General features: G+C 42.2%; 4 protein-coding genes, 1 long non-coding RNA gene and 3 pseudogenes across 5 annotated transcripts in view; 2 read left to right on the top strand and 6 right to left on the bottom strand.

The window, feature by feature from the left end:
- Positions 1–110,658: 110,658 nt before the first annotated feature.
- LOC132885950 (cell adhesion molecule DSCAM-like) lies at positions 110,659–283,352 on the bottom strand. The gene is made up of 12 exons (XM_060920484.1): positions 283,322–283,352; positions 280,389–280,424; positions 277,691–277,969; positions 264,126–264,461; positions 254,167–254,424; positions 253,222–253,470; positions 196,480–196,515; positions 184,454–184,732; positions 157,266–157,523; positions 156,774–156,890; positions 111,476–111,676; positions 110,659–110,843 (listed from the first exon to the last, which is right to left on the bottom strand). The coding sequence occupies exons 1-12, from the start codon at positions 283,350–283,352 to the stop codon at positions 110,659–110,661; spliced, it is 2,265 nt and encodes a 754-aa protein (XP_060776467.1).
- Positions 160,149–160,262, bottom strand: LOC132897892 (U2 spliceosomal RNA; annotated as a pseudogene).
- On the bottom strand, positions 259,954–260,088 carry LOC132898051 (U2 spliceosomal RNA; annotated as a pseudogene).
- Positions 283,353–283,359: 7 nt separating the features above from the next.
- On the bottom strand, positions 283,360–733,593 carry LOC132885941 (uncharacterized). The gene is made up of 31 exons (XM_060920476.1): positions 733,298–733,593; positions 731,878–731,963; positions 730,575–730,874; positions 721,639–721,911; positions 721,178–721,513; positions 717,799–718,056; positions 716,531–716,779; positions 716,312–716,425; positions 715,842–715,934; positions 715,603–715,653; positions 713,834–713,908; positions 713,379–713,468; positions 712,085–712,140; positions 708,144–708,178; positions 677,005–677,069; positions 582,813–583,100; positions 563,900–564,172; positions 563,455–563,790; positions 555,732–555,989; positions 553,217–553,465; positions 512,461–512,496; positions 507,912–508,157; positions 451,807–452,064; positions 450,860–451,118; positions 331,292–331,413; positions 330,836–330,928; positions 330,585–330,657; positions 327,235–327,287; positions 326,753–326,842; positions 322,737–322,792; positions 283,360–283,437 (listed from the first exon to the last, which is right to left on the bottom strand). Exons 1-31 carry the CDS (start codon positions 733,591–733,593, stop codon positions 283,402–283,404), a joined length of 5,103 nt encoding a protein of 1,700 aa, XP_060776459.1. The 3' UTR covers positions 283,360–283,401.
- On the bottom strand, positions 463,415–463,571 carry LOC132898100 (U2 spliceosomal RNA; annotated as a pseudogene).
- On the top strand, positions 688,451–705,896 carry LOC132882328 (uncharacterized). The gene is made up of 3 exons (XR_009654200.1): positions 688,451–688,518; positions 696,775–696,915; positions 697,161–705,896. It is a non-coding gene; the product is annotated as an uncharacterized LOC132882328 (long non-coding RNA).
- A 147,428-nt stretch (positions 733,594–881,021) lies between the features above and the next one.
- LOC132882074 (carcinoembryonic antigen-related cell adhesion molecule 5-like) lies at positions 881,022–918,531 on the top strand. The gene is made up of 11 exons (XM_060915307.1): positions 881,022–881,103; positions 882,229–882,498; positions 883,550–883,831; positions 885,538–885,819; positions 907,695–907,985; positions 909,623–909,730; positions 910,112–910,204; positions 910,357–910,407; positions 911,003–911,092; positions 914,840–914,895; positions 916,992–918,531. Exons 1-11 carry the CDS (start codon positions 881,097–881,099, stop codon positions 916,992–916,994), a joined length of 1,533 nt encoding a protein of 510 aa, XP_060771290.1. The 5' UTR covers positions 881,022–881,096; the 3' UTR covers positions 916,995–918,531.
- A 107,394-nt stretch (positions 918,532–1,025,925) lies between these two features.
- LOC132885935 (titin-like) overlaps positions 1,025,926–1,048,352 on the bottom strand; it is a 605,367-nt gene continuing 582,940 nt past the window's right edge. The window contains exons 18-22 of the mRNA XM_060920468.1: positions 1,046,369–1,046,650; positions 1,031,067–1,031,324; positions 1,027,612–1,027,860; positions 1,026,876–1,026,992; positions 1,025,926–1,026,443 (exon numbers count right to left, since the gene is read on the bottom strand). Of these exons, the coding sequence (XP_060776451.1) occupies positions 1,026,397–1,026,443; positions 1,026,876–1,026,992; positions 1,027,612–1,027,860; positions 1,031,067–1,031,324; positions 1,046,369–1,046,650 (953 nt within the window). The 3' untranslated portion in view covers positions 1,025,926–1,026,396. The remainder of the gene's footprint in view (positions 1,026,444–1,026,875; positions 1,026,993–1,027,611; positions 1,027,861–1,031,066; positions 1,031,325–1,046,368; positions 1,046,651–1,048,352) is intronic.

Genomic DNA, 1,048,352 nt, shown 5'->3' with positions numbered 1-1,048,352 from the left:
TTGTGACTCTGCATCGACTTCGGAGAGTTTTGAGTCACAGGGATGTAATTTGTGGTTGACCTTCACGAAAAGATCCATGAAAAAAGGACAAATATATATTTTCTCTGTTACTGCTTTTGTGTTATTGTTTCTTTCTCTGTAAGATCAAAACATTAGGTGTATAGCTCCATACACGCTACCGTGGAGTCGAGCTCATGGGTTCTAAGGCTAAGATAGCTAAACACTAGCTAGAATGATTTAGTTATCTGTCCAGAAAAATGACATCATCTAACCTTGCTCTATCTTGCAGTTACACTCACTAGGCAGGCTTTCCTTTTCATTTCCGCTGGATTTTAGCTGGCAGGAGAGCCGAGTCCGCCATGTTTGCCCACACTGACTTGTTTTGGTTCAAAGTAGGTCCAACACGCCCCACAGTGGTCATGTGATATTGTTGCTCACTTGCTTCAGCGACCTCCGGAATCGTAAAATGTGGGACGCATTTTATCTCAGCAAAACAAACATTTACACATCGGAGACACAGTGTGTGCAGCAACAAAGCATCTCAAAATTCCAACAGCAATAGAAATAAAACATTTTACCCAGAATTCAACTTTGCAGTCAGAAACTTTAACCCAAACCCATTGTTAATGTTCCTCACCAGTGATCCATAGAGGCTGTGGATTGCTGTACTGTGTGTGAGAGGCTGGTTCTCCTCTCTCTCCTCTGCACATATAAACTCCTGTGTGTTTCAGAGCAGCAGGACTGAGAGTGTATTTGCCTCCAGATCCTCTGCTGCTGTCTGAGAGGAGCTCCACAGACATGCTATAGCCATGACTATTTGTTATTTGAGTTAATCCGGATCTGTAGGGAACAGTTGTGTACCAGCTGAATGTCCAGTCTGTAGAGGAGCCTGTAACCTCACAGCTTAGAGTCACTGAGTCTCCTTCAGTCAGCCAGCTCTGTGGAGATACACTCAGTACTGCCCGTGGTGTCTCTGTTACACAGGAAACACAAAACTAGGGTTTACTTTCTGAGATTTATTTAATACACAGTGAGAAGTTTTTCATGTATGTCTAACTGTACATTTTCAAAAAAAAAAATCTAAGTTTTTCAATGTATTTATGAACAGGTATCATCTGTTTCCAAACTGAACTGGATAATGTCGGCTGTCGTATTTATGAACCATATACATTATGATTCATTCTTAAACACTCGTGTTTCTGTCACTGGTAAAAGGAAGCAGAACAGGGCTGTGAAAAACAGCTATATCAGCAATAAGTGGTGATCGTGACGTGAGCAGTTCCAGTTTGTGTGAATGTGATGAAAGTGATTTGTCAGCAGTTATGGTTTCTTACAGAAACACCATTTTACAAAGCCCTGGTTACAGAGTCACAGAGTAACTACAAAAGACCAAATACACAGTCAGGAAAGGTTATAAATAATTCATAATTACACCAAGATGTTAGATGAGTGAAACTACACATCCAAGTTTAAGTGATATTTACAACTAAATAACAATAATTTGGAAGAATTTGCAAAAGTGGAAATGAAATATTCTGATTCAGATGACATCTTCAACCAGGTACAGGTGTACTATTTTTATTTAAAAACACATTAAACCCATGTTTTCATTTCAGTGAATTTGTGTTTAACTCTCATTATCTTTTCTATCATCTCATCTCCCATCTCATTATCTCTAGCCGCTTTATCCTGTTCTACAGGGTTGCAGGCAAGCTGGAGCCTATCCCAGCTGACTACGGGCGAAAGGCGGGGTACACCCTGGACAAGTTGCCAGGTCATCACAGGGCTGACACATAGACACAGACAACCATTCACACTCACATTCACACCTACTGTACGGTCAATTTAGAGTCACCAGGTAACCTAACCTGCATGTCTTTGGACTGTGGGGGAAACTGGAGCACCCGGAGGAAACCCACGCAGACACGGGGAGAACATGCAAACTCCACACAGAAAGGCCCTCGCCGGCCACGGGGCTCGAACCCGGACCTTCTTGCTGTGAGGCAACAGCGCTAACCACTACACCACCGTGCTGCCCATCAACTTCATTAAATTTGTTAATATACATCCATTCCTGTGTTTCAGGCCTGCAACACATTCCCAAAAAAGTTGGAATGAGGCAATTTAGGGCGAGTAATGAGGTAAAACATTTCAATAATGATGTGATTTGAAACAGGTGATGTCAACAGGTGACTGTAATCATGATTTGGGACAAACCTAGATTAGGCAGAGTATTTGAGGAGCAAAGATGGGCTGAGGTAGCCTGGGCCCGCCCATCCTAAGTGTGACGCAACACGAGGGCCTGTTGCGAGCTTAGTCTGGCAAGGCAAGCTATCTACAGCTCTTCCAAGCTCCCGAAAAATCGGGAGCCAATCAACTTTGAGCATCTCCAACAGCCCTGGATAGAGGCGTGTTCAAGGCAGTGGCGTAGTAGAACTGCAACCGGAAGCCATAGATTGTTTACAGAATCTATGCTGGAAGCGCTTCATTCACTAGAAACATTACGAACATGGAGCAGCGGCAAGCCTTTGACACAGCGGTAGATGCTGTATTGAAAGCATTCAACGGGAAGTTCTCATTGAAAACGGAGCAAAGAGCAGCCCTGGAGGTATTTATGTTCTTCCTGTTACTCAAGCAGTTTCCATCGCATCACATACATCAGAGGAAAGAGTGATGGGATTGGTTTAAGCTTCGTCACAGCCTTTTCTGGCTTCGACCAGTAGCAAACTGAGGCATTTCAGGGAGGCGGGTCAACCACGCCTTTGGGAAACGGTTGGGCTTAATATCTTTGCCAGACCAAATGCTCGCAGAGCTTTGAAGTCGCGTTAGCCAGACTAGGGCTGAGGATCTCCAGTTTGTCAAGAAATGCGTGAGAAAATGACTGAAATGTTTCAAAACAATGTTCTTCAAAGAAAGACAGAAATGGATTTTGATATTTCACCCTCTATGGTGCATATCATCATTAAATGAGTCACTGAATCTGGAGGAATTTTGGTGCGTAAAGGGTAAGGGCTCAAGCCTAATCTGAACACCCGCGATCTCCGATCCCTCAGACAGCATTGCATCAAGAACTGCCATTCATCTGTCGCTGATAGAACCACATGGGCTCAGGATTACTTTGGCAAACCTTTGTAAAGCTACAATACAGAGTTACATTCACAAATACCAGTTAAAATTTCACTGTGCAAAAAGGAAGCCTTATGTTAACTGTGTCCAGAAGAGCCGTTGACTTCTCTGGGCTCGGAGGTGTCTGGGATGTTTCATCACACAGTGGAAACATGTATTGTGGTCAGATGAATCAGTGTTCCAGGTCTTTTTTGGAAGAAATGGAGACTGTGTGCTCTGGACCATCCAGATTGTTACCAGGAACAAGTCCAAAAGCCAGGGTGTGTCATGGTATGGGGTTGTGTCCGTGCCCTTGGCAAAGGTAACTTACACTTCTGTGATGGAGCATTAATGCTGAAAAGTACACTGAGATTTTGGAGCAACATCTGCTGCTTTCAAGAAAAAATCTTTTCCAGGGAGATTTCAACAAGACAATGCAAAACCACATTCTGCTCACATTACAAAGGCGTGACTGTGGAAGAAGAGGGCGTGTCCCCTCTGTCCCCAGTAGAGAATGTGTGGAGAATTTAGAAATGGAAAATATGCCAGTGATGACCCCGTACTGTTAAGACCTGTTTGCAGGAAGAACGGGACAAAATAACACCTGAAACGCTTCATCACTTGGAGTCTTCAGTCCTTAAACATCTTTTAAGTGTTGAGAGAAAGAATGGCAACATTACAAAGTGGTAAATGCTTTACTGTCCCAAATTTTTGGACATGTGTTGCAAGAATCAAAATTGAAATAAGTGTTTACTTTGAAAAATAAATAAATAAATAAATAAATAAATAAATGAAAAAATAATATTAATGAGTGAAAAACTCAAATGTGCTGTTGTTTGGTTTTGAGTGTAATGCAGGTCAAAATTATTTACAAATCATTGTTTTCAGTTTTAATTTCAATTTCAACACGCCGTCCCAACATTTTCTGACTTGGGTTTGTGTTAATTACTGTGTATTTACATCTAGAGTATTTATAAGTTATTTATTGTCCAATCTATGTTGTATTTACACTGTAATTAAGTGAAGATGATTTCTTACATTTCTCATATTTGAGACTTCTAGTTTCAGAGACACTGTATTATACTGTACATGTACACTTAAGGAATAAATCACACCATGTTGTGTTGTTCCAGAAAAATAAATCAGTGACAAGATGGAGTTTCTGTTACTACAGATGATTATTTCCTGATAACATCATGTACCGAAGTGTTTCATTCCTCCGATACTAAAGCAATTTGTCAATGATTACCATTTTTTTATTTTTTATTGAACATCGCACTTTTTATCCATTTGTAGTTACCATTTAATGTTGTGGAGCATCAACAAAACAAGTGTGTCCCTGTTATCACATGCATTATATTGTAGCTATAAACAGGCATTTCCTCACCAGCCTTGATTTGTTTCTCTCTCATTTAGTTAATAAGGCAAAAAAGCAGCTTGTCCTATTACAGATAAACTGCAAAGCATGAACTCCTCTGTCCTTTTCAGAAAACTTAAAGCATATACGCAGAGCCATGTCCTCACTTTTGTGTAGAAATGCCTTGAGACCTCAAGAATGGCACAGGAATAGTTTTAAGCGTTAACAATAAATCTAATAGTCATTTTTATGATTAAAGTGATTTATATAGGTAGTGGTCTAAGTGAATGACCTTGACGTCCATAACGTCACAGCAGGAAGTCTATCGGTCTCATCACCATTTCCGCTATACTAAAACACAGAGCTGGCTGCAACTCCGATCCTCCATTTTGAGCTAATTTATCGCCATGCCACGTGGATGTGTTGCTGCACCTGCCAGCAACATGACAGAAGGTGGATTTACGTTGCATTCATGGTCCAAGAATGTTCAAACTGCTAAAACCCGGGACGGAACAGGACGTCACTGGTTTTAGCAAGAACTGCGGGGAGGTCACTGCCCGAGCGATAGGTCACGTCCCATTCCATCCCGGGTTTTAGCAACAAACTTCGGCTCACCCCGGGAGGACTGGTGCAACTGAACTTTGCTTTTTTTTTAAAATAAATAAACAAAATAAATACTTTCCTTTTCTTGTAGTTTTCTTTTTCTTTAATTGTTGATACTGCACCCTCTTTCAATACGGGCTTATAGCCAATGCTCCTCAACACCCGTGAATGTCCCCAACTCCACAATGTGCCCGTGAATGTCTAGCAAAACGTGTCCAAATCTTTGCAATTGCCTGAGCCGAGCAGTAATGGTGGAATACTCCATATGGACAAAATAGAGAATGAGTGGAGCAGCCATCTTATTTCTGCGCTGGATATTGCTGCCATCTCGCCCTTATGTGGAAGAAGTGAATGAACGGAGAACTGAACGAACAACTGAAAGTCAGATTGTTTCAAAACAATCGGCCACAAGATCAGCCTTCAAGAAGCGAGAACACAGACGGGTAAGCTCCGACTCTCATTTGGATACAAAACAACACGTTGTTTACCTGCATTTAGATTAAATACATGTAACTTGTATTGTGTGTTTCAGTTACCGGTATAAGATTATTTAATTTGCTTCAGAATGTGATAGTCTCAGTTCATCTGATTATTTAATTAGCCTTTTACATTTTATCAGTGAAAATGCATGCATGTACATGTATGTTGCACAAGTTATAACACCCATCCTGTTTTAATGAGAGTCAACCCACAATCAATGAAGTCAAACCAGTCTTAGTTGAGCAAGTCGGTAACAGTTTCTTACTTTCACCATAAATTTTTATTTATATGACTTTGGTCTATAGCTGTAAAAGGCCTTAAAACCGGTTACTGCAGTGATGTCACGCACTCAGGGCTGGCTGGCTCAGCTCGAATGCCAACTTTGTGGTCGATTTTAACTCTCAAAAATATATATATTTTTTTATTCCCATTTATACAGCATACAAGAGTCAAGGATGGAGATACTATCCACTCAGAAATGCATTTAAAAATAAAGGCTCTGCGTCTCTCCTTTAAAGCTACATCTTTAGCTCTGACTGTTTCAAAGTGCTGACACTGGAGACTCCTTCCATAAATTAAATTAATTTAAATAAACATCTTCAAACAGAAAACTTCACCATAACAATTATACACTTTTTTTTGTAGTTTTGTTAAATTAGATGTTTTTAATCTCTTTATCTTTGGGCTTAGATTATGTGAAGCATCTACCATACAAGTTCCTCTGAATGAGCTGTTACTATAGAAACAGTACCATATTAGGATGAGTGTGTGGCACACCTAAAATAGGGTGACCACATTTAGGTGGTAAGACTCCTTTAATTAGTATTATAATTATTTTTGTTCATGTATACATTTATGTTTTGAATTAGAAGTCGTATATTGCCTTGAGGTGCTTCGCTTATGTTGGAAATGGGAGGGGCGGAACGCTTGTGTTGTCACTAGTTGCTCTGGGGAACAGTAAGGGAGCGGAACTGACGCCGTTTCCTCAGAAGCAATCTGGGAAGGAAACAAGGTGCACTGTGTCCTCATTCCACTGCTTTACCTGCTTTATACAGGTCATGTATTTGTTACCGCAGTCTCCCATCCCTGGGACCCGTAACAAGTGCACTGTCAGAGCTGCTGTTATAGAAAATTAATCAACACCTTTTGACCAATCAGAATCCAGAATTCAACAGTTACATGGAATAATGTTATAGTGAGTATTTCTGCACATCTCTGTTTCCATACAGGTATAAACACCTTTATAAGAGATTAGGAATGTGTTCATTCTTCTCATAATCACTGAATGGCTTAATAATAATAATAATAATAATAATAATAATAATAAATTATTATTATATTTTGTGAAATAAAAGTTGTATCACCTGTGTCCACCAGTCTGTATCTCACATACGAGAGTGAATCTCTCCCTGATAAACACATACTCAAGGGTCATATCTGTGAAGATACTCAGTCGTCCAGGTACATAGTAATCTGTGGTTGGTAGAAGAGAGCAACTGGACTTGCTTGAAAAGTCTTGAAGACGTTTCGCCTCTCGTCCGAAAGGCATCATCAGTTCTGTCTGTCTAATAGGGAGTATCAAGTATTTATCCTCTCATGGATCATAATAGAATCCAAATCAGAATGCTGATGGCTGCATTGAAGGTGGCTGATAGATGTCATAGACCCCCACCTCTGTTCAGTGATGGTCGTATGACCATGCAGGATCATCCAGACCCAAAATGACAGTTTTGCTACATACTATTCCTATTTATGCACCAGCATGCAAAATTTGAGCCTCCTACATGGTTTAGTTCTTGAGCTATGGGCTTGTGAACTTTGACAAAAAAAAAAAAAAAAAAAGAGTCTGAACAAAATTGACACCCCCCTCCCCCAGTAAAACTGGCTGTAACATGGAAAGTATACATCTTACATTCAAATAAATTTACAGTGTTTCTCCCAGGTAACATGGGCACATCTGGTGATTTTTTTCAGAATTTTTTGAGACCCAAGTGCGCGGCCCCGGTTGAATTGACGTGGAATGACCCTCAACTGTTTTACTGACTTTACTGAGCCTTGTTCGACCTCACTGACCACAAATAACACCTACCTTTTAAAACTTATTTCAAGATTTAAAACATTATAGAATAACATGGAATTGCTATAATTATGCAGTATTTTTATTCACACCCCTCCTAACTTCAAACCTGCTGAAAAAAGTGAAAATGTTATGCTGTACCTCTTACTGTAATCCTGACTTCATCACTGTAGTCTGTGTAGTAGTCTGTGTTTGCCCGTGTGTTCCGCCTGTATGCTCTACACCGATACCCGGTTTCTCCTGCAGTATCAACTGTCACATTGAGTGTGTTGGTGTCTGTAGCTCCAATGTTCACAAACTGCCAATACTGATTCTTTTCCTCCCAGAGAAACCTCCATCCAGCCCCCTGCTGCAGCTCACAGCTCAGAGTGATGGTGTCTCCAGTGTAGACGGAGCTCTGAGGATTCACTCTCACAGTCGCTTTGGGTTTTTCTGTTGGTATGAAATGATGGTGTCAGAGCTGCTTTTCACTTCACAACAGAAGCAATAGATTCACTGTGCTCATTAAATGCTTTCAGAAATATTTCTAAAATAAACATTTATATTTTTTTCACGGTGCAAATCCTGCGCTCTGATTGGCTGGCGAGCGGGTCTGTATCCTAAATGTTTGGCAGCATTTCTCAGGAGAATAGCATTAATTTTACAGCATGGATAGCGATAACGACAGTGTTCACAGCGAGAGCGAGTTTCACTACCCTGAGGAAGAAGAAATACAATAAAACATTTCGGCAGAAAGCTAAAAACCTCTAACTTGCTCACAGTTTGATCTCATTAGTTAATGAGGCCCATTTTGGACCATGTTATCCTCATACATAATATTACGTTCGGTAAAAACTTTAAACCAGGACAATCTCTTCTTCAAAGTTTCACCAAATGGCTTTATTTATGCAATATAAAGGTCATAATACTGGATAACTTTGGTCGAGCAAAAACATGGCTGAATCCTGAATGACTCCTATTTGTATAAATAGGGCACTACATAGGCGGCAGAATGTAGTGTTTTTCCTGCCATGGAAGTGCACTTGTATACCGAGGAGGAAGCCATTTGCATTACAGCCGTGAATGAGGATTCAAAATGGCGGCTCGGCTCGGTTTCCCCTTTCGGGCGCTCTCGCTTTCTGTTGGTGCCGACGAGACAAACTAAACAAACAGGGACTCAGTTACTGACAGCTCAAAATCTGAACCCTAAAAAATAATGGAAACATATTAAATTAAAACAAAACCCCCACAGACTGACCTGATACAGTCAGTGTAACAGCATCACTGATCTCTGAATCCTGTCTTCTGCAGGTGTAGGAACCACCGCCAGAGTCACCAACATACCAGCTATTTAACTCCTTTGAGGTTATAGATCCTCCAGCTGTGTAGAATCTATTATTGTTCTTATACCAGCTGTATAGCCGCTGAGTGTCTCCTCCTCCCTGTGCGTCGCATCTGAGAGTAACAATCTCTCCAATGAACACATGTGTATCAGGCTGAATGGACACCACAGCTTTAACTCTCCCTGCAACAATAATAATAAATTAATAAATAAATAGGTAAAAAAAATGCACATGTAGTAATTCCCAAGTGTACAGAGGTGGAAAGAGACATTTTAAACAACCCTATGAATAATTTTATTTGACATAAACTGGAAATGCATCAATGGCATTTTTTCAGACTGAGTATGAGTAAATAGTTTTGGTACTTCTTGATACAGACACGAAAATGTGTTACCTTGTTAGTATTGAACCAAATGTTCACAATTTTTTTAGGCAAATGGAGGTTATGATTTTTCTGCACCTGCAAGCTTTAACCACCCAATATTTCAAAAATAGCTAATATAATGTTGGCAAAGCAATTCTTTGTCAGTTTAAGTTGAAATTGAACCACAGTAAAACATTCTTGCCAAAAGCATCTTTTTTTCTGTCATTCATCCAGATATCTGTAATGTTTATACCTTGTATTTTGAGTTATAAATTACTGCTGACACGGAGCTTCACATGAACGCTGCTTTATTATTAATGCAAATCACTGGACCAACCTCTAGGGGCAACATTCAGTAAACGTCTACATAAACGTACTGACGTCAGCAGTACGTGCCAGCATTTCTATCAGAACAGCAGTCTGAATATTACATCACTTCTTTTTTTTTTTTTAACCATGTTTGCCACTTCTGGTTACTTCAATATACAATACATTGAACATTAATTGCATAAATGATTAGACTCATTTGGTGCAATAAACAGGTAAGTATGTAGGCAATCATACATTCACTTAGTTTGTAATTAACTGTGTAACGCCATGAGGTAAGTATTTGGCTTGTTTCAGCATAGATGGGTAAGTGCAGATTTGAATAGAAAGAACCACATTTTTCTTAACTACTTCAGTGCGGCAATAACAACATACACATTTTCAAGTGCAGCAATGAAAACCATGAGAAGTAAAGAAGAGGTTACGTAAATACTTAAGTATAGTATTTCAAGCATAGGGTATGAAACTACAACAATACCCAAACTTAGGTAAATACTGGGATTTGAAAACTTTATCCCGAGTAGATTCAAAGCGTAGTGCATAGAGATCAGACAGTTAACGAAATCGGGTGCACTTAGACTTGGCAGACATGCCAAAGTGATTTCAAGTAGGGAGCATAGAAATATATAACCGATTACAATAGTATAAATCACAGTTTCTTTTTTCTTTTTACACATTTCATTTCACAGTATCTTCTCTCTCTCTCTCTTTTTTTTTTTAAGTTGCCTGTCTTTCCTCAGGCTGTGTCAAAGTCACTGAGGTACAGTGGAGGCTGTCGGCGCCTGGCCGGATACCTTGCTAACACAGGGGCAGTGCCAGTAGTGACATCAGGGGTGACATCGTCCTCTTCTTCAGCTGCTGTGTCGTGCAGTGTAGGACTGAGCTTTTTAAAGAAGGAGGAGTTTCTCGTTACCGAGTGTCCACTCCGCTCAGCTGTGACCATGGTGCCTTTGACAGTGGTTACTTTGTAAGGCTTGGGGTTGTATGTTGGAGTAAGTTTGTTGTGCCTGGGTTGGGAACACAACACCATGTCGCCAGGTTGGAAAGGGTGAGGCCTGGCGTGTCGGCGAGTGTCTGAGTAGGTTTTCATCTTGGCTTTGGCCTCGCGGTCTCTTGTGCGAAGGGCCTTGTCGGGTGTAGTGTGTGGTCACAGAGGGCATTTTGGTGTGGATCCTGCGTTTGAGCAGCAGCTCGGCAGGTGATGATGATGTGGTGCTGTGTGGTGTGGCACGATATTCCCGTAGGAATGTGTATAGGTGCTGTTTCTATGGGATGTTTTGCATGTGTGCAACTCGGAGGCATTTAGCGAGTGTCCTCATGAATCTCTCTGCTGTGGCGTTGGCTTGAGGCCACAGTGGTGTGATTTTTCGATGGTGGAAGCCCATGTAGGCCGCAAATTTGCTGAACTGTTCACCGTTGAAGGGAGGGCCGTTGTCTGTTTTCACTGTTCTGGGGATGCCGAGCATCGAGAAGACCTTGTCCATCACAGGAATGACCATGTTTGCAGATGTGGAGCGTATGGTCTCGACTACTGGGTATCTGGAGTACTCATCCACGATGACTACGAGGTGTTCACCTGTTGGCAATGGGCCACAGAAGTCTGCACTGACGTCCTGCCAGACCGTGTCGGGGAGGTCTGACATCTGCAGAGGCTCGGTGTGTGTCTCTGGTGTGGTGGCTTGACATGCTAGACAGTCTCTCACCATCGCTTCAGCTTGCCGGTCGATGTTTGGAAACTATACCTTCTCTCTCAGCAGGGCTTTTGTCTTGGTGGTTCCCTGGTGAAACTCGTGTGCGATCTGGAGGGCTCTGAGCTGGAGTGAAGAGGGAATGACGATCCTGGAACCCTTCAGAATGATGTCGCTCTCATGTGACACTGTAAGTTCACCCTTTACATGTTCGTATTGCTTCAGAACAGTGTCTGTTGTGACTGTGTGCCAAGTGTTGTTACGGATGAGGGTACTGACCTTTTGCAAGGTTTCGTCCTTGAGTGTCTCACGCTTGATTTCATCCAGTGTCATTGCTCTTGGTGTGTTGTTCTGTGTGATGAAGTTGACATACTCTTCAGCTACCTTTGTTGCACGTGTGTTTTTGTTGTGTGGGTGTGTTTGGATTGGGTGACGAGACATGTAGTCTGCTGGGTTTTCCGAGCCTTTTCGGTACTCCACCTTGAGTCTGTAAGGCTGGAGTCGGAGTCCCCATCGCTCGATGCGGGCTGGTGGCTTGGACCTTGGATTGTTCCAGATGAGCTCTAGTGGCTTGTGATCCGTCACCATGGTGAATTCTTTGCCATAGATGTAAAGATGGAAGTGTTCGCAGCTCCATACGATGGCAAGTGCTTCACGCTCTGTCTGGGAGTAATGCCGTTCTACGTCACTGAGTGCTCTCCTTGCATAAGCGATGATGTGCTTCCTATTGCTTTTGTCTTTCTGCAGCAGTATTGCCCCTAGTCCCACTGGGCTGGCGTCGACGATGAGCTCAGTGTCCATGTTGGGGTTGAAGTATGCCATCGTGGTGTCACTGGTGAGGCTGTCTTTAAGCTTGCTCAGCGCTGCGTCCTGTTCAACACCCCACTGCCAGGGAGTGTCCTTTCTGATGAGTTTCCTCAGTGGCTCTGTGACGGTGGCAAAGTCAGGGATGAAGCGTGAGCAGTAGTTTGCCATGCCTAGAAAACTCCTCACCTCTGCTGCATCCTTGGGCTTGTCTGCTTGTTGTATGCTTTCGACTTTTCTTGGGTCTGCTGAGACGCCACCATCCGAGAACACGAACCCGAAGAACTCTAGCCGATTCTTGTTGAATTCACACTTCTTCCTGTTTAGTGTGAGGCCCCATTCTTTCAGCCGCTGGAACACTGCCGTCAGGCTCTTGTCGTGGTCAGCCTGTGTCGCCCCGTAGATGATGATGTCATCGCTGAGGTTCTTCACTCTGGCGATGCCCTGAAGTGTCTGACGAATGGTGTTTTGGAAGACTTCTGCCGCTGAGGAGATCCCAAAATTGAGGCGCTTGTACCTCCTCAGGCCTAGGTGTGTGGTGAACGTGGTGATGTACCTGCTGTCGGGGTGTAGTTCCAGCTGATGGTACCCCGCCGTAAGGTCCAGCTTTGAGAACACCGTCGCTCCATTCAGTTCATGAATGACGTCATCGATGGTTGGGGTCAGGTGACGCTCCCTCAGAATGGCTGTGTTTGCCTGCCGCATGTCAACGCATATGCGCACCTTGTCTGGGTCTTTGGGCTTCGGCGGTGTGACGATGGGTGATACCCACGGTGTTGGGCCGGTCACTTTCTCAATGATGTCCTCTGCTTCAAGTCTCCGCAGCTCAGCTTCAACTTTTTCACGCACGTGGAACGGGACTCTGCGGTGTCGCTGGCATGTTGGTTGAATGTCTGGGTTGATGTGCAGTGTGACATGGAAATCTTTGAGCTTACCAATGCTGTCGAACAGTTCAGGGTGGCTGCTTACGCGCTGATCCACAACTGTGAGGCTTGTTGGTGGGGGCGTGATGGAGTGTATGATTTTGATGAGCCCCAGTTCATCCGCTGTCTGGTAACTGAGCAGGGAGCAGCCATCACCTCTGACCACGTAGAATGTGCCGTCTGTCTTCCTCTTGTTCCGTGCCTCTACACAGCCGGTGAACTTCCCGATGATGGGCAGAGCGTCTTTGGATCCATAGGCCAGTATTCTAAGGTCTGTGCAGAGGAGGCGAGGCTGGATGCTCAGGTTGTTGTATGTCTTTTCACTGATGATGTTTACTGCAGCACCGGAGTCGATTAGAGCTTGCACTTTGTCTTCATTCAGTGTGATCTTCGTCAGTAGCTGCTTGCTGTCTTTGCTGCTTTTAACAGTGTATGCATAGCACTCATCATCACTGCTTGAAGATGACTCACGTCAGGCTGGTTCTTGTTGAGCTGGTTCTTGTTGGGTCTCTATCTGGTTGACTCTTCTTCTGCTGTTTTTCCTGTGTGTCCATGTGTCTGTCGTCTGCTCTGTGTGTTGTTTTGACCTGCACTGCCTTGCGAAGTGGTTCTGTTTCCTGCACGCTTTGCACTGTTTGCCTCTCGCTGGACAGTCGTTGGAGTGTGGCCACTCACCCCCGCAGTTTCTGCACCGAGTGTTGCTGCCGCCGCCGCCGGTACGTCTCGCTGCGTGCTGTTGGTAGGCTTTTCTCTCTGGCTGATGTTTCTGCACTCGGTTTACTGACGCGGTGAGGCTGGAGCCCTCTTCGATTCCCTTCAACTGCAACTCCGACATTTCAAGAGTCCTTCCATACTCGAGCAGGTCTTTTAGTTTTTTGTCTGCTTCTCTCAAGCCGTATTTACGCACCCTGGATGACGTGCAGCTTTGAATGATCTGTGATTTGATTTCATTGTCCACATCGCTAAACTCACAATGTTTCGCTAACATGCGAAGTCGGGTGGTATAAACATCCAAACTCTCACCAGGCAGTTGTGCAGCTTTCTTGAAGACATAGACTTCATACTGGACGTTCCTTTTCGGCGCGAAGTGCTCTGTTAGTTTAGCTGTGACGTCTGCATACTTGTCTGCGTCTCTCGCCATCATGTCATAGATGTCGTGCACCCTCTCACCAGCCAGATGAAGCAGAAGAGCTTTTAATCTCGCATCTCCAGTGATGTTTATTGCCGTGGTGTAGTTTTCGTACCGTTGGAGCCACTTGGTCTATCGGGGTCCAACAGAGCTAGGCTCGCTCTCCGGATCAAACTGTGGTACAGCCGGGCCGTGGGCTAGCATGTTGACCGTTGCTACCTGACTAGCTGAACTGACTGAGGTAAACTAACTTAATAAAAACAGAAATACCGAGTGCTCTGTTGTTGATGTTGTCGTTTGGTCTTCACCGTTATCCTCATCGCCAACGTAATGTTTATACCTTGTATTTTGATTTATAAATTACTGCTGACACGGAGCTTCACATGAACGCTGCTTTATTATTAATGCAAATCACTGGACTAACCTCTAGGGGCAACATTCAATAAACGTCTACATAAACGTACTGAAGTCAGCAGTACGTGCCAGCATTTCTATCAGAACAGCAGTCTGAATATTACACAGGCATGAAAACGGGTCAGGGGTGAAAAAGGTGAGAAGGGTGCGCGAGTGGTGATGTGGCCTCTGGTGTTGTTTTATTTTGTTTGGGGGGTCCTCCCCCAGAATAAATATTATAGCCTCCTTACTAAGTATACTGTACTGACATTTGCACAAGGACATATAGTACAAATACATGTAGTTATAGTGAAATTATGCCCTGGAAAAAATGCGAATAATAGAACGAAGAAAGTGGAGAACACACAAGGAATAGTGATCATTTTTTCCTTTTATTTGCCTGGACCACCAGTGTCTCCATGGCCCACTTTCGCCGAGTTGCCACATGTTTCAGCCTTGCCCGCTTCTCTCCTTCAGCAGTCGGTTTCTTGGCCTGCTGAGCACTGCAAGTTGCTTGAGAGCCATACTTGCTCTGCTGCTGCTGCTTTTCCTCCTTGTTCACCCTCTGCTGGTGTTTGTATGTGGCTGCTGCAGAGTTAATGTTCTTGCACAATGTTCTGTCCACTTCCCCAAACTTCACGTCCTCCCTTCTAAAGAGCTGCATAGCTGTCTTCCCCCTGGACATCAGCGTGTACTTGACCGTCTGTATTGCATTAAATGTTTCCACATTCATGTTGCCACTCCTTTGATCAATTACATCATTCATCACACTAAATGAGGACTCGACTCTAGGTCCATGAAAGATGGAGAGGCAACACTTAACCAGTGCACCCAGGGAGGGGTACTTGTCTGGTTTGTCGAAGACATGACCCTACCACTCCACGATGCTCCCTCCCTCCTTAAAGCTGGGGATGGTCAGGTCAACACTGAACTGCACAAGTTCCCTCTGGATATCCTGGTCTGCTGGCAAGAGGTGCCCCAGCATACCACTCAGCCTGCCAAGATATGGAAGTACCTGCAGCTTTCAGTTCTTTTTAAATCAAGGCTGAATACTTTCTTCTTTGCTGCTGTCTTTTATTAAATCAAATTTGAGACTTTTAATTTGATTTCTTTCAGCACAGACAGCACTACAAAATGGCGTCTCCACTATACAGTGCCCTATATAGTGAGTAGCAAGCAATTATGGACACAGGGATTGTCAAAAGACGGGCGCGCCCTCTTTCGAATGCTGACGTAATCAAGCCTGAAGTTTTGTTTGTTTTGATGGCAAATCAGGAAAGTTTGAAAAAAGTAGGAAATTCAGTCCGATGACTCAATCCAGCTTCCAGTGGTCTGGTCTGCACTCTGACTGATGTGTGCACACTCTGGCCAGCAGGAGAAGAGGCGCGAAATGATGCTGCTTGCCCTTCGCAGCGAGATGTACTCGTCGCTATGGCGTCAATATCAAAGCAGGAGGAGGAGGCGCAAACCGGCACGAACTGTCTATGGGTGCGAAGCGACCTCCTTGCCCTTTGGGTCAATATCAACCCCCCCCCCCCAATTTTTTTTTCTCATCGGATCTACACGATTCACGTAGGTCACCCATTTTGGTTTCAAAATGGCGAATTTCGCCGAAAGGTGAGGGATTTTCATGTATGATTACAATATCCTCCTCTTAATCATCTGAACTTCTGTAAGGATTTAATTACAGTGTATGTTTCATTTGTAGAAATGAAAGTCACAGAGATTTACAGATTAGATAGCTTAGCAATACATTCCAAACAAGTTGGGACAGCAGCAACAAAAGAGAGGGACAGATGTGGAATGCTCAAAAAAAAAAAAATCCTCCTGCCTGGAACGTTCTACTGGTAAAGAGGTGAACTCATAATTGGAAAGGCTCTGTCATTCACAAGCAAGGATGGGGCGAGGTTCATCACTTTGTGAAAAACTGCATGGACAAACAGTCCAACAGTTTAAGAACATTTCCCAACATACAACCCCGATTCCAAAAAAGTTGGGACAAAGTACAAATTGTAAATAAAAACGGAATGCAATAATTTACAAACCTCAAAAACTGATATTGTATTCACAATAGAACATAGACAACATATCAAATGTCGAAAGTGAGGCATTTTGAAATTTCATGCCAAATATTGGCTCCTTTGAAATTTCATGACAGCAACATATCTCAAAAAAGTTGGGACAGGGGCAATAAGAGGCTGGAAAAGTTAAAGGTACAAAAAAGGAACAGCTGGAGGACCAAATTGCAACTCATTTCGTCAATTGGCAATAGGTCATTAACATGAATGGGTATAAAAAGAGCATCTTGGAGTGGCAGCGGCTCTCAAAAGTAAAGATGGGAAGAGGATCACCAATCCCCCTAATTCTGCGCTGACAAATAGTGAAGCAGTATCAGAAAGGAGTTCGACAGTGTAAAATTGCAGAGTTTGAACATATCATCATCTACAGTGCATAATATCATCAAAAGATTCAGAGAATCTGGAAGAATCTCTGTGTGTAAGGGTCAAGGCCGGAAAACCATACTGGGTGCCCGTGATCTTCGGGCCCTTAGACGGCACTGCATCACATACAGGCATGCTTCTGTATTGGAAATCACAAAATGGGCTCAGGAATATTTCCAGAGAACATTATCTGTGAACACAATTCACCGTGCCATCCACCGTTGCCAGCTAAAACTCTATAGTTCAAAGAAGAAGCCGTATCTAAACATGATCCAGAAGCGCAGACGTCTTCTCTGGGCCAAGGCTCATTTTAAATGGACTGTGGCAAAGTGGAAAACTGTTCTGTGGTGAGACGAATCAAAATTTGAAGTTCTTTATGGAAATCAGGGACGCCGTGGCATTCAGACTAAAGAGGAGAAGGACGACCCGAGTTGTTATCAACGCTCAGTTCAGAAGCCTGCATCTCTGATGGTATGGGGTTGCATTAGTGCATGTGGCATGGGCAGCTTACACATCTGGAAAGATACCATCAATGCTGAAAGGTATATCCAGGTTCTAGAGCAACATATGCTCCCATCCAGACGACGTCTCTTTCAGGGAAGACCTTGCATTTTCCAACATGACAATGACAAACCACATACTGCATCAGTTACAGCATCATGGCTGCGTAGAAGAAGGGTCCGGGTACTGAACTGGCCAGCCTGCAGTCCAGATCTTTCACCCATAGAAAACATTTGGCGCATCATTAAATGGAAGATACGACAAAAAAGACCTAAGGCAGTTGAGCAACTAGAATCTTACATTAGACAAGAATGGGTTAACATTCCTATCCCTAAACTTGAGCAAATTGTCTCCTCAGTCCCCAGACGTTTACAGACTGTTGTAAAGAGAAAAGGGGATGTCTCACAAGGCAAGTTTATTTATATAGCACATTTCATACACAATGGCAGTTCAGTGTGCTTTACAGAAGTAATAACAAAAACAGTAAACAATAGAGAAATAAAATTACATAAAATAATTTTATTTTTATTCTAAAACAATTAATTAAAAGAAATTAAAAGAAAATAAGAAGAATTAAACAATAGTAATAATAAAATGAAGTAGTAGTTCAAATAGGATGAGAAAGAAAAGAAAAAAAACAAAATAAAATAGGATAAAGTTAAAGTAAATTTAAAACATGCAGAGAAGTAAAGATTATAAAGAATGTAAAAAAGACAATATTAATTATTTAACAGAAAGCATCTGAAAACAGCTTGGTCTTTAGTCTAGATTTGAAGCTGCCAACAGCAGGAGCATTTTTAATGTCCTCTGGCAGTTGGTTCCATAGCTGCACTGCATAGTAGCTAAAAGCTGCTTCACCACACTTTGTTTTAACAACTGGTTTTAATAGTAAATTTTTCTGTTTTGATCTGGTAGATCTGATTGGGTTAGGCCGCTGCAACATATCAGAGAGGTAATTGGGCCCTGTACCATTTAGAGATTTGTACACCAGCAGCAATGCTTTAAAGTCAATTCTGTAGCTTACTGGAAGCCAGTGAAGGGACCTTAGAATTGGAGTAATGTGCTCTGTTCTTTTTGTTTGTGTGAGAACCCTAGCCGCTGCATTTTGAACTAGCTGAAGTCGTTTGATGGTCTTTTTTGGCAGGCCTGTGAAAAGGCCATTGCAGTAATCAACCCTACTAGAGATGAAGGCATGTATTAGTTTTTCCAGATCATTTTTTGACATAAGTCCTCTTAGTTTGGAAATGTTTTTTAGGTGATAAAATGCCGTTTTAGTGATTGCTTTCATGTGACTGTCAAAGTTTAGCTCTCTGTCAATGAAAACACCAAGATTTTTAACCATTTCTTTAGTTTTAATCCCTTTTGTGTCAAGAATAGTGGTAATCCTGAGTCTTTCATCTTTTTTTCCAAATAGAATTACTTCTGTTTTATCTGTGTTCAGCTGAAGAAAATTTTGTGACATCCAGCTATTGATTTGATCGATACACTGGTAGAGACATTCATAGAGACATTCATGTTTACCACTCACAAACATGGTAAACATGGCCTTGTCCCAACTTTTTTGAGATGTGCTGTTGTCATGAAATTTAAAATCACCTAATTTTTCTCTTTAAATGATACATTTTCTCAGTTTAAATATTTGATATGTCATCTATGTTCTATTCTGAATAAAATATGGAATTTTGAAACTTCCACATCATTGCATGCTGTTTTTATTTACAATTTGTACTTTGTCCCAACTTTTTTGGAATCGGGGTTGTACAATCGCAAGAAATTTTGGGATTTCACCATCAACAATCCATAATATCATCAAAAGGTTCAGAGACTCCAGAGAAATCTCTGTAAGTAAGGGCCAAGGCCGAAAACCAATACTGAACCCTGTGACTTTTGATCCCTCAGGCGGCACGACATTAAAAACCAGCATGATTGAATAAAGGATATGACTACACAGCAAATTCCCCAGTGTTGAATTAACACCTTCAGAGTTCATTTGGACATGTATAATATATTGCACATATATTGTGTCCAATTGGACACACACACACACACACACACACCATGCTTGTTGTGTCCTGCAGGCTGAAGAGGATTAGGACCATCCAGACTGTTACTAGCACAATGTTCAAAAGCCAACATCTGTGATAATATGGGGATGTTAGTGCTTGACTAAAGTTTGTAGGTGAATGAATGAACAAAGACTACCAGTGGAACTGGTTCACTGCACAAAGTGGATGGAATAATTAAGGAGGACTACCTCAGAATTCTTCAGCATAACCTCAGATCATCAGAAGCTTGAACAGAGTTGGGTGTTCCAACAGGACAATGACCCCCAACACACATCAGATCTGGTTGTGGAATGGATAAAGCAGGCTAACATTAAGCTTTAAGCAAGTCCTGACCTCAACACTATCAAAAATATATTTAAAAGTTGGGTTTTTGCTGGAAACATACAAAGCTAACTGAACTCAACCAATTCTGCCAGGAAGAGTCAATCAATCAATCAATCAAGTTTATTTGTACAGCGCTTTTAACAATAAACATTGTCGCAAAGCAGCTTTACAGAATTTGAACGACTTAAAACATGAGCTAATTTTATCCCTAATCTATCCCCAATGAGCAAGCCTGTGGCGACGGTGGCAAGGAAAAACTCCCTCAGACGACATGAGGAAGAAACCTCGAGAGGAACCAGACTCGAAAGGGAACCCATCCTCATTTGGGCAACAACAGACAGCCTGACTATAATATTAACAGTTTTAACAGGTATAACCCTCAACTGTCCTCATGGGGCCGTCCTTCACAGGAGTGGGGCGATAAAACTCCGACCAGACACAGGGCACCAGGATGGATCAAGCAGGTCCGAGGGGCAGAAGAGGCCAGCATCTCAATCCCAGGATCAACATGTAACTCAGAGGGACAGATTGGGGGGGGGGGGGGAAGAGAGAGAGAGAAAGAAAACATGTTAGGTATGCCCTAAAAATGACAAGTATTAAATCTGTGTGGTAGGCTCGCAGAGACAAGAGTCTTTACATCAGGCATGACACACAATGGCATGTTAATATGGTAAAAGAATATATCATGACCTGCTCTGGCTGGATGCTAGATTGGGTGATGGGAGCACACTCCTCAGCAATGATGAGATGCAGATGGGACCCTTAGGCCTGGCCAAGACAATTCAGTTACATTTCACCGGGTCTGGGACATGCGACAGAATGTCTGACGGCCGATTCCCTGCAGGCTACAATAGCCAGTCGAGGTCCCCACCGTCTCCACCAAAAGATTTCCTGTTGACTCCATGTAACTCAGAGGGACAGATTTGGAGTGTGTGTGTGGGGGGGGGGGGGGGGGGAGAGAAAGAAAACACAGGTGGTTAGGTATGCCCAATGTCACCTGAATAAGTAGGAACAGTATACATATTGCACCGAGTACAAGCAGGGACTCCGGCAACTAACTATGACAGCATAACTAAAAGGAGAGAGCCAGAAGGTAACACAGGCATGAGGGAGCCCCGGGACATAAAGCAGCCAGCCACTGCACCGTCAACAAACTCGAGTGAGCAAGCGAGTGGGGACTGACAGCATCCATACATCCCAGTTTACCAAAACACTCTATGTCTGAGGACCCTCCAGACCTACTCCTTTACCTCATAAACACCATTAACAAAAGGCTTGACTAAACAGATATGTTTTCAGCCTAGACTTAAATGCTGAGACTGTGTCTGATTCCCGAACATTACTTGGAAGGCTGTTCCATAACAGTGGGGCTTTGTAAGAAAAGGCTCTGCCCCCTGATGTAGCCTTCACTATACGAGGTACCAGCAGATAGCCTGCACCTTTTGATCTAAGTAGGCGTGGCGGGTCATAGAGGAGCAGAAGTTCACTCAGGTACTGTGGTGCGAGACCATTTAGTGCTTTAAAGGTCAATAGTAGTATTTTATAATCAATACGAAATTTGATTGGGAGCCAATGCAGTGTGGATAAGACAGGCGTGATGTGGTCATATTTTCTAGTTCTAGTAAGGACTCTTGCTGCGGCATTTTGAACTAACTGGAGCTTGTTTATGCACTTATTGGAACATCCAGACAGTAAGGCATTACAATAATCCAACCTGGAGGTAACGAAAGCATGGACTAGTTTTTCTGCATCATGCAATGACATTAAATTTCTTATCTTTGCAATATTTCTGAGATGAAAGAAAGCTATCCGGGTGATGTTATCAATGTGAGTTTCGAATGAAAGACTGGGGTCAATAATCACTCCGAGGTCTTTTACTGCTGCACGTGAAGAAACAGAAAGGCCATCCAGAGTTACTGTGTAATCAGAAAACTTACTTCTAGCTGTATGTGGTCCTAGCACAAGTACTTCAGTCTTGTCAGAGTTAAGCAGAAGGAAATTTATAAGCATCCAGTGTCTAATGTCCTTAACACATTCCTCAATTTTATTAAGCTGGTGTGTCTCATCAGGTTTTGCAGAGACATACAACTGTGTGTCATCAGCATAACAGTGGAAACTAATACAATGTTTACGAATAATATCGCCCAGAGGTAACATATATAGAGAAAAAAGCAGTGGACCCAAGACAGAACCTTGTGGAACACCAAACTTTACCTCGGTACGTCTAGAAATATCACCATTTATATCAACATACTGATAACGATCAGTTAGATAAGACCTGAGCCAGGAGAGGGCCATTCCCTTAACTCCCACAACATTTTCTAGTCTATCCAGAAGAATGGAATGATCAATGGTATCAAATGCTGCACTAAGGTCAAGCAACACAAGTAGCGAGACACAGCCCTGATCAGATGCCAACAGTAGGTCGTTTACTACTTTAACCAGCGCTGTCTCTGTGCTATGATGAGGTCTAAATCCTGACTGATACATTTCATGGATGTTATTCCTATGTAAATATGAGCATAACTGCTGTGCCACAGCTTTTTCAAGGATCTTGGAGATAAAGGGGAGGTTTGATATTGGCCGATAATTGGACAGCTGACAGGGATCAAGGTCAGGTTTTTTAATCAGGGGTTTGATAACTGCTAGTTTAAAGGATTTGGGTACATAGCCAATCATAAGAGAAGAATTTATTATTTTTAGAAGCGGTTCAATTACTCCAGGCATTATCTGTTTGAATAGATGTGTCGGTAAGGGATCTAGTACGCAAGTTGAGGCTTTTGATGTAGAGATTAATGAAAGTAATTCAGTTTCTTTTAGGGGAGTAAAACATTCTAACTGATGATCTGATACAGTTATATTGTTAACTACAAGGTCACTTTCATTGTCTAACCTTAAATTAGTAGTTTGAATTTTTTGTCGGATATTCTCAATTTTGTCATTAAAAAAATTCATGAAGTCGTTGCTACTACATACTGCAGGTGTGCATGTGTTGATAGTGGACTTATTCCTGGTTAATTTTGCTACAGTATTAAATAGGAATATAGGATTATTTTTGTTATCTTCTATTAGGGAGGAGAGATATGTTGATCTCGCAGCACTAAGAGCTTTTCTATACTTCAGGAAGCTCTCGAGACTTCCACGCCAATTTGAACACTACCAATTTTGTTTGACGCCATTTACGTTCCAATTTTCGAGTGGTCTGTTTTAATGTGCGAGTGTCATCATTATACCAGGGTGCTAATTTTTTGTCTCTGACCATTTTCCTTTTTAGAGGAGCTACATTATCTAAAGTATGGCGGAATGTTGACTCTAAGCATTCAGTTCCCTGATCGAGTTCTGCAGGGGCTGACAGTGACCCAATCAAAGTTGACAGCTCTGGGAGATCATTTATAAAGCTCTGTGCAGTAGTTGACGTGAAAGTACGTTTAATACAGTAGCGTGGTGAGGTGCATATATTATTACTCAGACATATTTTGAATGAGATGAGACAATGATCTGAGATAACTTCAGACTGTGGAAGTATGACTATATTGTCTACGTTTAATCTGAATGTTAGTATTAGATCAAGGGTGTGACCACCATTATGGGTCGGTCCTATGACATTCTGCTTAATCCCGACTGAATCTAAGATGGACACAAACGCTGTTTTTAAAGGGTCTTCTGGGTTATCAAAGTGAATATTAAAATCTCCGACAACTAAAGCTTTGTCTAAGGAAATAACCAAATCTGAGATAAAATCTGCAAATTCAGAAAGAAACTCAGAATATGGCCCCGGGGGCCTGTAAATAATAAGCAATGGAATTAACTGGGCAGACTTATTTTTCGAGGCTACATACATTATATGAGTATGAAGAACTTCAAATGTATTAAATTTATAACCAGGTTTGTGTGTTACACCTAGATAATCGTTATAAATAACCGCGACGCCTCCTCCTCTGCCAGTTAAAGAGTGGGCAAATATCCAACCAGAATTCTGCCAGAAGCTTGTTGATGGCGACCAAAAGTGTCTGATCAAGGTGAAACTTGCTAAGGGACATTTAACCAAATATGAGGGTGTTATATATATATATATTTTTTTTTTGACTTTGTGTTGATTTCAGAAATCCCCAAATAAATTAAAAAGTAATGCACCAAATAATTTTTCTATTAAAGTTATACAATCATTCTGCCACAGAAAAAGAAAAGGTCTTTTGTAAAATTCTGACCACAACTATTTCTAATAAAGTGGCTGGGAATTGTATAGGTTTTACAGTGCGAGTCTCTACATTTGTTTGTGTGTGTGTGTGTGTGTGTGTGCGCGCGCGCCAGAGGTATGCACTCCGCCGAGTGCCTTTCTAGTTTATTTTTAATGACTTGGGTGAAATTATTCATACTCAGGAAATAATCAGCAGGGTTTTTTCCTGCATGTTTCCAAAATTAATACTGAACATTAAGTGGTTTTCACACAGTGCCTATTGTATTACTTAGTGTATGCATTAGAAATTATTTAATCTTAACATTACTAACATTATGGCGGCACGGTGGTGTAGTGGTTAGCGCTGTCGCCTCACAGCAAGAAGGTCCGGGTTCGAGCCCCGTGGCTGGCGAGGGCCTTTCTGTGTGGAGTTTGCATGTTCTCCCCGTGTCCGCGTGGGTTTCCTCCGGGTGCTCCGGTTTCCCCCACAGTCCAAAGACATGCAGGTTAGGTTAACTGGTGACTCTAAATTGACCGTAGGTGTGAATGTGAGTGTGAATGGTTGTCTGTGTCTATGTGTCAGCCCTGTGATGACCTGGTGACTTGTCCAGGGTGTACCCTGCCTTTCGCCCGTAGTCAGCTGGGATAGGCTCCAGCTCGCCTGCGACCCTGTAGAACTCGATAAAGCGGCTAGAGATAATGAGATGAGATTACTAACATTTGAAAGATAAAAAACACACACGCTACTTGTCTTAGCTACATGTTACAATTTGTTTTATTTGTACTCTTAGAAAATGTTTACAGAAAAAAAAAAAGACATTTCAAAAATTTCCATTATTTGAACCAATAAAATCCAATGCATTCCTGGGATTTTCATACAAAACCAAACTAATGGACTTGGCAGCGTGATGCCACTCAGAGCCTGCTGTGGAAATTAGTGAAACTAAAGTGTTGATGGTGCTTACACTATAGCCAGTGTTCATAAATGTACCAGGTCACTACTGCCAGGCTGAAACTGAGCTTGGTTTAAAGAATGGAAATTTGTCAGACTTTGCAGTGCAAAACTGAACAGAAACAGGCCAGAGAAGAAAGAGAGAGACAAGGAAGAATAATCTTTCTACACTGGATAATGAAAATAACCAGCGAGAACACAGATATGAGCTGAGGTCTGGTGTTCAACTTTCCTCCTGACCCTGATAAATGTTGAAGTCATTCAGTTCAATGATGATTTTCTATACTTTCAAGCAACACTTTAATTGTATACTGCTTTTGATATGAATAACAGTGTCATGAAAATTCCAATATAGAAATACAAAATCACCATCCTTTTCCTTAACCTAGCTCAATCTGGCAACCCAACCACTGGGGGGGGGGGTGAGAGAGAGAGCGAGAGAGAGAGAGAGAGAGAGAGAGAGCGAGAGAGAAATCTGTGCCCCAGTGCTTGTTGCAGTTCCTATTTTTAACCAGTAGGTGCAATAATAACTGTAATCCAGCCACTGGGGGTGCATAAGCGTACTCTTGGTGCTGGTCCCAAGCCCAGATAAATGGAGATTGTTTAATAAGATCCTAGAGAATGAGAAAATGCTGAATGAATGGAGAAAGGAGTGTGCTCGTCCCAATATACAAGAATAAGGGAGATGTGCAGAGCTGCAGTAATTACAGAGGGATAAAATTGATGAACCACACCATGAAGTTATGGGAAAGGGTATTGGAGGCGAGATTGAGAAGAACTGTGCTCACTCTAGGATCCAAATTGTTTTAGCGAAAAGTGCTAAAGACTAAAATTTTTCTTTAGCAATTTGCAATTTCGCTTAGCAAGAAACGCTAAAAGAACAATTTTCTTTTTAGCAAAGTAATTTGTTTTAGCAAGATATGTTATACTTCTAAATGTTTCTTGCACTGACATAATATTGAAAAATGAATTGTTATTGTAGTTTGTTGGAGTTTCAATAGTGTTTGCAAGCTTGTTTCCTGCCTTTGTCTTTCCATGTTCTTGATTTATGTTCATAGCATGCTTATTTATTCTTGAATCCTCTTATACGGCTTTATATTAGCTGATCACACAAACTTGAACTCTGCCTGCCATGGTTTAGGGAGTATACAATATTCAAGGTTGAGCAACCTTACAGAGTCATATAAACTATGTTCAATGGAAAGGTGATATATCACTTTATATTAGTGGCCTATACAAATTTGAGCTCTATCTGCCATGGTTTGGGAGTTATAGGCAATTCAAGTTGAGCGACCTCGAGTCTGACCTTTCAAGGTCCCCCGAGGTCATGTATGCTATGTTCAGGAAAATGCTGATTTCATATTAACTGCTCATACAAACTTGAGCTTCATCTGCCATGGTTTGGGAGTTAGAGGCCATTTATGGCCCTTTTCCACTACCCTTTTTCAGCTCACTTCAGCCCGACACGGCTCGCGTTTCGACTACCTCAGAGCAGCACGACTCAGCTCGCTTCAGCCCTGCTTAGCACCCAAAACTCGCACGGTTTTGAAGTAGGGCTGAAGCGAGCCAAACCAAGCCGAGTGGGGCTAGGGGCGTGAGCAGACACTCCCCTGTGCACTGATTGGTGAGGAGGAGTGTCCTTACATGCCCACACACGCCCCACGAGCACGCTGGGATCTGTAAACACCGTAAACCCGGAAGAATTACGCATTACGAGAATTTCTGAAGCCTTATGCGCCTCGCCTCATCTATACGCTCTTGCCAGTATCTGTTGGCGTTGTCGGTGACAATAAGCCACAGCACCAAGACCAGCAACACTAACGACTCCATGTTTATTGTTTACTATCCGGGTCATGAGACTACCACTTAAAAGGTCACTGATGTCACTGTTTGCGCCGCCTAACTACATCACGTGACGTCCACCCACTTTCGCTAACTCCACCCAATGTGTCCTCCCACTTCCAGCCAGCACGGTTCAGCGCGGTTGTAGTCGAAATGCAACCCCAACAGCCCCACTCAGCCCAACTCAGCACGGCACGGCTCAGCCCAACTCAGCCGCGTTGGTAGTGGAAAAGCAGCATTAGAGGTCCATGGTAACCCAAGGTCATGTATAAATTTGAACTGGCTAAGTTGGCCTGGCCAACATCAGTGTCGGACTTGACCAATATCAGTGTCTGGCCTTGCTAATATATTAATTTTATTTTTTTTCAAAATTCTATTTTAACATAACCACTGGTATTGCCTCGTGTGCGTGTGTGTTTTCATTATTGAGACGTGTGTATGTGTGTGGTTGGGATTGTGTGCATGTATATGTGTGTGTATCATTGGGATTGTGTGTGTGTGTTCATGATTGAGATGTGTGTATGTGTGTGATTGGGATTGTGATATGTGTGTAATTGGGATCCGTGTGTGTGTGTGTGGGTGTTTGTTTGGGGGGGGGGTCTTTATGGGTAGGATGAAGGGAGCTCAGGGAGTTAAAATCAATGGTTGTTTCTTATAAATTAATCTCATAACCCAAATATAATGATATTCACCATTAATTTCTCAAATGAAACACTTGCAGTCAAAACTTTGAACCATCTGCGTCAAAACGCTCTGAAAACAAGGTACACTTGGTCGATATGGACCCTTTTCACGTGACGTCACGACAAACGCGGCCGCCATTTTGGACATGTACTACCAGTAGTTTATCACAGCCAGCAAAGAAAGTTTTTACTTTCAGCAAGACTCCCATCATGCCACTATATTGTTGTGCACCTGGATGTAGTAACCATCAACAAACAAGGCAAGGGTTATCATTTTATCGGATCCCGGTAGATGCTGACCGACGGAGAAGATGGATAGCGGCATACCAGCGCTTGTGTAGTGACCACTTTGTTGGAGGTAAGACGAATAAAATTAGCCAGAAAAGGCATTACATTGCTGTTAACATTCTGTGGCGGCGAGTGTGTAACCAAATAGGCTAAAATAACCCATTGTAACCTCTTTGTTCTTCTGTAGTAGCTATTGTTGACTAGCTAATGTCAACAAGTAGCTGGTATGTGACTGTAGCAATGTTTACGTTCAGTCATTTGGATGACTGTTAAAACCTTTCAGTCTCAAGTTTTTCCTTTACTGTATTTACTAGTTTACTGTAATTATGATCCGGCAGCTATTTACACCGGATCCAGTATAAATAGCTGCCGGAGCCAACGTCCGAGGTTCCGGAGCGCGCTCCGGCTTGCTCCCGGAGTGCTCCGGCCGAGGTTCCCCTCAAATTAAGCAGCGCGCGCCGGCTTGCTCCCGGAGTGCTCCGGCCGAGGTTCCGGAGCACACTCCGGCCGAAGTTCCCCTCAAATTAAGCAGTGCGCGCCGGCTTGCTCCCGGAGTGCTCCGGCCGAGGTTCCGGAGCACACTCCGGCCGAAGTTCCCCTCAAATTAAGCACTGCACTCTGGAGCAAGCCGGAGCGCGCTCCGTAACCTTGGCCGGAGCACTCCTGTAGCAAGCCGGCGCGCGCTGCTTAATTTGAGGGGAACCTCGGCCGGAGCACTCCGGGAGCAAGCCGGCGCGCACTGCTTAATTTGAGGGGAACCTCGGCCGGAGCACTCCTGGAGCAAGCCGGAGCGCGCTCTGGAACCTCGGACGTTGGCGTGTATGTGTATGGCGATGGGTTTTTAACGACATGGGTATACAGATCATGTGGGCCGAAGTCAGGTAAAGACGAGGGCTTCGTGTACTTCCGTACGTCAGTGAACAATCCTGGTGGAAGCAGGTAAACGTCGTTCTCTAAGCCTGCTAACCTCAATTTTTGCAAATACCTCTCCCTCTGCTCGCCCTGTAAATGCCCTACGTCGCTGGATAGTGAAGGTGTTTTCTGCATCTCGCTCCCTTTTCTTTTATGTTCTCCGTTTGTCGCCTTCCTCGCATTCAAACTGATTCGAGCCGAAGTCCACTACATGTCCAAAATGGTGGTCGCATTTACGAAGGTCACGTGACTGAAAAGGGTCTATATCCTGGTTCATCTGTGAGTTCTTCCCAAGTTCTGTCAGGGTTGATATTATGTAGAAAATACGTGTTTAGAATGGTTATATCGTGTTTTTATCCCTGTTACGACCCTGGTGCCAGGGGTCGTGTGTGTGGTTATGCGTGGGAGAATACGTGTTTTTCTCTCTCTCTGTCTCAGGTGGACGCCCCTTCCTCTTATACGCAGCTGTTCCCACTCACCTCGTTGAGGGGCCATGTTAAAAGTGAGAGGGAGAGGCCTTTGGAGAGAGTGTGTGAGCCGGTGGGCTGTGGCGGTGACAGTTAAGAGAGAGAGTGAGTGAGTTGTGAGCCGCATCTAGCGAGTGTGTGCTGCTCCTTTAAGGGGAAAGGAGCATGCGTAATCCCGGATCTGTTTGGTTGTGGTTTTTTGTAGTGTTGGTGAGAGAACTTGACTCTTGTTTGTTTTTCCCTTGTTTGGAGACCAGTGACTATTTTTTTTTCTATTTTGTGAATAAAAACGGTTTCCGTTTCGGACCCGAGTCCACCTCCTTGTCCTCTTTTTCCTCCCGGGTCGTTTTGGTTGATCTCTGTTGCTTCCCCCATCCCCTATTTTGCCGCGGGGAACATAACAATCCCTAACTGAGAAAGCTAACAGAATATTCTAATGTTATCTCACTTTTTAGATAAGTTTTTGTCATACGTAAAGTCGGATAATTTATTTTAAACAAACCTCGCTATAATCTTGTTCACTAAGGCCCCGGTCACACCGCCCGAACTTTGCTGGAGCGTTCCTTGAACGGTAGGGAGGGGGGGCCGAATTTCGACAACGCTCGTCACCGCGCACAAAATGGGAAAAAAAATCGAAAACACGGGCGTTGGCTTAGGCAGCTGGGCCATAGAAGGTTCACGCTGCACGCTGCACACTACACGCGTGTAAAGAAAAGTGGACAAACGTAGCATGACTTGCTCTGGGCCATAGAACGGCGTTCACGTTGCACGCTGCACACTACACGCGTGAAGCGTGAAATGAACATGCACACTTTTTTCTAGGCGTGAAGACGGAAATTCCAGTCAATGCATGCGGTCACCGCCGCGCCAGCCAATCAGAACGGGTCTAGGGAGATAACTCTATGCTTTCAGGGGAAAACTTCAGAAAAAATATAATTGAATGGTATAATTGAAAAATAGTTCTTCATCGGGATTGTCAAGCAGATTATAGAATGTTCGGTGAAATTCACCACGGGTTTCTCTCAGAAGGAAGTGTTCTCGGCTCCAAATTCTGTTCCTTTTTCTCTTCCTCTGTCTCAGTAAAAGCAGAATGAGGCAATCGTCGTCATCCGAAGAGTCCATATTGTTGGTTACTCGGTCAAAGTAGAACAGACGCAACACGTGAACATCCAAGCATGAAGTTTAATGGCCCAGGGTCCGGTTCTTCACGTGAACGTGTAGCATGCAGCGTGAACCTTCTATGGCCCAGCTGCCTTAGCGTTGGTATAGCGGCGCTCTGCGCATGCGGGCTTTGGCTCGGCGGGGGTATAAAGTTGGTTTAGCGGCATACCGCTTGTGACTACGGAGCTGAACGGATCGTTTTGATACAAGTTCTGATAGATTTTTGATAGAAGCTCCACCATCAGCTCCACTGTTGTCTGTATAGCTTTTTCCCTTTTTTCACTGTTGTTTAGTTGATCATGTTTCTATCTATAAAAACGTTTATTAATATTATCATTCATATTACTTTATTTTTTGTTTATTGTCTGCTGTCAGTCAGTTTATTTCCATTTTTTTTTTTTTGCTGTCTTTTTCTTAATGTTATTATTTGCCATTATATTATCTTTATCATTATCTAATTATCATTTAATATTTACTATCAATATATACAACATTTTACTTTATAATTGTTATCCATAGGTACGAGTCATACTTTTTGAAATCAAATTTTATAATCAAATTCCAGTCTAGTCTATATAATACATTTTCATTGTCTACTAGTCTAGTTAATTTAAGTCAATTTATTATTATTATTATTATTATTAGCCGCCATTGCTGTTTTACGTGTTTTAATGGGACCACAATGGAAATAAGTGCCTGCGCTTTCTTGTGTAATCCTGATTTTAATGTATTTTGTATTTCATTTTACATTATGATCGAATCAAATCAAAATCAGCTTGTCATACAGTCCATGTTCAGGCCTTCTCAGTATCCACTGTCTGACCCACACAACTCTGTCTCTCCTTCTTCTCTCTCTTCTCCTTCTGTCAACAGCTTGTTGCAATCTGAGGAGGTTCTGATTCTGCTGCTGGACTAGTGCACCAATCATAGCAAGTCTCTCAGCATCCATGGTGATACAGTTTTACTGTAACTTTGAGCAAATTCGATATAGATGAGGTCTGAACTCAACAGCAGCTCGAGTCCAAATGAGCTCCTGGTCCATTTCTCCCCGTATTTATAGCCAAATTCTGGTCCCGCTCCGACACCTCTATACCAACACCAACCCAAAGTTCATCGCCGCCATGGATAGCTGCTTCAACGCCCGACACCGTTCCAGCAACCCCGTGTCCGCTCGTAAAACGCTTACAACTGCTCCACCGAAGTTTGTGCAACGTTTAATCGCCGCCCGGGCAACGCTGGCAAAGCAGCGGTGGTCCAGCGTTCAAGATTTCTGCGTTGGCCTAGCGGACCCAAGCGTCCACGAACTTGCATCTAGCGGTGCCAAACTTTGACTGGGCATTGGTGGAGCGGGGGTGAACTTTGCCGGGGCGGAAAATTGCCCCCTCCTCACCGCTCGCAATATTTTGTGCAGCTCAAAACTTTCGGAGTGGTAGGAGAGCCCCTCGAGAAACATCAGCGGTGGCCGAGCGTATACGGCGTTGCTTTAACGGGGGCCAACTTTTGTTAAACGGTGGTGAACGGTTACGAGCGGTGATGAATTTTTCTCACCGCTCCAGGAACGCTCCAGCAAAGTTCGGGCGGTGTGACCGGGGCCTAATGAGCGAGAATTGCCGACATTATCAGCGCAACTCAGAAATTGATCATTTTATATGTAAGGTCCGATGCTATTGGAAGACGTAATTTGCGGTCAACCAATAAGAAGCTTCGAAACTCAGGGGCGTTGGTTATAAATCAAAACATCGAAGATGGACACGAAAGGTACTGTTTATCTTGAGAAATCGCAATTGTTTGATGGATTTTGCTTAAACTTTTAAGTGACTTTCACATAAAATGCGAATACAGATGATTTTCTTTTCGCAAATTGGAATAAAACTTCGCAATTTGCGGACGTGCGAGTGGCTAGCGTGAGCCCAGAAGAAGCAATCTGTGAACAGCAGCACAGGTTTATGCCAAGGAAGAGCACGTCGGATGCAATTTTTGCTTAAAGAATGTTAATGGAGAAGTACAGGGAAGGCCAGAGAAAGCTACGTTGTGTGTTTGTAGACCTGGAGAAGGCATACGATAGAGTACCAAGAGAGGAGTTATGGCAGAGTTTCCCACAGAAGTTTTGGAGACTATGGGGGCAGCCCATGGCGTGCGTGTCCAGTAGAATTGCAGGGGTGCGCGGGGGGTTGTTTAGCCTACTAATACTACTAAACTAAGACTAACAAAGAACAAATTCGTTGGTATTGGTTATGCACCTTGTATTTTTAGTATGTTGCTACAGAGCCCTATTTACAAAGACCACACCCTGCACTTGTGCATTAGATTTTTCTTAGCTTTGAAAAAAAAAAGTTCGAGCGCCCTTTCATAATTTATATCTACTGGTTGTGGCCCGTTAATGGAAATCCTCAAGCAGGCGGCCAGGTGCTCTCCTTGCAGTCTGCTACGAAGGTCTGTTTTGACCTAAAATGGCAAACAACTTGTTACTACAATGAGGCATGTGATTGTAGAGCTCACTCTGAAATATTTAATTAAGTGAAAGTGAGATTGAACTTGGGTGGGATTTGAGCATAAAAACAATGGGTAAATGTAAATTGAAATTCACATCACTGGTGAATCAAAAACGATCACCAATTGAGATTCACATCACATCAATCAAAAACGATCAAATTCGAGTCAAGAAGTTAATTAAATTAAGTAGGTAATGAACATTACATTCCCTTAGTTATGTGGCCTAATAGCTTCAACTTTAGAAGGTAGCCTATTAGAAAAGGCTAAAAATAATTTAACGTCTTCTGTCTCACCAGTAACAAATCGCGTTAAGGCTACTAGCACTAATTCTCAAAAGTGGCATCGAAGTTCGCTCTCTGTTAGAATAGACTACTTTTGACTTCCGGCGGTGACATGCTCGAGTAAGACGTAAAATCTAGAGCTCCGCTAGCCTACCTGCTTATCAAGCAACGATTTAATTAAAACTCGGCAAAATAATGCCCAACGACACCATAAAGCCTAACGCTGCTGATAGACTCACTAGATATCAGTTTAAGAAAACAGAAAAGGAGGAAAAGACAACGAAAATGGCTGAAGCTAGCAAGCCGGCGGCTAAACCTGGCGCAGCTAACAGTAGCACAGGTGCGGCAGATGCTAGCGCTAATAACAACATGGAGCGGATTTTGCAGTCTATCATGCAGTCGAACCAAGAAATTCGGGGGGAAATTCTACAGATGAGGAAGGATGTACAAGAATTTAACGGACAAACGAAAGATTCATTTACAAGACTCGAAACTTCAGTTGGAGGTCTGAGTGCTCAATTGACAAAGTTGGAGAAGAGGGTCGTTGACACAGAGGAGCGTGTTAGAGTCACGGAAGAGACAACCACAGTACATGGAAGAGCCATCGGATTTCTACTGCAACGTGAGGAACAACTTATGGAACAATACGAGGACCTCCAGAACCGAGCGAGACGACAAAATCTAAGGCTGTATCAGGTTCCAGAAGGATGTGAGAAAGGTGACATGGTGGGCTTTGTCAGAAAGTTATTTCCGATGGTGCTGACGGATTTGCCTCTGACTGAAGAGGACATCAAAATTGACAGGGCTCACAGGGCACTTATGCAGAAACCAAAAGAAAATGACCCTCCGCGCTCCATAGTAGTTAGATTCGCCGACTACACAGTGAAGGAGCAGATCCTACGGGCAGCCTGGGCACAACGCACAGTAATGTTAAAGATGGAAGATATCAACAGGCAAATCTACCTTGATAACGACTACTCCCCAGAGCTGCAGAGAAAACGTGCTCAGGTCAGATATGTTATTAAACAGCTGAAGCAGAAGAATGTTAAAGCGAGGTGTCTGTACCCGGCGCGGCTGAGGATGGCAGTGGGCTCCGAGGAGAAGACCTTCCAGACGCTGATGTACGCAGCACCGACACTTCGGGACATGAATATCCATATCAGGATTGATGAGCGGGATAAAATGGAAAGAGCACTGACCAGGCATAGATGGGAGAGACAGGACAGCCGAGGCCGGCGGAGAAATACGAACATCCTGCTCACAGAAGATGAGTGCAGGTTCTTTTTCCCCTGAAGTGACTGAATTGGCGTAAGTAAGTCGACCTTACTGAAGTGAGGCTGACTTAACATTTAAACAGTTACAGATTTGCCATGAATACGTTTTCTATATGGTTAATTGTTTTCATTATACCCCTATTGGTGTTGTTGTTGGGTTTTAGATATATACATGTTTATAATGTCATTAATATTTCAAACTTGTCGAGACCAGAATGATAGAGTTGCATAATAGCTGGTTGTTTTGGTTTGCGGTGACAGCGGTTGCAAATGACTTAACATGAGTGAATTACACTCAGCCTTTGGGTCACAGCAGTGCACCCCATGGAGGGGGACTGCTGTTACTACACGCAATGACTGTATCCCGGAGGGATTTCGCCACTCTCCGCCCAGCTACAAACGGGAACTGGCCACTAATGGAGAAGGGCTGGTTGAGGACTTGGAAGTCATAACTATATGTTTATTTTCTGTTCAGTTCTGTGTTCATTCCTTGACATTTATTATTTGTGATCCTGCACTTAACATTTATATCTTGATCAGAAGGCATTGTAATGACAGTAAGGACTAAAGGTTCTGTTATATGGATAATTTGAATGTAGTGAGTTATAACATCAAGGGTCTGGGAAATCCAATTAAGAGGAAAAAAATACTTAACCAGCTCAAGACATTACAATGTTCAGTTGCAATGCTACAGGAGACTCACCTGTCTGAGGCAGAACACCTTAAATTAAAGAGGGAATGGGTGGAACAAATATACAGTGCATCATATGAGAAAGGGAGGAAGAGGGGGGTAGCTATTCTATTTAGTAGATCAGTTTTCTTTAGTAGTGAAAAAGTAATTAAGGACAAAGAAGGCAGATATATTATGGTAAGAGGTACAATTGGGGGAAATAGATTTACCTTTTTGAATTTGTATGCACCAAACGAGGACTGTCCATATTTTTTTAAGAAAATAGCTTCCATATTGGCAGATGAAGGTCAGGGAATGGTTGTAGCTGGTGGGGATTATAACTGTGTACTAAATTCAAATGTTGACCGACTACCAGTGGAGAAGGGGCCCCAATCTAGAAAAGCAACTTCGGTCCTGGGAATGATGGATGGACTGGGGCTGATAGATGTATGGCGATATCACCATCCCAGAGATAGAGACTACACATATATGTCCCTAGCTCATGGTAGTTACTCTAGACTAGATATGTTCTGTGTGTCAAAGGTTGATATACATAGGGTGATGGAATGTGAGATAAAACCCATTACTTTGTCAGACCATGCCCCTGTCATAATGAAAATAAAACTAGGTCAAGAAAGACAATTCAGATATTGGAGACTTAATGTCTCAATACTGAACAAGCCCCTAATCCAACAGGAACTACGTGATAAACTGAAAGAATATATTGAAATAAATGATACTGGAGATGTTACTCCTTCTGTTTTATGGGATGGTGCTAAAGCTGTTATGAGGGGACATATTATTCAAATTACTTCCAGGATTAAAAAACAAAGGGAAGCCAGGAGATTAGAACTGGAGACTGAAATTATAAGGTTGGAAAAAATACACAAAATATCAAGGAATAGAATCATATTAGAATCATTAAAACAGGAAAGACAAAAACTAGATGAGTTATTAACATATAAAGCAGAGGGAATGCTAAGATTTACAAAAGGTAAATACTATGAACAGGGTAATAGAGCAAGTAGGCTCCTGGCATTTCAGTTAAGGAAAGCTCAAGCTAGCCGTGTTGTGCCAAAAATTAAACACCCTGATACTAATAGACCCACATCTATGCCAAACGAAATAGCAGATTCATTTGCTTCATATTATAAAAAGCTATACCAAGGACAGGAATTAGCAGGAAGAAATGAGAAGATATCAAATCTTTTTCATTTAATCAATTTGAACAAACTATCACATGAGGAGGCCCAGATGCTGTGTTCACCCATAGCTGCAGAGGAAATAATAGCAAATATTAAAAGGTTAAAGAATAATAGATCTCCAGGGGTAGACGGCTTCCCAGGGGAATACTATAAAATTTTTGTTAATGAGTTAGCTCCAATCCTATGTCAGGTATATAATTATGCACTGGACAAAGGAGATCCCCCAAAATCCTGGTCAGAGGCAATTATTACTGTTATACATAAAGAGGGGAAAGACCCCACTCAATGTATGAGCTATCGGCCTATAAGTTTGCTCTGTCAGGATCTAAAAATCTTGACCTCTATCCTGGCTAACAGAATACAAAGATATATTAAGAAACTAATTAAGCCAGATCAAACAGGGTTCATTACCGGACGCCAGGGCACCAATAATGTAAGAAGAGCTCTAAATCTACAAAGTATTGCTGCTGACAGAGAAATTCCATCAATGCTTCTCAGCTTAGATGCTGAGAAAGCTTTTGATAGGTTGGATTGGACATTTTTAGAACAGACACTGACACACATGGGTTTTAATCAAACATTTCTTAGCTGGATTAAAGTGTTCTATACGAACCCGAGATCGAGAGTTAGAGTTAATGGCCAATGTTCTGAATTTTTTGAGCTGGGAAGGGGGACTAGGCAAGGGGACTCACTCTCACCAGTACTATTCGCTCTTAGTATCGAACCCTTAGCTGAATTAATTAGAAGTAATCCCCATATACAAGGAATAAGAGATGAGGGTGGTAATCAACATAAGATAGCTTTATATGCTGATGATATATTATTATTTATTGAAAACCCTATCACCTCAATTCCGTCTCTTTTACAAAATCTCAATGAATATAGTCAAGTGTCTGGTTATAAAATAAACTGCTCCAAGTCGGAAGCAATGATGATCTCTGGGACTTGGCCTAGCCAGCTGGATGATACAGTGTCCTTTCGTCAATCTAAACAGGGCTTTACATATCTAGGGGTCACACTCACTCCCCAAATAACACGATTGTATCAGGCAAATTATAAAAAAATATTTGACACAATGAGAGATGATCTGGTGAGGTGGGATGTGCTGCCCCTGTCTCTACTGGGTAGGGTGGAGGCTGTTAAAATGAGTCTCCTGCCAAGACTTTTATTCTTGTTTCAGTCTCTTCCAATCAGGATTCCGACATCAGCTTTTAATATGTTAGACAGGCTTATATCTAAATTTATATGGCAGAATAGGAGACCAAGAGTGAGACTTAAAACACTTACTCTCGGGAAGGATAGGGGTGGCCTTGGCCTCCCTAATATAAAACACTACTACTGGGCAGCGCAATTAAATGCGATAGTAGCCTGGATTAGTATGGACACAGAGACAGGATGGATTGATATAGAACAAAATTCACTACCAGGCATACCTTTATCTGTTTTGGCTTTCCTTAGTAAGCAGTCTCAAAAGAAGGTAACAATTAAGAATATATGGGTGAAACACACTTTAAATGTGTGGTTGACAGTTCAAAAGAGAATTAGGGGGACAGATGCCCTTTCGAGGGCCATGCAAATAGTTGGAAACCCAGAATTTCCACCTTCAATTACTGATATCACTTTTAAGAGATGGGCACAAATAGACTTAAAGATTATTGATCAATTATTTTGTGATAATATTTTACAGCCATTTTCATATTTCCAGGATAAATTCTTATTAGCCCAAACTGATATGTTTAGGTATTTTCAGATTAGGCATTACATTATGAACCATAAAGATTGGAATACAATTAAAAATACTCCAACAAACATGGAAAAATACTTCATTAATATAATCAAACATAAGTCACCTACCAAAAATCATGTCTCTCATATTTATCGAAACTTGATGTTGGACATACCAGGTAATACTTTTTACATTAAAAGGAAATGGGAGCTAGAACTAAACATCGTGATTGAGGACGATGAATGGGAAAAAATATGTATGAGATGTCACAAGGGCATTAATAGTAACATGTGGAAGGAGTTTGATTGGAAGATGAAGACAAGATTCTTTAAGACACCCCTGGTGGTTTCAACATTTATAAATGATCCTGATGTAATGAACTGCTGGAGGGAGTGTGGAAAGGTCGGAGACCATTCACATATATTCTGGGATTGCCCAGAGATCATTTTTTTCTGGCAGGGCATAAAGAATGAGATAGATAAAATTTTGGACATTGACTTATCATTTAACCCAAGTCAATTCTTACTCGATCGGACTCCTGAAAACATGTACACTAAAGACCAACAGTATTTGTTGCATATACTATTGATGACAGCAAGAAAAATAGTGACATTAAATTGGAGGAAACCACAGCCACCTACAGTGACTCAGTGGAAACAGAAGCTGAGGGAGGTGTATGAAATGGAGGCTTTGTCTGCTCAACTACAATTGAGGTCTGATGTCTTTTTGAGGAGATGGTCACCTGTAGTAGATTACCTCTTTACTTGAGAGAAAACCCAAATTATGTGCCTTGATGTTTTTTTTTTTTTTTGCTCTCTGAGTGCTGCAGGGTCAAATATGTTTGTTATTTACACTGCTAGGCTTATTATATAGTCTTGTCAAGGAATTTCATGTTCTGTACTGTGTTGTTTAATAAAAAATTAAAGTTCAAAAAAAAAAAAAAGAATAGACTACTTTTCCCTTTTAACATGTACATGCAGACCTAGATTAGTTTATCACTGCTGTCACTTCACGTCTCCATCACTTGGATAGACTGCGCACATACAATGTCAAGCGGGAAGCACTTCGCCGGTGAATTTGGAAACGACCTGATCCTGGTAGGATGATAAAGTTAATTTGACGAATTAGATAACTACATAGGGCTAACTAATATTACCTCAAAATAGCCTACTGTTGCCTTACAGAAAAGGTAGGTTTGCCAGTACAAAAATGGACAAAGTAATTTTACTGAAACAATACACTTAATGTCATCCATCAATGCGCTCTCCATACGCCTATAAAGCACAATAGTGTAGCCTAAATGTCACCTTCTCAATCGTGTCAAAGGCTACATGAAGTTGTATAAACTTACCTTAACATGTAGATGCAGACAGGATGTAGTTTATCAGAGTTGTTTCCTCACACTGTCTCAGATAGGCAACGCACGCAATGTCAGGCCGGGTGCGTCAGTATCGCCGTGCGTGCGTGCGTGTGCAGACTTGGACTATGGCGGCCCAAATTAGACTATGGCGGGGCACCATAGTCTCGTCAACGTGTGGGAAACACCGAGTTATGGTATTGTATGAGAAAGTGTGGAGTGAATGAGAAGTATATTAGAGTGGTGCAAGACATGTATGAGAACAGTGAAACAGCAGTGAGGTGTGCAGTTGGAATGACTGAATGGTTCAAGGTGAAGATGGGACTTCATCAAGGATCTGCTTTTAGTCCTTTCTTGTTTGCCATAGTGATGGATAGCTTGATGGACGAAGTGAAGCAAGAGTCACCATGGAACATAATGTTTGCGGATGATATTGTGATATGTGGTGAAAGTAGAAAGGAGGTTGAGCTGGGTTTGGAGAGATGGAGGTATGCATTGGAACGAAGAGGAATGAAGGCGAGCAGGAGCAAAACAGAATACATGTGCATCAGTGAGCATGGGGATGAGAGTGTAGTGAAGAGGCAAGAAGTAGACGTAAAGAGAGTTGGTGAATTCAAGTGCCTGGGGTCAACTGTGCAGGAAAATGGGGGCTGCAATAGTGAGGTGAGAGAGAGTGCAGGCAGGGTGGAGCAGTTGGAGAAGGATTTCGGGAGTCATTTGTGATGGAAAGTCCCAGCAAAAGTGAAAGGTAAGATGTATAAGACAGTAGTGACACCAGCTGTGATGTATGGATTGGACACCGTACCCTTAACGAAGAGACAGGAGGCAAAATTGGAGGTGATTGAGTTGAGGATGTTAAGGTTTGTGATGGGAGTGACAAGGTTGGACAGGATAAGGAACGAACACATCAGGGGGACAACACATGTGGAGAGCTTGGTAATTAAGCCAAGAGGAGACTGAGATGGTATGGGCACATCCTGAGAAGAGGTGCAGAGCACGTTGGAAGGAGAATGTTGAGGACGGAGCTACCAGGCACACGAAAACAAAGAAGGCCAAAGAGGAGATACATGGATGTGGTGAGAGAGGACATGAAAGTGGCAGGTGTGGTAGAGAAGGATGCGGAAGACAGGGAGCAATGGAGACAAAAGATCCGCTGTGGCGACCCCTAACTGGGAGCAGCCAAAAGAAGAAAAAGAAGAAGGTGCAATAATAACTGTATTTAATCAAACTAATGAAATATTGGCCAAATGAATCTTATCCCAGTCAGTAGATACCACTCCGGAAGTCCAGAAAGACCATGAGTTATTTATTTATTTATTCTTTTCTCAATTCTGTTATCTTGATATAATGACTTTCTTGATTTTGAAATAACAAAAGGTATTTTCTTCAGAACTTATTTTTTCTCATGATATCAAAATGTACAGTTAAGCCTCACTCACAACCCGCCGTAAGTGTTTTGGACACGCACGGGTCACAGGGTTACGATGAACCTGGGGGAAAGTTTGGGGGAGGAGTACGGGCAAAGTACTTGTCAAGTACAGGTTGCACACCTGACTTCCTCGAGGCGTGGGAAAAATTGTGCCGTTAGCCAAGTCAAGTCTATTCGTATAGCGCTTTTAACAATAAACATTGTCGCAAAGCAGCTTTATAGAATTTGAACAACTTAAAACATGAGCTAATTTTGTCCCTAATCTATCCCCAATGAGCAAGCCTGTGACGACGGTGGCAAGGAAAAACTCCCTCAGACGACATGAGGAAGAAACCTTGAGAGGAACCAGACTCAAAAGGGAACCCATCCTCATTTGGGCAACAACAGACAGCATGACTATAACATTAACAGTTTTAACATGAAGACAGTTTCGTTGATGTTATAACTCATTGATGGAAACTTGAGTGCAAAACTGTTCATGACAACTGTAGTCCTAAAGTTAGCAAGTCAACTGTAGTCCTCAGCCATAAAAGCATTACTGTAAGAGTCCAGAGCATCCTCCAGGTATAACCCTCAACTGTCCTCATGGGGCCGTCCTTCACAGGAGCGATGCGATAAAACTCTGACTAGACACAGGGCACCAGGATGGATCAAGCAGATCCGAGGGGCAGAAGAGGCCAGCATCTCAATCCCAGGACCAACATGTAACTCAGAGGGACAGATGGGGGGGGGAGAAAACACAGGTTGTTAGATATGCCCTAAAAATGACAAGTATTAAATCTGTGTGGTAGGCTCATAGAGACGAGAGTCTTGACATCAGGCATAATACACAACAATGGCATGTTAATATGGTTAAAAAAATATCATGACCTGCTCTGGCTGGATGCTTGATTGGGTGATGGGAGCACACTCCTCAGCAATGATGAGATGCAGATGGGACCCTTAGGGCTGGCCAAGACAATTCAGTTACATATCACCGGGTCTGGGACATGCGACAGAATGTCTGACGGCCGATTCCCTGCAGGCTACGATAGCCAGTTGAGGTCTCCACCCTCTCCACCAAAAGATTTCCTGTTGACTCCATGTAACTCAGAGGGACAGATTTGGGGGGGAGAAAACACAAGTTGTTAGGTATGCCCAATGTCACCTGAATAAGTAGGAACAGTATACATATTGCACGGAGTACAAGCAGGGACTCCGGCAACTAACTATGACAGCATAACTAAAAGGGGAGAGCCAGAAGGTAACACAGGCATGAGGGAGCCCCGGGACATAAAGCAGCCAGCCACTACACCGTCAACAAACTCGAGTGAGCAAGCAAGTGGGGACTGACAGCATCCATACATCCCAGTTTACCAAAACACTATGTCTGAGGACCCTCTAGATCTACACCTTTACCTCATAAACACCATTAACAAAAGGCTTGACTAAACAGATATGTTTTCAGCCTAGACTTAAATGCTGAGACTGTGTCTGATTCCCGAACATTACTTGGAAGGCTGTTCCATAACTGTGGAGCTTTGTAAGAAAAGGCTCTGCCCCCTGATGTAGCCTTCACTATACGAGGTACCAGCAGATAGCCTGCACCTTTTGATCTAAGTAGGCGTGGCGGGTCATAGAGGAGCAGAAGTTCACTCAGGTACTGTGGTGCGAGACCATTTAGTGCTTTAAAGGTCAATAGTAGTATTTTATAATCAATACGAAATTTGATTGGGAGCCAGTGCAGTGTGGATAAGACAGGGGTGATGTGGTCATATTTTCTAGTTCTAGTAAGGACTCTTGCTGCTGCATTTTGAACTAACTGGAGCTTGTTTATGCACTTACTGGAACATCCAGACAGTAAGGCATTACAATAATCCAACCTGGAGGTAACGAAAGCATGGGCTAGTTTTTCCACGTCATGTAATGACATTAAATTTCTTATCTTTGCAATATTTCTGAGACAAAAGAAAGCTATCCGGGTGATGTTATCAATATGAGTTTCGAATGAAAGACTGGGGTCAAAAATCACTCTGAGGTCTTTTACTGCTGCACGTGAAGAAACAGAAAGGCCATCCAGAGTCACTGTGTAATCAGAAAACTTACTTCTAGCTGTATGTGGTCCTAGTACAAGTACTTCATTCGTCAGAGTTAAGCAGAAGGAAATTAATAAGCATCCAATGTCTAATGTCCTTAACACATTCCTCAATTCTATAAAGCTGGTGTCTCTCATCAGGTTTTGCAGAGACCTACAACTGTGTGTCATCAGCATAACAGTGGAAACTAATACAATGTTTACGAATAATATCACCCAGAGGTAACATATATAGAGAAAAAAAGCAGTGGACCCAAGACAGAACCTTGTGGAACACCAAACTTTACCTCGGTACGTCTAGAAATATCACCATTTATATCAACATACTGATAACGATCAGTTAAATAAGACCTGAGCCAGGAGAGGGCCGTTCCCTTAACTCCCACAACATTTTCTAGTCTATCCAGAAGAATGGAATGATCAATGGTATCAAATGCTGCACTAAGGTCAAGCAACACAAGTAGCGAGATACAGCCCTGATCAGATGCCAACAGTAGGTCGTTTACTACTTTAACCAGTGCGGTCTCTGTGCTATGATAAGGTCTAAATCCTGACTGATACATTTCATGGATGTTATTCCTATGTAAATATGAGCATAACTGTTGTGCCACAGCTTTTTCAAGGATCTTGGAGATAAAGGGGAGGTTTGATATTGGCTGATAATTGGACAGCTGACAGGGATCAAGGTCAGGTTTTTTTAATCAGGGGTTTGATAACTGCTAGTTTAAAGGATTTGGGTACATAGCCAATCATAAGAGAAGAATTTATTATTTTTAGAAGCGGTTCAATTACTTCAGGTACTATCAGTTTGAATAGACGTGTAGGTAAGGGATCTACTACGCAAGTTGAGGCTTTTGATGCAGAGATTAATGAAAGTAATTCAGTTTCTTTAAGGGGAGTAAAACATTCTAACTGATGATCTGATACAGTTATATAGTTAACTACAAGGTCACTTTCATTGTCTGACCTTAAATTAGTAGTTTGAATTTTTTGTCGGATATTCTCAATTTTGTCATTAAAAAATTCATGAAGTCGTTGCTACTACATACTGCAGGTGTGCATGTGTCTATAGTAGACTTATTCCTGGTTAATTTTGCTACAGTATTAAATAGGAATATAGGATTATTTTTGTTATCTTCTATTAGGGAGGAGAGATATGTTGATCTCGCAGCACTAAGAGCTTTTCTATACTTCAGGAAGCTCTCCTTCCATGCTAATTTGAACACTACCAATTTTGTTTGACGCCATTTATGTTCCAATTTTCGAGTGGTCTGTTTTAATGTGCGAGTGTCATCATTATACCAGGGTGCTAATTTTTTGTCTCTGACCATTTTCCTTTTTAGAGGAGCTACATTATCTAAGGTATGGCGGAATGTTGACTTTAAGCATTCAGTTGCCTGATCAAGTTCTGCAGGGGCTGACAGTGACCCAATCAAAGTTGATAACTCTGGGAGATCATTTATAAAGCTCTGTGCAGTAGTTGACGTGAATGTACGTTTAATACAGTAGCGTGGTGAGGTGCATATATTATTACTCAGACATAGTTTGAGATGAGACAATGATCTGAGATAACTTCAGACTGTGGAAGTATGACTATATTGTCTACGTTTAATCTGAATGTTAGTATTAGATCAAGGGTGTGACCACCATTATGGGTCAGTCCTATGACATTCTGATTAATCCCTACTGAATCTAAGATGGACACAAACGCTGTTTTTAAAGGGTCTTCTGGGTTATCGAAGTGAATATTAAAATCTCCGACAACTAAAGCTTTGTCTAAGGAAATAACCAGATCTGAGATAAAATCTGCAAATTCAGAAAGAAACTCAGAATATGGCCCCGGGGGCCTGTAAATAATAAGCAATGGAATTAACTGGGTAGACTTATTTTTTTGAGGCTACATACATTATATGAGTATGAAGAACTTCAAATGTATTAAATTTATAACCAGGTTTTTTTGTGTTACACCTCGATAATCATTATAAATAACCACAACGCCTCCTCCTCTGCCAATTAGACGAGGCTGGTGTATATAACTATATCCAGGAGGACTCGCTTCATTTAATGCTATATATTCATTTGGCTTAATCCATGTTTCAGTTAAACAAAGTACATTAAACTCCTGATCAGTAATGAGTTCATTAACCATTAGCGCTTTAGATGTAAGAGATCTAATATTTAATAGCCCCACCTTTAGATCAAAGGTGCTGGCAGCAGCTGTACAGTCAGTATGATCTAATTTTATATTGATTAGGTTACTGGAACAAACTCTCTGAAAATTTCTACCTTTTTGTTGAGCTTGGGGAACAGACACAGTCTCGATGTAGTGGACCCTGAGTGACGACTCTGTGCAGCTAGCAGACAGTCAGTTTAGCCTGTTCATCTGCTCCCTGGCCTTGGCTCTGGATTGTCAGAAATTAACTAGGCCTGTTCTGAGACTATGACCTATGCTGCAGGAAATGAGAGCAGCACCTTCCCGAGTGGGATGGATACTGTCCCGCCCTAACAGGCCAGCAGTGCACTCAAAATTAGCCCAATTATCTATAAAGCCCACACTGTTTTCAGAGCACCACCTGGACAGCCAGCAGTTCAGCGACCATAACCTGCTGTAAGCTACATCGCCACGCCGCATTGGGATGGGGCCAGAGCATACTACAGCATCGGACATCGCCTTCGCTAATTTAAACACCTCTACAAAGTTACTCTTAGTAACCTCAGACTGACAAAGGCATATATCATTGGCTCCTGCATGGATAACTATCTTTGAGAACTTGTGCTTGCCTAGGACCCTAAGATTACCTGCTATGTCTAGCACCCTGGCTCCCGGTATACACCTGACTAAAGCTGCTGGTGCCCCTAAAGGCTGAGCTAATTTCACATGCCGTATGATAGAGTCCCCTATAACCAGAGCTTTTTCAGGCTTCTCAGTGGGTGCATCACTAAGGACAGCAAACCTGTTCGGCACGTGACGCGAAGAGGAGTGGTGCTCCTGTGGGCGAGCCTCAGCGGTAGCTTTGGCTCTACGCTTATGCCGCCGAGCCGTCACCCATTCGCCCCGCTGTAAGAGCTCTAATGCCGGAGTTGGGGGATTACTAACTCCACCTCGGGCATCCAGACTTTCCCCCTACAGAAACTACACTGTTCTCACGCTCACTAAACTTAGAGAGCTAACTAATCTGCACTGATCACAAATAAAGCTAATAAAGCTATCACTAGTGACAGAGGAAGAATGACTAAACATCCTGCACTCAGCACACTGAACAGGCTGAAGGTGTGTCATGATGAAAAGATTCACATACCTTAATCGAAGATCTGTTTATATTAAAGCAGATCCGATGTGGATGGCCTCCGCTTGTGGTCTTTACACAGGAGGAGAGAAAAAGAAAGCTTCCGGTCTCGGCGTTCTTCCGAAAAAAGAAAGAGAGAAAGAAAAAAAACGGAAAAAGGAAAGCGAAAGTGAAAAGTACAAAAAGGAAAGCGACAGTACAATAAAAATGAAGAGGATACTGGAAAATTATTTATAGAAAAAAGTTAAAAAAGGATTAGTAATTAACACCAGCACTCGCAGGAAAAAAGGACTCCATAGCCCGTGGAAAGCGTATATCTGACGCGTGTGATCAGTGTGTGTTCAGTGTTGGGTGGAGTGTGTGAGACTTGCATTTTACCAGTTTCCTGCGCGCCGAGTTCGGGCCGCATTTGTGAAGCGCGTGTGATGCATGTGATTAGCACGTTACAATCACTCATAACTTGCGTGTGACTCAAGCCAGGAGTGGGTATAAAACCAGCATCTGCAGCATTCTACATCTGTCTTTCGACTGAAGAACATTGGATATTTTGCGGGAAAAATTTAAACATTTCCAGTTTAAAGTTTAGAAAATGGACCCCAAGAAGAAGCGAGCAAAAGTGAAATAACCCAGCCTGAAACAGCAGAGGAGGAAGAAGAGTTTGATGATGGTAGCAGCACTGGCGAGCCCTGCACGGACAGGTGTAGTTATCATCAACAGACTTGACAATGGCTTTTAGACTTCTAGCGTTCAGGTATAGAACACGAAGCGAGTTACTCCAGGAAGCGGGCCCGGGGTTTGGATGAATCCCGACCAGTCGAACTTTGGAAGGATTGAAAGTTGCCACTCAGTTGGGGCCCATACGAGATGGTGCAGCTAAAAAAAAAAAAAGTTTGCCTTCAAGCTGGCAGAAGGCACAGCACCCCGCCAGAGGGATTTTCACAGGTAAATACACATGCTTTAAACATTCATTTCAGTATCTATATGCTTATGTAATTAATACTATATATGCTGATTTTCATGTATGTTTCGGCTAACGATGCCCAGAAGTGAGGACATTGCAATCCCATCATCGCCGTCAGGCCATTGTGCTATGCTCAGTGAGGAAGACAAGGACATCCTGACACCCCGTCCCACCACTCAGCAGGATTAGGAGCAGGACAGCAGCTCGGAGTCAAAGTCTGTTTCAATGCCCAAACTGTTGGGCTATTTAGTTGGGATTTTTTACAATGTAATAAAATGCGTTATTCCCTTATGTTTTATTATTTGACGTTTGCATGGTAAATTAATACATACTCAAATAAAAACAGCAAATGAGGTGGTCTTCCCTTCTACAATGCTACTTGCTACATGACTGGTTCCTTGGTTCCTCCCCAAGATACAGTTAGGGCCATAAATATTTGGACAGAGACAATTTTTCTAATTTTGGTTCTGTACATTACCACAATGAATTTTGAAAACAATTCAGATGCAGTTGAAGTTCAGACTTTCAGCTTTAATTTAGTGGGTTGAACAAAATGATTGCATAAAAATGTGAGGAACTAAAGCATTTTTTAAACACAATCCCTTCATTTCAGGGTTCAAAAGTAATTGGACAAATTAAATAATTGTAAATAAAGTGTTCATTTCTAATACTTGGTTGAAAACCCTTTGTTGGCAATGAATGCCTGAAGTCTTGAACTCATGGCATACCTGCCAACCTTGGAAAAAAATTTTGAGTAGCAACTTATCGCGGTGGTGTGGCGCAGCATGGCACGAGGTCAGGCACATTTGCTGATCAGTACTGATTGTTCACATGCTCACTCATTACAATGTATTACTAAGCACAGAGTTCCCACTCACCACCATATCTAGTTATTCAACATACAAGTAGACTATGAAGAAAACAAGAACTCTTTTAATGAAAAGGCATGAATATATTTCCAATGCTTTCACCAAGACATTTGGCACATGGCAACTGCGCCCAAAAAATATGTCCCTTATACAGACCTTAAACTTAAAGATAAGGGATAAATGTACTGCCTTTGGCATATTGTGTCTTAAATACATTGGGAATTATAAACAACAAAGAATCCCAAATAGCATGCTATGTCCCTTTTGACATTTAGCATTATATTGTATAGATAACAGAAAAACCAAAGGGCTATAGCCTATGACTTTTAAAACAGACGCCGGCAGTCTGCAAAATACACACACACACACACACACACACACACACACACACACACACACAAAATCCTTTTTTCATAAATTTAGTTTTGACCGTAAAAGAGATTCTGTTGCTCCTTGCTAAACTTTGAACTAGGCTACACTAAACATCGAAAGTGAACATTCCAGAGTACCTATATAAATATATATTTTTCAATATTAATATTTAGTAAATGCACACTGATAACCACACTTGCAGAAAAATTTACTGAAAATAAGATATAGGCTACTCTGGCCTATCCAATAACATAGCCTTTATAACATTCATATTCACTGACCTGGCCTCATCTCATCTCATTATCTCTAGCCGCTTTATCCTTCTACAGGGTCGCAGGCAAGCTGGAGCCTATCCCAGCTGACTACGGGCGAAAGGCGGGGTACACCCTGGACAAGTCGCCAGGTCATCACAGGGCTGACACATAGACACAGACAACCATTCACACTCACATTCACACCTACGGTCAATCTAGAGTCGCCAGTTAACCTAACCTGCATGTCTTTGGACTGTGGGGGAAACTGGAGCACCCGGAGGAAACCCACGCGGACACGGGGAGAACATGCAAACTCCACACAGAAAGGCCCTCGCCGGCCACGGGGCTCGAACCCGGACCTTCTTGCTGTGAGGCGACAGCGCTAACCACTACACCACCGTGCCGTCCCTGACCTGGCCTAATTTGGAAAAAATAATGGCCTATGTATATAAATGCAAGCATTTCTATGTTAGCAATATTATTACCTGTATTTCCTTGATGGCTAATGTCAAAATCATAATTGCACACTGTGCAAAACGCATGATTAGGCAGTTTAGAGGGGCGGAGGCATGGCCACTGATACTTCGTTAGGAACTTCTGAGGGGCATAGACTCGCTTCTTTTAAGATTTGCTTCCCTCTCTCTGTCAGTATCCTCATCTGACGTTGTGTATTATTAACTGCAAGGCACACACACACACACAATCATCCTCCACCACACACACTTGTGTGAAAACACTTCATGCACTGCTCACTGAATCTCACATGCACGAGTGGCCAAGTTCAGAAGATTTTAACGCGTCTATCGGTTGACTGGATGGAAACATCAGTAGGCTACTACACTTTCACTTTAGGCTATGCAATATTTTTTGGATTGAGAAGCCTGGGTCAAATATCAAAACAAGCTGGAACAAATATTTCCTTCAGATAAGGCGGAACACTGTGCTTTGAACTATGACGTTAGGACAGTTGTCCTTGCTTTATTCACAATACCCTTGCCCTGCCCATTTAACTTCGAAACGGTGTTTAGCACCATCCTCCCTTGTAAAAACAGTCACCAAGGGCACGGGAAGTGGGGTGCTGAGGGCGCTGTAGCGCCTTCTACTGGAGTACTGAGGGTGCTGCGCACTCCTACTGAGCAGGGATGAAACGTTTTAAATCATTACTAATTTTGCCATCTGAGCAATTTTAAAATATCACACAATGAAATTCATATCAGAATATAAACATAATGGATAAAACTGACTGATGTGTATTTAAAATTCGTTTTTATGTACACTGAAAAAAGTAACCTATAGAATTTACCCAATAAATCTGAGGTAACAATTTGCATTGACTTGTCTGGGGTAGATTTAATTCCATATATTGAGTATAAAATAACAAACAAAAAGCTATGAAATACTTAAATAAATTGGGTAAAATTTACCTCACATTTATGTATCTATTCAACAGCTACTTTCTCATTGAAATTGGGTAAAATTATCTCTTGTTTGCTAGTAGGTAATACCTGATAATTACTAATCAAAAGGTAATTAATATCACTTAGTAACCATTACTTATTCGGAGAAGGTAAGATGTACTCCCCAAAAAAAGACTTTCAGATGGTTCATCATCTCAATGTTTTTAATCCATAAAATCATTAAAAAAAAAAAAAAAAACAGAATAAAGTGCAGTACAACAGCTTCACACAACACTTCAAATAATGAACCTGTTTTATAACTCACTATCTAACAGCTTCAAATGTTGTTTCTGGATAATTGGCTAATGCAAACAACACTTTCAGCCGGAGAGAGGAAGATGGCAGTCCGAGAGTTCCCTGTCCCGCTCACTCAAACTCTGACGCATGGCTTTGGGGTATATTTTACCAGATTTTTCCATGTAACGGCTGTTACTGTTAACGAATAGGTAGCATATGTATAATTTACCGATTACTTTATAATTCCTTGGCTGACTGCAATAATCGAGTAAATTTTATCTGGTTTGCATAGATTATATTTACCACTCTCGAAAATCACTTCTTACAGTGTAGGCTACATTGTAAGGTCAAAGGTAAAAACTCATTACTATGGAGATAGCCATACAGTGAGGAATTTTGGCCCAAAATCACAAGTTGGTTCTGCTTACATGCAGATTATGGAACGTCGGGTACCGCGCTGCAGTGATGTCAAGGTATCGATCTTAAAGTGCATTATAACGGCATATGTATAAACCCATGACCCCCATTAACCAGGCTACTTAATATGCAGCAGCCCTGACCTAAAATGTGTTCCCGCGCGCCTGCCAGTCACAGTATGAAGATCGACCGAGAGGGATGAAAATCAATTTCGTTACTTTTGTTTTGACGGCTCCTCGGCTCTCCGCTTACCCTCATAGCCTAGGCCTAGTTGAGTTTAAAACCAGCGCTGTGATTGGTTGAAGGCTTCTTTTCTCTACAGGTTGCTGGTCAATGCGGTCACACCCATAGACGAGTTGCCTCGTACGCGAATGCAGACAGTTGAACCGGAATATTAAAGATCTTTGAACTCAAAGCCATCAGTGGCTTTTTGCATATTTTGAACTGTTAAATCGTAGCAGCATAGTTTGATGTCTAAATGCGTATGTGCTACACAAAATGCGTAAAGGTTGGCAGGTCTGTCATGGACATCACCAGACGCTGTGTTTCCTCCTTTTTAATGCTCTGCCAGGCCTTTACTGCAGTGGTTTTCAGTTGCTGTTTGTTTGTGGGCCTTTCTGTCTGAAGTTTAGTCTTTAACAAGTGAAATGCATGCTCAATTGGGTTGAGATCAGGTGACTGACTTGGCCATTCAAGAATATTCCACTTCTTTGCTTTTATAAACTCCTGGGTTGCTTTGGCTTTATGTTTTGGGTCATTGTCCATTTGTATTATGAAATGCCGACCAATCAGTTTGGCTGCATTTGAGCACACAGTATGTCTCTGTTCTTTCCATCATTCTGGTAGAGGTTGATCTTGGTTTCATCTTTCCAAAGAATGTTCTTCCAGAACTGTGCTGGCTTTTTTAGATGTTTTTTTAGCAAAGTCCAATCTAGCCTTTTTATTCTTGAGGCTTATGAGTGGCTTGCACCGTGCAGTGAAGCCTCTGTATTTACTTCATACAGTCTTCTCTTTATGGTAGATTTGGATATTGATACGCCTACCTCCTGGAGAGTGTTGTTCACTTGGTTGGCTGTTGTGAAGGGATTTCTCTTCACAATGGAAATTATTCTGCGATCATGCACTACTGTTGTCTTCTGTGAGTGTCCAGGTCTTTTTGCATTGATGAGTTCACCAGTGCTTTCTTTCTTTCTCAGGATGTACCAAACTATAGATTTTGCCATTCCTAATATTGTAGCAATTTCTTGGATGGGTTTTTTTCTGTTTTCGCAGCTTAAGGATAGCTTGTTTCACCTGCATGGAGAGCTCCTTTGACAGCATGTTTTCTTCACAGCAAAATCTTCCAAATGCAAGCACCACACCTCAAATCAACTCCAGGCCTTTTATCTGCCTAATTGAGAATGACATAACGAAGGAATTGCCCACACCTGCCCATGAAATAGCCTTTGAGTCAATTGTCCAATTACTTTTGGTCCCTTTAAAAATAGGGTGGCACATGTTAAGGAGCTGAAACTCCTAAACCCTTCATCCAATTTTAATGTGGATACCCTCAAATGAAAGCTGAAAGTCTGGACTTTGTCCATTACATAACTATAACCTGAATATGTTTCAGTAAACAGGTAAAAAAACAAAATTTGTGTCAGTGTCCAAAGTTACATGGACCTAACTCTATATACCCAGAGTCTTGCCCCTCATAGGGGTAGAAAATGAGATGTACTTCTGTCTTGCGGGCTGCACAAATAGCAAGTGTGGAATACTTATGTAGTACTTCTGAGGCACATCACTCATACAATGACTGTGCGTCACTCATGCGTCTGACTTGTATCCACTAAAAGAGAAGCTGAAGACATAAACACACCTCTCTCTTTGAAGATTTCAGCTCTGACAGCACTCACTGACTCACCATTGGAAGCGGTTCTCTTCTACACCTCCTCTGTCTTTGTCAAACTTAAAGCTACAGTTTTACCTCTGACTGTTACAGTGAGCTGACAATCCTTCTTTAAGGCCATCCTTAAAAAAAAAAAAAAAAAAATCCATTTCCTGTCCACCGGGTGAGCAAAAAAATTCAGTCGGGAGGGAGGGATTTTTATTATATATATATATATATATATATATATATATATATATATATATATATATATACACACACACACACACACACACACACATATACACACAGTGGTGCTTGAAAGTTTGTGAACCCTTTAGAATTTTCTATATTTCTGCATAAATATGACCTAAAACATCATCAGATTTTAACACAAGTCCTAAAAATAGGTAAAGAGAACCCAGTTAAACAAATAAGACAAAAATATTATACTTGGTCATTTATTTATTGAGGAAAATTATCCAATATTACATATCTGTGAGTGGCAAAAGTATGTGAACCTCTAGGATTAATAGTTAATTTGAAGGTGAAATTAGAGTCAGCTGATTTCAATCGATGGGATGACAATCAGGTGTGAGTGGGCACCCTGTTTTATTTAAAGAACAGGGATCTATCAAAGTCTGATCTTCACAACACGTTTGTGGAAGTGTATCATGGCATGAACAAAGGAGATTTCTGAGGACCTCAGAAACAGCATTGTTGATGCTCATCAGGCTGGAAAAGGTTACAAAACAATCTCTAAAGAGTTTGGACTCCACCCATCCACAGTCAGACAGATTGTGTACAAATGCAGGAAATTTAAGACCATTGTTACCCTCCCCAGGAGTGGTCAACCAACAAAGATCACTCCAAGAGCAAGGCGTGTAATAGTCGGCGAGGTCACAAAGGACCCCAGGGTAACTTCTAAGCAACTGAAGGCCTCTCTCACGTGGGTTAATATTAATGTTCATGAGTCCACCATCAGGAGAACACTGAACAACAAATGGTGTGCATGGCAGGCTTGCAAGGAGAAAGCCACTGCTCTCCAAAAAGAACATTGCTGCTCATCTACAGTTTGCGAAATATCACGTGGACAAGCCAGACAGCTATTGGAAAAATGTTTTGTGAAGGATGAGACCAAAATAGAACATTTTGGTTGAAATGAGAAGCCTCATGTTTGGAGAAAGGAAAACACTGCATTCCAGCATAAGAACCTTATCCCATCTGTGAAACATGGTGGTGGTAGTATCATGGTTTGGGCCTGTTTTGTTGCATCTGGGCCAGGACAGCTTGCCATCATTGATGGAACAATGAATTCTGAATTATACCAGTAAATTCTAAAGGAAAATGTCAGGACATCTGTCCATGAACTGAATCTCAAGAGAAGGTGGGTCATGCAGCAAGACAACGACCTTAAGCACACAAGTCGTTCTACCAAAGAATGATTAAACAAGAATACAGTTAATGTTTTGGAATGGCCAAGTCAAAGTCCTGACCTTAATCCAATCGAAATGTTGTGGAAGGACCTGAAGCGAGCAGTTCATGTGAGGAAACCCACCAGCATCCCAGAGTTGAAGCTGTTCTGTATTGAGGAATGGGCTAAAATTCCTCCAAGCCAGTGTGCAGGACTGATCAACAGTTACCGGAAACGTTTAGTTGCAGTTATTGCTGCACAAGGGGGTCACACCAGATACTGAAAGCAAAGGTTCACATACTTTTGCCACTCACAGATATGTAATATTGGATCAATTTTCCTCAATAAATAAATGACCAAGTATAATATTTTTGTCTCATTTGTTTAACTGGGTTCTCTTTCTCTACTTTTAGGACTTGTGTGAAAATCTGATGATGTTTTAGGTCATTTTTATGCAGAAATATAGAAAATTCTAAAGGGTTCACAAACTTTCAAGCACCACTGTAATGTAATTAATATATATATATAAAAAAATAAATATATATTTATAAATATAAAATATATCTCGTCTCGTCTCGTCTTCTTCCGCTTATCCAGGACCGGGTCGCGGAGGCAGCAGTCTAAGCATGGAAGCCCAAACTTCCCTTTCCCCAGACACCTCGGCCAGCTCCTCGGGAAGAACACCGAGGCGTTCCCAGGCCAGCCGAGAGACATAGTCCCTCCAGCGTGTCCTGGGTCTTCCCCGGGGCCTCCTCCCGGGGGGACATGCCTGGAACACCTCCCCAGGGAGGCGTCCAGGAGGCATCCGAAAAAGATGCCCGAGCCACCTCAGCTGGTTCCTCTCGATGTGGAGGAACAGCGGCTCTACTCCGAGCTCCTCCCGAGTGACTGTGCTTCTCACCCTAAGGGAGCGCCCAGCCACCCTGCGAAGGAAACTCATTTCAGCCGCTTGTATCCGCGATCTTGTTCTTTCTGTCATTACCCAAAGCTCATGACCATAGGTGAGAGTCGGAACGTAGATCGACCGGTAAATTGAGAGCTTCGCCTTTTGGCTCAGCTCCTTCTTCACCACGACGGACCGGTAAAGCGACCGCATCACTGCGGAGGCTGCACCGATCCGCCTGTCGATCTCACGCTCCATCCTTCCCTCACTCGTGAACAAGATCCCGAGATACTTAAACTCCTCCACTTGAGGCAGGACTTCTCCACCAACCTGGAGAGGGCAAGCCACCCTTTTCCGGTCGAGAACCATGGCCTCGGACTTGGAGGTGCTGATTCTCATCCCAGCCGCTTCACACTCGACTGCAAACCGCCCCAGTGCATGCTGAAGGTCCTGGTTTGAAGAAGCCAACAGGACAACATCATCCGCAAAAAGCAGAGATGAAATCCTGTGGTTCCCAAACAGGATTCCTTCCGGCCCCTGGCTGCGCCTAGAAATTCTGTCCATAAAAATTATGAACAGAACCGGTGACAAAGGGCAGCCCTGCCGGAGTCCAACATGCACTGGGAACAGGTCTGACTTACTGCCGGCAATGCGAACCAGACTCCTGCTCCGTTCGTACAGGGACCGGACAGCCCTTAGCAAAGAGCCCCGAACCCCATACTCCCGAAGCACCCCCCACAGAATACCACGGGGGACACGGTCGAATGCCTTCTCCAGATCCACAAAGCACATGTGGACTGGTTGGGCAAACTCCCATGAACCCTCGAGCACCCTATGAAGGGTATAGAGCTGGTCCAGTGTTCCGCGACCAGGACGAAAACCGCATTGTTCCTCCTGGATCCGAGGTTCGACTATCGGTCGAATTCTCCTCTCCAGTACCCTGGAGTAAACTTTCCCTGGGAGGCTGAGAAGTGTGATTCCCCTATAATTGGAGCACACTCTCCGGTCCCCTTTCTTAAAAAGAGGGACCACCACCCCAGTCTGCCACTCCAGAGGCACTGTCCCCGACCGCCACGCGATGCTGCAGAGGCGTGTCAACCAAGACAGCCCCACAACATCCAGAGACTTGAGATACTCAGGGCGGATCTCATCCACCCCCGGTGCCTTGCCACCGAGGAGCTTGCAAACCACCTCAGTGACTTCGGCTTGGGTAATGGACGAGTCCACCTCTGAGTCATCAGCCTCAGTCTCCTCAGTGGAAGACATGACGGTGGGATTGAGGAGATCCTCAAAGCATTCCTTCCACCGCCCGACAATGTCCCCAGTCGAGGTCAACAGCTCCCCACCCGCACTGTAAACAGTGTTGGCAGAGTACTGCTTCCCCCTCCTGAGGCGCCAGACGGTTTGCCAGAATTTCTTCGAGGCCGACCGATAGTCCTTCTCCATGGCCTCCCCGAACTCCTCCCAGTTCCGAGTTTTTGCCTCCGCAACTGCCCGAGCTGCAGCACGCCTGGCCTGCCGATACCCGTCGGCTGCCTCAGGAGTCCTGGAGGTCAACATGGCCCGATAGGACTCCTTCTTCAGCTTGACGGCATCCCTTACTTCCGGTGTCCACCACCGGGTTCGGGGATTGCCGCCACGACAGGCACCGGAGACCTTGCGGCCACAGCTCCGAACAGCTGCGTCCACAATGGAGGTAGAGAACATGGTCCACTCAGACTCAATGTCCCCCGTCTCCCTCGGAAGCTGGGAAAAGCTCTCCCGGAGGTGGGAGTTAAAGACCTCCCCAACAGAGTGCTCGGCCAGACGTTCCCAGCAGACCCTCACCATACGTTTGGGCCTGCCAGGTCTGTCCAGCTTCCTCCTCCGCCAGCGGATCCAACTCACCACCAGGTGGTGATCAGTTGACAGCTCAGCCCCTCTCTTCACCCGAGTGTCCAAGACATAGGGCCGGAGATCAGATGAAACGACTACAAAGTCGATCATCGACCTCCGACCTAAGGTGTCCTGGTGCCACGTGCACTTATGGACACCCCTATGCTCGAACATGGTGTTCGTTATGGACAAACCGTGACTAGCACAGAAGTCCAATAACAAAACACCACTCGGGTTCAGATCGGGGAGGCCGTTCCTCCCAACCACGCCCCTCCAGGTGTCACTGTCGTCGCCCACGTGAGCATTGAAGTCCCCCAGTAGCACAATGGAGTCCCCAGTCTGAGCACCCCTCAGTACCTCTCCCAGGGACTCCAAGAAGGCCGGATACTCTATACTGCTATTTGGCCCGTAGGCACAAACAACAGCAAGAGCCCTCTCCCCAATCCGAAGGCGCAGAGAGGCGACCCTCTCGTTCACTGGGGTAAACTCCAACACATGGCGGCTGAGCTGGGGAGCTATAAGCAAGCCCACACCAGCCCGCCGCCGCTCACCACGGGCGACTCCAGAGAAGTGGAAAGTCCAGCCCTTCTCGAGGAGCTGGGTTCCAGAGCCCAAGCTATGCGTGGAGGTGAGCCCGACTATCTCTAGCCGGTACCTCTCAACCTCCCGCACAAGCTCAGGCTCCTTCCCCCCCAGCGAAGTGACATTCCATGTCCCAACAGCCAGCCGCTGTGTCCGGGGATCAGGTCGTCGAGGCCCCTGCCTTCGACTGCCACCCAATCCAAATATATATATATATATATATATATATATATATATATATATATATATATATATATAGAGAGAGAGAGAGAGAGAGAGAGAGAGAGAGATGGATAAGAAATCGCAATGCTGTGTTTGCTTTTTCTTTCAGTACTTTATTACAAAAGCAGACACATTTAATAAAATATGACAGTTAAATCAACTGAAACTTGTACAAAAACTAAGTTAGCATTTTAAATGCTGACTGCAACATTTGCAAAACTTTTACAAAGGTACTTAAAATGTCCAACATACAGACTTTTTGTAGTTCTAAATCGACCGTTAGGCCTAGTTCGGATGAAATTACACTATTAAAATGATCAGTGAATGATTTGTTTTTCTGAATCTTTACTATTTTGTTGTTCGCTAGAATACCATTTTGCGATTTCACACTTAAGCAAATGTTTGAAAACTCCGGATCTCCTTCCTTCATGGCGGCTGCCATTTTTTTGTGCCGCACGGCACATGCGCAGAGCTGATTCAGTTCTATATTCTGCGCGGAATGCAGGGCTTTCCACAAGCGCCGGCTGCCGGCCATACGGTCGACTACACAATTAAGTCCAGCCAGCTACTTTAAATGACTATTTTTGTAGCCCACAGGCTCTAAGTATTAATTTTTGATTTTAATAAAATTAAATGTTTATCTAACAGACTGACAATAATGTCAAACTAAACCGCACTCATTTAAGTTGTGATTCGCGCTGTTTGTATCGATAATAACCACAAATTCCCCGCCGACTTCGTTGATCAGGGGAGAGTAACTCATCCGTGGCCCTGACATGCAGTGTGTACGCGTGCACTCGGCGGAGGCAGTAGTGTGTCGGGGCCGTCGGAGGCGACATCGGAGGGAACAGAAGCAGAGATAACGCTTATTTGGTCTCCGGTAAACCAGTCTTCTCTCGTTCAATTACGTGCTGGCATCAAAAGACACCGTTGGTTGTAAATGAAACCAAACTGAGTCGTTGGAGTGTATTTTCATACACAAATGGAGAAATGTTCGCCGAGTGTGTAATTGTGTAGCCCCACTGCAGACCGTTGTCGTTGTTAATTCATAGCATGCTCAGCTGTGTGAATGTGTCATGCGCCGAAAATAAGAGATTTACAAGCCAGGAACGCCTCATGATGCAATACGCAAGAAATGAAAGAAGATTTACTGCCATTTTACTTTGTATTTGAGTAAAGTGAATAAATAAATGGTCTGTGGAAAATACATTTAACCCTGGGAGCTGTGTGCACAGGAGTTTATTTTGTGTTTCCTCCCGATCAATTCTGGAGAAATTCAGACTTTATAATGGGTGTCTATGGCGTTACACTTCAGTGGAGCTCGTTAAGTTACAGTGTAGAGAGCTTGAAAAAGTAGCTCAAACTTTCTCATTTAAACTGTGTTTTCAGCCACAAATTTCACTCTACACACATAATTTTCTCAAAAGTTATAGTCACACTTGTCTTGATTCACACAATGTGTCTACCTTAACGATAGGATTTACAGTTTTTGAATGAGAAGCCTGAAAGTAAGGAGAGGACAGGCGCTGCCCCATTCACTCCCATTATACACCTGGCAGTGCTTTTACTACAAAATCACTTGTTTTTAACTCGCTCTATTGTCCACATTTTTTTACACTAGAGACAAAAAATTACATCAATGTGTTCATGGGAGCCTTGTAGCGCTCAATGTGAAAGAATTTTGTGAATAGCTCCTTTCGTTTCCGTGTAAATCAGCGTTGTTCGAGGACAGGGAACTCTGAGAAAAAGCGCTCTTTGCTTGTCATGTTGTGTCTCTTCCCTGCACCTGAGCACCGTTACCAAGGCGACGAGCTCCACTCAGGGAGCAGAGAGGGGAGGGGCTCCACTCAGGGAGCAGAGAGGGGAGGGGCTCCACTCAGGGAGCAGAGAGGGGCGGGGCTGCTCTCTCTCTCTCTCACACATACACAGGCTCAGAGCATCGGAGCCTCATAGCCTGCGATACGCAACCTACAGCACTCTCACTATTTCACACAGGGGAACTGTCGTCTCCTTATTTGTCATGGCTGGCTAGTATGAGCCTTAGTGGAAAGCCCTGGGAATGCGTAAATGTCAAGTTCGATTTTAGATTTACGAACCCGAAAAAAAATGTCGAAAAACCGGCGTTAAAAAAAATATACATATTCAACCGCACAAACGGCACTCACCCGGCAGGTAGACCGGAAACAGAAAATTTTTTAATAATGGCCTAAGGTAAATAAATAAACATCTTCTGACAGAAAACTTCACCATACCAATTATACCCTTTTTTGTTGTTTTGTTAAATTACATGTTTTTAATCTCTTTATCATCGGGCTTAGATTATGTGACTCATCCACTGTACAAGTGCCTCTGAAAGAGCTGTTACTATAGAAACAGTACCATATTAGAATGAGTGCACCGTCAGAGCTGCTGTTATAGAAAATTAATCAACACCTTTTGACCAATCAGAATCCAGAATTCAACAGTTACATGGAATAATGTTATAGTGAGTATTTCTGCACTTCTGTTTCCATACAGGTATAAACACCTTTATAAGAGATTAGGAATGTGTTCATCCTTATCATCACTGAATGGTTTATTATAATAATATTTTGTGAAATAAAAGTTGTATCACCTGTATCCACCAGTCTGTATCTCATATGAGAGTGAATCTCTCCCTGATAAACACACACTCAACTGTTTTACTGACTTTACTGAGCCTTGTTCGACCTCACTGACCACAAATAACACCTACCTTTTAAAACTTATTTCAAGATTATTTAAAACATCATAGAATAACATGGAATTGCTATGATTATGCAGTATTTTTATTCACACTCCTCCTAACTTCAAACCTGTTGAAAAAAGTGAAAATTTTATGCTGTACCTCTTACTGTAATTCTGACTTCATCACTGTAGTCTGTGTAGTAGTCTGTGTTTGCCCGTGTGTTCCGCCTGCGTGCTCTACACCGATACCCGGTTTCTCCTGCAGTATCAACTGTCACTCTGAGTGTGTTGGTGTCTGTAGCTCCAGTGTTCACAAACTGCCAATACTGATTCTTTTCCTCCCAGTGAAACCTCCATCCAGCCCCCTGCTGCAGCTCACAGCTCAGAGTGATGGTGTCTCCAGTGTAGACGGAACTCTGAGGATTCACTCTCACAGTCGCTTTGGGTTTTTCTGTTGGTATGAAATGATGAAGGTGTCAGAGCTGCTCTTCACTTCACAACAGAAGCAATAGATTCACTGTGCTCATTAAATGCTTTCAGAAATATTCCTAACATAAACATTTATATTCTTTTCGCGGTCCAAATCCTGCGCTCTGATTGGCTGGCGAGCGGGTCTGTATCCTAAATGTTTGGCAGCATTTCTCAGGAGAATAGCATTAATTTTACAGCATGGATAGCGATAACGACAGTGTTCACAGCGAGAGCGAGTTTCACTACCCTGAGGAAGAAGAAATAAAATAAAACATTTCAGCAGAAAGCTAAAAACCTCTAACTTGCTCACAGTTTGATCTCATTAGTTAATGAGGCCCATTTTGGACCATGTTATCCTCATACATAATATTACGTTCGGTAAAAACTTTAAACCAGTACAATCTCTTCTTCAAAGTTTCACCAAATGGCTTTATGTATGCAATATAAAGGTCATAATACTGGATAACTTTGGTCGAGCAAAAGCATGGCTGAATCCTGAATGACTCCTATTTGTATAAATAGGGCACTACATAGGCGGCAGAATGTAGTGTTTTTCCTGCCATGGAAGTGCACTTGTATACCGAGGAGGAAGCCATTTGCATTACAGCCGTGAATGAGGATTCAAAATGGCGGCTCGGCTCGGTTTCCCCTTTCGGGCGCTCTCGCTTTCTGTTAGAATTTGGGAAAGAAAAATTAATAAATTAATTAATTAAGAAATTGGTGCCGACGAGACAAATTAACAAACAGGGACTCAGTTACTGACAGCTCAAAATCTGAACCCTAAAAAATAATGGAAACATATTAAATTAAAACAAAACCCCCACAGACTGACCTGATACAGTCAGTGTAACAGCATCACTGATCTCTGAATCCTGTCTTCTGCAGGTGTAGGAACCACCGTCAGAGTCACCAACAGACCAGATATTTAACTCCTTTGTTGAGGCTGGATATCCTCTGTCTGTGTCGAGGCTATTATTGTTCTTATACCAGCTGTATGTCCACTGAGTGTCTCGTCCTCCCTGTGCGCCACATCTGAGAGTAACACGCTCTCCAATGAACACATGTGCATCAGGCTGAATGGACACCACAGCTTTAACTCTCCCTGCAATAATAATAATAATAAATTAATAAATAAATAGGTAAAAACAATGCACATGTAGTAATTCCCAAGTGTACAGAGGTGGAAAGAGACATTTTAAACAACCCTATGAATAATTTTATTTGACATAAACTGGAAATGCATCAATGGCATTTTTTCAGACTGAGTATGAGTAAATAGTTTTGGTACTTCTTGATACAGACACGAAAATGTGTTACCTTGTTAGTATTGAACCAAATGTTCACAATTTTTTTAGGCAAATGGAGGTTATGATTTTTCTGCACCTGCAAGCTTTAACCACCCAATATTTCAAAAATAGCTAATATAATGTTGGCAAAGCAATTCTTTGTCAGTTTAAGTTGAAATTGAACCACAGTAAAACATTCTTGCCAAAAGCATCTTTTTTTCTGTCATTCATCCAGATATCTGTAATGTTTATACCTTGTATTTTGAGTTATAAATTACTGCTGACACGGAGCTTCACATGAACGCTGCTTTATTATTAATGCAAATCACTGGACCGACCTCTAGGGGCAACATTCAATAAACGTCTACATAAACGTACTGACGTCAGCAGTACGTGCCAGCATTTCTATCAGAACAGCAGTCTGAATATTACATCACTTCTTTTTTTTTTTTTAACCATGTTTACCACTTCTGGTTACTTCAATACACAATACATTGAACATTAATTGCATAAATGATTAGACTCCTTTGGTGCAATAAACAGGTAAGTATGTAGGCAATCATACATTCACTTAGTTTGTAATTAACTGTGTAACGCCATGAGGTAAGTATTTGGCTTGTTTCAGCATAGATGGGTAAGTGCAGATTTGAATAGAAAGAACCACATTTTTCTTAACTACTTCAGTGCGGCAATAACAACATACACATTTTCAAGTGCAGCAATGAAAACCATGAGAAGTAAAGAAGAGGTTACGTAAACACTTAAGTATAGTATTTCAAGCATAGGGTATGAAACTACAACAATACCCAAACTTAGGTAAATACTGGGATTTGAAAACTTTATCCCGAGTAGATTCAAAGCGTAGTGCATAGAGATCAGACAGTTAACGAAATCGGGTGCACTTAGACTTGGCAGACATGCCAAAGTGATTTCAAGTAGGGAGCATAGAAATATATAACCGATTACAATAGTATAAATCACAGTTTCTTTTTTCTTTTTACACATTTCATTTCACAGTATCTTCTCTCTCTCTTTTTTTAAGTTGCCTGTCTTTCCTCAGGCTGTGTCAAAGTCACTGAGGTACAGTGGAGGCTGTCAGCGCCTGGCCGGATACCTTGCTAACACAGGGGCAGTGCCAGTAGTGACATCAGGGGTGACATCGTCCTCTTCTTCAGCTGCTGTGTCGTGCAGTGTAGGACTGAGCTTTTTAAAGAAGGAGGAGTTTCTCGTTACCGAGTGTCCACTCCGCTCAGCTGTGACCATGGTGCCTTTGACAGTGGTTACTTTGTAAGGCTTGGGGTTGTATGCTGGGGTAAGTTTGTTGTGCCTGGGTTGGGAACACAACACCATGTCGCCAGGTTGGAAAGGGTGAGGCCTGGCGTGTCGGCAAGTGTCTGAGTAGGTTTTCATCTTGGCTTTGGCCTCGCGGTCTCTTGTGCGAAGGGCCTTGTCGGGTGTAGTGTGTGGTCACAGAGGGCATTTTGGTGTGGATCCTGCGTTTGAGCAGCAGCTCGGCAGGTGATGATGATGTGGTGCTGTGTGGTGTGGCACGATATTCCCGTAGGAATGTGTATAGGTGCTGTTTCTATGGGATGTTTTGCATGTGTGCAACTCGGAGGCACTTACCGAGTGTCCTCATGAATCTCTCTGCTGTGGCGTTGGCTTGAGGCCACAGTGGTGTGATTTTTCGATGGTGGAAGCCCATGTAGGCCGCAAATTTGCTGAACTGTTCACCGTTGAAGGGAGGGCCGTTGTCTGTTTTCACTGTTCTGGGGATGCCGAGCATCGAGAAGACCTTGTCCATCACAGGAATGACCGTGTTTGCAGATGTGGAGCGTATGGTCTCGACTACTGGGTATCTGGAGTACTCATCCACGATGACTAGGAGGTGTTCACCTGTTGGCAATGGGCCATAGAAGTCTGCACTGACGTCCTGCCAGACCGTGTCGGGGAGGTCTGACATCTGCAGAGGCTCGGTGTGTGTCTCTGGTGTGGTGGCTTGACACGCTAGACAGTCTCTCACCATCGCTTCAGCTTGCTGGTCGATGTTTGGAAACTATACCTTCTCTCTCAGCAGGGCTTTTGTCTTGGTGGTTCCCTGGTGAGACTCGTGTGCGATCTGGAGGGCTCTGAGCTGGAGTGAAGAGGGAATGACGATCCTGGAACCCTTCAGAATGATGTCGCTCTCATGTGACACTGTAAGTTCACCCTTTACATGTTCGTATTGCTTCAGAACAGTGTCTGTTGTGACTGTGTGCCAAGTGTTCTTACGGATGAGGGTACTGACCTTTTGCAAGGTTTCGTCCTTGAGTGTCTCACGCTTGATTTCATCCAGTGTCATTGCTCTTGGTGTGTTGTTCTGTGTGATGAAGTTGACATACTCTTCAGCTACCTTTGTTGCACGTGTGTTTTTGTTGTGTGGGTGTGTTTGGATTGGGTGACGAGACATGTAGACTGCTGGGTTTTCCGAGCCTTTTCGGTACTCCACCTTGAGTCTGTAAGGCTGGAGTTGGAGTCCCCATCGCTCGATGCGGGCTGGTGGCTTGGACCTCGGATTGTTCCAGATGAGCTCTAGTGGCTTGTGATCCGTCACCATGGTGAATTCTTTGCCATAGATGTAAAGATGGAAGTGTTCGCAGCTCCATACGATGGCAAGTGCTTCACGCTCTGTCTGGGAGTAACGCCGTTCTATGTCACTGAGTGCTCTGCTTGCATAAGCGATGATGTGCTTCCTGTTGCTTTTGTCTTTCTGCAGCAGTATTGCCCCTAGTCCCACTGGGCTGGCGTCGACGATGAGCTCAGTGTCCATGTTGGGGTTGAAGTATGCCATCGTGGTGTCACTGGTGAGGCTGTCTTTAAGCTTGCTCAGCGCTGCGTCCTGTTCAACACCCCACTGCCAGGGAGTGTCCTTTCTGATGAGTTTCCTCAGTGGCTCTGTGACGGTGGCAAAGTCAGGGATGAAGCGTGAGCAGTAGTTTGCCATGCCTAGAAAACTCCTCACCTCTGCTGGATCCTTGGGCTTGTCTGCTTGTTGTATGCTTTCGACTTTTCTTGGGTCTGCTGAGACGCCACCATCCGAGAACATGAACCCGAAGAACTCTAGCCGATTCTTGTTGAATTCACACTTCTTCCTGTTTAGTGTGAGGCCCCATTCTTTCAGCCGCTGGAACACTGCCGTCAGGCTCTTGTCGTGGTCAGCCTGTGTCGCCCCGTAGATGATGATGTCATCGCTGAGGTTCTTCACTCCGGCGATGCCCTGAAGTGTCTGACGAATGGTGTTTTGGAAGACTTCTGCCGCTGAGGAGATCCCAAAATTGAGGCGCTTGTACCTCCTCAGGCCTAGGTGTGTGGTGAACGTGGTGATGTACCTGCTGTCGGGGTGTAGTTCCAGCTGATGGTACCCCGCCGTAAGGTCCAGCTTTGAGAACACCGTCGCTCCATTCAGTTCATGAATGACATCATCAATGGTTGGGGTCAGGTGACGCTCCCTCAGAATGGCTGTGTTTGCCTGCCGCATGTCAACGCATATGCGCACCTTGTCTGGGTCTTTGGACTTCGGCGGTGTGACGATGGGTGATACCCACGGTGTTGGGCCGGTCACTTTCTCAATGATGTCCTCTGCTTCAAGTCTCCGCAGCTCAGCTTCAACTTTTTCACGCACGTGGAATGGGACTCTGCAGTGTGGCTGGCATGTTGGTTGAATGTCTGGGTTGATGTGCAGTGTGACATGGAAATCTTTGAGCTTACCAATGCCGTCGGACAGTTCAGGGTGGCTGCTCACGCGCTGATCCGCAACTGTGAGGCTTGTTGGTGGGGGCATGATGGAGTGTATGATTTTGATGAGCCCCAGTTCATCCGCTGTCTGGTAACTGAGCAGGGAGCAGCCATCACCTCTGACCACGTAGAATGTGCCGTCTGTCTTCCTCTTGTTCCGTGCCTCTACACAGCCGGTGAACTTCCCGATGATGGGCAGAGCATCTTTGGATCCATAGGCCAGTATTCTAAGGTCTGTGCAGAGGAGGCGAGGGTGGATGCTCAGGTTGTTGTATGTCTTTTCACTGATGATGTTTACTGCAGCACCGGAGTCGATTAGAGCTTGCACTTTGTCTTCATTCAGTGTGATCTTCGTCAGTAGCTGCTTGCTGTCTTTGCTGCTTTTAACAGTGTACGCATAGCACTCATCATCACTGCTTGAAGATGACTCACGTCAGGCTGGTTCATGTTGAGCTGGTTCTTGTTGGGTCTCTATCTGGTTGACTCTTCTTCTGCTGTTTTTCCTGTGTGTCCATGTGTCTGTCGTCTGCTCTGTGTGTTGTTTTGACCTGCACTGCCTTGCGAAGTGGTTCCGTTTCCTGCACGCTTTGCACTGTTTGCCTCTCGCTGGACAGTCGTTGGAGTGTGGCCACTCACCCCCGCAGTTTCTGCACCGAGTGTTGCCGCCGCCGCCGGTACGTCTCGCTGCATGCTGTTGGTAGGCTTTTCTCTCTGGCTGATGTTTCTGCACTCGGTTTACTGATGCGGTGAGGCTGGAGCCCTCTTCGATTCCCTTCGACTGCAACTCCGACATTTCAAGAGTCCTTCCATACTCGAGCAGGTCTTTTAGCTTTTTGTCTGCTTCTCTCAAGCCGTATTTACGCACCCTGGATGACGTGCAGCTTTGAATGATCTGTGATTTGATTTCATTGTCCACATCGCTAAACTCACAATGTTTCGCTAACATGAGAAGTCGGGTGGTATAAACATCCAAACTCTCACCAGGCAGTTGTGCAGCTTTCCTGAAGACATAGACTTCATACTGGACGTTCCTTTTCGGCGCGAAGTGCTCTGTTAGTTTAGCTGTGACGTCTGCATACTTGTCTGCGTCTCTCGCCATCATGTCATAGATGTCGTGCACCCTCTCACCAGCCAGATGAAGCAGAAGAGCTTTTAATCTCGCATCTCCGGTGATGTTCATTGCCGTGGTGTAGTTTTCGTACCGTTGGAGCCACTTGGTCCATCGGGGTCCAACAGAGCTAGGCTCGCTCTCCGGATCAAACTGTGGTACAGCCGGGCCGTGGGCTAGCATGTTGACCGTTGCTACCTGACTAGCTGAACTGACTGAGGTAAACTAACTTAATAAAAACAGAAATACCGAGTGCTGTGTTGTTGATGTTGTCGTTTGGTCTTCACCGTTATCCTCATCGCCAATGTAATGTTTATACCTTGTATTTTGATTTATAAATTACTGCTGACACAGAGCTTCACATGAACGCTGCTTTATTATTAATGCAAATCACTGGACCAACCTCTAGGGGCAACATTCAATAAACGTCTACATAAACGTACTGAAGTCAGCAGTACGTGCCAGCATTTCTATCAGAACAGCAGTCTGAATATTATACAGGCATGAAAACAGGTCAGGGGTGAAAAAGGTGAGAAGGGTGCACGAGTGGTGATGTGGCCTCTGGTGTTGTTTTATTTTGTTTGGGGGGTCCTCCCCCAGAATAAATATTATAGCCTCCTTACTAAGTATACTGTACTGACATTTGCACAAGGACATATAGTACAAATACATGTAGTTATAGTGAAATTATGCCCTGGAAAAAAATGCGAATAATAGAACGAAGAAAGTGGAGAACACACAAGGAATAGTGATCATTTTTTCCTTTTATTTGCCTGGACCACCAGTGTCTCCATGGCCCACTTTCACCGAGTTGCCACGTTTCAGCCTTGCCCGCTTCTCTCCTTCAGCAGTCGGTTTCTTGGCCTGCTGAGCACTGCAAGTTGCTTGAGAGCCATACTTGCTCTGCTGCTTTTCCTCCTTGTTCACCCTCTGCTGGTGTTTGTATGTGGCTGCTGCAGAGTTAATGTTCTTGCACAATGTTCTGTCCACTTCCCCAAACTTCACGTCCTCCCTTCTAAAGAGTTGCATAGCTGTCTTCCCCCTGGACATCAGCGTGTACTTGACTGTCTGTATTGCATTAAATGTTTCCACATTCATGTTGCCACTCCTTTGATCAATTACATCATTCATCAGACTAAATGAGGACTCGACTCTAGGTCCATGAAAGATGGAGAGGCAACACTTAACCAGTGCTCCCAGGGAGGGGTGCTTGTCTGGTTTGTCGAAGACATGACCCCACCACTCCACGATGCTCTCTCCCTCCTTAAAGCTGGGGATGGTCAGGTCAACACTGAACTGCACAAGTTCCCTCTGGATATCCTGGTCTGCTGGCAAGAGGTGCCCCAGCATACCACTCAGCCTGCCAAGATATGGAAGTACCTGCAGCTTTCAGTACTTTTTAAATCAAGGCTGAATACTTTCTTCTTTGCTGCTGTCTTTTATTAAATCAAATTTGAGACTTTTAATTTGATTTCTTTCAGCAAGGACAGCACGACAAAATGGCATCTCCACTATACAGTGCTCTATATAGTGAGTAGCGAGCAATTACGGACACAGGGATTGTCAAAAGACGTGCGCGCCCTCTTTCGAATGCTGACGTAATCAAGCCCGAAGTTTTGTTTGTTTTGATGACAAATCAGGAAAGTTTGAAAAAAGTAGGAAATTCAGTCCGATGACTCAATCCAGCTTCCAGCGGTCTGGTCTGTACTCTGACTGATGTGTGCACGCTCTGGCCAGCAGGAGAAGAGGCGCGAAATGATGCTGCTTGCCCTTCGCAGCGAGATGTACTCGTCGCTATGGCGTCAATATCAAAGCAGGAGGAGGAGGCGCAAACCGGCACGAACTGTCTATGGGTGCGAAGCGACCTCCTTGCCCTTTGGGTCAATATCAAACCCCCCCCCCCCCCAATTTTTTTTTCTCATCGGATCTACACAATTCATGTTGGTCACCCATTTTGGTTTCAAAATGGCGAATTTCGCCGAAAGGTGAGGGATTTTCATGCATGATTACAATATCCTCCTCTTAATCCTCTGAACTTCTGTAAGGATTTAATTACAGTGTATGTTTCATTTGTAGAAATGAAAGTCACATAGATTTACAGATTAGATAGATTAGCAATACATTCCAAACAAGTTGGGACAGCGGCAACAAAAGAGAGGGACAGATGTGGAATGCTCAAAAAAAAATCCTCCTGCCTGGAACATTCTACTGGCAAAGAGGTGAACTCGTAATTGGAAAGGCTCTGTCATTCACAAGCAAGGATGGGGCGAGGTTCATCACTTTGTGAAAAACTGCATGGACAAACAGTCCAACAGTTTAAGAACATTTCCCAACATACAACCCCGATTCCAAAAAAGTTGGGACAAAGTACAAATTGTAAATAAAAACGGAATGCAATAATTTACAAACCTCAAAAACTGATATTGTATTCACAATAAAACATAGACAACATATCAAATGTCGAAAGTGAGACATTTTGAAATTTCATGCCAAATATTGGCTCATTTGAAATTACATGACAGCAACACATCTCAAAAAAGTTGGGACAGGGGCAATAAGAGGCTGGAAAAGTTAAAGGTACAAAAAAGGAACAGCTGGAGGACCAAATTGCAACTCATTTGGTCAATTGGCAATAGGTCATTAACATGACTGGGTATAAAAAGAGCATCTTGGAGTGGCAGCGGCTCTCAGAAGTAAAGATGGGAAGAGGATCACCAATCCCCCTAATTCTGCGCTGACAAATAGTGGAGCAATATCAGAAAGGAGTTCGACAGTGTAAAATTGCAGAGTTTGAACATATCATCATCTACAGTGCATAATATCATCAAAAGATTCAGAGAATCTGGAAGAATCTCTGTGTGTAAGGGTCAAGGCCGGAAAACCATACTGGGTGCCCGTGATCTTCGGGCCCTTAGACGGCACTGCATCACATACAGGCATGCTTCTGTATTGGAAATCACAAAATGGGCTCAGGAATATTTCCAGAGAACATTATCTGTGAACACAATTCACCGTGCCATCCACCGTTGCCAGGTAAAACTCTATAGTTCAAAGAAGAAGCCGTATCTAAACATGATCCAGAAGCGCAGACGTCTTCTCTGGGCCAAGGCTCATTTAAAATGGACTGTGGCAAAGTGGAAAACTGTTCTGTGGTCAGACGAATCAAAATTTGAAGTTCTTTATGGAAATCAGGGACGCCGTGTCATTCGGACCAAAGAGGAGAAGGACGACCCAAGTTGTTCTCAGCGCTCAGTTCAGAAGCCTGCATCTCTGATGGTATGGGGTTGCATTAGTGCATGTGGCATGGGCAGCTTACACATCTGGAAAGATACCATCAATGCTGAAAGGTATATCCAGGTTCTAGAGCAACATATGCTCCCATCCAGACGACGTCTCTTTCAGGGAAGACCTTGCATTTTCCAACATGACAATGACAAACCACATACTGCATCAATTACAGCATCATGGCTGCGTAGAAGAAGGGTCCGGGCACTGAACTGGCTAGCCTGCAGTCCAGATCTTTCACCCATAGAAAACATTTGGCGCATCATAAAAAGGAAGATAGGACAAAAAAGACCTAAGACAGTTGAGCAACTAGAATCCTACATTAGACAAGAATGGGTTAACATTCCTATCCCTAAACTTAAACAACTTGTCTCCTCAGTCCCCAGACATTTACAGACTGTTGTAAAGAGAAAAGGGGATGTCTCACAGTGGTAAACATGGCCTTGTCCCAACTTTTTTGAGATGTGTTGTTGTCATGAAATTTAAAATCACCTAATTTTTCTCTTTAAATGATACATTTTCTCAGTTTAAATATTTGATATGTCATCTATGTTCTATTCTGAATAAAATATGGAATTTTGAAACTTCCACATCATTGCATGCCGTTTTTATTTACAATTTGTACTTTGTCCCAACTTTTTTGGAATCGGGGTTGTACAATCGCAAGAAATTTTGGGATTTCACCATCGACAATCCATAATATCATCAAAAGGTTCAGAGACTCCAGAGAAATCTCTGTAAGTAAGGGCCAAGGCCGAAAACCAATACTGAACCCTGTGACTTTTGATCCCTCAGGCGGCACGACATTAAAAACCAGCATGATTGAATAAAGGATATGACTACACAGCAAATTCCCCAGTGTTGAATTAACACCTTCAGAGTTCATTTGGACATGTATAATATATTGCACATATATTGTGTCCAGGCGGCACGGTGGTGTAGTGGTTAGCGCTGTCGCCTCACAGCAAGAAGGTCCTGGGTTCGAGCCCCGGGGTCGGCGAGGGCCTTTCTGTGTGGAGTTTGCATGTTCTCCCCGTGTCCGCGTGGGTTTCCTCCGGGTGCTCCGGTTTCCCCCACAGTCCAAAGACATGCAGGTTAGGTTAACTGGTGACTCTAAATTGACCATAGGTGTGAATGAGAGTGTGAATGGTTGTCTGTGTCTATGTGTCAGCCCTGTGATGACCTGGCGACTTGTCCAGGGTGTACCCCGCCTTTCGCCCGTAGTCAGCTGGGATAGGCTCCAGCTTGCCTGCGACCCTGTAGAAGGATAAAGCGGCTAGAGATAATGAGATGAGATGAGATATTGTGTCCAATTGGACACACACACACACACACACACACACACATCATGCTTGTTGTGTCCTGCAGGCTGAAGAGGATTAGGACCATCCAGACTGTTACTAGCACAATGTTCAAAAGCCAACATCTGTGATGATATGGGGATGTTAGCGCTTGACTAAAGTTTGTAGGTGAACGAATGAACAAAGATTACCAGTGGAACTGGTTCACTGCACAAAGTGGATGGAATAATTAAGGAGAACTACCTCAGAATTCTTCAGCATAACCTCAGATCATCAGAAGCTTGAACAGAGTTGGGTGTTCCAACAGAACAATGACCCCCAACACACATCAGATCTGGTTGTGGAATGGATAAAGCAGGCTAACATTAAGCTTTAAGCAAGTCCTGACCGCAACTCTATCAAAAATATATTTAAAAGTTGGGTTTTTGCTGGAAACATACAAAGCTAACTGAACTCAACCAATTCTGTCAGGAAGAGTGGGCAAATATCCAACCAGAATTCTGCCAGAAGCTTGTTGATGGCGACCAAAAGTGTCTGATCAAGGTGAAACTTGCTAAGGGACATTTAACCAAATATGAGGGTGTTATATATGTGTTATATATATATATATATATATATATATATATATATATATTTTTTTTTTTTTTACTTTGTGTTGATTTCAGATATCCCCAAATAAATTAAAAAGTAATGCACTAAATAATTTTTCTATTAAAGTAATACAATCATTCTGCCACAGAAAAAGAAAAGGTCTTTTGTAAAATTCTGACCACAACTTTATTTCTAATAAAGTGGCTGGGAATTGTATAGGTTTTACAGTGCGAGTCTCTACATTTGTTTGTGTGCGCGCGCGCGCCAGAGGTATGCACTCCGCCGAGTGCCTTTCTAGTTTATTTTTAATGACTTGGGTGAAATTATTCATACTCAGGAAATAATCAGCAGGGTTTTTTCCTGCATGTTTCCAAAATTAATACTGAACATTAAGTAGTTTTCACACAGTGCCTATTGTATTACTTAGTGTATGCATTAGAAATTATTTAATCTTAACATTACTAACATTATGGTGGCACGGTGGTGTAGTGGTTAGCGCCGTCGCCTCACAGCAAGAAGGTCCGGGTTCGAGCCCCGTGGCTGGCGAGGGCCTTTCTGTGTGGAGTTTGCATGTTCTCCCCGTGTCCGTGTGGGTTTCCTCCGGGTGCTCCGGTGTCCCCCACAGTCCAAAGACATGCAGGTTAGGTTAACTGGTGACTCTAAATTGACCGTAGGTGTGAATGCGAGTGTGAATGGTTGTCTGTGTCCATGTGTCAGCCCTGTGATGACCTGGTGACTTGTCCAGGGTGTACCCTGCCTTTCGCCCGTAGTCAGCTGGGATAGGCTCCAGCTCGCCTGCGACCCTGTAGAACTAGATAAAGCGGCTAGAGATAATGAGATGAGATTACTAACATTTGAAAGATAAAAAACACACACGCTACTTGTCTTAGCTACGTGTTACAATTTGTTTTATTTGTACTCTTAGAAAATATTTACAGAAAAAAAAAAAGACATTTCAAAAATTTCCATTATTTGAACCAATAAAATCCAATGCATTCCTGGGATTTTCCTACAAAACCAAACTAATGGACTTGGCAGTGTGATGCCACTCAGAGCCTGCTGTGGAAATTAGTGAAACTAAAGTGTTGATGGTGCTTACACTATAGCCAGTGTTCATAAATGTACCAGGTCACTACTGCCAGGCTGAAACTGAGCTTGGTTTAAAGAATGGAAATTTGTCAGACTTTGCAGTGCAAAACTGAACAGAAACAGGCCAGAGAAGAAAGAGAGAGACAAGGAAGAATAATCTTACTACACTGGATAATGAAAATAACCAGCGAGAACACAGATATGAGCTGAGGTCTGGTGTTCAACTTTCCTCCTGACCCTGATAAATGTTGAAGTCATTCAGTTCAATGATGATTTTCTGTACTTTCAAGCAACACTTTAATTGTAAACTGCTTTTGATATGAATAACAGTGTCATGAAAATTCCAATATAGAAATACAAAAATCACCATCCTTTTCCTTAACCTAGCTCAATCTGGCAACCCAACCATTGGGGGGTGAAAGAGAGAGAGAGAGAAAGAAATCTGTGCCCCAGTGCTTGTTGCAGTTCCTATTTTTAACCAGTAGGTGCAATAATAACTGTAATCCAGCCACTGGGGGTGCATAAGCATACTCTTGGTGCTGGTCCCAAGCCCAGATAAATGGAGATTGTTTAATAAGATCCTAGAGAATGAGAAAATGCTGAATGAATGGAGTGTGTGCTCGTCCCAATATACAAGAATAAGGGAGATGTGCAGAGCTGCAGTAATTACAGAGAGATAAAATTGATGAACCACACCATGAAGTTATGGGAAAGGGTATTGGAGGTGAGCTTGAGAAGAACTGTGCTCACTCTAGGATCCAAATTGTTTTAGCGAAAAGTGCTAAAGACTCAAATTTTTCTTTAGCAATTTGCAATTTCGCTTAGCAAGAAATGCTAAAAGAACAATTTTCTTTTTAGCAAAGTAATTTTTTTTAAGCAAGATATGTTATACTTCTAAATGTTTCTTGCACTGACATCTCATCTCATCTCATTATCTCTAGCCGCTTTATCCTTCTACAGGGTCGCAGGCAAGCTGGAGCCTATCCCAGCTGACTATGGGCGAAAGGCGGGGTACACCCTGGACAAGTCGCCAAGTCATCACAGGGCTGACACATAGACACAGACAACCATTCACACTCACATTCACACCTACGGTCAATTTAGAGTCACCAGTTAACCTAACCTGCATGTCTTTGGACTGTGGGGGAAACCGGAGCACCCGGAGGAAACCCACGCGGACACGGGGAGAACATGCAAACTCCACACAGAAAGGCCCTCACCGGCCCCGGGGCTCGAACCCAGGACCTTCTTGCTGTGAGGCGACAGCGCTAACCACTACACCACCGTGCCGCCCGTTTCTTGCACTGACATAATATTGAAAAATGAATTGTTATTGTAGTTTGTTGGAGTTTCAATAGTGTTTGCAAGCTTGTTTCCTGCCTTTGTCTTTCCATGTTCTTGATTTATGTTCATAGCATGCTTATTTATTCTTGAATCCTCTTATACGGCTTTATATTAGCTGATCACACAAACTTGAACTCTGCCTGCCATGGTTTAGGGAGTATACAATATTCAAGGTTGAGCAACCTTACAGAGTCATATAAACTATGTTCAATGGAAAGGTGATATATCACTTTATATTAGTGGCCTATACAAATTTGAGCTCTATCTGCCATGGTTTGGGAGTTATAGGCAATTCAAGTTGAGCGACCTCGAGTCTGACCTTTCAAGGTCCCCCGAGGTCATGTATGCTACGTTCAGGAAAATGCTGATTTCATATTAACTGCTCATACAAACTTGAGCTTCATCTGCCATGGTTTGGGAGTTAGAGGCCATTTATGGCCCTTTTCCACTACCCTTTTTCAGCTCACTTCAGCCCGACACGGCTCGCGTTTCGACTACCTCAGAGCAGCACGACTCGGCTCGCTTCAGCCCTGCTTAGCACCCAAAACTCGCACGGTTTTGGAGTAGGGCTGAAGCGAGCCAAACCGAGCCGAGTGGGGCTAGGGGCATGAGGAGACACTCCCCTGTGCACTGATTGGTGAGGAGGAGTGTCCTTACATGCCCACACACGCCCCACGAGCACACTGGGATCTGTAAACACCGTAAACCCGGAAGAAGAAGAATTACGCATTACGAGAATTTCTGAAGCCTTATGCGCCTCGCCTCATCTATACGCTCTTGCCAGTATCTGTTGGCGTTGTCGGTGACAACAAGCCACAGCACCAAGACCAGCAACACTAATGACTCCATGTTTATTGTTTACTATCCGGGTCGTGAGACTACCGCTTAAAAGGTCACTGATGTCACTGTTTGCGCCGCCTAATGACATCACGTGACGTCCACCCACTTTCGATAACTCCACCCAATGTGTCCACCCACTTCCAGCCAGCACGGTTCAGCGCGGTTGTAGTCGAAATGCAACCCCAACAGCCCCACTCAGCTCGACTCAGCCCAACTCAGCACGGCACGGCTCAGCCCAACTCAGCCGCGTTGGTAGTGGAAAAGCGGCATTAGAGGTCCATGGTAACCCAAGGTCGTGTATAAATTTGAACTGGCCAAGTTGGCCTGGCCAACATCAGTGTCGGACTTGACCAATATCAGTGTCTGGCCTTGCTAATATATTAATTTTATTTTTTTCAAAATTATATTTTAACATCTCAACCACTGGTATTGCCTCGTGTGCGTGTGTGTTTTCATTATTGAGACGCGTGTATGTGTGTGGTTGGGTTTGTGTGTATGTATATGTGTGTGTATAATTGGGATTGTGTGTGTGTGTGTGTGTGTGTGTGTGTGTGTTCATGATTGAGATGTGTGTATGTGTGTGATTGGGATTGTGATATGTGTGTAATTGGGATCCGTATGTGTGTGTGTGTGTGTGTGTGTTTCGGGGGGGGGGGGGGGGTGTCTTTATGGGTAGGATGAAGGGAGCTCAGGGAGTTAAAATCAATGGTTGTTTCTTATAAATTAATCTCATAACCCAAATATAATGATATTCACCATTAATTTCTCAAATGAAACACTTGCAGTCAAAACTTTGAACCATGTGCGTCAAAACGCTCTGACAACAAGGTACACTTGGTCGATATATCCTGGTTCATCTGTGAGTTCTTCCCAAGTTCTGTCAGGGTTGATATTATGTAGAAAATACGTCTTTAGAATGGTTATATCGTGTTTTTATCGCTGTTACGACCCTGGTGCCAGGGGTCGTGTGTGTGGTTATGCATGGGTGCATATCAAATCAAATCAAGTTTATTTGTATAGCGCTTTTAACAATAAACATGGTCACAAAGCAGCTTTACAGAATTTGAACGACTTAAAACATGAGCTAATTTTATCCCTAATATATCCCCAATGAGCAAGCCTGTGGCGACGGTGGCAAGGAAAAACTCCCTCAGACGACATGAGGAAGAAACCTCGAGAGGAACCAGACTCAAAAGGGAACCCATCCTCATTTGGGCAACAACAGACAGCCTGACTATAATATTAACAGTTTCAACAGGCATAACCCTCAACTGTCCTCATGGGGCCGTCCTTCACAGGAGCGGTGCGATAAAACTCCGACCAGACACAGGGCACCAGGATGGATCAAGCAGGTCCGAGGGGCAGAAGAGGCCAGCATCTCAATCCCAGGATCAACGTGTAACTCAGAGGGACAGATTTGGGGGGGGGGGGGAAAGAAAACAGGTTGTTAGGTATGCCCTAAAAATGACAAGTATTAAATCTGTGTGGTAGGCTCGCAGAGACGAGAGTCTTTACAGTTAAGAGAGAGAGAGAGAGAGAACTGTGAGCCGCATCTAGCGAGAGTGTGCTGCTCCTTTAAGGGGAAAGGAGCATGCGTAATCCCGGATCTGTTTGGTTGTGTTTTTTTGTAGTGTTGGTGAGAGAACTTGACTCTTGTTTGTTTTTCCCTTGTTTGGAGACCAGTGACTTTAGTTTTTTTTTTTTTCTATTTTGTGAATAAAACCGGTTTCCGTTTCGGCCCCAAGTCCGCCTCCTTGTCCTCTTTTTCCTCCCGGGTCGTTTTGGTTTATCTCTGTTGCTTCCCCCATCCCCTATTTTGCCGCGGGGAACGTAATAATCCCTAACTGAGAAAGCTAACAGAATATTCTAATATGTTCTCACTTTTTAGATAAGTTTTTGTCATACGTAAAGTCGGATAACTTATTTTAAACAAACCTCGCTATAAATCTTGTTCACTAATGAGCGAGAATTGCCGACATTATCAGCGCAACTTGGAAATTGATCATTTTATATGTAAGGTCCGATGCTACTGGAAGACGTAATTTGCGGTCAACCAATAAGAAGCTTCGAAACTCGGGGGCGTTGGTTATAAATCAAAACATCGAAGATGGACACGAAAGGTACTGTTTATCTTGAGAAATCGCAATTGTTTGATGGATTTTGCTTAAACTTTAAGTGACTTTCGCATAAAATGCGAATACAGATGATTTTCTTTTCGCAAATTGGAATAAAACTTCGCAATTTGCGGACGTGCGAGTGGCTAGCGTGAGCCCAGAAGAAGCAATCTGTGAACAGCAGCACAGGTTTATGCCAAGGAAGAGCACGTCGGATGCAATTTTTGCTTAAAGAATGTTAATGGAGAAGTACAGGGAAGGCCAGAGAAAGCTACGTTGTGTGTTTGTAGACCTGGAGAAGGCATACGATAGAGTACCGAGAGAGGAGTTATGGCAGAGTTTCCCACAGAAATTTTGGAGACTATGGGGGCAGCCCATGGGGGGGGGCATGGCGCGCGTGTCCGGTTGAATTGCAGGGGTGCGCGGGGGTTGTTTAGCCTACTAATACTACTAAACTAAGACTAACAAAGAACAAATTCGTTGGTATGGGTTATGCACCTTGTATTTTATTTTAGTATGTTGCTACAGAGCCCTATTTACAAAGACCATACCCTGCACTTGTGCATTTGATTTTTCTTAGCTTTAAAAAAAAAAAGTTCGAGTGCCCTTTCATAATTTATATCTACTGGTTGTGGCCCGTTAATGGAAATCCTCAAGCAGGCGGCCAGGTGCTCTCCTTGCAGTCTGCTACGAAGGTCTGTTTTGACCTAAAATGGCAAACAACTTGTTACTACAATGAGTCATGTGATTGTAGAGCTCACTCTGAAATATTTAATTAAGTGAAAGTGAGACTGAACTTGGGTGGGATTTGAGCATAAAAACAATGGGTAAATGTAAATTGAAATTCACATCACTGGTGAATCAAAAACGATCACCAATTGAGATTCACATCACATCAAAAACGATCAAATTCGAGTCAAGAAGTTAATTAAATTAAGTAGGTAACGAACATTACATTCCCTTAGTTATGTGGCCTAATAGCTTCACCTTTAGAAGGTAGCCTATTAGAAAAGGCTAAAAATAATTTAACGTCTTCCGTCTCACCAGTAACAAATCGCGTTAAGGCTACTAGCAGCAATTCTCAAAAGTGGCATCGAAGTTCGCTCTCTGTTAGAATAGACTACTTTTCCCTTTTAACATGTACATGCAGACCTAGATTAGTTTATCACTGCTGTCACTTCACGTCTCCATCACTTGGATAGACTGCGCACATACAATGTCAAGCGGGAAGCACTTCGCTGGTGAATTTGGAAACGACCTGATCCTGGTAGGATGATAAAGTTAATTTGACGAATTAGATAACTACATAGGGCTAACTAATATTGCCTCAAAATAGCCTACTGTTGCCTTACAGAAAAGGTAGGTTTGCCAGTACGAAAATGGACAAAGTAATTTTACTGAAACAATACACTTAATGTCATCCATCAGTGTGCTCTCCATACGCCTATAAAGCACAATAGCGTAGCCTAAATGTCACCTTCTCAATCGTGTCAAAGGCTACATGAAGTTGTATAAACTTACCTTAACATGTAGATGCAGACAGGATGTAGTTTATCAGAGTTGTCTCCTCACACTGTCTCAGATAGGTAATGCAAGCAATGTCAGGCCGGGTGCGTCAGTATCGCCGTGCGTGCGTGCGCGGACTTAGACTATGACGGCCCAAATTAGACTATGGCGGGGCGCCATAGTCTCGTCAATGTGTGGGAAACACCGAGTTATGGTATTGTATGAGAAAGTGTGGAGTGAATGAGAAGTATATTAGAGTGGTGCAAGACATGTATGAGAACAGTGAAACAGCAGTGAGGTGTGCAGTTGGAATGACTGAATGGTTCAAGGTGAAGATGGGATTTCATCAAGGATCTGCTTTTAGTCCTTTCTTGTTTGCCATAGTGATGGATAGCTTGATGGACGAAGTGAAGCAAGAGTCACCATGGAACATAATGTTTGCGGATGATATTGTGATATGTGGTGAAAGAAAGGAGGTTGAGCTGGGTTTGGAGAGATGGAGGTATGCATTGGAACGAAGAGGAATGAAGGCGAGCAGGAGCAAAACAGAATACATGTGCATCAGTGAGCATGGGGATGAGAGTGTAGTGAAGATGCAAGTAGACGACGTAAAGAGAGTTGGTGAATTCAAGTACCTGGGGTCAACTGTGCAGGAAAATGGGGGCTGCAATAGTGAGGTGAGAAAGAGAGTGCAGGCAGGGTGGAGCAGTTGGAGAAGGATTTCGGGAGTCATTTGTGATGGAAAGTCCCAGCAAAAGTGAAAGGTAAGATGTATAAGACAGTAGTGACACCAGCTGTGATGTATGGATTGGACACCGTACCCTTAACGAAGAGACAGGAGGCAAAGTTGGAGGTGATTGAGTTGAGGATGTTAAGGTTTGTGATGGGAGTGACAAGGTTGGACAGGATAAGGAACGAACACATCAGGGGGACAACACATGTGGAGAGCTTGGTAATTAAGCCAAGAGGAGACTGAGATGGTATGGGCACATCCTGAGAAGAGGTGCAGAGCACGTTGGAAGGAGAATGTTGAGGACGGAGCTACCAGGCACACGAAAACAAAGAAGGCCAAAGAGGAGATACATGGATGTGGTGAGAGAGGACATGAAAGTGGCAGGTGTGGTAGAGAAGGATGCGGAAGACAGGGAGCAATGGAGACAAAAGATCCGCTGTGGCGACCCCTAACTGGGAGCAGCCAAAAGAAGAAAAAGAAGAAGGTGCAATAATAACTGTATTTAATCAAACTAATGAAATATTGGCCAAATGAATCTTATCCCAGTCAGTAGATACCACTCCGGAAGTCCAGAAAGGCCATGAGTTATTTATTTATTTATTTATTTATTTATTTATTCTTTTCTCAATTCTGTTATCTTGATATAATGACTTTCTTGATTTTGAAATAACAAAAGGTATTTTCTTCAGAACTTATTTTTTCTCATGATATCAAAATGTACAGTTAAGCCTCACTCACAACCCGCCGTAAGTGTTTTGGACACGCACGGGTCACAGGGTTACGATGAACCTGGGGGAAAGTTTGGGGGAGGAGTACGGGCAAAGTACTGGTCAAGTACAGGTTGCACACCTGACTTCCTCGAGGCGTGGGAAAAATTGTGCCGTTAGCCAAGTCAAGTCTATTTGTATAGCGCTTTTAACAATAAACATTGTCGCAAAGCAGCTTTACAGAATTTGAACGACTTAAAACATGAGCTAATTTTGTCCCTAACCTATCCCCAATGAGCAAGCCTGTGACGACGGTGGCAAGGAAAAACTCCCTCAGACGACATGAGGAAGAAACCTTGAGAGGAACCAGACTCAAAAGGGAACCCATCCTCATTTGGGCAACAACAGACAGCATAACTATAACATTAACAGTTTTAACATGAAGACAGTTTCGTTGATGTTATAACTCATTGATGGAACCTTGAGTGCAAAACTGTTCATGACAACTGCAGTCCTAAAGTTAGCAAGTCAACTGTAGTCCTCAGCCATAAAAGCATTACTGTAAGAGTCCAGAGCATCCTCCAGGTATAACCCTCAACTGTCCTCATGGGGCCGTCCTTCACAGGAGCGATGCGATAAAACTCCGACTAGACACAGGGCACCAGGATGGATCAAGCAGATCCAAGGGGCAGAAGAGGCCAGCATCTCAATCCCAGGACCAACATGTAACTCAGAGGGACAGATGGGGGGGGGGGGGAGAAAACACAGGTTGTTAGATATGCCCTAAAAATGACAAGTATTAAATCTGTGTGGTAGGCTCGTAGAGACGAGTGTCTTGACATCAGGCATAATACACAACAATGGCATGTTAATATGGTTAAAAAAATATCATGACCTGCTCTGGCTGGATGCTTGATTGGGTGATGGGAGCACACTCCTCAGCAATGATGAGATGCAGATGGGACCCTTAGGGCTGGCCAAGACAATTCAGTTACATTTCACCGGGTCTGGGACATGCGACAGAATGTCTGACGGCCAATTCCCTGCAGGCTACGATAGCCAGTCAAGGTCTCCACCCTCTCCACCAAAAGATTTCCTGTTGACTCCATGTAACTCAGAGGGACAGATTTTGGGGGGGGGGGGGAGAAAACGCAGGTTGTTAGGTATGCCCAATGTCACCTGAATAAGTAGGAACAGTATACATATTGCACGGAGTACAAGCAGGGACTCCGGCAACTAACTATGACAGCATAACTAAAAGGGGAGAGCCAGAAGGTAACACAGGCATGAGGGAGCCCCAGGACATAAAGCAGCCAGCCACTACACCGTCAACAAACTCGAGTGAGCAAGCAAGTGGGGACTGACAGCATCCATACATCCCAGTTTACCAAAACACTATGTCTGAGGACCCTCTAGATCTACACCTTTACCTCATAAACACCATTAACAAAAGGCTTGACTAAACAGATATGTTTTCAGCCTAGACTTAAATGCTGAGACTGTGTCTGATTCCCGAACATTACTTGGAAGGCAGTTCCATAACTGTGGAGCTTTGTAAGAAAAGGCTCTGCCCCCTGATGTAGCCTTCACTATATGAGGTACCAGCAGATAGCCTGCACCTTTTGATCCAAGTAGGCGTGGCGGGTCATAGAGGAGCAGAAGTTCACTCAGGTACTGTGGTGCGAGACCATTTAGTGCTTTAAAGGTCAATAGTAGTATTTTATAATCAATACGAAATTTGATTGGGAGCCAGTGCAGTGTGGATAAGACAGGGGTGATGTGGTCATATTTTCTAGTTCTAGTAAGGACTCTTGCTGCTGCATTTTGAACTAACTGGAGCTTGTTTATGCACTTATTGGAACATCCAGACAGTAAGGCATTACAATAATCCAACGTGGAGGTAACGAAAGCATGGACTAGTTTTTCCGCGTCATGTAATGACATTAAATTTCTTATCTTTGCAATATTTCTGAGATGAAAGAAAGCTATCCGGGTGATGTTATCAATATGAGTTTCGAATGAAAGACTGGGGTCAAAAATCACTCCGAGGTCTTTTACTGCTGCACGTGAAGAAACAGAAAGGCCATCCGGACATCACCTTCGCTAATTTAAACACCTCTACAAAGTTACTCTTAGTAACCTCAGACTGACAAAGGCGTATATCATTAGCTCCTGCATGGATAACTATCTTTGAGAACTTGTGCTTGCCTAGGACCCTAAGATTACCTGCTATGTCTAGCACCCTGGCTCCCGGTATGCACCTGACTAAAGCTGCTGGTGCCCCTAAAGGCTGAGCTAATTTCACATGCCGTATGATAGAGTCCCCTATAACCAGAGCTTTTTCAGGCTTCTCAGTGGGTGCATCACTAAGGAGAGCAAACCTGTTCGGCACATGACGCGGAGAGGAGTGGTGCTCCTGTGGGCGAGCCTCAGCGGTAGCTTTGGCTCTACGCTTATGCCGCCGAGCCATCACCCATTCGCCCCGCTGAAAGAGCTCTAATGCCGGAGTTGGGGGATTACTAACTCCACCTAGGGCATCCAGACTTTCCCCCTACAGAAACTACACTGTTCTCACGCCCACTAACCTTCTCTAAAGCCTGGACACGCGCTTCTAGCACTGTAATCTTCTCCGTCAGAGAGCTAACTAATCTGCACTTATCACAAATAAAGCTAATAAAGCTATCACTAGTGACAGAGGAAGAATGACTAAACATCCTGCACTCAGCACACTGAACAGGCTGAAGGTGTGTCATGATGAAAAGATTCACATACCTTAATCGAAGATCTGTTTATATTAAAGCAGATCCGATGTGGATGGCCTCCGCTTGTGGTCTTTACACAGGAGGAGAGAAAAAGAAAGCTTCCGGTCTCGGCGTTCTTCCGAAAAAAGAAAGAGAGAAAGAAAAAAAACGGAAAAAGGAAAGCGAAAGTGAAAAGTACAAAAAGGAAAGCGACAGTACAATAAAAATGAAGAGAATACTGGAAAATTATTTGTAGAAAAAAGTTAAAAAAGGATTAGTAATTAACACCAGCACTCGCAGGAAAAAAGGACTCCATAGCCCGTGGAAAGCGTATATCTGACGCGTGTGATCAGTGTGTGTTCAGTGTTGGGTGAAGTGTGTGAGACTTGCATTTTACCAGTTTCCTGCGCGCCGAGTTCGGGCCGCATTTCTGAAGCGTGTGTGATGCATGTGATTAGCACTCATAACTTGCGTGTGACTCAAGCCAGGAGTGGGTATAAAACCAGCATGTCTGCAGCATTCTGCATCTGTCTTTCGACTGAAGAACACTGGATATTTTGCAGGAAAAATTTAAACATTTCCAGTTTAAAGTTTAGAAAATGGACCCCAAGAAGAAGCGAGCAAAAGTGAAATAACCCAGCCTGAAACAGCAGAGGAGGAAGAAGAGTTTGATGATGGTAGCAGCACTGGCGAGCCCTGCACGGACAGGTGTAGTTATCATCAACAGACTTGACAATGGCTTTTAGACTTCTAGCATTCAGGTATAGAACACGAAGCGAGTTACTCCAGGAAGCGGGCCCGGGGTTTGGATGAATCCCGACCAGTCGAACTTTGCAAGGATTGAAAGTTGCCACTCAGTTGGGGCCCATACGAGATGGTGCAGCTAAAAAAAAAAAAAAAGTTTGCCTTCAAGCTGGCAGAAGGCACAGCACCCCGCTAGAGGGATTTTCACAGGTAAATACACATGCTTTAAACATTCATTTCAGTATCTATATGCTTATGTAATTAATACTATATATGCTGATTTTCATGTACGTTTCGGCTAACGATGCCCAGAAGTGAGGACATTGCAATCCCATCATCGCCGTCAGGCCATTGTGCTATGCTCAGTGAGGAGGACAAGGACATCCTGACACCCCGTCCCACCACTCAGCAGGAGTAGGAGCAGGACAGCAGCTTGGAGTCAAAGTCTGTTTCAATGCCCAAACTGTTGGGCTATTTAGTTGGGATTTTTTACAATGTAATAAAATGCGTTATTCCCTTATGTTTTATTATTTGACGTTTGCATGGTAAATTAATACATACTCAAATAAAAACAGCAAATGAGGTGGTCTTCCCTTCTACAATGCTACTTGCTACATGATTGGTTCCTTGGTTCCTCCCCAAGATACAGTTAGGGCCATAAATATTTGGACAGAGACAATTTTTCTAATTTTGGTTCTGTACATTACCACAATGAATTTTGAAAACAATTCAGATGCAGTTGAAGTTCAGACTTTCAGCTTTAATTTAGTGGGTTGAACAAAATGATTGCATAAAAATGTGAGGAACTAAAGCATTTTTTAAACACAATCCCTTCATTTCAGGGTTCAAAAGTAATTGGACAAATTAAATAATTGTAAATAAAGTGTTCATTTCTAATACTTGGTTGAAAACCCTTTGTTGGCAATGAATGCCTGAAGTCTTGAACTCATGGCATACCTGCCAACCTTGGAAAAAAATTTTGAGTAGCAACTTATCGCGGTGGTGTGGCGCAGCATGGCACGAGGTCAGGCACATTTGCTGATCAGTACTGATTGTTCACATGCTCACTCATTACAATGTATTACTAAGCACAGAGTTCCCACTCACCACCATATCTAGTTATTCAACATACAAGTAGACTATGAAGAAAACAAGAACTCTTTTAATGAAAAGGCATGAATATATTTCCAATGCTTTCACCAAGACATTTGGCACATGGCAACTGCGCCCAAAAAATATGTCCCTTATACAGACCTTAAACTTAAAGATAAGGGATAAATGTACTGCCTTTGGCATATTGTGTCTTAAATACATTGGGAATTATAAACAACAAAGAATCCCAAATAGCATGCTATGTCCCTTTTGACATTTAGCATTATATTGTATATATAACAGAAAAACCAAAGGGCTATAGCCTATGTCTTTTAAAACAGACGCCGGCAGTCTGCAAAATACACACACACACACACTCCTTTTTTCATAAATTTAGTTTTGACCGTAAAAGAGATTCTGTTGCTCCTTGCTACACTTTGAACTAGGCTACACTAAACATTGAAAGTGAATATTCCAGAGTACCTATATAAATATATATTTTTCAATATTAATATTTAGTAAATGCACACTGATAACCACACTTGCAGAAAAATTTACTGAAAATATATGTTATAGGCTACTCTGGCCTATCCAATAACATAGCCTTTATAACATTCATATTCACTGACCTGGCCTCATCTCATCTCATTACCTCTAGCCACTTTATCCTTCTACAGGGTCGCAGGCAAGCTGGAGCCTATCCCAGCTGACTACGGGCGAAAGGCGGGGTACACCCTGGACAAGTCGCCAGGTCATCACAGGGCTGACACATAGACACAGACAACCATTCACACTCACATTCACACCCACGGTCAATTTAGAGTCACCAGTTAACCTAACCTGCATGTCTTTGGACGGTGGGGGAAACCGGAGCACCCGGAGGAAACCCACGCGGACATGGGGAGAACATGCAAACTCCACACAGAAAGGCCCTCGCCGGCCACGGGGCTCGAACCCGGACCTTCTTGCTGTGAGGCGACAGCGCTAACCACTACACCACCGTGCCGTCCCCGACCTGGCCTAATTTGGAAAAAATAATGGCCTATGTATATAAATGCAAGCATTTCTATGTTAGCAATATTATTACCTGTATTTCCTTGATGGCTAATGTCAAAATCATAATTGCACACTGTGCAAAACGCATGATTAGGCAGTTTAGAGGGGCGGAGGCATGGCCACTGATACTTCGTTAGGAACTTCTGAGGGGCATAGACTCGCTTCTTTTAAGATTTGCTTCCCTCTCTCTGTCAGTATCCTCATCTGACGTTGTGTATTATTAACTGCAAGGCACACACACACACACACCATCCTCCACCACACACACTTGTGTGAAAACACTTCATGCGCTGCTCACTGAATCTCACATGCACGAGTGGCCAAGTTCAGAAGATTTTAACGCGTCTATCGGTTGACTGGATGGAAACATCAGTAGGCTACTACACTTTCACTTTAGGCTATGCAATATTTTTTGGATTGAGAAGCCTGGGTCAAATATCAAAACAAGCTGGAACAAATATTTCCTTCAGATAAGGCGGAACACTGTGCTTTGAACTATGACGTTAGGACAGTTGTCCTTGCTTTATTCACAATACCCTTGCCCTGCCCATTTAACTTCGAAACGGTGTTTAGCACCATCCTCCCTTGTAAAACCAGTCACCAAGGGCACGGGAAGTGGGGTGCTGAGGGCGCTGTAGCGCCTTCTACTGGAGTACTGAGGGTGCTGCGCACTCCTACTGAGCAGGGATGAAACGTTTTAAATCATTACTAATTTTGCCATCTGAGCAATTTTAAAATATCACACAATGAAATTCAAATCAGAATATAAACATAATGGATAAAACTGACTGATGTGTATTTAAAATTCGTTTTTATGTACACTGAAAAAAGTAACCTATAGAATTTACCCAATAAATCTGAGGTAACAATTTGCATTGACTTGTCTGGGGTAGATTTAATTCCATATATTGAGTATAAAATAAACAAAAAGCTATGAAATACTTAAATAAATTGGGTAAAATTTACCTCACATTTATGTATCTATTCAACAGCTACTTTCTCATTGAAATTGGGTAAAATTATCTCTTGTTTGCTAGTAGGTAATACCTGATAATTACTAATCAAAAGGTAATTAATATCACTTAGTAACCATTACTTATTCGGAGAAGGTAAGATGTACTCCCCAAAAAAAGACTTTCAGATGGTTCATCATCTCAATGTTTTTAATCCATAAAATCATTCAAAAAAAAAAAAAAAAAAAAACACAGAATAAAGTGCAGTACAACAGCTTCACACAACACTTCAAGTAATGAACCTGTTTTATAACTCACTATCTAACAGCTTCAAATGTTGTTTCTGGATAATTGGCTAATGCAAACAACACTTTCAGCCGGAGAGAGGAAGATGGCAGTCCGAGAGTTCCCTGTCCCGCTCACTCAAACTCTGACACACGGCTTTGGGGTATATTTTACCAGATTTTTCCATGTAACGGCTGTTACTGTTAACGAATAGGTAGCATATGTATAATTTACCGATTACTTTATAATTCCTTGGCTGATTGCAATAATCGAGTAAATTTTATCTGGTTTGCATAGATTATATTTACCACTCTCGAAAATCACTTCTTACAGTGTAGGCTACATTGTAAGGTCAAAGGTAAAAACTCATTACTATGGAGATAGCCATACAGTGAGGAATTTTGGCCCAAAATCACAGGTTGGTTCTGCTTACATGCAGATTATGGAACGTCGGGTACCGCGCTGCAGTGATGTCAAGGTATCGATCTTAAAGTGCATTATAACGGCATATATATAAACCCATGACCCCCATTAACCAGGCTACTTAATATGCAGCAGCCCTGACCTAAAATGTGTTCCCGCGCGCCTGCCAGTCACAGTATGAAGATCGACCGAGAGGGATGAAAATCAATTTCGTTACTTTTGTTTTGACGGCTCCTCGGCTCTCCGCTTAACCTCATAGCCTAGGCCTAGTTGAGTTTAAAACCAGCGCTGTGATTGGTTGAAGGCTTCTTTTCTCTACAGGTTGCTGGTCAATGCGGTCACACCCATAGACGAGTTGCCTCGTACACGAATGCAGACAGTTGAACCGGAATATTAAAGATCTTTGAACTCAAAGCCATCAGTGGCTTTTTGCATATTTTGAACTGTTAAATCGTAGCAGCATAGTTTGATGTCTAAATGCGTATGTGCTACACAAAATGCGTAAAGGTTGGCAGGTCTGTCATGGACATCACCAGACGCTGTTTCTCCTCCTTTTTAATGCTCTGCCAGGCCTTTACTGCAGTGGTTTTCAGTTGCTGTTTGTTTGTGGGCCTTTCTGTCTGAAGTTTAGTCTTTAACAAGTGAAATGCATGCTCAATTGGGTTGAGATCAGGTGACTGACTTGGCCATTCAAGAATATTCCACTTCTTTGCTTTTATAAACTCCTGGGTTGCTTTGGCTTTATGTTTTGGGTCATTGTCCATTTGTATTATGAAATGCCGACCAATCAGTTTGGCTGCATTTGAGCACACAGTATGTCTCTGTTCTTTCCATCATTCTGGTAGAGGTTGATCTTGGTTTCATCTTTCCAAAGAATGTTCTTCCAGAACTGTGCTGGCTTTTTTAGATGTTTTTTTAGCAAAGTCCAATCTAGCCTTTTTATTCTTGAGGCTTATGAGTGGCTTGCACCGTACAGTGGAGCCTCTGTATTTACTTCATACAGTCTTCTCTTTATGGTAGATTTGGATATTGATATGCCTACCTCCTGGAGAGTGTTGTTCACTTGGTTGGCTGTTATGAAGGGATTTCTCTTCACAATGGAAATTATTCTGCGATCATGCACTACTGTTGTCTTCTGTGAGTGTCCAGGTCTTTTTGCATTGATGAGTTCACCAGTGCTTTCTTTCTTTCTCAGGATGTACCAAACTATAGATTTTGCCATTCCTAATATTGTAGCAATTTCTTGGATGGGTTTTTTTCTGTTTTCGCAGCTTAAGGATGGCTTGTTTCACCTGCATGGAGAGCTCCTTTGACAGCATGTTTTCTTCACAGCAAAATCTTCCAAATGCAAGCACCACACCTCAAATCAACTCCAGGCCTTTTATCTGCCTAATTGAGAATGACATAATGAAGGAATTGCCCACATCTGCCCATGAAATAGCCTTTGAGTCAATTGTCCAATTACTTTTGGTCCCTTTAAAAATAGGGTGGCACATGTTAAGGAGCTGAAACTCCTAAACCCTTCATCCAATTTTAATGTGGATACCCTCAAATGAAAGCTGAAAGTCTGGACTTTGTCCATTACATAACTATAACCTGAATATATGTTTCAGTAAACAGGTAAAAAAACAAAATTTGTGTCAGTGTCCAAAGTTACATGGACCTAACTGTATATACCCAGAGTCTTGCCCCTCATAGGGGTAGAAAATGAGATGTACTTCTGTCTTGCGGGCTGCACAAATAGCAAGTGTGGAATACTTATGTAGTACTTCTGAGGCACATCACTCATACAATGACTGTGCGTCACTCATGCGTCTGACTTGTATCCACTAAAAGAGAAGCTGAAGACATAAACACACCTCTCTCTTTGAAGATTTCAGCTCTGACAGCACTCACTGACTCACCGTTGGAAGCGGTTCTCTTCTACACCTCCTCTGTCTTTGTCAGAAAACTTAAAGCTACAGTTTTACCTCTGACTGTTACAGTGAGCTGACAATCCTTCTTTAAGGCCATCCTTAAAAAAAAAAAAAAAAATGCGTTTCCTGTCCACTGGGTGAGCAAAAAAATTCAGTCAGGAGGGAGGGATTTTTATATATATATATATATATATATATATATATATATATATATATATATATATATATATACACACACACACACACACACACACACACACACACACACACACATATACATACACACACACACACACAGTGGTGCTTGAAAGTTTGTGAACCCTTTAGAATTTTCTATATTTCTGCATAAATATGACCTAAAACATCATCAGATTTTAACACAAGTCCTAAAAATAGGTAAAGAGAACCCAGTTAAACAAATAAGACAAAAATATTATACTTGGTCATTTATTTATTGAGGAAAATTATCCAATATTACATATCTGTGAGTGGCAAAAGTATGTGAACCTCTAGGATTAATAGTTAATTTGAAGGTGAAATTAGAGTCAGGTGTTTTCAATCAATGGGATGACAATCAGGTGTGAGTGGGCACCCTGTTTTATTTAAAGAACAGGGATCTATCAAAGTCTGATCTTCACAACACATGTTTGTGGAAGTGTATCATGGCATGAACAAAGGAGATTTCTGAGGACCTCAGAAACAGCATTGTTGATGCTCATCAGGCTGGAAAAGGTTACAAAACAATCTCTAAAGAGTTTGGACTCCACCCATCCACAGTCAGACAGATTGTGTACAAATGCAGGAAATTTAAGACCATTGTTACCCTCCCCAGGAGTGGTCAACCAACAAAGATCACTCCAAGAGCAAGGCGTGTAATAGTTGGCGAGGTCACAAAGGACCCCAGGGTAACTTCTAAGCAACTGAAGGCCTCTCTCACGTTGGTTAATATTAATGTTCATGAGTCCACCATCAGGAGAACACTGAACAACAATGGTGTGCATGGCAGGCTTGCAAGGAGAAAGCCACTGCTCTCCAAAAAGAACATTGCTGCTCATCTACAGTTTGCTAAATATCACGTGGACAAGCCAGACAGCTATTGGAAAAATGTTTTGTGAAGGATGAGACCAAAATAGAACATTTTGGTTGAAATGAGAAGCCTCATGTTTGGAGAAAGGAAAACACTGCATTCCAGCATAAGAACCTTATCCCATCTGTGAAACATGGTGGTGGTAGTATCATGGTTTGGGCCTGTTTTGTTGCATCTGGGCCAGGACAGCTTGCCATCATTGATGGAACAATGAATTCTGAATTATACCAGTGAATTCTAAAGGAAAATGTCAGGACATCTGTCCATGAACTGAATCTCAAGAGAAGGTGGGTCATGCAGCAAGACAACGACCTTAAGCACACAAGTCGTTCTACCAAAGAATGATTAAACAAGAATACAGTTAATGTTTTGGAATGGCCAAGTCAAAGTCCTGACCTTAATCCAATCGAAACGTTGTGGAAGGACCTGAAGCGAGCAGTTCATGTGAGGAAACCCACCAGCATCCCAGAGTTGAAGCTGTTCTGTACAGAGGAATGGGCTAAAATTCCTCCAAGCCGGTGTGCAGGACTGATCAACAGTTACCGGAAACGTTTAGTTGCAGTTATTGCTGCACAAGGGGGTCACACCAGATACTGAAAGCAAAGGTTCACATACTTTTGCCACTCACAGATATGTAATATTGGATCATTTTCCTCAATAAATAAATGACCAAGTATAATATTTTTGTCTCATTTGTTTAACTGGGTTCTCTTTCTCTACTTTTCGGACTTGTGTGAAAATCTGATGATGTCTTAGGTCATTTTTATACAGAAATATAGAAAATTCTAAAGGGTTCACAAACTTTCAAGCACCACTGTAATGTAATTAATATATATATATAAAAATATAAATATATATTTATAAATATAAAATATATATATAAATATAAAAAGAGAGAGAGAGAGAGAGAGAGAGAGAGAGAGAGAGAGAGAGAGATGGATAAGAAATCGCAATGCTGTGTTTGCTTTTTCTTTCAGTACTTTATTACAAAAGCAGACACATTTAATAAAATATGACAGTTAAATCAACTGAAACTTGTACAAAAACTATGTTAGCATTTTAAATGCTGACTGCAACATTTGCAAAACTTTTACAAAGGTACTTAAAATGTCCGACACACAGACTTTTTGTAGTTCTAAATCGACCGTTAGGCCTAGTTCAGATGAAATTACACTATTAAAATGATCAGTGAATGATTTGTTTTTCTGAATCTTTACTATTTTGTTGTTCGCTAGAATACCATTTTGCGATTTCACACTTAAGCAAATGTTTGAAAACTCCGGATCTCCTTCCTTCATGGCGGCTGCCATTTTTTTGTGCCGCACGGTGCATGCGCAGAGCTGATTCAGTTCTATATTCTGCGCGGAATGCAGGACTTTCCACAAGCGCCGGCTGCCGGCCATACGGTCGACTACACAATTAAGTCCAGCCAGCTACTTTAAATGACTATTTTTGTAGCCCACAGGCTCTAAGTATTAATTTTTGATTTTAATAAAATTAAATGTTTATCTAACAGACTGACAATGTCAAACTAAACCGCACTCATTTAAGTTGTGATTCGCGCTGTTTGTATCGATAATAACCACAAATTCCCCGCTGACTTCGTTGATCAGGGGAGAGTAACTCATCTGCGGCCCTGACATGCATTGTGTACGCGCGCACTCGGCGGAGGCAGTAGTGTGTCAGGGCCGTCGGAGGCGACATCGGAGGGAACAGAAGCAGAGATAATGCTTATTTTGTCTCTGGTAAACCAGTCTTCTCTCGTTCAATTACGTGCTGGCATCAAAAGACACCGTTGGTTGTAAATGAAACCAAACTGAGTCGTTGGAGTGTATTTTCATACACAAATGGAGAAATGTTCGCTGAGTGTGTAATTGTGTAGCCCCACTGCAGACCGTTGTCGTTGTTAATTCATAGCATGCTCAGCTGTGTGAATGTGTCATGCGCCGAAAATAAGAGATTTACAAGCCAGGAACGCCTCATGATGCAATACGCAAGAAAAGAAAGAAGATTTACTGCCATTTTACTTTGTATTTGAGTAAAGTGAATAAATAAATGGTCTGTGGAAAATACATTTAACCCTGGGAGCTGCGTGCACAGGAGTTTATTTTGTGTTTCCTCCCGATCAATTCTGGAGAAATTCAGACTTTATAATGGGTGTCTATGGCGTTACACTTCAGTGGAGCTCGTTAAGTTACAGTGTAGAGAGCTTGAAAAAGTAGCTTAAACTTTCTCATTTAAACTGTGTTTTCAGCCACAAATTTCACTCTACACACATAATTTTCTCAAAAGTTGTAGTCACACTTGTCTTGATTCACACAATGTGTCTACCTTAACGATAGGATTTACAGTTTTTGAATGAGAAGCCTGAAAGTAAGGAGAGGACAGGCGCTGCCCCATTCACTCCCATTATAAACCTGGCAGCGCTTTTACTACAAAATCACTTGTTTTTAACTCGCTCTATTGTCCACATTTTTTTACACTAGAGACAAAAAATTACATCAATGTGTTCATGGGAGCCTTGTAGCGCTCAATGTGAAAGAATTTTGTGAATAGCTCCTTTCGTTTCTGTGTAAATCAGCGTTGTTCGAGGACAGGGAACTCTGAGAAAAAGCGCTCTTTGCTTGTCATGTTGTGTCTCTTCCCTGCACCTGAGCACCGTTACCAAGGCGACGAGCTCCACTCAGGGAGCAGAGAGGGGAGGGGCTCCACTCAGGGAGCAGAGAGGGGCGGGGCTGCTCTCTCTCTCTCTCACACACACACACACACAGGCTCAGAGCATCGGAGCCTCGTAGCCTGCGATACGCGACCTGCAGCACTCTCACTATTTCACACAGGGGAACTGTTGTCTCCTTATTTGTCATGGCTGGCTAGTATGAGCCTTAGTGGAAAGCCCTAGGAATGCGTAAATGTCAAGTTCGATTTTAGATTTACGAACCCGAAAAAAAATGTCGAAAAACCGGCGTTAAAAAATATATATATATATTCAACCGCACAAACGGCACTCACCCGGCGGGTAGACCGGAAACAGAAAATTTTTTAATAATGGCCTAAGTTAAATAAATAAACATCTTCCGACAGAAAACTTCACCATACCAATTATACCCTTTTTTGTTGTTTTGTTAAATTACAGGTTTTTAATCTCTTTATCATCGGGCTTAGATTATGTGACTCATCCACCGTACAAGTCCCTCTGAAAGAGCTGTTACTATAGAAACAGTACCATATTAGAATGAGTGCACTGTCAGAGCTGCTGTTATAGAAAATTAATCAACACCTTTTGACCAATCAGAATCCAGAATTCAACAGTTACATGGAATAATGTTATAGTGAGTATTTCTGCACTTCTCTGTTTCCATACAGGTATAAACACCTTTATAAGAGATTAGGAATGTGTTCATCCTTCTCATCATCACTGAATGGTTTATTATAATAATATTTTGTGAAATAAAAGTTGTATCACCTGTATCCACCAGTCTGTATCTCACATATGAGAGTGAATCTCTCCCTGATAAACACACACTCAACTGTTTTACTGACTTTACTGAGCCTTGTTCGACCTCACTGACCACAAATAACACCTACCTTTTAAAACTTATTTCAAGATTTAAAACATTACAGAATAACATGGAATTGCCATAATTATGCAGTATTTTTATTCACACCCCTCCTAACTTCAAACCTGCTGAAAAAAGTGAAAATTTTATGCTGTACCTCTTACTGTAATCTTGACTTCATCACTGTAGTCTGTGTAGTAGTCTGTGTTTGCCCATGCGTTCCGCCTGCGTGCGATACACTGATACACGGTTTCTCCTGCAGTATCAACTGTCACATTGAGTGAGTTGGTGTCTGTAGCTCCAGTGTGCACATACTGCCAAAACTGATTCTTTTTCTCCCAGAGAAACCTCCATCCAGCCCCCTGCTGCAGCTCACAGCTCAGAGTGATGGTGTCTCCAGTGTAGACGGAGCTCTGAGGATTCACTCTCACAGTCGCTTTGGGTTTTTCTGTTGGTATGAAATGATGAAGGTGTCAGAGCTGCTTTTCACTTCACAACAGAAGCAATAGATTCACTGTGCTCATTAAATGCTTTCAGAAATATTTCTAACATAAACATTTATATATTTTTCGCGGTCCAAATCCTGCGCTCTGATTGGCTGGCGAGCGGGTCTGTATCCTAAATGTTTGGCAGCATTTCTCAGGAGAATAGCATTAATTTTACAGCATGGATAGCGATAACGACAGTGTTCACAGCGAGAGCGAGTTTCACTACCCTGAGGAAGAAGAAATAAAATAAAACATTTCAGCAGAAAGCTAAACCTCTAACTTGCTCACAGTTTTATCTCATTAGTTAATGAGGCCCATTTTGGACCATGTTATCCTCATACATAATATTACGTTCGGTAAAAACTTTAAACCAGGACAATCTCTTCTTCAAAGTTTCACCAAATGGCTTTATTTATGCAATATAAAGGTCATAATACTGGATAACTTTGGTCGAGCAAAAACATGGCTGAATCCTGAATGACTCCTATTTGTATAAATAGGGCACTACATAGGCGGCAGAATGTAGTGTTTTTCCTGCCATGGAAGTGCACTTGTATACCGAGGAGGAAGCCATTTGCATTACAGCCGTGAATGAGGATTCAAAATGGCGGCTCGGCTCGGTTTCCCCTTTCGGGCGCTCTCGCTTTCTGTTAGAATTTGGGAAAGAAAAATAAATAAATATATTAAAAAATGAATTGGTGCCGACGAGACAAACTAAACAAACAGGGACTCAGTTACTGACAGCTCAAAATCTGAACCCTAAAAAATAATGGAAACATATTAAATTAAAACAAAACCCCCACAGACTGACCTGATACAGTCAGTGTAACAGCATCACTGATCTCTGAATCCTGTCCTCTGCAGGTGTAGGAACCACCGTCAGAGACACCAACAGACCTGATATCTAACTCCTTTGAGGTTATATATCCTCTGTCTGTGTAGAGGCTATTATTGTTCTTATACCAGCTGTATGGCCACTGAGTGTCTCCTCCTCCCTGTGTGTCGCATCTGAGAGTAACATCCTCTCCAATGAACACTTGTGTATCAGGCTGAATGGACACCACAGCTTTAACTCTCCCTGCAATAATAATAATAAAAACAGAGTATATTACATTATCTTCATTTTGTTTGTATTTTGTTTTGTACAGCAGTGTCACATAACATTTTGTTAAGGGCCTTGAGGAAATTGGTTCCGGGGGGAAAGTGACCATGGGGGAGGAGAAAAGAGGAACACGGGGAGAGAGGAGAAAAAGATGTGAGAGGAGTGAAGAAGTTGTATGCAAGTGTTCGGTCTGCAATAAACTGAATTTCTGTAAACCGCCTGTAGCCCGTTTATTCCACGCCCCGGTAAGGAGGACGGGAGTTTCCACGCACTTGCGCCAACTTTTAGGGTTACAGACTGGTGTCAGCGGTGTTTTCGTTGTTATTGGAAGATTCGTGGGTTTTTTCGACCGAGCAGTGGGCTAAGTTACTGGGGCTAGCTGAGTTTGACAGTGAGTGGATTTTGGATGAACATTGCTAATCACTGAGTGCTTATGCAAGTCACAACGTTTATCAGCTGCTAGTCTTCCGATCTCAGGCGACGAAACATGAGCTCCGATGAGGAAGTTGTGCTGTTTGCCCCACAAAATGCATCTACAGCTGAAGCAAATAGGATCAAGGATGCTGCTAATGTTAGGCTGGGTGAGTCTACTGCTGGGGACCAATGTAATTCAATAAAAAAAAACTTTTTGTCACATGCACACTTCATGCACAGTGAAATTCATCCTCTGCATTTAACCCATCTGAAGCAGTGAACACATGCACACACACCCAGAGCAGTGGGCAGCCACACACAACGCCCAGGGTGCAGTCAGGGGTTCGGTACCTTGCTCAAGGGCACTTCAGCCCAAGGCCACCCCACGTTAACCTAACTGCATGTCTTTGGACTGTGGGGGAAACCGGAGCACCCGGAGGAAACCCACGCAGACATGGGGAGAACATGCAAACTCCACACAGAAAGGCCCTCACTGGCCGCTGGGTTTGAACCCGGAACCTTCTTGCTATGAGGCGACTGTGCTAACCACTACACCACCGTGCTGCCCACGGTGACAGTAAGGACAAAGAAAGTTTTTCTTTGTGTAAAGCCAGATTAAAGCTCGCTGTACGAGCGTGTCCTGCGTCTCAGCAACAGGATTTAACTACCATTTTGCCAGCTAGGCTAAGCGGCGATGCCTTAGCATACTGGTTATCACTGCCACCCGCCACACTGAAGGACTATGATGCGTGTGTTTCCCGACTGACTGATGTTTTTGGCAGCAAGCAGTTTTGCAACATTTTCAGACTTTTGTGAATGCCCGGCAGCGCATGCCGAAGGAGCTGCTTGAAGTTTTTGCTGCAGAGATAACTAGGCTAGTTTTTGAAGTGTTTCCAAATTATGAAAAGACGGCTATAACTATGGAGTGGTTCTGACGATTTGTTGCTGGACTAGACCCAGTTTTGCAAGTGAAGTGCCACGAACAATGGGGCTACCACGTTGGAGGAGGCCCTAGCAGTGGCATGTAAGTGGGAGCGAGCACAAGAAGCACTTCGGCTTGCACAACCACAGAATGCAGCCACCACTATTTCCAGTTCTAACACCGGCTCACAACCAGTTGCACACCTCACAGCAATGGTGTCCACCAAAGCAGCAGCATCCTCAGACCAAACCCCTGATGTATTATCAGCCATCAAACAACTGTCAGTGGAAGTTGAGGTTTGAGGTTGGCGGTGACCAACTTAAAACGACACAAGTCTTCACCATCCAGGCATGAGGACTTCAGGCAGCGCCAGCGCTCACCAGAATGGTCCCCTCATCAGCGGGGAAGAGCAGCTTCACGCTTCTTTCCGCATGCATCACCGCAGAGATATCAACATTATGCTGGGTCACCAAGCGTGGCTTCTCGCCGGAGCAGGGGTATTCTCACCACCATCAATCCCCAGACCAAAGGGGACAACGCTACCCCAGCTCACCCCCATCTTCGCCACGTCAAGGACCCCAGCATTTCTCCAGTAGGCGGGACGGCTACAACAGCCATCAAAGCCCGGAACCAATTTCCTCAAGGCCCTTAACAAAATGTTATGTGAGACTGCTGTATAAAACAAAATACAAACAAAATAAAGATAATGTAATATACTTTGTTCAAATAATAATAATAATAATAATAATAATAATAATGATGATTTGTTAAAATATACTAAAGTAATTACCAAGTGTGCAGAAGTGGAAATAGTCATTTTAAACAACACTGTGAATTATTTAATTAGACATAAACTAAAGATGCATCAATGCCATTTTTACAGACTGAGTATGAGTAAATAGTTTTGGCACCTCTTGATACACACAATAAAATTTGTTACCTTGTTAGTATTGAACCAAATGTTGACAATTTTTTTTTTTTTTTTTTGGGGGGGCAAATGGACATGATGAATTTTCTGCACCTGCAAGCTTTAACCACGCAATACTTTAAAAAATATCCAGGTTTAGAATTTAGACCGACTGTAACATTGAAACATTTTATTACATCAGTAACATGTTCATGTGTAACATATCTGAGTAAAAACTACAGAAATATTTCCTGTCCTGACTTACCAGGCAAGTCAGAAGTGCTGTTATGGAAAAAATAAAAAACTCTGGTGTGGTGTGGTTTGGCCTGATGTGAAGCAGAGGGCTCTGGTTTATACTTTGTACCTTCAGAAGTGGCGGCACGGTGGTGTAGTGGTTAGCGCTGTCGCCTCACAGCAAGAAGGTCCGGGTTCGAGCCCCGTGGCCGGCGAGGGCCTTTCTGTGCGGAGTTTGCATGTTCTCCCCGTGTCCGCGTGGGTTTCCTCCGGGTGCTCCGGTTTCCCCCACAGTCCAAAGGCATGCAGGTTAGGTTAAGTGGTGACTCTAAATTGAGCGTAGGTGTGAATGTGAGTGTGAATGGTTGTCTGTGTCTATGTGTCAGCCCTGTGATGACCTGGCGACTTGTCCAGGGTGTACCCCGCCTTTCGCCCGTAGTCAGCTGGGATAGGCTCCAGCTTGCCTGCGACCCTGTAGAACTGGATAAAGCAGCTAGAGATAATGAGATGAGACCTTCAGAAGCAGCAGCACACTCACTGTGTATCTTACGTACATCCAGAACATCTAAAAACAACTTACACAAGATACAAGAGCCAAAAAATCTCTGTCAAGTTTCCAAGTCAAACTGTAAAATGTTTAATGTCACTGTGCATAAAAATCCCTAAACACACTGATGCACTCTGTCTCTAAGGGAACTTTCCTCTGCTGTCGTGATTATTGTCATGAGCTGCGTCTCAAATCTAAAATTCAGACCTTATATTCAAAAGTATTTATTAATCTAGAAAATCCTGATGGCTGGTACACAAATCAGAACTTTTGACCTTCCCAAGCTACTTTGAGTGTTTGCTAAGATCATACAGTCAATTAAAAAAAAAATTGCTTTGAAATTTTGCGCGTGTTATCTGCCTTGGTTTATCCCATCGCTTCATTCACTCATGTTTGCTAGTTATAATGTCAGTACAATAAGCTCGCTTAGACATCAGAATGAGCAACATACTGAAAAACTGCAGAGAATTTCCTGCTGAGGGTCTGTTAGAAGAGTTTACAGCAGAACAGGACATGACTTTGCTGCAGAACTGTAAAGAGATTCAGGTGTGTGTTGGAAAGTGAATGTGTGTTCATGAGGCTCGATTGTCATGTCCAAAACTGTCAATCAGCTCATCAACCACACCCTGTTTTATCACCAAATAACACCAATAAAATTCATTGATCATGAGAATATTTTGAGGTCGATCTCAGGGTCCATGTATAAAAATGACAGCACTGTTGCTGAATATAATTGGGGTGAGATGTAACTTAAAATGGAAGTTTGACACTTTTCCCATAGAGTAACATAGAAATGGGCGGGGTTACAACTGTACTGCAGCCAGCCACGAGAAGGCCTCAGAGACAATTTTGGCTTTACTTTTGAATCCCTGTTACTATGACAACCCATATATACAGTCACTGGTTTTGCTGGGATCATAGTTTGTGAAGTACGTCCACATCATTGTTGTTTTGTGTCATCTGTTCATTAATGCAACAGCATACACTAAGCTCATGTCACATGGGATCACCTGGCTTTGTCTGTTCATACTGGAGCATTTTTAGTACCAGTATTGATGCATCTCTAAAGGGATTTTTATGTCAAATTAAAGAACCACAGTGAAACTCATGTAAAACTATGTATTCCCATCAGAATTTTTGTTGGTCATTGTTTTCTTATTTTATTACCATTATTTATCTGAAATGAACATAATTCTTCTGAATGATTATTAAACAACGAGTAACAAATTCTACACAACCTTTATAGCCCCATTAGAAAGAAGAAATTTACACAATTTAAAGGATCAAGTGTATACAGTATAAATCACCTTGAACATGGGCCACTGGTATCAGTGAAACCAGCACTAAAAAGGAAACAGAAAACATGACGTATATCTGAAAATTATTCAGTATGTTCATGGAAACAGCATATTGTAGACACAAAAGATTCAATCTTATTCAGAAAATCTAAACTACCAGCTGTAAGAAATACAAAAGTCAATATTCTGCTGATTAATGCCTTTATTTAATGAAAATTGCTTTATTTAAAGCAAATATTATGATTAAGAGTGTGATAATCTCAGCACTGGGACATAAACCCATGTCCTAATGACACAAACTCATCACTCAGGACATTCAGACTGCAGATGGAGAACTTTATACCCCACCACTCACTCTAATGAAGACACAAAGAGAACATTTACTCACAGAGCATCACCGGGAGTGGACTGAGCTCCATCCTGTAACTCTAATGACTGACTGAATGAGGTGTGGTGTGTGTTCAAGTCTCAACACTTCCTGTGGTTTCTCGCTTTCAATCACACTACAAGGAAAGAAAGAGAGGATGAGTGTATCCCAGATCTTTAATTTCTCTTTTAGTGTGTACAGGCACTGTATCTGCTCTTCCTTCCTCTTTCCAGAAAAATCTTCAATACTTTTTTTCTCAAACTCTCACATACAAAAAAGAGCACACAGTAGAGACTCCACTGCATTAAATCAAGAGAAGCTTAAAGCTTTACAAGTTACAATTTCGAGGTTGCTCATCTTTCATCCAACTTCAAGCTCCTTTGAGTTTAGTGTTTAATTTTCAAAGCATTGCTGGGATATTTATGAATGTTAGTTTCAAAATTATGTGGCCATCTAAGTCAATCCATCCATCCATTATCTGTAGCTGCTTATCCTGTGCAGGGTCGCGGGCAAGCTGGAGCCTATCCCAGCTGACTATGGGTGAGAGGTGGGGTACACATTCAAACATAACATTCATAAATTATTCAAAACCTGGATGTTTTTGGACTGTAGGGGAAACCGGAGCACCCGGAGGAAACCCACACAGACAGAACATGCAAACTCCACACAGAAAAGCCCCCATCAGCCATTGGGCTCGAACCCAGAACCTTCTTGCTGTGAGGCGATAGTGCTAACCACTACACCACCATGCCAGGCTATCCAAGTGTGAAAGATATTTATTTCTGTACATAGTTTCTCAGAAGCCCAATTCATGTGTGTATTATTATTGTTCTTCTGTGTTGGTTTATAAATAGAGTAGTAAATATCAAAACAGTTCAACTGAAAGAAAAAGTGGAAATAAAGTAAGAGTGTCTGTTTAAGCATAAACGTTTAAGACAGCTCACTTGTGAGAGGGAGGTAATACATAAACTCACAGAACACTTTACAGACATCCCAACCTGCCAAAATTCATTTCAGGGACACCCCCCGCCCAGAAAATTTTGGATTTGGTTGATGTGATTTCCTGCATTCTGGTGGATTTTGGGGTGGCCTTTTGGAGATGAACAATACCCGAATTCACTCAATTCACTCAGATTCATAGCTGACACCCTGGCTTGGGGGACTTAGCTGCCCCCAACCCATAAACTATGATAATTACAATGTGCCGTATATTAAGCTCCTTACTGATGCCCCTTTTCCACCAAATCAGTTCTAGGGCTGGTTTGGGGCCAGTGCTGCTGCGGGTTCACAACTCGTTCAACTTGCGAGCCAGCTGAGAACCATTTGCTTTTCCATAGCTCGGGGTGCTAAGGGGAGCCACGTCATTACGTCACTGTATATGTCAGTTACGTCACTGCGTTTGCATAAACCTTGGCGCGAACATCGAAGCAACAACACCACGGAGAAGAAGCAGCAGCAACAACAACAACAATGGATGACTTCACGTTTGTACAGCTGCTGCTTCTGGCTTTACGGTGCTTCATTGGGATCAGAAAATGGCAGATCCAATGTGTTTGTGTTGATCGACAGGTTTTGATTGGATGGTGATTATGTTCTAGGAGACAGGTAATAACCTAATAACGTTTTGACTCTTACTTACACTGAATGTGAGATGGTTATGTCAGCCTTTGTTATGAGCTAACGTTAGCCGGTGTTATGTCCCTGCTGGAATCATCACAAATTCACAAACATATTACTGGTGATTTTTAAGTCGCCGCTCATATCTACCACAGCGGTAGATATGAGGATGCTTAGCTCTGTAATGAACTTAACTGACTGAAGTGAATGTAAACAAACTGCATGGAAATACAAGTGAATGATTTATGTTTAACCTCGTTTCTTTAACCCTTATGCCTCACTAAGGACATTTTTGGCTTGTCAGTTGTTAATTTTCTTTATTATTTTGACTGTGTTCATACATATAGAAATATAATAAGGTCAATAGAATATAAAGTATGGCAAATGTGCTGTACATTAACTCCACAAGTAAATGTAACACTTATGTTTCCAACACTCATACATGCACATTTATTTCTCAATACACATCCCACTCTAATCTAAGGGGAAAAAGAGGCACAAGGGTTAAGTACCATGATGAATATTTGTTTGAGTATTGATGACTCTCCACACAACATGTTTATTTACCTATACATTTTTCTCTTTACAGGTAATCTTGCGACTGATGGCAAGGCGGAGATCACATGTTGTCTGGGCACACCCAAGATCTCGCTACTGGTGTGTTATGTCCCCAGTTCAATCTAGGGGTACCAAAATGAGGACACAACAAAGAGAGGAACAAATAGTCGACAGACTTCGGCAAAAACATTTACTGGGAAATTTATTTACAAATAAGGATACATAAAAAGTAAGAAAAGAAATAAAGAAATAACAAAAACACAGGACACGAATGCAAACAAAATGAGTAGCTCTCTCCCCCCCGTGGGTGACGTCACAGCGTTGGCTTTTTTAAAAGGACAGGACACCAAATACCAACCAATCCTGCGCTGCTCTCACCAGACTCCAATTGGTGGTAATTTGGGCCCATCCGCCACCCACGGGATCTGCAAGAGGAGGGAACACAAAACAAAAGCAAAATCAGAAACAAGAAAACTATGGGGTCGTAACACCCCCACCACCAAAAATCAACATCTATGTTGATAACAGGGGTAGACGTAGACCTTATTCTGAATATACTCGTGAAAGAGTATCGGCCAAAATGTTGTCACTACCCCTCTTGTACTTAATCTCCAGGTTGAATCCTTGCAAATACAATGACCAGCGCATAATGCGCTGGTTGGCGTTCTTCATCCTGGAGAGAAAGACAAGAGGGTTGTGGTCAGTAAATACAACCACCGGTGCTACAGTAGAACCTATATACACCTCGAAGTGCTGCAGAGCCAGCAACAGGGCGAGGGCCTCCTTCTCAATGGTACTGTAGTTCAGCTGGTGTTTTAAGAACTTTTTAAAGAAATAGCAGATGGGGTGATCAAGTCCATCCGCCCCCTCCTGAAGGAGCACCGCACCAGCACCTGTTGCGCTCGCATCCACTTTGAGCTTAAAAGGTAGATCGAAATTAGGAGCACTGAGCACCGGTGAGCTGCACAACAAAGCCTTAGCATTCTGGAAGGCAAATACACATTCATCTGACCACACAAAATCAACTTTATTGCGGAGGAGGTTGGTTAATGGTAGAACGACATCGGAGAAATTACGACAAAAGTTGCGGTAATAGCCGGCCATTCCCAAAAACCTACGAACAGCTCGTTTGGCTTTGGGAGTGGGAAACTCAGCAATTGCCTGGATCTTGGCCTGAATGGATCTAACCTGACCTTGACCTACCTGTTTACCTAGGTAGGTAACAGTAGCCTTGCCAAATTCGCATTTGGCAAGGTTCAAGGTCAGAGAGGCTTTGCGCAACCGATCGAATACAGCGCGAATTAAGTCAAGATGTCCAGACCAATTTGACGAATATACCACGATGTCGTCAAGATATACCTCGCAATTTGGAATGCCTGCTAAAACTTGACACATTAAACGTTGGAATGTCGCGGGAGCATTCCTCAGCCCAAATGGCATAACGCAATATTGCATAAAGGCATCTGGCATAACGAAAGCAGATATCTCTGCAGCACGTGACGTAAGTGGAACCTGCCAATAACCTTTGAGCAGGTCCAACTTAGTGACAAACTTAGCAGAGCCGACTCGATCCACACAATCCTCCATACGGGGGAGTGGAAAAGAGTCGGACTTTGTGATGGCGTTGACTTTCCTGAAATCAGTACAAAAACGAAAGGTTCCGTCAGGTTTTGGAACCAAAATACATGGGGAGCTCCACGGACTGGCACTTGGCTCAGCTAACCCATGATCCACCAAGTACTCGACTTCGGAAATCATCGCCGCTCTCTTAACAGGGTTAACACGATAAGCATGTTGTTTAATTGGGGAATGGTAGTTAACGTCAATGTCATGAGTAAGGATGTTGGTCTGCAATGGAATGTCTGAAAACAAATCAGAATAACATTCAATAATGTTCTGAACATCCTTAGCTCCTTCATCTGGCAGGTCTAAAAGAAAAGTGGAGAGGTTAGTCAACAACTCCGAATTTTTGAGACGTGGAGAGAACACTGGGACATCTCGAAAACTCAGGCCGTCCTCCTCTGGGGAATAAGAGGAGAGCACAGGAGCAGCACAAACAGCAACAGACACGGGCACCTCACTCCCCACCACCTCAGCATCACGAGAAACATATGATTTCAACATGTTTACATGACAGATACGAGATTTCCGTCTCCTTTCAGGTGTATGGATTGCATAGTCTGTCTCGCTGAGTTTAGACAGCACTTCATACGGCCCAGAGAATTTGGCTCGTAATGCTGCCCCCACCACTGGCAGCAACACGAGAACCTTATCCCCCACCTGAAAGGAACGAGAAACAGATTTACGATCAAAATGAGCCTTCATTTTCGTTTGTGCTGAGGACAAAGCTTTCTGAGCACATGCACAAGCATTGTGCAAGCGCTCACGAAAGGAACTGACATACTCCAAAATGTTCCGCTGCTTAGGAGCAGTGGTCTCACCCCCCAACTGCTCTCTAAGCAGCTTCAACGGACCTCGAACAGTATGGCCGAACACAAGGTCAGCAGGACTGAAACCTAGTGACTCTTGGGTGGTTTCTCGTACAGCAAACAAAAGCAGTGGGAGACCTTCATCCCACTCCTTTGCAGAATCATGACAATAGGTACGAAACATGGATTTAAGAGTCTGATGGAACCTTTCCAGAGCTCCCTGTGACTCTGGATGATAGGCACTTGATGTAACGTGTATGACTGACAATTGCTGTAACACCTGTGTAAATAAACGTGACAGAAAGTTTGACCCCTGGTCTGTTTGTACCACTTTGGGCAACCCAAATGTTGAGAAGAAACGAGTAAGAGCTCTAATAACAGACTTCGCTTTAAGCGAACGCAGAGGAAAAGCCTCAGGATACCGTGTGGTTGCGCACATAATTGTCAGGATGAACCTGTTGCCAGATTTAGTTTTAGGCAAAGGGCCAACACAATCCAAAATGATGCGCTCAAATGGTTCACCAATTACTGGGATTGGGTGAAGAGGGGCAGGCGGGACAATTTGATTGGGTTTTCCTGTTACCTGACAGCGATGGCAAGAGCGACAATATCTCACAATATCAGATTTTAACCCTGGCCAGAAAAAGTAGCGAAGAACACGATGGTAAGTCTTCTTAATGCCTAGATGGCCAGCAAAATCATGATCATGGCCCAAGGTCAAAACATGAAGCCGAAATTTAGCAGGAACAACCACTTGATAAACAGTCTTCCACTGCAAATCATGATTTAATGGTGTCCACTTCCTCATCAACACCCCACCTTCCCAATAATAAGACACAGTCTTACTCGCCGTTTTCCCCTTCCCATCAGCTATAGCGCGACATCTAGCCAATGACGGGTCTTTTGTTTGCTCAATTTTAAGCAATTCGCGGTCAACGGGTACAGACAGAGTATGAACATTCTCAACAGACGTAGTCACCGACTTCGGAACTTCAACACCATCGGGCATGGACAGCAACCGATGTGGTGAATTCCCTGAAGAGTCGGGGCTCAGCGCAATTGGATTCTCCAACGACATAAATGTATCGCACAAATCTTCACTGTTGGACTGGCGAGCTTGAGCTCTCGTCACCACACTCACCGGAAAAACATCAGAGAGGCCTGGTCCGACCTCAATGGTCTCTAACGGAGTCGAACACACTTCAGGAAGAGAAAATACTTTTTTCCCACATAGATCATTCCCCACAAGAAACTGAATACCACTCATCGGTAACTGAGAACAGACAGCTACTTTTACATCCCCAGAGATCAAATTACTTTGAATATGAACGGTGTGCAAAGGCACAGTTAAATGTCCCATTTCAATGCCTTGCACCAATACATCCGTTCCACAATAGCTGTCGTCAGAAAATGGCAAAACTGAAGACAGAACAAAACTCTGGGCAGAGCCTGTATCTCGTAACATTCGAACCGGTACGCTGTCTTTGCCCCCTGGGAATGATAACTTCCCTTCAAACACAAACGGATTATAAGTTGAATCCACTTGTTCACCACAATTATTGTGTTGAACCAAACCAGAACTTTTGGTAAACTTACGTTTTAAAGAGTCTGACTTGGGGGAACCTGGCTTCGAGTCTTGTTTGGAAGAATTTGGTTGGGGGAACCTCCCATACTTACGTTTATACACAGGACACACAGCAATGAAATGGCCAGCCTGGTGACAATAGAAACAATCTTGTGAATTATTTGACAGGAAAGACTTTTGATTACGCCCCTTTGAATACGAGTTGGAAGACTGACTGGAATCATAACGAGAGGAGGATGACTGAAAAGAGCGCTTATGCGTGAGCACATAACGGTCAGCGCACACAGCAGCCTGTGCAAGAATGGTAACTTTTTGATCATTTAAATACATAGCTACGTCAATAGACACGCAGTTTTTAAATTCTTCGAGCAAAATCAACTCTCTCAATTGGGCTAGATTGTTAGCATGCTCTGACGTGCACCACCTATCAAACGCACTCTCTTTCTCTCTCGCAAATTCAACAAACGTGATTCCATCACTTTTACGGAGGCTACGGAATTTCTGTCTGTATGCCTCCGGGACCAATTCATAGGCAGTTAAGATGGCATTTTTCACCGTCTGGTAGTCAGTACCCTGCTCTATAGTCAATGCAGAATATACAGATTGCGCCTTGCCGCGCAGTACAGTCTGTAGAAGCAAGGTCCAAATTTCCACAGGCCATTTCAATGTTAACGCTACCCTCTCAAAATGGGCAAAATATTTATCCACTTCGTCCTCATTGAAAGGGGGCACCATACGAACTAAACGACTTATTTCAACCGGTGGGTCAATCAGTGGCGGTGCCACCGGAGCAGTAGAGCGGTTGGGAATAGGCAAGGGAGTCATTGCCGGAATATACAAACCAGCAGAGTCTGTACTGATCAGAGGAACAGTGCGTACAGGCGCACTAGGCGCGTCCATAAAAGGAGCAGATTCAGAATGTTGAACAGAAGTAGGATGGGCGTCACCGAAATTAACAGCAGAAAGCCGAACTGGAGAAACAGGTTGTGAACTAAAACCAGGAAGTACAGCAGGCACCGAATGAGATATATGGAGTTTCTTTACTTCTAACTCAATCGCAAACCTTTTAAGTTCAAAGTCATGTTGCGCTTGTTCGCGCTGATATTCACGGTCTTTTTCACGAGATTGAAACTCGCGCTGTTCTCGCTCACATTGATATTCTAATTTTCGCATCTCCAGTTCATGCTGCAATTCCAATTTCTTAATTTCATACGCGCCATCTGACGCATTCGTTTTCAAAGTGCGACTTTGACTCGCCGCTGTTACAGACGTTTCCTCATCTTTAAACTCTGAATCACTGCTTTCACCAAACGTTGGTGATACTACTAAGCCTTCGCTTAGAGAAATAATCTCTTTATCAAGCAAACCTTCCCGCACCAGTTTAAACAACGAAGATTTAAGTCGTTTATCATCATTTGAAACTGCAATAGAATAATAGGTTGCAATCTCAACCAATTGGTCTTTTGTACAGCGAGCCAAACTAATTTCGGACGGGCTCTTTATAAATTCTTCCACGACAAACATGACTAGGCCATTAACGGGAACTCCAAAAGATATACAGAAAAAAAAAAAGTCACTCGACACTACTCATTTCTTTCCCACCCAAATGTAAAAAGACGGGGGAAACAGATCCCAACAAACACAGCTGCACAAAGGATAATGCGCAACAAGAGAGGGGAAAAACTAAACCAAATTGAAATGAGAAAAAAACACTCCGAAGTCTGCCAACTCAGAAAAAGAGAACCAACCTACAATGTGCCAATTCCACAGCGCGGACGCAGCACTGCGACCTCGCGACTCTGGTACCTACTTAAACAGAAAAAAGTAACTAAACCTACATATCTTTGAAGCGTACCGATTGAAGGCCACTTTAAACGCTCAACGCGAAGAAGTTGAATTGCCACTTGTCAAAACTTCTCGCAGCGTACCTCCCCCCGGATTTGCTCCAAAAAAAACCCACTTCCCAAATCATAAACAAATCAAAACACTAACTCACCAGAGCCGCTGTCCACAGCCGCGCCCCAACGAAAATGTGGATCTAAAAAAAAGACATAACGTAAGGCACAATAAAGCAAAAAGGCTATGAAAAAATTTCAGGACAAAAAAAAAAAATGCCGAGAACAGAAAAAACGGACGAGCCCCCAATTTGTTATGTCCCCAGTTCAATCTAGGGGTACCAAAATGAGGACACAACAAAGAGAGGAACAAATAGTCGACAGACTTTGGCAAAAACATTTACTGGGAAATTTATTTACAAATAAGGATACATAAAAAGTAAGAAAAGAAATAAAGAAATAACAAAAACACAGGACACGAATGCAAACAAAATGAGTAGCTCTCTCCCCCCCGTGGGTGACGTCACAGCGTTGGCTTTTTTAAAAGGACAGGACACCAAATACCAACCAATCCTGCGCTGCTCTCACCAGACTCCAACTGGTGGTAATTTGGGCCCATCCGCCACCCACGGGATCTGCAAGAGGAGGGAACACAAAACAAAAGCAAAATTAGAAACAAGAAAACTATGGGGTCGTAACATGGTGGGACACAATTGTTCCTGATTTCACCTCTCACCAGTTCGTGCAGAATTTCCGTGTGTCCCGAGAGTCATTTGAATATATCTGCAGTCGGGTGAGGCATGTCTTGGGGAGAAGGAACACAAATTACCGTTTGTGTCCCCCAAACCAGAAGCGGGTGGCTATTGCCATCTGGAAGCTGGCCACTGGCGGTGAATACAGGACCATCAGCCATCTTTTTGGAGTAGGCATGAGCACCATCTTTAATTGCATTCAGAATTTCTGTCACACAGTCATCAAGGTGCTGCTCCCTGCCCACATTACATGCCCTGATGCTGAGAGGTTAGTGGAAATGGCTGCTCTCTTTCAGAGTCGTTGGAGAGTGCCACAGTGTGTTGGTGCAATAGATGGAAGCCACATTCCCATTATAGCACTAGAACAGTATCCCTGAGACTACTACAACTGGAAGGGATGGCATTCAGTTGTTCTGCAAGCAGTTGTAGATGGCAGAGGATTTTTTCTGGGATGTGTGTGTTGGCTTTCCAGGGAGTGTGCATGATGCAAGAGTCCTAAAATAGTCACATTTGTGGGAAGTCCTAAGTGACGGGGAATTTCTAGGTCAAAGCAAAGTGACCATCTCTGGCTGTGAGGTTGGACATTACCTGATAGGTGATCCAGCCTACCCCATGCAGAACTGGCTGATGAAATCCTTTTCTGACACTGGCAGATTGACCCCTGAACAACACACCTACGATTACAGATTCAGCAGTGCACGATCGGTTGTGGAAATGGCATTTGGGAGACTGAAAGGACGGTGGAGGTGCCTACTAAAAAGAAATGACTGCAAGCTGGAACTGTGCAAGAAAATGGCGCTGACCTACTGTGTCCTTCGTAACATTTGTGAGGAACATGGCGACAATTTCACTGAGGAGCACCAAGACAGACATGCCAACATCCAGCCTCCTCTTCAGGCATTACCTGAACATGGCAGTCAAGAAGGGGCTGACATTAGAGCCGCTTTAATGGCCTACTTTAACAGAGGGAACAAGTAATTTGTTTGGTTATTTTGCTATTTACTTCATGTCAATGTTGTTTAATTGTTCAGTTCGATAAGTTCATAGAAATTAGTCATTTATTTGTAAATAAAGTGACTGAAAAAGGTAGCTTGTTGAGTTCTTTCATTACTTGTTTTCATAAGCTCTAACCAGCTTTACTTGTACTTATTACACAGTTAAAATAATTTTACATCACTAGTGAAAACATATACAAGCAGACATGTCTCTTTAGAAAAAAAACCTTTATTTACATAGTGCATAGAAACACAACATAAAGTGACATGAACAGTGCAAAGGTGCAAAACAAGAAAAGTGGTGTGATTATTTTCTGGCTTGCACCTCCATTACAGACACTATGCGCCCCATTATACTGAGGAACGCACTGTTGTCTGCCTCCAGCTTGTGCAGCAAGGTATCGTTCATTTCCTTGCTGTGCTGCAGGAACTTCTCGTCCGCCCGCTCAAGGTATTCCAGGAGCTCAGTGTTGCTGTCTCGCTTCCTCTTAGCTGTGTACAAGAACAGAATAATGAGTTTAAAAGTTTTTATTAAGTCATAAGTAGATTAACACAGGTTCAGCAATACAATATAAGAAACATGTCAGCTCAGCAATAAGAGCATTAGTTAACTGTTTACGGTTGGTAGGGGATTTTATATGAATGACTGATCACTTATACAGCATGTATTTATATTATAAAGTCACACTATTAGGTATATATCCATGTTTGCATAGTATCCAGTGAGACAGACGACTGGATACTCAGCACAACAACTTACCAGGTCTGGTCTGCTACGATTGTCCTGAGCTGCTGGATGATGCAGGAGAGCTGCAGTGGCGTGGAGACATCAGGTCCTCGTCCCCGATGGTGGACAACTCTATAAACCACATAAAAACAGCCAGTGTTGGGAAAGTTCACTTTCTACATAAACTATTTCAAAGTTCAGTTCACAAATTTTAAAATGAGCTAGTTCAGTTCATACCGTAGTTCATAATGAAAAATTTGGAACCAAGTTCACAGTTACAAAAATGAACTAGTGAATGAAACTATGCGTCAGATTTCATTATAACATTATACAAACAAACATTAACTGAAGTAACTAAAACTTTATGCAAGGCGAAAATGTTTGAAAAGAAACTTACCAGGCTCTGATTGCGGCACCATCGCCTCCAGCATCGCCGTCGCTGAATTTAAGGCTCCGGTGGCGTTATTTGCCGGTCTATCGCTGAGGACCGAGTCCAGAATATCGAAGGTGTTCTTCCTCGGCCGCCCGTTGCCGCTTCGACTGAGGTCCTTTTTTGGTCCCTGTAGTCTTTCTTCAGCTTCTTTAATTTGTTGCCGATCTGCTCAAGAGTACGTTCGTACCCCGCTGCAGCCATCTCTTTTTGTATTTGGTGTAATACGGGCTTGGTCTGCGTAGCACCCTCCAGTTTCGCCTGGACTTCATCTGTGGACCATATCGCTAGGAGACAGATTGTCTCCTCCACAGACCACTGCTGCTTTACTGCATCCATGATATCTCGTTGCTTAAAAATGGCGACCTTTCACAGTCTTGTTATTGTTGTTGGTCTTCACAACTCCGCCCCACCGCTGATGTAAGCGGTTCTTTCCTCTGGCCCAGCAAAGTGTTGGTGCTAGCCTGGAACCGGTTTTTCTGGCCCCAGAGCCAGTTCTTTGTCAGTGGAAACAGAAAACCCGGGTCCAAACTAAGCACTGGCCCCGAACCAGCCCTGGAACTGATTTGGTGGAAAAGGGTGAATCTGGACACCCCGCCCTCCATAAATAAGGAAGGATGACCAGGATGGATGGATGGATGGATGGATAGATAGATATTTCACCACAGAACATTCCTTTACTTATATACCAAAACACAGATGAATATAACAGAACAATGAATGAATTGCATGAATGACAATGAATCTAATTGTACATGTAGGCCTAGGCCTAAAGGGCTCTTTCCTTTCCTCTGTTCTATGCCTGTCCTTTTGCAAGCTTTCATTGTATTTAGAGGCTGCTTGCTTTGCAGATTTGAGCAATTTTCCAGACACCTCCACCTCGTAGCACTCTTTGTCAATAAACTTGTGAATCTGATGTCTCATCTCATCATCTCTAGCTGCTTTATCCTGTTCTACAGGTCGCAGGCAAGCTGGAGCCTATCCCAGCTGACTACGGGCAAAAGGCGGGGTACACCCTGGACAAGTCGCCAGGTCATCACAGGGCTGACACATAGACACAGACAACCATTCACACTCACGGTCAATTTAGAGTCACCACTTAACCTAACCTGCATGTCTTTGGACTGTGGGGGAAACTGGAGCACCTGGAGGAAACCCACGCGGACAACATGCAAACTCCGCACAGAAAGGCCCTCGCCGGCCACGGGGCACGAACCTGGACCTTCTTGCTGTGAGGCGACAGCGCTAACCACTACACCACCGTGCTGCCCTGAATCTGATGTCTTGCAAGATTAACAAGTATTTGGTAAGACATCTGACCCCTAAATTCTGTCTTGATGTGACGCACCATGTCGAATGCCCTTTCCCCGTCACAGTTAGAATTTGGCAGCACCAATAGCAGCTTCATCAGCTGATAGAGCTCCCTGAATCTCAACAGCCCTGAGCTCACAGATGTGACTTTGGACAGCTTCCCCTAGCACTCATCAACTGGTAAATTCTTATAATTTGGCACCAGCGCTTCCAGGTTAGATGACACATAATCCAGGACTTCTAAATGGAGCTGTTCTCTGGCATCTGCCTTCATTACATTTGGAAATCTTTCTGCCAAAATCAAAATCTGCTCTGGTTTCACATCATCATGGTTCTCAGGATTGAGCACCGACAGATTCATCAAGATTTGATCTCTCACTGGGAATTTTTCCTTTATTTTTTGAAAGATTCTGACAAAGAATGCTCTCGCATCTCTGTAGAATTGCTTTGTCTTGTGACTGGAGAGTGCTGATTTTCACATCGGAAAATCACATATTTGATGCAAGATGGATATGATGTGTTAATAGTACCTGAAGATACAGTATTAATTGAACAGCGGACATTTTGCTCATGTTGTGAAAGAATCTCTTTCAGAGCCTATAAACACAGAAAAACCCGATGAGTTAGTTGAGAGAGATAACAAGATGGTGTGTCCATTCATTTTGACTGTAGATGGCTCTGGCAAAACCAGAGGTGGAGGTTTGTGCATTTATATAACTAGAGCTTGGTGTACAAACTCTGTTGTTGTCGAGAGACACTGCTCACCTAACGCAGAGTTTCTCATGGTTAAATGTAGACTTTTTTATCTCCCAAGGGAACTCACATCAGTTATAGTTACTGCTGTATATACACACCACCAGACGCTAATGCTAAGCTTGCAATGGGAGAATTGCATGCAGCCATTAGCAAACAGCAGGAAATGCACCCAGAGGCTGCCTTTATTTTTGCGGGTGACTTTAATCACTCCAACTTGAAGACAGTACTTCCCAGACTGCATCAACATGCTACCTGCCACACAAGAGGAAATAAGACACTGGACCATGTTTTTTCAGTGGACAAAAAGGCAACGACAAGATTCAGAAATATACAGGGAAGTTGATCACAGAGTGATAAATTATAAATTAATCTTGTAATGGCTTATTCCTTCGTGCTCATCCCGTGATTATTGTAGGGACTTGACCTTAAAATTTCAAACAGGTTCAATTCACCTGAAAATCAGCCCTCTGTAAAGGGACACCGCAAGAAGATCATAGGCTTTGGAATTTTGAAAAAAATATATTTTATGGTTGCAGAGATATGATTTTAGTAAAAAAATAAATAAATAAAAAAATGGTAATTTCGAACTGACCCCCAACACACACACACACACACACACACACACACACCTCTACTTAACGTCGTAGCACAAAATAGAAAGGGTGTATATGGTCCTAATTGGCTCTGTTGGAACCAGAAAAGTTTGTAGTTTTATGAGCGACTTAGTTTTGGAGGTGAATCCGAACAAATTCCTGCCTGTTGCGCGACACCTGCTCCTGCCGCTCCAGCACTGTAAAATGAAAGTAATTTATTGCCATTATTTAGCCTTGTGCCTAGCAAGTGAGCTTACAAAGATGACAATTACAAAGAGACACTGCTTTATCATAACTGTGAAAGTTGAACACAAAAAAAACCAACAACAATGATTTGTACCATGTATTAATTTCCTGGGGTGGCACGGTGGTGTAGTGGTTAGCACTGTCGCCTCACAGGAAGAAGGTCCGGGTTCGAGCCCTGTGGCTGGTGAGAGCCTTTCTGTGCAGAGTTTGCATGTTCTCCCCATGTCCACATGGGTTTCCTCCGGGTGCTCCGGTTTCCCCCACAGTCCAAAGACATGCAGGTTCGGTTAACTGGTGACTCTAAATTGACCGTAGGTGTGAATGTGAGTGTGAATGATTGTCTGTGTATATGTGTCAGCCCTGTGATGACCTGGTGACTTGTCCAGGGTGTACTCTGCCTTTCGTCTGTAGTCAGCTGGGATAGGCTCCAGCTTGCCTGTGACCCTGTAGAACAAGATAAAGCAGCTAGAGATAATGAGATGAGATGAGATTAATTTCCTGGGTTCCAGAAAATGGCTGGAGCAGCTGTTACTCTTCTTCATGCTCTATGCACTGACTGACTGGTCGAAAGGTTTGGGATGAAGCTTGCTCGCTTGCTCTAGATTCCGTGATATTGTATGTAATGTGCGGGCATCAGGGAGCCGCTATCAATAGGCGGGAGACTCCTGGAACTTCCGGGAGACTTGGGATGTCTGAGTTTATGAGGAAAACCTGCTCATTCATGCAATTATCCATCATCCAATCAAGTGACAGTAGCACAGTGCATTAAATCATGCAGATACAGGTGGGGCCACAGCTAGGAATTCTGGGCTCCTCTGGAAGAATAGTGCAGTTGGACTAATGAACAAATATACAGAGAAGTTCAATAGGGGAAAATGTGTTCTTAGAAATTTTAGTCATTTCCTCATTAACACTGTGTGCTCTCAGTTCACAGTTCATACTTGAAACTACTAATAGTACCTACTATTATTTGCATGATCATGCCCAGTACATAAGACGAGCCAGCTAACCTCATTGACTTGCTATTTAAAGCTAGGGTAGGTAATTTTTGAGAAACCAGATTTTGAAAGTATTCAACTGAAAAATCCCACCCCCTCCCTTTAGCCCTCCTTCCAAAAACACATGAAAGTGCACTGTAATCAGATCAGAGTCCAGCTCAGAATGAAACATGGACTGTGGAACACATTTTGAATTGTTCAGGCCCATCAGTTCCCCAACCAATAAAATTAAATATTTTTAGTGAATTTGATTGGCTTATAGAGCAGTCACATGAATACAAATGTTTCTTTGTTTGTTTCTTTATTTCTAATCACATTTTCCTTTGCAACTGATTCAAAGACACGTTGGCGAAATGGTGGATTTCTCAGGTATGTTTATAACTTATAATTTCTCCTTTTCTACCTTTATCATTTGCTTAATGTGTGATGTTTCTTGAAAATAAATACAGATATATAAATACAGATATATCCACCATTTCGCACGTGAATTTCTTTCGGCGGCGACCAACTTGAGTTGAAAAAAATCTCTTTTATGGCCAATGATTCACTGTAACTTACGACAGAAGTTAAAACCACCAACTTTTTCCAAGTACACACAAAAATGTGGGTCAAAAAATACAGTAGAAAAGGTAAAAACAGCTATTATAGAAATGGATTGCTTCGCATCACCAGTCAAACTCTTATGGTTGTCAAGGAAAGTCAAGTTAGCTTGCCCACCACAGGCTTGTTGCCATAGAGAAAATTGACAATTCCTGCAAATGGCCTATTGGATCAGACTCCAGCTCAGAATGAAACATGGACTGTGGAACACATTTTGAATTGGTCAGGCCCAATAGTTCCCCAACCAATAAAATTATTTTTTTCGTGGTCTGGTTTCCATCAAATCATGTGCTCTGATTGGCTCGCGAGCGGTCCAGAATCCTCTGATATGGACCCTGGTTATAGACCTTTGGAGATTCGCTCGTTCACAACAACAAACATAGTAGCAATTTTTGGCAATGTTTATTTTTGCATTTCTCAGTATAATAGCATTAATTTTACAGCATGGATAGCGATAATGACAGTGTTCACAGCGAAAGCGAGTTTTACTACCCTGATGAAGACAAAATAAAAAAACATTTCAGGAGAAAGCTGAACACCTGTAACTGTTGCTAACGCCGAGCAAAAACATGGCTGTCTCCTGAATGACTCAATTTTGCATAAATAGAGGACTACATAGGCGGCAAAATGTTTTTGGCTTTTTTTCCTGCCGTGGAAGTGCACTTGTATACCCAGGAGGAAGCCATTTGCATTACAGCCGTGAATGAGGATTCAAAATGCCGGCTCGCCTTGGCTTTGTTTTCCCTTTCGGTCACTCTCATTTTCTGTGAGAATTTGGGAAAGAAAAAAATAAATATATTATTTACCAGCTTAAGGTCGGTCTGTATGGTGAAATACCATGACCTCGGCCTTGAAAATACTGACCTCGGCCCAGAGGGATTCGGTCAGTATTTTCAAGCCCTCAGTCACGGTATTTCACGATATGGACCTCCCAGCTGGTAAATAATATATACATGGGTCCGTCTCAGAAACTGGTCTCTCATTTGGGACATTATGATCAAAAAATAAATTTTCTAATTTTACTTTTTTTTTTGCATTTACCTAACACTCAATGTTTCTTTTGTCATGTTGAATAAGGACAAAGATATCATATGCTTTATCTGGCCTCCACTGTGGAAATTTTTTTTGATTACAATTCAAATGCTTTTGTAAAATTTATTTCCATATAAAATAACTACATCATGAAGAATTAAAGCCCCTCCTTCACAGATGAGTGAAAATATTGAATAAATTTTCTCTTTGATTGCTTGGGTTAAAAATAATTAAAAATTATGATGACGGAATTGATTATTCACTTAAATATGAATAATATGATACATTTTGGGTATTTGATATGGCGAAATAGGACAATTGGACACAATGGAAAAATCAAGAAGACACCGGAAAGATGAGAATAATGGCGGTGGTAAAAGAACAGCGACTGGACCGGCTGAAGGTCGCGCGGGTCTCTGCTGCGGTGCGCGAGAAATGGGACATCACTAACGCACCGGATTGAGCCCGAGGCGGGGGCGGGGCAAAATGGCTGGCCGTAGATTCTATCAAAAGTTTGATCCAAATTGATCATCGCTGCAAAATATTGGCCAAAAATATGCAAACACTACGAAATATGAAAGTAAGAAGAAAAAGAAACATTCTATTGCCTTATACTGCAAGACTAAAACAAAATAAAACTGTCAAAACTCACCTTTTCAGTGATAACGTCTGAACAGATCACCCGTGTAACAGAAAGACCGCAACTGGAAGCATGATCAACTTCTAACTGTTGGAGTGGAAAATTCCATTCTACACATGCAAATTATTAATGTGTGTCCTTCCCCACACACAAATAACACGCTAAGGTAAAAAATAGACCACAACTCATTTTATAGCTCAGAAATTCGTACAAGACCAGCTACTATCGTAACATATTCTAGAAGAAACATATTCTATAACTAACTTTCAGCTTTCATTTTAAAAAACAAAATCGCAGATTTATAACTAAATTTTTATATGGCGTAGTGATTTTAAGTTACTATTTTCGGTGAGGTAGTGACCTTGACCCTGAGGCTTTCCTATCATGAATTGTATTTTAAGTTGTAACTTTATACACCTAAAGATTGGTGCGCTCACAGAATAATCATAACCATAATAAAACATCATGCAAAATATTTGATCACCATTGTAACTCCATTTTCCGCATACGCAATATGATCGTGCGTTTTGATCTAAACGGTAGACTTTTCAGTGGACTACAACCTTTTTAAGGGAATGCGATGTAGTCAACCATTTATCATGTCCCAGATCAAGCTGCCATTTTTCCACAAATTTGCAGAATTTTTGCCAAATTCTGAATATTCACATCAAAGATTTAGTTTTATCTGTATTATTTCTTTCATCATTTTATTTCAAATTAAAACCAACATCACCATTCAAAACTGTATAGTTTATTGACTGAGTATATTTAATGGGGTATCCCACAGTACCCAGTTTCTGAGACAGACCCATATATAGATATAAGTGAACTTTGATTGGCTTATAGAGCAATCACATGAATTCAAATGTATGTTTGTTTCTTTATTTCTTTGTTTCAAATCAAATTTTCCTTCGCAACTGATTCGAAGACACATTGCCCATGAGAGGAAAGGACAGTGAGAAGGGAGAGCAGTCGCTATAAAAAATATTCATTCCCCTAAGTCGAGCCCTACCGTTTCCATGGTCCATGATATGAAGTCATCTACCACATTATCTATTCAGTAAAAGAACTAACACACACTTGGTTCACTGCTTAGATGTTTGTTTGAGAACCAAAACTGTTGTGAAAAGTCCTAAATAAGCAGTAAACTGTTTCTGAGAACATTTAGCTGTGAGAGCACAGGTGCACACAAATATCAGGACAAACACCAAACCGATACGACTGCCTGGGCACTTCACAAAGATATTTTCAGCAATTTTCAAATAAAATAACACTAACCAGTCACCTTAGCCAGAGATGTTCCTCTCAGAATATCTCTGCCTTAACATCAGGAACAAGATAAAAGTAGCCCAACTTTAGCAGGTTTGGAAATTGTAATTTGTTTCATCAAAGCTGATGGTCTTGCTTAAATTCTGTTTCAATCAGCGTGATTTACTGAATCATGCACACAACAATTCAGTGATAACAAGGAGCCTGTAAACTACTGGAATGCTGTGGGTCCTTATCATTGTCACCACCATTCACTTCACCAGCAGCAGCCCAGGATACAGGTCAAGATCTTCAGTTAATGTTCACATCAATCATCATAATGAGAAAAACTGTGATCTCAGTCACTGTGACATGGTTGCAGGCAGTGTCTAGACTTTACACAGAAATGGGGGGAGGGGGGACCCATACAACCCAACAGGTAGAAATGCCTTGTTGATGAGAGAGGTCAGAGAAGAATGGCCTGACAGTAAAGTTACAGGAATTCTACATTCGACTGACCTCAGAAAAGTTAAATTAGAGATCGGAATGACATCATTTTAACCTTCACTGATTCAAAGTACAAAGGGGGAAAACATGGGTGCCTCCATCTTCATCTTTTGTTAGCCTTCCTTCTCAATACAACAAACTGTATGATCAGTGTTATAGACTTCACTAAAGCAAATCCTTTTTATATACAGCATAACTCACTGAAAAGTAAAGGTGATGATACACGGGGCAACTTTTTGGGCAATGTTGCTGGGCAACTGCATTTCAACACTTTCCCACTGAGATTGGGCAACATAATTTCTATCTGAACAATTTTGATCATTTAGGGCAACTTTTTAAGATCATCCAATCAGAGTGCTAGAAGCGAATCACATGACCACCTGAGAGCTTCTGAAATTTTCAACAAAGATGGCAGCGTCTCAACGGCAGTGGAGCAAAGAAAAAGAGAGACAAGAGCTAAGTGTAAACTCCGGTTACCTAACAACCGCTCCATAGAAACTGAATGGGTTTTGGCTAACTAGCAGTGTTTTTTGCGAATATACTTAGCTGAAAGTTATCGCTAGCTATGTAGGAATAATGTTAGCTCTCTTGCATCAAGGTAAAAATGGTGGGCAGCTCATTTTTAAAAAAAAATTTGTGATAGAGATTGTCTAACTTATTGTTTGATGTAATTCACATACAGAGCACGACTGCTTCTGGAACCTGAGGGTGAAACTTTGGGATGTAAAAAAGAAAGAAAGCCTTTCAGGAGCTCTGTCACCCCTTTTCCTCCTCAGCAGCATCTCCTGGTCCAAGTCCTTTTTTTTTTGCCAAGATGAGAATTAAATGATATTGTTTTTGCCGTTATGTTTTTGTGATGTATGTGTCAGTTATTCATTATAGCATATGCGATTGAGACTAGTAGCATTTTTAAAGAGATTTAAGAAATGTTTGCGATTAACAGAATATTTTGACTTATAAATGTAAAAATAATGACATTCTCTTTTGACCAGAGTATCTATTCACTTTTGTTCCAGAAGTAATACGGACTTGAGCGAAATAAAGGCTGAAGCCGAGACAAAAGTGACAGCTGCAAATGTTTCAGTGTCCATCTTTGCATGTCTGTCTCACTGACAACAGATTTGCTCTTATCTGATTGGTTGTTACCAATTGTCTGTTGCCCTAATTAGTTGCCCAGTGTCTCACCTGTTTGCCTGTTGCTGGGAACACTGCCCAGCAATATTGCCTAAAAATCATCACCTTTAGAGATGTTCCTTTGTGTAAGTCTGATTGCCATGTTGAACTTGGAGGAACTCGTAGTTGAGAGTTCACAAGTAGGAATTTTGAGTTGAGGAGGCATTTTATGACCTGTAAGCAAATGCAGCAGATCTGAAATAGCCACTCTGAACAGAAATATATCTCACAACACACACACACACAAAAAAAAAAAAAAACACCGTGAAATCTTTTGGCAGATGGGCCACAACAGCAGAAGATCAGTCCTGTTAGCCAAGAAAAAGAATCTGACCCGAGAGTGGGCACAGGCCCACCCAAACTGGGTGTTTGGAAATTGGACACCTGGTCTAATACACCTTGATTTTTGCTACATGATGCAGGTGGGAGGTTCAGAATTTGGCCTCAACAACATGAATCCATGCAACATGCAAATATTTTCAGTTTGGACAACCTTTGGCTTTAAAACAACAATAAGTGCCAGTGGGGTTACAATTGAAAAGTTATAAGTCAGTTATTGCTTTAGCACAACCGTCTTCACACCTCCCCCCCTTCTTCACTGCTGAACTGACATCACTGAATTAAAAAAAGAAGCTAAACCACAACTGCCAACTTGTGTCTGTTCTCTGAAATGGCCACTGCCTTGTGTGTGTGTGTGTGTGTGTGTGTGTGTGTGAGTGAACAAGGCTAATGAGACGTTTATTTCTGCATGACTGCTTTTGTTGTTGTTTTACACAAATAAGTAAAGAATGATTATTATTCCAACACACACACACACACACACACACACACACACACACACACACACATACAACTTGCTGTAGTAGGGTATTTCCCTGCTCAGGAACACAAATGGAAATTAGGTATTGAGTTATAAGGCATTTTCTCAGTAAGTCCAGTTAATGCAAACATGGTTTTGTTAAAACTTCTCTGTTCACAGTAAAGTCCACCACTTACAAAGTTAAAAGTTAGTTCTTGCTTTCACACGTCCTCTTTCACACCTCCCTCTTTCACAGAAAATAAACCACATCCTTGAACTGGTCTCTGCTCTCAGGCCTCTCACACGGTCACTGCCCTGTGTGTGTACAGGACTAATGAGAAATGTTTGTTTCTGCTCTTATTTTCTATTATTTTTAACAGAAAGGTAAGTAATGATTCATGATTATTGGAAAAAAAAGTTCTGTGCATTAGTGTGTATTATAGTGAACTTCCTGTGGTAAGATGTTTCCCTGCACAGACCATAATAGTAAAAAAAAACTAGAGTCGACAATTCCCCTGCGGGAAATCGTGAGAGGATGCAGTGCGCGAAGCAATTTGGTCACGCATGTTTGCTGGCCGTGAATGTGTGACCTGCTACGATGCTACAATGCTGTGATTATGTGTGTGCTTGAGACAGCAGCCCCTCCCCTCTCTGCCAGGGGCGCTTTATCAACACCCGTGGCCCAGGGGCTACTGGGTTTTTTGAGGCCCCTCATAGGCTACCTGTCAACCTTACCCTTACCGTTGGCCAGGAAAACACCCTTATTTTATTTGCAATACGTGTCAAGCATTTACAGTGTAAGCACGTAATTAGCCTAGAAGCCTACGATAGGTTACGTTTGGCTCAGCGTAGCTGCGCAAGGCCCACGCTCACATCGCTCAACACATCTGACCACAGAGGGAGAGAAGAACGCACGCGTTATCATTACAGAGCCGGTTCTGATTATTACCACGGACAGGACAGTGATACTGCGTAACTTTCACGCAGGGGCATGGCCAGAGATAACCACACAAGCATGCGTGCGCTATAATGTAGACCTATGTAAACATAAAACACACACACCTATAGACAAGTCCTTTTAAAAAATAAAATACATAAAAATAGCTCAGCGGCATGAAAACAAACATTCACTGCAAGTCAAGGTACTTGGCTCGGCGGCCACATGAAACGTAAACACCATGGACAGCGGCCAAACTCATAACTCTACAGACCGAAATACACGAAACCAAGTCCTACTAGGGTCTATTTTACCGATCTGTGTTCAAGCATCATGCAAGTCTTCCTTCTCCTTTGACATGACTGCATCAAAATACCACTTGCAACAATATTTCACGCACTCCATCAAGAAAAAAGTTAAACATGATGAACACGGGCATACTGTTTTGAGCATACGATTTTAAAAAAAGAAACTAGCTACATCAAAGTCCTTCAATAAACCCATCCTTTAGCGCAAATGAGCTTAACCTAGTTCAAAGCATGACGCTAGCAGTAGCTGCATAAGGCAAAATCATGTGGGCCTTTCGTCAACAACAAGCCACGGCGGGGAAACATTAATAATCAAGTGTCTCATCTCATTCATCTCATTATCTCTAGCCGCTTTATCCTTCTACAGGGTCGCAGGCAAGCTGGAGCCTATCCCAGCTGACTACGGGCGAAAGGCGGGGTACACCCTGGACAAGTCGCCAGGTCATCACAGGGCTGACACATAGACACAGACAACCATTCACACTCACATTCACACCTACGGTCAATTTTAGAGTCACCAGTTAACCTAACCTGCATGTCTTTGGACTGTGGGGGAAACCGGAGCACCCGGAGGAAACCCACGCGGACACGGGGAGAACATGCAAACTCCGCACAGAAAGGCCCTCGCCGGCCACGGGGCTCGAACCCAGACCTTCTTGCTGTGAGGCGACAGCGCCAACCACTACACCACCGTGCCGCTAATCAAGTGTCCTTACCTTAAAATGTCTTGACCACAGAACTTCAAGTATTTCACTTAAATCCACACGGGTTAACAACACACCCAACACAGCTAGCGAGAAATGTGGATATGCGCTAGCTTTGTATTGCTATTCCCCTCAGTATTGCTTACTCTGTCTGCTGCCCGAACTGTGAAAATTATAGGCTACAATCTTTTCATCAATTTCTTCAGTAGATGCCGTTTTAGACATTTTATTATCCCCATCATCCCTCCTCCTCACTGTTTCATTTGAGCAGTTGACACCCTCCTCTTCCTCAGCACAGTTCCAGTTTGTCTCATCTGCCTCGCTGACTTGGTTCTCCTCCACCTTCACAAACGTAAAAAACAGTAGCTATCTTAACGTAATAATATGCTATCCGTTACCTCATAGCATATCTAGCCTAGCTACACATAGCCTAGCTGCTGGTACGGCTGATAACTGATAAGTAGCTGATATTCTGAACAGATTGGTGATCCTTACCTTTAAAAAGTCTGTGACTTTAAGCAACGATTCTATCATTACCTGCATCTCTCTCTTTTTTTCCTTTTATGCGCCCCGCTAACATGTGAACGCTTCATCTTTCAAAGCCTCTAAATTTGTGTCTCAGTAGTCTGTAGTCTGCAGTCTTTGGCGCGCTTTCATGTGTGACGTTACATTTTGTTACATTTTATTCTGGTACAGTTGTGGGTGTTCGTTTCGCGAACCACATCCACCATGTCTCTTACAGCAGGCTACCGTGTGCTCATTTATTTCTAACCTTATTTCTATCCGTACATTAATGGAGGCCCATGATTCCGACAGTTTATTATTTTATTAATATTACAAGGCCCCTTTACGAGGCCCCTGATTGGCTGTGGCCCAGGGGCTTGAGCCCCCCGAAGCACCCCCCTTAAAGTGCAGGTGCTCTCTGCTCCCTCACTGGCCCCAGTCGGCATGGCGACGGGCCTGAGCAGGAGCGCTGAGTCACACAAGATCTTGTCAGTTTTCTGCTGTTTTTGCTCAGGAGCAGGCCTCGAACAACGACGAATAACTCGAAACCGAAAGCAGCTATTCACAAAATTCTTTCACAGTGAGCGCTACAAGGGTCTCCTGAACACATAGATGTAATTTTTTTGTCACTAGTGTAAAAAATTAGGACACTAGAGCGAGTTAAAAACGAATGACTTTTTTGCCAGGTTTATAATGGGAGTCAGTGAGGCAGACTTGCTGTCCTCTCGTTACTTTGAGGCATCTCATTCAAAAACTGTAAATCCTATTGGTTAGGTAGACACATTGTGTGAATCAGGACAAGTGTGACTACTACTTTTGAGAAAATCATGTCTGTAGAGTGAAATTTGTGGCTGAAAACACAGTTTAAGCGAGAAAGTTTGAGCTATTTTTTCAAGCTCTCTACACTCCTAACTAAACGAGCTCCACTGGTGTGTAACGCAGTAGACACCCATTATAAAGCCGGATTTTCTCCCGGAACCCACATGGCGTTTGAGCCGGGACTGATCCAAAAGTGTAGAACCTAGCAGAAAAGTCGAATGCCAGATCCACAGAGGAGAAGTTTTCCTATGTTTTAGAGTTTGAATCATGTCTCTAGGCGAAAGCATGCCAGAGCAGTGGAGGTTTGAAAAAGTGCATTGTTTTTCAATTAATTCCAGAGAAATGAATGGGAAATTTTGGACGATTTTTTCGCGACCACGTCGTGAAAAAATCATAGAATAACGAACAAAGTAATAGCACACCGAGTCCGATCGAGCCGCACGTTTTGATATGTTGCTTGTCTGTGTGCGACGTACGGTTATTGAGTTATTAATCAAAATTTGTACGGAAGATGGGTTTTTTTGGACCTGCGACTTTGAGCTGTTGGTGGCGCTAGACAGTTTAAGGTGGTGACTCAAAACTTGCTGAGAAGAACCTTGAGTTTGTCAAGAAGCAGTGTGCAAAATTGCAGAACTTTTCCAGAATATGATGTCAAGATATGAGATAAAGGACACTTTTCCCAGCTGTAGCGCCCCCTAGCGGCCAACTTGTTCCACTTTTTTTGTGGGCCTTCGTGGAGGGGTGGCGCATAAGGCCACCAAGTTCTGTTAAGATACGCCAAAGCGCGGCCGAGATATGAGCACACTTCCTGTTTCGCGTCTGCGCAGCCAATTTTGATTGTCTGCCACGGTCAAACGCTTATGAAATTCTAAAATCCGGGAATGTCTTTTGTGCAGCTTAGTCCAAAGTTGGCATGTACCAAGTTTGGGAGAAATTGGTCAAAAATTGAGGGAGGAGAAGCATTTTAATTGATTTTCACAAAATTCAAAATGGCGGGAAAACTTTCCCGGGTTGAAAATTACGTCATAGGATGCACTGGATTCGGCTTGGCCCAAGGATTCCAGGGATACCAAGTTTTTGAAAATTGGACCAACGGTTCAAAAGTTACAAACAGAAATGTGACTTTGAGCTGTTGGTGGCGCTAGAGAGTTTAAGATGGTGACTTGAAACTTGCTGAGAAGAACCCTGAGGTTGTCAAGAATCAGTGTGCAAAATTTCACAACTTTGCGCCAGACCGTTCTAGGGGTAGCTATAAATATGTGTAGCTTTTCAAATAATTCCATAGAAATGAATGGGAAATTTTGGGTGATTTTTTCGAGACTATGTCGCGAAAAAGCATTTTTGGAGGCCCATATTTTTTGTTCTAAGGGGAATATAGACCTGTAAATTGCTATATCTATGTATTCTGGCCCTGTCTATCAGATTCTGCACCTAAAAATAGCACAGGTTTACTAACTTTATAGATATTAACCCTTTAAAAGTGGATTTTTTAATGACAAAATTTTTTTGACATTTTGGGGGTCCATATCTTGGAAAGGTTTTATGTAGATGGGGTTTCAACTGATTTATCATCATATTTGGGAACTCTACTGTGTACTTAGAGAGTTTCAGGGCACTCAGAGGTTTGGTAGGGGTACAGGAGGGCCCCAAATATGGCTTCGGGACAAAATTACCATTTGGTATGCCCTACTTCAGGCCATTAGTTGGCCATGTGGGCACATGATGACTGGAATGAACCTTTAACCCTATCAACAGACACCTTTTATCAAACTTTTAAGCCAATAAAAACTTTGATTATCCAACTCCTTCAATATAAACTAAGCATTTGTATATGGTACTCATGTGGGGAAAATTAGCATATCAATTAGTAAAAAAGGAGATATATATATATATATATATATATATATATATATATATATATATATATATATACATATATATACATACACACACACACTGATGAGTCTAGGTTTAACTTCCAGATCGGATGTCAGAACAAATGTAGTAAAGCAACCAGGATGTTTTTCTTGGGATCATCCCCTTGTTTGCATCTTTCCCTTTCTTGTTTGAAAGATGCATTTAACTATTAAGTGTATAGTGGTCAGAGTTTGGTTGGATACAGGGAAAGGTGTCAAATGTAAAAAAACCAGCATCGTGAAACAGCCGGGAAAGGGTTTATCCCTTGTAATTGTCAATATAACTAATGGGGTATTGGGTATAAATAATCTTCCCATAGATTAAAATCACTATATGGGTGTGCTTTTACTACCTTAAACATGAATAGGCAGTCAAAACAACAGTTGACCTACTTTCCGGACTTAGGATTTTTCAGAAAATATGCAAAAATAGTACCATATACAAATACTTAGTTTATATTGAAGGAGTTGGATAATCAAAGTTTTTATTGGCTTAAAAGTTTGATAAAAGGTGTCTGTTGATAGGGTTAAACGTTCATTCCAGTCATCATGTGCCCACATGGCCAACTAATGGCCTGAAGTAGGGCGTACCTAATGGTAATTTTGTCCCGAAGCCATATTTGGGGCCCTCCTGTACCCCCACCAAACCTCTGAGTGCCCTGAAACACTCTAAGTACACAGTAGAGTTCCCAAATATGATGATAAATCAGTTGAAACCCTATCAACACAAAAACTTTCCAAGATATGGACCCCTGAAATGTCAAAAAAAAAATTGTCATTAAAAAATCCACTTTTAAGGGGTTAATATCTCTAAAGTTAGTAAACTTGTGATATTTTTAGGTGCAGAATCAGATAGACAGGGCCAGAATACATAGATATAGCAATTTACAGGTCTATATTCTCCTTAGAACAAAAGATATGGGCCTCCAAAAATGCTTGCAAATTAAGTGTACAATTCCCAGACCCCAAAAGTGGGCGCGGCACCCAAACTTTGAAGGGCCAAAATTCAAAAACCGTTCCAGCGAGGAAGCTAAAATTTTGGATTCTTTCTTTTGACATTAAGGCACTAATAAAATAAATATCAGGCAAATTGAAGAGGTGTCACTGGGGAGGGTGTGTGAATTGACATGGAATGACCCATTTGCATGATCATGCCCAGTACAAAACACGAGCCAGCTAACCTCATTGACTTGCTATTTAAAGCTAGGGTAGGTCATTTTTGAGAAACCAGACTTTGAAAGTATCCAACTGAAAAATCCCACCCCCTCCCTTTAGCCCTCCCCCCAAAAACACATGAAAGTGCACTGTAATTGGATCAGACTCCAGCTCAGAATGAAACATGGACTGTGGAACACATTTTGGATTGATCAGGCCCATCAGTTCCCCAACCAATAAAATTACATATTTTTAGTGAATTTGATTGGCTTATAGAGCGGTCACATGAATTAAAATGTTTCTTTGTTTGTTTCTTTATTTCTAATCACATTTTCCTTTGCAACTGATTTGAAGACGCATTGGCGAAATGGTGGATTTCTCAGGTATGTTCATCTCATCTCATCTCATTATCTCTAGCCGCTTTATCCTGTTCTACAGGGTCGCAGGCAAGCTGGAGCCTATCCCAGCTGACTACGGGCGAAAGGCGGGGTACACCCTGGACAAGTCGCCAGGTCATCACAGGGCTGACACATATGGCCCTTTTCCACTACCCTTTTTCAGCTCACTTCAGCTCGCTTCAGCTCACTTCAGCCCGACACGGCTCGCGTTTCGACTACCAAAGAACAGCACGACTCGGCTCGCTTCAGCCCTGCTTAGCCCCTAAAACTCGCACCGTTGTGGAGTGGGGCTGAAGCGAGCCAAAGCGAGCCGAGTGAGGCTGGGGGGCGTGAGCAGACACTCCCCTGTGCACTGATTGGTGAGGAGGAGTGTCCTCACATGCCCACACACGCCCCGCGAGCACGCTGGGATCTGTAAACACCGCAAACTCGGAAGAAGAATTACAAATTACGAGAATTTCTGAAGCCTTATGCGCCTCGCCTCATCTATATGCTCTTGCCAGTATCTGTTGGCATTGTCGGTGACAACAAGCCACAGCACCAAGACCAGCAACACTAACGACTCCATGTCCTCCATGTTTATTGTTTACTATTCGGGTCGTGAGACTACCGCTTAAAAGCTCACTGATGTCACTGTTTGCGCCGCCTAATGACATCACGTGACGTCCACCCACTTTCGCTAACTCCACCCAATGTGTCCACCCACTTCCAGCCAGCACGGTTCAGCGCGGTTGTAGTCGAAATGCAATGCCAACAGCCCCGCTCAGCTCGACTCAGCACGGCACGGCTCAGCCCAACTCAGCCGCGTTGGTCGTGGAAAAGCGGCAATAGACACAGACAACCATTCACACTCACATTCACACCTACGGTCAATTTAGAGTCACCAGTTAACCTAACCTGCATGTCTTTGGACTGTGGGGGAAACCAGAGCACCCGGAGGAAACCCACGCGGACACGGGGAGAACATGCAAACTCCGCACAGAAAGGCCCTCGCCGGCCACGGGGCTCGAACCAGGACCTTCTTGCTGTGAGGCGACAGCGCTAACCACTACACCACCGTGCCGCCCTCAGGTATGTTTATAACTTATAATTTCTCATTTTCTACCTTTATCATTCCCTTAATGTGTGAAGATTCTTGAAAATAAATACAGATATATAAATGCAGATACATCCGCCATGTCGCATGTGAATTTCTTTCGGCGGCGAGCAACTTGAGTTGAAAAAACTCTTTTATGGCCAATGATTCACTTTAACTTACGACAGAAGTTAAAACCACCAACTTTTTCCAAGTACACACAAAAATGCGGGTCAAAAAATACAGTAGAAAAGGTAAAAACAGCTATTATAGAAATGGATTGCTTCGCATCGCCAGTCAAACTCTTATGGTTGTCAAGGAATGTCAAGTTAGCTTGCCCACCACAGGCTTGTTGCCATGGAGAAAATTGACACGTGACCAATTCCTGCAAATGGCCTATTGGATCAGACTCCAGCTCAGAATGAAACATGGACTGTGGAACACATTTTGAATTGGTCAGGCCCAACAGTCCCCAACCAATAAAATTAATTATTTTTTTCGTGGTCTGGTTTCCATCAAATCATGCGCTCTGATTGGCTCGCGAGCGGTCCAGAATCCTGTGATATGGACCCTGGTTACGGACCTTTGGAGACTCGCTCGTTCACAACAAACATAGTAGCAATTTTTGGCAATGTTTATTTTCGCATTTCTCAGTATAATAGCATTAATTTTACAGCATGGATAGCGATAATGACAGTGTTCACAGCGAAAGCGAATTTTACTACCCTGATGAAGACAAAATAAAAACCATTTCAGGAGAAAGCTGAAAACCTGTAACTGTTGCTAACGCCGAGCAAAAACATGGCTGAATCCTGAATGACTCAATTTTGTATAAATAGGGGACTACATAGGCGGCAAAATGTTTTGTTTTTTTTTCCTGCCATGGAAGTGCACTTGTATACCCAGGAGGAAGCCATTTGCATTACAGCCGTGAATGAGGATTCAAAATGCCGGCTCGCCTTGGCTTTGTTTTCTCTTTCAGGCGCTCTCATTTTCTGTGAGAATTTGGGAAAGAAAAAAATAAATATATTATTTACCAGCTTAAGGTCGGTCTGTATGGTGAAATACCATTACCTCGGCCTTGAAAATACTGACCTCAGCCCAGAGGGACTCGGTCAGTATTTTCAAGACCTCGGTCACCTCCCAGCTGGTAAATTATATATTTGGGTCCGTCTCAGAAACTGCTCTCTCATTTGGGACATTCTGGTCAAAAATAAATTTTCTAATTTTATTATTTTTTTTTGCATGTTTCTTTTGTCATGTTTAATAAGAATAAAGATAGCATCTTGCTTCATCTGGCCTACACTGTGGAAATTTTTTTTTATTACAATCCAAATGCTTTTGTAAAATTGATTTACATATAAAATAACTTCATCATGAAGAATTAAAGCCCCTCCTTCACAGATGAGTGAAAATATTGAATAAATTTTCTCTTTTTGATTGCTTGGATTAAAAATGCCAAGTTATGATGACGGAATTGATTATTCATTTAAATATGAATAATATGATACATTTTGGGTATTTGATATGGCGAAATAGGACAATAGGACACAATGGAAAAATCAAGAACACACCGGAAAGATGAGAATAACGGCGGTGGTAAAAGAACAGCGACTGGACCGGCTGAAGGTCGCGCGGGTCTCTGGTGCGGCGCGTGAGCAACGGGACATCAATACCGCACTGGATGGAGTGCGAGGTGGGGGCGGGGCAAAATGACTGGCCGTAGATTCTATCAAAAGTTCGATCTAAATTGACCATGGTTGCAAAATATTGGCCAAAAATACGCAAACACTACGAAATATGAAAGTAAGATGACAAAGAAACATTCGATTGCCTTATACTGCAAGACTAAAACAAAATAAAACTGTCAAAACTCACATTTTCAGTGATAATGTCCAAACAGATCACCCGCGTCACAGAAAGACCGCAAATGGAAGCACGATCAATTTCTAACTGCTGGAGTGGAAAATTCTATTCTACACATGCAAATTATTAATGTGTGTCCTTCCCCGCACACAAATAACACACTACGGTAAAAAATAGACCACAACTCATTTTATAGCTCAGAAATTCGTACAAGACCAGCTACCATTGTAACATACGAAGAGCTCTTTTCCAAAACGCGATAAACGCCAAATTAAAAAAAAAAACGAGTTCGTCGTGCTATTCTGCTGTGTACTGAGCCTATTCACTGCTCCATTAATGTTTCATGCCGAATCGCTATATTTCCTTGTTTATATGTGCTGCAAATTGTAGTTTCTCTCCAAAACGCGATAGGCGCTACACCTGTTTTTTTGGCTGAGTGCGACATTTCCTTGAGACCAATCAGAGTTCGGTCAGTGTTCTACACTATCCCACATGGCAGTGCCCTGAAGCGAGGAGTTTTGTTTGCTTGTGCAGCTTCTTGAGCACAAATAACTTTTGCAAATGATGGTTGTGAATACTTTTTGATGGTTCTGAAGAACATCTGAGACCTACACCAGGTGGTAGAAGACGCCGTTTAAACAAAGATCACCATGAACGAGAGCAAATGAAGAAAATTCGCTATGCTGGTGGCGGGCTGATTATTGTTATTTAATTAGTGGTTTTGTCATGCTATTTAAGGTGACACTTTGAATGGATTGCAGTTGTTTTCTGTGGTGGACAGTCTTAAAATGTAAGGTTAAACATAAATGAATGTTATTTAATTGTTTATATAATTTATTTGATTTTATTATAAATTGTATGATGAAAGTTCTTGATATTATATATCTACAGCATGTTCTCTTGTTTTAAAAACAAAGACAGAAAAAAATGAGTGGATTTATAGTGTTTTGAAAAAAAATATAATAAACTTTGGAGTTATAATCAATAATTGTTGTTAGATTTGTCAATTATTATTGAAAATGTTCAGACTGAACCAACTATCTATTATAACAGGATAAACTAAATATTTGCAAAATTTATGGGTCTGGGTAAATGTCATTTTTCTGAAAACAATCAAAATGGATTTATAGCATTTTGGAAAGAGCTCTACATATTCTGTCAGAAACATTCTATACCTAACTTTCAGCTTTCGTTTTAAAAAACAAAATTGCAGATTTATAACTAGATTTTTATATGGCGTAGTGATTTTTAGTTACTACTTTTGGTGAGGTAGTGAGCTTGACCTTGAGGCTTTCCATTTAGATCAAAACACACGATCGTATTGGGTATGCGGAAAATGGAGTTACAACGGTGATCAAATATTTTGCATGATGTTTTATTATGGTTATGATTATTCTGTGAGTGCACCAATCTTTAGGTGTATAAAGTTACAACTTAAAATATAATCAGTGATAACTGTAGACTTTTCAGTGCACTACAACCTTTTTAAGGGAATGCGATACAGTCAACCTTTTATCATGTCCCAGATCAAGTTGCCATTTTTCCACAAATTTGCAGAATTTTTGGCAAATTCTGAATATTCACATCAAAGATTTAGTTTTATCTGTATTATTTATTATGTAGTGAAAGTTCATTATGTCTAATTATTGTAACTATTCTTTAAGTTCGTTTCTTAAGACAAATTTTTTAGGATGTTACCTCGTTTGTTGACAGTTTCGGCGAACACTTCCGCCTTCTTCAAAACAGTCACCAGATGTCGAGTGGTGACGTGCCTTATCAGCTGATGTACTCTATGGAGGCGTGAATGTCCCGCCCAATTTGACAGGTAGTCCACGCCTCCTCCTGTCAGGTCCACGGGCGCAGATAGAGGGGGGGACGGGGGGGAATTCGTCCCACCCAGATTTAAATTCACCTCGTTCGGTCCCCCCACTTATAGGGAGGAAAAAACGTCTATGCTGTCTTTCTTTGCATAAGGCAAACCTCACGGAAAAATCAAAAGACTAATTACCATTCGGTTTATTGAGGTGCACAGCAGCACATACATAGTTGCAACTGTGCAGACTGCACAGGTTACGAGCTCGAGCTTGGTTGCTATGGTTACCCATAACAAGTTTGACAGGCATATCAGGGACAGCTACTAGTTCAGGACCCCAACACGGCATGATGAAGGGTGCCAAAAGGCAGAAAACGATTGCATCGTTTTTTAAAAAAAAAGAAACGACTGTAAGTAAACTGTGCCTTACTTTATCATATCACCTTGCAATTTTTTGATAGTCTGTTCAAAGTAACGTCGAAGTGAAAGTAAAATCGTACGGAGTAGACATGCCTTTCTGGTAGCCTCCTTCTTTCGGTGGCAGCCTGTAGATACAGTGCTCAGAAGGCAGTTTTAATGTTTAATCTGGCGTTCCCTGCCATAATTTCAGCGAGCATATTGTTTCATAAGGAAACTTTGCGAAGAGTTGTTGACTGAATGCTGCTCTCGCAACACACAGGCATAGTTAGAAAGTCAGGATGCACTGGTTTACACTTTACACACACACACACGTAGCCCAGCCTCTCGCTATGTTTAACAGTTGGAACTTAGCGGTTTTAAAACTCGTTTTGCAGTTTCTGTGCGTGATGATAATGTGTAAACTTTGGATTTCCATAGGCTATGTTAAAATGTTATCATTGTCCTGGCCTGCAGGTAGTTCCTGGTGATGGCAGTGAGGGAGGTGAAATAACATGTATACACACTACCATTCAAAAGTTTGGGGTCACCCAGACAATTTTGTGTTTTCCATGAAAAGTCACACTTTTATTTACCACCATAAGTTGTAAAATGAATAGAAAATATGGTCAAGACATTTTTCTGGCCATTTTGAGCATTTAATCGACCCCACAAATGTGATGCTCCAGAAACTCAATCTGCTCAAAGGAAGGTCGTTTTATTGAGGTATTTCACTCACGTGACCAAGTCATGTGACGCTGCCATTTTGGACGGCACGGCTCGAATCAGTTTGAATGCGAGGAAGGCGACAAACGAAAAACATAAAAGAAAAAGGAGCGAGATGCAGAAAACACCTTCACTATCCAGCGACGTAGGGCATTTACAGGGCGAGCAGAGGGAGAGGTATTTGCAAAAATTGAGGTTAGCACGCTTAGAGAACGACGTTTACCTGCTTCCACCAGGATTGCTCACTGACGTACGGAAGTACACGAAGCCCTCGTCTTTACCTGACTTCAGCCCACATGATCTGTATACCTATGTCGTTAAAAACCCATCGCCATACACAGGTATTGATCTGAAAGCGTATAAGAGTTTGGATGCCTACAAATATTTTGTGTCAGGCTGGGTAACATGCCTACATCAGCGGGTCGTCCCTGGAGCCGGTGGTCGCCATCTGATTACAGCTAAGGTTTGTTCACATTTTCATTTACTTTCGGTCCTCAGGATAAACAAAATGTTATTAAATGTCATTGAAATAACTTCTTAGTCTGTTGAGACATGGCCCGTTATAAATTTGCTGTTACCAGGCAATGACCAAGAACTGTATTATTAGGGTCGGTGTAGTTGTAGCAGTGTATTAGCAGCTAGCTGTTAGCACTAGCTAATGTCAACAACATCGTAGCTAGTATGTTACTGTAGCAATATTTACGTTCAGTCATTTGGATGACTGTTAAAAACCTTTCAGTCTCAAGTTTTTCCTTTACTGGATTTACTAGTTTACTGAGCCATCGCGCGCTCTCCGGCCGAGCCCGGAGCCATCGCGCGCTCTCCGGCCGAGCCCGGAGCCATCGCGCGCTCTCCGGCCGAGCCCGGAGCCATCGCGCGCTCTCCGGCCGAGCCCGGAGCCATCGCGCGCTCTCCGGCCGAGCCCGGAGCCATCGCGCGCTCTCCGGCCGAGCCCGGAGCCATCGCGCGCTCTCCGGCCGAGCCCGGAGCCATCGCGCGCTCTCCGGCCGAGCCCGGAGCCATCGCGCGCTCTCCGGCCGAGCCCGGAGCCATCGCGCGCTCTCCGGCCGAGCCCGGAGCCATCGCGCGCTCTCCGGCCGAGCCCGGAGCCATCGCGCGCTCTCCGGCCGAGCCCGGAGCCATCGCGCGCTCTCCGGCCGAGCCCGGAGCCATCGCGCGCTCTCCGGCCGAGCCCGGAGCCATCGCGCGCTCTCCGGCCGAGCCCGGAGCCATCGCGCGCTCTCCGGCCGAGCCCGGAGCCATCGCGCGCTAGCTCAGTAAACTAGTAAATCCAGTAAAGGAAAAACTTGAGACTGAAAGGTTTTAACAGTCATCCAAATGACTGAACGTAAATATTGCTACAGTAACATACCAGCTACTATGTTGTTGACATTAGCTAGCTTGCCGTCCAAAATGGTGGACACCGGGGCGTCACGTGACCCTGTGACGTCAGGTGAAATACCTCAATAGCTTCTCTAAAGAGCTAAACTGTTTTCAGCTGTGCTAACATGATTGTACAAGGGTTTTCTAATCATCCATTAGCCTTCTGAGGCAATGAGCAAACACATTGTACCATTAGAACACTGGAGTGATAGTTGCTGGAAATGGGCCTCTATACACCTATGGAGATATTGCACCAAAAACCAGACATTTGCAGCTAGAATAGTCATTTACCACATTAGCAATGTATAGAGTGGATTTCTGATTAGTTTAAAGTGAACTTCATTGAAAAGAACAGTGCTTTTCTTTCAAAAATAAGGACATTTCAAAGTGACCCCAAACTTTTGAACGGTAGTGTGTGTGTGTGTGTATATATATATATATATATATATATATATATATATATATATATATATATATATATATATATATATATATATATATATATATATATATATATACACACACATATATACATATATACATACACACACACACACACACACACACATACAGGGGCGCAGATACGTTTTTTGAACTGGGGGGGACAAAGCTGCCAGCAAACCAACCCCAATATGCCTGTCAAACTTCTTGTGGGTTACCATAGCAACCAAGCTCGAGCTCGCAACCTGTGCAGTCTGCGCAGCTCAACCAACCGAATATCAGTCTTTGTTTTGTTTGATGCGAGTTGTTGCAACTATGTATACACTGCTGTGCACCTCAATAAACCGAATGGTAATTAGTCTTTTGATTTTTCCGTGAGGTTTGCCTTATGCAAAGAAAGACAGCATAGACTTTTTTCCTCCCTATAAGTGGGGGGGACCGAACGAAGTGAATTGAAATCTGGGTGGGACGAATCCCACCCGTCCCCCCCTCTATCTGCGCCCGTATATAATATATATATATATATATATATATATATATATATATATATATATATATATATATATATATATATATATATATATATATATATATATATATATATATATATACACACACACACACACACAAAATGGAATCATTTGCTGACAGCTCAGTCCCCCCCAGTTCAAAAATCCTATCTGCGCCCCTGGTCAGGTCGCTGCCCCAGGGCTGCGCTCCAGGTATGTGACAGCGCGTACGCTCCCTTATCCCGGTTCATAGTCCTCTGTGCCCACTTACGTATCTCCACTGCCTCCAAAATCCAACGCTGGTATCTATTCTCTTCAGCGCGAATGACTCTGGCCTCTTCCCAATTCATAATATGATTTTGCCGTTTGCAGTGGTCTGAAATGGCTGATTTTAAGTTTTCTTGGTTTGCTTTTTCTTTTTCGGATCTTGTGAGTCTTTTTGTTGTTTCTTTTTCACGTTCTAATTGGTGTTCTTTCCTGCGAGTGTGGAAGCATCTGCCCGTTTCACCAATATAGACTTTATTGCATGAACGGCAAGGGATTTCATAGATGACGTTGCATTTATCGTCCAGTTGTATTTTGTCTTTGGGGTGAACTAGCAGCTGTCGGAGGTTCTTGTATGGTTTGACCGGGGTGTTGATGTGGTATTTCCTCATGGATCGTTGGATGCGTTCTGTAACTCCTTTTATGTATGGTAGTGACAGCAGGAGGCGTGGACTACCTGTCAAATTGGGCGGGACGTTCACGCCTCCATAGAGTACATCAGCTGATAAGGCACGTCACCACTCAACATCTGGTGACTGTTTTGAAGAAGGCGGAAGTGTTCGCCGAAACTGTCAACAAGCGAGGTAACATCCTAAAAAAATACGTGTCTTAAGAAACGAACTTAAAGAATAGTTATAATAATTAGACATAATGAACTTTCACTACATATTAAAAATAAGTTATGGAGAAGATTGTGCCAAAGAGGTACGCTACCTGGAAAAGCTAAAGAAAAAACTGGCGCGACAAAGAAACCATCTCCACTTTAATCTCTGCTGCCGGGACGAAGGCATCATTCCAGCAAGCCTCTACATAAAAAATCCAATTCCAACAAGAAACGCGGAAAGGACCATCGAAAGAGCGCGAATGACTCTGGTAAGAGAAAGAATTAGATGCACGACAAACAAAATCAACAATTTAAATACAGAAATAACACAAAGAACACAAGATTTCAAATGCCGGTTCAAACTCAGCAGTGACATGGAAAAAAGTATGGAAGAACATCTAAATGCAATACAAGAACAAGAATTCTCAAAAACAAAAACACGCCATATTAAAAAACTAAATAGGCTTATCAAAAAGAAACAAAATAAATGCAAGGACAAGCAAATAAATGAAAAATGGATTTGCAACCTGTCTAAACACACACTAACAACAGCAGAACGCACTACGCTCACGGGGACTAAACTATGCCATCACACCAAATAAAATCCCGAATGAAGAATTCATACTGGCTACGGAACTAGCATGCAACATGTTACAGGACCAAGGACAGAAGGCTGCATTAAGGAACGAAATAGCAGGCATCCTCACCTCAGCAAACCACCACCCAGAAACACAACTAAACAGGAAATGGAAGCCATCAGAACACTCACAAAGAACAAGAAAATAACAATACTACTGGCTGATAAAGGGAGGACCACAGTTATCATGGATACTAATCAATATGAAAAACAAATGAATGAAATGCTCACGGACCCATACACATACGAAATACTCAAAAAAGACCTGACAGAGGAAAAGAAAAAAAGACTAAAACTATTACTCAAACCGTTAATGGACGACAACAAAATTGATAAACAAACATACAACCACTTCATCCCCACAGCAGACATCACCCCCCGGATATACGGCACACCGAAAATTCATAAACCCGGAGCACCACTAAGACCCATAGTAGACAGTATAGGATCAGGTACTTACAACCTTTCCAAGACACTGGCAGACATCATTAAACCACTCCTCGGACTCACGGAATACCACTGCAAAAACTCAAAACAACTGTCGAAAGAACTAAAGGAAATCAAGATAAAAAAGGATGAAATCTTTGTATCACATGTCATATCCCTCTTTACAAAAACACCGGTCACAAACACTCTCAACATAGTAGAAAACCGGTTAAAAGCAGACAGAACCTTGAAAAAACGTACAAAACTCACAGCACAGGACATAAAACTATTACATTTCATTTCCACGTCCACATATTTCCAATTCAGAGGTACAATCTACAGACAAAAAGAGGGATTTGCAATGGGGGACCCACTATCTGCCACTCTATGCAACTTTTTTATGGAGGATCTGGAAACCCGAGCCATAGAAACAGCACCGGACGAATGCAAACCTATCTTCTGGAAAAGATACGTTGATGACATTCTTGAAATAACCAAAACAGGCCACACACAACAACTCACGGATCATTTAAACTCCATAGACAAGACAGGCAACATCAAATTCACACACGAAGAGGAAACGGACAAGACAATAGCGTTTCTGGACCTAAAAATACACCACACAGAAGGTAATATCAGAATTACAACATACAGAAAACCTACACATACCGACCAATATCTTCTCTGGACATCTGAACATCCCATCGCACACAAAATGTCAGTAATCAGAACATTATACAACCGAACACAGAACATCACGGAGGAGAAAGACAGACAGGAGGAGGAACAACACATCCAACAGGCATTAAAAAACTGCCAATATCCACCGTGGGCAATTCGAAAAGGAAAATTAGACACAAAAAAGGAAAAAAAACAAACAAGAAAAAACACAAAAAACAAACCGGGGGTTTGTCACACTACAATACATAAAAGGAGTTACAGAACGCATCCAACGATCCATGAGGAAATACCACATCAACCCCCGGTCAAACCATACAGTACAAGAACCTCCGACAGCTGCTAGTTCACCCCAAAGACAAAATACAACTGGACAATAAATGCAACGTCATATATGAAATCCCTTGCCATTCATGCAATAAAGTCTATATTGGTGAAACGGGCAGATGCTTCCACACTCGCAGGAAAGAACACCAATTAGAATGTGAAAAAGAAACAACAAAAAGACTCACAAGATCCGAAAAAGAAAAAGCAAACCAAGAAAACTTAAAATCAGCCATTTCAGACCACTGCAAACGGCAAAATCATATTATGAATTGGGAAGAGGCCAGAGTCATTCGCGCTGAAGAGAATAGATACCAGCGTTGGATTTTGGAGGCAGTGGAGATACGCAAGCGGGCGCAGAGGACTATGAACCGGGATGAGGGAGCGTACGCGCTGTCACACACCTGGAGCGCAGTACTGGGGCAACGACCTGACAGCAGGAGGCGTGGACTACCTGTCAAATTGGGTGGGACGCTCATGCCTCCACAGAGTACATCAGCTGATAAGGCACGTCACCATTCGACATCTGGTGACTGTTTTTAAAGAAGGCGGAAGTGTTCGCCAAAACTGTCAACAAAGGAGGTAACATCCTAAAAAATACGTGTCTTAAGAAACAAACTTAAAGAATAGTTATATTATTTATTTCATCATTTTATTTCAAATTAAAACCAACATCACCATTCAAAACTGTATAGTTTATTGACTGAGTATATTTAGTGGGGTACCCCCACAGTACCCAGTTTCTGAGACAGACCCATCTCATTATCTCTAGCCGCTTTATCCTGTTCTACAGAGTCGCAGGCAAGCTGGAGCCTATCCCAGCTGACTACAGGCAAAAGGCGGGGTACACCCTGGACAAGTCGCCAGGTCATCACAGGGCTGACACATAGACAACCATTCACACTCAATTTAGAGTCACCAGTTAACCTAACCTGCATGTCTTTGGGGGAAACCGGAGCACCCGGAGGAAACCCACATGGACAACATGCAAACTCTGCACAGAAAGGCCTTCGCCAGCCATGGGGCTCGAACCGGGACCTTCTTGCTGTGAGGCAACAGCCCTAACCACTACACCACCATGCCGCCCACGAGACAGACTCATATATATATATATATATATATATATATATATATATATAAAATAAGTGAACTTTGATTGGCTTATAGAGCACTCACATGAATTCAAATGTATGTTTGTTTCTTTATTTCTTTGTTTCAAATCACATTTTCCTTCGCAACTGATTCGAAGACACATTGCCCATGAGAGGAAAGGACAGTGAGAAGGGAGAGCAGTCGCTATAAAAAAATATTCATTCCCGTAAGTCAAGCCCTACCGTTTTCATGGTCCATGATATGAAAAGTCATCTACCACACTATCTATTCAGTAAAAAAACTAACACACACTTATTTCACTGCTTAGATATTTGTTTGAGAACCGAAACTCTTGTGAAAAGTCCTAAATAAGCAGTAACCTGTTTCTGAGAACATTTAGCTGTGAGAGCACAGGCGCACACAAATATCAGGACAAACACCAAACCGATACGACTGCCTGGGCACTTCACAAAGATATTTTCAGCAATGTTCAAATAAAATAATGCGAACCAGTCACCTTAGCCAGAGATGTTCCTCTCAGAATATCTCTGCCTTAACATCAGGAACAAGATAAAAGTAGCCCGACTTTAGCAGGTTTGGAAATTGTAATTTGTTTCATCAAAGCTGATGGTCTTGCTTAAATTCTGTTTCAATCAGTGTGATTTACTGAATCATGCACACAACAATTCAGTGATAACAAGGAGCCTGTGAACTACTGGAATACTGTGGGTCCTTATAATTGTCACCACCATTCACTTCGCCAGCAGCAGCCCAGGATACAGGTCAAGATCTTCAGTTAATGTTCACATCAAACATCATAATGAGGAAAAACTGTGATCTCAGTCACTGTGACATGGTTGCAGGCAGTGTCTAGACTTTACACAGAAATGGGGGGAGGGGGGGGACCCACACAACCCAACAGGTAGAAATGCCTTGTTGATGAGAGAGGTCAGAGAAGAATGGCCTGACAGTAAAGTTACAGGAATTCTGCATTCAACTGACCTCAGAAAAGTTAAATTAGAGATCGGAATGACATCATTTTAACCTCCATTGATTCAAAGTACAGAGGGGGAAAACATGGGTGCCTCCATCTTCATCTTTTGTTAGCCTTCCTTCTCAACACAATAAACTGTATGATCAGTGTTATAGACTTCACTAAAGCAAATCCTTTTTATATACAGCATAACTCACTGAAAAGTAAAGGTGATGATACACAGGGCAACTTTTTGGGCAATGTTGCTTGGCAACTGTACTTCAACACTTTCCCACTGAGATTGGGCAACAATTTCTATCTGAACAATTTTGATCATTTCGGGCAACTTTTTAAGATCATCCAATCAGAGTGCTAGCAGCGAATCACACGACCACCTGAGAGCTTCTGAAATTTTCAACAAAGATGGCAGTGTCTCAACGGCAGTGGAGCAAAGAAAAAGAGAGACAAGAGCCAAGTGTAAACTGCGGTTACCTACCCACCGCTCCATAAAAACTGAATGGGTTTTGGCTAACTAGCGGTGGTTTTTGCGAATATACTTAGCTGAAAGTTATTGCTAGCTATGTAGGAATACTGTTAGCTCTCTTGCATCAAGGTAAAAGTGGTGAGCAGTTCATTTTTTAAAAAAAAATTGCGATAGAGATTGTCTAACTTATCGTTTGATCTAATTCACATACAGAGCACGACTGCTTCTGGAACCCGAGGGTGAAACTTTGGGATCTAAAAAAGAAATTAAGCCTTTCAGGGGCTCTGTCACTCCTTTTCCTCCTCAGCAGCATCTCCTGGTCCCGGTCCTTTTTTTTTTTTTGCCGACATGAGAATTAAATTATTTTGTTTTTGCCGTTATGTTTTTGTGATGTATGTGTCAGTTATTCGTTATAGCATATGTGATTGAGGCTAGTAGCATTTTTAAAGAGATTTAAGAAATGTTCGCTTTTAACAGAATATTTTGACTTATAAAAATAATGACAAATTCTCTTTTGACCAGAGTATCTATTCACTTTTGTTCCAGAAATGATACTGACTTGAGCAAAATAAAGGCTGAAGAAGAGACAAAAGTGACAGCTGCAAACGTTTCAGTGTCAATCTTTGCATGTCTGTCTCCCTGGCAACAGATTTGCTCTTATCTGATTGGTTGTTACCAATTGTCTGTTGCCCTAATTAGTTGCCCGGTGTCTCACCTGGTTGCCTGTTGCTGGGAACACTGCCCAGCAACATTGCCCAAAAAGTTGCACCTGAAGAGATGCTCCTTTGTGTAAGTCTGACTGCCATGTTGAACTTGGAGGAACTCGTAGTTGAGAGTTCACAAGTCGGAATTTCAAGTTGAGGGGGTGTATTATGACCTGTAGGCAAATGCAGCAGATCTGAAATAGACACTCTGAACAGAAACATCTCACAACACACACACACACAAACAAAAAAAACATGAAATCTTTTGGCAGATGGGCCACAACAGCAGAAGATCAGTCCTGTCAGCCAAGAAAAGGAATCTGACCCTCGAGTGGGCACAGGCCCACCCAAACTGGGTGTTTGGAAATTGGACAACTAATGCAGAAGTCTAATGCACCTTGATTTTTGCTGCATGACACAGGTGGTAGGTTCAGAATTTGGCCTCAACAACATGAATCCATGCAACATGCAAATATTTTCAGTTTGGACAACTTTTGGCTTTAAAACAAAACAGTAAGTGTCAGTGGGGTTCCAGCTGAAAAATTACAAGTCAGTTATTGCTTTAACACAACCATCTTCACACCTCCCCCTTCTTCACTGCTGAACTGACATCGCTGAATTAAAAAAAAAAAAAAGAAGAAGCTAAACCACAACTGCCAACTAGTGTCTGTCTCTGAAATGGTCACTGCCTTGTGTGTGTGTGTGTGTGTGTGTGGGGGGGGGGGGGGGGGGGGGGGGGGGACAAGGCTAATGAGACATGTTTATTTCTGCATAACTGCTTTTGTTGTTGTTTTACACAAATAAGAATGATTATTATTCAAACACACACACACACACACACACACACACACACACACACAAGACATTAGTGTGTATTATAGTGAACTTGCTGTAGTAAGGTATTTCCCTGCTCAGGAACACAAATGGAAATTCGGTATTGAGTTATAAGGCATTTTCTCAGTAAGTCCAGTTAATGCAAACATGGTTTTGTTAAAACTTCTCTGTTCACAGTAAAGTCCACCAGTTACAAAGTTAAAAGTTAGTTCTTGCTTTCACACGTCCACGTTCACACTTCCCTCCTTCTTCACAGCTGAATTTGCACCATGATATTACAATAGAAAATAAACCACATCCTTGAAATGGTCTCTGCTCTCAGGCCTCTCACACGGTCACTGACCTGTGTGTGTACAGGACTCATGAGAAACATTTGTTTCTGCTCTTATTTTCTATTATTTTAAACAGAAAGGTAAATAATGACTGATGATTATTGGAACAAAAAGTTCTGTGCATTAGTGTGTATTATAGTGAACTTCCTGTGGTAAGATGTTTCCCTGCACAGACCATTATAGTAAAAAAGAAAAAGGAAACTAGGCATTTAGTTCTACGGCAATTTCTCAGGAAGTCTAGTTAATGCTAACATGGTTTTGTTAAAACCTTTCTGTGCACAAGAAAGACCACCAGTCTCACCACAGCAGCTAAAGACATTTCAGTTCATCACAACCATGACTTCCACTGATGAAAGTACAAACACCATCCAGTCATTTTCAGATCAAATGATCATGAGAGGTTGTCACTGAGCAGCAGATGACAGCAGGACACAGAAGATCAGGAACAGATTCCAATAATACAGACTCATTTACACTCATGAGATTATTTAAACCCTGTGTATTAAACTTGCTCTACTTGTACTCTTACCTGTTGATCTATCATTGTTGATCTGAGAGTCGTTACACATCAAACTAAACCCTTCTCATAACAGATATGGATACACTGATCCATCTGAGCAGTCATGCTGAAGTATACACAATGTCCTAATGACACAATAAACTCATCACTCAGGACATTCACACTGCAGAATAACAACTTTATACCCCACCACTCACTCTAATGAAGACACAGAGAACATTTACTCACAGAGCATCACAGGGAGTGGACTGAGCTCCTTCCTGTAAGTCTAATGACTTACTGACTGACTGACAGAGCAGCGGTGTGTGTTAAAGCCTTACCACTTCCTGTGACAGAGAGAGGGAGGGTCTATGTATGTCAGTTTTATATTTTAGTTGACACAGACATGGTCGCTCCTGTCTCTATTTTTGACATTAAGCCTGTTTTAAGACTCACACTGTAAAATCTATAATGTTTCACTTTACTGGAATTAAAATAATTTGTGCTCAAGAATAACACTCTGAATAGCAATGCTGTAAATAGGCAAAATATTAAGTGGTCATCATATTCACACTGTCCACTTTATTAGGAACACCTATGCACCTGCTGATTCATGCAGTTATCCAATCAGCCAATCATGTGGCAGCAACACAATGCATTAACTCATGCAGTAACTTGTACTTCAGAATGTCCTTTGATTTTCACACAGTGTGTATAGATTACACAAAGAAAAAGACAAAAAGAAACACCTTGTTGATGAGAGAGGTCAGAGGTGAATGACCAGACTGGATCACACTGACAGGAAGGCTACAGTAACTCAGTATGTGGTGGCCAGTGATTGAAAAGTGAAAATAAATTGCCTTTGACTCCCTCTAGTGGTAACTGTAGTATAATTTTAATCCTGACCTCCTTCAGACTGGAATGGGTTTAACCAGAGGCCAGTAAATGGGATTTCTGCCTGTTTTGGGGGTGCCTGGGTTCAGTATTGAATATATTTGTCATGTCACACTCCACAGTAGTGGTTCTGAGTGGACACGCTGAGCTTTAAGGATCTACAGTGCATCAGAAGATTAAAAAAAAAAAAATTATTTATTGTTTTAGTAAATGGTGGTCGTCAAATTTCAGCTCTTTGGGATGCCCAAAGTACTTGTCCATCTGAATCTCAAATTTGATGGAGTTATCTTCAACTCCTTAAATTCTGTGTAAGTTTCTCCAAACAGGCAAAAACATCTCCAAATGGCACCAAATCTCTTCACCTGAAGGCAGGACCATGAAGGAGAGAGGTGAGTTTCCTCAAATTTCCTGAAAAGGAAATCCCTGTAAATAATTTATAAAATCTGAACCCATCAGGCAATATGTTGTATAAAAGATCTAAATATTTAGAGTACTGCAGTTTTAACTTATAGCATCATTTGCTTGCTTGCTTATTTTGTGGCTCACATGCCACACCTCTAGGGGCACTGTAAGACGGTCCCTTCGGAGACACCAGAATAGAAGTAGTAAGGACGCATGCACAAACTATTATGCGCGAGACTTCATATTAGCCACAAAGTCAGAAAAATCTGTTCGTAAAATTACATTATAATGACCCAATACAATGAAGTGTTTTTCCAGTCTCACCTGTGAAAGGTAATCCCATGTGATCTTGTTTGGATGGCAAACCTGTTCTCGTCTCGTCTCGTCTTCTTCCGCTTATCCAGGACCGGGTCGCGGAGGCAGCAGTCTAAGCATGGAAGCCCAAACTTCCCTTTCCCCAGACACCTCGGCCAGCTCCTCGGGAAGAACACCGAGGCGTTCCCAGGCCAGCCGAGAGACATAGTCCCTCCAGCGTGTCCTGGGTCTTCCCCGGGGCCTCCTCCCGGGGGGACATGCCTGGAACACCTCCCCAGGGAGGCGTCCAGGAGGCATCCGAAAAAGATGCCCGAGCCACCTCAGCTGGTTCCTCTCGATGTGGAGGAGCAGCGGCTCTACTCCGAGCTCCTCCCGAGTGACTGTGCTTCTCACCCCATCTCTAAGGGAGCGCCCAGCCACCCTGCGAAGGAAACTCATTTCAGCCGCTTGTATCCGTGATCTTGTTCTTTCTGTCATTACCCAAAGCTCATGACCATAGGTGAGAGTCGGAACATAGATCGACCGGTAAATTGAGAGCTTCGCCTTTTGGCTCAGCTCCTTCTTCACCACGACGGACCGGTAAAGTGACCGCATCACTGCGGAGGCTGCACCGATCCGCCTGTCGATCTCACGCTCCATCCTTCCCTCACTCATGAACAAGATCCCGAGATACTTAAACTCCTCCACTTGAGGCAGGACTTCTCCACCAACCTGGAGAGGGCAAGCCACCCTTTTCCGGTCGAGAACCATGGCCTCGGACTTGGAGGTGCTGATTCTCATCCCAGCCGCTTCACACTCGACTGCAAACCGCCCCAGTGCATGCTGAAGGTCCTGGTTTGAAGAAGCCAACAGGACAACATCATCCGCAAAAAGCAGAGATGAAATCCTGTGGTTCCCAAACAGGATTCCTTCCGGCCCCTGGCTGCGCCTAGAAATTCTGTCCATAAAAATTATGAACAGAACCGGTGACAAAGGGCAGCCCTGACGGAGTCCAACATGCACCGGGAACAGGTCTGACTTACTGCCGGCAATGCGAACCAGACTCCTGCTCCGTTCGTACAGGGACCGGACAGCCCTTAGCAAAGAGCCCCGAACCCCATACTCCCGAAGCACCCCCCACAGAATACCACGGGGGACACGGTCGAATGCCTTCTCCAGATCCACAAAGCACATGTGGACTGGTTGGGCAAACTCCCATGAACCCTCGAGCACCCTATGAAGGGTATAGAGCTGGTCCAGTGTTCCGCGACCAGGACGAAAACCGCATTGTTCCTCCTGGATCCGAGGTTCGACTATTGGTCGAATTCTCCTCTCCAGTACCCTGGAGTAAACTTTCCCTGGGAGGCTGAGAAGTGTGATTCCCCTATAATTGGAGCACACTCTCCGGTCCCCTTTCTTAAAAAGAGGGACCACCACCCCAGTCTGCCACTCCAGAGGCACTGTCCCCGACCGCCACGCGATGTTGCAGAGGCGTGTCAACCAAGACAGCCCCACAACATCCAGAGACTTGAGATACTCAGGGCGGATCTCATCCACCCCTGGTGCCTTGCCACCGAGGAGCTTGCAAACCACCTCAGTGACTTCGGCTTGGGTAATGGACGAGTCCACCTCTGAGTCATCAGCCTCAGTCTCCTCAGTGGAAGACATGACGGTGGGATTGAGGAGATCCTCAAAGTATTCCTTCCACCGCCCGACAATGTCCCCAATCGAGGTCAACAGCTCCCCACCCGCACTGTAAACAGTGTTGGCAGAGTACTGCTTCCCCCTCCTGAGGCGCCGGACGGTTTGCCAGAATTTCTTCGAGGCCGACCGATAGTCCTTCTCCATGGCCTCCCCGAACTCCTCCCAGTTCCGAGTTTTTGCCTCCACAACTGCCCGAGCTGCAGCACGCCTGGCCTGCCGATACCCGTCGGCTGCCTCAGGAGTCCTGGAGGTCAACATGGCCCGATAGGACTCCTTCTTCAGCTTGACGGCATCCCTTACTTCCGGTGTCCACCACCGGGTTCGGGGATTGCCGCCACGACAGGCACCGGAGACCTTGCGGCCACAGCTCCGAACAGCTGCGTCCACAATGGAGGTAGAGAACATGGTCCACTCAGACTCAATGTCCCCCGCCTCCCTCGGAAGCTGGGAAAAGCTCTCCCGGAGGTGGGAGTTAAAGACCTCCCCAACAGAGTGCTCGGCCAGACGTTCCCAGCAGACCCTCACCATACGTTTGGGCCTGCCAGGTCTGTCCAGCTTCCTCCTCCGCCAGCGGATCCAACTCACCACCAGGTGGTGATCAGTTGACAACTCAGCCCCTCTCTTCACCCGAGTGTCCAAGACATAGGGTCGGAGATCAGATGACACGACTACAAAGTCGATCATCGACCTCCGACCTAAGGTGTCCTGGTGCCACGTGCACTTATGGACCCCCCTATGCTCGAACATGGTGTTCGTTATGGACAAACTGTGACTAGCACAGAAGTCCAATAACAAAACACCACTCGGGTTCAGATCGGGGAGGCCGTTCCTCCCAACCACGCCCCTCCAGGTGTCACTGTCATCGCCCACGTGAGCATTGAAGTCCCCCAGTAACACAATGGAGTCCCCAGTCTGAGCACCCCTCAGTACCTCTCCCAGGGACTCCAAGAAGGCTGGATACTCTATACTGCTATTTGGCCCGTAGGCACAAACAACAGCAAGAGCCCTCTCCCCAATCCGAAGGCGCAGAGAGGCGACCCTCTCGTTCACTGGGGTAAACTCCAACACATGGCGGCTGAGCTGGGGAGCTATAAGGAAGCCCACACCAGCCCGCCGCCGCTCACCACGGGCGACTCCAGAGAAGTGGAAAGTCCAGCCCCTCTCGAGGAGCTGGGTTCCAGAGCCCAAGCTGTGCGTGGAGGTGAGCCCGACTATCTCTAGCCGGTACCTCTCAACCTCCCGCACAAGCTCAGGCTCCTTCCCCCCCAGTGAAGTGACATTCCATGTCCCAACAGCCAGCCGCTGTGTCCGGGGATCAGGTCGTCGAGGCCCCTGCCTTCGACTGCCACCCAATCCACACTGCACACACACACTGGCAAACCTGTTGGTACAGTTAAACGCAGCACATGAATGAGGCATCTTTATTCTCCACTTTGACCCATCCAATATGGCGGCGAGGATGACGTATGATTCTAGGCGGAAGGCGGCGTCTTTAATGGTCCGGAATAAATTGAATGCTACACGTTGACGGATTAATTTGTTCTTCTACGCCCTTTTTGAGGAATGTATTGAAGGACTTAAACCAACATCTGAAGAGGTGAGATCGCTCCTTTTTTTTCCCTATTTTTGCTGGCGGGATTGACTCTGCCTTAAGGGCTATTCTCTCTCTCTCTCTCTCTCTCTCTGCACCATTACACAATAAATATTCACAGTGAAAATATTTTGTAAGCATGTTTCATGAACCAAGTTATAGGATTTGTTGACAACTCGCATCGAGTTCGTTACACTTCTACTCTGCATGAAGCACTCAGTCATGTGGTTGTGATGTCATCATAAACAAACCTGTTCTACTCATCCAGACGACTTCGCAACAGCAACGTTGCCAGATCTTTCCACTCTGGAACCCGTTCTCAAAAGATTGCGTGTTGGGGCACCCAAAACGCCGGTGCCGTGTGGACGCCAGGCTGAAATGATAAACAGTTGTTTCGGATTCACCTGAACCCGTTGCCGTGTGGACAGGGCCTTAGACTATAATAGTCAGACTGACTAAACTAATTGCTGGTAAATGAGTTTCACACTCGGGTGTTGCTGCGTTGTCGGTACTCCAACAGAGAGAGGCTGTTACAAAGAAAACAAAGGGATGTCTCTTCCTTTTGTAAAGGGGCGGCAGAAATTAAACGGGGGCGGCCTGCCCCTCTAAAACCCCTCGTGGAGAACCGTGAAACATTCATATTGGGCAAATTATTTTAAATACCAGTATTGATCAAGCATTTCACAATTGATGTATCCCTAATAACATTTTCCACAGTAAAATGTTACTGAGATTTGACATTTTTCAAACATTTACATTCTCAAGATTATAACAATAGACAACATAGCAATTTAATAGCTCCCTCACATTTTGTACTATTAACTGTAACTATATCAGTAGCATTATTACTGCTTCAAACCACCTCAGAAATCAGTAACATGCAGGTCGCACAGGGCCACACACACAATTAGCAAAATATTACTAGTTTACTGAAATGGATGGAGAGGAAAAAACAGGACTTTCCAAACTCCAGGTCACCTCGACATGTCAGTGATCTGCTGTTTTGACTAGTCCGCTTGGAAATACTTTAAGCACTTTTTTTTACTTTTAACTCCATCACAAGCACATCATCTCTCTGTCTCGCACAGATCTGATCATGCAGATGCGTCATGACCTGTCAATCATGTTCAATTAAGGCAGGACCTGACCAACTATGCGCTCTGAGTGGCTGATCAGCTCTGTTGGGTCAGATGAGAAAACAGTAAAACTATATGGCTGATCATCTCTTTGTTCGACAGAAAACAGGAGCATTATATTAATACATTAACATTTTTAACCCTTTGTCACTGGGTTACATGAGCTCCATATTTCACTGTAGGAATAATAAACAGAAAATAACTGTTTTGAAACAAATTTCCTGATATTTTACTTCAGCATATTACTCAACGATAAACCAAGTGAATTCTCACCAAGAGTATTCCTGAAGTGCTTTAACACATCTGTATTCAGCACTATGAGCAGCTTGAAATGAAAGTCCCACTGCACACTCAGGAACGAGGTACGAAAACACCACGGTCTTTAAATCCACAGGTTTAGATGCAGGATTAAACTGGCCATTATAATGAGCTACAATCATTATAGAGCCTCACACTTTATAAATTTATTTTCATGCAATAATAAGTTTCTGATTTTTGCAGAAAAGAATGAGTCGTCAGAAATGTGATGCTACGAAGCAGACTAACCAATCACAGTTCAGTGTTTCCCCTAGAAAGTGTTTGAAGGTGCGGTGGCAAGACCTGCACTCAGACGTCCCACCCCAGTACGAGGATACGGGAGCATTCTGAGAAATTTGACAACACTGAAATGGTGACCCTTTGTAAGGGAATAAATGAATAAACCTAGTCTTGAAACAACAAGCATAACCTGCAGAACAAGGCAGTTTAGAAAACATTCAGGGAGACTAAATTCCCCCCACACCTAACCCCAGAGCGACCCCTTACCCCCTGAACAAAATCTCACAACACATGATTACTACAAGTACACATTTATTGGAAATCACACAAACATGTCAGTGGCAAAGTTTGCAGGCTGGCTCAGAGCACTTAATTTTCCTGTTATTTTTTTTTTAAAATAGCTCTAAGGCTTGCTCATAGGGGAACTCGCTGACTGGAGGTCCATTGATGCGGAGGCGCATGCATGCAGCCAGATGGTCCCCCTGCAGTCTGTTTCTGATGTCTGTTTTCACCTGTTAGGCATCAAACAGAACAGACTGTATGAGCGAAATGAGGAATATTTGTGTGCCCATATTGTTTTTATATAGCAGTGTTGTACTTGCCCTGTTCATTGTGGAGAAATCTCCCTCACAATTCAAATCAACATGAAGCAGCACAGCGAAGTGTGGTGTGGGACCATTTTTAAATGTCCAAGTTTACTGTCATCACTATAATGGAGCGTATAAATACAATTCATCCACCACAACAAAAATGTAGCCTACCATTTGAACAGCGTGCACCGGAGCCTTGTAAAAGGACGGTGGCGGTTCATCTCAATTCCAACTATCGACTCGGTGTTAGACTACGGACAAGAAGGAGCTGGAACATCTCATAGTAAATCTAAGATAGTTAAATACAAGCGTTATGGCTTTGGTTCTAAAAACACACCGAAGAGGGTCTGAAGTTTCGATATTTAGTGTATAGGCTATCAGATAGAACCTGTGGTTTGTATCCAAGGACGGCTCGCAAACCGCAAGATCTATAGTAAAACTAAAATATCTAAAAATAATTGATTACAAAGACATGTTTTTATTATAAAATAAATTGAAGAGGGTCTGAAATATTGATCTTAAGAGTATTTAGGCTTATCTGTATATGGGATGATGGCGTCGTCCGTTCACCTATATAGCCTATTAAAACACCAACGCCAGCCGCTATGGGATACAATACAGCCGACGCCGGCCGCCATAGACTCTAATGGGATAAATTATAGCAATAATTGATTAATATAAAGACTTTATTATTCGATTATTCATCGTTAATTCTCCCGACAATCGGTGAAGAAAACGTAATCAAATGCCCATCCCTAGCTTGAATGACTTATTTTGCACGAATGAATCTTACCTGCCCAGTTTCTTCATCGGTCACCTCTTTTTTTGGCGAAATACTTCGACAAGCTCATCTGCAATTGAAAGATATCGCGTTGACGTTATCAGTCAACTTAATTTAGCTCAAATAAAAACTAGCGCTCTGGCAATAGGCTGTAATGAAATCGAAAAAACTGCCCTTACATTTCTCACGAACTATATCTGGAAAATGCCAAATGATAATCTATCTAGAAGATCTATGTAGTTGTTTACATGTGGATACTCATCCCCTCAGTTTGTGAACGGACTAATCTACCACAGAAGACCAGGAGGCCAAACGAGACGTCTCAGCAGTAGTCAGTACTCAGTATGTAACATAACGTGGCCTAACAGTTTTACATAACGTAATTATGTGACATAACGAAACAATTTCAACTAACACTGGAATTATAAGGTAACATAACATCTGCTGTCTACTTTTCAAGACTTGTTGCCAACACTTACCTTTCCCAATTTGACAGCTGAAGTGACAGCCGCGTAGCAGTTAGTTTACCTCAGGTTGGCTTGGCTACGCTGCTCCAGGTGGAACGTTGTTCAATCAGAGCCCACGGCGACCCGTGGAAACCAATCAAGTAACTGCTAGCTCTGCCAGTGGAACTGCGCTTCGCCCCAAATGCAAAAGACTGGGCAAGCAACGGATAATGTAGTCAAATGCATATAGCTCTAGGGGTGTTACGGAATTCCTGAAGGTGCAGCGGCCCGCCGCAGCCAATTGTACTTAACGGAAACACTGCAGTTGCGGCCTACGTTAACGCACCATGTTGCTAGATTTCTGGAGAGGTGCGCATCAAGCTAGGATTTACAGTATAAATTTATTTTTTTCTTTCTTGGCCAAGCATTAATTATTTCTAGTCCCTTCTTTCCTCTGCTTTTGTCCTGTCTTTCCTTTCAGTTCTTTTTCAAATGTTTTAATTTTTATTTCCATTTTTTGTTTTCCCATTATAACCTTTCCTTGGTCAAAGACCTGACATACCAGTCACCTCTCTACAAAAGCATGACAGATGGCTGTGTGAAAGGCTGACTTTAAGTATCCTGCCTGGCAGGTGCAGGCAATCCAGAATAATCAACCTGGAGAATTCTGGGTAACGGAGTTCTCCTGAATGGTCTCTTTCACTGTGTGCCACTTGCCCTCTGCTGGCTGCTGGTGGTGTAGCATGACCTCTCATCTCATTCTCATTATCTCTAGCCGCTTTATCCTTCTACAGGGTCGCAGGCAAGCTGGAGCCTATCCCAGCTGACTACGGGCGAAAGGCGGGGTACACCCTGGACAAGTCGCCAGGTCATCACAGGGCTGACACATAGACACAGACAACCATTCACACTCACATTCACACCTACGGTCAATTTAGAGTCACCAGTTAACCTAACCTGCATGTCTTTGGACTGTGGGGGAAACCGGAGCAGCATGACCTCTTCCAGTAACAAAAGGGAATAAATGTTTATTCAGACAGTAAAATATGCATGAAACCATTTGTTACAATTTTCCCTTGGAAGAAGTGTGTGATGGTCTTCCCTGCGGACACCTTTCAAAAATTGTCCCCAGTTTTGTAGACTGTTTGTGCTCATATACAGCATTGATTTTGATACAAGCTTGATTCACAAACCTCTAATCCTGACTATTTAATTCCTCTGCCAGGACTGGGAAGTTATCTAGCAGGGTTTAACAGTGAAACTGTATAATTCACTTCATGAGGAGATTTGATTGTCTGAATCACTGCTGCTGCTGCAATGTTAATTTCCTTTGTTGTGTTGTGGACATTTTCAGTGTGATGTTAGTCCTGTACATCAGTGTAGCAGTGTGTAGACATGCAGTAAGAGTAATTACACTTCTCTTTGATTTCTCATTTAGTCCTGAACTTTACTGCACTGAAATCCTCTACTTACACTGAATAATACTGCAGGATCCAGTTCCTGTATCTGCTTTTAAGAGAACACTTTATTAATCCCATGTGGGAAATTCCAGTGTTACAGCAGGAGACAACTGACAATATAAGACCATGAAAAGACAATGATACAGCAGCAGAAGGGGGTTTAAAACATGAAATAAAAGCAATAGAAATAAAGTAAACATTGTCTTGGTGAATTTTTTTTTTAATTATTATTTTAGCTCAGTAAATGTTTTAATGCCAGTACATCACTGTATAAAAATACAAAATATTAAAAATGCTGATATTGGCAAAGGCACAAGAGTTTTCTCAGTGTATTGCTTCATATGATACATGATTGCGAGCAGGTTAATAATTCAGTGCATTGATAATGATGCATTTATTTAATTGATCAAATCATTTCATCCACAAATCTCCTCACACAACTACAATTAAACTTCACACAGCTGAAAAGTCAAACAAAATATAACAGTATTGAACAGAGATTGTAAGTCTACTCCTCATAATTCATCTAGAGCTAATCTCACACAGAAATAGAAGAACACAGCCGGACAAATACAGTGGAAGAACTAATACCGAGAAAACACAATGTTGGTTCCCCACCATGTTTCAGATAACAGTCAATTAACTTGTTTTTATTTTGCAGACACACAAAGCTTCACTTATTTTAACTCCAGTATCACTGGGCTTTTCACCAACCGCTCTGAAATTAACATGAAAATGACAAATCAGGATTCTTTTAAAATCCTCAGAAAACCCTAAAGATGATGTGATGAAATTATTTTACAGTAAATGCATCCTCTTATTGATGAACTTTGCTCACTCCTCTATGACTGCATTCTCAATTCTCTCTTCAACAGTGTGAGCTGTGAAAGACATTAAAAAATTCATTTAATTCATTTCAGGTGTTTATGGCAGAAAGTTAACCAAACTGTATTTGATCTCCCCTTAAACACGGTTTAAAGGGTGTTTGTTTGTTTTAAGGTTTATTAATGACAGTGAAGTGAAGTGCCATCTGCGTATGAAACACACTTCTGCACGATTTTTTAAATAATTTGTACTTGATATACTTTATTTATGAAGTGAAAATGTAACTCCACTTGAAGCATCTGTCCCATGTAAATTCACTAAAAGAAAATAAAGGTTCGCAACACTGTTATATGCTCCATTTTTTTTATTTTTTAATAGCACAAAGTTTCGGACGCTCAGTCCTTCATTAAGTGCAACAAAGAACAGGTGTAGAGGGTGTGGTATAAATACCTGGAAAGGGAGGGGGGTGTGGTGTGTCATACAAAAAAAAAAAAAGGGGGGGATATATACAGAGTGGGCACCAAAGGGCAAAGGGTAAGTCTCACGTTGCAGTAAAAGACGTTTATGGTTACCTCATCTAGGGGGCTTGTTTACTTTCTCAATACCTATGTATTGAAAAAAGCACAAATTGTGGCCGGCCTTTTTAAAGTGCACCGCCACAGGGTTGCGCTCATCACCGCACCTGATGTTACTTCTGTGCTCACACATTCTGACACGCAGCGGTCTAGAAGTACACCCTACATAAGCAAGGCCACAAGGGCATCTTATGAGATAGACGACAAAAGAGGTGTTACATGTTATGACTCCACGTGTTTTTAGTGTTTTACCATTGTGTGGGTGTTTATATTTTGTGCACTTGGCTGTATAGCCACATTGGACACAATTAGCGCATTTGTAGTTCCCTTCTGGAATATCCAAGAAGGTGCGCAGTCTTTCTGGTGCAGTAGTATATGATTTAACCAACTGATTGCGTAGAATCGGAGCTCGTTTGTAAACTAACTTTGGAGACTCCTTATAAATTAACTGAAGTGCAGGGTCTGAGCTAATAACATGCCAGTGTTTTTTCAAAATATTTTGTAACTCAAAACCTATGGATGAATACGTGGTAAAACAGAGAGGAGGAGAACTTGGAGGGGGTTTGGTTTTGGGCCGTAGTGCCTCAATCTGGGTAATCGTATTGAAACGCTCCCTCGCCGCCGTTATCCACTCCTCTCTGTATCTACGTTCCAAAAACCTGTTCGTTAAATCAAAAACCTGTTCATCGTATCTGTCATTAGAACTGCATATCCGTCTAGCCCTATGGAACTGACTTATTGGGAGGCTCCTAATGAGATGTGTGGGGTGATAACTGTCACCACGGAGCAGAGTGTTTCTGTCAGTGGGCTTACGGTATAGATCAGTGTGTACAGTCTCACCATCAACGTAACCAAGACGTCTAAAAAACTAATGCTACGACTATTAAATTCTAAAGTAAATTAGAAATTTACTTTACTTTCCAGGTATTTATACCACACCCTCTACACCTGTTCTTTGTTGCACTTGATGAAGGACTGAGCGTCCGAAACTTCGTGCTATTAAAAAATAAAAAATGGAGCATATAACAGTGTTGCGAACCTTTATTTTCTTTTAGTTATCTTCTGTTTGGTCCAGCACCTGTGTTACTGATGTGCGCGCATTCTCTGCTTTTCCGTGTAAATTCACTCTCAGAAACAGATGTGCTGTTTAATATCAAACTTACATTTAAATCTTATTGTAAGTGCATTTTAGAACAAGTGTGGATTTTTGCTTTTAAAATGAAAACAGTGAGTCAAATGTCTTCTGCTTTTGTGAAAGTGAAAATGTTTTTCTCGACTACTCAAAGTTAGTCTGATCATGATGTGAAACATACTGAGAGTTCTTACCTCGAGCTCTGTAACATTTGACCAGCAGAATGATTGTCGCCAGCAGATACGGAGAGGCCGTCACTACACTACAGATCAGTATGAGCACTGAGAATGGAGCTTCTACACGTGATGGACCTGACAATGAATAAAATAATAATAATGTTTTATTTTTGAAATGTTTGTTTTAGTTCAATCTGCAGTAAAAAAAAAATAATTTACACCTGTGTGAACAAGTGTAACAGCACATTGTACACAGACTTAGATAAACTAAGCCCTGTAGATTACATTATATAAAGATACTGTGTTCAACACACAAAGTCACAGTTGTATTAAAGTGAATATTTAAAAGGTTTATGAATACATTTTTATATATATTTAAAAGGGAAAAAATTCCAGGTGTTTTTGTCTTCATGAACAGTTTTTCCCAGTTGGAAACTCGGAGTTCTGAATATTCTGTAATTAAACATTTACCTTTTCCTTTACTAATAAACACACTACATGAAGACTCACCCTGCACTGTGATGTTAACAGGATTCCTGTTTTCTCCAGATTCAGAGTGACACCAGTAAACTCCAGTGTAGGATGTGGAGAGGGAGCTGATTTTACATGGAGAACAATCTAACACTCCCTCACTGTGTGTGTATCGTCTCACTGTCCATCCAGGAGAACGACTCTGGTCAGTAGAGTTACAGCTCAGTGAGAGAGAGTCAGAAGTAAAGTGTTGAGTTCTGTTGGGATTGATGATCAGAGAGACTGGAGGAGATTCACCTTAAACAGAGAAGAGAGTCATGTAAATAAGAATCAGTGCAATATGCAATAAGAATATACAGTAAGTGCATGTGTGTTCAGAATTCTGTTTATTAATCCAGTAATTAAAACCACAGTCCATAGCATGGGTCATAACACAGAAAAGTTTAACCCCAGATAATCCATAATCATAAACACTGCAAAAAGGTAAAGGTCAAAACCAAGAGACAAAATTAAAACTGGGACGAGGAGCACAGGAAAGTCTTACAATTGCTGCGAAGGAACAAAAAAATGATCAAAGACACAGGACAGCAGGGCAATGCCTCCTCACCACCAGAGGGCACCATCATCTCAGTATGAGCTGAGCTCGAACACACCACCTCCAGATCACTTCCTCATTGTAGATTACATTCGACCAGCACATACATTTACACAGTGTAAAGTTCAGAGCCATGTTTAGTTTGTGATTGCCATTGCTGTGTTTAGACCCTTTGCTTTTGATGACTCTTTTGGATTTTCCCTCTGGTCTTATATTGTACTTAACTGTGTCGGACTCTTACCTGTTTTACAGCTCTGCTATTTGTATTGTGTTTAATAACAGTCTAACATCATGGCATCATCTGTAACTGTGTGGTCCTCTGAATATCCATATCTGTGTTTGTATTAGTGTTTAAACTTGAAGTATTTATGGGCCTGTCTTTCTGAAAAGTTTTCTGAAAGCAAACAAACAAAACAACCCCAGAATCTTGCGCCTCCTGTTAACATCTTTGTATCTGTTAAGAACACATGATCAGGGGTGGGTTTTCCAGTAATGTTGCCCTTTAGAGCTAAAGAGTGAGTTGAGAGACTCTTCAGCAACAAACATTGTCTCTGTACATGGTTTTCCCGAACTCACTCGTAAGAAGGAATCTGAAGAGCATCTTTGTAATGCACGTCCCTGATATAGGTATTAGTAGTTGCTAAAGGCAATTGTACTGTCGTTGCTGAAGGCATTAGTAGTTGCTAAATCCAGTCTATAAGGTCACATGGCATTCGTTTTTAACCAAAATCTAATGAAATATAAAGTGTTTAAAATAAGAGAATATATAGTATCATCTGGAAGCATTACAAATATCATGTGGTAATTAATTAATGAAACCATTTTATGTTTTTGGGCAGTATTTTTATTCCAAGTGTGTTTTTAATTAAATGAACAAATGTTCACATGAAAGAATGAGCAAATAATAAGCTAAATATTTAAGTAAATGTGTTCCTCATGCTCACTCATTTCACTATTACACCCCGATCATGCAGTCAGGATTATTTCAACTGTTATCCACAGTGCAGAGTGGGCAATGATCTCTCTTCTAAGTGCACACACAGAGAGAGAGAGGTTTTGACCTGTGCGTAGTGTGTACCTAAGGAAGTTGTATTGACCTCCCTATCTATCTATCTATCTATCTATCTATCTATCTATCTATCTATCTATCTATCTATCTATCTATCTATCTATCTATCTCAGGAGGTCAATTCAACCTCCTTTGGTACACACTACACACAGGTCAAACCCCCTCTCTCTCTCATACACACACACAGAGACAATGTTAGAGGTGCAGAAATGTGTCTCATTTATGACACTAAATTAGTGAATCACTCGCCTAATGGACTTAAATTTGATTAAAATGTGGTGATATCGATGTGACATGACAATATGCATAAGTAATTCCATAGCATATTGAAATATATTCATAAAGTTTTGCTTATTTATTTAATAATTAACTGGATGTACTTGCACCAGAAAGTGAAGAAAAATAAAAGAAAAATAATTTAACATGGGCAGCAGATTCAACACCAGTTTCCCCCGTTGACTGTGAGCATCCCTCTACAGCACATACGCAGTCTGTGTATTTGGCTGTGAGAGAGTCGCTCTTTGTTTTGAACGAGTGGTCTGGGTCTCTCGTAAATTTCGAGCAACTAAAGGACTACTTAGGCAACAATGTTGTTCAGGAAAGCCACGTTAACTTGACGATGGCTCTTACAAGGTAATTTAAGACTCTCTTGGCCTTAAGAGGCTTTCGGGAAACCCACCCCTGTTCATTCTTAATAATATATTCATATTCAGTTACATCTCCAGTGTTGTTGACCTGCTCTGGCTTTCTGGATTTTATAATAAAACCCTCCAGCCCATAGATCCTCAGTCATCTCCTTCATCCTCTTTATATCAGGGAAAATAAACCAATGACAAAATGAGGAGCAGAGACGGAACAAAAAGACAGCACATGGCTTTTGTCACCAAACTCAACCAGCATTCAGAAGAAGAAGCAGCCTTTATTTGCCACATGCACGTTCAAGCACAGTGAAATTCATCCTCTGCATTTAACCCATCTGAAGCAGTGAACACATGCACACACACCCAGAGCAGTGGGCAGCCATACTACAGCACCTGGGGAGCAGCTAGGGGTTGGGTTAGGTACCTTGCTCAAGGGCACTTCAGCCCAAGGCTGCCCCATGTTAACCTTAATTCATGTCTTTGAACTGTGGGGCAACTGGAGCACCCGGAGGAAACCCATGCAGACACAGGGAGAACATGCAAACTCCACACAGAAAGGCCCCCCATCGGCCACGGGGCTTGAACCCAGAACCTTCTTGCTGTGAGGCAGCAGTGCTAAACACTACACCACCGTGCTGCCCAAAAACTTGCTCATTTAGAGAACATATCAGATATTAAACTGATAAGAACAAATACTACACTTGATCTTAGCCAAAAGGCCGAGAAGTGAAGGGTTCTTTAACTGCCTTATACATATTAATAAATACTGAATGAATCTCAGCTGACATTCACACCACCATATCATACTCTGTTTAACGGTGCTGACTACAAAGTGATCTGAAATTTTCAAAAAAATTTTCCATGCATGACATTTTCCTACATCTCGCAAGAACAATATCAGGCTGACGAGATGTGATCATTTTGATGTCCTGAGGGTCACTTTTCTCTGTTATGGGACCATTTTCCTCCCTCTTAAGGTATACGGTACGGCCTTACAGAAACAGGAAACAGCCGAATGCAGGGAGCTTTAACCAGTTAGCATAACTATGGAACTGCGTCACACCAGGATGGTGACACGCGGAAAACATTGTGACTCTGCATCGAGCTTGGAGAGTTTTGAGTCACAGGGATGTAATTTGTGGTTGACCTTCATGAATAGATCTGTGAAAAAAGGACAAATATATATTTTCTCTGTTACTGCTTTTTTGTTATTGTTTCTTTATCTGTAAGATCAAAACATTAGGTGTATAACTCCATACACGCTACCGTGGAGACGAGCTCATGGGTTCTAAGGCTAAGATAGCTAAACACTAGCTAGAATGATTTAGTTATCTGTCCAGAAAAATGACACGTCACCTAACCTTGCTCTATCTTGCAGTTACACTCACTAGGCAGGCTTTCCTTTTCATTTCCGCTGGCTTTTAGCTGGCAGGAGAGCCGAGTCCACCATGTTTGCCCACACCGACTTGTTTTGGTTCAAAGTAGGTCCAACACGCCCCACAGTGGTCATGTGATATTGTTGCTCACTTGCTTCAGCAACCTCCGGAATCGTAAAATGCGGGACATATTTTATCTCGGTAAAATATTTACACATAGGAGACACAGTGTGTGCAGCAACAAAGCATCTCAAAATTCCAGCAGCAATAGAAATAGAACATTTTACCCAGAATTCAACTTTGCAGTCAGAAACTTTAACCCAAACCCATTGTTCATGTTCCTCACCAGTGATCCATAGAGGCTGTGGATTGCTGTACTGTGTGTGAGAGGCTGGTTCTCCTCTCTCTCCTCTGCACATATAAACTCCTGTGTGTTTCAGAGCAGCAGGACTGAGAGTGTATTTGCCTCCAGATCCTCTGCTGCTGTCTGAGAGGAGCTCCACAGACATGTTATAGCCACGACTATTTGTTATTTGAGTTAATCCGGATCTGTAGGGAACAGTTGTGTACCAGCTGAATGTCCAGTCTGTAGAGGAGCCTGTAACCTCACAGTTTAGAGTCACGGAGTCTCCTTCAGTCAGCCAGCTCTGTGGAGATGCACTCAGTACTGGCGGTGGTCTCTCTGTTGCACAGGAAACACAAAATGGTTAATTTGTAGGTTTATTTAATAATGAGAACCTAAGAATATCTAATTTCACATTTTAATGTCTCACTCAAGCAAACTCACACACCCACATCTTCCAGTGTAACAGCATCACTGAAGTGTGATGAGCGTGAGCCTCCTCTCTCTGCTCCTCTACAGGTGTAGTTACCTGTGTGGGTCACTTTAACACCACTGATTGTGTACACCTGTTCACTACTGACATGACTGTGTGAAGGATCTTTATACCAGCTGTACTGCCAGCTAGAGACACTTTCATCCTGTATGTCACATCTCAGAGTGATGGCGTCTCCACTGAACACCTGTTTATCAGGATTCACGGATGCTATAGGTTTCGAGCTCACTGTAGAACAATAATACAAGAGCTAAACTATCATGATGAATTTGTCATCATTCATATATCATGATGATTTCAGAACAGTGGAACATTTATCATCTAATCTCCAAAAAATGTTTTTATCAACAACAAAATAAATTTTTTAAAAATGTATATTTATGAACAGGTATCATCTGTTTCCAAACTGAACTGGATAACGGCGGTTGTAGTCTTTATGAACCATATACAGTGGGGCAAAAAAGTATTTAGTCAGCCACCAATTGTGCAAGTTCTCCCACTTAAAAAGATGAGAGAGGCCTGTAATTTTCATCATAGGTACACTTCAACTATGAGAGACAGAATGGGGGGGGGGGGGGAAGAATCCAGGAAATCACATTGTAGGATTTTTAATGAATTAATTGGTAAATTCCTCGGTAAAATAAGTATTTGGTCACCTACAAATGAGCAAGATTTCTGGCTCTCACAGACCTGTAACTTCTTTAAGAGGCTCCTCTGTCCTCCACTCGTTACCTGTATTAATGGCACCTGTGTGAACTTGTTATCAATATAAAAGACACCTGTCCACAACCTCAAACAGTCACACTCCAAACTCCACTATGGCCAAGACCAAAGAGCTATCAAAGAACACCAGAAACAAAATTGTAGACCTGCACCAGGCTGGGAAGACAATCTGCAATAGGTAAGCAGCTTGGTGTGAAGAAATCAACTGTGGGAGCAATTATTAGAAAATGGAAGACATACAAGACCACTGATAATCTCCCTCGATCTGGGGCTCCACACAAGATCTCACCCCGTGGGGTCAAAATGATCACAAGAATGGTGAGCAAAAATCCCAGAACCACACGGGGGGACCTAGTGAATGACCTGCAGAGAGCTGGGACCAAAGTAACAAAGGCTACCATCAGTAACACACTATGCCACCAGGGACTCCAATCCTGCAGTGCCAGATGTGTCCCCCTGCTTAAGCCAGTACATGTCCAGGCCTGTCTGAAGTTTGCTAGAGAGCATTTGGATGATCCACAAGAGGATTTGGAGAATGTCATATGGTCAGATGAAACCAAGATAGAACTTTTTGGTAAAAACTCAACTTGTCGTGTTTGGAGGAGAAAGAATGCTGAGTTGCATCCAAAGAACACCATACCTACTGTGAAGCGTGGGGGTGGAAACATCATGCTTTGGGGCTGTTTTTCTGCAAAGGGACCAGGACGACTGATCCGTGTAAAGGAAAGAATGAATGGGGCCATGTATCGTGAGATTTTGAGTGAAAACCTCCTTCCATCAGCAAGGGCATTGAAGATGAAACGTGGCTGGGTCTTTCAGCATGACAATGATCCCAAACACACCGCCTGGGCATCGAAGGAGTGGCTTCGTAAGAAGCATTTCAACAGTCTCCAGATCTCAACCCCATAGAAAATCTTTGGAGGGAGTTGAAAGTCCGTGTTGCCCAGCGACAGCCCCAAAACATCACTGCTCTAGAGGAGATCTGCATGGAGGAATGGGCCAAAATACCAGCAACAGTGTGTGAAAACCTTGTGAAGAGTTACAGAAAACGTTTGACCTCTGTCATTGCCAAAAAAGGTATATAACAAAGTATTGAGATTAACTTTTGTTATTGGCCAAATACTTATTTTCCACCATAATTTGAAAATAAATTATTTAAAAATCAGACAATGTGATTTTCTGGATTTTTTTTCTCATTTTGTCTCTCATAGTTGAGGTATACCTATGTTGAAAATTACAGGCCTCTCTCATCTTTTTAAGTGGGAGAACTTGCACAATTGGTGACTGACTAAATACTTTTTTGCCCCACTGTACATTATGATTCATTCTTACACACTCATGTTTCTGTCACTGGTAAAAGGAAGCAGAACAGGGCTGTGAAAAACAGCTGTATCAGTAATAAGTGGTGATTGTGATGTGAGCAGTTCCATTTTGTGTGAATGTGATGAAAGTGATTTGTCAGCAGTTATGGTTTCTTACAGAAACACTTTATTTTACAAAGCCCTGGTCACCGAGTCACAGAGTAACTACAAAAGACCAAATACACAGCCAGGAAATGTTATAAATAATTACGAATTACATCAAGATGCTAGATGAGTGGAACTACACATCTGAGTTTCTGTGATATATGCAACAGCATCAGAATAATATTGAAGAATTTACAAACGTTGAAACAAAATGAAATATTCTGATTCAGATGATATCTTGGACCAGGTACAGAGATATGATTTTTATTTAAAACACATTAAACCCATGTTTTCATTTCAGTGAATTTGTGTTTAACTCTCATTATCTTTTCTATCATAGTTTATGAAAATTGCTTTATTCAACAAAATCAATATGACTTTACAACACTTGATGGAGTTCAGATGTTTGTTTATAAACATATATACTGCATATTATAATGTGACATATCCAACCCCAAATCTGAAAAAAGTTGGAAAATGGAAAATGCAAATAAAAAAACAAATCAGTGATTTCTAAATTTACTTTGTCTTGTATTTCATTGCAGACAGAATGAACCCAAGATATTTCATGTTTGCTTGGCCAACTTCATTTAATTTGTTAATATACATCCATTCCTGTGTTTCAGGCCTGCAACACATTCCAAAAAAGTTGGGCTGAGGCTATTTAGGGCTAGTAACGAGATAAAACAATTCAATAATGATGTGATTTGAAACAGGTGATGACAACAGGTGATTGTAATCATGATTTGGGACAAAACCAGTATCCAGGAAAGGCTGAGTATTTGAGGAGCAAAGATGGGCCGAGGATCTCCAGTTTGTCAAGAAATGTGTGAGAAAATGACTGAAATGTTTCAAAACAATGTTCCTCAAAGAAAGACAGGAAGGGATTTTGATATTTCACTCTCTATGGTGCATAATATCATTAAATGAGTCAATGAATCTGGAAGAATTTTGGTGCATAAAGGGTAAGGGCCCAAGCCTAATCTAAACACCCGCGATCTCCGATCCCTCAGACAGCACTGCATCAAGAACTGCCATTCATCTATAGCTGATAGAACCACATGGGCTCAGGATTACTTTGGCAAACCTTTGTCAAGCTACAATATAGAGTTACATTCACAAATACCAGTTAAAATTTCACTGCCCAAAAAGGAAGCCTTATGTTAACTGTGTCCAGAAGAGCCGTCGACTTCTCTGGGCTCGGAGGTGTCTGGGATGGACCATCACACAGTGGAAACATGTATGTGGTCAGATGAATCAGTGTCCCAGGTCTATTTTTGGAAGAAATGGAGACTGTGTGCTCTGGACCATCCAGATTGTTACTAGGAACAAGTCCAAAAGCCAGGGTGTGTCATGGTATGGGGTTGTGTCAGTGCCCTTGGCAAAGGTAACTTACACTTCTGTGATGGAGCATTAATGCTGAAAAGTACACTGAGATTTTGGAGCAAAATCTGCTGCCTTCAAGATGACATTTTTTCCAGGGAGATTTCAACAAGACAATGCAAAACCACATTCTGCTCACATTACAAAGGCCTGGCTGTGGAAGAAGAGGGTGTGTCCCCTCTGTCCCCAATAGAGAATGTGTGGAGAATTTAGAAGTGGAAAGTAGAGCCCTGCACTCCCGCGGGACCCGACGCAAAGCAGTGCAGCGCAGGACAAATTTTGAAAGCTCATTGCGGGCGCGGGCGGGAGGGGGAATGCACAATGCGGGAGCGGGCGGGAGAGGTGATAAGCTGCAGTCCCGCTAACTAAAAACGTGTTTAAAATAAAATTTATAAATTATTAATTTATGTCTATCATATATAATTTGTGCTGGATATTTTATTTGGCATTAATAAAAACATTTTAAGATGCCTAAATTTGTGGATGTGGTCTAATCTCGCGTACGTTTCCGATTCCTTTCCGCAGGTTTTTTCAGAGGGGACCCACACACACACACACACACACGCAACATGCGGACAGATAGAGAAAGATTGAGAGAGAGAGAGAGAGAGAGAGAGAGAGAGAGACATAGATAGACACAGACAGACAGACAGACAGACAGACAGACAGACAGAGATAGATAGATAGATAGATAGATAGATAGATAGATAGATAGATAGATAGATAGATAGATAGATAGATAGATGTACATGTAAAGCCTCAGCTGCACATGCCGCCTGGCAACGCGCACCCTCGCTACGTGCGCTAGGTGAAGGATCGGTCAGTGGAGAGCTCAGCTAAGCTCAGCATGTTTAATTCCCCAAGCCAATGACAAGAACTTTCGTGAGAAATAACGCGAAAGTCTGCATCATGCGGGATTTGCGGGCGGCAGCGGGACAAAATATGGCAGGCACGGGCGGGAGCGGGACTGAAAATCATAATTCTTTGCAGGACCGGGACTGCACAATGCGGGAGCGGGACTGAAAATTCTGTCCTGCGCAGACCTCTAGTGGAAAGTATGACAGTGACGACCCTGTACTGTTGCACACTTTAAAACCTGTTTGCAGGAAGAACGGAACAAAATAACACCTGAAACCCTTCATTACTTGGTGTCTTCCATCCATAAACATCTTGTAAGTGTTGAGAATGGCAACATTACAAAGTGGTAAATGGTTTACTGTCCCAAATTTTTGGACATATGTTCCATGAATCAAAATTGAAATAAGTGTTTATTTTGAGGAAAAACAAACAATAATAATAAATGTGCTTTTGTTCGTTTCAAGTGCAATGCAGGTCAAAATTATTTACAAATTATTGTTTTCAGTTTTAATTTCAATTTCAACATACCGTCCCAACATTTTCTGACTTGGGTTTGTATTAAGTGATGAGAAGGGCTGAAGAAAATCGACATGCAAGTTCACTGCAGTTATCTAAAGAAGTAGAAAGCTTCAAGGAAACCCACGCAGACATGTCACTTCCTCTGGCGGGAAATTTCGGAAAGGCGCTGAGGTGAGGAAAGGACTCTCCAAACATTTTACTGAATTGGATGGCTTTATTGGTGAATTATGCCACCAAAAAAGAACTTTACAGCCGAGGAAGGCGAGGACATTAAAAAGTCACTCGACTTTCTGGCAGAAGAGGTTTCTGTTATTAAACAGCAACAGAAAACCATCATGGAGCTGGTGACGGAAGTAAAGTCACTCAGGCTGCAGAACGCTGAGAAGGACCGGCATCTCGCCCACCTGGAGAGCAGAGTTGCTGATTTAGAACAGTACACCAGGATGAACGACGTCATCGTCACTGGGATCCAGATTAAACCCCAGTCATATGCAAAAGCAGTGACAAGGGAGGGGGAATCTGATGAACTGGGCAGCAACTCCGTGGAGCAACAAGTGTCGGCATTCCTACAATCAAAGGGAATCAATATTGATTGCAACAACATCGAGGCCTGCCACATTCTACCCAGGAGAGACAAGGAGAACACCACCGTCATCATGAGATTCATCAGCCGGAAACATAAAGCTACACTACTGAAACAAGGAAGGAAACTGAAAGGGACAAACATCTACATCAATGAGCACCTGACAAAACGCAATGCTGACATCGCCAGAAAAGCACAACAAATGAAGAAAGAAAACAAAATTCAATCTACATGGACCACCAACTGCAAAGTTTTCATCAAACTGAATGGGACACTGGAGGAGGCGAGAGTTCTGGTCATACGGAACATCGAGGACTTGGACAAATACCAGTGATGACTATCAGGACTGTATGGTAATCAATACCAACGTGACACTACACCAAACCCAACCATGACACACACCGAAATAACTCCTTCATCCATTACTCGGAGCACGACTTGGCTCACGCAAATGCTTGTTGATTATGAAAACCTGGAACTGAAACCACATGAATTCACTGACCATAAACTACTGGATACAGAAAATGACAGACCCGGACAATAACTTTTTTTCAACCATTAAGGACAATTGCCACTATTACACAGAGGAACAGTACAATCAGTCCACTAAGGCCGTGGGAAAATTATCAATAATACACTTCAACAGCAGAAGCATGTACACTAACTTCAAACACATCAAGAAATACTTAAGTCAGTTTACTCATCCATTCAACATAATTGCCATCTCAGAGACCTGGATTGACATGAAGAAAGGAGTGGATTTCAAACTGGCTGGATATGAATTTAAATATATAAACAGGAAAAATAAAGGTGGAGGAGGAGTGGCGGTGTATGTGGACTGTAATTTGAATTATAAGTTAATAGATGGCATGACAACTGTGATTGATAACTTATTAGAATGTTTAACAATCGAAATTAATATTGAAAAAAGTAGAAATGTATTAATTAGCTGTATATATCGAGCACCAGAAACTAGTATAGAGGCGTTTAAGGACTGGGTAGAAAAGACACAGTAGATAATAAAAAAGTTTTCATTTGTGGGGATACTAATATTGATCTGTTGAACCCTAATAAGTACAGTATGACTGAGGAATTTATTAATACCATGTACAGTATGAGTCTCCACCCAAAAATTACCAGACCCACCAGAATTACTGACCATAGTGCTACCTTAATAGATAATATATTTACCAATGATATAGATAATAACAAGTGGAATATTAATCAGTGATATTAGTGATCATCTACCTGTTTTTACAATTTATGACTGTAATCATAAGATAAATGTGACAGACCATAAACTTAAGTATAGAAGAGTTAGGACTGAGGAGGCCATGTTTGCATTAAATAATGATTTATTAATACAAGACTGGGAATCAGTTTATATAGAGAATAGCATTGATAGAGCATATGATAACTTTTTAAGTATATTCAAATTATTATATGATAAAAATTGCCCACTGAAGCAATATAGTACAAAACAAAACTATAATGACCAACCTTGGATTACTAAGGGATTACAAAATTCCTGTAAGAAGAAAAACACTCTATATAGAGAATTTATTAAATTAAGAACCAAAGAGGCAGAAAATAAATATAAAAAATATAAGAACAAGTTAACAAGTATCATAAGGAGATGTAGGAAGGCTTATTATGGTAAATTAATATATAATAACAAAATAATATTAAAGGAATATGGAATATATTAAATAGTATTATTAAAGATGGTTCTGGACAAATACATTACCCTAAATACTTTAATGACAAAGGTATCGAAAATTATAACATGGATGTAGTTGCTAATAGTTTTAATAATTGTTTTGTGAATGTTGGACCAAGATTAGCTCAAAATATCTCTGATCCGGTAACAAATGATGATTATATAGATAATATTATAAAGAGGAATTCTTGTTCTATGTTTCTTACACCAGTAGATGAGAAGGAAATTATTGATATAGTCAATAAATGTAGTAATAAAATATCCATAGACTGTAATGATATTGATATGAAACTAGTGAAAACTATTATTGGGGGGGATTTCTAAACCATTAACATACATCTGTAACTTGTCATTTCAAACCAGTACATTTCCAAGCAATATGAAAATGGCAAAAGTAATTCCATTGTATAAATTTGGGGACAAACACAACTTCACAAATTACAGACCTGTTTCTTTACTTCCTCAATTCTCCAAAATTCTTGAAAAACTATTCAATAACAGATTAGATAAATTCATTGAAAAATACAAACTACTCAGTGATAATCAATATGGATTTAGAGCAAATAGATCAACAGAGATGGCACTAATGGAATCAATTGAAGAAATCAGTAACTCTATAGATGATAAGAAATATGTCGCTGGGATATTTACTGATCTTCAAAAAGCTTTTGATACTATTAATCATGATATATTAATTAATAAGATGTAACAGACCACGACGAAGATGATAGCACATGCTACCACAGTGTCATAGAACGTTCTCAACAGTGTCTTGCACACACCGAAGGACCTCAGTCTCCTCAGCAGGTGGAAACGACTTTGGCCCGTCTTGCACAAGTAGGGTAAAACTCCTAAAAGATCCAAGATGGCGGCACAGGTGTTTTCACGTTTGTCTCTGCGTTTGTTTGTGTAGCTAAATTGTGTTTATATATGTTTGAATGGGCTATCAGATCTAATAAACTTATATTCTGGGACTTCAGAACCTAAACTGCAGCAGCATTTGCAAACAGCAACATAATTAAGCCTAATTAACAAACGCACAACTTGGATAACATCAACATCATGAAAGCGGTTGGCCTGCTACTCCTGCTTGCTTATATGCTGAGCTTACCTGAGGAGTGTGTTCTGCGATGTGGTGAGCAACTGAACGTATTCCGGATTGTTTTTCCGAGTTCTGGCACTATGGTGCTTCTTTCAAGAAGTACTGCTTTCCACCTGACTTCATCCACTACCTCCACTGAGGCCCCATTGGGACTGCTGCCCCGATGGACAGAGATACGGCCCATGCCCACCTCTAAGCGTGAGCAGGGATCCTGGGCTACCCGGTCAACAAAACCAGCAACCCTATGGATTATTCTACTCCTGTTCCTCTCAGGTAACATTCACCCCAATCCAGGCGGCCCAGAGCAGATTGAATTCATGAAACCCAATGAACTAAAAAACAGTAGTGGCTTGCGGTTTTTTCATGTTAATGTACGTAGCCTGCAGCCAGTTTCACTAAGTTAGACTCTGACTTTAACTTAGACAGCGAGTATAGTCGGGCTTAGCATAGACGTCTAACAAATACTGTTGCACAAAACAGTTAAGACTCCGACTATCTTAAGTCGTACTATGCTGCAAAGGATTGTGGGTATTTTAAGACTCTTTTCAAAACAAAAAAAAATGGCGGACAGTGGTCGTTCAGTGCCGTTTAGTCACTCGGAAAATCTGGCTATATTAGAGGAATTTAATTCCTACAAAGACGTTTTATTAGGGAAATTCAGCGAAGAATGCAGCAATAAGAAAAAACATGAAGTGTGGGAAAAAATAACATCGTCTGTGAATAGCATTAATCCATCTGCGAGAAGAGATGTTGCTGCCATGCAGAAATGGTTTAAAAATATGGTCCAAGAAGCAAAAAAAGAAATTTTCAAACGTAAAAACACCCCCACTGGAGGAGGGGGTTTGAAGAAACTAAAAGTAACCACCGAAATGGTCATCAACATTTATGGCGACGAGTCTCCCTTATTCTGGGGAGTGAAAGGAGGAAAGGAGAGCGGAGTTACCAGCTTCGCCAGACCCAGCAGCAACTCCCTTAGCACCGAAGCTGAGGCTCCTTCACCCTCGGAGTTGTCATCACCCAGTACCTGCGCAGATGTGACACTACACGAAGAGCCTACCGATCAGGAGGAAATTACAGGTAGAGTCTTGTTTAAGTTATAAACATTGTCAAGTGGGGTTTTATTGTTATTTTAGCATAAACAGTAGGGGAGATTATGTTCCAACAGCACTGAGCTAAGCTACAGTTACCTTGCGATGGCGAAATAGCTATTCCACTCGGTTGATACCAAGGTCTGTTACTAAACGATGGAACATAGGTTTGACCCATAGACTATACAGTCGTTGGTTTGACCAACATAGATTTAAATTCTGCTACAGTAGGTAGTACACATAAAGAAAGACGTTTGGAACAAGCTGACCTAAATACTATGTTGTGGTGTGACTACAGTTTCTAATAATGAAAACCTTGGTCTGATTTTTTTTTTTTTTAAGTTTTCTTGATCCCTGAACCGGTTGTGGAGGACTCCCAGACATCTGCCACCACCACCAGAACCACCACCATGGCCATGGTGCTTGACAAGCAATACAACAACCTTCATCTGGAGGAGAAAAAAATCCTTCTGGAGATTGAGGTCTTGCATCTCCAACAGGAAAGACTGCAACTTAAATTGAAGAGACTCGCGCAGATGGAGGAGTGATGTAGTAATGTGTGTTTGTGTGTGTGTGTGTGTGTGTGTATGAGAGAGAGAGAGAGAGAGAGAGAGCGAGAGAGAGAGAGATAAGTTATGAGTGATGATGTAATTATATGCATAAATGTGAGTGTGTAATTTTATTTCTCTATTGTTTACTGTTTTTGTTTTTGCTTCTGTAAAGCACATTGAACTGCCATTGTGTATGAAATGTGCTATATAAATAAACTTGCCTTGCCTTGTGTGTGTGTGAGAGAGAGAGATAAGTGATGAGTGGTGATGTAATTATATGCATAAATGAATATATAAATAATATATTTATATTATTTATATATATTTATATTATTTATAAGTAATAAAATGAATAAGCTGGCATTTCACTGTTTGTTCTTTATTGAATACTTTATAGTTAGATTATAATAGCCTAAATTTGTGTATTACATACTTGCAATGTACTTCACTGCCTTAACATTTCAAGCTTTCTTGTAGTTATTGACACTGATGACACTTATGGCTTGACTGTGTTTTTTTAAATTAAATTTTATTCATTTAAGAAAGTATGTCCAGTAATAATAGTAATAATAATAACAATAGTAATAATAATAACAATAATAATAACAATAGTAATAATAACAAGAACAAGCCCTTAGACCCATATTAGACTGGGGGGAGGGTGTCTTACTTTTTAAGCCTAAAATTAGACTTAAAAAATTAGTCTTAACTTTTGTGAAACTGTCTTACTTGCATTAGACTGGTCTATAAAGAAACTTAAGACCAATCTTAACCCATAGACCAGTCTAAACTACTTTAATGAAACCGGACCCTGGTGAATAAAATCGATGAAATTCGCCTGTGGGCGAAGTTGACAGAAAGTGACATAATTGTTCTCTCTGAGACATGGCTTAAACCTCCAACTACTGACAGTATGCTCCATATCGATGGATATAATCTCTTTCGGGCGGATCGTACGCATAAAGGAGGAGGAGTAGCTATTTATGCCAAAGCATCATTGGAGTGTTGTTGCGTTGAAACAATATCCAAACCAAAATGTTTCGAATTGTGTGCCATCAAACTGAACCTTTCCAACAACGCAAATCTGACAGTGGTGTGTTGTTACCGCCCACCTTCGGCTGTGGTTGGAGCGACTGCTCTACTGACAGACTTTCTACAGAAACTTCCAAACGAGTACGTTGTTCTAGGAGACCTAAATTGGGACTGGCTATCGACCTCTACGTTAAGGGATTTATGCAACGCACTACACCTAACACAGCTGGTACAATCACCAACACACCTTAACTCGAAGAGAATGGACAAATCTACATTAATTGACGTTATTCTTACTAATGCACCATATAAGTACCCTGCTGTGGGCGTTTTCTCCAATGATGTTAGTGATCACTGTGCAGTTGTCTGTGTAAGAAACTGTAAATCAATTAAAGTGAAGCCATGGTTTATTTTTAAAAGGAATTATAAATGTTTTAATGAGCAGGCTTTTTTGCATGACATCCATCTAAGTGACTTAAATAGAGTGTGTTATATGGATGATGTAGAACTGGCATGGGATTATTTCAAAAATACGTTTTTATCTATAATAGACAAACATGCGCCTCTTCGAAAATATAGAGTGAAGGGTAGGGATAACCCTTAGTTTAACGACACTCTTGCAGTAGCCATTAGAGAAAGAAATGAAGCTTGGGCTAAAGCTAAATGGTTTAATGACGAGAAACACTGGTTATCTTATAGAGTTTTAAGAAATAAATGTACTAGATTAATAAAAAATACAAAAAGTGAGCACTACCTAAATTTATTTCAGGAAAACCTAAATGACCCCAAAACATTCTGGAAACTAGTTAAATCTACCTCGGGGGATGTGCCACTCCCCACCATTCCTGAAGCTATTATAACAGAACAAGGAGAAGTGAGGGGTAAACTAAATTTAGCAGAGGATTTTAATAAATATTTTATCAATGCAGGAATGGTGATGCAGTCGGTCCTCCCAACCTCCAATGCGGACAGTGAACCCCCTTCAGTCTCTTCTAGCTTTTTGAATGTGTTTAACTTTTCTTATATATCTGCATATGATGTACAAAAGGCACTTATAAATTTGAATTGTAAAAAGTCTGCTGGTTCAGATCAGATTGAACCATACTTTCTTAAGCTGGCTGCAAGATTGATAGCTGATCCTGTTTCTGCTATTTTTAATCTAAGTTTAAACAGCGGCGTTATTCCAAATTCTTGGAAATCTGCACTTGTCCTCCCACTGTTAAAGGGTGGTGACCCTACTAATTTGGACAATTATCGTCCTATTTCCAGACTATCCGTCATGGCTAAATTATTTGAATCACTTATAAATGAACAAATAAAACATTTCTTGGCTGATCACAGTGTTTTAAGCCCCATCCCCCCCATGCAGTCTGGTTTTAGACAAGGGCACAGTACTATTACTGCCATAACGTCAGTCACGAATGATATTATTACTGCTTTAGACAACAAAAAATCATGTGCTGCTTTATTCATCGATTTGTCTAAAGCGTTTGATATGGTTTGTCATGATCTTCTTTTGAACAGATTGAAAAGTATAGGTTTCAGCCCTTCTGCTATTAAGTGGTTCTCTAACTATTTGAGTGGTAGAACTCAGTGTGTAACTGTTGATAACTGCATCTCATCCTCTCTAGAGGTAAAAATGGGTGTGCCCCAAGGATCAATTCTAGGCCCCATTTTGTTTTCTATCTATATAAATAACTTGGGTGCGGGACTAAATCCCACAAAAGTACATCTTTATGCAGACGACACAATATACTTTTGCTTCATCAGTGCAGGAGGCTGTGAACTACTTACAGTCTGCTTTTAACAAGGTACAAAATTCCCTTGTAGGACTTAAGTTGGTGCTAAATGCTAAAAAAATCTAAATTCATGGTCTTCACACGTTCACACACACCTTGTAATGACACTATTTGTACTACGAATGGAACACAGTTAGAAAAAGTATCCTATAAATACCTAGGAATATGGTTGGATGATAAACTGTCATTTAGTACACATATTGAGTGTCTCTTAAAAAAACTCAGACCCAAATTAGGATTTTATTTTAGACAAAGAAAGTGTTTTCCATACACAGCAAGAAAAAGGTTGGTAGAGAGCACCTTCTTATCGGTATTAGACTATGGTGATATGATTTATATGCATTCCTCACAATTGCTATTGAAAAAATTGGATGTTTTATATCATTCTGCCTTGCGTTTTATCACAGGAACAGCAAATAGGACTCACCACTGCTTGCTATATGAAATGGTTCAATGGTCCTCTCTCTCTCTCAGGAGAAAGTTTCACTTGTTGATTTTTACTTTGAAAGCATTAATGGGTAAATTACCACAGTACATCTCAAATCTGCTTTCTTATCACACTAGTATTTATAGTACACGGTCTACAAATAAGATACTATTAATCACATCCTCAATAAGAACTGAACTGGGCAAGACCTCTTTTTCCTACTATGCACCATACGTTTGGAACGAACTTCAAAACACACTACACCTAGAGACACTTCCTTCTGTTAATATTTTTAAAAATCTTTTAAAATCAGCTCTTACAGAGCAGTGCCATTGCTTTTAAATATGGTGCCCATGTGTCTACATTTTTTTAATCCTTTTATTGTTGTTTAGTTTGTGTTTTATCTTAGAATTTATGTGAGTCTTGTCTTCTTGCAGTCTCTTGTCTTTAGTGTTCTTGGCTGTACTGTCAATTGTTTTTGCTATGTTTATGAGATTTGTCTTGTTTTAGTTGTGTTCCTTTGACTTGGTGTATTTAGTGTATGTTATGGCCCGGTCACACCGCCTGAACTTTGCTGGAGCGTTCCTGGAGCGGTGAAAAAAATTCATCACCGCTCGTAACCGTTCACCACCGTTTAACAAAAGTTGGCCCCCGTTAAAGCAACGCCGTATACGCTCGGCCACCGCTGATGTTTCTCGAGGGGCCCTCCTACCGCTCCGAAAGTTTTGAGCTGCACAAAATATTGCGAGCGGTGAGGAGGGGGCAATTTACCGCCCCGGCAAAGTTCACCCCCGCTCCACCAACGCCCAGTCAAAGTTTGGCACCGCTAGACGCAAGTTCGTGGACGCTTGGGTCCGCTAGGCCAACGCAGAATCTTGAACGCTGGACCACCGCTGCTTCGCCAGCGTTGCCCGGGTGGCGATTAAACGTTGCACAAACTTCGGTGGAGCGGTTGTAAGCGTTTTGCGAGTGGACACGGGGTTGCTGGAACGGTGTCGGGCGTTGAAGCAGCTATCCATGGCGGCGATGAACTTTGGTTTGGCGTTGGTATAGAGGTGTCGGAGCGGGACCAGAATTTGGCTATAAATATGGGGAGAAATGGACCAGGAGCTCATTTGGAATCGAGCTGACGTTGAGTTCAGACCTCATCTATATCGAATTTGCTCAAAGTTACAGTAAAACTGTATTACCATGGATGCTGAGAGACTTGCTATGATTGGTGCACTAGTCCAGCAGCAGAATCAGAACCTCCTCAGATTGCAACAAGCTGTTGACAGAAGGAGAAGAGAGAGAAGAAGGAGAGACAGAGTTGTGTGGGTCAGACAGTGGATACTGAGAAGGCCTGAACATGGACTGTATGACAAGCTGATGGTGGAGCTTCTATCAAAAATCTATCAGAACTTGTATCGAAACGATCCGTTCAGCTCCGTAGTCACAAGCGGTATGCTGCTAAACCAACTTTATACCCCCGCCGAGCCAAAGCCCGCATGCGCAGAACGCCGCTATACCAACGCTCGCGTCACCGCTAAACCAACGCTCGCTACCGCTAAACCAACGCTAAAGCAACGCCGGCTTCAGCGGTGCACCGCTAAGCCAACGCCCGTGTTTTCGATTTTTTTCCCATTTTGTGCGCGGTGACGAGCGTTGTCGAAATTCGGCCCCCCCTCCCTACCGTTCAAGGAACGCTCCAGCAAAGTTCGGGCGGTGTGACTGGGCTATTACATGTTTAGTTACAGCACATTTTTATACAGCACTGTTTTGTGTGCTTTGTAGTTTGATTTAGTCTTTAGTGTTTTGGTAGTGTTGTCCTCTGTCTTTGTGTTTTTTAACTTTTAACTTGCTGCCACTTGGCCAGGACTACCTGGAAGAAGAGTCACTGTGACTCAATGGGATGTTTCCTGGTTAAACAAGGGTTAAATAAAATAAAAAAATAAACAATATGGGATGAGGGGAGTTGTATTAAATTGGATAAAAAGTTATTTGAGCAACAGGACACAATTTGTGAAGTTGGGTGACTCTATCTCAACTCATTTGAATATTGATTGTGGTGTCCCTCAGGGGTCAGTATTGGGTCCTAAACTGTTTATTCTTGATATAAATGATATGTGCAATGTATCAAAGATATTTAAGATGGTATTATTTGCAGATGGCACAAATATGTTTTGTTCTGGAACAAATTTACATGAGTTAGAAAACATAATCTCTTCAGAATTGTGCAGGTTAAAAAGTTGGTTTGATTGAAATAAATTATCATTAAATCTGTCTAAAACAAAAATCATGTTATTTAATAATTATAAAATAAATAGGGCAATAAATGTACAGGTAGATGGTGTTGATATTGAAAGAGTTTCTAATAATACATTTCTTGGGGTAATAATAGATGATAGAATTAATTGGAAATCACATATAAAATACATACTAATGAAACTATCAAGAAGCATATCTGTGTTGAGTAAAGCTAAGCATGTCCTGGACTATAATTCACTCTGCATTCTTTACTGTTCCCTGGTTTTACGGTACTTAAATTACTGCTCAGTGGTGTGGGGAAATGCGGATAAATGTTCACTTCATGCAATAACTATACTTCAAAAAAGAGCTATAAGAATAATTCATAGTGCTGGTTACCGAGATCATACTAATTCACTATTCTTAAATTCAAAATGTTTAAAATTAAGGGATATTATAGAATTTAAATCTGCCTTAGTAATGTACAAAGTATGGAATTATAATGTACCAAGGAATATCCAAATAATGTTCTCAGACGGGGGGGCTATGATTGCATTTTTATGTATTTATTTTTTTGTTTGTTTTTATATCTTCTTTACTGTTTGCAATCAATCAAACAATCAATAAAAAGCCAAACTGGGGTGACTATTTCCCGTGACACAATACGGCGTACACTGCAGAGGAATGGCATGCATGGATGCCATCCACAAAAGAAGCCTCTCCTAAAGCCCAGGCACAAAAAAGCCTGCCTAGAGTGTGCCAGGGCCCATGCTGACAAAGATGAAGACTACTGGGACTCTATACTCTGGAGTGATGAGACCAAGATAAATGTTTTTGGAACTGATGGCTTCAAAACTGTATGGTGTCGCAAAGGTGAGGAATACAAAGAAAAATGCATGGTGCCTACAGTGAAACATGGTGGTGGCAGTGTCCTTATGTGGGGCTGCATGAGTGCTGCTGGTGTCAGGGAGCTGCATTTCATTGATGGCATCATGAACTCACAGACGTATTGCTCTATACTGAAAGAGAAGATGCTACCATCACTCTGTGCCCTTGGTCATCATGCACTTTTCCAACAGGACAATGATCCTAAACACACATCTAAGGCCACTGTTGGATTTCTGAAGAAGAACAGGGTGAAAGTGATTCAGTGGCCAAGTATATCTCCTGATCTGAACCCAATCGAACAACTATGGGGAATTCTGAAGAGACAAGTTGAGCATCACTCCCCATCCAGCATCCAGTCACTAAAAGAGGTCATTGTTGAAGGATGGAAAAAGATTGATGTTGCAAAATGTCGCCAATTTGTTCATTCCGTGCCTAGAAGATTGGTGCTGTCATTAAAAATCATGGAGGCCATACAAAGTACTAGATGTAGTGTTTTTTGTTGTGGGGTGTACTCATCTTTGCACCACCCTAATTTGAGTAAAACTGAAAAATGTGTAATTTAAGTTATATTATTAACCTTACTTTTTCCCGTTATAAGTTAAACACGTTATATTAAACTTTGTCTTGTCAACATTTTGGAAATTGTTTGTGTTCATTGAGATATTGTTTAAAATGTTACTTTTCAAAGGGGGTGTACTCATTTATGCTGAGCACTGTACATGGATGTAGTGAGAGAGGACATGAAAGTGGCAGGTGTGGTAGAGAAGGATGCGGAAGACAGGGAGCAATGGAGACGAAAGGTCCGCTGTGGTGACTCCTAATCGGGAGCAGCCAAAAGAAGAAAAAGAAGAAGGTGCAATAATAACTGTATTTAATCAAACTAATGAAATTGGCCAAATGAATCTTATCCCAGTCAGTAGATACCACTCCGGAAGTCCAGAAAGACCATGAGTTATTTATTTACTCTTTTCTCAATTCTGTTATCTTGATATAATGACTTTCTTGATTTTGAAATAAAGAAAGGTATTTTCTTCAGAACTTATTTTTTCTCATGATATCAAAATGTACAGTTAAGCCTCACTCACAACCCCCCATAAGCATTTTGGACACGCATGGGTCGCAGGGTTTGGTAGCTCACAGCTGTGCTGCAGGGTCGCGGTGAACCCGGGGGAACATTTGGGGGAGGAGTACGGGCAAAGTACTTGTCAAGTACAGGTTGTACACCTGACTTCCTCGAGGCGTGGGAAAAATTGTGCCGTTAGCCCGTGGAAAGCGTCTATCTAACGCATGTGATCAGTGCGTGTTCAGTGAGGGTGGAGTGTGTGAGACTTACATTTTACCAGTTTCCTGCGCTCTGAGTTCAGGCCGCATTTGTGAAGCGCATGTGATGCATGTGATTAGCACATTACAATCACTCATAACTTGCGTGTGACTCAAGCCAGGAGTGGGTATAAAACCAGCGTGTCTGCAGCATTCTGCATCTGTCTTTCGACTGAAGAACATTGGATATTTTGTGGGAAAAATTTAATTTTCAGTTTAAAGTTTAGAAAATGGGACCCAAGAAGAAGCGAACAAAAGTGAAGTAACCCAGCCTGAAACAGCAGAGGAGGAGGAAAAGTTCGATGATGGTAGCAGCACCGGCGAGCCCTGCACAGACAGGGAGAAGTTTGCCTTCAAGCCGGCAGAAGGCACAGCACCCTGCCAGAGGGATTTTCACAGGTAAATACATACGCTTTAAACATTCATTTCAGTATCTATATGCTTATGTAATTAATATTATATATGCTGATTTTCATGTATGTTTCAGCTAATGATGCCCAGAAGTGAGGACATTGCAATCCCATCATCGCTGTCAGGCCATTGTGCCATGCTCAGTGATGAGGACAAGGACATCCCGACACCCCGTCCCACCACTCAGCAGGAGTAGGAGCAGGACAGCAGCTCGGAGTCAAAGTGTGTTTCAATGCCCAAACTGTTGGGCTATTTATTTGGGATTTTTTACAATGTAATAAAATGCGTTATTCCCTTATGTTTTATTATTCGACGTTTGCATGGTAAATTAATACATACTCAAATAAAAACAGCAAATGAGGTGGTCTTCTTCCCTTCTACAATGCTACTTGTTACATGATTGGTTCCTTGGTTCCTCCCCAATATACAGTTAGGTCCATAAATATTTGGACAGAGACAACATTTTTCTAATTTTGGTTCTGTACATTACCACAATGAATTTTGAACAAAACAATTCAGATGCAGTTGAAGTTCAGACTTTCAGCTTTAATTCAGTGGGTTGAACAAAATGATTGCATAAAAATGTGAGGAACTAAAGCATTTTTTAAACACAATCCCTTCATTTCAGGGGCTCAAACATAACTGGACAAATTAAATAATCGTAAATAAAATGTTCATTTCTAATACTTGGTTGACAACCCTTTGTTGGCAATGAATGCCTGAAGTCTTGAACTCATGGACATCACCAGATGCTGTGTTTCCTCCTTTTTAATGCTCTGCCAGGCCTTTACTGCAGCAGTTTTCAGTTGCTGTTTGTTTGTGGGCCTTTCTGTCTGAAGTTTAGTCTTTAACAAGTGAAATGCATGCTCAATTGGGTTGAGATCAGGTGACTGACTTGGCCATTCAAGAATATTCCACTTCTTTGCTTTAATAAACTCCTGGGTTGCTTTGGCTTTATGTTTTGGGTCATTGTCCATCTGTATTATGAAATGCCGACCAATCAGTTTGGCTGGATTTGAGCACACAGTATGTCTCTGAATACCTCAGAATTCATCCGACTGCTTCTGTCCTGTGTCACATCATCAATAACACTAGTGACCCAGTGCCACTGGCAGCCATGCATGCCCAAGCCATCACACTGTCTCCGCCGTGTTTTACAGATGATGTGGTATGCTTTGGATCATGAGCTGTACCACACCTTCGCCATACTTTTTTCTTTCCATCATTCTGGTAGAAGTTGATCTTGATTTCATCTGTCCAAAGAATGTTCTTCCAGAACTGTGCTGGCTTTTTTAGATGTTTTTTAGCAAAGTCCAATCTAGACTTTTTATTCTTGAGGCTTATGAGTGGCTTGCACCGTGCAGTGAACCCTCTCTATTTACTTTCATACAGTCTTCTCTTTATGGTAGATTTGGATATTGATGCGCCTGCCTCCTGGAGAGTGTTGTTCACTTGGTTGGCTGTTGTGAAGGGGTTTCTCTTCACCATGGAAATTATTCTGCGATCATCCACCACTGTTGTCTTCTGTGGGCGTCCAGGTCTTTTTGCATTGATGAGTTCACCAGTGCTTTCTTTCTTTCTCAGGATGTATCAAACTGTAGATTTTGCCACTCATAATATTGTAGCAATTTCTCAGATGGGTTTTTTTCTGTTTTCGCAGTTTAAGGATGGCTTGTTTCACCTGCATGGAGAGCTCCTTTAACTGCATGTTTTCTTCACAGCAAAATCTTCCAAATGCAAGCACCACACCTCAAAATCAACTCCAAGCCTTTTATCTGCTTAATTGAGAATGACATAATGAAGGAATTGCCCACACCTGCCCATGAAATAGCCTTTGAGTCAATTGTCCAATTACTTTTGGTCCCTTTAAAAACAGGGTGGCACATGTTAAGGAGCTGAAACTCCTAAACCCTTCATCCAATTTTAATGTGGATACCCTCAAATGAAATCTGAAAGTCTGGACTTCATGTCCATGTCCATTACTTAAATATAGCTTGAATATGTTTCAGTAAATGGGTAAAAAAACAAAATTTGTGTCAGTGTCCAAATATACATGGACCGAACTGTATATACCCAGAGTCTTGCCCCTCATGTCGCATGCGCTGCGTGCACACCACACATAGGGGTAGAAAGTGAGATGTACTTCTGTCTTGTGGGCCGCACAAATAGCAAGTGTGGAATACTTATGTAGTACTTCTGAGGCACGTCACTCGTACAATAACCGTGCGTCACTCATGCGACTGATTTGTATCCAATAAAAGAGAAGCTGAAGACATAAACACACATCTCTCTCTCTCTCTCTGAAGATTTCAGCTCTGACAGCGCTCACTGACTCACCATTGGAAGAGGTTCTCCTCCTCTGTCTTTGTCAGAAGACTTAAAGCTACAGTTTTACCTCTGACTGTTACAGTGAGCCGACACTGGAGACTCCTTCCTTAAGTTAAATAAACAAACATCTTCCAACAAAAAACTTCACCATACCAATTATACCCTTTTTTTCTTCTCATCTCATCATCTCTAGCCGCTTTATCCTGATCTACAGGGTCACAGGCAAGCTGGAGCCTATCCCAGCTGACTACGGGCGAAAGGCGGGGGTACATCCTGGACAAGTTGCCAGGTCATCACAGGGGTGACACATAGACACAGACAACCATTCACACTCCCATTCACACCTACAGTCAATTTAGAGTCACCACTTAACCTAACCTGCATGTCTTTGGACTGTGGGGGAAACCGGAGCACCCGGAGGAAACCCACGTGGACACGGGGAGAACATGCAAACTCCACACAGAAAGGCCCTCGCTGGCCATGGGGCTCGAACCTGGACCTTCTTGCTGTGAGGCGACAGCGCTAACCACTACACCACCGTGCCACCCCTTTTTTTCTTGTTTTGTGAAATTACATGTTTTTAATCTCTATCATCGGGCTTAGATTATGTGACTCATCCACTATACAAGTCCCTCTGAAAGAGCTGTTACTATAGAAACAGTACCATATTCGAATGAGTGCACTGTCAGAGCTGCTGTTATAGAAAATTAATCAACACCTTTTGACCAATCAGAATCCAGAATTCAATAGTTACATGGAATAATGTTATAGTGAGTATTTCTGCACTTCTCTGTTTCCATACAGGTATTAACACCTTTATAAGAGATTAGGAATGTGTTCATCCTTCTCATCATCACTGAATGGTTTATTATAATGATAATATTTTGTGAAATAAGAGTTGTATCACCTGTATCCACCAGTCTGTATCTCACATATGAGAGTGAATCTCTCCCTGATAAACACACACTCAACTGTTTTACTGACTTTACTGAGCCTTGTTCGACCTCACTGACCACAAATAACACCTACCTTTTAAAACTTATTTCAAGATTATTTAAAACATCATAGAATAACATGGAATTGCTATAATTATGCAGTATTTTTATTCACACCCCTCCTAACTTCAAACCTGCTGAAAAAAGTGGAAATTTAAGCTGTACCTCTTGCTGTAATCCTGACTTCATCACTGGAGTCTGTGTAGTAGTTGTAGTTTGCGTTCCGCCTGCGTGCTACACACCAGTACATGGTTTCTCCTGCAGTATCAACTGTCACTCTGAGTGTGTTGGTGTCTCTAACTTCAGTGCTCACATACTGCAAATCCTGTGATTATATTTGGACCAGAGAAACTCCCATCCAGTCCCCTGCTGCAGCTCACAGCTCAGAGTGATGGTGTCTCCAGTGTAGACGGAGCTCTGAGGATTCACTCTCACAGTCGCTTTGGGTTTTTCTGTTGGTATGAAATGATGAAGGTGTCAGAGCTGCTCTTCACTTCACAACAGAAGCAATAGATTCACTGTGCTCATTAAATGCTTTCATAAATATTTCTAACATAAACATTAATATATTTTTTGCGGTCCAAATCCTGCGCTCTGATTGGCTAGCGAGCAGGTCTGTATCCTAAATGTTTGCCAGCATTTCTCAGGAGAATAGCATTAATTTTACAGCATGGATAGCGATAACGACAGTGTTCACAGCGAGAGCGAGTTTCACTACCCTGAGGAAGAAGAAATAAAATAAAACATTTCAGCAGAAAGCTAAAAACCTCTAACTTGCTCACAGTTTGATCTCATTAGTTAATGAGGCCCATTTTGGACCATGTTATCCTCATACATAATATTACGTTCGGTAAAAACTTTAAACCAGTACAATCTCTTCTTCAAAGTTTCACCAAATGGCTTTATTTATGCAATATAAAGGTCATAATACTGGATAACTTTGGTCGAGCAAAAACATGGCTGAATCCTGAATGATTATTTGTATAAATAGGGCACTACATAGGTGGCAAAATGTAATGTTTTTCCTGCCATGGAAGTGCACTTGTATACCGAGGAGGAAGCCATTTGCATTTACAGCCGTGAATGAGGATTCAAAATGGCGGCTCGGCTCGGTTTCCCCTTTCGGGCGCTCTCATTTTCTGTTAGAACTTGAGAAAGGAAAAGAAAGAAAGAAACTGGTGCCGATGAGACAAACTAAACAAACAGGGACTCAGTTACTGTCAGCTCAAAATCTGAACCCTAAAAAATAATGGAAACATATTAAATTAAAACAAAACCCCCACAGACTGACCTGATACAGTCAGTGTAACAGCATCACTGATCTCTGAATCCTGTCCTCTGCAGGTGTAGGAACCACCTTCAGAGTCACCAACAGGCCAGACAAACAACTCCGGGTTTGTGGTGTCTCTGAAGACTATATGTCTTCCCTCTGATAATGTGGAATTGTTCTTATACCAGCTGTATGGCCGCTGAGTGTCTCCTCCTCCCTGTGTGCCACATCTGAGAGTAACACCCTCTCCAATGAACACATGTGTATCAGGCTGAATGGACACCACAGCTTTGACTCTCCCTGTAATAATAATAATAATAATAATAATAATAATAATAATAAAACAGAGTATATTACATTATCTTTATTTTGTTTGTATTTTGTTTTGTACAGCAGTCTCACATAACATTTTGTTAAGGGCCTTGAGGACATTGGTTCCAGGGGAAAAGTGACCAAGGGGGAGGAGAAAAGAGGAACACGGGGAGAGAGGAGAAAAACTGAAGCAAATAGGAGCGAGGACGCTGCTAATGTAAGGCTGGGTGAGTCTACTGCTGGGGACCAGCGTATGTCCAGTGTAATTCAATTAAAAAAACTTTTTATTTGTCACATGCACACTTCATGCACAGTGAAATTCATCCTCTGCATTTAACCCATCTGAAGCAGTGAACACGCACACACACCCAGAGCAGTGGGCAGCCACACACAGCGCCCGGGGTGCAGTCAGGGGTTCGGTACCTTGCTCAAGGGCACTTCAGCCCAAGGCCGCCCCACATTAACCTAACTGCATGTCTTTGGACTGTGGGGGAAACTGGAGCACCTGGAGGAAACCCACACCAACATGGGGAGAACATGCAAACTCCACACAGAAAGGCCCTCACCGGCTGCTGGGTTTGAACCCGGAACCTTCTTGCTGTGAGGCAACTGTGCTAACCACTACACCACCATGCTGCCCACGGTGACAGTAAGGACAAAGAAAGTTTTTCTCTGTGGAAATCCAGATTAGAGCTTGCTGTATGAGCGTGTCCTGCGTCTCAGCAACAGGATTTAGCTACCATTTTGCCAACTAGGCAAAGCGGCGATGCCTTAGCATACTGGTTATCACTGCCACCTGCCACACAGAAGGACTATGATGCGCGTGTTTCCCGACTGACTGATGTTTTTGGCGGCAAGCAGTTTTTGCAACATTTTCAGACTTTTTTGAATGCCCGGCAGCGCATGCCGAAGGAGCCGCTTGAAGTTTTTGCTGCAGAGATAACTAGGCTAGTTTTTTAAGCGTTTCCAAATTATGGAAAGATGGCTATAACTATGGAGTGGTTCTGACGATTTGTTGCTGCACTAGACCCAGTTTTGCAAGTGAAGTGCCACGAACATGGGGCTACCACATTGGAGGAGGCCCTAGCAGTGGCGTGTAAGTGGGAGCGAGCACAAGAAGCACTTCGGCTTGCACAACCACAGAATGCAGCCACCACTATTTCAAGTTCTAACACCGGCTCACAACCAGTTGCACACCTCACAGCAATGGTGTCCACCAAAGCAGCAGCATCCTCAGACCAAACCCCTGATGTATTATCAGCAATCAAACAACTGTCAGTGGAAGTCCAGACCTTGAGGTTGGCAGTGACCGACTTAAAAGGACACAAGTCTTCACCATCCAGGCATGAGGACTTCAGGCAGCGCCAGCGCTCACCAGAATGGTCCCCTCATCAGCGAGGAAGAGCAGCTTCACACTTCTTTCCGCATGCATCACCGCAGAGACATCAACATTGTGCTGGCAAGGCAAGGCAAGTTTATTTATATAGCACATTTCATACACAGTGGCAGTTCAATGTGCTTTACAGAAGTAAAAGCAAAACAGTAAACAATAGAAAATAAAATTACATAAAATAAATGGGGAAGAAAAATAATAAGAATTAAACAATAGTAGAAATAAAATAATAAAATGAAGTAAAAGTTCAGTAAAAAACAGCAGAATAAAATAGATTAAAAGTTAAATAAAGTTTAAAACATGCAGAGACTGTAAAAGTTAAGAAAGTTTAAAACATGTAAAGATGACAATATTAATCAGTTAACAGAAAGCATCTGAAAACAGCTTGGTCTTTAGTCTAGATTTGAAGCTGCCAACAGCAGGAGCATTTTTAATGTCCTCTGGGAGTTGGTTCCATCGCTGTACTGCATAGTAGCTAAAAGCTGCTTCACCACACTTTGTTTTAACATCAGGTTTTACCAGTAAATTTTGCTGCTGCGATCTGGTAGATCTGATTGGGTTAGGCTGCTGCAACATGTCAGAGAGGTAATTGTTGCCCTGTACCATTTAGAGATTTGTACACCAGCAGCAATACTTTAAAGGAGTACGCCACCCCCAGGTGAAATTGAGTCAGTCCCTGCAGTCCCTAGAGTTGGATGAGTGAGCCAAAGCATTTTGTAGCTGACCCAGCCATTGTCCTGATCTAGAAACACCCCGGTTAGCTTTAGCTTAGCGTAGTTGCTGTAATCCGGCATGTCCAGATAGCATTGTCATTGCAAAAGTGAATCAAATAACTCAAGATTTTTTATAATTATTTCTCATGACCTGTACATTCACATCGAGTACACATATCAATGCAAATTAACACGAAGGGATTTACTAGACCAATATATATCTGGAACTATTTTCGGCCACGGCACAGGCAAAGCACCGCTGCAGGCGCAAAGACACCACGCAGCACCACAACTTCCGTCAATGGAGCACTTGCATGTGACGTCACAGCCGATCCAGATTGTGATAGACGCCATCTTGTCGGTCAAATGCCATATTCCGCCTTCTACTTCTACTTCTGGGTCTACTTCTGCTTTTACTTCTACCTTTTCTTCTGGAAAACCCTACTATATACAATTCTACTACAACGGCTGCGGCAACAAGCTCTCCCTACCTGTGCATGTTTTTTATGTTTTTTTGTGTGTATTTTTGCGTGTTGTTCGTCTGTACCGGACTTCAATATCCACTACAACCGTATGGACTTACTGGACATTGGTTTCCAGCAGAAAATGACGGTTTGTAGTGATTTCCATCGCATGCACAACATTCCGGATGAGAAAAAAAAAAAAAAACAGTCCGGACGAGATAGCGAGACCAGCGGGGTCTCCGTGGATTGTTATTGGAAGCAAAGCGAAGGAGGCGGTGCCGGGAGCGGAAGCAAAAGCGAGGCTGCAGGCAGAGCCGGCCTGTTGACTAAGCTCAGAAAACAGCCACTCAAACCTCCACTGCCAAGCCTCTACCTCTCCAACGCCAGATCCATGTAAACAAGACGGACGATTTGGAATTACCTTATTCTATTCTATAATCGGCTGGTCAGTGCTATACTCAATACTTAAGTGACTTACCCATCCAATGAGGATTCTTGTTTACAAGATGCCACATCTGAGTCGCTGACAAATCCTGAATTTCTGTAAAGATAACTGTCCAGAGATTTATAGGCACACAGCGCTTCACCACTGAACAGCGAGGGAAAGTTAATGAGGTAATTATACACGACCGGGTGTTCCGCTGACAGTTCAAAATCCGGTCGTGAAAACTCTGTCCGGTAAGCCATAAGGGTCACAAAACTGTAGATCGTTTATTTTAGACATATATCTAGTTATCTGTTCATTAGAAAAATGAGCCGTGTAGTCCGTCGGTTGAAATTGATCCATTCTGCACACGAGTGCAGCATTATTCAGCGGTGTTTTTGACCGACAAGATGGCGGTTGTGTACTTTCCGGTCACGTGACTGCAAGATCTCTATACACCAGTGTTACCAGCATGTAGTTGCGGTAAGAGGAGAAGAGAAGAAGTTGTAGTAAGGTTGTTACGTAAGTAGTTTGAAGTTAGTTTCACATCTACTGAGGAAAAATGGTTATTTGCTGTGTGAAGGGCTGCAATAACAAGCAGAGGACGTACACGAACATAATGTTTCACAGAATTCCAAAACCAGTGGAACAAAGAAATCTTTGGCTTGCAGCCCTCGGCATTCCTGCAACAACACCAGTGGATAAAATCAATCAATATCATGTTTGCGATGAGCATTTCAAACCGGAGGACTACAAAGAAAAAATGCAGTATGCTATGAGAAAGGTGTTGCTACATCTGAAGGATACGGCCGTTCCATCCATTTTCAGTACAGAGGCAGAACAGAGTTCATCATCCATGCCTGTAAGTATAATTTCTATCCCTCCTTCCTTGGGTTATACATTGCTAACGTTATCACTGAAACTTCCCGTTAGTCCGACTCACATTGTTGCTTCCAGTTTTATTGTATAACTTCATCACCGTTTCACTCTATTGACAATACGACGAGTTTACCTTTTACTGTTACCTGTGGCATGAAATAATTGTGGGGCTTGGTTACAGCATAGAATTGATCTGTTGACTCGCGTGTACTGCAAAGTTTGATAAGAAGGTTGCAAAGAAGTCACTGTTCATGTAAAGTTTATGTAATAGACCATCCAACCAAAGATTTTTACCCAACTGACATAACGTTAGTACATGGGCATTCATACCAACTCTCAAGACTGTAGGCAAAATCCTCAAATCAGTCCCCAACCAACCTAGCTAATACAGTGGCTAATTTGTAGCATCCATTCTTTCCATGTCAAAATGAGTGTTTGATCTTTGTTTAGGCTAACGTCACATAAACAATACTAATTAGCCTAACCTGTGATACTTCTTTACACTTGCTGTAATGAATGGCAGCTATCCAACAGTACACTGCCTTCCTGTACTTTTCCTGTACTTTATTCAAAAGGTTGTGTCTTCATGGAGTAATCATTTTAGTTGCATTATATCAACCATTTATCAGGGTGAGCTCAGTGATGTACAGGAAGATGTACAAGACACACCAGAAGTGGAGGATTCCTTCACTCTTTTTGCGGGTGTACCTCAGTCTACTCCTCAGAAATCCAGAACTCTGGACTTCAAGGCTCCATTACCTTTTCTACAAACAACTTGTGCACAGGCAACATGCACCAAGTCACTGTCTGACCTTGCACCCACATGGACACAACCGGTAGGCTAAAGAACCTTTTCTCATGCTGTTTTTACAGGTACTGTGCCATGTCACCAGAAAGTCGTTATTACATGCATCTATTCCTTTTGTAGGGCACAGCATCTTTGTCCACGCTGACTACTGTGTGCAGTCCAAGAAGAGGTCTAACATTTGATGTGAGTGGCAAACTTGGATGTCCAGTATCTTGGATCCATTATGTCTAGATTACAATTACAGTAAAGCACAAATGTAGTTATAGAGCTGTTAGAAGATTGTGTAAGTTACAGTTTTTTGTGAGGTGACTAACGTGTGTGGGGGAAGCCGTGGCTTACTGGTTCAAACTTAGACCCAAAGGGTTGCTGGTCCCTAACCAGTGGACCACAGCTGAAGTGACCTTGAGCAAGGCACCCAACCCCTCACTGCTCCCCGGGCACTGCTGTAGCAGGCTACAGGGTTATTGTGTTCTTCACCCTCACTGTGTGTTTCACTAATTCACGATTGGGTCAAATGCAGTGACAAAATTGCTTGCCCATCAAGATTGATTATAAAATACAAATTCTAATGTTATACTGTACTGAAAATTTGATGGAATATGTTGATTTGTCAACAACAGGAGCCACACGACACAGCACAGGCGGAGATGGATATCAGCGCAACATCTGCCTTCGACATCAGCATGACCTCAGAGCCAGCTGCTGATCCAGCAGACACAAGTTTTGTCTCCTACTCGACCCCCTCCTCCTCTACCACAGGAAGCTCAACAAGCCTTTCTGGACAGCCAGGAGGTTGGCATGAGAGAAAGTGCACCTAATCTCTCACTGCTCCCTGGGCACCGCTGAAGCAGGCAGCCCACTGCCCTGGGTTGGTGTGTTCTTCACCCTCACTGTGTATTTAACTAATTCATGAATGGGTCAAATGCAGAGACCAAATTCCTTGTGTGTGTGTGTGTGTGTGTGTGTGTGTGTGTGTGTGTGTGTGTGTGTGTGTAAATACACTTGGCCAACAAGACCGATTCTAAATGCTAAAGTAATTGTATCTGTCCAAATTGATGTTTTACCCAGAAAAAGAAGTGCTGGATCTGTTATAAAAGGCCAATAATAATGGCTATCCACCTGATGAAATCACCAGAAATCATTCACTAATGTTCTAATTACAGGCCGCAAAAGACAACATTGTCTATCAAAAACAATCAAAACAATGGATTGCCAAGCCTGTTTACGTGGACACCACCCAAAAGTTCAGAAATGAGCTTATGGAAGGAGTCATCCGAAGAAGGCTGGACCCCTCCATAAAATACAGAGACCCATCATCACACGTTCAAGTTCCTCACCTGGCAGCAAACATCGGTCTGCCAAGACCCAGCAAGGAGGACATCATGAAAGGCCACACTTCACGCTTCAAAGTCTCATCCTAGTCTTCAACAATTTTTTTCTTTTCCTACATGTGAAACTCACTTACATGCTTTGTTAGCATTATTGATAAGCATGTGTGTAGTCATTGGTTTAGCAGTTCTGCAGTAAAAGCAGTTTTATCACATGTTGTAGAGGCAATATTGGATTACACCAAAAGTAACCTTACATATTCAAAGAATAGAGGATGTATCAAGAAAAGATACACATATTTACAAAGACTTTCCATGAAGGCAAATGTTTATTTTGTATCTCAATGTTATATACATGTTCCCTTTTCTACATGTTTGTAAGAAAATAAATAATTGTCTGTGTTCTCTTCATGTTTTGTTTTATTGGTATGTGTAGAGACTCAGGTATAGTTTTGCAGTAAAAGCAGTTTTATCTACTTACAGATACAGATAGGGCCTACATTACTTGGTTACAACAAAACAGTATAGACAGTATAGTTATTATTTGTACAGATTTGTACAGTAAGATTTTACACAGCCATAAAAGGCTAATAATTAGGGTATATCCATTGCCTCCTGCACCTCTTGAAATCCAACGTAAATACCAGACTCTGATGGAAAGTTCTGTCGGATTGATGCAATCACACATGATGGCAATGGCGTTCGATTCCCTTTGCCCAGTGTCTCTCCCTTTAGGGCCCACTCCAACACAACACGATAGGACACCAATCTGTATTGCCTGTGAAAACAGCAACTCTATAAGTAGCTATCGGTCTAATGCATGTTGAACTTCACCGTAAAATAATAATGCATTTTTTTTACTTACTCTGTGGACAGTTGTCCATTGGGTCCACTCGGTGTGTTGTTTCTTTTCCAGTTCACTTTATCGCGCCGGAAGAAAAAAACTGAGGAATGCACAGGATGGATCATTGCTGAGAAGTCGTCGGTAGCAGTGACACAAGTGCGGTCACGCTCCTCTTCGGGAGCGTTGCTCACCATCGATGGCAGTATTTTATCCCATTCTGCACAGCACAAACACTCCATTTCAGTCGGCATGGGTTGGCACACTCCACACTCACACCACCAGCTCGTGTTTGCTCTCGTTCTCTCATCCGACTCGCCTTGACTAGTCGCAACGTCCTCTCTTCCCCGATCCAAAGCACGCAACTCCTCTTCAGTGAGCTCAGGTTCGAAAAGGTAGGGTCTTGGATCTTGGTAGTCGAAGTCATCATCTTCGTCTGTCGTGTAATCTTCCGTATTCATCGCCATTACAACTCGAGAAAGCACACCTGTCAGTGTCAGCCTAGTAGCAGAGAACTTAGTAGTCACGCTGGTGTATTAACGGAAGTTGAGGGTTTTCAAGTGCTGCGTGGTGTCTTTGCGCCTGCAGCGGTGCATTGCCTGTGCTGTGGCCGAAAATAGTTCCATATATAAATTGGTCTAGTAAATCTCTTCGTGTTAATTTGCATTGATATGTGTACTCAATGTGAATGTACAGGTCATGAGAAATAATTATAAAAAATCTTGAGTTATTTGATTCACTTTTGCAACGACATGCTAGCTGGACACGCCGGATTACAGCGACTACGTTAAGCTAAAGCTAACTGGGGCGTTTCTAGATCAGGGCAATGGCTGGGTCGGCTACAAAACGCTTTGGCTCACTCATCCAACTCTAGGGACTGCAGGGACTGACTCAATTTCACCTGGGGGTGGCGTACTCCTTTAAAGTCAATTCTGTAGCTTACTGGAAGCCAGTAAGCTACTGGAAGTTTACTGGAAGCCACCAAGGCGTGGCTTCTCGCCGGAGCAGGGGTATTCTCACCACCATCAATCCCCAGACCAAAGGGGACGATGCTACCCCAGCTCACCCCCATCTTCGCCACGTCAAGGACCCCAGCATTTCTCCAGTAGCCGGGATGGCTACTACAGCCATCAAAGCCCGGAACCAATTTCCTCAAGGCCCTTAACAAAATGTTATGTGAGACTGCTGTATAAAACAAAATACAAACAAAATAAAGATAATGTAATATACTCTGTTACAATAATAATAATAATGATTTGTTAAAATATACTAAAGTAATTCCCAAGTGTGCAGAGGTGGAAATAGTCATTTTAAACAACACTATGAATTATTTAATTAGACATAAACTAGGCATGCATCAATGCCATTTTTACAGACTGAATATGAGTAAATAGTTTTGACACCTCTTGATACAGACAATAAAATTTGTTACCTTGTTAGTATTGAACCAAATGTTGACAAATTTTGGGGGTGGGGGGCAAATGGACATTATGAATTTTCTGCATCTGCAAGCTTTAACCACCCAATACTTTAAAAAATATCCAGGTTTAGAATTTAGACTGACTGTAACATTTTATTACATCAGTAACATGTTCATGTGGAACATATCTGAGTAAAACCCACAGAAATATTCCCTGTCCTGACTTACCAGGCAAGTGAGAAGTGCTGTTATAGAAAAAATAAATAAAAATAAAAACTCTGGTGTGGTGTGATTTGGCCTGATGTGAAGCAGAGGGATCTGGTTTATACTTTGTACCTTCAGAAGCAGCAGCACACTCACTGTGTATCTTATGGACATCCAGAACATTTAAAAACAACATACACGAGATACAAGAGCCAAAAAATCTCTGTCAAGTTTCCAAGTCAAACTGTAAAATGTTTAATGTCACTGTGCATAAAAATCCCTGAACACACTGACGGACTCTGTCTCTAAGGGAACTTTCCTCTGCTGTCGTGATTATTGTCATGAGGTGCATCTCAAATCTAAAATTCAGACCTTATATTCAAAAGTATTTAATAATCTAGAAAATCCTGATGGCTGGTACACAAATCAGACCTTTTGACCTTCCCAAGCTACTTTGAGTGTTTGCTAAGATCATACAGTCAATTAAAAAAAATTGCTTTGAAATTTTGCTCGTGTTATCTGCCTTGGTTTATCCCATCACTTCATTCACTCATGTTTGCTAGTTATAATGTCAGTACAATAAGCTTGCTTAGAGATCAGAATGAGCAACATACTGAAAAACTGCAGAGAATTTCCTGCTGAGGGTCTGTTAGAAGAGTTTACAGCAGAACAGGACATGACTTTGCTGCAGAACTGTAAAGAGATTCAGGTGTGTGTTGGAAAGTGAATGTGTGTTCATGAGGCTCGACTGTCATGTCCAAAACTGTCAATCAGCTCCAGTGGCGGCTGGTAGTCTTTCAAGCAGGGGAGGCTGGTCGGTTACGATATTTCCAGATTTTAAAAGAAAAAAGAAAAAATACATCAATTTTGCCCATACTCTTGCCTCTGATCTGGCTGATTGTTGGCAGGGTCACAAAGTGAAATAACAGGCTCTTTTGGTCCATTAGCCTACTGTCCAATATACATGATGGTGGTGTTGGGGGGGTATATTTTAACATTTTATATTTTAAAATTGTGGCATGTTGTTTAAAAATTGATCATTATTGAAAGCAGATCTTTGTCAGGAACCTCAGCAGTAACAACAGAGTGTTCTGGAATAGGCACAAGCACTGACCTTGGGGAGCCAAACATAGAGCTGGGTGCCACACATTTCATTCAATGACACTTTCCCTATATTTTACTTATTTTGACTGAGAAATGTTTTATTGACAATTTTGATAACCCTTCACTTTTAATCCAGGTCTGTAGTGTGAAATGTTCTCGGCTGTGTTTTTGTTTAAAAATGTTTTCCAAATTGTAGCTGTGTTTAATTCATATCCAGAAAAATATATATTCCAATATAATATACTCAGCATAAACATTTTAAATAGATTCTATATTTTTGGTCCATCCATGACATATTACTAAAGTAGCCTATTTACTGTTGTTGATGTGGGTCACTTGCTGTTAGCCAATTCACTTTCTCGTACCAGGAGAGCTGAAAGGAACGAGTATTATTCCCTACCTTTTTGACCAAGTCAATTTGAGGCATTGGTCTACCCTGCTCTTTAACTTTAATTTTTTCCTCGAAAGGAAGACTGGCAAATGGTTTCGCCAAAATTAAATCAGCAATGCTTGGCATCCGTGCGCAGCTTTCTTGCTAGCTGACTAGCCCCCTCAAGTTCAAGTTCAGTCACTCAAATAAACGAAATTTCTGGAACTAAGATAGCAAACTTGACAACACTATACACTTTATTTACAATGAAAATATATACAAACTAAAAAAGCTGGTAGAAACCGTATGTAATGAATGAAATCGAAATGTAAGCTGATCTCTTACAATACACCACACCACTTGCGAATCCGCATGGGACTGAACTGAAATTCACCGCTGCCTGTCTATATTTGAAACGAGCTGTCAATTAAAGAAAATATCCGGCCGCTTTCACCAATCACCAGTCTCCTCGCGGAAACTGCCATGTCCCTCCCAGTGTGAGGCTGGGAGTCCGTGGGGCGGACGTTTTCGCAGTATTTGTCCAATAACCGTCTTCCATTTTGAGATTGAAAAGCGCATAGCTCCCAAATGCCATTGAAGTCCACTGTGAGGCTGGGAGTCCATGGGGCGGGTGTTTTCGCAGTATTTGTCCAATAATCGTCTTGCATTTTGAGATTGAAAAGCGCATAGCTCCCAAATGCCATTGAAGTCCACTGTGAGGCTGGGAGTCCATGGGGCGGACCGTGTTTTCGCAGTATTTGTCCAATAATCGTCTTGCATTTTGAGATTGAAAAGCGCATAGCTCCCAAATGCCATTGAAGTCCACTGAGGCTGGGCTGCATCGCGCTGTCACGAGGGGGAAAAACTCACGCACACAGTAGGCGAACTGGGGAAAGTTATAACGGAATGATTTCGCACTGTAGATGGGTTGAGCACATATATTTCTATGATTCTGGATCTGAAATAGCAATGTTATAAGGTCGGCTATAACATAAGCCTAGCGCAATTCATCCTACATGATGTTCATCATTTTTAGAGGAGGCTGAGCCTCCCTCGTTGTCTTAGAGCAATCGCCTGTGATCAGCTCATCAACCACACCCTGTTTTATCACCAAATAACACCAATAAAATTCATTGATCATGAGATAAGATTTTGAGGTAGATCTCAGGGTCCATTTATAAAAATGACAGCACTGTTGCTGAAAATAATTGGGGTGAGATTTAACTTAAAATGGAAGTTTGACACTTTTCCCATAGAGTAACATAGAAATGGGCGGGGTAACAACTGTACTGCAGCCAGCCACTAGAAGGCCTCAGAGACAATTTTGGCTTTACTTTTAAATCTCTGTTACTATGACAACCCATATATACAGTCACTGGTTTTGCTGGGATCATAGTTTGTGAAGTACGTCCACATCATTGTTGTTTTGTGTCATCTGTTCATTAGTGCAACAACATACACTAAGCTCATGTCACATGGGATCACCTGGCTTTGTCTGTTCATACTGGAGCATTTTTAGTTCCAGTATTGATGCATCTCTAAAGTAAAGGGATTTTTATGTCAAATTAAAGAACCACAGTGAAACTCATGTAAAACTATGTATTCACGTCAGAATTTTTGTTGGTCATTGTTTTCTTATTTTATTACCATTATTTATCTGAAATGAACATAATTCTTGTGAATGATTATTAATCAGATAGTAACAAATTCTACACAACCTTTATAGCCCCATTAGAAAGAAGAAATTTACACAATATAAAGGATCAAGTGTATACAGTATAAATCACCTTGAACATGGGCCACTGGTATCAGTGAAACCAGCACTAAAAAGGGAACAGAAAAAGAAAACATGACGTAAATCTGAAAATTATTCAGTATGTTCATGGAAACAGTACACTGTAGACACAAAAGATTCAATCTTATTCAGAAAATCTAAACTACCAGCTGTAAGAAATACAAAAGTCACTATTCTGCTCATTAATGCCTTTATTGAATGAAAATTGCTTTATTTAAAGCAAATATTATGATTAAAAGTGTGATAATCTCAGCACTGGGACATAAACCCATGTCCTAATGACACAAACTCATCACTCAGGACATTCAGACTGCAGATGGAGAACTTTATACCCCACCACTCACTCTAATGAAGACACAAAGACAACATTTACTTACAGAGCATCACCGGGAGTGGACTGAGCTCCATCCTGTAACTCTAATGACTGACTGAATGAGGTGTGGTGCGTGTTCAAGTCTCAACACTTCCTGTGGTTTCTCGCTTTCAATCACACTACAAGGAAAGAAAGAGAGGATGAGTGTATCCCAGATCTTTAACTTCTCTTTTAGTGTGTACAGGCACTGTATCTGCTCTTCCTTCCTCTTTCCAGAAAAAATCTTCAATACTTTTTGTTTTTCTCAAACTCTCACATACAAAAAAGAGCGCACAGTAGAGACTGCACTGCATTAAATCAAGAGAAGCTTAAAGCTTGACAAGCTACAATTTCTAGGTCGCTCATCTTTCATCCAACTTCAAGCTCCTTTGAGTTTAGTGTTTAATTTTCAAAGCATTGCTGGGATATTTATGAATGTTAGTTTCAAAATTATGTGGCCATCTAAGTCAATCCATCCATCCATTATCTGTAGCTGCTTATCCTGTGCAGGGTCGTGGGCAAGCTGGAGCTTATCCCAGCTGACTATGGGTGAGAGGTGGGGTACACATTCAAACATAATAACATTCATCTCATCTCATCTCATTATCTCTAGCCGCTTTATCCTTCTACAGGGTCACAGGCAAGCTGGAGCCTATCCCAGCTGACTACGGGCGAAAGGCAGGGTACACCCTGGACAAGTAGCCAGGTTATCACAGGGCTGACACATAGACACAGACAACCATTCACACTCACATTCACACCTACAGTCAATTTAGAGTCACAAGTTAACCTAACCTGCATGTCTTTGGACTGTGGGGGAAACCGGAGCACCCGGAGGAAACTCACACAGACATAGGGAGAACATGCAAACTCCACACAGAAAGGCCCCCATCAGCCATTGGGCTCAAACCCAGAACCTTCTTGCTGTGAGGCGATAGTGCTAACCACTACACCACCATGCCAGACTATCCAAGTGTGAAAGATATTTATTTCTGTACGTAGTTTCTCAGAAGCCCAATTCATGTGTGTATTATTATTGTTCTTCTGTGTTGGTTTATAAATAGAGTAGTAAATATCAAAACAGTTCAACTGAAAGAAAAAGTGGAAATAAAGTAAGAGTGTCTGTTTAAGCATAAACGTTTAAGACAGATCACTTGTGAGAGGGAGGTAATACATAAACTCACAAGAACACTTTACAGACATCCCAACCTGCCAAAATTCATTTCAGGGATACCGCCCACCCAGAAAATGTTGGATTTGGTTGATGTGATTTCCTGCATTCTGGTGGATTTTGGGGTGGCCTTTTGGAGATGAACAAGACCCGAATTCACTCAATTCACTCAGATTCATAGCTGACACCCTGACTTGGGGACTTAGCTGCCCCCAGCCTATAAACTATGATAATTACAATGTGCCATATATTAAGCTCCTTACAGATGCCCCTTTTCCACCAAATCAGTTCTAGGGCTGGTTCGGGGCTGGTGCTGGTTCACAACTCGTTCAACTTGCGAGCCAGCTGAGAACCAGTTTGCTTTTCCATAGCTCGGGGTGCTAAGGGGAGCCACGTCATTACGTCACTGTATACGTCAGTTACGTCACTGCGTTTGCATAAACCTTGGCACGAACATCGAAGCAACAACACCACGGAGAAGAAGAAGCAGCAACAACAACAACAACAACAATGGATGACTTTGCGTTTGTACAGCTACTGCTTCTGGCTTTATGGTGCTTTATTGGGATCAGAAAACGGCAGATCCAATATGTTTGCGTTGATCGACAGGTTTTGATTGGACGGTGATTATGTTCTAGGAGACAGGTAATAACCTAATAACGTTTTGACTCTTATCCTTACACTGAATGTGAGATGGTTATGTTAGCCTTTGTTATGAGCTAACGTTAGCCGGTGTTATGTCTCTGCTGGAATCGTCACAAATTCACAAACATATTACTGGTGATTTTTAAGTCGCCACTCATATCTACCACAGCGGTAGATATGAGGATGCTTAGCTCTGTAATGAACTTAACTGACTGAAGTGAATGTAAACAAACTGCATGGAAATACAAGTGAATGATTTACGTTTAACCTCGTTTCTTTAACCCTTATGCCTCACTAAGGACATTTTTGGCTTGTCATTTGTTAATTTTCTTTATTATTTTGACTGTGTTCATACATATAGAAATATAATAAGGTCAGTAGAATATAAAGTATGGCAAATGTGTTGTACATTAACTCCACAAGTAAATGTAACACTTACGTTTCCAACACTCACACATGCACATTTATTTCTCAATACACATCCCACTCTAATCTAAGGGGAAAAAGAGGCACAAGAGTTAAGTACCATGATGAATATTTGTTTGAGTATTGATGACTCTCCACACAACATGTTTATTTACCTATACATTTTTCTCTTTACAGGTAATCTTGCGACTGATGGCAAGGCGGAGATCACATGTTGTCTGGGCACACCCAAGATCTCGCTACTGGTGGGACACAATTGTTCCTGATTTCACCTTTCACCAGTTCGTGCAGAATTTCCATGTGTCCCGAGAGTCGTTTGAGTATATCTGCAGTCAGGTGAGGCATGTCTTGGGGAGAAGGAACACAAATTACCGTTTGTGTGTCCCAAACCAGAAGCGGGTGGCTATTGCCATCTGGAAGCTGTGGCACTCTCCAACGACTCTGAAAGAGAGCAGCCATTTCCACTAACCTCTCAGCATCAGGGCATGTAATGTGGGCAGGGAGCAGCACCTTGATGACTGTGTTACAGAAATTCTGAACGCAATTAAAGACGGTGCTCACGCCTACTCCAAAAAGATGGCTGATGGTCCTGTATTCACCGCCGGTGGCCAGTGTGTTGGTGCAATAGATGGAAGCCACATTCCCATTATAGCACCAGAACAGTATCCCCGAGACTACTACAACCGGAAGGGATGGCATTCAGTTGTTCTGCAAGCGGTTGTAGATGGCAGAGGTTTTTTTTGGGATGTGTGTGTTGGCTTTCCAGGGAGTGTGCATGACGCAAGAGTCCTAAAACAGTCACATTTGTGGGAAGTCCCAAGTAACAGGGAATTTCTAGGTCAAAGCAAAGTGACCATCTCTGGCTGTGAGGTTGGACATTACCTGATAGGTGATCCAGCCTACCCCATGCAGAACTGGCTGATGAAACCCTTTTCTGACACTGGCAGATTGACCCCTGAACAACACACCTACAATTACAGACTCAGCAGTGCACGATCGGTTGTGGAAATGGCATTTGGGAGACTGAAAGAACGGTGGAGGTGCCTACTAAAAAGAAATGACTGCAAGCTGGAACTGTGCAAGAAAATGGCGCTGACCTGCTGTGTCCTTCATAACATCTGTGAGGAACATGGCGACAATTTTACTGAGGAGCACCAAGACAGACATGCCAACATCCAGCCTCCTCTTCAGGCATTACCTGAACATGGCAGTCAAGAAGGGGCTGACATTAGAGCCGCTTTAATGGCCTACTTTAACAGAGGGAACGAGCAATTTGTTTGGTTATTTTGCTATTTACTTCATGTCAATGTTGTTTAATTGTTCAGTTCGATAAGTTCATAGAAATGAGTCATTTATTTGTAAATAAAGTGACTGAAAAAGGAAGCTTGTTGAGTTCTTTCATTACTTGTTTTCACAAGCTCTAACCAGCTTTACTTGTACTTATTACACAGTTAAAATAATTTTACATCACTAGTGAAAACATACAAGCAGACACGTCTCTTTAGAAAAAAAAACCCTTTATTTACATAGTGCATAGAAACACAACATAAAGTGACGTGAACAGTGCAAAGGTGCAAAACAAGAAAAGTGGTGAGATTATTTTCTGGCTTGCGCCTCCATTACAGACACCATGCACCCCATTATACTGAGGAATGCACTGCTGTCTGCCTCCAGCTTGTGCAGCAAGGCATCGTTCATTTCTTTGCTGTGCTGCAGGAACCTCTCATCCACCCGCTCAAGGTATTCCAGGAGCTCAGTGTTGCTGTCTTGCTTCCTCTTAGCTGTGTACAAGAACAGAATAATGAGTTTAAAAGTTTTTATTAAGTCATAAGTAGATTAACACAGGTTCAGCAATACAATATAAGAAACATGTCAGCTCAGCAATAAGAGCATTAGTTCACTGTTTACGGTTGGTAGGGGATTTTATATGAATGACTGGTCACTTATTACAGCATGTATTTAGATTATAAAGTCACACTATTAGGGATATATCCATGTTTGCATAGTATCCGGTGAGACAGACGACTGGATACTCAGCACAACAACTTACCAGGTCTGGTCTGCTGCGATTGTCCTGAGCTGCTGGATGATGCAGGAGAGCTGCAGTGGCGTGGAGACATCAGGTCCTCGTCCCCGATGGTGGACAACTCTATAAACCACATAAAAACAGCCAGTGTTGGGAAAGTTCACTTTCTACATAAACTATTTCAAAGTTCAGTTCACAAATTTTAAAATGAGCTAGTTCAGTTCATAATGAAAAATTTTGAACTAAGTTCACAGTTACAAAAATGAACTAGTGAATGAAACTGTGTCAGATTTCATTATAACATTATACAAACAAACATTAACTGAAGTAACTAAAACTTTATGCAAGGCAAAAATGTTTGAAAAGAAACTTACCAGGCTCTGATTGCGGCACCATCGCCTCCAGCATCGCCGTCGTTGCCGGTCTATCGCGGAGGACTGAGTCCAGAATATCGATGGGGTTCTTCCTCGGCCGCCCGTTGCCGCTTTGACCGAGGTCCTTTTTTTGGTCTCTGTAGTCTTTCTTCAGCTTCTTTAATTTGTTGCTGATCTGCTCAAGAGTACGTTCATACCCCGCTGCAGCCATCTCTTTTTGTATTTGGTGTAATATGGGCTTGGTCCGCGTAGCACCCTCCAGTTTCGCCTGGACTTCATCTGTGGACCATATCGCTAGGAGACAGGTTGTCTCCTCCACAGACCACTGCTGCTTTACTGCATCCATGATATCTCGTTGCTTAAAAATGGCGACCTTTCACGGTCTTGTTATTGCTGCTGGTCTTAACAACTCCGCCCCCCCACTGACGTAAGCGATTCTTTCCTCTGGCCCAGCAAAGAGTTGGTGCTAGCCTGGAACCAGTTTTTCTGGCCCCAGAGCCAGTTCTTTGTCAGTGGAAACCGAAAACTCTGTTGCAAACTAAGCAATGGCCCCGAACCAGCCCTGGAACTGATTTGGTGGAAAAGGGTGAATCTGGACACCCCACCCTCCATAAATAAGGAAGGATGACCAGGATAGATAGATATTTCACCACAGAACATTCCTTTACTGAGATACCAAAACACAGATGAATATAACAGAACCATGAATGAATTGCATGAATGACAATAGGCCTAAAGGGCTCTTTCCTTTCCTCTGTTCTATGCCTGTTCCTTTTGCAAGCTTTCATTGTATTGTATTTAGAGGCTGCTTGCTTTGCAGATTTGAGCAATTTTCCAGACACCTCCACCTCGTAGCACTCTGTGTCAATAAACTTGTGAATCTGATGTCTTGCAAGATTAACAAGTGTTTGGTGAGACATCTGACCCCTAAATTCTGTCTTGATGTGACGCACCATGCTGAATGCCCTTTCCCCGTCACAGTTAGAATTTGGCAGCACCAATAGCAGCTTCATCAGCTGATAGAGCTCCCTGAATCTCAACTGCCCTGAGCTCACAGGTGTGACTTTGGACAGCTTCCCCCAGCACTCATCAACTGGTAAATTCTTATAATTTGGCACCAGTGCTTCCAGGTTAGATGACACATAATCCAGGACTTCTACGGAGCTGTTCTCTGGCATCTGCCTTCATTACATTTGGAAATCTTTCTGCCAAAGTCAAAATCTGCTCTGGTTTCACATCATGGTTCTCAGGATTGACCACTGACAGATTCATCAAGATTTGATCTCTCACTGGGAATTTTTCCTTTATTTTTTGAAAGATTCTGACAAAGAATGCTCTCGCATCTCTGTAGAATTGCTTTGTCTTGTGACTGGAGAGTGCTGATTTTCACATCGGAATATCACATATTTGATGGAAGATGGATCTGATGTTTTCATAGTACCTGAAGATACAGTATTAATTGAACAGGGGACATTTTGCTCATGTTGTGAGAGAATCTCTTTCAGAGCCTATAAGCACAGAAAAACCCAATGAGTTAGTTGAGAGAGATAACAAGATGGCGTGTCCATTCATTTGGACTGTAGATGGCTCTGGCAAAACCAGAGGTGGAGGTTTGTGCATTTATATAAATAGAGCTTGGTGTACAAACTCTGTTGTCGCCGAGAGACACTGCTCACCTAATGCGGAGTTTCTCATGGTTAAATGTAGACCTTTTTATCTCTCAAGAGAACTCACATCAGTTATAGTTACTGCTGTATGGAGCACTTGCATGTGACGTCACAGCCGATCTAGATTGTGACAGACGCCATCTTGTCGGTCAAACGCCATATTCCGCCTTCTACTTCTGGTTCTACTTCTGCTTTTACTTCTACCTTTTCTTCTGGAAAACCCTACTATATACAATTCTACTACAACGGCTGCGGCTACAAGCTCTCCCTACCTGTGCACGTTTTTTCTGTTTTTTGTGTGTATTTTTGCGTGTTGTTCATCTGTACCGGACTTTAATATCCACTACAACCGTATGGACTTACTGGACATTGGATTCCAGCAGAAAATGATTGTTTGTAGCGATTTCCATCGCATGCACAACATTCCGGACGAAAAAAAAAACCATTCTGGACGAGATAGCGAGACCAGCGGGGTCTCCATGGATTGTTATCGGAAGCAAAGTGAAGGAGGCGGTGCCGGGAGCAAAAGCGAGGCTGCAGGCAGAGTCGGCCTGTTGACTAAGCTCAGAAAACAGCCACTCAAATCTCCACTGCCAAGCCTCTACCTCTCCAACGCCAGATCCATGTAAACAAGACGGATGATTTGGAATTACCTTATTCTATTCTATAATCGGCTGGTCAGTGCTATACTCAATACTTAAGTGACTTACCCATCCAATGAGGATTCTTGTTTACAAGATGCCACATCTGAGTCGCTGACAAATCCTGAATTTCTGTAGAGATAACTGTCCAGAGATTTATACGCACACAGTGCTTCACCACTGAACGTTAATGAGGAAAAGTTAATGAGGTAATTATACACGTCCAGGTATTCCGCTGGCAGTTCAAAATCCGGTCGTGAAAACTCCGTCTGGTAAGCCATAAGGGTCACAAATCTGTAGATCGTTTATTTTAGACGTATATCTAGTTATCTGTTTCATTAGAAAAATGAGTCGTGTAGTCCGTTGGTTGAAATTGATCCATTCTGTACACGAGTGCAGCAGTATTCAGCGGTGTTTTTGACCGACAAGATGGCGGTTGTGTACTTTCCGGTCACGTGACTGCAAGATCTCTATATACACACCACCAGACGCTAATGCTAAGCTTGCAATGGGAGAATTGCATGCAGCCATTAGCAAACAGCAGGAAATGCACTCAGAGGCTGCCTTTATTTTTGCGGGTGACTTTAGTCACTCCAACTTGAAGACAGTACTTCGCAGACTGCATCAACATGTTACCTGCCACACAAGAGGAAATAAGACACTGGACCATGTTTTTTCAATGGACAAAAAGGCAACGACAAGATTCAGAAATATACAGGGAAGTTGATCACAGAGTGATAAATTATAAATTAATCTTGTAATGGCTTTTTCCTTCGCACTAATTCCGTGATTATTGTAGGGACTTTACCTTAAAATTTCAAACAGGTTCAATTCACCTGAAAATCAGCCCTCTGTAAAGGGACACCGCAAGATCATAGGCTTTGGAATTTTGAAAAAAAAAAAATACATTTTATGGTTTCAGAGATATGATTTTAGTAAAAAATAAATAAATAAAAATAATGGTAATTTTGCACTGACCCCCAACACACACACACACACACACACACCTCTACTTAACGTCGTAGCACAAAATAGAAAGTGTATATGGTCCTAATTGGCTCTGTTAGAACCAGAAAAGTTTGTAGTTTTATGAGCGACTTAGTTTTGGAGGTGAATCCGAACAAATTCCTGCCTGTTGTGCGACACCTGCTCCTGCCACTCCAGCACTGTAAAATGAAAGTAATTTATTGCCATTATTTAGCCTTGTGCCTAGCAAGTGAGCTTACAAAGATGACAATTACAAAGAGACACTGCTTTATCATAACTGTGAAAGTTGAACACACAAAAAAAAAAAAAACACCACCAGCAACAACGATGATTTGTACCATGTATTAATTTCCTGGGGTGGCACAGTGGTGTAGTGCAGTGTTTCCCAACCTTTTTTGGCTTGAGTACCCCCTGAGCCTTCTTGTCACACCACGAGTACCCCCTCACACATACGGGTTGATGATTCTCCAAAAGTAGAGCATAACAGTGGTTATTACATGAAAGTCATTTTATTTAATCTCCTTAACTTGAACATAATTCTCAGGCTTTCTCTCTCTCTTTTTGTTTTTAACCTCAACTTAATTCAACATAAGAATAAAGAATGTTTTCTTGGAATATAAATAATTTACCAAAATAGTATAAATACTAAATCAAAATAACCTTCCTTTTGTTATATCTAACTTTAACAAGTAACATTTCTCTCTCTTTTTTTAAAGAGTACATTAACATAACTCATCTAACATTCATCACAAAACTGGAGTGTCCTCCATAAACAGTCCTCCATAAACAGGCATTTTTATTGTTAATATCTGAAACAAAACCTTTCTCAAAATACTCACTACTGTAGTATAATCTGGTCTTTAGTGAGACACTTGAGCTTGCTTGTCTTTCATCAGCTTTGCTAGATCTGGGGACAGTGTGGAAACAGCTGCTAGCAGGCTGTTCTCCACATCCAGCGTGTTCCTCTTATTTGTTTTTATGTGTGTCAGAGCTGAGAATGTCACCTCACACATATATGTTGATCCAAAAGGTAAAAGTTCAATCAGTGCATGTTTTCCCAATTCAGGATATTCCTTCTCCACATTACACCAAAACTCTGTCAATGTCTTTTCTCTATGTGCCACTTTCAGGCCCCGGTCAGGAGACACATCCAGCAGCTGCTCCTGCAGCCTTGCAGGAAGCTTGTTGCTGCTCTCAGTTGCAGTGAATAGGTCCCTCACCCAATCCAGGCTTTCTGACTTTGTCAATATCCTGAAAGTACTGGTTAAAGTCTGAGTTGAGTTTGGATAGATGTTCTTCCACCAGTTTCACAACTGGAGCCCTGGTGACATCAGTAGTGGCAAGATGTGCATGAAGTAATGGGAAATGGCTCACATCACCCTCCTCACATTTCCTTTACCACAGATTGAGCTTTTTTGTGAACCCTTTCACTTTCTCGTACATCCTCAGGATGTGTGACTCCTTGCCCTGGAGTGAGAGGTTGAGCTCGTTGAGTTTGGTAAACACATCAGCGATATATGCCAGGCGTGCCACCCAATTGGCATCCTCAAACACCACAGCAAGAGGGTGCAGCTGCTCCTTCAAAAATGCAAAAACTTCACTGCGAAGTTCATAAAGCCCCAGTAGCATTTTTCCACGAGACAGCCAGCGGACATCTGTGTGAAGCAGTAGCTGGTCGTGTTGCGCGCCGCTCTCATGGCAAAGAGTTTCGAACAGTCTGTGATTCAGTGGCCGGGACTGGATGAAGTTTATCATCTTCACAGCGTCATCCATAACAGCATTTAGATCAGGGCTCATTCTCTTACTAGCCAGAGCTTCCCGATGAATAATACAATGCATCCATTTAATGTCAGGGTTTACCTTTTTTCACTTGTCCGAACAGTCCCTTCATGCTCCCAGTCATTGCAGCCGCGCCATCATTACAGATGTGGCTGCATTGTTTCCACTGTATATCGTGTTCTTTGAAAAAACTGTCAATAACCTGGATTATTTTTTCCCCGGTTGTCTTTCCTGGCAGTCTTTTGCAAAACAAAATATGCTCATTTATGTCCGACACATCTTTGTAACAAACGAACGCCAGGAGCTGCGCTTCTCCACTCACATCGGTCATTTCATCCAGCTGCAAAGTGAACTGACCAGCTTGTTTTATTTTGCCCACAACTTATCCCACAATATCAAGAGCCATAACATCAATCCGACAGGCCACGGTGTTGTTTGACAGGGGAACTTTCTTGAATGTCTCGGCTGCTTTTTTGTCGATCATAACTCCAGCCATACGAGTCGCTGCAGGGAGAATTAGTTCTTCAACAATTGAGTGAGGATTTTTTGTTTGTGCCACAAGCAGCGATACGGCGTAAGATGCCTCCAGGGCTTTCCTCGACACATTTGTGGTTTTCATCATTGTATTCTCAATCTGACCTGACTTAAATTCTGACAGCTTTCGTTTGTAGTACTCTTCAGTTTTCCCTACTTTTGCAGGGTGCTTGGTGCTCTGGTGTCGCTGCAAATGGGCTGGCTTCATTGTGCTGTTAGCCAGAATTTCAGCACAGAAGAAACACTGAGGCTGCGGTAGTTCCGAAGACGTAGACGTGGTGAAGCCATACAAAATGTAGTTTTCATTGTACTGCCTAGGTTTAGCTTTGGCCTCTTTCTTGCATTTCTCTGCTGTCTCCTCCGAACCCCCTCCTGGATCCAGAGAAACTGGACATTTTAACCATTTATCCATCTGCAGGTAGCAGCCAGACTTTTTGTAGACGTTATCGGTTGCTATGTTTTTGTATTTTGTGTCACAGGTCATTGTCTTCCCGGGGAAACAAGTTGTAGCGCAAACGTACCGTTTTATTGATGAGCTCGACATGACACATTGCTGAGAATATTTATCATCTTGGAAATTTTATTAAATAAATAGCCTATTACGAAATTCCACAGCAGACATTCTGTTGTCCACATATTACGAGTTAGCTGAGTTATTGGGACTACACTTTTGTGTGACGCCTTAAAAAAAAAAAAAAAAAAAAAATCTCCCCGTGCGCCGCATACCCCCTGCAGTACGTTCACGTACCCCTAGGGGTACGCGTACCCCCGGTTGGGAAACACAGGTGTAGTGGTTAGCGCTGTTGCCTCACAGCAAGAAGGTCTGGGTTCGAGCCCCGTGGCCGGCGAGGGCCTTTCTGTGCGGAGTTTGCATGTTCTCCCCGTGTCTGCGTGGGTTTCCTCCGGGTGCTCCGGTTTCCCCCACAGTCCAAAGACATGCAGGTTAGGTTAACTGGTGACTCTAAATTGACCGTGAATGTGAGTGTGAATGGTTGTCTGTGTCTATGTGTCAGCCCTGTGATGACCTGGCGACTTGTCCAGGGTGTACTCCACCTTTCGCCCGTAGTCAGCTGGGATAGGCTCCGGCTTGCCTGCGACCCTGTAGAACAAGATAAAGCAGCTAGAGATAATGAGATGAGATGAATTTCCTGGGTTCCAGAAAATGGCTGGAGCAGCTGTTACTCTTTCATGCTCTATGCACTGACTGACTGGTCGAAAGGTTTGGGATGAAGCTTGCTCGCTTGCTCTAGATTCCGTGAGATTGTTTGTAATGTGCAGCATCAGGGAGCCGCTATCAATATGCAGGAGACTCCTGGAACTTCCGGGAGACTTAGGATGTCTGAGTTTATGAGGAAAACCTAGCCTGGCAAGCCAGACTAAATGTGAATATTTAGTCTGGCCTCGATCCGTAGACATTTCTGAAGGGTGGGGGTGGAACAAACTGCTGTCTTTCAATCTGTCTCTGTGCGTATAGGCCAATGCTCTGACCAATCAGCGCAACAGTGACTGTGACATAGTCAGAGCGTGCAGTGGGGGAGACTTTGAAAAATTATTTATTTCAAGATGTGTATTAATTAATAAACAGGTTGTAGATATTAAGAAGTTTGGAGATAACGACCACAAGTTTGGAGTCTGTACCACATACTTAACATACACTCTTTGTAGGATATAATGAGGAAAAGTACTGGTCGTACACCCGCTGGCCTAATTCTTCGGTCAGAAACAATGCAGCTGTTCTAGAGGTTGTATCTTGCCATTTATTAATTGTCTCTGTGCATATATACATCTGTGTCAAAGGTTCTGAAGTTGTGTTGTGACAAAAGTTGTGAGAACAGTTGTGTTGTGGTTTCTAAGACAAAGAAATAAAGGGAAAGTACTTAACATGAGAATGCTAAAGTTATTCCCATAACAAACATGTCCTATTTAAACACTATTTGAAGGTAATAATTGCAAGAAATGTACTGAACACACAGTAATAAAGATATGGTGATTAACAGTACTAAAATGTCATAAAACATAGGAAATTCGTACTGCCTTATCTCCATTATTTGCAAACATAAAACACGGTGTAGGATTGCTAACACAATATTGCTGAGTCCCAGAACATGCTAGACATTTCAAATGGCAAAGAAAGATTGTCTGGCTGAAATACAAACTTATAGATGGCTATACCAACAAAACAAAGTCTAACAAAGGAAAATAAGGGCACTTACATTTACATTCACGCACAACAGCACCGAGAGACCTTCAAACGAGACACGAGACTCCGAGAATGCGACGGCATGAAAGAGAAACGTCCGTGCCTGTTTATATAACCCAGTTCCTTAAAGGGGCCGTGCCGCATTTTCTTAAAAGGCAAAAGTATTTTACATAGAACAACAGGAATTTACACAGAAGAAGGCAGGGAATTTTGTACAGCCGCCCCCAAATTTATTTAGTAAATTTGTAAACAACAAATTAACTGCCCATCAGTTATTACATTAATCAGCTACAATCACTGGGCATTTCAGGTAACTCAATTAGCTTGGCTACAGGTCGTAGGTAGGTGCTACCTTTAATGTCCACTGCAGCAGTCCGGACTTTATCGTCATCACTAGTAATGACCTTACTGACCCGACCTACTGGCCACATAGCTCTTGGCAGCTGACTGTCCATTACCAGGACAACCTGTCCAACCTTTAGGTCTTCTGATGAACCCTTCCGCTTCTGTCACAGTTGAAAGGTTGGGAAGGTATCTCCGGATGAACTGGTTCCAGAAGTGGTCAGCGATGACCTGGCTGTGTCGGTAGAGTCGTCGTCCCAGCAGAGCTTCAGGCCCGTACAAGGCCTGTGGCAGGGAGGCATCCCGCCGCCCCATAAGGAGTAGGTTTGGCGTGATCGGGTCCAGGTCCACCACGTCTGATGACACATAGCCCAGAGGTTTTGAATTAAGAATCCCTTCCACCTCCACCAACACGGTGGCAAGGACCTCCTCTGGAACAATTTGGTCGCGTAGCACAACCTGGAGAGAAGCCTTGACAGACTTGATCTCTCTTTCCCACGCTCCTCCGAAATGAGGTGCATGAGGTGGATTGTATCTGAAGGAGATGCTTTGTCTGGCGAGCTGCTCCCTCAGGGAAGGTTCAAGTTGAGCAAAGGCTTCCTTGAGTTCTCTGTCTCCCCCTCTGAAGTTAGTGCCCTGATCACAAAGAATCTCAAATGGCTTTCCCCGTCTTGCTACAAACCTCCGTAGGGCAAGGAGGAAAGAGTCACTGTCCATATGGCAACGGAGGTCTAAGTGGACACACCTTGTAGTCAGGCACTTAAATATGATGCCCCACCTTTTCTCCTGTCTTCTGCCTATTTTGACTGCATAGGGGCCAAAACAAATCAACCCCCGTGGACCAGAAAGGAGGCTTATTCAAACGAAGTCATGCAGAGGGTAAACTGGCCATTTGGGGAATCCCCGGTTTCTTGCGCCACTTGCAACACTCTGTACACTGCCTCTGATGCTTACGGATGGCTTGACGTCCACGCAGTATCCAATACGATCTTTGGACCTCTGCGTAGACTCTTTCTGGTCCAGGATGAAGGAGACGATTGTCATAGTCTCTAATCAGTAGGCGTGTGACCATGTGATCAGGTGATAGTACAATAGGATGAAGAGTGTCGTCCTCTAGATCCTCAGCCTTGCGAAGCCTCCCACCAACTCTTATCAGTCCAAGTTGGTCGAGCATTGGTGAGAGTGAGCTCAGTCGGCTATTGGTTGGTATGGCCTTTCCAGCTTTGAGAGCTGTCACCTCCTCTGGGAAGCTCTCTGTGTTCTCTGTAGGAGAGCCAGTTCAGCTGCAATGCCTTCAGAGGCGCTTGGGGGTGTGGAAGCCGCCCCATGAAGAGCCTGATGCGTGGTAAGTAGGAGGTCCTCCCAGGTCTCACAGGCAACCAAGTCAGGTAATGGCATGTCTGTAGTGGAGACGGTGCCACAGAAACTGCCATGTCGGAGCTTGGCATCCAGGACAGTGGAGGGACAGACAGGCCAGTGCTCTGGTGAGAACTGTAGGAATGGAGGACCACAATGCCAGTGACCAGGCTGTGAGAGCTGAAACAAAAGTTAGACCTCGGGTTATGTCATCAGCCGGGTTATTCTTTGAATCAACATACCTCCAGTTACTAGTCCCGACTAGGTCTTGGATTTCTGCAACACGTGTTCCTATCAACACTTTGTATTGCTGGGACTCTGACTGAATCCATTTCAGAACAGTGGTGGAATCAGACCACTTGGAGCGTGTAATGGGTACTGTAAGCTCAGTATTCAGTAATTTGGCAAGTTGTGCTCCAGTTAGGGCTGCACATAATTCCAAGCATGGGATTGAAAGCTGGCGCTTGGGTGCAACACGGGACCGAGCCAGGATGAAGGAGACATGGGTCTGACCAGCTGGATCTAACACCCGGAGGTAAGCTACAGCTCCATAAGCTTTCTCGGATGCATCACAGAACACATGTAACTCCACGTCCTCAGTTGTGATGTTGAATGGGGTGTAACATCGAGGAATGGTAACATCCTGGAGGTAAGTCAGCTCAGATTCCCATGCCTTCCAGAGAGGGAGCAAGTCGTCCTGAATGGGGTCATCCCATTGTCGCTCGGTCTGCCACAATGCCTGCACTAGTACTTTAGCCCTGGTGGTGTATGGGATAATGAACCCCAAAGGGTCGTACTGGCTAGCGAGTACATGGTACACCGTTCTCATGGTCACTTCGGTGGTAGAGACTGATCTCTTCTTGTAACTGAGGACATCAAATAGGCAGTTCCACTTCAGGCCGAGAGTGGATTCTTGGGGCTCCGTTTTGTCTGCAGAGAGCCAAAGCTCACAGGCCTCAGATCTGGCCTCAGAAGGAAAATGAGCTACCACCTCTGGTACATTACAGGCCCACTGTCTGATGTCAAAGCCACCTTTGACAAGTTGAGAGCAGTTCTCGCCAATGAGTGCTGGGGCCTGCTTAGGACATGATAAAGACTGGAGACAGTTGTCCACATAAAAGGCTGTCATGACTGATTCCATCACATCTTCATTGCCTTTCACATGGTCCTTGACATGCCTCTGGACTGCATAAGTGGCGCAACAGGGGCTGCACATAGTCCCGAACGGTAGTACACACCACTCATAAATGTCCGGCGGACGGTCTTGCTCCATGTCTCTCCACAGGAAACGCAAGAAAGGCTGGTCTGAGGACAAAAGCCTAACTTGGTGAAACATTGCATGAATGTCACCACTGATAGCGATAGCATGCTCTCTGAATCTGAGCAGCATTCCTAGTAAAGGAGGGCCTAAGGTAGGGCCAGGCAACAGGTTGGCATTGAGGTTATGCTCCTGATATGTGAAAGAGCAATTAAACACTACTCTTGCCTTCCCATTATGGAACACCATGTGATGGGGAATATACCATGAGCCAGCGGTACTGTTAGCCTCCTCACTGGTGATCTTCATGGCATATCCCTCCTTCTCCAGCTTGTGTATTTCTCTGTTGTAGATGGTGGCCTGCTCAGGGCTGTGCGACAGCCGTCTCTCAGCCCTTCGTAGGAGAGGCATCACAGCAGAGGGTGAAGCTTGGAGTAAGGTATGGTCCTCTTTCCACAGGAGAGGTGTCGCGTATCTCTCCACGCCATCCACATTGATCCGTACCGTGTCACTTTCCAACAGAGCAAGTGCAGAGCTGTCCTGCTTTGAGCGTGTGATCTCTCTCTCATTGCGATGAGGCAGAGTGTCGAGTTGCCATAATTTCTCCACATTGTGTCGTAGCTCTTGAGCAGGTGACAGGAAGGTGGTGTGTAGGCATGAACTCTGATGACAGGGCTGTTGCAGGAACGTCACAGGCCCTTGGATGGCCCATCCCAGCTTTGTGCATACAGCAACAGGAGAGCCAGGTGAGCCCATGCAGACTGGACATATGGCAGTGATCAAATGTGCATTGTCCGACCCAATGAGGATCATCGGCTTAGCTTTGTGGAAAGGCTCGACTGGAACATCCCTCAGGTAGTGGTATTTCCTCTTCAGGACATCAGCTGGGCAGGACTGTTCAGCAAGGTTCAGCTCTGAAGCAGTGAATACATTCTTGAGCTTGTGTCTGATGCCCAAGTTCGACCTGGTTGATACCTCAAGTGTCACCGAGGCTCCTTTTAGGTGCACTATGTCCTGCCGGACAGTTCTCAAAGTTAGGAACTCACACTACCTCTTCAGGCCAAGCTTGTCAACTGCAGTAGAAAGTATGATCGTCCTTTCAGACCCATCACCAAGCAGGGCATGGGTATCCAGGATCTTGTTCCCATTGCGCAAGCGAACAGGGACAACTTTGAGCATCACTCGGCGTGAGTGACTTGTTTGATCCATGTAAACAACTGTGGATACAGTGCTGATGGTAAGGACACCGGGCTGTTGCATAGCTGCGACCTCATGCAAAGTCAATAGGTGCTGCTCTCCACAGGAAACACAAGGCTTCTTCAGAGTGCACTTGTCGGGTTTATGCCCTCTACCACACCTCCAGCAGCGGTTCTGTTCCTTTATCCAATCTGACTTCTGAGATGTATTTATGCTGGTGAATTCTGAACATCCACTCAGGTAGTGCTCGTTGGACTTGCAATATGGGCAAAAGGGCTTGAATCGCTCACGCTTGTGTTTTGGCGATGTGGAAGGTGCAGTTGCCTTCAGTGTAGCAGCAGTGTTTAGCAACACAGTGAATGACTTCACTTTTGTCTGTTTGGAGGACTTGGTATCTCGACGTGCAGGCTCTCCCTGAATGCCTTCAGTGGTTTGTCAAGAGATTTGTAGGGTTTGAGACTTAATTTCCAGCCAGGATGCCAGGTCAATCAAAGTGTAAGTCACAGCAGACCCACTAGCTATGATGCCTCGCTTCAAACAGTGTTCTACAAAGGAATCCCTGTAGCTCATAGGAAGTTTGCTAAGCAGGATGTCAACATGCGAACCACACTGCAGCTCGTACCTGGCTGGCCCACTTGTCGACTGTAGCATTCCCACTAGTGAGCTAACTGCTGTGCTGAAATCTTCAAGTGCTTGGGCATCACCCATCCGGACAGCTGGAGCTTGCTGGATGGCCTTCAGCTCACTCTGTATGAGGGATCGTGGCTGGCCATACCGTTGCTCCAGAGCCTGCATCGCAGCGCTGTAGGGCTGTGGACTGTTGAGATGCCTCTTAGCTATCTGATAAGCTGCAGGAAGTTTCACAAGGTCAAGGAGAACTTGAAACTTATAATCCTCTGTCAGATGTCGGTGAGGCCCTAAGACTGTGTCCAGACCTTTTTTCAGGAGAATAAAGTCACTCTCTTTGCCTGATGAGAATGCAACCAATTTAGGCTTCGGTATCCCATAGGATGAAGCGATGGCCATCTCCATCAAGTTAGGTGCTCCTGTATCGGCTGCAGGGTAGGCCGCAGGTTGAGGCACATGGTACAGGTACCAAGGATAATGCCCAGGTTGTGGTAGTGGTATCCCATAAGGTGGATACCAAGGCCCAGCAGGTAGCTGCACTGGCGGATAAGGTTGAATGGGCAGAGGCTGCATTGGCACTGGCTGGCGTGGCAGAGGTGGCATGGGCGCTGGCTGGCGTGGCAGAGGTGGCGCGGGCACAGGCTGGAGCGCCAGAGATGCCGTGGGGTAGTGCCCTATGGATGCCCTCTCTGGTGAACCATAAGATGCTAGTGTAGAAGTGCCATCTGATGGAACACTCGCTGCATGCTTGGTCAGGCCTACCATTGTCGCCAGAGGCCTATGATGTTCGGTCATATCTAACCAGGATCCTACTCTGGAAGCTGCTCCTTGAAGCACTGATGAAGTGGATTGAATGAGTGGCTGAGACAAGAATGGATTCAACTCTTGCACATAAGTGTGACTAGGGGATTTGGTCCATAATGGTTGGGGAACTAACATGTAATCTGAGGGAGGCCTGTCTCCAGTGTGGGTAGTAGTGACAGGTGCATGGCCAAATGAATGTGGCAAACTGCTACTATACTGCTGATAAGGAGAGGTTGATCTTGGATGCTCATGAGAAAAGCCCATTGTACTTAATGGATAAGAGGCACGCTTTGCATTCTCCATTTCCACAGTAAGCTGTTCCATTTCAGTGCTTAAACTTCTCCATCTCTCCTCTAGTCGATCTAATACAGAGGCTCTAGCATCGGTAGCTCCCTCAGATGGGAAAGAAATGTTGCTCTGACTTGCATGTGTTGCATGCCCTGTTGATCGCATGTGTGGTCTGAAGGGGGATGACTGGCGAGGGTGGCTGAGCACATAGTCCTCTAGGTAAGCTGGAGGTTGTCTTCTCCGACTGGGGCGAGGATCAGGCTGATGTGCTTCACCCTGGACATCTCTAGAAGCAGCCATGATGCAGCTGGTGTACAATCTGGCTCGAAGGACCAACTTTGTAGGATATAATGAGGAAAGTACTGGTCGTACACCCGCTGGCCTAATTCTTCGGTCAGAAAGAACGCAGCTGTTCTAGAGGTTGTATCTTGCCATTTATTAATTGTCTCTGTGCATATATACATCTGTGTCAAAGGTTCTGAAGTTGTGTTGTGTTGTGACAAAAGTTGTGAGAACAGTTGTGTTGTGGTTTCCAAGACAAAGAAATAAATAAAGGGAAAATACTTAACATGAGAATGCTAAAAGTTATTCCCATAACAAACATGTCCTATTTAACACTCTATTTGAAGGTAATAATTGCAAGAAATGTACTGAACACACAGTAATAAAGATATGGTGATTAACAGTACTAAAATGTCATAAAACAACATAGGAAATTCGTACTGCCTTATCTCCATTATGTGCAAACATAAAACACGGTGTAGGATTGCTAACACAATATTGCTGAGTCCCAGAACATGCTAGACATTTCAAATGGCAAAGAAAGATTGCCTGGCTGAAATACAAACTTATAAATGGCTACACAAACAAAATAAAGTCTAACAAAGGAAAATAAGGGCACTTACATTTACATTCACGCACAACAGCAACAAGAGACCTTCAAACGAGCCACGAGACTCCAAGAATGCGACGGCATGAAAGAGAAACGTCCCTGCCTGTTTATATAATTCAGCTCCTTAAAGGGGCGGTGCCGCATTTTCTTAAAGGCAAAGTATTTTACATAGAACAACAGGAATTTACATAGAATATCAAATAGAGAATGGAACGCCGCAGGGGAGTGTGTGTAGCCCTGTATTATTTAATATAATGATTAATGATATATTTTGTGGTACTGAGGATGCTGCAGTTCATAGAGCGTTGTATGCAGACGATGGGGCTTTGTGGATGAGGGGCTGCAATGTAGACCATGTGAAAAAGAAGATGCAGGGGGCTATTAATATAGTGGAAAGGTGGGCTGGAGAGTGGGGATTCAGGCTGTCGGTGGAAAAGACACAAGTTATTTGTTTTTCAAAGAAGAGAGTGAATCCTACAGTAGACCTTCGATTGTACGGTCAGAGTCTTTTTCAAACATGCACTATTAGGTATCTGGGTATATGGTTCGATGTCAAGCTAACATTTAGGGAACATATACAGAAAGTCATGGAGAAATGTAAAAAGGCTGTGAATGTTCTCAAATGTGTATCAGGGTTTGACTGGGGAGCGACAGGGTTTGCGTTGAGAAGAATTTATATTGCCTTGGTTAGGTCGGTGCTAGACTATGGCTGTGTAGCTTTCATGGGGGCTTCTAAGACCTTGCTCAGCGGCCTAGATAAAGTTCATTCTACAAGGGGAGCGACAGGGTTTGCGTTGAGAAGAATTTATATTGCCTTGGTTAGGTCGGTGCTAGACTATGGCTGTGTAGCTTTCATGGGGGCTTCTAAGACCTTGCTCAGCGGCCTAGATAAAGTTCATTCTACAAGGGGAGCGACAGGGTTTGCGTTGAGAAGAATTTATATTGCCTTGGTTAGGTCGGTGCTAGACTATGGCTGTGTAGCTTTCATGGGGGCTTCTAAGACCTTGCTCAGCGGCCTAGATAAAGTTCATTCTACAAGCTTGAGAATTTGTAGTGGTGCATTTCAAACATCCTCTATACCAGCATTACAAATTGAAACAGGGGAAATGCCCCTACACCTTAGGCGACTTAAGCTCAGTCTGGCGTACTGGACAACTTTACGGGGGCATGAAGAGTCACACCCTACAAAACAGGTGCTACTGGATTGTTGGGAATATGGTAAATCGCAGAACAACAGTTTTGGTTGGGGAGGGAACAAGTGGGCGAATGAGTTGGAAATTGGTGCCGTTTCTTGCTGTGACACAGTTCCTTTAAGCAGAACCCCTCCATGGCTATTTGGTATACCCTCTGTAATATTTGAAGCAAAAAATAAAATTGCAAATAATGGAATATATTGGGATGTTGACCAATATCTGCAGCATGCGTTCTATGGCCATACAATCATTTATACAGATGCATCCAAAGATCTTGATGGCAGAACGGGGGCAGCAGTGCACATACCAGACCTTAATATCTCAATTAAAAAGAGAACCTCTGACCATTTGTCTATCCTTGCAGTGGAAATGTCAGCCATCATACTTGCCCTCCAATGGATAGAGGATTTTAAGACTCTTCAGCCTGTGATCTGTTCAGACTCAATGTCGTCCTTATTGTCTATAGAAAATGGTTCCTCACCATGCTGTCAGGACTTACTAAATGAGATCAATCAAATATTGTTTGTACTAACCCAACAAGGCCTGCATGTCCAGTTTGTGTGGGTCCCTGCTCATAGGGGAGTGGAGGGCAACGAGGCAGCAGATAGGCTAGCAAAGGAGGCTACTACAAACACTGAAGTCCAACTTGTAATTCCCCTCAGCCGGCCAGAAGTTAAGGTTTTAATCTACACTAACGTGATTAAACTTTGGCAAGCCGAATGGAAGGAAGAGAAGAGAGGAAGACATCTATATAAGGTACATAGACATGTCACATTCAGTAAATCAGGTTATGCTGGGAGACAGGAAGAGGTATGGTTTTCCAGATTAAGGATAGGCCACACAGGGCTGAATAGCAGCCTATTTAAGATTCAGAAACATCTTACTGGTTTGTGTGAGCACTGTGGAGGGACAGAAGATGTAGAGCATGTTTTACTTAAATGTATGCATTATTCAAGGCAAAGAGAAGGACTGAAAAAGGCTGTGGAAAAATCTAAACTGACACTGTCTTTAGAAAATCTACTAGTTGAGCCTAGATCCAAATACATCACCGATGCAGTATTAGCATTTCTCAGGGAAAGTCAACTATCTAAGCGCATCTAGGGGATTTCAGCTTTCACGTTTTGCAGTTGGTCATTTGTTTCTTTGATCTACTTTTGTTTAATTATGCAATTATTTATCTGGTATTCAGTTGGAATATTTTTTTTTCTTTCTCCCTCTCTCTCTGGCTCTCGCACCCTCTCCTCATTTACATCTCTCTTTCATAGCACATTATGAGTAGTGCAAGTAATTAATTCAAGTGTACACACCCCAGTCCTGTAGATGGCGGTAATGCACTGCGTTTGCCAACCGCCACATAAACCTGACTGAAGAAGAAGAAGATTTACAGTTGAACGTTGTGGAAAAGTGGGCAGGAAAATGGGGTTTTAAAATTTCTGTCTCTAAATCCAAATATGTGTTTTTTAGCTGCACTAGGAAGAAATGGGACATGTCTTTAACTCTCTATGACTCTCCCATTGAGAGGGTAGAAAGTTTTAAATACTTAGGAGTATGGTTCGACAGCAAGCTAAATTGGAACATTCACATCTCTAAAGTAATTGCTAAAACTGTCAAGGTCATTAATGTGATGAGGTGCTTGACTGGCTACTCTTGGGGGGCAGAAAAGGGTACCCTCCTCACCATCTACCAAGCTATGATCAGGTCAATTTTTGATTATGGTTGTCAAGTGTATGGAGCTGCTTCCAACTCTGCTCTGAAAAGACTTGATGTTATTCAGTCAAAGGCTCTTAGAGTCTGTTGTGGTGCGTTTGCCTCCACATCAACCTCTGCACTGCTTGTTGAGACAGGAGAGAAGCCTTTAAGGCTAAGACGGATCCAGCTCACACTTCATTACTGGAACAGACTCAGAGAAAGAACCAGCCTCTGCCCTGCCAGTCCCATTTTGACTGACTGCTATGAATTTACCTCTGGTCAGGTGAAGGGTCAGCCCTTTTTGAAGCAATGTATGCCATGGGCCAAGGATTTTAACTTGTTTGATATGGTCCCAGTTAAAAGTACATTCTGGGGACCTATCCCAGCCTGGCTCCTCCCCCCTGTCCAAGTGGACCTTAGGCTACACGAGGATAAACACAACGAGGATGTTGAATTCTCTAGTGACTCTGCTTCAGAGTATATTCAGAATAAGTGGGGCTCCGCTCTTCAAATTTATACTGATGGATCTAAAGATCCTGAGTCAGGAAGGGTAAGCTGTGCTTTCTGTATACCCCAGCTCAGTGTCAAATATGGATATAGGCTCAGTGATAATATGGCTGTTTTCACAGCAGAGTCTATGGGCATTCTAAAAGCTCTGCAATGGGTAGTGGAGGCACAGGCTAAAAATGTGGTTCTATGCTCTGACTCTTTTTCACTCCTCCAGTGTCTTAAAACATATTATTCCAACGCTCGGCCTGATTTGATTTCTGACATTCTCTTATTGATGAACAGCCTACATTTGAGTGGTTGTGATGTGTCCCTCTTGTGGGTTCCAGCCCACATAGGAATTAGTGGGAATGAGGTGGCTGATAAGCTGGCAAGGGAATATTTAAGTATTAACGATATTACGTTGGCAGTTGGTCCAGGAAGGACTGAACTGAGGAGCCAGCTTATGGGAAATATTTTCCAGACATGGCAAGCTGAATGGGACAAAGATTTAAAGGGGAGACACCTGTACTCTATTCAGCCTTCAGTAAACACACTCTATACACTATCAGGGGGTAGGTCTCAGCAAGTGGTCCTGACTCGTCTCAGACTAGGGCATTGTGCCTTAAACTCTATGTTACATCTGATCCATAAACACAGTGACGGTCTATGTGAAGTATGCAGAGTCCCTGAGACAGTTCCCCATGTTTTATTAGAGTGTGTGCTATACTGTGAATTTAGGCGTATATTGGTCATTGAATTATCTCAGCTTGGTGTTACTACTGTATCCCTTAACTCTCTGCTTCAGCTAAAGGATTCGAAAGTCACTTCAAGTCTAGTTAGATTTCTAAAAGCATCTGGAGTATACACTAGAATCTAAGAGACTGAATGAACTTGCAACGACGTGTAATATCCTGTAGGCGGCGGTAATACACCGGATGGTGTCTAACCCGCCAGTATTTCCTGAAGAAGAAGAAGAAGAAGATTTACACAGAAGAAGGCAGGGAATTTTGTACACTCTTATTTTTTACAAGTGTTTTTCAAGGGTTTGCTTAAACTGTTTTTGAGAGTTTTTATTTAGTGGTGTTTGGTGAAATAATTTCCCTTAAATTTAAAATAACGGGAAAATAAGAAAAAATCAAAAAGTAATGTTTCAAAGCTGTTTATTAATTCTTCGTACTGCACAAACTAGCCCATCCTTTTGGCTATGAGCGGAGCCAGCTGGTAGATCAGACTTTTGCCATAGCCGGTCAGCAAAACAGCGAAAACGTCCTTCTTGAAAAGGAATGAGCGGAGAGCCTCTTCCTGCTCATGTTTCAATGAAAACTCCAAGTCTAATTCTTCTAAAACTGATTCCAAAGCAGAGTCAAACGCGTGCTGTTCACTAGCGGTAGCCATCTTTCCTGTTGTGCTTTCTCCAGCATCACGCAGCTTGCAAATTGTTAATGTGTGTGCTTCCCCGTGTAACGGGTTTATTTTTTTTTCCACTTGCCATTGTGTGTAGTGGTGGGGGAATTCTGCGCTGGTCCTTTAAGAGCGCGGATGGTTATGGGAACGAGGCGCTGGCCTCTCAGTTCGTTTTGGAAATGTAAGTGGTAGGTCATGACTTTGGCGCTCTGAAGACATAATTATGTCTTTTGTTGTTTTGTTTGCATATTCATTCCTTATTTCAAGCTATATGTACCTAGATTTAGACATGAACTTGCGTGATCATAACATTGTGTGTTCGGGTGCATTTGTTCAGTGATTATATGGCTCTGGCTTATGAAGATTGTGTAAATGAATGCTAACACTCATGTCTTTATACTGCTATTTTTAGCCAATGCCACTGGACGTTTGCAGCCCGTCCTCAGCAGTGTATTTGTCTCATTTCTTTAGGTACATGTTACTGTTTTTATTGTTATTGTTCTTATTATCATTGTTACTGTATATGTGTTCAGTTCGTTTTGGAAATGTAAGCGCCAATGCCACTGGACGTTTGCAGCCTGTCCTCAGCAGTGTATTTGTCTCATTTCTTTAGAATAAAAAGACTGGTGAACAACACAACGCAACATCTGTTACACTGGTGCCGTGACGGTCTTCTTGTGCATGCTGTTCATCGAGGTGGAACTTGGAGAATACCGACGCTGTTGCAGCTGACAAGAATCGCCGGGGTTGCTTCCATGTGGTACAGATAGCTAGGCTAGTCATATATTCTGAGGTAGATTTTTCGTTGGTTGGACTTCTTTGTCACTTAATGTGTGTTCATGAGTCTAAACTCAGATCGTGTAGAATTTTGCCATCACTGGTAGAGATCGGTTGTTTATGTTAAAGAACATTCCATATTACCCTACTATACATTGCATCGCAGTCTCGAGTTGGTCACACGGTGGCAGTATTGTACTGTGTATAAGGGATTTTGTAATTTTCTGTCTCTTTGTGCACTGAAGTGAGACTTGTGTTTTTTTTTTTTTTTTTTTGACCCTGGCAAATAACAGTTATGGAATGGGTCAATTTTATTGAGCTGGATATCACTAATTTTTTTTCTTTTCGTTGTTTCATATAAGGTGCATTTTTAGTTGAATATTGCCTGATTTGGGGGCGGCACGGTGGTGTAGTGGTTAGCGCTGTCGCCTCACAGCAAGAAGGTCCTGGGTTCGAGCCCCGTGGCCGGCGAGGGCCTTTCTGTGTGGAGTTTGCATGTTCTCCCCGTGTCCGCGTGGGTTTCCTCCGGGTGCTCCGGTTTCCCCCACAGTCCAAAGACATGCAGGTTAGGTTAACTGGTGACTCTAAATTGACCGTAGGTGTGAATGTGAGTGTGAATGGTTGTCTGTGTCTATGTGTCAGCCCTGTGATGACCTGGCGACTTGTCCAGGGTGTACCCCGTATAAAAATGGGTGTCCGGTGATGGACAGGGTAAAGGACTGTATAAGAGGGACACTGGATCAGGTATACAGCGAGCTACCCAGGCTGTCCGGTTAGAACAGGAATTAATGGATGTCCACTCATGAGCAACAGTGCAAACCGTGGTTTTACTAGAAAACAGAATAAAATACAAATACAACAAGACATGAGCAATAATATACACACAAGCAATAATGTAAATAATGACAATGATATAAATACAAATACACATCGCATTAAATATATATTAACGCAAATGAATAATAATTATATACAATGTAATACAATGTAAAACACACAAATGAATACTATATAAGTAAAACAATGTAAAGCCCAATGAATGCTATTTACACCCCATAATAAATAACACAACACACTAGATACTGACTATATACACGATATGTACACAATATGTACAATGTGTACAACGTACACGGAGGATGAGGATAGCTGCCTACAGCAGCTATCATTACCAAGGTGCGTGGTGCAACTGCTTACAGCGAGTCACACCCGCATGAAGACACAGAGTGTGTTGGCTGAATGAAGGGGAGCGTAGCTCCTTTAAGCGCTGCGCCGCGCTGTATTGCGCATAGAAGGTTAGAATATGTGGCGCGATTATGAACTGTACATACCACCACTACACTCCCAACACTGCAATAGCTAATAATGAAATGTGCTCCCATAACAAACCGTGGTCGAGAAAACAAGCGCTATCATTACATGGCTACTGAACAGAACAGAACAAACACGTAAGAAAATAGACAGACACAGGATGAGAGAAAAAGAGAAGAAATACTCGCTAGCCTTACCGCCACATGTAACAGTTACAGATAACGAGTACACACATAACACAGTAGCTACGCAACAATAAACAACTTACATTCAAGGACGCACAGAATGCTCACACGGCACAAATGATGGACGTTGGATCCTGACACGTCCGCAATAGAAAGACAGAAAGCAAGAAAGAAATGAAACCGAGAAAGAAAGAGAGAAACGGATCCAAATATTCACTGATGAGAAGCAGGTGTTGCATGGAGTCCCCGTCTGATGTGTGCTGTGTTTTCTTCGATGTTTGTGCGCATCTTATATAGTCCACGCAGCACAGTGTGATGGACAGTGGCGCCAGGGTGTCTGAAGTTGGCGTGTGATGGACAGTGGCGCCAGGGTGTCTGAAGTTGGCGTGTGATGGACAGTGGCGCCAGGGTGTCTGAAGTTGGCATGTTGTAACATGCCCTGACAACTAACGAGTTGGGAGCCACTATGTCTGACAAGGGTGCCTGTTTACTACTTTTAAAGGTCAAAATAATTAAGACCTGGCACCGCAATTCTGAACAGCCGCCCCCAACTTTGTGGAACAAAGTTGTGTCCATGATGTCAGGCAGAGGGGCCCTGAGGGAGTGAAGGGAGTCTCACCAGGCGTGAGACTGGGCGTGTGTAGGTCCGGTCCTTGACCTGCACCTGTGCAGTACGTACCCTGCCATCTGCTCCAGGGATGACAGCAGTGACCTTGCCCACAGGCCACAGGGCACGTGGGAGTTGAGGGTCGACAATCATCACGATGCTGTCAACGATGAGGTCCTCCCGGTCTCGTTGCCACTTGGAGCGGGTTTGAAGAGAGGGCAGGTAGTTCCTGATGAACTTAGCCCAGAATTGGTCCGCAAGGGCCTGGCACTGTCTCCACCTGCGCCTGCTCAGGATGTCGGAGTCGGTGTAGACCACTTGTGGTATGGAGGGGTCGTGCCGCCCCATCAGCAGCATGTTTGGAGTGATGGGATCTGGATCTGCGATGTCTGACGAGGTGTAACCCAAGGGCTTGGAGTTGATGATGCTTTCCACCTCGATCAGCACTGTCCTCAACACCTCCTCAGTGACTGTCTGTGCATCGAGTGTAGTGTGTAGGGCAGCTTTGATGGAACGGCTCTCCCGTTCCCAGGAACCACCGAAGTGCGGAGCATGTGGAGGATTGAACTTGAAGTCAATCTGTTGACTGGCTAAGTGGGACTGTAGCTCTGGGCTGAGGGCTTTGAACGTCTCCTGCAGTTCAGACTGACCCCCTCTGAAATTGGTGCCTTGGTCGGAGAGCAGCTCATGTGGCTTCCCTCGGCGTGCGATGAAGCGCCGCAGGGCCATCAAGAAAGCATCAGTGTCCATGCTGGTGAGGAGGTCTAGATGCACTGCATGGGTTGTCAGGCACTTGAAAACGATGCCCCACCGTTTCTCAGTGCGTCGGCCGATCTTGATGAGGTACGGCCCGAAACAATCCATTCCAGTGGAATAGAAGGCTGGCTTGTGCAAGCGCGAACTTGATGGTGGCAAGTCAGCCATTCTGGGGATCACTGGTGCGCCTCGCCACTTCTGACACTCTGGACAGCTGTGCTGATGTTTCTTGACAGCCGCTCTTCCACGCACGATCCAGTACCGCTGGCGCAGCTCAGCAAACACTCGCTCTGGTCCTGGGTGCGCCAGGTGGCTGTCGAAGTCTCGGATGATGAGCTGTGTGATGGGGTGCTGAGGGTCAAGCAGGATGGGGTGTAGAGTCTCCTCCTCAACCGTGTCACACCTGCGCAGACGACCTCCGACCCGGATCAGCTGTGTCTCAGCGTCGTACTCCGGGGACAATGTGAGGATCCTGCTGTCAGTGGAGACTGGCTTCCCCGCTGAGAGCAGGGTGAGGTCTTCGGGGAAGGAGTCACTCTGTGCCTTCCTGAGGAGTGCCATCTCCGCTTGCCTGTAGTCCTCAGCTGTGATGGCGGGTGTGGCCGCCCCGTGACGCGCTCTGACTGTGGCCTCCAGCAGCTCTGGATATTGACTGAAGTTTCCTGCATCAGGCAACGCAGGGTCAGAGGTCACGGTGATGTGGCCGCAGAACTGGGACTTCTGCAGCTCGGTGGCATCCTGCAGCAGCTCCACTGATGGTGACGGTGCACTGATGAACAGGCACGCTGGGGTGGAAGACCGACGCTTGACAGCCTTGGCGGGGCCTTGAAGTGTCCACCCAAGGCATGTCTTCAGGGCAATGGGTCCACCTGGTGGGCCTATGTGCACAGGCTCGATGGGGATGAGGAGGTCTGGGTAGTCAGACCCAATGAGGAGCAGCGGACGGGCCTGAGTAAAGGAGTGAAGAGGCAGCCCTCTGAGGTGGCGGTAGGTCTTTCGGAGAGCCTCAACTGGGTGTGAATGAGGGGACAGTCCCAGTTCGGGTGATGTGAAAGCCCGCTGTATTTTGTACCGCTGCTGCGGTTGACTGAGGGATGACACAGAGAAGGACACTGACCTCCCCGGCACCGTTCTGATGTCATGACGGATGGTGCGGAGGGCCAGGTTCTCACTCTGTCCTTTGAGGCCAAGCTGCTGCGCTGCTTGGGGGAGGAGCATGGTGCGCTCTGACCCGTCATCGAGGATGGCGTAGGTCTCCATCTTCTTGCCCCCGTGGTGAAGGAGCACCTTCACCATCTTCAGCAGCACACAACTACCTCTCTGTGCTGGGTCGAGGTAGTAGGTGGATGGCTGGCTGGGTGAAGACAGTGTCGCAGTCTCCGGCCTGCTTTGTGCATTCACCTCATGCAGTACCTCGAGGTGCAGGCGATTGCACTTCGGGCACCGTGCCTTGAGGTAGCACTGAGCTGCTTGATGGTCGCGTCCACACCTCCAGCACTTCTTCCCGGTCTTGATCCACTGGAGCCTTGGTTCCAGTGACATACTCTTGAACGCAGTGCACTGGTTGAAGTAGTGCTCCGTGCTGTTGCAGAAGGGGCAGTACTTCTTTGGAGGCTCCACCTTGGCGGGTGTGCGTGGAGCTGACTTTGATGGCTGCTGAGCTGACTTTGATGGCTGCTGAGCTGACTTGGTTGGGGGGTCTACCAGCAGGACCGTGGTGGAGCGTGTGGCTGCCGGCTGCTTGCCTCTGGTGCTCCGCTGCCGCTCTGCCTGGCTCGCTGTTGCCTTTGGCGGGTCGTTGGTCTCGTCCAGCTGCACACCAACCTCGTGCTGTAACCATGCGGCGAAGTCCAAGAGTGTGGGGACAGGCACACGGTCTGGGTCGATGTACCGCCTGAAGGCAGTACGCAGCTCGTGAGGCAGCTTGGGCAGCAACCGAGACACATGCGAACCACACCGTAGCTCAAGCTGTTCCTGGGTCCCCATCTTATCCAGCATCCCCACCAAGGACTGCACCTTCAGGGCGAAGTTCCTGAAGCCTCTCTGGTCACCGCTCCTGACAGGGGGCTCAGCCAGGACCTGGTTGATCTGCCTGAGTGCCAGTTTGCGGGGCTGCCCAAAGAGCTTCGTGAGGGCTGCCATCGTATCACTGTAGGGATAGCTGCTGTGGCAGTAAGCATCCGCTACCAGGACAGCATCCTCTAGCTTCAGGTGGTCCAGCAGGATCTGATATTTGAAGCGCTCTGTCGCGTCGGGTGGTAGGACGTTGTCGAGTGCCAGCTGCATCCTGTTGAACTGCCGTGGGTCGTCCTCGGTGAACGCTGGGATTCTCATCTTGGGCCCGCGGTAGGTCAGCTCCTGAGGGGGAAGAGATGTCAGTCGCTGTGGGACAGGTGACAGCCTGTGATGATCTGGTGCCACTGCCCTCTGACCGGCCGACACCGGTGATGACGTCCGCTGTCTCTGAGCAGACGAAGGGCGCCGTGGGCTGAATGGCGCTGAGTACTGTGGGGTGGCAGGAAAGGGTGAGGATGACGTGAATGAGTGACCCCGTGGCAGATTCATGCTCCTCAGGTGCTCTGTCAGCTCTGCCGTCAGTAGTGTTGGCAGATGGGGAGCTCCTCCGTGTGGCGGTGTGGACGTCGCTGCCTCAGCTCCTGCGATGTGTGGCCGAGGTAGAGGTGACGACTGCTCTGCCACCGGGGCGCAGCGATGTCCACTGGTTGAGTCAGCAGGGCTGTATGTTCTGTCATGCTGCAGTGGTGATGATAGGACTGCTGGGTGGGTTCCAGGCGTGACGGCTGGAACCTGGATGTCCCTCGCTGGAGTGCGTGGAGGTGATGCATAGTGCTGTTGCAACAGGTACTGCACATCCCGCTGCAGCTGCCGATTGTCCTCCTGCATCTGCCGATTATCCCGCTGCAGTTGCTGATTGTCCTCCCGTATCTGCTGAAGGGCGAGGAGGATAGCTGCTGACGTGTCCAGGGGAGTCTGCCCAGCAGGGGGAGTGTGTGATGGCTCCCGGGGCCTGCTGTCTCCCACGTGGGAAGAATCATCCTGGGTGTGTACGCCGTCCTGTGGCAGCCGTCGCTGAGCCTGGGTCACCACGTAGTCATCCAGGTGCCTGGGGTGGTGGTGCTCACGGCGAGGACGGGCACTGCCATCATGAGTGGACATCCTGACTGTGTAGAATGCTGTATCCGGCTCGAAGGACCATATAAAAATGGGTGTCCGGTGATGGACAGGGTAAAGGACTGTATAAGAGGGACACTGGATCAGGTATACAGCGAGCTACCCAGGCTGTCCGGTTAGAACAGGAATTAATGGATGTCCACTCATGAGCAACAGTGCAAACCGTGGTTTTACTAGAAAACAGAATAAAATACAAATACAACAAGACATGAGCAATAATATACACACAAGCAATAATGTAAATAATGACAATGATATAAATACAAATACACATCGCATTAAATATATATTAACGCAAATGAATAATAATTATATACAATGTAATACAATGTAAAACACACAAATGAATACTATATAAGTAAAACAATGTAAAGCCCAATGAATGCTATTTACACCCCATAATAAATAACACAACACACTAGATACTGACTATATACACGATATGTACACAATATGTACAATGTGTACAACGTACACGGAGGATGAGGATAGCTGCCTACAGCAGCTATCATTACCAAGGTGCGTGGTGCAACTGCTTACAGCGAGTCACACCCGCATGAAGACACAGAGTGTGTTGGCTGAATGAAGGGGAGCGTAGCTCCTTTAAGCGCTGCGCCGCGCTGTATTGCGCATAGAAGGTTAGAATATGTGGCGCGATTATGAACTGTACATACCACCACTACACTCCCAACACTGCAATAGCTAATAATGAAATGTGCTCCCATAACAAACCGTGGTCGAGAAAACAAGCGCTATCATTACATGGCTACTGAACAGAACAGAACAAACACGTAAGAAAATAGACAGACACAGGATGAGAGAAAAAGAGAAGAAATACTCGCTAGCCTTACCGCCACATGTAACAGTTACAGATAACGAGTACACACATAACACAGTAGCTACGCAACAATAAACAACTTACATTCAAGGACACACAGAATGCTCACACGGCACAAATGATGGACGTTGGATCCTGACACGTCCGCAATAGAAAGACAGAAAGCAAGAAAGAAATGAAACCGAGAAAGAAAGAGAGAAACGGATCCAAATATTCACTGATGAGAAGCAGGTGTTGCATGGAGTCCCCGTCTGATGTGTGCTGTGTTTTCTTCGATGTTTGTGCGCATCTTATATAGTCCACGCAGCACAGTGTGATGGACAGTGGCGCCAGGGTGTCTGAAGTTGGCGTGTGATGGACAGTGGCGCCAGGGTGTCTGAAGTTGGCATGTTGTAACATGCCCTGACAACTAACGAGTTGGGAGCCACTATGTCTGACAAGGGTGCCTGTTTACTACTTTTAAAGGTCAAAATAATTAAGACCTGGCACCGCAATTCTGAACACCCCGCCTTTCGCCCATAGTCAGCTGGGATAGGCTCCAGCTTGCCTGCGACCCTGTAGAAGGATAAAGCGGCTAGAGATAATGAGATGAGATGAGATTGCCTGATTTGCTTATTCTTTTTGCATTATATTTTTATTGCATTCATTACTTTCACTCAGTACCCTGGTTTATAATGGATACTCCTAATGGTTCGGGTGATATTAGTAGGGGTAGGGGGTTGGGCCTACTGCCTAGATTTTCTGAGTTAACACATCATGCTGGAGCAATGCAGCCTCTTACCTCTACACCGATTCAGAACTCTGACCCTCAACAGCTACGCAGTGCTGATAAAGGTGCCCCCCGCCATGTTAGCTTTGAGCCGACCTCACCTTTGGGTAACAGGGGGGTGTCAGCTGACATGTTAGCGGATATTGTTGAGCGGGTGGGACAGTCTATTGGCGAGAGTATTGTGGCCTGTCTAGGGGCAACCAAAGTGGTAAATGAAACGCCAGGCCCTCAACATAACAATAAGGCTGGGGAAGTTTCAAGTATGAGTTTTGTGGTGAAATCTGATGTGAAGGCGCCAACATTTTTCAGGGGGGACGGCTCAGAGAAATGTACTGTGCAAGAGTGGGAGGAACTTATGATGGTTTACTTACGAAAGAAGGGGTTTAGTGCCCAGGAGCAGTCTGATGAAGTGATAAGTAGGATCATGGGACGGGCGAGGGATGTTGTCAGGGTTGGGTTACGTAGTGACTCTACCATAGACTTGAGCCAAGGCCCGGGCCCGATTTTTGACATTCTGAAGCAACATTTCAGCGACGTAGTTTACTCAGACATGCCATTAGCTGACTTTTACTCAACGCTCCCCCTGACTGGTGAGAAACTGTTTGACTATTGGATTAGGCTGAACAGAGCAATTGACGTGGCAGAGGACTGTGTCAGGAGACAGGGCTAGAAGCTAGAAGATCCTGCGCGTGAAGTGACTGCTATGTTCATCCGACACTGCCCTCATCCTGGACTGTGCCTGATTTTCAAATGCAAACCCCTGCATCAATGGACTGCTGGTGAGGTGCATGAAAGACTGGAGGAGCATCAGAGGGAAAGCAGAGCCAAACATCTGTCATGTCCAACGACAAATGTCTCTGCTCTGAGGCAGGAGGTGTCACTTCCTGTAGTTTCACCGAGAAACAACCCTGTGACAGTGGACCAAACAGAGCCAGCCACTGAACAGTTGCCTGCCCCAGTGGTGGCTGCTTCCCTCACTACATCTGAGCCCCTTGCACAAGTCATTGCATTGCTAGAGCGTGTCCTTGATCAGAGACCACAGCAGATGATGAACAGCCCAGGCCCTCGCCCACAACAACGGTTTAGGCGGCGACTGAACCCGTCTTCACCTTGCTCAGTGTGCGGGGAGCCTAGCCACAGCACAGCACAGCACTGTCGGGATGAACAGCTGTGCTTCCTATGTCACGGCCCCGGGCATACTCGAGCACTGTGCCCTCAGGCCCCGGCCCAAGACCGTGTTACCCCTACAGTAGGGCTCCCCCCACGAGGTCCGACCAATATGCAGGGAAAATAGACGGCCCACGTGGGGAGGGGACGAGTGATGGGCCTGATGATGTCCCCATGACTAACTTTGATGATGTAATGTCTGTGTATTCAGGTGCATGTGCTTCTGAAATGCCTAATGTGAAAGTGATCTATCAGAATATACACAAGGTGGCTCTAAATGATGATCTATTTTATACTTCTGTTTGCGTGAATGATGTGATGGAGTTGCGGGCAATGATCGACAGTGGCTCGATGGCTTGTACACTGACTTCTGAAGCTGTGCCACGTCTGTGTGAAGCTGGTGTTCTGTCAAGTGACTCAATCCACCCGGTTGATGTAGTGCTCGTTGGATGTGGTGGAATGAAGACCAGAGCAGCAGGAGCATGTGACTTGCTTTTGACGGTGTTTGGTCATAGAGCCTCTGTTCCTGTTTTGATAGTGGATGGCCAAATTGATGATCTGATCATTGGAAGCAACTTCATTAAACACCTCATACGTGTCAAGAGGAATGAGGTATTTGAAACGCACCCATCAGTGTGTACTGTCGAAGAGCAACGGCTTTTATCGCTCTTGGCCAACGTGGAGAGATGGCAGGGGGAAAACGTGCCAGACAAGGTGGGAACACTGAGACCGAAGCAAGCAATAACTTTGGAGCCTTTGCAAGAATATTTAGTTTGGGCACGTCTCAGAGATTGTCAGAACATTTCAGCTGGCAGTGCTGTGGTCATTGAACCAACCCGCGCCCGCCCAAGACCAAGAAACATTCTCATAGGGCGAACTGTGGCAATCTTGAGAAAGGATGGCTGGCTGCCAGTAAAAATTGTCAACCCGCTAGCCCGACCAACAACGCTGAGGCGCAATGCTAAGGTAGCGGATGTCTTCCCGTGTGCGGCATTAGAAGATTTTGATTGTGCTGAACAAGTGCGGTCCGTGGCAGCAAACCCCATGCTACAGCTTCAGGCGTTAAATGTGGATGGCAATTTGGAAAATGACATGGACAGCGCAGACAGCTTAACTATAAACAGTGAGCCAGGACACAATGGAGCAGGCAGCGACATTTTGTGTGAACTGGGGCTGACAGACATTGACATTGACTCCCCTCAATTGACATCTGAAGGTCATGCAAAACTGGTACGGCTTATAGCTCGCTATGAAGCCATCTTTTCAAGGCACAAACTTGATTGTGGAAAAGCTACGGGATTTGTGCACAGGATCAGGCTGAGTGATGACAAGCCCTTTCGGCTGCCGTACCGGCGATTGTCACCTAACCAGTATGACAAGCTTAAGCAGGCTCTAGATGAGATGGAGGAGTGTGAACTTATACGTAAGAGCAGCAGTGAATATGCCTCCCCACTCGTTCTTGTCTGGAAAAAGTCAGGTGATTTACGGTTGTGCACTGATTTCAGGTGGCTCAATGCCCACACAATAAAGGATGCTCATCCTTTGCCACATCAAGCTGACACTCTTGCCACTTTGGGCGGTAATGCCTATTTCTCTACAATGGATCTGACTTCTGGATATTACAATGTGGAGGTCCATGAGGATGATTGGAAGTTTACAGCTTTTACCTCGCCGTTTGTACTCTATGAGTACAATAGGCTACCTCAGGGCCTGTGTAATAGTCCAGCCACATTTATGCGAATGATGCTAAGTATTTTTGGAGACCAAAACTTTTCAAGTCTGCTTTGCTACCTTGACGATTTACTTGTCTTTGCACCCACTGAAGAGGTGGGTCTGCAACGGTTAGAGATGGTTTTTAGTCGCTTGCAGCAACACAATCTTAAGCTGGCGCAGAAGAAATGTCATTTCATGGAAAAGTCTGTCAGATTTTTGGGTCATGTTGTTAGTGAAGCTGGCATTGCCACAGACCCAGACAAGATTGAGGTTATCACTGGGATGACCGAAAGAGATCTCATGGAAGATAATTCAAATATTCCTTCACAGTCCAAGATCAGGTCATTTCTTGGCATGGTCATATATTACCAACAGTTTATAGAGGGGTGCTCAGCTATTGCAAAACCCTTGTTTGGGTTGACTACTGGGCCTAGAATGGCACGTCACGGAAAAGGGAGAACTAAGAAGCAAGTCATGAGGAAGCTAACAGCAGCTGATTGGACTGATGAATGCAGACAGGCCTTCATGCAACTAAAACAAGCCCTTCTTGATCAGGTTCTCCTGGCCCACCCTGACTTTAATAGGCCATTTCTGTTGTCTGTGGACACGTCTAGTAATGGCTTGGGTGCCGTTCTCTCACAGGTCGCTGAGAATGCAGACAAAGCCAGGCCTGTGGCTTTTGTGAGCAAATCACTCACCTATGCACAATCGAAGTATCCTGTCCACAGACTTGAGTTTTTCGCTTTACATTGGGCAGTTTGCAATAAATTTAGCCACTGGCTAAAGGGGCGGCCATTTACGGTTTGGACCGACAATAATCCACTCACTTACATCTTGTCCAAACCTAAGCTGGATGCATGTGAGCAAAGGTGGGTCGCTAAGTTGGCACCATATGAATTTGACATCAGATATATCCCAGGGCCAAAGAATACTGTGGCTGACGCATTAAGTAGGCAGCCTTTTGCAAAGCCCAGTGCTCTACACAGACTCACTCGAGTGCCTTACAAAGAGCTATTGGATGAGGCGGCTGGAGTTCAAGCTCGGAGGGTGCAAGATGTCTTCCGATGGTCCAACCATCCGTACGAGGAAGATCAGGAGAGTCACACATCACCTCTGGTGACCAGACTGCAGACTGGAGTGACAAGCCTAGCTGTGAATGGTCAGTCCACCATCCCTTCTTCTGCCCTACCCCTGTCCTGTGATGAGGTGTCTGCTGTCTTGACCTCTCACACCAGGGAAGACTCAGAGTTGTGTTACCAAGCACTCCTCTGGCTGCAGTTCCTGCAAACTTTAGTACCAGCTGAAGTCACTGCTGTTGGGGCACTGTCAAGGGATGACATCATGTTGAAGCAGCGTGAGGATAGTGTGCTAGCTAGAGTGGTCTTTTATGTGGAACGGGGTCGAAGACCATCAAGAAGAGAGCGTTGCCATGAACCACGGGAGGCCATTAAGCTGCTTAAGGGATGGGAGAAGCTGTCGCTGCGAATGGGGGTGCTGTATCGTGTGTCGAAGGACCCAGTGTCGAAAAGAAAGTCCTATCGCCTTATTGTACCTACCTCGCTGAAGTATACAGTCCTCAAAGGTGTCCATGATGAGGCTGGGCATCAAGGGCAGCAGAGAACACTATGGTTGACCAGGCAGAGGTTCTTCTGGCAAGACTTGGAGGCTGATGTTAAAGAGTATGTGAAGTGTTGTCGCAGGTGTGTCTTCAGCAAGTCCCCAGAACCAGAGGCTAGAGCTCCTCTGGGTAACATTGTTAGTACAGAACCACTTGATCTGGTCTGTGTGGATTTTTGGTGTGCTGAGGATGCTTCTAACAAGTCACTTGATGTCCTTGTTGTCACGGACCATTTTACCAAGCTAGCCCATGCCTTTCTATGCCCGAACCAGTCTGCAAAAGTTGTTGCCTGGCAGCTGTGGGACAACATCTTCTGTGTTTATGGCTTCCCGCGCCATATTCATTCAGATCAAGGCGCCAACTTTGAGAGTAATCTCATTGCAGAGCTTCTGACCGTGGCAGGGGTGGAGAAGTCCCATACTACACCTTACCATCCCATGGGCAATGGTGGAGTTGAAAGGTTTAATAGGACATTAGGCAATATGATTCGAGCGTTGCTGGCTAGGGTGAAACACAGGTGGCCTCAAATGCTCAAATCCCTGACCTTTGCCTATAACTGCACTGTCCATGAGACCACAGGATATGCCCCATTCCATCTCATGTTCGGGAGAACACCCCGCTTACCGGTGGATATGCTGTTTGGCGAAGTCTTGCAGGACTCGAATGTGGTGGACTATGATGAGTACGTCCAGTGCCTCAGACGGGACCTGCAGGAAGCCATTAAAGCTGCTCAGTCCTCTGCCAGTAAACAGCTAAAAAGGCATGCAGACTTGTATAACAGAAAAGTCAGGGGGGCCCCTGTTGAGGTTGGCGACCACGTACTGCTTGCGAATAAGGGTGAACGTGGGAAAAGGAAACTGGCTGACAGGTGGGAACATTCACTTTATATTGTCGCTGACAAGAACCCTGACATTCATGTGTACAAGCTTCGCAACCCTGCCAATGGACAAGAGAAAACTGTGCATCGCAATCTTATTATGCCTGTCAACTTCCTGCCGTTGTGTGACATACCAGAAGAGATGGATGGGAGGGTCAGTTGCTTGGCATCAAGTGATTCGCCTACGGATGACATGACTGTCGAAGAGAGAACTAGTGCCTGGGTGTCAGAGCTATCTAGTGACGTGTCCGAAGATGAGAGTCCAGAGTCTGCAGGGGGAGACGGCACACCTAGTGGAGAGGAGGGGCTGGTCCCTGTACTTGAACTATTTGAGGGGGATGTTGTGAACGGTGGCCTAAGTACTCCTACCTTGGATTCCAAGCATACAAACTTTGACCCCTCTATGCCAAACGCTTCTGACTGTATGACCCTTGATTGTGACCGTACACACTACCCACACTCTAACCATAACTCTGACCTGACTGCTGTCCAGGCCCCTGTTTCTGACTGTCAGACAGTAGGTTCACGCATGATGTCTAGGGCTGGGCGATACATTAAGCCTGTTAAAAGACTGATTGAGACAATGCAGACACAGAGAGTGTGGGGTGATGGGTTTAACAGGATAGCTGTGTGGGTTTAGAATTGCTTGAGTTAATGCACTGAGAGAGGTCAGTCCTGTTATGACCATTTTTTTTTTCTTAATGCTGCGTTTTGGTAATTTTGCTTATTTGTTTTCTCATTGAGGCCTTTTCCTACTTTGTTATCAAGTGTACTTAACATGTAATGGGCATGTTTACCTGGGGATGTATATACCCCTTCATTCTAGTGTGTAATGTTTTCGAAAACAGGAATATTTGGTAACATATGATTGCAAGGCTTTGCATGCCTCATTTTTTTTCTTTGGGCAAGTGGAATTCAGAGGGGGAGAGTGTAACGGGTTTATTTTTTTTTCCACTTGCCATTGTGTGTGGTGGTGGGGGAATTCTGCGCTGGTCCTTTAAGAGCGCGGATGGTTATGGGAACGAGGCGCTGGCCTCTCAGTTCGTTTTGGAAATGTAAGCGGTAGGTCATGACTTTGGCGCTCTGAAGACATAATTATGTCTTTTGTTGTTTTGTTTGCATATTCATTCCTTATTTCAAGCTATATGTACCTAGATTTAGACATGAACTTGCGTGATCATAACATTGTGTGTTCGGGTGCATTTGTTCAGTGATTATATGGCTCTGGCTTATGAAGATTGTGTAAATGAATGCTAACACTCGTGTCTTTATACTGCTATTTTTAGCCAATGCCACTGGACGTTTGCAGCCCGTCCTCAGCAGTGTATTTGTCTCATTTCTTTAGGTACATGTTACTGTTTTAATTGTTATTGTTCTTATTATCATTGTTACTGTATATGTGTTCAGTTCGTTTTGGAAATGTAAGCGCCAATGCCACTGGACGTTTGCAGCCCGTCCTCAGCAGTGTATTTGTCTCATTTCTTTAGAATAAAAAGACTGGTGAACAGCACAACGCAACATCTGTTACACCCACACACAAATAACATGCTACGGTAAAAAATAGACCACAACTCATTTTATAGCTCAGAAATTCATACAAGACCAGCTACCATCGTAATATATTCTGTAAGAAACATATTCTATACCTAACTTTCAGCTTTCATTTTAAAAAACAAAATCGCAGATTTCTAACTAAATATTTATATGGCGTAGTGATTTTAAGTTACTACTTTCGGTGAGGTAGTGACCTTGACCCTGAGGCTTTCCTATCACAAATTGTATTTTAAGTTGTAACTTTATACACCTAAAGATTGGTGCACTCCCAGAATAATCATAACCATAATAAAACATCATGCAAAATATTTGATCACCGTTGTAACTCCATTTTCTGCACACATATGATTGTGTGTGTTGATCTAAACGGTAGACTTCTCAGTGGACTACAACCTTTTTAAGGGAATGCGATGTAGTCAACTATTTATCATGTCCCAGATCAAGCTGCCATTTTTCCACAATTTTGCAGAATTTTTGCCAAATTCTGAATAGAGTATTCACATCAAAGATTTAGTTTTATCTATATTATTTCTTTCATCATTTTATTTCAAATTAAAACCAACATCACCATTCAAAACTGTATAGTTTACTGACTGAGTATATTTAATGGGGGTACCCCCACAGTACCCAGTTTCTGAGACAGACCCATATAGATAGATAGATAGATAGATAGATAGATAGATAGATAGATAGATAGATAGATAGATAGATAGATAGGTGAACTTTGATTGGCTTATAGAGCAGTCACATGAATTCAAATGTATGTTTGTTTCTTTATTTCTTTGTTTCAAATCACATTTTCCTTCGCAACTGATTCGAAGATGCATTGCCCATGAGAGGAAAGGACAGTGAGAAGGGAGAGCAGTCGCTATAAAAAATATTCATTCCCCTAAGTCGAGCCCTACCGTTTCCATGATCCATGATATGAAAAGTCATCTACCACACTATCTATTCAGTAAAAGAACTAATACACACTTATTTTACTGCTTAGATGTTTGTTTGAGAACAGAAACTCTTGTGAAAAGTCCTAAATAAGCAGTAAACTGTTTCTGAGAACATTTAGCTGTGAGAGCACAGGCGCACACAAATATCAGGACAAACACCAAACCGATATGACTGCCTGGGCACTTCACAAAGATATTTTCAGCAATTTTCAAATAAAATAATGCTAACCAATCACCTTAGCCAGAGATGTTCCTCTCAGAAAATCTCTGCCCTAACATCAGAAACAAGATAAAAGTAGCCCGACTTTAGCAGGTTTGGAAATTGTAATTTGTTTCATCAAAGCTACATGGTCTTGCTTAAATTCTGTTTCAATCAGTGTGATTTACTGAATCATGCACACAACAATTCAGTGATAACAAGGAGCCTGTGAACTACTGGAATGCTGTGGGTCCTTATAATTGTCACCACCATTCACTTTGCCAGCAGCAGCCCAGGATACAGGTCAAGATCTTCAGTTAATGTTCACATCAAACATCATAATGAGAAAAACTGTGATCTCAGTCACTTTGACTGTGATATGGTTGCAGGCAGTGTCTAGACTTTACACAGAAATGGAGGGAGGGGGGACCCACACAACCCAACAGGTAGAAATGCCTTGTTGATGAGAGAGGTCAGAGAAGAATGGCCTGACAGTAAAGTTACAGGAATTCTACATTCGACTGACCTCAGAAAAGTTAAATTAGAGATCGGAATGACATCATTTTAACCTCCATTGATTCAAAGTACAAAGGGGGAAAACATGGGTGCCTCCATCTTCATCTTTTGTTAGCCTTCCTTCTAAATACAACAAACTGTATGATCAGTGTTATAGACTTCACTAAAGCAAATCCTTTTTATATACAACATAACTCACTGAAATGTAAAGGTGATTATACACGGGGCAACTTTTCAGATGTTGCTGGGCAACTGCACTTCAACACTTTCCCACTGAGATTGGGCAACATAATTTCTATCTGAACAGTTTTGATCATTTCGGGCAACATTTTAAGATCATCCAATCAGAGTGCTAGCAGCAAATCACACGACCACCTGAGAGCTTCTGAAATTTTCAACAAACATGGCAGCATCTCAATGGCAGTGGAGCAAAGAAAAAGAGAGACAAGAGCTAAGTGTAAACTGCGGTTACCTAACCACCGCTCCATAGAAACTGAATGGGATTTAGCTAACTAGCGGTGGTTTTTGCAAACATACTTAGCTGAAAGTTATCGCTAGCTATCTACAGTAGGAATAATGTTAGCTCTCCTACATCAAGGTAAAAGTGGTGAGCAGCTCATATTTAAAAAAAAAAATTGCTATAGAGATTGTCTAACTTATTGTTTGATCTAATTCACATACAGAGCACGACTGCTTCTGGAACCTGAGGGTGAAACTTTGGGATCTAAAAAAGAAAGAAAGCCTTTCAGGAGCTCTGTCACCCCTTTTCTTCCTCAGCAGAATCTCCTGGTCTAGGTCCTTTTTTTTTGCCAACATGAGGATTAAATGATTTTGTTTTTGCCGTTATGTTTTTGTGATGTATGAGTCAGTTATTTGTTATAGCATGTGTGATTGAGGCTCATAGCATTTTTAAAGAGATTTTAGAAATGTTTGCTATTAACAGAATATTTTGACTTATAAATGTAAAAATAATGACAAATTATCTTTTGACAAGAGTATCTATTCAGTTTTGTTCCAGAAGTCATACTGGCTTGAGCGAAATAAAGGCTGAAGCCGAGACAAAAGCGACAGCTGCAAATGTTTCAATGTCCATCTTTGCGTGTCTGTCTTACTGGCAACATATTTGCTTTTATCTGATTGGTTGTTCCCAATTGTCTGTTGCCCTAATTAGTTACTCAGTGTCTCGCCTGGTTGCCTGTTGCTGGGAACACTGCCCAGCAACATTGCCCAAGAAGTTGCCCCATGTATCATCACCTGAAGAGATGCTCCTTTGTGTAAGTCTGATGGCCATGTTGAACTTGGAGGAACTTGTAGTTGAGAGTTCACAAGTAGGAATTTCGAGTTGAGGGGGCGTTTTATGACCTGTAGGCAAATGCAGCAGATCTGAAATAGCCACTCTGAACAGAGACACATCTCACAACACACACAGGCACACACACAAAAAACAACCATGAAATATTTTGGCAGATGGGCCACAACAGCAGAAGATAAGTCCTGTCAGCCAAGAAATGGAATCTGACCCTAGAGTGGGCACAGGCCCAACCATACTGGGTGTTTGGAAATTGGACACCTGGTCTAATACACCTTGATTTTTGCTGCATGATGCAGGTGGTAGGTTCAGAATTTGGCCTCAACAACATGAATCCATGCAACATGCAAATATTTTCAGTTTGGACAACTTTTGGCTTTAAAACAAAACAATAAGAGTCAGTGGGGTTCCAGCTGAAAAATTGCAAGTCAGTTATTGCTTTAACACATTCATCTTCATGCCTCCATCTTCACACCTCCCCCCCTTCTTCACTGCTGAACTGACATCACTGAATTAAAAAAAAGAAGAAGAAGAAGAAGAGGCTAAACCACAACTGCCAACTTGTGTCTGTTCTCTGAAATGGTCACTCCCTTGTGTGTGTGTGTGTGTGTGTGTGTGTGTGTGTGAGTGAACAAGGCTAATGAGATGTTTATTTCTGCAAAACTGCTTTTGTTGTTGTTTTACACAAGTAAAGAATGATTATTATTCAAACACACACACACATACAAGACATTAGTGTGTATGATAGTGAACTTGCTGTAGTAAGGTATTTCCCTGCTCAGGAACACAAATGGAAATTAGGTATTGAGTTATAAGGCATTTTCTCAGTAAGTCCAGTTAATGCAAGCATGGTTTTGTTAAAACTTCTCTGTTCACAGGAAAGTCCACCAGTTACAAAGTTAAAAGTTAGTTCTTGCTTTCACATGTCCACTTTCACACCTCCCTCCTTCTTCACTACTGAATTTGCACCCTGATATTAAAATAGAAAATAAACCACATCCTTGAACTGGTCTCTGCTCTCAGGCCTCTCACATGGTCACTGCCCTGTGTGTGTACAGGACTAATGAGAAATGTTTATTTCTGCTCTTATTTTCTATTATTTTAAACAGAAAGGTAAATAATGATTGATGATTATTGGAACAAAAAGTTCTGTGCATTAGTGTGTATTATAGTGAACTTCCTGTGGTAAGATGTTTCCCTGCACAGACCATTAGAGTAAAAAAAAAAGGAAACTAGGCATTTACCGTAGTTCTACGGCATTTTCTCAGTAAGTCTAGTTAATGCTAACATGGTTTTGTTAAAACCTTTCTGTGCACAAGAAAGACCACCAGAGTCTCACCACAGCAGCTAAAGACATTTCAGTTCATCACAACCATGACTTCCACTGATGAAAGTACAAACACCATCCAGTCATTTTCTTTTCGCAGATCAAATGATCATGAGAGGTTGTCACTGAGCAGCAGATGACAGCAGGACACAGAAGTTCAGGAACAGATTCCAACAATACAGACTCATTTACACTCATTAGATTATTTAAACCCTGTGTTTTAAATGTGCTATACTTGTACTCTTACCTGTTGATCTATCATCGTTACTGAGAGTAGTTACACATCAAACTAAACCCTTCTCATAACAGATATGGATACACTGATCCACCTGAGCAGTCATGCTGAAGTACACACAATGTCCTAATGACACAATAAACTCATCACTCAGGACATTCAGACTGCAGATGAAGAACTTTATACCCCACCACTCACTCTAATGAAGACACAAAGAGAACATTTACTCACAGAGCATCACAGGGAGTGGACTGAGCTCCATCCTGTAACTCTAATGACTGACTGACTGACTGACAGAGCAGCGGTGTGTGTTAAAGCCTTACCACTTCCTGTGACAGACACAGACAGAGAGAGAGAGAGGGAGGGTGTATGTACATCAGTTTGATATATTAGAGTTGACACAGACATGGTCGCTCCTGTCCCTTTAGTTTTGACATTAAGCCTGTTTTAAGGCTCACACTGTAAAATCCATTGTTTCATTTTGCCAGAATTAAAATAATTTGTTCTCAAGAATAACACACTGAATAGCAGTGCTGTAAATAGGTAAAATATTAAATATTTATCATATTCAAACTGTCAAACTGTCCACTTTATTAGGAACACCTATGCACCTGCTGATTCATGCAGTTATCCAATCAGCCAATCATGTGGCAGCAACACAATGCATTAACTCATGCAGTAACTTGTACTTCAGAATGTCCTTGGATTTTCACACACAACAGTGTGTATAGATTACACAAAGAAAAAAGACAAAAAGAAACACCTTGTTGATGAGAGAGGTCAGAGGAGAATGACCAGACTGGATCACAATGACAGGAAGGCTACAGTAACTCAGTATGTGGTGGCCAGTGATTGAAAAGTGAAAATAAATTGTCTTTGACTCCCTCTAGTAGTAACTGTAGTATAATTTTAAACCTGACCTCCTTCAGACTGTAATGGGTTTAACCAGAGGCCAGTAAATGGGATTTCTGCCTGTTTTGGGGTGCCTGGGTTCAGTATTGAATATATTTGTCATGTCACACTCCACAGTAGTGGTTCTGAGTGGACACTCTGAGCTTTAAGGATATACAGTGTATCATAAGATTTTTTTTTTAAATAAATGGTGATTGTCACATTTCAGCTCCTTGGGATGCCTAAAGTACTTGTCCATCTGAATCTCAAATTTGATGGAGTTCTGTTCAACTCCTAAATTCTGTATAAGTTTCTCCAAACACAGGCAAAAACATCTCCAAATGGCACCAAATCTCTTCAGCTGAAGGCAGGACCATGAAGGAGAAAGGTGAGTTTCCTCAGAAATTTCCTGAAAAGGAAATCCCTGTAAATATTTTATAAAATCTGAAACCTATGAGGCAATATGTTGTATCATCGATCTAAATATTTATAACACTGCAGTTTTAACTTATAGCATCATTTGTTTGTGTATTAATTCATTCATTCATTTATAACAAATGCCATGTTGGGTAATGTCATTATCTTCCACCAGCACTGTGTTGTAAAATGTAGGGGAGCTGCTTTAACAACAATGCATTGTGGGTAATGAAATTAGGGAAAAGGGAAAAAAGTGCTGGATAGCAGACATTTGTTTTCAACTGCATTTGTTTAATGGCAATAAAGCCACTCAAAACAAAGTATTAGCTTTGGCTACCTGCACACAGATGCTCCCATGTATCTCTTGACCACAGTTGGGGGAAGAACATGGGAAAGGTATCAACTGTAGTGTTAATGGTTCAATATTAGCTTGTGTTTGTGACTTTAGCAGTGTTGCTAATGCAGTGATCCATGAGGATATAATAGTCACTGATTATCCCATTCAAGTTTAATTTTTTTTAAATGACATCAAACTTCATAACAAAAGGCCTTTCCCGTGATAGAGTCAAAAATGCAGTGTACTATGTTGATGATATTTAAGAGTTTTGTTCAACATCACTGGATTTAACACAACTAAAATGACCTTGTGTGATGAGAGATGAAAAATAATGTATTCTTTCTATTAAATGCTAATGCTCATTTTATTTACATTATTATTTCCAGTGTAACCTGTTGGAAAAAAGGGAAGAGAAACCTAACTGTTAAATTAGTTCTGTAGCCTGTTGAGAAGGGAAAAAAAGAGTGTTACAACACTTAGAAATATTTTTTCTTTCATCAGACCGTCCAGGATGTTGCGATTTGCTAATTCAACCAATCCCCGTGACTTCAGGGCGGTGTTGCAATTATATCCAATCACCGCAACTTTCCTGCAAATTTGACCAATCGTTGGCGTCATCTTGAGGTGACGTCGACAAACTACCTTCCGCCTTACTTCCGTGTATACGGTCAAGAGAACGCAGTGTTGCCAGATTGGGCAGTTTTAAGTGTCTTTTGGCGGCTTTTGAACATATTTTGGGCTGGAGAACGTCAGCAGTATCTGGCAACATTGCCTGATGTGCGAGTCAGTGTTTATATAGGCTTAAATTCTGTTACTGAAAGTGTGTTATGTTTACAGTGAAGCACTGTGTGCACTTTATTTTTTTACTTAATACAAGAAATTAATGGATGCCAACATTTTTGCCAAAATGGTATTTTATTTTCCATTGTTTAGGCAGCTTCAGCATCATACTGTGAGATTCTGTTCAAATTGTTTTTTTTTTCTTCTGTGAAGCCTGAGCCATTTATTTTATTAGTTTATAATTATTGTTTAATTTAGTCTTCAGGAGAGACTGCCTGCACACCGTGCTAGTATTAATAGGGTTTTTTTTTAATTATTATTATTTTCTTACATGAAAGCTGAGGCATTTACTGGGGCATGTCATTTCCAGATACAAATTTGTCTGTGACAGGGCCTGACATTTTAGCAGTGAACTATGCTTTAAAATGTGTTTTATAAGAGTATAAAAACTTGCTGAGATGGCACGATAGGCATTTCTCACAGTTTAACATGTCCTTAATGTGACTACATGTTCAGATCAACAAATAAAATATATATTTTCTACAGATTTTTGAAAGTGAAAATGTACGTTTCTGGGAGAATGTCCCCGCTATGTTGATGATATTTAAGAGTTTTGTTAAACATCACTGGATTTAACACAATTAAAATGACCTTGTGTGATGAGAGATGAAAAATAATATATTCTTTCTATTAAATGCTAATGCTCATTTTATTTACATTATTATTTCCAGTGTAACCTGTTGGAAAAAAGGGAAGAGAAACCTAACTGTTAAATTAGTTCTGTAGCCTGTTGAGAAGGGGAAAAAAGAGAGTTACAACATTTAGAAATATTTTTTTTTTCATTGAGCATTATTTTCCTTTAATTCCTAATCACAGTCTTTGTTTAATGTATGAATTCATTTTATCCCAGAGGTCTGTTCCCACTTCAGCAGCGGCTCTGTGAGGAAAAAGTGATTTCATTCGTTCATCGTGGTGTAGCTGAATTGCTATTGGTGAACACAACTCATGTCCCGCCTCCTTGGCGCAGGTTAGTGAGGCGCGTTGTGAGAGCTGCACAGAGCGGCAGCAGGAGGAGCAGAAACAGGGAGCTGCAGTGCAAAACTCGCTCAAACACTCGATATTGTGCAAACTGTTAAAAACAAGAGGAAGGAACTGTTCGAGCTCATCCGTGAGTGTCCGGTGAAGCGACCCTGGGAACCTGAGCTGTGTTTATCTTTTCTTTTCTCGGTGAGGACTGTGAAGCATAAGGAGTTAGCCCCGCGAGTTAGCATCACCTCGGGGTGTGTTAGCCTCCGAGCTGCAGCATAAACTCACAGTGTTGTGTTAATTTGCTTGTGATAGGAGAGAAAAACGTGTGTGAGTAGAGAGAGACATCATTAAGATGAGGGTCATGGACTGTGAGACTGCTTCATTCTTCTGTGGAGCACTGTGCTGTTATCAGGGTTGTGAAACAAACTTACAGCAAATTCATATTACACTATTTTACTGACCTTAATCCAGTGTGAGCAATTACTGCTGAACTGTGAGTGGGTTTATAATCATTTACATATGGGTTTCTTGTTTATCAGTCAGTTAATGCTTTTATTTTCATTATAAAAATCTGTGAGGCTGATATTTCATATGCTGTCACTAATGCAGCAGTTATCTTTTCTAAGTTAACAGTTAAATGTTGTTGTATTATACATTGATGTAGATCATAGTTAGAAACTGTACAGTGAAAAAAAGAAGTGAGTGGATTTATTTAAGCCTGTTATATGGTACAGCCTGGGTTTTTTGGATACCCTGGATTTTGGATGGAACTGGATTCTCTCCCTGACGAGGGGGATGGCGAGCCAACCGTGTGAACATCTGGACTGAAGATGACCCTGTCCTCTTTCATCTGTCGTCCTGTCGGTGTGGTAGCAGGGTTCCCGCGGGTCCTTAAAAAGTCTTAAATACAACTTTCGGTTTTCAAGGCCTAAAAATGTCTTAAATTGTTTGGAATGACTGGAATTTTCGAAAGGGAGGTATTAAATTTAATATTGGACCAAACGAGTGAAATGTCTCCATCCGGTTTGGGGTATTTTTTTAACCGTAATTTTAAGTGACCAGCGTACCTTTTGGGGGCAGCATTGGTTCTGTGTGTTCTGTGCATTCCGTAGATCAAGAACTAACGTTAGGAGGCTACTGGAGGCAGTGTGGTGTGGTGCGGTGGTTGTGAAGAGTGAGAGATGCGCAGGTAGCTTACGTGGGTGCTAGAAAGCGTTGATAATTATGGGAAGATGTCTGTTTAACGACAAGTGGTTGGGGGATGACAAATACCCCCAAAATAAGAAGAATCGTTTGCGATAAAAAGCGCTGGATCGCACAAATGTGTTTAAAGACGGTACCGCAGCGCTGGGGACATGGCGGACTGGGAAACTGGTTTTTTCACGGACATGAGGCGCGCACGTGTGTGTTGGAGGTCAAGCGCTCTGGAGTGAAATGCAGGGGGGTTCGCGCATGCGCACAAGAGTCAGGTGGAAAATGGGACTTATAGGAAATACTACTACTAATAATAATAATAATGATTAGCATCATTTTTTTACATAATTAACATTGTTTATTGTACTAAGTTTAATATAAATATATAAGCAACCTTTATTTCAAAACTCAATTAAAAAGAACTACAGAAAATACAGTAATTCTAAATATAGTACAATATAAATAATTTGCACAAAAAGTTTTTTGTTTTATTACTTATCGTCTACAACAGTGTTTTTAATATAATAATAAGAATAATATTAACAACCACTAATAATAATTAGTAGTAATAGTAATTATTGATTATTAATCATTACTACTTATGAATTAGTGATTAATAAGTACTAGGGCTTGGGTGGCCAACCCGCGGCTCGCGAGCCGCATGCGGCTCTCTGCCCGGTGTCATGCGGCTCTTACGTTCATATCGAAGTTTGTGTTTGTGTTTTTTTTTTTTTATGTGCGTGTGCGCTTTGCTTGAGTTCAGTATGGTATTTTCGTCAAATGCATCTTCGCTTTGCTTGGGTATATTACGGTATTTTCAGGTCATGTCAAATGCGCATGTGCGTGAGATAATCGCTAAGTTTTTGGGCAAGGTGTATCTTGTGTCAAGTAGCCTCTCAAAATGGCAATGAAAAAATGCACAGCAAAACGAAAATATGAAGACGAACATAGGACATTTTTAACAGAGTGGGAGAGTTTATACTTTTTTGTTGAACGTAATGGCACGCCATTCTGCCTTATATGTCAGTCGTCATTAGCTCATTTCAAAGCTTCCCGCCTCCCTGAATAAGCAAGGAGCCAGATATGCAACACTAATTGAAAACCTGCACGAAAGCTTTGTAACCCGGTTCTGTGATGTACAACTGAAAAGGCCACAGGTTACGTTCCTCGTCGACCCATTCAATGCGGAGATGGACTGTTTGAAAGCCCGGCTTGTCACAGATGAGGCTGCGGCTGAGTTGGAGATGATCGATCTTCGTGAGGAAGACCAACTGAAACCTGTTTTGAGGGAAGGCACCATTGAGTTTTAGAAAAGTGTGCCATTTGAAAAATACCCGAATGTGAAACGGGCTGCGCTTAAGATACTGTCAATGTTTGGGTCAACATACGTCTGCGAGTCTGTGTTCTCTACCATGAAACATGTGAAGTCAAAGCATCGTTCTGTTCTGACTGAAACCCATGTGAAAGAACTGCTTCGAGTGGCAACGACGGAATACGAGCTAGATTTGAAGAGGATTGTTCAAGGCAAGGAATGTCAGAAGTCCCACTAAGCAACATGCATAGTAAGTGCACACAATATTGATTGCTGTAAATGACTGGCCTGTGGTATTAGTACTGACTGAAGGAGTAAATTTCTCTCATGTTGGCGTGTGACAGTTACTATTAATCTGGCTGAGCAGAGGTGCGTGAGCGTGTGTGTCTGTGAGAGAGAGAGAGAGCGAGGAGGGGGGGGGGCGATGTTCATGTGCGGTCATGTGTATGGTGTGGCTTTTTTTTTTGTAATGCCATGAGTCCCACTAAGCTGCATGCATAGTAAGTGCACACAATGTTCATTGTTAAAAATGACTGGCCTCAGCCTGTGGTCTTAGTACTGTAGGAGAAAATATGTTGGTGTGTGACATTTACTATTAATCTGGCTGAGCAGAGGTGTGTGTGTGTGTGTGTGTGTGTGTGTGTGTGTGTGTGTGTGTGTGTGTCAGAGAGAGAGAGGAAGGGATGGGTGATGTTCGTGTGCCCATGTGTATGATGTGGCTCTTTGCGGTAATACAGTAAAAAATGTGGCTCTTGGTCTCCAACTGGTTGGCCACCCCTGTACTAGGGATTATTAAATGTTATAAAATTGAGTTATTAAAAATTATTAAAAATAATTATTAAAAAGTAGTAATTGGTAGAATACAAACAAATACTCATGGATTATAGATAATTTTTTTTTTAATAGTGAACATTGATATAAAATAACTACTACTAATAATAATAATAACAATAAACAATAATACTACTAGTAATACTTGTTAATGTTATTATTATCAGTTCAGTTATCAATGTTCACTATTAAAAACAAATTATCTATAATCCATGAATAATTGTTTGTATCACTACTAATAATAATAACTACTTTTTTTAATAATAATTTTAACTAATCTTATAACTCAATTTTATAGCATTTTAATAATCACTACTTATTTATTAGTATAATTTAGTAGTTGATAATTACTAATTATTAAATTACATTTTGATAATCACTGCTTATTAATTAAGTAGTAATAATACTGAATTATAATAATTGCTATGCTATTCATTATTAATTAATATAGCTAATAAGTAGTGATTATTAAAATGTTATAAAATTTAGTTATTTTTTTAATTATTATTAAAAAATAGTTTATTATTATTATTAGTAGTAGTAGTAATACACACATTCATGGATTATAGATAATAATTAATGATTATTTTTGAATAATGAACATTGATATAACAATTGCACTGATGATAATTAGTTTAGTTATTACAACACATTGATTAATATTGATAATGGTTATGAAAGGTGACAGTTGTTTTTCTGTGTTTAATGTAACGCTCTGATGATTGTATGACTGCATAAACAGGTTTACGCTGTTACCTGCTATAATGCAGAAGATACTCGAGAACTTCCTCAGCCAGCTGTATACTGTACGACACTCAGACTGATTTTGCTGTCAGACACAAAATCACACATCATCAAAGATAATCTTTGGGGATTGAAATAATGCCATTTATTGTTTTCGTTTTTGAAATGATTCATGGTGTTTTCTCCAGTAAACACCCGTCTTCTCCTTGCTGCTACAGTAGTTCTGCAGGCCCAAAACACACGACTTTGCTTCAGCTGTTTGCATGTCTAACAGTTGCCATTGATGCACCCTGTTGTTCACCAATTGTGTGCATTCTTCTTAAGGTTCGTAAAAAAACTATTGCAGAAAAGTTTTAAGTTGTCATATTTATCATTTTCTTTGTCATGGTACAGTCTTAATTTTTCCATTTAGAGGTCTTGAAAAGGTTTTAAAAGTCTTTAAATTTGTACTTGAAAAATGTGCAGATACCCTGGGTAGGACCGAGAAAGACTTACAGAAATTGAGAGGAACTATTCTTTTTTTATCATTTTCGGAAAAGAAGAGACAATTTATTGCACCTAATTTAAAAGACACTTTAAAAGAAAACAAACTGAAAGCTGGCTGTATTTGTAAAAGTGCTTTATTTTGTAATGTGCTAATACATTGATCTTGTTCAAACTTACCTCTGTGTCTTTCCTGTTACTCAATTGGTGTCAAATCCTATCCTCCATCACTTCTCCCTGCGAATCCAGAGAATTCTGGTCCAGTGGTCACTTACCTGCCAGGTGGGTCACACCAGGTTGGTACAATAACTTTTCGCATGTGTTGTCATTTCCAGTAATAAACAGTATTTTTCCTGATGTCACATTGAACATTGTTTAGGTGCTGAAATGTATGAGTGACAGTGAATCTGAACTGGCTTTTAATGGTATATTCCAGATTAAGGTAAGCAGTTAATAGCTCACTACATTTTCCACCTTATGCTAACTAGTGTGTTTAACTTGCATTTGCTAATCAACACAATACTGATAAACTAGTTAGCTAGTGATGGTGACAATCAGGGCTCCATGAACATGGTCATTTTATAATATTTTAAAGTATATCTAAATTATCCCACTTATTTCAAGGAGAAACAGCTATGTAGGTCAGATCTGTAACAGGAGCAGATTCCATTCTCGGGTAACAGAACCCCTGTTTCTTGTTGCACATGAGTACATTCACAGTGATTAGTGATGATTAGCACTGCTCTTACACTACTGTCCTGTGTACAAATTTATACCCAACCACCCACTCTGATGAAGAGACACAGAGAAATTTTACTCACAGAGCTAATAACAATGACGCGGTCAATGTCCAAATATTGATGTACTTGGCCTTGTTTTAAACTGCATCTAAATAAATAATGCATGGCAAATTGTCTTTTTTGCTGGTGTTAATTTATAGTGTGCATTCTATTGAACAAGGAAGGAAAAAGGGCCTAGATTACACAAAAAGATGTGAAATATATCATATATATTTGTTGTTGTTTCCAGTTATAATCCATATGTGTAACGTGCACAGTAGAGCAAAAAGCACATTGTCTTTTATGCCTGCTGTAGCACACAGGGTCTAAATAAGGGGTCCAAAAGGGACTCGTGATTGCTAATAACTGTCAGTGTGAAGCCTGAATTAAGGTGACTGAATTATTATATATTTTTTTGTCACTGCTGACATTATATGTAAACTCAGAGGAGCCAGAGCTGAGTTGGAGGATGAAGCATGTTGAGCTTTAGTTGAACCCAGAGCAAGTTTTCCTCACTGAATATCACTTCAGTTGCCTTTATAACACAAGCTAATGACATTCAACAGCCAGCTGTTCTTTTGAGCAGACCTGAGTTTTAAAATCTTATACATAAGTGTTATGGTAATTTTTAATGGGATGTTTCAGTGAGGATCCAACTGCAGACTGAAATCTTCTGCTTGATTATAAATAAATGTGAAAGTAGGGTTTATATATGGCTGAAATAAAAGGTAAGGGGCAGGGTTTGGTGCCACCTTGGTGTTAAAAGTTCATCACTTTTGATGATGATGGCAGGAAGTCAGACAAGGACTGAGATTTTGTCTTTGCTCAAGTGAACGACTTGTTCAGGGTGTCCAGAAGTGTGATGAAGAATACAGTCATTTGCATACAGAGATCAGAGAAGTGGTACTTGATGGAAAAATCAGGGGAGTGCTCCATCATGCTGTTCAGCCAGTAGTCAACTGCAACATTGAAGAGGTTCATTGTGGCGAGACAGCACTTTTGGACTCCAGAGGTGGTCAGGAAGGGGTCTGACATTTTGCCCTCTGCAAGTACCCTGCAGGTATTGTTGGTGTCAGAGGCCCGAAGAATGATGATTTATTCGGGGAAGACTCGGACACCTTGGAGAAGGAGCTGGAGAGCATTCCTGTCCAACTATGTAGGCCATGGACAATGACTGGCAGTACTCCCTCCATTGTTGTACCAGGACTCTTGGAGCAAGGATGCAATCTGTGCTGGAGCACCTCATTGTGAAGCTGGCTTGTTGGGGTCAGCACTTGGCTAGAAGTAGAAGCTGAATTTGCCTGAGAACAATGGCCATAGCAATCTTGGAGAGCTCAGAGAGAAGCAAGATGGGATGATAAATGGAGGTACTCTGTTGACCACACTTGTTCTTGTAAAATAAAAGGATGATGCCTGATATATCAAGACTGATATAGTCTGGGCCAACTGTGGCATTCATGTCCCCATGCATGATGGAGAGATCATCCTGGGAGACCCGCTGGAGCTCACCCTTCAGAGCTGCCTGTATGCTACCTTGTGAACAAAGACCGCTTCTGTGCCAGTGTGGGCCAGGTCTTTTGTCATCTAATGTTCGCAACAGTAGGTTAATAAGGGGGTTGGTTTGCTAGCCTCATGAAGCATTGCACCCGTGCCCAAATGCAGATGCTGGGAGTCACCTTTTGGGATCAAAGTGGGGGTCCATGTTCCACCTTTTCCATCAGAGGCTGCCCCAGCCAATGACCCCAGTTGGGAAAAAGGTGGGAAAACCAAACAGATGGCATACTCAAAAGAATCTTTTTACTAAACCAGCACAAATAAAATATCAAAATGAGAAGAGGTTCCAGCAATGTAGAATTCTTCAGGGAGTAGTTTGTGTATATGTATGTAGCCAAGGATAATTTTAAAGTTTTAGCTTTCTCCTCTTCTCAGTTGTGTCTTTGATTGATTGGTGACTTAAACAGAAAATAACATGGACAATATGTTGTCTTGAAATAACTTTCCTGATATTTTTATTCCTTTTAGTCCTTATATTTTAATAAAATGTTGTTTTAATTAGAAATCAAATGATTTCTCACTGAAGACAATGAAAAGACAATGATACAGCAGCAGAAGGGGGTTTAAAACATGAAATAAAAGAAATTGAAATAAAAGTAGACATTGTCTTGGTGAAATTTTTTTAAATTATTATTTTGGTTCAGTAAATGTTTTAATGCCAGTACATCACTGTATAAAAATACAAAAATAGTAAAAAATGCTGATATTGGCAAAGGCACAAGAGTTTTCTCAGTGTATTGCTTCATATGATACATGATTGCGAGCAGGTTAATAATTCAGTGCATTGATGATGCATTTATTTAATTGATCAAATCATTTCATCCACAAATCTCACACAACTACGATTAAACTTCACACAGCTGAAAAGTCAAACAAAATATAACAGTATCTAACAGATTGTAAGTCTACTCCTTGTAATTCATCTAGAGCTAATCTCACACAGAAATAGAAAAACACGGCAGTACAAATACAGTAGTGGAAGAACTAATACTGAGAAAACACAAAACACAATGTTAGTTCCCCACCATGTTTCAGGTAACACTCAATTCACTTGTTTTTATTTTGCAGACACACAAAGCTTCACTTATTTTAACTCCAGTATCACTGGGCTTTTCACCAACCGCTCTGACTTTAGTCAGCTATTAAAATTAACAGGAAAATGACAAATCAGGATTCTTTTAAAATCCTCAGAAAACCCTGAAGAAGAAGACATGATGAAATTATTTTACAGTAAATGCATCCTCTTTTTATTGATGAACTTTGCTCACTCCTCTATGACTGCATTCTCAATTCTCTCTTCAACAGTGTGAGCTATGAAAGACATTAAAACATTCATTTGAATCATTTCATAGTTTATTTCAGATGTTTATGGCAGAAAATTAACCAAACTGTATTTGATCTCATCTTAAACATAGGTTAAAGGGTGTTTGTTTGTTTTAATGTTTATTAATGACAGTGATGTGCAAAGTGACATCTGTGTATGAAACACTCTTCTGCACTATTTTTTTTATTTGTTCATAATATACTTTATTAATGAAGTGAAACTGTAACTCCACTTGAAGCATCTGTCATGTGTAAATTCACCCTCAGAAACAGATGTGCTGTGTTTTATATCAAACTTACGTTTAAATCTTATTGTAAGAGCATTTTTGGACAAGTGCTTTAACACTCAAGTCTGGATTTTTGCTTTGAAAATGAAAACAGTGAGTCAAACAATTTCTACTTTTGTGAAAGTGAAAATGTTCTCGACTACTCAAAGTTAGTATGATCATGATGTGAAACATATTGAAAGAGTTCTTACCTCGAGCTCTGTAACATTTGACCAGCAGAATGATGGTCGCCAGCAGATACGGAGAGGCCGTCACTACACTACAGATCAGCATGAGCACTGAGAATGGAGCTTCTCCACATGATGGACCTGACAATGAATAAAATAATAATAACAATAATGTTTTATTCTTGAAATGTTTGTATGTTTTAGTTCAATCTGCAGTAAAAAATATTAATTTACACCTGTGTGAACAAGTGTAACAGCATATTGTACACAGACTTAGAAAAACTAAGCCCTATCAATCACACCATATAAAGATACTGTGTTTAACACAGTGTCACAGTTGTATTAAAGTGAATATTTAAAAGGTTTCTCACATCTGACTGAGACCCAGCTTTTCAGTGACTCTCCTCTCTCTGGGTGTTTACAGTGGTAGAAACCTTCATCTGACTTTGAGACCTTATGGATGATCATCTCTCCTGTAGTCTGTGTCTGGAGGACTGATCCATCTTTATAGAAATCACCTTGGAGGTTTGAGGGCTTCGGGTTTCGATATAAACAGCGTAGAGTCTGAGGATGTCCCTCACTCACAGGATGGACAGGACTCTCCAGGATCACATCACCATCTACAACACAGAAAACCACATTTACAAAATAAATAAATATTTTCTCTCATTGATCGATTTTGAATGTATAAATAATCTGTATACAAACAGAAGATGCAATTATTTATGGCAGCACAAAGTTATCTGTGAGAGTGAAGAGTGTGTAGAGAAACTGTCACACATGACAGCACTGAGCCATGTACACTTCCTTTCCCCTCGCTCCACACCGTCTACACTTTACTTGTGAGTGAAGGTGAAATTCACAGCACATTTCTAAATCACCAAACTCACTGATATGAATCAGGTTGCCACCTTGCACTCTCTATTACAAACACTGTTTTAATACCAGAACATATTAATCATAAACCAAGCACAATGAGTTCACTGCACACAGCAGCAGTCAACATAAACAGAGAGAAATAAAATGCTTTGTGACATCCCTGATTGATTAATACTCAATAAAATACTCATTTCATTATCATTATCAGTGTGGGTATCTGTAAGCATGGACTCGTACTCAGTCTGGAAAGTAACAGCATAAACATATCCATACTCAGAATTACAGAAATTACAGGGAATACTGAGAGAAAAATTTCATATGTTTGTTTTTTGTCTTCTTGAACAGTTTTTCCCAGTTGGAAACTCAGAGTTCTGAATATTCTGTAATGAAACATTTCCCTTTTCCTTTAATAATAAACACACTGCATGAAGACTCACCTTGCACTGTGATGTTAACAGGATTCCTATTTTCTCCAGATTCAGAGTGACACCAGTAAACTCCAGTGTAGGATGTGGAGAGGGAGCTGATTTTACATGGAGAACAATCTAACACTCCCTCACTGTGTGTGTATCGTCTCACTGTCCATCCAGTAGAACGACTCTGGTCAGTAGAGTTACAGCTCAGTGAGAGAGAGTCATTAGTAAAGTGTTGAGTTCTGTTGGGATTGATGATCAGAGAGACTGGAGGAGATTCACCTTAAATAGAGAAGAGAGTCATGTAAATAAGAATCAGTGCAGCATGCAATAAGGATATACAGTAAGTGCATGTGTGTTCAGAATTCTGTTTATTAATCCAGTAATTAAAGCCACAGTCCATAGCATGGGTCATAACACAGAAAAATTTAACCCCAGATAATCCATAATCATAAACATTGCAAAAAGGTAAAGGTCAAAACCAAGAGACAAAATCAAAACTGGGATGAGGAGCACAGGAAAGTCTTACAATTGCTGCAAAGGAATAAAATAAATGATCAAAGACACAGGACAGCAGGGCAATGCCTCCTCACCACCATCTCAGTATGAGCTGAGCTCTAACGCAACAGCTCCAGATCACTTCCTCATTGTAGATTACATTCAACCCGCACATACATTTACATGGTGCAAAGTTCAGAGCCATGTTTAGTTTGTGATTGCCATTGTTGTGTTCAGACCCTTTGCTTTTGATTACTCTTTTGGATTTTCCCTCTGGTCTTATATTGTACTTTACTGTGTTGGACTCTTACCTGTTTTTCAGCTCTGATATTTGTATTGTGTTTAATAACAGTCTAACATCATGACATCATCTGTATCTGTGTGGTCCTCTGAATATCCATATCTGTGTTTCTATTAGTGTTTAAACCTGAAGTATTTATGTTATTGTGAAATGTCTCAATGCTTCCAGTGAACCCTTTTGTAAAAGTAAATGTAAGGTACCTAACATCAGACCTGGGTGGAATGAGTTTGTGGCTGAGCAGTATGCTGAGGCAAGGAGGGCTGTTAGACTCTGGTCAGAGGCAGGTAGGCCTAGACAAGGGGTATTGCTAGATATGAAAAAATGCACCAATGCTAGATTTAAGTATGCACTCCGTTTTATTAAGAGAAATGAAAACACAATGAGAGGAGACTCACTTGCCTGAAAGCTACAGAATAACAACCTTACTGAATTCTGGAAAGAGGTCAAAGCCATGAATAACAATAAAACTCCCCTACTGTCTGACATTGAAGGTGTTAGTAGTCCAGAAAAAATAGCTGAGCTTTGGCGCGAGCACTACTGTAACCTTTTTAATTGTATTAAAAGTAATTCTGTTACAATCAATTATGAACATACTGGTCTCTCTGCAGATATGATAGTTAGGGCAGCAGATGTCTGTGATGCCACTCACATGTTGGATAACAACAAAGCCTATGGTATGGACTGCATCACTCCAGAACATCTAAAATATGCCAGCTATAAGCTTTGCCCTTTGCTTTCCATGTGCTTTACTGGGTGTCTGGTTCATGGGGTCCTGCCCAACTTCATTATGTCTGTAATACTAGTGCCTGTGCTTAAAGACAAGGTGGGTAAGCTGAATAGCATTGACAATTATCGACCTATTGCATTAGCCAGCATCTTGTCTAAAGTACTGGAGAGAATACTGTTAACAAAGCTAGAAATGTATGTTCTTACTTCTGACAACCAGTTTGGCTTTAAAAGAAAACATGGAACTGACCTGTGTATCTATGCTCTTAAAGAGATTGTATTTAAGTACACAAGCCTGAACTCATCTGTATTTTTATGTTTCATTGATGCATCAAAGGCATTTGATAGAATTAATCATGAAAAATCTCATCTCATTATCTCTAGCCGCTTTATCCATTTATAAAATTGCGAGATAGAGGTGTCCCTAAATTCTTAGTGAGAATTTTAGTGTTTTGGTATGCCCATCAAACATTTCAGGTTAAATGGGACAATGTGGTATCTGCACCATTCTGTGTCAGTAATGGTGTGCGGCAAGGAGGAATTTTGTCTCCTATTTTATTTAATGTCTGTATGGATGAATTATCAGATCAGTTAAATAGGTTAAAAACTGGTTGCCTTGTGGGCAACATTACTGTTAGTCATCTTATGCAGATGACTTGGTCCTGCTTTGTCCATATAGTGCTGGGCTGCAGCAGATGTTGAAGGTGTGCTCTCAGTATGGACTTGATCATGACAAAGTATAACACTAAGAAAAGCCACATAATGATAGTTAGAAGTGCTGGGGATAGGAAATCAACTTTTCCCACCTTTTATTTGGCAGACAGTCCCCTTGCTGTGTGTGAGGAAATTAAATACCTAGGTCATGTCATATCTGATGACTGGACAGATGACAAAGACCTATATCGACAGCGTTGTAAAATTTATTCTCAAGCTAACATGCTTATTAGGAAGTTTTCTATGTGTTCTCACTCTGTGAAGTGTTCCCTGTTCAGAACTTATATCACACCATTATATACTGCCCAATTGTGGTCTAACTATAAGAAAAAGACAATGCAGAGGCATACATGTCAACCTATACGGAATGTCCGTATTTAATATGGATTTGATTCAATAAACGTAGTATACGGGCGTATAAATAAAGTTATACGGATTTTTAAAAAAAAACTTCAATATTTATTTAGAGCTATAATCAATTCCCATGATGATAAAAGAGCACATAACATTTACAAACGTACTGTACAGCACAGACAGCCAGTAAAGAGTCTTATGAAATTGCGCGTTATCTTGTGGTAGCAAGACTTCGTTCCACTTTTGATCATGCGCACACCGCATTGCGAGAATCCTGCCAACCGTGAAGTCATAGACATATAAACATAGACCCCGCCTTCTGCGTAGAATCATACGGCATCCTCGCCGCCATATTGGATGTGGCAAAGTGGAGATTCTTCAACCGTCTCTGGTATAGCGTCTAGACAGTAACCAAGAATAAAGATGCCTCATTCATGTGCTGCGTTTAACTGTACCAACAGGTTTACCGTCCAAACGAGATCACATGGGATTACCTTTCACAGGTGAGACTGGAAAAATACTTTTCATTGTATTTGGTCATTATAACGTAATTTTACGAACAGATTTTCCTGACTTTGTGGCTAATATGAAGTCTCGCGCATAATAGCCGCTCGGTGAAACCTGTCTCCAAACAACGAAGTATTTCCTTCGTAACTACGCTGATAACAGTTTGTGTTTTTGTCAAACATTGGAGCTTTGTATTCATTCTGAAGGTTTATTGTTATTAATATTGAATAAAAAGTAACTGGGATATATCATTGTTAATTATCATTCAAATTTAAGGTAAATTATTTTAATTTGCATCTTATATGGATTTTATAAGGGAAATACGGATTTTGGAGGTTGGTTATACAGGTTTGATTGACCAAAGGTTGACATGTATGCAGAGGCTCAAGGTAGCATACAATGATACAGTGAGGTTGCTGCTTTGTCCCTAGGTGGCATAGTGCCAGTCAATTGTTTGTGTTCAGTAGAGTGCCTACCTGTGAGGCACTCTTAAGACAGCTGATGTTTAGTTTTATGTGTTGCCTGGACAAGTCAGAGAACCACATAATTGAAGCCCTAGTCAGCCCGTTGAAAAGCTGCTATAGATTCACTTCTAGGCTAAGGTGGCATTGATGCAATAGCCTGTATATCTTGTAATTTGCACATTTTTTGTATTTTTGTACTTCCTTATTATACTATTTATACTGTATGATGTGTTATATGGACCTGTGTCTGCAAAAAAGCTTTAACTATGGGCCTGTCTTTCTGAAAAGTTTTCTGAAAGCAAACAAACAAAATAACCCCAGAATCTTGTGTCTCCATCTTTGTATCTGTTAAAAACACATGATCAGGGGTGGGTTTTCCAGTAATGTTGCCCTTTAGAGCTAAAGAGCGAGTTAAGAGACTCTTAAGCAATGAACATTGTCTCTGTACATGGTTTTCCCGAACTCACTCATAAGAAGGAATCTGAAGAGCATCTTTGTAATGCGCGTCCCTGATATAGGCATTAGTAGTTGCTAAAGGCAATTGTACTGTCATTGCTGAAGGCATTAGTAGTTGCTAAATCCAGTCGATAAGGTCACATAGCATTCGTTTTTAACCAAAATCTAATGAAATATAAAGTGTTTAAAATAAGAGAATATATAGTATCATCTGGAAGCATTGCATATATAATGTGGTAATTAATTAATGAAACTATTTTATGTTTTTGGGCAGTATTTTTATTCCAAGCATGTTTTTAATTAAATGAACAAATATTCACACAAAAGAATGAGCAAATAATAAGCTAAATAATTAAGTAAATGTGTTCTCCGTGCTCGCTCATTTTACTGTTACCCCCCGATCATGCAGTCAGGATTATTTCAACTGTTATTGACAGTGCATAGTGGGCAATGATCTCCTTTATAAGTGCACAGAGAGAGAGAGAGGTTTTGACCTGTGTGTAGTGTGTACCTAAGGAAGTTGTATTGACCCCTTATATATAAATTGACCTCCTTATCTATCTATCTATCTATCTATCTATCTATCTATCTATCTATCTATCTATCTATCTATCTATCTATCTATCTATCTATCAAAAGGTCAATTCAACCTCCTTTGGTATACACTACACACAGGTCAAAACCTCTTTCCCTCACACACACACACACACACACACACACACACACACACACACACACACACACACAATGCTAGAGGTGCAGAAATGTGTCTCATTTATGACACTAAATTAGTGAATCACTCGCCTAATGGAGTTAAATTTGATTAAAATGTGGCGACATCAATGTGACATGACAATATGCATATGTAATTCCATAACATATTGAAATATATTCATAAAGTTTTACTTATTTATTTAATAATTAACTGGATGTACTTGCACCAGAAAGTGAAGAAAAATGATTACAAGAAAAATAATTTACCACGGGCAGCAGATTCAACACCAGTTTCCCCCGTTGACTGTGAGCGTCCCTCTCCAGCGCATGTGCAGTCTGTATATTCGGCTGTGAGAGAGTTGCTGTTTGTTTTGAACGAGTGGTCTGGGTCTCTCGTAAATTTCGAACAACTAAAGGACTACTTAAACAATGATGTTGTTCGGGAAAACCATGTTAGCTTGACGATGGCTCTTATGAGGTAATTTAAGACTCTCTTGGCCTTAAGAGGCTTTCAGGAAACCCACCCCTGTTCATTCTAAATAATATATTCATATTCAGTTACATCTCTAGTGTTGACCTGCTCTGGCTTTCTGGATTTTATAATAAAACCCTCCAGCCCATAGATCCTCAATCATCTCCTTCGTCCTCTTTATATCAGGGAAAATAAACCAATGACAAAATGAGGAGCAGAGATGGAACAAAAAGACAGCACATGGCTTTTGTCACCAAACTCGACCAGCATTCAGAAGAAGAAGAAGAAGAAGCCTTTATTTGCCACATGCACACTCAAGCACACTGAAATTCATCCTCTGCATTTAACCCATCTGAAGCAATGAATACATGCACACACACACAGAGCAGTGGGCAGCCATACTTCAGCACCCGGGGAGCAGCTAGGGGTTGGGTTAGGTACCTTGCTCAAGGGCACTTCAGCCCAAGGCTGCCCCATGTTTACCTTACCGCATGCCTTTGAACTGTGGGGGAAACCAGAGCACCTGGAGGAAACCCACACAGACACATGCAAACTCCACACAGAAAGGCCCTCCATCGGCCACTGGGCTCGAACCCAGAAACTTCTTGGTGTGAGGCGACAGTGCTAAACACAACACCACCATGCCGCTCAAAAACTTGCTCATTTAGAGAGCATATCAGATATTAAACTGATAAGAACAAATACTACACTTGATCTTAGCCAAAAGGACGAGAAGTGAAGGGTTCTTTAACTGCCTTATACTTATGTATAAATGTTGAATGAATCTCAACTGACATTCACACCACCATAACATACTCTATTTAACAGTGCTGACTGCAAAGTGATCTGAAATTTTCAGTTTTTTTCCATGCATGGCATTGTTCTACATCTCACAAGAACAATATCATGCTGACGGGATGTGACCATTTTGATGTCCTGAGGGTCGCTTTTCTCTCTTATGGGACCATTTTCCTCCCTCTTGAGGTAAATAGTACGGCCCTACAGAAACAGGAAACAGCCGAATGTGGGGAGCTTTAGCTAATTATCATAACTATGGAACTGTGTCACACCAGGATGGTGACGCGCAGAAAACATTGTGACTCTGCATCGACCTCGGAGACTTTTGAGTCACAGGGATGTAATTTGTGGTTGACCTTCATGAATAGATCCGTGAAACAAAATACAAATACAACCCCGATTCCAAAAAAGTTGGGACAAAGTACAAATTGTAAATAAAAACGGAATGCAATAATTTACAAATCTCAAAAACTGATATTGTATTCACAATAGAACATAGACAACATATCAAATGTCGAAAGTGAGACATTTTGAAATTTCATGCCAAATATTGGCTCATTTGAAATTTCATGACAGCAACACATCTCAAAAAAGTTGGGACAGGGGCAATAAGAGGCTGGAAAAGTTAACGGTACAAAAAAAGGAACAGCTGGAGGACCAAATTGCAACTCATTAGGTCAATTGGCAATAGGTCATTAACATGACTGGGTATAAAAAGAGCATGTTGGAGTGGCAGCAGCTCTCAGAAGTAAAGATGGAAAGAGGATCACCAATCCCCCTAATTCTGTGCTGACAAATAGTGGAGCAATATCAGAAAGGAGTTCGACAGTGTAAAATTGCAAAGAGTTTGAACATATCATCTACAGTGCATAATATCATCAAAAGATTCAGATAATCTGGAAGAATCTCTGTGCGTAAGGGTCAAGGCCGGAAAACCATACTGGGTGCCCATGATCTTCGGGCCCTTAGACGGTACTGCATCACATACAGGCATGCTTCTGTATTGGAAATCACAAAATGGGCTCAGGAATATTTCCAGAGAACATTATCTGTGAACACATGCGTGTGGCATGGGCAGCTTACACATCTGGAAAGACACCATCAATGCTGAAAGGTATATCCAGGTTCCAGAGCAACATATGCTCCCATCCAGACAACATCTCTTTCAGGGAAGACCTTGCATTTTCCAACATAACAATGCCAAACCACATACTGCATCAATTACAGCATCATGGCTGCATAGAAGAAGGGTCTGGGTACTGAACTGGCCAGCCTGCAGTCCAGATCTTTCACCCATAGAAAACATTTGGCGCATCATAAAATGGAAGATACAACAAAAAAGAAGACAGTTGAGCAACTAGAATCCTACATTAGACAAGAATGGGTTAACATTCCCATCCCTAAACTTGAGCAACTTGTCTCTTCAGTCCCCAGACGTTTACAGACTGTTGTAAAGAGAAAAGGGGATGTCTCACAGTGGTAAACATGGCCTTGTCCCAACTTTTTTGAGATGTGTTGTTGTCATGAAATTTAAAATCACCTAATTTCTCTTTAACCTTCATCCTACCAAGTGGGGTCCATCTGGACCCCGCACCTATATGTTTGTTTGCCATTTTAAAAATATGTGACATACTGCCTCACCGTTTTATGAATTTGTCGGAATTTGTGTCTTAATTAAAACACTAAAGCACCGGAAGATCAGCTTTTTGCATTGTGAAGGTATAATTAATTTGTTACTGGGGTCCAACCGGACCCCAGAGTAAAGTTTATCTGTCTTTCATTTTATAATTGAATAGCACACTGAAAGTTAACTTCTTTTATTTCTTTTATGTTCCATAATGAAACTACCAAGGCATTCCTTCTTGGGGTCCGTGTGGACCCCAGTGCTGCAATAAGCACAGGCTGCAAAACAAAAGCCCTAAATTATTTTACAATTACTTTTTTGTTTTAAATTCTGTAAGAAAAGACCTAAGTTGTAATCCAGAATGTTTTACAGCTGCATGAGCTGCAAAAATCATGTATATAATGCCAATTTTTTTTGTGGCGCTATAATTTGCTACATGTATGCTAGTTATTGCAATATTATTGCAATGTTATTGCATTTATAATACATCATTGATATTCAGCCATAGCAGATTTTGTTCTTCAATAAAGTTATGTCTGTTTGCTGCATTGAATTGGTTCTTACTGCATTGATTTCAAGGTATTCCCTCCTGGGGTCCATACGGACCCCGCCTGGTAGTTTGTGTATGTAAAATTGGCTGGTAGGATGAAGGTTAAGTGTGTTCTTTATGCCTTGGGCCCTTTAGTGTATTGCTGTTATTAATACAAGATGTTCTGAACAAAACTTATCTGGTGATTTTGTCTTTATAAGCTTTAATTTTAAAGAAAAGTATTGGGGTCCAAACGGACCCCACATGGTAAGATTAAGGTGTAAAATAGCATGGTAGGATGAGGGTTAAATGATACATTTTCTCAGTTTAAACATTTGATATGTCATTTATGTTATATTCTGAATAAAATATGGAATTTTGAAACTTCCACATCATTCCATTCCGTTTTTATTTACAATTTGTACTTTGTCCCAACTTTTTTGGAATCGGGGTTGTATATACACTGGCAGTCAATGAAAAAGTCCAGGTCAATAATTCAACATATTATGCAATACGGAGTTGGGGAAATGTTTGTTTTGAGATGTTTCTATTGAATAGCGTGCACAGAAGTCATTAATGAGTTCTCCTCAATCCAAACATTTTTCAATAGTCTTCAGGGAGTGGTCTTTAGGAATCAGCTCAAAGTGCTGTTTTGGAGAAAAACAAAAATTTGTACACGGTTGAAAGGATGGGTTGGATAGCCTTTATTAAGGCCATGAAAAAGCCGACTTTTGTATTCCTTATGTCCAAGATGCCACGGTTAAATCCAGATGACAGATGGCGGGCCCTCGGCATGGTGCAAGCCGGCCTAAGTTTTTCAGAAGTTGGGCGTCGATTGAATGTCCAAACCCTGCCATGGCCTGCGTATTCACCTGATCTCAATCCCATTGAGCATTTATGGGATCACCTTGGTGTTCAGATCCAGAACCGTGTTCCTCGTCCCATGAACAGAGGTCAACTGATCCAGGCTCTTCAAGAGGAGTGGCAGGCCATTCCACAAGACAGGATTCGCCGTTTGATATGCAGTATGCGTCGCAGACTGACGGCTTGTATTGCTGTTGGTGGGGACAATACTCGGTACTGAAGCTGCAACTTTCCAATTACAGGGTATCCATTTTGTTCGGACTGTACATTATCAAAGCTCACAACAATTGTGATTTTTTGTTTATTCATCTCGAGTTAAATGTCAGTATATTGATCTGTAAGCTTCTAGTACATGATTTCATAGCTTATGAATAAAATTATTTTCATAAATGTCACCTGGACATTTTCATTGACTGTCAGTGTATTTTCTCTGTTACTGCTTTTGTGTTATTGTTTCTTTCTCTGTAAGATCAAAACATTAGGTGTATAACTCCATACACGCTACCGTGGAGTCAAGCTCATGGGTTCTAAGGCTAAGATAGCTAAATGCTAGCTAGAATGATTTAGTTGTCTGTCCAGAAAAATGACACTTCATCTAACCTTGCTCTATCTTGCAGGTACACTCACTAGGCAGGCTTTCCTTTTCATTTCCACTGGCTTTTAGCTGGCAGGAGAGCCGAGTCCGCCATGTTTGCCCACACTGACTTGTTTTGGTTAAAAGTTGGTCCAACATGCCCTACGGTGGTCATGTGATATTGTTGCTCACTTGCTTCAGTGATCTCCGGAATAGTAAAATGCGGGATGTATTTTATCTCGGCAAAAACATTTACACATAGGAGACACAATGTGTGCAGCAACAAAGCATCTCAAAATTCCAACAGCAATAGAAATCGAACATTTTACCCAGAATTCAACTTTGCAGTTAGAAACTTTAACCCAAACCCATTGTTAATTTTCCTCACCAGTGATCCATAGAGGCTGTGGATTGCTGTACTGTGTGTGAAAGGCTGGTTCTCCTCTCTCTCCTCTGCACATATAAACTCCTGTGTGATTCAGAGCAGCAGGACTGAGAGTGTATTTGCCTCCAGATCCTCTGCTGCTGTCTGAGAGGAGCTCCACAGACATGTTATAGCCATGAATATTTGTTATTTGAGTTAATCCGGATCTGTAGGGAACAGTTGTGTACCAGCTGAATGTCCAGTCTGTAGAGGAGCCTGTAACCTCACAGCTTAGAGTCACTGAGTCTCCTTCAGTCAGCCAGCTCTGTGGAGATACACGCAGTACTGGCGGTGGTCTCTCTGTTACACAGGAAACACAAAATGGTTAAATCGTAAATTTATCGAATAAACAATTGGAATCTAAGAATGACCAATTGCACATTTTTAATGTCTCACGAAAGCAAGCTTACACACACACACACACACACACACACACACACACACACACACACACACACACACACACACACCCCTTCCAGTGTAACAGCATCACTGAAGTGTGATGAGTGTGAGCCTCCTCTCTCTGATGCGGACCCATCGCACCCTGGTCACAAACTGTTTAAACTTCTCCCCTCAGGGAGGCGATATAGATCACTATATGCAAAAACAACCAGACACAAGAATAGTTTCTTCTCTCAGGCTGTCTCTGTGATGAACAGCTAAAATCCGGATTCATATATCAGTAATATCACTTGCAAAAAATATCTGCACACTCATACTATCATTCTGTGCTCACTGTTACTTATATTATATTTATACTTATTTATATTTACTATTTCATCTTTGCACTATGCACCATATTGCACCAAAAGGGAAAATCCTTTCTGTGATGAACAGCTAAAATCCAGATTCTTATATCAGTAATATCACTTGTAAAATATCTGCACACTCATACGGTCATTCTGTGCACACTGTATACTTTATATTTATTTATCTATTTCATACTTGACCTACCTGGATTACTTTGGACTATGCACCTATTGCACCAATTTTTTTTTTTTTTTGTGTGTATACGCTTTTTATCTGTTTTGTACTATGAGAGCTAAGTGAAACCGGAGTCAAATTCCTCGTGTGTGTCCACATACCTGGCAATAAAAGTTTTTCTGATTCTGATTCTGCTCCTCTACAGGTGTCGTTACCTGTGTGGGTCACTTACACTACGTTCAGACTGCAACCTGAAACGACCCATATCCGATTTGTTGTGAAATCCGATTTTTTTGTTAAGCCTTTCACATTACCAATTATATGAGACTTGTATGCGATCTCCAATATGAACGGAAAACGACCCAAAAGTGTCCCGCATGCGCAAATTGACACGTAATAAGCACATCTAAGTAATACGTAAACAAAAAAAAGCGCACTCTTCAAGTTTGCAAGTAAAGCATGGAGATGAGGCGAGACCTGGCGATGTGGTTTTTGTGGTGGCGGCGGAACTCACACAATAATCTGATTAATGTGGGCAGCAGACTAATGAGACCGAAGGTGTCAAATTACTGGAAATTTCCAGAACAATCTTATAATCTTGTAATACAGGATGGTTTAAGTTATAAATCAGTTATAGAAACTGTTTTATTTAATCAGGCTAACAGATCAACATCCAGGTCCCTACCAAATCCACCATTAGCTTGATCAATTCTATAAAAGTCTATTTAAATTCTGAAAACTGTACAAATGTTGTTGTTTTCCACCAAAGAGGCGGGATTAGCCAACGCAGAATAGTGACGTTTGTCTCTTGTTGATGACGTGTAGGTCGCATGAATGCGATCTGTCCGGTCAGACTGCAGTCGCATGTGAAAATAACGGATATGCATCGGAATTAGGACCACATATCCAAGCGGCCTGGGTCGCATGTGAAAAAAATCAGATCTGTGTCGTTCAGATTGTCAATAACAAATCAGATACAGGTCGCATATGGGCAAAAAAATCGGATATGGGTCGTTTCAGGATGCAGTCTGAACGTAGTCTTTAACACCACTGATTGTGTACACCTGTTCACTACTGACATGACTGTGTGAAGGATCTTTATACCAGCTGTACTGCCAGCTAGAGACACTTTCATCCTGTATGTCACATCTCAGAGTGACGGCGTCTCCACTGAACACCTGTTTATCAGGATTCATGGAAGCTGTCGGGTTTGAGTTCACTGGAGAAATAGAATAAATTGTCGAAACTATCACGATAAATTAGTCAACAATGGAAACAATGGAAAACAATGGAAAATCTGTCATCTAAATTCTTTACACAGATTTTTTTTTTTAATAAACTACAAAATTGACAATATTTTCAATGTATTTATGAACAGGTATCATCTGTTTCCAAACTGAACTGGATAATGTCGGCTGTAGTCTTTATGAACCATATACAGTACATTATGATTCATTCTTACACACTCATGTTTCTGTCACTGGTAAAAGGAAGCAGAACAGGGCTGTCAAAAACAGCTATATCAGCAATAAGTGGTGATCGTGATGTGAGCAGTTCCATCCATCCATTATCTGTAGCCACTTATCCTGTTCTACAGGGTCACAGGCAAGCTGGAGCCTATCCCAGCTGACTATGGGCAAGAGGCGGGGTACACAGAGGTGGGGTTTACATTAGACCGTATCAGCGGATCATCAGATTAAATGTTTTTAAAACGATTAGTGTGCACACAGCAACACCAATACACGATTTGCGTGCACACAGCAACACCAATACACGGATACGCTCGGCTCCGCAGGCATCCTGCGCTCCAAATCACTCCGCCCTGAACAGCGAGTGCCCTCTGGAGGGTGCGCACTCCGGCCCTGCGCAGCTCACAGAGCGCGCGAGTGAAGTGCACAAGCAGTGATTCGGGACTGAGCTGCTGTGTGTGTGATCCCAGCGCATATCACTTACCACTTGCAAGTGGAAGGATGGCAAGCCTAAAGACAATAATAACTACACAATGGGCAGTATTTGCATCAGTATTTGCAGTATTTTCATACTTTTATACTCTTTAATGAAAGGTGATACAAGGTGGAAGTCCGCGCCGTTTTTCAGCAGTTGCGTCACATGACCAACGCCAGTGAATCAGGAAGGTGGATGTCACAGTGACGTTGTCCAATGACGACGCCAGCTAGAGCTCAGCACAGCGTATCCGCGTATTCTCAATGTTTACACAGCACCGGACCAGACACGATCTGGATTGAATATGTGGACCCTGGCGGATTCCCGTTTCCCGGCGTTTCCAGGCGTTTTAATGTAAACGGACAGTGCATCCGCGAAGAAAACGAGACAGATACGGTCTAATGTAAACTTGGCCAGAGACAAACAACCATTCACATTCACACCTATGGTCAATTTAGAGCCACCAATTAGCCTAACCTGCATGTCTTTGAACTGTGGGGGAAACCGGAGCACCCGGAGGAAACCCACACAGACAGCATGCAAACTCCACACAGAAAGACCCTCATCGGCCGCTGGGCTCGAACCCAGGACCTTCTTGCTGTGAAGCGACAGTGCTAACCACGATACCACCGTGCCGCCCGTGAGCAGTTCCATTTTGTGTGAAAAAATAAGATATCATCTGAATCAGGATATTTTATTTCATGTCAACTTTTGCAAATTCTTGGAAATTATTTTGATTTAGTTGCATATATCACTTAAACTCAGATGTGTAGTTCCACTCATCTAACATTTTGGTGTAATTAGTAATTATTTGTAATTTTTCCTGACTGGGTATTTGGTCTTTTGTAGTTACTCTGTGACTCTGTAACCAGGGCTTTGTAAAATCAGATGTTTCTGTAAGAAACCATAACTGCTGACAAGTCACTTTAATCACAGTTAGGAAAAGTGACTTTTTTTTAATTACTAATTCATTTTTATCACCATCGGTACCATTCACCACTCATTGTATATACATATTGTTGTTGAAATTATTATCATAATGTTATTTATCCATTGTACACTTTTGTCATTTTTTTCACGAAGGACATCAATGGAAATAAGTCCCGTAATGGACTTTTGAGTTATCCTTGGTATTAATTTTGCAGTACTACTTTTAACTCATTATTTACTATTGTATTACCAATGGTGCTTTATGTGTTATACTCCGATTTTTATACCAAATAAAATAAATCAAATCAACCATTTAATGCTGTGGAGCACTGACAAAACAAGTGTGTCCCTGTTCTCACATGCGTTAAATTGCTGCTAAAAATAGGCATTTTCTCATCAGCCTTGATTTCTCTCTTTCTCTCTCTCTCTCTCTCTCTCTCTCTCTCTCTTAGTTAATAAGGCAAAAACAGCAGCTTGTCCTATTACAGATAAACTGCAAAGCATGAACTCCTCTGTCCTTTTCAGAAAACTTAAAGCTACAGCTTTAGCTCTGACTGTTACGAAGTGCTGACACTGGAGACTCCTTCCATCAATTAAAGTTAATCAAACATCTTTGAACAGAAAACTTCACCATATCAACAATTATACACACTTTTTGTAGTTTTGTTAAATTACATGTTTTTAATCTCTTTGCGACCCTGTAGAAGGATAAAGCGGCTAGAGATAATGAGATGAGATGAGATGAGATCTTTGGGCTTAGATTATGTGAAGCATCCACCATACAAGTTCCTCTGAATGAGCGGTTACTATAGAAACAGTACCATATTAGGATGACTGTGTGGCACACCTAAAATAGGGTGACCACATTTAGGTGGTAAGACTCTTTAATTAGTATTATAATTATTTTTGTTCATGTATACATTTATGTTTTGAATTAGAAGTCGTATATTGCCTTGAGGCGGCACGGTGGTGTAGTGGTTAGCGCTGTCGCCTCACAGCAAGAAGGTCCTGGGTTCGAGCCCCGGGGCCGGCGAGGGCCTTTCTGTGCGGAGTTTGCATGTTGTCCGCGTGGGTTTCCTCCGGGTGCTCCGGTTTCCCCCACAGTCCAAAGACATGCAGGTTAGGTTAACTGGTGACTCTAAATTGACCGTAGGTGTGAGTGTGAATGGTTGTCTGTGTCTATGTGTCAGCCCTGTGATGACCTGGCAACTTGTCCAGGGTGTACCCCGCCTTTCGCCCATAGTCAGCTGGGATAGGCTCCAGCTTGCCTGCGACCCTGTAGAAGGATAGAGCGGCTAGAGATAATGAGATGAGATATTGCCTTGACGCGCTTCGCTTATGTTGGAAATGGGAGGGGCGGAACGTTTGTGTTGTCACTAGTTGCTCCGGGGAACAGTAAGGGAGCGGAACTGACGCTGTTTCCTCAGAAGCAATCTGGGAAGGAAACAAGGCACACTGTGTCCTCATTCCTCTGCTTTATACAGGCACTATGCACTATGAAATGTTATGTTATTCTAACAGACCATATTAGCGTGAGTGTGCATGTAGAGTTTGTGACATGCTTTAATGAGTTATTTCTGTTTAAACGACATTAATAAGTGGGAAAGTTTGCACGCGCGGACGCCATTTTGTGCTGAGCGCGACTGCAGTTGCACTAGTTAAAGTGGGAATAAGTGATATTAGAGCTCCTGTACATGATGCATTTCCAGCTAGTTATGATTTGTGTGTGTTTACTGTGAATGTCTTATTGTTAAAATGTAAATATTTCAGTTTACAAATGTTTCCCCGCTTGTTTCCTGGTAAATATAAGTTTAAACTGTAACACAAGCACTTTGCTAGTCACACATTTCAGTGCTGTTTTACAGAAGCAAGGTTTGGAGTCTGCTGTATTTAAAGGGGTCTGATATACTACTGTAAAATTACACTACATGGAAATAGTGTTTTGAACCAGTTTATACTGGGAAAGGGAAATGTAATGTATTTGCAGAAACTGTTTATTGATCTAAATTATAAATAAGTGTTGATTAGAAAACAGAAGGTGAGAGAAAATGTGTTATTGAGATCAAAGTATTGATTTAAGTGAGATAAAGGACTGAATTGGGAAAATGTGAAATTGAACACCATAAAACTGAAATGAGGGAAACAGATGTGTTGTACTTATGTGACTTATAATCTATGATAAATTCAGACTGTGCTCACTCTAGGACCCAAATTGTTTTAGCGAAAAGTGCTAAAGACTCAAATTTTTCTTTAGCAATTTGCAATTTCGCTTAGCAAGAAATGCTAAAAGAACAATTTTCTTTTTAGCAAAGTAATTTTTTTAGCAAGATTTGTTATACTTCTAAATGTTTCTTGCACTGACATAATATTGAAAAATGAATTGTTATTGTAGTTTGTTGGTGTTTCAATAGTGTTTGCAAGCTTGTTTCCTGCCTTTGTCTTTCCATGTTCTTGATTTATGTTCATAGCATGCTTATTTATTTCTGAATCCCCTTATTTTGATCATTTCATCAACTGTATATATGTAATGAAATTGTGTGTTTAATTTAACCCGCTTAATCTGGTTTACGGAGTCCATATTTTTCATTATAATTATATCTAACATCTGGTGTGATGTGCTTTGCATTCTTTGCTATCTATGCACCTTTTAGCCCTTAAGGCCAATTTATGCTGACAACCCAGTCCTCGTAGATGGTGTCTGTGTAGCCCCCCCACCTTCGCAGACGCTCTGCATGCACCTCCCAAAAATTGTGACCACCGCAGAAGCCTCGCAGACAAGAGGGCTCTGATTGGTCCACTCTACATCTGCTGTACACGCACTTCTGCTTCCCTACTTTCCCGGTTTGTTTTGTTTTCACGACTGCCATTTTTAAAAACACGAGCGAAGATGGAGCAGCACGAAGAGCGGTTGATCGAGGAAGTGAGGAAGTACGTACATCTATACGACTCCAGTTCTAGTCATTATAAGTAACCGGAGGATAAACACTCCACTAACCACACCCACCAACTACTCCTAGCGACTTCGCGCCCCCTTGCGTTGTGGTGGTGAATAACATCGTGCACGCCTATTACTCCCCGTTCAACGATAAATTACAGCTGTCTGCGAAAGCCTTGTCGCAAGAGCATGCAGAGGCCCTTAGTCACCCTCTGTAGTATGCTGACTGGCCTGTGTGGGTATGTGTGTGTGTATTGAGGTTTTTCACCCATGTGACCAAGTCATGTGAGGCTGCCATTTTGGACATCACGGCTCGAATCAGTTTGAATGCGAGGAAGGCGACAAACGAAAAACATGTTATTAAATGTCATTGAAATAACTTCTTAGTCTGTTGAGACATGGCCCGTTATAAATTTGCTGTTACCAGGCAATGACCAAGAACTGTATTATTAGGGTCGGTGTCTGTGTTGTAGCAGTGCACTAGCAGCTAGCTGTTAGCACTAGCTAATGTCAACAACATCATAGCTGGTATGTTACTGTAGCAATGTTTATGTTCAGTCATTTGGATGACTGTTAAAACCTTTCAGTCTCAAGTTTTTCCTTTACTGTATTTACTAGTTTACTGTAATTATGATCCGGCAGCTATTTACACCGGATCCAGTGTAAATAGCTGCTGGAGCGCGCTCCGGCTTGCACCCCCTCAAATTAAGCAGCGCGCTCCGGGAGCAAGCCGGAGCGCGCTGCTTAATTTGAGGGGGAGCAAGCCGGAGCGTGCTCCGGAACCTTGGCCGGAGCACTCCGGGAGCAAGCCGGAGCGCGCTCCGGAACCTCGGCCGGAGCACTCCGGGAGCAAGCCGGAGCGTGCTCAGGAACCTCGGCCAGAGCACTCCGGGAGCAAGCCGGAGCGCGCTCCGGAACCTCGGCCGGAGCACTCCGGGAGCAAGCCGGAGCGCGCTCCGGAACCTCGGCCAGAGCACTCCGGGAGCAAGCCGGAGTGCGCTGCTTAATTTGAGGGGGAGCAAGCCGGAGCGCGCTCCGGCAGCTATTTACACTGGATCCGGTGTAAATAGCTGCCGGATCATAATTACAGTAAACTAGTAAATACAGTAAAGGAAAAACTTGAGACTGAAAGGTTTTAACAGTCATCCAAATGACTGAACGTAAACATTGCTACAGTAACATACCAGCTATGATGTTGTTGACATTAGCTAGCTTGACCTTCAAAATGGCGGACACCGGGGCGTCACGTGACCCTGTGACGTCAGGTGAAAAACCTCAATAATTGGGATCCGTGTGTGTGTTTTGGGAGAGGGGGGTGTCTTTATGGGTAGGATGAAGGGAGCTCAGTGAGTTAAAATCAATGGTTGTTTCTTGTAAATTAATCTCATAACCCAAATATAACGATATTCACCATTAATTTCTCAAGTGAAACTTGCAGTCAAAACTTTGAACCATGTGCGTCAAAACGCTCTGAAAACAAGGTACACTTGGTCGATATATCCTGGTTCATCTGTGAGTTCTTCCAAAGTTCTGTCAGGGTTGATATAGAAAATACGTCTTTAGAATGGTTATATCGTGTTTTTATCCCTAACTGAGAAAGCTAACAGAATATTCTAATGTTATCTCACTTTTTAGATAAGTTTTTGTCATACGTAAAGTCGGATAATTTATTTTAAACAAACCTCGCTATAATCTTGTTCACTAATGAGCGAGAATTGGCGACATTATCAGCGCAACTCGGAAATTGATCATTTTATATGTAAGGTCCGATGCTATTGGAAGACGTCATTTGCGGTCAACCAATAAGAAGCTTCGAAACTCGGGGGGCGTTGGTTATAAATCAAAACATCGAAGATGGACACGAAAGGCAGGGCCTGAATTTCATTTTTCAGAATGGGGGGTAATTCCCCCCCTCAGTGACTCAAATGGGGGGGATTTACAGTTTGGGGGGGATTTATACAGTTTGTGGGGAACGCTACTTGTGGGCTTAAATAGCTTAGGTCTTACCTTCTGCCACTACTCAGATTGAAGATCTCTACAGGTATGTAACCTTTTGTCACCATTTGAGGTATCCTTTTTAGTAGACTTCATTTTGATATCTCCAAATTTGGATAGCATTGTCAGACAAAAGGTGGATAAATGCAAGTATTATTCCCACCAGCCGTCTAAGATATGGACTGTTCAGTTTCGGGTGGAGGGTAGAAAACCACCACAAAATGAAAGGGATCCTTTACAGCATGACATTGCTGACTGACTGTTATGCCATCAAACACCAATAGCCTTTTTCTAGCAGTGCGAGTAAGGCTCTAGGAAGAGTTTGGAAGGTTGTGTGCCTTTTAGTTAAGCTAATTTTACAACCTCCTTAGTGTTGCTTTACACAGCTGCTTCTTCCTCATCTTCATGCACTATTCTTTAAGTGTCACTGCTTCGTTTAATTATAAAAAAAGAAAAAATCAGTCTGTTCTTAATAGCACTCAATGAATTTATTGACACAACAAGTCTAACTTAAAATCTAACTTAAACCAGTCTGCTGACTTTTCAGGATTCTCTTAATAGTGGAGCAGATAACTAAAAAAATCCTTCAAATGGTGACACAAGCATGAAATTTTGCACAGATACCCTCCTGGATATACTCTTTCAGATTAGGATCCTGGCCATGTGAAAATTCAAGATGGCGACCTTTTTTCAAGATGGCCGCCATCAGTATCTGGCAATCTCACACCGAGACCATATATCTGTTGAAATAAACATGCTTTTTCCATTTAAATGAACTTTAAATCATGGGATTGTGATCATGAACTGTTTCCCACAATCTACCATGTCATTCAAGATTTAAACAAAGAAGACCTCCAAGTCCAACCTAAACTATCGGAGCTAGGAGAGCCCAGCTCTGCCTGCTCCGTATCCAGCCACAGACCAGCAGTGGCACTGGGCACAGCCCAGTTATCATGGGGCCACCAAACCAGGCGAACCTGGCTCCAGCCCCAGAGAAAATAAAGAAGAGAAGAAAATGTTGTTCTATTATGCGCAATCAGCGAAGATATCCAACAAAAAAAAAATTAATTGCATTGAACTGCATTGAAAAGAAAGCAACAGGATTCGATTTGTTTTACTTACAGTGACATCTATAACTTCTATGTTATCTTATCTCGTATCTGTTACTGCCCTCTAGTGTTATCTTAATATCTACATTAGTAATACTGTTACACAATCTTATACATATCTTATAACTATAAAACACTTATGACTAACTTAACTCTAACACTTAACTCTAAAACACACTTAACTCTAACACACACTCAACTCTAACACACACTCAACTCTACAACACACTCAACTCTAACACACACTCAACTCTAAAACACACTCAACTCTAACACACACTCAACTCTAACACACACTCAACTCTAAACACTTATGACTAACTTAACTCTAACTTATTTGCAACTATATAAAAAACCTTTAGGCTGTAGGAAGTCACAATAATCCCAAAAGTGATGGTCTGACAACGCATGCCATCCACCAAAAGACAAACAAAATCAATGGGCAAAATTTATCTACAGTTCACATTTGCAGGAGCAGAGTGCTGTGCACACAAGGCCCAGCCTGAAGCACTTGCATCTACCACGGCAGCTGGTTTTGCAACCACATTTGGTCAGTTGCTCACAGCTCTTGGCTATGGGAGCATTGGCCGTCCAGAAAACGTGCCACTGTTCACCAGACTTCTGCCATCCCCAGTCAGCAGGACTCTCAGGTTCAGGCTGACACAGGGTTGCCTGGCCCCACACACAACCGGCCTGGTAGGCAGCACGCTTGGTATGTTGGAGAAGAGCGGCTTTTGTTGGCAGGATGGCCTCATAAGGTCGTTGTTTCCTGGCAAATAATTTGAGCCTCGCCTCATCTACAGTGGCAGCCGTGCTGGATCTGTCATACATAAATATGACAAACTTCTCCAGGATGTCAAGGTCGCTCTGTTGCACTGTGAGAGGGTACTGACTCAGTTTGGAGAACACAGGGGAGACTTCTGGGAAGATATCCCAGGTCTGCCAGGCAGTCTTCTTTCCCTTGTTTCTGAAAGCTGACTACATTGAAGGCTAACCTTCTTAAATTTATATCAGAGACAACAAAATCTGTAAAATTAGCATATAAGAGCATAAACATGGTTCACTTGGAAAATTAAATTAAGAAAAGAGGGAAAATAACAAAAAATTGTCACATTCGGGCAGCCATCTTGGAAAATGGCGGCCATCTTGAATTTTTGGCGTGGCCAGGACCCTTTTCTAAAAGAGAGGACATTAAAGCATATTTGTGGAGAATTTCATGCTTGTGTCACCATTTGAAGGATTCTTGTGAAATATGCAATTAACCGCTGCACTATAACTATGTTTGTGTTATTTGTCTCTTCTTTTAGTGGCCATCTCTTTAATCAGTGACCTTTGCTTTTTCCTTTTATAACATTTTATATCATCTTTTTTTATCAACTTTTATATCATTTTTCTATTCTCATGTCTGATCTGATCATCCCTGTCCTCTGTTTAATGTCTACAATTAAAATAAGAAAACACTATCAAACTGTTCTTAACACTGAATGAATTTACAAACTTTGTTTCAGTCCACATATAGAACGTTAACATGACAACAGTCTTTGTTGACTTTTCAGGATTCTCTTATACCATATAGCCCTGTCTCCTGTGTCATATGCCATCTTTAATTTAAAAAAAATCAAATTCTCAACACTGAACAATTCATCTTTGCTGAGTGCAGGATTCTTGTACATATGTAGTCTTTCCTACCTTTTCTCCTAGTGGTCATCCCTTTTGTCAGCATCAGTGTCCTTTGCTTTTCCTTGTAAATACTTTTTTCTTATAGCCATGCTCTGATCTAATCCCCTTTGCAACGTCGACGTTAATGTTAGCTGTCTCGTCCTGTGTGTTCTCAGCAGTATTCTCAACGATATCACTCACATTGCTATTACCATCATCGGATTCAGGAGTTTTTCTCTTAGCAGGGGAAACTTCTGCCACTGCACTTGTGTGTTTTAGCCAGCGGTCCAGGTTTGTTTTACAGCGAAAGTCCGAGAGAGGAAGAGTGCACGCGCTGTATCTGTGTGTGTGTGAACTGTCTGTGTCTGCTGTTTTTTTTTTTTTCTGAGTAGGCTACGAGGGGAGAGGTGGGTCAGTCAGTAAAAGGAGGGTTAAATTCAAGTAACCTTGAGAACAGAAGGTGGTCGCACATTCACACTGATCCATTATTAGATTGACGTTGTCAGGCAATGCAGTAATGTGTGCGGGAATCTCTCGCATTAGAATCGTTAAAGGTGTGGGAATTAAAAAAAATATATGCGCGATACCCGCAATCCCGCGCCCAAATTCAGGCCCCGAAAGGTACTGTTTATCTTGAGAAATCGCAATTGTTTGATGGATTTTGCTTAAACTTTAAATGACTTTCGCATAAAATGCGAATACAGATGATTTTCTTTTCGCGAATTGGAATAAAACTTTGCAATTTGCGGACATGCGAGCGGCTAGCGTGAGCCCAGACAGAGAAGCGATCTGGAAAAGAAACAAGGTGCACTGGGTCCTCATTCCTCTGCTTTACCTGCTTTATACAGGTCATGTATTTGTTACCGCGGTTTCCCATCCCTGGGACCCGGTAACAAGTGCACTGTCAGAGCTGCTGTTATAGAAAATTAATCAACACCTTTTGACCAATCAGAATCCAGAATTCAACAGTTACATGGAATAATGTTATAGTGAGTATTTCTGCACTTCTCTGTTTCCATACAGGTATAAACACCTTTATAAGAGATTAGGAATGTGTTCATTCTTCTCATCACTGAATGGATTATTATTATTATTATTATTATTATTATTATTATTATTATTATTATTATTATTAATTATATTTTGCTCAATAAAAGTTTTCATCTGTATCTACCAGTCTGTATCTCACATATGAGAGTGAATCTCTCCCTGATAAACACACACTCAACTGTTTTACTGACTTTACTGAGCCTTGTTCGACCTCACTGACCACAAATAACACCTACCTTTTAAAACTTATTTCAAGATTATTTAAAACATGAAAGAAAAACAAGGAAATGCAATAATTGTGCAATATTTTTATTCACACCCTTCCGAACATCAAACCTGTTAAAATGTTAAAAATTTATGACGTACCTCTTGCTGTAATCCTGACTTTATTACTGTAGTCTGTGTCGTAGTCTGTGTTTGTCCGTGCGTTCCGCCTGCGTGCTCGACACCGATACACGGTTTCTCCTGCAGTATCAACTGTCACTCTGAGTGTGTTGGTGTCTCTAACTTCAGTGCTCACATACTGCGAATCCTGATTATATTTGTACCAGAGAAACTGCCATCCAGCCCCCTGCTGCAGCTCACAGCTCAGAGTGATGGTGTCTCCAGTGTAGACGGAGCTCTGAGGATTCACTCTCACAGTCGCTTTGGGTTTTTCTGTTGGTATGAAATGATGAAGGTGTCAGAGCTGCTTTTCACTTCACAACAGAAGCAATAGATTCACTGTGTTCATTAAATGCTTTAATAAATGTTTCTAATGTAAACATGTCTAAAATAAACATTTATATTTAACATTTGATCATTATACTGCAAACACATTACAAAAGCCAGAGGCTTCTGCAAAAGACATGATTCTTGTGAATGAAGTTGGTGCCAACGAGTCAAACTAAACAAACAGGGACTCAGTTACTGACAGCTCAAAATCTGAACCCTAAAAAATAATGGAAACACATTAAATTAAAACAAAACCCCCACAGACTGACCTGATACAGTCAGTGTAACAGCATCACTGATCTCTGAATCCTGTCCACTGCAGGTGTAGGAACCACCGTCAGAGGCACCAACAGACAAGAGAAACAACTCCTGGTTTGTCTGGACTCCGAAGGCTACATGTTCTCCCTGTGATAATCTGGAATTATTCTTATACCAGCTGTATGGCTGCTGAGTGTCTTGTCCTCCCTGTGTGTCACATATGAGAGTAACATGCTCTCCATTGAACACATGTGTATCAGGCTGAATGGACACCACAGCTTTAACTCTCCCTGTAATAATAATGATGATAAGTTAAAAATGTACGTAAAGTAATTCCCAAGTATACAGAGGTGGAAAGAGTCATTTTAAATAACACTGAATAATTTAATTAGACATAAACTATTTTTACAGACTGAGTATGAGTAAATAGTTTTGGCATCTCTTGATACAGATACGAAAATGTTACCTTGTTAGCATTGAACCAAATGTTGACATTTTTTGGGTGGCAAATGGACATTATGAATTTTCTGCACCTGCAAGCTTTAAAGTGCATATCATGGGTAAATTCAGGAGCAGGATCAATGTAATTCTCCAATTTTATATTCAACTTTGGTCAAATATCTGTCATTTTGCATTTTGTGCAATTTTTTTACCTTGTGCAATACCAGAAAAATTCAGTTGAAATCAAGCCATTTGAGGCGAATTGGTCCGCCTCTTAAAAAAACTTGGCATTTGGATTTCCCGGGAAACACTGATTTTCATGACGTTGCATGCGGGATGCCTCCCTCTGAATCCTACGTCAGCGCTGGTTTGTTTATGAGAAAACGACCTGGTGATTTTCTGCAAATTTCTTCAACGTTATCACGTAATTATTAAAATGGTTAACAGATGTATCGTAGGAGGGTGTAGCAACACCAATCATGATGGGATTAGTACTCATCGTTTTCCAAAAGACCGGACAACGAGAGAGAAATGGTCTACACAGGCTGTGCGCTTAAACCATGCAAGCTTGCGCAGCCTGCTGGCGCTTCCGTAGGTAACGTCACGAATCAGGCTCGAGACTCCCTTGGGATTTTTCCAGACGTGTTTTATTTTAATTTTTTCTGCTGTAGACAGATGGTCGTCTGCAAAATTACCCTTCTGGATGAGTGTCAAGGGACATACTTTCATATATATATAAAAAAAATGAAACTGGTCCAGGATATGCCCTTAAACTACCCAATTCTTTAAAAATATCCAGATTTAGAATTCAGACTGACTGTAACATTTAAAAATTTTATTCCATCAGTAACATGTTCATGTGTAACATATCTGAGTAAAAACCACAGAAATATTCCTTGTATACCAGTCAAGTGAGAAGTGCTGTTATAGGAAGAAAAAATAATCTCCTCTGGTGTGGTGTGATTTGGCCTGATGTGAAGCAGAGGGATCTGGTTTATACTTTGTACCTTCAGAAGCAGCAGCAACAGCACACTCACTGTGTATCCTATGTACATCCAGAACATTTAAAAACAACATACACGAGATATAAGAGCCAAAAATCTGTCCAAGTTTCCAAGTCATACTGTAAAATGTTTAATGTCACTGGGCATAAAAATCCCTAAACACACTGATGTACTCTGTCTCTAAGGGAACTTTCCTCTGCTGTCGTGATTATTGTCATGAGCTGAGTCTCAAATCTAAAATTCAGACCTTATATTCAAAAGTATTTATTAATCTAGAAAATCCTGATGGCTGGTACACAAATCAGACCTTTTGACCTTCCCAAGCTACTGTGAGTGTGTTATCTGCCTTGGTTTATCCCATCACTTCATTCACTCATGTTTGCTAGTTATAATGTCAGTAAAATAAGCTCGCTTAGACATCAGAATGAGCAACATACTGAAAAACTGCAGAGAATTTCCTGCTGAGGGTCTGTTAAAAGAGTTTACAGCAGAACAGGACATGACTTTGCTGCAGAACTGTAAAGAGATTCAGGTGTGTGTTGGAAAGTGAATGTGTGTTCATGAGGCTCGACTGTCATGTCCAAAACTGTCAATCAGCTCATCAACCACACCTTGTTTTATCACCAATAAAATTCATTATTCACGAGACAAGATTGAGGTCGCTATCAGGGTCCATTTATAAAAATGACAGCACTGTTGCTGAAAATAATTGGGGTGAGATGTAACTTAAAATGGAAGTTCGACACTTTTCCCATTGAGTAACATAAAAATGGACGGGATTACAACTGTACTGCAGCCAGCCACTAGAAGGCCTCAGAGACAAGTTTGGCTTTACTTTTGAATCCCTGTTACTATGACAACCCATATATACAGTCACTGGTTTTGCTGGGATCATAATTTGTCCACATTGTTGTTTTGTGTCGTCTGTTCATTAGTGCAACAACATACACTAAGCTCATGTCACATGGGATCACCTGGCTTTGTCTGTTCATACTGGAGCATTTTTAGTACCAGTATTGATGCATCTCTAAAGTAAAGGGATTTTTATGTCGAATTAAAGAACCACAGTGAAACTCATATAAAACTATGTACAGTATTCAAGTCAGAAGTTTTGTTGGTCATTGTTATTACCATCTGAAATGAACATAATGCTTGTGAATGATTAATAATAAGCTAGTAACAAATTCTACACAACCTTTATAACCCCATTAGAAAGAAGAAATTTACACAGTATAAAGGATGAAGTGCATACAGTATAAATCACCTTGAATATGGGCCACTGGTATCAGTGAAACCAGCACTAAAAAGGGAACAGAAACAGAAAACATGACGTAAATCTGAAAATTATTCAGTATGTTCATGGAAACAGCACACTGTAGACACAAAAGATTCAATCTTATTCAGAAAATCAAAACTACCAGCTGTAAGAAATACAAAAGTCACTATTCTGCTCATTAATGCCTTTATTTCATGAAAATTGCTTTATTTAAAGCAAATTATGAGTAGCACACTGTGTGAGCACAATTGCTATCAAGCGCGTTAAAATGTAAATAACTTTTCTAGAATTTCACCAAAACTCATTGATTTTTCAGCATTGTAAGAGAACTCCCTAAAGTATTATTCAGCAAAACCCCAGAATGATAGCACAAATCTAGAATTTTTAACAGAATTTTAGTTCTTAAAATTTAACGTGATTATGGACGTCACACGTAACATTTACACCCGTGAAAAATCACTTTGAATGCTGTTTTGAAAGTTTTGATCAAATATTCTCTATAATAAAAAATTGCTTAAATATTATAAACACAGTCTTTTAATGTATCAAAAATTTATTTTGATGAAGCAAGGAAATTCGGAAGAAAATCTTTTGCTTGTTGTGTGCGTCATGCTACCAAAATCTAACTAACCCCTTCACGAACAATTCCAACTTTCATGGACTTGTAGCGCGAATAAACCTTTCAAAAAATATATATATAATACTTCTCACCCAGTAAATTAGAATCCTAGTTATTTATATCCTCATAGCTTCAGTAGATCTAGAGATTTAGTCGATTTAGTAAATCCCAAATGCTGTGAAACACGCCAGCCATCTATGGTGAGAAGTGCTGCTGTAGTTGAGAAACTCTCATTTCTCCTGCTTCCAACTAACTCCATGACCCATACCAAAATAACAATGTCATGCTCATCACTTAAAGGAACAGTCCACCGTACTTCCATAATGAAATATGCTCTTATCTGAATTGAGACGAGCTGCTCCGTACCTCTCCGAGCTTTGCGCGACCTCCCAGTCAGTCAGACGCAGTCAGACGCGCTGTCACTCCTGTTAGCAATGTATCTAGGCTCAGTATGGCCAATGGTATTTTTTGGGGCTGTAGTTAGATGCGACCAAACTCTTCCGCGTTTTTCCTGTTTACATAGGTTTATATGACCAGTGATATGAAACAAGTTCAGTTACACAAATTGAAACGTAGCGATTTTCTATGCTATGGAAAGTCCGCACTATAATGACAGGCTTACTAACACCTTCTGCGCGCTTCGGCAGCGCATTGATATCTGAGCTCCGTATCAATGCGCTGTCAAAGCGCGCAGAAGGTGTTAGTACGCCTGTCATTATAGTGCGGACTTTCCATAGCATAGAAAATCGCTACGTTTCAATTTGTGTAACTGAACTTGTTTCATATCACTGGTCATATAAACCTATGTAAACAGGAAAAACGCGGAAGAGTTTGGTCGCATCTAACTACAGCCCCAAAAAATACCATTGGCCATACTGAGCCTAGCTACATTGCTAACAGGAGTGACAGCGCGTCTGACTGCGTCTGACTGACTGGGAGGTCGCGCAAAGCTCGGAGAGGTACGGAGCAGCTCGTCTCAATTCAGATAAGAGCATATTTCATTATGGAAGTACGGTGGACTGTTCCTTTTAAGGATGATTTATGGCAAGTTTCACGGAAAAATACAGCGAAATAAACTTGCTAGAAGCATTTTTCAAAATCCCAAACATTATGAAACATTTCTTGTAGGGTTTCAGGTTACAAATTTCGAGAATAGAGAAATTGTGGCGCAAAAGTTTGCCACTAAACTTGCGAAAATACTCCATCCTAGTGAGTTTCACAATCGAACTAGGCTACGTGACAGTCCGTGACCACCCAGGAATGTTCTAGAAGGTACGCTTCTAGGCACATGCGATCGAGAAAGACGCCATGTGAAGGTAGTAAAGGTAGTATTTCCACTGTCTTATGACGTTTTTGCTTGTTTTAGCGCGAGAAACAATGCATTATGGGTAATCATTAAAATGCTGATTTCAAGGTTAAAATGGGTAAAAACAACTAACTCATATTGATATTGTAAAAATTGTGCCTAATAGTTATTTCAGTACTGTTATATTTAAAGCCATGATTTAAGTTAGTTTTATAGCTACACGTGATTTTAGGATTGTTAAGACTTTGATTTAATATTTTAGAGCTTTTTAAGATCCTTTATTATAACAGTGATTTTAAACTATCCCTGTGTAACCTGACCTTCCTCCAGTGGAGAAGACAAACACTTCTTTGCTAAGACTAAACATAGTAGAATTGTCGTAAAAACATTTCGCGCTTTGACGTGCATAAATTCTGAAATTGCTGAAACATCCGTTGATATGAAATATAATTTTGCTTATGATTGAAGGTTTCATTTACACACACACACACACACACACACACACACACACACACACACATATTAATGGAATTAAGGAACTCCATGATTGCTGAATTAGCACAAGATATCCTTTTCAAACACACACACACATCCTACACCCACCCCTCTACACGCATGTACATAGCCAAGGCCACACACACACATTTTACACACACCCTTGCATTATGGGTAATCATTAAAATGCTGATTTCAAGGGTAAAATGGGTAAAAACAACCAACTTTTATATAGATGTTGTAAAATTGTGCCTAATAGTTATTTCAGTACATTAAATCAAAACCTAAATTTTTAACTTTTTTCCCTATGTTACACCATTGTGCATCTATAGCATGCTACTCATCAAATATTATGATTAAAAGTGTGATAATCTCAGCACTGGGGCATAAACCCATGTCCTAATGGCACAAACTCATCACTCAGGACATTCAGACTGCAGATGGAGAACTTTATACCTCACCACTCACTCTAATGAAGACACAAAGAGAACATTTACTCACAGAGCATCACCGGGAGTGGACTGAGCTCCATCCTGTAACTCTAATGACTGACTGAATGAGGTGTGGTGTGTGTTCAAGTCTCAGCACTTCCTGTGGTTTCTCGTGGTCAGATTACACTACGAGAAAAGAAAGAGAGGATAAATGTACCCAGATCTTTAACTTCTCTTTTAGTGTGTACAGGCACTGTATCTGCTCTTCCTTCCTCTTTCCAGAAAAATCTTCAATACTTCTTGGTTTTCTCAAACTCTCACATGCAAAAGAGCACACAGTAGAGACTTCACCGCATTAAATCAAGAGAAGCTTAAAGCGTGACAAGCTACAATTTCAAGGTCACTCATCTTTCATTCAACTTCAAGCTCCTTTCAGTTTAGTGTTTAATTTTCAAAGTATTGCTGGGATATTTATGAATGTTAGTTTCAAAATTATGTGGCCATCTAAGTCAACCCATCCATCCATTATCTGTAGCCGCTTATCCTGTGTAGGGTCACGGGCAAGCTGGAGCCTATCCCAGCTGACTATGGGTGAGAGGTGGGGTACACCCTGGACACCCTGGTTTATTATAAACAAACGGGCGGTGCAGCAATGGCGGCTTTTCGTTTGACTTTAATGGTCCTCGTCATATTTACGAGTTTGTACAGTCTTTCTTCACTCAGTAAGAAAAGGATTTGCTCTGAAGGTGATAGAAGCTTCATAGATCACAGAAGGATACGATTGATGAGTGATTGTGACCGTGATGATGTGATATCGTGGCTGAAGAAATCGCTGCTAGGGACGCTAATCTTTGGTGGCAATATTGACTTCCGCCATGACAGAAGAAAACGTAAACAAACCATATTGACGCGAAGTGTCGATTCTTGCTGGTACTGTTTTGTTTTATTGCTGTTGTTGCCTGGCGATGTTGAAATTCATCCAGGCCCAGCAAATGCTGTGTACCCATGTGGGATATGTGAAAGGAATGTACGTGACAATCAAGTGGCAATTTGCTGTGACTCTTGTGATACCTGGACACATAGAAAGTGTATCGATATGCCACTCTCTGTCTACCGCCGGCTTGGGGAAACGGACCAGGAATGGCTTTGTGACAGGTGTGTACTCCCCCCATTTTCCCGTTCATTCTTTGATGACAGCTCTAATTTTATATCAGGTGGGAAATGCAGATCACCACTTGATGATCCGGACTCATCACTTGGTGTCAATCTAACCTACCAGCATCTACGATCCAAGGGAGTTATCTTTGTTCATCTTAATGTACGGAGTCTGCTTCCAAAGATTGAGGAAATACGCACACTTGCTGGCAATACCAAGATCGCTGCGATAGGCATCACCGAAACATGGCTCGACTCTTCAGTGAGTGACTCAGAGGTAGAAGTGCCAGGTTTTGTCATCGTTCGACAGGATCGCAACCGCGAAGGAGGTGGTGTATGCCTTTATATTCGCAATGACTTTGCTTTTAATCCTAGAAAGGACATTGGTTGTGGTCTTGAATCTGTATGGGTTGATTTGTTCCTACCAAAATGTAAACCAGTCTTACTGGGTGTGTGTTATCGTCCTCCCAAGCAATTAGATTTTTACAGTGTTCTGGAACAACAATGTTTAGAATGTTCTAACTTTAACGACTCTGAGTGTGTCATAATGGGTGATTTTAACACAGATTACAAAGTGTTCGATACCAGTGGCTCGCAACTGCACGAGTCTTTCAGTCATTTTATTCGGATGTTAGATTTGACCCAACTGATCTCCGAGCCTACAAGGATAACTAGTACAACGGCGACAGTTCTTGACCTTATGCTTGTGTCCGATCCTAGCAAATATAGTAGACATGGTGTTTTAGATTTTTGTGTCAGTGATCACTTATTGACCTACTGTGTACGTAAATCAGTAAAACTGCCTGTTAATGAACATCGTGGTATAAAAACTAGATCACTCAAAAGATACAGTAAGGAGAGTTTTATAACCAAACTCCAAGTCAAGTCAAGTCAAGTTTATTTGTACAGCGCTTTTAACAATAAACATTGTCGCAAAGCAGCTTTACAGAATTTGAACGACTTAAAAGATGAGCTAATTTTATCCCTAATCTATCCCCAATGAGCAAGCCTGTGGCGACGGTGGCAAGGAAAAACTCCCTCAGACGACATGAGGAAGAAACCTCGAGAGGAACCAGACTCAAAAGGGAACCCATCCTCATTTGGGCAACAACAGACAGCCTGACTATAATATTAACAGTTTTAACAGGTATAACCCTCAACTGTCCTCATGGGGCCGTCCTTCACAGGAGTGGGGCGATAAAACTCCGACCAGACACAGGGCACCAGGATGGATCAAGCAGGTCCGAGGGGCAGAAGAGGCCAGCATCTCAATCCCAGGATCAACATGTAACTCAGAGGGACAGATGGGGGGGGGGGGGGGGGGGGGGGGGAACTCCAAGAGGTTGACTGGCAAAATGTGTTGTCATGTGAATGTGTACATGAATCCTGGCACCGATTCAAAACTAATTTCTTGAGTGTTGTTGATAGCCTTGCTCCTTTGAAATACATTCGAATCAAATATAGAAGTGAGCCATGGATGACTGGAGAAATTCTGGATTTAATAAATGAGAGAGATTATACTTTTCGCAAATTCAAGAAATGTAAATCTCAAGAAAGACAAGAAGTGTACAAAGAATATATAAAATTTCGAAACCTGGTAACTTACAGAAAAAAGAGACTAAATCTGAGTATATAGGTAATAAAGTATCAGAACTTAATAATCAACCAAAAAAGCTATGGAATGTACTCAAAAGTTTAGGAACATCATCGAAAACATCAAACAATACATGTAATGTTGGTTTAGATATTGATGGTGACATATGCTTTGACAAATTAAAGGTGTCAAATTGTTTTAATAATTTCTTTACTACTGTCGCCTCAAAACTGGTAGATTGTTTTCCAGAATGTAGTGGAAAATATGGCAAACCACATGTAAATTCTTATTATAATTCACTAGGTGTGCCTGAAAACGGTTTCTCTTTCCAATGTGTCACTGAAGAAACGGTCCTCAATCTGTTGTCAAAACTTGAAGTCGGTAAGGCAACGGGTCTCGACCAGTTGTCTCCTAGGTTTCTCAAAGATGGTGCTACGGTCATTGTTGCCCCCCTGACTCATATTCTAAATTTGTCTTTATCAACAGGAGATATACCAGCAGACCTCAAATCTGCCAGGGTTACTCCTCTTTATAAGAAAGGTAACAAGCTCGAAGCTAGTAACTACAGACCTGTTTCAATCCTGAGCACAATATCTAAATTACTAGAGAGGGTTGTCTACAATCAGCTAGACGCGTACCTCCGAGCTAATAAGCTCCTTTATCAATTTCAGTCTGACTTCAGATCTACCTATTCCACTAATACTTGTCTTGTTCACCTGACTGACTATATTAAACAGGAGCAAGACAAAGGCCATTACATAGGCATGGTCCTTCTTGATCTTCAGAAGGCATTTGACATGGTAGATCACAGAATAATGATAGATAAGTTAGAAGCCATTGGATTACAGCGTCCAGCCCTTAACTGGTTCCAGTCGTATCTTCATGATCGCAAACAGATGGTGGAAGTGGGTGGAACACTGTCTTCGTTTGCAGACATTACTTGTGGTGTTCCCCAAGGGTCCATACTAGGCCCTCTTTTGTTTTTGATATATGTTAATGACATTCCATCATCAGTCACCTGCAAATTGCTTCTGTACACAGACGACTCTGCCCTGATTGTCTCGGGCAAATCATGTATTGACATTCAAGAATCCCTGTCTACAGAGCTGGAATCAGTTAGAGAATGGCTGGTAGACAACAAGCTGTCCCTACATTTGGGAAAAACTGAGTCAATACTTTTTGGCTCAAAACAGAAGTTGCACCAGTGCAACTCAATAGAGGTGCAATGTGCTGGAAAAACATTGACATGCTCTGCCCATGTCAAGTACCTAGGAGTTGACCTGGACCAATCCTTATCTGGAGACAGGACTGTAAAGAATATTATTGGCCGGTCAAATGCTAAGCTCAAGTTTCTGTATAGGCAAGCCAAAAATATTAACCTTGAAACTAAAAAGCTCCTAGTGTCTGCTCTCATCCAGAGCCATTTTGATTATGCCAGCGCATCTTGGTACACTGGCCTCACTCAGAAGCACAAGAACAGGCTGCAGTGTACCCAGAACAAAATCATTCGGTATCTTTTGAATGCACCAGCCAGAACCCATATTGGGGCACAGGAATTTGAACAGGTCTGTATGCTGCCAGTTGAGCTAAGAGTCCATCAACTAAAGTTAAATATGGTCCATAGCATCATCCATCATCAGGCACCAGACTATCTCAATGATAATTTTATCAATATTAACCAGGTTTACAATATCAATACCAGATCCAGTAACAATGCTCTGCACGTTCCACATGTAAAATCATTTGGAAAAACATCATTTTATTACTCAGCAATCAAAATTTGGAATCAACTCCCCAACTATATTAAAAGTATTCAGAACAAGTCCAGTTTTAAACTGTTAGTGAAGAATCACCTTTTTAATGGTCTTAGACAGCAAGAAAATAACACTTTTTTTATTTTACTAATTTTTTTTTTAGTCAAAATTCTTATTACTGTTCTGTTATCTGTATAGCTTTTCCCCTTTTTTCACTGTTGTTTAGTTGATCTTATCATATTTCTATCTATAAAAACGTTTGTTATTATCATTATTCATATTACTTTATACTTTTTTTATCATTCATATTACTTTATTTTTTGTGTATTGTCTGCTGTCAGTCAGATTATTTTTATTTTCATTAATTATTTTCACCATTTACATAGTACAGTGAGTCAATATTAAGTCAAATCATAACGTTGCTATTGCTGTTTTACGTGTTTTAATGGGACCACAATGGAAATAAGTGCTTGCGCTTTCTTGTGTAATCCTGATTTTAATGTATTTTGTACTTCATTTTACATTATGATCGAATAAAATCAAATCAAGTCGCCAAATCATTGCAGGGCTGCTATTGCATTGAGACAAACAAAAATTCACTCACCTTCGCACCTACAGTCAATTTAGAGCCACCTATTATTCAAAACCTGGATGTTTTTGGACTGTGGGGGAAACCGGAGCACCCGGAGGAAACCCACACGGGCACAGGGAGAACATGCAAACTCCACACAGAAAGGCCCCCATCAGCCATTGGCCACTGGGCTCCAACCCAGAACCTTCTTGCTGTGAGGCGATAGTGCTAACCACTACACCAACATGCCAGGCTATCCAAGTGTGAAAGATATTTATTTCTGTACGTAGTTTCTCAGAAGCCCAATTCATGTGTGCATTATTCTTGGTCTTCTGTGTTGGTTTATAAATAGAGAAGAAAATATATCAAAACAGTTCAGCTGAAAGAAAAAGTGGAAATAAAGTAAGAGTGTCTGTTTAAGCATAAACGTTTAAGACCGCTCACTTGTGATCTCATTTCATTATCTCTAGCCGCTTTAACCTGTTCTATAATTACTCCAGAGGGAGGTAATACATAAACTCACAGAACACTTTACAGACATCCTAATCTGAAAAAATTCATTTCAGGGCCCTCCTGCCCAGAAAATTTTGAATTTGGTTGATGTGATTTCCTGCATTCTGGTGGATTTCAGGGTGGCCTTTTGGAGATGAACAATCATTGAGATAGTCTCAATTCGCTCAGATTCATAGCTGACACCCTGACTTGGGGACTTAGCTGCCCCAACCCATAAACTATGATAACTATAATGTGCCATATATTAAGCTCCTTAGTGATTGAATCTGGACACCCTGCCTTCCATAAATAAGGAAGGATAACCAGGATAGATATTTCACCACAGAATATTCCTTTAATTAGATACAAAAACACAGATGAATATAACAGAACAATGAATGAATTTCATGAATGCAATTGTACACGTAGGCCGAGACCTAAAGGGCACTTTCCTTTCCTCTGTTCTATGCCTGTTCCTTTTGCAAGCTTTCATTGTATTCAGAGGCTGCTCGCTTTGCAGATTTGAGCAATTTTCCAGACACCTCCACCTCGTAGCACTCTGTGTCAATAAACTTGTTAATCTTGCAAGACATTAGATTCACAAGTGTTTGATGAGACTTCTGACCCCTAAATTCTGTCTTGATGTGACGCACCATGTTGAATGCCCTTTTTCCATCACAGTTAGAATTTGGCAGCACCAATAGCAGCTTCATCAGCTGACAGAGCTCCCTGAACTCACAGGTGTGACTTTGGACAGCTTCCCCCAGAACTTATCAACTGGTAAATTCTTATAATTTGGCACCAGTGCTTCCAGGTTAGATGACACATAATCCAGGACTTCTAAATGGAGCTGTTCTCTGGTATTTGCCTTCATTGCATTTGGAAATCTTTCTGCCAAAATCAAAATCTGCTCTGGTTTCACATCATCCTGGTTCTTAGGATTGACCACTGACAGATTCGTCAAGATTTGATCTCTCACTGGGAATTTTTCCTTTATTTTTTGAAAGCTTCTGACACAGAATGCTCTCGCATCTCTATAGAATTGCTTTGTCTTGTGAATGGAGAGTGCTGATTTTCACATCGGAAAATCACATATTTGATGGAAGATGGGTATGATGTGTTAATAGTACCTGAAGATACAGTATTAATTGAACAGCGGACATTTTGCTCATGTTGTGAGAGAATCTCTTTCAGAGCCTATAAACACAGAAAAGCCCGATGAGTTAGTTGAGAGAGATAACAGGATGGCGTGTCCATTCATTTGGATTGTAGATGGCTCTGGCAAAACCAGAGGTGGAAGTTTGTGCATTTATATAAATAGACAGGGCTCTATATTAACTTTTGAAACCACTTGTCCTGTCGGGCAGGTTGAAAGGAAATTTACTTGTCTGAATGTGAAGTTGACTTGTCCGAAGAAAAATTTGAGAAAAAAAAACGCAAAAACTATTTGTAATAAACTAATTTCACCAGAATTACTTTAACACAATCTATTCACTGCAGAAAAAAATTGGACTCCATCAATCAACTTATTTATGAGAAATTGAAAACCAGAAAATTAAAATTATACAGTATATTTTCATTTTTAAATTATTAACTTTGAATATATATCCTCCACTGATTAATTGTTGTTGTCTAATTATTCACTGTGGCTCCTGTATGGTATTTAATGGTTGCGATGAAAGTTGCAGTGTTTTTTAGGTTTTTGTTGCGATTACATTGCGGGAGGAAGTGAAAGTTGCGAGAAATTGTTGCGATTTTCTCTTTTTGTGATTAAAATTGACTATGTTAAATATTAAGTTATTACTGGAAAACTATTGATTAAAAAACAAAGACACTGAGAAATGGTCCTATAAACAACTTTACCAATATAAAAGATGACCAGGACAACAAAAATGCAGAAAAATAGGCTTTACTTATCCAAATGCACCTGTTAGTTCAAAAGTTAAAGTGCATAGAACCTCACAGCACAACATGAAGTTACCTTAAAATATAATATAAATGCCGCAGCTTTCATGTAAGAAAAAAAAAACTATTAATACTAGTACTGTGTGCAGGCAGTCTCTCCTGAAGACTAAATTAAACAATAATTATAAACTAATAAAATAAATGGCTCAGGCTTCATAGAAGAAGAAAAAAACAATTTGAACAGAATCTCACAGCATGATGCTGAAGCTGCCTAAACAATGGAAAATAAAATACCATTTTGGCAAAAATGTTGACATCCATTAATTTCTTGTATTAAGTAAAAAATAATGTAAAGTACACACACAGTCCTTCACTGTAAACATAACACACTTTCAGTAACAGAATTTAAGCCTACATAAACACTGACTCGCACATGCTGCTTCTCTTGAACGGAAACATTGAAGTAAGGCGGAAGGTAGTTTGTCAACGTCACCTCAAGATGATGCCAACGACTGGTCAAATTTGCGGGAAAGTTGCGGTGATTGGATATAATTGCAACACCGCGCTGAATTCACGGGGATTGGTTGAATTTGCGTTGAAGTTGCAAATCGCAACATCACAAAATCCTGGAGGGTCTGGTAAATGACCGTTTACTTTTCAGCTCAAATACACGAAGCAGTATTGGCCGGTTTCGCAAGTGGAATATTGCGCATTCACACATCGCGCATTCGCACATCGCTCTTTCTGAAGAGAAACATCCGGTGATTCATCAAAATATGTCGAGTGAGATGCTTCGGAAATCATGTGAATAAACTGATAAACCCAAATATCGGCGTATTTTGGCACTTGTCCGAGCGGACAAGTAACTGAGACGATGAACTTGTCCGACATAAAGGATCACTTGTCCTGGACAAGCGGACAACTGTTAATGTCGAGCCCAGATAGAGCTTGATGTACAAACTCTGTCGCCGAGAGACACTGCTCACCTAACGTGGAGTTTCTCATGATTAAATGTACTAGTGCATCTCAAAAAATTAGAATATTGTGAAAAAGTTCAATATTTTTCATCAGTTATTTAAGAAAATGAAAATGTTATATATTATAGGCTCGTTACACAAACTAAAATGTTTCAAGCATTTTTCTATTTTAATTTTAATCAGTATGGCATACAGTACAAAAACATAAAAAAACCCATCTCAAAATATTAGAATATTTCATTTCGAGTTTGACTAAAACAGTATGAACACAGTGTATCTCTCGGTCTAGTTCAGTACACACAACCACAATCATGGGGAAGACTGCTGACTTGACTGTTGTCCAGAAGATGATCACTGATGCCCTCCACAAGGAGGGTAAGCCACAAAAGGTCATTGCTGAAAAGGGTGGCTGGAAAAGGTGCACAAGCAACAGGGATGGCCGCAGTCTTGAGAGGATTGTCAAGAAAAGTTGATTCAAGAACTTGGGAGAGCTTCACAAGGAGTGGACTGAGGCTGGTGTCAGTGTATCAAGACCCATCACGAACAGACATCTTCAAGAAAGGGGATACAACTTTTGCATTCCTAATATCAAGCTACTCCTGAGCCAGAGACAATGTCAGAAGTGTCTTATCTGGGCTAAGGAGAGAAAGAAATGGACTGTTGCTCAGTGATCCAAAGTCCTCTTTTCAGATGAAAGTACATTTTGCATTTAATTTGGAAATCACGGTTCTAGAGTCTGGAGGAAGAGTGGAGAGGCACAGAATCCAAGGTGTTTGAAGCCCAGTGTGAAGTTTCCAGTCTGTGATGATTTGGGGTGCCATGCCATCTGCTGGTGTTGGTCCACTGTATTTTATCAAGTCCAAAGTCAACACAGCCATCTACCAGGAGATTTTGGAGCACTTCATGCTTCCATCTGCTGACGAGCTTTTTGGAGATGCTAATTTCCTTTTCCAGCAGGACTTAGCACCTACCCACAGTGCCAAAACTTCTACCAAATGGTTTGCTGACCATGGCCAGCCAATTTGCCTGACCTGAACCCCATAGAGAATCTATGGGGTATTGTCAAGAGGAAGATGAGAAACACCTGACCCAAAAATACAGATACGCTGAAGGCCACTATCAAAGGAACCTGGGCTTCAATAACACCTCAGCAGTGCCACAGATTGATCACCTCCATGCCACACCACATTGATACAGTAATTCATGGTAAAGGAGCCCCAACCAAGTATTGAGTGTATAAATGAATATGCTTTTCAGAAGTTGGACATTTCTGTATTGTAAATCCTTTTTTTGATTGATCTTAGGGAATATTCTCATAATTTAAGATACTGGATTTCTGATTTTCATGAGCTATAAGCCATAATCATCAAAATTAAAACAAAAAATGCTTTAAATATTTCACTTTACATGTAATGAATATAGAATACATGAAAGTTTACCTTTTTGAATTAAATTATGAAAAAAAGGTAATTTTTCATGGTATTCTAATTTTTTGAGATGCACTAGTATACCTTTTTATCTCCCAAGAGAACTCACATCAGTTATAGTTACTGCTGTATATACACCACCAAACGCTAAGCTTGCAATGGGAGAATTGCATGCAGCTATTTGCAAACAGCAGGGAATGCAATCAGAGGCTGCCTTTATTTTTGCAGGTGACTTTAATCACTCCGGCGGCATGGTGGTGTAGTGGTTAGCGCTGTCGCCTCACAGCAAGAAGGTCCGGGTTCGAGCCCCGTGGCCGGCGAGGGCCTTTCTGTGCGGAGTTTGCATGTTGTCCCCGTGGGTTTCCTCCAGGTGCTCCGGTTTCCCCCACAGTCCAAAGACATGCAGGTTAGGTTAACTGGTTACTCTAAATTGACCATAGGTGTGAGTGTGAATGGTTGTCTGTGTCTATGTGTCAGCCCTGTGATGACCTGGCGACTTGTCCAGGGTGTACCCCGCCTTTCGCCCGTAGTCAGCTGGGATAGGCTCCAGCTTGCCTGCAACCCTGTAGAACAGGATAAAGCGACTAGAGATAATGAGATGAGACTTTAATCACTCCAACTTGAAGACAATACTTCCCAGACTGCATCAACATGTTACCTGCCACACAAGAGGAAATAAGACACTGGACCATGTTTACTCCAACATAGCTGGAGCTTACAAAAGTTCCACCTCTCCCCCATATAGGACAGTCAGATCACCTTTTTCTGTTTCTCACCCCTAAGTACTCACCACTTATCCAACATGTGAAACCCATAGTGAAGACAATAAAAGTGTGGCCACAGGGGACAGACTCTGTGCCGCAGGACCAGTTCAAACACACAGACTGGAATATGTTTGCCATTCAAGCAACTGGTCACTCCCATACAGACATTGAGAGCTATGCTTCCTCTGTACTGGACTACATCTCCACCACCATAGACAGAGTCACCACCCAGAAATTGATCACCTTGTACCCAAATTAGAAACCCTGGATGAACAGAGATGTCCGTCTACTGCTGAAAGCCCACTGCCTTCAGATCAGGAGATGTACAGCCAGAGCTGACCTGGAGCATGGCATATAGTCCAGTACAGAAGGCCAAGCACTGCTACAAACAGAAGGTTGAGGAGCATTTCTCCAACTCCAACCCCCGACGTATGTGACAAGGCATTTAGGTCACCAGTGACAAGTCCAACAACCCTTCCCTCCCATCCTCTGATATCTCCTTTCTCAACAAGCTCAACAATTTCTATGCTCGGTTTGAGAAGGACAACCAGGAGTCTGCATCCAGGGCAAGGCTGACTATAGACCATCAACCCCGAACACTCTCCCCCACTGAGGTCAAAGCAGTGCCAAGCAGGATCAATCCACACAAAGCAGCAGGCACTGATGGCATCCCCGGGCATGTGCTGGGGAGCTGGCAGGGGTCCTGACAGACTTATTCAACATGTCTTTGGCCCATGCTGTTGTTCCAACCTGCTTCAAGACCACCTCCATCGTGCCAGTACCAAAACACTCCACTCCAGCATGTCTCAATGACTACTGTCCAATAGCACTCACCCCCATCATTACAAAGTGTTTAGAGCAGCTGGTCCTAGCACATCTCAAATCCTGTCTTCCCCCCACCCTGGACCCCCACCAGTTTGCTGATCGCAAGAACAGGAGCACAGAAGATGCAGTCTCCATAGCACTGCACTCTGTCCTCTCGCACCTGGACAATGGCAACACATATGCCAGAATGCTGTTCATAGACTTCAGTTCAGCATTTAACCCTGTCATCCCCTCTAAGCTCATCACCAAACTCACAGATCTGGGCATCAGTGCTCCCAACTGCAACTGGCTGTTGGATTTTCTTACCAACAGGCCCCAACATGTTCATTTAGACCAGGAGTGTCAAACATACAGCCCATGGGCTGGATCCGGCCCGCCAGATGGTTTAATCCAGCCCCAGACTTGTAGAGAGAGAATTTCTAAGGATGTCAAAAAAAAAAAGTAAATCTCTAGCCCATTCCTGTGACGACTTCATCTCCTCTCATCTCATTATCTCTAGCTGCTTTATCCTGTCCTACAGGGTCGCAGGCAAGCTGGAGCCTATCCCAGCTGACTATGGGCGAAAGGCGGGGTACACCCTGGACAAGTCGCCAGGTCATCACAGGGCTGACACATAGACACAGACAACCATTCACACTCACATTCACACCTACGGTCAATTTAGAGTCACCAGTTAACCTAACCTGCATGTCTTTGGACTGTGGGGGAAACCGGAGCACCCAGAGGAAACCAACGTGGACACGGGGAGAACATGCAAACTCCGCACAGAAAGGCCCTCGCCGGCCACGGGGCTTGAACCCGGACCTTCTTGCTGTGAGGTGACAGCGCTAACCACTACACCACCGTGCCGCCCCCTGTGATGACTTATGGATTTTTAAAGAAATAACCGAAATGCTCAATTCTGCCGCTAGGGGAAGCCAAAAAAAGCAGCACTGACATAAGAGATCAGGAAATAAACAGCACATTTTAGCAACGTGCCCAGATATGCTGTCCGAGTCCATGCATGGCAGTCTTGCCTCACCACTATTAAGTTGCTATCAAAATTATCAAGAGTGTGTTAGGACTTGGACTGTTTTGGCCTCTAGAGGCCGCTGTTATTTCCTTTTCGTGTCATATTTATTTTGGCCTCTAGAGGCCACCACTGTTCCTGTGTTTTGTGTTTTTTTTTGTTAATTGCCTGTTAGTCCTAATTATCTTCACCTGTGTCCTTAATTAGTTTGTGTATTTATACCCCTGAGTTCAGTCCTCTTGTCACGGAGTCTTTGTGCTGTTATGTTTATCTCCAGTTTCCTTTGTACTGTGTTTTGTGGATCTTCTGAGCTTTTACATTTTTGCCTTTTTCTTTTTGAATTATACTCTTTGTTTTTGTTTTTTTTTTGTTTTGCCTTGGATTGTATATAGTGTACATAGTATAAATAAACCTTTTGTTACTTTTCCTACTTCCGCCTCACGCCTCTGCATTTGAGTCATTCCCCTGGTGGCCTAGTGGGGGTTTGCTGGATCATCACACCAACGAACCAGGTTCGAATCCCAGCAAAACCCTAACAGAAAGACTCCGTCATGACCGACTCAGCAGAGGCTGCTTCAACTGTCTACCCGGCCAACCTTCAGGGAATTATGGCAGCTTTGACATGCTTCGGAGCAACCATGGACGCTCATGGACGTACGCTCACCAGCCAACGTGAGGCCCTTGCTCGCCACGAGGAACTGCTTCAGCAAATTGGGAAAACCCTGGCACAGCTGACATCTCTGCCTGCATCTCCTGATCCAGTTCCTGCTCCTGATCCAGCTCCCACTCCTGCTCCAGTGCCTCCTGCCATGCTGCCTTCTTCACCTCGTGAACCCAGCCTTCCTGCACCACAGAGGTATGACGGCAAGCACAGTGAGTGCCGAGAGTTCCTTACCCAGTGTCAACTCACCTTTGAGCTTCAGCCTACCACCTACACTACGGATCGCCGCAAGATTGCCTTTGTGATCACCTTATTAGCTGGTAAGGCGCGAGCCTGGGCTACTGCTATCTGGCAAAGACAGGGACCTGAGTGCTTTGATTTCCAGCTGTTTTCTGAAGAGATGCTTCGGGTCTTCGATCAGGCAGACATCAGTACCGACGCAGCCCGAAAGCTCATGTCCATCCGGCAAGGAGGAAGCGTCGCAGATTACGCCATCTCGTTCCGAACACTCGCAGCAGTAAGTGGATGGAACGAGACTGCCCTGGTGTCAGCCTTCCACCATGGTCTGTCTGACCCCATCAAGGACGGTCTGGCCTCTATTGGATGCCCAAGTGACCTCGAAACCCTCATCTCACATGCTATTCGTCTGGACAACAGGATGAGAGAACGCCACCAAGCCTTGAGCCCCCCCAGCCTCCCTACCTCTACCTGGAGACCATCTACCTCCTTCAGTGACTGTCCAGAACCCATGCAAGTGGGTCGTACTCGCCTCTCCGCATCTGAGAGGGAGCGCAGAAGGAGGGACAAGTGCTGCATCTACTGTGGCAAGCCTGGTCACTTCCGAGCATCATGTCCCGAACTCTTGGGAAAAGGACCGCCCCGTCCAGCCGAGGGAGGGTTGTGACGGGGCCTACCCTCTCTCCCGGACTCCCTGGTCAAGGAATCTACATCCCGGTCTCCATCTCCTGGGGTGAGTCTGTCCACTCTTGTCAAGCTTTGATAGACTCAGGGGCGGCTGGGAACTTTATGGATATTCACTTCGCCCAAAGCATCAATATACCTACTGCACCTCTTGAAGTCCCTCTGTCTGTGTCTGCCCTCGATGGCCAAGCGTTAGGTGATGGAAGAGTCACCCAAGTTACTTCTCCAGTCTTCCTCCAGTCTCAAGGTCACAAGGAAGAAATATCCCTGCACCTGATTCCTTCACCTGAGTTCCCAGTTATTCTAGGCCTTCCTTGGCTTACTCGCCACAACCCTCGCATAGACTGGGTAACAAGCCAGGTTGTGGAATGGGGCCCTGCATGCCATGCCTCTTGTCTGCTCTCTAGCTCTCCTGTGTCTCCTGCCGAGCCCCCTGATCTCACCGAGTTATCTCAAGTTCCCACAGAGTACTGGGATCTCAAGGAGGTATTCAGCAAGAGCAGGGCCGCCGTGCTTCCTCCGCACCGGGCCTACGACTGTGCCATCGACTTGCTCCCTGGGACTACCCCTCCTCGTGGCAGACTGTTTTCCCTCTCTCAGCCAGAACGCAAGGCCATGGAGGAATACCTCAAAGACGCCCTGGTCTCTGGGTTCATTCGACCCTCCACCTCCCCTGCTGGTGCCGGCTTCTTCTTTGTCGGCAAGAAGGATGGGGGGCTCCGACCATGTATTGACTACAGGGGCCTGAACAAGATCACTGTGCGCAACCGATATCCCCTCCCGCTGATGTCCACTGCTTTCGACCTGCTCCAAGGCGCCACCGTCTTCACCAAGTTGGACCTACGGAACGCATACCACCTCATCCGTATCCGACAGGGAGACGAGTGGAAGACTGCCTTTAACACCCCGTCTGGGCACTACGAATACCAGGTGATGCCCTTCGGACTCACCAACGCACCAGCTGTTTTTCAGGCCCTAATCAACGACGTCTTAAGGGACATGATTAACCTGTACGTTTTTGTCTACCTCGACGACATCCTTATCTTCTCCAAGACCATGCAGGAGCACCGCCACCATGTCCGCCAGGTTCTCCAGAGGCTGCTACAGAACAATCTGTTCGCCAAGGCCCAGAAATGCGAATTTCATGTTCCCGAGGTCTCCTTTCTGGGATTTATTGTACGGACAGGCCAACTCCAAATGGACCCTGCCAAGACCCTGGCCGTCCGGGATTGGCCTACTCCCAAGTCCGTTAAGGAGGTTCAGCGGTTCTTAGGATTCGCTAACTTCTACCGCAAGTTCATCAGGAACTTCAGTTCTGTGGCAGCACCCATGTCAGACCTCACCAAAGGGACAGGTGGATCTTATGTCTGGTCTCCTCAGGCGGAAAAGGCGTTCAGAGACCTCAAGGACCGCTTCTGCACGGCACCCATTCTGGTCCTCCCGGACACCTCCCAACCATTCATCGTGGAGGTGGACGCCTCGGACAGTGGTGTCGGCGCGGTGCTCTCTCAACATTCAGAAGGAAAGCTGCACCCCTGCGCTTACTTCTCCCACCGCCTGAGTCCTGCGGAGTCCCGGTACGATGTGGGGGATCGAGAACTGCTAGCGGTCAAACTGGCCCTTGAGGAGTGGAGGCACTGGCTGGAGGGAGCGCAACATCCATTCCTGGTTTGGACTGACCACAAGAACCTGGAGTACCTCCAGCAAGCCAAGAGACTGAACCCTCGACAGGCTAGGTGGGCCCTGTTTTTCAGTCGGTTTGACTTCACCCTCTCGTACCGCCCCGGCTCCAAGAACACCAAACCTGACGCACTGTCCAGGCTGTTCTCTGCCACTAACAGGGAGAATGAAGTCGGGCCTATTATCCCTGTGTCCCGGATTGTGGCCCCTGTCCGCTGGGGTATTGAGGAGGCTGTTCGACGAGCCCAACGCCAGGACCTCGGTCCTGGGACGGGGCCACCGGGCCTCTTGTACGTCCCACATCAAGCCCGGGCCAAGGTTCTCCAGTGGGGTCACTCTTCCCCTCTCACCGCCCACCCGGGAGCTCGGAGGACCCTGGACTTCCTGAAAAGACGCTTCTGGTGGCCTAACATGGAGCAGGAAGTAAGGTCATTTGTCCTGTCCTGTGAGGTTTGCACCAGAACCAAGAACCCACGACAGCGTCCCCAGGGTCTCCTGCATCCTCTGACCATTCCCCGGCGTCCCTGGTCCCACGTGGCAGTCGACTTCATCACGGGTCTCCCTGAGTCACAAGGTAACATGGTCATTTTGGTCATTGTTGACAGATTCTCCAAGGCCTGCCGCTTCATACCTCTGTGCAAACTCCCCTCTGCTCTTGAAACAGCGAAACTTATATTTAATCATGTCTTCCGAGTCTTTGGTCTTCCACAGGACATCGTCTCAGACCGAGGGCCCCAGTTCTCCTCCCGAGTGTGGCACGGGTTCTGCAAGGTCATCGGAGCCACTGCCAGCCTCTCCTCTGGGTTTCACCCACAGTCCAATGGTCAGACGGAGAGGCTCAACCAGGACCTAGAAACCACCCTGCGAGGCCTGGCTATGGATAACCCGACATCGTGGAGCACCTGGCTGCCATGGGCAGAGTACGCCCACAACACCCTGCAGTCATCGGCCACCAAGCTGTCGCCATTCCAGTGCCAATTCGGGTTCCAGCCACCTCTGTTCCCGGACCAGGAGGAGGACGCGGGGGTGCCCTCGGTCAACCAATATGTGAGACGGTGTCGCAAGACCTGGAGCAAGGTCAGGAAGACCCTCATACAGACCTCCAGAACCAACCAGACTCAGGCCAACCGCCATAGAAGACCTGCACACACTTTCCGCCCTGGGCAGCGGGTTTGGCTGTCCACTAAGGACCTTCCGCTGCGGGTGGAGAACCGCAAGCTTGCTCCTCGCTACATTGGCCCCTTCAAGGTGGTGCGCAGGGTGAACCCTGTCTCCTACCGGCTCCAGTTGCCCCGGACTCTGAGGATCAACCCCACTTTCCATGTTTCCCTGTTGCGGCCTGTACTGACGTCTACGTATGCCCCTGCCCCTAGGAACCCCCCACCCCCCGCATCTTCCAGGGGCAGACTGTGTTCACTGTGCATCGCCTGCTTGACTCCCGCCGGGTCCGCGGCGGGTTGCAATATCTGGTGGACTGGGAGGGCTATGGTCCTGAGGAGCGCTGCTGGGTTCCTGCTCGGGATGTCCTGGATAAAGAACTGTGTCGGGACTTCCATTCGGCCAATCCGGATCACCCTGGGAACGTCAGGAGACGCTCCTAGAGGGGGGGGTCCTGTTAGGACTTGGACTGTTTTGGCCTCTAGAGGCCACTGTTATTTCCTTTTCGTGTCATATTTATTTTGGCCTCTAGAGGCCACCACTGTTCCTGTGTTTTGTGTTTTTTTTTGTTAATTGCCTGTTAGTCCTAATTATCTTCACCTGTGTCCTTAATTAGTTTGTGTATTTATACCCCTGAGTTCAGTCCTCTTGTCACGGAGTCTTTGTGCTGTTATGTTTATCTCCAGTTTCCTTTGTACTGTGTTTTGTGGATCTTCTGAGCTTTTACATTTTTGCCTTTTTCTTTTTGAATTATACTCTTTGTTTTTGTTTTTTTTTTGTTTTGCCTTGGATTGTATATAGTGTACATAGTATAAATAAACCTTTTGTTACTTTTCCTACTTCCGCCTCACGCCTCTGCATTTGAGTCATTCCCCTGGTGGCCTAGTGGGGGTTTGCTGGATCATCACACCAACGAACCAGGTTCGAATCCCAGCAAAACCCTAACAGAGTGATACCCCCATTACCAAAATGTCTTTGTCAAAAAGAAGAAAAGTTGACTTAGAGTGCAGAGTTTTCCAGGAAAAATGGAATGAGTATTATTTATTCACAGAGGTGAATACAAAACCAGTGTGCTTGTAATCAACAGGTTGCAGTGCTCAAAGAATATAATATTCGGCACCACTATGAGACTCCTCATAAAGAAAAAAATCACAATTTGTCTGGACAGTTAAGAAAAGAGAAGATAAACAAATTGTTAGCTGGTCTGAAGAAACAGCAGTCTGTATTTACTCGCAGCCGTGAGGTCAGTGATGGAGCAGTGAAAGCTAGCTTCCTTATTGCAAATGAGTTGGTGCAAGCATCCAAGCCATTTTCTGATGGTGAACTCGTGAAAAAATGCATGCTGAAGGCTGCAGAAGTTGTGTGCCCTGAAAAGCAATCTGCCTTTGCCAGCATTAGTCTATCGAGGAACACTATTGCAGATAGGGTTGAAGATCTCTCATGAGACTTGGGCAGCCAAATGAATGACAAAATCAAGTACTTTATTGCATTTTTGGTTGCAATTGATCAGAGCACCGATGTCACAGATGTTGCACAACTGTGCATATTTATTCGTGGTGTTGATGAGACTTTGACCGTCACTGAGGAGTTCCTTGAGTTGGTGCCTATGAAGGACACTACAACAGCGAATGACATATTCAGCTCTCTCGTTAGAGCGCTGGACAAGGTTGGAGTGGACTGGTCCCGTGCTGTCAGTTTGGCTACAGATGGCGCCTCATCAGTGGTCGGGAGAAAGGCAGGCACTGCAACAAAATTCAGAGAGAAAGTGCAGGCTTGTAAATTTCATCAGAGCGCGAGGTCTGATCACCGTCAGTTTGACTGTTTTCTCAGTGATGATTCCATTCCGGCTGGCACCACACTGAAGTACGGTGGTTAAGCCGAGGTGCCGTACTCAAGCGTTTCTTTGAACTACGAGAGGAAATTGGACAGTTCATGGAGAAAAAGGGCAGACCAATAGAGGAATTTAAATGCCCGGAATGGGTGCGGGATCTGGCCTTTATGGTGGATATTACACAGCACCTGAATAATCTTAACAAAATCTTAACGATAGACTAACGCAAGGCCGCAGAAAAGTTGCCACTCGGTTTTACAATAACGTATGCGCATTCAAGTTGAAACTGTCACTCTGGGAGACACAGCTATCTAACGGTGACACCTCTCATTTCCCATTGCTCACAGCTATGCGTGCGACCAAACATAATGCTGATTTGGATCAATACAAAGACAAGATAACAGAATTGCTGCAGGAGTTCGAGTGGAGATTTCAGGTTTTCAGTGAACTTGAGGACAAATTTGCCTTTTTTCGCTCGCCATTTACAGTCAATGCTTTTGATATGCCTGCTGACATCCAACTTGAGATAATTGACTTGCAATGTGATTCCGATATGAAGCAGAAATTTGCGTCGGTGGGCTTAGACACGTTTTATCAATATCTCTTGCCAGGGTACCCCAAATTAACATCCCTGGCTGCAAAGGTTTTATCCATGTTTGGGACTACCTATCTTTGTGAACAGGCGTTCTCTGTTATGAACCTCAATAAAACAAAGCACCGCTCAAGGTTATCAAACGCACACTTGAATGACATTGTGAAATGTGCTGCTACTCAGGATTTGAAACCTGATATTGATGCCCTCGTGAAGGCTAAAAGATGCCAAGTGTCAGGAGCCAGCAGCAGCCAATAGACTTGGTGAGAGAAAGCGGGGAGGGAGGTTAATCAGCAATAAGGCCTGGGCCTAATTCTTGTAATGTTCACAAATGTTTGCAGTCTGAAGAATGCAGTTCTTTGAAAATAAGATTACTCTGATTTCACTTTAAAAGACAATGAATATTGTGCAGTATATCATTCTCAGCTTCAGTAGGCCTAGCCTACAAAATAGTTTGATCTGATGTAGCCTAATCATATTGCTTATGCACTGCTATACCTTTTATGTTTGTTAATTTAATTTTATTTTTCATAAATTTGCACATTTACATTTTTAGGCAGGATGTTTAGGCTACTTTCTTTATAGCTCCCACTTGAGTTTAGTGTGGGCAGTTGGTTCAGGTTGTCAGATGTAAAAATGTATTCACTCAACTGAATAAAAATAAACCAGTTGTTTGAGAGTGAAATGCATTTTATTTCAAATCCATTGACCTCTCTGTGAATAAATGTGTAATAATCTAGATCCCTTGTGATCAGTGATTATGTAGGCTACAAATGTAGGCTGAAGCATAAAGCATAGCCTACTGAAAAAACAATGCTAAAGATTTGGAGTTGACAAAGGTTATTTTGCAATTATTTTACTGGTCCGGCCTACTTGAGATCAGATGGGCTGTATGTGGCCCCTGAACCAAAATGAGTTTGAGACCCCTGATTTAGACCATCACTACTCCTCATCCTAAACACTGGTGTATCACAAGGCTGTGTGATGAGCCCGTTCCTCTCCTCCCTTTTTACTCATGACTGCAGACCTGTACATTACACTAACACTATCATCAAGTTTGCGGATGACACCACAGTGATAGGCCTCATCAAGGACAATGATGAGTCAGCCTACAGGGAGGAGGTGGACTGCCTGGCTGCGTGGTGCAGCGAGAACAACCTGCTGCTCAACACCAGTAAGACCAAGAAGCTCATCATGGACTTCAGGAGGAATGCTGACACACACACACACACACACACCCATCCACATCAACGGTGCAGCAGTGGAGCGTGTGACCAGCTTCAAATTCCTGGGGATCCACATTTTGTAGGACCTCTCCTGGACAACCAACTGCTCCAACCTGGTCAAGAAGGCTCACCAGCGTCTCTTTTTCTTGAGGACTCTGAAGAAAAAACACCTCTTTTCAGACATCCTGGTGAACTTCTACCACTGTACCATCGAGAGCATCCTAACCAACTGTATTACAGTCTGATATGGGAACTACTCTGTCTCGGACCGGAAGGCACTGCAGAGGGTGGTGAAAATTGCCCAGTGTGTCGTGGGAGCCTCACTTCCTGCTATTGAGGACATCTACAGGAAGCAATGTTTCAGGAGAGCCATAAACATCAACAAAGACTCCTGCCACCCAGCACACAAACTGTTCACTCTCCTGCCCTCTGGAAGGTGCTACAGGAGCCTTCTGACCAAAACCACCAGGTTCAGGAACAGTTTATTTTCCTTCAGCTGTCTCACTGCTGAACCCCCCCCCCACCCACACACACACACTTTCAACAACCCCCAGAACAAACTGAATTGACTTGAACTGACTTCACTGCACCATCACCATTTGCACTACTGTTTATTCATACACTGTTTTGTATATACTGCAAATATCTATATCATACCATTGCACTATAGTTCATTCACATTGCACATACTATAAATATCATATCATTATTCCATTCCATACCCTGTAATTCCTGTACATTTATATTTGTATATTACACTTGTTATTTACTGCTATGCACTTCTGGTTAGATGCAATCTGCATTTCAAGGTCGTCAAGGTTTTTTTGTTTGCCATTTGTGCATAAACCAACAGTTCAGACACATTGGAATTTTTGTGCTGGGCTCTCTCAGTCAGCAGATTAGAAAATAAAACACTATAGTAAAAATATAAACTTTCGAAACACTATACAATACGTGGGGGGAGAAAAAAAAAGGTTATGCACAAAATTTTAAATACAAGTATTGGAGAGGGCAAATGTTAAATAACATATTAATAAAATAAAAGGTTAGTCCTGAGTGCTGTTCCTGGATTATTAAAAGAGGGGAAAGTTAAATGGAAATATTGCACATTTTGGGAGGGGAATGAAAGTTATATGGGGATATTGCACAGTTAAAAATATTGCACATTTATCAAGGGGAATATGACACATAATCCTGTTTCACAGACAGTGATATATCACATATTGCATATGACAAGTGAAGTGAGGTAATGGTTATTCTTACGCTTATTCAATAATTTTGTTTTGCCATCAGTCTGACTGTGGCAGGGAAGAAGCTGTTGAAGAACCGTGTTCTATGAGTGATGATGCTGTCCAGTCTGCTGTGTCTCAGGTTGGACGTGCAGTGTTTGTGTATTGTGTCTTTCGTTGCCTTGTACCTGTGACAGTTGAATCTAATCTAATTTGATATTGAAATCATATTTTTAGATGCAATATAACATCACACGTGTTTCAGTGGACAAAAAGGCAACGACAAGATTCAGAAATATACAGGGAAGTTTATCACAGAGTGATAAATTATAAATTAATCTTGTCATGGCTTTTTCCTTCGCACCAATTCTGTGATTATTGTAGGGACTTTACCTTAAAATTTAAAACAGGTTCAATTCATCTTAAAATCAGCTCTCTGTAAAGGGACACCGCAAGATCATAGGTTTTGGAATTTAAAAAAATATATATTTTATGGTTGCAGACATACGATGATTTTAGTAAAATAAATAAACCAACGTAATTGCGCGCTGACCCCCAACACACACACCTCCTACTTAACGTTGTAGCACAAAATAGAAAGGGTGTATATGGTCCTAATTGGTTCTGTTAGAACCAGAAAAGGTTGTAGTTTTATGAGCGACTTAGTTTTGGAGGTGAATCCGAACAAATTCCTGCCTGTTGCGCGACACCTGCTCCTGCTGCTCCAGCACTGTAAAATGAAAGTAATTTATTGCCATTATTTAACGGCGGTGGTAAAAGAACAGCGACTGGACCGGCTGAAGGTCGTGCGGGTCTCTGCTGCGGCGCGCGAGCAACGGGACATCACTACCGCACCAGATGGAATGCAAGGCGGAGGCGGAGCAAAATGACTGGCCATAGATTCTATCAAAAGTTTGATCTAAATTGACCATGGTTGCAAAATATTGGCCAAAAATACGCAAACACTGTGAAATATGAAAGTAAGAAGAAAAAGAAACATTCTATTGCCTTATACTGCAAGACTAAAACAAAATAAAACTGTCAAAACTCACCTTTTCAGTGATAACGTCCGAACAGATCACCCGCGTAACAGAAAGACCACAAATGGAAGCACGATCAACTTCTAACTGTTGGAGTGGAAAGTTCCATTCTACACATGCAAATTGTTAATGTGTGTCCTTCCCCGCACACAAATAACACGCTACGGTAAAAAAAAATAGACCACGACTCATTTCATAGCTCAGAAATTCATACAAGACCAGCTTCCATTGTAACATATTCTGTAAGAAACATATTCTATACCTAACTTTCAAAGTTTTCGTTTTAAAAAACAAAATCGCCGATTTATAACTAAATTTTTATATGGCGTAGTGATTTTAAGTTACTACTTTTGGTGAGGCAGTGACCTTGACCCTGAGGCTTTCTGTTTAGATCAAAACACTTGATCGTATTGGTTTTGGGTATGCGGAAAATGGAGTTACAATGGTGATCAAATATTTTGCATGATGTTTTATTATAGTTTTGATTATTCTGTGAGTGCACCAATCTTTAGGTGTATAAAGTTACAACTTAAAATACAATTAGTGATAACTGTAGACTTTTCAGTGGACTACAACCTTTTTAAGGGAATGTGATGTCAACCATTTATCATGTTCCAGATCAAGCCGCCATTTTTCCACAAATTTGCAGAATTTTTGCCAAATTCTGAATATTCACATCAAAGATTTAGTTTTATCTGTATTATTTCTTTCATCATTTTATTTCAAATTAAAACCAACATCACCTTTCAAAACCGTATAGTTTATTGACTGTGAGTATATTTAGTGGGGTACCCAGTACCCCAGTACTGTACCTATATAAGTGAACTTTGATTGGCTGATAGAGCAGTCACATGAATTCAAATGCATGTTTGTTTCTTTATTTCTTTGTTTCAAATCACATTTTCTTACGCAACTGATTCAAAGACACATTGCCCATGAGAGGAAAGGACAGTGAGAAGGGAGAGCAGTCGCTATAAAAATATTCATTCCCCTCAGTTGACCCCTACCGTTTCCATGGTTCATGATATGAAAAGTCATCTACCACACTATCTATTCAGTAAAAGAACTAACACACACTTATTTCACTGTTCAGATGTTTGTTTGAGAACAGAAACTGTTGTGAAAAGTCCTAAATAAGCAGTACACTGTTTCTGAGAACATTTAGCTGAGAGAGCACAGGCACACACACATCAGGACAAACACCAAACTGATACGACTGCCTGGGCACTTCACAAAGATATTTTCAGCAATGTTCAAATAAAATAACGTTAACCAATCACCTTAACCAGAGATGTTCCTCTCAGAATATTTCTGCCTTAACATCAGAAATGAGATAAAAGTAGCCCAACTTTAGCAGGTTTGGAAATTGTAATTTGTTTCATCAAAGCTGCATGGTCTTGCTTAAATTCTGTTTCAACGAGTGTGATTTACTGAATCATGCACAGAACAATTCAGTGATAATAAGGAGCCTGTGAACTACTGCAATGCTGTGGGTCCTTATAATTGTCACCACCATTCACTTCACCAGCAGCACCCCAGGATACAGGTCAAGATCTTCAGTTAATGTTCACATCAAACATCATAATGAGGAAAACTGTGATCTCAGTCACTTTGACTGTGATATGGTTGCAGGCAGTGTCTAGACTTTACACAGAAATGGGGGGGACCCACACAACCCAACAGGTGGAAATGCCTTGTTGATGAGAGAGGTCAGAGAAGAATGGCCTGACAGTAAAGTTACAGTAATTCTACATTTGACTGACTTCAGAAAAGTTAGAGATCGGAATGACATCATTTTAACCTCCACTGATTCAAAGTACAAAGGGGGAAAAACATGGGTGCCTCCATCTTCATCTTTTGTTACCAATAATCTCGTCAGCTAACTGTGATGAGTGATGTATAGATCTACTAAAGCAAATCCTGTTAATATACAACATAACTCACTGAAAAGTAAAGGTGATGATACACGGGGCAACTTTTTGGGGAATGTTGCTGGGCAACTGTACTTCAACACTTTCCCACTGAGATTGGGCAACATAATTTCTATCTGAACAATTTTGATCATTTCGGGCAACTTTTTAAGATCATCCAATCAGAGTGCTAGCAGTGAATCACACGACCACCTGAGAGCTTCTGAAATTTTCAACAAAGATGGCAGCGTCTCAACAGCAGTGGAGCAAAGAAAAAGAGAGACAAGAGCTAAGTGTAAACTGCAGTTACCTAACCACCGCTCCATAGAAACTGAAGGGGATTTAGCTAACTAGCAGTGGTTTTTGCGAACATACTTAGCTGAAAGTTATCGCTAGCTATGTAGGAATAATGTTAGCTCTCCTGCATCAAGGTAAAAGTGGTGGACAGCTCTTTTTTTAATTTGCTCTAGAGATTGTCTAACTTATCGTTTGATCTAATTCACATACAGAGCACGACTGCTTCTGGAACCTGAGGGTGAAACTTTGGGATCTAAAAAAGAAAGAAAGCCTTTCAGGAGCTCTGTCACCCCTTTTCCTCCTCAGCAGCATCTCCTGGTCCAAGTCCTTTTTTTTGCTGACATGAGAATTAAATGATATGTTGTTTTTGCCATTATGTTTTTGTGATGTATGTGTCAGTTATTTGTTATAGCATATGTGATTGAGGCTAGTAACATTTTTAAAGAGATTTAAGAAATGTTTGCTTTTAACAGAATATTTTGACTTATAAATGTAAAAATAATGACAAATTATCTTTTGACCAGAGTATCTACTCAGTTTTGTTCCAGAAGTCATACTGACTTGAGTGAAATAAAGGCTGAAGCCGAGACAAAAGTGACAGCTGCAAATGTTTGTGTCCATCTTTGCAGTGTCTGTCTCCTGGGCAACAGATTTGCTCTTATCTGATTGGTTGTTACCAATTGTCTGTTGCCCTAATTAGTTGCTCGGTGTCTCACCTGGTTGCCTGTTGCTGGGAACACTGCCCAAAAAGTTGCCCCATGTATCATCACCTTAAGAGATGCTCCTTTGTGTAAGTCTGATGGCCATGTTGAACTTGGAGGAACTCGTAGTTGAGAGTTCACAACCAGGAATTTCAAGTTGAGGGGATGTTTTATGACCTGTAGGCAAATGCAGCAGATCTGAAATAGCCACTCTGAACAGAAACACATCTCACAACACACACACACACACAAAAAAAAAACTATGAAAACTTTTGGCAGATGGGCCACAACAGCAGAACATCAGTCCTGTCAGCCAAGAAAAGGAATCTGACCCTAGAGTGGGCACAGGCCCACCCAAACTGGGTGTTTGGAAATTGGACTCCTGATTTTTGCTACATGATGCAGGTAGTAGGTTGAGAATTTGGCCTCAACAACATGAATCCATGCAACATGCAAATATTTTCAGTTTGGACAACTTTTGGCTTTAAAACAAAACAATTAGTGTCAGTGGGGTTCCAGCTGAAAAATTACAAGTCAGTTATTGCTTTAACAAAACCATCTTCACACCTCCCCCCTGCTGAACTCAGGTCACTGAATTAAAAAAAGAAGAAGAAGAAGAAGAAGAAGAAGAAGAAGAAGAAGAAGAAGCAAAACCACAACTGTCAACTTGTCTGTTCTCTGAAATGGTCACTGCCTTGTGTGTGTGTGTGTGTGTGTGTGTGTGAACAAAGCTAATGAGACATGTTTATTTCTGCATAACTGCTTTTGTAGTTTTACACAAATAAGTAAAGAATGATTGATTATTATTCAAACACACACACACACACACAAGACATTAGTGTGTATTATAGTGAACTTGCTGTAGTAAGGTATTTCCCTGCTCAGTAACACAAACGGAACTTAGGTATTGAGTTATAAGGCATTTTCTCAGTAAGTCCAGTAAATGCAAACATGGTTTTGTTAAAACTTCTCTGTTCACAGGAAAGTCCACCAGTTACAAAGTTAAAAGTTAGTTCTTGCTTTCACACGTCCACTTTCACACCTCCCTCCTTCTTCACTACTGAATTTGCACCATGATATTAAAATAGAAAATAAACCACATCCTTGAACTGGTCTCTGCTCTCAGGCCTCTCACACGCTCACTGCCCTGTGTGTGTACAGGCCTAATGAGAAATGTTTGTTTCTGCTCTATTTTCTATTAATTTTAACAGAAAGGTAAATAATGATTAGTGATTATTGGGGGGGGGGGGGGGGGGGGAAACGTTCTGTGCATTAGTGTGTATTATAATGAAATTCCTGTGGTAAGATGTTTCCCTGCACAGACCATAATAGGAACAAAAATGGAAACTAGGCATTTAGCTCTACGGCATTTTCTCAGTAAGTCTAGTTAATGCTAACATGATTTTGTTAAAACCTTTCTGTGCACAAGAAAGACCACCAGAGTCTCACCACAGCAGCTAAAGACATTTCAGTTCATCATAACCATGACTTCCACTGATGAAAGTACAAACACCATCCAGTCATTTTCTTTTCACAGATCAAATGACCATGAGAGGTTGTCACTGAGCAGCAGATGACAGCAGGACACAGAAGATCAGGAACAGATTCCAACAATACAGACTTGTTTACACTCATTAGATTATTTAAACCCTGTGTTTTAAACTTGGTCTACTTGTACTCTTACCTGTTGATCTATCATCGTTACTGAGAGTAGTTACACATCAAACTAAACCCTTCTCATAACAGATATGGATACACTGATCCACCTGAGCAGTCATGCTGAAGTACACACAATGTCCTAATGACACAATAAACTCATCACTCAGGACATTCAGACTGCAGATGAAGAACTTTATACCCCACCACTCACTCTAATGAAGACACAAAGAGAACATTTACTCACAGAGCATCACAGGGAGTGGACTGAGCTCCATCCTGTAACTCTAATGACTGACTGACTGACTGACTGACAGAGCAGTGGTGTGTGTTAAAGCCTTACCACTTCCTGTGACAGACAGAGAGCGAGAGAGAGCGAGAGAGAGGGTGTATGTATGTCAGTTTGATATAGAGTTGACACAGACATGGTTGCTCCTGTCCCTTTATTTTTGACATTAAGCCTGTTTTAAGGCTCACACTGTAAAATCCATTGGTTCATTTTGCCGGAATTAAAATAATTTGTACTCAAGAATAACACACTGAATAGCAGTGCTGTAAATAGGCAAAATTTTAAATATTTATCATATTCACACTGTCCACTTTATTAGGAACACCTATGCACCTGCTGATTCATGCAGTTATCCAATCAGCCAATTATGTGGCAGCAACACAATGCATTAACTCATGCAGTAACTTGTACTTCAGAATGTCCTTGGATTTTCACACACAACAGTGTGTATAGATTACACAAAGAAAAAAGACAAAAAGAAACACCTTGTTGGTGAGAGAGGTCAGAGGTCAATGACCAGACTGGATCACACTGACAGAAAGGCTACAGTAACTCAGTGTGTGGTGGCCAGTGATTGAAAAGTGAAAATAAATTGTCTTTGACTCCCTCTAGTGGTAACTGTAGTATAATTTTAATCCTGACCTCCTTCAGACTGTAATGGGTTTAACCAGAGGCCAGTAAATGGGATTTCTGCCTGTTTTGGGGTGCCTGGGTTCAGTATTGAATATATTTGTCATGACACACTCCACAGTAGTGGTTCTCAGTGGACACTACGAGCTTTAAGGATCTACAGTGTATCAGAAGATATATATATATATTTTTTTTTTTTTTTTTAAGTAAATGGTGATCGTCAAATTTCAGCTCTTTGGGATGCCCAAAGTACTTGTGCATCTGAATCTCAAATTTGATGGAGTTATGTTCAACTCCTAAAATTCTGCGCAAGTTTCTCCAAACACAGGCAAAAACATCTCCAAATGGCACCAAATCTCTTCACCTGAAGGCAGGACTATGAAGGAGAAAGGTGAGTTTCCTCAGAAATTTCCTGAAAAGGAAATCCCTGTAAATATTTTATAAAAGCTGAACCTATCAGGTAATATGTTGTACAAAAGATCTAAATATTTAGAGCACTGCAGTTTTAACTTATAGCATCATTTGCTTTCTTGCTTATTTATTTATTGTTGATTGATTGATTGTAATGAATGCCATGTTGGGTAATGTCATTATCTTCCACCAGCACTGTGTTGTAAAGTGTCGGGGAGCTGCTTTAACAACAATGCATTGTGGGTAATGTAGTCCTGGAGAAATAAGGGGAAAAAGTGCTATAAAGCAGACATTTGTTTTCAACTGTATTTTTTAAATGGCAATAAAGCCACTCAAAACAAAGTATTAGCTTTGGCTACCTGCACACAGATGCTCCAATGCAGAGATTAAATTGGGCGGAGCCCTCCGGAGCTCAGCTCCGCCTCCTCAGTCCAGCCAGCAGGAGCTGAGCTCCCTCTGCTTCAGTGCTTATAATAATATAAAATACTTTTATTCATTTTCATCTATTCTAAAAACACTATCAATATGAGAGTTCGTCAATAATGATTTAGACAACAAAAAACAAGCTAAAGTGAATTACACCCATCAATTTAAAAGAAAACATTTTCATTCGAATTATCATTGATTGCGCATGCGCTGCGAGAATGCGTGACGTCACACAGCATCATCATACGTTTAATGTTGACGTTAATGGAGTTCAGCTGGAGAAACTGGCGCCGCTGGTTTCTATCAGTCCGTCATACTTTATATTTTATGAGGATTTATGTCGTACGAAGTTGTAACTATGTGCTCAACACGATGCCTTAGCAAAGTAGCCCGAGGTAAGTGATGGTTGTTTTGTGTTGAGTTGAGCAGCTTTCTCAGGTAAAGTCTCCGAGTGCAGCAGCAGCAGCGTTAGCTAACACTGACAGACAGGATGCTAGCCGAAACATTCGCGCCTCCGTTTGCTGAAGTTCAGATCTTTTTGTCTGTAGTTCTGTCACTGTATCTTCATTTCCTAAGCTGTAGCTGTGTTGTGTTTTTAGCTTTGAGGTAAATATCAGAAAGTTGAGTTGCTAATGTAATGGAAGCCGCTAAGCTGTGCGCGCGCGCGGAACGCTAGCAAACCGCCTCTGATAGTGAGAACTGCAGCCTGGACTTTTCCACTGGCGCGCGCGCTCCGCTCCCAATCCAGTGCTGCTGCTCGGCCAGAGTGATGCGGCTGCTGTGGGCGCTGAGACTGGACTACACAGCACAGTGACCCGGTTCCGACAGCCCGAGTCTCCCGGATTCAGACAGTGACCCTCGCACGCCCGCCAGTGATAAAACATTTCCCGGAAGTCGCTTTTTTTCATTTGCATTAAAGAAGCTATCGCTTTAAAGACGAAATGATTTGATGAGAGAGATGGAGGTCATCTGCTAAGGTATACGTCTGCAAAAATACTACACGGGACTGATCACTCTTTCTCTCTCTCTCTCACTTGCCGCTTTTCCACTACCAACGCGGCTGAGTGGGGCTGTTGGCGTTGCATTTCGACTACAACCGTGCTGACTGGAAGTGGGTGGACACATTGGGTGGAGTTAGTGAAAGTGGGTGGACGTCACATGATGTCGTTAGGCGGCGCAAACAGTGACATCAGTGATCTTTTAAGCGGTAGTCTCACGACCTGGATAGTAAACAATAAACATGGAGGACATGGAGTCGTTAGTGTTGCTGGTCTTGGTGCTGTGGCTTGTTGTCACCGACAATGCCAACAGATACTGGCAAGAGCATATAGATGAGGCAAGGTGCATAAGGCTTCAGAAATTCTCGTAATTCTTCTTCTTCCGGGTTTACGGTGTTTACAGATCCCAGCGTGCTTGCGGGGCCTGTGTGGGCATGTGAGGACACTCCTCCTCACCAATCAGTGCACAGGGGAGTGTCTCCTCATGCCCCTAGCCCCACTCGGCTCGGTTTGGCTTGCTTCAGCCCCACTCCAAAACCGTGCGAGTTTTGGGTGCTGAGTAGGGCTGAAGCGAGCTGAGTCATGCTGCTCTGAGGTAGTCGAAACGCGAGCCGTGTCAGGCTGAAGTGAGCTGAAAAAGGGTAGTGGAAAAGGGCCAACTGTTTCCCACTCGCACATTTCACTTGCGAGTGGGAGGAGCTGCCAGAAGCAGCGGCAGCGCGAGTGAGTGAGTGACTGTAGCTCATTATAATGGCCAGTTTAATCCTGCATCTAAACCTGTGGATTTAAAGACCGTGGCGTTATTTTCATACCTTGTTCCTGAGTGTGCAGTGGGACTTTCATTTCAAGCTGCTCATAGTGCTGAATACAGATGTGTTAAAGCACTTCAGGAATACTTTTAATGAGCATTCACTTGGTTTATCGTTGAATAATATATGCTTAAGTAAAATATAAGGAAATTTGTTTCAAAACAAGTGTCTGTTATTTTCTGTTTATTATTCCTACAGTGAAATATGGAGCTCATGTAACCCAGTGACAAAGGGTTAAAAATGTTAATGTATTAATATAATGTTCCTGTTTTCTGTGTCGAACAATAAGAGAGATGATCAGCCATATAGTTTTACTGTGTTTTTTTTTTTTCCCATCTGACCCAACAGGGAGCTGATCAGCCACTCAGAGCACATAGTTGGTCAGGTCCTGCCTTAATTGAACATGATTGACAGGTCATGATGCATCTGTGTGTGAGACAGAGATGATGTGCTTGTGATGAGAAAGTAAAGTAAAGGTTAAAAAAAGTATTTACAAGCTGCCTAGTCAAAACAGCAGATCACTGACGTGTTGAGGTGACCAGGGCCCTGTACTACGAACGGAGGTCAACCTACCCAGAAGTAACCCAGAGTTCCCCCGCTAAACCGGGGTTGACAAAACCTGGCTATCTTGTTTGGGGTTAAACGGTACTACGACGCCAGTTATGAAGTTGATTTGTTGAACCTGTGTTAACCTAATCAGGGTTAATGCGCATTCACGTTAAAGGGGAGGTTATCGGCGCAAATCACCACTGTTCACAATGGCACGGTCGCCGTACTTCAGGGAGGAAGAATGCACTGTCATAATGCAAAGCTACGAGGAGTTCAAAACAACATTAAGAGCAAAATCTAACACAGCGGCTGCCAATAAGGAGCGGCAAGCATGTTGGCAACGAATTGCCGATCGGGTAAATGCGTAAGTACATTCTCCCTTCTACATGTTCCAGAACAGAAGTATAGGATGAGAGGAAGCTTTATGATCAATCACAAGTCACAGAAAATAGTCCTTCGACGTGGCCCCAGTCATATATAGCTTGTTTAATGTCCGAAAAGTCCTGAATAAAATTTGGTATGGTAAATTCATGGAGTAGCCTACTTAAGCTGATATGTGCACAGAGTCACATGAATTAGGATGACTGACTGTTCAGTCCCTTTGACTAAGTTGGTGTATGTCCTGTGAACATTTCAGAGGCAACAGCAGTGCCAAACGCACCTGGCAACAGGTGAAAATGAAATATAAAAACATCATTCATAATGGTGTGTGTGCGCGCGTGCAAGCAAGCATTCATTTGCCTTTTATTTATTCAAGTTTTATCTGTTTGCCTAATAGTTCAAATTGTTTTGTATATAGTTTATAATGTTGTGTGGTATTAATGATAATATTGTGGGAAAACTACTTTGCACGGACGTTCATTTAATTTATTCTATCGTCATTTTGTTTATTCTATTTTTGTGTATTTTATTTGTTTGTCTAGTTGTATCTATTTTTCTAATTTTTTTGCATTAATAGTTTTTTTCCTATTAAAATCTTGTGTTCTTGTTAACTTTATCTATTTATCTGACTGTTTAGTTGTATCTATTTTTGTTACAATTTCAATATTTTTAATATAGAAAGTTTGTTTTTTTTTTCTATTAAAATGTTCGTGTGATAACTAGTTCTTGTTATATTTATTGTAGTTGTATCTATTTTGTATCTCAGACTTAAATATTTTTGTAAAGCAAGTGTGTTTCTATAAAATATTCTTGCGTTCTTGATAACTATGTTCTTGAGTGGATTTTTTTTTTTTTTTTTACAGAAAAGCCGCTCTGCATGGACATTCATTGAAGCCCTCATTGTTTTTTAATGGTTATTTATGAGCGCTTAGGGGTTACAATAATGTAAGTCTAGGTTGCTTTATATAAAAGGTATGTCCAGAAATATTGATGTCACTGTCTAAGCAGAGGGATCTGGCTTCTTTAGACGCTGTCTTCTTAAAACTGAATAATTATTTAAAAAGAGCCAAATGAGCCAGTCTTTTGAACGGCTCTTTTCAAAGAACGGATCACAAAGATGCGGATCCCACCAAAGAGCCATAAATCCCATCTCTAATCTGCGCTCCGATATCGCGCGGGTCATCCAGGTACGCTGGGATTGTCTTGAGAGGAAATGTCGGTGGAGAGGTGGTGTTTAAAAAGGGTGTGGTTAATCAGAAACCTTGGGTTAACCAAGAACATAACCTGAGACGAGCAGGTTTGAGATGCAGCGTAAATTGCCATGGCAGCATACCTCGGTTTGAACATAGCCAACTTTCGTAGTATGGGTTAATCGGGAAGTTACGCTGCACGTGATCAAGTTACTCTCGAAGTTACCCTGGTAAGCCAGAAAACCCGCTTCGTAGTACAGGGCCCTGGAGTTTGGAAAGTCCTGTTTTTCCCCCTCCATCTATTTCAGTAAACTAGTAATATTTTGCTAATTGTGTGTGTGTGGCCCTGTACGACCTGCATGTAACTGAGTTTGGTGGAAGGAGGGCCCAGAGCCAAAGTTACTGATTTCTGAGGTGGTTTGAAGCAGTAATATTAATGCTACTGATATAGTTACAGTTCATAGTACAAAATGTGAGGGAGATATTAAATTGCTATGTTGTCTATTATTGTTATCTTGAGACTGTCAAATCTCAGTAACATTTTACTGTGGAAAATGTTATTAGGGATACATCAATTGTGAAATGCTTGATCAATACTGGTATTTAAAGTAATAATTTGACCGATATGAATGTTCTTATTTGTTCCACATAAAGCAATGTTATTTTAACTTTTTTTTTTTTTTATGTGAACTTGGAACCAAAGAATGCTTGTTGCAATTGTAAAAAAAAAAAACTGCAATGACTTAACTATAAATGTATACTACTAGTAATAATGGGGAAGCCTAAAGGCTAGAGAACAGGGCTCTACATTAACTTTTGAAACTACTTGTCCTGTCGGGCAAGTTGAAAGGAAATTTACTTGCCTGAATATGAAGTTGACTTGTCCAAATAAATATTTGTGGGAAAAAAAACAAACTATTTGTAACCCAACAATCTTTCTGGCATTTGTTTCCAAGTTCACAACATATGCATAATATCTATGAATCAAAAGTAATCAATACTTGATATACTGAGGCAAAAGTTCGAAAATATAGTAAAACAGACTGATACCATAATTCACCACTTATTATGCTGAAGTTCAGAAGCAATATATTCCAATAGAGTAGAAATTATGAACATAAAATTTTAAGAACAAAATAACTATACTATGAGATCCAGAAACACTAACCATTTTTTATATATATATATATATATATATATATAGATAGATAGATAGATAGATAGATAGATAGATAGATAGATAGATAGATCAGTACTCTGCAGTTCAGTAACAAACAACACAAAAAGTAACATCAAAATTTATGACTTGAGATCACTAGTTTGGACAAGAGAAACAAACAATGCTACAAATAAAAACAACTGATAACAAAATTGACTAATACTGTAAGTCACTTATACACTGATCTAGTTATCAAATGACAAGATAATATATCTTGTTATGAAAACCTCCACACCTCTATTGACTCACAGATGAATGGATACAAAGTTTCTATTCAGCTTCATCTATCAACCCTTGAGTTCTGCTCCATCAATTGGACTCCATCAATCATTAATTTATTTGAGAAATTGAAAACCAGAAAATTAAATTTATATATATATATATATATATATATATATATATATATATATATATATATTTTCATTTTTAAATTAATTTTGAATATATATCCTCCACTGATTAATTGTTGCCTAATTATTCAATGTGGCTCCTGTATGGCATTTAATGGTTAAAAAAAAAAAAGAGAATTTCAAATAATCCATAATTATATCTAAATTATAGAGCCCTATGTTTCAAATCCCTAAACTCCCATTACTAATTAGTTAATACAGCCAGTAACCTAATTAGCAGCCATTTGACAGCTTGGTATTTCATAGATACCAAGTACAATCAGACAAGTGCCAAAATATGCTGATATTCGGGTTACATATCAAATATTTCTTAGGACAAGTCAACTTCACATTTCCCCACTCCTACCTCACGCCCTGTCAATCCACATGCATGCAGGCGCACATTCCCCGCCAGCACATGCTCAGCTATATAATGAACACCATCAACAATTCAAAGATTTGGAAATTACCACATACTCAATGTAAATATACAGTTGAATAATGATCCCGCCAACAGAAATGTCAACGAATCCACGGGTATGACACGATTAAAACCAATCATAAACGACCGTTTACTTTTCAGCTCAAATACATGAAGCGGTATTGGCCGGTTTCGCAAGTGGAATATTGTGCATGCACACATCGCTCTTTCCGAATAGAAACATCCGGCAGTTCATCAAAACAATATGTCGAGTGAGATGCTTCGGAAATCATGTGAATAAACTGATAAATTTGATATGTAACCCAAATATCGGCATATTTTGGCACTTGTCCGATCGGACAAGTAACTGAGACGATGAACTTGTCTGACATTAAGTATCACTTGTCCCAGACAACTGTTAATGTCGAGCCCTGGAGAAGCAGCTTTGGGACCAAAAGTTTGTCAATTCGATTCTTTGGACCAGCAGGAATGGCTGACATGCCCTTGAGCAAGACACCAAACCCCCAACTGCTCCTCAGGCTGCTCTGGGTATGTTGTAAGTCACTATGGATAAGAGCATCTGCAAAATTATTGAAATGTAATTATAAAGTATATTTAACAAGATAAGCATGGACCTTCATCAACAATCTTGATTTAAATACACACAGAGAGATTGCAAAGATTGAAACACTATTCTAGAGTTTGGGAGCAATGCAACACAAACATTTCCACCAACTAAGCAGCCCTTGAGATTAACCTGCTGGGATGGAGTATACTGCTTTTCAAAGAAGCAGAGACTCAGATTGTTTTGCAGGTCAAGGGGCCCACAGGGGCCCATTTCTACAATGGGGGGCCCAGTGATTATCCTTCAGTTGAAGCGAACCTAGTGAGTGAAGCGAGCTCAATGAACAGCTGGGGCAGCCCAGGGGCTGTTTTTTTTTCTTCTCAATTCTGTTTTTTTTTTTTTTTTTTTTTGGTATTACAAGCGCTGTCGCCTCACAGCAAGAAGGTCCTGGGTTTGAGCCCCAGGGCCGGCGAGGGCCTTTCTGTGTGGAGTTTGCATGTTCTCCCCGTGTCCGCGTGGGTTTCCTCCGGGTGCTCCGGTTTCCCCCACAGTCCAAAGACATGCAGGTTAGGTTAACTGGTGACTCTAAATTGACCGTAGGTGTGAATGTGAGTGTGAATGGTTGTCTGTGTCTTTGTGTCAGCCCTGTGATGACCTGGCGACTTGTCCAGGGTGTACCCCGCCTTTCGCCCATAGTCAGCTGGGATAGGCTCCAGCTTGCCTGCGACCCTGTAGAAGGATAAAGCGGCTAGAGATAATGAGATGAGTATTATCTCCTCCTTGTAAATTATAGCACAAGAATGGGTTTGTTTTTTGCATGCTGTGACGGTCTAATTCTGCTTGTCTCTAATCATCTCTACTTCTAATTTCAGAGAATCAGATGGGATGCTGAATCTTCAATCCTGGGTTCAAATTCAGGCTATGAAGTTTGAAAATTAATTATGTCTGATACTAATGATACAACAGTTGTAAATCTAGTATGACTAATTACCTTGGGTATCAGGGGTATCAGTTTTTTCAGGTGAATGTACTCTCTGCCGAAGAATGACAAAATAGATGTATTTTTCTTTTTTTATCCATGCTTTCTTGTCTCTTTCAAATATTTGTACATACACCGTAAGACGCCAACTAGCGAAAGACTTGGATCAGGTTTTACTCGCTTGGGACGCTACAAACGGGGTGGCGTAAATACACGAACGGGTCCGACGTATATTCAATATGGCGGCGGTCAAAACAAATTCATCCGATGCTGAAATCTGTTGAATATCCAGATAATTATGTTGGAAGTTGCATATTTGTGCAAGATTTTCGATATTGAGACCATGAAGTCAAGTAATACCAGTGTAGGAAATTCATGGAAAATATCAGCCAGACCACAGGGCAGGCAACTCTGAAAAGTTGTCTGCCCTGCTCAAAAGTTGCCTGTCCCAATTTCAACTATAATCTGCCGTAATATTGCATAATTTTCGAAAAATTGTAAAAGAGGCAATGCATGTAATGTTGTATCATGCATGTAATGTCATATATTCAATTTAGTTTTATGATTTATTACTGGTGTTTATGTATATTAAATGTATATGTGACCTATGTTGCTTGAGATCAGCCAAACCATCATGCTTCAGATTGATAGAACCAGTGACAAAAGCTCCATTGGCATATTTCCGAAGTCTATCTGGGGTTTTTCGTTTAGACAAGGGCCCATATGCAGCTCTACACACCTTACAGTAGATAGTTTGTTTGTCATCAGATACCAGCCAGTCAAACTCCTTGCTTCCAACTGCCCACAACAGTTCTCCTTCTCTTATCTTTATCATATTTTTGTTGTGCTTTCTTTCTCTCTTCAGTTTGTTTTCGTTTTTGAGAAGTCTTTGGTTCAGGTGGTTTTATCCCAAGATAGTCATACAACATTTTCAGATATTTGGAACAATTAACAATCAATTTTCTGTGATATTTTGACAAAACTCATGGTAGGATGCTGGTTTTCAAAGTCACAGACATAGATGTGACTTAGGGTGGATTTCACTGAGCTGTGTGTATCGAGCTCTCTGATTGGCTGAACCTCCGAAGCAACAGCCAATCAGAGCGCTCGTTTCATTTCTAAGCGAAAACAATATGGCCGCACCCATGTCAGTAAACAAACCAACAGAATCTAGTGAAAAATGTCTTGAAAAGTCCTTCAATATGATGAAATATCGAGAGAACAATGAACCCCCTCAAAGAGGGACCGCCCGTGGGGCTGGCAACTTTATAAATTCATTCCGCCCTTGCTGCAAACTGACCGCGATGGGCGGTGGGGCGGGCACCCATTTCCTACACTGGTAATACGCCACGAAACGTTCCAAATAGGGTATAAAATGCTCGCGTCCATATTGGCCCCTGCCCCTCTCGACAGTGCGTTCATTATTCTAAATAGTGCGTCTTGGACACGGGCGCGCCAACAATCTGAATCTCTGAAGAAGGTATGCCAAAGTGAAACAACTTTGTAGTCATTGTAGAATTTAAAATCTTGCCAAACTAGATTAAGAATGGAATAATATGCTCACTTTGTTCTTTTCTCATAAGGACTAGCTGAGGCTTTCTAAAAGAGACACCACCACAGCCAGTTATTTATACTGTATGCAATAGTTAAGTCTAGAAGTTACGAGAGTCTTTATACATCAAGGTGACATTAGTAGTTCAAGAAAAGGTTCTGTTCATTGAAGCTTTGACATATTTAGTTTAGCCTTTCATTTTGCATAGCTGTGCAGTTAAATCCAGTCAAACATTCCTTTTTAGTGCTGCTGTACTGAACAGTCATCCCATTACACCATGTTGGGCAAAATGGTCCCCAGTTGTAGGCAGGCTGCCCTTTTCCATGGCCCAACTGGAAGTCCAGATACTGCACAAGCACCTATACAATGACAAACTTAGCATAAAAGATGGGTAATGAATTGCTCAAATAATATCTGTTCAGCCACCTTCTGTGGTTTCCTGGGGTTGGGCCTCAGAAAACAAATCGCAACTGAATGAAGAACCTCTTTGGTCAGTAAAGCTTCTTAGGCAAGTCACACTCTCCTGGGATTTCACCCTAATAAGAGCAAGGAAGCCCATTGATGGGATGCTAGCGCATTAAACTCTTCAGACTGCCTTGATCCATGGCCTGAACCTCTGTTATTTACACATGTCTCCAGTAAGAGCCTGATGTTTTGGCTTCTGCAGGTTCATCAGAGCGTGGTTGATATGAGCAAGTTCTCAAAATTGCCGGCAAGTTTGGCATCATCCAAGCTTAGACCATAACAAACAGCAGTTTAAAGCTAACAGCTGAGCATTTTAGGAAGAAACAGAAGACAGACACAATTAAGTTTTCCAATGATCTGTTTGATGACTGTCACTTCATCAGCGTGCACAGACTCAGCTCACTGCAGAGAGAGAAAGGGCTTGCATAAGTATTTTTAGAAATATATTTCTCCTGATATTGCCATTGATGGTGGTACAAACTACTAAACAGTTTGAAGCAATGACCACAGCAACAATGTAGTAAGTTATGAGGCTTGTTCGTAAGGTCATAGTGAACTATGATATGACTGACCAAGCAGAATGAGATGATGGAAAGTTGCCTAGATAGCAACCAAACTAACATGGATGAACTCTTCCAGTCACCATAGATTCTGAGAGGCAGGTTTTTGTGGACATGGATAGGAGGGTCAAGGAGAAACATGAACATTTTAATATTTTTGTTGTCACCTCATAACTGCTTGTCAAATTCTGCCCAATGAGCACCCACCTTTAAACATATTTTTTACCTCATGGTGTTTGGATTGTCTTTTAGGCATTATAAATGTCATGAGTTTTACCTTCATGTTCTGTTGAAGCTCTGAGTATACAGTATCATCACCCAGACTGGCTTTCTCTAGTTGGGAACAAGAAACAAATCCTTGATTAATTTCCTGAATAAAACTCCAGCTCATCTAAACTGCTTAAGTGGGGGAAAAAAAAAGACAAGAAACACCCGACCCAAAAATAGAGATGACCTGAAGGCTGCTGTCAAAAGCAACCATGGCTTTGGTAACACCTTAGCAGTGATCGCCTCCATGCCATGCCACATTGATGCAGTAATTCATGGTAAAGGAGCCCCCACCAAGTATTGAGTGTAGAAATGAACATACTTTTCAGAAGTTGGACATTTCTTTATTGTAAATCATTTTTGATTGATCTTAGGAAATATTCTAATAATTTGAGATACTGGATTTCTGATTTTCATGAGCTGCAAGCCATAATGGCTTTGGATTTAATGTATGTGAACACCAAGGGTGCGTATAGCTCATCACCCCTCCCCCCACTGGGCCGTTCTGACCACGATCTGGTTCACTTGTCCCCTACATACATACCTATGGTGAATAAACAACCACCCACCAAGAGGTATGTAAGGAGCTGGTCTGAGGAGACCAGTATGGCACTGAGGGACTGCTTTGACACCACACACTGGGATGTGTTGTGTGAACCTCACGGGGATGACATTGATCGCCTGACAACCTGCATCACGGATTACATTAATTTGTGTTGAAAACACTGTGCCAGTCAGGAAGGTACGGTGTTTTCCCAACAATAAACCCTGGGTGACCTCTGAACTAAAAGCCCTAATAACGAGAAGAGGGTTTTTAAATCTGGCAACAAGGAGGAGAGTACAGAGGGAGCTGAAGAGGGGGATAAGGAGAGGCAAGGACAGCTACAGGAGGAAGCTGGAGGAGCACCTCAAGGGGAGCAACACTGGAGAGGTATGGAGAGGCCTGAAAACCATTTCTGGCCACACAAAGGACAGTGGGAGGGGCCCTGTATCTGGGGACCAGGACTGGGCAAATGAGTTGAATCTCTTTTTCAACAGATTTAACTGCCACCCCCCCCTCCCCCAACTCACCATAGTCCTGACCTGTCTGTGATATCACTCCACCCCCCCCATAACACTGACACCAACAGCTCCACTCTAAATTGACCGTAGGTGTGAATGTGAGTGTGAATGGTTGTCTGTGTCTATGTGTCAGCCCTGTGATGACCTGGCGACTTGTCCAGGGTGTACCCCGCCTTTCGCCCGTAGTCAGCTGGGATAGGCTCCAGCTTGCCTGCGACCCTGTAGAAGGATAAAGCGGCTAGAGATGATGAGATGAGATGAGACCAACAGCTCCCTCCTCACACCACATCACCCCCCTCTGCTCCCTGCCAGACCAATCCACACACTCCACCCCCGACCTCACTCTACAGGAGTCACACCTCGGCTACACCCCTCGTCTCTCCATGACAGCTGATCAGGTGTTGAAAGAGCTGAGGAGGATCAAGACGAGGAAAGCTGCTGGCCCTGATGGTATCAACTCCAGACTGCTTAAGGACTGTGCAGATCAGTTCTGTGGGATTCTTCTGTACATTTTCAACCTGAGCCTCAGTCTGGAGAAAGTTCCACTAATGTGGAAAACATGTGTGGTTCCAGTTCCCAAGACTGCGCACCCCAGGGAGCTCAACCACTTTCGGCCAGTAGCTTTAATGTCTCACCTAATGAAGATCATGGAGAGGATTGTTCTCTCCCACCTCCGACACCTGGTGAACAGCGAGATGGACCCCCTGCAGTTCGCATATCGACCGGGCATTGGTGTGGATGATGCTGTCATTTACCTGTTGCACCTGGAGGGCACTGGGAGCACTGCAAGAATCATGTTCTTTGACCTCTCCAGTGCTTTCAACACAATCCAGCCATCACTGCTTAGGGGGAAGCTGGAGGGAGCTGGTGTCAACTGCCACCTGGCTGCATGGATCATTGACTACCTCATTAACAGACCGCAGTATGTGAGGCTTCGCGACTGTGTATCTGATGTGGTAGTCTGCAGTACAGGGGTTCCACAGGGTACAGTGCTCTCTCCTTTCCTCTTTACACATATGATTTCAGCTACAACACAGACAGTTGCCACCTCCAGAAGTTCTCAGATGATACAGCCATCGTTGGGCGTGTGTCAGAGGGGGACAATCTGGAGTACAGAGAGGTCATCACCAACTTTGTCGCCTGGTGCGAACTGAACCACCTGTGCATCAACGCCAGCAAGACAAAGGAGGTGGTGATCGATTTCAGAAGGACTGCTCCTCAAATTGCACCAGTGAACATCCAGAGTTTGGACATTGAGATCGTGGAGGAGTACAAATACCTGGATGTTCACCTCAACAACAAACTGGACTGGACTAACAACACAGATGTCCTGTACAAGAAGGGCCAAAGTCATCTCCACCTGTTGAGAAGACTGAGGTCTTTTGGTGTGTGCAGGACACTGCTTAGGACTTTTTATGACTCTGTGGTGGCATCAGCGATTTTTCTATGCTGTGGTCTGCTGGGGCTGTGGAAGTTCAGAGAGGGACAGGAAGAGACTTAATAAACTTGTCAGAAGGGCAGGCTCAGTCTTGGACTGTCCTCTGGACTCCATTGAGGAGGTGGGTGAGAGGAGGATGTTAGCCAAGCTGACATCAATCATGGGTAACCCCTCTCACCCCCTACATGAGGCTGTGGGGGCTTTAAGCAGCTCTTTTAGTAGTAGACTGCTACACCCACAGTGTAAGAAGGAGAGATATCGCAGGCCATTCATACCTGCTGCTGTCAGACTGTATAACACCCACAACTTGTAATGTAGCACCAATAACCTGTTTGTCGTTATTTTTGCACTACTTCACCACTACTACCTCTGCCATCTCTCATCGATGCAATAATGTAGGCCTTAAACAATTTTTATGCATACTTGTATATATTATACACAGAGTCTACCTGTAATGTGCAATTTTTCCGAGCCTCTCAATAAGGCAATTTTTCTATACTTTTTCATGGTAGATAATGCAAATAGCCCTCTATATTTTAATCTTTCATTTGTCTAATTTTTCAGTTTTATTTGTTATCTGTATGACATTTTCTTGCTACTGTAACACATGAATTTCCCCGATGTGGGATGAATAAAGTGAAATCTAATCATCAAAATTAAAACAAAAAAAGGCTTGAAATATTTCACTTTGTGTAATGAATATAGATATGAAAGTTTACCTTTTTGAATTCAATTATAAAAAATTAACTTTTTCACGATATTCTAATTGTTTGAGCTGCATTAGTATTATGTCAATAGTAATCATAAAATAATTCAATATTATGTTAACGGGCTGCCTAGCCAAGCCTTTTGGGTTAATCAATTCTCACTGTCTCTGTCAAAGTTGGTGTCATGTTCATGCACATGTGCACTGTAACGGATGTCAGATTAAATTTAGGTTCCAATCCTCTCCTCAGCATCGACTGAAAATGCAGCCAAAAGTGCACTGTCCTGCTGGTTTATTCTGTTACTTTTCAGTCCACCACATTCAGTCTGCCACTTAGTACTGTGTCACTTTCAATATTAAAGTGCACATGAACACCAGACCACTCTTGTGAGATTGGTACCTTTTGAAAATTCAACCCAGAGGTGGGTAAAACCGTGCCAGGTTGACACTGGTATGATTAAAAAAAAATACGCAGCTACCTGTACAACTAATTAAATTGAAAATGGGTGTGTTAGATTTATGGTAGATATGTGAACGATCAATCAACAATAGTCAATAGTATCAGCGGTGCCGAGGTGGTGGGGGCCCCAAATCAAAATCTGCTTAGGGCCCCATAAAATCTTGGCCTGGCCCTGGGGGAATAAAACCCTCAGGGATGTGCTATTATAGGAAATGAAAATCCACTACTTCACACTATCCTGTTCTTCACGTTTCCCTGTAACAGCACATCACTGACTGTTTTGTTCGTGACATCATGGCATGAAACAAGAGTAGTGTGCAGATGATCCATGATACAAAATACATTATCATTTCACTCTACCTTTTACTTTCTTCAGTTTTTTTGTTTGTTTTAGTTCAATCTCAGCATAAGTCACATCACCAACACCTGCACCTTGTTCAGCATCAGCACCTGGAGTAGCAGAGAACAAAACCATCCCAGTGATCTTTAGCTGTGTAATAAATCACTCATAACTCATAAACAGAAACATAAGTCATGATCCATCTCTGGCTAAATCTACACTGAACATGAGCTGCTTTTTTAGAGAGTAACTCTTAGTTTCCTTTATCATTCAGTTTGTGGCATCTTTTTAATGTGCGATATCTTTGATTTGTGCTCGGTAGATCACATCACTGCTTTTTAATGGAGCCTGTGATGGAATGGATTCTTCTGATCTGGAGGAAAAATACAGACCCCAGATCCTGATACGTTTATGTATTACATTATTGAATGTGCTGAAAATTTCAGGTGTTATTTGCTGACTTTGTTTCTCAACAAATGCATGAAATGTCTCAGCACTCTACCATTGTTCCTGTTTGCCTTCTTTTTCTTTGTGACCTTTGTGTAAGTGGCTTCGCTGCTCTCAGTTGCAGCTTCACCAGAACACAGTGCAGTGTTAATCACAAGCCCCTTCTGTACTTTACTGTATCGAGTTAATCTACAGTTAAGTCACCTAATGTTAGAGGAAATGTCTGATATGAAATAAAGCTGCATTGGTGCTTGAAAGTTTGTGAACCCTTTAGAATTTTCTATATTTCTGCATAAATATAACCTCAAACATAATCAGATTTTCACACAAGTCCTAAAAGTAGATAGAGAACCCAGTTAAACAAATGAGATTAAAATATTATACTTGGTCATTTATTTATTGAGGAAAATGATCCAATATTACATATCTGTGAGTAGCAAAAGTATGTGAACCTCTAGGATTAGCAGTTAATTTGAAGGTGAAATTAGAGTCAGGTGTTTTCAATCAATGGTATGACAATCAGGTGTGAGTGGGCACCCTGTTTTATTTAAAGAACAGGGATCTATCAAAGTCTGATCTTCACAACACATTTGTGGAAGTGTATCATGGCACAAACAAAGGAGATTTCTGATGACCTCAGAAAAAGCGTTGTTGATGCTCATCAGGCTGGAAAAGGTTACAAAACCATCTCTAAAGAGTTTGGACTCCACCAATCCACAGTCAGACAGATTGTGTACAAATGGAGGAAATTCAAGACCATGGTTACCCTCCCCAGGAGTGGTCGCCCAACAAAGATCACTCCAAGACCAAGGTGTGTAATAGTCGGCGAGGTCACAAAGGACCCCAGAGTAACTTCTAAGCAACTTAAGTCTCTTACATTGGCTAATGTTCATGAGTCCACCATCAGGGGAACACTGAACAACAATGGTGTACATGGCAGGGTTGCAAGGAGAAAGCCACTGCTCTCCAAAAAGAACATTGCTGCTCATCTGCAGTTTGCCAAAGATCATGTGGACAAGCCAGAAGGTTATTGGAAAAATGTTTTGTGGACGGATGAGACCAAAATAGAACTTTTTGGTTTAAATGAGAAGCGTTATGTTTGGAGAAAGGAAAACACTGCAATCCAGCATAACAACCTTATCCCATCTGTGAAACATGGTGGTGGTAATATTATGGTTTCGGCCTGTTTTGCTGCATCTGGGCCAGGACAGCTTGCCATCATTGATGGAACAATGAATTCTGAATTTTACCAGCGAATTCTAAAGGAAAATGTCAGGACCTCTGTCCATGAACTGAATCTCAAGAGAAGATGGGTCATGCAGCAAGACAATGACCCTAAGCACACAAGTCTTCTACCAAAGAATGGTTAAAGAAGAATAAAGTTAATGTTTTGGAATGGCCAGGTCAAAGTCTTGACCTTAATCCAATCGAAATGTTGTGGAAGGACCTGAAGCGAGCAGTTCATGTGAGGAACCCCACCAACATCCCAGAGCTGAAGCTGTTCTGTACAGAGGAATTGGCTAAAATTCCTCCAAGCCGGTGTGCAGGACTGATCAACAGTTACCGGAAACGTTTAGTTGCAGTTATTGCTGCACAAGAGGGTCACACCAAATACTGAAAGCAAAGGTTCACATACAACCCCGATTCCAAAAAAGTTGGGACAAAGTACAAATTGTAAATAAAAATGGAATGAAATGATGTGGAAGTTTCAAAATTCCATATTTCATTTAGAGTAGAACATAGATGACATATACCAAATGTTTAAACTGAGAAAATGTATCATTTAAAGAGAAATTAGGTGATTTTTTTATTTTTTTTTTTATTTCATGACAACACATCTCAAAAAAGTTGGGACAAGGCCATGTTTACCACTGTGAGACATCCCCTTTTCTCTTTACAACAGTGTGTAAACATCTGGGGACTGAGGAGACAAGTTGCTCAAGTTTAGGGATAGGAATGTTAACCCATTCTTGTCTAATGTAGGATTCTAGTTGCTCAACTGTCTTAGGTCTTTTTTGTCGTATCTTCCATTTTATGATGCGCCAAATGTTTTCTATGGGTGAAAAATCTGGACTGCAGGCTGGCCAGTTCAGTACCCGGACCCTTCTACGCAGCAGTGATGCTGTAATTGATGCAGTATGTGGTTTGGCATTGTCGTTGGAAAATGCAAGGTCTTCCCTGAAAGAGACGTCATCTGGATGGGAGCATATGTTGCTCTAGAACCTGGATATACCTTTCAGCATTGATGGTGTCTTTCCAGATGTGTAAGCTGCCCATGCCACACGCACTAATGCAACCCCATACCATCAGAGATGCAGGCTTCTGAACTGAACGCTGATAACAACTTTGGTCGTCCTTCTCCTCTTTAGTCCCAACGATACGGCGTCCCTGATTGCCATAAAGAACTTCAAATTTTGATTCGTTTGACCACAGAACACTTTTCCACAGTCCATTTTAAATGAGCCTTGGCCCAGAGAAGACGTCTGCGCTTCTGGATCATGTTTAGATACGGCTTCTTTGAACTATAGAGTTTTAGCTGGCAATGGTGGATGGCATGGTGAATTGTGTTCACAGATAATGTTCTCTGGAAATATTCCTGAGCCCATTTTGTGATTTCCAATACAGAAGCATGTCTGTATGTGATGCAGTGCCGTCTAAGGGCCCGAAGATCACGGGCACCCAGTGTGGTTTTCCGGCCTTGACCCTTACGCACAGAGATTCTTCCAGATTCTCTGAATCTTTTGATATTATGCACTGTAGATGATATGTTCAAACTCTTTGCAATTTTACACTGTTGAACTCCTTTCTGATATTGCTCCACTATTTGTTGGCCCAGAATTAGGGGGATTGGTGATCCTCTTCCCATCTTTACTTCTGAGAGCCTCTGCCACTCCAAGATGCTCTTTTTATACCCAGTCATGTTAATGACCTATTGCCAATTGACCTAATGAGTTGCAATTTGGTCCTCCAGCTGTTCCTTTTTTGTACCTTTAACTTTTCCAGCCTCTTATTGCCCCTGTCCCAACTTTTTTGAGATGTGTTGCTGTCATGAAATTTCAAATGAGCCAATATTTGGCATGAAATTTCAAAATGTCTCACTTTCGACATTTGATAGGCTGTCTCTGTTCTGTTGTAAATACAATATGTTTTTGAGATTTGTAAATTATTACATTCCATTTTTATTTACAATTTGTACTTTGTCCCAACTTTTTTTTTTTGGAATTGGGGTTGTACTTTTGCCATTCAGATATGTAATACTGGATCATTTTCCTCAATAAAGAAATGACCAAGTGAAATTTGTCTCATTTGTTTAACTGGGTTCTCTCTGTCTACTTTTAGGACTTGTGTGAAAATCTGATGATTTAGCTCATATTTATGCAGCAATATAAATTCTAAAGGGTTCACAAACTTTCAAGCACCACTGTACCTGTTCCACTCGTATCTGCCTGAGTCACAGTGTCATAAATGTGTTCATTTCCTACAGAAAAAAGAACAATTAAGTGAATGTTATAAATGTGACTGTAGATTACCAAACAAGATTTCAAACAAATAAAATGTTTTATTATGAGATTATAATTTTACAATGGATTTCGAAGAAAGATGTGAGTTTCTGTGAATAAATGTAGAAATAAACAGTCACTGAGACAGTGTCTGACCAGCCTGAAGTGGTGTGTATCCTGCCTGAGAGTCTTCAGCTCTTGACCGCCTCTGATTCTGATCTGATGTCTGATTGGTTTTCTGCTGCTTTTCTATAGAGAGAGACAGATTCTACATCTGAACAGGGTGTAAATAGGAACAGAAACACTTTATTTTACACAGCCCTGATTTACAGTGTAATGAACAGGGAGAGTATGATATAATTCTAATAACAATAGGGAGTTAGGAGTGAAACTACATGTATGAACTGCACAACCTGTAGTAAAGTCATATTTACAACTAAACTTAATGATTTAACAAAAACCTAGATTCTGTTATTAAACCAGGTTCAGTATGACAGATCTCACACCCACATTAAGTACTGAGAATTTGCAAAAAAACAATCAAACTATTATGTGACACATTTTCTTTATTCTTGAGAAATTATGATATCATCACTAAATTAGCTATCAGACCTTTCTTTCTTTTGTAGGACCACAGCAGGATCATTAAGATCAGTAACGCGATGAACAAAAATCCCAAACCCACAGCCACTCCTACTGTTCCACCACTGGATCTAAATCCTGGGACTGAGGAGAGAAATAGAGCAGAATTTAAGCTTTAAAACACTCTACAACTAAACCGTGTTATTAAAACTAGACTCAAATTCACCCAAGGTTTCTCACGTCTAACTGAGACCCAGCTTTTCAGTGACTCTCCTCTCTCTGGGTGTTTACAGTGGTAGAAACTTTCATCTGACTTTGAGACCTTATGGATGATCATCTCTCCTGTAGTCTGTGTCTGGAGGACTGATTCATCTCTATACAACTCAGCTTGGAGGTTTGAGGGCTTTGGGTTCTGCTATAAACAGCGTAGAGTCAGAGGATATCCCTCAGTCACAGGACTTCTCTTCCCTCCATTCAGGACATTGCACCAAGGCGTTGCATGTCTCGAGCCAGAAACATCATCAGTGACCCCTCACACCCTCATGATGGACTGTTTTCCCCTCTGGCCTCTGGAAAGGGGTTCTGCAACAGTAGGTGCAGGACCACCAGGTTCTGTAACAGCTTTTTCCCCCAGGTCACTAGACTGCTGAACTCCAAACCCAAACTCTAAACTTCTATTTATAACTTGAGCATTCCAAATTCCACAGGTCACTTTATACTGTTGCACTTTAATATTTTTGCTGCTGCATAATTTAATTTAATTCACTTCATATTTATTTTTGTGCTGAGCCAAACTGCAACGAAATCTCGTTTGGTGTACACTTGTTGCATACTGAATGACGACAAAGGTTGTCTAAGTCTTGTCTCAGTCTTTTTATTGCCATCAGTGCCATTCACCACTCATTTTATCTAACTATTGTTGTTGTTAATATTATAATCATTTTATTTACCCATTGTACACTAGGGATGGCGAAAACTAAAAAAAAATCTTGACCGACTGTCCTGTCTTCTTATAAGACAGTTCTTTGACGCCGTAGGTGTTTTTAAATAAAGCTGACGATTTATTCCAATAACATAAAGGCGATTCTTCATTAAACGTTGTCACAAATCAACATAAAGTCAAATAAGTCCTTGAATAACCAAAACAAACATTAACCATCAAGTTGTTATTTTTGCTCTTTCTGGTTTAAAAACCTTTGTGCCTGCTGGCGTCTCTACGTTCCACAGTCCACCATTTCCAGCAAGTGCCTTGTCTAAACCTGTGCTCCTAATTAAGCACAGGTGCGTTAATTACACCCTTCCTGCACCGGGCTCCACTCAAGGTCAAGCCATGGTTCCAACATGTATTCTACCTTTTGGCCAGCAGGTGTAAAACAGAAAGTAAAGAAATGGCTCCTACATACCGGCCCTCTTATTGGTACCGGGCAAAGGTACAATAACAACAAACAAAACATGTAGTCCGGGAGCCATGGGGTCGGACCCGGAATTTTTGGTTAAAGTTTTTTTTTTTTGCTTTATCTTATAGATTTGAGGTAGCTCTTCAAGATTTAAGAGGGTGCCCGGTGATATCCCTTGGGCAATTTAATATATTAACCCTTTAATGCCCTATATGCCCAAATAATGGAAGAAAATACAAAAAAAAATAATATCAGTGTAAATACTGATATTAAATGCACCAAGTTGGCTGTATCTGATAGGTATTCACATTTTTCTCTATATTTGTCATTCAAATACATCAAATGTGGATTAATTAACCCTTTCATAACTTTTCCAAATTAGCGATTTTTATACAAGTATTACATAAACTCTACAGTTAATACAAAATAATGATCAATATCTATGTAAGAACTATACAGCATGCAAAAGAACTATATACAGCATGCACACACACACACACTAATGACCAATAACTATGTAAAAGAACTATATACAGCATGCATAAGGGGCGGCACGGTGGTGTAGTGGTTAGCGCTGTCGCCTCACAGCAAGAAGGTCCTGGGTTCGAGCCCCGTGGCCGGCGAGGGCCTTTCTGTGTGGAGTTTGCATGTTCTCCCCGTGTCCGCGTGGGTTTCCTCCGGGTGCTCCGGTTTCCCCCACAGTCCAAAGACATGCAGGTTAGGTTAACTGGTGACTCTAAATTGACCGTAGGTGTGAGTGTGAATGGTTGTCTGTGTCTATGTGTCAGCCCTGTGATGACCTGGCGACTTGTCCAGGGTGTACCCCGCCTTTCGCCCGTAGTCAGCTGGGATAGGCTCCAGCTTGCCTGCGACCCTGTAGAAGGATAAAGCGGCTAGAGATAATGAGATGAGATGAGACAGCATGCATACACTCACACCAATGATCCACTATGTAAACGAACTATATACAGCATGTATACACTCACACCAGTGATCCACTATGTTAAAGAACTACAGCATGCAATAGAACTATATACAGCATGCATACACTCACACCAGTGATCCACTATGTAAAAGAACTACTGTATATACAGCATGAAATAGAAATATATACAGCATGCATATACATTCACACCAGTGATCCACTATGTAAAAGAACTATATACAGCATGCAATAGAACTATATACAGCATGCATATACACTCACACCAGTGATCCACTATGTAAAACTACAGTATGCAATATATCAAGCATGCAAAATGGCATATACAGCATGCGCACACACACACACAAGAATAGCAAAAGATACTGATTTTCAATTAACCAAATTGGCTGTACAGTATTCACGCTTTACTGTCATTCAAATTAGTCAAACATGTAATTGACCCTTTCATAAATTTACAAAATTAACAAGTTTGATACAAGAACTACAGTACATAAAGCATGTACGTGCATGCATGCATGCACACGCGCACACATACACATGCACACACACTAATGAGCAATAATTATGTAAAATAATTACATACAGTATGCAAACACACACACAAAACACAAACTATTTAAGGAAAGAACTAAGAGTTCAGATGAAAAAAAAAACCCTCTAAACCCTTTGCCATTGCTTAGTGTCTGTAAAAATATGCTTATGTACTGGATGCCAGCTAGTACAGAGGAGAATGTTAAGTAAACCTTACTCCCCAACATTTTAAAAGTCGTGCTAGTCAGTGGAAGAGCAGTGTGGTTTGGAGTGGGGGTGAATCGGGGACAATGCCCTGAATTTTACTAGGGAACCAGGAACATTACTATTTCAACAGTCAATATCGTAAAAATAAGCAATCTATTAGCTTAATGTATTAGCTTAAGGAAACCTTACTGCCCAACGTTTTAAAAGTCGTGCTAGTCAGTGGACTGGCTAGTGCACATGACTCTCAGGCTACATCCACACGACAACGGCAACGAGATGTTATTTAAAAATATATCGCGTCCAAATGGGCAACAATCAGTAAAATATCAGGTCCATATGGCAACGCAACGCTTGCTGAAAACGATGCAATACACATGCCACACCTCTAGGGGCGCTGTAAGACAGTCCCTTCGGAGACACCAGAACAATAGAAGAAGTAAGGATGCATATTAGCCACAAAGTCAGGAAAATCTGTTTGTAAAATTACATTATAATGACCAAATACAATGAAAAGTATTTTTCCAGTCTTACCTGTGAAAGGTAATCCCATGTGATCTCGTTTGGACGGCAAACCTGTTGGTACAGTTAAACGCAGCTAATCTTTATTCTCCGCTTTGACCTCTCCAAAATGGCGGCGAGGATGACCTATGATTCTACGCGGAAGGCGGTGTCTTTAATGGTCCGGAATAAATTGAATGCTAATTAAATAATGATTAATTTGCTCCTCTACGCCCTTTTTGAGGAATGTATTTTAGGACTTAAACCCACATCTGAAGAGGTGAGATCGCTCTTTTTTTCTCTATTTTTGCTGGCGGGATTGACTCTCTCTCTCTCCCACTTTGCACCATTACACAATAAATATTCACAGTGAAAATATTTTGTAAGCGCGTTTCATGAACCAAGTTATAGGATTTGTTGACAACTCGCATCGCAATGAGAAGCTCATTGGCACTACTGGTGTTAAGAATCAGACCATTTCATAAATGAATATTTTGCTGTAGAGCTGCAGTGTTTGTACAATTGCATGTTTTTGCTTCACTATTACTGTCACTATTCTGCTTCTTGCATTACTACTGTGAACTAACACTGAACATAATAATAATAATAATAATATCCAAGCTCGTGTTTCACTCTCACTAGTGCTCTGTAAGGCTTTTTCCTGGTGATATTCGTTACACTTCTACCCGGCGTGAAGCACTCGCAGTCATGTGGTTGTGACGTCATCGTAAACAAATCCGTTCTACTCATCCAGACGACTTCACAACGGCAACGTTGCCAGATCTTTCCACTCTGGAACCCGTTCTCAAAAAGATTGCGTTTTGGGCACCCAAAACGCCGGTGCCGTGTGGACGCCAGGCCTAAACGATAAGCAATTGTATCGGAGTCACCTGAATCCGTTGCCGTGTGGACAGGGCCTCAGTCTACAAGCAGTGTGGTTTGGAGTGGGGGTGAGGGTAAGGTTAACAGACTTTTGAGATGATAATCGGGGACAATGCCCTGAATTTTCCTAGGGAACCAGGGACATTACTATTTCAACAATCAATATCGTTAAAATAAGCAATCTATTAGCTTAATATATTAGCTTAAAAAAAATCAGTGACTAGCATTTACTAGGTGAGAGTTGGGTGTGCTAGCCAGTGTTGTGAAACTATGGGTCTAGTTCACTGGTGAGCAGTGAGTACATGTCACTGCTCTTTCATGATTACAGTCAAATAGCTTCTCTGCTTAGCTTATGCGTGCTGTGATCTTTTGGGGGCAGTGTGATTGACAGAGTTAGCAAGATAGCTCCACAAGTTGGCTTGAATTAGCTAATTGTGTCCCTCATATGCCCCTGCAGAAGTAAACACAAGGATGACAATGGAGTGTATGCCTAATAATTTAAGGCTCGCATTAACAACCAAAGTAATAGAGTAATAAAGGGCTTTTTGGTATAAGCCCCGCCCCCAATTGCATGGCCACACCCCCAACCATGGCTGGAACCCCACCCCCAGGCCTTAAACTCATCCTATTATGTTAACAAACACAAAAATAAGTATGATATATAGACTTTGGTGAACATAAAGTGAAGAATGTCAAAATGTCAGAATTTAGGCTATGACTGCAGCACATCCAACAATAAAGGGCCAATATCCGGAATTGCCCAAGGGATATCACCGGGCACCCTCTCTTATCTTAATGAGTAGACCTTGGACAACAACAAACAGCAAAAAAAAAAACTTTAACCGACGAAGCCAGGTTCAGCCAAATTTGGGCCTTTGGTTCCCGGACTAATGGAGCCATACCACAGAAGAATTCATCAACTCAAATCATCATATTGCACAACAAACATCAGTTTCTCTCCAACAACACTTTTTTTTTGTGCCCCCTTTTTTTTTTTTTTTACAAAAATTCGTTTCAAATGTCCATGACTGCAATGTCCTTTCAAGAGCTCATATACATGAGTACTTCTTGTAAAGCATTTGAACACAGTTCATGTGCCATAAGAGGCATGGTAGCGAGTCCATTGTGTATGTTCTGCATGTGTATGTATACGACACTCGTGTGCACGAATAGATCCATAGATCAGTCCATGTGCGCTTGTGAAGACTGAAGCCATCAATATAGGCCGTAAGGTGAACCCCGAAAAGTCTTTCAGAAACAAGATTCCGCTCCGACGTCTCCGAACTACATAATATCCAATTCTTAAAAATGGATGTATTATGAAATGATGTCATCAAAAAGTTCTCACCTTGTAATGCTGTCAATTTTTCGCACGAAGGCTTGAAAAAGCGAACTAATGTCATCGGCGCGGAATGATATTTTGGCACCGCGGAATAAGATTTCGCTACAGAACAGGTTTCACGGTTGCTGACGTAGCCCCATTTCGTAAACAAGAGACCAACATGGCAGCCGCCACAGCCTCGTCTAGCAGCAGTGGAGGAGAGGAAAGTTTGGAAATAACGGCAAAAAGGAGAAAACTTCTTGCACGTAAGCAGTGCTATATGCATATAGCTTCTGTGAAGCACGGAGTGACCCAGGAATTTACCTTCAAACGGTGGAATACATACCGGGAATACATACCCCCCCTCCGAAGCTGGCCCCTCAACATCGGGCAGCACTAAGAGTCTTAGATCCAGGTCAGCACTGCCTATGTCCAGCTCAGGTCCCGTCCTTCCTGCCCTGTGCATTATATGTAAAAAAAAAAAAAAACCCTCAAATTCGTCTTAAAGGGAGGCAAACGACAAAAGGAAGCTCTTTCAAAAGCTGAGACCTTAACAGCAGGTAAGCAAACCCACCCACACACACACACACACACACACAAAGGGTCACAATCACTGATCAACCCACCAACCCCCCTGCCCCCACACACACAAAGGGTCACTATCACTGATGACTATCTACAGTGCTATCTCCCTCTGCAAGTGTGTTTGCATGCATGGATGTTATGTTTCAATGTTTGTATGCATGTAACATATGTGTGCCTTTATGTGAATATGCTACTGGCAAACTTAAATTCCTATGTGGTAATAAGCATGTCTTTCTGTCTGGCAAGGCAAGTTGCAGACTGCTGCTGAGACTAAAGATGACCACAGTATTCTGGTACACATTAAGGACAAAGACTGTGGCTCTGGAGGTGCAGTACCACAAGAGCTGCTACCAGCAGTACACCAGATTTCTGAATGAGCCTGCTAGACAAGAGAAGGACAAGTAAGCCATGTACTAACTTCTCATACATGACCATAGAATGCTACTTGCTACTGTTCAATGTGAAGACAATTAGTCACAGCACTGTGTGTGTGTGTGTGTGTCTTCCCCCCCTCTCTCTTTCTCTGTCACTGACACCTAGGTCATTGCCTGGATGCTGACCCCTGCCTTTTTGCACCGTGCCACAGGACTTTATATATATATATATATATATATATATATATATATATATATATACACACACACACTATATATATATATATATATATATATATATATATATATATATATATATAGTGTATATATATATATATAGTGTATATATATATATATATATATATATATATATAGTGTATATATAAATTTGCATTTGTAATGTGTATATATCACTGTTTTGTTGTTTACATTTTCTATTAAAGTTTGCAATTTGCCACATAGTTCTGTTGTGTGATGTATGATGACTAAGTCTTGCATCTTCTTTGTTGCCGCTGCTGCAGGTGCATAGTGCTGCCTAGTGCGTTTACCTACCTCTACTGTGCCGCTGCATAGGTAGTGAATACTTGAATCCCTGCCATTGTGCCTCTGAACTGAGTAATAGAACTGCAATATTATATATAGGTTGTATTATTATTATTGTGTATTATTATTCCTATGGACTCTTCTCCTTCCTGCACAATTTCTTAAATCTTGATCTGAAATCACACGCATTGCCTATATATTATATATGCCATATGGCTAATCCATGGTGTGTATAGCCCACAATGACGAGTCAATACTCTATTCCATTACTGCCTGTGTAACATTGTAGGTCTGTTTTTCAAGCAAATTGTTTTATGGTTGATCAGTACTTTATAGTTAATAACCTAAGAGAATGAATACATGAATGGTCCTAGTCATAGACCATTACACCATATTTTGTACTATAATAATGGTGATAATAAAAATTATTTTTATTCTAATAATAATATAAACACTTCAATATACCACATATATGCAATATTGTCTTAGTGATGTATTTAAAGCACTATTTAGGACTTAAAAGACATTTCACCCACTTTGGAGGGTGTTTGAGACTTTCTACTAATGTGACTGTAATTACTCAAGTTGTCAGCTGATCTGTGGTCAAAAATCGGCAACGCGATTGGTCCAGACCGGTCACGTGATGTCCCGACACGTCATTTTTAGAGGAAAATAGTCCGCCACGCGATCGCTCGGTGCGAGGAATTGACAGGATTATAAGGTGAGAACTTTTTTCGCCACACTTTCTAGTACTCATTCTTAATTTTAAAATAAATATTTCGTAGTTCGGAGACGTCAGAGCGAGATGAAACGAAAACGGGGTTCACCTTACGGCCTAATATACATGTCAGTCCATACAATGATTCCAAGTACTTGGTCAATCATTTTTGCATTCATTCATGTTATTCACATGTCACATTATTCATGTTTACATGTCATTCTCAAACAACAAACAAATCTTTGTGATAGGTCTTTCAATGACATTTGTTTTTGTTTTCAGGGTCACGCTATGTACCACCCCCTTTGAATCTTTCTTTGTGTCAATAACCCTCCCCAACATCCAAGATGCCCTAGGGGCAATAGGGTCAGCAACTAACACATCACCACACATGTAATTGTGTTTCTTTTTCAACCATTTCTGCCTTTCTTGTAAGGTAGGAAGATATTCCCTAACCCATCGTTTCCAGAATATATCTGACAAGTATTGTACTTGTTTCCATCTGCGTTTACTGTAGGTATCTGATTTCTGAAACACACCAGGAGATAGTGTGGGTTGACCTTTTGAGAAGTAAGAGGTGGTTTGGTGTTAAAGGTTCAAGGCCATTATGACTGTCTGAGACGGTGGTAAGTGGACGACTTTTAAGGATGGCTTCTACTTCACAAAGGAATGTGTGAAGGGATTCATCATCTAGTGTTTGATCTTTGGTCAAGGCTAGAAGTGTTTGTTTCACCTGTTTTATTAACCTTTCCCAGACCCCTCCATAGTGTGAGGCGGCAGGTGGGTTATAAATCCATTCTATGCCCTTCTGCTGTAGAGCGACGTGAAGTTGGTGACTTTTGTTCCATTCTTTTATGGCGGTCTTAAGTTCACGGTCAGCTGAAATCAGGTTGCTTCCATTGTCTGACCTTATCTGTTGCACCTGACCTCTTCTGCTCACAAACCTACGGACTGCATTGATACATGAGTCAGTGTCAAGTGACTTGGCTATTTCTAAATGAACTGCTCTGGTTGTGAGGCATGTGAAAATAACACCGTATCTTTTTACTTTACTGCGTCCCCGTTTCACTATGAGGCAACAGTTTATTTCTATTGGTGTTCATAAATCATCCACTGCTACTGTTGCTCAAGGTGTGCCTCAGGGTTCTGTCCTTGGTCCCCTTCTTTTTATATTATGTGTTTCTCCTATAGGCCAGATTATTCGTAATCATGGCCTTAACTTTCATTGTTATGCTGATGATATTCAAATCTACATCACTATCACCCCTTCCATAGCCTCTGTTCAGCTACTAAGGTCTTGCATCACTGACCTTAAGCAATGGCTGTATAAGAACTGCCTTAAACTTAATGCTGGCAAAACGGAGGTTCTATTAGTAGGTACCGAAAGACAGGTTCAGAATTTCTCCAGTTTTACTATTGATGTAGATGGTGTGTCTATTCATCCTTCCCAAGTTATAAAAAACCTTGGAGTTATCTTTGACTCCACCCTTACGTTTGAACCCCATCTTAAACTAATTACTAAGAATGCTTTCTTTCACCTCCGCAATATTGCTCGTCTCCGCCCTTTTCTTTTGGAAACTGATGCCAATATGTTGGTCAATGCATTTTTTTTTCTCGTCTTGACTATTGCAATTCTCTCTCTTATGGTCTCCCTGCCACATTGCTCAATCGCCTGCAGTACATTCAAAACTCAGCAGCAAGAATCCTCACACTCACCAAGCGCACTGCTCACATCAGTCCTGTTTTACAGCAACTGCATTGGTTGCCAGTTATCTCCCGGATCAAATACAAAATCTTGCTGTTAACCTATAAAGTTCTTCATGGTTTCGCTCCTTGCTATCTCTGTGAGCTAATTCATTTGTACTGTCCCTCCCGCTCCCTTAGATCTTCTGTCTGTGGACTTCTGACTGTTCCTTGTTTTAAATTGGCATCTATGGGTGGCAGATCATTTAGTGTTGCTGCTCCTAAACTTTGGAATTCGTTACCACAATCGCTTTGTGACTGTTCCAGACTCTCTTCCTTCAAAGCCAACTTGAAAACTTTTCTCTTTACCTCACACTATTCTTCCTAATTTTTTTTTTTGGTGGTAACTCTTTTGTAAAGCGTCCTTGGGTTTGTGAAAGGCGCTATATAAATTTAACTTTATTATTATTATTATTATTATTATTATTATTGGGCCGAAGTAATCTACTCCAGCATAGGTAAAGGGCGGTGAATCTGGAGTTACCCTTTCCTTTGGCAGGTCTGCCATCTTTTGCTCTCCTAGGTGTGAATGTTGTCGTCTGCAGAACACATATTCTGATCTGATCCTTCTGGCCAGAGAGTTTGCTGATGGTATCCAGTATTGCTGTCTTAGTTTGGCTAACATGTGGTTCGTTCCACAGTGCCCTAAATGTTCATGAATGTGTTTTAACAACATCTTGGACACATGGTGGTTCTTTGGGAGGATCACAGGGTGTTTCTGACACTCTGGCATGGCCATTCTGTGTAACCTTCCCCCTGTAAGAAGCAGCCCATCTTGCAGCATTGGATCTAGCTTACGAATGTGGCTTTGACGACTCACATGAGCATTTTCCATTTGTAGGGTTTCCATTTCATCAGGAAACGCTTCCAGTTGGGTATAATGTATGATTGCCTTTTCTGCTCTTTTGAGGTCATTCAATGTTATAGGTTGTACGGTCATGTATTTCCTCGCCGTTTTCATTTTCCTTTCCAACAGGTATTCCCTTTCAGGTGTGGGGCTCTTCATGGTGAGGTTGGTAAGTATTTATTTTCTCTTTTGACTTAGGTTTAGGAGCAAGTCTTTCAGCTTAAGAAGCCATGCCACTGCTCTGGTAAGTTTGTTCCAATTTGAATGATGGTAAATGAATTCACGAGTAGGATTGGTTTGCTCCTTCACCAGTGTGTTCATGACCAGGATATCCCTTTTCACTTCCACATCATCCTCTTCAACTTATTTCTGTAAGACAAGTTCGGACTTAGGCCAGTTAGTTTTCTGGCCTTTGAGGAATTCTGGGCCATTTAGCCAAGTGTTTGAATTCAGGAGTGCGCTTGCCTTAAGACCATGAGATGCACAATCTGCTGGATTCTGCTTTGTGTTTATATATCTCCATTGTTTGATGCTAGTCATCTCTCTGATTGTGTTCACTCGGTTGGCGACGAATGTTTTGAACCTTTTGTTCTCATTCTGAATGTACTTCAATGTTGATATACTATCAGTCCAAAATGTGCAACTTTCCAGTTGAATTTGCAGTTCTGCTTTGAGCAGTCTGTCCATGCGTACTGCGAGGACTGCTGCAGTGAGTTCCATTCTCGGCATTGTGGTTTGTTTTAAAGGTGCAACTCTCGACTTTGCCATCATGAATGAGGTGTGTACTTCATGTTTTGCATTAGTGAGACGGAGGTATGTGACACATCCATAGCCACTTTCTGAAGCATCGCTAAAATGATGAAGCTGCGCAGATGTTAGTGCACCAAAGTTCTGGGGCTTGAGGCACCTGTCAACAATGAGCTCTCCAATGGAGCTTAATCCGGTCATCCATTCTTGCCATGATTGGATGTAGTAGTCTGGCAATTCTTTGTCCCAGGCATAGTTATGCTTGCAAAGATCCTGAAGGATGTTTTTGGCAGTGAGAATGAAGGGACAGATGAATCCAAGAGGGTCATACACTGAAGAGATGATGGAGAGTATTCCCCTGCGAGTATATGGCTGATTTTTCAGGCTAACTGAGAAGGTAAGTTTGTCACTCTGAATTTGCCACTGTATGCCAAGAGTTCTTTCTGTTGGCAGCTCGCTGGAATCCAAGTCCAGATCTTTGACCTCTTTAGCCCTATCTGCTTGTGGAATGGACATCAGGACTGCTCTATTGTTACTAATCCATTTATGCAATCGAAAGCCTCCCATTGAGCAAGCTACTTCAAGCTCTTTGCACAATTTCACGGCACCAGTTTCTGTAGGCACCGATTTTAAGCAGTCATCTATGTAGTAGTTAGACTTGATTGTGTTGATGGTTTCAGGCATAAAGAGTTCTTTGAAATCTTCAGCACATTGTCTGAGAGCAAAGGATGCACAACTGGGTGAAGATGATGCTCCAAACAGATGCACAGTCAGCCTGTGTTCCTTTAATGGTTGGCTCAGGTCACCGTTCGGCCACCATAGGAACCTCAGAAAGTTCACATGATTCTCCATTACTTTCATCTGGTGAAACATGCTTTCTATGTCTGCCATAAAGGCAATTTGCTCTTGTCGAAAGCGCAACAGGACGCCTACCAGGTTACTGGTGAGGTTTGGGCCTTGAATCAGCTTGTTGTTCAAGGATGTTCCCTGGAAGGATGCTGAACAGTCAAATACTACCCTCAGGGAGCCTTTCTTTGGGTGATGTACTCCATGGTGTGGAATATACCACACCTTTCCACTTTCGGTAACCAGTTCGTTGGTTGGGACCACCTCTGCATGGTTCTTTTCCAACATCCCCTCCAAGAAGGCTGTGTATTCTGTGGTACTGTTCATTCTTTTCAAATTTTCTTTTCAGAGACATAACGTGCTGATGGGCCTGTTCATAGTTGTTTGGCATTGTTACATTTTCTTTGAATGGCAAGGGAAAGTAATAATGTCCATTTCTAAGTTCCTTTGACTTTTCCATTGTTGCCATAAACTGTTTGTCTTCAACTGACATTTCTGATCTCTCCTCAGCTGACAGTTCTGGGAAATCAAGGTGATATTGTTTTATTAAGTCATTCACATCCCTTATGGATATGCGGTTCGCTGATATACATGAGTGAGTTCCTTGCCTTTGACAAGTTGCTTCTTGCATAAGGCCATTCACGACCCACCCTAGGGGTGTTCTAACAGCATATGGCCCATTGCCTCTACTGTTTATAATCTCCCAGGGCTCCATTAGCTGTGCAGCATTTGTGCCTATTAGCAACTCTATATCAGCATCCAAATGTGGAATCTTCACGTCATGTATGTATGTCCATTTGTCCAGAAATTCTTGTGTTGGTATGTGGTGTTTTGCGACAGGTAGGTATGTTTGTGTATAGACCGGTGGAAGTTGGTGGTATTGCACTCCTTCCATGTTGCTTACTTCCAGGCCAGAGACTACACTGCTGTGCACTCTTTTCTCCTGTCCCATTGTACAGAGCATGATCGTGGTGTTTTTGCCAGGGATGTTCAACTTTCTTTTCAGCGAGTCTGTACAAAATGTAGCTGAGCTACCGGGGTCTAAGAATGCATGAGTTGATATCACTTGGTCACTAGTTGACATCTTCACCTTCACAGGTACGATAGTGAGAGTACATTGGCCTGATTCACCTGCCCCCATTGGGTCACTCTCGTTCACAGACACCATGGCATTACTCAAACTGGTGTCAGTCGTAATATCATCTTTGCCCTTTGCAGTATGGATGTGAAGGACTGTTGGATGAGGCAAAGAACAGGTCTCGCATTTCAATCTGTTTTTGCAGGTTTTGCCCATATGGCCCCTCGTAAGGCAACCAAAGCACATACCCTGGGCTTTCAGGTATTGTATCTTCTCTGCATTGGCCTTAGCCTTAAACATTTCACAATTTTCCAGTTTGTGATTGCCTTTGCAGAATATGCAGGAGTTGTCATTAGCAGATGGTTTCTGTTTATGTGCAGGCTGCAGACCATTCCCTTGAGCAACAGGTACTGTAACTGTGGTGGCAAAGCTGGAGCTACCACTAGGCTTGGCTTTCCTTGGTAGCTTAGATTTGTATGCTACTTTGGTGTCAGTAGGGTTCTGTATGTCACCGAAAACTGGATCGAGCAGAGCCCTAGCTTGCCTTTCAATAAACTCTACCAAATCCTTGAAAGTTGCCCTGTGGTTCTTGGTTTCTTCCATGTTGCACACATTTGCACGCCATTTATCGCGGAGCTTAAATGGAAGTTTTGACACGATTAGCCTTAAATTGCTAGAGTTTTTTAGCTCTTTTAGTGCAGCAATGTCTGACATGGTGTTATAACAGCTGCGCAAAAATAGCGCATATGACCGCAGGTCATTGCCATTTTCTGGCTTGATAGCTGACCAGCTCAAAGCCTTATTCATATAGGCTGCAGCTATTTTGTATCCATTCCCAAAATTGTACTCCAACTGTTCTTTGGCTTGTTTGTATACGACAGTGGGGTCCATGTGCATAAAGCTGGTGACAAGACTTCTGGGCTCATTTTTAGTGTACTGTTGTAAGTAGTACAGTCGGTCATCCATGCTGTCAGTCTTTCTCTCCACGAACTGCTCGAATGCTTTAATGAATGTTCTGTACTGAAGAGGGTCACCATCGAATACAGGAATTTGTCTATCGGGCAGCAGAGCAAGTGCTTGTTGCTTTGCTAGCAAGGTGGTGATCTCTGTATGTCTCTTCAATACTTCTGTGACACTTCCGTCATTATCATTTGCAACTGCATTATCTACTCTGGCTATTTGAGTGCTATGAGCAGTATTTTGTGGCACAGTTTGACTTTGCGGAGTGGCTTGTGGCCTCTTTGGTTTTTGTACTGTAGCGGGAGCATTATATTCGGTTGGCTTGCCGAATTTATATAAGCCAGACAATGAGCGCTGCTCTTCAGCATTTTTATAAACTTGCAGCTTTGCTTCAGCAACAGTGAGCTCGGAATCCAAAGCGAGTTTTTCTCTGCGCGCTTTAAATTTTGCCATAACAGTGGCTTCCTCTACGTCAAGTTCGAGTTTTTGGCTCATCGCTTGCATCTTTGCTTTCGCAGCAGCACACTGAGCTTTGGCTTCCAATTGCACGCTAGAGGTCCGAGACGCGTGACTGACAGCGCTTCCTGCTTTAATGCTTTTGGCTGTTTGTGACACGCTATCTTGTGGTTTAACATTGGGGGATTCACTCCGTTTCTCATCCTCGTCGTCATCCTCCTCACACTGCTCGCTCCTAATCCATTTTAAAATGCCATCAGTAAAGTCCTTATATAACTGATATTTCAGTTCATACCAGTCTCTCTGATCTGCTTCCTTTTTGTATTCATCTGTCATCAAACTCTGCGCTGATGCATGTATATTACAGAATTCAACTAAACACTTATCGAATAACTGAAGTTGATTATCAACAATGCGTTTGTCCTGGCCAGATTCAATAAGGCTGTTGATTTCATTTCGTTTGCGCGTTAGGACGCCAAGCTTTCCTCTGCGAGATGCAATCAACTTAAATAGTTCTCGCTCGTTTGAGAAATCATCTTCAGTCCCTTCATCGGCCATTTTGCACGCTTAATTTCAAAAATATTCAACACAAAGTTCGTCTCTTAACATAAAAGTTCAACACAACGCAGTATCAGCAGTAGGAAAGGCCAAACTAGCACAGTTCAGTTCAGTTTCTAACGTGAGCACGGCGGCTCGTATGACAAAAGTCTCATACTCACGAACCAGAAGTAGGTTACTCAGTCTCACGAACCAAGAAGTCAGTAAATCCACACGAGGGTAAATCCACAAGCGAGTCCAGTAAATCCACAAACTCCCAACAGGTAGCTTGATCCACAACAGGTAGGCTGTCCGCGAACAAGCGACGACAGAGCTTCAAACTTTCCAGGCTCCCATGCGCAGTGGCTCTTGCATCGCTTCCCAACTTCGAGGTGTCCCAATCTTCCACAGCTTCGAGGTGTCCCAATCTTCCATGACTTTGAAGTGTTCCAATCTTCCAACTTGCAGGTGTTTTCTGGACTTCAGGCTTGCTTCTGGCTCGGGCGGATTTTCTTTCCAGGCGATTTTAACTTGCAGAAAGGGTTTTACCTTTTTTGCCAGATTTTCAGTAATAAATTTTCAACACCTCAAATGTTGAAAACAAACAAAAAGACATTGTTCTTTGTAAAATCTTTCTTCATGTTTGGTATTAACATATTAATTCCTGAAATAGGAAATTCACACAAACTTTTTCTTTTCCCATCCAATATCTGGCACAAAAACAACTTCCCCCTCATATATTATTTGCCTACTGCTATGGAACACACTTTTATAAGCCTATTTAGATCTGAAAACATATGCCTTATAGAACAACCCATTTCTTCATTCAGTATCAGAATACAAAAATAATTTCCAGTTATACTTGTACCATAGCCATTCTATCATCTTTGTCAAATGTGTATTTGTAGAGTAATTTCCAATGGAATCAAGTGCAACCAAGGCTGTAAAACAAACAAAGACATTTTTTTTTTCTTTCTCTCTTTGTACAAATCTAACTAGATGTTTGGTAATTGGCTAACGTATTAATTCCTGTAATGGGAAATTCACACAACCACAAATGTTTTCTTCTTTTCACATCCAATATCTGGCACAAAAAAAAATTCACTATCGTGATTTTTTATTTTTTTTGTTAACGGCGCGCGCGCCGGAGCTCGTTAGGCACGCAGGACTGACACTGTTCTGCGCAAGCGCAACACAATCGCACTAGAAAGCATGTTCAAGCTGCCAGTGTAGCTGCAGTCTTTTTAGTTGCGAATTATGAGTATTTCCACTTTCATCTCTGTGATACACAAGTTTTGATTGGCAGAAAATAGGCATATTTTAATTTTGACCGGCCGGTTGCCGGTCATGGCCGATCACGTGAAAATCGTCCGATTCTGATCGGCAGCCAGTCAATCGGTGCATCTCTGGTTTTTACCTTAGTTTTTTGCCTTTTTGGTGGCAATCTTTCAATCATTCTTTAGTTGACATTCAAGGAATAAATTGCAAAAAACAAGCTGGAGGTTATTTTAAATATTGAACTCAACACTTATCTCAACCAAAACTAAAATGAAATAAATAGTATAGTGTAACAACAAAATAATAAAATATGATAATTAGATGTAAGAAACCACTTAAAGGGATAGTTCGGGATTTTTGACATGAATCTGTATGGCATCCCCATCAATAGTGTCGTGCAAACACACTGACTTACCCCTGACAGCATCCTGTGAGTCCAGTTCTTGTCCAGTTTTGGTCCAGACGAAAGTAGTCCGGCAAGTTTGTTGGGGTCACGAAAGTAAAACGTTTTTCGTCTCAAAACAGTATGTGTTCAAAAGAGTGATATATTTGCATCACAAAACCGTTGCCAAATAAAAAGTCAGACCTCGAAATCGCTTGGCACTATTTTCTCTCCCTTCTCTCACTCTCTGTGTGTGTGTGCGCGCGCAAGCGAACGAGAAGAAAGAGCACTATGAATGAGCGGAACGATACGCAATGGAATTTTTTTTTTTTTTTCAAAATCGCGAGTCTGATTGTGTGACGATAGGAATCCATTGTGTGGCGCAGCACCACACAATGGTCTATGTATGGGAAACCCTGAACATAAAGGCGGTTCTTCATGAAACATTGTTACAAATCAACATAAAGTCAAATAATAAGTCCTTGAATAACCAAAACAAACATTAACCATCAAGTTGTTATTTTTGCTCTTTCCAGTTTAAAAACCTTTGTGCCTGCTGGCGTCTTTATGTTCCACAGTCCACCATTTCCAGCAAGTGCCTTGTCTAAACCTGTGCTCCTAATTAAGCACAGGTGCGTTAATTACACCCTTCCTGCACCAGGCTCCACTCAAGGCCAAGCCATGGTTCCAACATGTATTCTACCTTTTGGCCAGCAGGTGTAAAACAGAAAGTAAAGAAATGGCTCCTACACCGACCACCGAGCCTCATTAGCCAGTTAAAGTCGGTTAACCTATGAGTTTAAACAGGGATGCAAACAGCGCGCCTTTTGGCGGATGCCGCCTTTTTCACGGCTGAATCGTGCAGATCCGATTTTATTTATTTATTTTTTTTTTTAGGGGTGGCGTTGGAGTGTCTGAATAATTTCATCAGAGTAAATTCTGTATTAAAATTACTAAATAAGCAAATGCCATTACAGTCCATGAAACATAGGAAGTATGAGAAGAAAACAGTAAATCAGAAAGCTGCGCACGTTTGCACAGCTTCATAGGAAGTATGAGAAGAAAACAGTAAATCAGAAAGCTGCGCATGTTTGTGCAGCTTCATAGGAAGTATGAGAAGAAAACAGTAAATCAGAAAGCTGCGCACGTTTGCGCGGAAGCTGCGCACATTTGCGCAGCTTTCTGATTTACTGTTTTCTTCTCATACATGACTGAATGGGTGTTTCTGATTTGTCAGCTGTCATCCTTACACCGCATGGCATGCCCCAAGCGTTTACAACACAGAATTCCAGGTTCTCCGCTCCAAAATCGGCAGCTTCAAAACGATTTTTTTTTTTTCACCGACAACCAAAAAAAAATTAACCGGTTGACGTTGATTCGGTCAACCACTGGTCAAATGGTCATCGGTTAACATCCCTATTGTACACCTTTTGTATTTATTTATTTATTTTTTCATGAAGGATCTCAATGGGAATAAGTCCCCTATTGGACTTTCACACTGATAACATTATTCGGATAGCTTTCTTTCATCTCAGAAATATTGCTAAGATAAGAAGTTTAATGCTACTACATGACATGGAAAAACTAGTTCATGCTTTTGTTACCTCCAGGTTGGATTATTGTAATGCCTTACTGTCTGGATGTTTTAACAAGTGCATAAACAAGCTCCAGTTAGTTCAAAATGCAGCAGCAAGAGTCCTTACTATAACTAGAAAATATGACCACATCACCCCTGTCTTATCCACACTGCATTGGGAGTCAATCAAATTTTGTACTGATTATAAAATACTACTATTGACCTTTAAAGCACTGAATGGTCTCGTGCCACAGTACCTGAATGAACTTCTGGTCCTCTATGACCTGCCACACCTACTTAGATCAAAAGGTGCAGGCTATCTGCTGGTACCTCACATTGTGACTGCTAAATCGGGGGCAGAGCCTTTTCTTACAAAACCCCAGTTATGGAACAGCCTTCCAAATAATGTTCGAGAATCAGACGCAGTCTCAGCATTTAAGTCTAGGCTGAAAACATATCTGTTGAGTCAAGCCTTTTGTTAATGGTGTTTATGAGGTAAAGGAGTAGATCTGGAGGGTCCTCAGACATCGTTGTGGCAGTGGGGGCGTGGTCAAGTGTCAGTCTGTGACCGGAGGGCAGAGTCAGGGAAGGTAAGTGGCAGAATCACTGCACCTGATGTTGGTTAATCTGTGTTTGTGTGTCTTCCCCAGTGATGATGCCCTATATGAGGAGAGAGAGAGCAGAGAAAGGAAGCTCTCTCCCTGACCTGACGACTCATGTGTGTGTGGGTGTCTGAGAAAGTGAATATAGTTATAGAAAAGTACTAAATAAAAAGAGTTTTTCTTGTGGAACTTAATTCTGGCCTGCCGTCTTTTCTGTGCTCCACCCCTACAAACTGCTACAGTGGTGCCGAAACCCGGGAATCAAGCACAGGAAAAAGAACAGCCCTATAGAGTCCTCCCCCTTCGCAGACCTGGTCCACGCCCTCGCCATGGCCCAGCAGAGCCAGCACCAGGCGCTAGTCACCCTCCGAAAGGAGCAGGAGCACCGGTTCGAGGCCCTGGTGCTGGTGCAGCAATAAGACCGACAGGCGTTCCGGCACCTCCTCGCATCGGCGGGGTCCACCACCTCCACCGCCGCGGGCCCTTCTCCCCTCGCCCTCACTAATATGGGCCCGCATGACTACCCCGAGGCCTTCATCACGCTCTTCGAGCAGGCAGCAGAAGCCTCAGGCTGGCCGGTGGAACAGCGCGCGGCGCGCCTCCTCCCCCTGCTAACAGGCGAGGCGCAGCTGGCCGCGCTACAGCTGACCGCCGGCTGGCCTACGCGGACCTTCGCCGGGCCATCCTCCAGCAGGTGGGGCACACCCCTGAACAACAAAGTCAGCGCTTCCACGCTCTGCATCTGGAGGAAGTCGGCCGCCCGTTCGCGTTAGGCCAGCAGCTCCGGGACGCTTGCTGGCGGTGGTTGAGAATTGGTATTCCAGGTGGCTCACTTTAATCCCATGGCTGGACACTTAGGGCAGGATAAGACACTAGCCCGACTAATGGCCCGGTTCTATTGGCTAGGGATTTGCGGCGATGTCTGTAGGTGGTGTACAGCGTGCCGCGAATGCCGGTTAGTAAATCCGGTGGCCATTCCAAAAGCGCCTTTGCGCCCCCTCCCATTAATCGCGACCCCGTTCAAAAGAATTGGGATGGATCTCGTCGGGCCATTAAATCGGTCAACACGAGGGTACCGCTTTATTTTAGTTCTGGTGGACTATACAATGCGATACCCGGAAGCAGTGCCTCTCTGCAATATCTCAGCACGCAGTATTGCGGAAGTGCTCTTCCGCGTCATCTCCCGAGTTGGAATCCTGAAAGAGATTCTGACTGACCAAGGCACCTCATTTATGTCACGTACACTGAACGAACTATATGGGTTATTAGGTATTAAGCCGATCTGCACCAGCGTTTATCACCCACAAACGGACGGTTTAGTTGAATGGTTTAATCGCACCCTCAAAAATATAATTAAATTCGTAAGTGAGGATGCACGTAATTGGGATAAATGGCTTGAACCCTTGTTGTTTGCAGTGCGAGAGGTCCCCCAAGCCTTTCACGGGGTTCTCCCCATTCGAATTGTTATATGGGCGTAAGCCGCGCGGCATTCTAGATGTGCTGCGAGAAAATTGGTAGGAGGAACCTTCGCCCAGTAAAAATCAAATTCAATACGTTATTGACCTGTGCACAAAACTCCACACACACACACACACACACACACACCTAACCCAGGAGAATTTACAGCAGGCCCAAGAACGGCAAACCCGCCTGTACAGGTATGACAGGGGTATGCGCCTTAGGGAGTTTGCACCAGGAGATAAAGTTCTCATTCTATTGCCCACAGCGAGCTCCAAATTAATTACCAAGTGGCAAGGACCCTTTGAGGTCACATGGCGAGTCGGGGACGTCGACTACGAGGTGAGGCGAATGGACAGGGGTGGGGCGCTACAGGTTTACCACCTCAATCTGCTCAAACTCTGGAACGAGGAGGTCCCTGTGGCGTTGGTGTCAGTGGTTCTGGAGAAGGCGGAGCTGGGGCTGGAGGTTCAAAAGGGAACATTGGCATCGCGTACCTCTCCGGTCCCCTGTGGAGACCACCTCTCCCCGACCCAACTCGCGGAGGTCGCCCAGTTGCAGACCGAGTTTTCGGACGTGTTCTCGCCCCTGCCCAGCCGCACCGACCTCATAGGGCACCACATTGAGACGCCCCCGGGGGTGGTAGTGCGTAGCCGCCCTTACAGGCTACCCGAACACAAGAAAAAAAGTGGTTCGGGAAGAACTCGAGGCCATGCTCGAAATGGGCATCGTTGAGGAGTCCCACAGTGACTGGAGCAGCCTGGTGGTCTTGGTACCCAAGACCGACGGGTCGGTCCGGTTCTGTGTGGACTATAGAAAAGTCAACGCGGTGTCTAAATTCGACGCGTACCCAGTGCCTCGTATTGATGAGTTGCTCAATCGACTAGGCACGGCTCGCTTTTGCTCGACACTGGATTTGACAAAGGGTTATTGGCAGATCCCCTTGACTCCATTATCCCAAGAAAAAACGGCCTTTTCCACACCGTTCGGCTTACACCAGTTTGTCACACTTCCTTTTGGGCTGTTTGGGGCGCCCACTACGTTCCAGCGACTGATGGATAGGGTCCTCCGCCCCCACGCCACCTATGCGCTCGCGTACCTAGACGATATCATTATTTATAGTAATGACTGGCTGCGGCACCTACAACACCTGAGGGCCGTCCTTAGGTCGCTGAGGTGAGCGGGTCTCACAGCCAACCTGAAGAAGTGTGCGATTGGGTGGGTGGAAGTACGGTATCTGGGCTTCCACTTGGGCAACAGGCAGGTGCGTCCCCAAATTAACAAGGCAGCAGCGATTGCGGCCTGCCCAAGGCCCAAGACCAAAAAGGGGGTGAGAGAGTTCCTGGGGCTGGCTGGCTACTATTGTAGGTTTATACCTAATTATTCGGACGTCACCAGCCCGCTGACTGATCTGACTAAAAAGGGGGCACCAGATCCGGTCCAGTGGATGGAGCAATGCCAGCGGGCTTTCTCTGAGGTGAAGGCTGCACTGTGCGGGGGGCCACTGTTACACTCCCCTGACTTTTCTCTCCCCTTTACGTTGCAGACGGACGCGTTGGACAGAGGGCTGGAGGCCGTTCTGTCCCAGGAGGTGGAGGGGGAGGACCGTCCAGTCCTGTACATAAGCAGGAAGCGGTCGGTGCATGAGGGGCGCTACAGCACCATCGAAAAGGAGTGCCTGGCGATCAAGTGGGTGGTCCTCACCCTCCGCTACTACCTCCTGGGGTGCTCTTTCACCCTCTGTTCAGACCACACGCCCCTCCAGTGGCTCCACTGCATGAAGGATGCCAACGCGTGGATCACCCATTGGTATCTGGCACTCCAGCCCTTTAATTTCAAGGTGGTCCACAGGCCGGGGGTGCAGATGGGTGTGGCGGACTTCCTCTCTCGTCAGGGGTGGGGGAGTCTGCTGCAGGCTGGACGGCTGCCCGGCTTGAGTCGGGCGATGGGGGTATGTGGCAGTGGGGGCGTGGTCAAGCGTCGGTCTGTGACCGGAGGGCGGAGTCAGGGAAGGTAAGTGGCAGAATCACTGCACCTGATGTTGGTTAATCTGTGTTTGTGTGTCTTCCCCAGTGACGATGCCCTATATAAGGAGAGAGAGAGCAGAGGAAGGAAGCTCTCTCCCTGACCTGACGACTCATGTGTGTGTGGGTGTCTGAGAGAGTGAATATAGTTACTGAAAAGTACTAAATAAAAAGAGTTTTTCTTGTGGAACTTAATTCTGGCCTGCCGTCTTTTCTGTGCTCCACCCCTACGAACTGCTACAATCGTGTTTTGGTAAACTGGGATGTATGGATGCTGTCAGTTCCCCACTCGCTTGCTCACTCAAGTTTGTTGACGGTGTAGTGGCTGGCTGCTTTATGTCCCAGGGCTCCCTCATGCCTGTATTACCTTCTGGCTCTCCCCTTTTAGTTATGCTGTCATAGTTAGTTTTGCCGGAGTCCCTGCTTGTACTCCATGCAATATGTATACTGTTCCTACTCATTCAGATGACATTGGGCATACCTAACAACCTGTGTTTTCTCCCCCCCCCCAATCTGTCCCTCTGAGTTACATGTCGGTCCTGGGATCGAGATGCTGACCTCTTCTGCTCCCGGACTTGCCTGATCCATCCTGGTGCCCTGTGTCTGGTTGGAGTCTCATCGCATCACTCCTGTGGAGGACGACCCCATGTAGACAGTTGAAAGTCACACTTGGAAGATGCTCTGGACACTTACAGTAATGTTTTTATGGCTGAGGACTACAGCTGATTTGTTAACATTAGGACTGCAGTTGTCATGAACAGTTTTGCACTCAAGTTTCCATCAATGAAGAGTTTATAACATCAACGAAACAGACTTCATGTTAAAACTGTTAATGTTCTAGTCATGTTGTCTGTTGTTGCCCAAATGAGGATGGGTTCCCTTTTAGTCTGGTTCCTCTCGAGGTTTCTTCCTCATGTCGTCTGAGGGAGTTTTTCCTTGCCACTGTCGCCACAGGCTTGCTCATTGGAGATAGATTCGGGATAAAATCAGCTCATGTTTTAAGTCGTTCAAATTCTGTAAAACTGCTTTGTGACAATCTTTATTGTTAAAAGCGCTACACAAACTTGACTTGATTTTGAGTTATCCTTGGTATTAATTTTGTAGTACTACTTTTAACTCATTATTTACTATTGTATGACCAATGGTGCTTAAAGTGTTTATATTCCAATTTTTATACCAAATAAAAATCAATCAACCTTTAATGTTGTGGAGCATCGACAAAACAAGTGTTTCAATGTTATCACATGCATTATATTGCAGCTATAAAAAGGGATTTCCTCACCAGCCTTGATTTGTTTCTCTGTCTCTTATTTTGTTAATAAGCAAAAAAAAAAAAAAGCAGCTTGTCCTATTACAGATAAACTGCAAAGCATGAACTCCTCTGTCCTTTTCAGAAAACTTAAAGCTACAGCTTTAGCTCTGACTGTTACAAAGCAGTGGTGGCAGTGGGGGGGGGCAGCAACCGCCCCCCCCCCCCCAAAAAAAAAAGTTATGATGGCGACTTGTCCAGGGTTGACTACTTACAAGGAATAAAAGGAGAGAGTAGTGTGAATAAACAGCCCACTGCGCACCTTTGTTTTCCCTTATTAAATCCCGCTGCATACCTTCATCCCGGCGCCATCCCTTTGTACTGTAGGTTGGTAGCACCCATTTGCACCAAAACCGATGCAAATTAGCCTGGCCCTGATGTCACCGATTGCCTCCGCTTTCTGGGATTTTCCTTATATGGCTTACGCAGAACTGCAAAACCCATCACTTTTAGTAGACAAGCTGATTTATGAATATTCTGTGGACTAATTAACCTGTTGCTGTGGCAACTGTCTAGACATGTCTGGTCTTCTTGGGTACTTGTGCCAAAGCAGGGACCCTGTGACAGCAAGGCTATGACAGTGTCGCTACATTTGTATCTGACTGATAACTCATGTCCTGTCCGAATGGGGAGATAGCGTTCATGAGGTGTACAAGCAGTTTTGGGCGCCCAAAACTTGATGCTGCTCTAGATCTACATGAATTCGCTTGCTGCCCTGGCCACTCACTGAAAATCAGTATGAAGAGGAGTTTCAGACAGGTATCCATTGCAAACTTTTTGGGCTCGACAAAGGCACCCAAGTTGCTTGATGAGAACGAGGTAAGTTTTTAGTATAATTTTTTTTTTTTTTTAAACATCCCAAGTCAAATTTTGCAAACCAAGAAATGAATGACCGTTTACTCGCACTGAAGACTAAAGGAGAGACAGTTATTTGTGCTCTTGCTTTATACCACATAGCTGAGCAGGTATATACATCTATTAGCTCTTTAATTCAACAAGGACATTGAGGACAAATTTTCTCGTGTTTTGTGTGTGTGTGTGTGTGTGTTGGGGGGGGGGGGATCCATGAGAAAACTAAGGGAATGTAGTTTTTACAATTTACTGATACAGCCCCATATGTCAGTCATTCATACATGCTTCAATACACCAATATCACACAGTTTTGATTTGAAAAATATTCATTCGCACCCGATCTGGGATCACAACCGGTCATTACCAGTCAGTTAGAGTTCCTGGGAGCTGACAGCGGTCATTGAAGGATTGGGAATATTACTTTCACGGGCTTATTCCTCGGTCAAAACAGGATTGCCGAGAGATGTGATCGGTTTTTAGGTATTATGTGTTTATTCAAAATTTCTAAGGCTATTTGACCTAATCATTGAAATATCTGACTAGTACTGTGTGAAGTTTCATCATGGTACGTGTTCACAGCAACCCATGGTAAGAGGATGTTATCCTCTCGATACTAAGAAGACATAATTACATTATAGTATCATTGGTTCTGCTTCATATAGAAAAAAAAATACATGGACAAAATGTACTCTGAGACATTAAACTTAGCTTTACTCCACCAAAATTTGCTTCTCAAAATGTGGGAAGTAGCATTTTAGAGGGTTAAAAATTCCAAAATTTCCTGGGGAGGCATGCACCTGGACCCCCCTAGATTTGGCGCACCTTCGGCATACGACATCGCCCCCCATCCAAAACTTCCTGCCTCTGCCTCTGCAAAGTGCTGACACTAGAGACTCCTTCCATAAATTAAAGTTAAATAAACATCATCTTACAGAAAACGTCACCATATAAACAGTTACACACATTTTTTGTAGTTTTGTTAAATTACACGTTTTTAATCTCTATCTTTGGGCTTAGATTATGTGAAGCATCCACCATACAAGTCCCTCTGAATGAGCTGTTACTATAGAAACAGTACCATATATTTTCAAGATGGCGGCGCGCAAGGATGCAGCAGCTCTGAGCTCTCGGATTCGGTGTATGGTTTTCGTAATGGCATAGATGTTTTTGTGTGTACAAGTGTGTGTGAGTGAGATAAAACAAATCTACACCCCAGCTATGTTGAGGAAGGTGGGATTCTCGTGTCGTGTGGACATTACGACGGATTACCAGCAGCTCCACAATATTCCGCTGGACATAGCGAGATCGCCGGGCACACCCTGGATTGTTGTCGGGCCAAAGAGATGCCGGAGGCGGCGCAGAGAGCAGAGGCAGAAGCGGGGCTGCAGGGGCAGCCTACTAGCACGGCTAAGAAAACAGCCCTACAAATCCCCGCTACCAAGCATCTTCCTCACAAATGCTAGGTCCATCATCCACAAAATTGATGAACTGGAGTTACTGATGGCACACAACCGGAACATTCGTGACTGCAGTGTGATGATTATCACAGAAACCTGGCTACATCCGCTCATCCCGGACTCGGCCGTTCAGCTAACCGGCCACTCCATGCACCGCTTCGATAGGAATAAAGGCTCCGGTAAGAGCAGAGGAGGGGGGCTCTGTATTCATGTTCATATGGACTGGTGTACAAACAGTAGGGTCATACACACACACACTGCTCTCCTGACCTGGAAGTAATGACTGTGCAGTGTAGACCCTTTTACATGCCCAGAGAGCTGACAACAGTGATCATTGCTGCTGTGTATATCCCACCAGATGCTAATGTTAGCACAGCGCGCTCTCAGCTGTACACCACTGTTAATAAACAAATGCAGGCCCATCCAAAGGGAGCTTTTATTGTTGCTGGGGACTTCAACCAAGCTTGCCTTAAGACTGTGCTCCCTAATTTCGTACAGTACGTACAGTGCTCCACCAGAGGGAAGAACACATTAGACCATGTTTATTCCAACCTTAGGCAAGCCTACAGAGCAGTACCCCTCCCTCACCTGGGCATGTCAGACCATCTTTCACTGCTCTTGGTCCCTGCATACTGGTACACCTCCCTCAGGAAGAAATCCAAACCTGTCACAAAGAACATTAAAACCTGGCCTGAAGGAGCACTCTTCCAGCTTCAAGATTGCTTTGAGTGCACTGAGTGGAGCATATTTGAACATCTTGACCTACAGGAGCACACAGAGACTGTTCTGTTCTACATAAAGAACTGCACTGACAGTGTTACTGTGGTGAAGCGCATCCGGATCTACCCCAACCAAAAACCATGGATGACCTCGGATGTCCGGACACTCCTGAGAAACCAAAACTCTGCCTTCAAGTCAGGTGACAGAGAACAGTACAGCGTGGTGAGGGTAGAGCTGCGGAGAGGCATCAAAGCTGCTAAGGCTGCTCATAAGAGGAAAGTGGAGGACCATCTCGCTAACAATAACCCGTGGCTGGTGTGGCAGGGGCTACAGAGCTTCACCAGCTACAAAGGCTCCACACCCATCACTACCATCACTGATGTATTGCTGTCTGAGGAATTAAACAGTTTCTTCTCCCACTTCAAAGCAGAGGCTCCACACACAGCTGCACGACCACCATAGGCGCCAACTTCATGTCAACATTGGGGGGTCAGAATTATGTTCTTGCACCGTGACGTCATGACATCGGCAGTGTATGTAGTTGAATATCAAAGACTCAGTTGTAAGTCATTTTCATTCATTACTATTCACCATTGCAAGTGGGAAGCGCCCATTTTAACGATAACTTATTATGATGCATTAAAAAAATCTCATGACTTTAAACATTGTATGAAACACAATTTATTCAATAAACAAATTTAGTTTCATGCAATTTTCTTTGAGATGAATTCGGCAGACAACTGTACATGAATGTAGTTTCTGTTAAGAGTTAATGGATATGACAAAGTTAATTTTAATCTTACTTACAAACTTTAACAACACATCTCTTTCATGGCCACGGAAATTAACAAGTAGGCAGTGAGAAAATCATATTCATGAACATGAGAAAATCATATTCACCCTAATAGCCCATCAGCCCTAAAACTTCGCAAAAACATCACTCCTTCTGTCACAAGCGCTGAACTCATTGGTAATTTTTTTCAAATCAATGTGGTCTGTATGTTCCTTGTGTGTGTAAAGAACAGCCAAGTAATTCAGTTTCGGAGCAGTCATGGTGCTCCGCAGGTAGGTCTTAAGTCTGCGCAAAGCACTAAAGGACGTGTAAATTTTGTGTAGTGCAACCTGTCAATCACTCACTGCCAACCATTGGAATATTGCAAGCGGAAAAGGGGGCGGGTCATGTCCGATCATAACATTTTAGGTGACGTTTCTATAGATTATTTATTTTGCATTCAAAGCTAGGCTATTATTTGTTTAGGTGGTTTCAATCGTCAGTTAACATGAGTTCATCTGTACTGTTTACTACTTTTTTCATTATTGGGGTGTTTTTGCCCCCCCAACTTTATCTTTGGGGGGTCAAAAAGGTCCATGCCCCCCGCAGATGGCGCCAGTGACGACCACCACAGACCTTCAGTCACAGCACACTCACACTCTAGGAACACCAGGTGAGGTAGGTGCTGAAGACTGTGAATATCAGGAAAGCAGCCAGACCAGATGGTGTACTCAGAAAAGTACTCTGCGCCTGTGCTGACCAGCTGGGGGGAGTCCTGACCAGGTTGTTCAACCTCTCACTGTCACAGGCTACTATCCCCCAGTGCCTGAAATCAGCTATCACCATCCCTGTCCCAAAGACTCCTGCCCCAAAGTGTCCCAATGACTACAGACCTATTGCCTTAACATCAGTAGTCATGATGAGGTTTGAGAGGCTCAGTAGTCATGATGAGCTTTGAGAGGCTCAGTAGTCATGATGAGCTTTGAGAGGCTGATCCTTCACCACATCAAGGACTGTCTCCCCTCAAACCTGGACCCACATCAGTTCACCTACAGAGCTAACAGATTGACGGAGGACGCCATCGCTATAGCTCTGCACACAGCACTCAGCCACCTCGAGCAGCCAGGGAACTACGTCAGGATGCTATTCATATGCCGCTTTTCCACTACAAACGCGGCTGTGCCGTGCTGAGTCGAGCTGAGTCGAGCTGAGCGGGGCTGTTGGAGTTGCATTTCGACTACAACCGCGCTGAACCGTGCTGGCTGGAAGTGGGTGGACACATTGGGTGGAGTTAGCAAAAGTGGGTGGACGTCACGTGATGTCGTTAAGCAGCGCAAACAGTGACATCAGTGACAGTGGCGGAACAAGTCAGAGCCGGGCCGGGGGCGGGGCAAATGACCGGGCCCTTTATTAAAGCTTATCATAACATCATTTTAGGTTACAAAATGTCCGCAACTGCGGTGTTTACCAATTTCAACACTACCGGGTGCAACTATGTTATTTAGTACATCAAGTCCTTCAAACGAACATGTAACTCAGAAACAAAAAACATTAGGATACTGTACATGGCTCATAATAAAACATCAATAGCCTATACTGCGCACATTATTTGAAGGGCATACGAATGAGCGCTCAGAGGTTGCAACGGTGACAGGAAGAGTCAGAAATAAAAGGAGGGCGGTGCAAACCTCACTGAATGCACTGTGTTTACCAATTTCAACACTACGGGGTGCAACTATGTTATTTTGTACACTAAGTCCTTCAAACGAACATGTAACTCAGAAACAAAAAAACATTAGGCGACATACTGTACATGGCTCATAATAAAACATCAATAGCCTACTGCGCGCATTATTTGAAGGGCATACGACGAGCCTTGCGCTCTGCGAACTCGTCCACGATGCTCTGTATGTCACTGATTCAGTGAGCTTTTAAGCGGTAGTCTCACGACCCGAATAGTAAACAATAAACATGGAGGACATGGTGTCGTTAGTGTTGCTGGTCTTGGTGCTGTGGCTTGTTGTCACCGACAACGCCAACAGATACTGGCAAGAGCATATAGATGAGGCGAGGTGCATAAGGCTTCAGAAATTCTTGCAATTCGTAATTATTCTTCTTCCGGGTTTGCGGTGTTTACAGATCCCAGCGCGCCCGCGGGGCGTGTGTGGGCATGTGAGGACACTCCTCCTCACCAATCAGTGCACAGGGGAGTGTCTGCTCACGCCCCCAACCTCACTCGGCATGGTTTGGCTCGCTTCAGCCCCACTCCAAAACGGTGCGAGTTTTAGGGGCTAAGCAGGGCTGAAACGAGCTGAGTCGTGCTGGTTTTTGGTAGTCGAAACGCGAGCCGTGTCGGGCTGAAGTGAGCTGAAGCGAGCTGAAGTGAGCTGAAAAAGGGTAGTGGAAAAGGGCCAATAGACTTCAGCTCAGCATTTAACACCATTATTCCTGACATCTTGGTGGAAAAGCTGACTAACATCGCTCTCTCCCCTTCCATCTGTGCCTGGATCAAAAACTTCCTGACTGACCGCCCTCAAATGGTTAAGGTAGGCACCACCTGCTCCTCCACCCTGACCCTCAGCACAGGCTCTCCTCAGGGCTGTGTGCTGAGCCCTCTCCTGTATTCCCTGTATACGCTTGACTGCACACCCATCCACCCCTCCAATACCATCATTAAATTTGCGGATGACACTACGGTCATCGGCCTTATCAGCGGAGGGGATGAGACTGCGTACAGGGATGAGGTCAACATGCTGGCAGGTTGGTGTTCTGCACACAACCTGCTGCTCAACACCAGCAAAAGTAAGGAGATGGTGATTGACTTCAGGAAACAGGGGGGATCCAGCCCCACTGAGCATCAACGGGGACTGTGTCCAGCGGGTGTCCTCCTTCAGGTTCCTTGGGACACACATAGCCAAGGACCTCTCCTGGACTGCCAACACATCCATGGTGGTAAAAAAGGCCCGACAGCGACTCCACTTCCTAAGGATACTCAGAAGGAACCATCTGGAGGAGAAACTCTTAGTGGCCTTTTACCGCAGCACCATCGAGAGTGTCCTGACGTACTGCATTACAGCTTGGTACGCCAACTGCTCTGTGGCAGAAAGAAAGAACCTGCAGAGGGTCATTAAAACTGCACAACACATCACTGGCAGTCCCCTACCCTTGCTAGAAGACATCGTTAGCACACGGTGTCTCAGGAGAGCGAGGGCAATCACTGCTGACCCCTCACACCCGGGACAGCACCTGTTTACCCTCATGCCCTCTGGCAGGAGATACAAGTGCCTCAAAAGCAGGACAAACGGACTTAAAAACAGTTTCTTTCCCTGGGCCATCAGGTCCCTGAACTCATAAGAGAGTGTATGCTAGTATAATGTGTAAATGATGTAAATATGCATTCCTTTCTTATTTCTGTTTTACTCCTTTCTTATTTTACTGTTTTAATATTTTACTGTTTTTTTTTTAAATATTTATTATGCACCGGCCAGAGAAGCACTGCAGTTACATTGTATACCTGATGTGCAATGACACAGATTCTATTCTATTCTATTCTATTCTATTCTATTCTATTCTATTCTATTCTAGGTTGAGTGTGTGGCACACCTCAAACAGGGTGACCACATTTAGGTGGTAAGGCTCCTTTAATTAGTATTATAATTATTTTTGTTAATGTCTACATTTATTTTGCCCATAGTCAGCTGGGATAGGCTCCAGCTTGCCTGCGACCCTGTAGAACAGGATAAAGCGGCTAGAGATAATGAGATGAGATGTATATATTTATATTTGTTACCGCGGTCTCCCATCCCTAGAACCTAAAACAAGTGTACTGTCAGAGCCGCTGTTATAGAAAATTAATCAACACCTTTTGAGCAATCAGAATCCAGAATTCAACAGTCACATGGAATAATGTTATAGTGAGTATTTCTGCACTTCTCTGTTTCCATACATGTATAAACACCTTTATAAGAGATTAGGAATGTGTTCGTTCTTCTCATCACTGAATGGTTTATTATTATTATTGTTATTTATTTATTTATTTATTTATTTATTTTTGTGAAATAAGAGTTTTAATCACCTGTATCCACCAGTCTGTACCTCACGAGAGTGAATCTCTCCCTGATAAACACACACTCAACTGTTTTACTGACTTTACTGAGCCTTGTTCGACCTCACCGACCACAAATAACACCTACCTTTTAAAACTTATTTCAAGATTATTTAAAACATTATAGAATAACAAGGAATTGCTATAATTATGCAATATTTTTATTCACACCCCTCCTAACTTCAAACCTGTTGAAAAAGTGAACAACTTATGACGTACCTCTTACTGTAATGCTGACTTCATCACTGTAGGCTGTGTAGTAGTCTGTGTTTGTCCGTGCGTTACGCCTGTGTGCTCCACACAGATACACGGTTTCTCCTGCAGTATCAACTGTCACTCTGAGTGTGTTGGTGTCTGTAGCTCCAATGTTCACAAACTGCGAATTCGGATTCTTTTTGTACCAGAGAAACTTCCGTCTAGTCTCCTGCTACAGCTCAGAGTGATGGTGTCTCCAGTGTAGACAGAGCTCTGAGGATTCACGCTCAGAGTCAGTTTGGGTTTTTCTGTTGGTATGAAATGATGGTGTCAGAGCTGCTTTTCACTTCACAACAGAAGCAATAGATTCACTGTGTTCATTAAATGCTTTAATAAATATTTCGAACATAAATGTGTCTAAACTAAACATCTATATTTAACATTTGATCATTAGACTGCAAACACATTATAAAACCCAGAGGCTTCTGCAAAAGACATGATGATTCTTGTGAAAGAAATTGGTACTGATGAGACAAACGAAACAAATGGACTCAGTTACTGACAGCTCAAAATCTGAACCCTAAAAAATAATGGAAACATATATTAAATAATAAAACCACAGACTGACCTGATACAGTCAGTGTAACAGCATCACTGTTACACTGACTCCTTCCTCCCTACTGCTGTACAACTGTACTCACCTGTACAACTGGCACCTCACCAAGCACAGCACCAGACACTCCTCATAGTAATCAACAATACTGTCCAACAGATCACTTCGACATCCACAGAAACCCCTCTGAATGTATACTATGTGCACTGACTATCAGCATCAGTACTTTACAGCTAACTGCGAGCTACACATGGTTAAAATGGCTCTTGTGCAATATATCCTTTTTTATATACTTGGTACGGTACTTTTGCACTACTCCTTCACTGCCTTATATTTTTCTCTTTATATATTTTGCTGCTGTAACAATGTAAATTTCCCCTTGTGGGATAATAAAAGGCTATCTTATCACTGATATCTGAATCCTGTCCTCTGCAGGTGTAGGAGCCACGGTCAGAGTTACCAACAGACCAGAGAAACAACTCCTGGTTTGTGTGGACTCTGTAGACTACATGTCCTCCCTCTGTGGAGAGTGGATCTTTGTTTTTATACCAAAGTTAGGACCTCTGAGAATCTCCTCCTTCCTGTGTGTTACATCGGAGAGTAACACACTCTCCAGTGAACACATGTATCAGGTTTTACGGACACCACAGCTTTAGGTCTCTCTGTAATAATAATAATATACACACACAGTGCTCAGTGTAAATGAGAACACCCCCTTTGAAAAGTAACATTTTAAACAATATCTCAATGAACACAATTTCTAAAATGTTAACAAGACCAAGTTTAATATAACATCTGTTTAATTTATAATGGGAAAGTAAGGTTAATAATATAACTTAGATTACACATTTTTTCAGTTTTACTCAAATTAGGGTGGTGCAAAAATGAGTACACCCCACAACAAAAACTACTATATCTAGTACTTTGTATAGCCTTCATGATTTGTAATGACAGCACTAAGTCTTCTAGGTATGGAATGAACAAGTTGGTGACATTTTGCAACATCAATCTTTTTCCATTCTTCAACAATGACCTCTTTTAGTGACTGGATGCTGGATGGAGAGTGACGCTCAACTTGTCTCTTCAGAATTCCTCAAAGAAAATAATTTATTTACACCACAAAGGTGAAGGCTACAAGTAGATCAGCAAAGTTTTACTTATCAGTCAGAATACTGTCGCAAAAGTGGTACAAAAATTTAAGAAAGATGGAACTGCAACCATCTCACAGAGACGTCCAGGTCATTCACGGAAGTTAACACCTCGACAGGAGCGTCTTCTGATGAGAAGGGTTGAAGAAAATCAGCATGCAAGTTCACTGCAGTTATCTAAAGAAGTAGAAACTCAAACTGGGGTGACTATTTTCCATGACACAATACGGCGTACACTGCAGAGGAATGGCATGCATGGATGCTGTCCACGAAAGAAGCCTCTCCTAAAGCCCAGGCACAAAAAAGCCTGCCTGGAGTTTGTCAGGGCCCATGCTGACAAAGATGAAGACGACTGGGACTCTATAGTCTAGAGCAGGGGTTTTCAAAGTGTGGGAGAGTCAGCCCCCCCTCGGAGAGCAAATAAACAACAGCGCCCCCCCTTACAATTTTTGTTGTTGCTATACTTAATGTTCCATTCGTATTTTTAAAAAATGGTTGTTGTACACATTATTTTTTTCTTTTTCACATTTTAAACATCTGTGCTTTTTAAAACATCTTGTTTTACACATTTTAAACATCCCATAGCATCGTTAGCTAGCATCTCTTGGCAGACAACACACTGTGGCAGTGGAGCATCTTCAGATCCAGTCCATGAAAATCCAAACTTTAAATAATCGTGGTCATACTTCCTTCTTTTTTCAGTCCCCCAGGATTCTGCGGGCCTTTTTTGTGATTGTTGTGGGCTAAAATGTCAGATGTTGCGGGGGGTTTTCCAAAAAAATTGCGATGAAAGTTGCGGTGTTTTTTAGGTTTTTGTTGCGATTACATTGCGTGAGGAAGTGAAAGTTGCGAGAAATTGTTGCGATTTTCTCTTTTTGTGATTAAAATTGAGTGATATGTTAAATATTAAGTTATTACTGAAAAACTATTGATTAAAAAAACAAAGAGAAATGGTCCTATAAACAACTTTACCAATATAAAAGATTACCAGGACTACAAAAATGCAGAAAAATAGGCTTTATTTATCCAAATGCACCTGTTGGTTCAAAAGTTAAAGTGCATAGAACCTCAGAGCACAACATGAAGTTACCTTAAAATATAATATAAATGCCTCAGCTTTTATGTAAGAAAAAAAAAACTATTAATACTAGTACTGTGTGCAGGCAATCTCTCCTGAAGACTAAATTAAACAATAATTATAAACTAATAAAATAAATGGCTCAGGCTTCATAGAAGAAAAAAACAATTTGAACAGAATCTCACAGTATGATGCTGAAGCTGCCTAAACAATGGAAAATAAAATACCCTTTTGGCAAAAATGTTGGCATTCATTAACTTCTTGTATTAAGTAAAAAAAAAATAAAGTGCACAGTCCTTCACTGTAAACATAACACACTTTCAGTGTTGCCAGATACTGCTGACGTTTTCCAGTCCAAAATATGTTCAAAACCCGCCAAAATGCACTTGAAATCGCCCAATCTGGCAACACGATGCGCATGCTGCTTCTCTTGAACACACGGAAGTAAGGCGGAAGGTAGTTTGTCGACGTCACCTCAAGACGACGCCAACGATTGGTCAAACTTGCGGGAAAGTTGCGGTGATTGGATATAATTGCAACACCGCCCTGAATTCGCGGGGATTGGTTGAATTTGCAAATCGCAACATCCTGGAGGCTCTGTTTTTTTGCTTGGCCCAGACTTTGTCTCCTCACTCACTGTAGCTTTAGGTACTAAAAACCGATCCATTTTGTCTCTCACGTTGCGCCCCCCCTGAAGAACTCTGGCGCCCCCCAGGGGGGGCGCGCCCCACACTTTGAAAAGCCCTGGTCTAGAGTGATGAGACCAAGGTAAATGTTTTTGGAACTGATGGCTTCAAAACTGTATGGCGTCGCAAAGGTGAGGAATACAAAGAAAAATGCATGGTGCCTACAGTGAAACATGGTGGTGGCAGTGTCCTTATGTGGGGCTGCATGAGTGCTGCTGGTGTCGGGGAGCTGCATTTCATTGATGGCATCATGAATTCACAGATGTTTTGCTCTATACTGAAAGAGAAGATGCTACCATCACTCCATGCCCTTGGTCGTCGTGCACTTTTCCAACATGACTAAACACACATCTAAGGCCACTGTTGGATTTCTGAAGAAGAACAGGGTGAAAGTGATTCAGTGGCCAAGTATGTCTCCTGATCTGAACCCAATTGAACACCTATGGGGAATTCTGAAGAGACAAATCTGCCCGACATGATTGAAGTGGTGGGCAGAGCTGTCGGCACTTAGACTGTGGCTATTCAGAACTTTTAGCCGCTCTGTGGATTCATCTAGGAGAAGTTGATGGCTTTGCAGAGAGAAATGGTTTTTAGGGACCAGAATGGATGAGCGGGGTAGTCTGCCACGTCTATCCGTTTCAAGCCTAAACAAATTCCCATCTTATCTTCAGCTCTCTCAGCCAGCACTGCCTTGGTCAAGGTCGTTGCTGGAGCAACAATCTTCCCCTGAAGATCACTGGAGTTAGACACACTCTCTGTATTCCCTATTATTCCCGACTATTACCATTTCTTTGTTTTTGTTTGTTTGTTTGTTTTGTGTATATGCTTTTATCTGTGTTGTACTATGAAAGCTAAGTGGTACCGGAGTCAAACTCCTCGTGTGTTCGCATACTTGGCAATAAAAGTGATTCTGATTCTGAAGTTGAGCATCACTCTCCATCCAGCATCCAGTCACTAAAAGAGGTCATTGTTGAAGAATGGAAAAAGATTGATGATTCAAAATGTCGCCAACCTGTTCATTCCATGCCTAGAAGACTTGGTGCTGTCATTAAAAATTATGGAGGCCATACAAAAGTACTAGATGTAGTAGTTTTTGTTGTGGGGTGTACTCATTTTTGCACCACCCTAATTTGAGTAAAACTGAAAAAAATGTGTAATCTAAGTTATATTATTAACCTTACTTTTACGTTATAAGTTAAACAGATGTTATATTAAACTTTGTCTTGTCAACATTTTGAAAATTGTGTTCATTGAGATGTTGTTTAAAATGTTACTTTTCAAAGGGGGTGTACTCATTTACGCTGTAGGTAGGTGTTAAAAAAAAATAAAAAGGACATGTAGTAATTCCCAAGTGTACAGAGGTGGAAAGAGACACACTATAATTTTTTTTTGACAAACTGGAGATGCCTCAATGCCATTTTTTTCAGACTGCGTATGAGTAAATAGTTTTGGTACTTCTTGGTACAGACATGAAAATGTGTTACTTCATTAGTATTGAACCAAATATTCACAAAATTTTTTAGGCAAATGGATATTATGATTTTTCTGCACCTGCAAGCTTTAACCACCCAATATTTCAAAAACAGCTAATATAATGTTGGCAAAGCAATTCTTTGTCAGTTTAAGTTGAAGTTAAACCACAGTAAAACATTCTTGCCAAAAGCATCTTTTTTTCTGTCATTCATCCATATATCCTCCTCTTAATCATCTGGACTTCTGTAAGGATTTAATTCTAGTGTAATGTTTAATTTGTAAAAATAAAATCAGAGATTTACAGATTGGATAGATTAGCAGTACATTCCAAAAAAGTTGGGACAGCGGCAACAAAAGAGAGGGACAGATGTGGAGTGTTCAAAAAAAAAAAAACCTCCTGCCTGGAACGTGGCAGAGAAAAAATGGCAGAGAAAGAGGTTAACTTGTAATTGGAAAGGCTCCATCATTCACAAGCAAGGATGGGGCAAGGTTCACCACTGTAAAAAACTGCATGGACAAACAGTCCAACAGTTTAAGAATGTTTGTTTGTTTGTTTGTTTGTTTGTTTGTTTGTTTGTTTGTTTGTTTGTTTGTTTGTTTGTTTGTTTTTCTCCACATACAATCGCAAGGAATTTAGGGATTTCACCATCGACAATCCATATCATCATCAAAAGGTTCAGAGACTCCAGAGAAATCTCTTTAAGTAAGGGGCAAGGCCAAAAACCAGTATTGAACCCCGTGACCTTTGATCCCTCAGGTGGCACGACATTAAAAATCAGCATGATTGAATAAAGGTTTTCACCCAAACCCTTATGGATAATAATAGATCAAGGACCGTGATGTCGCCCGGTATGGCGCAGCCGGGGCCCTACCCTGGAGCCAGGCCCGGGGTTGGGGCTCGTATGCGATTGCTTGGTGGCTGGGCCTTTGCCCACAGGGCACGGCCGGGCTCAGCCCGAAGCGGTGACGTGGGCCTGACCTCCTGTGGGCTCACCACCCACAGAGGTAGTCGTAGGGGGTCGGTGCAGTGTGGATTAGGCGGCAGTCGAAGGCAGGGGCCTCGACGACCTGATCCCCGAACACAGCGCCTAGCTGTTGGGACATGGAATGTCACTTCGATGGGGGGGGGGGCCTAAGCTTGTGTGGGAGGTTGAGAGGTACTGGCTAGAGATAGTTGGGCTCACCTCCACGCACAGCTTGGGCTCCAGGACCCAGCTCCTCGAGAGGGCCTGGACTCTCCACTTCTCTGGAGTCGCCCATGGTGAGCGGCGGCGGGCTGGTGTGGGCTTGCTTATAGCTCCCCAGCTCAGCTGCCATGTGTTGGAGTTTAACCCAGTGAATGAGAGGGTCACCTCTCTGTGCCTTCAGATCGGGGAGAGGGCTCTTGCTGTTGTTTGTGCCTACCAGCCGAATAGCAGTATAGAGTATCCGGCCTTCTTGGAGTCCCTGGGAGAGGTACTGAGAGGTGCTCAGACTGGGGACTCCATTGTTCTACTAGGGGACTTCAATGCTCACGTGGGCGATGACAGTGACACCTGGAGGGGCGTGATTGGGAGGAACGGCCTCCCCGATCTGAACCCGAGTGGTGTTTTGTTATTGGACTTCTGTGCTAGTCACGGTTTGTCCATAACGAACACCATGTTCGAGCATGGGGTGTCCGTAAGTGCACGTGGCACCAGGACACCCTAGGTCGGAGGTCGATGATCGACTTTGTTGTTGTTTCATCTGATCTCCGGCCCCATGTCTTGGACACTCAGGTGAAGAGAGGGGCTGAGCCATCAACTGATCACTACCTGGTGGTGAGTTGGATCCGCTGGCGGAGGAGGAAGCCGGACAGACCTGGCAGGCACAAACGTATGGTGAGGGTCTGCTGGGAACATTTGGCCAAGCACTCTGTCAGGGAGGTCTTTAACTCTCACCTCTGGGAGAGCTTCTCCCAGCTTCCGAGGGAGGCGGGGGACATTGAGTCTGAGTGGACCATGTTCTCTACCTCCATTGTAGATGCGGCTGTTTGGAGCTGTGGCCGCAAGGTCTCCGGTGCCTGTCATGACGGCAATCCCCGAACCCGGTGGTGGACACCGGAAGTAAGGGATGCCATCAAGCTGAAGGAGTCCTATCAGGCCATGTTGGCCTCCGGGACTCCTGAGGCAGCTGATGGGTATCGGCAGGCCAGGCGTGCTGCAGCTCGGGCAGTTGCGGAGGCAAAAACTCAGAACTGGGAGGAGTTCGGTGATGCCATGGAGAAGGACTATCGGTCGGCCTCGAAGAAATTCTGGCAAACCATCCGGTGCCTCAGGAGGGGGAAGCAGTACTCTGCCAACACTGTTTACAGTGTGGATGGGGAGCTGTTGACCTCAACTGGGGACATTGTCGGGTGGTGGAAGGAATACTTTGAGGATCTCCTCAATCCCACAGTCACGTCTTCCATTGAGGAAGCGGAGGCTGATGACTCGGAGGTGGACTCGTCCATTACCCAAGTCGAAGTCACTGAGGTGGTTCGCAAGCTCTTCGGTGGCAAGGCTGAGTATCTCAAGTCTCTGGATGTTGTGGGGCTGTCTTGGCTGACACGCCTCTGCAACATCGCGTGGCGATCAGGGACAGTGCCTCTGGAGTGGCAGACTGAGGTGGTGGTCCCTCTTTTTAAGAAAGGGGACCGGAGAGTGTGCTCCAATTATAGGGGAATCACACTTCTCAGCCTCCCCGGGAAGGTTTACTCCAGGGTACCAGAGAGGAGAATTCGGTCAATAGTTGAACCTCGGATCCAGGAGGAACAATGCAGTTTTTGTCCTGGTTGCGGAACACTGGACCAGCTCTATACCCTTCATAGGGTGCTGGAGGGTTCATGGGAGTTTGCCCAACCAGTCCACATGTGCTTTGTGGATCTGGAGAAGGCATTCGACCGTCTCCCTCGTGGTATTCTGTGGGGGGTGCTTCGGGAGTATGGGGTTCGGGGCTCTTTGCTAAGGGCTGTCCGGTCCCTATACGAACGGAGCAGGAGTCTGGTTCACATTGCCGGCAGTAAGTCAGACCTGTTCCCAGTGCATGTTGGACTCCGGCAGGGCTGCCCTTTGTCACCGGTTCTGTTCGTAATTTTTATGGACAGAATTTCTAGGCACAGCCAGGGGCCAGAAGGAATCCTGTTTGGGAACCACAAGATTTCATCTCTGCTTTTTGCAGATGATGATGTCCTGTTGGCTTCTTCAAACCAGGGCCTTCAGCATGCACTGGGGCAGTCTGCAGTCGAGTGTGAAGCGGCTGGGATGAGAATCGGCACCTCCAAGTCCGAGGCCATGGTTCTTGACCGGAAAAGGGTGGCTTGCCCTCTCCAGGTTGGTGGAGAAGTCCTGCCTCAAGTGGAAGAGTTTAACTATCTTGGGATCTTGTTCACGAGTGAGGGAAGGATAAAGCGTGAGGTCAACAGGTGGATCGGTGCAGCCTCCGCAGTGATGTGTTCGCTTTAAAAAAAAAAAAGTCAAAGTAAACTTTATTATCCCAGAAGGGAAATTCAAGTGGTCAAGGTGCTTACATGTACAGACAAGACGTAAGACGAAGTCGACAAAACTTAAGAACAGATAAATAAATGAAAAATAAAAAGATAGATAAATACCCCCCTCTAATTCTATTCCCCTACATACCACACATACACACACGCGCGCGCACACACACACACACACCAAATCACAGTATCAAGTCCTCTGCAAGGAACTGTGGCTTTCATTAACAATTCTAATTGCAGAGGGGACAAATGACCTGCTGAACCTAGTTGTTCTTATTTTTCTTTGTAGTAATCTCCCCTTACCACATTTACTTAACTGAAATCTATCATGTAAAGGGTGGGTAGTATCTCCAATAATACTTTCAGCCTTATGTCGTATTATATCTTGAAACAGCTGAGCAGCTGATGTTAGATTGCATCCAATTATCCTACTAGCTGTTTTAATAATACGTTGCAATTTATCCTGATCTTGTTTCCGCATACTACCAAAGACACAGACCAGGCCAAAGGACAAGACACTCTGAAGTACAGACTTATAAAATAACTCTAAAATGCAGGTGTCAACATTAAAACTACATAGTTTCCTTAAAAAAACCATTTGCTGAAGTTTCTTTACTTTGACAGCGGCACATTTGTCAAACCTCAACTGATCATCAATCTCAACCCCCAAATATTTGTAGGTGTTAACTCTGTCTATCACTGTATTATTGACGACTGTATTTGGTACTACTTCTGTAATACGTCTGAAATCGATAACCATTTCTTTTGTTTTGCTTGCATTAACATTAAGAAAATTGTCAGAACACCATTTTATAAAGCTCTCTACTTCCTCTTCAAAGCTGGCCATTGATGCCTCCCCTGTTTTTAAGAACCCCACCAGGGCAGTGTCGTCTGCATACTTAAAGTAGGAGTGTGTAGTCTCAAGAGCACGACACTCGTTGGTGTAAAGTGTATAGAGTATGGGGGACAACACACATCCCTGGGGAGCCCCAGTATTAATGACCTTAGCTGTTGAGATAGCCTGATTAAATCTAGCCTGCTGAGTCCGGTTTAACAGAAAGTTGTTAATCCATGTGATAAGCCTTGGGTTAACACCTAACTTGATCAGTTTGTCTACTAGTAGGTGGGGTTGGATGCACTGCTGAAGTCAATGAAATGAATCAGGATTCCAACATACGCATTTTAGCCAGAGAGGATCGTTGGTATGAGCGAGGAGTTAAAGAAGCCATTTTTGTCAACCTGGAATGGCCATCACTGAACAGAGGTGGGGGTCTAAGACATAATTTATCAGCCACCTACAATGCAGTCCTTGGCACACTTCCCAGACAACTGAATGCACACCAAAACCCAGCTGTTTTCAGTGGCTCACAGGAGGACAGAGAGAATCAGCATTCCATTGATCACCTTAACAGGCAATCCATTGATCACCCTAACGACTCTCGAGGCCATTCACATTCAGCCCCCAGTGACCCACACCAACAGGATGACTCAACGACACCTTAGATGAGCTTTTCATCCATGAGAGGATAAATACCTGATACTCCCTACCAGTCAGACAGAACTGAAGAAGCCTTTCGGATGAGAGGTGAAACGTCTTCAAGAATCTTCAAGCAAGTCCAGTTGCTCTCTTTTACCACCCATAGTTACTATGACCTGGATGACTGAGAATATTCACAGACATGTTTCAATATAATTTTCTCCAAGCATTTCATGGGCACTGAGGTTAATGCAACAGGTCTCAGATCATTCATCTCTTTGGGCCTGTTATTCTTAGGTACCGGTACAATCAGAGACTGTTTCCACTGCACAGGGATTAATCCTGTTTCTACTGACTTCTGAAACAGTATTTGAAAAGGAAAAGCAAGAGAATGGGCACATGTACGCAGCAACTTACAGCTAATACCATCTGGACCTTGGGACTTATTAATATTAACGCGTAAAAACAGTTCTTTAACCTCCTCAGTGCTGATTTGTATGTCACGAAATTGCATAGTTCTGACAGCATCCATTGCCAGTTCCTGCTGAGTTGAGTAGTCGACATTGTCAAACCTACAATAAAAAGTGTTTAAATCATCTGAAAAAGCATTGTCATCTAAAACAGTCAAGTTCTGCATTTTAGGTTTATATCCAGTCATAATTTGTAATCCTTGCCAAGCCTTTCTAGCATCATGGTTGAAAAATGACTGAATCTTGTTCTTATAAGCAGTCTTGCAGTCCAGTATTTTCTTTTTAATATTTTTCTGTACCGATCTAATGTCCTCCTTTGAGCCTCCAGATTTGAACAGCCTCTTTTTATGGTTTAATAGTTCTTTAAGTTCAGGAGTAATCCATGGTTTATTATTTGGATAAAATTTCACGATCTTTTTTGGCACAATAATGTCCTCGCAAAAGTGAATGTATCCTGAAACTGCCAGCGCGGCATCATTAATGTCCGACGAAGCGTCAATCAGAAGTTCCCAATCAGTGCAGTCTAGACAGTCTCTTAAAATATTACATGCATCAGTGGTCCAACACTTTACCTCTTTTTTCTTTATTTTCTCTCTGCGCAACAGAGGTTGATACGTTGGTGTTAGACGGATCATGTTGTGGTCCGACTTTCCGAGTCCCGGCAGGGCCGTCGCATAGTAGGCTTTCTCCAGGTTGCCATAACATAGGTCTAGGCACGCCCCCTCCCGTGTGGGGCATGACACGTATTGATGGTAAGCGGGTAGAATCTCCGCCAGACAACAAAGATTAAAATCCCCAAGTATCAGTTTTGCAGCGTCGGGCGCTTTTGCTTCGGTCAATGTCACTAGTTCATGTATAATGTTGCCAGCTTCCTTAATGTCCGCCGAAGGTGCAATGTAAACAATAAAAAGGCAAATCTGATGTATTTCACGGGGCATATAATAAGGTCTTAGATTTACCGATAGCAGTTCAATATCTTTAGTACAAAGTTTATGTTTCACGGTGATGTGCGCTGGGTTGCAGTACCTGTTATTAATGAACACGCACACTCCTCCACCTTTTGTCTTCCCGGAGTTTGAGTCACGGTCTGCCCTCAACAGCGTGAAGCCTTCAAGTTCAACAGATGAATCGGGATCCGACTCAGTCAGCCAGGTTTCTGATAAACAAATCAGGCATGATTGCCGGTAGTCAGCCAGGTGTTGCGCACAGGCACGAAGTTCGTCGGTTTTATTACGAATGCTTTGTACAGTCCCAAACATAATGGTCGGCAAAGGTGGCCTGAATGGCCTCCTTTTAAGTCGAGCTCGCACTCCCCCTTTCCGCCCATGTTTTCGCCTTGGTTTGTTGCCTGGAGAAGATGGTGTCGGTAATCCAATAAGTTCATCTCGGGGAAGAGAGGGAACCACTTCTCTGATGTTTAGCAAGGCCTCTCGACTGTAGGTGATTTTAAGTTGAACACTCTCTGAAAGCCCAGTCGCCAGCACCGTCGCCAGCACCGTGTAGTCCAGGAAGCACAATATTAAAACTAAAAGAAGAAACACTTCAATGTTTCGCCTCATCTTGAAATAATGTGAATGTTTATACTCAATTCACACGGTTTAAAACACTTCAATGTTTCGCCTCATCTTAAAATAATGTGAATGTTATACTCAATTCACACGGTTTAAAACACAAACTAAGTCAAACAAAACGAGCAGACATACTACAAACAAGATGTACACCTGACCGTGTCGCTGCAACGAGCATGCGCCAATGAGCCTCCAGTCAGCTGGGATAGGCTCCGGTCCATTGTGGTGAAGGAGCTGAGCCAAAAGGCAAAGCTCTTGATTTACTGGTCGATCTACATTCTGACTCTCACCTATGGTCATGAGCTTTGGGTATTGACCGAAAGAACAGGATCGCGGATACAAGCGGCCGAAATGAGTTTCCTTCACAGGGTGGCTGGGCGCTCCCTTAGAGATAGGGTGAGAAGCACAGTCACTCGGGAGGAGCTCGGAGTAGAGCCACTGCTCCTCCACATCGAGAGGAATCAGCTGAGGTGGCTCGGGCATCTCTTTCGGATGCCTCCTGGACGCCTCCCTGGGGAGGTGTTCCAGGCATGTCCCCCTGGGAGGAGGCCCCGGGGAAGACCCAGGACATGCTGGAGGGACTATGTCTCTTGGCTGGCCTGGGAACGCCTCGGTGTTCTTCCCGAGGAGCTGGCCGAGGTGTCAGGGGAAAGGGAAGTTTGGGTTTCCATGCTCAGACTGCTGCCTCCGCGACCCGGCCCCGGATAAGCAGACGAAGACAAGACGATGATTGAATAAAGGATATGACTACACAGCAAATTCTCCAGTGTTGAATTAACACCTTCAGAGTTCATTTGTGTCTAATTGGACATATATTTGCTGTGGTCTGACAAGAACTGTTTTTAGAAATCATGGATGTTATGTCCTGCAGGCTGAAGAGGATTAGGACCATCCAAACTGTTACTAGCACAATGTTCAAAAGCCAACATCTGTGATGATATGGGGATGTTAGTGCTTGACTAAGGTTTGTGGGTGAACCCACAACGAATGAACAAAGACTACCAGTGGAACTGGTTCACTGCACAAAGTGGATGGAATAATTAAGGAGGACTACCTCAGAGTTCTTCAGCATAACCTCAAACCATCAGAAGCTTGAACGGAGTTGGGTGTTCCAACAGGACAATGACCCCAAACACACATCAGATCTGGTTGTGGAATGGATAAAGCAGGCTAACATTAAGCTTTAGCAAGTCCTGACCTCAACCCTATCAAAAATATATTTAAAAGTTGGCTTTTTGCTGGAAACATACAAAGCTAATTGTACTCAACCAATTCTGCCAGGAAGAGTGGTCAAATATCCAAACAGAATTCTGCCACAAGCTTTTTGATGGCAACCAAAAGTGTCTGATCAAAGTGAAACTTGCTAAGGGACATTTAACCAAATACGAGGGTGTTGTGTATTTTTATTTTTGACTGTGTGTTGAGTTCAGAAATCCCCAAATAAAAAAGTAGTGCACCAATTAATTTTTTTTTCTATGAAAGTTATACAATCTTTCTGCCACAGAAAAAGAAAAAGTATTTTGTAAAATTCTGACCACAACTTAATTTCTAATAAAGTGGCTGGGAATTGTATCGGTTTTACAGTGCAAGTCTATACTTGTGTGTGTGTGTGTGTGTGTGTGTGTGTGTGTGTGTGTGTGTGTGTGTGTGTGTGAGCGCGCCAGAGGTATGCACTCCACCGAGTGCCTTTCTACTTTATTTTTAATGACTTGGGTGAAATGATTCATATTCAGGAATTAATCAGCAGGAGTTTTTTCTGCATGTTTCCAAAATTAATGCTGAACATTAAGTGGTTTTCACACAGTGCCTATTGTGTTACTTAGTGTATGCATTAGAAATTATTTAATCTTAACATTACTAACATTTGAAAGATAAAGAACACACACTACTTTTCTTCGCTACAGGTTACAAATTGTTTTAGAAAATGTTTACAGAAAAAAAGAGGACATTTCAAAAAGTTCCATTATTTGAACCAATAAAATCCAATGCATTCCTGGGATTTTCATACAAAACCAAACTAATGGACTTGGCAGTGTGGTGCCACTCAGAGCCTGCTGTGAAAATTAGTGAAACTAAAGTGTTGATGGTGCTTACACTATAGCCAGTGTTCATAAATGTACCAGCTCATGGACCAGGTCACTGCTGCAGGCTGAAACTCATCTCATCTCATTATCTCTAGCCGCTTTATCCTTCTACAGGGTCGCAGGCAAGCTGGAGCCTATCCCAGCTGACTACGGGCGAAAGGCGGGGTACACCCTGGACAAGTCGCCAGGTCATCACAGGGCTGACACATAGACACAGACAACCATTCACACTCACACCTACGGTCAATTTAGAGTCACCAGTTAACCTAACCTGCATGTCTTTGGACTGTGGGGGAAACCGGAGCACCCGGAGGAAACCCACGCGGACACGGGGAGAACATGCAAACTCCACACAGAAAGGCCCTCGCCGGCCCCGGGGCTTGAACCCAAGACCTTCTTGCTGTGAGGCGACAGCGCTAGCCACTACACCACCGTGCCACCTTACTTTCAATCTACCCTTTGTAATTATATACTGCTTTTGATATGAATAACAGTGACATAAAAATTCCAATATAGAAATACAAATCACCATCCTTTTCCTTAACCTAGCTCAATCTTGCAATCCAACTGGCATGGTGGTGTAGTGGTTAGCACAGTCGCCTCACAGCAAGAAGGTTCTGGGTTTGAACCCAGCGGCTGGCGAGGGCCTTTCTGTGTGGAGTTTGCATGTTCTCCTCGTGTCTGCGTGGGGGTGCTCCGGTTTCCCCCACAGTTTAAAGACATGCAGTTAGGTTAATATGGGACAGCCTTGGACTGAGGTGCCCTTGAGCAAGGCTCCCAACTGCTCCCCGGGCGCTGTTAGCATGGCTGCCCACTGCTCTGGGTATGTTTGTGCTCATTGCCCACATGTGCATGTGTGTGTTCACTGCTTCAGATGGGTTAAATGCAGAGAGGAAATTTCACAAGTGTATGATAAATAAAGTTGTGCTTTCTTTCTTTCTTTCTTTCTTTCTTTCTTTTTTCAACCATTGGGGGGTTAGAGAGAGAAATCTCTGCCCCAGTGCTTGTTGCAGTTCCTATTTTTAACCACTAGGTGCAATAATAACTGTAATCCAGCCACTGGGGGTGCATAAGCGTTAGCCTGGGCCCACCCATCCTAAGTGTGATGCAACATGAGGGCCTGTTGCGAGCTTAGTCTGGCAAGGCAAGCTATCTACAGCTCTTCCAAGCTCCCAAAAAATCGGGAGCCAATCAACTTTGAGCATCTCCAACGGCCCTGGGTAGAGGCGTGTTCAAGGCACTGACGTAGTAGAACTGCAACCGGAAGCCATAGATTGTTTACAGAATCTATGCTGGAAGCGCTTCATTCACTAGAAACATTACGAACATGGAGCAAGTTCTCATTGAAAATGGAGCAAAGAGCAGCCCTGGAGGTATTTATTGAAAGGAAGGACATTTTCGCCTTGCTCCCAACCGGCTTCGGTAAGAGTTTAATCTACCAGTTAGCCCTGTCGCATCACATACATCAGAGGAAAGAGTGATGTGATTGGTTTAAGCTTCGTCACAGCCTTTTCTGGCTTCAACCAGTAGCAAACTGAGGCATTTCAGGGAGGCGGGTCAGCCACGCACTTTGGGAAACGGTTGGGCTTAATATCTTTGCCAGACCAAATGCTCGCAGAGCTTTGAAGTCGCGTTAGCCAGACTACATAGCGTACTCTTTATACAATCTTTATACACTCTGTGTGCAATATAATGTGCAATACCTCTCCTGCTGGACCTCTTTTCCCCCATATCTTATTTATATATGTAAATCCTTAATTTAATTTATCTAGAAGTTTTCTCTATTTTCTATTCTCTGTTTATCCTGTAATGATGCTGCTGGAATTTTAATTTCCCTGAGGGAACCCTCCCAAAGGGATCAATAAAGTTCTATCGAATCGAATCGAATCTAATCTAATCTTGGCGCCGGTCCCAAGCCTGGATAAATGGAGACTGTTTAATAAGATCTTAGAGAATGAGAGTTCTAGTCCCAGTGTACAAGAATAAAGGAGATGTACAGAGCTGCAGTAATTACAGAGGGATGAGCCACACCATGAAGTTATGGGAAAGGGTATTGGAGGCGAGACTGAGAAGAGAGGTAGCAATCTGTGAACAGCAGTATGGGTTTATGCCAAGGAAGAGCACGTCGGATGCAATTTTGCTTTAAGAATGTTAATGGAGAAGTACAGGGAAGGCCAGAGAAAGCTACGTTGTGTGTTTTGTAGACCTGGAGAAGGCATATGATAGAGTGCCGAGAGAGGAGTTATGGTATTGTATGAGAAAGTGTGGAGTGAATGAGAAGTATATTAGAGTGGTGCAAGACATGTATGAGACCAGTGAAACAGCAGTGAGGTGTGCGGTTGGAACAACTGCATGGTTCAAGGTGAAGATGGACTTCATCAAGGATCTGCTTTGAGTCCTTTCTTGTTTGCCATAGTGATGGATAGCTTGATGGATGAAGTGAGGCAAGAGTCACCATGGAACATGATGTTTGCAGATGATATTGTGATATGTGGTGAAAGTAGAAAGGAGGTTGAGCTGGGTTTGGAGAGATGGAGGTATGCACTGGAACGAAGAGGAATGAAGGTGAGCAGTAGCAAAACAGAATACATGTGCATCAGTGAGAATGGGGATGAGAGTGTAGTGAAGATGCAAGGAGTAGACGTAAAGAAAGTTGGTGAATTCAAGTACCTGGGGTCAACTGTGCAAGAAAATGGGGGCTGCGAGAGTGAGGTGAGAAAGAGAGTGCAGGCAGGGTGAAGCAGTTGGAGAGAGATTTTGGGAGTCATTTGTGAGAGGAAAGTCCCAGCAAAAGTGAAAGGTAAGATGTATAAGACAGTAGTGAGACCAGCTGTGATGTATGGATTAGAGACCGTACCCTTAACGAAGAGACAGGAGGCAAAGTTGGAGGTGGCAAAGTTGAGGATGTTAAGGTTTGTGATGGGAGTGACAAGGTTGGACAAGATAAGGAACGAACACATCAGGGGGACAGCACACGTGGAGAGCTTGGGAATTAAGCTAAGAGAGAGGAGACCGAGATGGTATGGGCACATCCTGAGAAGAGATGCAGAGCATGTTGGAAGGAGAATGTTGAGGATGGAGCTGCCAGGCACACGAAAACAATGAAGGCCAAAGAAGAGATATAGGGTCATTCCATGCCAAATCAACAAGAGGTTATGCTTGACCATCTCAGATTTCAATGAAATTTGGAGGGCTCAGAGATACTATTAAATTAAGTTAATCCCCAAAACTTGAGCTTCCTATCACCAATAGTTTCAGAGATGCAGGCATTTGAACTTTTTGATTTTTTTGTTTTTTGCTCAAAACATACATATTTCAAAGTGCAATATAATCTTTATTATGCAAGATAGAAACCTAAAATTTTGCACAGAGAGACTCAATGTCTTGTACTACAAGCTTCAACTTAGAATTTCAATAGTCATTGTATATTAGATGGTGATTTTAACAAGGAAATTAAAAAGACAAATTTGCATTTTTTTTGCATTTTTAACTCATTCTGGAAGCTTGTCTGTGGCAGTAATGCTTAAACTAAGAATGTTATTCAAATCTACACAGAAATATCTACCAATTTCAGTTTTACCAAGTCTCCACTATTCCTAGTTTGTCTGTAATAGGGTTTTGAAATTTGCCGATTTCTAAAACATGCCATTTTCAGTAGCAAGAAATCCAATGTGGGATAGCAGTTAGGAACTTGTAAATTTTTTTCAGTAATCCCCAAGACCCATATTTTATATTTCCAAATTTTTGTTCTGTGTCTCTCAAGTATTTTTAAACTACAGGGGTTTAAAAAATCCATTTTCACCAAATTCGAATTTTTGATATATTTTCATATAACTGATATTTGAGGGTTGATAAATGCTTCAATAAGGCTCAAGTAGGTTAGGAGACATGTTTCTTCAATTTTAAATAAAATTTCAATTAATGCTCAGTATTAATTATTTGTAAATTGATTTTAATCTAAGACTGTGTAACATTAGCAATCAATGACCAGCTATTGTGTACCAGTCAACAGCCAGCCTTATCAATATCAACACAGCACAATAGGTGACCTTTGATACCAGAACAGGTGGCTCATATCTTATAGTTTTAGAGTCTGTAAACTGCATACTTGTTCAGATAACATTATATTGCTTGGATTATATTAAATACATTGTAATACAGAGCACTGAGAAAATTTACCAATGTTATTAACTGAATGTGTTTCTTTGCAAGGATTGGATATTTTCAATAGTTGACTAGGGAATTTAATTGTAGTTGCTTTCAATTTGAGATCAGTATAAATGAGTTTGTTCTTAGACATCTAGAAATGGCTGAACTTCCTCCCTGTTCTATAGGAATTGGACTAAAGAAAGATTCTGACTGCCATAAACTAACATACAACAGAAATTGTAAGTTAAATACACTCTCTCAGTATAGTTTGGAGCAAATTTCATTAATTAAACAGAGAACTGAACTTGAGAACATTTCAAGCACAGACACAGTATGTCTGCATCATGAGAAACTGTTTCTGATGAAATATGAAGAGCTACAGAAAAGTTGTTGTGATCCATATGAAAGGCACAAGAAAAAAGTTAAAACAGAATTACGTTCAATTCTTCCTGAAACAGCAGATTCACTTTCAAAACTGATAAATAAAAATATTAAACCTGGACAAAAATTGTGTTCTAAATGTTCAGAGAGTGAAAGAACATTTAAGCCAAGCAGATTCAGCAGGTTCTACAGAATCAGAACAAGAGAGCATGTGTATAGATGTGGATCCAACATACACTGGTGAGGTAGCTGAATCACTTGACAAAAGCCTTGTCAATTGGTTGCTCTCCACTGAAAATTGCCAAGTATAGCCACAAACAGAAAGCTGCATATGGCAAAGCAAAGCTGCAACGAGTAGAAGAAACTTTACGTTCTAAAATGAAATTTTATTAATTAATGAAATTTGCTCCAAACTATACTGAGAGAGTGTATTTAACTTACAATTTCTGTTGTATGTTAGTTTATGGCAGTCAGAATCTTTCTTTAGTCCAATTCCTATAGAACAGGGAGGAAGTTCAGCCATTTCTAGATGTCTAAGAACAAACTCATTTATACTGATCTCAAATTGAAAGCAACTACAATTAAATTCCCTAGTCAACTATTCAAAATATCCAATCCTTGCAAAGAAACACATTCAGTTAATAACATTGGTAAATTTTCTCAGTGCTCTGTATTACAATGTATTTAATATAATCCAAGCAATATAATGTTATCTGAACAAGTATGCAGTTTACAGACTCTAAAACTATAAGATATGGGTCACCTGTTCTGGTATCAAAGGTCACCTATAGAGATCTTGCATGTGACGTCACAGCCGAGCCAGGTTGTGACAGACACCATCGTGTCGGTCAAACGCCATATTCCGCCTTCTACTTCTACTTCTGGTTCTACTTCTGCTTTTACTTCTACCTTTTCTTCTGGAAAACCCTACTATATACAATTCTACTACAACGGCTGTGGCTACAAGCTCTCCCTACCTGTGCACGTTTTTTATGTTTTTTGTGTGTATTTTTGCATGTTGTTCGTCTGTACCGGACTTCAATATCCACTACAACCGTATGGACTTACTGGACATTGGTTTCCAGCAGAAAATGACGGTTTGTAGCGATTTCCATCACATGCACAACATTCCGGACGAGAAAAAAAAAAAACATTCCGGACGAGATAGCGGGGTCTCCGTGGATTGTTATTGGAAGCAAAGCGAAGGAGGCGGCGCCGGGAGCAAAAGCGAGGCTGCAGGCAGAGCCGGCCTGTTGACTAAACTCAGAAAACAGCCACTCAAATCTCCACTGCTAAGCCTCTACCTCTCCAACGCCAGATCCATGTAAACAAGACGGACGATTTGGAATTACCTTATTCTATTCTATAATCGGCTGGTCAGTGCTATACTCAATACTTAAGTAACTTACCCATCCAATGAGGATTCTTGTTACAAGATGCCACATCTGAGTCGCTGACAAATCCTGAATTTCTGTAAAGATAACTGTCCAGAGATTTATAAGCATGCAGTGCTTCACCACTGAACAGCGAGGGAAAGTTGATGAGGTAATCATACACGTCCGGGTATTCCGCTGGTAGTTCAAAATCCGGTCGTGAAAACTCCGTCCGGTAAGCCATAAGGGTCACAAATCTGTAGATCGTTTATTTTAGACATATCTCTAGTTATCTGTTCAGTAGAAAAATGAGCCGTGTAGTCCGTCGGTTGAAATTGATCCATTCTGTACACGAGTGCAGCAGTATTCAGCTGTGTTTTTGACCGACACGATGGCGGTTGTGTCCTTTCCGGTCACGTGACTGCAAGATCTCTATTGTGCTGTGTTGATATTGATAAGGCTGGCTGTTGACTGGTACACAATAGCTGGTCATTGATTGCTAATGTTACACAGTCTTAGATTAAAATCAATTTACAAATAATTAATACTGAGCATTAATTGAAATTTTGTTTAAAATTGAGAAAGAAACATGTCTCCTAACCTACTTGAAGCATTTATTAACCCTCAAATATCAGTTATATGAAAATATATCAAAAATTCGAATTTGGTGAAAATGGATTTTTTAAACCCCTGTAGTTTAAAAATACTTGAGAGACACAGAACAAAAATTTGGAAATATTAAATATGGGTCTTGGGGATTACTGAAAAAAATTTACAAGTTCCTAACTGCTATCCCACATTGGATTTCTTGCTACTGAAAATGGCATGTTTTAGAAATCAGCGAATTTCAAAACCCTATTACAGACAAATTAGGAATAGTGGAGACTTGGTAAAACTGAAATTGGTAGATATTTCTGTGTAGATTTGAATAACATTCTTAGTTTAAGCATTACTGCCACAGGCGAGCTTCCAGAATGAGTTAAAAATGCAAATTTGTCTTTTTCATTTCCTTGTTAAAATCACCATCTAATATACAATGACCATTGAAATTCTAAGTTGAAGCTGGTAGTACAAGACATTGAGTCTCTCTGTGCAAAATTTTAGGTTTCTATCTTGCAAAATAAAGATTATATTACACTTTGAAATATGTATGTTTTGAGCAAAATGCAAAAAAATCGAAAAATTCAAATGCCTGTATCTCTGAAACCGTTGGAGACAGGAAGCTCAAATTTTGGGGATTAACTTCTTTTAATAGTATCTCTGAGCCCTCCAAATTTTATTGAAATCTGAGATGGTCGAGCATAAATTTGTCAGATATTTGTTGATTTGGCATGGAATGACCCTATAGTGCTCATCGTAAATGAGTACACCGCCTTTGAAAAGCAACATTTTAAACAATATCTCAATGAACACAAACAATTTCCAAAATTTTGACAAGACAAAGTTTAATATCACATCTGTTTAACTTATAATGTGAAAGTAAGGTTAATAGTATAACTTCGATTACACATTTTTTAGTTTTACTCAAATTAGGGTGGTGCAAAAATGAGTACATCCCACAACAAAAACTACTACATCTAGTACTTTGTATGGCCTCCATGACTTGTAATGACAGCACCAAGTATTCTAGGCATGGAATGAACAAGTTGGCGACATTTTGCAACATCAATCTTTTTCCATTCTTCAACAATGACCTCTTTTAGTGACTGGATGCTGGATGAAGAGTGATGCTCAACTTGTCTCTTCAGAATTCCCCAAAGAAAATAATTTCTTTCCACCACAAAGGTGAAGGCTACAAGAAGATCAGCAAAGCTTTACTTATCAGTCAGAATACTGTAGCAAAAGTGGTACAAAAATTTAAGAAAGATGGATCTGCAGCCGGGTGGCACGGTGGTGTAGTGGTTAGCGCTGTCGCCTCACAGCAAGAAGGTCCTGGGTTCGAGCCCCGGGGCCGGCGAGGGCCTTTCTGTGTGGAGTTTGCATGTTCTCCCCGTGTCCGCGTGGGTTTCCTCCGGGTGCTCCGGTTTCCCCCACAGTCCAAAGACATGCAGGTTAGGTTAACTGGTGACTCTAAATTGACCGTAGGTGTGAATGTGAGTGTGAATGTGAATGGTTGTCTGTGTCTATGTGTCAGCCCTGTGATGACCTGGCGACTTGTCCAGGGTGTACCCCGCCTTTCGCCCGTAGTCAGCTGGGATAGGCTCCAGCTTGCCTGCGGCCCTGTAGAAGGATAAAGCGGCTAGAGATAATGAGATGAGATGAGGGATCTGCAGCCATCTCACAGAGACATCCAGGTTGTCCACGGAAGTTAACACCTCGACAGGAACGTCTTCTGATGAGAAGGGTTGAAGAAAATCGGCATGCAAGTTCACTGCAGTTATCTAAAGAAGTAGAAAGCCAAACTGGGGTGACTATTTCCCGTGAGACAATACAGCGTACACTGCAGAGGAATGGCATGCATGGATACCGTCCACGAAAGAAGCCTCTCCTAAAGCCCAGGCACAAAAAAGCCCGCCTAGAGTTTGCCAGGGCCCATGCTGACAAAGATGAAGACTACTGGGACTCTATACTCTGGAGTGATGAGGCCAAGATAAATGTTTTTGGAACTGGTGACTTCAAAACTGTATGGCGTCGCAAAGGTGAGGAATACAAAGAAAAATGCATGGTGCCTACAGTGAAACATGGTGGTGGCAGTGTCCTTATGTGGGGCTGCATGAGTGCTGCTGGTGTCGGGGAGCTGCATTTCATTGATGGCATCATGAATTCACAGACGTATTGCTCTCGACTGAAAGAGAAGATGCTACCATCACTCCGTGCCCTTGGTCGTTGTGCACTTTTCCAACATGACAATAATCCTAAACCAAGGGCGGGTGGTGCATAAGGGCGATTGGGTGACGCACTGCCAAAACGAAAAAAAAAAAAGTTTTTTTCTTTTTTTTTTTTTTTTAAACTTTCACCAGTGTTGCTCTAGGCCGTTTTAATCTGTCTCTGGCTATCATTGTCCAATCCGGGTGGTCTTGCTTCTAGAGTATCGCCCCTTTTGGGGCGATTTCAGTCACGTTGAAAATCGCCCAAGAGTTCACTGATAGAGTCCCATGTTAATATATTTTTTTTCTCCTAACTGACACTTCAGTGCAATCTCTATGGGTTCCGGGGGGGCTTGCACTAACGTGCTTATGTCACTGCGAAGCGCGGCAAAGTTGCGTTCGATCCGCTCAGTTTCTGAGGTGAGATGGATGCGGAAAGCAATTCAGTGCGGTCCTTAAAGGAAGTTCCATTTAGTCAGCAATCAAATCGAGCTAAATTGGCAACAAAACAAGCTGGACCCCCTCGACCAAATCTAAACATAAAACAAATTTTGACAAAGGGGGGGAAATCATATACTCGAGGTTTTACTTCAACATGGTACCAGCGCAAATCCTGGCAAGCTGGCTGCAAGGACGCCTCAGTGGTTTTCTGCTCCCCCTGCTTACTTTCCCACCCTGGAGGTGGCTCCACGGACAACACTGCTTGGACGGTCACTGGAGTTTCGGACATGCATCATTTGTTGGAGAAAAAAAAACCATGAGTCATCAAAGTTTCACATGGGCAGCTGCCTGAAATTTTCGGCTTTTGGGAGAGTGAACATCGCTACAGAACTGGATGAGGGCTACAGGCTAGCAGTTCGCCGCCACAACGATGAGGTGAGCAAGAACAGGCACATATTAAACCGGATCATCCAACGCGTGAAATTTTGTTTAGTGTTCGAGTTAGCTCTATGAGGCAAAGACAAAACTGAGGGCTCCAGTCACCGTGGTGGTTTTCTGGGTTTGGTTGACTTCGTGACACACACACAGCGCGCGCACACAGAGTCACAGAATCCATTCACTTTTGATGTTTTCAATGTGCATTTTTATATTTGCCACACTTTGCTCTGAGAGTTAGCACTTTGGTAATATCCTTGGTAAATACCAGTAATTGCAAGATCTAAAGATCCACTCATCTATTTATTCAACTGCTATTGTTATGTTAGCCAACAATTTACACTGTTTTGTTACAGTAAGTGCACTTTCCTGTTGTCCTTAAGTTGCACAATCTGTAAAATTCTTGCTGGTCATGGAGTTTGAAGTACAAAATCTATTTACAGAACATTCTGTAGAACAGTACTTTCAAGATTGGCAAATAAATATGTATTATTTTTTAAAAATATGGTTTCCTTTCTTATTTAGTTGTTGGACATATCTTTATAAAAAGATATCATTCTTGGCTATTTCACATCATACAATATTGAAATAATGTGAATAGTAAATAGGACGTAATTGGAATTGGTCATTATGGAGCCAAACTATTCTTCGATTGTGAATGTTATTTGCAACTTTACACCACAGCCTATAGCTGAGGTAGCAACAGGGAAAAGATTTCTGTACTGTGCTCCCATCTAGTGGACAGAAGTGGCATGAAACTGTGATATGCAGAGAGAAAACAAAAAAAATTCAATAATGTCTGGCTACCGATAATGTACCTGTTGAATGAGTCACCTTATGACATTATTGGATAATTTGCCCCTCCTGAGAAAATTTTTAGGACCCGCCACTGTCCTAAACACACATTTAAGGCCACTGTTGGATTTCTGAAGAACAGGGTGAAAGTGATTCAGTGGCCAAGTATGTCTCCGGACCTGAACCCAATCGAACACCTATGGGGAATTCTGAAGAGACAAGTTGAGCATCACTCTCCATCCAGCATCCAGTCACTAAAAGAGGTCATTGTTGAAGAATGGAAAAAGATTGATGTTGCAAAATGTCGCAAACTTGTTCATTCCATGCCTAGAAGACTTGGTGCTGTCATTAAAAATCATGGAGGCCATACAAAGTACTAGATGATGTTGTAGTTTTTGTTGTGGGGTGTACTCATTTTTGCACCACTCTAATTTGAGTAAAACTGGAAAATGTGTAATCTAAGTTATATTATTAACCTTACTTTTTCCCATCATAATTTAAACAGATGTTATATTAAACTTTGTCTTGTCAACATTTTGGAAATTGTGTTGATTGAGATATTGTTTAAAATGTTACTTTTCAAAGGGGATGTACTAATTTATGCTGAGCACTGTACATGGATGTGGTGAGAGAGGACATGAAAGTGGCAGGTGTGGTAGAGAAGGATGCGGAAGACGGAGCAATGGAGACGAAAGATCTGCTCCTAATCGGGAGCAGCCAAAAGAAGAAGGTGCAATAATAACAACTGTATTTAATCAAACTAATGAAATTGGCCAAATGAATCTTATCCCAGTTAGCAGATACCACTCCGGAAGTCCAGAAAGACCATGAGTTATTTATTTATTCTTTGCTCAATTCTGTCATCTTGATATAATGACTTTCTTGATTTTGAAATAACAAAAGGTATTTTCTTCAGAATTTTTTTTCTCATGATATCAAAATGTACAGTTAAGCCTCACTCACAACCCCCCATAAGTGTTTTGGACACGCACGGGTCGCAGGGTTTGGTAGCTCTCAGCCGTGCCGCAGGGTCGCAGTGAACCCAGGGCAAGGTTTGAGGAAAGGGTACAGGCAAAGTACTTGTCAAGTACAGGTTGCACACCTGACTTCCTTGAGGCGTGGGAAAAATTGTGCCGTTAGCCCGTGGAAAGCGTATATCTGACCCATGTGATCAGTGCATGCTCAGTGAGGGTGGAGTGTGTGAGACTTGCATTTTACCAGTTTCCTGCGCTCCAAGTTCGGGCCGCATTTGTGAAGCGTGTGTGATGCATGTGATTAGCACATTACAATCACTCATAGCTTGTGTGTGATGCAAGCCAGGAGTGAGTATAAAACCAGCATGTCTGCAGCATTCTGCATCTGTCTTTCGACTGAAGAACATTGGATATTTTGTGGGAAAAATTTAATTTTCAGTTTAAAGTTTAGAAAATGGGACCCAAGAAGAAGCGAGCAAAAGTGAAGTAACCCAGCCTGAAACAGCAGAGGGGGAGGAAGAGTTTGATGATGATGGTAGCAGCACCGGTGAGCCCTGCACGGACAGGGAGAAGTTTGCCTTCAAGCCGGCAGAAGGCACAGAACCCCGCCAGTGGGATTTTCACAGGTAAATACACATGCTTTAAACAGTCATTTCAGTATCTATATGCTTATGTAATTAATATTATATGCTGATTTTCATGTATGTTTCAGCTAACGATGCCCAGAAGTGAGGACATTGCAATCCCATCATCGCTGTCAGGCCATTGTACCATGCTCAGTGATGAGGACAAGGACATTCCGACACCCCGTCCCACCACTCAGTAGGAGCAGGACAGCAGCCCGGAGTCAAAGTGTGTTTCAATGCCCAAACTGTTGGGCTATTTAGTTGGGATTTCTTGCAATGTAATAAAATGCATTATTCCCTTATGTTTTGTTATTTGACCATTGCATGGTAAATTAATACATACTCAAAAACAGCAAATGAGGTGGTCTTCTTCCCTTCTACAATGCTACTTGCTACATGATTGGTTCCTTGGTTCCTCCCCAATATACTGTAAATACCCAGAGCCTTGCCCCTCATGTCGCGTGCTCTGCGTGCACACCACACATAGGGTTAGAAAGTGAGATGTACTTCTGTCTTGCGGGCCGCACAAATAGCAAGTGTGGAATACTTATATAGTACTTCTGAGGCACGTCACTCATACAATGACCGTGCGTCACTCATGCGTCTGACTTGTATCCACTAAAAGAGAAGCTGAAGACATAAACACACATATCTCTCTCTCTCTCTGAAGATTTCAGCTCTGACAGCGCTCACTGACTCACCGTTGGAAGCGGTTCTCTTCTACACCTCCTCTGTCTTTATCAGAAAACTTAAAGCTACAGTTTTACCTCTGACTGTTACAGTGAGCTGACACTGGAGACTCCTTCCTTAACTTAAATAAACATCTTCCAACAGAAAACTTCACCATACCAATTATACACTTTTTGTTTTGTTAAATTACGTTTTTAATCTCTCTATCATCGGGCTTAGATTATGTGACTCATCCACCGTACAAGTCCCTCTGAAAGAGCTGTTACTATAGAAACAGTACCATATTAGAATGAGTGCACTGTCAGAGCTGCTGTTATAGAAAATTAATCAACACATTTTGACCAATCAGAATCCAGAATTCAACAGTTACATGGAATAATGTTATAGTGAGTATTTCTGCACTTCTCTGTTTCCATACAGGTATAAACACCTTTATAAGAGATTAGGAATGTGTTCATCCTTCTCATCATCACTGAATGGATTATTATAATAATATTTCGTGAAATAAAAGTTGTATCACCTGCATCCACCAGTCTGTATCTCACATATGAGAGTGAATCTCTCCCTGATAAACACACATTCAACTGTTTTACTGACTTTACTGAGCCTTGTTCGACCTCACTGACCACAAATAACACCTACCTTTTAAAACTTATTTCAAGATTATTTAAAACATTACAGAATAACAAGGAATTGCTATAATTATGCAGTATTTTTATTCACACCCCTCCTAACTTCAAACCTGTTGAAAAAAGTGCAAATTTTATGCTGTACCTCTTGCTGTAATCCTGACTTCATTACTGTAGTCTGTATCGTAGTTTGTGTTTGCCCATGCGTTACGCCTGCGTGCGATACACCGATACATGGTTTCAGTATCAACTGTCACATTGAGTATGTTGGTGTTTGTCGCTCCAGTGTTCAGATACTGATAATTTTTTACCCAGAGAAACTGCCATCCAGCCCCCTGCTGCAGCTCACAGCTCAGAGTGATGGTGTCTCCAGTGTAGCCGGAGCTCTGAGGATTCACTCTCACAGTCGCTTTGGGTTTTTCTGTTGGTATGAAATGATGAAGGTGTCAGAGCTGCTTTTCATTTCACAGCAGAAGCAATAGATTCACTGTGCTCATTAAATGCTTTCAGAAATATTTCTAAAATAAACATATCTTTTTCGCGGTCCAAATCCTGCACTCTGATTGGCTGGCGAGCGGGTCTGTATCCTAAATGTTTGGCAGCATTTCTCAGGAGAATAGCATTAATTTTACAGCATGGATAGCGATAACGACAGTGTTCACAGCGAGAGCGAGTTTCACTACCCTGAGGAAGAAGAAATAAAATAAAACATTTCAGGAGAAAGCTAAAAACCTCTAACTTCCCCGATAGCAGAGGGTCGTTGAAACGACGTAGAGTTTTGGTCAGAATGGTCGGTTTCCGTCGTACGTCAGAAAATCAACGTTGAAACGGCGCCGTGAAACGTCGATTTCTCCGCCGTCTGAGAGGGTCGATTTATCACCGTTGAATCAACGTGGGTAAAGGTTGATCTGTCGACCGTCAGAGAAGGTTGAATATACGACGTTGAACCATCGTCACTTTTGCCGGCCAGTTTTCAACATTGGTAGGATGAGCAACTGGCCCGTAGCCAGGGGGGATTGGAGGGTTCGTTCGATCCCCCCCCCGCGACACCGCGCCCCGGACACACACGCCTCAAGATTACTCAAGATTTATTCATTTGTTCATGTCCGATGAATATACATTGATTCACATTTGAATTTACAATATCAAATCCAGACTAATCAAAAAAGAAAAGTAGACTAAGTGAGGACGAGTTAGAAAAACGGGTTCATTTCTCCTATGTTTATGTTTACACGTTTTGTTCAGACTGCTTTACACCCCAATCCAGTGGGTGGCGGTAATGCCCCCATTAGACCCCTTTCACTGACGTCACCCGAAACCGGAAGTAAACAAACCCTGCGCCACATTGGAAGACCAACAAACTCGTGATTAGGGGGAAATAACGGCAGCGCGCGGTATGTGAACCCACGAGGCACTTGGTTCATCAAAAACCTACAATGGTAAACTTTTGTGCTGTGTTAGGGTTCCAACAAAGCTGATGGGAAAGGTGAAAAGAAGTCTTTCTACAGAATACCAGCTGTGATTGAGACACAAGCAAACCAAGGAACTTTCTGCCAGGAGACAGAGAGAGGATTTAGCTGCTTTATGCAGAGCGGATCTGAATACTTCAAGTCTATTTTGTTACTGGTAAGTCACTAGGCTAGAGTGTTGTAGAACATTTTTTAAATGTTTACTGAATAAAAACATCCTTAATTTTATCAAATATTCTCTACTCTATATTTCATTTCTTTCTTTTGTTTTAATTTTCGTCCCTCCATCCCTCTTTGGATTTTAAATATAGTTTTTCCCCATGTCCAAATAATGAGGTAGGGTGGCATTTAGAAACCCATAGCCTACTGCTGACTTTCTTTATCAATGCTGCATCAAATTAATTTTGGTTATGTTTTTCTGTTTCCATGTACAGGTGTCTGCGCCGCAGGAGGAATAGGCCACAATTATAAATAAATCATAAAATGTTTCTAAGAACTTGTTCAAGTGTGTTCTGTTCCTTATAAATGTTAAAAGTTATGCCTCATTAGATAGCTTGACAAACATTAGGAGAGGTGCATTGTTGCATGCATTTTTATATCCTGTTGTACATTAAACAGGATGTAGCCTACGCACATTGATATAAATTAAGTTTCACTTTCATGGTTGAAGTATGCATGTGTGTGTTCATCCTAGGCAAGAGCCCCGATGCTTTATTGTTAGCTAGTTTAATTTAGCCTGTTTTGCTTAATTTGTAGCCTTCCTGTTGTACATAAAACAGGAAGTAAAGTTGGATGAATCATTGCCGAAAATTCAACTATAAATCGACCGAAATACGTAGTTGAATAAAGGGTGAAAGGGGGTCTATTCTCTGTCGACCACCAGCCACTTTTCAACGTCGTTTCAACGGAAACTCATATGAGCAAAGCGGTGTTGAATCAACGTCGGTGATCGACGGTGATTCGACGGCGTATAGGTCGAAGAACATGCCGATGATTTCACGTCGAATCAACGACCCTCTGCTATCTGGGTTGCTCACAGTTTGATCTCATTAGTTAATGAGGCCCATTTTGGACCATGTTATCCTCATACATAATATTACGTTCAGTAAAAACTTTAAACCAGTACAATGTCTTCTTCAAAGTTTCACCAAATGGCTTTATTTATGCAATATAAAGGTCATAATACTGGATAACTTTGGTCGAGCAAAAACATGGCTGAATCCTGAATGACTCCTATTTGTATAAATAGGGCACTACATACGCGGCAGAATGTAGTGTTTTTCCTGCCATGGAAGTGCACTTGTATACCGAGGAGGAAGCCATTTGCATTACAGCCGTGAATGAGGATTCAAAATGGCGGCTCGGCTCGGTTTCCCCTTTCGGGCGCTCTCGCTTTCTGTTAGAATTTGGGAAAGAAAAATAAATAAATATATTAAAAAAGAAATTGGTGCCGACGAGACAAACTAAACAAACAGGGACTCAGTTACTGACAGCTCAAAATCTGAACCCTAAAAAATAATGGAAAAATATTAAATTAAAACAAAACCCCCACAGACTGACCTGATACAGTCAGTGTAACAGCATCACTGATCTCTGAATCCTGTCCTCTGCAGGTGTAGGAACCACCGTCAGAGTCACCAACAGACCAGATATTGAACTCCTTTGTTCCCCCGGCTGTGTAGAGTCTATTATTGTTCTTATACCAGCTGTATGGCCGCTGAGTGTCTCCTCCTCCCTGTGTGCCACATCTGAGAGTAACATGCTCTCTAATGAACACGTGTATCAGGCTGAATGGACACCACAGCTTTAGGTCTCTCTGTAATAATAATAATAAAAACAGAGTATATTACATTATTTTGTTTGTATTTTGTTTTGTAAAGCAGTCTCACATAACATTTTGTTAAGGGCCTTGAGGACATTGGTTCCGGGGGAAAAGTAACCATGGGGGAGGAGAAAAGAGGAACACGGGGAGAGAGGAGAAAAAGACGTGAGAGGAGTGAAGAAGTTGTATGCAAGTGTTCGGTCTGCAATAAACTGAATTTCTGTAAACCGCCTGTAGCCCGTTTATTCCACGCCCCGGTAAGGAGGACGGGAGTTTCCACGCACTTGCGCCAACTTTTAGGGTTACAGGCTGGTGTCAGCAGTGTTTTCGTTGTTATTGGAAGATTCGTGGGTTTTTTTCGACCGAGCAGTGGGCTAAGTTACTGGGGCTAGCTGAGTTTGACAGTGAGTGGATTTTGGATGAACACTGCTAATCACTGAGTGCTTATGCAAGTCACAACGTTTATCAGCTGCTAGTCTTCCGATCTCAGGCGACGAAACATGAGCTCCGATGAGGAAGTTGTGCTGTTTGCCCCACAAAATGCATCTACAACTGAAACCAATAGGAGCGAGGACGCTGCTAATGTTAGGCTGGGTGAGTCTACTGCTGGGGACCAATGTCTCATCTCATCTCCTTATCTCTAGCCGCTTTATCCTTCTACAGGGTCGCAGGCAAGCTGGAGCCTATCCCAGCTGACTATGGACAAAAGGCAGGGTACACTCTGGACAAGTCGCCAGGTCATCACAGGGCTGACACATAGACACAGACAACCATTCACACTCACATTCACACCTACGCTCAATTTAGAGTCACCAGTTAACCTAACCTGCATGTCTTTGGACTGTGGGGGAAACTGGAGCACCCGGAGGAAACCCACGCGGACACGGGGAGAACATGCAAACTCCACACAGAAAGGCCCTCGCCGGCCCCGGGGCTCGAACCCAGGACCTTCTTGCTGTGAGGCGACAGCGCTAACCACTACACCACCGTGCCGCCCGGGGACCAATGTAATTCAATAAAAAAAACCTTTTTATTTGTCACATGCACACTTCATGCACAGTGAAATTCATCCTCTGCATTTAACCCATCTGAAGCAGTGAACACATGCACACACACCCAGAGCAGTGGGCAGCCACACACAGCACCCGGGGTGCAGTCAGGGGTTCGGTACCTTGCTCAAGGGCACTTCAGCCCAAGGCCGCCCCACGTTAACCTAACTGCATGTCTTTGGACTGTGGGGGAAACCAGAGCACCCGGAGGAAACCCACACAGACACGGGGAGAACATGCAAACTCCACACAGAAAGGCCCTCACTGGCCACTGGGTTTGAACCCGGAACCTTCTTGCTATGAGGCGACTGTGCTAACCACTACACCACTGTGCTGCCCACGGTGACAGTAAGGACAAAGAAAGTTTTTCTCTGTGTAAAGCCAGATTAGAGCTCGCTGTACGAGCGTGTCCTGCATCTCAGCAACAGAATTTAGCTACCATTTTGCCAACTAGGCTAAGCGGCGATGCCTTAGCATACTGGTTATCACTGCCACCCGCCACACTGAAGGACTATGATGCGTGTGTTTCCCGACTGACTGATGTTTTTGGCAGCAAGCAGTTTTTGCAACATTTTCAGACTTTTGTGAATGCCCGTCAGCGCATGCTGAAGGACCCACTTGAAGTTTTTGCTGCAGAGATAACTAGGCTAGTTTTTGAAACGTTTCCAAATTATAGAAAAATGGCTATAACTATGGAGCGGTTCTGACGATTTGTTGCTGGACTAGACCCAGTTTTGCAAGTGAAGTGCCACAAACATGGGGCTACCACGTTGGAGGAGGCCCTAGCAGTGGCATGTAAGTGGGAGTGAGCACAGGAAGCACTTCGGCTTGCACAACCACAGAATGCAGGCACCACTATTTCAAGTTCTAACACCGGCTCACAACCAGTTGCAAACCTCATAGCAATGGTGTCCACCAAAGCAGCAGCATCCTCAGACCAAACCCCTGATGTATTATCAGCCATCAAACAACTGTCAGCGGAAGTCCAGACCTTGAGGTTGGTGGTGACCGACTTAAAATGACACAAGTCTTCACCATCCAGGCATGAGGACTTCAGGCAGCACCAGCGCTCACCAGAATGGTCCCCTCATCAGCGGGGAAGAGCAGCTTCACGCTTCTTTCCGCATGCATCACCGCAGAGATATCAACATTATGCTGGGTCACCAAGGCGTGGCTTCTCGCCAGAGCAGGGGTAGTCTCACCGCCATCAATCCCCAAACCAAAGGGGATGACGCTACCCCAGCTCACCCCCATCTTCGCCACGTCAAGGACCCCAGCATTTCTCCAGTAGCCGGGACAGCTACAACAGCCATCAGAGCCCGGAACCAATTTCCTCAAGGCCCTTAACAAAATGTTATGTGAGACTGCTGTATAAAACAAAATACAAACAAAATAAAGACAATGTAATATACTCTGTTACAGTAATAATAATAATAATAATAATAATTTGTTAAAATATACTAAAGTAATTCCCAAGTGTGCAGAGGTGGAAATAGTTATTTTAAACAACACTATGAATTATTTAATTAGACATAAACTAGAGATGCATCAATGCCATTTTTACAGACTGAGTATGAGTAAATAGTTTTGGCACCTCTTGATGCACACAATAAAATTTGTTACCTTGTTAGTATTGAAACAAATGTTGACAATTTTTTTTTTTTTTTGGGGGGGGGGGGTAAATGGACATTATGACTTTTCTGCACCTGCAAGCTTTAACCACCCAATACTTTAAAAAAATATCCAGGTTTAGAATTTAGACTGACTGTAACATTGAAACATTTTATTACATCAGTAACATGTTCATGTGTAACATATCTGAGTAAAAACCACAGAAATATTCCCTGTCCTGACTTACCAGGCAAGTGAGAAGTGCTGTTATAGAAAAAATAAAAATAAAAAACTCTGGTGTGGTGTGATTTGGCCTGATGTGAAACAGAGGGCTCTGATTTATACTTTGTATCTTCAGAAGCAGCAGCACACTCACTGTGTATCTTATGTACATCCAGAACATTTAAAAACAACATACACGAGATACAAGTGCCAAAAAATCTCTGTCAAGTTTCCAAGTCAAACTCTAAAATGTTTAATGTCACTGTGCATAAAAATCACTAAACACACTGATGCACTCTGTCTCTAAGGGAACTTTCCTCTGCTGTCGTGATTATTGTCATGAGCTGCGTCTCAAATCTAAAATTCAGACCTTATATTCAAAAGTATTTACTAATCTAGAAAATCCTGATGGCTGGTACACAAATCAGAACTTTTGACCTTCCCAAGCTACTTTGAGTGCTTGCTAAGATCATACAGTCAATTAAAAAAAATTGCTTTGAGATTTCGCTCGTGTTATCTGCCTTGGTTTATCCCATCACTTCATTCACTCATGTTTGCTAGTTATAATATCAGTACAATAAGCTTGCTTAGACATCAGAATGAGCAACATACTGAAAAACTGCAGAGAATTTCCTGCTGAGGGTCTGTTAGAAGAGTTTACAGCAGAACAGGACATGACTTTGCTGCAGAACTGTAAAGAGATTCAGGTGTGTGTTGGAAAGTGAATGTGTGTTCATGAGGCTCGACTGTCATGTCCAAAACTGTCAATCAGCTCATCAACCACACCCTGTTTTATCACCAAATAACACCAATAAAATTCATTGATCATGAGAAGATTTTGAGGTAGATCTCAGGGTCCATTTATAAAAATGACAGCACTGTTGCTGAAAATAATTGGGGTGAGATGTAACTTAAAATGGAAGTTTGACACTTTTCCCATTGAGTAACATAGAAATGGGCGGGGTTACAACCAGTGTTGGGCACGTTACTTTCAAAAAGTAATTAGTTATAGTTACTAGTTACTTTTCCCAAAAAGTAACTGAGTTAGTAACGGAGTTACTTTGTCATAAAAGTAACTAATTACCAGGGAATGTTAGGGTTTTGCTGGGATTCGAACCTGGTTCGTTGGTGTGATGATCCAGCAAACCCCCACTAGGCCACCAGGGGAATGACTCAAATGCAGAGGCGTGAGGCGGAAGTAGAAAAAGTAACAAAAGGTTTATTTATACTATGTACACTATATACAATCCAAGGCAAAACAAAAAAAACAAAAAAAAAACAAAGAGTATAATTCAAAAAGAAAAAGGCAAAAATGCAGAAGCTCAGAAGATCCACAAAACACAGTACAAAGGAAACTGGAGATAAACATAACAGCACAAAGACTCCGTGACAAGAGGACTGAACTCAGGGGTATAAATACACAAACTAATTAAGGACACAGGTGAAGATAATTAGGACTAACAGGCAATTAACAAAAAAAAAAAAACACAAAACACAGGAACAGTGGCGGCCTCTAGAGGCCAAAATAAACATGACACGAAAAGGAAATAACAGCGGCCTCTAGAGGCCAAAACAGTCCAAGTCCTAACAGGACCCCCCCCTCTAGGAGCGTCTCCTGACGTTCCCAGGGCGATCCGGATGGGCCGAATGGAAGTCCCGACACAGTTCTTTATCCAGGACATCCCGAGCAGGAACCCAGCAGCGCTCCTCAGGACCATAGCCCTCCCAGTCCACCAGATATTGCAACCCGCCGCGGACCCGGCGGGAGTCAAGCAGGCGATGCACAGTGAACACAGTCTGCCCCTGGAAGATGCGGGGGGGTGGGGGGTTCCTAGGGGCAGGGGCATACATAGACGTCAGTACAGGCCGCAACAGGGAAACATGGAAAGTGGGGTTGATCCTCAGAGTCCGGGGCAACTGGAGCCGGTAGGAGACAGGGTTCACCCTGCGCACCACCTTGAAGGGGCCAATGTAGCGAGGAGCAAGCTTGCGGTTCTCCACCCGCAGCGGAAGGTCCTTAGTGGACAGCCAAACCCGCTGCCCAGGGCGGAAAGTGTGTGCAGGTCTTCTATGGCGGTTGGCCTGAGTCTGGTTGGTTCTGGAGGTCTGTATGAGGGTCTTCCTGACCTTGCTCCAGGTCTTGCGACACCGTCTCACATATTGGTTGACCGAGGGCACCCCCGCGTCCTCCTCCTGGTCCGGGAACAGAGGTGGCTGGAACCCGAATTGGCACTGGAATGGCGACAGCTTGGTGGCCGATGACTGCAGGGTGTTGTGGGCATACTCTGCCCATGGCAGCCAGGTGCTCCACGATGTCGGGTTATCCATAGCCAGGCCTCGCAGGGTGGTTTCCAGCTCCTGGTTGAGCCTCTCCGTCTGACCATTGGACTGTGGGTGAAACCCAGAGGAGAGGCTGGCAGTGGCTCTGATGACCTTGCAGAACCCGTGCCACACTCGGGAGGAGAACTGGGGCCCTCGGTCTGAGACGATGTCCTGTGGAAGACCAAAGACTCGGAAGACATGATTAAATATAAGTTTCGCTGTTTCAAGAGCAGAGGGGAGTTTGCACAGAGGTATGAAGCAGCAGGCCTTGGAGAATCTGTCAACAATGACCAAAATGACCATGTTACCTTGTGACTCAGGGAGACCCGTGATGAAGTCGACTGCCACGTGGGACCAGGGACGCCGGGGAATGGTCAGAGGATGCAGGAGACCCTGGGGACGCTGTCGTGGGTTCTTGGTTCTGGTGCAAACCTCACAGGACAGGACAAATGACCTTACTTCCTGCTCCATGTTAGGCCACCAGAAGCGTCTTTTCAGGAAGTCCAGGGTCCTCCGAGCTCCCGGGTGGGCGGTGAGAGGGGAAGAGTGACCCCACTGGAGAACCTTGGCCCGGGCTTGATGTGGGACGTACAAGAGGCCCGGTGGCCCCGTCCCAGGACCGGGGTCCTGGCGTTGGGCTCGTCGAACAGCCTCCTCAATACCCCAGCGGACAGGGGCCACAATCCGGGACACCGGGATAATAGGCCCGACTTCATTCTCCCTGTTAGTGGCAGAGAACAGCCTGGACAGTGCGTCAGGTTTGGTGTTCTTGGAGCCGGGACGGTACGAGAGGGTGAAGTCAAACCGACTGAAAAACAGGGCCCACCTAGCCTGTCGAGGGTTCAGTCTCTTGGCTTGCTGGAGGTACTCCAGGTTCTTGTGGTCAGTCCAAACCAGGAATGGATGTTGCGCTCCCTCCAGCCAGTGCCTCCACTCCTCAAGGGCCAGTTTGACCGCTAGCAGTTCTCGATCCCCCACATCGTACCGGGACACCGCAGGACTCAGGCGGTGGGAGAAGTAAGCGCAGGGGTGCAGCTTTCCTTCCGAACGTTGAGAGAGCACCGCGCCGACACCACTGTCCGAGGCGTCCACCTCCACGATGAATGGTTGGGAGGTGTCCGGGAGGACCAGAATGGGTGCCGTGCAGAAGCGGGCCTTGAGGTCTTTGAACGCCTTTTCTGCCTGAGGAGACCAGCCATAAGATCCACCTGTCCCTTTGGTGAGGTCTGACATGGGTGCTGCCACAGAACTGAAGTTCCTGATGAACTTGCGGTAGAAGTTAGCGAATCCTAAGAACCGCTGAACCTCCTTAACGGACTTGGGAGTAGGCCAGTCCCGGACGGCCAGGGTCTTGGCAGGGTCCATTTGGAGTTGGCCTGTCCGTACAATAAATCCCAGAAAGGAGACCTCGGGAACATGAAATTCGCATTTCTGGGCCTTGGCGAACAGATTGTTCTGTAGCAGCCTCTGGAGAACCTGGCGGACATGGTGGCAGTGCTCCTGCACGGTCTTGGAAAAGATAAGGATGTCATCGAGGTAGACAAAGACGTACAGGTTAATCATGTCCCTTAAGACGTCGTTGATTAGGGCCTGAAAAACAGCTGGTGCGTTGGTGAGTCCGAAGGGCATCACCTGGTATTCGTAGTGCCCAGACGGGGTGTTAAAGGCAGTCTTCCACTCGTCTCCCTGTCGGATACGGATGAGGTGGTATGCGTTCCGTAGGTCCAACTTGGTGAAGACGGTGGCGCCTTGGAGCAGGTCGAAAGCAGTGGACATCAGCGGAAGGGGATATCGGTTGCGCACAGTGATCTTGTTCAGGCCCCTGTAGTCAATACATGGTCGGAGCCCCCCATCCTTCTTGCCGACAAAGAAGAAGCCGGCTCCAGCAGGTGAGGTGGAGGGTCGAATGAACCCAGAGACCAGGGCATCTTTGAGGTATTCCTCCATGGCCTTGCGTTCTGGCTGAGAGAGGGAAAACAGTCTGCCACGAGGAGGGGTAGTCCCAGGGAGCAAGTCGATGGCACAGTCGTAGGCCCGGTGCGGAGGAAGAACGGCGGCCCTGCTCTTGCTGAATACCTCCTTGAGATCCCAGTACTCTGTGGGAACTTGAGATAACTCGGTGAGATCAGGGGGCTCGGCAGGAGACACAGGAGAGCTAGAGAGCAGACAAGAGGCATGGCATGCAGGGCCCCATTCCACAACCTGGCTTGTTACCCAGTCTATGCGAGGGTTGTGGCGAGTAAGCCAAGGAAGGCCTAGAATAACTGGGAACTCAGGTGAAGGAATTAGGTGCAGGGATATTTCTTCCTTGTGACCTTGAGACTGGAGGAAGACTGGAGAAGTAACTTGAGTGACTCTTCCATCACCTAACGCTTGGCCATCGAGGGCAGACACAGACAGAGGGACTTCAAGAGGTGCAGTAGGTATATTGATGCTTTGGGCGAAGTGAATATCCATAAAGTTCCCAGCCGCCCCGGAGTCTATCAAAGCTTGACAAGAGTGGACAGACTCACCCCAGGAGATGGAGACCGGGATGTAGATTCCTTGGCCAGGGAGTCCGGGAGAGAGGGTAGGCCCCGTCACAACCCTCCCTCGGCTGGACGGGGCGGTCCTTTTCCCAAGAGTTCGGGACATGATGCTCGGAAGTGACCAGGCTTGCCACAGTAGATGCAGCACTTGTCCCTCCTTCTGCGCTCCCTCTCAGATGCGGAGAGGCGAGTACGACCCACTTGCATGGGTTCTGGACAGTCACTGAAGGAGGTAGACGGTCTCCAGGTAGAGGTAGGGAGGCTGGGGGGGCTCAAGGCTTGGTGGCGTTCTCTCATCCTGTTGTCCAGACGAATAGCATGTGAGATGAGGGTTTCGAGGTCACTTGGGCATCCAATAGAGGCCAGACCGTCCTTGATGGGGTCAGACAGACCATGGTGGAAGGCTGACACCAGGGCAGTCTCGTTCCATCCACTTACTGCTGCGAGTGTTCGGAACGAGATGGCGTAATCTGCGACGCTTCCTCCTTGCCGGATGGACATGAGCTTTCGGGCTGCGTCGGTACTGATGTCTGCCTGATCGAAGACCCGAAGCATCTCTTCAGAAAACAGCTGGAAATCAAAGCACTCAGGTCCCTGTCTTTGCCAGATAGCAGTAGCCCAGGCTCGCGCCTTACCAGCTAATAAGGTGATCACAAAGGCAATCTGTAGTGTAGGTGGTAGGCTGAAGCTCAAAGGTGAGTTGACACTGGGTAAGGAACTCTCGGCACTCACTGTGCTTGCCGTCATACCTCTGTGGTGCAGGAAGGCTGGGTTCGCGAGGTGAAGAAGGCAGCATGGCAGGAGGCACTGGAGCAGGAGTTGGAGCTGGATCAGGAGCAGGAACTGGATCAGGAGATGCAGGCAGAGATGTCAGCTGTGCCAGGGTTTTCCCAATTTGCTGAAGCAGTTCCTCGTGGCGAGCAAGGGCCTCACGTTGGCTGGTGAGCGTACGTCCATGAGCGTCCATGGTCGCTCCGAAGCGTGTCAAAGCTGCCATAATTCCCTGAAGGTTGGCCGGGTAGACAGTTGAAGCAGCCTCTGCTGAGTCGGTCATGACGGAGTCTTTCTGTTAGGGTTTTGCTGGGATTTGAACCTGGTTCGTTGGTGTGATGATCCAGCAAACCCCCACTAGGCCACCAGGGGAATGACTCAAATGCAGAGGCGTGAGGCGGAAGTAGAAAAAGTAACAAAAGGTTTATTTATACTATGTACACTATATACAATCCAAGGCAAAACAAAAAAAAAAAAAAAAAAAACCAAAGAGTATAATTCAAAAAGAAAAAGGCAAAAATGCAAAAGCTCAGAAGATCCACAAAACACAGTACAAAGGAAACTGGAGATAAACATAACAGCACAAAGACTCCGTGACAAGAGGACTGAACTCAGGGGTATAAATACACAAACTAATTAAGGACACAGGTGAAGATAATTAGGACTAACAGGCAATTAACAAAAAAAAAAAACACAAAACACAGGAACAGTGGCGGCCTCTAGAGGCCAAAATAAACATGACACGAAAAGGAAATAACAGCGGCCTCTAGAGGCCAAAACAGTCCAAGTCCTAACAGGGAAAGTAATTATTCCGTTACATTTTGTTCCCCCTGAAAAAAAATCAAATTCAATTAGTGTAATCATAATAAAAGTGAATGTTAAATGTGTTTAATGACTGAAATGGACACTTAACAGAACCAATTAGTAACGTTATCTACACTATATTAATATTTTTGTGGGACAATGTGAGATAAGACATCTATCAAATGTAATATATTTTTGTAGTTATTAAAATTATGTTACTAATTACTGGCCACTGACGAGGACAAACGCTTTGTTCCTCGACACAATGTGCATTGCACGTAAACACTTTTGCCTTTTATTTCAAGTAATGAAAAGTCCTGGCTGTATTTCCAATGTGAAAGTGCAGTGCTGGGCTGACCGCTCGCCATCGCTGTGTCTTCCGATGGAAAGAGCGCGCAGTAGTGCAGTAGGCGTGGCCTACCTACGTATGTTGTCCAAATCTACTCTGATTGGCTTACTGTGCCGTTGTCTCGTGTCTCCCCGCCCCACACTAAAGCAGAGGAAAGAAAGGCTGAACGAGCAGCGTGCCAGATGAGAACAGCTTTAATAAAGTAACGCATAGTATTTTATTGTAAGTAACGGGAACGGCGTTATAACGATGTAAAAAGTAATTAGTTAGATTACTCGTTACTAAAAAAAAGTAACGCCGTTAGTAATGCCGTTTATTTCTAACGCCGTTATTCCCATCACTGGTTACAACTGTACTGCAGCCAGCCACGAGAAGGCCTCAGAGACAATTTTGGCTTTACTTTTGAATCCCTGTTACTATGACAACCCATATATACAGTCACTGGTTTTGCTGGGATCATAGTTTGTGAAGTACGTCCACATCATTGTTGTTTTGTGTCGTCTGTTCATTAATGCAACAGCATACACTAAGCTCATGTCACATGGGATCACCTGGCTTTGTCTGTTCATACTGGAGCATTTTTAGTACCAGTATTGATGCATCTCTAAAGTAAAGGGATTTTTATGTCGAATTAAAGAACCAGTGAAACTCATGTAAAACTATGTATTCACGTCAGAATTCTTGCTGGTCATTGTTTTCTTATGTTATTACCATTATTTATCTGAACTGAACATAATTCTTGTGAATGATTATTAATCAGCTAGTAACAAATTCTACACAACCTTTATAGCCCCATTAGAAAGAAAAAAAATTACACACTATAAAGGATGAAGTGTATACAGTATAAATCACCTTGAATATGGGCCACTGGTATCAGTGAAACCAGCACTAAAAAGGGAACAGAAACAGAAAGCATGATGCAAATCTGAAAATTATTCAGTCTGTTCATGGAAACAGCACATTGTAGACACAAAAGATTCAATCTTATTCAGAAAATCTAAACTACCAGCTGTAAGAAATACAAAAGTCACTATTCTGCTCATTAATGCCTTTATTTAATGAAAATTGCTTTATTTAACCCATATATATAAACCCATGTCCTAATGACACAAACTCATCACTCAGGACATTCAGACTGCAGATGGAGAACTTTATACCCGACCACTCACTCTAATGAAGACACAAAGAGAACATTTACTCACAGAGCATCACCGGGAGTGGACTGAGCTCCATCCTGTAACTATAATGACTGACTGAATGAGGTGTGGTGTGTGTTCAAGTCTCTACACTTCCTGTGGTTTCTCGCTTTCAATCACACTACAAGGAAAGAAAGAGAGGATGAGTGTATCCCAGATCTTTAACTTCTCTTTTAGTGTGTACAGGCACTGTATCTGCTCTTCTTTCCTCTTTCCAGAAAAATCTTCAATACTTTTTGTTTTTCTCAAACTCTCACATACAAAAAAGAGCGCACAGTAGAGACTCCACTGCATTAAATCAAGAGAAGCTTAAAGCTTGACAAGCTACAATTTCTAGGTTGCTCATCTTTCATCCAACTTCAAACTCCATTGAGTTTAGTGTTTAATTTTCAAAGTATTGCTGGGATATTTATGAATGTTAGTTTCAAAATTATGTGGCCATCTAAGTCAATCCATCCATCCATTATCTGTAGTTGCTTATACAGTGCAGGGTCGCGGGCAAGCTGGAGCCTATCCCAGCTGACTATGGGTGAGAGGTGGGGTACACATTCAAACATAATAAAATTCATAAATTATTCAAAACCTAGATGTTTTTGGACTGTAGGGGAAACCGGAGCACCCGAAGGAAACCCACACAGACACAGGGAGAACATGCAAACTCCACACAGAAAGGCCCCCATCAGCCATTGGGCTCGAACCCAGAACCTTTTTGCTGTGAGGTGATAGTGCTAACCACTATCTATATATCTATCCAAGTGTGAAAGATATTTATTTCTGTACGTAGTTTCTCAGAAGCCCAATTCATGTGTGTATTATTATTGTTCTTCTGTGTTGGTTTATAAATAGAGTAGTAAATATCAAAACAGTTCAGCTGAAAGAAAAAGTGGAAATAAAGTAAGAGTGTCTGTTTAAGCATAAACGTTTAAGACAGATCACTTGTGAGAGGGAAGTAATACATAAACTCACAGAACACTTTACAGACATCCCAACCTGCCAAAATTCATTTCAGGGACACCCCCCACCCAGAAAATTTTGGATTTGGTTGATGTGATTTCCTGCATTCTGGTGGATTTTGGGGTGGCCTTTTGGAGATGAACAATACCTGAATTCACTCAATTCACTCAGATTCATAGCTGACACGCTGACTTGGGGACTTAGCTGCCCCCAACCCATAAACTATGATAATTACAATGTGCCATATATTAAGCTCCTTACTGATGCCCCTTTTCCACCAAATCAGTTCTAGGGCTGGTTCGGGGCCAGTGCTGGTGCTGGTTCACAACTCGTTCAACTTGCGAGCCAGCTGAGAACCAGTTTGCTCTTCCATAGCTTGGGGTGCTAAGGGGAGCCACGTCATTATGTCACTGTATACGTCAGTTACATCGCTGCATTTGCATAAACCTTGGCGCGAACATTGAAGCAACAACACCATGGAGAAGAAGAAGCAGCAACAACAACAATAGATGACTTCGCGGTTGTACAGCTGCTGCTTCTGGCTTTATGGTGCTTCATTGGGATCAGAAAACGGCAGATCCAATATGTTTGTGTTGATCGACAGGTTTTGATTGGACGGTGATTACCTTCTAGGAGACAGGTAATAACCTAATAACATTTTGACTCTTATACTTACACTGAATGTGAGATGGTTATGCTAGCCTTTGTTATGAGCTAACATTAGCCGGTGTTATGTCCCTGCTGGAATCGTCACAAATTCACAAACATATTACTGGTGATTTTTAAGTCGCCGCTCATATCTACCACAGCAGTAGATATGAGGATGCTTAGCTCTGTAATGAACTTAACTTACTGAAGTGAATGTAAACAAACTGCATGGAAATACAAGTGAATGATTTATGTTTAACCTTGTTTCTTTAACCCTTATGCCTCACTAAAGACATTTTTGGCTTGTCAGTTGTTCATTTTCTTTATTATTTTGACTGTGTTCATGCATATAGAAATATAATAAGGTCAATAGAATATAAAGTATGGCAAATGTGCTGTACATTAACTCCACAAGTAAATGTAACACTTATGTTTCCAACACTCACATATGCACATTTATTTCTCAATACACATCCCACTCTAATCTAAGGGGAAAAAGAGGCACAAGGGTTAAGTACCATGATGAATATTTGTTTGAGTATTGATGACTCTCCACACAACATGTTTATTTACCTATACATTTTTCTCTTTACAGGTAATCTTACGACTGATGGCAAGGCAGAGATCACATGTTGTCTGGGCACACCCAAGATCTTGCTACTGGTGGGACACAATTGTTCCTGATTTCACCTCTCACCAGTTCATGCAGAATCTCCATGTGTCCCGAGAGTCGTTTGAGTATATCTGCAGTCGGGTGAGGCATGTCTTGGAGAGAAGGAACACAAATTACCGTTTGTGTGTCCCAAACCAGAAGCGGATGGCTATTGCCATCTGGAAGCTGGCCACTGGTGGTGAATACAGGACCATTAGCCATCTTTTTGGAGTAGGCATGAGCACCGTCTTTAATTGCATTCAGAATTTCTGTAACACAGTCATCAAGGTGCTGCTCCCTGCCCACATTACATGCCCTGATGCTGAGAGGCTAGTGGAAATGGCTGCTCTCTTTCAGAGTTGTTGGAGAGTGCCACAATGTGTTGGTGCAATAGATGGAAGCCACATTCCCATTATAGCACCAGAACAGTATTCCCGAGACTACTACAACCGGAAGGGATGGCATTCGGTTGTTCTGCAAGCAGTTGTAGATGGCAGAGGTTTTTTCTGGGATGTGTGTGTTGGCTTTCCAGGGAGTGTGCATGATGCAAGAGTCCTAAAACAGTCACATTTGTGGGAAGTCCTAAGTGATGGGGAATTTCTAGGTCAAAGCAAAGTGACCATCTCTGGCTGTGAGGTTGGACATTACCTGATAGGTGATCCAGCCTACCCCATGCAGAACTGGCTGATGAAACCCTTTTCTGACAGTGGCAGATTGACCCCTGAACAACACACCTACAATTACAGACTCAGCAGTGCACGATCAGTTGTGGAAATGGCATTTGGGAGACTGAAAGGACGGTGGAGGTGCCTACTAAAAAGAAATGACTGCAAGCTGGAACTGTGCAATAAAATGGTGCTGATCTGCTGTGTCCTTCATAACATCTGTGAGGAACATGGTGAAAATTTCACTGAGGAGCACCAAGACAGACATGCCAACATCCAGCCTCCTCTTCAGGCATTACCTGAATATGGCAGTCAAGAAGGAGCTGACATTAGAGCCGCTTTAATGGCCTACTTTAACAGAGGGAACGAGTAATTTGTTTGGTTATTTTGCTATTTACTTCATGTCAATGTTGTTTAATTGTACAGTTTGATAAGTTCATAGAAATGAGTCATTTATTTGTAAATAAAGTGACTGAAAAAGGTAGCTTGTTGAGTTCTTTCATTACTTGTTTTCACAAGCTCTAACCAGCTTTACTTGTACTTATTACACAGTTAAAATAATTTTACATCACTAGTGAAAACATATACAAGCAGACATGTCTCTTTAGAAAAAAAACATTTATTTACATAGTGCATAGAAACACAACATAAAGTGACGTGAACAGTGCAAAGGCGCAAAGCAAGAAAAGTGGTGTGATTATTTTCTGGCTTGCACCTCCATCACAGACACCATGCGCCCCATTATACTGAGGAACGCACTGTTGTCTGCCTCCAGCTTGTGCAGCAAGGCATCGTTCATTTCCTTGCTGTGCTGCAGGAACCTCTCGTCCGCCCGCTCAAGGTATTCCAGGAGCTCAGTGTTGCTGTCTCGCTTCCTCTTAGCTGTGTACAAGAACAGAATAATGAGTTTAAAAGTTTTTATTAAGTCATAAGTAGATTAACACAGGTTCAGCAATACAATATAAGAAACATGTCAGCTCAGCAATAAGAGCATTAGTTAACTGTTTACGGTTGGTAGGGGATTTTATATGAATGACTGGTCACTTATTACAGCATGTATTTATATTATAAAGTCACACTATTAGGTATATATCCATGTTTGCATAGTATCCAGTGAGACAGACTACTGGATACTCAGCACAACAACTGACCAGGTCTGGTCTGCTCCGATTGTCCTGAGCTGCTGGATGATGCAGGAGAGCTGCAGTGGAGTGGAGACATCAGGTCCTCGTCCCCGATGGTGGACAACTCTATAAACCACATAAAAACAGCCAGTGTTGGGAAAGTTCACTTTCTACATGAACTCTTTCAAAGTTCAGTTCACAAATTTTAAAATGAGCTAGTTCAGTTCATAGTTCATAATGAAAAAATTTGAACTAAGTTCACAGTTACAAAAATGAACTAGTGAATGAAACTATGCGTCAGATTTCATTATATTATACAAACAAACATTAACTGAAGTAACTAAAATTTTATGCAAGGCGAAAATGTTTGAAAAGAAACTTACCAGACTCTGATTGTGGCACCATCGCCTCCAGCATCGCCGTCACTGAATTTAAGGCTCTGGTGGCATTATTTGCCAGTCTATCGCTGAGGACCGAGTCCAGAATATCGAAGGGGTTTTTCCTCGGCCGCCTGTTGCCACTTCGACCGAGGTCTTTTTTTTTGGTCCCTGTAGTCTTTCTTCAGCTTCTTTAATTTGTTGCTGATCTGCTCAAGAGTATGTTAGTACCCCGCCACAGCCATCTCTTTTTGTATTTGGTGTAATACGGGCTTGGTCCGCGTAGCACCCTCCAATTTCGCCTGGACTTCATCTGTGGACCATATCGCTAGGAGACAGGTTGTCTCCTCCACAGACCACTGCTGCTTTACTGCATCCATGATATCTCGTTGCTTAAAAATGGCGAACTTTCATGGTCTTGTTATTGTTGTTGGTCTTAACAACTCCACCCCCCTGCTGACGTAAGCGGTTCTTTCCTCTGGCCCAGCACAGAGTTGGTGCTCACCTGGAACTGGTTTTTCTGGCCCCAGAGCCAGTTCTTTGTCAGTGGAAACAGAAAACCTGGTTCCAAACTAAGCACTGGCCCCTAACCAGCCCTGGAACTGATTTGGTGGAAAAGGGTGAATCTGGACACCCCGCCCTCCATAAATAAGGAAGGATGACCAGGACAGATAGATATTTCACCACAGAACATGTTAGGGTTTTGCTGGGATTCAAATCTGGTTCACTGGTGTGATAATCCAGCAAACCCCCACTACGTCACCAGGGGAATGACTCAAGTGCAGAGGCATGAGGCGGAAGTAGAAAAGTATCAAAAAGTTTATTTACAATATTTACAGTCCCAAAAAATATATAATCCAAAAAACGCTCAGAAGATGAAGGGAAAAATAAAATATCCAAAAGTTCAAAGTCAAATACAAAAGCCAAAAAACTAGAAAAGAAAAGGCAAAAATACCAACGCTCAGAAGATCCAAAAAACAGTAAATACAAAGTCCAAAAAGAAAAGCAAAGTGCAAAACCAAAAAGACAAAGGCAAGGAACATGGAACAGAGGTAACTGGAGCTAAACATAACAGCACAAAGACTCCGTGACAAGAGGACTGAACTCAGGGGTATAAATACACAAACCAATTAAGGACAGGGCGGGGCAGGAAACAGGCAATAAGACAAAAACAAAACACAGAACACAGTGGTGACCTCTAGAGGCCCAAAACAAACATGACCAGAAAAGGAAATAACAGTGGCCTCTAGAGGCCAAAACAGTCCCAGTCCTAACAGGACCCCCCCCCCCCCCCCCCAGGAGCGTCTCCTGACGTTCCCAGGACGATCAGGATGGGCCGAATGGAAGTCCCGACAAAGTTCTTTATTGAATATGTCCCGAGCTGGGACCCAGCAGCGCTCCTCAGGGCCATAGCCCTCTCAGTCCACAAGATATTGGAGGCCCCCACGAACCCGGCGGGAGTCCAGCAGGTGGCGCATGGTGAACACAGTCTGACCCTGGAAGATGCGGGGGGGGCGGGGGGTTCCTAGGGGCAGGGGCATATGTGGACATCAGTACGGGCCACAACAGGGAAACATGGAATGTGGGGTTGATCCTTAGCGTACGTGGTAACTGGAGCCGGTAGGAGACAGGGTTAACTCTGCGTACAACCTTGAAGGGGCCAATGTAGCGAGGAGCAAGCTTGCGGTTCTCCACCCGCAGCGGAAGGTCCTTGGTGGACAGCCAAACCCGCTGCCCAGGGCGGAAAGTGTGGGCAGGTCTCCTATGGCGGTTGGCCTGAGTCTGGTTGGTACTGGAGGTCTGGATGAGTGTCCTCCTGACCTTGCTCCAGGTCTTGTGACACCGTCTCATGTAATGGTTGACTGAGGGCACCCCAGCGTCCTCCTCCTGGTCCGGGAACAGAGGTGGCTGGAACCCGAATTGGCACTGGAATGGCGACAGCTTGGTGGCCGATGACTGCAGGGTGTTGTGGGCGTACTCTGCCCATGGCAGCCAGGTGCTCCACGATGTCGGGTTATCCATAGCCAGGTCTCGCAGGGTGGTTTCCAGGTCCTGGTTGAGCCTCTCCGTCTGGCCGTTGGACTGGGGGTGGAACCCAGAGGAGGGGCTGGCAGTGGCCCCGATGCTCTTGCAGAAGCCGTGCCATACTCGAGAGGAGAACTGGGGCCCCCCAGTCAGAGACGATGTCCTGAGGGAGACCAAAAACTCGGAAGACATGAGTGAACAACAATTTAGCAGTGTCAAGGGCAGAGGGGAGTTTGCACAGTGGAATAAAGCGGCAGACCTTGGAGAATCTGTCCACTATGACCAATATGACAGTGTTACCTTGAGACTCAGGGAGACCCGTGATGAAGTTGACCGCCACGTGGGACCAGGGACGCCGGGGAATAGGCAGAGGATGCAGGAGACCCTGGGGATGCTGTCGCGGGTTCTTGGTTCTGGTGCAGACCTCACAGGACAGGACAAATGACCTCACTTCCTTCTCCATGTTAGGCCACCAGAAGCGTCTTTTCAGGAAGTCCAGGGTCCTCCGAGCTCCCAGGTGGGCAGTGAGAGGGGAAGAGTGACCCCACTGGAGAACCTTGGCCCAGGCTTGACGAGGGATGTACAGGAGGCCCGATGGCCCCGTCCCAGGATCAGGGTCCCGGCATTGAGCTTGTCGAACGGTCTCCTCAATACCCCAGCGGACTGGAGCCACAATCCGGGATATAGGGATGATAGGCCCAACTTCACTCTCCCTGTTGTTGGGCGAGAACAGCCTGGAGAGCGCATCCGGTTTGGTGTTCTTAGAGCCCGGGCGGTATGATAGGGTGAAGCTGAAACGGCTGAAAAACAAAGCCCACCTAGCCTGTCATGGGTTCAGCCTCTTGACTTGCTGGAGGTACTCCAGGTTCTTATGGTCCGTCCACACCAGGAATGGATGTTGCGCTCCCTCCAGCCAGTGCCTCCACTCCTCAAGGGCTCGTTTGACCACTAGCAGTTCCTGATTCCCCACATCATAGCGGGACTCCGCAGGGCTCAGGTGGTGGGAGAAGTAAGCACAGGGGTGCAGCTTCCCTTCCGAGCGTTGAGAGAGCACCGCGCCGACACCACTGTCTGAGGTGTCCACCTCCACGATGAATGGTTGGGAGGTGTCCGGGAGAACCAGAATGGGTGCCGTGCAAAAGCGGTGTTTTAGGTCATTAAATGCCTCTTCCGCCTGAGGGGACCAGACAAAGGAGCCACCAGTCCTTTTGGTGAGGTCCTACATAGGTGCAGCTATGGAACTGAAGTTCCTGATGAACTTGCGGTAGAAGTTAGCGAATCCTAAGAACCGCTGAACCTCCTTAACGGACTTGGGAGTAGGCCAGTCCCGGATGGCCAGGGTCTTGGCTGGGTCCATTTGGAGTTGCCCCGTTCGTACGATAAATCCCAGGAAGGAGACCTCGGGGACATGAAACTCACATTTCTGGGCTTTAGCAAACAGATTATTCTGCAAGAGTCTCTGGAGGACTTGGCGGACATGGTAGCGGTGTTCCTGTAAGGTCTTGGAGAATATAAGGATGTCGTCGAGGTAGACCAAAACATATAGATTAATCATATCCCTCAAGACGTCGTTGATAAGGGCCTGAAAAACAGCTGGTGCATTGGTGAGTCCGAAGGGCATCACCTGGTACTCGTAGTGTCCTGACGGGGTGTTAAAGTTGGTCTTCCACTCGTCTCCCTGTCGGATACGGACGAGGTGGTATGCGTTCCGTAAGTCCAACTTGGTGAAGATGGTGGCGCCTTGGAGCAGGTCGAATGCTGTGGACATCAGCGGAAGGGGATAGCGGTTGCACACGGTGATCTTGTTCAGGCCCCTATAATCAATACATGGCCGGAGACCCCCATCCTTCTTGCCGACAAAGAAGAAGCCGGCACCAGCGGGTGAGGTGGAGGGTCGAATGAACCCAGAGGCCAAGGCTTCCTTGATGTACTCCTCCATGGCCTTGCATTCTGGCTGAGAGAGGGAGAACAGACGGCCCCGAGGAGGAGTAGTCCCAGGGAGCAAGTCGATGGCACAGTCGTAGGCACGGTGCGGAGGAAGAACGGCAACCCTGCTCTTGCTGAATACTTCCTTGAGATCCCAGTACTCTGTGGGAACTTGAGATAACTCGGTGAGATCAGGGGGCTCGGCAGGAGACACAGGAGAGCTAGAGAGCAGACAAGAGGCATGGCATGCAGGGCCCCATTCCACAACCTGGCTTGTTACCCAGTCTATGCGAGGGTTGTGGTGAATAAGCCAAGGAAGGCCTAGAATAACTGGGAACTCTGGTGAATGAATAAGGTGCAGGGATATTTCTTCTTTGTGACCTTGAGACTGGAGAAAGACTGGAGAAGTAACTTGGGTGACTCTTCCATCACCTAATGCTTGGTCATTGAGGGCAGACACAGACAGTGGGACTTCAAGAGGTGCAGTCGGGACATTGATGCTTTGGGCGAAGTGGATATCCATAAAGTTTCCAGCCGCCCCTGAGTCTAACAAAGCTTGACAAGAGTGGATGGACTCACCCCAGGAGATGGAGACCGGGATGTCAATTCCTTGGCCAGGGAGTCCGGGAGAGAGGGTAGGCCCCGTCACAACCCTCCCTCGGCTGGACGGGGCAGTCCTTTTCCCGAGAGTTCGGGACATGATGCTCGGAAGTGACCAGGCTTGCCACAGTAGATGCAGCACTTGTCCCTCCTTCTGCGCTCCCTCTCAGATGCGGAGAGGCGAGTACGACCCACTTGCATGGGTTCTGGACAGTCACTGGAGGAGGCAGACGGGCTCCAGGTAGAGGCAGGGAGGCCGGGGAGGCTCAGGACTTGGCGGCGTTCTCTCATCCTGTTGTCCAGATGAGTAGAATGTGAGATCAGTGTTTCGAGGTCACTTGGGCATCCGATAGAAGCCAGACCGTCTTTGATGGGGTCAGACAGACCATGGTGGAAGGCTGACACCAGGGCAGTCTCGTTCCATCCACTTACTGCTGCAAGCGTCCGGAACGAGATGGCGTAGTCTGCGATGCTTCCCCCTTGCCGGATGGACATGAGCTTTCTGGCTGCATCTTTACTGATGTCTGCTTGATCGAAGACACGCAGCATCTCCTCAGTAAACAGCTGGAAATCAGAGCACTCAGGTCCCTGTCTCTGCCAGATAGCAGTAGTCCAGGCTCGCGCCTTACCAGCCAACAAGGTTATCACAAAGGCAATCTTGCAGCGATCCGTAGTGTAGGTGGTAGGCTGAAGCTCAAAGGTGAGTTGACACTGGGTAAGGAACTCTCGACACTCACTGTGCTTGCCATCATACCTCTGTGGTGCAGGAAGGCTGGGTTCGCGAGGTGAAGAAGGCAGCATGGCAGGAGGCACTGGAGCAGGAGCGGATGGTGGAGCAGGAGCAGAATCAGGCGGAGGAGATGGGGGCAGAGAAGTCAGCTGTGCCAGGGTTCTCCCAATCTGCTGAAGCAGTACCTCGTGGCGAGCAAGGGTCTCACGTTGACTTGCGAGAGTCTGTCCATGAGTGTCCATGGTGGATCCGAGGCATGTTAACGCAGCCATCATTCCCTGAAGGTTGGCCGGGTAGACAGATGAAGAAGCCTCTGCTGAGTCGGTCATGACGGAGTCTTTCTGTTAGGGTTTTGCAGGGATTCATACCTGGTTCGCTGGTGTGATAATCCAGCAAACCCCCACTAGGCCACCAGGGGAATGACTCAAGTGCAGAGGCGTGAGGCGGAAGTAGAAAAGTATCAAAAAGTTTATTTACAATATTTACAGTCCCAAAAAATATATAATCCAAAAAACGCTCAGAAGATGAAGGGAAAAATAAAATATCCAAATGTTCAAAGTCAAATACAAAAGCCAAAAAACTAGAAAAGAAAAGGCAAAAATACCAACGCTCAGAAGATCCAAAAAACAGTAAATACAAAGTCCAAAAAGTCCAAAAAGAAAAGCAAAGTGCAAAACCAAAAAGACAAAGGCAAGGAACACGGAACAGAGGTAACTGGAGCTAAACATAACAGCACAAAGACTCCGTGACAAGAGGACTGAACTCAGGGGTATAAATACACAAACTAATTAAGGACAGGGTGGGGCAGGAAACAGGCAATAAGACAAAAACAAAACAAAGAACACAGTGGTGACCTCTAGAGGCCCAAAACAAACATGACCAGAAAAGGAAATAACAGTGGCCTCTAGAGGCCAAAACAGTCCCAGTCCTAACAGAACATTCCTTTACTGAGATACCAAAACACAGATGAATATAACAGAACAATGAATGTATTGCATGAATGACAATGAATGTAATTGTACATGTACAGTAGGCCTAGGCCTAAAGGGCGCTTTCCTTTCCTCTGTTCTATGCCTGTTCCTTTTGCAAGCTTTCATTGTATTTAGAGGCTGCTTGCTTTGTAGATTTGAGCAATTTTCCAGACACCTCCACCTCGTAGCACTCTGTGTCAATAAACTTGTGAATCTGATGTCTTGCAAGATTAACAAGTGTTTGGTGAGACATCTGACCCCTAAATTCTGTCTTGATGTGACGCACCATGCTGAATGCCCTTTCCCCGTCACAGTTAAAATTTGGCAGCACCAATAGAGATCTTGCAGTCACGTGACCGGAAAATTAACAGCCCCCATCTTGTCGGTAAAAAACACAGCTGAATACTGCTGCACTCGTGTACAGAAGGGATCAATTTCAACCGACAGACTACACGGCTCATTTTTCTAATGAACAGATAATTAGATATATGTCTAAAATAAATGATCTACAGATTAGTGACCCTTATGGCTTACCGGACATAGTTTTCATGACCGTGTCAGTGGATTTTGAACTGCCAGAGATGGAATACCCAGACGTGTATAATTACCTCATCAACTTTCCCTCGCTGTTCAGTGGTGAAGCACTGTGTGCTTATAAATCTCTGGACAGTTATCTTTACAGAAATTCAGGATTTGTCAGCGACTCAGATGTGGCATCTTGTAAACAAGAAAATAACAATCCTCATTGGACAGGTAAGTCACTTAAGTATTACTAGTACTGACACTAGATATATCAGTAGTATCTAGTATAGCACTGACCAGCCGATTATAGAATAGAATAGAATAGAATAGAATAGAATAGAATAGAATAGAATAGAATAAGGTAATTCCAGCTGTAATTCCAAATCGTCTGTCTTGTTTACCATGGATCTGGCGTTGGAGAGATAGAGGATTGGCAGTGGAGATTTGAGTGGCTGTTTTCTGAGCTTAGTCAACAGGCCGGCTCTGCCTGCAGCCTCGCTTTTGCTTCCACTCCCGACGCCGCCTCCTTCGCTTGCCCGATAACAATCCACGGAGACCCCGCTGGTCTCACTATCTCGTCCGGAATGTTATGCATGCGATGGAAATCGCTACAAACCATCATTTTCTGCTGGAAACCAATGTCCAGTAAGTCCATATGGTTGTAGTGGACATTGAAGTCCGATACAGACGAACAACACACAAAAATACACACAAAAAACATAAAAAACGTGCACAGGTAGGGAGAGCTTGTAGCCGCAGCCATTGTAGTAGACTTGTATATAGTAGGGTTTTCCAGAAGAAAAGGTTGAAGTAGAAGCAGAAGTAGAAGTAGAAGGCGGAAATATGGCGTTTGACCGACAAGATGGCGTTTGTTACAATCTGGATCGGCTGTGATGTCACATGCAAGATCTCTATAGCAGCTTCATCAGCTGATAGAGCTCCCTGAATCTCAACTGCCCTGAGCTCACAGATGTGACTTTGGACAGCTTCCCCTAGCACTCATCAACTGGTAAATTCTTATAATTTGGCACCAGTGCTTCCAGGTTAGATGACACATAATCCAGGACTTCTATGGAGCTGTTCTCTGGCATCTGCCTTCATTACATTTGGAAATCTTTCTGCCAAAGTCAAAATCTGCTCTGGTTTCACATTATCATGGTTCTCAGGATTGACCACTGACAGATTCGTCAAGATTTGATCTCTCACTGGGAATTTTTGCTTTATTTTTTGAAAGATTCTGACAAAGAATTCTCTCGCATCTCTGTAGAATTGCTTTGTCTTGTGACTGGAGAGTGCTGATTTTCACATCGGAAAATCACATATTTGATGGAAGATGGATATGATGTGTTAATAGTACCTGAACATACAGTATTAATTGAACAGCAGACATTTTGCTCATGCTGTGAGAGAATCTCTTTCAGAGCCTATAAACACAGAAAAACCTGATGAGTTAGTTGAGAGAGATAACAAGATGGCGTGTCCATTCATGTGGACTGTAGATGGCTCTGGCAAAACCAGAGGCGGAGGTTTGTGCATTTATAGAAATAGAGCTTGGTGTACAAACTCTGTTGTCGCTGAGAGACACTGCTCACCTAACGCGGAGTTTCTCATGCTTAAATGTAGACCTTTTTATCTCCCAAGAGAACTCACATCAGTTATAGTTACTGCTGTATATACACACCACCAGAATCTAATGCCAAGCTTGCAATGGGAGAATTGCATGCAGCCATTAGCAAACAGCAGGAAATGCACGCAGAGGCTACCTTTATTTTTGCGGGTGACTTTAATCACTCCAACTTGAAGACAGTACTTCCCAGACTGCATCAACATGTTACCTGCCACACAAGAGGAAATAAGACACTGGACCATGTTTTTTCAGTGGACAAAAAAGCAACGACAAGATTCAGAAATATACAGGGAAGGTGATCACAGAGTGATAAATAATAAATTAATCTTGTAATGGCTTTTTCCTTTGTGCTAATTCCGTGATTATTGTAAGGACTTTACTTTAAAATTTCAAACAGGTTCAATTCACCTGAAAATCAGCCCTCTGTAAAGGGACACCTCAAGAAGATCATAGGCTTTGGAATTTTGAAAAAAATATATTTTATGGTTGCAGAGATATGATGATTTTAGTAAAAAATAAATAAATAAAAAAAATAGTAATTTTGCACTGACCCCCAACACACACACACACACACACACACACACACACACACACACACACAACTCTACTTAACGTCATAGCACAAAATAGAAAGGGTGTACAACCCCGATTACAAAAAAGTTGGGACAAAGTACAAATTGTAAATAAAAGCGGAATGCAATAATTTACAAATCTCAAAAACCGATATTGTATTCACAATAGAACATAGACAACATATCAAATGTCGAAAGTGAGACATTTTGAAATTTCATGCCAAATATTGGCTCATTTGGAATTTCATGACAGCAACACATCTCAAAAAAGTTGGGACAGGGGCAATAAGAGGCTGGAAAAGTTAAAGGTATAAAAAAGGAACAGCTGGAGGACCAAACTGCAACTCATTAGGTCAATTGGCAATAGGTCATTAACATGACTGGGTATAAAAAGAGCATCTTGGAGTGGCAGCGGCTCTCAGAAGTAAAGATGGGAAGAGGATCACCAATCCCCCTAATTCTGCGCCGACAAATAGTGGAGCAATATCAGAAAGGAGTTCGACAGTGTAAAATTGCAAAGAGTTTGAACATATTATCATCTACAGTGCATAATATCATCAAAAGATTCAGAGAATCTGGAAGAATCTCTGTGCGTAAGGGTCAAGGCTGGAAAACCATACTGGGTGCCCGTGATCTTCGGGCCCTTAGACGGCACTATATCACATACAGGCACAACGGCAGCGCTTCCGCGCTTTGCTCTCGGAGGAAGTCAGCCGGCCGTTCGCGTTTGGCCAGCAACTCCGGGACGCCTGCGGGCAGTGGTTGAGGGCCGACAACCGCGACACCAAGGGGATCATTGACCAGGTGGTGCTGGAGCAGTTCATCGTGCGTCTACCAGCTGGAGCTGCAGAGTGGGTCCAGTGCCAATGCCCGGCATCACTGGATCAGGCAATCGAGCTGGCGGAGGACCATTTGGCAGCTGTCCTGACGGCAGGACAGCAGACAACCTCTTCTCCCCTCCCCTCTCTCTCTCTCTCTCTCTCCCTCTCCTCCTGTGTCTCATCCTCGCCCCGTTCCCCCACCGCGGAGGTGGGGGCCAGCCCCACCCCAGCTGGCCCGCTGCACCCGCGGTGCCCTCCCGTTTCTCCCTTCTGTGTCTGTCTCTTCCCCCCCTCAGGTGAGTGAGCCCCCGAGCACCAGTGCAGAGAGGAAGCCCGGGCCGGTTTGCTGGCACTGCGGGGAGCCGGGCCACCTCCAACAGCAGTGCTCGGTAATGGAGGTGGGCGCAGTAGTTCGGATCCCTGATGCGCCAGGAGCCGCCCTCGATTGGGCTGGAGCGTATTGCATACCGGTGAGTATCCAAGGGGATACACATCAGGTGTTGGTGGATTCTGGTTGTAATCAGACCTCAATCCACCAAAACCTGGTGCAAGACGAGGCATTGGGGAGAGCACAATTGGTGAAGGTGTTGTGTGTGCACGGGGATGTTCACAACTACCCTTTAGTGTCGGTCCACATTTTTTTTCGAGGGGAAAAATTTATAGTGAAGGCGGTGGTTAATCCTCGCCTTACCCACTCGATAATTTTGGGGATGTATTGGCCGGGATTTGGGGAATTAATGAGTCATCTAGTGAAGAGTGGGTCCTGCCATAGTTTAATAAGGGGAGGTCCTGGTGTTGCATTGGCAGGAGCAGCTGTCACAGAGCCATCTACGTCAGCTCTGCATCAGAGTGAGGAGCCGCCGGCTCCTCCTCTCTCTATTGGGGAATCCCTCGCGGATTTTCCATTAGAGCAGTCGCGAGACGAGACTCTGCGGCATGCATTTGACCGAGTGAGAGTAATCGATGGTCAAATGCTCCAGCCAAACACCACCCCGTCCTTCCCCTACTTTGCAATTATGAAGGATAGATTATACCGAGTGATGCAGGACACTCAAACCAAAGAGTAAGTTACGCAGCTGTTGATTCCAAAGAGCCACTGGGAATTGGTATTCCAGGCGGCTCACTTTAATCCCATGGCTGGACACTTAGGGCAGGATAAAACACTAGCCAGAATAATTCTTGAATGGTTCTATTGGCCAGGGATTCGCAGCGATGTCCGTAGGTGGTGTACGGCGTGCCGCGAATGCCAGTTAGTAAATCCAGCGGCCATTCCAAAAGCGCCTTTGTGCCCTCTCCCATTAATTGAGACCCCGTTCGAAAGAATTGGGATGGATCTCGTCGGGCCATTAGATCGGTCAACACGAGGGTACCGCTTTACATTAGTTCTGGTGGACTATGCAACACGATACCCGGAAGCGGTGCCTCTTCGCAATATCTCAGCACGCAGTATTGCAGAAGCGCTCTTCCGCGTTATCTCCCGAGTTGGAATCCCAAAGAGATTCTGACTGACCAAGGCACCTCGTTTATGTCACATACACTAAATGAACTGTATAGGTTGTTGGGTATTAAGCCAATCCACACCAGCGTGTATCACCCCCAAATGGACGGTTTAGTTGAACGGTTCAATTGCACCCTCAAGAATATAATTAAAAAATTCGTAAGTGAGGAGGCACGTGATTGGGATAAGTGGCTCGAACCCTTGTTGTTTTCAGTGTGAGAGGTCCCCCAAGCCTCCACGGGGTTCTCCCCGTTTGAATTGTTATACGGGCGTAAGCCGCGTGGCATTCTAGATGTGCTGTGGGAAAATTGGGAGGAGGGACCTTCACCAAGTAAAAATGAAATTCAATACGTTATTGACCTGCGCGCAAAATTCCACACACTCATGCACCTAACCCAGGAGAATTTGCGGCAGGCCCAAGAATGACAAACCCACCTGTACGACAAGGGTACGTGCCTCAGGGAATTTGCACCGGGAGATAAAGTACTCATACTGTTGCCCACATCGAGCTCCAAATTAGTCGCCAAGTGGCAAGGACCCTTTGAGGTCACACGGTGAGTCAGGGACGTTGACTATGAGGTGAGGTGAATGGACAGGGGAGGGGCGCTACAGGTTTACCACCTCAATCTGCTCAAACTCTGGAACGAGGAGGTCCCCGTGGCGTTGGTGTCGGTGGTTCCGGAGAAGGTGGAGCTGGGGCCAGAGGTTCAAAAGGGAACATTGCCATCACGTACCTCTCCGGTCCCCTGTGGAGACCACCTCTCCCTGACCCAACTCGCGGAGGTTGCCCAGTTGCGGACCGAGTTTTTGGACGTATTCTTGCCCCTGCCCAGCCGCACCAACCTCATAGAGCACCACATTGAGATGCCCCCGGGGGTGGTAGTGCGTAGCCACCCTTACAGGCTGCCCGAACACAAGAAAAAAGTGGTTCAGGAAGAACTTGAGGCCATGCTCGAAATGGGCATCATGGAGGAGTCCCACAGTGACTGGAGCAGCCCGGTGGTCTTGGTTCCCAAGGCCGACAGGTCGGTCCGGTTCTGTGTAGATTATAGGAAAGTCAACGCGGTGTCTAAATTCGACGCGTACCCAATGCCTTGTATTGATGAGTTGCTCGATCGACTAGGCACGGCTCACTTTTACTCGACACTGGATTTAACAAAGGGTTATTGGCAGATCCACTTGACTCCATTATCCCGAGAAAAAATGGCCTTTTCCACACTGTTCGGCTTACACCAGTTTGTCATACTTCCTTTTGGGCTGTTTGGGGCACCCACTACGTTTCAGCGGCTGATGGATAGGGTCCTCCGCCCCCACGACACCTATGTGGCCGCCTATCTTGACAATATCATTATCTATAGTAATGACTGGCCGAGGCACCTCCAACATCTGAGGGCCGTCCTTAGGTCGCTGAGGCGAGCGGGTCTCACAGCCAACCCGAAGAAGTGTGCGATTGGGCGGGTGGAAGTATGGTATCTGGGCTTCCACTTGGGCAATGGGCAGGTGCGTCCCCAAGTTAACAAGACAGCGGCAATTGCAGCCTGCCCGAGGCCCAAGACCAAAAAGGGGTTGAGACAGTTCCTGGGGCTGGCTGACTATTATCGTAGGTTTATACCTAACTATTCGGACGTCACCAGCCCGCTGACTGATCTGACTAAAAAGGGGGCACCAGATCCGGTCCAGTGGACGGAGCAATGCCAGCGGGCTTTTTCTGAGGTAAAGGCTGCACTGTGTGGGGGGCCACTTTTACACTCCCCTGACTTTTCTCTCCCCTTTATGTTACAGATGGATGTGTCGGACAGAGGGCTGGGGGCTGTTTTGTCCCAGGAGGTGGAGGGGGAGGACTGGTGTTGTATATCAGTAGGAAGCTGTTGGTGCGTGAGGGGCGCTACAGCACCATTGAAAAGGAGTGCCTAGCGATCAAGTGGGCAGTCCTCGCCCTCCGTTACTACCTACTGGGACGCCCTTTCACCCTCTGTTCGGGCCACGCGCCCCTCCAGTGGCTCCACCGCATGAAGGATGCCAACGTGCGGATCACCCATTGGTATCTGGCACTCCAACCCTTCAACTTCAAGGTGATCCACAGGCCGGGGGCGCAGATGGCCGTGGCGGACTTCCTCTCCCATCAAGGGGGGGGAGTCGGCTGCAGGCCGGACGGCTGCCCAGCCTGAGTCGGGTGGTGGGGGTATGTGGCAGCGGGGGCGTGGCCAAGCGTTGGTCTGTGACCGGAGGGCAGAGTCGGGGAAGGTAAGTGGCAGAATCACTGCACCTGAGGTTGATTAATGTGTTTGTGTGTCTTCCCCAGTGACTGCGCCCTATTTAAGGAAGAGAACGAGAGCAGAGGGGGGTCTCTCCCCAACCTGACCACAACAGATGTGTGTGAGTGAGTGAAAGTGTGAGTGAAAGAAAGCTGAAAAGCAAGCTGAAAAGCTATAATAAACGGGTTTTGTGAACTCAGTTCTGGCCTGCCGTCCTTCTGTGCTCCACCCACCCATCTGAACTGCTACAAGTACCTACTATTATTTGCATGATCATGCCCAGTACATAAGACGAGCCAGCTAACCTCATTGACTTGCTATTTAAAGCTAGGGTAGGTCATTTTTGAGAAACCAGATTTTGAAAGTATCCAACTGAAAAATCCCACCCCTTCCCTTTAGCCCTTCCTCCAAAAACACATGAAAGTGCACTGTATTTAGATCAGAGTCCAGCTCAGAATGAAACATGGACTGTGGAACACATTTTGAATTGGTCAGGCCCATCAGTTCCCCAACCAGTAAAATTAAATATTTTTAGTGAATTTGATTGGCTTATAGAGCAGTCACATGAAATCAAATGTTTTTTTTGTTTGTTTATTTCTAATCACATTTTCCTTTGCAACTTATTCGAAGATGTATTGGCGAAATGGTGGATTTCTCAGTTACGTTTATAACTTATAATTTCTCCTTTTCTACCTTTATCATTCGCTTAATGTGTGAAGATTCTTGAAAATAAATACAGATATATAAATACAGATACATCCGCCATTTTGCACGTGGATTTCTTTCGGCGGCGACCAACTTGAGTTGAAAAAACTCTCTTTTATGGCCAATGATTCACTTTAACTTACGACAGAAGTTAAAACCACCAACTTTTTCCAAGTACACACAAAAATGCGGGTCAAAAAAGACAGTAGAAAAGGTAAAAACAGCTATTATAGAAATGGATTGCTTCGCATCACCAGTCAAACTCTTATGGTTGTCAAGGAATGTCAAGTTAGCTTGCCCACCACAGGCTTGTTGCCATGGAGAAAATTGACAATTCCTGCAAATGGCCTATTGGATCAGACCAGGGGCGCAGATAGGATTTTTGAACTGGGGGGGACTGAGCTGTCAGCAAATGATTCCATTTTGTGTGTGTATATATATATATATATATATATATATATATATATATATATATATATATATATATATATAATATACACTACCGTTCAAAAGTTTGGGGTCACTTTGAAATGTCCTTATTTTTGAAAGAAAAGCACTGTTCTTTTCAATGAAGATCACTTTAAACTAATCAGAAATACACTCTATACATTGCTAATGTGGTAAATGACTATTCTAGCTGCAAATGTCTGGTTTTTGGTGCAATATCTCCATAGGTGTATAGAGGCCCATTTCCAGCAACTATCACTCCAGTGTTCTAATGGTACAATGTGTTTGCTCATTGCCTCAGAAGGCTAATGGATGATTAGAAAACCCTTGTACAATCATGTTAGCACAGCTGAAAACAGTTTAGCTCTTTAGAGAAGCTATAAAACTGACCTTCCTTTGAGCAGATTGAGTTTCTGGAGCATCACATTTGTGGGGTCGATTAGATGCCCAAAATGGCCAGAAAAATGTCTTGACTATATTTTCTATTCATTTTACAGCTTATGGTGGTAAATAAAAGTGTGACTTTTCATGGAAAACACAAAATTGTCTGGGTGACCCCAAACTTTTGAACGGTGGTGTGTATACATGTTATTTCTCCTCCCTCAATGCCATCACAGGAACTACCTGCAGGCCAGGACAATGATAACATTTTAACATAGCCTATGGAAATCCAAAGTTTACACATTATCATCACGCACAGAAATTGCAAAACTGCAAAACTAGTTTTAAAACCGCTAAGTTCCAACTGTTAAACATAGCGAGAGGCTGGGCTACGTGTGTGTGTGAAGTGTAAACTAGTGCATCCTGACTTTCTAACTATGCCTGTGTGTTGCGTGAGCGGCAGTCAGTCAACAACTCTTCGCAAAGTTTCCTTATGAAACAATATGCTCACTGAAATTATGGCAGGGACCGCCAGATTAAACATTAAAACTGCCTTCTGAGCACTGTATCTACAGGCTACCACCGAAAGAAGGAGGCTACCAGAAAGGCTTCTCTACTCCGTACGATTTTACTTTCACTACGACATTACTTTGAACAGACTATCAAAAAATTGCAAGGTGATATGATAAAGTAAGGCACAGTTTACTTACAGTCAGGATTTTTTTTTTTTTTTTTAAAACGATGCAATCGTTTTCTGCCTTTTGGCACCCTTCTTCATGCCGTGTTGGGGTCCTGAACTAGGAGGCGCTGTCCCCGATATGCCTGTCAAACTTGTGGGTAACCATAGCAACCAAGCTCGAGCTCGCAACCTGTGCAGTCTGCGCAGTTGCAACTACGTCTGTACTGCTGTGCACCTCAATAAACCGAATGGTAATTAGTCTTTTGATTTTTACGTGAGGTTTGCCTTATGCAAAGAAAGACAGCATAGACGTTTTTTCCTCCCTATAAGTGGGGGGGACCGAACGAGGTGAATTTAAGTCTGGGTGGGACGAATCCCCCCTGTCCCCCCCTCTATCTGCGCCCATGGATCAGACTCCAGCTCAGAATGATACATGGACTGTGGAACATATTTTGAATTGCTCAGGCCCAACAGTTCCCCAACCAATAAAATTAATTATTTTTTTCATGGTCTGGTTTCCATCAAATCATGCACTCTGATTGGCTCGCGAGCGGTCCAGAATCCTCTGATATGGACCGTGGTTATAGACCTTTGGAGACTCGCTCGTTCACAACAACAAACATAGCAGCAATTTTTGGCAACATTTATTTTTGCATTTCTCAGTATAATCGCATTAATTTTACAGCATGGATTGCGATAACAACAGTGTTCACAGCGAAAGCGAGTTTTACTACCCTGATGAAGACGAAATAAAAGAAAACCTTTCAGGAGAAAGCTGAAAACCTGTAATTGTTGCTAACGCCGAGCAAAAACATGGCTGTCTCCTGAATGACTCAATTTTGCATGAATAGAGGACTACATAGGTGGCAAAATGTTTTTGTTTTTTTTTCCTGCCATGGAAGTGCACTTGTATACCCAGGAGGAATCCATTTGCATTACAGCCATGAATGAGGATTCAAAATGCTAGCTCGCCTTGGCTTTGTTTTCCCTTTCAGGCGCTCTCATTTTCTGTGAGAATTTGGGAAAGAAAAAAATAAATATATTATTTACCGGGCGGCACGGTGGTGTAGTGGTTAGCGCTGTCGCCTCACAGCAAGAAGGTCCGGGTTCGAGCCCCGTGGCCGGCGAGGGCCTTTCTGTGCGGAGTTTGCATGTTCTCCCCGTGTCTGCGTGGGTTTCCTCCGGGTGCTCTGGTTTCCCCCACAGTCCAAAGACATGCAGGTTAGGTTAACTGGTGACTCTAAATTGACCGTAGGTGTGAATGTGAGTGTGACTGGTTGTCTGTGTCTATGTGTCAGCCCTGTGATGACCTGGTGACTTGTCCAGGGTGTACCCCGCCTTTTGCCCGTAGTCAGCTGGGATAGGCTCCAGCTTGCCTGCGACCCTGTAGAACAGGATAAAGCGGCTACAGATAATGAGATGAGATGAGATATTATTTACCAGCTTAAGGTCGGTCTGTATGGTGAAATACTGTGACCTCGGCCTTGAAAATACTGACCTCGGCCCAGAGGGATTCGGTCAGTATTTTCAAGACCTCGGTCACGGTATTTGACGATATGGACCTACCAGCTGGTAAATTATCTCATCTCATCTCATTATCTCAAGCCGCTTTATCCTTCTACAGGGTCGCAGGCAAGCTGGAGCCTATCCCAGCTGACTACGGGCGAAAGGCGGGGTACACCCTGGACAAGTCGCCAGGTCATCACAGGGCTGACACATAGACACAGACAACCATTCACACTCACATTCACACCTACGGTCAATTTAGAGTCACCAGTTAACCTAACCTGCATGTCTTTGGACTGTGGGGGAAACCGGAGCACCCGGAGGAAACCCACGCGGACACGGGGAGAACATGCAAACTCCGCACAGAAAGGCCCTCGCCGGCCCCGGGGCTCGAACCCAGGACCTTCTTGCTGTGAGGCGACAGCGCTAACCACTACACCACCGTGCCGCCCAAATAAATTTTCTAATTTTACTATTTTTTTTTTGCATTTACCTAACACTCAATGTTTCTTTTATCATGTTGAATAAGAACAAAGATATCATATGCTTTATCTGGCCTCCACTGTGGAATTTTTTTTTTATTACAATTCAAATGCTTTTGTAAAATTTATTTCCATATAAAATAACTACATCATGAAGAACTAAAGCCCCTCCTTCACACATGAGTGAAAATATTGAATACATTTTCTCTTTTTGATTGCTTGGGTTAAAAATGCCAAGTTATGATGACGGAATTGATCATTCACTTAAATATGAATAATATGATACATTTTGGGTATTTGAGATGGCGAAATAGGACAATAGGACACAATGGAAAAATCCAGAACACACCGGAAAGATGAGAATAACGGCGGTGGTAAAAGAACAGTGACTGTACTGGCTGAAGGTCGCGCGGGTCTCTGGTGCGGCGTGCGAGCAACGGGACATCACTACCACACCAGATGGAGTGTGCGAGGCAGGGGTGGGGCAAAATGACTGGCCGAAGATTCTAGCAAAAGTTCGATCTAAATTGACCGTGGTTGCAAAATATTGGCCAAAAATACGCAAACAATACGAAATATGAAAGGAAGAAGAAAAAGAAACATTCTATTGCCTTATACTGAAAGAGTAAAGCAAAATAAAACTGTCAAAACTCACCTTTTCAGTGATAACATCCGAACAGATCACTCGCGTAACAGAAAGACCGCAAATGGAAGCACGATCAATTTCTAACTGTTGGAGTGGAAAAATCCATTCTACACAAGCAAATTGTTAATGTGTGTCCTTCCCCACACACAAATAACACGCTAAGGTAAAAAATAGACCACAACTCATTTCATAGCTCAGAAATTTGTACAAGACCAGCTACCATTGTAACATATTCTCGAAGAAACATATTCTATACCTAACATTCAGCTTTCATTTTAAAAAACAAAATCGCAGATTTATAACTAAATTTTTATATGGCGTAGTGAAATTAAGTTACTACTTTCGGTGAGGTAGTGACCTTGACCCTGAGGCTTTCCTATCACAAATTGTATTTTAAGTTGTAACTTTATACAACTAAAGATTGGTGCGCTCACAGAATAACCATAACCATAATAAAACATCATGCAAAATGTTTGATCACCGTTGTAACTCCATTTTCTGCATACACAATACGATCGTGTGTTTTGATCTAAATGGTAGACTTTTCAGTGGACTACAACCTTTTTAAGGGAATGCGATGTAGTCAACCATTTATCATGTCCAAGATCAAGCCGCCATTTTTCCAGGAATTTGCAGAATTTTTGCCAAATTCTGAATAGAGTATTCACATCAAAGATTTAGTTTTATCTGTATTATTTCTTTCATCATTTTATTTCAAATTAAAACCAACATCACCATTCAAAACTGTACAGTTTATTGACTGAGTATATTTAATGGGGGTACCCCCACAGTACCCAGTTTCTGAGACAGACCCATATATAGATACAGTATAAGTGAACTTTGATTGGCTTATAGAGCAGTCACATGAATTCAAATGTATGTTTGTTTCTTTATTTCTTTGTTTCAAATCACATTTTCCTTCGCAACTGATTCAAAGACACATTGCCCATTAGAGGAAAGGATAGTGAGAAGGGAGAGCAGTCGCTATAAAAAATATTCATTCCCCTAAGTCGAGCCCTACTGTTTCCATGGTCCATGATATGAAAAGTCATCTACCACACTATCTATTCAGTAAAAGAACTAACACACACTTATTTCACTGCTTAGATGTTTGTTTGAGAACCAAAACTGTTGTGAAATGTCCTAAATAAGCAGTAAACTGTTTCTGAGAACATTTAGCTGTGAGAGCACAGGTGCACACAAATATCAGGACAAACACCAAACCGATACGACTGCCTGGGCACTTCACAAAGATATTTTCAGCAATGTTTAAATAAAATAACGCGAACCAGTCAATTTAGCCAGAGATGTTCCTCTCAGAAAATCTCTGCCTTAACATCAGAAACAAGATAAAAGTAGCCCAACTTTAGCAGGTTTGGAAATTGTAATTTGTTTCATCAAAGCTGATGGTCTTGCTTAAATTCTGTTTCAATCAGTGTGATTTACTGAATCATGCACACAACAATTCAGTGATAACAAGGAGCCTGTGAACTACTGGAATGCTGTGGGTCCTTATAATTGTCACCACCATTCACTTCACCAGCAGCAGCCCAGGATACAGGTCAAGATCTTCAGTTAATGTTCACATCAAACATCATAATGAGAAAAACTGTGATCTCAGTCACTTTGACTGTGATATGGTTGCAGGCAGTGTCTAGACTTTACACAGAAATGGGGGGGGGAGGGAGGACCCACACAACCCAATAGGTGGAAATGCCTTGTTGATGAGAGAGGTTAGAGAAGAATGGCCTGACAGTAAAGTTACAGGAATTCTACATTCGACTGACCTCAGAAAAGTTAAATTAGAGATCGGAATGACATCATTTTAACCTCCACTGATTCAAAGTGCAAAGGGGGAAAACATGGGTGGCTCCATCTTCATCTTTTGTTAGCCTTCCTTCTCAATACAACAAACTGTATGATCAGTGTTATAGACTTCACTAAAGCAAATCCTTTTTATATACAGCATAACTCACTGAAAAGTAAAGGTGATGATACATGGGGCAACTTTTCAGGCAATGTTGCTGGGCAACTGTACTTCAACACTTTCCCACTGAGATTGGGCAACATAATTTCTATCTGAACAATTTTGATCATTTCGGGCAACTTTTTAAGATCATCCAATCAGAGTGCTAGCAGCGAATCACACAACTACCTGAGAGCTTCTGAAATTTTCAACAAAGATGGCAGCATCTCAACGGCAGTGGAGCAAAGAAAAAGAGAGACAAGAGCTAAGTGTAAACTGCGGTTATCTAACAACCGCTCCATAGAAACTGAATGGGATTTAGCTAACTAGCGGTGGTTTTTGCGAGCATACTTAGCTGAAAGTTATCGCTAGCTATGTAGGAATAATGTTAGCTCTCTTGCATCAAGGTAAAAGTGTTGGGCAGCTCATTTTTAAAAAAAATTTGCGATAGAGATTGTCTAACTTATTGTTTGATCTAATTCACATACAGAGCACGAATGCTTCTAGAATCTGAGGGTGAAACTTTGGGATCTAAAAAAGAAAGAAAGCCTTTCAGGAGCTCTGTCACCCCTTTTTCTCCTCAGCAGCATCTCCTGGTCCCGGTCCTTTTTTTTTTTTTGCCGACATGAGAATTAAATGATTTTGTTTTTTCCGTTATGTTTTTGTGATGTATGTGTCAGTTATTCGTTATAGTATGTGATTGAGACTAGTAGCATTTTTAAAGAGATTTAAGAAATGTTTGCTTTTAACAGAATATTTTGACTTATAAATGTAAAAATAATGACAAATTATCTTTTGACCAGAGTATCTATTCACTTTTGTTCCAGAAGTCATACGGACTTGAGCGCTGAAGCCGAGACAAAAGCGACAGCTGCAAATGTTTCAGTGTCCATCTTTGCGTGTCTGTCTCCCTGGCAACAGATTTGCTCTTATCTGATTGGTTGTTACCAATTGTCTGTTGCCCTAATTAGCTGCCCAGTGTCTCACCTGGTTGCCCGTTGCTGGGAACACTGCCCAGTAACATTGCCCAAAAAGTTGCCCCATGTATCATCACCTGAAGAGATGCTCCTTTGTGTAAGTCTGATTGCCATGTTGAACTTGGAGGAACTCGTAGTTGAGAGTTCACAAGTAGGAATTTCGAGTTGAAGGGGCGTTTTATGACCTGTAGTCAAATGCAGCAGATCTGAAATAGCCACTCTGACCAGAAATACATCTCACAACACACACACACACACACACACACACACACACAAAAAAAACACTGTGAAATCTTTTGGCAGATGGGCCACAACAGCAGAAGATCAGTCCTGTCAGCCAAGAAAAGGAATCTGACCCGAGAGTGGGCACAGGCCCACCCGAACTGGGTGTTTGGAAATTGGACACCTGGTCTAATACACCTTGATTTTTACTGCATGATGCAGGTGGGAGGTTCAGAATTTGGCCTCAACAACATGAATCCATGCAACATGCAAATATTTTCAGTTTGGACAACCTTTGGCTTTAAAACAAAACAATAAGTGTCAGTGGGGTTACAATTCAAAAGTTATAAGTCAGTTATTGCTTTAGCACAACTGTCTTCACACCTCCCCCCCCCCCCTTCACTGCTGAACTGACATCACTGAATTAAAAAAAAGAAGAAGAAGCGAAACCACAACTGCCAACTTGTGTCTGTTCTCTGAAATGGTCACTGCTTTGTGTGTGTGTGTGTGTGTGTGTGTGTGTGTGTGTGTGTGTGTGTGTGTGTGTGTGTGTGTGTGAACAAGGCTAATAAGACATTTATTTCTGCATAACTGCTTTTGTTGTTGTTGTTTTACACAAATAAGTAAAGAATGATTATTATTCAAAACACACACACACACACACACACACACACACACACACACACACACACACACACAAGAACTTGTTGTAGTAAGGTATTTCCCTGCTCAGGAACACAAATGGAAATTTGGTATTGAGTTATAAGGCATTTTCTCAGTAAGTCCAGTTAATGCAAACATGGTTTTGTTAAAGCTTCTCTGTTCACAGTAAAGTCCACGAGTTACAAAGTTAAAAGTTAGTTCTTGCTTTCACACATCCACTTTCACAACTTCCTCCTTCTTCACTACTGAATTTGCACCATGATATTAAAATAGAAAATAAACCACATCCTTGAACTGGTCTCTGCTCTCAGGCCTCTCACACGGTCACTGCCCTGTGTGTGTACAGGACTAATGAGAAATGTTTGTTTCTGCTCTTATTTTCTATTATTTTAAACAGAAAGGTAAATAATGATTCGTGATTATTGGAAAAAAAAAGTTCTGTGCATTAGTGTGGTATTAGTGTGTATTATAGTGAACTTCCTGTGGTAAGATGTTTCCCTGCACAGACCATTATAGTAAAAAAGAAAAAAAAAAGGAAACTAGGCATTTAGTTCTACAGCATTTTCTCAGTAAGTCTAGTTAATGCTAACATGGTTTTGTTAAAACCTTTCTGTGCACAAGAAAGACCACCAGAGTCTCACCATAGCAGCTAAAGACATTTCAGTTCATCACAACCATGACTTCCACTGATGAAAGTACAAACACCATCCAGTCATTTTCTTTTAGGAGATCAAATGATCATGAGAGGTTGTCACTGAGCAGCAGATGACAGCAGGACACAGAAGATCAGGAACAGATTCCAACAATACAGACTTGTTTACACTCATTAGATTATTTAAACCCTGTGTTTTAAACTTGCTCTACTTGTAGTCTTACCTGTTGATCTATCATCGTTGATCTGAGAGTCGTTACACATCAAACCAAACCCTTCTCATAAGAGATATGGATACACTGATCCACCTGAGCAGTCATGCTGAAGTACACACAATGTCCTAATGACACAATAAACTCATCATTCAGGACATTCACACTGCAGAATAACAACTTTATACCCCACCACTCACTCTAATGAAGACACAAAGAGAACATTTACTCACAGAGCATCACAGGGAGTGGACTGAGCTCCATCCTGTAACTCTAATGACTGACTGACTGACAGAGCAGCAGTGTGTGTTAAAGTCTTACCACTTCTTGTGACAGAGAGAGGGAGGGTCTATGTATGTCAGTTTTATATTTCAGTTGACACAGACATGGTCGCTCCTGTCTCTTTATTTTTGACATTAAGCCTGTTTTATGACTCACACTGTTAAATCTATAATGTTTCACTTTACTGGAATTAAAATAATTTGTGCTCAAGAATAACACACTGAATAGCAGTGCTGTAAATAGGCAAAATATTAAGTGGTCATCATATTCACACTGTCCACTTTATTAGGAACACCTATGCACCTGCTCATTCATGCAGTTATCCAATCAGCCAATCATGTGGCAGCAACACAATGCATTAACTCATGCAATAACTTGTACTTCAGAATGTCCTTCGATTTTCACACACAACAGTGTGTATAGATTACACAAAGAAAAAGACAAAAAGAAACACCTTGTTGGTGAGAGAGGTCAGAGGAGAATGACCAGACTGGATCACACTGACAGGAAGGCTACAGTAACTCAGTGTGTGGTGGCCAGTGATTGAAAAGTGAAAATAAATTGCCTTTGACTCCCTCTAGTGGTAACTGTAGTATAATTTTAATCCTGACCTCCTTCAGACTGTAATGGGTTTAACCAGAGGCCAGTAAATGGGATTTCTGCCTGTTTTGGGGTGCCTGGGTTCAGTATTGAATATATTTGTCATGTCACACTCCACAGTAGTGGTTCTGAGTGGACACTCTGAGCTTTAAGAATCTACAGTGTATCAGAAGATTTTAAAAAAAATTTATTTATTTTATTTATTTTTTTAGTAAATGGTGATCGTCAAATTTCAGCTTTTTGGGATGCCCAACGTACTTGTCCATCTGAATCTCAAATTTGATGGAGTTATCTTCAACTCCTAAAATTGAATGAATGAATGAATGAATGAATGAATGAATGAATTTATTTTTATTTCGAACATGTATAAAAAAATGTATGTAACTATTTGTACATACAAAAGAAAGACAATGAGAAAGTGACAAAAAATAACGAAATAAAATAACATAAAGAGCTAAGACATTACAATACACCGCACATTGTTCGAAAAAGGAGTGGGAAGATTCTGTGTAAGTTTCTCCAAACACAGGCAAAAACATCTCCAAATGGCACCAAATCTCTTCACCTGAAGGCAGGACCATGAAGGAGAAAGGTGAGTTTCCTCAGAAATTTCCTGAAAAGGAAATCCCTGTAAATATTTTATAAAAGCTGAACCTATCAGGCAATATGCTGTACAAAAGATCTAAATAGAGCAATGCAGTTTTAACTTATAGCATCATTTGCTTGCTTGCTTATTTATTGTTGATTGATTGATTGATTGATTGATTGATTGATTGTAATGAATGCCATGTTGGGTAATGTCATTATCTTCCTTCCTAGCCTGGCAAGCCAGACTAAATGTGAATATTTAGTCTGGCCTCGATCCGTAGACATTTCCGACAGGTGTGGGATGAACAACCTGCTGTCTTTCAAACTGTCTCTGTGCGTATTGAGCTAGCGTACTGCGCTAGCTCAGTAAACTAGTAAATCCAGTAAAGGAAAAACTTGAGACTGAAAGGTTTTAACAGTCATCCAAATGACTGAACGTAAACATTGCTACAGTAACATACCAGCTACTGTTGTTGACGTTAGCTAGCTTGCCGTCCAAAATGGCGGACACCGGGGCGCCACGTGACCCTGTGACGTCAGGTGAAATACCTCAATAGGCCAACTCTCTGACCAATCAGCGCAACAGTGACTGTGACGTAGTCAGAGCGACAGAAAGCAGTGGGGGAAACCTTGAAATAAATAATTTTTCAAAATGCGTATTAATTAATAAACAGGTTCTAGATATTAAGAAGTTTGGAGATAATGACCACAAGTTTGGAGTCTGTACCACATAACTCTTATTTTTTTTCAAGTGTTTTTCAAGGGTTTGCTTAAACTGTTTTTGAGAGTTTTTATTTAGTGGTGTTTGGTGAAATAATTTCCCTTAAATTTAAAATAACGGGAAAATAAGAAACAATCAAAAAGTAATGTTTCAAAGCTGTTTATTAATTCTTCGTACTGCACAAACTAGCCCATCCTTTTGGCTACGAGCGGAGCCAGCTGGTAGATCAGACTTTTGCCTTAGATGGTCGGCAAAACAGCAAAAACTTCCTTCTTGAAAAGGAATGAGCGGAGAGCCTCTTTCTGCTCATGTTTCAACGAAAACTCCAAGTCTAATTCTTCTAAAACTGATTCCAAAGCGGAGTCAAATGCGCGCTGTTCACTAGCGGTAGCCATCTTTCCTGTTGTGCTTTCTCCAGCGTCACGCAGTTTTGTCATCACTCCTGCAAAAGTCCGCCCAAAGAATCCAAACAAAAACCTTGCGTTGTGATTGGCAGGCACGATTTGATGCCCGGTGTGTTTTGTTTATATGGTACGAGGCTAGACCCACTCGCTAGGCAAAAATATTTTTGCCCGCTAGGCGGGTGGGTCTAGTTTACTAGGCTACTTCCTTCCAGCACTGGGTTGTAAAATGTAGGGGAGCTGCTTTAACAACAATGCATTGTGGGTAATGTAGTCCTGGAGAAATAAGGGAAAAAAGTGCTGCAAAGCAGACATTTGTTTTCAGCTGCATTTGTTTATTGGCAATAAAGCCACTCAAAACAAAGTATTAGCTTTGGCTACCTGCACACAGATGCTCCGATGTATCTCTTGACCACAGTCGGGGGAAGAACATGGGAAAGGTATCAACTGTGGTGTTAATGGTTCAATATTAGCTTGTGTTAGTGACTTTAGCAGTGTTGCTAATGCAGTGAGCCATGAGGATATAATAGTCACTGATTATTCCATTCAAGTTTAAGTTTTTTTTTTTTAAAATGACGTCTAACTTCATAACAAAAGGCCTTTCCCATGATAGAGTCAAAAATGCAGTGTGCTATGTTGATGATATTTAAGAGTTTTGTTAAACATCATTTAACACAACTAAAATGACCTTGTGTGATGAGAGATGAAAAATCTCTCATCTTATTAATTCTTTCTATTAAATGCTAATGCTCATTTTATTTCCATTATTATTTCCAGGTTGGTACAATAATTTTTCACACGTGTCGTCATCTCCAGTAATAAACAGTAGTTTTCCTGATGTCACATTTGTAACCCTGTTGAAATTTGTTCATGAGAATATAAATGAATAAGTTCATAGTTGAATAAATAGAATTTAAGGTTAAAATGTTAAGATTCATTGACCAGCAATGAAGTAATGATGTTGCGCAATGAGAGAAATGCATACTGTATTGGGTAATGTTAATGTTTCACTGAATACAGCATTTAATATGCTAAATATTTGTTGTGCAATAATATATGTGAAAATGCTTTAAATATGCCTGTCAGAATTGGAAGGAGCTAAACAAATGTTTTGTGGGGGGTTTTTTTACGAAGCGGGTTTTTTCAGTTATTTATTTGAGGTGAACTTTATTTTTTCTCCAAAAAACTCTTTATTTTATAGTGAAAGCGTTTTGTTTGAGTTTTATATTGTGGTTTGTTTTCGTCAGAATTGTGAATTAACATGTGTTGGAAGCAGCGCGTGCGTGTGTGCTGGGTGTATTTCTCTCCTGAGGAATTTTCGGTTGTCATGACAACAGTTTGCCTGAAGTAGCTGTGAGCTCATGAGCCAATCACATTCGAGGTCAGAGGAGCCGGAAGTGAGTGGAGAAAAGTGAGAGAAACGGATGTGGAAGAGCGAGACGGGGAGCGGAAAGAGAGTGACGACCGAGCAAGCCGTGAGAAGCGTGTTGTCTGATATGGAGTGAAACATGAAGTTTTAAGCGATTTCTACACCATTTATAGTGGAAGTGTTCAGCCAGGACTCTGAGAGAAACTTTAATGGTGGTAGTTCTGTCAGTTTGAGTGAAATGCTCATCACAAGAAGACAGAAAGAAGTTTAAGTTAGCTGCTGACTTAGTGGCGAGTATTTTTGCCCGGACTTTGCTAACAAGCAGCGAGCAGTGACCTTGACTGGTAAAGCCGGTGTGGAGCGAGTCTGGATCTGCCGTTTTCTGATCCCAATGAAGCACCACAAAACCAGAAGCAGCAGCTGTACAAACGCGAAGTCATCCGTTGTTGTTGCTGCTTCTTCTTCTCCGTGGTGTTGTTGCTTCGATGTTCGCACCAAGGTTGATGCAAACGCAGCGACGTAACTGATGTATACAGTGACATAATGACGTGGCTCCCCTTAGCACCCCGAGCTATGGAAAAGCAAACTGGTTCTCAGCTGGCTCGCAAGTTGAACGAGTTGTGAACCAGCACCAGCACTGGCCCCGAACCAGCCCTGGAACTGATTTGGTGGAAAAGGGGCATCAGTAAGGAGCTTAATATATGGCACATTGTAATTATCATAGTTTATGGGTTGGGGGCGCAACTGCGGACACAAAGACCCCGACGGAGCCGGCTAGCACTGCCAAATGGTGGACTTTGCCAAGATGGTCAACTGCGTGAGTCTTCTCTTCAGCACTGTGAATATTCTCTTCATCCACGTGTTTCTTCTCGCCATCTCTCCTCCTGCTCCTGCTGCCTTGGAACCTGCATGTATAAGGCTACATTCCAGTTGAGTAAAGGTACCATGTGTGTGTTTTTGCCTGCACAGTGAAGCAGCCATTTTGTTTAAGGTTACACCGCACACGAGCTGCATTCAGGCTGCACCTTTTGAACTGGGGATTCGAAATTAGGCTGCTTTATTGCCGGTGTGTAGTGGTTAGCACTGTCGCCTCACAGCAAGAAGGTCCGGGTTCAAGCCCCGTGGCCGGTGAGGGCCTTTCTGTGCGGAGTTTGCATGTTCTCCCCGTGTCCGCGTGGGTTTCCTCCGGGTGCTCCCGTTTCCCCCACAGTCCAAAGACATGCAGGTTAGGTTAACTGGTGACTCTAAATTGACCGTAGGTGTGAATGTGAGTGTGAATGGTTGTCTGTGTCTATGTGTCAGCCCTGTGATGACCTGGTGACTTGTCCAGGGTGTACTCCGCCTTTCGCCCGTAGTCAGCTGGGATAGGCTCCAGCTTGCCTGCGACCCTGTAGAACAGGATAAAGCAGCTAGAGATAATGAGATGAGGTTAGCCACCTCTCACATTAGTCAGTACACGCTAGAGAGGCACTACATTTCCTTTTCTTCATCTGTCAAAACTTTCTCTTCCTGGTTTTGACTTCATCTTTCTCTCCTTGGTTCACTTGTTCTGACATCTTTTTGAAGTTTGTATTAAAGTGTATTATATACTAATCCATCAGTATCTAAATCAATACTCTAACACTAGCATACATTTGTACACTAAAGTACTGATTTAAACAAAACTAATAGCATAGCTACTGTGACAGTAGCATTAAGCTTTACCTCACTCAAATATTACAAAAAATTGGCAGTATACGTGTCAGATTACATGTTCCATAGGGTATGGCTCTGCTGATATTTGCAGTGCTCACTGGTAAAGGTATCTTTAGTATTAACAACTAGGGATGCACACCGGTGTCGACCAAACATTCATATCGGTCAAATTATTATTTTAAAGGTCTCATTGCATCGTTTTTTCATTAATTGTGTGGTGGTCTCTAGTATGAATGAATGCCCTGTGAGCTGGTTTTGGTGAAAAATATGCTGTGGTTCCCCTGTTTCAGGCTGTTCTAGTTTGGTGGAGGAGTGGGTGGTGGGAGAATGACAGGATTTCAGCTCTTACTCATTAATATTCATGACATGTAAACGTGTTACCTCTGATTGGCTAACAGCAATCAGTAAACGTGTTACCTCTGATTGGCTAACAGCACTGTGACGCTACCTCCAGTGGGTCAGAACAAGCGGATGTGGGTGTCTTTGTAAAAACTGTTTTGATTGGCTATTATGGTCTCAACATCAATGTTTTGACCAATAACAATGTAGATAACACAAATTTTACATCACATTCAACGAGATTTAAATGAGACTAAAGATGGTAACTTACAAATAATGTGTAAACATCGTTGGACTTAATAAAGTTTGAACAGCATGAAGGAACATACCCCAACCCCCCGAAATTAATAAAAAATAAATTCTCAACGGATTTGGCATAATATAAAAAGGTCGTTTTTTTAACTCAGAAAAAGCGGAAATCTGCCGAAAAGCAGAAAACTCTCATCCCTGCCTAGCTTGTGACCGTGTCATGCATGCTAACATGGAGCATATGAACATGCTATTTTGTAACAAAAACCTTTGAACAGAAAGTTCATGTATTACTTACAGCTTGTGAGCTGGTGGTCGATCGTCTTGACGGTACAGATCCAGGTATTAAAAACAACCTCGAAGCAAAACCACTACTAAAGGCACCGAAGTTTGAAAAGTCACTGTGGTTGAAATGATCAGAACACAGTACCTTGCATTATACTTCGCTGGTGGTGTTCCAAAGATAAATTCCAACCACTTCTTCTTCAGCTCTTCTATCTTGGGCAAGAAATGCAACGTTGATGTGTTACTGCCACAAATAACACAGGCACGAACTTGTTCAGCCATGTTTTCAACTTGCTGTTAGGTCCTTTTCGTTAGCTACTGACGAGATGGGCTCTGCTATCTCTCCTCGCGCTTAAATCCGAACTTTCTTCCCGTGGGCGGTCGCAAGCCAAGGTGGGCGAGGCCATGAATACTAATTTTCGAAGTGACGTAAGTTTGTAGGGTTTTTACAGATTCTCTTGTTTTTCTGGCTATTTTCTTTCATAACCTAATACAGGGAATGGGAGTAGAATTACATTTTCACATGCAGCATGCATATGCAAATCGGAGTGAACTATGGTATTTCAAAAAGAGCCAGTATTAAACATTTTTGGTGGAAGAACACCTTTAAATACCGGTATTGATCAAGCATTTCACAATTGATGTATCCCTAATAACACATTTTCCACAGTAAAATGTTAACACTGAGATTTGACATTTTTCAAACATTTACATTCTCAAGATTATAACAATAATAGACAACATAGCAATTTAATATCTCCATCACATTTTGTACTATTAACTGTAACTATATCAGTAATGTAGGTATCATGCCGCCATCTTGTGTCTAAGAACTACAACTCCCAGCCAACTTCCGCGTTGACTACGTCACGCCTGGGCGGGATCACGTACATCACATTCCTCAGGAATTCAACAAAGGGCTTGGAAACCCAGCCATCTTTGCTCTTTCGCGTCGGACTCCAAGCGAGACTGACCAGAAGAAGAGTACTCACCATCAGACATCTAAACCGCACGTTTTCTTCTCTATCTAACCCTGATCAAGTTAGATTTCGGAAACACGCGATCATCAACTCAAGCGAGTTATTAAACTGGTTTGCAAGTATTATTTTTCTTTTAAAGCATACGCAACTGTAAGCGAAAGCAGTTTCTTTCTTTTAAATCCGTGCACGGTACTGAACAAAGACTGTTTGTCTCATCAACTACGAAGATCTCCAGAGAAAACTTCTCTCTTCCTCACCGAAGCGCAAACTTCCTCTCCTAAGAGCCACTTCTCCAGTAAGACTGTGCTTCCTACAAAAGGCGAGACTTTTTGCAGTAAGAAAGGCATTGGGCAAACAGAAGTTTAAGTCTTAGGAATTAGTTATTCACTTAATGTGAAGTTATATGAAGTTAAATGAAGTGTACACTGAATTTTGGTTCTCTATCATTTGTTTGTTGATTTAAAATTGGTTAATCCATAAGTTTGTGCATGTCTCTCTCTCTCTCTGATTCCTTACTAAAATCCTCAATTTCATTCTTAACATACATTTTGACCTTATTAAGATTTCAGTGAGTTTGATAATGTTATGAGTGTGGAATTCCTTTGTTACTTAGGAAACACGTGCTCACTAAATCATGAGGATTCACACACATACCAAGATTGCAGAAACACACTTTAGCTAGGCCATAGGGCCTTCCCCCACGCACACACACATATCAAGATTGCAGATAACAAACACACTTTAGCTAGGCCATAGGGCCTCCCCCCCCCCCCCACACACACACACCTCACTGTATGTATTCCAACTGATTATCCATTTTTGATCTTTGTATAATAAATTCATTTATTATCAAAGCTGTGTGTATTCATCTGCTGTTTCGATACTTTGAAGTGGCCCAATCGCAAAGAATTCAAGGAAACGTGTAGATAATTTGTAATATGGTAAGTGATCAATAATAATTTGGAAGATACCATTTTAGCTGTCTGGTAATTTACCAGGATTAATGGTATGATTCACTAAATGATTCACTGATTCACTAAATGATTCACTGATTCACTAAATGATTCACTGATTCGATTCACTGACTCGATTCATTGAATGATTCACTTCAAACGATTCAAATGAGACTGATTCTATGGTATGATTCAATTCAAATGAGTCAAATTAAACGATTCAATAGGATTGATTCATTTTAATTATTAACCTTCAAATTTAATGAGACTGATTTCATGTAATTATTAAAGATTGATCACTTATCCAATCCTAAATAGACAAAATCATTAATTACACCTACAGTAGCATTAATATTACTGCTTCAAACCACCTCAGAAATCAGTAACTTTGGCTCTGGGCCCTGCTTCCACCGAACTCAGTTACATGCAGGTCGTACAGACACAATTAGCAAAATATTATTAGTTTACTGAAATAGATGGAGAGGGAAAAACAGGACTTTCCAAACTCCAGGTCACCTCGACACACGTCAGTGATCTGCTGTTTTGACTAGTCAACTTGGAAATACTTTTTTGTTTTTTAACCTTTTTATTTTACTTTTAACTTTCTCATCACTGTTGGGTCAGATGAGAAAACAGTAAAACTATATGGCTGATCATCTCTCTCATTGTTCGACACAGAAAACAGGAACATTATATTAATACATCAATAACATTTTTAACCCTTTATTGTCACTGGGTTACATGAGCTCCATATTTCACTGTAGGAATAATAAACAGAAAAAAACAGACACAATGTTGTTTTGAAACAAATTTCCTTGTATTTTACTTCAGCATATATTATTCAATGATAAACTAAGTGAATTCTCACTAAAAGTATTCCTGAAGTGCTTTAACGCATCTGTATTCAGCACTATGAGCAGCTTGAAATGAAACTGTAGCTCATTATAATGGCCAATCACTATAGAGCCTCACACTTCAGTGTTTCCCACACATTGACGAGACTATGGCGCCCCGCCATAGTCTAATTTGGGCCACCATAGTCTCAGTCTGCGCCCGCACGCATTCACACGCACGCACGGTGACACTGATGCACCCGGCCTGACATTGCACGCGTTGCCTATCTGAGACAGCGCGAGGAGACAACTCTAAGCTACATCCTGTCTGCATCTACATGTTAAGGTAAGTTTATACAACTTTATGTAGCCTTTGACACGATTGAGAAGGTGACATTTAGGCTACGCTATTGTGCTTTATAGGCGTATGGAGAGCGCATTGATGGATGACGTTAAGTGTATTGTTTCAGTAAAATTACTTTGTCCATTTCGTACTGGCAAACCTACCTTTTCTGTAAGGCAACAGTAGGCTATTTTGAGGCAATATTAGTTAGCCCTACGTTGTTATCTAATTCATCAAATTAACTATCATCCTACCAGGATCAGGTCGTTTCCAAATTCACCAGTGAAGTGCTTCCCGCTTGACATTGTTTGTGCGCAGTCTATCCAAGTGATGGAGACATGAAGTAACAGCAGTGATGAACTAATCTAGGTCTGCATGTACATGTTAAAAGGGAAAAGTAGTCTATTCTAACAGAGAGCGAACTTCGATGCTACTTTTGAGAATTAGTGCTAGTAGCCATAACGCGATTTGTTACTGGTGAGACGGAAGACGTTAAATTATTTTTAGCCTTTCCTCATAGGCTACCTTCTAAAGGTGAAGCTATTAGGCCACATAATTAAGGGAATGTAATGTTAGTTACCTATTTAATTAAATTAACTTCTTGACTCGAATTTGATCATTTTTGATTGTGATGTGAATCTCAATTGATTGTTTTTGATTCACCAGTGATGTGAATTTCAATTTACATTTATCCATTGTTTTAATGCTCAAATCCCACCTAAGTTCAATCTCACTTTCACTTAATTAAATATTTCAGAGTGAGCTCTACAATCACATGACTCATTGTAGTAACAAGTTGTTTGCCATTTTAGGTCAAAACAGACCTTCAGAACAGACTGCAAGGAGAGCACCTGGCCGCCTGCTTGAGGATTTCCATTAACGGGCCACAACCAGAAGATATAAATTATGAAAGGGCACTCGAACTCTTTTTCTCAAAGCCAAGAAAAATCAAATGCACAAGTGCAGGGTGTGGTCTTTGTAAATAGGGCAGGCATTTGTCAGGGTCACTTTTGACATACACATGGATTAAAGCAAAAAAAAAATCATCTGACTGAAAAAAAAAGCTCCATGTTGTTGGCCCCTACCACGGCAGCGATGCGTCAAATTTTAAATGCCGTGTTGTCCATTATCCCCTTGGCCCCTACTTGTAGTACATTTATGTAATTTTAACAATGACTAAAGCTAAGGGAAGACTTTACCATTGTCATTACTGGCTATAAATGATGAAACATCAAGTTTTTAGTGCAAAGTGCAAATTTATTTCAACAATACTTTAGTAATGCACAACAATGGTTAAGAGAAAAGTGCAAGTGCAGTCAAACTTGAACCATGCTTTCAAAAGAGTGGAACAGAAAGAAAAATAAGAAAATCTGTTGACATAAAACCAGGAAACAAGAAAAGTAAAGTGAAAGTTCACTTTTTCTGCTTCTTCGCAGTGAAGCCAAAGGCATCTAGTTTTTTGCCATTGCTTCCATAGACTTTTTTTTATGGCAAACTACACAAAAGTACACACCTGCCATTTTCATCTTTTTGCACCATGAACTAAATGGCTTGCCATTATCACCCATTTCATTTAGCCAAGCCCATCTCCACTTATTCTTTACTGTTTTGTTGATGTCTGACACATCTGTGTCTTCATTTAAAAGAAGCGCGTCCATGCTGGCAAGACCGAAAGTAATTTGATGCACTCTAGAGATTAAAAAAGACGCATATTTATTTATTCAGTTGCACCTCTCATTCACACCTATATGGAGGTTTCAGTCACTGAAAACAGCTACTTTTGCAAACTCGGGGCAGAGTGGAGATTTCTGAAAACTCCACCTTCAGACACTCGTGTAAATCGGGAAAACGAAGCAACAGTGGGCGAGAGGGCGCGCGCGAATATAATGAGTCATAGGTGTGAATCTTCCACCGAATGCCAATTGTCCCGGTTCTTCATGAAATCACACGTGGACGCACAAATTCATTAGGTTAACTTTCAAATAACTGTTCTTCAGGGGCGTGTTTAGCCTATTTTTGGGGGTGCTCAAGCACCCCCAAAAACGAGCTGAGCACCCCCTAGCTCAGCACCCTCAAAAACACTGCTTTTGGAAGTAATTTTCAGAAATAAGTGCCCTCGCGCACTGCGCAATGAATGTGTGCACGGCAGCGCGGGCGTGTGTGTTCTTGAATTCACCTGTTACGTGATAGTTCTATGAGCAGTAAAATACCCCCCCCCCTTGCGTCCCCTCTGATTGGGTTGCCTGTCCGCGCGAGTGCTTGCTACGACATGGTGTTTTTTTAAACTGGATTCCACGCCGATGAGGAACTCGAAGTAGCACCTGAGTATTACTGACATAGCGAGATGTGAAAGTACGGACTGGAGTTACAATTGTTAAACACAACACAATAATATGCATAATGCAATATTGATGTTCCCTGGTCTATGAACAGAATGATAAAAACGACATTTATCATCCATATCGAGATACTTTTGTGTAGAGCTGTACAAGTGCTACGGTGCTAGACCACCGTGTGTTAGTCAATTTTATTTAATGTAACAGTGTTTACTAATGTAAACTAATGTAAAATCATAATAATACACACTTATTACACAATACACAATAACACATTAATTAACAATTACCACTGTTCAAAATGAATAGCTCCAACATTACAAATGCAGTAGTAGGTCTTCTCATCTCATCTCATTATCTCTAGCCGCTTTATCCTTCTACAGGGTCGCAGGCAAGCTGGAGCCTATCCCAGCTGACTACGGGCGAAAGGCGGGGTACACCCTGGACAAGTCGCCAGGTCATCACAGGGCCGACACATAGACACAGACAACCATTCACACTCACATTCACACCTACGGTCAATTTAGAGTCACCAGTTAACCTAACCTGCATGTCTTTGGACTGTGGGGAAACCGGAGCACCCAGAGGAAACCCACGCGGACACGGGGAGAACATGCAAACTCCGCACAGAAAGGCCCTCGCCGGCCACGGGGCTCGAACCCAGGACCTTCTTGCTGTGAGGCGACAGCGCTAACCACTACACCACCGTGCCGCCCCTAGTCTAGTCTTCTTGTCTAGTTAAGTCTAGTCTAAATGCGGAATAAATGTGGAAACACTGTCGTTCAAGTCAGGTGCCTCTGTCAGCTCTGGGGGCTAAGCACCCCCAAAGATCAGATGCTAGAATCGCCCCTGCTGTTCTTGTGCACTTACGACACCGGAGCCACTTTCCTGAATTTTGAGCTTCAGAGTATTGGCTTCTTTATCTATTTAATCAATGAACTTATTTGTCACATACATTAAATTACTAATGTAAACCATTAGTAGCCTATTTAAGCAATAGCTGTTTTCTCCACTGTTTTCCGACCTTTTGTGCTTAGTGAATGAGACACTTCATTACACTCCACTGACCGACTTCCAATTCCGGACTTTTTTGAAAATGTAAAATATAGGCCTACGAGATGTTTTTTTGGGACTTAATTCGCATTGGTCCTTCACTATTAATTTTTGAGACTGGCGAGGCAGTAAATACTGTGGAATTATTTTCTCCTTACTATGAAGTTTGGCATCTTAAACAAGTGTCGGGAAATCTTGCAGCCCGACTCTGCAGCCTCCAATGTTTAAGCGAACTGCTGAAACCATAAATGTTTAAAGATTAAATCGTAGGCTGATCAAACCAAAGAAAGACACAGCCTTTCCAGAACGTTGTCTGCCGAAGCCTGTTTAACCTACAAAAGGCTTAATAGCAAAGGTCTTGCTGCAGCTTCAACTTTTTCATCTGATCACCTTTCAATAGGCAAATATCGTTATTACTACTACTACAAAAGGCCTAGTATTAGTAGTAGACAAGTAACCTAGTTGCCTAGTAGTAGGACAGCCAAATAGTTTCATCAGTGGCCTACGCCGAGCCTCCCCGGGACCAGACAGTAGCGGAGGCTGTATTTATTTATTTATTTATGCCTATGTAGCGCAACAACTTATTCCTTTACATATACTCAAACATAGCACAATAAAGGGTTCAACAACAGGCAATCACAGCAGCTTGGTGAAGTTCTAAATCACATTGGTGTCAGACCTATGGGCCTACCCCCCCCTTTTTTTTCTTACTCGGATCTGCATCAATCTCATTATTGACCTTTAGCGCTCCCAGTTGATGGAAATCCGTCGTAGCGATGGAAAACTTTAATCCATGCATACAGCAGAGCTAGAAGTCCTTGTTTTGTAGACTTTTTGTAGGAGTTCAGGGTGTGAAGGATTGTAGGATTTTTGGTTTGGTTGCTATCTATAGGATGTTCTTCTTGTAGGACTGCCCTCTGTAGCAACATGCTAAAATAAAATACAAGGTGCATAACCAATACCAAAAAATTTGTTTTTTGTTAATCTAAGTTTAGTAGGCTAAACAACTCCCCGCGCACCCCTGCAATTCAACCGGACACGCCCCCCCCGGGCTGCCCCCATAGTCTCCAAAATTTCTGTGGGAAACACTGCACTTTATAAATTTATATTCACGCAATAATGTAAAAATTTTTCAGATTTTTGCAGAAAAGAATGAGTCATTGGAAATGTGATGCTACGAAGCAGACTAACCAATCACAGTTGTTGCGGCCTACGCGCCATGTTGCTAGATTTCTGGAGAGGTGCCCATCAAGCTAGGATTTGATGCAGAATTATAAATTGGTCTTTTTTCTTTCCTGGCCAAGCATTAATTATTTCTAGTTCCTTCTTTCCTCTGCTTTCTTCCTGCCTTTCAGTTCTTTTTCAAATGTGTTTATTTCCATTTTCCCATTATAACCTTTCCTTAGATAAAGACCTGATATACCATACCAGTCACCTCTCTACAAACGCATGACAGATGGCTGTGTGAAAGGCTGGCTTTAAGTATCCTGCCTGGCAGGTGCAGGCAATCAAGAATAATCAACCTGGAGAATTCTGGGTAACAGAGTTCTCCTGAATGGTCTCTCTCACTGTGTGCTGCTGTTGCCCTCTCCTGGCTGCCGGTGGTGTAGCATGACCTCTGAGAGTAACAAAAGGGAATAAATGTTTATTCAGACAGCAAAATATGCATGAAACTATTTTCTTGTTACAATTTTCCGTTGGAGGAAGTGTGTGATGGTCTTCCCTGCAGACACCTTTCAAAAAATTGCCCCAGTTGTGTAGACTGTGTTCGTGCTCATATACAGCATTGATTTTGATACAAGCTTGATTCACAAACCTCTCATCCTGACTATTTAATTCCTCTGCCAGGACTGGGAAGTTATCTAGCAGGGTTTAACAGTGAAACCGTATAATTCACTTCATGAGGAGCTTTGATTGTCTGAATCACTGCTGCTGCTGTAATGTTAATTTCCTGTGTTGTGGACATTTTCAGTGTGATGTTAGTCCTGTACATCAGTGTAGCAGTGTGTAGACATGCAGTAAGAGTAATAACACTTCTCTTTGATTCCTCATTTAGTCCTGAACTTTACTGCACTGAGATCCTCTACTTACACTGAATAATACTGCAGGATCCAGTTCCTGTATCTGGCTTTAAGAGAACACTTTATTAATCCCATGTGGGAAATTCCAGTGTGGGTGCAATCAGTTAATTATTGCTATTAAGTGATCAATCTCGTTAAATCAGTCTCATTAAATTTGAAGGTTAATAATTAAAATGAATCAATCCCATTGAATCATTTACTTTGACTCACTTGCAGTGAATCATACCATAGAATCAGTCTCATTCAGTGAATCATTTAGTGAATCGTTCAATGAACCGTTTAGTGAATCGTTCAATGAATCGTTTAGTGAATCATACCATTAATCCTGGTGCTTAATAATAAATTACCAAACAGCTAAATTATGGTATATTTCCAAATTATTACGATCACTTACCACATTACATAACTTATATGCACCCTTTTTGAATTCTTTGAGAAGATTGGGGACTTCAGATATTGTTGTTCACACAAATAAACACAGTTTGTTTAATAAATGAATTTATTATACAAAGATAAAATAATAAATCAATATATACAAGCAGTGAGGTGTGTGTGTGTGTGTAGGACTTGACCATGTGTTTAGCCTCGTGTAGCTAACTACACGTGGTGGAGGCCTAGCTTGTTGGTAGCTAAACAAAAGAATGTTATCTAAACAGAACAAAGGATTAGCTCTGTGTTTAGCCTTGTGTTGCTAGTGTGAGTTTGCTAAAGGCCCTATGGCCTAGCTAAAAAGTGTGTTTGTTAGGCCTGGTGAGGCCTACTGAGCACGTGTTGCTAAAGACAAGGGTATTAGCCGTAGCTAACTAAAAGCTAGCTTGTGGATTTCTAGCTGAGGTGTGGTTTATCAGGCCTGATGAGCACATGGTAGGCCTTGATTAGCTTTGTGTTGCTAAGCAGACAAAAGGGAAGCTGTAGCTAACCCACTAGCTCATAACCATACTGAATCCACTGAAATCTTGAGATCAAGATGTATAATAAGAGAACTATATGTCAGTAGTAAAGAAAAGCATGCACAGCCTATCTATTAAAAAAAACAATTGAGAGAACATAGAACAAAATAAATCAACACGCTGCGTGTCTAACAGTGTAACAGATAAACCTGGGTTTAAATTCACACTATTTCAATAAAAGCAAATTCCTAAGACTATCCTAATTATGCCCAAATGCCAAAACCTTACTTAATCCTGCCTTTAGCAAGATATGAAGAACTATTCGCCGGTGTAGCTTCAGGCCTCGCCGTGGGAGCACGTGAGCCGCTCGTGATGGAGGCGCAGAAAACTTTCAGGTCCAGCAGAGCACTTGGGTGGTTCCCGTGGAAAGCAGAGGGTTCTTGGTCCGAACCTCAGCGTTCGTGAGGAAAAGTCTCTGATCAGAACAAGATGCACAGCGCTTTTGAGTTAAAAAGGATTCAATCGCTTCTTAACTTTTAACTGCCTGGGCTGCAGTCGTGACGTCACTTCTAATGCAAGTAAACCGGTTGTAACTCAGGTTGAGTTTAAAGATGGCGCCATTCTAGAGTTTACCTTCGCCAAGGGTAAGTAAGAAAATCGCGCTGAGTGATGGATCTTGCAAGAAAGAAGACGTCTTTTTAATGGAGAGCGCATCTCTTTATACGTCTGGATTCATCGGAAGCCAGACGCGAGAGACAAAATGGAAGAGCTTCCGCTTGGATTTATGCGTGCATGTTGGACTGACGTAGATGATCCCGCCCACGCGTGACGTGGGTCACACGGAAGTTGCCTGGGAATTGTAGTTCTGACACAAGATGGCGGCATGATACCTACACCAGTGTGACAGCAGGAGTCAACAGACAATATAAGACAATGAAAAGACAACGATACAGCAGCAGAAGGGGGTTTAAAACATGAAATAAAAGAAATTGAAATCAAGTAAACATTGTCTTGGTGAAAATTTATTATTTTGGCTCAGTAAATGTTTTAATGCCAGTACATCACTGTATAAAAATACAAAATAGTAAAAATGCTGATGTTGGCAAAGGCACAAGAGTTTTCTCAGTGTATTGCTTCATATGATACATGATTGCGAGCAGGTTAATAATTCAGTGCATTAATGATGCATTTATTTAATTGATCAAATAACTTCATCCACAAATCCCCTCACACAACTACAATTAAACTTCACACAGCTGAAAAGTCAAACAAAATATAACAGTATCTGAGACTGAGGGAGTTTTTCCTTGCCACCGTCACCACAGGCTTGCTCATTGGGGATAGATTAGGGATAAAATTACCTCATGTTTTAAGTCGTTCAAATTCTGTAAAGCTGCTTTGCGACAATGTTTGTTAAAAGCGCTATACAAATAAACTTGACTGTAAGTCTACTCCTTGTAATTCATCTAGAGCTAATCTCACACAGAAATAGAACACAGCAGGACAAATACAGTAGTGGGAGAACTAATACTGAGAACATAAAACACAATGTTAGTTCCCCACCATGTTTCAGATAAGTCAATTAACTAGTTTTTATTTTGCAGACACACAAAGCTTCACTTATTTTAACTCCAGTATCACTGGGCTTTTCACCAACCGCTCTAATTAACATAAAAACAACAAATCAGGATTCTTTTAAAATCCTCAGAAAATCCTAAAGAAGACATGATGAAATTTTACAGTAAATGCATCCTCTTTTTACTGATGAACTTTGCTCACTCCTCTATGACTGCATTCTCAATTCTCTCTTCAACAGTGTGAGCTGTGAAAGACATTAAAACATTCATTTAATAGTTTATTTCAGGTGTTTATGGCAGAAAATTAACCAAACTGTATTTGATCTCATCTTAAACACAGTTTAAAGGGTGTTTGTTTGTTTTAATGTTTATTAATGACAGTGAAGTGAAAAGTGACGTCTGCGTATGAAACACTCTTCTGCACTATTTTTATTTGTTCTTAATGTTCTTTATTAATGAAGTGAAAATGTAACTCCACTTGAAGCATCTGTCACGTGTAAATTCACTCTCAAAAAGATGTGCTGTGTTTTATATCAAACTTACATTTAAATCTTGCTGTAAGTGCATCTTAGAACAAGTGCTTTAACACAAATGTGGATTTTTGCTTTTAAAATGAAAACAGTGAGTCAAATAATTTCTTTTCTGAAAGTGAAAATGTTGTTCCCGACTACTCAGTTAGTCTGATCATGTGAAACATACTGAGAGTTCTTACCTCGAGCTCTGTAACATTTGACCAGCAGAATGATGGTCGCCAGCAGATACGGAGAGGCCGTCACTGCACTACAGATCAGCATGAGCACTGAGAATGGAGCTTCTACACGTGATGGATCTGACGATGAATAAAATAATGTTTTATTCTTGAAGTGTTTGTTTTAGTTCAATCTGGAGTAAAAATAAGTTAATTTACACCTGTGTGAACAAGTGTAACAGCATATTGTACACAGACTTGGATAAACTAAGCCCTCTAGATTACATCATAGAAAGATATTGTGTCCAACACATAAAATCACAGTTGTATTAAAGTGAATATTTAAAAGGTCTCTCACGTCTGACGGAGACCCAGCTTTTCAGTGAATCTCCTCTCTCTGGGTGTTTACAGTGGTAGAAACCTTCATGTGACTTTGAGACATTATGGATGATCATCTCTCCTGTAGTCTGTGTCTGGAGGACTGATCCATCTTTATAGAAATCAGCTCGGAGGTTTGAGGGCTTTGGGTTTCGATATAAACAGTGTAGAGTCAGAGGATGTCCCTCAGTCACAGGATGGACAGGACTCTCCAGGATCACAGCACCATCTACAACACAGAAAACCACATTTACAAAATAAATGTTTTCTCTCATTGATCGATATTGAATGTGTAAATCTGTATACAAACAGAAGGTGCCATTAGTTACGGCAGCACAAAGTTATTTGTGAGAGTGAACAGTGAAGAGAGTGTAGAGAAACTGTCACACATGACAGCACTGAGCCATGTACACTTCCTTTCCCCTCGCTCCACACCGTCTACACTTTACTTGTGAGTGAAGGTGAAATTCACAGCACATTTCTAATCACCAAACTCACTGATGTGACTCAGGTTGCCACCTTGCACTCTCGATTACGAACACTGTTTTAATACCAGAACATATTAATCAGAAACCAAGCACAATGAGTTCACTGCACACAGCAGCAATCAACATAAACAGAGAGAAATAAAATGCTTTGTGACATCCCTGATTGATTAATACTCAATAAAATACTCATTTCATTATCAGTGTGGGTATCTGTAAGCATGGACTCGTACTCAGTCTGGAAAGTAACAGCATAAACATTATCCATACTCAGAATTACAGAAATTACAGGGAATGTACTGAGAGAGAAAATTCCAGATGTTTTTGTCTTCTTGAACAGTTTTTCCCAGTTGGAAACTCAGAGTTCTGAATATTCTGTCATGAAACATTTCCCTTTTCCTTTAATAATAAACACACTACATGAAGACTCACCCTGCACTGTGATGTTAACAGGATTCCTGTTTTCTCCAGATTCAGAGTGACACCAGTAAACTCCAGTGTAGGATGTGGAGAGGGAGCTGATTTTACATGGAGAACAATCTAACACTCCCTCACTGTGTGTGTATCGTCTCACTGTCCATCCAGTAGAACGACTCTGGTCAGTAGAGTTACAGCTCAGTGAGAGAGAGTCAGAAGTAAAGTGTTGAGTTCTGTTGGGATTGATGATCAGAGAGACTGGAGGAGATTCACCTTTAACAGAGAAGAGAGTCATGCAAATAAGAATCAGTGCAATATGCAATAAGGATATACAGCAAGTGCATGTGTGTTCAGAATTCTGTTTATTAATCCAGTAATTAAAGCCACAGTCCATAGCATGGGTCATAACACAGAAAAGTTTAACCCCAGATAATCCATAATCATAAACACTGCAAAAAGGTAAAGGTCAAAACCAAGAGACAAAATCAAAACTGGGATGAGAAGCACAGGAAAGTCTTACAATTGCTGCAAAGGAACAAAAAAATGATCAAAGACACAGGACAGCAGGGCAATGCCTCCTCACCACCAGAAGGCACCATCATCTCAGTATGAGCTGAGCTCGAACACACCGCCTCCAGATCACTTCCTCATTGTAGATTACATTCGACCAGCACATACATTTACACAGTGCAAAGTTTAGAGCCATGTTTAGTTTGTGATTGCCATTGCTGTGTTTAGACCCTTTGCTTTTGATGACTCTTTTGGATTTTCCCTCTGGTCTTATATTGTACTTTACTGTGTCGGACTCTTACCTGTTTTACAGCTCTGCTATTTGTATTGTGTTTAATAACAGTCTAACATCATGGCATCATCTGTAACTGTGTGGTCCTCTGAATATCCATATCTGTGTTTGTATTAGTGTTTAAACCTGAAGGATTTATGGGCCTGTCTTTCTGAAAAGTTTTCTGAAAGCAAACAAACAAAACAACCCCAGAATCTTGTGCCTCCTGTTAACATCTTTGTATCTGTTAAGAACACATGATCAGGGGTGGGTTTTCCAGTAATGTTGCCCTTTAGAGCTAAAGAGTGAGTTGAGAGACTCTTAAGCAACGAACATTGTCTCTGTACATGGTTTTCCTGAACTCACTCGTAAGAAGGAATCTGAAGAGCATCTTTGTAAAGCGCGTCCCTGATACAGGCATTAGTAGTTGCTTAAGGCAATTGTACTGTCATTGCTGAAGGCATTAGTAGTTGCTAAATCCAGTCTATAGACCCTTTTCACTCACGCGACCTTTGTAAGCGCGACCGCCATTTTGGACATGAAGAAATAATGGTTTATGGCACAGACCCTTTTGGTTCTCGCTCATCTAGCTGCTAGACTGCAACAATAATACCTAACACACATTTAAGTATCCGTCGTAAAGACGTGAAACTCGTCGAGTGACGAGTGTGTTCATTGATAAGCTAACACAATCTAAAAGTAGACATACCATCACACTGCCCTGGCGCTGTGTACAGTTTACCTTCTATGGTTTGTGCACTCACTATTTGCCATTACTTTCTCCAACCCAGTGTTCGAACTATGCCGATATTTTCGGGGGGTCCCTTTTTTTCCCTTGGGGGTGTGTGTGCTTGCACTTGTCTCAGAGCGCGGATCTCCAAACACATGAGAAGCCTATCTTACGCACATATCACGCGGACTCCACACCTCCACACACGCATCACGTCTGAAGTCATAACTCATCAGGGGAAATCGTGTCCGCATTGGCATGTTCAAAAAACATCCTCGCGTCAACAATGATACCACACGCAAGAAAAAAAAACAAAACAGTCAGGCTACTCAACACATCTGATCCACAGCAGCACCAAAGCATCACTGGAAATCATGTCAACAACCAATCTTCCATTTCAACACGCGTCAACAAACAAATGGCACCACAAACATGAACGAATCGGTCAGGCTACCGATTCCAAACCCACAGCAGACGAATAATTAAATGCATCTTACCTTAAAGCAGAATCGACCATAAAGGAAGTGTGTTGGCACTGCTGGCACACTTCCTTTCTACTAGTTTGTGTTCCCAACCTGGCAGCAGCAGTCGTTGTCATATCGGTTTATTTTATCTTTGATGTAAACACAACACTTCGGATATGCAAATGCTTCCCGTTACACATGATTGCTATGTCAATAAACATCATTTTGCCAATATTTTAGAGACCATCCATCTTCTCCGTCGGTCAGCATCTGTCGGGATCCGATAAAATGATAAATCTTGCCTTGTGTGTTGATGGTTACTACATCCAGGTGCACAACAATATAATGGCATGATGGAAGTCTTGCTGAAAGTAAAAACTTTCTTTGATGGCTATATTCCTTTCGATGCTTCGCCATCATTCCTCATTGTTGGCTGTGGTAGACTACTGGTAGTTCATGTCCAAAATGGCGGCTGCGTTTGTCGTGACGTCACGTGAAAAGGGTCCATAAGGTCACATGGCATTCGTTTTTAACCAAAATATAATGAAATATCAAGTGTTTAAAATAGGAGAATATATAGTATCATCTGAAAGCATTACAAATATAATGTGGTAATTAATTAATGAAATAATTGTATGTTTTTGGGCAGTATTTTTATTCCAAGCGTGTTTTTAATTAAATGAACAAACGTTCACATGAAAGAATGAGCAAATAATAAGCTAAATAATTAAGTAAATGTGTTCTCTGTGCTCGCTCATTTCACTATTACACCCCGATCATGCAGTCAGGATTATTTCAACTGTTATCCACAGTGCAGAGTGGGCAATGATCTCCCTGAGACGTGCACACACAGAGAGAGAGCGGTTTTGACCTGTGTGTAGTGTGTACCTAAGGAAGTTGTATTGACCTCTGTGACGCCTGCGAGTGTTTCAGGGGCGGTGCCTCTGTTGACAGCGCGGAGCTGGAAGTTGATTGTGCTGAATGTCGCCAGCTGCGAAGCCTTCACCTGGGCCTATTAATAGGACTTTGTTTGTGGCTGATGTGCGCCGTGAGCGTTAGGCTTCACGTTGGCCATGGGTTTGGGCTTGGTAATTTGTATTTGTTAAAATTGTATGAATTCCAGTAAAGAGCATGATTTTCTGTTTTGAGTGCCTTATTTTTGGGTTTGGGGTTATTTGTTTGAGTCAGAATGTAACATAATGGGGGCTCGTCTAATTGCGATTTTGATTAGTTTCTGTTTAGTTTATTTAGCCTAATTAAATAGATTGGGTGAGTATAGGGTTAGTGGGTCCTTATTGGAGTAAGTCTCAAAAGGTAAATAAACTGTGTGCAAATGAATGTGATTTCCCCCTGGTAGGTATAGCGGCGTGTTTCATTTTGAGACACGTCGGATTTGTTTGTTTGGTTTATTTATATATTTTTTTTTATAGTGTTGTGGTGAAGGCGAGTAGAAGCAACGCTCGGGAGCACGCCGCGGTTTCGCCTGTCGTTGCTGATTGCCAGTCGCGGCAGGCTTTCTGCTGGTAACAGTGCATAAGTACCCCTCGCTTGTAACTGCATGAAGACTAGGCATACCGTAAGTAGGGTTTTATTGGGTTGCAGTTAGTCGGGGGGGGTCACGTTTTATTTGTACTGGTTTATGCGTGTTCTCCAGCATGGATGCAAAGTCATTTTTTGAGACTCCACGCGAGTCATATTTGGACAGTTGCACGAAGGAAACATTACTGGAAATTGCCTCCCATTATAAGGTTTCTATTCCAGACAAGGAGCGCAAATTGAAAGAGAGGGTTAAACTGTTCCTGACAGAAGCTTTGCATGAGCAGGGAATTTTGCTTGAGGAGCCTGGCCCTAAGCCCGTTTTAGTTGAGGAAAATAAAACTGAGGGATTGACGTTTGAACAGAGAATGGAATTGTTACAGCTGCAGATAGAGCAAGAAAAACTGAGGAGGGATTCAGAGAACAGCCGTATTGCGTTAGAGAAGGCAAAACTGGACCTAGAGTTCCTTAGGCTTGATTTAATTAAGGATGGGAAATTGGTTATGGAGGGTTCGAAGGAGGTGTCCTCTAGCCTACGTTTAGTTCCGCAGTTTAATGACCATGATCCGGATGTGTTTTTTACCTTATTTGAACGTGTAGCAGACACCAGAAACTGGGCGGATGAGCACAGGTGTTTATTGCTGCAGTGTGTTTTGCAGGGGAAAGCGCAAGAGGCATACTCATCGTTGCCCTCGGGTGATTCAAAAGTCTACTCTAAAGTAAAAGCTGCCGTTTTGCGAGCATACGAGCTCGTACCAGAGGCGTATCGCTTGAGATTCCGGCAGGCAAAAAAAGAAGTAGGGCAGACTCATCTGGAGTTGGCAAAGGAATTGCACAAACATTTCACACGATGGTGCTCTGCTAGCGGAGTCAAAACCTTTGATGACTTGTTTGATTTAATGTTACTTGAGCAGTTTAAATCTGCTATTTCTGAACGTGTAGCTATTTACATCTCTGAGCTTAAGGCTAAAATATCTGAAAAAGCAGCGGAATTGGCAGATGAGTTTACATTAATACATAAGAGCAGTTTGCAATCTGTTGGTAAATCTGGGGTTAATATAGCACAGGGGTGGAATCGACTATTTCCGGTGTCTTCTACGTCATTGCAAAATTCGGCATCGGACGTGTGCAACTATTGTCACGAAATTGGGCATTGGAAGGTAGATTGCCCCGCCTTAAAGAAAAGACCAACGCGCTCGAGTGATAAATATGTTAAACCGAATGTATTAGCGGGGCCTTTCCATTCCATCGAGTCAACTAAGCATAGTTTGGGGGAGGGCCGAGGTGTCGCTAATGCCAAGGATTGTTTGCTTTCATATTTGCCCTTCATTACTGACGGTTGTTTCTTTCCAAGGTCAACCCACTGTGCCTGTAAAAATCCTGCGAGACACGGGCGCGATGGATTCGTTCATCTTGCAGTCTGTGCTGCCATTTAATAAGCAGTCTTATACTAGTGAAAGTGTTCTGATCCGTGGCATTGGTTTGAATACTCTCTCTGTTCCCCTTCACAGGCTTTACATCCAATCTGATTTCGTGCAGGGGGAAATTATCATTGGTGTCCGTCCTGCTCTTCCAGTAGATGGGGTTCATGTTATACTGGGAAATGCAATTGCGGGGTGTCGTGTTTGGGGGGATGTGCCTGCACCTGTTGTATGTGATTCACCAATTGCAGCAGATTGGGCCCCAAGTAATGAGGAGTTGAGCTTCTCCTGTGCAGTTACTAGGTCAATGAGTGCCGCTGAACCAGTGGTGCCATTTGATGAGCGGGGGGAGAGTTTTAGCTCTGTGCTTGGGGTTCCTGACTTGTCTGACCTACCTTTTCCTTTGTCAGGGGAGGAGTTAAGTAGGGAGCAGGCTGCTGACCCAGGGTTGGATGGTTTGTTTAAAAACGTTTTGTCCCCCACAGACACACTGGGAGCAGCGAGGGGATACTTCATGGAAAATGGGGTGCTCTTCCGTAAATGGATGCCACAAGAGGAAGATTTTGTGGGGGACGCTTATGTCCAGGTGGTGATCCCTGCTAAATTTCGAGATTCTGTATTACAGGTTGCGCATGACCGGTGTGGGCATGGGGGTGTGAGGAAGACCTATGACCGTGTCCTCCGAACCTTCTTTTGGCCGCACATTAAAAGGGATGTCTGCATATATAAAGTCATGTCATACCTGTCAGGTCACCGGTAAGCCTAATCAAACGCTCAAACCTGTTCCCTTGCGTCCGATTGTAGCCGTGGGCGAACCTTTTGAGCATATTGTTATCGATTGCGTAGGCCCACTGCCAAGGTCAAAGAATGGCAGTAATTATATTTTTACGTTAATGTGCCTGAACACTCGCTACCCCTTTGCTTTTCCGCTGCGCACCATCTCTGTGAAGGCGGTTCTGCGGGCTTTGGTTCAGTTTATGTCCGTTTTCGGTATCCCAAGATTTGTGCAAAGTGACCGTGGGTCTAATTTTACTTCCCGCGTTTTTGAGGGCGTTTTAAAACAACTGCGCATACAACATCTCACATCCACACCGTACCATGCTCAATCGCAGGGTTCAATCGAAAGATTTCACCAATCTATGAAGTCTCTCTTGCGTGCCTATTGCGTGCAGCTGGATGCGGACTGGGAAGAGTCTTTACCGTGGCTCATGCTGGCTGCATGCAAAGTGGTGCAAGAGAGCACTGGGTTTGGCCCAAATGACTTGGTTTTTGGACACAAAGTGTGGGGACTTTTGTCAGTTTTGGGGGACGTGGGTAGATCGGTTGTTCCGCCCTCCAACGTTGAAGGTTATGTACTCGGTTTCAAAGACAGGCTGGCAAGGGCGCGGGATGTAGCAAGAACAAATTTGGAGGGTTCTCAAAAGAAAATGAAATGCCTGTATGATCGATCCATAGAGCGTAGATCCTTTGAAGTCGGTGACCAAGTGCTTGTGCTTTGTCAGTTAGGTGGGTCACCATTAGAGTCCAAATTTGAGGGTCCCTATTCCATTATCCGCCGGATCTCCAATGAAAATTATTTAGTGGCAACTCCATCCCGTCGAAAAAAATCTACACTGTATCACGCCAATTCAATGAAGCCCTATTATGAATCTTCGTATCCCCACCCAGTTTTAGCCTCTGCTCCGGATTTGACTGGGGAAAGTGGGCATGAAATTCTCGATCCAAATGATGGCGTTCTTCGGGGGCGTTTGAAAAATTCAGAGTGTTTGTCAAAATTGGATGGGATACTGGCGTATTTGACAGAGCCTAAACGAGAGGATTTAATTCGCCTCGTACGTGCATTTCCTGCTTTGTTTGGGGATACTCCATCTCGAACCACTTGGATCGAGCACGATATTGATGTTAGTGATTCGGCCCCGGTGCGGCAACGCTTTTATCGCGTGTCACCAGAAAAATGTCGAGTGCTGGAGTCGGAAGTGCGATATTTGCTGGATAATAATCTGGCAGTCCCGTCGTTTTCAGAATGGGTGTCCCCGTGCATTTTGGTAGAGAAGCCAGACAAAACGGTTAGGTTTTGCACAGATTTTCGAAAGGTGAACAGTGTCACTAAAGGGGACAGTTTCCCGTTACCTCGAATCGAGGATTGTGTCGACTCTGTGGGGTCTGCCAAATATGTAATGAAACTTGATCTCTTAAAGGGATATTGGCAGGTGCCGTTAACTTCAAGGGCTATGGAAGTCTCCTCCTTTATTACCCCATTCGGTCTGTACTCTTATACCGTCATGAGTTTCGGCTTGAGAAATGCGCCGGCAACTTTTCAGCGGCTTATGAATCGGGTAATTGCGGGTTTAGAGGGCTGTGCCGTTTATTTGGATGATTTGATTCTGGTCAGCGACACTTGGGAATCGCATCTGCAGAGGCTCAAATCGGTGTTTGAAAGTTTGACTGAGGCGCAGCTGACTGTGAACCTCGCAAAATGCAAATTTGCTAGGGGGACGGTGACTTATCTTGGTAGAGTTGTCAGTAATGGGGAAGTGCGTCCGATTGATGCGAAAATTTCGGCTGTCCAGCAATATCCACTTCCCGCTACAAAAAAAGATCTGCGTCGATTTTTGGGCTTAGTGGGTTTTTACAGATGTTTTTGTAGGAATTTTGCCACCGTGGTAACCCCATTGACAAATCTTTTGAGGGATGGGGAGAAATGTGTGGGGTGCTGACTGCCAAACGGCGTTCGAAAATGTTAAGTCACTACTTTGTTTTGCGCCTGTTCTGTCTGCTCCATGCTTTGATAAGCCCTTTGTATTACAGGTTGATGCCAGCAACGTCGGAGCGGGTGCTGTTCTGATGCAGGCTGATACGCACAATATTTACCATCCTGTGTGTTTCTTTTCAAAAAAATTTTGTTCGTACCAATGACACTATTCTGTGGTGGAGAAAGAGACATTGGCCTTAATATGGGCTTTGCAGTACTTTTCGGTCTACATCAGTTCTGCCGTGTCCTTGACTGTTTTTTTCTGACCACAACCCTTTAGTTTTCTTAAATTCGCTGAAGTGTCCAAACCAGCGCTTAGTGCGTTGGTCTTTATATTTGCAGTCATACTGTTTGGATATTAGGCACATAAAAGGGTCAGAAAACATTGTGGCCGATGCATTATCCCGTGTCTGATCATTTGCTGTTTTTGTATTTTTTGTTCCCCTGTCTCTCTTTTGCTCTCTCTATAGGAATCTGTGGAGGACTGCGATTTTAGGCTCTGCGTTTTCCAAAAAAAAAAGGGGGGGGCGTGTGACGCCTGCGAGTGTTTCGGGGGCGGTGCCTCTGTTGACAGCGCGGAGCTGGAAGTTGATTGTGCTGAATGTCGCCAGCTGCGAAGCCTTCACCTGGGCCTATTAATAGGACTTTGTTTGTGGGTGATGTGCGCCGTGAGCGTTAGGCTTCACGTTGGCCATGGGTTTGGGCTTGGTAATTTGTATTTGTTAAAATTGTATGAATTCCAGTAAAGAGCATGATTTTCTGTTTTGAGTGCCTTATTTTGGGTTTGGGGTTATTTGTTTGAGTCAGAATGTAACACCTCCTTATCTATCTATCTATCTATCTATGGAGGTCAATTCAACCTCCTTTGGTACACACTACACACAGGTCAAAACCCCTCTCTCTCTCCTACACACACACACACACACACACACAGACAATGTTAGAGGTGCAGAAATGTGTCTCATTTATGACACTAAATTAGTGAATCACTCGCCTAATGGACATAAATTTGATTAAAACGTGGTGATATCAATGTGACATTAAGATGTCCATATGTAACTCCATAACATTTTGAAATATATTCATAAAGTTTTGCTTATTTATTTAATAATTAACTGGATGTACTTGGACCAGAAAGTGAAGAAAAATAATTTAACATGGGCAGCAGATTCAACACCAGTTTCCCCCGTTGACTGTGAGCGTCCCTCTACAGCGCATGCGCAGTCTGTGTATTTGGCTGTGAGAGAGTCGCTCTTTGTTTTGAACGAGTGGTCTGGGTCTCTCGTAAATTTCAAGCAACTCAAGGACTACTTTAGGCAACGAAGTTGTTTGGGAAAGCTATATTAGCTTGACGATGGCTCTTTCGAGGTAATTTAAGACTCTCTTGGCCTTAAGAGGCTTTTGGGAAACCCACCCCTGTTCATTCTTAATAATATATTCATATTCAGTTACATCTCCAGTGTTGGCCTGCTCTGGCTTTCTGGATTTTATAATAAAACCCTCCAGCCCATAGATCCTCAATCATCTCCTTCATCCTCTTTATTTCAGGGAAAATAAACCAATGACAAAATGAGGAGCAGAGACGGAACAAAAAGACAGCACATGGCACTTGTCACCAAACTCGACCAGCATTCAGAAGAAGAAGAAGCCTTCATTTACCACATGCACACTTAAGTACAGTGAAATTCATCCTCTGCATTTAACCCATCTGAAGCAGTGAACACACGCACACACACCCAGAGCAGTGGGCAGCCATATTACAGCACCCGGGGAGCAGCTAGGGGTTGGGTTAGGTACCTTGCTCAAGGGCACTTCAGCCCAAGGCTGCCCCATGTTAACCTGACTTCATGTCTTTGAACTGTGGGGCAACCGGAGCACCCAGAGGAAACCAATGCAGACACGGGGAGAACATGCAAACTCCACACAGAAAGGCCCCCCATCGGCCACAGGGCTCGAACCCAGAACCTTCTTGCTGTGAGGCTACAGTGCTAAACACTACACCACCGCAGTGTTTCCCATAGACCAGGTAGCAATTTGTGGTGATCCACTGTGCCGATGAGGGAATCGTGCGCGGTGGTGTCGTGGCGGTCGGTGGAGTCGGTCATTGGAGTGTATGCAAAGTGTTTACGGTGGGCGGTGTTCAAGCACACAGTATTTTTCTTCAGAGTCACCTGCTGGGACTATTTTAAAGCTACAAGAAGCATTTGAGATTATTCGGTTCAATCTAAATTCTTTCAATTTCTTTTAGAGAAGACAGCTAAAACAATTTTTACCAGAACCCTGTCTGGTTTCATTCCTCGACCCAACTTTACATTACAGGGCAGGCCATTAGTTTGCTGGGCTTGATGTCGGTGGAAAACCTGTCTTTTAAATTTATGAAAATTACTCACCAAAATTGAACTTTTTTTACCTTAGTTTTTTTGCCTTTTTGATAGTAATCTTTCAATCATTCTTTAGTTGACATTCAAGGAATAAATTGCAAAAAACAAGCTGGAGGTTTTTATTTTAAATATTGAACTCAGCACTTACCTCAGCCAATACTAAAATGAAAAATAGTATAATGTAACAACAAAATAATAAAATATCATAATTAGATGTGGCGGCACGGTGGTGTAGTGGTTAGCGCTGTCGCCTCACAGCAAGAAGGTCCAGGTTCGAGCCCCGTGGCCGGCGAGGGCCTTTCTGTGTGGAGTTTGCATGTTCTCCCCGTGTCCGCGTAGGTTTCCTCCGGGTGCTCCGGTTTCCCCCACAGTCCAAAGACATGCAGGTTAGGTTAACTGGTGACTCTAAATTGACTGTAGGTGTGAATGTGAGTGTGAATGGTTGTCTGTGTCTATGTGTCAGCCCTGTGATGACCTGGCGACTTGTCCAGGGTGTACCCCGCCTTTCGCCCGTAGTCAGCTGGGATAGGCTCCAGCTTGCCTGCGACCCTGTAGAACAGGATAAAGCGGCTAGAGATAAATGAGATGAGAATGAGATAATTAGATGTAAGAAACCACTTAAGGTAACATCAAGGCAACTAACAATAATGAAAAAGCATTACCCTAATTGGTGCAAAGCCTGCATGCCCTATCAGAACATTTAATTCTGCGTGGCTTCCTGAAAAAAACTCAAGTGCCCTATCGTAAGGGAAGTCACTGGGTTCGAGACCATTTATGGATATTCGTAAGCAGGCTGCCAGGTGTGTTCCCCTTGGAGCCTATTCCTGAGGTCTGTTTTAATCTATGGATAAAAAAGTACATTTTCTTCATCAAAGCACTAAAAATTTTCATTACATCAAAAAAAATATACAAACGAATACTGAATTTCTATGTGCTTACCCTATTCATAGCTGAGAAATCCCACTCGCAATTCAGAAAAAAAACTTTTCAATACTCATCTGGGTTAAAGCAGAAAACATTGAGAGTCAATGAAATTATAATAGTCAAATAAATACGAAGTTATTATTAGCCTATGGGCATCCTCCAGTAGCCTCTCTCAACTACTGCATTGTTTCTTAAAATATTCAGATTTTATGCTTCAGATAGCATCAACTAGGCATCCCCGCGAGTATAACAACATTTTATTTAGGCTAGTGGGAAATCCTTATTTATTGTGAATGTCAAGCCACTATTAATAACTTGCATGAATGCTGAAGCGGGATAAGCGGGATAATGCAATAAGGCCGGTGTCACGGTCTGAATTTACCACCAGTCTAGACTTCCCGGAAGTTGACCGGGAAAAAAAAATCTGTCTGCGCATGCGCATGGTCAATTTATACCAGCGCACGATCAGACCGTGACACCGGGTACGTGCGCAACGGCAGACCTGTGTACATGCCTCTCCGTCGCTCTCTCTCTCTTTGTGTGCGCGCGTGAACGAGAAGAGCACTATGAATGAACGGAACGATACGCAACGGAATTTTTTTTTTTCAAAATCGCGAGTCTGATTATGTGGCGATAGGAATCCATTGTGTGGCGCTGCACCACACAATGGTCTGTATGGGAAACCCTGCACCGTGCTGCCCAAAAACTTGCTCATTTAGAGAACATATCAGATATTAAACTGATAAGAACAAATCTTACACTTGAGCTTAGCCAAAAGGCCGAGAAGTGAAGGGCTCTTTAACTGCCTTATACATATTAATAAATGTTGAATGAATCTCAACTGACATTCACACCACCATATCATACTCTATTTAACGGTGCTGACTGCAAAGTGATCTGAAATTTTCAAAAATGTTTTCCATGCATGGCATTTTCCTACATCTCGCAAGAACAATATCAGGCTGACGAGATGTGATCATTTTGATGTCCTGAGGGTCACTTGTCTCTGTTATGGGACCATTTTCCTCCCTCTTAAGGTATACGGTACGGCCCTACAGAAACAGGAAACAGCTGAATGCGGGGAGCTTTAACCAGTTAGCATAACTATGGAACTGCGTCACACCAGGATGGTGATGCGCAGAAAACATTGTGACACTGCATCGACCTCGGAGAGTTTTGAGTCACAGGGATGTAATTTGTGGTTGACCTTCACGAAAAGATCCGTGAAAAAAAAGACAAATATATCTTTTCTATGTTACTGCTTTTGTGTTATTGTTTCTTTCTCTGTAAGATCAAAACATTAGGTGCATAACTCGATACACACTACCGTGGAGTCGAGCTCATGGGTTCTAAGGCTAAGATAGCTAAACGCTAGCTAGAATGATTTAGTTATCTGTCCAGAAAAATGACACGTCATCTAACCTTGCTCTATCTTGCAGTTACACTCACTAGGCAGGCTTTCCTTTTCATTTCCGCTGGATTTTAGCTGGCAGGAGAGCCGAGTCCACCATGTTTGCCCACACCGACTTGTTTTGGTTAAAAGTAGGTCCAACACGCCCCACGGTGGTCATGTGATATTGTTGCTCACTTGCTTCAGCGATCTCCGGAATCGTAAAATGCGGGACGTATTTTATCTCGGCAAAACATTTACACATAGGAGACACAGTGTGTGCAGCAACAAAGCATCTCAAAATTCCAACAGCAATAGAAATAGAACATTTTACCCAGAATTCAACTTTGCAGTCAGAAACTTTAACCCAAACCCATTGTTCATGTTCCTCACCAGTGATCCATAGAGGCTGTGGATTGCTGTACTGTGTGAGAGAGGCTGGTTCTCCTCTCTCTCCTCTGCACATATAAACTCCTGTGTGTTTCAGAGCAGCAGGACTGAGAGTGTATTTGCCTCCAGATCCTCTGCTGCTGTCTGAGAGGAGCTCCACAGACATGCTATAGCCACGACTATTTGTTATTTGAGTTAATCCGGATCTGTAGGGAACAGTTGTATACCAGCTGAATGTCCAGTCTGTAGAGGAGCCTGTAACCTCACAGCTTAGAGTCACTGAGTCTCCTTCAGTCAGCCAGCTCTGTGGAGATGCACTCAGTACTGGCCGTGGTCTCTCTGTTACACAGGAAATACAAAATTGTTAATTTGTAGGTTTATTTAATAATGAGAATCTAAGAATATCTAATTGCACATTTTAATGTCTCACTCAAGCAAACTCACACACCCACATCTTCCAGTGTAACAGCATCACTGAAGTGTGATGAGCGTGAGCCTCCTCTCTCTGCTCCTCTACAGGTGTAGTTACCTGTGTGGGTCACTTTAACACCACTGATTGTGTACACCTGTTCACTACTGACACGACTGTGTGAAGGATCTTTATACCAGTTATACTGCCAGCTAGAGACACTTTCATCTTGTATGTCACATCTCAGAGTGACGGCGTCTCCACTGAACACCTGTTTATCAGGATTCATTCATGCTATAGGTTTCGAGCTCGCTGTAGAACAATAATACAAGATCTAAACTATCATGATGATTTCAGAACAGTGGAACATTTATCATCTAATCTCCAAAACATGTTTTTATCAACAACAAAATAATTTTTTTTTAAATGTATATTTATGAACAGGTATGATCTGTTTCCAAACTGAACTGGATAATGTCGGCTGGAGTCTTTATGAACCATATACATTATGATTCACTCTTACACTCATGTTTCTGTCACTGGTAAAAGGAAGCAGAACAGGGCTGTGAAAAACAGCTATATCAGCAATAAGTGGTGATCGTGATGTGAGCAGTTCCAGTTTGTGTGAATGTGATGAAAGTGATTTGTCAGTAGTTATGGTTTCTTACAGAAGCACTTTATTTTACAAAGCCCTGGTCACCGAGTCACAGAGTAACTACAAAAGACCAAATACACAGTCAGGAAATGTTATAAATAATTACGAATTACATCAAGATGTTAGATGAGTGGAACTACACATCTGAGTTTCTGTGATATATGCAACATCAGAATAATATTGAAGAATTTACAAACGTTGAAACAAAATGAAATATTCTGATTCAGATGATATCTTGGACCAGGTACAGAGGTACTATTTTTATTTAAACACAATAATTTGGAAGAATCTGCAAAAAGTTGAAATGAAATATTCTGATTCCGATTACATCTTGGGCCAGGTACAGAGGTATGATTTTTATTTAAAACACATTAAACCCATGTTTTCATTACAGTGAATTTGTGTTTAACTCTCATTACCTTTTCTATCATAGTTTATGAAAATTGCTTTATTCAACAAAATCAATATGACTTTACAACACTTGATGGAGTTCAGATGTTTGTTTATAAACATATATACTGCATATTATAACGTGACATATCCAACCCCAAATCTGAAAAAAAAAGTTGGAAAATGGAAAATGAAAAAAAAAAAAATCAGTGATTTCTAAATTTACTTTGTCTTGTATTTCATTGCAGACAGAATGAACCCAAGATATTTCATGTTTGCTTGGCCAACTTCATTTAATTTGTTAATATACATCCATTCCTGTGTTTCAGGCCTGCAACACATTCTAAAAAAGTTGGGACGAGGCAATTTAGGGCTAGTAATGAGGGAAAACAATTCAATAATTATGTGATTTGAAACAGGTGATGTCAACAGGTGATTGTAATCATGATTTGGGACAAAACCAGTATCCAGGAAAGGCTGAGTATTTGAGGAGCAAAGATGGGCCGAGGATCTCTAGTTTGTAAAGAAATGTGTGAGAAAATGACTGAAATGTTTCAAAACAATGTTTCTCAAAGGAAGACAGGAAGGGATTTTGATATTTCACCCTCTATGGTGCATCATATCATTAAATGAGTCAATGAATCTGGAGGAATTTTGGTGTGTAAAGGGTCAAGGCTCAAGCCTATCCTAAACACCCGTGATGTCCGATCCCTCACACAGCACTGCATCAAGAACTGCCATTCATCTGTCGCTGATAGAACCACATGGGGTCGGGATTACTTTGGCAAACCTTTGTCAAGCTACAATACAGAGTTACATTCACAAATACCAGTTAAAATTTCACTGCCCAAAAAGGAAGCCTTATGTTAACTGTGTCCAGAAGAGCCATCAACTTCTCTGGGCTCAAAGGTGTCTGGGATGGACCATCACACAGTGGAAACGTGTATTATGGTCAGACGAATCAGTCTTCCAGGTCTTTTTTGAAAGAAATGGAGACTGTGTGCTCTGGACCATCCAGATTGTTACCAGGAACAAGTCCAAAAGCCAGGGTGTGTCATGGTATGGGGTTGTGTCAGTGCCCTTGACAAAGGTAACTTACACTTCTGTGATTGAGCATTAATGCTGAAAAGTACACTGAGATTTTGGAGCAAAATCTGCTGCCTTCAAGATGACATCTTTTCCAGGGAGATTTCAACAAGACAATACATTCTGCTCACATTACAAAGGCGTGGCTATGGAAGAAGAGGGAGTGTCCCCTCTGTCCCCAATAGAGAATGCGTGGAGAATTTAGAAGTGGAAAGTATGACAGTGATGACCCTGTACTGTTGCACACCTTAAGACCTGTTTGCAGGAAGAACAGAACAAAATAACACCTGAAACGCTTCATCACTTGGTGTCTTCCATCCATAAACATCTTGTAAGTGTTGAGAGAATGAATGGCAATATTACAAAGTGGTAAATGCTTTACTGTCCCAAATTTTTGGATGTGTTCCACAAATCAAAATAAGTGTTTATTTTGAGGAAAAACAAACAATAATAATAAATGTGCTTTTGTTTCCTTTCAAGTACAATGCAGGTCAAATTTATTTACAAATTATTGTTTTGTTTTAATTTCAATTTCAACATACCATCCCAACATTTTCTGACTTGGGTTTGTATTAATTACTGTGTTTTTACAGCTAGAGTATCCATCCATCCATTATCTGCAGCCGCTTATCCTGTCCTACAGGGTTGCAGGCAAGCTGGAGCCTATCCCAGCTGACTATGGGTGAGAGGCGGGGTGCACCCTGGACAAGTTGCCAGATCATCGCAGGTCACAGACACAGACAACCATTCACACTCACGGTCAATTTAGAGCCACCAATTAGCCTAACCTGCATGTCTTTGGACTTTGGACCCACGCAGACACAGGGAGAACATGCAAACTCCACACAGAAAGGCCCTCGCCGGCTGCTGGGTTCGAACCCAGAACCTTCTTGCTGTGAGGCGACTGTGCTAACCACTACGCCACCGTGCCGCCCGTGTATCACGTAGTTTATTCAACCTATGTAATACACTTATGTTAACTATATTTCTGCAAACCTGTTAATTTATACAAATTAAATTTTTTTCTCTCTAAATTTTGTAGTTTATTTCCTATATATAATATCCTTTTTTGTATACTTGGTACTTTTGCACTCCTCCTTCACTGCCTTATCTTTTTCTCTTTATATATTTTGCTGCTGTAACAATGTAAATTTCCCCTTGTGGGATAATAAAAGGCTATCTTATCTCATCACTGATCTCTGAATCCTGTCCTCTGCAGCCCCGATAGCAGAGGGTCGTTGAAACGACGTAGAGTTTTGGTCAGAATGGTCGGTTTCCGTCGTACGTCAGAAAATCAACGTTGAAACGGCGCCGTGAAACGTCGATTTCTCCGCCGTCTGAGAGGGTCGATTTATCACCGTTGAATCAACGTGGGTAAAGGTTGATCTGTCGACCGTCAGAGAAGGTTGAATATACGACGTTGAACCATCGTCACTTTTGCCGGCCAGTTTTCAACATTGGTAGGATGAGCAACTGGCCCGTAGCCAGGGGGGATCGGAGGGTTCGTTCGATCCCCCCCCGCGACACCGCGCCCTGGACACACACGCCTCAAGATTACTCAAGATTTATTCATTTGTTCATGTCCGATGAATATACATTGATTCACATTTAAATTTACAATATCAAATCCAGACTAATCAAAAAAGAAAAGTATACTAAGTGAGGACGAGTTAGAAAAACGGGTTCATTTCTCCTATGTTTATGTTTACACGTTTTGTTCAAACTGCTTTACACCCCAATCCAGTGGGTGGCGGTAATGCCCCCATTAGACCCCTTTCACTGACGTCACCCGAAACCGGAAGTAAACAAACCCTGCGCCACATTGGAAGACCAACAAACTCGTGATTTGGGGGAAATGACGGCAGCGCGCGGTATGTGAATCCACGAGGCACTTGGTTCATCATAAACCTACAATGGTAAACTTTTGTGCTGTGTTAGGGTTCTAACAAAGCTGATGGGAAAGGTGAAAAGAAGTCTTTCTACAGAATACCAGCTGTGATTGAGACACAAGCAAACCAAGGAGCTTTCTGCCAGGAGACAGAGAGAGGATTTAGCTGCTTTACGCAGAGCGGATCTGAATACTTCAAGTCTATTTTGTTACTGGTAAGTCACTAGGCTAGAGTGTTGTAGAACATTTTTTTAAATGTTTACTGAATAAAAACATCCTTAATTTTATCAAATATTCTCTACTCTATATTTCATTTCTTTCTTTTGTTTTAATTTTCCTCCCTCCATCCCTCTTTGGATTTTAAATATAGTTTTTCCCCATGTCCAAATAATGAGGTAGGGTGGCATTTAGAAACCCATAGCCTACTGCTGACTTTCTTTATCAATGCTGCATCAAATTAATTTTGGTTATGTTTTTCTGTTTCCATGTACAGGTCTGCGCCGCAGGAGGAATAGGCCACAATTATAAATAAATCATAAAATGTTTCTAAGAACTTGTTCAAGTGTGTTCTGTTCCTTATAAATGTTAAAAGTTATGCCTCATTAGATAGCTTGACAAACATTAGGAGAGGTGCATTGTTGCATGCATTTTTATATCCTGTTGTACATTAAACAGGACGTAGCCTACGCACATTGATATAAATTAAGTTTCACTTTCATGGTTGAAGTATGCATGTGTGTGTTCATCCTAGGCAAGAGCCCCAATGCTTTATTGTTAGCTAGTTTAATTTAGCCTGTTTTGCTTAATTTGTAGCCTTCCTGTTGTACATAAAACAGGAAGTAAAGTTGGATGAATCATCGCCGAAAATTCAACTATAAATCGAACGAAATACGTAGTTGAATAAAGGGTGAAAGGGGGTCTATTCTCTGTCGGCCACCAGCCACTTTTCAACGTCGTTTCAACGGAAACTCGTATGAGCAAAGCGGTGTTGAATCAACGTCGGTGATCGACGGTGATTCGACGGCGTATAGGTCGAAGAACATGCCGATGATTCCACGTCGAATCAACGACCCTCTGCTATCTGGGAGGTGTAGGAACCACGGTCAGAGTCACCAACAGACCAGAGAAACAACTCCTGGTTTGTGTGGACTCTGTAGACTACATGTCCTCCCTCTGTGGAGAGTGGATCTTTGTTTTTATACCAGCTGTATGACCTCTGAGAATCTCCTCCTTCCTGTGTGTTACATCTGAGAGTAACACACTCTCCAATGAACACATGTGTATCAGGCTTTATGGACACCACAGCTTTAGGTCTCTCTGTAATAAAATATGTACGTGTATGTAGGTAGGTTAAAAAAACAAAGGACGTAGTAATTCTCAAGTGTACAGAGGTAGAAAGAGACATTTTAAACACCACTATAAATAATTTTATTTGACAAACTATAGATGCATCAATGGCATTGTTTCAGACTGAGTATGAGTAAATAGTTTTGGTACTTCTTGATACAGACATGAAAATTTGGTACTTTGTTAGTATTGAACCAAATGTTCACAATTTTTTTTTAGGGAAATGAATATTATGATTTTTCTGCAGCTGCAAGCTTTAACCACCCAATATTTCAAAAATAGCTAATATAATGTTGGCAAAGCAATTCTTTGTCAGTTTAAGTTGAAATTAAGCCACAGTAAAACATTCTTGCCAAAGGCATCTTTTTTTCTGTCATTCATCCAGATATCCTCGTCTTAATCATCTGAACTTCTGTAAGGATTTAATTACAGTGTATGTTTCATTTGTAGAAATGAAATCAGAGATTTCCAGATTCAATAGATTAGCAATACATTCCAAAAAAGTTGGGACAGCGGCAACAAAAGAGAGGGACAGATGTAGAGTGTTCCAAAAAAAAACCTCCTGCCTGGAACGTTCTACAGGTAAAGAAGTGAACTCGTAATTGGAAAGGCTCCGTCATTCACAAGCAAGGATGGGGCAAGGTTCACCACTTTGTGAAAAACTGCATGGACAAACAGTCCAACAGTTTAAGAACGTTTCTCAACATACAATCGCAAGGGATTTCGGGATTTCACCATAGACAATCCATATTTTTTTTCAGCTTTATTGGGAACATTAACCGTATGAAATACATAATAAATTACACAAAAATTTACAATAATTTACAAAAAGGAAAAAAGGTAACGTCACCCAAAGGGGTCAGCACGAACAGGAAAACCCATGCGAGGTACCGCCCACTTTTAACAATAAAAAAGTGAAATCATGAAACTATTATTCACAACACATACATTTATGATAAATATGATTTATAATGATGACCTGGCGACTTGTCCAGGGTGTACCCCGCCTTTCGCCCGTAGTCAGCTGGGATAGGCTCCAGCTTGCCTGCGACCCTGTAGAACAGGATAAAGCGGCTAGAGATAATGAGATGAGAGATGAGATGATTTATAATAAAGTCAGTGCGCTAAGTTTGATGGCACGCGCAAGATCGGACGGCGGACCAGGTGCACGGTCTCTCTATATCATAGCAGGTTTTGAGTAGTTTACACAGAAATCCTACAACATAGTTTCTAAAAGAGTTCGGGCTGCTGAAAATATCATCATCAAAAGGTTCAGAGACTCCAGAGAAATCTCTGTATATAAGGGGCAAGGCCGAAAACCAATATAAAACCCTGTGACCTTTGATCCCTCGGGCGGCACAACATTAAAAACCAGCATGATTGAATAAAGGATATGACTACACAGCAAATTCCCCAGTGTTGAATTAACACCTTCAGAGTTCATTTGTGTCTAATTGGACATACATACATATACATGCTGTGGTCTGACAAGAACTGTTTTTAGAAATCATGGATGTTACGTCCTGCAGGCTGAAGAGGATTAGGACCATCCAGACTGTTACTAGCACAATGTTCAAAAGCCAACATCTGTGATCTACCTCAGAGTTCTTCAGCATAACCTCAGATCATCAGAAGCTTGAACAGAGTTGGGTGTTCCAACAGGACAATGACCCCAAACACACATCAGATCTGGTTGTGGAACGGATAAAGCAAGCTAACATTAAGCTTTAAGCAAGTCCTGACCTCAACCCTATCAAAAATATATTTAAAAGTTGGGGTTTTGCTGGAAACATACAAAGCAACTTGAACTCAACCAATTCTGCCAGGAAGAGTGGTCAAATATCCAACCAGAATTCTGCCACAAGCTTGTTGATGGCGACCAAAAGTGTCTGATCAAGGTGAAACTTCCTAAGGGACATTTAACCAAATATGAGAGTGTTGTGTATATATATATTTTTGACTGTGTGTTGATTTCAAAAATCCCCAAATAAATTAAAAGTAGTGCACCAAATAATTTTTTTTTTCTATGAAAGTTATACAATCATTCTGCCACAAAAAAAGAAAAGGTATTTTGTAAAATTCTGACCACAACTTCATTTCTAATAAAGTGGCTGGGAATTGTATAGGTTTTACAGTGCAAGTCTATACGTGTGCGTGCGCACACGCCAGAGGTATGCCCTCTGCCGAGTGCCTTTCTAGTTTAATGACTTGGGTGAAATGATTCATACTCAGGAATTAATCAGCAGGGTTTTTTCTGCACGTTTCCAAAATTAATGCTGAACATTAAGTGGTTTTCACACAGTGCCTATTGTGTTACTTAGTGTATGTATTAGAAATTATTTAATCTTAACATTACTAACATTTGAAAAATTAAGAACACGCACACTCTACTTGTCTTAGCTACGTGTCTGCATGGAGTCTGTGGCGCATGCGCGAGCGGCGACACGGTCTGTTGTGCGTCTCCTCTTACCTGTTTTGTTTGTTTTAAATCGTGTGTCTTTTATACGCAACAAAAACAGCAACCATTTAAGTTCCTGAACCGTCAACGTGTAAGCTACAAAATGAAACTAAACTCAGTCGTTCTACTGGTGAGCTTGATCACTTTTCTAGTTGTTGTCAGACATGCAGTTGGCTACAACTCAAATACGCATGATGGCCGAGCAAATCGCATCACCTACACAAGGGAATTTCTGCTGAATCTCAGACCTTCTCTTGCACTCCCTCGCTTGGATGACACATCGCTGCTATCACTCGATTGTGTCAAAAGTAAGAACTCTAAAGCAAGGAAACGCGGAAGGAAAGGTGGTATCCGGGGGCGGATTAAAAGGCAACCCTACCGACAACCACTTCCATCGATCATGCTGGGCAATGTCCAAAGATTAAGGAACAAGGTGGATGAGCTGTGAGCCAGCAGCCAATACCTTTCGGACTACCGGCAATCCTGCCTCATCTGCTTGACTGAGAGCTGGCTCACGGACACAGACCCCGACTCATCAGTTGACCTGGAGGGCTTCATGCTGGTGGGAATGGACTGCAATCAAAACTCCGGGAAAAAGAGAGGTGGGGGCGTGTGTGTTTGTGAACAATAAAGTATTGTTACCCTGCACACATAACAACAGAGCACAAAGTTTGCACAGACATTGAATTGCTTTCGCTGTGCCTGAGGCCCGATCACTTGCCTCGGGAAATACACCAAATTAGACTTTTTCTATTGCACCCTCAGCCGACACACAGGCTGCTGCCACTCTGCTTCATGAACTGGTGTCGCAGGCAGAGACAGAGGCTCCTGATGCAGCTAATTTCATAATGGGAGACTTCAACCTTTGCACTCTAAAGGAACTTTTACCCACGTACCAGCAATATGTCACTTGTCCCACTCGCGATAAAACCTGCCTTGACCACTGTTATGGTAACATACCGGATGCCTTTTACTCTAAAGCACTACCCGGTCTAGGGAACTCAGACCATAATATGATTAAATTAAGCCCTGCCTATGTACCCAGGCTCAGGCGTGAGAAAGTTAAAAAACTGGACGTTAAATGCTGGACTGCTACCGTGACTGGCGCACTTCAGGATTGCCTTGCGACCACGGATTGGAATGTAATAACAGATGGAACAGATGACGTCAACGATGCAGCGTTTGCCATTGCCAGACATATACAATTCTGTGAGGACACAATCATACCCAAAAGGACTATTAAAATGTTCCCCAATAATAAACCCTGGGTGACTCCGGAATTAAAGCAACTTCTCAATCAGAAGAAGAGTCTATTTAAATCGGGTGGAACTACAGAAGACAAAAAAAAAAAAAAAAAAAAAAACTGTACAGAAAAAGATCAAAAACCTGATTAAAGACTGTAAATCCACGTATAAACGCAAACTTGAAGGTTTTTTTCAACAGTGACCCTAGAAGAGCATGGCAGGAGGTACAGACAATTACAGGTTACAAGCCTAAGAACCATCTGATGGCAGTAGACAATGAGCTCGACATGGCCAATGAGTTAAATGATTTTTATTGTAGGTTTGACACATATGTAGGTTTTATTGTAGGGGTTTTTTTTCCCCATTTCCGTTTCCGGTTGAGAGTACGTCGTGCGTATTCTGACTGCCGCTTCTCACCAGAGCTTTTGTATTTTATTTTTATTTTCTTTTTTAATTTTTATTTATTTATTTTTTCTGTGTTTGTGTAGTTTGATGTTTGTTTGTGTGTTTTGTCCGCCGGTGGTGGTGTAGCTCCGGACCCAGTTTTGGGCGTCGGTTCCCTCCAGGCCTTGGTTCGCTGTGGGCGATGCCTGTGCTCCCAGCTGTGGACTGCAGTGAGCTCGTTGCTCATTTAGTATTCGTGGTTGTCCAGCGCTCTGCGCTTTAATGCTTGACGTGATGTTCTGAGCGATGTTGCTCGGTGGCGTCGCGGTGGCTGTGCAGGCGGTTTGGGACACACCAGCACTCTGTGTGGCGGAGCTTCTCTGCTCACTTTGTGGATCCACAGCGTGGTGTTCGGGCGATGTGGCTGGCGGCGTCGCGGCGGCTGTGCTGGAGATGTGGGACTCGTTTTCATGCGCCTTTCGGTGGGACTGTGGGTGCTACACCATGGGAATTACATCCTGACCCCTACTTGGTGGACTTTTTACTTTTTATTATTTATTCATTTATTTATTATTTTTTTCCCTTTATTTTTTATTTATTTGTCTATTATTGTAAAGCGTCCTTGGGTTTCTTGAAAGGCGCTATATAAATTAAACTTATTATTACATGATTTTAAAACAGAGCAGCATTTGATTAGCATGGAAGTGAGGGGTATGGAGGGTGCAAGTATGGACATTTCTGTTGATAAGGTAAAATCCTTTTTTAGACGCATAAATCCACGTAAGGCTACTGGGCCTGATGGTATCAGCAACAGAACTTTTAAAATGTGTGCAAATGAGCTGGCACAGCCCTTCCAAAGGCTTTTCCAATGGCCCCTTGACACTGGTGTGGTCCCCAGTCTTTGGAAACGATCTTCAATAGTGCCAGTGCCTAAAAACAACAGACCCAGGGAACTTAATGACTTGCGCCCTGTTGCACTCACATCCACTGTAATGAAGTGTTTTTAAAAAATCGTTCTAAACCAACTTTTCTCTCTGAGGTATCACATTCTTTAGACCCCAATCAGTTTGCTTACCGTGCCAAGGGGGGGGGGGGGGGGGGGGGGGGGGGGTTCGAAGATGCGCTCCTTACCTTGACCAACAACGTGTATGAGCATCTTGAACACCCAAGGAGTCTGGTAAAAATTGTTTTTATTGATTTTAGCAGTGCTTTTAACACAATACAACCACATTTGATGGTGAGAAAGCTTTTACACCTAGGAGTAAATCCCAGACTCATACTGTGGATTAATGCTTTTTTAACTGAACGCAGTCAGCAAGTAAGATTTAACTCCCACATCTCCTCACTGAAAACAATTAATACTGGAGCACCGCAAGGTTGCGTTCTCTCACCAATTTTATACACGCTGTACACCAATGACTGCCAGGCATCCTCCCCAGCTCATACCTTTAAGTACGCCGATGACACAGCACTGGTGGGCTTCCTACATTGACACCTTATCCGTTGAAGGTTTTGAAAGGGAGGTTCAGGGTTTTATTATTAGGTGGTGTACAGACAACTTTTTATTGGTCAATGTTAAAAAGACAAAGGAAATGGTGATAGATTTTAGCAAAAAAGGAATACCTATCTCCCCATCCAAGATTAATGGCGAACAGATAGAGCGGGTCTCATCTTACAAGTATTTGGGAATAGAGATAGACGACAGATTGTGTTTTAACCAGTGTGCACAGACCAAATGTAAGAAGCTACAACAGAGGATGTTCTTTCTTAGGAAACTCAAAGATTTTAGATTAGACTGCAGTATTCTCCAATTGTTTTATAAATCACTTTTACAGATTATTTTATCATTTGGGCTAATCTGCGTCTATGGAAATATGCACGTACAGGACCACAAAAAATTGCAGCGCATCATTAAATCATTCAGCCGGGTTATTGATGTGGACCAGACATCTGCAGTTGAGCTGTACAATGAGCTTATTTTAAGAAAGATGGATCAAATTTTAACTGACCCATCACATCCTCTGTTCCCAAAGTTTTTAAGAAGCACCAGGTCTAATAACAGATTACTGCAGAGGCCAATCAGGACAGCAAGATACTACAAATCATTTGTATTCACAGCAATAAGACTATACAATAACATACCAAAAACATCTGCTGCACTTTAGTTTACTTATCTGTACAAATGTCCTTTTATGCATTTTATTTATTTTATCTAGCGCACAGTTTTTATCTCTTATTGTTTTTATCTTACATCACACCTTTTATCACGGATTTATTTTAATGTGGTACGTCTATTGTCTGTCTATGTCTTTGGTATGTTTTGAGGAGATGTGCAATATGGACCACTTGAGTTTCCCCCTGGGGGATAATAAAGTTTATCTTGACTCTTGACTTGTGTTACAAATTGTTTTATTTGTACTCTTAGAAAACATTTCCAGAAAAAAGATTACATTTAAAAAATTTCCATTATTTGAACCAATAAAATCCAATGCATTCCTGGGATTTTCATACAAAACCAAACTAATGGACTTGGCAGTGTGATGCCACTCAGAGCCTGCTGTGGAAATTAGTGAAACTAAAGTGTTGATGGTGCTTACACTATAGCCAGTGTTCATAAATGTACCAGCTCATGGACCAGGTCACTGCTGCCAGGCTGAAACAGATTGGTTTAAATAATGGAAATTTGTCAGACTTTGCAGTGCAAAACTGAACAGAAACAGGCCAGAGAAGAAAGAGAGACAAGGAAGAATAATCTTACTACACTGGATAATGAAAATAACCAGCGAAAACACAGATATAAGCTGAGGTCTGGTGTTCAACTTTCCTCCTGATCCTGATGAATGTTGAAGTCGTTCAGTTAAACGATGATGATTTTCTGTACTTTCAAGCAATGCTTTAATTGTATACTGCTTTTGATATGAATAACAGTGTCATGAAAATTCCAATATAGAAATACAAAATCACTATCCTTTTCCTTAACCTAGCTCAATCTGGCAACCCAACCATTGGGGGGGGAGAAATCTGTGCCCCAGTGCTTGTTGCAGTTCCTATTTTTAACCAGTAGGTGCAATAATAACTGTAATCCAACCACTGGGGGTGCATAAGTGTACTCTTGGTGCTGGTCCCAAGCCTGGATAAATGGAGATTGTTTAATAAGATCCTAGAGAATGAGAAAATGCTGAATGAATGGAGAGAGTGTGCTAGTCCCAATATACAAGAATAAGGGAGATGTGCAGAGCTGCAGTAATTACAGAGGGATAAAATTGATGAACCACACCATGAAGCTATGGGAAAGGGTATTGGAGGTGAGATTGAGAAGAAGCAATCTGTGAACAGCAGCACAGGTTTATGCCAAGGAAGAGCACGTCGGATGCAATTTTTGCTTTAAGAATGTTAATGGAGAAGTACAGGGAAGGCCAGAGAAAGCTACATTGTGTGTTTGTAGATCTGGAGAAGGCATACGATAGAGTGCCGAGAGATGAGTTATGGTATTATATGAGAAAGTGTGGAGTGAATGAGAAGTATATTAGAGTGGTGCAAGACATGTATGAGAACAGTGAAACAGCAGTGAGGTGTGCAGTTGGAACGACTGAATGGTTCAAGGTGAAGATGGGACTTCATCAAGGATCTGCTTTGAGTCCTTTCTTGTTTGCCATAGTGATGGATAGCTTGATGGACAAAGTGAGGCAAGAGTCACCGTGGAACATGATGTTTGTGGATGATATTGTGATGTGGTGAAAGTAGAAAGGAGAGTGAGCTGGGTTTGGAGAGATGGAGGTATGCACTGGAACGAAGAGGAATGAAGGTGAGCAGTAGCAAAACAGAATACATGTGCATCAGTGAGAATGGGGATGAGAGTGTAGTGAAGATGCAAGAAGTAGACGTAAAGAAAGTTGGTGAATTCAAGTACCTGGGATCAACTGTGCAGGAAAACGGGGGCTGTGAGAGTGAGGTGAGAAAGAGAATGCAGGCAGGGTGGAGCAGTTGGAGAAGGATTTTGGGAGTCATTTGTGATAGGAAAGTCCCAGCAAAAGTGAAAGGTAAGATGTATAAGACAGTAGTGAGACCAGCTGTGATGTATGGATTAGAGACCGTACCCTTAACGAAGAGACAGGAGGCAAAGTTGGAGGTGGCAGAGTTGAGGATGTTAAGGTTTGTGATGGGAGTGACAAGGTTGGACAGGATAAGGAACGAACACATCAGAGGGACGGCGCATGTGGAGAGCTTGGGAATTAAGCTAAGAGAGATGAGACTGAGATGGTATGGGCACATCCTGAGAAGAGATGCAGAGCATGTTGGAAGGAGAATGTTGAGGATGGAGCTGCCAGGTACATGAAAACAAGGAAGGCCAAAGAGGAAATACAGTGCTCAGCGTAAATGAGTACACCCCCTTTGAAAAGTAACATTTTAAACAATATCTCAATGAACACAAATAATTTCTAAAATGTTGACAAGACAAAGTTTAATATAACATCTGTTTAACTTATAAGGGGAAAAAGTAAGGTTAATAATATAACTTAGATTAGATTACACATTTTTCAGTTTTACTCAAATTAGGGTGGTGCAAAAATGAGTACACCCCACAACAAAAACTACTCCATCTAGTACTTTGTATGGCCTCCATGATTTTTAATGACAACACCAAGTCCTCTAGGCATGGAATGAACAAGTTGGTGACATTTTGCAACATCAATCTTTTTCCATTCTTCAGCAATGACCTCTTTTCGTGACTGGATGCTGGATGGAGAGTGATGCTCAACTTGTCTCTTCAGAATTCCCCAAAGAAAATAATTTCTTTCCACCACAAAGGTGAAGGCTACAAGAAGATCAGGAAAGCTTTACTTATCAGTCAGAATACTGTAGCAAAAGTGGTCCAAAAATTTAAGAAAGATGGAACTGCAACCATCTCACAGAGACATCCAGGTCGTCCACGGAAGTTAACACCTCGACAGAAGTGTCTTCTGATGAGAAGGGCTGAAGAAAATCGACATGCAAGTTCCCTGCAGTTATCTAAAGAAGTAGAAAGCTTCGAGGAAACCCACGCAGACACATGTCACTTCCTCTGGCGGGAAATTTCGGAAAGGCAGTGAGGTGAGGAAAGGACTCTCCAAACATTTTACCGAATTGGATGGCTTTATTGGTGAATTATGCCACCAAAAAAGAACTTTACAGCCGAGGAAGGCGAGGACATTAAAAAGTCACTCGACTTTCTGGCAGAAGAGGTTTCTGTTATTAAACAGCAACAGAAAACCATCATGGAGCTGGTGACGGAAGTAAAGTCACTCAGGCTGCAGAACACCAAGAAGGACCGGCGTCTCGCCCACCTGGAGAGCAGAGTTGCTGATTTAGAACAGTACACCAGGATGAACGACATCATAGTCACTGGGATCCAGATTAAACCCCGGTCATATGCAAAAGCAGTGACAAGGGAGGGGGAATCTGATGAACTGGGCAGCAACTCCGTGGAGCAACAAGTGTCGGCATTCCTACAATCAAAGGGAATCGATATTGATTGTAACAACGTCGAGGCCTGCCACATTCTACCCAGGAGAGACAAGGAGAACTAGTCCACTAAGGCCGTGGGAAAATTATCAATACACGTCATCATGAGATTCATCAGCCGGAAACATAAAGCTACACTACTGAAACAAGGAAGGAAACTGAAAGGGACAAACGTCTACATCAATGAGCACCTGGCAAAATGCAATGCTGACATCGCCAGAAAAGCACAACAACTGAAGAAAGAAAATAAAATTCAATCTACATGGATCACCAACTGCAAAAGTTTTCATCAAGCTGAATGGGACACCGGAGGAGGTGAGAGTTCTGGTCATACGGAACATCGAGGACTTGGACAAATACCAGTGATGACTATCAGGACTGTACGGTAATCAATACCGACGTGACACTACACCAAACCCAACCATGACATACACCGAAATAACTCCTTCATCCATTACTCGGAACACTACTTGGATCACGCAAATGCTTGTTGATTATGAAAACCTGGAACTGAAACCACATGAATTCACTGACCATAAACTACTGGATACAGAAAATGACAGACCCAGACAATAACTTTTTTTCAACCATTAAGGACAATTGCCACTATTACACAGAGGAACAGTACAATCAGTCCACTAAGGCCGTGGGAAAATTATCAATACACTTCAACAGCAGAAGCATGGACGCTAACTTCAAACACATCAAGAAATACTTAAGTCAGTTTACTCATCCATTCAACATAATTGCCATCTCAGAGACCTGGATTGACATGAAGAAAGGAGTGGATTTCGAACTGGCTGGATATGAATTTAATTATATAAACAGGAAAAATAAAGGTGGAGGAGGAGTGGCGGTGTATGTGGACTGTAATTTGAATTATAAGTTAATAGATGGCATGACAACTGTGATTGATAACTTATTAGAATGTTTAACAATCGAAATTAATATTGAAAAAAGTAGAAATGTATTAATTAGCTGTACATATCGAGCGCCAGAAACTAGTATAGAGGCGTTTAAGGACTGGGTAGAAAAGACATTTACAGTAGACAATAAAGTTTTCATTTGTGGGAATACAAATATTGATCTGTTGAACCCTAATAAGTACAGTATGACTGAGGAATTTATTAAACCATGTACAGTATGAGTCTCCACCCAAAAATTACCAGACCCACCAGAATTACTGACCATAGTGCTACCTTAATAGATAATATATTTACCAATGATATAGAGAATAACATTATAAGTGGAATATTAATCAATGATATTAGTGATCTAGTGATTACCAGTGAAGTGATTACTAGTGATTACCAGTTTTTACAATTTATGACTGTAATCATAAGAGAAATGTGACAGACCATAAACTTAAGTATAGAAGAGTTAGGACTGAGGAGGCCATGTTTGCATTAAATAATGATTTATTAATACAAGACTGGGAATCAGTTTATATGGAGAATAGCATTGATAGAGCATATGATAACTTTTTAAGTATATTCAAATTATTATATGATAAAAATTGCCCACTGAAGCAATATAGTACAAAACAAAACTATAATGACCAACCTTGGATTACTAAGGGATTACAAAATGCCTGTAAGAAGAAAAACACTCTATATAGAGAATTTATTAAATTAAGAAGCAAAGAGGCAGAAAATAAATATAAAAAATATAAAAACAAGTTAACAAGTATCATAAGGAGATGTAGGAAGGAGTATTATGGTAAATTAATATATAATAAAAATAATATTAAAGGAATATATTAAATAGCATTATTAAAGACGGTTCTTTACACATTACCCTAAATACTTTAATGACAAAGGTATCGAATATTATAACATGGGTGTAGTTGCTAATAGTTTTAATAATTTTTTTGTTAATGTTGGACCAAGATTAGCTCAAAATATCTCTGATCCAGTAACAAATGATGATTGTATAGATAATTTTATAAAGAGGAATTCTTGTTCTATGTTTTTTTACACCAGTAGATGAGAAGGAAATTATTGATATAGTCAATAAATGTAGTAATAAAATATCCACAGACTGTAATGATATGAAACTAGTGAAAACTATTATGGGGGGGGGGGGGGGGGGAGATTTCTAAACCATTAACATACATCTGTAACTTGTCATTTCAAACCGGTACATTTCCAACCAATATGAAAATGGCAAAAGTAATTCCATTGTATATATCTGGGGACAAACACAACTTCACAAATTACAGACCTGTTTCTTTACTTCCTCAATTCTCCAAAATTCTTGAAAAACTATTCAATAACAGATTAGATAAAGTCATTGAAAAATACAAACTACTCAGTGATAGTCAATATGGATTTAGAGCAAATAGATCAACAGAGATGGCACTAATGGATTGAAGAAATCAGTAACTCTATAGATAAGAAATATGTCGCTGGGATATTTATTGATCTTCAAAAATCTTTTGATACTATTAATCACGATATATTAATTAACAAGATGGAACAATATGGGATAAGGGGAGTTGTATTAAATTGGATAAAAAGTTATTTGAGCAACAGGACACAATTTGTGAAGTTGGGTGACTGTCTCAACTCGTTTGAATATTGATTGTGGTGTCCCTCAGGGGTCAGTATTGGGTCCTAAACTGTTTATTCTTTATATAAATATGTGCAATGTATCAAAGATATTTAAGATGGTATTATTTGCAGATGAGACAAATGTGTTTTGTTCTGGAACAATCTCTTCAGAATTGTGCAGGTTAAAAAGTTGGTTTGTTCGAAATAAATTATCATTAAATCTGTCTAAAACAAAAATCACGTTATTTAATAATTATAAAATAAATAGGGCAATAAATGTACAGGTAGATGGTGTTGAAAGAGTTTCTAATAAATTTCTTGGGGTAATAATAGATGATAGAATTAATTGGAAATCACATATAAAATACATACTAATGAAACTATCAAGAAGCATATCTGTGTTGAGTAAAGCTAAGCACGTCCTGGACTATAATTCACTCCGCAGTCTTTACTGTTCCCTGGTTTTACCGTACTTAAATTACTGCTCAGTGGTGTGGGGAAATACGTATAAAATGTTCATGCAATAACTATACTTCAAAAAAGAGCTACAAGAATAATCCATAGTGCTGGTTACCGAGATCATACTAATTCACTATTCTTAAATTCAAAATGTTTAAAATTCAGGGATATTATAGAATTTAAAACTGCCTTAGTAATGTACAAAGTAAGGAATTATAATGTACCAAGGAATATCCAAATAATGTTCTCAGATAGAGAGGGGGGCTATAATTTAAGGGGGAAATTGAAATTTAAAATTTGCAGTGCTAGGACAACGTTAAAAATGTTCAGTATTTCTATTTGTGGAGTAAAGCTTTGGAACAGTTTGAATGTGGAGCTCTTATATACATGTATTGTATGTGTGTATATATGCGTAGCATAAGTATTTGTATATATGATTTGATCAATATTATACCATGTTGGTATGTCGGTATGTTATTTTTTTTTTGTTGATTTTGCTTTCTTTTGTATATATAGTTTATTATGGTGGAAAGTGACGTTTGATTAACGGTGGTATAGAGGGTTAGGATTTGATAAGTTATTTACTTCTTCCTAATCCTTTCCGAACATTATTATGTTATTGCCTTGTGGCTACGCTATTCTGTTTAATGACGATGTTTTGATGATTGCATTTTTATTTTTTTGTTGTTTTTTATATCTTCTTTACTGTTCAGAATAAAATCAATCAATCAATCAAAAAAAAAAGCCAAACTGGGGTGACTATTTCCCGGGACACAATACGGTGTACACTGCAGAGGAATGGCATGCATGGATTCCGTCCACGAAAGAAGCCTCTCCTAAAGCTCAGGCACAAAAAACCCTGCCTAGAGTTTGCCAGGACCCATGCTGACAAAGATGAAGACTACTGGGACTCTATACTCTGGAGTAATGAGACCAAGATGTTTTTGGAACTGATGGCTTCAAAACTGTATGGCATCGCAAAGGTGAGGAATACAAAGAAAAATGCATGGTGCCTACAGTGAAACATGGTGGTGGCAGTGTCCTTATGTGGGGCTGCATGAGTGCTGCTGGTGTCGGGGAGCTGCATTTCATTGATGGCATCATGAATTCACAGACGTATTGCTCTCGACTGAAAGAGAAGATGCTACCATCACTCTGTGCCCTTGGTCGTCGTGCACTTTTCCAACAAGACAATGATCCTAAACACACATCTAAGGCCACTGTTGGATTTCTGAAGAACAGGGTGAAAGTGATTCAGTGGCCAAGTATGTCTCCTGATCTGAACCCAATCGAACAACTATGGGGAATTCTGAAGAGACAAGTTGAGGTTGTCACTCTCCATCCAGCATCCAGTCACTAAAAGAGGTCATTGTTGAAGAATGGAAAAAGACTGATGTTGCAAAATGTCACCAATTTGTTCATTCCATGCCTAGAAGACTTGGTGCCGTCATTAAAAATCATGGAGGCCATACAAAGTACTAGATGTAGTTGTTTTTGTTGTGGGGTGTACTCATTTTTGCACCACTCCAATTTGAGTAAAACTGAAAAATGTGTAATCGAAGTTATATTATTAACCTTACTTTCCCATTATAAGTTAAACAGATGTTATATTAAACTTTGTCTTGTCAACATTTTGGAAATTGTGTTCATTGAGATATTGTTTAAAATGTTAATTTTCAAAGGGGGTCTACTCATTTACACTGAGCACTGTACATGGATGTGGTGAGAGAGGACATAAAAGTGGCAGGTGTGGTAGAGAAGGATGCGGAAGACAGGGAGTAATGGAGACAAAAGATCCGCTGTGGTGACTCCTAATCGGGAGCAGCCAAAAGAAGAAGAAGAAGAAGAAGGTGCAATAATAACTGTATTTAAATCAAACAAATTAAATTGGCCAAATGAATCTTATCCCAGTCAGTAGATACCACTCCGGAAGTCCAGAAAGACCATGAGTTATTTATTTATTCTTTTCTCAATTCTGTTATCTTGATATAATGACTTTCTTGATTTTGAAATAACAAAAGGTATTTTCTTCAGAACTTATTTTTTCTCATGATATCAAAATGTACAGTTAAGCCTCACTCACAACCCCCCATAAGTGTTTTGGACACGCACGGGTCGCAGGGTTTGGTAGCTCGCAGGCGTGCCGCAGGGTCATGGTGAACCCGGGGGAAAGTTTGGGGGAGGAGTACGGGCAAAGTACGCTGGCAGTCAATGAAAAAGTCCAGGTCAATAATTCAACATATTATGCAATACGGAGTTGGGGAAATGTTTGTTTTGAGATGTTTCTATTGAATAGCGTGCACAGAAGTCATTAATGAGTTCTCCTCAATCCAAACATTTTTCAATAGTCTTCAGGGAGTGGTCTTTAGGAATCAGCTCAAAGTGCTGTTTTGGAGAAAAACAAAAATTTGTACACGGTTGAAAGGATGGGTTGGATAGCCTTTATTAAGGCCATGAAAAAGCCAACTTTTGTATTCCTTATGTCCAAGATGCCACGGTTAAATCCAGATGACAGATGGCGGGCCCTCGGCATGGTGCAAGCCAGCCTAAGTTTTTCAGAAGTTGGGCGTCGATTGAATGTCCAAACTCTGCCATGGCCTGTGTTCTGTCCCTTGCAGTTTTAGTTACTTAGATTTAGGTTAAAGGCATTTTGGTGCCATCTAGTGGCCCTTTTTTGGTTGTGCAGCAATAATAATTCATAGCATTTGTTTGTGTAACCATGGTGACCGGACCGACCATATTCACGGGACCTTTCCTACTGATGTTGTGCTCTGATTTACCATCTGTTGCCATCTTTTAAGTTTACGCCCTTAGAACGCATCGTCTGTAAGTACAAATACTAGGTACACTTTGAAGATTATGATTTTGATGATAGATCTCCATATTTTTTTCCTTGATTACTTGATATTATGTAAGATACATTCACCATGCTGTTCCATGAGAATTCTACCATGCCAAGCTAAGCCAACAAAGAGACGATTCAAGGACATTCATAGACTTTCACTTGTTTTATTGCATTCTCTTAAAACTTAATACTGAATACTTATTTTGTATGATTTCAGTTTTACTCATTGTTCATTAAAACTGGAGCTTGGAGGCTACTTCCTGACTTCGCGTTTTCATGAATGGAGTTAGGCTGACTGTTGAATTGGGTTAGACACACTCAAGGAGGGCAGTACAGTAAAAAGACATCTCTCAAAGGGGTAAACAGCCTACAACAACAGAGGTATGTCAGACAAGCATTCTCAACGCTCTGGCTCTACAAGAGCATCCAAATCATCTCTGGCAGTAATAGCCCGTGCCAAGGCAGAAGCAGCTAAAGCCCGTGCAGCATATGCAGAGAAAATGGCTGAAATGAAAATAGATAAAGCAAAATTGGAAGCAAACCTAGAAGCTCTTACTCTCGAAAAAGAGGCTGCCGCTGCTGTGGCAGTGGCTGAAACGCTAGAAGCGGCAGGAGAATTTGTAAATGAGGAGTCCCCAGACCCCCTGATAAGCCAAGATCATCATGGTGACATAAGAGAGCTTCTCTCCTTAGAAAGTGCGGATGAGCGCACAAGAGACTATGTAAACTCGTTACCAGTACCAACACAGAACCCACAGCCTGTCAGTAATAGTCATCAGGCGCCTGCACCTTCAACACACATAGGAGCTGGACAGCCAACGCTCAACGCAGGTTACTCTCCTAGTCCTAACTTGCCACAGCAGCCTATGCACTCTCACTCACACACACAAACTCCTAGTCCTGCAAAGCCTGTGACTATCGACAGAGAACAACCGCATTACAAAACAAAACCTGGCATCCCACAGGGAACTCCTACATTTCCCTACTCTCCTTACATGCCTGCACCGCCACGCCCACCTGATGATATGTTAAATATGGCTAGATATTTAGCACGCAGGGAAATCATCAGCACAGGTCTAAAGCAATTTGATGATAATCCAGACACATACAGGGCTTGGAGGTCATCTTTCTTAAATGCCATCCATGACTTGGACCTGTCCGCCAGTGAAGAATTAGATCTGCTGACAAAATGGCTTGGTAAAGAATCCTCCAAGTACGTCAGAAGGCTTAGATCTGTCCACATAGGAAATCCTGCTGCGGCGTTGCAGATGGTCTGGACACGACTTAACGAAGTCTATTGCTCTCCAGAGGCTATTGAGCAGGCTCTTCTTGAGAAGTTAGACAGCTTTCCCAAAATTTCCAGTAGGGATCACAGCAAATTAAGAGAGTTAGGTGATCTTTTAATGGAACTGCTCTCTGCAAAGGAAGATGGGTATCTACCTGGGCTCACAGTGTTAGACACAGCCCGTGGCACTAACCCCATTGTAGAGAAACTGCCTTTCGGGCTACAAGAAAAGTGGATCTACCAAGGCTCTAAATTCAAAAGAGAGCATAATGTTACTTTTCCACCTTTCTCCTACTTCACTGAATTTGTCTGCCTTAATGCAAAAATAAGAAATGACCCAAGCTTTGCTCTAACCAGCACCAGTTTCAATCAGCATGACAGGCCAGCAGCAAAAATAAAGTACAAAACACCTGTGGCAGTAAATAAGACTGATGTAAAGTCCACTACTGATCACGAAGCTGACAGCAGCCAGAAACCTGACGTGGGTAAGCACTGCCCTATCCACAATAAGCCACACCCCCTTAAGAAATGTAGAGGCTTTAGACTGAAAACGCTGGAGGAAAGAAAGGCCCTTTTAAAGGAGCAAGGCATATGCTTTAAGTGTTGTGCCTCAGACTCACATCTAGCAAAGCAGTGCAAAGCTGTTCTGAAGTGTGTGGAGTGTGATAGCGAGAATCATATCAGTGCTCTACACCCAGGCCCACCCCCCTGGTCAGCAAAGGCCGCCGAGCCAGCCGTACAGGACGGCGGGGAGGGAGATGAGCAACCGACCACTGCCAACACATACTGCATGGAGGTTTGTGGAGAAGGCCGCGCTGGACGGTCATGCGCCAAGATCTGTCTTGTCAAAGTATATCCACATGGGAAACCTGAAATGGCAGCAAGAATGTACGCCATGCTCGATGATCAGAGCAACAGGTCATTGGCAAGGTCAGACTTCTTCGATCTCTTTGGTGTCTTCGACACTGAAGCTCCATACTCTTTGAAGACCTGCGCTGGCGTAGTGGAAACATGCAGCAGAAGAGCTGATGGCTTTTGCATAGCACCAGTTAACAGTGGAAACAGCTTCTCACTCCCCACTTTGATTGAATGCAATGAGATACCTGATAACAGAGCTGAAATACCTACGCCAAAAATGGCCCTGCAGCATCCACACTTAAGGTCCATTGCTTCACAGATTCCAGAGCTGGATCCAAATGCTCGTATCCTCCTACTGTTAGGCAGAGATGTGCTCAGAGCACACAAAGTCAGACAACACATCAATGGGCCGAACGACGCACCGTTTGCCCAAAGGCTAGACCTGGGCTGGGTCTTGGTTGGCGAGATGTGCCTGGGAAATGCACATAAGCCGCAGGTCTACTGTGCAAAGACTAACGTGCTAGAAAATGGACGCCCCTCATTATTCACTCCATGCCCTGGCCACATACAAATCAAAGATATCTCTCACACACAGACAGGAAAAGCAAAAGAAAAAGCATTAGGAAGTCTGGTTTTTCACAAAACTAAGGACGACAACAAACTTGCTCTCTGAATAGAAGACAAGAAATTTCTGAGAATTATGGATGAACACATGTACAAAGATGAGGCCAACAGCTGGGTGGCACCTTTGCCATTCAGGCATCCACGGCCACGCCTTCCCAACAATAAGGCCCAGGCTCTCAGTCGTCTCTCTTCTCTGCATCGCACTTTGGAGAGGAAACCGTTGATGAAGGAACAATTCATAGGCTTCATGGAGAAAATACTCAAAAGCGACCATGCTGAGGTCGCGCCACTGCTTGAAGAGCATCAGGAATGTTGGTACCTTCCGACATTTGGAGTTTACCACCCCAAGAAGCCTGACCAAATCAGGATAGTTTTTGACTCCAGTGCACAACACCTCGGTGTTTCTCTGAACGATGTTCTGCTTACAGGGCCAGACTTGAATAACAGCCTGTTGGGTGTCTTGATCCGTTTCAGGAAGGAGCTAGTAGCCATAACAGCAGACATCCAACAGATGTTTCACTGCTTCTTGGTGAGAGACGACCACAGAGATTATCTCAGGTTCTTATGGCATCGTGACAATGACACCACAAAAGACATAATAGAGTACCGTATGAAAGTCCACGTCTTCGGCAACACGCCCTCTCCTGCCGTGGCGACGTATGGACTGAGACGGGCTGCGCAAGAGCACGAACAGGTATATGGCACTGCTGCCAGGCATTTCATAGAACGGAATTTCTATGTGGATGATGGGCTCGTTTCACTGCCCACGGAAGCCGAAGCCATTAGTCTTCTTCAGGAAGCACAGGCCCTGCTGTCCGAGTCCAACCTGAGGCTACACAAAATTGCCTCCAACAGCCCTAATGTCTTGAAGGCCTTCCCCAAAGAGGATCATGCTAAAGACATAAAGGACCTTGATTTTGAGGGAGACACACCACACACACAGAGGAGCCTTGGGCTTACATGGGAGATTACTACAGACACATTCAGCTTTCAGGTGTCAGACGACGACAAGCCATACACAAGACGTGGCGTACTGTCTACTGTGAACAGCCTATATGATCCCCTTGGCTTTGCTGCACCTGTGACCCTCTACGGACGACTTTTGCTCAGAGAACTTTCAGTGGACAGCATTGAATGGGACTCGCCTCTGCCTGAACACAAAAGAGCAGAGTGGGAGACATGGCATCACTCACTAAAGGACCTAGAGAAACTCCACGTCCCTCGTGCCTATACACTGCAGTCCCTGTCAAAAGCAAAAAGAAAAGAGATCTGCATATTTTCAGATGCATCCACCAAAGCAATTGGTGCTGTGGCCTACCTCAAGACCATCAGTGAGGATGGGACCTGCCAGCTTGGATTTATCCTAGGAAAGGCCAAGTTAGCCCCTCAGGTAGACATTACAGTACCACGACTTGAATTGTGTGCCGCAGTTCTCGCTGTTGAGATGGCTGAACTCATTGTGGAAGAGATTGACTTTGAGCCAGATGCCGTACACTTCTTCTGTGACAGTAAAGTTGTCCTAGGTTACATTTACAATGAAACTAAACGCTTTTATGTGTATGTGCACAACAGAGTGCAACGGATAAGACAATTCACCAGTCCAGAGCAGTGGCATTATGTGTCTACTGAGCATAACCCGGCAGACTACGCCTCAAGATCAGTGCCAGCATCGCGACTGACATGCACTTCCTGGTTGACAGGACCAGCCTTTCTGTGTAAGCAGACCGACTTAAGCACAGCATCTCCAGACACGTTTCAGCTGATTGACCCACACCATGATGCTGAGATCCGTCCCGAGGCAGCTACATATGCTACTCGAACAAGTCTGAAGCAGTTTAGGCCTGAACGCTTTGAGAGATTCTCAAAATGGACCACACTCCTTAGAGCTGTTGCATCTCTCATTCATGTTGCCCATTCTTTCAAGTCCGCCTCTGCCGAGAAAGATGCAAAATGCAAAGGATGGCATCACTGTAGTCAGAGCCATACAGCGGAAGTGCTGTTGCAAGCAAACAAAACCATCATTCAGTCTGTGCAAGGTGCAGCTTATCCTGAGGAGATAAAAGCACTGTCTCAAGGTGGTGTGGTGTCTAAAAGCAGTCCACTCTCAAAGTTGAATCCTTTCTTGGATGAAGAAGGCACACTGAGAGTTGGTGGCAGACTGGCCAATGCAGAGATGGGTAATGATGAGAAACGTCCGCTTATCTTACCTGGTGGCCATCACATCTCCCTACTTTTGATTCGCCATCATCATGAGAAGGTCAGTCACCAAGGGCGTCTCTTTACAGAGGGAGCCGTACGTGCAGCAGGACTGTGGCTAGTAGGTGGGAAGAGGTGCATAAGCAGTGTACTACATAAGTGCATCACCTGCAAAAAGCTTCGTGGCAGCGCAGAGAAGCAGAAGATGGCAGATCTGCCTAAAGAACGTCTCTGTGTTGCACCACCATTCAGCCATGTTGGATTTGATGTTTTCGGCCCTTGGAATGTGACTGCCCGCCGAACCAGAGGGGGACAGGCTCAGAGCAAACGATGGGCCGTGTTGTTCACCTGCATGGGGACCCGTGCTGTTCATATCGAAGTAATTGAATCTATGGACAGTTCAAGCTGTATAAATGCAATGAGGAGATTTTTTGCCATTCGGGGACCAGCAAAGACACTTCACTCCGACTGCGGCACTAATTTCATTGGTGCAAACAAAGAGCTAGGATTCACGATGCAAGAGACCAGTGTTCAAACGTACATCAGTCAAGAGGGCTGTACGTGGCATTTCAATCCCCCCCATGCCTCCCACATGGGAGGGGCTTGGGAGCGCATGATAGGAGTGGCCCGGAGAGTCTTGGACGCCATGCTCATGCACCCGGGGGCAGCCCTGACTCACGAGGTCCTGTGCACCTTGATGGCAGAAGTGTCCGCCATTATGAATGCGAGGCCGCTTGTCCCTATCCAAACTGACCCAGACCAACCATACCTCCTGACCCCTTCTATGTTACTCACTCAAAAGGGTGCCTTATTGGCGCCACCTGGTGACTTTGCAGAGAAAAACCTCTACAAACGGCAGTGGATGCAAGTACAGAATATGGCCAACAGATTCTGGAACAGGTGGAGGGCAGAGTATCTCCAAACTCTGCAACCTCGAAGGAAGTGGCAAGATGAGTGGCGCAGCATTCAAGTGGGTGATCTGGTCCTGCTACGAGATGCCCAAGCCGCGCGCAACACTTGGCCCATGGCAATCATCACGGCAGTTTTTCCTGGTCAAGATGACAGAGTCCGTAAAGTGGAGCTGAAACTGACAAAGGAAGGGACTGTTAAGAAGTTTCTTCGTCCTGTGTCAGAGATCATCCTGCTGATGGAGAAAGAAGAATAAGCATATCCTTTTTTTTTAAAGTCAAGTTGATAATGACATCTTACAGATGCCAGGCGGGGAGTGTTCTGTCCCTTGCAGTTTTAGTTACTTAGATTTAGGTTAAAGGCATTTTGGTGCCATCTAGTGGCCCTTTTTTGGTTGTGCAGCAATAATAATTCATAGCATTTGTTTGTGTAACCATGGTGACCGGACCGACCATATTCACGGGACCTTTCCTACTGATGTTGTGCTCTGATTTACCATCTGTTGCCATCTTTTAAGTTTACGCCCTTAGAACGCATCGTCTGTAAGTACAAATACTAGGTACACTTTGAAGATTATGATTTTGATGATAGATCTCCATATTTTTTTCCTTGATTACTTGATATTATGTAAGATACATTCACCATGCTGTTCCATGAGAATTCTACCATGCCAAGCTAAGCCAACAAAGAGACGATTCAAGGACATTCATAGACTTTCACTTGTTTTATTGCATTCTCTTAAAACTTAATACTGAATACTTATTTTGTATGATTTCAGTTTTACTCATTGTTCATTAAAACTGGAGCTTGGAGGCTACTTCCTGACTTCGCGTTTTCATGAATGGAGTTAGGCTGACTGTTGAATTGGGTTAGACACACTCAAGGAGGGCAGTACAGTAAAAAGACATCTCTCAAAGGGGTAAACAGCCTACAACAACAGAGGTATGTCAGACAAGCATTCTCAACGCTCTGGCTCTACAAGAGCATCCAAATCATCTCTGGCAGTAATAGCCCGTGCCAAGGCAGAAGCAGCTAAAGCCCGTGCAGCATATGCAGAGAAAATGGCTGAAATGAAAATAGATAAAGCAAAATTGGAAGCAAACCTAGAAGCTCTTACTCTCGAAAAAGAGGCTGCCGCTGCTGTGGCAGTGGCTGAAACGCTAGAAGCGGCAGGAGAATTTGTAAATGAGGAGTCCCCAGACCCCCTGATAAGCCAAGATCATCATGGTGACATAAGAGAGCTTCTCTCCTTAGAAAGTGCGGATGAGCGCACAAGAGACTATGTAAACTCGTTACCAGTACCAACACAGAACCCACAGCCTGTCAGTAATAGTCATCAGGCGCCTGCACCTTCAACACACATAGGAGCTGGACAGCCAACGCTCAACGCAGGTTACTCTCCTAGTCCTAACTTGCCACAGCAGCCTATGCACTCTCACTCACACACACAAACTCCTAGTCCTGCAAAGCCTGTGACTATCGACAGAGAACAACCGCATTACAAAACAAAACCTGGCATCCCACAGGGAACTCCTACATTTCCCTACTCTCCTTACATGCCTGCACCGCCACGCCCACCTGATGATATGTTAAATATGGCTAGATATTTAGCACGCAGGGAAATCATCAGCACAGGTCTAAAGCAATTTGATGATAATCCAGACACATACAGGGCTTGGAGGTCATCTTTCTTAAATGCCATCCATGACTTGGACCTGTCCGCCAGTGAAGAATTAGATCTGCTGACAAAATGGCTTGGTAAAGAATCCTCCAAGTACGTCAGAAGGCTTAGATCTGTCCACATAGGAAATCCTGCTGCGGCGTTGCAGATGGTCTGGACACGACTTAACGAAGTCTATTGCTCTCCAGAGGCTATTGAGCAGGCTCTTCTTGAGAAGTTAGACAGCTTTCCCAAAATTTCCAGTAGGGATCACAGCAAATTAAGAGAGTTAGGTGATCTTTTAATGGAACTGCTCTCTGCAAAGGAAGATGGGTATCTACCTGGGCTCACAGTGTTAGACACAGCCCGTGGCACTAACCCCATTGTAGAGAAACTGCCTTTCGGGCTACAAGAAAAGTGGATCTACCAAGGCTCTAAATTCAAAAGAGAGCATAATGTTACTTTTCCACCTTTCTCCTACTTCACTGAATTTGTCTGCCTTAATGCAAAAATAAGAAATGACCCAAGCTTTGCTCTAACCAGCACCAGTTTCAATCAGCATGACAGGCCAGCAGCAAAAATAAAGTACAAAACACCTGTGGCAGTAAATAAGACTGATGTAAAGTCCACTACTGATCACGAAGCTGACAGCAGCCAGAAACCTGACGTGGGTAAGCACTGCCCTATCCACAATAAGCCACACCCCCTTAAGAAATGTAGAGGCTTTAGACTGAAAACGCTGGAGGAAAGAAAGGCCCTTTTAAAGGAGCAAGGCATATGCTTTAAGTGTTGTGCCTCAGACTCACATCTAGCAAAGCAGTGCAAAGCTGTTCTGAAGTGTGTGGAGTGTGATAGCGAGAATCATATCAGTGCTCTACACCCAGGCCCACCCCCCTGGTCAGCAAAGGCCGCCGAGCCAGCCGTACAGGACGGCGGGGAGGGAGATGAGCAACCGACCACTGCCAACACATACTGCATGGAGGTTTGTGGAGAAGGCCGCGCTGGACGGTCATGCGCCAAGATCTGTCTTGTCAAAGTATATCCACATGGGAAACCTGAAATGGCAGCAAGAATGTACGCCATGCTCGATGATCAGAGCAACAGGTCATTGGCAAGGTCAGACTTCTTCGATCTCTTTGGTGTCTTCGACACTGAAGCTCCATACTCTTTGAAGACCTGCGCTGGCGTAGTGGAAACATGCAGCAGAAGAGCTGATGGCTTTTGCATAGCACCAGTTAACAGTGGAAACAGCTTCTCACTCCCCACTTTGATTGAATGCAATGAGATACCTGATAACAGAGCTGAAATACCTACGCCAAAAATGGCCCTGCAGCATCCACACTTAAGGTCCATTGCTTCACAGATTCCAGAGCTGGATCCAAATGCTCGTATCCTCCTACTGTTAGGCAGAGATGTGCTCAGAGCACACAAAGTCAGACAACACATCAATGGGCCGAACGACGCACCGTTTGCCCAAAGGCTAGACCTGGGCTGGGTCTTGGTTGGCGAGATGTGCCTGGGAAATGCACATAAGCCGCAGGTCTACTGTGCAAAGACTAACGTGCTAGAAAATGGACGCCCCTCATTATTCACTCCATGCCCTGGCCACATACAAATCAAAGATATCTCTCACACACAGACAGGAAAAGCAAAAGAAAAAGCATTAGGAAGTCTGGTTTTTCACAAAACTAAGGACGACAACAAACTTGCTCTCTGAATAGAAGACAAGAAATTTCTGAGAATTATGGATGAACACATGTACAAAGATGAGGCCAACAGCTGGGTGGCACCTTTGCCATTCAGGCATCCACGGCCACGCCTTCCCAACAATAAGGCCCAGGCTCTCAGTCGTCTCTCTTCTCTGCATCGCACTTTGGAGAGGAAACCGTTGATGAAGGAACAATTCATAGGCTTCATGGAGAAAATACTCAAAAGCGACCATGCTGAGGTCGCGCCACTGCTTGAAGAGCATCAGGAATGTTGGTACCTTCCGACATTTGGAGTTTACCACCCCAAGAAGCCTGACCAAATCAGGATAGTTTTTGACTCCAGTGCACAACACCTCGGTGTTTCTCTGAACGATGTTCTGCTTACAGGGCCAGACTTGAATAACAGCCTGTTGGGTGTCTTGATCCGTTTCAGGAAGGAGCTAGTAGCCATAACAGCAGACATCCAACAGATGTTTCACTGCTTCTTGGTGAGAGACGACCACAGAGATTATCTCAGGTTCTTATGGCATCGTGACAATGACACCACAAAAGACATAATAGAGTACCGTATGAAAGTCCACGTCTTCGGCAACACGCCCTCTCCTGCCGTGGCGACGTATGGACTGAGACGGGCTGCGCAAGAGCACGAACAGGTATATGGCACTGCTGCCAGGCATTTCATAGAACGGAATTTCTATGTGGATGATGGGCTCGTTTCACTGCCCACGGAAGCCGAAGCCATTAGTCTTCTTCAGGAAGCACAGGCCCTGCTGTCCGAGTCCAACCTGAGGCTACACAAAATTGCCTCCAACAGCCCTAATGTCTTGAAGGCCTTCCCCAAAGAGGATCATGCTAAAGACATAAAGGACCTTGATTTTGAGGGAGACACACCACACACACAGAGGAGCCTTGGGCTTACATGGGAGATTACTACAGACACATTCAGCTTTCAGGTGTCAGACGACGACAAGCCATACACAAGACGTGGCGTACTGTCTACTGTGAACAGCCTATATGATCCCCTTGGCTTTGCTGCACCTGTGACCCTCTACGGACGACTTTTGCTCAGAGAACTTTCAGTGGACAGCATTGAATGGGACTCGCCTCTGCCTGAACACAAAAGAGCAGAGTGGGAGACATGGCATCACTCACTAAAGGACCTAGAGAAACTCCACGTCCCTCGTGCCTATACACTGCAGTCCCTGTCAAAAGCAAAAAGAAAAGAGATCTGCATATTTTCAGATGCATCCACCAAAGCAATTGGTGCTGTGGCCTACCTCAAGACCATCAGTGAGGATGGGACCTGCCAGCTTGGATTTATCCTAGGAAAGGCCAAGTTAGCCCCTCAGGTAGACATTACAGTACCACGACTTGAATTGTGTGCCGCAGTTCTCGCTGTTGAGATGGCTGAACTCATTGTGGAAGAGATTGACTTTGAGCCAGATGCCGTACACTTCTTCTGTGACAGTAAAGTTGTCCTAGGTTACATTTACAATGAAACTAAACGCTTTTATGTGTATGTGCACAACAGAGTGCAACGGATAAGACAATTCACCAGTCCAGAGCAGTGGCATTATGTGTCTACTGAGCATAACCCGGCAGACTACGCCTCAAGATCAGTGCCAGCATCGCGACTGACATGCACTTCCTGGTTGACAGGACCAGCCTTTCTGTGTAAGCAGACCGACTTAAGCACAGCATCTCCAGACACGTTTCAGCTGATTGACCCACACCATGATGCTGAGATCCGTCCCGAGGCAGCTACATATGCTACTCGAACAAGTCTGAAGCAGTTTAGGCCTGAACGCTTTGAGAGATTCTCAAAATGGACCACACTCCTTAGAGCTGTTGCATCTCTCATTCATGTTGCCCATTCTTTCAAGTCCGCCTCTGCCGAGAAAGATGCAAAATGCAAAGGATGGCATCACTGTAGTCAGAGCCATACAGCGGAAGTGCTGTTGCAAGCAAACAAAACCATCATTCAGTCTGTGCAAGGTGCAGCTTATCCTGAGGAGATAAAAGCACTGTCTCAAGGTGGTGTGGTGTCTAAAAGCAGTCCACTCTCAAAGTTGAATCCTTTCTTGGATGAAGAAGGCACACTGAGAGTTGGTGGCAGACTGGCCAATGCAGAGATGGGTAATGATGAGAAACGTCCGCTTATCTTACCTGGTGGCCATCACATCTCCCTACTTTTGATTCGCCATCATCATGAGAAGGTCAGTCACCAAGGGCGTCTCTTTACAGAGGGAGCCGTACGTGCAGCAGGACTGTGGCTAGTAGGTGGGAAGAGGTGCATAAGCAGTGTACTACATAAGTGCATCACCTGCAAAAAGCTTCGTGGCAGCGCAGAGAAGCAGAAGATGGCAGATCTGCCTAAAGAACGTCTCTGTGTTGCACCACCATTCAGCCATGTTGGATTTGATGTTTTCGGCCCTTGGAATGTGACTGCCCGCCGAACCAGAGGGGGACAGGCTCAGAGCAAACGATGGGCCGTGTTGTTCACCTGCATGGGGACCCGTGCTGTTCATATCGAAGTAATTGAATCTATGGACAGTTCAAGCTGTATAAATGCAATGAGGAGATTTTTTGCCATTCGGGGACCAGCAAAGACACTTCACTCCGACTGCGGCACTAATTTCATTGGTGCAAACAAAGAGCTAGGATTCACGATGCAAGAGACCAGTGTTCAAACGTACATCAGTCAAGAGGGCTGTACGTGGCATTTCAATCCCCCCCATGCCTCCCACATGGGAGGGGCTTGGGAGCGCATGATAGGAGTGGCCCGGAGAGTCTTGGACGCCATGCTCATGCACCCGGGGGCAGCCCTGACTCACGAGGTCCTGTGCACCTTGATGGCAGAAGTGTCCGCCATTATGAATGCGAGGCCGCTTGTCCCTATCCAAACTGACCCAGACCAACCATACCTCCTGACCCCTTCTATGTTACTCACTCAAAAGGGTGCCTTATTGGCGCCACCTGGTGACTTTGCAGAGAAAAACCTCTACAAACGGCAGTGGATGCAAGTACAGAATATGGCCAACAGATTCTGGAACAGGTGGAGGGCAGAGTATCTCCAAACTCTGCAACCTCGAAGGAAGTGGCAAGATGAGTGGCGCAGCATTCAAGTGGGTGATCTGGTCCTGCTACGAGATGCCCAAGCCGCGCGCAACACTTGGCCCATGGCAATCATCACGGCAGTTTTTCCTGGTCAAGATGACAGAGTCCGTAAAGTGGAGCTGAAACTGACAAAGGAAGGGACTGTTAAGAAGTTTCTTCGTCCTGTGTCAGAGATCATCCTGCTGATGGAGAAAGAAGAATAAGCATATCCTTTTTTTTTAAAGTCAAGTTGATAATGACATCTTACAGATGCCAGGCGGGGAGTGTTCTGTCCCTTGCAGTTTTAGTTACTTAGATTTAGGTTAAAGGCATTTTGGTGCCATCTAGTGGCCCTTTTTTGGTTGTGCAGCAATAATAATTCATAGCATTTGTTTGTGTAACCATGGTGACCGGACCGACCATATTCACGGGACCTTTCCTACTGATGTTGTGCTCTGATTTACCATCTGTTGCCATCTTTTAAGTTTACGCCCTTAGAACGCATCGTCTGTAAGTACAAATACTAGGTACACTTTGAAGATTATGATTTTGATGATAGATCTCCATATTTTTTTCCTTGATTACTTGATATTATGTAAGATACATTCACCATGCTGTTCCATGAGAATTCTACCATGCCAAGCTAAGCCAACAAAGAGACGATTCAAGGACATTCATAGACTTTCACTTGTTTTATTGCATTCTCTTAAAACTTAATACTGAATACTTATTTTGTATGATTTCAGTTTTACTCATTGTTCATTAAAACTGGAGCTTGGAGGCTACTTCCTGACTTCGCGTTTTCATGAATGGAGTTAGGCTGACTGTTGAATTGGGTTAGACACACTCAAGGAGGGCAGTACAGCCTGCGTATTCACCTGATCTCAATCCCATTCAGCATTTATGGGATCACCTTGGTGTTCAGATCCAGAACTGTGTTCCTCGTCCCATGAACAGAGGTCAACTGATCCAGGCTCTTCAAGAGGAGTGGCAGGCCATTCCACAAGACAGGATTCGCCGTTTGATACGCAGTATGCGTCGCAGACTGATGGCTTGTATTGCTGTTGGTGGGGACAATACTCGGTACTGAAGCTGCAACTTTCCAATTACAGGGAATCCATTTTGTTCGGACTGTACATTATCAAAGCTCACAACAATTGTGATTTTTTGTTTATTCATTTCGAGTTAAATGTCAGTATATTGATCTGTAAGCTTCTAGTACATGATTTCATAGCTTATGAATAAAATTATTTTCATAAATGTCACCTGGACATTTTCATTGACTGTCAGTGTACTTGTCAAGTACAGGTTGCACACCTGACTTCCTCGAGGCGTGGGAAAAATTGTGCCATTACCCCGTGGAAAGTGTATATCTAACGCATGTGATCAGTGTGTGTGGAGTGTGTGAGACTTGCATTTTACCAGTTTCTTGCGCTCCGAGTTCAGGTCGCATTTGTGAAGCGCGTGTGATGCATGTGATTAGCACGTTACAATCACTCATAACTTGCGTGTGACTCAAGCCAGGAGTGGGTACAAAACCAGCGTGTCTGCAGCATCTGTCTTTCGACTGACGAACAGTGGATATTTTGTGGGAAAAATGTAATTTTCAGTTTAAAGTTTAGAAAATGGGACCCAAGAAGAAGCGAACAAAAGTGAAGTAACCCAACCTGAAACAGCAGAGGGGGAGGAGGAGGAAAAGTTTGATGATGGTAGCAGCACCGGCGAGCCCTGCACGGACAGGGAGAAGTTTGCCTTCAAGCCGGCAGAAGGCACAGCACCCCGCCAGAGGGATTTTCACAGGAAAATACACATGCTTTAAACATTCATTTCAGTATATATATATATATATATATATATATATATATATATATATATATATATATATATATATATATATATATATATATATATGCTTATGTAATTAATATTATATATAGTGGTGCTTGAAAGTTTGTGAACCCTTTAGAATTTTCGATATTTCTGCATAAATATGAGCTAAAACATCATCAGATTTTCACACAAGTCCTAAAAGTAGATAAAGAGAACCCAGTTAAACAAATGAGATAAAAATATTACACTTGGTCATTTATTTATTGAGGAAAATGATCCAATATTACACATCTGTGAGTGGCAAAAGTATGTGAACCTCTCGGATTAGCAGTTAATTTGAAGGTGAAATTAGAGTCAGGTGTTTCCAATCAATTGGTATGACAATCAGGTGTGAGTGGGCGCCCTGTTTTATTTAAAGAACAGGGATCTATCAAAGTCTGAGCTTCACAATACATGTTTCTGGAAGTGTATCATGGCACGAACAAAGGAGGTTTCTGAGGACCTCAGAAAAAGTGTTGTTGATGCTCATCAGGCTGGAAAAGGTTACAAAACCATCTCTAAAGAGTTTGGACTCCACCAATCCACAGTCAGACAGATTGTGTACAAATGGAAGAAATTCAAGACCATTGTTACCCTCCCCAGGAGTGGTCGACCAACAAAGATCACTCCAAGAGCAAGGCGTGTAGTAGTTGGAGAGGTGACAAAGGACCTCGGGGTAACTTCTAAGCAACTGAAGGCCTCTCTCACATTGGCTAATGTTAATATTTATGAGTCCACCATCAGGAGAACACTGAACAACAATTGTGTGCATGGCAGGGTTGCAAGGAGAAAGCCACTGCTCTCCAAAAAGAACATTGCTGCTCATCTGCAGTTTTCTAAAGATCATATGGACAAGCCAGAAGGCTATTGGAAAAATGTTTTGTGGATGGATGAGACCAAAATAGAACTTTTTGGTTTAAATGAGAAGTGTTATGTTTGGAGAAAGGAAAACACTGCATTCCAGAATAAGAACCTTATCCCATCTATGAAACATGGTGGTGGTAGTATCATGGTTTGAGCCTGTTTGGCTGCATCTGGGCCAGGACAGCTTGCCATCATTGATGGAACAATGGATTCTGAATTATACCAGCGAATTCTAAAGGAAAATGTCAGGACATCTGTCCATGAACTGAGTCTCAAGAGACATTGGGTCATGCAGCAAGACAACAACCCTAAACACACAAGTCGTTCTACCAAAGAATGGCTAAAGAAGAATAAAGTTCATGTTTTGCAATGGCCAAGTCAAAGTCCTGACCTTAACCCAATCGAAATGTTGTGGAAGGACCTGAAGCGAGCAGTTCATGTGAAGAAACCCACCAACATCCCAGAATTGAAGCTGCTCTGTACAGAGGAATGGGCTAAAATTCCTCCAAGCTGGTGTGCAGGACTGATCAACAGTTACCGGAAACGTTTAGTTTCAGTTATTGCTGCACAAGGGGGTCACACCAGATACTGAAAGCAAAGGTTCACATACTTTTGCCACTCACAGATATGTAATATTGGATCATTTTCCTCAATAAATAAATGACCAAGTATAATATTTTTGTCTCATTTGTTTAACTGGGTTCTCTTTATCTACTTTTAGGACTTGTGTGAAAATCAGATGATGTTTTAGCTCATATTTATGCAGAAATATCGAAAATTCTAAAGGGTTCACAAACTTTCAAGCACCACTGTATGCTGATTTTCATGTATGTTTCAGCAAACGATGCCCAGAAGTGAGGACACTGCAATCCCATCATCGCTGTCAGGCCATTGTGCCATGCTCAGTGATGAGGACAAGGACATCCCGACACCCCGTCCCACCACTCAGCAGGAGTAGGAGCCGGACAGCAGCTCGGAGTCAAAGTGTGTTTCAATGCCCAAACTGTTGGGCTATTTAGTTGGGATTTTTTACAATGTAATAAAATGCGTTATTCCCTTACGTTTTATTATTTGACATTTGCATGGTAAATAAAAACAGCAAATGAGGTGGTCTTCTTCCCTTCTACAATGCTACATGATTGGTTCCTTGGTTCCTCCCCAATATACTGTATATACCCAGAGTCTTGCCCCTATGGAATTTTTATGTCAGTTATTCATATCAAAAGCAGTATATAATGACAAAGTGTTGCCTGAAAGTACAGAAAATCATCATCGTTTAACTGAACGACTTCAACATTTATCAGTGTCAGGAGGAAAGTTGAACACCAGACCTCAGCTCATATCTGTGTTCTTGCTGGTTATCTTCATTATCCAGTGTAGTAAGATTATTGTTCCTTGTCTCTCTTTCTTCTCTGGCCTGTTTCTGTTCAGTTTTGCACTGCAAAGTCTGACAAATTTCCATTATTTAAACCAAGCTCAGTTTCAGCCTGGCAGCAGTGACCTGGTCCATGAGCTGGTACATTTATGAACACTGGCTATAGTGTAAGCACCATCAACACTTTAGTTTCACTAATTTCCACAGCAGGCTCCAAGTGGCATCACACTGCCAAGTCCATTAGTTTGGTTTTGTATGAAAATCCCAGGAATGCATTGGATTTTATTGGTTCAAATAATGGAAATTTTTGAAATGTCATCTTTTTTCTGTGAACGTTTTCTAAGAGTACAAATAAAACAATTTGTATCGCATAGCTAAGACAAGTAGGGTGTGTGTTTTTTATCTTTCAAATGTTAGTAATGTTAAGATTGAATAATTCCTAATGCATACACTAAGTAACACAATAGGCACTGTGTGAAAACCACTTAAATGTTCAGCATTAATTTTGGAAACAAAATTTTATGGAAATTATTCTGCGATCATCCACCACTGTTGTCTTCTGTGGGCGTCCAGGTCTTTTTGCATTGATGAGTTCACCAGTGCTTGCTTTCTTTCTCAGGATGTACCAAACTGTAGATTTTGCCACTCCTAAAATTGTCGCAATTTCTCGGATGGGTTTTTTCTGTTTTCGCAGCTTAAGGATGGCTTGTTTCACCTGCATGGAGAGCTCCTTTGACCGCATGTTTTCTTCACAGCAAAATCTTCCAAATGCAAGCACCACACCTCAAATCAACTCCAGGCCTTTTATCTGCTTAATTGAGAATGACATAACGAAGGAATTGCCCACACCTGCCCATGAAATAACCTTTGAGTCAATTATCCAATTACTTTTGGTCCCTTTAAAGGTCCCATGGCATGAAATTTTCACTTTTTGAGGTTTTTTAATGTTAAAATGAGTTCCTCTGACCTTCTTAAGTCACCCCAGTGGCTAGAAATTTCATAATGTGTAAACCAAACTATGCCCAATATTTGAGAATGGCGCATCAAAACGGCGCGTTGAGAAGCTCTTCCCTTGCCGACGTCAGCAAGGGAGATGATCCCCATGCCCCCCCCTCTGGATTCCCACCCACTGTAGGGTCATTCCATGTCAATTCACACAAATGCCCAAAACCTCCCCAGTGACACCTCTTCAATTTGCCTTATTTTTATTTTCTTAGTGCCTTATGATGTCAAATGAAAGAATCCAAAATTTTAGCTTCCTAGCTCAAAAGTTTTTTGAGTTATGGCCCTTCAAAGTTTGGGTGCCATGCCCACTTTTGGGGTCCGGGAATTGCGCACTTAATTTGCAAGCATTTTTGGAGGCCCATATTTTTTGTTCTAAGGGGAATATAGACCTGTAAATTGCTATATCTATGTATTCTGGCCCTGTCTATCAGATTCTGCACCTAAAAATAGCACAAGTTTACTAACTTTAGAGATATTAACCCCTTAAAAGTGGATTTTTTAATGACAATTTTTTTGACATTTTTGGGGTCCATATCTTGGAAAGTTTTTATGTTGATGGGGTTTCAACTGATTTATCATCATATTTGGGAACTCTACTGTGTACTTAGAGTTTCAGGGCACTCAGAGCTTTGGTGGGGGTACAGGAGGGCCCCAAATATGGCTTCGGGACAAATTACCATTTGGTACGCCCTACTTCAGGCCATTAGTTGGCCATGTGGGCACATGATGACTGGAATGAACGTTTATCCCTATCAACAGACACCTTTTATCAAACTTTTAAGCCAATAAAAACTTTGATTATCCAACTCCTTCAATATAAACTAAGTATTTGTATATGGTACTATTTTTGCATATTTTCTGAAAAATCTTAAGTCCGGAAAGTAGGTCAACTGTTGTTTTGACTGCCTATTCATGTTTAAGGTAGTAAAACCACACCCATATAGTGATTTTAATCTATGGTGGGATCATCCCCTTGTTTGCATCTTTCCCTTTCCTGTTTGAAAGACGCGTTTAACTATTAAGTGTATAGTGGTCAGAGTTTGGTTGGATACAGGGAAAGGTGTCAAATGTAAAAAAAAAAAACAGCATCGTGAAACAGCCAGGAAAGGGTTTATACCTTGTAATTGTCCTGGTTGCTTTACTACATTTGTTCTGACATCTCATCTGGAAGTTAAACCTAGACTCATCAGGTTTTTTTTTTTTTCAAGAAAAGGGGAAGAATCTTTGGATTCTTTCATTTGACATCATAAGGCACTAATAAAATAAATATCAGGCAAATTGAAGAGGTGTCACTGGGGAGGGTGTGTGAATTGACATGGAATGACCCTGTATGGATTGCCCGCCCAGCTCAAAAGTTGCCACCAAACATGGAAGTTGCGCTGTACATGGATGTGACAACACAGAAAGGAGTCTGTTTTTACTGCCGACGGGAGAGCCCCTGAAGACGCAGCGGCTTAATTTTATTTACTTCAATAATATGCCGTCGAGTCTACCTAAGACGGTGTATGTTTGTCGGAAGCATTTTCCTGATGAATGTTTCCACAATTTGGGACAGTACAGGGCAGGTTTTGCACATCAACTGTCACTGAAGCCTGGGTCAGTACCAAGCATCCCTGCCGCATCAGCCACAAACACCGAACAAGTAAGTGTATAACTGTTAAGTCATTTTGCCGTGTTTTAAAATCGGTGCCACGTTAGCCTTGCAATAGCTACATTAGCTGTGCAGCTAACCGCTCCCTGCAGTTAGCCAGGTACTCTGCGCTACAAAACCAAAAAGCATGCAGCATGCTCTGTTATAATAGCCAATCAAAACAGTTTTTACAAAGACACCCACATTCTTTTTTTAAGTCACTCGTTCATTTTATTTGTTTGATTGTTCAGTAAAAACCCAAACATTTGTTGAATTTATTTTATTTCCTCGCGTCGCACCTTAATGACGTCAGCACGCGGTATTTTTCCCTTCGCAGTTTGTTCCTTCTCTCTCGCCATAGTAAGACACCCACATCCGCTTGTTCTGACCCACTGGAGGTAGCGTCACAGTGCTGTTCGCCAATCAGAGGTAACACGTTTACATGTCATGAATATTAATGATAAGACCCACCCCCATCCTCTACCCTTCCCCGCCTCCTGCTTCTCATTAGCAAAACGATGCACTGGGAAAAGCGCTGAAATGGGGCTTTCTCCCAGGAGGCTATATCTACGTGCCGAGGGTTCATTTCAAGAAAGGCTGCGGATATAACATCCGGAAACCTCCACGAGCCCGTTTAAAGCATCAACAAACCACCATGCCATGGGACCTTTAAAACAGGGTGGCACATGTTAAGGAGCTGAAACTCCTAAACCCTTCATCCAATTTTAATGTGGATACCCTCAAATGAAAGCTGAAAGTCTGGACTTTGTCCATTATATAACTATAACCTGAATATGTTTCAGTAAACAGGTAAAAAAACAAAATTTGTGTCAGTGTCCAAATATATATGGACCTAACTGTATATACCCAGAGTCCTGCCCCTCATGTCACGTGCGCTGCGTGCACACCACACATAGGGGTAGAAAGTGAGATGTACTTCTGTCTTGCGGGCCGCACAAATAGCAAGTGTGGAATACTTATGTAGTACTTCTGAGGCACGTCACTCATACAATGACCATGCGTCACTCATGCGACTGACTTGTATCCACTAAAAGAGAAGCTGAAGACATAAACACACATCTCTCTCTCTGAAGATTTCAGCTCTGACAGCACTCACTGACTCACCGTTGGAAGCGGTTCTTTTCTACACGTCCTCTGTCTTTGTCAGGAAACTTAAAGCTACAGTTTTACCTCTGACTGTTACAGTGAGCTGACACTGGAGACTCCTTCCTTAAGTTAAACAAACATCTTCCGACAGAAAACTTCACCATACCAATTATACACTTTTTTTGTTGTTTTGTTAAATTACATCTTTTTAATCTCTATCATCGGGCTTAGATTATGTGACTCATCCACCGTACAAGTCCCTCTGAAAGAGCTGTTACTATAGAAACAGTACCATATTAGAATGAGTTCACGGTCAGAGCTGCTGTTATAGAAAATTAATCAACACCTTTTGACCAATCAGAATCCAGAATTCAACAGTTACATGGAATAATGTTATAGTGAGTATTTCTGCACTTCTCTGTTTCCATACAGGTATAAACACCTTTATAAGAGATTAGGAATGTGTTCATCCTTCTCATTATCACTGAATGGTTTATTATAATAATATTTTGTGAAATAAAAGTTTTATCACCTGTATCCACCAGTCTGTATCTCACATATGAGAGTGAATCTCTCCCTGATAAACACACACTCAACTGTTTTACTGACTTTACTGAGCCTTGTTCGACCTCACTGACCACAAATAACACCTACCTTTTAAAACTTATTTCAGGATTATTTAAAACTTTATAGAATAACATGGAATTGCTATAATTATGCAATATTTTTATTCACACCCCTCCTAACTTCAAACCTGTTGAAAAAAGTGAAAATTTTATGCTGTACCTCTTACTGTAATCCTGACTTCATCACTGTAGTCTGTGTAGTAGTTGTAGTCTGTGTAGTAGTTGTAGTCTGTGTTTGCCCATGCGTTCCGCCTGCGTGCTCTACACCGATACCCGGTTTCTCCTGCAGTATCAACTGTCACTCCGAGTGTGTTGGTGTCTGTAGCTCCAATGTTCACATACGGATTATATTTGACCCAGAGAAACTGCCATCCAGCCCCCTGCTGCAGCTCACAGCTCAGAGTGATGGTGTCTCCAGTGTAGACGGAGCTCTGAGGATTCACTCTCACAGTCGCTTTGGGTTTTTCTGTTGGTATGAAATGATGAAGGTGCCAGAGCTGCTTTTCACTTCACAACAGAAGCAATAGATTCACTGTGCTCATTAAATGCTTTCAGAAATATTTCTAACATAAACATTTATATATTTTTCGCGGTGCAAATCCTGTGCTCTGATTGGCTGGCGAGCGGGTCTGTATCCTAAATGTTTGGCAGCATTTCTCAGGAGAATAGCATTAATTTTACAGCATGGATAGCGATAACGACAGTGTTCACAGCGAGAGCGAGTTTCACTACCCTGAGGAAGAAGAAATAAAATAAAACATTTCAGCAGAAAGCTAAAAACCTCTAACTTGCTCACAGTTTGATCTCATTAGTTAATGAGGCCCATTTTGGACCATGTTATCCTCATACATAATATTACGTTCGGTAAAAACTTTAAACCAGTACAATCTCTTTTTCAAAGTTTCACCAAATGGCTTTATTTATGCAATATAAAGGTCATAATACTGGATAACTTTGGTCGAGCAAAAACATGGCTGAATCCTGAATGACTCCTATTTGTATAAATAGGGCACTACATAGGCGGCAGAATGTAGTGTTTTTCCTGCCATGGAAGTGCACTTGTATACCGAGGAGGAAGCCATTTGCATTACAGCCGTGAATGAGGATTCAAAATGGCGGCTCGGCTCGGTTTCCCCTTTCGGGCGCTCTCGCTTTCTGTTAGAATTTGGGAAAGAAAAATAAATAAATATATTAAGAAGGAAATTGGTGCCGACGAGACAAACTAAACAAACAGGGACTCAGTTACTGACAGCTCAAAATCTGAACCCTAAAAAATAATGGAAACATATTAAATTAAAACAAAACCCCCACAGACTGACCTGATACAGTCAGTGTAACAGCATCACTGATCTCTGAATCCTGTCCTCTGCAGGTGTAGGAACCACCGACAGAGTCACCAACAGACCTGATATTTAACTCCTTTGAGGTTATATATATTCCGTCTTTGTAGAGTCCATATGGCCACTGAGTGTCTCCTCCTCCCTGTGTGTCACATCTGAGAGTAACATCCTCTCCAATGAACACATGTGCATCAGGCTGAATGGACACCACAGCTTTAACTCTCCCTGCAATAATAATAATAATAATAATGATAATAATAATAAAAACAGAGTATATTACATTATCTTTATTTTGTTTGTATTTTGATTTGTACAGCAGTCTCACATAACATTTTGTTAAGGGCCTTGAGGAAATTGGTTCCGGGGGGAAAGTGACCATGGGGAGGAGAAAAGAGGAACATGGGGAGAGAGGAGAAAAAGACGTGAGAGGAGTGAAGAAGTTGTATGTAAGTGTTCGGTCTGCAATAAACTGAATTTCTTTAAACCACCTGTAGCCCGTTTATTCCACGCCCCGGTAAGGAGGACGGGAGTTTCCACGCACTTGCGCCAACTTTTAGGGTTACAGACTGGTGTCAGCGGTGTTTTCGTTGTTATTGGAAGATTCGTGGGTTTTTTCGACCGAGCAGTGGGCTAAGTTACTGGGGCTAGCTGAGTTTGACAGTGAGTGCATTTTGGATGAATATTGCTAATCACTGAGTGCTTATGCAAGTCACAACGTTTATCAGCTGCTAGTCTTCCGATCTCAGGCGACGAAACATGAGCTCCGATGAGGAAGTTGTGCTGTTTGCCCCACAAAATGCATCTACAGCTGAAGCAAATAGGAGCAAGGACGCTGCTAATGTTAGGCTGGGTGAGTCTACTGCTGGGGACCAATGTAATTCAATAAAAAAAACCTTTTTATTTGTCACATACACACTTCATACACAGTGAAATTCATCCTCTGCATTTAACCCATCTGAAGAAGTGAACACATGCACACACACTCAGAGCAGTGGGCAGCCACACACAGGGCCCAGGGTGCAGTACCTTGCTCAAGGGCACTTCAACCCAAGGCCGCCCCACATTAACCTAACTGTATGTCTTTGGACTGTGGGGGAAACCCACACCGACACGGGGAGAACATGCAAACTCCACACAGAAAGGCCCTCACCGGCCACTGGGTTTGAACCCGGAACCTTCTTGCTGTAAGGCAACTGTGCTAACCACTACAGCACCGTGCTGCCCACGGTGACAGTAAGGACAAAGAAAGTTTTTCTCTGTGGAAAGCCAGATTAGAGCTCGCTGTACGAGCGTGTCCTGCATCTCAGCAACAGGATTTAGCTACCATTTTGCCAACTAGGCTAAGTGGCGATGCCTTAGCATACAGGTTATCACTGCCACCCGCCACACAGAAGGACTATGATGCGTGTGTTTCCCGACTGACTGATGTTTTTGGCGGCAAGCAGTTTTTGCAACATCTTCAGACTTTTGTGAATGCCCGGCAGCGCATGCCGAAGGAGCCGCTTGAAGTTTTTGCTGCAGATATAACTAGGCTAGTTTTTGAAGCGTTTCCAAATTATGGAAAGCCGGCTATAACTATGGAGCAGTTCTGATGATTTATTGCTGGACTAGACCCAGTTTTGCAAGTGAAGTGCCACGAACATGGGGCTACCACGTTGGAGGAGGCCCTAGCAGTGGCGTGTAAGTGGGAGCGAGCACAAGAAGCACTTCGGCTTGCACAACCACAGAATGCAGCCACCACTATTTCAAGTTCTAACACCAGCTCACAACCAATTGCACACCTCACAGCAAGGGTGTCCACCAAAGCAGCAGCATCCTCAGACCAAACCCCTGATGTATTATCAGCCATCAAACAACTGTCAGTGGAAGTCCAGACCTTGAGGTTGGCGGTGACCGACTTAAAACGACGCAAGTCTTCACCATCCAGGCATGAGGACTTCAGGCAGCGCCAGCGCTCACCAGAATGGTCCCTTCATCAGCGGGGAAGAGCAGCTTCACGCTTCTTTCCGCATGCATCACCGCAGAGATATCAACATTATGCTGGGTCACCAAGGCATGGCTTCTCACCGCCATCAATCCCCAGACCAAAGGGGACGACGCTACCCCAGCTCACTCCCATCTTCACCACGTCAAGGACCCCAGCGTTTCTCCAGTAGCGGGGACGGCTACAACAGCCATCAGAGCACGGAACCAATTTCCTCAAGGCCCTTAACAAAATGTTATGTGAGACTGCTGTATAAAACAAAATACAAACAAAATAAAGATAATGTAACATACTCTGTTACAATAATAATAATAATAATAATAATAATAATGATTTGTTAAAATATACTAAAGTAATTCCCAAGTGTGCAGAGGTGGAAAGAGTCATTTTAAACAACACTATGAATTATTTAATTAGACATAAACTAGAGATGCATCAATGCCATTTTTACAGACTGAGTATGAGTAAATAGTTTTGGCACCTCTTGATACACACAATAAAATTTGTTACCTTGTTAGTATTGAACCAAATGTTGACAAATTTGGGGGGGGGGGGGGGGGGCAAATGGACATTATGAATTTTCTGCACCTGCAAGCTTTAACCACCCAATACTTTAAAAAATATCCAGGTTTAGAATTTAGACCGACTGTAACATTGAAACATTTTATTACATCAGTAACATGTTCATGTGTAACATATCTGAGTAAAAACCACAGAAATATTCCCTGTCCTGACTTACCAGGCAAGTCAGAAGTGCTGTTATAGAAAAAATAAAAAACTCTGGTGTGGTGTGACTTGGCCTGATGTGAAGCAGAGGGCTCTGGTTTATACTTTGTACCTTCAGAAGTGGCGGCACGGTGGTGTAGTGGTTAGCGCTGTCGCCTCACAGCAAGAAGGTCCGGGTTCGAGCCCCGGGGCCGGCGAGGGCCTTTCTGTGCGGAGTTTGCATGTTCTCCCCGTGTCCACGTGGGTTTCCTCCGGGTGCTCCGGTTTCCCCCACAGTCCAAAGACATGCAGGTAAGGTTAACTGGTGACTCTAAATTGACCGTAGGTGTGAATGTGAGTGTGAATGGTTGTCTGTGTCTATGTGTCAGCCCTGTGATGACCTGGTGACTTGTCCAGGGTGTACCCCGCCTTTCGCCCGTAGTCAGCTGGGATAGGCTCCAGCTTGCCTGCGACCCTGTAGAACAGGATAAAGCAGCTAGAGATAATGAGATGAGACCTTCAGAAGCAGCAGCACACTCACTGTGTATCTTACGTACATCCAGAACATTTAAAAACAACTTACACAAGATACAAGAGCCAAAAAATCTCTGTCAAGTTTCCAAGTCAAACTGTAAAATGTTTAATGTCACCGTGCATAAAAATCACTAAACACACTGATGCATTCTGTCTTTCAGGGAACTTTCCTCTGCTGTCGTTATTATTGTCATGAGCTGCGTCTCAAATCTAAAATTCAGACCTTATATTCAAAAGTATTTACTAATCTAGAAAATCCTGATGGCTGGTACACAAATCAGAACTTTTGACCTTCCCAAGTTACTTTGAGTGTTTGCTAAGATCATACAGTCAATAAAAAAAAAAATTCCTTTGAATTTTTGCGCGTGTTATCTGCCTTGGTTTATCCCATCGCTTCATTCACTCATGTTTGCTAGTTATAATGTCAGTACAATAAGCTCGCTTAGACATCAGAATGAGCAACATACTGAAAAACTGCAGAGAATTTCCTGCTGAGGGTCTGTTAGAAGAGTTTACAGCAGAACAGGACATGACTTTGCTGCAGAACTGTAAAGAGATTCAGGTGTGTGTTGGAAAGTGAATGTGTGTTCATGAGGCTCGATTGTCATGTCCAAAACTGTCAATCAGCTCATCAACCACACCCTGTTTTATCACCAAATAACACCAATAAAATTCATTGATCATGAGAAGATTTTGAGGTCGATCTCAGGGTCCATTTATAAAAATGACAGCACTGTTGCTGAAAATAATTGGGGTGAGATGTAACTTAAAATGGAAGTTTGACACTTTTCCCATAGAGTAACATAGAAATGGGCGGGGTTACAACTGTACTGCAGCCAGCCACGAGAAGGCTTTACTTTTGAATCCCTGTTACTATGACAACCCATATATACAGTCACTGGTTTTGCTGGGATCATAGTTTGTGAAGTACGTCCACATCATTGTTATTTTGTGTCGTCTGTTCATTAATGCAACAGCATACACTAAGCTCATGTCACATGGGATCACCTGGCTTTGTCTGTTCATACTGGAGCATTTTTAGTTCCAGTATTGATGCATCTCTAAAGGGATTTTTATGTCAAATTAAAGAATCACAGTGAAACTCATGTAAAACTATGTATTCCCATCAGAATTTTTGTTGGTCATTGTTTTCTTATTTTATTACCATTATTTATCTGAAATGAACATAATTCTTCTGAATGGTTATTAAACAACGAGTAACAAATTCTACACAACCTTTATAGCCCCATTAGAAAGAAGAAATTTACACAATATAAAGGATCAAGTGTATACAGTATAAATCACCTTGAACATGGGCCACTGGTATCAGTGAGACCAGCACTAAAAAGGTAACAGAAACAGAAAACATGACGTAAATCTGAAAATTATTCAGTATGTTCATGGAAACAGCACAATGTAGACACAAAAGATTCAATCTTATTCAGAAAATCTAAACTACCAGCTGTAAGAAATACAAAAGTCAATATTCTGCTCATTAATGCCTTTATTTCATGAAAATTGCTTTATTTAAAGCAAATATTATGATTAAAAGTGTGATAATCTCGGCACTGGGACATAAACCCATGTCTTAATGACACAAACTCATCACTCAGGACATTCAGACTGCAGATGGAGAACTTTATACCCCACCACTCACTCTAATGAAGACACAAAGAGAACATTTACTCACAGAGCATCACCGGGAGTGGACTGAGCTCCATTCTGTAACTCTAATGACTGACTGAATGAGGTGTGGTGTGTGTTCAAGTCTCAACACTTCCTGTGGTTTCTCGCTTTCAATCACACTACAAGGAAAGAAAGAGAGGATGAGTGTATCCCAGATCTTTAACTTCTCTTTTAGTGTGTACAGGCACTGTATCTGCTCTTCTTTCCTCTTTCCAGAAAAATCTTCAATACTTTTTGTTTTTCTCAAACTCTCACATACAAAAAAGAGCACACAGTAGAGACTCCACTGCATTAAATCAAGAGAAGCTTAAAGCTTTACAAGCTACAATTTCTAGGTTGCTCAACTTTCATCCAACTTCAAGCTCCTTTGAGTTTAGTGTTTAATTTTCAAAGCATTGCTGGGATATTTATGAATGTTAGTTTCAAAATTATGTGGGCATCTAAGTCAATCCATCCATCCATTATCTGTAGTTGCTTATACAGTGCAGGGTCGCGGGCAAGCTGGAGCCTATCCCAGCTGACTATGGGTGAGAGGTGGGGTACACATTCAAACATAATAACATTCATAAATTATTCAAAACCTAGATGTTTTTGGACTGTAGGGGAAACCGGAGCACCCGGAGGAAACCCACACAGACAGAACATGCAAACTCCACACAGAAAAGCCCCCATCAGCCATTGGGCTCGAACCCAGAACCTTCTTGCTGTGAGGCGATAGTGCTAACCACTACACCACCATGCCAGGCTATCCAAGTGTGAAAGATATTTATTTCTGTACGTAGTTTCTCAGAAGCCCAATTCATGTGTGTATTATTATTGTTCTTCTGTGTTGGTTTATAAATAGAGTAGTAAATATCAAAACAATTCAACTGAAAGAAAAAGTGGAAATAAAGTAAGAGTGTCTGTTTAAGCATAAACGTTTAAGACAGATCACTTGTGAGAGGGAGGTAATACATAAACTCACCGAACACTTTACAGACATCCCAACCTGCCAAAATTCATTTCAGGGACACCCCCCGCCCAGAAAATTTTGGATTTGGTTGATGTGATTTCCTGCATTCTGGTGGATTTTGGGGTGGCCTTTTGGAGATGAACAATACCCGAATTCACTCAATTCACTCAGATTCATAGCTGACACCCTGGCTTGGGGACTTGGCTGCCCCCAACCCATAAACTATGATAATTACAATGTGCCATATATTAAGCTCCTTACTGATGCCCCTTTTCCACCAAATCAGTTCTAGGGCTGGTTTGGGGCCAGTGCTGCTGCGGGTTCACAACTCGTTCAACTTGCAAGCCAGCTGAGAACCAGTTTGCTTTTCCATAGCTCGGGGTGCTAAGGGGAGCCACGTCATTACGTCACTGTATGTCAGTTTCGTCGCTGTGTTTGCATAAACCTTGGCGCGAACATCGAAGCAACAACACCACGGAGAAGAAGAAGCAGCAACAACAACAACGGATGACTTCACGTTTGTACAGCTGCTGCTTCTGGCTTTACGGTGCTTCATTGGGATCAGAAAACGGCAGATCCAATGTGTTTGTGTTGATCGACAGGTTTTGATTGGATGGTGATTACGTTCTAGGAGACAGGTAATAACCTAATAACGTTTTGACTCTTACTTACACTGAATGTGAGATGGTTATGTCAGCCTTTGTTATGAGCTAACGTTAGCCGGTGTTATGTCCCTGCTGGAATCATCACAAATTCACAAACATATTACTGGCGATTTTTAAGTCGCCGCTCATATCTACCACAGCAGTAGATATGAGGATGCTTAATGAACTTAACTGACTGAAGTGAATGTAAACAAACTGCATGGAAATACAAGTGAATGATTTATGTTTAACCTCGTTTCTTTAACCCTTATGCCTCACTAAGGATATTTTTGGCTTGTCAGTTGTTAATTTTCTTTATTATTTTGACTGTGTTCATACATATAGAAATATAATAAGGTCAATAGAATATAAAGGATGGCAAATGTGCTGTACATTAACTCCACAAGTAAATGTAACACTTACGTTTCCAACACTCACACATGCACATTTATTTCTCAATACACATCCCACTCTAATCTAAGGGGAAAAAGAGGCACAAGGGTTAAGTACCATGATGAATATTTGTTTGAGTATTGATGACTCTCCACACAACATGTTTATTTACCTATACATTTTTCTCTTTGGGCGGCACGGTGGTGTAGTGGTTAGCGCTGTCGCCTCACAGCAAGAAGGTCCTGGGTTCGAGCCCCGGGGCCGGCGAGGGCCTTTCTGTGTGGAGTTTGCATGTTCTCCCCGTGTCCGCGTGGGTTTCCTCCAGGTGCTCCGGTTTCCCCCACAGTCCAAAGACATGCAGGTTAGGTTAACTGGTGACTCTAAATTGACCGTAGATGTGAGTGTGAATGGTTGTCTGTGTCTATGTGTCAGCCCTGTGATGACCTGGCAACTTGTCCAGGGTGTGCCCCGCCTTTCGCCCGTGGTCAGCTGGGGTGGGCTCCAGCTTGCCTGCGACCCTGTGGAAGGATGAAGCGGCTAGAGATAATGAGATGAGATGAGATTTTTCTCTTTACAGGTAATCTTGCGACTGATGGCAAGGCGGAGATCCCATGTTGTCTGGGCACACCCAAGATCTCGCTACAGGTGGGACACAATTGTCCCTGATTTCACCTCTCACCAGTTCGTGCAGAATTTCCGTGTGTCCCGAGAGTCATTTGAGTATATCTGCAGTCGGGTGAGGCATGTCTTGGGGAGAAGGAACACAAATTACCATTTGTGTCCCCCAAACCAGAAGCGGGTGGCTATTGCCATCTGGAAGCTGGCCACTGGCGGTGAATACAGGACCATCAGCCATCTTTTTGGAGTAGGCATGAGCACCGTCTTTAATTGCGTTCAGAATTTCTGTAACACAGTCATCAAGGTGCTGCTCCCTGCCCACATTACATGCCCTGATGCTGAGAGGTTAGTGGAAATGGCTGCTCTCTTTCAGAGTCGTTAGAGAGTGCCACAGTGTGTTGGTGCAATAGATGGAAGCCACATTCCCATTATAGCACCAGAACAGTATCCCTGAGACTACTACAACCGGAAGGGATGGCATTCAGTTGTTCTGCAAGCAGTTGTAGAGGGCAGAGGATTTTTTCTGGGATGTGTGTGTTGGCTTTCCAGGGAGTGTGCATGACGCAAGAGTCCTAAAACAGTCACATTTGTGGGAAGTCCTAAGTGACAGGGAATTTCTAGGTCAAAGCAAAGTGACCATCTCTGGCTGTGAGGTTGGACATTACCTGATAGGTGATCCAGCCTACCCCATGCAGAACTGGCTGATGAAACCCTTTTCTGACACTGGCAGATTGACCCCTGAACAACACACCTACAATTACAGACTCAGCAGTGCACGATCAGTTGTGGAAATGGCATTTGGGAGACTGAAAGGATGGTGGAGGTGCCTACTAAAAAGAAATGACTGCAAGCTGGAACTGTGCAAGAAAATGGCGCTGACCTGCTGTGTCCTTCGTAACATCTGTGAGGAACATGGCGACAATTTCACTGAGGAGCACCAAGACAGACATGCCAACATCCAGCCTCCTCTTCAGGCATCACCTGAACATGGCAGTCAAGAAGGGGCTGACAGTAGAGCCGCTTTAATGGCCTACTTTAACAGAGGGAACGAGTAATTTGTTTGGTTATTTTGCTATTTACTTCATGTCAATGTTGTTTAATTGTTCAGTTCGAGAAGTTCATAGAAATGAGTCATTTATTTGTAAATAAAGTGACTGAAAAAGGTAGCTTGTTGAGTTCTTTCATTACTTGTTTTCACAAGCTCTAACCAGCTTTACTTGTACTTATTACACAGTTAAAATAATTTTACATCACTAGTGAAAACATATACAAGCAGACATGTCTCTTTAGAAAAAACATTTATTTACATAGTGCATAGAAACACAACATAAAGTGACGTGAACAGTGCAAAGGTGCAAAACAAGAAAAGTGGCGTGATTATTTTCTGGCTTGCGCCTCCATTACAGACACTATGTGCCCCATTATACCCCGTTCATTTCCTTGCTGTGCTGCAGGAACTTCTTGTCCGCCCGCTCAAGGTATTCCAGGAGCTCAGTGTTGCTGTCTCGCTTCCTCTTAGCTGTGTACAAGAACAGAATAATGAGTTTAAAAGTTTTTATTAAGTCATAAGTAGATTAACACAGGTTCAGCAATACAATATAAGAAACATGTCAGCTCAGCAATAAGAGCATTAGTTAACTGTTTACGGTTGGTAGGGGATTTTATATGAATGACTGATCACTTATTACAGCATGTATTTATATTATAAAGTCACACTATTAGATATATATCCATGTTTGCATAGTATCCAGTGAGACAGACTACTGGATACTCAGCACAACAACTTACCAGGTCTGGTCTGCTACAATTGTCCTGAGCTGCTGGATGATGCAGGAGAGCTGCAGTGGCGTGGGGACATCAGGTCCTCGTCCCTGATGGTGGACAACTCTATAAACCACATAAAAACAGCCAGTGTTGGGAAAGTTCACTTTCTACATAAACTATTTCAAAGTTCAGTTCACAAATTTTAAAATGAGCTAGTTCAGTTCATACCGTAGTTCATAATGAAAAATTTGGAACTAAGTTCACAGTTACAAAAATGAACTAGTGAATGAAACTCTGCGTCAGATTTCATTATAACATTATACAAACAAACATTAACTGAAGTAACTAAAACTTTATGCAAGGCAAAAATGTTTGAAAAGAAACTTATCAGGCTCTGATTGCGGCACCATCGCCTCCAGCATCGCCGTCGCTGAATTTAAGGCTCCAGTGGCGTTATTTGCCGGTCTATCGCTGAGGACCGAGTCCAGAATATCGAAGGTGTTCTTCCTCGGCTGCCCGTTGCCGCTTCGACTGAGGTCCTTTTTTTGGTCCCTGTAGTCTTTCTTCAGCTTCTTTAATTTGTTGCTGATCTGCTCAAGAGTACGTTCGTACCCCGCCGCAGCCATCTCTTTTTGTATTTGGTGTAATACTGGCTTGGTCAGCGTAGCACCCTCCAGTTTCGCCTGGACTTCATCTGTGGACCATATCGCTAGGAGACAGATTGTCTCTTCCACAGACCACTGCTGCTTTACTGCATCCATGATATCTCGTTGCTTAAAAATGGCGACCTTTCACAGTCTTGTTATTGTTGTTGGTCTTAACAACTCCACCCCGCCGCTGACGTAAGCGGTTCTTTCCTCTGGCCCAGCAAAGAGTTGGTGCTAGCCTGGAACCGGTTTTTCTGGCCCCAGAGCCAGTTCTTTGTCAGTAGAAACAGAAAACCCGGTTCCAAACTAAGCACTGGCCCCGAACCAGCCCTGGAACTGATTTGGTGGAAAAGGGTGAATCTGGACACCCCGCCCTCCATAAATAAGGAAGGATGACCAGGATAGATAGATAGATAGATAGATAGATAGATAGATAGATAGATAGATAGATAGATAGATAGATAGATAGATAGATAGATAGATAGATAGATAGATAGATAGATAGATAGATAGATAGATAGATAGATAGATAGATAGATAGATAGATAGATAGATAGATAGATAGATAGATAGATAATTTCACCACAGAACATTCCTTTACTTAGATACCAAAACACAGATGAATATAACAGAACAATGAATGAATTGCATGAATGACAATGAATGTAATTGTACATGTAGGCCTAGGCCTAAAGGGCTCTTTCCTTTCCTCTGTTCTATGCCTGTTCCTTTTGCAAGCTTTCATTGTATTTAGAGGCTGCTTGCTTTGCAGATTTGAGCAACTTTCCAGACACCTCCACCTCATAGCACTCTTTGTCAATAAACATGTGAATCTGATGTCTCATCTCATCTCATTATCTCTAGTCACTTTATCCTGTTCTACAGGGTCGCAGGCAAGCTGGAGCCTATCCCAGCTGACTACGAGCGAAAGGCGGGGTACACCCTGGACAAGTCGCCAGGTCATCACAGGGCCGACACATAGACACAGACAACCATTCACACTCACATTCACACCTATGGTCAATTTAGAGTCACCAGTTAACCTAACCTGCATGTCTTTGGACTGTGGGGGAAACCAGAGCACCCGGAGGAAACCCACGCGGACACGGGGAGAACATGCAAACTCCGCACAGAAAGGCCCTCGCCGGCCATGGGGCTCGAACCCGGACCTTCTTGCTGTGAGGCGACAGCGCTAACCACTACACCACCGTGCCGCCCTGAATCTGATGTCTTGCAAGATTAACAAGTATTTGGTGAGACATCTGACCCCTAAATTCTGTCTTGATGTGACGCACCATGCTGAATGCCCTTTCCCCGTCACAGTTAGAATTTGGCAGCACCAATAGCAGCTTCATCAGCTGATAGAGCTCCCTGAATCTCAACAGCCCTGAGCTCACAGATGTGACTTTGGATAGCTTCCCCTAGCACTCATCAACTGGTAAATTCTTATAATTTGGCGCCAGTGCTTCCAGGTTAGATGACACATAATCCAGGACTTCTGTGGAGCTGTTCTCTGGCATCTGCCTTCATTACATTTGGAAATCTTTCTGCCAAAATCAAAATCTGCTCTGGTTTCACATCATCATGGTTCTCAGGATTGAGCACTAACAGATTCATCAAGATTTGATCTCTCACTGGGAATTTTTCCTTTATTTTTTGAAAGATTCTGACAAAGAATGCTCTCGCATCTCTGTAGAATTGCTTTGTCTTGTGACTGGAGAGTGCTAATTTTCACATCGGAAAATCACATATTTGATGGAAGATGGATATGATGTGTTAATAGTACCTGAAGATACAGTATTAATTGAACAGCGGACATTTGGCTCATGTTGTGAGAGAATCTCTTTCAGAGCCTATAAAAACAGAAAAACCCGATGAGTTAGTTGAGAGAGATAACAAGATGGCGTGTCCATTCATTTCGAGTGTAGATGGCTCTGGCAAAACCAGAGGTGGAGGTTTGTGCATTTATATAAATAGAGCTTGGTGTACAAACTCTGTTGTTGTCGAGAGACACTGCTCAGCTAACGCGGAGTTTCTCATGGTTAAATGTAGACCTTTTTATCTCCCAAGAGAACTCACATCAGTTATAGTTACTGCTGTATATACACACCACCAGACGCTAATGCTAAGCTTGCAATGGGAGAATTGCATGCAGCCATTAGCAAACAGCAGGAAATGCACTCAGAGGCTGCCTTTATTTTTGCGGGTGACTTTTAATCACTCCAACTTGAAGACAGTACTTCCCAGACTGCATCAACATGTTACCTGCCACACAAGAGGAAATAAGACACTGGACCATGTTTTTTCAGTGGACAAAAAGGCAATGACAAGATTCAGAAATATACAGGGAAGTTGATCACAGAGTGATAAATTATAAATTAATCTTGTAATGGCTTATTCCTTCGTGCTAATCCCGTGATTATTGTAGGGACTTGACCTTAAAATTTCAAACAGGTTCAGTTCACCTGAAAATCAGCTCTCTGTAAAGGGACACCGCAAGAAGATCATAGGCTTTGGAATTTTGAAAAAAATATATTTTATGGTTGCAGAGATATGATGATTTTAGTAAAAATAAATAACCTCATGCTACAATGCTGTGATTATGTGTGTGCTTGAGACAGCAGCCCCTCCCCTCTCTGCCAGGGGCACTTTATCAACACCCGTGGCCCAGGGGCTACTGGGTTTTTTGAGGCCCCTCATAGGCTACCTGTCAACCCTAGCCTTACCGTTGGCCAAGAAAACACTTATTTTATTTGCAATACGTGTCAAGCATTTACAGTGTAAGCGCGTAATTAGCCTAGAAGCCTACGATAGGTTACGTTTGGCTCAGCGTAGCTGCGCAAGGCCCACGCTCACATCGCTCAACACATCCGACCACAGAGGGAGAGAAGAATGCGCGCGTTATCATTACAGAGCCAGTTCTGATTATTACCACGGACAGGACAGTGATACTGCGTAACTTTCACGTGGGGGCATGGCCAGAGATAACCACACAAGCACGCGTGCGCTATAATGTAGACCTATGTGTTGTAAACATAAAACACACACCTACAGACAAGTCCTTTTAAAAAATAAAATACATAAAAATAGCTTGGCGGCATGAAAACAAACATTCACTGCAAGTCAAGGTACTTGGCTCAGCGGCCACATGAAACGTAAACACCATGGACAGTGGCAAACGTAAAAAACAGTAGCTATCTTAATGTAATAATATGCTATCCGTTACCTCATAGCATATCTAGCCTAGCTACACATAGCCTAGCTGCTGGTACGGCTGATAACTGATAAGTAGCTGATATTCTGAACAGATTGGTGATCCTTACCTTAAAAAAGTCTGTGACTTTAGGCAACGATTCTATCATTACCTGCATCTCTCTCTTTTTTTCCTTTTATGCGCCCCGCTAACATGTGAACACTTCATCTTTCAAAGCCTCTAAATTTGTGTCTCAGTAGTCTGTAGTCTGCAGTCTTTGGCGCGCTTTCGTGCGTGATGTTACATTTTGTTACATTTTATTCTGGTACAGTTGTGGGTGTTCGTTTTGCAAACCACATCCACCATGTCTCTTACAGCAGGCTACTGTGTGCTCATTAATTTCTGACCTTATTTCTATCCGTACATTAATGGAGGCCCACGATTCCGACAGTTTATTATTTTATTAATATTACAAGGCCCCTTTACGAGGCCCCTGATTGGCTGTGACCCAGGGGCTTGAGCCCCCCGAAGCCCCCCCTTAAAGCGCCGGTGCTCTCTGCTCCCTCACTGGCCCCAGTCGGCATGGCGACGGGCCTGAGCAGGAGCGCTGAGTCACACAAGATCTTGTCAGTTTTCTGCTGTATTTTGCTCAGGCGCAGGCCTCGAACAACGACAAATAACTCGAAACCGAAAGCAGCTATTCACAAAATTCTTTCACAGTGAGCGCTACAATGGTCTCCTGAACACATAGATCTAATTTCTTTGTCACTAGTGTGAAAAATGAGGACACTAGAGCGAGTTAAAAATGAGTGACTTTTTTGCCAGGTTTATAATGGGAGTCAATGAGGCAGACTTGCTGTCCTCTCATTACTTTGAGGCATCTCATTCAAAAACTGTAAATCCTATCGGTTAGGTAGACACATTCTGTGAATCAGGACAAGTGTGACTACTACTTTTGAGAAAATCATGTCTGTAGAGTGAAATTTGTGGCTGAAAACACAGTTTAAGCGAGAAAGTTTGAGCTATTTTTTTCAAGCTCTCTATACTCCTAACTAAACGAGCTCCACTGGTGTGTAACGCAATAAACACCCATTATAAAGCCGGATTTTCTCCTGGAACCCACATAGCGTTTGAGCCGGGACTGATCCAAAAGTGTAGAACCTAGCAGAAAAGTCGAAACCCAGATCCACAGAGGAGAAGTTTTCCTACATTTTAGAGTTTGAATCATGTCTCTAGGCAAAAGCATGCCAGAGCAGCGGAGGTTTGAAAAAGTGCGTTGTTTTTCAATTAATTCCAGAGAAATGAATGGGAAATTTTGGACGATTTTTTCGCGACCATGTCGTGAAAAAATCATAGAATAATGAACAAAGTAATAGCACACCGAGTCCGATCGAGCCACACATTTTGATATATTGCTTGTCTGTGTGCGACGTACGGTTATTGAGTTATTATGAATCAAAATTTGTACAGAAGATGGGGTTTTTTGGACCTGCGAATTTGAGCTGTTGGTGGCGCTAGAGAGTTTAAGGTGGTGACTCGAAACTTGCTGAGAAGAACCTTGAGTTTGTCAAGAAGCAGTGTGCAAAATTGCAGAACTTTTCCAGAATATGACGTCAAGATATGAGCTAAAGGACACTTTTCCCAGCTGTAGCGCCCCCTAGCGGCCAACTTGTTGCACTTTTTTTGTAGGCCTTCGTGGAGGGGTGGGGCATAATGCCACCAAGGTCTGTTAAGATACGCCAAAGCGCGGCCGAGATATGAGCACACTTCCTGTTTCGCGTCTGTGCAGCCAATTTTGATTGTCTGCCACGGCCAAACGCTTATGAAATTCTAAAATCCGGGAATGTATTTTGTGCAGCTTAGTCCAAAGTTGGCAAGTACCAAGTTTGGGAGAAATTGGTCAAAAATTGAGGGAGGAGAAGCATTTTAATTGATTTTCACAAAATTCAAAATGGCGGGAAAACTTTCCGGGTTGAAAATGACGTCATAGGATGCGCTGGATTCGGCTTGGCCGAAGGATTCCAGGAATACCAAGTTTTTGAAAATCGGATGAACGGTTCAAAAGTTACAAGCAGAAATGTACCTGTGATTTTGAGCTGTTGGTGGCGCTAGAGAGTTTAAGGTGGTGACTTGAAACTTGCTGAGAAGAACCCTGAGGTTGTCAAGAATCAGTGTGCAAAATTTCACACCTTTGTGCCAGACCGTTCTAGGGGTAGCTATAAATATGTGTAGCTTTTCAAATCATTCCATAGAAATGAATGGGAAATTTTGGGTGATTTTTTTTCGCGACTATGTCACGAAAAAAATCACATTTTGATGAACAAAGTAATAGCACACCGAGTCCGATCGAGCCGCACATTTTGATATATTGCTGGTCTGTGTGTGACGTACGGTTATTGAGTTATTACGAATCAAAATGTGTATGGAAGATGAAAGCGGAAGAAGAAACACGTAGAAGAACAATAGGTTGCAGTGCAGCAGCACTGCATCCCTAAAAAGGAAACTAGGCATTTAATTCTACGGCATTTTATCTGGAAACTAGGCATTTAATTCTACGGCATTTTATCAGAAAGTCTAGTTAATGCTAACATGGTTTTGTTAAAACCTTTCTGTGCACAAGAAAGACCACCAGAGTCTCACCACAGCAGCTAAAGACATTTCAGTTCATCACAACCATGACTTCCACTGATGAAAGTACAAACACCATCCAGTTATTTTCTTTGAGCAGATCAAATGATCATGAGAGGTTGTCACTGAGCAGCAGATGACAGCAGGACATAGAAGATCAGGAACAGATTCCAACAATACAGACTCATTTACACTCATGAGATTATTTAAACCCTGTGTATTAAACTTGCTCTACTTGTACTCTTACCTGTTGATCTATCATCGTTGATCTGAGAGTCGTTACAAATCAAACTAAACCCTTCTCATAAGAGATATGGATACACTGATCCACCTGAGCAGTCATGCTGAAGTACACACAATGTCCTAATGACACAATAAACTCATCACTCAGGACATTTATACTGCAGATGAAGAACTTTATACCCCACCACTCACTCTAATGAAGACACAAAGAGAACATTTACTCACAGAGCATCACAGGGAGTGGACTAAGCGCCATCCTGTAACTCTAATGACTGACTGACTGACAGAGCAGTGGTGTGTGTTAAAGCCTTACCACTTCCTGTGACAGAGAGAGAGAGGGTGTATGTACATCAGTTTTATATTTTAGTTGACACAGACATGGTTGCTCCTGTCCCATTATTTGACATTAAGCCTGTTTTAAGGCTCACACTGTAAAATCCATTGTTTCATTTTGCCAGAATTAAAATAATTTGTACTCAAGAATAACACTCTGAATAGCAGTGCTGTAAATAGGCAAAATATTAAGTGTTCATCATATTCACACTGTCCACTTTATTAGGAACACCTCTGCACCTGCTCATTCATGCAGTTATCCAATCAGCCAATCATGTGGCAGCAACACAAAGCATTAACTCATGCAGTAACTTGTACTTCAGAATGTCCTCGGATTTTCACACACAGCAGTGTGTATAGATTACACAAAGAAAAAGACAAAAAGAAACACCTTGTTGTGAGAGAGGTCAGAGGTGAATGACCAGACTGGATCACACTGACAGGAAGGCTACAGTAACTCAGTATGTGGTGGCCAGTGATTGAAAAGTGAAAATAAATTGCCTTTGACTCCCTCTAGTGGTAACTGTAGTATAATTTTAATCCTGACCTCCTTCAGACTGTAATGGGTTTAACCAGAGGCCAGTAAATGGGATTTCTGCCTGTTTTGGAGTGCCTGGGTTCAGTATTGAATATATTTGTCATGTCACACTCCACAGTAGTGATTCTGAGTGGACACTCTGAGCTTTAAGGATCTACAGTGTATCATAAGATTTTTATTTTTTTTTTAAGTAAATGGTGACCGTCACATTTCAGCTCTTTGGGATGCCCAAAGTACTTGTCCATCTGAATCTCAAATTTGATGGAGTTCTGTTCAACTCCTAAATTCTGTGTAAGTTTCTCCAAACACAGGCGAAAACATCTCCAAATGGCACCAAATCTCTTCATCTGAAGGCAGGACCATGAAGGAGAAAGGCAAGTTTCCTCAGAAATTTCCTGAAAAGGAAATCCATGTAGATATTTTATATAATCTGAAATCTGTGAGGCAATATGTTGTATAATCGATCTAAATATTTAGAGCACTGCAGTTTGAACTCGGAGCATAATTTGTTTGTGTATTCATTCATTTCATTTGTAACAAATGCCATGTTGGGTAATGTCATTATCTTCCACCTGCACTGTGTTGTAAAATGTAGGGGAGCTGCTTTAACAACAATGCATTGTGCGTAATGTAGTCCTGGAGAAATAAGGGAAAAGGGAAAAAAGTGCTTCAAAGCAGACATTTGTTTTAAACTGTATTTGTTTAATGGCAATAAAGCCACTCAAAACAAAGTAATATATCGATTTACGCACTGCCTAAAAGCGGAGCTCCCATCTGTTTCTGGGTTGAAGAATTTTCTTATCATAGCCAGCCTCTTTTGTTTTATTTCTTTACCTAACAGTGGGCACTAGGTGGTGTGTATGACTGGCAATTTCTAACACTGGACACTAGGCGGTGCGTCTCATCTCATGATCTCATCTCATCTCATTTCATTATCTCTAGCCGCTTTATCCTGTTCTACAGGGTCGCAGGCAAGCTGGAGCCTATCCCAGCTGACTACGGGCGAAAGGCGGGGTACACCCTGGACAAGTCGCCAGGTCATCACAGGGCTGACACATAGACACAGACAACCATTCACATTCACACCTACGGTCAATTTAGAGTCACCAGTTAACCTAACCTGCATGTCTTTGGACTGTGGGGGAAACCGGAGCACCCGGAGGAAACCCATGCGGACACGGGGAGAACATGCAAACTCCGCACAGAAAGGCCCTCGCCGGCCACGGGGCTTGAACCCGGACCTTCTTGCTGTGAGGCGACAGCGCTAACCACTACACCACCGTGCCGCCTATGATGATTTTAGTAAAAAATTAAATAAATAAATAAAAATAACAGTAATTGCGCATTAACCCCCAACACACACCTCTACTTAACATTGTAGCACAAAATAGAAAGGGTGTATATGGTCCTAACTGGCTCTGTTCGAACTAGAAAAGGTTGTAGTTTTATGAGCGACTTGGTTTTGGAGGTGTATCCGAACAAATTCCTGCCTGTTGCGCGACACCTGCTCCTGCCGCTCCAGCACTGTAAAATGAAAGTAATTTATTGCCATTATTTAGCCTTGTGCCTAACAAGTGAGCTTACAAAGATAACATTTACAAAGAGACACTGCTTTATCACAACTGTGAAAGCTGAACACCCAAAAACAAACAAACGATGATTTGTACCATGTATTAATTTCCTGGGTTCCAGAAAATGGCTGGAGCAGCTGTTACTCTTCTTCATGCTCTATGCACTGACTGACTGGTCGAAAGGTTTGGGATGAAGCTTGCTCACTTGCTCTAGATTCCGTGAGATTGTATGTAATGTGCGGGCATCAGGGAGCCGCTATCAATATGCGGGAGACTCCTGGAACTTCCGGGAGACTTGGAATGTCTGAGTTATGAAAACCTGCTTATTCATGCAATTATCCATCATCCAATCAAGTGACAGTAGCACAGTGTATTAAATCATGCAGATACAGGTGGGGTCACAGCTAGGAATTCTGGGCTCCTCTGGAACAATAGTGCAGTCGGACTAATGAACAAATATACAGAGAAGTTCAATAGGGGAAAATGTGTTCTTAGAGAATTTAAAGTAATTTCCTCATTAACACTGTGTGCTCTCAGTTCACAGTTCATACTTGAAACTACTAATAGTACCTACTATTATTTGCATGATCATGCCCAGTACATAAGACGAGCCAGCTAACCTTATTGACTTGCTATTTAAAGCTAGGGTAGGTCATTTTTGAGAAACCAGATTTTGAAAGTATCCAACTGAAAAATCCCACCCCCTCCCTTTAGCCCTCCCCCCAAAAACACATGAAAGTGCACTGTAATTGGATCAGACTCCAGCTCAGAATGAAACATGGACTGTGGAACACATTTTGGATTGATCAGGCCCATCAGTTCCCCAACCAATAAAATTAATTATTTTTTTCGTGGTCTGGTTTCCATCAAATCATGCGCTCTGATTGGCTCACGCGCGGTCCAGAATCCTCTGATATGGACCCTGGTTACGGACCTTTGGAGACTCGCTCGTTCACGACAAACATAGTAGCAATTTTTGGCAATGTTTATTTTCGCATTTCTCAGTATAATAACATTAATTTTACAGCATGGATAGCGATAATGACAGTGTTCACAACGAAAGCGAGTTTTACTACCCTGATGAAGACAAAATAAAAAACATTTCAGGAGAAAGCTGAAAACCTGTAACTGTTGCTAACGCCGAGCAAAAACATGGCTGAATCCTGAATGACTCAATTTTGTATAAATAGGGGACTACATAGGCAGCAAAATATTTTGGTTTTTTTTCCTGCCATGGAAGTGCACTTGTATACCCAGGAGGAAGCCATTTGCATTACAGCCGTGAATGAGGATTCAAAATGCCGGCTCGCCTTGGCTTTGTTTTCCCTTTCAGGCGCTCTCATTTTCTGTGAGAATTTGGGAAAGAAAAAAATAAATATATTATTTACCAGCTTAAGGTCGGTCTGTATGGTGAAATACCATTACCTCGGCCTTGAAAATACTGACCTCGGCCCAGAGGGACTTGGTCAGTATTTTCAAGACCTCGGTCACCTCCCAGCTGGTAAATTATATCAGAAACTGCTCTCTCATTTGGGACATTCTGGTCAAAAAATAAATTTTCTAATTTTATTTTTGCATGTTCCTTTTGTCATGTTTAATAAGAATAAAGATAGGATCTTGCTTCATCTGGCCTACACTGTGGAAATTTTTTTTTTTATTACAATCCAAATGCTTTTGTAAAATTGATTTACATACAAAATAACTACATCATGAAGAATTAAAGCCCCTCCTTCACAGATGAGTGAAAATCTCATCTCATCATCATCTCATCATCTCTAGCCACTTTATCCTTCTACAGGGTCGCAGGCAAGCTGGAGCCTATCCCAGCTGACTACGGGCGAAAGGCGGGGTACACCCTGGACAAGTCGCCAGGTCATCACAGGGCTGACACATAGACACAGACAACCATTCACACTCACATTCACACCTACGGTCAATTTAGAGTCACCAGTTAGCCTAACCTGCATGTCTTTGGACTGTGGGGGAAACCGGAGCACCCGGAGGAAACCCACGCGGACACGGGGAGAACATGCAAACTCCACACAGAAAGGCCCTCGCCGGCCACGGGGCTCGAACCCAGGACCTTCTTGCTGTGAGGCGACAGCGCTAACCACTACACCACCGTGCCGCCCCATGAGTGAAAATATTGAATAAATTTTCTCTTTGATTGCTTGGGTTAAAAATGCCAAGTTATGATGACGGAATTGATTATTCACTTAAATATGAATAATATGATACATTTTGGGTATTTTATATGGCGAAATAGGACAATAGGACACAATGGAAAAATCAAGAACACACCGGAAAGATGAAAATAACGGCGGTGGTAAAAGAACAGTGACTGGACCGGCTGAAGGTCGCGCGGGTCTCTGGTGCGGCGCGCGAGCAACGGGACATCACTACCGCACTGGATGGAGTGCGAGGTGGGGGCGGGGCAAAATGACTGGCCGTAGATTCTATCAAAAGTTTGATCTAAATTGGCCATGGTTGCAAAATATTGGCCAAAAATACGCAAACACTACGAAATATGAAAGTAAGATGACAAAGAAACATTCTATTGCCTTATACTGCAAGACTAAAATAAAATAAAACTATCAAAACTCACCTTTTCAGTGATAACATCCGAACAGATCACCCGCGTAACAGAAAGACCGCAAATGGAAGCACGATCAATTTCTAACTGCTGGAGTGGAAAATTCTATTCTACACATGCAAATTATTAATGTGTGTCCTTCCCCGCACACAAATAACACACTACGGTAAAAAATTGACCACAACTCATTTTATAGCTCAGAAATTCGTACAAGACCAGCTACCATCGTAACATATGAAGAGCTCTTTTCCAAAACGCGATAAACGCCAAATTGAAAAAAAAAAAAATGAGTTCGTCGTGCTATTCTGCTGTGTACTGAGCCTATTCACTGCTCCATTAATGTTTCATGCCAAATCGCTATATTTCCTTGTTTATATGTGCTGCAAATTGTAGTTTCTCTCCAAAACGCGATAGGCGCTACACCTGTTTTTTTGGCTGAGTGCGACATTTCCTCGAGACCAATCAGAGTTCGGTCAGCGTTCTACACTATCCCACATGGCAGTGCCCTGAAGCGAGGAGTTTTGTTTGCTTGTGCAGCTTCTTGAGCACAAATAACTTTTGCAAATGGTGGTTGTGAATACTTTTTGATGGTTCTGAAGAACATCCGAGACCTACACCAGGTGGTAGAAGACGCCGTTTAAACAAAGATCACCATGAACGAGAGCAAACGAAGAAAATTCGCTATGCTGGTGGCGGGCTGATTATTGTTATTTAATTAGTGGTTTTGTCATGTTATTTAAGGTGACACTTTGAATGGATTGCATTTAAAAAATTGAACTAACTGGCCATTTGTTATTTAGTTAGTTGTTTTCTGTGGTGGACAGTCTTAAAATGTAAGGTTAAACATAAATGAATGTTATTTAAGTGTTTATATAATTTATTTGATTTTATTATAAATTGTATGATGAAAGTTCTTGATATTATATATCTACAGCATGTTCTCTTGTTTTAAAAACAAAGACAGAAAAAAATGAGTGGATTTATAGTGTTTTGAAAAAAAATATAATAAACTTTGGAGTTATAATCAATAATTGTTGTTAGATTTGTCAATTATTATTGAAAATGTTCAGACTGAACCAACTATCTATTATAACAGGATAAACTAAATATTTGCAAAATTTATGGGTCTGGGTAAATGTCATTTTTCTGAAAACAATCAAAATGGCTTCATAGCATTTTGGAAAGAGCTCTACATATTCTGTCAGAAACATTCTATACCTAACTTTCAGCTTTCGTTTTAAAAAACAAAATTGCAGATTTATAACTAGATTTTTATATGGCGTAGTGTTTTTAGTTACTACTTTTGGTGAGGTAGTGAGCTTGACCTTGAGGCTTTCCATTTAGATCAAAACACACGATCGTATTGGGTATGCGGAAAATGGAGTTACAACGGTGATCAAATATTTTGCATGATGTTTTATTATGGTTATGATTATTCTGTGAGTGCACCAATATTTAGGTGTATAAAGTTACAAATTAAAATATAATCAGTGATAACTGTAGACTTTTCAGTGGACTACAACCTTTTTAAGGGAATGCGATACAGTCAACCTTTTATCATGTCCCAGATCAAGTTGCCATTTTTCCACAAATTTGCAGAATTTTTGGCAAATTCTGAATATTCACATCAAAGATTTAGTTTTATCTATATTATTTATTATGTAGTGAAAGTTCATTATGTCTAATTATTATAACTATTCTTTAAGTTCGTTTCTTAAGACACCTATTTTTTAGGATGTTACCTCGTTTGTTGACAGTTTCGGCGAACACTTCCGCCTTCTTCAAAACAGTCACCAGATGTCGAGTGGTGACGTGCCTTATCAGCTGATGTACTCTATGGAGGCGTGAACGTCCTGCCCAATTTGACAGGTAGTCCACGCCTCCTGCTGTCAGGTCGCTGCCCCAGGACTGCGCTCCAGGTGTGTGACAGCGCGTACGCTCCCTTATCCCGGTTCATAGTCCTCTATGCCCGCTTACGTATCTCCACTGCCTCCAAAATCCAAGGCTGGTATCTATTCTCTTCAGTACGAATGACTCTGGCCTCTTCCCAATTCATAATATGATTTTGCCGTTTGCAGTGGTCTGAAATGGCTGATTTTAAGTTTTCTTGGTTTGCTTTTTCTTTTTCGGATCTTGTGAGTCTTTTTGTTGTTTCTTTTTCACATTCTAATTGGTGTTCTTTCCTGCGAGTGTGGAAGCATCTGCCCGTTTTACCAATGTAGACTTTATTGCATTAACGGCAAGGGATTTCATATATGACGTTGCATTTATTGTCCAGTTGTATTTTGTCTTTGGGGTGAACTAGCAGCTGTCGGAGGTTCTTGTATGGTTTGACCGGGGTGTTGATGTGGTATTTCCTCATGGATCATTGGATGCGTTCTGTAACTACTTTTATGTATGGTAGTGACAGCAGGAGGCGTGGACTACCTGTCAAATTGGGCGGGACGTTCACGCCTCCATAGAGTACATCAGCTGATAAGGCACGTCACCACTCGACATCTGGTGACTGTTTTGAAGAAGGCGGTAGTGTTCGCCGAAACTGTCAACAAACGAGGTAACATCCTAAAAAATACGTGTCTTAAGAAACGAACTTAAAGAATAGTTATAATAATTAGACATAATGAACTTTCACTACATATTAAAAATAAGTTATGGAGAAGATTGTGCCAAAGAGGTACGCTACCTGAAAAACTAAAGAAAAAACTGGCGCAACAAAGAAACCATCTCCGCTTTAATCTCCACTGCCGGGACGAAGGCATCATTCCAGCAAGCCTCTACATAAAAAATCCAATTCCAACAAGAAACGCGGAAAGGACCATCGAAAGAGCGCGAATGACTCTGGTAAGAGAAAGAATTAGATGCACGACAAACAAAATCAACAACTTAAATACAGAAATAACACAAAACACAAGATTTCAAACGCCGGTTCAAACTCAGCAGTGACATGGAAAAAAGTATGGAAGAACATCTAAATGCAATACAAGAACAAGAATTCTCAAAAACAAAAACACGCCATATTAAAAAACTAAATAGGCTTATCAAAAAGAAACAAAATAAATGCAAGGACAAGCAAATAAATGAAAAATGGATTTGCAACCTGTCTAAACACACACTAACAACAGCAGAACGCACTATACTCTCACGGGGACTAAACTATGCCATCACACCAAATAAAATCCCGAATGAAGAATTCATACTGGCTACGGAACTAGCATGCAACATGTTACAGGACCAAGGACAGAAGGCTGCATTAAGGAACGAAATAGCAGGCATCCTCACCTCAGCTAAACCGCCACCCAGAAACACAACTAAACAGGAAATGGAAGCCATCAGAACACTCACAAAGAACAAGAAAATAACAATACTACCGGCTGATAAAAGGAGGACCACGGTTATCCTGGACACTAATCAATATGAAAAACAAATGAATGAAATGCTCACGGACCCATACACATACGAAATACTCAAAAAAGACCTGACAGAGGAAAAGAAAAAAAGACTAAAACTATTACTCAAACCTTTAATGGACGACAACAAAATCGATAAACAAACATACAACCACTTCATCCCCACAGCAGACATCACCCCCCGGATATACGGCACACCAAAAATTCATAAACCCGGAGCACCACTAAGACCCATAGTAGACAGTATAGGATCAGTTACTTACAACCTTTCCAAGACACTGGCAGACATAATTAAACCACTCCTCCGGCTCACGGAATACCACTGCAAAAACTCAAAACAACTGTCGAAAGAACTAAAGGAAATCAAGATAAAAAAGGATGAAATCTTTGTATCACATGATGTCATATCCCTCTTTACAAAAACACCGGTCACAAACACTCTCAACATAGTAGAAAACCGGTTAAAAGCAGACAGAACCCTGAAAAAATGTACAAAACTTACAGCACAGGACATAACAAAACTATTACATTTCATTTCCACTTCCACATATTTCCAATTCAGAGGTACAATCTACAGACAAAAAGAGGGATTTGCAATGGGGGACCCGCTATCTGCCACTCTATGCAACTTTTTTATGGAGGATCTGGAAACCAGAGCCATAGAAACAGCACCGGACGAATGCAAACCTATCTTCTGGAAAAGATACATTGATGACATTCTTGAAATAACCAAAACAGGCCACACACAACAACTCACGGATCATTTAAACTCCATAGACAAGACAGGAAACATCAAATTCACACACGAAGAGGAAACGGACAAGACAATAGCATTTCTGGACCTAAAAATACACCACACAGAAGAAGGTAATATCAGAATTACAACATACAGAAAACCTACACATACCGACCAATATCTTCTCTGGACATCTGAACATCCCATCGCACACAAAATGTCAGTAATCAGAACATTATACGACCGAACACAGAACATCACGGAGGAGAAAGACAGACAGGAGGAGGAACAACACATCCAACAGGCATTAAAAAACTGCCAATATCCACCGTGGGCAATTTGAAAAGGAAAATTACAGACACAAAAAAGGAAAAAAACAAACAAACAAGAAAAAACACAGAAAAAACAAACCGGGGGTTTGTCACACTACCATACATAAAAGGAGTTACAGAACGCATCCAACGATCCATGAGGAAATACCACATCAACACCCCGGTCAAACCATACAAGAACCTCCGACAGCTGCTAGTTCACCCCAAAGACAAAATACAACTGGATAATAAATGCAACGTCATATATGAAATCCCTTGCCGTTCATGCAATAAAGTTTATATTGGTGAAACGGGCAGATGCTTCCACACTCGCAGGAAAGAACACCAATTAGAATGTGAAAAAGAAACAACAAAAAGACTCACAAGATCCGAAAAAGAAAAAGCAAACCAAGAAAACTTAAAATCAGCCATTTCAGACCACTGCAAATGGCAAAATCATATTATGAATTGGGAAGAGGCCAGAGTCATTCGCGCTGAAGAGAATAAAGACCAGCGTTGGATTTTGGAGGCACTGGAGATACGTAAGCGGGCGTAGAGGACTATGAACCGGGATAAGGGAGCGTACGCGCTGTCACACACCTGGGACAGCGACCTGACAGCAGGAGGCGTGGACTACCTGTCAAATTGGGCGGGATGTTCACGCCTCCATAGAGTACATCAGCTGATAAGGCACGTCACCAATTGACATCTGGTGACTGTTTTGAAGAAGGCGGAAGTGTTCGCTGAAACTGTCAACAAACGAGGTAACATCCTAAAAAATACGTGTCTTAAGAAACGAACTTAAAGAATAGTTATATTATTTATTTCATCATTTTATTTCAAATTAAAACCAACATCACCATTCAAAACTGTATAGTTTATTGACTGTGAGTATATTTAGTGGGGTACCCCCACAGTACCCAGTTTCTGAGACAGACCCATCTCATTATCTCTAGCTGCTTTATCCTGTTCTACAGGGTCGCAGGCAAGCTGGAGCCTATCCCAGCTGACTACGGGCAAAAGGCGGGGTACACCCTGGACAAGTCGCTAGGTCATCACAGGGCTGAAACATAGACACAGACAACCATTCACACTCAATTTAGAGTCACCAGTTAACCTAACCTGCATGTCTTTGGGGGAAACTGGAGCACCCGGAGGAAACCCACGTGGGCAACATGCAAACTCTGCACAGAAAGGCCTTCACCGGCCACGGGGCTTGAACCGGGACCTTCTTGCTGTGAGGCAACAGCCCTAACCACTACACCACCATGCCACCCACGAGACAGACTCATATATATATATATATATATATATATATATATAAAAAAAAAATAAGTGAACTTTGCTTGGCTTATAGAGCAGTCACATGAATTCAAATGTATGTTTGTGTCTTTATTTCTTTGTTTCAAATCACATTTTCCTTCGCAACTGATTCGAAGACACATTGCCCATGAGAGGAAAGGACAGTGAGAAGGGAGAGCAGTCACTATAAAAAATATTCATTCAATTCAAGCCCTACTGTTTTCATGGTCCATGATATGAAAAGTCATCTACCACACTATCTATTCAGTAAAAGAACTAACACACACTTATTTCACTGCTTAGATGTTTGTTTGAGAACCGAAACTCTTGTGAAAAGTCCTAAATAAGCAGTAAACTGTTTCTGAGAACATTTAGCTGTGAGAGCACAGGCGCACACAAATATCAGGACAAACACCAAACCGATACGACTGCCTGGGCACTTCATAAAGATATTTTCAGCAATGTTCAAATAAAATAACGCTAACCAGTCACCTTAGCCAGAGATGTTCCTCTCAGAATATCTCTGCCTTAACATCAGAAACACGATAAAAGTAGCCCGACTTTAGCAGGTTTGGAAATTGTAATTTGTTTCATCAAAGCTGATGGTCTTGCTTAAATTTTGTTTCAGTCAGTGTGATTTACTGAATCATGCACACAACAATTCAGTGATAACAAGGAGCCTGTGAACTACTGGAATGCTGTGGGTCCTTATAATTGTCACCACCATTCACTTCGCCAGCAGCAGCCCAGGATACAGGTCAAGATCTTCAGTTAATGTTCACATCAAACATCATAATGAGGAAAAACTGTGATCTCAGTCACTGTGACATGGTTGCAGGCAGTGTCTAGACTTTACACAGAAATGGGGGGGACCCACACAACCCAACAGGTAGAAATGCCTTGTTGATGAGAGAGGTCAGAGAAGAATGGCCTGACAGTAAAGTTACAGGAATTCTGCATTCAACTGACCTCAGAAAAGTTAAATTAGAGATCGGAATGACATCATTTTAACCTCCATTGATTCAAAGTACAGAGGGGGAAAACATGGGTGCCTCCATCTTCATCTTTTGTTAGCCTTCCTTCTCAACACAATAAACTGTATGATCAGTGTTATAGACTTCACTAAAGCAAATCCTTTTTATATACAGCATAACTCACTGAAAAGTAAAGGTGATGATACACGGGGCAACATTTTGGGCAATGTTGCTTGGCAACTGCACTTCAACACTTTCCCACTGAGATTGGGCAACATAATTTCTATCTGAACAATTTTGATCATTTCGGGCAACTTTTTAAGATCATCCAATCAGAGTGCTAGCAGCGAATCACACGACCACCTGAGAGCTTCTGAAATTTTCAACAAAGATGGCAGTGTCTCAACGGCAGTGGAGCAAAGAAAAAGAGAGACAAGAGCTAAGTGTAAACTGCGGTTACCTAAACACCGCTCCATAGAAACTGAATGGGTTTTGGCTAACTAGCAGTGGTTTTTGCGAATATACTTAGCTGAAAGTTATTGCTAGCTATGTAGGAATAATGTTAGCTCTCTTGCATCAAGGTAAAAGTGGTGAGCAGTTCATTTTTTAAAAAAAAAATTGCGATAGAGATTGTCTAACTTATCATTTGATCTAATTCACATACAGAGCACAACTGCTTCTGGAACCTGAGGGTGAAACTTTGGGATCTAAAAAAGAAATTAAGCCTTTCAGGGGCTCTGTCACTCCTTTTCCTCCTCAGCAGCATCTCCTGGTCTAGGTCCTTTTTTTTTTTTTTGCTGACATGAGAATTAAATGATTTTGTTTTTGCCGTTATGTTTTTGTGATGTATGTGTCAGTTATTCGTTATAGCATATGTGATTGAGGCTAGTAGCATTTTTAAAGAGATTTAAGAAATGTTTGCTTTTAACAGAATATTTTGACTTATAAATATAAAAATAATGGCAAATTATCTTTTGACCAGAGTATCTATTCACTTTTGTTCCAGAAATGATACTGACTTGAGCGAAATAAAGGCTGAAGCAGAGACAAAAGTGACAGCTGCAAATGTTTCAGTGTCCATCTTTGCGTGTCTGTCTCCCTGGCAACAGATTTGCTCTTATCTGATTGGTTGTTACCAATTGTCTGTTGCCCTAATTAGTTGCCCGGTGTCTCACCTGGTTGCCCGTTGCTGGGAACACTGCCCAGCAACATTGCCCAAAAGTTGCCCCATGTATCATCACCTGAAGAGATGCTCCTTTGTGTAAGTCTGACTGCCATGTTGAACTTGGAGGAACTCGTAGTTGAGAGTTCACAAGTCAGAATTTCGAGTTGAGGGGGTGTTTTATGACCTGTAGGCAAATGCAGCAGATCTGAAATAGCCACTCTGAACAGAAACACATCTCACAACACACACACACACACAAACAAACAAAAAAACATGAAATCTTTTGGCAGATGGGCCACAACAGCAGAAGATCAGTCCTGTCAGCCAAGAAAAGGAATCTGACCCTCGAGTGGGCACAGGCCCACCCAAACTGGGTGTTTGGAAATTGGACACCTGGTCTAATGCACCTTGATTTTTGCTGCATGACGCAGGTGGTAGGTTCAGAATTTGGCCTCAACAACATGAATCCATGCAACATGCAAATATTTTCAGTTTGGACAACTTTTGGCTTTAAAACAAAACAATAACTGTCAGTGGGGTTCCAGTTGAAAAATTACAAGTCAGTTATTGCTTTAACACAACCATCTTCACACCTCCCCCTTCTTCACTGCTGAACTGACATCGCTGAATTAAAAAAAAAAGAAGAAGAAGCTAAACCACAACTGCCAACTAGTGTCTGTCTCTGAAATGGTCACTGCCTTGTGTGTGTGTGTGGGGGGGGGGGTGAACAAGGCTGATGAGACATGTTTATTTCTGCATAACTGCTTTTGTTGTTGTTTTACACAAATAAGAATGATTATTATTTAAACACACACACACACACACACACACACACAAGACATTAGTGTGTATTATAGTGAACTTGCTGTAGTAAGGTATTTCCCTGCTCAGGAACACAAATGGAAATTAGGTATTGAGTTATAAGGCATTTTCTCAGTAAGTCCAGTTAATGCAAACATGGTTTTGTTAAAACTTCTCTGTTCACAGTAAAGTCCACCAGTTACAAAGTTAAAAGTTAGTTCTTGCTTTCACACGTCCACGTTCACACCTCCCCCCTTCTTCACAGCTGAATTTGCACCATGATATTAAAATAGAAAATAAACCACATCCTTGAACTGGCCTCTGCTCTCAGGCCTCTCACACGGTCACTGACCTGTGTGTGTACAGGACTCATGACAAACATTTGTTTCTGCTCTTATTTTCTATTATTTTAAACAGAAAGGTAAATAATGACTGATGATTATTGGAACAAAAAGTTCTGTGCATTAGTGTGTATTATAGTGAACTTCCTGTGGTAAGATGTTTCCCTGCACAGACCATTATAGTAAAAAAGAAAAAAAAAAGGAAACTAGGCATTTAGTTCGACGGCAATTTCTCAGGAAATCTAGTTAATGCTAACATGGTTTTGTTAAAACTTTTCTGTGCACAAGAAAGACCACCAGAGTCTCACCACAGCAGCTAAAGACATTTCAGTTCATCACAACCATGACTTCCACTGATGAAGGTACAAACACCATCCAGTCATTTTCAGATCAAATGATCATGAGAGGTTGTCACTGAGCAGCAGATGACAGCAGGACACAGAAGATCAGGAACAGATTCCAACAATACAGACTCATTTACACTCATGAGATTATTTAAACCCTGCGTATTAAACTTGCTCTACTTGTACTCTTACCTGTTGATCTATCATTGTTGATCTGAGAGTCGTTACACATCAAACTAAACCCTTCTCATAACAGATATGGATACACATCCATCTGAGCAGTCATGCTGAAGTACACACAATGTCCTAATGACACAATAAACTCATCACTCAGGACATTCACACTGCAGAATAACAACTTTATACCCCACCACTCACTCTAATGAAGACACAAAGAGAACATTTACTCACAGAGCATCACAGGGAGTGGACTGAGCTCCTTCCTGTAAGTCTAATGACTTACTGACTGACTGACAGAGCAGCGGTGTGTGTTAAAGCCTTACCACTTCCTGTGACAGAGAGAGGGAGGGTCTATTTTAGTTGACACAGACATGGTCGCTCCTGTCTCTTTATTTTTGCCATTAAGCCTGTTTTAAGACTCACACTGTAAAATCTATAATGTTTCACTTTACTGGAATTAAAATAATTTGTGCTCAAGAATAACACTCTGAATAGCAGTGCTGTAAATAGGCAAAATATTAAGTGTTCATCATATTCACACTGTCCACTTTATTAGGAACACCTATGCACCTGCTGATTCACGCAGTTATCCAATCAGCCAATCATGTGGCAGCAACACAAAGCATTAACTCATGCAGTAACTTGTACTTCAGAATGTCCTTGGATTTTCACACACAACAGTGTGTATAGATTACACAAAGAAAAAGACAAAAAGAAACACCTTGTTGATGAGAGAGGTCAGAGGAGAATGACCAGACTGGATCACACTGACAGGAAGGCTACAGTAACTCAGTATGTGGTGGCCAGTGATTGAAAAGTGAAAATAAATTGTCTTTGACTCCCTCTAGTGGTAACTGTAGTATAATTTTAATCCTGACCTCCTTCAGACTGGAATGGGTTTAACCAGAGGCCAGTAAATGGGATTTCTGCCTGTTTTGGGGTGCCTGGGTTCAGTATTGAATATATTTGTCATGTCACACTCCACAGTAGTGGTTCTGAGTGGACACTCTGAGCTTTAAGAGTCTACAGTGTATCAGAAGATTTAAAAAAAACCCTTATTTATTTATTTATTTATTTATTGTTTTAGTAAATGGTGGTCATCAAATTTCAGCTCTTTGGGATGCCCAAAGTACTTGTCCATCTGAATCTCAAATGTGATGGAGTTATCTTCAACTCCTAAAATTCTGTGTAAGTTTCTCCAAACACAGGCAAAAACATCTCCAAATGGCACCAAATCTCTTCACCTGAAGGCAGGACCATGAAGGAGAAAGGTGAGTTTCCTCAGAAATTTCCTGAAAAGGAAATCCCTGTAAATATTTTATAAAAGCTGAACCTATCAGGCACTATGCTGTACAAAAGATCTAAATATTTAGAGCAATGCAGTTTTAACTTATAGCATCATTTGCTTGCTTGTTTATTTATTTATTGTTGATTGATTGATTGATTCCGCGTGGGTTTCCTCCGGGTGCTCCGGTTTCCCCCACAGTCCAAAGACATGCAGGTTAGGTTAACTGGTGACTCTAAATTGACCGTAGGTGTGAATGTGAGTGTGAATGGTTGTCTGTGTCTATGTGTCAGCCCTGTGATGACCTGGCGACTTGTCCAGGGTGTACCCCGCCTTTCGCCCGTAGTCAGCTGGGATAGGCTCCAGCTTGCCTGCGACCCTGTAGAAGGATAAAGCGGCTAGAGATAATGAGATGAGATGAGATGATTGATTAATTGATTGATTGTAATGAATGCCATGTTGGGTAATGTCATTATCTTCCACCAGCACTGTGTTGTAAAATGTCAGGGAGCTGCTTTAACAACAATGCATTGTGGGTAATGTAGTCCTGGAGAAATAAGGGAAAAGGGGGAAAATGTGCTGCAAAGCAGACATTTGTTTACAGCTGCATTTGTTTAATGTCAATAAAGCCACTCAAAACAAAGTATTAGCTTTGGCTACCTGCACACAGATGCTCCCATGTATCTCTTGACCACAGTTGGGGGAAGAACATGGGAAAGGTATCAACTGTGGTGTTAATGGTTCAATATTAGCTTGTGTTAGTGACTTTAGCAGTGTTGCTAATGCAGTGAGTCATGAGGATATAATAGTCACTGATTATCCCATTCAAGTTTAAGTTTTTTTTTAAATGACGTCTAACTTCAGGGGTGGCACGGTGGTGTAGTGGTTAGCGCTGTCGCCTCACAGCAAGAGCGTCTGGGTTCGAGCCCCGTGGCTGGCGACGGCCTTTCTGTGTAGAGTTTGCATGTTCTCCCCGTTTCCTCCGGGTGCTCCGGTTTCCCCCAAAGACATGCAGGTTAGGATAACTGGCAACTCTAAATTGAGTGTGAATAGTTGTTCGTGTGTCAGCCCTGTGATGACCTGGTGACTTGTCCAGGGTGTACCCTGCCTTTCGCCTGTAGTCAACTGGGATAGGCTCCTGCGACCCTGTAGAACAGGATAAAGCAGCTAGATATGATGAGATTTTATTTACTTTATTATTTCCAGGTTGGTACAATAACTTTTCACACATGTCGTCATCTCCAGTAATAAACAGTAGTTTCCCTGATGTCACGTTTGTAACCCTGTTGAAATTTGTTCATGAGGATATAAATGAATAAGTTCATAGTTGAATAAATAGAATTTAAGGTTAAAATGTTAAGATTCACTGACCAGCAATGAAGTAATGATGTTGCGCAATGAGAGAAATGCATACTGTATTGGGTAATGTTAATGTTTCACTGAATACAGCATTTAATATGTTAAATATTTGTTATGCAATAATATATGTGAAAATGCTTTAAATATGCCTGTCAGAATAGGAAGAAGGAGTTAAACAAATGTTTTTTTTTTACGGAGCGGGTTTTTTCAGTTATTTATTTGAGGTGAACTTTTTTTTCCCAAAAAAACCCTTATTTTAAAGTGAAAGCGTTTTGTTTGAGTTTTATATTGTGGTTTGTTTTCGTCAGAATTGTGAATTAACGTGTGTTGGAAGCGGCGCGTGCGTGTGTGCTGGGTGTATTTCTCTCCTGAGGGATTTTCGGTTGTCATGACAACAGTTTGCCTGAAGTAGCTGTGAGCTCATGGTTTTGCTGACTGACTTCACAATCCGTTTATTTCCGGAACTTTGGTGAATGAGCCAATCACATTCGAGGTCAGAGGAGCCGGAAGTGAGAGAAACGGATGTGGAAGAGCGAGACGGGGAGCGGAAAGAGAGTGACGACCGAGCAAGCCGTGAGAAGCGTGTTGTCTGATATGGAGTGAAACACGAAGTTTTAAGCGATTTCTACACCATTTATAGTGGAAGTGTTCAGCCAGGACTCTGAGAGAAGCTTTAATGGTGCTAGTTCTGTCAGTTTGAGTGAAATGCTCATCACAAGAAGACAGAAAGAAGTTTAAGTGAGCTGCTGACTTAGTGGCGAGTATTTTTGCCCGGACTTTGCTAACAAGCAGCGAGCAGCGACCTCGACTGGTAAAGCCGGTGTGGAGCGACTGCGGACACAAAGACCCCGACGGAGCCGGCTAGCGCTGCCAAATGGTGGACTTTGCCAAGATGCTCAACTGCGTGAGTCTTCTCTTCAGCACTGTGAATATTCTCTTCATCCACGCGTTTCTTCTCGCCATCTCTCCTCCTGCTCCTGCTGCCTTGGACCCTGCGTGTATAAGGCTACATTCCAGTTGAGTAAAGGTACCATGTGTGTGTTTTTGCCTGCACGGTGAAGCAGCCATTTTGTTTAAGGTTACACCGCACACGAGCTGCATTCAGGCTGCACCTTTTGAACTGGGGATTCGAAATTAGGCTGCTTTATTGCCGGCTATTTTCTTTTCTTGGGCCCTGTTTTTCCCCCTTTCTTTTTCGATGTGCCTGTGAATGCCAATTGAAGAGATTTGAAAAGCCTTTAAATGCTTAAATCTTTTATATGTTGTTCTAAAACAGTTGCACTGACTACTCAGTTGATATTTTAAGTTAAGTAAGACAAGTAGTAATTTTGTTCAAGCTAAAAAGAGTATTTAAAGGGTAAGTGTTAATTAAGAAGGGAAGTAATTACAAATACATTTTAGTTAATGGTAACATGTTAGAACTGATGCTTAAATGGTGATTTAAGTGAAAGACATTTAAATGCATGGTTTAGATTAATAATTCCTGTAAACACTGGTTAAAAGTAAGTGTTTCCTTTAAAAAGAGTAGTCATACACGCATTATGTTGACACTAATAAGTTATGTATTTTAAAGAACATAGGTTAACCACCTGTAGTGATTAGCGCTGTCGCCTCACAGCAAGAAGGTCCTGGGTTCGAGCCCCCGTGGCCCCTCTGGGTGCCCCGGTTTCCCCCACAGTCCAAAGACATGCAGGTTAGGTTAACTGGTGACTCTAAATTGAGCGTAGGTGTGAATGGTCGTCTGTGTCTATTGGCCCTTTTCCACTACCCTTTTTCAGCTTGCTTCAGCTCACTTCAGCCCGACACGGCTCGTGTTTCGACTATCTCAGAGCAGCACGACTTAGCTCGCTTCAGCCCTGCTTAGCACCCAAAACTCGCTCCGTTTTGGAGTGGGTCTGAAGCGAGCCAAACCGAGCCGAGTGGGGCTAGGGGCGTGAGGAGACACTCCCCTGTGTACTGATTGGTGAGGAGGAGTGTCCTCACACGCCCCGCAAGCACGCTGGGATCTGTAAACACCGTAAACCCGGAAGAAGAATAATTACGAATTACGAGAATTTCTGAAGCCTTATGCGCCTTGCCTCATCTATACGCTCTTGCCAGTATCTGTTGGCGTTGTCGGTGACAACAAGCCACAGCACCAAGACCAGCAACACTAACGACTCCATGTCCTCCATGTTTATTGTTTACTATCCGGGTCGTGAGACTACCGCTTAAAAGATCACTGATGTCACTGTTTGCGCCGCCTAATGACATCACGTGACGTCCACCCACTTTCGCTAACTCCACCCAATGTGTCCACCCACTTCCAGCCAGCACGGTTGTAGTCGAAATGCAACTCCAACAGCCCCACTCAGCTCGACTCAGCACAGCATGGCTCAGCCCAACTCAGCCGCGTTTGTAGTGAAAAAGCGGCATATGTGTCAGCCCTGTGATGACCTGGTGACTTGACCAGGGTGTACCCCGCCTTTCTCCCGTAGTCAGCTGGGATAGGCTTCAGCTTGCCTGCGATGCTGTCTAACAGGATAAAACGGCTAGAGATGATAAGATGAGGTTAACCACTGGCGGCATGGTGGTGTAGTGGTTAGTGCTGTCGCCTCACAGCAAGAAGGTCCGGGTTCGAGCCCAGTGGCCGGCAAGGGCCTTTCTGTGCGGAGTTTGCATGTTGTCCACGTGGGTTTCCTCCAGGTGCTCCGGTTTCCCCCACAGTCCAAAGACATGCAGGTTAGGTTAACTGGTGACTCTAAATTGACCGTAGGTGTGAATGCGAGTGGTTGTCTGTGGCAGCTGTGTGATGACCTGGCAACTTGTCCAGGGTGTATCCCGCCTTTCGCCCGTAGTCAGCTGGGATAGGCTCCAGCTTGCCTGTGACCCTGTAGAACAGGATAAAGTGGCTAGAGATAATGAGATGAGGTTAGCCACCTCTCACATTAGTCAGTACATGCTAGAGAGGCACTACATTTCCTTTTCTTCCTCTGTCAAAACTCTCTCTCTTCCCGGTTTTCACTTCATCTTTCTCTCCTTGGTTCACTTGTTCTGACATCTTTTTAAAGTGTGTATTAAAGTGTATTATATACTTCTCCATCAGTATCTAAATCAATACTCTAACACTAGCATACATTTGTACACTTTTGTACTGATTAAACAAAACTAATAGCATAGCTACTGTGACAGTAGCATGAAGCTTTACCTCACTCAAATATTACAAAAAATTGGCAGTATACATGTCAGATTACATGTTCCATACAGTATGGCTCTGCTGATATTTGCAGTGCTCACTGGTGAAGGTACCTTTTAGTATTAACAACTAGGGATGCACACCGGTGTCGGCCAAACATTCATATTGGTCAAATTATTATTTTAAATACCGCTATTGATCAAGCATTTCACAATTGATGTATCCCTAATAACACATTTTCCACAGTAAAATGTTAAAACTGAGATTTGACATTTTTCAAACATTTACATCCTCAAGATTATAACAATAATAATAGACAACATAGCAATTTAATATCTCTCACATTTTTTACTATTAACTGTAACTATATCAGTAGCATTAATATTACTGCTTCAAACCACCTCAGAAATCAGTAACTTTGGCTCTGGACCCTGCTTCCACTGAACTCAGTTACATGCAGGTCGTACAGGGCCACACACACAATTAGCAAAATATTACTAGTTTACTGAAATAGATGGAGAGGGAAAAACAGGACTTTCCAAACTCCAGGTCACCTCGACACGTCAGTGATCTGCTGTTTTGACTAGTCAGCTTGGAAATACTTTTTTTTTTTTTTTTTTAACCTTTTTATTTTACTTTTAACTTTCTCATCACAAGCACATAATCTCTCTGTCTCACACACAGATCTGATCATGCAGATGTGTCATGACCTGTCAATCATGTTCAATTAAGGCAGGACCTGACCAACTATGCGCTCTGAGTGGCTGATCATCTCACTGTTGGGTCAGATGAGAAAACAGTAAAACTATATGGCTGATCATCTCTCTTTGTTCGACACAGAAAACAGGAACATTATATTAATCCATTAACATTTTTAACCCTTTGTTGTCACTGGGTTACATGAGCTCCATATTTCAGTGTAGGAATAATAAACAGAAAATAACACACAATGTTGTTTTGAAACAAATTTCCTGATATTTTACTTGAGCATATATTATTCAATGATAAACCAAGTGAATTCTCACTAAAAGTATTCCTGAAGTGCTTTAACACATCTGTATTCAGCACTATGAGCAGCTTGAAATGAAAGTCCCACTGCACAGTCAGGAACGAGGTACGAAAATAATGCCACAGTCTTTAAATCCACAGGTTTAGATGCAGGATTATACTGGCCATTATAATGAGCTACAATCATTATAGAGCCTCACACTTTATAAACTTATTTTCATGCAATAATATAAGCTTTCTGATTTTTGCAGAAAAGAATGAGTCGTCGGAAATGTGATGCTACGAAGCCGACCAACCAATCACAGTTGTTGCGGCCTACATTAACGCACTATGTTGCTAGATTTCTGGAGAGGTGCGCACCAAGCTCGGATTTACAGTATAAATTGGTCTTTTTTTTTCTTTCTGGGCCAAGCATTAATTATTTCTATTCCCTTCTTTCCTCTGCTTTCTTCCTGCCTTTCCTTTCAGTTCCTTTTCAAATACGTTTTCATTTTTATTTCCATTTTTCGTTTTCCCCTTTTAACCTTTCCTTGGATAAAGACCTGACATACCATACCAGACACCTCTCTACAAAGGGATGACAGATGGCTGTGTGAAAGGCTGGCTTTAAGTATCCTGCCTGGCAGGTGCAGGTAATCCAGGATCATCAACCTGGAGAATTCTGGGTAACTGAGTTCTCCTGAATGGTCTGTGTGCTGCTGTTGCTCTCTGCTGGCTGCTGGTGGTGTAGCATGACCTCTTCCAGTAACAAAAGGGAATGTTTATTCAGACAGTAAAATATGCATGAAACTATTTTCTTGTTACAATTTTCTCTTGGAGGAAGTGTGTGATGGTCTTCCCTGCAGACACCTTTCAAAAATTCTCCCCAGTTGTGTAGACTGTGTTCGTGCTCATATACAGCATTGCTTTTGATACAAGCTTGATTCACAAACCTCTAATCCTGACTATTTAATTCCTCTGCCAGGACTGGGAAGTTATCTAGCAGGGTTTAACAGTGAAATCTTGTAATTCACTTCATGAGTAGCTTTGTCTGAATCACTGCTGCTGCTGTAATGTTAATTTCCTGTGTATAGAGATGCGGTCAGAGTAATAACACTTCTCTTTAATTCCTCATTTAGTCCTGAACTTTACTGCACTGAAATCCTCTACTTACACTGAATAATACTGCAGGATCCAGTTCCTGTATCTGCTTTTAAGAGAACACTTTATTAATCCCATGTGGGAAATTCCAGTGTTACAGCAGGAGACAACAGACAATATAAGACAATGAAAAGACACCGATACAGCAGCAGAAGGGGGTTTAAAACATGAAATAAAAGCAATTGAAATAAAGTAAACATTGTCTTGGTGAAAATTTTTATTATTTTGGCTCAGTAAATGTTTTAATGCCAGTACATCACTGTATAAAAATACAAAATAGTAAAAATGCTGATATTGGTAAAGACACGAGAGTTTTCTCAGTGTATTGCTTCATATGATACATGATTGCTAGCAGGTTAATAATTCAGTGCATTGATAATGATGCATTTATTTAATTGATCAAATTTCATCCACAAATCTTCTCAAACAACGACAATTAAACTTCACACAGCTGAAAAGTCAAACAAAATATAACAGTATCTAACAGATTGTAAGTCTACTCCTCGTCAGGCCAAAAAAAAAAAATGTTTCCGGTTACCCGCCCGACCCTAAACTTTTTTTCGTTTTTTTCCCCAGTCGCCACTTTTACATATAACCCAACCGCGTGAACCGGAAGTTTTTGTCACTCACTGGGAAAATCGGGGCTTTCCACAAGCGCCGGCTGCCGGCCATACAGCCGACTACACAATTAAGTCCAGCCGGCTACTTTAATGACTTATTTGTAGCCCACAGGCTCTAAATATTAATTTTTGATTTTAATAAAATTAAATGTTTATCTAACGGACCGACAATAATGTCAAACTGAACCACACTCATTTAAGTTGTAATTCGCGCTGTTTGTACTGATAATAACCACAAATTCCCCGCTGACTTCGTTGATCAGGGGAGAGTAACTCATCCGCGGCCCCGACATGCGGTGTGTGCGCGCACTCGGCGGAGGCAGTAGTGTGTCGGGGCCGGCGGAGGGAACAGAAGCAGAGAGAACGCTTATTTTGTCTTTCACCTAGAGACATGATTCAAACTTTAAAACGGAGACAAAATTCTCCTGTGTGGATCTGGCATTCAACTTTTTTGCTGGGTTCTATACTTTTTGATCAGTCACAGATCAAACACCATGAGCAAATCTGGAGAAATTCAGACTTTATAATGGGGGTCTATGGCGTTATTTAGAGTGTAGGCAGCTTGAAAAAAAAAGTTCTAATTTTCTCATTTAAACTGTTTTCTCAGCCACAATTTTCACTCTACACACACAACTTTCTCAAAAGTTGTAGTCACACATTGTGTGAATCAAGACAAGTGTCTCCCTGAGCGATAGGATTTACAGTTTTTGAATGAGAAGCCTGAAAGTAAGGAGAGGACAGCCGTGCTCTCCCATAGACTCGCGTTATAAACGTGGCAGCGCTTTTACTGCAAAATCAGAAAAGTCACTTGTTTTTAACTCGCTCTAGTGTCCACATTTTTTACACTAGGGACAAATAAAATAGAATAATTTGTTCATGGGAGCCTTGTAGCACTCAATGTGAAAGAATTTTATGAATAGCTCCTTTCGTTTCCGTGTAAATCAGCGTTGTTCGAGGAGAGGGAACTCTGAGAAAAAGCGCTCTTTGCTTGTTATATTGTGCCTTTTCCCTGCACTGTTACCAAGGCGACGAGCTGCACTCAGGGAGCAGAGAGGGGCGGGGCTGCTCTCTCTCTCTCATGGTGTATTGAGCTGTTATATTTACAGAAAAATTCATGTTAAAAGGTGTCTCATGCTGCATCAGATTCATCAGAAGGTGGTAACTCAGGTGACCTGCAAAGAAATTCATTATATTTTGTGAAATTATTCCTGTCTAAATATAGGTTATGGCAGCCATCTTGAAAAAAAAATTCAAAAAAAAAAAAAGCCTGCCTACCGACCCTAGTTTTGAAATCTACGTAACCGGAAATACACTTTTTTTTTTTTTTTTTTTTTTGGCCTAATTCATCTAGAGCAGTGTTTCCCAACCTTTTTTGGCTTGAGTACCCCCTGAGCCTTCTTGTCACACCACGAGTACCCCCTCACACATGCGCGTTGATTCTCCAAAAGTAGAGCATAATACAGTGGTTATTACATGAAAATCATTTTATTTAATCTCCTTAACGTGAACATAAAATTCTCAGGCTTTCTCTCTCTCTCTCTTTGTTTTTAACCTCAACTTAATTCAACATAAGAATAAAGAATATGTTTTCTTGGAATATAAATAATTTACCAAAATAGTATAAATACTAAATCAAAATAACCTTCCTTTTGTTATATCTAACTTTAACAAGTAACATTTCTCTTTTTTTTTTTAAAAGAGTACATTAACATAACTCATGTAACATTCATCACAAAACTGGAGTGTCCTCCATAAACAGTCTTCCATAAACAGGCATTTTTATTGTTTAATATCTGAAACAAAACCTTTCTCAAAATACTCACTACTGTAGTATAATCTGGTCTTTAGTGAGACACTTGAGCTTGCTTGTCTTTCATCAGCTTTGCTAGATCTGGGGACAGTGTGGAAACAGCTGCTAGCAGGCTGTTCTCCACATCCAGCCTGTTCCTCTTATTTGTTTTTATGTGTGTCAGAGCTGAGAATGTCACCTCACACATATATGTTGATCCAAAAGGTAAAAGTTCAATCAGTGCATGTTTTCCCAATTCAGGATATTCCTTCTCCACATTACACCAAAACTCGGTCAATGTCTTTTCTCTATGTGCCACTTTCAGGCCCCGGTCAGGAGACACATCCAGCAGCTGCTCCTGCAGCCTTGCAGGAAGCTTGTTGCTGCTCTCAGTTGCAGTGAATGGGTCCCTCACTCAATCCAGACTTTCTGACTTTTTATCAATATCCTGAAAGTACTGGTTAAAGTCTGAGTTGAGTTTGGATAGATGTTCTTCCACCTGTTTCACCACTGGAGCCCTGGTGACATCAGTAGTGGCAAGATGTGCATGAAGTAATGGGAAGTGGCTCATATCACCCTCCTCACATTTCCTTTGCCACAGATTGAGCTTTTTTGTGAACCCTTCCACTTTCTCGTACATCCTCAGGTTGTGTGACTCCTTGCCCTGGAGTGAGAGGTTGAGCTCGTTGAGTTTGGTAAACACATCAGCGAGATATGCCAGGCGTGCCACCCAATTGGCATCCTCAAACACCACAGCAAGAGGGTGCAGCTGCTCCTTCAAAAACGCAAAAACTTCACTGCGAAGTTCATAAAGCCTCAGTAGCGTTTTTCCACGAGACAGCCAGTAGACATCTGTGTGAAGCAGTAGCTGGTCGTGTTGCGCGCCGCTCTCATAGCAAAGAGTTTCGAACAGTCTGTGATTCAGTGGCCGGGACTGGATGAAGTTTATCATCTTCACAGCGTCATCCATAACAGCATTTAGATCAGGGCTCATTCTCTTACTAGCCAGAGCTTCCCGATGAATAATACAGTGCATCCATTTAATGTCGGGGTTTACCTTTTTCACTTATCCGAACAGTCCCTTCACGCTCCCCGTCATTGCAGCCGCACCATCAGTACAGATGTGGCTGCATTGTTTCCACTGTATATCGTGTTCTTTGAAAAAACTGCCAATAACCTGGAACATTTTTTCCCCGGTTGTCTTTCCTGGCAGTCTTTTGCAAAACAAAATATGCTCGTTTATGTCCGACACATCTTTGTAACGAACGAAGGCCAGGAGCTGCGCTTCTCCACTCACATCTGTCATTTCATCCAGCTGCAAAGCGAACTGACCGACTTGTTTTATTTTGCCCACGACTTGTCCCACAATATCAAGAGCCATATCATCAATCCAACGGGCCACGGTGTTGTTTGACAGGGGAACTTTCTTGAATGTCTTTGCTGCTTTTTTGTCTATCATAATTCCAGCCATACGAGTCGCTGCAGGGAGAATTAGTTCTTCAACAATTGAGTGAGGATTTTTTTTGTGCCACAAGCAGCGAGATGGCGTAAGATGCCTCCAGGGCTTTGCTCCACACATTTGTGGTTTTCATCATTGTATTCTGAATCTGACCTGACTTAAATTCTGACAGCTTTCCTTTGTAGTACTCTTCAGTTTTCCCTACTTTTGCAGGGTGCTTGGTGCGCTGGTGTCGCTGCAAACGGGCTGGCTTCATTGTGCTGTTAGCCAGAATTTCACCACAGAAGAAACACTGAGGCTGCGGTAGTTCCGAAGACGCAGACGTGGTGAAACCACACAAAATGTAGTTTTCATTGTACTGCCTAGGTTTAGCTTTGGCCTCTTTCTTGCGTTTCTCTGCTGTCTCCTCCGAACCCCCTCCTGGATCCAGAGAAACTGGACATTTTAACCATTTATCCATCTGCAGGTAGCAGCCAGACTTTTTGTAGACATTATCGGTTGCTATGTTTTTGTATTTTGTGTCACAGGTCATTGTCTTCCCGGGGAAATGAGTTGTAGCGCAAACGTACCATTTTATTGATGAGCTCGACATGACACATTGCTGAGAATATTTATCATCTTGGAAATTTTATTAAATAAATAGCCTATTACTAAATTCCACAGCAGACATTCTGTTGTCCACATATTACGAGTTAGCTGAGTTATTGGGACTACACTTTTGTGTGACGCCTTAAAAAAAAAAAAAAATCTCCCTGTGCGCCGCGTACCCCCGGTTGGGAAACACAGATCTAGAGATAATCTCACACAGAAATAGAACACAGCAGGACAAATACAGTAGTGGGAGAACTAATACTGGGAACTAGGGCTGAACGATCTATCGTTTTCGACCGAAAATCGCGATCTCAGACAACACGATTTTGGGATCGTCAAAGCCGCGGTTTTTCACAGTGCTCCTAAACTGACCCATGTTTTGTTTCGTCAATAAATTGTCCTCATTTTTTTACACTACAGACAAAAATTACATCTGTGTGTTCAGGAAAGCCTTGTGGCACTCCGTGTGAAAGAATTTTGTGAATATCTCCTTCCGTTTTCGTGTAAATCCCTGTTTGGAGGGAGCGCTCTGAGAGAATCCTTCACTTTCTGTGTCTCTAAGCGCAGCGTGCGGGTGGGGGAGGGGATGCTCGCTCTCCCTCTCTCTCACACACACACACACACACACACGAGGGAGGGGCTGCTCCCTCTCAGAGAGAGACAGGCTTGTAGCATAATGGCAAGTCACACATTCACACAGTACAGTGCAGCTCCTGCAATAGCCACTGCATCACTCTCACAATTTCCCACAGGGGAATTGTTGGCTCTAGTTATAATTTATAATGCTTATGTACATTCTTTTACAAAAGTGCAATATTTTGATGCTGCTGAGCCATTGATCAACCTTTTTTTATGTCTGATATGTTGTAGATGGGAAAAATAAAAGAAGCAAAAGTTTAAGAAAGATGGCTCTCTTTTTATTTTAAGTTATTATAACTTGTTCCTCAGGCACTCAATGTTAATAAACAGGCCTACATTTGAAATCTGTTGACCTCAGTTTTCATTCTTGCATTAGCTTTATGGAATTCATTGTATGAATTAATTTGCACTGAAACTTGATTTAAAGGAAAAAAAAATCGTGGTTGAAATCGAAATCGCAATATCTGCCAGAAAAATCGCAATTCAGTGTTTTCTTAAAATCGTTCAGCCCTACTGGGAACATAAAACACAATGTTAGTTCCCCACCATGTTTCAGATAAGTCAATTAACTAGTTTTTATTTTGCAGATACACAAAGCTTCACTTATTAACTCCAGTATCACTGGGCTTTTCACCAACTGCTCTGACTTTAGCCAGCTATTAAAATTAACATTAAAATGACAAATCAGGATTCTTTTAAAATCCTCAGAAAACCCTGAAGACATAATTATTTTACAGTAAATGCATCCTCTTTTTATTGATGAACTTTGCTCACTCCTCTATGACTGCATTCTGAATTCTCTCTTCAACAGTGTGAGCTGTGAAAGACATTAAAAAATTCATTTAATTCATTTCATAGTTTATTTCAGGTGTTTATGGCAGAAAATTAACAAAACTATTTGATCTCATCTTAAACACAGTTTAAAGGGTGTTTGTTTTAATGTTTATTAATGACAGTGAAGTGAAAAGTGACATCTGCATATGAAACACTCTTCTGCACTATTTTATTTATTCATAATGTACTTTATTAATGAAGTGAAAATGTAACTCCACTTGAAGTATCTGTCACATGTAAATTCACTCTCAGAAACAGATGTGCTGTGTTTTATATCAAACTTACATTTAAATCTTATTGTTCGAGCATTTTAGAACAAAGTGCTTTAACACTCGTGTGGATTTTTGCTTTTAAAATGAAAACAGTGAGTCAAATGATTTTTGTGAAAATGTTGTTCTCGATTACTCAAAGTTAGTCTGATCATGATGGTGTGAAACATACTGAAAGAGTTCTTACCTTGAGCTCTGTAACATTTGACCAGCAGAATGATGGTCGCCAGCAGATACGGAGAGGCCGTCACTACACTACAGATCAGCATGAGCACTGAGAATGGAGCTTCTACACGTGATGGACCTGCCCATAAATAAAATAATGATAATGTTTTTTATTCTTGAAATGTTTGTATGTTTTATTTCAATCTGAAGTATAAATAAATTAACACCTGTGTGAACAAGTGTAACAGCATATTGTACACAGACTTCGATAAACTAAGCCCGATAAATTACATGATATAAAGATACTGTGTTCAACACATTAGGTCACAGTTGTATTAAAGTGAATATTTAAAAGGTTTCTCACGTCTGACTGAGACCCAGCTTTTCAGTGACTCTCCTCTCTCTGGGTGTTTACAGTGGTAGAAACCTTCATCTGACTTTGAGACATTATGGATGATCATCTCTCCTGTAGTCTGTGTCTGGAGGACTGATTCATCTTTATAGAAATCAGCTCGGAGGTTTGAGGGCTTTGGGTTTCGATATAAACAGCGTAGAGTCAGAGGATGTCCCTCAGTCACAGGATGGACAGGACTCTCCAGGATCACAGCACCATCTACAACACAGAAAACCACATTTACAAAATAAATATTTTCTCTCACTGATCGATATTGAATGTGTAAATCTGTATACAAACAGAAAGTGCCATTAGTTATGACAGCACAAAGTTATCTGTGAGAGTGAAGAGTGTGTAGAGAAACTATCACACATGACAGCACTGAGCCATGTACACTTCCTTTCCCCTCGCTCCACACCGTCTACTTGAGTGAAGGTGAAATTCACAGCACATTTCTAATCACCAAACTCACCGATATGACTCAGGTTGCCACCTTGCACTCTCTATTACAAACACTGTTTTAATACCAGAACATATTAATCATAAACCAAGCACAATGAGTTCACTGCACACAACAGCAATCAACATAAACAGAGAGAAATAAAATGCTTTGTGACATCCCTGATTGATTAATACTCAATAAAATACTCATTTCATTATCAGTGTGGGTATCTGTAAGCATGGACTCGTACTCAGTCTGGAAAGTAACAGCATAAACATATCCATACTCAGAATTACAGAAATTACAGGTGTAGCCTGGTCTTAAAAGATTTCAGTTAAGACAGAGACAAAGAAATGTGTAAATAATTAAATAAGCTTTAATGTTTAAAAAGTCACTCTGATAAAAAACACGTTCAGTAAAACAGTTAAATACAGTTAAATAATTAAAATCATTATAAGCTGATTGATTCATCTTTGTCATATTGTTTGATGTAATTCAGGTCACTGGAGAAAGTTTGTTTGATTTGCACATAGAAAGCGTGTTAGGTACAACCCAGCCTTGCAGGGAATAAGGCTGACAATCTTGGGTTTATTCAATCACACTGGTTGTTTATTCGTTGATTAGCCAGTAAGAGGTGCATAGAGGCGCGATATAGAGGAAACCCCGTCCTGTGAATAACAGGGCTCAGTCAGGGGTAAACAGACGAGCTGTAGAAGACAGTGGAAACGTGGTGGCAGTGTGTGGTGTTGATACGTGGATGGATGCAGAGTCTCGTTAAGCTGTATCAGACATCATATCGCTTGCCAAAGGTAAAACTAACCTTTGTGTATATTGTGTAATGTTTCGTTTTGATCCATGCTGTCAATAGAGATAATGCTAACTGCCGTTAGCGTATTAGCACGCTAGCATATTAACACGTTATTCACTTGGTAGCAAATACTGTTTCCGGGTGTGGTTAATGTGTGTTAGCATGATGACTTGTGTAAAGCTCGGCATGATATGATGAGTTAATAGTTTGTGTTAGGTCTAAGTGACTTAAAGAAATGCTGTTGTACATCTATCAGACTGTGGACCAGGAAGTCATCCTTGGACCCTTTTGGATGGGTAGATGTGCTTCGTACCAAGTTTGCCTTAGTGAACTGGGTTGCCAGTACCCCCGGTATCATCGTTACACCCTCTCTCATCATCTAGCCAGTTTCAGCCCTCTTTTTCCCTTTATCCTCTCCAAGACTTGTGAGTAATTAACTATAGATTAGTGCACTGCTATTTTCTTTTGCTTGTGTTGTACAAGTGAAGCGGCCATTTTGTTTTAGGTCTCCACGCTCCCAAGCAACGACTCGGGCCTGCAACGGGTTTTTATTTTTTTGCTTTTTCAAAGAGAGACATTATTTCATTTTGTTGCAGTGTGTGTGTGTGTGAGTGGTGGGCCTGTTAGGTAAGACTAAAGGTGTAAAAAGTGGTAAATTAACAAGAACAATAATTTCTGAGAAATTCTAAAGGTAAGCTCATTCAGGTCTATTCAACATTTTTGTACTATCTTTAATTGTTGTTATTGATATTATTATTTACATTCGTGTTAACTAAATTCACAATTTGGATTTAAAGTGTCTGTGTGTCATGTGTATATTTGATGAAGGGGTGTTTGAGTAAAAAGGGTAATAAGTTAACATAATTCTTAGTGGGATTCAAAATAGGTGAAAACTTATTGTATTTTTCTGCTAAGTGGAGGCACCGCCAAATAATTCAGCATTTCATTATCAAGTTAACCATTCAGAAAACTGGTAAGTTCATTTCATTTGTCCCTTTCATGTTAAACCACAGATATATGTACCCAGGACCTCGCCCATAGTACTACAACACTAGATATATCCAATTAGCTACATGGGATGGGTGTTACACAGGGAATGTACTGAGAGAAAAAATTCCATATGCTTTTTGTCTTCTTGAACAGTTTTTCCCAGTTGGAAACTCAGAGTTCTGAATATTCTGTAATGAAACATTTCCCTTTTCCTTTAATAATAAACACACTACATGAAGACTCACCCTGCACTGTGATGTTAACAGGATTCCTGTTTTCTCCAGATTCAGAGTGACACCAGTAAACTCCAGTGTAGGATGTGGAGAGGGAGCTGATTTTACATGGAGAACAATCTAACACTCCCTCACTGTGTGTGTATCGTCTCACTGTCCATCCAGTAGAACGACTCTGGTCAGTAGAGTTACAGCTCAGTGAGAGAGAGTCAGAAGTAAAGTGTTGAGTTCTGTTGGGATTGATGATCAGAGAGACTGGAGGAGATTCACCTTAAATAGAGAAGAGAGTCATGTAAACAAGAATCAGTGCAATATGCAATAAGGATATACAGTAAGTGCATGTGTGTCCAGAATTCTGTTTATTAATCCAGTAATTAAAGCCACAGTCCATAGCATGGGTCATAACACAGAAAAGTTTAACCCCAGATAATCCATAATCATAAACACTGCAAAAAGGCAAAGGTCAAAACCAAGAGACAAAATCAAAACTGGGATGAGAAGCACAGGAAAGTCTTACAATTGCTGCAAAGGAATAAAATGATCAGACACAGGACAGCAGGGCAATGCCTCCTCACCACCAGAGGGCACCATCATCTCAGTATGAGCTGAGCTCGAACACACCACCTCCAGATCACTTCCTCATTGTAGATTACATTCGACCCGCACATACATTTACACAGTACAAAGTTCAGAGCCATGTTTAGTTTGTGATTGCCATTGCTGTGTTTAGACCCTTTGCTTTTGATGACTCTTTTGGATTTTCCCTCTGGTCTTATATTGTACTTTACTGTGTCGGACTCTTACCTGTTTTACAGCTCTGCTATTTGTATTGGGTTTAATAACAGTCTAACATCATGACATCATCTGTAACTGTGTGGTCCTCTGAATATCCATATCTGTGTTTGTATTAGTGTTTAAACCTGAAGTATTTATGGGTTTGTCTTTCTGAAAAGTTTTCTGAAAGCAAACAAACAAAACAACCCCAGAATCTTGTGCCTCCTGTTAACATCTTTGTATCTGTTAAGAACACATGATCAGGGGTGGGTTTTCCAGTAATGTTGCCCTTTAGAGCTAAAGAGTGAGTTGAGAGACTCTTAAGCAACGAACATTGTCTCTGTACATGGTTTTCCCGAACTCACTCGTAAGAAGGAATCTGAAGAGCATCTTTGTAATGCATGTCCCTGATACAGGCATTAGTAGTTGCTAAAGGCAATTGTACTGTCATTGCTGAAGGCATTAGTAGTTGCTAAATCCAGGCAATAAGGTCACATGCCATTCGCTTTTAACCAAAATCTAATGAAATATAAAGTGTTTAAAATAAGAGAATATATAGTATCATCTGGAAGCATTACAAATATAATGTGGTAATTAATTAATGAAACCATTTTATGTTTTTGGGCAGTATTTTTATTCCAAGCATGTTTTTAATTAAATGAACAAACGTTCACATGAAAGAATGAGCAAATAATAAGCTAAATAATGAAGTAAATGTGTTCCCCGTGCTCGCTGTTACCCCCCGATCATGTAGTCAGGATTATTTCAACCGTTATCCACAGTGCAGAGTGGGCAATAAGCTCCCTTATAAGTGCCACACAGAGAAAGAGAGTTTTGACCTTTGTACCTAAGGAAGTTGTATTGACCTCATCCATCTATCTATCTATCATGGGCGATTGCTCTAAGACAACGAGGGAGGCTCAGCCTCCTCTAGAAATGATGAACATCGTGTAGGATGAATTGCGCTAGGCTTATGTTATAGCTGACCTTATAATATTGCTATTTCAGATTCAGAATCATAGAAATATATGTGCTCAACCCAACTACAGTGCGAAATCATTCCGTTATAACTTTCCCCAGTTCGCCTAATGTGCGCGTGAGTTTTTCCCCCTTGTGACAACGCGATGCAGCCCAGCCTCAGTGGACTTGAATGAATGAATTTATTTATTTCGAACATGTATAAAAAAAAAATGTATGTAACTATTTGTACATACAAAAGAAAGACAACGAGAAAGTGACAAAAAAATAAATAAAATAACAAAGAGCTAAGACATTACAATACACCACACATTGTTCGAAAAAGGAGTGGGAAGAAGTACAATACTTTTTTAATTTCCCACGCCGTTTTAACTACCCCAAAATCCAAACTACATTAATACACCTATAAAAATATATACCATATATACACACTTCATGAATATCTATATAAATATATAGTTACAAAAATAAATATACTACATACCATATATACACTTCATAAATATCTATATTAATATATATAATTACTATATATATACACACACTATATACCATATATACACTTCATAAATATCTATATAAATATATAATTACAAAAATAAATATCTACTACATGCCTATCCCTGTAACTATGAAGATATAAACTATCCCCATAAATTAATATATACAATATACTAAGTTCTAATATAACAATCAACCCTATTCTATTTATCCCTCATCATCCTCTGTTAACCTACTTCCTCTTCTATATACTTGTTTAAAAATATTTTTGTACCTTTTTTAAACAGATTTATATTTGCACTTTGTTTTATTTCTGTCTCCAGTCTGTTCCATAAAGTCACCCCACAGCTCGATACGCACATGCTTTTCATATTTGTTCGAACCTTTGGTTTTTTAAAATGTAGGTCTCCCCTTAGATTATATCCCCCCCTCTCTCACTAAACAGTCCTTGTATATTTTTTGGCATTAGATTCTTTCTCGCTTTGTACATTATTTGTGCTGTTCTGAATTTGACCAGATCCATAAATTTCAACATGTGTGATTTTATGAATAGTGGGTTTGTGTGATCTCTGTATCCTGTTTTGTTTATTGTCCTTATTGCTCTTTTCTGTATTGTACATATCGGCTGTAGAGTGGTTTTGTAGGTGTTTCCCCAGACTTCGACACAGTAAGTCAGATATGGCAAAAATAACGAGTAATATAGAGTATGCAAAGATTTACAATCAAGAATGCTTTGTTTTCCACAGTATTGCCGAGCACTTTGCCAGTTTTGCTCGTATGTATCCTACATGAGGTTTCCAGCAGACTTTATGATCCAAAATCACACCAAGAAATTTAATTTCCTGTACCATTTCTATCTTAGTATTGTCTATTATCAGTTCTACATTACAATCTATTTTGTGTCTCCCAAACAACATGATCTTTGTTTTGCTTAGATTTAATGATAATTTATTTTTGTCAAACCATAGTTTTAGTTTATTTATTTCAGTTGTGATTGTCTCCATAGTCTGCTGCAAATTCTCACCGGAACAAAAAATATTAGTGTCATCTGCAAACAAAACAAATTTCAGTGCTTGCGAAATTCTACATATGTCATTGATATATAATATGAATAATTTCAGACCTAATATTGACCCCTGTGGTACCCCGCATGTAATGTTCATGAAATCAGATTTATGGTCACCTATCTGCACAAACTGTTGCCTGTTTCTTAGATAGCTCGACAGCCAGCTCCACCCAACTCCCCTAACACCACACTTTTCTAGTTTACTTAATAATATACTATGATCAATGGTATCAAATGCTTTTTTTTAGGTCCACAAATACTCCAATTGCTATTTTTTTATTGTCTATATATTTTGTGATTTCCTCTATTAGTTCCATTAGTGCCATCGATGTTGATCTGTCCGTTCTGAATCCATATTGACTGTCTGTAAGGAGGTTGTGTTTTTCAACGAATTTGTCCCGTCTATCTGAAAAAAAAGTTTTTTGAGTATTTTGAAGAATTGGGGGAGTAAAGAAACAGGCCTGTAGTTTGTGAAATGGTGTCTATCTCCGGTTTTAAACAATGGTATCACTTTTGCAATTTTCATTTTGTCTGGAAATGTACCTGATTGCAGATGTGGGTGAGTGGTTTCACAATTCCCTCAATAACTGGGAACTATGCGCTTTTCAATCTCAAAATGCAAGACAATTATTGGACAAATACTGCGAAAACGCCTGCCCATGGACTCCCGGCCTCACAGTGGGAGGGACATGGCAAAGCTTTCCGCGAGGAGACTGGTGATCGGTGAAAGCGGCCGGATATTTTCTTTGACAGCTCGTTTCAAATATAGACAGGCAGCGGTGAATTTCAGGTCAGTCCCATGCGGATTCGCAAGTGGTGTGCTGTATTGTAAGAGATCAGCTTACATTTCGATTTCATTCATTACATACGGTTTCTACCAGCTTTTTTAGTTTGTATATATTTTCATTGTAAATAAAGTGTAAATATAGTGTTGTCAAGTTTGCTATCTTAGTTCCAGAAATTTCGTTTTTTGAGTGACTGAACTTGAACTTGAGGGGGCTAGTCAGCTAGCAAGAAAGCTGCGCACGGATGCCAAGCATTGCTGATTTAATTTTGGCGAAGCCATTTGCCAGTCTTCCTTTCGAGGAAAAAATTAAAGAGCAGGGTAGACCAACGCCTCAAATTGACTTGGTGAAAAAGGTAGGGAATAATACTCGTTTCTTTCAGCTCTCCTGGTACGAGAAAGTGAATTGGCTAACAGCAAGTGACCTACATCAACAACAGTAAATAGGCTACTTTAGTAATATGTCATGGATGGACCAAAAATATAGAATCTATTTAAAATGTTTATGCTGAGTATATTATATTGGAAGATATATTTCTCTGGATATGAATTAAACACAGCTACAATTTGGAAAACATTTTTAAACAAAAACACAGCCGAGAACATTTCACACTACAGACCTGGCTTAAAAGTGAAGGGTTATCAAAATTGTCAATAAAACATTTCTCAGTCAAAATAAGTAAAATATAGGGAAAGTGTCATTGAATGAAATGTTTGGCTCCCCAAGGTCAGTGCTTGTGCCTATTCCAGAACACTCTGCTGTTACTGCTGAGGTTCCTGACAAAGAGCTGCTTTCAATAATGATCAATTTTTAAACAACATGCCACAATTTTAAAATATAAAATGTTAAAATATACCCCCCCAACACCACCATCATGTATATTGGACAGTAGGCTAATGGGCCAAAAGAACCTGTTATTTCACAGTTTGTGACCCTGCCAACAATCAGCTAGATCAGAGGCAAGAGTATGGGCAAAATTAATGCATTTTTTTCTTTTAAAACCTGGAAATATCATAACCGACCAGCCTCCCCTGTTTGAAAGACTACCAGCCGCCACAGATCTCTCTCTCTCTCTCATATATAAAAAAGGTCAATTCAACCTCCTTTGGGACACACTACACACAGGTCAAAACCTCTCTCTCTCTCGTGCGCGCGCACACACACACACACACACACACACACACACACACAATGTTAGATGTGCAGAAATGTGTCTCATTTATGACACTAAATTAGTGAATCACTTGCCTAATGGAGTTAAATTTGATTAAAATGTGGCGATATCAATGTGACATGACAATATCCATATGGGCGGCACGGTGGTGTAGTGATTAGCACTGTCGCCTCACAGCAAGAGGGTCCGGGTTCAATCCCTGTGGCTGGCGAGGGCCTTTCTGTGTGGAGTTTGCATGTTCTCCCCATGTCTGCGTGGGTTTCCTCCGAGTGCTCCGGTTTCCCCCACAGTCCAAAGACATGCAGGTTAGGTTAACTGGTGACTCTAAATTGACCGTAGGTGTGATTGTGAGTGTGAATGGTTGTCTGTGTCTATGTGTCAGCCCTGTGATGACCTGGCGACTTGTCCAGGGTGTACCCCGCCTTTCGCCTATGGTCAGCTGGGATACGCTCCAGCTTGCCTGCGACCCTGTAGAACAGCATAAAGTGGCTAGAGATAATGAGATGAGATAATTTAACACGGGCAGCAGATTCAACACCAGTTTCCCCCGTTGACTGTGAGCGTCCCTCTACAGTGCATGCGCAGTCTGTATATTCGGCTGTGAGCGAGTCGCTGTTTGTTTTGAACAAGTGGTCTGGGTCTCTCGTAAATTTCAAACAACTAAAGGACTACTTAGGCAACGATGTTGTTCAGGAAAACCACATGAGCTTGACGATGGCTCTTACGAAGCAATTTAAGACTCTCTTGGCCTAAAGAGGCTTTCGGGAAACCCACCCCTGTTCATTCTTAATAATATATTCATATTCAGTTACATCTCTAGTGTTGACCTGCTCTGGCTTTCTGGATTTTATAATAAAACCCTCCAGCCCATAGATCCTCAATCATCTCCTTCGTCCTCTTTATATTAAGGAAAATAAACTAATGACAAAATGAGGAGCAGAGATGGAACAAAAAGATAGCACATGGCTTTTGTCACCAAACTCAACCAGCATTCAGAAGAAGAGGAAGAAGCCTTGATTTGCCATGAGCACACTCAAGCACAGTGAAATTCATCCTCTGCATTTAACCCATCTGAAGCAGTGAACACATGCACACACACCCAGAGCAGTGGGCAGCCATACTACAGCACCCGGGGAGCAGCTAGGGGTTGGGTTAGGTACCTTGCTCAAGGGCACTTCAGCCCAAGGCTGCCCCATGTTAACCTAACTGCATGTCTTTGAACTGTGGGGCAACCGGAGCATCCGGAGGAAACCCATGCAGACACGGGGAGAACATGCAAACTCCACACAGAAAGGCCCCCCCATCGGCCATGGGGCTCGAACCCAGAACCTTCTTGCTGTGAGGTGACAGTGCTAAACACGACACCACCGTGCCGCCCAAAAACTTGCTCATTTAGAGAACATATCAGATATTAAACTGATAAGAACAAATACGAATACAGTATTTGTTTATTAATACAGCCAAAAGGCCGAGAAGTGAAGGGCTCTTTAACTGCCTTATACTTATTAATAAATGTTGAATTAATCTCAACTGACATTCACACCACCATCATGTACTCTATTTAACGGTGCTGACTGCAAAGTGATCTGAAATGTTCAGTTTTTTTCCATGCATAGCATTTTCCTACATCTCACAAGAACAATATCATGCTGACAAGATGTGATCATTTTGATGTCCCAAGGGTCACTTTTCTCTGTTATGGGACCATTTTCCTCCCTCTTGAGGTAAACAATACGGCCCTACAGAAACAGGAAACAGCCGAATGTGGGGAGCTTTAACTAATTAGCATAACTATGGAACTGTGTCACACCAGGATGATGATGCGCAGAAACCACTGTGACTCTGCATCGACTTCGGAGAGTTTTGAGTCACAGGAATGCAATTTGTGGTTGACCTTCACGAAAAGATCCGTGAAAAAAAAGACAAATATATATTTTCTCTGTTACTGCTTTTGTGTTATTGTTTCTATCAAAACATTAGGTGTATAGCTCCATACACGCTACTGTGGAGTCGAGCTCATGGGTTCTAAGGCTAAGATAGCTAAACGCTAGCTAGAATGATTTAGTTATCTGTCCAGAAAAATGACATCATCTAACCTTGCTCTATCTTGCAGTTACACTCACTAGGCAGGCTTTCCTTTTCATTTACACTGGATTTTAGCTGGCAGGAGAGACAAGTCCGCCATGTTTGCCCACACTGACTTGTTTTGGTTCAAAGTAGGTCCAACACGCCCCACAGTGGTCATGTGATATTGTTGCTCACTTGCTTCAGCGACCTCCGGAATCGTAAAATGCGGGACGCATTTTATCTCGGTAAAATATTTACACATAGGAGACACAGTGTGTGCAGCAACAAAGCATCTCAAAATTCCAACAGCAAGAGAAATAGAACATTTTACCCAGAATTCAACTTTGCAGTCAGAAACTTTAACCCAAACCCATTGTTAATGTTCCTCACCAGTGACCCATAGAGGCTGTGGATTGCTGTACGGTGTGTGAAAGGCTGGTTCTCCTCTCTCTCCTCTGCACATATAAACTCCTGTGTGTTTCAGAGCAGCAGGACTGAGAGTGTATTTGCCTCCAGATCCTCTGCTGCTGTCTGAGAGGAGCTCCACAGACATGTTATAGCCACGACTATTTGTTATTTGAGTTAATCCGGATCTGTAGGGAACAGTTGTGTACCAGCTGAATGTCCAGTCTGTAGAGGAGCCTGTAACCTCACAGCTTAGAGTCACTGAGTCTCCTTCAGTCAGCCAGCTCTGTGGAGATGCACTCAGTACTGGCAGTGGTCTCTCTGTTACACAGGAAACACAAACTTGTTAATTTGTAGGTTTATTTAATAATGAGAATCTAAGAATATCTAATTGCACATTTTAATGTCTCACTCAAGCAAACTCACACACCCACATCTTCCAGTGTAACAGCATCACTGAAGTGTGATGAGCGTGAGCCTCCTCTCTCTGCTCCTCTACAGGTGTAGTTACCTGTGTGGGCCACTTTAACACCACTGATTGTGTACACCTGTTCACTACTGACACGACTGTGTGAAGGAACTTTATACCAGCTGTACTGCCAGCTAGAGACACTTTCATCCTGTATGTCACATCTCAGAGTGACGGCGTCTCCACTGAACACCTGTTTATCAGGATTCACGGATGCCACTGGTTTTGGTCTCACTGTAGAAAAATGATAAAATATCAAAGCTATCATTATTAATTCATCATCATTCATATATAAAGATTATTTCAGAACAGTGGAAATTATGTTTATCATCCAATTTACAAAGAAATATTTTTGATCAACTAAAAAAAAAAAATCTAAATTTTTCAATGTATTTATGAACAGGTATCATCTGTTTCCAAACTGAACTGGATAATGTCGGCTGTCGTATTTATGAACCATATAAATTATGATTCATTCTTACACACTCGTGTTTCTGTCACTGGTAAAAGGAAGCAGAACAGGGCTGTGAAAAACAGCTATATCAGCAATAAGTGGTGATTATGATGTGAGCAGTTCCATTTTGTGTGAATGTGATGAAAGTGATTTGTCAGCAGTTATGGTTTCTTACAGAAACACTTTATTTTACAAAGCTCTGGTTACAGAGTCACAGAGTAACTACAAAAGACCAAATACATAGTCAGGAAATGTTATAAATAATTCATAATTACACCAAGATATTAGATGAGTGAAACTACACATCCAAGTTTAAGTGATATTTACAACTAAATAACAATAATTTGGAAGAATTTGCAAAAGTTGAAATGAAATATTCTGATTCAGATTACATCTTCAACCAGGTACAGGTGTACTATTTTTATTTAAAAACACATTAAACCCATGTTTTCATTTCAGTGAATTTGTGTTTAACTCTCATTATCTTTTCTATCATAGTTTATGAAAATTGCTCTCTCATCTCATTATCTCTAGCCGCTTTATCCTGTTCTACAGGGTTGCAGGCAAGCTGGAGCCTATCCCAGCTGACTACGGGAGAAAGGCGGGGTACACCCTGGACAAGTCGCCAGGTCATCACAGGGCTGACACATAGACACAGACAACCATTCACACTCACATTCACACCTACTGTCCGGTCAATTTAGAGTCACCAGTTAACCTAACCTGCATGTCTTTGGACTATGGGGGAAACCGGAGCACCCGGAGGAAACCCACGCAGACACGGGGAGAACATGCAAACTCCACACAGAAAGGCCCTCGCCGGCCACAGGGCTCGAACCCGGACCTTCTTGCTGTGAGGCAACAGCGCTAACCACTACACCACCGTGCCGCCCATCAACTTCCTTAAATTTGTTAATATACATCCATTCCTGTGTTTCAGGCCTGCAACACATTCCCAAAAAAGTTGGAATGAGGCAATTTAGGGCGAGTAATGAGGTAAAACATTTCAATAATGATGTGATTTGAAACAGGTGATGTCAACAGGTGATTGTAATCATGATTTGGGACAAACCTAGATTAGGCAGAGTATTTGAGGAGCAAAAATGGGCTGAGGTAGCCTGGGCCCGCCCATCCTAAGTGTGACGCAACACAAGGGCCTGTTGCGAGCTTAGTCTGGCAAGGCAAGCTATCTACAGCTCTTCCAAGCTCCCGAAAAATCGGGAGCCAATCAACTTTGAGCATCTCCAACAGCCCTGGGTAGAGGCGTGTTCAAGGCAGTGGCATAGTAGAACTGCGACCGGAAGCCATAGATTGTTTACAGAATCTATGCTGGAAGCGCTTCATTCACTAGAAACATTACGAACATGGAACAGCGGCAAGCCTTTGACACAGCGGTAGATGCTGTACTGAAAGCATTCAACGGGAAGTTCTTATTGAAAACGGAGCAAAGAGCAGCCCTGGAGGTATTTATGTTCTTCCTGTTACTCAAGCAGTTTCTGTCGCATCACATACGTCAGAGGAAAGAGTGATGTGATTGGTTTAAGCTTCGTCACAGCCTTTTCTGGCTTCGACCAGTAGCAAACTGAGGCATTTCAGGGAGGCGGGTCAACCACGCCTTTGGGAAACGGTTGGGCTTAATATCTTTGCCAGACCAAATGCTCGCAGAGCCTTGAAGTCGCGTTAGCCAGACTAGGGCTGAGGATCTCCAGTTTGTCAAGAAATGCGTGAGAAAATGACTGAAATGTTTCAAAACAATGTTCCTCAAAGAAAGACAGAAAGGGATTTTGATATTTCACCCTCTATGGTGCATAACATCATTAAATGAGTCAATGAATCTGGAGGAATTTTGGTGCGTAAAGGGTAAGAGCTCAAGCCTAATCTGAACACCCGCGATCTCCGATCCCTCAGACAGCATTGCATCAAGAACTGCCATTCATCTGTCGCTGATAGAACCACATGGGCTCAGGATTACTTTGGCAAACCTTTGTAAAGCTACAATACAGAGTTACAATCACAAATACCAGTTAAAATTTCACTGTGCAAAAAGGAAGCCTTATGTTAACTGTGTCCAGAAGAGCCGTTGACTTCTCTGGGCTCGGAGGTGTCTGGGATGTTTCTGGGATGTTTCATCACACAGTGGAAACATGTATTGTGGTCAGATGAATCAGTGTTCCAGGTCTTTTTTGGAAGAAATGGAGACTGTGTGCTCTGGACCATCCAGATTGTTACCAGGAACAAGTCCAAAAGCCAGGGTGTGTCATGGTATGGGGTTGTGTCCATGCCCTTGGCAAAGGTAACTTACACTTCTGTGATGGAGCATTAATGCTGAAAAGTACACTGAGATTTTGGAGCAACATCTGCTGCTTTCAAGAAAAAATCTTTTCCAGGGAGATTTCAACAAGACAATGCAAAACCACATTCTGCTCACATTACAAAGGCGTGACTGTGGAAGAAGAGGGCGTGTCTCCTCTGTCCCCAGTAGAGAATGTGTGGAGAATTTAGAAATGGAAAATATGCCAGTGACGACCCCATACTGTTAAGACCTGTTTGCAGGAAGAACGGGACAAAATAACACCTGAAACGCTTCATCACTTGGAGTCTTCAGTCCTTAAACATCTTTTAAGGGTTGAGAGAAAGAATGGCAACATTACAAAGTGGTAAATGCTTTACTGTCCCAAATTTTTGGACATGTGTTGCAAGAATCAAAATTGAAATAAGTGTTTACTTTGAAAAATAAATAAATAAATAAATGAAAAATAATATTAATGAGTGAAAAACTCAAATGTGCTGTTGTTTGGTTTTGAGTGTAATGCAGGTCAAAATTATTTACAAATCATTGTTTTCAGTTTTAATTTCAATTTCAACACGCCGTCCCAACGTTTTCTGACCTGGGTTTGTATTAATTACTGTGTATTTACATCTAGAGTATTTATAAGTTATTTATTGTCCAATCTATGTTGTATTTACACTGTAATCAAGTGAAGATGATTTCTTATATTTCTCATATTTGAGACTTCTAGTTTCAGAGACACTGTATTATACTGTACATGTACACTTAAGGAATAAATCACACCATGTTGTGTTGTTCCAGGAAAATAATCAGTGACGAGATGGAGTTTGTTACTACAGATGATTATTTCCTGATAACATCATGTACCGAAGTGTTTCATTCCTCCGATACTAAAGCAATTTGTCAAAGTCAAATGATTACCATTTTTTAATTTTTTATTGAACAACATCGCACTTTTTATCCATTTGTAGTTACCATTTATGTTGTGGAGCATCGACAAAACAAGTGTGTCCCTGTTATCACATGCGTTATATTGTAGCTATAAACAGGCATTTCCTCACCAGCCTTGATTTGTTTCTTTCTTATTTAGTTAATAAGGCAAAAAAGCAGCTTGTCCTCTTACAGATAAACTGCAAAGCATGAACTCCTCTGTCCTTTTCAGAAAACTTAAAGCATATACGCAGAGCCATGTCCTCACTTTCGTTTATAAATGCCTTGAGACCTCAAGAATGGCACAGGAATAGTTTTAAGCGTTAACAATAAATCTCATTCATTCATTCATTATCTCTAGCCGCTTTATCCTTCTACAGGGTCGCAGGCAAGCTGGAGCCTATCCCAGCTGACTACGGGCGAAAGGCGGGGTACACCCTGGACAAGTCGCCAGGTCATCACAGGGCTGACACATAGACACAGACAACCATTCACACTCACATTCACACCTACGGTCAATTTAGAGTCACCAGTTAACCTAACCTGCATGTCTTTGGACTGTGGGGGAAACCGGAGCACCCGGAGGAAACCCACGCGGACACGGGGAGAACATGCAAACTCCACACAGAAAGGCCCTCGCCGGCCCCGGGGCTCGAACCCAGGACCTTCTTGCTGTGAGGCAACAGCGCTAACCACTACACCACCGTGCCGCCCTACAATAAATCTAATATAGTAATTTTTATGATTAAAGTGATTCATATAGGTAGCGGTCTAAGTGAATGACCTTGACATCCATAACGTCACAGCAGGAAGTCTATTGGTCTCATCACCACTTCCGCTATACTAAAACACAGAGCTGACTGCAACTCTGATCCTCCATTTTGAGCTAATTTATTGCCATGACATGTAGATGTGTTGCTGCACCTGCCAGCAACACAACAGAAGGTGGATTTACGTTGCATTCATGGTCCAAGAAATGTTCAAAATGCAAAGATTTGGACGTGTTTTGCAAGAAGTTCACGGGCACATTGGGCGCCTATGAAGTTGTCTCTCCTCCGCTCTGCCCATTTTACTGAAGACTCGTACGAAACCTCTGATCTGTTGAGGAGCGTTGGCTATAAGCCCGTATTGAAAGAGGGTGCAGTATCAACAATTAAAGAAAAAGAAAACTACAAGAAAAGGAAAGTATTTATTTTGTTCATTTATTTAAAAAAAAAGCAAAGTTCAGTTGCACCAGTCCTCCCGGAGGGAGCCGAAGGTTGTTGCTAAAACCCAGGATGGAATGGGACGTGACATATCGCTCGGGCAGTGACCTCCCCGCAGTTGTTGCTAAAACCGGTGACGTCCTGTTCCATCCCGGGTTTTAGTAATTGCCTGAGCCGAGCAGTAATGGTGGAATACTCCATATGGACAAAATAGAGAATGAGTGGAGCAGCCATCTTATTTCTGTGCTGGATATTGCTGCCATCTCGCCCTTACGTGGAAGAAGTGAATGAACGGAGAACTGAACGAACAACTGAAAGTCAGATTGTTTCAAAACAATCGGCCACAAGATCGGCCTTCAAGAGGCAAGAACACAGACGGGTAAATTCCGACTCTCATTTGGATACAAAACAACAAAAACAACACGTTGTTTACCTGCATTTAGATTAATACATGTAACTTGTATTGTGTGTTTCAGTTACCGGTATAAGATTATTTAATTTGCTTCAGAATGTGATTGTCTCAGTTCATCTGATTATTTAATTAGCCTTTTACGTTTTATCAGTGAAAATGCATGCATGTACATGTATGTTGCATAAGTTATAACACCTAATTTCCCTGAGGGAACCTGCCCAAAGAGATCAACAAAGTTTTATCTAATATAATATAAGGGTTGTTTTACAATCAGGGTACAAAGTTTGTGTCACAGGGGTCCAAAATTCAAACTGATTCAAACTCGTTCTTGTACCAGTTTTTAAGTGAAGGACAAGTTAAAGAACAGATAGGCATGTGTAATAGTTTGTATTATAACAAGATTAAGTGTAGCTTTAAGCAGGGCTGGGAGAAACAAATGAAGTGATTCTCGGAGAGGACATTTTTTTTGACAATTCAGAATCCACTACTTCCATAGTGCTTTTAAATATAAGGCTGTAAGCTTTGTGTTCGTTGTCTCTAATATTTATAACCCAATATCTTGACCACATTTTAGGATGAAAATAATCATTTTAGATATGTTATTTTATATTGAAAAATTAGCTGTCTCGGAGAGGACATTTTTTTGACACAATTACATACTAATTTGATCAAAATAGTCTGAAAACTTACTGGCATTCAACATTAAAACTTAACTATGTTTCCAATGATATGGAACCAAATATGTGTTTTATGGTATAAAGAATGATTTAAGTGCATCCCTTTTGGAGCTACCTGTGGTCAAAAAAGCACTTTTTCTAAATGGCATGAGTAATTTTGCTAAATATGACATATATTGCCATACATTCACCAAAAATAACGTTATCACCAAATTTTTTTTTGCATGGTAAATAGAGCTATCACAGGGCTACAATAAACAACCAAGTTTATTTAGTCAAGCCTTTTGATATTGAAGATAATAAGTGTTAAATGTGATTTTTAGCTTGCGTACCCTGATTGTAAAACAACCCATAAACTAATCTATCCTGTTTTAATGAGAGTCAACCCACAATCAATGAAGTCAAATCAGTCTTAGTTGAGCAAGTCGGTCATGGTATTTCTTACTTTCACCATAAATTTTTATTTATATGACTTTGGTCTATAGCTGTCAAAGGCCTCAGCCTTACAACTGGTTACCACTGTGACGTCACGCACTCAGGGCTGGCTGGCTCAGCAGGGCAGCTCGAATACCAACTTTGTGGTCGATTTTACCTCTCAAAAATATATACATTTTTTATTCCCATTTATGCAGCATACAAGAGTCAAGGATGGAGATACTATCAAATCAAATCAAATCAAGTTTATTTGTACAGCGCTTTTAACAATAAACATTGTCGCAAAGCAGCTTTACAGAATTTGAGCGACTTAAAACATGAGCTAATTTTATCCCTAATCTATCCCCAATGAGCAAGCCTGTGGCGACGGTGGCAAGGAAAAACTCCCTCAGACGACATGAGGAAGAAACCTCGAGAGGAACCAGACTCAAAAGGGAACCCATCCTCATTTGGGCAACAACAGACAGCCTGACTATAATATTAATAGTTTTAACAGGTATAACCCTCAACTGTCCTCATGGGGCCGTCCTTCACAGGAGTGGGGTGATAAAACTCCGACCAGACACAGGGCACCAGGATGGATCAAGCAGGTCCGAGGGGCAGAAGAGGCCAGCATCTCAATCCCAGGATCAACATGTAACTCAGAGGGACAGATGGGGGGGAGAGAGAGAGAGAGAGAGAGAGAGAGAGAGAGAGAAAGAAAACACGTTGTTAGGTATGCCCTAAAAATGACAAGTATTAAATCTGTGTGGTAGGCTCGCAGAGACGAGAGTCTTTACATCAGGCATAACACACAATGGCATGTTAATATGGTAAAATATATCATGACCTGCTCTGGCTGGATGCTTGATTGGGTGATGGGAGCACACTCCTCAGCAATGATGAGATGCAGATGGCACCCTTAGGGCTGGCCAAGACAATTCAGTTACATTTCACCGGGTCTGGGACACGCGACAGAATGTCTGACGGCCGATTCCCTGTAGGCTACGATAGCCAGTCGAGGTCTCCACCGTCTCCACCAAAAGATTTCCTGTTGACTCCATGTAACTCAGAGGGACAGATTTGGGGTGGGGGGAGGGAAAGAAAACACAGGTGGTTAGGTATGCCCAATGTCATCTGAATAAGTAGGAACAGTATACATATTGCACCGAGTACAAGCAGGGACTCCGGCAACTAACTATGACAGCATAACTAAAAGGAGAGAGCCAGAAGGTAACACAGGCATGAGGGAGCCCCGGGACATAAAGCAGCCAGCCACTACACCGTCAACAAATTCGAGTGAGCAAGCGAGTGGGGACTGACAGCATCCATACATCCCAGTTTACCAAAACACTCTATGTCTGAGGACCCTCCAGATCTACTCCTTTACCTCATAAACACCATTAACAAAAGGCTTGACTAAACAGATATGTTTTCAGCCTAGACTTAAATGCTGAGACTGTGTCTGATTCCCGAACATTACTTGGAAGGCTGTTCCATAACTGTGGGGCTTTGTAAGAAAAGGCTCTGCCCCCTGATGTAGCCTTCACTATACGAGGTACCAGCAGATAGCCTGCACCTTTAGGCGTGGCGGGTCATAGAGGAGCAGAAGTTCACTCAGGTACTGTGGTGCGAGACCATTTAGTGCTTTAAAGGTCAATAGTAGTATTTTATAATCAATACGAAATTTGATTGGGAGCCAGTGCAGTGTGGATAAGACAGGCGTGATGTGGTCATATTTTCTAGTTCTAGTAAGGACTCTTGCTGCTGCATTTTGAACTAACTGGAGCTTGTTTATGCACTTATTGGAACATCCAGACAGTAAGGCATTACAATAATCCAACCTGGAGGTAACGAAAGCATGGACTAGTTTTTCTGCATCATGCAATGACATTAAATTTCTTATCTTTGCAATATTTCTGAGATGAAAGAAAGCTATCCGGGTGATGTTATCAATGTGAGTTTCTATGTGAGACACTATCCACTCAGAAATGTATTTAAAAATAAAGGCTCTGCGTATCTCCCTTAAAGCTACAGCTTTAGCTCTGCCTGTTACAAAGTGCTGACACCGGAGACTCCTTCCATAAATTAAATTAATTTAAATAAACGTCTTTGAACAGAAAACTTCACCATAGCAACAATAATACACTTTTTTGTAGTTTTGTTAAATTGCATGTTTTTAATCTCTTTATCTTTGGGCTTAGATAGGGTGACCAGATTTCCCGAGTCTAAAACCAGGACACTTTGCGCGTGACCGTGATACTCGTGCACGCACACGCGTTTTGATGTAAACATGCGCCGGCTCAGACAGGTGCTTTTATCATTTTGTAGAAGCTCACTTTTATCAACATTTCAGAGAATAATCAAGTATTTTCTTGTTATCTACATGTACTTCCATCACAATTCAGTTAAAGTAAGAAAATCAGACAACAGATGTGATGATAGGGAATGGGCCAATAGCCTAAATTTCAACTGATTTATTTCACCTTTGTGAAAACGCCAAGAAAATGCATTGTTTACATATTAACATCAACATTTTATGCGATTAACTTTTTTTTAAACAATAGGCTATGCATTGTAACAGGAACAAGCGCATAAACCTAATCGTTGTCCCCTCCGAACCTTTACCCAAAATGCCTCTTTTTAATCTTAACCAGTGTCGGCTATTAACTATTTTGAAAACGTGAACCCTGAGTTGACAACAGCATCAAACAAGTCAAGACAATCTGTGATACAGATTAAAGACAGATGAAAGACAACAAAAAATGTTTCAGAAACCCCTGGTGCAAATCCTACACAGGATCCTGTAGGATCCTGTAAGATCCTGTAGGATCCTATAGGATCTTATTTAGGAATGGGATCCTGAATAGGATCTGTCACGGCTTGGCTCAAACCATGACAAAGAGGAGGACACAGGGGTAAAGTTCAAATAATAATTAATTTATTATAATAACAAAATACAAGAAAAATCAACAAAGTAGAATGCGTGAACAATGAGCTCGTGCGTGTTACATACAAAAAAAAGAAAAACAAAAGGAAAGAAAACAAAAGAAGCTCCCACTGGAAACGGGGAAAAAGTGGTTTTTAAGGACGTGGCGACACCGGGCCCAGGTGTCACCAATTCCCGGGATGGTCTGCAGCCACACCTACAAGGAACACACACACACACAAAGCAAAACAAACACAGACAAGGCCAGCAGACCGTCACACACCCTCCCACAAAAGCGGGCTCCCAAAATGGAGTCCTGCCCACCAGTCAGGGCTAACAAATAAACAGCCATCCCAACAAAATTAAACATAATAGAAATTAATTTGAACATTTGGACACATTAGACCAGCTACTATACAATTATCTAACCCTCTTAATAAATTCACAAACCATAACCTGGAGATGTTAACGTCTGTCCCACAGCTCAACACACACAACCTCTCCCCAACTCGGCAACCGGTGCACCTAGGAAGCACATTTAAGAGTACAGGAAGGGGCAAAAGGCAAAGAACTGTGAGAACAGAGAAGTCCACCACGCCTAGGGGGCCCTAGACAACGCGTCTGCCACCACGTTGTCTGTCCCCTTGATGTGGCGGATATCCAGGCAATAAGACTGCAGGAAGAGAGACCATCTGATTAGTCTCTGATTCGGACAATGTAAAGAACTAAGAAATGTGAGTGGATTATGATCTGTAAAAACCAATACAGGAGTACTACCACCAACATACACATCAAAATGTTTCAAAGCAAGAACCAATGCCAAAGTCTCCTTCTCCACAACAGAATAATTCCGCTGATACGCATTAAACTTTCTTGAGAAGAAGCTAACAGGCTTGTCTATGCCATGCTCATCCTCCTGAACCAGAACAGCCCCTGCACCCACAAGACTAGCATCGACAAAGAGCTTAAAGGGACAATCAAAACGTGGTGCTGCCAAAACTGGTGCATCACAAAGGAGCCTCTTCACCTGTTGGAAAGCCACATGGCAAGCAGGAGACCAGACAAACCTTTCCTTCTCCCTCAAAAGATTAGTAAGAGGGGCCACAACCGTAGAAAAGTTCTTACAAAAACTCCTATAATAGCCCACAAGACCAAGGAACCGCATCAACTCCTTTTTAGTTGCTGGTACAGGAAACTGCTCAACAGCCCGGACTTTTGCATCAACGGGACGAACCTGTCCCTGCCCCACCACCCGGCCAAGGTAGGTCACAGTCGCCCTCGCAAACTCACACTTTGCGAGGTTGACTGTGAGCCTTGCCTCCGCCAAACGAGTGAAAAGTTCCCGCATCCGCTGCATATGAACATCCCAAGTATCTGAAAAACACACTACATCATCTAAATACACCGCACAACCTTCCATATCACCGACAACGTGATTCATAAGACGCTGGAATGTTGCTGGAGCATTTCGAAGCCCAAATGGCATAACTGAATAGGAATACAATCCCTTAGGTGTTATAAAGGAAGCAATCTCCTGAGCACGGTCTGACAAAGGTACTTGCCAGTAACCTTTTAACAAATCAAGTTTACTGACAAACTTCGCAGAGCCCACCTGATCTACACAATCTTCCATTCTCGGAAGAGGAAACAGATCAGGTTTGGTGACGGCATTGACTTTGCGAAAGTCTGTACAAAAGCGTAACGTGCCATCTGCCTTTGAAACCAGCAAACAAGGAGACGCCCAACTAGAGGAACTAGGTTCGGCTATACCATTCTCAAGCATATATGCAATTTCACTGTCTAGACATTTCAGTTTCTCTGCATTTGCCCGATAGAACCTTTGTTTTATTGGCTTAGCATCTCCAACCTCAATGTCATGTTCAATCAGATGTGTACGACCAGGTGTATCAGAGAACAAACAAGGGAAGCTACGTATCAGATCTATTAGCTCAGCAGAACGGGATGTGGGCAAGTATGCCAGCAACTCTTCAAGATTAGCAAGGACCTCAGAGTTTTTCAAACGGCCAAGCAAGAGCGCCTGATCAGGCGCAATAACTTCATCCTCCTGTTGATCACAATAATTGGTGACCCAGTTAGCAGGTCCAGCTACACAAGCTGCTTGCAGAACACTTACTTTGGAACCACAGGATGACGGACAGGCGTAATAAGGTTTTAATAAGTTAACATGGCAGAGCTGTGTGCTCTTCCTACGCTCCGGGGTAGCGATTAAGTAATTCTGCTCCGTGACCTGTTTCACCACAGAGTACGGCCCTGAAAACTGGGCTTGGAATGGAGACTGAAGCAGGGGGAACAAAGCCAACACCTGATCTCCAGGGATAAACACCCTACGCTCAGTATTTCGGTCATACCATGACTTCATTTTTTGTTGCGCTGTACCCAACTTCTCTTTCGCCAACATACCCGCTAAATAAAGACGATGCCTAAACCCGTTCACATATGCAATTAAATTAGTTGAAGGAGTCTCCTCCCGCCAGGCATCTGCCAGGACCGCTAATGGACCCCGCACCGAATGAGCGAACACAAGGTCATTTGGGCTAAACCCTAAGCTTTCTTGCGTCACCTCCCTAGCCGCAAGCATTAGCCAAGGTAAGCCCTCCTCCCAGTCTCAACCCAACTCTGTACAATAAGACCGAAGGAGAGACTTAAGTGTTTGGTGAAATCGCTCCAATGCCCCTTGACTTTGAGCATGGTATGCTGAAGCCTTGTTATGCTGAATACGGAGTTGCTCTAAAACCTGAGCAAATACACGAGATAAGAAGTTCGACCCTTGATCAGATTGAATATTTTTGGGAATACCAAAAATTGAAATAAACTGTGACAGAGCACGAACTATTGATCTGGTTGTAATCGATCGCAGTGGGTAAGCTGCCGGATACCGAGTGCTCTGACACATGACTGTTAACAAGTAGTTCGAACCAGACTTAGAGCACGGTAGCGGCCCCACACAATCAATTATTAAATGCTCAAACGGCTGACTAATTGCAGGAATGGAATATAATGGTGCCGGCTTTAGACGCTGATTTGGCTTATCGGTTAGTTGACATATGTGACAAGTCTTAATGTAGGCTGAGACGTCCCTTTTCATGCAAGGCCAAAAGAAATGTCTCAACAATCGATTATAAGTCTTCTTAACGCCAGCATGTCCTGATCCATCATGAGCAACTTTCAACACAGACTGACGCAACTTAGTGGGTAAGACAACTTGAAAAACAGGGTCCCCAACAAACAAATCTGTGTGCCAAGTCCATTTTCTCACCAATAGTGAATCTTGAAGAAAATATCCACAAACACTGTCCCGCATTTCACTTTCAGGTTGGACCAACTCATACAACCCAGCCAGCGAAGAGTCAGCTTGCTGCTCAGCAACCAACTCACTACGAGACACAGACACAGGAAAATAAGACAGAGGCAGTGAAAATTTCTCCAACAACTTGCTCTCACCAGACTGAAGTGTCGGCTCAGACTCTGCCCGCATCATAGCACGAGTTACCGCACAAGCAGGAAAAGTCTCAGGAAAATTTTGTGCACACTCACCGAGTCCAGCTCTCAGCTGTGGCACAGGATCTACCACCAAAGCAGGAGAAACATCAGACCACAGTTGAGCACCTACCAAGCCATTGCCAAGAATCACAGAGATCTCTTCAATTGGCAATGCAGGACAAACAGCAAGTGCAGCCTCACCCTGAAACAAGTCACAATCAAGCATTACTTTGTGTAGTGGCACATGCATAACATTTAAACTCATTCCCTGAACTGGCACTAAACTGCCCAGTTCAGAATTTTCAGACAGAGGCAACACGTCAGCTTTAATAAAAGAGTCAAATGCCCCTGTGTCTCTCAAGATTTTAACAGGCACTTTTACATCACTGCCAACCATAGACACAAACCCCGTTCTAATGAATGGCAGATAAGAATCAAGTGCATTGACAGTGTATTAGCTGTGGCTCGCCATCAACCATATGGCTATCAACAGCAACAGGTTTATTAGAACATCCAGGTGCAACCAGGCCTGCACCCTTAGGGCGCGAACCTGGAGGTGGCTTAGTATTACCAGACTTGAGCATGTAACAATCAGCTTTCCAGTGACCACGTTTATGACAAAAATTACAAATCTTATATGCATTACCAGAACCACTAGGCCCACTAGTAGGCAGAGGAAATCTGTTTGAATGATTAAATAATTCAGCAGGTGTACCACCAGTACTGGCCTGAAAACGACGATCAGATGGAATGTTTTGATGGATTAACACATAATCATCAGCTAAAGCAGCTGCTTCAGCTGCAGTACGAGCCTTGTGTTCACATACATAAGTGGCAACATGATGAGGAACAGAATTTTTAAACTGTTCTAACACAATTAGGTCACATAGACCATCAAAATCGGACACTTCGACAGAAGAACACCAGCGGTTAAAATAAGTTGTTAAATCCCGTGCAAACTCTAAATGGCTCTGTCTTGGCCCCCTTTTCCACAATCTAAATTTTTGCCTATAATGCTCTGGAACACGCTCATACGCTTTTAGTACAGCTAATTTTACCTTATCATAGTCTTGACTATCACCAGGCGACAAGGCTGAAAACGCCTCTTGCGCCTTACCAGTAATCACACACTGAAGCAATAATGCGCGAGCGGAATTAGGCCAGCTTTGCGCATCAGCTAAACGTTCAAACAAAATAAAAAATGTATCAGGATCGCTCTCGGAGAATTTAGGCACTAAACGCAAATTACCCCGCACGTCAAAACCCAGTGTATCAGATTGATCGACGCTAGAATGTAAGCCAGAGTTTAACCGAGGCGCAGGTGTAATTTTGCCCTCCCTGATAACTTGGAGCTTATGTTCTAAATCTAAACGCGTCTGTTCAGTCTCCTGACGCAACTTTTCAGCTGCTAGATCTTTCTGGAACTCCGCCTCAATCTTATACTTCTCATGCTGAATTTGTAACAGTAACAACTCTTTCCACTGATCAAAACTCAAGCCTTCCATTGATATAGCCAACGGAGACGGAATTGAAACTGGTTCCCGCTCAATTAGCACACCTGTAGCGACTAAGTTACTCTTCACAATTGCCTTAACCTTATCCTTCGCAAATTGACCATTTACCTCCAGCTGATAATGCTCTGCTAACTTAAGCAGCTGATCCTTCGTACACTGGTCTAATATCTCCTCCGACGGAGAAGCAATAAAATCTTTAACTTCCACCGTCGGCATTATACCGCAGTGCGCAACGTTGAACAAAACAAACAAAATTAAGTGTCTGACTCCATGCACAAGCCCACCGAACTGAAAGCAAAACAAAAACAATGCCTGTCCCGCTACCTACAAAGCCCCACAACCTACTTAAGCTGCGGCCTAGCTCTTCATGTAGCTACTGGCGGTGGGTAATTAAGTGCCAAAGCCCAATAGGGAGAAAAAGCAACCAGAAACTGGCGACTCCTCTCACACTATGGAAACACTCCCAAGACAATTGCTCTAACCGCTTTCACTACAACACTACAAAAACCCCCCCGACGAAGTCCAAAGGGACAACGCCGCTCCACCTAACAAGGGACATTCATCGCTCATTTAACTCGAACCAGTGCAACAAGTCAAACACTTACCTTATTAAGCGTTGCGCACCGAGGCAGAGCTTCCAAACTTTACCTCAAACAAAACTGCGCCTCCTCAAACAATAGAGACTTCCCGTTTCATTAGCTCTACACCTGTAACCTGAGCTAAACGTAAGGGAATACCCACTACGAAGTGACGTACCTAATGACGACATGCCATTCACAAAATTGACCCGCAACGCTTGCAGACCAAAAAAACTGCATCAAACAATTTAAAAAAACAAAAACAAACGGGTTCTAAATTTGACGAGCCCCCATTTGTCATGGCTTGGCTCAAACCATGACAAAGAGGAGGACACAGGGGTAAAGTTCAAATAATAATTAATTTATTATAATAACAAAATACAAGAAAAATCAACAAAGTAGAATGCGTGAACAATGAGCTCGTGCGTGTTACATACAAAAAAAAGAAAAACAAAAGGAAAGAAAACAAAAGAAGCTCCCATTGGAAACGGGGAAAAAGTGGTTTTTAAGGACGTGGCGACACCGGGCCCAGGTGTCACCAATTCCCGGGATGGTCTGCAGCCACGCCTACAAGGAACACACACACACAAAGCAAAACAAACACAGACAAGGCCAGCAGACCGTCACAGATCCTACATAGGAACAGGATCCTATTTAAGATCCTGAATAGGATCCTATGTAGAAATAGGATCCTGCACAGGATTACATTCCTATTTAAGATCCTAAGTAGAAATAGGATCCTATATAAGATCCTGTGCAGAATCCTAAATAGGATCCTAGAAGGAGCCAAAATCTTGGAAGTGATAGGATCTTGAACATGATCCTGTATAAGATCTTGAAAAAGTATCAGGATCCTGTAAAAGATCCTAAGTAGGATCCTGAATAAGATCCTAACTCAAATGCTTCAGGATCCTGAGTATGACCTTGTAGGATCTTAAACAAGATCTTGAGTAGGATCCCGAATGAGATCCTAACTCGAATGATTCAGGATCCTGAGTAGGATCTTGTAGGATCTTAAACAAGATCTTGAACAGGATCCTGAATAAGATCCTAACTCAATTGCAGCAGGATCCTGTGTAGGATCTTGTAGGATCTTAAACAAGATCTTGAACAGGATCCTAACTGGATACCAACAGGATCCTGGGTATGTTCTTGTAGGATCTTAACAAGATCCTAAGTAGGATCTTGAATAAGATCTTAACTGGATACCAACAGGATCCTGAGAAGGATCTTGTAGGATCTTAAACAAGACCTTGACCAGAATCCTGAATAAGATCCTAACTCAATTGCAGCAGGATCCTGTGTAGGATCTTGTAGGATCTTAAACAAGATCTTGAACAGGATCCTAACTGGATACCAATAGGATCCTGGGTATGTTCTTATAGGATCTTAACAAGATCCTAAGTAGGATCCTGAATAAGATCCTAACTGGATACCAACAGGATCCTGAGTAGGTTCTTGCCGAACAAATTCCCAATACTCTGATTCAGCAAATTCAGGGTAGCATGGAAACAAGGCTTGCTAGCCCTAAATTCTTGAATAGATAGTGCATTTAAAGGTTTTTTGCAAGGTTTTTTTAAACTTAAATAAATATCCTTCTGTACAAGAGCAGAAGAGGGCTCACACATACTATATGTGATTTAGGGTTTAAATATAGCTAAATATGATGACCTTTATATCAACAAACCATAATAATGTGAATATGGAAGACAATTTTAACTATTCCATGATAATATTTCAGAGTTACAGTTTTCATGAGTTTGCTTGAATAAAGTTATAAAGAGCAGTGTTCCATATTTATTCAACTATGAAACCTAGTACAATCAACAGCATGTTTGGTTGAAAAATAACCTTCATAATAATGTGATTCATCTAAAAGCCCTGGTGCAAATCCTGGCCAGGATCCTACCAGGATCCTAGCAGGATCTTACCAGGATCCTAACCAGGATCTTGTACAGGATCTGAAATATAATCCTAAAGGATCTTGTCCAAGATCCTACAGGATCCTGTACAAGATCATGTAGGATCCTGTAGGATATTGTATGATCCTGTTCAAGAGCCTGTAGGATGTTGTAGGATCCTGTACAGGATCCTGTAGGATATTGTAGGATCCTGTAGGATATTGTAGGATCCTTCACAAAATCCTGTAGGATCTTACCAGGATCCTATAGGATCCTGTACAAGATCCTGGTTAGGATCCTACAGGATCGTGTACAAGATCCTACAGGATCCTGTTCAAGATCCTGTAGGATCCTATAGGATCCTACAGGATCTTGTACAGGATCTTGTAGGATCTTGGACAAGATCCTTTAGGATTATATTTCAGATCCTGTACAAGATCCTGGTTAGGATCCTGGTAAGATCCTGCTAGGATCCTGGTAGGATCCTGGCCAGGATTTGCACCAGGGAACACAGCCACCCAACCCACCCACCCTAAAGAAGATGCCATTTTATGCATATATTTACATGATGAGTGAATTTGCTTCAGTAGCGCTTTATTGCCCGAGAGCCTGCTGGGAAACTGCGAGTATCGTTGAAATTGGCCCGGGTAATGAGCAAGGCTTCGAGAGTAGGCATGGTCATGCGATTCCTCTCATCAGTCAGATGTTACTCATGAGTGAAAATATTGGCTCAGCTGGAGCATTGGTGCCAGGTAGGCACATGGCAAACTGGCAAAGCTGGCTGACATTGCTGTAAGGAATCTCCCTACTTTTGAAGTGCGCGAACATCTCCACCCGGCGCTCATCCGTTCGGCATTGTCGTGCAGTAGTTGACAACCGCTAGCGAAAAAAAAACGTTATAACGCGGCCTCTATATTGCAAGATGGTACAAATAGATACATTGTAAGGTTGACTGAGCACACACGCACATTGATGCTGAATTGCTAGAAGCTTTATTGACATCTCGTTGGCTATATATGATCGCTGTAACCGGGACAGTTTGTTAGTGTTTGGTGTAAACTGGGACATTTCAGCGTCCCGACGGACCTTTGTCGGGACTGGGGACACACAACTCAAAATCAGGACTGTCCCGGTCAAACCGGGATGTCTGGTCACGCTAGGCTTAGATTATGTGAAGCATCCACCATACAAGTCCCTCTGAATGAGCTGTTACTATAGAAACAGTACCATATTAGGATGAGTGTGTGGCACACCTAAAATAGGGTGACCACATTTAGGTGGTAAGACTCCTTTAATTAGTATTATAATTATTTTTGTTCATGTATACATTTATGTTTTGAATTAAAAGTCGTATGTTGCCTTGAGGTGCTTCGCTTATGTTGGAAATGGGAGGGGTGGAACGTTTGTGTTGTCACTAGTTGCTCCGGGGAACAGTAAGGGAGCGGAACGGATGCTGTTTCCTCAGAAGCAATCTGGGAAGGAAACAAGGTGCATTGTGTCCTCATTCCTCTGCTTTATACAGGTAAATATATTTGTTTTACCTGCTTTATACAGGTATATTTGTTTCCGCGGTCTCCCATCCCTGGGACCCGTAACAAGTGCACTGTCAGAGCTGCTGTTATAGAAAATTAATCAACACCTTTTGACCAATCAGAATCCAGAATTCAACAGTTACATGGAATAATGTTATAGTGAGTATTTCTGCACTTCTCTGTTTCCATACAGGTATAAACACCTTTATAAGAGATTAGGAATGTGTTCATCCTTCTCATCATCACTGAATGGTTTATTATAATAATAATATTTTGTGAAATAAAAGTTTTATCACCTGTATCTCACATATGAGAGTGAATCTCTCCCTGATAAACACACACTCAACTGTTTTACTGACTTTACTGAGCCTTGTTCGACCTCACTGACCACAAATAACACCTACCTTTTAAAACTTATTTCAAGATTATTTAAAACATTATAGAATAACAAGGAATTGCTATAATTATGCAGTATTTTTATTCACACCCCTCCTAACTTCAAACCTGTTGAAAAAAGGTGAAAAATTTATGCTGTACCTCTTACTGTAATCCTGACTTCATTACTGTAGTCTGTGTAGTAGTAGTAGTAGTTTGTGTTCCGCCTGCGTGCGATACACCGATACCCGGTTTCTCCTGCAGTATCAACTGTCACTCTGAGTGTGTTGGTGTTTGTAGCTCCAGTGTTCACAAACTGCCAATACTGATTATATTTGTCCCAGAGAAACTGCCATCCAGCCCCCTGCTGCAGCTCACAGCTCAGAGTGATGGTGTCTCCAGTGTAGACGGAGCTCTGAGGATTCACTCTCACAGTCGCTTTGGGTTTTTCTGTTGGTATGAAATGATGAAGGTGTCAGAGCTGCTTTTCACTTCACAACAGAAGCAACAGATTCACTGTGCTCATTCAATGCTTTCAGAAATATTTCTAACATAAACATTTATATTTTTTTCGCGGTCCAAATCCTGCGCTCTGATTGGCTGGCGAGCGGGTCTGTATCCTAAATGTTTGCCAGCATTTCTCAGGAGAATAGCATTAATTTTACAGCATGGATAGCGATAATGACAGTGTTCACAGCGAGAGCGAGTTTCACTACCCTGAGGAAGAAGAAATAAAATAAAACATTTCAGCAGAAAGCTAAAAACCTCTAACTTGCTCACAGTTTGATCTCATTAGTTAATGAGGCCCATTTTGGACCATGTTATCCTCATACATAGCATTACGTTCGGTAAAAACTTTAAACCAGTACAATCTCTTCTTCAAAGTTTCACCAAATGGCTTTATGTATGCAATATAAAGGTCATAATACTGGATAACTTTGGTCGAGCAAAAACATGGCTGAATCCTGAATGACTCCTATTTGTATAAATAGGGCACTACATAGGCGGCAGAATGTAGTGTTTTTCCTGCCATGGAAGTGCACTTGTATACCGAGGAGGAAGCCATTTGCATTACAGCCGTGAATGAGGATTCAAAATGGCGGCTCGGCTCGGTTTCCCCATTCAGGCGCTCTCGCTTTCTGTTAGAATTTGGGAAAGAAAAAAATAAATATATTATTAACCAGCTTAAGGTCAGTTCTTATGGTGAAATACCGTGACCGTCAATCAAATTCATTGATCATGAGATAAGATGTTGAAGTCGATCTCAGGGTCCATTTATAAAAATGACAGAACACTGTTGCTGAAAATAATTGGGTTGAGATGTAACTTAAAATGGAAGTTTGACACTTTTCCCATAGAGTAACATAGAAATGGGCGGGGTTACAACTGTACTGCAGCCAGCCACTAGAAGGCCTCAGAGACAATTTTGGCTTTACTTTTGAATCCCTGTTACTATAACAACCCATATATATCACCTGGCTGTGCCTGTTCATACTGGGGCATTTTTAGTTCCAGTATTGATGCATCTCTAAAGTAAAGGGATTTTTATGTCGAATTAAAGAACCACAGTGAAACTCATGTAAAACTATGTATTCACGTCAGAAGTTTTGTTGGTCATTGTTTTCTTATTTTATTACCATTATTTATCTGAAATGAACATAATTCTTGTGAATGATTATTAATCAGCTAGTAACAAATTCTACACAACCTTTATAACCCCATAGAAAGAAGAAATTACACAATATAAAGGATGAAGTGTATACAGTATAAATCACCTTGAACATGGGCCACTGGTATCAGTGAAACCAGCACTAAAAAGGGAACAGAAACAGAAAACATGACGTAAATCTGAAAATTATTCAGTCTGTTCATGGAAACAGCACACTGTAGACACAAATGATTCAGTCTTACTCAGAAAATCTAAACTACCAGCTGTAAGAAATTCAAAAGTGACTATTCTGCTCATTAATGCCTTTATTTAATGAAAATTGCTTTATTTAAAGCAAATATTATGATTAAAAGTGTGATAATCTCAGCACTGGGACATAAACCCATGTCCTAATGACACAAACTCATCACTCAGGACATTCAGACTGCAGATGGAGAACTTTATACCCCACCACTCACTCTAATGAAGACACAAAGAGAACATTTACTCACAGAGCATCACCGGGAGTGGACTGAGCTCCATCCTGTAACTCTAATGACTGACTGAGTGAGGTGTGGTGAGTGTTCAAGTCTCAACACTTCCTGTGGTTTCTCGCTTTCAATCACACTACAAGGAAAGAAAGAGAGGATGAGTGTATCCCAGATCTTTAACTTCTCTTTTAGTGTGTACAGGTACTGTATCTGCTCTTCCTTCCTCTTTCCAGAAAAATCTTCAATACTTTTTGTTTTTCTCAAACTCTCACATACAAATAGAGCACACAGTAGAGACTCCACTGCATTAAATCAAGAGAAGCTGAAAGCTTGACAAGCTACAATTTCTAGGTCGCTCATCTTTCATCCAAGTTCAAGCTCCTTTGAGTTTAGTGTTTAATTTTCGAGACAAACAACAATTCACTCACCTTCACACCTACAGTCAATTTAAAGCCACCTATTATTCAAAACCTGGATGTTTTTGGATGATGGGGGAAACCGGAGCAAACCCACACAAACACAGGGAGAACAAGCAAACTCCACACAGAAAGGCCCCCATCAGCCACTGGCCAGTGGGCTTGAACCCAGAACCTTCTTGCTATGAGGCAATAGTGTTAACCACTACACCACCATGCCAGGCTATGCAGGTGTGAATAATATTTATTTCTGTATGTAGTTTCTCAGAAGCCCAATCCATGTGTGTATTATTATTGGTCTTCTGTACTGGTTTATAGATAGAGTAGTAAATATCAAAACAGTTCACCTGAAAGAAAAAGTGGAAATAAATTAAGAGTGTTTGTTTTAGCATAAATGTTTAAGACAGATCACTTGTGATGTGCAAATCAATTATAATTACTCCAGAGGGAGGTAATACATAAACTCACAGAACACTTTACAGACATCCCAACCTGACAAAATTAATTTCAGGGACACCCCCTGCCAAGAAAATTTTGGATTTGGTTGATGTGATTTCCTGCATTCTGGTGGATTTTGGGGGGGGCCTTTTGGAGATGAACAAGACCTGAATTCACTCAGTTCACTCAGATTCATAGCCAACACCCTGACTTGGGGACTTAGCTGCCCCCAACCCATACAGTAAACTATGATAATTACAATGTGTCATATATTAAGCTCCTTACTGTTTGAATCTGGACACCCCACCCCCCATAAATAAGGAAGGATGACCAGGATAGATAGATACTGTAGATATTTCACCACAGAACATTCCTTTACTTAGATACCAAAACACAAATGAATATAACAGAACAATGAATGAATTGCATGAATGACAATGAATGCAATTGTACACATAGGCCTAGGCCTAAAGGGCTCTTTCCTTTCCTCTGTTCTATGCCTGTTCCTTTTGCAAGCTTTCATTGTATTTCGAGGCTGCTTGCTTTGCAGATTTGAGCAATTTTCCAGACACCTCCACCTCGTAGCACTCTGTGTCAATAAACTTGTTAATCTTACAAGACATCAGATTCACAAGTGTGTGGTGAGACATCTGACCCCTAAATTCTGTTTTGATGTGACGCACCATGCTGAATGCCCTTTCCCCATCGCAATTAGAATTTGGCAGCACCAATAGCAGCTTCATCAGCTGACAGAGCTCCCTGAATCTCAACTGCCCTGAGCTCACAGATGTGACTTTGGACAGCTTCCCCCAGCACTCATCAACTGGTAAATTCTTATAATTTGGCACCAGTGCTTCCAGGTTAGATGGCACATAATCCAGAACTTCTAAATGGAGCTGTTCTCTGGCATCTGCCTTCATTACATTTGGAAATCTTTCTGCCAAAGTCAAAATCTGCTCTGGTTTCACATCATGGTTCTCAGGATTGACCACTGACAGATTCATCAAGATTTGATCTCTCACTGGGAATTTTTCCTTTATTTTTTGAAAGCTTCTGACATAGAATGCTCTCCCCTCTCTGTAGAATTGCTTTGTCTTGTGACTGGAGAGTGCTGATTTTCACATCAGAAAATCACATATTTGATGGAAGATGGATATGATGTGTTAATAGTACCTGAAGATACAGTATTAATTGAACAGCGGACATTTTGCTCATGTTGTGAGAGAATCTCTTTCAGAGCCTATAAACACAGAAAAACCCGATGAGTTAGTTGAGAGAGATAACAGGATGGTGTGTCCATTCATTTGGACTGTAGATGGCTCTGGCAAAACCAGAGGCGGAGGTTTGTGCATTTATAGAAATAGAGCTTGGTGTACAAACTCTGTTGTCGCCGAGAGACACTGCTCACCTAATGTGCAGTTTCTCATGGTTAAATGTAGACCTTTTTATCTCCCAAGAGAACTCACATCAGTGATAGTTACTGCTGTATACACCACCAGATGCTAATGTTAAGCTTGCACTGGGAGAATTGCATTCAGCCATTAGCAAACAGCAGGAAATGCACCCAGAGTCTGCCTTTATTTTTGTGGGTGACTTCAATCACTGCAACTTGAAGACAGTACTTCCCAGACTGCATCAACATGTTACCTGCCACACAAGAGGAAATAAGACATGGGATCATGTTTTTTCAGTGGACAAAAAGGCAACGACAAGATTCAGAAATATACAGGGAAGTTTATCACAGAGTGATAAATAAATTAATTTTGTAATGGCTTTTTCCTTCGCGCCAATTCCGTGATGATTGTAGGGACCTTAAAATTTCAAACAGGTTCAGTTCACCTTAAAATCAGCTCTCTGTAAAGGGACACCGCAAGAATATCATAGGTTTTGGAATTTTGAAAAAAAAATGTATGGTTGCAGAAATACGATGATTTTAGTAAAATAAATTTAAATAAATAAATAAAAATAATGGTAATTGTGTGTTGACCCCCAGTACACACACACACCTCTACTTAACATTGTAGCACAAAATAGAAAGGGTGTATATGGTCCTAATTGGTTCTGTTAGAACCAGAAAAGGTTGTAGTTTTATGAGCGACTTAGTTTTGGAGCTGAATCCGAACAAATTCCTGCCTGTTGTGCGACACCTGCTCCTGCCGCTCCAGCACTGTAAAATGAAAGTAATTTATTGCCATTATTTAGCCTTGTGCCTCGCAAGTGAGCTTACAAAGATGACAATTACAAAGACACTGCTTTATCATAACTGTGAAAGTTGAACACCAAAACAAAAAACGATGATTTGTACCATGTATTCATTTCCTGGGTTCCAGAAAATGGCTGGAGCAGCTGTTACTCTTCTTCATGCTCTATGCACTGACTAACTGGTCGAAAGGTTTGGGATGAAGCTTGCTCACTTGCTCTAGATTCTGTGAGATTGTACGTAATGTGCGGGCATCAGGGAGCCGCTATCAATATGCGGGAGACTCCTGGAACTTCCGGGAGACTTGGGATGTCTGAGTTTATGAGGAAAATCTGCTTATTCATGCAATTATCCATCATCCAATCAAGTGACAGTAGCACAGTGTATTAAATCATGCAGATACAGGTGGGGTCACAGCTAGGAATTCTGGGCTCCTCTGGAAGAATAGTGCAGTCGGACTAATGAACAAATATACAGGGACATTCAATAGGGGAAAATCTGTTCTTAGAAATCTCATCTCATCTCATTATCTCTAGCCGCTTTATCCTGTTCTACAGGGTCACAGGCAAGCTGGAGCCTATCCCAGCTGACTATGGGCAAAAGGCAGGGTACACCCTGGACAAGTCGCCAGGTCATCACAGGGCTGTTCTTAGAAATGTTAAAGTCATTTCTTCATTAACACTGTGTGCTCTCAGTTCACAGTTCACACTTGAAACTACTAATAGTACCTACTATTATTAGCATGAGCATGCCCAGTACATAAGATGAGTCAACCTCGTTGACTTGCTATTGAAAGCTAGGGTAGGTAATTTTTGAGAAACCAGATTTTGAAAGTATCCAACTGAAAAATCCCACCCCCTCCCTTTAGCCCTCCCTCCAAAAACATGTGAAAGTGCACTGTAATTGGATCAGACTCCAGCTCAGAATGAAACATGGACTGTGGAACACATTTTGAATTGGTCAGGCCCAACAGTTCCCCAACCAATAAAATAAAATATTTTTAGTGAATTTAATTGGCTTGTAGAGCAGTCACATGAATTCAAATGTTTCTTTGTTTGTTTCTTTATTTCTAATCACATTTTCCTTTGCAACTGATTCGAAGATGCATTGGCGAAATGGTGGATTTCTCAGCTATGTTTATAACTTATAATTTCTCCTTTTCTACCTTTATCATTCACTTCATGTGTGAAGATTTTTGAAAATAAATACAGATATATAAATACAGATACATCCGCCATTTCGCACGTGAATTTCTTTCGGCAGTGACCAACTTGAGTCCAAAAAACTCTTTTATGACCAATGATTCACTTTAACTTACAACAGAAGTACAAGTACACACGAAAATGCGGGTCAAAAAAGACCGTAGAAAAGGTAAAAACAGCTATTACAGAAATGGATTACTTCGCATCGCCAGTCAAACTCTTATGGTTGTCAAGGAATGTCAAGTTAGCTTGCCCACCATGGGCTTGTTGCTATGGGGAAAACTGACGCGTGACCAATTCCTGCAACTGGTCTATTGGATCAGACTCCAGCTTAGAATGAAACATGGACTGTGGAACACATTTTGAATTGGTCAGGCCCAACAGTTCCCCAACCAATAAAATTAATAATTTTTTTCGTGGTCTGGTTTCCATCAAATCAGGCGCTCTGAGTGGCTCGCAAGCGGTCCAGAATCCTCTGATATGGACCCTGGTTACGGACCTTTGGCGACTCGCTCGTTCACAACAACAAACATAGTAGCAATTTTTGGCAACATTTATTTTTGCGTTTCTCAGTATAATAGCCTTAATTTTTCAGCATGGATAGCGATAACAACAGTGTTCACAGCAAAAGTGAGTTTTACTACCCTGATGAAGATGAAATAAAAGAAAACATTTCAGGAGAAAGCTGAAAACCTGTAACTGTTGCTAACGCCGAGCAAAAAGATGGCTGAATCCTGAATGACTCAATTTTGTATAAATAGAGGACTACATAGGCAGCAAATTTTTTTTTTTTTTCCTGCCATGGAAGTGCACTTGTATACCCAGGAGGAAGCCATTTGCATGACAGCCATGAATGAGGATTCAAAATGCCGGCTCGTCTTGGCTTTGTTTTCCCTTTCGGGTGCTCATATTTTCTGTGTGAATTTGGTAAAGAAAAAAATAAATATATTATTTACCAGGTTAAGGTTGGTCCATATCATGAAATACCGTGTTCTCAGCCTTGAGAATACTGACCTCTGCTCAGAGGTCTCGGTGAGCATTTTCAAGACCTTGGTCACGGTATTTCACGATATGGACTTCCCAGCTGGTAAATAATATACATTTTAGTGAAATTTGACTGACTAATAGAGCAGTCACATGAATTCAAATGTTTGCTTCTTTATTTCAAATCACATTTTCCTATGCAACTGATTCGAAGACGCATTGCCCATGAGAGGAAAGGACAGTGAGAAGGGAGAGAATTCTCATCTCATCTCATTATCTCTAGCCGCTTTATCCTTCTACAGGGTCGCAGGCAAGCTGGAGCCTATCCCAGCTGACTACGGGCGAAAGGCGGGGTACACCCTGGACAAGTCGCCAGGTCATCACAGGGCTGACACATAGACACAGACAACCATTCACACTCACATTCACACCTACGGTCAATTTAGAGTCACCAGTTAACCTAACCTGCATGTCTTTGGACTGTGGGGGAAACCGGAGCACCCGGAGGAAACCCACGGGGACACGGGGAGAACATGCAAACTCCACACAGAAAGCCCCTCGTCGGCCGCGGGGCTCAAACCCGGACCTTCTTGCTTTGAGGTGACAGCGCTAACCACTACACCACCGTGCCGCCGGGAGAGAAGCTATAAAAAAAATATTCATTTCCCTAAGTAGAGCCCTACCGTTTCCATGGTCCATGATATGAAAAAAGTCATCTACCACACTCTCCATTCAGTAAAAGAGCTAACACACACTTATTTCACTGTTTAGATGTTTGTTTGAGCACAGAAACTGTTGTGAAAAGTGCTAAATAAGCAGTAAACTGTTTCTGAGAACAGTTAGCTGTGAGAGCACAGGCGCACACAAATATCAGGACAAACACCAAACCGATACGACTGCCTGGGCACTTCACAAAGATATTTTCAGCAATGTTCAAATAAAATAACGCTAACCAGTCACCTTAGCCAGAGATGTTCCTCTCAGAATATCTCTGCCTTAACATTAGAAACAAGATAAAAGTAGCCCGACTTTAGCAGGTTTGGAAATTGAAATTTGTTTCATCAAAGCTGATGGTCTTGCTTAAATTCTGTTTCAATTAGTGTGATTTACTGAATCATGCACACAGCAATTCAGTGATAACAAAGAGCCTGTGAACTACTGGAATGTTGTGGGTCCTTATCGTCATCACCATTCACTTCACCAGCAGCAGCCCAGGATACAGGTCAAGATCTTCAGTTAATGTTCACATCAAACATCATAATGAGAAAAACTGATCTCAGTCACTTTGACTGTGATATGGTTGCAGGCAGTGTCTAGACTTTACACAGAAATGGGGGGAGGGGGGACCCACACAATCCAACAGGTAGAAATGCCTTGTTGATGAGAGAGGTCAGAGAAGAATGACCTAACAGTAAAGTTACAGGAATTCTACATTCGACTGACCTCAGAAAAGTTAAATTAGAGATCGGAATGACATCATTTTAACCTCCATTGACAAAGGGGGAGAAACATAGGCGCCTCCATCTTCATCTTTTGTTAGCCTTCCTTCTCAACACAACAAACTGTATAATCAGTGTTATAGACTTCACTAAAGCACATCCTTTTTATATACAGCATAACTCACTGAAAAGTAAAGGTGATGATACACGGGGCAACTTTTTGGGCAATGTTGCTGGGCAACTGCACTTCAACACTTTCCCACTGAGATTGGGCAACATAATTTCTATCTGAACAATTTTGATCATTTCGGGCAACTTTTTAAGATCATCCAATCAGAGTGCTAGCAGCGAATCACATGACCACCTGAGAGCTTCTGAAATTTTCAACAAAGATGGCAGCGTCTCAACAGCACTGGAGCAAACAAAAAGAGAGACAAGAGCTAAGTGTAAACTGCGGTTACCTAAACACCGCTCCATAGAAACTGAATGGGATTTAGCTAACTAGCGGTGGTTTTTGCGAATATACTTTGCTGAAAGTTATCGCTAGCTCTGTAGGAATAATGTTAGCTATCTTGCATCAAGGTAAAAGTGGTGGGCAGCTCTTTTTTTTAATTTGCTATAGAGATTGTCTAACTTATCGTTTGATCTAATTCACATACAGAGCATGACTGCTTCTGGGAACCTGAGGGTGAAACTTTGGGATCTAAAAAAGAAAGAAAGCCTTTCAGGAGCTCTGTCACCCCTTTTCCTCCAGAGCAGCATCTCCTGGTCCCGGTCCTTCCCCCCCGAGATGAGAATTAAATGATAATGTTTTTGCCATTATGTTTTTGTGATGTATGTGTCAGTTATTCCTTATAGCATATGTGATTGAGGCTAATAGCATTTTTAAAGAGATTTAAGAAATGTTTGCTATTAACAGAATATTTTGACTTATAAATGTAAAAATAATGACAAATTATCTTTTGACCAGAGTGTCTATTCAGTTTTGTTCCAGAAGTCATACAGACTTGAGGGAAATAAAGGCTGAAGCCAAGACAAAAGTGACAGCTGCAAATGTGTAGCCGGGAGAAATACACACAGCACACAAATGCAATTGAATATAAAATGGATTTATTGAAAATCAAAGTTCCCAGTAGGCTAGTTGAAGCCCGGGATAAGAGTTTGTTTATATAATCAAAACAATTTGGTCCCCCTCTGTGAACCAGGTGTCTTATTCTTGAAACAATCTTACCAAACACAAAACACCAGAAAACCTAACTGAGTGCTTACGAAATGTATAAGTAGTACACAAAAAATGCGCGGGGAATAAACCACATCCCATACGTTACAGTGCAAACAATGGATTCGACACGTTACAGTACCAATAAACCCCAAAAATACGGCAGTGGACAGGCTGTGAACGGAACAACCATACAGTTGATTATTCTCTAAATAACATCATTGTTACTGGTAATTAAAAATTAAGCGGTACAGTCTTATAAATCATACTCACTTTCGTTACTAGCAACTATCACCCACGTTTCTCCAGTCTCCAATACACGGTAGACCAATCAAACTCCATCTGCTATGTGCACCAGAACATTCAAACTCAAATTTTTTCAATGACACTTCATTTGTATTTGAACTATTTTATGTATAAATGTACGAACTTACATTGCTCACTCGAGTGTTATAACAGGGTTTTTAAACCATTAACCCCCCAACCTCGCTTTTCCTGTGAATCTTCCCGGTTCTTCCTATCAGGAAGTCACGCCTCCCTTCAATGGCCTAGTGGGGTTGCCGTAGTCCGTTCGCGTTTTTGATTTCTTAAAGGTACAGCACATAAAGAAGGTAAAATTCCACCTTTCTCCACCAGAGGCCACCCATCACCAGGCTACATTCTCCCCTGCTAAGGAGTCAACGTCCTCGATGGCTATCAGTGTCACCATAACCTCTTTGCACAGGACTGCTATATCAATTTGAATCCTGAGTGGGACAAACTGGACCAGACTCTAACACTGATCTAGGTTGGTGGTACAAGTTTGAATGTTGTCCGGCATTCTGCCTTGTGCTTCTACGGGGGATGCAGACAGGGATACTGGCTGATTCTGAACCGGTATCTTCTTCAGGGTCGGTGCCCTCATTCTCATAAGGGTGAGGCTGGACTATCCCTTCAGCCCCTAGATTTTCTTCATTGGACATTCCGACCCCAATTTCATTTTCCACTCTTGTATTACCAGTCACTTCATCAATGGGAACAAGTTCTCCCCTCATTTCATCATCTGAGCATTCACTGCCCGACTCTGAGTCCTCGCTTCTGACTGACTCTAGAGGCTGTCTGCGCTTGCTCTTTTCAGGGTCTGAGTCAACCAACTCCCCACCCGCACATGGCCTGATGTCCACCCTATTCACCTTCTTAGCCGCCCCCCCCCCCCCCAATAGGTTCTAGGGTGTACGTAGTCCCCTTAATACCAACTACCCGGTATGAGGCAGACTGCCAAGCGTCCTGAATTTTGTTACGTCCTTGAGGTCGATTTCTGATGTATACAACCTGCCCAATATCAATCGGTGGACAATAAACCTTTCCTTTCTGTAAGGCCATTCTCTCAGCTGCTTTTTGTTCTGTAAACGCCTTGGCTCGGGCGTGGGCCTCCTTCAACCTCTTTTGATGCACAGCTAACCAGTCTTGATTGGTAACCCCAGGGCCCTCCCGTCCCAACAATGCATCTACTGGTAACCGGGGTTCCACTCCAAAGAGTAGGTAATGGGGAGAGTACCCAGTGGTTGAGTGAGGAGTCACATTGTAGGCATACACTAACTTGGGTAAGTGTTCAGGCCAACAACGTTTTTTTTCAGGGGGCAGAGTGCGCAACAACTCATGGAGGGTCCAATTGAACCTCTCACATTGAGCATTTCCTGTGGGATGGTGAGGTGTGGTGCGACTCTTCCTGACGCCATACAACTTGCACAGCTCTGCAATTACCTCACTTTCAAAATTGCGGCCCTGATCTGAATGCAACCTTTCCGGTACGCCATATTTCATGAACCACTCTCTGAGAAGAATCCTGGCTGTGGTGTTTGCCTTCTGGTCTCGTGTAGGGTAAGCTTGTGTGAATTTGGTAAAAACGTCTGTTACCACTAGCACATTTTCCCTACCATCTGTTGCAGGCTCCAGCACTGTAAAATCTACAGCCACTACTTCCAGTGGCCTACTGGCTATGAAAGACTTCATTTGCAGGTGAATCTTTGGCTGTGGCATTTTAGTTAAGATGCAACGTTGACACCTCTTTATCCATCGGTCCACATCCTCCCACATCCCAACCCAGAAACATCATTGCCACAAGAGGTGTAAGGTTCTCTCGATGCCTTGGTGGCCCATGGCATCATGCACATTCTCAAGGACCTGTCTTTTCAGAACCTCAGGGATCAAGAGCTGGAAGCACTCACCGTATCTTACATCATGCACCACCCGATACAGTAGCCCATCACACTCCCTGATGCGGACCCATTGCTTGAGCAAAGATTTTAAAGGCTTCGACAAAACTGCTCTGTCCCCCCCACTTGGTCTATGTTTCTGATCCCAAAGTGTTTTAAATTCACTAAGAACTGGATCCTGACGTTGAAACGTACACAATTCATCTCTCGAATATCCCGGGAGGCTAAGTGTCGATCCCTGAGCCGGGTTTATAGGGGGAGTGACTGCACTAGAGGCTCGTATCTTTCTTGCCTCACATCTTGCCATGCCCATTTCAGCCAATTCAGAATGCAGAGCTGTACCCTTCCTCATCACGTTGCAAATCACAGTACAATTGTCATACTCAATGTCTTCTGGGGCACCCTGAGGCTCCCCTGCTAAGGGCTGCCTAGAGAGGGCATCTGCAGCTGCATTACAACGCCCTGGGCGATACTGTACGTCAAAATCAAATGTCGCCAGCTGTGCCACCCATCTTTGTTCGATGGCTCCTAGCCTTGCTGTGTTGAGGTGACACAGTGGATTATTATCTGTAATGACAGTAAATTTAGCTCCCAGTAAATAACCACGAAATTTTTCCACTATCGCCCACTTTAGGGCTAAGAGCTCTAGCTTCATGCTACCGTAATTTTTGTAATTTTTCTCAGCATTTTGCAATCTCCGACTTGCATAAGAAATCACTCTCATAACGCCATCCTGCCGCTGTGACAGTACAGCTCCTAACCCAAGTCCACTCGCATCGGTTTCAACAATAAACGGAGCAGTAAAATCTGCAAAACCCAGCACAGGTGCGCTTGTAAACTTCTCCTTTAACTCATCGAAGGCCTTCTGGCATTCAGCATTCCATAGGGTGTTTAGCATCTGATTGACCTTGGCAGGGGGCCCCACGTCAAGGCACACATTCACTAAATTATGCAGAGGACCTGCTATCTTTGAAAATCCATGAACAAACCTCCTATAGTAGCTACAGAACCCCAGGAACAAACGCAATCCTTTTAACGTGGTGGGTACTGGCCACTCCCTTACCGCAGCTATTTTGTGAGGATCTGTTCCTATTCCTTCAGCAGAGATTTGGTGCCCTAAGAATGTCACTCTTTCTTGTAAGAAATGACACTTCTCAATCTTTACCTTTAGACCGGTCTCTTGCAATCGCCTTAGTACAAGATCCAATCTCTCCAAGTGTTCACTGAAAGTGTTAGAGAACAAACAAATGTCATCTAAGTATACTAACAGAATCTGAAAAACCAAGTCGTTCATGGTTGCCTGCATTAATCTTTGGAAAGTCGTGGGCCCATTACAGACTCCAAACGGCATCCTTAGGTGTTCATAAAGGCCAAACGGAGTTGTAAAGGCCGTCTTATGGCGGTCATGTTCCGCGACTGCTACTTGATGATAGCCGCTGGCTAAGTCAATACTGGAGAAGAATTTTGCACCTCGCAAAGCGTTGAAACTCTCATCGATGCGGGGTAAGGGGAATGCATCACGCATGGTTTTCTGGTTTAATTTCCTATAATCAACACAAAGACGTATGGTGCCATCTGATTTCCTAACCACCACTACCAGTGAGGCATAAGCGCTTGAGCTCTCCTGTATGACTCCCTTTCTCAATAACTGGGAGATATGCTCTTTTACCTCCTTATACTGAGTGGGCGGGATTCTGCGGTAAGGTAGGTTAACTGGGACATCATCGACCAGTTTAATCTCATGAACTACTCTATCTGTGTATCCCAGATCCTCCTCCCCCACAGCAAACACCTGCGCATATTTGGACAATACCGATCGCAACTGTGCCTACTGTTCTGTTGTGCCACCCACATCCAGATTATCCAAGAGGTTTGTTATGTTAGTGTCTGTGTCCTTCTCACCCATGTCCAAAGATATCTGCTCAGTGTCTGCTGCTATGCGTTGAAACCTGACTTCTCATTGTTGTTCATTATCCATGCACTGTACTGGCATCAGAACACCTAGCCGGGTTCTTGGATGGAGCCATACATCCTCCTCTGACAAATTACAAATTTGAACAGGAACCCAATTACCATGCACATTGACCAAAGTAGGCATGACCACTACCCCTCCAGGTAGCGAAATTCTACTAGGCTCTAGCAACCATGGCCCTTCCGGTTTCAACATTGCAGCCTGTACTCGAGTCTGGACGACGGTGACTGCCCCTGCCGGTACATACAATGACCCTTTACTCGCTGTCCTCACCATCACAGTTTTGTCAGGTCTACACTCCTGTACATTCTGGAATGCAGTCCTCCATTCAGAAAGTAGTTTCCCTCCCAATATGGTATCAAATTCAGCTTGGGCCAACTGACGACATCGGCTGATGACATTCATGCCAATTATGCCTGGAGCTGAGCCCCGCGAATCGTGTAGGTCTTTCACAACCAAGAACCCGCAGTGAGGGATATTCATCCCCATAGCCTCCACTTCCAACTCGAGATACCCCTTATATGGAATGTCTGATCCGTTAGCTGCTGTCAACTTGAGCCACCCAGTGGTAGACAGGACATCTTTGTCCTGCCCACCCAAATGCTCATAGAAGAATTTTTCATTAATGGTGCTCACTTGACTCCCTGTATCCAGCAAACAAGAAATGGGTACACCCCTCACCTTAATTTCTACCACTGGACAAGTGCCTACTGCTCGTTGCAATAAGACGTCATGAGAGGGTAACATCTTTGAGCCTGTATTTTCTCCCCGAATTGCCTGGCTCACAGCAATTGGGGTGGGTCATTTCCCTGAGCCCCAGAGTTAACCACCCCCCTCACCTTGTATTTCTGTGGACATTCTTTGGCGATATGGCCTTCTTTCTGACACTTCAGACAGATTGGCTTACCATCTTGTGTAAATCTTAAAGGAGCCCGGGGCTGTACCCTGGAGGTGGTTGCTGTCTGAGTTGTTAGGTCTTTTATTGCTTGTGTTAGCTCATTAATTTGCTTCCCTTGCTCTGACACCACCTTCAAAACGTCATTCAAGCTCATGGGATTTTGTCCCGAGGCGCCAACTGCTGCACAGTAGGCCTCATCTCCCTGATCAGATACTCTACTCTTACTCTTGGTGGATTTGGCATGTGCAGAGGGCTCCTCCATTGTCCAGAGACTAGCTTCCTCACGCACTTCTACCATTGTGCTAGCGGGTTTACCTCTCACGTATCTTCTAAGTTCCCATCTCAGAGTAGGCTCACGAATCCCCTCCACAAACTGGTCCCGCAAGGCCACTTGCACATTGGAAATTGAAGTAGGTGAGCATTTGACAACCTGTTGCAAGGCCTTCCGCACGGCATGGGAATAGTCAAGTATGTCCTCACCCTCTCTCTGTTTGCAGCTATAGAAATCATGCAGGAGCTGGGGCACACTACGTTTATCAGTGAACGCTTCCCTCAAGTGCTTATACAAGTCTTCCACCGGAATGGGTTTGTCATCTGTGCAAAGTCGTACTTCTTCTAAAGCAGACCCTTTCAGTAATGACATGACAAAATCATACTTATCATGAGCTGACCGATTTGCCATTGTACGGAGAACCCTCTCAATCTCTTCAATGAAGTTATCCACTGACCTCCCATCTTTCTCAAGATCCCCGCTAAAGGGAGCAATGTGACGCTCCCTGGAAATATAGACATAAGATCTATTGTCTTCACCTCGCAAACCTGCAATGGTAGCCATAGCTCTTTCATGCTCCTCTCTAAGTTTAGTCAACTGTGCTTGAATGTCCACCTGTATGGGGTCCTCACTTTCAAGATTAATCGATACGTCCATCCTGAGAGATTCAGTCCTTAAAGCACGCTAATCAAAGGATAACGTCTCTGCAACGGTGTCCCCTGGGAGTGGATGGATGCCGTCCCCTCCAACGACGCACACCTGGCCTTGTCTGCAATCCGCACGCTCCCTTGCACAGTGATCTGACCACACCAGGTTGGCTCCTCCTCACTGGACCCGAGCCGTTCTTCACCACTGCCATATTTTGGCTTGTTTGCACTATAACTCACCACCCCTGGGCGCCTATATGTACAAGTAACCCCACTCCTGGTACCAAGATTTGTAGCCGGGAGAAATACACACAGCGCACAAATGCAATTGAATATAAAACAGATTTATTGAAAACCAAAGTTCCCAGTAGGCTAGTTGAAGCCTGGGATAAGAGTTTGTTTATATAATCAAAACAATTTGGTCCCCCTCTGTGAACCAGGTGTCTTATTCTTGAAACAATCTTACCAAACACAAAACACCAGAAAACCTAACTGAGTGCTTACGAAATGTATAAGTAGTACACATAAAATGCGCGGGGAATAAACCACATCCCATACGTTACAGTGCAAACAATGGATTCGACACGTTACAGTACCAATAAACCCCCAAAATACAGCAGTGGACAGGCTGTGAATGGAACAACCATACAGTTGATTATTCTCTAAATAATATCATTGTTACTGGTAATTAAAAATTAAGCGGTACAGTCTTATAAATCATACTCACTTTCGTTACTAGCAACTATCACCCACGTTTCTCCAGTCTCCAATACACGGTAGACCAATCAAACTCCATCTGCTACGTGCACCAGAACATTCAAACTCAAATTTTTTCAATGACACTTCATTTGTATTTGAACTATTTTAAGTATAAATGTACGAACTTACATTGCTCACTCGAGTGTTATAACAGGGTTTTTAAACCATTAACCCCCCAACCTCGCTTTTCCTGTGAATCTTTCCGGTTCTTCCTATCAGGAAGTCACGCCTCCCTTCAATGGCCTAGTGGGGTTGCCGTAGTCCGTTCGCGTTTTTGATTTCTTAAAGGTACAGCACATAAAGAAGGTAAAATTCCACCTTTCTCCACCAGAGGCCACCCATCACCAGGCTACAAATGTTTCAGTGTCCATCTTTGCGGTGTTTGTCTCCCGGGCAACAGATTTGCTCTTATCTGATTGGTTGTTGTCAATTGTCTGTTGCCCTAATTAGTTGCCCGGTGTCTCACCTGGTTGCTCGTTGCTGGGAACACTGCCCAGCAACACTGCCCAAAAAGTTGCCCCATGTACCATCACCTGAAGAGATGCTCCTTTGTGTAAGTCTGATGGCCATGTTGAACTTGGAGGAACTCGTAGTTGAGAGTTCACAAGTAGGAATTTCGAGTTGAAGGGGCGTTTTATGACCTGTAGTCAAATGCAGCAGATCGGAAATAGCCACTCTGAACAGAAACACATCTCACAACACACACACACACAAAAAAAAAACACCACCTGTTAAAACTTTTGGCAGATGGGCCACAACAGCAGAAGATCAGTCCTGTCAGCTAAGAAAAGGAATCTGACCCTAGAGTGGGCACAGGCCCACCCAAACTGGGTGTTCAAAAATTGGACACCTGGTCTAATACACCTTGATTTTTGCTGCATGATGCAGGTGGTAGGTTCAGAATTTGGTGTCAACAGCATGAATCCATGCAACATGCAAATATTTTCAGTTTGGACAACTTTTGGCTTTAAAACAAAACAGTAAGTGTCAGTGGGGTTACACCTGAAGAGTTACAAGTCAGTTATTGCTTTAACACAACCATCTTCACACCTCCATCTTCACACCTCTCCCCCCCATGTGTGTGTGTGTGTGTGTGTGTGTGTGTGTGTGTGTGTGTGAATACAAGGCTAATGAGGCATGTTTATTTCTGCATAACTGCTTTTTTTACACAAATAAGTAAAGAATTATTATTATTATTATTATTATTATTATTATTTAAAACACACACACAAGACATTAGTGTGTATTACAGTGAACTTGCTGTAGTAAGGTATTTCCCTGTTCAGTAACACAAATGGAAATTAGGTATTGAGTTATAAGGCATTTTCTCAGTAAGTCCAGTTAATGCAAACACTGTTGTCTTCAAGCTTCTCTGTTCACAGTAAAGTCCACCAGTTACAAAGGTAAAAGTTAGTTCTTGCTTTCACACATCCACTTTCACACCTCCCTCCTTCACTACTGAGCTTCCACCTTGATACTGAAATAGAAAATAAACCACATCCTTGAACTGGTCTCTGCTCTCAGGCTTCTCACACGATCACTCCCCTGTGTGTGTACAGGACTAATGAGAAATGTTTGTTTCTGCTCTTATTTTCTATTATTTTAAACAGAAAGGTAAATAATGATTAGTGATTATTGGAAAAAAAAAAGTTCTGTGCATTAGTGTGGTATTAGTGTGTATTATAGTGAACTTCCTGTGGGAAGATGTTTCCCTGCACAGACCATTATAGTAACAAAAATGGAAACTAGGCATTTAGTTTGATGGCATTTTCTCAGTAAGTCTAGTTATTGTTAACATGGTTTTGTTAAAACCTTTCTAACCACAAGAAAAGACCACCAGAGTCTCACCACAGCAGCTAAAGACATTTCAGTTCATCACAACCATGACTTCCACTGATGAAAGTACAAACACCATCCAGTCATTTTCTTTTCGCAGATCAAATGATCATGAGAGGTTGTCACTGAGCAGCAGATGACAGCAGGATACAGAAGATCAGGAACAGATTCCACCAATACAGACTCGTTTACACTCATTAGATTATTTAAACCCTGTGTTTTAAACTTGCTGTACTTGTACTCTTACCTGTTGATCCATCATCATTACTGAGAGTTGTTACACATCAAACTAAACCCTTCTCATAACAGATATGGATACACTGATCCACCTGAGCAGTCATGCTGAAGTACACACAATGTCCTAATGACACAATAAACTCATCACTCAGGACATTCACACTGCAGAATAACAACTTTATACCCCACCACTCACTCTAATGAAGACACAAAGAGAACATTTACTCACAGAGCATCACAGGGAGTGGACTGAGCTCCATCTTGTAACTCTAATGACTGACTGACTGACTGACAGAGCAGTGGTGTGTGTTAAAGCCTTACCACTTCCTGTGACAGAGAGAGAGAGAGAGAGAGAGAGAGGAGGGTCAATGTATGTCAGTTTTATATTTTAGTTGACACAGACATGGTCGCTCCTGTCCCTTTAGTATGGAGAGATTTTTGTTTCTTTATTATCCGTTTTTGTTTCTTTATTATCCGTACTCACAGACACCGTGATCCACGCGAATGATATAATATGCAAACGCAAGTACAAAATTCATGACTTGTAAATTGGGATTTGCACGCATGTATCAGGTTTTGCATGTGCATCTGTACTGAAACTTCATTTGCGACTCCTGTGTTCTTTGTGTGAAGTGATGAATCTGCATTTGCAGATCACCCAACACGCGGATGAATCCTTGCTTCCGCTTGCGTAATTTTGAGACATTCATTTCGCACTTTTCCAATCCGATCCGCATATGCAAAGGTCTCAGTCCACACGCCAGAGGCTTGCACCCCCCTCCAGTAGAGGGCAGTGTTTCTATTTTACCGAAGTTCACTCCGGTTCGGCTACCCGCAAACAACTACTGTACTACCAAGGCGGTTGTGGTACTACCAGAGGTCTACCAGAAAATTTTTAATGGAGTGAAATATGGAAGCAATAACATCACGTTAACCTCAAGGACGAAATGGAAACAGAAATGAATGCCTGGGTGAGTCGAATATTTTGACATGATCAAGTAGTCAGAGATTGTTAAGTACTTTAGACTGACTTCGCAAGTAGTCTACTGACTCACTAGTACTTTTGGCAATGTGTGTTTGTTTCATTTCCCTTATGAAGAAATGTACAGTAAAAAGTACAGTAGTCTATTACTGAATAGCCTACAATATGTTGACACAAAAACACGAAAACGCAAATGCAAAAAGAGAGTGTATTGCAGTTATTCCATAAGGGTTGTCACACATAGGCTATCACATTGCTAGCAGGCTAGTCGACTACAAATGAAACAACCAAATGAAATGATGTTTATGTAGGCTACAGTGGAAATGTATGGTCTAGGTAGCCAAATGCAGATTGCGTATATGAAAATGGCTTCCAGTCGATCGATGGCGTTATGGATTTCAGACAGATTTAAGCTTTCAGGATTGAGACAAAAACAGCATTATCTAATAAACAGACAGTTCACAGTATGCAGCAAACATTGTAATCATAGATTCATATGCGCCAAAACTATTCACTTTTCTAAAAGCTATCTCTGGAGTACCATTAACGTATGAAAGCTTATTCTCTCTGGATTTAATATAAAAAGAGGGATGTTCCAACTTCCTCTATACTTTATTGCCCACACATGATTATAAATCAAATGCATAAATACAGTAGGTGCATTTACTTAGGGCTTAGGGGGCTGGTACATTTAATAACATAGAGTATTAGGGAGTGAATACTTTTAGGATATGCTTTTGGGGGGTTTATTATTTTCTTTAATTTTAGAGATTATGCATGCCATCTTATGTTTGATTTTTCTTTGTCGGAATTATTGAGACAGCATGTTTTGGACAGACTGTTGACCAGGGTCACACTTGTTCTTCAGCAAACAGACATGGATGAAGACTACCTGCAGTTTGTGTGTACACAAGAAATGGTTTTCCTGGACATCATATCCCCCCATATTCCAGTGTCCCAGGAAATAACTGACTGTTTGAGGGCATTGGTCAATGCTCTGATGCTAAGGGAACATCAGCACCACCCTGTAGCACCAGTGCAATTTGAAAGCCGAAGTACAGCTGGTCGACCTAAAATCTCCATTTGTCCTGATCATTTGAAGCACCGGTTACCATTGAATACCATAGCTGGATTGATGGGGTTGTGTCGTGCTACATTGTACAGAAGGATGTCTGAGTACAACATTTCTGTCAGAGAACTGTACAGCACTTGCACAGATGCTGAGCTGGATGAGCGTGTTTCTGCCATAAAGGAGACAATGCCACATGCAGGATACAGGCTGGTCAAGGGGACTCTGGCGGCACAAGGGTACCGAATCCAATGGAGTCGTGTTAAGGCTGCTATGCATCGTGTGGACAGTCTAGGGACACTATGCAGAATGACCCAAATGGGGTGTGTTGTAAGGAGAACTTATTCAGTTCCCTGCCCTATGTACCTTGTGCATATGGACACAAATCATAAGCTCATAAGGTAAGTCAGCTAAGTCAATTGTGAAAGTCAGCTTTATTGTTATACAAAGGAATCAAAATTACGTGTCTCACTGTTTTGTGCATAGACAAAGACAGAACAAACATTAAATTCAGAACATGAAGTAAAGTATGGTATTATGTTCTTAACCATCCTAGGTTTAACAAGTAACATTATTGTAATAACATTTTTACTAGCTACTACAGTATCCTCAAATACATAAAGCTGAACATCTTGTAGTGTGTGTGTGTACATTATTTATTTTGAGCATGTATCTTGGTTTACAAAAATGCGAAGTGTTACTGCATGTCTTTTCATGTTGTTCCCCCAGATACAATATCGTCATCTTTGGCTGCATAGATGGCTTTTCCCGTAAGGTGAGTACAGCACAAAAGTCCAATCATCCATGCCGTTTTATGGTAATCCAAGTGTGGTCACAGAATATTGGCTTTGCCATGTATTTACATTAATGCCATGTATTTACATAAATTTGAAAACAAAAAAGGCAATTTGAGATACATTGTGTTTGCTTACCTGCTTGTTTATGTCAAAAGCTATGGTTGAATGTTTTTTTTTTCTAAACTTGCGTCCATCTTGTCAACAGATAATGTACCTGAGAGCTGCAGACTTACCTTATGATCGGTCTGAAACAAACCTAGCCTTCTTCCAAGAGGCAGTTCAGGAATTCGGCTATCCACTCAGGTGAAATTTCACTTGGGTCCACTATGTCAAGGAACTACTAACCATGGCACAACTATTCAGATAATCTTATTGACCATGTCTACATGCCTTAAAGGAACAGACCGCCGTATTTCTATAAATGTGTTCTTCTCTGAACTGAGACAGGCTGATAGGTAGCTCTCTGAGCTCTGTGCGTGCCCCCAGTCAGTTAGACGCGCCCCCCAAAGTTGTTAGAATGTAGCTAGGCTCAGCAAAGTGGGTGGCATTTTTTCGGGCTAACGTTAGATATGACCAAGCTCTTCCACATTTTCCCTGGACACTTACAATATTGAGCATTCACGCCATTGCATTGGATTGATGGTGTTGCCATGTCATTCAGATGTTTTCCAGGTTTCTTATAGTCCTCCTCTGTGAAATGCTCAGAGCAAACTCGCCAGGTCTTCACAACTTCCAGTGTTGAGGGATCCAGTTGTAACGCAACTAGCTTCTAGCTGCTATCCAAACTTGCCGTTGTTTGTAGTAGGTTGGAATTGTGTGAAACATCACAGGACTGTATACCCTCGACTTGTTGTCTCAACCCAGCAAGATGCATTTAACAACCATTACATGCATTTCATTATAGAAATACGGTGGTCTCTTCCTTTAAATTATTTCATTCATTTCTGAGCCTGATGATTGTCTGATATTAGTTAACATACAGTAAAACAGGCTTGCCCGAAAAGGGGTAGAGGACTATTACAGTATGTGTTCCCTATCACCTTCAATTTCACTACCATTATACAAACACAATTGCTTGACATCTGTGATATTCATTCCCCTCTCATGTAGGACCTGTTTACACGTATATGGATATTTTTGTAAACGTATCCGTTTGGGCCTTTTGTTACACATAAACAGACTTTTAGCTCCCTAAAGTGGATATTTTTAAAGTAGGAGTTTTAAGTGGAGATTTCTGAAACACACCTGTCACAATGGCGTTTTTATTTTTATCCACATGCCATGTTTTTATGTAAACAGGTAAAAAAAATCAGCATTTAAAAATATCCACATACGTGTAACCAAGTCCCTAATCAGTAGGTCCCATATCCCTTTTCACATTTTCCCTTTCCCACATGTCCACTGCACCAGTCCAATATCACAGTAAAGAAGCTGTCCTTTATTTGCTCTTTGTAAGTTCCTTGTATGCTTGTTAAATGATATTGTTCTTTGCCACACCTTATTTTATGTTTTATTGACAATATTTTGCATAGAGTTTGAGCAGATCAAGGGGGAGAGAATGTTGGAGTGGCTCGCTTGATGTTTACTGTGTGTGGACCAGACAGTGGCAGCTTCATTGCTGGGAAGAGTGTCCATAATCAAAGGTACTGTACAGTTTATTCAACCGAGTATATTTTTAAATAAGACCATAGCACCTTATCATGGTTAAGACAGTATATCAAAGAATTGGCCTGTATCAGGCCTTGCATTCACTCCACTCAAATCACTCCCTAGGCTGCCTTGTACTCTTTAATTATATCTGTGAATGGGTTACTGGTGGATTCGTGACATCGTCAGTTTGTGACTGTAGCTTCGTGACATCATCGTCACTGTGCCCGTGTGTAACGAGCCAACTGCATGATGTCACGAAATGACGCGTCACGAACTGACGAGGTCACAAATCCACCTGTAACCTGTGAGTGTTAAGATTGTGTGTGTGTGTATACAGTATGTACAGGGTGTCCCAAAAGTGTATGCACACATAAAATCATTGTAAAGTAGGAAATAAAATTTCATGTAATTTTCAAGTGTAATAGAATGTCCAGACATTAATTTAGTATATTGTCACCGCTTGTTCTCAAACTGGCATCCATTCTGGTCTGGGCACTGCTGACAATGTGAATCACGCAGTCTTGGAATTTTTGTGCATTCACTTTCAGTGACTGTTGCAGGTCTCATAGCGTAGGCTTGAAACATCAGTTTGAGAATAGGTAGTGACAAAACAATAAAATGCTGTCTGTAAATTCTAACACTTCTTCTTTCTTAAACACCTACTTTAGAATGATTTAAAATGTATATTTTTTTTCAGGGCACACCCTGTATAAGCTACCAAATGACTACAAGTTCCCTCTGCTAATTGTGTATTGTCACTAACAGAATTGAGAGACTTTGGCGCGACGTCTGGATGGGGGTGACCAATGTGTTCTATCACGTTTTACACGGGCTAGAGGAAGATGGCCTTCTTGACTTAGGAAATGCAACACATTTCTTCTGCCTGCATTATGTTTTCCTGCCACGACTCCAAGAAAGCCTCAACTTGTTCCGTGATGGCTGGGACAATCACCCCCTCAGAACCGAACAAAACCTAACGCCAAATCAGTTGTTTGAAGTTGGTCAGATGCATCATCCCATTCCTAATCCACAGGTATCACTGAAATGTGTTTTTAACATGTCTTTTTCTATATGTGCCAATTTTTAATGTGATTCTAAGATGGGGTAATTAAGCACTGATTTACTCTACAAATAGCCAAGCCTTTTATGAATGCTTTTTTTTTTTTTTTCAAACCTTTAGGAAATCAACATTCCAGAAATTGACTGGGAAGAGAGTGGCGAAATCCCAGAACCACATCTGCATGTCAATGTTCCATTGGTGGATTGCCCACTTACTGCAGAGCAAATGGAGGCATTAATACACCACATTGACCCACTTCAACCTTCAGACTGCAACGGTGTTGACTTATATACAGACACAGTGGAGTATGTGGAAAGTCTAAGTCTAAGAGCTTGAGTTTATTTTTTTGCGTTTTCTCAAAACATTGTAACAGACACTGAATAAATGTCATGAATGTGAATGGAAAAAGTCAATCTCTGTGCTTTTTATGCCAACTTTTGTTTTCAGGCAATTTGGGATGAAATGTGTGGTAATAATCGAAATTTGCACACAGAACGAATTTTGCTACAGAGCCGAGCATTTTGGGTACAGCAGTAGCTCCCCCCCCCACCTTTAAATAGACTCCAATGGTTCACTAATACAATAATTCCTAAAACGGCATTAAGTCTTTAAGTCTGCAAACTATTATGAACATTTCAATTACTAAAACATACTAGAATTCAATATTAATTACAAAAACAGTCAGGCAAACATTCATGCATTCCTTTTAAGCAAGTCAAAATGCAGGAAACTATACCAAGCCAAAGCCACTGTCGACAGACTCAACACAAACCATCAGATCAGGTTTAAGGCCAGAATAGCTACAGTAATGATCTGGAATCCGTAGATGCTCGTAGCATGTGCTGGCAGTTGGTAGGTGGTTTCGCCCCCTGGACTTCACTATCTCTATGTTAAGCGTGCTCGGTGGTACCTCCCAGCCAGTCCAGAACTTCACAAGCTTGTACAGAATTCCAGAGGTTGCTAAGACAAAGAAAAGTTTATTTTATCCCATGTATGAGGGTCATTACCGCTTTTAGTAGCACAAGTCAGGTGGTGCAATTACAGCTAATGCCACTATTACATGGATTAAATTATTATTTTTGATGGATTGTATTAAATGTATGCATTCCATGTAGAGTGGTGCTTGAAAGTTTGTGAACCCTTTAGAATTTTCTATATTTCTGCATAAATATGACCTAAAACATCATCAGATTTTCACACAAGTCCAAAAAGTAGATAAAGAGAACTCAGTTAAACAAATGAGACAAAAATATTATACTTGGTCATTTATTTATTGAGGAAAATGATCCAATATTACATATCTGTGAGTGGCAAAAGTATGTGAACCTTTGCTTTCAGTATCTGGTGTGATCCCCTTGTGCAGCAATAACTGCAACTAAACGTTTCCGGTAACTGTGGATCAGTCCTGCACACCGGCTTGGAGGAATTTTAGCCCATTCCTCCGTACAAATCAAATCAAATCAAATCAAATCAAATCAAGTTTATTTGTACAGCGCTTTTAACAATAAACATTGTCGCAAAGCAGCTTTACAGAATTTGAACGACTTAAAACATGAGCTAATTTTATCCCTAATCTATCCCCAATGAGCACGCCTGTGGCGACGGTGGCAAGGAAAAACTCCCTCAGACGACATGAGGAAGAAACCTCGAGAGGAACCAGACTCAAAAGGGAACCCATCCTCATTTGGGCAACAACAGACAGCCTGACTATAATATTAACAGTTTTAACAGGTATAACCCTCAACTGTCCTCATGGGGCCGTCCTTCACAGGAGTGGGGCGATAAAACTCCGACCAGACACAGGGCACCAGGATGGACCAAGCAGGTCCGAGGGGCAGAAGAGGCCAGCATCTCAATCCCAGGATCAACATGTAACTCAGAGGGACAGATGGGGGGGGGGGGGGGGGAAGAGAGAGAGAGAAAGAAAACACGTTGTTAGGTATGCCCTAAAAATGACAAGTATGTACAAAACAGTACAAAACAGCTTCAACTCTGGGACGTTGGTGGGTTTCCTCACATGAACATCTCGTTTCAGGTCCTTCCACAAAATTTCGATTGGATCAAGGTCAGGACTTTGACTTGGCCATTCCAAAACATTAACTTTATTCTTCTTGAACCATTCTTTGGTAGAACGACTTGTGTGATTAGGGTCGTTGTCTTGCTGCATGACCCACCTTCTCTTGAGATTCAGTTCATGGCCAGATGTCCTGACATTTTCCTTTTAGAATTCGCTGGTATAAGTCAGAATTCATTGTTCCATCAATGATGGCAAGCCGTCCTGGCCCAGATGCAGCAAAACAGGCTCAAACCATGACACTACCACCTCCATGTTTCACAGATAGGATAAGGTTCTTATGCTGGAATGCAGTGTTTTCCTTTCTCCAAACATAATGCTTCTCATTTAAACCAAAAAGTTCTACTTTGGTCTCATCCGTCCACAAAACATTTTCCAATAGCCTTCTGGCTTGTCCACGTGATCTTTAGCAAACTGCAGACAAGCAGCAAGGTTCTTTTTGGAGAGCAGTGGCTTTCTCCTTCCAACCCTGTCATGTACACCATTGTTGTTCAGTGTTCTCCAGATGGTAGACTCATGAACATTCACATTAGCCAATGTGAGAGAGGCCTTTAGTTGCTTAGAAGTTACCCTGGGGTCCTTTGTGACCTCGCCGACTATTACATGCCTTGCTCTTGGAGTGATCTTTGTTGGTTGACCACTCCTAGAGAGGGTAACAATGGTCTTGAATTTCCTCCATTTGTACACAATCTGTCTGACTGTGGATTGATGGAGTCCAAACTCTTTAGAGATGGTTTTGTAACCTTTTCCAGCCTGATGAGCATCAACAATGCTTTTTCTGAGGTCCTCAGAAATCTCCTTTGTTCGTGTCACGATACATTTCCACAAACACGTGTTGTGAAGATCAGACTTTGATAGATCCCTGTTCTTTAAATAAAACAGGGTGCCCACTCACACCTGATTGTCATCCCATTGATTGAAAATACTTGACTCTAATTTCACCTTCAAATTAACTGCTAATCCTAGAGGTTCACATACTTTTGCCACTCACAGATATGTAATATTGGATCATTTTCCTCAATAAATAAATGACCAAGTATAATATTTTTGTCTCATTTGTTTAACTGGGTTCTCTTTATCTACTTTTAGGACTTGTGTGAAAATCTGATTTTGTTTTAGGTCATATTTATACAGAAATATAGAAAATTCTAAAGGGTTCACAAACTTTCAAGCACCACTGTAAATGAAACATTTTGTACAATTAATTGATTTACTTCACACAAAATGACATTAACAGTTCAAAAACTAAAACACCAAACACTTTGGTGGTCAGGAGTGCTGCTTCACTATTAAGCAGGTGCTCTTTGGATCAAGGAGAACAGTCATTTAGAAGCTTGGTCAAATTTAACCCCAGTAGGTGCTGTGATGTAAGTTCGGCTAACGCGTTGCGAACAAGTCTTCTTCAGAGCCAGGCCCACCACAATAAAGCCTTTTTAATCTAGCAGTGTGCCTTTGGAAATCCTTGGCAAGACTTACGCCGCAGCACCTACTGGAGTTAAGTTTGACCAAGCTTCTGAAAGACATTAATGGTTGTTGCGACACCCTGACAAAAATGCCAATGACCTATGTGCATTTGTGTGCAGACATGTTTGTATAGATAGAATACAGTCACTTGGATTTACATCATTGTAGCCACAGAGAAAGATTCTTGTTTTCAAAACCCAAAACTAAATTACTTAGATTACAACTACAGTGGCAACAATAACAATATTGTGAATACTAAACATTTTAAAAAAGATGCATTTTAAAAAGGCCAAAAGACATGCAAAGATATTTAAATATTTTAAAAAATACAATTCTGTGAGTTTCCATGGTAAAGGGGTGCAATCACAAACTTTTGAGCTGCACTGTATGTTGAAATAACTTACCGTTTTCAATGAAGGTACTTGTCAACGCACTTCTGGAGTTAGCTGGACCTCAGCCTCCCGTGGAAAGAAAAGGGGAACAACATCTTGGCGAATGGCTAGAAGTGGCCAAACACCTGTGTCCTTCAATCCCTTTCTTATTTGTTTAATCTGGGCATGTGCTCTGCCAAGCACCTGTAAAAAATGGAGTATAACGTGTATGTCAAAATATAAAGTTGTGGTAGAAATGTGATCAGGTGCCTGGACTGCTTCATTTTACGATTAGATTTATTGCTACATTCTTACAACATAAAAAGGTACAGGAACTTGAGGCTTGGTTGGAAAAACACTCTGCAATGGAACAGTGACCCAAGCTAAACACATAACTGGTCTAGTCAGCTAACGTGTTGGTCAAGTCAAAATGTGGACTTTTTGACTTATCACAATCTTTGAAGAACCACTACATCAATCATCCAGATACAAAACAGGAGCACATTACCACATGAGAAAGAAGCTGCTGAAAGAGCAGCAATCTGTTGGTCTCATTGGTTGGAACTGGGCAGTACCAATTCAGGCAAAGTTCCCTTATTTGTGATGACTCCTCCTCAGTCCATCGTTCTTTCATAACCTAGGGATGAAGGCTCATCAACATAAACAGGTTTTGAACACGAAACGTAAAATTATGGTATGATGGGCTACAACTTTTTCACTCACCAGACTGATGGTTTCCCGGTGTTCTACATCAGAACAGTCTTCTAGACAGAGTTTTGATGCCGCCATCTCCTTTGTGGAATATATCAAGGCATCCACCACTGCTGGACTAAGTCCTGACAGTGTAGGACCGCCATGTATCACAGAATGACCAATCATCCTTCCAGCCATCACAAGCAAGTCACTTTCAAGGAGGGATGTAGATAAGACGGGCATGAGGTGGTCAGTTTGTCCTTCAAGCAATGTAGTCACGGCTACATTTCCTAGGAAGCACAAATCAACTCAATGTATGGTCAACTCAACGATTTCTGATGTGCCAATGTTCACCAGGGATGTGAGGGACTTGATAAACAGTACATCTATTACAGTGGTAAGACATCCACATACGTGACAACTGGGTTACACTTCAGTGGTACCATCATGTGGCCGATTTACAAAAGTACAAACCTAAGTTCAGCTTAAATCCATGTTTCAGCTTGGAAATGGCTGATGACAGAATGTGTCTTGTGACCCCCACACCAATGGCTGCATCCCCTAGAATGAAACATAATTCACAGTGTGGGCATAGATTAATTGAATTTCAGCTGTAAACTTTACTTCTCCTCATTTCCTTTAGTTCCCAAGCAAGTGTGACAATTTCAGACTATTGTGAATATCATTGTGAATATCAATATTCTGTTAAGTTGTTGCCTCTGTCAATGTATACCTATAATACAGCAGTGGAATGGTGCTGCCCATTGGCTTTTGGCACAATCAGTTTTGTAAAAAGAAATGAGGGCGATGTCCCGATCTTCATCATCCTCCGTTGCATTCAGGGTAAGCATCAGAGGTGGCTGATTCACCCCTCCTTGCCTCAGCTCTTCAAGAAACAGCTGCATAGCTTTCTGTGGGGTGTCTGCTGTTTTCCATGACATCAATGAAGCTAAAATGGAATTTGAGCAATTATAATGACAGTGATCATGTAATATACCATGCCAAGCACATTTTCATGTGTGAACTTTTTTGTTACCTGTTTCAACTGGTACTAGTGGAGATCTGTCCACAACATATCCAGATGATGTACCTGGCGCATCTATATCTGGTTGCAAAGGCCATGAAGGACCTGGGCCATTCACGTTCTCCTTTACAGGCTCTCTGTATGCCCTTTCATCAACAGAACATTAAAAAACATCTAAGGCATGCTCACAAATAGCTTTCACAATCAAGCAGAGTTGTAATATTTTTTAGTTCAGGTAAAGGTAAATGTCATTAAACAGATATAGTTTTTACTTTACACATGGAAATATTTCATAATAAAGTTATATTTACCTTTCTGCACACTCACTGCCATGGTTAGCCAGCACAGATATAGGGAATTCTTTTTGGCAAATTGGATACACCTACACAGAACACAGCATCAGAAGAAAACCCATAAACTTAGAAGTGCACATCAGTAACTAATTTGCCTCAAGTAAAATGGTTCAAATGAGGGTACATTTACCCCTTGTTCCTCTGTATCATCTTCTATGACCACCTCATCATCTTGCACCTGTAGTTTTAATTTAGTAATTGGTTAATTAATATAGCAGTCATACAATCATACTACTTCTATTAATGATTTACAATAGATACTGTATGCTCACTCACATTTACTGTTGGCTGGCAGTTTGCAGCATGGAGTGCCAACATTTGAAGAGGCATGGTGGCATTGCAAGTTAGACAGAGCACTTGTGGCATCCTCTCAAATTCAGCTGAATCATAGGGCAGTGGTTCCATGTCCAACTCCTCTTGCAAGGGAACCAGGAAAAGGTGATTTTTCCCATTGTTGGCTACAGCACGGAGCTGCTGTCCTGAATAACCCTCTGTGTCCATGGGAACAGCTGAGAGCTTCCTTTGGCCACAGCCACCTATGCCATACCATAAAATGAATCCAGGAATATTACAGGTCATTGTGGGATTACCTTTCAACACCCTAAGTTAATCGACCTAGGAAAGATAGCAAAATGACACACCTGCTGCTTTGAAAAATATCCGTCTTCCTTCAAGAGGGTGGAATTTCTTGAACTCATTTTCTATCTGCGTCACAATCTAGGTATAGCCAAATCAAAATGAAGTTAGTTTCATATACATACAGGGATTACATTGAGCCTGGGCTGAGCCTTGGCACATAAGCTGCATTATGACATGAAAAACAAAACAGTTTTAAAGAATTAGCAAAGCAATGCGTTTTGTGTAGACCACCTGGTTTTCCTGATAGCAAGGCAACTTATTATTAAAACAGTTGCGATCAGAGACCTCCACATAGCAAATTCCATACATAAACTAAAATAACATACATCAGCATGTTTGCAGTCCTCTGTTAACGTCACCAGTCTTCTTCCTAGCCCTGCATGGGCTAACTCCAATTCTTTGGAGGATTTTGGAGTGTGAGTGGTGGGTCCAGGCAGGGCAAAAATCGTCAGGTTAATGGTCTTAGCTGGACTAGACCTTACAGAAGTAGAGAACCTGCCTTTCCCCCTCTTTGGCTCATGTTTTGTCTGGAACATATTTGGAAACTGCCTACAAAGGGGTAAAAAATAAAAGAAAGAAAAGGCCAATATTATAAAAATGGAAAACTAACATAGTTTTCTTTCATCTTATTGATCTATATCTATTGCTGTATTTTTCAATCCATCCTAGTGCAGGCCCCCAACATATTGGGCTTTATTTAGCCCATATCCAATGCTGGTCTCAGCTCATATTTGCACTGCCTTAACCTCTTTTTACCCTTTACCATACACACAATTATTAATTCTATTATTTAGTTTGTTACTTAGTAATTATCATCTTTAATTCATATCTTTATCTTATATTATACGTAATGTATCTTTTTAAAGCCAGTAGTGACGGAAGGGGTGGAGACTGGCGTGGCAGGTGTGTGAGTAGTGGCAGCGGCATTTGGTCTGGTAGTAACACTGGCAGCCTTTGACAAAGCATCTAGCAATCTTCGTGCCATCATCTCTACTGTTTCCTGCAAAATGTACATTCCCATTAAACCATGTCACCCACTTAGTTCATTAACGTAATAATTACACTTTTGGATAAAAAAAATGCACATAAGAATATGCAAAATAACTCAATTACATTTATGTCCTTTGACTTATTCAAAATGCGTCTTATAATCAAGTCAATACCCACTCTCTTTAAAATGTGCATCACCCCACTTAGTCACCTAGTCAGGTCTCCCCTGTCAGATCCTTATTTCATCTACCAAATACAGTAGCGACAGTGAGAAATTATTAGCTAAGTAGATAACCCCTAAAAGAACGGAGAGGGACACTTGTGAGCTGATATACGGCTCTGAGCTGAGCCAGACAACACTGCCACCTACTGGAGGGGGAAGGGCTGCAAGCCTCTGGCGTCTGGGTTGAGACCTTTGCGTGTGCGGATCGGATTGGAAAAGTGCGAAATGAATGTCTCAAAATTACGCAAGCGGACGCAAGGATTCATCTGCGCGTTGGGTGATCTGCAAATGCACATTCAACACTTCATACAAAGAATGTAGGAGTCGCAAACGAAATTTCAGTACAGATGCACATGCAAAACCTGATGCATGTCTACAAAATTGGTATGATTTATTTTACAAGTTTCCAAACATTTGAATAAATCAGTACACTTTTGTGCCAATCCCAATTTACAAGTCACGAATTTTGTACTTGCGTTTGTATATTATACCATTCGCGTGGATCACGGTGTCTGCGAGTACGGATAATAAAGAAACAAAAATCTCTCCATAGGAAGGCTACAGTAACTCAGTATGTGGTGGCCAGTGATTGAAAAGTGAAAATAAATTGCCTTTGACTCCCTCTAGTGGTAACTGTAGTCTAATTTTAATCCTGACCTCCTTCAGACTGTAATGGGTTTAACCAGAGGCCAGTAAATGGGATTTCTGCCTGTTTTGGGGTGCCTGGGTTCACTATTGAATATATTTGTTATGTCACACTCCGGCAGCATGGTGGTGTAGTGGTTAACACTGTTGCCTCACAGCAAGAAGGTCCGGGATCTACATCTACAGTTTATTTATTTTTTTAACCTCACCTGGTTGGGGCAATATATTCAGTGAAAAGTTCCAAAAAAAATTGAGTATTTCACTTTTTTTTTAAGTAAATTGTGATCGTCAAATTTCAGCTCTTTGGGATGCCCAAAGTACTTGTCCATCTGAATCTCAAATTTGATGGAGTTCTGTTCAACTCCTAAAATTCTGTGTAAGTTTCTCCAAACACAGCCAAAAACATCTCCAAATGGCACCAAATCTCTTCACCTGAAGGCAGGACCATGAAGGAGAAAGGTGAGAGTTTCCTTAGAAATTTCCTGAAAAGGAAATACCTGTAAATATTTTATTAAATCTGCAACCGATGAAGCAATATGTTGCATAATCGATCAAAATATTTAGAGCACTGCAGTTTGAATGAAGAGCATCATTTGTTTGTGTATTCATTCATTCATTTAGAACAGGGGTTTTCAAATTCATTGAATGCAAGCCTCCCCTTGGAGTAGGTCAAGACAACCGAGCCCCCCCCCCAAACCCAAACCTAAATATTCCCCACACAGGTGTGTTTCAATAATAACTGATAGGCCAATACATGTTTTTTCTTCTTTTGTTTAATGTATCAAATTGTTTTTCTTGTAACAAAGTAGGCCTACATCCATTTAAAAAAAACATTCCTAAAATTCATTCATAAAATATGATAATAAAATAATGTGATATAATAAAATATATTAATACATGAATTAAACAGACGCCAATGTAAAATTGAACTCACGTCAACAACAGGAAAAAAACATGAAAACCTGAATTTAACAGACGTCAACTTAATAATGTCATCGGAAAGAACATATTCCGAGATTTAGGCTACTTGTGCACATTGAAAACCTCTTATTATTTTAACAACTAGGCATAAAGTGTTTCTCCGCGCCTCCCCAGTGACTCTTTGGCGCCCCCCAGGGGAGGCGCGCCTCACCTTTTGAAAACCACTGATTTAGAACAAATGCCATGTTGGGTAATGTCATTATCTTCCACCTGCACTGTGTTGTAAAATGTCGGGAAGCTGCTTTAACAACAATGCATTGTGGGTAATGTAGTCCTGGAGAAATAAGGGAAAAGGAAAAAAAGTGCTGCAAAGCAGACATTTGTTTTCAACTGTATTTGTTTAATGGCAATAAAGCCACTCAAAACAAAGTATTAGCTTTGGCTACCTGCACACAGATGCTCCCATGTATCTCTTGACCACAGTCGGGGGAAGAACATGGGAAAGGTATCAACTGTGGTGTTAATGGTTCGATATTAGCTTGTGTTAGTGACTTTAGCAGTGTTGCTAATGCAGTGAGCCATGAGGATATAATAATCGTTGACTATCCCATTCAAGTTTAATTTTTTTTTTAAATAACATTTAACTTCATAACAAAAGGCCTTTCCCATGATAGAGTCAAAAATGCAGTGTGCTATGTTGATGATATTTAAGAGTTTTGTTCAACATCACTGGATTTAACACAACTAAAATGATCTTGTGTGATGAGAGATGAAAAATAATATATTCTTTCTATTAAATGCTAATGCTTATTTTATTTACATTATTATTTCCAGGTAAGTACAATAACTTTTCACATGTGTCGTCATCTCCAGTAATAAACAGTAGTTTTCTTGATGTCACACTGAACATTGTTTAGGTACAAAAATGCATGAGTGACAGTGAATCTGAACTGGCTTTTAATGGTATATTCCAGATTAAGGTAAGCAGCTAATGGCTCACTACATTTTCCACCTTACACTTAACTAGTGTGTTTAAGTTGCATTTGCTAATCAGCACAATACTGATAAACTAGTTAGCTAGTGATGGTGACAATCAGGGTATGTTCAGGGTTCAGTGAACATGGTCATTTTATTCAAGTATATCTAAATTATCCCACTTATTTCAAGCAGATACAGCTATGTAGGTCAGATCTGTAACATGAGCAGATTCCATTCTCGGGTAACAGAACCCCTGTTTGTAGTTGCATATGAGCACATTCAGCTGTTAGTGAAGATTAGCACTGCTCTTACACTACTGTCCTGTGTACAATTTTATAAACAGCCACATCCTCAGATGAAGGCACACAGAGAAATTTTACTCACAGAGCATCACAGAGCCAATAACAATGACTCGGTCAATGTCCAAATATTGATGTACTTGGCCTTGTTTTAAATTGCATATAAATAAATAATGTATGGTAAATTTTCTTTTTATTTATTTATCTGCTGCTCATTTACAGTACATTGTGCATGCCAAATAGTGAACAAGACATAAAAAGGGCCTAGATTACACATTAAAGTGTGACTATAATATTTTAATGTTTCTAGTTATAATCCATGTGTGCAATGCGCACAGCAGAGCAAAAGCACATAAAAAAACACATTGTCTTTTATGCCTGCTATTGCACACAGGGTCTAAAGAAGGGGTCCAAAAGGGACTCGTGATACTTTGTCAGTAAATGCCAGTATGAAGCCCATCCATCCATCGTCTGTAGCCACTTATCCTGTTCTACAGGGTCACAGGCAAGCTGGAGCCTATCCCAGCTGACTATGGGTGAGAGTCAGGGAACACCCTGGACAAGTCGCCAGGTCATTGCAGGGCCAACAAATAGACACAAACAAACATTCACACTCACGGTCAATTTAGAGCCACCAATTAGCCTAACCTGCATGCCTTTGGACTGTGGGGGAAACCGGAGCACCCGGACGAAACCCATGTGGACACGGGGAGAGCATGCAAACTCCACACAGAAAGGCCCTCTTTGGCCGCTGGGTTCGAACCCAGGACCTTCTTGCTGTGAGGCGATAGTGCTAACCACTATACCATCATGCCACCCAATATGAAGCCATGTTCAGACACACCAACACTACCGATTTGTGCAGTAAACTATCGGTTTTTAACTTCTGTCAATGCCTACCGCTTTTGTACATAATGTCAACGTTTTTTAGATTTCTCAGAAAAAAAATCCCACACTAAGTTCTGAACGTGCTTTGCCAGTGGTTCATGCATTATTTTGGCATCACGAATACCGGAAATGCGCAAGACCAACCATTTATTCGTTCGGTGCCATTTGCTCACTTCTCTATTTCCGGTTTCGTTGGCAGTGTGCATGTGGTGTGTTTGTGATAAAATTGCTTAGATTCTAGTAAGGATAAAATGTGGAATATGGCTACACCAGAGAAGAAAAAGTCACAAACTAGATATCAGAATAAGTTTAAGACAAAGTGGACAGATAGGCCCAATCCCAATTCTAATTTCTACCCCTACCCCTCCGCCTTCCCCTCCGCCTTCCCCTTGGCCCTTCCCCTTGAAACTGAGCTACAAGGGATAGGGCTTGAAATTCAACCCTTACGTATTGGGATAGCCCTTCAACGATCGCATACGTCATCGCGTACCTCCGTCAGCGTTTACGTTAGCAAAACGCGACGCGTCATTGGCTGCGACCAGCCGCTACAGTCAGAGCCAGAAATCTCTGCTGGCAGGGTGTGATTTGTTAACTAACACCACTGAATGGGATATCTTTGGCGCTTCGTGCACCACATCCGACAGAATGAGGTGTCAGAACACTCATGTAAACAATAAAAGCGAGAATAACAGAACAAAACGTACGCAGTCAAGCAACCGAAAACAATACTCACTCCCAAAGCTTTTTAGCAGCAGCTTGGATTTCAGAAATCGCTGCTCATTCTCAGCTCGAAAGCGAATCAAGCGGCGTGTTTCCTCTGGATAACAACTTAAAACACGTAAATAATGGAGAAAATACATTTATGACAATCTTTCGCCGCGGGAACCGCCATCTTTCTGAAATCCGCATGAAATCTCGCTGAAATCCGCATGGCATTGTGGGAAATCACTCAAACCCCTTCGTTCGGAGTCTGCTCCAGGAAAATCTCTGTTTGGAGGGGTACAGAAGCCCTACGCCTTCCCCTCCCCCTCCGCGTTAACTGGGATTGGGATACCCCTACCCCTTCACGTGAACGCGCAAAATGGAGGGGAAGGGCCAAGGGGTTGGTCCAAGGGGTGAAATGGGATTCGGCCATAGTCATCCCTTTATAAAAGCATCACGCAAAGGAGAAAACCATGCTTTCTGTGAGCATTGTTGAGTTGATTTCGCAATCTCACATGGCGGATATAATGACCTAACTCAGCATATTGGAACAGAAAAGCATAAAAGTAACTCCAGAGCAGTGAGTAACACATCAAAATTTATGTTCCTACCAAACAGCAAAACTACAGGCGCAACACACGCTGAAGTGTTATTTACGGGATTTTTAATGGAATTTGCCTTTGACTCTGAGTGATCATTTCACAAAATTATTACCAAAACTGTGTCCAGATAGCAATATTGCGAAACAGTACTCATGTGGTTGTACAAAAACAACACACATGAGCATGTGTATTGGAGGGGATGCAGTTAAGAAAGTGACGGACTTTGTTGGCAAGAATAAGACTACGTTCAGACTGCACCCTGAAACGACCCATATCCGATTTTTTTGCCCATATGCGACCTGTATCCGATTTGTTATTGACAATCTGAACGACACAGATCCGATTTTTTCACATGCGACCCAGACCGCTTGGATATGTGGTCCTAATTCCAATGCATATCCGTTATTTTCACATGTGACTGCAGTCTGACTGGACAGATCGCATTCATGCGACCTACACATCATTAACAAGAGACAAACGTCACTATTCTGCATTGGCTAATCGCGCCTCTTTGGTGGAAAACAACAACATTTGTACAGTTTTCAGAATTTAAATAGACTTTTATAGAATTGATCAAGCTAATCAGGGCTTAATTTGAGGGGGAGCAAGCCGGAGCGCGCTCCGGAACCTCGGACATTGGCTCTGGCAGCTATTTACACTGGATCCAGTGATCCGCCACCTCTCTTGACTATGTAACAAAAAAAACCAAAAACAAATAATTAAATAAATAAATAAATGCAAGCTTATTTAGTGTTAATGTCTGATTTTGATATCTGTCTTGTTGGTGATTTCTCTCATGAAACGACATCCACAAAATATCTGTTTGTATATTACGGAAAAGGAGGGTGCACACTTCCGTGGCCGCGGGAGGAAGACGCGCTGTTCGGGGAAAAAGAAGTGGAAGCGCTCTGCCAGCAGTTTTGCATCAATGACCCACGACATGTCATCAGGGCATTCAGGGAATTCAGGGAAAGTAATGGAGAATTCATCCCAGATGAACTGAAGGGCCTCTTGGCCGCGATCAACACTGTCCCTATCTCAAGTGCAGAATGTGAGCGGGGTTTTTCGCAGATGAACTTAATTTGCAGTGTTATTACAATACATGCCAAGAAGCACCCCCCCCTTCTTTTTTTTCCGCACCAGAGCCAGTCATCCTCTGCGCTCCGGGACCTCCCACTTTACAAATTAAGCACTGAAGCTAATGGTGGATTTGGTAGGGACCTGGATGTTAAACCATCCTGTATTACAAGATTATAAGATTGTTCTGGAAATTTCCAGTAATTTGACACCTTCGGTCTCATTAGTCTGCTGCCCACATTAATCAGATTATTGTGTGAGTTTCGCCGCCGCCACAAAAACCACATCGCCAGGTCTCACCTCATCTCCATGCTTTACTTGCAAACTTGAAGAGTGCGCTTTTTTTTTTGTTTACGTATTACGTAGATGTACTTATATTATGTGTCAATTTGCGCATGCAGGACACTTTTGGGTCGTTTTCCGTTCATATTGGAGATCGCATACAAGTCTCATATAATTGGTAATGCGAACGGCCTAACAAAAAAATCGGATTTCACAACAAATCGGATATGGGTCGTTTCAGGTTGCAGTCTGAACATAGTGTAAAATGCTCTTTTCACTTGCAACTGATGGCAGTAGTGATGAAGATGACAAATATTTTCCCATTCTCATTACACACGTGGATGAAAACACTGGGTTGATAACAACATCTTTTATTGATATGCCGGTTATTAACTCTGCAACTGGGGAAAATATAGTTGATGCAATAGTGGATTCTCTGACAAAAGTTGGTTTAAATTTGGAGCAGTGTGTTGCATTTTCATCTGATAATGCATCTGTTATGACTGGTAAACAACGTGGTGTACTAGGACACTTGCTAAAGAAGAACTCGGATATTTATCTGATGGGTTGTCCATGTCATCTGAGTGCTCTTGCTGCAAAAAATGGAGGAAAGGCTCTGAACGGGTTTGATGCAAAAGATTTCCTCATAGATCTCTACTATCATTTCCAGAAAAGGTGAGCATTACTGCAATTCAAACATTTATTAAAGTTTCCTTTGACAATTTTTTTGCTAATATTATTATGTAATATTTATTGATATTTTGAACTGACATGTTCCTTGATAAAATATGTTGTTTACACTTTACTATTTTTTTTATTTAATATTTATTGCTATTTTGAACTCTGATATATGATATTTATAAAATAAACACCTGAGGGAATGCAATAGTGTACAATTATTTCCTTTGATATTTTCAGCGCAAAACGGAAGGACCAACTTAAAGAAATGCTCGAGTTTTGTGATGTTACAGTGAAGAAAGTACTGAAGCATGTGAGCACCAGATGGTTGAGCCTGCACAAGTGTCTTGACAGAACACTGGAATTGTGGGATGGACTGAGAAGTTACTTCCTAACGCACTTTGAGGATGATGAGGATGATGCATATGAGAGTCCTGGAGGAAAAGGTCCACACAAGCAGAAGAGAGTATCAATCCAGAAGGGTACAGCATGAGAATGGAGACTTGTTTCAATATTCAAACAGCCTACATGTAAACTGTACATCTTGTTTCTGCATGCAGTTATGCCTCTCTTCGATTCATTTAATTTGTTGCTGCAATCTGAGGTACCAATGATTCACCTGCTCCACACAAGCATGCTCAACTTGTTCCGATCCATAATGAGCTGTCTCATATTGCCAGAGCACATGAATGAAAAGGACATTCTGGCCATTGACTTCAACGACTTCAAAGTGCAGAAAACAGATGACGACCTTTTCATTGGCTATCAGGCAATGGAGGCCATAGAGAAAGATGATATTGAAGGGACATCTGCAGTTAAAAAATTTAGAAGTGAAGTTTGCTCTTTCTATCTAAATTGTCTGAACTACATGGCAAAGAAATTCCCTCTTCATGACCCAGTTGTGAAACATGCTGCTGTTCTTGAGCCCAGGCACAGGGAGAAAGCTTCCATGACTTCTTTGCTTGAACTGATCAAGATTATGCCCTCCTCTCTTGCAGGACATTCAAAGGATACACTCTAAAAAATAAAGGTGCTTCAGTGGTTCTTCAAATCTCTGGATGGTTCCATGGAGAGTCAAAACTCTGTAATGAACCATTACATTATGCGAAAGGTTCTTCACATTGGAAATGGTTCTTCAGAGCCTGGCATTCTCTTACCATTTGCTGGTCAATGCACATAGGCTATGTTTACACAAATCTGTCTTCACTGCTCAAAGAAATGGTTTAAATGGTTCTTTAAAGAACTGTTGCATGAACGGTTCTTTGAAGCCCTGAAAAAGGTTCTTCTATGGCATCGCCCTGAAGAACCGGTACTGGCCCCATTATTTTTTAGAGTGTACATTGTGCAGGGAGTTTTGCACATTCCATACCATAGTGACTGTGATGTGCCTGCCTTCAAATTAGGAGACAGAGTAGATGCTTATTGGGTAGCTGTTGGGAGAGTAAGAGATAATGTAACTGGCCAGCTCAGGTATCAGACATTGTCCACAGTGGCCATGAATATTCTGTTAATTCCACACAGTAATGCTCATTGTGAATCTCTCTTCAGCATGGTGAAGAAAATTACAACAGACCAAAGAAGTCAGCTGGGGAAAGGGAAAGATGGACATGCAAAAGCCAGTGTATATGAAGACACCCATGGGATTAGGAATACATTGTGTGGTATTCTGGCATCCAAAATTAACATTTTCAAAGACACCACTTGTTTCAGCTGGAGTCCAGATGAAAAACTTGTGACAAATGCTAAATCTGCAATATATAAAGCATTACATTAGATCAGATGATCAAATCTGTGTAATAAAATGTACTTATTTGATTCCTATTTATGTTTAGTTGTGTTTTATGCTTTGTTTAAAGTGAATTAGTAGCAACATCTTTAAAAACAATTGTCCGCCAAAATTTGAAATTGGCAATTTGTGCAACGGTACCGTGCGCGAGTAAAATCTACCTCTTTTTCTTGTGAAAAGGTTGGCATGTATGTATGTTACTGAATTAATTTTTGTGACTACTGAGATTAAATGTAAACACAGAGGAGCAAGAGTTGAGCGGGGTGGAGATTATTGAGCTTTAGCTGAGCCTAGAGCAAGTTTTCCTCACTGAAAATCACTTCAGTTGCTTTCATGACATGTAAGATTATTCTATACCTCAGGATTGCTGTTTAGAGCATCAAAATGTGTTAAGATTTCTGTTCATTTGGCTTCAGTTATCTTACCTTTTGGGACAGGCTCTGTTTTACAGGGGTCAGACTGTGGAATGTTCCTTTGACAGCCAGTTTAGGAAGACGGTACTCTCTCATTTCAATATTTTATGGGCCTCACACACACACACACACACACACACACACACACACACACATACACACATACACACACTCCTATGTTAGTTTGCTACAATTATTTTTCTCAGCTAATGGTGAAATTATATTGTACTATTTCACTTGAATTTATAATATTATACTTTGGAGGTATTCTGACACTAAGCTCTATTAAGCTGAGCCAAAGAACAGTGAGTTTAAAATGTTCAGAGGGTCTTGTGTGTGTAACCATCTTGTGTTCTTCACCCCTTATCATTGTGAGGGCATTTCGTGTGACAAACACAGACTTGCCATGAAGTTGTAAAACCCTGAAAATGTCATGGTAAGAAATATGAGCAGGTCGGTTTTATTTTAGATCGTGGAAGGTATGTTTTAGCCAATGAGAAGCCTGTATTGGGCAGCCAATCAGAAGTCTGTGTTCAAACAAAGAAAAGTCATTTTAGCGGAACTCCATACTGAAGAAAATCTGGCAACCCATCAAGTTGATTTTTCATCGACACAAAGGGATCCCAGCCGGCCCCGTCCCTCGCGATTCTGATCGTCTGTTTGATTTTGGCTGGAACGAGAAGCGCGAGCGCGCCTACAGAACTTATTTTTGTCTGCAGATAATTTCATATTTATCGGGTTTTTCCACCGAGAACAACTCAAACAGCGCAACACAATAATCACCACTATACACACTTTAAAAAGATGTCAGAACAAGTGAACCAAAGAGAGAAAAATGAAGTGAAACCCAGGAAGAGAAAGAGAGTTTTGCCAGAGGAAGAAAAGGAAAGAAGCGGTGAAGGAGTGAGAGAAAGGCCAAGAAATCTTTCACAAGAAAAGCCACAAGCTGAAAGAGAAAGAAAACGGGTAAAAAATGAATGAATAGAAATGATGAGTTGTAGGAATTTAATTCTAAATAGTGATGTTGATTTTGAAGTCACTGCGAAATCCTTCGGGATCTGACAAGTTGACCTGAATCCACTCAGTGTTTTCATGAATCGTCTGTCTTTTGTTTTCCAAACATTTTGCTATAAATCCCTAAAGCACACTGTAGTTTATAGTAATAAAAAGAATAATATACATGTGAGTTTGGAGAAATTTATCTTCTTGTGATGAAATTGAGGCCAGGGAGCAGACGAACAGGCTAAACCGACTGTCTGCTAGCTGCACAGAGTCGTCACTCAGGGTCCACGACATCGAGACTGTGTCTGTTCCCCGAGCTCAACAAAAAGGTAGAAATTTTCAGAGAGTTTGTTCCAGTAACCTAATCAATATAAAATTAGATCATACTGACTGTACAGCTGCTGCCAGCACCTTTGATCTAAAGGTGGGGCTATTAAATATTAGATCTCTTACATCTAAAGCGCTAATGGTTAATGAACTCATTACTGATCAGGAGTTTAATGTACTTTGTTTAACTGAAACATGGATTAAGCCAAATGAATATATAGCATTAAATGAAGCTAGTCCTCCTGGATACAATTATATACACCAGCCTCGTCTAACTGGCAGAGGAGGAGGCGTCGCGGTTATTTATAATGATTATCTAGGTGTAACACAAAAACCTGGTTATAAATTTAATACATTTGAAGTTCTTCATACTCATATAATGTATGTAGCCTCGAAAAATAAGTCTACCCAGTTAATTCCATTACAACCCCTGGCAAAAAATATGGAATCACTACTCTTGGAGGATGTTCATTCAGCTGTTTTACTTTGTAGCAAAAAAAAACAAATCACAGACATAACACAAAATTGTTTTATTTAACAGCTGAAACATTCTGGATTTGTAAAATATACCTCAAATTATATGAAATTGTTGTAATTAACGGAACATTTTTTAAAAGATCAAATAGAAGAAAAAATTATGGAATCACTCAATGATGAGGAAAAAATTATGGAATCAAGCTATAACTTGCATTTCTAAAACAAATATCCGCACAAGCCTAAATGTGCAAATTAGTCTGCAGTTAAAAGAGACTGCTTGTAGCCCTGAATGAGCTGTTGCACCTGGCTGATTGACAGAAAACATGGCCCCAACAAGAGAGCTGTCAGTTGAAACAATGGAAAGGATTATAAAACTCCTTAAAGAAGGTAATTCAACACGGAGTGTGGTAAAAGATGTTGGTTGTTTCCAGTCAGCTGTGTCTAAAATTTGGAGCAAGTACAAACAAAGGCTACGTTTACACTAGACCGTATCTGTCTCGTTTTCTTCGCGGACGCACTGTCCGTTTACATTAACCCCCCTGAAAAAGCGGGGAAACGGGAATCCGCCAGCGTCCACGTATTCAATCTAGATCGTATCAGCTCCGGTGCTGTGTAAACATTCAGAATACGCGAATACGCTGTGCTGAGCTCTAGCTGGCGTCTCATTGGACAACGTCACTGTGACATCCACCTTCCTGATTCGCTGGCGTTGGTCATGTGACGCGACTGCTGAAAAACGGCGCAGACTTCCGCCTTGTATCACCTTTCATTAAAGAGTATAAAAGTATGAAAATACTGCAAATACTGATGCAAATACTGCCCATTGTGTAGTTATGATTGTCTTTAGGCTTGCCATCCTTCCACTTGCAAGTAATAAGTGATCTGCGCTGGGATCACACACACAGCGGCTCAGTCCCGAATCGTGGCTTGTTCACTTCACTCGCGCGCTCTGTGAGCTGCGCAGGGCCGGAGTGCGCACCCTCCAGAGGGCACTCGCTGTTCAGGGCGGAGTGATTTGGAGCGCAGGATGCCTGCGGAGCCGAGCGTATTCGCGTATTGGTGTTGCTGTGTGTACGGCTAACGGTTTTAGTGTCAACGCGAATCGTTTTAAGAACGTTAATCTGATGATCCGCTGATTCGACGTAATGTAAACGTAGCCAAAATGGGAAGGTTGTAAAAGGGAAACATACAGGTAGATCAAAGCGTCAGGACAGGAAACTCAAAGCAAGATGCCTTGAAAATAGACAATGCACAAGAAAAGAAATGAAAAACAAATGGGCAGAAACAGGAGTCAATGTTTGTGACCAAAATGTAAGAAATCGGTGGAAGGAAATGGGATTTACATACAGAAAAGCCAAACGTTAACCATCATTAACACCTAAACAGAAGAAAACAAGGTTGCAGAGGGGTTAAAGAAAAGGAGTCATGGGCTACGTTTACACTAGACCGTATCTGTCTCGTTTTCTTCGCGGATGCACTGTCCGTTTACATTAACCCCCCTGAAAAAGCGGGGAAACGGGAATCCGCCAGCGTCCACGTATTCAATCTAGATCGTATCAGCTCCGGTGCTGTGTAAACATTGAGAATACGCGAATACGCTGTGCTGAGCTCTAGCTGGCGTCTCATTGGACAACGTCACTGTGACATCCACCTTCCTGATTCGCTGGCGTTGGTCATGTGACGCGACTGCTGAAAAACGGCGCAGACTTCCGCCTTGTATCACCTTTCATTAAAGAGTATAAAAGTATGAAAATACTGCAAATACTGATGCAAATACTGCCCATTGTGTAGTTATGATTGTCTTTAGGCTTGCCATCCTTCCACTTGCAAGTAATAAGTGATATGCGCTGGGATCTCACACACAGCGGCTCAGTCCCGAATCGTGGCTTGTTCACTTCACTCGCGCGCTCTGTGAGCTGCGCAGGGCCGGAGTGCACACCCTCCAGAGGGCACTCGCTGTTCAGGGCGGAGTGATTTGGAGCGCAGGATGCCTGCGGAGCCGAGCGTATCCGCGTATTGGTGTTGCTGTGTGCACGGCTAACGGTTTTAGTGTAAACGCGAATCGTTTTAAGAACGTTAATCTGATGATCCGCTGATTCGACGTAATGTAAACGTAGCCATGGACTGTGGGTGATTGGATCTCATCTCATCTCATTATCTCTAGCCGCTTTATCCTTCTACAGGGTCGCAGGCAAGCTGGAGCCTATCCCAGCTGACTACGGGCGAAAGGCGGGGTACACCCTGGACAAGTCGCCAGGTCATCACAGGGCTGACACAGAGACACAGACAACCATTCACACTCACATTCACACCTACGGTCAATTTAGAGTCACCAGTTAACCTAACCTGCATGTCTTTGGACTGTGGGGGAAACCGGAGCACCCGGAGGAAACCCACGTGGACACGGGGAGAACATGCAAACTCCACACAGAAAGGCCCTCGCCGGCCCCGGGGCTCGAACCCAGGACCTTCTTGCTGTGAGGCGACAGCGCTAACCACTACACCACCGTGCCGCCCTGGGTGATTGGATGACAGTTATATTCAGTGATGAATCATGAATCTGCATTGGCCAAGGAGATGATGCTGGAACTTTTGTTTGGTGCTGTTCCAATGAAACATATGAAGATGACTGCCTGAAGAAAACAAGCAAATTTCCACAGTCATTGATGATATGGGGTTGGATGTCAGGTAAAGGACCTGGGCAGATGGCAGTCATTACCTCTACAGTAAATGCACAGGTGTACATTGAAATTTTGGACACTTTTCTCATTCCATCAATCAAAAGTACTTTTGGTGGTGAAGAAGTCATTTTTCAGGATGATAATGCATCTTGCTACAGAGCAAAGAGCATTAAAACTTTTCTTCAGGAAAGGCAGATCAACTCAATGGCATGGCCAGCAAACAGTCTGGATCTCAGTCCAATTGAAAATATATGGTGGAAATTGGAAAAAAAAAAAAGTCCATTACAAGGCTCCATCCTGCAAAGCTGATCTGTCAACTGCTATATGAGAAAGTTGGAACCTGACTGATAAAGAATATTCTTTTTCATTAGTGAAGTACACGCCTCAAAGAATTCAAGCTGTCATAAAAGCCAGAGGAGGTGCAGCAAAGTACTAATTGTGATTTTTTTTTATTTATGATTCCATAATTTTTTCCTCATCATTGACTGATTCCATAATTTTTTCTTCTACTTGATCTTGAAAAAAATGTGCCATTAATTACAAAAAATTAATTTAATTTTTTTGAGGTATATTTTACAAAGCCAGAATGTTCAGCTGTTAAATTAAATAATTTTGTGCCATATCTGTGATTTTTTTTTTTTTTTGTGCTACAAAGTAAAACAGCTGAATTAACATCTTCCAGGAGTAGTGATTCCATATTTTTTGCCAGGGGTTGTACTTATTATTTACAGGCCCCCGGGGCCATATTCTGAGTTTCTTTCTGAATTTGCAGATTTTATCTCAGCTCTGGTTATTTCCTTAGACAAAGCTTTAGTTGTCGGAGATTTTAATATTCACTTCGATAGCCCAGAAGACCCTTTAAAAACAGCGTTTGTGTCCATTTTAGATTCAGTAGGGATTAATCAGAATGTCATAGGACCCACCCATAATGGTGGTCACACCCTCGATCTAATATGAACATTCGGGTTAAACATAGACAATATAGTCATACTTCCACAGTCCGAAGTTATCTCAGATCATTGTCTCATCTCATTCAAACTATGTCTGAGTAATAATATATGCACCTCACCACGCTACTGTATTAAACGTACATTCACATCAACTACTGCACAGAGCTTTATAAATTATCTCCCAGAGTTATCAACTTTGATTGGGTCACTGTCAGCCCCTGCAGAACTTGATCAGGCAACTGAATGCTTAGAGTCAACATTCCGCCATACCTTAGATAATGTAGCTCCTCTTAAAAGGAAAATGGTCAGAGACAAAAAATTAGCACCCTGGTATAATGATGACACTCCCACATTAAAACAGACCACTCGAAAATTGGAATGTAAATGGCGTCAAACAAAATTGGTAATGTTCAAATTAGCGTGGAAGGAGAACTTCCTGAAGTATAGAAAAGCTCTTAGTGCTGCGAGATCAACATATCTCTCCTCCCTAATAGAAGATAACAAAAATAATCCTGGATTCCTATTTAATACTGTAGCAAAATTAACCAGTAATAAGTCCACTATAGACACATGCATACCTGTAGTATGTAGTAGCAACAATTTCATGATTTTTTTTTAATGACAAAATTGAGAATATCCGACAAAAAATTTAAACTACTAATTTAAGGTCAGACAATGTAAGTGACCTTGTAGTGAACTCATAAATTGTTCCTAGGCTTAATGGACCCGAGTGTTAGAAAACCTCCTAAGTAGAATATCATAAATTCATGCATGGTGCTATACACAAGTTGCAAGTGCTCGATGCGAGAGACTAAGTACAACAACATTGATAAAGAGTGCTTGGCCATAAACTGGGTGGTCTTCATGCTCTGGTATGACCTGCTGGGATGCCGTTTCACCCTCTGCTCAGATCATGCCTTATTCCAGTGACTCCACCACGTGAAGGGTGCCAACGTATGGATCACCCATTGGTATCTAGCTCTGCAGCCCTTTAAGTTCAAAGTGGTCCACATGCCAGGAGCACAGATGGTGGTGGTGGACTACCTCTCCCGTCAAGGAGGGTCGGCTACAGGCCAGACAACTCCCTGGCTTGAGTGGGACGGTGGGAGTAAGTAAGTAAGTAAATTTAATTTATAAAGCACATTTAAAATAGTTTTCACTGACCAAAGTGCTGTACATAGGGTAGCTAAGAAATCAGAGGTAAAATGCACAAACACAGCACAAAAGAAAAGATGCATTAATAGCTGCAACAAAAGTACACATTACAAACACAGAGATTGACAGATAGACAAAGAGGCCAAAATTACACAAACAACAAATGAACAACAACATTGAATAACACCCACAACAAAAAGAACTAGGGAATGGGCAGCTAAGAGGTTGCAAAAGCCAGTGCGTAGAGGTGAGTTTTGAGCCTGGATTTAAAAGAGGAAATAGAGGGGGTGAATCTAATGTCTGGGGGCAAACAGTTCCACAGACTTGGAGCCGCTACTGCAAATGCCCTATCACCTTTTTGTTTGAGGTGAATCCGGGCCACATGGAGGAAACCTTTATCAGCAGATCTGAGGGACCTAGGTGCAGGGGGTGGTTTCAGAAGATCTGAGATGTAAGTGGGGGCTTGACCATGCAGCACCTTGTAGACTATTAGTAGGACTTTAAATTGGATCCTAAAACTAATGGGGAGCCAGTGTAAAGAAGCCAGGACAGGGGTAATGTGCTCTCTCTTCTTGGCACCTGTCAGCAGTCTAGCAGCTGCATTTTGCACCAACTGTAAATGCATTAATTGAGACTGGGAGAGACCAAGATAGAGGGAATTGCAGTAATCTAGCCGGGATGTAATGAAGGCATGGATGACTTTTTTTAGGTTTTCAAAGGATAAAGAAGGTTTGAGACGGGAGATCATTCTCAGCTGGAAGAAGCTATTCTTAATAACAGTACTAATCTGCTTTTTAAAGCAGAGTTCTGAATCAAGAGTGACACCTAGGTTTTTAGCATATGACTTAATGTATGGAGAGAGATGAGCAAGCTTGTCAGCCACTGAGGATCTAGATTTAGGAGGACCAAAAATGATAACCTCAGTTTTGTCATTATTTAGCTGGAGAAAGTTGTTGGTCATCCAGCACTTAATGTCCTCAAGACAATCCAATAATGGCTGTATGGAATCCCTAGATTTAAAGGGGAGATACAGTTGTGTATCGTCTGCATAGAAGTGAAAGGAGATATCATACTTTCTAATAATGTTATCTAGGGGGAGCATACACAAACAGAAGAGTACTGGACCCAAAATAGAGCCCTGCGGGACCCCATAAGAGACTGGGGCTGAGGAAGAGGAGAAATGACCGAGAGATACAGAGAAGGTTCTGTGTTTTAAATAGGATCTGAACCAATGCAGTGCTGTCCCATTAATGCCTACCCACTCCTCAAGACAAGAGAGGAGGATGTCATGGTCCACAGTGTCAAAGGCCGCACTAAGGTCCAATAGGACCAAGATTGCATTCTCGCCTGAGTCTAGAGTGAGCAGTAGATCATTAGTCACTTTGAGCAGAGCCGTTTCAGTACTGTGGAGTGCTCTAAAACCTGACTGGAATGGCTCTAGAATGTTGTGCTCAGACAGGAAGGGAAGCAGCTGGGACAGCACGACTTTCTCCAGCACCTTGGAAATGAAAGGGAGCTTAGAGATAGGGCAGTAATTACTCAAGCATTTACCATCCAGGTTATGCTTTTTAAGCAGGGGTTGGACAACCGCATGCTTAAAACACGCAGGAACAACACCAGATGACAGACACGAATTAATAATTACCTGTATGGAGGGACCAACTATATCAAAAGCTTCTTTAATAATATGAGAGGGGACAGCATCACCAGGAGAGGAGGTTGGTTTCATGCGTAGGACTAGGTCCTTTAAATCTGCAAGGGGAATATTATGAAATTGACTGAAACTAGGTATAGGGCCAGGGGAGACATAATGGGGGGTTGGTGGTGGAAGGGGGAACTGAGCTCTGATATTCTCAATCTTGTCAATGAAAAATTCCAAGAATTTCTCACACGCATCAGTATTGGTGATAGGAGCTGGTGAGAGTGCTGGGTTTATGATTGAGTTTATAGTGTTAAACAGAATTTTAGGTCTGTTGGAGTGCTGATTAATAATATCAGAGAAATACTTAGCTCTGGGAGCTTTGGCAGCTGCCTGAAAGGATTTTAGTGAAGATTTAAAGATTTCAAAGGAGATAGTGAGACCACCTTTCCTCCATTTTCTTTCAGCTTTCTGGCAGGCCTGCCTAAGAGAGCGGGTAGCTTCATCTAATCTGACCTGAGATTTGAAATGTGGTCGTCTATAACTAAGAGGAGCCACTAAATCGAGAATAGATGTGCAGGAGGAATGGAATAAAGCAATCAGTTCATCCGGGCAAGATGAGGCAGATGCAGCTAGACAAAGTAGTAGCAACAGCCTTACTGAGAAAACAGTCTGAGAACTGAGCTGTAGTGAGTGAGTTTATGCGTCTAGAGTAGTGACCAAGAGCTCTGACGGTCTGCAGAGGATTGGGAAGGATTGTGTTGAATAGGATAGGTATGTGGTCAGAGAAAGTAGCCTCCTTAATAGAAACCATATGACAAAATGAGGTCAAGGGTGTGACCCAGTGTATGGGTGGGTTGATCTATGTGTTGAGTGAAGCCAAAAGAGTCCAATACATCACCCTTACCAAGGGTTTGTCTGGGCAGCAAACATGAATATTAAAAATCACCCAATATTAATAACCGGTCATGCACTGACACATAATAAGAAAGAAAGCCTGAGAATTCAGCAATAAAATCTTTATCTGGCTTTGGGGGTCTGAGTATGTGACAGTGGGGGCGTGGTCAAACACCAGTTTGTGAATGGAGATCGAAGCCAGGGAAGGTGAGTGGCAAAATGATCACACCTGTGGTTAATTAATGTGCTATGTGTTTGTTTCTTCCCACTGATGGTGAGCTGATAAAAGGGTGGAGAGGAAAAAAGAGGGTGTCTCAGACCAGTGTTGGCTGTGTTTGTGTGCGCGTGCAAACTAGTGATCATTGTCCTGACAAATACTAAAAAGTGATTTTTCTTTAAGCAATAAAAGCGAAACTGATCCACAAATCCACCTGGCCTTGTGTTTCAGCGTCCTCTGCAATCAGAATTTTTATTGCAAATCACAATGACTGGATTTTTGTCTGTAAAATTTTTGACATGCCTTTGATTGAAGTTGACCCCACACTGACCCAGTAAGTAATACTGGATCATTTTCCATAAATGACCAAGTCATTTATCATTTCCATAAATGACCAAGTATAATATTTTTATCTCATTTGATTAACTGGGCTCTCTTTACTTTTAGGACTTGTGTGAAAATTTGGTGATGTTTTACATCATATTTATGCTGCTTTTCAACTAGTAACTACACACAGTACAAGGCCTTATCAAAATCCATCAGTGCACCAGCTATGGTTCTCAGTGTACTCATAACAGTGCTTAAAACAGTGCGCAGATGCTTCAATAGCTGCATCTCTGTTTAAGTTGCCTGATTAGGAAGAGAATTTAGCTTGTTAATCTGAGTCTTTAGTTTATCTCAGCTTAATTGGAATACAATGTTAAAAGTTGTAAGCAATTTGTGCAGTTATTTTGGATTCTGGTTGCTGATGATTGTTGATAATTGTAGATAATACTTGCAAATTACATACTTGCTAATCAGGAAAAGGAAGAAAAAAAACAAAAAAAGGTTTAAATTAGATTGGTTTTGAAGCTGATGAGAAAATATTCTAAGTACACAGACTGAAGTAGATCTGTGTCTAATGTGTGACAGAACATGATGAGTGATGAATTAAATTATGATTTTATTTAATGTAGACTAGATTTAAAAATGTTGCAAACTTTAAAACTGACAGATGCACAAAAATATTCACACAAAAATACATTATTAAGTAACCAATTTGATAAGAAAAACCCATCTTTTGTATTATGATCTACAAAATCATTTAGATGTTTGATATTGATGATAAAAGATTAAAAAGGGTGATAATTGTTTACAACTAAACTCATTGCAGTTCATTTTATTATTTGTTCCACAAAAAGCAGTGTTATTTTAACTTTTTCTGAAAATGTGAACTTGGAACCAAAGAATGCTTGCTGCAATTGTAAAAAAAAAAAACTGCAATGACTTAACTATAAATATATACTACTACGACTAATCATGGGGAAGCCTAAAGGTTAGAGAAGCAGCTTTGGGACCAAAAGGTTGCCAGTTCGATTCTCTGGACCAGCAGGAATGGCTGAAGTGCCCTTGAGCAAGACACCAAACCCCCAACTGCTCCTCAGGCTGCTCTAGGTATTTTGTACATCACTATGGATAAGGGCATCTGCGAAATTATTGTAATGTAATTATGAAGTATATTTAACAAGATAAACATGGACAATGAATAGTCAGAGATAAACAAGTACCTTCATCAACAATCTTGATTTAAATACACATATAGAGATTGCAGAGAGATTGCAGAGATTGAAACATTATTCCAGAGTTTGGGAGCAATGCAACACAAACATTTCCACCAACTAAGCGGCCCATGAGATGAACCTACTGGGATGGAGTATACTGCTTTTCAAAGAAGGTATGGCAAAGTGAAACAACTTTGTAGTCATTGTAGAATTTAAAATCCTGCCAAAGTAGATTGAGTAAGAATGGAATAATGTGCTCACTTTGTTCTTTTCTCATAAGGACTAGCTGAGGCTTTCTAAAAGAGACAACACCACAGACAGTTATTTATACTGTATGCAATAATTAAGTCTAGAAGTTACGAGAGTCTTTATACAACAAGGTGACATTAGTAGTCCAAGAAAAGGTTCTATTCATCAAAGCTTTGATGTATTTAATTTAGCCTTTCATTTTGCATAGCTGTGCAGTTAAATCCAGTCAAACATTCCTTTTTAGTGCTGCTGTACTGAACAGTCATCCCATTACACCATGTTGGGCAAAATGATCCCCAGTTGTAGGCAGGCTGCCCCATTCCATGGCCCAACTGGAAGTCCAGATACTGCACAAGCACCCATACAATGACAAACTTAGCATAAAAGATGGGTAATTAATTGCTCAAATAATATCTGTTCAGCCACCTTCTCTGGTTTCCTGGGGTTGGGCCTCAGAAAACAAATAGCAACTGAATGAAGAACCTCTTTGGTCAGTAAAACTTCTTAGGCAAGTCACACTCTCCTGGGATTTCACCCTGATAAGAGCAAGGAAGCCCATTGATGGGATGCTGGGGCATTAAACTCTTCAGACTGACTTGATCCATGGCCTGAACTTCTGTTATTTACACATGTCTCCAGTAAGAGCCTAATGTTTTGGCTTCTGCAGGTTCATTAGAGAGTGGTCGATATGAGCAAGTTCTCAAAATTGCTGGCAGGTTTGGCATCATCCAAGCTTAGACCATAACAATAGCAGTTTAAAGTTAACATCTGAGCGTTTTAGGAAAAAACAGAAGACAGACACAATTAACAGTTTTCCAATGATCTGTTTGATGACTGTCACTTCATCAGCATGCACAGACTCACGGCTCACTGCAGAGAGAGAAAGGGCTTACATAAGTATTTTTAGAAATACATTTCTCCTGATATTGCCATCAATGGTGGTACAAACTACTAAACAGTTTGAAGCAATGACCACAGCAACAATTTAGTAAGTTATGAGGCTTGTTCGTAAGTTCATAGTGAACTATGATATGACTGACCAAGCAGAATGAGATGATGGAAAGTTGCCTAGATAGCAACCAAACTAACACAGATGAACTCTTCCAGTCACCATAGATTCTGAGAGGCAGGTTTTTGTGTACATGGATATGAGGGTCAAGGAGAAACATTAACATGTTCATATTTTGTCGTCACCTCATAACTGCTTGTGGCCAAATTCTGCCCAATGAGCACCCACCTTGAAACATATTTTTTACCTCATGGTGTTTGGATTGTCTTTTAGGCATTATAAATGTCATGAGTTTTACCTTCATGTTCTGTTGAAGCTCTAAGTATACAGTATCATCACCCAGACTGGCTTTCTCTAGTTGGGAACAAGAAACAAATCCTTGATTAATTTCCTGAATAAAACTCCAGCTCATCTAAACTGCTTAAGGGGAAAAAAAAAAAAGAAGACAAGAAACACCTGACCCAAAAATACAGATGACCTGAAGGCTGCTGTCAAAGCAATCATGGCTTCGGTAACACCTTAGCAGTGATCGCCTCCATGCCATGCCACATTGATACAGTAATTCATGGTAAAGGAGCCCCCACCAAGTATTGAGTGTAGAAATGAACATACTTTTCAGAAGTTGGACATTTCTGTATTGTAAATCATTTTTGATTGATCTTAGGAAATATTCTAATAATTTGAGATATTGGATTTCTGATTTTCATGAGCTGCAAGCCATAATCATCAAAATTAAAACAAAAAAGGCTTGAAATATTTCACTTTATGTGTAATGAATATAGATATGAAAGTTTACCTTTTTGAATTAAATTATAAAAAAAGAGAACTTTTTCACGATATTCTAATTGTTTGAGCTGGATTAGTATTATGTCAGTAGTAATCATAAAATAATTCAATATTATGTTAACGGGCAGGCGGCACGGTGGTGTAGTGGTTAGCGCTGTCGCCTCACAGCAAGAAGGTCTGGGTTTGAGCCCTGTGGCCGGCGAGGGCCTTTCTGTGTGGAGTTTGCATGTTCTCCCCGTGTCCGCGTGGGTTTCCTCCGGGTGCTCCGGTTTCCCCCACAGTCCAAAGACATGCAGGTTAGGTTAACTGGTGACTCTAAATTGACCGTAGGTGTGAATGTGAGTGTGAATGGTTGTCTGTGTCTATGTGTCAGCCCTGTGATGACCTGGCGACTTGTCCAGGGTGTACCCTGCCTTTCGCCCGTAGTCAGCTGGGATAGGCTCCAGCTTGCCTGCGACCCTGTAGAAGGATAAAGCGGCTTGAGATAATGATAATGAGATGAGATGTTAATGGGCTGCCTAGCCAAGCCTTTTGGGTTAATCAGTTCTCACTGCCTCTGTCAAAGTTGGTGTCATGTTCATGCACATTTGCACTGTAACGGATGTCAGATTAAACTTAGGTTCCAATCCTCTCCTTAGCATCAACTGAAAATGCAGCAAAAAGTGCACTGTCTGCTGGTTTATTCTGTTACTTTTCAGTCCACCACATTCAGTCTGCCACTTAGTACTGTATCACTTTCAATATTAAAGTGCACATGAACACCAGCCCACTCTTGTGAGATTGCTACCTTTGAAAATTCAACCCAGAGGTGGGTAAAACCATGCCAGGTTGACATTGGTATGATAGAAAAAACACAGCTACAACGAATAAAATTGAAAATGGGTGTGTTAGATTTATGGTAGATATGCGAACGATCAATCATCAACAACAGTCAATAGTATCAGTGGTGCCGAGGCGGTGGGGGCCCCAAATCAAAATCTGCTTAGGGCCCCTTAAAATCTTGGCCTGGCCCTGGGGGAATAAAACCCTCAGGGATGTGCTATTATAGGAAATGAAAATCCACTACTTCACACTATCCTGTTCTTGATGTTTCCCTGGAACAGCACATCACTGACTGTTTTGTTCGTGACATCATGACATAAAACAAGAGTAGTGTGCAAATGATCCATGATACAAAATACATTTTCATCATTTCACTCTACCTTTTACTTTCTTCGATTTTTTTTGTTGGTTTTAGTTCTATCTCAGCATAAATCACATCACCAACACCTGCACCTTGTTCAGCATCAGCACCTGGAGTAGCAGAGAACAAAACCATCCCAGTGATCTTTAGCCGTATAATAAATCACTCATAACTCATAAACAGAAACATAAGTCATGATCCATCTCTGGCTAAATCTACACTGAACACGAGCTGCTTTTTTAGAGAGGAAATCTTTAAACTCTTTTAGTTTCCTTTATCATTCAGTTTGTGGCATCTTTTTAAAGGTGCCCTTCCACCAAAAGCGTTTAATACTGGCTCTTTTTGAAATACCATAGTTCACTCCGAGTTGCATATGCATGCTGCATGTGAAAATGTAATTCTATCCCCATTCCCTGTATTAGCTTATGAAAGAAAATAGTCGGAAAAACGAGTGGATCTGAAAAAGCCATACGATCTTGCGTCACTTCGTAAATTAGTATTCATGGCCTCGCCCACCTTGGCTTGCAACCGCCCACGGGAAGGAAGTTCGGATTTAAGTGCGAGGAGAGATAGCAGAGCCCATCTCGTCAGTAGCTAACGAAGAAGACCTAACAGCAAGTTGAAAACATGGCTGAACAAGTTCGGGCCTGTGTTATTTGTGGCAGTAACACATCAACATTGCATTTCTTGCCCAAGATAGAAGAGGTGAAGAAGAAATGGTTGGAATTTATCTTTGGAACACCACCAGTGAAGTGTAATGCAGCGTTAGTTCTGTGTTCTGATCATTTCAACCACAGTGACTTTTCAAACTTCGGTGCCTTCAGTAGTGGTTTTGCTTCGAGGTTGTTTTTAATCCCTGGATCTGTACCGTCAAGACGATCGACCACCAGCTCACAAGCTGTAAGTAAAACATGAACTTTTTGTTCGAAGGTTTTTGTTACAAAATAGCATGTTCATATTCTCCACGTTAGCATGCATGACATGGTCACAAGCTTGGCAGGGATGAGAGTTTTCCACTTTTTCTGAGTAAAAAACGACCTTTTATATTATGCCAAATCCGTTGAGAATTTTTTAAATTAATTTCAGGGGGTTGGGGTATGTTCCTTCATGCTGTTCAAACTTTATTAAGTCCAACGATGTTTACACATTATTTGTAAGTTGCCATCTTTAGTCTTGTTTAAATCTCGTTGAATGTGATGTAAAATTCGTGCTATCTACATTGTTATTGGTCAAAACATCGATTTCGAGACCATAATAGCCAATCAAAACAGGTTTTACAAAGACACCCACATTCTTTTTAAGTCACTCGTTCATTTTATTTGTTTGTTCGTTCAGTAAAAACCCAAACATTTGTTGAATTTTTATTTCCTCGCGTCGCACATCAATGACGTCAGCGCACGGTATTTTTCCCTTCGCGGTTTGTTCCTTCTCTCTCACCGTAGTAAGACACCCACATCCGCTTGTTCTGACTCACTGGATGTAGCGTCACAGTGCTGTTAGCCAATCAGAGGTAACACGTTTACATGTCATGAATATTAATGAGTAAGAGCTGAAATCCTGTCGTTCTCCCCCCACCCACTCCTCCAGCAAACTAGAACAGCCTGAAACAGGAGAACCACTAGTCTAATAAACTAGACCCATCCGCCTAGTGGCCAAAAATATTTTTGCCTAGCGAGTGGGTCTAGCCTCGCACCATATAAACAAAAACACCCCGGGCATCAAATCGTGCCCGCCAATCACAACGCAAGGTTTTTGTTTGGATTCTTTGGGCGGGCTTTTGCAGGAGTGACGACAAAGCTGCGCGACACTGGAGAAAGCACAACAGGAAAGATGGCTATGGCTAGTGAACAGCGCGCGTTTGACTCCGCTTTGGAATCAGTTTTAGAAGAATTAGACTTGGAGTTTTCGTTGAAACATGAGCAGGAAGAGGCTCTCCGCTCATTCCTTTTCAAGAAGGACGTTTTCGCTGTTTTGCCGACCGGCTATGGCAAAAGTCTGATCTACCAGCTGCTCCGCTCGTAGCCAAAAGGATGGGGCTAGTTTGTGCAGTACGAAGAATTAATAAACAGCTTTGAAACATTACTTTTTGATTGTTTCTTATTTTCCCATTATTTTAAATTTAAGGGAAATTATTTCACCAAACACCACTAAATAAAAACTCTCAAAAACAGTTTAAGCAAACCCTTGAAAAACACTTGGAAAAAAAATGATTGTATGTGGTACAGACTCCAAACTTGTGGTCATTATCTCCAAACTTCTTAATATCTAGAACCTGTTTATTAATTAATACGCATTTTGAAAAATTATTTATTTCAAGGTCTCCCCCACTGCTTTCTGTCGCTCTGACTACGTCACAGTCACTGATGCGCTGATTGGTCAGAGCGTTGGCCTATACGCACAGAGAGTTTGAAAGACAGCGGTTTGTTCCTCCCACCCCTTCGGAAATGTCTACGGATCGAGGCCAGACTAAATATTCACATTTAGTCTGGCTTGCCAGGCTAGAGAACCACAGCATGTTTTCACCAAAACCGGCTCACAGGGTATTCATTCATACTAGAGACCACCGCACAATTAAGGGTTGTTTTACAATCAGGGTACAAAGTTTGTGTCACAGGGGTCCAAAATTCAAATTGATTCAAACAGGTTCTTGTACCAGTTTTTAAGTGAAGGACAAGTTAAAGAACAGATAGGCATGTGTAATAGTTTGTATTATAACAAGATTAAGTGTAGCTTTAAGCAGGGCTGGGAGAAACAAATGAAGTGATTCTCGGAGAGGACATTTTTTTTTTGACAATTCAGAATCCACTACTTCCATAGTGCTTTTAAATATAAGGCTGTAAGCTTTGTGTTAGTTGTCTCTCATATTTATGTCCCAATATCTTGACCACATTTTAGGATGAAAATAATCATTTTAGATATGTTATTTTATATTGAAAAATTAGCTGTCTCGGAGAGGACTTTTTTGACACAATTACATACTAATTTGATCAAAATAGTCTGAAAACTTACTGGCATTCAACATTAAAACTTAACTATGTTTCCAATGATATGGAACCAAATATTTGTTTTATGGTATAAAGAATGATTTAAGTGCATCCCTTTTGGAGCTACCTGTGGTCAAAAAAGCACTTTTTCTAAATGACACGAGTAATTTTGCTAAATATGACATATATTGCCATACATTCACCAAAAATAACATTATCACCAATTTTTTTTTTCATGGTAAATAGAGCTATCACAGGGCTACAATAAACAACCAAGTTTATTTAGTCAAGCCTTTTGATATTGAAGATAAGTGTTAAATGTGTTTTTTTTTAAGCTTGCGTATCCTGATTGTAAAACAACCCTTAATGAAAAAAACGATGCAAGGGGACCTTTAATGTGCAATATCTTTATGATTAGTGCTCGGTAGATCACATCACTGCTTTTAATGGAGCCTGTGATGGAACAGATTCTTCTGATCTGGAGGAAAAATACAGACCCCGGATCCTGATATGTTTATGTATTAAATTATTGAATGTGCTGAAAATTTCAGGTGTTATTTGCTAGCTTTGTTTCTCAACAAATGCATGAAATCTCCCAGCATTAAAAACACTCTACCATTGTTCCTGTTTGCCTTCTTTTTCTTTGTGACCTTTGCGTAAGTGGCTTCGCTGCTCTCAGTTGCAGCTTCACCTGAACACAGTGGAGTGTGTTAATCACACGCCCCTTCTGTACTTTACTGTATTGAGTTAATCTACAATTAAGTTACCTAATGTAAGAGGAAATGTCTGATATGAAATAAAGCTACATTGGTGCTTGAAAGTTTGTGAACCCTTTAGAATTTTCTATATTTCTGCATAAGTATGACCTCAAACATAATCAGATTTTTACACAAGTCCTAAAAGTAGATAAAGAGAACCCAGTTAAACAAATGAGATTAAAATATTATACTTTGTCATTTATTTATTGAGGAAAATGATCCAATATTACATATCTGTGAGTGGCAAAAGTATGTGAACCTCTAGGATTAGCAGTTAATTTGAAGGTGAAATTAGAGTCAGTTGTTTTCAATCAATGGGATGACAATCAGGTGTGAGTGGGCACCCTGTTTTATTTAAAGAACAGGGATCTATCAAAGTCTGATCTTCACAACACATGTTTGTGGAAGTGTATCATGGCACAAACAAAGGAGATTTCTGAGGACCTCAGAAAAAGCATTGTTGATGCTCATCAGGCTGGAAAAGGTTACAAAACAATCTCTAAAGAGTTTGGACTCCACCAATCCACAGTCAGACAGACTGTGTACTGTGAGGGAAATTTAATGGACGAACGTTATTATCCTTTGTGTTTCTGTATGTTGAGCTAAAGTGGCTTAGGCCCTGTCCACATGGCAACGGATTCAGGTGACTCCGATACAATTGCTTATCGTTTAGGCCTGGCGTCCACACGGCACCGGCGTTTTGGGTGCCCAAAGCGCAATCTTTTTGAGAACGGGTTCCAGAGTGGAAAGATCTGGCAACGTTGCCGTTGTGAAGTCGTCTGGATGAGTAAAACGGATTTGTTTACGATGACGTCACAACCACATGACTGTGAGTGCTTCACGCCGGGTAGAAGTGTAACGAATATCACCAGGAAAAAGCCTTACAGAGCACTAGTGAGAGTGAAACACGAGCTTAGATATTATTATTATTATTATTATGTTCAGTGTTAGTTCACAGTAGTAATGCAAGAAGCAGAATAGTGACAGTAATAGTGAAGCAAAAACATGCAATTGTACAAACACTGCAGCTCTACAGCAAAATATTCATTTATGAAATGGTCTGATTCTTAACACCAGTAGTGCCAATGAGCTTCTCATTGCGATGCGAGTTGTCAACAAATCCTATAACTTGGTTCATGAAACGCGCTTACAAAATATTTTCACTGTGAATATTTATTGTGTAATGGTGCAAAGTGAGAGAGAGAGAGAGAGTCAATCCCACCAGCAAAAATAGAGAAAAAAAGAGCGATCTCACCTCTTCAGATGTGGGTTTAAGTCCTACAATACATTCCTCAAAAAGGGCGTAGAGGAGCAAATTAATCATTATTTAATTAGCATTCAATTTATTCCGGACCATTAAAGACACCGCCTTCCGCGTAGAATCATAGGTCATCCTCGCCGCCATTTTGGAGAGGTCAAAGCGGAGAATAAAGATTAGCTGCGTTTAACTGTACCAACAGGTTTGCCATCCAAACGAGATCACATGGGATTACCTTTCACAGGTGAGACTGGAAAAATACTTTTCATTGTATTTGGTCATTATAATGTAATTTTACAAACAGATTTTCCTGACTTTGTGGCTAATATGCATCCTTACTTCTTCTATTGTTCTGGTGTCTCCGAAGGGACCGTCTTACAGCGCCCCTAGAGGTGTGGCATGTGTATTGCATCGTTTTCAGCAAGCGTTGCGTTGCCATATGGACCTGATATTTTACTGATTGTTGCCCATTTGGACGCGATATATTTTTAAATAACATCTCGTTGCCGTTGTCGTGTGGATGTAGCCTTAGTTACTGAGAAGAGATGTTTTTCCACATGCTGTAATCACTTTTCTGTGGCCTTGGTGATAAGCAGGGTGCCTGAGTTCTCCATAACTACGCATCCGCCTGCACATACCAGTGCACGCTTTAACAAAGCTTCATAGAAAATCTTGAGCCAGTCACGTGAAGATGCAAGCAGTAAGTGAATGCCTTTAGAGTATAATAGATAACAGCCACTAAAACACAACTCAGAGTGCGCGTACTCTCGGCATCATCAGAAGTGGTGTCTTCTTCTATTCTTCTCTTTCCTTTCCTATTTTATATATCTTTTATATGATCTACTATAATAAATGACTGAAAAGACAACTGCTAAGCATTCTGAAGTGTTTATTAGAAATTTCCATTACAATTTGGCGTCCCCTGGGTGGGCCCTATGCGTCTGATCCTCGGACGATGGAACACTCCCAAGGCTACAGTGCGGAGCTGAGAACTCGGACGAGAGACCAGGCCATCAGGGCTCACCGAACCAGTAAGTGATAACTTTGCATTCTTGTGTAAAGAAATTAGTGGAAACAGTATTTAAAGAATGATACAAGAAATGGACAGAGATTTGTCCTAGTATTTAAAAAAGGATATAAGAAATGGACAGAGATTGTCCCAGTCAAGGAAGACTGATATAAGAGATGGACAGAAGTTTGTCTGAGCCCAGGAGGACTGCTAAGCTGTGATGCCATCAATATGTTTGCAGAAAATGGATAAAACACAATTTTGAGACAATAAACTGCGAGTAGTTTATTGGGTTGTGTAAGAGAATTATCCGCCCAAGTGACCACTGGGTAACGGCTCACCTACTTGAGTGAAGGAAGTACGGGTGCGTGTCTCGATGGACTCACGTTCAGCGATTCGTAACTGGGAAAGAATTGAATCTTGCTCCCTTTGTTCTGTGTGAACAACTGGCCCATCGGAGGAACGGGATAGAGAGGTTTGATCATGAAGTCACAAAGACACACTGGTGTGCACGCAAAATATTGATGAATTAACAGAGTACTGTCCTCCTCTAAATTCTGAAACGGAGAAACAGATTTTGTACACATGCGTGAGTTGTCTTTGAGGTTGTTGTGCTAAATGATACCTACTTTAGTTTAAGGCAAATGTCAGATAAAGTGCTTACTAATAAGAACACACCTAAAGGATTATTGTGTTGCATTTTTGGACATAGTCCAACTTGCTCTTCTTGTGATCCTGAAAAAAACTCAGCAATTGTTGTCATAACCTATTGATATAACCGTGTACAATGAGGAACAGAAACAGTAAGTTAGGGAAAGAAAAGAAAAAAGCAAGTAAGTGTGAAGCTACATGTGCTATAATAAGAATTGGCTGTTCCTATGACAGCCCAAACATCCAGTTTATGAAAACCTCATATGGCGAGGATTATTTGGCACAGTTTGACATGTGGGTAAAGGACTTAGGACTCCCTGAGAAGGGCAGTTTTAGTTCCAGGCAGATAGGACAGTTAGAAGAAAAGTTGAAACAGAAGGAAAAAGAAGAGTCTGCAGATAATGTTAAGTTCTTAGGGGACTGGAGGGCATCTTCTGCATGGAAAGAAGAAACACTTAAGAGAGAGTACAAAAGAGAGAAATGACAGGCAGGGCTCTCACCCTCTTCTCAGTGTTTGAAATTTCAGATGGACCCTGACCTGGAGTCTGCCCCACCACCCCAACACACTGCCTTCTCAGCAAGGCGGAGCATCACTCCCACAAGCACTTCACCCACAGAAAGGGGGAGAAGTCGAGACAAAGAAAAAAAACCAAAACAAAACTGAGCCTCTGGAATCTCTCCCAGCCTACCAGCCGCCTCCAGCATCAGCGCCTCTCAGTGCTTCTCCATCACACACGAGATCCAGTCTTGCATATGGTGATGGAAAAGACACTCTCCTGGACCTGACCACGTGCTCACCAGTGGGTCCACAAGGCCATAACCTAAAGTCTGAAGTCCTTCATCTTCCAATGATGGAAGTGGCTGGAGCTGACGGCGTGCTTTTAGTCCACAGACCCTGGACGACAGCTGACATGAAGGAAAGCATGGCTTCTCTTCCCAACGTGAGAGAGGTAGGAGGAAAGAGATTTGGTAATGAGCTGTTGATATTTTGCAGAGAATTCCGACCAACCACCCATGAGCTTCGCCGCCTACTCATGATCAAGATGGGTATAGATTGGAACAAGGTTTCCAAAGAGTGGCCAGAAGCTGACCAGCGGATGGTAATCGTGAGTACAGAAATACCCTCACTGCTCTCTGTGCTCGTCTGGACAGTGCTTTTCCCTTGAACATAGACATTACTAAGATCAGTATGTGTAAGCAAGAAGATGGAGAAGGTGTGTCAGCGTTTCTCATCCGTCTCACCGCTGCACATGAGAAAAAAAAACACAGTGGCCTGACCAGGCCCATGACCCTGGCTGCAGTGGAGGGCACTCCTGAGCCTCACCAAGATCGAGCAGTACGCTGTGCATGCAGAAAGTCTGATGAAAGGAAAGGAGAAGACAAAGTCAACATAAAGAGACCAAGACCTACACGCCGCCACTCTCACTCTTCTCCAGACTGCTCAGCCTGGACCTAGAGGAAGAGGTCGAAGTAGGGGCCGAGACAGGACAACCTGGAGTCCTGGATAAAAGGTGCAACCTGCTACAACTGTAATCAGAAGGGACACGAAAATTGCTCGAAATTGTCTCCACAGAAGCAGCCAGAAGCCCTGTGAGGAGTACAGCAAAGCAGACTGATGGGCAGACTCCGGGAACGGGCCCCACATAGAGAACAGGGGAGGTAACACACACACACACACACACACCTGACGATACACATACACATAGACAGGAGCATTCACATAACGTTAAACACATTAGCAGCAGCACCTGCATGCAACAGCAAAACTACACAGAAACGCCCGATACACCAGTCCAGATAGATACACCTGAAGTTGCATTAAGTTTGTTAAAATACACAACTACTCCCTTCTCTAAACTCCCTTGTATGCCCCTCACTGTATGTGGGCATGTGTTAACCTTTTTAGTAGATTCTGGAGCAGCACACTCAGTGATACAACATAGGGTACTTCCAGTAGACCCACCGCTCAGCTCAAATTTTATTCAGACAATGGGCATCTCAGGATGACCTGTAACTGAAACTCTCAGTCAACCTCCCGTGTAAAAGCGAGGGAGGAATAGTTACGTCCCACTCATTCCTCATCTCACATACATGTCCAATAAATTTGTTAGCACGTGATTTAATGTGCAAATTAGGAGTAAATCTCGCGTCCACTCCAGATGGACTAACTATTGAAGTAAGTGAAATGTGCGGTGTGCAGTATGGGTTTGGAAGCCCTCTGTATGTGTATGTCTGGCGGCTCTGCTCAGATCAACTCGCACAAACTCCCAAACACCTTGTACAGCTTGCACACTTGAACACCTCATCAGTTGACACAGATTATATGAAAGAGGAAGATTTGCATTGTACAGCACATGTTCACCAAGGTCAAGATGTGGAGTTTGAAAAGACTTGGTTTGCAGACCCCCATGTACGTGAAAGATTGACCCTCAAAACTACATATTGGTCTAAACATTATTGCGCTGTGCAGGTCCATTTTACTCGTTGTCCAAACAGCTGCATCAATGTTCATCGCAGTGTTCTCAAACATGTTATACACGGCCTCGTGTCAGAGGACTCTGAGGTCGACTGCTGCCAACATGATTTCTTAGACATCATTAATTCTATATCCCATGTCTCATTAGCAAGGCCACGAGCCACCCATTGGAAAGACGTGGGGAAGTGGGTCAAGAAGTGCGCAGTCGATGGCAATGAATGGTCCCAAACAAAGGACCCTAGTGTGTTGTTTTGCCAAAGCTTGGGGTCTACAAACAAAGTCATGCTGTGTGTGTGCATGTTAAGCGCAGCGTAATATCAGCCACTGATGACCGGGATCCTGGGGACCCCGGCCATAGTGGCCTGTTTGTCTCTGTTTCCACAGGCATAACTCCAGCAGAGGTGCACCCCAAATTGGTGGGAGTTCCAAATTCCGTTTGGGCGAAGGGTAAACATGATGTAGGCCTAATAAAGAATGCTGAACCAGTGGTGATCACCCCCAAATCAGATTTCAGGCCTAGACAGACCCAGTACCCACTCAAATCAGAAGCAATCGCAGGTATAAAACCGGTCTTTGATTCGTTGCTGAAGGCAGGTGTAGTTGTCCCTTGCCCGGACTCTCCAGTGTGCACTCCTGTTTTTCCAGTTAAGAAGGCAAGAAAACCGTCCCAGCCCGATGAGTGGAGGTTTGTCCAAGATCTGCAAGCAGTCAATGCTGCGGCTGTCCCGCATGCGCCTGACGTCCCTAAAGAGTGCTCTGCAGACCACACCCACTCTGGGACTGCCTGACCCCAATAAACCATTTTTTCAAAGTGTAGATGAAAAGAAGGGTTTTTATGACCTCTGTTCTTTTGCAGAAACATGGGGATAGATTGAGACCTGTAGCCTACTTCTCCAGCAGGCTGGATCCAGTGGCGGCTGGACTTCCTGTTTGCCTGTGTGCAGTTGCCGCAGCTGAAAAGGCGGTAACTGCCTCCAGAAATATTGTGGGGTATTCTAACCTCACCCTTTTGGTCCCACATGCTGTCTCCCTGTTTCTGTTGGAGGAAAAGACGTCACATTTGTCAGCACAGAGATGGTTGAAGTATAACGAGGTCATGCTTGATATGCCTAACATCATTGTGAAACGTTGTACTATTCTGAATCCTGCCTCTCTTCTTCCTACAGAGGACGATGGAGAGCCACATGACTGTGTTGCTCTCACTAATGATTTTTGTTCCCCCAGGGCAGACTTAGAGTGACCCTTTGGAAAATCCAGACATGGTCCTCTATGTGGATGGTTCAGCCTCCAGAGACCCAGAGACGGGAAAGAACAAAGTAGGTTTTACCATAGTCTCAGATCACGAGGTCCTCAAGGCGTCATGTCTGCCCTCAAACCTATCAGCGCAGGCCGCAGAGCTCTCTGCCCTTATCGAGGCATGCAAATTGGCTGCAGAGCAATCTGTCAATATTTTTATGGACAGCAGGTATGCATTTGGCGTTATGCACAATTTTGGCACCATTTGGAAACACAGAAATTTTCTCACTAGCACAGGATCTCCCATTGCACATCATAAACTTGTCTCTGAGTTGTTGGATGCTATTCTACTCCCTAGAGCCATTGCTGTGTGCAAGTGTGCTGCCCATACTAACAATACTGATCTTGTGTCTCAAGGGAATGCCAGGGTGGACGCGGCAGCTAAGTGTGCAGCCTCAGCTTCCAGTTCACCCTCTAACCTTGTTTTTTCCTCAGGTTTCTACCCCCTGTTTACAGCTAGCGGACCTTCAGAGCACTGCCACTCAGGACAAGAGACGAGTCTGGAAACAGGCAGGCTGTATCTTTGCAAGACAGCTGATCGTGTTAGTTCAGTGGATGGAAGACTCTGATTTTATCCACCATACCGCTCCTGGGCTTAGTGATTGTGATGCTATGTTTGCTCCCTGTTTTCTGTCAATGTTGTATGTCTGTGTTTCAGAGGCAGCTGACAAATATCGGTTACCAGATGGTGAAAATAGACTCCGATGACTTGCACGACTGGCCTCCAAACTCACATGAAGACTATAACCCACCATTTGATGACATCAGCACAGTTGACATGAAACTAGTCCTGACTTAAAACACTTTCATTATGATTGTTTCCTGTTCTATTATTCCTGATCTATGTATATGGCTTGCTAGCATTCATTTAAGACATCTATGTCTTACAAAATAGCCTTAGCATTATCCCTGTACACTCAATGACGTGTTAAGTCGAATCTCTGAGAACTCTTATCACTGAAACTGTGTACAGTTCTTTCCTTTTAGCAATTATTATCCTGTAGGATAAAAAGGGGGGAGAATGTGAGGGAAATTTAATGGACGAACATTATTATTCTGTGTTTCTGTATGTTGAGCTAAAGTGGCTTAGTTATTGAGAAGAGATGTTTTTCCACATGCTGTAATCACTTTTCTGTGGCCTTGGTGATAAGCAGGGTGCCTGAGTTCTCCATAACTACGCATCCGCCTGCACATACCAGTGCACCCCAGGTGCACGCTTTAACAAAGCTTCATAGAAAATCTTGAGCCAATCACGTGAAGATGCAAGCAGTAAGCGAATGCCTTTAGAGTATAATAGATAACAGCCACTAAAACACAACTCGGAGTGCGCGTAATCTCAGCATCATCAGAAGTGGTGTCTTCTTCTATTCTTCTCTTTCCTTTCCTATTTTATATATCTTTTATATGATCTACTATAATAAATGACTGAAAAGACAACCGCTAAGCATTCTGAAGTGTTTATTAGAAATTTCCATTACAATTACAAATGGAGGAAATTCAAGACCATTGTTACCCTCCACAAGAGTGGTCGACCAACAAAGATCACTCCAAGAGCAAGGCGTGTAATAGTCGGCAAGGTCACAAAGGACCCCAGGGTAACTTTTAAGCAACTGAAGGCCTCTCTCACATTGGCTAATGTTCATGAGTCCACCATCAGGAGAACACTGAACAATGGTGTGCATGGCAGGGTTGCAAGGAGAAAGCCACTGCTCTCCAAAAAGAACATTGCTGCTCATCTGCAGTTTGGTAAAGATCATGTGCACAAGCCAGAAGGCTATTGGAAAAATGTTTTTTGGACAGATGAGACCAAAATAGAACTTTTTGGTTTAAATGAGAAGTGTTATGTTTGGAGAAAGGAAAATACTGCAATTCAGCATAACAACCTTATCCCATCTGTGAAACATGGTGGTAATATTATGGTTTGGGTCTGTTTTGCTGCATCTGGGCCAGGACGGCTTGCCATCATTGATGGAACAATGAATTCTGAATTTTACCAGCAAATTCTAAAGGAAAGGACATATGTCCATGAACTGAATCTCAAGAGAAGGTGGGTCATGCAGCAAGACAATGACTCTAAGCACACAAGTTGTTCTACCAAAGAATGGTTAAAGAAGAATAAAGTTAATGTTTTGGAATGACCAGGTCAAAGTCCTGACCTTAATCCAGTCAAAATGTTGTGGAAGGACCTGAAGCGAGCAGTTCATGTGAGGAACCCCACCAACATCCCAGAGCTGAAGCTGTTCTGTACAGAGGAATTGGCTAAAATTCCTCCAAGCCAGTGTGCAGGACTGATCAACAGTTACCGGAAACATATTTAGTTGCAGTTATTGCTGCACAAGAGGGTCACACCAGATACTGAAAGCAAAGGTTCACATACTTTTGCCATTCACAGATTAGTAATATTGGATCATTTTCCTCAATAAATAAATGACCAAGTGAAATAATTTTTGTCTCATTTGTTTAACTGGGTTCTCTTTGTCTACTTTTAGGACTTGTGTGAAAATCTGATGATGTTTTAGCTCATATTTATGCAGAAATATAGAAAATTCAAAAGGGTTCACAAACTTTCAAGCACCACTGTACCTGTTTCACTCGTATCTGCTTGAGCCACAGTGTCATAAATGTGTTCAGTTCCTACAGAAAAAAGAACAAAGATTCAGTGAATTTGTTATAAATGTGACTGTAGATTACAAAACATAACAGATTTCAAACAAAGAAAATGTTTTATGAGATTATAATTTTACAATGGATTTCAAAGAAAGATGTAAGTTTCTGTGAATAAATGTAGAAATAAACAGTCAGTGAGACAGTATCTGACCAGCCTGAAGTGATGCGTGTCCTGCCTGAGAGTCTTCAGCTCCTGACCGCCTCTGATTCTGATCTGATGTCTGATTGGTTTTCTGCTGCTTTTCTATAGAGTGAAACAGATTCTACGTCTGAACAGGGTGTAAATAGGAACAGAAACACTTTATTTTATACATCCCTGATTCAGCGTAATGAACAGAGGGAGTATGATATAATTCTAATAACAATATGGAGTTAGAGGAGTGAAACTACATGTATGAACTGCACAACCTGTAGTAAAGTCATATTTACAACTAAACTTAATGATTTAACAAAAATCCAGATTCTGTTATTAAACCAGGTTCAGTGCAACAGATCTCACACCCACAATAATTACTGAGAATTTGCCAAAAACAATCAAACTATTATGTGACACATCATAATTTTCTTTATTCTTGAGAAATTCTGATGATATTCAACATAAAATAGCGAAATCAGTTATCAGACCTTTCTTTCTTTTGTAGGACCACAGCAGGATCATTAAGATCAGTAAAGCAATGAACAAAAATCCCAAACCCACAGCCACTCCTACTGTTCCAACACTGGATCTAAATCCTGGGACTGAGGAGAGAAAGAGAGCAAAATTTAAGCTTTAAACACTGTACAACTAAACCGTGTTATTAAAACTAGAATCAAATAAAAATAAATTCACACAAGGTTTCTCATGTCTGACTGAGACCCAGCTTTTCAGTGACTCTCCTCTCTCTGGGTGTTTACAGTGGTAGAAACCTTCATCTGACTTTGAGATCTTATGGATGATCATCTCTCCTGTAGTCTGTGTCTGGAGGACTGATCCATCTTTATCGAAATCAGCTCGGAGGTTTGAGGGCTTTGGGTTTCGATATAAACAGCATAGAGTCAGAGGATGCCACTCAGTGTAAGGATTTATTCTTGATCTCAGTTTAACCAAGAAGGCATTAACCTTTTGTAACCCTTTGTTCTTATATGCTCTACTGATGTGCAAATATTTTTGTGTTAATACCAGCTATCATAAGAACAGGCTGTGCATAAGAAATGTGTCTGAACATTCTGCTTATTATTGCACACCATTGTGATAATGTATACTGCTTTGCTGTAGATAACTCAACCCGCTTAGGGCCAAGGTCCTCTTACTCGCACACAGTCTTCACACACACACACACACACACACACACACACACACACACATATAAAGTCTTCTGTTGTCTCTTGTCTTTTGGTGAGTTGTGAATAAAGACTGTGAAACTATTCTTGGTTCCTGTCTGGCTTCACGATTTGCCCCAGAGCTCTGGGTGACACGGAGGGACCGATCTGCGAGAGGGTGATCGCTCCTGTTGGAGCAAGAGGAAGAGATGGTGAATCTCTGACCTAACAGTTTTGGGGGCTCGTCCGGGATACTCCTGATCAGGTAAGAAATATCTTTTATTTTAAGGGACTTCCGCCTGGTTGGTAGTATCTGAAAACCCATTTATCCCCATGAGAGTTGCCACGGGTCCGTGTGAGTTACCATGGAATAATTAGTGTGCGCGCGTAAAATCTAGTTTTATTTCGAGACGGTCCTTACATGCCACCATGGGGGGAAGTTGTGTTAAGGCACCCAGACCGGACCCCGAGGAAACCCCACGGGATTGGATGAATCACTGTGGTTTAGCATTCTACACCAGTCCATGGTTAGATGATTTGGCCGGCTGGACTGAATCCCAGCCTCAGTTTTTGACTTATCCTCGTGCAGGAACTTTTAAACCAGAGTATCTCGCCTCGGCGCATAGACAAATATACGAGGGATTGGGCGACCCAGAATGGGATTATGATTATATGACTAAAGGCTATTTAGAATGGGTCAGAATGAAATCAGTATGGGACGATTTTCACGGAATTAAAGAAACTAAGGAACAAAGAAGATCAGTACCACGCCCTAAACCTGAAGACAAGGCAAAACCCGTTTCGTCTACACCTCCTGTTACTACACCACCTACAGCCTCTGCCCTACCACCGCCATATGAGGGATCGAATAATGTTCCCACTCCTGCATCCCCACCGGTCCCTCAGGGCCCATCACCGGTCCCAAAACTATATCCAGATTTAAGTAATCATTCATGCCCTGCTGATAGCGCTCCCAGCGCACCTGCATCTCTTGAGACAGATGCTAAACCTGAGAAACCCAAGGCAGGTAAAAAACCCTCTGTAAGCTCAAATATGCCAGTACTAAAAAACGAGACTGACGACTCTGATGAGGATGACGATGATGATGTGGGACCAGATAGAGGTTCCCTTCCACCACCGCCTTCCCCTGTGAATACCGCTTGTGTATGGGTTCAGAAGGGCAGGGGGCTGAAAATCACTCCGCTTTCTGCATCAGACCTGAAAGATATTATTAAAATGTTGCCTCCGTTAGACAAACCATTCAACTTCATAGACATGCTCGTAAAAATGTCACAACACTGCCAGCTGGTAGGAGCAGATTACCGTTTTATCCTTCATGCCATCCTCGGCGACAGTTATGATGAAGCTGCATTGATAGTTGCAGTGCCATGTCTCGATCCCATAAATGATGAATACGAAGTGGTTAAAACTAAGACAGAAGTAGGTGACAGCAAAACCACCACAAGGAATGAGTTTAAGTTCTACTGGAAGGATACCAGTAAAGCTATGAGGGAATTAAAGGAACAATTGAAGCATTATCTGCTCTCATGACAGCAGGCTAACTGCGATCTTTCACAGGTTACTAATTGTAAACAGGAGAGGGCTGAACTCACTTCAAAGTTTCTGACGCGTTTTAGCGAGACGTGGACTTGTCTGGGAAACATGCAATTAGATCAGCAGCAAGCCAACCCACTCTTTACTTCGACATTTTTGAATAATTGTCATCCTGACATACAGAAGGTTCTGAAATATCAGTTAAGTGACCATAGCAATATGACAATAAGAACCCTAGGGGAAAGAATTAGAACTATGGAGGCATGAATAGACGACAAAAGAATCAGAAACCGAGCATTCGCCCACAAGGCAGGGGACGCTCTGGAGCGTGCCACTATTGTGGCAAAGAAGGACATTGGCAACATGAGTGTAGAAAGAAAAAGGTGGATGAAGCCAATTCACAGCGTATGTTTCCCCTTCCTCCTCCTAATCCTCAGCAGCCACCACCAGCTGCCCCTACAGCAAATCTTTTTGTGCAGCAATGCCCCACAGGCCCATATCATCCTTAGAGCTGCCTACAGAGCTGTGACCCTGTAATGCTACATTGTTCTTTTGACTCTTACCTAGCCAACGACTTGCCTGTCGTAGAATTAGCTATAGATGGACAGGTGCTTCCTTTTCTAATTGACACTGGTGCTACGATGTCCTCTGTGGGAAAACCCTACGAGGGCCCTCTCTCTAACAAAACCGTTCACTCTGTGGGAATTGACGGGGTCCCCTTCTCCTCCCCTTGCACTCCTCTGTTATTGGTAACCTGTCCCGCCGACACAGCACTTCGTACGCAAAACCATTCTTTTGTGTTTATGCCACAGTGTCCCTTTAATCTACTGGGGCATGATCTAATGAGTCTGTTACATTTATCCATTTCGTTTCAGGGGTCCAGAATGACTATTTGTACCCCTGACTCTCTGCCTCCCACCTTGGTTCATCTCTCTTCATGTATGGCTGTCCCAAATGTCTCTGCTGTTTGTACTGCTGCTGTAAACCCTGTTGTATTCTCTCCTACAGATCCTTTGAGTTTCCTTCCCTCTTCCCTGGTTGTCCTGGTTCACTGTGTGCCTTATGAGGCTAAGCTTAAACATGTGCATCCTGTTTATGTTAAACAGTACCCTCTCTCTGAAACTAAGGCTCAGGGCATTGATGGCATCCTACAGTCTCTCCTCGAGCAAGGCGTGGTGAGACCATGTACTAGCTCATACAATACACCTGTCAATCCAGTACCTAAACCTGATGGTACCTGGCATTTTACGCAGGATTTACGTAAGATTAATGAACTGATTGTCCCTGTTGCACCCATTATACCTGACGTTTCCTCTGTAATGTCACAGGTTCCTGCTCATCATTACTGTTTTTCCGTTATTGACCTCTGTTCTGCCTTTTTCAGTGTTCCTGTTGAAGAGCAGACACAGCCTTTGTTTGCCTTCACGCACAGGGGGAGACAGTATACTTGGACACATTTGCCTCAAGGTTTCATTGACTCTCCTGCTGTTTTCTCAGCCGTAGTTCAGGACGCATTCTGTGACCTCTCCCTCCCCCAGGGCTCTGTGGTCCTGCAGTACGCTGACGATCTTCTGGTATCTGCTGAATCACCAGAAATCTGCCAGGATGCCTCCTTACACCTGCTCCAACATCTGGCATGCAAGGGCTTTAAGGTTTCCAGGACCAAGCTGCAATATTGCATGGACACTGTTAAGTATTTGAGGTTTGAACTTTCACAAGGATGTCGTAAGCTGTCATCTGACTGGGTGCGGGCGATTCTAGACACAAAGCGCCCTGCAACTAAACATGCACTGATGGCTTTCCTGGGTCTTATCAATTACTGTAGACAATGGATCCCTGACTGCTCTTTATATGATAAGATTTTCAGTTCTGCAATCTCTCACCATGATCCACTGCAGCACCCTTTGACCTGGGCTGCTGCTATGATGGATGCTTACCACTCCCTCAAAAGCGCCCTTTGTTCAGCCCCGCCCCTGGGTCTACCCGACTACTCCAAGCCCTTCCACCTCTATGCCTGTGAACATTATGGCACAGCCTCTGCAGTGTTGGCCCAGGAGCATGGGGGGGATGAGTCCTTGTGCGTTTTTATCTAAAATGTTAGACAATGTTGCCCAAGGCTTACCTGCGTGTCTAAGGGCTGTTGCCGCATGTGCTCTGATGGTTTTAGACATGGAGAAATTGGTTTTGTCTCACCCACTGATCTTGCACTCGTCACATCAAGTTAAACAGGTGTTGCAAAATTTACAGACCCAGCATATGACTGCGCAGCGCCGCTCCAGATACGAAACCATTCTCTGTTCTACTAATAATCTCGAAATTTGTGCCACAGCCTCTTTCGATACTGTAGGTCACACTCTCGCATGCCTCCTTAATTCTCAGGATGACACTCTGGATGACATTGATCATGATTGCCTGTCTGAAATCATACATACTACTAGTATCAGGTCCGATCTCTCCTCCAGCCCTCTAGGAATGGGGGAAGTACTTTTTGTTGATGGCTCTTGTTCTAAACCCTCAGATGGTGTTTTCCTCTGTGGTTACTCTGTGTGTTCACTGCCTGATATTGTGCATGAGGCATATGCTCTTCCTTTCTCCTCGGCTCAGGCAGCTGAGTTGTATGCTCTCACGCATGCCTGAATTTTGTCTCAGGGCAAGGATGTCACAATCTACACAGACTCTCGTTACGCCTTTGGTGTGGCTCATGATTTTGGGAAGATTTAGCAGTTTCGAGGCTTCCATGCCGCAGACGGGAGGCCCATTTCTCACTCTACCTTAGTACAAAATCTCATTGATTCTTGTCATCTCCCTAGGTCACTCACCATAGTTAAAACTAAGGCGCATGCCTCGGGAAACACACCTGAAATCATGGGTAATTCTCTCGCCGATCGCATTGCAAAGCTTGCTGCTGCCTCTGGTATCATGTCTCCTGGCCTAGATCCTTCGCCGTGCAATACCTCTTGCCTTGCCAGCACGCTGATTCCTGACTTAGATCTTTTTTCTTTACAGGCTTCAGCCTCTCCAAATGACTCTGCCTTTTGGCAGTTACAAGGCGCTTACGTTGCCCCTGATGGCTTATGGTACAGTCAGGATGGCCACCTTTGTCTTCCATCTCATTGCCTTCCCTTCCTTGTGCGCGAATTTCATGGTGTGACACATCGCGCATGAAGGGGGGTGAAGGGAGACATGAACAAACTTTTTTGTATAGCCAATTTAAACAGCTCGGTGGACTCAATTCTCGAGAGATGCCTCATCTGCGCACAAAATAATCCCTCTAAAGCAGGTGCAGAACATGAGTGTTTACCCATACCTACGTCTCTGTTCCTAGAATGGCAAATCGACTTCACACATATGCCTCCCTGAAGGCCATTTAAATATCTCCTGGTGACTGTGGACAAATTCTCCAAATGGGTAGAAGCCTTTCCCTGTTCTCGAGAGAACACGAAGGTAGTTACTCGTATTCTGGCAAAAGAAATAATACCTCATTATGGGGTTCCAGACGCCATAGACTCAGACAAAGGTACCCCTTTCACCTCGAAAGTCACACAAAACCTTTGCAAGTATCTTTCACTAAACTGGCATTTTCACATTCTGTACCACCCTCAATCCTCTGGTATCGTAGAATGTACTAATCGAAAATTGAAAGACAAACTAACTAAGGCCATGCAGGCCACAGGTTCGAATAATTGGGTAGACTTATTGCCAGCCACTCTGGCTGAAATTCGTATGACACCAAGACCTAGCCTAGGGGGATATTCCCCCTATGAAATTATTTTTGGAAGACCTTTCCCTCTCCCCTGGAAGAGGGGAACTCCGGCTCTGGGTACCTCTGATTCGAAAACACATATGGAGGAGTATTCTGCAGCCCTTATAGATAAGTTGCATAAAATTTGTACCAAGGTCAATAGTACAATATCGTCTCCACCAGCAGCACCCACACACCCCTTTCACGTGGGAGACAAGGTGCTGGTGCAACTTTTTAAACGATTTGGGCAATTGGGAGAACCTAGATATAGTGGGCCTGCAGAAATAGTCGCCATTACTCATACTGCTGTTCTAACTGACCTTTTTCCACAGTGGATCCATGCCACACGATTGAAGAAGGCCCCATAATAAAGCAGTGTTGCAATGACAAGTTTGCTATTAACGTTTTCTCTGTGTCCCTCTCTAGTCTCTCTCCTTTCTAAACTCTGTACAGGGATCCTGCAGGAGTTGAGGACCGTCAAGATCACTTCCTGCTGAAAGCAGTGGATGAAGAGGGGATTCCATAGTAACCCAACAGTAGGAGGGGTCACAGGCAGAGTGACACAGATACACCGGTGAACCTGCAACACAGAAGGAGTATTTTGGCCAGTAAAATATCCAGCTACTAAGACTAGTTTGAAGAGGTTTCGAGTTTCTCTAAGCTCCGGTGAGGTGGGACGAGGGCTGATAGGGCATGCCCGCCCTCTGAGCACCAATACACATCAAGAAGAGCAAGGATTAACTCAAGCATACATCTAATACAAAATAAAGGGGGTAAATCATTATAAACTAGGTCTAGTCGTGGGCCTGAGCATTTTGATCCTGCTGGGGCTCACGGGTGGATTCGTGTGGTGGTTGATCCAGGGGACCCAGACTGACACAGAATCAAGACGAGGGAGACATCCCATGCATAATTTGTACTGGCAGTATGCTAATTTTACAGCTAAACAAGCTAATAGGTCAAACTGTCTAGTTTGCTCAACCCTGCCACACACCGTCACACAACCATTCGTGTTCGAGCTCGCCAACATGACGAATGAAGATACTGCGCAGGCGTGGCGAGCTGTGATGGAAGCTGTCTGTGATAATGGACAAACAAGCTGTAATGCCACATATCGAGACAGGGGAGATGTCCTGAAGGCAGCTATCAGTGTGAATGAACTAAAAGAGGGGGTAAACTATACCTTATGCGCGAGCAGGTGATTCGAATTCATCATCCACGGGAGAGGTTGAAACGAGTAAGTGTTCAACCGTTTGCACTGTGCAGGGTTCAGTCCCTAATCCAAATGTGACCTGCATGGGACTAAATGGCACTATGTACAAGCAAGGCAACAAATCGACTACTGGAAATAACCTCAGACCAGGAGGGAATCTAACTCAGCTAGCGGGTCCAACCTTCTATTACCCAGGCTGGCAGTGGAAGTGTGGCCACGATGTGTATAACTTTCTTCCTGTAGACTGGAAAGGCACCTATGCCCTGATCCAACTAGATGCCCACCTAATAATAGCAACCCCTGAGACAAGTGGCAGACGGCGCAGAAGCTTTGACGATGACTTCCCTCCTCCCAAACATCAGCTGCAACCCAAGGTGAAGAAATTCTTCCAGGCACTGTTCCCACAATACGGGATAACACAACTTTGGAATGAGCTTGAGGTGGTACATTATCAGCTGGCGCAGTTTGTGAATTCAACCATGGAGGCCATGGAAGGCATAAGAACTGAACTAACCGCACTCAGATTAATGACAACACAAAATCGCATGGCCCTCGACATTCTCCTGGCAAAGGAGGGTGGAGTGGGTGTCATGATAGGAGAACACTGTTGCGCATACATTCCTGAAAATGAGGGAAATCATGGTAACATCACCGAGGCCCTGAATAAGATGCGCAAGGTTGCTGAACAATTACAAGCAGATGAAAATGGTGACCCCAGGTGGATATGGTTCTCTAACCTGTTTGGAAAATGGACTGCAACTTTATCTATGTGCGTGCCAGTTATTGTGATCTTCCTCCTGCTCTGTTTTTTCGGATCTTGCATTATTAGACGCTTGGAAGAGAGAATGCATAATATGATAACTGCTTTTACCTATACCCCCTTGCGCAGGGAAAATCCCAATGTATACTATCCTGCTGTTACTCAGAATACTGGGGTGTGATACTAGTTGTAATCTAGTATCAAAGAGGGGAATTGTAAGGATTCTTGATCTCAGTTTAACCAAGAAGGCATTAACCTTTTGTAACCCTGTGCATAAGAAATGTGTCTGAACATTCTGCTTATTATTGCATACCATTGCGATAATGTATCCTGCTTTGCTGTAGATAACTTGACCCGCTTAGGGCCAAGGTCCTCTTACTCGCATGCAGTCTTCACACACACACACACACACACACACACACACACACACACACACACACACACAAATAAAGTCTTCTGTTGTCTCTTGTCTTTTGGTGAGTTGTGAATAAAGACTGTGAAACTATTCTTGGTTCCTGTCTGACTTCACGATTCGCCCCAGAGCTCTGGGTGACACAGAGAGACCGATCTGCGAGAGGGTGATCGCTCCTGTTGGAGCAAGAGGAAGAGACGGTGAATCTCTGACCTAACACTCAGTCACAGGATGTACAGGACTCTCCAGGATCACAGCACCATCTACAACACAGAAAACCACATTAACAAAATAAATATTTTCTCTCATTGATCGATATTGAATGTATAAATAACCTGTATACAAACAGACGGGAGAGAAACTGTCACACGACAGCACTGAGCCATGTACACTTCCTTTCCCCTCGCTCGACACCGTCTACACTTTACTTGTGAGTGAAGGTGAAATTCACAGCACATTTCTAATCACCAAACTCACTGATATGACTCAGGTTGCCACCTTGCACTCTCGATTACAAACATTGGTATTAAAACAGAACATATTAATCATAAACCAAGCACAATGAGTTCACTGCACACAGCAGCAATCAGCATAAACAGAGAGAAATACAACGCTTTGTGACATCCCTGATTGATTAATACTCAATAAAATACATTATCAGTGTGGGTATCTGTAAGCATGGACTCGTACTCAGTCTGGAAAGTAACAGCATAAACATATCCAAACTCAGAATTACAGAAATTACAGGGAATGTACTGAGAGAAAAAATTCCAGATGTTTTTGTCATCTTGAACAGTTTTCCCCAGTTGGAAACTCAGAGTTCTGAATATTCTGTAATGAAACATTTCCCTTTTCCTTTAATAATAAACACACTACATGAAGACTCACCCTGCACTGTGATGTTAACAGGATTCCTGTTTTCTCCAGATTCAGAGTGACACCAGTAAACTCCAGTGTAGGATGTGGAGAGGGAGCTGACTTTACATGTAGAACAATCTAACACTCTGTGGCAGTTCATAAGAGTGGGAGGAGCACAGAAGATGGCAGGACAGAACTAAGTTTCGTAAACCTTTTTATTTTACACACTTTTCAGTGGTCTCTCAGAAAACACATAGACAGACACTCGCGTGCACACACGTCTGGTTCGGGAGAGAGCCCTCCTCTGCTCTTGCTCTCTCCTTAAATAGGGCGCGGTCACTGGGGAAGACACACAAACACACGTTAATCAACATCAGGTACAGTGATTCTGCCACTTACCTTCCCTGACTCTGCCCTCCAGTCACAGACCGATGCTTGACCACGCCCCCACTGCCACATACCCCCACCGCCTAACTCAGGCCGGGCGGCCATCCGGCCTGCAGCCGACTCCCCCCCTTGACGGGAGAGGAAGTCCGCCACGACCATCTGCGCCCCCGGCCTGTGGATCACCTTGAAGTTAAAGGGTTGGAGTGCCAGATACCAACGGGTGATCCGCGCGTTGGCATCCTTCATGCGGTGGAGCCACTGGAGGGGCGCATGGTCTGAACAGAGGGTGAAAGGGCGTCCCAGCAGGTAGTAACGGAGGGCAAGGACCGCCCACTTGATTGCCAGGCACTCCTTCTCAATAGTGCTGTAGCGCCCCTCACGCACTGACAGCTTCCTACTGATATACAGCACCGGGCGGTCCCTGGGACAAAACAGCCCCCAGCCCTTTGTCCGACGCATCTGTCTGTAACATAAAGGGGAGAGAAAAGTCAGGGGAGTGTAACAGTGGCCCCCCACACAGTGCAGCCTTCACCTCAGAAAAAGCCCGCTGGCATTGCTCTGTCCACTGGACCGGATCTGGTGCCCCCTTCTTAGTGAGATCATTCAGCTGGCTGGTGACGTCCGAATAATTAGGTATAAACCTACGATAGTAGCCAGCCAGCCACAGGAACTGTCTCACCCCCTTTTTGGTCTTGGGCATCGGGCAGGCCGCAATTGCTGCTGTCTTGTCAATTTGGGGATGCACCTGCCCGTTGCCCAAGTGGAAGCCCAGATACTGTACTTCCACCCGCCCAATCGCACACTTCTTCGGGTTGGCTGTGAGACCCGCTCGCCTCAGCGACCTAAGGACAGCCCTCAGGTGTTGTAGGTGCCGCGGCCAGTCATTACTATAAATAATGATGTCGTCGAGGTATGCTGCCACATAGGTGGCGTGGGGGCGGAGGACCCTATCCATTAGCCGCTGAAATGTAGCGGGTGCCCCAAACAGCCCAAAAGGAAGTGTGACAAACTGGTGTAAGCCAAACGGTGTGGAAAAGGCCATTTTTTCTCGGGATAATGGAGTCAAGGGGATCTGCCAATAACCCTTTGTCAAATCCAGTGTCGAGTAAAAGCGAGCCGTGCCTAGTTGATCAAGCAACTCATCAATACTGTACGAGGCATTGGGTACGTGTCGAATTTAGACATCGTGTTGACTTTTCTATAGTCTATACAGAACCGGACCAACCCGTCGGCCTTGGGTACCAAGACCACCGGTCTGCTCCAGTCACTGTGGGACTCCTTGAAGATGACCATTTCGAGCATGGCCTCGAGTTCTTCCCAAACCACTTTTTTCTTGTGTTCGGGTAGCCTGTAAGGGCGGCTACGCATTACCACCCCCGGGGGTGTCTCAATGTGGTGCTCTATGAGGTCGGTGCGGCCGGGCAGGGGCGAGAACATGTCTGAAAACTTGGTCTGCAACTGGGCAACCTCCACGAGTTGGGTCGGGGAGAGGTGGTCTCCACAGGGGACCGGAGAGGTATGTGATGCCAATGCTCCCTTTTGAACCTCCGGCCCCAGCTCCGCCTTCTCTGGAACCACCGACACCAACGCCATGGGGACCTCCTCGTTCCAGAGTTTGAGCAGATTGAGGTGGTAAATCTGTAGCGCCCCACCCCTGTCCATTCGCCTCACCTCATAGTCAACGTCCCCGACTCGCCATGTGACCTCAAAGGGTCCTTGCCACTTGGCGATCAATTTGGAGCTCGATGTGGGCAACAGTACGAGTACTTTATCTCCCGGTGCGAACTCCCTAAGGTGCGTACCCCTGTCTTACAGGCAGGTTTGGCATTCTTGGGCCTGCTGCAAATTCTCCTGGGTTAGGTGTGTGAGTGTGTGGAGTTTTGCATGCAGGTCAATAACGTATTGAATTTCATTTTTACTTGGTGTAGGTCCCTCCTCCCAATTTTCTCGCAGCACATCTAGAATGTCGCACGGCTTACGCCCATATAACAATTCAAACGGGGAGAACCCCGTGGAGGCTTGGGGGACCTCTTGCACTGCAAATAACAAGGGTTCAAGCCATTTATCCCAATTATTTGTGTCCTCACTTACGAATTTTTTAATTATATTCTTGAGGGTGTGATTGAACCGTTCAACTAAACCGCCCGTTGGTGGGTGATGCACGCTGGTGCGGATCGGCTTAATACCCAACAACCCATACAGTTCGTTCAGTGTACGTGACCATAAACGAGGTGCCTTGGTCAGTCAGAATCTCTTTTGGGATTCCAACTCGGGAGATGACGCGGAAGAGCGCTTCTGCAATACTGCGTGCTGAGATATTGCGAAGAGGCACTGCTTCCAGGTATCGTGTTGCATAGTCCACCAGAACTAAAATAAAGCGGTACCCTCGTGTTGACCGATCTAATGGCCCAACGAGATCCATCCCAATTCTTTTGAACGGGGTCTCGATTAATGGGAGAGGGTGCAAAGGCGCTTTTGGAATGGCCGCTGGATTTACTAACTAGCATTCGCGGCACACTGTACACCACCTACGGACATCGCCGCAAATCCCTGGCCAATAGAACTGGGCCATTATTTGGGCTAGTGTCTTATCCTGCCCTAAGTGTCCAGCCATGGGATTAAAGTGAGTCGCCTGGAATACCAATTCCTGGCGGCACTTTGGGATCAAAAGCTGCGTGACTTGCTCTTTAGTCTGAGTGTCCTGCATCACTCGGTATAATCTATCCTTCATAATTGCGAAGTAGGGGAAGGACGGGGTGGCGTTTGGCTGGAGCGATTGACCATCGATTACTCTCACTTGGTCAAATGCATGCCGCAGAGTCTTATCTCACGACTGCTCTAATGGAAAATCCAGAAGGGATTCCCCGATAGAAAGAGAAGGAGCCGGTGGCTCCTCACTCTGATGCGGAGATGATGTAGATGGCTCTGTGACAGCTGCTCCCGCCAATGCGACACCGGGACCTCCCCCTGCTAAACTACGGCAGGACCCAGTCTTCACTAAATGACTCATTAATTCCCCAAATCCCGGCCAATCAGTCCCCAAAATTATCGAGTGGGTGAGGTGAGGATTAACTGCTGCCTTTACTCTCAATTTTTCCCCTCAAAAAAGAATGTGGACCAACACTAAAGGGTAGTTGTGAACATCCCCGTGCACACACAACACCTTCACCAATTGTGCTCCCCCCAATGCCTCGTCTGGAACCAGGCTTTGGTGGATTGAGGTCTGATTACAGCCAGAGTCCACCAACGCCTGATATGTATCCCCTTAGACACTCACCGGTATGCGATACACTCTGGCCCGATTGAGGGCGGCTCCTGGCGCGTCAGAGATCCGAACCACCGTGCCCACCTCCATTACCGAGCACTGCTGTTGGAGGTGGCCCGGCTCCCCGCAGCACCAGCAAACCGGCCCGGGCTTCCTCTCTGCACTAGTGCTCTGGGGCTCACTCATCTGGGGGGTAGAGACAGACACAGAAGGGAGAAACGGGAGGGCACCGCGGGTGCGGCGGGCCGGCTGGGGTGGCGCCGGCCCCCACCTCCGCGGTGGGGGACCGGGGCGAGTATGAGACACAGGAGGAGAGGGAGAGAGAGAGAGGGAGGAAGAGGTTGTCTGCTGTCCTGCCATTGGGACAGCTGCCAAATGGTCCTCCGCCAGCTCGATTGCCTGATCCAGCAACGCCGGGCGGTGGCACTGGACCCACTCTGCGGTTCCTGCTGGTAGGTGAGCGATGAACTGCTCCAGTACCACCTGATCGATGATTGATTGATTGATTTCCCTCTGTGTCGCGGTTGTCGGCCCTCAACCACCGCCAGCAGGCGTCCCGGAGTTGCTGGCCAAATGCAAATGGCCGGCTGACTTCCTCCAAGTGCAAAGCTCGGAAGCACTGTCGCTGTTCCTCAGGGGTGCACCCCACATGCTGGAGGACGGCCCGGCGAAGGTCCGCGTAGGCCAGCCTGCGGTCGGCGGGGAGCTGTAGCGCGGCCAGCTGCACCTCGCCCGTTAGCAGGGGGAGGAGGCGTGCCGTGCGCTGTTCCACTGGCCATCCCGAGGTCTCTGCTACCTGCTCAAAGAGCGTGAGGAAGGACTTGGGGTCATCCTGCAGGCCCATCTTCATTAGGGTGAGGTGGGAAGGGCCCGTGGCGGTGGAGGTGGTGGACCCCGCCGATGCGAGGAGGTGCCGGAACACCTGTCAATCTTCCTGCTGAGCCAACACCAGGGCCTCGAACCGTTGCTCTTGCTCCTTCCGTTGGGCGACTAGCGCCTGGTGCTGGCTCTGCTGGGCCGTGGCGAGGGCATGGACCAGGTCAGCGAAAGGGGAGGACTCCATGGGGCTGTTCTTCTTCTGCGCTCCACATCCCGGGTTTCAGCACCACTGTGGCAGTTCGTAAGAGTGGGAGGAGCACAGAAGATGGCAGGACAGAACTAAGTTTCGTAAACCTTTTTATTTTACACACTTTTCAGTGGTCTCTCAGAAAACACATAGACAGACACTTGCGCACACACACGTCTGGTGTCTGGTTCGGGAGGGAGCCCTCCTCTGCTCTCCCTCTCTCTTTAAATAGGGCACAGTCACTGGGGAAGACACACAAACACATGTTAATCAACATCAGGTGCAGTGATTCTGCCACTTACCTTCCCTGACTCCGTCCTCCGGTCACAGACCGATGCTTGACCACGCCCCCGCTGCCACACACTCCCTCACTGTGTGTGTATCATAACAAACTACAGGGTGGGATTTGGGCTTGGGACACAAGCTCAGGTTTGATCAACCTGTAGCTGGCCACCTTTGAGGAGGGTGTATAGTATCTAAAGGCCGAAACACCCCATGAATCAAGGGCATACTACTGATGATGTGTCCCAAATTCAAATCTTGACTGGCAGCTTCTCATGTTGCGCTCTCTTTCTCTCTTTCTCTCTCTTTCTATCTCTCTCTCTCATGCATAACATCTACTGGCACAATGGATTGTTTAACATCTCGTCCCGTGTTTTATGATTCACTGTCCATCCAGTAGAACGACTCTGGTCAGTAGAGTTACAGCTCAGTAAGAGAGAGTCAGAAGTAAAGTGTTGAGTTCTGTTGGGATTGATGATCAGAGAGACTGGAGGAGATTCACCTTAAACAGAGAAGACAGTCATGGAAATAAGAATCAATGCAATATGCAATAAGGATATACAGTAAGTCCATGTGTGTTCAGAATTCTGTTTATTAATCCAGTAATTAAAGCCACAGTCCATAGCATGGGTCATAACACAGAAAAGTTTAACCCCAGATAATCATCTCTTTATCATCTTCTTAGTCCTCTTTATTTCAGGGAAAATAAACCAACACTTAAAAAATTGACTTTTTGGTGCAGTAAACTCTATTAGAGTAACTGTCATAATTTCTACCTTGTATTTTTAAGTTTCAGTAAGAACTAGAGTTTCTTAAGTAAAATTAAACATTTTATTAACGTAATACATGAATTATGGGGGAAGAGTGAGTTTTACTTAGGTTTCCTCATACTATTTAAATGTTTAATAGTTGTACGTACATAAACCTAGAAATACTACATAAACTTTACTCTGAAAGTGTAGCATTTTGAAACGCATGCACGATGCATGCGCACAGTACAACAGGACTGGCTCTGCTCCGGACGTTACAGGATCACAGAGCAAGGTGTAGCACATAGAGTAGAGTGGGGTAATACACCCCCATGGGGTAAAAGGCCCCTGGCCTGTTTTACCTAAAATAACCACCAGATGGCGCAAAGTTACATTTCTATTGTTGCTATGGACTGGCTTGACAACGGGGATATACAAATATCCACTGTGGATCGCATATCAGCAACACAGCGGAGAGAAATCAAATTTCATGGTAAGTGATATAATTTTCAGATATCAGTAAAACTGTATTTAGATAGCTGCTATTTTGTCAGATATCACAGCTGTGTATGTGGTATGAGTAGACAAGTCAGTACGTTAAAAAATACATTAGGTATAAAAAGTTGAATCACATTTTGAAAGTAAGACCCTTTTTTGTAAAAGTGTAGTCTGTGGAGTAAAACACCCCCTTAATGGCGGGGTAAATGGCCCCCAGGGGGCATCGTTTCCTTTTATCATAATTAGAGTAGAGTGGGGGAAAAAAGCCCCCCTTAAGGAAAATTCAGTTTTTCTCCAAGTTGAAATGAACCATGTGTTTAGTTTTAATCATAGTTTTTGACAACAGTGACATGAACAATAATGCCACCTAAAGTTTGCCTAAAGTTAATACTTAATTTTTTTTTTTTAGCAAAAACAAACATTGTGCCAAGGGGGCCTTTTACCCCCCCAGTGGGGTAAAAGGCCCCCTGAGGTGGGGCAATAGGCCCCCTCACTCAAAAAAAACAAGAAAATATCCCTGAATTAATGAATAGCTTGTTCTTTGTTAATTCATGTTCAATCCACACAAAATTATATTGAAATTAAAATGCGAAATATAATAAAATAATGCATCTATTCATGAATTCAGGGATATTTTCTTGTTTCTTTCACATTATAGGCTTAAGTAAACACTTTTGCTATCCAAACAGCTTTTTTTGAGTGAGGGGGCCTATTGCCCCACCTCGAGGGGCCTTTTACCCCACTGGGGGGGTAAAAGGCCCCCTTGGCACAATGTTTGTTTTTGTTAAAAAAAAAATTAAGTATTAACTTTAGGCAAACTTTAAGTGGCATTATTGTTCATGTCACTGTTGTCAAAAACTATGATTAAAACAACACATGGTTCATTTCAACTTGGAGAAAAACTGAATTTTCCTTAAGGGGGGCTTTTTCCCCCCACTCTACTCTAAGACAGTCATTTTGCAGGTAAGTTATTACCGTTCTATTTTAAATTTGTGATAATATATAAGTCTGCATGTAGTTTGACGCAAGATATGTCATTGTTCATAAGTTAATTTAAAGTTAGCATAACGCCACATTGGTCCGTGCTAGCCTGTAAGTGTGTGTGTGGGGGGGGGGGGGGGGGGGGGGCTGCAGTTTTTCCCTCTTTTATATACGGTACAGTCTATGGTTTTTCCCGATAAAAATAACTAAAGTTAGGATATTAAAAAAGCACCAACGTAACGGTACTATAACATTTATCAACTGACGTCAACATAGTAGAACATGGTTTTTTTGTCTGTAAAACTTTTGGCGGCGACAGTGAAGTAACGTTCCATTAGTGAATGAATGCTGTGCATTGAGAATGAGGGGGAGAGGCTGATGAATGGGAGAAACGCCCCAGAATAGTTTTTTAAAACACGTTTACTGACAGAAGCGCCAGAGGTCTTTGAGAGCACCAGCTTGAGAATACAAAGAGACATCGCTGGCAGTTTTCTTTCTTTTCTTTTTTTGACAAGAAGCTAGTTAGCACAGCTAGTAGCATGGCTGTGCTGTGCAGTGTGAAGCCCACAGCAACTTCGTGATGTGCGGACCGATACTTTTGATACCAAATGTGTCCGTTTTAGTATCGATACTCATAATAAATTGTCTATGTTTTCACCAGTCTGCACTAATTTGGGTTAACAACTTTTTTTTCATCACAGTAGACAGTTATTTCACTAGTTATAGGACCTATTTTCTGCAACTGAGGCAACTAAAGTTGTATACTGTAAATGTGCCCATCCATGTGCATGCGTGCGACTGAATTCAAGTGACTGCCACTACTGCACACTGCATGGCGTCATTTTCTGTTGACAAATGTTAAAACATCCCAATATATGAGTGGAATGTACTGTTCTTGCAACAGTATTTACAGAACAGAATTTATAATCTTTTTTTTAATAACTGTCATGTGATCTGCTACTTATGTCAACTGTACCTTTTAAAAAGTTTATTCCTCAATCACATGCACACAGCACAGCTCACTGCAGGGTTTTTGTGTGTGTGTGTGTGTGTGTGGGGGGGGGGGGGTATTATTTTACTCAGGATTCATGTTTTTGTAGTTAAATGAAAGAATCGATTGTTCATTACAAGTTCTACTTGCAAATAAATCTGTCATGTGTTAATTGTTTTATTTAGCTATACAAAACAATGTTCATTTACGCTTGTTCATGATACAGTTTATTTCTTATTAAGTCTTATTAAAATATTTTTCTATCTATCAACAGGAAGCAAATCAGAACAGAATATTATTCTCATCATTCAGGCAAGTAGAAAATAATGTATGCATGATATAAAATTGTTTTGTTATTTTCCCTTATTCATCCATCATAACGTAATATTAAAATTGTGGCTGAATATTTTAGACCATTGTTTTAATACTACAAATTGCATCTCTTCATTTTCAGGGTGCCCTTTGGAGGAGCCAGTGGGCTTTGTGGACAGTTGGAGTATATTGTATATAATAGTGTATATTGGATGCAGTGTATACTATGTAATACTGTCTGCTTGTTCTTTTTATGTCAGTCATGCCAATGTTAAATTTATGGCTGCCCCATAAAAGATTGGGCAATTCAATCCACAATGGTAGTGGACTTACTTTGACGGTTCTTGTTTGTTAAACTGTTTAAAATGAAAAAATAAACAGTTTAATTGCATTGTAATTTAGTTGTGTGATATGTGATAAAGATAAAATGCATGGAGTATTGGTTAAATTATTTGGTAACATTTATCAAAAGGATAATGACAATGATTGCCTAATTTTAATGAGGAATGTAACGTAATGCAACCAAGTAAATTAAAATGTCAAGCACAAGAAAATAATTAAAATCTACTAAATTACTTCATAACAGCAAATAATACAGATATATAAAATTTACTTAAAATTTTGAGTAAAATGATGTTCCTGCCTATGAAAAACAAGTAGACTTTACTTAATTTGTTTAAATAAATATAACTGACTCCTCCTAGAACTGCCACCTTATTGTGGTGGAGGGGTTTGGGTGCTTGAATGATCCTAGGAGCTATGTTGTCGGGGGCATTATGCCCCTGTTAGGGTCTCCCAAGGCAGACAGGTCCTAGGTGACAGGCCAGACCAAGAGCAGTTCACCAAAACCCTTATGGAGAACAATCGATCAAGGACCGTGACATCGCCCGGTATGGCACAGCCGGGGGCCCACCCTGGAGCCAGGCCCGGGGTTGGGGCTTGTATGCGAGCGCTTGGTGGCTGGGCCTTTGCCCACGGGGCCCGGCTGGGCTCAGTCCAAAGCAGTGATGTGGGCCCGACCTCCTGTGGGTTCACCACCCACAGAGGTAGCCGTAGGGGGCCGGTGCAGTGTGGATTGGGCAGCAGTCAAAGGCAGGGACCTCGATGACCTGATCCCCGAACACAGCGGCTAGCTGTTGGGACATGGAATGTCACTTCGCTGGGGGGGAAAGAGCCTGAGCTTGAGCGGGAGGTTGAGAGGTACCGGCTAGAGATAGTCGGGCTAACTTCCACACACAGCTTGGGTTCTGGAACCCAGCTCCTCGAGATGGACTGGACTCTCCACTTCTCTGGAGTCACCCATGGTGAGCGGTGGTGGGCTGGTGTGGGCTTGCTTATAGCTCCCCAGCTCAGCCGCCATGCGTTGGAGTTTACCCCAGTGAACGAGAGGGTCGCCTCTCTGCGCCTTCGGATTGGGGAGAGGGCTCTTGCTGTTGTTTGTGCCTACGGGACGAATAGCAGTATAGAGTATCCGGCCTTCTTGGAGTCCCTGGGAGAGGTACTGAGAGGTGCTCAGACTGGGGACTCCATTGTTCTACTGGGGGACTTCAACGCTCATGTGGGCAATGACAGTGACACCTGGAGGGGCGTGGTTGGGAGGAACGGCCTCCCCGATCTGAACCCGAGTAGTGTTTTGTTATTGGACTTCTGTGCTAGTCGCGGTTTGTCCATAACAAACACCATGTTTGAGCATAGGGGTGTCCATAAGTGCACGTGGCACCAGGACACCTTAGGTCGGAGGTCGATGATTGACTTTGTTGTCATTTCATCTGATCTCCGGCCCTATGTCTTGGACACTCGGGTGAAGCGAGGGGATGACCTGTCAACTGATCACCACCTGGTGGTGAGTTGGATCCGCTGGCGGAGGAGGAAGCCGGACAGACCTGGCAGGCCCAAAAGTATGATGAGGGTCTGCTGGGAATGTCTGGCCGAGCACTCTGATGATGATGATGATGATGCCTTTTATTGTCACTAGTCACATGTACCAGCGAAATTAGCCATCAACCTGTCCGTACATATACAACATACAATTGACATAGGGTAGACAGGACAGGAAGACAGGGATGAAGATAAAAAGGAAACACAACATGAGGAGAGATAAGGAAAAAAGAACACCCCCCACTATGCTCCTGTCAGGAGTACAGTGTGGGAACATTTAAAAAACCTTTGCACATAAGCACACAACAACACAAGTACACTTTAAACACAGGACTTGAGGGGGGGAATCAGGGGTAGGAGGGAAGGGGGATGGGGGAGGGGAGGAGGTAATCCAGCACAAGCAAGCAGCCGTCCGCTCCTGCAGCCATTAAGGTGCTGGTCACGCACCCACTTGTCACACTGGGGGTAAAAATGGTGACCGCGGAAAGTTAGAGAAGGAATGCGAGAGTGTCTCCCGGCAGTGACCTTCAGGGGGAAATGTTGCCTCAGCAATGGCCTGAACCGAGGCCGGTGCTGTCTCAGGGAGCCGAATGTTGATAAGATATAAATTGTTTGGTCTTTCCAGATGCAGTCTTTGCATGTCCACACTGCTCATCCATATCTGTCCATTCCGTCCATTCTATTCAAATTCAAATTGATCTCCGAAAAACGTATTCCTTGCAAAGCTGAAAGCTGCTCCGAGATAACAACCATTTTGTGGTTAAAGTTCTGAATGTCCACAGTCCAAGTGCCAACAGCTTTGCCCACCACTCCAATCATATCAGGCAGCTTTGTGGGGCTTTGAACAGCTGTCACCATTGTCTGATTTACTCAATATACCAGGGCAATGCCTAATCCAATCAGCAAAAGTCCTGTAATCATGGTTCCGAATAGGTAGATATCTTCAATGTCCTCCACAGAAAGAATCGCCAGGCACATGACCCACCACCGCTCCCAAGCATCCATCATGTAACCAGCTGCAAACGTTCCGGCAGGACAGACGGGTTCCCCCGAACCCAGGCTTCTTGTCGAGAAAACTGTGTCAATTTCGTTAGGAGACCAGTTTATCAATTCCATGCTTTTTTTTGTTTAGAAAGTAATGAGGAGGTCTTTAACTCCCACCTCTGGGAGAGCTTCTCCCAGCTTCCGAGGGAGGCGGGGGACATTGAGTCTGAGTGGACCATGTTCTCTACCTCCATTGTAGATGCAGCTATTCGGAGCTGTGGCTGCAAGGTCTCCAGTGCCTGTCGTGGTGGCAATCCCCGAACCCGGTGGTGGACACCGGAAGTAAGGGATGCCGTCAAGCTGAAGAAGGAGTCCTATCAGGCCATGTTGACCTTCGGGATTCCGGAGGCAGCTGACAGGTATCGGCAGGCCAGGCGTGCCGCAGCTCAGGCAGTTGCGGAGGCAAAAACTCGGAACTGGGAGGAGTTCAGGGAGGCCATGGAGAAGGACTATCGGTCGGCCTCAAAGAAATTCTGGCAAACCGTCTGGCACCTCAGGAGGGGGAAGCAGTACTCTGCCAACACTGTTTACAGTGGGGGTGGGGAGCTGTTGACCTCGACTGGGGACATTGTCGGGCGGTGGAAGGAATACTTTGAGGATCTCCTCAATCCCACCGTCATGTCTTCCATTGAGGAGGTGGAGGCTGATGACCCAGAGGTGGACTCATCCATTACCCAAGCTGAAGTCACTGAGGTGGTTTGCAAGCTCCTTGGTGGCAAGGCACCAGGGGTGGATGAGATCTGCCCTGAGTATCTCAAGTCTCTGGATGTTGTGGGGCTGTCTTGGCTGATACGCCTCTGCAACATCTCGTGGCAGTTGGGGACAGTGCCTCTGGAGTGGCAGACTGTGGTGGTAGTCCCTCTTTTTAAGAAAGGGGACCGGAGAGTGTGCTCCAATTATAGGGGAATCACACTTCTCAGCCTCCCAGGGAAGGTTTACTCCAGGGTACTGGAGAGGAGAATTTGGCCAATAGTCGAACCTCGGATCCAGGAGGAACAATGCGGTTTTCGTCCTGGTCGCGGAACACTGGACCAGCTCTATACCCTTCATAGGGTGCTCAAGGGTTCATGGGAGTTTGCCCAACCAGTCCACATGTGCTTTGTGGATCTGGAGAAGGCATTCAACCGTGTCCCTCATGGTATTCTGTGGGGGGTGCTTCGGGAGTATGGGGTTCGGGGCACTTTGTTAAGGGCTGTCCAGTCCCTGTACGAATGGAGCAGGAGTCTGGTTCGCATTGCCGGCAGTAAGTCAGACATGTTCCCAGTGCATGTTGGACTCCGGCAGGGCTGCCCTTTGTCACCAGTTCTGTTCAATTTTTATGGTCAGAATTTCTAGGTGCAGCCAGGGTCCGGAAGGAATCCTGTTTGGGGACCACAGGATTTCATCTCTGCTTTTTGCGGATGATGATGTCCTGTTGGCTTCTTCAATCCAGGACCTTCAGCATGCACTGGGGCAGTTTGCAGCCGAGTGTGAAGCGGCTGGGATGAGAATCAGCACCTCCAAGTCCAAGGCCATGGCTCTCGACTGGAAAAGGGTGGCTTGCCCTCTCCAGGTTGGTGGAGAAGTCCTGCCTCAAGTGAAGGAGTTTAAGTATCTTGGGATCTTGTTCACGAGTGAGGGAAGGATAGAGCGTGAGGTCGACAAGCGGATCAGTGCAGCATCCGCAGTGATGCGGTCGCTTTACCGGTCCGTCGTGGTGAAGAAGGAGCTGAGCCAAAAGGCGAAGCTCTCGATTTACCGGTCAATCTATGTTCCGACTCTCACCTATGGTCATAAGCTTTGGGTAATGACCGAAAGAATAAGATCGCAGATACAAGCGGCCGAAATGAATTTCCTTTGCAGGGTGGCTAGGTGCTCCCTTAGAGATAGGGTGAGAAACACAGTCACTCGGGAGGAGCTCGGAGTAGAGCCACTGCTCCTCCAGATCGAGAGGAATCAGCTGAGGTGGCTCGGGCATCTCTTTCGGATGCCTCCAGGACGCCTCCCTGGGGAGGTGTTCCAGGCATGTCCCCCTGGGAGGAGCCCCCAGGGAAGACCCAGGACACACTGGAGGGACTATGTCTCTCGGCTGGTCTGGGAACGCCTCAGTGTTCTTCCCGAGGAGCTGGCCAAGGTGTCTGGGGAAAGGGAAGTTTGGGCTTCCATGCTCAGACTGCTGCCTCCGCTACCCAGCCCCGGATAAGTGCATGAAGATGAGACAAGACGAGACGATATAACTGAAAACTTAGATGTAATTAAGTAAATGTTACTTAATATCTTCACAACTGTTATGTTTTATGGTAAGTAAAATTTACTTAATACTGGCAAGTGAGTGTTACTTGGTGTTGCAGCATTAAATTTTACTTAAATAATTTGTGTGCAAATACTTACAATATATTTTTTAAGTAAATCTTATGAGTTATTTTTTTCAGTGAATGACAAAATGAGGAGCAGAGATGGCACAAAAAGACAGCACATGGCTTTGGTCACCAAACTCTACCAGTATTCACACTGTAAAAAAAGAATAGTCGAGAATACTTGAAATTTCAAGGCAACAGTCTGCATTAAGAATTTTATGTTTTGCCAACGATGTATGCCCATGATAATCCAAACTATGATAACACTGTTATCTTTATTAAGAATTCTTAATTAAGTCAATTTTCAATTCCTCATTCTGCCAACATAGATTTCTCTTTTTGCTGAACAGTGGCATTCACAGTAGTACAAAAAGGCAATTGAGGTTATCACAATTTTTTTGGGGGGCTTTTTTTTACCTTTATTTGGATAGGACAATGTAGAGACAGGAAATGAGCGGGAGAGAGAGACATCGGGAAATGACCTCAGGTCGGAATCGAACCCGGGTCCCCGGACTTATGGTATGGCGCCTTATCCACCTGAGCCACGACAACATGAGCTTCAACCGGAGAGAGAACCACATTGCCCAGCCCTTGCATTTGGGAGAGGAAACCCCGTGTCTTGGTCATTAAGAGCATGTGCTGAATAAACACCTGTGGCAATTATGTATTTTCAATTCAGATTATTCACTATTGCATATTTACACATCATTGAGGTGCACCCTATCAGTTTGATGTGGATTTTTCTGTTCGTTAATAATTATTCATATTTTCTTGTCCATTCAATTGTGAATATGGAATTACTTGAACAAAGCATAAGTCTATTTTTTAGAATTATCCACATCAAGAAAAATCCACATCAAACTGATAGGGTGCACCTCAATGATGTGTAAATATACAATAGTGAATAATCTGAATTGAAAATACATAATTGTCACAGGTGTTTATTCAGCGCATGCTCTGAATGACCAAGACACGTGGTTTCCTCTCCCAAATGCAAGGGCTGGGCAATGTGGTTCTCTCTCCAGTTGAAGTTCATGTTGTCGTGGCTCAGGTGGATAAGGTGCCATACCATAAATCTGGGGGCCTGGGTTTGATTCTGACCTGAGGTCATTTCCTGAGTGCTCTTGCTCCTGCTCATTTCCTGTCTCTACACTGTCCTATCCAAATAAAGGTGAAAAAGCCCCCCCAAAAAATTGTGATAACCTCAATTGCCTTTTTGTACTACTGTGAATGCCACTGTTCAGCAAAAAGAGAAATCTATGTTGGCAGAATGAGGAATTGAAAATTGACTTAATTAAGAATTCTTAATAAAGATAACAGTGTTATCATAGTTTGGATTATCATGGGCACATCGTTGGCAAAACATAAAATTATTAATGCAGACTGTTGCCTTGAAATTTCAAGTATTCTCAACTATTCTTTTTTACAGTGCAGGGCTCTTTAACTGCCTTATACAGATTAATAAATGTTGAATGAATCTCATCTTACATTCGCACCACCATATCATACTCTATTTAACCCAAACCCATTGTTAATGTTCCTCACCAGTGATCCATAGAGGCTGTGGATTGCTGTACTGTGTGTGAAAGGCTGGTTCTCCTCTCTCTCCTCTGCACATATAAACTCCTGTGTGTTTCAGAGCAGCAGGACTGAGAGTGTATTTGCCTCCAGATCCTCTGCTGCTGTCTGTGGAGCTCCTCTCAGACATGTTATAGCCACGACTATTTGTTATTTGAGTTAATCCGGATCTGTAGGGAACAGTTGTGTACCAGCTGAATTTCCAGTCTGTAGAGGAGCCTGTAACCTCAAAGCTTTGAGTCACTGAGTCTCCTTCAGCCAGCCAGCTCTGTGGAGATACACTCAGTACTGGCGGTGGTCTCTCTGTTAAACAGGAAACATAAAACTAGGGTTTATTTTCTGAGATTTATTTAATACACAGTAAGAAGTTTTTCATGCATGTCTAATTATAAATTTTTTTTTTTGAAATCACCTTCCACACTCACCGGATACAGTCAGTGTAACAGCATCACTGAAATGTGAGGAGCATAAGCCTCCTCTCTCTGCTCCTCTACAGGTGTAGTTACCGTGATGTGACCAGTTCCATTTTGTGTGAATGTGATTAAAGTGATTTGTCAGCAGTTATGGTTTCTTACAGAAACAATTTATTTTACAAAGCCCTGGTTACAGAGTCACAGAGTAACTACAAAAGACCAAATACAAAGCCAGGAAATGCTATCAATAATAAATAATTACACCAAGATGTTAGATGAGTGGAACTATCTATCTGAGGTGAAGTGATATTTAGAACTAAACAATAATTTGGAAGAATTTGCAAAAGTTGAAATGAAATATTCTGATTCAGATTGCATCTTGGGCCAGGTACAGAGGTACTATTTTTATTTAAAACACATTAAACCCATGTTTCCATTCCAGTGAATTTGTGTTTAACTCTCATTATCTTTTGTATCATAGTTTACGAAAATTGCTTTATTCAACAAAATAAATATGACTTTACAGCATTTGATGGAGTTCAGATGTTTAGTTCGAAACATTATATTATAATTTTATATATCCAACCCCAAATCAAGTTCAGAAATGGAAAATGCAAATAAAAAAACAAAATCAGTGATTTCTAAATTTACTTTGACTTGTATTTCATTGCAAACAGAATGAACCCAAGATATTTCATGTTTTGTTGGTCAACTTCATTTAATTTGTTAATATACATCCATTCCTGTGTTTCAGGCCTGCAACACATTCCAAAAAAGTTGGGACAAGGCAATTTAGGGCAAGTAATAAGGTAAAACAATTCAATAATGATGTGATTTGAAAAAAGTGATGTCAACAGGTGACTGTAATCATGATTTGGGACAAAACTAGTATCCAGGAAAGGCCTACTCTTTGAGGAGCAAAGATGGGCTGAGGATCTCCAGTTTGTCAAGAAATGTGTGAGAAAATGACTGAAAAGTTTCAAAACAATGCTCCTCAAAGAAAGACAGGAAGGGATTTTGATATTTCACTCTCTGTGGTGCATATCATCATTAAATGAGTCAATGAATCTGGAGGAATTTTGGTGCGTAAAGCATTTATTATTGTTTTCAGTTTTAATTTCAATTTCAACATACCGTCCCAAAATTTTCTGACTTGGGTTTGTATTAATTACTGTGTATTTACAGCTAGAGCATACATCCATTATCTGTAGCCACTTATCCTGTCCTACAGGGTTGCAGGCAAGCTGGAGCCTATCCCAGCTGACTATGGGTGAGAGGCGGGGTGCACCCTGGACAAGTTGCCAGATCATCGCAGGGCTAACACAGACACAGACAACCATTCACACTCACGGTCAATTTAGAGCCACCAATTAGCCTAACCTGCATGTCTTTGGACTGTGGGGGAAACCGGAGCACCCGGAGAACACCCACGCGGACACTGGGAGAACATGCAAACTCCACACAAAGGCCGTCGCCGGCCGCTGGGCTTGAACACAGGACCTTCTTACTGTGAGGTGACAGTGCGAACCACTACACCACCATGTCACCCTACAGCTAGAGTATTTATAAGTTATTTATTGTCCAATTGATGTTGTATTTACACTGTAATCAAGTGAAGATGATTTCTTACATTTCTCATATTTGAGACTTCTAGTTTCAGACACACTGTATTATACTGTACATGTACACTTAAGGAATAAATCACACCAATATGATAAATAATTAGTGATGAGGTGGCGTGATGGTGGAGTTACTGTTACTACAGGTAAGGGCTCAAGCCTAATCTGAACACCCGCGATCTCCAATCCCTCAGACAGCACTGCATCAAGAACTGCCATTCATCTATAGCTGATAGAACCACATGGGCTTGGGATTACTTTGGCAAACCTTTGTCAAGCTACAATACAGAGTTACATTCACAAATACCAGTTAAAATTTCACTGCCCAAAAAGGAAGCCTTATGTTAACTGTGTCCAGAAGGGCTGTTGACTTCTCTGGGCTCAAAGGTGTCTGGGATGGACCATCACACAGTGGAAACGTGTATTGTGGTCAGAAGAATCAGTCTTCCAGGTCTTTTTTGGAAGAAATGGAGACTGTGTGCTCTGGACCATCCAAATTGTTACCAGGAACAAGTCCAAAAGACAGGGTTTGTCATGGTTGTGTCAGTGCCCTTGGCAAAGGTAACTTACACTTCTGTGATTGAGCATTAATGCTGAAAAGTACACTGAGATTTTGGAGCAACATCTGCTGCCTTCAAGACGACATCTTTTCCAGGGAGATTTCAACAAAACAATGCAAAACCACATTCTGCTCACATTACAAAGGCGTGGCGATGGAAGAAGAGGGTGTGTCCCCTCTGTCCCCAATAGAGAATGTGTGGAGAATTTAGAAGTGGAAAGTATGACAGTGACAACCCTGTACTGTTGCACACCTTAAGACCTGTTTGCAGGAAGAATGGAACAAAATAACACCTGAAACACTTCATTACTTGGTGTCTTCCATCCATAAACAACTTGTAAGTGATGAGAGAATGAATGGCAACATTACAAAGTGGTAAATGCTTTACTGTCCCAAATTTTTGGACATGTGTTCCACGAATCAAAATTTAAATGTGTTTATTTTGAGGAAAAACAAACAATAATAATAAATGTGCTTTTGTTATGTTTCAAGTGCAATGCAGGTCAAAATTTACAAATTATTGTTTTCAGTTTTAATTTCAATTTCAACATACCGTCCCAAAATTCTGACTTGGGTTTGTATTAATTTCTGTGTATTTACAGCTAGAGCATACATCCATTATCTGTAGCCGCTTATCCTGTCCTACAGGGTTGCAGGCAAGCTGGAGCCTATCCCAGCTGACTATGGGCGAGAGGCGGGGTGCACCCTGGACAAGTCACCAGATCATTGCAGGGCTAACACATAGACACAGACAACCATTCACACTCACGGTCAATTTAGAGCCACCAATTAGCCTAACCTGCATGTCTTTGGACTGTGGGGGAAACCGGAGCACCCGGAAAACACCCACGCTGTTAGGGTTTTGCTGGGATTCGAACCTGGTTCGTTGGTGTGATAATCCAGCAAACCCCCACTAGGCCACCAGGGGGATGACTCAAATGCAGAGGCGTGAGGCGGAAGTAGAAAAAGAATCAAAAGGTTTATTTAAACTATATACACTATATACAGGGCAAAACAAAAGACAAAAAAAAAAACCAGAGTATAATCCAAAAGAAAAGCAAAGTGCAAAAATACAAAAGCTAAGAAGATCAAAAAACACAGTACAAAGGAAACTGGAGATAAACATAACAGCACAAAGACTCCGTGACAAGAGGACAGAACTCAGGGGTATAAATAGACAAACTAATTAAGGACACAGGTGAAGATAATTAGGCAATTAACACAAACACAAAACACAGGAACAGTGGCGGCCTCTAGAGGCCAAAATAAACACGACATGAAAAGGAAATAACAGCGGCCTCTAGAGGCCAAAACAGTCCTAGTCCTAACAGGACCCCCCCCCTCTAGGAGCGTCTCCTGACGTTCCCAGGGCGATCCGGATGGGCCGAATGGAAGTCCCGACATAGTTCTTTATCAAGGACATCCCGAGCAGGAACCCAGCAGCGCTCCTCAGGACCATAGCCCTCCCAGTCCACCAGATATTGCAACCCGCCGCGGACCCGGCGGGAGTCAAGCAGGCGATTCACAGTGAACACAGTCTGCCCCTGGAAGATGCGGGGGGGTGGGGGGTTCCTAGGGGCAGGGGCATACGTAGATGTCAGTACGGGCCGTAACAGGGAAACATGGAAAGTGGGGTTGATCCTCAGAGTCCGGGGCAACTGGAGCCGGTAGGAGACAGGGTTCACCCTGCGCACCACCTTGAAGGGGCCAATGTAGCGAGGAGCAAGCTTGCGGTTCTCCACCCGCAGTGGAAGGTCCTTAGTGGACAGCCAAACACGCTGCCCAGGGCGGAAAGCGTGTGCAGGTCTTCTATGGCGGTTGGCCTGAGTCTGGTTGGTTCTGGAGGTCTGTATGAGGGTCTTCCTGACCTTGCTCCAGGTCTTGCGACACCGTCTCACATATTGGTTGACCGAGGGCACCCCCGCGTCCTCCTCCTGGTCCGGGAACAGAGGTGGCTGGAACCCGAATTGGCACTGGAATGGCGACAGCTTGGTGGCCGATGACTGCAGGGTGTTGTGGGCGTACTCCGCCCATGGCAGCCAGGTGCTCCACGATGTCGGGTTATCCATAGCCAGGCCTCGCAGGGTGGTTTCCAGGTCCTGGTTGAGCCTCTCCGTCTGACCATTGGACTGTGGGTGAAACCCAGAGGAGAGGCTGGCAGTGGCTCCGATGACCTTGCAGAACCCGTGCCACACTCGGGAGGAGAACTGGGGCCCTCGGTCTGAGACGATGTCCTGTGGAAGACCAAAGACTCGGAAGACATGATTAAACAAAAGTTTCGCAGTTTCAAGAGCAGAGGGGAGTTTGCACAGTGGTATGAAGCGGCAGGCCTTGGAGAATCTGTCAACTAAGACCAAAATGACCGTGTTACCTTGTGACTCAGGGAGACCCGTGATAAAGTCGACTGCCACGTGGGACCAGGGACGCCGGGGAATGGTCAGAGGATGCAGGAGACCCTGGGGACGCTGTCGTGGGTTCTTGGTTCTGGTGCAAACCTCACAGGACAGGACAAATGACCTTACTTCCTTCTCCATGTTAGGCCACCAGAAGCGTCTTTTCAGGAAGTCCAGGGTCCTCTGAGCTCCCGGGTGGGCGGTGAGAGGGGAAGAGTGACCCCACTGGAGAACCTTGGCCCGGGCTTGATGTGGGACGTACAAGAGGCCTGGTAGCCCCGTCCCAGGACCGGGGTCCTGGCGTTGGGCTCGTCGGACAGCCTCCTCAATACCCCAGCGGACAGGGGCCACAATCCGGGACACAGGGTCTGTTAGGGTTTTGCTGGGATTCGAACCTGGTTCGTTGGTGTGATAATCCAGCAAACCCCCACTAGGCCACCAGGGGGATGACTCAAATGCAGAGGCGTGAGGCGGAAGTAGAAAAAGAATCAAAAGGTTTATTTAAACTATATACAGGGCAAAACAAAAGACAAAAAAAAACCAAAGAGTATAATCCAAAAGAAAAGCAAAGTGCAAAAATACAAAAGCTAAGAAGATCAAAAAACACAGTACAAAGGAAACTGGAGATAAACATAACAGCACAAAGACTCCGTGACAAGAGGACAGAACTCAGGGGTATAAATAGACAAACTAATTAAGGACACAGGTGAAGATAATTAGGCAATTAACACAAACACAAAACACAGGAACAGTGGCGGCCTCTAGAGGCCAAAATAAACACGACATGAAAAGGAAATAACAGCGGCCTCTAGAGGCCAAAACAGTCCTAGTCCTAACACACGCGGACACTGGGAGAACATGCAAACTCCACACAAAGGCCGTCGCCGGCCGCTGGGCTCGAACACAGGACCTTCTTGCTGTGAGGCGACAGTGCGAACCACTACACCACCGTGCCGCCCTACAGCTAGAGTATTTATAAGTTATTTATTGTCCAATCGATGTTGTATTTACACTGTAATCAAGTGAAGATAATTTCTTACATTTCTCATATTTAAGACTTCTAGTTTCAGACACAGTGTATTATACTGTACATGTACACTTAAGGAATAAATCACACCAATATGATAAATAATTAATGATGAGGTGGCGTGATGGTGGAGTTACTGTTAATACAGGTGATTATTTCCTGATAACATCATGTACCGAAGTGTTTCATTCTTCCGATACTTAAGCAATTTGCCAGTGATGATAATTTCTAATTTTTTATTGAACAACATCACACTTTTTATCCATTTGTAGTTACCATTTAATGTTGTGGAGCATCGACAAAACAAGTGTGGTGTCCCTGTTATCACATGCGTTATATTGCAGCTATAAACAGGCATTTCCTCACCAGCCTTGATTTCTCCCTCTCTCTTATTTAGGTAATAAGGCTAGGGTTGCCACCATTCAGAAATAAAAATAAGGGACGCCCACCACGGCTCCTTGGGGCCATGACCACCACGGGCACGACTCCCATGGGGTGGGGTGCCCTCAGCAGTGGTATGTTTTATTTTGTAGGTGTTTTTAGTAAAGGGATGATCAAGAAAGCAATTACTCATACTTAAAGCTTGAAATGCTTTATTGCCAATGCTGTAAAAATGTATAATGTACAAGTTGGCAACAATGAACTTTTAAAATATAATCTAAATATACTGAGAACTTAATATCACTGTAAATGTAAGTGCATAACTGTTCTTGGTGTAGGGACTCTCTTTGTGAACCTTGGGGACATTTTTACTTAGAGAGGAAAAAAGAGAACAAAAAACAACTAAAACACAACAAACATGTATTGCAAGGCTGACACTTGCATGACTTTTGGCCACGATTTTGTCGTGGCAAGTCGTGCCATTTTGGGGCACGAACTGGGAGGCTCCCACACTGTTCACGACTAGTTCACGCATAGTTCACGACGAGTTCACGAATGCGTGCCGGTCCACATTCACGAACTGGCACGACGAGTTCATGCATAGTTTGCGCATAGTTTACGCACTTCCCGCATTGGCACGACGAGTTTGCGCAATTCGGACGGCGTCGTGCCAACTTGGGCACCCCATATAAAAAGGGGGCCTCCCCAACCCCTGGTCATTTTTGAATTGGCTGTGGAAGAGACAACATGCTGAATACCAGAGACACAATCATTGCAGAGAAGAGAAGATGCCTATACCTGGCAGCTGCTCTAGCCATTGTTGAAGAGCAGCAGAAAAGGCTGGAAGAGGCAGAAGAGCAAGAAAAAGCAACCCCACTTTGAAGAAAGACACAAAGGAAAGTGTGCGCGCACTTCCACGCACTGGCACGCATCCTCCCGCATCGTCCCAACGAGTTCACGACGAGATCACGAACAGTTTGCGCATAGTTCACGACCCGGTCGCGAAATTTTGTCGTGACCAAAATTTTGAACATTTCAAAATTTTCGTCCCGACATGGCACGCAGTCACGACGGGTTTACGCACACTTCACGCCAGTTTACGACTAGTTTGCGCACTGGCACGACTCGAGTCGTGCCAATGCGTGCCACGGAATTGTGCAAGTGTCAGCCTTGCATTAGTCTGCTTATTCAAGAATGCAGAAAATAAGAAAGTGCAAAACATTACTCCTTCCCTCAACAGTCCTGAGTTCATCAGGAACTGTTGTGTTTCTCTTGTCTGTGGAGTAGACCAGATTTAAACAGTCAACAGATTTCCCTCACTTCTTTTTCCAAGTGTACTTCTTGTTACTCCTTGCTGCACTGAGTAACTCTTTGTCTTTCAAAGCGCTGTTGTAAAACTCTGAACAGGACTGCTCAAAGTTTAGAGTGATCAGGAGCTCACTCCTTATGAGTGCAGCAGACATTTTCAAAAGGCCTGGGTTTTTTGAGCAGCGCCGGTGTGTGTTGTCTGTCTCTAGGCAACCGTGACAGCACCACACGCAGTGACGCAGGCAGCCAGGCACAGACGCACAGAGCGTGACACAGAGAGGAGGGGTTTGTGTCCTGGGTGGATCCCGCAACGGAGTATTTCCTGTTTTATTTTGTTCATTATTGTTAGATTTAGTGTTGATATGTGTGAGACAGACATGTCTATTGGACAGAGGTAGGACAAAGTCACTAATGTGCAAGTCACAAGTAAGTCTCAAGTCCTACCACTCAAGTCCGAGTCAAGTCACAAGTCAAGGCACTTTTGACCAAGTCAAGTCCAAGTCCTACCCAAGCCAAGTCGAGTCCAAGTCCAAGTCTCATTTTTTTCCAAGTCCCTAACAAGTCACCATTTATTCTACAGGCAATCAACACATTTTTGATCACAAATGTATTACCTCTCCACACTGCAGTGTATGTCCTCCTTTGCCAGTCACCTTGGATAAAAATGTCTGCTAAATGTAATGTAATGTCAATGATTCATAGAGTCAGCACAAGTAACTACAGTACATCCATTCTTTTCCATTTTAAAATGTTTTAGAGCTTGTGCCCCAAGACAATCAAAGAATCTCAGAGGAAACAATGATTAGTTAGTTAACGTTAGTAAAGCATCCTAAATTTTCAGTGAGTTTAGTTTGAGTGAGTCAGTGTACATCTGAGGCTAAGGGTGTGAGAATGAGTGAAAGTATGACCATTTCCTTAAATTTTTTTATTGGAAAATTAGTGAGAAATTAAAACAAAATTCTAAACAAAACTAGTACTGGTACAGTGTAACAAAAATCATTTTCTTTTCATTTCATTCATGTCATTTTTCACATAAAAATGCTTTTCATGTGCATTTTAAGACATGAAACTCAAAGTCCAAGCTAACAGATGATCTGTGTACTTTTAGAATCAAAGAATGGTTTTCCTTCTGAAGTTAGGCACTGTCCTAACATACAACATGACATGCCTTTAACACAATACAACGTGACTTGAGTACGTTTGTGTGTGTGAGAGAGACCAACTAACTGACAAAAAATTCCGGAAATATCTGTTCTCCACTACTGAGAGAGGGATGTTGCATCCAATGACCAAATCTGTTAGTATTGAATTTGTGATGGCTTTTTGTTGTGGGTGGGTAGCATTGTACTGTGTATCTTTTGCAGTAAGGAATCCAGAAATGGACGGCTGCTCTGTCTCACTTGGGATGATCTTGTTCTTCAGATATTCTGCAAATCTAAACAAGAAAAAAAAAGTAAAATTAGTAGGCCTACTTGTTTTCTGTTTTTAATCATGTAGACATTAACATGTTTTTATCATTTTCAATATCAAAGTCTGAGTTAATTTAATCTGAACATATTTGTTTATATACAGTATAATGTTTAATACAAGCCAGCCAGGATGTTCCCTTAAGCAGTTTAGCTAGACCACAATGCATTCACTAAACACTCGCTAAAATACCGGTAGCCTCAGTAAACACAGAATGTTGTGACGATGTAGCTAGAATCAGAGTCCTCTAGGGCTCTGGCCAGAATGTGAGAATGAAGCCCTGGCAACATTCTAGAGAGCCATATAATAAAGTAGAATAAACAATTGTTGTGAATTTCAGAATGTTCAGCGGAATCCTCCAGATCCAAGTTGCGTGCTTTTGGCGAATTTGGCTTCTCGCCAGAGACTAATAAATGCACTGGTAAAGCCACGCTATGTAGAGGCATTGTGTGCCCTGTCGTTTGGGTAAGACTGTGGGATAATGCTTCGCGTCGGAGTAGGCTACACTCCAATCTGTCGGGATGTACTGCGCTATAAAACGTCAGCTGAGCTTACATTTTACATAGCCCAAATGGCCCATTATTCACATTGCCTACATGACACCAGAGAGAGGAAGAGAATAGAATTGAATGTCTCTGATGACACGTAATCCCAGCACTAATAACACACATCGCACAGTGTCCACGACTTGGTGCAGTACGTAGCAAACAGTTAAACGCCTGGTTTAACTTGCATTACTAGTCATCTCGTCTCAGTGGTTTAAATGCCTTTCATGACAAGCACTGACTTTCCCATTGCAAAGAGCGAACTTCTGTTTTACATACTTAGTTTGCAGCCTGGGTAACTGTTTATTTGATTCACGTTTTATCCTTTGCTGTCCGGTTCTTATCATAAGTCTGTGTCGTTCTGACCAGAGCCTTTATAACAATCTTGTAAACATTCTCTGCTCTGACCAAATCACCACCTTCTGGCTATGCCTTCCCAATGTGTGTTAACTGGTAGCCTAGCCCACATAATCTAACACTAGACTGAACACAAAAGCAATCCAATAAAAAATCTACTTCACTATTTTATATTCAGCAAAGCAAAACAAATCCTTGACAGCGTTAATATATTAACACATTCCACTTCTAGCCACCAACTAGCCTGTACAGATTCTTGCTAGCTGTAGCCTAGCTTTGTTACTTACTTGTCCTTATGCAGCCTCAGGTGACGAATGAAGTTTGATGTGGTTGACTGGCTGTCCGAAATTGTGGCTCCACATGTTCTGCACGTTGCAATGCGTTTGCCATCTGTATTGGAGTATTCTTTAAATCCAAAGGAAATTACGCGGGGAATCATGTTTTTATCCATCCGTTCATCATTCAGCGTCATCAATGTTCAGCGTCCTCATTGCCCATCACCGTTTGGTTTTTCATTTGAGCCAGTTGAAGTGCTTGAGTGACACCTAGTGCTAGTGGATTGAGCTGCCGTAGCCTAGGACAAGGAGCTACACCGCATTCAAATAATGAGTGTACTTGGATTCAAAATCGAGGGGGGGTAAAAAAAGAATATTTATACCTGATACGCCAAGTCATTGCAAGCTAAAACTGTATAGTCCAAGTCAAGTCTCGAGTCAACAGCGTGCAAGTCCGAGTCGAGTTGCAAGTCATTCCTCATCTAGGGATTTCAAGTCTCAAGTCATCAAAATGGTGACTCGAGTCTGACTCGAGTCCAAGTCACATGACTCGAGTCCACATGTCTGGTGTTTATATAGGCTTAAATTCTGTTACTGAAAGTGCGTTATGTTTACAGTGAAGGACTGTGTGCACTTTACATTATTTTTTTTTTACTTAATACAAGAAATTAATGGATGCCAACATTTTTGCCAAAATGGTATTTTATTTTCCATTGTTTAGGCAGCTTCAGCATCATACTGTGAGATTCTGTTCAAATTGTTTTTCTTCTTCTATGAAGCCTGAGCCATTTATTTTATTAGGTTATAATGTTTCATTTAGTCTTCAGGAGAGACTGCCTGCACACAGTACTAGTATTAATAGTTTTTTTTTTCTTACATGAGAGCTGAGGCATTTATATTATATTTTAAGGTAACTTCATGTTGTGCTGTGAAATAAAGGACGATTCCGTATTTTACGGAATTTAGGGTGGCAACCCTAAATAAGGCAAAAAAAAAAAAAAAAGCAGTTTGTCCTATTACAGATAAACTGCAAAGCATGAACTCCTCTGTCCTTTTCAGAAAACTTAAAGCTACAGCTTTAGCTCTGACTGTAACAAAGTGCTGACACTGGAGACTCCTTCCATAAATTAAAGTGAAATAAACATCTTCTTACAGAAAACATCACCATATCAACAATCATACACATTTTTTGTAGTTTTGATAAATTACATGTTTTTAATCTCTTTATCTTTGGGCTTAGATTATGTGGAGCATCCACCATACAAGTCCCTCTGAATGAGCTGTTACTATAGAAACAGTACCATATTAGGATGAGTGTGTGGCACACCTAAAATAGGGTGACCACATTTAGGTGGTAAGACTCTTTAATTAGTATTATAATTATTTTTGTTCATGTATACATTTATGTTTTGAATTAGAAGTCGTATATTGCCTTGAGGCGCTTCGCTTATGTTGGAAATGGGAGGGGCGGAACGCTTGTGTTGTCACTAGTTGCTCCGGGGAGCAGTAAGGGAGCGGAACTGACGCTGTTTCCTCAGAAGCAATCTGGGAAGGAAACAAGGCGCACTGTGTCCTCATTCCTCTGCTTTATACAGGTCAGTAAACGGTTAATGCGCCATGAAATGTTATGTTATTCTAACAGACCATATTAGCGTGAGTGTGCATGTAGAGTTTGTGACATGCTTTAATGAGTTATTTCTGTTTAAACGACATTAATAAGTGGGAAAGTTTGCCCGCGCGGACGCCATTTTGTGCCGAGCGCGACTGCAATTGCACTAGTTAAAGTGGGAATAAGTGACATTAGAGCTCCTGTACCAGGGCTTTACATGAAGTTTTTTGCTCACCGGCCACTGTGGCTAGTGGTTTTCCCGAGTCACTAGCCATTCAGCCTTTTCATTAGCCACAATTTTGTTGCCAGGAAATCGCAGTTTTTTCTTCACAATGATACGTTAAAGTTCGGAAGATCTAGATTTAATTATGAATGGCAGCGTATAATGTATCTCTACAGTAGCACTCAAGTATTCAGTGCTGTTAAGGTAGCTCTCTATGGAGCACTTGCATGTGACGTCACAGCCGATCCAGATTGTGACAGACGCCATCTTGTAGGTCAAACGCCATATTCCGACTTCTACTTCTGGTTCTACTTCTACCTTTTCTTCTGGAAAACCCTACTATATACAATTCTACTACAATGTCTGCGGCTACAAGCTCTCCCTACCTGTGCACGTTTTTTGTTTTTTGTGTGTATTTTTGCGTGTTGTTCGTCTGTACCGGACTTCAATATCCACTACAACCGTATGGACTTACTGGACATGGGTTTCCAGCAGAAAATGACGGTTTGTAGCGATTTCCATCGCATGCACAACGTTCCGGACGAGATAGCGAGACTAGCGGAGTCTCCGTGGATTGTTATCGGAAGCAAAGCGAAGGAGGCGGCGCCGAGAGCAGAAGCAAAAGCGAGGCTGCAGAGCCGGCCTGTTGACTAAGCTCAGAAAACAGCCACTCAAACCTCCACTGCCAAGCCTCTACCTCTCCAACGCCAGATCCATGTAAACAAGACGGACAATTTGGAATTACAGCTGGAATTACCTTATTCTATTCTGTAATCGGCTGGCCAGTGCTATACTCAATACTTAAGTGACTTACCCATCCAATGAGGATTCTTGTTTACAAGATGCCACATCTGAGTCGCTGACAAATCCTGAATTTCTGTAAAGATAACTGTCCAGAGATTTATAGGCACGCAGTGCCTCACCACTGAACAGCGAGGGAAAGTTAATGAGGTAATTATACACGTCCGGGTATTCCGCTGGCAGTTCAAAATCCGGTCGTGAAAACTCCATCCGGTAAGCCATAAGGGTCACTAATCTGTAGATCGTTTATTTTAGACATATATCTAGTTATCTGTTCATTAGAAAAATGAGCCGTGTAGTCCGTCGGTTGAAATTGATCCATTCTGTACACGAGTGCAGCAGTATTCAGCTGTGTTTTTGACCGACAAGATGGCGGTTGTGTACTTTCCGGTCACGTGACTGCAAGATCTCTATATGAAAACATGCAACCAATTCAGACAAAAATATAAACAGAGTATTCTGTTTATTAAACTCAAATTCAAGCCCCTTACAATATGAAATATCGTATAATATGAAAAATAACATTCAGTACAACTGAACTGATTCTAATATTAAAAGTCCAATTCAAAGCATTTATCATTGAAAAACATTTGATGTTTTGATATGCAAGTATTGTGTATTATGTATTATCTTTTAATAGTGTGTGTGTGAACGTGTAGAGAGAGACATTAAATGTCCTCATTACATTTATCATCAGATGAGTCTGAATGGTCCATGAAAAATGGTCTTCGTGACCTGAGGCTTCCAGCAGGCCATAAGTTGATAGCTGGGGCGAGATCAACTTCTTTCCAATCGCGTGAACGTTTCTAAACAGCAGCTCCATCCTCTCCAGCTCAGCCGACTTCATGACAGCCAGGGACTTGAAAGCAGTGCTGTCCTGTAGTACCGATGTGTGCATTTGACTTTTTGTGGTCCTTTATAGTTTCGAGTTTAAAATTGCTGGTGCCTGTCTTTGCCAGACTTTCTACAGTTCATGGTATTTTTGGTTTTGCTATGAACTAGCCAATCTCGCCCGAACTTCCATTTGTCATTGAACTGTCTTATCTTCCTATTAGCATCTTGTTCAACTCCATGGCCGTAGCCAGCTATGAGGCCCCTGCGGTCCGGACCTCAGTCATTTTTAAGAGCTGAAAATACATTTGTAGGCTAAATATTCAACTGGATAAAAAAATAAATAACAACATTAAAACTTCTCCGTAAAAAGTGCATTGTTAATTATGTTAAACGTTGATTCTGTGTCTGTTTCGTGTGGCTCTGAGACCAAGAACACAAAAGCGAATGAGTGCGTGACTCGGGGGAGGGCCGCAGTGCAGGAGACACGGGTTTTTCATGGTCACCATCAGCGCGCTTTCATCAAGTTGCTAAATTGACATTTTCGAAGCAGTGCAGTTGTAGACTGCCTTGTTTGTGATTTTAAAAATAAACCATTTGATAAGCCAAAGCAATAGAGTGGAAAGTTTCAACTTATGTTTGCCTTGGATAACTTTGCCTAAAACAGTGTATCCTGATTTTTTTTTTTTTCCCAGAATTTTTTTTTGTGTAGGTGTAGCAGATGCCAGATTGTTAATGTATCTTAGTTACATAGGCTACATAGTTAGGGTATCTTTTGTCCTCATTGCTTGGGCCAGATCAAACCATTAAATAAGCTTAAACTATTCTTACTCTTGCCACATACATGATATATATTTTTTTTTTCAAAACTGATGATATTCAGTTCAAACACCTTTAAAAGTAATTTCAGGAATAGATCTCTTGTGTGGCGTGTAATTCACCCCTCTCATTTAAATGTGTCAAATTTTTCTTGTTAGTTTTTTCTTTTTTATCAGACATCTAATTTTTTAGGTTTGTTTACCTGACATGTTTCGACGTACGACTGTCGTCTTCCTTAGAGTGTCACCGGATGTTATTGGTGACGCATCTTTTTAAAGATGCGTCACCAATAACATCCGGTGACACTCTGAGGAAGACGACAGTTGTACGTCGAAACATGTCAGGTAAACAAACCTAAAAAATTAGATGTCTGATAAAAAAGAAAAAAAACTAACAATATTCAATATAAGACATAATGAACGTAATCAAAAAATGTCAAATTTTTCGGCGCGTGCTTTGTGCATCACGGACCTCGGTGATTTTAAAATGCTGCTCCAGTCCTGCTCATCTCTGCCCCTTTTTCCCTGAGCAGCAGGGCTTGAAACTCCAGCTATATGCCGCCACATAGTGTGCTTGTCAGTCGTCAGCAACTTTGTTGCTTCATTCATTAACAGGGCTTTCCACAAGCGCCAGCTGCTGGCCATACAGCCGACTACACAAGTCCAGCCGGCTACTTTAATGACTATTATTTTTGTAGCCCACAGGCTCTAAATATTAATTTTCGATTTTAATAAAATTAAATGTTTATCTAACGGACTGACAATAATGTCAAACTGAACCGCACTCATTTAAGTTGTGATTCGCGCTAAGTGCCGATAATAACCACAAATTCCCCGCAGACTTCGTTGATCAAGGGAGAGTAACTCATCCACGGCCCCGACATGCGGTGTGCGCGCGCGCGCACTCGGCGGAGGCAGTAGTGTGTCGGGGCCAACGGAGGCGACATCGGAGGGAACAGAAGCAGAGATAACGCTTATTTTGTCTTTTACCTAGAGACATGATTCAAACTTTAAAACGGAGACAAAATTCTCCTATGTGGATCTGGCATTCAACTTTTTTGCTAGGTTCTATACTCTTTGATCAGTCACAGATCAAACACCATGAGCAAATCTGGAGAAATTCAGACTTTATAATGGGTGTCTATTGCGTTACACACCAGTGGAGCTCAGGAGTTTAGAGTGTAGGCAGCTTGAAAAAAAAAAAAAAGCTCTAACTTTCTCATTTAAACTGTTTTCAGCCACAATTTTCACTCTACACACACAATTTTCTCAAAAGTTGTAGTCACACTTGTCTTGATTAACACGTGTCTACCTGAGTGATAGGATTTACAGTTTTTGAATGAGAAGCCTGAAAATAAGGAGAGGACAGGCGAGCTGCTTCATAGACTTCCATTATAAACGTGGGAGCGCTTTGACTGCAAAATCAGAAAAGTCACTTGTTTTTAACTCGCTCTAGTGGCCACATTTTTTACACTAGGGACAAAAACATTACATCAATGTGTTCATGGGAGCCTTGTAGCACTCAATGTGAAAGAATTTTGCGAATAGCTCCTTTCGTTTCCGTGTAAATCAGCATTGTTCGAGGAGAGGGATCTCTGAGAGAGAAAAGGCGCTCTTTGCTTGTCATATTGTGTCTCTTCCTTGCACGTTAACTCAGGGAGCAGAGAGGGGAGGGGCTGCTCTCTCTCTCTCACCCCCCCCCCCCCCCCCCCCCGGCTGGCTACTTATTTGTCATGGCTGACTAGTATGAGCCTTAGTGGAAAGCCCTGATTAACCGTAGGTTACCGTATCATTCAGTCCCCCCAGGATTTCGCGGGCCTTTTCTGTGATTGTTGCGGGCTAAAATGTCTGTTGTGGGGGGGTTTCCAAAAAATTGTGATGAAAGTTGCGGTGTTTTTTAGGTTTTTGTTGCGATTACATTGCGGGAGGAAGTGAAAGTTGTGAGAAATTGTGATTTTCTCTTTTTGTGATTAAAATTGAGTGACGTGTTAAAGATTAAGTTATTACTGAAAAACTATTGATTAAAAAAACAAATGGTCCTATCAACAACTTCACGAATATAAAAGATTACCAGGACTACCAAAATGCAGAAAAATAGGCTTTACTTATCCAAATGCACCTGTTGGTTCAAAAGTTAAAGTGCATAGAACCTCACAGCACAACATGAAGTTACCTTAAAATATAATATAAATGCCTCAGCTCTCATGTAAGGAAAAAAAAACTATTAATACTAGTACTGTGTGCAGGCAGTCTCTCCTGAAGACTAAATTAAACATTATAAACTAATAAAATAAATGGCTCAGGCTTCATAGAAGAAGAAAAACAATTTGAACAGAATCTCACAGTATGATGCTGAAGCTGCCTAAACAATGGAAAATAAAATACCATTTTGGCAAAAATGTTGGCATCCATTAATTTCTTGTATTAAAGGGATAGTTCGGGATTTTTGACATGAATCTATATGGTATCCCCGTCAGCAGTGTCGTGCATCCACACTGACTTACCCCCGACAGTGTTCTGTGAGCCTAGATATTGTACAGTGTTGGTCAGTGCACAAGTAGTTCCGGCAGGTTTCCTGGGGTCTGCAAAGTAACACGTTTTTCTTCTCAAAACAGCTCGTGTTCGAATGAGTGATTTATTAGCATAACAAAACCCTTGTAGTCCAAAAAGTCACACCTTGTAATTGCTTGGGGCTACTTTCTCTCAATAGCGATCAGTGCGCGCTGTCACTGTTAACAGTTGTGTGCGAGCTAGCCAACAACTTTCATTAGTTGTTCGACAGAGTGTTTAGCAGCAGCAAATTGCTTTCCTCCTCAGTATACAAGTGCGCTTCCATGGCAGGGAAAAAGAAACTACCACTGCTGCCTATGTAGTGCCCTATTTATACAAATAGGAGTCATTCAGGATTCAGCCATGTTTTTGCTCCGTGTCATGGCTGAATCCTGAATGACTCCTATTTGTATAAATAGGGCACTACATAGGCAGCAGTGGTAGTTTCCTTTTCCCTGCCATGGAAGCGCACTTGTATACTGAGGAGGAAAGCAATTTGCTGCTGCTAAACACTGTCGAACAACTAATGAAAGTTGTTGGCTAGCTCGCACACAACTGTTAACAGTGACAGCGCGCACTGATCGCTATTGAGAGAAAGTAGCCCCAAGCAATTACAAGGTGTGACTTTTTGGACTACAAGGGTTTTGTTATGCTAATAAATCACTCATTCGAACACGAGCTGTTTTGAGAAGAAAAACGTGTTACTTTGCAGACCCCAGGAAACCTGCCGGAACTACTTGTGCACTGACCAACACTGTACAATATCTAGGCTCACAGAACACTGTCGGGGGTAAGTCAGTGTGGATGCACGACACTGCTGACGGGGATACCATATAGATTCATGTCAAAAATCCCGAACTATCCCTTTAAGTAAAAAAAAATAAAGTGCACACAGTCCTTCACTGTAAACATAACGCACTTTCAGTAACAGAATTTAAGCCTATATAAACACTGACTCGCACATGCTGCTTCTCTTGAGCGTATGCACGGAAGTAAGGCGGAAGGTAGTTTGTCGACGTCACCTCAAGATGACGCCAACGATTGGTCAGATTTGCGGGAAAGTTGCGGTGATTGGATATAACTGCAACACCGCCCTGAATTCGCGGGGATTGGTTGAATTTGCGTTGACGTTGCAACATCGTGAAATCCTGGAGGGTCTGATCATTTGATTTTATCTGAGCCGTTCTAAACAATTCTAATATGTTGTCAGAATGTTTATGCAGGTGCTCATGGGAGTTGTAGGCGCGTAATATTACATTGCAACGCGTTTATTATATCAGATGCCTTCAGAGAAAACTACAATTAAAATGCTGTCGTACCACAGAATAAACCACCTGCCAAAGTGGCTAGTGGGACTAAAGTCATTACCCGCCAAAGTCGAATTTTACCCGCATTTGGCGGGTGGGCGGGTGCTAATGTAAAGCCCTGGTACACACCTATATGTTCCTGAAGCTAAAACAGTCATCATGCACTTAACTTAAGAGGGACCCAAGAGAGATTCATTAATGTTTGTTTAATTAACATTGTATTTTCATTTACAAAGGTATTTTGTGTAATATCATTTTATTAGCATATGTTGTAATTAAATTGTTTTCAGATGTACAACATACATTTTATCATTTTAGATAATTTAATATTTTATAGTGAGCATTTCAGCACATCTAATAGTATTTCCACAACAGGTAAATAATAAACTCAGAGTTCTACTCCTTCCTTTTTCCTCTCCTCTGATTTTACAGTCCTGAAATTAGACCTTCAATGGCTGCAGATATGACATTTCGCCTTTAGAGGGCATTCAGTGCTTTAAAACTATGTTGTGGGTAAAAGCATTGAAATGTACAACTTGCAAATTGTGTTTTTACATGCTTTCATTGGGTTGTTGGTAAGAATTGTTTTTTAAACCCTTTGTCACTCTTAAATAGATCATATAATCTTGTATAAAGGACCCACTTTTCCTGAACCACTACTCAGAGCACTGTTAAACAAATTAAAATGTCCTGGGCCACCAAAACGCAGTGTACTCTAAAAAGAAGGTGACTTTGATTTCTAAAATAGAAGCATTTGTCTCTAGCAATGACTTCTTAAAAGTATCCTTTCACAGTATATTGCATAAAACCCCTGATTTTCTTGTATGAGTCAATGTTCAGAGTCCTGTTTAAGGTAGTAAACCTTCACTGTTAACAGTATTAGCAGTGCATTAAAACAGAGTGGGTGCACTGAGCTACATCCTGTAGCTAAAAAAAGTTGTTGAAAAAAGTTCAAACTGAAACTGGCATCACTCAAGCTGATTCTTAGTAAAACCACAAATGAGGAAGGTCAAAAAGGGACTTTTGCACTGCTCTCTTGGTGACAATGGCATATGGTGTATAAACTGTATGATCACACTGTCGTGGAGAATTATGAATTATTTTTTAAAGACCTTGCAATGAATGGTAGGAAATTTTCATACACACTGAAGGTCTGGAAATGGGTGATGAATGTATGTGAATGCATGCAAATATATACCACACTTTTGGGCTGAGTTTATGAAATGTACACAATACTGGCAGACAGCCAACAAAGTTAACACACACCTTTGGGCTGAGTTTAAAGAATGGCATGCTGAAAAGGATGTAGAATTATGCCTTTGGGCTGTATCTAAGGGACATGCATAAAAGTGGCACACTTCCAGAAGGCATTGGCTATTTACATGTAGGGTGGTGCTGTGACAGAGTGGAAAAGTACATCATGTCTATGTAAAAGTGAAAAAAATTGGCTTCTCTGCAGACAAGCATGGCTGTTTATCATCACATAATAAAAAGCCTGAAACTGCAACTCTGTGTCTAATGAGTTTTTGTTGAGTTGGGCTCAATTTTGACACATACAGTGTGATGATAATAGTGCAAGTATCTCACATGGTCCATCAGTATTTAAAGAGGTGGATTTTGTCCTGTTTATAGTGTGAAATTGCATCAACTTCAGCTTCACCCAAACATATTCTAAATTAACAGCATTACTGTTCTGTATATTTTGAATATAGGGTGATGTATCACAGAAACACTCCTCCTCCTCCCTCAACTCGACTAGAACAGAAGCCAAAATATCAGATTCAGTGTGATCACTGTAACAGCGGAGGCATGGTCAAGCACTGGTTTGTGAATGGAGAGTGAAGCCAGGGAAGGTGAGTGGCAAAATGATCACACCTTTGGTTAATTAATGTGCTGTGCATGTGTGTGTTCCCAGTGATGGTGAGCTGATAAAAGGGTGGAGAGGAGAAAAGAGGGAATCTCCAACCAGAGTGTTGGCTGTGTTTGTGTGTGTGCGCGCAGACTAGTGAAAATTGTTTTGTCAAATGCTGCAAAGTGATTTTTCTTGACGCAATAAAAGAGAGACTAATCCACAAACCCACCTGCCCTTGTGTTTCAGCATTTTTATTACACTGGTGCTGAAACCTGGGATGCTGAAGTGAACTGCCACCATGGAGTCCTCACCATTTAAAGAACTCGTCCATGCCCTTGCTGCCACCCAACAGAACCAGCACCAGGCACGGGTCACTATTGGCCCTTTTTCAGCTCACTTCAGCCCGACACGGCTCGAGTTTCGACTATCTCAAAACAGCACGACTCAGCTCGCTTCAGCCCTGCTTAGCCCCTAAAACTCGCACGGTTTTGGAGTGGGGCTGAAGCGAGCCAAACTGAGCTGAGTGAGGCTAGGGGCATGAGGAGACACTCCCCTGTGCACTGATTGGTGAGGAGGAGTGTCCTCACATGCCCCCACACGCCCCGCGAGCATGCTGGGATCTGTGAACACCGTAAACCCGGAAGAAGGAGAATTACGAGAATTATGAAGCCTTATGCGCCTCGCCTCATCTATACGCTCTTGCCAGTATTTGTTGGCGTTGTCACCAACAACAAGCCACAGCACCAAGACCAGCAACACTAACGACTCCATGTCCTCCATGTTTATTGTTTACTATCCGGGTCGTGAGACTACCGCTTAAAAGGTCACTGATGTCACTGTTTGCGCCGCCTAACGACATCACCTGACGTCCACCCACTTTCGCTAACTCCACCCAATGTGTCCACCCACTTCCAGACAGCACAGTTCAGCGCGGTTGTAGTCGAAATGCAACTCCAACAGCCCCGCTCAGCTCGACTCAGCCCAACTCAGCACGGCACGACTCAGCCGCGTTGGTAGTGGAAAAGCGGCATTATTTCACTCAAAATCAATGTTCCTTGTAAAACGTTTGCTTTATGCTCTGAAAAGGCGTTAGAAACAGGCTGAATGCGCTCCTACGCTAGGAAAGCGGTTTTCATGCAGTCGGTGACAGTGTGTTTTCCTACTCTGAACAAGTGCATATCACAATACTATGTTGAAAACTCGTTTCAGACATGCTTTTACAGTTAAAATGACAAATATGATGAAAATGTGTTAAAAGCTCGAAAACATGAAAATCCATGCTTAGAAAGTGGTTACATGTCACATTTGCTCGAATGCACTCATTTCACTCAAAATCAATGTTCCTTGTCAAACGTTTGCTTTATGCTCTGAAAAGGCGTTAGAAACAGTCTGAAGGCGCTCCTGCGCTAGGAAAGCTGTTTTCATGCACTTGGTGACACAGTGTGTTTTCCTACTCTGAACAAGTGCATATCACAATACTATGTTGAAAACTCGTTTCAGACGTGCTTTTACAGTTAAAATGACAAATATGATGAAAATGTGTTAAAAGCTCAAAAACATGAAAATCCATGCTTAGAAAGTGGTTACATGTTACATATGCTCGAATGCACTTATGGCCCTTTTCCACTACCCTTTTTCAGCTCACTTCAGCTCGCTTCAGCTCACTTCAGCCCGACACGGCTCGAGTTTCGACTATCTCAAAACAGCACGACTCGGCTCGCTTCAGCCCTGCTTAGCACCCAAAACTCGCACGGTTTTGGAGTGGGGCTGAAGCGAGCCAAACCGAGCTGAGTGAGGCTAGGGGCGTGAGGAGACACTCCCCTGTGCACTGATTGGTGAGGAGGAGTGTCCTCACACGCCCCGCGAGCATGCTGGGATCTGTAAACACCGTAAACCCGGAAGAAGGAGAATTACGAATTACGAGAATTATGAAGCCTTATGCGCCTCGCCTCATCTATACGCTCTTGCCAGTATTTGTTGGCGTTGTCGGTGACAACAAGCCACAGCACCAAGACCAGCAACACTAACGACTCCATGTCCTCCATGTTTATTGTTTACTATCCGGGTCGTGAGACTACCGCTTAAAAGGTCACTGATGTCACTGTTTGCGCCGCCTAATGACATCACCTGACGTCCACCCACTTTCGCTAACTCCACCCAATGTGTCCACCCACTTCCAGCCAGCACGGTTCAGCACGGTTGTAGTCGAAATGCAACTCCAACAGCCCTGCTCAGCTCGACTCATCCCAACTCAGCACGGCACGACTCAGCCGTGTTGGTAGTGGAAAAGCGGCATATGTGCAGCGAGTAGGAGCGGTGCTTTGAGGCCCTGCTGCAGGCCAAACAGGAGGACCACCAGGCACTCCTGCATCTCATCGTACCCGCAGGGGACCCAGCCACAGAGTCAGCGGGCTTCCCCCATGTCACCCTGATAAAAATGGGGCTGCCCGATGATGCTGGTGGTGGTTTGGGGCAGAAGATCACACTGTCGAGGGGGTCATCATCGCAGTCGCACTGGAGCACTTCATAGCTCTGCTACCAAGAGTGCCACCATGTCCAGTGCCACTGCAAAGTGTCACCGGATCACGCAATTGAGCTGGCTCAAGATCATATGGCAGTGGTTCCAGTGGCAGGTAGACATCCTGTCTCTTCTCTCTCTCGTCCTGCCCCTCCTCCTGTTTTGCCCTTTCCTCCCTTCCCCTCCATATACCACAGAAGTGGGGGCTGACTCTCCTACAGCCAGCTCCCCAAGCCCATGGTTTCTCTCCACCCTCCTCCACTTGTGTTTCTGTTTCTTCCCCCCCCCCAGGTGAATGATCCTCATGGCACCAGTGCAGAGGTGAGGCCTGGGCTGGTGTGCTGGCATTGACCAGTGCCTTGCAGTGGAGGTGGGGGCAGTGGTCCAGATCCTTGACGCACCAGAGACTGCCCCCAAACAAGCTGGAACATACCACATACCCATAAGTATCCAAGGGGGTACATATCATGCTTTGGTGGATTCAGACTGTAATAATACATCAATCCACCAAAGGTTGGTTAAATATGAGGCATTGGATACAGCACATTTTGTGAAGGTTTGTTTGTGCATGGGGATATTCACAAGTGCCCGCAGATACTGGTAAAACATCCAAATTTAGGGAATAGATTATAGTGTTGAGGCAGCAGTTAGCCCACGCCTCACCCACCCATGATTTCTGGGGACAGATTTGCCAGGGTTTAGGAGCTTAAAAGAAGGAGTGGTGGAGGGTAGGTCCTGCAGTAGCACGTTCTGAGGGGATTGCAATGTGACTGTGTGGCGAAGCCGTCCCAGAGCCGTCTATGTCAGCCATGCATCATAGCAACATGGAGAACAGGGAGCGCACCGCCACTTCTCTTTCTCTCTGGGATTCCCAAGCAGATTTTCCTCTGGAGCAGGTGCAAGATGTGACTCTGGCACGCATTTGACCAAGTGAAAGTTGCCAGTGGTCAGAATCTTCCAAACATTGCACTCTCCCACCTGTACTTTTCCCTTATTAGGGACAGGCTGTATCAAATGACTTAGGACACTCAGACTGGAGAGCAGATAATGCACTTGTGAATACAAAAAAGCTGCAGGGAACCTCTAGTCCACATGGCTCATTATAATCCAATGGCTGGACATTTAGGGAAAGACAAAACACTAACCCAATTACTGGCTGAGGATTCATGGGGGATGTCTGCAGGTGGTATGCAGCATGTCACAAGTGCCAACTTCTAAATCCAACGGCTTCTCCTAAAGCACCATTGTGCCCGCTTCCCCTAATTGAGACCCCCTTTGAAAGAATTGGGATGGGTCTTGTTGGGCCACTAGTTCAGACTGCACAAGGGCATCACTTTATTTTAGTCCTTGTGGACTATGCAATGCAGTACCCTGAAGCAGTGCTATGGCATAACGTTTCTGCATGCAGTATTGCAGAGGCTACCTCAAAAGTAGTCAAACATTTATACAAATTAATTTACCTGTAAAAGTCCCTTTCTTACATAAAATCAATTCCAACACCGAGTGTGTTTGGACTGCACTGAATTCTTAAACTTCCACCATTAATTGTTATACTCTGTCCCACTACAAGGGACCAACCCTAGAACCATCCCAAAACAAAATGGCGGCTCTTCTTAAAAATCATTGTACAATGACTTTTTTCTTTGTTTGAACACAGACTTCTCATCGGCTTCCCGATGCAAGCTTCTCATTGGCTAAAGCATATCTTCCACTGTCTTTAAAATAAAACAGATCTGCTCATATTTTCCACCATGTGACAAGGTTTGAATGACACAATGGCGATTTTGTGTTTACCACTGTAGAAATAGTTAAGATGGGTGGAGCACAGAAGCATGGCAGGCCAGAACTGAGTTTGCAAAAACCCTTTTTATTTTAGCTTTTCAGCTTTTAATTATTCACACACACACACACACACGCGTGTTCTCGTTCGGGGAGAGCCCCCTTCCTCTGCTCTCCCTCTCCTCTTATAGGGCGTGGTCACTGGGGAAGACACAAACACAGGTTAATTCCCATCAGGTGCAGTGATTCTGCCACTTACCTTCCCTGACTCCACCCTCCATTCACAGACTAACGCTTGACCACGCCCCCGCTGCCACATACCCCCACCGCCCGACTCGGGCTGGGGAGCCGTCCAGCCTGCAGCGAACTCCCCCCCCCCCCCGGATGGGAGAGGAAATCCGCCGTGTCCATCTGCACCCCCGACTTGTGGACCACCTGAACTTGAATGGCTGGCGTGCCAGATACCAACAGGTGATCCGTGCATTGCAGAGATGCCAACAACTATGAAATTTTCGTATTTTATACGATTTTCTGCCACTTTTGCACCACTATGACCAGTTAATTCAAAACTACGAATTTCACAGTGATCGGAAAAAAAATCAGTTCGTTCCGCATTTTTGTTTGGTACGTTGAACTCCGCCATGATCGAAGAAAATTCAGTCCGTTCCGCATTTTCAGAAGGATTAAATCTGCGGGAATCATTCAAAGCTTTCGTGATACGTCGTCGCTGATTGGTTGATATTCGCTTCCGGGTTTGAACTCGACCAATCAAAATTCGTGATGGTGCCGTCCGACAATAGACCCCTTCGCAGTAAACGTCATTCATACATAAGAGGAAATTGCGCGCGCAGCCTGGACTAAAGACTCAGCGACGGTCAGACTGAATTTTGGCGACGGTAGAGACGAGAAGAAATATTTGGAAGAAATGCCTAGTTGTGTTGTCGGGTGTCAGAATCGTAGCAGTGATGGGGTTAAAATGTACAGAATTCCAGCAGGATCTCACCCATTCCAAAAAAATCACCGACGTCTATGGCTACAAGCCATCAAACGTGTAGACTGGGATGAAAGCACCATCAAAAATGCGCAGGTTTGCAGCGCCCACTTCATCACAGGTAAGATCAGTACGCCCGTATAATAATTCAAACGGGGAGAACCCTGTGGAGGCTTGTGGGACCTCCCGCACTGCGAATAACAGGGGCTCGAGCCATTTATCCCAGCTGCGTGCGTCCTCGCTTACAAATTTTCAAATTGTTCTTGAGGGTGCGGTTGAACCGTTCAACTAAGCCATCCGTTTGTGGCTGATAAATGCTGGTGTGGATAGGCTTAATTCCCAGTAACCCGTACGGTTCGCGCAGTGTGTGTGACATAAACGTAGTGCCTTGATCAGTCAGAATCTCTTTGGGGATTCCGACTAGGGAGATGACGCGGAAGAGTGCTTCTGCAATACTGCATGCTGAGACATTGTGAAGAGGCACTGCTTCTGGATATCGCGTTGCATAGTCCACCAGAACTAAAAGCGATTTCCTCGTGTTGACCGATCTAATGGCCCGACGAGATCCATCCCAATTCTTTCAAGTGGGGTCTCGATTAATGGCAGAGGGCGCAAAAGCGCTTTTGGAATGGCCCCTGGATTTACTAACTGCCATTCGCGGCACGCTGTACAACACCTACAGACATCGCCGCGAATCCCTGGCCAATAGAACCGGGCCATTATTCAGGCTAGTGTCTTATCCTGCCCCAAGTGGCCGGCCGTGGGATTAAAGTGAGCCGCCTGGAATATAAATTCCCGGTGGCTCTTTGAGATCAAAAGCTGTGTTATCGGTTCCTTAGACTGGGTGTTCTGCGTCATTCGGTATAATCTATCCTTAATAATGGAGAAATAGGGGAAGGATGGGGTGGTGTTTGGCTGGAACGTTTGACCATCGATTACTCTCACTTGGTCAAACGCATGCCGCAGAGTCTCGTCTCGCGACTGCTCTGACGGGAAATCCGCGAGGGATTACCTGAGAGAGGGAGGAGGAGCCTGCTGCCCCTCGCTCTGACGCGGTGATGACGTAGATGGCTCTGTGACAGCTGCTCCCGCCAAAGCCACACCGGGACCTCCCCCCACTAAATTATGGCAGGCCCCACTCTTCACTAAATGTGTCATTAATTCCCCGAATCCTGGCCAATCAGTCCCCAAAATTATCAAGTGGGTAAGGTGAGGATTAACCGCCGCCTTTACACTAAATTTCTCTCCTCGAAATAAAACGTGGACCGACACGAAAGGGTAGTTGCGAACATCCCTGTGCACACACAACACCTTCACCAATTGTGCTCTTCCCAATGCCTCGTCTTGTCTGATTACAGCCAGAGTCCACCAAAGCCTGATGCGTATCCCCTTGGATACTCACCGGTATGCGATACACTCCGGCCCGATCGAGGGCAGTCCCTGGCGCATCGGGGATCCAGACCACCGTGCCCACCTCCATCGCTGAGCACTGATGCTGGAGGTGCCCTGGCTCCCCGCAGCGCCAGCATACTGGCCCAGGCTTTCCCTCCTGCACCGGTGTTCCGGAGCTCACTCACCTGAGGGGGGGAGACGCGGAAGTAGGAAACGGTAGGGCATCGCGGGTGCGGCGGGCCGGCTGGGGTGGAGCCGGCCCCCGCCTCCACGGTGGAGGAATGGGGCGAGGACGAGGAACAGAAGGGGGGGAGAGAGAGAGAGAGAGAAGAGGAGATATGCTGTCCTGCTGTCGGAACAGCCGCCGTATGGTCCTCCGCCAGCTCGATGGCCTGATCCAGTGACGCCAGGCGATGGCACTGGACCCACTCCACTGTTCCTTCCGGAAGTCAGGCGATGAATTGTTCCAGCGCCACCAGGTCGATGATTCCCTCGGCATCGCGGTTGTCGGCCCTCAGCCACTGCTGGCAGGCGTCCCGGAGTTGCTGGCCAAACGTGAACGGCCGGCTGACCTACTCCAGGCGCAGTGCGTGGAATCGCTGGTGCTGCTGCTCCGGGGTGTGCCCCACACGTTGGAGGACGGCCCCTCAGAGGTCGGCATAGATCAGCAGGCTGTTCTCTTCTGCACTCTGTCCCAGGTTTCAGATATTTTGAGGAGAAAGCGAGAAGGATAAATATAGCTAGTGAACAGAGACATACTGAGGAGGAGTTCCGCCTTGCCAAGAACTACACGTCACTGCCAAAAAAGAATATACAACTCATCCACCCAAAGAAATTACAAGAACATTTCTCTGACCACCTTGGCCTACAGCCAATCCAGCAGCAGCCTGAGTTGTTACACCCTGAAGAGTTTCCACACATACTGCCTCCAGAAAACCTAGAGCCCATAGACGAACAACCCCCAGACGCACCAGAAGTGGAACGCTGCTTGCAGAAACTCAATAATGGTAAATGCCAGGGTACGGATGGTATATATGCTGAGCAGCTGAAGTACTCCAATTCCACACGCATTCTTGAATATTTCATAGTCCTGTTGGGTGCCATATGGACATGCCTAAAGATTCCAGTCACCTGACTTATTTCAGCAATTACCTGTCTACACAAGAAGGGCTCCAAAAGTGTGGCTGAAAATTACCGTGGACTGTCGATAATTGCAACAATGTCTAAAGTATTGTCAGTTATTGTGGTGGAGAGGCTAAGATTAGTTTACGAGCTAATTCTATTGGATACACAATTTGGCTTCAGGCGAAATAGATCAACATGTGATGCTATATTCATTACTAGACACATTCTTGAGAAGGAAAAACAACCATTATTCCTATGTTTTATTGACCTGAAAGCTGCATATGATTGGGTTCCACGGGACGCACTTTTCCGGGTGCTAGAAATCCGACTCTCCTGCCCTAAACTGGTGTCAATCCTGAAGGCCCTCTACACTGTCTCACAATGACTGGATTTTTGTCTGTAAAATTTTTGACATGCCTTTGATTGAAGTTGGCCCCACATTGACTCCACACTGACCCAGCAAGTAATACTGGATCATTTTCCAGAAATGACAAAGTATCTCATTTGTTTAATTGGGCTCTCTTTATCGACTTTTAGGACTCGTGTGAAAATTTGATGTTTTACATCATATTTATGCTGCTTTTCAACTCGTAACTATACACAGCACAAGGCCTTATCAAAATCCATCAGTACACCAGCTATGGTTCTCAGTATACTCAACATTGCTTAGAAAATGCACAGATGCTTCAATAGCTGCATCACTGTTTAAGTTGCCTGATTAGGAAGAGAATTTAGCTTGTTAATCTGAGTCTTTAGTTTATCTCAGCTTAATGGGAATAAAATGTTAAAAGTTGTAAGCAATTTGTGCTTCTTCTTGTGATTTTGTATTCTGGTTGCTGATAATTGTAGATAATACAAATTACATACTTGCTAATCAGGAAAAGGAAAAAAAAACTAAAAAAATAAGGTTTAAATTAGATTGGTTTTGAAGCTGATGAGAAAATATTCTTCTGAAGTAGATCTGTGTCTAATGTGTGACGGAACATGACAAGTGATGAATTAAATTATTTTATTTAATGTAGACTATAGATTTAAAAATGTTACAAACTTTAAAACTGACAGATGCACAAATATTCACACAAAAATACATTATTAAGTAACCAATTTGATAAGAAAAACCCATCTTTTGTATTATGATCTACAAAATCGTATAGATGTTTGATATTGATGATAGATTAAAAAGGGTGATTGTTTACAACTAAAGTCACTGCAGTTCATTTTATTATTTGTTCCACATAAAGCAGTGTTATTCTAACTTTTTTTAAAAATGTGAACTTGGAACCAAAGAATGCTTGCTGCAATTGTAAAAAAAAAAAAAAACTTCAATGACTTAACTATAAATGTATACAGTGGGTACGGAAAGTATTCAGACCCCTTTAAATTTTTCACTTTCATTGCAACCATTTACTAAAATAAAAAAAGTTCATTTTATTTCTCATTAATGTACACTCAGCACTCCATCTTGACAGAAAAAAACAAAATGTAGAAATCTTTGCAAATGTATTAAAAAAGAAAAACTGAAATATCACATGGTCCTAAGTATTCAGACCCTTTGCTCAGTATTGAGTAGAAGCACCCTTTTGAGTTAGTACAGCCATGAGTCTTCTTGGGACTGATGCAACAAGTTTTTCACACCTGGATTTGGGGATCCTCTCCAGTTCCGTCAGGTTGGATGGTGAACGTTGGTGGACAGCCATTTTCAGGTCTCTCCAGAGATGCTCAATTGGGTTTAGGTCAGGGCTCTGGCTGGGCCAGTCAAGAATGGTCACAGAGTTGTTCCGAAGCCACTCCTTTGTTATCTTAGCTGTGTGCTTAGGGTCATTGTCTTGTTGGAAGGTGAACCTTCGGCCCAGTCTGAGGTCCTGAGCACTCTGGAAGAGGTTTTCTTCCAGGATATCTCTGCACTTGGCCGCATTCATCTTTCCTTCAATTGCAACCAGTCGTCCTGTCCCTGCAGCTGAAAAACACCCCCATAGCATGATGCTGCCACCACCATGTTTCACTGTTGGGATTGTATTGGGCAGGTGATGAGCAGTGCCTGGTTTTCTCCACACATACCGCTTAGAATTAATGCCAAAAAGTTCAATCTTTGCCTCATCAGACCAGAGAATCTTATTTCTCATAGTCTGGGAGTCCTTCATGTGTTTTTTGGCAAACTCTATGCGGGCTTTCACGTCTTGCACTGAGGAGAGGCTTCCGTCAGGCCACTCTGCCATAAAGCCCTGACTGGTGGAGGGCTGCAGTGATGGTTGACACTGTGGAACTTTCTCCCATCTCCCTACTGCATCGCTGGAGCTCAGCCACAGTGATCTTTGGGTTCTTCTTTACCTCTCTCACCAAGGCTCTTCTCCCACAATTGCTCAGTTTGGCTGGATGGCCAGGTCCAGGAAGAGTTCTAGTCGTCCCAAACTTCTTCCATTTAAGGATTATGGAGGTCACTGTGCTCTTAGGAACCTCGAGTGCTGCAGAAATTCTTTTGTAACCTTGGCCAGATCTGTGCCTTGCCATAATTCTGTCTCTGAGCTCCTTGGGCAGTTCCTTCGACCTCATGATTCTCATTTGCTCTGACATGCACTGTGAGCTGGAAGGTCTTATATAGACAGGTGTGTGCCTTTCCTAATCAAGTCCAATCAGTTTAATTAAAACACAGCTGGACTCCAATGAAGGAGTAGAACCATCTCAAGGAGGATCAGAAGAAATGGACAGCATGTGAGTTAAATATGAGTGTCACAGCAAAGGGTCTGAATACTTATGACCATGTGATATTTCAGTTTTTCTTTTTTAATAAATTTGCAAAAATTTCTGCATTTGTTTTTTTTCTGTCAAGATGGGGTGCTGAGTGTACATTTAATGAGAAATAAAATGAACTTTTTTGATTTTAGCAAATGGCTGCAATGAAAGAGTGAAAAATTTAAAGGGGTCTGAATACTTTCCGTACCCACTATACTACTACTAATCATGAGGAAGCCTAAAGGTCAGAGAAGCAGATTTGGGACCAAAAGGTTGCTAGTTCGATTCTCTGGACCAGCAGTAATGGCTGAAGTGCCCTTGAGCAAGACACCAAACCCCCAACTGCTCCTCAGGCTGCTCTAGGTATGTTGTACATCACTATGGATAAGGGCGTCTGCAAAATTATTGTAATGTAATTATGAAGTATATTTAACAAGATAAACAAGTACCTTCATCAACAATCTTGATTTAAATACACAGAGAGATTGCAGAGATTGAAACATTATTCCAGAGTTTGGGAGCGATGAAACAAACATTTCCACCAACTAAGCGGCCCTTGAGATTAACCTGCTGGGATGGAGTATACTGCTTTTAAAAGAAGGTACAGTATGCCAAAGTGAAACAACTTTGTAGTCATTGTAGAATTTAAAATCCTGCCAAACTAGATTGGGTAAGAATGGAATAATATGCTCACTTTGTTCTTTTCTCATAAGGACTAGCTGAGGCTTTCTAAAAGAGACAACACCACAGCCAGTTATTTATACTGTATGCAATAGTTAAGTCTAGAAGTTACGAGAGTCTTTATACAACAAGGTGACATTAGTAGTCCAAGAAAAGGTTCTATTCATTGAAGCTTTGATGTTTTTAATTTAGCCTTTCATTTTGCATAGCTGTGCAGTTAAAGTCAGTCAAACATTCCTTTTTAGTGCTGCTGTACTGAACAGTCATCCCATTACACCATGTTGGGCAAAATGGTCCCCAGTTGTAGGCAGGCTGCCCCGTTCCATGGCCCAACTGGAAGTCCAGATACTGTACAAGCACCCATACAATGACAAACTTAGCATAAAAGATGGGTAATGAATTGCTCAAATAATATCTGTTCAACCACCTTCTGTGGTTTCCTGGGGTTGGGCCTCAGAAAACAAATAGCAACTGAATGAAGAACCTCTTTGGTCAGTAAAGCTTCTTAGGCAAGTCACACTCTCCTGGGATTTCACCCTGATAAGAGCAAGGAAGCCCATTGATGGGATGCTGGGGCATTAAACTCTTCAGACTGACTTGATCCATGGCCTGAACTTCTGTTATTTACACATGTCGCCAGTAAGAGCCTAATGTTTTGGCTTCTGCAGGTTCATTAAAGAGTGGTTGATATGAGCAAGTTCTCAAAATTGCTGGCAGGTTTGGCATCATCCAAGCTTAGACCATAGCAATAGCAGTTTAAAGTTAACAGCTGAGCGTTTTAGGAAAAAACAGAAGACAGACACAATTAACAGTTTTCCAATGATCTGTTTGATGACTGTCACTTCATCAGTGTGCACAGACTCACGGCTCACTGCAGAGAGAGAAAGGGCTTGCATAAGTATTTTTAGAAATACATTTCTCCTGATATTGCCATCAATGGTGGTACAAACTATTAAACAGTTTGAAGCAATGACCACAGCAACAATTTAGGAAGTTATGAGGCTTGTTCGTAAGTTCATAATGAACTACAACCCCGATTCCAAAAAAGTACAAATTGGAAATAACAATGGAATGTAATAATTTACAAATCTCAAAAACTGATATTGTATTCACAATAGAACATAGACAACATATCAAATGTCGAAAGTGAGACATTTTGAAATTTCATGCCAAATATTGGCTCATTTGAAATTTCATGACAGCAACACATCTCAAAAAAGTTGGGACGGGGCAATAAGAGGCTGGAAAAGTTAAAGGTACAAAAAAGGAGCAGCTGGAGGACCAAATTGCAACTCATTAGGTCAATTGGCAATAGGTCATTAACATGACTGGGTATAAAAAGAGCATCTTGAAGTGGCAGCGGCTCTCAGAAGTAAAGATGGGAAGAGGATCACCAATCCCCCTAATTCTGTGCCGACAAATAGTGGAGCAATATCAGAAAGGAGTTCGACAGTGTAAAATTGCAAAAAGAGTTTGAACATATCAAAAGATTCAGAGAATCTGGAAGAATCTCTGTGCGCAAGGGTCAAGGCCGGAAAACCATACTGGGTGCCCGTGATCTTCGGACCCTTAGACGGCACTGCATCACATACAGGGATGCTTCTGTATTGGAAATCACAAAATAGGCTCAGGAATATTTCCAGAGAACATTATCTGTGAACACAATTCACCGTGCCATCCACCATTGCCAGCTAAATCTCTATAGTTGAAAGAAGAAGCTGTATCTAAACATGATCCAGAAGCGCAGACGTCTTCTCTGGGCCAAGGCTCATTTAAAATGAACTGTGGCAAAGTGGAAAACTGTTCTGTGGTCAGATGAATCAAAATTTGAAGTTCTTTAAGGCCCGGTCCCACTGGCCGATGGACACAAAACGTATGCAAAAAGGACACAGCGGACGAGCAAAATTTCGGGGGTGGCTCTATCCGTTTTCATCCGCTCCAGAAATGGACAAAATTGGCGAAAATTTGCGAAAACAGAACGGAAAAGAACGGACGTGGGTAGTATATAGCGGGGATGTTAAACGCATGTTCATAGGAAGCCTAGCGGATGAAAGCGGATGGAAGTGGATGACAGCTCCGAAGGGGTTACCGGTGATAACTGAGAAGCGGACGCATAGCAGAAAGAGCGGATGCATAGCGGATGAAGGGGATGCATCACGTACGCCTAACGGAAACAAAGGGGATGTTGCACGGATGTATATCGGATGCAGACCGTTCACTGCGCATGCGGGGGGTATGAATTGCGTCTGCTCCGCGGATATAAAGGGATGTAGCACGCACGCCGTCAGCATAAAGCGGAAAGACGTGCTGGCGGCTACATCGATACATCTCTACTACTAGATGATTTTCTCCCCCTTTTTATACAAAATATCGATTGTCCGCTAGGTGTCCTTCTACATACTCGACATACTCCAGACATCCTAAATATACGAGATACATCCCAGATATAAACGCTTTGTCCGTTTTGAATACTTTATATACGAGATGCATACGCTTACATCCTTTCTATTTCCGTGCTACTAACGATGAATAGACGTTTCATGTACCTTATCTTTCCTCCCTCTTTCCGTTTTCAGCTGCAGCGGATGTGAGTTGTGAGGATGCCCAGAGGATGCAGAGAGGATACAGCAGACGTTTAACGGATGATAACGGACATAGAACGTTTGTTGCTCGTATATGTCGCGGATTTACATCGTACACGGTGGAAAGTTCATCCGTTCTAAAAGTTTTGTGCAGCTCAAAACTTTTTGCGCGGATGAAATCACAGTGGACGGATGCTCGATGGATAGAGCGTATGAAGCACGTATGCAATGAGTACACAACGGATGCATAGCGTTTTCCAACGGATGGCAAAGATTTTTTTTACGTTTTACATCCTCTTTGCATCCGTAAGTGCAGTGGGACCGGGCCTTTATGGAAATCAGGGACGCCGTGTCATTCGGACTAAAGAGGAGAAGGACAACCCAAGTTGTTATCAGCGCTCAGTTCAGAAGCCTGCATCTCTGATGGTATGGGGTTGCATTAGTGCGTGTGGCATGGGCAGCTTACACATCTGAAAAGACACCATCGATGCTGAAAGGTATATCCAGGTTCTAGAGCAACATATGCTCCCATCCAGACGACGTCTCTTTCAGGGAAGACCTTGCATTTTCCAACATGACAATGCCAAACCACATACTCCATCAATTACAGCATCATGGCTGCGTAGAAGAAGGGTCTGGGCACTGAACTGGCCAGCCTGCAGTCCAGATCTTTCACCCATAGAAAACATTTGGCGCATCATAAAACGGAAGATACGACAAAAAAGACCTAAGCCAGTTGAGCAACTAGAATCCTACATTAGACAAGAATGGGTTAACATTCCTATCCCTAAACTTGAGCAACTTGTTTCCTCAGTCCCCAGACGTTTACAGACTGTTGTAAAGATAAAAGGGGATGTCTCACAGTGGGGAAACATGGCCTTGTCCCAACATTTTTGAGATGTGTTGTCATGAAATTTAAAATCACCTAATTTTTCTCTTTAAACGATGCGTTTTCTCAGTTTAAACATTTGATATGTCATCTATGTTCTATTCTGAATAAAATATGGAATTTTGAAACTTCCACATCATTGCATTCCGTTTTTATTTACAATTTTTGTACTTTGTCCCAACTTTTTTGCAATCGGGGTTGTATGATATGACTGACCAAGCAGAATGAGATGATGGAAAGTTGCCTCGATAGCAACCAAACTAACATGGATGAACTCTTCCAGTCACCATAGATTCTGAGAGGCAGGTTTTTGTGTACATGGATATGAGGGTCAAGGAGAAACATGAACATTTTCATATTTTTGTCGTCACCTCATAACTGCTTGTGGCCAAATTCTGCCCAGTGAGCACCCACCTTGAAACACATTTTTACCTCATGGTGTTTGGATTGTCTTTTAGGCATTCTAAATGTCATGAGTTTTACCTTCATGTTCTGTTGAAGCTCTGAGTATACAGTATCATCACCCAGACTGGCTTTCTCTAGTTGGGAACAAGAAACAAATCCTTGATTAATTTCCTGAATAAAACTCCAGCTCATCTAAATTGCTTAAGGGGGAAAAAAAAAAAAAGACAAGAAACACCCGACCCAAAAATAGAGATAACCTGAAGGCTGCTGTCAAAGCAATCATGGCTTCGGTAACACCTTAGCAGTGATCGCCTCCATGCCACGCCACATTGATGCAGTAATTCATGGTAAAGGAGCCCCCACCAAATATTGAGTGTAGAAATGAACATACTTTTCAGAAGTTGGATATTTCTGTATTGTAAATCATTTTTGATTGATCTTAGGAAATATTCTAATAATTTGCGATACTGGATTTCTGATTTTCATGAGCTGCAAGCCATACTCATCAAAATTAAAACAAAAAAAGGCTTGAAATATTTCACTTTATATGTAATGAATATAGATATGAAAGTTTACCTTTTTGAATTCAATTATAAAAAATGAACTTTTTCACGATATTCTAATTGTTTGAGCTGCATTAGTATTATGTCAATAGTAATCATAAAATAATTCAATATTATGTTAACGGGCTGCCTAGCCAAGCTTTTCGGTTAATCAATTCTCACTGCCTCTGTCAAAGTTTGTCTCATGTTCATGCACATGTGCACTGTAACGGATGTCAGATGAAATTTAGGTTCCAATCCTCTCCTCAGCATCGACTGAAAATGCAGCAAAAAGTGCACTGTCTGCTGGTTTATTCTGTTACTTTTCAGTCCACCACATTCAGTCTGCCACTTGGTACTGTATCACTTTCAATATTAAAGTGCACATGAACACCAGACCACTCTTGTGAGATTGGTACCTTTGAAAATTCAACCCAGAGGTGGGTAAAACCATGCCAGGTTGACATTGGTAGGATAGAAAAAAAAAACAGCTACAACTAATAAAATTGAAAATGGGCATGTTAGATTTATGGTAGATATGCAAATGATCAATCATCAACAATAGTATCAGCGGTGCTGAGGTGGTGGAGGCCCCAAATCAAAATCTGCTTAGGGGCCCCATAAAATCTTGGCCTGGCCCTGGGGGAATAAAACCCTCAGGGATGTGCTATTATAGGAAATGAAAATCCACTACTTCACACTATCCTGTTCTTGACGTTTCCCTGTAATAGCACATCACTGACTGTTTTGTTCGTGACATCATGACATAAAGCAAGAGTAGTGTGCAGATGATCCATGATACAAAATACATTTTCATCATTTCACTCTACCTTTTACTTTCTTCGATTTTTTTGTTGGTTTTAGTTCAATCTCAGCATAAGTCACATCACCATCACCTGCACCTTGTTCAGCATCAGCACCTGGAGTAGCAGAGAACAAAACCATCCCAGTGATCTTTAGCTGTGTAATAAATCACTCATAACTCATAAACAGAAACATAAGTCATGATCCATCTCTGGCTAAATCTACACTGAACACGAGCTGCTTTTTTAGAGAGTAAATCTTTAAATTCTTTTAGATTCCTTTATCATTCAGTTTGTGGCATCTTTTTAAATCTGCAAAATATTTATGATTAGTGCTCGGTGATCTGGATGAAAAATGCAGACCCCGGATCATGATATGTTTATGTATTAAATTATTGAATGTGCTGAAATTTTCAGGTGTTATTTGCTGACTTTGTTCCTCAACAAATGCATGAAATGTCTCAGCATTAAAAACACTGTACCATTGTTCCTGTTTGCCTTCTTTTTCTTCATGACCTTTGCGTAAGTGGCTTTGCTGCTCTCAGTTGCAGCTTCACCTGAACACAGTGCAGTGTGTTAATCACAAGCCCCTTCTGTACTTTACTGTATCGAGTTAATCTACAGTTAAGTCACCTAATGTAAGAGGAAATATTTGATATGAAATAAAGCTACATTGGTGCTTGAAAGTTTGTGAACCCTTTAGAATTTTCTGCATAAATATGACCTCAAACATAATCAGATTTTTACACAAGTCGTAAAAGTAGATAAAGAGAACCCAGTTAAACAAATTAGATTAAAATAGTATACTTTGTCATTTATTTATTGAGGAAAATGATCCAATATTACATATCTGCGAGTGGCAAAAGTATGTGAACCTCTAGGATTAGCAGTTAATTTGAAGGTGAAATTAGAGTCAGGTGTTTTCAATCAATGGGATGACAATCAGGTGTGAGTGGGCACTCTGTTTTATTTAAAGAACAGGGATCTATCAAAGTCTGATCTTCACAACACGTTTGTGGAAGTGTATCATGGCACAAACAAAGGAGATTTCTGAGGACCTCAGAAAAAGCGTTGTTGATGCTCATCAGGCTGGAAAAGGTTACAAAACGATCTCTAAAGAGTTTGGACTCCACCAATCCACAGTCAGACAGATTGTGTACAAATGGAGGAAATTCAAGACCATTGTTACCCTCCCCAGGAGTGGTCGACCAACAAAGATCACTCCAAGAGCAAGGCGTGTAATAGTCGGCGAGGTCACAAAGGACCCCAGGGTAACTTCTAAGCAACTGAAGGCCTCTCTCACATTGGCTAATGTTCATGAGTCCACCATCAGGACTGAACAACAATGGTGTGCATGGCAGGGTTGCCACTGCTCTCCAAAAAGAACATTGCTGCTCATCTGCAGTTTGTTAAAGATCATGTGGACAAGCCAGAAGGCTATTGGAAAAATGTTTTGTGGACAGATGAGACCAAAATAGAACTTTTTGGTTTAAATGAGAAGCGTTATGTTTGGAGAAAGGAAAACACTGCACTCCAGCATAAGAACCTTATCCCATCTGTGAAACATGGTGGTGGTAGTATCATGGTTTGGGCCTGTTTTGCTGCATCTGGGCCAGGACGGCTTGCCATCATTGATGAAACAATGAATTCTGAATTATACCAGCGAATTCTAAAGGAAAATGTCAGGACATCTGTCCATGAACTGAATCTCAAGAAAAGGTGGTTCATGCAGCAAGACAATGACCCTAAGCACACAAGTTGTTCTACCAAAGAATGGTTAAAGAAGAATAAAGTGAAAGTTTTGGAATGGCCAAGTCAAAGTCCTGATCTTAATCCAATCGAAATGTTGTGGAAGGACCTGAAGCGAGCGGTTCATGTGAGGAAACCCACCAACATCCCAGAGTTGAAGCTGTTCTGTACAGAGGAATGGGCTAAAATTCCTCCAAGCCGGTGTGCAGGACTGATCAACAGTTACCGCAAACATTTAGTTGCAGTTATTGCTGCACAAGGGGGTCACACCAGATACTCAAAGCAAAGGTTCACATACTTTTGCCACTCACAGATATGTAATATTGGATCTTTTCCTCAATAAATAAATGAGCAAGTGAAATATTTTTGTCTCATTTGTTTAACTGGGTTATCTTTATCTACTTTTAGGACTTGTGTGAAAATCTGATGATGTTTTAGCTCATATTTATGCAGAAATATAGAAAATTCAAAAGGGTTCACAAACTTTCAAGCACCACTGTACCTGTTCCACTCGTATCTGCCTGAGCCACAGTGTCGTAAATGTGTTCAGTTCCTACAGAAAAAAGAACAAAGATTAAGTGAATTTGTTATAAATGTGACTGTAGATTACAAAACATAACATTTCAAACAAATAAAATGTTTTATTATTATGAGATTATAATTTTACAATGGATTTCAAAGAAAGATGTGAGTTTCTGTGAATAAATGTAGAAAAAAACAGTCACTGAGACAGTGTCTGACCAGCCTGAAGTGGTGTATATCCTGCCTGAGTCTCTTCAGCTCCTGACCGCCTCTGATTCTGATCTGATGTCTGATTGGTTTTCTGCTGCTTTTCTATAGAGAGACAGATTCTACATCTGAACAGGGTGTAAATAGGAACAGAAACACTATTTTACACAGCCCTGATTACAGCGTAATGAACAGAGGGAGTATGATATAATTCTAATAATAATATGGAGTTAGAGGAGTGAAACTACATGTATGAACTGCACAACCTGTAGTAAAGTCATATTTACAACTGAACTTAATGATTTAACAAAAACCCAGATTCTGTTATTAAACTGGGTTCAGTATGACAGATCTCACACCCACATTAATTACTGAGAATTTACAAAAAAAAATCAAACTATTATGTGACGCATCATAATTTTCTTTTTTCTTGAGAAATTCTGACTATATTCAACATAAAATCGCTAAATCAGTTATCAGACCTTTCTTTCTTTTGTAGGACCACAGTAGGATCATTAAGATCAGTAACGCAATGAAGAAAAATCCCAAACCCACAGCCACTCCTACTGTTCCAACACTGGATCTAAATCCTGGGACTGAGGAGAGAAAGAGAGCAGAATTTAAGCTTTAAACACACTACAACTAAACCGTGTTATTAAAACTAGAATCAAATAAAAATAAATTCACACAAGGTTTCTCACGTCTGACTGAGACCCAGCTTTTCAGTGACTCTCCTCTCTCTGGGTGTTTACAGTGGTAGAAACCTTCATGTGACTTTGAGACCTTATGGATGATCATCTCTCCTGTAGTCTGTGGCTGGAGGACTGATCCATCTTTATAGAAATCACCTCGGAGGTTTGAGGGCTTTGGGTTTCGATATAAACAGTGTAGAGTCAGAGGATGTCCCTCAGCCACAGGATGGACAGGACTCTCCAGGATCACAGCACCATCTACAACACAGAAAACCACATTTACAAAATAAATATTTTCTCTCATTGATCGATATTGGGCGGCACGGTGGTGTAGTGGTTAGCGCTGTCGCCTCACAGCAAGAAGGTCCTGGGTTCGAGCCCCATGGCCGGCGAGGGCCTTTCTGTGTGGAGTTTGCATGTTCTCCCTGTGTCCGCGTGGGTTTCCTCCGGGTGCTCCGGTTTCCCCCACAGTCCAAAGACATGCAGGTTAGGTTAACTGGTGACTCTAAATTGACCGTAGGTGTGAATGTGAGTGTGAATGGTTGTCTGTGTCTATGTGTCAGCCCTGTGATGACCTGGCGACTTGTCCAGGGTGTACCCCGCCTTTCGCCCGTAGTCAGCTGGGATAGGCTCCAGCTTGCCTGCGACCCTGTAGAAGGATAAAGCGGCTACAGATAATGAGATGAATGAGATGATCGATATTGAATGTATAAATAGCCTGTATACAAACAGACGGTAGAGAAACTGTCACACATGACAGCACTGAGCCATGTACACTTCCTTTCCCCTCGCTCCACACCGTCTACACTTTACTTGTGAGTGAAGGTGAAATTCACAGCACATTTCTAAAACACTAAACTCATATGACTCAGGTTGCCACCTTGCAGTCTCTATTACAAACACTGTTTTAATACCAGAACATATTAATCAGAAACCAAGCACAATGAGTTCACTGCACACAGCAGCAATCAGCATAAACAGAGAGAAATAAAATGCTTTGTGACATCCCTGATTGATTAATACTCAATAAAATACTCATTTCATTATCAGTGTGGGTATCTGTAAGCATGGACTCGTACTCAGTCTGGAAAGTAACAGCATAAACATATCCATACTCAGAATTACAGAAATTACAGGGAATGTACTTAGAGAAAAAATTCCATGTTTTTTTGTCTTCTTGAACAGTTTTTCCCAGTTGTAAACTCAGAGTTCTGAATATTCTGGATTGAAACATTTCCCTTTTCCTTTAATAATAAACACACTACATGAAGACTCACCCTGCACTGTGATGTTAACAGGATTCCTGTTTTCTCCAGATTCAGAGTGACACCAGTAAACTCCAGTGTAGGATGTGGAGAGGGAGCTGATTTTACATGGAGAACAATCTAACACTCCCTCACTGTGTGTGTATCGTCTCACTGTCCATCCAGTAGAACGACTCTGGTCAGTAGAGTTACAGCTCAGTGAGAGAGAGTCAGAAGTAAAGTGTTGAGTTCTGTTGGGATTGATGATCAGAGAGACTGGAGGAGATTCACCTTAAACAGAGAAGAGAGTCATGCAAATAAGAATCAGTGCAATATGCAATAAGGATATACAGTAAGTGCATGTGTGTTCAGAATTCTGTTTATTAATCCAGTAATTAAAGCCACAGTCCATAGCAACCCCAGAATCTTGTGCCTCCTGTTAACATCTTTGTATCTGTTAAGAACACATGATCAGGGGTGGGTTTTCCAGTAATGCTGCCCTTTAGAGCTAAAGAGTGAGTTGAGAGACTGAACTCACTCGTAAGAAGGAATCTGAAGAGCATCTTTGTAATGCGTGTCCTCGATATAGGCATTAGTAGTTGCTAAAGGCAATTGTACTGTCGTTGCTGAAGGCATTAGTAGTTGCTAAATCCAGTCTATAAGGTCACATAGCATTCATTTTTAACCAAAATATAATGAAATATAAAGTGTTTAAAATAAGAGAATATATAGTATCATCTGGAAGCATTACAAATATAATCTCATCTCATTATCTCTAGCCGCTTTATCCTGTTCTACAGGGTCGCAGGCAAGCTGGAGCCTATCGCAGCTGACTACGGGCGAAAGGCGGGGTACACCCTGGACAAGTCGCCAGGTCATCACAGGGCTGACACATAGACACAGACAACCATTCACACTCACATTCACACCTACGGTCAATTTAGAGTCACCAGTTAACCTAACCTGCATGTCTTTGGACTGTGGGGGAAACCGGAGCACCCGGAGGAAACCCACGCGGACACGGGTAGAACATGAAAACTCCACACAGAAAGGCCCTCGCCGGCCACGGGGCTCGAACCCGGACCTTCTTGCTGTGAGGCGACAGCGCTAACCACTGCACCACCGTGCCGCCCCATATATATATTATATATATATATAAATAAAAGGAGGTCAATTCAACCTCCTTTGGTACACACTACACACAGGTCAAAACCTCTCTCGCACACACACACACACACACACACACAATGTTAGAGGTGCAGAAATGTGTCTCATTTATGACACTAAATTAGTGAATCACTCGCCTAATGGAGTTAAATTTGATTAAAATGTGGTGATCTCAATGTGACATTACGATATCCATATGCAATTCCATAACATATTGAAATATATTCATAAAGTTTTGCTTATTTATTTAATAATTAACTGGATGTACTTGCACCAGAAAGTGAAGAAAAATAATTACAAGAAAAATAATTTAACACGGGCAGCAGATTCAACACCAGTTTCCCCCGTTGACTGTGAGCATCCCTCTACAGCGCATATGCAGTCTGTATATTTGGCCGTGAGAGAGTCGCTCTTTGTTTTGAACGAGTGGTCTGGGTCTCGTAAATTTCAAGCAATTAAAGGACTACTTAGGCAACGATGTTGTTTGGGAAAACCACGTTAGCTTGACGATGGCCCTTTCGAGGTAATTTAAGACTCTCTTGGCCTTAAGAAGCTTTCGGGAAACCCACCCCTGTTCATTCTAAATAATATTCATATTATTCATATTCAAGTGTTGACCTGCTCTGGATTTCTGGATTTTATAATAAAACCTTCCAGCCCATAGATCCTCAATCATCTCCTTCGTCCTCTTTATATCAGGGAAAATAAATAATGACAAAATGAGGAGCAGAGACGGAACAAAAAGACAGCACATGGCTTTTGTCACCAAACTCGACCAGCATTCAGAAGAAACAGCCTTTATTTGTCACATGCACACTTAAGCACAGTGAAATTCATCCTCTGCATTTAACCCATCTGAAGCAGTGAACACATGCACACACACCCAGAGCAGTGGGCAGCCATACTACAGCACCTGGGGAGCAGCTAGGGGTTGGGTTAGGTACCTTGCTCAAGGGCACTTCAGCCCAAGGCTGCCCCATGTTTATCTTACCATATGTCTTTGAACTGTGGGGCAACTGGAGCACCCGGAGGAAACCCATGCAGACACGGGGAGAACATGCAAACTCCACACAGAAAGGCCCTCCATCGGCCACGGGGCTCGAACCCAGAACCTTCTTGCTATGAGGCGACAGTGCTAAACACGACACCACCGTGCCGCCCAAAAAGTTGCTCATTTAGAGAACATATCAGATATTAAACTGATAAGAACGAATACAGTATTTGTTTATTAATACAGCCAAAAGGCCGAGAAGTGAAGGGCTCTTTAACTGCCTTATACTTATTAATAAATGTTGAATTAATCTCAACTGACATTCATACCACCATCATGTACTCTATTTAACGGTGCTGACTGCAAAGTGATCTGAAATGTTCAGTTTTTTTCCATGCATGGCATTTTCCTACATCTCACAAGAACAATATCATGCTGACAAGATGTGATCATTTTGATGTCCCAAGGGTCACTTTTCTCTGTTATGGGACCATTTTCCTCCCTCTTGAGGTAAGCAATACGGCCCTACAGAAACAGGAAACAGCCGAATGTGGGGAGCTTTAACTAATTAGCATAACTATGGAACTGCGTCACACCAGGATGATGATGCGCAGAAACCACTGTGACTCTGCATCGACTTCGGAGAGTTTTGAGTCACAGGAATGCAATTTGTGGTTGACCTTCACGAAAAGATCCGTGAAAAAAAAGACAAATATATATTTTCTCTGTTACTGCTTTTGTGTTATTGTTTCTTTCTCTGTAAGATCAAAACATTAGGTGTATAACTCCATACACGCTACCGTAGAGACGAGCTCATGGGTTCTAAGGCTAAGATAGCTAAACACTAGCTAGAATGATTTAGTTATCTGTCCAGAAAAATGACATCATCTAACCTTGCTCTATCTTGCAGTTACACTCACTAGGCAGGCTTTCCTTTTCATTTACACTGGATTTTAGCTGGCAGGAGAGCCGAGTCCACCATGTTTGCCCACACCGACTTGTTTTGGTTCACAGTAGGTCCAACACGCCCCACGGTGGTCATGTGATATTGTTGCTCACTTGCTTCAGCGACCTCCGGAATCGTAAAATGTGGGACGTATTTTATCTCGGTAAAATATTTACACATAGGAGACACAGTGTGTGCAGCAACAAAGCATCTCACAATTCCAACAGCAATAGAAATAGAACATTTTACCCAGAATTCAACTTTGCAGTCAGAAACTTTAATCCAAACCCATTGTTAATGTTCCTCACCAGTGATCCATAGAGGCTGTGGATTGCTGTACTGTGTGTGAGAGGCTGGTTCTCCTCTCTCTCCTCTGCACATATAAACTCCTGTGTGATTCAGAGCAGCAGGACTGAGAGTGTATTTGCCTCCAGATCCTCTGCTGCTGTCTGAGAGGAGCTCCACAGACATGTTATAGCCACGACTATTTGTTATTTGAGTTAATCCGGATCTGTAGGGAACAGTTGTGTACCAGCTGAATGTCCAGTCTGTAGAGGAGCCTGTAACCTCACAGCTTAGAGTCACGGAGTCTCCTTCAGTCAGCCAGCTCTGTGGAGATACACTCAGTACTGGCCGTGGTCTCTCTGTTACACAGGAAACCCAAAACTAGGGTTTATTTTCTGAGATTTATTTAATACACAGTAAGAAGTTTTTCATGTATGTCTAACTGTACATTTTACAAAAAAAAAAAATCACCTTCCACACTCACCGGATACAGTCAGTGTAACAGCATCACTGAAGTGTGATGAGCGTGAGCCTCCTCTCTCTGCTCCTCTACAGGTGTAGTTACCTGTGTGGGTCGCTTTAACACCACTGATTGTGTACACCTGTTCACTACTGACACCACTGTGTGAAGGAACTTTATACCAGCTGTACTGCCAGCTAGAGACACTTTCATCCTGTATGTCACATCTCAGAGTGACGGCGTCTCCACTGAACACCTGTTTATCAGGATTCACGGATGCCACCGGTTTTGGTCTCACTGTAGAAAAATGATAAAATATCAAAGCTATCATTATTAATTCATCATCATTCATATAGAAAGATTATTTCAGAACAGTGGAAATTATGTTTATCATCCAATTTACAAAGAAATATTTTTGATCAACTAAAAAAAAAAAATCTAAATTTTTCAATGTATTTATGAACAGGTATCATCTGTTTCCAAACTGAACTGGATAATGTCGGCTGTCGCATTTATGAACCATATACATTATGATTCATTCTTACACACTCGTGTTTCTGTCACTGGTAAAAGGAAGCAGAACAGGGCTGTGAAAAACAGCTATATCAGCAATAAGTGGTGATTATGATGTGAGCAGTTCCATTTTGTGTGAATGTGATGAAAGTGATTTGTCAGCAGTTATGGTTTCTTACAGAAACACTTTATTTTACAAAGTCCTGGTCACCGAGTCACAGAGTAACTACAAAAGACCAAATACACAGTCAGGAAATGTTATAAATAATTCATAATTACACCAAGATATTAGATGAGTGGAACTACACATCCAAGTTTAAGTGATATTTACAACTAAATAACAATAATTTGGAAGAATTTGCAAAAGTTGAAATGAAATATTCTGATTCAGATTACATCTTCAACCAGGTACAGGTGTACTATTTTTATTTAAAAACACATTAAACCCATGTTTTCATTTCAGTGAATTTGTGTTTAACTCTCATTATCTTTTCTATCATAGTTTATGAAAATTGCTCTCTCATCTCATTATCTCTAGCCGCTTTATCCTGTTCTACAGGGTCGCAGGCAAGCTGGAGCCTATCCCAGCTGACTACGGGAGAAAGGCGGGGTACACCCTGGACAAGTCGCCAGGTCATCACAGGGCTGACACATAGACACAGACAACCATTCACACTCACATTCACACCTACTGTACGGTCAATTTAGAGTCACCAGTTAACCTAACCTGCATGTCTTTGGACTATGGGGGAAACCGGAGCACCCGGAGGAAACCCACGCAGACACGGGGAGAACATGCAAACTCCACACAGAAAGGCCCTCGCCGGCCACAGGGCTCGAACCCGGACCTTCTTGCTGTGAGGCAACAGCGCTAACCACTACACCACCGTGCTGCCCATCAACTTCATTAAATTTGTTAATATACATCCATTCCTGTGTTTCAGGCCTGCAACAGATTCCCAAAAAAGTTGGAATGAGGCAATTTAGGGCGAGTAATGAGGTAAAACATTTCAATAATGATGTGATTTGAAACAGGTGATGTCAACAGGTGATTGTAATCATGATTTGGGACAAACCTAGATTAGGCAGAGTATTTGAGGAGCAAAGATGGGCTGAGGTAGCCTGGGCCCGCCCATCCTAAGTGTGACGCAACACGAGGGCCTGTTGCGAGCTTAGTCTGGCAAGGCAAGCTATCTACAGCTCTTCCAAGCTCCCGAAAAATCGGGAGCCAATCAACTTTGAGCATCTCCAACAGCCCTGGGTAGAGGCGTGTTCAAGGCAGTGGCGTAGTAGAACTGCGACCGGAAGCCATAGATTGTTTACAGAATCTATGCTGGAAGCGCTTCATTCACTAGAAACATTACGAACATGGAGCAGCGGCAAGCCTTTGACACAGCGGTAGATGCTGTATTGAAAGCATTCAACGGGAAGTTCTCATTGAAAACGGAGCAAAGAGCAGCCCTGGAGGTATTTATGTTCTTCCTGTTACTCAAGCAGTTTCCGTCGCATCACATACGTCAGAGGAAAGAGTGATGGGATTGGTTTAAGCTTCGTCACAGCCTTTTCTGGCTTCGACCAGTAGCAAACTGAGGCATTTCAGGGAGGCAGGTCAACCACGCCTTTGGGAAACGGTTGGGCTTAATATCTTTGCCAGACCAAATGCTCGCAGAGCTTTGAAGTCGCGTTAGCCAGACTAGGGCTGAGGATCTCCAGTTTGTCAAGAAATGCGTGAGAAAATGACTGAAATGTTTCAAAACAATGTTCCTCAAATAAAGACAGAAAGGGATTTTGATATTTCACCCTCTATGGTGCATATCATCATTAAATGAGTCAATGAATCTGGAGGAATTTTGGTGCGTAAAGGGTAAGGGCTCAAGCCTAATCTGAACACCCGTGATCTCCGATCCCTCAGACAGCATTGCATCAAGAACTGCCATTCATCTGTCGCTGATAGAACCACATGGGCTCAGGATTACTTTGGCAAACCTTTGTAAAGCTACAATACAGAGTTACATTCACAAATACCAGTTCAAATTTCACTGTGCAAAAAGGAAGCCTTATGTTAACTGTGTCCAGAAGAGCCGTTGACTTCTCTGGGCTCGGAGGCGTCTGGGATGTTTCTGGGATGTTTCATCACACAGTGGAAACATGTATTGTGGTCAGATGAATCAGTGTTCCAGGTCTTTTTTGGAAGAAATGGAGACTGTGTGCTCTGGACCATCCAGATTGTTACCAGGAACAAGTCCAAAAGCCAGGGTGTGTCATGGTACAGTATGGGGTTGTGTCAGTGCCCTTGGCAAAGGTAACTTACACTTCTGTGATGGAGCTGAAAAGTACACTGAGATTTTGGAGCAACATCTGCTGCTTTCAAGAAAAAAATCTTTTCCAGGGAGATTTCAACAAGACAATGCAAAACCACATTCTGCTCACATTACAAAGGCGTGACTGTGGAAGAAGAGGGCGTGTCCCCTCTGTCCCCAATAGAGAATGTGTGGAGAATTTAGAAATGGAAAATATGCCAGTGACGACCCCATACTGTTAAGACCTGTTTGCAGGAAGAACGGGAAAAATAACACCTGAAACGCTTCATCACTTGGAGTCTTCAGTCCTTAAACATCTTTTAAGTGTTGAGAGAAAGAATGGCAACATTACAAAGTGGTAAATGCTTTACTGTCCCAAATTTTTGGACGTGTTGCAAGAATCAAAATTGAAATAAGTGTTTACTTTGAAAAATAAATAAATAAATGAAAAAAAAATATTAATGAGTGAAAAACTCAAATGTGCTGTTGTTTGGTTTTGAGTGTAATGCAGGTCAAAATTATTTACAAATCATTGTTTTCAGTTTTAATTTCAATTTCAACACGCCGTCCCTACATTTCCTGACCTGGGTTTGTGTTAATTACTGTGTATTTACATCTAGAGTATTTATAAGTTATTTATTGTCCAATCTATGTTGTCTTTAAACTGTAATCAAGTGAAGATGATTTCTTACATTTCTCATATTTGAGACTTCTAGTTTCAGAGACACTGTATTATACTGTACATGTACACTTAAGGAATAAATCACACCATGTTGTGTTGTTCCAGAAAAAATAATCAGTGACGAGATGGAGTTTGTGTTACTACAGATGATTATAACATATTATGATTATTCCTGATAACATCATGTACCGACGTGTTTCATTCCTCCGATACTAAAGCAATTTGTCAATGATTACCATTTAATTTTTTATTGAACAACATCACACTTTTTATCCATTTGTAGTTACCATTTAATGTTGTGGAGCATCAACAAAACAAGTGTGTCCCTGTTATCACATGCGTTATATTGTAGCTATAAACAGGCATTTCCTCACCAGCCTTGATTTGTTTCTCTCTCATTTAGTTAATAAGACAAAAAAGCAGCTTGTCCTATTACAGATAAACTGCAAAGCATGAACTCCTCTGTCCTTTTCAGAAAACTTAAAGCATATACGCAGAGCCATGTCCTCACTTTCGTTTATAAATGCCTTGAGACCTCAAGAATGGCACAGGAATAGTTTTAAGCGTTAACAATAAATCTAATAGTCATTTTTACGATTAAAGTGATTTATATAGGTAGCGGTCTAAGTGAATGACCTTGACGTCCATAACGTCACAGCAGGAAGTCTATCGGTCTCATCACCATTTCCGCTATACTAAAACACAGAGCTAGCTGCAACTCCGATCCTCCATTTTGAGCTAATTTATCGCCATGCTATGTAGATGTGTTGCTGCACCTGCCAGCAACACGACAGAAGGTGGATTTACGTTGCATTCATGGTCCAAGAATGTTCAAACTGCAAAGATTTGGACGCGTTTTGCTAGACATTCACGGGCACATTGGGCACCTATGAAGTGGTCTCTGCTCTGCACATTTTATTGAAGACTCGTACGAAACCTCTGATCTGTTGAGGAGTGTTGGCTATAAGCCCGTATTGAAAGAGGGTGCAGTATCAACAATTAAAGAAAAAGAAAACTACAAGAAAAGTATTCTGTTTATTTATTTAAAAAAAAAGCAAAGTTCAGTTGCACCAGTCCTCCCGGGGTGAACCGAAGGTTGTTGCTAAAACCCGGGATGGAATAGGACGCGACGTATCGCTCGGGCAGTGACCTCCCCGCAGTTGTTGCTAAAACCGGTGACGTCCTGTTCCATCCCGGGTTTTAGTAATTGCCTGAGCCGAGGAGTAATGGTGGAATACTCCATATGGACAAAACAGAGAGAGAGTGGAGCAGCCATCTTATTTCTGCGCTGGATATTGCTGCCATCTCGCCCTTATGTGGAAGAAGTGAATGAACGGAGAACTGAACGAACAACTGAAAGTCAGATTGCTTCAAAACAATCGGCCACAAGATCAGCCTTCAAGAAGCGAGAACACAGACGGGTAAGCTCCGACTCTCATTTGGATACAAAACAACAAAAACAACACATTGTTTACCTGCATTTAGATTAATACATGTAACTTGTATTGTGTGTTTCAGTTACCGGTATAAGATTATTTAATTTGCTTCAGAATGTGATAGTCTCAGTTCATCTGATTATTTAATTAGCCTTTTACGTTTTATCAGTGAAAATGCATGCATGTACATGTATGTTGCATAAGTTATAACACCCATCCTGTTTTAATGAGAGTCAACCCACAATTAATGAAGTCAAACCAGTCTAAAGGGGTGTTCACACGGCAACTTTTACTCCGGTGTAGCACCGGGGCTGCCCCGGTAGAGCGTTCACACGGTACAAAGTTATACCGGTGTAGCCCCTGAAAGCTGCTTAAACCGGTGCAAATCTAACCCTGCTCGGGAGGTGGTTTAAGAAATTTACTCCGGAGTAAATGCTAGTTTGCGGGGCAGCACCGATATAAAATGGGACGTCTGAACGCTACAGGGGTAGACTCGCTACGCATGAGGAGAGTTGATTACATACGGGCATTGCATAATTTGCATCCTGGTATTTTGCGCTTCCAAAATGGCGAATATCAACAACAACAGAACTGCGTGTCTTCCAGTGTTGCCAGATTTGGCAGTTTTAAGTGCATTTTGACGGATTTGAACATATTTTGGGATGGAAAACGTCAGCAATATCTGGCAACACTGGTGTCTTCATCCACGTTGTTTTCCCGGCGCTTGGTGATGCCATGACAACCGGGAAAAAGTACAGTTTCACGCATGCGCATATTTCATTTCCGCATTATTACTATCGGAAATGATAGTAATAATGATCGGAAATGATAGTAATAAAAGGAAATATCAACTTTATTACTATCAAAGGAAATGATAGTAATAGTTTTTGCTACTATAACACGGTCGCAGAAACTGCCGTGTGACCGCAAGTGGGGCTGCACCGGTGCTAACACGCTTCTCTCTAGTAAGCAGGGTTGTGACGTGTGAACGCTGCGCAAAATTTACACCGGTGTAAGATATATCGCAACAAAATACATCGGTGCAGCATCGATGCAAATATGTGCCGTGTGAACACCCTTTTAGTTGAGCAAGTCGGTAACGGTTTTTCTTACTTTCACCATAAATTTTTATTTATATGACTTTGGTCTATAGCTGTAAAAGGCCTTAAAACCGGTTACTGCAGTGACGTCACGCACTCAGGGCTGGCTGGCTCAGCTCGAATGACAACTTTGTGGTCAATTTTAACTCTCAAAAATATATATTTTTTTATTCCCATTTATACAGCATACAAGAGTCAAGGATGGAGATACTATCCACTCAGAAATGCATTTAAAAATAAAGGCTCTGCGTCTCTCCTTTAAAGCTACATCTTTAGCTCTGACTGTTTCAAAGTGCTGACACTGGAGACTCCTTCCATAAATTAAATTAATTTAAATAAACATCTTCGAACAGAAAACTTAACCATATCAACAATTATACACTTTTTTTATAGTTTTGTTAAATTGCATGTTTTTAATCTCTATCTTTGGGCTTAGATTATGTGAAGCATCCACCATACAAGTCCCTCTGAATGAGCTGTTACTATAGAAACAGTACCATATTAGGATGAGTGTGTGGCACACCTAAAATAGGGTGACCACATTTCGGTGGTAAGACTCCTTTAATTAGTATTATAATTATTTTTGTTCATGTATACATTTATGTTTTGAATTAGAAGTCGTATATTGCCTTGAGGTGCTTCGCTTATGTTGGAAATGGGAGGGGCGGAACGTTTGTGTTGTCACTAGTTGCTCCGGGGAACAGTAAGGGAGCGGAACTGACGCTGTTTCCTCAGAAGCAATCTGGGAAGGAAACAAGGCGCACTGTGTCCTCATTCCTCTGCTTTACCTGCTTTATACAGGTCATGTATTTGTTACCGCAGTCTCCCATCCCTGGGACCCGTAACAAGTGCACTGTCAGAGCTGCTGTTATAGAAAATTAAATCAACACCTTTTGACCAATCAGAATCTAGAATTCAACAGTTACATGGAATAATGTTATAGTGAGTATTTCTGCACTTCTCTGTTTCCATACAGGTATAAAACACCTTTATAAGAGATTAGGAATGTGTTCATTCTTCTCATCATAATTGAATGGCTTAATAATAATAATAATAATAATAATAATAATAATAATAATAATAATAAATTATTATTATATTTTGTGAAATACAAGTTGTATCACCTGTATCCACCAGTCTGTATCTCACATACGAGAGTGAATCTCTCCCTGATAAACACACACTCAAGGGTCATTCCATGTCAATTCAACCGGGGCCCGCGCACTTAGGTCTCAAAAAATTCTGAAAAAAAAAAAATCACCAGATGTGCCCTTGTTACCTTGGAGAAACACTGTAAATTTATTTGAATGTAAGATGTATACTTTCCATGTTACAGACAGTTTTACTGGGGGAGGGGGGTGTCAATTTTGTTCAGACTCTTTTTTTTTTTTTTTTTTTTTTTGTCAAAGTTCACAAGCCCATAGCTCAAGAACTAAACCATGTAGGAGGCTCAAATTTTGCATGCTGGTGCATAAATAGGAATAGTATGTAGCAAAACTGTCATTTTGGGTCTGGATGATCCTGCATGGTCATAACACTCCCTCAAAGATGATCAAAATTTTATTGGAGTTTTTGGCTGTGCTCTGTTTAGGCCTTCAGAAGACATATTTTTACCCAACATAGGCTCTTGATTTTTTTCCCTTATTGAGATAAGTAAGTAGAAACACACTCAAAAAAAGCAATAAAAAAAAGGAAACTCTATCAGTGTTTGAATAGAAGACCTCACAAGTCTGACAAATCATTTTGGATGTCATTTTCAGAGCACCGTAACACCTTGTGGGAATGTGTGCAGATTTTTAAAATATTTTTTTCTTTATTCTCCATGATACCTTCTTTTTAAAAACACCAATTTGGCTTGTCTTACTTGAATCTTTTTTATTTTCCACCCTGAACATGGGCAAAATGCACCATTGAGAGCAATATGTTTTCTATAACATTAAAGAGTAAATAACCAAAGGCCAATTTTGCCCTGACATGATCACCGGAGAGTGCCTGTGCAGGGGTGGAGGGATCAATATTGAGAGTTACCACAGATGCCCCTAAAATCACTGAATCACTGAAATTGAAAAGGATCCCTCCACCCCTGCACAGGCACTCTCAGGTGATCATGTCAGGGCAAAATTGGCCTTTGGTTATTTACTCTTTGGTTATTTACCCACAAGGTGTTACGGTGCTCTGAAAATGACATCCAAAATGATTTGTCAGACTTGTGAGGTCTTCTGTTCAAACACTGATAGAGTTTCCTTTTTTTATTGCTTTTTTTTTGAGTGTGTTTCTACTTACTTATCTCAATAAGGGAAAAAAATCAAGAGCCTATGTTGGGTAAAAATATGTCTTCTGAAGGACTAAACAGAGCACAGCCAAAAACTCCAATAAAATTTTGATCATCTTTGAGGGAGTGCTATGACCATGCAGGACCATCCAGACCCAAAATGACAGTTTTGCTACATACTATTCCTATTTATGCACCAGCATGCAAAATTTGAGCCTCCTACATGGTTTAGTTCTTGAGCTATGGGCTTGGGAACTTTGACAAAAAAAAAAAAAAAAAAAAGAGTCTGAACAAAATTGACACCCCCCTCCCCCAGTAAAACTGTCTGTAACATGGAAAGTATCTTACATTCAAATAAATTTACAGTGTTTCTCCTCGGTAACATGGGCACATCTGGTGATTTTTTCAGAATTTTTTGAGACCCAAGTGCACGGGCCCCGGTTGAATTGACGTGGAATGACCCTCAACTGTTTTACTGACTTTACTGAGCCTTGTTCGACCTCACTGACCACAAATAACACCTACCTTTTAAAACTTATTTCAAGATTATTTAAAACATCATAGAATAACATGGAATTGCTATAATTATGCAGTATTTTTATTCACACCCCTCCTAACTTCAAACCTGCTGAAAAAAGTGAAAATTTTATGCTGTACCTCTTACTGTAATCCTGACAAAATCACTGTAGTATGTGTAGTAGTAGTTGTAGTCTGTGTTTGCCCATGCGTTCCGCCTGTGTGCTCCACACCGATACCCGGTTTCTCCTGCAGTATCAACTGTCACATTGAGTGTGTTGGTGTCTGTAGCTCCAGTGTTCATATACTGCGAATCCTGATTATATTTGTACCAGTGAAACCTCCATCCAGCCCCCTGCTGCAGCTCACAGCTCAGAGTGATGGTGTCTCCAGTGTAGACGGAGCTCTGAGGATTCACTCTCACAGTCGCTTTGGGGTTTTCTGTTGGTATGAAATGATGAAGGTGTCAGAGCTGCTTTTCACTTCACAGCAGAAGCAACAGATTCACTGTGCTCATTCAATGCTTTCAGAAATATTTCTAACAAACATTTATATATTTTTTGCGGTCCAAATCCTGCGCTCTGATTGGCTGGCGAGCGGGTCTGTATCCTAAATGTTTGCCAGCATTTCTCAGGAGAATAGCATTAATTTTACAGCATGGATAGCGATAACGACAGTGTTCACAGCGAGAGCGAGTTTCACTACCCTGAGGAAGAAGAAATAAAATAAAACATTTCAGCAGAAAGCTAAAAACCTCTAACTTGCTCACAGTTTGATCTCATTAGTTAATGAGGCCCATTTTGGACCATGTTATCCTCATACATAATATTACGTTCGGTAAAAACTTTAAACCAGGACAATCTCTTCTTCAAAGTTTCACCAAATAGCTTTATTTAAGCAATATAAAGGTCATAATACTGGATAACTTTGGTCGAGCAAAAACATGGCTGAATCCTGAATGACTCCTATTTGTATAAATAGGGCACTACATAGGCAGCAGAATGTAGTGTTTTTCCTGCCATGGAAGTGCACTTGTATACCGAGGAGGAAGCCATTTGCATTACAGCCGTGAATGAGGATTCAAAATGGCGGCTCGGCTCGGTTTCCCCTTTCGGGCACTCTCGCTTTCTGTTAGAATTTGGGAAAGAAAAATAAATAAATATATTAAGAAAGAAATTGGTGCCGACGAGACAAACTAAACAAACAGGGACTCAGTTACTGACAGCTCAAAATCTGAACCCTAAAAAATAATGGAAACATATTAAATTAAAACAAAACCCCCACAGACTGACCTGATACAGTCAGTGTAACAGCATCACTGATCTCTGAATCCTGTCCTCTGCAGGTGTAGGAACCACCGTCAGAGTCACCAACAGACCAGATATTTAACTCCTTTGAGGTTATATATCCTCCGTCTGTGTAGAGGCTATTATTATTCTTATACCAGCTGTATAGCCGCTGAGTGTCTCCTCCTCCCTGTGCGTCGCATCTGAGAGTAACATCCTCTCCAATGAACACATGTGCAGCAGGCTGAATGGACACCACAGCTTTAACTCTCCCTGCAACAATAATAATAAATTAATAAATAAATAGGTAAAAAAAAATGCACATGTAGTAATTCCCAAGTGTACAGAGGTGGAAAGAGACATTTTAAACAACCCTATGAATAATTTTATTTGACATAAACTGGAAATGCATCAATGGCATTTTTTCAGACTGAGTATGAGTAAATAGTTTTGGTACTTCTTGATACAGACACGAAAATGTGTTACCTTGTTAGTATTGAACCAAATCTTCACAAATTTTTTAGGCAACCATGGTTATGATTTTTCTGCACCTGCAAGCTTTAACCACCCAATATTTCAAAAATAGCTAATATAATGTTGGCAAAGCAATTCTTTGTCAGTTTAAGTTGAAATTGAACCACAGTAAAACATTCTTGCCAAAAGCATCTTTTTTTTTCTGTCATTCATCCAGATATCTGTAATGTTTATACCTTGTATTTTGATTTATAAATTACTGCTGACACGGAGCTTCACATGAACGCTGCTTTATTATTAATGCAAATCACTGGACCGACCTCTAGGGGCAACATTCAATAAACGTCTACATAAACGTACTGACGTCAGCAGTACGTGCCAGCATTTCTATCAGAACAGCAGTCTGAATATTACATCACTTCTTTTTTTTTTTTTTTAACCATGTTTGCCACTTCTGGTTACTTCAATACACAATACATTGAACATTAATTGCATAAATGATTAGACTCATTTGGTGCAATAAACAGGTAAGTATGTAGGCAATCATACATTCACTTAGTTTGTAATTAACTGTGTAACGCCATGAGGTAAGTATTTGGCTTGTTTCAGCATAGATGGGTAAGTGCAGATTTGAATAGAAAGAACCACATTTTTCTTAACTACTTCAGTGCGGCAATAACAACATACACATTTTCAAGTGCAGCAATGAAAACCATGAGAAGTAAAGAAGAGGTTACGTAAATACTTAAGTATAGTATTTCAAGCATAGGGTATGAAACTACAACAATACCCAAACTTAGGTAAATACTGGGATTTGAAAACTTTATCCCGAGTAGATTCAAAGCGTAGTGCATAGAGATCAGACAGTTAACGAAATCGGGTGCACTTAGACTTGGCAGACATGCCAAAGTGATTTCAAGTAGGGAGCATAGAAATATATAACCGATTACAATAGTATAAATCACAGTTTCTTTTTTCTTTTTACACATTTCATTTCACAGTATCTTCTCTCTCTCTCTCTTTTTTTTTAAGTTGCCTGTCTTTCCTCAGGCTGTGTCAAAGTCACTGAGGTACAGTGGAGGCTGTCAGCGCCTGGCCGGATACCTTGCTAACACAGGGGCAGTGCCAGTAGTGACATCAGGGGTGACATCGTCCTCTTCTTCAGCTGCTGTGTCGTGCAGTGTAGGACTGAGCTTTTTAAAGAAGGAGGAGTTTCTCGTTACCGAGTGTCCACTCCGCTCAGCTGTGACCATGGTGCCTTTGACAGTGGTTACTTTGTAAGGCTTGGGGTTGTATGTTGGAGTAAGTTTGTTGTGCCTGGGTTGGGAACACAACACCATGTCGCCAGGTTGGAAAGGGTGAGGCCTGGCGTGTCGGCGAGTGTCTGAGTAGGTTTTCATCTTGGCTTTGGCCTCGCGGTCTCTTGTGCGAAGGGCCTTGTCGGGTGTAGTGTGTGGTCACAGAGGGCATTTTGGTGTGGATCCTGCGTTTGAGCAGCAGCTCGGCAGGTGATGATGATGTGGTGCTGTGTGGTGTGGCACGATATTCCCGTAGGAATGTGTATAGGTGCTGTTTCTATGGGATGTTTTGCATGTGTGCAACTCGGAGGCATTTACCGAGTGTCCTCATGAATCTCTCTGCTGTGGCGTTGGCTTGAGGCCACAGTGGTGTGATTTTTCGATGGTGGAAGCCCATGTAGGCCGCAAATTTGCTGAACTGTTCACCGTTGAAGGGAGGGCCGTTGTCTGTTTTCACTGTTCTGGGGATGCCGAGCATCGAGAAGACCTTGTCCATCACAGGAATGACCATGTTTGCAGATGTGGAGCGTATGGTCTCGACTACTGGGTATCTGGAGTACTCATCCACGATGACTACGAGGTGTTCACCTGTTGGCAATGGGCCACAGAAGTCTGCACTGACGTCCTGCCAGACCGTGTCGGGGAGGTCTGACATCTGCAGAGGCTCGGTGTGTGTCTCTGGTGTGGTGGCTTGACATGCTAGACAGTCTCTCACCATCGCTTCAGCTTGCCGGTCGATGTTTGGAAACTATACCTTCTCTCTCAGCAGGGCTTTTGTCTTGGTGGTTCCCTGGTGAAACTCGTGTGCGATCTGGAGGGCTCTGAGCTGGAGTGAAGAGGGAATGACGATCCTGGAACCCTTCAGAATGATGTCGCTCTCATGTGACACTGTAAGTTCACCCTTTACATGTTCGTATTGCTTCAGAACAGTGTCTGTTGTGACTGTGTGCCAAGTGTTGTTACGGATGAGGGTACTGACCTTTTGCAAGGTTTCGTCCTTGAGTGTCTCACGCTTGATTTCATCCAGTGTCATTGCTCTTGGTGTGTTGTTCTGTGTGATGAAGTTGACATACTCTTCAGCTACCTTTGTTGCACGTGTGTTTTTGTTGTGTGGGTGTGTTTGGATTGGGTGACGAGACATGTAGTCTGCTGGGTTTTCCGAGCCTTTTCGGTACTCCACCTTGAGTCTGTAAGGCTGGAGTCGGAGTCCCCATCGCTCGATGCGGGCTGGTGGCTTGGACCTTGGATTGTTCCAGATGAGCTCTAGTGGCTTGTGATCCGTCACCATGGTGAATTCTTTGCCATAGATGTAAAGATGGAAGTGTTCGCAGCTCCATACGATGGCAAGTGCTTCACGCTCTGTCTGGGAGTAATGCCGTTCTACGTCACTGAGTGCTCTCCTTGCATAAGCGATGATGTGCTTCCTGTTGCTTTTGTCTTTCTGCAGCAGTATTGCCCCTAGTCCCACTGGGCTGGCGTCGACAATGAGCTCAGTGTCCATGTTGGGGTTGAAGTATGCCATCGTGGTGTCACTGGTGAGGCTGTCTTTAAGCTTGCTCAGCGCTGCGTCCTGTTCAACACCCCACTGCCAGGGAGTGTCCTTTCTGATGAGTTTCCTCAGTGGCTCTGTGACGGTGGCAAAGTCAGGGATGAAGCGTGAGCAGTAGTTTGCCATGCCTAGAAAACTCCTCACCTCTGCTGCATCCTTGGGCTTGTCTGCTTGTTGTATGCTTTCGACTTTTCTTGGGTCTGCTGAGACGCCACCATCCGAGAACACGAACCCGAAGAACTCTAGCCGATTCTTGTTGAATTCACACTTCTTCCTGTTTAGTGTGAGGCCCCATTCTTTCAGCCGCTGGAACACTGCCGTCAGGCTCTTGTCGTGGTCAGCCTGTGTCGCCCCGTAGATGATGATGTCATCGCTGAGGTTCTTCACTCCGGCGATGCCCTGAAGTGTCTGACGAATGGTGTTTTGGAAGACTTCTGCCGCTGAGGAGATCCCAAAATTGAGGCGCTTGTACCTCCTCAGGCCTAGGTGTGTGGTGAACGTGGTGATGTACCTGCTGTCGGGGTGTAGTTCCAGCTGATGGTACCCCGCCGTAAGGTCCAGCTTTGAGAACACCGTCGCTCCATTCAGTTCATGAATGACGTCGTCGATGGTTGGGGTCAGGTGACGCTCCCTCAGAATGGCTGTGTTTGCCTGCCGCATGTCAACGCATATGCGCACCTTGTCTGGGTCTTTGGGCTTCGGCGGTGTGACAATGGGTGATACCCACGGTGTTGGGCCGGTCACTTTCTCAATGATGTCCTCTGCTTCAAGTCTCCGCAGCTCAGCTTCAACTTTTTCACACACGTGGAACGGGACTCTGCGGTGTCGCTGGCATGTTGGTTGAATGTCTGGGTTGATGTGCAGTGTGACATGGAAATCTTTGAGCTTACCAATGCTGTCGAACAGTTCAGGGTGGCTGCTTACGCGCTGATCCGCAACTGTGAGGCTTGTTGGTGGGGGCGTGATGGAGTGTATGATTTTGATGAGCCCCAGTTCATCCGCTGTCTGGTAACTGAGCAGGGAGCAGCCATCACCTCTGACCACGTAGAATGTGCCGTCTGTCTTCCTCTTGTTCCGTGCCTCTACACAGCCGGTGAACTTCCCGATGATGGGCAGAGCGTCTTTGGATCCATAGGCCAGTATTCTAAGGTCTGTGCAGAGGAGGCGAGGCTGGATGCTCAGGTTGTTGTACGTCTTTTCACTGATGATGTTTACTGCAGCACCGGAGTCGATTAGAGCTTGCACTTTGTCTTCATTCAGTGTGATCTTCGTCAGTAGCTGCTTGCTGTCTTTGCTGCTTTTAACAGTGTATGCATAGCACTCATCATCACTGCTTGAAGATGACTCACGTCAGGCTGGTTCATGTTGAGCTGGTTCTTGTTGGGTCTCTATCTGGTTGACTCTTCTTCTGCTGTTTTTCGTGTGTCCATGTGTCTGTCGTCTGCTCTGTGTGTTGTTTTGACCTGCACTGCCTTGCGAAGTGGTTCTGTTTCCTGCACGCTTTGCACTGTTTGCCTCTCGCTGGACAGTCGTTGGAGTGTGGCCACTCACCCCCGCAGTTTCTGCACCGAGTGTTGCTGCCGCCGCCGCCGGTACGTCTCGCTGCGTGCTGTTGGTAGGCTTTTCTCTCTGGCTGATGTTTCTGCACTCGGTTTACTGACGCGGTGAGGCTGGAGCCCTCTTCGATTCCCTTCGACTGCAACTCCGACATTTCAAGAGTCCTTCCATACTCGAGCAGGTCTTTTAGTTTTTTGTCTGCTTCTCTCAAGCCGTATTTACGCACCCTGGATGACGTGCAGCTTTGAATGATCTGTGATTTGATTTCATTGTCCACATCGCTAAACTCACAATGTTTCGCTAACATGCGAAGTCGGGTGGTATAAACATCCAAACTCTCACCAGGCAGTTGTGCAGCTTTCCTGAAGACATAGACTTCATACTGGACGTTCCTTTTCGGCGCGAAGTGCTCTGTTAGTTTAGCTGTGACGCCTGCATACTTGTCTGCGTCTCTCGCCATCATGTCATAGATGTCGTGCACCCTCTCACCAGCCAGATGAAGCAGAAGAGCTTTTAATCTCGCATCTCCAGTGATGTTTATTGCCGTGGTGTAGTTTTCGTACCGTTGGAGCCACTTGGTCTATCGGGGTCCAACAGAGCTAGGCTCGCTCTCCGGATCAAACTGTGGTACAGCCGGGCCGTGGGCTAGCATGTTGACCGTTGCTACCTGACTAGCTGAACTGACTGAGGTAAACTAACTTAATAAAAACAGAAATACCGAGTGCTCTGTTGTTGATGTTGTCGTTTGGTCTTCACCGTTATCCTCATCGCCAATGTAATGTTTATACCTTGTATTTTGATTTATAAATTACTGCTGACACAGAGCTTCACATGAACGCTGCTTTATTATTAATGCAAATCACTGGACTAACCTCTAGGGGCAACATTCAATAAACGTCTACATAAACGTACTGACGTCAGCAGTACGTGCCAGCATTTCTATCAGAACAGCAGTCTGAATATTACACAGGCATGAAAACGGGTCAGGGGTGAAAAAGGTGAGAAGGGTGCGCGAGTGGTGATGTGGCCTCTGGTGTTGTTTTATTTTGTTTGGGGGGTCCTCCCCAGAATAAATATTATAGCCTCCTTACTAAGTATACTGTACTGACATTTGCACAAGGACATATAGTACAAATACATGTAGTTATAGTGAAATTATGCCCTGGAAAAAATGCGAATAATAGAACGAAGAAAGTGGAGAACACACAAGGAATAGTGATCATTTTTTCCTTTTATGTGCCTGGACCACCAGTGTCTCCATGGCCCACTTTCGCCGAGTTGCCACATGTTTCAGCCTTGCCCGCTTCTCTCCTTCAGCAGTCGGTTTCTTGGCCTGCTGAGCACTGCAAGTTGCTTGAGAGCCATACTTGCTCTGCTGCTGCTGCTTTTCCTCCTTGTTCACCCTCTGCTGGTGTTTGTATGTGGCTGCTGCAGAGTTAATGTTCTTGCACAATGTTCTGTCCACTTCCCCAAACTTCACGTCCTCCCTTCTAAAGAGCTGCATAGCTGTCTTCCCCCTGGACATCAGCGTGTACTTGACCGTCTGTATTGCATTAAATGTTTCCACATTCATGTTGCCACTCCTTTGATCAATTACATCATTCATCACACTAAATGAGGACTCGACTCTAGGTCCATGAAAGATGGAGAGGCAACACTTAACCAGTGCACCCAGGGAGGGGTACTTGTCTGGTTTGTCGAAGACATGACCCTACCACTCCACGATGCTCCCTCCCTCCTTAAAGCTGGGGATGGTCAGGTCAACACTGAACTGCACAAGTTCCCTCTGGATATCCTGGTCTGCTGGCAAGAGGTGCCCCAGCATACCACTCAGCCTGCCAAGATATGGAAGTACCTGCAGCTTTCAGTTCTTTTTAAATCAAGGCTGAATACTTTCTTCTTTGCTGCTGTCTTTTATTAAATCAAATTTGAGACTTTTAATTTGATTTCTTTCAGCACAGACAGCACTACAAAATGGCGTCTCCACTATACAGTGCCCTATATAGTGAGTAGCGAGCAATTATGGACACAGGGATTGTCAAAAGACGGGCGCGCCCTCTTTCGAATGCTGACGTAATCAAGCCCGAAGTTGTTTGTTTTGATGGCAAATCAGGAAAGTTTGAAAAAAGTAGGAAATTCAGTCCGATGACTCAATCCAGCTTCCAGTGGTCTGGTCTGCACTCTGACTGATGTGTGCACGCTCTGGCCAGCAGGAGAAGAGGCGCGAAATGATGCTGCTTGCCCTTCGCAGCGAGATGTACTCGTCGCTATGGCGTCAATATCAAAGCAGGAGGAGGAGGCGCAAACCGGCACGAACTGTCTATGGGTGCGAAGCGACCTCCTTGCCCTTTGGGTCAATATCTAACCCCCCCCCCCAATTTTTTTTTCTCATCGGATCTACACGATTCACGTAGGTCACCCATTTTGGTTTCAAAATGGCGAATTTCGCCGAAAGGTGAGGGATTTTCATGTATGATTACAATATCCTCCTCTTAATCATCTGAACTTCTGTAAGGATTTAATTACAGTGTATGTTTCATTTGTAGAAATGAAAGTCACAGAGATTTACAGATTAGATAGCTTAGCAATACATTCCAAACAAGTTGGGACAGCGGCAACAAAAGAGAGGGACAGATGTGGAATGCTCAAAAAAAAAAAAATCCTCCTGCCTGGAACGTTCTACTGGTAAAGAGGTGAACTCGTAATTAGAAAGGCTCTGTCATTCACAAGCAAGGATGGGGCGAGGTTCATCACTTTGTGAAAAACTGCATGGACAAACAGTCCAACAGTTTAAGAACATTTCCCAACATACAACCCCGATTCCAAAAAAGTTGGGACAAAGTACAAATTGTAAATAAAAACGGAATGCAATAATTTACAAACCTCAAAAACTGATATTGTATTCACAATAGAACATAGACAACATATCAAATGTCGAAAGTGAGGCATTTTGAAATTTCATGCCAAATATTGGCTCCTTTGAAATTTCATGACAGCAACACATCTCAAAAAAGTTGGGACAGGGGCAATAAGAGGCTGGAAAAGTTAAAGGTACAAAAAAGGAACAGCTGGAGGACCAAATTGCAACTCATTTCGTCAATTGGCAATAGGTCATTAACATGAATGGGTATAAAAAGAGCATCTTGGAGTGGCAGCGGCTCTCAAAAGTAAAGATGGGAAGAGGATCACCAATCCCCCTAATTCTGCGCTGACAAATAGTGAAGCAGTATCAGAAAGGAGTTCGACAGTGTAAAATTGCAGAGTTTGAACATATCATCATCTACAGTGCATAATATCATCAAAAGATTCAGAGAATCTGGAAGAATCTCTGTGTGTAAGGGTCAAGGCCGGAAAACCATACTGGGTGCCCATGATCTTCGGGCCCTTAGACGGCACTGCATCACATACAGGAATGCTTCTGTATTGGAAATCACAAAATGGGCTCAGGAATATTTGCAGAGAACATTATCTGTGAACACAATTCACCGTGCCATCCACCGTTGCCAGCTAAAACTCTATAGTTCAAAGAAGAAGCCGTATCTAAACATGATCCAGAAGCGCAGACGTCTTCTCTGGGCCAAGGCTCATTTTAAATGGACTGTGGCAAAGTGGAAAACTGTTCTGTGGTCAGACGAATCAAAATTTGAAGTTCTTTATGGAAATCAGGGACGCCGTGTCATTCAGACTAAAGAGGAGAAGGACGACCCGAGTTGTTATCAACGCTCAGTTCAGAAGCCTGCATCTCTGATGGTATGGGGTTGCATTAGTGCATGTGGCATGGGCAGCTTACACATCTGGAAAGATACCATCAATGCTGAAAGGTATATCCAGGTTCTAGAGCAACATATGCTCCCATCCAGACGACGTCTCTTTCAGGGAAGACCTTGCATTTTCCAACATGACAATGACAAACCACATACTGCATCAATTACAGCATCATGGCTGCATAGAAGAAGGGTCCGGGTACTGAACTGGCCAGCCTGCAGTCCAGATCTTTCACCCATAGAAAACATTTGGCGCATCATTAAACGGAAGATACGACAAAAAAGACCTAAGGCAGTTGAGCAACTAGAATCTTACATTAGACAAGAATGGGTTAACATTCCTATCCCTAAACTTGAGCAACTTGTCTCCTCAGTCCCCAGACGTTTACAGACTGTTGTAAAGAGAAAAGGGGATGTCTCACAAGGCAAGTTTATTTATATAGCACATTTCATACACAATGGCAGTTCAATGTGCTTTACAGAAGTAATAACAAAAACAGTAAACAATAGAGAAATAAAATTACATAAAATAATTTTTTATTCTAAAACAATTAATTAAAAGAAATTAAAAGAAAATAAGAAGAATTAAACAATAGTAATAATAAAATGAAGTAGTAGTTCAAATAGGATGAGAAAGAAAAGAAAAAAAACAAAATAAAATAGGATAAAGTTAAAGTAAATTTAAAACATGCAGAGAAGTAAAGATTATAAAGAATGTAAAAAAGACAATATTAATTATTTAACAGAAAGCATCTGAAAACAGCTTGGTCTTTAGTCTAGATTTGAAGCTGCCAACAGCAGGAGCATTTTTAATGTCCTCTGGCAGTTGGTTCCATAGCTGTACTGCATAGTAGCTAAAAGCTGCTTCACCACACTTTGTTTTAACAACTGGTTTTAATAGTAAATTTTTCTGTTTTGATCTGGTAGATCTGATTGGGTTAGGCCGCTGCAACATATCAGAGAGGTAATTGGGCCCTGTACCATTTAGAGATTTGTACACCAGCAGCAATGCTTTAAAGTCAATTCTGTAGCTTACTGGAAGCCAGTGAAGGGACCTTAGAATTGGGGTAATGTGCTCTGTTCTTTTTGTTTGTGTGAGAACCCTAGCCGCTGCATTTTGAACTAGCTGAAGTCGTTTGATGGTCTTTTTTGGCAGGCCTGTGAAAAGGCCATTGCAGTAATCAACCCTACTAGAGATGAAGGCATGTATCAGTTTTTCCAGATCATTTTTTGACATAAGTCCTCTTAGTTTGGAAATGTTTTTTAGGTGATAAAATGCCGTTTTAGTGATTGCTTTCATGTGACTGTCAAAGTTTAGCTCGCTGTCAATGAAAACACCAAGATTTTTAACCATTTCTTTAGTTTTAATCCCTTTTGTGTCAAGAATAGTGGTAATCCTGAGTCTTTCATCTTTTTTTCCAAATAGAATTACTTCTGTTTTATCTGTGTTCAGCTGAAGAAAATTTTGTGACATCCAGCTATTGATTTGATCGATACACTGGTAGAGACATTCATAGAGACATTCATGTTTACCACTCACAGTGGTAAACATGGCCTTGTCCCAACTTTTTTGAGATGTGCTGTTGTCATGAAATTTAAAATCACCTAATTTTTCTCTTTAAATGATACATTTTCTCAGTTTAAATATTTGATATGTCATCTATGTTCTATTCTGAATAAAATATGGAATTTTGAAACTTCCACATCATTGCATGCTGTTTTTATTTACAATTTGTACTTTGTCCCAACTTTTTTGGAATCGGGGTTGTACAATCGCAAGAAATTTTGGGATTTCACCATCAACAATCCATAATATCATCAAAAGGTTCAGAGACTCCAGAGAAATCTCTGTAAGTAAGGGCCAAGGCCGAAAACCAATACTGAACCCTGTGACTTTTGATCCCTCAGGCGGCACGACATTAAAAACCAGCATGATTGAATAAAGGATATGACTACACAGCAAATTCCCCAGTGTTGAATTAACACCTTCAGAGTTCATTTGGACATGTATAATATATTGCACATATATTGTGTCCAATTGGACACACACACACACACACACATCATGCTTGTTGTGTCCTGCAGGCTGAAGAGGATTAGGACCATCCAGACTGTTACTAGCACAATGTTCAAAAGCCAACATCTGTGATAATATGGGGATGTTAGTGCTTGACTAAAGTTTGTAGGTGAATGAATGAACAAAGACTACCAGTGGAACTGGTTCACTGCACAAAGTGGATGGAATAATTAAGGAGGACTACCTCAGAATTCTTCAGCATAACCTCAGATCATCAGAAGCTTGAACAGAGTTGGGTGTTCCAACAGGACAATGACCCCCAACACACATCAGATCTGGTTGTGGAATGGATAAAGCAGGCTAACATTAAGCTTTAAGCAAGTCCTGACCTCAACTCTATCAAAAATATATTTAAAAGTTGGGTTTTTGCTGGAAACATACAAAGCTAACTGAACTCAACCAATTCTGCCAGGAAGAGTGGGCAAATATCCAACCAGAATTCTGCCAGAAGCTTGTTGATGGCGACCAAAAGTGTCTGATCAAGGTGAAACTTGCTAAGGGACATTTAACCAAATATGAGGGTGTTATATATATATATATATATATATATATATATATATATATATATATATATATATATATAGCTATGATACCCGCTGGTATCATAAACTGGCCAAAGGAGGAGATAGAAGCCACAGATATCAAGACTAGAAAGCTCCTCACCATGCATGGAGGGTTCCACCCCAAGTCCAGCACCCTGAGACTATACACTAAGCGGAAAGAGGGAGGCCGAGGGCTAGTGAGCGTCAAGACCACGGTCCAGGATGAAACATCGAAAATCCGAGAATACATCAGAAAGATGGCTCCAAAGGATGAACTGCTAAGTGAATGTCTCAGGCAGCAGAACCCTGATGAGAGTGCAGAGGAGGAGGAGGAACAGACAACCTGGAGAGACAAACCCCTACATGGCATGTACCACCGTCAGATAGAGGAAGTGGCTGATATCAAGAAATCCTACCAGTGGCTGGATAATGCAGGACTGACAGACAGCACAGAGGCACTAATCATGGCAGCACAAGAACAGGCCATAAGCACAAGAGCCATAGAGGCCAGGATCTACCAGAGTAGATCAGACCCAAGATGCAGACTGTGCAAAGAAGCCCCTGAAACAGTCCAGCACATAGTAGCAGGGTGTAAGATGCTAGCTGGATCAGCGTACATGGAGAGGCACAACCAAGTGGCTGGGATAGTATACAGGAACATCTGCAACCAGTATGGAATAGAAATACCCAAGTCCCAATGGGCCATACCACAGAAGGTGGCTGAGAACAACAGGGCCAAGATTCTGTGGGACTTCAGCTTCCAGACTGACAAACAGATCCTGGCTAACCAACCGGACATAGTGGTGGTGGACAAAGAGCAGAAGAGGGTGGTGGTGATAGATGTGGCGATCCCAGCTGACGCCAACATCAGGAAGAAGGAACATGAGAAACTTGAGAAGTATCAAGGGTTGAAAGAGCAGCTGGAACGGATGTGGAAGGTCAAGGGTTGCGTGGTCCCTGTGGTAGTGGGGGCACTTGGGGCAGTAACCCCCAAACTGGGAGAGTGGCTCCAGCAAATCCCAGGAACAACATCTGAAGCCTCAGTCCAGAAGAGCGCAGTCCTAGGAACATCGAAGATACTGCGCAGAACCCTCAAACTCCCAGGCCTCTGGTAGAGGACCCGAGCTTGAGGATGACATGGATACCACCCCCCCGCCGGGGGTGAGAAAGAGATTATTATTTTTTTTTTTGACTTTGTGTTGATTTCAGAAATCCCCAAATAAATTAAAAAGTAATGCACCAAATAATTTTTCTATTAAAGTTATACAATCATTCTGCCACAGAAAAAGAAAAGGTCTTTTGTAAAATTCTGACCACAACTATTTCTAATAAAGTGGCTGGGAATTGTATAGGTTTTACAGTGCGAGTCTCTACATTTGTTTGTGTGTGTGTGTGTGTGTGTGTGTGTGTGTGTGTGTGTGCGCGCGCCAGAGGTATGCACTCCGCCGAGTGCCTTTCTAGTTTATTTTTAATGACTTGGGTGAAATTATTCATACTCAGGAAATAATCAGCAGGGTTTTTTCCTGCATGTTTCCAAAATTAATACTGAACATTAAGTGGTTTTCACACAGTGCCTATTGTATTACTTAGTGTATGCATTAGAAATTATTTAATCTTAACATTACTAACATTATGGCGGCACGGTGGTGTAGTGGTTAGCGCTGTCGCCTCACAGCAAGAAGGTCCGGGTTCGAGCCCCGTGGCTGGCGAGGGCCTTTCTATGCGGAGTTTGCATGTTCTCCCCGTGTCCGCGTGGGTTTCCTCCGGGTGCTCCGGTTTCCCCCACAGTCCAAAGACATGCAGGTTAGGTTAACTGGTGACTCTAAATTGACCGTAGGTGTGAATGTGAGTGTGAATGGTTGTCTGTGTCTATGTGTCAGCCCTGTGATGACCTGGTGACTTGTCCAGGGTGTACCCCGCCTTTCACCCGTAGTCAGCTGGGATAGGCTCCAGCTCGCCTGCGACCCTGTAGAACTAGATAAAGCGGCTACAAATAATGAGATGAGATTACTAACATTTGAAAGATAAAAAACACACACGCTACTTGTCTTAGCTACATGTTACAATTTGTTTTATTTGTACTCTTAGAAAATGTTTACAGAAAAAAAAAAGACATTTCAAAAATTTCCATTATTTGAACCAATAAAATCCAATGCATTCCTGGGATTTTCATACAAAACCAAACTAATGGACTTGGCAGTGTGATGCCACTCAGAGCCTGCTGTGGAAATTAGTGAAACTAAAGTGTTGATGGTGCTTACACTATAGCCAGTGTTCATAAATGTACCAGGTCACTACTGCCAGGCTGAAACTGAGCTTGGTTTAAAGAATGGAAATTTGTCAGACTTTGCAGTGCAAAACTGAACAGAAACAGGCCAGAGAAGAAAGAGAGAGACAAGGAAGAATAATCTTACTACACTGGATAATGAAAATAACCAGCGAGAACACAGATATGAGCTGAGGTCTGGTGTTCAACTTTCCTCCTGACCCTGATAAATGTTGAAGTCATTCAGTTCAATGATGATTTTCTATACTTTCAAGCAACACTTTAATTGTATACTGCTTTTGATATGAATAACAGTGTCATGAAAATTCCAATATAGAAATACAAAATCACCATCCTTTTCCTTAACCTAGCTCAATCTGGCAACCCAACCACTGGGGGGGGGGGGTTAGAGAGAGAGAGCGAGAGAGAGAGAGAGAGAAATCTGTGCCCCAGTGCTTGTTGCAGTTCCTATTTTTAACCATTAGGTGCAATAATAACTGTAATCCAGCCACTGGGGGTGCATAAGCGTACTCTTGGTGCTGGTCCCAAGCCCAGATAAATGGAGATTGTTTAATAAGATCCTAGAGAATGAGAAAATGCTGAATGAATGGAGAGTGTGCTCGTCCCAATATACAAGAATAAGGGAGATGTGCAGAGCTGCGGTAATTACAGAGGGATAAAATTGATGAACCACACCATGAAGTTATGGGAAAGGGTATTGGAGGCGAGATTGAGAAGAACTGTGCTCACTCTAGGATCCAAATTGTTTTAGCGAAAAGTGCTAAAGACTAAAATTTTTCTTTAGCAATTTGCAATTTCGCTTAGCAAGAAATGCTAAAAGAACAATTTTCTTTTTAGCAAAGTAATTTTTTTAGCAAGATATGTTATACTTCTAAATGTTTCTTGCACTGACATAATATTGAAAAATGAATTGTTATTGTAGTTTGTTGGAGTTTCAATAGTGTTTGCAAGCTTGTTTCCTGCCTTTGTCTTTCCATGTTCTTGATTTATGTTCATAGCATGCTTATTTATTCTTGAATCCTCTTATACGGCTTTATATTAGCTGATCACACAAACTTGAACTCTGCCTGCCATGGTTTAGGGAGTATACAATATTCAAGGTTGAGCAACCTTACAGAGTCATATAAACTATGTTCAATGGAAAGGTGATATATCACTTTATATTAGTGGCCTATACAAATTTGAGCTCTATCTGCCATGGTTTGGGAGTTATAGGCAATTCAAGTTGAGCGACCTCGAGTCTGACCTTTCAAGGTCCCCCGAGGTCATGTATGCTATGTTCAGGAAAATGCTGATTTCATATTAACTGCTCATACAAACTTGAGCTTCATCTGCCATGGTTTGGGAGTTAGAGGCCATTTATGGCCCTTTTCCACTACCCTTTTTCAGCTCACTTCAGCCCGACATGGCTCGCGTTTCGACTACCTCAGAGCAGCACGACTCAGCTCGCTTCAGCCCTGCTTAGCACCCAAAACTCGCACGGTTTTGAAGTAGGGCTGAAGCGAGCCAAACCAAGCCGAGTGGGGCTATGGGCGTGAGGAGACACTCCCCTGTGCACTGATTGGTGAGGAGGAGTGTCCTTACATGCCCACACACGCCCCACGAGCACGCTGGGATCTGTAAACACCGTAAACCCGGAAGAATTACGCATTACGAGAATTTCTGAAGCCTTATGCGCCTCGCCTCATCTATACGCTCTTGCCAGTATCTGTTGGCGTTGTCGGTGACAATAAGCCACAGCACCAAGACCAGCAACACTAACGACTCCATGTTTATTGTTTACTATCCGGGTCGTGAGACTACTGCTTAAAAGGTCACTGATGTCACTGTTTGCGCCGCCTAACGACATCACGTGACGTCCACCCACTTTCGCTAACTCCACCCAATGTGTCCTCCCACTTCCAGCCAGCACGGTTCAGCGCGGTTGTAGTCGAAATGCAACCCCAACAGCCCCACTCAGCCCAACTCAGCACGGCACGGCTCAGCCCAACTCAGCCGCGTTGGTAGTGGAAAAGCAGCATTAGAGGTCCATGGTAACCCAAGGTCATGTATAAATTTGAACTGGCTAAGTTGGCCTGGCCAACATCAGTGTCGGACTTGACCAATATCAGTGTCTGGCCTTGCTAATATATTAATTTTATTTTTTTCAAAATTCTATTTTAACATCTCAACCACTGGTATTGCCTCGTGTGCGTGTGGGTTTTTAACGACATGGGTATACAGATCATGTGGGCCGAAGTCAGGTAAAGACGAGGGCTTCGTGTACTTCCGTACGTCAGTGAACAATCCTGGTGAAGCAGGTAAACGTCGTTCTCTAAGCCTGCTAACCTCAATTTTTGCAAATACCTCTCCCTCTGCTCGCCCTGTAAATGCCCTACGTCGCTGGATAGTGAAGGTGTTTTCTGCATCTCGCTCCCTTTTCTTTTATGTTCTCCGTTTGTCGCCTTCCTCGCATTCAAACTGATTCGAGCCGAAGTCCACTACATGTCCAAAATGGTGGTCGCATTTACGAAGGTCACGTGACTGAAAAGGGTCTATATCCTGGTTCATCTGTGAGTTCTTCCCAAGTTCTGTCAGGGTTGATATTATGTAGAAAATACGTGTTTAGAATGGTTATATCGTGTTTTTATCCCTGTTACGACCCTGGTGCCAGGGGTCGTGTGTGTGGTTATGCGTGGGAGAATACGTGTTTTTCTCTCTCTCTCAGGTGGACGCCCCTTCCTCTTATACGCAGCTGTTCCCACTCACCTCGTTGAGGGGCCATGTTAAAAGTGAGAGGGAGACGCCTTTGGAGAGAGTGTGTGAGCCGGTGGGCTGTGGCGGTGACAGTTAAGAGAGAGAGTTGTGAGCCGCATCTAGCGAGTGTGTGCTGCTCCTTTAAGGGGAAAGGAGCATGCGTAATCCCGGATCTGTTTGGTTGTGGTTTTTTGTAGTGTTGGTGAGAGAACTTGACTCTTGTTTGTTTTTCCCTTGTTTGGAGACCAGTGACTATTTTTTTTTTCTATTTTGTGAATAAAAACGGTTTCCGTTTCGGACCCGAGTCCACCTCCTTGTCCTCTTTTTCCTCCCGGGTCGTTTTGGTTGATCTCTGTTGCTTCCCCCATCCCCTATTTTGCTGCGGGGAACATAACAATCCCTAACTGAGAAAGCTAACAGAATATTCTAATGTTATCTCACTTTTTAGATAAGTTTTTGTCATACGTAAAGTCGGATAATTTATTTTAAACAAACCTTGCTATAATCTTGTTCACTAAGGCCCCGGTCACACCGCCCGAACTTTGCTGGAGCGTTCCTTGAACGGTAGGGAGGGGGGGCCGAATTTCGACAACGCTCGTCACCGCGCACAAAATGGGAAAAAAAAATCGAAAACACGGGCGTTGGCTTAGGCAGCTGGGCCATAGAAGGTTCACGCTGCACGCTGCACACTACACGCGTGTAAAGAAAAGTGGACAAACGTAGCATGACTTGCTCTGGGCCATAGAACGGCATTCACGTTGCACGCTGCACACTACACGCGTGAAGCGAGAAATGAACATGCACACTTTTTTCTAGGCGTGAAGATGGAAATTCCAGTCAATGCATGCGGTCACCGCCGCGCCAGCCAATCAGAACGGGTCTAGGGAGATAACTCTATGCTTTCAGGGGAAAACTTCAGAAAAAATATAATTGAATGGTATAATTGAAAAATAGTTCTTCATCGGGATTGTCAAGCAGATTATAGAATGTTCGGTGAAATTCACCACGGGTTTCTCTCAGAAGGAAGTGTTCTCGGCTCCAAATTCTGTTCCTTTTTCTCTTCCTCTGTCTCAGTAAAAGCAGAATGAGGCAATCGTCGTCATCCGAAGAGTCCATATTGTTGGTTACTCGGTCAAAGTAGAACAGACGCAACACGTGAACATCCAAGCATGAAGTTTAATGGCCCAGGGTCCGGTTCTTCACGTGAACGTGTAGCATGCAGCGTGAACCTTCTATGGCCCAGCTGCCTTAGCGTTGGTATAGCGGCGCTCTGCGCATGCGGGCTTTGGCTCGGCGGGGGTATAAAGTTGGTTTAGCGGCATACCACTTGTGACTACGGAGCTGAACGGATCGTTTTGATACAAGTTCTGATAGATTTTTGATAGAAGCTCCACCATCAGCTCCACTGTTGTCTGTATAGCTTTTTCCCTTTTTTCACTGTTGTTTAGTTGATCATGTTTCTATCTATAAAAACGTTTATTAATATTATCATTCATATTACTTTATTTTTTGTTTATTGTCTGCTGTCAGTCAGTTTATTTCTATTTTTATTTTTTTTTGCTGTCTTTTTCTTAATGTTATTATTTGCCATTATATTATCTTTATCATTATCTAATTATCATTTAATATTTACTATCAATATATACAACATTTTACTTTATAATTGTTATCCATAGGTACGAGTCATACTTTTTGAAATCAAATTTTATAATCAAATTCCAGTCTAGTCTATATAATACATTTTCATTGTCTACTAGTCTAGTTAATTTAAGTCAATTTATTATTATTATTATTATTATTATTTGCCATTGCTGTTTTACGTGTTTTAATGGGACCACAATGGAAATAAGTGCTTGCGCTTTCTTGTGTAATCCTGATTTTAATGTATTTTGTATTTCATTTTACATTATGATCGAATCAAATCAAAATCAGCTTGTCATACAGTCCATGTTCAGGCCTTCTCAGTATCCACTGTCTGACCCACACAACTCTGTCTCTCCTTCTTCTCTCTCTTCTCCTTCTGTCAACAGCTTGTTGCAATTTGAGGAGGTTCTGATTCTGCTGCTGGACTAGTGCACCAATCATAGCAAGTCTCTCAGCATCCATGGTGATACAGTTTTACTGTAACTTTGAGCAAATTCGATATAGATGAGGTCTGAACTCAACGGCAGCTTGATTCCAAATGAGCTCCTGGTCCATTTCTCCCCGTATTTATAGCCAAATTCTGGTCCCGCTCCGACACCTCTATACCAACGCCAAACCAAAGTTCATCGCCGCCATGGATAGCTGCTTCAATGCCCGACACCGTTCCAGCAACCCCGTGTCCGCTCGTAAAACGCTTACAACCGCTCCACCGAAGTTTGTGCAACATTTAATCGCCACCCGGGAAACGCTGGCGAAGCAGCGGTGATCCAGCGTTCAAGATTTCTGCGTTGGCCTAGCGGACCCAAGCGTCCACGAACTTGCATCTGGCGGTGCCAAACTTTGACTGGGCGTTGGTAGAGCGGGGGGTGAACTTTGCCGGGGTGGAAAATTGCCCCCTCCTCACCGCTCACAATATTTTGTGCAGCTCAAAACTCTCGGAGCGGTAGGAGAGCCCCTCGAGAAACATCAGCGGTGGCCGAGCGTATACGGCGTTGCTTTAACGGGGGCCAACTTTTGTTAAACGGTGGTGAACGGTTACGAGTGGTGATGAATTTTTTTCACCGCTCCAGGAACGCTCCAGCAAAGTTCGGGCGGTGTGACCGGGGCCTAATGAGCGAGAATTGCCGACATTATCAGCGCAACTCAGAAATTGATCATTTTATATGTAAGGTCCGATGCTATTGGAAGATGTAATTTGCGGTCAACCAATAAGAAGCTTCGAAACTCGGGGGCGTTGGTTATAAATCAAAACATCGAAGATGGACACGAAAGGTACTGTTTATCTTGAGAAATCGCAATTGTTTGATGGATTTTGCTTAAACTTTAAGTGACTTTCGCATAAAATGCGAATACAGATGATTTTCTTTTCGCAAATTGGAATAAAACTTCGCAATTTGCGGACGTGCGAGTGGCTAGCGTGAGCCCAGAAGAAGCAATCTGTGAACAGCAGCACAGGTTTATGCCAAGGAAGAGCACGTCGGATGCAATTTTTGCCTTAAGAATGTTAATGGAGAAGTACAGGAAAGGCCAGAGAAAGCTACGTTGTGTGTTTGTAGACCTGGAGAAGGCATACGATAGAGTACCGAGAGAGGAGTTATGGCAGAGTTTCCCACAGAAGTTTTGGAGACTATGGGGGCAGCCCATGGCGTGCGTGTCCAGTTGAATTGCAGGGGTTGTTTAGCCTACTAATACTACTAAACTAAGACTAACAAAGAACAAATTCGTTGGTATTGGTTATGCACCTTGTATTTTTAGTATGTTGCTACAGAGCCCTATTTACAAAGACCACACCCTGCACTTGTGCATTTGATTTTTCTTAGCTTTGAAAAAAAAAAAAGTTCGAGCGCCCTTTCATAATTTATATCTACTGGTTGTGGCCCGTTAATGGAAATCCTCAAGCACGCGGCCAGGTGCTCTCCTTGCAGTCTGCTACGAAGGTCTGTTTTGACCTAAAATGGCAAACAACTTGTTACTACAATGAGGCATGTGATTGTAGAGCTCACTCTGAAATATTTAAGTGAAAGTGAGATTGAACTTGGGTGGGATTTGAGCATTAAAACAATGGGTAAATGTAAATTGAAATTCACATCACTGGTGAATCAAAAACGATCAACAATTGAGATTCACATCAATCAAAAACGATCAAATTCGAGTCAAGAAGTTAATTAAATTAAGTAGGTAACGAACATTACATTCCCTTAGTTATGTGGCCTAATAGCTTCACCTTTAGAAGGTAGCCTATTAGAAAAGGCTAAAAATAATTTAACGTCTTCTGTCTCACCAGTAACAAATCGCGTTAAGGCTACTAGCACTAATTCTCAAAAGTGGCATCGAAGTTCGCTCTCTGTTAGAATAGACTACTTTTCCCTTTTAACATGTACATGCAGACCTAGATTAGTTTATCACTGCTGTCACTTCCCGTCTCCATCACTTGGATAGACTGCGCACATACAATGTCAAGCGGGAAGCACTTCGCCGGTGAATTTGGAAACGACCTGATCCTGGTAGGATGATAAAGTTAATTTGACGAATTAGATAACTACATAGGGCTAACTAATATTGCCTCAAAATAGCCTACTGTTGCCTTACAGAAAAGGTAGGTTTGCCAGTACGAAATGGACAAAGTAATTTTACTGAAACAATACACTTAATGTCATCCATCAATGCGCTCTCCATACGCCTATAAAGCACAATAGCGTAGCCTAAATGTCACCTTCTCAATCGTGTCAAAGGCTACATGAAGTTGTATAAACTTACCTTAACATGTAGATGCAGACAGGATGTAGTTTATCAGAGTTGTCTCCTCACACTGTCTCAGATAGGTAATGCACGCAATGTCAGGCCGGGTGCGTCAGTATCGCCGTGCGTGCGTGCGTGTGCGGACTTAGACTATGGCGGCCCAAATTAGACTATGACGGGGCACCATAGTCTCGTCAACGTGTGGGAAACACCGAGTTATGGTATTGTATGAGAAAGTGTGGAGTGAATGAGAAGTATATTAGAGTGGTGCAAGACATGTATGAGAACAGTGAAACAGCAGTGAGGTGTGCAGTTGGAATGACTGAATGGTTCAAGGTGAAGATGGGATTTCATCAAGGATCTGCTTTTAGTCCTTTCTTGTTTGCCATAGTGATGGATAGCTTGATGGACGAAGTGAAGCAAGAGTCACCATGGAACATAATGTTTGCGGATGATATTGTGATATGTGGTGAAAGTAGAAAGGAGGTTGAGCTGGGTTTGGAGAGATGGAGGTATGCATTGGAACGAAGAGGAATGAAGGCGAGCAGGAGCAAAACAGAATACATGTGCATCAGTGAGCATGGGGATGAGAGTGTAGTGAAGATGCAAGAAGTAGACGTAAAGAGAGTTGGTGAATTCAAGTGCCTGGGGTCAACTGTACAGGAAAATGGGGGCTGCAATAGTGAGGTGAGAAAGAGAGTGCAGGCAGGGTGGAGCAGTTGGAGAAGGATTTCGGGAGTCATTTGTGATGGAAAGTCCCAGCAAAAGTGAAAGATAAGATGTATAAGACAGTAGTGACACCAGCTGTGATGTATGGATTGGACACCGTACCCTTAACGAAGAGACAGGAGGCAAAGTTGGAGGTGATTGAGTTGAGGATGTTAAGGTTTGTGATGGGAGTGACAAGGTTGGACAGGATAAGTTACAAACACATCAGGGGGACAACATGTGGAAAGCTTGGTAATTAAGCCAAGAGGAGACTGAGATGGTATGGGCACATCCTGAGAAGAGGTGCAGAGCACGTTGGAAGGAGAATGTTGAGGACGGAGCTACCAGGCACACGAAAACAAAGAAGGCCAAAGAGGAGATACATGGATGTGGTGAGAGAGGACATGAAAGTGGCAGGTGTGGTAGAGAAGGATGCGGAAGACAGGGAGCAATGGAGACAAAAGATCCGCTATGGCGACCCCTAACTGGGAGCAGCCAAAAGAAGAAAAAGGTGCAATAATAACTGTATTTAATCAAACTAATGAAATATTGGCCAAATGAATCTTATCCCAGGTCAGTAGATACCACTCCGGAAGTCCAGAAAGACCATGAGTTATTTATTTATTCTTTTCTCAATTATCTTGATATAATGACTTTCTTGATTTTGAAATAACAAAAGGTATTTTCTTCAGAACTTATTTTTTTCTCATGATATCAAAATGTACAGTTAAGCCTCACTCACAACCCGCCGTAAGTGTTTTGGACACGCACGGGTCACAGGGTTACGATGAACCTGGGGGAAAGTTTGGGGGAGGAGTACGGGCAAAGTACTTGTCAAGTACAGGTTGCACACCTGACTTCCTCGAGGCGTGGGAAAAATTGTGCCGTTAGCCAAGTGAAGTCTATTTGTATAGCACTTTTAACAATAAACATTGTCGCAAAGCAGCTTTACAGAATTTGAACGACTTAAAACATGAGCTAATTTTGTCCCTAATCTATCCCCAATGAGCAAGCCTGTGACGACGGTGGCAAGGAAAAACTCCCTCAGACGACATGAGGAAGAAACCTTGAGAGGAACCAGACTCAAAAGGGAACCCATCCTCATTTGGGCAACAACAGACAGCATGACTATAACATTAACAGTTTTAACATGAAGACAGTTTCGTTGATGTTATAACTCATTGATGGAAACTTGAGTGCAAAACTGTTCATGACAACTGCAGTCCTAAAGTTAGCAAGTCAACTGTAGTCCTCAGCCATAAAAGCATTACTGTAAGAGTCCAGAACATCCTCCAGGTATAACCCTCAACTGTCCTCATGGGGCCGTCCTTCACAGGAGTGATGCGATAAAACTCTAACTAGACACAGGGCACCAGGATGGATCAAGCAGATCCGAGGGGCAGAAGAGGCCAGCATCTCAATCCCAGGACCAACATGTAACTCAGAGGGACAGATGGGGGGGGGGGGGAACACAGGTTGTTAGATATGCTCTAAAAATGACAAGTATTAAATCTGTGTGGTAGGCTCGTAGAGATGAGAGTCTTGACATCAGGCATAATACACAATGGCATGTTAATATGGTTAAAAAATATCATGACCTGCTCTGGCTGGATGCTTGATTGGGTGATGGGAGCACACTCCTCAGCAATGATGAGATGCAGATGGGACCCTTAGGGCTGGCCAAGACAATTCAGTTACATATCACCGGGTCTGGGACATGCGACAGAATGTCTGACGGCCGATTCCCTGCAGGCTACGATAGCCAGTTGAGGTCTCCACCCTCTCCACCAAAAGATTTCCTGTTGACTCCATGTAACTCAGAGGGACAGATTTTGGGGGGGGGGGGGGGGGGGGGAGAAAACGCAGGTTGTTAGGTATGCCCAATGTCACCTGAATAAGTAGGAACAGTATACATATTGCACGGAGTACAAGCAGGGACTCCGGCAACTAACTATGACAGCATAACAAAGGGGAGAGCCAGAAGGTAACACAGGCATGAGGGAGCCCCGGGACATAAAGCAGCCAGCCACTACACCGTCAACAAACTCGAGTGAGCAAGCAAGTGGGGACTGACAGCATCCATACATCCCAGTTTACCAAAACACTATGTCTGAGGACCCTCTAGATCTACACCTTTACCTCATAAACACCATTAACAAAAGGCTTGACTAAACAGATATGTTTTCAGCCTAGACTTAAATGCTGAGACTGTGTCTGATTCCCGAACATTACTTGGAAGGCTGTTCCATAACTGTGGAGCTTTGTAAGAAAAGGCTCTGCCCCCTGATGTAGCCTTCACTATACGAGGTACCAGCAGATAGCCTGCACCTTTTGATCCAAGTAGGCGTGGCGGGTCATAGAGGAGCAGAAGTTCACTCAGGTACTGTGGTGCAAGACCATTTAGTGCTTTAAAAGGTCAATAGTAGTATTTTATAATCAATACGAAATTTGATTGGGAGCCAGTGCAGTGTGGATAAGACAGGGGTGATGTGGTCATATTTTCTAGTTCTAGTAAGGACTCTTGCTGCTGCATTTTGAACTAACTGGAGCTTGTTTATGCACTTACTGGAACATCCAGACAGTAAGGCATTACAATAATCCAACCTGGAGGTAACGAAAGCATGGGCTAGTTTTTCCGCGTCATGTAATGACATTAAATTTCTTATCTTTGCAATATTTCTGAGACGAAAGAAAGCTATCCGGGTGATGTTATCAATATGAGTTTCGAATGAAAGACTGGGGTCAAAAATCACTCCAAGGTCTTTTACTGCTGCATGTGAAGAAACAGAAAGGCCATCCAGAGTCACTGTGTAATCAGAAAACTTACTTCTAGCTGTATGTGGTCCTAGTACAAGTACTTCATTCGTCAGAGTTAAGCAGAAGGAAATTAATAAGCATCCAATGTCTAATGTCCTTAACACATTCCTCAATTCTATAAAGCTGGTGTCTCTCATCAGGTTTTGCAGAGACCTACAACTGTGTCTCATCAGCATAACAGTGGAAACTAATACAATGTTTATGAATAATATCACCCAGAGGTAACATATATAGAGAAAAAAAGCAGTGGACCCAAGACAGAACCTTGTGGAACACCAAACTTTACCTCAGTATGTCTAGAAATATCACCATTTATATCAACATACTGATAACAATCAGTTAAATAAGACCTGAGCCAGGAGAGGGCCGTTCCCTTAACTCCCACAACATTTTCTAGTCTATCCAGAAGAATGGAATGATCAATGGTATCAAATGCTGCACTAAGGTCAAGCAACACAAGTAGCGAGATACAGCCCTGATCAGATGCCAACAGTAGGTCGTTTACTACTTTAACCAGTGCGGTCTCTGTGCTATGATAAGGTCTAAATCCTGACTGATACATTTCATGGATGTTATTCCTATGTAAATCTGAGCATAACTGTTGTGCCACAGCTTTTTCAAGGATCTTGGAGATAAAGGGGAGGTTTGATATTGGCTGATAATTGGACAGCTGACAGGGATCAAGGTCAGGTTTTTTAATCAGGGGTTTGATAACTGCTAGTTTAAAGGATTTGGGTACATAGCCAATCATAAGAGAAGAATTTATTATTTTTAGAAGCGGTTCAATTACTTCAGGTACTATCAGTTTGAATAGACATGTAGGTAAGGGATCTAGTACGCAAGTTGAGGCTTTTGATGCAGAGATTAATGAAAGTAATTCAGTTTCTTTAAGGGGAGTAAAACATTCTAACTGATGATCTGATACAGTTATATAGTTAACTACAAGGTCACTTTCATTGTCTGACCTTAAATTAGTAGTTTGAATTTTTTGTCGGATATTCTCAATTATGTCATTAAAAAATTCATGAAGTCGTTGCTACTACATACTGCAGGTGTGCATGTGTCTATAGTGGACTTATTCCTGGTTAATTTTGCTACAGTATTAAATAGGAATATAGGATTATTTTTGTTATCTTCTATTAGGGAGGAGAGATATGTTGATCTTGCAGCACTAAGAGCTTTTCTATACTTCAGGAAGCTCTCCTTCCATGCTAATTTGAACACTACCAATTTTGTTTGACGCCATTTACGTTCCAATTTTCGAGTGGTCTATTTTAATGTGCGAGTGTCATCATTATACCAGGGTGCTAATTTTTTGTCTCTGACCATTTTCCTTTTTAGAGGAGCTACATTATCTAAGGTATGGCGGAATGTTGACTTTAAGCATTCAGTTGCCTGATCAAGTTCTGCAGGGGCTGACAGTGACCCAATCAAAGTTGATAACTCTGGGAGATCATTTATAAAGCTCTGTGCAGTAGTTGATGTGAATGTACGTTTAATACAGTAGCGTGGTGAGGTGCATATATTATTACTCAGACATAGTTTGAGATGAGACAATGATCTGAGATAACTTCAGACTGTGGAAGTATGACTATATTGTCTACGTTTAATCTGAATGTTAGTATTAGATCAAGGGTGTGACCACCATTATGGGTCAGTCCTATGACATTCTGATTAATCCCTACTGAATCTAAGATGGACACAAACGCTGTTTTTAAAGGGTCTTCTGGGTTATCGAAGTGAATATTAAAATCTCCGACAACTAAAGCTTTGTCTAAGGAAATAACCAGATCTGAGATAAAATCTGCAAATTCAGAAAGAAACTCAGAATATGGCCCCGGGGGCCTGTAAATAATAAGCAATGGAATTAACTGGGTAGACTTATTTTTTTGAGGCTACATACATTATATGAGTATGAAGAACTTCAAATGTATTAAATTTATAACCAGGTTTTTGTGTTACACATCGATAATCATTATAAATAACCACGACGCCTCCTCCTCTGCCAGTTAGACGAGGCTGGTGTATATAACTATATCCAGGAGGACTCGCTTCATTTAATGCTATATATTCATTTGGCTTAATCCATGTTTCAGTTAAACAAAGTACATTAAACTCCTGATCAGTAATGAGTTCATTAACCATTAGCGCTTTAGATGTAAGAGATCTAATATTTAATAGCCCCACCTTTAGATCAAAGGTGCTGGCAGCAGCTGTACAGTCAGTATGATCTAATTTTATATTGATTAGGTTACTGGAACAAACTCTCTGAAAATTTCTACCTTTTTGTTGAGCTCGGGGAACAGACACAGTCTCGATGTAGTGGACCCTGAGTGACGACTCTGTGCAGCTAGCAGACAGTCGGTTTAGCCTGTTCGTCTGCTCCCTGGCCTTGGCTCTGGATTGTCAGAAATTAACTAGGCCTGTTCTGAGACTATGACCTATGCTGCAGGAAATGAGAGCAGCACCTTCCCGAGTGGGATGGATACTGTCCCGCCCTAACAGGCCAGCAGTGCACTCAAAATTAGCCCAATTATCTATAAAGCCCACACTGTTTTCAGAGCACCACCTGGACAGCCAGCAGTTCAGCGACCATAACCTGCTGTAAGCTACATCGCCACGCCGCATTGGGATGGGGCCAGAGCATACTACAGCATCGGACATCGCCTTCGCTAATTTAAACACCTCTACAAAGTTACTCTTAGTAACCTCAGACTGACAAAGGCGTATATCATTAGCTCCTGCATGGATAACTATCTTTGAGAACTTGTGCTTGCCTAGGACCCTAAGATTACCTGCTATGTCTAGCACCCTGGCTCCCGGTATACACCTGACTAAAGCTGCTGGTGCCCCTAAAGGCTGAGCTAATTTCACATGCCGTATGATAGAGTCCCCTATAACCAGAGCTTTTTCAGGCTTCTCAGTGGGTGCATCACTAAGGAGAGCAAACCTGTTCGGCACGTGACGCGAAGAGGAGTGGTGCTCCCGTGGGCGAGCCTCAGCGGTAGCTTTGGCTCTACGCTTATGCCGCCGAGCCGTCACCCATTCGCCCCGCTGTAAGAGCTCTAATGCCGGAGTTGGGGGATTACTAACTCCACCTCGGGCATCCAGACTTTTCCCCCTACAGAAACTACACTGTTCTCACGCTCACTAACCTTCTCTAAAGCCTGGACACACGCTTCTAGCACTGTAATCTTCTCCGTCAGAGAGCTAACTAATCTGCACTTATCACAAATAAAGCTAATAAAGCTATCACTAGTGACAGAGGAAGAATGACTAAACATCCTGCACTCAGCACACTGAACAGGCTGAAGGTGTGTCATGATGAAAAGATTCACATACCTTAATCGAAGATCTGTTTATATTAAAGCAGATCCGATGTGGATGGCCTCCGCTTGTGGTCTTTACACAGGAGGAGAGAAAAAGAAAGCTTCCGGTCTCGGCGTTCTTCCGAAAAAAGAAAGAGAGAAAGAAAAAAAACAGGAAAAGGAAAGCGAAAGTGAAAAGTACAAAAAGGAAAGCGACAGTACAATAAAAATGAAGAGGATACTGGAAAATTATTTGTAGAAAAAAGTTAAAAAAGGATTAGTAATTAACACCAGCACTCGCAGGAAAAAAGGACTCCATAGCCCGTGGAAAGCGTATATCTGACGCGTGTGATCAGTGTGTGTTCAGTGTTGGGTGGAGTGTGTGAGACTTGCATTTTACCAGTTTCCTGCGCGCCGAGTTCGGGCCGCATTTGTGAAGCGTGTGTGATGCATGTGATTAGCACGTTACAATCACTCATAACTTGCGTGTGACTCAAGCCAGGAGTGGGTATAAAACCAGCGTGTCTGCAGCATTCTGCATCTGTCTTTCGACTGAAGAACATTGGATATTTTGCGGGAAAAAGGTAAACATTTCCATTTTAAAGTTTAGAAAATGGACCCCAAGAAGAAGTGAGCAAAAGTGAAATAACCCAGCCTGAAACAGCAGAGGAGGAAGAAGAGTTTGATGATGGTAGCAGCACCGGCAAGCCCTGCACGGACAGGTGTAGTTATCATCAACAGACTTGACAATGGCTTTTAGACTTCTAGCGTTCAGGTATAGAACACGAAGCGAGTTACTCCAGGAAGCGGGCCCGGGGTTTGGATGAATCCCGACCAGTCGAACTTCGCAAGGATTGAAAGTTGCCACTCAGTTGGGGCCCATATGAGATGGTGCAGCTAAAAAAAAAAAGTTTGCCTTCAAGCTGGCAGAAGGCACAGCACCCCGCCAGAGGGATTTTCACAGGTAAATACACATGCTTTAAACATTCATTTCAGTATCTATATGCTTATGTAATTAATATTATATATGCTGATTTTCATGTATGTTTCGGCTAACGATGCCCAGAAGTGAGGACATTGCAATCCCATCATCGCCGTCAGGCCATTGTGCTATGCTCAGTGAGGAAGACAAGGACATCCTGACACCCCGTCCCACCACTCAGCAGGATTAGGAGCAGGACAGCAGCTCGGAGTCAAAGTCTGTTTCAATGCCCAAACTGTTGGGCTATTTAGTTGGGATTTTTTACAATGTAATAAAATGTGTTATTCCCTTATGTTTTATTATTTGACGTTTGCATGGTAAATTAATACATACTCAAATAAAAACAGCAAATGAGGTGGTCTTCCCTTCTACAATGCTACTTGCTACATGACTGGTTCCTTGGTTCCTCCCCAAGATACAGTTAGGGCCATAAATATTTGGACAGAGACAATTTTTCTAATTTTGGTTCTGTACATTACCACAATGAATTTTGAAAACAATTCAGATGCAGTTGAAGTTCAGACTTTCAGCTTTAATTTAGTGGGTTGAACAAAATGATTGCATAAAAATGTGAGGAACTAAAGCATTTTTTAAACACAATCCCTTCATTTCAGGGTTCAAAAGTAATTGGACAAATTAAATAATTGTAAATAAAGTGTTCATTTCTAATACTTGGTTGAAAACCCTTTGTTGGCAATGAATGCCTGAAGTCTTGAACTCATGGCATACCTGCCAACCTTGGAAAAAAATTTTGAGTAGCAACTTATCGCGGTGGTGTGGCGCAGCATGGCACGAGGTCAGGCACATTTGCTGATCAGTACTGATTGTTCACATGCTCACTCATTACAATGTATTACTAAGCACAGAGTTCCCACTCACCACCATATCTAGTTATTCAACATACAAGTAGACTATGAAGAAAACAAGAACTCTTTTAATGAAAAGGCATGAATATATTTCCAATGCTTTCACCAAGACATTTGACACATGGCAACTGCGCCCAAAAAATATGTCCCTTATACAGACCTTAAACTTAAAGATAAGGGATAAATGTACTGCCTTTGGCATATTGTGTCTTAAATACATTGGGAATTATAAACAACAAAGAATCCCAAATAGCATGCTATGTCCCTTTTGACATTTAGCATTATATTGTATAGATAACAGAAAAACCAAAGGGCTATAGCCTATGTCTTTTAAAACAGACGCCGGCAGTCTGCAAAACACACACACACACAAAATCCTGTTTTCATAAATTTAGTTTTGACCGTAAAAGAGATTCTGTTGCTCCTTGCTACACTTTGAACTAGGCTACACTAAACATCGAAAGTGAATATTCCAGAGTACCTATATAAATATATATTTTTCAATATTAATATTTAGTAAATGCACACTGATAACCACACTTGCAGAAAAATTTACTGAAAATATATGTTATAGGCTACTCTGGCCTATCCAATAACATAGCCTTTATAACATTCATATTCACTGACCTGGCCTCATCTCATCTCATTATCTCTAGCCGCTTTATCCTTCTACAGGGTCGCAGGCAAGCTGGAGCCTATCCCAGCTGACTACAGGCGAAAGGCGGGGTACACCCTGGACAAGTCGCCAGGTCATCACAGGGCTGACACATAGACACAGACAACCATTCACACTCACATTCACACCTACGGTCAATCTAGAGTCGCCAGTTAACCTAACCTGCATGTCTTTGGACTGTGGGGGAAACCGGAGCACCCGGAGGAAACCCACGCGGACACGGGGAGAACATGCAAACTCCACACAGAAAGGCCCTCGCCGGCCACGGGGCTCGAACCCGGACCTTCTTGCTGTGAGGCGACAGCGCTAACCACTACACCACCCTGCGCCCCTGACGTGGCCTAATTTGGAAAAAATAATGGCCTATGTATATAAATGCAAGCATTTCTACGTTAGCAATATTATTACCTGTATTTCCTTGATGGCTAATGTCAAAATCATAATTGCACACTGTGCAAAACGCATGATTAGGCAGTTTAGAGAGGCGGAGGCATGGCCACTGATACTTCGTTAGGAACTTCTGAGGGGCATAGACTCGCTTCTTTTAAGATTTGCTTCCCTCTCTCTCTCTCTGTCAGTATCCTCATCTGACGTTATGTGTATTATTAACTGCAAGGCACACACACACACACATCATCCTCCACCACACACACACTTGTGTGAAAACACTTCATGCACTGCTCACTGAATCTCACATGCATGAGTGGCCAAGTTCAGAAGATTTTAACACGTCTATCGGTTGACTGGATGGAAACATCAGTAGGCTACTACACTTTCACTTTAGGCTATGCAATATTTTTTGGATTGAGAAGCCTGGGTCAAATATCAAAACAAGCTGGAACAAATATTTCCTTCAGATAAGGCGGAACACTGTGCTTTGAACTATGACGTTAGGACAGTTGTCCTTGCTTTATTCACAATACCCTTGCCCTGCCCATTTAACTTCGAAACGGTGTTTAGCACCATCCTCCCTTGTAAAACCAGTCACCAAGGGCACGGGAAGTGGGGTGCTGAGGGCGCTGTAGCGCCTTCTACTGGAGTACTGAGGGTGCTGCGCACTCCTACTGAGCAGGGATGAAACGTTTTAAATCATTACTAATTTTGCCATCTGAGCAATTTTAAAATATCACACAATGAAATTCATATCAGAATATAAACATAATGGATAAAACTGACTGATGTGTATTTAAAATTCGTTTTTATGTACACTGAAAAAAGTAACCTATAGAATTTACCCAATAAATCTGAGGTAACAATTTGCATTGACTTGTCTGGGGTAGATTTAATTCCATATATTGAGTATAAAATAACAAACAAAAAGCTATGAAATACTTAAATAAATTGGGTAAAATTTACCTCACATTTATGTATCTATTCAACAGCTACTTTCTCATTGAAATTGGGTAAAATTATCTCGTTTGCTAGTAGGTAATACCTGATAATTACTAATCAAAATGTAATTAATATCACTTAGTAACCATTACTTATTCGGAGAAGGTAAGATGTACTCCCCAAAAAAAGACTTTCAGATGGTTCATCATCTCAATGTTTTTAATCCATAAAATCATTCAAAAAAAAAAACAAACAGAATAAAGTGCAGTACAACAGCTTCACACAACACTTCAAGTAATGAACCTGTTTTATAACTCACTATCTAACAGCTTCAAATGTTGTTTCTGGATAATTGGCTAATGCAAACAACACTTTCAGCCGGAGAGAGGAAGATGGCAGTCCGAGAGTTCCCTGTCCCGCTCACTCAAACTCTGACGCACGGCTTTGGGGTATATTTTACCAGATTTTTCCATGTAACGGCTGTTACTGTTAACGAATAGGTAGCATATGTATAATTTACCGATTACTTTATAATTCCTTGGCTGACTGCAATAATCGAGTAAATTTTATCTGGTTTGCATAGATTATATTTACCACTCTCGAAAATCACTTCTTACAGTGTAGGCTACATTGTAAGGTCAAAGGTAAAAACTCATTACTATGGAGATAGCCATACAGTGAGGAATTTTGGCCCAAAATCACAGGTTGGTTCTGCTTACATGCAGATTATGGAACGTCGGGTACCGCGCTGCAGTGATGTCAAGGTATCGATCTTAAAGTGCATTATAACAGCATATATATAAACCCATGACCCCCATTAACCAGGCTACTTAATATGCAGCAGCCCTGACCTAAAATGTGTTCCAGCGCGCCTGCCAGTCACAGTATGAAGATCGACCGAGAGGGATGAAAATCAATTTCGTTACTTTTGTTTTGACGGCTCCTCGGCTCTCCGCTTAGCCTCATAGCCTAGGCCTAGTTGAGTTTAAAACCAGCGCTGTGATTGGTTGAAGGCTTCTTTTCTCTACAGGTTGCTGGTCAATGCGGTCACACCCATAGACGAGTTGCCTCGTACGCGAATGCAGACAGTTGAACCGGAATATTAAAGATCTTTGAACTCAAAGCCATCAGTGGCTTTTTGCATATTTTGAACTGTTAAATCGTAGCAGCATAGTTTGATGTCTAAATGCGTATCTGCTACACAAAATGCGTAAAGGTTGGCAGGTCTGTCATGGACATCACCAGACGCTGTGTTTCCTCCTTTTTAATGCTCTGCCAGGCCTTTACTGCAGTGGTTTTCAGTTGCTGTTTGTTTGTGGGCCTTTCTGTCTGAAGTTTAGTCTTTAACAAGTGAAATGCATGCTCAATTGGGTTGAGATCAGGTGACTGACTTGGCCATTCAAGAATATTCCACTTCTTTGCTTTTATAAACTCCTGGGTTGCTTTGGCTTTATGTTTTGGGTCATTGTCCATTTGTATTATGAAATGCCGACCAATCAGTTTGGCTGCATTTGAGCACACAGTATGTCTCTGTTCTTTCCATCATTCTGGTAGAGGTTGATCTTGGTTTCATCTTTCCAAAGAATGTTCTTCCAGAACTGTGCTGGCTTTTTTAGATGTTTTTTTTAGCAAAGTCCAAGCTAGCCTTTTTATTCTTGAGGCTTATGAGTGGCTTGCACCGTGCAGTGAAGCCTCTGTATTTACTTCATACAGTCTTCTCTTTATGGTAGATTTGGATATTGATACACCTACCTCCTGGAGAGTGTTGTTCACTTGGTTGGCTGTTGTGAAGGGATTTCTCTTTACAATGGAAATTATTCTGCGATCATGCACTACTGTTGTCTTCTGTGAGTGTCCAGGTCTTTTTGCATTGATGAGTTCACCAGTGCTTTCTTTCTTTCTCAGGATGTACCAAACTATAGATTTTGCCATTCCTAATATTGTAGCAATTTCTTGGATGGGTTTTTTTTCTGTTTTCGCAGCTTAAGGATGACTTGTTTCACCTGCATGGAGAGCTCCTTTGACAGCATGTTTTCTTCACAGCAAAATCTTCCAAATGCAAGCTCCACACCTCAAATCAACTCCAGGCCTTTTATCTGCCTAATTGAGAATGACATAACGAAGGAATTGCCCACACCTGCCCATGAAATAGCCTTTGAGTCAATTGTCCAATTACTTTTGGTCCCTTTAAAAATAGGGTGGCACATGTTAAGGAGCTGAAACTCCTAAACCCTTCATCCAATTTTAATGTGGATACCCTCAAATGAAAGCTGAAAGTCTGGACGTTGTCCATTACATAACTATAACCTGAATATGTTTCAGTAAACAGGTAAAAAAACAAAATTTGTGTCAGTGTCCAAAGTTACATGGACCTAACTGTATATACCCAGAGTCTTGCCCCTCATAGAGGTAGAAAATGAGATGTACTTCTGTCTTGCGGGCTGCACAAATAGCATGTGTGGAATACTTATGTAGTACTTCTGAGGCACATCACTCATACAATGACTGTGCGTCACTCATGCGTCTGACTTGTATCCACTAAAAGAGAAGCTGAAGACATAAACACACCTCTCTCTTTGAAGATTTCAGCTCTGACAGCACTCACTGACTCACCATTGGAAGCGGTTCTCTTCTACACCTCCTCTGTCTTTGTCATAAAACTTAAAGCTACAGTTTTACCTCTGACTGTTACAGTGAGCTGACAATCCTTCTTTAAGGCCATCCTTAAAAAAAAAAAAAAAAAAATCCATTTCCTGTCCACCGGGTGAGCAAAAAAATTCAGTCGGGAGGGAGGGATGAAAGTTTGTGAACCCTTTAGAATTTTCTATATTTCTGCATAAATATGACCTAAAACATCATCAGATTGTAACACAAGTCCTAAAAATAGGTAAAGAGAACCCAGTTAAACAAATAAGACAAAAATATTATACTTGGTCATTTATTTATTGAGGAAAATGATCCAATATTACATATCTGTGAGTGGCAAAAGTATGTGAACCTCTAGGATTAATAGTTAATTTGAAGGTGAAATTAGAGTCAGCTGATTTCAATCAATGGGATGACAATCAGGTGTGAGTGGGCACCCTGTTTTATTTAAAGAACAGGGATCTATCAAAGTCTGATCTTCACAACACGTTTGTGGAAGTGTATCATGGCATGAACAAAGGAGATTTCTGAGGACCTCAGAAACAGCATTGTTGATGCTCATCAGGCTGGAAAAGGTTACAAAACAATCTCTAAAGAGTTTGGACTCCACCCATCCACAGTCAGACAGATTGTGTACAAATGCAGGAAATTTAAGACCATTGTTACCCTCCCCAGGAGTGGTCAACCAACAAAGATCACTCCAAGAGCAAGGCGTGTAATAGTCGGCGAGGTCACAAAGGACCCCAGGGTAACTTCTAAGCAACTGAAGGCCTCTCTCACGTTGGTTAATATTAATGTTCATGAGTCCACCATCAGGAGAACACTGAACAACAATGGTGTGCATGGCAGGCTTGCAAGGAGAAAGCCACTGCTCTCCAAAAAGAACATTGCTGCTCATCTACAGTTTGCTAAATATCACGTGGACAAGCCAGACAGCTATTGGAAAAATGTTTTGTGAAGGATGAGACCAAAATAGAACATTTTGGTTGAAATGAGAAGCCTCATGTTTGGAGAAAGGAAAACACTGCATTCCAGCATAAGAACCTTATCCCATCTGTGAAACATGGTGGTGGTAGTATCATGGTTTGGGCCTGTTTTGTTGCATCTGGGCCAGGACAGCTTGCCATCATTGATGGAACAATGAATTCTGAATTATACCAGTGAATTCTAAAGGAAAATGTCAGGACATCTATCCATGAACTGAATCTCAAGAGAAGGTGGGTCATGCAGCAAGACAACGACCTTAAGCACACAAATCGTTCTACCAAAGAATGATTAAACAAGAATACAGTTAATGTTTTGGAATGGCCAAGTCAAAGTCCTGACCTTAATCCAATCGAAACGTTGTGGAAGGACCTGAAGCGAGCAGTTCATGTGAGGAAACCCACCAGCATCCCAGAGTTGAAGCTGTTCTGTATTGAGGAATGGGCTAAAATTCCTCCAAGCCAGTGTGCAGGACTGATCAACAGTTACCGGAAATGTTTAGTTGCAGTTATTGCTGCACAAGGGGGTCACACCAGATACTGAAAGCAAAGGTTCACATACTTTTGCCACTCACAGATATGTAATATTGGATCATTTTCCTCAATAAATAAATGACCAAGTATAATATTTTTATCTCATTTGTTTAACTGGGTTCTCTTTCTCTACTTTTAGGACTTGGGTGAAAATCTGATGATGTTTTAGGTCATTTTTATGCAGAAATATAGAAAATTCTAAAGGGTTCACAAACTTTCAAGCACCACTGTAATGTAATTAATATATATATATATTTATAAATATAAAATATATATAAATATATATAAAAAGAGAGAGATAAGAAATCGCAATGCTGCGTTTGCTTTTTCTTTCAGTACTTTATTACAAAAGCAGACACATTTAATAAAATATGACCGTTAAATCAACTGAAACTTGTACAAAATCTAAGTTAGCATTTTAAATGCTGACTGCAACATTTGCAAAACTTTTACAAAGGTACTTAAAATGTCCGACATACAGACTTTTTGTAGTTCTAAATCGACCGTTAGGCCTAGTTCGGATGAAATTACACTATTAAAATGATCAGTGAATGATTTGTTTTTCTGAATCTTTACTATTTTGTTGTTCGCTAGAATACCATTTTGCGATTTCACACTTAAGCAAATGTTTGAAAACTCCGGATCTCCTTCCTTCATGGCGGCTGCCATTTTTTTGTGCCGCACGGCGCATGCGCAGAGCTGATTCAGTTCTATATTCTGCGCGGAATGCAGGGCTTTCCACAAGCGCCGGCTGCCGGCCATACGGTCGACTACACAATTAAGTCCAGCCAGCTACTTTAAATGACTATTTTTGTAGCCCACAGGCTCTAAGTATTAATTTTTGATTTTAATAAAATTAAATGTTTATCTAACAGACTGACAATAATGTCAAACTAAACCGCACTCATTTAAGTTGTGATTCGCGCTGTTTGTATCGATAATAACCACAAATTCCCCGCCGACTTCGTTGATCAGGGGAGAGTAACTCATCTGTGGCCCTGACATGCAGTGTGTACGCGTGCACTCGGCGGAGGCAGTAGTGTGTCGGGGCCGTCGGAGGCGACATCGGAGGGAACAGAAGCAGAGATAACGCTTATTTTGTCTCCGGTAAACCAGTCTTCTCTCGTTCAATTACGTGCTGGCATCAAAAGACACCGTTGGTTGTAAATGAAACCAAACTGAGTCGTTGGAGTGTATTTTCATACACAAATGGAGAAATGTTCGCTGAGTGTGTAATTGTGTAGCCCCACTGCAGACCGTTGTCAGTGTTAATTCATAGCATGCTCAGCTGTGTGAATGTGTCATGCGCCGAAAATAAGAGATTTCTTTTTCTCTCCTCCTGTGTAAAGTCCACAAGCGGAGGCCATCTGATCTGCTTTAATATCAACAGATCTTCATTTAAGGTACGTGAATCTTTTCATCATGGCACACCTTCAGCCTGTTCAGTGTGCTGAGTGCAGGATGTTTAGTCATTCTTCCTCCGTCACTAGCGATAGCTCTATTAGCTTTACTTGTGATAAGTGCAGATTAGTTAGCTCTCTGACGGAGAAGATTACAGTGCTAGAAGCGCGTGTCCAGGCTTTAGAGAAGGTTAGTGAGCGTGAGAACAGTGTAGTTTCTGTTAGGGAAAGTCTGGACGCCCTAGGTGGAGTTAGCAATCCCCCAACTCCGGCATTAGAGCCCTTACAGCGGGGCGAATGGGTGACGGCTCGGTGGCATAAGCGTAGAGCCAAAGCTACCACTGAGGCTCGCCCACAGGAGCACCACTCCTCTCCGCGTCACGTGTCGAACAGGTTTGCTCTCCTTAGTGATGCACCCACTGAGAAACCTGAAAGAGCTCTGGTTATAGGGGACTCTATCATACGGCACGTGAAATTAGCTCAGCCTTTAGGGGCACCAGCAGCTTTAGTCAGGTGTATACCGGGAGCCAGGGTGCTAGACATAGCAGGTAATCTTAGGGTCCTGGGCAAGCACAGGTTCTCAAAGATAGTTATCCATGCAGGAGCTAATGATATACGCCTTCGTCAGTCTGAGGTTACTAAGAGTAACTTTGTAGAGGTGTTTAAATTAGCGAAGGCGATGTCCGATGCTGTAGTATGCTCTGGCCCCATCCCAATGCGGCGTGGCGATGTAGCTTACAGCAGGTTATGGTCGCTGAACTGCTGGCTGTCCAGGTGGTGCTCTGAAAACAGTGTGGGCTTTATAGATAATTGGGCTAATTTTGAGGGCACTGCTGGCCTGTTAGGGCGGGACGGTATCCATCCCACTCGGGAAGGTGCTGCTCTCATTTCCTGCAGCATAGGTCATAGTCTCAGAACAGGCCTAGTTAATTTCTGACAATCCAGAGCCAAGGCCAGGGAGCAGACGAACAGGCTAAACCGACTGTCTGCTAGCTGCACAGAGTCGTCACTCAGGGTCCACTACATCGAGACTGTGTCTGTTCCCCAAGCTCAACAAAAAGGTAGAAATTTTCAGAGAGTTTGTTCCAGTAACCTAATCAATATAAAATTAGATCATACTGACTGTACAGCTGCTGCCAGCACCTTTGATCTAAAGGTGGGGCTATTAAATATTAGATCTCTTACATCTAAAGCGCTAATGGTTAATGAACTCATTACTGATCAGGAGTTTAATGTACTGTGTTTAACAGAAACATGGATTAAGCCAAATGAATATATAGTATTAAATGAAGTGAGTCCTCCTGGATACAGTTATATACACCGGCCTCGTCTAACTGGCAGAGGAGGAGGCGTCACGGTTATTTATAACGATTATCTAGGTGTAACACACAAACCTGGTTATAAATTTAATACATTTGAAGTTCTTCATACTCATATAATGTATGTAGCCTCGAAAAATAAGTCTACCCAGTTAATTCCATTGCTTATTATTTACAGGCCCCCGGGGCCATATTCTGAGTTTCTTTCTGAATTTGCAGATTTTATCTCAGATTTGGTTATTTCCTTAGACAAAGCTTTAGTTGTCGGAGATTTTAATATTCACTTCGATAACCCAGAAGACCCTTTAAAAACAGCGTTTGTGTCCATCTTAGATTCAGTCGGGATTAAGCAGAATGTCATAGGACCGACCCATAATGGTGGTCACACCCTTGATCTAATACTAACATTCAGATTAAACGTAGACAATATAGTCATACTTCCACAGTCTGAAGTTATCTCAGATCATCGTCTCATCTCATTCAAAATATGTCTGAGTAATAATATATGCACCTCACCACGCTACTGTATTAAACGTACTTTCACGTCAACTACTGCACAGAGCTTTATAAATGATCTCCCAGAGCTGTCAACTTTGATTGGGTCACTGTCAGCCCCTGCAGAACTTGATCAGGCAACTGAATGCTTAGAGTCAACATTCCGCCATACTTTAGATAATGTAGCTCCTCTAAAAAGGAAAATGGTCAGAGACAAAAAATTAGCACCCTGGTATAATGATGACACTCGCACATTAAAACAGACCACTCGAAAATTGGAACGTAAATGGCGTCAAACAAAATTGGTAGTGTTCAAATTAGCTTGGAAGGAGAGCTTCCTGAAGTATAGAAAAGCGCGAGATCAACATATTTCTCCTCCCTAATAGAAGATAACAAAAATAATCCTAGATTCCTATTTAATACTGTAGCAAAATTAACCAGGAATAAGTCCACTATCAACACATGCACACCTGCAGTATGTAGTAGCAACGACTTCATGAATTTTTTTAATGACAAAATTGAGAATATCCGACAAAAAATTCAAACTACTAATTTAAGGTTAGACAATGAAAGTGACCTTGTAGTTAATAATATAACTGTATCAGATCATCAGTTAGAATGTTTTACTCCCCTAAAAGAAACTGAATTACTTTCATTAATCTCTACATCAAAAGCCTCAACTTGCGTACTAGATCCCTTACCGACACATCTATTCAAACAGATAATGCCTGGAGTAATTGAACCGCTTCTAAAAATAATAAATTCTTCTCTTATGATTGGCTATGTACCCAAATCCTTTAAACTAGCAGTTATCAAACCCCTGATTAAAAAACCTGACCTTGATCCCTATCAGCTGTCCAATTATCGGCCAATATCAAACCTCCCCTTTATCTCCAAGATCCTTGAAAAAGCTGTGGCACAGCAGTTATGCTCATATTTACATAGGAATAACATCCATGAAATGTATCAGTCAGGATTTAGACCTCATCATAGCACAGAGACAGCACTGGTTAAAGTAGTAAACGACCTACTGTTGGCGTCTGATCAGGGCTGTGTCTCGCTACTTGTGTTGCTTGACCTTAGTGCAGCATTTGATACCATTGATCATTCCATTCTTCTGGATAGACTAGAAAATGTTGTGGGAGTTAAGGGAACGGCCCTCTCCTGGCTCAGGTCTTATTTAACTGATCGTTATCAGTATGTTGATATAAATGGTGATATTTCTAGATATACTGAGGTAAAGTTTGGTGTTCCACAAGGTTCTGTCTTGGGTCCACTGCTTTAACTGATCGTTATCAGTATGTTGATATAAATGGTGATATTTCTAGACATACTGAGGTAAAGTTTGGTGTTCCACAAGGTTCTGTCTTGGGTCCACTGCTTTTTTCTCTATATATGTTACCTCTGGGTGATATTATTCGTAAACATTGTATTAGTTTCCACTGTTATGCTGATGACACACAGTTGTATGTCTCTGCAAAACCTGATGAGAGACACCAGCTTAATAGAATTGAGGAATGTGTTAAGGACATTAGACACTGGATGCTTATAAATTTCCTTCTGCTTAACTCTGACAAGACTGAAGTACTTGTGCTAGGACCACATACAGCTAGAAGTAAGTTTTCTGATTACACAGTAACTCTGGATGACCTTTCTGTTTCTTCACGTGCAGCAGTAAAAGACCTCAGAGTGATTATTGACCCCAGTCTTTCATTCGAAACTCACATTGATAACATCACCCGGATAGCTTTCTTTCACCTCAGAAATATTGCAAAGATAAGAAATTTAATGTCATTGCATGATGCAGAAAAACTAGTCCATGCTTTCGTTACCTCCAGGTTGGATTATTGTAATGCCTTACTGTCTGGATGTTCCAATAAGTACATAAACAAGCTCCAGTTAGTTCAAAATGCCGCAGCAAGAGTCCTTACTAGAACTAGAAAATATGACCACATCACGCCTGTCTTATCCACACTGCATTGGCTCCCAATCAAATTTCGTATTGATTATAAAATACTACTATTGACCTTTAAAGCACTAAATGGTCTCGCACCACAGTACCTGAGTGAACTTCTGCTCCTCTATGACCCGCCACGCCTACTTAGATCAAAAGGTACAGGCTATCTGCTGGTACCTCGTATAGTGAAGGCTACATCAGGGGGCAGAGCCTTTTCTTACAAAGCCCCACTGTTATGGAACAGCCTTCCAAGTAATTTTTGGGAATCAGACACAGTCTCAGCATTTAAGTCTAGGCTGAAAACATATCTGTTTAGTCAAGCCTTTTGTTAATGGTGTTTATGAGGTAAAGGAGTAGATCTGGAGGGTCCTCAGACAGAGTGTTTTGGTAAACTGGGATGTATGGATGCTGTCAGTCCCCACTCGCTTGCTCACTCGAGTTTGTTGACGGTGTAGTGGCTGGCTGCTTTATGTCCCGGGGCTCCCTCATGCCTGTGTTACCTTCTGGCTCTCTCCTTTTAGTTATGCTGTCATAGTTAGTTGCCGGAGTCCCTGCTTGTACTCGGTGCAATATGTATACTGTTCCTACTTATTCAGGTGACATTGGGCATACCTAACCACCTGTGTTTTCTTTCTCTCCCCCCCACCCCAAATCTGTCCCTCTGAGTTACATGGAGTCAACAGGAAATCTTTTGGTGGAGACGGTGGGGACCTCGACTGGCTATCGTAGCCTGCAGGGAATCGGCCGTCAGACATTCTGTCGCATGTCCCAGACCCGGTGAAATGTAACTGAATTGTCTTGGCCAGGCCTAAGGGTCCCATCTGCATCTCATCATTGCTGAGGAGTGTGCTCCCATCACCCAATCAAGCATCCAGCCACAGCAGGTCATGATATATTTTTTACCATATTAACATGCCATTGTGTGTTATGCCTGATGTAAAGACTCTCGTCTCTGCGAGCCTACCACACAGATTTAATACTTGTCATTTTTAGGGCATACCTAACAACGTGTTTTCTTTCTCTCTCTCTCTTCTCCCCCCCCAATCTGTCCCTCTGAGTTACATGTTGATCCTGGGATTGAGATGCTGGCCTCTTCTGCCCCTCAGACCTGCTTGATCCATCCTGGTGCCCTGTGTCTGGTCGGAGTTTTATCGCCCCACTCCTGTGAAGGACGGCCCCATGAGGACAGTTGATGGTTATACCTGTTAAAACTGTTAATATTATAGTCAGGCTGTCTGTTGTTGCCCAAATGAGGATGGGTTCCCTTTTGAGTCTGGTTCCTCTCGAGGTTTCTTCCTCATGTCGTCTGAGGGAGTTTTTCCTTGCCACCGTTGTCACAGGCTTGCTCATTGGGGATAGATTAGGGATAAAATTAGCTCATGTTTTAAGTCGTTCAAATTCTGTAAAGCTGCTTTGCGACAATGTTTATTGTTAAAAGCGCTGTACAAATAAACTTGAAACTTGAGATTTACAAGCCAGGAACGCCTCATGATGCAATACGCAAGAAAAGAAAGAAGATTTACTGGCATTTTACTTTGTATTTGAGTAAAGTGAATAAATAAATGGTCTGTGGAAAATACATTTAACCCTGGGAGCTGCGTGCACAGGAGTTTATTTTGTGTTTCCTCCCGATCAATTCTGGAGAAATTCAGACTTTATAATGGGTGTCTATGGCGTTACACTTCAGTGGAGCTCGTTAAGTTACAGTGTAGAGAGCTTGAAAAAGTAGCTCAAACTTTCTCATTTAAACTGTGTTTTCAGCCACAAATTTCACTCTACACACAATTTTCTCAAAAGTTATAGTCACACTTGTCTTGATTCACACAATGTGTCTACCTTAATGATAGGATTTACAGTTTTTGAATGAGAAGCCTGAAAGTAAGGAGAGGACAGGCACTGCCCCATTCACTCCCATTATAAACCTGGCAGTGCTTTTACTACAAAATCACTTGTTTTTAACTCGCTCTATTGTCCACATTTTTTTACACTAGAGACAAAAAATTACATCAATGTGTTCATGGGAGCCTTGTAGCACTCAATGTGAAAGAATTTTGTGAATAGCTCCTTTCGTTTCCGTGTAAATCAGCGTTGTTCAAGGACAGGGAACTCTGAGAAAAAGCGCTCTTTGCTTGTCATGTGTCTCTTCCCTGCACCTGAGCACCGTTACCAAGGCGACGAGCTCCACTCAAGGAGCAGAGAGGGGAGGGGCTCCACTCAGGGAGCAGAGAGGGGCGGGGCTGCTCTCTCTCACACACACAGGCTCAGAGCATCGGAGCCTCATACGCTACATTCACACTGCAAGGCTTAATGCTCAATTCCGATTTTTTTGTGAAATCCGATTTTTTTGTGAGGTCGTTCACATTAACAAATATATGCGACTTGTATGTGATCCTCAGTATGAACGAAAAGCGACCTAAAAGTGTTCTGCATGCGCATTGCAGGATACGACGACGTCACACGCAGTGAGCATGGCCAGTGTTTACGGAAGTAAAACCGCCCGGTTGCGGTATGACCCATCCAATCTAGCTTGAATAGCTGTATCCCCCCAAATGGAAATCAGCTCCCTAACCTCTGCGTCCTTCCATTGAGAAGATTCTGAACCTTCACAGCCTGAAGCGTCCCTCGCATTGATGTCATATGCAGGGGCGCAGATACGTTTTTTGAACTGGGGGGGGGGACAAAAAACTGGGGGGGACAAAGCTGCCAGCAAACCAACCCCAATATGCCTGTCAAACTTGTTGTGGGTTATCATAGCAACCAAGCTCGAGCTCGCAACCTGTGCAGTCTGCGCAGCTCAACCAATCGAATATCAGTCTTTGTTTTATGTGAGTTGTTGCAACTATGTATACACTGCTGTGCACCTCAATAAACCGAATGGTAATTAGTCTTGATTTTTCCGTGAGGTTTGCCTTATGCAAAGAAAGACAGCATAGACGTTTTTTCCTCCCTATAAGTGGGGGGGACCGAGTGAGGTGAATTTAAATCTGGGTGGGACGAGTCCCACCCTCTATCTGCGCCCGTGATTATGTGCCATGTTGTTGTAACTTTTTTTGAGAGACCCGCCGCCTACTTCAGCGCAGAATAGTGATGTTTGTGGCTTGTTGATGACATGTAAGTCGGATGAATGCGACCTGGCGGTTCAGACTGAAGTCGCATATGAAAAGAGTGGATAGGAATCGGAATTAGGACCACATATCCAAACGGCCTGGGTCGGATTTGAAAAAAATCGGATCTGTGTCATTCATATTGTCAATAAAAGATCGGCTACAGGTTACATATGGGCGAAAAGATCGGATTTGAGTCACTTCAGCCTGCAGTGTGAACGTAGCCATAGCCTGCGATACGCGACCTGCAGCACTCTCAATATTTCACACAGGGGAACTGTCGTCTCCTTATTTGTCATGGCTGGCTAGTATGAGCCTTAGTGGAAAGCCCTGGGAATGCATAAATGTCAAGTTCGATTTTAGATTTACCAACCCGAAAAAAAATGTCGAAAAACCGGCGTTAAAAAATATATATATTCAACCGCACAAACGGCACTCACCCGGCCGGTAGACCGGAAACAGAATTTTTTAATAATGGCCTAAGGTAAATAAATAAACATCTTCCGACAGAAAACTTCACCATACCAATTATACCCTTTTTTGTTGTTTTGTTAAATTACATGTTTTTAATCTCTTTATCATCGGGCTTAGATTATGTGACTCATCCACCGTACAAGTCCCTCTGAAAGAGCTGTTACTATAGAAACAGTACCATATGAGAATGAGTGCACTGTCAGAGCTGCTGTTACAGAAAATTAATCAACACCTTTTGACCAATCAGAATCCAGAATTCAACAGTTACATGGAATAATGTTATAGTGAGTATTTCTGCACTTCTCTGTTTCCATACAGGTATAAACACCTTTATAAGAGATTAGGAATGTGTTCATCCTTCTCATCATCACTGAATGGTTTATTATAATAATCTCATCTCATCTCATCATCTTTAGCCGCTTTATCCTTCTACAGGGTCGCAGGCAAGCTGGAGCCTATCCCAGCTGACTACGGGCGAAAGGCGGGGTACACCCTGGACAAGTCGCCAGGTCATCACAGGGCTGACACATAGACACAGACTATTATAATAATATTTTGTGAAATAAAAGTTGTATCACCTGCATCCACCAGTCTGTATCTCACATATGAGAGTGAATCTCTCCCTGATAAACACACACTCAACTGTTTTACTGACTTTACTGAGCCTTGTTCGACCTCACTGACCACAAATAACACCTACCTTTTAAAACTTATTTCAAGATTTAAAACATTACAGAATAACATGGAATTGCTATAATTATGCAGTATTTTTATTCACACCCCTCCTAACTTCAAACCTGCTGAAAAAAGTGAAAATTTTATGCTGTACCTCTTACTGTAATCCTGACTTCATCACTGTAGGCTGTGTAGTCTGTTTGCGCCCATGCGTTCTGCCTGCGTGCTCCACACCGATACCCGGTTTCTCCTGCAGTATCAACTGTCACACTGACTGAGTTGGTGTCTGTAGCTCCAGTGTGCACATGCTGCGAATACTGATTCTTTTCCTCCCAGAGAAACTGCCATCCAGCGCCCTGCTGCAGCTCACAGCTCAGAGTGATGGTGTCTCCAGTGTAGACGGAGCTCTGAGGATTCACTCTCACAGTCGCTTTGGGTTTTTCTGTTGGTATGAAATGATGAAGGTGTCAGAGCTGCTTTTCACTTCACAACAGAAGCAATAGATTCACTGTGCTCATTAAATGCTTTCAGAAATATTTCTAACATAAACATTTATATTTTTTTCGCGGTCCAAATCCTGCGCTCTGATTGGCTGGCGAGAGGGTCTGTATCCTAAATGTTTGCCAGCATTTCTCAGGAGAATAGCATTAATTTTACAGCATGGATAGCGATAACGACAGTGTTCACAGCGAGAGCGAGTTTCACTACCCTGAGGAAGAAGAAATAAAATAAAACATTTCAGCAGAAAGCTAAAAACCTCTAACTTGCTCACAGTTTGATCTCATTAGTTAATGAGGCCTATTTTGGACCATGTTATCCTCATACATAATATTACGTTCGGTAAAAACTTTAAACCAGTACAATCTCTTCTTCAAAGTTTCACCAAATGGCTTTATTTATGCAATATAAGGCCCACTTTACACGGGGACGGTATAAAACAAAAACGCAAAAGTCCGTTTTTGTTCCCACTTTTTCCGCGTCTACACGACCGTTTTCAAGGAGGAAATCTGCGTCTATACGGTGACGCATAAATGTCTCCGCTATGTCTGCACGCATGCGCAACGTCTTCTGTCTTGTCTGATCTGCACCGCTGTTCTGTCAAGTTATTCTATCAAGCCTACTACGCATGTGCGAAATCCAGGAGGGTAGGAAAATTTAACAGTAGTTTTGTCCCACCGATCAGCTGGACTGATAGAAAATCGGTGAGAATTTCACGCATTTGCCGATTTTTATGTTTTGTGCGTATTGGTCGAGTCTTTGGCTGAGTCAAATAATTTGTAATGACTTATTTTGAATAATAAAATGGTCTGTATGCGAACTTGCTAGGATAACTTTACAGAACACCGGTCCGGCTGAGGTAATGTAGTGCTCGAGGGAGGAGCAGGAGCAAACCGAAACTCTTTTAATCTGCCTTTATTAAGTAACACTCACTCTTGTTTCGGTGAAGAAGAGAAAAGGCAGTGTCCATCTCAGCAAAATAAACCCGTTCGGCTGCTGGTTTTGTTTTCAGTCTCGGGTTTATGGTTTCACGAGCGGCTTGAATAGGCGGCGCACGCGCGCGTGCACGTAACTTGGCGACACCAAACTGAGGAGCTCCAGCTGGGCGGGTGAGCAGGAAAACACATCTACTGCATTAAAACACAGAGCAGCTTGAAGGTCTGTTGGATCGATGTAATCAGACATGCTCTTACTTTTTTTTTTTTTTGGATAGGACAGTGCAGAGAGACAGGAAATAAGTGGGAGAAAGAGACAGGGAGGGATCGGGAAATGACCTCGGGTCGGAACCGAACCTGGGTCCCCGGATTTTATGGTATGATGCCTTAGCCATCTGAGCCACGACACCCCAACTTACTTTCTTGCTTCCCGGGCTGGCATGTACAGTATATGACACATGTATGACGTAAACGCGTACCCGACGTGAGCAGATCCGAGCAGAGTTTCGCGTATTGGGTAGTTTAGACGGATATGCAATGGGGGCCGTTTTTAAACTTATCCACTTTGGAAGGCGTTTTCAATTTTATCCGTTTTTCAGCCTTGGAAACGCCGTCCCCGTGTAAACGAAAGGCACTTCTGATAAAATATTTAGTCGTTTTTACCCGACAGCGTCCTCGTGTAAACGGGCCCTAAAGGTCATAATACTGGATAACTTTGGTCGAGCAAAAGCATGGCTGAATCCTGAATGACTCCTATTTGTATAAATAGGGCACTACATAGGCGGCAGAATGTAGTGTTTTTCCTGCCATGGAAGTGCACTTGTATACCGAGGAGGAAGCCATTTGCATTACAGCCGTGAATGAGGATTCAAAATGGCGGCTCGGCTCGGTTTCCCCTTTCGGGCGCTCTCGCTTTCTGTTAGAATTTGGGAAAGAAAAATAAATAAATATATTAAGAAAGAAACTGGTGCCGACGAGACAAACTAAACAAACAGGGACTCGGTTACTGACAGCTCAAAATCTGAACCCTAAAAAATAATGGAAACATATTAAATTAAAACAAAACCCCCACAGACTGACCTGATACAGTCAGTGTAACAGCATCACTGATCTCTGAATCCTGTCTTCTGCAGGTGTAGGAACCACCGTCAGAGACACCAACAGACCAGATATTGAACTCCTTTGAGGCTGGATATCCTCCGTCTGTGTAGAGGCTATTATTATTCTTATACCAGCTGTATGACCACGGAGTGTCTCGTCCTCCCTGTGCGCCACATCTGAGAGTAACACGCTCTCCAATGAACACATGTGCATCAGGCTGAATGGACACCACAGCTTTAACTCTCCCTGCAATAATAATAATAAATTAATAAATAAATAGGTAAAAACAATGCACATGTAGTAATTCCCAAGTGTACAGAGGTGGAAAGAGACATTTTAAACAACCCTATGAATAATTTTATTTGACATAAACTGGAAATGCATCAGGCATTTTTTCAGACTGAGTATGAGTAAATAGTTTTGGTACTTCTTGATACAGACACGAAAATGTGTTACCTTGTTAGTATTGAACCAAATGTTCACAAATTTTTTAGGCAAATGGAGGTTATGATTTTTCTGCACCTGCAAGCTTTAACCACCCAATATTTCAAAAATAGCTAATATAATGTTGGCAAAGCAATTCTTTGTCAGTTTAAGTTGAAATTGAACCACAGTAAAACATTCTTGCCAAAAGCATCTTTTTTTTTCTGTCATTCATCCAGATATCTGTAATGTTTATACCTTGTATTTTGATTTATAAATTACTGCTGACACGGAGCTTCACATGAACGCTGCTTTATTATTAATGCAAATCACTGGACCGACCTCTAGGGGCAACATTCAATAAACGTCTACATAAACGTACTGACGTCAGCAGTACGTGCCAGCATTTCTATCAGAACAGCAGTCTGAATATTACATCACTTCTTCTTCTTTTTTTTTTTTTAACCATGTTTGCCACTTCTGGTTACTTCAATACACAATACATTGAACATTAATTGCATAAATGATTAGACTCCTTTGGTGCAATAAACAGGTAAGTATGTAGGCAATCATACATTCACTTAGTTTGTAATTAACTGTGTAACGCCATGAGGTAAGTATTTGGCTTGTTTCAGCATAGATGGGTAAGTGCAGATTTGAATAGAAAGAACCACATTTTTCTTAACTACTTCAGTGCGGCAATAACAACATACACATTTTCAAGTGCAGCAATGAAAACCATGAGAAGTAAAGAAGAGGTTACGTAAATACTTAAGTATAGTATTTCAAGCATAGGGTATGAAACTACAACAATACCCAAACTTAGGTAAATACTGGGATTTGAAAACTTTATCCCGAGTAGATTCAAAGCGTAGTGCATAGAGATCAGACAGTTAACGAAATTGGGTGCACTTAGACTTGGCAGACTTGCCAAAGTGATTTCAAGTAGGGAGCATAGAAATATATAACCGATTACAATAGTATAAATCACAGTTTCTTTTTTTTTACACATTTCATTTCACAGTATCTTCTCTGTCTCTCTCTCTTTTTTTTTTTTTAAGTTGCCTGTCTTTCCTCAGGCTGTGTCAAAGTCACTGAGGTACAGTGGAGGCTGTCGGCGCCTGGCCGGATACCTTGCTAACACAGGGGCAGTGCCAGTAGTGACGTCAGGGGTGACATCGTCCTCTTCTTCAGCTGCTGTGTCGTGCAGTGTAGGACTGAGCTTTTTAAAGAAGGAGGAGTTTCTCGTTACCGAGTGTCCACTCCGCTCAGCTGTGACCATGGTGCCTTTGACAGTGGTTACTTTGTAAGGCTTGGGGTTGTATGCTGGGGTAAGTTTGTTGTGCCTGGGTTGGGAACACAACACCATGTTGCCAGGTTGGAAAGGGTGAGGCCTGGCGTGTCGGCGAGTGTCTGAGTAGGTTTTCATCTTGGCTTTGGCCTCGCGGTCTCTTGTGCGAAGGGCCTTGTTGGGTGTAGTGTGTGTGTGTGTGTGTGTGGTCACAGAGGGCATTTTGGTGTGGATCCTGCATTTGAGCAGCAGCTCGGCAGGTGATGATGATGTGGTGCTGTGTGGTGTGGCACGATATTCCCGTAGGAATGTGTATAGGTGCTGTTTCCATGGGATGTTTTGCATGTGTGCAACTCGGAGGCACTTACCGAGTGTCCTCATGAATCTCTCTGCTGTGGCGTTGGCTTGAGGCCACAGTGGTGTGATTTTTCGATGGTGGAAGCCCATGTAGGCCGCAAATTTGCTGAACTATTCACCGTTGAAGGGAGGGCCGTTGTCCGTTTTCACTGTTCTGGGGATGCCGAGCATCGAGAAGACCTTGTCCATCACAGGAATGACCGTGTTTGCAGATGTGGAGCGTATGATCTCGACTACTGGGTATCTGGAGTACTCATCCACGATGACTAGGAGGTGTTCACCTGTTGGCAATGGGCCATAGAAGTCTGCACTGACGTCCTGCCAGACCGTGTCGGGGAGGTCTGATATCTGCAGAGGCTCGGTGTGTGTCTCTGGTGTGGTGGCTTGACACGCTAGACAGTCTCTCACCATCGCTTCAGCTTGCCGGTCGATGTTTGGAAACCATACCTTCTCTCTCAGCAGGGCTTTTGTCTTGGTGATTCCCTGGTGAGACTCGTGTGCAATCTGGAGGGCTCTGAGCTGGAGTGAAGAGGGAATGACAATCCTGGAACCCTTCAGAATGATGTCGCTCTCATGTGACACTAAGTTCACCCTTTACATGTTCTTATTGCTTCAGAACAGTGTCTGTTGTGACTGTGTGCCAAGTGTTGTTACGGATGAGGGTACTGACCTTTTGCAAGGTTTCGTCCTTGAGTGTCTCACGCTTGATTTCATCCAGTGTCATTGCTCTTGGTGTACTGTTCTGTGTGATGAAGTTGACATACTCTTCAGCTACCTTTGTTGCATGTGTGTTTTTGTTGTGTGGGTGTGTTTGGATTGGGTGACGAGACATGTAGTCTGCTGGGTTTTCCGAGCCTTTTCGGTACTCCACCTTGAGTCTGTAAGGCTGGAGTCGGAGTCCCCATCGCTCGATGCGGGCTGGTGGCTTGGACCTCGGATTGTTCCAGATGAGCTCTAGTGGCTTGTGATCCGTCACCATGGTGAATTCTTTGCCATAGATGTAAAGATGGAAGTGCTCGCAGCTCCATACGATGGCAAGTGCTTCATGCTCTGTCTGGGAGTAACGCCGTTCTACGTCACTGAGTGCTCTGCTTGCATAAGCGATGATGTGCTTCCTATTGCTTTTGTCTTTCTGCAGCAGTATTGCTCCTAGTCCCACTGGGCTGGCATCGACGATGAGCTCAGTGTCCATGTTGGGGTTGAAGTATGCCATCGTGGTGTCACTGGTGAGGCTGTCTTTAAGCTTGCTCAGCGCTGCGTCCTGTTCAACACCCCACTGCCAGGGAGTGTCCTTTCTGATGAGTTTCCTCAGTGGCTCTGTGACGGTGGCAAAGTCAGGGATGAAGCGTGAGCAGTAGTTTGCCATGCCTAGAAAACTCCTCACCTCTGCTGCATCCTTGGGCTTGTCTGCTTGTTGTATGCTTTCGACTTTTCTTGGGTCTGCTGAGACGCCACCATCTGAGAACACGAACCCGAAGAACTCTAGCCGATTCTTGTTGAATTCACACTTCTTCCTGTTTAGTGTGGGGCCCCATTCTTTCAGCCGCTGGAACACTGCCGTCAGGCTTTTGTTGTGGTCAGCCTGTGTCGCCCTGTAGATGATGATGTCATCGCTGAGGTTCTTCACTACGGCGATGCCCTGAAGTGTCTGACGAATGGTGTTTTGGAAGACTTCTGCTGCTGAGGAGATCCCAAAATTGAGGTGCTTGTACCGCCTCAGGCCTAGGTGTGTGGTGAACGTGGTGATGTACCTGCTGTCGGGGTGTAGTTCCAGCTGTTGGTACCCCGCCGTCAGGTCCAGCTTTGAGAACACCGTCGCTCCATTCAGTTCATGAATGACGTCGTCGATGGTTGGGGTCAGGTGACGCTCCCTCAGAATGGCTGTGTTTGCCTGCCGTGTGTCAACGCATATGCGCACCTTGTCTGGGTCTTTGGGCTTCGGCGGTGTGACGATGGGTGATACCCACGGTGTTGGGCCGGTCACTTTCTCAATGATGTCCTCTGCTTCAAGTCTCCGCAGCTCAGCTTCAACTTTTTCACGCACGTGGAACGGGACTCTGCGGTGTGGCTGGCATGTTGGTTGAATGTCTGGGTTGATGTGCAGTGTGACCTGGAAATCTTTGAGCTTACCAATGCCGTCGAACAGTTCAGGGTGGCTGCTTACGAGCTGATCCGCAACTGTGAGGCTTGTTGGTGGGGGCGTGATGGAGTGTATGATTTTGATGAGCCCCAGTTCATCCGCTGTCTGGTAACTGAGCAGGGAGCAGCCATCACCTCTGACCACGTAGAATGTGCCGTCTGTCTTCCTCTTGTTCCGTGCCTCTACACAGCCGGTGAACTTCCCGATGATGGGCAGAGCGTCTTTGGATCCATAGGCCAGTATTCTAAGGTCTGTGCAGAGGAGGCGAGGCTGGATGCTCAGGTTGTTGTATATATGTCTTTTCACTGATGATGTTTACTGCAGCACCGGAGTCGATTAGAGCTTGCACTTTGTCTTCATTCAGTGTGATCTTCGTCAGTAGCTGCTTGCTGTCTTTGCTGCTTTTAACAGTGTACGCATAGCACTCATCATCACTGCTTGAAGATGACTCACGTCGGGCTGGTTCATGTTGAGCTGGTTCTCGTTGGGTCTCTATCTGGTTGACTCTTCTTCTGCTGTTTTTCCTGTGTGTCCGTGTGTCTGTCGTCTGCTCTGTGTGTTGTTTTGACCTGCACTGCCTTGCGAAGTGGTTCCGTTTCCCGCACGCTTTGCACTGTTTGCCTCTCGCTGGACAGTCGTTGGAGTGTGGCCACTCACCCCCGCAGTTTCTGCACCGAGTGTTGCCGCCGCCGCCGGTACGTCTCGCTGCGTGCTGTTGGTAGGCTTTTCTCTCGGGCTGATGTTTCTGCACTCGGTTTACTGACGCGGTGAGGCTGGAGCCCTCTTCGATTCCCTTTGACTGCAACTCCGACATTTCAAGAGTCCTTCCATACTCGAGCAGGTCTTTTAGCTTTTTGTCTGCTTCTCTCAAGCCATATTTACACACCCTGGATGACGTGCAGTTTTGAATGATCTGTGATTTGATTTCATTGTCCACATCGCTAAACTCACAATGTTTCGCTAACATGCGAAGTCGGGTGGTATAAACATCCAAACTCTCACCAGGCGGTTGTGCAGCTTTCCTGAAGACATAGACTTCATACTGGACGTTCCTTTTCGGCGCGAAGTGCTCTGTTAGTTTAGCCGTGACGTCTGCATACTTGTCTGCGTCTCTCGCCATCATGTCATAGATGTCGTGCACCCTCTCACCAGCCAGATGAAGCAGAAGAGCTTTTAATCTCGCATCTCCGGTGATGTTCATTGCCGTGGTGTAGTTTTCGTACCGTTGGAGCCACTTGGTCCATCGGGGTCCAACAGAGCTAGGCTCGCTCTCCGGATCAAACTGTGGTACAGCCGGGCCGTGGGCTAGCATGTTGACCATTGCTACCTGACTAGCTAAACTGACTGAGGTAAACTAACTTAATAAAAACAGAAATACCGAGTGCTGTGTTGCTGATGTTGTCGTTTGGTCTTCACCGTTTTCCTCGTCGCCAATGTAATGTTTATACCTTGTATTTTGATTTATAAATTACTGCTGACACGGAGCTTCACATGAACACTGCTTTATTATTAATGCAAATCACTGGACCGACCTCTAGGGGCAACATTCAATAAACGTCTACATAAACGTACTGACGTCAGCAGTACGTGCCAGCATTTCTATCAGAACAGCAGTCTGAATATTACACAGGCATGAAAACGGGTCAGGGGTGAAAAAGGTGAGAAGGGTGCGGGAGTGGTGATGTGGCCTCTGGTGTTGTTTTATTTTGTTTGGGGGGTCCTCCCCCAGAATAAATATTATAGCCTTCTTACTAAGTATACTGTATTGACATTTGCACAAGGACATATAGTACAAATGCATGTAGTTATAGTGAAATTATGCCCTGGAAAAAAATGCAAATAATAGAACGAAGAAAATGGAGAACACACAAGGAATAGTGATCATTTTTTCCTTTTATTTGCCTGGACCACCAGTGTCTCCATGGCCCACTTTCGCCGAGTTGCCACATGTTTCAGCCTTGCCCGCTTCTCTCCTTCAGCAGTCGGTTTCTTGGCCTGCTGAGCACTGCAAGTTGCTTGAGAGCCATACTTGCTCTGCTGCTGCTGCTTTTCCTCCTTGTTCACCCTCTGCTGGTGTTTGTATGTGGCTGCTGCAGAGTTAATGTTCTTGCACAATGTTCTGTCCACTTCCCCAAACTTCACGTCCTCCCTTCTAAAGAGCTGCATAGCTGTCTTCCCCCTGGACATCAGCGTGTACTTGACCATCTGTATTGCATTAAATGTTTCCACATTCATGTTGCCACTCCTTTGATCAATTACATCATTCATCACACTAAATGAGGACTCGACTCTAGGTCCATGAAAGATGGAGAGGCAACACTTAACCAGTGCACCCAGGGAGGGGTACTTGTCTGGTTTGTCGAAGACATGACCCCACCACTCCACGATGCTCCCTCCCTCCTTAAAGCTGGGGATGGTCAGGTCAACACTGAACTGCACAAGTTCCCTCTGGATGTCCTGGTCTACTGGCAAGAGGTGCCCCAGCATACCACTCAGCCTGCCAAGATATGGAAGTACCTGCAGCTTTCAGTTCTTTTTAAATCAAGGCTGAATACTTTCTTCTTTGCTGCTGTCTTTTATTAAATCAAATTTGAGACTTTTAATTTGATTTCTTTCAGCACGGACAGCACTACAAAATGGCGTCTCCACTATACAGTGCCCTATATAGTGAGTAGCGAGCAATTACGGACACAGGGATTGTCAAAAGACGGGCGCGCCCTCTTTCGAATGCTGACGTAATCAAGCCCGAAGTTTTGTTTGTTTTGATGGCAAATCAGGAAAGTTTGAAAAAAGTAGGAAATTCAGTCCGATGACTCAATCCAGCTTCCAGTGGTCTGGTCTGCACGCTGACTGATGTGTGCATGCTCTGGCCAGCAGGAGAAGAGGCGCGAAATGATGCTGCTTGCCCTTCGCAGCGAGATGTACTCGTCGCTATGGCGTCAATATCAAAGCAGGAGGAGGAGGCGCAAACCGGCACGAACTGTCTATGGGTGCGAAGCGACCTCCTTGCCCTTTGGGTCAATATCAAACCACCCCCCCCCCCCCCCCCAATTTTTTTTTCTCATCGGATCTACACGATTCACGTAGGTCACCCATTTTGGTTTCAAAATGGCGAATTTCGCCGAAAGGTGAGGGATTTTCATGCATGATTACAATATCCTCCTCTTAATCATCTGAACTTCTGTAAGGATTTAATTACAGTGTATGTTTCATTTGTAGAAATGAAAGTCACAGAGATTTACAGATTAGATAGCTTAGCAATACATTCCAAACAAGTTGGGACAGCGGCAACAAAAGAGAGGGACAGATGTGGAATGCTCAAAAAAAAAAAAAATCCTCCTGCCTGGAACGTTCTACTGGTAAAGAGGTGAACTCATAATTGGAAAGGCTCTGTCATTCACAAGCAAGGATGGGGCGAGGTTCATCACTTTGTGAAAAACTGCATGGACAAACAGTCCAACAGTTTAAGAACATTTCCCAACACACAACCCCGATTCCAAAAAAGTTGGGACAAAGTACAAATTGTAAATAAAAACGGAATGTAATAATTTACAAACCTCAAAAACTGATATTGTATTCACAATAGAACATAGACAACATATCAAATGTCGAAAGTGAGACATTTTGAAATTTCATGCCAAATATTGGCTCATTTGAAATTTCATGACAGCAACATATCTCAAAAAAGTTGGGACAGGGCAATAAGAGGCTGGAAAAGTTAAAGGTACAAAAAAGGAACAGCTGGAGGACCAAATTGCAACTCATTTGGTCAATTGGCAATAGGTCATTAACATGACTGGGTATAAAAAGAGCATCTTGGAGTGGCAGCGGCTCTCAGAAGTAAAGATGGGAAGAGGATCACCAATCCCCCTAATTCTGCGCTGACAAATAGTGAAGCAATATCAGAAAGGAGTTCGACAGTGTAAAATTGCAGGAGTTTGAACATATCATCATCTACAGTGCATAATATCATCAAAAGATTCAGAGAATCTGGAAGAATCTCTGTGCGTAAGGGTCAAGGCCGGAAAACCATACTGGGTGCCCGTGATCTTCGGGCCCTTAGACGGCACTGCATCACATACAGGCATGCTTCTGTATTGGAAATCACAAAATGGGCTCAGGAATATTTCCAGAGAACATTATCTGTGAACACAATTCACCGTGCCATCCACCGTTGCCAGCTAAAACTCTATAGTTCAAAGAAGAAGCCGTATCTAAACATGATCCAGAAGCGCAGCCGTCTTCTCTGGGCCAAGGCTCATTTAAAATGGACTGTGGCAAAGTGGAAAACTGTTCTGTGGTGAGACAAATCAAAATTTGAAGTTCTTTATGGAAATCAGGGACGCCATGTCATTCGGACTAAAGAGGAGAAGGACGACCCAAGTTGTTATCAACGCTCAGTTCAGAAGCCTGCATCTCTGATGGTATGGGGTTGCATTAGTTAGGCAGTTGAGCAACTAGAATCTTACATTAGACAAGAATGGGTTAACATTCCTATCCCTAAACTTGAGCAACTCGTCTCCTCAGTCCCCAGACGTTTACAGACTGTTGTAAAGAGAAAAGGGAATGTCTCACAAGGCAAGTTTATTTATATAGCACATTTCATACACAATGGCAGTTCAATGTGCTTTACAGAAGTAAAAACAAAAACAGTAAACAATAGAGAAATAAAATTACATAAAATAATTTTATTTTTATTCTAAAACAATTAATTAAAAGAATTAAAAGAAATTAAAAGAAAATAAGAATTAAACAATAGTAAAAATAAAATAATAAAATGAAGTAGTAGTTCAAATAGGATGAGAAAGAAAAGAAAAAAAACAAAATAAAATAGGATAAAGTTAAAGTAAATTTAAAACATGCAGAGAAGTAAAGATTATAAAGAATATAAAAAAGACAATATTAATTATTTAACAGAAAGCATCTGAAAACAGCTTGGTCTTTAGTCTAGATTTGAAGCTGCCAACAGCAGGAGCATTTTTAATGTCCTCTGGCAGTTGGTTCCATAGCTGCACTGCATAGTAGCTAAAAGCTGCTTCACCACACTTTGTTTTAACAACTGGTTTTAATAGTAAATTTTTCTGTTTTGATCTGGTAGATCTGATTGGGTTAGGCCGCTGCAACATATCAGAGAGGTAATTGGGCCCTGTACCATTTAGAGATTTGTACACCAGCAACAATGCTTTAAAGTCAATTCTGTAGCTTACTGGAAGCCAGTGAAGGGACCTTAGAATTGGGGTAATGTGCTCTGTTCTTTTTGTTCGTGTGAGAACCCTAGCCGCTGCATTTTGAACCAGCTGAAGTCGTTTGATGGTCTTTTTTGGCAGGCCTGTGAAAAGGCCATTGCAGTAATCAACCCTACTAGAGATGAAGGCATGTATTAGTTTTTCCAGATCATTTTTTGACATAAGTCCTCTTAGTTTGGAAATGTTTTTTAGGTGATAAAATGCCGTTTTAGTGATTGATTTCATGTGACTGTCAAAGTTTAGCTCGCTGTCAAAGAAAACACCAAGATTTTTAATCATTTCTTTAGTTTTCATCCCTTTTGTGTCAAGAATAGTGGTAATCCTGAGTCTTTCATCTTTTTTCCAAATAGAATTACTTCTGTTTTATCTGTGTTCAGCTGAAGAAAATTTTGTGACATCCAGCTATTGATTTGATCAATACACTGGTAGAGACATTCATGTTTACCACTCAGTGGTAAACATGGCCTTGTCCCAACTTTTTTGAGATGTGTTGTTGTCATGAAATTTAAAATCACCTAATTTTTCTCTTTAAATGATACATTTTCTCAGTTTAAATATTTGATATGTCATCTATGTTCTATTCTGAATAAAATATGGAATTTTGAAACTTCCACATCATTGCATGCCGTTTTTATTTACAATTTGTACTTTGTCCCAACTTTTTTGGAATCGGGGTTGTACAATCGCAAGAAATTTCGGGATTTCACCATCGACAATCCATAATATCATCAAAAGGTTCAGAGACTCCAGAGAAATCTGTGTAAGTAAGGGCCAAGGCCGAAAACCAATACTGAACCCTGTGACTTTTGATCCCTCAGGCGGCACGACATTAAAAACCAGCATGATTGAATAAAGGATATGACTACACAGCAAATTCCCCAGTGTTGAATTAACACCTTCAGAGTTCATTTGGACATGTATAATATATTGCACATATATTGTGTCCAATTGGACACACACACACACACACACACACATCATGCTTGTTGTGTCCTGCAGGCTGAAGAGGATTAGGACCATCCAGACTGTTACTAGCACAATGTTCAAAAGCCAACATCTGTGATGATATGGGGATGTTAGCGCTTGACTAAAGTTTGTAGGTGAACGAATGAACAAAGATTACCAGTGGAACTGGTTCACTGCACAAAGTGGATGGAATAATTAAGGAGGACTACCTCAGAATTCTTCAGCATAACCTCAGATCATCAGAAGCTTGAACAGAGTTGGGTGTTCCAACAGAACAATGACCCCCAACACACATCAGATCTGGTTGTGGAATGGATAAAGCAGGCTAACGTTAAGCTTTAAGCAAGTCCTGACCTCAACTCTATCAAAAATATATTTAAAAGTTGGGTTTTTGCTGGAAACATACAAAGCTAACTGAACTCAACCAATTCTGCCAGGAAGAGTGGGCAAATATCCAACCAGAATTCTGCCAGAAGCTTGTTGATGGCGACCAAAAGTGTCTGATCAAGGTGAAACTTGCTAAGGGACATTTAACCAAATATGAGGGTGTTATATATATATATATATATATATATATTTTATTTTTTTTTTTTTTTTACTTTGTGTTGATTTCAGAAATCCCCAAATAAATTAAAAAGTAATGCACTAAATAATTTTTCTATTAAAGTAATACAATCATTCTGCCACAGAAAAAGAAAAGGTCTTTTGTAAAATTCTGACCACAACTTTATTTCTAATAAAGTGGCTGGGAATTGTATAGGTTTTACAGTGCGAGTCTCTACATTTGTTTGTGTGTGTGTGCGTGCGCCAGAGGTATGCACTCCGCCGAGTGCCTTTCTAGTTTATTTTTAATGACTTGGGTGAAATTATTCATACTCAGGAAATAATCAGCAGGGTTTTTTCCTGCATGTTTCCAAAATTAATACTGAACATTAAGTGGTTTTCACACAGTGCCTATTGTATTACTTAGTGTATGCATTAGAAATTATTTAATCTTAACATTACTAACATTATGGCGGCACGGTGGTGTAGTGGTTAGCGCTGTCGCCTCACAGCAAGAAGGTCCGGGTTCGAGCCCCGTGGCTGGCGAGGGCCTTTCTGTGCGGAGTTTGCATGTTCTCCCCGTGTCCGCGTGGGTTTCCTCCGGGTGCTCCGGTTTCCCCCACAGTCCAAAGACATGCAGGTTAGGTTAACTGGTGACTCTAAATTGACCGTAGGTGTGAATGCGAGTGTGAATGGTTGTCTGTGTCTATGTGTCAGCCCTGTGATGACCTGGCGACTTGTCCAGGGTGTACCCCGCCTTTCGCCCATAGTCAGCTGGGATAGGCTCCAGCTCGCCTGCGACCCTGTAGAACTAGATAAAGCGGCTACAAATAATGAGATGAGATTACTAACATTTGAAAGATAAAGAACACACACGCTACTTGTCTTAGCTACGTGTTACAAATTGTTTTATTTGTACTCTTAGAAAATGTTTACAGAAAAAAAAAAAGACATTTCAAAAATTTCCATTATTTGAACCAATAAAATCCAATGCATTCCTGGGATTTTCCTATAAAACCAAACTAATGGACTTGGCAGTGTGATGCCACTCAGAGCCTGCTGTGGAAATTAGTGAAACTAAAGTGTTGATGGTGCTTACACTATCGCCAGTGTTCATAAATGTACCAGGTCACTACTGCCAGGCTGAAACTGAGCTTGGTTTAAAGAATGGAAATTTGTCAGACTTTGCAGTGCAAAACTGAACAGAAACAGGCCAGAGAAGAAAGAGAGAGACAAGGAAGAATAATCTTACTACACTGGATAATGAAAATAACCAGCGAGAACACAGATATGAGCTGAGGTCTGGTGTTCAACTTTCCTCCTGACCCTGATAAATGTTGAAGTCATTCAGTTCAATGATGATTTTCTGTACTTTCAAGCAACACTTTAATTGTATACTGCTTTTGATATGAATAACAGTGTCATGAAAATTCCAATATAGAAATACAAAAATCACCATCCTTTTCCTTAACCTAGCTCAATCTGGCAACCCAACCATTGGGGGGTGAAAGAGAGACAGAGAGAGAGAGAGAGAAATCTGTGCCCCAGTGCTTGTTGCAGTTCCTATTTTTAACCAGTAGGTGCAATAATAACTGTAATCCAGCCACTGGGGGTGCATAAGCATACTCTTGGTGCTGGTCCCAAGCCCAGATAAATGGAGATTGTTTAATAAGATCCTAGAGAATGAGAAAATGCTGAATGAATGGAGTGTGTGCTCGTCCCAATATACAAGAATAAGGGAGATGTGCAGAGCTGCAGTAATTACAGAGAGATAAAATTGATGAACCACACCATGAAGTTATGGGAAAGGGTATTGGAGGTGAGCTTGAGAAGAACTGTGCTCACTCTAGGATCCAAATTGTTTTAGCGAAAAGTGCTAAAGACTCAAATTTTTCTTTAGCAATTAGCAATTTTGCTTAGCAAGAAACGCTAAAAGAACAATTTTCTTTTTAGCAAAGTAATTTTTTTAAGCAAGATATGTCTCATCTCATCTCATTATCTCTAGCCGCTTAATCCTTCTACAGGGTCGCAGGCAAGCTGGAGCCTATCCCAGCTGACTACGGGTGAAAGGCGGGGTAGACCCTGGACAAGTCGCCAAGTCATCACAGGGCTGACACATAGACACAGACAACCATTCACACTCCCATTCACACCTACGGTCAATTTAGAGTCACCAGTTAACCTAACCTGCATGTCTTTGGACTGTGGGGGAAACCGGAGCACCCGGAGGAAACCTACGCGGACACGGGGAGAACATGCAAACTCCGCACAGAAAGGCCCTCACCGGCCCCGGGGCTCGAACCCAGGACCTTCTTGCTGTGAGGCGACAGCGCTAACCACTACACCACCGTGCCGCCCGTTTCTTGCACTGACATAATATTGAAAAATGAATTGTTATTGTAGTTTGTTGGAGTTTCAATAGTGTTTGCAAGCTTGTTTCCTGCCTTTGTCTTTCCATGTTCTTGATTTATGTTCATAGCATGCTTATTTATTCTTGAATCCTCTTATACGGCTTTATATTAGCTGATCACACAAACTTGAACTCTGCCTGCCATGGTTTAGGGAGTATACAATATTCAAGGTTGAGCAACCTTACAGAGTCATATAAACTATGTTCAATGGAAAGGTGATATCACTTTATATTAGTGGCCTATACAAATTTGAGCTCTATCTGCCATGGTTTGGGAGTTATAGGCAATTCAAGTTGAGCGACCTCGAGTCTGACCTTTCAAGGTCCCCCGAGGTCATGCATGCTATGTTCAGGAAAATGCTGATTTCATATTAACTGCTCATACAAACTTGAGCTTCATCTGCCATGGTTTGGGAGTTAGAGGCCATTTATGGCCCTTTTCCACTACCCTTTTTCAGCCCACTTCAGCCCGACACGGCTTGCGTTTCGACTACCTCAGAGCAGCACGACTCAGCTCGCTTCAGCCCTGCTTAGCACCCAAAACTCGCACGGTTTTGGAGTAGGGCTGAAGTGAGCCAAACCGAGCCGAGTGCGGCTAGGGGCATGAGGAGACACTCCCCTGTGCACTGATTGGTGAGGAGGAGTGTCCTTACATGCCCACACACGCCCCACGAGCACAGTGGGATCTGTAAACACCGTAAACCCGGAAGAAGAAGAATTACGCATTACGAGAATTTCTGAAGCCTTATGCGCCTCGCCTCATCTATACGCTCTTGCGAGTATCTGTTGGCGTTGTCGGTGACAACAAGCCACAGCACCAAGACCAGCAACACTAATGACTCCATGTTTATTGTTTACTATCCGGATCGTGAGACTACCGCTTAAAAGGTCACTGATGTCACTGTTTGCGCCGCCTAATGACATCACGTGACGTCCACCCACTTTCGATAACTTCACCCAATGTGTCCACCCACTTCCAGCCAGCACGGTTCAGCGCGGTTGTAGTCGAAATGCAACCCCAACAGCCCCACTCAGCTCGACTCAGCCCAACTCAGCATGGCACGGCTCAGCCCAACTCAGCTGCGTTGGTAGTGGAAAAGCGGCATTAGAGGTCCATGGTAACCCAAGGTCATGTATAAATTTGAACTGGCCAAGTTGGCCTGGCCAACATCAGTGTCGGACTTGACCAATATCAGTGTCTGGCCTTGCTAATATATTAATTTTATTTTTTTCAAAATTCTATTTTAACATCTCAACCACTGGTATTGCCTCGTGTGCGTGTGTGTTTTCATTATTGAGACGCGTGTATGTGTGTGGTTGGGTTTGTGTGTATGTATATGTGTGTGTATAATTGGGATTGTGTGTGTGTGTTCATGATTGAGATGTGTGTATGTGTGTGATTGGGATTGTGATATGTGTGTAATTGGGATCCATGTGTGTGTGTGTGTGTGTGTGTGTTTAGGGGGAGGGGGGGTGTCTTTATGGGTAGGATGAAGGGAGCTCAGGGAGTTAAAATCAATGGTTGTTTCTTATAAATTAATCTCATAAACCAAATATAATGATATTCACCATTAATTTCTCAAATGAAACACTTGCAGTCAAAACTTTGAACCATGTGCGTCAAAACGCTCTGACAACAAGGTACACTTGGTCGATATATCCTGGTTCATCTGTGAGTTCTTCCCAAGTTCTGTCAGGGTTGATATTATGTAGAAAATACGTCTTTAGAATGGTTATATCGTGTTTTTATCCCTGTTACGACTCTGGTGCCAGGGGTCGTGTGTGTGGTTATGCGTGGGTGCATATCAAATCAAATCAAGTTTATTTGTATAGCGCTTTTAACAATAAACATGGTCACAAAGCAGCTTTACAGAATTTGAACGACTTAAAACATGAGCTAATTTTATCCCTAATATATCCCCAATGAGCAAGCCTGTGGCGACGGTGGCAAGGAAAAACTCCCTCAGACGACATGAGGAAGAAACCTCGAGAGGAACCAGACTCAAAAGGGAACCCATCCTCATTTGGGCAACAACAGACAGCATGACTATAACATTAACAGTTTTAACAGGCATAACCCTCAACTGTCCTCATGGGGCCGTCCTTCACAGGAGCGGTGCGATAAAACTCCGACCAGACACAGGGCACCAGGATGGATCAAGCAGGTCCGAGGGGCAGAAGAGGCCAGCATCTCAGTCCCAGGATCAACATGTAACTCAGAGGGACAGATTGGGGGGGGAAGAGAGAGAGAAAGAAAACAGGTTGTTAGGTATGCCCTAAAAATGACAAGTATTAAATCTGTGTGGTAGGCTCGCAGAGACGAGAGTCTTTACAGTTAAGAGAGAGAGAGAGCTGTGAGCCGCATCTAGCGAGAGTGTGCTGCTCCTTTAAGGGGAAAGGAGCATGCGTAATCCCGGATCTGTTTGGTTGTGGTTTTTTGTAGTGTTGGTGAGAGAACTTGACTCTTGTTTGTTTTTCCCTTGTTTGGAGACCAGTGACTTTAGTTTTTTTTTTTCTATTTTGTGAATAAAACCGGTTTCCGTTTCGGCCCCGAGTCCACCTCCTTGTCCACTTTTTCCTCCCGGGTCATTTTGGTTTATCTCTGTTGCTTCCCCCATCTCCTATTTTGCCGCGGGGAACGTAATAATCCCTAACTGAGAAAGCTAACAGAATATTCTAATATGTTCTCACTTTTTAGATAAGTTTTTGTCATACGTAAAGTCGGATAATTTATTTTAAACAAACCTCGCTATAAATCTTGTTCACTAATGAGCGAGAATTGCCGACATTATCAGCGCAACTTGGAAATTGATCATTTTATATGTAAGGTCCGATGCTACTGGAAGACGTAATTTGCGGTCAACCAATAAGAAGCTTCGAAACTTGGGGGCGTTGGTTATAAATCAAAACATCGAAGATGGACACGAAAGGTACTGTTTATCTTGAGAAATCGCAATTGTTTGATGGATTTTGCTTAAACTTTAAGTGACTTTCGCATAAAATGCGAATACAGATGATTTTCTTTTCGCAAATTGGAATAAAACTTCGCAATTTGCGGACGTGCGAGTGGCTAGCGTGAGCCCAGAAGAAGCAATCTGTGAACAGCAGCACAGGTTTATGCCAAGGAAGAGCACGTCGGATGCAATTTTTGCTTAAAGAATGTTAATGGAGAAGTACAGGGAAGGCCAGAGAAAGCTACGTTGTGTGTTTGTAGACCTGGAGAAGGCATACGATAGAGTACCGAGAGAGGAGTTATGGCAGAGTTTCCCACAGAAATTTTGGAGACTATGGGGGCTGGGGGGGGGCATGGCGCGCGTGTCCGGTTGAATTGCAGGGGTGCGCGGGGGTTGTTTAGCCTACTAATACTACTAAACTAAGACTAACAAAGAACAAATTCGTTGGTATTGGTTATGCACCTTGTATTTTATTTTAGTATGTTGCTACAGAGCCCTATTTACAAAGACCACACCCTGCACTTGTGCATTTGATTTTTCTTAGCTTTAAAACAAAAAAAGTTCGAGTGCCCTTTCATAATTTATATCTACTGGTTGTGGCCCGTTAATGGAAATCCTCAAGCAGGCGGCCAGGTGCTCTCCTTGCAGTCTGCTACGAAGGTCTGTTTTGACCTAAAATGGCAAACAACTTGTTACTACAATGAGTCATGTGATTGTAGAGCTCACTCTGAAATATTTAATTAAGTGAAAGTGAGACTGAACTTGGGTGGGATTTGAGCATAAAAACAATGGGTAAATGTAAATTGAAATTCACATCACTGGTGAATCAAAAACGATCACCAATTGAGATTCACATCACATCAAAAACGATCAAATTCGAGTCAAGAAGTTAATTAAATTAAGTAGGTAACGAACATTACATTCCCTTAGTTATGTGGCCTAATAGCTTCACCTTTAGAAGGTAGCCTATTAGAAAAGGCTAAAAATAATTTAACGTCTTCCGTCTCACCAGTAACAAATCGCGTTAAGGCTACTAGCAGCAATTCTCAAAAGTGGCATCGAAGTTCGCTCTCTGTTAGAATAGACTACTTTTCCCTTTTAACATGTACATGCAGACCTAGATTAGTTTATCACTGCTGTCACTTCACGTCTCCATCACTTGGATAGACTGCGCACATACAATGTCAAGCGGGAAGCACTTCGCTGGTGAATTTGGAAACGACCTGATCCTGGTAGGATGATAAAGTTAATTTGACGAATTAGATAACTACATAGGGCTAACTAATATTGCCTCAAAATAGCCTACTGTTGCCTTACAGAAAAGGTAGGTTTGCCAGTACGAAAATGGACAAAGTAATTTTACTGAAACAATACACTTAATGTCATCCATCAGTGTGCTCCCCATATGCCTATAAAGCACAATAGCGTAGCCTAAATGTCACCTTCTCAATCGTGTCAAAGGCTACATGAAGTTGTATAAACTTACCTTAACATGTAGATGCAGACAGGATGTAGTTTATCAGAGTTGTCTCCTCACACTGTCTCAGATAGGTAATGCATGCAATGTCAGACCGGGTGCGTCAGTATCGCCGTGCGTGCGTGCGCGGACTTAGACTATGGCGGCCCAAATTAGACTATGGCAGGGCGCCATAGTCTCGTCAATGTGTGGGAAACACCGAGTTATGGTATTGTATGAGAAAGTGTGGAGTGAATGAGAAGTATATTAGAGTGGTGCAAGACATGTATGAGAACAGTGAAACAGCAGTGAGGTGTGCAGTTGGAATGACTGAATGGTTCAAGGTGAAGATGGGATTTCATCAAGGATCTGCTTTTAGTCCTTTCTTGTTTGCCATAGTGATGGATAGCTTGATGGACGAAGTGAAGCAAGAGTCACCATGGAACATAATGTTTGCGGATGATATTGTGATATGTGGTGAAAGTAGAAAGGAGGTTGAGCTGGGTTTGGAGAGATGGAGGTATGCATTGGAAAGAAGAGGAATGAAGGCGAGCAGGAGCAAAACAGAATACATGTGCATCAGTGAGCATGGGGATGAGAGTGTAGTGAAGATGCAAGTAGACGACGTAAAGAGAGTTGGTGAATTCAAGTACCAGGGGTCAACTGTGCAGGAAAATGGGGGCTGCAATAGTGAGGTGAGAAAGAGAGTGCAGGCAGGGTGGAGCAGTTGGAGAAGGATTTCGGGAGTCATTTGTGATGGAAAGTCCCAGCAAAAGTGAAAGATAAGATGTATAAGACAGTAGTGACACCAGCTGTGATGTATGGATTGGACACCGTACCCTTAACGAAGAGACAGGAGGCAAAGTTGGAGGTGATTGAGTTGAGGATGTTAAGGTTTGTGATGGGAGTGACAAGGTTGGACAGGATAAGGAACGAACACATCAGGGGGACAACACATGTGGAGAGCTTGGTAATTAAGCCAAGAGGAGACTGAGATGGTATGGGCACATCCTGAGAAGAGGTGCAGAGCACGTTGGAAGGAGAATGTTGAGGACGGAGCTACCAGGCACACGAAAACAAAGAAGGCCAAAGAGGAGATACATGGATGTGGTGAGAGAGGACATGAAAGTGGCAGGTGTGGTAGAGAAGGATGCGGAAGACAGGGAGCAATGGAGACAAAAGATCCGCTGTGGCGACCCCTAACTGGGAGCAGCCAAAAGAAGAAAAAGAAGAAGGTGCAATAATAACTGTATTTAATCAAACTAATGAAATATTGGCCAAATGAATCTTATCCCAGTCAGTAGATACCACTCCGGAAGTCCAGAAAGACCATGAGTTATTTATTTATTTATTTATTTATTCTTTTCTCAATTCTGTTATCTTGATATAATGACTTTCTTCATTTTGAAATAACAAAAGGTATTTTCTTCAGAACTTATTTTTTCTCATGATATCAAAATGTACAGTTAAGCCTCACTCACAACCCGCCGTAAGTGTTTTGGACACGCACGGGTCACAGGGTTACGATGAACCTGGGGGAAAGTTTGGGGGAGGAGTACGGGCAAAGTACTGGTCAAGTACAGGTTGCACACCTGACTTCCTCGAGGCGTGGGAAAAATTGTGCCGTTAGCCAAGTCAAGTCTATTTGTATAGCGCTTTTAACAATAAACATTGTCGCAAAGCAGCTTTACAGAATTTGAATGACTTAAAACATGAGCTAATTTTGTCCCTAATCTATCCCCAATGAGCAAGCCTGTGACGACGGTGGCAAGGAAAAACTCCCTCAGACGACATGAGGAAGAAACCTTGAGAGGAACCAGACTCAAAAGGGAACCCATCCTCATTTGGGCAACAACAGACAGCATAACTATAACATTAACAGTTTTAACATGAAGACAGTTTCGTTGATGTTATAACTCATTGATGGAAACTTGAGTGCAAAACTGTTCATGACAACTGTAGTCCTAAAGTTAGCAAGTCAACTGTAGTCCTCAGCCATAAAAGCATTACTGTAAGAGTCCAGAGCATCCTCCAGGTATAACCCTCAACTGTCCTCATGGGGCCGTCCTTCACAGGAGCGATGCGATAAAACTCCGACTAGACACAGGGCACCAGGATGGATCAAGCAGATCCGAGGGGCAGAAGAGGCTAGCATCTCAATCCCAGGACCAACATGTAACTCAGAGGGACAGATGGGGGGGAGAGAAAACACATGTTGTTAGATATGCCCTAAAAATGACAAGTATTAAATCTGTGTGGTAGGCTCGTAGAGACGAGTGTCTTGACATCAGGCATAATACACAACAATGGCATGTTAATATGGTTAAAAAAATATCATGACCTGCTCTGGCTGGAAGCTTGATTGGGTGATGGGAGCACACTCCTCAGCAATGATGAGATGCAGATGGGACCCTTAGGGCTGGCCAAGACAATTCAGTTACATTTCACCGGGTCTGGGACATGCGACAGAATGTCTGACGGCCAATTCCCTGCAGGCTACGATAGCCAGTCAAGGTCTCCACCCTCTACACCAAAAGATTTCCTGTTGACTCCATGTAACTCAGAGGGACAGATTTTTTTTTGGGGGGGGGGGAGAAAACGCAGGTTGTTAGGTATGCCCAATGTCACCTGAATAAGTAGGAACAGTATACATATTGCACGGAGTACAAGCAGGGACTCCGGCAACTAACTATGACAGCATAACTAAAAGGGGAGAGCCAGAAGGTAACACAGGCATGAGGGAGCCCCAGGACATAAAGCAGCCAGCCACTACACTGCCAACAAACTCGAGTGAGCAAGCAAGTGGGGACTGACAGCATCCATACATCCCAGTTTACCAAAACACTATGTCTGAGGACCCTCTAGATCTACACCTTTACCTCATAAACACCATTAACAAAAGGCTTGACTAAACAGATGTTTTCAGCCTAGACTTAAATGCTGAGACTGTGTCTGATTCCCGAACATTACTTGGAAGGCAGTTCCATAACTGTGGAGCTTTGTAAGAAAAGGCTCTGCCCCCTGATGTAGCCTTCACTATATGAGGTACCAGCAGATAGCCTGCACCTTTTGATCCAAGTAGGCGTGGCGGGTCATAGAGGAGCAGAAGTTCACTCAGGTACTGTGGTGCGAGACCATTTAGTGCTTTAAAGGTCAATAGTAGTATTTTATAATCAATACGAAATTTGATTGGGAGCCAGTGCAGTGTGGATAAGACAGGGGTGATGTGGTCCTATTTTCTAGTTCTAGTAAGGACTCATGCTGCTGCATTTTGAACTAACTGGAGCTTGTTTATGCACTTATTGGAACATCCAGACAGTAAGGCATTACAATAATCCAACCTGGAGGTAACGAAAGCATGGACTAGTTTTTCCGCGTCATGTAATGACATTAAATTTCTTATCTTTGCAATATTTCTGAGATGAAAGAAAGCTATCCGGGTGATGTTATCAATATGAGTTTCGAATGAAAGACTGGGGTCAAAAATCACTCCGAGGTCTTTTACTGCTGCACGTGAAGAAACAGAAAGGCCATCCGGACATCACCTTCGCTAATTTAAACACCTCTACAAAGTTACTCTTAGTAACCTCAGACTGACAAAGGCGTATATCATTAGCTCCTGCATGGATAACTATCTTTGAGAACTTGTGCTTGCCTAGGTCCCTAAGATTACCTGCTATGTCTAGCACCCTGGCTCCCGGTATACACCTGACTAAAGCTGCTGGTGCCCCTAAAGGCTGAGCTAATTTCACATGCTGTATGATAGAGTCCCCTATAACCAGAGCTTTTTCAGGCTTCTCAGTGGGTGCATCACTAAGGAGAGCAAACCTGTTCGGCACATGACGCAGAGAGGAGTGGTGCTCCTGTGGGCGAGCCTCAGCGGTAGCTTTGGCTCTACGCTTATGCCGCCGAGCCGTCACCCATTCGCCCCGCTGAAAGAGCTCTAATGCTGGAGTTGGGGGATTACTAACTCCACCTCAGGCATCCAGACTTTCCCCCTACAGAAACTACACTGTTCTCACGCTCACTAACCTTCTCTAAAGCCTGGACACGCGCTTCTAGCACTGTAATCTTCTCCGTCAGAGAGCTAACTAATCTGCACTTATCACAAATAAAGCTAATAAAGCTATCACTAGTGACAGAGGAAGAATGACTAAACATCCTGCACTCAGCACACTGAACAGGCTGAAGGTGTGTCATGATGAAAAGATTCATATACCTTAATCGAAGATCTGTTTATATTAAAGCAGATCCGATGTGGATGGCCTCCACTTGTGGTCTTTACACAGGAGGAGAGAAAAAGAAAGCTTCCGGTCTCAGCGTTCTTCCGAAAAAAGAAAGAGAGAAAGAAAAAAACGGAAAAAGGAAAGCGGAAGTGAAAAGTACAAAAAGGAAAGCGACAGTACAATAAAAATGAAGAGGATACTGGAAAATTATTTGTAGAAAAAAGTTAAAAAAGGATTAGTAATTAACACCAGCACTCGCAGGAAAAAAGGACTCCATAGCCCGTGGAAAGCGTATATCTGACGCGTGTGATCAGTGTGTGTTCAGTGTTGGGTGGAGTGTGTGAGACTTGCATTTTACCAGTTTCCTGCGCGCCGAGTTCGGGCCGCATTTGTGAAGCGTGTGTGATGCATGTGATTAGCACTCATAACTTGCGTGTGACTCAAGCCAGGAGTGGGTATAAAACCAGCGTGTCTGCAGCATTCTGCATCTGTCTTTCGACTGAAGAACACTGGATATTTTGCAGGAAAAATTTAAACATTTCCAGTTTAAAGTTTAGAAAATGGACCCCAAGAAGAAGCGAGCAAAAGTGAAATAACCCAGCCTGAAACAGCAGAGGAGGAAGAAGAGTTTGATGATGGTAGCAGCACTGGCGAGCCCTGCACGGACAGGTGTAGTTATCATCAACAGACTTGACAATGGCTTTTAGACTTCTAGCGTTCAGGTATAGAACACGAAGCGAGTTACTCCAGGAAGCGGGCCCGGGGTTTGGATGAATCCCGACCAGTCGAACTTCGCAAGGATTGAAAGTTGCCACTCAGTTGGGGCCCATACGAGATGGTGCAGCTAAAAAAAAAAAAGTTTGCCTTCAAGCTGGCAGAAGGCACAGCACCCCGCCAGAGGGATTTTCACAAGTAAATACACATGCTTTAAACATTCATTTCAGTATCTATATGCTTATGTAATTAATACTATATATGCTGATTTTCATGTATGTTTCGGCTAACGATGCCCAGAAGTGAGGACATTGCAATCCCATCATCGCCGTCAGGCCATTGTGCTATGCTCAGTGAGGAGGACAAGGACATCCTGACACCCCGTCCCACCACTCAGCAGGATTAGGAGCAGGACAGCAGCTCAGAGTCAAAGTCTGTTTCAATGCCCAAACTGTTGGGCTATTTAGTTGGGATTTTTTACAATGTAATAAAATGCGTTATTCCCTTATGTTTTATTATTTGACGTTTGCATGGTAAATTAATACATACTCAAATAAAAACAGCAAATGAGGTGGTCTTCCCTTCTACAATGCTACTTGCTACATGACTGGTTCCTTGGTTCCTCCCCAAGATACAGTTAGGGCCATAAATATTTGGACAGAGACAATTTTTCTAATTTTGGTTCTGTACATTACCACAATGAATTTTGAAAACAATTCAGATGCAGTTGAAGTTCAGACTTTCAGCTTTAATTTAGTGGGTTGAACAAAATGATTGCATAAAAATGTGAGGAACTAAAGCATTTTTTAAACACAATCCCTTCATTTCAGGGTTCAAAAGTAATTGGACAAATTAAATAATTGTAAATAAAGTGTTCATTTCTAATACTTGGTTGAAAACCCTTTGTTGGCAATGAATGCCTGAAGTCTTGAACTCATGGCATACCTGCCAACCTTGGAAAAAAATTTTGAGTAGCAACTTATCGCGGTGGTGTGGCGCAGCATGGCACGAGGTCAGGCACATTTGCTGATCAGTACTGATTGTTCACATGCTCACTCATTACAATGTATTACTAAGCACAGAGTTCCCACTCACCACCATATCTAGTTATTCAACATACAAGTAGACTATGAAGAAAACAAGAACTCTTTTAATGAAAATGCATGAATATATTTCCAATGCTTTCACCAAGACATTTGGCACATGGCAACTGCGCCCAAAAAATATGTCCCTTATACAGACCTTAAACTTAAAGATAAGGGATAAATGTACTGCCTTTGGCATATTGTGTCTTAAATACATTGGGAATTATAAACAACAAAGAATCCCAAATAGCATGCTATGTCCCTTTTGACATTTAGCATTATATTGTATAGATAACAGAAAAACCAAAGGGCTATAGCATATGTCTTTTAAAACAGACGCCGACAATCTGCAAAATACACACACACACACACACACACACACACACACACACACAAAATCCTTTTTTCATAAATTTATAGTTTTGACCGTAAAAGAGATTCTGTTGCTCCTTGCTACACTTTGAACTAGGCTACACTAAACATTGAAAGTGAATATTCCAGAGTACCTATATAAATATATATTTTTCAATATTAATATTTAGTAAATGCACACTGATAACCACACTTACAGAAAAATTTACTGAAAATAAGTTATAGGCTACTCTGGCCTATCCAATAACATAGCCTTTATAACATTCATATTCACTGACCTGGCCTCATCTCATCTCATTACCTCTAGCCGCTTTATCCTTCTACAGGGTCGCAGGCAAGCTGGAGCCTATCCCAGCTGACTACGGGCGAAAGGCGGGGTACACCCTGGACAAGTCGCCAGGTCATCACAGGGCTGACACATAGACACAGACAACCATTCACACTCACATTCACACCCACGGTCAATCTAGAGTCACCAGTTAACCTAACCTGCATGTCTTTGGACTGTGGGGGAAACGGGAGCACCCGGAGGAAACCCACGCGGACACGGGGAGAACATGCAAACTCCACACAGAAAGGCCCTCGCCGGCCACGGGGCTCGAACCCGGACCTTCTTGCTGTGAGGCGACAGCGCTAACCACTACATCACCGTGCCGTCCCTGACCTGGCCTAATTTGGAAAAAATAATGGCCTATGTATATAAATGCAAGCATTTCTATGTTAGCAATATTATTACCTGTATTTCCTTGATGGCTAATGTCAAAATCATAATTGCACACTGTGCAAAATGCATGATTAGGCAGTTTAGAGGGGCGGAGGCATGGCCACTGATACTTCGTTAGGAACTTCTGAGGGGCATAGACTCGCTTCTTTAAAGATTTGCTTCCCTCTCTCTCTCTGTCAGTATCCTCATCTGACGTTGTGTATTATTAACTGCAAGGCACACACACACACACACACACACACACACACACACACACACACACATATCATCCTCCACCACACACACTTGTGTGAAAACACTTCATGCACTGCTCACTGAATCTCACATGCACGAGTGGCCAAGTTCAGAAGATTTTAACGCGTCTATCCGTTGACTGGATGGAAACATCAGTAGGCTACTACACTTTCACTTTAGGCTATGCAATATTTTTTGGATTGAGAAGCCTGGGTCAAATATCAAAACAAGCTGGAACAAATATTTCCTTCAGATAAGGCGGAACACTGTGCTTTGAACTATGACGTTAGGACAGTTGTCCTTGCTTTATTCACAATACCCTTGCCCTGCCCATTTAACTTCGAAACGGTGTTTAGCACCATCCTCCCTTGTAAAACCAGTCACCAAGGGCACGGGAAGTGGGGTGCTGAGGGTGCTGTAGCGCCTTCTACTGGAGTACTGAGGGTGCTGCGCACTCCTACTGAGCAGGGATGAAACGTTTTAAATCATTACTAATTTTGCCATCTGAGCAATTTTAAAATATCACACAATGAAATTCATATCAGAATATAAACATAATGGATAAAACTGACTGATGTGTATTTAAAATTCGTTTTTATGTACACTGAAAAAAGTAACCTATAGAATTTACCCAATAAATCTGAGGTAACAATTTGCATTGACTTGTCTGGGGTAGATTTAATTCCATATATTGAGTATAAAATAACAAACAAAAAGCTATGAAATACTTAAATAAATTGGGTAAAATTTACCTCACATTTATGTATCTATTCAACAGCTACTTTCTCACTGAAATTGGGTAAAATTATCTCTTGTTTGCTAGTAGGTAATACCTGATAATTACTAATCAAAAGGTAATTAATATCACTTAGTAACCATTACTTATTCGGAGAAGGTAAGATGTACTCCCCAAAAAAAGACTTTCAGATGGTTCATCATCTCAATGTTTTTAATCCATAAAATCATTCAAAAAAAAAAAAACAGAATAAAGTGCAGTACAACAGCTTCACACAACACTTCAAGTAATGAACCTGTTTTATAACTCACTATCTAACAGCTTCAAATGTTGTTTCTGGATAATTGGCTAATGCAAACAACACTTTCAGCCGGAGAGAGGAAGATGGCAGTCCAAGAGTTCCCTGTCCCGCTCACTCAAACTCTGACGCACGGCTTTGGGGTATATTTTACCAGATTTTTCCATGTAACGGCTGTTACTGTTAACGAATAGGTAGCATATGTATAATTTACCGATTACTTTATAATTCCTTGGCTGACTGCAATAATCGAGTAAATTTTATCTGGTTTGCATAGATTATATTTACCACTCTCGAAAATCACTTCTTACAGTGTAGGCTACATTGTAAGGTCAAAGGTAAAAACTCATTACTATGGAGATAGCCATACAGTGAGGAATTTTGGCCCAAAATCACAGGTTGGTTCTGCTTACATGCAGATTATGGAACGTCGGGTACCGCGCTGCAGTGATGTCAAGGTATCGATCTTAAAGTGCATTATAACGGCATATATATAAACCCATGACCCCCATTAACCAGGCTACTTAATATGCAGCAGCCCTGACCTAAAATGTGTTCCCGCGCGCCTGCCAGTCACAGTATGAAGATCGACCGAGAGGGATGAAAATCAATTTCGTTACTTTTGTTTTGACGGCTCCTCGGCTCTCCGCTTAGCCTCATAGCCTAGGCCTAGTTGAGTTTAAAACCAGCGCTGTGATTGGTTGAAGGCTTCTTTTCTCTACAGGTTGCTGGTCAATGCGGTCACACCCATAGACGAGTTGCCTCGTACGCGAATGCAGACAGTTGAACCGGAATATTAAAGATCTTTGAACTCAAAGCCATCAGTGGCTTTTTGCATATTTTGAACTGTTAAATCGTAGCAGCATAGTTTGATGTCTAAATGCGTATCTGCTACACAAAATGCGTAAAGGTTGGCAGGTCTGTCATGGACATCACCAGACGCTGTGTTTCCTCCTTTTTAATGCTCTGCCAGGCCTTTACTGCAGTGGTTTTCAGTTGCTGTTTGTTTGTGGGCCTTTCTGTCTGAAGTTTAGTCTTTAACAAGTGAAATGCATGCTCAATTGGGTTGAGATCAGGTGACTGACTTGGCCATTCAAGAATATTCCACTTCTTTGCTTTTATAAACTCCTGGGTTGCTTTGGCTTTATGTTTTGGGTCATTGTCCATTTGTATTATGAAATGCCGACCAATCAGTTTGGCTGCATTTGAGCACACAGTATGTCTCTGTTCTTTCCATCATTCTGGTAGAGGTTGATCTTGGTTTCATCTTTCCAAAGAATGTTCTTCCAGAACTGTGCTGGCTTTTTTAGATGTTTTTTTAGCAAAGTCCAATCTAGCCTTTTTATTCTTGAGGCTTATGAGTGGCTTGCACCGTGCAGTGAAGCCTCTGTATTTACTTCATACAGTCTTCTCTTTATGGTAGATTTGGATATTGATACGCCTACCTCCTGGAGAGTGTTGTTCACTTGGTTGGCTGTTGTGAAGGGATTTCTCTTTACAATGGAAATTATTCTGCGATCATGCACTACTGTTGTCTTCTATGAGTGTCCAGGTCTTTTTGCATTGATGAGTTCACCAGTGCTTTCTTTCTTTCTCAGGATGTACCAAACTATAGATTTTGCCATTCCTAATATTGTAGCAATTTCTTGGATGGGGTTTTTTCTGTTTTCGCAGCTTAAGGATGGCTTGTTTCACCTGCATGGAGAGCTCCTTTGACAGCATGTTTTCTTCACAGCAAAATCTTCCAAATGCAAGCACCACACCTCAAATCAACTCCAGGCCTTTTATCTGCCTAATTGAGAATGACATAATGAAGGAATTGCCCACACCTGCCCATGAAATAGCCTTTGAGTCAATTGTCCAATTACTTTTGGTCCCTTTAAAAATAGGGTGGCACATGTTAAGGAGCTGAAACTCCTAAACCCTTCATCCAATTTTAATGTGGATACCCTCAAATGAAAGCTGAAAGTCTGGACTTTGTCCATTACATAACTATAACCTGAATATGTTTCAGTAAACAGGTAAAAAAACAAAATTTGTGTCAGTGTCCAAAGTTACATGGACCTAACTGTATATACCCAGAATCTTGCCCCTCATAGGGGTAGAAAATGAGATGTACTTCTGTCTTGCGGGCTGCACAAATAGCAAGTGTGGAATACTTATGTAGTACTTCTGAGGCACATCACTCATACAAAGACTGTGCGTCACTCATGCGTCTGACTTGTATCCACTAAAAGAGAAGCTGAAGACATAAACACACCTCTCTCTTTGAAGATTTCAGCTCTGACAGCGCTCACTGACTCACCATTGGAAGCGGTTCTCTTCTACACCTCCTCTGTCTTTGTCATAAAACTTAAAGCTACAGTTTTACCTCTGACTGTTACAGTGAGCTGACAATCCTTCTTTAAGGCCATCCTTAAAAAAAAAAAATCCGTTTCCTGTCCACCGGGTGAGCAAAAAAATTCAGTCAGGAGGGAGGGATTTTATATATATATATATATATATATATATATATATATATATATATATATATATATATATATATATATACATACACACACATACACACACACACACATACACACACATACGCATACACACACACACACAGTGGTGCTTGAAAGTTTGTGAACCCTTTAGAATTTTCTATATTTCTGCATAAATATGACCTAAAACATCATCAGATTGTAACACAAGTCCTAAAAATAGGTAAAGAGAACCCAGTTAAACAAATAAGACAAAAATATTATACTTGGTCATTTATTTATTGAGGAAAATGATCCAATATTACATATCTGTGAGTGGCAAAAGTATGTGAACCTCTAGGATTAATAGTTAATTTGAAGGTGAAATTAGAGTCAGGTGTTTTCAATCAATGGGATGACAATCAGGTGTGAGTGGGCACCCTGTTTTATTTAAAGAACAGGGATCTATCAAAGTCTGATCTTCACAACACATGTTTGTGGAAGTGTATCATGGCATGAACAAAGGAGATTTCTGAGGACCTCAGAAACAGCATTGTTGATGCTCATCAGGCTGGAAAAGGTTACAAAACAATCTCTAAAGAGTTTGGACTCCACCCATCCACAGTCAGACAGATTGTGTACAAATGCAGGAAATTTAAGACCATTGTTACCCTCCCCAGGAGTGGTCAACCAACAAAGATCACTCCAAGAGCAAGGCGTGTAATAGTCGGCGAGGTCACAAAGGACCCCAGGGTAACTTCTAAGCAACTGAAGGCCTCTCTCACGTTGGTTAATATTAAATGTTCATGAGTCCACCATCAGGAGAACACTGAACAACAATGGTGTGCATGGCAGGCTTGCAAGGAGAAAGCCACTGCTCTCCAAAAAGAACATTGCTGCTCATCTACAGTTTGCTAAATATCACGTGGACAAGCCAGACAGCTATTGGAAAAATGTTTTGTGAAGGATGAGACCAAAATAGAACATTTTGGTTGAAATGAGAAGCCTCATGTTTGGAGAAAGGAAAACACTGCATTCCAGCATAAGAACCTTATCCCATCTGTGAAACATGGTGGTGGTAGTATCATGGTTTGGGCCTGTTTTGTTGCATCTGGGCCAGGACAGCTTGCCATCATTGATGGAACAATGAATTCTGAATTATACCAGTGAATTCTAAAGGAAAATGTCAGGACATCTGTCCATGAACTGAATCTCAAGAGAAGGTGGGTCATGCAGCAAGACAACGACCTTAAGCACACAAGTCGTTCTACCAAAGAATGATTAAACAAGAATACAGTTAATGTTTTGGAATGGCCAAGTCAAAGTCCTGACCTTAATCCAATCGAAACGTTGTGGAAGGACCTGAAGCGAGCAGTTCATGTGAGGAAACCCACCAGCATCCCAGAGTTGAAGCTGTTCTGTATTGAGGAATGGGCTAAAATTCCTCCAAGCCAGTGTGCAGGACTGATCAACAGTTACCGGAAATGTTTAGTTGCAGTTATTGCTGCACAAGGGGGTCACACCAGATACTGAAAGCAAAGGTTCACATACTTTTGCCACTCACAGATATGTAATATTGGATCATTTTCCTCAATAAATAAATGACCAAGTATAATATTTTTGTCTCATTTGTTTAACTGGGTTCTCTTTCTCTACTTTTCGGACTTGTGTGAAAATCTGATGATGTCTTAGGTCATTTTTATGCAGAAATATAGAAAATTCTAAAGGGTTCACAAACTTTCAAGCACCACTGTAATGTAATTAATATATATATAAAAATATAAATATATATTTATAAATATGAAATATATATAAATATATATATAAAAAGAGAGAGAGAGAGAGATGGATGGATAAGAAATCGCAATGCTGTGTTTGCTTTTTCTTTCAGTACTTTATTACAAAAGCAGACACATTTAATAAAATATGACAGTTAAATCAACTGAAACTTGTACAAAAACTAAGTTAGCATTTTAAATGCTGACTGCAACATTTGCAAAACTTTTACAAAGGTACTTAAAATGTCCGACACACAGACTTTTTGTAGTTCTAAATCGACCGTTAGGCCTCGTTCAGATGAAATTACACTATTAAAATGATCAGTGAATGATTTGTTTTTCTGAATCTTTACTATTTTGTTGTTCGCTAGAATACCATTTTGCGATTTCACACTTAAGCAAATGTTTGAAAACTCCGGATCTCCTTCCTTCATGGCGGCTGCCATTTTTTTGTGCCGCACGGCGCATGCGCAGAGCTGATTCAGTTCTATATTCTGCGCGGAATGCAGGGCTTTCCACAAGCGCCGGCTGCCGGCCATACGGTCGACTACACAATTAAGTCCAGCCAGCTACTTTAAATGACTATTTTTGTAGCCCACAGGCTCTAAGTATTAATTTTTGATTTTAATAAAATTAAATGTTTATCTAACAGACTGACAATAATGTCAAACTAAACCGCACTCATTTAAGTTGTGATTCGCGCTGTTTGTATCGATAATAACCACAAATTCCCCGCCGACTTCGTTGATCAGGGGAGAGTAACTCATCCGCGGCCCTGACATGCATTGTGTACGCGCGCACTCGGCGGAGGCAGTAGTGTGTCGGGGCCGTCGGAGGCGACATCGGAGGGAACAGAAGCAGAGATAACGCTTATTTTGTCTCCGGTAAACCAGTCTTCTCTCGTTCAATTACGTGCTGGCATCAAAAGACACCGTTGGTTGTAAATGAAACCAAACTGAGTCGTTGGAGTGTATTTTCATACACAAATGGAGAAATGTTCGCTGAGTGTGTAATTGTGTAGCCCCACTGCAGACCGTTGTCGTTGTTAATTCATAGCATGCTCAGCTGTGTGAATGTGTCATGCGCCGAAAATAAGAGATTTACAAGCCAGGAACGCCTCATGATGCAATACGCAAGAAAAGAAAGAAGATTTACTGCCATTTTACTTTGTATTTGAGTAAAGTGAATAAATAAATGGTCTGTGGAAAATACATTTAACCCTGGGAGCTGCGTGCACAGGAGTTTATTTTGTGTTTCCTCCCGATCAATTCTGGAGAAATTCAGACTTTATAATGGGTGTCTATGGCATTACACTTCAGTGGAGCTCGTTAAGTTACAGTGTAGAGAGCTTGAAAAAGTAGCTCAAACTTTCTCATTTAAACTGTGTTTTCAGCCACAAATTTCACTCTACACACATAATTTTCTCAAAAGTTGTAGTCACACTTGTCTTGATTCACACAATGTGTCTACCTTAATGATAGGATTTACAGTTTTTGAATGAGAAGCCTGAAAGTAAGGAGAGGACAGGCGCTGCCCCATTCACTCCCATTATAAACCTGGCAGCGCTTTTACTACAAAATCACTTGTTTTTAACTCGCTCTATTGTCCACATTTTTTTACACTAGAGACAAAAAATCAATGTGTTCATGGGAGCCTTGTAGCGCTCAATGTGAAAGAATTTTGTGAATAGCTCCTTTCGTTTCTGTGTAAATCAGCATTGTTCGAGGACAGGAAACTCTGAGAAAAAGCGCTCTTTGCTTGTAATGTTGTGTCTCTTCCCTGCACCTGAGCACCGTTACCAAGGCGACGAGCTCCACTCAGGGAGCAGAGAGGGGAGGGGCTCCACTCAGGGAGCAGAGAGGGGCGGGACTGCTCTCTCTCACACACACACAGGCTCAGAGCATCGGAGCCTCATAGCCTGCGATACGCGACCTGCAGCACTCTCACTATTTCACACAGGGGAACTGTCGTCTCCTTATTTGTCATGGCTGGCTAGTATGAGCCTTAGTGGAAAGCCCTGGGAATGCGTAAATGTCAAGTTCGATTTTAGATTTACGAACCCGAAAAAAAATGTCGAAAAACCGGCGTTAAAAAAATATATATATATTCAACCGCACAAACGGCACTCACCCGGCGGGTAGACCGGAAACAGAAAATTTTTTAATAATGGCCTAAGTTAAATAAAGAAACATCTTCCGACAGAAAACTTCACCATACCAATTATACCCTTTTTTGTTGTTTTGTTAAATTACATGTTTTTAATCTCTTTATCATCGGGCTTAGATTACGTGACTCATCCACCGTACAAGTCCCTCTGAAAGAGCTGTTACTATAGAAACAGTACCATATTAGAATGAGTGCACTGTCAGAGCTGCTGTTATAGAAAATTAATCAACACCTTTTGACCAATCAGAATCCAGAATTCAACAGTTACATGGAATAATGTTATAGTGAGTATTTCTGCACTTCTGTTTCCATACAGGTATAAACACCTTTATAAGAGATTAGGAATGTGTTCATCCTTATCATCATCACTGAATGGTTTATAATAATAATATTTTGTGAAATAAGAGTTGTATCACCTGTATCCACCAGTCTGTATCTCACATGAGAGTGAATCTCTCCCTGATAAGCACACATTCAACTGTTTTACTGACTTTACTGAGCCTTGTTCGACCTCACTGACCACAAATAACACCTACCTTTTAAAACTTATTTCAGGATTATTTAAAACATTATAGAATAACATGGAATTGCTATAATTATGCAGTATTTTTATTCACACCCCTCCTAACTTCAAACCTGCTGAAAAAAGTGAAAATTTTATGCTGTACCTCTTACTGTAATCCTGACTTCATCACTGTAGGCTGTGTAGTAGTCTGTTTGCGCCCATGCGTTCCGCCTGTGTGCGATACACCGATACCCGGTTTCTCCTGCAGTATCAACTGTCACATTGAGTGTGTTGGTGTCTGTAGCTCCAATGTTCACAAACTGCCAATACTGATTCTTTTCCTCCCAGAGAAACTCCCATCCAGCCCCCTGCTGCAGCTCACAGCTCAGAGTGATGGTGTCTCCAGTGTAGACGGAGCTCTGAGGATTCACTCTCACAGTCGCTTTGGGTTTTTCTGTCGGTATGAAATGATGAAGGTGTCAGAGCTGCTTTTCACTTCACAACAGAAGCAATAGATTCACTGTGCTCATTAAATGCTTTCAGAAATATTTCTAACATAAACATTTATATTTTTTTCGCGGTCCAAATCCTGCGCTCTGATTGGCTGGCGAGCGGGTCTGTATCCTAAATGTTTGCCAGCATTTCTCAGGAGAATAGCATTAATTTTACAGCATGGATAGCGATAACGACAGTGTTCACAGCGAGAGCGAGTTTCACTACCCTGAGGAAGAAGAAATAAAATAAAACATTTCAGCAGAAAGCTAAAAACCTCTAACCTGCTCACAGTTTGATCTCATTAGTTAATGAGGCCCATTTTGGACCATGTTATCCTCATACATAATATTACGTTCGGTAAAAACTTTAAACCAGTACAATCTCTTCTTCAAAGTTTCACCAAATGGCTTTATTTATGCAATATAAAGGTCATAATACTGGATAACTTTGGTCGAGCAAAAACATGGCTGAATCCTGAATGACTCCTATTTATATAAATAGGGCACTACATAGGCGGCAGAATGTAGTGTTTTTCCAGCCATGGAAGTGCACTTGTATACCGAGGAGGAAGCCATTTGCATTACAGCCGTGAATGAGGATTCAAAATAGCGGCTAGGCTCGGTTTCCCCTTTCGGGCGCTCTCGTTTTCTGTTAGAATTTGGGAAAGAAAAATAAATAAATATATTCAGAAAGAAACTGGTGCCGACGAGACAAACTAAACAAACAGGGACTCAGTTACTGACAGCTCAAAATCTGAACCCTAAAAAATAATGGAAACATATTAAATTAAAACAAAACCCCCACAGACTGACCTGATACAGTCAGTGTAACAGCATCACTGATCTCTGAATCCTGTCCTCTGCAGGTGTAGGAACCACCGTCAGAGTCACCAACAGACCAGATATTTAACTCCTTTGTTGAGGCTAGATATCCTCTGTCTGTGTAGAGTCTATTATTGTTCTTATTCCAGCTGTATGGCCGCTGAGTGTCTCCTCCTCCCTGTGTGTCACATCTGAGAGTAACACGCTCTCCAATGAACACATGTGCATCAGGCTGAATGGACACCACAGCTTTAACTCTCCCTGCAATAATAATAATAAAAACAGAGTATATTACATTATCTTTATTTTGTTTGTATTTTGTTTTGTACAGCAGTGTCACATAACATTTTGTTAAGGGCCTTGAGGACATTGGTTCCGGGGGGAAAGTGACCATGGGGGAGGAGAAAAGAGGAACACGGGGAGAGAGGAGAAAAAGACGTGAGAGGAGTGAAGAAGTTGTATGCAAGTGTTCGGTCTGCAATAAACTGAATTTCTGTAAACCGCCTGTAGCCCGTTTATTCCACGCCCCGGTAAGGAGGACGGGAGTTTCCATGCACTTACGCCAACTTTTAGGGTTACAGACTGGTGTCAGCGGTGTTTTTGTTGTTATTGGAAGATTCGTGGGGTTTTTTTTTTGACCGAGCAGTGGGCTAAGTTACTGGGGCTAGCTGAGTTTGACAGTGAGTGCATTTTGGATGAACATTGCTAATCACTGAGTGCTTATGCAAGTCACAACGTTTATCAGCTGCTAGTCTTCCGATCTCAGGCGACGAAACATGAGCTCCGATGAGGAAGTTGTGCTGTTTGCCCCACAAAATGCATCTACAACTGAAGCAAATAGGAGCGAGGACGCTGCTAATGTTAGGCTGGGTGAGTCTACTGCTGGGGACCAATGTAATTCAATAAAAAAACTCTTTTTATTTCTCACATGCACACTTCATGAACAGTGAAATTCATCCTCTGCATTTAACCCATCTGAAGCAGTGAACACATGCACACACACCCAGAGCAGTGGGTAGCCACACACAGCGCCCGGGGTGCAGTCAGGGGTTCGGTACCTTGCTCAAGGGCACTTCAGCCCAAGGCCGCCCCACGTTAACCTAACTGCATGTCTTTGGACTGTGGGAGAAACCGAAGCACCCGGAGGAAACCCACGCAGACACGGGGAGAACATGCAAACTCCACATAGAAAGGCCCTCACTGGCCGCTGGGTTTGAACCCAGAACCTTCTTGCTATGAGGCGACTGTGCTAACCACTACACCACCGTGCTGCCCACGGTGACAGTAAGGACAAAGAAAGTTTTTCTCTGTGTAAAGCCAGATTAAAGCTCGCTGTACGAGCGTGTCCTGCGTCTCAGCAACAGGATTTAACTACCATTTTGCCAGCTAGGCTAAGCGGCGATGCCTTAGCATACTGGTTATCACTGCCACCCGCCACACTGAAGGACTATGATGCGTGTGTTTCCCGACTGACTGATGTTTTTGGCAGCAAGCAGTTTTGCAACATTTTCAGACTTTTGTGAATGCCTAGCAGCGCATGCCGAAGGAGCTGCTTGAAGTTTTTGCTGCAGAGATAACTAGGCTAGTTTTTGAAGTGTTTCCAAATTATGAAAAGAAGGCTATAACTATGGAGCGGTTCTGATGATTTGTTGCTGGACTAGACCCAGTTTTGCAAGTGAAGTGCCACAAACATGGGGCTACCACGTTGGAGGAGGCCCTAGCAGTGGCATGTAAGTGGGAGCGAGCACAAGAAGCACTTCGGCTTGCACAACCACAGAATGCAGCCACCACTATTTCCAGTTCTAACACCGGCTCACAACCAGTTGCACACCTCACAGCAATGGTGTCCACCAAAGCAGCAGCATCCTCAGACCAAAGCCCTGATGTATTATCAGCCATCAAACAACTGTCAGTGGAAGTCCAGACTTTGAGGTTGGCGGTGACCGACTTAAAACGACACAAGTCTTCACCATCCAGGCATGAGGACTTCAGGCAGCGCCAGCGCTCACCAGAATGGTCCCCTCATCAGCGGGGAAGAGCAGCTTCACGCTTCTTTCCGCATGCATCACCGCAGAGATATCAACATTATGCTGGGTCACCAAGCGTGGCTTCTCGCCGGAGCAGGGGTATTCTCACCACCATCAATCCCCAGACCAAAGGGGACGATGCTACCCCAGCTCACCCCCATCTTCGCCACGTCAAGGACCCCAGCATTTCTCCAGTAGGCGGGACGGCTACAACAGCCATCAAAGCCCGGAACCAATTTCCTCAAGGCCCTTAACAAAATGTTATGCGAGACTGCTGTATAAAACAAAATACAAACAAAATAAAGATAATGTAATATACTCTGTTACAATAATAATAATAATAATAATAATAATAATGATTTGTTAAAATATACTAAAGTAATTCCCAAGTGTGCAGAAGTGGAAATAGTCATTTTAAACAACACTGTGAATTATTTAATTAGACATAAACTAGAGATGCATCAATGCCATTTTTACAGACTGAGTATGAGTAAATAGTTTTGGCACCTCTTGATACACACAATAAAATTTGTTACCTTGTTAGTATTGAACCAAATGTTGACAAATTTTTTTTTTTGGGGGGCAAATGGACATGATGAAGTTTCTGCACCTGCAAGCTTTAACCACGCAATACTTTAAAAAATATCCAGGTTTAGAATTTAGACCGACTGTAACATTGAAACATTTTATTACATCAGTAACATGTTCATGTGTAACATATCTGAGTAAAAACTACAGAAATATTTCCTGTCCTGACTTACCAGGCAAGTCAGAAGTGCTGTTATGGAAAAAATAAAAAACTCTGGTGTGGTGTGGTTTGGCCTGATGTGAAGCAGAGGGCTCTGGTTTATACTTTGTACCTTCAGAAGTGGCGGCACGGTGGTGTAGTGGTTAGCGCTGTCGCCTCACAGCAAGAAGGTCCGGGTTCGAGCCCCGTGGCCGGCGAGGGCCTTTCTGTGTGGAGTTTGCATGTTCTCCCCGTGTCAGCGTGGGTTTCCTCCGGGTGCTCCGGTTTCCCCCACAGTCCAAAGGCATGCAGGTTAGGTTAAGTGGTGACTCTAAATTGACCGTAGGTGTGAATGTGAGTGTGAATGGTTGTCTGTGTCTATGTGTCAGCCCTGTGATGACCTGGCGACTTGTCCAGGGTGTACCCCGCCTTTCGCCCGTAGTCAGCTGGGATAGGCTCCAGCTTGCCTGCGACCCTGTAGAACTGGATAAAGCAGCTAGAGATAATGAGATGAGACCTTCAGAAGCAGCAGCACACTCACTGTGTATCTTACGTACATCCAGAACATCTAAAAACAACTTACACAAGATACAAGAGCCAAAAAATCTCTGTCAAGTTTCCAAGTCAAACTGTAAAATGTTTAATGTCACTGTGCATAAAAATCCCTAAACACACTGATGCACTTTGTCTCTAAGGGAACTTTCATCTGCTGTCGTGATCATTGTCATGAGCTGCGTCTCAAATCTAAAATTCAGACCTTATATTCAAAAGTATTTATTAATCTAGAAAATCCTGATGGCTGGTACACAAATCAGAACTTTTGACCTTCCCAAGCTACTTTGAGTGTTTGCTAAGATCATACAGTCAATTTAAAAAAAAATTGCTTTGAAATTTTGCGCGTGTTATCTGCCTTGGTTTATCCCATCGCTTCATTCACTCATGTTTGCTAGTTATAATGTCAGTACAATAAGCTCGCTTAGACATCAGAATGAGCAACATACTGAAAAACTGCAGAGAATTTCCTGCTGAGGGTCTGTTAGAAGAGTTTACAGCAGAACAGGACATGACTTTGCTGCAGAACTGTAAAGAGATTCAGGTGTGTGTTGGAAAGTGAATGTGTGTTCATGAGGCTCGATTGTCATGTCCAAAACTGTCAATCAGCTCATCAACCACACCCTGTTTTATCACCAAATAACACCAATAAAATTCATTGATCATGAGAAGATTTTGAGGTCGATCTCAGGGTCCATTTATAAAAATGACAGCACTGTTGCTGAAAATAATTGGGGTGAGATGTAACTTAAAATGGAAGTTTGACACTTTTCCCATAGAGTAACATAGAAATGGGCGGGGTTACAACTGTACTGCAGCCAGCCACGAGAAGGCCTCAGAGACAATTTTGGCTTTACTTTTGAATCCCTGTTACTATGACAACCCATATATACAGTCACTGGTTTTGCTGGGATCATAGTTTGTGAAGTACGTCCACATCATTGTTGTTTTGTGTTGTCTGTTCATTAGTGCAATAACATACACTAAGCTCATGTCACATGGGATCACCTGGCTTTGTCTGTTCATACTGGAGCATTTTTAGTACCAGTATTGATGCATCTCTAAAGGGATTTTTATGTCAAATTAAAGAACCACAGTGAAACTCATGTAAAACTATGTATTCCCATCAGAATTTTTGTTGGTCATTGTTTTCTTATTTTATTACCATTATTTATCTGAAATGAACATAATTCTTCTGAATGATTATTAAACAACGAGTAACAAATTCTACACAACCTTTATAGCCCCATTAGAAAGAAGAAATTTACACAATATAAAGGATGAAGTGTATACAGTATAAATCACCTTGAACATGGGCCACTGGTATCAGTGAGACCAGCACTAAAAAGGGAACAGAAACAGAAATCATGACGTAAATCTGAAAATTATTCAGTATGTTCATGGAAACAGCACACTGTAGACACAAAAGATTCAATCTTATTCAGAAAATCTAAACTACCAGCTGTAAGAAATTCAAAAGTGACTATTCTGCTCATTAATGCCTTTATTTAATGAAAATTGCTTTATTTAAAGCAAATATTATGATTAAAAGTGTGATAATCTCAGCACTGGGACATAAACCCATGTCCTAATGACACAAACTCATCACTCAGGACATTCAGACTGCAGATGGAGAACTTTATACCCCACCACTCACTCTAATGAAGACACAAAGAGAACATTTACTCACAGAGCATCACCGGGAGTGGACTGAGCTCCATCCTGCAACTCTAATGGCTGACTGAGTGAGGTGTGGTGTGTGTTCAAGTCTCAACACTTCCTGTGGTTTCTCGCTTTCAATCACACTACAAGGAAAGAAAGAGAGGATGAGTGTATCCCAGATCTTTAATTTCTCTTTTAGTGTGTACAGGCACTGTATCTGCTCTTCCTTCCTCTTTCCAGAAAAATCTTCAATACTTTTTGTTTTTCTCAAACTCTCACATACAAAAAAGAGCACACAGTAGAGACTCCACTGCATTAAATCAAGAGAAGCTTAAAGCTTTACAAGCTACAATTTCTAGGTTGCTCATCTTTCATCCAACTTCAAGCTCCTTTGAGTTTAGTGTTTAATTTTCAAAGCATTGCTGGGATATTTATGAATGTTAGTTTCAAAATGATGTGGCCATCTAAGTCAATCCATCCATCCATTATCTGTAGCTGCTTATCCTGTGCAGGGTTGCGGGCAAGCTGGAGCCTATCCCAGCTGACTATGGGTGAGAGGTGGGGTACACATTCAAACATAATAACATTCATAAATTATTCAAAACCTAGATGTTTTTGGACTGTAGGGGAAACCGGAGCACCCGGAGGAAACCCACACAGACAGAACATGCAAACTCCACACAGAAAAGCCCCCATCAGCCATTGGGCTCGAACCCAGAACCTTCTTGCTGTGAGGCAATAGTGCTAACCACTACACCACCATGCCAGGCTAGCCAAGTGTGAAAGATATTTATTTCTGTACGTAGTTTCTCAGAAGCCCAATTCATGTGTGTATTATTATTGTTCTTCTGTGTTGGTTTATAAATAGAGTAGTAAATATCAAAACAGTTCAACTGAAAGAAAACATGGAAATAAAGTAAGAGTGTCTGTTTAAGCATAAATGTTTAAGACAGATCACTTGTGAGAGGGAGGTAATACATAAACTCACAGAACACTTTACAGACATCCCAACCTGCCAAAATTCATTTCAGGGACACCCCCCGCCCAGAAAATTTTGGATTTGGTTGATGTGATTTCCTGCATTCTGGTGGATTTTGGGGTGGCCTTTTGGAGATGAACAATACCCGAATTCACTCAATTCACTCAGATTCATAGCTGACACCCTGGCTTGGGGACTTAGCTGCCCCCAACGCATAAACTATGATAATTACAATGTGCCATATATTAAGCTCCTTACTGATGCCCCTTTTCCACCAAATCAGTTCTAGGGCTGGTTTGGGGCCAGTGCTGCTGCGGGTTCACAACTCGTTCAACTTGCAAGCCAGCTGAGAACCAGTTTGCTTTTCCATAGCTCGGGGTGCTAAGGGGAGCCACGTCATTACGTCACTGCGTTTGCATAAACCTTGGCACAAACATCGAAGCAACAACACCACGGAGAAGAAGAAGCAGCAACAACAACAATAATGGATGACTTTACGTTTGTACAGCTGCTGCTTCTGGCTTTACGGTGCTTCATTGGGATCAGAAAACGGCAGATCCAATGTGTTTGTGTTGATCGACAGGTTTTGATTGGATGGTGATTACGTTCTAGGAGACAGGTAATAACCTAATAACGTTTTGACTCTTACTTACACTGAATATGAGATGGTTATGTCAGCCTTTGTTATGAGCTAACGTTAGCCGGTGTTATGTCCCTGCTGGAATCATCACAAATTCACAAACATATTACTGGCGATTTTTAAGTCGCCACTCATATCTACCACAGCGGTAGATATGAGGATGCTTAGCTCTGTAATGAACTTAACTGACTGAAGTGAATGTAAACAAACTGCATGGAAATACAAATGAATGATTTATGTTTAACCTCGTTTCTTTAACCCTTATGCCTCACTAAGGACATTTTTGGCTTGTCAGTTGTTAATTTTCTTTATTATTTTGACTGTGTTCATACATATAGAAATATAATAAGGTCAATAGAATATAAAGTATGGCAAAGTGCTGTACATTAACTCCACAAGTAAATGTAACACTTACATAGGCGCCAACTTCATGTCAACATTGGGGGGTCAGAATTATGTTCTTGCACCGTGACGTCATGACATCGGCAGTGTATGTAGTTGAATATCAAAGACTCAGTTGTAAGTCATTTTCATTCATTACTATTCACCATTGCAAGTGGGAAGCGCCCATTTTAACGATAACTTATTATGATGCATTAAAAAAATCTCACGACTTTAAACATTGTATGAAACACAATTTATTCAATAAACAAATTTAGTTTCATGCAATTTTCTTTGAGATGAATTCGGCAGACAACTGTACATGAATGTAGTTTCTGTTAAGAGTTAATGGATATGACAAAGTTAATTTTAATCTTACTTACAAACTTTAACAACACATCTCTTTCATGGCCACGGAAATTAACAAGTAGGCAGTGAGAAAATCATATTCATGAACATGAGAAAATCATATTCACCCTAATAGCCCATCAGCCCTAAAACTTCGCAAAAACATCACTCCTTCTGTCACAAGCGCTGAACTCATTGGTAATTTTTTTCAAATCAATGTGGTCTGTATGTTCCTTGTGTGTGTAAAGAACAGCCAAGTAATTCAGTCTCGGAGCAGTCATGGTGCTCCGCAGGTAGGTCTTAAGTCTGCGCAAAGCACTAAAGGACGTGTAAATTTTGCATAGTGCAACCTGTCAATCACTCACTGCCAACCATTGGAATATTGCAAGCGGAAAAGGGGGCGGGTCATGTCCGATCATAACATTTTAGGTGACGTTTCTATAGATTACTTATTTTGCATTCAAAGCTAGGCTATTTGTTTAGGTGGTTTCAATCGTCAGTTAACATGAGTTCATCTGTACTGTTTACTACTTTTTTCATTATTGGGGTGTTTTTGCCCCCCCAACTTTATCTTTGGGGGGTCAAAAAGGTCCGTGCCCCCCGCAGATGGCGCCAGTGAACACTTATGTTTCCAACACTCATACATGCACATTTATTTCTCAATACACATCCCACTCTAATCTAAGGGGAAAAAGACGCACAAGGGTTAAGTACCATGATGAATATTTGTTTGAGTATTGATGACTCTCCACACAACATGTTTATTTACCTATACATTTTTCTCTTTACAGGTAATCTTGCGACTGATGGCAAGGCGGAGATCACATGTTGTCTGGGCACACCCAAGATCTCGCTACTGGTGGGACACAATTGTTCCTGATTTCACCTCTCACCAGTTCGTGCAGAATTTCCGTGTGTCCCGAGAGTCATTTGAGTATATCTGCAGTCGGGTGAGGCATGTCTTGGGGAGAAGGAACACAAATTACCGTTTGTGTCCCCCAAACCAGAAGCGGGTGGCTATTGCCATCTGGAAGCTGGCCACTGGCGGTGAATACAGGACCATCAGCCATCTTTTTGGAGTAGGCATGAGCACCGTCTTTAATTGCGTTCAGAATTTCTGTCACACAGTCATCAAAGTGCTGCTCCCTGCCCACATTACATGCCCTGATGCTGAGAGGTTAGTGGAAATGGCTGCTCTCTTTCAGAGTCATTGGAGAGTGCCACAGTGTGTTGGTGCAATAGATGGAAGCCATATTCCCATTATAGCACTAGAACAGTATCCCTGAGACTACTACAACCGGAAGGGATTCAGTTGTTCTGCAAGCAGTTGTAGATGGCAGAGGATTTTTTCTGGGATGTGTGTGTTGGTTTTCCAGGGAGTGTGCATGACGCAAGAGTCCTAAAATAGTCACATTTGTGGGAAGTCCTAAGTGACGGGGAATTTCTAGGTCAAAGCAAAGTGACCATCTCTGGCTGTGAGGTTGGACATTACCTGATAGGTGATCCAGCCTACCCCATGCAGAACTGGCTGATGAAACCCTTTTCTGACACTGGTAGATTGACCCCTGAACAACACACCTACGATTACAGATTCAGCAGTGCACGATCGGTTGTGGAAATGGCATTTGGGAGACTGAAAGGATGGTGGAGGTGCCTACTAAAAAGAAATGACTGCAAGCTGGAACTGTGCAAGAAAATGGTGCTGACCTACTGTGTCCTTCGTAACATCTGTGAGGAACATGGCGACAATTTCACTGAGGAGCACCAAGACAGACATGCCAACATCCAGCCTCCTCTTCAGGCATTACCTGAACATGGCAGTCAAGAAGGGGCTGACATTAGAGCCGCTTTAATGGCCTACTTTAACAGAGGGAACAAGTAATTTGTTTGGTTATTTTGCTATTTACTTCATGTCAATGTTGTTTAATTGTTCAGTTCGATAAGTTCATAGAAATGAGTCATTTATTTGTAAATAAAGTGACTGAAAAAGGTAGCTTATTGAGTTCGTTCATTACATGTTTTCACAAGCTCTAACCAGCTTTACTTGTACTTATTACACAGGTAAAATAATTTTACATCACTAGTGAAAACATATACAAGCAGACATGTCTCTTTAGAAAAAACATTTATTTACATAGTGCATAGAAACACAACATAAAGTGACGTGAACAGTGCAAAGGTGCAAAACAAGAAAAGTGGTGTGATTATTTTCTGGCTTGTGCCTCCATTACAGACACTATGCGCCCCATTATTACTGAGGAATGCACTGTTGTCTGCCTCCAGCTTGTGCAGCAAGGCATCGTTCATTTCCTTGCTGTGCTGCAGGAACCTCTCGTCCGCCTGCTCAAGGTATTCCAGGAGCTCAGTGTTGCTGTCTCGCTTCCTCTTAGCTGTGTACAAGAACAGAATAATGAGTTTAAAAGTTTTTATTAAGTCATAAGTAGATTAACACAGGTTCAGCAATACAATATAAGAAACATGTCAGCTCAGCAATAAGAGCATTAGTTAACTGTTTACGGTTGGTAGGGGATTTTATATGAATGACTGGTCACTTATTACAGCATGTATTTATATTATAAAGTCACATGATTAGGTATATATCCATGTTTGCATAGTATCCGGTGAGACAGACTACTGGATACTCAGCACAACAACTTACCAGGTCTGGTCTGCTGCGATTGTCCTGAGCTGCTGGATGCTGCAGGAGAGCTGCAGTGGCGTGGAGACATCAGGTCCTCATCCCCGATGGTGGACAACTCTATAAACCACATAAAAACAGCTAGTGTTGGGAAAGTTCACTTTCTACATGAACTATTTCAAAGTTCAGTTCACAAATTTTAAAATGAGCTAGTTCAGTTCATACTGTAGTTCATAATGAAAAAATTTGAACTAAGTTCACAGTTACAAAAATGAACTAGTGAATGAAAGTATGCGTCAGATTTCATTATAACATTATACAAACAAACATTAACTGAAGTAACTAAAACTTTATGCAAGGCGAAAATGTTTGAAAAGAAACTTACCAGGCTCTGATTGCGGCACCATCGCCTCCAGCATCGCCGTCGCTGAATTTAAGGCTCTGGTGGTGTTATTTGCTGGTCTATCACTGAGGACCGAGTCCAGAATATTGAAGGGGTTCTTCCTCGGCCTCCCGTTGCCGCTTCGACCGAGGTCCTTTTTTTGGTCCCTGTAGTCTTTCTTCAGCTTCTTTAATTTGTTGCTGATCTGCTCAAGAGTATGTTCGTACCCCGCCGCAGCCATCTCTTTTTGTATTTGGTGTAATACGGGCTTGGTCGGCGTAGCACCCTCCAGTTTCGCCTGGACTTCATCTGTGGACCATATCGCTAGGAGACAGATTGTCTCCTCCACAGACCACTGCTGCTTTACTGCATCCATAATATCTCATTGCTTAAAAATGGCGACCTTTCACAGTCTTGTTATTGTTGTTGGTCTTAACAACTCTGCCCCCCCGCTGACGTAAGTGGTTCTTTCCTCTGGCCCAGCAAAGAGTTGGTGCTAGCCTGGAACCGGTTTTTCTGGCCCCAGAGCCAGTTCTTTGTCAGTGGAAACAGAAAACCCGGTTCCAAACTAAGCATTGGCCCCGAACCAGCCCTGGAACTGATTTGGTGGAAAAGGGTGAATCTGGACACCCCGCCCTCCATAAATAAGGAAGGATGACCAGGATAGATAGATATTTCACCACAGAACATTCCTTTACTTAGATACCAAAACACAGATGAATATAACAGAACAATGAATGAATTGCATGAATGACAATGAATGTAATTGTACATGTAGGCCTAGGCCTAAAGGGCTCTTTCCTTTCCTCTGTTCTATGCCTGTTCCTTTTGCAAGCTTTCATTGTATTTAGAGGCTGCTTGCTTTGCAGATTTGAGCAATTTTCCAGACAATTTTCCAGATGTCTTGCAAGATTAACAAGTGTTTGGTGAGACATCTGACCCCTAAATTCTGTCTTGATGTGACGCACCATGCTGAATGCCCTTTCCCCGTCACAGTTAGAATTTGGCAGCACCAATAGCAGCTTCATCAGCTGACAGAGCTCCCTGAATCTCAACTGCCCTGGTATCTGGCATCTGCCTTCATTACATTTGGAAATCTTTCTGCCAAAGTCAAAATCTGCTCTGGTTTCACATTATCATGGTTCTCAGGATTGACCACTGACAGATTCATCAAGATTTGATCTCTCACTGGGAATTTTTCCTTTATTTTTTGAAAGATTCTGACAAAGAATGCTCTCGCATCTCTGTAGAATTGCTTTGTCTTGTTACTGGAGAGTGCTGATTTTTACATCGGAAAATCACATATTTGATGGAAGATGGATCTGATGTGTTAATAGTACCTGAAGATACAGTATTAATTGAACAGTGGACATTTTGCTCATGTTGTCAGAGAATCTCTTTCAGAGCCTATAAACACAGAAAAACCCGATGAGTTAGTTGAGAGATATAACAGGATGGCGTGTCCATTCATTTGGACTGTAGATGGCTCTGGCAAAACCAGAGGTTGAGGTTTGTGCATTTATATAAATAGAGCTTGGTGTACAAACTCTGTTGTCGCCGAGAGACACTGCTCACCTAACGCGGAGTTTCTCATGGTTAAATGTAGACCTTTTTTTCTCCCAAGAGAACTCACATCAGTTATAGTTACTGCTGTATTTACACACCACCAGACACTAACGCTAAGCTTGCAATGGGAGAATTGCATGCAGCTATTAGCAAACAGCAGGAAATGCACTCAGAGGCTGCCTTTATTTTTGCGGGTGACTTTAATCACTCCAACTTGAAGACGATACTTCCCAGACTGCATCAACATGTTACCTGCCACACAAGAAGAAATAAGACACTGGACCATTATTTTTCAGTGGACAAAAAGGCAACAACAAGATTCAGAAATATACAGGGACGCAATACGATCGTGTGTTTTGATCTAAACGGTAGACTTTTCAGTGGACTACAACCTTTTTAAGGGAATGCGATGTAGTCAACCATTTATCATTTCCCAGATCAAGCCGCCAATTTTCCACAAATTTGCAGAATTTTTGCCAAATTCTGAATATTCACATCAAAGATTTAGTTGTCTGTATTATTTCTTTCATCATTTTATTTCAAATTAAAACCAATATCACCATTCAAAGCTGTATAGTTTATTGACTGAGTATATTTAATGGGGTATCCCCACAGTACCCAGTGTCTGAGACAGACCCATATATATACCGTAAGTGAACTTTGCTTGGCTTATAGAGCAGTCACATGAATTCAAATGTATGTTTGTTTCTTTATTTCTTTGTTTCAATTCACATTTTCCTTCGCAACTGATTCGAAGACGCATTACCCATGAGAGGAAAGGACAGTGAGAAGGGAGAGCAGTCGCTATAAAAAATATTCATTCCCCTAAGTCGAGCCCTACCGTTTCCATGGTCCATGATATGAAAAGTCATCTACCACACTATCTATTCAGTAAAAGCACTAACACACACTTAGTTCACTGCTTAGATGTTTGTTTGAGAAACAAAACTGTTGTGAAAAGTCCTAAATAAGCAGTAAACTGTTTCTGAGAACATTTAGCTGTGAGAGCACAGGCGCACACAAATATCAGGACAAACACCAAACCGATATGACTGCCTGGGCACTTCACAAAGATATTTTCAGCAATGTTCAAATAAAATAACGCTAACCAGTCACCTTAGCCAGAGATGTTCCTCTCAGAATATCTCTGCCTTAACATCAGAAACAAGATAAAAGTAGCCCGACTTTAGCAGGTTTGGAAATTGAAATTTGTTTCATCAAAGCTGATGGTCTTGCTTAAATTCTGTTTCAATTAGTGTGATTTACTGAATCATGCACACAACAATTCAGTGATAACAAGGAGCCTGTGAACTACTGGAATGCTGTGGGTCCTTATAATTGTCACCAGCATTCACTTCACCAGCAGCAGCCCAGGATACAGGTCAAGATCTTCAGTTAATGTTCACATCAAACATCATAATGAAGAAAAACTGTGATCTCAGTCACTTTGACTGTAATATGGTTGCAGGCAGTGTCTAGACCTTACACAGAAATGGGGGGACCCACACAACCCAATAGGTGGAAATGCCTTGTTGATGAGAGAGGTCAGAGAAGAATGGCCTGACAGTAAAGTTACGGGAATTCTGCATTCGACTGACCTCAGAAAAGTTAAATTAGAGATCGGAATGACATCATTTTAACCTCCACTGATTCAAAGTACAAAGGGGGAAAACATGGGTGCCTCCATCTTCATCTTTTGTTAGCCTTCCTTCTCAACACAACAAACCGTATGATCAGTGTTATAGACTTCACTAAAGCAAATCCTTTTTATATACAGCATAACTCACTGAAAAGTAAAGGTGATGATACACGGGGGAACTTTTCAGGCAATGTTGCTAGGCAACTGCACTTCAACACTTTCCCACTGAGATTGGGCAACATAATTTCTATCTGAACAATTTTGATCATTTCGCGCAACTTTTTAAGATCATCCAATCAGAGTGCTAGCAGCGAATCACACGACCACCTGAGAGCTTCTGAAATTTTCAACAAAGATGGCAGCGTCTCAACGGCAGTGGAGCAAAGAAAAAGAGAGACAAGAGCTAAGTGTAAACTACGGTTATCTAAACACCACTCCATAGAAACTGAATAGGCTTTAGCTAACTTACGGTGGTTTTTGCGAGCATACTTAGCTGAAAGTTATCGCTAGCTATGTAGGAATAATGTTAGCTCTCTTGCATCAAGGTAAAAATGGTGGGCAGCTCATTTTTTTTAAAAAAAATTTGCGATAGAGATTGTCTAACTTATTGTTTGATCTAATTCACATACAGAGCACGACTGCTTCTGGAACCTGAGGGTGAAACTTTGGGATCTAAAAAAGAAAGAAAGCCTTTCAAGAGCTCTGTCACCCCTTTTCCTCCTCAGCAGCATCTCCTGGTCCCAGTCCTTTTTTTTTTTTTTTTGCTGACATGGGAATTAAATGATTTTATTTTTGCCATTATGTTTTTGTGATGTATGTGTCAGTCATTCGTTATAGCATATGTGATTTTGACTAGTAGCATTTTTAAAGAGATTTAAGAAATGTTTGCTTTTAACAGAATATTTTGACTTATAAATGTAAAAAATAATGACAAATTATCTTTTGACCAGAGTATCTATTCACTTTTGTTCCAGAAGTGAGACTGACTTGAGCGAAATAAAGGCTGAAGCCGAGACAAAAGCGACAGCTGCAAATGTTTCAGTGTCCATCTTTGCATGTCTGTCTCCCTGGCAACAGATTTGCTCTTATCTGATTGGTTGTTACCAACTGTCTGTTGCCCTAATTAGTTGCCCAGTGTTTCACCTGGTTGCCCGTTGCTGGGAACACTACCCAGCAACATTGCCCAAAAAGTTGCCCCATGTATCATCACCTGAAGAGATGCTCCTTTGTGTAAGTCTGATGGTCATGTTGAACTTGGAGGAACTCGTAGTTGAGAGTTCACAAGTCGGAATTTCGAGTTGAAGGGGCGTTTTATGACCTGTAGGCAAATGCAGCAGATCTGAAATAGCCACTCTGAACAGAAATACATCTCACAACACACACACACACAAAAAAAAAAAAATCATGAAATCTTTTGGCAGATGGGCCACAACAGCAGAAGATCAGTCCTGTCAGCCAAGAAAAGGAATCTGACCCTCGAGTGGGCACAGGCCGACCCAAACTGGGTGTTTGAAAATTGGACACCTGGTCTAATGCACCTTGATTTTTGCTGCATGATGCTGGTGGTAGGTTCAGAATTTGGCCTCAACAACATGAATCCATGCAACATGCAAATATTTTCAGTTTGGACAACCTTTGGCTTTAAAACAACAGTAAGTGTCAGTGGGGTTCCAGCTGAAAAATTACAAGTCATTACAAGTTGCTTTAACACATTCATCTTCACACCTCCATCTTCACACCTACCCCCCTTCTTCACTGCTGAACTGACATCACTGAATTAAAAAAAGAAGAAGCGAAACCACAACTGCCAACTTGTGTCTGTTCTCTGAAATGGTCACTCCCTTGTGTGTGTGTGTGTGTGTGTGTGTGTGTGTGTGTGTGTGTGTGTGTGTGTGTGTGTGTGTGTGAGTGAACAAGGCTAATAAGACATGTTTATTTCTGCATAACTGCTTTTGTTGTTGTTTTACACAAATAAGTAAAGAATGATTATTATTCAAACACACACACACACACACACACACACACACACACACACACACACACACACACACAAGACATTAGTGTGTATGATAGTGAACTTGCTGTAGTAAGGTATTTCCCTGCTCAGGAACACAAATGGAAATTAGGTATTGAGTTATAAGGCATTTTCTCAGTAAGTCCAGTTAATGCAAGCATGGTTTTGCTAAAGCTTCTCTGTTCACAGTAAAGTCCACCAGTTACAAAGTTAAAAGTTAGTTATTGCTTTCACACATCCACTTTCACACCTCCCACCTTCTTCACTACTGAATTTGCACCTTGATATTAAAATAGAAAATAAACCACATCCTTGAACTGGTCTCTGCTCTCAGGCCTCTCACACAGTCACTGCCCTGTGTGTGTACAGGACTAATGAGAAATGTTTGTTTCTGCTCTTATTTTCTATTATTTTAAACAGAAAGGTAAATAATGATTGATGATTATTGGAACAAAAAGTTCTGTGCATTAGTGTGTATTATAGTGAACTTCCTGTGGTAAGATGTTTCCCTGCACAGACCATCTCATCTCATCTCATTATCTCTAGCCGCTTTATCCTTCTACAGGGTCGCAGGCAAGCTGGAGCCTATCCCAGCTGACTACGGGTGAAAGGCGGGGTACACCCTGGACAAGTCGCCAGGTCATCACAGGGCTGACACATAGACACAGACAACCATTCACACTCACACCTACGGTCAATTTAGAGTCACCAGTTAACCTAACCTGCATGTCTTTGGACTGTGGGGGAAACCGGAGCACCCGGAGGAAACCCACGCGGACACGGGGAGAACATGCAAACTCCACACAGAAAGGCCCTCGCCGGCCCCGGGGCTCGAACCCAGGACCTTCTTGCTGTGAGGCGACAGCGCTAACCACTACACCACCGTGCCGCCTGCACAGACCATTATAGTAAAAAAGAAAAACAAAGGTAACTAGGCATTTAGTTCTACAGCATTTTCTCAGGAAGTCTAGTTAATGCTAACATGGTTTTGTTAAAACCTTTCTGTGCACAAGAAAGACCACTAGAGTGGTCTCACCACAGCAGCTAAAGACATTTCAGTTCATCACAACCATGACTTCCACTGATGAAAGTACAAACACCATCCAGTCATTTTCTTTTCGCAGATCAAATGATCATGAGAGGTTGTCACTGAGCAGCAGATGACAGCAGGACACAGAAGATCAGGAACAGATTCCAACAATACAGACTCGTTTACACTCATTAGATTATTTAAACCCTGTGTTTTAAACTTGCTCTACTTGTACTCTTACCTGTTGATCTATCATCGTTGATCTGAGAGTCGTTACACATCAAACCAAATCCTTCTCATAAGAGATATGGATACACTGATCCACCTGAGCAGTCATGCTGAAGTACGCACAATGTCCTAATGACACAATAAACTCATCACTCAGGACATTCACACTGCAGAATAACAACTTTATACCCCACCACTCACTCTAATGAAGACACAAAGAGAACATTTACTCACAGAGCATCACAGGGAGTGGACTGAGCTCCATCCTGTAACTCTAATGACTGACTGACTGACTGACAGAGCAGCGGTGTGTGTTAAAGTCTTACCACTTCCTGTGACAGAGAGAGGGAGGGTCTATGTATGTCAGTTTTATATTTCAGTTGACACAGACATGGTCGCTCCTGTCTCTTTATTTTTGACATTAAGCCTGTTTTAAGACTCACACTGTAAAATCTATAATGTTTCACTTTACTGGAATTAAAATAATTTGTGCTCAAGAATAACACACTGAATAGCAGTGCTGTAAATAGGCAAAATATTAAGTGTTCATCATATTCACACTGTTCATTTTATTAGGAACACCTACGGTATGCGCCTGCTCATTCATGCAGTTATCCAATCAGCCAATCATGTGGCAGCAACACAATGCATTAACTCATGCAATAACTTGAACTTCAGAATGTCCTTCGATTTTCACACACAACAGTGTGTATAGATTACACAAAGAAAAAGACAAAAAGAAACACCTTGTTGATGAGAGAGGTCAGAGGTGAATGACCAGACTGGATCACACTGACAGGAAGGCTACAGTAACTCAGTATGTGGTGGCCAGTGATTGAAAAGTGAAAATAAATTGCCTTTGACTCCCTCTAGTGGTAACTGTAGTATAATTTTAATCCTGATCTCCTTCAGACTGTAATGGGTTTAACCAGAGGCCAGTAAATGGGATTTCTGCCTGTTTTGGGGTGCCTGGGTTCAGTATTGAATATATTTGTCATGTCACAATCCAGTGGTTCTGAGTGGACACTCCGAGCTTTAAGAATCTACAGTGTATCAGAAGATTTTTAAAAAATTTTATTTATTTTATTTATTTTTTTAGTAAATGGTGATCGTCAAATTTCAGCTCTTTGGGGTGCCCAACGTACTTGTCCATCTGAATCTCAAATTTGATGGAGTTATCTTCAACTCCTAAAATTGAATGAATGAATGAATTTATTTTTATTTCGAACATGTATAAAAAAAAAGTATGTAACTATTTGTACATACAAAAGAAAGACAACAAGAAAGTGACAAAAAATAACTAAATAAAATAACATAAAGAGCTAAGACATTACAATACACCGCAGATTGTTCGAAAAAGGAGTGGGAAGATTCTGTCTAAGTTTCTCCAAACACAGGCAAAAACATCTCCAAATGGCACCAAATCTCTTCACCTGAAGGCAGGACCATGAAGGAGAAAGGTGAGTTTCCTCAGAAATTTCCTGAAAAGGAAATCCCTGTAAATATTTTATAAAAGCTGAACCTATCAGGCAATATGCTGTACAAAAGATCTAAATATTTAGAGCAATGCAGTTTTAACTTATAGCATCATTTGCTTGCTTGCTTATTTATTGTTGATTGATTGATTGTAATGAATGCCATGTTGGGTAATGTCATTATCTTCCTTCCTAGCCTGGCAAGCCAGACTAAATGTGAATATTTAGTCTGGCCTCGATCTGTAGACATTTCCGACGGGTGTGGGAGGAACAACCTGCTGTCTTTCAAACTGTCTCTGTGCGTATAGGCCAACGCTCTGACCAATCAGCACAACAGTGACTGTGACGTAGTCAGAGTGACAGAAAGCAGTGGGGGAGACCTTGAAATAAATAATTTTTCAAAATGCGTATTAATTAATAAACACGTTCTAGATATTAAGAAGTTTGGAGATAATGACCACAAGTTTGGAGTCTGTACCACATAACTTATTTTTTTTCAAGTGTTTTTCAAGGGTTTGCTTAAACTGTTTTTGAGAGTTTTTATTTTTATTTAGTGGTGTTTGGTGAAATAATTTCCCTTAAATTTAAAATAATGGGAAAATAAGAAACAATCAAAAAGTAATGTTTCAAAGCTGTTTATTAATTCTTCATACTGCACAAACTAGCCCCATCCTTTTGGCTACGAGCGGAGCCAGCTGGTAGATCAGACTTTTGCCATAGACGGTCGGCAAAACAGCAAAAACTTCCTTCTTGAAAAGGAATGAGCGGAGAGCCTCTTCCTGCTCATGTTTCAACGAAAACTCCAAGTCTAATTCTTCTACAACTGATTCCAAAGCGGAGTCAAACGCGCACTGTTCACTAGCGGTAGCCATCTTTCCTGTTGTGCTTTCTCCAGCGTCGCGCAGCTTTGTCGTCACTTCTGCAAAAGCCCGCCCAAAGAATCCAAACAAAAACCTTGCGTTGTGATTGGCGGGCACGATTTGATGCCCGGTGTGTTTTGTTTATATGGTGCGAGGCTAGACCCACTCGCTAGGCAAAAATATTTTTGGCCGCTAGGCGGGTGGGTCTAGTTTACTAGGCTACTTCCTTCCAGCACTGGGTTGTAAAATGTAGGGGAGCTGCTTTAACAACAATGCATTGTGGGTAATGTAGTCCTGGAGAAATAAGGGAAAAAAGTGCTGTAAAGCAGACATTTGTTTTCAGCTGCATTTGTTTAATGGCAATAAAGCCACTCAAAACAAAGTATTAGCTTTGGCTACCTGCACACAGATGCTCCGATGTATCTCTTGACCACAGTTGGGGGAAGAACATGGGAAAGGTATCAACTGTGGTGTTAATGGTTCAATATTAGCTTGTGTTAGTGACTTTAGCAGTGTTGCTAATGCAGTGAGCCATGAGGATATAATAGTCACTGATTTTCCCATTCAAGTTTAAGTTTTTTTTAAAAAATGACGTCTAACTTCATAACAAAAGGCCTTTCCCATGATAGAGTCAAAAATGCAGTGTGCTATGTTGATGATATTTAAGAGTTTTGTTAAACATCACTGGATTTAACACAACTAAAATGACCTTGTTTGATGAGAGATGAAAAATAATATATTCTTTCTATTAAATGCTAATGCTCATTTTATTTACATTATTATTTCCAGGTTGGTACAATAATTTTTCACACGTGTCGTCATCTCCAGTAATAAACAGTAGTTTTCCTGATGTCACATTTGTAACCCTGTTGAAATGCGTTCATGAGAATATAAATGAATAAGTTCATAGTTGAATAAATAGAATTTAAGGTTAAAATGTTAAGATTCATTGACCAGCAATGAAGTAATGATGTTGCGCAATGAGAGAAATGCATACTGTGTTGGGTAATGTTAATGTTTCACTGAATACAGCATTTAATATGTTAAATATTTGTTGTGCAATAATATATGTGAAAATGCTTTAAATATGCCTGTCAGAATCGGAAGGAGTTAAACAAATGTTTGTGTTTTTTTTTTTTTTTACGAAGCGGGTTTTTCAGTTATTTATTTGAGGTGAACTATTTTTTTTTTTTTTCAAAAAAAAACCCTTATTTTATAGTGAAAGCGTTTTGTTTGAGTTTTATATTGTGGTTTGTTTTCGTCAGAATTGTGAATTAACGTGTGTTGGAAGCGGCGCGTGCGTGTGTGCTGGGTGTATTTCTCTCCTGAGGGATTTTCGGTTGTCATGACAACAGTTTGCCTGAAGTAGCTGTGAGCTCATGGTTTTGCTGACTGACTTCACAATTCGTTTATTTCCGGAACTTTGGTGAATGAGCCAATCACATTCGAGGTCAGAGGAGCCGGAAGTGAGAGAAACGGATGTGGAAGAGCGAGACGGGGAGCGGAAAGAGAGTGACGACCGAGCAAGCCGTGAGAAGCGTGTTGTCTGATATGGAGTGAAACACGAAGTTTTAAGCGATTTCTACACCATTTATAGTGGAAGTGTTCAGCCAGGACTCTGAGAGAAACTTTAATGGTGCTAGTTCTGTCAGTTTGAGTGAAATGCTCATCACAAGAAGACAGAAAGAAGTTTAAGTGAGCTGCTGACTTAGTGGCGAGTATTTTTGCCCGGACTTTGCTAACAAGCAGCGAGCAGCGACCTCGACTGGTAAAGCCGGTGTGGAGCGAGTCTGGATCTGCCGTTTTCTGATCCCAATGAAGCACCGCAAAACCAGAAGCAGCAGCTGTACAAACGCGAAGTCATCCGTTGTTGTTGTTGCTGCTTCTTCTTCTCTGTGGTGTTGTTGCTTCGATGTTCGCACCAAGGTTGATGCAAACGCAGCGACGTAACTGATGTATACAGTGACGTAATGACGTGGCTCCCCTTAGCACCCCGAGCTATGGAAAAGCAAACTGGTTCTCAGCTGGCTCGCAAATTGAACGAGTTGTGAACCAGCACCAGCACTGGCCCCGAACCAGCCCTGGAACTGATTTGGTGGAAAAGGGGCATCAGTAAGGAGCTTAATATATGGCACATTGTAATTATAATAGTTTATGGGTTGGGGGCGCGACTGCGGACACAAAGACCCCGACGGAGCCGGCTAGCACTGCCAAATGGTGGACTTTGCCAGGATGGTCAACTGCATGAGTCTTCTCTTCAGCACTGTGAATATTCTCTTCATCCACGCGTTTCTTCTCACCATCTCTCCTCCTGCTCCTGCTGCCTTGGAACCTGCGTGTATAAGGCTACATTCCAGTTGAGTAAAGGTACCATGTGTTTGTTTTTGCCTGCACGGTGAAGCAGCCATTTTGTTTAAGGTTACACTGCACACGAGCTGCATTCAGACTGCACCTTTTGAACTGGGGATTCGAAATTAGGCTGCTTTATTGCCGGTGTGTAGTGGTTAGCGCTGTCGCCTCACAGCAAGAAGGTCCGGGTTCGAGCCCCATGGCCGTTGAGGGCCTTTCTGTGTGGAGTTTGCATGTTCTCCCCGTGTCCGCGTGGGTTTCCTCCAGGTGCTCCGGTTTCCCCCACAGTCCAAAGACATGCAGGTTAGGTTAACTGGTGACTCTAAATTGACCGTAGGTGTGAATGTGAGTGTGAATGGTTGTCTGTGTCTATGTGTCAGCCCTGTGATGACCTGGCGACTTGTCCAGGGTGTACTCCGCCTTTCGCCTGTAGTCAGCTGGGATAGGCTCCAGCTTGCCTGCGACCCTTTAGAACAGGACAAAGCGGCTAGAGATAATGAGATGAGGTTAGCCACCTCTCACATTAGTCAGTACACGCTAGAGAGGCACTACATTTCCTTTTCTTCATCTGTCAAAACTTTCTCTTCCTGGTTTTGACTTCATCTTTCTCTCCTTGGTTCACTTGTTCTGACATCTTTTTGAAGTTTGTATTAAAGTGCATTATATACTAATCCATCAGTATCTAAATCAATACTCTAACACTAGCATACATTTGTACACTAAAGTACTGATTAAACAAAACTAATAGCATAGCTACTGTGACAGTAGCACTAAGCTTTACCTCACTCAAATATTACAAAAAATTGGCAGTATACATGTCAGATTACATGTTCCATAGGGTATGGCTCTGCTGATATTTGCAGTGCTCACTGGTAAAGGTATCTTTAGTATTAACAACTAGGGATGCACACCGGTGTCGGCCAAACATTCATATCGGTCAAATTATTATTTTAAAGGTCTCATTGCAGGGCGGCACGGTGGTGTAGTGGTTAGCGCTGTCGCCTCACAGCAAGAAGGTCCTGGGTTCGAGCCCCGGAGCCGGCGAGGGCCTTTCTGTGCGGAGTTTGCATGTTCTCCCTGTGTCCATGTGGGTTTCCTCCGGGTGCTCCGGTTTCCCCCACAGTCCAAAGACATGCAGGTTAGGTTAACTGGTGACTCTAAATTGACCGTAGGTGTGAATGTGAGTGTGAATGGTTGTCTGTGTCTATGTGTCAGCCCTGTGATGACCTGGCGACTTGTCCAGGGTGTACCCCGCCTTTCGCCCATAGTCAGCTGGGATAGGCTCCAGCTTGCCTGCGACCCTGTAGAAGGATAAAGCGGCTAGAGATAATGAGATGAGATGAGGTCTCATTGCATCGTTTTTTCATTAATTGTGTGGTGGTCTCTAGTATGAATGAATGCCCTGTGAGCTGGTTTTGGTGAAAAATATGCTGTGGTTCCCCTGTTTCAGGCTGTTCTAGTTTGGTGGAGGAGTGGGTGGGGAGAGAACGACAGGATTTCAGCTCTTACTCATTAATATTCATGACATGTAAACGTGTTACCTCTGATTGGCTAGCAGCAATCAGTAAACGTGTTACCTCTGATTGGCTAACAGCACTGTGACGCTACCTCCAGTGGGTCAGAACAAGCGGATGTGGGTGTCTTTGTAAAAACTGTTTTGATTGGCTATTATGGTCTCGACATCAATGTTTTGACCAATAACAATGTAGATAACACAAATTTTACATCACATTCAACGAGATTTAAATGAGACTAAAGATGGCAACTTACAAATAATGTGTAAACATCGTTGGACTTAATAAAGTTTGAACAGCATGAAGGAACATACCCCAACCCCCCAAAATTAATAAAAAATAAATTCTCAACGGATTTGGCATAATATAAAAAGGGGGGTTTTTTTTACTCAGAAAAAGCAGAAATCTGCCGAAAAGCGGAAAACTCTCATCCCTGCCTAGCTTGTGACAGTGTCATGCGTGCTAACATGGAGCATATGAACATGCTATTTTGTAACAAAAACCTTCGAACAGAAAGTTCATGTATTACTTACAGCTTGTGAGCTGGTGGTCGATCGTCTTGATGGTACAGATCCAGGTATTAAAAACAACCTCGAAGCAAAACCACTACTGAAGGCACCGAAGTTTGAAAAGTCACTGTGGTTGAAATGATCAGAACACAGTACATTGCATTATACTTCGCTGGTGGTGTTCCAAAGATAAATTCCAACCATTTCTTCTTCAGCTCTTCTATCTTGGGCAAGAAATGCAACGTTGATGTGTTACTGCCACAAATAACACAGGCACGAACTTGTTCAGCCATGTTTTCAACTTGCTGTTAGGTCCTTTTCGTTAGCTACTGACGAGATGGGCTCTGCTATCTCTCCTCGCGCTTAAATCCGAACTTTCTTCCCGTGGGCGGTCGCAAGCCAAGGTGGGCTAGGCCATGAATACTAATTTTCGAAGTGACGTAAGTTCGTAGGGTTTTTTCAGATTCTCTTGTTTTTCTGGCTATTTTCTTTCATAAGCTAATACAGGGAATGGGAGTAGAATTACATTTTCACATGCAGCATGCATATGCAAATCGGAGTGAACTATGGTATTTCAAAAAGAGCCAGTATTAAACATTTTTGGTGGAAGAGCACCTTTAAATACCGGTTGATTGATCAACCGGTGATATTGATCAAGCATTTCACAAATGATGTATCCCTAATAACACATTTTCCACAGTAAAATGTTAATACTGAGATTTGACATTTTTCAAACATTTACATTCTCAAGATTATAACAATAATAGACAACATAGCAATTTAATATCTCCATCACATTTTGTACTATTAACTGTAACTATATCAGTAGCATTAATATTACTGCTTCAAACCACCTCAGAAATCAGTAACTTTGGCTCTGGGCCCTGCTTCCACCTAACTCAGTTACATGCAGGTCGTACAGGGCCACACACACAATTAGCAAAATATTACTAGTTTACTGAAATAGATCGAGAGGGAGGGTGGCACGGTGGTGTAGTGGTTAGCGCTGTCGCCTCACAGCAAGAAGGTCCTGGGTTCGAGCCCCGGGGCCGGCGAGGGCCTTTCTGTGTGGAGTTTGCATGTTCTCCCCGTGTCCGCGTGGGTTTCCGCGTGGGTGCTCCGGTTTCCCCCACAGTCCAAAGACATGCAGGTTAGGTTAACTGGTGACTCTAAATTGACTGTAGGTGTGAATGTGAGTGTGAATGGTTGTCTGTGTCTATGTGTCAGCCCTGTGATGACCTGGCGACTTGTCCAGGGTGTACCCCGCCTTTCGCCCGTAGTCAGCTGGGATAGGCTCCAGCTTGCCTGCGACCCTGTAGAAGGATAAAGCGGCTAGAGATAATGAGATGAGATGAGATGGAGAGGGAAAAACAGGACTTTCCAAACTCCAGGTCACCTCGACACGTCAGTGATCTGCTGTTTTGACTAGTCAGCTTGGAAATACTTTTTTTTTAAAAAACCTTTACTTTTAACTTTCTCATCACAAGCACATCATCTCTCTGTCTCACACACAGATCTGATCATGCAGATGCGTCATGACCTGTCAATCATGTTCAATTAAGGCAGGACCTGACCAACTATGCGCTCTGAGTGGCTGATCATCTCTCTGTTGGGTCAGATGAGAAAACAGTAAAACTATATGGCTGATCATCTCTCTCATTGTTCGACACAGAAAACAGGAACATTATATTAATACATCAATAACATTTTTAACCCTTTATTGTCACTGGGTTACATGAGCTCCATATTTCACTGTAGGAATAATAAACAGAAAAAAACAGACACAATGTTGGTTTGAAACAAATTTCCTTGTATTTTACTTCAGCATATATTATTCAATGATAAACTAAGTGAATTCTCACTAAAAGTATTCCTGAAGTGCTTTAACACATCTGTATTCAGCACTATGAGCAGCTTGAAATGAAACTGTAGCTCATTATAATGGCCAATCACTACAGAGCCTCACACTTCAGTGTTTCCCACACATTGACGAGACTATGGCGCCCCGCCATAGTCTAATTTGGGCCGCCATAGTCTCAGTTTGCGCCTGCACGCATGCACACGCACGCACGGCGACACTGACGCACCCGGCCTGACATTGCGCGCGTTGCTTATCTGAGACAGCGTGAGGAGACAACTCTAAGCTACATCCTGTCTGCATCTACATGTTAAGGTAAGTTTATACAACTTTATGTAGCCTTTGACACGATTGAGAAGGTGACATTTAGGCTACGCTATTGTGCTTTATAGGCGTATGGAGAGCGCATTGATGGATGACGTTAAGTGTATTGTTTCAGTAAAATTACTTTGTCCATTTCGTACTGGCAAACCTACCTTTTCTGTAAGGCAACAGTAGGCTATTTTGAGGCAATATTAGTTAGCCCTACATTGTTATCTAATTCATCAAATTAACTATCATCCTACCAGGATCAGGTCGTTTCCAAATTCACCGGCGAAGTGCTTCCTGCTTGACATTGTTTGTGCGCAGTCTATCCAAGTGATGGAGACGTGAAGTGACAGCAGTGATAAACTAATCTAGGTCTGCATGTACATGTTAAAAGGGAAAAGTAGTCTATTCTAACAGAGAGCGAACTTCGATGCTACTTTTGAGAATTAGTGCTAGTAGCCTTAACGCGATTTGTTACTGGTGAGATGGAAGACGTTAAATTATTTTTAGCCTTTTCTAATAGGCTACCTTCTAAAGGTGAAGCTATTAGGCCACATAATTAAGGGAATGTAATGCTAGTTACCTACTTAATTAAATTAACTTCTTGACTTGAATTTGATCCTTTTTGATTGTGATGTGAATCTCAATTGATCGTTTTTGATTCACCAGTGATGTGAATTTCAATTTACATTTACCCATTGTTTTAATGCTCAAATCCCACCTAAGTTCAGTCTCACTTTCACTTAATTAAATATTTCAGAGTGAGCTCTACAATCACATGACTCATTGTAGTAACAAGTTGTTTGCCATTTTAGATCAAAACAGACCTTCGTAACAGACTGCAAGGAGAGCACCTGGCCGCCTGCTTGAGGATTTCCATTAACAGGCCACAACCAGAAGATATAAATTATGAAAGGGCACTCGAACTCTTTTTCTCAAAGCCAAAAAAAATCAAATGCACAAGTGCAGGGTGTGGTCTTTGTAAATAGGGCAGGCATTTGTCAGGGTCACTTTTGACATACCGCAGAGCTAGAAGTCTTTTGTTTTGTAGACTTTTTGTAGGAGTTCAGGGTGTGAAGTATTGTAGGATTTTTGGTTTGGTTGCTATTTGTAATACGTTCTTGTAGGACTGCCCTCTGTAGCAACATGCTAAAATAAAATACAAGGTGCATAACCAATACCAACGAATTTGTTCTTTGTTAGTCTTAGTTTAGTAGTATTAGTGGGCTAAACAACCCCCGCGCACCCCTGCAATTCAACTGGACACGCCCCCCAGGGCTGCCCCCATAGTCTCAAATTTCTGTGCACTTTATACATTTATATTCACACAATAAATGTAAAAAGTTTTCAGATTTTTGCAGAAAATGAGTCATTGGAAATGTGATGCTACGAAGCAGACTAACCAATCACAGTTGTTGCGGCCTACGTTAACGCACTATGTTGCTAGATTTCTGGAGAGGTGCGCATCAAGCTAGGATTTGATGCAGAATTATAAATTGGTCTTTTTTCTTTCCTGGCCAAGCATTAATTATTTCTAGTTCCTTCTTTCCTCTGCTTTCTTCCTGCCTTTCCTTTCAGTTCTTTTTCAAATGTGTTTTTTATTTCCATTTTCCCATTATAACCTTTCCTTAGGCAAAGACCTGATATACCATACCAGTCACCTCTCTACAAACGCATGACGGATGGCTGTGTGAAAGGCTGGCTTTAAGTATCCTGCCTGGCAGGTGCAGGCAATCCAGAATAATCAACCTGGAGAATTCTGGGTAACTGAGTTCTCCTGAATGGTCTCTCTCTGTGTGCTGCTGTTGCCCTCTGCTGGCTGCCGGTGGTGTAGCATGACCTCTGAGAGTAACAAAAGGGAATAAATGTTTATTCAGACAGCAAAATATGCATGAAACTATTTTCTTGTTACAATTTTCTGTTGGAGGAAGTGTGTGATGGTCTTCCCTGCAGACACCTTTCAAAAATTCTCCCCAGTTGTGTAGACTGTGTTCGTGCTCATATACAGCATTGATTTTGATACAAGCTTGATTCACAAACCTCTCATCCTGACTATTTAATTCCTCTGCCAGGACTGGGAAGTTATCTAGCAGGGTTTAACAGTGAAATCTTGTAATTCATTTCATGAGGAGCTTTGATTGTCTGAATCACTGCTGCTGCTGTAATGTTAATTTCCTGTGTTGTGGACATTTTCAGTGTGATGTTAGTCCTGTACATCAGTGTAGCAGTGTGTAGACATGCAGTAAGAGTAATAACACTTCTCTTTGATTCCTCGTTTAGTCCTGAACTTTACTGCACTGAGATCCTCTACTTACACTGAATAATACTGCAGGATCCAGTTCCTGTATCTGCTTTTACGAGAACACTTTATTAATCCCATGTGGGAAATTCCAGTGTAACAGCAGGAGTCAACAGACAATATAAGACAATGAAAAGACAACGATACAGCAGCAGAAGGGGGTTTAAAACATGAAATAAAAGAAATTGAAATAAAGTAAACATTGTCTTGGTGAAAATTTATTATTTTGGCTCAGTAAATGTTTTAATGCCAGTACATCACTGTATAAAAATACAAAATAGTAAAAATGCTGATATTGGCAAAGGCACAAGAGTTTTCTCAGTGTATTGCTTCATATGATACATGATTGCGAACAGGTTAATAATTCAGTGCATTAATGATGCATTTATTTAATTGATCAAATAACTTCATCCACAAATCTCCTCACACAACTACAATTAAACTTCACACAGCTGAAAAGTCAAACAAAATATAACAGTATCTGAGACTGTAAGTCTACTCCTTGTAATTCATCTAGAGCTAATATCACACAGAAATAGAACACAGCAGGACAAATACAGTAGTGGAAGAACTAATACTGAGAACATAAAACACAATGTTAGTTCCCCACCATGTTTCAGATAAGTCAATTAACTAGTTTTTATTTTGCAGACACAAAGCTTCACTTATTTTAACTCCAGTATCACTGGGCTTTTCACCAACCGCTCTATTAAAATTAACATGAAAATGACAAATCAGGATTCTTTTAAACTCCTCAGAAAACCCTAAAGAAGAAGACGTGATTAAATTATTTTACAGTAAATGCATCCTCTTTTTATTGATGAACTTTGCTCACTCCTCTAGGACTGCATTCTCAATTCTCTCAACAGTGTGAGCTGTGAAAGACATTCATTTAATTCATTTCATAGTTTATTTCAGGTGTTTATGGCAGAAAGTTAACCAAACTGTATTTGATCTCATCTTAAACACAGTTTAAAGGGTGTTTGTTTTAAGGTTTATTAATGACAGTGAAGTGAAAAGTGACATCTGTGTATGAAACACTCTTCTGGATGATTTTTTTTTAAATTTGTACTTAATATACTTTTCTTAATGAAGTGAAAATGTAACTCCACTTAAAGCATCTGTCCCATGTAAATTCACTCTCAGAAACAGATGTGCTGTGTTTTATATCAAACTTGCATTTAAATCTTATTGTAAGAGCATTTTAGAACAAGTGCTTTAACACTCAAGTATGGATTTTTGCTTTTAAAATGAAAACAGTGAGTCAAATGTTTTCTACTTTTGTGAAAGTGAAAATGTTGTTCTCGACTACTCAAAGTTAATATGATCATGATGTGAAACATACTGAAAGAGTTCTTACTTCGAGCTCTGTAACATTTGACCAATAGAATGATGGTCGTCGGCAGATACGGAGAGGCCGTCACTACACTACAGATCAGTATGAGTACTGAGAATGGAGCTTCTACACGTGATGGACCTGACGATGAATAAAATAACTTTATTTTTGAAGTGTTTGGATGTTTTAGTTCAAGCTGCAGTAAAAATAAATTAATTTACGCCTGTGTGAACAAGTGTAACAGCATATTATACACAGGCTTAGATAAATTAAGCTCTATAGATTACATCATATAAAGATACGGTGTTCAACACATAAAGTCACAGTTGTATTAAAGTGAATATTGAAAAGGTTTCTCATGTCTGACTGAGACCCAGCTTTTCAGTGACTCTCCTCTCTCTGGGTGTTTACAGTGGTAGAAACGTTCATCTGACTTTGAGACCTTCTGGATGATCATCTCTCCTGTAGTCTGTGTCTGGAGGACTGATCCATCTTTATAGAAATCAGCTTGGAGGTTTGAGGGCTTTGGGTTTCGATATAAACAGCGTACAGTCAGAGGATGTCCCTCAGTCACAGGATGGACAGGACTCTCCAGGATCACAGCACCATCTACAACACAGAAAATCACATTTACAAAATAAATAACTGTTTTCTCTCATTGATCAATATTGAATTTATAAATAACCTGTATACAAACAGAAGGTGCCATTAGTTATGACAGCACAAAGTTATCTGTGAGAGTGAACAGTGAGGAGTGTGTAGAGAAACTGCCACACATGACGGCACTGAGCCATGTACACTTCCTTTCCCCTCGCTCCACACCGTCTACACTTTACTTGTGAGTGAAGGTGAAATTCACAGCACATTTCTAATCACCAAACTCACTGATGTGACTCAGGTTGCCACCTTGCACTCTCTATTACAAACACTGTTTTAATACCAGAACATATTAATCATAAACCAAGCACAATGAGTTCACTGCACACAGCAGCAATCAACATAAACAGAGAGAAATAAAATGCTTTGTGACATCCCTGATTCATTAATACTCAATAAAATACTCATTTCATTATCAGTGTGGGTATCTGTAAGCATGAACTCGTACTCAGTCTGGAAAGTAACAGCATAAACATATCCATACTCAGAATTACAGAAATTACAGGGAATGTACTGAGAGAAAAAATCCAATGTTTTTTGTCGTCTTGAACAGTTTTTCCCAGTTGGAAACTCAGAGTTCTGAATATTCTGTAATGAAACATTTCCCTTTTCCTTTAATAATAAACACACTACATGAAGACTCACCCTGCACTGTGATGTTAACAGGATTCCTGTTTTCTCCAGATTCAGAGTGACACCAGTAAACTCCAGTGTAGGATGTGGAGAGGGAGCTGATTTTACATGGAGAACAATCTAACACTCCCTCACTGTGTGTGTATCGTCTCACTGTCCATCCAGTAGAACGACTCTGGTCAGTAGAGTTACAGCTCAGTTAGAGAGAGTCAGAAGTAAAGTGTTGAGTTCTGTTGGGATTGATGATCAGAGAGACTGGAGGAGATTCACCTTAAACAGAGAAGAGAGTCATGTGAATAAGAATAAGTGCAGTATGCAATAAGGATATACAGTAAGTGCATGTGTGTTCAGAATTATGTTTATTAATTCAGCAATTAAAGCCACAGTCCATAAAAGTTTAACCCCAGATAATCCATAATCATAAACTCTGCAAAAAGGTAAAGGTCAAAACCAAGAGACAAAATTATAACTGTGATGAGGAGCACAGGAAAGTCTTACAATTGCTGCAAAGGGATAAAACAAATGATCAAAGACACAGGACAGCAGGGCAATGCCTCCTCACCACCAGAGGGCACCATCATCTCAGTATGAGCTGAGCTCGAACACACCACCTCCAGATCACTTCCTCATTGTAGATTACATTCGACCCGCACATACATTTACACAGTGTAAAGTTCAGAGCCATGTTTAGTTTGTGATTGCCATTGCAGTGTTTAGACCCTTTGCTTTTGATGACTCTTTTGGATTTTCCCTCTGGTCTTATATTGTACTTTACTGTGTCGGACTCTTACCTGTTTTCCAGCTCTGCTATTTGTATTGTGTTGAATAACAGTCTAACATCATGACATCATCTGTAATTGTGTGGTTCTCTGAATATCCATATCTGTGTTTGTATTAGTGTTTAAACCTGAAGTATTTATGGGCCTGTCTTTCTGAAAAGTTTTCTGAAAACAAACAAAACAACCCCAGAATCTTGTGCCTCTTGTTAACATCTTTGTATCTGTTAAGAACACATGATCAGGGGTGGGTTTTCCAGTAATGTTGTCCTTTAGAGCTAAAGAGCGAGTTGAGAGACTGAACTCACTCTTAAGAAGGAATCTGAAGAGCATCTTTGTAATGCGCGTCCCTGATATAGGCATTAGTAGTTGCTAAATCCAGTCTATAAGGTCACATGGCATTCGTTTTTAACCAAAATCTAATGAAATATAAAGTGTTTAATATAAGAGAATATATAGTATCATCTGGAAGCATTACAAATATAATCTCATCATCTCTAGCCGCTTTATCCTGTTCTACAGGGTCGCAGGCAAGCTGGAGCCTATCCCAGCTGACTACGGGCGAAAGGCAGGGTACACCCTGGACAAGTCGCCAGGTCATCACAGGGCTGACACATAGACACAGACAATCATTCACACTCACATTCACACCTACGGTCAATTTAGAGTCACCAGTTAACCTAACCTGCATGTCTTTGGACTGTGGGGGAAACCGGAGCACCCGGAGGAAACCCACGGGGACACGGGGAGAACATGCAAACTCCACACAGAAAGGCCCTCACTGGCCACGGGGCTCGAACCCAGACCTTCTTGCTGTGAGGCGACAGCGCTAACCCCGCCTTTCGCCCGTAGTCAGCTGGGATAGGCTCCAGCTTGCCTGCGACTCTGTAGAACAGGATAAAGTAGCTAGAGATAATGAGATGAGATAAATAAAAGGTCAATTCAACCTCCTTTGGTACACACTACACACAGGTCAAAACCTCTCTCTCTCGCACACACACACACAAACAATGTTAGAGGTGCAGAAATGTGTCTCATTTATGACACTAAATTAGTGAATCACTCACCTAATGTAGTTAAATTTGATTAAAATGTGGCAATATCAATGTGACATTACGATATCCATATGTAATTCCATAACATATTGAAATATATTCATAAAGTTTTGCTTATTTATTTAATAATTAACTGGATGTACTTGTACCAGAAAGTGAAGAAAAATAATTACAAGAAAAATAATTTAACACCATCAGCAGATTCAACGCCAGTTTCCCCCGTTGACTGTGAGCGTCCCTCTACAGCGCATGCGCAGTCTGTGTATTCGGCTGTGAGAGAGTCGCTCTTTGTTTTGAACGAGTGGTCTGGGTCTCTTGTAAATTTCGAACAACTAAAGGACGACTTAGGCAACGATGTTGTTCGGGAAAACCACATTAGCTTGACGATGGCTCTTTCGAGGTAATTTAAGACTCTCTTGGCCTTAAGAGGCTTTTGGGAAACCCACCCCTGTTCATTCTAAATAATATATTCATATTCAGTTACATCTCTAGTGTTGACCTGCTCTGGCTTTCTGGATTTTATAATAAAACCCTGCAGCCCATAGATCTTCAATCATCTCCTTCATCCTCTTTATATCAGGGAAAATAAACCAATGACAAAATGAGGAGCAGAGACGGAACAAAAAGACAGCACATGGGTTTTGTCACCAAACCCAACCAGCATTCAGAAGAAGAAACCTTTATTTGTAACATGCACACTCAAGCATAGTGAAATTCATCCTCTGCATTTAACCCATCTGAAGCAGTGAACACATGCACACACACCCAGAGCAGTGGGCAGCCATACTACAGCACCCGGGGAACAGCTAGGGGTTGGGTTAGGTACCTTGCTCAAGGGCACTTCAGCCCAAGGCTGCCCCATGTTAACCTTACCGCATGTCTTTGAACTGTGTGGGTAACCAGAGCACCTGGAGGAAACCCAGACAGACACGGGGAGAACATGCAAACTCTACACAGAAAGGCCCCCCCATTGGCCATGGGGCTCGAACCCAGAACCTTCTTGCTGTGAGGCGGCAGTGCTAAACACGACACCACCGTGCCGCCCAAAAACTTGATCATTTAGAGAACGTATCAGATATTAACCTGATAAGAACAAATCTTATCACACAAGAACACTTGATCTTAGCCAAAAGGACGAGAAGTGAAGGACTCTTTAATTGCCTTATACTTATTTATAAATGTTGAATGAATCTCAACTGACATTCACACCACCATAACGTACTCTATTTAACGGTGCTGACTGCAAAGTGATCTGAAATTTTCAGGTTTTTTCCATGCATGGCATTTTCCTACAACCCCTGGCAAAAAATATGGAATCACTACTCCTGGAGGATGTTAATTCAGCTGTTTTACTTTGTAGCAAAAAAAAAAAAAAAATCACAGATATGACACAAAATTATTTAATTTAACAGCTGAACATTCTGGCTTTGTAAAATATACCTCAAAAAAATTAAATTAATTTTTTGTAATTAATGGCACATTTTTTTCAAGATCAAGTAGAAGAAAAAATTATGGAATCACTCAATGATGAGGAAAAAATTATGGAATCATAAATTTAAAAAAATCACAATTAGTACTTTGCTGCACCTCCTCTGGCTTTTATGACAGCTTGAATTCTTTGAGGCGTGTACTTCACTAATGAAAAAGAATATTCTTTATCAGTCAGGTTCCAACTTTTTCGTATAGCAGTTGACAGATCAGCTTTGCAGGATGGAGCCTTGTCATGGACTTTTTTTTTTTTTCCAATTTCCACCATATATTTTCAATTGGATTGAGATCCAGACTGTTTGCTGGCCATGCCACTGAGTTGATCTGCCTTTCCTGAAGAAAAGTTTTAATGCTCTTTGCTCTGTAGCAAGATGCATTATCATCCTGAAAAATGACTTCTTCACCACCAAAAGTACTTTTGATTGATGGAATGAGAATAGTGTCAAACATTTCAATGTACACCTGTGCATTTACTGTAGAGGTAATGACTGCCATCTGCCCAGGTCCTTTACCTGACATCCAACCCCATATCATCAATGACTGTGGAAATTTGCTTGCTTTCTTCAGGCAGTCATCTTTATATGTTTCATTGGAACAGCACCAAACAAAAGTTCCAGCATCATCTCCTTGGCCAATGCAGATTCATGATTCATCACTGAATATAACTTTCATCCAATCACCCACAGTCCACGACTCCTTCTCTTTAACCCCTCTGCAACCTTGTTTTCTTCTGTTTAGGTGTTAATGATGGTTAACGTTTGGCTTTTCTGTATGTAAATCCCATTTTCTTCCGCCGATTTCTTACATTTTGGTCACAAACATTGACTCCTGTTTCTGCCCATTTGTTTTTCATTTCTTGTGCATTGTCTATTTTCAAGGCATCTTGCTTTGAGTTTCCTGTCCTGACGCTTTGATCTACCTGTATGTTTCCCTTTTACAACCTTCCCATTTTGTTTGTACTCGCTCCAAATTTTAAACACAGCTGACTGGAAACAACCAACATCTTTTACCACACTCCGTGTTGAATTACCTTCTTTAAGGAGTTTTATAATCCTTTCCATTGTTTCAACTGACAGCTCTCTTGTTGGGGCCATGTTTTCTGTCAATCAGCCAGGTGCAACAGCTCATTCAGGTCTACAAGCAGTCTCTTTTAACTGCAGACTAATTTGCACATTTAGGCTTGTGCGGATATTTGTTTTAGAAATGCAAGTTATAGTTTGATTCCATAATTTTTTCCTCATCATTGAGTGATTCCATAATTTTTTCTTCTACTTGATCTTTAAAAAAATGTGCCATTAATTGCAACAATTTCATATCATTTTTTGAGGTATATTTTACAAAGCCAGAATGTTCAGCTGTTAAATAAAACAATTTTGTGTCATGTCTCATCTCATCTCATTATCTCTAGCCGCTTTATCCTGTTCTACAGGGTCGCAGGCAAGCTGGAGCCTATCCCAGCTGACTACGGGCGAAAGGCGGGGTACACCCTGGACAAGTCGCCAGGTCATCACAGGGCTGACACATAGGCACAGACAACCATTCACACTCACACCTACAGTCAATTTAGAGTCACCAGTTAACCTAACCTGCATGTCTTTGGACTGTGGGGGAAACCGGAGCACCCGGAGGAAACCCACGCGGACACGGGGAGAACATGCAAACTCCGCACAGAAAGGCCCTCGCCGGCCACGGGGCTTGAACCCGGACCTTCTTGCTGTGAGGCGACAGCGCTAACCACTACACCACCGTGACGCCCCTGTGTCATGTCTGTGATTTGTTTTTTTTTGCTACAAAGTAAAACAGCTGAATGAACATCCTCCAAGAGTAGTGATTCCATATTTTTTGCCAGGGGTTGTACATCTCACAAGAACAATATCATGCTGACGAGATGTGACCATTTTGATGTCCTGAGGGTCGCTTTTCTCTCTTATGGGACCATTTTCCTCCCTCTTGAGGTTAATAGTATGGCCCTATAGAAACAGGAAATAGCTGAATGCGGGGAGCTTTAACCAGTTAACATAACTATGGAACTGCGTCACACCAGGATGGTGATGTGCAAAAAACATTGCGACTCTGCATCGACCTCGGAGAGTTTTGAGTCACAGGGATGTAATTTGTGGTTGACCTTCACGAATAGATCAGTGAAACAAAAGACAAATATATCTTTTCTCTATTACTGCTTTTGTGTTATCGTTTCTTTCTCTGTAAGATCAAAACATTAGGTGTATAACTCCATACACCAGGGGTGGGCAATTATTTTTTCCACAGGGCCACATGAGAAACAGAAAATTTTGTGGAGGGCCGGACCATAAGGCTGAACTAAATTCTGCATAATATTAATTGTATTTCTTTATATAAAGCAATAAATAACATTGTTTTTACAAGCTGCTAAGACTGGTAAGAGTATGGAAAAAACGAGGTTGCCTTACAAAAAATGTCATTTATTCAATCAAATTTCCCAAAACAATGGTTAACAAAATGTGAACGTTTGTACCATTTTTTTTCAGTTACATTCACCCCAAAACACAATAAAGACATCACAATATTGTCTTTCTACTCCAAATATCAAGCAAGATACGTCATATTATAATAATGATGCCCACATTTGTAGTCTAATCACCTCATTTGGTGTTTTTTATTTGTTCAGTGAGAGAAATCTAGTCTCTGTTGGTCTTTAACGAGTGCATCAAAGTCAGGTTGAATGTCTGAGGTGGAGATGTGAAGCACAGCTGACAGATGATCATCAGTCCATTCGGTGTAGGTATCAGATCTACAGATTGGCTCGGGCTCCGGCGCCTGCTGGTGACGTCACACTATGTGATTGGCTGGACCGTTTGAAGGATGATGTACAAGTTTGTGGTTGGTCTGGACAAATTACGGAAGTAGTTATCGCGGGATGAGGTTTCGTGGGATTTCATGTCATGTTCATGTCGCACGCATTGCGTTTTTGTTGAACACAACTTCAAAATAAAAGCAATGCACATTCAGTCCATGCATGAGGTAAAATTAGAAAATACGTTTATTTTGTAATTTCTAATTAACCTTACGCGGGCCGGTCAGAATGAACCAAAGGGCCGGATGCGGCCCGCGGGCCGGAAAATGCCCAGGTCTGATCTAAACTTTTGAGAGGTTTTTTTTGGCACTGTCAAGAAGACGGCGTGTTATGTCTGACCACAACTACCATCTAACCGCTCTCCACGAGGCATGTGAGGACAGCAACACTGAAGATATTGAGATAGATGAAAAGTCTCCTAAAGAAACCAGAATTAATTTGACTCATACGCCAATTAAAAGTCCAAACCCCAAGAAAATGAAGGGGAAAAACGACAAAAAGGAAGAGGGGAACATCAGTGCTGCCATTCTCCACGCAGTCCAGGCTCTGACTGGAAAAGTAGACGAACAGACTGAACTGCTGAAAAGCTCTGATAAACGCATAGAAGCTAATGCGATGGCTATAAGAGAGAACAAACAAGAAATTGTTCTGCTCTAGAAAAAAGTTGACAAGCTCCACAAAGAAAATAGCATGCTTAAAAATGCATATGAGGAACAGGCTCGGTACAAGAGGAGATGGAACCTGAGGCTGATTGGTCTACCTGAAAAGGATGGAGAAAACACAAGAGAAATTGTCATTGGGATTGTCGACAAGAGTTGTGCCACTGTCTGTGGACCAGCTGTGAGACACCGTGGATACTGTCCACCGTATGGGAAAGAAGAACATCGCTGCTACCTCAAACAACACGCCAAGGGCAATCATCATCCAGTTCGGGATGAGAAACGTCCGGGACGAAGTGTGGAAAAAATCGAAGGAAGTGCGAGTGTGCAGCGAGATGCATTTTCACTTCAGAGAAGACTTTTCCAAAGAAGGCCAGGAGGCTCATTCCAAGCTGTGGCCACTGGTTCAGGAAGAAGGGGAAACGGGCGTTTCTGAAGGAAGGTTATGCTCTGATTGACAATTGCTGTATGGACCCCGATTGAACAACTCTATAAGGTTGTTCAAATACGGGTACATTGACACAGCCTGACGCTTCTATTAATGTTCAGATATTCTGAGGGTTGTTGTAACAAATGTTAACATTGAAATATGACAGGGACATATTAGTTACTCATTCCTGCGCATCATTTTCTTCGCGCATACTTGATATTTAGTGAATGTTTTTTTTATTTCTTTAAATACTAGGGGATTAAAGAATAATGTGAAACGTAAGGCAACATTTCTTTTTCGTAAGGAACAGAAGAGCAATTTTATTTTCTTGCAAGAGACTCATTCAGTGGAGGCTGACACTAATTTCTGGAAACAGCAATGGGGGGGGGGGGGACACTGCTTTCTTCAGTCATGGGACATCACATTCAGCTGGAGTAATGATCCTGTTCAACAGGTTTTCTGGGAATGTAATTAACCACACAAGTGACATCAATGGACATTGGCTAATGGTGGCGATTGAATTTAATGGTGCAAACTATATTCTGTTATGTGTATATGGTTATAACAAAAAGGCACAGAACAAACATTTTTATTCTTCCTTGAGTAGGCTGCTGGAGGGATGGAAAGTGACTTATATTACTGACAAAGCCATAGTGGGAGGAGATTTTAACTTGGTCCCTGACCTCTGGTTGGATCGTTTTCCTCCAAGGGGACATTGTCACTATTATGAGGAAATTATAGGTGAATTTATCTCTAAGGGAAGTTTAATTGACTGTTGGAGAATGAGAAATACCAATACTAAACAGTATACTTGGTTTAATCCCGCTAACAATGGGCAATGCTCAAGGTTAGATTATTGGTTAATTTCTGCTAACCTAATTAATGAGGTCTTTAAATGTGAAATATCAGCATCACCCTTGACTGACCACTGTGCAATTTCGATGTCTTTTTGGTTGGGTGGGTTTGAGCTTATCTCTAACCCTTTATTGAAATTTAGTAGTAGTCTTCTAGAACATGAGGAGTTTTGTAATGAAACCAAAAATTTGGTTCAAGAAATTAATGAATTAGAAATGTCACCTTTGAGTAAATGGGAGTGGTTTAAATTCAAAATTAAAGAAACTGCCATTAGCACAAGTAAATGCATTTCTAAAGTTAAAAAACAAAAACAAGACACTATTAATGAGATAAATAAAATGTCACAAAACAGACTTATCATTAGAAGAACAAGTCAGATTAAATAATCTGCAAAACCAATTAGATAATCAATATCTGGAAAAAGCAAAAGGGGCATTTATTCGCTCAAGAGCTCGTTGGCTAGGTGAAAAAAAAAACTTCCTATTTCCTTAGTCTGGAAAAACAAAAGACAAACAAAGAAGAAAATTCACAAGCTACTTATTAACAATATTAGCATTGATAAGATCCTCTATTGCCTCAGAATTGAATCTGAAGTTAAATATTTAGGATTAACGATATCTAAAAAAATTAATTAGAAGACACTAATATTTCTAAACCTATAGTAGATATGAAGAAATCACCTCACCATTTTTGGCAGAATCACTATCTAAAGCGGAAGGTATTTCCAAACTGATTTATCCTTGCCACTCCCTGTATATTTCCTCAGAAAATATTAAGAAAGCCAACACAGTCATCAAGTCAACTTTATTGTCAAATATGCTATACATGCTCGACATACAGCACAGATGAAATTTCAGTCCTCTCTGACCCACGGTGCAAACAGGCAATGCAATAAATAAAAATAGAATAACTGAAATAAACAATATAAACACTCTAGATAAGAAATGGACATAGACTAAACACTCACAAATATATACAGGGTTTCCCTTACATAGACCATTATGTGGCGCAGCGCCACACAATCAGACTCACAATTTTGAAAAAAAAAAATTCTGTTGCGTATCTCATCTCATCTCATTATCTCTAGCCGCTTTATCCTGTTCTACAGGGTCACAGGCAAGCTGGAGCCTATCCCAGCTGACTACGGGCGAAAGGCGAACTCCTGGCCCTGGGGCCCAGACCCCCCATAATCCGGCCCTGCTGTGAAGTGGTTTGAAAAAATGAAATCGGAATCAGCCAAAATTGGTATCGGTAGGTCACACTCCATGGAAAATCGGAGTTTAGCTTTATTGGCGAAGTACAGTAGATAAACCATCACTGCATCACTGATACGCACACACACTGGCAGCTGATTCGCCCACTCCTCCTCTCCACGCATACTGCTCGAGGGCTATCAAGAGGAAAACCCAATGCTGCGTGATATTTAGCACAGAGAAGACGGTCAACGATATCTGGAGTCAACCAAAGCTTAGTATGATGTACTGTGCTCAAACACACCTGCCCAGTATGTAACTCAGAAAAGGTAGCCTTATGCTAGCGGGATTTCTCAGCTATGAATAGGGTAAGCACATAGAAATTCAGTATTCCTTTGTATATTTTTTTGATGTAATGGAAATTTTTAGTGCTTTGATGATGAAGAAAATGTACTTTTTTATCCATAGATTAAAACAGACCTCAGGAATAGGCTCCAAGGGGAACACCTGGCAGCCTGCTTATGAATCTCCATAAATGGTCCCGAACCCAATGACTTCCCTTACGATAGGGCACTTGAGGTTTTTTTCAGGAAGCCACGCAGAATTAAATGTTCTGATAGGGCATGCAGGCTTTGCACCAATTAGGGTAATGCTTTTTCATTATTGTTAGTTGCCTTGGTGTTACCTTAAGTGGTTTCTTACATCTAATTATGATATTTTATTTTATTGTTATTTTGTTGTTACATTATACTATTTATTTCATTTTAGTATTGGTTGAGGTAAGTGTTGAGTTCAATATTTAAAATAAAAACCTCCAGCTTGTTTTTTGCAATTTATTCCTTGAATGTCAACTAAAGAATGATTGAAAGCTTGCCACCAAAAAGGCAAAAAACTAAGGTAAAAACTAAACTTTAACTTCAATTTTAGTGAGTAATTTTCATAAATTTAAAAGACAGGTTTTCCACCAACATCAAGCCCAGCAAACTAATGGCCTGCCCTGTAATGTAAAGTTGGGTCGAGGAATGAAACCAGGCAGGGTTCTGGTAAAAACTGTTTTACTGTAGCAGTCTTCTCTTAAAGAACTTAAAAGAATTTAGATTGAACTGAATAATCTCAACTGCTTCTTGTAGCTTTAAAATAGTCCTAGCAGGTGACTCTGAAGAAAAATACTGTGTGTTTGAACATCGCCCGCTGTAAACACTTTGCATACACCCCAATGACCGACTCCACCGACTGCCACGACACCACCGCGCACGATTCCCTCATTGGCACAGTGGAGCACCACAAATTGCTACCTGGTCTGTGGGAAACACTGATATATATCTCATCTCATTATCTCTAGCCACTTTATCCTGTTCTACAGGGTCGCAGGCAAGCTGGAGCCTATCCCAGCTGACTACAGGCGAAAGGCGGGGTACACCCTGGACAAGTCGCCAGGTCATCACAGGGCTGACACATAGACACAGACAATCATTCACACTCACATTCACACCTACAGTGAATTTAGAGTCACCAGTTAACCTAACCTGCATGTCTTTGGACTGTGGGGGAAACCGGAGCACCTGGAGGAAACCCATGCGGACACGGGGAGAACATGCAAACTCCGCACAGAAAGGCCCTCGCTGGCCACGGGGCTCGAACCCGGACCTTCTTGCTGTGAGGCGACAGCGCTAACCATTACACCACCATGTCGCCTAATAGAGAAAGAGAGAGAGAGAGAGAGAGAGAGAGAGAAGCAAAGAGACATAAACAGTCAAGGGCACTTGAGGTATAGCAGGTAAACATGAAATAAGCAGTATAAACTATAAACTAATAGCTGTTAGGGTGAGGTAGTGCGGAATAGTGTCCCTGCTTGTACTCGGTGCAATATGTATACTGTTCCTACTTATTCAGGTGACATTGGGCATACCTAACCACCTGTGTTTTCTTTCTCTCCCCCCCCACCCCAAATCTGTCCCTCTGAGTTACATGGAGTCAACAGGAAATCTTTTGGTGGAGACGGTGGGGACCTCGACTGGCTATCGTAGCCTGCAGGGAATCGGCCGTCAGACATTCTGTCGCATGTCCCAGACCCGGTGAAATGTAACTGAATTGTCTTGGCCAGGCCTAAGGGTCCCATCTGCATCTCATCATTGCTGAGGAGTGTGCTCCCATCACCCAATCAAGCATCCAGCCAGAGCAGGTCATGATATATTTTTTACCATATTAACATGCCATTGTGCGTCATGCCTGATGTAAAGACTCTCGTCTCTGCGAGCCTACCACACAGATTTAATACTTGTCATTTTTAGGGCATACCTAACAACCTGTGTTTTCTTTCTCTCTCTCTCCCCCCCCCCCCCCCCCATCTGTCCCTCTGAGTTACATGTTGATCCTGGGATTGAGATGCTGGCCTCTTCTGCCCCTCGGACCTGCTTGATCCATCCTGGTGCCCTGTGTCTGGTCGGAGTTTTATCGCCCCACTCCTGTGAAGGACGGCCCCATGAGGACAGTTGAGGGTTATACCTGTTAAAACTGTTAATATTATAGTCAGGCTGTCTGTTGTTGCCCAAATGAGGATGGGTTCCCTTTTGAGTCTGGTTCCTCTCGAGGTTTCTTCCTCATGTCGTCTGAGGGAGTTTTTCCTTGCCACCGTCGCCACAGGCTTGCTCATTGGGGATAGATTAGGGATAAAATTAGCTCATGTTTTAAGTCGTTCAAATTCTGTAAAGCTGCTTTGCGACAATGTTTATTGTTAAAAGCGCTGTACAAATAAACTTGAATAGTGCAAATGAGCGAGGTAAAGTGAAATGTGCAGTCCCTGAGTTCAGTGTGCGAATGAATGTTGAGAGTGTGTGTGTGTGTGTTGGGGGTGGGCACTGTGAGGGTGACATGATGTCAGATGCTGAATGGGGGGACAGGGGGGTGTGCGGGCAGAATCTGTGGCAGGGGGCAGAACAGGGAGGGAGTTGAGCCTCCTGACCGCCTGGTGAAAGAAACTGTCCTGGAGCCTGCTGGTTTTGGCCCGGAGACTCCGCAGTCTCCTCCCCGATGGCAGCAGGCTGAAGAGGCTGTGAGATGGGTGGGTGAGGTCACCTGCAATCCTGATGGCTTTTCGGGTGAGGCGGGAGTTATAAATATCCATTAGAGAAGGGAGAGAGACACCAATGATCCTCTCAGCTGCTCTCATGATGCGCTGCAGAGTCTTGCAGCAGGACACGGTGCAGGCGCCGTACCACACGGTGATGCAGCTGGTCAGGATGTTCTTGATGGTGCCTCTGTAGAATGTGTGCATGATGAGGGCCGGGGCTCTTGCTCTCTTCAGTTTGCGGAGGAAGTACAGACGCTGTTGGGCTTTTTTGGCCAGTGATGCGGTGTTGCTGCTTCAGGACCGGTCTTCAGAGATGTGCACACCCAGAAACATGGTGCTGCTCACCCTCTCTACTGTAGCCGGCTTTCAGTTTGTTTTCTTTTAAAGTGTCTTTTAAATTGGGTGCAATAAAATGTCTCTTCTTTTCCAAAAATGATTAAAAAAAAAAGAATAGTTCCTCTCAATTTCTGTAAGTCTTTCTCGGTCCTACCACACCGACAGGACGACAGATGAAAGAGGACAGGGTCATCTTCAGTCCAGATGTTCACACAGTTGGCTCGCCATCCCCGTCATCAGGGAGGGAATCCAGTTCCATCCAAAATCCAGGGTATCCAAAAAACCCAGCCTGTACCATATAACAGGCTTAAATACATTCACTCACTTCTTTTTTTTCACTGTACAGTTTCTAACTATAATCTACATCAATGTATAATTCAACATTTAACTGTTAACTTAGAAAAGATAACTGCTGCATTAGTGACAGCATATGAAATATCAGCCTCACAGTTTTTTATAATGAAAATAAAATCATTAACTGACTGATAAACAAACAAGAATCCCAAATGTAAATGATTATAAACCCACTCACAGTTCAACAGTAATTACTCACACTGGATTAAGGTCAGTAAAATAGTGTAATATGAATTTGCTGTAAGTTTCAGGGATGAGAATGAAAAATATTTAAAAAATCTGAAAAAACCAGGGCGGGGCCCATGGCCTGGGGGGCGGGGACCAGGGGTTCCAGGGGCTAATGATTTTTGGCTACTTTTTATTTATTTTTTTTACCCCAAAACCATTAATTTTATCAGCAAAAAGTTGCAATGTATTTGGAAATAAATTCCCATTCTTGGTGGACAACCAGGTGAAAATGATTAATATGGTACGAGACTTGTTTTTAATCAATTCACATTTGATGATTTCAAAAAATCAATGCACCTTTTAATATAAACGAGCTCTACAGTATTATATTTCTGCATTTTTGCTATTCATGTCTTTGAATACTCTAATCCTTTACAATGAAGTGCAAACCAGAAAAAAGTTCTGTCATATAATTCTCTGAAGCTTTCTTCTGATGTTATCATGATAGCAGGAGGTTTTGCATATTAAGCAGGCAACATTCAACATCACTCATCACTTCCCTTTCAACTGTTGTGTGGACTAACTAGGTTTTATCTGGACAGGATGTTGTGTAATGTAATGCATATACCATACGGTCAATTTGAAGATCGAGATGGTGATTTTGAGTTAAAGAACAGGCATGTACAATGGGCATTACAAATTGGAAAATTTTTTTTAAATCAAAAACTATAAGTTCATCTCGGCCTAAAAAAATGTGGGCAGACGCTCCTGCACGGCACAACCCAGCAATTCCCCCCCATGAAATGAGCAATAAGTAGGAGAGTTATACACGGTATCATACCTAAAATTTTATCAGAAATATAGATATGATACTATGATTCTCCCCAACATGCTACATTAGACAAGCTAACCTCATTTATAAAAAGATACACACTTATATATGACGTGTATTTGATATATATGATGTATATTCATACATTGTTACTTTACGGAAATCTTCAATAAGTTTGGTCTTTTCATGACAGCCTGTTGTAGACCTATAATGCACATGAAATGACACTCCTCACCTCAACATGTCCTTTACAATCATTTAAGCCACCATGGGCAATGCTGAAATCACTGCTGCAAACAGTACATCGCGCGAAACTGTCATTATTTTCTACCCTTATTAGACAGGGAGATTCTTTTGTGTAATCTGAGCTGAAGTGGGTTTTGTACTTTCGTTTTTTGGGGCGCGCGCGCGCTCTCTGCTATGCCGGTCGGTCCTCGAGAAAAGGGATAAAAGCCCGCCCACACTGAAAGCTGATTGGCTTATTTTGCTGAGTAACCCAATCAGGATGCTCTTTGTCTGGCATGCGCTACATGAACAGGCACACAGGCAGTGTTGCCACATTGGGTGGTTTTAAGTGCATTTTGGCGGGTTTTGAACATATTTTGGGATGGAAAACGTCAGCAATATCTGGCAACACTGCACACAGTCTCCCTCGCGCGCGCACATTCTAAGATGCGTGATGCAGACCTTAATGTTGCGCGCGCGCACGCTCTTGCTCGCTTCTATGAATATGCAGGAGACTCCCAGAAGTTCTGGGAGACTTGGGATGTCTGCGTTATAAGGTGACCACAGATCGTTAATCATACCCCCCCCCCGAAAATTTCTCAACGGATTTTCATCTATCTCAAAAACAATCATTTTGGTCTGAAAAAGTCGGAAATCCGCCGATTGGTGGAAAATTCTCATCCCTGAAGTTTGTTTCACAACCTTGATAACAGCACAGCGCTCCACAGAAGAATGAAGCAGTCTCACAACCCATGACCCTCATCTTAATGATGTCTCTCTCTACTCACACAATGTATAACATGCACACACACTCTTTTTTTAACACACACACACGTTTTTCTCTCCTATCACAAGAAAATTAACACAACACTGTGAGTTTGTGCTGCAGCTCGGAGGCTAACACACCCTGAGGTGATGCTAACTCGCGGGGCTAACTCCTTATGCTTCACAGTCCTCACCGAGAAAAGAAAAGAATAAACACAGCTCAGGTTCCCAGGGTCGCTTCTCCGTGCTTCACCGGACACTCACGGATGAGCTCCAACAGTCCCTTCCTCTTGTTTTTAACAGTTTGCACAATATCGAGTGTTTGAGCGAGTTTTGCACTGCAGCTCCCTGTTTCTGCTCCTCCTGCTGCCGCTCTGTGCAGCTCTCACAACGCGCCTCACTAACCTGCGCCAAGGAGGCGGGACATGAGTTGTGTTCACCAATAGCAATTCAGCTACACCACGATGAACGAATGAAATCACTTTTTCCTCACAGAGCCGCTGCTGAAGTGGGAACAGACCTCTGGGATAAAATGAATTCATACATTAAACACTAGAAGTCCCAGAGAGGGGCCATTTGGCCTTTTTACCTAGAAAACCCACAAGAGGGCCAATTGGCCCCAAGTCCCTCCTGTGGACACTCATTTTGTTATGGAAATGTTGGCCCCAAGTCCCTCCTGTGGACACTCATTTTGTTATGGAAATGTGGCTGTTAGTGTGAGTCTGAGGCCCTGTCCACACGGCAACGGAGTCAGGTGACTCCGATACAATTGCTTATCGTTTAGGCCTGGCGTCCACACGGCGCCGGCGTTTTGGGTGCCCAAAACGCAATCTTTTTGAGAACGGGTTCCAGAGTGGAAAGATCTGGCAACGTTGCCGTTGTGAAGTCGTCTGGATGAGTAAAACGGATTTGTTTACGATGACGTCACAACCACATGACTGAATGCTTCACGCCGGGTAGAAGTGTAACGAATATCACCAGGAAAAAGCCTTACAGAGCACTAGTGAGAGTGAAACACGAGCTTGGATATTATTATTATTATTATTATTATTATTATTATTATGTTCAGTGTTAGTTCACAGTAGTAATGCAAGAAGCAGAATAGTGACAGTAATAGTGAAGCAAAAACATGCAATTGTACAAACACTGCAGCTCTACAGCAAAATATTCATTTATAAAATGGTCTGATTCTTAACACCAGTAGTGCCAATGATCTCATTGCGATGCGAGTTGTCAAGAAATCCTATAACTTGGTTCATGAAACGCGCTTACAAAATATTTTCACTGTGAATATTTATTGTGTAATGCCTGGTGCAAAGTGAGAGAGAGAGAGAATAGCCCTTAGGGCAGAGTCAATCCCGCCAGCAAAAATAAGGGGAAAAAAGGAGCGATCTCACCTCTTCAGATGATGGTTTAAGTCCTACAGTACATTCCTCAAAAAAGGGCGTAGAAAAGCAAATTAATCCATCAACGTGTATCATTCAATTTATTCCGGACAATTAAAGACGCCGCCTTCCGCGTACGTCATCCTCGTCGCCATTTTGGAAAGGTCAAAGCGGAGAATAAAGATTAGCTGCGTTTAACTGTACCAACAGGTTTACCGTCCAAAGGAGATCACATGGGATTACCTTTCACAGGTGAGAAACAGCAAATTAATCCATCAACGTGTAGTATTCAATTTATTCCGGACCATTAAAGACGCCGCCTTCCGCGTACGTCATCCTCGCCGCCATATTGGAAAGGTCAAAGCGGAGAATAAAGATTAGCTGCGTTTAACTGTACCAACAGGTTTACCGTCCAAACGAGATCACATGGGATTACCTTTCACAGGTGAGACTGGAAAAATACTTTTCATTGTATTTGGTCATTATAATGTAATTTTACGAACAGATTTTCCTGACTTTGTGGCTAATATGAAGTCTCGCGCATAATAGTTTATGCGCATGCGTCCTTACTTCTATTCCCATACGAAAAAGAACAGTAAAGAACTTATAAGAGTTTACCACTGTCTTAGTAGTAAATCCTTATAAATATAAGGATAAATCCTTATAAGGATTTATAAATAAATATATATGCCATGTATGATTTACTCCTGAAAGTGGCCCATTTTGCATTTTCCTCATACAAATTTTTTATGAAAATCTAGTATGTATGAAGTGAACATTGTGCATGGTTTTTACAGATAATGTGTATGATGAATTACACCGTCTTTGTATGCTTCATGTAATGTTTGTAGTTTTAAATTATATTTTACAGTTTAAAATGTATATGCCTTTTATATGTAAATCCACATATGTTTGTGTTGGATTTACATATAAAAGGCATGTACATTTTAAACTGTAAAATATAATTTAAAACTACAAACATTACATGAAGCATACAAAGACAGTGTAATTCATCATACACATTATCTGTAAAAACCATGCACAATGTTCACTTCATACTAGATTTTCATAAAAAATTTGTATGAGGAAAATGCAAAATGGGCCACTTTCAGGAGTAAATCATACATGGCATATATATTTATTTATATTTATAAGGATTTACTACTAAGACAGTGGTAAACTCTTATAAGTTCTTTACTGTTCTTTTTCGTATGGGTTGTTCTGGTGTGTCCGAAGGGACCGTCTTACAGCGCCCCTAGAGGTGTGGCATGTGTATTGCATCGTTTTCAGCAAGCGTTGCGTTGCCATATGGACCTGATTTCTACTGATCGTTGCCCATTTGGAGGCGATATTTTTTTTAAATAACATCACGTTGCCGTTGTCGTGTGGATGTGGCCTGAATCCACCTGAAGGTTGATGTCTTCTCCATCCGAGTCGCAAGGGTTTGCTCCATCCAGGATCATTTCCAATGCCTGTTGAATGTTGAATGTTGAATCTCTGCATCTTCGTTCCTTGGAGAGGAGCTTCTTTCACCACAAAATTCTTGAGGGAACTGAAGCGATAGTCCATGTGCACTGAGGTATTTATCGATCAAACAATTGTCTGGTTGCAGTCACATGAGTCGTTATGGTCACATGGGACATTCACATGTTCACATTTTAGAATAGAATGTGTTTTTATTCCTCATTCTCACATTCACACAGAAGTAGCCAACATGACTTCACCACTGAAGTGTGAAGTGTGTGAAGTGTGACCCCCTCACCTCACACACTGCCACTAACAGCCTCATTACCATAACAAAATGAGTGATTAGTGTATTAGGGAAATGCAGTCGGGCCAAATGGCCCCTATGTGGGTCTTCTAGGTAGACAGAAAAATGCTGGGACTTCCAGTGCTAAATAAAGACTGTGATTAGGAATTAAAGGAAAATAATGCTCAATGAAAGAAAAAAATATTTCTAAATGTTGTAACTCTCTTTTTTTCCCTTCTCAACAGGCTACAGAACTAATTTAACAGTTAGGTTTCTCTTCCCTTTTTTCCAACAGGTTACACTGGAAATAATAATGTAAATAAAATGAGCATTAACATTTAATAGAAAGAATATATTATTTTTCATCTCTCATCACACAAGGTCATTTTAGTTGTGTTAAATCCACTGATGTTTAACAAAACTCTGAAATATCATCAACATAGCACACTGCATTTTTGACTCTATCATGGGAAAGGCCTTTTGTTATGAAGTTAAAAGTCATTTAAAAAAATTAAACTTGAATGGGATAATCAGTGACTATTATATCCTCATGGCTCGCTGCATTAGCAACACTGCTAACGTCACTAACACAAGCTAATATTAAACCATTAACACCACAGTTGATACCTTTCCCATGTTCTTCCCCCGACTGTGGTCAAGAGATACATGGGAGCATCTGTGTGCAGGTAGCCAAAGCTAATACTTTGTTTAGAGTGGCTTTATTGCCATTAAACAAATACAGTTGAAAACAAATGTCTGCTTTGCAGCACTTTTTTCCCCTTTTCCCTTATTTCTCCAGGACTACATTACCCACAATGCATTGTTGTTAAAGCAGCTTCCCTACATTTTACAACACAGTGCTGGTGGAAAATAATGACATTACCCAACATGGCATTTGTTATCAATGAATGAATGAATACACAAACAAATGATGCTCTGAGTTCAAATTGCAGTGTCTAAATATTTAGATCGATTATACAACATATTGCTTGATATGTTCAGGAAATTTCTGAGGAAACTCACCTTTCTCCTTCATGGTCCTGCCTTCAGGTGAAGAGATTTGGTGCCATTTGGAGATGTTTTTGCCTGTGTTTGGAGAAACTTACACAGAATTTAGGAGTTGAACAGAACTCCATCAAATTTGAGATTCAGATGGACAAGTACTTTGGGCATCCCAAAGAGCTGAAATGTGACAATCACCATTTACTTAAAAAAAATCTTCTGATACACTGTAGATCCTTAAAGCTCTGAGTGTGACATGGCAAACATATTCAATACTGAACCCAGGGACCCCAAAACAGGCAGAAATCCCATTTACTGGCCTCTGGTTAAACCCATTCCAGTCTGAAGGAGGTCAGGATTAAAATTATACTACAGTTACCACTAGAGGGAGTCAAAGACAATTTATTTTCACTTTTCAATCACTGGCCACCACATACTGAGTTACTGCAGCCTTCCTGTCAGTGTGATCCAGTCTGGTCATTCTCCTCTGACCTCTCTCACCAACAAGGTGTTTCTTTTTGTCTTTTTCTTTGTGTAATCTATACACACTGTTGTGTGTGAAAATCCAAGGACTTTTCTGATTTACAAGGTACTGCATGAGTTAATGCATTGTGTTGCTGCCACATGATTGGCTGATTGGACAACTGCATGAATGAGCAGGTGCAGAGGTGTTCCTAATAAAGTGGACAGTATGAATATGATAAACATTTAATATTTTGCCGATTTACAGCACTGCTATTTGTACTCAAGAATACAGTGTGTTATTTAATTACATCAAAGTGAAACATTATAGATTTTACAGTGTGAGTCTTAAAACAGGCTTAATGTCAAAAATAAAGGGACAGGAGTGACCATGTCTGTGTCAACTAAAATATAAAACTGACATACATAGACCCTCCCTCTCTCTCTCTCTCTCTCTCTCTCTCTCTGTCACAGGAAATGGTAAAGCCAAATAAAAAAAATAGTGTGTTTCTGGTAACCCGACCGATCGAGAATTTCCACGTCGAAATTGCCGTAACATTTTTATTACAAATTTCCCTTGATATTTTAGTGTAAGCGGCATTAGTTTGTCATAATTCTTTGTTTCAACGCATTCAAGTTGTGAAAGAAACGATAAAAAGTAAAATGTTTCGCCACTTCTATCAGCCCCCCTGCATAAACATGGGCGCAGCCATCTTGCGCAGAACATCATAACTCAAACTCTCACGATATTCATGTCGATCGCATGAGTAGTCTGATAAACTATTAGTGACTAGTCACAATTTTTCAAGGTTTTTTTATTCGTTTAAAGATTTAAAACACTTTTATTTTATGATGTGTGGTATAAAGGATTCTGTGCCAAAATACTATTTTGTAAGATGTTTACTTGTGTTAATTTTTTCAAACAAAATTAAAAAAATTTAAGGAAAAAAAAACTTTTTCCTACCTACCGACCCTATTTTAGTATTTCATGTTACCTGAAACACACTATCTTTTTTTTTTTTGGCCTAAGGCTTTAACACACACCACTGCTCAGTCAGTCAGTCAGTCAGTCAGTCAGTCAGTCAGTCAGTCAGTCATTAGAGTTACAGGATGGAGCTCAGTCCACTCCCTGTGATGCTCTGTGAGTAAGACTACGTTCAGACTGCACCCTGAAACGACCCATATCTGATTTTTTTTGCCCATATGCGACCTGTATCCGATTTGTTATTGACAATCTGAACAACACAGATCCGATTTTTTCACATGCGACCCAGGCCGCTTGGATATGTGGTCCTAAATCCGATGCATATCCGTTATTTTCACATGCGACTGCAGTCTGACCGGACAGGTCGCATTCATGCGACCTACACATCATCAACAAGAGACAAACGTCACTATTCTGCGTTGGCTAATCCCACCTCTTTGGTGGAAAACAACAACATTTGTACAGTTTTCAGAATTTAAATAGACTTTTATAGAATTGATCAAGCTAATGGTGGATTTGGTAGGGACCTGGATGTTCATCTGTTAGCCTGATTAAATAAAACAGTTTCTATAACTGATTTATAACTTAAACCACCCTGTATTACAAGATTATAAGATTGTTCTGGAAATTTCCAGTAATTTGACACCTTCGGTCTCATTAGTCTGCTGCCCACATTAATCAGATTATTGTGTGAGTTCCGCCGCCGCCACAAAAACCACATCGCCAGGTCTCGCCTCATCTCCAAAGCAAACTGCACTGGTGTTTATGCACCTTGAGCCAGCGCTGAGAGAAGTTGCAGAATTCAGCTGGCTATAAACAATCTAAATAAATATTTATAAAAATGTAGAAAAAGTTTATTAATATGACAAAATAAATATGTGCAAATTATTAAGCCTGAATTAAGAGTTTGGTAATACAGCGGCCGTATCCCAAATGACTGCCTACTGAAGCTCGAGTGCACTATATAGAGTTTAAAAATCCATTACTTCCTAGTAACATGTAGTGCACTTATATAGAAATTAGAGAGACATTTAGGAGTCAACCCTCGTTACCAGGCTACACGCTTTCATTTCAGTTCAGAAACAAAAACACACACGAGACCTCACACTTTAACACTAACCAGATAATTAAACAAACAAACAAACAAACAAAAAAGAAATCATTAAACATGAAGAGTCCGCTTTTTTTTTGTTTACGTATTACATAGATGTGCTTATTACGTGTCAATTTGCGCATGCGGGACACTTTTGGGTTGTTTTCCGTTCATATTGGAGATCGCATACAAGTCTCATATAATTGGTAATGTGAATGGCCTAACAAAAAAATCGGAATTCACAACAAATCGGATATGGGTCATTTCAGGTTGCAGTCTGAACGTAGTGTAAATGTTCTCTTTGTGTCTTCATTAGAGTGAGTGGTGGGGTATAAAGTTCTTCATCTGCAGTGTGAATGTGATGAGTTTATTGTGTCATTAGGACATTGTGTGTACTTCAGCATGACTGCTCAGGTGGATCAGTGTATCCATATCTGTTATGAGAAGGGTTTAGTTTGATGTGTAACGACTCTCAGTAATGATGACAGATCAACAGGTAAGAGTACAAGTAGAGCAAGTTTAAAACACAGGGTTTAAATAATCTAATGAGTGTAAACGAGTCTGTATTGTTGGAATCTGTTCCTGATCTTCTGTGTCCTGCTGTCATCTGCTGCTCAGTGACAACCTCTCATGATCATTTGATCTGCGAAAAGAAAATGACTGGATGGTGTTTGTACTTTCATCAGTGGAAGTCATGGTTGTGATGAACTGAAATGACTTTAGCTGCTGTGGTGAGGCTCTGGTGGTCTTTCTTGTGCACAGAAAGGTTTTAACAAAACCATGTTAGCATTAACTAGACTTCCTGAGAAAATGCTGCTAAATGCCTAGTTTCCTTTTTTTTTCTTTTTTACTATAATGGTCTGTGCAGGGAAACATCTTACCACAGGAAGTTCACTATAATACACACTAATGCACAGAAATTTTTGTTCCAATAATCATCAATCATCATTTACCTTTCTGTTTAAAATAATAGAAAATAAGAGCAGAAACAAACATTTCTCATTAGTCCTGTACACACACAGGGCAGTGACCGTGTGAGAGGCCTGAGAGCAGAGACCAGTTCGAGGATGTGGTTTATTTTCTGTGAAGAAGGGGGGAGGTGTGAAAGTGGACATGTGAAAGCAAGAACTAACTTTTAACTTTGTAACTGGTGGACTTTACTGTGAACAGAGAACTTTTAACAAAACCATGTTTTCATTAACTGGACTTACTGAGAAAATGCCTTATAACTCAATAAATTTCCATTTTTGTTCCTGAGCAGGGAAATACCTTACTACAGCAAGTTCACAATAATACACACTAATGTCTTGTGTGTGTGTGTGTGTGTGTGTGTGTGTGTGTGTGTGTGTGTGTGTGTGTTTGAATAATAATCATTCTTTACTTATTTGTGTAAAGCAACAACAACAACAAAAGCAGTTATGCAGAAATAAACATGTCTCATTAGCCTTGTTCCCCCCCCCCCCCCCCCCCCCACACACACACACACAAAGCAGTGACCATTTCAGAGACAGACACAAGTTGGCAGTTGTGGTTTCACTTCTTCTTCTTCTTCTTCTTCTTTTTTTAATTCAGTTTTGTCAGTTCAGCAGTGAAGAAGGGGGGAGGTGTGAAGATGAATGTGTTAAAGCAATAACTGACTTGTAATTTTTCAGCTGGAACCCCACTGACACTTACTGTGTTGTTTTAAAGCCAAAGGTTGTCCAAACTGAAAATATTTGCATGTTGCATGGATTCATGTTGTTGAGGCCAAATTCTGAACCTACCACCTGCATCATGCAGCAAAAATCAAGGTGCATTAGAGCAGGTGTCCAATTTCCAAACACCCAGTTTGGGTCGGCCTGTGCCCACTCGAGGGTCAGATTCCTTTTCTTGGCTGACAGGACTGATCTTCTGCTGTTGTGGCCCATCAGCCAAAAGATTTCATGGTTGTTGTTTTTGTTTTTTGTGTGTGTGTTGTGAGATGTGTTTCTGTTCAGAGTGGCTATTTCAGATCTGCTGCATTTGCCTACAGGTCATAAAATGCCCCCTCTACTCGAAATTCCTACTTGTGAACTCTCAACTACGAGTTCCTCCAAGTTCAACATGGCCATCAGACTTACACAAAGGAGCATCTCTTCAGGTGATGATACATGGGGCAACTTTTTGGGCAATGTTGCTGGGCAGTGTTCCCAGCAACAGGCAACCAGGTGAGACACCGGGCAACTAATTAGGGCAACAGACAGTTGGTAACAACCAATCAGATAAGAGCAAATCTGTTGCCAGGGAGACAGGCACGCAAAGATGGACACTGAAACATTTGCAGCTGTCGCTTTTGTCTCAGCTTCAGCCTTTATTTTGCTCAAGTCAGTCTCACTTCTAGAACAAAACTGAATAGATACTCTGGTCAAAAGATAATTTGTCAGTATTTTTACATTTATAAGAAAAAAAAAATCTGTTCATAGCAAACATTTCTGAAATCTCTTTAAAAATGCTACTAGCCTCAATCACATATGCTATAACAAATAACTGACACATATATCACAAAAACATAATGGCAAAAACAAAATCATTTAATTCTCATGTTGGCAAAAAAAAAAAAAAAAAAGGACCTGGACTAGGAGATGCTGCTGAGGAGGAAAAGGGGTGACAGAGCTCCTGAAAGGCTTTCTTTATTTTTTAGATCCCAAAGTTTCACCCTCAGGTTCCAGAAGCAGTCGTGCTCTGTATGTGAATTAGATCAAACGATAAGTTAGAAAATCTCTATTGCAAATAAAAAAAAATGAGCTGCTCACCACTTTTACCTTGATGCAAGAGAGCTAACATTATTCCTACACAACTAGCGATAACTTTCAGCTAAGTATGTTCGCAAAAAACACCGCTAGTTAGCTAAATCCCATTCAGTTTCTATGGAGTGGTTGTTAGGTAACCGCAGTTTACACTTAGCTCGTGTCTCTCTTTTTCTTTGCTCTACTGCCGTTGAGACGCTGCCATCTTTGTTGAAAATTTCAGAAGCTCTCAGGTGGTGGTGTGATTCGCTGCTAGCACTCTGATTGAATGATCTTAAAAAGTTGCCCGAAATGATCAAAATTTTTCAGATAGAAATTATGTTGCCCAATCTCAGTGGGAAAGTGTTGAAGTGCAGTTGCCCAGCGACATTGCCTGAAAAGTTGCCCCATGCATCATCACCTTTACTTTTCAGTGAGTTATGCTGTATATAAAAAGGATTTGCTTTAGTGAAGTCTACAACACTGACCATACCGTTTGTTGTGTTGAGAAGGAAGGTTAACAAAAGATGAAGACGGATGCGCCCGTGTTTTTCCCCCTTTGTACTTTGAATCAATGGAGGTTAAAATGATGTCATTCCGATCTCTAATTTAACTTTTCTGAGGTCAGTCAAATGTAGAATTCCTGTAACTTTACTGTCAGGCCATTCTTCTCTGACCTCTCTCATCAACAAGGCATTTACACCTGTTGGGATGTGTGGGTCCCCCCCCCCCCCATTTCTGTATAATGTCTAGACACTGCCTGCAACCATATCACAGTCAAAGTGACTGAGATCACAGTTTTTCTCATTATGATGTTTGATGTGAACATTAACTGAAGATCTTAACCTGTATCCTGGGCTGCTGCTGGTGAAGTGAATGCTGGTGACAATTATAAGGACCCACAGCATTGCAGTAGTTCACAGGCTCCTTGTTATCACTGAATTGTTGTGTGCATGATTCAGTAAATCACACTAATTGAAACAGAATTTAAGCAAGACCATCAGCTTTGATGAAACAAATTACAATTTCCAAACCTGCTAAAGTCGGGCTACTTTTATCTTGTTTCTGATGTTAAGGCAGAGATATTCTGAGAGGAACATCTCTGGCTAAGGTGACTGGTTAGTGTTATTTTATTTGAACATTGCTGAAAATATCTTTGTGAAGTGCCCAGGCAGTCGTATCGGTTTGGTGTTTGTCCTGATATTTGTGTGCGCCTGTGCTCTCACAGCTAAATGTTCTCAGAAACAGTTTACTCCTTATTTAGGACTTTTCACAACAGTTTCGGTTCTCAAACAAACATATAAGTGGTGAAATAAGTGTGTGTTAGTGCTTTTACTGAATAGATAGTGTGGTAGATGACTTTTCATATCATGGACCATGGAAACGGTAGGGCTCTACTTAGGGGAATGAATATTTTTTATAGCGACTGCTCTCCCTTCTCACTGTCCTTTCCTCTCATGGGCAACGCGTCTTCGAATCAGTTGCAAAGGAAAATGTGATTTGAAACAAAGAAATAAAGAAACAAACATACATTTGAATTCATGTGACCACTCTATAAGCCAATCAACATTCGCTTATATATATATGGGTCTGTCTCAGAAACTGGGTACTGTGGGGGTACCCCACTAAATATACTCAGTCAATAAACTATACAGTTTTGAATGGTGATGTTGGTTTTAATTTGAAATAAAATGATGAAAGAAATAATACAGATAAAACTAAATCTTTGATGTGAATACTCTATTCAGAATTTGGCAAAAATTCTGCAAATTTGTGGAAAAATGGTGGCTTGATCTGGGACATGATAAATGATTGACAACATCGAATTCCCTTAAAAAGGTTGTAGTCCACTGAAAAGTCTACAGTTATCACTAATTGTATTTTAAGTTGTAACTTTATACACCTAAAGATTGATGTGCTCACAGAATAATCATAACCATAATAAAACATCATGCAAAATATTTGATCACCGTTGTAACTCCATTTTCCGCATACCCAAAACCAATATGATCATGTGTTTTGATCTAAACAGAAAGCCTCAGGGTCAAGGTCACTACTTCACCAAAAGTAGTAACTTAAAATCACTTTGCCATATAAAAATTTTGCTATAAATCTGCGATTTTGTTTTTAAAACGAAAGCTGAAAGTTAGATATAGAATATGTTTCTTACAGAATATGTTACGATGGTAGCTGGCCTTGTATTAATTTCTTAGCTGTAAAATGAGTTGTGGTCTATTTTTTACCGTAGTGTGTTTATTTGTGTGGGGAAGGACACACATTAATAATTTGCATGTGTAGAATGGAATTTTCCACTCCAACAGTTAGAAGTTGATCATGTTTCCATTTGCGGTCTCTCTGTTAGGCGAGTGATCTGTTCGGACGTTATCACTGAAAAGGTGAGTTTTGACAGTTTTATTTTGTTTTAGTCTTACAGTATAAGGCAATAGAATGTTTCTTTTTCATCTTACTTTCATATTTTGTAGTGTTTACGTATTTTTGGCCAATATTTTGCAACGATGATCAATTTGGATCAAACTTTTGATAGAATCTACGGCCAGTAATTTTGGCCCGCCCCCACCTCGCGCTCCGTCCGGTGCGGTAGTGATGTCCCGTCGCTCGCACGCCGCAGCAGAGACCCGCGTGACCTTCAGCCGGTACAGTCACTGTTCTTTTACCACCGCCGTTATTCTCATCTTTCCGGTGTGTTCTTGATTTTTCTATTGTGTCCTATTTCGCCATATCAAATACCCAAAATGTATCATCTTATTCATATTTAAGTGAATAATCAATTCAGTCATCATAACTTGGCATTTTTAACCCAAGCAATCAAAATGAGGAAATTTATTCAACATTGTGAAGGAGGGGCTTTAATTCTTCATGATGTAGTTATTTTATATGTAAATCAATTTTACAAAAGCATTTGAATTGTAATAAAAAAAAATTCCACAGTGGAAGCCAGATAAAGCATATGGTATCTTTATTCTTATTAAACATGACAAAAGAAACATTGAGTGTTAGGTAAATGCAAAAAAAAAAGTAAAATTAGAAAATTTATTTTTGACCATAATGTCCCAAATGAGAGACCAGTTTCTGAGACGGACCCATATATATATATATATATAGTATTTACCAGCTGGGAGGTCCATATTGTGAAATACCATGACCGAGGTCTTGAAAATACTGACCGAATCTCTCTGGGCCGAGGTCAGTATTTTCAAGGCCGAGGTCATGGTATTTCACCATACAGACCGACCTTAAGCTGGTAAATAATATATTTATTTCTTTCTTTTCCAAATTGTCACAGAAAATGAGAGCGCCCGAAAGGGAAAACAAAGCCAAGGCGAGCCAGCATTTTGAATCCTCATTCATGGCTGGAATGCAAATGGCTTCCTCCTGGGTACACAAGTGCACTTCCATGGCAGGAAAAAAAAAATTTTGCTGCCTATATAGTCCTCTATTTTTGCAAAATTGAGTCATTCAGGATTCAGTCATGTTTTTACTCAGCGTTAGCAACAGTTACAGGTTTTCAGCTTTCTCCTGAAATGTTTTCTTTTATTTTGTCTTCACCAGGGTAGTAAAACTCGCTTTCGCTGTGAACACTGTCGTTATCGCTATCCATGCTGTAAAATTAATGCGATTATACCGAGAAATGCAAAAATAAATGTTGCCAAAAATTGCTACTATATTTGTTGTTGTGAACGAGTGAGTCGCCAAAGGTCCATAACCAGGGTCCATATCAGAGGATTCTGGATCGCTTGCGAGCCAATCAGAGTGCCTGATTTGATGGAAACCAGACCACAAAAAAATTATTCATTTTATTGGTTGGGGAACTGTTGGGCCTGACCAATTCAAAATGTGTTCCACAGTCCTTGTTTCATTCTGAGCTGGAGTCTGATCCAATAGGCCATTTGCAGGAATTGGTCACGTGTCAATTTTCTCCATGGCAACAAGCCTGTGGTGGGCAAGCTAACTTCACATTCCTTGACAACCATAAGAGTTTGAATGGCGACGCGAAGCAATCCATTTCTATAATAGCTGTTTTTACCTTTTCTACTGTCTTTTTTGACCCGCATTTTCATGTGTACTTGGAAAAAGGTTGTGGTTTTAACTTCTGTCATAAGTTAAAGTGAATCACTGGCCATAAAAAGAGTTTTTTTCAACTCAAGTTGGTCGCCGCCCAAAGAAATTCATGTGCGAAATGGCAAATATATCTGTATTTATATATCTGTATTTATTTTCAAGAATCTTCACACCTTAAGCGAATGATAAAGGTAGAAAAGGAGAAATTATAATTTATAAACATACCTGAGAAATCCACCATTTCGCCAATGTGTCTTCGAATCAGTTGCAAAGGAAAATGTGATGAGAAATAAAGAAACAAACAAAGAAACATTTGAATTCATGTGACTGCTCTATAAGCCAATCAAATTCACTAAAAATATTTAATTTTATTGGTTGGGGAACTGATGGGCCTGAACAATTCAAAATGTGTTCCACAGTCCATGTTTCATTCTGAGCTGGACTCTGATCTGATTACAGTGAACTTTCATGTGTGTTTGGAGGGAGGGCTAAAGGGAGGGGGTGGGATTTTTCAGTTGAATACTTTCAAAATCTGGTTTCTCAAAAACTACCTCGCCTAGCTTTAAATTGCAAATCAACGAGGTTAGCTGGCTCGTCTTCCTGGGCATCATCATGTTAATAATAGTAGGTACTATTAGTAGTTTCAAGTGTGAACTGAGAGCACACAGTGTTAATGAGGAAATTACTTTAAAATTTCTAAGAACACATTTTCCCCTATTGAACGTCCCTGTATATTTGTTCATTAGTCCGACTGCACTATTCTTCCAGAGGAGCCCAGAATTCCTAGCTGTGACCCCACCTGTATCTGCATGATTTAATACACTGTGCTACTGCCACTTGATTGAATGATGGATAATTGCATGAATGAGCAGGTTTTCCTCATAAACTCAGACATCCTAAGTCTCCCGGAAGTTCCAGGAGTCTCCCGCATATTGATAGCGGCTCCCTGATGCCCGCACATTACATACAATCTCACTGAATCTAGAGCAAGTGAGCAAGCTTCATCCCAAACCTTTCAACCAGTCAGTCAGTGCATAGAGCATGAAGAAGAGTAACAGCTGCTCCAGCCATTTTCTGGAAACCAATACATGGTACAAATCATTGGTTTTTTTTTTTTTGGTTTTCAACTTTTACAGTTATGATAAATCAGTGTCTTTTTGTAATTGTCATCTTTGTAAGCTCACTTGCTAGGCACAAGGCTGAATAATGGCAAGAAATTACTTTCATTTTACAGTGCTGGAGCAGCAGGAGCAGGTGTCACGCAACAGGCAGAAATTTGTTCGGATTCACCTCCAAAACTAAGTTGCTCATAAAACTACACCCTTTTCTGGTTCTAACAGAACCAATTAGGACCATATACACCCTTTCTATTTTGTGCTACAATGTTAAGTAGAGGGGTGTGTGTGTCTGTTGGGGGTCAATGTGCAATTACCATTATTTTTATTTATTTTTTTACTAAAATCATCGTATCTCTGCAACCATACAATTTTTTTTTCAAAATTCCAAAACCTATGATCTTGCAGTGTCCCTTTACAGAGAGCTGATTTTAAGGTGAATTGAACCTCATCTCATCTCATTATCTGTAGCCGCTTTATCCTTCTACAGGGTCGCAGGCAAGCTGGAGCCTATCCCAGCTGACTACAGGCGAAAGGCGGGGTACACCCTGGACAAGTCGCCAGGTCATCACAGGGCTGACACATAGACACAGACAACCATTCACACTCACATTCACACCTACGGTCAATTTAGAGTCACCAGTTAACCTAACCTGCATGTCTTTGGACTGTGGGGGAAACCGGAGCACCCGGAGGAAACCCACGCGGACACGGAGAGAACATGCAAACTCCACACAGAAAGGCCCTCGCCGGCCCCGGGGCTCGAACCCAGGACCTTCTTGCTGTGAGGCGACAGCGCTAACCACTACACCACCGTGCCGCCCTGAATTGAACCTGTTTGAAATTTTAAGGTAAAGTCCCTACAATCATCACGGAATTGGTGCGAAGGGAAAAGCCATTACAAGATTAATTTATAATTTATCACTCTGTGATCAACTTCCCTGTATATTTCTGAATCTTGTCGTTGCCTTTTTGTCCACTGAAAAAAACATGGTCCAGTGTCTTATTGCCTCTTGTGTGTTAGGTAAAATGTTGATGCATTCTGGGAAGTACTGTCTTCAAGTTGGAGTGATTAAAGTCACCTACAAAAATAAAGGCAGCCTCTGGGTGCATTTCCTGCTGTTTGCTAATGGCTGCATGCAATTCTCCCATTGCAAGCTTAGCGTTAGCATCTGGTAGTGTATATACAGCAGTAACTATCCCCGATAGCAGAGGGTCGTTGAAACGACGTAGAGTTTTGGTCAGAATGGTCGGTTTCCATCGTACGTCAGAAAATCAACGTTGAAACGGCGCCGTGAAACGTCGATTTCTCCACCGTCTGAGAGGGTCGATTTATCACCGTTGAATCAACGTGGGTAAAGGTTGATCTGTCGACCGTCAGAGAAGGTTGAATATACGACGTTGAACCATCGTCACTTTTGCCGGCCAGTTTTCAACATTGGTAGGATGAGCAACTGGCCCGTAGCCAGGGGGGATCGGAGGGTTCGTTCGATCCCCCCCGCGACACCGCGCCCCGGACACACACGCCCCTCAAGATTACTCAAGATTTATTCATTTGTTCATGTCCGATGAATATACATTGATTCACATTTAAATTTAAAATATCAAATCCAGACTAATCAAAAAAGAAAAGTAGACTAAGTGAGGACGAGTTAGAAAAACGGGTTCATTTCTCCTATGTTTATGTTTACACGTTTTGTTCAGACTGCTTTACACCCCAATCCAGTGGGTGGCGGTAATGCCCCCATTAGACCCCTTTCACTGACGTCACCCGAAACCGGAAGTAAACAAACCCTGCGCCACATTGGAAGACCAACAAACTCGTGATTAGGGGGAAATAACGGCAGCGCGCGGTATGTGAACCCACGAGGCACTTGGATCATCAAAAACCTACAATGGTAAACTTTTGTGCTGTGTTAGGGTTCCAACAAAGCTGATGGGAAAGGTGAAAAGAAGTCTTTCTACAGAATACCAGCTGTGATTGAGACAACAAGCAAACCAAGGAGCTTTCTGCCGGGAGACAGAGAGAGTATTTAGCTGCTTTATGCAGAGCGGATCTGAATACTTCAAGTCTATTTTGTTACTGGTAAGTCACTAGGCTAGAGTGTTGTAGAACATTTTTTTAAATGTTTACTGAATAAAAACATCCTTGATTTTATCAAATATTCTCTACTCTATATTTCATTTCTTTCTTTTGTTTTAATTTTCCTCCCTCCATCCCTCTTTGGATTTTAAATATAGTTTTTCCCCATGTCCAAATAATGAGGTAGGGTGGCATTTAGAAACCCATAGCCTACTGCTGACTTTCTTTATCAATGCTGCATCAAATTAATTTTGGTTATGTTTTTCTGTTTCCATGTACAGGTCTGCGCCGCAGGAGGAATAGGCCACAATTATAATTAAATCATAAAATGTTTCTAAGAACTTGTTCAAGTGTGTTCTGTTCCTTATAAATGTTAAAAGTTATGCCTCATTAGATAGCTTGACAAACATTAGGAGAGGTGCATTGTTGCATGCATTTTTATATCCTGTTGTACATTAAACAGGACGTAGCCTACGCACATTGATATAAATTAAGTTTCACTTTCATGGTTGAAGTATGCATGTGTGTGTTCATCCTAGGCAAGAGCCCCGATGCTTTATTGTTAGCTAGTTTAATTTAGCCTGTTTTGCTTAATTTGTAGCCTTCCTGTTGTACATAAAACAGGAAGTAAAGTTGGATGAATCATCGCCGAAAATTAAACTTTAAATCGACCGAAATACGTAGTTGAATAAAGGGTGAAAGGGGGTCTATTCTCTGTCGACCACCAGCCACTTTTCAACGTCGTTTCAACGGAAACTCGTATGAGCAAAGCGGTGTTGAATCAACGTCGGTGATTGACGGTGATTCAACGGCGTATAGGTCGAAGAACATGCCGATGATTCCACGTCAAATCAACGACCCTCTGCTATCTGGGTATAACTGATGTGAGTTCTCTTGGGAGATAAAAAGGTCTACATTTAACCATGAGAAACTCCACATTAGGCGAGCAGTGTCTCTCGGTGACAACAGAGTTTGTACACCAAGCTCTATTTATATAAATGCACAAACCTCCACCTCTGGTTTTGCCAGAGCCATCTACAGTCCAAATGAATGGACACGCCATCCTGTTATCTCTCTCAACTAACTCATTGGGTTTTTCTGTGTTTATAGGCTCTGAAAGAGATTCTCTCACAACATGAGCCAAATGTCCGCTGTTCAATTAATACTGTATCTTCAAGTCCTATTAACACATCATATCCATCTTCCATCAAATATGTGATTTTCCGATGTGAAAATCAGCACTCTCCAGTCACAAGACAAAGCAATTCTACAGAGATGCGAGAGCATTCTGTGTCAGAAGCTTTCAAAAAATAAAGGAAAAATTCCCAGTGAGAGATCAAATCTTGATGAATCTGTCAGTAGTCAATCCTAAGAACCAGGATGATGTGAAACCAGAGAAGATTTTGATTTTGGCAGAAAGATTTCCAAATGTAATGAAGGCAGATGCCAGAGAACAGCTCCATTTAGAAGTCCTGGATTATGTGCCATCTAACCTGGAAGCACTGGTGCCAAATTATAAGAATTTACCAGTTGATCAGTGCTGGGGGAAGCTGTCCAAAGTCACATCTGTGAGCTCAGGGCAGTTGAGATTCAGGGAGCTCTGTCAGCTGATGAAGCTGCTATTGGTGCTGCCAAATTCTAACTGTGATGTGGAAAGGGCATTCAGCATGGTGCGTCACATCAAGACAGAATTTAGGAGTCAGATGTCTCACCAAACACTTGTGAATCTGATGTCTTGCAACATTAACAAGTTTATTGACACAGAGTGCTACGAGGTGGAGGTGTCTGGAAAATTGCTCAAATCTGCAAAGCAAGCAGCTTTGAAATACAATGAAAGCTTGCAAAAGGAACAGGCATAGAACAGAGGAAAGGAAAGAGCCCTTTATAGGCCTACATGTACAATTGCATTCATTGTCATTCATGCAATTCATTCATTGTTCTGTTACATTCATCTGTGTTTTGGTATCTAAGTAAAGGAATGTTCCGTGGTTAAATATCTATCTATCCTGGTCATCCTTCCTTATTTATGGAGGGCGGGGTGTCCAGATTCAATCACTAAGGAGCTTAATATATGGCACATTGTAGTTATCATAGTTTATGGGTTTGGGGCAGCTGAGTCCCCAAGTCAGGGTGTCTGCTATGAATCTGAGTGAATTGAGTGAATTCAGGTATTGTTCATCTCCAAAAGGCCACCCCAAAATCCACCAGAATGCAGGAAATCACATCAACCAAATCCAAAATGTTCTGGGCAGGGGATGTCCCTGAAATTAATTTTGTCAGGTTAGGATGTCTGTAAAGTGTTCTGTGAGTTTATGTATTACCTCCCTCTAGAGTAATTATAATTGATTTGCACATCACAAGTGGTCTGTCTTAAACGTTTATGCTTAAACAGACACTATTTCCACTTTTTCTTTCAGCTGAACTGTTTTGATATTTACTACTCTATTTATAAACCAACTCAGAAGACCAAGAATAATACACACATGAATTGGGCTTCTGAGAAACTACGTACAGAAATAAATATCTTTCACGCTTGGATAGCCTGGCATGGTGGTGTAGTGGTTAGCACTATCGCCTCACAGCAAGAAGTTTCTGGGTTCGAACCCAGTGGCCAATAGCTGATGGGGACCTTTCTGTGTGGAGTTTGCATGTTCTCCCTGTGTCTGTGTGGGTTTCCTCCGGTTGCTCCGGTTTCCCCCACGTTCCAAAAACATCTAGGTTTTGAATAATACCGTAGGTGGCCCCAAGTTGATTGTAGGTGTGAAGGTGAGTGAATTGTTGGTTGTCTCTCTGCAATATCAGCCCTGCAATTTGGCGACTTGTCCAGGGTGTACCCCACCTCTCACCCATAGTCAGCTGGGATAGGCTCCAGCTTGCCCGCGACCCTGCACAGGATAAGCGGCTACAGATAATGGAAGGATGGATTGACTTAGATGGCCACATAATTTTGAAACTAACATTCATAAATATCCCAGCAATGCTTTGAAAATTAAACACTAAACTGAAAGGAGCTTGAAGTTGGATGAAAGATGAGCAACCTAGAAATTGTAGCTTGTCAAGCTTTAAGCTTCTCTTGATTTAATGCAGTGGAGTCTCTACTGTGTGCTCTTTTTTGTATATGAGAGTTTGAGAAAAACAAAAAGTATTTAAGATTTTTCTGGAAAGAGGAAGGAAGAGCAGATACAGTGCCTGTACACACTAAAAAAGAAGTTAAAGATCTGGGATACACTCATCCTCTTTTTCTTTCCTTGTCATGTGATTGAAAGTGAGAAACCACAGGAAGTGTTGAGACTTGAACACACACCACACCTCACTCAGTCAGTCATTAGAGTTACAGGATGGAGCTCAGTCCACTCCCGGTGATGCTCTGTGAGTAAATGTTCTCTTTGTGTCTTCATTAGAGTGAGTTGTGGGGTATAAAGTTCTTCATCTGCAGTCTGAATGTCCTGAGTGATGAGTTTGTGTCATTAGGACATGGGTTTATGTCCCAGTGCTAAAATTATCACACTTTTAATAATAAAATTTGCTTTAAATAAAGCAATTTTCATTAAATAAAGGCATTAATGAGCAGAATATTGACTTTTGAATTTCTTACAGCTGGTAGTTTAGATTTTCTGAATAAGATTGAATCTTTTGTGTCTACAATGTGCTGTTTCCATGAACATACTGAATAATTTTCAGATTTACGTCATGTTTTCTGTTTCTGTTCCCTTTTTAGTGCTGGTTTCACTGATACCAGTGGCCCATGTTCAAGGTGATTTATACTGTATACACTTGATCCTTTATATTGTGTAAATTTCTTCTTTCTAATGGGGCTATAAAGGTTGTGTAGAATTTGTTAATAGCTGATTAATAATCATTCACAAGAATTATGTTCAGTTCAGATAAATAATCGTAATAACATAAGAAAACAATGACCAGCAAAAATTCTGACGTGAATACATAGTTTTACATGAGTTTCACTGTGGTTCTTTAATTCGACATAAAAATCCCTTTACTTTAGAGATGCATCAATACTGGAACTAAAAATGCTCCAGTATGAACAGACAAAGCCAGGTGATCCCATGTGACATGAGCTTAGTGTATGTTGTTGCATTAATGAACAGACGACACAAAACAACAATGATGTGGACGTACTTCACAAACTATGATCCCAGCAAAACCACTGACTGTATATATGGGTTGTCATAGTAACAGGGATTCAAAAGTAAAGCCAAAATTGTCTCTGAGGCCTTCTCGTGGCTGGCTGCAGTACAGTTGTAACCCCGCCCATTTCTATGTTACTCAATGGGAAAAGTGTCAAACTTCCATTTTAAGTTAAATCTCACCCCAATTATTTTCAGCAACAGTGTTCTGTCATTTTTATAAATGGACCTTGATATCTACCTCAAAATCTTATCTCATGATCAATGGATTTTATTGGTGTTATTTGGTGATAAAACAGGGTGTGGTTGATGAGCTGATTGACAGTTTTGGACATGACAGTCGAGCCTCATGAACACACATTCACTTTCCAACACACACCTGAATCTCTTTACAGTTCTGCAGAAAAGTCATGTCCTGTTCTGCTGTAAACTCTTCTAACAGACCCTCAGCAGGAAATTCTCTGCAGTTTTTCAGTATGTTGCTCATTCTGATGCATTGTACTGATATTATAATGAGCAAACATGAGTGAATGAAGTGATGGGATAAACCAAGGCAGATAACACGAGTGAAATTTCAAGCAGTTGTTTTTTATTGACTGTATGATCTTAGCAAACACTCAAAGTAGCTTGGGAAGGTCAAAAGGTCTGTTTTGTGTACCAGCCATCAGGATTTTCCAGATTAGTAAATACTTTTGAATATAAGGTCTGAATTTTAGATTTGAGACGCAGCTCATGACAATAATCACGACAGCAGAGGAAAGTTCCCTTAGAGACAGAGTGCATCAGTGTGTTTCGGGATTTTTATGCACAGTGACATTAAACATTTTACAGTTTCACTTGGAAACTTGACAGAGATTTTTTTGGCTCTTGTATCTTGTGTACAGGGCCGCTGACAGCTTTGGCTGGGCCCGGGACAAAATGCTCTGAATGCCCCCCCGGGCCAACCCACACACACACACACACCTCTCTTATCCCAGCCTCTACTCACTCCAACCCTTAAATGACAGGTATTCAAAAACCATTCAACCAGTCAACAACCATTTCATTTTAGCATTTCAACATTTTTACAGTTTTAACATTTTAACATTTCCTTAGTCTGCAACTATTCAGATGCGAAATGCAATGCGCCGCACTTTTGTTGTGCGTGCGTGCGTACTGTCCAGTGTGAAAAGCAGAGAAGAACACACCGCTCGAGAAACGGTGGGATATGATTGTGGGCTACTGTGAATATTCTTAGCTTCAATCAGATATATGAAACACAATGTTATTAAGCCGTTGTGGTTATGAAATGATTCAATGCCCTGTGCGTTTGATATGGTGTTCAGTGTGACTTGCTCTCCCCTCGTTTGTAACATGAATTGCGTGCCGCGCGTGCCTTGGTTGGGGTTACTTTACGGGGCTGGAAAAAGTTGGCTGTGTCTTACCTGGCTCAGCTGCCCCACTGCCTTTGCTAGTACCTGCTGCATCATCCGAATCTTTTTTAAAATATTTATGCAGTGAGCCCTTGAGTCTCTTGGTTTCTTCCTCTCTTTTTCTCTTTTCTTTTCTTTTCTGTGCTCCTGACTTGTGCATGTTGGCAAATGGCACGCACGCTGATTGTCGAAGCGCTATGATCGAACGATGTCGTTTTTTTCCCCTTAATTAAAGAGTCAGACCAAACCATTTTTGCATTATGGGTGGTAGGGGGTTCTTGACGCCTTTTTCAAAGACAATAAAGGCAAAAGATCTAGAAATCATTTATTGAATGCAAATATAGCACATTTCTCCCCCAAATCAACACATTTTGAAATGAAATAAAATAATCGCAACTTGGGGCGCCAGGTCATCGCCAGGTCATCACAGGGCTGACACATAGACACAGACAACCATTCACACTCACATTCACACCTACGGTCAATTTAGAGTCACCAGTTAACCTAACCTGCATGTCTTTGGACTGTGGGGGAAACCGGAGCACCCGGAGGAAACCCACGCGGACATGGGGAGAACATGCAAACTCCACACAGAAAGGCCCTCGCCAGCCACAGGGCTCGAACCCGGACCTTCTTGCTGTGAGGCGATAGCGCTAACCACTACACCACCTTGCCGCCCTATTGTTATTATTATTATTATTATTATTATTATTATTGCAGAGAGAGTTAAAGCTGTGGTATCCATTCAGCCTGATGCACATGTGTTCATTGGAGAGATTGTTACTCTCAGATGTGACACACAGGGAGGAGGAGACACTCAGCGGTCATACAGCTGGTATAATAACAATAATAGATTCTACACAGCTGGAGGATATCCAGCCTCAACAAAGGAGTTAAATATCTGGTCTGTTGGTGACTCTGACGGTGGTTCCTACACCTGCAGAGGATGGGATTCAGAGATCAGTGATGCTGTTACACTGACTGTATCAGGTCAGTCTGTGGGGGTTTTGTTTTAATTTAATATGTTTCCATTATTTTTTAGGGTTCAGATTTTGAGCTGTCAGTAACTGAGTCCCTGTTTGTTTAGTTTGTCTCGTCGGCACCAATTTCTTTCACAAGAATCATCATCATGTCTTTTGCAGAAGCTTCTGGGTTTTAATAATGTGTTTGCAGTATAATGATTAAATGTTAAATGTTATTTACCAGCTGGATGATCCGTCTCATGAAATACCGTAACCGAGGTCTTGAAAGTACTGAGCGAGCCCCTCTGGGCCGAGGTCACAGTATTTCACCATACGGACCGACCTTAAGCTGGTAAATAACATATATTTATTTTTTTTCCCAAATTATAACAGAAAACGAGAGCGCCCGAAAGGGGAAACCGAGCCGAGCCGCCATTTTGAATCCTCATTCACGGCTGTAATGCAAATGGCTTCCTCCTCGGTATACAAGTGCACTTCCATGGCAGGAAAAACACTACATTCTGCCGCCTATGTAGTGCCCTATTTATACAAATAGGAGTCATTCAGGATTCAGCCATGTTTTTGCTCGACCAAAGTTATCCAGTATTATGACCTTTATATTGCATAAATAAAGCCATTTGGTGAAACTTTGAAGAAGAGATTGTCCTGGTTTAAAGTTTTTACCGAACGTAATATTATGTATGAGGATAACATGGTCCAAAATGGGCCTCATTAACTAATGAGATCAAACTGTGAGCAAGTTAGAGGTTTTTAGCTTTCTGCTGAAATGTTTTATTTTATTTCTTCTTCCTCAGGGTAGTGAAACTCGCTCTCGCTGTGAACACTGTCGTTATCGCTATCCATGCTGTAAAATTAATGCTATTCTCCTGAGAAATGCTGGCAAACATTTAGGATACAGACCCGCTCGCCAGCCAATCAGAGCGCAGGATTTGGACCGCGAAAAAAATATAAATGTTTATGTTAGAAATATTTCTGAAAGCATTTAATGAGCACAGTGAATCTATTGCTTCTGTTGTGAAGTGAAAAGCAGCTCTGACACCATCATTTCATACCAACAGAAAAACCCAAAGCGACTGTAAGAGTGAATCCTCAGAGCTCCGTCTACACTGGAGACACCATCACTCTGAGCTGTGAGCTGCAGCAGGGGGCTGGATGGCAGTTTCTCTGGTACAAAAATAATCAGTATCTGAACAGTGGAGCTACAAACACCAACACACTCAGAGTGACGGTTGATACTGCAGGAGAAACCGGGTATCTGTGTATCGCACGCAGGCGGAACGCACGGACAAACACAGACTACTACACAGCCTACAGTGATGAAGTCAGGATTACAGCAAGAGGTACAGCATAAATGAGTGAGGTCGAACAAGGCTCAGTAAAGTCAGTAAAACAGTTGAGTGTGTGTTTATCAGGGAGAGATTCACTCTCATATGTGAGATACAGACTGGTGGATACAGATGTAATAATATTTTGTGAAATAAAAGTTTTATTATTATTATTATTATTATTATAATCCATTCAGTGATGATGAGAAGGATGAACACATTCCTAATCTCTTATAAAGGTGTTTATACCTGTATGGAAACAGAGAAATGCAGAAATACTCACTATAACATTATTCCATGTAACTGTTGAATTCTGTATTCTGATTGGTCAAAAGGTGTTGATTAATTTTCTATAACAGCAGCTCTGACAGTGCACTCATTCTAATATGGTACTGTTTCTATAGTAACAGCTCTTTCAGAGGGACTTGTATAGTGGATGAGCCACATAATCTAAGCCCGATGATAAAGAGATTAAAAACATGTAATTTAACAAAACAAGAAAAAAAGGTATAATTGGTATGGTGAAGTTTTCTGTCAAAAGATGTTTGTTTATTTAATTTAAGAGCCATTCCACCAAATCGGTGCCATTTCCGTCCCTAGAAAATTATATGTATAAATGCACATAAAAATGTACTTTAAAATACATTTCCTTATTATGCAGAATGTCCTGCACATTGATCTGAATTCAAATTTAAGATATATAATTGTAAGGATGAATAAAAACTACCTAAAACACTGAAAAATAGCATGTGTTACCTGTCCCCGCACTCTAACTTCATACTTAACGATGAAATATTATGATTAAAATCCTTCAGAAGCAGTATTTCTTTTGCACTGTTGTGTGACTCCATATCCTATCCATGGTTTAAATATATTTTTTCATAAGAAATCCACAATATCTTAGTTAAAATACACATTTTAGTTGTGTCCCTGGGTTTTCACTCAGTCCTGTTACCCAAACATGTTACCCCATCTGACAAATTTGGAACATTCCATAAATCACATGCTCAACAGGAAATTACATCAGTTGTGTCTTCTGAAGGCCATGGGAAGACCAAAAGTTAGTTCTCTCATTTACTTTTCTGTATATTTGATGATTTTTTTAACTTTGACTGATAAGGTCAATGTCAACATACTGTCCTGTTACTTAAATTATTTATTAGATGATATTTGTTTATTTTAAAAATACAGATTTTTGCTAAATCAGTAGAATGTGCTAAGTGTGGTCATGCTATTACCGATGACGCCATGTGGCTTAATTCCATGTATTAGCTAATCCTAGGCTAAAAACTCAGTCCTGTTACTTTCAGTCCTGTTACTCCTATAAAGAGTATGCAGCCATCTCTGACTTCCAAACCTTGTAAAAAAATAAATAACATAGCCCGAGGTTGACCAATACACATTCTGAATAGTTAAATATGTGTGTTATTATAATCAGTGTTGAAAAGATATAACAAATTAAGTTTAATTTGGGAGTGGTACAACAAGCAAATGGCACCCTTTCGGTGGAATGTCCCTAATGCTATTCTCCTGAGAAATGCTGGCAAAAATTTAGGATACAGACCCGCTCACCAGCCAATCAGAGCACAGGATTTGGACCTCAAAAATGTATAAATGTTTATTTTAGACATGTTTATGAAAGCGTTTAATGAACACAGTGAATCTATTGCTTCTGTTCTGAAGTGAAAAGCAGCTCTGACACCATCATTTCATACCAACAGAAAAACCCAAAGCGACTGTGAGAGTGAATCCTCAGAGCTCCATTTACACTGGGGATGCCATCACTCTGAGCTGTGAGCTGCAGCAGGAGACTGGATGGGAGTTTCTCTGGGACAAAAAGAATCCGAATTCGCAGTATGTGAACATTGGAGCTACAGACACCAACACATTCAGAGTGACAGTTGATACTGCAGGAGAAACCGGGTATCGGTGTGGAGCACGCAGGCGGAACACATACAACTACTACACAGTCTACAGTGATGAAGTCAGAATTACAGTAAGAGGTACAGCATAAATTTTTCACTTTTTTTAACAGGTTTGAAGTTAGGAGGGGTGTGAATAAAAATACTGCATAATTATAGCAATTCCATGTTCTATGATGTTTGAAATAATCTTGAAATAAGTTTTAAAAGGTACGTGTTATTTGTGGTCAGTGAGGTCGAACAAGGCTCAGTAAAGTCAGTAAAACAGTTGAGTGTTTGTTTATCAGGGAGAGATTCACTCTCGTGAGATACAGACTGGTGGATACAGGTGATGCAACTTTTATTGAGCAAAATATTATTATTATTATTATTATTATAAGCCATTCAGTGATGATGAGAAGGATGAACACATTCCTAATCTCTTATAAAGGTGTTTATACCTGTATGGAAACAGAGAAGTGCAGAAATACTCACTATAACATTATTCCATGTAACTGTTGAATTCTGGATTCTGATTGGTCAAAAGGTGTTGATTAATTTTCTATAACATCAGCTCTGACAGTGCACTCATTCTAATATGGTACTGTTTCTATAGTAACAGCTCTTTCAGAGAGACTTGTCTAGTGGATGAGTCACATAATCTAAGCCCGATGATGAGATTAAAAACATGTAATTTAACAAAACAAGAAAAAAAAAGGTATAATTGGTATGGTGAAGTTTTCTGTCGGAAGATGTTTGTTTATTTAACTTAAGAGCCATGCCACCGAATCGGTGCCATTTCCGTCCCTAGAAAATTATATGTATAAATGCACATAAAAATGTACTTTAAAATACACAATGCCCTGCACATTGATCTGATTTCAAATTTAAGATATATAATTGTAAGGATAAATAAAAACTACCTAAAACACTGAAAAATAGCATGTGTTACCTGTCCCCGCACTCTAACTTTGTACTTAACGATGAAATATTATGATTAAAATCCTTCAGAAACAGTATTTCTTTTGCACTGTTGTGTGACTCCATATCCTATCCATGGTTTAAATATATTTTTTCATAAGAAATCCACAATATCTTAGTTAAAATACTCATTTTAGTTGTGTCCCTGGGTTTTCACTCAGTCCTGTTACCCAAATGTTACCCCATCTGACAAATTTGGAACATTCCATAAATCACATGCTCAACAGGAAGTTACATCAGTTGTGTCTTCTGAAGGCCATGGGAAGACCAAAAGTTAGTTCTCTCATTTACTTTTCTGTATATTTGATGATCTTTTAACTTTGACTGATAAGGTCAATGTCAACATACTGTCCTGTTACTTAAATTATTTCTTAGATGATTTGTTTATTTTAAAAATACAGATTTTTGGTAAATCACTAGAATGTGCTAAGTGTGGTCATGCTATTACCGATGACGCCATGTGGCTTAATTCCATGTATTAGCTAATCCTAGGCTAAAAACTCAGTCCTGTTACTTTCAGTCCTGTTGCTCATATAAAGAGTAACAAATGAAAAAATGCAGCCATCTTTGACTTCCAAACCTTGTAAAAAAAATAAATAACTTAGCCTGAGGTTGACCAATACACATTTTGAATAGTTAAATATGTGTTATCATAATCAGTGTTGAAAAGATATAACAAATTAAGTTTAATTTGGGAGTGGTACAACAAGCAAATGGCAGCCATTCAGTGGAATGTCCCTTAAGGAAGGAGTCTCCGGTGTCGGCTCACTGTATCAGAGGTAAAACTGTAGCTTTAAGTTTTCTGACATAGACAGGAGGTGTAGAAGAGAACCGCTTCCAGTGGTGAGTCCGTGAATGCTGTCAGAGCTGAAATCTTCAGAGAGAGAGAGAGAGGTGTGTTTATGTCTTCAGCTTCTCTTTTAGTGGATACTAGTCAGACGCATGAGTGATGCACGGTCATTGTATGAGTGACGTGCCTCAGAAGTACTACATAAGTATTCCACACTTGCTATTTGTGCGGCCCGCAAGACAGAAGTACATCTCACTTTCTACCCCTATGTGTGGTGTGCACGCAGCACACACGACACGAGGGACAAGACTCTGGATATATACAGTTAGGTCCATATATATTTGGACACTGACAAATTTTTTTTTTTTTTACCTGTTTACTGAAACATATTCAAGTTATATAATGGACATCGACATAAAGTCCAGACTTTCAGCTTTCATTTGAGGGTATCCACATTAAAATTGGATGAAGGGTTTAGAAGTTTCAGCTCCTTGACATGCGCCACCCTGTTTTTAAAGGGACCAAAAGTAATTGGACAATTGACTCAAAGGCTATTTCATGGGCAGGTGTGGGCAATTCCTTCATTATGTCATTCTCAGTTAAGCAGATAAAAGGCCTGGAGTTGATTTGAGGTGTGGTGCTTGCATTTGGAAGATTTTGCTGTGAAGAAAACATGCGGTCAAGGGAGCTCTCCATGCAGATGAAACAAGCCATCCTTAAGCTGCGAAAACAGAAAAAACCCATCCGAGAAATTGCTACAATATTAGGAGTGGCAAAATCTACAGTTTAGTACATCCTGAGAAAGAAAGAAAGAAAGAAAGAAAGAAAGAAAGCAAGCACTGGTGAACTCATCAATGCAAAAAGACCTGGACGCCCACAGAAGACAACAGTGGTGGATGATCGCAGAATAATTTCCATGGTGAAGAGAAACCCCTTCACAACAGCCAACCAAGTGAACAACGCTCTCCAGGAGATAGGCGTATCAATATCCAAATCTACCATAAAGAGAAGACTGTGTGAAAGTAAATACAGAGGGTTCACTGCACGGTGCAAGCCACTCATAAGCCTCATAACTCATAAGCCTCATAACTCATAAGGTCAGAATAAAAAGGTTAGATTGGACTTTGCTAAAAAACATCTAAAAGAAGCCAGCACAGTTCTGGAAGAACATTCTTTGGACAGATGAAACCAAGATCAACCTCTACCAGAATGATGGAAAGAAAAAAGTATGGCGAAGGCGTGGTACAGTTCATGATCCAAAGCATACCACATCATCTGTAAAACATGGCGGAGGCAGTGTGATGGCTTGGGCATGCATGGCTGCCAGTGGCACTGGGTCACTAGTGTTTATTGATGATGTGACACAGGACAGAAGCAGCCGGATTAATTCTGAGGTATTCAGAGACGTACTGTGTGCTCAAATCCAGCCAAACTGATTGGTCGGCGTTTCATAATACAGATGGACAATGACCCAAAACATAAAGCCAAAGCAACCCAGGAGTTTATTAAAGCAAAGAAGTGGAATATTCTTGAATGGCCAAGTCAGTCACCTGATCTCAACCCAATTGAGCATGCATTTCACTTGTTAAAGACTAAACTTCAGACAGAAAGGCCCACAAACAAACAGCAACTGAAAACCGCTGCAGTAAAGGCCTGGCAGAGCATTAAAAAGGAGGAAACACAGCGCCTGGTGATGTCCATGAGTTCAAGACTTCAGGCATTCATTGCCAACAAAGGGTTTTCAACCAAGTATGAGAAATGAACATTTTATTTATAATTATTTAATTTGTCCAGTTACTTTTGAGCCCCTGAAATGAAGGGATTGTGTTTAAAAAAATGCTTTTAGTTCCTCACATTTTTATGCAATCATTTTGTTCAACCCACTGAATTACAGCTGAAAGTCTGAACTTCAACTGCATCTGAATTGTTTTGTTTTGTACAGAACCAAAATTAGAAAAATGTTGTCTCTGTCCAAATATTCATGGACCTAACTATATATTGGGGAGGAACCAAGGAACCGATCATGTCGCAAGTAGCATTGTAGAAGAGAAGAAGACCACCTCATTTGCTGTTTTTGAGTATGTATTAATTTACCATGCAGAAGTCAAATAATAAAACATAAGGGAATAACGCATTTTATTACATTGTAAAAAATTCCAACTAAATAGCCCAACAGTTTGGGCATTGAAACACATTTTGACTCCGAGCTGCTGTCCTGCTCCTACTCCTGCTGAGTGGTGGGATGGGGTGTCAGGATGTCCTTGTCCTCATCACTGAGCATGACACAATGGCCTGATAGCGATGATGGGATTGCAATGTCCTCACTTCTGGGTGTCGTTAGCTGAAAACGTACATGAAAATCAGCATATATAATATTAATTACATAAGCCTATAGATACTGAAATGAATGTTTAAAGCATGTGTATTTACCTGTGAAAATCCCTCTGGCGGGGTGCTGTGTCTTCTGCCGGCTTGAAGGCAAACTTCCCCCTGTCCGTGCAGGTCTCACCGGTGCTGCTACCATCATCATCAAACTCTTCCTCCCCCTCTGCTGTTTCAGGCTGGGTTACTTCACTTTTGCTTGCTTCTTCTTGGGTCCCATTTTCTAAACTTTAAACTGAAAATTAAAATTTTCCCACAAAATATCCAATTAGGGCTGTGCGATATATCGAATATACTCGATATATCTCTGAAAATTCTGTGTGAGATACATAAAATTATTATATCGTAACTATCGAGTATTTTATGGTCATCTTCCGACTTGCGTTTGTTTCGTGTTTGTTGTGATTGTTTAAAACCTTTCCCGGTGGTTTTCTCCCTGTCCCTCAGGCAGTAACGTGAGAGACTGCCTAAGGGTAAAGAAAACAATAACGTCAGGCACTCGCCAACCAATCCCGGGCGACATCTCGGTGCTGAAAGGAACTTCCGGGAAGATTTTCTAGTTTCGGTTGTGTTGCCAGATTGGGCGGTTTCCCACCCAATTGGGCGGTTTTAAGTACGTTTTGGCGGGTTTTGAACATATTTTGGGCTGGAAAACGTTAGCAATATCTAGCAACACTGCCGGCGGGAAGATTTCCTAGTTTCGGTTTACAGCGCTGACTCAGTTCGTGCAATCGCTGGCGCTGCATAAGCTACCGTGTAAGCTCTGTTAATTTCAGCGACAAATTAAAAATGGAAGCGGACGAATTGGTTCCTAAAAGAACTAGTAAGGGGTCAGTCATCTGGCATTTTTTGGATATCGCGAGGAGGACATGGAACAGCAAATGCCAGTTTGTAAAGTGTGCAAAAAAACCCCTGTCATCACGAAAGGCAGCAGCACGACAAATATGTTCCATCACCTGAAAACTCACCCGGTACAGTATGAAGAGTCTCTTAAACTCCGAACCATTTGCCCATGAGCTAAACAAATGACCATAGCGGCCTCGTTCTCCAAAGCCACCCCATATGAGAAAACGAGTCAGAGATGGAGAGCTATAACAGATGCAATCACATTGCCGAAGACATGATCCCGATTAGTATAGTGGAAAAACCAGGCTTCCAAAAATTACTAAACACACTTGATCCCAAATATGAGTTGCCTGGTCGCAGACATTTTACAGAGAAGGCAATACCGGAATTATACACATCTGAGAGGCAGAGCCAGAAAACATTGAGTTCAAAAGTGTGCAAAGAGAAAAATTATGTTTTGCAGATCTCTCTCTTCTTTCCCTCTATTGTGAATGTCCCAGTGGTTCTCAGTAGTCAGGTTAATAGCTTGGAGATCTGTTTTTTTTTTAAATAATTTAATGAATGAGCAGGGCGGCACGGTGGTGTAGTGGTTAGCGCTGTCGCCTCACAGCAAGAGGGTCCGGGTTCGATCCCCGTGGCCGGCGAGGGCCTTTCTGTGCGGAGTTTGCATGTTCTCCCCGTGTCCGCGTGGGTTTCCTCCGGGTGCTCCGGTTTCCCCCACAGTCCAAAGACATGCAGGTTAGGTTAACTGGTGACTCTAAATTGACCGTAGGTGTGAGTGTGAATGGTTGTCTGTGTCTGTGTGTCGGCCCTGTGATGACCTGGCGACTTGTCCAGGGTGTACCCTGCCTTTCGCCCGCAGTCAGCTGGGATAGGCTCCAGCTTGCCTGCGACCATGTAGGACAGGATAAAGCAGCTAGAGATAATGAGATGAGAATGAATTAGCACTTTTCTTATTTAGGCTAAATGTCTTTCTCAGTGTTGAGCTTGCACTTTATTGATTTGAGCTCTGAGCAGCTCTGTATTGTATTGCCCCTTTGTTGCAATTTTCAAGATTGTTTTTGCAGTTTATGCCACATCTTTGTTGAATAAAAATAGTCTTATTTCAATTTAATTGTGATTAATCAGTAACATGACAATTTAAAATGTGTTGTTGAAAACCACCTGTAAAGTTAACCAAGAATGTTATTTAATCTGCAGGGACTGTAGTGAAAACAGTAAAGAGTAAAAGTTAGATTTCATGGGGTTCTTTAGAGGAGATTTAAATATATCGAGATATATATCGTATATTGTGAAATGGAGAAAATGTATCAGGATATTCATTTTTTCCCATATCGCACAGCCCTATATCCAATGTTCTTCAGTCGAAAGACAGATGCAGAATGCTGTAGACACGCTGGTTTTATACCCACTCCTGACTTGTGTCACACGCAAGTTATGAGTGATTGTAATGTGCTAATCACATGCATCACACGCGCTTCACAAGTGTGGCCTGAACTCAGAGCGCAGGAAACTGGTAAAATGCAAGTCTCACACACTCCACCCTCACTGAACACACACTGATCACACGCGTCAGATATACGCTTTCCACGGGCTAACGGCACAATTTTTCCCACACCTCGAGGAAGTCAAGTACAGGTTGCACACCTGACAAGTACTTTGCCCGTACTCCTCCCCCAAACTTTCCCCCAGGTTCACCGCGACCCTGCGGCACGGCTGCAAGCTACCAAACCCTGCGACCCGTGCGTGTCCAAAACGCTTATGGGGGGTTGTGAGTGAGGCTTAACTGTACATTTTGATATCATGAGAAAAAATAAGTTCTGAAGAAAATACCTTTTGTTATTTCAAAATCAAGAAAGTCATTATATCAAGATAACAGAATTGAGAAAAGAATAAATAAATAACTCATAGTCTTTCTGGACTTCCAGAGTGGTATCTACTGACTGGGATAAGATTCATTTGTGTAACTACTGCTGGTTTCAATAAAATCTCGTCCACGCTTCAAACTGATGTCATGACTCTTTCTTTATTTTCTACCTGGTGTCATGAAGCACCGTGAAAACTAGCAAACAACAAAGAAAGACACAAACCACTCATTATAACTACCAAAGATACAAAAATATAAAAAAAAAACGCAATATAATTCAAAGCAATTACCGTGTACGCCTTGTACCAGTGGTAGAATTCCATGGAGCGCTAAAACGCTGAGCATGTCCATTCACTTAAGTCAACCTGACACTAACATTTCCAGGTTAAACTCAGGTCACATGACGTACATGGTTCACCGGGAGATACAACATAAAAAAAAATTAACAAACCAAGGAGAAAATACATTCGTATCAACCTACACAATAAAATAATCATACACAAAAAAAATAACAAAATCACAACAAAACTTCATCTCCCTTAAAGGCAATGTTCAAAAACTGGTCACATGCTCCCATACAGCTCATCAGCGCAAACTACACTCCCACCAAATTACCTTGAATTATACATACAAAATACAATCAATGGTAATTTCTAGGTTTCACAGTACATTAGACCCAACATATAATTGAAACACTTTAATTCATAATCGCATTCATTTAAAAATTCCCACACAGTATTATAAAAGAGTTAAAACATTGCACACCACATAGAATTTAACACTGAAACTCCAAGCAAGAAGGACGATACACCATATCATGAAAATAATTTGCATATACCACAAAGTAGCAAAACTGGATTTCAACTTTAAGGCCTCTAGAGGCATGGTTAGCAGGGTTTTCCTCTGTGCTTATGTAGTGCCATTGTTTTGGGTCTGTGGTTTCATGAATTCTTTGTACTCGGTTAACAACAAAGGCATGAAATCTTCTGGCCTCATTATTGATATAACCAAGGAGCACTTGTGAGTCTGTCCAAAAGTATTCTCTGTCAACTTTGAGGTCAAGCTCTTTCATCAGCATGTTGCTCACTGCCGCAGAAATGACTGCTGCGGTCAACTCTAATCGTGGTATAGTGACAACTTTGGTAGGGGCAACCCTCGCTTTCCCCATAATCAAGGCACAATGTACGTTTTTGTCATTCACTAGCCTGACATATGAGCACTGACCGTAGCCCTGGCTACTGGCATCAGAAAAATGATGTAATTCAGTTCTCAAGATCTTCCCAAAGCCTTGAGGTATGAAGCATCTTGGGATCTGTAATTTGTGCAGATTTGGTAAATCTTCCAGCCAACTCTCCCACCTTGGCCTTAATTCACTTGTTAAGGGTGCATCCCAACTAATGCCCTTCAGACACATTTCCTGCAGCACCCTCTTCCCCAAAAGGACAAATGGGGCCAGGAAGCCTAAGGGATCATAAATGGAGGCCACGACTGAGAGGATTCCGCGGCAAGTAGCGGATTTCTCATCAAGGGAGATTGAGAAGGAGAAGGCATCATTTTCGACATCCCACCTCACTCCCAGCACATTCTGCACAGGAAGATGGTCATGGTTAAGATCGACATTCTTCACCTCAGCAGCACGGTCAGACACACTAATTGACTCCAGTACATTCCTATTGTTGGAAAGGAATTTGTGGAGATGTAATTTTCCTTTAGCACACACAGCCTGAGCGTCCCTTACTAACTTAATTGCCTCATCAACAGATTCCAAGCTTATGAGTCCATCGTCTACATAAAAATGGCTCCTGATGAAGCTGACAGCCAATGGATACTCTCTTTCATTCAGGCTGGCAAGATGCTTCATAACGTAATTGGCACAACCTGGAGAAGATGATGCTCTGAAAAGGTGGACTTTCATGCGATATTCTGTGGGTTCTGCATTTGTATCGCCATTCTCCCACCATAGGAAACGCAGATAGTCCTGGTCTTCTCTGCAGACATGAAATCTGTGGAACATTTTTTCCACGTCACACATGATGGCGATTGGGTGTTTACGAAATCGACAGAGCACCCCAGTAAGCCCATTAGTGAGATCAGGCCCAGTCAACAAATGATCATTCAAGGCTGTGCCTTCATACCTAGCAGAGCAGTCAAAAACTACCCTGATCTTATCTGGTTTCCTGGGGTGATAAACGCCTTGGTGCGGAATATACCACACATTACCTAATTTAGCTTGGACCTCTACCTTCTCTGCGTCACCATCTCTAAAGACGCCTTCCATAAATCTCACATAGTCATGTTTGAACTTATAATCTCTATCCAACTTCCGTTTTAGATGTTTCAGTCAAACTAATGCAAGTTTCTTGTTGTCTGGAAGGTGAGGGCGTGTTTTGAAAGGTAAGGGCATTTCAATGTGGCCGTATTCATTTTGATGAACACCTTCCTTTAAGACCTGAAGGAACTGAACATCCTCCTGTGATGTACTCTTCTCTCCCATTCGAGTATCTGCAAAGTCTAGTTCAAGTGCTTTTATGACAGAAGCCAGTGTCACTGGAGGCATTTCTCTGACCGATATGTGATGGCAAAAACCAGTCACGCTCTCAGGATTAGTTCTCTGTGGCACACTTCCTACAATACTCTATCCTAAGTCTGTCTTAATGGTGTATGGCTCATAGTCACTGCCTGTAACAACTTGTCGTGGTGCCAGGGCTCTAGAACAATCATAGCCTATCAAAAGTCCAACCTCACATTCCATCAGAGCATGGATTTTGTCAGCTATGGGTGTGAGATGTTTCCACCTCTTGGCTGTCTCAGGAGTAGGAATATGTGCTCATTCCAGGGGAATAAAGTCTCTCGTATAGGTGGGAGGTAAGTGGATGGAACAATCTGATGCAAACCCTCTAACTTTGAGTCCACTAACCCTTTGACTCTTTACAACTGAGTCTACACCCATCATTGTGGAGAGCTTTAGTCTTACTGGTTCCATTTCTATCTGCAGCTTTTCACACACCTCCCGATCAACAAATGTATGACTGCTCTGAGTGTCCAATAAGGCATAAACAAGGATTTCAGACTCTGTATTGGGTGATGAGAGCCATACTGGAACAATCATTGATGTACTGCTGCCTGCTTCTCCACTAACAGAACATGACAGTGAGACTGTATTCTCTTCAGCTGGCAGAATGGCCTGTGAGGATGCATTTGCTGTAGGACGATCTTCATGCAATGGTGTAGGGTGGCGTTTCTTACATAGTGCACATGTGGCTCTGTTCCTGCAATCTCTAGAGATATGTCCCTTTCTCAGGCATGCAAAACACAACTTATTATCCAGCACAAATGTCCTTTTCTCCTCCACTGGTCTTCCCATGAGTTTCCCACATTTATGCATAGTATGACCTTCTCCACAAAATGCACATTTAACTGATCTAACGTTATGTGCCACTGTTGTCAAGAGTGAGTCAGAATCTTCAGTGTCACTATCATTGGACTTAGCTGTGGAACACACTGCTTCTGAGGAGCTTACATTGGTTACAAAAGTATTTGCTCATGATTGTTTTGTTTCTCTAACCGTCCTTTCCTCATCTCATCTCATCTCATTATCTCCAGCCGCTCTATCCTTCTACAGGGTCGCAGGCAAGCTGGAGCCCATCCCAGCTGACTACGGGCGAAAGGCGGGGTACACCCTGGACAAGTCGCCAGGTCATCACAGGGCTGACACATAGACACAGACAACCATTCACACTCACATTCACACCTACGGTCAATTTAGAGTCACCAGTTAACCTAACCTGCATGTCTTTGGACTGTGGGGGAAACCGGAGCACCCGGAGGAAACCCACGCGGACACGGGGAGAACATGCAAACTCCACACAGAAAGGCCCTCGCCGGCCCCGGGGCTCGAACCCAGGACCTTCTTGCTGTGAGGCGACAGCGCTAACCACTACACCACCGTGCCGCCCCGTCCCTTCCTCTGTATTCTTAATTGCATGCAATGATGACACTGGATTACACGCTATGTGTGCCTCCTTTGCAATAAATGCAGCAAACTCACTAAAGCCAGGATAGTCTTTGCCTTGGTCTAGTTCTTCTGTGACATGACGATTCCACCTACTTGTCACCCAATCAGGGAGTTTAGCCAGCACCTTCTGGTTTTCTTCACAGTCGTTCAGAACCTGAAGACCCTTGACATGAGGCATAGCATCGCTGCAAGATTGTAAAAAGTCACTAAATTCTCTTAACTTAATATACTCCCTTGGACCAATCTTTACCCATCTGTTAAGTTTTTCCCTGAAGGCACAGTGCACCACAAAAGAGTGACCATATCTTTCATTCAGCTTTTTCCATGCTTGTTGATAGGCCTGTTCATCTTTTCTATAGAAACTACCTTCCAAAACTGACCTTGCCTCGCCATCAATGTACTTCTGCAAATAGAACAACTTGTCTGCTGCATTGAAACATCGTCCCTCTATAAGAGCTTTGAAGCTTGTACTCCACTCTATAAACTTCACTGGATCTCCAGAAAATACAGAAGGTTCTGGAACAGGAAGTCGAGTTAAGACCATTGACTCCTGCAGAGTTTGCACTAGATATGCTTCATTCTTTGCAGCTTGTCCCATCAAACACGCAATGCTAGGGGGAGGTGGACTTGGATTGATCACCCCATCACATGCTGGACTACATTGCTCACTTTTATCTCTTAAATCCTCCTCAGTATATACTCTGAGTTTTGCTTCCATGACATCAATATCTCTGCGCTGCTGTAGCTTTTTTAGTTGCTGACGCTTTGCTTCTATGTCGGCCTCCATTTCAAGTTCAGCTTTTTTCGCTGCCAACTGTGCAGCAACCTCTGCTCTTTTAACAGAAATACTTGCGACTTCTGAAGGATGGCCAGAGCGATGGCTATGGGTTGTGACTTTAGAAACGGTAGATCCATATATTGATCGTGCATGTTCATTGTCAAGCAGCATACATAACCTTGCCTTCTCTGCCTCAGCATCAAACTCCATCTCATCTTCAGTTAAGCATACCCCCATTAACTTCAACAGGTCCATAGTTACTGCGGTGCATGCATCGATTTTTCTCTTAATCTCTTGACTTGGTGCCATTGTATGTCATATGCAGTCACATAACTCTGTCAGTTCAGCCTGTGGTTTCTCCACTGTATCCATCAGCTCAAATAAGGTTGCCTCAGAGCACTGTGACTTCAACTCTGATCTTACGTCTCTGACCTGACTTCGACTTTCCATTTCTCATAGGCAGACTTAAACTTTTTCTCTTTCTGGACAAATTCTTGCTCTTTTAATTCCTGCATCTTTGGTGTTAAACGTTTGTCACGGGAAGACCTTCTAGTTTCGCTTGTCTGTGCAACAGCAGCACTAAGCTCTTTCATTTTGGTTTCTGACTTTTCTGTGCATGACATACATGAAAAATGTCTAACGGCATTCTTTGCACCTTCACCTTCTGGTACATCAGCTTCGATAACCTCTTTGTTTTGTCCACAAACACTACACTCATGTTCTTTTAACACATATTCGTCAACTGACTCTAGTTCGTTTTGATGAGACATTTTACAATCTAAAAAGTTGACAAAATACAATATAAAATGTGTTTAAATTGCAGCAAATCACTCAAACCCACATTTTTCATAAGCAGCGCTCTTAACACAGCATAACACTTGAAATGATAAATAAAAGTCAAATTCCTCTTAAATGTGTAGACAAACCATTGTCTTAAGGCAAATGAGAATATGACTAGGAGGTAAGGTGTATTGCATTTCTCATATTAACGTTTCTTATTTCACTTTAATATGGCATCAAAATTAACCAAGGTAGCATTTTATGTGTGTGTAATACGACCTGTGGCACGCATGGGCGGATCTACCGGGGTGGCATAGGATGGCAAATGCCACCCTAAAAGAAAGCCTTGCCACCCCTGCTGCCACCCCAGTTGGCAGTGACGAATTCAAAGAAAAATTACGGCCAATTTGACATTTACGTGCGCGAATTTCCAATGTCCGACTGTGATGAATGCAGCACGAGATAATGCCAGAGATTGGTTGTTTTGGAAAATTGAGAGACACGAAGAGAGGGAGCCAGGAGTTGCGAGGAAAGGAGACACAGGAGGAAAGAGGTAAAAGCTGATTAACTATCTATCAAGAAATGAAATTATAATGAATGAACAGTGCTAGCATAGTTGCGATGCTGATTTTGAGAGGATAAAAATCAGGTTGGAGAACGTTATTTAGCTAACTATACATGTAATGTTAGCTAGGTCTGACATTAGTTTTGTGTAAAGTCGGCCACAAAAGTTAATATTGATTCAACGTCGGTTGTCTTGTCTGTGAGCAGTGCATCCTGTGAATGAAGTTTTTCATCTCTCAGGCTCATAAAGACTTATTTGCGGTCGACTATGACAGAAAAGAGACTATCAAGTTTGGCTGTACTCAGCATTGAATCAAAGCGCACAAAAGCATTATATCTTGATAAATTTGTGAAGTGTTTTGCTGAGCCACATGGAAATCGCTGCATTCAGCTGTTGTAGGCATGACGAGTTCATGTTATGCTCACTGGTGAGCCTTTACAAAGCGTGAGAAAAAATAACTATAAAATGTGACACTGGTGTAAATGGTTTAAATCATGCTGAACTTGAAGCAGTGTTGTTGTTTTTTAGTGTCTGTACTTTTGCATATACAGTATAAAACTGTCCAGAAATGGTATAGACCTCATCTGAGAATGTGTGTTCTTCGTGAACAATAAAAGCATGAGATTAAGTTTGTCTGTATGAGTTTGTAAATGGCAGCCCGTGCCCTTTTGTAGTGTGTACATACTATTTGTCATCAAACTGTGATAACTGTGATTAAATTCAGTATATATACACACACGTCTGTAATACGTTGCCACCCCTCAAAAATTCCTGCCCCCCTCTTGCCACCCCATAAATATTTTTCTAGATCCGTCCCTGGTGGCATGGCAGATGAAAGAGTCCGAAGAGGAACTATAGTCCACGGCAGGAATGCAGCAGGTGAGCCTTCAATTGTCTAACAATGAACGAACGCGGAGCTGAACGCTGAAATCCACTGAAGATGCGGAGATTGTCCCGTATTCCACAGAAATGGCACACCCACGCTATTAAGTTCCCAATTTGCGTGAAGCGAGCCGATTGCACACTAAGGCCTGCAGTGATGGCTACCGGAGTTAACAATCCGGCCCACCACAGGAGACAACGACACGCGAATTGCAGAGGAGCCGTAGGGCCAAAGAACAATCGGCCCACCAGAGAACAGCTGCGCGGTCACCCAGGAAGGAAGACAAAGAAGGTTGGCACGCCAAAGCGTCGATGATGATTTGCCACAGGAGCACCGCAATCCTTGGTCAGAAGGCCACGTTTTCACTGTAACTACTGCTGGTTTCAATAAAATCTCGTCCATGCTTCAAACTGATGTCATGACTCTTTCTTTATTTTCTACCTGGTGTCATGAAGTACCATGAAAACTAGCAAACAACAAAGAAAGACACAAACCACTCATTATAACTATCAAAGATACAAAAATATAAAAAAACACAATATAATTCAAAGCAATTACCGTGTACGCCTTGTACCAGCGGTAGAATTCCATGGAGCGCTAAAACGCTGAGCATGTCCATTCACTCAAGTCATTTACCTGACACTAACACTTCCAGGTTAAACTCAGGTCACATGACGTACATGGTTCACCGGGAGATACAACATAAAAATAAAATTAACAAACCAAGGAGAAAATACATTCGTATCAACCTACACAAAATAATCATACACACAAAAAAAACAAAATCACAACAAAACTTTATCTCCCTTAAAGTCAATGTTCAAAAACTGGTCACATGCTCCCATACAGCTCATCAGCGCCAACTACAATTTGGCCAATTTCATTAGTTTGATTTAAAAACAGTTTTTATTGCACCTTCTTCTTTTTCTTCTTTTGGCTGCTCCCGATTAGGAGTCACCACAGCGGATCTTTCGTCTCCATTGCTCCCCGTCTTCCGCATCCTTCTCTACCACACCTGCCACTTTCATGTCCTCTCTCACCACATCCATGTACAGTGCTCAGCATAAATGAGTACACCCCCTTTGAAAAGTAACATTTTAAACAATATCTCAATGAACACAAACAACTTCCAAAATGTTGACAAGACAAAGTTTAATATAACATCTGTTTAACTTATAACGGGAAAGTAAGGTTAATAATATAACTTGGATTACACATTTTTCAGTTTTACTCAAATTAGGGTGGTGCAAAAATGAGTACACCCCACAACAAAAACTACTACATCTAGTACTTTGTATGGCCTCCATGATTTCTAATGACAGCATCAAGTCTTCTAGGCATGGAATGAACAAGTTGGCGACATTTTGCAACATCAATTTTTTTCCATTCTTCAACAATGACCTCTTTTAGTTGCTGGATGGAGAGTGATGCTCAACTTGTCTCTTCAGAATTCCCCATAGGTGTTCGATTGGGTTCAGATCAGGAGACATACTTGGCCACTGAATCACTTTCACCCTGTTGTTCTTCAGAAATCTGACAGTGGCCTTAGATGTGTGTTTAGGATCATTGTCATGTTGGAAAAGTGCACGACGACCAAGGGCATCTTCTCTTTCAGTATAGAGTAATACGTCTGTGAATTCATGATGCCATCAATGAAATGCAGCTCCCCGACACCAGCAGCACTCATGCAGCCCCACATAAGGATACTGCCACCACCATGTTTCACTGTAGGCACCATGCATTTTTCTTTGCATTCCTCACCTTTGCGACACCATACAGTTTTGAAGCCATAAGTTCCAAAAACATTTATCTTGGTCTCATCACTCCAGAGTATAGAGTCCCAGTAGTCTTCATCTTTGTCAGCATGGGCCCTGGCAAACTCTAGGCAGGCTTTTTTGTGCCTGGGCTTTAGGAGAGGCTTCTTTCGTGGACGTCATCCATGCATGCCATTCCTCTGCAGTGTACGCCGTATTGTGTCACGGGAAATAGTCACCCCAGTTTGGCTTTCTACTTCTTTAGATAACTGCAGTGAATTTGCATGTCGATTTTCTTCAGCCCTTCTCATCAGAAGACGTTCCTGTCGAGGTGTTAACTTCCATGGATGACCTGGACGTCTCTGTGAGATGGTTGCAGTTCCATCTTTCTTAAATTTTTGTACCACTTTTGCTACAGTATTCTGACTGATAAGTAAAGCTTTGCTGATCTTCTTGTAGCCTTCACCTTTGTGGTAGAAAGAAATTATTTTCTTTGGGGAATTCTGAAGAGACAATTTGAGCATCACTCTCCATCCAGCATCCAATCACTAAAAGAGGTCATTGTTGAAGAATGGAAAAAAAGATTGATGTTGCAAAATGTCACCAACTTGTTCATTCCATGCCTAGAAGACTTGGTGCTGTCATTAAAAATCATGGAGGCCATACAAAGTACTAGACGTAGTAGTTTTTGTTGTGGGGCAATACTCATTTTTGCACCACTCTAATTTGAGTAAAACTGAATAAAATGTGGAATCTAAGTTATATTATTAACCTTACTTTTTCCCGTTATAAGTTAAACAGATGTTATATTAAACTTTGTCTTGTCAACATTTTGGAAATTGTGTTCATTGAGATATTGTTTAAAATGTTGCTTTTCATAGGGGGTGTACTCATTTATGCTGAGCACTGTACCTCCTCTTTGGCCTTCCTTGTTTTCGTGTGCCTGGCAGCTCCATCCTCAACATTCTCCTTCCAACATGCTCTGCATCTCTTCTCAGGATGTGCCCATACCATCTCAGTCTCCTCTCTCTCAGCTTAATTCCCAAGCTCTCCACATGTGCTGTCCCCCTGATGTGTTCGTTCCTTATCCTGTCCAACCTTGTCACTCCCATCACAAACCTCAACATCCTCAACTCCGTCACCTCCAACTTTGCCTCCTGTCTCTTCATTCAGGGTATGGTCTCCAATCCATACACCACAGCTGGTCTCACTACTGTCTTATACAGCTTACCTTTCACTTTTGCTGGGACTTTCCCATCACAAATGACTCCCGAAATCCTTCTCCAACTGCTCCACCCTGCCTGCACTCTCTCACCTCACTCTCACAGCCCCCATTTTCCTGCACAGTTGACCCCAGGCACTTGAATTCACCAACTTTCTTTACGTCTACTTCTTGCATCTTCACTACACTCTCATCCCCATTCTCACTGATGCACATGCATTCTGTTTTGCTACTGCTCACCTTCATTCCTCTTCGTTCCAGTGCATACCTCCATCTCTCCAAACCCAGCTCAACCTCCTTATGACAAACAAGAAAGGACTCAAAGCAGATCCTTGATGAAGTCCCATCTTCACCTTGAACCATTCAGTCGTTCCAACTGCACACCTCACTGCTGTTTCACTGTTCTCATACATGTCTTGCACCACTCTAATATACTTCTCATTCACTCCACACTTTCTAATACAATACCATAACTCATCTCTCGGCACTCTATCGTATGCCTTCTCCAGGTCTACAAACACACAACGTAGCTTTCTCTGGCCTTCCCTGTACTTCTCCATCAACATTCTTAAAGCAAAAATTGCATCCAATGTGCCCTTCCTTGGCATAAACCCATACTGCTGTTCACAGATTGCTACCTCTCTTCTCAAGCTCACCTCCAATACCCTTTCCCATAACTTCATGGTGTGGTTCATCAATTTTATCCCTCTGTAATTACTGCAGCTCTGCACATCTCCCTTATTCTTGTATATTGGGACTAGCACACTCTCCATTCATTCAGCATTTTCTCATTCTCTAAGATCTTATTACATAATCTCCATTTATCCAGGCTTGGGACCAGCACCAAGAGTATGCTTATGCACCCCCAGGGGCTGGATTACAGTTATTATTGCACCTACTGGTTAAAAATAGGAACTGCAACAAGCACTGGGGCAGAGATTTCTCTCTCTCTCTCACCCCCCAATGGCTGGGTTGCTAGATTGAGCTAGGTTAAGGAAAAGGATGGTGATTTGTAGTTCTATATTGGAATTTTCATGATACTGTTATTCATATCAAAAGCAGTATACAATTAAAGTGTAGGTTGAAAGTACAGAAAATCATCATCATTTAACTGAATGACTTCAACATTTATCAGGATCAGGAGGAAAGTTGGGGGCGGCACGGTGGTGTAGTGGTTAGCGCTGTCGCCTCACAGCAAGAAGGTCCTGGGTTCGAGCCCCGGGGCCGGCGAGGGCCTTTCTGTGTGGAGTTTGCATGTTCTCCCCGTGTCCGCGTGGGTTTCCTCCGGGTGCTCCGGTTTCCCCCACAGTCCAAAGACATGCAGGTTAGGTTAACTGGTGACTCTAAATTGACCGTAGGTGTGAATGTGAGTGTGAATGGTTGTCTGTGTCTATGTGTCAGCCCTGTGATGACCTGGCGACTTGTCCAGGGTGTACCCCGCCTTTCGCCCGTAGTCAGCTGGGATAGGCTCCAGCTTGCCTGCGACCCTGTAGAAGGATAAAGCGGCTAGAGATAATGAGATGAGATGAGGAGGAAAGTTGAACACCAGACCTCAGCTCATATGTGTTCTCGCTGGTTATTTTCATTATCCAGTGTAGTAAGATTATTCTTCCTTGTCTCTCTTTCTTCTCTGGCCTGTTTCTGTTCAGTTTTGCACTGCAAAGTCTGACAAATTTCCATTATTTAAACCAAGCTAAGTTTCAGCCTGGCAGCAGTGACCTGGTCCATGAACTGGTACATTTATGAACACTGGCTATAGTGTAAGCACCATCAACACTTTAGTTTCACTAATTTCCACAGCAGGCTCCGAGTGGCATCACACTGCCAAGTCCACTAGTTTGGTTTTGTATGAAAATCCCAGGAATGCACTGGATTTTATTGGTTCAAATCATGGAAATTTTTGAAATGTCATCTTTTTTTTCTGGAAATATTTTCTAAGGGTACAAATAAAACAATTTGTAACATGTAGCTAAAACAAGTAGTGTGTGTGTTTATTTTTCAAATGTTAATGTTAAGATTAAATAATTTCTAATGCATACACTAAGTAATACAATAGGCACTGTGTAAAAACCACTTAATGTTCAGTATTAATTTTGGAAACATGCAGAAAAAACCTTGCTAATGAATTGCTGAGTATGAATCATTTCACCCAAGTCATTAAAAATAACCTAGAAAGGCACTCAGCGGAGTGCATACCTCTGGCGCGCGCGCACACACATACAGACTTGCACTGTAAAACCTATACAATCCCCAGCCACTTTATTAGAACTGAAGTTGTGGTCAGAATTTTACAAAAGACCTTTTCTTTTTCTGTGGCAGAATGATTGTATAACTTTCATAGAAAAAAAATTATTTGGGGCACTACTTTTTAATTTATTTGGGGATTTCTGAAATCAACACGCAATCAAATTATATATATATATATATATATATATATATATATATATATATATATATATATATATAAAAAATATATACACACACATCACCCTCATATTGGGTTTAATGTCCCTGAGCAAGTTTCACCTTGATCAGACACTTTTGGTCGCCATCAACAAGCTTCTGGCAGAATTCTGGTTGGATATTTGACCACTCTTCCTGGCAAAATTGGTTGAGTTCAAGTTGCTTTGTATGTTTCCAGCAAAAACCCAACTTTTAAATATATATTTTTGATAGAGTTGAGGTCAGGACTTGCTTAAAGCTTAATGTTAGCCTGCTTTATCCATTCCACAATCAGATCTGATGTGTGTTGGGGGTCATTGTCCTGTTGGAACACCCAACTCTGTTCAAGCTTCTGATGATCTGAGGTTATGCTGAAGAATTCTGAGGTAGTCCTCCTTAATTATTCCATCCACTTTGTGCAGTGAACCAGTTCCACTGGTAGTCTTTGTTCATTCGTTCACCTACAAACCTTAGTCAAGCACTAACATCCCCATATGATCACAGATGTTGGCTTTTGAACATTGTGCTAGTCACAGTCTGGATGGTCCTTATCCTCTTCAGCCTGCAGGACATAACATCCATGATTTCTAAAAACAGTTCTTGTCAGACCACAGCATATTTATGTCCAATTAGACACAAATGAACTCTGAAGGTGTTAATTCAACACTGGGGAGTTTGCTGTGTAGTCATATCCTTTATTCAATCATGCTGGTTTTTAATGTCATGCCGCCTCAGGGATCAAAGGTCACAGGGTTCAGTATTGGTTTTCGGCCTTGGCCCTGACTTACAGAGATTTCTCTGGAGTCTCTGAACCTTTTGATGATGATATGGCTTGTCATTGGTGAAATCCCAAAATTCCTTGCGATTGTATGTTGAGAAACGTTCTTAAACTGTTGGACTGTTTGTCCATGCAGTTTTTCACAAAGTGGTGAACCTCGCCCCATCCTTGCTTGTGAATGATGGAGCCTTTCCAATTATGAGTTCACTTCTTTACCTGTAGAATGTCCCAGGTAGGAGGGCTTTTTTTTTTTGAGCATTCCACATCTGTCCCAACTTTTTTGGAATGTATTGCTAATCTATCGCATCTGTAAATCTCTATGATTTCATTTCTACAAATGAAACATACACTGTAATTAAATCCTTACAGAAGTTCAGATGATTCAGAGGAGGATATCTGGATGAATGACAGAAAAAAAAAGATGCTTTTGGCAAGAATGTTTTACTGTGGTTTAATTTCAACTTAAACTGACAAAGAATTGCTTTGCCAACATTATATTAGCTATTTTTGAAATATTGGGTGGTAAAGCTTGCAGGTGCAGAAAAATCATAACATCCACTTGCCTAAAAAATTTGTGAACATTTGGTTCAATACTAACAAAGTACCAAATTTTCATGTCTGTATCAAGAAGTACCAAAACTATTTACTCATACTCAGTCTGAAAAAATGCCATTGATGCATTTATAGTTTGTCAAATAAAATTATTTATAGTGGTGTTTAAAATGTCTCTTTCCACCTCTGTACACTTGGGAATTACTACATTTTTATTTTATTTTTTTTTTTAAACCTACCTACCTACCTACACATACATATTTTATTACAGAGAGACCTAAAGCTCTGGTGTCCATAAATCCTGATACACGTGTTCATTGGAGAGTGTGTTACTCTCAGATGTAACACACAGGAAGGAGGAGATTCTCAGAGCTCATACAGCTGGTATAAAAACAAAGATCCACTCTCCACAGAGGGAGGACATGTAGTCTACAGAGTCCACATAAACCAGGAGTTGTTTCTCTGGTCTGTTGGTAACTCTGACCGTGGTTCCTACACCTGCAGAGGGCAGGATTCAGAGATCAGTGATGAGATAAGATAGCCTTTTATTATCCCACAAGGGGAAATTTACATTGTGACAGCAGCAAAATATATAAAAAGAAAAAGATAAGGCAGTGAAGGAGGAGTGCAAAAGTACCAAGCATACAATAAAGGATATTATATATAGGAAACAAACTACAAAATTTAGAGAGAAAAATGTAATTTGTATAAATAACAGGTTTGCAGAAATATAGTTAACATAAGTGTATTACATAGGTGGAATTGCACATGTGAGTATTGCACAGGTAATATTCCCAGTATTACCCAGGTAGTATTGCACAAGACAGTCAGTATATTGCACAAGAGCCATTTTAACCATGTGTAGCTTGCAATTTGCTGTAAAGTATTGATGCTGATCGTCAGTGCACACGGTATACATTCAGAGGGGTTTCTATGGATGTCGAAGTGATCTGGACAGTATTGTTCATTACTGTGAGGAGTGTTTGGTGCTGTGCTTGGTGATGCTGTTACACTGACTGTATCAGGTCAGTCTGTGGGGGTTTTGTTTTAATTTAATATGTTTCCATTATTTTTTAGGGTTCAGATTTTGAGCTGTCAGTAACTGAGTCCCTGTTTGTTTAGTTTCTCGTCTGCATAAATTTCTTTCACAAGAATCATCATGTCTTTTGCAGAAGCCTCTGGGTTTTATATGTTTACAATATAATCAAATGTTAAATATAAATGTTTATTTTAGACATGTTTATGTTAGAAATATTTATCAAAAGAATTTAATGAATACTGAATCTATTGCTTCTGTTGTGAAGTGAAAAGCAGCTCTGACACCATCATTTCATACCAACAGAAAAACCCAAACCGACTGTGAGCGTGAATCCTCAGAGCTCCGTCTACACTGGAGACACCATCACTCTGAGCTGTGAGCTGCAGCAGGAGACTGGATGGGCGTTTCTCTGGTTCAAAAAGAATCCGAATTCACAGTATGTGAACATTGGAGCTACAGACACCAACACACTCAATGTGACAGTTGATACTGCAGGAGAAACCGGGTATCAGTGTGGAGTACGCAGGCACAACACACAGACAAACACAGACTACTACACAGCCTACAGTAATGAAGTCAGGATTACAGCAAGAGGTACGTCAAATTTTTTTCACTTTTTTCAACAGGTTTGAAGTTAGGAGGGGTGTGAATAAAAATACTGCATAATTATAGCAATTCCATGTTCTATAATGTTTTAAGTAATCTTGAAATAAGTTTTAAAAGGTACGTGTTATGTGTGTCAGTGAGGTCGAACAAGGCTCAGTAGTCAGTAAAGGGCAATTCCATGTAAATGTCAACCTCACCATGCAAACATAAAGCAACATGTAATACATCAAAAACACTCCCAGAGATATCACCTAGGCCTGTATTTTACAGATGTGAATAAGTTGAACCAATTTGTAACCAACCTAATATGTCACTGTCAGTCTTTCTTATAATGTAAAACCCAAGCTAAAATCAACTTTGATCATGTACAATTCTATATTATTGCCACAAGCCACAGAAATGTATGCTAAAATCCACAAAACAGCAAAATAGCCATCCTAAATATTATTTAAGAACTTTGATAGTTTTAGCTGATATTCAGAGAGTTTTTCAAAAGGTTATGGTGGTTAAATTGCTGATTTTCTAAACAAATGCCACGTCTATTTCAGATGTGTCACATCCATAACGGAATTTCGTCACATCCATAACGCTGACTTTTCCTTCCGAAACGCTGCATGAAATACAAAATATTTTAAACAAAGATTTTTTAATATTCACCTTGGACCCCTCTATCAAATGGATATCTCCATTTCGACATTAGGTTTACAATTTCACAGAGTTTGATAAAAATGTACAGTCACCCAAGAAAAGTGATACTTTTTCTGTCACATCCATAACGCATCTTTTATTGGCATTTTCTGGCATGCCCTAGATGTACTATGGGAATTGTTCTTGTTCTATCACTTCTCCAGTATGGTACAGCCTTAAAATATGCAACACCTGTTTAAATACTGGGAGACAATAAAACATGCACTGGGTCATTTGTTGCCATTTTGAGTTCAAGTGTCACGTCCATAACGCTGGAATTGCTCTAAAACAGTTGTGTGTGTTTATCAGGGAGAGAGTCGCTTCTCTGTATGATTTTATTTAACATCATGTATCATAACAGTCTCATAAGTACAACACATGTTTACCTCATTTCAGTTTTATGTCGTTCAATTTCACATTTTCCCAATTCAGTCCTTTATCTCACTTAAATCAATACTTCGATCTCAATAACATTTTCTCTCATCTTCTGTTTTCTAATCAACACTTATCTTAGATGAAAACATGTGTTTAATGTGTTTTAAATAAAGAGTACACCTGTACCTGGTCCAGGATATCATCTGAATCAGAATATTTCATTTTGTTTCAACTTTTGCAAATTCTTCCAAATTATTGTTATTTAGCTGTAAATATCACTGAAACTCAGATGTGTAGTTTCACTCATTGAAGATCTTGGCGTAATTATTAATTATTTGTCACATTTCCTGGCTGTGTATTTGGTCTTTTGTCGTAAAAGTCAGATGAAGGTTTCTACCACTGTAAAGACCCAGAAAGAGGAGAGTCACTGAAAAGCTGGGTCTCAGTCAGACGTGAGAAACCTTGTGTGAATTTATTTTTATTTGATTCTAGTTTTAATAACACAGTTTAGTTATACAGTGTTTAAAGCTTAAATTCTGCTCTCTTTCTCTCCTTATTCCCAGGATTTAGATCCAGTGGTCGAACAGTAGGCGTGGCTGTGGGTTTGGGATTTTTGTTCATCGCGTTACTGATCTTAATGATCCTGCTGTGGTCCTACAAAAGAAAGAAAGGTCTGATAACTGCTTTTGCTATTTTATATTGAATATCATCAGAATTTCTGAAGAATAAAGAAAATTATGATGCATCACATAATAGTTTGATTTTCACAAATTCTCATTAATTATTATGGGTGTGAGATCTGTCATACTGAACCCAGTTTAATAACAGACTCTGTTTTTTTTTTCCTTAAATTGTTAAGTTTAGTTGTAAATATGACTTTACTACAGGTTGTGCAGTTCATACATGTAGTTTCACTCATCTAACTCCATATTGTTGTTAGAATTATATCATACTCTCCCTGTTCATTACGCTGTAATCAGGGCTGTGTAAAATAAAGTGTTTCTGTTCCTATTTACACCCTGTTCAGATGTAGAATCTGTCTCCCTCTATAGAAAAGCAGCAGAAAACCAATCAGACATCAGATCAGAATCAGAGGCGGTCAGGAGCTGAAGACTCTCAGGCAGGACACACACCACTTCAGGCTGGTCAGATACTGTCTCAGTGACTGTTTATTTCATAATAATATTTTAGAATATTTTATTTAATACATAACATTTTATTTGTTAGAAATCTATGTTTTGTAATCTACAGTCACATTTATCACATTCACTTAATGTTTGTTCTTTTTTTTATGTAGGAACTGAACACATTTATGACACTGTGGCTCAGGCAGATACGAGTGGAACAGGTAGCTTTATTTCATATCAGACATTTCCTCTTACATTAGGTAACTTAATTGTAGATTAACTCGATACAGTAAAGTACAGAAGGGGCTTGTGATTAACACACTGCACTGTGTTCAGATGAAGCTGCAACTGAGAGCAGCGAAGCCGCTTACACAAAGGTCATGAAGAAAAAGAAGGCAAAAAGGAACAATAGTCGAGTGTTTTTTAATGCTGGGACATTTCATGCATTTGTTGAGAAACAAAGTCAGCAAATAACACCTGAAATTTTCAGCACATTCAATAATTTAATACATAAACATATCAGTATCCAGGGTCTGTATTTTTCCTCCAGATCAGAAGAATCTGTTCCATTACAGGCTCCATTAAAAGCAGTGATGTGATCTACTGAGCACGAATCATAAAGATATTGCACATTAAAAAGATGTCACATACTGAATGATAAAGGAAACTAAAGGAGTTTAAAGATTTGCTCCAAAAAAGCAGCTCATGTTCAGTGTGGATTTAGCTGGAGACTGATCATGACTTATGTTTCTGTTTATGAGTGATTTATTACACGGCTAAAGATCACTGGGATGGTTTTGTTCTCTGCTACTCCAGGTGCTGATGCTGAACAAGGTGCAGGTGTTGGTGATGTGACTTATGCTGAGCTTGAACTAAAACCAACAAAAAAAGCAAAGAAAGTAAAAGGTAGAGTGAAATGAAGAAAATTTATTTTGTATCATGGATCATCTGCACACTACTCTTGTTTTCTGTCATGATGTCATGAATAAAACAGTCAGTGATGTGCTGTTACAGGGAAAAGTCAAGAACAGGATAGTGTGAAGTAGTGGATTTTCATTTCCTATAATAGCACATCCCTGAGGGTTTTATTCCCCCAGGCCAAGATTTTATGGGGCCCTAAGCAGATTTTGATTTGGGGCCCCCACCGCCTCGGCACCGCTGATACTTTTAACTATTGTTGACGATTGATCGTTCACATGTCTACCATAAATACCCATTTTCAATTTTATTAGTTGTAGCTGTGTTTTTTCTATCATACCAATGTCAACCTGGCATGGTTTTACCCACTTATGGGTTTCATATTTTCAAAGGGAGCAATCTCACAAGAGTGGTCGGGTGTTAATATGAACTTTAATATTGAAAGTGATACAGTACTCATGGTTCTCCCCAAAGCATTTTAGCGTATCGGGTCCGATACACTTGCTCTGCCTGCCAATACCCTTAGTCGCTTTAGTTAAAATTCGATACGCTTAGGTTTATACTGATACATTAAATTTCCTACCCACAAGTAACTAGATACATAGGAGAGCAAATAACAGATCCATTTATATATCGATTGATATTTGTGTTAAACAAGCGGTCTTTTTTTTCCCAATGTTTGTGTTGATTCTGTCAAAGTAATATGTCCGCGTGGTATGATGTAAACAAACTAATCTGTTGGCTGTCAAGATCATGTGTTCAAACCGTCCAATAAAAACATCGAAAGAAAACATGAAATATCCCAGAATTTTCCGATTCATTATAAGCGATCTCATTGGCTGCCGATGTTGTCTCCCACCAGACAGACAAAGGTGACTGATTTTAATAAGCTAGGAGAAGACTCGCTGGACAAATTGATCCACATCAGCATGGATGACAGGGAGATGGACTATGAGAGGGCTGCCCAACATTGGGCCAAGCAAAAGCCAAGGAGAATTAATCTGCTTTAAAGGAGTAGAAAACTTAATTCATTAGTTTGGGTTTGCAGAAAGATTATGTACTTATAAACACTCTCACCAAGTGAAGTTGTCCAAATGTGTCAAATATAGCATCATTTCAAATAATAATCATAAGCATTTTTGGCAGTGTGATGTCACTGGGATCCATTTAACAAAAGGCGGCTCCGGATTATTCTTTTGTTAAAGGGTCACAGTGACCTCACACTGCCAAATATGCTTATCATTATTATTCGCAATTATGCTACATTTGACACTTAGAAACAAATTCCCTTCTTGAAATGTGTTTAAAAGTACATAATCTTTCTGCAAACTTAATTTCTACAGTTTTTCTTTTCCTTTAAATATATGTTTTAATCTTAATCTAGTCCATTTAATAAAGTGCCAAAATTTAAACTTTATAATATGCAGTTGCCTTACTTTTCTTTTCAGTGCATCTTAGTTATGCATATATTATGGTAATTGCATCAGAAACATTCTAAATCATTACAGTTATAGTAATACAGCAACTTATTTTAAGGTGGCAGTTCTGAGGTTCAGATCCCTTTGTGATCAACAGGAGGTCATGATGATCAATTCTGTTCATCGGATTGCATAAGATGGAGCAAACCACTGCTCATATTTTCATGCACATTTTTGTTACAACACGACTTGATCATAGGTAATTAAGGGATCCCCATAGATTTTCAATCTATCATATACCTCAGTAATCTATAACAAAACAGTTGAACTTTAAGGTGAAATTTCAAATGTGTATACATTTATACTATTTAGGTCAGAAATCATTGAAACACTGTTAAAATATATCCTATAATCATGTATCTAAAACCTCTCAGAGACCTTGAAAATGCACCTGAGAGTATCTATTTTCAAAAAATTTTCCGGGGGAGCATGCCCCCGGACCCCCCTAGTTTCACTTCGCGCCTTTGGCGCTTGCTTTCACACTATTGGCACTCAATTGTCTGTGTATTACCATGCCAGAATTTAAGGCTTTAATTTTTTTTCTGAGGAAAACACTGGCACTAAGTGGCAGACTGAATGTGGTGGACTGAAAAGTAACAGAATCAACCAGCAGACAGTGCACTTTTTGGTGCGTTTTCAAATCAATGCTGAGGAGAGTATTGTAACCTAAATTTAATCTGACATCCGTTACAGTGCACATGTGCATGAACATGACACCAGCTCTGACAGAGGCAGTGAGAATTGATTAACCCAAAAGTCTTGGCTAGGCAGCCCGTTAACATAATATTGAATTTTTGTATGACTACTATTGACATAATACTAATGCAGCTCAAACAATTAGAATATTGTGAAAAAGTTCATTTTTTTTTATAATTGAATTCAAAAAGGTAAACTTTCATATCTATATTCATTACATATAAAGCGAAATATTTCAAGCCTTTTTTTCTTTTAATTTTGATGATTATGGCTTGCAGCTCATGAAAATCAGAAATCCAGTATCTCAAATTATTAGAATATTTCCTAAGATCAATCAAAAATAATTTACAATTCAGAAATGTCCAACTTCTGAAACGTATGTTCATTTCTACACTCAATACTTGGTGGGGGCTCCTTTACCATGAATTACTGCATCAATGGGGCATGGCATGGAGGCCGTCAGCCTGTGGCACTGCTGAGGTGTTATTGAAGCCATGTTTACTTTGACAGCAGCCTTCAGGTCATCTGTATTTTCGGGTCGGGTGTTTCTTGTCTTCTCTTTTTATTTTCTTTTTTATTTTAATGGTTAAAAATCTTGGTGTTTTCATTGATAGCGAGCTAAATTTTGACAGTCACATGAAAGCAATCACTAAAACGGCATTTTATCACCTAAAAAACATTTCCAAACTAAGAGGACTTATGTCAAAAAATGATCTGGAAAAACTTATGCATGCCTTCATCTCTAGTAGGGTTGATTACTGCAATGGCCTTTTCACAGGCCTGCCAAAAAAGACCATCAAACGACTTCAGCTGGTTCAAAATGCAGCGGCGAGGGTTCTCACACGAACAAAAAGAACAGAGCACATTACTCCAATTCTAAGGTCCCTTCACTGGCTTCCAGTAAGCTACAGAATTGACTTTAAAGCATTGCTGCTGGTGTACAAATCTTTAAATGGTACAGGGCCCAATTACCTCTCTGATATGTTACAGCGGCCTAACCCAATCAGATCTACCAGATCGCAGCAGAAAAATTTACTATTAAAACCAGTTGTTAAAACAAAGTGTGGTGAAGCAGCTTTTAGCTACTATGCAGTACAGCTATGGAACCAACTGCCAGAGGACATCAAAAATGCTCCTGCTGTTGGCAGCTTCAAATCTAGATTAAAGACCAAGCTGTTTTCAGATGCTTTCTGCTAAATTATTAATAGTCATCTCTACATGTTTTAAACTTTTAACTTTTACAGTCTCTGCATGTTTTAAATTTTACTTAACTTTTATTCTATTTTAATCTGCTGTTTTTTTTACTGAACTTTTACTTCATTTTATTATTTTATTTCTACTATTGTTTAATTCTTATTATTTTTCTTCCCCATTTATTTTATGTAATTTTATTTTCTATTGTTTACTGTTTTGCTTTTACTTCTGTAAAGCACATTGAACTGCCACTGTGTATGAAATGTGCTATATAAATAAACTTGCCTTGCCTTGCCTTTAGCAGTTTCGATGAGCTGGAGTTTTATTCGGGAAATTAATCAAGGATTTGTTTCTTGCTCCCAACTAGAGAAAGCCAGTCTGGGTGATGATACTGTATACTCAGAGCTTCAACAGAACATGAAGGTAAAACTCATGATGTTTATAATGCCTAAAAGACAATCCAAACACCATGAGGTAAAAATGTTTAAAGGTGGGTGCTCATTGGGCAGAATTTGGCCACAAGCAGTTACAAGGTGACCGACAAAAATATTAAAATGTTCATGTTTCTCCTTGACCCTCATATCCATGTCCACAAAAACCTGCCTCTCAGAATCTATGGTGACTGGAAGAGTTCATCCATGTTAGTTTGGTTGCTATCTAGGCAACTTTCCGTCATCTCATTCTACTCGGTCAGTCATATCATAGTTCGTTATGCACTTACGAACAAGCCTCAAAACTTACTAAATTGTTGCTGTGGTCATTGCTTCAAACTGTTTAGTAGTTTGTACCACCATTGATGGCAATATCCAGGCCTTTAGATTACACTAATTTGGGCACCTCAAAGGAGCGAAGCGACTGCATGAACGAGCATGAACGAGCATGAATTTTCTTCTGCACGCGGAAGGGGGGAACCCCCCCACCCCCACCCCACCCGCTACGGGTGGGGTGGGGGTGGGGGGGTTCCCCCTTCCGCGTGCGGAAGAAAATTTCTGATTGCAGGTCAAATTTCCTCTCTCACAGAGGTTTCAGATGTCTAAATTGATCAGAATGATAGTATGAATTTTTGCCTTTTTTGAAGCAGGTATGAGTTAGAAATTATTGATTCTGAAAGCTAGCTTGCAAGCAGAAAGGAAATAAACTGGGTGCGTCCTGTCATCAAATATTACCCTATTTCTTTGACTCTATCAACCCTTAACAGGCAGTTTAAATGCAACTTAAACTTATACATTTTGATCTTGGAAATTATGACATTTATTTTTTGTGTTAAATAACTTTGAAACATCATAAAACAACCACAAAAATTCCTGTCTGTAGAATTTAGTATTTTGACACAATGACAAAATGTAAAGGCTGTTAGGATTGATAGACTCGAGAGTCAAAGAAACAGGGTATAAATAATAAATGAATTATAAATAAATTCTAAGAATTCCTTTTTGGGTTTGAGATCAGTTGCTGCAGGTGCAGACGACCAGAGATGTTTATGAATGTTGAATATTTGGCACAACAAGATGATTATATCATATGAACAATAAAGTAAATATAAAACATGTTAAGAAACACTGAAGTTTGCTTCTGGAATGATGAATATGCCCAAAATACATAAAACAAAAATCTCCTTAGTATGAGTCTCATACAGAATGTTGAATATTTGGCACAAGAGGATTATATCATATGAACAATAAAGTAAATATAAAACATAATTACATGTTTAAACACTGAAGTTTGCTTCTGGAGTGGTGAACAAAAAGTAAAAGGATAAAATTTAGTACATTCATTTAATATTTATTGTGTGATATCAGAAGTCTATTAATAGACTTCTGGTGATATATATATTATAATAAAATGACAACAGCAAATTTCTTTCGTTTTCAATGTAAACAAAGGAAGGAGTTGTTATTGGACGCACCTTGACATCTCCTGAAGTCTCGTTGTTGTTGCAGTTGGACACGCTTGCTATTGGGAGTGGTAGTGTTGTAACTGTTGAGCCTTGCCTTGCACTTAAAAATTGGTCCAAAGGCCCAGTTTGTTTCTCGCTTTCAGGCTGAAGCCTTGCCAGATGGCGGCTCTCATAAGTGTCGCTTTGCTTGTTGTGTGAGCGTCCTGTAGTAATGGGCCGTCCACGCGGCATCGTGGCTTCCAGAAAATCAAAGCAGAAACGCTAGCATATGAGCCAATGGCAGATGCCTTAACCAATCAAACCTCGGGAATCCAACTTCCGCCAATCAGGAAAGAGACTGGTACCTTTCTGAGTGGGTTATGGGTAATGTTCCGTTGCTTGCTTGACATTTTCGGTCGATTTTAGAAATAACTTAATTGTTTTGATTGGAAATCGGAATGATCAAGGTGTGATAAAGATGTGCATCAGCCCTTTTTTCCTTGATTAATTTGGGGACACTAATTTGGGCGCATTTAATTTGGGCACACCATTAAACGGCCTGGCCAAGGTGCAATTTAAAGGCCTGATATCAGGAGAAATGTATTTCTAAAAATAATTATGCAAACCCTTTCTCTCTCTGCAGTGAGCCGTGAGTCTGTGCATGCTGATGAAGTGACAGTCATCAAACAGATCATTGGAAAACTGTTAATTGTGTCTGTCTTCTGTTTCTTCCTAAAACGCTCAGCTGTTAGCTTTAAACTGCTATTGCTATGGTCTAAGCTTGGATGATGCCAAACCTGCCAGCAATTTTGAGAACTTGCTCATATCAACCACACTCTGATGAACCTGCAGAAGCCAAAACATCAGGCTCTTACTGGAGATATATGTAAATAACAGAAGTTCAGGCCATGGATCAAGTCAGTCTGAAGAGTTTAATACCCTAGCATCCCATCAGTAGGCTTCCTTGCTCTTATCAGGGTGAAATCCCAGGAGAGTGTGACTTGCCTAAGAAGCTTTACTGACCAAAGAGGTTCTTCATTCAGTTGCGATTTGTTTTCTGAGGCCCGACCCCAAGAAACCACAGAAGGTTGAACAGATATTATTTGAGCAATTCATTACCCTTCTTTTATGCTAAGTTTGTCATTGTATGGGTGCTTGTACAGTATCTGGACTTCCCGTTGGGCCATGGAACGGGGCAGCCTGCCTACAGCTGGGGACCATTTTGCCCAACATGTTGTAACAAGATGACTGTTCAGTACAGCAGCACTAAAAAGGAATGTTTGAGTGGATTTAACTGCACAGCTATGCAAAATGAAAGGCTAAATGAAATGTCAAAGCTTCAATGAACAGAACCTTTTCTTGGACTACTAATGTCACCTTGTTGTATAAAGACTCTCATAACTTCTAGACTTAATTATTGCATACAGTATAAATAACTGGGTGTGGTGTTGTCTCTTTTAGAAAGCCTCAGCTCGCCCTTATGAGAAAAGAACAAAGTGAGCATATTATTCCATTCTTCCTCAATCTAGTTTGGCAGGATTTTAAATTCTACAATGACTACAAAGTTGTTTCACTTTGGCATACCTTCTTTGAAAAGCAGTATACTCCATCCCAGCAGGTTAATCTCAAGGGCCACTTAGTTGGTGGAAATGTTTGTGTTGCATTGCTCCCAAACTCTGGAATAGTGTTTCAATCTTTGCAATCTCTCTGCAATCTCTCTATGTGTATTTAAATCAAGATTGTTGATGAAGGTACTTGTTTATTTCTGACTATTCATTGTCCATGTTTATCTTGTTAAATGTAATTATGAAGTATATTACAATTTCGCAGACGCCCTTATCCATAGTGATGTACAATATACCTAGAGCAGCCTGAGGAACAGTTGGGGGTTTGGTGTCTTGCTCAAGGGCATGTCAGCCAATCCTGCTTGTCCAAAGAATCGAACTGGCAACCTTTTGGTCCCAAAGCTGCTTCTCTAACCTTTAGGCTTCCCCATGATTAGTAGTAGTAGTAGTAGTAGTAGAAGATATTTATAGTTAAGTCATTGCAGTTTTTTTTTTTTTACAATTGCAACAAGCATTCTTTGGTTCCAAGTTCACATTTTTTTAAAAAAGTTAAAATAACTGCTTTATGTGGAACAAATAATAAAATGAACTGCAGTGAGTTTAGTTGTAAACAATTATCACCCTTTTTAATCTTTCATCATCAATATCAAACATCTATATGATTTTGTAGATCATAATACAAAAGATAGTTTTTTTCTTATCAAATTGGTTACTTAATAATGTATTTTTGTGTGAATATTTTTGTGCCTCTGTCAGTTTTAAAGTTTGTAGTATTGTTAAATCTATAGCCTACATGAAATAAAATCATAATTCATTACTTGTCATGTTCCGTCACACATAAGACACAGATCTACTTCAGTCTGTGTATTTACAGAATATTTTCTCATCAACTTCAAAACCAATCTAATTTAAATCTGATCATACACAAAAGTTCTATAAAGGTGGACCAAGGATCTGTGGAGAATTTTAAAATCACTGTATCAAAAACTGAACTTTTATTTCCCAGTACAAATATTTGCTTTAAAAAATGAACCTCTTTTCCCCCTTTTCCTGATTAGCAAGTATGTAATTTGCAAGTATTATCTACAATTATCAACAATCATCAGCAACCAGAATCCAAAATAATTGCACAAATTGCTTACAACTTATAACATCTTATCACAATTAAGCTGAGATAAACTAAAGACTCAGATCAGGGCCGTTGACAGCTTTGGCTGGGCCCGGGACAAAATAATCTGAGTGCCCCCCCCCCCCCCCCCCAAATAATCTGAGTGCCCCCCCACCACCACACACACACACACATATGCGCGCACGCACATCGCCACACAGCAACCACCCACACCCAACCCCTCTTTTCACAGTCTCCATTCACTCCAACCCTTAAATAACAGGTATTCCAAGCCCATTATAACAGTCAACCATTTTATTTCAACATTTCAACATATTTACAGTTTGAACATTTCCTTAGTCTGCAACTATTCAGGTGCGAAATGCAATGCGCCGGACTTTTGCTGTGGCAAAGTCGTCAATAAGGTCATTGAAGTCCAGCTTCTTTGCAAGTTTGCGCTCTATAGAGAGCATAGCCAGCCCATTGAGCCTCTCCTGTGACATGTTTGAGTGCAGGTAGTTGATAAACCAAAATGATTGTTTACGGGATGGAACTGGGCCTCAATGAGAACGGAGTTATGGCTTTCCCAAAATCTGAACATAGAAGCATCACCACTAGTGATGTGTACAGTGAGTTTTTCAGTGTATTTTTTTGTCTTGTTTTTCATAAACGTCCTTTCCGTACTCAATTTAGAATGTTACAAAAAAAATTGACACCCTCCCAACCACGTAACATTAGCCTATCTGACCTGGGGGCTGACACGTTTATTACGGATAAACCAAAAGGATTACAACGTTCCCTGGATATAGAACTGGACCGAGAAGATTTCAAAATCTTAACGTGTAAACAACAACAATAAAACAGAGGTTGTTTTATTCATTTAGGGTTTATTAGGCTACTTTCATTAATTGCGCTTTTCATAAAGGCCTATCATTTTTCACTTGAGCAAGGGAATTGTTTGAAGAGTATCCAGTCTAAGCGAAAGTTTAATGTTTTGCAACAGACTAACCTCAAAACACCCCATTTATAGCCTATTCGTTACATTAAACTCTATCTAGCTGGCAATTTCACATGCCGTCGTATCTACATGGGATGATTTCCAACAAAATAAGGTTTAATTAACAAGAGGCAGCGTTCCACGGGCTTTCAGCTAACTGGAGTCCAGCTCAGCGCAGCTCAGCAAGCGTGCCTAAAACATTTGGATATGATTGCGGGCCAATGTGCTATTCTTTGCTTCATTGAGATATATGCAACACAGTGTTATTAAACCGATATGTTTATGAAATAATTCAATGCCCTGTGCATTTCAGTGTTCACTCAGTGTACCCTGCTATCCCCTACTTTATAATTATGAATGGCGCGTCGCGTGTGCTGGGGTTACATTACGGGGCTGGAAAAAAGTTATCTGTGTCTTACCTGGCTCAGCTGTCCCACTGCCTTCACCACCTGCTGCATCATCTGAATCTTTTCTAAAATATCTATGCAGTGAGCCCCTGAGGCTCTTGGCTTCTTCATCTCATTTTCTCTTTTCTTTTCTTTTCTTTGCTCCTGACTTGTGCATGTTGGCAAATGGCACGCACGCTGATTGTCGAAGCGCTATGATCGAACGATGTCGTTTTTTTCCCCTTAATTAAAGAGTCAGACCAAACCATTTTTGCATTATGGGTGGTAGGGTGCATGTTGGCAAACGGGCTCGCACGCTTATTGTCGAAGCGTTATGATGGAATAGTGCCGTGTTATTTGGCGCCTTAATCAAAGACCAAACCATTTCTGCATTAGGGGTGGTAGGTGGGTTCTTGAATCTATTTTCGAAGACAATAAAGGCAAAATAACCAGAAATCATTCATTGAATGCAAATATAGCACATTTTCTCCCCCAAATCAACACATTTTGAAATGAAACAGAATGATTAATGGCATCTTCATGAGGGACCAGTTCTGGGCCCCCCCTCATGCCTGGGCCCGGGACAAAATACCCGGTTGTCCCCCCCCGTCGATGGCCCTGACTCAGATTAACAAGCTAAATTCTCTTCCTAATCAGCCAACTTAATCAGTGATGCAGCTATTGAAGCAACTGAGAACCATAGCTGGTGCACTGATGGATTTGATAAGGCCTTGTGCTGTGTGTACCTTCTATGGGAGGGTTCGCCATGACGTCACAAAATTGGTCACGTGATGTTTTGGTTGGCAAGAGGCTATTTATAAATGGCCGATCGGAGTTATTGGGTCATTAATTCTGATAGTGTGATAATAAATTGATTATGATAATTATGATAGTGTAATCAAAAATAAGAACTTATTTTTGTCTGCAGATAATTTCATATTTATCAGTTTTTCCACCGAGAACAACTCAAACAGCACAACACAATAATCACGATTTTACACACTTTAATACACACTTTAAAAAGATGTCAGAACAAGTGAACCAAGGAGAGAAAGATGAAGTGAAACCCGGGAAGAGAAAGAGTTTCGACAGAGAAAGAAAAGGAAAGAAGCGGTGAAAGAGCGAGAGAAAGGCGAAACTAGATAGAACTCGACGCCAACGGCGTCGATGGGGATGCCTCCACCTGGTAGACTACATGCCTTATTAAGTTGTGACCTCAAAGTAACCTTTGGCCTTCATATTCTTATCATTGGGTCATTCCATGCCAAATCAACAAATATCTGACAAATTTATGCTCTATCATCTCAGATTTCAATGAAATTTGGAGGGCTCAGAGATACTATTAAAAGAAGTTAATCCCCAAAATTTGAGCTTCCTATCTCCAACGGTTTCAGAGATACAGGCATTTGAATTATTTTTTTTTTTTTTGCATTTTGCTCAAAACATGCATATTTCAAAGTGTAATATAATCTTATTATGCAAGATAGAAACCTAAAATTTTGCACAGAGAGACTCAATGGCTTGTACTACAAGCTTCAACTTAGAATTTCAATGGTCATTGTATATTAGATGGTGATTTTAACAAGGAAATTAAAAAGACAAATTTGCATTTTTTGCATTTTTAATTCATTCTGGAAGCTTGCCTGTGGCAGTAATGCTTAAACTAAGAATGTTATTCAAATCTACACAGAAATATCTACCAATTTCAGTTTTACCAAGTCTCCACTATTCCTAGTTTGTCTGTAAATGGGTTTTGAAATTCACTGAGTTCTAAAACATGCCATTTTCAGTAGCAAGAAATCCAATGTGGGATAGCAGTTAGGAACTTGTAAATTTTTTTCAGTAATCCCCAAAACCCATATTTTATATTTCCAAATTTTTTGTTCTGTGTCTCTCAAGTATTTTTAAACTACAGGGGTTTAAAAAATCCATTTTCACCAAATTCGAATTTTGATATATTTTCATATAACTGATATTTGAGGGTTAATAAATGCTTCAATAAGGCTCACGTAGGTTAGGAGACATGTTTCTTCCTCAATTTTAAATAAAATTTCAATTAATGCTCAGTATTAATTATTTGTAAATTGATTTTAATCTAAGACTGTGTAACATTAGCAATCAATGACCAGCTATTGTGTACCAGTCAACAGCCAGCCTTATCAATATCAACACAGCACAATAGGTGACCTTTGATACCAGAACAGGTGGCTCATATCTTATAGTTTTAGAGTCTGTAAACTGCATACTTGTTCAGATAACATTATATTGCTTGGATTATATTAAATACATTGTAATACAGAGCACTGAGAAAATTTACCAATGCTATTAACTGAATGTGTTTCTTTGCAAGGATTGGATATTTTGAATAGTTGACTAGGGAATTTAATTGTAGTTGCTTTCAATTTGAGATCAGTATAAATGAGTTTGTTCTTAGACATCTAGAAATGGCTGGACTTCCTCCCTGTTCTATAGGAATTGGACTAAAGAAAGATTCTGACTGCCATAAACTAACATACAACAGAAATTGTAAGTTAAATACACTCTCTCAGTATTGTTTGAAGCAAATTTCATTAATTAATAAAATTTCATTTTAGAACGTAAAGTTTCTTCTACTCGTTGCAGCTTTGCTTTGCCATATGCAGCTTTCTGTTTGTGGCTATACTTGGCAATTTTCAGTGGAGAGCAACCAATTGACACAAGGCTTTTGTCAAGTGATTCAGCTACCTCACCAGTGTATGTTGGATCCACATCTACACACATGCTCTCTTGTTCTGATTCTGTATAACCTGCTGAATCTGCTTGGCTTAAATGTTCTTTCACTCTCTGTGAACATTTAGAACACAAATTTTGTCCAGGTTTAATATTTTTATTTATCAGTTTTGAAAGTGAATCTGCTGTTTCAGGAAGAATTGAACGTAATTCTGTTTTAACTTTTTTCTTGTGCCTTTGTGATGGACTAAAATGCAGTAAATATCACTGCTCAGATAATATCTTAGAATATTCTAGATTATCCTAGACCAAAATGTGTGTGAGCCAGAATATGCAGCAAAACTAATTTAAACTTAACAATGTTTATTAACAAAAACAAATTAAACAACTACACAGTCTACACAAAAATAAAAATAGTACAATACAAAATTATTTCACTAGCCTGGGATGCTTAAAGTCCATCACTGTTATATCCAGAATGAAGGCAAGGCAAGTTTATTTATATAGCACATTTCATACACAGTGGCAGTTCAATGTGCTTTACAGAAGTAAAAGCAAAACAGTAAACAATAGAGAATAAAATTACATAAAATAAATGGGAAAAATATAATAAGAATTAAACAATGGTAGAAATAAAAAAAATAAAATGAAGTAGAAGTTCAAATAGGGAGAGAAAAAAACAGCAGAATAAAATAGAATAAAAGTTAAGTAAAATTTGAAACATGCAGAAACTGTAAAAGTACAGATTATAAAAACATGTAAAGAAGACAATATTAATTATTTAACAGAAAGCATCTGAAAACAGCTTGGTCTTTAACCTAGATTTGAAGCTGCCAACAGCAGGAGCATTTTTAAAGGAACAGTCCACCGTATTTCCATAATGAAATATGCTCTTATCTGAATTGAGACGAGCTGCTCCATACCTATCCGAGCTTTGCGCGACCTCCAAGTCAGTCAGACGCTCTGTCACTCCTGTTAGCAATGTAGCTAGGCTCAGTATGGCCAACGGTATTTTTTGGGGCTGTAGTTAGATGCGACCAAACTCTTCCGCGTTTTTCCTGTTTACCAGTACATAGGTTTATATGACCAGTGATATGCAGGGGTGATAGCGTTCCGGCACCGCGCCGGATTTCCAGTGTACCGTGGTTGGGGAAAAAAAAAAAAATCTAGTTCACCCATTGTCCTGTGTCATTCTGAGATGCGCAGATAGACAGTAAAGGGAATTCGGAATTCCCTTTACTGTCTATCTGCGCATCTCAGAATGACACAGTACAATGGGCGAACTAGATTTTTTTTTTTCCCCCAGCCACGGTACGCCGGAAATCTGGTGCGGCGCCGGAACGCTATCACCCCTGGATATGAAACAAGTTCAGTTACACAAATTGAAACGTAGCGATTTTCTATGCTATGGAAAGTCTGCACTATAATGACAGGCGTACTAACACCTTCTGCGCGCTTTGGCAGCGCATTGATACGGAGCTCAGATATCAATGCGCTGCCGAAGCGCGCAGAAGGTGTTAGTATGCCTGTCATTATAGTGCAGACTTTCCATAGCATAGAAAATCGCTACGTTTCAATTTGTGTAACTGAACTTGTTTCATATCACTGGTCATATAAACCTATGTAAACAGGAAAAACGTGGAAGAGTTTGGTTGCATCTAACTACAGCCCCAAAAAATACCGTTGGCCATACTGAGCCTAGCTACATTGCTAACAGGAGTGACAGCGCGTCTGACTGCGTCTGACTGACTGGGAGGTCGCGCAAAGCTCGGATAGGTACGGAGCAGCTCGTCTCAATTCAGATAAGAGCATATTTCATTATGGAAATACGGCGGACTGTTCCTTTAATGTCCTCTGGCAGTTGGTTCCATAGCTGCACTGCATAGTAGCTAAAAGCTGCTTCACCACACTTTGTTTTAACAACAGGTTTTAATAGTAAATTTTTCTGTTGCGATCTGGTAGATCTGATTGGGTTAGGCCGCTGCAACATATCAGAGGTAATTGGGCCCTGTACCATTTAGAGATTTGTACACCAGCAGCAATGCTTTAAAGTCAATTCTGTAGCTTACTAGAAGCCAGTGAAGGGACCTTAGAATTGGAGTAATGTGCTCTGTTCTTTTTGTTCGTGTGAGAACCCTAGCTGCTGCATTTTGAACCAGCTGAAGTCGTTTGATGGTCTTTTTTGGCAGGCCTGTGAAAAGGCCATTGCAGTAATCAACCCTACTAGAGATGAAGGCATGTATCAGTTTTCCAGATCATTTTTTGACATAAGTCCTCTTAGTTTGGAAATGTTTTTTAGGTGATAGAATGCCGTTTTAGTGATTGCTTTCATGTGACTGTCAAAGTTTAGCTCGCTGTCAATGAAAACACCAAGATTTTTAACCATTTCTTTAGTTTTAATCCCTTTTGTGTCAAGAATACTGGTAATCCTGAGTCTTTCATCTTTTTTTCCAAATAGAATTACTTCTGTTTTATCTGAGTTCAGCTGAAGAAAATTTTGTGACATCCAGTTGTTGATTTGGTCGATACACTGGTAAAGACATTCAAGGGGGGCATAATCATTAGGTGATAAAGCAAAATAAATTTGGGTGTCATCTGCATAGCAGTGATACAAAATTGAATTGTTATTGATAATTTGCCCAAGTGGGAGCATATAAAGGTTGAAAAGTAATGGTCCAAGAATCGACCCCTGGGGGACACCACAGGTCAAGGACATTGACGTTGAGGAACAATTTCCCATGGTAACAAAGAAGCTTCTATCTTTTAAGTATGAATTTAACCAATTGATAACTTTACCAGTCAATCCAACCCAGTGTTCAAGTCGATATAGCAGTATGTTGTGATCAACAGTATCAAAAGCTGCACTGAGGTCCAGTAATACCAGGACCGATGTTTTGCCTGCATCAGTATTAAGACATATGTCATTTATAACTTTAATCAGTGCTGTTTCAGTGCTATGATTGGCACGAAAACCTGACTGAAAATTATCAAAACGGCTGTTTGATATCAAGAAGGCAGTTAATTGATTGAAGACAATTTTTTCAAGGATTTTCCCGATGAATGGTAGATTTGATATTGGCCTGTAGTTCTTTAATACTGAAGGATCCAGATTATTTTTTTTCAGTAGGGGCTTTACAACAGCTTTTTTTCAGGGACACAGGAACAACGCCAGTCTCTAGGGATGTATTTATAATTTGAAGCACATCTGTAATTATAAGATGAAGAACAGACTTAAAAAAGTTGGTGGGCAGAATGTCCAATTCAGATGTTGAGGAACTGAGATTTTGTACAGTTTTTTCAAGAGTCTCATAATCAATTAAACAAAATTCTGACACTGTGTTGAAGTTATCTATTTGTGTCATTGGTGATTGCAGTTTTTCAATTTTTTGCAGCTGAGATATATTATGAGCAATATTCTGCCGTATTTTATCAATTTTACCTTTGAAGAAGGATGCAAACTCATTGCATTTATTAACTGAGAGAAGTTCAGGTGCTAATTGTGGTGGGGGATTAGTTAGCTTCTCTACTGTTGAAAATAGCACACGGGCATTGTTCATATTCCTGTTTATGATATTGGAGAAGAAAGACTGTCTTGCTTTACGAATTTCATAATTATAATTACAAAGCATCTCTTTATGGATTTGATAATGGATGTGAAGTTTAGATTTGCGCCATTTTCTTTCAGTCTTTCTACATTCTCTCTTTAGCAGTTTAACAGCCGGGTACTGCTTCCATGGTGCTTTCTGCTTATCATTGACTCTTTCGATTTTGAATGGAGCAATATCATCCATAATTTGGGTCATATTTAAATTAAAAATTTCCAATAAATCATCTACAGAGTCTGACATTTTGGTTGAGTTCTGAGAGAGAGCTTGCTCAAAGAGAGCACATGTGTTGTCTTTTATGACTCTCCTACCCATAGTCGTTGAGCTGTTCTGAATGTGAGGAGACATAGAAACATCAGTGAAAACACAAAAATGATCAGATAAGGCCAGGTCAACAACAGTAGTAGAAACAGTAAGACCCTTTGTGATGACGAGGTCAAGGGTATGACCACAAGAGTGGGTCGGCCCCTGTACATGTTGTACTAGGTTGAAGTTGTCAATAAGTGCAAGTAGTTCTTTGGCATAAGTGTTTTCAGGATTATCTACATGCAAGTTAAAATCCCCAGATATAATAAGACAATCAAACTCTAAGCAAATGACTGACAACAGTTCACCAAACTCTTCAAGAAAGACTTTGGCTGAATGTTTCGGAGGCCTATAAATAGTTAATAATAATATGTTAGGAGAGCATGTAACAAGTGCACATAAGTGTTCAAAGGATGTAAAATCACCAAGTGAGGATTGTTTACATTGAAAAGAGACTTTGAATATATTTGCGATCCCTCCACCTTTCCCTTGTCGGGTAACATTCAAAAAATTAAAATTTGGGGGAGCTGCTTCAGAATGAAGCGCTAATCCTGTCTGTGGTAGAGAGATCCAATTGATTACAGAATCCAAAGAGTCTTGAGATGAAATATTCCAACTGCATTGATGGGTTTTAGCACAGAACACAAACTCAAAATGTCAACAAACAGCGACGCCCAGTTGTCAGATCAAATGAGTGTAAGCACGACGATAACAATGTCACTAGTCCAGATGTAAAGTCTTCAATCACCAAACTATAATAGTCAAAGATGTGGCATGGCAGTCCAGTATAGCAGACCCAAGTGAATCCCTCCCGACTGACCGCTAACTGGTCCTTATATAGGTGAGGGAGAACTTCCTGGAATGGTCTCGAGACCTCCGTGTGATTCGCTCTATTTCCTGTTCTTTAGAGCTGGAGCGGAAGTACCTGCCTGAATATGAAGTTTAATGGTCCATCACTGTTCACAATACAAACATTTCGTGTGCTAAAAAATAAGTAGCCAGTGTTTTCGGTAAACATTTTTATCACAGAACCTTCTAGATTGTTCTAAATACAGATTTCAAACACCTTGGCTGAGCATAAACACAAACAATAAATGACTCATCCAGTTATATATAATAACAAAACAATAGGTCAGCATGAGTTAAAAATAAACATGCCTTCGTCACACCTTTCATATGGATCACAACAACTTTTCTGTAGCTCTTCATATTTCATCAGAAACAGTTTCTCATGATGCAGACATACTGTGTCTGTGCTTGAAATGTTCTCAAGTGCAGTTCTCTGTTTAATTAATGAAATTTGCTCCAAACTATACTGAGAGAGTGTATTTAACTTACAATTTCTGTTGTATGTTAGTTTATGACAGTCAGAATCTTTCTTTAGTCCAATTCCTATAGAACAGGGAGGAAGTTCAGCCATTTCTAGATGTCTAAGAACAAACTCATTTATACTGATCTCAAATTGAAAGCAACTACAATTAAATTCCCTAGTCAACTATTCAAAATATCCAATCCTTGCAAAGAAACACATTCAGTTAATAACATTGGTAAATTTTCTCAGTGCTCTGTATTACAATGTATTTAATATAATCCAACCAATATAATGTTACGTATCTGAACCTACTTGAGCCTTATTGAAGCATTTATTAACCCTCAAATATCAGTTATATGAAAATATATCAAAAATTAGAATTTGGTGAAAATGGATTTTTTAAACCCCTGTAGTTTAAAAATACTTGAGAGACACAGAACAAAAATTTGGAAATATAAAATATGGGTCTTGGAGATCACTGAAAAAAAATTACAAGTTCCTAACTGCTATCCCACATTGGATTTCTTGCTACTGAAAATGGCATGTTTTAGAAATCGACGAATTTCAAAACCTTATTACAGACAAACTAGGAATAGTGGAGACTTGGTAAAACTGAAATTGGTAGATATTTCTGTGTAGATTTGAATAACATTCTTAGTTTAAGCATTACTGCCACAGGCAAGCTTCCAGAATGAGTTAAAAATGCAAATTTGTCTTTTTAATTTCCTTGTTAAAATCACCATCTAATATACAATGACCATTGAAATTCTAAGTTGAAGCTTGTAGTACAAGCCATTGAGTCTCTCTGTGCAAAATTTTAGGTTTCTATCTTGCATAATAAATATTATATTGCACTTTGAAATATGTATGTTTTGAGCAAAAAACAAAAAAATCGAAAAATTCAAATGCCTGTATCTCTGAAACTATTGGTGATAGGACGCTCAAGTTTTGGGGATTAACTTCTTTTAATAGTATCTCTGAGCCCTCCAAATTTCATTGAAATCTGAGATGGTCGAGCATAACCTCTTGTTGATTTGGCATGGAATGACCCCATTTCATCTTTGACCCCAGGTGCACAAATGCTGAAAGTGTGGTGAAATTCCTTTTAGTAGCCTTTGAGATATTGTGTTCACAAGGTTTTTGAACAGACATTTGACCTCAGAGTGATCTTGACCTTTGCCCTTTTGATCTCAAAATTGAATCAATTCATCTTTGTCTCCAAATGCACAAATGCTGAAAGTTTGGCCTTGGAGATATTGTGTTCACAAGGTTTTTGGACAGACATTTGACCTCACAGTGACCTTGACCTTAGACCTTTTGATCTCAAAATCTAATCATTTCATCTGTGTCCCAAAGTGCACAAATGGTGAAAGTCTGGTGAAATCCCTTTCATTTGCCTTGGAGATATTGTGTTCACAAGGTTTTCGGACAGACATTTGACCTCACAGTGACCTTGACCTTAGACCTTTTTGATCTCAAAATCTAATCATTTCGTCTTTGTCCCAAACTGCACAAAAGGTGAAAGTTTGGTGAAATTCCTTTCATCTGCCTTGGAGATATTGTGTTCACAAGGTTTCGGGACGGACGGACGCACGGACAGACGGACAACCCGAAAACATAATGCCTCTTGCACCTTAAGGTGGCAGAGGCATAAAAATATTTCACAAGAAAAGCCACAAGCTGAAAGAGAAAGAAAATGGGTAAAAAATGAATTAATATAAATGAGTTGTAGGAAGGGCGGCACGGTGGTGTCGTGGTTAGCGCTGTCGCCTCACAGCAAGAAGGTCCGGGTTCGAGCCCTGTGGCCGGCAAGGGCCTTTCTGTGCGGAGTTTGCATGTTCTCCCCGTGTCTGTGTGGGTTTCCTCCGGGTGCTCCAGTTTCCCCCACAGTCCAAAGACATGCAGGTTAGGTTAACTGGTGACTCTAAATTGACTGTAGGTGTGAATGTGAGTGTGAATGGTTGTCTGTGTCCTTGTGTCAGCCCTGTGATGACCTGGCGACTTGTCCAGGGTGTACCCCGCCTTTCGCCCGTAGTCAGCTGGGATAGGCTTCAGCTTGCCTGCGACCATGTAGAACAGGATAAAGTGGCTTGAGATGAGATGAGTTGTAGGAATTTAATTCTAAATAGTGATGTTGATTTTAAAATCACTGCGAAATCCTTCGGGATCAGACAAGTTGACCTGAATCCACTCAATGTTTTCATGAATCTTCTGTCTTTTGTTTTCAAAACATTTTGCAATAAATCCCACCCCTGTCAAAATGGTTTAACCCACCATCCACCCATGAAACCCCTCTATCTTACCCAAGTGGTTCAGTCCCTTGGTTCCCCCTAAACCCGGAAGTTGCGGAGTTTGAATACCGGTGAGTAAAATGAAGACGGAAATGCCATCACAAAGTTTTACCCAATAAATGAGTGTTTTTCACAGCCCGTGTGTACATTTGCATTTCTTGATATTAGACAAAGTGAACACAGATGAGAGATGTAAATGACAATGAGCATGAAATGAACATTTTGAACAAGACATGACAAACATTTGGGATCCAAAAATGGCGCTGGGCCTTTCCCCGCTCTCCCCACAGCACAGTTAAATGCATGAAAATGAAGTGATGGCAAACAGTGATTAATGCCGAAGATGGCTTATGAAACCAGTTCTACTGATCAATTCAAACGGTCTGGACAAGGAAAGAAAACAGCAATACACTAGCGACAGGGCAGCTGATGGTAAAGTGGTGGCAAAAGGCTGCCTGCGCACTGCGCATGCTCCATTAGCTTAGCTTTAATATCACCTGCACGGTTTGGCTCCTGTTGCAACTTGGCCCACAAGGGGAAACATTTCAACCAAACACCTGGAAAACTTTATATATTTTCCTCACTTTTTGGCGAAATTTGCCATTCTGTGTTGAAAATAAGCAGTGGCGTAGGCAGGATTTTTTTTACATGGGGTGGCCAAAGGGGGGCCAAGGATATACAAGGGGTGGCCATGCTGTGACTAAATAAAGGGGGGGTTCCAGGGGTCCTCCCCCGGGAAATTTTGAATTAGCTAGATTTGATTTCCTGTATTCTGATGTACAGTATCTGGTGGCATATATGGTGCCTAACTCGTGAACAAAACCCATGTGAGCCAAGAGGTCAGAAATTAATGTATTAATTTATTTATGTAACATAAAGCATCTGCAAAACAAAGAAACCATCCAACTTGTTTATTCTAGTTAAGCATCAGGATTTTAACGATCACTACTAAAATGCAAAAGTAAAAACTAAAAGATCACCTGTCCCAGGCACCTAGGAAGTAGTAAGGATATTAGTCAGGCTTGAATAAAGAGTGCTTTGCTCAGGAAAAGGAAAATACTTGTTTACTTAACTTATACATACAACATATGTAAACACTTACAACATGTTGTGATATTGTCCATTGTAAGTACTGTACAAACTAAATGTGTTGAGTTACAAAATATGTGTGTGTGTGTGTGTGTGTGTGAGTGAGTGAAAGTGTTACACTGATGTAACACATGACAGAGATGAGGTGTAGTGCCTGAGTGGTGTGTGTGTGTGTGTGTGTGTGTGAGAGAGAGAGGGGGAAAGTATGTGCACTGCATGTAGACATAGATGAGCTGTAGTACACACGAGTACGTTTTCCGCAAACGCACTCGCAGCAAATTTATGTACTTTTTGCAGTATAAATATTTGACATTAGAAGATTGGTCGAACTTTTCATGATATGTATTTGAAGATAAATAGCACAGCCTGGATTTACAACACTGCTTGTGCGTTCTAAATGTAGAACTTGCTTAAGTTTAGTACTGTACTGTGTTTCTTTGGTGTGTGAAGCAACAGCATTAACTTATGTTTCAAAGATTATATTGTGCCTATTTAATCTTTGTCTTTTTATTATTTGGCACAAAAAGCAAATATAAATGAGTATTTCGATAAAACAACTGAATAATTAACACTGACTTGTATGTATCAAGAGACTTGTAGGCTTTCGCTGATTCTGTTGTTGTGTATATTGAAGGCGTGTCAGTCACATACAGGTAGATATCACTGAAGGTCAGGTCAGGCCAGGGGCTTGGATTTGGGTCCCATTTGTCCGTAACTGCGTAAAGATCAGGCAAAACTTTGGTGACACTGTTGTACAGAAGCTTTGCTGCATATCTTTGCTTCACATCAGTTGGCAACGAACTTGCAGACTGCGATAAATCGGCACAAAAACTAGGTGATGCAACTTTGTTGGCCATTGTGAATGGTTCTTGCCAACCAATTTTATGTGCATGCGCAATATTGCATCACGCTCGAGTTTGGCAAACTCTCCCCTTTGAAAAGCAGCATAAATATTATATAAAACATCATCAGATTTTCACACAAGTCCTAAAAGTAAAAGGGAGCCCAATTCAACAAATGAGAGAAAAAATATTATACTTGGTTATTTGTGGAAATGATAGCAGAGCTTTCGGAACTCCATACTGAAGAAAATCTGGCAACCCAGCTGTGGTGAGTAAAGACTGATCAAGCTAGTTTTGGTGTGGGGATGTTCTAAAGCAGCTCATCTACAATGACGAATCCGCACGACTTGCAGTTGCTGCTCTCTAACAGCTCCAATACAGCTAGTCAGCCGTTTGGCCCAGAACACGACACATCAGGAGTTTGTCATTTTCATCTTCGGCTCTGCGTCCATCTTAGAAACTCACTGCGCTTGCGAGATCATTTGCTCTCTGATGTCATTTCCGTGGATTGAGCGGGACAGAAACTGCCCCTCCCCCACCCAGTGTTTTCCTCTGCTCTACACCAAAATCATAGGGGACATACTTTCTTATTTTCAACACAGAATGGCAAATTTCGCTGAAAAGTGAGGGAAATATATAAAGTTTTCCAGGTGTTCGGTTGAAATGTTTCCCCTTGTGGGCCAAGTTGCAACAGGAGCCAAACCGTGCAGGCAATATTAAAGCTAAGCTAACGGAGCATGCGCAGTGCGCAGGCAGCCTTTTGCCACCACTTTACCATCAGCTGCCCTGTCGCTAGTGTATTGCTGTTTTCTTTCCTTGTCCAGACCGTTTGAATTGATCAGTAGAACTGGTTTCATAAGCCATGCTCGGCATTAATCACTGTTTGCCATCACTTCTTCTTCTTCTTCTTCTTCTGTCGATTTATTGGCGGTTAACAATCGATGTGTGTTACCGCCATCTACCGGGCTGAGGTGTGATCTCAAGGGATATTAATCATTGCAAATGCTTGCATGAGAATAAATCAAAACTGAGCCTGTAGTCAGACCTTGAGCAGGTCACGTCCTGATAGAATGTTCAAAAAGATATCAATATTATGTCTCGCGCAATGTGTCATCACAATGGTACAGTACACAGTGAGACACAAGGTCACAGAAGAATTCTAGACTTCTAGCTGAAATAGTAAAATAGAATGGAGTAGAATATTAACAATATTAAGAGATGTATACTTGAGTTAATCCTTGCTCTTCTTGATGTGTATTGGTGCTCAGAGGGTGGGCATGCCTTATCAGCTCTTGTCCCACCTCACCGGAGCTTAGAGAAACTCCGGCCAAATTGTCTAGAATTTGTGTAGAATGCTAAACCACAACAATTCATCCAATCCCGTGGGTTTTCCTCGGGGTCTGGGTACCTTAACACAATTTCCCCTCCCATTGGTGACACGAAAGGACAGTCTTGAGATTAATTATTCTGTGTTAACTCATACAGACGTGCACGCACTAATTCTTCCCGTGGTGTTCTCCACGAGGATAAACCAATTCTTCCCATGACGACCAGTCACAAGGATAAACAAATCGTCCCATGAACCAAACAAAATCTTCCCGTAAACCAATTACGAGGATAACCAAAGAAAAATCTTCCCGTAAACCAATTACGATGATAACCAAACAAAATCTTCCCGTAAACCAATTACGAGGATCACCAAACAAAAATCTTCCCATAAACCAATTACGAGAATAACCAAACAAAAATCTTCCCGTAAAGCAATTACGAGGATAACCAAACAAAATCATCCCGTAAACCAATTACGAGGATACGAGGATCTTCCCGTGAAACCCTTCACGAGGATAAACAAATAAACAAGTCATTGCAGACTGATTATAAAAAAAAAACTAAATTTTATTTGCTAGTTGAGTGTCCTTTAAATACTGTGTTAGAGCTGTTACTGCTGATTGTGTGAATGGCTGACTTAATAAGTTGTCTATAGTTACAGATTTTCTTAATGTTCTCCCCATCTTCTCTCTTTCACTGGAATACTGTGTACAGTGTATAAGAACATGCTCAACCTTTTCTACTTCTCCACAATGTGCACAGGCCCCAGAATGATGTTTCCCTATTGTATACAACCCACTATTTAGACTTGTGTGTCCTATCCTCAGCCTCGTCAACCAAACCTCCTCCTGTTGTTTCAGTTCACCACCCCTTTTAAACACCACCTCCTTTTGTAAATTATATAGATGCCTTCCGTTCTCCTCTGTATTCCATCTCTCCTGCCACATTTTGCTGATGTTGTCTTTAATTATTACTTTAATTTCTGCCTTGCTTAATGGGACTTCTAACTCAACCTCATTTGCCTTGATGGCCTCTTTGGCCATTTCTCATTACCCTCAACCCCCTTATGAGCTGGAACCCATGTGAACTGAATAAAAGTTTTATGTTGATTTATCTTAAATACGAGATGGTTAATTTCATCTAAGAGATCTTGTCGGCATGTAGATTTCCCACTCTGGATACTATTTAAGGAAGACATAGAATCTGAGTAAATAACTGCTTTACTAGGCTTCACCTCCTCCACCCACTGCAGGGCCATTATAATAGCCATCATTTCTGCTGAAAAAATTGACAAGTGATCTGACGTCCTTTTCCCAATACTTATATTGTAGCTGGGGATGAATACTGCTGCTCCTGTCTTACCAGTTTCGTCTTTAGAAGCATCTGTATATATCTGTGTCATGTCATCATACATTACTTCTAAATACTGTTGTACATTCTGGTTTGCAATCTCCTTAGTTTTCAAATTTACAATAGGCAAATAAAATAACCAAGGGGGAATGATTGACCTTGTAATTGTTTTGCGAAGAGGAATGTTACTGATCCCCAATTGATCTACCTGCTGATTACCATCCCACCCAAAACTGCGTATGGGTCGACCATACTCCCAGCATTCCCTTAGTACCTGTTTGGTTGGGTGATTGTCTTCATGACCCTGTAGGTTTAGCCAGTATGACACTGATAATTTCAGTCGCCTGAGGTCCAGTGGCATCTCCCCTACTTCCACCTGAAGTGCTGGGACTGGAGAAGTCCTGAAGGCACCACAGCATATACGGAGGGCTTTGGCTTGTACCTTGTTTAGCTCTAACAAGGAAGACTTGGCTGCTGAATTATATGCTATACATCCATAATCCAACACTGGTCGGATTAGGGCACTATAAATTCTTTTCAAGGATGTGCTTGATGCCCCCCAGTCATTCCCTGCTAAGCATTTCAGAATATTAATTCCCTTTTTACATTTGTCTATAACCTTTTGAATATGATTTTAAAAGAAAGTTTGTTATTGAACCATACACCAAGGTATCTTAAATTATCCGTTTGCTTGAGTGGCTGCCCATACAACCTGAGGTTCACTGTAGGGTTCTGTTTTCCATCACTTCATTTTCATGCATTTAACTGTGCTGTGGGGAGAGCGGGGAAAGGCCCAGCGCCATTTTTGGATCCCAAATGTTTGTCATGTCTCGTTCAAAATGCTCATTTCATGCTCATTGTCATTTACATCTTTCATCTGTATTCACTTTGTCTAATATCAAGAAATGCAAATGTACACACGGGCTGTGAAAAACACTCATTTATTGGGTAAAACTTTGTGATGGCATTTCCGTATTCACTTTACTCACCAGCATTCAAACTCCGCTACTTCTGGGTTTAGGGGGAACCGAGGGACTGAACCACTTGGGTCAGATAGAGGGGTTTCGTGGGTGGATGGTGGGTTGAACCATTTTGACAGGGGTGGGATTTATTGCAAAATGTTTTGAAAACAAAAGACAGACGATTCATGAAAACACTGAGTGGATTCAGGTCAACTTGTCTGATCCCGAAGGATTTTGCAGTGATTTCAAAATCAACATCACTATTTAGAATTAAATTCCTACAACTCATCTCATTATCTCTAGCCGCTTAATCCTGTTCTACAGGGTCGCAGGCAAGCTGGAGCCTATTCCAGATGACTATGGGTGAAAGGCGGGGTACACCCTGGACAAGTCGCCAGGTCATCGCAGGGCTGACACATAGACACAGACAACCATTCACACTCACATTCACACCTACGGTCAATTTAGAGTCACCAGTTAACCTAACCTGCATGTCTTTGGACTGTGGGGGAAACCGGAGCACCCGGAGGAAACCCACGCGGACACGGGGAGAACATGCAAACTCCGCACAGAAAGGCCCTCGCCAGCCACGGGGCTCGAACCCAGACCTTCTTGCTGTGAGGCGACAGCGTTAACCACTACACCACCTTGCCGCCCTTCCTACAACTCATCTCATCTCATTTCATCTCATTATCTGTAGCCACTTTATCCTGTTCTACAGGGTCGCAGGCAAGCTGGAGCCTATCCCAGCTGACTACGGGCGAAAGGCAGGGTACACCCTGGACAAGTCGCCAGGTCATCACAGGGCTGACACATAGACACAGACAACCATTCACACCTACGGTCAATTTAGAGTCACCAGTTAACCTAACCTGCATGTCTTTGGACTGTGGGGGAAACCGGAGCACCCGGAGGAAACCCACGCGGACACGGGGAGAACATGCAAACTCCGCACAGAAAGGCCCTCGCCAGCCACGGGGCTCGAACCCAGACCTTCTTGCTGTGAGGCGACAGCGTTAACCACTACACCACCGTGCCGCCCTTCCTACAACTCATCTCATCTCATTTCATCTCATTATCTGTAGCCACTTTATCCTGTTCTACAGGGTCGCAGGCAAGCTGGAGCCTATCCCAGCTGACTACGGGCGAAAGGCAGGGTACACCCTGGACAAGTCGCCAGGTCATCACAGGGCTGACACATAGACACAGACAACCATTCACACCTACGGTCAATTTAGAGTCACCAGTTAACCTAACCTGCATGTCTTTGGACTGTGGGGGAAACTGGAGCACCCGGAGGAAACCCACGCGGACACGGGGAGAACATGCAAACTCCACACAGAAAGGCCCTTGCCGGCCACGGGGCTCGAACCTGGACCTTCTTTCTGTGGGCGACAGTGCTAACCACTACACCACCGTGCCGCCCTTCCTATAACTCATTTCTATTAATTCATTTTTTACCCATTTTCTTTCTCTTTCAGCTTGTGGCTGAAAAGATTTCTTCACCTTTCTCTCGCTTTTTCACCGCTTCTTTCCTTTTCTTTCTCTGTCAAAACTCTCTTTCTCTTTCCGGGTTTCACTTCATCTTTCTCTCCTTGGTTCACTTGTTCTGACATTTTTTTAAAGTGTGTATTACAGTTTTTCTCGATTGTTAACACACAATTTCTGGTACTTGTGACAAAATTTTGACAACATGTCACTCATGCACCAATACCCTGAACCAATTCAGCTGAACTACAAGCACAATTCTTGCTTTACACTCCAATTATAATTCTGAAACACACCTTTTTCTAAACTCTACACACAATTCTCTGCATTTGGCACAATTTTCATCAAGGAAAACCACTGTTTTCACATGTAACACTCTGTCATTCAAAATTCTAACCTCAACTGACATACGATATGCACTTCCTCGTCACCTGGGAAAACTCCTTTCACGCCTCTTTACAATTAGCAATCAGAACTATATAAGAAAGGGCAGCAGGTGAGTTTTTCTGCTTTGTGAACATGGATGGAAACATTGGAGTTAGAGCCAGAGGTAGAGGAGTAAGAATGAGAGGAGGGCGAGGAGGACGAGGAGGACATGGAAGAGGACGAAGACGACAAAGGACTGTAATTTCTGATGAGATCAGAGCCACTGTGGTTGACCACGTAGTCAACCATGGCCTAACAATGAGAGAGGCTGGGTTTCGTGTTCAACCTAATTTGAGTAGGTTCACTGTTGCAGCCATTGTTCGGACGTTTCGAAATGACAATAGGTAAGAAATCTCAGATCCAGTAATGTCAGTACTGCAGTACATCATTACATATGGACTGTTACTGTATGTAGGACTGTAAAAATTCTGAGAGGAATGTTTGAAATATTTGGTAAACATATCTACTAGTGTATTCCCAGACACAATGTGTACACTATTTTTCTATTTATATTGCAGAACTGAAAGACTACCAGTGAGAGGTGGTCGGGAGCGTCTCCTTTCTCCTGAACAGGAGACAGAAATTATCAATATGGTTCGACAAAATAATGCCATAACTCTAAAGCAGTTACAAAGGCACATCATTGCCAACAATGATGTGTTTCACAATGTTCAAACAGTGAGCCTATCAACAGTGGACAGGGTGTTGCGCAAAAACCTGGTGACAATGAAACAGGTCTATAAGGTGCATTCTCTCGCAACACAGAGAGAGTTAAGGACTTGAGACACGACTATGTGCAAGTAAGTGATGTACAATTCCACAATTTATGCATACTCTCAATAATGCAAAATATGGTCTGCTTACTTTACAGTATTTCATTACTGCATTGTATTGCCATCATAAGGATCATGTTTCATGGTGTAACACATTTCTTACAGTATATTGTCATGTATGTTTCAGAGACTTCTTGAGCTAGAGGTGGCTGCACAGGAACACCGCTTCATTTTTATTGATGAGGAGGGTTTCAACCTTGCAAAACACCGCAGGAGAGGAAGAAACATCATCGGCCAGCGTGCCATTCTTGACGTCCCAGGGCAGCGTGGTGGGAACGTAACCATGTGTGCAGCCATCACTAGCAATGGCATCATCCATCACCATGCTACCCTGGGGCCCTACAATACAGCACATCTAATTACATTTTTAGACACTTTGCACAACAGACTAATTCCACCTGATCAGGTAGATGGACCAGAGCAGCCCAGGTATGTAGTCATTTGGGACAATGTAAGTTTTCACAGGGCTGCTCTGGTCCATAATTGGTTCACTGACCACCCTCGTTTTCTAGTAGTCTACTTGCCTCCATATTCACCCTTCCTCAATCCCATAGAGGAATTTTTCTCCTCTTGGAGGTGGAAGGTGTATGAACGCCATCCACAGGCACGTGCTCCTCTCCTCCAAGCTATGGAGGAGGCATGTGGGGACATTGCCATTGATGCATACAATGGATGGATGCGCCATGCCAGGCGATATTTCCCACGCTGCCTGGCCAGAGAAAATATTGCATGCGATGTTGATGAGGTCCTGTGGCCAGATCATAATAGACGACAGGACGAAGTAGACTAGCTTTTGTTTTTTGGTTGTTGTTGTTGAATCAACATACTACAGTGTTTTGTTTTGTATACAGCTCTGATGAGGATTTGTGTTGTTTCAGCTGCACAGTATGTACATTTCTTGTGGGAAAAATAAAGTGTACTTGTGTATTCTGTGAATAAAAAATAAGCAAACATAATTATTGTACAACACAGCTTAGAGTACATACGTACTATTTGATGTGCCACACTGAAAAAGAAGGCCTACGCCATTCTCATCAATGGAGAAATGTATTTTACCATATGCACAATGTGTTCAACTGGTTGTTATGAATGTTTATTCATGTGACTGTCTGTGTATGTCATCTGATAACAAAATAGCATTTTGAGAAGGAAGTGTATTATTCTGAGTGAAAAGTGTCATTTTGCAGGATAAGTGAGGGGTTTTGCCAATTGTGTGAGAGTTTTTGGATTTGTGTGAAGAGTTCTGAGAATGTGAGACATGTTTTCAGAAAATGTGTGCTAGCAATTGAGAAAAACTGTAAGTCGGCGGTGGCGGCATCCATCCGTCTTACTAGACGATGGGTCATCTCGCTTGTTGTGGACTTGTAGGGTTGCAATGTCTGCTGTGGCTGAACAAACCAATGTGCGAGTGGCAGTCCTTCCCGCACTTCTGACAGGTGAAGGTGGCGTATTCCTGGGCTGTTATAGCCAGTTTCCTCGATCTCGGCTTCTCTGCTGCTTTCTCAGCTCTCACTGTCTCAGATTCCAGGACACCTTTCCTTATACTGCTTCTCCAGGCTACCCTGTCCTCTGCCAAATCTTCCCATTCATTTACTGAGATGTTTCAGGCCTTCATGTCCCTCTTGCACACATCCTTGTGTCTCAGATGTGGGCGGCCCCTGGGTCTTGTTCCTTCAGCTAGTTCGCCATACAGTATGTCTTTGGAAATTCTGCCATCGTCAAGTCTTCTAACATGGCCAAGCCAATGGAGACAACACAGGGACAGTGTTGCAAACAAGCTGGGGACCTTGGCTCTTTGGAGGACTTCTGTATTTTTCACCTTGTCCTTCCAGGTGATTCCCAGGATTCGCCGCAAACACCGAAGGTGGAAACTGTTCAGCCGTGACTCCTGGTGAGCATAAGTTGTCCAGCACTCGCTGCTGTATAGAAGTGTGCTTAGGACGCATGCTTGATATACCTGCACCTTGGTGTTTATGGTGAGCATTCGGTTGTCCCACACTCTGCTTTTAAGTCTGGACATTGTTGCAGCAGCCTTGGCTATTCTGTTGTTGATTTCCACATCCAGAGATAGATTGTCAGTCATTGTGGATCCAAGGTAAGTGAAGGCATTTACCACTTCGAGAGGTGTGTCGTCAATCATCAGTACTGGCGGTTCTATTGGATCCTGTCCCATGACCTTGGTCTTTTTGGTACTTATGGTCAGAACAAATTCCTTACAGGCATGGGAGAATCTGTCCAGTATGTTCTGCAGTTCCTCTGCTGTGTGAGCCACCAGTGCTGCATCATCTGCGAAGAGCAGCTCGCGAATTAATAAATGTCTAACTTTAGTCTTGGCCCTGAGTCTTGCCAGGTTGTACAATTTCCCACTGGACCTGCTATGTAGATGGACACCATCCATTGACTCCTGGAAGGCATAGGATAGCATGGCCGAGAAGAATATCCCAAACAGGGTTGGAGCCAGAACACAGCCTTGTTTAACGCCACTGTTGGTCTTGAAGGGTTCAGATGAGATGCCATTGTTGATAATCACACAGTGAGTGTTTTCGTGGAAGGATTTGATTATGCTGAGAAGGGTGGGTAGGCAGCCAAACTTTTCCAATATCTTGAACAAACCATCTCTGCTGACTAGATCGAACGCTTTTGTAAGGTCGATGAAAGCTATATACGATGGTTTCCGCTGTTCCCGGCGTTTCTCCTGGAGTTGCCTGAGGGAGAATACCATGTCTATGGTCGACCTTTGGGCTCTGAAACCACACTGTGACTCTGGGTATATATGAGCAGCAGTCATCTGTAATTTTCCCAAGGCTACACATGCGAACACTTTGCCAATTATTAATAGCAAGGTTATACCTCGGTAGTTATTGTAGTCCATTCGGTTGCCTTTGCTTTTATACAGGTTTATTGTGTTCGAGTCCCGCATTTCTTGAGGCACAGCATGTTCAGACCAGTAAAGTTTTAATAGGTTTTGTAGATGTTGGATAAGAACTGGTCCTCCAGACTTGATCACTTCGCCAGGGATACCATCACTTCCTGCAGCTTTTCCACTGGTGAGGCTGTTTATAGCTTTTGTGAGTTCATCTACTGTTGGTTCAGCATCCAGCTCTTCAATGATGTCAAAACTGGGAAGCGATCTGAGTGCTGCTTCCGATACAGTGTTCTCAGTCCCATATACTTCCAAGTAGTGTTCCACCCATCTATCCATCTGCTTGGATGTATCCATGATCAGCTCTCCAGTCCTGGATTTCAGGGGGGTTGTTTTGGTGTGGACTGGTCCAAAAGCTTTCTTCATGCCATCATACATCCCTCGGATGTTGCCTGTATCAGCACATGTCTGTATCTCCAAGCTGAGCTTTGTCCAGTATAGGTTGGCACATTCACGGGCAGTGTGTTGAGCTGCACCCTTGGCTGTCCTCAGTCTTTCCCAATTTTGCCTTGTTGAATGCTGCTTTCTCAATCCTCAAACCTATATTTACATATCTCGCTTTATAACTCATAGCATTACTGTAATTCTTTATTCTCTCACTCTATTTTTAATTTCAGTCTTCACAGATCCTTGATACCTCCACAGGTCTTTCATCCCCCTCGCCCTGACACTATGGGCTACTACAACTTTAAGTATACCAACTAATTCATTATCCTTCCACATAACATACTAATAAAAGTATCACCACAATAAAAAATAGAACACAACTGTTCTTCAAGAAACAAAACATTCATTTTCATGTTACACGTCATGTTACATTTTGTCAAGATTAAGTTTCTAGCTTGAACAATAGATTGTTACCCAAAATGTACTTCATTCACAGTGTTTGCATCTGCAACCTGTAGTTTTAATTGAAAGCAAGGTTTCAATTCTACACTCTGTTACATCTTACGATGATGCAAAAAATCGATGCCATTAAGGAATAAAACCCAACTGGCAAATGGAAAAACGTTTGGGTTCATTGTGTTTGCCTGGCTTCTAAAGTGTAAGGTCATGAACTGAACTGAGAACTACTGCAGGGGCTTCACTGCTCTAAACTAACAACAGAGAACTGGGTACAAACTAATCATGGCAGAACTGAGAGTTACCATGATTCTGTAGCTCTACTGAGAGCTACAGAACTGAACCTATGAGCTTTGTCTTACAGGGCAACTGTTTTACTTTGTGCTAGTCTGCACCACAGGCAAGACAGCACTAGTAAAAAAAAAAAAAAAAAGAACATGTACACAAAACATGTATTAGTGTAGCTTGGTATGAGAAAAAATATTCAAAAGTATCTATGAATAAAGGTAAAATACTGTTGCTGTCTTCAAAAGGGATATATCATCAGTATAATTTTGCATGATTCAACAATACAATATATACAAACCTATACAATTTACCAGTATATATATGTATGCAAGATAAGAACTAGTCAGAGTCTTCGCTTTCTGAACCAGATGTGTCAATAAATGCAATCTGTCGTCTTCGTGGGCCATACGGCTTTGTTGAAGGCCTCCTCTTGCCCGCATTCCACCACAGGCTAATGCTGTTCGTAGGGTTGAACGTTGGCACTGTTGTGGAGCACATGCTGATCATCATCAGTGTGGTTAGGCTGCTTGATGTTAGTTTATTTCTCCAGTCCATCTTCACTGAATTCATAAGAGAAAATGCTCTTTCACATTCAACAGGGACCGTCTTCATTTTTGTCACCCTCGCAGACACGCGATCTGTCGCTGTTGTTGTTGGAGTCACGCTGGTTGCCGGTTTTGCCGAGATACAACAAAATCGTCCTTGTTTTCTTGGCGTTTTTGTCGGACTCTTGCCCCAAAGAAACAATACTCTTCTTGGGAGCCATGTTTGTTGTGCCGCATTGAATTCTGGGAGATGCATGGCGGAAGCTGCCGAACACTGCTGAGGTAGTTGTCGGGTCCTCCCGGCAGGTATTAAAAGTGACGAAATCTTACATCGGAAAATGGCAACTGCCCTTATTTGGTTGTCGTCGCCTTTCGTCGGTATTACGTAAATATTGCTCAACTTTGACCTGGAAAACGCTGTCAGGTTCGTGCGGCGCGGGTTTCAGTTTATTTACAGCGCCGCTAGTTTGCTAAATTGAGAACCATCGAATCCTAAGCCTGATTTTTTCATTCTGCAAAATTGCAGGTTGTTTAATTTTTCTTCTGCAATCTTGAAAATCATTCTGCAGATGGGTATTTCGAACACTGCTTAATGGAACCTCAAGTTCAACCTCATTTGCCTTGGTGGCTTCTTTAGCCAGTCTGTCCACCCTTTCATTTCCCTCAACCCCCTTATGTGCTGGAACCCATGTGAACTGAATAAGTAACTTTTGCTGATTTATAGTAAATATGAGGTAATTTATTTCATCTAAGAGGCCTTGTCGGCATGTGGATTTTCCGCTTTGGATACTGGTTAAGGAAGACATTGAATCTGAACATATAACTGCTTTACTAGGCTTCACCTCCTCCACCCACTACAGGGCCAGTATGATAGCCATCATCTCTGCTGAGAAAATTGACAGATGATCTGATGTCCTTTTTTTGATATGAATATTGTAGCTGGGGATATGTACTGCTGCTCCTGTTTTACCAGTTTCGTCTTTTGAAGCATCTGTATATATCTGTGTTGTACCATTGTGCATTATTTCTAAATACTGCTGTACATTCTGATAAACGCTTCTAGATTTTACTATCTCCTTTGTTTCCATGTTTACAACAGGGAAACAGAATAACCAAGGGGGAATGATTGACCTTACTATTGTTTTACTGAATAGAATATTGTTGATCCCCACTTGATTTGCCTGCTGATTACCATCCCACCCAAAGCTGCGTATGAGGTGACCATACTCCCAGCATTCCCCAAGTACCTGTTTGGTTGGATGATTGTCCTCATGACCCTGCAGATTAAGCCAATATGATACTGATAACTTCAGCCACCTGAGGTGCAGTGGCATCTCCCCTGTTTCCACCTGAAGTGCTGGGATTGGAGAGGTTCTGAAGGCATCACAGCATATACGAAGGGCTTTGGCTTGTATCCTCTTCAGCTCTAATGAGGAAGACTTAGCTGCTGAATTATAAACTATAAATCCATAATCCAAGACTGGTCAAACTAAAGCGCTATATATTCTTTTCAAGGATATGCTTGATGCCCCCATTCATTTCCTGTTAAGCATTTCAAAATGTTAATACTCTTCTTACACTTATCAATAATCTTCTGTATGTGTACTTTAAAAGAAAGTTTAACATCAAGCCATACCCCTAGGTATCTTAAATTATCCACTTGCTTGAGTGGCTGGCCATATAGTCTGAGGTCCACTGTTGGGTTAGCCCTTTTTTTTTGTTGAAAAAACAGGTAACTTGTGTCTTCTCAACAGACAAATGAAACCCCCACTCATGTGACCATCTTTCGACCTTGTTTATTGCTGCTTGCATTCTGTTCCTCAGGTTATTAATATTTTGGCCTCTCACCCACAGTGCCCCATCGTCTGCATAAAGTGCTCTACTGATTCTGGAGTCTATACTGTTTAAAACATCATTAATCATTATATTAAACAGTATGGGGCTGCACACTTCCCTGTGGGATACCATTTTCTACATTGTAAATATTTGAATGGTTTACTCCAACTCTAACCTCTATTATTCTATTCTTTAAAAAAATTCCTAATCCAATTGAACATTTTACAATTTATTCACATTTTATTCAATTTAAATAAAAGACCCCCTTTCCAGAGCATATCATATGCTTTTTCAATGTCAAAAAATGTTGCCAAGACTGACTCCTTGTTTATTTGAGCTTTCCTAATTTCATTTTCCAGACAGACATTCGGGTCCATAGTTGTACGACCATTTCTAAATCCACTCTGATGAGGAGAAAGAAGACCTCTTTTTTCCTATCTCGTATACCAATCGCTTACTTATCATCCTTTCCATTTACTTGCATAAGTTGGATGTTAAAGCTATAGGCCTAATAACTTTTGACCTCTACCTTATCCTTACTCGGCTTAGCTATTGGTACAGCTATTGAGTGTTTCCAACTAGCAGGCAGCCTACCTTGTTCCCAAACTTTATTAATTATATAACTTTAAAACCACATTTTTAGCCACATCAGATAACTGGTCAGTCATCTTATAGCATATTCCGTCTTTACATGGAGATGTATTCTTAACACCTATGATTGCTCTCTTCAGTTCAATGTAAAGTTTTTATCCAGGACACTCTCACTTACTTCTTTCCTTCCCAGTATATTACCATGTAGAACTTTGAGTGGGTGGAGCACAGAACTATGGCAGGCCAGAACTGAGTTTCCAAAAACTCTTTATTGTCACACTTTTCAGCGTTACACTCTCCCAGACACACGCACACACACATCAGTCATCTGGTTGGGGAGAGAGCTCCCTTCCTCTGCGCTCTCTCTCCTTATATAGGGCGCGATCACTGGGGAAGACACACAAACAGGTTAATTGACATCAGGTGCCATGATTCTGCCACTTACCTTCCTTGACTCCGCCCTCCGGTCACAGACCAATGCTTGACCACGCCCCCGCTGCCACATACCATTATCCTCAATCTTTTTTGTTCTCCATAATAACTCTTCATTTGATAAGTTTTGAGAGCTATGTACCTTAACAAAAGCCCTAACAAGCATCTCTGCTTTTTCTTCATTAGTTACTGCTTCACCATCATTGCCTTTAATTACTGGTAAAGAGAGATCCCTTCTTATTCCTCCCATCTTTCTAATCATTCCCCATACCTCACTAACCTTTATTTCTGCCCCAATGGTACTACAGAAATTCCTCCAATATTTCTTTTTGGTTTCTCTTATGATTCTTTTAACTTTAGACTGTGTGCTTTTTTATATGATATCAAGTTATTAAAAGAATGATTTGTTTTCACCATTCTAAATGCTTTATTTCTGGCTTTGACTGCTTCTTTGCATTTGTCTGTCCACCATGGAACCATTTTCTTTTCCCTTATCCCAGAAGATTTGCCTATAGTCTACTCTGCTGATTCATACATTATATTTGTAATTATGGAGTTTAACTCTTCAATATCAATCACTTAAATTTGACATAATCTCCATAAATTTACCACTTGCTCTCATATTATAAAGTCCCCAGTTGGCCTCTTTCATTTTCCATCTAGGGTACCAATTTTTTTCCAAACTTGCATCTTGTTTTTGTGTCTTGGTCCAAATAGGGTAGTGATCGCTTCCTAATGGAGTATTGTTAAAAACTTCCCACTGACTGGTTCCTGCTATTTGTTCTGATAATATAGTAAGGTCAATGGCTGATTCTGCTCCATGAACTACATCAAATCTGGTGCCTCTTCCATCATTTAAACAGACTAGTTCGTGATCATCCATAAATTCCTCAATTGTACTCCCATTTTCATCCATTCGTATGCTTCCCAATAGTGCATTATGTGCATTGAAGTCTCCACAAAAAATAATTCTACCATTTCCCTCCTCACAGATGTTTTCAAGTGTCTCTCTTGTTATTGTTTGGCAGGGGTTATAGAAATTAATTATTTTAAACTTAGATTTACCAACCCATACTTCAACCACAATCACTTCAATTCCTTTATTTATGTTTAGAGCCCTGTAATTAAGACCTTGTTGGATAAATGTGGCTACTCCCCCCCCTATTCCTGGGTTTCTATCCTTGCGTACTGCTATATATCTATAGATAATAAAATCAAGTGATGGGTTTAACCAGGTTTCTTGAACACAAATAATGTTTGGTTTAACATACTGCTTTTCAATAAAATGTTTAAATTCTTGCCCATTAGCGATTAAGCTCCTGGCATTCCACTGTAATATGGACCGTACCATCAAACTCCACCACCCCATGATTGCTGACTTTCAGACATCCCTGCTATTAATACTGCATCGATTGATGCAAATGATAGTTCCTCTATCTCAAGGTACTTTTCTGCTGCTTTTGTGATGATCTTGATTCTCTCTGTTCTGCTGTCTGTCTGTGCTGAGCAATTAGTAACTTCCACTATAAAAGCAACAAATTTCTTCTTCTCTACAATCAAGGTATCTTCAGAGATTTTGCAGTTCAAAGGTTGTGCAACTATTTGAGCTGAAGGCTGAGACACAGAAACTGCTTTAGCATTAGGGTGTCCTTTACTATCTACCTTTTTGATTGCATCAGCGTAAGTAAGTTTCTCCTTCACCCTTACATTTTGAATCTGCACTGCTCTTTTATGTGCCTCACATCCTTTATAAGCAGCACTGTGTTCCCCTCCACAGTTACAACACTTTATTTTAGTTCCTTCGGCGCGTTTGCCATAATCATGCTCCCCTCCACACTTAGCACACTGGGCTTTAGCCCTACAGGCTGCAGCATTATGCCCAAACCTTTGGCATTTAAAACACCTTGTTGGTGGAGGAATGTATGGCCGTACTAAGTAACTAACATACCCAATCTTAACCCTTTCAGGTAATCTATCCTCGTCCAGAGATAGCATAACTGACATTAATTGGACCTTTAACTCCATGTCTTGTAAAAGGCAATCATTTTACTTTGGTTACTCGAACCCCTCTCACATTAACTCTGATCTGTTCTTCAGTCAGTTCTGTTGATACTCCAGAAATTACACCCATAGTCTTTCCCCTTTCCTCCCACACTTGTGGCTTGATCACTTTTCCCAATAATGTCTTACACATCATTAGCCCCTGCTTCTGGTCTTTATCCCTACATACAACCATCAAATTGCCATCTCTTAAGGTTTTGACCATACGTACCTCACCTACTAGCTTGTAAACAGTCTCGCTGACTTTTAAAGGATTCAGAGTACACAGGGATTGGAATCTAAGTATCACTTTAGTTTAAGGGCCCGTCCACACGAGTACGCGGCCTCACCCAATACGCTGTTGTTTTGAAAAAAATCTCCGTAAACACAGCGTCATTTCCAGAAATAACTGTGTCCACACGGATTCACTGGAAATGACCCAAAACGCTGTAGTACATATGCCAGGCCTGTGTGTGGCGCTGTGATGCCGTCACACCAATACACTGAAGAGAAGCCATGGAGCATGCGTATAAAGGTCACGTGCTGTTTACAAACAAGCTCATAACACGAGAAGAGGACGATCATGGCCAGCGCAACTCTGAGAGGAAGAGGAGAGTCTTTTGTATGGACCGACAATGAAGTGGAACTTCTACTTCATGTCACATTGGACTACAAGACAACTAAATTGCATGAAAATGTCGACTGGGAGTCTTGCCACTCCAAGTACTCTGACATTATGGACGCGTTTCAGGCACAGTATCCGCAGATCCCAACAGAGCAGGATTTCCCCCATGATGCCAACAGCGTCAAAAAGCCACAGGTTACCACTAAGTTAAAAAGTATCCGGACAAAATACAGGCAGGCGGTGGACACAGGGCGCCGTAGTGGCCAAGGCCGTGTCGTTCTGCTGTACTTTGAGCTGTGTGAGGAGATATGGGGTGGGTCGCCTGCTACACGCGCCATCGACGCCGGCATCGAGACTGCTGACATGGAAGAGTCGTCGTCGCAGTTGACACAAACTTCTCCGGCAATGGAGCTACCTGGCGATTCAATCCAGTCGTCCAGCACACCTGAAAGTCTGCCTTCTGTGGTCATAAAGCAGCGCAGGGATTTGCTCCAGGTATGTTCATGATTTCAAGCTTAACAAGCAAACTATATGCTATGATACAATAACTATGTGGAAACAGTTAAATGGCAGGTGCACGTTCTTTGTGTAGGTGTATTGCTTTCATACATAGCTTTGACCATAACTTGTTTTGGATAATAATGAGGGAAATTTGCTCTGCTTTATTCAAGGCAAGGCTAAACAACCACAGAGGGGACAGGCTGAAACAAAGACTAACAAGTGACCAAGTAGCACTAGAGGACCTTCAGATCAAGCGGAAGATGTTGGAGCTGATGGAGGAGTCCTCTAAAAGAAACACAGACTTCATGCAGCAAATTAACACAAACATTGCAAACATTACAAACTCCATACAGGAGGGCTTCTCACTCATGAGAGAAGTGATACTCCAGCCTGCCTACCCCCACAGCAGCAGTGGATTTGAACAACACCAACACACATTTATGCGCATGGCACCACACCCCACTACACTGGCCTTTCATCAAACCACCCCCCCATCAACCAGCATGACCAGAATACACACCAACACATGAGCACACCACACAGCAACTGTCCTTTTCATACAGACGTGCACTGTTGCTTGATGATGCAGAGGAAAACTGAACTGTGCTTCTTCTTTGTTTGATTGTTGTTGTGTTGAATTTTCTGAAAACTTAAAGCACCTTATGTTTTTACACACTGTTCACTGCACCTTATAGTTTTACTTTGCACTCCAATTATACATCTGATTTATACATTTTTGTATTGCATTTTTTAAATGTCTAGGTTGTCCTCTTTACTTCATTGTGTTGTTACTGTGTGTAATGCTGCTGCTACACTGCAATTTCCCAGCTTGGGATCAATAGAGTATATCTATCTATCTACCATATGCACATTAGCAAGGATGTGCTGTCATTAAAGAAAAAAGAAGACTTTTTCTCATGGTTGAAGTCATTTTGTTTATTTTTCACAAGACACACAGTTCACAACACTTTCAAAATGGCATGAGTAATACATAAAGGGGCATCAAATACTACAAAAAGACCAGTAGGTCATCTAATCAGTTTGTGGTCACTTTAAGGGTCAAGGTACTTGGTGATCACTCTCCTCACTCTCTTTCCCTCTCCTTCATTACAGTCAGTGAGGTAGTTGTTACACTCTGTAGGAGGCTGTGCGTCACCCTGTATTGTTCCAAACACGGACTGTTCATCTAAAGTCTCTTTACTGACCTCACAGAAATTGTGGAGAATAAAGCAGGCATAAATGACATGGGGCAGGTCATTCTTGTTAATGTCCATGGACCTTCTCAGTGCAGCAAATCTGGCCTTTAGGCGACCAAAAGCACACTCAATGACCATGCGCGCCCTACACAAACAGTCCAAAGTACTGCTCCTGAGGTGTGGAGCCATTGTTTGAGTACTCCTTCATCAAGTAAGGCAGCAGAGGGTAGACAGGATCACCAAGAAGAAAAACTGGTATTGCCTCCTTGTCGTCCACAATCTGTTTTTTTCAGAGCAGGAATCTTGCCAGTCTTCAGGTACATGTTTACCTTGGAGTTAGCAAACACCCGTGCGTCGTGCACACTTCCAGGCCACTTTATGACAACGTCCATGAATCTGTATTTGTAATCACAGACGGCTTGCACATTAAGGGAATGCTTTCCTTTGCGGTTAATGTAAGCTGTGGAGTTGGTGGATGGCTGCTTAATGTCGATGTGGGTGCCGTCGACTGGTCCCAAACACTGCGGCATGCCATGAGCACGGTGGAATCCTAAAACCAGGTCCTCTGCTTCGGGCTCCGTAAAAGGAAGCTTAACATATTTTGGGCCCAGTTGGATGGCGATGGCTTTACATGTCTGCCTAACAATAACAAACAACCTGTTGCGACACGCCAAATGCGTTAGCAGTTTTCCGTAGCCTCCCCTCATCGCCTAAGCAGTACAGGATTATTGCAACTCATTTCAATGGATTGATCGGTGCCCTCATATTCGTTCAATATACTTCGATATATGGACGGAGTTCTTCGGTCAGGGCGACGAGAGAAGCTCTGGACATGCGGAAATTCTCCCTCCACTCATCATCCATAACCACGCCAGTAACAAAGTTGTCCCACCAGCTGCTAGTTCATCCAGGTCTTGTCCAAAACTTTCTCCTGATGGCCCTTCTGGTTACTCCGCGAGGTGGATCCAAGAGCGTGTGGCGAATGTTGTTCTCCATGTTCTTTTGTTGCTCCTCGCAGTAATATAAAAGCAGAAGGTTTTGTTGTAGCAGCCGTAATAGACTGAGTTGTTTCTGCAGTACGAGCACAAGCCTGTAGTCCGCCATTGTGGTTATGACGCGTCTAGCGGCGTCGGCTGAGGTTAAAGGTTAGAGAGGCGGGGCTTATAGATCATTTCTGAAAAAATCTGCATTCGCCATCCAGACGACTCTGGGCTATCCGGCATTTTAGGATTTTCCCACTCTGGGACCCGTTTTCAAAAAAATACCGGTTTCACACCTCGAAAAAGCCAGATCCATCTGGACGTGAGGCCGAAACGATAAAGTATTTATGTGGATTTGACAAAAACGTACCCGTGTGGAAGGGCCCACAGACAACCATTCACACCTATGGTCAATTTAGAGTCACCAGTTAACCTAACCTGCATGTCTTTAGGGGAAACCAGAGCACCCGGAGAACATGCAAACTCCGCACAGAAAGGCCCTCGTCGGCCACGGGACTCAAACCCGGACCTTCTTGCTGTGAGGCAACAGCGCTAACCACTACACCACCGTGCCGCCAGTGGCTAACCTGTGTTCTTTAAAATATATCAACTTATTAGTGTCAACCTAATGCGTGTATGACTACTCTCTTTTTAAATGAAATACTCTTACTTTTAACCAGTGTTAACAGGAATTATTAATCTAAACCATGCATTTAAAAATGTCTTTCACTTAAATCACCATTTAAGCATCAGTTCTAACATGTTACCATTAACTAAAATGTATTTGTAACTACTTCCCTTCTTAATTAACACTTTTACCCTTTAAATACTCTTTTTAGCTTGAACAAAATTACTACTTATCTTACTTAACTTAAAATATCAACTGAGTAGTCAGTAAGTGCAACTGTTTTAGAACATATGAAAGATTTACTTAGAAAATAGTTCAGCATTTAAAGGCTTTTCAAATCTCTTTTCAATTGGCATTCACAGACACATTGAAAAAGAAAGGGGGAAAAAAACAGGGCCCAAGAAAAGAAAATAGCCGGCAATAAAGCAGCCTAATTTCGAATCCCCAGTTCAAAAGGTGCAGCCTGAATGCAGCTCGTGTGCGGTGTAACCTTAAACAAAATGGCTGCTTCACCATGCAGACAAAAACAAACACATGGTACCTTTACTCAACTGGAATGTAGCCTTATACACGCAGGTTCCAAGGCAGCAGGAGCAGGAGGAGAGATGGCGAGAAGAAACGCGTGGATGAAGAGAATATTCACAGTGCTGAAGAGAAGACTCACGCAGTTGACCATCTTGGCAAAGTCCACCATTTGGCAGCGCTAGCCGGCTCCGTCGGGGTCTTTGTGTCCGCAGTCGCTCCACACCGGCTTTACCAGTCGAGGTCGCTGCTCGCTGCTTGTTAGCAAAGTCCGGGCAAAAATACTCGCCACTAAGTCAGCAGCTAACTTAAACTTCTTTCTGTCTTCTTGTGATGAGCATTTCACTCAAACTGACAGAACTAGCACCATTAAAGTTTCTCTCAGAGTCCTGGCTGAACACTTCCACTATAAATGGTGTAGAAATCGCTTAAAACTTCGTGTTTCACTCCATATCAGACAACACGCTTCTCAGGGCTTGCTCGGTCGTCACTCTCTCTCTGCTCCCCGTCTCGCTCTTCCACATCCGTTTCTGTCACTTTTCTCCACTCACTTCCGGGTCCCCTGACCTTGAATGTGATTGGCTCATTCACCAAAGTTCCGGAAATAAACAAATTGTGAAGTCAGTCAGCAAAACCATGAGCTCACAGCTACTTCAGGCAAACTGTTGTCAAGACAACCGAAAATCCCTCAGGAGAGAAATACACCTAGCACACATGCACGCGCCGCTTCCAACACACGTTAATTCACAATTCTGATGAAAACAAACCATAATATAAAACTCAAACAAAACGCTTTAACTATAAAATAAGGGTTTTTTTGGGGAAAAAAAGTTCACCTCAAATAAATAACTGAAAAAAACCCGCTTTGTGAAAAAACAAAACACAAACATTTGTTTAACTCCTTCTTCCTATTCTGACAGGCATATTTAAAGCATTTTCACATATATTATTGCACAACAAATATTTAACATATTAAATGCTGTATTCAGTGAAACATTAACATTACCCAATACAGTATGCATTTCTCTCATTGTGCAACATCATTACTTCATTGCTGATCAGTGAATCTTAACATTTTAACCTTAAATTCTATTTATTCAACTATGAACTTATTCATTTATATTCTCATGAACAAATTTCAACAGGGTTACAAACGTGACATCAGGAAAACTACTGTTTATTACTGGAGATGATGACATGTGTGAAAAGTTATTGTACCAACCTGGAAATAATAATGTAAATAAAATCTCATCTCATTATTGGTAGCCGCTTTATCCTGCTCTACAGGGTTGCAGGCAAGCTGGAGTCTATCCCAGCTGACTATGGGCAAAAGGCAGGGTACACCCTGGACAAGTCACCAGGTCATCACAGGGCTGACACATAGACAACCATTCACACTCAATTTAGAGTCACCAGTTATCCTAACCTGCATGTCTTTGGGGGAAACCAGAACACCCGGAGGAAACCCACGCAGAGAACATGCAAACTCCACACAGAAAGGCCGTCGCCAGCCACCGGACTCGAACCCAGACCTTCTTGCTGTGAGGTGATAGCGCTAACCACTACACCATCATGCCACCCCTGAAGTTAGACGTCATTTTTAAAAAAAAACTTAAACTTGAATGGGATAATCAACAACTATTATATCCTCATGGCTCACTGCATTAGCAACACTGCTAAAGTCACTAACACAAGCTAATATTGAACCATTAACACCACAGTTGATATTGAGCTATCTAAGAAACAGGCAACAGTTTGTGCAGATAGGTGACCATAAATCTGATTTCATGAGCATTACATGCTGGGTACCACAGGGGTCAATATTAGGTCCAAAATTATTCATATTATATATCAATGACATATGTAGAATTTCGCAAGTACTGAAATTTGTTTTGTTTGCAGATGACACTAATATTTTTTGTGCCGGTGAGAATTTGCAGCAGACTTTAGAGACAATCACAACTGAAATAAATAAACTAAAACTATGGTTTGACAAAAATAAATTATCATTAAATCTAAGCAAAACAAAGATCATGTTGTTTGGGAGACACAAAATAGATTGTAATGTAGAATTGATAATAGACAATACTAAGATAGAAATGGTACAGGAAATTAAATTTCTTGGTGTGATTTTGGATCATAAAGTCTGCTGGAAACCTCATGTAGGATACATAAGAGCAAAACTGGCAAAGTGCTCGGCAATTCTGTGGAAAACAAAACATATTCTTGATTGTAAATCTTTGCATACTCTATATTACTCATTATTTTTGCCATATCTGACTTACTGTGTCGAAGTCTGGGGAAACACCTATAAAACCACTCTGCAGCCGTTATGTACAATACAGAAAAGAGCAATAAGGACAATAAACAAAACAGGATACAGAGATCACACAAACTCACTATTCATAAAATCACACGTTGAAATTTATGGATCTGGTCAAATTCAGAACAGCACAAATAATGCACAAAGCGAGAAATAATCTATTGCCAAAAAAATATACAAGGAATGTTTAGTGAGAGAGAGAGGGGGGATATAATCTAAGAGGAGACCTAAATTTTAAAAAACCAAAGGTTCGAACAAATATGAAAAGCATGTGCGTATCGAGCTGTGGGGTGACTTTATGGAACAGACTGGAGACAGAAATAAACAAAGTGCAAATATAAATCTGTTTAAAAAAGGTACAAAAAATATTTTTAAACAAGTACATGGAAGAGGAAGTATGTCAGCAGAGGATGATGAGGGATAAATAGAATAGGGTTGATTGTTATATTAGAACTAACTTAGTATATGGTATATATGGTATATATTTATTTATGGGGATAGTTTATATCTTCATATTTACAGGGATAGGTATGTAGTAGATATTTATTTTTTTAATTATATATTTATATAGATATTTATGAAGTGTATATATGGTATATAGTATATATATATTTTTTGTAATTACATATTTATATAGGGCGGCACGGTGGTGTAGTGGTTAGCGCTGTCGCCTCACAGCAAGAAGGTCCTGGGTTCGAGCCCTGGGGCCGGCGAGGGCCTTTCTGTGCGGAGTTTGCATGTTCTCCCCGTGTCCGCGTGGGTTTCCTCCGGGTGCTCCGGTTTCCCCCACAGTCCAAAGACATGCAGGTTAGGTTAACTGGTGACTCTAAATTGACTGTAGGTGTGAATGTGAGTGTGAATGGTTGTCTGTGTCTATGTGTCAGCCCTGTGATGACCTGGCGACTTGTCCAGGGTGTACCCCGCCTCTCGCCCGTAGTCAGCTGGGGTGGGCGCCGGCTTGCCTGCGACCCTGTAGAAGGATAAAGCAGCTAGAGATAATGAATGAGACATATTTATATAGATATTTATGAAGTGTATATGTGGTATATATATCATCTATTCAAACAGATAATGCCTGGAGTAATTGAACTGCTTCTAAAAATAATAAATTCTTCTCTTATGATTGGCTATGTACCCAAATCCTTTAAACTAGCAGTTATCAAACCCCTGATTAAAAAACCTGACCTTGATCCCTGTCAGCTGTCCAATTATCGCCCAATATCAAACTTCCCCTTTATCTCCAAGATCCTTGAAAAAGCTGTGGCACAGCAGTTATGCTCATATTTACATAGGAATAACATCCATGAAATGTATCAGTCAGGATTTAGACCTCATCATAGCACAGAGACAGCACTGGTTAAAGTAGTAAACGACCTACTGTTGGCGTCTGATCAGGGCTGTGTCTCGCTACTTGTGTTGCTTGACCTTAGTGCAGCATTTGATACCATTGATCATTCCATTCTTCTGGATAGACTAGAAAATGTTGTGGGAGTTAAGGGAATGGCCCTCTCCTGGCTCAGGTCTTATCTAACTGATTGTTATCAGTATGTTGATATAAATGGTGATATTTCTAGACGTACCGAGGTAAAGTTTGGTGTTCCACAAGGTTCTGTCTTGGGTCCACTGCTTTTTTCTCTATATATGTTACCTCTGGGTGATATTATTTGTAAACATTGTATTAGTTTCCACTGTTATGCTGATGACACACAGTTGTATGTCTCTGCAAAACCTGATGAGAGACACCAGCTTAATAGAATTGAGGAATGTGTTAAGGACATTAGACACTGGATGCTTATTAATTTCTTTCTGCTTAACTCTGACAAGACTGAAGTACTTGTGCTAGGACCACATACAGCTAGAAGTAAGTTTTCTGATTACACAGTGACTCTGGATGGCCTTTCTGTTTCTTCGCGTGCAGCAGTAAAAGACCTCGGAGTGATTATTGACCCCAGTCTTTCATTCGAAACTCACATTGATAACATCACCCGGATAGCTTTCTTTCATCTCAGAAATATTGCAAAGATAAGAAATTTAATGTCATTGCATGATGCAGAAAAACTAGTCCATGCTTTCGTTACCTCCAGGTTGGATTATTAGAACTAGAAAATATGACCACATCACACCTGTCTTATCCACACTGCATTGGCTCCCAATCAAATTTCGTATTGATTATAAAATACTACTATTGACCTTTAAAGCACTAAATGGTCTCGCACCACAGTACCTGAGTGAACTTCTGCTCCTCTATGACCCGCCACGCCTACTTAGATCAAAAGGTGCAGGCTATCTGCTGGTACCTCATATAGTGAAGGCTACATCAGGGGGCAGAGCCTTTTCTTACAAAGCCCCACATTTATGGAACAGCCTTCCAAGTAATGTTCGGGAATCAGACACAGTCTCAGCATTTAAGTCTAGGCTGAAAACATATCTGTTTAGTCAAGCCTTTTGTTAATGGTGTTTATGAGGTAAAGGAGTAGATCTGGAGGGTCCTCAAACAGAGTGTTTTGGTAAACTGGGATGTATGGATGCTGTCAGTCCCCACTCGCTTGCTCACTCGAGTTTGTTGATGGTGTAGTGGCTGGCTGCTTTATGTCCCGGGGCTCCCTCATGCCTGTGTTACCTTCTGGCTCTCTCCTTTTAGTTATGCTGTCATAGTTAGTTGCCGGAGTCCCTGCTTGTACTCGGTGCAATATGTATACTGCTCCTACTTATTCAGGTGACATTGGGCATACCTAACAACCTGTGTTTTCTTTCCCTCCCCCCCACCCCAAATCTGTCCCTCTGATTTACATGGAGTCAACAGGAAATCTTTTGGTGGAGAGGGTGGAGACCTCGACTAGCTATCGTAGCCTGCAGGGAATCGGCCGTCAGACATTCTGTCGCATGTCCCAGACCCGGTGAAATGTAACTGAATTGTCTTGGCCAGCCCTAAGGGTCCCATCTGCATCTCATCATTGCTGAGGAGTGTGCTCCCATCACCCAATCAAGCATCCAGCCAGAGCAGGGTCATGATATTTTTTACCATATTAACATGCCATTGTTGTGTGTTATGCCTGATGCAGAGACTCTCGTCTCTGCGAGCCTACCACACAGATTTAATACTTGTCATTTTTAGGGCATACCTAACAACCTGTGTTTTCTTTCTCTCCCCCCCCCCCAATCTGTCCCTCTGAGTTACATGTTGATCCTGGGATTGAGATGCTGGCCTCTTCTGCCCCTCGGACCTGCTTGATCCATCCTGGTGCCCTGTGTCTGGTCGGAGTTTTATCGCACCGCTCCTGTGAAGGACGGCCCCATGAGGACAGTTGAGGGTTATACCTGTTAAAACTGTTAATATTATAGTCAGGCTGTCTGTTGTTGCCCAAATGAGGATGGGTTCCCTTTTGAGTCTGGTTCCTCTCGAGGTTTCTTCCTCATGTCGTCTGAGGGAGTTTTTCCTTGCCACCATCGCCACAGGCTTGCTCATTGGGGATAGATTAGGGATAAAATTAGCTCATGTTTTAAGTCGTTCAAATTTTGTAAAGCTGCTTTGCGACAATGTTTATTGTTAAAAGTGCTATACAAATAAACTTGATTTTATATATATATATATATATATATATATATATATATATATATATATATATAGATAGATATTTATGAAATGTATATATGGTATATAGTGTGTATATATATATATTTTTTTTTTGGTAATTATATATTTATATAGATATTTATGTAGTGTATATATGGTATATAGTATATATTTATATTTGTAATTAAATATTTATATAGATATGTATGAAGTGTATATATATGGTATGAAGTATATATTTATATAGATATTTATGAAGTGTATATATGGTATATATTTTTATAGGTGTATTAATGTAGTTTGGATTTCGGGGTAGTTAAAAAGGGGTGGGGAATTAAAAAAAGTATTGTACTTCTTCCCACTCCTTTTTCGAACAATGTGCAGTGTATTGTAATGTCTTAGCTCTTTATGTTATTTTATTTAGTTATTTTTTGTCACTTTCTCATTGTCTTTCTTTTGTATGTACAAATAGTTACATACATTTTTTTATACATGTTCGAAATAAAAATAAATAAATAAATTCATTCATTCATTCATTCATTCATACCTTTCCCATGTTCTTCCCGTGACTGTGGTCAAGAGACACATGGGAGCATCTGTGTGCAGGCAGCCAAAGCTAATACTTTGTTTTGAGTGGCTTTATTGCCATTAAACAAACACAGTTGAAAACAAATGTCTGCTTTACAGCACTTTTTTCCCCTTTTCCCTTATTTCTCCAGGACTACATTACCCACAATGCATTGTTGTTAAGGAGCTCCCCAACATTTTACAACACAGTGCTGATGGAAAATAATGACATTACCCAACATGGCATTCATTTCAATCAATCAATCAATCAATCAATCAATCAATCAATCAATCAATCAATCAATCAATCAATCAATAAATAAATAAAAAATAAGCAAGCAAGCAAATGATGCTATAAGTTAAAACTGCAGTGCTCTAAATATTTAGATCTTTTGTACAGCATATTGCCTGATAGGTTCAGCTTTTATAAAATATTTACATGGATTTCCTTTTCAGGAAATTTCTGAGGAAACTCACCTTTCTCCTTCATGGTCCTGCCTTCAGGTGAAGAGATTTGGTGCCATTTGGAGATGTTTTTGCCTGTATTTGGAGAAACTTACACAGAATTTAAGAGTTGAACAGAACTCCATCAAATTTGAGATTCAGATGGACAAGTACTTTGGGCATCCCAAAGAGCTGAAATTTGACGATCACCATTTACTAAAAAAATAAATAAAATTTTTAAAAAATCTTCTGATACACTGTAGATTCTTAAAGCTCAGAGTGTCCACTCAGAACCACTACTGTGGAGTGTGACATGACAAATATATTCAATAGTGAACCCAGGCACCCCAAAACAGGCAGAAATCCCATTTACTGGCCTCTGGTTAAACCCATTACAGTCTGAAGGAGGTCAGGATTAAAATTATACTACAGTTACCACTAGAGGGAGTCAAAGGCAATTTATTTTCACTTTTCAATCACTGGCCACCACATACTGAGTTACTGCAGCCTTCCTGTCAGTGTGATCCAGCCTGGTCATTCTCCTCTGACCTCTCTCATCAACAAGGTGTTTCTTTTTGTCTTTTTCTTTGTGTAATCTATACACACTGCTGTGTGTGAAAATCCAAGGACATTCTGAAGTACAAGTTACTGCATGAGTTAATGCATTGTGTTGCTGCCACATGATTGGCTGATTGGATAACTGCATGAATGAGCAGGTGCATAGGTGTTCCTATTAAAAAGTGGACAGTGTGAATATGATGAACACTTAATATTTTGCCTATTTACAGCACTGCTATTCAGAGTGTTATTCTTGAGCACAAATTATTTTAATTCCAGTAAAGTGAAACATTATAGATTTTACAATGTGAGTCTTAAAACAGGCTTAATGTCAAAAATAAAGAGACAGGAGCGACAATGTCTGTGTCAACTAAAATATAAAACTGATGTACATAGACCCTCCCTCTCTCTGTCACAGGAAGTGGTAAGGCTTTAACACACACCACTGCTCTGTCAGTCAGTCAGTCATTAGAGTTACAGGATGGAGCTCGGTCCACTCCCTGTGATGCTCTGTGAGTAAATGTTCTCTTTGTGTCTTCATTAGAGTGAGTGGTGGGGTATAAAGTTGTTATTCTGCAGTGTGAATGTCCTGAGTGATGAGTTTATTGTGTCATTAGGACATTGTGTGTACTTCAGCATGACTGCTCAGGTGGATCAGTGTATCCATATCTGTTATGAGAAGGGTTTAGTTTGATGTGTAACGACTCTCAGATCAACGATGATAGATCAACAAGTAAGAGTACAAGTAGAGCAAGTTTAAAACACAGGGTTTAAATAATCTAATGAGTGTAAATGAGTCTGTATTGTTGGAATCTGTTCCTGATCTTCTGTGTCCTGCTGGCATCTGCTGCTCAGTGACAACCTCTCATGATCATTTGATCTGCGAAAAGAAAATGACTGTATGGTGTTTGTACTTTCATAAGTGGAAGTCATGGTTGTGATGAACTGAAATGTCTTTAGCTGCTGTGGTGAGACTCTGGTGGTCTTTCTTGTCCACAGAAAGGTTTTAACAAAGCCATGTTAGCATTAACTAGACTTCCTGAGAAAATGCCGTAGAACTAAATGCCTAGTTTCCTTTTTTTTTCTTTTTTACTATTATGGTCTGTGCAGGGAAACATCTTACCACAGGAAGTTCATTATAATACACACTAATGTACAGAACTTTTTGTTCCAATAATCACGAATCATTATTTACCTTTCTGTTTAAAATAATAGAAAATAAGAGCAGAAACAAACATTTCTCATTAGTCCTGTATACACACAGGGCAGTGACCGTGTGAGAGGCCTGAGAGCAGAGACCAGTTCAAGGATGTGGTTTATTTTCTATTTTCATATCAGGGTGCAAATTCAGCTGTGAAGAAGGAGGGAGGTGTGAAAGTGGATGTGTGAAAGCAATAACTAACTTTTAACTTTGTAACTGGAAGACTTTACTGTGAACAGAGAAGTTTTAACAAAACCATGTTTGCATTAACTGGACTTACTGAGAAAATGCCTTATAACTCAATACCTAATTTCCAATTATGTTCCTGAGCAGGGAAATACCTTACTACAGCAAGTTCACTATACACACGAATGTCGTGTGTGTGTGTGTGTGTGTGTGTGTGTGTGTGTGTGTGTGTGTGTGTGTGTGTGAATAATAATCATTCTTTACTTATTTGTGTAAAACAACAACAAAAGCAGTTATGCAGAAATAAACATGTCTTATTAGGCCTTGCTCACACACACACACACACACACAAGGCAGTGACCATTTCAGAGACAGACACAAGTTGGCAGTTGTGGTTTAGCTTCTTCTTCTTCTTTTTTTTTTTAATTCAGTGATGCCAGTTCAGCAGTGAAGGGGGGGGGGGGGGGGGGGGGGGGGAGGTGTGAAGGTGGAGGTGTGAAGATGAATGTGTTAAAGCAATAAGTGACTTGTAATTTTTCAGCTTGAACCCCACTGACACTTATTGTTTTGTTTTGTTTTAAAGCCAAAAGTTCTCCAAACTGAAAATATTTGCATGTTGCATAGATTCATGTTGTTGAGGCCAAATTCTGAACCTACCACCTGCATCATGCAGCAAAAAATCAAGGTGTATTAGACCAGGTGTTCAATTTTTTAAACACCCAGTTTGGGTGGGCCTGTGCCCACTCGAGGGTCAGATTCCATTTCTTGGCTGACAGGACTGATCTTCTGCTGTTGTGGCCCATCTGCCAACAGATTTCATGTTTTTTTGTTTGTTTGTTTTGTGTGTGTGTGTGTGTTGTGAGATGTGTTTCTGTTCAGAGTGGATATTTCAGATCTGCTGCATTTGCCTACAGGTCATAAAACGCCCCTTCAACTCGAAATTCCTACTTGTGAACTCTCAACTACGAGTTCCTCCAAGTTCAACATGGCAGTCAGACTTACACAAAGGAGCATCTCTTAAGGTGATGATACATGGGGCAACTTTTTGGGCAATGTTGCTGGGCAGTGTTCCCAGCAACGGGCAACCAGGTGAGACACCGGGCAACTAATTAGGGCAACAGACAATTGGTAACAACCAATCAGATAAGAGCAAATCTGTTGCCAGGGAGACAGACACGCAAAGATGGACACTGAAACATTTGCAGCTGTCACTTTTGTCTCGGCTTCAGCCTTTATTTCGCTCAAGTCAGTATGACTTCTAGAACAAAACTGAATAGATACTCTGGTCAAAAGATAATATGTCATTATTTTTATAAGTCAAAATTTTCTGTTAATAGCAAACATTTCTTAAATCTCTTTAAAAATGCTACTAGCCTCAATCATATATGCTGTAACAAATAACTGACACAAACATCACAAAAACATAACGGCAAAAACAAAATCATTTAATTCTCATCTCATCTCATTATCTCTAGCCGCTTTATCCTTCTACAGGGTCGCAGGCAAGCTGGAGCCTATCCCAGCTGACTACGGGCGAAAGGCGGGGTACACCCTGGACAAATCGCCAGGTCATCACAGGGCTGACACATAGACACAGACAACCATTCACACTCACACCTACGGTCAATTTAGAGTCACCAGTTAACCTAACCTGCATGTCTTTGGACTGTGGGGGAAACCGGAGCACCCGGAGGAAACCCACGCGGACACGGGGAGAACATGCAAACTCCACACAGAAAGGCCCTCGCCGGCCCCGGGGCTCGAACCCAGGACCTTCTTGCTGTGAGGCGACAGCGCTAACCACTACACCACCGTGCCGCCCCATTTAATTCTCATCTTGGCAAAAAAAAAAAAAAAGGACCTGGACCAGGAGATGCTGCTGAGGAGGAAAAGGAGTGACAGAGCTCCTGAAAGGCTTACTTTCCTTTTTAGATCCCAAAGTTTCACCTTCAGGTTCCAGAAGCAGTCGTGCGTGCTCTGTATGTGAATTAGATCAAACAATAAGTTAGACAATCTCTATAGCAATTTTTTTAAAATAATGAACTGCTCAACACTTTTCCCTTGATGCAAGTGAGCTAACATTATTCCTACATAGCTAGCGATAACTTTCAGCTAAGTATGCTCGCAAAAACCACCGCTAGTTAGCTAAATCCCATTCAGTTTCTATGGAGCGGTGCTTAGGTAACCGCAGTTTACACTTAGGTCTTGCCTCTCTTTTTCTTTGCTCCACTGCCGTTGAGATGCTGCCATCTTTGCTGAAAATTTCAGAAGCTCTCAGGTGGTCGTGTGATTCGCTGCTAGCACTCTGATTGGATGATCTTAAAACGTTGCCCGAAATGATCAAAATTGTTCAGATAGAAATTATGTTGCCCAATCTCAGTGGGAAAGTGTTGAAGTGCAGTTGCCCAGCAACATTGCCTGAAAAGTTGCCCCATGTATCATCACCTTTACTTTTCAGTGAGTTATGCTGTATATAAAAAGGATTTGCTTTAGTGAAGTCTATAACACTGATCATACAGTTTGTTGTATTGAGAAGGAAGGCTAACAAAAGATGAAGATGGAGGCACCCATGTTTTTCCCCCTTTGTACTTTGAATCAATGGAAGTTAAAATGATGTTGTAGCGCGGACAATGAGTGGGTGGAGCACAGAGGACGGCAGGACAACGTTTGGAGGTAGTGACAGCGTATTTATTAGTAAACTTTTCAGTCTAATAATCGCAGCACACAGACACACACTCAGCCTCCAATCCCGGGTCGCGCTCCCTCTGCTCTCTCTCAGCCTTCTAAAATAGGGAGCGGTTTACTGGGAAAACACACACAAAACACAGGTTAATTACAGTCAGGTGTAGCGAATCTGCCACTCACCTTCCCCGGCTCCACCCTCCTGTCACAGACCGATGCTTGACCACGCCCCCGCTGCCACATACCCCCACCGCCCGACTCAGGCCGGTCGCCCGTCCGGCCCGCAGCCGACTCCCCCCCCTTGACGGGAGAGGAAGTCCGCCACGACCATCTGCGCCCCCGGCCTGTGGACCACCTTGAAGTTGAAGGGTTGGAGTGCCAGATACCAACGGGTGGTCCGCGCGTTGGCATCCTTCATGCGGTGGAGCCACTGGAGGGGCACGTGGTCCGAACAGAGGGTGAAAGAGCGCCCCAGCAGGTAGTAACGGAGGGCGAGGACCGCCCACTTGATCGCCAGGCACTCTTTCTCAATGGTGCTGTAGCGCCCCTCACGCACTGACAGCTTGCGGCTGATGTATAGGACTGGGCGGTCCTCCCCCTCCACCTGCTGGGACAAAACAGCCCCCAGCCCTCTGTCCGACGCATCCGTCTGCAACAAAAAAGGGAGAGAGAAGTCAGGGGAGTGTAAGAGTGGCCCCCCACACAGTGCAGCCTTTACCTCAGAGAAAGCCCGCTGGCACTGCTCCGTCCACTGGACCGGATCTGGCGCCCCCTTTTTAGTGAGGTCAGTCAGCGGGCTGGTGACGTCCGAATAATTAGGTATAAACCTACGATAGTAGCCAGCCAGCCCCAGGAACTGTCTCACCCCCTTTTTGGTCTTGGGCCTCGGGCAGGCCGCAATCGCTGCCGTCTTATTAATTTGGGGATGCACCTGCCCGTTGCCCAAGTGGAAGCCCAGATACCGTACTTCCACCCGCCCAATCGCACACTTCTTCGGGTTGGCAGTGAGTCCCGCCCGCCTCAGCGACCTAAGGACGGCCCTCAGGTGTTGCAGGTGCCGCTGCCAGTCATTGCTATAAATGATGATGTCGTCTAGGTATGCGGCCGCATAGGTGGCGTGCGGCCGGAGGACCCGGTCCATCAGCCGCTGAAACGTAGCGGGCGCTCCAAACAGCCCAAACGGAAGTGTGACGAACTGGTGTAAGCCGAACGGTGTGGAAAAGGCCGTTTTCTCTCGGGATAATGGAGTCAAGGGGATCTGCCAATATCCCGTCATCAAATCCAGTGTCGAGTAAAAGCGAGCCGTGCCTAGTCGATCGAGCAGCTCATCAATACGAGGCATTGGGTACGCGTCGAATTTAGACACCGCGTTGACTTTTCTATAGTCCACACAGAACCGGACCGACCCGTCGGCCTTGGGAACCAAGACCACCGGGCTGCTCCAGTCACTGTGGGACTCCTCGACGATGCCCATTTCGAGCATGGCCTGAAGTTCTTCCCGAACCACCTTTTTTTTGTGTTCGGGTAATCTATAAGGGCGGCTACGCACTACCACCCCCGGGGGCGTCTCTATGTGGTGTTCTATGAGGTTAGTGCGACCGGGCAGGGGCGAGAACACATCCGAAAACTCGGCCTGCAACTGGGCGACCTCCGCGAGTTGGGTCGGGGAGAGGTGGTCTCCACAGGGGACCGGAGAGGTACGTGATGCCAATGACCCTTTAGGGACCTCCGGCCCCAGCTCCGCCTTCTCCGGAACTACCGACACCAATGCCACGGGGACCTCCTCATTCCAGAGTTTCAGCAGATTGAGGTGGTAGATCTGTAGCGCCCCCTCCCTGTCCGTTCACCTAACCTCATAGTCGACGTCCCCGACTCGCTGTGTGACCTCAAAGGGTCCTTGCCACTTGGCGATTAATTTGGAGCTCGACGTGGGCAACAGGACGAGTACCTTATCTCCCGGAGTGAACTCTCTAAGGCGCGTGCCCTTGTTGTACAGGCGGGCTTGCCGTTCCTGGGCCTGCCGCAAATTCTCCTGAGTTAGGTGGGTGAGCGTGTGGAGTTTTGCACGCAGATCCATAACATACTGAATTTCGTTTTTGCTCTGTGAAGGTCCCTCCTCCCAATTTTCCCGCAGTACATCTAAGATGCCGCGCGGCTTACGCCCGTATAATAATTCAAACGGGGAGAACCCCGTGGAGGCTTGGGGGACCTCTCGCACTGCAAACAACAAGGGTTCGAGCCACTTATCCCAGTTACGTGCGTCCTCACTTACGAATTTTTTAATAATATTCTTGAGGGTGCGATTGAACCGTTCAACTAAACCGTCCGTCTGTGGGTGATAAACGCTGGTGCGGATCGGCTTAATACCTAGTAGCCCATACAGTTCGCTCAGTGTCCGTGACATAAACGAGGTGCCTTGGTCAGTCAGAATCTCTTTCGGGATTCCAACCCGGGAGATGACGTGGAAGAGGGCCTCTGCAATACTGCGTGCTGAGATATTGCGAAGAGGCACCGCTTCCGGGTATCGCGTTGCATAGTCCACCAGAACTAATATAAAGCGGTACCCTTGTGTTGACCGATCTAATGGCCCGACGAGATCCATCCCAATTCTTTCGAACGGGGTCTCGATTAATGGTAGGGGGCGCAAGGGCGCTTTTGGAATGGCCGCTGGATTTACTAACTGGCATTCGCGGCACGCCGTACACCACTTACGGACGTCGCCGCGAATCCCCGGCCAATAGAATCGGGCCATTATCCGGGCGAGTGTCTTATCCTGCCCGAGGTGTCCAGCCATGGGATTAAAGTGGGCCGCCTGGAATACCAATTCCCGGCGGCTCTTTGGAATTAATAACTGGGTGACTTGCTCTTTCGTCTGAGTGTCCTGCGTCACTCGGTATAATCTATCCTTCAAAATGGAAAAATAGGGGAAGGACGGGGTGGCGTTCGGCTGGAGCGTTTGACCATCGATTACTCTCACTTGGTCAAACGCGTGTCGCAGAGTCTCGTCTCGCGATTGTTCCAGTGGGAAATCCACGAGGGATTCCCCAATAGAAAGAGGAGGGGCCGGCGGCTCTTCACCCTGTCGCGGAGATGACGTAGACGGCTCTGCGACTGCCGCTCCAGCCAAAGCGACACCGGGACCCTCCCCCGTCAACCGGCAGGACCCACTCTTTACTAGGCGTGCCATTAAACCCCGAAATCCCGGCCAATCGGTCCCCAAGATCAAAGAGTGGGTAAGGCGAGGATTAACCGCCGCCTTCACTATATATTTTTCCCCTCTAAAATATATGTGGACCGACACCAACGGGTAGCTGTGAATATCCCCATGCACACACAACACCTTCACCCCTTGTGCTCCCCCCAATGCCTCGTCTTGCACCAGGCTTTGGCGGATCGAGGTCTGATTGCAGCCTGAATCCACCAACGCCTGATATGTAGCCCCTTGTACACTTACCGGTATGCGATACGCTCCGGCCCGATCGAGGGCAGCCTCTGGCGCGTCGGGGATCCGCACCACCGCCCCCACCTCCATCGCTGCACATTGTTGCTGCAGGTGGCCCGGTTCCCCGCAGCGCCAGCAAACCGGCCCGGGCCTTCCCTCTGCAGCTGTGTTCTGGGGCTCACTCACCTGAGGGGGGGGAGAGACAGACACAGAAGGGAGAAACGGGAGGGCACCACGGGTGCGGCGGGCCGGCTGGGGTGGAGCCGGCCCCCGCCTCCGTGGTGGGGGAATGGGGCGAGGACGGGACACGGGAGGAGGGGGGGAAGACAGAGAGAGAGAAGAGGAGACAGAAGACGATGTCATCCGTTGTCCTGCCGCCGGAACAGCCGCCAGATGATCCTCCGCCAGTCCTACAGCCTGATCCAGCGACGCCGGGCGGTGGCACTGGACCCACTCCGCGGTTCCGGCTGGTAAGCGGGCACCGAACTGTTCCAGCGCCACCTGGTCGATGATTCCCTCGGCGTCGCGATCTTCGGCCCTCAGCCACCGCCAGCAGGCATCCCGGAGCTGCTGGCCGAACGCGAACGGGCTGCCGACTTCCTCCATCCGCAGCGCGTGGAAGCGCTGGCGCTGCTGCTCCGGCGTGCGCCCCACGCGCTGGAGGACGGCCCGGCGAAGGTCAGCGTAGGCCAGCCGGCGGTCGGCGGGGAGCTGTAATGCGGCCAGCTGCGCCTCTCCAGTCAGGAGGGGGAGGAGGCGCGCCGCGCGCTGCTCCATCGGCCACCCCGAGGCTTCGGCGACCTGCTCGAACAAGGTGATGAAAGCCTCGGGGTCGTCCTGCGGGCCCATCTTGGTCACAGTGAGGGGAGACGGGCCCGCGGCCGGGGCGCTGGTGGACCCCGCCGACGCGAGGAGCCACCGGAACGCCTCTCGATCTTCCTGTTGAGCCAGCACCAGGGCTTCGAAGCGGCGCTCCTGCTCCTTTCGGAGTGTGACGAGTGCCTGGTGCTGGCTCTGCTGAGCCGTGGCGAGGGCGTGGACCAAGTCCGTGAACGGGGAGGATTCCATGGAGCTGCAGCACTGGTGCTCCACCTTTTCCTGGGTTTCGGCACCACTGTAGCGCGGACAATGAGTGGGTGGAGCACAGAGGACGGCAGGACAACGTTTGGAGGTAGTGACAGCGTATTTATTAGTAAACTTTTCAGTCTAATAATCGCAGCACACAGACACACACTCAGCCTCCAATCCCGGGTCGCGCTCCCTCTGCTCTCTCTCAGCCTTCTAAAATAGGGAGCGGTTTACTGGGAAAACACACACAAAACACAGGTTAATTACAGTCAGGTGTAGCGAATCTGCCACTCACCTTCCCTGGCTCCACCCTCCTGTCACAGACTGATGCTTGACCACGCCCCCGCTGCCACAGATGTCATTCCCATTTAACTTTTCTGAGGTCAGTTGAATGTAGAATTTCTGTAACTTTACTGTCAGGCCATTCTTCTCTGATGGTCAGAGAAGAATGGCCTGACAGTAAAGTTACAGAAATTGACCTCTCTCATCAACAAGGCATTTCCACCTGTTGGGTTGTGTGGGTCCCCCCCCCATTTTCTGTGTAAAGTCTACACTGCCTGCAACCATGTCACAGTCAAAGTGACTGAGATCAGTTTCTCTCATTATGATGTTTGATAGGTCCTGGGTTCGAGCCCCGGGGCCGGCGAGGGCCTTTCTGTGTGGAGTTTGCATGTTCTCCCCGTGTCCGCGTGGGTTTCCTCCGGGTGCTCCGGTTTCCCCCACAGTCCAAAGACATGCAGGTTAGGTTAACTGGTGACTCTAAATTGACCATAGGTGTGAATGTGAGTATGAATGGTTGTCTGTGTCTATGTGTCAGCCCTGTGATGACCTGGCGACTTGTCCAGGGTGTACCCCGCCTTTCGCCCGTAGTCAGCTGGGATAGGCTCCAGCTTGCCTGCGACCCTGTAGAAGGATAAAGCGGCTAGAGATAATGAGATGAGATGAGATGAGATGATGTTTGATGTGAACATTAACTGAAGATCTTGACCTGTATCCTGGGCTGCTGCTGGTGAAGTGAATGGTGGTGACAATTATAAGGACCCACAGCATTGCAGTAGTTCACAGGCTCCTTGTTATCACTGAATTGCTGTGTGCATGATTCAGTAAATCACACTGACTGAAACAGAATTTAAGCAAGACCATCAGCTTTGATGAAACAAATTACAATTTCCAACCTGCTAAAGTTGGGCTACTTTTATCTTGTTTCTGATGTTAGGGCAGAGATTTTCTGAGAGGAACATCTCTGGCTAAGGTGACTGGTTAGCGTTATTTTATTTGAACATTGCTGAAAATATCTTTGTGAAGTGCCCAGGCAGTCGTATCGGTTTGGTGTTTGTCCTGATATTTCTGTGTGCCTGTGCTCTCACAGCTAAATGTTCTCAGAAACAGTTTACTGCTTATTTAGGACTTTTCACAACAGTTTTGGTTCTCAAACAAACATCTAAGCAGTGAACTGTGTGTTAGTGCTTTTACTGAATAGATAGTGTGGTAGATGACTTTTCATATCATGGACCATGGAAACGGTAGGGCTCGACTTAGGGGAATGAATATTTTTTATAGCGACTGCTCTCCCTTCTCACTGTCCTTTCCTCTCATGGGCAATGCGTCTTCGAATCAGTTGCGAAGGAAAATGTGATTTGAAACAAAGAAATAAAGAAACAAACATCCATTTGAATTCATGTGACTGCTCTATAAGCCAATCAAAGTTTACTTGTGTATATATATATATATATATATATATATATATATATATATATATATATATATATTATATATATATATATATATATATATATATATATATATATATATGGGTCTGTCTCAGAAACTGGGTACTGTGGGGGTACCCCATTAAATATACTCAGTCAATAAACTATACAATTTTGTGTGTGCGCGCGCGCGTGAGAGAGTGTCATGGCGGCAGAGCAGAGCGCACGCCAGTCTGACCTCTGATCAAGCTCCACACTAGACCACATCACCCGTCGTAACTGCCGTCGTTAAAGTAGAGAATTTTCCGACATGATTCTGGGCATAATATTTCTAGTTATGTGTTTAACAACATCTATTAAGATCGCCTTTAAAGACGCGATACAAAGCAGTAAAATTTACAAACAACGCCAGCAAATCCTGGACTCTACCCCGCACCAGCGATCATCAGCCTGCAACATTCAGGAATTAACAAACTTCAAACGGGTATTGTCGGATTCTGAATGGATTGATTTCCAACACCAAGAAAGACTTTTTAGGCAAGCCCTGGATACAAAGAGACTGCAGGATAAACAAAACTTTGTCCTCGCTGGAGATCTTTGGAAATGGTTGAGGCTGTTTAAAATCCTACATGGAGTCTTTTTTAAAAATGGATTTTATACTACAAAACGCAGAGATGGACGAGAGCTGGGAATACCGCTGCTTAACCCTTGTAACGTGTTCGGGTCTGTGGGACCCGTTTTCAGTTTTCATCTTTAAAAAAAATACATAAAGAATTGTTTTTTCACACTGAGATTCACTGGCTTTGGCTCATTTTGTGCAAGGAACATGAATCAGACAAAAAAATCATTGACCCCCCCCCCCCCCCCCTTGCTTCCACCCCCTTCACATTTGTATTACATAGAGGGTGTTCGGGTCTACTGGACCCGGGCTATTGAAAGTATGGAAATCATAGCTCTTGTGCCCCTCTCATTTCCCTATTCTCGTCTTTGGCCCTCTCTCTCTCTCTCTCTCTCTCTCTCTCTGTGAGTGTGCATATGTGTGTGTTTGTGAGTGACTGACTGTGAGAGAGAGAGACAAAGAGAGATGGGCCCTTGGTGGGAACCACCAGTGCAGTGCTGTTCCCACACAGGTTTGCAAGATTGTGACTGTCAACAAAAGGAAGCGCTGTGCAGTGTGTGGACCCCAGATGGATAGAAAAACCCAATATACATGTATCACATGTCATATACAATAATAACTCTATCAGCGACGAGATCATCACCTTCTGTGTGAAGGCTCGCTTACAGGTTCTCCCCACCAAATATAAGCTCTTTCTGTGGTTCCCCTCTATCCATTCCCCTTTGTGTATATTACACGACCATCCACAAGATCTGGAGTCAGTAGCTCACATTATGAACAGTTGTCCATTATATAAAGGACTGTATACTGCCAGACATGACAGACTGGTGGACCTCATCGCTGCCCAGATTCCCCGTACTCCACAGGAACAGATCTACAAACACACTTCTGTAAAGCCACATTGGTTCAACTCATCTACAAACCCTTTCTCAGGAATAGCAAACACACCGAATATCATTTGCTTGTCACATGACAATAAAACAGTCAGACTCTTTGAAGTAGCCTGTGCCTTTGACCTGTTCATGGAGGAATCCTACTGTACAAAAAAAACAAAAATACCAACCTCTAGTATCTGTCATTGAGAGCTATGGTTACAAATGCTTGCTCATTGTGCTTGTCTTTGGGAGTCTAGGCCATGTACATAGGCTGGTGGTCAGTGGACTTAACATCAGTGGATTAAGTAAAAGAAGTGCCAGACAGCTAGCTAAATACTGCTCCATATCAATAGTTATAGGGAGCATGTTCATCTGGAAGAGAAGATGCTTCCTGTATCCCTGAGACTGCATTGCCATAACAGGATGTTTTTGGTCCTGATAGTGCTTGGATTATTCACTATATTTGGTTCCTATTGATATTAACTTGTAATGTGGAATCAAATAAAGTATATAAAATGTGTGTATATATATATATATATATATATATATATATATATATATATATATATATATATATATATTAGTGCTGTCAAGCGATTAAAATATTTAATCGCGATTAATGTCGCGACTGTCATAGTTAACTCACGATTAATCGCAATTTAATCGCACATTTTTGTCACATGAAAAACCATTGTAATTCTCTTATCAGCATAAAAAAGTGAATGGGCTTGCTCACCGTTCGAACTACGGGGGTACTCGGGGGATCCGAGATTCCCTGAAACAGACATGAGATCCCTTGAAAACATGATTTGGGAAATGTTGGGGGGTCTCTAAAATATTGGCAAAATGATGTTTATTGACATAGCAATCGTGTGTAACGGGAAGCATTTGCATATCCGAAGTGAGCGCACGATGGAGATCCGCGCTCTGAGACAAGCGCAAGCACCCCCCCAAGGGAAAAAAAAGGGACCCCCCGAAAATATCGGCATAGTTCGAACACTGGTTGTACCAATGTTTTTTTTTTTTTTTATTGCAGAGCATAACACGTCTTGTCACAGCCACTGCAAAGTGGGGCTGGAGCCGCCGATGGGAAAACAAAACCTAAAGCCGAGCACCGTGGCTCTTCGGGGGAGAGCAGAGGACTCTGGCTGTGCGGGGCGTGGCATCATGTCACAGAGCGTTAATCTCGCGATAAAAAAATTATCGCCGTTAAAATTGAGTCAAGTTAACGCGTTAATAACGCGACATTTTTGACAGCACTAATATATGGGTCTGTCTCAGAAACTGGGTACTGTGAGGGTACCCCATTAAATATACTCAGTCAATAAACTATACAGTTTTGAATGGTGATGTTGGTTTTAATTTGAAATAAAATGATGAAAGAAATAATACAGATAAAACTAATTCTTTGATGTGAACACTCTATTCAGAATTTGGCAAAAATTCTGCAAATTTGTGGAAAAATGGTGGCTTGATCTGGGACATGATAATTGGTTGACTACATCACATTCCCTTAAAAAGGTTGTAGTCCACTGAAAAGTCTCCCGTTTAGATCAAAACACACGATCGTATTGCGTATGCGGAAAATGGAGTTACAACGGTGATCAAATATTTTGCATGATGTTTTATTATGGTTATGATTATTCTGTGAGCGCACCAATCTTTAGGTGTATAAAGTTACAACTTAAAATACAATTCGTGATAGGAAAGCCTCAGGGTCAAGGTCTCACCGAAAGTAGGAACTTAAAATAACTACGCCATATAAAAATTTAGTTATAAATCTGCGATTTTGTTTTTTTATAATGAAAGCTGAAAGTTAGGTATAGAATGTGTTTCTTACAGAATATGTTACGATGGTAGCTGGTCTTGTACGAATTTCTGAGCTTTGAAATGAGTCGTGGTCTATTTTTTACCATAGCGTGTTATTTGTGTGCGGGGAAGGACACACATTAATAATTTGCATGTGTAGAATGGAATTTTCCACTCCAACAGTTAGAAATTGATCGTGCTTCCATTTGCGGTCTTTCTGTTACGCGAGTGATCTGTTCGGACGTTATCACTGAAAAGGAGAGTTTTGACAGTTTTATTTTGTTTTAGTCTTTCAGTATGAGGCAATAGAATGTTTCTTTTTCTTCTTCCTTTCATATTTCGTAGTGTTTGCGTATTTTTGGCCAATATTTTGCAACCATGGTCAATTTAAATCGAACTTTTGATAGAATCTATGGCCAGTCATTTTGCCCCGCCCCCGCCTCGCGCTCCATCCGGTGAGGTAGTGATGTCCCGTTGCTTGCGCACCGCACCAGAGACCTGCGCGACCTTCAGCCGGTCCAGTCACTGTTCTTTTACCACCGCCGTTATTCTCATCTTTCCGGTGTGTTCTTGATTTTTCCATTGTGTCCTATTGTCCTATTTCGCCATCTCAAATACCCAAAATGTATCATATTATTCATATTTAAGTGAATAATCAATTCCGTCATCATAACTTGGCATTTTTAACCCAAGCAATCAAAAAGAGAAAATTTATTCAATATTTTCACTCATCTGTGAAGGAGAGGCTTTAATTCTTCATGATGTAGTTATTTTATATGGAAATCAATTTTACAAAAGCATTTGAATTGTAATAAAAAAAATTTCCATAGTGGAGGCCAGATAAAGCATATGATATCTTTGTTCTTATTCAACATGACAAAAGAAACATTGAGTGTTACATAAATCCAAAAAAAAAGTAAAATTAGAAAATTTATTTTTTGATCATAAATGTCTCAAATGAGAGACCACGTTCTGAGACGGACCCATATATATATTATTTACCAGCTGGGAGGTCCATATCGTGAAATACCATGACTGAGGTCTTGAAAATACTGACCGAATCCCTCTGAGCCGAGGTCAGTATTTTCAAGGCCGAGGTCATGGTATTTCACCATACAGACCGACCTTAAGCTGGTAAATAATATATTTATTTTTTTCTTTCCCACATTCTCACAGAAAATGAGAGCGCCCAAAAGGGAAAACAAAGCCAAGGCGAACCTGCATTTTGAATCCTCATTCACGGCTGTAATGCAAATGGCTTCCTCCTAGGTGCACTTCCATGGCAGGGAAAAAAAAAACAAAAACATTTTGCCGCCTGTATAGTCCTCTATTTATGCAAAATTGAGTCATTCAGGAGACAGCCATGTTTTTGCTCGGCATTAGCAACAATTACAGGTTTTCAGCTTTCTCCTGAAATGTTTTCTTTTATTTCGTCTTCATCAGGGTAGTAAAACTCGCTTTCGCTGTGAACACTGTTATTATCGCAATCCATGCTGTAAAATTAATGCGATTATACTGAGAAATGCGAAAATAAATGTTGCCAAAAATTGCTACTATGTTTGTTGTTGTGAACGAGCGAGTCTCCAAAGGTCTATAACCAGGGTCCATATCAGAGGATCCTGGACCACTCGCGAGCCAATCAGAGTGCATGATTTGATGGAAACCAGACCACAAAAAAAATAATTAATTTTATTGGTTGGGGAACTGTTGGGCCGGACCAATTCAAAATGTGTTCCACAGTCCATGTTTCATTCTGAGCTGGAGTCTGATCCAATAGGCCATTTGCAGGAATTGTCAATTTTCCCCATGGCAACAAGCCTGTGGTGGGCAAGCTAACTTGACATTCCTTGACAACCATAAGAGTTTGACTGGTGATGCGAAGCAATCCATTTCTATAATAGTTGTTTTTACCTTTTCTACTGTATTTTTTGACCCGCATTTTTGTGTGTACTTGGAAAAAGTTGGTGGTTTTAACTTCTGTCGTAAGTTAAAGTGAATCACTGGCCATAAAAGTTTTTTCAACTCAAGTTGGTCGCCACCGAAAGAAATTCACATGCGAAATGGCGGATATATCTGTATTTATATATCTGTATTTATTTTCAAGAATCTTCACACATTAAGCGAATGATAAAGGTAGAAAAGGAGAAATTATAAGTTATAAACATACCTGAGAAATCCACCATTTCGCCAATACGTCTTCGAATAAGTTGCAAAGGAAAATGTGATTAGAAATAAAGAAACAAACAAAGAAACATTTGAATTCATGTGACTGCTCTAGAAGCCAATTAAATTCACTAAAAATATTTAATTTTATTGGTTGGGGAACTGATGGGCCTGACCAATTCAAAATGTGTTCCACAGTCCATGTTTCATTCTGAGCTGGACTCTGATCCAATTACAGTGCACTTTCATGTGTTTTTGGAGGAAGGGCTAAAGGGAGGGGGTGGGATTTTTCAGTTGGATACTTTCAAAATCTGGTTTCTCAAAAATGACCTACCGTAGCTTTAAATAGCAAGTCAATGAGGTTAGCTGGCTAATCTTATGTACTGGGCATGATCATGCAAATAATAGTAGGTACTATTAGTAGTTTCAACTATGAACTGTGAACTGAGAGCACACAGTGTTAATGAGGAAATTACTTTAAAATTACTAAGAACACGTTTTCCCCTATTGAACGTCCCTGTATATTTGTTCATTAGTCCGACTGCACTATTGTTCCAGAGGAGCCCAGAATTCCTAGCTGTGACCCCACCTGTATCTGCATGATTTAATACACTGCTACTGTCACTTAATTGGATGATGGATAATTGCATGAATAAGCAGGTTTTCCTCATAAACTCAGACATCCCAAGTCTCCCGTAAGTTCCAGGAGTCTCCTGCATATTGATAGCGGCTCCCTGATGCCCGCACATTACATACAATCTCACGGAATCTAGAGCAAGCGAGCAAGCTTCATCCCAAACCTTTCAACCAGTCAGTCAGTGCACAGAGCATGAAGAAGAGTAACAGCTGCTCCAGCCATTTTCTGGAACACAGGAAATTAATACATGGTACAAATCATCGTTTTGTTTTTTTTTTCTTTTTTTTGTGTTCAACTTTCACAGTTATGATAAAGCAGTGTCTCTTTGTAATTGTCATCTTTGTAAGATCACTTGCTCAGCACAAAACTAAATAATGGCAATAAATTACTTTCATTTTACAGTGCTGGAGTGGCAGGAGCAGGTGTCGCGCAACAGGCAGGAATTTGTTCGGATTCACCTCCAAAACTAAGTCGCTCATAAAACTACAACCTTTTCTGGTTCTAACAGAGCCAATTAGGACCATATACACCCTTTCTATTTTGTGATACAATGTTAAATAGAGGTGTGTGTGTGTGTGTGTGTGTGTGTGTGTGTGTGTGTTGGGGTCAATGCGCAATTACCATTATTTATTTATTTATTTAACTAAAATCATCATATGTCTGCAACCATAATTTTTTTTTTTTTTTAAATTCCAAAACCTATGATCTTGTGGTGTCCCTTTACAGAGAGCTGATTTTAAGGTGAATTGAACCTGTTTGAAATTTTAAGGTAAAGTCCCAACAATCAGGGGCGCCACCAGAAATTTTGGGCCCCATGAAAGATTAGAATTTTGGGCCCCCCAACTTTGCCCACCCTCGTCACAATTGCACTATTGTCATTATTTGACTTTTGATAGCCCATGGACCTTGAGTTTGTGACTTTGTTATTACATACCTAGATGAAAACTGGTCAGTGAGTAATTCTGGTGCATTTACAATCTCATCTCATCTCATCATCTCTAGCCGCTTTATCCTTCTACAGGGTCGCAGGCAAGCTGGAGCCTATCCCAGCTGACTACGGGCGAAAGGCGGGGTACACCCTGGACAAGTCGCCAGGTCATCACAGGGCTGACACATAGACACAGACAACCATTCACACTCACATTCACACCTACGGTCATTTTAGAGTCACCAGTTAACCTAACCTGCATGTCTTTTGACTGTGGGGGAAACCGGAGCACCCGGAGGAAACCCACGTGGACACGGGGAGAACATGCAAACTCTGCACAGAAAGGCCCTCGCCGGCCACGGGGCTCGAACCCAGAACCTTCTTGCTGCGAGGCGACAGCGCTAACCACTACACCACCGTGCCGCCGCATTTACAATCACAAATGAAAATTCAAGATTTTGCCACATGCCTTCTTGTGCTAGGACAATTGGTAGTGAAATGTGTGATGTGACTGCTAATAAATCATAGAAAAAGTTTTCTACCCAGCATCAAAATACCTATGGAAAAAGTTTGATGCATTCAAGTTTGATGCATTTAAATGAACTCCATACTCAGTAGCCTTACAAATGTTACCCATAAAAGACAGGAAACATCTTATTATAAATTTATTTCAAAGTGACACGGAGTGACATTTCAATTTGATCAATTACGTACGTATTTCTTCATATGTTGTAACCTCTATTCCTCTTTTATGTGTGCTGCGCTTTCTCCAGCTCCTCAATTTGAAACCAATGGTTTAGAACGTGTGAACATTCCACACACGTAACCATGTCAAACACTTGACTGGTGTCCGTTATTAGCAACACTTTAATCTAGTAAACTGTATATGGCGCTCGCTCATTAAAAACTTCAATCCTAAAGCATTTATGGGTTGTATTGCTGCTTACCTCCTTCTCCAAAGGGGGGTTCAGTGGTTTGGTAGGGCGGGGGTCCCCCTGAGGCTGAATCTGTGCATATTTAGGGCACCCCATTAGTTATGAAACTGGTTATTAGCACCAGCATAACGTAATATTTCATCTTGTTTATCACACAAGTCAGTTCAGTTATTAAAATGGAAAAAATGTCATTGTACAAACTGTAAAAGTGTTCTCTTGATAGGCTAATCCAACCACGTTCATACTGTTCATTTACCATTCGCTAATATTTTGAACACATGTGAGCGATAGCTACCTTTCTTTGGGAAAAACTGAGTGACCAGTTGCCTGCCTCTCCGGTCCCTCTCAACTTTCAGCTGCCTTTCTTTATGTTTTTGACAGCCACTCTTCATATTTAGCGATCATAGACTGCACACACTCCACTGCTGGCTGGCTGCTGCTACACCGCGACACAGCAGCAAGTAGCGTTGCACTGATCAGCACACAGATTTAACGCATCGCGCTTCTACCAGAACTGGACCGTACCATTTCGCAAAAGGGGGAGGGTTAAATGACAATATGTTGAAGAACTCAAGAAATGGACAACCTTGTTCAATTAGCTCATTTTACCAGATGGAATATTGCATTGCTGTTATTTCAAAAGTCTTATTAAAATCATTAAAAGCATATTATCTGCCCCTTAAAGGGCCCCACGGCAGTGCTGGGCCCCGAGAATTGTTCTAACCTTTCCCCCCCTGGCGGCGCCCATGCCTACAATAATCACGGAATTAGCGTGAAGGAAAAAGCCATTACAAGATTAATTTATAATTTATCACTCTGTGATCAACTTCCCTGTATATTTCTGAATGTTGTCGTTGCCTTTTTGTCCACTGAAAAAACATGGTCCAGTGTCTTATTTCCTCTTGTGTGGCAGGTAACATGTTGATGCAGTCTGGGAAGGACTGTCTTCAAGTTGGAGTGATTAAAGTCACCCGCAAAAATAAAGGCAGCCCCTGGGTGCATTTCCTGCTGTTTGCTAATGGCTGCATGCAATTCTTCCAGTGCAAGCTTAGCCTTAGCGTCTGGTGGCCCTGGCGAAAAAAAAAATGTACTTTATTGTATTTAAAGTCATATTTTCAATAGTATATTGAAAATGTACTTACACAAATTGTACTTTTTGTAAATATATACAAAGTATACTAACATCACGCTTTCACTTTTAACACACTTTTTAAAATAATTATACCATATTACACTTTATAGAGGCGGCACGGTGGTGTAGTGGTTAGCGCTGTCGCCTCACAGCAAGAAGGTCTGGGCTCGAGCCCCTTGGCCGGCGAGGGCCTTTCTGTGTGGAGTTTGCATGTTCTCCCCGTGTCCGCGTGGGTTTCCTCCGGGTGCTCCGGTTTCCTCCACAGTCCAAAGACATGCAGGTTAGGTTAACTGGTGACTCTAAATTGACCGTAGGTGTGAATGTGAGTGTGAATGGTTGTCTGTGTCTATGTGTCAGCCCTGTGATGACCTGGCGACTTGTCCAGGGTGTACCCCGCCTTTCGCCCGTAGTCAGCTGGGATAGGCTCCAGCTTGCCTGCGACCCTGTAGAACAGGATAAAGCGGCTAGAGATAATGAGATGAGATGAGACACTTTATAGAAATATATTATACTAAAATATACTTTAAGTGAAAGCAATGTGTAATTTCTAAAGTGTACTAATTTTTAAGGTACTTATAATACAAAGTACTAATTAAGCATATATTAGTACATATAAAGTCATATACTTAAAGTATACAAAATATACTTTAAGTTGTTCCACTTTAGCACATAAAAGTACACTAAATACACTTCAAGTTGCACTTTTCTACAATTTAATTACAATTAAAATATATTTAGTACAAAATTAGTTGTTCCAAAATAGCATGCCTCAAGTTAACTAATCATCAACACACTTGAAGTATATTGATGATTTAGTGTGGCTTCAAGTACACAAAAGTATGCTAAATTTTAGTACACTTAGCACATTTGTTTTTCTCCAGGGTGTGTATATACCGCAGTAACTATAACTGATGTGAGTTCTCTTGGAAGATAAAAAGGTCTACATTTAACCATGAGAAACTCCACGTTAGGTGAGCAGTGTCTCTCGGCGACAACAGAGTTTGTACACCAAGCTCTATTTATATAAATGCACAAACCTCCACCTCTGGTTTTGCCAGAGCCATCTACAGTCAAAATGAATGGACACGCCATCCTGTTATCTCTCTCAACTAACTCATCGGGTTTTTCTGTGTTTATAGGCTCTAAAAGAGATTCTCTCACAACATGAGCAAAATGTCCACTGTTCAATTAATACTGTATCTTCAGGTACTATTACAGTAACACATCATATCCATCTTCCATCAAATATGTGATTTTCCCATGTCAGGGTGTGAAAATCAGTACTCTTCAGTCACAAGACAAAGCAATTCTACAGCGATCCAAGAGCATTCTGTGTCAGAAGCTTTCAAAAAATAAAGGAAAAATTCCCAGTGAGAGATCAAATCTTGATGAATCTGTCAGTGGTCAATCCTGAGAACCATGATGATGTGAAACCAGAGCAGATTTTGACTTTGGCAGAAAGATTTCCAAATGTAATGAAGGCAAATACCAGAGAACAGCTCCATTTAGAAGTCCTGGATTATGTGTCATCTAACCTGGAAGCACTGGTGCCAAATTATAAGAATTTACCAGTTGATGAGTGCTGGGGGAAGCTGTCCAAAGTCACATCTGTGAACTCAGGCAATTGAGATTCAGGGAGCTCTGTCAGCTGATGAAGCTGCTATTGGTGCTGCCAAATTCTAACTGTGATGTGGAAAGGGCATTCAGCATGGTGCGTCACATCAAGACAGAATTTAGGAGTCAGATGTCTCACCACACACTTGTGAATATGATGTCTTGCAAGATTAATAAGTTTATTGACACAGAGTGCTACGAGGTGGAGGTGTCTGGAAAATTGCTCAAATCTGCAAAGCAAGCAGCTTCTAAATACAATGAAAGCTTGCAAAAGGAACAGACATAGAACAGGGGAAAAGAGAGAGCCCTTTAGGCCTCGGCCTACATGTACAATTACATTCATAGTCATTCATGCAATTCATTCACTGTTCTGTTATATTCATCTGTGTTTTGGTATCTAAGTAAAGGAATGTTCTGTGGTGAAATATCCATCTATCCTGGTCATCCTTCCTTATTTATGGGGGGCGGGGTGTCCAGATTCAATCAGTAAGGAGCTTAATATATGGCACGTTGTAATTATCATAGTTTATGGGTTGGGGCAGCTAAGTCCCCAAATCAGGGTGTCTGCTATGAATCTGAGTGAATTGAGTGAATTCGGGTATTGTTCATCTCCAAAAGGCCACCCCAAAATCCACCAGAATGCAGGAAATCACATCAACCAAATCCAAAATTTTCTGGGTGGGGGGTGTCCCTGAAATTAATTTTGTCAGGTTGGGATGTTTGTAAAGTGTTCTGTGAGTTTATGTATCACCTCCCTCTGGAGTAATTATAATTGATTTGCACATCACAAGTGATCTGTCTTCAACGTTTATGCAAAACAGACACTCTTACTTTATTTCCACTTTTTCTTTCAGCTGAACTGTTTTGATATTTACTCCTCTATTTATAAACCAACACAGAAGACCAGTAATAATACACACATGGATTGGGCTTCTGAGAAACTACGTACAGAAATAAATATCTTTCACACTTGGATAGCCTGGCATGGTGGTGTAGTGGTTAGCACTATCGCCTCACAGCAAGAAGGTTCAGGGTTCGAGCCCACTGGCCAGTGGCTGATGGGGGGCCTTTCTGTGTGGAGTTTGCATGTTCTCCCTGTGTCTGTGTGGGTTTCCTCCGGGTGCTCTGGTTTCCCCCCACAGTCCAAAAACATCTAGTTTTTGAATAATAGGTGGCTCCAAATTGACTGTAGGTGTGAAGGTGAGTGAATTGTTGGTTGTCTCTCTGCAATGATTTGGTGACTTGTCCAGGGTGTACCCCACCTCTCACCCATAGTCGGCTGGGATAGGCTCCAGCTTGCCCGCGACCCTGCACAGGATAAGCGGCTACAGATAATGGATGGATGGATTGACTTAGATGGCCACATAATTTTGAAACTAACATTCATAAATATCCCAGCAATGCTTTGAAAATTAAACACTAAACTCAAAGGAGCTTGAAGTTGGATGAAAGATGAGCGACCTAAAATTTGTAGCTTGTCAAGCTTTAAGCTTCTCTTGATTTAATGCAGTGGACTCTCTACTGTGTGCTCTTTTTTTGTATGTGAGAGTTTGAGAAAAACAAAGTATTGAAGATTTTTCTGGAAAGAGGAAGGAAGAGCAGATACAGTGCCTATACACACTAAAAGAGAAGTTAAAGATCTGGGATACACTCATCCTCTCTTTCTTTCCTCATAGTGTGATCTGACAGCGAGAAACCACAGGAAGTGTTGAGACTTGAACACACACCACACCTCATTCAGTCAGTCATTAGAGTTACAGGATGGAGCTCAGTCCACTCCCGGTGATGCTCTGTGAGTAAATGCTCTCTTTGTGTCTTCATTAGAGTGAGTGGTGGGGTATAAAGTTCTCCATCTGCAGTCTAAATGTCCTGAGTGATGAGTTTGTGTCATTAGGACATGGGTTTATGTCCCAGTGCTGAGATTATCACACTTTTAATCATAATATTTGCTTTAAATAAAGCAATTTTCATTAAATAAAGGCATTAATGAGCAGAATAGTGACTTTTGTATTTCTTACAGCTGGTAGTTTAGATTTTCTGAATAAGATTGAATCTTTTGTCTCTACAATGTGCTGTTTCCATGAACATACTGAATAATTTTCAGATTTACGTCATGTTTTCTGTTTCTGTTCCTTCCCTTTTTAGTGCTGGTTTCACTGATACCAGTGGCCCATGTTCAAGGTGATTTATACTGTATACGCTTGATCCTTTATATTGTGTAAATTTCTTCTTTCTAATGGGGCTATAAAGGTTGTGTAGAATTTGTTCCTCGTTGTTTAATAATCATTCACAAGAATTATCTTCATTTCAGATAAATAATGGTAATAAAATAAGAAAACAATGACCAGCAAAAATTCTGATGTGAATACATAGTTTTACATGAGTTTCACTGTGGTTCTTTAATTCGACATAAAAATCCCTTTACTTTAGAGGTTCATCAATACTAGAACTAAAAATGCTCCAGTATGAACAGACAAAGCCAGGTGATATATATGGGTTGTCATAGTAACAGGGATTCAAAAGTAAAGCCAAAATGTCTCTGAGGCCTTCTCATGGCTGGCTGCAGTACAGTTGTAACCCCGCCCATTTCTATGTTAATCAATGGGAAAAGTGTCAAACTTCCATTTTAAGTTACATCTCACCCCAATTATTTTCAGCAACAGTGTTATGTCATATTTAAAAATGGACCCTGATATCTACTTCCTGTGCTCACTCTAGGACCCAAATTGTTTTAGCAAAAAGTGCTAAAGACTCAAATTTAGCAATTTGCAATTTCGCTTAGCAAGAAATGCTAAAAGAACAATTTTCTTTTTAGCAAAGTAATTTTTTTAGCAAGATGTTAGATTTCTAAATATTTCTTGCACTGACATAATATTGAAAAATGAATTATTGTAGTTTGTTGGTGTTTCAATAGTGTTTGCAAGCTTGTTTCCTGCCTTTGTCTTTCCATGTTCTTGTTTTATGTTCATAGCATGCTTATTTATTCTTGAATCCTCTTATTTTGATCATTTCATCAACTCTATATATGTAATGAAATTGTGTGTTTAATCCGCTTAATCTGGTTTACGGAGTCCATATTTTTCATTATAATTATATCTAACATCTGGTGTGACGTGCTTTGCATTGTTTGCTATCTATGCACCTTTTAGCCCTTAGTCACCCTCTGTAGTATGCTGACTGGCTGTGTAACATAACTGCATGGTGAGTGGCTTCCAACTCTATCAGGGATTTATCACACCTATGGGTCATGTATAAATTTGAACTGGCCAAGTTGGCCTGGCCGGCATCAGTGTCTGACTTGACCAATGTCAGTGGCTGGCCTTGCTAAATTAATTTTATTTTTAATTTTATTTTTTTCAAATTTCTATTTTAACATCTCAACCACTGGTATTGCCTCGCATGTGTGTGTGTGTTTTCATTATTGAGATGTGTGTATGTATGTGTGTGTGTATAATTGGGATCCGTGTGTGTGTGTGTGTTTAGGGAGAGGGGGGTGTCTTTATGGGTAGGATAAAGGGAGCTCAGGGAGTTAAAATCAATGGTTGTTTCTTATAAATTAATCTCATAACCCAAATATAATGATATTCACCATTAATTTCTCAAATGAAACACTTGCAGTCAAAACTTTGAACCATGTGCGTCAAAACGCTCTGAACACAAGGTACACTTGTGGGGCTTTTCCACTACCAACGCGGCTGAGTTGGGCTGAGCCGTGCGGTGCTGAGTTGGGCTGAGTCGAGCTGAGTGGGGCTGTTGGGGTTGCATTTCGACTACAACCACGCTGAACCGTGCTGGCTGGAAGTGGATGGACACATTGGGTGGAGTTAGCGAAAGTGGGTGGACGTCACGTGATATCGTTAGGCGGCGCAAACAGCGACATCAGTAACCTTTTAAGCGGTAGTCTCACGACCCGGATAGTAAACAATAAACATGGAGGACATGGAGTCGTTAGTGTTGCTGGTCCTGGTGCTGTGGCTTGTTGTCACCAACAACGCATCTTCTAGTTTTCTGACCTTCTTCTTCTTCTTTGTCATAATTCTTCTTCTTCCGGGTTTATGGTATTTACAGATGGTGGTAGATCCCAGCGTGCTCGCGGGGCGTGTGTGGGCATGTGAGGACACTCCTCCTCACCAATCAGTGCATAGGGGAGTGTCTCCTCACGCCCCTAGCCCCACTCGGCTCGGTTCTGGCTCACTTCAGCCCCACTCCAAAACCGTGCGAGCTTTGGGTGCTGAGTAAGGCTGAAGTGAGCTCAGTCGTGCTGCTCTGAGGTAGTCGAAATGCGAGCTGTGTTGGGCTCAAGTGAGCTGAAGTGAGCTGAAAAAGGGTAGTGGAAAAGGCCCATTGGTCGATATATCCTGGTTCATTTGTGAGTTCTTCCAAAGTTCTGTCAGGGTTGATATTATGTAGAAAATGCGTCTTTAGAATAGTTATATCATGTTTTTATCCCTAACTGAGAAAGCTAACAGAATATTCTCATATGTTATCTCACTTTTTAGATAAGTTTGTCATACGTAAAGTCGGATAATTTATTTTAAACAAACCTCGCTATAATCTTGTTCACTAATGAGCGAGAATTGCCGACATCATCAGTGCAACTCGGAAATTGATCATTTTATATGTAAGGTCCGCTGCTATAGACATATAAACATAGACGCCGCATTGAGCCTGGTGGCCCGTTGCTGGGATACATCAGAGTGTCCGCCATATTTGATATGGCAAATCTTCCCCGTAAACCAATGCAAGTAAATGGACTGAACTTCATAAAGCCCCTTTCTACAATAATATTTAACTCGATGCCTTTTATTCACCCATTAAGACACACACGTATATATTTGGGAAACAAACAGGCATCAAAACAACACATATAACTTTCAATGTGATGGTTATAAATAGTGTGCGAAATACCCGTCAATATTCTGAATGACCGCCAAACTGAGTTTGGCCAGGTTCTAACGTCATACCAAAACAAAATACATCACTGATTCCTTCACATTCAGAAAGGTTAAAAACATTCATCTTATGTTCAAAAACGTTCATCATAGTGCGGCACTGTATTATCTAATTCTCACTGCTTATAACTATACACCTACCTGGTGGAGATGAGCTGGGAAACTGAAGACTGAAGGAACAGTATTGAAAAGTATTTTTCCAGTCTCACCTGTGAAAGGTAATCCCATGTGATCTCGTTTGGATGGTAAACCTGTTGGTACAGTTAAACGCAGCACATGAATGAGGCATCTTTATTCTTGGCTACTGTCTAGATGCTATACCAGAGACGGTTGAAGAATCTCCACTTTGCCACATCCAATATGGCGGCGAGGATGACGTATGATTCTACGCAGAAGGCGGCATCTATGTTTTATATGTCTATGCAGTGCTATTGGAAGACATAATTTGCGGTCAACCAATAAGAAGCTTCGAAACTCGGGGGCGTTGGTTATAAATCAAAACATCGAAGATGGACACGAAAGGTGCTGTTCATCTTGAGAAATCGCAATTGTTTGATGGATTTTGCTTAAACTTTAAATGACTTTCTCATAAAGTGCGAATATAGATGATTTTCTTTTCGCAAATTGGAATAAAGCTTCGCAATTTGCGGACGTGCGAGTGGCTAGCATGAGCCCAGACTTCAACATCTTGTCTCATGATCAATTAATTTTACTGGTGTTATTTGGTGATAAAACAGGGCCAAGTCACGTCAAGTTTATTTGTATCGCGCTTTTAACAATACACATTGTCGCAAAGCAGCTTTACAGAATTTGAGACGACTTAAAATATGAGCTAATTTTATTCCTAATCTATCCCCAATGAGCACGCCTGTGGTGATGGTGGCAAAGAAAAACTCCCTCAGACGACACAAGGAAGAAACCTCGAGAGGAACCAGACTCAAAAGGGAACCCATCCCCATCCGGGCAACAACAGACAATATTACTATAACATTAACAGTCCTAACATAAAGTCAGCTTCGTTGATGCTGTAAACCCCCCACCGACAGAAACCCGAATGCAAAACCGTTCACGACAACTGCAGTCCCTAAGGTGGTGTTTACATTAGACCGTATCCGTCTCGTTTTCATCGCGGATGCACTGTCCGTTCACATTAAAACGCCGGGAAACGACTCCACAGGCGGAACAACTTGAATCTGCCAGGGCCCACGTATTCAACCCAGTTCGTATCTGATCCGGTGCTGTGTAAACATTGAGATATGAGCAAACACAGTGCTGAGCTCTAGCTGACGTCGTCATTGGACAACGTCACTGTGACATCCACCTTCCTGATTCGCTGGAGTAAAGAGTATAAAAGTATGAATTAAAAAACTATAAAAAAAAGTATATTAAAGAGTATAAAAGTATGAATATAATGCTTTGCTTTGTCATTCTTAATGTTGTTCATGGTAAGATGCAAATACTGCCCATTGTGTAGTTATGATTGTCTTTAGGCTTGCCATCCTTCCACTTGCAAGTGGTGAGTGACTTGCGCATGCCCGATATGCACTGGGATCACACACACAGCGGCTCAGTCCCGAATCACTGCTCATGCGCTTCACTCGCGCGCTCTGTGAGCTGCGCAGGGCTGGAGTGCGCACCCTCCAGAGGGCACTCGCTGTTCAGGGCGGAGTGATTTGGAGCGCAGCCGCTGAGGAGGAAGCGCTGAGCCGCACTGACACATTTCAACTTACGTGCCATTAATAGTCATGTGATTAGCGTATCCGTGTATTGGCGTTGCTGTGTGCACGTGAATCGTGTATTGGCTTTGCTGTGTGCACGCGAATCGTTTTAAAAACGTTAATCTGATGATCCACTGATACGGTCTAATGTAAACATCACCTAAGTCAGCAAGTCAACTGCAGTCCCCAGCCACAAAAGCACCACTGCAAGAGTCCAGAGCGTCCTCCAGGCACGACCCCCAACTGTCTACATGGGGCCTCCCTCCACAGGAGTGATGCGATGAGATCAGGGTGTGGTTGATGAGCTGATTGACAGTTTTGGACATGACAGTCGAGCCTCATGAACACACATTCACTTTCCAACACACACCTGAATCTCTTTACAGTTCTGCAGCAAAGTCATGTCCTGTTCTGCTGTAAACTCTTCTAACAGACCCTCAGCAGGAAATTCTCTGCAGTTTTTCAGTATGTTGCTCATTCTGATGTCTAAGCGAGCTTATTGTACTGATATTATAACTAGCAAACATGAGTGAATGAAGTGATGGGATAAACCAAGGCAGATAACACGAGCGAAATTTCAAAGCAATTTTTTTATTGACTGTATGATCTTAGCAAACACTCACAGTAGCTTGGGAAGGTCAAAAGGTCTGTTTTGTGTACCAGCCATCATGATTTTCTAGATTACTAAATACTTTTGAATATTAGGTCTGAATTTTAGATTTGAGACGCAGGTCATGACAATAATCACGACAGCAGATGAAAGTTCCCATATGGCCCTTTTCCACTACCCTTTTTCAGCTCACTTCAGCTCGCTTCAGCTCACTTCAGCCCGACACGGCTCGCGTTTCGACTACCAAAAACCGGCACGACTCAGCTCGTTTCAGCCCTGCTTAGCCCCTAAAACTCGCACCGTTTTGGAGTGGGGCTGAAGCGAGCCAAACCGTGCTGACTGAGGCTGGGGGCGTGAGCAGACACTCCCCTGTGCACTGATTGGTGAGGAGGCGTGTCCTCACATGCCCACACACGCCCCGCGAGCGCGCTGGGATCTGTAAACACCGCAAACCCGGAAGGAGAATAATTATGAATTACGAGAATTTCTGAAGCCTTATGCGCCTCGCCTCATCTATACGCTCTTGCCAGTATCTGTTGGCGTTGTCGGTGACAACAAGCCACAGCACCAAGACCAGCCACACTAACGACTCCATGTCCTCCATGTTTATTGTTTACTATCCGGGTCGTGAGACTACCGCTTAAAAGCTCACTGAATCAGTGACATACAGAGCATCGTGGACGAGTTCGCGGAGCGCAAGGCTCGTCGTATGCCCTTCAAATAATGCGCGCAGTAGGCTATTGATGTTTTATTATGAGCCATGTACAGTATGTCACCTAATGTTTTTTTGTTTCTGAGTTACATGTTCGTTTGAAGGACTTAATGTACAAAATAACATAGTTGCACCCCGGAGTGTTGAAATTGGTAAACACAGTGCATTCAGTGAGGTTTGCACCGCCCTCCTTTTATTTCTGACTCTTCCTGTCACCACTCTGAGCGCTCATTCGTATGCCCTTCAAATAATGTGCGCAGTATAGGCTATTGATGTTTTATTATGAGCCATGTACAGTATCCTAATGTTTTTTGTTTCTGAGTTACATGTTCGTTTGAAGGACTTGATGTACTAAATAACATAGTTGCACCCGGTAGTGTTGAAATTGGTAAACACCGCAGTTGCGGACATTTTGTAGCCTAAAACGATGTTATGATAAGCTTTAATAAAGTGCCCGGTCATTTGCCCCGCCCCCGGCCCGACTCTGACTTGTTCCGCCACTGTCACTGATGTCACTGTTTGCGCTGCTTAACGACATCACGTGAGGTCCACCCACTTTCGCTAACTCCACCCAATGTGTCCACCCACTTCCAGCCAGCACGGTTCAGCGCGGTTGTAGTCGAAATGCAACTCCAACAGCCCTGCTCAGCTCGACTCAGCTCGACTCGGCACGGCACGGCTCAGCCGCGTTTGTAGTGGAAAAGCGGCATTAGAGACAGAGTGCATCAGTGTGTTTAGGGATTTTTATGCACAGTGACATTAAACATTTTACAGTTTGACTTGGAAACTTGACAGAGATTTTTTTGGCTCTTGTATCTCGTGTATGTTGTTTTTAAATGTTCTGGATGTACATAAGATACACAGTGAGTGTGCTGCTGCTTCTGAAGGTACAAAGTATAAACCAGAGCCCTCTGCTTCACATCAGGCCAAATCACACCACACCAGAGGGGTTTATTTTTTCTATAACAGCACTTCTGACTTGCCTGGTAAGTCAGGACAGGGAATATTTCTGTGGTTTTTACTCAGATATGTTACACATGAACATGTTACTGATGTAATAAAATGTTTCAATGTTACAGTCGGTCTAAATTCTAAACCTGGATATTTTTTAAAGTATTGTGTGGTTAAAGCTTGCAGGTGCAGAAAATTCATAATGTCCATTCGCCCCCCAAAATTTGTCAACATTTGGTTCAATACTAACAAGGTAACACATTTTATTGTGTGTATCAAGAGGTACCAAAACTATTCACTCATCAAAAAAAATAGCATTGATGCATCTCTAGTTTATGTCTAATTAAATTATTCACAGTGTTGTTTAAAACGACTCTTTCCACCTCTGTATACTAGGAAATTACTTTCATATATTTCAACAAATCATTATTATTATTATTATTATTATTATTACAGGGAGAGTTAAAGCTGTGGTGTCCATTCAGCCTGATACACGTGTTCAGTGTTACTCTCAGATGTGACACACAGGGAGGAGGAGACACTCAGCGGTCATACAGCTGGAATAAGAATAATTCCACATTATCACAGGGAGGACATATAGTCTTCAGAGATGGCACAAAGCAGGAGTTGTTTCTCTGGCCTGTTGGTGCCTCTGACGGTGGTTCCTACACCTGCAGTGGACAGGATTCAGAGATCAGTGATGCTGTTACACTGACTGTATCAGGTCAGTCTGTGTGGGTTTTGTTTTAATTTAATATGTTTCCATTATTTTTTAAGGTTCAGATTTTGAGCTGTCAGTAACTGAGTCCCTGTTTGTTTAATTTGTCTCATCGGCATCTATTTAGTTATTTATTTTTCTTTCCCAAATTCTAACAGAAAACGAGAGCGCCCGAAAGGGGAAACCGAGCCGCCATTTTGAATCCTCATTCACGGCTGTAATGCAAATGGCTTCCTCCTCAGTATAGACCCTTTTCAGTCACGTGACCTTCGTAAACGCGACCGCCATTTTGGACATGTAGTGGACTTCGGCTCTAATCGGTTTGAATGCGAGGAAGGCTACAAACATAAAAGAAAAAGGAGCGAGATGCAGAAAACTGTATTTACTAATTTACTGTAATTATGATCTGGCAGCTATTTACACCGGATCCAGTGTAAATAGCTGCCGGAGCCAACGTCCAAGCTTGCCGGAGCCAACGTCCAAGCTTGCCGGAGCGCGCTCCGGCCAGCCGCAAGCTAGCGCGCTCCGGAACCTCGGACGTTGGCTCCGGCAGCTATTTACACTGGATCCGGTGTAAATAGCTGCCAGATCATAATTACAGTAAACTAGAATGGAATGTTAACAGCAATGTAATGCCTTTTCTGGCTAATTTTATTCGTCTTACCTCCAACAAAGTGGTCACTACACAAGCGTTGGTATGCCGCTATCCATCTTCTCCGTCGGTCAGCATCTACCGGGATCCGATAAAATGATAACCCTTGCCTTGTTTGTTGATGGTTACTACATCCAAGTGCACAACAATATAGTGGCATGATGGAAGTCTTGCTGAAAATAAACACTTTCTTTGCTGCCGTTCCTCAATGTTGGCTGTGGTAAACTACTGGTAGTACATGTCCAAAATGGCGGCCGCGTTTGTCGTGACGTCATGTGAAAATGGTCCATACAAGTGCACTTCCATGGCAGGAAAAACACTACATTCTGCCGCCTATGTAGTGCCCTATTTATACAAATAGGAGTCATTCAGGATTCAGCCATGTTTTTGCTCGACCAAAGTTATCCAGTATTATGACCTTTATATTGCATAAATAAAGCCATTTGGTGAAACTTTGAAGAAGAGATTGTACTGGTTTAAAGTTTTTACCGAATGTAATATTACGTATGAGGATAACATGGTCCAAAATGGGCCTCATTAACTAATGAGATCAAACTGTGAGCAAGTTAGAGGTTTTTAGCTTTCTGCTGAAATGCTTTATTTTATTTCTTCTTCCTCAGGGTAGTGAAACTCGCTCTCGCTGTGAACACTGTCGTTATCGCTATCCATGCTGTAAAATTAATGCTATTCTCCTGAGAAATGCTGCCAAACATTTAGGATACAGACCCGCTCGCCAGCCAATCAGAGCACAGGATTTGGACCGCGAAAAATATATAAATGTTTATGTTAGAAATATTTCTAAAAGCATTTAATGAGCACAGTGAATCTATTGCTTCTGTTGTGAAGTGAAAAGCAGCTCTGACACCTTCATCATTTCATACCAACAGAAAAACCCAAAGCGACTGTGAGAGTGAATCCTCAGAGCTCCGTCTACACTGGAGACACCATCACTCTGAGCTGTGAGCTGCAGCAGGGGGCTGGATGGCAGTTTCTCTGGCATAAATATAATCAGTATTCGCAGTATGTGAACACTGTGGCTACAGACACCAACTCACTCAGAGTGACAGTTGATACTGCAGGAGAAACCGGGTATCGGTGTGGAGCGCGCAGGTGGAACGCAAACTACTACAACAACTACTACACAGACTACAGTGATGAAGTCAGGATTACAGTAAGAGGTACAGCATAAAATTTTTCACTTTTTTCAGCAGGTTTGAAGTTAGGAGGGGTGTGAATAAAAATACTGCATAATTATAGCAATTCCATGTTATTCTATAATGTTTTAAATAATCTTGAAATAAGTTTTAAAAGGTAGGTGTTATTTGTGGTCAGTGAGGTCGAACAAGGCTCAGTAAAGTCAGTAAAACAGTTGTGTGTGTCTTTATCAGGGAGAGATTCACTCTCATATGTGAGATACAGACTGGTAGATACAGGTGATACAACTCATCTCATCTCATTTATCTCTAGCTGCTTTATCCTGTTCTACAGGGTCGCAGGCAAGCTGGAGCCTATCCCAGCTGACTACGGGCGAAAGGCGGGGTACACCCTGGACAAGTCGCCAGGTCATCACAGGGCTGACACATAGACACAGACAACCATTCACACTCACACCTACGGTCAATTTAGAGTCACCAGTTAACCTAACCTGCATGTCTTTGGACTTTGGGGGAAACCGGAGCACCCGGAGGAAACCCACGCGGACACGGGGAGAACATGCAAACTCCGCACAGAAAGGCCCTCGCCGGCCATGGGGCTCGAACCCGGACCTTCTTGCTGTGAGGCGACAGCGCTAACCACTACACCGTGATATAACTCATCTCATCTCATCTCATCTCATTATCTCTAGCCGCTTAATCCTTCTACAGGGTCGCAGGCAAGCTGGAGCCTATCCCAGCTGACTACGGGCGAAAGGCGGGGTACACCCTGGACAAATCGCCAGGTCATCACAGGGCTGACACATAGACACAGACAACCATTCACACTCACATTCACACCTACGGTCAATTTAGAGTAACCAGTTAACCTAACCTGCATGTCTTTGGACTGTGGGGGAAACCGGAGCACCCGGAGGAAACCCACGCGGACACGGGGAGAACATGCAAACTCCACACAGAAAGGCCCTCGCCGGCCCCAGGGCTCGAACCCAGGACCTTCTTGCTGTGAGGCGACAGCGCTAACCACTACACCACCGTGCCGCCGTGATATAACTCTTCTTGAGCAAAATATTATTATTATTATTATTATTATAATCCATTCAGTGATGATGAGAAGAATGAACACATTCCTAATCTCTTATAAAGGTATGCATACCTGTATGGAAACAGAGAAGTGCAGAAATACTCACTATAACATTATTCCATGTAACTGTTGAATTCTGGATTTTGATTGGTCAAAAGGTGTTGATTAATCTTCTATAACAGCAGCTCTGACAGTGCACTCATTCTAATATGGTACTGTTTCTATAGTAACAGCTCTTTCAGAGGGACTTGTACGGTGGATGAGTCACATAATCTAAGCCCGATGATAAAGAGATTTAAAAACATGTAATTTAACAAAACAACAAAGTGTATAATTGTTATGGTGAAGTTTTCTGTCGGAAGATGTTTGTTTATTTAACTTAAGGAAGGAGTCTCCAGTGTCAGCTCACTGTAACAGTCAGAGGTACAACTGTAGCTTTAAGTTTTCTGACAAAGACAGAGGAGGTGTAGAAGAGAACCGCTTCCAACAGTGAGTCAGTGAGTGCTGTCAGAGCTGAAATCTTCAGAGAGAGAGGTGTGTTTATGTCTTCAGCTTCTCTTTTAGTGGATACTCGTCAGACGCATGAGTGACGCACGGTCATTGTATGAATGACGTGCCTCAGAAGTACTACATAAGTATTCCACACTTGCTATTTGTGCGGCCGACAAGACAGAAGTACATCTCACTTTCTACCCCTATGTGTGGTGTGCACGCAGCGCATGTGACATGAGGGGCAAGACTCTGGGTATATACAGTTAGGTCCATATATATTTGGACACTGACACAAATTTTGTTTTTTTTACCCGTTTACTGAAACATATTCAAGTTATAGTTATGTAATGGACATGGACATAAAGTCCAGACTTTCAGCTTTCATTTGAGGGTATCCACATTAAAATTGGATGAAGGGTTTAGGAGTTTCAGCTCCTTAACATGTGCCACCCTATTTTTAAAGGGAACAAAAGTAATTGGACAATTGACTCAAAGGCTATTTCATGGGCAGGTGTGGGCAATTCCTTCGTTATGTCATTCTCAATTAAGCAGATAAAAGGCCTGGAGTTGATTTGAGGTGTGGTGCTTGCATTTGGAAGATTTTGCTGTGAAGAAAACATGCAGTCAAAGGAGCTCTCCATGCAGGTGAAACAAGCCATCCTTAAGCTGCGAAAACAGAAAAAACCCATCCGAGAAATTGCTACAATATTAGGAGTGGCAAAATCTACAGTTTGGTACATCCTGAGAAAGAAAGAAAGCACTGGTGAACTCATCAATGCAAAAAGACCTGGACGCCCACAGAAGACAACAGTGGTGGATGATCGCAGAATAATTTCCATGGTGAAGAGAAACCCCTTCTCAACAGCCAACGAAGTGAACAACACTCCAGGAGGTAGGTGTATCAATATCCAAATCTACCATAAAGAGAAGACTGCATGAAAGTAAATACAGAGGGCTCACTGAATGGTGCAAGCCTCAAGAATGAAAAGGCTAGATTGGACTTTGCGAAAAAACATCTAAAAACGCCAGCACAGTTCTGGAAGAACATTCTTTGGACAGATGAAACCAAGATCAACCTCTACCAGAATGATGGAAAGAAAAAAGTATGGCGAAGGCGTGGTGCAGCTCATGATCCAATGCATACCACATCATCTGTAAAACACGGCGGAGGCAGTGTGATGGCTTGGGCATGCATGGTTGCCAGGGGCACTGGGTCACTAGTGTTTATTGATGATGTGACACAGGACAGAAGCAGCCGGATGAATTCTGAGGTATTCAGAGACATACTGTGTGCTCAAATGCAGCCAAACTGATTGGTCGGCGTTTCATAATACAGATGGACAATGACCCAAAACATAAAGCCAAAGCAACCCAGGAGTTTATTAAAGCAAAGAAGTGGAATATTCTTGAATGGCCAAGTCAGTCACCTGATCTCAACCCAATTGAGCATGCATTTCACTTGTTAAAGACTAAACTTCAGACAGAAAGGCCCACAAACAAACAGCAACTGAAAACCGCTGCAGTAAAGGCCTGGCAGAGCATTAAAATGGAGGAAACACAGCATCTGGTGATGTCCATGAGTTCAAGACTTCAGGCATTCATTGCCAACAAAGGGTTTTCAATCAAGTATTAGAAATGAACATTTTATTTAATTTGTCCAGTTACTTTTGAGCCCCTGAAATGAAGGGATTGTATTTAAAAAATGCTTTAGTTCCTCACATTTTTATGCAATCATTTTGTTCAACCCACTGAATTAAAGCTGAAAGTCTGAACTTCAACTGCATCTGAAATGTTTTGTTCAAAATTCATTGTGGTAATGTACAGAACCAAAATTAGAAAAATGTTGTCTCTGTCCAAATATTTATGGACCTAACTGTATATTGGGGAGGAACCAAGGAACCAATCATGTAGCAAGTAGCATTGTAGAAGGGAAGAAGACCACCTCATTTGCTGTTTTTATTTGAGTATGTATTAAATTACCATGCAAACGTCAAATAATAAAACATAAGGAAATAACGCATTTTATTACATTGTAAAAATCCCAACTAAATAGCCCAACAGTTTGAAACACACTTTGACTCTGAGCTGCTGTCCTGCTCCTAATCCTACTGAGTGGTGGGACGGGGTGTCAGGGTGTCCTTGTCCTCATCACTGAGCATGGCACAATGGCCTGATAGCGATGATGGGATTGCAATGTCCTCACTTCTGGGCATCGTTAGCTGAAACATACATGAAAATCAGCATATATATGCATATATATATATATATATATTATGGCATGCCGTTCAGGAAATTAATCTTTGAATATATTGAATGAATCCCCGAATATATTGAATGAAACTTTGAATATATTGAATGAATCCCCGAATATATTGAATGAAACTTTGAATATATGGAATGAAACTCTGAATATATGGAATGAAACTTTGAATATATTGAATGAAACCCCGAATATATTGAATGAATCCCCGAATATATTGAATGAAACTCTGAATATATTGAATGAATCCCTGAATATACTGAATGAAACTTTGAATATATTGAATGAATCCCCGAATATATTGAATGAAACTCTGAATATATTGAATGAATCCCTGAATATACTGAATGAAACTTTGAATATATTGAATGAATCCCCGAATATATTGAATGAAACTTTGAATATATGGAATGAATCCCCGAATATATTGAATGAAACTCTGAATATATGGAATGAATCCCCGAATATATTGAATGAAACTTTGAATATATGGAATGAATCCCCGAATATATTGAATGAAACTTTGAATATATGGAATGAATCCCCGAATATATTGAATGAAACTCTGAATATATGGAATGAAACTTGGCTGACGTCATGACGGCACTGCCGCCGTCCTGCAGCAAAAATGAGTCAGTCGGCTCGGGACTTGGTTGCGGCTATTTTAAACAATAAAGACATTGTTAACACTCTGGCGAATGCTTGTGGTTTTATTAGTGTTTACTTCTTTTATGTGCAACGAAGCTACGGTGACAAAGTCATTTCCCTCGTGGATCATATTTGTATAACGGTATTTTCTGTATATAAAACTAATTTGTAAATTTTGTTTGTCGAGTTTTTACAGCGTTTCTCAATATACTCTAATACTCTCCTCTGAGTCAGAGTTTTTCTTGGGACCTGTTGTCTGTGCCGAGCTGTGGGAGCGAGGGCAGAATATAAAGTTTCATTCCATATATTCAAGGTTTCATTCCATATATTCAAAGTTTCATTCAATATATTCGGGGATTCATTCCATATATTCAGAGTTTCATTCCATATATTCGGGGATTCATTCAATATATTCGGGGATTCATTCAATATATTCAAAGTTTCATTCCATATATTCAGAGTTTCATTCCATATATTCAAAGTTTCATTCAATATATTCGGGGATTCATTCAATATATTCAGAGTTTCATTCAGTATATTCGGGGATTCATTCAATATATTCAAAGTTTCATTCAATATATTCGGGGATTCATTCAATATATTCAAAGTTTCATTCAATATATTCAAAGTTTCATTCAATATATTCGGGGATTCATTCAATATATTCAGAGTTTCATTCAGTATATTCGGGGATTCATTCAATATATTCAAAGTTTCATTCAATATATTCGGGGATTCATTCCATATATTCAATGTTTCATTCAATATATTCGGGGATTCATTCAATATATTCAAAGATTAATTTCCTGAACGGCATGCCATAATATATATATATATATATATATATATATATATATATATATATATATATATATATATATATATATATATATTAGGGCTGGGACATTAGCGCGTTAATTTCGATTAATTAATCACACAAATATCAACGCGTTAAAAAATATAATGCATTTTAATCGCACACTATAACAGACACGTCCTTCTGCATTAGAGCAGTGGAGAGTGGCATTACGTCTGATGGTGTACACAGCCTTCTGGAAACTCAGAAGAAGTTGTTTGGGATTTTACCTGTGGGGGCAGCACTAATGCGTGACGGAATACAGCCGGACGGAAACAGAAAAAGAACAGGAGAAGAAGAACGCCGGTTTTCAAAGGACGCTGGTTTTTGGAAGGAGAGATGGAAGAAGTACAAGAAGCGGATGAGAACGTTTTAGTTGGCCCCATGCAGGGGAAATTCTGTTATAAAATACAGGATGGGAGAGTTGATAAGAGCGTGGTCATATATAAATTGTGCAACAAGGAGTTCGCGTATCACCGCAGCGCATCAAGCCTGAAATACCACCTCAATGCCAAATATGTAGTTTACAGAAAATCTACCTATACCTATAAAGCTACCTGAATTTCTGAAATTAACTTTCCTAAATATGCTGAACTTTATGGCAGAATTTGCACTGGCTTGTTGATCTTGGTTTTGAAAAAAAAATAAACAATATTTTGTTGATTTAAGCTTATGTATTGTCATTCAAAATCCATGTGGAAAAAATGTCTTTCTACCTGTTCTCAAGTCAGATATTTCTATGCGATTAAAATGCGATTAATTTCGATTAATTAATTTCAAAGGCTCTAATTAATTAGATTAAAATTTTTAATCGCATCCCACCCCTAATAGGAAGTACGAGAGAGCGAAGTCCCGAGGCAGCCGTCCACGGCGCCATCTTGGATGGAAAAAAAGGCCTGAATCATGGGTGCAGATAGAGGGGGGGACGGGGGGGATTCGTCCCACCCAGATTTAAATTCACCTCGTTCGGTCCCCCCCACTTATAGGGAGGAAAAAACGTCTATGCTGTCTTTCTTTGCATAAGGCAAACCTCACGGAAAAATCAAAAGACTAATTACCATTCGGTTTATTGAGGTGCACAGCAGTACATACATAGTTGCAACTGCGCAGACTGCACAGGTTGCGAGCTCGAGCTTGGTTGCTATGGTTACCCACAACAAGTTTGACAGGCATATCGGGGACAGCTTCTCCTAGTTCAGGACCCCAACATGGCATGATGAAGGGTGCCAAAAGGCAGAAAACGATTGCATCGTTTTTTCAAAAAAAAAAACGACTGTGAGTAAACTGTGCCTAGTGCCTTACTTTATCATATCACCTTGCAATTTTTTGATAGTCTGTTCAAAGTAATGTCGTAGTGAAAGTAAAATCGTACGGAGTAGAGATGCCTTTCTGGTAGCCTCCTTCTTTCGGTGGTAGCCTGTAGATACAGTGCTCAGAAGGCAGTTTTAATGTTTAATCTGGCGTTCCCTGCCATAATTTCAGCGAGCATATTGTTTCATAAGGAAACTTTGCGAAGAGTTGTTGACTGAGTGCCACTCACGCAACACACAGGCATAGTTAGAAAGTCAGGATGCACTGGTTTACACCTTACACACACACACACACACACACACACATAGCCCAGCCTCTCGCTATGTTTAACAGTTGGAACTTAGCGGTTTTAAAACTAGTTTTGCAATTTCTGTGCGTGATGATAATGTGTAAACTTTGGATTTCCATAGGCTATGTTAAAATGTTATAATTGTCCTGGCCTGCAGGTAGTTCCTTTTTTTTTTGCTCCTCCTACTCAAGCGAGTAGGACGCTTCTTTGCTTTGCTCCTGCTTTCTTAATCTTTATTTCTATACTTTACTTTCTCATTGAATTTCCACTATTTTTTTCATCTTTATAAGCTTTTAATTTAATTTTAATTTCCACTTTTTTTTTTTAAATGCCAGGAAGCAAAAAATCCTGCAGAAAATGCATGGAATTAGAACAGAGGATTTCTATTCTGGAATCAAAGATTAATGCTCTGCCAAAGACGGACGAATTAAAAGCGATATCTCAGGAAAGGAGTACAGAAACAGCGGCTGAGAATGCAGAGATTGCACTCTGACAGACTGAGGACATTGCAGACCAAATGGAAGTGAGTACTGAAAACTGGCAAATGATGGGTGCTAAACCCAAAAACAAAAACAGAAGAGTAATTACTTCAACACCAGCTCGTTCTACAAATTACAATAGGATCTACAATCCTATGGAAAATCCACAGTTTATAAGGCTTCACAATAAATTTGAATGCCTCAGGGATGTGGAAGAGGATTTGTCAAGCGGACAAACACATAGTAAAAAGAAATCACACCAAGATCGAAGAGCTGTGAGAAGAGGCAAAAAGCAGCTCGTAACACCACCTGATCCCACAACCCTTGTTCTTGGTGATTCCACTGTAATAAAAGGTTATGAGATGATTGTTTGTTGTCTTCCAAATGCGTCCATCTCTGACACCAAAGACAGCATTTTGAAACTCATGTCCGAGCATTAAACTATTAAACGTATCGTTGTGCATGTGGGAGCAAATGATGTTTTCAGAGAACAGCTGTTTGTCCAAGATGATTTCAGAAAACTTTTTTCTGAGCTCTATAAGACTGGAATTCAATCTTTTATCAGTGGCCCACTCCCAGCGAGAGGAAGTTTTGCTTTTTCTCGACTCTTCAGTCTTAACACCTGGCTTGGAAAAACTTGTTCTTCATTTGGTATGAATTTCATAGACAATTTTAATCTTTTTTGGAATCACAAAGAATTCTACAAGCCAAATAGCACTGAACTCAGCTGGATTGGAGCCAAAGTCTTAGCAGACCACTACAAACTTGCAGTCTTTTCTCAGCCAGCACCGAGGAAAACAGTTGATAAGATGTCGCAGACTGACATAGTTACAAAGCCTAAACAATCATCTTTGCAAGTCATCATCAAGGACACACAAACATCTGACTTGCAGGCCTCCCAACATTCAAGGACAGACGACTCCACTTCTCCTCGGATGGATTTCCCAAATAGCATGAAAAAATTGCTTCCAGTGGCTACACTCTCTTTTTCCAGCCCAAATCTGTCGCGACAAGCAGTGTACCCAGTTCATCAAAATTGTGTTCGTCCAGGACTTTCAGCTGGCTACAAATCTTTTTCACCATCCAAAAGATACACGTCATCTCCAATCCTTTCACCCTCAAACCAAATGGAACATTTAGAAAGTCTTGTTTGATGTTCTCTGGGTCCCTGCAAATGGTAGGGTTGAAAAAAAGCTGGGACCCGATGTTGACACTATTCCTGTGTTGATAAGAAACAGAAAACATAGAGCACATTTAACCCTGGGGGTGAACCAATCTAATCTCCTTCCTGTTTTAAAACAGCATCAGAGTGCACAACCAAATATTAGAATTTCTGTAAAGCTAGCTCTTCTGAACATTAGATCACTTTTAAACAAGTCATTTTTAATTAATGATCTTATTTGTAAACACAATCTTGATTTTTTGCTTCTAACTGAAACCTGGCTGGATCAAGCAAATAGTGCTACCACCCTTATCGAAGCAGCTCCCCCAAATTGTAATTTTTTGAATCTTACCCGACAAGGGAAAGGTGGAGGGATCGCAAATATATTCAAAGTCTTTTTTCAATGTAAACAATCCTCAATTGGTGATTTTATGTCCTTTGAACACTTATGTGCACTTGTTACATGCTCTCCAAACATATTATTATTAACTATTTATAGGCCTCCGAGACATTCAGCCAAAGTCTTTCTTGAAGAGTTTGGTGAACTGTTATCAGTCATTTGCTTAGAGTTTGATTGTCTTATTATATCTGGGGATTTTAACTTGCATGTAGATAATACTGATAACATTTATGCCAAAGAACTACTTGCAATTATTGATAACTTTAACCTGGTACAACATGTACAGGGACCGACCCACTCTCGTGGTCATACTCTTGACCTCGTCATCACAAAGGGTCTTACTGTTTCTTATACTGTTGTTGACCTGGCCTTATCTGATCATTTCTGTGTTGTCTTTGAAGTTTCTATGTCTCCTCACATTCAGAATAGCTCAACGACCATAGGCAGGAGAGTCATAAAAGACAACACGTGCTCTTTTTGAGCAAGCTCTCTCTCAGAACTCAACCAAAATGTCAGACTCTGTAGATGATTTACTCAAATTTTTTAATTTAAATATGATCCAAATTATGGATGATATTGCTCCATTCAAAATCGAAAGAGTCAATGATAAGCAGAAAGCACCATGGAAGCAGTACCCGGCTGTTAAACTGCTAAAGAGAGAATGTAGAAAGACTGAAAGAAAATGGCGCAAATCTAAACTTCACATCCATTATCAAATCCATAAAGAGATGCTTTGTAATTATAATTATGAAATTTGTAAAGCAAGACAGTCTTTCTTCTCCAACATCATCAGCAGGAATATGAACAATGCCCGTGTGCTATTTTCAACAGTAGAGAAGCTAACTAATCCCCCACCACAATTAGCACCTGAACTTCTCTCAGTAAATAAATGCAATGAGTTTGCATCCTTTTTCAAAGGTAAAATTGATAAAATACGGCAGAATATTTCTCATAATATATCTCAGTTGCAAAAAATTGAAAAACTGCAATCAGCAATGACACAGATAGATAACTTCAACACAATGTCAGAATTTTGTTTAATTGATTATGAGACTCTTGAAAAAACTGTACAAAATCTCAGTTCCTCAACATCTGAACTGGACATTCTGCCCACCAACTTTTTTAAGTCTGTTCTTCATCTTATAATTACAGATGTGCTTCAAATTATAAATACATCCTTGGAGACTGGCGTTGTTCCTGTGTCCCTAAAAAAAGCTGTTGTAAAGCCCCTTCTTAAAAAAAAAAATCTGGATCCTTCAGTTTTAAATAACTACAGGCCAATATCAAATCTACCATTCATCGGGAAAATCCTGGAAAAAATTGTCTTCAATCAATTAACTGCCTTCTTGATATCAAACAGCCATTTTGATAATTTTCAGTCAGGATTTCGTGCCAATCATAGCACTGAAACAGCGCTGATTAAAGTTATAAATGACATACGTCTTAATACTGATGCAGGCAAAACATCGGTCCTGGTATTACTGGACCTCAGTGCAGCTTTTGATACTGTTGATCACAACATACTGTTATATCGACTTGAACACTGGGTTGGATTGACTGGTAAAGTTATAAATTGGTTAAAATCATACTTAAAAGATAGAAGCTTCTTTGTTACCCTGGGAAATTGTTCCTCAACGTCAATGCCCTTGACCTGTGGTGTCCCCCAGGGGTCGATTCTTGGACCATTACTTTTCAACCTTTATATGCTCCCACTTGGGCAAATTATTAATAAAAATTCAATTTTGTATCACTGCTATGCAGATGATACCCAAATTTATTTTGCTCTATCACCAAATGATTATGCCCCCCTTGAATGTCTCTACCAGTGTATCGATCAAATCAACAGCTGGATGTCACAAAATTTTCTTCAGCTGAACACAGATAAAACAGAAGTAATTCTATTTGGAAAAAAAGATGAAAGACTCAGGATTACCACTATTCTTGAAACAAAAGGGATTAAAACTAAAGAAATGGTTAAAAATCTTGGTGTTTTCATTGACAGCGAGGTAAACTTTGACAGTCACATGAAAGCAATCACTAAAACGGCATTTTATCACCTAAAAAACATTTCCAAACTAAGAGGACTTATGTCAAAAAATGATCTGGAAAAACTAATACATGCCTTCATCTCTAGTAGGGTTGATTACTGCAATGGCCTTTTCACAGGCTTGCCAAAAAAGACCATCAAACGACTTCAGCTGGTTCAAAATGCAGCGGCGAGGGTTCTCACACGAACAAAAAGAACAGAACACATTACTCCAATTCTAAGGTCCCTTCACTGGCTTCCAGTAAGCTACAGAATTGACTTTAAAGCATTGCTGCTGGTATACAAATCTCTAAATGGTACAGGGCCCAATTACCTCTCTGATATGTTGCAGCGGCCTAACCCAATCAGATCTACCAGATCGCAACAGAAAAATTTACTATTAAAACCAGTTGTTAAAACAAAGTGTGGTGAAGCAGCTTTTAGCTACTATGCAGTACAGCTATGGAACCAACTGCCAGAGGACATTAAAAATGCTCCTGCTGTTGGCAGCTTCAAATCTAGGTTAAAGACCAAGCTGTTTTCAGATGCTTTCTGTTAAATAATTAATATTGTCTTCTTTACATTTTTTATAATCTTTACTTTCTCTGCATGTTTTAAATTTACTTTATTCTATTTTATTCTGCTGGGGGTTTTTTTCTCTCCTTTTTCTTTTTGGCATTTTATTATTTTATTTCTACTATTGTTTAATTCTTATTATTTTCTTTTAATTATTTTAATTCTTTTAATTAACTGTTTTAGAATAAAAATAAAATTATTTTATGTAATTTTATTTCTCTATTGTTTACTGTTTTTGATTTTACTTCTGTAAAGCACATTGAACTGCCATTGTGTATGAAATGTGCTATATAAATAAACTTGCCTTGCCTGGTGATGGCAGTGAGGGAGGCGAAATAACATGTATACACACTACCGTTCAAAAGTTTGGGGTCACCCAGACAATTTTGTGTTTTCCATGAAAAGTCACACTTTTATTTACCACCATAAGTTGTAAAATGAATAGAAAATATAGTCAAGACATTTTTCTGGCCATTTTGAGCATTTAATCGACCCCACAAATGTGATGCTCCAGAAACTCAATCTGCTCAAAGGAAGGTCAGTTTTATAGCTTCTCTGAAGAGCTAAACTGTTTTCAGCTGTGCTAACATGATTGTACAAGGGTTTTTTAATCATCCATTAGCCTTCTGAGGCAATGAGCAAACACATTGTACCATTAGAACACTGGAGTGATAGCTAGTTGCTGGAAATGGGCCTCTATACACCTATGGAGATATTGCACCAAAAACCAGACATTTGCAGCTAGAATAGTCATTTACCACATTAGCAATGTATAGAGTGTATTTCTGATTAGTTTAAAGTGATCTTCATTGAAAAGAACAGTGCTTTTCTTTCATTTTCTTTCAAAAATAAGGACATTTCAAAGTGACCCCAAACTTTTGAATGGTAGTGTGTGTATATATATATATATATATATATATATATATATATATATATATATATATATATATATATATATATATATACACACGCGCACACATACATATATACACAAAATGGAATCATTTGCTGACAGCTCAGTCCCCCCCCAGTTCAAAAATCCTCTCTGCGCCCCTGGCCTGAATATCCTCTTTAGAGAGAGCTGTCCAGTCTAATCTTGCAGTGTCAATGAAATATTCTTACTTTTAACCAGTGTTAACAGGAATTATTAATAAACCATGCATTTAAATGTCTTTCACTTAAATCACCATTTAAGCATCAGTTCTAACATGTCACCATTAACTAAAATGTATTTGTAATTACTTCCCTTCTTAATTAACACTTTTACCCTTTAAATACTCTTTTTAGCTTGAACAAAATTACTACTTGTCTTACTTAACTTAAAATATCAACTGAGTAGTCAGTCAGTGCAACTGTTTTAGAACATATGAAAGATTTACTTAGAAAATAGTTCAGCATTTAAAGGCTTTTCAAATCTCTTTTCAATTGGCATTCACAGACACATCGAAAAAGAAAGGAGAAAAAACAGGGCCCAAGAAAAGAAAATAGCCGGCAATAAAGCAGCCTAATTTCAAATCCCCAGTTCAAAAGGTGCAGCCTGAATGCAGCTCGTGTGCGGTGTAACCTTAAACAAAATGGCTGCTTCACCATGCAGGCAAAAACAAACACATGGTACCTTTACTCAACTGGAATGTAGCCTTATGTAACCCTATACTTGGTTAAGTTTTCTTTTCCTGTAGGAGTAAGTTTCCTTTGGCAGATATCAATCAATCAATCAATCAATCAATCAATCAATCAATCAAGTTGATTTGTATAGCGCTTTTAACAATAAACATTGTCACAAAGCAGCTTTACAGAATTTGAACGACTTAAAACATGAGCTAATTTTATCCCTAATCTATCCCCAATGAGCAAGCCTGTGGCGACGGAGGCAAGGAAAATCTCCCTCAGACGACATGAGGAAGAAACCTCGAGAGGAACCAGACTCAAAAGGGAACCCATCCTCATTTGGGCAACAACAGACAGCCTGACTATAATATTAACAGTTTTAACAGGTATAACCCTCAACTGTCCTCATGGGGCCATCCTTCACAGGAGCGGTGCGATAAAACTCCGACCAGACACAGGGCACCAGGATGGATCAAGCAGGTCCGAGGGGCAGAAGAGGCCAGCATCTCAATCCCAGGATCAACATGTAACTCAGAGGGACAGATTGGGGGGGGGGGGGGGAGAGAGAGAGAGAAAGAAAACAAAGGTTGTTAGGTATGCCCTAAAAATGACAAGTATTAAATCTGTGTGGTAGGCTCGCAGAGACGAGAGTCTTTACATCAGGCATAACACACAACAATGGCATGTTAATATGGTAAAAAATATCATGACCTGCTCTGGCTGGATGCTTGATTGGGTGATGGGAGCACACTCCTCAGCAATGATGAGATGCAGATGGGACCCTTAGGGCTGGCCAAGACAATTCAGTTACATTTCACCGGGTCTGGGACATGCGACAGAATGTCTGACGGCCGATTCCCTGCAGGCTACGATAGCCAGTCGAGGTCTCCACCCTCTCCACCAAAAGATTTCCTGTTGACTCCATGTAACTCAGAGGGACAGATTTGGGGTGGGGGGGAGGGAAAGAAAACACAGGTTGTTGGGTATGCCCAATGTCACCTGAATAAGTAGGAGCAGTATACATATTGCACCGAGTACAAGCAGGGACTCCGGCAACTAACTATGAGAGCATAACTAAAAGGAGAGAGCCAGAAGGTAACACAGGCATGAGGGAGCCCCGGGACATAAAGCAGCCAGCCACTACACCGTCAACAAACTCGAGTGAGCAAGCGAGTGGGGACTGACAGCATCCATACATCCCAGTTTACCAAAACACTCTATGTCTGAGGACCCTTCAGATCTACTCCTTTACCTCATAAACACCATTAACAAAAGGCTTGACTAAACAGATATGTTTTCAGCCTAGACTTAAATGCTGAGACTGTGTCTGATTCCCGAACATTACTTGGAAGGCTGTTCCATAACAGTGGGGCTTTGTAAGAAAAGGCTCTGCCTCCTGATGTAGCCTTCACTATACGAGGTACCAGCAGGTAGCCTGCACCTTTTGATCTAAGTAGGCGTGGCGGGTCATAGAGGAGCAGAAGTTCACTCAGGTACTGTGGTGCGAGACCATTTAGTGCTTTAAAGGTCAATAGTAGTATTTTATAATCAATACGAAATTTGATTGGGAGCCAATGCAGTGTGGATAAGACAGGCGTGATGTGGTCATATTTTCTAGTTCTAGTAAGGACTCTTGCTGCTGCATTTTGAACTAACTGGAGCTTGTTTATGCACTTACTGGAACATCCAGACAGTAAGGCATTACAATAATCCAACCTGGAGGTAACGAAAGCATGGACTAGTTTTTCTGCATCATGCAATGACATTAAATTTCTTATCTTTGCAATATTTCTGAGATGAAAGAAAGCTATCCGGGTGATGTTATCAATGTGAGTTTCGAATGAAAGACTGGGGTCAGTAATCACTCTGAGGTCTTTTACTGCTGCATGTGAATAAACAGAAAGGCCATCCAGAGTCACTGTGTAATCAGAAAACTTACTTCTAGCTGTATGTGGTCCTAGCACAAGTACTTCAGTCTTGTCAGAGTTAAGCAGAAGGAAATTAATAAGCATCCAGTGTCTAATATCCTTAACACATTCCTCAATTCTATTAAGCTGGTGTCTCTCATCAGGTTTTGCAGAGACATACAACTGTGTGTCATCAGCATAACAGTGGAAACTAATACAATGTTTACGAATAATATCACCCAGAGGTAACATATATAGAGAAAAAAGCAGTGGACCCAAGACAGAACCTTGTGGAACACCAAACTTTACCTTGGTACGTCTAGAAATATCACCATTTATTTCAACATACTGATAACGATCAGTTAGATAAGACCTGAGCCAGGAGAGGGCCATTCCCTTAACTCCCACAACATTTTCTAGTCTATCCAGAAGAATGGAATGATCAATGGTATCAAATGCTGCACTAAGGTCAAGCAACACAAGTAGCGAGACACAACCCTGATCAGATGCCAACAGTAGGTCGTTTACTACTTTAACCAGTGCTGTCTCTGTGCTATGATGAGGTCTAAATCCTGACTGATACATTTCATGGATGTTATTCCTATGTAAATATGAGCATAACTGCTGTGCCACAGCTTTTTCAAGGATCTTGGAGATAAAGGGGAGGTTTGATATTGGCCGATAATTGGACAGCTGACAGGGATCAAGGTCAGGTTTTTTAATCAGGAGTTTGATAACTGCTAGTTTAAAGGATTTGGGTACATAGCCAATTATAAGAGAAGAATTTATTATTTTTAGAAGCGGTTCAATTACTCCAGGCATTATCTGTTTGAATAGATGTGTCGGTAAGGGATCTAGTACGCAAGTTGAGGCTTTTGATGTAGAGATTAATGAAAGTAATTCAGTTTCTTTTAGGGGAGTAAAACATTCTAACTGATGATCTGATATAGTTATATTGTTAACTACAAGGTCACTTTCATTGTCTAACCTTAAATTAGTAGTTTGAATTTTTTGTCGGATATTCTCAATTTTGTCATTAAAAAAATCATGAAGTCGTTGCTACTACATACTGCAGGTATGCATGTGTTGATAATGGACTTATTCCTGGTTAATTTTGCTACAGTATTAAATAGGAATCTAGGATTATTTTTGTTATCTTCTATTAGGGAGGAGAAATATGTTGATCTCGCAGCACTAAGAGCTTTTCTATACTTCAGGAAGCTCTCCTTCCAAGCTAATTTGAACACTACCAATTTTGTTTGACGCCATTTACGTTCCAATTTTCGAGTGGTCTGTTTTAATGTGCAAGTGTCATCATTATACCAGGGTGCTAATTTTTTGTCTCTGACCATTTTCCTTTTTAGAGGAGCTACATTATCTAAAGTATGGCGGAATGTTGACTCTAAGCATTCAGTTGCCTGATCAAGTTCTGCAGGGGCTGACAGTGACCCAATCAAAGTTGACAGCTCTGGGAGATCATTTATAAAGCTCTGTGCAGTAGTTGACGTGAAAGTACGTTTAATACAGTAGCGTGGTGAGGTGCATATATTATTACTCAGACATATCTTGAATGAGATGAGACAATGATCTGAGATAACATCAGACTGTGGAAGTATGACTATATTATCTACGTTTAATCTGAATGTTAGTATTAGATCAAGGGTGTGACCACCATTATGGGTCGGTCCTATGACATTCTGCTTAATCCCGACTGAGTCTAAGATGGACACAAACGCTGTTTTTAAAGGGTCTTCTGGGTTATCGAAGTGAATATTAAAGTCTCCGACAACTAAAGCTTTGTCTAAGGAAATAACCAGATCTGAGATAAAATCTGCAAATTCAGAAAGAAACTCAGAATACGGCCCCGGGGGCCTGTAAATAATAAGCAATGGAATTAACTGGGTAGACTTATTTTTCGAGGCTACATACATTATATGAGTATGAAGAACTTCAAATGTATTAAATTTATAACCAGGTTTGTGTGTTACACCTAGATAATCGTTATAAATAACCACGACGCCTCCTCCTCTGCCAGTTAGACGAGGCTGGTGTATATAACTGTATCCAGGAGAACTCGCTTCATTTAATGCTATATATTCATTTGGCTTAATCCATGTTTCTGTTAAACACAGTACATTAAACTCCTGATCAGTAATGAGTTCATTAACCATTAGCGCTTTAGATGTAAGAGATCTAATATTTAATAGCTCCACCTTTAGATCAAAGGTGCTGGCAGCAGCTGTACAGTCAGTATGATCTAATTTTATATTGATTAGGCTACTGGAACAAACTCTCTGAAAATATATACCTTTTTGTTGAGCTCGGGGAACAGACACAGTCTCGATGTAGTGGACCCTGAGTGACGACTCTGTGCAGCTAGCAGACAGTCGGTTTAGCCTGTTCGTCTGCTCCCTGGCCTTGGCTCTGGATTGTCAGAAATTAACTAGGCCTGTTCTGAGACTATGACCTATGCTGCAGGAAATGAGAGCAGCACCTTCCCGAGTGGGATGGATACCGTCCCGCCCTAACAGGCCAGCAGTGCCCTCAAAATTAGCCCAATTATCTATAAAGCCCACACTGTTTTCAGAGCACCACCTGGACAGCCAGCAGTTCAGCGACCATAACCTGCTGTAAGCTACATTGCCACGCCGCATTGGGATGGGGCCAGAGCATACTACAGCATCGGACATCGCCTTCGCTAATTTAAATACCTCTACAAAGTTACTCTTAGTAACCTAACTGATATCGAACTGTGGATTACAACATTCAGAGAAGAGAACTTATTTTGATATTTTTTTATTTGAATCTGAAGTGGTTGTGTCATTACAATAAAAGAGACACTGATTTAAAGGAAGGGTACGTTCCAGTCCAACTTTTTTTTTTTTTTTTTGGACTATGGTAGCAAACTACTACCAGACCCAAAATAAATTCCTGTCAAGTATAAGTTAAAGCTGGTCTCATCTCTGTTATTTCTGTTAAGGAGGGGCAAATAGATACTTGGTTACACATCCACCATGGTATTTGTCATAAGGTAATTATCCAGCTCGGATATTCTCTCTGTATGTCTGCTTCTCGTCTCTCTACTTCTCTAAACTCACACACGCTACGGGGTCTCTGTGACATCCCGCCCCAACCGTGATCTGATTAGGCTCCGAGTTTATCACATCCAATACAATTAAAGGATTGGCAAGATAGACAGTTTAACATAGAGGTTACGTAGTAACTGAGCACGTTTTTACCTGTGTACTACAAGCAAGCTATTTGAATTTCAGTGAACTTTATTTAACACATGACAAACATTTCATTATCAACTGTTTTTAGAATTATTTTACTTTGAAAATGTATTAACTTTTTAAATAAACACTATATAAACAGCATTTAACAAATAATTTATTACTTTTAAAATTTATTTTCTGTTTATGCCTTTAGTAGGCTGGGCTACACAAAGGTACTACAAAATTGAAGGTGCTGTTGACTCAAGAGTTATCGAAAAAAATAAATAAAGTATAAAAATAAAGTATGCAGAATTGCACTGGTAAAATAGTATAAATAGAATTGTTTTGGTTCTGTATATACACAGATTGCACTGATAAAAAAAAAAATATTTATATATATATATAAAATCATCTCATTCTCTCTCGCCACTTTATCCTGTTCTACAGGGTCGCAGGCAAGCTGGAGCCTATCCCAGCTGACTACGGGCAAAAGGCGGGGTGCACCCTGGACAAGTCACCAGGTCATCACAGGGCTGACATGACACAGACAACCATTCACACCTACGGTCAATTTAGAGTCACCAGTTAACCTAACCTGCATGTCTTTGGACTGTGGGGGAAACCGGAGCACCCGGAGGAAACCCACATGGACACAGGGAGAACATGCAAACTCCGCACAGAAAGGCCCTCGCCGGCCACGGGGCTCGAACCCGGACCTTCTTGCTGTGAGGCAACAGCGCTAACCACTACACCACCGTGCCACTATATATATATATATATATATATATATATATATATATATATATATAAAAATAAATAAATAACTATCACACACGCACAAAAAAAAATTGCACATTGGAGTTTAAAGCCATGATTGCTTTAGGATAGAAACTTTTTTTAGGCGGTTTGTCCTGGTTTTCATTGCTCTGTATCTCTTGCTTGATGGCAAAAGCTGGAAGAGACAATGACCGGGGTGTGAAGAGTCTTTTGAAATGTCCATTGCTTTCCTGCAGCATCTGGAGGTGTAAATCTGTTCCAGGGTGGGAAGGGGGCAGCCTATTGTTTTCTCTGCTGCCCTAACGACCCTGTGGCGCGCCTTCTTCTCTAAGGATGTGCAGCTGCCGTACCATACGCACAGTCCGTCTGTGAGCACACTCTCTATGGAGCAGTGATAGAAGGCCTGGAGCAGATTTTGGGGGAGACAGTTCTTTCTGAGGATTCTCAGGAAGTACAGTCTCTGCTGCGCCTTCTTCAGTAGCTCCTTGGTGTTTTCACTCCAGGTTAGGCCGTTCTCCAGCTCAATGCCGAGAAACCTGAACACCAGGACCCTCTCCACACAGGCCCCACGATGATGAGTGGCTGGATGTCAGTTTTGTTTTTCCTAAAGTCAATAACCAGCTCCTTTGTTTTGGTGGTGTTGAGGAGCAGATTGTTGACTTTGCACCACTCTGACAGCTGCTCCACCTCATCCCTGTATGCCAGCTCACCCTCCTTGCCTGAGATAAGTCCGACCACGGTCGTGTCATCTGCGCACTTTACAATCTTGTTGCTGAGGTGAGTGGAGACACAGTCATACATGTAGAGGGTGTAAAGGAGTGGGCTAAGTCCACAACCCTGTGGTGAGCCGGTGTTCAGGCTGAGAGCAGTGGAGGTGTGGGAACCCAGCCTGACCCTCTGGGAGTGGCCTGACAAAGTCCAATATCCAGCTGCAGGTGAGTGGTGGAAGCCCAAGGTCCGCCAGCTTGGACACCAGTTGTTGTGGGAGGATGATGTTAAACACCGAGCTGAAGTCCACAAAGAGCATTCTGACGTAGTTCCCCTGCTGCTCCAAGTGGGTCAGTGCAGCATGAAGTGCTGTGGATACAGCATCCTCCGTGGATCTCTTTGCTTTGTAAGCAAATTGAAGAGGGTCCAGCTCAGCAGGCAGGCAAGGATATGACTCGGCACCAGTTTCTCAAAGCACTTCATGATGACAGGTGTAAGTGCCACTGGGCGGTAGTCATTCAGGGTGTTGATGTTAGGTTTTTTTTGGCAGCGGTACAATGGTTGAGGACTTGAGGCATGATGGGACGATGGCCTGAGACGGACTGGTTAAAAATCCTTGTGAAGACTCCAGCCAGTTGATCCGCACAGTCTTTCAGCACCCGTCCTGTCACACCGTTGGGTCCCGCAGCCTTCCTTGGGTTCACCTTCCTCATCACCTGCCTCACCTCGCATTCCTCTACCATGAGTGTGAGGTTGCTGTGGACAGGCGGCTGTGATGGAGCTGCTGTTGGTGTCACCTCAAAGTGGGCAAAGATGATGTTCAGCTCCTCTACCAGAGAAGAGTCTCCCTCCGTGGGCGGGGAGTTGCTGGATCTGTAACTGGTGATGTGCTGGACACCCTGCCACACTTGCCTCGTGTTGTTGCTCCTGAGCTAGTCCTCTATCCTCCTTCTGTATGTTGCCTTGGCCTCATGGATGCCTCTTTTCAGGTTGGCTCTAGCTGCACTGTAGTGCCTTATCCCCCGACCTGAAAGCAGTGTTCCTGGCTTTCAACAGGCTCTGGACCTCCTTTGTCATCCCAGGCTTCCTGTTGGGATAAATCCTTATGTTTATCCCTGGTGACATTGTCTGTGTAGAACCTGATGTAATCCAGGACTGCTGTAGTGTGGTTCTCCAGGTCCTGGTGAGCAAAAACCTCCCAGTTGGTTCTTTGGAAGCAGTCCTGTAGCTGGTGGGAGGCATCCTCAGGCCATGTGCTAACAGTCCGGGTCGTAATGGGAGCTTGTTTCCGGAGGGGGGTGTATGCAGGGACATGTGATCAGACTGGCTAAGGTGTGCTAGGGGTTTAGCCCTGTAGGCCTGTCTGATGTTTGTGTACAACTTGTCCAGTGTTTTTTCTCCCCTGGTTGTACACTTTGTGTTGATGGAATTTGGAGAGGACTGCTTTCAGATCAGCATGATTAAAGTCCCCGGAAATGATGTGAGCAGCCTCAGGATACTTGTTCTGTTTGTTGCTGATGGTGTCATGCAAGACCCTAGAGCCGAGATAGCATTAGCATCTGGTGCTATATACACAGCAGTGAGTAGTACAGCGTTAATCTCACAGGGGAGGTCCAAGAGTCTGCATTTAATTGTCATGAACTCCACACCCGGAGAACAGTGTCTAGCGAATACTGTAGAATTCGTGCACCAGCTGTTGTTGACATAAATGCATAGCCCCCCTCCTCTTTTCTTACCGGAGCTTTCTGACCTGTCTTGCAGTGCTGTGTAGCCTGCTAGCTCGATAGCCATGTCCGGTATGAGTGGATTCAACCACGTTTCTGTGATCAGTAGAATGCAGCAGCCCTGGATAAGATTATCGGTTGCAATCCGCAGCTTCCACTCGTCCAGTTTGTTCACAAGAGACCTCACATCTCATCTCATCTCATTATCTCTAGCCGCTTTATCCTGTTCTACAGGGTTGCAGGCAAGCTGGAGCCTGTCCCAGCTGACTACAGACAAAAGGCGGGGTACACCCTGGACAAGTCGCCAGGTCATCACAGGGCCAACACATAGACACAGACAACCATTCACACTCACATTCACACCTACGGTCAATTTAGAGTCACCAGTTAACCTAACCTGCATGTCTTTGGACTGTGGGGGAAACCCACGCAGACACGGGGACAGCATGCAAACTCTGCACAGAAAGGCCCTCGCCGGCCACGGGGCTCAAACCCAGACCTTCTTGCTGTGAGGTGACAGCGCTAACCACTACACCACCTTGCCGCCCGAGACCTCACATTAGAGAGGAAAATGCTTGGAAGCGGTGGTTTGTGTGGCTGCTTCCTTAGCCTCACTAGCACGCCGCCTCGGCACCCCCTCTTTTGTTTACATTCTTTGTGCCGCCGCCAGTTCCTCGAAGCTGGGATTGTAATCCATGGAGAGCCCGGTGTCTGTGTGATGTCATCCGGAATGTTGTGGATATGGAGAAAGTTGTATGGCAAGCTTATGAAAGACACAAGCAATGGCTGGGCAGGTTCAGGGTGAGGCTGTTATAAGTGGCTTTGCAGATAGGACAGAATGTGAGATTGAGGGAAGGTGGTAACACAGGTGTGAGACCCGGGGGACTCTTTCCTTGTGAATTTGTGGCCAGCCTTTCATTACACCTGTATGCCACCGTGTGGATGAATGTTGTTGCTGGGCCTGGAGGGCTCAGGTCTTTTGTCATCTGATGTTCATAGCAGTAGGTTAATAAGGGCATTGATTTGTTAGCCTCATGACAGTTTGTACCCACGATCAAATCTGAATGCTGGGCGTGACCTGATGGGATCAAAGTGGGGATCCATGTTTCATGCTTTCCATCAGAGGCTGCCCCAGCCAAAGACCCCTGCCCCAGCCAATGACCCCAGTCAGGAAAAAGCCAGGAAAAATAAACAAACGAGATGGTAAAATGGCATCTTCAAAAAAATGAATCTTTTTACTAAACTAGGACAGATAAAACATAAAAATGAGAATAGGCTCCTGTAATTTAGAATTCTTCACAGAGTAGTTTTCACTTGTATATGTATATATTCAGAGATCATTTTAATGTCAGCATTCTCGTCTTCTCAATTGTGTCTTTAATCTCTGACTTAAGGCTGATTTATCCTTCTGTATCAAATCTATGCTGTAGGCATGGCATTGACAATGTGAAGCATTTGTACTTGCACATAAGGTGAGTCTCCTCTAGGAGGTGCTATAACAAACACACCAGAAGTCATAGAAGAAACCTTTTATTCATCACATGCACACTTCAAGCACAGTGAAATTCATCCTCTGCATTTAACCCATCTGAAGCAGTGAACACACATGTGCATACGCACTCAGAGCAGTGGGCAGCCCAGAGCACCCGGGGAGCAGTCAGGGGTTCAGTACCTTGCTCAAGGGCACCTAAGCTCAAGGCCGCCCCACGTCAACCTAACTGCACATCTTTGGATTGTGGAGGAAACCCACGCCGACACGGGGAGAACATGCCAACTCCACAAAGAAAGGCCCTCGCCGGCCGCTGAGTTTGAACCCGGAACCTTCTTGCTGTGAGGCGACCATGCTAACTACTACACCACCGTGCCGCCCTATTCCTTTTACACATAAAAGAACAGTAGAATGTGAGCTCCATATTTCACTGTAGGAATAATAAACAGAAAGTAACACATACACAATGTTGTTTTGAAACAAATTTCCTTATATTTTCTTCCTTATATTTTACTTAAGCATTATTCTTGATATACCAAGTGAATTCTCACTTTTCCTGAAGTGCTTTAACACGTCTGTATTCAGCACTATGAACAGCTTGAAATGAAGGTCCCACTGCACACTCAGGAATGAGGTACAAAAATAACGCCGTGGTCTTTAAATCCACAGGTTTAGATGCAGGATTAAACTGGCCATTATAATGATCTACAAATTACTATAGAGTCTTGAACTTTATGAATTTATATTAAAGAAATTATATAAAAAGTTTTCTGAATTTTGCAGAAAAGAATGAGTAGTCGGAAATGCTACGCTACCAAGCAGACTAACCAATCACAGTTGTTGCGGCTTACATTGCTGCAACACGTTGCTCGATTTCTGGAGAGGTGCACATCAAGCTAGGATTTGATGCAGAATTATAAATTGGCCTTTGTTTTTTTTTCTCTTTCCTGGCCAAGCATTAATTATTTCTACTCCCTTCTTTCCTCTGCTTTCTTCTTGCCTTTCCTTTCAGATCCTTTTCAAATGTGTTTTAATTCTTATTTCCACTTTTCATTTTCCCCTTTGAACCTTTCCTTTGGCAAAGACCTGATATACCATACCAGTCACCTCTCTACAAAGGCATGATAGATGGCTATATGAAAGGCTGGCTTTAAGTATCCTGCCTGGCAGGTGCAGACAATCTCAGAGAAACACCCTGGAGAATTCTGGGTAACTGAGTTCTCCTGAATGGTCTCTCTCACTGTGTGCTGCTGTCGCCCTCTCCTGGCTGCAGGCGGTGTAGCATGACCTCTTACAGTAACAACAGGGAATAAATATTTATTCAGACAGTAAAATATGCATGAAACTATATGTTACAATTTTCCCTTGGAAGAAGTGTGTGATGGTCTTCCCTGCAGACACCTTTCAAAAATTCTCCCCAGTTGTGTAGACTGTGTTAGTGCTCATATACAACATTGATTTCGATACAAGCTTGATTCCCAAACCTCTAATCCTGACTATTTAATTATTATATTTAAATACTGGATCCTGCATCTACTTTTGAAGAGTACACTTTATTAATCCCCTGTGGGAAATTCCAGTGTTACAGCAGGAGACAACAGACAATATAAGACAATGAAAAGACAATAATACAGCAGCAGAAGGGGATTTAAAACATGAAATGAAAGAAACTGAAATAAAGTAAACATTGTCTTGGTGAAATTTTTATTATTATTTTGGCTCAGTTAATGTTTTAATGCCAGTACATCACTGTATAAAAATACAAAATCAGTCCCCCCTGGATTTCGCAGGCCTTTTTTCTGATTGTTGCAGGCTAAAATGTCTGATGTTGCGGGGGTTTTCCAAAAAGTTGCGATGAACGTTGCGGTGTTTTTTAGGTTTTTGTTGCGATTATATTGCGGGAGGAAGTGAAAATTGCGAGAAATTGTTGCGATTTTCTCTTTTTGTGATTAAAATTGAGTGATATGTTAAATATTAATGTAGCAGGTGGAATTGCGGCCTACTCCGCAATTCCCCTGGGATCTGCCTGGATTGGAGGAACAGGTTCATTTAAATTACGGGGCGGGCTTTTATTTGGTTATAACTAGACTGGATTGAGGCCTTGGTAGCCATGTTGCTTCCTTCTGCGTCACTTCCGACAGTCCAGGGGTTGAGTTAGTGCAGTGGCGGAACTAGACTTTTTTTCCTTGGGGGGGCAAGGGGGTGGCCAGGACTATTTCAGGGGGGTCAATGGTTCCTACTACTACACACACAAATATGCACGAGCACTCACGATTAATGTTAGCGATTGTGTGCTGTATATCTGTTTTTTATCTTATGTGTTTAAATTATGCATTATTGTTATTATTTATTCTTACATGGTGTTGCACCTGTTCTTGTCTTGTGTTCTTGGCCATGTCATGACTTCTAATTATTTTTGTCTTTTTGTTATATATACACATACCTTTCTTTCTTTCAACATTAAAATTCCAGGGACTACAGATGAAAGAAAACTAGTCAGTGATTATTTCTAGTGCATTTACATGTTAATTAATACACATTGATCCTTCTTAAATAAATAAACTTATAAACAATACTTTCAATTTACAATCATGTTTAAGTAGCTATGTATTGAGCACACAGAAGATGTCATTTTGAGTGTAATTTGTAGTTTATTAATGTACAAAATGAATACAGTGCATTTACCAACACCCTGACACCACTGACTGGAACTAAAATGCACATAGTAACTCAAGTCACACAGTTACTGACACAAGAAGAAGTCATCTTCTTGTTCTGAGTCATCATGGAGCAACAGGTGGCGGCGTTTCTCCGCTCAAAGGGAGTTGAGTTAGACAGGGAGAACATCGAGGCCTGTCACCCGCTCTCAAGGAGAAACAAGAAGACAAAACTGGCAATAATAGTTCGGTTTGCAAATAGAAAACACAAAAACGAACTGCTGAAACAGGGAAGACGGCTGAAGGGATCAGACGTTTACATCAATGAGCACCTGACAAAGAAAAATGCGGACATTGCCAGAATGGCCCGTTTACTCAGAAAACAGAAGAAAATACAATCAACATGGACTTCAAACTGCAAAATATACATCAAGTTAAATGGAACACCAGAACAAGCCAAAGTACTAGTCATCCGGGAGTTGGAGGAGCTGAGCAAATATTAACAAAACGTACAACAACAAGGTATCCTTAAACTACAGCCATGACAACTCCTGATAATAAACACACATTAGGACTAGAAAACTTTGTATATACAGAACATAAAATACAGGACATAGAACATGATATTGATCCGGATAACAATTTACTCAATGATATAGAAAACAGCTGCAGTTATTACACAGATGAGCACTACAACGCAACTTTCCAATCAAAGCATAACATATCAGTCATCCACTTCAATAGCAGAAGCCTATATGCCAACTTCCACAGTATTAAAGAATATTTGAAACAGTTTAAGAACCCATTCAACATCATAGCAATTTCAGAGACATGGATCAGCACTGACAGAGATGTGGACTTTGAGATGGAGGGTTATGATCTAAATCATATAAGCAGAGTGAAAAAGAGAGGAGGAGGTGTGGCAATATATGTGGACAAAGGACTGAAGTATAAGGTGGTGGAGAGTATGACAGCAGCTGTTGATAATCTGGTGGAATGTATCACAGTGGAAATTTGTATGGAAAAAGTAAAAAATATAATTGTGAGCTGTTTGTACAGAACTCCAGCATCAAGTATCGATATATTTGAAAACTGGATGGAAAGCATGTTTTCTAACTCAGTGCAGAAGACTGTGTTTATCTGTGGGGATTATAATATTGATCTGTTAAATCCAAAAAAGCATAAAATGACAGAAGATTTCATAAATACAATGTACAGTATGGGTTTATACCCCAAAATCACCAAACCTAGTAGAATTACTTCTCAGTGTGTCACATTAATAGATAATATATTTACAAACAGTATGGAAAATAATACAGAAAGTGGGCTTTTATATAATGACATCAGTGACCATTTGCCTGTATTTATTGTCTATCACTGTAATTACTGGAAACCTAAGGATATGAATCAGCTGAAATACAAACGGATAAGAACAGAAGAAAACATAAGGATACTTAAGAGTGAATTACTTAAACAGAACTGGAGAGTTGTATATGAGGAAGAAGATATTGACAAAGCATACAGTGGATTCCTAAATATCTTTAAAACACTATATGATAAAACCTGTCCTGCAAGGAAATACAATGATGGACAAAAACAAGCAAATGGTCCATGGATCACCAAAGGATTAAAAAATGCCTGTAAAAAAAAGAACATGCTGTATAGACAATTCATAAAAAAAAGAACTTTGGAGGCAGAAATTAAATATAAAAAATACAAGAATAAATTAACCAGCATTATGAGGACATGTAAGAAGGAATATTATAATAAATTATTAGATAGTAATAAAAATAATATGAAGGGGCTATGGAATGTACTGAATAGTATTATTAGGAATAGAGCTAAAAACAAAAACACAAGCTACCCTGATCATTATATTGAGAATGACAGATCAATAAATAATATGGAGGAAGTGGTAAATGGTTTTAATAGATTCTTTGTAAATGTGGGATCAGATTTGGCAGAAAAGATTCAAGATACAGACACACCTGGAGGGGCGGAGGCTGCTCGATGGGAGAGAAATCCTAAATCTATATTCCTTGGTGCAGTTGGCATAAAAGAGGTCATAGACATTGTAAGGAGAAGTGATAGTAAAACCTCCACTGACTGGAATGATATATGAGTTTAATAAAAAAAGTTATTGAAGAAATTGCAGAACCATTTACTCACATATGTAATATGTCTTTTCAATCTGGTAAATTTCCAAACAACATGAAAATAGCTAAAGTTATACCTTTATATAAATGTGGAGATAGACACCATTATACAAATTACAGGCCAGTTTCTTTACTCTCTCAGTTCTCCAAGATCCTCGAAAAACTGTTCACAGCAAAACTAGACAACTTCATTGAAAAATATAAACTTTTAGCTGACAGTCAATACGGATTCCGGAAAGACAGATCAACAACCCTGGCATTAATGGAACTTATCGAGAAAATCACAAATGGTATAGACAATAAAAAACATGTTATGGGAATTTTCATAGATCTAAAGAAAGCATTTGATACAATAAATCATGACATTCTATTCAAAAAATTAGAGAGGTATGGTATCAGAGGGGTTGGTTTGGACTGGGTGAGGAGCTACTTAAGTAACAGGCAACAATTTGTAAAAATTGGAGATCACACATCTGAGTATTTGCCCATAACATGTGGAGTACCGCAAGGGTCTGTCTTAGGTCCTAAACTGTTTATATTGTACATTAATGATTTATGTAATGTATCAAGTATAATGAAATGCATATTATTTGCCGATGATACAAACATCTTTTGCGCCGGGGACAATGCACAGCAGCTTATGGAAACAATCACAACCGAAATGAATAAATTAAAAAGGTGGTTTAACGTAAACAAATTGTCATTGAATTTGAGTAAAACAAAGATTATGTTATTTGGAAAATATAAGTCGAACCCTCAAGTTGAATTGAAAATTGACAACATAACCATAGAAAGATTGCATGAAATAAAATTTCTGGGTGTGATTGTTGATCATAAAGTCTGCTGGAAACTGCATATTAATCATGTTAAAGCAAAAATAGCAAAGATTACTGCAATTTTGGGGAAATCAAGACACATTCTGGACTATAAATCACTACATACTCTGTATAATGCACTCATACTTCCATATCTGAGCTACTGTGTGGAGATATGGGGTAATACCTACAAATCTAACCTGCAGCCGTTATGCACATTACAAAAAAGAGCAATAAGAATTGTCAATAATACGGGATAGCTTGAGCATACAAACGCATTATTCGTAAAAGCACACACTCTGAAATTCACTGATCTGGTTAAACACAAGACTGCACAAATTATGTATAAAGCAAGACATAACCTTCTTCCGGGTGAGGTACAAAATACGTTTATGGAAAGGCAGGGTGGGTATAACCTGAGAGGGGAAATGAATTTTAAGAGAGTAAATGTTAGAACAACTATGAAAAGTATGTGCATAACAGTCTGTGGGGTGAAATTGTGGAATGGTCTGGAAAATGAACTTAAAAATAGCACCAACATAAAACTGTTTAAAAAATTATATAAAAACATGTTAATAAAAATATATGAGAATGAGGACAGGCAGACTATATAGGTGATGATGAAATTGAGAGTAAGTCAGTGACTGGTCTTCTTGTATTTAGTGTATAGTTATAGGTATGTATACGTATGTATGTACTGTATATATGTATTGTATGTGTGTCTATATGCATAACATAAGTATCTGTATACATGATTTGATTTGGTCGATATTATACCATGTCGGTATGTTGGTATGTTTTCTTTTTTGTTTATTGCTTTTGTTTTCTTTTGTATATATAGTTTATTATGGTGGAAAGTGACATTTGATTAGCGGTGGTATAGAGGGTTAGGATTGGATAAGTTATTACTTCTTCCTAATCCTTTCTGAACATTGTTATGTTATTGCCTTGTGGCTACGCTATTCTGTTTGTTTATGATGATGTTTTGATTATTGTATTTTTTTATTTAAATTTTTTTTATATCTTTCTTCTTTATTGTTCAGAATAAAGTAATCAATCAAAAATCAAAATCAATCATCCTGCTCAGAAGCATCAGTGTCTTCCCCAGATGGAACTACATTGTAAAATAAAAAATATATATGTGTAATCTAAATAAACCACCATTAAAAACAACACACATTATCAGTAACCTATTTTAAAATAATCTCACACTGACTGAACGTAGCATGTGTGACTGCTTAGATGCTCTGACCTGGTGATGGTGGGCTGTGTTGTGCCTGACTCTCCTCAGTACCAGTTCCAGGTTGGGACCTGCCATCTACATTTTCTCTGTCCTCTCTCGATGAACCTACATTGTACAAAAATATTTGTATAATAATATGATTAAAAAAATGCAATCATTATCTAAAAATAAACATAACCAACACTTCATGACTGAAGTGAACATGTGACTGCTTCTGTATATGTTCAAACCTGGTGGTGATGGCAGGCTGGATTGTGCCTGACTCTCCTGACTAGTCCCAGGATGAGGGCTGCCAGTGCTGCTGATCTGCTCTGTACCTGATTTGTTTCTCTTAAAGTAGTTGTAAATCGTGCCTCCCTGTCTTTTCATTCTCAACTGAAAAAAAAACTGTCTTTGTTACTCCTAGCATGACTTCCCTTATGAAAACAAAATGCAATATTTTCATGTCCAACATAGATATTACAAGGGTTAAAATTACACTCACTGCCTACATCTTTTCTGTCCGCCAACTCCACACCCCCTTAATGCGTGACCATAAGCTACCATACCAGCAACGCCGAGTAGGTCCAACTTAAAGTCAATAAACTAAGAACCCAATCATCACGCAGATATCTACCGTCTCTCTGTAATCCGCGGCTAGCCCCTACAAATGACGCAAAAGATGCCACTGTTTATTAAGAACGTGCAGAAGGCATCTACTGTAGCTTCTAGCAGTAGCACAGTGCTCCGTACACTCTTTCCCTAGCAGAATGGACGTTTTTTGCACTTACAACAAGAAGGTTGAGTGCCACAGTAATAAACACACCCCCTGTACTTCCTTCAAAAGAGGGTCTAGTCTTCAAAATACACCATGATTTACTTAATTCTGAACATTGTTCATGCTGCTAAAGGTCACTTCACATCACACACCTAGTTTTGACTACATCTGCATTTTCACCTTTTCTATTGCCAAATAGAAGAATTGCCAAATCATTCTGATTTATGAAACGAAAATCGATTGGCCAGAAGATCCACTGACTGATCTTATTGAACTCGTGAACTTATTTTTGGATAAACTGCGGTCGTGTACTCACCGATATGGGTCAGTCTTAAAATCCATCTGGCTGAGGAGCAGCTGCCTTTTCTGTTCAATGGTTCCTTGCGCCATCTACTGTACAGGAGGAACCTAGCAGTCACAGACTTCAATGCAACTGGCTTTTCTCGTGCGGTGCCATAACATGTCAATCATCTGGGGGGGGGGCACCTGGGGTAGCCAATCAGATTCCGGGGAGGCTAGTGCCCCCCCAGCCACCCCTGTAGCTCCGTCCCTAAGTTAGTGGCGTGGGGTACACACTAGCTGGTGCTCCTTGCTACAAACGAGTGTTTATGCTCATGTTGCCTTTCCTGCTGTGATTGCTCGTAGTTTAACTTGTTGCTGTTGTTGAGGCATTTAAGTCATTGCGGGCTGAAGCATTTGTGAGGTAGGTTAATTGATTTTATTATCAAGCACCGTCAGTATTTTATACCCATAAGCTTGGGTTAAACTGTGTTTTTATTATTTTAGCTTCACTACGGAGATTTTCTTGCGCCATCATTGGTTCAGAGCAAGACCAAATATGCAGCATTCAATCACTCGGTATGTATAACATATGGATGTTTGTAACGTTTCGTGTCAGTATAGTAGTATTAGTAACAATCGGTTTGCAGTCAATGTTTACAGGGCGGGCAGTGGCCAGCATCTAGGGTAACTCCACGCCACCCCAGGCTGCTGTTTTGTTGGGGTTGGATTGTAGCCCCATTTTGTTTGCTGCCTCTTATTGGTGTGGATGGGTCGTATTGCCCTTTGAGTTCTACCGATGCCAGAACTGTCAGTCACACATATTTTGATTTAATGGCTGTGTGAGATCGTATGTAATAACGCTTGGTTTTTTTTTGTTTGTTTGTCATTTGTTTGGTGTATTGGTGCGCGTGTGCACGTTTGTTTGTGTGGGTGTGTGTGAGTGTTTGTGGTTGACTGGCAGTCGTTCACCCCATTCTTTCAATCAGGGTGGCTGCACCCCTACGGCAGGCTGGAGTGTCTTTGCAAGCAGCTTCACCATAGTTAAGCTAAGTAGTTTGTACTGTGCCAGTTGGTTTTGTATTGACATTGTACGAACCTGGGTGTCTATTGAAGTAAAAAAAAAAAAAAAGGGGGGTTGTAGTTGGCCTGAGGTGAATCTCCCTCAGGTGGCGTAGTCGATTATTACGAATTACCTGGCCTCTGCTACATTAAGTTATTACTGAAAAACTATTGATTAAAAAACAAAGACACTGAGAAATGGTCCTATAAACAACTTTACCAATATAAAAGATTACCAGGACTACAAAAATGCAGAAAAATAGGCTTTACTTATCCAAATGCACCTGTTGGTTCAAAAGTTAAAGTGCATAGAACCTCACAGCACAACATGAAGTTACCTTAAAATATAATATAAATGCCTCAGCTTTCATGTAAGAAAAAAAAAACTATTAATACTAGTACTGTGTGCAGGCAGTCTCTCCTGAAGACTAAATTAAACAATACTTATAAACTAATAAAATAAATGGCTCAGGCTTCATAGAAGGAGAGAAAAAAACAATTTGAACAGAATCTCATAGTATGATGCTGAAGCTGCCTAAACAATGGAAAATAAAATACCATTTTGGCAAAAATGTTGCCATCCATTCACTTCTTGTATTAAGTAAAAAAATAATGTATAGCACACACAGTCCTTCACTGTAAACATAAAACACTTTCAGTAACAAAAGTTAAGCCTATATAAACACTGACTCGCACATTATGCAATGTTGCCAGATACTGCTGACGTTTTCCAGACCAAAATATGTTCAAAACATGCCAAAATGCACTTGAAACCGCCCAATTAGGTGGTAAACCGCCCAATCTGGCAACACTGCGCACATGCTGCTTCTCTTGAATGTATACACGGAAGTAAGGCGGAAGGTAGTTTGTCAGACGACGCCAACGACTGGTCAAATTTGTGGGAAAGTTGCGGTGATTGGATATAATTGCAACACCGCCCTGAATTCACGGGGATTGGTTGAATTTGCGTTGAAGTTGCAAATCGCAACATCGCGAAATCCTGGAGGGTCTGTAAAATGGTAAAAATGCTGATATTGGCAAAGGCACAAGAGTTTTCTCAGTGTATTGCTTCATATGATACACGATTGTGAGCAGGTTAATAATTCAGTGCATGCATAATGGTGCATTTTTTTAATTGATCAAATCATTTCATCCACAAATCTCCTCACACAACTACAATTAAGCTTCACACAGCTGAAAAGTCAAACAAAATATAACAGTATCTAACAGATTGTAAGTCTACTCCTCGTAATTCATCTAGAGCTAACCACACAGAAATAGAAAAACACAGCAGGACAAATACAGTAGTGGGAGAACTAATACTGAGAACACAAAATACAATGTTAGTTCCCCACCATGTTTCAGATAACAGTCAATTCACTTGTTTTTATTTTGCAGACACACAAAGCTTCACTTATTTTAACTCCAGTATCACTGGGCTTTTCACCAACCGCTCTGACTTTAGTCAGCTATTAAAATTAACATGAAAATGACAAATCAGGATTCTTTTAAAATCCTTAGAAAACCCTGAAGAAGACATGAAATTATTTTCCAGTAAATGCATCCTCTTTTTATTGATGAATTTGCTCACTCCTCTAGGACTGCATTCTCAATTCTCTCTTCAACAGTCTGAGCTGTGAAAGACATTAAATTCATTTAATTCATTTCATAGTTTATTTCAGGTGTTTATGGCAGAAAATTAACTACAGTGAAGTGAAAAGTGACATCTGCGTATGAAACACTCTTCTGCACTATTTTTTATGATTTGTTATTAATAATGTACTTTATTAATGAAGTGAAAATGGAACTCCACTTGAAGCATCTGTCGTGTAAATTCACTCTCAGAAACAGATGTGCTGGTTTTACTATATCAAACTTACATTTAAATCTTGCTGTAGGAGCATTTTAGAACAAGTGCTTTAACACTCAAGCGTGGATTTTTGCTTTTAAAATGAAAACAGTGAGTCAAATGATTTCTAATTTTCTGAAAGTGAAAATGTTTTTTCCCCCCTCACACTACTCAAAGTTAGTATGATCATGATGTGAAACATACTGAGAGTTCTTACCTCGAGCTCTGTAACATTTGACCAGCAGAATGATGGTCGCCAGCAGATACGGAGAGGCCGTCACTACACTACAGATCAGCATGAGCACTGAGAATGGAGCTTCTACACGTGATGGACCTGACAAGGAATAAAATAATAATAACAATAATGTTTTATTCTTGAAATGTTTGGATGTTGGCGGCACGGTGGTGTAGTGGTTAGCGCTGTCGCCTCACAGCAAGAAGGTCCGGGTTCGAGCCCCGTGGCCAGCGAGGGCCTTTCTGTGCGGAGTTTGCATGTTCTCCCCGTGTCCACGTGGGTTTCCTCTGGGTGCTCCAGTTTCCCCCACAGTCCAAAGACATGCAGGTTAGGTTAACTGGTGACTCTAAATTGACCGTGAGTGTGAATGTGAGTGTGAATGGTTGTCTGTGTCTATGTGTCAGCCCTGTGATGACCTGGCGACTTGTCCAGGGTGTACCCCGCCTTTCGCCCGTAGTCAGCTGGGATAAGCTCCAGCTTGCTTGCGACCCTGTAGAACAGGATAAAGTGGCTACAGATAATGAGATGAGATGTTTGCATGTTTTAGTTCAATCTGCAGTAAAAAATAAATTAATTTACACCTGTGTGAACAAATGTAACAGCATATTGTACACAGACTTAGATAAGCTAAGCCCTATAGATTACATCATATAAAGATACTGTGTTCAACACATAAAGTCACAGTTGTAACAAAGTGAATGTTTAAAAGGTTTCTCACGTCTGACGGAGACCCAGCTTTTCAGTGACTCTCCTCTGTCTGGGTGTTTACAATGGTAGAAACCTTCATCTGACTTTGAGACCTTAAGGATGATCATCTCTCCTGTAGTCTGTGTCTGGAGGACTGATCCATCTTTATAGAAATCAGCTTGGAGGTTTGAGGGCTTTGGGTTTCGATATAAACAGCGTAGAGTCAGAGGATGTCCCTCAGTCACAGGATGGACAGGACTCTCCAGGATCACAGCACCATCTACACAGAAAACCACATTTACAAAATAAATAAATATTTTCTATCATTGATCGATATTGAATTTATAAATAATGTGCATACAAACAGACGGTGCCATTAGTTATGGCTGCACAAAGTTATCTATGAGTTATCCCTGATTGATTAATACTAAATGAAATTTCATTATCATTATCAGTGTGGGTATCTGTAAGCATGGACTCGTACTCAGTCTGGAAAGTAACAGCATAAACATATCCATACTCAGAATTACAGAGATTACAGGGAATGTTCTGAGGGAAAAGATTCCAGATGTTTTTGTCTTCTTGAACAGTTTTTCCCAGTTGGAAACTCAGAGTTCTGAATATTCTGTAATGAAACATTTCCGTTTTCCTTTAATAATAAACACCAGAGCCGGCCCGTGGCATAGGCAATATAGGCAAATGCTAAGGGCGCTGCGTCCATCCAGGGGCGCAGAAACGGGGGGAGAAAAATTATGACTTCCACTATTCTGAAAACAAGTCAGCATTATAATGTCTTAGCCTAATTTAATTGTACAGCAAAGCATGTAGTCAGGGTACGATTTGTCAAAAAAAAAGCGGGGTGAGGTATTTCACTCACGTGACCAAGTCATGTGATGCTGCCATTTTGGATGGCACGGCTCGAATCAGTTTGAATGCGAGGAAGGCGACAAACGAAAAACATAAAAGAAAAAGGAGTGAGATGCAGAAAACACCTTCACTATCCAGCGACGTAGGGCATTTACAGGGCGAGCAGAGGGAGAGGTATTTGCAAAAATTGAGGTTAGCAGGCTTAGAGAACGACGTTTACCTGCTTCCACCAGGATTGTTCACTGACGTACGGAAGTACACGAAGCCCTCGTCTTTACCTGACTTTGGCCCACATGATCTGTATACCTATGTCGTTAAAAACCAGGCTGGGTAACATGCCTACATCAGCGGGTCGTCCCTGGAGCCGGTGGTCGCCATCTGATTACAGCTAAGGTTTGTTCACATTTTCATTTACTTTCGGTCCTCAGGATAAACAAAATGTTATTAAATGTCATTGAAATAACTTCTTAGTCTGTTGAGACATGACCCGTTATAAATTTGCTGTTACCAGGCAATGACCAAGAACTGTATTATTAGGGTCGGTGTAGTTGTAGCAGTGTACTAGCAGCTAGCTGTTAGCACTAGCTAATGTCAACAACATCGTAGCTGGTATGTTACTGTAGCAATATTTACGTTCAGTCATTTGAATGACTGTTAAAACCTTTCAGTCTCAAGTTTTTCCTTTACTGGATTTACTAGTTTACTGAGCTAACGCGCTCGGGCAAGCCGGGAGCCATCGCGCGCTCTCCGGCCGAGCCGGGAGCCATCGCGCGCTCTCCGGCCGAGCCGGGAGCCATCGCGCGCTCTCCGGCCGAGCCGGGAGCCATCGCGCGCTCTCTGGCCGAGCCGGGAGCCATCGCACGCCTTGGCGGCCGAGCCGGGAGCCATCGCGCGCTCTCCGGCCGAGCCGGGAGCCATCGCGCGCTCTCCGGCCGAGCCGGGAGCCATCGCGCACTAGCTCAGTAAACTAGTAAATCCAGTAAAGGAAAAACTTGAGACTGAAAGGTTTTAACAGTCATCCAAATGACTGAACGTAAATATTGCTACAGTAACATACCAGCTACTGTTGTTGACATTAGCTAGCTTGCCGTCCAAAATGGTGGACACCGGGGCGTCACGTGACCCTGTGACGTCAGGTGAAATACCTCAATAGGCGACCTCGGCAATTGCCTAGAGCGCAAAGTGTGCCCAGGGGCGCCAAGGGCGACCAAAACCCCACCAGAAAGGAGGGATGGAGTTATTGAATGGAGATGTTACCAAGTGCATCAGTGGTGTACAGTGTTTTCAACCACTGTGCTGCCGAACTCTAGTACCGCGGAACACTAGTGTGCCGTGAGAGATCACCAAGTGTACCGTGGAAAATTATAGAATGACTGTATATTGTAAATATTGGCAACAGCGTTTTAGTTTCAGTCAACATTTTCTATTGGTGATGTGCCTTGAGATTTTTTCATTGAAAAAAGTGCGCCCTGGCTCATGAAAGGTTGAAAACCTTTTTTACAACACCTCTGATGCGGCTGGGGATGTAGAAATACGCGCTCCTTACCTCTGCTGTTACACTACCTGTGACAGTAGCTTCTGCTGAAAGAAGCTTTTCAAAATTAACTGCTGAAGACATACTTAAGGTCAACAATGAGTCAAGAACGTCTGAATGGGCTTGCTCTGATGAGCATCAACCAAGAGATCTCAAGAGAAATATCATTTGATGATATTAATTTGCCATTAGGAAGACCAGACGAGTCCCATTGTAATGTTACTATAATAACAAAGTACCCATAATAGCACTTTTGTTTGAAAATACAGCCCATTGATGTCCTAACAGGGTGCTTAAGTTTGCACAATTTAGAATTGTAGAATTTTTTATTCATTTAATTTGTTAATTCTTCAGAGATGACTTAACTTTTAATAGCAAAAAAGAAACTAAAAATAATTTCTTGTTTATTGTCCATGCACTACACTTTGAACAGGGTGCGGAAGAGTTTTTGCCCATTATATGGAGATATGTATTGAATTTGTGTGGTCATTTTACTTTGTGACACTTTATGTGAATAATAATAACAATAATGAAAAAGATAAAAATGACTTCTTGTTTAGGCGGCACAGTGGTGTAGTGGTTAGCGCTGTCGCCTCACAGCAAGAAGGTCCTGGGTTCGAGCCCCGGGGCCGGCGAGGGCCTTTCTGTGTGGAGTTTGCATGTTCTCCCCGTGTCCTCCGGGTGCTCCGGTTTCCCCCACAGTCCAAAGACATGCAGGTTAAGTTAACTGGTGACTCTAAATTGACCGTAGGTGTGAATGGTTGTCTGTATCTATGTGTCAGCCCTGTGATGACCTGGCGACTTGTCCAGGGTGTACCCCGCCTTTCGCCCGTAGTCAGCTGGGATAGGCTCCAGCTTGCCTGCGACCCTGTAGAAGGATAAAGCAGCTAGAGAGAATGAGATGAGACTTCTTGTTTATTGTCCATGCACCGTACATTGTTTAATAGTAATAGAATAGAGTGATTTAAAGTGTTATTTAGATGTTATTAGAGGGGTTTTTTTCGGGGGGCGCCAAAACTCAATCTCGCCTAGGGCAGCCAAAGACCTAGAGCCGGCCCTGATAAACACACTACATGAAGACTCACCCTGCACTGTGATGTTAACAGGATTCCTGTTTTCTCCAGATTCAGAGTGACACCAGTAAACTCCAGTGTAGGATGTGGAGAGGGAGCTGATTTTACATGGAGAACAATCTAACGCTCCCTCACTGTGTGTGTATCGTCTCACTGTCCATCCAGTAGAACGACTCTGGTCAGTAGAGTTACAGCTCAGTGAGAGAGAGTCAGAAGTAAAGTGTTGAGTTCTGTTGGGATTGATGATCAGAGAGACTGGAGGAGATTCACCTTAAACAGAGAAGAGAGTCATGTAAATAAGAATAAGTGCAATATGCAATAAGGATATACAGTAAGTGCATGTGTGTTCAGAATTCTGTTTAGTAATCCAGTAATTAAAGCCACAGTCCATAGCATGGGTCATAACACAGAAAAATTTAACCCCAGATAATCCATAATCATAAACACTGCAAAAAGGTAAAGGTCAAAACCAAGAGACACAATCAAAACTGGGACGAGGAGCACAGGAAAGTCTTACAATTGCTGCAAAGGGACAAAACAAACTAAAAATGGCTCTTTAGTTTACTGGTGTCACTCTGAATTTGGAGAAAACAGTAATCCTGTTCACATCACAGTGCAGGGTGAGTCTTCATATATTGTGTTTATTATTAAGGGAAAAGGGAAATGTTTCATTACAGAATATTCAGAACTCTGAGTTCAGAAAAAAGAACAAATGATCAAAGGCACAGGACAGCAGGGCAATGCCTTCTCACCACCAGAGGGCACCATCATATCAGTATTAGCTGAGCTCCAACACACCACCTCCAGATCACTTCCTCATTGTACAATTTAAGACCAGAGGGAAAATGCAAAAGAGTAATCAAAAGCAAAGGCTCTAAACACAGCCATGGCAATCACAAACTAAACATGGCTCTCAACTTTGCACTGTGTAAATGTATGTGCTGGTCGAATGTAATCTACTTTACTGTGTCGGACTCTTACCTGTTTTACAGCTCTGCTATTTGTATTGTGTTTAATAACAGTCTAACATCATGACATCATCTGTATCTGTGTGGTCCTCTGAATATCCATATCTGTGTTTGTATTAGTGTTTAAACCTGAAGTATTTATGGGCCTGTCTTTCTGAAAAGTTTTCTGAAAGCAAACAAACAAAACAACCCCAGAATCTTGTGCCTCCTGTTAACATCTTTGTATCTGTTAAGAACACATGATCAGGGGTGGGGTTTCCTGTTGCCCTTTAGAGCTAAAGAGTGAGTTGAGAGACTCTTAAGCAACGAACATTGTCTCTGTACATGGTTTTACTGAACTCACTCGTAAGAAGGAATCTGAAGAGCATCTTTGTAATGTGCGTTTCTGATATAGGCATTAGTAGTTGCTAAATCCAGTCGATAAGGTCACATAGTATTCATTTTTAACCAAAATCTAATGAAATATAAAGTGTTTAAAATAAAAGAATATATAGTATCATCTGGAAGCATTACATATATAATGTGGTAATTAATTAAGGAAACCATTTTACGTTTTTGGGCAGTATTTTTATTCCAAGCATGTTTTTAATTAAATGAACAAAAGTTCACATTAAAGAATGAGCAAATAATAAGCTAAATAATTAAGTAAATGTGTTCCCCGTGCTCGCTCATTTCACTGTTACCCCCCGATCATGCAGTCAGGATTATTTCAACTGTTATCCTCAGTGTAGAGTGGGCAATGATCTCCCTGAGAAGTGCACAGAGAGAGAGAGAGGTTTTGACCTGTGTGTAGTGTGTACTTAAGGAAGTTGTATTGACCTCCTTATCTATCTATCTATCTATCTATCTATCTATCTATCTATCTATCTATCTATCTATCTATCTATCTATCTATCTATCTATCTATCTATCTATCTAAGGAGGTCAATTCAACCTCCTTCGCTACACACTACAGACAGATCAAAACCTCTCTCTCGCACACACAATGTTAGAGGTGCAGAAATGTGTCTCATTTATGACACTAAATTAGTGAATCACTCGCCTCATGGAGTTAAGCAACTTGCAGGGCATCACTACTGCTGACCGAACATTCACTGTTAGTCAGTTGGCTGACGAAACAACATTGTTCTTAAAAGACAGCTTACAAGTTCCTCTAGCCATTGATATCATAAAATTATTCACTAAGGCTTCAGGTCTCTGTCTGAACTTAAAGAAATGTGAGCTGTTGGCTATAAAAGAATGTAATGCTGACTTTATTTCAAACATTCCTGTAAAAGATTCTGTTATGTACCTAGGTATCACTATAGATAAAAATGACTTTCAAAGGTCTTCTGTTAACTTTAACCCTATTATTGAAAAGATTAGAAAAAAATTGAATCAGTGGTTACTTAGAGATCTTTCTTTGAGAAGCAGAGTCTTACTGTCAAAGGCAGAAAGGATTTCTAGATTAACATATGCTGCACTCTCTCAGTGTTAAATTTGTGATGCTATAGATAACATTTTATTTAACTTTGTGTGGAAGAATCATACCCATTATGTGAAAAAAAATCAGTCTTCATGAATGAATATGGCAAAGGTGGCTTGAACGTTTTAGACTTCACTACACTGAACTATACATTTAAAATCAACTGGATCAGGCGTTTTTCAGATGTCCAACTTCATTATGGAACTTCATTCCTCATGATGTTTTTTCTTCCCTAGGTGGTCTTAACTTTCTTTTATGATGCAGCTATAGTATTGACAAGATACCTCTTAAATTGGCTTCTTTCCACAACCAAATGTTGATGGCTTGGTCTTTAATTTACCATACAAGCATAACTTCAGCCCCCATAAATTCTACATATGGAATAATGGATATGTTCTTTACAAAAATAGACCTATTTTCTTTAAACCATGGTTTGATAATAATATTATTTTGCTTAATCAGTTGTTTAACCAGCATGGCCGACTATATTCATACTCAGAATTTTTACACAGGTACAGAATCCCCATTCTTCCAAAGGAATTCTCAATTGTATTTGATGCAATACCGTCAGATATTATTACACTCTTTAGAGGAGTGGGGGTGAGTCGAAATCTCCCTACATTGGGCAGTGTGTGACACAAGTATTGGAAAGAGTTGTCTTTCACCAGACAGGAATGTAAACAAAACTATTCGTATTCTTTTCCAACAAGATCTCATTACTACTCCTTGCTCTTTGTCACACTGGTCTAATTTGGTGGGGGAGATCTGTTGGGAAAAAGTTTGGCTATTACCACAAAAATTCTTTTTGACCAATAAGGTGAAAGAAATATCTTTCAAAATGCTACATAGATTTTATCCTGGCGGCACGGTGGTGTAGTGGTTAGCGCTGTTGCCTCACAGTAAGAAGGTCCGGGTTCGAGCCCCGTGGCCGGCGAGGGCCTTTCTGTGCGGAGTTTGCATGTTCTCCCCGTGTCCGCGTGGGTTTCCTCCGGGTGCTCCAGTTTCCCCCACAGTCCAAAGACATGCAGGTTAGGTTAACTGGTGACTCTAAATTGACCATAGGTGTGAATGTGAGTGTGAATGGTTGTCTGTGTCTATGTGTCAGCCCTGCAATGACCTGGCGACTTGTCCAGGGTGTACCCCGCCTTTTGCCCGTAGTCAGCTGGGATAGGCTCCAGCTTGCCTGCGACCCTGTAGAACAGGATAAAGCGGCTAGAGATAATGAGATGAGATGAGATTTTATCCTACCAATTTTTATTTGCAGAAATTTAAAAAAGACATCAGTGTCAATTGTTCTTTTTGTGGGGTAGTAAGAGAAGCCCTTTGTTGTGTATGTTACTATTACATGCACACATTCAACCTTAAGTGCTACTACAATGATGCACATACGCAGTCGATTCCTTTTTTATGAGCTCGTAGCTCTCTTTACTGAACTCATCACTTAACACTGTTACATTCAAATGCGCATGCCCATCCACCATCCACCACTATCAATGCGCAACAACATAGACCGGTAGGGTAAAAATATAGGTCCTAAAATCCCCTACATAACACTCCTCCCTTCCATCATTGATACTGTATACCTGTTAAACTAAAGAAGTTTTGCTTTAACTGATCCTAATAACATGCTCTCAGTCTCTGAGTCTTTCTGGAGGTCTCCGAACCCTGTCTGGATAATGTCTCACAGGTGTCGCGGTGACAGCAGGACTTTGTGCTACAGGTGAGTCGGGTGCAATGCCACCTGCATCATCGTCAGGGATGATGTCATTCTGTGCTTGGTCACTGAACTCAAGACCATTGGAGGGAGCTGTAGGCTCGGCATCCACGGTCGTCAGCCCAGTTGCATCCAACAGTTGATCCACGTGTCTACGCCATACTAGGTCCTGGCCGATGTTGACTGTGTAGGTTAACGGTCCAGTCTTGGATGCGATGGTGCCAGACTGCCACTTCTGACCATTGTTGCGATAGTCTCTGGCAATTACATGTTGTCCAACACAGAAGGTGCGCAGAGGTCGCATTTTTGAATGTAGAACAGAGCCTGAATGCTTCCTCTGCACATGCTGTTGTAGATTAGGTTTCAATAAGTCCAAGCGTGACCTCAGCGGACGTCCTAGGAAGAGCATGGCTGGAGTCTGTCCTGTTATGGCATGCGTGCTGTTACAATAAGCCAACAGGAAGCTTGCAATCTTTTGCTGTAGTGACCCAATGTCTTTGTCCATGGCCTTAATAGACTGTTTGAAGGTCTGGATAAACTGCTCCGCTTGGCCATTTGAAGCCGGGTGGTATGGCACAATGGTAGTGTGTTGTATGCCATTCTTTCTGACAAAGTGCTGGAATTCTTCAGAAGTAAAAGATGTTCCGTTATCACTTACAATCTGATGTGGAAGACCTGTGCGTGAGAACAAGGCCCTTAAGAGGTCAACTGTCTTTGCAGAGGTTGCAGTCTTTGTACAGAAAACCTCAGGCCACTTTGAGTGTGCATCGACCACAACCAGGTACATGCGGTCAAGGAAAGGTCCTGCATAGTCAATATGCACCCGTTGCCAAGGCTTGGTAGGCCATTCCCACACATGTAATGGTGCTGTCGCTAGTGACTTTTGGGTCTGTTGACACCACTGCATGTCTTGGCCACATCTTCTAGCTGTTCATCAATTCCAGGCCACCATACAAAGCTTCGTGCCAAACATTTCATTTTCACCATGCCTAAGTGTCCCTCATGCAGCACAGTCAGGACTCTGGAACGCAGTTTCGGTGGTACGATTACCCTCACCCCCCACAAGAAGTATCCTTGATGCACTGTGAGCTGTTCATGGCGACTGGAATAGCCTGGCAATAATTGGTCACCCTTGCTTGGCCAGCCTGTTAGAGTCATGTTATAGACTTTGGACAAGATAGGGTCACGGCCTGTCTCCCATGCGATTTCCTCACATGTGACTGGTAACTGGTCCACTTGTGCCATGTGGAACATATCCACTGGTTCCTTGGTGTTTACTGGTGGTGGAGCTTGTAGTGGCAACCGTGAAAGTCCGTCAGCATTTCCATGGTGGTGTGTGCTCTTTTATTCAATGCTGTATGTGTGTGCACTCAGGAACAAAGTCCACCATTGCAGGCGTGCGGCGGTCATTGCTGGTACACCATTAGCTGGATTGAAAATGGACACTAGAGGCTTATAATCTGTGAGGAGGGTAAAGCGTTTGCCGTACAAATACCGATTGAACTTTTTCACTCCCCAGACCAAACTAAGAGCTTCTCTATCAATTTGCACATAGTTACGCTCAGCTGCATTTAGAGATCGTGAGGCAAATGCTATTGGTCGCTCTGTTCCATCAGCAAACCGGTGTGATAGCACTGCTCCAATCCCATATGGGGAAGTGTCACACGCAAGTTTGAGGGGCAGTTGGGGGTCATAGTGTGTTAGCACATTGTCTGATGTGACTAACTGCTTTGCCTGTTTGAAGGTGTTAGGACTGGGACTGTTTTGGCCTCTAGAGGCTGCTGTTATTTCCATCTTATCATTTTTGTTTTGGCCTCTAGAGGCCGCCACTGTGTTTTTGTGTTTGTCTTCATTGCCTCTTTCCTGCCCTGCCCTGTTCCTTAATTAGTGTGTGTATAAATACCCCTCTGTTTGTTCCCTTGTTATGGAGTATTTTTCCTATGCTATGCCTGTTAGTGCTAGTTCCCTCTGTTCCATGTTCCTTGCCTGTCTTTGTGGTTTTTGTACTTTGCTTTCTTTTTGGACCTTTTTGAATTTTGTTTGTACCATTTTTGAGATCTTCTGAGCATTTGCATTTTTGCCTTTTCTTTTCTTATTTTTGGACTTTGCACTTTTGGATATTTTTTATTTTCCCTTTATCTTCTGAGCTTTTGGATTACTTTTGTTTTTTGCCGTGGATTGTACATTTTGTAAATAAACTTTTTGAGACTTTTCTACTTCCGCCTCACGCCTCTGCACTTGAGTCATCCCCCTGGTGGCCTAGTGGGGGGTTTGCTGGATTATCACACCAGCGAACCAGGTTCGAATCCCAGCAAAACCCTAACAGAAAGACTCTGGCCTGACTGACTCAGCAGAGGCTTCTTCATCTGTCTACCTGGCCAACCTTCAGGGAATGATGGCTGCGTTAACACACCTTGGATCCACCATGGACACTCATGGATGGACTCTCGCAAGCCAACGTGAGACCCTTTCTTGCCACGAGGTACTGCTTCAGCAGATTGGGAAAACCCTGGCACAGCTGACTTCTCTGCCCCCATCTCCTCCGCCTGATTCTGCTCCTGCTCCACCATCCGCTCCTGCTCCAGTGCCTCCTGCCATGCTGCCTTCTTCACCTCGTGAACCCAGCCTTCCTGCACCACAGAGGTATGACGGCAAGCACAGTGAGTGTCGAGAGTTCCTTACCCAGTGCCAACTCACCTTTGAGCTTCAGCCTACCACCTACACTACAGATCGCCACAAGATTGCCTTTGTGATAACCTTGTTAGCTGGTAAGGCGCGGGCCTGGGCCACTGCTATCTGGCAGAAACGGGGACCTGAGTGCTCTGATTTCCAGCTGTTTACTGAGGAGATGCTTCATGTCTTCGATCAAGCAGACATCAGTAAAGATGCAGCCAGAAAGCTCATGTCCATCCGGCAACGGGGAAGCGTCGCAGACTACGCCATCTCATTCCGGACGCTCGCAGCAGTAAGTGGATGGAACGAGACTGCCCTGGTGTCAGCCTTCCACCATGGTCTGTCTGACCCCATCAAAGACAGCCTGGCTTCTATCGGATGCCCTAGTGACCTCAAAACACTGATCTCACATTCTACTCGTCTGGACAACAGGATGAGAGAACGCCGCCAAGTCCTGAGCCTCCCCGGCCTCCCTGCCTCAACATGGAGCCCGTCTACCTCCTCCAGTGACTGTCCAGAACCCATGCAAGTGGGTCGTACTCGCCTCTCCGCATCTGAGAGGGAGCGCAGAAGGAGGGACAAGTGCTGCATCTACTGTGGCAAGCCTGGTCACTTCCAAGCATCATGTCCCGAGCTCTCGGGAAAAGGACCACCCCATCCAGCCGAAGGAGGGTTGTGATGGGGCCTACCCTCTCTCCCGGACTTCCTGGCCAAGGAATCTACATCCCGGTTTCCATCTCCTGGGGTGAGTCTGTCCACTCTTGCCAGGCCTTGTTAGACTCAGGGGCGGCTGGAAACTTTATGGATGTTCACTTCGCCCAAAGTATCAATGTCCCGACTGTACCTCTTGAAGTCCCACTGTCTGTGTCTGCCCTGGATGGCCAAGCCTTAGGTGACGGAAGAGTCACCCAAGTAACTTCTCCAGTCTTTCTCCAGTCTCAAGGTCACAAGGAAGAAATATCCCTGCACCTGATTCCTTCACCAGAGTTCCCAGTGATTCTAGGCCTTCCTTGGCTTACCCGCCACAACCCTCGCATAGACTGGGTAACAAGCCAGGTTGTGGAATGGGGCCCTGCATGCCATGCCTCTTGTCTGCTCTCTAGCTCTCCTGTGTCTCCTGCCGAGCCCCCTGATCTCACCGAGCTATCTCAAGTTCCCACAGAGTACTGGGATTTGAAGGAGGTATTCAGCAAAAGCAGGGCCGCCGTTCTTCCTCCGCACCGGGCCTACGACTGTGCCATCGACTTGCTCCCTGGGACTACCCCTCCTCGTGGCAGACTGTTTTCCCTCTCTCAGCCAGAACGCAAGGCCATGGAAGAATACCTCAAAGATGCCCTGGTCTCTGGGTTCATTCGACCCTCCACCTCACCTGCTGGTGCCGGCTTCTTCTTTGTCGGCAAGAAGGATGGGGGGGCTCCAACCATGTATTGACTACATGGGCCTGAATAAGATCACTGTGCGCAACCGATATCCCCTTCCGCTGATGTCCACAGCATTCGACCTGCTCCAAGGCGCCACCGTCTTCACCAAGTTGGACCTATGGAACGCATACCACCTCATCCGTATCCGACAGGGAGACGAGTGGAAGACTGCCTTTAACACCCCGTCTGGGCACTACGAATACCAGGTGATGCCCTTCGGACTCACCAACGTACCAGCTGTTTTTCAGGCCCTAATCAACGACGTCTTGAGGGACATGATTAACCTGTACGTTTTTGTCTACCTCGACGACGACATCCTTATCTTTTCCAAGACCGTGCAGGAGCACCGCCATCATGTCCGCCAGGTTCTCCAGAGGCTGCTACAGAACAATCTGTTCACCAAGGCCCAGAAATGCGAATTTCATGTTCCCGAGGTCTCCTTTCTGGGTTTTATTGTATGGACAGGCCAACTCCAAATGGACCCAGCCAAGACCCTGGCTGTCTGGGACTGGCCCACTCCCAAGTCCGTCAAAGAGGTTCAGCGGTTCTTAGGATTTGCTAACTTCTACCGCAAGTTTATCAGGAACTTTAGTTCTGTAGCAGCACCCATGTCGGACCTCACCAAAGGGAGAGGTGGATCTTATGTCTGGTCTCCTCAGGTGGAAAAGGCATTCAAAGACCTCAAGCACCGCTTCTGCACGGCACCCATTCTGGTCCTCCTGGACACCTCCCAACCATTCATCGTGGAGGTGGACGCCTTGGACAGTGGTGTCAGCGCGGTGCTCTCTCAACGTTTGGAAGGCAAGCTGCACCTCTGCGCATACTTCTCCCACCGCCTGAGTCCTGCAGAGTCCCGGTACGATGTGGGGGATCGAGAACTGCTAGCGGTCAAACTGGCCCTTGAGGAGTGGAGGCACTGGCTGGAGGGAGTGCAACATCCATTCCTGGTTTGGACGGACCACAAGAACCTGGAGTACCTCCAGCAAGCCAAGAGACTGAACCCACGACAGGCTAGGTGGGCCCTGTTTTTCAGTCGGTTTGACTTCACCCTATCGTACCACCCCGGCTCCAAGAACACCAAACCTGACGCACTGTCCAGGCTGTTCTCTGCCACTAACAGGGAGAGTGAAGTCGGGCCTATTATCCCTGTGTCCCGGATTGTGGCCCCTGTCCGCTGGGGTATTGAGGAGGCCATCCGACGAGCCCAACGCCAGGACCCCGGTCCTGGGACGGGGCCACCGGGCCTCTTGTACGTCCCACATCAAGCCCGGGCCAAGGTTCTCCAGTGGGGTCACTCATCCTCTCTCACCGCCCACCCGGGAGCTCGAAGGACCCTGGACTTTTTGAGAAGGCGCTTTTGGTGGCCTAGCATGGAGAAGGAAGTGAGGTCATTCGTCCTTTCCTGTGAAGTGTGCACCAGAAGCAAGAACCCACGACAGCACCCCCAGGGTCTCCTGCATCCTCTGACCATTCCCCGGCGTCCCTGGTCCCACGTGGCAGTCGACTTCATCACGGGTCTCCCCGAGTCACAAGGTAACACTGTCATATTGGTCATAGTTGACAGATTCTCCAAGGCCTGCCGCTTTATACCACTGTGCAAGCTCCCTTCTGCTCTTGAAACTGCTAAGCTATTATTCACTCATGTCTTCCGAGTCTTTGGTCTCCCGCAGGACATCGTCTCAGACCGAGGGCCCCAGTTCTCCTCCCGAGTGTGGCACAGGTTCTGCAAGGTCATCGGAGCCACTGCCAGCCTCTCCTCTGGGTTTCACCCACAGTCCAATGGCCAGACGGAGAGGCTCAACCAGGACCTGGAAACCACCCTGCGAGGCCTGGCTATGGATAACCTGACATCGTGAAGCACCTGGCTGCCATGGGCAGAGTACGCCCACAACACCCTGCAGTCATCAGCCACCAAGCTGTCACCATTCCAGTGCCAATTCGGGTTCCAGCCACCTCTGTTCCCGGACCAGGAGGAGGACGCGGGGGTGCCCTCGGTCAACCAATATGTGAGACGGTGTCACAAGACCTGGAGCAAGGTCAGGAAGACCCTCATCCAGACCTCCAGAACCAACCAGACTCAGGCCAACCGCCATAGAAGACCTGCCCATGCTTTCCACCCTGGGCAGCGGGTTTGGCTGTCCACTAAGGACCTTCCGCTGTGGGTGGAGAACCGCAAGCTTGCTCCTCGCTACATTGGCCCCTTCAAGGTGGTGCGCAGGGTGAACCCTGTCGCCTACCGGCTCCAGTTGCCCCGGACTCTGAGGATCAACCCCATATTCCATGTTTCCCTGTTGCGGCCCATACTTACGTCCATGTATGCCCCTGCCCCTAGGAACCCCCCCCCCCGCATCTTCCAGGGTCAGACTGTGTTCACCGTGCATCGCCTGCTTGACTCCCGCCGGGTCCGCGGCGGGCTTCAATATCTAGTAGATTGGCAGGGCTATGGCCCTGAGGAACGCTGTTGGGTCCCCGCCCAGGACATTCTAGATAAAGGACTATGCCGGGACTTCCATTCGGCCCATCCAGATCGCCCTGGGAACGTCAGGAGACGCTCCTGGGGGGGGGGGGGGGGGGGGGGGTCCTGTTAGGACTGGGACTGTTTTGGCCTCTAGAGGCCACTGTTATTTCCATCTTATCATGTTTGTTTTGGCCTCTAGAGGCTGCCACTGTGTTTGTGTTTGTCTTCATTGCCTGTTTCCTGCCCCACCCTGTTCCTTAATTAGTGTGTGTATAAATACCCCTCTGTTTGTTCCCTTGTCATGGAGACTTTTTCCTATGCTATGCCTGTTAGTGCTAGTTCCCTCTGTTCCATGTTCCTTGCCTGTGTCTTTGTGGTTTTTGTACTTTTGGACCTTTTTGAATTTTGTTTGTACCATTTTTGAGATCTTCTGAGCGTTTGCATTTTTGCCTTTTCTTTTCTTATTTTTGGACTTTGCACTTTTGGATATTTTTTATTTTCCCTTTATCTTCTGAGCTTTTGGATTACTTTTGTTTTTTGCCGTGGATTGTACATTTTGTAAATAAACTTTTTGATACTTTTCTACTTCTGCCTCACGCCTCTGCACTTAAGTCATCCCCCTGGTGGCCTAGTGGGGGTTTGCTGGATTATCACACCAGCGAACCAGGTTCGAATCCCAGCAAAACCCTAACAGAAGGCCTTTTCACATTCTTGAGACCAGTGCTATTTATTCCCATTTTGAAGTAAGCAGTTTATTGTGTGTAGCCCTGAGAAGAGGTTGGGCAGGAATTTTCAGTAATAATTTACCAGGCCCAAGAAAGATCGCAGTTGAGTAACGTTCTGTGGTGGCAGTGCCTTTAAAACAGGATCAGTTTTGTCTTTACATTTATGTAGTCCGTTTTTGTCAATGATATGACCACAGTATTCAATGACATCCTGGAAAAACTCACATTTGGCTTTGTTGGCCCGTAATCCAAAATCATTCAATCTCTTGAGAACTTTTTCCAGATTTTTAAGCTGTGCATCATCAACTCCTGTTATTACTACGTCGTCCAAATAGCACTGTGTATTCGGTATTCCTTGTAGGACTTGTTCCATTGCCTTCTGCCAAATTGCTGGTGCTGAAGCGATGCCAAAGACCAGACGGTTGTACTGATAGAGACCTTTTGAGGTGTTGATGGTCAGGTACTTCTTTGAAGACTCCTCCATCTCCATCTGCAAGTATGCCTGTGCAAGATCAATCTTGGAAAACCGCTTACCCTGGCCCAGTGCTGCAAAGATGTCATCAATACATGGTAAGGGGTATTGTTTAGCTTTCAGGACCGGATTGATGGTTACCTTAAAGTCTCCACAGATACGTACTGAGCCATTTCCCTTGACTACTGGAACTATTGGCGTCGCCCACTCAGCCCAGTCTACTTTGGATAAAATGCCCTCACTTTCAAGTCTCTGGAGTTCATTCTCCACTTTAGGGCGAAGGGCATATGGAACCGGCCGAGCTTTGTGGAACTTGGGAACTGCATTATCATCCAACAGAATCTGTGCTTTCAGGTGCTTTAACGTGCCAATACCATCTTGGAAAACTTTTCCCGCATTTGAGAGTATTTTGTTCCACTTTTCTGTTGTAGAGTGGCTGCTCTGATTTTCAGTGACAGTCGTAGCTTGCATTTCTTTGATCGACTGCCAGTCCAGTTGTATTTCACAAAGCCATTCACGTCCAAACAGGGTCGCACCTCCTCTCTCAATAACATACAGGGGCAACACATGCTGTTGATCATCATATTGGACAGTCACTGAGATCAGTCCCATTGGTGTTATCCGCTCCCCAGTGTATGTTTTGAGCATTACAGCAGCAGACTGCAATTTTAGACGTGAGAAGTGTGCCTGATAATCTTTGTTGGAGATCACTGACAAGGCAGATCCAGTGTCCAATTCCATAGTCAGAGTCACTCCTTCCACTTTGGGTGAAACCCATATGATTCCCCTGTTTGGTCTTTTTAGTGAACATACATCAAAGCAAACTAGGTCTTGGCTAACGTCTGTGTCAGAAGAGCAAGTTTCAATGTCATGCATATCTTGATTTTTATCCGTACGTTTGGTGAACTTCTTCCCTGTCACTTTTGTTTTGCACATTTTCTGTATGTGACCTGTTTTCTGGCATTGTCTGCATTCTTTATCTTTAAACCAACAATCAGTTGGAGTGTGGGACTTCTTTCCACACCGAAAGCATGAAACATTCCTCTGTTGTCTCTTGTCTATTTTATGTACGCTGCATTCTTGTGCCATCTGCTGTTGGAGTTCCATAGCACCTTTAGCAGCAGCTTCCATTGAAGTGGCTATTTCAATTGCACGTTGGAACATCAGCTCTCGCTCTGTTAACAGTCTTTTCTGTATATTTTCATTGTGCAGCCCACATAAAAATCTATCTCATAATGAATCTGACAAATTTCCTCCAAAATGACAATGCTCAGCCAATCTTCTAAGCTCAGCCACAAACTCTGCAATTGACTCAGTCTTAGGCTGATTTCGTTCGTGAAATCTAAAACATTCAGCAATTACGAGTGGCTTAGGATTCAGATGATTCTGTAACACTTCAACAATGTCTTTGTAAGCCTTTTCAGCTGGTTTGATAGGCGCCAGGAGGCTACATAGCAAGTTATAAGTCTTAGCTCCCATTACACTAAGCAGTACAGCTACCTTTTTTCCTTCTGGAATGTCATTTGCAACACAGTACTGATCCAGTCTTTTGACGTATGTTGTCCAATCTTCCAATGCACTATCAAAACTGTCCATTTTTCCAATTCCCCCTGCCATAGTTCGTTTGTTTCCCATTTCGTTTTCTTGTCTTTCAGTCATTTATTCATGTTAGCCATCAGCTAGCTTCATCAGCAGTCAGCTTGAACACTCACGACTCCCATCTGTATGGATGCTTGTTCTTCTCCCTCGTGAAGTTTTCCACTTCCCTCGCGCGTAAAGAAGGCGAGCTCTGATGAGTGTCCAGTAATGTTATCTTGCAAATCCTCGTCGCCAGTTGTTGTGTATGTCACTATTACATGCATACATTCAACCTTAAGTGCTACTACAATGATGCACGTATGCAGTCGATTCCTTTTTTATGAGCTCGTAGCTCTCTTTACTGAACTCATCACTGTTACATTCAAATGCGCATGCCCATACACCATCCACCACTATCAATGTGCAACAACATAGACCGGTAGGGTAAAAATATAGGTCCTAAAATCCCCTACATAACACCCTTATTCATTTATTTTGGCTTTGCCCTTATTCAAAACTTTTGTGGCGTAAGCTTACTCGTCTTATTATCGACTCCATACACTCAGACTTTAGTCTGAAATGGGAGAATGTCTTGTTTGGCTTTTATGATAGCAGAAATCTTGTCTCTCATTTTTATTTGATTAATTTGTTAATAATATTGACAAAATACTACATTCATAAGTCTAAATTTCAGAATAAAAAAACTAATTTTACAGAACTTTTAGATTAGATTAGATTAGATTAGATTAGATTAAAGTATGGACATTAAACAGCATGTAACCACAATTTCTAGCAGCAATAATAAGAAGGCTGTAAAAACACAAACACTTTTTGTGTTATACAAAGTGTGATGATGTTTTTTGTTTTTGTTTTTGTGTTAATTTATTTTGTAATGTACATCCCCTTGGTGTAGTTGCACCAATGCTATTGTATTGTATACTCTTTGTATACTGTTTGTATACTTGATTTGATCGAATAAAAAATATTGATTAAAAAAAGACTTCCCTATGGAGATGTACAGCGCGTAAATGCAAAAATCACAGGGAAAAAATTTACCGAGTTCATCTTCATTTACCGTACGATAAGTCGGTATATCGAATATCACAACAGGCTGATTTAAAACATTATAGAATAACATGGAATTGCAATAATTATGCAATATTTTATTCACACCCCTCCTAACTTCAAACCTGTTGAAAAAAGTGAAAAATTTATGACACACCTCTTGCTGTAATTCTGACTTCATTACTGTAGTCTGTGTAATAGTAGTTGTAGTATGTGTTAGACCTGAGTGCTCCACACCGATACACGGTTTCTCCTGCAGTATCAACTGTCACTCTGAGTGTGTTGGTGTTTGTAGCTCCAATGTTCACATACTGCAAATTCGGATTCTTTTTGTACCAGACAAACTCCCATCCAGTCCCCTGCTGCAGCTCACAGCTCAGAGTGATGGTGTCTCCAGTGTAGACGGAGCTCTGAGGATTCACTCTCACAGTCGGTTTGGGTTTTTCTGTTGGTATGAATTGATGAAGGTGTCAGAGCTGCTTTTCACTTCACAACAGAAGCAAAAGATTCACTGTGTTCATTAAATGCTTAAATAAATATTTCTAATATAAATGTCTAAAATAAATATTTATATTTAACATTTGATCATTATACTGCAAACACATTATAAAACCCAGAGGCTTCTGCAAAAGACATGATGATGATTCTTGTGAAAGAAATTGGTGCCGACGAGACAAACTAAACAAACAGGGACTTAGTTACTGACAGCTCAAAATCTGAACCCTAAAAAATAATGGAAACATATTCAATTAAAACAAAAAACCCACAGACTGACCTGATACAGTCAGTGTAACAGCATCACTGATCTCTGAATCCTGTCCTCTGCAGGTGTAGGAACCACGGTCAGAGTCACCAACAGGACAGAGACACAACTCCTGGTTTGTGTAGAGTCCAAAGACTATATGTCCTCCCTCTGTGGAGAGTGGATCTGTATTTTTATACCATCTGTATGACTGCTGAGTGTCTTGTCCTCCCTGTGTGTCACATCTGAGAGCAACATACTCTCCAATGAACACATGTGTATCAGCGTTTATGGACACCACAGCTTTAACTCTCCCTGTAATAATAATAAATAATCACTGTTGCTGAAAATGTCCATAAATTAATTCCCAAGTGTACAGAGGGGTAAAGAGTCATCTTAACAATTATGAAGAATCTAATTTCACATGAACTCAAGATGCATCAGTACCATTTTTTTCAGACTGAGTATGAGCAAATAGTTTTGGCACTTCTTGATACAGACAATAAAATGTTGCCTCATTAGCACTGAACTAGAAGTTCATGTGCTACATATCTGAGTAAATCTAAAATATTCCTTGACCTGACTTGCCAGTCAAGTTAGAAAAATAATAGAAAAAAAAATACTCTAGTGTGGTGTGATTTGGCCTGATGTGAAGCAGAGGGCTCTGGTTTATACTTTGTACCTTCAGCAGCAGCAGCACACTCATTGTGTATCTTATGTACATCCAGAACATTTAAAAACAACATACACAAGATACAAGAACCAAAAAAATCTCTGTCAAGTTTCCAAGTCAAACTATAAAATGTTTAATGTCACTGTGCATAAAAATCACTAAACACACTGATGCACTCTGTCTCTAAGGGAACTTTCCTCTGCTGTCGTGATTATTGTCATGACCTGCGTCTCAAATCTAAAATTCAGACCTTATATTCAAAAAGTATTTACTAATCTAGAAAATCCTGATGGCTGGTCCACAAAACAGACCTTTTGACCTTCCCAAGCTACTTTGAGTGTTTCCTAAGGTCATACAGTCAATAAAAAACAATTGCTTTGAAATTTCGCTCGTGTTATCTACCTTGGCTTATCCCATCACTTCATTCACTCATGTTTGCTAGTTATAATATCAGTACAATAAGCTCGCTTAAACATCAAAATGAGCAACATACTGAAAAACTGAGAGAATTTCCTGCTGAGGGTCTGTTAGAAGAGTTTACAGCAGAACAGGACATGACTTTGCTGCAGAACTGTAAAGAGATTCAGGTGTGTGTTGGAAAGTGAATGTGTGTTCATGAGGCTTGACTGTCATGTCCAAAACTGTCAATCAGCTCATCAACCACACCCTGATCTCATTGCATCACTCCTGTGGAGGGCGGCCCCATGCGGACAGTTGGGGGTCACGCCTGGAGGATGCTCTGGACTCTTGCAGTGGTGCTTTTGTGGCTGGGGACTGCAGTTGACTTGCTGACTTGGGGACTGCAGTTGTCGTGAACGGTTTTGCGCTCGGGTTTCTATCGGTGGGGGGTTTACAGCATCAATGAAGCTGACTTTATGTTAGGACTGTTAATGTTATAGTCATGTTGTCTGTTGTTGCCCGGATGGGGATGGGTTCCCTTTTGAGTCTGGTTCCTCTCGAGGCTTCTTCCTTGTGTTGTCTGAGGGAGTTTTTCCTTGCCACCATCACCACAGGCGTGCTCATTGGGGATAGATTAGGGATAAAATTAGCTCATATTTTAAGTTGTTCAAATTCTGTAAAGCTGCTTTGCAACAATGTGTATTGTTAAAAGCACGATACAAATAAACTTGACGTGACTTGACCCTGTTTTATCACCAAATAACACCAGTAAAATTCATTGATCATGAGACAAGATGTTGAAGTAGATATCAGGGTCCATTTTTAAATATGACAGAACACTGTTGCTGAAAATAATTGGGGTGAGATGTACCGTAACTTAAAATGGAAGTTTGACACTTTTTCCATTGAGTAACATAGAAATGGGCGGGGTTACAACTGTACTGC

The sequence above is a fragment of the Neoarius graeffei genome, chromosome 1 (assembly GCF_027579695.1).
Source record: "Neoarius graeffei isolate fNeoGra1 chromosome 1, fNeoGra1.pri, whole genome shotgun sequence".
Lineage (NCBI taxonomy): Eukaryota > Metazoa > Chordata > Actinopteri > Siluriformes > Ariidae > Neoarius > Neoarius graeffei.
Note: the sequence above shows the minus strand (reverse complement) of the source record. Positions and strands in the feature narration are given on the sequence as shown.

Bases quoted from the DNA above. Each gene is read 5' to 3' on its own strand.
- LOC132882074 (XM_060915307.1), top strand. The intron at 885,820-907,694 runs GTACAGCATAAA...TCATACCAACAG, and splicing joins AGTCAGAATTACAGTAAGAG to AAAAACCCAAACCGACTGTG. The intron at 910,408-911,002 runs GTAGCTTTATTT...CTGCTACTCCAG, and splicing joins GGCAGATACGAGTGGAACAG to GTGCTGATGCTGAACAAGGT.
- LOC132885950 (XM_060920484.1), bottom strand. From the start codon at position 283,352: ATGGAGCTCAGTCCACTCCCGGTGATGCTCT. The intron at 280,425-283,321 runs GTGAGTAAATGT...TTCCCTTTTTAG, and splicing joins TCCACTCCCGGTGATGCTCT to TGCTGGTTTCACTGATACCA. The intron at 196,516-253,221 runs GTGAGAAACCTT...TTCCCTTTTTAG, and splicing joins AAGCTGGGTCTCAGTCAGAT to TGCTGGTTTCACTGATACCA.
- LOC132885941 (XM_060920476.1), bottom strand. From the start codon at position 733,593: ATGAAAACCTACTCAGACACTCGCCGACACGCCAGGCCTCACCCTTTC. The intron at 730,875-731,877 runs GTATAAGAATAA...TCATACCAACAG, and splicing joins ACTCAGCGGCTATACAGCTG to AAAACCCCAAAGCGACTGTG. The intron at 451,119-451,806 runs GTGAGTCTTCAT...TCTGTGTTGTAG, and splicing joins TGTTAACATCACAGTGCAGG to ATGGTGCTGTGATCCTGGAG.